Source organism: Gavia stellata, chromosome 2, assembly GCF_030936135.1.
Source record: "Gavia stellata isolate bGavSte3 chromosome 2, bGavSte3.hap2, whole genome shotgun sequence".
NCBI classification, from domain to species: Eukaryota; Metazoa; Chordata; class Aves; order Gaviiformes; family Gaviidae; genus Gavia; species Gavia stellata.
In genome coordinates this window covers 39,589,355-40,742,787 of record NC_082595.1, presented here as the reverse complement: position 1 = coordinate 40,742,787, position 1,153,433 = coordinate 39,589,355, and the positions used below count along the sequence as shown (strand labels likewise).

The 1,153,433-nt window shown below is 40.3% G+C and overlaps 3 protein-coding genes across 6 annotated transcripts; all 3 read right to left on the bottom strand.

Moving 5' to 3' along the window:
- Positions 1-66,272: 66,272 nt before the first annotated feature.
- UST (uronyl 2-sulfotransferase) lies at positions 66,273-240,620 on the bottom strand. The gene is made up of 9 exons (XM_059831314.1): positions 240,347-240,620; positions 174,262-174,305; positions 157,922-158,077; positions 146,245-146,324; positions 129,238-129,391; positions 103,381-103,478; positions 101,085-101,242; positions 72,588-72,867; positions 66,273-66,333 (listed from the first exon to the last, which is right to left on the bottom strand). Exons 1-9 carry the CDS (start codon positions 240,618-240,620, stop codon positions 66,273-66,275), a joined length of 1,305 nt encoding a protein of 434 aa, XP_059687297.1.
- Positions 240,621-282,521: 41,901 nt separating this feature from the next.
- On the bottom strand, positions 282,522-858,039 carry SASH1 (SAM and SH3 domain containing 1). Of its 2 annotated transcripts, XM_059828717.1 has the most exons (22): positions 858,012-858,039; positions 857,316-857,516; positions 856,398-856,875; positions 382,481-382,609; positions 346,716-346,766; positions 346,545-346,594; positions 335,073-335,113; positions 333,462-333,548; positions 331,496-331,608; positions 329,814-329,915; positions 314,969-315,101; positions 310,055-310,890; positions 305,979-306,050; positions 302,963-303,106; positions 300,684-300,819; positions 299,481-299,650; positions 298,183-298,392; positions 297,326-297,476; positions 294,499-294,612; positions 287,875-289,013; positions 287,174-287,305; positions 282,522-286,353 (listed from the first exon to the last, which is right to left on the bottom strand). In XM_059828717.1, exons 3-22 carry the CDS (start codon positions 856,872-856,874, stop codon positions 286,093-286,095), a joined length of 4,548 nt encoding a protein of 1,515 aa, XP_059684700.1. In that variant the 5' UTR covers position 856,875; positions 857,316-857,516; positions 858,012-858,039; the 3' UTR covers positions 282,522-286,092. The 2 variants fall into 2 exon arrangements, with proteins under 2 accessions (XP_059684700.1, XP_059684709.1); XM_059828726.1 differs by lacking the exons at positions 331,496-331,608; positions 333,462-333,548; positions 335,073-335,113; ... (4 more) ...; positions 857,316-857,516; positions 858,012-858,039 and having other exon boundaries at positions 310,544-310,890; positions 329,814-329,858.
- A 40,375-nt stretch (positions 858,040-898,414) lies between these two features.
- Positions 898,415-1,007,814, bottom strand: STXBP5 (syntaxin binding protein 5). Of its 3 annotated transcripts, XM_059830195.1 has the most exons (28): positions 1,007,662-1,007,814; positions 1,005,731-1,005,828; positions 979,874-979,955; positions 978,903-979,003; positions 964,820-964,954; positions 963,661-963,724; positions 960,065-960,148; positions 949,154-949,277; positions 946,765-946,843; positions 940,518-940,672; positions 939,379-939,451; positions 937,090-937,237; positions 936,613-936,680; positions 935,516-935,556; positions 933,211-933,431; positions 931,553-931,731; positions 929,607-929,732; positions 928,991-929,142; positions 923,159-923,224; positions 918,815-918,871; positions 918,674-918,721; positions 911,519-911,569; positions 907,124-907,363; positions 905,390-905,759; positions 902,614-902,779; positions 901,704-901,815; positions 899,138-899,358; positions 898,415-898,456 (listed from the first exon to the last, which is right to left on the bottom strand). In XM_059830195.1, the coding sequence occupies exons 1-28, from the start codon at positions 1,007,812-1,007,814 to the stop codon at positions 898,415-898,417; spliced, it is 3,456 nt and encodes a 1,151-aa protein (XP_059686178.1). The 3 variants fall into 3 exon arrangements, with proteins under 3 accessions (XP_059686178.1, XP_059686186.1, XP_059686189.1); XM_059830203.1 differs by lacking the exon at positions 918,674-918,721; XM_059830206.1 differs by lacking the exons at positions 918,674-918,721; positions 918,815-918,871.
- Between the last annotated feature and the right edge of the window lie 145,619 nt (positions 1,007,815-1,153,433).

The window sequence follows — 1,153,433 nt, the reverse complement described above, 5'->3', positions numbered from 1 at the left end:
ACCTGTTCAAGGTCCCAATGCCCTACAGTACAAACAAACATTAAACAGTAAATCTTTTAACTGCATAAAATTTACAAGATCACAGATGTGAAGAAAAATGGCTCCAAGAGAATGTTTTGTCTGGTAATCCTCATGGACAGTTATGGGACTCTAATTAGCAGGGTTTGTAAAAAAAAAGAAATCCATTCTTCCTACCTCTTATGTCAGAGGTTGCCTTTTCTTCAAAATTCACCCCTTTACCAACACTTCTGAGGTGCCGTTTTGATTTCTGCAGTGATGGCAGTGATGTATACAGATATCATTAATCAGGTTAACGTTGCATCGTTTGTAAAATTGCACACTTCTAGTAAACCACTGTGCTACCTGTTGAGCTGAAAATAAGCACCGTGGAGCCCATAGTACATGCCGGTCACATCTCACTTCCATTGTATGCCTGTCTTCTTCTACCAATAGGCAGGAGACCTGAGCACAAATTGAAATTGTGTTGTGCTGCATGTGTGCAGGTTTTGTGTCTAGGCAATGCTGCAAAGAAGCCTCAGCACTCACCTGCACATAGACCAGAAGTGTGGGAGAAAGGAAAGTTTGATTTATTGGCAATAGCAGCAAGGTTGGGGCTAAGTCAAGCTGGCCAGCTAAGCCAAGATGTGCTAACCTGTATACAGAAACCAGCCCCATGTACTGGGCTAAGATACGAGATGGCCAGCATGACAGTTCGATTCACCAACAGTTAACTCAGTGCTGTGTTTTTAAATAGCTGTAGTAATGGAACCATAAAAACTCCCACCAGGTTGAAGTCTCCAGTTTGGGAGCTTTTTCCTAATGTAGTACATATTTTAAAGCTTAATCATCAGTCCTTCTCCAAGCAAAACTCCTACCCGTTTCAGTTAATCTTTGTCGGAATCAGTCCCGGTACTGGGTAACAGGCTGCAGTTAAAGTAAAAATTAAAAACAAGTTTCTAATCACAGAAATGAAGTTCTGAAATAGTCTTCCAACAGTAATGGGGAGTGAAAACCAGTTTCAAAATGCAATAAAAATGTATTATTGCAGCTTCATGGAACTATGTTCAATGAACCAGAGAGGTCTCATCCGGTTCAATTTCCTAGCTAGCAAAATCCAATACCTGGTAGTCATTTGAAATTTGTACATACATTGAACTGTTACTGATGAAAATAATTGTTACTGAGTATTTATTTTAGTGAGACCATCACCCTCAGAAAAACAGAAGATTTAAATCACTGTTAGTAACGTTTTTCATAGTAAGTTGCTTGTCAGCTTCTTGTAAATACCTGATGCCCAACAGCATAAACAGACTTTGTTTTTAATTTAGAGAGTTTCAGTTTTATTTTAGGAGTAATATTTCTATCCATAAATCTTGCTACAGTACTGTGCACAAATTTTTGTTCCAAATAATGAAGGTCTACAAAGGCAATGCATATATTAAATTACAAAAGCACCTGTGCATTCCCAAGGCAATCAATATTCAAGTAGTAAGTGTATTTCAAGTATGATTAGTGCTCTTAGGAGCTTTGGGCTTACAAATCAGTACTTTTCAATCCAATCTAGCTTCTACCCATCAGCTTATATAGGAGAGAAAAAAACCCAAAATAACATACAACAAAGAACCCAGAAAAGAAAGTTACGTTTTGGTTATTATTTCGATTATAGTTATCCTAATCCTGAAAAAACAAAGGAAGATGACAATGAAAGAAGATCAGATGTGGAAAACAATTAAGACACAGCATTCAGCTGCTGCAGCTGAGACTCATAAGGTACCTGTATAAAGAATAAGTAGCACAGCATGCTGCACAAGAGGAGGCCGGAGGTGATTTTTTAAAGTGTCTAAGTCAAGATGGCCTAAATAACAGGTTTCCTTTTGTTTGTTCATCTGTGATAAATCATTAATTTAATCTATCCAACTTTTAGTTTAAGAATGTATAAGCCATTCATTTTGAGTCACGATTCCATCTACTTTAACTTACAGCCTTTATTTCTCATAACTGTAGCATAAGTAAATTTGTAGTTTGCAGCTTAGATAATGCAGCTTCAAAAAAAGGAATTACATAGACTGCATGGCCATGTAACTGGGCAATATAACTACAAGTGCTTTCTGTTTCTTTAAGAGGTATGATAAGTTGTACAGGAAAATTATATGTATGTAGTCACCCTGAAGCAATGTAGTGATGAGAAAACAGTACCTGGTATCATTTCAGAATGGAATCAAATCAAAATGTTGTAAAAGGGAGGGGAAAAAACTTGCAGTACAGTGTGTAATCTTCTGCTGAAATGAAAGGACATGCTGTCATAGATGATGCAATAAAATAATAAAGTACAACATTAAAACACAATGCATTGCAATAACGAGTTGGCTTGCAGATAGTACACCTACGTTTCTTTTAAGGTGTTTCATATTGCAGTTGTCTCACTAAAATGAAGAACTCTTTCATGGATATCTTGGGGCAAACATTGCCTTTTATTCATATTGATTTGTAACAATTCCTGGAAATTGCTCTAACCGCCTTATAATAGAGAAACAATAAAAAGTGAATAATTTTGAAATGGCAATAATTTGATACAACTTTTAAGAAAAAATGTGTATATTGCTTTGGGAAGTCCTTTTAATGGTATTGTGGTGGCACCACTTCTAGGTACTGAAATTAGGCTGAAAATAGCAATTAAAATATAGAAGAGTTTCAATATCCATATCAGTTTACATCTTCTTGAGCTAATACAGTGCCCTGCCTTTAAATAAGCAGATCGGATAATCAGAGTGTTCAAACGTACACTTAAAATGTTTTGCTGAGCACAGCTCCAGTGTTGCTGTAATGTAGCTAGCAGAGATACCTTCTGTTCTGGTTACCTGGCCAAGCATTAAGTTAATACAGCTTTTAATCTTTGTACTTAAGGAGAAGATCAGTAGTTAAAAAGAACTTGTTTGACAAATCAGTTATGTATTTGAAGAGGCCTCATTACTGTGTTTTTGGTACAAATAAGAAACATTTTAAACTCCACAAAGTCTTTGGTGCTGTGAGCATTAATTTGTGGTTTAGTATTAGCCAGGAGAGTATTTCAAATGTAAATCTGAAGGCTTTTGGTCATTGACCTTGTGGAGCTGACTAGTGTAGATTGTAGTGAGGTCCTGTGTTTGTGGCATAACTCCAGGTAGCATTAGGCAAAACTGTTCGGAGCGTCATACCGGCAGCAATGCGTGCTATGTCAAATCACTCTGTGCAAGCAGAAACTCTCCCATCTGGCTTATAACAACCTATGCAGAAGTAGAGGGAGGAACACAAGGTTGCAGGAAGTACCAGACAGCAGTTTGTGGCACACAGCTAGAGCCCCAGCTGGCTCTGCAGCCCATCTCAAAATAGATCCGTTATTAATCAAGATAATTTTATGAGCAGAGATGTTTCGTGTCACTACTCAACACACAGTATCTGGACTGTGGTGGCAACATGTGCCTTAAGACACTCTTCTTAAGAGTGTGTAATCAACAGACACTGAAAGCAATATGATATGTCTTTTAATCACATTGCATGATGCAGAGCAGTTGTTTGCGTGTGCTCTAAAGCAAGTACTGTTTAAATTGCTACTCTGGTAAAGTAAAGGGTGGGGGGGGGAGAGGTAATGCTGTCGTCTTATTTTTATGGGAAAAACAGAGAATAAGAAGTGAGCAAGAGGTTCCTGTCAGGAGTAATGTCCGAAACACTGTTAATAAAGACATTTGTTGAGCGCTGTAATTCCTAACATTTTCATTCTGTAAGAAGATGCTCACCTGTAAAATATTTATTTCCTTTTGTGGTAAGAAAAAAAATAAATAATGTGTCATCCACCTAACTCAGTTATTTTTTTCAGAAGTGCCTGGCTGACATATGTTCTCACCTTCATGAAATGATCCTTTTTTAAAACAGGAAGAACTTCCGAGTAAACAATGTCATATTAGGCTTTATAAACAAGAGTAATGTCAACAAGATACAGAAAGTAATCTTGCCTTACTCAGCACTGGCTTTCAGAGTTCAGTTTAGCTTTAGATCAATTTTATTGAAACTGGAGAAGAGCAACAAGGAAGGATTAGAAGTCAGAAAAATGCAACGTATGAGGAAAAGATTGAAAGAACTGGTGCTCTTTGATCAAGAGAATAAAAGGCTGAAGACAGATAAAATAACAATCTTCAAATATGGAACAATTGCTTAAAAAAAAAGGGTTTCCGTTGCTGCAAGGTTTGTGGCGAGATGATAGACCTTAAGTGAACCTCTCTAAACAGTGAGTGCAACAAAAGCATTGCAATAGCTAGGGGAGTTTACACAGTTCCATCTCTGGAGATTTCTACAAACAGGTTAACGTATAAACGTCTGTCAGGAATGCTGTAGGATATAGTTCATCCCACAGGGGATGGATTAAATTACTTCTTTTAAGTTCCTCCCCAGGCCCATTTCTATTATAGAATAAAAATTTGTAATTAAGATGCAAACATTTTTGTTAACTTACCACAATTTTTTACTGTTGTGATCAACACCTTTATCAATGTAAAACACTACTGTGTTAGATACATACAAAAAAATGTTATTCAATGTAAACTGAAAAAAGATCTGCATTTTTACAAAGTCTTATGGCTCACAAAAGGCTATGCCTCTCTTCTTTACCTCTTCCCTCAGACTAACAGGTGATAAAGGAACAAGTCACTTTATTCTTTACTGCTATTTGGTATTAGAAATTATGACCTCATGCATTATCAGTAAGAAGACTGGTCCACAAGTATTCCAGCTCCTGTATTCCAATTTATATACAAAGGATTGGAAAGGACCTCCTGGGTCATCAAGTCCAGGTCCCTATTATCTGAGTCAGCCCTGCAGTCTATAATTTATCAAGCTTAAATTTGTTTGCAAAGTTCTGTCTTAAAATGCTGCTTCCATTACACTGACTGGGTGGCTGTTCCAGACCTGTCTCCTCTGATGTTTCAAAACTTCTTAAGTTTTATAATGTAAATTTACTTAGGGCAGTTTATACTACTTCACTCTTGTGCCAGCACGGATGTTTACCCTAAATATCTCCTTTCTGTCCCCCAGTGACAGCAATCCAATCCTCTCTGTTTTTTTAGGTTAAATTTTTGTTGCCTCTTGCTTAGCTGGTCCCTTAGCCACCTTTCATTTTCTCCTACTAATTTTCATCTTTGCTACATTAAGTCTTGTTTTCCTTGATGGGTTTCTTTGACATCCAGATGGATTGGATCCAATGCTTTCCCTGTCAGCAAGATCAGTTGGTAAAGACGTGTACCTCGTCAATATGGCATAATCTTCTCCTAAAGTATATGTTGTGTTTTATCTTATTTTTAATTTTTCTTAATATATTCAGTTATATCTCCTTCAATATTTACAAGCCTTGCATAGTGTTGAGATACGATCAATGGATCCAACTGCTTATGTTGTAGTCTTGCTTCATCCTAATCATGGGCACAGTATTTGCTATTTATATCCTTTCCTCACTATCTGATCAAGTCTAGCTATTTATTCAAAATCTTTACTTCTGGATTCCATTTCACATGCTAGTTCTTCCAATATACTGGTTATTTTAATGTATTACCTCTGTCCCACCCTTCAAATGAGCATATTCAGGTCTTTCAACTTTGCTGCCATTGCAGATGTGCTCATTTCCATTTCTCAGTGTTAAACACCCTTCTCCTGAAACTGTGTATTTCTCAGTAACTTAGAGGCAATTCCATTTTTTACCTATAGTTGCACTCCCTTTACTTTTTTCCAAACGGTTGGTTATTGGCACTTATTTAAACCAGAGGACACCAGTCAATATTCTCAATGGGTACATTTTGCATGGTAGCCTTCAGCACTCATGAGAAAGGAGGCAACTAGGATTTGGAGTCCTCCTTGACCAGAGAGGGTCCAAGTCATTCCTACGTGCATCATGCATGCTCTGCTCACCCACCCCACTACAGGCAATTCTCATGTAGTGCCTCCCACATCCCATCTATTAGCCTGAGTTACTGCATAGTTCAAATAAAAAAAAAAAACTTCTTGGGGCCAAAAGTGGAAGGAGGAAGAAAGAGCTTGTGTCTACAGCCCAGTATCAGGGTTTTGGGCAGAGGTGACTCCTGAGGTGTAGTCCCCAGGCTGTTAGTGCATTTCACTCAGAGGTGGTGTAGCGCACAGCACTGGCTGTCCATACCAGCACTCCATGGATCAGATGCAGAGAGGTGGGTGCTCCAAGGTGAGATTCACAACAAAATCACCCTGAGTGAATGGGAAATCTGTGTCTCATTCACATTTCAGTGCCTACTGATAGTACAGGAGAGAGAAACCCGCTGCTGTGCTGCAAATTAGCGTGCCTTCAGATGGAGAGGCAGGTGAGGAAGCAGGCTGGGTGTTTTGCAGGCTGCATGGCTGCAGTTGGGCACCTAAATTCTACTTTAAACCAAACGTAAGCACTTTGGTGCTTACAAAGTTATTTCTTTATCAACAATTTGCTGATAAAACCTGAGTCCAACAGAAATTAAAGAGAAGCTTTATGGCTGTGGACTGTCTGACTTTTCTAACCACTTCAAACTCCCTAACCTCTGCAGCTTGCCTGTCTGTAAAGGAGCGGTAACACCCTAGCAGAGTTTATGTAACTGCTACTCAATATTGCATTAAGCTTCCTCCATCTGACATGTAAAACTTCCACCTGCTCAGTCACCCAAGTCCTGACTTGAACTAACAACTCTTGATACTACAGTGCTAAATTTGCTGCCAGCAGGCTGATAAGAAAGTGTATAGAGGAGCGCCTGATCCAATTCATGCTATAGCCTGAGACAATAATTGTTTTATACTGGCTGTTATCACCTAGCAGCAGGATCAGTTTAAGTTTGTTGCTCTCTAGAGAAGAAGGAAACCACAAATACAGTGAGAAATCCATGTGCTGTGGTGTTTTAAGATGTCAGAGAGCCACTACTGTATCATTAACTATAATTTTAAGCTTTGACAATGCTGTCAATGAGCCTTGGTATTTTGTCATCGCTGTACTATTTGTAAAAATCTGTTTCTCTCCATTGGGTTCTTCTTTCATCTCTGTGGTTGGCAGCCTTGTTATTTGTTTTTCTGTCTAATGGAAATTCTAGAACTACTGGTAGAAAGTGAAGTGTTGCTATGAAAAACACATGATTCCCCCCCTGCTTTAAGTACCTCTTTCCTTCTCTCTGTTTAAAAATGAGTACTTCACAATGTAAATGAATATGGTTTCCTCCCCCTCCCAGTTTGTTCCAAAGGCAGCAGGAACTTTTAAAAAGCTGTTTCTTTCTAAACTTACCACTGAGATAATTCTGAGTTACTGTGAAAAGTTTGTTTCTGTCCACACCCTTCTCTTCTGCACAGAGATATTTTCACAATCTCCTGTTATCAGGCAGTGCTGAGAGTAGAGCAACTGTGGAGTCTCTAAAATGCCAGCAAAGATGATAGAGTTTGCCATGATAAAGTGCAGGAATAAACAAAACATTGTAGCATGCTTTAAAGATTCAATCCTGCTCTTCATTTGAGCATTTTCTTTGCCTGATCCACAAAAAATAAATACAAGAAAGGCCAGCAAGTACAAAATAAGCCTCTGTATTCCACCAGAATAAAGCAGCTCGTAGAATTTCTGTTTAAGCAACTTTGTAAAGCTCTGGTTATCAGTGAGGCTTCCAAACTTCTAAATCTGGCAATTTTTGTTACTACCTTTATGCTTATTTACAGGTCTCCAATCTCCAATTCCCCGGTCCGCCCCCCCACCTGCCCTGGCCCCTTAACGCATGCCCTGCTCCTGCTGCTGTATGCAGAATCAGCTTTCTGGATGTTTCCTCACAACATACAACACAGCTCAACTTACCACCTGTGAATAGCTCCATCTGTTCCAAAACAATTTGTATTTAAAGAGAAACAATGAGAGAAAGAGCTCCATTCACCTTGCTAGAAGGTGGTCACTGGCAGTACTTGCTCCCTCTCCATAACGCTCTGGGAAGATAATTGAATGAACTAGCTGGGCATTCCCCTCTCTACATTCCTTGAGATACTGTAGGCTTTATGGTCCCCTTCTTTTCCCAATTGTCTGGTCACATTAGAACAGGGGATGAGAGTCCAACGGACAGAGATCAGTGACAAGTGGTTTGCCTCAGGGGTCCATATTGGGATCAGTACTGTTTAATATCTTCATCAGTGACATAGATGGTGGGATCAAGTGCACCCTCAGCAAGTTTGCAGATGACACCAAGCTGAGTGGTGCAGTTGACATGCCTGAGGGACAGGGTGCCGTCCAGAGGGACCTGGACAAGCTCAAGAAGTGGGCCCATGTGAACCTCATGAGGTTCAACAAGGCCAAGTGCAAGGTCCTGCACCTGGGTTGGGGCAACCTCTGGTATCAATACAGGCTGGGGGAGGAAGGGATTGAGAGCAGCCCTGCCGAGAAAGACTTGGGGGTACTGGTGGATGAAAAGCTGGACATGAGCCGGCAATGTGCACTTACAGCCCAGAAAGCCAACCGTATCCTGGGCTGCATCCAAAGAAGCGTGGCCAGCAGGTTGAGAGAGGCGATTCTGCCCCTCTACTCCGCTCTGGTGAGACCCCACCTGGAGTACTGCGTCCAGCTCTGGGGCCCTCAGCACAGGAAAGACAGGGACCTTGTGGAGCGAGTCCAGAGGAGGGCCACAAAAATGGTCAGAGGGATGGAACACCTCTATGAAGAAAGGCTGAGAGACTTGGGGTTGTTCAGCCCGGAGAAGAGAAGGCTCCGGGGAGACCTTATTGCAGCCTTTCAGTACTTCAAGGGAGCTTATGAGAAAGATGGGAACAAACTTTTTAGCAGGGCCTGTTGCCATAGGACAAGAGGTAATGGTTTTAAACTAAAAGAGGGTAGATTCAGGCTAGATATAAGGAAGAAATTTTTTACAATGAGAGTGGTGAAGCACTGGAACAGGTTGCCCAGAGAGGTGGTAGATGTCCCATCCCTGGAAACATTCGAGGCCAGGTTGAACGGGGCTCTGAGCAACCTGATCTACTTGAAGATGTCCCCGCTCATTGCAGGGAGGGTTGGACTAGATGAACTTTAAAGGTCCCTTCCAACCCAAACTGTTCCATGATTCTATGATTTAAATGCAGTGTCAGCAGGGCAGAGATGCTCTAATATACAGGAGAAAGATTTCCAGGGCTGTTGTGTTGATGAAGGAGACTTTTCACATTCTTTCATTCCTGGTAGCAGACAGTTTTATCTGACCTCTGTACTAGACACATTCCTGGCCACAGATCAGAACATTCACAAGGGAAGTTGACCGTGGCACTGGTGTGCTGAATTCAGCATACCCTTATGAAAACCAGGCCCTCAGATGACCAGGGATACCTACTTGGTGAATTCAGGTTGGGGTTAGGTGGAAGCAGCAGTGGAGATGCTCAGCTGCACCAAGGGGCAGCCGTCCTGAGCAGATGGCAGCAAAACTTGAGGGTGTACAGAAAACCAGAAATGCCTAGGGCTCCTCAGGTGCTGAAAAGCAAGGCGTGTTTTGTGGATGGCTCATTAAATTCCCCTTCAGTAATATTTTAGATTTTTCTTTTTGCACTGTTCCAAAGGAGCAGCAGTTTTTACCTAGTCTGGGACCTGCAGAAGAGAGGTGAGGTAGAAGGTCGTAGCATCACTCTGGCTTTTCGTGCCTTGCAGGTCATGTACTGCTGTGTACTTAGGGGGAATTTTAGACACAGCTGGTGCCACAAGTGCAGCAGTCCAGTCCCCAGTGGATACCCTAAACTCAGCTCTTCGAAAGAGCAACTGGACACTTCAGTTCTGACCCAGAGCTAAATTAATAACCAGCAACAAGTGCAGAAACCTTGCAGGTGGTTTTAAGCCTGTCCTTGGGACTTTGCTGTAACCATTGCTACAGAGGCATCAACATGAGCAGAACACATCGAGATGCATCGGGGAAGTCACATGTCTCAGACACAGTGCCTCTGCTTATCGCTGAGTGCTTATAAGCGTCTAGGTGTCAGTGAAAAAAATTGTCATAATCTGTAATGCCAATAAACCTCTCTGTCTCAGAGGTTTCTTCTGCCTTTAAAATCCATCACAGTTAGCTGTATTCTGATGCTGACATTTGGTGGAAAACCTTCCCCTTTGCAAGAGAAACCTTCCTCAGATTGTGAGAGAGACTAGCTCTAAAGGCTTTATTCAGCCCCTATGCTTATATAATGTAATAAACATCTGTTTGTTACATTTTCACTCTTAATTTGAGTGATGAAACATGAGTTTTTAAAATATGGGGGGGGGGGGGAATGAAAGCAAAGGGTTGAACTTCTTGATTCATCCAGTGCCTCACAAAAGGTGTTCATCACAGCGTAGCCAAATATCACCATTATAAGCAGACAGCTCTACCTCTTCCAGGGTGCAAGTGATGAGGGACGCATATGCAAGGTGGGGTGTGAAAATATCCAAGAAAATTCAGAATACAGGAGTTCAGGAAAAATGAGAAGGCACCGTGCAGACAATGACACAAACTCATGTGCCTGAGTACTGGATTTCATCTTCAGAGCTCTGAATTAGGTTACAAGGTTGGTGATACCCTAGGTAACCACACAATCTTCTATTCCCAAATTTCTTCTGCCCCAGTTTTCAGAAATTGTATGAACAACTGGCAGATAGGATTAAAAGAAGTAATATGTAACGAAATGTCAACTTACTCTGTCAGTATTTGCAAGGACTTAATAAAGAAAGATTTTATCTTGTTAAAAGAGTTTTGTGCCCAAGTTGCTTCTAAATTGTGACATGTATCTATATCCCATACTGAATGTGTGTGTCTGTAACCAAAGGCCAGAATGAGTATTTAAGAGAGAAAAACATAAATGCAGCAGTGTGAAAAAAGGGATTGAGGAATTAGAAAGAGAGTTTGCTTTCCATTTCTAGAGGCACAATGAATCTAAGTGCTTTGTGTAAGCTACCCTGTCAATAGCTTAAAAAGATTAGGAGAGGGGCAGTCTTTTAGTGTGCATGACCTTTGCAGCAGCATGGTAAATAAAATAAATAAAGAGAATAGGCCAAATCCAGAGGTGGGTTTATATTTAAACACAAAGTTTACATTCAGGTTTCTAGGAGAAGACTTTGAACAATGTAGAGTAAGCTTGGATCTTCTCATTCTCTTAAGATTGAATTGCATAGTATTTTTAGACTTTAATACTCTACATGTTTTGACCCAAAATGTAGTTAAAGTCGTCTTTTGTCTTGAATCTATTGTGAATTATTAGCACTTGATATTCTATAAACTGGGGCTGGCATAGACTTTCATAGACATAAACCCAGAATTAGAGTGGGGCTGTTGGGTTGGGTTTTTCTTTCTTTTCAGTAAACACAGATTTATAATGTGCCAAAAACTCTACAGATCCCTTCAATCAGAAGTCAAGGGGGAGGCTTTCAAAACATTCTAGGCTTTTTTATTATTTGAGCCACCTCGTAGCTTTTTGTGCAGGCATTCCTTCCCAGCAAATAGCACAAGAGCTAGCATGCTGAACAAATAAATAGACAAAGGTTACTGAATGTATAACCCTTTCCCTCCAAGCAACCTCCTTCTACCTTGCATGCACACACGGCAGGTTTAAATTGCAAGCATAATTTAATTCCCTCAAAACAAAACAAGCAAATCCTGTAAGGATTCAGAAAAAAAGATTATTGAGTCATGGTGACTTGTTTCATGTGTGAGCTTACTGGAGATGAAAAACCTCAAAAAATAATTTCTGTTTTCTGAAACATTCATTTAGACCTCACCTTAAGATTCATGAGGGGCTCCTGTGCATCCCAACCCCTCCACAAGGAAAGACGTGAAGACTGTTGATGAGAAACACCACATTCATCTTCTTGTGAGATTTTCTGACTTGTAGCAAGTCTCTAATAACCATACCTAGCCCTAATGGCATCTTGTTCAGTGCTCTGGTTATATACATGGGGTGAACATGACTTAACAAGGCAAATAGTCCTGTGCAATAAGGAAAGTTTTTTTCCTAACCTTAAATATGTAAGACAGACTTCATGTCTTTAAAAGTGAAAAAACCAAACAGCTCTCATGAAAGCGTTGCTTTGGAAATGTTTTTTGCTAGTGTACCCCAGGCTTCACTTACAGTGTTACAAAGCCGCACCTCTCAGTCTCAAAAACCGAGCTACCTTTTTCATAACTAGCCATCTCTGAGGCAGGTATACACACCCAAGGAATTAAAACCACTTGCCAGTTACCATAAGAGGACTGGTCCACTGTAGCTGGAGGAAGAATTTTTGTGCCATAAAAGTGATATAATTTTGGGCTCCCAAGGACCACAGCAGCAGTCTTCAGCTTAAAAAAAAAAAAAAAAAAAAAAGAGAAAGAAAGAAATAGAAGCACCCTTACCACAGTATTTCACAACACTGTATCCGTACACAAGGTTCATAGCCAGTCCAAGTAGAATGGTAAGTGGTGACCCGTAGCATGCTCTGCATTGTGGTGCAGCAAAGGCCACTTCCCTGTGTGCGTGCCCGCAGCTGCTTCTCCTGTGGCGAGCCATGTCCCAGCTTGCACAGGAAGGGAGGTGAATGGGTTAAGCCTCTATTTCCACTGCTACTCTTCAGGTCATATGAAGGCTGTACGTCTTAATGAAGTTTTTCTAAGGTTTTATGTCAGATCTTGGCTTCTTTTTTCAATAGTCATTTGCATCTAGGTCCTTTTGAAACACGTTGTTTATAAACAGAATTAAATCTTTGGAAAATATATTTTTATAGAGCTTAAAACACACACGGTTGGAAGAATCTGACCCAGAATTTAATGTTTCATGTGGAACTGGTAAAAGCAGACTCTTTTTGCCTTTTCTTTCCTCTATGAAAGTGGCATTAGGGATGCATTAGATGCGAAGAGGTGTTGAAGATCCTTTATCTACTACCTAAAGCATATTCACCATCTCCTCTTTCTCTAAGGAGGGCAGTACCATTCACTCCTCATGTCCACTTGTTTGGATGGTGGGCATCACTGACAGGGCAGGCATGACTGGCAGAGGAAATTCTCTATTATAGGAGTCACACAATGCAATACATCCAGTGATTGCCTTGGGGAAGATCGCTGTATACACAGGAAATCTTTAGTGTTTAGGGTTTGTCATTAAATTTTCCCATGAAACCAGAACTGAAAGAAGCCCCCGTTATCAGGAATCTTTTTAAGTTGACCTTATGATCTAGTAATTCAGAGTGTTTCTCTGGAACTTGAAAAGCATTAGTAATACGTCAGGCAATACAGGTGTATAAATAAAACCTACACTTTTACTTATCTCTATATTCACTCTATACTGCAAACTTTTCAGAGTAAGAACTGGTAGGGTCCTGCCATAGTGCAGCACAATCATTTAGAAAAAGAGATAGCATTGGCTAAGGGCAACAAGGATATAAAATCTAACCCATTTTTTCACCTGCCAGCTAAGAGAAAATACTGCCACTAGCATCTTGGGACAGATTTCTCATCTCCTTTGCCACGTTAGTGGTGTTCAGTGATTTCTCTCACTACTTCCCTTACCTAAGTTTTCTGTTTCATGTATTCTCTCACCTTGTATATTTCCCAAGGCTCAAGCTGTTTATTCTTCCTTTAACCAACAGAAATAATAATTTTATTTTCATTTTCTCTTCTCTCTCCATTTGTCTTCTGTTCACAACTTCATTTCTTGCCTCTGCATTTTCTACTTCCCGTTTCTATGTCTCAGTTCCTGGCCTTTGTTTCTGTCTCATCTCGCTCTCTAATCTTGACTTCTCCTTCTCTTACCCCTTGTTTTCACAGCCTCTGTTCTTGACGTTAGCGCAGTCCTGTGTCACTACAAATAGTCTGCTAAACTCTCGGTAGCTGTGTGGTTTTGCATGAGGATACACATACACATGCACACACACACACTTTGTCACTTAACTGATTGCCTTGGGCTATCTTGGGGGTCTCCCCCATACTCCATGACTAATTCAACTGCACAGTCACTTTGGGACTCTTAAATGTGCTAAGGAGGCTGGTTCTGAAAGTGCCCATAATAAAAAACTCTTTCAGCTTTTCCCCTTCCACGGAACACAGTTTTTGCTTGTCAGAGACATCTTTAAATCTGTGAGTGCCCAGACAGCCTGCTCTCCCATCTCCTGTACTTTGCTGGTAGAAGTCTCACCTCAAACTCTACCTGCACGTGCTGGCCACATTCAAAGGAACATATGAGAAACACACACTTGCTCCCCAGCTGAGATTATCCGGGGTTTCCGATCCATGCAGAGTAAGCAGTAGCTGCAAAATAATCTAGTCCATAGTTCACATCAGTTCTCCCTCTCTCTGAAATCCTCCAAGTCACCTATTTGGGTTTGTCCACCTGCTGTCTCGCTGTGTCTTCAAGCCCTGGACTCCCTGGGAAAGGCTGTGCTGGTGCCTGGCCACAGCCAGCTCCCAACCCCCAGGGGCTCCCCAGATACCCCCACAGCGGGAGCATCCCTACTGCTATGGTTAGAAATGCCTGTCACTATTTTGTCACCACGCTTTTCTCAGCTATTCAGAAATGAAGGCCACCCCAAGAAGAATCGCTAGGCCCCGATTCGATCCTTTGAACTGTAAATACAGCCTGGTTTGAGTGAGAGCTGGATCTAGTCCTTAATCAGGCAGTGAGCGCAGTAGTATGGCTAAGTATAGTAACCACTTAGTTTACAGTACAGTGACCCAATAATTATGCAAGATAATACTGTATGCACTTAGCTCGCCTGTACCATTCAGAGCACTTGCCAATAATACACGAGCACATTTCATTATCTCCTTCCCCAGCTTAGGGCTCTTTATAAATGGTCTGTTTTCTCCTGAGATCACTGGAGCTATGGCATGGAGGACTGTCTGGGCATATTTAACCCCACAGATCATTCCAACGTGCTTCTTTAAAAGAAGATCATATTGGTTTTCCTGCTTTCCATTTTTGAAAGGCTAGGCTTTGGCCAGAGGGTACTCTACATATCTGGCTGCAAATAGACTGCTTGGAGCCAAGCAATGCGGTGCCTTGACTAATTTCAGCATTCACTTAAGCTAAATTATTTATGATACTCTCTGCACAGGCTTTTCTCTGTTGTTGTTGTTTTAATGTTGTAATCTCAGCCAGAATAAAAGGATAATTTGCATGCGCTTTCAGCTACTGCAGTAGCTCACACATGGCTCTGAAGACTGAAGCCAACTACAATATATTCAAAGTTTGAACTGAGTGGCCAGAAAAGGGAAATTTTGACGCGCCAGTAAATCATGTCCCTAATGGTGAGAAAGCTTAACATTTTTACATAAGCAGCTGAAACAACATCAGAAACATTTTCCAATGATACAGTTATTCACTTGTATCAAAAGCTCATCACCTTTGCTGCAGTAACATAAATTAGGAGGATGTTAAGCTGAGAACGGTCTATTTTCACCTCTGAGCTGGTATTATGAGTCCAAGCTCATCGCCAGCAGTGCATGACTCTGTCATCGTGAGAATGTAAAACGCCTCACAGACAGAGGGAAAAAATACAATGGTGTTTTTAAGGACCCTTCTAGTTTCCAGCAGGCACAAGGCACGGGAGATAAGAAACAAAATAAAAGTTAGAAAGCAGAGAGGTACCCCCTGCTTCACCGGCTGGTGGCTTGCCAAAGAAAACAACAGAAGTGGGGATTAGAGCTTGCACATTAGAGCAGGACTACCTATTCCCTGCCTTTTCTCCTCTGAAAAGCTGCCGTGTGAGGAGAAACATTCCTTTTATTATTTATGGGGACAGCCACTCTTGTTTATTATGCTCATGTTACTATGCTACATGCCAAGTACAAGCCCTCTTTTTCACAGAGAGGTTTTTCTTTGTACAGAGGGGTAAAAAAGATGAGAAACCCCACCCCCTGTTTGCAGGATTAGTGAGGAAATTAAAGCCAGGGTAGAGAAAGGAGGTCTTTCTACAGAGCTGTGATTCTGCTTAGAAAGGCAGTAGGACCAGCGTACTGCAGTGTCCCAACACCATCATGTTCCAAGGGATTAGCAGGAGGAGATCCCCCTCGGGAGCGTTCCTGCTTGCCCCAGCACCGCTCAGGCACCCACATCCCTTAACAGCCCAAGGAGCGGAGAACTCGGAGCGGAAGAAAGATTGAACAACCGATAATCTGAACATCAGTAGTTGTACAGCTTGTAAGAGATGGATATTTTTTCCCCCTCTGGGTTTGGAAGAACGTTGACAGGAAGGAAAGAAAAATAAGTTTATTCCTCCCCCCCTTTTTTTTTCAAGGCAGCTGAAGGACAGCTGACCTATTTTCTGAGTTCTGCAGCACAGGAGGCTTCCCAGCACCTGATCATTTCTTTGTGCCTGTCCCCTGAAGCATGGTTAATACTCAAAAGCCTGGCCCTGGTCAGTGATTGCAAAAGAGAAACCCTCGGCTGCTCTTGGACTGCAGCCTTTGTACTGAATGCAGGCAAGGATTTGAAGCAATCTACCAAATGCAAAGCAAATCCCAAGGCAGAGGGAAGGGAAACCAGGCAACAGTTCTTTCTTTGGTAGATGGCAGTGGATTTACCACCTGGCAGTTTACAAACTGCCTACAGCTGGGGGAAATTGCTAGTTCAATTCTCCCATGTTTAATGTGATTACTGGTACTAGTTCATAGGCTTAATTTCGTTCCCTTGAATTCCTCTCCACTAACAAAACCAAAACAATCAAACAGAAAAAAGCACGATAGAAATCTCTTCCAAAAATACAGAAGACAAAATGCATTTTTCAAACCAGGAACCTTCACTCATTCTGTCTTCAGAAGAGATTTTCTGCTTTTTAACCAAATTATACACAGAAAGAGCTTATTCTGGAAAATGAATATGCCGTGTTGTATGGAAGGAAAACTCTTTCTCCTTTCCCACTGAAGTTTTTAAAAAAGACGCTGACCGATGCCCCTTGAGTGTATAATCTAGGAGTTAAATATCTGGATGTAGGAGAAAGCAGAAAGACAATAGATTTGCAGAGGCCATGTGAAAACCTGACTCAGTTGGATGGTGAAAGGGTACAGCTCTCCCCAGCTAGGAGAGAGGGCTAAGTATGAAGCTCCAGACTTCAGTGTCGTGGCTCCCACACAGAGGCTTGGTTCTGCCAGGAGGGGATAAAAGAGCAAACACATTAAAAGAACAAAAAGACTCCTATCTCACACATAATTTTTCAGATTTTATCCTTAGAATACAGGCTACAGCAACTTCCGTTTCAGAAACCACTTGTTGCTTCAGGATGGCCTTACAACAAGATGCTGAGCAAACATTTTCCTGTTTATCAGCAACACAAGTACTGTGTGACAACAGCAATAGTTCAGGTAGAGTCTTTTTTTCTTTATTGGCATGATCTGAGTTACAGGACAACTCCCAACAGCCAGAAGAAACATACCATTACAAAATGTATTCCAACAAATTGCATTTTTCACAGTATGAGGCTGCTAATATAAACACTGTAAGCAAACTATAGGTTTAACATACCAATTTATCCTTGCTTGCACTAAGTTGCTGAGCTTACTTGGATTTCATCCTTAATACAGTATTAATAGTTGTTGCAAAGAATTTATTTAATACCTTCCTAAGGCAGGTATCTCCAGATTATTGAATGAAAAAGAATAGTAACTTTCCATGCTCTTTCAGACTTGCCTTGGTGAATTTTGCAGATACAGTTTCTTTCAGGGACTGAATATGGTTGTTTTATTTTTCATTTTTCTCACAAAGAGGCAGAAACCATGGCTATGGTATAAACAAAACATTTGATATATGGCAATGCGATACTACTCTCACAGTCCCTGTTTTATCCTCTGAGTCCACTGCAGAATATGGTTTTGCTTGCTGATTTTATTACCTGTTAAATATATCTTCTCTGTCACCAAGACTGTCCATTTAACTTAATTTACATCTGCTCTGCAACTGCTACAGTGTTTAAGCATTTATAATCATGCTTGCCAATGATTGTCTCAGTGTCTCTAATTTGTTAATTAACATTTATTGCATATCTGATTTTATTTTACTCATTGTTGGCTTAATTTACATTGAATAAGCCATAAACAGTTCTTAAGAGTTATTATCAGTTTAGCTTGTTACAGGATTAACATTATGCCATTGTTGACATAAAACTACAGTTAATAATTCACTTCATTCCCTTCAGCCTCACTGCCATAGCAAGCACAGAGTTATTCTCCTGCTGTTGGTATCCCTGACTGCATGGCCCTTCCCAAGCCAGACATTATCTGGCAGGTTTAGAGATGAATTATGTTCCAGAGCTCTCTTTTGCATCATCATCATCATCATCTTCTTTCACCCCCTTGCTGTCCTCACCTAATGAATGTCAAACCAAGTCCATTAGCTTCAAGGGAATTACTTTTATTTATAGCAGGAGACGGCTGGGCTTAGTGAGCTCTGCTCTCCTGCCGCATCCCGACAGGCACATCTCACTCCAGTGCCCTAGCAGCCTTAGTTTCTTTACTCCTTCATTTTCTCCTACTTCAGGCTTACTTCTGGCTTCCTCCCCTTGTTGTTGGTTTGGGTGCTACCAGCTGAGATGTCCCAGTTCTGCCCAGTGCATCTTTTACTGCAAAGCCACCGATCCCCTCTGTGCTACTCAGTCCTGAACATTTCCACCTGCATTCCTTCCCCTCGACAACTTTATGAAGTTTTTAGCCACTGTCTTCTAATAGAGAGTGTCTGCAGCCTCTTAATACCTTCCTCCCAACCTCTGTGTCTATTTATAAAACCCACAAATTTCATTTCTGCTGTACTATCTGAGATTATTTTCCTTCTGAGCGACTAGACCTTCTCACACAGAAGGAGGGAGTAGGCAAGGAAATCCCTTCTCCTAACTTCATTGGACCTGATGTCTTCCCTCCTTTCACTAAATTTCATCAGCCCTCTCTCATGGCCTCCACACTCTCAAAACAATACACCACACACTTCTCTCCTTCTCAGAACCCTCTCAAACCCTCCCAAACTTCATCCACTGCAATAACCGGTTATCTATCTAACTCCTCTCTTTTTTGTGTGTTGGGCTTCAAATCCAGATGAGTTCTCATCTTCACAAACCCTTTCCCTCATCAAGGGCCCTGTGCTCCCCCTTTAGTGACACCCGCAGAGGCCCTCAGTAGGGAAGAAACGCACCCAGGCTCCCAGCATGGTGGCTGTACCTTGTCCTGCCAGCCTAGGGCCCTGTCCCTGGAGAGGGGGTGACATGCTGCAGGGTGGCCGTTAAACTCAGCGCCGGCAGCTGGCGGGCCCCAAAATGCGTGCCCAGCTGGGCCGCTGGGGAACTGCTCACACCCCCCAGACCCGCGGTCTGAAGGTACGGGATAAGCCTTCTCGACAATCCAGTTACTGGCCATTTCTGGAGGATGAACAAAAGCCTTTATTTTGTCTGAGGAATGCCCCTTCCTCTTCCAAGAAGGATGGATATACCGGTGTCCACAGCATGCAGATCTGAGTCCCCCAAACTGTCTTTGCCTGCAGTTGTTCAAAATCCTCCCTGGTTGTGTTTGCTTATAACACATACCCCAAAGCCTGGACATGATTTTTTTGTATTGCTCTTCCTGGCTCCAGGTCGGTTGACTGTGTGCTGGGAGTGTAAGGTCTTGGTGGGAGAAATGGTATCAACTCGTCTGTCTGTAAATCATGCTGCGAAGTATAGTTATGATGGTCGTGGGGAGGCTCTGGGCACCACTACAGTACTAATAAATGGTCAGTAATAATAAAAATGAAGGAATAAACTAAAAACAAATAGCAACAGCAGGAGCTGGCAAGAGCCAAGAGACTTGAATGTTTTCTTTTCTTTGACTTTTTATTAAAGTTAATAAAAAATTTGTATACAAGAAGTCTTTTCCAGCAGAAAATGCCTCTTCCTTTTCCCCAGAGTGAAAACTCACCAACAGAAACACAAAAGTTTCTACAACACCATAGTCAAATTTACTCAATCCACAGATATTTTCATTTACTGAAACAAACCATTTTAGGCAAACGCAAACATTTGATAGGAATTCAAAGAGGACTCTTTAAAAATGTTTAATAAAAAATGATGGAAATGCTGAAGAAACCTCAAAACCTAATAATTTTGAATACTGTCACACAGATCGAGTTGCACAATTTCTGCTAAAAATTTGCAACCTATTTGAATATATTGAATACATAAGTGTGTGTGCATGTATTCTCCTATGTGTATAAATACATCCAAATACCTGTATGTGCTTAACTGTTTCATGGCTTTAGAAAAATGTCACGACCCTCTCAGGTGCCGACATTCACTGCCATCGCTCTGATGCAAAGTATCTGGAAAGACGGTACCTGCTAGGCACTCGCACTATGACCATCAAGGGGTATACAGAGCCCAGATAAGTTGTTATTTGTCAGAAGTTCATCTGTCCTGAAATGGAAATAGGAAATGCTTTGTGACATTGAAACAAAAGCTACTGTTTTTTCACTGTTTCTGAAAGTGCCTCAGTCTCCTTTGCTGAGCAGCTTTTCTTGGAGCAAACCCCTGTGAGGGCCACCCGGCAGCCAGCCTCTGCTCTATTAGAGTGGTGCTTTTGCTCCTGAAGTGCAATAGGTCACCGGCTTTAAAAAGTTTCACATTCCCACCTTGAGTGGAGCACTAACTTTTCCTTGTTATAAATAATGTCATTGTAATTTGGCTGTAAATTAAGGACCCTGATGATTAGTTTCTAATATTTGTTCTGCATCCCCAAAGAAAAAAAGAACCTGGTAAGGAAAACAAGTATCCAGTGAATCACTCTTCTGTTGATTGAATGAGGTTGCTATTATTTCTAAAGACTTTAAAAAACATGACTTGTTCTTCTGTGTTTAATTTTGTTATTCCTGACATTTCTGGTCAACTTAATGCAATGTTAAGGCCTTTGGAAAACTTAGTTCTGATAAATAACATTCACTTTCTGATTGCATTGTGGAGTGTTACTTAGCTTACACAACTGGTGCAAGCTTGGACAGTATGAGTATCTGTACCAGTCGGTCTGATCCAGTATCGTATTTCTTATCACGGACCATAGCAGACGCCTAGAGACAGAGCAGAAGTAGTATGGACAAGCTGATCCTTTCTCTGATACACCTTTCCAGCAATCAGCAAACAGCAGATAGGGGATTTCCGGAGCAGGAGATGGCATCTGGATTGTTGCATTAATAGATCTTGATTGAGCTATTCCCTATAAAATGCCTAATATTTTCTTATGAATTGATTTATTCTTTTGGCTACTGTGGCATCCTGTGGGAATGAATTCCACAGCATAATTGTGCTCTGTGTGTATTGATTTCAACCTAATGCCTGATCATACTTTCAGGTGACGCCTAGCTTTTCTGATACATAATGAATAAGTGTTTCCTATGTATCTTGTCCCCTGCCGCCTTTGTTTTATAGCTATCACATCTCCTCACAATTATCTCTTTTTTCAGGCTAAAAAATTGCACTCTCTTTAGTTTCCCCTCACATTCCATACCTCTGAGCATCCCGTCTCTTCTCTCATTTGACCAGCTCTTTCTGAGACAGGAGAACAGAACTGCCTGCAATAACCCCTGTGTAGGTGGATGATAAATTTACACCGTGAAACAATGATGTTTTCTGTTTCACTCTCCTTTCCTTTCTTAGAGACTTTTTGACTCTTTCTGAGTGTAATGCAACCATTTTCAGAGAATTAGCCACAGTGACTCCAAGGTTCCCTTCCTAAGAAGCAGTAATTAATTTAGCACCCAGCATTCTGCATAGGTAGCTTGATTTCTCTTGTTCCCTGCGTCCCCTGGTTTGTATTTTTCATCACTGAATTTCACCTGCCACTTTATCCTCATCTTTCAGTGCACTCTGTACAGGAAAGAGTTAATCCTGAATATGGGGAATGGGAAAAAACAAGTATTTCATGCATTTCTGATGTACACATGCATACATCTTGTCTTTCAATTATTTCTTGCTCTTTATTACACATTACCCCCCCTTGCTGACGAAACTGCGCTGATCTCTCACTGACATCCCCAAATCAGAAGGAATCGCTTTGTTTTGTAGCAGCATAGACTGCACAGCATATTACAAGCTCTACTATGAACACCTTGCTGTTTATTCTGTCCGGGAAGTAACCTATTGTTTGCACATCTGTACTGATATGTTATTGATAGGATAGAAAACGTCTAGTACATTCTGATTAACATTGCTCAGTTAGTTTTCCATCTGAAACAGGTAAGACTTGGACATGTTATCACTGCCAAATAATATGTAATTTTTAGCATCATCTTAGAGTTATGAGGTCTATATAATGATGATCTGCTTTTTAGTCTGTATTTTAAAGGTTTTAGTGTTGGATACCTGTTCCATGCAATGTCAAACAAGAACTGTGATAATTTACTCACTGGGAATTGACCAGTTGAACTAGTGGGTGTGGACTTCACCCCATTTGAATGCTTTCCCCACAGGCTATCATCAGCACATAAATCTCAAAGCACCCTTAGGTGACTACTTCAACTTGTGTCTGAGCCTTGTTTGGAAGGTCTTCTCCAGAAAAGTCCCACATGACCAATTTTCTGTTGCCAGTTGTACATTGTTAGATATACCATATTTTCTACCAAAGCACTCTTCCTAGTTTTATTCTGTCCTTGTCCTTCCTTTGTGTGTCCCTATGGGATGACGTAACTCTTACTCAGAATTCTTCACACCAAGAAAAAAGTTACTGAAGTGAAAAAGTAAACATTACATTTGTAACAAGAGGACATAGACCAAGGCAGTAAAACCAAACCCCCAACCAAAATTAAGAGTAAAATTCTGGTAAAGGATGAAATCCAGTTAAGCAAACTGCTTCCTAATTAGTTTTCTTCTTTTATTAGAGCACAAACACAACAGATCTTCAAATCTGATGGATCTTTGGGAGTTCTTGTGGCTGAAGGACTTTCCTGGCATAAGCTTGTATCTCTGCGTGAGGTGTGTTACCTCCCTGGCTCCTTCATGACATACCCCTTTAGCATTGTGCTGCTTCTAATACCCGTTTGCAGCACCTGACTATTTTGTGCACAGCTACAGTGAAATGACACATTTTGCCCCTCAGTTACGCCTCTTGCCTCACATCTAGCTTTTGGCCCTTGTAGAGGATAAGGCCCCTGTGAGGGAAGAAGTGTGATCTCAGTAGCTAGTACTTAAGAATTTGGGGAACAAATGAACATGATCTGGAAAACTGGTTTCAAAAAATACCCCCCTCTTTATTTCACGTTATTAAAATACAAATGAAGTGTATAAAAAAAAAATCATTCCCAGAACTAGTGACTATGGATACCTGCAAGCTGAGATGACGTGGGGTAACCCCCAGAGCTGGAGGTGTATGCAAAGTGTCAGTGTCTGAGGGCTGGGATCCCCAGGTGCTGAGTTTTGGGGAAATCCCTCCTGCAGGCACAGACCAGCTCCTCCTCAGCTGTTAGAAAGCAGCAGAGATGATCTTTGCTTAGGTTGCCACATATTCTAAACATATATTTTAAAAAGGGCTTTTTAAGGCTATACCCTCATTTTTGAATAGTTAAAGCAGAAGACTAAGGGATAGGACCTAATTATCACAATTATTATGTGATGATGCATGGCTTAGTTTCTTGTAACCATTTCTTTGAACAGGAGCCTCTGAGGCTGTTTTTGAAGGGCTTTTTCATTGGGCAATTTGTCAGGAGGTCAGGTTATTTGAGAGGCTTTGAACTCAAAAAAAGTTACACATAAAAGCAAAGCTAAGTTTCACAGCCACAATTATGCTACATGGAACCTAGAGGAAACCCAGGCCAAAAGCAGTAGCACAGCATGGATGCAGCCACCTCGCTCCAGAGCACACAAACCCTGAGCAGTGTGAATTTGAGCTGGTCTTTACCACTTGGCTGTGGAATTATAACCTGGAGTTGTGGTTATTACACTGTTTGTACATAACAAGAAGATACGTTTTGTGTCTTTACAGCCTTTGAGGAAAGGATCTCAAAGCAATTTATGAACATTGAGTTTCCAGGGAGACTAGTAAAATTACTGTCAAAGAGTTTTGGAGATGAACGAAGCAATGCGCTGTAAGTTTAAAGTACTCATTCATCATCCCACAAGTTATTTAGCAGCAGAAGCCCAAAATCCAGAAGCCTTTCTGATGCTTGGTAAGCCCATAATAAGTGTTATGAGATGACAAAGGGTTCCTGAGGCAGGGGCCAGGAGCTGATAAGGCAAGAGTTGCATTCCAGCCTCCTATCTCGTGTTTACTTCAACCTGATCACTGGGCAGCATTCTTTCCAGTGAAAGGAATAAAGTGGGAATCTCCTTTCCTTCCTTCTGGAGGGCTAGGCTCCATTTCTGGGCAGAGCATGAGGGTTTACCTTATCAGGAGAAATTCCCGTGCAGCACAGACCGACAAACAGCTCAGCCTCAGCCGCACGCAGCGGGCATTCGCGCGCTGTGGCGAGAGGAAGAGCTGGCGTAAGGTGCACTACTCTGCAATATCTTGGGGACAGATAATACTGTAATGACAACGTGATCAAGTCTGAATGGTCTGGGAGCTTTAATGGGTTGTAATGGAGCTCTCCCGTTGGGACGACGTGGTGACAGAGGTTGCATGGTCTGCATAGTTCAGAGCATTCCCCAGTACCTCAGCCCGTGCCAGGCAAACAACGCGGGTTTTAAACACTCGGGAAAGTGCTTCCCATGTCAAAGTCACCAGCCAGGGTTTCCCCCTCTGTTGTTTGAATGCAGGAAGGTATGGCAGCTCCCGCTGCTGGTGGGAATACGTCTTGGCCTTATGAGGAATTGTTTTTCTCAGAGCTGTCAGGAAATCCTAGCAAAGGCAACAGCAGTGTGGCACCCGTGAAAGGCCTGAGGCAAAGGACATGCTGCTGCTAATCTGTTCAGACAGACGTTGCCAGCCCCTCACAGTGCAGGAGGTGCACGGTGTGTCTCAGGACATCAGTCAGAGGACAGGAAGGCTCTCACCAGCTGAAGCACAGCCTGTGGCCTCGGGGACCTGTGGCCAGTACTGCTGCACCTTACACGCTGCCTTGTCACCTGGGTGAGTTTGGTTAGCAGCTATGGCACTAGTGTTACAGGCGCCTGTCTGGTTCATCTGGCACCCTTGCTGACAGTGTCCTCAGGGGGAATAAGGAAATAAAGGCACCTGGAAGCTTTACTTCTCCTTTTCCTTCTGAGGTGAAGCCCTGCAAGATCCAAATATCCGCTAGCAGGGGAGCCTGGGGAAGCTTCTCTCACAGCTACGCTTGCTGTATATGCCCTGGGTATGCCCAAAGGATTTCAATCTCCCTCTGGCTCCTTTAATAAACATTGTTTCCAATGCAAACAATTTAAAGGAAAAATTTTTGGAGCGCAGGCTCAGCTTACTGGGGAGGAACAACATGCTCAAACGGAAGGGGAGTCCTGGGATGCACTCTGCATGCAGTGAATCCAGCTGGTTTGGTTGATCTCACTCTAGCCATAAGCTACAAGAGCTTTTGCCCATCTGGGAGGAAACTCTCCTGCTTGAAGTTCTGTTCCAGCTCCTTTTCAGGACCAGCACTGGAAGAGCCCCTGCCTGCATCACGCCTCACTGCAGAGTCACTTACATCTGCCCATCCTGTATCTAAGTAAGTCCCTGTATCAACTACTGTGTTCTAGTCAGAAAGGAATGATGTTTTGGTTTAATGAATGCTTAAGTTTTTACCCCTCTTCGTGGATTTTTGTCAGTTCATCTCTGCGGGAGGGGGACACTAACTTTTCATCTGTATTTGAGACCGTGCGAAGATTGGACTTGATTTCAGCAGGAGCCTCTGGGGCTCATGTAACACTGATAATAAATAATTAGGCACACTGGGAAGAGCAAGTAACAGCAGTTTTTCCTTCAGGTTGTAGAGCTGTATCTGCCAGGAACATAGCATCTTTTCCAAATGTAGAGCATTTTGTCTACAGGTGGGGTGCTCTACAAACGGTGACAACTGCATATTCCTAATACCTTTTGCAAAAGTCCCCAGTATCAGCTGTTAAAAAGCATCTGGAAAATCCACCTTAAAAAAACCACACCAATGAAACGGCCTGCCAAGCTGCAGCTTCCCAATCCTTCCATTATAAAGAAATTTGCTTATGGTGCAACTTATGTAGGCTCCATATTCCAGCAAAAATACATCAAGCGGTATCAAGTTACCAGAATCAGTCCTAAAGCAACTGTTTCCTAGAGGGGGAGGGAAAAAAAGAAGCGGCAGCTTGCTTCACATTCAGTAAGTCGTTGTGACACAGAGCTCTCAGGGAAGTAACAGGAACATGAGAAATGAGGGTTGGTTTATTTTTTTTCTTATGAAAACCTAATACGGTAACTAAAGGCAGAGGAAACACTCACTTTTCAAAACTGAGCTGTAATCAATTTTCCAGCAAGGACAGTGTCTCCAGACAGCAGTCTATCTGCTACCACAAAACAACAATAATAATACCCCTCCCTCTTCTTTGAGAAATTTCCTGGAAAAAACATTGTTATCTCTAAATCTTCAAATGCTGTAAACCCCCTTGTCTGGGGGGTTTGATGGTCAAAATACTTTAACCCCCTGTTTGGGGTCAAAGAAGCTTCCTGAAAGAAGATGTAATACTACAGCCTCCCACTCATTACAGATAAGCTTGTGTTCCATCTTCCAGCAGAAACGCACATTTCAAAGACATGATTTGAAATAAAAATAAAGAAAGGGTTTTCATCTTTTGCTGAAGTGCTTAGGTTTTTCTATAAAGGAAGCAAATATTAGCAGAAGCCAATGCAGCTGCTACAGAGGTGGCTTTTTTTAAGAAGCTACATAGATGCATGAAACAAAACTAAACCACATGTTCAATCAGTGGGAGTTAGAATAATTTCCCTAGAATCCACAATCATACATTCATCAGCTGAAAACACTGACTTTTATACAGGCATTTTTTCCTTACTTTTCCCCACTTATCTGGAGCAGAAACAGCAAGCACAGAAGGAAACTTGAGGCCAGACAGTTCCTTATTTCAGAGGCTAACCTGACTACTAGAAGAGCTCTTTTACACAAAGTGGAAGTGACCTATTTAACGACTGTGACTCATTTTCCTCTTTCTTTAGGCTGGTTTAGTGGGCATGGTGGTGTTGGGTTGATGGTTGGACTTGATCTTACAGGTCTTTTCCAACCTTAGTGATTCTGTGATTCTGTGGTAGTTAGCTGCCATGCCCCCATTCCCCTCACCCCCAGTGGAAGGGCTCTTGTTTTGCTGAGCGTATGAGTGCAACTTTAACTGTGAAGCCTTGGAAAATGTGCTCTGAAGACAAGGGTGAGCTTGAAGTACCTGGATCTACGTAAAACTTCAACTTTACAGGAGTCTTATTTTGGCAAGCAGTAACCCTGTAGTTACATGGCTGGGTATTATATTGTCTTACAGGATAAATCCTGGCAGGCACATGCTTGTTTAGAACATTTTAAAAAAATCAGATCTGCAGAAGATACTACCTTGTCTACTTTCTCAGCTGATGTGATCACCTGCTCCCACTGCTTGACTTCTCGAGCTGTAAGAACAAGGTCATCCTGAAGAGGTGACACCCATGTGAGGTATTTCACTTACACACTGGCAACAGCAATTGAACTTTTAGTGCTGATGCTGCATTATGGGTTTGGATAAATGTGAGTAAGAGTGTGACACTGAGTATTTGATCTTTTAATTTTCTTTTTGGGAAATGTGAACAAGGCTGCATCTTGCTTATGCTATCCTAGCTTGCCTGTGACTTTTATTCATATAGCCATGAGCTCCTAAACATGCCATTTAGTTTCAGGGCACTTCATAGTAATCCTCTCATGAATAGTCACTGTGCACGCAGAGGAAGAGATTAAAAACCAAATGGTTGACTCATGCCCATCGAAAGACTGGCATGCTGCAGACTCATTAAGGAATAGCTCTCTGAGCTTCCTATGTGCATACCTGCCATGTGACGCTGCCCCTTCTGGGACTCCAGCCTGCTGCTGTGACTAGCAGCTGGGTACCGTGCTCTCCCCTCACACCCCGACCTTCCTCCTGGTATGAACTGCCAGGAACCCACCATGTCGCTGGCCTGACCAGGTCTTTGTCTTGCCACCACAACCACTAGTGGAGTAGCATTTATTCTGGTGAGCTGTACAGCCGCAGATCTGTTATTGTTAGCGGACTCAGAGATGGGCCTGGGTTCTCCTTTGCACAGCTGTCTGTCACTCAGAGTGGAATGACCAAAATTTCTGCACCATTTTCTATGCATACAGTCCTTATAAAAGCAAAAGAAAAGAAAGGTATTTGTATAGTTTTCTCTCTGTGTTCATCTGAGAACCATTGCTTTAAATAGGTACTGTTAGACCCCGATAGTTTAGTTTCACAATTCCGGATTAAAAATAGGTAAGAGCCAAAACTGGGGGCTAGAACAGCCTTATGACAACCAGTGGCATTACATGGCATTAAACTGAATTAACTAAGTCTTTGAAAAACATCTGTATGCCTCTTGCAGTTTTGCATTAAAAAGAAAAAGTGCCTGTGAGCAAAGCTACTTTCTTATGTTAACATATATTACCAGATAATTTCTTTCCTACATGCAACTTACCTTGCTACAAGAGTCTATGTACAATATAGATTGAAATTTCTCATGGTATTTACAATATTACTACAAAACAACATCATATGGTAAAATCATCTCTCTATTTCAGTTTCTCTTTCTGCTGGTGCTTGTTGCTTCTCGACCTCTTGTAGCTTTTCTTACCTTGTCTCTTATAACCCTTTCTGAAGATCTTCATTATTCTGTTCTTCTCTGACAACCACAGCAATCTCCTCTATGGGCCAGTTCTTCCAATCGTGCCATGTGCAATTTATATGGTATTAAGCATTAAAGCTGAAGAAAAAAACAACAAAGAAACCAACCCTAAAAACTTGGCCAGAGACTTCTCTTTACATGGTATTCTTTCACCATATACATTCAGTGCTAAGCTGGTCTTAAAATAAACTTCCTTTGACAGTTTATATCCCCCAACCTCCCCCCTCCCCTTGCCAGATAGTTCCCCTCTTATCAGCCTCTTTCATTTTTCAGGTGAGTTTTTTAGACACTGTATAGTCTAAGAATCCAATTAAATAGCAATCAAATTAAAATACTTCATCACTGAGTAAAATGTGTAAGAACTCATGCTAAGGGTGTGAGGAGAACTCAGCAAGCACAGAGCAGAGCAGAGACTGGCAAACTGCTCAGAAGAGCAGATGCACAACCAGGCCTCGGTAATGGGGGTGAAAGATATTTCCTAGAGTTTCAAAGAAGATCTTCTCAAAGGAGATTTGGTTGCAATACAGAAAGTTCCTGAGCTGCTGAACTGAGAGGAAGCCTGAAAAAAAGGACCCTTCCTGCCAGGACGTAGTGGGCAAGAAGGAATTCAGTTTCCAAATGCTTTCATTTCTGTTTTGTCTCACTCCAAGTTTTATCTGTTTTAAAAGCGATGGGATCTAGTTTCTGTTAAAATAAGACTTGGGTTTGAGTTTAAAAGCTCTTTTGCAGTCTTGGGAGTGCCCAGCTTAAGAAAAAAAGTTTGGCAGATCTGCCTAAATGTTCTAGTCAACTTGGAGTCCCATCACACCACCGTAGGTTGTGAAGAACACACCCATTTCAGTAGGGAGTAACAAGAAATAAGCGTTTTGAAATTCCACGCTTTGCCAAAATGCCTTGTAATGTTGTGACAGATACCTATGTCCTGCCTTCAAAGATCTGCATCTTATTTTTACTTGGGGAAGACACATTTGCTTCCTCTAGTGAAACAGAACACAGAATCCGTCTCCAAACTTTCAGAATAACTGAGATACAACACTGTACAAAGCACACATCAGCCTTTTTGTCTGCATTTACTTGCATGACTCTTGCTGATCTTTGCTGTCATATGAGATTTATATCTTGATTGTATTACAGTGGGGAATCAGAATAAGCTGCATAGGAAAAAAGGTCATTGGAAGAATGAACAGATGAATCAAATGGCTTATTCGGACAGTTAAAGAAAATGGAAGGGACTGGGTCTTACAATACCATTTTTGCACAGAAAGGCAAAAGGGTGATTCCTCTTACCTGATACACTACACAATTCCTTGGTTTTCAAACATGGAGTAATTTGTACAGGGCTCATCACCATATTTGTGTATCAGACAGACTTTTTTAATTGGCAGCAGCATATCCAGTTCAAACAATGGCCGGGAGTCTTCCATTTGTTAACTGAAAAGAATATACCTTTTTAATACATACCCATTATGGCACAGCATAAACATAAAAACCAGAATTTAGGTTGGAAGGGACCTCTGACCACCCCACCTCTGCTGTGCAAAGCAGGGATAACTTTCAGGTGCTCCAAGCTTCATCCAGTTAAGTTTGGAAAACTTCAAAGGATGCATTTTATTTCAGTCGGGAGTTGCCTGATCCCAGGCCAGTCCCCTGCCAGGACTGCTCATTTCCTTGCCCACTGGAATGGACCACTCTGGTGCTCCAAGGAGACTCTTCTTGAAGATCAAACAAATGTGAACCTCCTTCACACTGTTCTATGGCAGCCTCCTGTGGTATCCGAAGAAGATGGAGTCCGCTTTCCTAAAGTCCAGAATTATCACCCTGCTTTCCTTTCTTTCCTTGGGAGCTTAAATTTTATTATCTCATGGTCACAGTAGTGTCAAATTGTGATGTAAAGGCAGGTTGTCAGGTAAACAGCGGAACAGTCAGAATATCAGCTTATTTAATAGCAAATAGTCTCAAGACAATCCTTTATAATGCAAACATGAATCTCAGATAAAAACGTTACTGTGATGTGAGGCCAAAATGAGATGCCAGTGAGAGTGACTAGTGTATATCTTCCTATTACTCGTCTTTCTAGTTTTTCCTTGCAAGTTTTACCCAGCAATGAAATAGTTAACAATACTAAACCGTATATTGCTGCACGACTTAAGCAATAACATGCCATTAAGATGAATGGCAAAAGTTCAGATCTTTAAAGATCTTGCTCCGCTTGCCTGTGGACACCTTTGTATTGCTTATCTTTAGCTTACATTTTCAAAACGATCCTTACAGCCATTTGAGGGCCAGCAGGATGTTTGTAAAATATTAAAGCCAGGGGATAAAGCACAAAGTGGCATCCTCTGCAAGACAGACTCATCTTGTGCTGCCTGTGAGCCAGCTCAAACTGCCCACACAGTATGTGTCCGCATCATTTGTATGCTTCTCTCGGGTCATATACTCCCTTTCTCCTTCCTTTGTCTTCTGTATCTTTTTATAATCGCTTTAAGAAGCCTTTGTACAGATGGAACAGCAGAACAGTGACACTTACAATGGATGTGGCATTATCTCACTTGTAAAAATAAACACGTGTGTATATGTATGCTTGTATGTGTACGCACAGTAAAGTTTAGTTTAGTGATTCTTGTTTTTCTGCCTTCCCATTCCTGCCTTGTTGACATCCAGAAAGAGGTTGCCATTAACAATAGTTTGGAAACTAGTGAGCATGAATTTATGAATAGAATTTAATTGCTGTGCTATTTTGTCAGTCATTAGTACTTCATTTTACATGCCATCCATAACATCCCCAAACCAGAATCTGATTGACTGAATATGTTTTGGCTTTAGCTAATAATAACTATTCTATTTTGGAGACATAAACCATTACTGCTAAACTGTGGTCCTAACGAACAGTTTGTGTTTGAGGAAATCGAGGTCTTGATTTGACCATGGCAGGGAGTTACAGCCAAAACAGTTTTAATCTTTTCTTCAGTCTGCCACTGTCTTTAGGCAGTCAGGCAAAGAAACCTCTAGAATTTCAAGTTACTTCCGATGCATATACCACATGTAAACCAGAACAAGAATATTATAAAACAGTAAATAAAAGCATGAGAAATTTCCAATAGCATGAGCATCCTGAAAAACATCGACAGCTCAGCCTTTCATGGTTCCTCTCAAAATGGATGAAAAGCAGTCTGTCAAGAAGCAGCTAAGCAGACCATCAGCTCCTTTTCTATCTCTCCAGACTGTGGCCAAGATCTTGAAAGGTATTCAGCCACCTGACCCTCATTCAAACAGCTTTGGGGATCTGGGCCTCAGTGTCTTCTGTCAGGGTCATGAAGATCTCTTTAGAGTTCCCTTTACTTGGGGCTCCCCTTTTCATTTTCTTTTTTTTTTTTCCCTCTTCTTAATTTCCTATGAGAGTTAATTGCTCTTATGTTTATCACAGCAGCATTTAAGTTAGTCAGTGCAGAGTGCTATTGAATATACAGACACAGGTTCTCCTTCTTCCCTCATCCAGCTTGTGACTAATCGTGCTGGTCCTGCACCCTGCCCAAGTCTCACGGTAGTCATGGATGGATTGAAAGCCCAGACTTTAATGAGGTGTCAGCTGCCCCCACAACCCACCTCTGTCAATCAATAATCTGGACCTGCTTTGCTCCCAGCAGCTCACAAAGTACTTCATCTATATCATCGGCTCTCATCTGCTGCATTGCTCACAGTGCAAGCTTTCAAATCTATTATTGTAATACGATCCTGTTAGCAATTGCTATTGCTTTTAAAACCAATTTGTTCCGCACTCAAAGGCCTCTAAGCTCCCATAATATTAGGATTGGTGCCTGCACTCTAAACTCCGCTTGCTAACAGAGGTCTCGGAAAACTATCTGGTTACACATCAGGCTGGTGCGGAAACAGTGAAAAGAGAAAAGGAGAGAGGCACATTTAAACTACACTTACTAGTCTTTCTTCCAGAATTGCAAAATTCCCTCTGTTCTGAACTGATGATGAGCAGTTCCCCGCATACTTGTGCAGTGTAGCGGCTGTTCGAAAGCTCTTTCTTATCACAACCCAGTATAAAATGCTGATCTTGCACAGCAGTTCTGAAAACAGAAGCTAGAAAGCTGTTGTTTTAAAATATTTTTCAATACACTTAATACACTATTACAGTTGTTGTTGTATGAATTTGAACTAAACAATGAGGGAGGTAAAATAACTCCACTCCCTGAGCACTTTAATCTCACTTAATAGTGGAAGATTTCAGAGGAACAAGGGCTTATGCAAAGGCCATCTGTCTATCAGCCCTTTCCCCAGGTACTCTTGAAGCCGGTGGCCCGTTTCAATCATGTTTGAGAGCAGCAGCCTCTTAAAACTAATTTCACAGAAATCCATGAGGAAGAGGAAGGGGGGGGGAAAGAGAGGCACCCAAACTAGGGCCCTTCCCAAGGGAAAGGCAGCCATTACCTGTGGCTTTGGTGGGCATGCAACTCTAGCCTTGTCCTTGCACACACAGCCTCTTGCTCACCTACCAGGAAAAATGGTTGATGGTGAAAATATGAGGAAATATTTGCGTTGAGGAGCAGGATGAAGTGGAGTTATCACTGTAAGGGAAAATGCCGAGGACATGGAATGAAGCAGAGGCTTAAGAGAACCAGAGAAGGAATCATTCTGCGGACATGGGAAGAGCCTGGGGATATTGTTATGAGGAAGCCGTAAGAGACCAAGAAGATGATGGGATTATTTCGGTGGAGACCATGGGAGACAGGGGGTGCAGATACGTGGGAAACCAGAGCTCCTATTTATGCCTTATGGGTCATAAGAGTGGAGTGTACTAACATGCTACACGAGTCTGGAGATTACTTTTATGAGGTCCAAAGCTTTCACTAGAACGGATTCAAAGCTATCACTCATATGGCATTTCAATGTCTTAGAAATAGGACTGATTTCCAAAGCTAGACCTAAATGTATAACTACACTGATATAGAGGCTTGGCCTTCATATTACTTTTAACCAAATGGCCTGAGCTGCAGTTCTCCACACCGTCATACTGCATTGTCCAACCCAAACTATCCACATGGTGGGCCTCATTTGCAAACCAGAAACTCTCTAGAAATCTATCTAAGGGTTATTTGCCCTTCCTGATGAGTTTGTGTTTAGCAGTGGGCCTTAGAAAGAAGTAGGACAGTGGAAAGGAACGAGAAGGCAATACAAAGGGTCTGCTGCTGACAACTTCTGTTCAAGACCAGCAGTTATCAGTGGACACACACTGGGAAGAAAGTTTGAGTGACAGTGTGAGGAAACTGGGGAGCTTCCAAGGTGACCCAGGTTATCGCTAGTGGCAAGCCAAGGACTCCTGGCAGAGCTGGTTGGCAGCCCGCAGACCCACCATCACAGTCAACACTGGCATGGACTGGTGTGCCTGGACTTTGAGCTTTAGCATAAAGGTATCACCTCTGGCTCAGGAGGTTCCTCAGGCAGAAAATTAACTCTATCCCAGCCAAAACCAGCACACCAGCTGATGAAATTTGGCAGCATAGGCCACTTATACTCTTCTGTAAGCATTGCCTACCAGCTACTGTGTGACAAGGATACTGCACTGGGGAAGTCTTGTTCAGAGCCTCTTGGCCATTTTTATGCTCCTATAAATCTAAATGCAGGTCCCGTTGTCATGACACCACACAGGCCAGCTGCTCCCTAAAGCAAGGTGAGCCAGGAGGTGATGGCAACCCAGGGACAGCAGGGCCCAACCTCCGCAACCAGGGCCCATCCACAGCATCTGAACGAGGTGGGCAGGACAAACCTGGAGATGATGGCCAGAACCAGCTGAGGGTCCAGATCATAAGGCAATACCATGGCAATGAGACAGGGCTAAGGTCAAGCTGGAAATTTAATCTGTAGGTCAGGGTTAAGATCAGGTCTGGCAATGGCTGGGAAGGTCCACAACAACAAGGCTGGGCTGGCTGGGCCAGGATGTCCATCTGCAGGTTGAGGTCTGAATCAAAAAGGCCCATGGTGAAACAAAAGCGTGGCCATAGACATGGACAAGCTGGAGAGCAGCACTCCTCCAACACAGCTCAGCCAGGGACTGACAGCCCTGGGCTGGGCTGAAATGGGGCTTCTGGGCCAATGGGTGTGGGTGGAAGCCCCAGCTGAGGCTGATCAAGGCCATTAAGGCTTGTTAGCACACGCAGGGACCTGACATATACAAAGTTGATAAAGAAGATAGGGGGTGGCTCAAAATGGTGGTATGGGATATTTGAATCTATTCAGCAGCTACAAGGAGCCTGTGACAATATCCCAGAAACAACAAATACATACTTTATTCTGGCCCAGAGGCTGGTGTGGCTAGGCTAAAAACATGCACTGAGGATGGCTCGCCACAGGGGTGGGATTTGCATTCACTTTCTCAGGCGGTTGTTGTTGTCTTTGCATTTCCCCTGTAAAAACATACTGGGAAAAACAGGGCTAGCATCTTGTTAGCTTTAAGACTTCTTCATACCCACCTGAATCTTAATTGAGGGGAAAAAAAACCCCAAACCAGAAGTCTGCTTCAAAGGGACAATGTGCTGAAAACACATACATACAACATACACATGCACTCACTCTTTAGTGAACTTAGATCTACAAATGTAGATCTTATGTTAGGCAAAGTAGACAAGTGTCTCTTCTTGGGACTGCTTTTCTACTGCAATTAATTTTGGTGTCTACTGAAAGGGTAAGAATTATATTAGTGCTATGAGAATGATTATGCCAGTTGATGATACGAAAGTGACTATGTTAAAGCTTTTGCTAGGCTACTGAGCATTCCCAGTGTGAGCTCCAGAAACATGAGCAAATTCAGGCTGAGCTGAATTAAAACTGCAGTGCTTCCTTGGCAGCCAAACTCAGTGCTTAGCAGAGTGTTCACCATCTGCCCCCCGTGCAAGACTCACAAATGTTGCAATCAATATACAATTTGGGATGTGTGGGCAATGCTGGAAGGTAAAAATACTCTTTCTTTGCCAGATCTATGTTAATTGGTTGTTTCGTTTTGCACATATGGGGCAGTAAAATGTATTTGTTTTCTTGCCAATAAAGGAACATTTTCCTAATGCTCCTTAGTCACATCGTATCTACAAAAGGAGAAGGCTCTGATGTTTCCTGTTGGGTTTATGGTTTACATTACAATTCATACACAAATGCTTTTTGGCATCTAAATCCTGAGCTAGAAGTATTTTTAAAATTATGCCCTGAAATAGGAACTTCAGAACACTGTGTCGGCATCTGGCAGATATCTCAAGAGTGTCATGAACTGTTACTACTCGAGGAACTTGGCAGGCGTTCCATGAGCCCTGCGTACCTTACAAGTATGTAGGAGTCCACTAACGGCTTAATTGTTGAGCATCTGTATAGCTAGTCTCTGTAATGGGCATATGTCCACCCACCAACCTCCAAAACACGTGGTGGCCTGTGCAGATTTCACAGGATGTAGCTGAGCTCCTGAGCAATGAAGGCAGCTCGAACATGAGTGACAGCAACCCACTATTTTATAAAAGCAAGCATTTCCTCAGGACAAATCTTGAACCACTAATCAGTCTCGCTGCTCGAAGAATTTGGCATGTGCGTTTCCATCCCCATGTGTTTTACAAAGTGCTGATACGCATGCTAAGGCTGAAAGCACTTTATAAAGTGTTTGGGATCTCATGTACAATAGTGTTTCCTGGTAGGAGAGCACAGGGAGCATTGCTGGGGCCCTAAGTGAGAGGCAGTGGTGAAGCCAATGGGCCCTAGAGTATGCGTGCGTGGCTGGCGATGACCACCATTCTTGCCCCAGGCCGGAAAAGATAACCACTCCTGGTAAAAAGTGGTGCCATGTTGGGACCTAGAGGATGCTGGGTCTTTTTGTAGGACTTTGACCCCAGCCTAATTGATATTGTAGTGATGCTTTGTGACTGCTCAAGAGCAGTAGCAGCTGTGCTTGTAGACCAAAGTTTGCTTGGAAAGCAGATTTCATATCCATCTGCTTAGCTCAGCCTTTGTAGAGGCCTTTTGGTCGGAGCTGTATACGTGATGTCCTGTAGAACATCTCCGGTCTGCAAACATGCTCTTTCTGGAGAAACTATTGCTCCTTTAAGAAGACACACATGCACCATACACTTCCCTATGGTTAATGACAAGGCAAGACTTTTGCCATTTTTGAGGGTCTTCATGGAAAAAAGTTGCATAAGTCTACACAAAAATGTTAATATTTTTTTCATGGTTTACTTATAATTCTGGCACAGAAACCACATAGCTCCAGCACAAAAAACAATGGCTTTGGCACTGTCTGAGCCATGGAACTAAGGGCTGGAAACCCAGGAGCCTTACTGGGGTGAGCAGCAACACCAGGGACCTAGGAAAGGGAGTCGAGGCAGATCGCCATTTTCAACCTGGGCATGCACGCCACCATGAAGTGTAAGACAGCTTTTCCCAGATGCCTCAGTGACACTTAATTCCTTCACCTCCTGTTTTTTAACAGAGCAGAGAAATCCCCCAAATTGGGAAGACTGTGGAGAGAGGTGCAGAGGTCAAAGTAAAGACCATGGAGTAAGTCAGTCCCACAGCCCACCTCCTGCACAGAGCAGGAGAAAAGTAAGAACACTGGAGTGTCAGGAGAGTAGGGTCCTAGGTGAGAGGCAAGTGCTCCTTGGAGGTCTATGCCATGTCTGCTTATTTAAGACACCAGCTTTCCCAGAGCTGAGTGCCTTGCCAGCCCCGTCCTCTCCAACAGGAGCTGGTATCTGCCCTGGGGCTGTTAAATTTTTACAATAGTTGAAATGAACCAGAATGCTCCTTCTGTCTGTCTCTGGGCCTGAGCTGCTGAGACCAGGCAGGAGGACTCGTCCCCCCAAGCCCTTGGCTCCAGTATTTATTGCTTCTTGCCACGCAGTTTGGACAGTTGTAGAACGTGTCGCAAGACAGAACTTTTAACTCTGGCCTTTATTTAATTTGACACTGGGTGAGGCCTTTATTCTACATCTTTCTTTAGTGGATAGAAATGTGTTTGGCCTATATTAATTTTTTGTTCTGTACCAATGGTTGGCATCGATCAGTTTCAGTTTTTTTGCACTATAAATGTTAAAATAAACAAACCAAGGTCCCAAGTGGTGCTCAGGGATTTTGCCAGACCATGGGAAGTAGTGGGCCCCGAGAGGCTCTGAAAACCACCCAGAGAAGTACAGTACAGAAGATCTGCACCGAGCTGGGATAATAATCTGTTCCAGAAGCTAGAAAATATTTTCCAGGAGACTTTGCAATTGTGGCTTGAGATGGAGAAAGAGAGAAAGAGAGATGGATAGAGAGAAACTGCCCTTTTTCTAGGAAAAATGGAAAAGTCTGAGAAAAGAAAAGCCCCTGCTATTGCAGGGTACTTCGCTACAAGGAGAGATTCACTCAACAGAGGGTCTGCATCTCCAGAGACGCAGAGACAGTTCTTTGCCCAGCTGTAGACTCCAGACAGGCGAAAGCTGCAGGAAGTCTTTGTTTACAAGAAGGCTGGTAGATAAGAATTAAAAAATTTAAACTAACCTGTACCAGTCTCTTAGACCCACAGAATAGGGGCTAGAGTAGTCAATAACTCATCTGGTCTGAGCCTCCCGAAGCCAGTTAAGTTTCAGTCCTTGGGATGGGCCATTAGGTTTTGGACAGTCATTCTCCTAAGGAGCCCAAGGGCTTGTCTAACAGAAGCTCGACATTTAGAAGGGCCTGGAGCTTTGATGTGACGATAGCTTGACATGAAGAACTGATCACTTTATTTGGCAATTTGTTTTAATGCTTACTCTCACTGTTAGACATTTCTGATTATTTTCTCATTTGAATTTGCCAGGCTTCCGCTTTCAGCTATTGGCTTTTGTTGTGCATTTCTCTGCTAGATTAAGAGCTCTTTAGTCCATGACATTTTCTGCCAGGAGGGAGACATCCTCTGTAATCGAGTCATTTCTCATTTTTTACAAGTCTTTATTAAACTCAGCAGACTGAGTTCTCCAAGTCTTTGCTATGGCCTTTTTCTCTAGACCTTGCATAATTTTTTTGGCTGTTTTCTGCACCCACTCCAATATTTCAACAACCTTCTAAAACTGTGGGCATTGAAACAATCTCCCTAATACTGTACACAGGGATAAAACACATCCCTGCTTAAACTGGATTTGTGTAGTAAAATTTTCTGTTTCTTATTCTGAGGTGATTTTTTTCAGTTGCTGTCAGAAGCTGACCTGGATTCCAGTCACTAATGAGGTCCCACTCCCTTAGGTGCTTTGCTGGTGTCTCTTGCTCACATACTCAAAGTCATACCGATCGCCTGACTTGGCTTCCAAAGGTCAAATCATCAAAGACCTTTGTGACGTTTTCACCTCTTTTTACAGCAGAGATCAGTCATGCATCTCTCACCTGAACAGTTCCTTGCAACGTGGCAAGATCGATTCTGCCGCAGTCTTACCTGTGACCTACAGCTGATGACTGAGACGCTGTAGTCAAACTACAATCTAACTGCTTGTTGGTTTGGTCTGGTCATATCTAAGCAGCATTGAATAACCTGCTGCATACAGATGGCTATCTGAAGGGAACCAGCTAATGAGCTCTTTGGAGTGGCTTCAAGCCCTATGTTAATCCCTTTGGAAGAAACCACACAGACATTGTATATCATTAGTTTCTTAGAAGAATGCTATGTTGTAAACCAATGTAGATTTCTAGTGGCTGTGTTCCCATCTAATTTCATTAACAATTCATTTTTCTGCTGCCTAGGATCCCTTGTCAGGCAAACTAAGCTGCACTGCTGTCAAGTGTGCTGGTGACCTACTGTGACGTTGGCTGAACACTCTACATTGTTCTGGTGTCCTTCTGGTGTTTCAAGATTCACTAAAAATGAGTATTTCTAGGCCAAGATCTTCTCCATCATCTCTGTAGGTCTCTTGACTGCAAGTTTTCCAGGTTTGCTGATTTTCAAAATATTCATTCTGAGTCAGTATGGTTTAATATAGTCCTCTTTTGTAAGCAGAAAGAAGGCATTTATGCTCATTAGCTTTCTGGCTTCCAAATACAGATAAGAACGGAATAAGTCTATCTTTTCTACATGACCATTGATAATTTTATAATTTTTATCTATCAAGGGGCCATTTCCCTCTTGTAGTATTCCTTGTATCAAAGTAGTCATATTGTTGCTTATGACACAAATACAGCTGCCCCATTCTTACCTGTCTTCAGCTGCTTTTTACCTCTTCCATGTTAGTAAAGCTCCAAACTTTTCTCTCTCTCTTATTAATGCATAGTTAATTTCAGTTGAATATTGCTCCTGATGACTGGAGACAATTTTCTGAGAGACACTAAAATATTCATACAGTCTGAAGTTTTGTCAACTGGGTCATTCTCTAGAAGAGAATTTAGGTACTTAATGCTTTCTTTGCCTCAGTCTTTAATAGTAAGTCCAGCTGTTCTCCAGGCACCCAGCCCCCTGCGCTGGAAGACAGGGACAGGGAGCAGAATGAAGCCCCCACAATCCAAGAGGAAATGGTTAGCGACCTACTACGCCACTTAGACATACACAAGTCTATGGAGCCAGATGGGATCCATCCAAGGGTACTGAGGGAGCTGGTGGAAGTGCTCACCATAGAATCACAGAATCACAGAATCACTAAGGTTGGAAAAGACCTGTAAGATCATCAAGTCCAACCATCAACTAACACCACCATGCCCATTAAACCATGTCCCACAATGCCTCGTCCACACGTTCCTTGAACACCTCCAGTGAGGGTGACTCCACCACTTCCCTGGGCAGCTTATTCCAGTGTTTCACCACTCTCTCAGTAAAGAAATTTTTCCTGATATCCAGCCTGAACCTCCCCTGGGGCAACTTGAGAACATTTCCTCTTGTCCTGCCACTTTCAATCATTTGTCAGCAGTCCTGGCCAATCGGGGAGGTCTGGCTGGAGGTTAGCAAATGTGATGCCCATCTACAAGAAAGGCTGGAAGGAGGATCCAGGGAACTGTCAGCGTGACCTCAGTGCTGAGGAAGGTTATGGAGCAGATCACCTTGAGTGCCACCACACGGGATGTACAGGACAACCAGGTGATCAGGTCCAGTCAGCATGGGTTTGTGAGGCAGGTCCTGCTTGACTAACCTGACATCCTTTATGACAAGGTGACCTGCTTAGTGGATAAGGGAAAAGGTGTGGATATTCTCTACCTAGACTTTAGTGAAGCCTTTGACACCATTTCCCACAGCATTCTCCTGGAGAAACTGACTGCTCATGGCCTGGATGGGTGTACTCTTTGCTGGGTAAAAAACTGGGTGGATGGCCGGGCCCAAAGGGTTGTGGTGAATGGAGGTAAATCCAGTTGGTGGCCGGTCACAAGTGGTGTTCCCCAGGGCTCGGTACTGGGGCCAGTTCTGTTTAATATCTTTATCAATGATCTGGATGAGGGGATCGAGTGCACCCTCAGTAAGTTTGCAGACAACACCAAGTTGGGAGGGAGTGTTCATCTGCTTGAGGGTAGGAAGGCTCTGCAGAGGGATCTGGACAGGCTGGATCGATGGGCCCAGGCCAATTGTATGAGGTTCAACAAGGCCAAGTGCCGGGTCCTGCACTTTGGCCACAACAACCCCATGCAACGCTACAGGCTTGGGGACGAGTGGCTGGAAAGCTGCCCAGCAGAAAAGGACCTGGGGGTGTTCGTTGACAGCCGGCTGAATGTGAGCCAGCAATGTGCCCAGGTGGCCAAGAAGGCCAACAGCATCCTGGCCTGTGTCAGAAATAGTGTGGCCATCAGGACTAGGGAAGTGATCATGCCTCTGTACTTGGTGCTGGTGAGGCCGCACCTTGAATACTGTGTTCAGTTTTGGGCCTCTTGTTACAAGAAAGACACTGAGGTGCTGGACCATGTCCAAAGAAGGGCAGCGAAGCTGGTGAGGGGTCTGGAGCACAAGTCTTATGAGGAGTAGCTGAGGGAACTGGGGTTGTTCAGTCTGGAGAAGAGGAGGCTGAGGGGAGACCTTATCACTCTCTACAACTACCTGAAAGGACATTGTAGCGAGGTGGGTGTTGATCTCTTCTCCCAAGTGACTAGTGACAGGACAAGAAGAAATGGCCTTAAGTTGTGCCAGGGGTTTTTTAGACTGGATATTAGGAAAAATCTCTTCACTGAAAGGGTTGTCAAGCATTGGAACGGGCTGCCAGGGAGGTGGTGGAGTCACCATCACTGGAGGTATTTAAAAGACGTGTGGATGAGGCACTTAGGGACATGGTTTAATGGTGGACTTGGCAGTGCTAGGTTAACAGTTGGACTTGATGAGCTTAAAGGTCTTTTCCAACCTAAATGTTTCTATGAAGAATCTATCTCCTCCAGTAGGGAATTCAGGCTGTTTTGTGATGTGCTCTGAAGTTCACTACAATTTGAAATCTTGCATGAGGGTGAGTTTTTCAACTGTGTGGATCACTTCAGGTCAGCTTTTGGTCCTAGTTTACTTCCTTTTAACTCAAGCTTTCTTTCCCTCTTCACTTTTACCAAATTACTAAATCAGTTTTGTGTGACTGGCAAATACATTTGTCTCTAAGTTAATAATCATTAGTCTTCTACCTACTTTTTTTCTCCCAAGTCCTCTCAGTTCCAGGAAACTGGTTTTATGAAAATATGTCTACAACTCATCAGTAGTGTCTTCCAATTGCCCCTACTGACTGTCATGCTGGTACAGGCAAGCTATTATCAAGTTTCAGTCCAGTGACTAATTTATCTTTATCTAGTATAAAGAAAATCAAAAGATTTACTTCTATGGGCACAATACCTTTTTGTTAGAAATTCTTTTCAGACAAGGATTATTTTGTAAGGGAATCTTACCTCTTCAAAATTTTTTAAAAATAAAGCAGTTAGTCATATTTGCTCCTTCCCAGCCCCCCCAAAGTCTCCATCTGTGGCCTTGTGCTGGAAACAAGAGCAAAATGGGAGGAGGGGTAGAGGCAGACAGACAGAGTAAGGCAGAGAGGTAGACAAATCAGTGAACTTACTTCATGGGCACTCTTCTCAACCCTAATCTATTTCCACTGTATTAAGCAGTATACTTTATTTCAATCTCTGGAATGCCTCTGCCTCTTTCCTACTTAGTGACACATAAGTAACCAATACTTGTATTTACTCCAAAGCCAGTTTATTTGACACTCCATGTTATTAAAAACTCGAAGCAGTATTGCGTAGACAATTTTCAGTGTTGACAGTGTTTCTTCTAGTGTACAAATCTCTGATATTGGTGCAATTAGACATCATGGGGGATGCAGTATTCTGATTATAAACCCCCAATTTCCCTATGTGTAGGGTTTTGGTTTTGTTGTTCCTGTAACAAAATATTCTTATCAGAATGGGGCGAGCTTAAAAAAAAATTGCTGTTTACTTGTGTCTGAGTTTTAAGTCCCCATTCTGGAAAGCGGAAGGAATAGAAAATGGCAAGAAATGACAAATGTAGTTCACCCATTTTTTTGTGTGAATAGACAGAGCTGTTCAGTGATGCCTCTGGCTGAAGAGTTTTCTTAGTTTCTGTTTAAATTGAACATAAAATTGTCTCCTGTTCTTTGCGTATCAATATTTTTTCTACCATGGTGATGATAGTTAGGCAGTCATTAAATCTGAAAACTGGAACATAACTGGATAAATAAACCTAAGGGATCCCAACCCATAGAGAATTGGTATCCAGGTATTCAGCCAACCCAAACTGAAAATGTTTATGTAAGAAAAGGACTTGTATTTCCTGTTCTGCACCAGGCCCCTCAGTAATTAATGTTCCAATACAAAACTCTTCATTCGCCAATGCCATGCACATGTCATGTGGAGCTCTTGTAAAAGTCCTGAGCAGTCCCGAGCTCAGTAACAAGCATAAGCTTGAGTCGTCCGATGCAGGTTTAGCTGAAGCCAGAAGAAGCAGGAGAGGGTAGGTAGTAGAAAAGGGAAGGGAGACATACAAAACGTATGTTTCAGGTATGAGGTAGCTGAGAAGCAAACCTGAAGCAACAAATAACCTTAAACCCCAGCACGAGGTCATCTCCAAAGGAGCAGACTGTATCCCACACACTGCTGATTAACACACACTGAAATGGCCAGGGAAGACCACTCAAATGCTCACACCCAGGCAACTGGCTGGTTGACAGGACTCCACAAAGGAAGAATCAAAGCCAGGAATCCCAATGCCAACTTCAAATGTACATTAGCATTCTTCCCCCAGCCTCCTTCCTAAATCCTGAAGGCAGCAGGTCGGATGGTCAGGTGACACCAGAGAGCGCCATCTGAGATGGTTGTTTTATTGCTGAAAAACTGAACGGTATTTTGAAGCAAAGATTTTGTTTTGGGCTAGCCAAAACTGAAGGCACCGAGGAGACTTGTCAGAGCCAAGGAAACTGTGTCAAAATCCCTTACGCCAAGTATTTTGCACTTCCAAAGTAATCACAGAGCTGTATCCGTAAACACCCATGGAGTGTGTGCAGGGCCTTGGAGCAGGAATAAGGAAGGAAGGGAAAGTCACTTACTGTGTGACCAACAGTGCTTGCTGTCTGGCAGATATGGTCTAAAACAAGCCTGGAATTGACAAATGTATCTATTGTGCCTTTTTTGTTTGTTTTAAGAAGCTTTTGCCAAAGAAGATGCCACATTACCAGGAAATGACTTTTTGACGTGATACCATATTTTATGCTGAGTTGTTCTGGACAAGTGACTGGACTGGTCCATGAAAACAATTGAGATCAGGCCTCCTGACACAAGGGAGCTGTTTTGCATTGACACAGGCTACTTTTAAAAAATATTTATGAAGGCACAGTAAGCGTAAGTGACACTGGCAAGACTGGTGCCATGAATGTTTCTAATCAACCTGTGTTGATACGCTTTTCTCAACATAAACCTCTTCATGGCATCCTGAAGCAAAGCTGATGTGGGAACAACCACCCTCTTTCCTCGTTTCACATGAAGCTGCTCTCTGAGCTAGACCCCAGGCACAGGGTGGTCCTAGCAAGACCCTGGTGAGAAGACCTCTCCACACTGCACTTTGGGCAGAATTTGGCTCATTCAGTAGGGAAGGAGAAAGATGGGCAGGCACACAGGCACACCTTTGCTTGGTGTTTTAATGTGGCCAGCCCCTCAGATGAGTGTAAACAATCGCTGGCCAAGATAAGCATGGAAAGAAGAAACATGCTGACGGACACAGGGCTATATCTAGGCTGCCTGTGAAGAGAGGCAACGTGACCGTTTTCAGTATCAGACTTGTTTACTTCAACCTTGTGTGGGTGAGTTGGCAAGCCCCAGCTCTGCTTGTAGAAACGGTCCCACAGTGAGCACGTGGATGGGACCCACACTGTGCTGTTTGTGGAGATACTGCCCCATGGGCACCACATCAGCCTCCTCCCATGTCTGCTGTGGCTGAATCCCAAAGTGCCTACCAATCCCCTGGCTCATGGGCCAAATCCAGCCATTCCTATGGGAACATGGTCCACCTGCAAGATACCATCCACAAGGAGGGAAAGACACTTGCACTGTAAAAAGAGTGAAAAATGTGTTTGTCCCCCCTTTAAGGATAAAATACTGACACTTATTAGCAAAGTATGTGTAAAAAGATTATGTTTTGATCACAGCAAGGGTGACTGCTTTGCAAAACATGAACTGAGTTTCTCTTGGTAACAAATTTCATGGGATCCATTTGGGGCCTATCTATCATATTTTCAGTAATTTGTTAAACATGTATCTATCCAGTGTAGAGGTTGGTTCTGACACAATTTGCTTCCCACAGCTCAGTCATCACTTGGAAAAAAAACCCTAAAAATCTTTCAAGATTAGTGCAGTCATGATGTCCATCAGGGGAGCAACAAGGGGAAAGCTTTAAGGAGATTGGACATTTAACTGGCATATACTAACAGTAAGACTGACTGTTGTTGTGTATCTTGTGTATCTTTTGTATCTTGATTGAAGTGAAAGAAGAGTTAGTTGAGTGCTTTTCTGTGTTTCACCATAACTTCAAGTTGAAAGAGATAGTTAGATTTGACCTGCTTCATCAGGAGTCAGCTATTTCTGAAAACCTTCTTTGGCTAGCTTGCTCCAGTGGTTTATTTGGCTTGCTACAAAACCCAATCATTTACACATGAACTTGGCAAATGTCAATTGCTTCCATTCCAGTCTGGGAGGTTTTATTGCACTCTCTTGAGAAGAGTGGCAGTTGTGTGGATAAGGCCTTTTAAGTCCCATTGGCAGCACAGAAGGTGCTAAATTTGCCCTGTTACAAAGAGCAGCAATTTTCATGATTCTTAGAAGCAGATCTGTTGCTCAGTCTTGCAGGCATGTCCAAGAAGCCCTACTGGGTTATTACTTCCAGATTCTGAGATAATAGCTTTGAGGAGACAGCAAGTGCCTGTTGGTCTGGAGCATCAATCAGTGGCACGCGGTGGGAGCAGTGTAGGTGGGGAGGGTAGAGCAGACCACGTGCAGTCATGGGCTCCAGAGGTGAGGGGGTGCAGGCACTGGGGCATGAGTGAGAAAAGGGTGCACCACCCATGGTAGGAGGGATTAACAACTCCATCTGCTCAGCAGAAAGATCAGCTGCAGATGACCATGGGCTGGTATCAGTCTGTCTCCTCTGCTAATTGGGTTTTTCTGAGCTAAACATGGTGCTGGCAGGCAAATAGTTCCCCACGGCTCAGTTTTGGGGCTGGTCTTGTTTAATATCTTTATCAATGATCTGGATGAGGGGATCGAGTGCACCCTCAGTAAGTTTGCAGATGACACCAAGTTGGGCAGGAGTGTTGATCTGCTTGAGGGTCGGAAGGCTCTGCAGAGGGATCTGGACAGGCTGGATCAATGGGCCGAGGCCAGTTGGATGAGGTTCAACAAGGCCAAGTGCCGGGTCCCACACTTTGGTTACAACAACCCCAGGCAACGCTACAGGCTTGGGGAAGAGTGGCTGGAAAGCTCCCCCGCAGAAAAGGACCTGGGGGTGTTGGTTGACAGCCGGCTGAATATGAGCCAGCAGTGTGCCCAGGTGGCCAAGAAGGCCAACAGCATCCTGGCCTGTATCAGAAATAGTGTGGCCAGCAGGAGTAGGGAGGTGATCGTGCCCCTGTACTCGGCATTGGTGAGGCCGCACATCAAATCCTGTGTTCAGTTTCAGGGCCCTCACTACGAGAAGGACACTGAGGTGCTGGAGCGTGTCCAGAGAAGGGCGATGAAGCTGGTGAGGGGTCTGGAGCACAAGTCTTATGAGGAGTGTCTGAGGGAACTGGGGTTGTTTAGCCTGGAGAAGAGGAGGCTGAGGGGAGACCTTATCACTCTCTACAACTACCTGAAGGAACATTGTAGCGAGGTGGGTGCTGGTCTCTTCTGCCAAGTGACTAGCGACAGGACAAGAGGAAATGGCCTCAAGTTGTGCCAGGGGTTTTTTAGACTGGATATTAGGAAAAATTTCTTTACTGAGAGAGTGGTCAAGCATTGGAACAGGCTGCCCAGGGAGGTGGTGGAATCACCATCATTGGAGGTGTTCAAAAAACGTGTGGACATGGCACTGTGGGACATGGTTTAGTGGGCATGGTGGTGTTGGGTTGATGGTTGGGCTTGATGATCTTACAGGTCTTTTCCAACCTTAGTGATTCTGTGATTCTGTGTGATAGAGTCCCCGGAGCAATGGAGGGACCAGATATTAGAAGCTGGCTTTCAACCATTGCACACAGTTACATTTTCTTCCTGATACTAATTTAACAACTTAGGAAACATAAAGCCAATGAGTAGATGAAATATGACAAATTTCCTAGATTAGCTAGAAATGAAAAGCTAGCAGTGGTGTCTTGTGGGGTAGGAAGCAGCCCTCTGTTGTAGCAGCTCCTGAAATTTGGTTAGCGTTTGGGGGGGGCTCCAGTCCAAACCCTGCTCTGTCACACCTGGGTTTATTGGCACGTCCAAGATGCCCTAACCGTCACAGCAGTGAAGAGCTCACAGGCCAAATCCCAGCCCTAGGACTGCTTCTAACTTCCATCAATTTCTTACTATTGATGGAAGTAAAGGGAATAGGAGCCAGAGCAGCAATACAAACCATTGTGGCTCTAATAATGGGAAAAATGTTCACACAACAATGCTAGAAAAATATTTTGGATTCCAGCAACAACTATGGGAATACGAGTTTTCTAGGGGCATAAATTTGTTAGTCCTCTAGGATAAGTATGCCACGATAAAATATAGCGATAAAAAATTACTGACTGAATTGCTTGAGATGGTGCATGGAGAAGGGGGAAGGCAGGAGAGGTAATGTTAATAAATCATTGTCCTGTCCAGCGGGCTTCCATTACTCAGAGAGAAGGGCAATTATGAAGGCATACTGCTGCCCAGCTTTCAAAGTTTAACATTCCTGTTTGATATCTGATCTAGCAAACAGTGTTAGGAGGTATCCAAGCAGCATGCACAGCACTTTAAACGATTAAGGGAGCAGGGTGCTTGAGCACGTTGGCATTCTAGGCCATAGCTCTCCAGCAATTAAAGACATACCTACATACGCATCTCCTTAGATACTTACAGATACAGCCCAAATTTGGTTTCACTGAGAAGGGGAAACCACATTCCATGCTCAGTCTCACTGGTGTGAGGTCTGAGGCTGCTGCATCCCTGAAGCAGGTGGGCTTACGCTGCCAAAATCAGAAGCTGCCTCCACTTCTTTCCTTTCTAAAGCAATGGTAGTGCTCCCACTGGGCTCCAGCTCTCCACTTCTAGAGAAAGGTCACTGAAATGTTGGCAAGATCGGGTGGGCAGTTCAGACACAGCCACCTCCTCACCCTCCCCAAATAACAGGCTGGTTGGCTCCAAATCCAGGGACTCTAATCCCACAGGACAGATTCAAACCTAGAGATACTTTGTGCTCAACTCAGTGAGTGTAATGCCTACCCTTGAAAATAAGCCACAAAGCTACAATCTTGCTTCAGCACAAAATTGCAAATACTTTGGTTTCTGCACCTGTGTTTATCCCCTCCTGTTTCCAGTGATCATTGGAGGGCTGACCATGAATTAAGGAAACAAAAATCTTTCATCTGATTGCATGTTTGCCTGTCGTAACCTTGCTGCTATCTTCCACAATGGTCCCAGTAACCTCTGATAAATTGGAGAACGCTGCGCCATGGGTCAGGGTGTTAACTCTTATCTGGGGTGGTTCTCACTGACCTTGGGTATGAGCCTGGCACCCCACCTTGACTCTGAAGCCCAGCTACAAAATAGGGCTAACAAGACTGATCTGGCTCACTGGGGTGTGCATTTATGTGTGTGTGTGAACACAAGGCTAAGGACTGCAAATGAGGTGCTGGTAATACAGAAGGAACACTGGAGTTAATGTCTACTAGTGTTGTACACTGGGAAGTGAGAAAGGCATTACATGCACTAATTGAGGTAAATCTTATAAACATCTACTGGACACAGAGTCCAACTGAGTGTACAGTATGAACTGGGAGTCGAAACATCATTTTAGCTTGCCTGACCTTTAGACTCTCATCTTTATTTATGGTTTGAACCACCTTCTTCTCCCCTGAGCATGGTCAGGGTTTAATTATTTGAAAGAAGAGGGAGGAGGCACTCGGAGTAGCTCTAGCAGGGACGGAGTAAGGATAAAAGACAGGTGAACTTTGCAGGGAGAGGTACTAACTGTGCATTATTTCCTTTTGCTTTTGAATGCACTAACTATCCATGCCACTTCTGAGTCACTTATCAAGCCTCTTGTGGATTCAAAACTAATTTACAGAGCAGGGAGAGAGCTTACTGGAACGAGCATCTCTATACTGCGGGTCAAATGCTCTTTGTTTTCACTCTGTTTCATCAGTAACATGGCCCTCCCCTTGCTGCTGTGCTGTGCAAGGCAACTTGGAGTGGAAAAATGCAGATGGATAGGCAGGGTTTCAGCCTGCTAACCCTGAAGTAGTTAAAGCTGACATATGCCTTTCATAGTACCTCGCATCAGCTTGGGTTGTCAAGTTCATAGGCTAAAAGTTGTCATTTGTTCTCTGACCAAGATACCCATCTCATCCAGCTGCTACACCTTTCTCGTGGCTTTTGGGGAGGACCCACAGAAAAGCGTCTTTCTTGTGGAAAGACCCACTGATCTACCTGACCTATGTTGATTCCCCTTAGCCTGTCTGTTGTGGATCTCCTCTCCTCAAGATTTTAGTACAAGAAAGCATGGGACTGACTCTGCTCCTGCTGACACAAATGTCGATGGTTTGTAACTCCAGGGACTGCATGGAGCTGCATGGATGACTGTCGGGCCCTGGTATGAATGAGTCTCCACCTTCCTTCAGCTGCCAGGCCAGAGGCTGCTTACTGAAAGTGATGGTCACAAACAGGCAGATGTCCTGGCAGCATTAGCTCCTTCCTCTGGGTAGTATTTGCTCTGGAAGTTTATAATGGTGTTCCTCATCTCAGTAGTTACTGTCTCATTGGCTGTAATGTCCTGGCATTCAGAAGAGAGACGCTTTCATTTTCAGCAGAAAAAAATACACTGGATCAAGGCAAGAGGAGGTCAGCAATCTGCCATCTTTGTCCTCTCAACCTTCCTCCCATCTTCCTTGAAGAAGTTCTAGCAGCAAACACATCTATCTGGATGGTTTGTGATGTGTAGGAAGGCTCTGCAGAGGGATCTGGACAGGCTGGATCGATGGGCCCAGGCCAACTGTATGACGTTCAATAAGGCCAAGTGCCGGGTCCTGCACTTTGGCCACAACAACCCCATGCAACGCTACAGGCTTGGGGACGAGTGGCTGGAAAGCTGCCCTGCAGAAAAGGACCTGGGGGTGTTGATTGACAGCCAGCTGAATATGAGCCAGCATTGTGCCCAGGTGGCCAAGAAGGCCAACGGCATCCTGGCCTGTATCAGACACACTGTGGCCAGCAGGAGCAGGGAGGTGATCGTGCCTCTGTACTCGGCTCTGGTGAGGCCGCACCTCGAATACTGTGTTCATTTTGGGCCCCTCACTACAAGAAGGACATTTTGGTGCTGGAGCGTGTCCAGAGAAGGGCGACGAAGCTGGTGAGGGGTCTGGAACACAAGTCTTATGAGGAGCGGCTGAGGGAACTGGGGTTGTTGAGTCTGGAGAAGAGGAGGCTGAGGGGAGACCTCATCGCTCTCTACAACTACCTGAAAGGAGGTTGCAGAGAGGTGGGTGTTGGTCTCTTCTCCCAAGTGATGAGTGACAGGATAAGAGGAGATGGCCTCAAGTTGTGCCAGGGGAGGTTCAGGCTGGATATTGGAAAAAGTTCTTTACTGAGAGAGTAGTGAAACATTGGAATAGGCTGCCCAGGGAGGTGGTAGAGTCACCCTCCCTGGAGGTATTCAAGGAGCGTGTGGATGTGGCATTGTCGGATGTGGCTTGATGGGCATGGTGCTGTGTGGTGTGGGTGGTTGGTTTTGGTGTGGGTTGTGGTGTGTTTTGTGGTTTGTGGGTGGTTTTGGTTTTTTGTGGGTGGGGGGGTTTTTTTGTTTTGTTTTGTTTTGGTTTGGTTTGGTTTTTTTTTTTTTTATGGTTGGACTTGATGATCTTACAGGTCTTTTCCAACCTTAGTGATTCTGTGATTCTGTGATTCTGGATCCAAATGTCCCATCAAAGAGACTCCCAGAAATCAAATCGTTACAAAGAGAAGCTCACAAGTCATGTCAGTACCACTGTCACCTCTGACCTAAACCAGCAGGCTTTGCAAATGTGATTCTTTGCTTCTCTCAATTTTTTTTGCCACCTGTCTCAAGTAGCTTTTTGTTACAAGCAGATGTGAAAGGTTTTTGAACAATGCATGGCGCAGTCCAACAATCCAAGTGGATTTGCCTGCAGTCCACTCAGGAGGCTGGGGAGCATTCTGGTCCAAGGGACAAGGTCTTGTCCTTATCAGCAAAATCCAAGGGCAGAGATCAGTGGAACAGGATGCCAATAGAGCCTCTCCTTTGCATTTGCACTTACTGATGACTGTGTCAGTACCAGGTGGAACTTTCGGCTGAGCTATCAAGGGGAAGTACTGGCATGCACCACCCGAATAGTAAATATTTTGTGTTCCTAGAGACAAAACCATGGGTACAGCATCTCATATCCAGACAGGGTATGCAGTCTAACCCAAAGCAAACTCAAAATATGGAGTGTCCAGGTCAAACCTTTATGTTCAGTGGACACATTCATGCACTCACATGTGTGTGCATCCACACACTGCTAATAAAACAGCATTAGTTGTCATCTAAAGCACTAAACTGAAGAAACATCCTTTCATTATGCTTGGGCTCAGAGTGTTAAAAACTCCCCAAAAGACGTAACTGTGACTAATCTACTGTTTCAGATCAGTTATCCTGTCATCGGCTGTTTCTGTGTCATAGTGGTGCTACCACTGTTGCCACTGTGAGGTTCACAGTGCAACAGATGAAGACCTCTTCTATGCTGCTGTAAATTGTAGATGTTCTGTGCTTGGGAGCTCACTTGCTAGGGCATGTTGCTGAGCCCTGGCCACTGAACCACCTAACAGAACTGCATATATTTTAACAGAAGGCAAACTGTTCAAGCTCTTGAGTTATCCTCTCTCTTTTGTGCCCCAGGAAAAAGTGCTGGTTTATATCTAATTTTCTCCAGTCAATGAGCTTGTTCTGCAAACTAGCCTCCGAGCACTTCTGTTTTAACCACTGCTGACCTCCAAACCCCAAGGTATTCACTCAAAGGATATCTGAAATGCCTAAGTGAACTGCACCTAGGAGGAATGCAGGTATGGGAACTTTATTCCAGGCTGCAGAATATTAATTGGTTTTACCCAGCTGACACTGGCAATTTGGTTTTCATCACTCAACATCTTTGCCTCAGAAGAACAAATGCACAAATTGAATTTTGGCAATGTGCACCAGAGCCCCATTCCAGAAGACGTTTATTAGCTATCTCACCAGCAAAAGAGCAGAAAGAGGCTTTTCAGAGAGGTTGCATCCTGTCCTCTTGAGCAATCCTTGAGTCATTATCTCAGGATCTCACATTTCAAATACTGTAATAAATGAAACTATTCATTAGGAAACTGGCAGTCCACGGTCACCTTCTGAGATCTCTAACAGTATTCTTAGAGTGGGCAGGCTTAGTGAGTCTGATTGGGATGGGGGAACCTTTTCGCACAGCTGTAATAGACCCATTGTGACAGTGAAGATCTGTCTGGACTGCTAGTGTTTTCTTGGAGATATAGGCTCAATAATTTCCTTACAGTAGTGAAGAAATCCCTGTTAAACATTTGGAAAGTCTTCTCTCTCTAACATCCTGGAGGCTGAACTCCTGTAATCCACCTTTACCTTGGATGGCATCTCCACAGTCTGGTGAAGTGCCACCACCAGATCAGAGTTTCCCAGGCATCGGTGGAAGCTCGTCTTGTCTCAATGCTAGCAGACCATTTGTCCTGGAGAGACCCGGGGAGGAAGGAGAGGCCTGCAGTGCCCCAAACCTACTGCTCTTGTCAGAGAGATGTGCTTGTGAACCTGAAGTCTGAAAGAGACATCTGGGTCTGTCAACCTGCCATGAGTACTGATGTTCTGAGCTGCAGAGGTAGCTTCGATTTGTCTACATAGCAACATAAACTACTAGGAAAAACTGGCCATTCACCACAGCACCTTATGGGCTTTAAGAAATGATCTGCCACATGCATTAAACAGCTTTGTCACTCCACTGCCAGCCACCACCACCCCAGCTGGGCACATGTCAAATTGGTTTTGGTGTGAAAATTTTTCTTTTTAATTCCTCTTTATCACCCCATCCAAGCCTGTGGTCACACCATGTCTTTTGTCATCAGCTTTGTGAGAAAACGTGGCAAGGTAAGGAAGATCAGTGGGAGCTGATGTCCTGGCTCCTGGATTACCTGGAGTGTGCAGGTTGGTACAAGGAAGGACTTTGTGTCTTCCTTCTAACTAGGCAAAAATCTAGGCTTTTCTGAAGGGGGGATTATGGCATCACTTCAGCGAGGCCCGAATTTTACCCTTCTGCTTTTGGAAGCACACTGTAAAAGTAGCTGCAAGTGGATAAGTGCTCGGGTGAGAGGCAATGCTACTCTACTACTGCTCCTGTGCCAGGGATAGCAGCAGGCTGAGGGCACAGGGGAAGCAATGGGAGCTGCCAGCATGCTGCATCATTTTCAGCTGAGGAGTTCTCTTCCTCAGGTCCTGCACAGTGATCTCTCTGTTTCCAGAGTAGATGCAGGAGTCATCGTATTTTCTTAGCACTGATTTTCAGAGTGGAAGGACTTTATGGAAACCACATGCAATTGACTTAAAGACTGATGCTACCAACACCTGCCATTCCTATTCATGTCTATTTTTAATATCTCTTCGCACAATGCTGATGCAGCACAATCTGTATTCTACGATATCTTTCCTAGAAGTTGAACTTTGCCAAGAAATTTCACACAACCACATGTAGAAATAACCAGATAAATCTCCAGCAGAAATGGATGAAGCCTTCTGTGTATTTTTTGGTGGCTTGAAAGGTTCTCTCTGACTTTAACACCCACAGGTATGCCAGCATCTTATGAAAAGAGAGGAAAGCTCAGAACATGTTGGCTGCCCATGGGCACACTCTGATGCATAGAGTATGCCCAAGCCCCCGACCACTGCAGTTCCTCACAGCGAATGACAGCTTTAACTGCTTGGAAATATGTTAAATTTCTCTGTACTGATCAATTATGTCCCACTTGCTGTGAATGACCAGCCTCTTGAGCCTTTACGTGCAGACTGCACTGTTTTCCTGCAAGGGTCGACACTACTTCTTTCCAACCCAAATCCCCAATCTTGACTCCTAGCCTACACTAATTTATAGCACCCTAAATAGCAGGACTCACAAGAGTGTTAGTTTTAAATTTAAAAGTTGAAATGTAAGTGAAATAAGCTGTACTTGAGTTACAGTTATACTAGCAGCTTATTAATGGTATGTGAATGAGTGTATGCACACCATGTATACAAGTCATCTGCCTCCTTCTTCCTGAAAAAGCAGCTTTAGTAGGTTCTTCTGTTAGGTATTTGTTGAAGACGAGACTAAAAAACAAACCTGAACTATTTGGATCATCTGTCTCAGTACATCTGAGCTATGTGATTCCCCTTTCCTGCTCCTGACAACAGAATCTCTTTTGCTTCTTACCATCACTTTGTTGCTGCAGATAATTCTATGTAGCTTTTGGATATCAGCTATGGAAAGCATGCCAGCTTCTCCAAATTAGGTTTTGTTGGTAGCTTGTCACAATTTAGTGGTGACACGAAACTCAGTTTCATCCCTGCATTTTGGAGCAAGTTAAAACACTATTTGATATTTAAGGGGCCTTTGTTCTTTAACATGTATCTGTTTGCCATTGTACTTTGGCAGCTTCTTTGGACACCAGCTCAAGAGGGTGGTTTCTGTCTGAAGTCCTGAGTTCCTGCTGCTTGTTTCTGCCGTGCTGTGGTGGAAGATACTGTCGGGTCTTGCCATGCCGCGGTGAATCCAGCACTCGCTAGGAGCTCTGGCTTTCTAGCCAGGAGCTGCTGCAAGCATCCATTCCCTTCTGTCTAAACTCCTTTCCATCCCTTTTCCCCCTGTGCTTCTGGGCCACATTCAGACTCTCTCATATATTGCCTATGACCAACAGCACTTCTTAAGCAGCATCCAGGTGACACAAACCCCCAGCTGCTTCTAAGGTCTGTAGAGAGGCTGGTGTGACAGCCCTACACCTCTTGTTTTAGTTGTTTCTCTATCCCAGCTTCAAAAATCTAAGCAATCCTGCTCACCCCTCTCTTTCTTGCAGTCACTTATCCCCACCTCAGGGACATCATGCTGCTTCCATGCTGCTCCCTAGCTCATGGCCTCTGAAAGGACTGGTAGGAGAAACGCTTTGCAGGGTGTGTTGCCCAGTGAAAGAGAGAGCTGATCCCACAGAGCATCCCTTCCACCAAGCAGACCACATGACAAAAAAGAAAAAAAAAATCAGTCTCTCTAAGACTTGTACCCTGCAGAGGCAGAACCACCGACTGCCCAGGTCCTCCCTCCTGTCATTCCTGCAGGGGTAGAGGCAGGTTGCCACATGCCAAAGACACAGCAGAGAAGCGGGAGGTGAAGGTTCATGGAAAAGGAGAAGCAAAGCCCTCTCCCCCTGCTCAGGAAATGAATTCTGTGTATCTTAGAGGCCATGAACTATGTGGCTTTCAAAGGCAGACATTGCCAATACATTCATGCCTAAATTAGGCCCCACTACTATACAGCGGATCTTTCTGATATTCAATATATTGTACCAGCTTCTGCTTCAGTAGGGCTTTCTGAGGTCTAGCAAACTCCTCTAGTGTCTCAGATGCTGGCAAGCTGCTTTTTAGTACTCAGTGCCATTGCTACTTATCATGGTGGGAGAAATGACTGGCTGCTCTACCCAGATCCCACCTCACTTGCATTTCCATAGCCACATCAGGAAAATTACAAGCAAAACAAAACACCTTTCAGCACAAATTCCTTTCGTTAACTGGCGACCGTAGCCTTCCTGTAATGTCTGAGCAAGAGACAATCACTGCCACAACCACTTGGGTGTTGCCTCTGGAATTTGGAAGGATGAAATCATCATACATCCCACCACCCCACTCACTTTGAGGCATTTCTGACTAGGCTCATATGATGTGGTTGCCTCCAATCAGAAGGCACTGGGATCAGTGATTCAGGAGGTCAATTCCAGTCCTGCAGCCCTTAAACATCATGGAAAGAGTTAGTCTGAGGTTGCCAGTAGAAGGCACCGGTAATTGTTAAAAACAGCTCAGGGCCTGGTACTGTGTGACTAGGGCAGGAGAGGGGAGATTCTGGTCCCAGGTGTTGCTTAACTCAATTCATGACTTTTGGCAAATCTTTAATCGCGATATCCTTTCTATTCTGAGTAAGTTTGTCCCCTGGAAGCAATGGCTCTTCCCAGCCTCTGTAAGGCCCTGGGATCTGTGTGTATCGTTGACTCATGTTGGCTACTGGCAGTCAGTCTGGGTCAGCAGCAATATACTGACTGACAGAATGATTCAGCATCATTAGAAGTGGCCAGTATACAGTGTTGTACTATATACAGTTTTGTATCAGTTGCACCTAGATCAAGATGGATGTACTCATCACATATGTAACTATCCCTTTCCTGGACTCCGATTCTGTCCTGGGAACGCCTCCTTGTAGGATGCAATGGGCACGGTTGCGTCTTCTGGTCCAACCCTCCTCAGGGCAGTTATAGATTCAGGAGTATGCTTTTATAATGCAGCTATTTGGTTGGGGATGCTGCTTTAAGAGCCTTTACTCCTTTAAAAAAACAAAAGTCAAACAGTCTAATTGACTACCACAAAATAAAACCTTTCCCTTCTTTCCCACATGCATGTCCAATATTAAATAACATCCTCTTGTCCAAACTGGGACAGATCCCTGCTCACCTTGGGCACATAGAACCTCGAAGGAACTTTCTTACACAGGGTATGAGACACAAAGTATTTATGCAGAAATATGTTTATATGGATGTGTTTATATTCACACATAATTATGCAGTAGTGAGGCATTTTACAGGCTTGTCCTCTCTCTGTCCCCAACAAAGATTGTCTTTAATGACTCAATGATGTACCAATTCAATGTTTACATCCCTTTTTATTATGAAAGCAATTGTATGATGTTTGACAGCAATATTTCCTGTCTGTTACAAGCAGCACCAACAATTGATTTTAATTTCCTTAAAGAAGAAACCCACATTTGTACTCTCTGAAATAAAAAAAATGTATAAAACATGTTTCCTGAGGAGTAATTTCTGGGCACGATGTGATGCCATTCTCGAGCCCTGATGCTGAAAATTGTTGTTCTGTAACTTATTACTGCTAGTTCCTCCTTTAGGCTGCAGATGAGAGCGCACGTACTAATAACTCAGCAGAATAATACATGTGGTAAGATATTCAGTAATATTCAGCTTTACCCATGCATTCTTTCTTGTCTGTTTTGGTACAGAGTTCCCCTTCTTCTTACAGTTAAGCCTGGACATATTTTTCTATTTTAAATTTTCCAATGATTTGTACAAGAGAGTATTGAATTGCTAAAGGGCATATTAAGTATTACAGCTCTGTTAAACTTGAATGAAGCAATGCAAGTCTGGAACGCATTTAATATATCTGCAGCTTGATAAGCAAACTTTCTTCGCCGAATCTGACATTCCTTTGCACTAATCACCTACGTGAAAGAGCTGCCTCTAATTCTTTTATTCTTTTAACTTCCTCACCCCAGGACTCAAACCAGCTGCAGGCCTCCCCTTCTCCTGGCACCATATAATTTAAAACCCTTTCCTCTGAAGGCGTGCAAGAACTGGGTGCTGCAGAGGCTGCAGAGCTGTCCACACGGCCTCACTAGAGTACCCGTCACTTACATTTTTCCAGCCTTTCTTTTTTTTTAAAGTTGGAGAATGAGCACATAGCACGTTCAGCTCTGAGGAGGACTCACAGTGAGCGTGTGGAAGTTGTATCAAGGAAACACCTATGTCAGTGAATGCAGGGAGAAGAGATCAAACCAGGCCACCCAGAATTGCCTGGGAAAGTTTGGAGACTTAAGACAGAATTTTTTTTAACCATTTTCAGATTTTTTTTTTAATTGTTCTTTCTTTCACTTGAAAAGCCTGCGGGTCATCTCCAGGGTGATTCACCTCCTTAATTTCACCCACAGGGGCAGTGGCCGTTGGATTAGGCTCCATGAGGAAAAGCTTGTGAAATGTGAAACCCTTACAGTGGCGATGTAAGGTGGCAAATCCGTTTTGATGGATGACAACTCTTCTAGAAGGCTTTTCTTTGCGTTCCGGTTTCTGCTGGTGGTGTATCCCACTACCACATCTGTCTCACTCGCTGTACTTTCTTGTCTCACAGATTGTTCTGGCCTATTTGCTGCGCGCTACGCTTACGTTTACCATATTAAATTAATTCATCTGGGAAGATTATGAAACCCACTTCAACAGAGATTTCACACCTTAGGAGGAGCCTGTGTAAACTCTCAGACCTGTTGATAAAACAGCAAAGAGAAAAACCTCCAGGCCTCTATGATGAAAGCTTCTGCTTTCTCATATCGTATGATAAATAGCCTTATTAGAGTCAACACTTCTTGCCTGAGATAGCCTCTTGCACAGCCCTAGACGTGCTCTTGATCCTAAACTGGAGGGGAAGGCTGACAACGGCAGAGCATGGACACAGCTACATCGCTGCCGTGCTCCTAGAAGAGCTCCTGACAACTGCTTTATTCTTAGAGCTGCACCTGTGGCAAGTCAGTGAGCCGAACAATTCTTTGATGAGATTTAATGCCTCTGTTTAACATCCCCCTTCGCAATGTCTCGTAGTAACTTCATTTTAAGTGCTGTGAAGAGCAACAAGTAAAACACATGAGCACTATTTTCGTGGCCCTCCAGCCAAGAGTGCTTCACAACACAGAAGCACTTTTCTTGGTGGAAGTCCGGCTGCTAGAGGATGCTCAAACAGCTGATGTGGCAGGGCTGGCAAACTCAAGGGGCGTTTCTCAAGTCCCTTGACAGCTGTCATCAGGAGACCAAAAATCATGGCTGCTGCCTGGGACCCCGGGCTTCCCCTGGAGTGCAGCGTGGTGCAGTCATGTCTGCAGGGGCTCCAAATTCCTCCTCATCAGGCTGTTAGCAGAACAACGTCTGTGAAACAGCCCATTTCTCACTGCTCATGTGTTTGAGAGTCTGCCCAGCTGTGTGTCACTGTACCCAGGTACTGCCTGGGCACTCAGCTTCGTGCCCAGGAGGAGCTGGAGAAGAAGAGAGGAGGGTGAACAGGCAGAGGAGATGACCGGGTGCCTGCCAGGTAGCAGGCAGGATAGGACACAGCCTTTTCTTCAGGAGGAGAGAAGGGCAAATGGTGATGGCAAAATGGTAGCTGCAGGATTGATGCTTGAGCCCTTGAGCTAGTGAGAGGAAACTGGGTGTCATTCTCCTTTAAAGTGAATGTACAGTAAAGGGTCCCCATGCCGTGTGCCAGACTGGCAGGACAGAAAAGGAAAGCCGGTCTGTGTGAAGAGGGCAAGTACTGTATTGACAGCGGGAGCACAAGGCTCCTCATGCTTTTCTGATGACACGTTTCAACCCAGATCAAGCTCTTTAGGAGTGAGCTGCCTCATGTATCATAGCCCTCAAATCCTTGGCCTCTGCACTGAGACTACCAACGAGAATGCCAGCTATGATGGTGGGTTTATTTTCACCAGACTGAATGGACTTCCCTCTCATTCCACAGAGAGCACGAGACAGCTGTAAGTTAGCAACAGCTTTTCCTTGGAGAGGGGCCCGAGGCATAAGATTTAAACCACCTAATCTCTCTCTGTGCCCGTGCCCCAGGATCTATGTTCTGTCCGGACCAAAATAGCGAACAAGGAACCATGGGCGAGGTCACCTAATGATAATTGCCCGTACCCTGTGTGGTGCCGCTGGAGGAGAGGTAATGGGAAGGGGGGGAAGTATGGGGGGGAAGGCTCCTGTTCAAAGCAAGGTGCTAGGAAGAGACCTAGGCTCCTGTTCCCAAAATGCAAGACTGGGTAAGTCACGTGCTTCTAAATGTGCCCAGCAAAGCTGGGATTATAATAGTGAATGATCTCTCAAGAGAGCGATAAGGTTTAGGCTATTTGTCTTTTCTGGGCTTTGATGTCACCAGAAGAAAGGTACCATCTGTGCAGAGGTTTAATTTGTTCTTCCCACTGCCAGAAGTCAGTGGGAATATGGTTTTGCAGGTTTTACATTTGGTCATCAAAGACTGTTATAGCCCCAGCCTGGGAAGGACTTTTCACATACTTGGTTTCTTTGGTTGGCTCTTGAAAGTAGGCTGTATACGATCATTTCAGTACGCAGCAAGATGCTTCCTCCCTCTTCCGCTCTCCTCGAGCAAGCCCGTCCCTGCTGTTATTTCCAGAGACGTGGCCGCTCCCTGGTTCTCCTCGTCTGATATCCCGCCACATTTCACATCACCTCCTGCCTGTAACCTCCTGCCTTTCTCAGCGCCTGGATGCTCGCGGCCGTCCAGAACCGTTTGCTTGGCAGCCCTGGCTCCGCCCGGGCTCTCTCAGGCAGCTGCCTTCTTCTGCCAACAAGCCGGTCCTCCTCCTCCTCCCCGCCGGCTGCCCCGGCCGTGCCGAGGGCCTGCAGGTACCCGGGGGCCGGCAGCTGCAGGCGGGAGGGAGCGAAGCAAGGCGGGGGTGCTGCCGGCGCCCGGCCACAGCCGAGTAAAAGCGCTAATCCGAAGCGAAACCATGGAGCCAGCTCCGACAGCAAGCCTCCGGGGCAGCTCTGCGGCCGGGAGCCACCCCGGCGCGGCTCCCCCTGCCCGGGGCCCGGGGCCGGGCGGCGGCGGGGGCGCGGCGGGAGCGCGGCGCGGGCGGGGATGGCTGCGGCCCCGCGGGCGGGGATGGCTGCGGCCCCGCGGGCGGGGATGGCTGCGGCCGCGGCTCCCTCTAGCGCCCGCCCGGCGCCGGGCGGGGGGACCGCCCCGTCCGGGCCGGTACCGCGCTCCAGGCAGCTCCCCGGAGCCGGCTGTGATGCTGCCGGGCTGCCGCTCCGGAGGCAGAGGGCACCGCGCTTGCCTGCGCGGAGGGGGTGACGGGGTTCACCCGCTGTTTTCTCCAGGGAGTAATTCTGGGAAAAAAAAGAGTCCACCCCCAAAACAGAAAAGACGCTGAGGGGGAAAGGAAGACCTTCACCTCTTGCACGAAGAATCATTTGTTGGCGTTCCCCCGCTTCTCATTGTAGAAGCTATGTTTCCCAAAACAGGATGTTGGGCCAGGGAGAGGTAATATAAACAGATGCATTCTTTGCAAGCTTGCGGTGCCTTTTTGCGGCGGACAGGCTCTTCACTGACATGCAGAGACCCATGAGGTGTGGGAACAAGGGACTGCAGCAGCAGGAGGAAAAACCCTTCCTCGGAGAAAAGTGAGTCAGCCCAGAGCCTCCCTTGACTTTGGTGCTCTTTTTTGGAGAAGCAGAGGGCACAAAGTCGAGATTGAGAGGTGAAGAAAACCTTTAAACAAAGCTGATACTAGCCAGTTGCTAGAAGGAAGCTTGAACAGTACTATAGGCAGCCTTGCGTCCTTTTGCAAACGTGCAGTATGAGTTAATTTGCACTAGCAGTGGCCTTCGCTGACGGGAACCAGAAGGAAGAAAGGATCCCCTCTCTACTCGCCTCCCCTCAGATTGGCTCAAGCCAGTGGCTTCCAGGGTTATTAAGCAATTTCACCTGGACCCATCACTACTTCTGGACCCGGGCTGAATCCTTTCCCTGTTGCTGCGTGCTCTCGTCTTTTATCAGACGTGGGCTTTTCACAAGCGTGCCCTCAGCAGCAGGGCAGGGAGAGTGGAGCCAGAGAGGCTGTGACTGGCCTTTCGGCCAGCTCCCTTGCAGATATCTAGCCGCTTAATACCTGCACTGGGAGTGTCTATCCTCGCCTCCCCTTCTACAGGGTTCTGCTCCTTACACCTCACCTAGCATCTCACCTCTTTTCTGTTTTCTCCACTCCGGTCTCCAAACTTCTTTCAAACTTTATAGAAGCAAAACCCTTCTGTCTTTCATGTCTAAAAACCCTGTGGCGCTCCAGAGGGCCGTAGTTAAGTGTTTTGAAGCTACGCACATATACCTGCTTATGTTCCTATACAGTGCAGAAACCTAACATGTGCTAACTGCCTAACTGCAGTGCTACAGTGGGAGCTTGCCATTGCTCTCTGTGTCAGCCCGGTTTCGCTCCACTGCATTATTTCAGGCTGCGGTTCCCTTTAGGGTGGCACCTTCATGCAGGCTGCATTGGCCCTGAGCAAATAACAACCACCATTTAGACAGTCTCCAAGCCTTAAGTCCCAACAGCTAATGCGGCGCTTCCCCGAGAATGAGCTACCAGGTCCCAGTGCAAGCTTCAGGGCTTGTCCACACCGTTTCTTTGCCAGGTCTCCTCTTGAGAAATGCAAACGGGAACGATGAGTAAAGGAGCAATACCTTTTGACTCACCAGAGTAAAGCCAACTGCTTTTGGAGGGACAGGCTGGAGAAAACAATAGATGCTTGGATTTGGCTTGGCTTGCTAGTTTTTTCTAAAAGGCCGTTTCATCTAAACTGAAATGACTGGCATGCACTGGAGGGGAGCGAAGAAGGAAAAGCTAGCTATGCCCTAGGCATCAAGCACTGCAGTCAAGGTCTCCTCAGCAAGAGGCTCCTGCAGTTTAACCCCCATTCATCCACCTCTTGCAAAAGGTTTCCTCTGCATATGAAGCATTTGTTTGGTTGTTTTCAATTGCAGCATCTACTGTTCAGTTGAACATTAACACCGTGAGGTTACACAATATTATTATCATTGCTATTAGCCACTGCTATTACTATTTGATCTTAAATGTTGCCTGTAAGAGGAGTCTTCAAGGATATGATGTGACACTGCTGGCTTCACAGTACATCAGGGCTAGCCACAACCTGAAGGGATATTTTGGGGAAGGTGGGGATTACCTGTCCTGTTTCTAATTACTTTTCCCAGCTCACTATCTGGCAGGAAAACGAGGTGGTTTTCCCCATGGAAAATTTCCCCAGGGAAATTCTCAGTGCCTCCTGTTTATTTCCAGAGGAATATAAACTAGTGCAAAGTCCCCAAGTGGTTTAGAGAGCTACAATCAGCTGCCTTCCCGTGGCACCCGGGGTTCCCTTCTGAGCCTGGGACTGACACGGAAGGAGGGAGGTGGAGGCCGAGGTGCCTGCGGCACGCTGGGCAGTTGCACCTCAGCTGGATTTTGAATGGTGTCGGGCACTTGCCACTGGGATCAGAGGGAGGCAAAGGAGCATGATTCCTGTCTGCAGAGGCTGCGCATAAATAAGGCGAACAGCGCAGGCGTTGGGGTTTGCGAAGTCTGGCTCCCCCACAGCTATTGTGATCCCTGTTATTCAGGAATTCTACAAAACCGTACCAATTCTCATAAAAGTTTTGCAGAGTAGATAAATACTACACTCCAGCCTTCGCGGCGAGGGGAAAAGGAAAGCTTTAAGCAATTAGGCCGGGCCACACAGCAATTCGGCAGCAAGCTGGGCTGCCAGCTGTGTGGGGCTCCCAAGGCAGCCGTGCCGCTGCGTCCTCTTCTGCACCCGCGACAGCACCGGCATGGCTGTGGCAGCCTGGGCAGCGGCCGTGAGGGGGGCTGGGGAGGGGGCACCGTGGGACCACCTAAATTTTTGAAGGAAGGAAAGAAAGGGCCTGACCTTCCTCATGTTAGCAAGGAGCAGCAGCTTTCTTAAAAGATGCTGACCTGCAGCTAAATGTGTTTTCCCTGGATTGCTCCAGTAAGCTTTGCTATCTATTTTGCACTTTTCTATCTATTTCGCAGAGAAGTTAGAAGCTCTTAACTTTGGTCAGAGCTGTTCTTGGCCAAGGTTTTGCTGACATCTCCATTCCCTTTCCCGTGGTGAGAACAGAGAAATGTGTTGGGTCTCATCTCACCTTCCTCGCAGGAGCTGGCTGCTACGGTGCTCTACCTACAAAAGATGAAAATGCTTTAGGCTCCTTTGGGGTGACCGGTACATGCTCATGAGGGATCAGAGTAAGTTTGGGAAGAGCCCCCTTCCCCCAGGCAGAAAGACAACATTCTCTTTTTATTCTGAGAAGCGAAAAGCTTTTTCCTTTGACTCAAAAGATACTGTTTTGGAAAATCAGAGCTGACCACAAAATAATTCCATCTCCTTCTCCCAGTTTTGGAGTGATAAGACATGCGTGATGCTGCTTGACACTGTGATATTTGTAAGACAAAGTAGAGGTCAAACTTGCTGAACGGTTTCCAAATTCCAGTGAGGTTTATCACAAAGAGCCCCATGCACGGACCCAAGTGGCGTGACTGACAAGGGCTGGATTGTGGAGTCACTAGAAAGCTCAGTTTCCAGCCAATGCTGATGGGCCAAATCACGTTCTTTGGGGCAAAACCTGCTGGAAAGCTGCAATTATATGGAGACTCCAGGGAGTTTTCACAGCGGAGTTTCTGACAAGAAGCCCCATTGTTGCTTCAAGGAGCAACAATGTCCTCTATCAGCACTGTCCTGCCCGGGTCTGGTGAGAAACAGCCCGGAGCTCAGCCCCCCGTGGGGCAAGCAGGCAGGCAGGCAGGCAGGAGACTGCCGCCCTCCCTCCCCTGCACCCTCACATCTCCCCTGGATCCCTCCAGCCTCCTTGGAAGAGAGGTGCTGCCAGGTTCTCCTTGCCAGCTTTCTGTCCCAAGAAGTGCAGGAAGAAAGGTTTTTCCCACAGCAAGTGCTGACAGGACTAGCACGAACTTGTCCAAGGGAGATTTGGCAGAAATGCCCACCAGCTAGCTACGACTGAGAAACTGGCTCCGTTTCCCTCTCCCTGCTCAAACACCAGCCTCCAGGGCTGCTGCTGACACCGAGCGTCCCTGCTCACGTCGGAGGACTGACACTGTGGAGTCTTCTTTGCACCCTGATGTGCTCACCTGCCAGCGCATTTCAGCCTCCCGGCCTGAAGCCAAAGGGGACGGATTTGGCATTGCTAAGCCTCAGTTATTTCAACAGAGACAGGCCAGGACTCGCCCTAATACTCAGAGCAGAAACTAGATCTGGAGCAGGAATGAAGCTGACACCTACAAGGTGGGCTCAACATCAAGAGCCTTCTCCTAGTATCAAAGTTTAGAGCAAGGCTCAACAGCTCATGCTCCTCCACGAAGCACGGGCACTTGGATGCAGGAGTTTGGATTACATCCCTGTTTGCTCACTCTTCCTTAAGATGCTCCCCAGAAGACGTAGGCAAAAGCTTTAACGACACGGACTGTCCAGGTAAGGGAGGGACGGGGAGGAGATGAGGGGAAAGCACCAGATCTCTCAGATGAGAGGCATATACGCCTGTCTTGAAGCTGGAGCAGCTTTCTGGTTTATGGATACACCAGACAAAGCCAATTACTTGGTGAGCTGAGTGAGAACTGTCTTTTTACTCTGTGTTGGTGTTGGTTGCTGACCAGTAGGGCATCGCTTCACGTTCTGGGTTTCTAAGCACTGTGGAGAAACAAAGGAAAACACAACTTACACTACATACATGAACACAGGTTTGGTGACTTTTCAGGTACGCTACGAGAGCCACGTATTTCAGGAGAAAATGTGACCATATTCTTGCGAACGGATAAATTTGCAAGATGTGACTTCAGCCACCCATCTATCTGCTTATCTGCTCTTACTACTACTACAGGATCACCTTTCCCAAACATTGAGCTACCTTACAGCCATGCCATTTCTGCAGGTGTTCATTATGCAACTAAATAGATAAGACCAGGAATTAATCTTTGTCCCAAAAGGACATAAATGGTCTGCTGAAGACTAAAAAGTCATTCATGTTTAGGCAGTTACCTGAAAAGTTTGCAGTTACCTGGAAAGATAAGGGGAGACAAGCCCATGTAACTTTTTGCATGGTACTTGTTTTGCCTTCTAAAATCTAGGACTGATCTTAGAGCAGGAAAGAAAGTTCAAAGATTAAGATGCTTGGCTAAATTACAATCACTGCTTTTTCACAACCTTCCTGTGTGACACCGGGAATATCACTTACCCACTTGCTGTATCCATTCCCAATGTATGAAATGGGGATAACAGCACTTTACCTCCACTATGGATCAAAAGGATAAAGATATTAATCATTTTCCAAGATGCACAGACAATATGGTTAGTGCAGAAATACCCTACACAGATTGACCTTGGGAAATACACCAAATATGGCCTATGGTTTGGTCAAATACAAACAAATGGAGAAAGCGAAAATGGAAAAGGCTCACAGCTCTTCAGTGAAGCACAGGTGCCTCATTGCTGCTGCTTCTAGCCCACCTCTCCAGCACGATCTTGGGAATTTTGTCTTCTTTGGGGCATCAGAGGCTAATGACTAGAGTTGATTTCCCCTCCCTGAGCTTACCACCACAAAAACTAGATCAGAGGCTCCTACAAGAGAAATTCCTGTGTGCCGTGGGAAGCCATACCCTGGACTGTTGCTCTTGCATCTGCCGCAGACTGTAACAGTCTCTGTTTTTTCCTGCACCCAAACTGGAGATGATCACGAGTTCAAAACTGGGAGATGCAACTGGCCTTTGCTGCCTGACAACGCTCCAGTGAGCCCTGAGGTTATCTAAAGTCTCCTGCATCATCCTGGCCTGGTAAATTGGAAAACTGCAGGAATACTTTCCCTTGTGGCACAGTAACTAAATATTACTCCTCTCATTAGCAGCACCACTGCACTGAGGATTCATTTCACTCAGCTCATTACTTGCACTGAACCTGGAGAGAGGTTTGCTGAAGGATCAAATCGGTGTCTCGGATCAGCTCCTGCACATCAGATACAGGTATAGGCTGCGTGCTTACACTCTGCCAGGTTTCTGAGGTAGAGCAGCAATTTGGAAGTGCATGGAAAAAGCCAAAAAAAAGGCTAACTTAATACAAATCACAAATCTGAAGCAGAATTTGATTTTGAAGCATGGTCTCAAGCTTTCCAGATGATCCAAAGCCAGAGCAGTTTGTGTAACACTTCTGCTGGGAGCTCTATATCATCCTAGTGTTTAGACCATTATTCTTAATCCTGAATAGCATCGCCTCCATCTATTCCTGCTAATCTTTACTTTCACAGCACCACTTCCCCCACGGTGTGGCAGAATGCTTTGCCATCGTCCTTTTTGCCTATCGGATCCAAAGAAGGGAACAGAAGGATGGCAAAAGTTTGCATAAAGCACCCTCCTCCCATGCCTGCCTGACAGCGGTGTTACTAACTTACTCTTTCAGCCACAATCAGTTAAACACAAAACCAGACTTGCATTCTTCCTTTACATACTCAGAAAAGGAAATCCACATGTTTATATTTAAAATCCACATTCAGATATACCACTGGTCAAATCTTACCATCTTACGGCATCTGAAAGGCCAAATAATGTATTTGCAGAAAACCTCCCCCTTCCCCATCCCCTGTTGCCCCCAGAACAACTTTCCACCCCACCTCCAGGGCCTTCCAATATGACAGCACCAGACATCGGTGCTGGGACACAACTGTTATGGTCTGCCGGTGCTTCCATTACACACACCTATTTTCAAAAGCTTAGAACTGAGCTTTGAAGTTCACTTAGTGCTGCAGCTTGGCAAGCAATGCCATTTCTGGGCAAACCGAAGAAAATGTATGACGGTTTTTCAGTTGTAAATGAGACATCAGCAACTCATTTATGGTGGTTGAGATTTAACTTTCGACCTTCAAAATAAGATCCCTTCCATCTACTTCCAATGTTTTGCAAGGGATTTTTTCACCCTCCAGTGGCTGTTTCTAACAGGGCTGCCTTCCAGCACCCTTCCCACCATACCCGCGCACCTAAGCAGAGCCCGACTTTGCAAATGCTCCCTTGGGACAGACCCTGCAAACGCGGTCCCCATGATTTCAACACCACTAGACAGGCGCTTCCAAGGCTTGGAGTGTGGAGGTCTATTTGTAACAATGCTCAGTTCTTTTCTCTGGTCTTGGCTCATGCAAGCAGATTGATCAACAGTGTTTTATATGTTTGCTGAACTCTTTGCAATAAAGGCTGATTCCTTAAAAATAAACCAAAAGGAATGCTGTGGTATTGTATTACAGTATTCTAGCTCTCATAAATGTTGCTGTGTTGTTTTAGGCTATGGTCTAATGTCACAGATGTTCCCTTTCTTAAAATGGAGGGAAAGATCAGAGCACCATTACCCTTAACTGGGAATTACAGACCTTTATTTTTTAAGAGGATGTAGAGTTTTACTCTTTGGTGGATGATGTTTTTTCAAGTTGGCATGCAGTGTGGTTTCCTTTGTTAGTCAAACAATCTACCTTTACATTAAATATTTTTATTACCTCAAGAATTATTACATCAAGAATTGAAAGGAGGAAGAATTCAATGGCTAGAATCCACAGATCTCTTCTCCAATGTTTAAAATTCGTAATTTTGTCTGTGTCTTTATGATACTACGTATCATTCTGTATTATAACATTCAAACAATTCATCAAATGCCCAATGATAAAGAATCGCAAAGAAATTGAAATGCTTCAAATACACCATCAGTTTCACGTACCTTCAGTTCTGCCACACTGCATCTCTATATATAAGTAGAGAACATTTCAGATACTTGGACTTAGCCTTGCATCATCAGCACAATTTATGTGGAAGAGAAGTAAATCAAACAGGAACAAAAAACCGCACCATTTGTCACTGTCACTTGAAACTTAAGACTAAAATTTATTTTTTCCAGAATGCTGCATTTTAACAACGGTTGATTCTCTCTTTAGTGTGAAAGCACTGATGTTTTATTTACATTACAACATCACTCTGGACTATTGGAGCTTTTGTGCCTGGCCATCAAACACCACATCCAGTAAAATGCAGTGTATGGGGACCAAGCTGTTTCTCTCCTGGATAAAACTTTGTTCTACTTAGCAGCCACAAAGCACATGAGACAATGTACTTCAGGGTACCTACTGCACATCTCAGGTGAGTAAAATAATTCCGCCTTCAGTCTCACACCTCCAGACAGTTCGGGACGTAGAATAACCCAGGAACAACCTACCCCAATCTCACTGCTAAACCATGACTTTTAGATGATGAACTGCGCTATATCCAATCCTGCTCTGCTGGGTGCAACTCCAACATCCCACCCACAGCTGCTGTACCCAGGCAAGAAAACCAGCGTAAGCAAGTGGACTATGGCGCTAGGAAGAAATGTACAAGTTTTATTTTTAGACATCACTGGACCGAAAGATAGAGTCATATGGCTTATTTATATTTCAGGAGACGGTAGTGAATAAGTTAAAGAATATTTCATCCCAAAACATATGTTGCTTTCATTTATAGCTAAGCTAATGTACACATATGTTTTCTTATGTTCATAAATGTCAAGCACCCACCTTTTTCCCCCTCACAAAGATTTACAAGTACATGCATGGCACTTCCTACAAAGCTGTTGCGGGCTAAAGGCTTACAAACAACGATTTTTTTTTTGAATAAGAAATATTCATCAGACCGAAATATAATCATTTAAATCAACTTCTTCCTGAGCAACTTCGAATTTGGAATGTGCTGAAAAGTTTCAATAAATAAGTCAAATATTAACCAGCTTAAAACGTACCTTTTAACAATTAAGTAAAATATATTTCATGACATGACAGGCCGTAGAACCAGGAATCTTAGATGCTATGTGCCAGATAAATTTATGAAGTACCATTCAAAGAGAAGAGGCCAGGTTGATTGTTACGAAAAATACAACAACAGTAAAACCTAGCGAGTAAATCATTAAACAGGTTTGGTATTTAGGTTATAAGTAGTGATGGCTGAAGATACCATTAAATAAATGGATAAAAATAGACTTTATGGTAAGCAGCAGTGAACTTGCAGGAAGGGTGAATGTGTTAAGTGACTTATTGTTCTGTTACAACATCGGCAAAAAGGATTCCAACAGAATTTCAGAAAGGTGAGAATATTAGTTTTCTTTCCAAAATATAACAACTCCACAGTGTGTAAACTAATCATTACTCTTTCAATGTAATTTCATAGAAACCACTTAAAATATACAATGCAGCAGATTCATATTTTAGCTAATATGTTAGTTGCTATCTGTGCCATTATTTTCAGCTTTCTTTAATGTGCTCCCCCACGGTAGTGCATTGCTACCACCAACCTGGGATGTTAATAATGAGAACAGAATCTTCTACATAACGTTTTCTGTAAGTTAACATCTTGTCTTAACACGATTACACTTCTTTATTTTCGTTCTCTGCGTGTAGGTACAGTAAAGACTGACTGGTGACGAAGATGGGCCATAATGTTTATTGGCTCTCAGCAGGGTCATGGAAGAGGAAACCCTTGGAAAGCACATTCGAGCTTAGCCTGAGTTTATATGCCTTGTCCATCACAAAATAACTTTTGCTTGTTATTGCAAACTGAAGTACGACCGTGCAGATGGCAGGCACGCTGCTGAGGCAGCCACAGTATAGGAAGCAAAAATTGCCTGGTGGATGTTTGAGAAAGGACATGAGTTAGACAGAGGTGCATTGCCCCTGAAGTGTTACTGGGACTCATCCTGGCAAGGAGCTGCAACTCCTCAGCCCTGCTTCTTTCCTGTGCTCTAGGACAGGAATTTATTGCTACTATCCTCTACTACTCCAGCTTCCTCTGGCAAGGAAGGCCAAGGCCTTATCAAGACCCCCAAATCCCCCCTATTCTGCTGTGGAGTTGATGGCCAAATAGCTCTGCCCATCGCTGCATGCAGGGCTGTCACTTCTGCACCGCCAGTCCTTGCAGGCTGTTGATAGGACAAGAGGAAATGGCCTCAGGTTGTGCCAGGGGAGGCTTACATTGGATATTAGGAAAAATTTCTTCACTGAAGGGGTTGTCAGACGCTGGAACAGGCTGCCCAGGGAGGTGGTTGAGTCACCATCCCTGGAGATTTTTAGAAAACATGTGGATGAGGTGCTTAGGGACATGGTTTAGTGGTGGACTTAGCAGGGTTAGCTTTACGGTTGGACTTGATGATCTTAAAGGTCTTTTCCAACCTTAACAATTCTATGAATAGCTGGCAAGCCCGCATGTCACAGGGAACTCCAGGGACACCCACCTTAAAGATAACAGCATGTAACATATTGGAGCTATTCCCTTTCCCTCCCAGCCTCCATTGATCCTCTTTCTAGTGTTCGCTGATAATACCTGTAGTCATTAACAAGGGCAACTTTCACAGTGACTCTCTTACCAACCTATCACTGAATCGGCTTTGGTTTCACAGAGTTTGCTGCATTTTCTTTGTTTCATCATTCTGAAATATTTCAACTAGAGAAGTTGTGTTTCCATATCGTTACTTTTACTTCTAGCCATGCTAAAAGCAGATGCCTGGCATTTGTGCTGGTGGGGCAGCTGCGTTCAGCTTCAGAAGTGAACAACTAAACTCTGTGATTGCAGAAATACCAGTCATGCTTAATAGACGTTCCAGATCATCTACATTTTTTCATGAGTGACTTTTTTTGTATCTCTTTGGATTTGTGACCCATAAGAATAAAAATCTACAAATACCCTTCCTGAACATAAAAACCATACACGGCACCTTTTCCTTCAGAGTCTAATACAAACATACTCAACTGCAGAAACAAAACTCTATGATTTAGGTAACCCTGCCTTGCACTTTTCATCCGTTGTTGCCATTCACTGACCAGGTAACATTTTCCACTCTATGAAGTGGAAACATCTAGTTCCTGTAACTTGCCTTATGCCCACTAATATTAATTTGCCAGAATAGCAGCCTTGCTCCTTCCACACAGAGTAATTCAGAAGCCATTACCTAGCCCCTTTCTGAGCCTGTTACCCTCAATGTGCACAGGCACAGCAATGGCTCTGACTGTACCACTGGGATACCAGTGTGCTCTGGGCAGCAAGAGGTACGCTTCCCAAATGGCTCACCGCCAGTAGTCCGCGTTGCCAGTAGTTAATGATGCAGTGTTACGCAATGAAGACTTGTTTCTGGAGAAAGACGAGAGTCTGTAAAATTTACTTTTCAAGACTGCCTAATCTATTCTTTTACGTTTTGCAGGTTCCCAGAGGACTATTGTGTACTCCAGAAGTTATTTTGTGATGGATAGTAGATACTTCTCTCTTGAACTACGCTATAGCAAGGATGCTATAGAGCCAACACCATATAATGAATCAAACCTGCAAAACCAGGTATGTCCCGATGGCCCCAGCGTGTGGGAATGCTCTCTTCCGTTCCGTTTCAAATGCTGCTGCGCATTAACTCAGTTCCTTAAGGAATTACTTTTAATAATAATTAAAAAAATCTTAAGAAAGCTGGAGGAGTCACCAGAAGAGAAAGGATAGCTCTTCCATCCATCACCTTTTATAGATATCCTCTAGCCACTTTTCATCATCTTCTTCCTCATCGTCTATCGGTTCCTCTGTTTCCAGAGGAGAAGGAATGAAGAACTCGGGTCTGGGATGCGGTTTCCTGATATGAGACTTCAGTCCAAACTTGCGCTTTAGCAGGTGGAACTGTTCTTTGACATAGTAATAAAACTCATATTCATATCTCATGCGTTGGTAGAGGATCTGTATTGCTTCTGGAGAGGGGACGGTCTTTTTCACTGTCACAGTCAGATTGCCAAGTTTCCTATGTTCTGTAAAAAAAACCAACAAGCAACATGGTGGGTGCTGATTAATGAGACCAGACCTAAACGTTTTTTTTTTTTTTAAAGATTAAGGCATGGCCCTACTGCATTACTGATACAAATGAGCTCAATCAGTCTCCTTAATAATGGATTTACTTTTAACAAGAGATGAAAAAATACACGTGTTTGAAGTTAGACTTGCATGTTTAAATATGGCTAGTTCATACATGGCATTTGGCATTGCGTGTAGTCACCGAGGATCTTAATTGGCAATGGTTATCTGAAAATGCAAATTAGGTCATACCAATTATGAGCATAAACTACATGTAGAGAAACCCATAATCTTGCCTAGCTTTGGAAATTTTGCCTGATGCATGTGAAGAATACATCCAGCACATAGCTAGCTGAGCTAATCAATTATTTCCTATGCGGCATACTACGTTGTGTCTCAGTTGTGCTTTATTATTGTTCAAATCTAAACAGATATATATCATCCGGAGTCCATCTCAGGCTAGCACCAAAGCATTGTTGGCATCACCACATGACACCTCAAGACCGAATGTGCCTGTTAACTTTCTCGTCCTGTTACACCTGTTAATTAAACTAGACTCATCTTTCCTGTCGTGCCCTGGGACTGGAATATTTCAGTATGTTTTTTGTCACCTGACAACTCCTGCTTTGGTAAACTGAAATAAAACACCTTTATTGTTGATAAAGAAATAGAGTTACTAACAAAAATATTGAATTGCCTCTTTGCCTCCTCTCTCAATAGATTATTCTACCATTGGAGATTATTGTATTTGAACAAGGTGTAAAGCAAACTCTCAAGGCAATCATTTTGCTGTTTTCTACCAGATGGCAACAGGCTGCCACAGCATCCTAAGTATTTTCTTCTTCTCCAGACAGAAATGTAACTGAAAGTCAACTGTGACGAAGAGAACAGAAAAAGCTGGAAGTACTGACCTGTAGCACCACTGTATCCCCCCTAACGACTGCAACTTTCTTTAGAAGTGGAGATGAATGTTACACTGATGAAGTACTAGCTTCTATAATTAGGTTTTCTGGAAGCTCAGTGCTCCAATCCATTAAGCGTCATGTGCTACTCTGAGAGAACATGATACCTGTGGAAATGACTGTAATAGCCTCAGAATACACCTGGGTCCAGACAAGGCAAGATGAATGGGCTTGCACGGAAGCAAGGAGATGCCAGTTAGGCATTAGTAAAAAACCTTTCTCGTGGCAAGAATAGTTAGGCAATGCAGAATAGCATACAAGTTACAAAGGGTGTATCTCTGGAGGCTTTTAAGAGCAGATTAATCGATTCTCTCCTGAGGGAGGCCACTTGACTAGGGGACATCTTAAGGCCATTTTCCATGACTCTAAACCCAATAGATTAAAATTATTCTTGTCAGTCCCCTTACTTCATGTCCTGCTCTTTGCTATAACAGCAAGGTCTGCATGAGAACTGGTTTTTTTTGTTCCAGGATAATGTCTTGGCTTCTGCTGCTCATTCTTTCCTTAATATTTGTATCTTCTATTTGTGCTGGCTCAGATGCCGACCAGAAATCCCCATATTCTACATGACTACATAGATAAACTGTTGCAGTGAAGAAGAGCTGGATTTTGATATGGAAACCCAATTCTTATTATAACAGCAGTTCTGCAAGTCGGAGTGATTCAAAAGGGTCGGGCCAGGAAGCATGGCAAAGAAAAAACTTCCAAGGAGGAAGCAGACAACAAAGCACACTTCATGTTTCCAAACAGGTCCCAGCAGCAGCAACCACCCTCATGCTGCCAGAGGGATTCCCTGAATCAAAGTGGGATTTTATCACGGGCAGAGTTTTGCTCACGTAAGCAGTACAAACTGAGGTTTTCTGAAGCACCTGCCAGCAAAGCTAAACACATGTTTAGCAGCTCTACAGAGAAACATGTTTTCACAATCACTTATATGTCAGGCTAAGGGATGGATCGATGGTTCCTAGTAGGAAAAGTGAGTTGTTCTTGGGATTCCACAAGCAATAAGTTCGTCCAAGAGAAATAATCAAGAATAACTTTTTAGGGCAGAGAGACATTTTAACCAAAGGCAAACCCATTTATTTCAAGAGGTTATAAAAGCTGAGCAAGTCCAGCTAGCAAACACAACAGCAATGATCTTCAGACAAAGAGTTGGTATTATGCAAGATTTTACATCTTGAAAAAGTACAACAGAAGGGTAAAGCACAGCTACATGTACATGAACTGCTTTCTTTACATTTTAAATGATTGATGTTTGTATAGCTTAGGGTATCCACACCTATAAACATATTCTAATTTTCAGACAATGGACACACGTTTTCCTACTTCAGAGTAAAGGAATCAAAGAAAAACAACTGAAAGCTGTTCATTTTAATAATACTACATGAGACAGCAAGTGCTGCTGGGTTGGACATTCTCATATTCATTTGACTTCATTGCATGACACACATCTGGTGCAGACGAAAAAAGTTGTATCTGAAAGAGGTATTCTCCCTCTCAGTTTTGCTTACCAATTACAGCAGAGTAATTTGAAATGAAGGAAGGATATGATACAAAGAGAGACTAGGATAACTGGTTACCAAACATAATGCTGTTCTAAATCACAAAAGAAATTACTTAAAGCATGAATTTTATTTTGCATTTCTACTTTCAATTCCTTCTCTAAAGAAAGAATGGTTTTCATTAGTTGGTAAAAATTAAAACATGCTGCTCTGTAATTAAATGGAGATTTTACACCAAACTTTGTAGTTCTTTACACTGAAATCTCTGTCTCTACTCATATATCTAAGTAATTAAACAACTTAGTACACAGAGTTCTTTGTTCTTTAATTGCAGTGATATATGGTGATATAACCTCTATACTTACTGACTATTCACAGCTTATTAATTTGTATAGTTTTATTTATATAGGACTAAACTGATTAAAATGTACAAAGCTGAATTAAAAAATAAATAAGCGATCTTTAATATGCTGTCTAGCTAAGAAAAAGTGTAAAGGAAAGATTATTAAATGCTTGCATTTTAAACAGACATTAGCCTAGAAAGCACTATCTGTAGCTAGTGAATGGGGTGAAATACTTTGGGTGAAAATAGTTGGGTTCCCCAAAAGCTTATTCTCTTCTACACCACCTTTACCCAGAGACCAGAATAGACTAACAAATGTCTCATCTTTTTAAATTCCCAGTCAGTTGTTCACATTGCCATTGATGGGGATTAGATGAATACACTCCAGGGAGGACACTGTACTCAGTCTGTCCTTGGGTGAGAAGGCAACTGCCTTACGATGATTGAGCACTTCAAGACATTCCCTTTTCTGGTGCTTAGTTGGTAGCTTCCACCAGCTTTGCAGTCTGGTCTTCTTTACAAACTCAGCAGCAAACATACACCATGAAATATCGCATTTATTAAGCTTAAGCCTTTATACTGCTTGCCACTTCATTTTTGCTTTACCTAGGTTATTTCTGTTACAGAAAAATCCATTTACCTTGCTGGAAAAAGCTCTTTACTTATACGGTCCCTCCAGGACTCTAACCGGGAAAAGCCACTTCTTGCAGCACTAGCTCCCTTTGGTGGCTGCTCCTCCCAGCAGAGAGGCACGTGTGTTCGGCAATGATGACAAGGTGACAAGAGCTGGACTGTTTTCTTGGGGGGGCGGTCAGTATGGGGCAGGACCAGCCAAAGGGGAACGTACTTGTGGCGTGCCAGGCAGGGAGCAGCCTGCCGGCACCCCCTCTGCCAAAGCAGCCAGGTGCGGCATGCCACCCTCGTGGCGGGCAGCGAGAAAGCAGCAAAATATACTCATTGTCTGAATTGGCAGTAGCCATGACATAGAGGATTCCTGGATGTGTGCAATAATTCTTTCCTCTATGTGCACACCTATCTGTATAGATGTATACATATGTACAGACAGAAACACCCACACTCTGGAAGGCTATGTAGATTTCCCTGGCTTCTGTCAGTTCGCCTCGCAGTATAATCATCAGTAACTGCAGTGCATAAATAGCTGTGAGGTGCTGGTTGTCAGATGGTGCGAGTTGAGGCTGTGCCTGGCTGCAGGCTCAGCCTTTTGATGAAACAAGTGAACTTCGCTTTTTTTGCACTTGAATTTTATTTAGACTGGTTTCTAATCTTAAGTACTCTAAAAAGGCTCTTTAATACAAGTATGAATGAAATCACAGAACTGCCCCTTGAAGTCACCTTAAGCACCTCTCCTCATCATAGAAGCAAAATGGAAAAATTAGGTAGATCTGGCTTAAAGCCAAAATAACAATCTACATATGCTACATAAACCCAGCTGCCCCACCAAAGGACCCCCACTTTATGACCTTTGAGACAGCTAACCATATGGAGGGCAACAAACTACACCATTTACTTTTTAGGGTTCTTTTTTTAAACCGTGTTTGCTTTGGCATTCTTTTAAATTACTAAAAAGAATGTACTATACCGTAACCCAACCTCCCAGTGCAGCCTGCTCACGCCTTGAATGAAGACTAAATGGGTATGCAGATATGGATGAAGAAAATTAAATTCTTTTGGGTTACCAGGTGATGAATATTTACCATTACTTTCTCCACTGTCACTTTTTTCTTTCTTTTTTTTTTTTTTTTAAAAAGACTAAGAAACCAGTGTTACTCACTGCAGCAATCCAAGCTACAGGGAAAAGTGGTTGTTATACTTTGTGGCTCAAAAAACCTTGGATTGCCATATTTAGACAACATGATCTTAAAGGCATTCTCCACCTCAAAAAAGAATTTCAGAGTGATGCTCTCTCCAGCACCCTGCCGTTTCGGCGGGTGCGATGCAGAGGCTTGCTCCCCAGCACTGCTCCGCTGCTCCTGGATGAAGCTGCAGGGAGCCCAGCACCCTCGGGGACCCGGCGGGGAGAGGTGAGCCAGACTGGAGCCAGCCCGGCTAACGTTTGCGGTGGAAAAACCCCACACTGAGCTCTGCTGCTCTAAGGCTGTGTGAACACGATGGCTGTCACAGATATAGTAAACTCATTTCCTGGAACTACACGAAGAGGCCCCGTGTTTCAACCGTACGCAGCTGAGCTGCAGCACATACCTACTTCTCCACAGTTTTAAATGGAAATAAATGTATGTCACTGTGGTTAGATGTGACGTTCGAATCGGTGAGGGCCTCTGCTTGATATACCACTCAAACGATTGCTGTGGTGCTAAAACAGGGCTCTGATTTCTAGCTCTATGCTAGAAATGAGCTCCCGCCAGAACATCTAACTGCAGCTCAGCAGAAAATTTTCTGGCACAAATGATCCGCTTTTCAAACTTGAAATTGTTAGCTGGGTTCTTGAAGGATATCTGGGAAAGGATGGTTTTGGGAGAACAGATCAGACGCCGATGTGTTTGGCTCACGTGCTGTCTTCCCGACAGCCACGGGGCTGCTACCAGTCAGGAGTGCACGGGGCCCGGGGCAGGTCCCAGGCGGCAGGAGGGGTGGTGCACCGTGGCCGTACTGCGCGACTCAGCACCTCGCGTAGACTCATGTTTGCTAAAGGAAAGCAGGGATGGTGGAGAAAACCTAGCAGAGTCACCGACCAAGAAGAAGGATATTAAAGACCAAAGTTGATGAAAATGTCAGTAGTAATTTGTCCCACAGCATCTACTAGCTTTGTCTGAAATACTATGAATCCCAGTTATTACCCTTGGGCCAATAAGGCTGAAAATAACAAAAGAAACATCTTTCTACAGTATGCAAGTAACATATATTGGGAATATATTGCAGAGGTCAACACTGCACTGGTCTGACTGTCAAATGGACAATGTAACAGTGATATGCATTCAACAGTGCTCTGAAATACTACTTAGGCTATTAAAGGCATTATATCACTATTATAAAACACTTGCCTTACAACACACTCAGCAATGCAAATATATAACTTTCTTCATACTTTGTAAACAGCTACCACTCTCTGAGGCCTCTTCTCCAGCCAGGAAGTATTTATCATGAAATCTCCAACTCTCGTCTTGGAAATGTCATGGTGTTATGTCTTTGTTCCTACCAGTTCCAAGCTGTGGATCCAACAACGTGGATTTCCAGCTGCATGGGACACCTCAGCCGACCCTCCTGTACCACACACTGCCTCTGCTGCTGCCCCAGCCTGGAAACATGCTGTATCTCACACATGATCAGGTAACAAATCTCAACAGGCTCTTCTAAGAGACTCTTTTAGTTGGTGCACTTCAATGTTGCATTCCCAGTTAAGGTAAGTTAACACAGAAGGAAAAAAAAAGCTGAAAATTAACCCACTTTGGTAGAGTGAAAAGGCGGATTCTTACGAGAATGTGGTCAGGTACTTTTATTGCTGTTAAGCAACTTCTAAGTTGAACTAGCCAGAGTTGGAGGTGCCAAAACCAAAGTCATCTGCAGAGGAAATGCCAGGATTCTCTAGTTCGAGTTGCCGAGAGAATTGCTATGGTTGCAGTTCATATGCAATTTCTAATGTATCTTTTATAGCTCTACAAGTATTACTGAATGGATCCAGTTAAATCTGGATCTGACAAAACCACAATTTAAAAATAGGTTCTCAAAGATTGCTTGTGAACAGTGTTGCACAGTAGGTTACTCAGATACTAACATTATTACTTTTTTGCAGAGAGAAGAGAAAGTTGCAGTGATCCAGAAAAATTTCAGCAGCACTCACAAGCACTAAAAGCTTCACCACAGGTATGCTATGCAGAAAATCTGCAGAGATACAGCCTGAGACTTAAGAACCTAGAGCAGGCATCTTGCCTTTGGGTTTTGAGTCACCGTAGGCTGCTATTGGTGATTTTTGTCCACAAAAAGGAAGCAATGGAAGAGGCATGCTGTGCAAGCTTAAGATGTCTAAGAAGGATGGAGCGAGGTGGAGGTGTCTTTATTTCCATATATAGCATTGATGAGTGCACCACTGGCATATAGCATCCAGTTTTGTAACCACATCCTAAATCAGACAGGGTATGAAAAAAGCCTCAGAATGAATACTGGGGTTGGAAGGGACACTTTAGAGAAAGATGATAAATTCATTCTGGTCAGCTTACCAAAAAAAGAAGATTGAGAGGTGACTTGTTTACAGCATCTACATATTTTCATGGTGAGAAGACTACGGATACTGAAGGGTTGGAAGCTGAAGCTAGAGAAATACGGACTGGAAGTAAGGCACAGCTTTTTAAAGTGGTGAAGGTGATTAATCACTAGAACAAAACAAAAAGAGTTGATTTGCTATCATGTCATATTTTTACATCAACGCTGGGTAACTTAACCAACTCTAGTTACTGATCTCTGTGCAGAAGTAAGAGAAACTGCGTGGCCTGTAGCACACAAGAAGCCAAGCTCAACGACCCAATGGTCCATTTAAGTCTTTCATAGACTCAAGTTCCAAACATCTTGCATGTGTCAGCTTCCAAGTCGGGAGCACCACTTGTGAAAGCCTTTTTGTCAGTGCCTTTGAGATGCCTCAGTGTGAATGTCATTTTCCGAAGATGTCTGAACACCTAATTTGCTACCTTTTCCAGTCGTTGGCTGTTCAAACCTAGTGGTCACCATCCTGCAGTATCAGGCCTTGAAGGAATGTGAAGTAACACTACATTTTTTAAAAAACGCTTGAGAAAGTGGCCTTAAAAAATTATTAATTCTAAGTGCTCCCTCTTACTGTTTTCCTAGAGCATACATATGACTGCTTATTGCTTTATGTAAGAATAACTACTGAAATGAGAAACAAAAGCAAAAATACTAACTAGGACTGAAGTAATGGCCAATAATAAAATTTATGCACTGCCAAGGTAAAACCACTACTGATAGGGTATACAGGACTGGAAGATGTACATTACTGTATGAAAGCTGCACATTACTGTATGAAAGCTGCTATTACAATGGAGAAGAAAAAAGCTATCTGTTCTCTTCTCCCTTGTGAGAAAGTTGCCAGTTGTAAGAAGATTTTCTCCCCACTATGTCTGCACACAGACAACTGAAAGCCCTGAAATTGCTTTATTTCTTATTATTGCAAGTTACAGGCGGTCAAGAGAAAATTCTCTCTTTTGCCCTTAGGTTCTTTTGTGCATAATGAGCAACTGAAGGCGGCCAGAGGCTGAGGCACTGGTGAAGAAGGAAAAATGCTACCAGAGCAGAAACAACACACTGTTCCTTTCAAGTTCACCCCCTCCTGGCCCACAGCCTGACTGCCTTGGCCAGCTGCCAGGGTATCGGGACAAAGGCTTCCTCCTCTGGCCAAAACCGAGGAAAAGGGTCCGTTGTTTAACACAGGCAGACTTGTTTCAGCAAGACAAAAAACTAAAAAGAAGGGGAATTATATTAGCTGGAAGTCCTGGGGGAGGAGAGTAATCTCTTAGTGTGGCTAATGCAATTCTTACCCCATGCTTTTCCTGGAGAGGGAACGTCTTGATCCTCTACCGTTAAGGCTAGAAGGCAAAGTATAATGCCTTAACAGAGCTAAAGTCCTGAGGCTGCCAGGGTCTTCGTGTCCCCCAAGATTACTATGAACCAGAAACAAGACTGCATCTTTCCTCCTCCCAGGAAGCCCCAGGTGCCCCACTGCTCCCCTCTATGCCTGCACGAATAAGCTCAAGTGAAGGGTGAGCGTCTTCACTCCTAAAGACAGAAATTTCTATGCACCTAGCAGACCTTGAAGAGTCTGATAGATAAATAAGCCAAATATTTAGCTATCTCAGGACTTCACAGTGACTGAGGCTTCTGCTGGATTTCCACAAAGTCATTAAATCCAAGTCAAGGTGAATTCACACCTGGGCTTTCTGCCGTCTCTGTAACAGAGCCTGGAGCCCTGGTCTGTGATGAGGAACTTGGGACACTTGGGGTTTACTGCAAGTTAAGAGGTCGTGCCCCTCCCTGAAACCTCCAAGGCAGATGCTGTTGCAGAGGTTACACAGAGACACAGTGGCTCTTCGTGCCAATCTCAGCACTTCTTTAGCGGCACAGTCACAGGCGAGGGATGAGAACTTGAAAAAGGTAGAATAAAATCCCTAGGTCTGCCATGATCCGTTTGAGTCTGAGCACCGAAGCGCTTGGGTGAGGTGAGCTACCTCAGAGGCTGTATTGCAGGATGTAGTGTCTCAGTGAGTTGTGGCAGGAGACCACCTCTAGGAATTATTTATATGTCTAAAATTTTTCTGAAACAGGCCCCAATTCAAGAAGTGTGATTTTAATCTTAAATGAATACAGGGCATTTTTAGGTGCTTAGATGCTGTTCAAACACCATCGAGATTTACACATGCATATACTTGCTCTGTATTCCAGGCAATAGATTTTCTTCCTGAAGGAGGGGGGAAATGGCATTTCTGACACATACTTATGAGACCAAGATCTTTGCAGACGAAGGCCTCCCTATGCACCCTGTGCATCTGCACCAGCCAGAAGCAAAGACAGCCTCCCCCATAGTACCTCTCATCTGTCTTCAGTAACTCACGTGATCAGCTCCAGCACACTTTGACCGTTCTCGCTCGTGCGTCACCACCAAGAGCAATCCATTGAGGAAACAGTGTTTGCTCAACAATCCGTCTTAATTCAACTTGCATTTAGCATTACTGTGCTGACAGGGAAGAGATACATGGGCACACCGTTCTGCCATCTATCACCCTGTTTACAGGAAGTATATTCTCAGCAGCCTTAACTCTATTGCAGGTTCAAGGAATTAGCTGAGTACTGTGAAAACACCCATGAAGCAGAATGGGAGATTTACAGGGTATGAAAAGCCACTGCTCCTGCACTTAGTCCTGCAACTTGTCTTATGTCTGCAGTGTTTCAATCGGTAGTTTCATTCCAGAGTTAGAGAGACTGGCTAGTATCAAAGTTTCCAGGATGACTGCACTGTTTTGATTTAATGACAATACTAGCCCTCACATAATGACTACCGTGCTTCAAGGTCATACCGCACAAAACCTTACCTTGTGCTTAAGAAAACAGGAGATAAAACGACCTGCTGTCTTTTTCCATTTCAGTATTTATGGGCACACGTAAACATTAATACCTCTGAATGAGGACAAAACGGGACAGAAACCAGGAAGGATGTGACAGCAATTAGGAAGAGCTTTTCAAGAAGAATCAATTTTGGAGGGGAGTGAGGTTACTAAAAAGAACACTAAACGTGCAACAAACCAGGCTTCTGTTGAAGAACATTGCAATTTTCTCCATTGCGATCTTCAGGAGTGGTGAAATAAAGGTCCCCAACATTATTCACAAGACATGCAACATTAAGAGTTCCATCAAGATAAAGAGAGAAACCCTGTTGTGGTGGGTTGACCCCAGCCAGCTGCCAAGCACCCATGTGGCTGCTTGCTCACTCCCCCTGCCACCACAATGGGACGAGGGAGAGAACAGGAAGAACAAAAGCGAGAAAACTTGTGGGTAGAGATAAGGACAGTTTAACAGGTGGAGGAAAAAAAAGTGATGCAAAGGAATCCCTTACCACCTCCCACAGACAGACTCTGAGTGACGGCCACCTTGGAAGCCAAAAACCCCGTTCTTCCTCCTCCACCCCTGCTTTTATTGCTGAGCATGCTGTTATATGGTTATATGGTGTGGACTATCCCTTTGACCAGCTTGGGTCAGCTGTCCTGGCTGTCTCCCCTCCCAACTGCCCCTACTGACCAAGGGGGCAGAGTGAGAAACAGAAGGCCTTGACAGTGTGTGAGCTCTGCTCAGCAACAGCCAAAATACTGGTGTGTTGTCACCCTCGTTTTAGCCACAAATCCAAAACACAGCACTCTATAGGCTGCTATAAAGAAAGTTAGCTCAAACCCATCCAGAGCCAGCAGAGTAAAAATGGCTGCTGTCAGGTATGGGCAAACCTGTCACACTTGTCTCTAGGAAATTTAAAATACACACAAAGTACATACGCAATGCATATAACAGGCGCAATGGATCAGATGAAGTATCCACTTAGTCGCTCTACTGAGTATTTGAATGGTGGCCAGTACTGGATGCTTGGAGGAGGAGTGGCAGAGGCACAGACTGTGTCCTCCCCCAGTGCCGTCTCGTAGCTTCTGGTGCTCAGCAGCTATGTACCCCTCGAGCCAGACGCTGCATGGATGGCACTAAATGTAGTGACACAATGAACTTCTCCATGAATGCAGCAGTTTTGCAACCCCACCAAGGTTTTGGTCATCGGCATGGTGTGTTGCAGGGAGTTCCACACTATAAGTTACTTGCTGGTTTAAAAAAACACACACACACCCAACACCACCCAACCCTTTATGTCTATTTTAAAATTTTAAAAACTGATTCTCCCTGAGAAATCAAGACTAATCATTCTGCATTCAATCTCTTTGCATGGTTCATTTTTTGTTTCTAGCATATCCCACTTCAGTTGTCTCTTTTCCAAACTCAGAGGCCTGTTGATTAAATTCCTTTTCCTATGAAAGCCATTCCATGTCCCTGACCATCTCCCTTGCTCCTGCTTTGTACCTTTTCGAACTGTTAGATACTTTTTGAGATGGTGTGATTAAAGCTACAAATAATTAATGGAAAACGCTGCAATTTGTGGTTAAAAAGCCATACAACATAACTGATTTTAACTTTTTCATATTTAAATCAGAAGTAAATGATAACCTACGTACTTTTACCACAGATTTGAACTGTTGCTTGTCCCAAAGCACAGACTGAGAATACTTCTTTAACAAAAAAGAAAATTCAGGGTGAGAGATGTCTTCAACTTCATAGGCTAATTCTAAAAGCAAAGAGGGGAACCTGTATGTAAGTCTAAATTATCTGGTAAAGTAACATAGAAAATATCATTAAGAACCAAGAGTTAACGCTTCAGTGCCCAATTTCAACAGATATTCCTCAAAACAATGAATCTGATTCTGAATCTACGAAATCCTATTCAATTTGCTAACCTTACCAGAAGAATAAATGCCTAAATTTCACTCCTACCCAACAATTCAAAGAAATCCTGAAACCATAAATGATCAGCTTTTTAAAATCTGTAGACAGAATGCACCATTCAATACATTATTATTTTTAAAAAAAAAAAAACCCAGAATATTTTAATGAAGTTCTGTGGAAAACATGATGAAAAAGTTAGCTGAGAGAATGGTACAATCAGGGTTTCTATAGTAACAAAAAAACCAAAAAAAAAGAAAGTCAAGGGAGCTTTTTAAAGGCCTGTCCAAAAAATAAAAAATTCATCTCTGGGAGGTTTGGCGTACATTTACGTAGAAGGGACACCTACCTCATTGGGTATGTATATGCACTCACACATGGCAACAGGGCCCTAAGGTGCATGTTTTGACCTAGGCTCAGCACTCATTGGGAGACCAATGCACGCAATCAGGTTTTGCCTTAGTCCTGAGTATATGGGTCCCAGAACCCAGTTCAGTGTCTAGACGGAGGCCAAGTTCTCCTGTAAGCCCACGGGTGCTGGGAATACGATATGGTGACTCCAAGCTCTTTAAAAATACATTCCTCACCGGCTGCCCTGGTGTGGCCAGCGACTATGGTCATCAGTTTCTAAACAAACATGGTAAACCTAGCACATCACGTTCAGCTGAAACTTCATCCATCTGCTTGCCACAGTGGTTGACAGTGTTTCTGGCACATTTCCATAGCATTTAATTTTGTTAAGTACATTTACTGAAGAAACGAAAACCCCTAAACTAAGCAAATATAGAGTCCTCATAAATATAACTACTCTTTTTTTTTTTTTCATTTCATCTGAATAACAGCGGGAAATGAAAAACCACAAGGCTGAAGGAAGTGAAGGGACTATTTATGTAGCATGGGAAACATTAAACTGCGATTCAACACTTTAAAGTGGGTGACATCTGTTTATCAAAATACTTCTGTTGTATCTCTTTTGCCTTTGATTATCCAGTTTGTCTGCTAAGACTTAGAAACAAGGATGCGGTGCTAGATTCATCGTTTGATTTTAGTGGCAATCTGTGTAAGTACTGCCACTACTTTGAAATCAAAATGTTGGTCTGGCATTGCCAATTGCTAATAAAATATACCAATGTATCGTGTTGTACCAAAAATTACTCACACATGTGTATACAATATGAAAAGATGTGCGGGACTTGGAGTTTTTCCCTTTCTGCACATGAGATACAAAGTGTCTATGCGCTAACTTTTTATTTCTGTTAAAACAAAACCTGTTGAACAAGTGGGATGTACACCAAGATGTGGTCTGGAAGGATAACAGAAGCAGCCTGTGAATTGAATAGCTGAATTAAGCAGGAACTCAAACCATTGATTTCTACAAGTAGCTTGCAAAAACGTGCACTGAGGAAAATAATTTTCAGCGATTCAAAGCAGAACCTTTGGTTAAGTGGCGAGTCTGCCCTTAAAATAGGCTAAATAATGTGTTCTGCAACTGCACAAAGTACTGGAGCCTGCCAGGGACCCCATGCTATATTCCACCAGCAGCAGAAGGCAGTGAAGTAAAGGCTGAAATTCAATATACAGACAACTACGCTTTGAAATTTCATCGCTCTTCTGTTAGTAAAAGTTCTAGATGAACTGGGCTGACATTTTTGGTAAGCTGTTTGCTAAAGTATAAGACGACAGACTGAGGTTTCTTGCTGTTGGCCACCTGCATTGGCATAGCTGCACCAAACAGGCAAAGTTGTACAAGCTGCAATTTGTTCCTGTTATTTTGAGCTAGTAAGAGCTGAAAATGGTTGACTACAAAAAGGGTTTGGAGTCCCATGGGAGCTGTTCTTGATATATCAGGATGTGTGTGTGTGTGTGTGTGTATATATATATATGTATCACGATGTGTGTATATATGTGTGTAAAATATGCCTATCAGGATAATGTCTTTCTTTCAAGGGCTTGGACACCAACAGCACTCTTCTCACCCTTTTTCACCATGCTGACTGGAAAGAACAATTTGCCATTTGCAAACAAACCAAAATAGTCTTAACAAGAGAAATCTGTTTCATTGTGCTTAAAAAGAGTATACATCCTCCATGTTAAGCATATCACCTGCTCATTAAAGAAAATCAACTGGTTTAACACATAAAATCATGGGCTAAACTAAGTACCCAAAACGAGGAAAGATCATGACCTTTTCAAAGTGCTATTTGGCATCCAGAATTCCCAGATTATACCCTAATGGCTTTTAATTGCCATCGCAGGCACTCAAAATTTACCACTGAATTTACCACTTACTGAACTAAATTAAGAATGGGAATGGATAGGATAAGAATCTAGAGGGGAAAAGACCCCACACCTGAAAGATATAAAAATCCTGAAATAATAATCCTAAGGAAGACATGGAAAGCACTATTACCTGGTATCTTTATGGTGAAACTGGACAAACACTAGTCCGTATGAACCAGGATGCAGTGCAGAAAAACAAACTGAGGACTTCTCAAACACTGAAATATAAGCTGTGGACAGTGCGAGACCAGAGATGCATCTCGCATGTGCTGCGTCCAAAAAACCTTGGAGAGAAAGGGGAGGAAGCAATTGGTGAAACTACCTCACTGCCAAATACCTGAGCAGGTTTGTTTGATCATCGTCCCTACCCCAACTGGTCCTTTCATGCTTCATCCTCTTCAAGATCCCTTCATAGTTTTACTATCCAAACTCCTTCCCCAGGTTTCCTGCCTTCTTCAGTTCATTCACTCCAAGCACTCTTAGAGCAGCTGCTTTGGTCACCATGCAGGAGTTTCTCAAGAGTTTACTAGAATAGATCTTCCTCTTCATTCACCTTCTTTGCTCTTGGCAAGGAAGTCCTGGGCTTCTGCTGTGCTTCTTTGCCCCACGGGGAACTAGGTCATAGACTTTGCTCCTGGAAATGCTGCAGGCAAAAATACTACCAAGAGTGCTAAAAAAACCCCAAACAAACCCCACAAAACCCCCCCAAACAATTCCACCAAAAGCTTAGCTCAAATAGCACTCAATTATGGACAGATCTATCTATTGGACTGACAAGGAGAGCACTAAGAAGGCATGATATAAACTTTGTTTTTATATGCATACTTCATCCTTGCTCCTACAAACACTATTGCATGCCAACTCCTTGACAACACCCATCTCTACCCAACTGTATACCAGTATACAGCACAAGTGAGAAATATTCCTGCTGCTGAACTCCAGGCAGCCACTCAGGGCATCAAACAAACCCCCAGAGAGATAAACAGCCATTTACCTCTCTTCACTGATGATGCAGAGAGTTCAGTTTCCCTGGTACATAATTTAAGCACCCAAAATTAAATAATGTCAATACCCAGTGAAGTAAACCAGGTTTGTCAGGTGCCTGAAGACCCTTCAAAGATCAGTCATGGCTACTGTGAAATTGGCAGAGCGCTTACAGGGACAGGGGAGAGTGGAAGAAAACTTAAAAAATAAAAATAAGACTTCAATGCCCAGCAAAATATTTAGTGGTATTTAGGTTAAAACAGAGTTTTCTGTGAATATTTTCATTCAACATTTTAAATAAATTTGCTTTGGCTACGCTCTCATTCCTGTCATGTCCAATTTCCACTAGCTTTTAGGAGATGTATATTATATATCAGCCACACATTAATCCCACACTTTCATTTTATGTAACAGAAAAAGCACATGTTCTTGCCCAAGCAGTAAACCTCCAAACTTGCTAACATCTCGGAAGCCCCCAGAGCGCAGCTCTGCAGAGCACTGGGGGTTCTGGCTAGACTGTGCACAAACATCCTCCTTGCAAGGCAGGCATGCACCAAATACTCTGCTGCAGCAATGTCAGTGTGCTCCATGTCTTCCCTCAACGCAGGCCCAACACAACCAGCCCCTGGGCTCTCCCAGTAACTTGCATTGCACTTACTTCTGGCTAGAAACAAGCAAACAACGAAACAACCCACTCCCTTTCTCCTCTTTTTTTTGCTAGGTCCAACAGTGCTCTTTATCCATCTCCTTTTCCCCCTTCCACTCCACAAAAAGCAAGAAATCAAATAATGTAGCTGATTGTTTGGAAATTAATCAGTCAAGCAGCAGGAAAAGCAAAGACGGAGACAAGCATATAGATTTTGTTCTCAGCCCTGCATTTGCATGCTCTGTAATACTAAAGAACTAATACTCATAATGACTTACAGGTACACGTGTACCCCAAGTACAGCAATATATCACACAGTAACACAACTTCATAGACCCTCCAAAACTCAATTGAAAGAAACACTATGGAAGAAGACGGACCACTACAATTACCTCGATTAAGATTTTCACTCCACAAAAAGTATTAGATGGAATCATACTGCAAAAGGCACAGGAATAGGGTATATTGTTTTACCATTGAACTGGCAGAACACAAGAAATAATAGGGTTTCTTCCTATGGTGGATGCACAGAGCTGATTAATCCCATAGTTACAGGGAAGCCAGACCAGAGGAGACAAAGAAAGTCGTGGGGAAAGCAAATTGATTGTGAAGAGAGAATATTTCAGGGCCTGAGAACAGAGCAGGAGGGCTTGCGTGGGCAGACAACAGATGCTGCTCCAGATTTTCAGCACGCAGCAAAGCAGGGACGGATGGGTAAATGTTGGGGTTTACTTGTTGTTTTAACGTCAGCAATTGGAGAAAGATGACAGTTTAAGTCACTGCCCCCTGGATAGCTCTTCTGTCTCTCCTGAGTCTCCAATTATTATTTTTTTCTTTCTCTTCAATACCCTCATTTCCCCTGAGTATGCACTCATCAGCAACTTGCATTCCCCAGAAATCCTTCCACTAGCTATCTGGCAAGACATTCACGCTAGAGGGCATAACACTCTTCTAACATTTAGATGCCTTTAAAACCACAAGTCATCTTCAGAAACCAAACTGCACAGAGGTGCATGAAGAATTCCTCCAAGTCCTATTTTGGACGCAAGTGAATTCAGCCAACTCACAAACATCAGCAGTAATTTCATTCCAGTAAGCGTGTTTGGTATTCTCAAAACCTTCCCCCAAACCACACACCTCTTTGCACGTGCACTTCTTTGAAAAATATTTTTTTCTTCGTCTGTTTTTATGCTCACTTTTTGCCCTCAGCCTGTATGATACAAATGTTTTCTGGGTGAGCCCTGGAGAACCGAGCAGACCAAACACTAATGCTCATATGGAATTTATTTGGGGTGGGGGGGGAAAATCCCTTAAGTTGAATAGTTATGTTATTTTGAACTGGTTTTATATTTTATGCGTACATAGCGGAGCTGGAATTTCAGGGCTGGCTTTTGTTTGCATTCATCATGAAACATTTGTTATATGAGCTGCTGCTACTGCTACCAAAACAGCTGCTGCTCACTGCTAGAAAACCAGAGACCAACTCAAGTTTCCTTCTTCCTCTGGTAAGTCTAGCTGGCAAATGAGGCCTGGTGTTTCTACAGAAAATTACCTTCTTTTGGCCTCACTGCCATCCTTGACACCTTTTGCCTACCCAGAACACAGCCTTGAAAGAGAATGGATAAATCGGAGCAAGAGCAGGTACGTACTGATGCTCCTGAACCACCTACAACGAAACGTAGATCAGAACTACAGCTGTATGAAGTCCCTGCTTTGCAGCTAGGGCACACCTCAAATGTGAACATCTTTCCTTCAGATGCTCTTGAGATTTAGCCAGGATTTAGCATTTCTGTCCTGCGTCATCATTCTCTGCCATCTGGAAAAACTGAGCCATGGCTTGATCTAGCTTCACATAAAAATTTCTTTGCCATAGAAATGCTGCTGCCCAGTGGCTAGGGCAATCTGTAGGGGACTGCTTCCCTGTGCAGAAAAAAATATATACCCATCTGACAATCTGCGCACTTTCCTACCAACCTGGACACAGACCACGACCCACAGCATCAGCGGACTGCAGTCCTGAGTGTGAGGACAGGCCTCCTCAACTGCACATAAGCTGAATTTTAATGCATTGCTTTGTTACAATTACTAAAACATTTCAGTGTTGTTCTTGTTGCTTCCTGGTAATTTCATATTGGCGGTGACCTCTCATCTTTTTAAGAGAACATTTATCCCAGGCTGGAGCACAGTCCCTGCGGTACCCCCTGCTTGTTTAAAGTAAGTGGAGACTACTGAACAATTAATGCCTACCTCTTTAACCAATTTTATCCTCCAGGAAAACATTCTTTCTCATGTCTTGACAACTTATTTTCTTTAAGAGCTTTTGGACAGAGATCCTGCTGAAAATCACATCTATACCATCTCATATCCCTGTGCTTGCTGACTCCTTCAGGGAACTAGTTGATTTGTGAGGCTCTACAAATGCCATACCGACTTTTCCCAACTGTCTATTAATCCCATTCTTTATTATAGTTCCTACCAGTACATAAATTGGATTCTTTCATCTGTTGCTGTCCAGGTGACCATTTCAGCCCTTTAAAAGCTTGGAGTCATGTTAACTACCCTCCATTCTTCCAAAATAGCTTCTGATTGAACGACAGGACACACCGCAGAGTTGGCAATTTCAGTTTCAAAGAGATCCTTGGTGAATACTAGCTCTGACAGCAGCACTCCTGACACTGCCAAGGAGGAAAGACAGCTGAGGAGAAAAAAACACCACACCCTAACTAACACCAAATCTGTTCTCTGCATTATAGATGGCATCTGCAAGTAACTGAAAAGTTATTCAAATTGAGTCCAAACAGTACAAGTACAACTCAAAAGATGAGATTTATAAAGTGCAGTAACAATTGTGCAAATGTTGGAGATAGAAAAAGCAGCCCAACTGGAAAGAAGATACTAATTAAAGAACACAATGGGAATGCAATTTAGAATAAAGGCAGCAGACAGGGAAGATGATCCCAGAGAGCAGTGGAGGGGAGGATGCTCTTTCTTACTACATTTGTAAATTTGTGATTCCACTCCAAGAACAGAGAAAAAGAAGAAAAAAAGGAATCTTCCTAGCCATATTTAGTAAAAACCTCTTCTGTTGTTATAGCTTCTTGGAGAGCAAGTTTTCAAAAGGGACAGATCAAAAAGGCTTGGAAATTCCAACCGGGAAAGGAAGTAGGCAGCATAAACTCCAAGAAAGTCTCACTCTTGGAAGAGCTGGGGGTCAGCTCTCCAGCATCCCAAACTGCCTCCAGGGCAGGTAAAGCAAAGGGGCTAGGAGGAAGGAGCACAGGCATGGTGTGAAGCTATGCTCAAGTAAGCAAATTATCCCCTCAGGGCTGCGAGACATACCAAAAGGACTCCTGTGTAGTAGCTGCGAGTTACACTGCCAATGTATTTCCTTCATTTTAATTCTTATAACTTTGTAATCAAGGGCCAACCCTTGCACTCTGCTGAAATTTATTCTCCTAATTCTTTCCCTTCTTTTCTAATAGTAGTAACAGTGGTCTTAAGATGACTTAGAGTGCAAACCACTGTGTCCTCTGGGAGTAACTGGTTTATTTACAGATGTACTCTGGGGATGTGTCTTCTCTGAGAGTGCCTCCCTGCCACCACTCCCAGCTACCCACTGTTCCCCTCTCCCCAACTCTCTGGTGGGCCACCTAGTTCTGATGGGGTGAAAAAACCTTTTGGTATTAGCTTTAATGCCTTTAGCAAGCTGCAAGCCAGAAAGTTCCTTGCTATAATTTCACACCTAACTTGTCAAAATTTATGCTCTTTCATGCTTTCCTCATTTTAATTATTATAGCAGCTCATTTGTATCACTGAAAAAACTTGATTTTAAATTGCAGTGTTTATATGAAAACCCAAGTAATTCCTTAGGAATGGCTGCTTGTCTCTACTGTACAAATATTACAGGTAAAAGCTATTTTATAATTAAATTTCTTTTCTGTAGTTATTTTACCTTTAATATTTTTCAAAACATCTCTGAGCCATCAGAGATACTGTCTCACGGTACTCACATTGCTTTTGCACAATGCCTCCAGGGTAAGAATAATCAGTTTAACCTGTAGCCTATTCTATCACTGATACAATGGGCAGGACTTACGATTAGTCTGAGGGAAAAAATACAATAGCCTTCTTTGAAGACTGAAAATATGATTATGCTCCTAAAAGCAAAGTGAATAGTCAGCTCTGTGATCTGTTCCATACTGTTCCTCTGTCTTCAATGCCAAATATGCTCAGTTTTCAGATAAAAGATATTTCTCCCCAAACACTAACCCTGAAAACATACTGTGGGACACAATGATAACCGAGCTAAATTCTCAGCTGTTTTGGTCCTATTAGTAAGAAAAGTTTTTCAGATTCCAGCCTCAGCCACTTTGTGCAACTTGCTTGTTGCCATGCAGGTGAAATGAAGACCTGGATAAATGTACTGGAACTGCACCTGGGAACAGAAGTAGGCCTATTAACTGGGATTTAATGGCCGTCCGCCTCCTCGTCTATGCCTTCTGTTGCGTGAATAGAGGTCAAAGTTGTCAAAGAAGCAATTTGCATAATCTGTTACTGCTATAATTTTTATTCAAATGCTATTTTTAAAGCAGAAGCAGTAACAGAGGTTTAGCTGGAATGTTACTGATTAAAATAGCATTATGATTTTATTTAGTAAGTTAGTCAAGAAGCAATGAACTGTTGTTGCATGATTTAATTGTCTGTCATTAAAAAGTTTGTGGTGTTTTGTCATCAGTGACCCTGGATTATTTATGAGATATAGCTAATGCTGTATCCAAACGCAGCTTTACCTCTCTGCCAGAGCTTTAACAAAGCTGCTTGTCCATGGGTTTTTCATTTTGTTCTACTAGAAACAGGAAACATTCAAAAGATGCATCAGGGAATCAACCTCAGATGAACAGCAGGAGCACTGTTATAAACCATAACATCTTTAGTGACTAATATGCTCATTAGATAAACATGACAGTTGCTTGAAAGATACCAGCACCAACCCTTCAAAATTATCTCCCACCACAAAAAAAAAATACACATTCATTCTTGATACGTGGGATGCAAGGGTTTGGCTGACTGGCCCCCTGGGATTTAGACCACAAATAAGTTTTGTTTTTACTGCAACAAAGTATGAAATTACATCTGTGTGGGTTTAGTCCAAAACCAGACAGCCTGTCAATAGATCTGATGAAAAGAAATTGAAACAATGCAAGCATCATGAAAATGTGGGACGAAATGCAAAATCTGGAGGCCGAAGTCTTTTGGAATTGCACTAAAAGATGAAGACGATGCCGTAGGTGGTCTCAGCCTTCATAATCCTACAGGTATAAATGCATTATACAGAAAGTTTAGAGAAAGGCAACTCTGCTCATGATGGAGAGGCTCAGATAAGACCATGCAAAAAAATAAAGTGTGTTTGGCTTCAGGTAAAGACCTTGCCAGTTGACAGGAAAGAGCAATACGAAAAAGGTGGTGGAGGGGAATAGCAAAAAGGCAGCAGACTGAAGAGCACAAGCTCTGGGATATAGGACATGTATTATAGCACAAAGAAAGGAAAGATTCAGTAATTCTACGAAAAAATACTTAGCCTATCTCTACAATACATTGTAGGTTGTCAGAGCCAGTCTATGAGCTCACACGTCCAGAAACTTTAGTAGAAGAGAAACATTTGATCTAGGTTTTTCAAAGGATGATTTAAGGGAACATGGACTTCACCATCCACTACAACTCATTCTGAGCAGAGCCTTTAAAAATTCAGGTCCCACAAAAATCCAAGCCTAAAATAAGGATCTAAAAATCTGCATTGTAACTAGCAAGCAGAGAAGCCATATGCTTCTTTGCCATATTCAGTGATGTGACCTGGAAGGCAGCCAACCTCCTCAAATGCCAGAAGCGCTGGGCAGGGGCACTGTGGATCAACACTGGCCCTCCTCATTCTTCCAGTTCATGAACCATGCCCACCATATCAACCTGCCAATATGAAATACGTCCAGTTCTCACCTGATCTAAGTGATTATAGTTGGTGCTGCTGTACTTACAAAGTCAACCACTCATCTTGACTCTAGGAGAAAGCAGAACCATAGTAATATGTTTAGCAGATTGACCTGTAAATCGCGCTTCCCTGCACCGTAAGCTCAGGGAGCAGATTTACCTGGAATGAGTGTCATTGTCATGTCACGCTGTCAACTACCTCACTTTCCATCTCAAAATATGCCATTCATTTTGGGTCACAAGATGTATTTATAGGCAAACGCTCTGCTGTGTAACCATGCACATACAAGCTAACTCCAATCTAACAAGTACACGCTAGCCGGGAACAGTAAATACAGCAGACTTGAGTCTGAATGAATACAAGCTCCATGTGGGCTTGGAAAGCCATGCCAAACTCTCTTGCCACACCTTTACTGTTGCTCGTATTTTAGCAATGAGACTGATACTATCTTGGATAAATCTTTTGGTACCACAGTCACGTGTCTCATGCAGCACAAACATTGTCGGGAGTGGCTTCACCTTCCTCAGCAGAACAAGAACTGCAGCTGTAATGAGCTGCCAATCTTTGCTGCAGAACTTGCCACAGAGAAGTTTAGCTTCTGAGACAAATTTTCCAAAGACCTAGAGGATCTTTTGAAAAACACAGCCATGAGAAAGCCCAGAAGTGCTCAAATCCTTCCAAGAGCTCCTATCCTTAAAACTGCTTAGTTTATTCACAATGGGATTTGAAATCTCTGAAAGACAGAAAACAACATATTTTCCTTTTATGGAACTGGAAAAGGAAAGGATATTTCCACTAATTGTGCTTATCACTGATTGGTGCATCTACTAACTTCAAGGCATCCCAGATCAGGCAGTTAGGTTTTGTCCCTGCTCTCCAAATCTTGTATTTTCATTGCTGAAGAGCTAAATAACGTATCTACAGCTTTTGATACTACCTTCAGCTTTATAAAAGAAACCAAGGAGCAGATCAGATGTGCAGACTGTCCTAGATGCTATCGACCTAACTGGGAACAAACGTCCTCAGGGATATGTGCTGTGACTCTTCCTCTTTCTTGCTTTTCTTGCACACAGAAAACTGGGAATTTCTTTTACACTACAAGAAGCAAAAATACAATTAAACACTCTTCCTAGAGCTTAAATTGCCCATTTTAGCATACACATTGTCTTAGAGCATTCTTCGAAGTAATTTTGGACGTTCAGAGGGAGAAGAAAGGAATGGTTTGTTCACATTTCCTATTTTTATTTTCTATTTTCAGAACAGGATGTTGGGTGATAAAGAAGAAAACGCCACCCAGGCAGAATGTAAATTCACGTGTGCTGTTACCACTGGCAGTGTTCAAGTCCCCTGAAAGTCCTGAAAAAGCAGGGAGATTACACCACCTTCTGGACAAAACTTTTTAAGTCGCACAGTTACTTTGCTTCACATAATGGATGGGAACATCCCATGGAAGCGTTAGCAGTTAGTTACTTCCCAAGTTCAACGTCATGTTTTATCTCCACGTGAAATTTAGAATTTTCCTCTTCTGTAGAAAACTTTTATACACAGTGATTCCTCTTGAGAGTATTATTTAGGGAAAGCACAAAGCTATTTTATGAGTATGAGGCAAAAGAAAAGACAGTATATGCTTGAAGTCTCCAAAGTTCTTGAAGATGTGAATGCGTTCAAAGTTTTCCCAAATTCTGTTTTAAGAAAGTAGCAGATGCAAAAAAGTGATGCAAAAAGAAATCTCAGCATTTAAATTGAATCTAATCCAAGCTGCTTTTATTCTCACATCAAGAGTGCAGATGCTTGTAGGAGAGAGAAAGGTTGTGCATTTGTGCACAGGAGATGAGCCAATATATTCCCTTTCCACACACCAGTCACAACCCTCTCCAGAAAGAAAGTACGGCTCATGAGAAGCAGGCAGACTCTTAGAAGCTACAGATCACTTGTCCCAATTTTACCTTTCCTTTCATTTTGTGCTGAACAAAGGTGGAATGAAAGATGATCACTATTTAAGGACACTGTACAAAAAGCACTGTCTCCTTCCATCGGACTTCTTTCAACATTTCTTACCCAGAATTTTTGCTCTTGGAGGTTGTACCTGCAAAGACATCTATTCCAGTTCCTCAGAGGGAAAAAAAGCCAGTGGGATCTTCCCTCCCTCCTTTTGCTTTCTTCATATCACAGCAACTCGTCCAGCAATGACTCTCAGTTCCTGAACATTTCCAAAGGCATAGCATCCACATCTTGCCAGAGCAGCCCAGTAACAGGGTGGGAGAAACACTGCCACAAGAATTTAGTGCTTAAGGTATCAGTCAGCCTACAGGGAGCACTGCTAAAAAAGTGATGGCCTGGAAGGGTGGATAAGGAAAGAAGAAAAGCCTTTCTCAGCCTTCTCCACTTGCAAATGAGTTTCATTTTGACAAGGAGTGGGAAAACGCTCTTTTCCACTTCCAGCACAGGAATCATCTGAAGGCATGCCCCACCTTCAGTGCTGCCCCAGCACAGGAGCAATCTTCAGCACAGTGCAAAGGCATCTGGGGTTGATCCCACCCTTTTCCTAACTCCATCAAAGAAGGGTTCACCATCTGACTCACAAGACCTCAGCATTGCAATAACGACAAATGGCAGCATCTCCATCCTTACTGGGTTTCAAGAGAAGGAGAAGTTCGTAAATAGAAAGCGTCAAGACTGTGTCACCAGTATGCATGAACAGAATGGATTTTAGAAAATCAGCAAGTTTATATTGCTCTGGATAATACTACTACTACAGTTAAAAACACTCCCTGTAAATGTGATTCTTAAGAAGAGTCTTATTTGTATTGCATTTTCAAAAAAAGCACATTTTACAGTTTACCTGAACAATATATTTTCTTCCAGCTGACAGCATGAGTAATTTCATTGCACTCAATAAAATTCACTGTTTGAAAAGCTTAAGTCAGTCTTCTTGCTTTAGAGTAAGATCTACACATTCTCCACGCAAAATGTAACTTTTAAGGAACAAAGATTTTTTTTTCTGGTATTGGGAAGAAGTGTTTTTATAGGGCTTCTGGTGCCAAAGAAAATTGATATACTCCTGCAGAAACGTGAGAGGATATGGGCTATTTCTGAGGTGATAAAAAACATTTTCTTGCCTATTCTTTTACATTAGATGTTGTTAACTTTTACCCCATGCCACAGAAGTTGACAAGGCAGACGAAAACTCAATGTTTTGCTGTCTTTAGTGTGTATTTTCTGCCTCTTAAAAACACCAAAGATACGAAACCCACATGTGCCCATTTCAAAAGAAACTGTAAGTATTCTCTGCTTTCTGGCTACCAGCCAGGCTACAGAATTGAGCTACAGCCAGCAAAAATGAACAGGACTGACCAATTATTTTTCCTTCAGTTGTGCTGCTGAGAGTGAGGAGAGATTTTACATGTAAAGTTATGCTATAACTATTTCAGGCCTTTCAAAGAGTTAAGGAGTACTTCCAAATTTTGAAGTAAATATAATCCAAGGCTCTGCAATTGGACCCTACCTCCTCCAATGCTGGGAAAAAAGAAAGACAAAATTCTGAGTAAATTTTACTGTGTTAGCAAAGAAATCTAGTAAACACAATAGTATTTTAAAATTTTTTAAAATTTATTCTATCCATCTATTAATCCATCTATCTATTCAACAATCTGTCTGCTGCCTCGCCGGTCCCCCCACCCTCCCTTTTGATTTCTTGTCAGAGACAGTTCTAGCTGTCAAGGCAGGAAGAGTTTGTCACTTTGGACAAGACAAGCATCAAAAAAGAGAGTCCTTTTGCAATTCTTGACTTGGTATCAACATTAAGAAAATACTTAATTTCAAGGATAGAGTGGAAATGGAGAAAAACAGGAAGCCTGTAGCTCTAAAATATTCTACAAGATAAAACCAGATTGGTTCCAGTGAAAACTTTAGCACCACAAAGAGCTTTCACATTTTGTTGCACATTGTTATAAAACACACAAGTCAAAATATTTGGCATACGGATTAGCTGAAGACAACATTTTTATTAAGGCAATGAAGAAAATTATCTTTCTAGTGTCCTCTGACACTAAAATTTCCTGTCATGCAGAACTGCCAACTTCTTTAAAGTCCCATAATTTGAGAAAAATCGGTGTGCTTTTCAAAATGTGACACTGTCAAAAAGAAAAGAAAAAGCCAGCACAGAACAAATATATACAGCAGCTAGTAAGCAAAATATATTAAAAATCTCAATAAACAACTGTTAGTGATAATGTCTGAACAAGTCAACTGCATTTCACTCTTAATTTTTTATATTTTACCTTTTTCGCAGTTTCCTTCTGCCAGCTTATGTAAAACAAATCATTAGCATCACCGACAAAAGCACTTAAGTCATACTGCATCAAGCAGTTATCTGTGTCATTACATACATAGACAGGCACCTGTACTCACATTTCTGTGCTCTCTGATGCAAATGTCCCACTATCTATCTGATCAACAGAGCCACAGTTTTACTGATCTACTTCAGAACAATAGCAGCAAAGTATTTTTGAAGGTAAAAAGGCTACAGGCTTTGTTTACTAGCTAGGAGGAGGACACTGAACAAGAGTTCCTTAATAAATGTTGTTACATGCTGTCTCAGCTGAGAAATTTTACTACAGACACAGAAGAAACAAAGAAGCTTGAATATGACTTGCATGGTTAAAAGAAACAGAGATAAGAAAAAGTTTCCAGATCTCCTGATTTCTATTAGCATCCACCTATAGTAAAAGTCCCAATAATAAGAAGTTTGCCTGGATGGAAGCTGTAGTGATCTGGTGCCCGCCCAAAGCACCTGTAACAAGGGAGGAGGGTCCCAACTTTGGGGTTTAACCCAGAACTCCCATGGACATATCTTAAACATGTGATTTTATGGGTTTAATATAACATCCAGCAGTTTGCTTCCTACAGCAAGAGAGAGGTGCTTTTAATTTCGTTTATATCATGATATTGGTGGAACAGGAATCAGCAATTTCCTACTCTGCTTTCTAATCTATGTAATCCACTAAAGCAACACTGGATGGAAATTGCCTTTCTTCAGTTACTTTCTGGTTCAAAACAGCTCTACAAATCCAGTTTTTTAATTGTGTCTAATCCAGAACCGCTTATTACAGTGGACTCTGGTGCACAGATTCACTGACCTGGAAGAGAATCACCTTTCTGTGCACAGTCCTTCACTGTGTTTTTCTCATCTCAATATATTCAACTGATAAAAGATAAGTTCTGGAAAAGCTTTACTTTCTTTATATGAAAAGAGGAAAGACTGCCATAAGAGTATCTCAGGTGGAGCAGCAGGTCAGCAAACAAAACTGTAAATTGTATAGATTTAATCTGCAAGTGTTAGTGGCAACAGAAGGTCAGTTTTGGCCCAAAGTATCTGCTGCTTTGTGGGATCACCACACAGCTGGGCAGAATAACATCTCTTCTTCCCAGCACTTCATGATGCAACAGCAGAGGGTGTTGCAGATCAGGTCTAAGGTGCCCTGAGGAGAACGATGTAGGATTTCTTACAGAGCACTCAGATTTTTTTTTCTTCTTCTTTCTGGCTGACTCTGTTAAGTTTTTTGTAAGCATTAGCACCAACTCAAAAATAACCTGAAAATAATTATGATTGGAAAAAACCCCCAACATATGCATGTATGAAAAGAGGAGGAGAGAGTTAACAGAAGGAAACTGTTTCGTTTCTATTATACCTTGTCAATAAGTGAATGGGAGAAATAAAACAGAAGTTTAATCCACATGGAGAATACTGAAGGAAAGAGATGAATCTTCAGACATCACACAAAACCAGTCGTACACATGAAATCCCAGAGGAAATCACTGTCCTGAAATAGGGGATCAAATCTCCCCTAGATACCAGAATATCCACAGAGCAGAGAAAGATTATCCAGCACTTAACGATTCTGGGAGATTGCTTATTTCACACCTGACAATTTCTAGGACACCCTGATGAAAATCGAGACCCTACATGCTGTTTATTAGCTTCTCCCACTGTAAGAGAAGTGAAAATGTATGGTGCACAAAACAGCTGAGGAAGTCCTATAGATTCCCCCAAAAAAGTCTGCTCTATTGCAAAGAGAGCTTAACTGGAGGTTCCTTTCATTTCAGCTCTTAGTCAAGGTTGAGGGAAAATAAATACCCTGTTACTGGAGAATCTCCAAAGCGTCCATTATTTCAGAGCTGAGCATGACAGAATTAAAAGAAGAAAAAGCCATTCCAGTGGTAAACGTGAAGCTTTCTGGCATGTGGCAAGATCACTGGAGCACCAAGGGCTTGCCCAGGAATGAAAACCACACAGTAACATTAAGAATAAAAGCAGAATACATACCCTTCCCCATCAATCAAATCTGCTCCCTGAAAGGGAGAGAAATCTCTTCATTGATGAAACAAGACATAAACATGTACCTTTCAGCAGCCATGCAGATTTTGCCAAAGTTTCTATAAGAATAGCTTTTTAATGGAAAAAGTTACCTGGGTTTTTGTAGATGCTAAGCACATCCTTGAAATAATGAGGTAAGAATCTTTCTAATAAAAGCAGCACATCCTCCAGCTCCTCCAGAATGCCCACAAGCAGAAAATTTTCATTAACGTTCAGCTTTGCTCTTTCAAGAGCCCATTCACCAGGCTCCCTGTATGAAATTAACGGAACAAGAGAGAGGGAGGAGAGGAATAAAAAAAAAAAGAGTTTAAATATGTATTTACTTCAGAAATTCAAGCCAAGAACACAACTGAATCAAAAAATATTCAGTGCTGTACTTCTAACAGAACATGAAAAAGCTCTACCAAACCTGAGTGGCTTACTGAGCTTTTCCGCACATCTAGAATTTGTTTGGCATGTAAAAACACGGTCACATTAAAAGGAGGTTAATCACTGCGTGGAAGCACTCTGTTCTGAAGACATCTTTCGCTGAGTTGTTTATAAGCTCAAACTTGTGAACTCCTGTACTTCGACTTGGAAGCACGACCCAACTCACGGGAGGAACAACTTCCCTGGGTGATGAAGGGTGCTAAGGGGTGGCGGTGTCCCTGAACGACATCAAGAGAACTTCTGCGAGCAACCACTGCCTGCTGTTACCCAGTGAATACCACACAGGAGGCTACCGGCCTGTTTCTCACCTTGTCCTTCATTTTAACTTCTGCCAAAGTCTCCATGAGCTTCCCTTTCCCTGCCATTACCTCGACTGCCCTGCATCTCTGCTACAGGATTCGCATTTGTTTGCTCTGACTGATACTGGTTTTGAAGATCAGAGTTATTCTATCTTCTAGGGAGAAGCTGGCAGGACACCAGCACATCTTTATGGTTCTCTCATAGTTTCATGGAAGTACAATTAGGTTTGACAAGAAAATGAATCCTAAGTCCCTGAGATGAACTCATATTAATTTATGTCCTGGGAGCAGCAGTCAGTATTCATATTTATAAGGGATATAATGCCAGTGTCCCAAACTAAAGGAAATTAGCTTTTTCTCAGAGTGCAGCTGGTATGATGAACATCTGAGTCACACAAGCTACCCGAGAGGGGCTGGAGATCACACCTCTTCCCTGACTTCCATTAGGCTATTGCAAATTCTATGCGATAGTGAACTTCCAACAATTGTCAGCAGCTCTTCTGATGACATGTGGAAAAGCTTATTGCTTTACACTCCCACTAGAGCAGACGTGGAGCAGGTTTTTCATTGCCTACCACCTTCTTTGGATTGGTCCATTTTCTGGAAGAGCAGAGTGTCCTAACAAATACATGAGCCTCCTCCTTGCAGCTCCTTGTGAGACTAGGAAGTAGCTGAAGGAAGTGCAATAGCGTGATAGGACACACATATACAACAAACTACGAAACAGTACTTCAACATACTGCTCAGAAACCCCACAGAGATATGTTGTGGAAGTATTCAGACATGTCACTATTGTTAATGGGATTACTCATACATACAAGTTAAGTGTGCAAACATAAGCATTTGCAAATGAGGCCAAAATTCATTAAGAAAAAAAAGGATTTTACAGCAAAGATACTTCGAAACTGAGACATAAGAATTAACACATTTTCACTTGTTATTACTGCTACAAAGAAGTATGGCTTTTGAAAGAAATTTTTGAGAACATATGCAGTTGTTCCACTACGGAGAAGTGGTTACAGTAAATAAATAGAACACCTTGAAGTTGAACAAACCTAATAAAGAACATGTTGTGACCAACAATACAAAAGTATTTGAAAACAAGGAGGTATTTAAAATTATTCACATATTATTGCATAAAAATTTACTATGCAGTATCAGTAATACAGCAATATGAGAATGGCATCAACAGACACATTAAAATTAACTAGCTCAATTGCAGCAGTAGAAGGCTGCACTTTACATGGTTTTAAACATGATTACTCTTTCTTACACGGACATAGAAACCTGGAATTCTTCAGATACAGACCTGATAAGAGCATCTGAGCAGAGCTAAAACATGTATTACAAGATTACAGTGCAGGTAAAATGAGTAACGAGCACATATGGTCACTGCCAACCCAGAAAAGAAAAGTCCACATGAATACATCCAGACTTGATGAATTATTCAAGTATCAAATAAAGAAAAAAGAATAGTACTACATTTGCATTACCCTCCTTACTCCAAAATATATGCATGCAGTTACCACAAACACCACTACATTGTACTTACACTTTTCTCTTGTACTTCAAATAACTGTTGCATCTTTATTACCAGTTTCTGACAAAAAGTTGGCAACAGCTATTGCTGAACAAATTGGGATACCTTGTATATATTTACCTGCATCTTGGATGCTGTCCACAGAAATATGGTATGATGTAAAATAACCTGGGATTGGAACATTCGGGGTAGTTTTCAAGGATACATACATTAATGTCCTGTGGGGAAAGGAAGAAAAAAAAAAAACAAAAGAAATTGGCTGAATACTGCATCTTCCTTTCTCTATTAACAAGTGTTTTCTTTATCTCATACTTTGTAAAGTCATCTCAGAGTCAAAGAATTGTGATGATGCTATACTAAATACCTTAAAAGTCATCTACTGGTCAATTTATCTACTTCTAAGTATCACTGGGAAGTTTCAGGAGAAAAAAAAAAAAACCCAACAAACCAAAAACGTGATTTTGTCCTAGAATGGAAAAAACACTCTTTTTTTTTTTTTTTTTCCTTGCTGCAAATAACACAGTTATTATATTGAGATTACTGCATGATTCAAAGCAGGACACATGGATCAACTTTCATATTGAGTTATATTTAAAATATTCAGCAGATTATTTTCAGACTCTTCTTTCTTCTAAATATGCCCTGGGGGAAACCTGAAGTAGCCAGAATAAATCAAATTGAGACAACAATTATTTTCTTTGTTTGTTTGTTTTTTAATTCTGCTTCATTCAGTGACTGGAATGAACAAACGTAAGCTGTAATTTGCACAGCTTACTCTTGATATAAAAACATACATCACTTTTGATTACAATTCTGTACATTCCTCAGATGTTCAGAACTGAGCCTATTGTGTAAACCCTCACTGAGAAAAGGGCTTATTAGAAAGTATTTATCATTTTCCTGATTTATCGTTCATCTAATTAGGAGCTATTAGGAGCTATTTATCATTTTTCAAAGACTAGGCATAGCTACTGAACCCTGAGGAACTGTATTCCATTTCTAGCTTTACTCATGCATTAATAACAGTACCTGCAAGTGGGACGGAATCCCACTATCCTTATCTAGCCTTATCTAGACCCTTACTCTGCAAGCAGACCCACTGACTCCAAAGAGACATACAGGGCAAAAAAAAAGTGCAAGACAACATAAGCAAAGCTGAAAGGATCTCATTTTTGCAAAACCAATCTTCATTCTTATGTAAAGATGTGTGCTTTTATAATGCAATAGGCTTGATACAATCAATATCAAACCAATGACTAATCAAATCCATACTTCGTCAAGTAAATAAAATGTGATAGAGAACACTTCAGTGGGCAACACGTCCTCCGCAAGACAGAAGTGCTCAGCAGCCTGGGAGACATGAAGAGCATCCCCTGCTCTCCCAGGGCAGTGTTGGGTCCAGGCCTCCGGCCGCAGCATCCGCTTCCGAGACCTCAGCACAGAAAAGCTCTTCGCAGAAGTTCAGCTCTCATGCCTAACTTCACTTGAACTATGCAGCTCCATGAGATGTGAAATCACGGTTTTCAACCAAGAGGTGGAGCAAAAGAAAGGTCAGCCTGAGGTGTGCTAGTCATTACGAAACTTAAACACAGCTGAAGGAAGCTGCTCTTCGGTTGCTAGTGGGACTTACAGCAATGTCTGTTTTTTCTGAGCACGAAAAGCTAAGGTGAAATTTCATTATTCTAGGCAGTATTATTCTGTTAGCCCAAGCAACGTTAATGCTACATTTCCCAGTAAGAGCACGTTTTCCCAGCAGGATACAGAACTTTCAGGGCAAAAAGGTTTTTATGTGAGACGAAAAATTGCAAGGTAAGATGACAGCCTTGCTCGTTTAAATCACTGGCGGAGCCTTGTAAAAAACCAGTTCAAACACAGCTGAGAAAGATACGGAAAGAAAGAAACAGAGCTACTTCAATCATACCCCTCCACAATAAAGAAAGAGGAATTTTACTTTATTCCTCAGGTCCTGGCTACAATCCACACTGTTCACGTCCCGCTGGGCTTCTGTCTCCAGCAGGGCAGAGGGACGCCCGGCAACCAGCCCTGGGGCTGCAAGTAACAACAGAAACGATCTTTCTTTTTAATAGTACTATATTTCTCTATTGTTACAATTTTGGCTGAAATGGTAAACTGGTTATGTCTACTTCCTTCTCCTGTAAAATTGTCTTTCACATAAACAACACAATGTGCCCTAATCTATTAATCTGTCAAAGAGACAGACTGCAGATCTATCAGAAATACATCGAAGGTGTGTTATTAATATATTTTTTTAAAGTTAGTAACAAATGAACCGTTTTATTTGCCATAGCAAGTTCATACATGTCATAAGGGAAAGTCGGCACATGATTAAAAATATTTCAAGGATACAAAGGTCCTTTGGGAATTTTAATGTTATCACAAAAAGAGCAAACTTTAAAGCATTTTTTGTAGAACAATAAACAATTTACTTAAGTTAATGTCCTTAACTCATTGCAAATACTGAACCATATACAAAAAGATGCGACCATAGATTTGAAAGTTTGATTTTTTTTCCTCCCAATATAAAATCCTATGAGTACTGGGGGAAATAATAACTTTTTTTTGTCCAGGAGAAGGAACACCTAAGTTTTTTAATGAAAGAAATAATTCTTGGGCTTCAAAGCATTCCCTATTTCTTGATCCTCAGTGTCTCAACCAAAAATTAGAGAAACACCAGATCCTGCCATGGATGTATGGCAATTCTTAGTATTTCTAACAATTTAAAATGAGGAATCATAACTCAAATACATACGTGCCTTGCAAATATTTTTCCATTAATCATCCATTAATCTATGGGAAGCCATAAAACCAGCCTTTCTCTCACAATCAAAATGAAAAATACGACATGTTGTCTTTTCATGCCCTGCCCTCGTGGGATACTGCAACTTCTGTGAAACCAGGAGACCCTGCTTACAGCCCAGCCACGGTGCATGCTCCTCACTTAAGTCTGAAGGTTGCAGATGTGAAGTTGAGGTGTGTCACGAAGGCTACAGAGGAAGTAGTGCTCTAAATAAGTACCTTTCAAGTTTCCATAAAAAGGAATGAAATAAAATTATGTGGAAAACCTGTGAGTGAGCCCACTCTACGGTGACCGCTCCTGCCTACAATGCTATTCTTCATATGCCGCTACAGCCAGCGGTGCAGTCTAGCCCTCACCGTTGCCAGCCAAGGAAAATTCTTCTGCTCTGCTGAGAGCCCCGCAAGAATCCTCTTGCGGCTTGTAACATGTTTTCTCTGTGTTTGTAAAGAGGTCAAACTGACCGTTACATCCTGAGGACAAGGTTGCATCATATGAACTGAATACAACCATGCTGGAAAAAAAAAAATCTGCTGCTTTCTCTGACCCCAGCTAGGGAGCTCTGGGTGGCCGTAGAGTGATGGGGAAGAAAATGTAAGCATGATAGCTCAGAAAAGGGCTCGCGAGTGTAAATATGAAATGAAGGAAGGAAAAGCACAACTTCCTACTCTGTAAGGCTGCAGAAAGACATTGAAAAGTCAAGGTATAGTGGGCATGAAGGTTTTCAAATATAAATGTGACATGACTTACTAAATCTTATTTAGAAGCACAATTTATTTACGTATTTTTATGGAAAATAAACTATAATGCAACACATTTTTAACGCTAATTAGAGAGGTTTTTACTTCATCAGGTGATATTTAGTGTTTCTATTCAATCTCAATCAAGTACTTGGATAACTAGAGCCGCACAGCAGCAAAATGACCTGTTTCTTTCAAATTGTGGAAGCATTTGGTACTTGTTTGTGCATCTATGCTAATGGCACTAGCAGCAGATTGCTGTGGGGTGGGCAGGTGCTGGGCATCACTTCCCAAACCAGCACCGCCAACACAGCTGAAGCCAAGTGTTTCCCAGCCTGTGCTATTGTGGTACCCAGCCCCTCCAAGGACAGCTGCCAGGTGTTGTGGATTGCGCCAAACTGGAGACACCAGCAAGCTGGACAAGTCTACTAGGACACCAGTGGCAGGCTGCAGAGCAAGCAGTGCGCACTTCGGGGAGAAGCTCAAGAAGATGGCAGAGCTGATCTAGCTGACCGAAACCCGGGTTTCCATTCCCAACACCCCGCTGCACCAGCTGCAATGGCACCTTCACTCCTGTGCAGGCTTTGCCAGCTCAAAAAGCAACAGAAACCCTTTTCTTTCCCTCCGTTGCCTTCTGGTCTTCTACCAGAAGAGTGAACAATGCAGGGCTTGCTCCAAGAAATGCAGCGATGCCACCGCAGCACCGCCACACTCCAGCTGCGCTGGGCACGTCCCCCTTGGAGCAATGCAGGCCACATTTAATGACTTCAGTCACCCTGTTCATTTCTTTTAGTCATTTTGCCACTGTCGTCATTGCAACGACTGGGAAACAGTCACTAGAGCATGTGGCTGTTTCACCCTGGCACTGCCTGTCCCCTACGCCCAACTACTGCCACTGCCACAAGAGCCATCCACGCTCCCAGCATCTTCACCTCTGGCACTGTGAAACCCACAGATGCCAGGGACTTCTGTCTTTTTAGCTACCTAGGAGATCTCGGGTAGTTACTGACGAGACAGCAGAGGTGGGCCTCGCATTTCATCCTGAAGAGGAGTGACAAGGATCTCAGCTGCTGCGAAAGAGAAGACTACATCTACCAGAGACATTCAGTAAGGGCAACCCTCTGGTGGGTCCATCCAACAGATTCAGGTCTGCCCTGTGAAGACAGATGCTACAACAGCTAGAGGCCAGTGACAGGATTTTGGGGACTGGAGCATGAAACAGGGAAGTGCCTGGGGCACCCGTACAGCTCGCGCTGTGCTCCCCAAAGATGATCTCTTCTAGCTGGCTTCACCATGGCTTTCCTGCCTAAGGGCCAAGAGCTATGCTGCTTTACCTTTGATGAACACTACATTTGTAAGCTGAGCTTTGCATTTTAAAACTAGTTTTCAGTCACAGATAATATTCGTTTCAACTCTGTCTCGCTTGGCATGTCTGTTTTTGAAGAGATACACTTCTGAACGCTTTTGTACAGCTCCTGAAAGGCCGCACAGATTTTTCACACTTTTGCAGGTATTCAAGTTCCTTTCCTCCACATATTTGTCAGAAGTTGAAACACGCTTTTTAAAAAAAAATAAATCCTTGATCTCTTAAATTCCCAGAAAACCTTCATTATAATTTCTTCAACAAACTGCTCTTTGCCTTCAGCTAAATCATGTATTTGATAAAAAGCAGCAGCAAAAGCAACTAGAGAATGAAGAGAAGAAAAGATGCTTCTCATCACCCATACTTGTAAGGCCCAGTGCACCTGTAGAGAAGGAGACAGTGTAACAGCCTACATAGGAGATCAGAAGAATATCCTTTAGAAAGTCTCAAGGACTCCTAGCAGCAGTGTGTTGGATGAGCAAAAGCACCCCGTAGAGCCAGCTCATTTGATTCAAGCTGCTGTCTTCCAGCCATCTTATTTAAAGGTTAGTTCAAAACAGCAGCTGTCCTGTAAAACAAGGCAATGTGCTCTTATAGACGTGTTGAGTTTTTTTCCTCCCAGATAATCTTTCACTTCTTATTATCTGGAAACAGACTCTCTTCCCTTCCCCTCTTTCCCATTCTTCAGATAATTCTACAACCAACACTTCTGTCAGCACATCAGTAGTCAACCACCTACTTTGACACATAGAGGTGTTTACCTACGAACTACAATGTCTCTCTCTCGTGGATGACTGGCTTTCACACAGGCGAACAGAAGTCCTGGGAACCAAGAGGTGGTGGCAGCACGCTGTCAGTAGCCAGGGGCTACCAAGGCCAACCTGGCGTCTTGCAGAAAACCCCCGGGGAGTCCCCGGGAAACAATGAGGACAACTGGGAGGATTGGACCCTGCTATGTTTTCCTGATTATTCACTGGGCTATTTTTGAAAGGACTCTTACAAAAAGTTACCACATACACAGTTGTTCTGGGGAAACAACAGACAGCTACGGACAGAGGCAACGTTTAAGTGCCCACACTTCAGCTCTTTTCCGTATCAGCCTTTCCATCTAGCTAGGCTACTGCAAGCCAAAAGGCTCCAAAGACATTTGTTCCCTCTCTGAGAGCGAGCTCCCTCTCTGGCATTACTGGTCTGGGCAGCAAGTCACACCAATATGTTGGCTTGAAGGCAGTCACCCATGTATACAAGAAAAAAAATATTAAAGAAGTGGGGAACATAAAAGGTGTCTGCTTTGAAAAACCTTTCTTTAAGGAAAAATGCACTATAGAAACTTGAAAAAAACTCTAGTTCTCCAATGTTTAATCTAAATAAAATAAATGGAAAAGAAGCATTTTTGTTCATTCTCTAGCATGGCACTCTCTCTCATGAGCAGGACTGCTACGCTTTCCTCTTCTGAGTCTCCAGCTCAGAGACCCGATGGCTGGAGAAGACAGGCCAGAGAGCTCTCCTTGCCTCCAGGCAGGGAGAAGTCCACCAGCCATCTTGAGAAAGGGTAGAGGGAGCTGCCTGCAAGTGCTTTTAGTTGACTTGAGAAAATAAAATTTAAAAGTATTTCTGGTACTTGTGACAAAACCTTGGAAAGCCTGGCAATAGGTTTTTTTTCTGCCAGTGTCATCTCCAGGGAATGAGTTTTCACCAATTGACATGTTTAGATTGAAACTGAACTTACCTCTGTACCCAAAACAGCATCCAAACTTAAAGGTTTGAGTAGATATGTCTGCTGTTATCTATGTGTAGTATGACTGCTGTCCTCACAGACAAAAATGGCTTTAATCTAGACAACATGTACAGTCACCTCATTGCTGCCCCATTTCTTTGGGGTGTGTAAACCATACCACCGCACTGCACCACTGAGCAGCAGCAGCAAAGACATAACTCCCCATAGCTTTCTGCTAAGCCTTCTTCACCTATGGTTACAAGGACAGCTTACAGACTGATACTAAATATTTCTATTTCACATGCTTCAGGGTAGCACATTAATGCTGCATTTGAGAGAGGGGATGGGAAGCCTGCAGAACCCTTGGCAACTACTGACGACTTCAGATCAAACCTAAGTATCAGCAGAGATAGTATAATAAGGAATATATACATCTTCTATTCCTCTTCTCAAAGCTTGATACTTTTCCTGAGTAACTGCATTGGTAGGCTAGACATTTATACTTGCAAGTTAATGAAACTTCATTTTGTTTCATAGTATGAGATATTTTTTCTTTAATTAAAAAAGCCTGTACTGTAAGAGTACAATTATTCAAGAGAAAATTCTATTATGAAAATCTGGAGAAAAAGATAAAAGTATTTTCAAATGGTAGGATATGAAGGCTGGTTCAGTTAAGCCTTCTTTTAACTGTGCTCTAATGAGGAAACTTGATTTTTTAAAGGTAGCCTAGGGTAGCCTATGGCTTGCTTAGGTTCAGTTGGTGCTGTCTTTATATCAGCATAGATTTCCTTGTTGTTGTTTTGTTTTGTTGTTGTGGTGTTTTTTGTGGTGGTTTTTTTTTTTTTTTTTTTTTTTTTTTTTTTTTTTTTGTAGAGGGTAATTCTGGGTTTTCTTTGAATTGACTTTCCACTTTTTTCTGGCAAAATACATGTTTTTCGTTTTTTCCCCCCAGACCACATAAGCAAATAGGCTGCCAAGTTTAATTCCCACTTTTTTCTTTTTGACAGACTCTTTTGGCTGGGCTAATTTGCCTGGCTTTTCTGCCAACATGTATTCAGCTCTTCTTCCCGGCATCTTAGCAAGTGAAGCAGCAGCTAACAAAACAGCGTCTTCTGCTAACCGTCTACATTTTCATTAAATGCAAGCATAAATTATTCATTCATATACAAACTTTTGCTGGCATTAACATAGCAGAGATGATGAACTATGCCCACAACACTACTATTTAGATCTGACAAACATTAAACACATTTGCAGGTCCCAATTCTCTGACTTGTAATGATGTACAACATGGAGAAAATATGTAGGTGGATATATTTATCTCTCTCTGTTATCAGAAATCATATTAGTAATTTGTCAAAGACCAGTTTTACCAATTAGAACAGAATCCCTTCATAGTTGTAAGTAGGCGCCTTCTCATTCTTTCTTTTCCGCTTCTGTATTTTTCACCTTGAACTGTCTTAGTATGGGAAATATATGAAAAAAATAGAAAGAAATTATGCCAAAAAAAGTGAGAGGGCCTGCCAGCTGGAAGAAGTGTATAAGGATTAAATAACCATCCTGTTACAGAGGGCACAGATCCAGGGAAGACCAAAAATACAGACCATCATACTGCAATCAAGAATGAATCTCAGTGGCAACTAACAGCAGGGAGACAGCACATCTGTTAATTCTGTTTACTACCACCTCTTCATAAAAGAACCTGGAAAATTAGTCTGCTCGGATGATGACCCTTAATAAAGTCAGTTAGGGATGGCATATATTAAATTCTGCAAACGCTGAGCAGGAAATACCCCCCACCTCAAGCATTTCTCAGTCCCTCCTAATGCAGCACTGCTGGACCCTAGCCAACAGATGCCTGTGAGAAAAGCAGCGAGTCAACAGATCCATCCAACAATTTATGCTTACAAAAGGTACTTCTGGAGCACAGATAAAGTTATTCTTCGACAGATGACAGCCTCAACCTGGAGCTGACTACGAGGCTGAAGTCAGCAGGCTGGAAGTGGACAGAGATGCAGCTGGTGGGTGAGGGTCCTCCTGGCAGGGTGCTCTCAACATACCTGGCAATGCAGTGCAGCCCTGGCTGCTGCCCGTCCCGGCAAGAAAGGCTGCTATAGAAGACCCAGGGTGTCGAGAAGCATTTTAGTCCATCTTTGCTAAAGGAGAAGCAAGTTTATCTAAACTAGGGTTGCCATTTGTCCAATCTGTTCATAAAAATGTTCATATCCGCTCTAATTGGTATCAGTGCTTTACTGCTCCCACTGTCAGAAAACCTTTACTAGTATCTGATACGAAAACACCTTGATGTAATTTAAGGAAACTCCTTTTTGTCTTAATCTTGATGAACACAAGGGATAACTGCAGGACATCTGCTTCATAGTACAATTTTATTAATCTGAAGATTTACATTTCCCTACAGTATTTCCTTTTTAAGACTGTCTTCTGGACTTTCTTCAATTTCTTAAGTCTTAAAACAGAACACATTTTAACTCAGGCTTTTTCAGCTCCAAGTAAAGCAGAAAAGACCCTGCTAGTGCCTTATGTAAGTTCTCATCTGAACAAGATAGCGCCACGGAGGGAATTAAGGAATAATTTCATGTCTCTGGCTCCTGGAACCCTGCATCATCTGTTTGACTTGAAATGCTGGATCCCAGAAACCATTTGTGCTACACATTTTTTAAAAAACAAACTGAAGAAGATACAGAGGAAATCATCACTTAACACCGCAGTTCATCACCTCTCTAATACACCACCCTGTTAATGTTAAAAGCCTTGCTGTCCAGCCAAGCACATTATAATACTAAGACACAGTGTGTCCTGGATTGAGAGCAAGCCCTGCTCACAACTGAGCAGAGATACGCATTACAGATTGCTCAGAATGAAAAATTGTGTCACGAAAAATACCATAGGAGATCTGGGATGCTTTCACATACAGAAAAGGGCCCTCTCGAGAGGGTGTAAGTCAGGAAAAAGCCAGTCTCAAACTGAAGTAACAGTCAAAGATGCTTTAGAAAAAGAATTGATAAAATGAACAGAAGATTGCCAGAACTAGCTAGTATTAGATGACACGATAATGAAGAACACAACCAGCAAGAGGAAGAATCAACGTCAGCAGAGAAAGGTATGCCTCTCCAACTTCCAACAGGTCTTTGATTCAGTCACTAAAGATGTGATAAACACAGTCCTGCATTCCTAAATTCTCAGGGGAAAAAAATAGAGGAGAGTCTGATAAAGGACAGGAAACTAAGGACAGGAATAAAATGGCTAGTTTTCTTAGTGAAACCAGACACAGAGTAGGGTCGCACAGCATCTGTGCTGAGACATCTCTTGTGCATAACAAAGAAGGGTTAACAGTGAAGTAGCAAATTTTTCAGGGAATATTAATAGAGGCAGGTAAGAAATCTGACCTCAAGGAGTTATAGAAGGACCCTATAATGCTGATTAGGCAATAAAATGCTGGAAGAAATTCAGTGCTGGTAAATGCATAGGTCCTTGCAACAGGATACTCTGGATGACAAAGGTGTAACTGGGTTTAAAAAAACCCCCAAGAGAGTAATAAAAAAAAAAAAAGAAAAAAGATATAATCATAGAAGAAAGGTCTATCAAGGGCTATTAAACACAGATACAGAAGCAACGTCTGGCTCAGGAAATGGGTAGGCTGAAGAATGTCAGAAGCTGGGAGGACACTGGAGGGGAAGCAACTCTTTAGTCTCTCCCCAGCTCGTACTGTCTTCCCCAGCTGGGCTGGATAGTGCTCATGTCTCAAGAAGGGCTTAATGCAGAAAGTTCACACCTTTACATATGACACAATGTCATTTGCACAGATATCACGGGATTTAAATGTTTCAAAATATTGCTTCATTGCTACAATACAGGAAGGCCTATTTTAATAAAGAGACATTTCTGTAGATCACATTTTTCTCACATCTTCTTTCCCAGGTCAAATGTTCTCATTCCTTTAAAGCTTGACTGCATGCACAGAAATTATGCTCAGCAGATTTTAGCCCAAACCTCAAAAACACATATACTAACAGAAACACATTTAAGTTCTATGAATGCCACAACATTTTGAAGCTAGCGTTACACTCTTTTCAGTAGAGGTCCACAAAAAATAGTTTTAAGAATACGGAAGTTTAAAAGAGGCTTATTAAAACAAACATCAGAGTTCTGAATGTTAAAGATGTTATCAGAGAGAAGCAATCCATGAGCCAAAAGGAAATCAATTTCGTTGACAGTGAGCATTAAATATTACTGCTCTCATACATCCCATCAAGACAGAGGCAAAGCAAACAAGAGAGATCATTCCATTTGCATATATTTTTACAGAACTTCATGTGACAAGAATTAGGGAAGAAAATGCTTACTTTCTTCAATGTAAATCTTCAAAATAAAAGAGTATTTACATGGAGAAGGGAAGTTACGCCACAATAAATCCATAAAAATTATTGCAGGCTTCAGGAAAGCAGTATTTCTTTTACTTACTAAGCTTCTCTTATCTGCAGATGTAGCAAAATTTTCACTAAAGAAAATGAACACTGGCTAGCTGATGCATCTTAAAAGTTTTATTTCAACATACTGCTCAGTTACAGCTTAGACTATCTGCTGTCGTGAATTCCAGTGATACAATTCCCTTTCACTGATGCTAAAAGGAGCTGTATCCAACAGCTTGTGATGTGCACCTGAAATAATCCAGTCACATCAAGTACACTGCCTAGCAAAAAAGAAAAAGAAATCTGCTGCTGACCTCTCCATTAAAAAAGAGAAAATATATGATGATCATCATACAGTACAGGTTATAAATTTCTTTGGTTTTGCCCATTTTTTTTAAGTTACATGATAAATCTTAGAAGCACAGTACTGTCTTTTAAGAAGACATAACCAGCTTCCTTATAGCAGCAAGGTCTAAATGTCTTTTATGTCCCCTCGACATACCACATTCGTGGTAGCACTTTACCACAAGCCTCTTGAATGGTGAGAAAAGAGCTAGACGTGCAAGTTGTGTGCTAATTCTGCTTCCGTATCAGCCTTCTGCCCAGCGTCGACTGACTTTGAATCTCTCCCTTCATCTCTCAGGGCTGAAATGCCAAAGGAGCTGCAGAGCAGAGAAGAAAACCACACTGCTTCTGCATGTGGCTTCCCTGCTACTGCAACTGGGGATGGTTTCTGCTCTGCTGCCCCTATCTAATTTCCCTAGTTATAATCCTCCTGAACAGCTCTAATCCTTTTCTGGGAAATTAGTAAGACTTTGCATCATTTGTAGCACTGCCATTCTGAATAGCAGCCACAAAATGGAACAAACATAATGATTTCACTTTTCAGTTTGACAAGACTATCACTGTACTGACAACTCCAAGTATTTAAAAACTCCTAAAATGACAAGGTTCAGAGGCATAATTAATGTTCCTATTTGCCTCTTTTTTTATTTTTTGAACCTTGAGTCATCTGCTCAAGTTCTTTTCTACAACTATGAAAAACAAAACCATGCCTCACTCCCCACATGGAAATGCAGAATCTCTCAATTCCCTCATCTCAGGTGCTATAGCTTCAAAAAGCACAGCAAGTAACAAGATCAATTATAAAATACTGGAGGTTAATAACTCTGCATAAGGAGGGGAAAAAGTGTAAAATCTGCTTTTTTTCCTTCCTGTTTATCAAAGACATCATTTCTTTGGACTACATTCTGAAGAAATTTTGTTTTATTTTTTTCCTTCAACCATTGATGAGCACTTAAGTTTTGTTTTTTCCTGTTAAAGAGAACAGAAAATTAATTTATAAAAAAACCCAACCAATCTCATTTAGCAATTCATATTTACCATAGAAAGTTTCCTATTTGCCACCGGTTAGTAGATTTTTCCCCAAGAAAAAGGAAATTACTCTTGACAACCTCAGTTATGAATAGTGGCTGGCTTTGCTTGGATCAGAGTTCACAGGAAAAAAGTTGTGTTCAAGGTAACCTGACTAGACTGTGTTTCAATAATTCACTGAGCAGTAGGCAGCTTTGCTGAAACAATGGTAGTCCATTTTCCAGAGTCTGTAACAACAAATAATCAGCTGAACACCCTTTGCTCAGTTTTTTGGTGGGGTTTTTTGTTTGTTTTTATGTACAGCTGCTATAGATATAGGAGCTTTGAAAATACTAGTCAACAACAACAAAAAGAAAAGAATGCTTAGAAGAAAAAAAAAAAATCAGGAAAAGTGAACGCTGCTTTTACTTCAAAGGAGAAGTTCCCTACCCTGAAACAACTCATGGATAACATATTTTCTCAACTGACATGGAAGGTCTACTGCTTATTCTGAAAGATGGAATTACCTTTTTATTCAAGACAGGCCCTCCCTGCCCTCATGACAGCTCACTACCATGCAACATCATCAGCCAACTGGTGAGGGATGAGTGTATTTTTGAATAAGGTTATTTGACTTTAAATAGTCATCTTAAAAAAAAATAAAGCAGCTGAAACAGTTGACACCTTGTCTCTTGTTTTCTCTCATTTCTTTCTTCAAAAAAGGTAGAATTATAAGAAAGACCCAAAAATGAGTTCCTGGCAGGAATACCTTTCCTTACTTGACTTGACAGGAAACAATGGCCAAATGCCCCAAACCCCACTTAATGTCAACAAACACAGGTTTGCAGCTTGTCACAGTCTGTTACCTCAGGTTTTCTTCTGGCAACACCATCTCACCAAGTCACGAACAACTGTTTTTATTTTTTCTTTTGAATTCAGGTAAAATCCACCACAAAAAGGCTGAAGGAATCAGGGTGTGCACAGCTTTTTGAAGGACTCTCAGTGACCACTAGTATCCTTCAGATGACTGGGTTTATTTCCATCGGGTTTCCATTTCATTAAGGTGCCAAGAGGCCTTAGAGCATGTGGTTTGAATCAGTCCTCATATGAGGGCACAGAAGCCATTGGTCTTCCCAAAGCTACTGCACTAAGCAACAAAAGTTGCCAACTGCTCTTCTGATTGCAATTGCTTATTGGTCTGGCAAAGAAGCCAATCCATCTCCTCATTGCCTGAAGTCCCTGATCCTTTCATATCCCTTTGGGAAAAAATGAGAAGGGAGGACATCTAAGACAAGTCTGGAGCCTCCATACTAAAAAGTTCATTTAACTGAAGCTATTAGTGTGCTGATAACCTCATAACACAACTTACACGCTTGGGAAAAAAAATCTCTAAGAAATAAACAAAACCAAAAAAACATCTGCAGCAATATCCTTCATGCCAACATGGAAAATCTGATTTATGGAATATCTGACACCTGAAGAGCACTCCTGTGGGAAAGCACACCAGCCACTTGCCAGGCAGGGCCAAGCAACCGGAGAGAACAGCCCAATCCAGTTGCCAACAAAAACCTATTTTTGTTTTGTAGAAACAAAAATTTGTGTGTTGTGTTTTTGTGTAGAAACAAAATTTGTGTTTTGCAGAAACACAAATGAATGTTCCTACTTCACAGGAGCATACTGAAGCAAACAGAGCAAGACTAGACAGTCAACACCTGTTTTTTGGGAAAACTATTCCCCAATTCAGATCTGTTCATTCTGTGATGAGACAGAAACAAAAACTAAATTCGCACCTCTGTGCTTCATTTTCACTACTGTGAAATAAAGGAAAGGCTCTTTCCTTTATTTGCATGTGTTTAGTGGGTCAAGAATTATAGTCACATTTATTTTTAAATAAAAAGAAAAAAGAGACACTACTCAGCATGCAATGCGTTGTGTTCACAATTTTGTGAATGCAAGACCCTTATAATCTAAATATCTTTTGTTACATATACTTCCTACTAATGCTACATAGTCTTCATTCAACAAAGGAGGATGCCGATACTTGTCACTGCAGAGAAACCAATGCATGTCCTTCTCCACTCATGAGAGAGACAAGAGGGCTGATCACAGCAGTGCACAGGGAGGTGTGTCTTGCACAGGGCAACACTCCCTGGCCTGACAGTTTCCAGTGTGATACTCAGGGTAGAGCCTGTCGGCTCTAAAATAGGAAGCGTTGCTCTGAGAGGACAAGTGAGTCTGAACAGTGGCCACAGATGCCCTCAAATCTCACATGGTAAGATTTTTATTGTTGAATCGGACATTCCTGCTGTGATTGTTGACATTAGTCCTTTTAATTCAAGTAGTCTTTCGTTTTTTTGTCCCTTCCTCCATTTAACTAGAAAGACCTGAACAAACAGCAAGACCATCCCGGAAAACATGTGATCCCTGCACTGAGGATGTGGATTTGAGACTTCTCCCATTCTGGCCAGCAGCTCCCCCTCTTCTCTCCTCCATACAGTCCTCCAGCTCCTTTTTGTTCTTCTTGGCCCTAAGTTCACATGAAATCCTGATCTGAAAGATTACATTGTCAAACTAAGCGGGGCTGGCATCTTTTCCATGGTGCTCCAAGCCGTTCTTTATTGAGAAGTCAAACCTTAAAGCCATGGTCTGACATTGTCCAGAGAGGCGGTACTGGATAGGGGCTTCCCCAGCAGAAGATCTATTGGTCACAGGCACTAGTATTTGCATTTAGCCTGGGCAGACAACCATATATTGGCTTTAGCATCTGAAAAACCTTGGCAGTGACTCTTCAGCACCAGTACCTGCTGGTAGGGTGCATGCGCAAGCAGCTGAGACACTGGCCAGTCGCTGGGAAAGGCAGCGAGGCAAGCAGCTGTGAAGGCTCGGCAGGCTCTGCCTGGTGGCTTGGCTAGGAAGCGCCTCCCACCCCCCCAGCATGGATATGCACCTCAGCTGTGTCCCAAGAGACATTCAGGCATCCCGTGGGCGCTCCGGCTCCAGGGACGTGAGCCTGAGTGCTGACCAGAAAGGAGCACCCTGTGCTCCAATAGGCCTCAGGGTCCATGTGAGCTGGCACCAGGACCAGGCACAGGATTTCACAGAATCATAGAATTGTTTAGGTTGGAACAGACCTTTAAGATCATCAAGTCCAACCGTAAACCTAACATTGCTGAGTCCACCACTAAACCATGTCCCTAAGCGCCTCATCCACATGTCCTTTAAATACCTCCAGGGATGGTGACTCCACCGCCTCCCTGGGCAGCCTGTTCCAATGTCTGACAACCCTTTCAGTGAAGAATTTTTTCCTAATATCCAGTCTAAACCTCCCCTGGTGCAGCTTGTGGCCATTTCCTCTTGTCCTATCACTTGTCACTTGGGAGAAGAGACCAACACCCACCTCGGTACAACCTCCTTTCAGGTATTTGTAGAGAGCGATGAGGTCTCCCCTCAGCCTCCTCTTCTCCAGGCTAAACAACCCCAGCTTTCTCAACTGCTCCTCATAAGGCTTGTGCTCCAGACCCCTCACCAACTTTGTCGCCCTTTCACTCTGCAGCCTCGAATAAACCCTAGAGACTTCAGAAGATCTACAAGAAATAGGAAAAACCAAGTCTTGAGTATGCCTGGGCACTGAATGTCCCTTTTTTCTGCAACATGCTGCATCTTTGCTTGCATATGGTTTCAACATAAACTACTTGTGAATTCTGTATTTTTAAGACTCCTAAGTATGACCCAGTTATTCTGCAGTCAACAGAAGAGTCCACATCACCACCAAAAATTACATGATAGAATAAGACCTAAAACCCAGGACAAACTTGGATTTTTTTATGAAAACATGGGTATCCCTCACTGCATGACCCATGCACCATGGCCAGGCAGTTCTCTGAACCCTACCACACTGAATTCTCCCTGCCATCCACCACCTGAGAGCTTCAGCTCTGCTTTAGCAAGTACATTTTAGACATCAGGATTTCAGTTTATTTCACTTCACTGGTAGTGCTGACAGCCAGAAAACTTATGTATAAACCACAAAAAGGAAAGAGGAAGGAGAATGACAGACAAGGAATAAAATGGGCTAATAAATTCAGTTTTATTCTCATGGGCTGTCAGTTCCTGCAGGTTTTGACACCTACAGAGTGAAGCGAGTACCTGACTGCTTGAAATTACATTATCACACCACAGCTGGAACATGTTCAATATATCGGCAGTAAGGGGACGGCTGCCTCTCTCTGCCCTTCCTCTACCACGAGGACTAAAAGGTTCTGCAGTTTCCTTCCCCACCACACTGGCAATAAAACAGTGTTCATTTAAGGTGGCTAGAGCTTAAAGCAACCAGGAAAAGGAAACAGGTCTACTCCTAACAAGGAGTATTTAGTAGGGTTTTCTAGGGAAGGCTACCATGATTCCATTAGACAAGGCTTCAAAACATTTTTTAATTAAACATGAATACAATACCAAACATTTCAAAAAGTCAGACTTTTACTTCTAAATGCACACACACACGTATGATTGCATCATATTTTTAAAACGGACTATTTGCTGGTCAATACCCCATCTATGTTATTTAGGCCACGTATAAAATGTAACTTTAAAAAGATTAATTTTAAAATTTATACTAACAGAAATGGAAATTGGACGCATTCTTTTCTTCTGGATGATAAAACATTGAAGTGCTAAAAATCATTCTATTCCAACTTTAGACAAACAAAATATCACTCAATAATTAGCTTTACTTGATGACTACTAAAGACTACTCTCCAGCTTTACAATGCACAAAATATTGCACTATGCACTGAAGATAAAACTCGCATCACACACAGATTCTCTTGTTTCCATTTACCTGCAATGGTTACTTGCCAGCTAATTATCATTAAGTCATCACTTACTGGGAACCATTTAAGTGTCTCCTTAGATGTGTCTTCCTGTTGCTTTCACATTAACAAAATACACGAGAACTGAAAACACAAACACTCAAATCCAGACTTACAAAAGTTATCAAAACACCTGAAACTCATCCATACTGAAATTATTGTACACCAAAACCAAAAGACTTCTACTTTCTGGAAAGCATGTGCTGAAAAAAAAAGTTTAAACCCACTATCCTCAGGATTTTCACATCTCCTGGTTTGGTACCTTTACTATTAGCAGTGCATAATGTAAACTTATAGATGCATTTCATACTTTAGATGTATTCGTATCTTAGCTTTTTAAGGTAAACTTGAGAATAGTCATGACAGCATTAACAACTAAGAGCTTCAGTGTCGGTTTGGAAATTACAAAAATTCAGTTGATCAGCAGAGCTGTAAGACAACAAAACTTTAGCTGCTACAGCATAAACCCAAGAACACTCAATTGCTTGAAGTCAAGATACAATACATTCAACTGGAGATGTCTATAATGGTAACTATCTTATATAAATCACCTAGTAGCAGAATTCATTTGCAAGCACGTAATTAGCAAGTTTGATTTTGAGTTACCCAGAGCCGTCACTAATTTCAGAAAATCAGTATGGGCTATGAGGAACATCTACCGTACGCACAGGACCCTATTCTGGGTACCTCTGAAGCGCCGGCTATGTACTTACAAGAGATTTTCTGATGAAGAGATCTTGCCTTGGTAATTAATAGCCCTTGAGGGCTACATCTTTACTCTTTTTAAGTAGAATAAAGTAGAATAGAGTAGAATATTTCAGTTGGAAGGGACCTACAACGATCATCTAGTCCAACTGCTTGACAAACTCAGGGCTGATGAAAAGTTAAAGCATGTTGTTAAGGGCACCATCCAAATGCCTCTTAAACACTGACAGACTTGGGGCATCGACCACCTCTCTAGGAAGCCTGTTACAGTGTTTGACCACCCTCTCGGTAAAGAAATGTTTCCCAAAATGTTTCCTTTTTGAATACATATAAACTTCTCTTATCCACAACAATGTTCAGCAAGGACTTCCACAGCCTAATTACACGTTGTTCAAACCACCACATCTTTCTGTTCTTTCCTGGATCTGGCAACTGCCTGTTCCAGTTGGGATCTTCCACGTCTCGCACTGAAACAGCCCACAAGCAATCATCCTTGATGCAACTTTTCCATGCCTCCTGAAAATTTGTCTTCTCATATCCTTTCCCTTGGTTCATCCCCCCCTTTCTCATCTAAACAGTCCTAATCTTCATCATTCCTCGTATGGAAATTATTCCATCCTTTCATTGTTGCTCCTACCCACTCCTGAGTATTTTCCAGTTCTTACAAACCCATTTTGGGAATGGGAGGTCAGAAATGTCAAATGAAGGAAGCCAAATGCAGCCATGCTACAGATTTATACACAATGAGGTTTTCTGTTTTGTTCTCTATGGCTTTTGATTTGCTGTTTTTTGACTCCTACTGAGAACCAAGCTGATGCTATGGTAGAACCATCCACCACACACACAAGATCTCATTCCTGACTGGTAACAGGCCGCTGAGAACCCATTGTTTTCTATGTGAAGTAAGGATTATCATCTCCCCCCAAACCGCTTTCTTGCCTTTGCTGAAGGCAAGGCTGGCTTTTATCCCTGGGCTACACAAGACTGCTCCTTTCTGTTCTTGTTTCAATCTCCAAAAATATAACTCCTGAAAATATAACATGGACATGCTCTCTTCTTTTTTACAGTTTATATGGCCTTAGAGGGCCAGCATCAATATATTAGACTCTTTGTGTTTGGGATTTTCCACTCTACAAACAATAGCTTCCTATAGAGAAGCTGGGGAAAACTAGTTCCTCAGGCTACCACAACACATGAAAACCAAAAAAAGAACACAAAGAGAACATCAAGAGCTATCCCATATTCATGCTCAGAAAGGCACAAAAAACAAACTTGGCAAAATAGCCATAAAAATGAAGACTCATTATTCTCAACTTAATACAGCTAGGTCCTTAAATAAAAGAACATAAATTACTATATATACAAATGTCTTAAATACCATATACTGCTTATTGGTGGTGCTAAGACCCTGTGATAACGTTAAGTTTAAATTAGATTGTAGGTACTTAGTGCTTGGGACTCTTCTGCTACTTGGCTTCTGGTTTCTCATGTAGTTTCTTAACATTTGCAACAGCTAGAAATTTTCAGACCAGTACAACATTGCATGAGAAAATACCTCACGTTTTTACATTCTGAAGCAAAACATTGTGGTTATCCTGCATCCTGCCTCCACAAAAAGGAATGCAATACAGAATGGTATCATTAAAATAAAAGCATGGTATTAATAAAATCCAGATCTTTTTATCTTTGCTATCAATATAAGAATGTATTATGAATTACATGAAAGATTTTAGTGCTGCAATCTTAACCAACGGTATATTGCTTATTTACTATGTGCAATTGACTCAGACTAGTAAATGAAAACAGATTAGGAAGGCACGTTTTCTTGCTCTCATATAATTGCATAATGCTGCAATGCCTGGAATGCAAACTCCGCAGGGGAACATTAAAAAAATATTGGTTTGTAAATTAAAGCCACTGAAAAGTAAATGTCAGCCATGAAAACATTTCCTTTAATATTACATTTTATAAGTTGTTTAATCAGTCCCTCCTCCAGCTGAGGTCTGAATTATCATTAACTTCATGGTTCAATAAATTATTAATACAAAATGGGAGAATCTAAGGGAAAGATGGTGCTTTAGAGCACACACAGCAGATTAAGAGTTACAAAACCAGGCCCGAAATTTTGCTGTGAGGAGTTAATGCCGTAAAAGGGAACAGCTGGAGACTATTAAAAGCACTCATTAGAGGGAAGAAGCAGCAAACTGTTCTAATTGGGTCAGCTGACAGGTGGCTGTGCTTCAGCAGTGCCCTCCCGGCAGCCCAGTCCAGACCGAGAGATTGATGCTACTGTGTGATCCCCAAACCAGATCCACACCCTCAAAGCTGCACTGCAGCTCAGGACACGCTGTAGGACGTCCAATGACCATTTCAAACCATCTCGGCGTCAATATGTAACACAGGGAGCAAACGACTACTGGAAGTGAGTTAGGGAAAACACTGAGGGTGCATAAAATATTTAGTCTCTTAACTACAGCTCAGAACCCAGTAACTGAAAAAGGTACTTTATTTATATATTTAAGTCCCTAATATCTGGTATGCACCGCACAGATACAGGCAAATCATTTTAACCTCTGCATGCCTCAGATTTCCAACCTAAACAATGTTAACCAAGTTCACCAGACCCTCCCCAAAAGTTCCAAGGTTCAATCAACGAACACGTGTAGCCCCTTGTGAGGTCCTCAGCAGAAAAATCTCATATGGAAATGAACTCTCCACTCCCCCTCCACGAAACCTGTAGGCAGGCAACTCTCCTACTCCCTTTTTTTAATACAGAAGCACATGCCTGAGAGTGACAGCCAGGACGGGGAGGCATGGGCTCTGTACCGTGGTCTCTCCTTTTGGAGGCCACGTCCCTGGCAGACTGCAAAGCTTCAAGAAATGTAACTGAAGTCATGAAGAAGAAAGTTCAGTGTGTTACTACTGCTGAAAATTCACAATACATTCAGCATGGTTAAATATTTTTATGATCCAGATAAAGGCAGGAATTAAGACAGCTAGCTGCCAGCAGAAACCCAATGCAATTGGTAAAAAAATACTTCTCACTGTAGACAGAAATTTGGGGATATAAGTAATAAAATTGGTTAGGTGTATTTAGTGGAAATTCTTATGTTAATAAAAACCAATGTAGTCATAAAAGGAAATCAATTTTCCTCAAAATTCAGGAAAAAAAAATTGTTCTATGGAGTTTAACCTTTCAGCTTTTTCTATAACCTTGTTTAAACTTTCTGAAATAACCTAAACAACACTGGCTTAAATATTTAGCAAGAAAAGCCAATCTTTGCCACAGGAGAGGTCCCTATTATTGTAAGAGACTTGACTTGAAAGTTCCCTGGCGTCCTTTGAACTTTACTTCCCTCCTTTGCAGTAATCCTAACAAACTTTTTACAAATATTTTAACATTTCATTTAGAAGACAAAAAGACAGATGCTCCTTTATGGGATGACTTGCATGAATAATCTTTAGCATAACTGAGGCTGAATATTGTTAGAATATTTTTACTTTTAGCTGAGAAAAGCACATTTATTTTCAGAGATGAAGTTGAAAGACTATGCTGAGCCTGACAGAGCTGCATTGCAAACTTAACCACTGATCATAATGAAAAGCTGAAATGTCTTACAGGTAGGTGACAAGTTCTTAATTTACTGAACAATCTTTCCTACACAAAACCTCTCTCTTCTGGCAAATTAGCTCGAAGATGTTAAGATCTTGTACCTGAGCAAGTTAGGAGCCATGCTACTCACGAGCCTCGAGGTCAAAATCACATCTAACCAGATTTCCTGCAATTCTGCCAACAATACGCAGCCCACGCCGCTTCACGCACTCATTCAGCCTTAGCGGTCTTAGATCAAAATTTTAGCAAGGAAAGATAAAAAACCCACACATACCTTTCATATTTGATGTCTCACACTGCAGTTGTAATAAATACTAGGTAATTACTAACAAACCTTCTGGAAAGGACAATTTTTAATACAAAGCTTTCAAATATTTATGGTAGTCCCACTCTTTACCAGGAGTGCCTCCTACCTTCTGTACTCTCAGGCCTTACACTAAATCATCTGGTGCGTATTTTTCTTTCGCTTGGTACCAGCTGCACTCACAGCTGCACTGATAAGGGGTTACTTGCTTTACTGAAGCGTATGTACTTTAAGAACTCTAGTTCAACCTGAAACACATTCACTATGATGGATTTAAATTAGCTTTTGTGAATTTCTCTCATCTTACAGGACCATAAGGTAGGGCGACTCCCGCATGAGTGTGCTTGAGACTTGACCAGAGGCGCTCGCCACCGTTTCAGACCATTATCTCTCTGCCATATTCCACACTAACATATTGCCACTATCTATTTTGGGAAAGCCTGGCAGTGATCTCTGTAAGTCACTGACAGTAGCTCAGGCCAGCAGAGGAAGGGCCAGGTAGGGGCAAGGAGCTGGTTGATCTGGGTGGAAAGTCTCACATTGCAACGGCTGCCTCTGCTGTATCTGACTCGTGAATAAAGGGCTTGTTTTCTATCCTGGCTTTCAGTTAAATTTTGGTAAACACAGACATTTACCGAAACATTTAAAACAATTTATCTGACTCCTGAATGAATGGTTGTTTTCTCTGGAACAGAGTCAAAGCCTGAAGCTCTATTCAGAGAAAATTTCAAATGATCAGCAAACGGTGGAAATTTCTGTCTCCCTTTCTGATCTTTGCAATGTCAGCAGTTCAGATATTCGAAGTTAAAAAAACAGTGCCCAAGGTACTACAAGACTTCAAGGGTTTTTTTTTCACCTCCCTTTTTTTCTTAAGGATCAGTACTGAGGGGATGGAATGCCTCCATTAAGGATACCACAACCTGATGGCTAAGCAGGAGTTCACTGGATACAAAACCTGATCTTAAAATGCTTTTCCTGCCTTCAAAGCTGGCTTTCTAGAGGTGCTGAGCTCCCACACTTTCACACTGCAGTTTCTAAGAAAATGCACACTGCCCTCAGCTTTTCAAGGGAGGAGGCCAGTGTTGGCAGCTATTGACCAAGATGCCAAGATGGCCTGGAAAGGTTCCCAGTTGCCCACAACACCTTCCAAAAGATCAGAAGCCAGGAACATCATGGTTGAGAAAAGCACAATTAGCCCCTAATACCCCAGTTTCAGACGAGGTACATCTTTCCTCAGGCGAACCCGTCTCGCCTGGTAAGACAGAGGAGTTACATTTACAGATTCTCCAGTCCATTTTGTAAGTCTGTAAACTGCTGTCAACACAAGGCTTCTCAGGCTCTTCAGCAATGAGCTCAACGTTGTGGAGCCATCAGCAGTTTTGTATTTTCCTAGCTGTTGATCTGAGGCATGATGGAAGAAGAAAAGTAAAAGCTTCTTGTATCCTCCCCCCGCCCCGCTTTCATGTATCTGCTCACAGTCAGGCACACCTCATCCCAAATGACTCGGGTTTAAATACCGTGATCAATACAGAAACTATTTAATACACTAAATCTAAGCTTACCCTTCAAATAGTCCCCTGTAAAAAAACAATGCTTTATGGTGAGTTTTCAATTAGAAAAAAAGAAAAAAATATTAGAGAAGAATTGCAAAAGGCATAAGGCCAGCCATCAGCTGTGTGCTAAAAAGCCGCACTGGCTCATGCTCGGAGGTAAAACCGGCTGCTTACTTTCTTCACAGCTAGATCAGGCAATTGATTTAGCAGACTTCTGAAGCTACCATTCCACAAAATCCACTACCTGAGTTTTAAAATATATGCCAGCAGATTTCCTTGCACCACTGAGGAAAAGATTAAAATGCAGTCATGCAATATATTATGTGATTGGATAGCACAAGTCTTAAAAATGCTTAACGTTCAGAATGAGTGGCTTTTGTTAAAATGAATTTCACTGGCGGGTGGCCTATATGTTACTATGACAGGACCAACTGCCCTCTTTGAGCCGTGCAAGTGACAGCCAAAGTCTGCCAAGGAGGGATGGAGGACAGATTCCAAAAACGTTTCCAGGCTTCTAACACTGAATTACCAACAGAGAAGATCAAAATGAAAAAGCAAAAATAGTTTTTATAAAGGCTGCTGATCATGCCTCAGACCAACAAACTGCCTTTTGAACAAAATGACTACTGACCTCAGACTGCCACTTTTTATTTCCTTTTCATTACAGCTTTTGTACTGATCTGTGTATGTGTACATATGTGCATGTGCATATAAATAATTAATTTCTTAAAGAACATCTCAACGCAAATGAAAATGCAAGGTGATTTCTTTCTGTCAGCTTTTAAACTAACACAAACAACAGGAATTAGATCTATTCATTTCAGTTCTGCTTGAAGTAAAATTTCACTGGCTGTACACATCACATCTTAAACCGCACAGGCAGTACTGAATTAATAACAGCTTTTACAAAGTCACTCAGTCGTGAGAGGTGCCAATCACTGCACGTTCCACTTCAAATGAGAAGCAGAGGCACTCAGAGTGAAGTACAGACTGTACCGCTCATTTTTAACATTTTCAAAAAAGAAAACATGATGGTGCTAACAAAATAGTAATGTAGTAAAAAACCCAACCTGTGTTCATTTCTGCAGAGCCCCTGTCCCATTCACAGATGAGGAAACAGAAGTCCATGCACACAGCACACAGCATGCCAAGCTGTTGGGACTGCCTTCCAACTCTGCACACCAGGAGGTCAAAACCTGCTCAGCTGACGCAGGGACCTCTTTGGTATTTCTAGCCATATAGCAAATAAGAAACTCTTTGCAACATTACTGAAGTGAGTTTATATCTGTATAGCAGACGTCATTAAAGTTTAATGCTATACAGAGTTACACTGATACCCTCCTCTCCTTCAATTATTCATCATTTATAAGCTTATCTGTTCACAGGGCTTTACATGACAAACTACAGTAGTAAAGTACAAAAGAAATAAACACAGCCCTGTCATATGGAAAAAAACCCAGCCTCCTTAGATCCACCTGACCTCAGCTAGGACTGAACCATGTTGTGGCAGTCGTTCAGAGCTGTGCTCTCTACAGCTCATCCACACCATGTCTTGTACTCTACTGCCCACCCAAAACATAGTCAAAACATCCTCTCTCTTTGTTCTCCAGAAGCCACAGCCCTCTCTTGTTTTGACATTATGTCTGGCCTGCAACATCTCATAGCAGACCATCAAGCTGTCCTGTCACCGCATTGAACCTTCTGCAGGTCCAAGCGTGGCTGAAGGCTGAGTCCAATCAAACTGGATCTCCATTATAGAGAGGGTAAGAATGAATTCCACCTTCTTGTCTGTTTAGGGAGGCGTTGGTGTGCATGCAAAGAGATCAGTATCAAACAAACCGACCACCTCCCTAGCTTCTGTGTTTCTCATTCAGCACTTGTAGAACACCTATTGCCATGGGACCTTGGTCTGTGACAAAGGCTGACAGGCATTATGACAGTTCAGCAGTTGCGCAAAATTAAAATTTATTATGAACAGCTTATCCAGCGTTATTGCCACCTTCTTAACACAAAAAAGGCAACAAAACCAACCCAAGAACTCAGATCAGAGCCCTGGTATAAAGAACACTGTACACAACTTACCAGCAAGAACATTAGAGGCTTGGGCTCACTGATTTGCTCCGTTTCCCAATTTTCCTCTGAGGCTGCACAGTTACAGACACAGTTTTAACCTAAAAACCTGTCTGAGTATTCACAGTGATAAATATGGGCAGAATTATTATGCCTAACCACTATACAGTGCAAATCCAACTCAGTGAAAGGTCCGTAATTCAACGGTGGCAATCTGGGACTTGCTGTCAGCTTATACGAGATCAAACTAGAACACTGAATTCATCAGCAACACTCTACATACTAAAGCTGACCAAACTAAGGTCCAGGCAAGACAAAGACAGAGGAAAAAACGCAAGATCGAAGATGCCTCAGTCTCCCACTTTTCAAGCATCCAGTTTGAACATCAGCATTATGTAATGATGCTGGGAAATCAGTAATTATTTTAGCCTTTTATTTAAACATACCAGGTATCTTTCCTCCTGCCTCATGCTGGGGGTACGGATCATGTGATTCTGTTCTCCTCTCCAGTCTCCGAAACGTCGAAAAAAATAATTGGATAAAAATCGATTGACAGGATCTCTAATAATATTGATGTACACTGGCTGGTCTCCTCCAAACCTGGTGGGAAGAAAAATGGGTGAATCTCATCAGAAGGTTTCACACAGGCACATGTATCCATCTTCCACCTCAATGTTTTTAAATTACTCTCTACAGAAGTTCAGAGCTTTTACAAGGCCAGGAGTGAAACTGAGAAGCTTACAAGTAGTTACCAAAACTTTGTAAAAGCATGTAAAATCTTTTTAGGATTACCAGTAAATATGGTATCACATTAAGCTACATGTGTACTACAAACATTTTAGTTTAAGAACATTTTTTCCACTGGGTCAATAGTTTTGCTTCTTGAATCTTCTCCTTGCTGTTTTCAGATGAAGAACCTTCTGCAGCTGAACCTGAGGATGAGCATTTCTTCTTCTACACACTTGTTTCCCATCTGGGAAATCATGTTAGAGCAGGCACCGCCTAACACTAACTGCCATAAGGCAGCCTTGGATCACCTTCACCTGTACAGTAAGTGTAGTAACGTGCAAAGGATTTTGCAACATTCAAGCTTATTTCAAAAGGCTTCCTTCGGATGAACTGACAGATATGCATGGTATTTCCATCTTTATATTTGCTGGAACTTGTGCAGATCTTCTTCCCCTCACCCCTAGCCTGCACCACCGGCTGGATTTGAGGTTATTTCGTGGTTATGCAACGCCTTATCCTTGTACTGCACTTCTTGAAGATTATTTTTAAAAAAGTCAGTATGAAAATTCCTGCTTCAAAAAAGAAATCAAGTATCAATTTCAAGTACACACAAGTCAAGGAAAAGGAAAGGGTGAAACCAGCTGTGACCAGGCTCTGCACAAAAGCACAATGCAGCATAGGTACCTGCAATTTAGAGATGAGAAGATAAACCAGAGTAACCTCATCAGCTTGCCTTTACCCACTTGTACACCTCCTCCTGGTAGTTAACGACAAACGTCCTCAGGTTAATAGGTGGGATACAAAAAGAGGAAAGGAGGAAAAGGGAGCTTGAGAAGGTCTGTGACTATAGTGTATTTTCACAGTGTTAAAATATTGACTACATATTTTATGTCAATACACAGCATCGGGACTACAGGTCTAACTGGAAGAGAAAAAGGAAAGTTGTTTACACTCTTCCGTGGTCAAAATTGAAGAACGGACATTTATGCTACGGAACAGACTTATGGACTACAAATGCTGTGAGATAAAGAACAAAGTAAAACCTTTTTGGATTGAGAAGTTCACAGGATAAATTCAACTTGGAATTTGCCTGATCTAAGAACATGAATTATGTTTCGCCCTTCTCTTTCCCCAAATTAGGGGAACAATTCTGACTTAAGCATTAGCTTATGCTTTATTTTTGGGAGTTTTAGGACATAGCCATATTTAAGTATTTAAATGCTGTTCTGATGATTTTCTGAGTCACAATTTATATATTTTCTTTTAAAATGTAAAATATTAGATTAGAAGAGAGAGAAAACTGAAGACACCCTTTAGATTAAAAAAATCCTTTCTGCTTCTCTTCATCTTTTGAGTCAGATGAATAATTGAATATGTATAATAAAAGATCAGGGCTCCTCATAAATATTAAAGAGCCAGCAAAATTGTTTAAAAATATGGATTCTATTAAAAGACAACAGAAAAATCCCATACGGTTTCAGCTTGATTTTTATTCTGCATGATTCCCCAGACCACTAAATACAGTCTGCAAAGGCTTGTCTCATGAATACGCATATCAGTAATCTCACTGACCTCAATGTTGCAGAATCACTGCCATAATACGAAATTGCACAGACAGCAGAAAAATTTGAAACAATCCAATTAAGAAGGTAGATGCCTCTTGCTTCCTTATTACTGTATAGCGCAGTTTGGACATGGGTGTGCAAGGGAAGTATCCTGAATTCAGTGTCTTGAATTCTTCTCTGAGCCTGTCTTTGCTGCTTTTTGTCTTTATACAGAAATAAAACCTACATTAAAAAACAGGCATTCCTGCAAATACCACAGGTCAATGAGGGCATTAAGTTTTGACAATACTTATTCAAATAGAAAGCTTTTGGTGAATGCTATGGCTGGTAGCCATGAAACCTAATTTTTTCAAGTGAAACTGCTGGCAAGAATAGGTTGCACTGAACACATTACATTCCTGCTGCTTGATGCAGATTGGCAATAATCTAAAGACAGAAGGGAGTGGAGAAGAACAAAGAAAAGGGGAAGCAATGAAGACAGCAAGAAGCGATGACAGCAGCAGCAAGTTGTCTTAAGATAGAGACAGAAAGATTACAAGGTTCAGAGAAGCAAGAGAGCAGGGATATCCTGCCTGGGTTTTGTAAAGGACCCTAAGCCTAAATGCTCCTTAGAAGAGAGAAAAATCAAAAGCAGGCAGCTGTTAGCTGTCTAGATGGAAATATTCAACACATACTGTCTTTTCTGAAGTAAAAGGAGGGGTTGGATTGCATAACCAACCCACCAAAGTTGTCAGAGCCAGTCTTTTTGCTGGTAAGGTCATGTCCCTGAACACGTGAACTGTAAATTCAGTACCAACAGCTCTGAGAGAAGAGGCAAATGCAAGCTCATCTGTCCCAAGAGGACAGCGGAGATAGGAGGTCACGCTTTCACAAAGAGCTACAGAGAACTTCTCATTTCTGAAATGGAAACTGTGCCCCCCCCAAACAGAGGACAGCTCGAATTTCTGATTTCCTACACACTGTAACCAGCCTGGCCTAAACCCAGCTGCAGTTGCTCCACCAGGCAACAAGCAGCGAATTTTTAGAAAAATTAAGTCTGTTCTGGCTCTTAGTCAAATCTGCACGTTTTTTTAAACATCATAGTTTATAATACTCCAAATTCCAACCATTTGTTTCTATGGACTGTACTGAGACTCTTTTACAGAAGCTAAGCAGCCCTCACATGGCATAAAAAACCCTATTGGTTAAAAATCAATAACCTTAAGCTATTTAGAGGAAAAAAAAAAAAGGGAAATCAATGCTCCATTTGTTCAAGTATGTTCTGCATATTTTTAGGTACCTATCAGTCACAACATATTAAATATTACTTAGCTCTCCAGAGTGAAAATTTTCAAATTAACACCACCCACACGAAAATGCTCCTGCAAACAATAATATATTGTGCTCTCATTATACATCATGTCACTTTAGTTATACTCAAATACCTATTGTGAAGGATTCAAAAAGGCACACAATCATATTTTTCTAGGCCTGAGCAGAAGGCCTACCTTCTCTGAGTGCGATCAAGATTGGATCCTGCATGATAAAGGTACCTGATCATTCTCATGCCCATCAGCACATCGCTGCAACTGGGCAGAGTGGGCCAGGACACCACCACTCCAGCAGAGCACTGGAAATGTATACACCGATCCTCTGCAGTGCTCTTCCTGTACTTAACTTCTCCTGATTTATTTAGTATATATTATTAAATCCCATTAGTTTTTACTGTTCTGTTGTGACAGGTATATTTTTGGAGGCCCCATCAAAATAACTAGCATATTTGCAGGCTTCAATCAATGATACTTAGGTTCATTAATAATGTATTCACCCATTCCTTTTTTAATAGAAGGGAAAAAAAGGCCTGAGAAGTATGCCAGGTGTTGCAAGCTTGCCCCGTGGAAAAATGTCTCTGATGAATTCCAATTTTATTATTTTCATGAGCAAAATCTTTGTTCAAAACCATTTATAAACCCCTTATTAGATGAGTTAAAAAAAACAACAATAAAAGAAACAAAAATATTCAACCAAAGTGATTTGCTTGGCTGTAAAATGGAGGATCTCTCAGCTCCTATTATTTTTCATTTCAATCATTTTTAAGAAAGGTTAAATATAAAGGTAGTCCTGTCACGTCACTTCAGAAGGCTGCTGCATTTCAGTTCAGCACAAAACTCTTTGCACAAGCAGAAGCAGGCTTCTTCATCCCTGCAGGCAAACCACATTCCTCGAGGAAAAGATGACTCCCAACCTATTCTCTGTAAGAACTTGGGCTGCCTCTTACTCTTTTAATGTAAAATGTCTCCCCTTAAACAAATGAGTTGGTTGCTAGAAGTTCAATATAACCGAAGCAAACAAGAACTGACAGCCACCTAATATTAATAGGGACAGGCACATTGTGTCCCTAGAAAGGAAGCACAATTTCCTTTTACAGCTTCATACAACTGAGAATCACATGCTGAGAGCACAATTGCTCAGCAAGCTTTACACATCAGTTACGTTACAGGTCTATTACCTGCTCAGCAGCACAGCTTTACAGGGAGATCACGTAAAAGCACTAATGTACAACTTTCACCTTTTTAGGACTTAAAAAAGATGCAGTTACATCCAAATCTATCTTCTGAAAAAGGTATCTTGAAATGAAAAGCTATTATAACATCTTGTATTCACATGCACTTGTGGCAAAACAACCCTAGTCTGCACACAAGTCAGCACGCACCTCTGGGATGCTCCAAGGACCCTCCTGAAGGACGAGCCGCTATGTTTTCTGCAAAGATTCCCAGAGGAGCAGGCTGAGGTTCTGCCTGGCTGGGACTACATGGTATTGCCAGCCTCCAAAGGTAAGTTTATCTTCTTGCTTCTGTCTATAGTGCCTTGCTTCCAGCTTTTGTGCCTTCACCCTACGCTGTGGCCATGTTTTCAAGCTTTTAGTGGAATTAGGAGGGGAAAAAAGGGAAGTGAGTTGAGATAAATCTTTTTGTTTCAAAACTGCCTCCTTGGCTGGGCTGGCCTTGAATGGGAGGTGTGTGTTGGGATCCAAAATGCCCAGTGGTTCAAGATAACAGTAAAATAGTGCAAACTGGCAACACTCCACTCATTAATCACACTTTCTGGAGCTGTGATTTCAATAGTAGAAATTTCAGCTTCTGAAGTGATGCATCTGGTCAATGTCATTGTAAAAATCACAACTAAGTCCTCTGGAAATTGATAGTAAACTGCCTCAGGCCAGAGAATGGCTAAAAGATTACACTATAAAGCCTTATATTTCTCTATTTCACTATCCTGTAAATCTCCCAGAATATTTTATGTTGTATTGCTGTCAGTCTTTCACATTCATGCATGCTAAACAATGAGGGCTTTTTTTTCCCTATGCCTTTCATTATGCTGAGGATATCAAAGTAGTTTAATATATAAATTCACCAACACTGATACAAATCCTGCCTGGGTCCGTATAGCATCCCCAACTCAAGCAAAGGCCAACACTTGAGAAGGAAATACTAATTGGGCTTTCATTTATGTAATGCAAAGTTATAGCTCGAAACAAGTAAGAGATAAAACACTAGTTCTCCACAAAACACTAACAGCAGCTATAGTAAAACTCTGCATTATTTAAAATCACTTAATTTCAGATACCTTGTATTCAAGACTTTCCAAAGGTCTGGCTCAGGATCTCTCTGGACCTCTGATTAACCTTTCATTATAATTCAGAGATGCAAATGTTGCACATTATATGGAGGTACAGAAAAACTAATTAAAAATTATTACAATAAATTCCCAGCAAATAGTAGACAGCTGATACAACTCTTTGGAAAGTATTAAATCGACAAACACGGTGCGTAGAAAAGATGCATCTTCAAAATTGGATGAGACCACAGATTTGGCTGAGATAGTTATGTTCACATAAAATCTTGGGGCTTGACTTCATAATGCAAAGGATGTTGCAATGCACTCGGCATTGCATATTCAACTTCTCGTATGAACACGTTTATCAAGAGTGTTAAGGGTGATTCCAGCTGTCCTGTGGAAATGGCTGTCACAGAGAGCTACTCAAGATAATGCTAGGAATGTCCATAGGGAAATGGAAATACAGTAAATTGGGTATAATTAAAAAAAAAAAAAAAAACCACCACTGTAACTTTGCGGTATATATCATGTATACAATGTATAGAATATAAAAGTCAATGTAACTGAAATTGAAAACGTCTGCCCTGTCCCAGATGTGAAATGCTACGTAATCACCATCAAATAGGGAGCTGTGGATATCATCGTGCTTGAGGCTTTGAATCTACACAGTTTAGCACGATAATCTGTGATTCAGAAGATAAGCGCAAAATTACTGATAACATTTTCAGGTAACAAAGTTGCAACAGAAGAGAATAATGAAGGGAGCGGTTTGCTGATAAAGAGCCCCTTGAGCCACAGGGCAAGCAAGACATAAGCCAACATCATGTGCTGTAGTGGCAAATAAACCCCAGAGCATCTAGAACCAGAAGCAGACGACACTCACAGGGAAGGATCAGTTCTGGCAAGGACTTGCATGCCTCCACAGATTATCATCAGCGTGTGAGCCTTACAGGCCAGAATAATTCTAGTTTCCCTTTTTCTGAGAAGCAGGAGCAGAGAGGAGCAAAGACCTGGCACAGCACTGATATGATCACTAACAGACTCCATTTTAAGCAAAGCATGCACAAAGCTCACTGCAGAGCCACAAGAAAGATGAGTAAAAATGCCTTGAAATGGAAAAATGTCAAGAAACTGAAAACATTCAGCTTGAAAAGAAAATAAGAAGGGAAAAAAAACACAGAGAAGGCTGAGAGGTGACTACACCATGGCATGTAAGAAATTACACATGAAAGCTTACATAGGGGAAAAATTTGCTAAAAGGATTCTTTACATAGTGGGCAAATGTACTCTGAGATCCCAGGAAAAGGAGTCAGTTGGATTTCTCAGAAAAATTAAGAGGAAAAATAACTCACAATTTAAAATCTGAGAGAAAAATTCAGTATTGGAAGAATTTACCAAGAGCAGCAGATTCTCCATTACTGGTGATTTTGAATCAAGACTTAAATTTCCTTCCTGAAAGGTGAAGGTTTTAGGTTCAAACCTAAATAGTCTGTATCGTGCATTACACAGGGGTGAGAAAGACTAGAAATCACTTGCGACTGCCACAATCCATCTTTTTGCCTGGATCCTTTTAGGCAGGATCAGCTATGTAATTGCTACTACCAGCTCCAAAATTCTCAGGTAAAATCTATTCTGTTGCTTCACTGTCCTTGTTTTTCAAGCCTTTTCCTAAATGGCTGATCTAGAACTCTGACGATGCTATTTAAGACCACCACTTCTGCCATCATTACTCATAAAGAACTGTATAGTCCCTTTATCACTGCAGAACTTTTTTATTATAAAATTCAAAAGTGTTATCACAGTCCCCTCTTTCTCTGCCCTTTCAATCTTTCCTTACAGGTAAATTTCTTATATGCTCATGATCATGCTCTTTATTGTCTTTTGGATTCTTTTGGAGTAATCAACATATTTCTTAATTTAAAGTTACTCCTGAACTGGTAATATAATCTACAGTCTGAATGTGAGCATGGAAACCAAACAACAGTAAAGAAAGGATAATTTAGGTGTTATGCCTGATCCCACCTTCAGTAACTAAATTTCAAGCAACCATCTCCGTTTTTAGAATATCGTATTACCAGAACGAAAGCTAAAAAGTCTGTTATGCAAAGAACATGGGAAATCTAGGGAAATAAATTCTAAATCGGATAATCTTAAAATCTGTGGAAAAACTCACTGTAGAGCAATGCTTTTTAAAAAAATAAACCCCCAAAAAACCCTTAGACCATATGAAGGTCAAAGTACATGTTAGATTTGTGCTTAGCCTTCCATCAAGTCACGGTTAAAAAACATCATTACACACTCACATCGTTAAGAAAATGTGGTATAAAAAAGGAAAAAAGATGTAGGAGGGATTACAGCACCATGTGGCCATTCATGAAATGTGTACTTTACAAGGCAGACCTCACATGATGGTAGAAAGTGTTTCATGATGTGTTAGCAAAAAGTATAGATTATAATGAACACACATAAAGACACAGTGTTAAGGCCGTGCACATAAGTTTAGCTGACATTTCCCTACTTTTAAGAGCTTACTCAGAGGGTAATAATTTTTTTGTTACCATATTTTTAATGACATTTCCTAGGTGTGTATGGTTTTTTTTAAAGGACAAAAAAGCCACAACTTGAAACTACTTTAGTAGATGATCTTAGGCTACAATTATTGTTTCAAGATGTTGATTCAAGGAGGCATTCAAAGAGCCCAATCCCTTCCACAGCTGAGCTGTACAGAATCAGTGCGAGCTGACTGAACTACTGCCATTCATACGAAGTTTGCATTCAAAGGGTCAGGGACATTCAGCATCTTGTTATGCCAGCTCCATGCATTTGCCCAGCACACTATTTTCAAAAGCTAGTGGAGCACAGTTAAAACATGTAATAGGCATGTACTGCAAAACATCTACGCTCTGTGTGGTATTACTTGTTCCAGAGAAAGGGAGAAACAAGAATCCTCCAGTTATTAATAAATCTGAGCATTGCGACAAATATCCCATGACTGTTTTAAAGTCAATGAAAACAGCATCACAGAGTCACCCTAGTTTTACTGACCTCTCACCAATCTATAAAAAAAATTTAAAAGTGAAATTCTATTTCCAATTCAATGGACCAAAGACACGTATACAGGTAACGTCACGGCAAAGCAAGATATTTATTTGCCATAAAAAAATGTAAATGTATCATCCAACCCTTACAAAAGATCAACAAGCTAATATGCAAGGCTTTCAAACACCATGCTGTCAGCACAGAGTGTGCTCCTGCTTTCAAACATGCAGCCTATTCGCATGACATGTAGTCAAGTTAATTCTTCAAGATTTACCTCCTTTTTGTTTGTTGGCTACGGACATATTTTACAGAGCCCAAGAACAGGGAATGCTGTAGTGTCAAAGTGCTGTGTAAACAGCAGTTTTTAGAGCTGCTTCTGTCTGAGAAAAACCACAAAACTGATGAACAACAAAAACACTCCAGCAATATTCAGAAACTAAGTTTAGTTTTGGGCTTATCCAGACTGAATCTGTCTTTGTCTATCTCTGCCTTCATACAGTATGTGATTTACTGCTACCCGTAATTCAGAATTCAGGTCAGAGTTGAAGGGAAGAGTCCAAACTGATCAGCAGTGCTGCATGTTATGCTGTCTGCCACTATAGCAGCCTGATTTACTCATTTTTATTAGTTAGTGTTGGCCATTGTGTCTGTTTAAAAAAGTAATATAAAAAAATAAATCAGTAATGCTGATACAGACTGTCCACCAAAACCAACTTTTTCAAGAAAAACAAGAACTTTACACATTAACTGTGCTAATGAATCACAGAAAGCCAGAAATAGTTCTTATGTTGATGCCATGGACTAAAGGCAAGTACCTTCCCAAGCAGAAGACTCAGCAGGTCTTTCTCTCCTCCCCAAAATCAGCCCCCCCACATCCCTCATGCACCAAGCAAGAGGGACACAGCAGAGCTGCGGCTGGAATCCAAGCAGGGGACAGGGAGGTGGTTGCTGGCCGTGGCCCAGCAGAAGGTCCAGCAGCTTTGTTTTGCTTGGCTCTCCCTTCAGCAGATGTACCTGCAGCAGCGTGGTTGTCTCTGGGCCTTCTACTGGCCTTCCAAATTTGGTTTGAAACTGGCCAACGGATTCAGAAATTACTTAGGAATTAGGCGTGGGGGGAAACTGGAAAGACCCACGGAACAGCTGGAACTGCTGTATGAGTCTTACTTCCTTAGAAAACTATGCTAAAAGGAAAGCGTTTCCCCCTCCCTTCGAGCACATGCACACAGTTGCTAAATACACGCTGCAGATATTGAACTGCAGCTGAAAGGAAGAAGAGGGCAGCAGCCCGACAGCACAGAAAGGGTGACTCCTCACATACTAATGCTGGGCAATAATTCATCCTGGCTTTGAACAAATTAAGATATACCGAATTGAATTATAAGGGCTAATTAAAATGTAAGATTAAATTGAGTCCATGCTTTATCTCTGCATCTCCTTACCACATCATAGGAAATTTTAAAGGAGATCATTCCCCAGTGGCCTATAACTACAGCAGAAAGTAAAGAATTCATGGCTTCAGTGAGACATGAAAAAGCCTGTTTCTCTCTCTGGGTGGTCTTTTTAATGCTTCTCCCGCCTATGCCTTTACCGTGACCTAATCGGCCAGCCTTTAAACAAGCAAAAGTCACTTACCAGTCACTGACAGAGGCACGTCTTTAGGTTTTTACACATTCCCCTGTAATGTTCATTTACCCCAAGACATGAAGGAGCAGCCAAGCTTCCTGCTCTGCCCAAACCAGGGTCCGTAAAGTGCATGCTCCGAAGGCAACAGTTCAGTGTTGGAGGGAGAAAAGCTGCCTTCCCATGTACAAAATGGGAGTTGTGCAATTCTCCCCATCCCTGACTCATCCTGACCCAAAACCGTGGCCTCACCACCCCCTGTGCATTCCTGCAAATGTTCTTTCTGCTTCTCTGAAATCTGTGACACTTGGAGCACATGCCGAGCATCTTGAGTAGCTGCCCAAAGACTGTTATAGTTACTTAATTCAGCAGAAGATTACTAAGAGGTCAAGTGGGGCTTTTCCACAAACTTGAAGCTTCTTCCTGCTTCATTTTTTCTCAAGCTAAATAAATAGATGACAAGCGGCATTTATGATAAAGCACAGTGAACAACCTGCAGCTATCCTGAAATAGCTTTTTGTCTCTGCAGGTTATTCACTGTGCTACTTGGGTCTACCCCTAACACCTGCAATCTCAGCAAATGTATCAGCATATAAATCTTTACCTGCTTAGAGTACAGACATTCTTTAATATTTGATTCTGATTAACATTTTGGATGCTTTTCCCCACAACATTAGTATATAAACTTCACTTCCGAAACAAACAAACAAAAAAATATTTTTATTAATTTAATGGCTCCCACAATTCTTTTTAAATACATGCAGCATTGACTTTGAAAAGGAATTGGAATATGACAAAGATAAATGATAGCTGTCATTCTGGTCCTGCAATGTGCCCTTTTTGGGCACACATCCCCGCGTGGTGGCAAACCTCCTGAATTCCTGAGTTCTGCACAAACGGAAGTGGATGCTTCTGCCCCGTGCACTGCAGACTACAGCACAGGTTATGAGTGACAGCTTCTAGAGCTCCTTGAGCACATGAGAAAAAAAGTTCTTTCTTTTTTCTTGTTTTTTTTTTTTAACACAGGCCAATGGATTTCAGCATTCTGACAGTACACTTAAATATCAAGGGAGATTTTCTGGTTTTCTTTTTTTTTTATTCAAAGAAATTTCTACTTCACAACATCCACTGCAGTAGGTCAGCAGCTAGTAATTTTGCATGCTTCGTGTCACTCATTTTTTTCCCCTTGATTAATACATTTAAGAATAAGGAATGAAGGCCATTTCTACAGAATGGGAAATGGCAGCCTGGTAAACAGTGACTAGGAAAGGATCTAGGAAACACACTGGAAAAAGAACTTGCCCTGAAAGCCCAGATTGCTCTGGTGCAACTGTAGCTTTAGAAGGTATAAGCATGGTGACTGCAAAGCGGGTTTTTTTTCTACCATATACAGCATTAGTGAAGCTGATACAGGTGCAGAGTACAGTTGGAACTACTGGAGATATTTCAGAGAAGAGTCACAGAGTTATTAAATGGATGAGGAAAACACTGGTTGGCAAGAGGTTTGAGAGTAGCTCAGTGATCAAAAGGAAGTGTGAAAGGTGTTTGGAGATGGCAGTGGAAGACAGATGCACGGGGAGAAACACCAGGGAACAAAAAAACCATTTCAGTCAATACAGAGCAAAAGCCGGAGAAACTCATATTAGAAGCTAGCCGCAATAATTTGACAGTAAAGCTGACAGACAACTGGAACCAATTGGCCAAGGAAGCGGCAGGGGCGGTGTAACTTAGAGTAACTTAGAACAGAATCACAGAATCATTTAGGTTTGAAAAGACCTTTAAGATCATCAGGTCCAACCATAAACTTATCACTGCTAAGTCCACCACTAAACCATGTCCCTAAGAGCCACGTGTCTTTTAAATACCTCCAGAGATGGTGACTCAACCACCTCCCCGGGCAGCCTGTTCCAATGTCTGGCAACCCTTTCAGTAAAGAAATTTTTCCTAATATCCAGCCTAAACCTCCCCTGGCACAATTTGAGGCCATTTCCTCTTGTCCTGTCACTAGTCACTTGGGAGAAGAGACCAGCACCCACCTCTCTGCAACTTCAGGTAGTTGTAGAGAGCAATAAGGTCTCCCCTCAGCCTCTTCTTCTCTACACTGAACAACCTCAGCTCTCTCAGACACTCCTCATAAAACTTGTGCTCCAGACCCCTCACCAGCTTCGTCGCCCTTCTCTGGACACGCTCCAGCACCTCAATGTCCTTCTTGTAGTGAGGGGCCCAAAGCTGAACACAGCATTCGAGGTGTGGCCTCACCAGGGCCAAGTACAGGGGCACGATCACCTCCCTACTCCTGCTGGCCACAGTGTGTGTGACACAGGCCAGGATGCCGTTGGCCTTCTTGGCCACCTGGGCACACTGCTGGCTCATCTTCAGCCGGCTGTCGACCAACACCCCCAGGTCCTTTTCTGCTGAGCAGCTTTCCAGCCACTCGTCCCCAAGCCTGTAGCGTTGCCTGGGGTTGTTGTGGCCAAAGTGCAGGACCCGGCACTTGGCCTTGTTGAACCTCGTACAATTGGCCTCGGCCCATCGATCCAGCCTGTCCAGATCCCTCTGCAGAGCCTTCCTACCCTCAAGCAGATCAACACTCCCGCCCAATTTGGTGTCATCTGCAAACTTGCTGAGGGTTCACCTGATCCCCTCGACCAGATCGTTGATAATGGTGTTTAACAAGACCATCCCCAGTACTGATCCCTGGGGAACACCACTTGTGACTGGCTGCCAACTGGATTTAACTCCATTCATCACAATCCTTTGGGCCTGGCCATCCAGCCAGTTTTTTACCCAGTGAAAAGTGCACCCATCCAAGCTGTGAGCGTGGATGCCTTCAAACGCAGACTGGATGCTTTCACTGGAAGACTTCTGAGAAATATACCCTTTTTCCAATCAAGAGCAAGAAAATCCCATGCTGGGCTAGCCCCAGTAGCAACAGCCAGTATGAAAATAAAAAGCACCTAAACATTTACCTCTGTGTATAAGAACATTTCCAAGTACGGTTATTAGAAGTAAGCCAGGTATGGAGAGGTCAGTCCAGCATTTAGGATGAAACAAGCAGGACAATAACCATAGAGCCATAATGAAAAGCCCCACCCAGGAATCACAAGTAAAGGAGAATTCAATAAACAGCACCACCTTCCCCAAAAGAAATGTTCCTGAAATGGACTGGATGGAGTAGGCAACCTACCGAGGCACTGTGTTGTCTCCTAAAGCTAGCCCTAGCTGCACTGGAGAGACTGGAAACAGAAGCTGCAAACCACTGAGAACAAAAGTTTTTCCTGTGACAAGCGCTATGTAGAGATTCACTCACATCAAAGAAGAGCAAGAAACTTAGTTTTTTATCTTCTGTTTGAAGCTGCAATTAATTAGATTTACATCTGTAAAAATTCATATAAGATTTGCTGTAATGCATCCTTTTAAGATTTGTCTTTTTGTCTGCCTCTTTCCATTACTTTGGATTGAGAAAAGATAGTACTGAACTAAAAGATGAAGACATTGGAGAGTAAATGAAGATTCGTTTACTCAGATGAACTAGAAGGCACTCTTAAAACACTGTTCAAAAACGAGAGGAAAACATTCCTGGGAAGCATTCAGGTCAGGATGAGATTTTCAGGTTTTTAGAACTTTGTTCAGCAAAACTAATGATGCATCAGAAACATGCATGTGCTCAAATTTACCATTGAAGGCTTAGCTCACTTCCACTAGAGATTTTTTCTGGAAAGAAGATACAGTCCCTTTTTTTTCAGTTGAAAACAATCATAAGTAAACGCCGTGATGCTTTTCTGAATAATCAGAGAGATTTAATTGCTGACAACTTTATAAGCAGGTGCAGGGTGCAAAGGGGGGAAATCCAAGTGATTTGTCATTGCTGCTATTCACATCAGTGATGTTAAACAAAAGCCAAGTTTATTTTTCTTACTACTGCTTGGGAAGCTGAGAAGCATCAATAAGCGAAAGCAAAGCAGACTCCTGTTTGGCACGACTCTGCTTACATTCTCTCTGCTTCTCTAGTACCTTGGTGATATGTTCTAAATGGCTTAATGCAATCCCTACAGATCTTGAAACCACTCAACCAGAGTAGTGCAAGGCAAGTGGGAGGGACTCCTTTTGTCCCAACAGTGACCTTTGAGCTTACCAGAAGAGTAGCAAAGATAACATGCCTTTATCTCCTACCTGTCTGCCAGCTTGATACATGCAGGCGGGAGGAGAATAAAGCATTCCTCATCCCTTCCTGCAAAGAAAAGCTTAGTTTCAAAGGTATAAGATGCCCAACAAGAGAAGTGAGTTTGGTCCGCGGACTAATGCCGAGGATGACTGCCCCTGCAAAAATTCTTGATTTCCAGTAATGACTCTGCTACAATGGCATGTAAAAAGCCTCATCCCTTTCCTTGGGAAGGAGCAAGGGGTTTCACCACAGTAGGGTTCTTCAATCTTCAAGCTGATCTTGGAGCCCTTCACGGATCTGAAGCCACCCTAAGCCTGCAGTCAGAAGTTGGTTGTCTCCTACCCATCCCTGTGCATCCATCCCACGCCCCACTGCGCTGGCTGCTCACGGCAAGCTGCTGTCTAAGGTCTTCAGCTGTCAGCCAGAAAACACCACACTGATACTTTGACTCTCACTCTTTTAGTTTCTGGGGTATTGCATGGCTTTTATGTTGAGCTGGCAGAAAAACTGGGGCAAATGGGAAGAACTGTATTCCATAGACAATTTGAAGCATAGGATCATAGAATCGTTTAGGTTGGAAAAGACCTTTAAGATCATCAAGTCCAACTGTAAACCTAACACTGCTAAGTCCACCACTAAACCATGTCCCTAAGAGCCTCATCCACATGTCTTTTAAAAACCTCCAGGGATGGTGACTCAACTGCTTCCCTGGGCAGCCTGTTCCAGTGTCTAACAACCCCTTCAGTAAAGAAGTTTTTCCTAATAAGTTCAGCTAATGTTGAAATTTCCTAATGAGTTCAGCTATCCAGTAGAAAGGGTGTATAAAGGAGTGGTTTCAAAAAAAATCAAGCAAAACAAAAACACTTTCACAATACTTTAGTATTTATAATGTGTATTTAAATCACGTTCGTGAAATTTCTGCAAAATCAATACTTGACATTCCACTTGCTAATAAAATTCAGTTTAAAAAAACCCATCACCCTAGAATTAAGGAACAGAGAAAATACTCAACATGCTACTTCACTGTTAGGTGTAACACCTCCAATACATTTTGAAACTAAAACCTAAAACTCTCAAAAATGTTTAATTTATCAGAAAACACTAGGAAGTCCTAAACCAATAGTAAGCAATGCTGATGCACTTCAATGATGTCTCATTAAAAAGAGTAATCAGCCTTTTCAGTACTCTACAGCTACTAGTTAAACCAAGTGTCCTCTCAATAAAACAAAAAATATGTTTTTCAGGTTTGCAAGGAACAGCCAGAAAGGAAGCTGCAAATACTTTTATACAACTTATATGATTTTTATATATTTTCACAAATTTGTATCGGAAGAAAAATGTAGAGAGATTTCATCTCATGGATACATTACAGAAGAAACATGTTACCTATGTGGCAAGGATGTACCACATGGGATCTTGGGAGGAGCAAGAGGTAACAATGTTCATCTTTTTCTCATGTACCTAATGTTGCATACCATCTCTGAAAAGTCAGTTTAATCAAGAAACATCCCTTTGACCCTCAGGTGTGGCTACTTGTTCGATCTTGCATTTCGGCAGACAGAAGAGATCATTTACCAAAGATGTGAAGTCCTATTCTAATGGGTTTTATTCTTTAAAGATAATACATTAAAAATGGAACTCTCATGGAATCAGAATAGAGAACACAGAAGATCAAAATTTTGTTTAACTCTTCTTGTTTTCACATAACGAAATCATGCCGGTAGTTAAGTTATATATCAAGTGAATTTCCAATTGCTCAAATTATTTTATTTTCTAAAAAATCCAAACCTAAACAACAGTCCCCCCCAAATTTTTTAATTTCTTACTACACTGTCTACCCACGCCTGAAGCCATACATTCAAAGGACATGCACTGACATTACCACATAAACAAAATGCTGGGAAGTTAGGCAAGCTCTTGCAAAGATCTGCAGAAAATTCACACTCCTACAGAATTTTATCTAAATGTGAGGAGTCCAACCTAGTGGCACAGATGGCATGGTTCCTGAATATAATTTCCAAATTAAATTTACAGCCTGGGCAATAACCATCTGCAGTCAGCGTCAACCTCTGTGTCCTGGCTCAATGCTAACTGGCATCACTCATTCGCGTCCTTCCAAAAATTCCTCAGAAGTTTCATCCAAATTCAATTTTCTTCACATTCCATGCTATACTTTTAAATAGCTGCCAGAAGGGACTGCACTCCCATGATACAGAGCATAATGCATTTTCATGGTTTATAAATACTTCTGTATCCTGTGGAATGGAGACTATTTTGTCAGAAAAAAATTAAATTGGTTCAATTGGTGAAGAGTCATTCCAGGTGCAAAATTAATGAACTCAGTGGAGTTTTCAGTCTCGTATTAGTATCTGGCTATACAGAGATGAAATACGCACAACAGTGTGCTGCCAGTTTTCAAACACAAGTGGACAGATTAAAGACCCACGTTACCATCTCATGCATGTTGTCTGGAAACGTTGTAAACCAAGACCATCTCAGAGGCAAAGGCATGCAATAGCATCCTGGCTTTTCACAAACATACTGTACATAACTATTCTGTAGCAAAAGAGAGTGCAGGACAAAAAAACTGAACTTCTGAATGTGACTTCCAGTGCGAGAGGAGGAAAAGAAAAAAGTACATTGTATTGTTTATATGTAAAAAAGGAGGGAAAATGTTCCATGTATTAAAAATTAATAGAAATCAATGAAAAATACTTTTAACTGAAAAAATGACTTACCTTGAGAAGTTGAGGAAATGAACATGTCTAGTGAATAAATAGGGCTGCTCAGCAGTGCTTATGTTTTTAATCAATTCCATCTAAAAAGAATTAACAAATCAAATTTTCCATGTTACATCAACACACATTTTGAGACAAATGTAACTCTCAAACAACATATGATGATGTCATTTTCAAGTCTGAATTACTCAGGAACTCCTTCCCCACTATCCCTCCCAAACACTGTCATCAAGATAGCACGACTATTTCTGTCTAAGCAAGAAAGGTTAAGCTGCAGACACCGTCTTGCTATCATGGAGCTTATGCACTTTCAAAAGTGGGTATCAGTTTAAGGAAAGGTATAAACTAAAGGAAAAATCTAAACCCTGCTGAAATCTGCACCAGGGCTTTGCAAGTGGCAGCTGCCCTCTGAAGACACTGGCTCTATTCACCAGAATGCCAAAATGTAAAATGCCTGAAACTGTAACAGAAAGTGGGAGCTGAGCCAATGACCATTTTAATATAACAATAAAAATTGCTAACATTTCCAAAACAGCTTGATTTGCCTGTTTAAATATAGAAATCAGCACTGGCCATCCCTTTTACTATCACAGCAAATTAAGAGTACAAATTAAATGGGCAGTTTTAGAAAGATAATGCTAAGTTCTAGTTCAGGCACATTCACACAATTTTAATTTTTTTTAAAAAATAAATTATTTATTTTTTCAGATCATTAAAATGGAATAATGTAAACAGCATATATTGAAGACTGAGCACCATGGATATGAATATCTATGTTGTGTAAGCTGAGCTCTAGCTATGAACTAAAGGAAACTGAAAGTGTCTAGCGGAGCATCATGCTAGAGAGTTGAGATGTCCTAGTTAGTTTTGCTTCCTTACTACTAATTTCCTAAGATTTATTTTCATATTTTCTGTTCTGTGCTCAAATGCAGGCTATATTATGGACACTGAACACAAATGCATTTGAAATTATATTGATTTTACAAACTGGGTAGTAGAAAGTAATACAGAAAGTAACAAAAAATCATAAACTGGGAAAAAAAGAGGTAAGAGAAGGTGAACCAAACATTCTGGTTTGAGTCATATCAATTCATGTACTAAATTTAAACACCATTAAGGAGACATTCATTAAAAAAACATAACCTATTTCTTAAAACTTGAATGCTATACCTGACATAGACAAAATAAGGAAAAACATAGGGTCCAGCCTGTTATGAGGTCAAGATAAACTGACTGGCATGTGATGAGTTACTGCCCTAAAAGCCTGAAGAGCATGGTAGAAAATTATGTCCATGGCGTAACAAATATTAAATTATATTTAACGGACAGCAATTATCATTTTTTTCCCTTCTATTTCCCAGTTTCAATATAATGATATTTTGCCATGGCTTTTACACTGTGTGTCAGTCACATTTTACTGCTTCTGATCCATCTTGCATTCTCCACTTTTTCCTAGAACACATAACCTGCCTTCTTTCAGACAACACAAGCTATAGCCATTCAATTTCTAAGACCAAATAAAAAAGTGCACATACTAATATGCTTTTCTCTACTTTTGCTCTGCCTGCAACAATTTTCTACACATACATGTACGATGAGCACTGAAGCAAACAGCTCAGTTTGTCCGTCTTCTCAGGATGGGCCTTTTCCTGTCAAACTAGTCTGAGTACATCAGGCATATTAGGTATAGACCTTGTATATAAAGGCATATTAGGTCTGAGAAAGTATATAAAGGTATATTAGTATATCAAGGTATATTAGGTCTGAGAAAGGCTGTAAACCCAAGGGAATGGAATGTACAGAAGAGCAGACCACTAAAAGAAAGACAATATGAAAGGAAAAGAGAAGCAAGAGAAAACAGAGAGAAGATGTGTGATTTTTAAGAAACAAACAAAAAAAAAAAGGCAGGAAGGGAATAGCCCCCCTGCTTTCGCTAGTCATATCTGGACTCTGGACTGTTTGATTCAAGTACAAACAGGTCTTTATACAGCTCCTTCAGTATAATATAAATGCTATGAACAAGAAATTCATAAACCTGAAGAGCAGAGCTTGCCCAAACCAGAATTAGAAAGCCCAGGAAACTTTGCAATAATTGGCACAAAGTAATTGAGTGTTGTTTGTTAATGCTCTGAAGAGACAAAGGCCTTCCTAGCAAACCAAGTAAGTCGACCTTTCTTTAGGACTGGTAAGTCTCCCTACCAAAAAATTATATTCATTCACCTTTCAGAATGAAACGGGGAGACTCTAGAGGCTGAGCATCCGATGTCTCAATTGGCTTTTTTTGTTTTTACCCAGACAGGTTACAGAAGAAGTGAAATTTTCAGAACTGTATGAAGCTTTTTGTTATATTGGCATTTTACCTGTGTTACTCCATCTGCATGAATGAAGGAAGATGGCAGAAGTTATTGATACGGGATAAAAACTCTATTCCTGCCTCTACAGTCACCACTGTAATTCCATCTTGGAACAAATGAAAAACCATCATTAGAGTATAAATATGGAGATGTAAAGATAGTATACTGATACAAAGTAATCCCACTGTTGAGTTTAAAATCAGGCAGCCTTAATATAATACTGCTAGATAAATATATGTGTGTGGGTATATGTGAACGTTACAAAGTACCATGCAGGCCTCCCTTGCCCCTCAGCTCACCCTGGGGCTGGTACCAATTTGCTGGTGCCCGGCGGCTTCACATTACACCACCACCACGTTTCCCATTGCACTTCACCTGATGTCAGTGTCAGGCTCTGCTGCTGGACTAGCAGAGGCACTTCTGCCTCAGGAGCAAAGGGAGTCTGGAAAGATGCACAGAGAGCAGGACAGCATCTGGATCTGGGCTTTTTTTTAATCTCTTGCTACCAAACTCAATCTCTTGAGCTATGATAATAGCTTACTCCAAAGCAGACACAGAAATTTGTTTTGACTTAAGGTACCTTCATATTTAGACACTTAATGATCAACTGGACTTGTAAGCAGATGTGGATAGAGCTACAATGTGCATATGAACAAACCAGCGAAAACATTCTTTTAAAAACCCTGCCAAAAGGGTAAGTAAGGCTCAACAGAAACAACACACAGATGTCAGGAGGGAAAAATAAATAACTGTAATGGCTCATGGCCACATGCAAATTGTGGCCATATTTCCCATGGGCCTCTCTCTCTCTGATCCCACTGTGCTGAACTGATTTCAGTCTACCAAGCCAAAAGTATTGCTTAGGAATACCTAGTGATCCGCCCCTCCCTTTAAGATGATGTTAAAGGGGGGGGAAAAAGAAAAGAAAAAAAAGAAAAGAAAAATCTTCCCATGTCTTCCAGAAAAGTAAGGTCTCTAGTGGTTTTTTTTGGTTTGGTTGTGGGGTTTGTTTGGTTTTTTTTGTTGGTTGGTTGTTTTATTTTTTTGGGGGTTGTGGGGTGTTTTTACTGTAGAGGACCCACAGAGAGGAAGAGTGAGCAGAGGATGAGAGCTGAGGAAAGCAAGTACCTTTGGATGGAATGAGTGATGAAGGAGAGATACATACATACAAGCACAGATGATCCAGGAGATGGTCTTAAACCAACCTAAGTCTGAAAACAGATGAAAAGGCACAAGCAGCAGAAGATATACTACCCTGGCAAACACCATTAGGGGAGAGATGAACCAGAACACATCCATGTTTGGAGGGAGAAGCTGTAAAAATATCCGGAGGAAGCCTGAAAGAAGCACATGCCCGCTAGGATAAGGGCACATAAGAGCCATTCCTCTTTCTCACTGCTGCCCCAAGCTCTCCTGCACGAGTTAGGCTGTTTCACAGAATCACTAAGGTTGGAAAAGACCTGTAAGATCATCAAGTCCAACCATCAACCAAAAAACACCACCATGCCCACTAAAGCATGTCCCACAATGCTTCGTCTACACGTTCCTTGAACACCTCCAGTGATGGTGACTCCACCACTTCCCTGGGCAGCTTATTCCAATGCTTGACCACTCTCTCAGTAAAGAAATTTTTCCTAATATCCAGCCTGAACCTCCCCTGGCACAACTTGAGGCCTTTTCCTCTTGTCCTGTCACTCATCACTTGGGAGAAGAGACCAGCACCCACCTCTCTGCAACCCCCTTTCAGGTAGTTGTAGAGAGCGATGAGGTCTCCCCTCAGCCTCCTCTTCTCCAGACTGAACAACCTCAGCTCTCTCAGACAGTCCTCATAAAACTTGTTCTCCAGACCCCTCACCAGCTTCGTCGCCCTTCTCTGGACACGCTCCAGCACCTCAATGTCCTTCTTGGAGTGGGGGGCCCAAAACTGAACACAGGATTCGAGGTGTGGCCTCACCAGATCCGAGTACAGAGGCACGATCACCTCCCTGCTCCTGCTGGCCACAGTGTGTCTGATACAGGCCAGGATGCCGTTGGCCTTCTTGGCCACCTGGGCACACTGCTGGCTCATCTTCAGCCGGCTGTCGATCAACACCCCCAGGTCCTTTTTTGCAGGGCAGCTTTCCAGCCACTCGTCCCCAAGCCTGTAGCGTTGCATGGGGTTGTTGTGACCCGAGTGCAGGACCCGGCACTTGGCCTTGTTGAACCTCATCCAATTGGCCTCTGCCCATCGATCCAGCCTGTCCAGATCCCTCTGCAGAGCCTTCCTACCCTCAAGCAGATCAACACTCACACCCAACTTGGTGTCATCTGCAAACTTACTGAGGGAGCACTCGATCCCCTCATCCAGATCATCGATAAAGATATTAAAGAAGACCGGTCCCAAAACTGAGCCCTGGGGGACTCCACTTGTGACCGGCTGCCAACTGAATTTCACTCCATTCACCACAAGTCTCTGGGCTCAGCTGTCCAGCCAGTTTTTTACCCAGCGAAGAGAGTAAACTGTTTCAGTGAGACAGTGCTGAAAAAGACAGTAATTAGCTTTTGAAATGAACTAAATTGCACCAGAGAGTTAATGCTGCTAAACAAGGATCCAGGGAGAGGGAAACGCCAGGACATGAAGAGAGTGTGGGGAGAGGCAAGTGGTGGCACCCCACGCTCATGTGCTTGCATCCACTAGCAGAGCCCACAGCATGGCCCAGCCACATCAGCTCGACTGCTGGGCGAAAGTGAACCAAAAGCACTGGGTGCTCTGTGCTCCCCGAGGAAAGGGGAGCATGCACACTGCATGGCAGGAGTCTGCAAAGATGCTAAACCACAGCAAGCAGTTGCAAAGACGTCTGTGGTGTGGTCACACATTTGCTGCATTCCACCCCCCCCGCCCCCCAAACACCAATTAATTGTAAGGAACAGAACCTTCAGCCTAAATGCCGATTTTCTCCCTAGCATAACACCTTTCTACCACTATGATTTGTTGCTTAAGTTTTTATTCTACATTTTTCTCCAAAATGCATTTTCTGCAGTGACTTTTAAGCAGGACCTTTAAAGACCAGATCGGCAAACAGAGGCAATCCTGTAAATCGCAGGCTATTTTTGAATCTTAAAGCCCACCTGAGCAAGAACACCAAGAGGCAATACTCCAAGGGAAAAGGTTTTTCCTGGTCTACTGTCCTACACTACCACTGTAGGATCTCAGTTGGCCATACTGAAGAAATCAAACCGTAATGGCTCAGCATCATCTGTGTATTTGTACTTGGCTGTTGCTGCATTGTAAATAACAATCCAGCAGATGGCACAGTGAAATGACTGCGAGAGAGAGACTGGATGGGGCCCTCCCCGAAAGGGGAGAAACGTGGAGGATGGCTTTGCTCCAGCCACAGCATTGTTCCTGCACAAAAACTCAACCCAGGCTTGCGAGAGAGGATGCCTCCTTTCCCTCTTCTGAAATCGGCCAGTACCCCCGCGCTGACTGCTCAGAGCAGTCCTGTTTGCTTCGAGATTTGCAATAGGTAAATTCTACTGGGAACAAAAAGAAATAATCAGATAATAATTCCATCCAGACAACAGCCAAAATATTACTACTTTTTTAAAACTCCTGTATGTCACTGGGAGAATTCGAGGTCAAAACGCATAAAATTGGTGAGGCAACTGGGATTTTCCAAGTGAGGTCTGCTGGATGACACTATGGTCTCCACGAACATGGATACAAATAGGACAAACAAAATCCCTGTGTCTGTCTGTCTTGTGAGTTCTTTACCTTCTTCTACTGTTTTCAGTCTCTACTGAAGGCATGCAGGGTCCAGGAGACACAAGTATCTACAGGTATTTGGTATATCACTTTCATCTCGGTATTCATTTCCATAAACAACTCACAGGAATGAGACTAGATCTTCATTTTCAGCTCGCAAAAATTTGGTATGGTTTCAAGAATTTCTTCAGCTCCTCAAGCTGCTATGACCGATCTTCTGTCTTTAAAAGCAGTTAAGAAAAATTAGTGATGGATTTTTAATGTGTTAAACTGGAATTATATATAAAGCTGGCTGCACGGCCATAAGGATGAGTGGCAGAAGGAAACAATATGAGGATAAACTATCTGTTACTCCCGTATGTGATGTCATTCTTACTTCTCCGAATGCAAAAAAATGGGGGGTGGGCGAGGAAGTCAGGGAAGGGGAAGAACTCATTTTGCAACAGTTCATATGTCATTTAAAGCCACATCAATTAGATTGACTTTGTATACATGAATAGTACATATTATTTTCTGTACTTAATTTACTTGGAAATATTACAGCAAATGGTAAGGCACAGATTAACTCATCTGTTTCCAGAACTCACTCCCTTATGCCCATAGATGTTCAAAGGCTGCACTTCTAATTGCTGGCAGGCACACATAATTTGGGAAAATTTCTTAGTAGGAAGGAGACTGGAAAAGGCAATGAGAATATGGATTCCAGTTATGTGCAATCTCCGCATTCATTAAGAACACCTACATGCTTAACTTTATTTAACAACAGCAGACTGTATAAGCTAAATATTTACAGAAAAGTCTTGGCTGGATCAGAGCTTTAACTAAACAAACACAGGATAGACAAATGACAGAAGGAAGAGAGATGTATCATCTCGCGCGAGAAGCCCATGCTCACGCTGGGAGCCTACAGCCCAGCTGAGCTCCCTTTTCTCCCGTTCCAATGCCTGGAGCCTGAGACCATCCATTCTCTTAAATTCCTCTTGTGTACACCACATTAATGGTGGGAGAAATAATTTATTTTTTCATATTCTGCTCATAAAAAATGAGAAGACAACTAAAAATACCCTGAACAACATAACAGTTACTGTCTCCAGGCATGTTTCCTGGTGATCAAAGGCACTTTTTAGCAAAAGTACTCATTAAATTATGAACCTATTGTAACTATGTAAATAAGTCATAAATGAAAATAATGAGACTCAAGTTATAGTAGGGCAATCTATAGAGTAAATCATCAGCTCTGTAGCAATACGTCCAGCACCATCTGTGTTCCAGCACATTTGCTGTCTAGTAACCTAACAGCTTCTGAAGTGCAAAAAGTAATGCAGATATTTATCCTCTGTCAGTGTATTGGTTGCATCAAAACTAAGTCTGGACCTCTCTGGAATCTCCACATGCTGGACTAAAGCACAGAAGATTGTTGAGATCTGATCTTGTATCACGTTTAATAAAGGACAATCCACCTACCAGAGAAAGGTGGAACAGAACTGAAACGAAGTAGCTGAGGGTGAAAGTTGGTGATTACTAATGCCTGAAAGGTTTTTAGGTTTTATGATGTGTCTCCCAATCAGCAATGAAACTCCATGAAGGACACAGTCAAAACAAAACCCAAACAACCTGAAACACAAAAGCTGTCATATCCACGGAAATCCCCTATCCCATATCCAACAGTTAAGAAGAAAAACTAACCAGGCAGGCTCTATAGCACAGGACAGTTTGACCCCGACCTGATGGGACCTTTTGCGAACTCCCCAGGCTCCGTGGTGCTGCCAATGGGATACACAGAGGGATGATGCAGCTAGCAGCCCAGGGCTCTGCCCCTTCCCTCGGCCACAGGCAAGGGCAATGGGGGGGACACTGTGCTCCTCCACAGCCTTTCACTGGAGTGTTGCACCCAGCTGTGCACAGAAGCCTTTGGGCTGGCGTGGCAGCCCTGGCCAGCCGGTCCCCGCCTCAGGCTGAACTTGAGCACTGTGTGGGGTTAGGTGAGCAGGCTGCCGGTGGGACCCCGACGACTACCTTGGAAGGGAGGAGGGTGGGACCTGCAGGATCAGTATCTGCTCCCAAATTTCCATTTGGAATGAACTGCTGTATCTAAAATAATAAACTTAAGCTCATAAGCTGCCCAGAGAGGTTGTGGAGTCTCCTTCTCTGGAGTTACTCAAAACTCGCCTGGATGCGTTCCTGTGCAACCTGCTCTAGGTGAACCTGCTCTGGTGGGGGGCTTGGACTAGACGATCTCCAGAGGTCCCTTCCAACCCCTATCATTCTGTGATTCTGTGATAAACAGGCTTGTATTGGGTTTGCGTGGCAGCGCTTTGGTAGCAGGGGGGGGCTACAGGGGTGGCTTCTGCGAGAAGCTGCTAGAAGCTTCTCCTATGTCTGATAGAGCCAATGCCAGCCGACTCCAAGACGGATCTGCCACTGGCTAAGGCTGAGCTAATCAGCAACAGTGGTAGCGCCTCTGTGATAACATATTTAAGAAGGGCTGAAAAACCAGGAAGAGGCAGCCAGAGAAGAGAGGAGTGAGAATATGTGAGAGAAACAACTCTGCAGACACCAAGGTCAGTGCAGAAGGAGGGGGAGGAGAGGCTCCAGGCGCCGGAGCAGAGATTCCCCTGCAGCCCGTGGGAAGAACCCACGTTGGAGAAGTTCGTGGAGAACTGTCTCCTGTGGGAGGGACCCCACGCTGGAGCAGGGGAAGAGTGTGAGGAGGAAGGAGCGGCAGAAACAACATGTGATGAACTGACCGCAACCCCCATTCCCCATCCCCCTGTGCCGCTCGGGGGGGGAAGAGGTTCGGGAGTGAAGTTGAGCCCGGGAAGAAGGGAGGGGTGGGGGGGAAGGTGTTGCTTTTTAAGATTTGGTTTTACTTCTCATTATCCTACTCTGATTTTGATTGGTAATAAATTAAACTAATTTCCCCAAGTCAAGTCTATTTTGCCCATGAGGGTAATTGGTGAGTGATCTCCCTATGTCCTTATCTCGACCTACAAGCCTTTTCCTCATATTTTCTCTCCCCTGTCCAGCTGAGGAAGGGGAGTGAGTGAGAAGCTGTGTGGTGATTAGTCCGGCTGGGCTTAAACCACGACAGTCTTTTTGGCGCCCAACGTGGGGCTCGAGGAATTCAAGATAAGGACAGTAATTGGGAGAGGTAATGGGCAAAATACGGACTGAACAATGTTAGAGTGCAGAATGATCATGGGGAATTTTTGTTGTTGTAATTGTGGTGAAAGGACGAGGGGTGGATTGTGTGTAAATTGTCCACTTTTGTTTGGTGTTGTGATGATTTTATTTTGATTGCTGTGGGTAATTCTTTTTTGTTGATGTGAGTGAAGTTTGTGAACATTGTATTATGAATGTAGATTTTAATGATCATTTGTAAATATGTGATTCACAGAGGCGAGGGGTGGAATGTATTGGGTTTGCGTGGCAGCGCTTTGGTAGCAGGGGGGGGCTACAGGGGTGGCTTCTGCGAGAAGCTGCTAGAAGCTTCTCCTATGTCTGATAGAGCCAATGCCAGCCGACTCCAAGACGGATCTGCCACTGGCTAAGGCTGAGCTAATCAGCAACAGTGGTAGCGCCTCTGTGATAACATATTTAAGAAGGGCTGAAAAACCAGGAAGAGGCAGCCAGAGAAGAGAGGAGTGAGAATATGTGAGAGAAACAACTCTGCAGACACCAAGGTCAGTGCAGAAGGAGGGGGAGGAGAGGCTCCAGGCGCCGGAGCAGAGATTCCCCTGCAGCCCGTGGTGAAGACCATGGTGAAGCAGGTTGTCCCCCTGCAGCCCATGGAGGTCCACGGTGGAGCAGATATCCACCTGCAGCCCGTGGAGGACCCCACGCTGGAGCAGGTGGATGCCTGAAGGAGGCTGTGATCCTGTGGGAAGCCCATGCTGGAGCAGGCTCCTGGCAGAACCTGTGGAGCCGTGGAGAGAGGAGCCCACGCTGGAGCAGGTTTGCTGGCAGGACTTGCGATCCCGAGGGGGACCCACGCTGGAGCAGTCTGTTCCTGAAGGACTGCACCCCGTGGAACGGACCCATGCTGGAGCAGTTCGTGAAGAACTGCAGCCCGTGGGAAGAACCCACGTTGGAGAAGTTCGTGGAGAACTGTCTCCTGTGGGAGGGACCCCACGCTGGAGCAGGGGAAGAGTGTGAGGAGGAAGGAGCGGCAGAAACAACATGTGATGAACTGACCGCAACCCCCATTCCCCATCCCCCTGTGCCGCTCGGGGGGGGAAGAGGTTCGGGAGTGAAGTTGAGCCCGGGAAGAAGGGAGGGGTGGGGGGGAAGGTGTTGCTTTTTAAGATTTGGTTTTACTTCTCATTATCCTACTCTGATTTTGATTGGTAATAAATTAAACTAATTTCCCCAAGTCAAGTCTATTTTGCCCATGAGGGTAATTGGTGAGTGATCTCCCTATGTCCTTATCTCGACCTACAAGCCTTTTCCTCATATTTTCTCTCCCCTGTCCAGCTGAGGAAGGGGAGTGAGTGAGAAGCTGTGTGGTGATTAGTCCGGCTGGGCTTAAACCACGACAAGGCTACAAATAAATCACCCCCAATCACAGCACAATGCCACTGGTAGGCCCACATTCGTATTTTGATCATCGCATACATCCTTTTGTGGTTTGCAGGCTGCTATTCCTAGGAGTGACGCAGGCAGTTATTGTGGCATTTACCTGATCAGCAGATCAAAATAGCAGCTGTGGGCAATGTGCGCAACAGTCATGTGTACAGCATCTGACTATATCTGTACACTCTGGAGCCTGAGGTTTTTTGTGTTACTTGCATCAATACCTACTGATGGCAGTGATACTCACAGAGGTCACATGGTTACCCTAAATACAAGGGAATTTAAATAACTGGATCTTTTGTGGAATCAAAGCTGCACAAATAATGCCCACTACAACTTTAAGGCAACATGAAAAGGGGTGTCCAGGTAAAGAGGTTTCATGTGGTATTTTTACTTGCTTTAGTGAGGGTTGTGTGATAACATGAAAAAGGCAGATGAGCAAGAGGCTGAGATAGGATCAAGGATGTGTCAAGATTATAGCAGCATGGGTTATCATGGCCTTGGGAAACAACTTTTTGAAGCAAGTGATTACTAGAAGTCAGTTAAGAAGGTGAGCAAAAAAACCCACCCCTGATGGCTTTTATTTATTACTGCTCTGCTTAAAAAGACCCAAGCTAGGTCTGAATAAGCTCACCCGCTTATATGATAAATGGCTGTGCCCTGCAGATACATTAATATAGGTCCCAGAAGCTGTTAGCACCTAACTTCACTTCTATTAACCCTTCTTGCCTCTCTGCTGGACTAACTGCTATGCTGACTAAATTCAAGAGCTGGCTCACTGGAAGTTAGTTTTTCTGGTTAGCTTCCACATTGTGTTGCTCTTGGGTCTACCATCCATTTCTCCTATTAACTGAAGCCACTTAGAGGATGATGAATTCTGGCTGATTACTCAGGTCAAAGTAGCAGTACACCTTTTCAATATGATTTCTGCTAGCATATGGCTTTGTTTCTCAGTTTCACAAACATAGTAAGAAAACAGGATCTAAGATGAGTGGGAGTAACTCACCTGTTCATTTTTGGTCAGTCTTGTCTTGTTATGGATGTCAGATGTAACCAGGTTGAAACCATGTTTCTCTGATAAAATTCTCAAAAGCAAAACCACAGTTCGACTCCCACACTTTCCAACTCTGTTGTAGACCACCTGGCTGGGGAAAGGAAGTACCTAAATAAAGATTGGAAAAAAATGGAGTCAGTATATTGGTTTTTTGTTTCTGTGTAGCTCTGAACCACAGCATGTTTTGACTGTAAACCAACAGATACATACAGGAGAATTTCTAGGACCCACCCCCCATGATCCAGTTTAAAGTAACAGTGCAGATTCATAGCTACTCCAGAAACACTAAGTCACTGCTGATGTCTTCTAGTGAAAATGATGATGGGCTTAAGCTTGCTGCTTGTAACCTCATTGCAAATAGTCAGCTTTAGTTGACTGCCTCCCACACAAAGAACGAAGACAAGAGAATTTGCACTATAGTTCGGCAACTCACATTGAAGTTGACAGAACACAAGAGGAATGCTTGAATTGCAAAACTTCAGCTTAAAAAGAAAAAAAAACCCAAACAACCACCAGTTGTATAGAGCTAAAATTAATCAACTGTTTCCATTTCAAATATAAACATGAATCTGCTCCAAAGAGACTCAGAGAACAAATCATGCCACTGGCTAGGTACGTACTTGTGGAATAAACAATGCCAAGGGCCACAGGTGGCCTGGAGGCCAACTGGCACAGTCTGACCACATCCATTCAGATAATGCTCACTAAACCTCAAAACAGAATAGCCACATCCAACCTGCCCACCGGGAACAGCCTCCAGCCCACGCTAACTCTTGCACCATGCTCTCCTCCCCGGGAAACAAGAACAAGCGAGTAGTTACTCACTGTCCTGAAGTACATTGGATGCAGCCTTGTTTTGTTCCTGGATGATGTCCATGGGCTATTATTTCAGTAGAAGGCATTCTTAAGTCACACTATCACACTAGACAAGTATTTGGTGTATAGCATATAGCAGCATCATCTGATAATATAGGCTGAGGCATCTGTTTTCAAGCCTTTTAAATTGGCTAATATAGTCAGGAGTGCACAGTTTCATCCACAGCAGTGCATATACGGCACTCGCTTATGGAAAGCTCATTTTTCTATTAAGACGACAGCACAAAATGTTTCCCAACATGGGGCCTGCACCCTGGTTCCAGGCAACGTGTTCAGCGCAAGGAATGGCTCATGTGCCAAAGTGATGGTGAGTCTCAACCTATAGTTACTTAAGCTGTTGATGCAATCACAGTCTCCCAGCAGAAGGATTTCTTACATAAAAGCAGTCAGATGAGGCATATGGGCTTCTGGCACTTCTCACGGTATTTGAACAGCTAATAAATCTTCATCAGGGAAGCAAAATGATTCCTCAGGCAACCCTTCAGATTAGTTTCAAAGAGGACTGCAAACTAGAATAAAAAAAAAAATAGAGGGAAAAATCTGGATTCCCTTATATATTATGGGAACATACTGGCACTTTGCTATCAACGTTACACTTCATGGCCAAAAGAAGATTACTACTGTTAATGGTTGCAATGTTTAGGAGATCTTTCACTGCAACATAAGCGTGGAAGCTGTCATTCTCCTAATTACCCGGGGAAGCGGTAGGTGTTTGGTAATCACGGCCTCGGTTAATCTTTCCAAGTTCCAGGACATCACATCTGCAGATTCAGCAAGTAAACACAGGCCTCCCAAGGCTCATATAAAACCCACATAACACACCAAACCTTACTATTCTGTAAAGTTTATACTAAGTTTTCTACAAAAAACCTAGCCCCCTTATTCCTTACCAATTTTTCCTTCAGAAGCCTTGCTTCCTATGAAATGCAAAATCCCAGCTTCAATGGTTATAGAACTCCAAAGGTGATGAATTTAACATCTCTGTGTTACAGCTGTAGCTAACCTTGTCCAAAACAACTGCTAATGATGTCTGAAAGGTTAACATCTGAACACATTTTATTGTGTTGATTATAACACCAGGGACACCATCATGAAAGTTTTTCTCATGCAAGAACACATACAAGCCATATTCTGGATTGTCCACTTTTTGATTCATTTCTTCGCATAACAAAACCCAACATTAGCATTTGCCATGGCCCTGCAGCACTATCCACACAACACCACCGTAATTTGTGGAATGGGAGTTTCTCCTCTGCTCAGACATACGCTTTCGGCATACTCTGCTGTGCACGTATGTGAAAGTCTTCAAGACAAATGCTAAGTAGATGCTGACAAGTGCCAGTGAAGGTGCAAAAGCACATACAGCACGTGTTTGCCTAGCATCCTGGAAACGTGATAAATGATGAGAGTTTGTAGGGCTATGGAAACATTTTAAAATGCTTCATAATTATTAACTGCTTTGATTTTCATAGCAGAGTCGCACTGTGCAATATAGTGAGCAACATTTTTTCTTCATTGGTACTTCACTCATTTCAAGTGGAATTTTGCTGCATCCAGATTACATTCAAGTTGAAATTAAATCTCCGAATTGATTAGCCAGTAACTTTGGGTGAATCTTATTAATATCATTCTTTAAAAATGAAATAAAATTAAAGTAGTCCTTTGTAAAGTCTTTATTCTAAGTGCAAATAACTTTATCAGCTACAAAAACTACAGTTGCTACTAAGTTCTCACCTTTGTTTCTGAAACTCACCTTCCTATGTAGCACAATTCTGTTCCACACACAGACAATAACCATGGCAACCCCCAACAAGAAACCATAAGCAAATACTCACTGCAGATAGAGAAAACTGAAATAAAGGGCTATTATCTTCAGACAACTGTTTAGCTTAAAGGAGGCCGATATATCAATGCCTCGATTCAGTAAACATCTGAATGCACTTAGGTAAAATCGGACAAGATTCAATATAAACGCTACAGCTCAAAGCTTGCTTCAGAAGAACACAGTCATTAATGGTAATCAAAACTTCACTTGCAGCACTACTGAATGTGGCTAGCTTAAGGGATTCACTGCTGAAGATTTGCTCATGTTTTGTCTGTTTACATCACCATTCCACTTACACACCTAAATGCACCTGAGGGTGTCCCCAGTACACAAAGCCATGCAGTACACAGGCTTTTGGTACGTAAGCAAGCACTCGTTTAATGTGGCCGGTTCCCTTAGGACACTGCAAATCCGCTTTCTGCATTTTAGAAAATGTCTAAGTAATTTCTTAGAAGAAGAAATACTTCCAGAAACCTGCGTTTGTATCAGGCAGATCTAGAAATGCAAGAAATTGAAAACTTTTTCAGAGAGAAACTTCTTTCTTTTCCCCCTCACGATACTCACAACAGACTCAGACAATAAGACATGGCGGCAGAGAAGGCACTTGAAAAGAAGGCTCCTATTATATTAGCAGAAACAAGATGGAAAACAGCAGTTGGAGGTTTACACAACATTAATTGGATTACATTTTATTTTACAATGAGAGTATGTATCATGTAGACTGACTAACTGCTAAGGTGATGCTCTGGCGACATGACATTCATGTCAACTTCAAAATAATTACAGAGTGACTTTATTGAGCACTGCATCAAAGCCCAGAGGTAATATAAACAATTCAAACACGTAATTCACTTGGGAGTTATATGAATTAGTACTTACAGCTATAAAAAAAGTAAAACCCACAGCATAATTACACCAGCTCTCTCCAAGGGTTTGAAAGTTATATAGCAATTTACTTGTCAGTTCAAACTGAGATTTTTTTCTTTTCTGCCACAGTTAAAGAAAATGTCAAGAGCCAGTGCAAATGAAATCGAGGAGAAGAAAAAGCAAATTTATCCCAAAATGAATTTGCACTACGGACAATGACTGTCAAGTAGCTCTGCAGGGTGGGTCTGCCAGTCTCAGGAGGGGAGCCATTTCTCAGATAGTCTGACAAAAGCCCAGGCTTCCATCTTCAGTGGTGGCTTTGTCTCCAGGTAAACCTTTGCACCACTTAAAAAAAAAATTAGGCTGGATAATTACTTGCAGTGTCAACAATTTAGGGACCCACCCAAAGGCCTAAATCATTTCACTTTTACTGAGCCAAATCCAGTATCAATTTGCCCATTTGCCAAAAATTTCCCAGTCCAGGTACAATTTGCCCAGACAAGAAACTCACGTCAGAGATACATGTTCCCATAAAGCAACCCATTATCTTCAAAATTTCTGCAAGTAAGTGACCCCTGTCCTTACCTATGAGAGGGGCCAGAAGTGGGTGCCAGAACTGGCTTCTCCTTTCTGAGCAGACATTAACCTGTGGTCAAGTAGTACTCTGTGTTTATCAGGTGAATGAGGCCAACCAACATAGACAAAACTGGTAAGACCATGAAAGCAATGAAACATTTGCTGATGTCACACATCTCTATATAGCATCACATCTTCCCAGTGCAACCTCTCCATTTTTTCCTGTCCAACTGAGACAGAATTATAAGAATTTAAAAAATGGCTTACTGGGTCAAAGCAATGGCCCATTTGGCTCATGAGTGGTGGAAGATGCTCATTAGGAACCTGCAAACCTGAGCACTGTCAGCAGTCCATTTCTCTCCAGTATCTCTCCCCCTCCTCCAGTGCTCCCAAAGATTGTATATGGGATGTTAGAAGGCACACCCTTGCCTGTTGCCTGAAGATTTTCTTACACAACCTGCTATACCAACAAATTCCAGAATTTCGTTACCCACCATGCATTTCATTTTTAGCTCATCTTCTACTGTTTCCAGACAATACCAGTCCAAACATTGTGGGTTTCATGAAGTCACCAGCTTTGAGATCATCTTAGATATATCGGTTGCCTCTTTTTTAATTGAGGTTTGTCACAAGCCTGCTATGGCGTATTTAAAGACAAACTCTAAGGCCACTAAGAGAACATATACCAAACCGAACTTCAGGAATTGCTGCACAAAATCTCATTCCAAACAAGTATCAACTTATTCTTACCCCCGTTTAAAGCAATTACAACAAAGAATTGCTACGCAAAGACGTGTCAGCAGCAGCCATGACTGAAAGATGGAAAAGAAAGAAAACAAAATAGATGACTAGTTAGCCTCCTTCTCCCCCAACTGAACCACACAGATTCAGTTATGTCAAGATCCACCTGCAGAGCGTAGTGACACTGGACAGAGACAAGCTTTTGGAAGTAACCAAATCTAAAGCAGACCAGACAGCATGATCTTCTCTATGGGTCACTGAAAATACACTGGAAACCACAAGAAAGGTAAGGGTGAAGTTTGTTTGTTTTCAAAGTTTGAAAGCCATATAGCTGCAGTGGAGCACTGAAAATATGGCAGAAGAAGAAACAGAAGATTATTCTGTTGCATTTTTATTAAGTAACTAATTTAATTAAAAAAGGATGACACACCACACCCCTCCCGCCCCAAAACAATCCATTTCATCTGTTTGGCAGCTGACATATTTGGAAGAGTAAGTTAAAATGTGTTTTCTAATGATTCAACATCCCTAAGTACCAAAATAAATTGAAAACATAAGCACGGAGCACAAGCAGCACAAGGAGACTGGTTGTAGACATAGTCCTCACACTTGTTAAGACTAAAGAAAAGCATTACTATGAAGCGTCCACCAAAGCTAATGGTTCCTGATATGTTCCACAAAACAGATCTGTATAGCCAATATCAAAACTTCCAATAAATTTTTCTGTGAAGAAGTACTGCACCCTTACAAATCTAAAAAGAGCTCAGTCCAAAGCATTGTAAAGTCTGCCTGTTAAGTCTCAGATCAGGTCCTATTACAAGATACTACAGCTACACATACAGCAAACTGAAACTATAATATCAATAGCAACCTGGGAAAATTCCAAAGAAAAGGTCAAAGATCAAGTTTTCAAAGTTTTGGCTGCATCCTGTCAACACATCTTGTTTTGCTCCTTTTATACCTTACACCTGATTTACCTTCCTACAACAGCAGCTTGCAGGTGAGCAAAGCCTCTACTTCTGCAATCTGCTGCACAAGATTCCCCACCAAAGACAGCGCAGAACCAGGTTTATTTCAGGTACGTGAAGTTACAGCAACATTAAAATTCAGCATATGGATATAAAGAGTCAAACAGGTTGGTAAAGAGCAGATGCATTGTTCACTCAGCAGTTTCAGACGGTCACCAATGTTAGGCAGCCTGTGGAGGTGTGAGCAGGACTCCTGGCTCTAATAATTCAGCAACACTTGCTGTACGCAAGCAATGGCAGCTCCAGCTCTCAGGGATGAAGCAGGTGAGAGGGAATCACCCTACCAAACAGATAATTGCTCGGGGAGAGGGTACAACTGAAGACTGATAGATTAACCAAATCTTTTCCTTTTGCCCTTTCTTAACACAGCATGCTTTTCAACCTCCTCGTCATTCTTCTTCCTTTCCTCTGCAGTTTGCAACTTGTTCACCTCTTCTGGGAGCCAAATTACATATACTGCTGTATCTTGTCACCCTAGTGCCAAAGACAACTGAACAGTTATCCTTCATATCTTGCAGACATCCCTTTTTAATACAACTCAGGATGGCATTTAGAAAAATGAAAGCATATGGGACTGTCGCTGGTATAGAGAGGGGTGCAGAACATAAAGCCATCACTCCTTCTTCTTTACCCAACATGAGTATATGCAGATTACAACAGAAAAAGAACAGGAAGACCCTCATTAGTTTTCTTCTGAAAAGCAGTATTTTCATCTCTTACTTCTAAAGTTCATCACATTGTGGAAGTCGTCTTACTGGTATGCACCTATCTCATAACAAGATAAAGGAGATAAATGATGTAAGGACATGGCTCACTGACGCTGGTATTCATTGAGGGAACTAGCATCAATTCAGGTAGGTTAAGAATTCCAGTGTCACTAATTACCCAGTTTTCCACTGGAAGGTTTCCCATGTAATACCAAAAAACCCTTAAGCTGCAGAATTTGTGCAAGCCAGATTTTAAATCCAGAGCAGCTTCAAATTATATGTATATGTATCTTGGAACTGTAAAGTTTAAAACTGCTGTTTCTCCTCCTGAGCCCAGGGTTTTGTACACTCTGTGATGTACTCAGAAAACACCAGCACAGTTATTCTCTGTTTAAGTGGTAAATCTTATCACATCCAACCCACATGTTTATATTGGATACTTACAAATGAGAGATATTAAGTAGCTAAGCCTGGTTTTAAAACTTTTTATAACACATCACGGCACTGGTGTTCCCTTAAGTAACCTAACTACCTTACAGTAGTTTCTATCCTTCCAACGCAATATTCACAAATTCACCCTGGGAGCCAATAATATTGGATTTGAATGTGGTGAGCGGTAGACTAAATAATTTATTCCTCTGCATGCACTTGTCTTTCTTCACATTAAGGTTTAACCCTTTTGTACCTACTGTGGTTGACTATTAAGCTGCAGCTAGCGCAACAACTCATGGTTTCATCACTGCCAAGGATCTGTCATACTGTGTTTCAGCTTGCCCTCCTGCCCTTTACTTTAGGCCCCCTTCAGTAGTTTCACATTTTATTTTAATTTCTCCAGCATGCTTGTCTTTTCCACCGCACTTTGCGCAGGCACTTTACAAGTCAACTGCAGTGTGAAATAAAGGTTGTTTATAGCCGTAACTGGATTTTAAATTGTAGAAGAGGCCAGTTCTGCTGGACTGTAACCCACACACTCATTACTGATGAGCTGACTCTGAGGTGCTCTTGCTCTGCGTGCTCAGAGGACCTCAAAGGGACTGAATTTCCATCGCAGCTTCTACAGGTAACAGATTCAAACCCAGTTCATGACAATGTGTCACCACCTGGATGGAGCAACACCGAGAAGCACCTACAGGAAGGACAACGTGCTGCTGGCCAACTCTTCCAGCAGAGCCAGGACACAGCAGAAATCCCAGTGTCATCTGTAATTACTTAAAGACCCAGAAAACCTTCCAGGACTGACCACGGTTCACATCCAAGTCACAAGTGGATCCTGTGGTGTTGGAGATGCCACATGTTGGAGACAATAAGGGACAAGGCCCAGCATCAAGTGCTCCCATTTCACCTTTCTGCAATCGGAAATGATTAATCTGGCTTGCTCAGGCAAACCAAACCTCATTCCTGCTGACCAAGGCAGGACTCCTTTCCATTTCAATGGAGGGAGCTTCTCCCTGCATCTACTCAAAATCCCCAGTGGCACCAGCAGCAAAGGCCTCCACACTCCCCCAGGATGCCGGGGCATCATGGGTGCTGTCCTCAGAATTACCTATTTATACCCGCACTACCCTGTCCTTACATTACTCGCCCAAACTCCTCCTTCACCTGAATTGGTGTGATACCATCACTCTCACACAGACCCCTTCAGCCCAGTCAAGACACACTGTCCTCTTTGCCTGATGGTTTGACTCTACTTGTGAACTCAGCTGTGAGTGGTCAACATCTCATTTCTGATTAAAGCTCACGGCCCTTATTACAGTACTTCACCACTATTTACTGTTTCCCGAACTGCACTTTATAGTTTTGTAAAGCCTAAGTAGAAAACTGCCACAACCTACCAGATCATCTTCAAAATCATAAGGATTCGAGTATTGTTTTGAAAGCCTCATTTGTTTGGGTTTTTGGTTTTTTTTTTCAGTTTTGCAAGCCTCCACAGCATCCCAAGTTCCAGGTTTTCTAGTTCTTTTTCTTCAAACATCGTAGCTAGGAAAAAATCTTTTTTTTTCAGGTCAACTGAGATTCTTTCAGAACTGTTTAATGGTAACAGTTCAGGATTTAAGAACAGCATCAACAAATATAAGACTCATGGTAAAATCATGAGTGTTACTCAACTGAGTCACAAGGCTTAGCAACATAAACCAAATCAGTTTGTCACTTTCAAAATATACCCTGTCATGCTACCCCTATCCAGAATGGGAGATTTTTCTTTTTGCACTGAAGATTTAGGCCATCCAGACCCAGCTGTAATTGGACTTCAGTATTCTAATCCAGCACTTCCTAATAAAAAGATAATGAAGTTGACTATGATTGTGTGGATATGATTGAGTTTTCATGACCTCCTCCGATGCTATGTTAGTTGATGAAAACCTTCCTATCACGGAAAGAAGGGGAAGAAGAGGGAAATGTATTAGACAGCTGGAAATTTAAAACTGTAATCTGTAAGACATATTCATAGGCTGTGAAACAATCTGCATGGATGCTATGCAGGTGAACAAAAATCAACTCAGAATGGATTATGTCCTAAATTTCAGTGAAAACACAGAGCTCTCCTAGCTTCAGAAGTGGGGACATTAATGCCCTGGGTACTTATTTTAGATAAGGTATGTGATGTAGAACAAAACCTACAGGTTGCAAAATTGGTGATATCAGAATTTTCCTATTTTGTGTAACAGTGGGTAGGCTGCTGTGTTAATGCCAGAGGCAAGCAAAATTCACCTTTAACTATGCACACAGCCTGATAATTAAAGTACAGACCAAAAGATGAAATACTTTCCAAGCATTTTTGAAATTAGATGGATGAAAACTACAGACTAATGTCATTCACAAAACCTGCATCCCTGTTGCCTCTCAAAGTCTTTCAAAATTGAGAGGCTGAAGATGTCAGGCTTAGTAAAAAGCAAATTCACTACTGTTGAAACTTTTGCAGGATGTCAGCATGGACAGTATCCCTCACATATTTATCTTCTTGTGACAAGCAGTCTGGCTATAATTTCACAAGTCTCTTCATCTGTCTGTTTACAATCAGTCAGCCTCCTCACATCAACACCTTTTTGATATACTATAAACTGAAGAAGTATTAAAAAAATAAGTAATCATCATATCTCTTTTGGTAAATAACAGCATAAAATAATTTCTTGTCCTGGAGATTCTTGATCAATAAATTAATATGAACAAGTCAAACAGAAATTAGTACTCCAGTACTATTAAAATGTTTTTATGAACCAATTCACACTTAATAGTACAGATTCAATTCTAGCTTTTGGCAATATGTCCGTAATACTAGTATGCTATATCATGCACCACCTGCAGCTTCAGCAGGATGCCAATTGATTATAAATAACAGACAATAGGGAAATCTTCTGGAAAAGCAGATTTTTCCTCCCTTGAGATACTGTCATTTATAAGGAAGGAAAACACAATTTAAAAAGAACACAAAATAATTATTCCCAATATTTCTAAAATTCTTTTTCACCACCTTTACTAAAATGAGGGAAGTGGAGAAATATTTTGTTTTGTATAATCACAGTATTTTATTGATTGTACTAGGCTCAAAAGCTCAGTTATGCAGTAAAACAGTACTTGAAACTATAAAGGGGATCTTTGTGGTTAAGGCACTTACTGAACTCTCTTTTAATATTTTGTTTTTATCAGCCAGGTATTGAGTCTGGTAACCACAGGAAGTTTCTTACTCTATTTTAGCATTTCTAAATTCTGACAATTTTTGCTAGCTGAAAACTTTGACACTGCACAATCATCTCATAAACAACTCCTCATTTTACAAGCAGGATAGGCCTTTTTTTAATCACTGAAATCTCCTCCCAGCCTGCCCAGGATGGATAGCTTCAAAGATTATCCACCGTTTGTTTCAAAACAGCTAAACAGAGAATTTCAACTTTATCAAAAACACACACATTACTATTCATGATCTTAAAATCCCTAATAAGCATGTACCTAAAAGGAAACAAATCTTGCTTGTTTTTTGGGTTTGTTTTTTTTAAAACCAAGCACTTCATCCCTAAAAATCAATCACTTAAAACTGTAGAGTTCTGAAGGGGTAAAACCATGCTTTCAATAAAGATGGCTAGAACTAAAACACAAGTTCAAATAAAACAGGAAGTATCCACTAAAAAAAAAAAATAATCAAACTAAACAAAGAAAAATGCACAGTTCTTGGCTGTTATTTTTGTACTGTTATCAAAAGAATTAGAAAAAATTAAGCTGACACAAAGCTGATGAACATAAAAACTCAATGTAATTGGGGCAATGCTGACATCAACTTTTAGTAAGACTTAAAGTCAAATAAAATAAAAAAATAAAATCTACTTGACAATGGGGGGCGACAAGGACTGGGTACAGTACATATATACCAAAGGCCACTCAAGGATTCTTCTATCTTTTCCCATAGTCTTGATCCATAAGGAAAACATGAACAATTATCACATAAGTACTAGGTAAGAACTGAAAGAATGGTGAAAAGGGTATTTATCCACTTTCCAGCTTCAAACCAATAAAATCAGATCAAACTTACTTTGTGTATGCATTTTATTGCTTTTCATTTTGACCTCATCCTGACCCACATCCATTTTTGTATTCACTTAAAGCTTTGAAGCACTGTCACACACATCCTAAGACAGGGCTTTGCTAACACCTAAACAGCTGCCAAAAGACATTAGGTCCATGACAGGAATCCCATGAGAAAACTGTCAAGAAAAGGACAAGAGACAACTTGTATGTAATTTATCTGTTATCTATGTGCACAGCTCCTTTACACATACATAATCAGCTGCACCAAAAGAGGGATGTATCCTGATGCTCTTGCCAAGTTCTCAGGGGAAAAGCTTTCTATCAATAACAACAGTAGATTTGATAAGATTGCATCATTTGTCCTCCAAGGTCAGCTTCACCATCTTGGATGGTGGAAAAAACCTCAGGAAGCTTTGCTAAGGAAATAGCTAGCCCAAATACTGGAACAAAATACACCCATTTTATTTGTTGAAATGCTCAGACATGAAATATATCATGTATATATATGTCATGAAATATATCAGTCACTACTGAATATCAGTTTCACAGGTGTTTTTTAAAAACAGGCTAGCATCATCTATAGGCATCACTTAGACTCCAATCTACAGAGAAAGGATAAACAAACGATCACTTTGCAAAAACCTTAAAACTGATATTTTCAGACGTGTATTAAAAAACCCAGGAAGTAGTGAGATAGAGATTTGAACTAGGAAATTCAAGTGCTTTAACTTGAAGAGTTACTTTTTACTGACAGAGTAGAAGGTTACGTTTGGCTCAACTATATTCCCTTTTTATCTGTCACATACTAACACCAGCAAGACTAGAGGTGTGGTAGGGTTACTGGAAGTTGCATCTACCTACAGAGAAGCACACACAGATCTGTCTTAGAACTCATGAAAATCTAGGATTAGTCAATCTCTGGTCAAGCCTTTGGTGCCTAAGGACCAAAGAAGAGCAGCCTATGCCAGACACATTACCTTCACACCACTGGCATGGTAACCATACCACTGGCAAAGGTAACCACTGCTACTCTTTAACAGTCAAGTAAACCTTTACTGGGGGAAGATGTGAAAAGCTGGCTCAGCTGGTCTTAAAGGGAGAACCAGAACCATGCCAGCAATGCTCACGTACAGCAGTGAGCAAAGCTTTCCTTCTCTGCTCACACTGAGAAAATTGTTGCTGCCACCTTTATTTGAAAAAAGAGCCCAGTACCCTGATCTCCTGAAATGCGATGATGCTATTCCTTATTCAGAGAACAAGTGCTATTTTCAGTTCTTCCACTGGGAAAAAAAACCCACAAAGTATTTAAAAAAAAACAGTTTTGGCACCTAGCCATGACACAAAGCCAAAACTAATACGATTTCCAACAAAACACTGGAATGTACTCTGTAAAACAGCTACAGTCTGGTGCATATCAACTGTTGGTGGCCTTCCACTACAGCTAACTACATACCGTCAATATTAGCTATCAGTCATTTCAATCCTGGCCAACTGATCATTGTTCATTATCCCAATTTCTATTTTTTTTAACAGTTTTTATGCAGACACATAGAATTAGAATCCTTTTGACTCTACAACTTACTTCCTAAACCTACCAAATCCCCCTCTCATGTTTTCATTTCATTCCGGACATGCTGTAATTCCCTCTGATTAATGCAGCGGGCATTAGGAAAATGCTAGAGAGCTTCACATAATAGTGCCATGTAGGACTGACTACAGCTGACTGCAGCAGGGCAAAGGTATGCTTTCCAGGGTAAGTGACTGCCAGGGTTGAAAGAAACACATCGAGGGCTTTTTCACCTGTGCATTGCATCTGCTACTAAAGAAAGGTGCATCATGTCATCTGTGCATTGTGATGTTCACAACTGAAAATATTATTTGTAATGAAATATTTTAAATGTTGGATTCAGGATTAATTTCTTCTGACACCTTTTTATATATCAAATTAAACCATTCATTGACCTTAACCATCTATTAGTTTAAATGTAGACAGTTACCTGGTCATATGAATAGAGGCTACCTATGGCAATTACAGCAAATTTAGTTTTGCTCACACAGGCAGAGTTCACAGTTCAGAGCTGAAGCTGTAGGAGGGTAAATAATTGCGCTTAGCCAATAATGCAATGCGTGAGATTTAAAAAGCAAGAGCATCTCTGTGCAAAACATGACCCTAACCAAATACCAGGAATTATCTGCCCTTTTTACCGATCCCCACCCATGTTTTGATTAAAAGAATGAAAAACAAAATGAAAAACCCCACCTAAGGACAGGCAGGCTTGTCCCCATGTTGTCCAAGATCAAAATGTGTGCATCCATCTTTTATCAATGTTTCTGAACACAGGCAGGTACTTCAAAAAGCAAAATACCTGTAACTTATACAAAGCTATAGCCTGTTACTCCACTGAGCTATTCACCAAGCTTTCAGGAGTGAGGATGATTACAGAGGAAGCCCAAGAGCTTTAGTGACTGTAAGTAACTAATCAAAGAGCACCTACACAACCAATCAATCAATGATGTAGGTACCTAATCAGCTGGCCTTTCTACAGACAGCTGAGCTGCAGCTGGATGAAGCTGTGTGAACACAGCCCAAAATTACATGTTTAGATAGGCAAAAGAAATTTTCATAATGTAAACAGGAAAGTGTCTGGGTTGGATAAATCTGTCCAACTGCTGCTGTCCACTGGAGCATAGTTCCCATCCACGGCACCATTAATCTGTAATGCAAAATTCCTGAAGGACCAAAATCTGAACAAAGTTTTCACAGTTAAAAACCTCTTATCTAGATTACAGCCTTTTCCACACTGGCACAGCTAGGCATTTCTGAATGCTAACGCAAGCATGAAAAATACAGGTCTGGAATAAGCATTGCTTTACTCTTTCGAGCTGAGGGTTCACTGTGGAGACCTGACAAACATAGTGCTTTACTCAATGCAAGCTGCTGTACTTCCAGGCAAGGGAAGCAGAGGATACCCAAATAATAAAGAAAATATCTTTCAAGAGCACTAAAGGGTACTAAATAAATTTTAAGTGAGAAACATTTGTTTAGCCTTAGATTCCCCCCATATCAGTGAATAATGATAAACATAACAGGTTGATTTTGTCACTTCTTTCTACATCCACTTGTTTTTGTTAACTGTGCATGCAGAAGTGTGTAAGTTGTGTTGAGAGGAAGAAAATCAGATGTACATCATCCCTCTTTAATTGAGCTGTCTGAACTTCAAGAATGTAACAAATTTCCACATTATCAGCCAGAAGTTACAGATCTCATGTACACACAGAGTTTGCAGCAAAAATGTGAAGAAACCCAGATTATTGTAGCTTGCTTTCACTGATAACTAAGCTAAGACGAATCGCTTTCCACATTACCCTCCTTCTGGTGACCAATGGCCAACTGTTTCACAACACTGATGCGCACATGTGGTTTAGCATTTTAACTCAAGGCCTGGTGGCTCAGGATGTGATTTCATGGTCAGTTTGAACACAGATGAGTGAGGACTACCATCAGAGATAGTGGGTCTTCACCTCCACCCCGTCTCTAAGTACTCACTCTCACCGGCTGCACTAGCATTCACAGGGGGCCACATCAGCGAAATCATCTGTCTGAAAATTAAACTAGAAGACAGATGCGTTTTCAGGTAACTGCTCTAGCTCCCCCACGCAAACACCCTTGTCAGCCCAGCAGGAATCCTCCACTGCTGGGGAAAACTGATTCTTTCATCAGCAGACTCCACTTTTTGGCTTGAATTGACCACGGAATCCCACCCTTTCATGGGGAGGTCTTAACAGTAGGTAAAATTTCTTTAAAGACCAACAGGGCTTACAAAAGCACTCAGGCATTTAAGTTCAATTAAAACAGCATTACCCGAAAAGTTTTATACTAAAGAAAGCCATAGGCTAGATGATATAAATTAGCCTATGGCAAATAATTATTACGTACATAATCACAGAATCTCCCACCACCCCTTCTGCTTTGGTGTTTTACAAGTAACAGTGAGAATTCTGCATAATTTGGAAAGGAAACTTTCAGAAAAGCTGCACCTTCAAATGTTGCAACTGCACAGCATAAAGACTTAAAAACCACAGTTAGTTCTATCCAAATACCTCAATAAGATAGTACACTGTACCTACAGAAATAAAGTGAGTCTGGAGAAATTAGAACATGGCAAGATAACTGCTGGGATTTTTTGGGTTTTGTTTTTTTTTCTAAATAGCTACTATACAAAAGAATTTATAACAGCCTGCTTGTCTGGAAAGACAGACACAAGATAGTACCAAATCATGTTTTAGAGAATAAACCAACACAGGGTAAAACAAACAAAAAACCACAAAACAACAAAACAAGAGACCCTAAATGCCTGCTTCCACTTTTTCCTCTTGAAGAAACCATCATGATGCTGGTCCTCACCTGAAGTGTCATGAGGTGCCATGACGATGGTGAAGGAAAAGTCAACGCTGCACAGCCATACTTGATGGGAACAGCAAACCCTACCCCTATAAAAAGGTTCATTGTGAGCATTCATTAAATATATCATACTGCTCTGCTTGAAAGCATGGCACGTGCAGCAGAGCCCATGTTCTAGGAACTGCTGCCGGCAAAAAGGCCATCTTCACTTGCCTTATCAGCTCAAACTGTGGTGTTGGGCTGCCATCTTAATACTTGCAATGCCATGACCATATTGATTTAGGAAATAAACCAGTTAGTGAGGTTCAACCCCCCCTAGCATGGACAGTTTTCCCTGTGAGAGCTGAAAGAAAGTAGTTCACCAGGACTTGACTGTTTCCATTTGCAAGCAAATACTGCACAAGAAAAACAATGATTGCAACAATTGGTGAAATTTCCAAACCCATTAAAGAATGCTTGTCTAAGAGAGACAAGTTTTGTTTTTGCATGAATGTGCAGACAGACACAACATCACTAAAATCCTACCTCCCCTTGACTCAGTGACAAAAATTCCATTAGTTTAATCACACAGAGATTTAACCCAAGTTACTCACAAATGCCTGAAAACACTGGGGGGAAAAAAGCCGGAAAGGCCAAGTGCTGTTGATGTAAACTCAGCAGAGTTGCTTTGCACACAAGTAAACATACAATTAGTTAAAAACCAAAACCAAAAAAAGCAAGAAGAAATTAAATGCAAATTAACAGCAGCTCACCTTTTGAGGGGGTGGTCCATGGTCATCCAAATAAGTGGAATTTCCTACAAAAAGAAGAAGGATGGAGATAAACAAAAGTCATCCAATACAACTTCAAAACTTGCCAATTCGTGGAACCAGTGTATCTCTATCCCACTGGTTCTGTGGTGTCAAATAATTCAAGGAAAATAAATACCCTCTGCTTTAATTTTTGATTAACAAGAGAAAAACAAAACTAATTTGTTTTGGCTATATTTGTGATAAAAGATTAGATGCACATTGTCATTTTAGCATAAATCTAAATGAGCCAAGGCAGCTTTAATTAAATAATCACGTCATTCAATTATTTGCATGACAAAAATTGTCAGCTGCATCCTTGTACATTTTAAGCAAGTGAGCACAGTTAACCTCAAAAAGATTTCCTAAATAATAAAGAATCAAAGGCCTTCATCAGACTTTGATCTGGAGTTGACAAGCATTCACTTATCTCTCTTCTAACGTGGATTTTCCCCAACCTCCAAGCTACTATTTCATTGCCGAACAGTATCGATTGAACGGGAGTTTTATTCTGATGTAATTACACCTGCCTTTTCAAGATGCTCTTCTAATGCAGATGAAAAGCTTCAGAAAAAAAAAAAAGCTTCTAGAATTTAAGTGCTCCCTTCTTAGTTAGCTACAATAAAAAAGGCAACAATTTCAGACCTTTTACCCATTACTTACAAACACACACTGATATATAAAATACATCCTCCCACACACCCCCATAGGCTGTCTTCCCTGCAACTATCCTTCCTGAACCCTTCTCCCAAAGGATTAAATCAGGAGCTTTCCCAACATGTCCCAGCAGAAGATGAAAACTCGCAGCAAGTCTAAAAGTTCCCCTTGGGCCACACATGCCTCTCCTCTCAGTCATCCTCGTACCAAAGACAGCAAAAATACCTCTCCTCTAACCTTACGTCAGTGTGGGTATGAGAATAATTTTTACAAATGCCTACTAGATATCCAAATGTCACATGGAGGAGGACTGTAAAAAGCATGTCCCACTTGTGAGCATCTCCGTTCCGGGTGTGTTGAATGGGCAGCAGATACTGCCTCTGGGGCACCGAAGGCGAGTGGCAGTAAAAAGTAATTTGACAAGAGAAGACCTCCTCTCTTGTCAATCTGGCCAAAAGGACATCGTGTCACATTGTTTTTTTCTGGCACTCTGAAAAACGAAGAGATTTCTGGATCCAGGAGACAGCAAGGAGAAGTTTGCGTGTGAGTGAGTGTGATGAATTTCCATGTACAACAAAAAGTCAGGATTACTTTGCGGAAGTATTTTGCTTTCTGTTTTTTCTACGCTTTTGCAGCATAGATTATGAAGTTACGAAAACTTGAGTCAAAAGGCTTCCAACTCATCTAAAGGTAAGTCCCAATACCCCAAACTCATTCTTTTACAGATGTATGTACCTTGATCTTGCAAGAGTTCGCACAACTACAAAAGCCTGAACAGTAACTTTTTGATGGTCATCTGAAATCACCAATCATCTTCTGAAGCATAGCAGAAACTCATCTTTCTTTACATCTGACACAAATACTCATCCTTCAGACAACCAGTTGATTATTTTAATGCCATAGATAATATGGCTGATTCCCTATATTCAGGATAATTTCTATTATCCGTTCCTCTAATGCGATTCTAATTGCCAGGGAAGTAATTCCATTCCCAGACTGCTAACAGATTGTGTATGGCTTTCCAGTAAAGTAGCTACTCCATACACGGTGAGATGGACTTGAAAAGAAGCGTTTCTGGAAAACCCAGAGTTACACCTGGGAGGGGAGCAAGCAAAGCTCTGTTAGTGCCTCTCCTTTCACACTCATTTGGGATTTAACTTTCCTGTAGGATCAGCCTGTTACTACATGGTTCATAGCACCTTTCTTCTCCTCTTTGTAATTAATTAAGCTGAAAGACTGCTACTGTTGTTGATAAAAATAACTCTTATGGTTTCTTCATTGTGTTAGGAAAATTGTTTCATTTTGATCCATGCTAAAACAAGTGATGTTTGCTAAAAAGCATTTTTCTTGTCTAAACAAGTTAACACATTAGAAATGCCATAAACATTATGTGAAAACTGCTAATTTGTTAAAAAGAGTAACAACACTTCGAGTTTTGTAATTGGTATTAAGAAGGATATGTTAATAGTCATGTATATTTCTCACCTCCCCAAAACATAGGCAGTTTATGCTTACCCATAGAAAAAGGAACATCAACTACATATATATTAACTGTATCTTTAGCAATCACCTATCAAGGCCCATTTTGCTGTAGAGAAAGATTTGAACTACCACCTTCTTTTGAGAAAACAGATCATTACAGTCATAGTTTATACAGTATCTTATAGAGCAGCGTCAAGAGTGTCTGAGCTACATTATGGAAACCTTTTTGATATATTCTTTAAAATTAAGGAGCCAATAACAACCAATTTCACCCTTCTGTATCAGTAACCTATGTTCTTAGTATGCATGTTGCATTTTCCTTCCTTTGTATTTACATCAAAATATCCCTGGCTTTGAACATGCATCCTGTAGGTTTGATTTTTGCTCTCAGATTTTTATTTTTTTTTTTTACAGCAGTCTAGTTACTACTGTATCCACTTAAAAAGACAACAGTACAATTTTGGCCCATTTTATAAAGGTCTTTTTCAAAGCAGTTTCTTGCTCAAATCCACAGGCAACTAATGGTGATGGGAACTAATTGCCAGACAGACATAAGTGACCAAGAAATTAAGAGTACTGACTTGAAACCTCGTCAGAATAGCTTACAAATGAAGAGCAGAGGAAGGAAAGCTGCAGACATCCCCCACTCCCTCACACTGCCCCAAATGCCATGTGCTGAGCTAGTTCCCTTCCCCTGCCCGATCTCCTACTTCTGCTCCTCAGGCATATGAAGCAGAACTGATCTCAGCATCCACAGCATGCCACATCAATTCAGAAGTCTGAATTCTTTTGTGTTCAAGATTTAAAATGACTATTTGTTTTCAGTAATACAAGCTAAACCTTTTGCTGTGTGATTCATACCACACCCTAAGTCAAAACCACTAAAATAACTCAACAAATCCAGTTGCGATGGCGTGGAGTGGGCAGGCTCGGGGGTATACTGGCCAGTTCCTTAACCTGGCGAAGCCCTGCACGTGCTCCCAATGGTCACCATATCATAGAACTGGGCTTGCTTCCATTCTGCTTGCAAAAGAGGGGCCACACTACAGGAGCCTTAATGCACGCAGAAGTATTCTGAAAAACGGGCACCTAGGTCAGAATATTTCTGCAGAAAACCTGCAGGAAAGATGATGACTTTCTAACACAAGAAGAGGCCATGAAAAGCATAGTAAGCATGACTCCCAAGTCGGATATTTACAAATTTCATTAACTTAAGACAGAATGCTGCTTTCACATATAGGGCCACTTTTCAGAGAATACATATCAGACTAGGTTAGTTTAAAAACAAAAGAAAAATTCAGCATGATAAACATTGCAGCAATGGAGAAATACAAAGGTAATGCCAATCTATGAACTATTGTCTACTAAGAGATGATAAAGTAGTACAGAAGGAGAGCTGCACAGTAAAAATCAGGGACTTAGGAATGAATACTAAAACCACAGAAACCATTGTTCATAAGCTCAAGTGTTTACTGTAACTACATCAGCATGACAAGCTTATCTAAGATGGAGACTATTATTATGCAGCTTTTATAAGCTTTGGCACAGACAGCATGTGTTTGACATCACTAAGTGCCACAAGAAGAGAAGAGGCTTTCTGTGGTGGAAATGATAAAGCAATAGAAGAGGAGGTCATCTTTCCCTCACTAAGAATCTAGTCCATTGCCCTGAAGCAACCTATGTCATTACATTATTAGGACAACTTCTCTGAAGTCCTTTAACAAAGCTTTACTAAAGACATCATTGTTCTTGTCTGTTGTCCAACAAGATGCTTCCAGATTTTTTTTTCCCCTTGTGCTGGTTTTGGCTGGGGTAGAGGTAACTTTCTTCATAGCAGCTAGTATGGGGCTGTGTTTTGGATTTGTGCTGGAAACAGTGTTGATAAAGCAGGGATGTTTTAGTTACTGCTGAGCAGTGCTTACACAGAGTCAAGGCCTTTTCTGCTCCTCACCCCCCCCCACCAGTGAGAAGGCTGGGGGTGCACAAGAAGTTGGGAGGGGACACAGCCGGGACAGCTGACCCCAACTGACCAAACGGATATTCCAGACCATATGACGTCATGCTCAGCATATAAAGCTGGGGGAAGAAGAAGGAAGGGGGGGACATTTGGAGTAATGGCGTTTGTCTTCCCAAGTAACCGTTACGCGTGATGGAGCCCTGCTTTCCTGGAGATGGCTGAACACCTGCCTGCCGATGGGAAGTGGTGAATGAATTCCTTGTTTTGCTTTGCTTGCCTGCGCAGCTTTTGCTCTACCTATTAAACTGTCTTTATCTCAACCCATGAGTTTTCTCACTTTTACTCTTCTGATTCTCTCCCCCACCCCACCTGGGGGGAGTGAGCGAGCGGCTGTGTGGTGCTTGGTTGCCAGCTGGGCTTAAACCACGACAGTCCTTTTTGGCGCCCAACGTGGGGCTCGAAGGGTTCAAGATAACGACAGGTTTGATTGGAATGTGCTAGATCGAATTTATAGCTGTTATTGCTGTTTAGCTATTAATCGGCAGGCTCCTGTGCTTGCCATGGGGTTTGCTTGCCTTACTGTCTATTAGAGTCTAGTGCTTGTTAGTGGGTGCTTTTTGCTTTAGCTGCTTGCTGTACTGCTGTACTGCTTATCATCTTACTCTGCTGTGCCTGGGAACATTTTGATAACAGCAATGGCCATGCGCCTGGGCTGGCAGATGGCCAGGGCATCGCTGCTGTTTCTGTGCTGCTGTACTGGACAGGCCGGAACTCCAGTGTGAACTCGAGTCAAAGGGACTGTGACCTGTGGATGAGTCCACGTGGGAGCAGGACACCCCGAAGCGTCTGTGGCCATGGATAAACCCACATCAGAGCAGGTACATCTCGAAGCGTCTGTGGCCGTGGTTATGTCTGTGCCACAGCAGGTGTAACTCTGAAGGGATTGTGGCCCAAGGGTAAGCCCACGCAGGAGAAGGTACACCTCGAAGCATCTGTGGCTGTGGATACATCCATGCTGCAGCAGGTACACCTGGAAGCATCAGCGGCTGTGCATGAGGTCATGCTGGAGCACCTCAAAGTGTGAGGCCATGGATAAGCCCACGAGAGAGCAGGTACACCCCTGGAGAGACTGCAGCCGTGGAAAAGGCCATGTTGGAGCAGGTTTACTTTTGAAGGGACTGTGGCTGTGGGTAAGGCCACGCTGGAGCAGGTATATCTCTGAAGGCATTGTGACCCATGGATAAGGCCACGCTGGAACAGGTGCACCTCGAAGTGACTGTGGCTGTGGATAACTCTCTGCCGCAGCAGTTATACCCCTGAAGAGACTGTGGCACACAGATAAGGCTCCACTTGGAGCAGATACAATCCTAAGGAACTGCAGTCTGTGGATAAGTCCAAGCCAGAGCAGGGGCAAGGGGAGGAGTTCATTGCGATATTAAACCCTATGGTCTGGTCCAAAGGGACCAGGGGTGGAGGTTGTAATGGAAACACCTTTAAGTTGTTGTAACCCGGGATTTGAGTTGCATGTTATGGGAATTATTATAGCAAGAACCCCTTGTTGCTAGCCAGGCTAGGAGCAAGGGGAGGAGTTCATTGCAGTGCTAAACCCTGTGGTCTGGTCCAAAGGGACTGGGGTAGAGATTGTAATAGAAATACCTTTAAATTGTTGTAACCCATAGTTTGAGTTGCATGTTACAGGAATTACTGTAGCAGGAACCACCTGAACCACTGGAGGACAAGCCTTACAAGAAGCAGTGCAAGTGCAGCAGTGACCCCACCTGAGCTGGCTGTGGTGCCCAAAAACTCCATGCAATACAACACCTGTCCTGAGTGACCACCATAACAGATGGAGCCCAAAGTGATGGACCAAATGAACTCAATGGACATTTTGTGGACATTTGCGGATATTTATGGACATTTTATAGGGGTGGTCCACAGACAAAGGGAATGGTATATGTGTATTCTATCAAAGGATGGGAAGCGGGGTGATGGTTAATGAGAATGTATTGAATAGTGTGAGACCTGAGCATGACGTAAATGGTATGGAATAAGGGGTGGAAAATGTGCTGGTTTTGGCTGGGGTAGAGGTAACTTTCTTCATAGCAGCTAGTATGGGGCTGTGTTTTGGATTTGTGCTGGAAACAGTGTTGATAAAGCAGGGATGTTTTAGTTACTGCTGAGCAGTGCTTACACAGAGTCAAGGCCTTTTCTGCTTCTCACCACCAGCGAGTAGGCTGGGGGTGCACAAGAAGTTGGGAGGGGACACAGCCGGGACAGCTGACCCCAACTGACCAAAGGAATATTCCAGACCATATGACGTCATGCTCAGCATATAAAGCTGGGGGAAGAAGAAGGAAGGGGGGGACATTTGGAGTAATGGCGTTTGTCTTCCCAAGTAACCGTTACGCGTGATGGAGCCCTGCTTTCCTGGAGATGGCTGAACACCTGCCTGCCGATGGGAAGTGGTGAATGAATTCCTTGTTTTGCTTTGCTTGCCTGCGCAGCTTTTGCTCTACCTATTAAACTGTCTTTATCTCAACCCATGAGTTTTCTCACTTTTACTCTTCTGATTCTCTCCCCGATCCCACCTGGGGGGAGTGAGCGAGCGGCTGTGTGGTGCTTAGTTGCGGGCTGGGCTTAAACCATGACACCCCTGAAGAGGAGTATTTACTCTTTAAAAATGAAATTTTCTGCCTTATAATACATTCTGCCATCCTGTAATAGCATGAAAATCTAAGGCATTAGAAACAAGTCAGACAGAACAATCAAGTCTTAAAACAGTGGTATTATGCATTCCACAAACATGCTCAACAGCACACTTGAACTGACCGAACACAGTCTCCTCCAGTCTCTGCCAGGAAACAGAAAAAAAAAAAAAAAAAAGAATTCAGCTTTATTACAGAACATGGTGAATACTTGGAAGCAGTCCAAATTTTTCCATAATTTATTATCTTTGAGGTTAAGTGAATCAGCTGTATGCAAAATCTTTGGAGAAACCTTGTGGTTATGTTCCTTTTTTCTTGGAATCACTGAAGTGTGAGGGTTTTGCTTGAAGCAAGCCAAGTTTATAAAGAGAAAGATAGTCAGTCACCAGGATTAAGGACAAATACTACTGTGTCCAGTTCAGAACCACAGAAAACAGGAATAACTGCAATCCTGGAAAAAAACTTTCCAAAAAATGACCAGGGAGTACTGGAAGAGGTGGTAAATGGGCTTATGTATGAACTGAAGACCCTTTGAGAGCAACCGAAACAGTATCACTCCATTTGAACAATTCAGATATCATGTGGAAAGAATTGAGTAGAGATGAAGGGAGAAAGCCAACATGGAAAATGTGGAGTTTTGACTATTTTCCTGGAGCAGGGTTTTCCCTTGGTGGGAATCACAAGCAGCAGTCTAAGGGAGCTGGGATCCAGCTACTGCCAAATTTAATGTGTCTTGGGAAAATCCCGCTTTGTTCTTCTCACTTGGTCACCATCTTAAAATTCCAGGCATCAATACAACCTTTACCAGCATACCATCCCTTAGATCATCTGACGTCTAAAGGAAAGGAACAGTTTAATAATTGTCTGATGAGTCTTCTGGTCTGGAAATCAAGGCTTTGAAGAACAACTCCCCCACCAAGCACCCCTAATCATTAAGAACTGCACCTTAAAAATAAACAAAAGTGCCAGTGAGTAATCAGAAGAGGACCAGTTCTGCTCTGCTTCCAGACAAAAAATTATTTAAGTAAGAAACTGGAAAGCCACCCACAATAAAAAAAATCAGTTCATGGCTCCCCAGTGCCAGTTATCATTTTATTCTACGCAATTTCCTCGCTCTTTTCTTTCCACCATGAAAAATTTCCCACTACAGAAAACACTGGGGAGGCTCCACCGGTAGGAGCGTTAACTCAAACAGGACACCTGCGGCTGGCAGCACGTACCCAGGCCAGACAGGACGGCCGGAAACAATAGACTGCGGGTGGTTTCTGCAGCTTATTCTCGGCCTCTTGCATTTTATAGGTGTCTGCCTCTTTTTTTTTTTTTTCCTTCTTTATTTTTTTCCTCCCAGTGGAGCAGTGGACATCCTTAGAGATTTCATAGATTTTTACGCATCTGAAATAATAAGATGTTCTTAGTCATCATGCCATGGAGCCCTTCGTGGTCCAACGGCAGGAAGGAGGCTAGGGACCACAACCTGAAAACCAGCAGCTTAGCAGAATGACGCTGCCCAGCTCAAATCCAACCTAAAAGGAAAATCCTGCTATTGCTGACCTCAGCAAAGCCATACCAGCTTTAACAGAGGGAACTTTTTCAGAGGTGTGCAGAGAAGATCTAGCAAAACATAGCAAAACCCCAGTGACCAGTCTGCACTGGAATACAAAATGACTTACTGCAATATCTTCGATCATATGTAAAAGGCTCTGTACCTACAATTGGTTTCCTCTGTGCAAGACTAACAGACTGTCAAAATTTTCATTTTGACCATGAAAAAAATGCCGACAAAGCATTGGTTTTTTAAAAACATTCTGAAATGGATTTTTCTGCTTCCTTTCTTGCCTTTCAAAACAATTTGGTTATTCCTCATTTTTTAAATCATAAATACCAAAAAAAACAAACCCTAAACCCATACATTTAATTCACTCTATGTTACTGCACGCAATGAAGCAAGAAGCTGGAACATGATAAAAATACCTGTTTGGCTTTATTACCCAGCCAACTGAATCCTGGAAACTTCGTTAAGATATAATTCAGATTTGTTTACCTACCAGTTTTATACTTCTAACACAATTAGGAGAGAAACTGGCACACATAAGTACAGTTTTTGAAAACTTACTGGCGATTCTGCATATGTTTTATATATAAAAAGTACCACTGGAATACAGATACAAAGGTTTTGGATAACACTAGGTTCTAAACCACTGCAGAATATACATCAGAGAAAGATTCTAAATAAAGAAAAATACATTTATTAAAAGAAATATTAAAGAATACTGACTTTCTGTATACTTATCAGTTTGTCCAAATCTATTAGTGTTTATATTTATACACTTGCCTTTTAACATACTCAAGACTAGAATGTTAACTTGTTCCATAGATCAGTTTCTTAGGAAAAATGTCCACATTAACTGTGTTTGTTACATTCAAACATACTGAAATGTATAATTATAATTCATAAATAAGAAATTCAAAACTTTTTCAGTGGTTTAGTTCAGATTAAAAAAAGTTCTGATATGACCCCATCTATCCAAATTATGTGATCTACAGCAAGCACTACGACGGAAATATCACAGACATTGGGTTTATCGGTGATATTCCTGGTGCTTTATGCTTTTGCTCCAACCCTCTAATGACAGACTTTCCAGCCTATAATTCTACCAGATGAAAGACCCATTTTAATGAATGTTTAGAAACATTGGCTAGATGAAATTGAATCTGAACACTCGATAATGAAAAGTCTTGGTTAAAACTGATCTCGAATAAGGAGAAAAATCCTTCCATCTTACAGACTCAAAGACAGACCTAGGTGGTCTGACATCAGAAAGTTCATAATCTTCCTACTACAAGCACCCACATTATATACTTGTCCTATATGCATATCAAGCAGTTGAATATTTTGTTCTGAGGCTCTTGCTGGCAGAATTTTCCTAACCTCCAATTGTTAGATGCTTGCATCTAATCTTCACTCTGGAAGTCTTCCATGACCAGTTCACACCAACTTTTTTCTTATACTGACCTTTAGCACCCAGAAGTCTTCATAGCCCAGTATATATTGGCCCCAGCCCAACATACCTACAAACAGCAGTCATCCTCAGCATTGCTAGTTCTCAGCCCCTTTCTACTCCTCTGAGATCCTCCTCACCCTTCTCCGAGATGTTTGCAGGTTCAGTCATCCTTTCTGCACCTGACGGCAGCATACCACCTGCCCGGTGACCCTTGGTGAGAGGCTGACTGCTGTCCTCTTGGTTTCAGCACATGCAGCAGAGAGGTGCAGGCAGGACAGGGGAAGGTGCATGCTAGGCATGGCCCTCCTCCTGCAAAGAGAGGAGACTCCAGAACGCAAAGCTACTCCGAAATCACAGATCCTCTCCAAATTGTGTGGTTAAGCCTTGCTTCAACACACTTTATACAGAAAGGTAACAAACATTTCAAAATGTACAGACAGGTATTTCATTTTATTGCCCGTTTTGTCAATAAGCTGCTTGATGCTTGATTACTACCGGGGGCCGGGGGGGGGGGGGGGGGGGAATCAAATCAAGTAATAAACTCAGCCCCAACAGGTATTTTCCTGCACTCAAAGGAAAGGCAGGTATGCAGCTCTCTATCAAGACAGTGCAGAGAAACCTAACGTCCAAAGCAATAAGGTGCCATTAAGCCAAACTATTTCGATTTTATTTGAATGCATTTCACTGTGAGAACAAAGACTGTGCGCTATCTCTGCAGCCAGGTAGCTCTTTACTAAATGCACTTCAAAGCCCCATTAATCTGTTCGTCATCTTCACTCTACTTTTCAGCTGGTTCTCAAATTCTGCTTTCCCGTATCACATAGCAAGTGGACAAAGATTAAATATGGGGTCTTTTTTTTTTCTTCTGAAGAAGATTTTTATCCTACCTTCTGTCACAAAGCGTGCCAGATATTTTTTAATTACTTGTATTCTTTTCTTAATTTCCTAAGCAAGATTTACCTTTACAAAATGCAGAGTCAGTTCTATAAATACACACAGTACTACGTTTCTTGGTGCTTTTTGTGGTGTCCCTGGGAAAAATTCTCCTCCCAAAATGTGTGGTCAAGCAACACTTAAAGCTAGGCAACTACAAATGAAGCTGTTCAAAATTTAAGGGGCAAGTCAGGAAAAGCTCACAGTTCAACAGCTAAACTGCCACTGAAATCACACAGGCAAAGACTGGTCTCCTTTCGTTTCCTAACTGGCTAACATGAGAGTAATAGTGGAAACTGTTGTCAAATTACTATGGCTGAATACAAAAAGGGTAAGTGTAGCATAGAAACTAGCAAGTTAAAGAGTAGTTAGAAACATCTGACATTTGCAAATAAGCTAGACTTAATGACATGCAGGTAGCATACTTAGGAAGTTGCCTGTGGCAGGCTGCATTGACAACTACCTTTGAGAATTAACAGAGAATGAATGAGTGAAAATCTGGCTGAAAGACAATACTCTGAATGTAGTTATCAAAAAAAACCAACATGCAAACTGGAAACAGCAAAATGTAGTAAGTCAGGGGGATGCAGACTGGCCACCACTGGAGATCACCAAGAGCAGATTAGGCAGGCATCTGCCAGGAACGACCCAGGTGTTGCCACGCTGCTTTAGAACCGACAGGCAAATTAAATCAGCTCCTATTCCAGCCCTATTTCTTTTTAATGATTTTGTTTTTTAGATCCCCTGGGTGTTGGTCTGGGTCCTATCACTCAATATTCTCATTCATGACTTGAAAAAATGTATTAAATCTGATAACAATACCAAATGAAAGGATTTGATATCTGCTGAAACTCTGGGACGAACACAGAAAGATACCGATCAGTTAAAGAAATAGTCTGAAAACACAAGATGCAATTCAGTAAAAACAAGTGTAAAAATTTCAGTTCTGGTAAGAGCAACATCTTCATAAAACCAGAATGGAAACAAAGGGGAAATTCCAGAAAACAGCATGGGGAGACATGATGGGAGGTGAATACCCATTCCCTTCCTTTGGATCTCTTTGACCGCTCCGTGAAAACTTTTCAGGAAGATCTTTCCACTCCAGCTGAATGTATAGGGATAGTTTCACTAGCTTGGCAAGAAGTCTGTTTTAATTGATTGTCATACGAAGAAACTTTTTAAGGCTTAGAGTTACTCCGTTTCCCCCTTTTCCTCCAGAGTGGTAAATAGGTGCAAGAATATTTGCAGCCTATTTGCCTTCATCAGAGAAAACTTTTTTACCTCTACCCTGCAGAATGCACGACACATAGGAAGTAATTTTGTGGGACAAAAGATGGTGTCAGGGCCACGACACTTCCCCTCCCAGTGTGCACGCTCTCCCCTGCACGGAAAGCAGCACACCAAATGCAGGAGACTTCCCTCTGCACATCTGAAGCACAGGACTGCAACTCCACAGACAAACCTTCTCTCTACAAGGCTCTCCTTACCAAAGTATCACTATTTAAAGGTGGAGTTGAGGGCTGAACAAAGGACACAATGTTGAAGCTTCAATGACGACCCTGTCACGTGCGAGGCCCCTTAGTCTCACTTCACTCTGCCATTCAGGCTACAAACTCCAGGGAATCTGTATCTGACCAGACACCTTCTCAGATGATACCAGTCTCAAGAGTTTCCTATTACATCAATACCAGACATCGGCTCTTGCTCTTTTGCATGATGTTTTTCAAGAGACAAGGATTTTATTATTTAAACTTAACAGAACTTGCAACCTTCATTCCTGTCCATTGCATGTATGCAGATATTTTCAGATACGCCTCTCTCTTTTCCCCCTGCACAGGCAATCTTGGAAAACAGCAAGTCAATGAATTTTGGAAAAACCCCAGCTGGCAAGTCACCAGTTATTCAAGGAAGACTTTTATTACTATTATTAGCATTATTAAGTACTACACTGCAAATGCAGTCCAGAATGGGTTGTTTGCTGGGCACTTGGTTTGAAGTTCTTGTCCCTGGAGGCACATTTCCAAGAAGCTGCCTAGGTCTGTGGTCTGACCCCAGCGGCACCTTCCTAGCGGAGAAGAAACAAACACGCTTCACGGACAATTGGTCACATAAAGCTCCAAAGAATTATTCGTATTTTTATCGTGCTAAAGCCAAATGAGTTTTCCTTGCTGTGCTTTTCGCAACATCTCTCCAGTTACACGGTTGCTATGATTTTGTCACACTTCTTTACAGAGGCAGGTGCCTTTAGGATAATGGACCCCCCATATGAGGTAGCCTGCAGGATTGAGCTGTGTGTCTGTACGGTTTTCCACTTTCTTCACAGTTTAGGTTCTCTTTCTATCTGATCTGAAAAAGTACGACTGAAAATAAAAAAGAGCCTTTTTACAAGTCTGTCTCCTTTTCCTCCTCTCTACCATTTTTTTTGTGCCTTGAGAGAATCACTGTAAAACTCTTCCTTATACTTAAATACCTCTTGAAAAGCAAGAGCACTCTATGTAAGAAGTGGCTAACTTTGTATTGCTTTCTTCTCTGAAGAGAAAATTTTTTAAAAATTGCAAATTGTTTAACAATTACTAGCTTCCCATCCTCAAAAGGCTTAACAGGCACAAAACTGGAAGTAGCATTTCTTGCCGAGGTCTGTTAGAAGCCTGTAACTGCAAAACAGAATATATAAGTAGGTCAGATAAGGAACATACTGTACCTAAATGAGCTATTTCTTCTTTATGACACATTAGCGTAAAGTTTTATTAATCTCTATTACAAAAAATACTAAAGCTTCAGATGGTTTTCTAGACTTCAATATGATTTAATACAAATATTTTCCATTACTATAAATGCTTTAGCCAAATTGCTCAATTTTCACAGTATCCAGCTATTGGCTTCTGTTCATGAAGACATTTTAACTCCTTTCTCTCTGTGTCTCAAACAGACGCATCTGAGTGATGAAAAGACTTCTCAGGGCAAGTGTTTTGTATTTTAGGAACTTCTGTATAGAAATTGCATGTTTAAAAAATGAGGCAAGATTTAGCAACCATAGAGCACTGGACTTGGCTTAAAGCTGCCTTTCCATTTCAGCACCCTTTCATCTCCTGCAACTGTAAAAGATCAGGATTAACCCCATTCCTGTCATTCCAACCCCTTGCAATGCATACCTTCTACTTCAGATTTCAGCCTTTACTGAGAAAAGAGTCATTTCAGTACATGGAATAGATAACTTAAAAATTCTTTCAGAAACATTGAGTTTCTTCTTCTACAAAGCATTGCAAGTGCCCAGCACAAACATCATGATTTCTAGAAAGATAACTTTTCCTGCTTTCTGCCTCATTTCTCATGATCTTAAACAAGATTCATACCCATTTTTATACCAGTGCATGATTTGTTAGATTGATTTGTAAACATTCTGTAGGATGCCCCATGAAAAAATAATTCAATGTATTGTTATAAAAACTTCTGCACTTCAAAATCTGATGCTGTCCTTATTACTGAAGCCTAAGACCCACAACGCATACACAAGGCTTACCTGCATGAAAGAGACAACACAACCCTCATGAATTTCATGAGCTCATAAACATATCCAGCAGGAAATATAAATAAGTATTGTTATTTTTTCCCAGATTGTAAACAGCAAAGATTTGGCTATCAATTATCAAGCATTTAGTATGCTTCCAATTTTCCAAAGTTTGAGTGAAAACATTTGGAAGACAATGGACGCAGGAAGAGTTTTCAGATGTACTGATTAATTCTTGCAGCCTTAAGCCCTCCAACGACTAAAACAGTGTCTCAAAAATGTCAGCAATGACAGGTTCTACATTAACACCTTTATGTTAAAAAGGTAACTACACTGGATGCAGTGTCTTACAACCACACAAGCAGTCCAAGTTTCATCAACCTCAGCAGAAGTCTTCAAACTGGTATTACTTCTCTCATGCTCTTTACCTGTCCCACAAAGATTTGCACTTTCTATATATACTACTAACCTAACTGGTGAGGAGTTCAACTTGATGAAGGTACTAAGAAGGTCTAAAAAGCATTTTGACTCACTTGGGTAACTGTTTGTTTATTTAGGACTGCTCTTGGTTGCTTTGACCGCACTTATGAACTCTGAGATGCAAACATTCACTACTGGTAACAATTACCTAGGCGTGCTCTTTCTTTTTATATCATTTTCCTGTGTTTTATTTAGCTTGGAGAACCACATCAGGATGTTACCACTAAGATGTGGTAGTTTAATAGATCTCTAACTGCCACTCACCAGCCTTCCTGCGGACCATGCTTCTTACAAGAGACATCTTAAAATATATGAAAAACATCTATGCCATGTGGACTATCACCATATAGTAGTCATTATCTAAATTCAGCTTCTCAATGTACACATGCATTAAGAGAATTTTTTTACTGTATCTACATATAACTGTATAAATACATATCAGCAACAACCTCTGCTTTGCTTGAATGGTTGGGAGACTCCTAACCAATATGAAATCAATTGTTTAAAAAAGTTAAAATGAAAGTATTCATATTGTCACATACTATAGGACAGTATAACTTAGATGTAGTGTTGCATTATATTATTAAGTGGTGTATTATTTTTAGGACATGCCTTTCAGCCTTCTTTATAAGAGTAATAATGCTCTTTTTAATGCCAGAGCTTTATGGCAATACTTTTAAACTTTTTCTGAAAGGTGAGAATAGGCTTTTTGTTCTAATCATATAGCGGGCATAGTGGTGTAATTCTACAACATTTCACAGGGTCATTGCAGTGACAGTATTTCATTTCCACAAATTTCCATTGAGCTTGGCTGACTTACAGAGTAAAGAAATTGCAACATACTGAAATTAACGTTCAGATGCATGAAAAATGCAATTCTTCATCCTTTATTCTGTATTAGATTCTACATTTCTCAGAAAGATGACATTTGGTCACCAATAATGATAGAGAAATCTATCTAGAGAAATCTATCTAGAGAAATCTAATCTAAAGAATTATTTATTGTTTTACATAAAAGAAAGCCTGAAGACCCTCTAGAGCTAAGCCAGCCTACTGTTTAATTTTATCTAACTGCCAACAACAGCAGTTGTTAACATGCGTTTATGGAAAGTTCATGATTAACGACTAAACATGGGTTCTTCTCATTTTCTTACAGCTGATAAGGCAAGAAGAATTAAAAAAAAATTCATCTTATACTAATTTAATACATAAGAAGTATCTTCTCCTCTATTACAAAGTTTATAGAGTTGTGGTTTTCCATGTATTAGAAGCTTAAATACTAACTTACATGTAATTATGGTTCAGTTTACTCTTATTACTCTTACTCTATGTTTCCTTAAGTAAAAACATTCTTACAAGGCAACTTCATCCAGATCTCACTGATTAATTTTCTTATGACTTTATCTTTCTTCATGTTGGACTTCTGCCCCTTTACAGCAGAGGTTCTCTAAGTACAGTAATTCTGAAGTTAAATTATTGAGTTCCCCAGTCAGCAACATACTGCAAAACTCACTTCTCCTAAGTGAGCCCCATTTAGCATGACTGGCAGTCTTTACTCAGGAGATGTATAATGGAGAATTGTTCCCACAAGCACCACAGAAACAAAATCAAATCTCATTTCACGTATTGATGTGTTCACTGCTCAAAGGTTTTGCCTTTTTTGTTCTTTTTTTTAGGGGGATTGTGTTTGTTTTCTTTTTAATGCTTATGTTTTAAAGCCATCTAACAGATTGGATACCTTGCATCTTGAAAGAGGCCATTTTCAGAGGGTAAATGCTCAGATTTTTCTGAAGTCAGGTGCTTAAAAATTGAGGAACCTAGCATCTCCAGACATAGAAACAATAGTCTGCAGTGTAAAAATCATCAGGACAGACAGACAAGTACGTGGATGGCGCCTGCAGTACTGATATTAGTTATTCACGTAGAGTTTAACACTTCTGTGGGTTATCCTGACCTCTGATCCAAAGACAGAGGGTACTTTCTGATGAATACTAAGCTCTCCTTCAAATGGACTCTTGTGAGAAAGGGATTCCATTTCAAACAACACCCAAAAATGAGTATAATGGCAACACCAAATTTGTTTCAGTCTGAATGCAGCCTTCATACTTTAAAGGAGTGCATTCAACTGAACTGCACTGCCGCAGCAGCAGGCATGCTCAGTTTGCTACCCTGCTATGAAGGTCAAAAAACCTTTTGCCAACGGTTGTAGCAGATTGCTCAGGGCTTCAGGGTCTTTGGCCTAACAATGCTCTAGGCTTTGGGACACGTGTCAGGACTTTTGTGGCATTATTTTCCTCTCTAGCCCCCAAAAATTCATCTCAGACTTCCTACCACAAGTCATTTTGTTCCAAGTCTTGACGTCTTGTGGATCCGCTATCAGCAGCTCTCATGCTACGGTCAGCCAGAGTGTCAGCTCCTCAGCTCCCCTAACTCCAAACAAAATACAGCTGTGAAAATACCTCCTCTCTGCTGCAACTTCACACAAGCCGTTTTAGAGGTCTCCACTGTTTTATTCTCGTTTCCCACAGCAGTTTCCACTGTATTACATTATTTACCAATCAAGAGCCTTCAAGAAATTATTTTTGTCAAACACTAAGAAACAATGTAATTACCCTAGCTGCCTTCTCAAAAATAGTACGTTATTTTTTACTCAAATTAAAACAAATAGTTAAGAAAAAAAAAACCAGCCTGAGACAGACTTCTGGCACTGAAAATATACCAGCCCAAACTGTTGAAAGTTAGGGAGCTGAAAATGGGACCTTAAGGAGGTAAAACTGGGACAGAAACCTTGACAAAATGCTGTGGCACTGAGATTACCAATATTCGTATTTCAGAAGACACCAGTGTATTTACTCAGCCTGAAATGCAGGTTTGCAGCCAAGGCACAAGCAATAAAGTGCTTCAAATAACTCAACTGGGCCCAGAGCTCCTACTCCTATCCCAGGCAGTTTTCCTCCCTTACTTGCAATCCTTCCTTCAAGTAAGACAAAACAGTATCACCTCAAACATCTCTAACAGCATTTTGTTCTTCAGAGTGATCTTAAAATCCAAATCATTGTTTGACATATTTTGTAAGACCTATTATAGAAATAAACTGATCTAAGAGCCCTGCGAAGGCCTACTTTAGTACAGTAGTTATTGCAAAGCCATGAGAGCAACTGATGAAATAAGCTTTACACCAGCAACACTTGCAGGATTGAGCCTTCAGATTAGCACCTCTTTGGAAAGATGATACAGCCTTCTGACATGCTCATGTAGGGCCCAGCACTCACTACCTTCACAATTAAAACACATCAAGTTTCCAACATCACTAAGAGTTTATTATTCATTTATTTAAGTCCAGGACTTTACATACTCTTACACTTTTTACTCTGTTTTTTGGGATGTAAACAAGCATTGCATTTGGCTCCTGAGAAACCCTGAAACATGCTGCCATTTTAGTTCATGGAAGCTTAAAGGAAGAGGCATAAATACGGTGCTGTCAGCTGGAACATGTGGCGAGCAAGCACAAACAGGATTTTGCACAGGCAGCTATACCAGGCTCATATAAAACTACACAATTTTACAGCAAGACACAGACTCCCACATACCACCCTGAGTGGAAACCAGGCTGGCTGAGTTGCTTTTGTTTTCTTTTGAAAACAAATGGCCTGGCGCATGAATAACAGCAGGAAACCAGTGCACCCGCCCTCCCCCAAAATGAAACCAAACCAGCCTAAAGCTCTACAGCAGGACCAGAATGCCAGCTTTGCCCTCATACATCCTTTTTGGTTTTGACTTGTTTGTTGCTTCTTTCCTTCCCCCTCACCCGCTATTTTAGCGGTATGTCTTTATTGTAATGGAATCATAGCTTATTCTGCATATAATCTCCATGAGAAGAAAAGCAACTTTGTATTTGATTTATCATGTCATATTAAGCTACTCTATTTCTGCTTGGGCTGGGAAGGATGCCAGCAGGTTCAGCACACCCTCTCCCGCCACCTTCAGTCAAGGGAAATATTTCAGGGCCTCCTGCTTCTTTCTAACGCTTAACAAACCATAGCTCTGATGATATTCTCCCTTTTTATAATGCAGCGGAATGACAGGATACGTTTTCACCATGTGTTCTCATGGCACTTGCTGAACGTTTAGTCAAATTTTAAGTACCACGACTGAAAGCTATTAACTAACAGAAGTCATCCCTTACGAATTCCCCAGGAGAAGAAAAAACAAACAAACAGAAACATGGATATCAGCACCTCATCGCTGACGTTGCAAAGTCTTCGCCCTACGCTGCAGCCTCCTGGGCTACTCTGGAAGCTGGGCTGCTGCAGGTACATGGGCCCACAGGAAAGCCCAGACCACATGCGAAACGCCAGCCTTGCTTCAAGGGGTTGGGCCATGTCCTCAACCTCTTCCACCATCACTGCTGAATCTGGGCGTGCTTCCAGCAACAGCAGGACCACTTCTTTTAAGATCAACGTCTACAGAGCCTAAGAGACTGTGTTCACAACTGCCAACGTCCACAGCTCCCAGGAACTGCAAGCCTTGGTTTAGACTGTAAACACATTCAAAGTTACTGCAGGAGCTAACACAGAAAGAGGGCCGTGAGGATGAGTCCAAACAAATGTGGAGCAAAACATTACAGCATCAGGTGGATCCCTCTCCTCCTCTTGTACCAAAAATGAACTGGAAAACAAATATTAGTAAGCTGAACAGTTGCTAAGGAGTTTTTGGACTTCTGTAGTTGTTTCTCCAACTTGCAGATTCAACACTGACAACCCAATACGTTGACCGACATTGGTATCATTGCTGGGACTAAGGCAGACGATGCACGAGAAGCAGATAGGTTTTATCATCACATTAGATAACTGTGCTCTAGCCACAAAGTACAAGAAAAAAAAACCAAAAAGGCAAAACAAACCAAACTTGCCATTTATCTAGGGACTCCTGATGTTCATTTCTCAATCGTTCTGCAGAACAGATAATCGGTTCATCAGAACCCAAATGAACTTTTAAAATAATTTCTGCTGGAAGCCAGTGCTGAAATCAGTGGAAACTTTTCCAGCTACTTTGGTTTTGGTTACGCAGAATAGTCTCTCCTCCGAAGGAAAGAGGGATTTCCTGCACGGACCTGAGCTGTTATTAGGTGGACATTATTGACACTTCACTTTCCGTGCAATATTCCGACAACATTAACACAAAAATACCAGACAGTCAGGGCACTCCTTCCAACGCATGCATGCATCCGTAACTGCACAAGCAGTTTCCACATGCAAATAAAAAGTGACTCTAAAACTTCAAGAAATTTATTGTGTTTAAATTACTGTATATGAAATGGCTAGTCAGCAACAGCTTCACCCAGACAGAATAGGACAGCAATGTCAGAAGCAGTTAGAGTAGGTTGGGAAATGTGATTTCATAGTATAGCTAAGATCTAGGAATAATTTAGTCACTCAAAGATCACAAAGGGGAAAGTAGTTTTACTCCTCCCAGCCGCTGACCAATATCCTGGAAGAGCTACGATTTCTGTTAAAACGATCACAGAGAAACAGGCGTTTTACAGTTTCAAAATTTGTTTTCAGTACAGAAATAAGTGAAGGAAGTTCACACTTTTCAGGAAACTCATAAAGGCAGCACAGAAATGTCAGAAACCCAGTTACGAAGTCTTCAGTGATTAAAAAATTTCTGCCATTACAAATGGAAGAATGTCTTCACATGTAACATAATGCAGTTTTCACACAGCTGAAATTATAATCTTTTTTATTTCTTTGCAATCTGGCACGCAACCTGTTTCTGACTTGACTTCCGTTGTTAGTATGCTATTTAGTACTTAGAACATTATGCAATTTTGGCATTTTAACTATTTTTCTGCAATTACGCCAGTTCCATATTTTTCAACAACTGACCTGTTATTTACTGTCAACCTAATTTTTCTAGATTGTTCCGAAATATATCTCTGCCCTTACTGGCTTTCACAATATTTTTACTTCAGAATCATCTGCAAATATAATCAAAATGTTAACTCTCCACTTTCTAAGCATTAAAGCAGATGCACAAAACCAGAGTACTGATCCTTAATAGACACCTCCCTTAACATGTACATATGCCATTATAACTTAGCACCGTAGTATATGAAAAATATTATACTCACTACTATTATTCTCATCAATAACAAATATGTGCTAATGGAGAGTGCAGGTTAAATGAAGTAAAGAGAATTTGCTTCTATAAAACATGATTATAATTGCGGTGTTGCACTCTAGCACACCCTAAATGACACACCATCACATCCAGCAACCAGACCCTACTCCAAACCAGCAGCATCCCCAGCACCGCAAGAGACCATCACGACCAGCACTTGGTCATCCCTCTGCCTTCTGCAAACCCGCCCTGAAGTATACCCGGGCACAAACATGGCACCTGCATCACTGAGGCCCCGGTGCCACCCCACAGTACTTGGGCTGACACCCAGCAGCAGCCTCCCTCCACTTCACCCAGCCGCAGTGCCCGGACCTGTGCTGCACCTCAGCAGTGCTGCTTTCCCTTCGGAGCGGGACCACGAAGTGTCGCACCACCCGCTCCACAAGCGGCTTTCAACACGACCTCTGAGCACTGAACCACTGTAGCAAGACCATTGTTTCCAGCACGCAGCAGTCACCCTCCTCTGGCTTCTCGGTGCATTGTGTAAAGCACCTGAACAGTAACGTTTTTATGGCTGATGGCAAACTGTGTGACACTACACACAATGGTATTTTTAAACTCAAATTAGTTTATGACTGAATCAGCAAATGAAGTTTTGAATGCTCCAAAACTACAATGTGGGACGTATTAAATTATTCCTTAAGATATAATTCTGTACTGTATTTTCATTTCTAGCAGCCCGGAATTGAAACCATGCATTTTGGAGGCAGGACCTCTGATAAGCTGGTTACTTCAGAGACTTCTGGTTAAGTGTTAAAGCGCGAAAGGAGGCACAGCAATAGCAAGCTGTTTTGAGATATTCTTTTTTCTCTTTGTTTCTATGGAAACTGAAACCTGTTTGCTTTCTCTTCCTATTGCTGCTTTTAGAAAAACTCAAGTACATTCACATTTTCATTTAATCTCTTGCTTTTACTTTAGAAGAAATCCCCATTCTGCAAAATACTTAAAAAAAACCCAAACAACTTCTGGTGTGACGAGAGCATCCCATACCGAACAGTGAGAGAGCTGTGCTACTGCTGCTGATCCGCTTCTTCCTAAACTCCTCCCAATTTGGTCATTCACCTGATCAGCAACTGAAGTAGAAAACAGTACAGAGGGAGAGAAAACATTCAAAGCGACAGCTGAATAACCCACTACCACTCTATGATACTTGAGATTTTGCCAAATTAAACAGAAGACCAGATAAATTGCTCTTCCAGTATACTCATCGTATGTTTACATTTCCCGTAAACACTTTAACCATGACAATTCTGCATCTTCTTCAGCTGTTAGGAATGCTGTTTTAATGCAACAACAACGACAAATAAAAGCTCTGAACCCCAACCATACAATATTTAAGAATGACAGCTTTTGCTGAAGTGCTACAGGTACCCTTCACTTGTGACACAAACCAAACTTCCTGACAGCCTCCTGCTACAAGTCATGGCAAGTGTACAACACAAGCCAGGTGGTCATCGATTCAGCCTTACAGTCCCATCAGCACTTTAACTGCCACCCTACTCAACACAGAGACTGAAGTCCCTGCCTGAGCTGAGCCATCATGCTCTCCTCCAAAGGGCCTGTCACAGCTTCCCCACCGGCCCCTGCGCGAGCCAAGCCCTGCAGGGCCCCGGCTGGCAGCCCCACAGCAGTGTTTTGCAAGCCTGGCCGTGAGAGATCCTTGTGCAAGGCCACCATGGAAAACCTAATGTTCCCCGCGCCCACAGGCGCCTGGCAGGAATTCCTGCCTCACACGGAGGGACCGCGGTCCTACAGTAACTCTCAGACCTGCGGCCACGGTGAGTTTGCCACGGCCACACAGGCAGCCACAGTAGTAATTAATCTGAGGAAGGCTCTTCAGGGCAACAAGCCCTCTTGCTAGTAGGACAGGCCAAGGTACACATGCCACTGGAGAGCATTAGCAAGCATGTAACACATGTACGCATGTACCCAGCAGCTGTTGGAACTGTGGAGCAGTCCATAAAACAATCTCCCCACGCACAGGGCAGACAAGCAACCTGCCTGAACCGCAGCTGGTGTCATGTGCGCACCTAAAGCTTCCAGAAATCTGACCAAAGCATTTTCCTTTTGGTGTCCAGAAGACAAGGAATACTTAAGTTTGCAACCACCTGCAAACCTGTTGACCTAACCGAGCTGCCCACTGGAGCACCCGCTGCAGAGGCAAGAACGAATGCCAGCTTCCAGCGGGGCACCAGTGCCGTCGGCACGAGGCTTTCCTCTCCCACCCTGCCTCGTTTGGGACCCCTCTTTCACCAGCATCTGATGAAGCCGAGGGCAGCCTGCATCACTGATGCAACACAGAGTCCTGCACCTATTCTCCAGCTTCTCTACTTACGCTCCTTGGCATCTATCACTGACATTTTCAATATATGCTGTCTCCTGATTTTCCTTCCTTGGTCCTTGGCAGTGGTCCTGACGGCACACCATGCTGCCCAGTGACTGCCTGGGTGGGCAAAGGAGATCTGCTCTCGTTGACCTTCCCAGGTTGACAACAGAACAACTAATTAAGAAGGGTGACTACTTTTCATGAAAATGGTAAGGGAAACATCACCAATATTTTAACTATCAAACGTCTGCAGCTTCACATGGCATTATTACAACTAAACACACTCACTTTTACTCACCTCCTTCCCTCAGCCAAACCATTATTTTCACAATGTGGTATCATTTCTGACATCAAGTCATGTTACAAAGAAGGTTTAAGTGAATTTTTAAAACTGACATTATTTTCTGCAATCTAAAGACTGCAGAACATGTGAACAACTTTGAGCATTTTCCTTCTACAGTTTTCCAATCTACAAAGACTTGTAAAAACAGTGAACGTTTATTTTGAAACAGACTCTCAAGCTAGACATGGAAATTACAGCTGGAAGCACAACCTGTTTTGTTACTGAGCAGAAAAGAGGAAAGCAAGACAATACACACAGACAAAAGCTTGATATTGTGCTATCCAGACGGTTTTCAGTACACGTAAGAAACATAATTATACAACAAGGAACAAAGAAATTAAAACTAAAAAAAAACCTTTTTGCTGAACCAAAAAGTATCCTATTTTTGTGTTTAATTGAATGTCCTCCAGACAAGACATCTGAATTCAATTAACAGAAGTTTTGTTTTGGGGGTTGCATCTTTTTTTTTTAGTGCTTTAGTTTTGTTATTTTAAGTACTGAAAATTTAACTATGTGAACTCATTATTGCTGAATGTCAGGATCACGGGATGGTAAAAGTGTAATCCAAGTTTTAAATAACTCCTTAGGAAAAGTTGTGTGCAAAATAAACATGGAATGTGATCACATTGAAATACTGCAGGGAGATGTGCAACAGTCATGCCATTACTAATTCATATAGTCCGAATTTCGGTAGTTGTTTATCCTCAAAGTCTTGAGCATACAGACGATGTGCTAATTTGTTCCCAACTGTGTCATTTTAATGACTTTTCTTCAGAAGATAGATTAATGTTCTTTTGGTTCCTGGTAATATAAAGGCCACTCAAATAAATCAGTAAACTTGAAAAATGCATGTAAATAAAAGTTCTTTTTTGCCTAGTATTTCCAGATATTGTTTCGCACCTGATATGCGGAGACAGATACACAGAAGGTAGTCAGCAGCTTCTTTTGGTTGTCACTCACGACAGTTTGGGTTTCTCTGGAAGCACAGCCCTGGTGTCAACTTTCCAATTTTTGAAGTATGTCTCGTAGGCAACCTATAGGCTGGACTTGACCTACAGGAGGCTTCCTTTGCCTTCATTTAAGAGGTGTGCATGATCACCCAAACTTACACAAACCCTGCCATGATCCTGATGGATCATGATCCCGATTACGCCTGGGACAGAGCGTTGCTGTTACAAGACACTGAGGAGCAGAGTGGTCTGTTAGGTCTGCGAGAACATGCACTGAAAGCCATGAAATCCTGAACACCCACAAAAACCCACAGCAGTATTAGACACAGCACATTGGAGGAAGATGGAATAGTCTTGCTAAAATATATTAAAGTGGAGGTAGGCTGCTACTGCCAATGAGAGAGAGAAGCAGTTTGGGGCAGGGTGGGGTGGTGGATTTTAGCTGCTGATACAGTCAAGCCATTCAATACAGGTAAAATATCCATTTCAGACATTTTCAGACACTGATTAGTTTGTTAACAGACCACAACAGACTCTTCTCCCAGCCTCTTTAGGGGTGCTACCCTGGCTGACATGTGCTATATAATATTCTGCATCATGAGATCCTTCCTCTTCCAGAGGCTGTACATAGAAACATCTCAGGCTGTTGTGCCTTGCACAGGAGCCATGACTATTCTTTTCTTATAAAAAGAAAAAAAAATTCACCATTCTCCTTTCTAATGTCTGACAAAAATATACCAAAAGATTTGTTTGCACCGGATCCACCTTCTTTTCCAGAAGTATTTGTTCAAAAACAAGAGCTCAGACAGAAGTACAGATCTCGGCAAGCAGAGGGTGAGAGCAAGAAACCTTCCAGCACTGTCCACGTGAATACTGTCCTTTGCACAGCTTGAGCCCATTAGCTTCTTTTGCTGTCTCTACACTGCCCAATAAAAGTAACTAAATCCAGCCTCATTTGTAGTATCCCATTACTTAAATGCAGGCATTTATGCCTCTCTTTCTTTCAGCTTTAACATGGCAAGTTCCCTTGGATTAATGAACTGGTCATCCTATTAGATCTCCAGCTTTATGGGAATAAAAGGCTGGGTTATTACAAGGGTGGGCTTGTGCATCTTGTGACCTGTGAGTCCTCTGTGAAACTGTAAATACAGCACAAAGTCCACAACAAAATACTCAAACCACACAACAATATCCCAGTATCTATCAACCATGGTAAACACAACCGTAATTTTAAGCCATTAGTTTTTCTCCAAAGTAGCAAACGTCGGTTTCAAAATAAACAGATTCAAAATCTGAGAAACTAGTTCATGTTCTCTGCAACCAAAGCACGCACATTCGAATGAGACGATCAAGCCCGACAGAACATCAATAACTTCCATGTAAGGCTGAGAAGAAACACTATACCACTGCTTCTGGGGTGTTGGTGGGAGAAGAAATTGTCATCTTTAAGTTCAGAAAAATCATTTCAGTGCCTCAGATCACAGAGTTTCAAATGACAAAAACATTTCTTTCCAAATTGTTACCCATCACATCTGCCTAAACAGCACGCACACAAGAACAAGTATGTATGTTTTTCTAAAGCCATTCTATATATAAAATTAGTTTGTTTAGTGACATTCTGGTGGTGATCCCAAGCAAAAGGACTCTTCTAGTTTATCTTTGAGCAGACTACCGGCTTGCAGCTAACACCAGTAATGCTGGGCATGTTACTCCTGATGTGTGAAAGCCTAGGTCTAACTGTAATGCTGAGGGAAGAGCAGCTGGGATTATTTGGTCATTGCAGAGGGCAAGGCTCCTACTTTTCCTGCTATGTTACACTAAGGAATAAAGGAGGGAAGAATCATCACTCAGCATATTTAGTCCTGTTGTTCAAAATGTTAAGGCTCAGTTACCATTAAGAGAAAAGACTGACTGCCGTCCATTTGCAGGGAGCCTAAGCATTGCAAGGCCAATGCAGAAGCAGGGCACTAATATTGATATTGATACTTGGCACTGTTTTAGAATTGTTTGGAAATAGGAAGTGTTTTGAGGAGGTATATAATATTAACTAGACATCTGCCTTTAAGCCACAAGAATTCACGTGCTTTGCTTTTTGATTTCCAACTTCACTTTTTCAGGAGGTCAAACTCCAAATTCAATCCGATGCTAACCCTCTTGCTGTTTTCTACGAAAAGCTCGAGACAGAGATCCAAGAAAAGCACAAGCAAAGCTCTCTCCTGGCACATACAAAAATTTCCCAGGAGCAGCTATGACTGTTTCGCTGGTCACTTGGCTCCGCTTCTGGGACAGTCCCGCTCCGCTCCCACTGTCAGCTGCGAGACCTGGCTGGCTGGTGCGGCCGAAGGCAGCCCTCGCTTGCTGGCCGCGCCCTGCAGCACCTCTGCCAGCCTCCCTGGCTCCCGCTGCCTCCTCCCCAGCCCTCTTCCTCTCTCTGCCTGTATCTGCAAAATGCATTCGGCTCCATCGGGTTCGGGCTCAGTGAAGCATCCCTACCTTGCCCCTGTGTCTCCCAAGACATGTTGTGCCCACAAACCTTTCTCCCTCCCTTGCAGTCAAAAGGGATGATGATCTTGAAGGGGGATCACGTGGAAGAAAAAACAGAGAGCAAACCATTCTTGTTGAAAAAGTTGCTCAGTGAGAACTTACACAGCTTGTTCAGAGAGCTCATGGGGAACTCCTTTCCATGACAGCTTTGTAGGTCTGCTGGCGACAAAGTTTGCTAGAGCCCAGGAGCTCTCCTCTTTCCGGCTCCCACACAAGCTACTTGTTCAAGGCCGTGTCATAAGTAAGCTATTAGCTGCAGTTATTTATAATCCCAAGACTTGCAGTGCCCATATTTTGTAAAGGGACAAGTATCCAGCTCAAGCACATGGAGTTTAACCCTTGGGCAAAGTATGTAGAGTGAACAAACATGGCCAAAAATGCTGCATGAAGTTCAGATTCTTTCCTGAAATCAGAAAGCATCTCCGTTCTCTCCCCTCCCAAAGGCCAGAAGAGGTTATTCTCATATCACGGTCCTGTACAACAGGTTAGGAAATTTTACCCCTCAATTACTGCCCAGCTCTCCCACCCATAGAGCATTTACAGAGACCGCCTACTTTCTGAGAGAGCTCCCATTTTTAAAGGCAGAAGCAAAGCAGTTGATACTGCTGAAAACACTTCAAGTCCATTTTGACAAAGACTGTTACAGCCAGTTTTGTTTCAAAACTAAAGGGCCATGATGAGGTTGTAAAAAAATGACTTATTTGTGGAGTGCTGAGTATTACAACTCTAGCATTCGCCAAAGAAATCAGCAGAACGTTGGGTGTTTTTTTTTTTTTTTTTCAGAAAAGAGCTATCTTTGAGTCCTTGCCACAAGAAATGTTTTTGTCCTACATTTTTGATAACCTCCCAGAACATTCTTCTCTTCCCTTAATTAAAAAATGTGGGGTTTTTCCATAGCTTCTACACAAACAGCATAGGAAAGCCAAAATGTTTCTCATAATATAACTTCCAATGAAGAACTTGCTACTGATGCTGACCTTGATACAGCCAGATTCTCCACAACAGATTTTTCTCTTCACATATCTTATGGTTGACCCCCGTTCTCCACATAATCGCATTATTGTTGCTATTTCCAATTCAAATTTATCTGACTGCAGCTTCCAGCTATTGCTTCCTGTTACGACTTTCTCACGTACTATGATTTCCTTGGTATTTTCTCTCTGCAAAGGTACTTGACTGCTGTGATCAAGTTATGTCCCAGTCTTCCTTATGCTAAACCAATACCAAGTTTCACATTTTTCCAGCCCTCAAATAATTTTTGCGCGGTTTTTTCCAGTAGTCTCCAATTCGTTTTTTCCTCCTAAAAAATGTGGCTCTTCAAAACTATACGATCCATAGAGACAAATGTCATCTCACTGTTGTTCTTTCACATATATCAGGAGCAAATAATTCCTTTTTTACCACAGCATCAGTCTGAAGGGCATGTTGATACATAGGAAAAAGGAAATTATATATAACACAACCTTAAACTTGAATATTGACCTACACAATTGAGTAATTTTATGTATTTAAGTATTTCCAAGGATTCTAAATCTGGATGACATGAACATTATACTAGTGATGTAGTGACTGCTGCTTAGGCCAAAATTAACAGATATTTAAATATATAAAATACCGGTCTATATCTGCAAGACTGGGAGGGTTTTTCAGATTTTAACAACCAAAACAAGTTTTACTCCTTAAATGACTATACTTGATACCAGCAACGCTAATAGCCAAGAAAAGCTGAATAGGACAACACTGTTTATTAAATAGAATTTACAAGTATTACTTGTCCAACTCATTTTCAGGATTAGTCTTTAAAAATTCTGCCTTTCACCTATGGATTGGGACTAATTTCCATTTAGTCACAAATGCAATACTTAACATCAAATCTTTCAGTCAAAAATACAGAAGGTACTGACTGATTCTAAATAGGCACCAGCAACATATCTCTGCAGCAAGTTAATAATAGCTATAATTTGAAACTGCTATTTTGTCAATAGCCATTGAACTATACCTCACATCGGTCAGTATCATTAAATATTTCTGAAGTGAAATAGCACATCTACATTTAAAAAATCAAGTCTACAGCAGCAGAATTCGAAGTGCAACTTATAATGAAATCTGTTATCATCTTTGGTCATCATAGAGGCATCATGTTTTGTATGAAACCACTGTTTTACAGAAGGACTGGAGATGTCTTACCCCCATATATATATATATATTTATATTTCTGCAGAATTTATCTTCACAATTTTTGAAGAGTCGTCCTTTCTTATGGAGGAAATATTTGCCTGGACATAGCCAAAAAGGCTACAATGTCTTAAATCTCAAAGAACTTTATTTGTTGTATTTAATTTTTCTGAGCATTCCGTAGATTTTTCCCCTCTTTTTTCCCCTAAGTAGAGGCAATTTCCTGTGCTATCACAGTGATTTAGACAGATGTACACAGAAGTGCACAGGCACTTCCCGCCTTTGCCTGGGCTTAGCTTTTAAAACGAGGCAAGAAATACAAACTCTTAGCATCTGCCCCTTCAACACTTAAACAACAAAGATGATGCGCGGAGAATTTTTAGAAGGTTCTTAGGTCTTTCAGTTCCCCCTCTGTATTTTAAGTATCACAGATTTTATATTTTGGATTATTCTTAAATAGAGATCAAGTGAATCTGAACTACCAAATTCACATCTAAATCTCTCCAAATGTTAGCATATGCCTCTGCAAGCACCAATTCCTCACTGATCTGCTGGCAGACCTTTAAATCTTGAAGCTCTGCTAGTACCAGAAACAAGAAAAACATTTTTTCCAGAGGTCTCCAGTAGTTCTTTTTCACATTCCATTTCCATTAGAAGTCCTTTTTTCAAAACAGCATTTCTTTCCTGCATCTGTTGAACCACCCTCATGTTGACAAGTTCCTCTCGTAATAAATGATGAACATTGTTAGAGCTGGCCATAAAGCTGGTAGAAAGCAAGAAAACACTTAAGCATACTCATTTCTAGATTTTGCCAAAATACGCACTGATGACAACAGGAAAGCATGCAACTGTGGACACCTCTGTACCCCACAGTGGGTGGCGCAGATAGCAAAGCCACACCGGGAAACTGAAGGAGCATGCCACCTCGACAGCGGGCCAGCACTCAGCCGAAAACGCCGTAAAGCCAGAGCGCACTGGGGCGTGCCGCGCTGCCGATGCGATGGCCTTGCCCGGTGATGCACTCCTGCTGCCCTGGGCCCGTACGTGGGGAACGCCTGCCCTAGCCAGCACAGGTCACACTGGCAGGGACATCTCCGCGCGCTCAGTCGTGTCCCGCGTGGCCTTGTACCACCACTTGGGTCTGACCAGCGGAGGCTGCCACATGGCCCTCGGCGCGTCTCCCCCAGCCTCGCAGCAATGGCAGCTGGGGCAGACTGTTAGCTGTGCCTACCACCAAGGGCAGCGCTCACCTCCTCTCGTAAGGGCCTGTTTCCACTTGCTTAAAAACTAAAAGAGGCCATTTCGACCAGTATTTTCCACATCAAACCTTTGTCTTGCACCGTAGGCTTTAAGGAAGTAATACCTGACATATGCAAAAAGGAAGTCTCCTCCTATCAAATACACAAGCAATAGCAACTGAAGTAATTTCTCTCTCAGGCAGCCGTATTTACCACTGGCAACTCTTCATTGTGAGGAAGATGGCATAAATCTTACTAGGGCGTGCACACACTTCACGAGAGCAAGCCAGGAAATACTGTTCGGTGTAGTACCGTAGTGACCCTGTGGATTAAATATAAGGCGGTTACGTACAAGCTGCAGCACAAAGAAAACAGGATCTCTGCGATACTGGAGAAGAGAAATATGGAGTACATCTGCAGAGCTAATAAGAAATCCTGCTCTCACAAACTAGTCATCTCAACTAGCAAACATTTTTTATAGACAAGTTATTTTTTTTTTTCCTCAGTCATAACCATTATCTAACAAAAACAAACCTTAGCCCTCTTTCCATAATGCTCAGCTTCATCAATCCTGTGGCAGAAATGGAACATTTTTTCATTTCTTGAAAGCAGAACAGTTCCAGTACTTCTGCCTGAACATGGCAGAAGTGTCACTGATGCACAAAGACATGGCTTCTACCTGACATCAATGCTCAGCAGAGTGCTATGGATTTCACCCCTTTCATTTTCAGGGTAATTCTCTCTGATACAGTATCCATAGTTAAGACAGTACAAGATATGAGACACAGTAACTTTCAGATTTGCAAACAAAAATAATTTCAATACTTATGCATTTGCATTTTTGATTTTTTTAATATAAGCATTCTTCTCTCTAAAGCCTAACAAGAATGTGTGTACACGTGAAGCATTCAGCAGAGAAAGCAAAACTTCAAACGGTATCTAAATCTGTGGTATGACCCCAAGCACCCAGTTTGTAAGTTATAAATGCACGTATCTTTTTAAAGAAACTGCAAAGATATACCTATAACAAAACAAGTGACTCAAAGCATTAACCAGCAGCCAATGCAACAAACATACCCAGCTCCTTCCCGCCACAGCATTTTCCAGCCCGTGGCAAGGGGCTCTCACTGCCTCCAGAGCTGACTGGAGCATATGCAGAAAACTCTTAGAACCACCCGGACAAGGGACTTGAGATCTGTGGTGAAAATATCAAAAGGCTCAACTTGTCTTCACTTGCAAACCTATCAATCATTTTTCTAAGACTCCTTTTTTTTTTTTGTGAAGGCGGCAAAATAAGAAAGTTCAAAAAGTCATTTCTTTCTCAACTTCAATTGATCATTTCTCCTCTCTCGTCTTTTGGCTTACACAAAATAGGATGGGACAACTGTAAAGGCTTCTATTTCCTCTTTCCGCTCCTCAGGTTATCTACATCTCCTTTTCCATCCCTGCAAACAGAAAGTGTCTGTTTTATAACTATTCCTAACCATTTCCAGTGGCTAAAACCACTCACATGCTTCCCAAGAGCCTACACCTCTAGAAGAGTAGTGGCCATGAGATCACCACCACCACAGCCCTCAAAGTAACTCTGTCACTGAGAGTAAAATTACTTGCATAAACAAAGAGTGTAGGCAGGAGGTATGGGAAGGGAGGGAAGGTATTATACCTCCTGAGAGGACCTGCCACAACTGCAAGTATCCCATTCTCCGCTGCTCAATCTTCTGGCATCTCCTTCTGCATCTGTGAGAGCTCTCTCCTGCAACAGCCAATTCAACTCCCTCTTCCTCTTCCCCCCACCTCCCGAATACAAGAGTTTGACAACATTGTGATTGAAATAGTATTCCCTAAATAAAGCATTCAAATTTTTCTTCATCCTAGGAAACATTAACTGAAGTTGTATCTTTCATTATTATACAATCCCTATGTTTTAGGCAAATTATTTGAATCTATAGTAAGGCCTTCAAGCACATGCGTGAAATCCCACAGCCTGGGGATTCCAGCATGCGGCACAGTTTATTTCCTCTTTGTTGCTATTGTAACTCTCTTATTTAATCGCCTAACTATGAAAAGCCCAACATATGCCTCTCATCTTTTTGTATCTCTTCAAACCCCTTTGACCTATTTCGCAAACAACTGCAACCAGCAGACTAATAGCAGAAATGCCTTCTGACAGCTTCATACAGAACAACCAACAGTAATCATTTCCAGAGAAAAAGCAGTGAAGGTAATTGCAGTTAAAGTCCCCCCATTCTCTGGAATAAATAAACATGCCACTCGAAACAAGTAAAACTAATTACAAAGAAATAGCAACTTTTAAAAACAAATCCTGTTCCAGAAGAGGCAGCCTTCACCTGCTTGACAGAAGCATCACTTCTGATGCAGATTCACTGCTGTTTAAATCCTTGTCCCTGCACGTACGGAAGCAAGCATGAAAAAGCAGAAGTTGTATATGTTCAAACACTTTAAAGACTGTTATGAGGGCTAAATCTTCACTGTGCTCTCTACCTACTGGAGTACCAATTTCTGCATAGATGAGTTACTCCACATATAATAATTTTTAAGTGTTAATTTATCTGTGTCATGAATACAGATATGGAAACCTTTCAAGTTTTTTGCATGAGAAGTGCTATCTGATGTGAGGGAGGACTATTTGATGGGAGGGAGAAGGATTGAGGATCACAGGCTCTTTCCAAGGACAAGCAGTGGATAAATACTAAAATTCAACTACTTTCCATCATTCCCTTTAACTGAATGAATTAACACAGAGAGACCTGAACCATCGTAAAGGCTGGAATTGCTGACTATGGCCGTGATAAAGATATTCCTTATTCCAGCAAAATCAAACATACAGCCAAAGAAAGGCAGGCTGTACCTAGAACAAACTGAACACAATGCTGTTTTTCCCATGCTGCATTCACCACAGCTGAGATGTAGCCTGGCCAGACAACCAGAAAGCTCTCAGGGCACGTTTGCACTGCCCAGTAAGGTCCCACGGGAGACATCCAGCTAGTCCTCAAAACAAGCCACTCTGATATTGCATCAGTCTCATTGCGCTAGCACAGTACTCTGCTTGAGCTCATTATCCTGATTGGTACATGAATTACTACATTAACTAAAGAAAGCTTAAGGTGGCTACAGATTATTCTCTTATTCTTCTCCTATTCAGTAGAATTGTAGCATTCTGCCACTCCAGTAAGCTTTTTACATGACAAACATACTTATTCAGACCAGTATAGCCATACTTCTTCCCTTTCTTGAATGACAGTGGATCTCCTTGGAGATCCTTAAAGTCCAGGTTCTTGCTACTACTTTCTCTCACTTGCACTGCATGCCTAAGTCTTCCTTCAACATGGTATGAACCACACAGCTTTACAATATTTCTGTCTGAACCTGCAAGTTCAGACACCCACAGTGCCTGCAAGTACTGGAACAAAGCTTTCCATCCAGCTTCATCAATCAAAACAAAATTCTCCATTTCCCATAAGCTAAAACTGCAGAGTCAGTCACCACTGCATAAGGAAGGCTGTCTTGGCAATTCCTCAAAATCCATCCATACACGTTGGGAGTTTGAGATGTATGTAATAACTTTAGTCATATGGTCTACACATGATAGCATGAGATCTAAAAGACAGCAGATCCCGTCCTGAGTTTCCTACTGCTTCTTTCATTTTTGTTAACCTTAAGCATTAAAGATAGCAGCAGCTTTTGATTCAGGTGTATCCTGAAAGATGCATACAGACGGGGTGGTTTGCTCTCCAACCTTCTTCAGTTTAGCCTTCTTAATCTGCATTGGGATACGAAATTAAATGCGATATAAAACACTGTTCTTCCTCTGTCTGTCCTATCAGTTAATTAGTAAAGCAGTGACTCTCCCTGGTTTAAGCGGTAGAGCCATCTCCTCTGTTTTCTACTCCTGAAGTTCTGGTGTGTAACACAATCAGTTCATATTGTTCCCCATTAAACTCTCTAAGCAAATTTAAATACAAGGGAAAATACAAGGCTCTTCATTGTTTTTACTAACTTAGCTGAGGGAAAAGTCTTCAGACTAAATCTGTTTCCAGTTACTGTTCTCCAACACTTCCTCATCATCTCTTCTGGAAAAAGGACCACCTCTCTAACTTCTTGATCTCCTACTGCATATCTTAATCCCTAACAAGCCAATTACTCAGCTATATCAAAGAGGATGAACTGTTAATGTCTCTAGTGTTGACCCAATTTCCTATTGTAATATAAAGCAAACACACAGTAATTGGGAATAAGCTATACTTTGTCAGAAGGTCAGAGGAACAGGCAAGAAGAGGCAAGAAGCTGAGTTGTCCTCCAGTGCTGTACTGAGCTGCAAAAATGTCAGTCGGGTTTTTTAGGGAGGAACTATAATGCTTTTACTTCCCTCAGCTCTGAACCTTGAGAGGTATCGTGAAAGTTATTGGAACTCTACTTCAATGCAACTTCAGATAAAATAGTCTGAAGTATGACACAGTGCCATTTTTCACGGTTTCCTTAGCTCTATCAGTTTCAGGCTAGAATAAAATGAAGAATTTCAGATACAAGATGGGTGGCCTCTCTGCATTGCTTAACAAAGACAGCTATGTATTAAGCCATTTTAGATGGAAATACATTTACCCAGAAGTGTCCGCAAAATCCACCAATGCTAAGGAAACTCACTGTAAGGCAGCATCACTCCTCCGATTTCTATTCCACCTTGAGTCTCGATCCGCTACCCATTCTATTGAAGGCAGGCACTTGAAGGCCATCGATGCACCGCAACAGTTGAGAAGATCAGAGAGAATAAAAAGGCCATGGTATTAATACACGCTACCCTCCCTCTACTTTGTGGACCTGCTTTACTCCGCTCAGTCTCTTAGAGGGAGGGAGTCCTGGCACAGGGCTCTACTGCACTGCAGCAGCAGAGCACAAAGGCAACAATAATAAAAAAACAGGGCATCAGACTAAAACCAAACACAAATCCCCTCCAGCCCTAATCAGTGAGGGGAATCAGTACAGAACTGAAGCAGGAACTCCTGGCAAACAAGGACTGGTTTTCCAGAGGCTAAACCAAGCGCTGTCCGTCACACCAAGCGCCGTCCGTCACACCAAGCGCCATCCATCACACTGAACACATGCACAGGTCCTATTGCAATTAGATTCTGACAAAGAAGTTGTTTCTTGACTCCTGCATCTCCCAGAAAACATTGGTCTGGCATTCACTTTCCTATGCATCCATGGTCATGTTAGGATTACTGGCTGTTCATGTAAGCTACTACTTCTTTCAAAATGGCCTAAACTTACTTCCTAACAAAATTCCCTGCGTCAGGTAAAGACAGTACCAGCTGGCCTAACCACCTGTTCAGGACTGATAGCAGGAGCACTTGATCAGACAAACCTGCAGCCCAGTTTCAGCAGTACTGCGTGGATTGCTTGACAACTTCAAAGCATTTCTCAGCATCTAGACAAACTTTTTGTTTCATAGAAACAATTGCTGTAAGGAAGCAAAACTAATATACTTAAGGCATTTTAGAAAGCTTTTAAGCAGCAGATGGTACTTTTCAAGCAGCCCATCAGCCATGTTATCAATTGCCTAATTCAATAGTAGGAACAAGAGATAATACAGCCACTCCTGGGCTATACATCTCAATCAGGGCGATTTAGCCCAGTCCTGCAAAAAACTTATTTGCAAGTCTTTTTAGCAGGGCTTTCTTGCCCCAGCATGAAACTCACCCTATTTCTTCCTCAGCCTCCAAACACAGGAGCAAACGCTGCCTATTTCCAGCACAAGAAAACATCAGAAAGCTTTCCTTTGCAATAAAACACTCAGGTAGTTTGGCAACCTTGGAAAACTCCAAGAGTGAAAACAGACCCCTTACACATTAAAGCTCTCACACAAAGTTTCTCTTGCAGATGTCTTTCTTCTGCTTAATAGATCAGCTCTTACACGTTTTACGAGGTAGAAACATCTATCCCCATCGTGACAGTTCATTTGCTTTAGTAGACATACAAAAATATAGGACGAGACAGAGGTCAATAGTTAGAAGTATATCACATTTTTAAATGATGGAAAGATACTTTAATATCTCACATAAATGACTCCATATGTTTTTTTCTGAAAATAAAAGACACATGAAAAGGGAAAGGTATGCAGCTTAAGCCTAATGCACTAAGATTTTACTTGTGGTATTCATTCATAAAATAAACCAATAAATTCAGAGATCTTACAGCAACTGTTGAAATGCTTCCATAACTCCAAGATGACTTTTCAGCATACTATGGCACAGAACTTTTCAAACCTATCTCTAAACCCAAACCACCTACACAGAAACAGCATGACAGAAAAGAATTTCTTACATTAAGTTAATTCATCAATCTTCTTCTTTATCATGTTCGTGGACTACAAAACTAAGCTCCCTTCAACAGAGATTTGTCAAAAATATCGCTTTAATATTTTTTAAATTGAATTAGAAAAAATATTGAATACCTGTAGTTCAGTGATTTATTAGATTTTTCCAATCAAAAAATAACAAAGTTAGGAATCTCCAAATATTTGATGTTACTACCCAAGAAATAAGTAACTAATGACTTGACAAGTCATTTAAGATCCAGCCAGAGCAATCACCCATGCATGAATCTCATCCTTTTATCTGGAGTTTGGTCTCCTGCGAGCTCTGCCAGGGTTGTGGAAGGAACGCAGTGGACCTTACACATAAGGTGCCACAAGAGCATCTTCAGGTATGAGGCAGAACACATACACGAAATAGAGGGGAAAAGTAACAGTAACAGTTATCCAGTTCTAATTAGTAATCTTAGAGTGTTCCCTGCTACCATCCATCTCAGACTTACATAATTTCCAATTGTGTGTTCATGTTTTACAAATACATTTGAAGTTATAAGGAACTGAAATGGCAAATCTAGCGGGAAGGACTTGTTTGACCTTAGTCTGATATTTATGCAGAATTGTTACAGTTTCAAATAATGACTGTAGACCAACATCAAACCAAAACACAACAGAATTTGGGCATCTGCTCTGAACTTAGTAATTTCTGCCCAAGAAAGACAGAAAATAAGTTTTGTATAATAAGAACCAAAAGTTGCACAAACCTTACTTTGGACATGCTGCAGTCTATAATCAGAATGGCATAATTTTGGTAATTACTTTGGGACAAAGGTTAGGATGGCTATAATGAAGTTTCCTGGTGACACGAAACTGGAAGGAACTGTCAGCAGTGGAGGATTACAACACAGCCTATGGAGCACTGTGGTGATGCTGAAGATTGGAGTAACAGAAATGAGGTGAAATTAAATAGTACAAAACCACATACTGAGGGACCCTCCTTAATAGGACAGGAGCTTTTCACCTGGAAACAATGGATATTAACATGTCCATATCTATAAAAAGATGATAATGAATGTTAAGAAACACAAACAGGAGCGTAGTGTGCATCAGGGAAGTTATGCACAGTGGAGGAAAGGAAGTAGTAACACCACTGAAAAATGTCTTGCATGATACTTTATATAAAATATCGTGTACCATTCTTGTTCATTTTGTTCCAGAAAGAGTAATTCACCCTGTAACAGGTGCAAGAAGTGTTTCTAGCACCATCAAAGGAAAGGAGGGAATCCTGCGAGAAACTAAAGGTGCTGTTTTTCTTTATGTGAAAGGGTTACGTTAGCTTTTACAGGCTTAGAGGAACAAGAGCTATTTAAACTAAAAAAAGACTGTGGCACAAGACCAAAGATTAATAAAGATTCCAGAGTGAAAAGTTTCAGCTGGAAATGAGAGAAATTTTCTAAACATCAGAGCAGTGTTGTTTGGTAACATGCTTTCAGAAGGAATGCAAAAGTAAACAAACCTAACTAGTTTTAAAATGTTTTTTAAATGGATTATAGGAGGTAGTTGCTTACAGTAGCAGGGGATTGGATTGTAGGGTCCTTCCCTCCTGCATTCCTAGTTTGATTTCTGTATTGCATAGCTCACAACTCTCTAGCTCTGCTCAAGAGAAGGAAAAGAGCACTGGTGATTTCTTCAGGTAGCATTCTGCAATTTTCTCCTTGTAGTCTGGCATCCTGACAGCCTAGCTGGTATTATCAGTTATTTTTCCTCAGTATAGCTGGTCACCATAAAAGCGTCTTCAAACACAGCATTTATGAACAAACCTGTAATCTTTATTTGTTTATGGATTCATGCATATTCTTAGAAGAAAACACAAGGGCAGGGATTTCAGTTGCTGGGCCACACCCACCCCCTCCAACTCCCTCCATAATCTCAAGTTTGCCAGAGTATGCAAATTGGGATCAGGAATTCTCCAAAAGGAGGTAAGCTTTCAAAGCGATCCTGGAGGCAGACAGAACATGAAGAAGAAAGTGCATTGAAGTGGGATGCCCAAGAACGGTGCTAAGTCCTTAGCTCACATTCCTAGAGCTGAATCTTTAAGTACATTACCTTAAAAACACCCCTTTGCAGTTTCAAACATATTTGCAAGCTCAGCCATCTAAAAAATTAGTGATCCATGATTAGAAAAAAATATTTGCTAAGAAGGAGGGGAGAGTTCTCACCTCAGCTAACTGTAGGAGTTCGAAGCCCTGCACCCAAAAGTTTCAATACTATTACTGTTGCCACTTGTGTTCACAGCTTACTGCTCCAGTGACAGAGCTAAAGAGACAGGGCAGGGATTCAGCACAAGATCTTCCTCCCACAAATCCAGTCCTTCACCTTACAGCTCAATCAACACACAGAGGCATCAATTGGTATGAAATGCACCATGGAGCCACAGCTACCTGAGAGCTAGAGACACTAGTCAATTTCAATAAAATTTCAATTTCAATAAAACCTACTTCAGATACTTCCAAAATATTTACCACTGATATTTTCTTTAATTTGCACTTCCTCTTTATTCTTTTCTATCTGTAGCAAATGGCGTATGGTGATCTGCGTTAAAAAAATAATCGCTTGTAACAAGAAAACATTACAAGCTAGACCATTTCTAATAATTGGGATTAATTCACAAACACTGAATAGGGGAACTGAATTTCTTCACTGAGGACTTCTGGCAAACAGTGGCTTCTGCACTCTGTTGCTGATGGCCAGTAACCCCATGAGAGGGGTGGAATGTCTCTTCAAACACGGTGCCTCATTTATACCGCTGAATGTACGAATCAAATTTGGAAGTGGTTCAGCATCAGATTTTATTTTTTTGGTTTATTTACAACTTTTCACTCTTGACAACGCAACAAGAGCTAGCAAACAGAAAAAAAACCCACCCTCATGTTTTCAGCAAATGATGCCACATCATCTTGAAGTTTCAGCTGAATTTTAAAATTCAAGTGTAAGAGATGAAGTCAACAACTTCGGAACAGGCAGGGTTTGCTGATACGTGCTATTAAAAGCTGTTTATTTCGGTCCATCTCAGACAACGCCAAAAGAGTAGGTTTGATTATGTTCAGAGTTCTTTCCAGTAATTACACACCCAGAACCACTACAGTGTGGCTTACTATTCAAAAACAAACAGCTTAGCCCATATGCTTATCGAAAGGGAAAATAAAGGTAAACTATTTTAAACAACGTACCAAATATATCCAGTAGTAGAGGCATATATAGAATGTAGGTTGCCTCCCTCATCCGAAGCCTCTAATCATATTTTCCTCTGCTGAATTGTTGCTACAAAAATTCCTAAAATGTCAACAGCTCTAACATACAGGAAAAAAATTAAAACAAAACATCTTAACCACAGTATTGCAAAGGCTCTCGACACCTGGGGAAGACACACATGGCAGAACAGTGTTTTCACTCTTAGCTTTATGCTACAAATACTTCCATAAAGCTACTGCTCAATGCACGTATTTTCAACGCTTCCATATAATGCACTGAAGAAACGTCCGACATCTGCAAAGTTCGAAAGACAAAGACAGCACTGCTGGGGAACTTGGCAGTGCTCAAATCAAGAAGTTTGCTGCAATCAGTTTTCAACAGACCTAAAAAGCATCTCCAAAATCTAATCCAGTTTATCAGCTCCAGCTTGTGTAAATGCCATTCTCCAAGATCTGCGGAAAGGGCTCAGTCATTTAATGTAACTAATCTCTTGAATTTCAAATTCCCAGTTTTATTATCAACACACAAAACAAACTAGCAAACATTTACTTTCCCATTCAAGTGTTAACACAATCTGAAGCAGCATAATGAAACCAGCTAGGACAGATGGGATCTGGTATCATAATCAAGTGCAGAGTGTCCCTTTTGAAAGGCAGGAGATTAATTGTTTAGAAAATTCACAAGTGCAGCCTCCCAACATTTACATTTAAAGACAAAGTTAAGGATAAACACAAGTAAACATAGTTTACATATTCTTAATTTAGCCAATACACAGTCTATTTCCATATCTCACAAAGTAAACCAGCAAATTTGTTCAGTTTATCAGTTTGCCACTGGTAACTCCATGACTTGGGATGGGAAGAGAGGACACAAGCTTATAGGTGTGTTTCAGGACCAGTGCAGGCATCCAGGTGTGGCACAAAACAGCACCCTCTTAGATCTCCACACCCCCACAGCCTTGTCCATGGCTTCTAGATTCACTGCAATACATGACAACTTATTCTAACACACCCAGAAAAAAAATGCTAACGTAGAGCTACAGGGTGCTGCTCCAAACGCAGTCAGTGCCATTGCGAGAGGTATTGGCTGGGCATCTAGCCCCTCAGTCATAGCCCAGAGCAGACTGGGAACCTTGCAGAGGGCGGTTCATGCTTTTTGGAGGAAGGCAAGGATTTTGTACGTAGCTTAGGTCCCCTGTTGGTAGGACTGAATAAACACCTTCTGGTCAATAAGCCACAAAGCCCTTGGGTGTTTACTCCCACAACCTTCAAGCTGTTTTCAATGTTGATGGTAGCATTCAACAGCGTAAAAGCTACACACAGCCTACAATGGCATGTCCTGTCATTCTGCAATAGTCAGCACAGATGAGTCAACATTCATTCAACTAGTATTACTCAGCTAATAGAATTCAGTATTTTAACAGGTAATACTGACTACACTATTCCTAAGTAAGTTATCAGCACTAACAGAAAATCACAGCTCCAGCAGGGCGACTTCCCCAGCCCAACACACAGCACTGGCGTACCCTGAGCGGAGCTCGTTTTCCTTTACACCCTTCACTCCACTTCCAGCTCTACAGGAGACGTTCACCAGCCAACATGACCAGGACATGGCCTGCAATTACCAGAAGACATGGCTACGGCATATCCAAAAAAATATTCTCCTGCATCTGCTCTGTTTATTTTGGTTTTTAAACATTTGTAATTTTTTCCAGCTGTTCAGTATTACTAGAAGCTTTAATACAAAAATCTGTATTACATTCTTGATATTATTTCACAAAACTGAAGAGTTTTCTAATTTCTCAAAGATGTGCCTATCCCAGGAGCTAGTTTTCCAGAATGTCAGAAGAAAACAACTCAGTGCATGCTAAAACCCAAGTACAGACAAAATGCATGAATTGCCATGGTTCCAGAGCTCTGGAGCAACAGAAAAAAAAAAAGTGAACTAAAATATGAATAAAGCTAAAATGCTACTATTTCTGAAAAACCTTCAAAGCTTTATCTTGCTACTGTCAATGTTCTCCTTCTCTTTTCTTCAACCTTGCTTGCCTGCTGCCGCCACCACCACACTTGCCATTATAACATTTTTAATGTTTTTCACAGAAAACTAGAAGTGGCCAGAAAGTGTCAGGCTCTTTTTTTTTCCCCTGCAACTAGAATAAAAAGAAAAGAAGTGACTCACCTTCATTCTTCAGAGAAGCATCTTCTGTATTTATGCAATAGAACTCATATGAGCTATAAAACTAAAAACAAATTGTTTTGTTCCTTCCATTATTGTTTTTTTCCTCTCCTCCTAAACTGTGAGACCTTGCAAAAACAATGTTATTGCAAACAGCAAAGATAGCGTTAATTAAAAATAAGTTTACTTTGCGTATTCATTTTGTCCCACACTACTTAATGGGACACCACAAGAATCACTTAGGACACTATCAATTGAAATATACTTTCAATTATGTATATTAATGTATCATAATGTTCACAGAAGATGTTACTAAACTCAGATGCCTATTTTACCAAGTCCTTTAGAAGATCTCTTACTAAGGGACATGTTAGCACTATTTCTCCGTCTATTTGGGAAAATTTATGTTGATCCGTCAGACACATCGTGCTCAAAACTAGTGATGAGGACCGCTATTCTGACCACAGGGTGCCCCATGGCCACGTGAGATGACTGATCCCAGGGCAGCAAGGCTGGAGATAGATTCTGCCTGACACCTTCCCAGTGAGGAAAGACTTCCCAGGAGCCAGGCATGAGTAAAGCAGCAGACAGACAGATGCTGGCTGCATGTTAGTGGCCCTGTCAAAAAACAATGTAAAACATTACTTCGTATGCTTGGCAACAGCAGCACCCAAGTTTCTAAAACCAGCAAACAAATTGCAATTGTCTTGCCCTTGAAAATTACCAGGTTTTATGCAGAGAACAAAACACCATATGATCCTGGGAGAAGTAATTCCTACTCCCTCAGTAAACCAGAACTTTGTAACATGAACCCAGAAACAAGTTACCTTTTCGGAAATTAAGACAATCTACACTTTTTTTTCCTGCATGACAAATTATATCTATGCTACCTAGAAAATGCCAGTGTTACACCCTTTCTAAAATACAGCACATTGGCTAAAACATAACCAAAAGAGCATTTATTTCCTGTTTGCTTGGAGCAAATAAAGTCTTCAGCTTATTTTTGTGGAGTTCAGAAATAAGGTACTGTATCCTGTGGCATCTGGAACAAAACACACAATAGTGACGGAAAAAAAATGCTATTGGTTCTCAGTATTAACTGATGGACATAATACTATATAAAAACTTGGAGTCACTTAAAGCAGTCATTGGAATTCAGATTTTACAGCAGTATTGAATTTATATTCACTAGAAGATCGTTAGTCAAGAGTTTCTAGTTTGTAAAAAACTTCCTTCCATATGACAACTTCTAAGTGTCTTTCAATGAGATATAGAGTGATATTTGGCACAGCATGATGCACACAAAAAGCCGCATGAATGCACACCTTCATGCTTATCACTCTTTATACTCACCGCTTTCATTTTCTCTGACTGTCTAGTTTCCTTAATTTTAGTCACAACTTACTCGCTTGTTTTAAATCTGCCACGTGCAGATTCAGCTGCAGTCTTAACTGAAACGTGACACACACTATTCGTTCCTTAATGGAGGGGTCACACTTTCTGCAACACAGCAGCCCACCAAGTAGAAATATTTCATTAGGCCATTGCCACCGATGTCTAGATTATATTACTCATAGTCCAGGTGGACCAGGCATAAGGCTTTTTTGGCCAACACATGCTCACCAAGTAGCATCAGGAATGCTGACTGCAGAATACTGGAGCTACAATCCCTATCCGACAAACGCTGACTGTCACAGAAATGCATAGGAAATGCTAGAAGCACAAAGGTAAGAAAAAAATGGGATGAAGTTACTCTTAAAACCAACATATTGTTACTTTTTTTTTCAGTTGAGACACCTTTAACCCTACAGATCACCTAGAAAAGCTTACTTACATATGTAAAATTACCCCAAAATATATAATTCTAGCCTGAAACCAAACACCAGAGGAGCTGAGGCGGGTGCTGCTGCCTTTGAGCTACGCCGTTTTTCAGAGTGCAGCTGTTCCCTCTCTCGGTTCTGTTTGTACATTAGCTGGCAGCTACAGCCGGCTGCATTTTTCTGAGGGAGAGAGAGAAGGATTTTGATGCGAGTCCAACAGTAAGCAGTGGTTATTTGTTCTCTTTAGATTATAGGGTTTTCTTAACCGTTAGCAGAAAATGTCAGCTATGTGATGACAATTGCAATATATTTCAAAATTCATAGACCATATTGATATTCACTTTCAGAAAGTCAGATTCAAAAGCACATCCAAATTATTTCTTTAAGAGAACCACAAAAGAGATATTCAGAAATTTCTGCAATTTCAAACATTTCTCCTTGAAGCTTAAAACACTGCTAACTTTTTGGAATACCACCTGATTCCTGGTTGCTTCTAGATACTTGTTCATGTGGTGCAGAGAACGGCACACCAACAGAAGTAAGCTTAAAACTCAAGTAATTTCTTATTCCTCCCTATTGCTATAAAAGGTTCCTTCTTTGTAAATTCTTGCCTATCTAAAACAAAGTTTGTATTTCATGAAGTTTACTTTGTATTTAGTGATAATGAACACTGTCTCCTAGGCTGTTGCCGTCTCACAAAGGGCTGAGAAACCACTCTTACCCAAAGGTTACTTACGGGAAATTTCCTATTCCTTGCAACAGCACGTACAGTTCCACAGAGCAACAAAGTGTAGCTTGGTAAAAATAGCATACGAGTCTATAAAGCAGGATTGAATATTTACATCACAGTATCAATGCTTACCTGTATCTCCAACTCGCTTTATTGCCACTGTTTATTTCTCAGAGCAGAGATTCATCAGCTTTAAATGACCACTGGACAGTGGTGCAGTACCACAGTCCCCCTTCCCTATCAAGACCACCCTCTCGCTTGGCTTGTGCTTGCAGTCTGGTAACTAGCATTCAACAACATCACTGAATACGGTTCATGTCAGAGTCAGCTGAAGGGACAATGAAAGAGCAGAAAAGCTTTTAATTTCTTTCCTAAACAAGCCAACCCACCACACCAAAGGAAACAGATCTTTTTCATGGCCTGCAACTAGCAGGGCATGTCCCTGCTCCCAGAGCAGCAAAGCATTTGCCAATTCTAAGAGATAATTACACAGGCCTGTTACCTGAGAATTGCTGCCCTCTTGTTTTATCTACTTGAGTAATTAAAATTTTAACAGACAGGTACCCTTCCACAAAGGTCAGAAGTTGTCTTTGAAGTTTTTAATCCTTTTTATTTTTCTTTGTTTCCTAGTTTTGGGGTGTTAGTTCTTTTCAGAAGCATCCTTCACGTCTCTCCCAATGGTGATTCAGTAGCAGACTCCATGTTAAAGGCTGAGAAGTCACTGTTAGCTGTTTTGCCTTTTTCCTGCTACTCTAACTCAGATGTTCAGTGTTTTAGGCAATCAGTAGGCAACCCAGTGGGGAAAGATACAGAGAATAAAGAGAGAAAGCAAAGCCTTTTAAAAAAAGAGGAAAGTACTTGGTATCTCTTTAAATGGAAAACATCACAAGAAAGACTTCTACAATCTATTAAGATATTTGAGGAAAAAGAAGTGGGCAAAAAAAGAAGAAAAATCAATGAAATGCAATTCTACCCCTCAATTTTATCATTTGATTTATTCAAATGAATTCTTTGTCAACTTGCAACATCACTGCATTTGTTGAACCTCTGCGAAGATATGAGAGCCTGCCCTGATGAAACAGCACCAATCCTTTCAGTCTTGACCCTTTAAAGGTTTTCCTTTAAAACTTCCTCAGAATCTCTTATCCAGTTGACTAGATCTAGTTAACACATGCATTTACAGGAGGACTGCAGAAAAAGGGATGCAAAAGTGCTCAAGGTGCTCTTCCTTCACTTCAGGAAACAGAAAGTGTTGCAAAAAACTGAGAAAAATTCCTTCAGATAGGAATGCTTACTAGTGCCAAGTATGAATGTCATGTGTGTGAAGGAAAATATCAGAATATTGCTGCTCATCTCAGTAAGTAAATTAACACAACAGCAATTCCACTCTCAATCCACATGTAATTTTAAGCTAAGCTTACTATATTTTTTTAAAAATTAAACTATAATTGAAAAAATTCTTTGTTTTCTTTTGTCTCCTTAAACTTCAAGACTCCCATCCTTGGCACAGCCATCTGAATTAGATCCAACTTGCCAGAGGTATCAATTTCATTGAAAGAAATCTGCTTCAGTATTTTTCACTTGAAAGAAATTAGACCATGCCTTTGCAAGATAGAATCACACTGGAGTCAGAGAAACAAAAACAAGCAGGCTAGATTCTGTCTAACTTCAGCTAGGAGACTAAAGCATCATATCTTTTGAAGTTAATATGTCCTAGAGGCACAATGGATTTACTGTACTACCTCCCTGTTCTAAGAAATTGCTCTCCTACTGACCAAAGAGGAAAAACACTCTAAGTAAGAAGAAAAGGGGGAAAAAAGTGATTGCACTAAAAGTGGTAAAAGATAACTGGAATCGCTAAGGAGCATTCCCTTCCCAACGTGATCATACACATCCTTGGTTGGATTTCCCTCAAACTCAGACACACACATTATCCAAGACTCTTTTTTGGAAAAAAATTTGTAGAATACATACAGAAGCTAATCAAACAGTACTTCTAATATGTCTTAAGCTACAGTAAATTGTAGGTCTAAATTATTTTGATTCTTACACTCAAGTCCAACTGGATATTTTACTGTGTGTAAAACATAAACTGAAGTTTATTACCAAAGTCACTACTTATTTTTCTCTAATTTAATCACTTGCTATATCCTTTGAGAATGACATGATGCAAGACAACAGGTAGGTTTCACACAGCTGCTAAAAGAAACCTGTGCAAGGAACACCATGATCAAGAAAAGTTTGCAGCAGCATATTCCACCTTTGGGCTTAAAAGAATGAATAAGATTCAAAGTGTCTAAAGTTAAGAAGTTAGCAGTCTGTCCTTCCCTTTGCAATACAAAAATTACATTCTTCCATGTTCAATTAATCTATTCCTAGAAAATAATTTTCCAGAGTCCTGCAAAAAAATTCAAGTCTTAGAAGCAATTCATGAACGTGACATGCAGTTTTGACATACCAATCTCCTTTAGGCCGAGACTGATACTAGGACCCAAGCTCTGTTCCTAGACCTGCCACTAATCAGCAACATGTCTATCATGTCCACCTTCCTTAATGCATGGATACATTGGAGTCTAAACAGCTCCACATAAAGTACAGTACCACAAATAGTGAAAACTGGCTACATGGACTGGACTGCTTTCTTACAGTGTTCAAAGTCTTAATTTTACAAAATCTCATCTACAGTGAGAAATACAGAGTAGTATGATGAATGCTTTTTCTATGCCCTTTCATTTCCTAGCACCAGAGAGGAAGCATTTTCTCCATGCTTCACGCCAGAGCTGACTTTTCACTCCTACTCCTAATGAAGTTTCTAAAGGGTCGGCACACACCGTTAGATTCCAGGAGGACAGCCCCATGGCATGGCGGGGAGGGAAGGCACCTTGGCAGAGCCTCTCACCCACTCTGACCCTCTGCTCAGAGCGGGGCCAGCTGGAGCAGGGTGCTCAGGGATGGGTTTTGAGTATCTCAGGGCAACCTGTGCCAGTGTTCAATCACCCTCACATAAAAAAAGTGTTTTCTTATGTTTAAATGGAGTTTCCTGCATTTCAGTCTGTGCCTCTTGTCCTGTCACTGGGTATTACTGGGAAGAGTCTGGCTTCATCTTTTTTACTCCCCCCACAAGGTGTTTCTACACATTGGTAAGATCTTCTCCTTCAGGCTGAACAGCCCCAGCTCCCTCAGCCCCTCCTCACATGACACATGCTCCAGCCCCATGATCATCTCAGTGGCTCTACACTGGACTCGTTCCGCAAAGCCCATACCTTTCTTGCACCTGCTGAAGGTGCACTCCTTCCCATCATCCAGGTCATTAATGAAGACGTTGAACAGCGCTGGCCCTGGTGGTGATCCCAGGATACACCACTAGTGACTGCCTCTGTCTGGACTTCATGCTGCTGTTCACAACCTTTTGACCCTGGCAGTTCATCCAGTTACCAGTCAACCTCACTGGCCACACTTCATCACTTTGTCTATCAGGATGCCAGGGGAGACAAGAGTCAAAAGCCTTGCCAGTGTTGAGACAAACAACATCCGCTGCTCTCCACTCATCCACTGATACAGTCATCTCACTGGAGAAAGCCATCAGGTTGGTCAGGCATGATTTTCCCTTCATAAATTGATGCCGACTCTTCCAAATCACCTTCTTTCCTTCATACATTTGGAAATGGTTTGCAGGATTATTTGCTCCATCACAGGGATCAAGGTGAGGCTGGCTGGCTGTTCTTGCCTTTCTTAAAGATAGGATTGACTTTTGCTTCTTCCATCCCTCAGGAACCTCCCCCAATCACCACAACCTTTCAAATGGCAACCGAGAGCGGCCTTGTAGTGACACCAGCCAGCTCCCTCAGCACTCATGGGTACCTCCCATCAGGACCCAGAGACTCATGTATGTCCAGTTTGTTTTAATGTCGCCTAACCTGATCTTCCGCATCCGAGGGCAAGTATTCCTTGGCCAGGACCCCTGAAGGCAAATCTCACCAGTAAAGGCTGAGGTGAAGATGGTGTTAAGTACCTCAGCCTTCTCTGTCCCCATTCAGCAGCAGGCCCTCATTTTCCCTGCTCTTCCTTTTGCTGCCGATATGCCTGTAGGAGCCCTTCTTATTCCCCTTCACATCCTTCGCTAGATTCAACTGCAGGTGGGCTTTGGCTTTCCTAACCCTATCCCTGTATGCTTGAACAGTTTCTCTGTACTCCTCCTAGGAAGAATTCAATACAGATCTTATCAGAAAGTCATCAGTGAGTTCACACACAGTAACTTATGAAAATATTTAAGAAGATTGAAGTATAAAGCAACTTTTTACAGGAGCAAGACACACTCATTGCTGTATAAGCACCTGAATTCCAAGAGGAGAGCACCCAGACAAATCAGTTACTTTCAACAGCACCTCAGACCAGTTGCTTCATAGGCACACTGGTATCTACATTCACAGGTAATCTGGCCATTTTCATCTCGAGAAGAAGTATATCAAACAGATAAATATAGACAGTATTTGGGATCAATCTACTGCGTTATTTAACCCTTCTTATACACAAAACTTGTTAATGACTTCAATCCTTGCTTAATACCAGCCATCTATTACCACAGATGGAGGAGATGCATCACCAAACATTTCTCACCTGAACCTCATGAATAAAGGACATCCAATGGTAAGTGGTTTAATTCTTTATATCCATTCCTTGTTCATTTTTACCTCAGAGGGAGGACACAAATACTGACAAGTAGCAAGGCAAAGAAGAAAGCACAGGTTTAAACAATGTATTACACATGCTTTAGCTTTATGTTGTACATGAATAGCAGCATCCTTTTCATGTTGATTAAACCGTGTGTAACCTAGAATATGATTTCTATTTTCATACATATATTCACACACATGTATTATTGATCTTGTTTTTTCCAGAAGCAGATAATGTCTTATTTCTATTACAGAAAAAGTCCTGTAACCCAGCACCCAAGCTTTGCACCACCTCTACACTCAAAAACACACAGGAAGAAAATTATCATTGAAGAAACAAATCTATCAGACCTTCCTCCTAAAAAAGAAAATATGGCATTACAGACTGAACTCCAAATAAAACAAACTGAAGATATAGTTGCATAAATAAAATAATATTAAATAATGGAATGTAAATGCTAAGAAATTTCAATACATGCCAATATAATAAACCTACTTTGGTCACACACTCTGTTATTTCTAGTTAAAGAAAATAAACATCAGGCCCTACTGAACTGTAACTCTCAGCAGGAACCTAACTTTTGTGTCACAGGCAGACTGGAGCTCGTAAGACTCACATAAGAACCATTAATGCAAACTCTGACTTTTTAGTTGCCTAATACAAACTTTCCCAATTCTAAACTCCTTTCCTTTCCAGGATTTTTAAGCTGGTAAAGCCTTTTTTTTGTTTTGTCAAAGAAACTGCAATGCATTCAAAAGCACACAAAAGAACATTTCACAAGTTTATACTTTATATAAACTGTTCTTTGTGGTTCACAAAGAAGTACAGCTGCAGGAGTCAGAACACATTAAGTCTCACACTAGTGCTAACATCACTTCGTTCTAAGTGTCCAAAAACACAGTGAAGGAAGGAAAGAGAAAGAATGCTTACAAATTTCCTCTTCCTTGTTCTTCCCTCCAACCTTCTTTCCCACTTGAGCAGGAGCATTTGCCAAACTATAGGTGTCACTGGCACAGTATTACAAGCCTCTGTGCGATATGACCAAATGCAATACACAGGTTTGTACTAAGAAATCTACCCAGTCATGTGGCATCAGGAACTGTAAGTCCTCGGTTCTGCAATCCACAAACCATTCCCTGCACCAGCATGCCACTAAAGCAAGTAAAAGAGATTTATTGAAAATAAAGAGATGCCTGGCCAGTGAGCAGGACCCAGTGCAGTCAGAGTTCAGGAGTGCCAACAGTCTAGAACAGAAGTGAAGCATGGGTGTTTGGAGAAAAAGAGTGTAAACCATACTTATGATGTTATTTATAAAGTATGAGTAAGGAAATCTTTTTAACCAGGGCCATATTACAACTGAATAGCTAAGCCTGTCATTTTTAACTTGGACTTAACTATATATTGAATCACTGTGGGTTTCTTATTTTCTTTGATGTTGACCATATTCACAAAGGAATAGTCTGAGACCACCAAATTTATTTCTTACAGAAATGAAATTTCAAGCTTGAATGAGGATCCAGAGTACTCTGCCTGAAAACTGAACATTTTCATACTTTGTGAGCCAAAACATAATCATACTGCAAGAACAAAGAGCTAGAGCATAAGCCATTCAACTGATCTGCCTTGAAGTTTCATAATTATTTCGTGCTCGTGACACGGTAATGATTCTGTTAGAAAGAGAAAACAAGTTCTCTGGTCATTTTTCTCATACAATGCAACTGTTAGCTCAGAATTCAGGAAATCTGTGGCTGTAAAATTTAGCCAAAAATAGCCAGAGAGCCTAACAGATGGATAAAATTTGCATGAGCCTCTCATCGACTCCCTAACATCACAAGCTCCTTTGTATTAAAAATATTTCTGTCTTCAGAATAAGTAAGTTAAGGAAACATTTCTGAAGCTGACTACACAGCTTTTAAGCTGTGTTGGCTACATAAAGCAGCTGTTTTAACATCTACCCGTGCCACAATACAACTTTTTCCACCCACAGTAGAGGCTTTGGTGAACAAATTCCACAGAGGTGTTGAAGACAGCTGCAGAAAGCAGCAAGAAATACTTTTCAGTGGAAACAGGCTCCTTAACATGCCGTTTATCACTTATCTGCTCCCCCAGTACTATTCCTGTCTCTCATGGGCTCATTTTAAGCAGAATACATTAAAAGGTATGCTATTCTAGCTTAAATCGGGAAAGTTTTACCCAGCAACCTGTCCTTCTCTCACCCCACTTTTTCCTCTCCCAGCTATCACTCCCTCCCACACGTTTCCCTGTCATTTTGAGAGCCCCGAGCCCAATGTACGGCTCTGCAGTAGCCGGCTTCCCTGCCGATGGGAACAGGGTGAGGAAAGACTCTAAAAAGTTGCCACCCACAGACAGGAAAATGCGAATTTCCATACCTATGCTTGATGGAAGCTCTGCTAGGTAAAAGCTGATGCACAGTTTGGTAGACCTGGTTTCACACTTCCCTGAACCATCTTGTGCTTCAGAAGCCCCATCAGAAAAACAACTTCACTACTTTTCAGGAATGTTGTGCAGATATAAGCCCCACAGATTGTACAAACTCAAATCACCCCAGCCAGGAGAGGCAGGTGAGTGCTGACATAAGGGCAAGCAGCAGAGGTTCCTTATTGCTGAGCATCATTGTTTTGTCGGACATGCTGCACACATTTCCAGGCAAACACCTGCCCTTCTAAGAATGCAGGGAATCATGACCCTACTCTTGATACTGCTATTGATCAGCCAAATGACACCAAGAAAGGCGCATGGCCTCTCTGTGCCCTTTAAATAAAAAAAGTGTTAAATATTTACCTCCTTCTTTGACCTGCTAGATGGAAACTGCTGTATGAGGCTAAAAAACAGAAAGTTGCACTCTCCAGTCAGTAGTGACAGAGAGAGAAGAGGAAGTGAGGAGGACACTTAGCCACTTCTTTTGCAGAAGATGGAAAGATTTCTTGGTCTATGACACCTAGCAGGAAATTCCAAGCTTGCTTTTTATTTTTTTGAAGAAATAAATTTATCATTTGATACAATAGCTCCAAACAAACACCTCTAGCTATGGAGCAGGGTAGTACAAAGAAATCCACTATACAGGCACAGCTCTTACCTTGGTGACAGCTGGATCCGCACCCCCCACAAGCTTTATAACGCTCAGTAACATCTTTCTGAGACTCATTTGCCTCTTGCACTAAGCGTGGACAGCACATACGCGAGCACCAAGCCCAGCAACACAGCACACAGAAATGGGGAGGAAAGTGCATGAGCCCATTGGGATCCCCACCAGATAAAACCCATTGGATCCTCCATTGCTGCTATACGCTCCCATGCTGGCCTGACATGCCGTATCCTTGAGCCAGCAGAGTAAGAAGGACAGCGACAGTGCCAGCAATGGTATCACAACTGACACGAGTCACTGAACACTTCAGCACAGTAATAAGATCCAGTTACTGTCAACCTCAGCTGTATTTAAGCTAGGATCAGGAGGTGAAAGACACTACATGCTATTTAAAAATCTTTCAGCTTCTAACATTCATAACCAAAACGTTCCAGGGAAAAAAACCTGAACCTGTAAGCTGTTTCCATGTAGCACAGTGAAAAAAACAGACAACTGCTGAGCTATAAAGAATCCCAGATCTTTGCCAAAATTTGCCTCATTGATTAGATGAGACAAATATCAAATTCAAAACTAGAGAGGGGAAAATGCAACAGGCTTAACTAGAGTAAGGCTGTTCATCAGAAGATTAAATAAGTCACGCTGAATTTGACTGACCTGCCAGAAAAATATTCTTGAATGGATGAAATTAAGTGGCTGGTTTTGCTCATTATTAGTGAGGCAATATAGAGAGCTCGCAGTTACAGAAAGAAGCAGTTACTACTTCAGCTTTCATTTAATCACACTTCTGAGAATGGCTACTTCATGAGCAAGAGAGTGGTAATATTATCCAGTTCTTAACATGAACTTCCATCAGCTCGAAAGTGATTTAAGAAACAAATCTGCAACAGCAAGACAATATGCAAGTGCATTGTATTTATTCGGACTTCTCTCTCCCTCTTATATGAGCTGAAAAAGACCTCCTAAGAAGCCCCTACTTTCCAAAGGACTTTCCTCGCACATTCTCAAATCACGTTCCCTTGTCCAGAAGGTGAGGCCACACCTGGAGTACTCTGTGTCCAGTTCTGGGCTCCTCAGTACAAGAGACATGGACATACTGAACAGAGTCCAGCAAAGGGCCAGGAAGATGTTGAAGGGACTGAAGCACCTTACATATGAGGAAAGGCTGAGACAGCTGGGTCTGTTCAGCCTGGAGATGAGAAGGCTCAGAGGGATCTTATCAATGTATATAAATACCTGAAAGGAGACGAAAGCAGAGCCTGGCTCTTTTCAGTGCTGCCCAGTGACAGGGCCAGAGGCAATGGCACAAACTGAAACACAGGGGGTTCCCTCTGAACATCAGGAAACACTTTTTTACTGTGAAGGTGACCAAGCGCTGGCACAGGTTGCCCAAGGAGGTTGTGCAGTCTCCATCCTTGGAAATATTCAAAAGCTACCTGGACATGGTCCTGGGCAACCAGCCCTAGATGGCCCTGCTTGAGCACAGGGGGTTGGACCTGATGACCTCCAGATGCCCCTTCCAAGCACAACCACTCTGTGATTCTGTGAAAGTGGCTGAAAATCATTTAGTTCTGTCAGAAAATTAATTGGTTGGGAAATACTCAAAATCAGGGGATGTGTATCTACAGCAGCTACTCCTTGATTTTCATAAAACATCAAACTTCTCTTTCCTCCCAAATTGCGTCTGGTTTCAACATTTCCTCAGCCAGTAAGTGGTAATGTATCCTCGAATTGCGGCTAACTCTCAGTCTCTCCTGCCTCCATGCCTATTCCTAATGGTAGCTAATACACTCGCTACTATTCACTTATATATACAGATACCTCTATTTGCCTATTCCACAGATGCAGTGATGATCAAAATGACACAACTGGGAAAAAAACCCTAACCAGAACAAAACACAAAAAAAACCCCAGAAACTCAAACAAGCACAGGTGGTAGGGTTTAGGCCCTGCTATGTTGTTATTCATCCTAATTTACTTATTGTGATATCTCCAAACAGGCAACACAAAAGAAATCTGTACATTTGTAGCGAGAGTTCTGCTAGGAAAGAACAATCAGCTGCACATATGAAAGGAACTGAGAAGTCAGCAATTTCACAGCCTTTGCCTTACAATATCTGCTGCAACATTTCAGATTATATCAAAGCTGTTGTCGCACACCCTTTTCATGGAACTGCAAGACTTAGGGAGAAACAAACATGGCATCAAATCCACCTATCAAGCAGGGACAGATATCCCCTGCAGTGCTATTCTTCCAGTGCTTTATGTAGTCTTTATTTTTAGGCATCCTAAGCACTGAGGTTTCAATGACCCACTGACATGAAGTGACCTATCCGTCTAAAAATCTTGCTAAGGTAACTTCCAGGGTCCTCTCCCCCCTCCTCCTCCTCCTCTTTGGAAGCCTTCCACTGGTCATCAACCAATGTTTCTAAGAATAAATACCACGACGACCCAGATTCTTCCCACCAAACTTCAAGCATTTCTCTGTGCACAATTCAGGGGCTCAACTGTCATAAAGACACAGCTAAAGATACCTCTGCCTCTCCCTGCTGACTTCAGAGGGAACCTCTGAAAGGAGGAGTCAGGACCTTATAGACAAGCCATACACCGTCTAAATCTCATGTAACTTCTTCTGATCATCAAGACACCTGTCTGTCCCCTCTTCCCCCCACTAGTTCTCTCCCACTTAAAAATATCTTCTTGGCACTGTACCGCCCAATCTGAACGCAATTTCTACCTGTAATCTCATCAAACTTGTACAGAAGAGGTCTACCAACATCCCAGCTCCAAGGCATTTCTGTGTATTTCAAAGCACCTCATTAGTATTTTTTCTTACCTTTTAAGAATGCAAAGGCACGGGCTACTCGTGGGACACTTCTTCTAAGATCCCACTTACTTCTGATTTTCAACGCACAGATTCAGATGGCTCTTCTCTAGATGTAGGTCAGACAAAACAGACAAGAGTATTTGCTTTATAATGCAAGCCACTGAGGAAAGAGAAGCTGGTTGAAGTAGGACCACCAGCAAGACATGATTTGGAAACCACCAGCTGCTAAACATCGTCTAGTGTTTTACAGCAACAGATTAACAGGAGGACTGGGCAACTCTCTGTACATACAATAGGACTCGAAGGAAAAGGATGTGCTCACATCTTGGAAGGCAATAAGAAAACAGATGAGAGAAAATGAGACTGAAGAAAAAGACTACATCAGTACTGTATTAAACTCCTTTCTGATTAAAAAAAAAAAAGGAAAAAAGTAGCCATACTTAATGCCAGCTCCTACTAATTGCTATGAGATAAACAGAGTCATAATAACACTAATCAATTACTGTAGGCATTCACAAAATTACTGTGTCATCCGAAATTGATGCTGAAACTGGTATATTGTGACACAATTCTCAAATGCTTTCTGAAACAACATCATAAGGCTTGGTTTCTTTTCACATCTCCCCATCTGCCTCAATCCCTTCAGATCTCGTGTCCGTTTCAACGCAAGCCCCTGTCATGGAGCAAAGGTGTACAATTTCATATTCTGAATAGACAAAAAAAAAAATCTATTTGGAAAAACAACGCAAGTTCTAATCTGCACAAGAATTCCCAAGCAAAGTTTAGGAGATCTTACAAGGTAAAAAGACACATAACTAGAATTTAGATTTCAAGAGCAAGCTTTGAATTCTGGGCTGAAACATTGTGTAAAAATCTTTGAGACAATCGTAGTTTCCTCCAAAGTAACCTGCCATTCTGATCAAAATCCAAGCAACAACAGAGACTTCACAATAGTCCCTAGTAGTAATTAGGCAAAAGCTATGAAACATTCACTCATTTGTTACAAATTTGTGGTACGTATTTTAGAAATACCTATTGTTAAACTATAAGGACAGTTGTAAGGAGCACCTCCTCCTCCCCAGATGTCCAGGACTTTCCAAATTGAAAAAAAAAAAAGTAGAAATAATAAGTCATATCCCCTTGACTAGCAGCTTTTAATCCAGCCACTGGTAGCTCATCTTACATATTTGTCACTTGCTAGCAGTTTGGTGACCTTGTACGAGTACAAGGCTACATTGGCATTCTCTCTCTGGCGCAGATACATTAAACTGAGCCAACCATTCACTTGACCAGTAGAGGTTTTTAAAATAAACATTCTCAGGGGTGCTAAAACATACTATTTACATATGGCAGAGATGCACTGCTTCTTTACTCAAACCGGCATGGGCTCCATGATCTCCAACCCAGCCTCCTGATGACTTCTACCCTGAATCATTAAGTGTAATAAAAAGCAAGCTTTGGCAAACATCCAAATGTCTGCTCCTAAAGCATTAGTACTCAGAAACCGTGATAAACCTAATCATTGTGCTTCCACACTTACAAACAAAGCTAAACAACTATTTTCCACACAAGAGGGTCTGTTTCCCTCAGTGCAGCTCTAAAGAGCAAGAGAGTAAAACAAATTTCAGTCAAATAATTGCTCTCCACTTCCTATCCACCCCTCCAGTCTCCAAACATCCTCTAACCCAGATTCTAAAACAAAGAAAAACAAATGCCTCATTATATAAACATAAGTTATGTTTGAAAATCTACTTGCCTGCTCACCAATAATGACGGGGAAACTTTCCTTGGTGAAAAGTCATGTGTCATCATTTTCCACAGCTTTCACTTGAAAGTTAAAAAAACTAACAATAAGAAAAAAAGCAGCCACAAGCTTTTAGCTTATGCTTTTGAGCCACTGCTGCACCAGTCAGATTAGATCTTACCGGCAAGCACCTCTGCTGCCCAGGGAAAGTCGGCAGTGGCTAAGGCAGCGGCAGCATACTCAAACCTGGTGTTCCCTTCCAAGTTAATGGCAACAGGCTGCAGACAACTGACATCTCTGAAACGGGCTGATTCTACGTGCATCATGTCTACCATAAACTGTAATGACCTGGAAGTGGCTCTCCCCTCACTGATAAGACAGGAAATCCAGATAAATAGCTGAGGGTGATAAGAATCTTACAGCAAGATCCAAAGAAGCACTTAATTTTCACTAATTGCAAAATTATTCTCATCCCTTTCTTGCCTCCATGGTAAGAATGAGCAGCCCCTGGACCCTTGCAAGTCCTGGCTTCGAAACTTACTGCTCCAAAAGCGCAACAGCACACAAATGGGATTAGGGGACATCCCCCATCCACCCAATTCTTCAGGAAAGACAATCCAATTAGAACTGGCTGCAAACGCATCCTTAAAAATTATCTGCCCTGAATAACAATGCTGTAGTTTATTTTGGTAAGTGTGTTCATACAAACTCGCATGAGCACACAGACTGGCTATTCACCCCCTTGGCTGCACTCGTAACAGCGGAAGCACACAGGGCTTCCTTTCACAGTGCTGCAATTTAAGACAGCACTCGCAGGGGGTCAGCAGCAGGTGCAAAGTCATAACTTCCAAAAAACCCTATAAACAGATTTTTTTGTCCAGTCCAAGATAAAAAGATGAACTCTTGCATCTCACCTGCAAACTTGTCTTCGCACAGAGGGATGGCTACAAGACCAAAATAACCAGCAGTGCTCTTCTTGAACGGGTTACAGGAGCCAGAAGCTATCAGCGTGCAAGTACTTTCACACGAGGCTAAGACAACAACCCAGAAAGAAGGGCTCTCTTAAGTGCCCAAAATTTATGTCCAAAAATTGGGGTGATTATCATACAAAACAGGGTCAAGCAATTTCAGTAATTCCAGTTTCTTGCCAGACACAAAAGATATTAGAAACTCTCTCTTGTTATTAATATATGAATTTAAATTATAGGATCAGAAGAAGAGGATGGGGGAGAAAGAATCAATTACCAGCTGGAAACAGGAACAGGGGGTAGAAGAGGATACTGTAAAAATACGAGATATGAAAAATAAATGCATTGCTCTTTTTCTTTTTATCCCATTGTATTTAGTGTTCCAAGCTTTTGTGTCAGAACAGCCCTAGGATCTTACTTGACCTGTTCAATCATTTTACAGTGTTCCCACCAAAAATCAAGTCCCTCCATTATACCTTCACCACATGTTCTACAAATTTTGACAATATACACCTATACCTAAGTAACAAAAAAATCTCCACTTACTGTCATTGCTGATTTTGACATGTGCTATTGATTTCAAAATAGTTTTAGCAGGAATCAGTGCAGTAGAGCTAGCACAGACATTAATCTCAGATCCTTGACTAGAGTTAAGAGGAAAAAAAAACAATTAGACAGCCTTTATTTTCTCCACAGAGCATTTAGTGTTGAAGCTTTTGTATGAGTTACTTTTGCTACAGAGTCTCCCTTTCTGGCAGCCTTTAACGCTTATCATTCTTTGTCAAACCCTAAGCAAAAGCAATCTTCCTTCTCCCTAATTTCGCATGAAAATACAAGAAGCACTGCATCAACCACCTTTTTCCTCCCATGACAGCCACGATTCATTTTGCGTGAGTATTCTCTGATAGAGCACAAAGTGCTTGCCATTCACTTCACATGAACAAAGCTTCAAGGAACTGTATTTTTACTTTCAGTTTTGCAAATTAAGCCTAACAGCACCGCTGCAAACAAGAAATAAGTGACCCAGCTACATTCTCCTGGATATGAAGTCTTCTATATGAGGACATATATAAAAATTGATGCCCTTTGATGAGACTCTAGAAACCAATTATAGCAATAACTCCTGAAGTAAAACTTCAGGACTGTGTAACAAAGACTGTGTTAATGAACAGTGGCAATACCCTTGAAAGAAAAGTAGCTGGACCACTGACTTTGCCTCAGCCTACACAGGAGCTCCCTTCTAACACTCTCCATCTGCCTCATCTCTTTGATGTGGCCAAAGTCCCTCCATGACAATAGGATTTATCACAAGTATCTTTTTCCTTTAAGTATTTCTATGGCTACGATCATTGTACTATCTGCGAATATCATATTCTGTTACACATTTAACTTCAAAATGTCTTTTGGACAAAAGGGGATTAAATGCAGGCAGAATTAACACCCAGCTTGTTCAATGTCACATGAAGTCTGTCAGGGCAGGGAACTGAAGCCTCCCTCATCTCCCCAAGCCCAAGTGGAGCATCCCATTTAAGCAGCAGACTTGTCCTCTCACAGGTGTGTATACCCCACTGTCATATAATCTGAAAGCAAACCAAAACCAAATAAATTTTTCAAAGAGCTGTAGTAATATCCCCTCTCATCAGGAACTGCGCTAATCCTTCAAATCCTTTGTCAACAAAGTTGACAATATGAAACAGAAAAATGTACACAGCTGCATATATGCAGTACCTGATTCCCAGACTGGAGTTTGATTTTGAAAGCAGAAAATACATCTCTGAATAAATGCTGAACAATTTTCCAAATGTATTTAGAATATCATCACAACACATTCACACAGTCTTAAACATTTTTTGCTATGACTTCACTGTACACAGTGTTTTATGGCCAGCTAGGATAATGCAGTCCAGTGACCACTTCATCTTTTTGAAAGGAAAAGGCTCGAGTCGGTCATAAAATGAGGCGCATTCTGGTTCTCCATAGTGTTCCTTGACAGCATCATGCATTAGGTAGACCTTTGTTAATCTTACAATCGGACAAGCTGTGACTGATGAGCATCACGCAGTCTTTAAACAAAAGCTTCTTGGAGATGAGGCACATCTTTTGTCTTCCAAAAAAGCTCACTTATAACTTGAGAGCTTAGCAACATAAGTGGAAGTACAAACATATTTTATCTAAAAGATAATACGTATCACATTACGACAGCAAAATGAGGAAGTCCAAAGAAGACAGAAATGTTAATTAAGAAAGATATAGCTACAGACTTGTCATTTTGCTTCAGGCAATCTCTTTTCAAAGATTTAGGAAGCAGCTTCTAAACTGACCTTTCAGTTCCTTACAATGTTAATGAATTTTAAAATGTAATGGAATTAAACAATCCACTGAAAAGCCACAGAAAAATCAAAATGCTTTAAAGTATGGAAGAGCTCATTTAAGAACACTATACATTCTTGAAAACAATAAGAAAAACAATTGTCAATAAGAACATAACCAGGGCCTTGTTAAAAGTATATTCACTTCAGAAATAGGTATTGCGTCACCATACAATAAACCTCATCCATAGACCTGACTGTCTTTCCTTGAGTGTGTTTCTCACACATCTGAGGGGCCTTCAAAACTGTAAAGTATTCATGATCCATGTGCAAAATAAAACTGGATGAGACAACTCTTTTTGGCCATAAAAAAGCAGCATGCTGCTCACCTATAATGGAGCATGCTACATGCTTCTATTGTTTAGGAAGGCTTGCCCTGAAAAATTCTGTGCTTTCCATAATTTTAGATATAAATACAGTATTACCAGAATAATAAAAAAAAAACCAAACAAAACCAAACCAAACCAATTGTTTTCTCCCCCCCATTCTACAGCTTAGGAATAAAATTTGTATACAAAACACTGTCAGTCGCTTTTACTGTTTCCCTTGGATAGTCAGTTTTTCTTTTTTGCCCCTCTCAACATGTTAACAGGAAAAAGCCAGACACTTCAGAAAAAAAAACCAGCCCCAAAACACCCTACTAAAATAAAGCCAATTCATACTACCTCAATTAAAAAAAAAAATTCACTTTGGGTTTAGTTTAAAATATTTTGAAGATTTTTGTTAAAATCTCCCCAAATACTCAGAAAGAGACTTCTTTCTGCTTCTTCCATTTGACACAACTATGGTTATATTCCCCCATGTGTCCAAAATAAACATAACTGTTGTTGCGACAACTTTAAGCCTACCAAGCACATCCGGTCAAAATACCGGAGAGCTTCCAGTGGCATGAAGAGTGAGAGTAGGGACAATTTAGAGATTGTTTGAAAAACACAACTAGCCACGTAAGTCTTTTGTCTTGCATAGGAAGCACACAGCACGGGCAACTTCCACACGCAATCAAATCCATGTACTTTGTGGCCGGCTCCTGGGGAATTCAACAGGGGAAATACTTTAATTGACATGAACAACAAGAAGTTTGCACTGCAAATAGTGAAGATCAAAATATTTTTTTTTTATTGGCCATTAGAGGGTTGCTACCAGCCCTTGGAAATACTCATTTCTGTATTTTGAAGCATGTATATATCACAAGCCAAAGCAGGGAAGAATAAAGCAATGCAAAACCACCGCAGTTGCAAGGGAGCGGAGTCCCCAGTGCATTCCCCAAAAGCCACAGGGCTGTCCAAGATTTACGATTTCTGTCTTACTCATCTAAGGGAAGACTCTTCTCACTTCCTCCCACTGCTGGAGTTGGTTTTTGATCAGTGAGCCAGGATTACCTTGGCAGAATCAACAAGCAAGACCTCATAGATGTTGTGCAAGTCCCAATACTCCAGTTTATTACTGGAAAGCCTGGCAGTTTTTAAACTTTCTGGTTTTCTGGAGCTCATAGATGGTCCAGGACTGGTATGCGCCCCCATACAGCAAATTTAAGCCTACTGGCAGCAGCCGGGATTTTAAGCATCTTCCACAGATTCTTTAGAAATAGCCCACTAGCGTCCACGCCCCCACCAATTACACGCTGAAAACCAGGGCTCCAGATCTATCCTGATGGGATGACTACAGCGTGAAACTTGAGCCATGTTCCTATGAACCACAGCCAGAACAGACAGCAGAAACCATTAGCTTTCCACAGACCTTTCTGTCCTCAACTATTATGAGCTTGAAGTCAGAATGGGATAAATAATGAAGCACAGCCTCGTATCTACTAATCTACTCTCATTTGCTCCGTATGACTCTGCTAGAGTTTTACAAGAGAAGAAAAGGCAATGCAAAGTGGAAATACTGAATATAGCTGCCTTCTTCCCTACGAGCTGCCATAATCTTTTTCCAACAGATTCTCCCCAATCAGTATGGCAATCAAACAAAAAGGGAGATGCATATGGACAGGACACCAGAGAAGCTGGTCCAAGACACCAGAGAAGTAGGTCGAGGAGAAAACAAATTTACTAATAGTCCGAATATTCTGAAAATACACTCATCCCCACCACCATCAAAGGAAAGTTCATAGAACTAGCAAATCTTCACACTTAAGTCCATTGAAAATAAACTTATTCCTCCTCCTCCACAGTGTATGATGCAAGCACAAGAACAAAATGAAAGTTTCTCAACTCCAGTGTTTTCACACTGCCTAGATTTTCTTTTATGCACACACCTGCCTGATGCAGGTGTGATTTTTATCCTGATGGCGATTGAAGTTTTGTTGTGTTACTTAGGGACATCCTTTCAAGTTGAGGTAAAAAACATCCAAGCATTCCGTCCAGAGTAACATCACTAACCACAAGCAACGCACTGAAACTCACAATGCAAATAAAAAACCCAAAGCCGGACAAGATGACCCTTCCCCACGTTGTGGAGGCCACAAAGTAGTTAAAACAGAGAAATCAAATTTCCACTTGGTCTAGTCCTTCTCAGTTCTTGTATATTTAAATGCAATAAGGGCGGTTGCAAAATCCACACATTGCAAATGTGGTTTGCAAACTAACTGCTCCTTTCTGTTTGGGGATTTAAATTTTAACACCATACATTGTGGGTTGGAAGGACTAGAAGGAAAGAGTTGCTTGTACGCTGGATCAGTGGCTTCAGGGGGAAAAAAAAAGTTTAATTTTTTAATGTCATGAGACTTGAGTAGTCCAACTGTTGTATAAAACACATAGGTACATATGTAGGGCTTTGGTAGATAGCAGGACTGGATGTCCAATACCTATTCCTCCAAACAGTTCTGTTAGTTCCCTGGAAGACAATGAGACTACTGGTTACAAAAAAGTTGTTCATAACTTGCAAACCTTCCCAGTTGGATACCTCAAGGAGCATGCACCATTCTTGCAAAACCTACACTCAGTACAAAAAAAAACCAAACCACCTTTAGCAACATCATCCACATGGATCAACTTTGACAACCCAAGTGAAACTGTGCACCGAGGAAGCATAAAATAACTTGAGAAAGCAGAATGCAAACAGGCATCTTGGCATCCAGACAAAGTATGTTCCACTTCTCTGCAGAGGCAGTGGCACTGCTTGCTTAGTGGGCACTAGGACTCCAGCCACACGGACTCTGCTTCCCTCTCAGCCACTGGCCTGCTGCAGGATGTTAGACAAGTCCTTGTCTCCTCAACATCCCAGGTGACCCAGGTCCAGAGAGGAAATGCCTATACTAATTGATATAACAAGTGGAGAAGTTCATTAACAGATAGATATTAACAGATCTGTCTGCCTTCTCCTGAGAGAATCCAACACTTCAAAAAAACCCCAAACCATTTTCAAAGAAGACTGCACTCCTTCCCCAGAGGCTCATCACGTTCAGGCACACACAATAAAGGCTTTTCTGCACTTGCTGAGCACCTCACAAAAATTATCATGACCCATCCACCAAGATGCAGTGGTTTCCAACCCTTTCATCTGCAGGCTTCAGAAGATTTTCCAGCAGAGACACAACTACTGGCTAGAGCGGTTAGGGTAGCAGATCCCAGTTTAATTCTCCGAATCCCTCAAAAGGCCATAAAGTGAGAAGCTGTGTAACTCTGTGTTTCTCACAGTCTATTCCCACACAACCCAAGTAATGTTCATTCTTGATGAAGATTAAATTTTAAGGATTGACATCAACTTCCCTCTGAAAAAGATGTGTACTTGATCCCATTAAAGAGTCAATCAATTGTAAGCAAAACCTGCTTCTACCTTGGTGGAAAATGTGTCCGTTTCCTCTTCAGTGGAGGAATTTCTTCCTAATTATAACATTAAAGGAAGAAAAAAGGTCATTAAAACCCAGGCCAAAAGGCAATACTCTGTTGTGTTTGGGAAGTAATATTCAAAGCATTTCTTCTCCTGTTTTCACTTGAATTTTCACTGATTTTTTTTTTCTCCAGTTACAGTAGAATCACAGAATAACATGAACCGGAAGCGACTTCTGTTCACCTGGTCCTATCCCCCCCAAAAAAACAGGGACAAATTGACTTGGGCTGCTCAGGGCCTTGTCCAGCCGAGTTCTGAATAACTGCAGGGACACCCAACCTCCCTGGGTAGCCTGTTCCTATGTCCGACCACCTTCACGTTGAAAATTTTTTTTCTAGTATCTCATTGGAATTTCCCTTGTTGCAACTTGTGTCTGTTGTCTCTTGTCCTACTGCCCTGCACCTCCCACAAGAGCCTGGCTGTGTCCTCTCCACACCCTCTCATCAGTTAACTGAAGACATGGGATAGTTTTCTCTTAAAGAAAAGCAACACAGAGTTGTATTCCCTAAATGTTCATAAAATATGTACACACAGGCATAGATTTTTCAGTTTCTTTTTTCCAAAATGCAAGTACTATATTTTTGTTCATTAACACCGTCTCTCATGGATTGCCCTTCCGCAGTGTGTACAACCAAAGGCTTACCTTCACAGGCGAATAACACAGAGTAGCTAAAGTGATAAAAACTCACACCGCAAATTATTCTGTAGTAATCCTCCCATACAGAGAAACCTTTAACTTTTGTTCCCTATTTGACCTAGTCCTGCCAGTCTGACGTACTTACATGACCTCACGATACACCCTCTCATATACTCACAACTTCTCTGTTAAGCAGGGAAGCGACATTTAGCGATGTGGAAACTGGGCACAAAGAAAAACCACGTGCAAACTTGTGGTCAATGTGTGGACGAGGACGACAGGCCACAGCACGGGGCTTGTACCGACTCCACCGGGGCACCTCCTTTGGGGTCACGCAGGCTGTGGCAAAGCACTGGAGTGAGCTGAAGTGTTTCAGCGCTGCTGCTCCGACCCTGCCAGCACACCTTTCTCTCCAGAAGCAGATCAGCTGCACATGGGTGGATGCCTGGTTCACAAAGTATACGTGTTTGGGTTTTTTGTTTGCTTGGGGTTTTTTGTTTGTGGGGTTTGGGGTTTTTTGTTTGTTTGTTGTTTTTTTAACAACAGCATTTTCTGCCACGAGCCATCTGCAATCCCGTTCCTCCCCGCCGGGCACAGCACACCCCCTGCGCGCACCTGAGCGGGGCGGGCAGGCGCTGACAGGACTGCTACGCCCGAGCTGCCCCGCTGTGCGACCCACCGGCAGCCCGCGCTGCCCTCCGCTCCGCGGCCGCCTCAGACCCGACCTGACGGCAAGAGGTAGCCGGCGGACCGCGCTCTGCGACGGTCACCGGGCAAAGAGCCGCCCCCGGCCACCGATCTGCCTCGGCTCTGAGGACGGGTCTCCAGGGGCCTCCACTTCTCGCCAAAATTAACTTCTGAGCGGGCGCACCCCCACCGCCCTGCTCCCGGGGGGCCGTCGGCCCTTCCCACCTCGGTGTCAGACCTCACTGCCCCGCGTCCCGCCTTGCCCACCCCTCCGGGGCATCCCCGGCCTCCCGCCGCCCCCGGTCCCGCTCCCGGTCAGCCGGGGAGACCCGCGGCCCCCCCGCCGGAGGGAGGCCCCAGCCCGGCCGCCACGGGGGGCGAGGAGGAGCCGTAACAAGTCCCCGCCGCCGCCAGCCGCCCTTACCCAGATAGTGCCGCAGGTCCAGCAGAAAGTGCGGGGGGCCCCCGTTGAGCTGGTAGAAGAGGGAGCCCAGGCAGAAGAGCAGCAGGGCGGCCATGCAGAAGCCGTAGTCGCGCAGCGAGAGGAAGGGCAGCAGCGAGAGGGGCCGCCGCCTCTTCCAGCCCCCGCCCTGGCCCGGGCCCGGGTCCCCTCCCGCTGCCGCTGCCGCTGCCGCCGCGGGGGGCCGGGGCGCCGGGCAGTCCCCGCCGCCGCCGCCGTGCTGCTGCTTCTTCTTCATCCTCCCCTTCGCCGCCGCCGGGTCACGCAGCCCGCCGGGGCAAGCGCATCCTCCATCCGCCTGCTCGGCTCCGGCTGCCCGCGGCGGGGAAAGTTCCCGGGAGCTCAGGGGACCCGTCCCGTCCCCATCGCCGGCTGCCCCCGGCCCCGCGAGCAGGCGAGAGTCCCCGGCGCTGCGGCGACGGCTGCTGCGGAGCGCCGCTAAGGGGAGGGGAGGGAGGTGGGCACCATCCCGCTCCCTGGGGCTCCTCTCCTCCTCCGCCGCTCTCGCTCCCTCTCTCCGCTCGGCCTCCCGCTCCGGTGTCAAATTTCAGCCAGTGCTCCGCCGCCGCCCGCCTGCAACTCGCGGCCGACTTGTGCGCGCCGCCCCCCTCCCGCCGCGGTCCGCCCCGGCCTCCGGTCCCCCCCCGGCCTCCGGTCCCCGCGACGCGCCCGTTGCCTCCGCGCGAGCGACCCCTGCGGGCGCCGCCGTCCCACCGGCCTGGCTGCGGCGGGGCCCGGCCCGCCCCGGCCGACCTAACCCACCTGCCCCGGCCCGCCCCTGCCGCCGCGGGCGGCCCCCCGGGGCCGTGGGGCTGCGCGGGGAGCGGGGCCGGTACCCGTGGGGCAGAGGCCGTGTCAGGGCTTCGCGCTGTCCCCCGCCGCAGGGGTCTGCCCTCGCAGCCGGCCGCGCGGGGAGCAGCGGTCGGGCCTGACTTGCCCGAAGCACCGCCACGGCCCCCTGCCCGCGGCCCTCCTCTGGGGCAGGCCTCGGGACGCTTCTCGGGGGGCCTGGACGAGGGGTCTCATCTCACCAGGGCCCCTATGGCCCACACAGGCTGTGTTGGGACTGCCATAGCTGTCCTTACGGTGATGATAGCAGCAAAAAGGTTTAATATTATGGTGATTTAGACAAGTGGAACGCAGCATTAAGATCTGGCACCTTTATAGTCCTGTAACATCATTTGTGGGGTAACAGAGGGATCACTCTTCTTGTTGTGGCTTTGCTGGGACGATTAAAGCGGGGCTGCTGTCTACTGGGGAGAAGGTTTTAGAGGAGTACAGAAATTACAAAATTAAGATTGCTCATCTTAATTTGACCCCCTTGTACATATGGCTTATGATATAGCCTCTAATTAGTCGATCATGCTATTTTTCCTAGAGAACCGCTTCCCACCATGCGCAGGGTGAATGGTGTTCACTCAGCGCTGAGCTGTTTCATAGCTTCATCCTCTTTATACAACATATGTCCCCAATATGTCCTGATGGCTTATTTGGAGCTATTCTTGTCCTTGGGCATTGTCTGAAGCAGAAATACATTTCATTCCCTCATGCGGCTGCATTGCCAGCACAGCAGTGGAGGGAGGAGGGCTTGGGGTGGTACTGCCAGTTCACTGTTTTGTTTTATGGACCTGGCTGGAAGGGGGTGCTTCCCCAAGATCCTGCTCATGGGATCACATGAGACTCTTCATTTCTAAGCAATACCAAGTTCTCTCCACTGTGGTTTGGGAGAAAAGTGGGAAATCATGACCCAAATGCAACTCGCCAGGTCAGAAATTAAAAAGCAATCACTTTTTTCCTTTTTAGGCTTAAAAAATGCATCCTGGTTTAGGGGGCCTGACTCATAATCTTTGCGCACTTGCAGCTGGAAATTTTGCTCAGGAGACTGCATTCAGATGTGTTTGCCACTTACGGAAAGGCTTGGGTGAATGCCTGAATGTTACCTACACTTACTGGCTTCGTTTTGTCGCTGGCATCCAGCAGCAAAGGGCATCTGCTGAAATATGGAAATTAATCTTTCTGGTGTGGACAAGAGCACAAAGCCAGAATCTGACAATCAATAACCAATCCCACTGCATTCCTTGATAAAAAAATATCCACATACTGGCTGAAAGAGCAGACCTTCTTTGATAGTTTGGAGAGGACTCTCGGTTTTAGTTACAGAGTTCTACAGCATCACTGCACAGATCCTTCACAAACTTACACAAAACCTGGAGCAAAGACAAAGTTAGGAATGACACCTCATTTTTGAAAGAGAGAACAGTAATATGATACAAAAAATAATTCCACTTTGGGCTAGTGTTTAAGCACCAAAAAAAGAGACGGCAAAAGGTAAACCTTTAGGACTGCACTTTAACAGTGCAGTCACTTTAAACAGAAATATCCAACAACTTTCACCAGATAAAGTCATAACTGTAATTGCACAGTTAAACTACCACTTCTTAATTCTTGTGAATGTTGCTTTGAAACACTTAGGAAGTAAGTATCAGGGGCTTATTTAACGTGCGCTGCTGCCATGGATGTTTTGTCTTGCACTGCTGCCATGGATGTTTTACATTGTTCTGTATTCCTTTGAATACTTCCATATCTACTGGCTTGTTTGTAACGACCACGCTGCAGATTTGTTTAGTAGTGCTAGTTGCTGTTGGACATGAGAAACAGGTAAGCACTTACACTGAACATTTGAGAAAAATGGATGCTTTGATGAGAAGACAGACAACACCTGTAAGGTGAATCAATAAATCTTTACTTTTCTGGTTGCAAAGAATGTCTTTGATCTCTAGGAAGAGACATTACAAAAAAAGAAAAGATGGAAAAACAGACCAATCAATGGAGTAAAATTTAAGTGGGAAGACTGTACTGTTGAGAGAGTTCTTGCTGTATTTCTAAGCATCGGCAGGTAAAAAAATTCTCTTGGGAGGAAGAAGAAAACTTTGTTGCTGGAACATATACTTAAATGTATACATTAGCTGTAAAATTAGTTACTTTCACATATATGAACTATCACACCTACATTATGCTATCAATTAAAAAGCCAAAAATCAAACTAGGACAACAAGCAGGAAAATAAATGCTATTTACTTGGTGCTATAGCTTGATATAGTGCAACTGTTTCCCTATTTTTAATTCCCCTGTTACTCATCTACTTTAAGGAAAAGAGTATGATTTTGCATGCACAGCATAAAGCATTCAAAACACACATACATCCTTAACTTAGTACATTCCTAGTCACACAAAAAACCCCCAAAGAATCCGAAACACAAACCCCACATTAAAGGAATATTACAGTTGAAAAGCCAAGTGTCGACACTTTTAGGGTAATCCAAAGGTAAGATTTTTCAGACAAATTTGTTTTGACTTGTAGAGGGCATGACTTACAATTTAGCCTTTAATTGTGTGATGATATTGTTTTGCTCAGAGAACTGCTGCCTTGTACAGTGCATGGGACAGACACTGTTCACTGTATGTGCAGCTTTTCAGTTTATTTTTAATCTCTTTGTTCAACATATGTCCTTGGGCTTTGTTTAAAGCTATTTAAATCCTGCTTGTAATGTGGGATTATTAACGTCATAGCAGGCTTTTCTACAGCATTCATTGTTACGGTGCCTTGAGCACATGATGAAGAGTTATGAATTACTTTCATAAGATGTAGCTAATATCACCATTTTACTGATTGGGAAATGAGACACAGAGAGATTAAGGTTAAATGTGTCTACTAACTTTGGTTGCCAGCCTTGAGATGGCTGGGGTTTGCCTTGGTGAAATAGTTAGCATTATGCAGCACTTTGTATGTTCGAAGCATAGCTCCCTTTGACTTCAGACGCAGCTGTGAATGCTAACTACATCTACAAATCAGATCCCAGGCTCTCAAACCGAACACCAAGCATAAAAAGAGCACTCGGTGGCCACCTGTAGTTCAAGTAATCTGCTTGACATCATATAGGAATGCCGTGGTACTAGCAGACACAGAATCAATCATTTTCAGAGCGGTATTCACTGCAGCAGTCCTCATCCTCTGCCTGCCTTCACCTTGTCCCACTCTTTTTTTTTTCCTCCTCTCCTAGATCTAGTCTCAGCTCCAGGATCTTTGTCCAAATCTATTTCGTTCCATGACCTCATCCAGTCTAGGTCCAGCTTTTCTCAGACTGAATCCCCCTCCCGGCTGCAATGGTTCCAACAAGAAGGACACTGTGAGCACAGAGGTGCTTCCCCAGGGCTGGAAGAGGATGCTCCCTACAATCAAAGGAGCAGAGAACAGAGCTGCCGAAAATTTCAAAGTGGGTCCATGTTGATGCTGTGCTAGAGATTCCCGAGCTGATTCGTAACTCCAAATGCATGGATTCAGAAACAAGTTCAATGAATGAGATGAAGAGCACATGGAGGTTGAGTGTCTGGCAGTACTCAGCAGAGGGTACTTGGCCACATCAGCATGGGTTACCCACCGGCTAGTCAGTTCTGCTGCTCGGCCAGCCTGGACGACCGTCTTGCCAACCGGGCTGCGCGCTCGCGATTCTGAGCCTGCGTCGCTAGTATCTTGTTTGGGAATGTCTGCGTCAGGCTGCTGGGGTGCTGCAGCTCTCTGTTACTGAGCACACATAATCTGAGGCTACTGAGAGATGTCTAGCCTCCCATGGGAATAGCAAAAACCACACGACTGAAAACCAAAGACCAATGCTCCAAGGAACAGATGCACTACGATTTCCCGTTTTTGCAGTGGTAGGATTTTGTTTCTAACATAGGCAAAACATCTTTCCCTTACTCTTAGAAACATCTGAACATTTTTTGTTGAAGATTTCTAAATAAATTCTCATTAAGCAAAATTTCCCAGCTGGAATATTTCAGAATAGGCAGTTTGCAAAGGTATAAATAACTAGAAAGGACTAGGATATAGCCTGGGCCCTAATTTTCATAAGACAGTAAGGCTAGAGGAGATTTAGATGCAAGGCTTCACTGGGTAAAGATTCACTGGTATAACAGAGTAACATAATGTCATCTGAGAAGCACCGGTGAAAGATCACAGCTTTAGATTCCTCCAGCACTCTCTGCAATTCAGAAAGGGTTCAGAGCATAACAGAGTAATTGATGGCAACTGTGCAGGCTTTATTTTGCTTTGTTCAGCAACAGTTCATAATTTGATGGAGATCAAATAAGGGTGCACTGTACCCTTTCATTTCATGCATCTAGAATGCTTGCAAGTTTCATCTGCCTTGACTGAACTGGAATTGCAGCCCTGGGCTGGCTGGTTGTATTCATTTCTCTCCTTTGTGGAAGGTTCAGGAATACATCCCTGGGAAAAATATGACAGTAAATAGCTGAAGACAGGGAAATGAGCTTGTGTGCCAGAAGGGTACAACTTAGTGACACTCTGATGGAGCAGGTTCACTTCAGAAGAGGTGTTTATAATTTGTGATTGAAATGGTACTTGGAATTACATGAGCATGTTCTATCGACATCACTTGGCGTGTGATGGATTTATCAAAATGAATTTATATTAACCCCTTGGCATTGCTGGCTATCTCCAGCAAAGTGGTACTCAGAGGGCTGTCCTAACTCCTGATACCACTGTTTTTATTTGTTTGCTTAATTTTCTTAGAAAATGGGTAACAAGAGAATTCAACCAGGACACTTTCCTTTTTAATCAGTATGCATATCATTCAGAAGAGGCAATTGAAGCTAGAGGTACAAGAGGATGTTGTATAATGTATAGTCTTGATGATCAATCCTTTCCTCTCATAAATACCCACTCAGAACCCCCCAACTGAGTTCCTTTTGACTTTGTGTCCTCTTTGTATTGATTTTCCAATAGCAGTCTAATTCCCGCATTTGTCTGCAGAAACTCCTAGTAGAAAGGCAGAAGATGCAATGTGTAAACATGAGTTTTCACACAGCAGACCCATTAAAAGCTACATTTGTTTAGACAGTTAACAGAGTAACACCGTATGATGTACTGGACAGATTTAGACATGTGAAGATGGAGACAGTCACATGGGGAAAATACAGTACTGGTGCTAATTAGGCACTAAGTAAAGTAGATAGGCACTTATGTCCAAATCCAGGAAATGCAAAAATATGTTAGAAACATGCAGCTACCTCCGGAATAGCTGGTGCCTGCATGCAACCCCATGCAGAGCTATGCCAGTGTAATACCAGGGAGCAGCAGAGCCAGATTAGCGCAGGGCTCTCAGCAGGATTAGCCAGGGTGGGCAGAGAGCCATCCTGGCACTGAGTTGCCTCAGCCAGTCCCAGAGACGTTTTACAGCTCCCCGTAGTGCACTGCATTCTGTAGCACAGGGTAAAAACAGGGAGAAGTAAGCCAACGCACCAAGAGGTGTGTTGGTGTTGCAGCTGGGTACACTATGGGAGGATGAAACAGCCATCTAGTCTACTCTATAAGAAACCTCAATCCACATCTCTGAAACTACTCCTAAAATTAATATTCTAACTCATATTGTGCTAATAGTAATGCCACCACTGCTGTCTTATAAAATACGGCAGACCTACAAACAAGGTCTCTCTCTCCCCCAGGTGAGAGAGCTCCAACCACTGGGAGGAGACTCTCCAACTTGTTTGGTTTTAGGTTTTAAGTTTGGGGTTTTTTTTGGGGTGGGGGGGGGGAGGGAGAAGGAAGGCGAAAAGCCAAAGTGAAAGGCAGTTAAAAAAAGAAGGGGGAAGCAGATTCATATGAGGGACTGGAAAAGAGTGGTGCACTGAAGCTGAGGACAGAGAAGATCCTACACCTAGTGTGGTGTGCAAGGTGGGGAGGTGATTTGTACTTACAGGGGAGAAGAAGGAAATTCCTTCCTAGTGGGGTGGGGAAAACAGCACCTGACGTGGTGCATTTAGTGCTTAGCAGTCTCAGACTTCAGGTGGGATTTTCAAAAGCAGCTGTCTGAACAAGTGGGGGTCTAAATCCCTCAGTAAATTTGGCCCTGTGTTTTTTCAGCTCATCTCAGACATTATATATCACAGAATCACAGAATCACTAAGGTTGGAAAAGACCTTTAAGATCATGAAGTCCAACCATCAACTAACACCACCATGCCCGTTAAACCATGTCCCACAATGCCACGTCCACACGTTCCTTGAACACCTCCAGGGATGGTGACTCCACCACTTCCCTGGGCAGCCTGTTCCAGTGTCTCACCACTCTCTCAGAAAAGAAATTTTTCCTAATATCCAGCCTGAACCTCCCCTGGCGCAACTTGAGGCCATTTCCTCTTGTCCTGTCACTCGTCACTTGGGAGAAGAGGCCAACACCCACCTCTCTGCAACCTCCTTTCAGGTAATTGTGGAGAGAGCGAAACAATATGAAACAATTCATAAGCTGAAAGTTACTTTACTGAATTATTCATAGACAGATTGCATGTAATCAAAGTATTTCAGAAAACCTGTTTGTTCACATATCAAAAAGCCAGCAAATGTCAAGCTCTTTAGCATGGATCCCTCACTTGGTAAAGTGGTATTCGCCAAAAATAGAGTTATGCGTTGGCTGCTTTTGTATAATCCGCCACAGGGATGTAATTACATATGTTAGGTCAAATTTTGGAAAAAGCAGTGTACAAAAAAGGGACTGACCCACAAGATAAAGTTTACTGAAAAGTCTGTAAATCAGGTCACTTCATGTTCAAACCTCCCACGTGAGCGGTGGCCCCACAATGCATGTGCTGAAACACAGTGCAAGTGCATGAAACTGCCTTTGCTCTTCCTTCAGCTACCAACGCCCTGCTGCTTCCAACCCCAAAACAGAAGTACACCATATTTCAGATGATACAAATCTTACTTGTGAGCTACAGCGGAGGGAATGTCCTTCAGAACTCTTTGCCTTTCTTGTATAGGTACCTTGCTCTTTTAGGCACACAGTTTTATCAGCAAACTGTTAACTGTAGAGTGGTGATACATTGCTGAGAACTGAAATGGAAGGTCAAAATTTAAAAACCTCAAGCCAACAGACTAATATGCAAATTGCTAGAACAATATCTGCTAATTCTTCTCTCATATGAGGGACTGGAAAAGAGTGATGCACCAAAGGTGAAGACACTGTCCTATATGCAAGTATGCACACCCATATATGAGGTACATGTAGGTGGAGAATGTTGACTGACTTACGCTACTTTAGGCAGCTTATTGCAGCAGCCCAGAGAGTTCTTTTTCTAACTTAGTTTTGATTCGTTTCCCAGACAGTTACATATATAACCTTGGCTTGCTCTCATTTCCTTGACACATGTACATATAAACCTGAAAGTTTTTAAGTTGTATGTAAAGTTTCATTTTGATTCTATACAATCAGATTAGGAGTTTTATTTAGTGTCAGCTTGCAGAAGAATAACTGTGGGAAATCTGGAACCTTTTAATTTTTTAATTCAGTAAGAATATGTCTCATTTAAATAATTTGTTCTTGTTACTCTTGCAGTTTCTTGTTGCTGTTCAAATGTGAAATACGCAAAGCAGCAAGTAGATCTGCATATCATAAACTATTTCCCCCCATTTTTAAATTAGATTCTTTGGCAACAGTATTTCTGGAATGCAGTAAGTGTTTCTTTTAAACCTATACAAAATACTTCTGGAAGATAATGCCTACGAAAATGTCTGTTGAAAAAGCAGGCTGTATAAATCAATTATTTAGGACCTCTGAAGTAGAGCAATAAAATCTAGAAAATTAATATAAAAAGATGCAGTGCAATTAACATAATCATGAGTGTTTACACAAAAATAGAGCAGCCAAGCATTTGCAAGATGAGAAAGAATGTAATTTATGTATAATGAATTAAGGCAAATAAATCAAAGGCTCCTTGCTCAATTTATTGAGTTATACTCAACATCAAGGCTTTCTCTGGACCAATTTGATTTTTCTGCAGTCTTTGTCCAGAGCCACGTGACTGGAGCAAAACTATGAATTGCTTTAAGCACTCCCAGATGCTGGGGTTGTCAGTCTTAGCTCATACTATTTCCAATTCTTGTGGAAAAAGAAAGCATATATTCTCATTATACCGGGCCTTCAACCGAGTAATCTCCTGACTAAGAGACTTGAGTTTAAAAAACTCAACAGAGCAACAATTATGATCAACTGGTCTGATTTCTGTTGCTTGATGAAATAAAAATTGACTGTGTTGTTGCTGCTGATATTATTTTGTCTCCGTTATATTTTACTTCCCTGCCTCTTGCTGCAGCGACCTTAGCTGTTTCAGTGGGACTCTGTGTGTGCTGCTGATTGAGCTAAGCCAGACTTTAACATCACACCTTGTAAAGGCAGCTCCTATTGCCCTTATGGGAGCCTCTTTCAAAAGATATCACCTTTTTTTCCCTTTCTTTTTATCTCAAATTAACACAAGCAGGCTCAACCGTATGTAATTTGCATTTAAGAGAACAGTACACCCTGTCTTTTGAAGATCTGCTCAAAGTGTTGTTGCCTTTTCATATTCAAACAGCATAAAGCAAAAAGGCTGTATGTTTGTAACTTTAAGAAAAATGTTTGTTAATTTACTGTAAAAGAAAGGTCATATTGCCTTCTCCCCAGCCTTACCTTTTTATTTCACAACGACATTTATCCATGGACAGGAGACTGTTGCAAGGACTGTGTATGACAGTCCCTGCTTACACCCTCAGATGAGTTACAGACCTCTTACATTTGTAGAGTCTTATGTTGGCTGAAGGATGGGAGATGACAGATGTGCATCTGGGTAGGAAATCTCACCCTGAATTGCATAACGGAAACCCCCAAATACATATGGAGGTCAGGTGGTATGTAAATCCCTCTTTCCTTTGGGACAGATAGCAAGAGAAGGGTGGCAGGACAAGGCTATTGCTCCAAAGCCTGCACCAGCTGCATCTCCACTCTTTTGGATCTCAGCCTAGGTTCCTTGTGCCAAGCACAGCGTGATGAAGAATTATTCCTCCTGCAATCATCTGTGTCTGATCCCAGGTCAGGAAAAAACTACAGCACTGTGCTGCAAATGTATGAAATGCAAGTGCTGTGGAAGAAATTATGATGCAGGGTCAAAAGTGTGATTCTCCCACTGAATTCAGAGATTTGATTGGCTTGTTGGTCTCTGCAAGAGTTGAATTTCAACCCAAGAGGATATTTTAACCATTTAACTTTAATTGTTACTCACTTGAGTGTTACACCATCAGTATCCATATATTTATGGATCATAGCAGTTAGAGGATAAACTGCACCTTTTATCCTTGTTCAAGCTCCCCTTCCAAATGACAGCCTTGTACCTTGAACTCTTCTCAAGACAGAAAACTAAAATTTTCTCACTCTTCATTACTGCATGTATTGCTCACACAAGTGGCCAAAATGTCTCTGTCTTCACAAATGTAGTATGTTTGTTCAAGCCGGGGAGGTAGGTGCAAATCTGAACGCTAATGTTTTGAAAATTCTTCTCCTTTTAACCAGAAACATAAATATTACATGGAAATAACTCATGATTAGACCAAGCCCTCAGCCAAAACCTAAGCAAAAAGTTTGTTGTAGTGATGAGATATTATTTTAGATAAATAGGGACATCAAAATTTTGGGTGTTTGTTTTTTTTTTTTAAATTCCTGATGCTTTAAATCTAAGCTTCAGAAATGTGGAAATGGCTTCATTTTTAGCCTTGAGACTTACCCCAGATGTGATCCCCCACAAGGACAAGTGACTGTGTATTGTATATGTATACAATGGACTAACTGTTAGACTAATGGGGGGCTGCAGGAGGTTTCTGGGGCCCCTTCATTAAACTAATGACAAACATTCATCTCTTATTACAGAGGATACATTCTCTCCTAAATCCCTTTTGCAACTCACTGTATTTTCTCTTTTTGAAAAGACTTTTCACTTGTGTTCTCTGAATTCTTAAGGGAAGATAAGATGAGTAAAAGACTTTTATTACCTATTAATTATCAGTCAAGATTTCTAATATTAATAGGCAGCCGAGGTCCTTGTAAGTGCAAGTCTTATATTACAGCTGACACATTTCAAATTCTCTGAGCTTGTGGACATGGAAGTCTAAATCCTTTTTCTGTGTGGTTTGGATGCACAAGAACTACAAGCCCAGTTATTTGCCATAGTGTTGAAACAGCAAGCTGTAAGTTTTATTATTCATATATCACCTTTTAGATATCTAAAACCAGGAATACTGAGGATTCAGTGAATGAGTTCAGTGTACCACCTACAGCATGAGTCCATTAAATATGAGACTTGGTCTGGTGGTCTCCATGCGCCTTAAAGGTCCTTTCTGGAATATTTCCAGCTTACAGTCTCCCACCCTGCTCCTGTAGCTGCATACTGAAAGTCAGGACTCCTGATGCCCTCCGGTTGTAAGAAAGCAACATGCCTTCCTCTCCTAATAGCCACACCTGTCTCCTGATGATATACAGAAAGCCAAATTCTTGGTGGCACAAGTAATTAATTAATCTTCTCATGTAAATTCCTTTCCAGCCTCTGCAAAAATGAGCGACCAGATGCCCACATAGTATGAGCCTCCAGGTCTTTGCTTTATTTGCAAATATTTGAAAGGTTATCCCCTTCCTACAAGTCTATAGAAAGGTGAATCCTGGCTTACGAACCTTATAGGCTGCTTTCCCATGTCTTTCCCTTTCCTCAGGGAACGCATTTGCTGTTGGGGCAGAGCCACAACTCACCTGAAGACAGTCCCACATATTTCCTGTATCTCAAGCAGACAGATGTTCCTTCCACTGGGTGTCATTTGATAAATGAAAGGTGGCAAAATGATCATTCCCCCAGACTACCTCCAACCCCCAGGATGCCTCCACTGCTCATCCCCTGGCTCTGCTTTAAAGGTTTTTTCCACCCGATAGATGGAATAGGTTTGCTAGAGCAAACATATAGCTAAGCACCCAAAACTAGGATGGGGTGATGGTAGTCGTTTTACTGGAGTTTTATGGCTGGGAAAACTCTGAGAAGCAAACAAATTAGTATAATTTCAGAAGAGTTTGGATAACATTGCTTAATGGTGGGTCTTATTAAATGGGGAATGGTGAAGGCACATGAGTACCCCACGTGCTGTTTTTCTGCATAGCTCAAGACTTTTGTAAACTAAAGCAGAGCTGGAAGATCCCAAAGAAGTTTGGCAGAGAGACTGTGAAACATTTTATAACATTTACATCATTGTCTTATGTTTTTCAAGGGAAATTACTCATAGTGTGATTTCTACTGTGAGCAGAAATCTACTCCCTCCTGTGGCCCTGCACGCCAACTTGCAGAGGGGCAGGGATTAGCTGATGATGGCAAGGTGAGAATTCCTGAAGTTTGTCCAGTGTCTCCTAATTTAAACTCTGTCCTTTACTAAGTGAATATGAAAACATGTTAATGCTTTGGGGATGTCTGCGGTGAGAAGCTGAGATGGGACGCTGAACATACTGTGTACAACTCAGTTCTTTGCTTCAGAGAGGCTGCCAGACCTTTGCACTTTGAGCATGCTTTGTAACATCATTGTCTCTGACAGGAGTAAGCACATACCTGCTTTGGCAGTGCGTCCAACTAGAATAAATTGTTAAAGAAGTTGCTTCAGGGACAGCAATGCTTCACAGAAAAGTTTTTGAGAAAGTTAAGACACAAAAAATATCAGAAGTCTTGAAGCGTGCAGAACACATCTGTAACAATAACAAAATGTGACAAGCTATATTCTTGCAAGCAGATACAGTTCTAGTTGAATGAAAGCAAACTAAAGGAAGGAGATGGTAAACAAGAAAAGAATGCAAAAAAAAAAAATATGACAGTAGGGAAATTTCCAAATTCAGAGCCCTAAAATGTTTTTCATTGCCACTATTTTCCAACAGTCTACATTTTGGTAAATGTGAAATACACATTATGTCACTTTATCTTTTAAAGAAGACATTGCCTATCAAATAAACCTAAACTGCCACGGCAGAGTTCAGTTTTGAGCTGTGACTACTGTGTGATGCAACACGTTCCTTTTGCACTTAAAAATAGTAGTACTAGACTTGTCAGGAATGAAGGACTGGATCTTATATTGAAAGCAAGTGCTACACCAAGAGCTAAGGTAAAGCCTATAGGAATTCTGCTGTGTTTTCTTTATGTTATGTTCTAGAAAGTGAGACAAAACTGCTGTCATTGAAACTGTCAAGTCCTGTTGGGGTTTGGCTGACTGGGAAATGAAGAATGCAAATAACTGAGAATAGGAGAGTGTTTTAAGAAATTCCAAATGCATCATGTTCAGAATATGTGCAATTTTTGCAAAAGCCAGGCACAGACACTCTGACACTGTCCCCAAATATAGGTCCTGTGGCTGGCAGGGTGGTAAATGTGCTGCAAAGTAGAGTATGTTCTGATTTAAAAAAGGGCCACATGTGGAGACCACCTTGCTGCACCTTAGTCCTGCTTTTTAATTTTGAGTTGAAACCACTCTTTAAAATAATTTGAACTTTGTATTTGTTATTATGTGGACGTTCCAAGCATGTAATTATTACGTTCTGTTATTACAGTGGTAGAATCTGCAGCAGTCTTTCATGCTGACATTTTAATCACTAGTACTTACTATTGCAAAACTTCTCACAGGCAGCACTGATTTGTAAAATCAAATCTTACATCATTTACAGGGTTTGACATCTTACATAATTAACTAATTTACTATACACCATAGGTCATTGATTTTCCATGGAAAGACGACCTTAGACTGAAACTTGCATCTATTATTTTCTTCCAATGGATCATTTTGCCTGCTATAAATGTTCCTTTTTTTATCCATTGCCATTTCTATTAGAGAAATTTTATTACTTAGATAAATGTGTCATGGTCTTGCAGTCTGGTTTTCAGGATTATTTCTCTTTTTAGCAGTGCAGTTTTTGTTTATGAATGTGGTTGAAGTAGTTAGTCCCAGAAACTTATCTGACAAAAGGATGCTTCATATCTTTTAATCTCTTTTCAGCCTTTCCATAAAAATATTGATAAAAATCGATATTCTATATGAATTATAACTAGCTTACTGAATAACTTCCCTTGCATAACAAGTTTTTCTTACTTTTATTAATAATAGAAGCAAAAAGGGAAGAGCAAAAGACACTAGTGTTCTATGTCATCTCTTCTTTATATAATATTAATGTAGCTGAATGACTGGATAGATTTTTCTAAAGCAAGTTGCAGAGTTAGTGTTTTGGAAGCAGAGCAGTTTTATACATGATGGACATACAAACATTATGCATTGCATTTTAGTTCCCTTTACACTACAAAAAGGTAGCTTGTTTATCCCCTTTTAGTTTATCAATTCTCCCTTTCAGATAATGCATAGTTAGCTGAATATAATGTAGCTGATTAAAGGTATATCAGCTTACAGGAGTACAATTCCTTTGGTGTTTTGATGTTACAGACATACCTATCATGTAAAAGGTTTTGAACATAGGGAAAATGAATAAATTAACAGGTGACAAGCAAAACTTGTCTTGTACGTTCATCAGGGATGCAGATTACACTATAATACTTAGTTTTGACATGGGGCCATTCCTGTGGGGGTTAGAAGTGATACAGGAACATTAACTGTTCCTTTAAACATTTAGAAAACCTAGGTTCTTGCTTACAGAACAGCAGGCTGCTCTCGTCAAGGTTTCAGATGCCCATTTCCTTAGTCCAGAGCTAGGTGCAGAGCTTCTTCCTCAGGGACCAGTTAGGTGCTGTGGGCACTGCTGACTCTGCCTGGAGCCAGGTCCTCCCTGGCTTCCACAAGCGGCTGTGGTTCCTTCCTCTCCCTCCCACCTGCTCCTTCGGAGGAGCCTTGCTGTCCTCCCCCGCTTTCTGTGGGCACTGTCGTTCTCTTCTCGCTCCACACCTTATTTCTGGGCAATATGAGCTATGAACACAAACGCAGTTACCATCAGTTTGTTGTCTTGCAGATTCACTTCAGATCCGTCTCCTGTCCAAGCTAATGTTGCAGCCCACCTCCCTTGCACTTCGTGGATCTTTAGCTGTTAATATAGTAGAAAAAGAACTCAACCTTCCTCTACGTGTTCTTTTTCTGTTTTCTTCTTCATTCATTTGGCCATCCTACCCTGACATCTGGGTGCTACCTCTGAGTTCAGCAAACTAAGCTATATCTAAACATTACCAATTCACTGTAACCTACTCTGCCTACCCATTCATACAGCTTAGAATGCTCTAGGCACTTATTTTGCATCTCAGTTTTGGTAATATTTATTTCTCTGTCCTTCTCTGATCACAGCTTAAAAACAGAACATGGGATGAGGAAGTAACTATGGAGTTAAGTCCATTTTTGCCTCTTTGGAAATATAAGCTAATGGGAGACAAGGAAAGAAAGAACTTTTGGAAAGAAGACCAGAAATGAAATCTGTTAAAACAAAATACTAATTTTTAAACTTTTAGTCATAGGGCAAGCAGGACTCTGCCCCAAGAGACTTCCCCTTGCGTGGGCCAGAGCTCCATGTGAAGACCCAGGGTCCCATCAGTATTCAGCAGGTCTAATGAAACACTCAGGTGGAGTACAGTTGGCTCATCTCACAACCTTCATAGCCAAATTACTAGTTTTAACCCTGGTCAGAGCTCTTGTGCATAATGCTGTTGATCTTTCCTGGTCACACCTTCCAAGCATAGCATTTGGGAAATATCTGCCTTTTTGTAGCCAAGATAGGAGTTGGTACATTTTTAAATGTCCTTTTGCCCTTAGTGTGGGGTTTTCTGATCTTACTGAAGCCTCAGATTTAAAAACCTGGAGAATATAACAGTGTGAGAAGGTGACTGAATCTGATATATATTAATGAACAACTTGAACAGCAAAGGCATAAGTGAAAACCAGCAACAATAAAAGAAGTGAAACGGGTGCTTATCTGCGCACGTCCTAAGGAACAGACTATTTCAAGGGACAGGAGCAAGCTGTGGATATGATATGGACTAAGATAGATAGAGAGGACATTTAAAAGCTTTGGTCTTAATCTAAGATGATCTGAAATGAGAAGGAATTATAGAATCAAAGAGGACAATCAAGGACACTGAAATTACGCAGGGGACAGTATGGCAGAGGGGATGATGTGCTGAATGATGAATTGAAAGTCACCAGTGGTTAACAGAAGATCTTCAAAAGTAAATGACTGAGTCAGCTGGACCAGGCAGCCTGCAATAAGCATAGGGGGACTAGAAAGAGAAAAGAGTGTAGATTAGAGGTATATAAGCAGATTGGAAGAAAATAAAGCTGCTATTCTCTGTACTGTGCGTTTTCACATTTTTTTCTACATTTAGGGGGTAGTCAGGTTTCATCAGGGAGCACCACACTTCTCGGCTCCATAGTTATGAACCAGCAAAGTCTAACAGCATTGCAATTGTGATTCAGCAAGGCCCATGCTTGAGTGTGTTCAGGTATCAAGAACTAAATGGATTCCAAAAAACATGTGTACACATTTTTCTGAATAGATACCCATCTCATTACTTTAAAAACTTCTCTCACATATACTTTAACATGAAAGGCCAAGAGGATTTAATTACAGAGGTAGGAAAAATTTTCATGCCTTTGAGTAAGCTTAAAGGTGGTGTGGAGTGACTCCAGGAACAATTCCAGCCAATTATGGAATCCAGAGGACAAAACAGAAAAAGGCTGTGCTGTAGTTGTGGTTTCTGCCATTACCTTCAGTGAAAAAAAGCTGTATGCAATGGGGACAGCTATGTATCATTCATTTTTTGCTTCTGCAGCCAAGATCATGAACATGAAAAACACTTTCCAAAAAGGAAGGCATGTCTTTGCTCATATAAAACACCTCTTTCCAAGTTACTGTGGTGAAAATTGAGCGTCAAGAGATTTTTTTTTTCTGCGCAAATGTAAAGCAATTTTCTAGGACTGTGTAGAAAGTGGGAAGGGGTAGAAATGATGCATTCAGACAACATTTGGCTAAACCATTGCTCAGAAGCCTTACAGCATGAGGATCCCTGTCTCATTTGTGTCCTTGGGAGAGAACAGCATTAGAAAACAAAAAAAGGATTTTTTTTTTTTTTTTTTTTTAACATATACAGCAGCTAAAGAGTGCTGTGTTTTGTTTTAAGAGTAGTAGAATGCTGGAAGTAGGTCCACAAGGGACCTTGGTAGATCATTTAGCACATCCACCTCTCCCAAGGTAGAACTGGCTGTGCCTAGACTACCCTGACAGATGTTTGTACTTAAACGCCTGAAGATATGTTCTTAAAACTTCCGACAGCAAAGAGCCTACCACCTCACCGGACTCCAGTCCTTCGCTATTCTGACTGGTGATGTCTCAGCTGCATCTCTTTTGATGCAGTCCGAGATCATTATTTTTTGTCCTATTCACAGAGGTCATGGAGAACAGTTTTATTCCCTTTTTTCCTGGTGGCCTCTAGCATTTCTGAGGATTGTTATTACCATTTTTCTAAGTCACCTTTTTTCCAAGCTAAACAAACCAAATTCCTGTGACTTTTGTCACCGGTCACATGTTTCCTCAAGCTCTGCTCACTGCTCTTGCTGTCCATGACTCTTCAGTGGTTCAATACCCTTTTTATATGTACCCTATTTATACGTAGTGATGAAAAGTAGGGGCAGTGCTATGGTTTGATGACCTCTCACCAGGGCAGGTATTCCTACCTTTTGCCATTTAAGTCTGCTCATTTTCACAGACAATGGGAATGGCAAAGTGATGAAGTGAGAGTCCTAATTAAGAGAATTACCTTTGAAAGTTGGACACCAACCAATAATCTTCCAACTAGCATTTTCTCTGAACTGTAACAAAAGAAGTCTAAGTTCTTTTCTGTTACAGATACAGGGATATTAATTACAGTTCTGACTTCTTAGGAAACCTTTCTTATTCCCTACAACAAATGACAGACTATGCAAACCTTTAGCATAAGCTGTTATTTAAATTAGCTGTTCTTTTCTAAGAAAGTTAATTAGTTAATTAGAAAATGGGAGGAGGGGATTACTTTCTGCAACATCTGAGTGATTTAGGAGCTTAATTATCTATGAAGATATTAGATTCATTTTTTGAAATCTGCTTTTGAAAATGTGGCCCAGACCTAAATGACAATGTAAAAGCAGAAATATAACGTTTATTTTTAATGTATGTTTAAATTATATTTAATGTATGTTTACATATTTTAATGTAATGCTTCTCTGTGTGTCCTGCTCCAGGGTCAATTTGTTTTGTTTTTATTCACTGATGTATTTTTTTTTTTAGAGACAGGTATTCCCCACACGTATTTTATTCCTCTTCACCATTAAAGCCATATTAAATGTACGTATTTTTAAAAAGTCATCTCAAGCCAATAGCATCCTATGGCTGAAATAAACAGCCCTTATGTAATCTGGGAAGCAAAATTCCTCCTGCCATCTGTTTTCCCTCATTACAGTCTGCAAGGACAGAAATTGTAGCTCCTGGCCTCTGCTGAGATTCGCTGAGTACACCCTACTGCTAAATTAAAAAAAAAAGCCTTAGTACCATGGCTCGGATGAGGTATATTGCTCAGTTGCTAGCAAGCTCCCTGTTGTGGGCTACACCTGATAACCTTCTCCAGGAGAAAGACCAGGTGCATTTCTGGAGCTATTTCACTCCATGGGTTGTTCCCAAAAGGCAATATGGACATGGCTGCCCCAAGTTTGGCTCCCTCCACCTTACACAGTTTTCTGACATTATTCTAGCAGGCTTTGTACTACAAAATGTTTCCCACTTGAGCCCATGGCATGTGACATGTGGGTCCCTCACAAGCAGCTTTAATTAATACCGGAAAAGACCAAGCAGGAGCATGACTGAAAGGCTTGTGAAAACACATCCTGCTACTTAATTCCGTTAAGATGTAAACGAAAGCCATACCCCTCAGGATATAAAAATGTAAGAGACAGCAATAAATATTTCATGGCCATGGAAATAAACAGGCAGGAGGAGTTGAGAGATGATAGCTGGTGTTAGCTTACTGCATGCTCTGTAAACACATACCAGTCTGAAGTTAAGTATGACAGGGAGAAAGCGAGAAGGTGGAAGGACGAAGGGCATGTTCAATTGAATTCTCATGCTTCTGAAATTTTTTTGTGCTGCATTAACACAAGACTTTATGTCATTACTAAATTTGTTGTCAAGCTGGTGCTCTGAAATCTTACATCCCATTTAAAATAAAATTATGTTCCTGAGAGTCATGGCTGTGAAGAAATCCTTGAAGACATAAATCAAACGGAACTGACGCAGTCTTATCTTCAAGAGACCAAAGACAATCAAAAGAATAATTTTCAATTGGTCTGAACTGTTCATCCCTATACAATACTGACTCTGAAATCTGAAGGTGACAGACTAAATGTTAACACTGTTAACTCTTTTACTGCTGATCATTTTAGTAGAAAGTTAGCTAATATAGAAAATATACTTAAAGACAAGAATATTTTTATGTTCCACTCAGAGCACTGAATCAGTCTGATGATACAACCAAACGGATTGTACTTGGTATTTCTGAACAGAAGTAAATCTCACAAAAATATGCTCATAAATTATTTTTTCTGAATATTTGTGATGAGCTCAACAATTTTTCAAGGCCATCTAGCAAAAAAATTCTAGAGTCAGGAGCTGAAAATTGCTTCATCTATCCCAAAATGTAAGGTGATGATTTTTTTTTTAAAGGTTTTTTATTATTTATTCAGTACTCTTGTGTCAATTAGCTGGTCCATGGATTTCAATACAGTCAATATCAGTCAAAATAGCCCCTAACCTGTTGCTCCCCCACGGCTGGGCTGGGCCTCTCCTTCCCAAATTATGGTGGTATGCACAGAAGACATGAAGCAGACTTTGCCCATGAAAACAGCACTAAAGAAAAAGCCACACCCAGGGCACTTCAGTCTTCTCATCAAGAGTCTCAGCAGATGAGTGCAGCAAGCATAACATCTTGTTGTTACTGACCCAATACTAATGTAGAATGCTAGTTAAATGCTTAGGTTTTATCTGAAAAAAACATTGATAGAAGAGAGGACCAGATGGGAGATGATTAAAGAGAGAATGCAGAGTGAAAAGTTTCCACCTGGATTTTTAAACCAGCAGCAACATTGCAAGTGGTCAAAACCAGTACCAGAAGACACAGTAATGCAGCCATAAGAGCTGTACTTAGACCTTTACTTTTTAAGGTAGGAAGGCTTTAGATGGCTGGAACTTTTGCAGCCAGCAACCCCTCTTCCTTGGCTGCCAGGCTCCTAACACTTCATCCCACAGTAGAGTGGCAGCACCACGTGCAGTTTTCTCCAGAGGGCATCCAGAACCTGAAGGGGTTGGAGCCAGGACTTCTGAGCTAGCTCTGTTGTCCTCAGAGGTTTCAGTGCCACCATTTACATCTATATTATTGTTTTCAAAACTTCTAAGACATTCTGTCCTCCTGGAAACGTAAAAAAAACGCAACAAAACAAATAGCTGGGGTGGAAATCACCACACTTAGTTACGCAAAAATGGCAGTAAACTCTCTTGAGTTGCTGTGGAGGTCAGCAGCTCAGTTTTACTGTTTCACTCTGAAAATGGCACCTTTCAGCACCGAGACAGAGCATGTGCTCTGTCTGGAGTAGGAAATGACATCTAGTGAGTCACTGGGAGAAACATGGTGCTCATAGGTTTTTCTGATGTCTCCTGCCCTGCTACTGCTTGCATCTGCAGTATGAGCTGATGAGACTTGACATCACCACTTAAAAAGGCTGGCAATCTCCACCTGCTAAAGACAGTTTTTCACTGTGTGATTTTGACCATCTGGATGCATCATCCTTACTTTATTTCTTTTTTTGAAATACCTCTTTTCATGAATTCCAAGGAAATTGGGTTTCATTCTTCTGCTTGAGTCAAGCTGACAAAAACATCTGTCGTTTTCTTCCAACTGGTTAAGCTTTTTGCTTCAAATTCTTTTGGTTTTGGGACAGATCAATCATCCCAGATTATACTGGGTCTCTCCTCAAGAATCTATAACCTGCCTTCGAAAAAAGTTTCCAACGCTTTCTCTGCAGGCTATCCCCTTCCTATATAGAAGGTTTAATAAAAAAGAATGCAAAGCGGTTTTTGTTTACTTAACCTAAGTTGTCACATACTTTCTGAACAGAATGTACAGCCCTATTACTTACAATGCCAAAAGTATCTGTAAATGAGTTTGGCGTTAGCACTTGAGCCTTAAAAAAACATTTTCATCACTGAAAACACCACAAGAAACATTTTTTCTTTTGGCAACATATGTTTTAGTATGTACTGTGAGCTTCATTGATGAAGAAAATGTGAAGTCATACCAAGAAGCAGTAAGGCATGCATGGGAGGTAGAGCTTAGATAAGTTGCCTAGATCACTAATGGAAAATTATCCAAACAAAGTGCCAAACTACATGTAGGAATGTATATGTATAGTATGCATATAGTATGTATGTATTCTATATTGGACTGTGCCATCTCCTTTCTAATGAAAAAAATTGCTAGTTACAAAAGTGTGCTAGACCCCTCTGTCAGCTTTTTATTTGCATGTGTCATTGATTTTTATATTTTTTTAAGGTCTGTCTCAAGTTTTAAATGGAGATGGGAGAAACATTCAGCCACAATAAAACAGAAAGATTCTTTTCAAAAAAGGATCTAAATGTAAACCAGGCCAACAGGTAGTACTCACAGCAACTCTATTTGTCATCCTACTCCATAGAATTTCCTGCATTATTTTCCTTAAAGCTAGCATGCTGCTAGCTATCCTGAACCCTTATCTGCTTTTCCACTGGGAGAAAAACAAACCCAACAATCAAAATTTGTGTTGATTTTACTGAAGGTTTCCTGAACCTGGCTTTGAATCTGGCTTTACCCCTACGCAGCGTACAAATCTCTGCAACCTCAGTGGTATTCACCTCAACTGATCCAAATGAGATCTACTCTGCAGATGTTTTGCCTTTTTATCAGGGCATGTTTAAACAACAATATTTCTGAGTAGGTTCATTTTCAAATATTGGACATGGTGATCTGGATTTGTGTTGCAATATTGCTCCATGATATCTCTTTACCTAGGTACAGCGGTACTGGGGATGGAGGACCTCTTCTCAGGGGATCCGAATATGTGGTATTCCCTGAGCTGGGATTCTGTTTCTGCACCTCTTCTTTCACAGAGTGTATAAAGCATTTACTCACGTAAGGGGAAGAGAGGACTAGCCTGCAGCAAATGTTGGATCATGTGGGAACCCCAAGGGAATTCTTGCAGCATTTACAATGTAGAACTGGTGGTCAAGAAAGATAAAGGTGCATACTTGCAAATATCAGTCTGAAAATACCTTTATTAGCATTTCAGTCTCTAAATTTAGATTCGGATGCTCAGGTACACCACATGATAAAGATCATGGATTAAATATCTTCCTTGTTCAATTTGCTACACTGTATGTTATCTTCCATATGCTGTTAAATTGTTAATAAGGTTCATCAAACTCTATTATATCCAGCATATGACTATAACCATTACAGAAACTATGCATTAGATGTGCAAATGGAGTAACATGCAGACGTTTCATAACTTGAGTTCTACCCTGTGAAATCTGAGCAACAGGTCATGACAACACCATTCAGTGAATATATATGTTGATCTATATATTCAAAAATTCATAAATTCCCAGCAGGCTTGAGTCTGGTATTGAGATGAACTGTCTGATATGATCACACTGACTTTTCAGTACTTTTTTAAAAGAGTAGCAGTCGACACCCTAAAGACTGAATTCCTGTGGTTTTCCATATCTAAGTTATGGATGGCGTCATTCCGTCCAACTGGCCCACTAACACAGCTCTGCTCTGCTTTGGAGAAGCCCTGGGTAAGAGTCCTGGGCAAAAATGTTGCCAGCACAACACAGAGACTCGGGAGTGTGACAGAGACACCCCAGTAGCTCAGGTCAGGACTCGGCCAGGAGCTGTTACGTCCAGTGCAGAGCCAGATCAGAGCCAAAAAGCTTGCCCGGTGCTCTGGGACTGGACAGCTTTGCTGGGCGTTGCTCAGCTCTCCAGCCCTGGGGAGGCTCCCGCTGTGGTGCGGAGCATGGCACGACTCTCTGGAGCCTCGCAGGATGCTGAGGGCCCCACCGGGAGAGCCCTCTGGGGATGTCACAGCAGCACAGCATGGAGCAACCTGAGCAGACCTGCACCCCAACCGTGGGGCCAGGCTACGCACCAGGGTGCCCGCTTGTCGGGCTCATCACCCACAGTTCAGTGCCAGCCACCGTCCTAACAAGGCCTCCTGGATGCCTGCCTGCGCAAAATGCTCTCGCCAATATCCGTGCTTTTTCATCATGCCGGTCTCTCTTACTCTGGGTGGGGTAGAGGTAGCTGTGTTCAGAGATCACTTAGACATAGTACATATGATGTAACAGTGCACAAACACAGCGTCTTGCATTCTTCTGTCAGGCCCTGGTGGAAGGGGAGGACCATGAAGCCCACTAGAAAACACCTAATTATTCAGATGGATACTGACTAGCTCCTAGATATTACAGGATTCTGTCCTCCTTGGTGTTATGACCTTTGTGACTAAGATGTGCATTTAAAAAACAAACAAACAAACAAACAGAAAAACCCACCCCAAACCCCAACCAAGCATGAGTCCTACAGTAAGATTCAATAAACTCCAAGCCAAGACTTGTAGATTTTGTATCTCAGTACTAGAAGAATGTTGTATGTCTTCTGTATTCTTACAGAAGCATTTTTTCACAATACAGAAAATTAATAAAATATTATTTCATAGAAGACACTAAATGAAAGCTGTTGTGTGTTGGCTTAGTGTGTGTGTCTAAAATCTTCAGTGAGCAATATAGAAAATTCACTAGGTCTGTGCCACATTCCATAAAAAGAGGTGCTTGAAATGTCATAAAGTTCATGAAACATGATGATAAGTGACAGATGAATGATCTTGTTGGTTGCCAGTAGAAGATTGCACTTTCCTGAAGTGGGAAAGAAACCTTTGATACTTTTGGCTTTTTTTAACCAGATTAAATTCTGAACAAGTCTGTTAGAGTTGAAAGCGAGGGGAGAAGAGAGCATCATTTTTACACAGTTCTTTACTCAACATGCCCATATGGGAGAAGGGACTTTTTTTTTTTTTAAAAAAAGAAACAAGGAAACCTGCTTTCCTTTCTATTTTTAAAGAACTATCTTCTTCAAACATGTTAAACAGGTTCCCAGCATTGCGGCTGTTGAGCATGTCCTGAGGAGTGCTGACAGGCAGGATGGGGTGCGCGGTACTGTATGAGAGGGGGGTGTCACTGGGGCAGCTGACGTGCTGTCTCTCCAGGTAGTTGGCAGCACATGTGAGGTTTGACTGCTGGTGGGGTTAGCATCTATGAGTGCTGGCAGAAGTTGAAGCTGGATGCAGCTCCATCCCCAGAGGACTGTACCCATCTCCAGAGATCATTCTGGCTCCACCAGACCGATCGTTTGATATACTAGACCAGGTCTTGTCAATAAGCATACCCTGGTTTTAATCAGGCCTTGATAGATGCTCTTGTGAAAAGGTAAACGTAGAGAGCATTGGAGGAGTATATTTGCTAGAGAGCTTTGGAAATACAGTCAGTGTTGCAGAGGGGAACAGAGTGAGTGTGCGGCACTGATGCTTCTGCGTAAGAGAGTGCTACAGTCCGTCCCCCCCCCCCTTTTCACTTCCTTCTTAGGTCCTATCCTCTTGTGTGGTGTTTAATCATATCACTGAACAGGCAATGCAAAAGGCATGTTTACTATACTATCCCCAAAGATGTCCCACCAAAAGTCAAGCTGTTGCAGGGCAGGAAGAGCGGGATGAAGATTAATCTCTCTAGTCCCTGTGCTCTCACTGGATTCCTGCAGCTATCTGCTACCAGGCAGCTATTACCCTCCCTCAGCACTACATGTAGGAGGAATAATTCCCACAGGTAGTTCATCATCATCTGTTTACAAGTGCTGTCACTTTTGTGCAGTGACTTAGAGAAACGATGCTCTGGTAAATCTTCCTAAAATAAGGAATGGTAAAAGTTATAGCCACCGATAGCTCAGGTTAGGCTGAAGTCAATGGTCTTGTGCTCCCTGGAGCCACGACAGTCATAAACCAAAACCAACGAGTAGCTTAGTCTTCATCCGTTTCATGACATTAATTTCCCCCCTCTCCTTTGAAAAAAAAAAAAAAACACCTCCCTCTGATTTCCACAGCACAGAGAGAATTAGCTACTGGCAGTTGGTGGGAACTAAACCCCTTCTGCCATTGGGGAGGGTAAATGAGAGGCTGGTCCCCCATGCCTCACAGCCACGTGCTTTATCCTAACTAGAAGGCATTATCTTTTCCTTAGTGGTGTGAACTATCCTAGTCTCTCTTGCCTTCTGCCAAAGCTGCCGAAATTATTTTTATTGTTGTAAGCATAACCCTGTTTACTGAGATTTATCTGAACTGGAAACTATATATATGTATGTGTGTGTGTATTCCTTAGACCCATGATAAAGGTTCAGTTGCCTCTTAGCATCAAAATAAAAATGAAATAACTCCCTACAGGTTCAGCATTGTGCTAAAAGTGTGCTTACATCACCACAGACCATCTTGAACTCTCACACCCTGAAGCTGTAATGGTTGATAAATGATACATTCCTTCCTAAGGGAGGAGGGAATGGTTTAGTTTTTATAGCTTAAAGATGATAATGTGTTTATTAGTCACACAGCGGTTCTTTACATCAGCTTTACCACTTAAAAACAATTTGTAACAACACTCTGATGGCCTATACTAAGCAGCTTTTGCCCCCCTCCAATAAAAGTCCTCATCCATTTAAAAGCCTAGCTGCAATGACATTGATTTAATACATGAAACATCTGCCAACTTTTTTCCCCTCTTTAAAGTGGACTGCTTGAAAATAGATGGGAAGTTACTCAGCAAAACAGTTCCTTATCATTCTGCTAAGTGAGAGCACAGATCAAACAGGTTCAGAATAGGAACATTTATGCATGTTCATAATGCAAGGAAAATTACCTTGTGTTGCAAAGCACTGAACCCTATTATTAGTATATGCAGAGTCAAACATATATAGATGAGAGAGAAAAACTGCCACTGAAGGGGAAAAGCAGACCTGGAAGATAGAAACTTAGTAGGAGAGAGCATAGACAAGAGGAAGACATCATTCAAAGAATTACACAAGAGAAATAAAACAAGTTGCAAAGGGAGACGAAAACATGCTAAGACCTCTCCACTACTGCTTGGACAACCAGAAGGAGTTAAATTGCAATGAAAGCTTTTAGCTAAAGCTAAAAGACTCTAAAGCTGAATGAGAATCCATTAGCTTAAGGAGTCAAAGGACAGGATGGGAGGGAAACCTATAGAAATAAAAAAGGGACAAAAAGGGAAGGAATGATCCTTCTGGAGACATAGGCTGAGGACTCACCCACAGAGAGGGAGCCCAGCAATCAGTTACTCCTTGCGGCACACCTTATATCAAATGCATAAGACACCCATAGCCCACACGCTCCCTCGGCTCGCCCTTTGCTTCCTGGCAAAACACGATTTCATTTTTTCAAGGGTAAAATACAGAAGTTCCCCTGAAAAATACAACTGGGTACGGAGAGCCATTGCTCCTGCAGCCACAGCAGTTGGTGAACACCTGGGGAATGTTTGGTTTGGGAAAGAAGATTTAGCATGACCCAGACCCGGCTGCTTTTGAGTCACATCACATGCCTGCCCCCCTTACACTGCTCACCCTGCCCCAAAGCAGAGACCCCCACGACACAGCCTCTGCACTAGGGCGGACTGCAGGTTTGAATACTGGTGCAGACCTTACCTTGGCAAAACCAGCTCAGGGCTCCCTCCCGACTTCTGACAGAGCCTCCAAGTTCCCTGCAAGCAGGAGCTAATTAGCAATTATCAGATGAGCCATTCCCCTTTTTATTTCTGTTTGCTTGTTTGTTTCTCTCTAAACCGAGCCCAGGCTAGCTACAGGTGTAGCCACCCTTGTGCCCCTCTGCTTGGCTCCTGGGGCTTCAGTCTTCACCCTCGCTGCTCTGTGCTCCTGCCTGTTCCCAGCAGAGGCTTGGCATTCCCCAGCGATGCTTTAGTGTCTCCCCAGACCCAACCTCTCCTGCTACAGGGCCCGAGCATTTCCTGCAGATAGGCCCGGCGGCTGGTGGCGTTTGGGGCTGAGTTGGCGGCTCCCTCGATAGCACATCCTCCCCATGGCCGCAGGCTCAGCAGTTCCCCCACGAGCCGCACTGCCCTCTCTTTTCCTGGTGCTCTAGAAAGTTATGAGGAATTTGTCTGCTGAGATGACTTCCAGTTATAAGTTTATGAAACCACATGAAAAAAAAAATAGAGTCACTTAAATTACCCATGCAGACCATTTCTTCCCTCCTGTAGGATTTTGCGGTTCACGTAACGTAACTGCAGTGTCCCTCCTGAGAAGTGCGTTGGAGAGAAAGCCAGAACGTTGTGAGGAAGCTGGCCCACCTCAGTAAAGGAAGAATAGCGAACTTTTCCATTAACTACATGATGAACATGCACCACCTCTCACCTCTGCTTTTGGGGTGTTCAGCACAACCTCAGGTGATTTCTGGAACGCTTCAGCTGAGTGCAGATTGAATGCATTCAGCTTATAAGAAAAAAAAAAAGGTGTTTTTTTAAGGCTGCCAGTGCCACACACCCGCTCAGGGCTGTGAAAGACAAGCTGTGTTCTACCTGGCACCAACCACCTCGTCCATAATCCCAGCCCAGCGAGATGCCTCGCAGGCGCTGTTAAGGTGCAGCTGAAGTCTATGAGAGATGATTTGTGAGCCAGGTGCAGTTTAAGCACTGGCAGCTAGAAAAAACATCTTTTTTATTTTTAAATGCTCAGATCTGAGGTTTGAGTGACTGAGAACCAATAAATATGGATGTGGTTTTTTTACAGAGTGTCTTTTCAGAGTAGAGCTGGAGTTGGAGCTCTTAACCTCAGAAGCTGGGATGCAGCCATACCGATATGTTTATGTGGTAGTACAGGAAGAAAGGTTATCATGTTTTAGGTAGCTAAAAGAAGTTTAGTCTGAAATGTTAACTTTCTGCTAAACCTCATCTCCCTCCCCTCCCCTTAGACCGTAAAGCAATTTCACACCATAAAAGTGAATTTTGAAAACACAGCTGCTTGCCCTGACTCCCTGGTCAGATTAAAACTGATCAGGAATTTAAATGTTATCTTTCTTCCTATTGAAAATTTCACTGGATAATCTACTGGAGTCTTAAGTGACCTCCAGAGCCAGCGTCTGCGTGTGGCTGTCATTTGTCCATCTCACTCTCTGTGTTACCAAAGGCATCGTTTTCACAATCTCCTTTGGCTCACAGGGATCGCTGGTAATGCCGCTCTGGGAACTGCACGTCTCCGACAGCAAATCCATGGACATTTTTTATCTGGACACAGAAGTCTTCCCTCCCAGCTATTTACAGACTCCCGAGAAGTGTTAATCAGGAAGTTTCAAACAGTAAAGTATTTCCAGCTAAAAGCAGCCTTGCCCTGAGGGGTAACTGTTCTGGATTTGGGAGCATCAGCCTGTGGGCTCAGTGTTGGAGTGAGCATAAATAACCCCTTAGCACATTTGGAGCATCTTTGTCATCCTCAAAACTCAGTGGTGGTAGATCTTTTAAAAAGAATATATTGTCAAATCTTACCAAGCTCTTGTGAGATAAGGATTATGAAAACAGAGATCTGATTCTTGTGGTAGCTTGTTATGATTCAATTGGTTTGGACTATCAAGTTTATGTTTTTTCTGGAGGTCTTTTGAACTCCATAGGGTATGGAGTCCATGATATCAGGTATGATATAATACATTTTATATATTTTATCATTGTTTCTATATCACTTGTCTACTAGTATCACAGTTGTATAGAATATGTGGTGCGAAATTCCTTCTAGCTTTTCTCTTCTTTCTGAACCTGCCATGCAGAGGTAATCCAGCTGATGCTTAGGAGTCGAAGGCAATTGTGACTATGGTTCCTCATGTACAAATTCCTGTGTCAGCTTAGCTTTGACAAGTGCTTTCCTGAAAGCTGAAGAGTGCAGGACTTCGAGACACAAGTGTGTAGTTCAGACAGCAGTGAGCAAGATATCACTGCTACGGAAGAAAGTTTGTCTGGCATCTGTCCTGACACTGGCAATTTGAGCACTAATTTCCTCCCCAGATGCTGTGCAGTTTGCAAGAGTTTGGCTCAAGAGGTTAAAAAAATAACGGTCTGGCAGTAAACAGCTTTTTAGAAATATTATTTGGAGACCTACTTAAACTTGTGCAATGCTTTGTCTACAGTAATAGGAATTGCAGCAAGTAATGCTATTAGATACACAATTTGTACCTTCAAATGATCTACTTCGAAGAGAGAGCCCTGCTGGACTTTGAAAACTTTCTATTAGGACATAATTTTTCCAGCTTCTTTCTTTTTATCCTGCTTGAATCAGTGCATAACACGAGTTGAACACCCACAAACTTTGGGAAAACTTGTATCTGGGTCTGAATGTCAGATTTTGGGTTTGTTCTACAGATTTACTGATTTATTTGTCTGTAAAGAAATCTCAGAGCTGGTAAATGAAGAATTAAATGTCTGATGATCCTCAAAGCAATAAACAGCAGCCATCTTAGTTTTCTTCTTTCTCACTGAATTTGGTCACTATTTAAAAATTGGTTTCTCTTAAGTCAGTCAGTAAGAGGCAGACTCTTCCCCCGTGAAGATGAACCATTACTCAGCCTGTGCATGCTGATACTTAGCCCAACACTTGGCCCTAGCCACAATGTGTTTCAGAGGCGGCAGTGGGGGGGATGAAGCTCCTCGAGGGGCCTGGACCACTGAAAAGGCCAAAAAAACAAAGTTAAAATAACCATGAGACTTGCTGGCCAGCCAGCACTCTGGGTCCAAGATCAGCAGTACTGCTGCTTGGTGACTAATGCAATTAAATCAGCTCTCGGTCCCATCCCGCAGAAACAAATCTTATAGCGTTGCGTATTGCTGCCAGAAGGATTGCTCAAGCTTGGAAAGCTCCCTCATGTGCACATATTTAATCACGACAGGCCCTATTCGTGGAAAAACGTGGCACCGCGGAGGGATTTTTAGCCACTTCCCTGTAGAAAAACAATGGCAGGGAGCAGACTTCAACGCGCAGGCTGCGGACGGTGAATGTAGGCTTTATGGGTCACAAAGAGCTGTTTATTTGTTGGGAAGACCAGTAAAGCGGAGCCCGGAGGAGCGTGTGCCGAGAGAACTTGCAGGAGCGCGGGCCAGCGAGCATTGTGGGGTGGCTGCTGGCACGGGGGATGCTCTGCCGGGCTCCCCCCCATCAGCTGCAGCAGCCCCCAGCCTCTCCCAGAGACAGGCGCTGGAGGTCTGGGGGAGGCTGCCATGGTTGTTTCTCTGGTTTGTGCGGTCGCTTTGACCCTGAAAAATTAGTAATTGGAATAACAGTGAGAAAGTAGATGTCTGGAGTTTGTCTGGACTAAATGGGATGGATAGTTTGTCTGCTTCCCACTTTGCGAGGCATTAGTGGAAAGTTGGAAGGGAAGGATGGGAGGGCAACGATAGCATCCAAAACATGCTTATGTCACCCACTGCACAGCTGCTTAATTCACCCAAGTCTCCCTGTGGTGACCCTTGCAATGAAAACACTTCTGCTGCCTTTCCTTCTCATCAGGTACTCCTCGCTTTGTCACAAGCTTCGTTATCACATGGCAGGAGGAAAGCAGCATCTGTTTAAGGCCATATATTAACACTAAGTTCGATAAATTGTATACAAAAATACAGTGTCGGCCAGGAGAGCTCATTCCTTTGCAGCTGCTGTTGGCATCAGTTGAAGTTTGAGAAGTCCTATGGAGTAACACAGTAGTGAGCTACTCCATTTTTAATGGGAAGGCCCTTTCCTATTTCATTTGAATTCTCACGGACTTCTGGGCAATTAAACCGGGGTTTGAGGTACTGCAGATTGCTCTTAGCCAAAAGAAAAGCGAGCTCATATTCGACCACTGTGGCTAAATCCGTGTTGTTACTGCTAGTCCGGACTATGGAAAAAATGAGATACAAGGAGGAAAGCACAAACTGCACCTTCCAGTCTACCAGTAAGTCTCCCAAATGCGTTAACATTGGAATAGTTGTGTTAGGTCAGGCTAAGGGTTTATTCATCTTGGTATCTTTCCTTCAGATGCATCCTAAGCTATGTTTGTGGAAGGAGTATGAATGAGACCTTTCCCTCTGTACACTCTCCCAGCTGTCTGTGGTTTAAGCGTGTCCTGATGTAAAGCCTGCATTCACCCCATACTCTTCTTAGCAGTCATAAATGAAGCCGTATTCCACAACCTCTCCAATTCCTTAATTCTTGTGGCCTCTGAAGCAGCTTGCTGTAAGGAATGCCACAAATTAACTACACAGTCATGAGCAATTATTTCCTCTTGCTGATTTAATATCAGTGGTTGACTGCATTGTGAAGGCCCTGAGCAAACTGTTCTTCATTCACATTTTCCCTGGCCATCATCATTTCCCTGGCCTTCATCCTATCCTGCCTCAGTCCCTCCCTTCAGACCTCAGAGCTATTTAGTCTCTCTTCATATGAAAGCTGTGCCGCACTGAACATCCCCGTCCTCATCCTGTACCGCGTATAATTCTAACACATCATTTTCTGAGGTAGCAGTGACCTTAGTGACATCCGGTTGGTAAGAAGATATAAACGCTTAAACTCCACAGCTATTAAGTTAGGAAGGAAGTTATCCAGTTAAGTATTACTAACTCAGGTAACTGCACCGAAAGAACAGAGTCCCCCCCTGCTTCACTGGAACCCACATTTGCCTTACAGCAAGTCCAGAAGTGTCCTCTTGGACTCTTCTGATTGTGCCAGGGCACTCCTAGACTTGCCCTAGTACAGGGTGAGGTTTACCCAAAAGACGTGGCACCCCAAAGAGGTGCCCCTCCAACGGCACGAGGCAGGCAGAGGCAGCCTGCTTGGTAGGACCAGAGCTACAGAGGGGGAAGAAGAGGGGCAGTTCTCAGGGGTAGGCACTTCAAGCGGTTAATTTTTAAGACAGCGGAGGCTAAAACAGGGTTAATATTGTGAAGGGGAAGTACTGAAGGAGGGGGTAATGATAGTAGCAGAAAAGAAAGTGGCTAGGGTCCTTGGAGCCCCTGGAAGACTTAGGCAAGGACAGCGTACAGGGAAGTACCGTGTTTGTGGAGAAGGAAGGCTGAATATGCATGATTTGGGTAGGAAAAGTCTGTCTTTCTGTCCTCAAGACACACCACTGAAGGCAAAGGATGCGCAGAATGAAAAATAAATACACAGAACCATGCTTGGGTGATTGTATCAAGCTATATGCTAGACTTCATTATGGCACAGCAATAGGCTGGTTTATCATTTTGATGAATCAAGACAGGCAGAAGTAAGTGCCTTAGTTCAGGGCAGCCCATGGAAGTATATTGCAGAATATCACTATATTTTGTTGTAAAGAGAGTAACAAAGCTTAAAGAAATAACATGTAAGTTTGGCTGTAGTCTCTGAATAAGATTATTAAGATGTTTTGAAAAGAATAGTTCACAGACTTCTCATTCTCCCACTCCCTCTGCAAAAGGCTTCAGCTTCTACGCTACCCAGGCCAACTGCTTTGCTCTTCATGCCAGAGATGGAGGCATGAGCTGACTCAGGGTGAGACAAGGGGAACATGAACACTCATTTTCAGACAAATATAAAGTAGCCGCTGGCAGCAAGACACTAAGTCAAGACAGTGGTAATTTGCTGTTTAGCCCAGATTTCTAGATCCGAGGACAGGGAAGTGTTCAAGCAGACATGCGACTTTCCCCAGTTTGGCACCTGCAGGTCAAACCCGGCGGCTGACTGGGCTCTGCCTGAGCCGCCAACACCGGTGGGCAGCGGGAGAGCTGCCGGCCATGGCACACCCCTCACCTGGACACCTGGGGGGGGGGGGGCACATTGGCACCCAGATGGCAGAGGCAGTGGGACTGGGGGGGGTGCGTGGCTGGCTAACACGTGGTATTGGTTCTTGTAGGAGCTACAAGAAGCGAATAAAAGGGCATGGCACAGAGCTACCTGAAACGTTACTGAACGACAGCGAATTGCAGAGCTTTTTTCTCTTGATGCCACTCAGAAAATTTATTGGACAAAAGAAATACACTATTATTTCTGAAGTTTCTGTCTCTTGCACAACGTCTCTCAGAGCTCTGCTTGGAAAATTCCCCAGCTCCCCACCCTGTTTGGCTTTTTCTCTTTGTTTTCAAGAAATACAGTCTCATCAAAATGGAAAAATATCCAAACTGCTGCACAGAAAATTGAACCAATAGACTGATCTCCTGACTTGGAGCCTGGAGGATAACTGTACCAATAGCAAAGTGATTTTTTTTCCCCCTCCCAGTCATACATTGCTTAGCACTGAGATTTGCCCCTGTCTTAAGGGCTGCTACAAAGTGGAATGCGATCAAAGTCAGGTGATGTGGTAGATTTTCTTCAGAGAGATACAGCATGCCCTGTATGAGAGGCAGAGAATAAACCCAATGATGTGCTTTGTTTTGACGGAAAGGAGATTAGCAGAAATGTACTTTCTCCTGAAAAGGAAACCCCCAAATTAATGTGAAAAACACTGTTCTAATATGTATTAGTGTCCAGCCCTGTGAGGCTGGACTCCCCTGGTTATGCTGCAGACTGATCTGTTTTCTCCCCTAAGAAAAATCATTCAACCATTTAAGAAAAAAAATTAAGGAAAATGGTATAATAACAACAACAACAACCCCTCAACTGTACTTACTCCTCTTTTGTCATTGAGCACTTGCAGCATCATTGCTTTAGGTTCACGGCTATTGGCAAAGTCTGGGTCTCAATGCTCTCTCTGAGTCTTAATGCTGGATGCAGCCACTGTGCACCATGTGAATCTGTTCAGCAGATTTGCTGTAACGCTGCAGGATCTGTATGGGACGTTCCCCGAAATGCCTTTCTCCTGCTGCACCAGCTGAGCCTCAGCAGCAGTGAGTGAATAAGTTGTCTTGAGTGAAATACTCATGGCTGTGGTATTCCGCAGAGAAGAATGGGCTGGAGCAAGCATCCCAATAGATGACCTAGTGACAAGGTAAGCGAGGAAAGGTGATGAGGGGTAAAGGGGAGTGCAAATATGGGACTGGCACAGGACAGACGTAAAGAAAGATGGGGAGGAGGCAGAGGTGCAGGTGGGCAGAAGGACTCAGAAGAGCTGTGGTGCCTGGAGCATGTTCTTGAAACACAGCCAACCCTTCAATACCCTTCATCTGTCTTTCTAAGCAAAGTATCTGGTTTTTTCATATTTCCTGTATTACAGGCATGACTCAAACCAGCCTCAGCTGACACAGCCGTGAAACTGTTCTTTCTCATTATCTGCCTCGTTTGATATCTGCCCCAAACCTTCTCAGTAATGCAGTCCACAGTCCTATAGATTTTTTTTTTTTCCTTCCTTCCTTTAAATCTGCCACCTGGACAGTCTCTTAATGCAGGGTCAGGTTCTGCAGTGATTGAGAGCAGCATCCTGTAGGAAACACATTCAGCTTATCAAAGGCAGTTGTAGACCACTTGGTAGGGTGACCTGAGGTTGTACTACCCATTTCAATTTTTCTACTTCCCATCTTCTAAGAACATTTGACTTTATAGTCTTTAAAAAAAAAATTGGAAGGCAGCAAGAGATTACTGTATATTAATAGGCTTAAATACACAGATTCATTACACAGGCAAAAGGAGATGGACAGAGGGAGAAAGCTTTAGATATTTCAATTTGCTTTTGGCATAAATCTGCTAGTAGTAATTTTATCTCTCAGTAGTAACACTATTTAGCTATCCAGTAGCCATTCTTACAACTCTTAGACCACAAAGGTCGCACAAATACAGAAATTCAGGACTAAGAAAGTTTAATCCTTAGCAACATTTTTTTCTGGCTGCTTATCTAGTAATTCCAGCTCTAAATGGACCACATATGCTCATTTTGAAGAAACATTTTTTAAAAAATTTTGAAGTGCCTCACTCTAAAAGTAATATTCATGTGGTCTAACTCTGAAGGTAGTGAAGACCAGAAGTTGTTTACCATAACAGGGAAACAATTTTATAGGCCATCACAGACTTGGATTAATTGTATAGAAGAAGGGAACGTTAAAGCCAAAAATGCACAGGCAACATAGTTCCCCTACTATGCAGTATCTGTTTATTAGATTTTATTTCTTTACTCTCCAGTAGATGGCAATCCAGTACTTGGCCAATAAAACAATCATGTGAAGACACTTGTCTGTATACAAGTCCGTGGGGGCTTTAGTTATATATTCTAAGTGCAACTTCAGACCGCGAACGTTATCCAAGTGAATCATTTGACTGATGTTTTATTCTATTGCCGGCCAGCATGAGACAACGCCAGAACAAATAAGACTTGAGAAGTGTGCGTGGAAACAGCAGTGCCTTTCAGCAAAGGGGAAGATTTTAATGTCTTTAAAGGCTGCTGGTTGTTTTAGTGTTGACAGTCTCTTACACTGATGTTTTTAGAAGACTTGGGAGGTAAAAATGTAAATTTTGCTGTTTACTCATTTGGAATTTCACTTGCTCTTGGAGTAGTGTAAATCCTTTTCTTGTGTTTAAGAAAAAATTGCACAGAACTCCCTGAATCCTCTCCGTTCTGTTTGACCTTCTCCCCAGACTGTGGCTGTGTGTCATACGAGTGTCTGTGCCTCTTCTGCATGCTTACATTGCTCCAGAGCCATTTCTGGGGCTGTCGCTGTAAGATCAAACCCACAGAATATGTCAGGTTTGGTATGGCCCCTGCCTCAGCTGATAGCCTAGCTATTCACCTATCCCACCTGCCCAGGTCACCAGAGCCTTCAGCAGAGTTTGGGGTGGGTGAGAGTGGTGGTATTGCCCTCCAGAGCAGGGAGCTGAGGGAGGTATGGATTTAGGGGCACCAGAAGGGAGATCAGGGGTTTTGGTACCAGCTGTGCATTGCATGACACAGTGATGGCTGGAGTGCTCCTTATCATCCCACAGCTGTGTCATGGCTCAGGGCTGCACAGGCAGGGAGAGCCATAGTCCAGCTAGGTTACCTGAAGAGAAGTAGGACACGTCCTTCTGTGAAAAAGGGCGACAAGGCAGTAAGCAACATAGTGAAGGGAAGGCAGCAAATCAATAGAGATTCAAGCATATTTCGCTAATATTAAATAACCTTTCCCATCTCTAAGTCCTCACAGCTTTTCTTCATCATTTAATTTATACATTTGTTTTGAAGTTTTGTGATTTCTAAAAAGTATGGATTGATAGAGGCAAAAATGGCCTTTTGTCAAATATTTGACCCTTCCATTAACAGGGATGAAAGCAACAGCACTTGCAGGACAGTTTACATTTTCAGAGCCTTGTACCAACATCAATTACTGTTTGCATTCCGCTTTGGATCGAAGAGGAGCTGGAAGCAAACTGTAGGTTTGCATGGGATGCAGATAACGGCAGCAAGTGGCAGAGTTTCTATGTGAATGTGGTTCAGAGATGCTCACACTGGTTTTTGGCTAATCGGCTCATTAGCAACAAGTGTGGAGTTGCTGATTTGGTGTGCTCTCCTTGTTTGGATTTTGTTTGGTTGGTTTCAAACAAGCCCTTGGGTTTTAGAGGTAGTTAACGCAACGGTGATGACAAACCTTGTAGCTGCTACTTTCTTTAGAAGTCAAGCCAGTGAGCAGAAACTATAAGTCTGGGAAAACTAACAACCATCTATTTTATATGCCCACTGCCTTGTGTGAGAAAGGATGAATCAGATGCTGTTGTGATTCGGAGTTAGCGACAGCCTGATCAGAACAACACAGAAACAGAGAACAGTGGTCCACGCTGAGAGCCTGATGTCTCGCCTTGTCCAGTGGTAATTGTCCTGAGCCACGAGATGCCTGTTCTGGGGGATAACAGCATGCAGTTCCCACAAGTGTTTAGAAATAAATAAGAACTTTGTTCTTTTCCTTCATTTCTTTATATATTTTTAGGTAGTTCTTCTTTGAAAAATACCTTCTTAAACTAACTCCTTAAATGCATGGCAGAGCCTTGTCTAATACAGGCCAAATATACATCTAAGAATGTGAGACCTCTGTGTTCCCAGAAGGTAGAAATGCTGCTCTTATTTTTATGACATGCATCAGCTTTCCCCTAGTTTCTTCGTCCAGCCCCTCCTTCTTTCCCTCCTCTCTCTCCCAGTAATCCTCACTACCACCTCAGCTGTTCCATGAGCTGGTTGATCCGTTTTCCTTCCTCCAGTGTCCCTAATGCAGCCAGAGCAAACACATGCCAGGAAAACTCCGGAGCCGGTTTTTCGCCTGGGCTGCTCAGAGGGACCGCCGTGCTTGGGCGGCTCAGGTGCACCTTGAGAGGGCACGAAGGAAGAAGAGAGGCACGGCCCCTAGATGTTATTCCCACAGCACACGCAGGACTGAACAGAGGTAAGGAACACTATTGGGGATGATATTGGAAATAACAGAAAACAAGTAACAGAAATCAGAAGTTTCCTACTCTGGCACTGAGCAAACCTCGCACAAGCCTCAGGGTGCAACCTGACAGATCTTTGCAGTTTGCTCTAAATAGGATTTATCTTGATTTACTTCACTTATATCAAGAAGACGGCATCTGTGGGACCTTGCTGTTATCCACCGTACCTTCCTGCTCTTATGGGCCTCTCATTGCTTGTGCCTCAGGACCTGACGCTCCTGGTAAAAGCAACATTACTCAGAATTGAAGAGTGTGTCTGGCCTGGATGCTTCTCTCACTTACCTGATTGAACTGAATTTCTCTTCTCCAAATAGCATCTTGACTTCACAGAACTTTACACAAGTGCTCAGCAAAGTAGGTACACCTGGAAAAATGAGCAGAAATAGTTACCAGCTTGGAGTGCCTCCGGCTGTTTGGTTTGTTTTCTCACCTCTATCTCCCATTTGAACGTGGGATTTTTGTGAGGCCCTGATGGGGTATTCACCAAATCAGTGTTGTGTTAGCTGCATTTTCCCTGTGGCACTTTACACCTCTGGTGCTGCTTGCACGAGGGATGACAGAGCCATTTTTGTTCTTGCACGCACCTAAGTGAGCACCAACCGATGAGCCGGAGACCAGAACTTGACAATACCTTGGCTTTGATCTTCTTACACACCAAACAACTAACATGACAGTAGGATGCAGCAGGATGCATCTTGCAAAGGTGCGAGGACTGGGGCTGAATCTACAGAGACAAGCATGGACAAATGTGTTTCTTTTATGTGTTCCTGGGCGTGAAACATCTATGGTTGGGAAGCTTTGGCTACAAGGTTAAACCCTGTGTGTTGCAGACACTTGTCTGCTCCAGGAGAGGCATATCTACACACTGACAGGTATTGCATGGCAGCTTGTGCCGTTGCTTTTAATGTTAACTTGCACAAATCCTCATAGACTCAAGTAGAAGCCTCCCGTGCTCTCGAAGCAAGACACAACTGACTGAATTGCTAAAATACACAAAAAAAGAAAGAAAAAAGTAAGTTTTTCAGCACCTTGGACTCATTCCAGAGGTTTTTCCTATGTGCCAAAAGGCAAATTTTGACTCACACTCTCACGTATATTGGAAAGTAGCCTGAAACCCTCTCCTGCTTTGTCATTATGTTGCAGAGGAGAAAACTCAAAAGGAAGCAATTGGTCCCAAGGAATGTGCCCTTGGGGGCTAAAAAAGTCTCTCTCAAAGGGAAGAGGCTTAATGCACTGAGAGAGCCTCTCATCTCTCATCTCATTTCATTAGATGACTTTATTAAGCACATAAGTGCCTATTTGTGTAATCGAATTCATCTAAGCCATTCTTCTGCTCTTCAGAAACTGCACTGCTCCAAATCCAAAGCACCTTCTATGATGCTCATATTTTGATGCTCATAAGCAAGAGCAGCCTGTGCCACTCGGTGACAGCAGCAGACCTGAAGTGGTGAGCAGGCGTCGTGGTGGGAGGTGGGAGGGGAGCAGTCCTGTTTGTCACCAGCAGCGCATACGGTCTTCCTCATGCAGCAGCTCCTGTGGATGGCAGGCAATTCGGTGCTGCTGACAGGCAATTCGGTGCTGCTGACAAAAAGGTGTATAGTGTTTGCCTATAGTTTTAGTGTGCTCAGCAGCATCACTAATCTTGTTTTTGGATAGCCACTGTAACTTACAAAATTACTCGCAGCTCAGGGTATATCAGATGGTCCACAATACTGCCATTCTTTTTTCTTTTTTTGGCTTTATAGAATTGCTAAGGCCTGAAGAGCAGATCCAGGTTGCTAAGACCTGGAAGCTGAACTAGCCTCAGCTCCTGGTACCAAGCTAGTCCCCGTGGGGACTCTGGCATATGGACATCAGAGTGAAAGACAGATTATTCTAACGCTGCTAGTACTGTCCAGGAAAGGCTCACCGTATGGTTGAGGTGGCATTGCATTTTGGTTTTAATCAACATTGAACTTGCAAGAGAAGCAATTCAGTTTCACTCTTTGAGGCAGAGAACTAGTCATAGGTGGTGGGGTTTTTGTTTGGCTAACTGCAAATGAGCCACTTAAATCAGAACTTTGAAAGTGAATGCTAGTATTTATTACATAACAGTTTACCCATGCTTCAGTAAAACATAAAAAAATTGTAACTTCCATTTTTAGTACCTGGTGAGTATATATGCAGTATCATAGGAGTCAGTGGAACCAAAAAGCAAAAGAATTAGTAGCAGATTGATAGTCTAAATCTCAAGTGTGTTCCCTTAAGGCAGGATTTGTGGACATACATAAGAGTTTTGTTTTCATAAACTTGCACAGCTGTATATGCTTTTTGTGGCTAAATGGAGAAATAAGACTCGTGGGCCTTTCAGAATAGCATACGCCAATATAATGAGTGTAGAACTTATCAGGGACACAAAGTGCCCTGCCTACCTGGGATGGGATCCGCCTTGGAAGAGCCAAGTCTAGAACTTCCAAGCCTATGCAGGACTCCTCTCAAGAGACCGTGAAGTTAAAAGGCAAGTGAAAAGGCTCGATTCAATAAAGAAGCAAGATGTTTGAAGTGCAGAATTGTAATCCCAACTCACCTTTCTCTCCTACTCAAACCTGACTAGTCTTGGAAGCAACTAATCCCACCAGGCGTCTTTTTGTTTGACCTCAGGCACCTGGAGTTTTTATGAACTCCAGCCACAGCAGCCTAAGCAACAAGGTTCCCTTGAAATAAGACCTATGGCTTTGTTCTAATCTGACTCTTTTTGGAAGCATAGTAATTCCATCATAAATGTCCTGAAAAAATTTTAAAGAGGTTTTTTTTTTTGGTGTAGACTATTATAAGTTCATTTATGTCTGCAAAAATTTTTCTTCTGCATGGAGACAAGCCCAAACCCACTGGAAATGATAGAATCTCAGTAATACCAGAGCTCTGGGGGCAGGGCTTGAACATCACCAGCACGCTTACATCTGTAAGCACAGTCATGCAGGCGTAAGTTCAGCATAAACTAACAGTGTTGCGGAATTGAAGGAAAAAAATAATTACGTCCATTCACGCAATGAAAGACTGCAGTACCTGCAAAAGGGCAAGCTTAAGAGCTAGCAAGACTTCTGCTTTATATTACTTCCTGAATGTTAAATGATTAACCTTTAGTAGTCTCATGAGGTAGCTCTGGTGGTATATGTAACATTACATTCATAGCTTGTAAGTCTCCACGGGCTCACATGTGAACCTTCTGCTCAGGCATAAAGTTTCTTTATAGAAGTATTAGTAGCAAGAATTTTAACAGGTTTCTCCCACGTCTCTTATTCCGGTGCAAACACTTCCTTGTGGAGAGAGAACTTTTAGAATAAGGATGGGTATGTATGTATCAGGGGGTGGTGTTTGGTTTTGGCAGCGGCTACGGTGGTTAGCACACATGTGGCTCGAACACGCTAGCAAAACGCTGAGAGCAATAGATAGGGGCTTTGTGTTTCAGCTGCTCGCAGAGCAATCCTGGCCCACAGCAGTCTTGGAAGGGAAGCAATACTCATTCCAGCTGCAGAAATGGCAAGCGCTCTGGCTTTTCATGTCGTGCAGTGTTTGTTTTGTTTTCATTTCTGTTTTGTTACTTGAGAGACTCTTGGAGACGGCCTGCGTTGGAGCCAGCGGCAGCCCCCGGGGCCGGCTGAAGGCCCTCCGCTGGCCCGCGGAGCAGTGCCCTCGGGTGCACAGGCACAGCAGTGGCCCAGTCCTCAGCTGACCCGACAGAGAGTAAGAGAGGAGGAAAATTCAAGGTTCGCAACTGGCAAGCTACCTCATTCCCACGAACTGTATGCCACGTTGTACAGTTCTGATGGGAGCGTTGCCTGAGGGGAGCCGAAGATTCAGCTGTCTGGATCCAACCCAAACGACAGATTTTTTGTTTGTTTTCTCTTGATGTCATTTCCAGAGTCAAGCTTCTGGTTAACGACAACTAATGCGGGCACAGTCCACCCCTGTTACTTCAGGCTAAACCCACAAAGGATTAACTTCCAGCTATGGTGCCCTGTTGCCATGTGGACCTGCCAGCACTCTGTTAGGTAGCTGGGCGTACCTGTTAATTACACAGCAAATTCAACTAGACCAACAAACGCAACACACTAAGCAGTAAGTCACCCGAGTGAGCTAGAATGAAGTGCCAAGAGTCATGTCCTACTGCTCCTTTGCTCTAAAACCTGGAGGACCTTGGCATCTTACTACAGACTGCAGAGATTACCTGACTGCCCAGGAGTCACAGCCCCCCCCCTCCAGAATGAGGCACCAGCCCAGCGAAGCGGAGCTGCATTTGAAAACCAGGTTTGAAATCCCTTCTTTCAGGCAAGAGCTGTAACTACAACTCCAGAGCATTATACTCGTACGCTCTTTCTCTGGTTCCGCCAATTTTTAATTATTCAGTTGCAAAGCAGAAAAGCTCCCAAGGGGAGACCTGGCAGACCTCTTGTGCACATCTCCCCGAGCGCAGCAGCTGGACATTCATGGGATATAAGAGACAAAGTTTGGACAGTGATGATCCGCATCCCACGCAACCACATTTTGAGGGCTGCTTCTGGTCCTCGATTATCAGGGCTTTTAATATATTTTTTTTAACCTTTCTCTCCTGCTGTAGATATGTGTTGAGAGTGCTTCCAAGGTGAGGAACTACAGGCTTGGTAAGCTGGAGGGAGAGGGCCCAGGATACAAGCAAAGAAATTAAATAGCTGGACACTACTACCAGACCAGTAAACAGAAGATCTGTTAGCTAAATTAAAACCAACCAAATAAAGAGAGAGACCAAGGAAATTTATTTACTTTTTATCTATGAACAGTATGACATATAATTATAGACAAGTTTTGATACACAGGAAAACCCTTTTGTCAACCATTTTGTTTGCTAAATGAAACAGCACAATAATCTTTACACATTCATATTTTGTTTTTTCTTTTTTTTTCTTTACAATACACAGCTTTCTTGGGTTGAAGCAAACTGCAGGACATATTGAGTACTGGTATATTACAGCTACTTACATCATTTAAGAACAGCAAATGGAGAAAAATAAGTTATTTAAATATTGATTTCATATACAGAAAGTGCAACTTTGTTAGTTGTTACATAACTTGCTTGACAGTTTTGATTCCCCAGAGGGTGTCAATTAAAGATAAAAGTATCTTGGACCAAAAGTATTATTTATTCTAAAAATAATACAGTACAACTGCACAGCTGTGACTTGGTGAATCGACCACTATTGCTGCTCTTAGAGATGATGACCTGTTTGAATAATGCAATGTCGAATGCTTCTGATCATGCTCCCAGTTTGCATTCAAAGCCAGGCTCATAAGAGAGCACGGGGAACTATGGGGCGTCATTGCTACCTGGGTAGTAACAGAGGGTTATCGGTTGAAGCCTATGGTTATGATGGCATACAGTAAGATTTTAGGCGTGCTGCTTGTATTGTTAAATAGCTGTTTGAGTTACAATGGTACAACGGATAGACACTTAACATCATTAGCCTGAGCAGAACAGATGAGGATTCCAGCAGCAGGTTTCTTTCGTGCTTCCCGAGAGTCAAAGAGTGAACTTTTGCTTAGAGCACTGAACGTTTGCAAGAAAATGTAAGAGATTATGGCTTTCATACCACACCGCCTCACCTGCTCGGGGAATGCCACAGGTCACTGAAACCACGGCAGGGAAGCTCAAACACTGAGAAGCTTAAGGCTTTTTCAGATTAAAATATAAACTAAAATTGTCAATCAAGTAAGACCACAGAGCACAGTCTTAAAAAGAAAAACAAAGCAACTGTTAAAACTCACAAATCTCAAGCTGCTCACTCTAGTCCTGTTGGGTGTGATTCGGTTTTCCTGGGCTACATAATCATTTAAAAAACATGGATTTACAGAGTGTTTGGCACAGAGGTTCAGCTTATTCCCATAATTCTCCTTCCATTATTAAGAGAGGGGAAAGTAATTAATAGGGGAGAGCTTTATTATGTGACTTGCCTTCCCTGCAACACGAGGAAATTTTTTTCCTTTTTTATTGCATATAGCCAGCTTGGACTTTTCCCTTGCTCCAATATAGCTGCTGTCTACTTACTTCTACTCAGTTCTGGCCCCTGCCAGCAATCCCAGGAAGTCTCAATACTCCTTCCATCTCCTGCTTACTGATAGTCGCCATGTAAGCCTCAGAGAGGAACAACACGCAAATCATCATTGTTAAAAAGACACTATTTAAAAATTTTTTTTTCTTTTTTAGTTTTTCACCAGCTGTGCAAAACACCTATGCTGTATGTTTCCTGATGCTGTCATATTAGAACATGCTGATTATCCCCACATCAAGGAGAACATTACAGAAACAGATCCAGAGGAGCTTTGCTTGAGAACACTTTCACATTACATCAGTGAATTAGTTGCCTTCACATGATGGTCTGCAGTGGACAGTGGTGAAATACAAAACAAGGAAAGTAAACCCAACACCCGTCAATTCTACCAGGAGCCAAATTAATTATCATCTGTATTAAAATGCATAGTTCATCTGACTTAAAACACGACCATGAAAGGACTGTATATAGTAAGGAATCATGGAGTAATCACAATTTTTCATTCATCAATCTGAGAGCATTTTATCAGGAAAAGTGTCATCAGCTCAGTATGAGGCTGGGATAACTGAGGCACAACAGTGAAGTGCCTTATCCATTTTTTTACAGTAAGTTGATGTCAGAACTGATACTGGAAACAGCCACATGTCCTGGCCTGCGCCTGGCTTCTGTACTATCTCCCTTTACCTGCCAGAGTAAGCTTGCTCCGTCTTCCATGGCGCGTTTGTGCTACAAGAAGCTGAAGGACACACCATATATAGACCCCAAAGAAAAAGCTAGTTATGTGCTATTCATGATAATCTGTATTTGGTATATAAAATGTGTACCCATATAGAAAAATAAAATCTGTCATTAGCCACATATGCGAATGGAACGTTTTACATGGACTTAGGCAGAAGAATATCACTACATAATGGAAAAATGGTTCACTACATATGCCAGAACAATGCTCTCTTCCAGTGAGAGGTAACATTAACACACAGTCATGAGGGATATCAACTGCTGTAAAATCACAGTGCAATTCATAAGACTATCTAAGATTTTTTTTCATCCGTGCAATGGAGTTACTGGATCTGAGGATTTCTACGGGACACAATTTGCTTTTTTGATGCATTTTATCTCCCACAAATGAATTTTCATTTGCAGAAACCCACTGTTTGGAATTGATATGGTCAGGATACCAAGTCAAAGCTGCAGCATAATGATTGACAATATAACACAGTACACAGAATATGATTAAAATGAAAAGCAGTTACATATATACAAGGCAGTATATCTTGGAACAGTTTAGTAACAACAGTAAATGCAGAATGTAGTGAACAACAAGTTAGCCTGACAACCGAAACCTAGCATAACCCTGCATTTGCAAAAGCATCTCTACAACACAGAAGGTGTTATGATGAGGCATTTTATAGAAGCTACTTCAGCTGGAAATCAGCCTCAGTGCAGCTTCAGGGTGACAGGTTGAAACAAGGCTTGGGAAACATGAATACAGACAAGTGAACACTAGGTAACTGCTTAAAAGCTTATTTTAAGGCAAATAAAAAGCTGATTGCTAGAAAGCAGTTATAAAAATGACCTCAGCTCTGTACAAATAAAAAGAAGCTTTCTGACTCTCCGCAGGTTAGTTGCATTGGAGTGACAGAGATGGACCATACTGAAAACTAATTCCAGTCCATTAACTTTGGCCTAGCTAAAGGCTTTGTGGCGTATGGGGACCTATACCAAGCAACAGCAAAGATGACCGGGGCGGGGGGGTGTCTGTTTAGCTCTAGACTGCTAAAATAAACAAAAGGCATTTGCCAAACAGCTTCTACTGGAATTTGCACCTTGGCTTGTACCTGGGTCTTTAGGACTGACTGCAGGCACCTGGAAGCTAGATGTACAGAAGATCCCCAACCTGAGGAGCTCTCCACAGAAACAGGGCCTATTACTAGTATTACTTTCACAAAATTGAGGAAAATCTGCAAGGGTCCCTTAATTCTGTGAAGCTGTCTGATTCTCAGGCCAACCCTGTGCACTTTATGAAATAAGAATACTTTACAGGGGAGTGAGGGGGGAGGGAAGTACCACATCTATGTTACCCGGTGGTTGCTTCTCTTCTCCTTCAGTTGCCAAAGACAGCAATAGAAACATTTCATATCCTTTGAAGAAGTTATCTGCCTGTCCTTGGGAGCCACTTCCTTGATCCCTTTAGCTATGTGAAGTAATTAGAACAATACTGGTGCAGGAAGAAGCAGTGGATTCTTGACCAGGCAATGCCACACTATGGAGCATGTTAAATTGCCTCTGGATCAAGAGGTTTGAAGAGTCTTGCCGCTGCCAGGAGCTTGCTTATGTGCCTTTCCTCTGTGATGCCAGCTTCTTGAAGGCAAGTTTGTGACAGAGAAGGCACTTTGCTCAGTGTGTTGAATCCCGCTTCTGTGAGCAAGCGGGAATACATAGGTAGACCAATGGAAATCAGCCAGTCAGATACAGAGGTGATAAGTCCTGGGGATACAGGTTTTCGGCAAATTTCAGTGAGCCCTCCACTTGGAATCTGGATGGTAAAGAATAAAAAGAAAAGAACCCTTAATGTTAAACACAACTGCTTTTTTACTGCAAGTCGTCTTTTGTTTGTTCTTCCAAACTGGTAGAATTTCACAGCAGATGTTTCAACTTCTCTCATGTCACATTTGTCAGTATGAGAGCAGTGTGGGTTGAAAGGCTAAGATCACTTGGCACAGAAGCAACAGCAACAGTTTTGGCAATGCAGATGCAGTGGGCAGTATCCAGTTGCTTGGGCGACCATCATGTGCTATTCTGAATTAGTTTGAGATCAGTAAAAAATACCTAGTGACAAGACTTTCCAGGGTGATCCGTTCACTTTCTCTGTAAGGCAAGTGAATACTAATTTTGCCTATTACCTCCTCAGAGAGATCAAGTTCTCTTATAAAAAGCCATGAAAGCTTTTGACGTTTTCCCCCTTCTGCTTTTGCTAAGGAAGAGTGGACAATCGTATAGTTTAAGAAATGAAAAAGGAGTGTAAAACCTTTCAGATTTCAATACAGAAGCATTGAATACATGCCACCCTTAGTAAGCAAGTCTGTTACCACTGCTTGCAGTCTGCTTAGACTTTCAAGACTATTACTCAGTCAAGAGAGAGGGCTATCCGCTCTCCTTTCAACTACTAACTGTCCTCCTTTGGGATAGGGGCAGGTACCCCCTGCCCCTGTAGTACCCTATGTACGTTGTACCTGCTGGGTGAACACACGAAGCACTTTTGTACCAGGACTTATCAGGTATCTCCCTTTACCAGTAGCCAGTCCTTTTAAAAGTCTGCTCATAAATAAGAAAATTGGGTTTATGGAAATACTCACTGCCATGCGATGCTGCTTCCTCAGCTGCTTTACTCGGATTTGGTCCATGTTTGTGACAACATCCTTTTCCGGCTGGTCCAAGTCTTCAGAGTACCTCTGCACCAAAGCCTCAGGAATGCCACAGCGACCATGCTGAATGTTCCCAGCCAGAGACAAAGGAGGGAGGGTAGATGAAAGAAGTGTATCAATACAGACCAATCAATGCAAACAAAGAGAAGTGCAGGATGGGAGCAAGAAGGAGCTTTCCCCAGGACTCCACAAAAACTGAAAGAGCAAACCCTAAAGGAAGGACTGGACCTTAGGAGTCCTTCCCAAAAAGATGGCCTGATCACTATGCTATCAATTCAGATTTTCTTGGAAGCATAAAATCTAATCATGACTTCCTTTTTCAGCTCCACTTCTGCACACCAGCAGAGAAAGAGAAATTTCCAATGCCCAGTGCCACCAAAGTACTAGTGCCCTGAAAAGATGAACGTTCAGACTAAGTCTGGGATTTCTCAGTACCCCCACAACACAAGAGTTACTGTAGGTGTAAGACCTGACAGTAAAGACAAACATAGTTATAGAATGTCTAACGTCCCAAATGATTTATGGTTTATCTAGGCTGGTTACTCACAAAAATATAACAGATACAATAAATGAAAGACTATCCCTTGGAATGCTAGTAGAATATAAATGTTGAAGCAATGTCCTCCACGTACCTTGTCAGAATATGGTTCTTCAGTAAGATCAATGTCTTCAGACTGCAACTTGTTTTCTATTACCATTTCCAGGTCCATTCCCCTGCTACAAGAGACTTTCCTTGTTGAAGCAGGACCTAGCTTTATCACATGCTGCTGAACGCTAGCAGTCTCTGGGAGCTCTGACAGCCAGGGTGGCAGTGGGCTAGGAGGGGTACTGGGCTCCTGTTCAGAAGATGTCCTGTGGACAGGTACTCCGTGACAATCAATGGGAGTGGATGAGCTGGTCTTTTTTACTGGCAAACATGGTGCTTCTAGACTTGAATGGTTCCCACCTGCGGTCATGGGAGGATGATACAATCCATTAGAAAGGCGCTCTCGGCATTTTTTGGCAGGGACAGGTGGTGGCTGAGAAGGGTTTTTTGGTTGCATTCTTGCCTCATTTGTGCCTTTTTGCTCAGCTTCTAGACCTCCCTTGAGGATTGGAGCATAATCAGCCCGTGCAAGGTCATGAAAGCCTTTACTTTGTATTTCCAGAGGTGTCCTTGTTGCAAGATGCGTCACTAAGGCAGGCTGAGCTTCACAGTTTTTCAGGGGGAACGGAGCAGGTTTTCCACCTGCAGTCTCCATTACAGACAAGTCCAATTCCTTAGCTCTTCCCTTCTGAGAACTAGCACCTCCTTTACCCTGCTTAGCCATCAAGTCATCTACCATACATCTGCTTCCATGCGACTGAGGCAGCAGGGCAGAGCCAGTTGCCTTTTTTGCTATATCCAGTGAATCCTGAGGAAAAGAACCTACTTTCTTGCAAGCATCCTGTAGGTTAGTATTGGATTCTCCCTGGAGATCATCCAGCGAGTGAGATCTTGGCCACGTATCTACACCCTGGGGGCCATCCAGAGTTTCATAGCTCCGACAGACGGCAACCGGTAAACTTCTACGGTTCTTCTTCAGACCTGTAACAGCTGGAGGTTTGACAGAGCTCTTCAGAGCACGATGTGCACAACTCAGGCAGCTTTCTTTTTCCCCTTGCTGTAGAGTTTCTATTGACTTGGTCAGTGGAAGTGTAGGATAATTTGATAGCTGGTTTCTGCTGAAGTCCTTAAAGCTATGCTCACTTGCTGATTTCGAGGGCAGAAGACAGGTCCTTCGAGTTTTACCTAGAAGCAAATAAATCATAATCCACCATTAAAAAAAAAAGAAAATAAATCTGCAGTGTAAATAACGGAACACTTCTAAATGCCTTTGAAACAAAATTATTTACTCTCTTTTTGTTAACTCTAAATGTATAAGAACTCAGTGCATTTTAAGCATATGAATTTGTGAGCTTCAGCTTTATTAATGAAGAACTGGTAAATGTGACCATGTTAAGGAAAATACATTTAAAATACTTATTATTCTTCCTACTTCCCAATTTGCAGAGATTTGAGATTTAGCTCATGTAAACCTTTTTCAGTGTAGAAAAATCCCACAGTTAGAACTGATACCCTATACCCATTATATGAACTGGTTTGACCCCACACTGAAATAACTCAAAAGACCTACAATTTTTTTCTGCTTTTCTAATTTGTTTAGGATATCGATAATTATGTTCACCTTTTAATGAAGTTTACTAGATTGCTCAGGAAAGCTTTTTTTTTTAAAAAAAAAGATCCTGTTTATTAATTTTAATTACAAAATGTGTGCCAATAGTGTAATTTCATCTTTTAAATGAGCAGCAAACTATTTGCAATGGCAAACCAGAGTGCAAAAAAGCACTGGAAGACTGGTTTTGCACCAGTCCCTTTGTAAAGTTACTTTTAGGGACAGCAGCGTTTTATGGAAAACGGTGTTATACTGTGAGATAGAGAAGTGTTTCAAAAAGGAGTTTCAAGTGCAACTAATCTTAGGGTTATTCTCATGTGATAGTATTTTATTGAAGTGAAAGGTCCTAGAGATGTGGTGTTTTACTACAGTCACTTAAGACGATATGAATCGATATGAACCACATGTTCTTTGTAAGCTTTATATTTTTATGAGATATGCGCCACTGATTTTAAACACTGAAGTCCATCAAATCTGCTTGACAGAAAAAGTCTGATCAAGGGGACTGAGCTCATTAGTGTATTCATTAGTATGAAATACAAGGTCATTTCTCAAATACTGCATAGCTGTGCCTACAAGGATGAATGCAAGCATACAGGAACTCCTTTCTCAGAAGCTGTACGGTTCACAAGTCAACTCAAGCTAAATATTTAGCATTTCCCCAAAATGCTAATAAAGACACATCACACATTAAGTTGGCTCCCTTGCTACTACCTTGAGTTCAGGTAGCTCAGAGAAGTAGCAGAAAGACTTCTCTGCCTCTACCTTTCCACAGAGCTAGGCCACCGCCTTCTGAAAATAACGGAGAACTGCATTAAAAAGACATGCGTAAGAAATGTTACATTCATTTTTTTTAGTGCCTTCAGGCACTAATGTCAATATGTAATGAGTATGGAAAGGAGTGTTCTCCTTTCATTATTGATATTTGCTAGTACATGTCTGACTTGTGTAATTCACCATATTGTTTGGGGTTTGCTGTCACAGCTCACATAACAAAATCCATGTATCTTCTTTTCAATCTGAAATATTGATCAGGGGTTATATTGCTTTTAGGAAAGCACACTCAGGAACCTCAACACTGAAAGAAAAGTTGTGAAAAATGCTACTACTGTGCAATATAAGCTCTTGCTAAGGCCATATGGGTATCTTATCTAGTAAACAACATTTCATTTCTTTAGAAATGGGATATGTCTGTGTAAAGCCAGTAGCCTGGGAATGGAAAAAAGAAGAAATGGAGAATAGGAAAAGGAAGAAGAAAAAAAACGAGAAAAAGGAGAAAAGAAAAATTTTGGGAAAGTAAAATCAACTCTTTACTTCATTCCAGCCCTGTTTTGCATAAAAATACAAATGTGGAGAGAATAGAAGTTCAAAACATTTTGTCTATAAAATATACAACCGAACATGCAATCTTTAAGCTCTCTGCTTCAAAATGGTTTAAAAAAAGTGCTGGGTTCAATGCTACTGTTTTGTACAAAGGACAGGGGTTCAGAATGTAATTTCTCTTAGAGAGTTTTAAGTCAAGAGCAATTATCAGGAGGGCAGCTGTTATTTCTCTTTTTCTAGCTATTCCTTCCCTGCCCCTGACTGCCAGGTGTAACTTCATTATGCTTCTGAGACATTAAGAAAGGAAGGTAATATTTCCTGAAAACAGACTTTTAAATATGTTTTTAAGTTATTTTCATAAAGTGGAAAGCTATATAAACAATGTCCACAAATGTAACATTCCCTCCCTATCTCAGAAAAAAACCCTAAATACCTACAAGGGTTAAAGTGTATAGCTAGTAAGGTTTAAAACACATTTTTAATGTTAGCATTTTTGATAATAATTCATTCTTATGATTCTCTGGTACAGTTAAGCAGTCTAATGCCTTTTATAGTGCTGTCAACCACAGCAGAATCTCTGATTTACATGTGTGCAGAAAGACACAGGTGTCTGGGTGAAAACCAAGATAACAAAGGTGGTTCATACACAAAATGAATGGGAAGTTTATATTATTTACAAATTTTCAGTGCTTCTCTCAGTACTTTTTTCTGTATGGAAGATTGTCCGCAGAAATTTAAGTACTCAAAAACAGAATGCATTCAGCGGTCTGTCCAGATTCCAGATTTTATTAACTTCATTTTGGCACTGCTTTCTGTGGCTACATTTTGCACGCATTTCAAACAGCTCTGTTGACACAACAAAGACGATGGCACAGTAGACAATCCTAGCCTCATCGCTTTTTTTTTTTTTACGGATTACAAACTATTGTATGCACATTACATTAGGCAATGTGGCCACCTGTCCTGTTGTTTCCTTTTCTGACTAATTAGCATTGAACGCTTAAGTGCTCAGGATGCCTACTTAGCACTGTGGAAATTTGGGCTTCAGTTTCTGAACAAATCAGAAAACACCCTTATCCCACCTGATAAAGCCATGGTTTGTCTGCTTCTTCAGCTCTGCGCATTGCATGTGCAATTCTGATCTCTTCACATCCCCTCTCTCCTTAAAAAAGCTATACAGCACAACAAGAAAAGGTTCAAAGAAGCCAGGCATAATCAGGGACATGAAAGACCTATAAGAAATAATTATCAGGCCTTCTCAGACTAGAAAAGAAATTACTTGAGAAGGAGGTCTATACACAGACACAGTTAGGTATGGAGGTTCTAAGGAAGACCAGGGATGTTCATAAAGAGAAACAGTTTCAGGAAAATGGATGAATGCCAGGAAACAGCACCCAATTTCTGAAGTCCTTAAGTCCTTAAATGATTCATTCCCCAAGAGTACCCTGGGAAGCATAAAATATGCTTGCTCTGTTCCTATACTGTTCTCTAGCTATCTGCTTTTGGCCAGTCCTGTGAGAACTAGATTTCCGATACCGTTTCCAGATGCGTCTCAGACAGTCGACGCTTGCACGCAAAACAAGCTCAATAACTGCACTGTTGTCAGAAGTCTAAAGGAGAGCTTGCTCTCTCTGCCTTGTTTCAAACTGAAGACTGGACCATATGGACTAACGGTCTGATCATGGATGGTTGCTTTCAGCTCTTACGTTCTTCCTGTCTAACACTGAATAGGTCACAAACTGTACATCCCTTGCTCTCTGTAAATTGGAATAAAATTACAATGCTGCTGTAAGTACATTGCAGATACCTATGAGAATACCCAAATGTTTCAGCAGTGAGACCCTGAGAAGTACCTGTAAAAGATACATCTGTACCACTGCCGTAGTACACAGCAAACCATTTTCTAGCCAAAATGTAAGAGCAGCTCTGAGATCTTGAACTGAAGCCAAAAGGTCCAATATCAGCCCAAAACAGGACACTATACTAGTCATCAAAATATTATGTATAACCATTCCCCAGAAAAATCTAAAGACCAATTTCTTCTCAGAATGCATTTCCCCTTTATGAAGTGCAGTTTATTATTGCTGATCTGCACATTATTATGTTTATACTAGACAAATTATGATCCTTATTTTAACAGATGAGAATCCAATGTATTTTGAAAACAATGTGCATATAAACAACTATGGTCCATGAACCGTGCAAAGAAGGTGGAGCACATTTCAGATTAACCAGCCTTGACAAAACCTCTGAATGAATCCCATACCAAATATTCTTTTCGTAATGGTTTTCAAAACAAGCGCTAAATGCATTTGTGAGCAAAAATGATGCAGAAATGCAGCAAGCCATATATGAAAAGCAATATAAAAATAATCAGTGGTATTTCACATTCTGCAAAACTCAGATAGAAATATTAGTTTAAATGTAATAGTAAGTATCTAAGCAGACAGGCAGTGACAATTGCTTTCTAAAGATTTTACTATATTGTTAAAATAAGGAAAGTGTACAGGCAGCAATTTAACTTCAGTGCTACAGCTATCATTATGATGGCACTTAGTGATAAAAAGGAAAGAAAATTGTCACATATGCCATATATTTAGCTATGATTATATTCCAGCATGCCTACTGTATGGGGATTCATATTCAAGAAAAAAATTCTCTCTGCTTTCAGGAATTTAGTATATTGCCAATTTCAGGCATTCAGCTTCAAAGCAAATTGCAATTTTCTTCAATAAATGGTTATTTCTGAGTGGCAGACTAACAGAAAATGCACGTACTGGGAGAAAGAGCTTTAGCTCATATTTTGAATTGGAAAAAAGGCCACTACAGTATCTCTATTTATTCTGTTCTTCATTTCCTGTTTATGCTGGATTTTAGCGACGAAACCAGGCAGTCTGAGGCCAAGCCATGGCTCAAATGCTTGGAGTGTTAATGCCAAACTCAAACCAATTTCATCTATTTTAATATTTCATCCCTAAAGACAAGTTTACACCATCCCTCAAGTAAAGCGTGCTCAGACAGCACAACAACCTGATTTCTTCAGAGTAATCTGTTAATCACCTGTCTAATTTTTCAGTGCATCACCTTTCGTTGATGCAAGATAAGGTAATAGGAATTGATATCATAAGCATCTTTTTTTCATAGTTTATTTTCTTGCCAATTTCTCAATTAATTTAACTTCCTAGTGTTCATACACTGAAAAGTCCTAAATCTCTGCAGTTGGCTTCTGATCAGAGGAGAATGCAACATGCAACCTAAGCAAACACAAAAATATGGCCTAAAACAGAGAACAATTTTTCTAAACAGCTTTTGTACGGGTTTAGAAGAAAACCTCCTAATCTCAGTGGAGTTCAGTGACTTCTCCATTGCCAGTGGTCCCTTAGACATGGACTGTCAGAGTGTAAGCAGTGCAAGCCTTATGAGGCACGGCTGCATGAGAATATGATAGGGAGTGGAGAAGGCAGGGAACGGCAGTGAGAGTGCCTGTTACCTTAGGATCACAAAAGAAAGATGATTTGTGAAATACGATCTGTTTCCTACCAACGCAAATAAATAAACCAGAAACAGTAGCAACGAAAACCCATGGCTCAAGCCAAGAGGGAAAAAGGCAGCCAGAGCAAAGGACAAAGTCAAGTATGAAGTAGCTCATGTTAGCTAGGAACAGGAGCAGAAAATATGTGAAGTTATCTACTGAAAAAAGGCTGCAGGGATTATAAGGCTCATTGCTGTCACTATTACCATTCTCCAGGTTTTCACTGCTTTCGTAGCAGCCAGAATCCCGAGGAGAGCATCCGGTTAGGCCTTGGCCTTCAATGAGAAGTTTCTCCTGAGATCCTGACTGGTCGCTGTTACCTAGAGGATGCAAGAATACAGTGAAAAACAGGCAAACAGAAAATCCAGCTGAACTTCTCAACCTTCCATTTACAACACTATTATCTTGCGTGTCCAAAGAAGGGCAACAAAGCTGGTGAAGGACCTAGAGCACAAGTCTCATGGGGAGCAGCTCAGGGAACTGGGGTTGTTTAGCCTGGAGAAAAGGAAACTGAGGGGAGACCTTATCACTCTCAACAACTACCTGAAAGGAGGTCGTAGACAGGTGGGTATCAGTCTCTTCTCCCAAGTAACAAGTAATAGGACAAGAGGAGATGGCCGCAAGTTGTGCCAGGGGAGTTTTAGACTGGATATTAGGAAAAATTTCTTCACTGAAAGAGTTGTCAAGCATTGGAACAGGCTGCCAGGGAGGTGGTGGAGTCACCATCACTGGAGGTATTTAAAAGATGTGTGGATGTGGTGCTTAGGGATGTGGTTTAGTGGTGGACTTGGCAGTGCTAGGTTAATGGTTGGAAATTATAATCTTAAAGGTCTTTTCCAACCTAAATGATTCTGTGATCTTCTCTGTTTTATCAATTGTATCAGATCACTGTTTTTAGAAAAGAGTGAGCATTAGGAACAGCCATCACAAATGTTGGAAATATTCATCCTGTTTGGTAAAGTATTAAGCAACAGCCTCAGCACGAGTGTGAGGGAGCAGTGTGGTACATAATGAAAGCAGAATGGGACGCCTGTGCACCTCAGCTGCCTTGGGGCCAAGTCCTGCAACTTACAACCATGGAAATTTATTTAAAATGATGGTATCAAAGTTCTTTCTAAGACTTAAAAATACCCCAACACCCAAAACAAAAGCAAAAAGCACTGAAAAGAACCAAATCAAGTAAAAAAGAATAAAATCCTAACCCTAACCTACTTTCCAGAAGGGACCAAGAGAAAGGATCAGGAGTGGGTCTGGCAAAGTTAGATACTGTCCCCTAATGAAGGGAGAAGGGACAAGGGAGAGACTAGTGGTAAAAATCCCATCCTTCCTTGGTCTGTGCAAAGAGCCGACACTCAAGTGTGGTCCATGCAGGCTGCATAGGCTGCATTCCAGGAATTTACCCAGAATGTTTGGTCAGAAATCATACTTTGTAAAGAAACAAAATCTGGAGCTGAAGATATAGAAAACCAACTTCATGATGCAAGGATACAGTTTATGCTGTGGTTTTTTTTCCCCTGCAATGAAATGTCAGGAATGGCTATTCCAATTCCTATCCTCAGCACACGAAAGGTAATTATGGGGTGGAACTAAGTGCTGTTGCCCCTCCCAGGTTCCAGCTGTCAGATCCCCACTTCTCTTTCTCCTCATCGCCCTGACTTGGAGCTGGAATTTATATTTTCCCACCACCACATCACATAGTTCTTCAAGTTTTCAAACCAAAATTGAAAGGCCCTAAAAAAATTACTACTTCAGGGAATCAAGCATTCTAAATAGGTCTGCAAATAATGAAGACAAGCTCATATTAGGTGATGAAAAGCTATCTGATGTAAGTGAAAAGAATCTAATTCTGCAACTGCAGTTTCATTGGCAGGCAGAGGAGGGCAGAGAAAGTGTGGATGCCTCTTTGGGAAATGAAATGAAATGAACAAGCAAGCTACATGTCAGTGAAAGCTCAGGCCACACAGCACTGCCTAGAGATACTAACCACACATCTCTCTATAACAGAATTAAGCATTGCCCACTTAATAAGCAGCTGTTTAAATTGCTGCTATGGCAGTTTAAGCTAAAACATTGGATTTTGCACAGAAGCAGCTGAGAAAGCCCTTACACAATCCATTCCACTGATTCTGCTCGGTGGGATACTGAACTTCTGCTGACACTTAGGGACAAAGGGGAAATTCAGTACTGTCTTAGGTTGCTGCAACTAAGTATTGAGTGCATCTAAATTCCTGTCTCAAGTTACACTTGTTTTTCAAGTGATTCTACCCTACCATGACTCTACCATGACTACTGCGTGGATGGTACAGCCCTGCTTCCTCCCGTGCAGCAAACACACCATCAAATTTGACTGCCATGGCTTACTCTGCTTTCCCTCATCTTTGCAACCACTTGCCTGAGACCGTCTGTACAATGGGCAGAACTGCACTGCTGCACCTTAGATAGCTGGGTCACTGTCTTCCACTCTTTGCACTTGACTGACATATTTTCTCCCTTTGAAAAATCACTGTGTTGTCATGTGTTCAACCTGAAGCTAGCTGTACAATCCTGCAATTCACAGTCCAAGAATCATATGCATGTGCAGGTAAAATAAGAGAAAGTTTAATTTACATTACCTTTCTCCACAGCCCTCTGGGCTTTGATCTTTTTCTTACCCTTGATAACCTCAATCTCTTCCCTCTAGTCTAGAAGTTTCTTCTTTCCTATTCTCCATGCCTCAGCTTCTTATTTTGAGTAGGTTATCTCAGGATTTATTCCTGAACATCAGTATTCTAAAGGGTATGTGTTCTACACTTGACATCACTTGAATAAGTGGGTAGCAGGGCTTGCATGAACAAAACAATTCTGGCAGAACAAATGGAAGTCTTAAGTCACTCCTCAAAAATCTACATGTTATTACACAGGATTACCCTGGAAATAACTAGATTAGGAAAAAAAAAAAGATCAAAATCCTGGAACCAGTTTTCTGCTTTAAGTGGTTCATAAGGTTCTTGGCAGAGCACTGGTAAAACTGAAAACCTCAAACATCCCACGTACTATCATACTCCTGTAGAAGTTCCACTGCTGTGAGGAGAACAGCTCTGTGCTCAGGATCTCGGATGTTCAGTTCATCCAAATCTTCTTCTTCTAAAAGCTTAAAGGTATCCAAATCTTCATAACCATTGAACAGAAAAGTGGGCATGTGCTCCTGCATAAAAAGAAAAAAAAAAAAGAGCTGTGAGACAACATATTTATTCAACTTAATTTTGTCAATAAAGATACTAGAAGGTATTTTCACAACCAGCAAAAAAAGCAGTAGTTTAGCAAATGCAAACCACTATGTAACAGCAAAATTATAGGATTATAGCTTGTATAAATATTGTTCAGAATTCAGGGAGGTAGCTGTGCCAGAACTAGAATGCTGTGCATATTTTTGTAGTTGGAATGCACTGTATTAAATGGCCTGGTAGCATGCTACCCGCATGCACAATATGGCACAGATCTGTACGAAGGGAGAAGTACAAAGGGTGAATGACAGCCACACCAGTTTATCCCTACCTCTTCTGAACAGAAATGTGGAAAAAAACCTTCCTCTTTAAAGACAGAGTAACTATTGTTATTTTACTTTTTTTGCTTGCTTTTGAGGTGTGTTAGCTATTAGCCATACTATGCAATGATTTGTGGTCTCTGGGTGCATACAACTTGCAGCCTGCAGCACTTCATCAAGCCTGACAAGCAGTTCTGCCTGGCCTCAGCTACTTTCACTCTGCAGCTAAGACCCGATTCTGCTAAGTGGTGTCACAATCCTTAGGATTATGAATCTGGTGTGTAGCTTTCAAAACTAACAACTCTAAAGGTGTGGCCCCCTTCCCACAAGCAAAACCGAAGGATAAACAGAAAGAGAGAATTTGGACCTTTAAGTTGATGCGATCCAAGAGATCCTCAACTGACTTGGGCTGGGGCGGTCTGCTTTTCCGGCGTCTCCTGGTGGGCCGCTTTGGCTTCTCTTCCTCTTCATTTAACACGTCCACATAGATAAATTTGAAAGTGCCAACTTTGTTGTTCAACAGGCCCATCCAAGTGCCCATGGGGGGTTTGCTAATTATATCAATGATATCACCTTTCTGCAGACCAAAGAAGCAAGAAAGCCATTTAGGCATGCTTTCTGATGGATATTCAAGCAAACACATCCACTTTCTCTTAGATTTTCACGTACACAGAATGGACAACACTCTTTAGTTTTCAAAAGGTTAACCACAGCTCTTGCAAAAACGTCTGATTATACTTGTTTTACAAATGGAAGAAAAGGAAATTAAGTGACATGCTTAAGACCACAGAGCAAATCAACAAAAGAAGCTGGAATGGACCCCAACTGTCCAGATTCACAAACCTGCTTACACCCCAGTAGTGCACCACTGCTGTTTTGTACAAATGTCTCTAAGCTGTGCAACTATCTGAAATTAGTGCAAATAAGAACGTGCTCAGTGTACATGGGCACAGTCTCGCATCAGATCTCCTGAGGAAAGGAGGTGTATGCAAAAGGAACCGTGCAACACTGTTGCTTTTCCTAATGTGCTCCTGACCATAACAAAGAAATGGATGCACAACTGTTTTTGTATCCTTAAAGATATATCTGCTTTAATAGGAATTAGCTGCCCTTGGAATTTTAAGTAATGAATGTAAGGAGTCAGATAGTTTGAATTGAATACAGCACAACTAAAAATAATAAAAGCTGATGTCCAGAAAAATTAAAGGGGGGTGACAACTCACAATCAGCAAAGTAATTAAATATTAGCTCAAAACAAGTTATATTAACTGAAATGCCTTTGAGACACTGTGTGTAGCTGCATCCACATTTATTCCAAAATTTTTCCATTGATGGATTAATTAATTGTGGCAGACAAAGTATTTTTCCAATCACTCAAACAAAATCCTTGCAAAATGGAAATGAATTTGTAGCACATTTTTATTTTTCCAGAAACTAAAGACAAAAATGTCTTTCCACGAATGTGGAGAAATACTAATACTTACTTACATTCTATAACATTTTGCTATAATTCAAGCAAATCTTAAATGTATCAGAATAAACCAGAATAAAGGCCTTAAAAAAACACAGGTAAACTCATTAAAAGACTAAGAAATGTACAATTCTTTAACTAAGAATTTTGCCAAAATAAATGTTTGACCCCTTAAAAACAGATATTGCGGGTACCTTGAGCTTCAGAGAGTCTGTATCATAAGGACTTGGAGTAAAATCAGTGTGAACCCTGGCTCTTCCACAAAAAGGTCCTCTGTAAGGAGGCTCTTCATCATCACCATCTTCTGATTTCACACTTTCCCTGTTGCTGGTTGAGGAATCTGTTGTGCTCACTGTCTGACCACCTATGTGAAATACATAGTATCAGTCCACAAAAAAGAATCTCTTTGTGAAGAAGGTTCAGAAACAAACATAGGCAAGACAGAAAATAGGTCTTCTTTTCTACAAAACATGGTAATCAAAGTTAAAAGTCTTTAATATTGCTATTTCTTATATACACATGTTGATGAGAAAGTTAGTTAATCTGCTTTGCACTCCTGTTTTCCCAAATTCAGCTCCTCAATATTTAACTGAGAAGCTGTTTAACTACTGTCTCATCTATGGTACATCACAGGAGATGTCATCTTTCTGGGAAGTTTTGCCCACAAAAAAGCATAGTGGTACAAGGAAAATAAGCTCTGAATCCTGCATGAGTGTTCCAGAATCCCCCTCATGTCCAGAAATTTGGTTTTATGGCAACAGTTTGTATTGCTATTACAAAAGAAAAAAAAAATAAAAAAGCCGATGATTTTCAGAACACACATTTAGTTATTTAAAAATGGAGCTTTCTCTTCAGTTTTTTGTCCTCAATATGTTCTTGGTTTCTATTGGTCAGTAACCCATAGTGAAGCAAGTTCACACCATCTCTGTCCCACTTAAGCTCTGTTTTGTGTAGAGACAACCTTAACCAGAGAGGTTTTAAATAATACTCCTCTAACTAGTTAATGAGAGGACCTCAAGTTCCCTCTGGAGGTGGGGTGGGGTGGGAAACCCATCAGGAGTGCCTAGGAGAAATCGAGTGTAAAGATGAGCCTGTTTACTACTGGCCAAGCATTGTAATTCTCACTCCAATCATTTATATTATAATAGCAGCACTCAGCAGACCCAGCCAGAAAGCAAGATTTCACTTTTTCAAGGCTCTGTATAAACACAAAGCAAAAAAGATCATCTCTGCACCAAAGAGCTTACAGTTCTTTGTAAACCCTAATGACTAACCCATCAGCCTTTCTACTTTTTAACCACTGCTTCTGCTTTGACTTTCTCTGATTCTGCTTACTGTGGAGATCTCTGCTCCCTCAAGCCACAGAAATGGAGCAACTCAATTACAACCAAACTTACTCATTGAGCTCTGACCGCTTAAAGAACTCCTCAGGCTCTCTACTGAGCCACCAGCTTTCAGCTTGGGTTTGTCCAGGGAGTCAGTGTCTGGTGGCGGTGACTGCGGAGAGCCCGGCATGACCCCAGGGCTGGACTCCTGAAAGGGATTGAACCATTTCAGTTTGGTGAATGAACATAGGCACTGACAGGAGCTGCTTGTTCATCTCCAAGGAAAGAGATTCTGTTTTTCTGCTCTTTACCAGATAGGATGAAACCTTCTATGTTTTTCTACTTATTTTGTGGCACTCAGCTGTGGCAGAAAGCATGATAGCAGGGACAGGAGCAAACAGTCCAGTCTGAAAAAGCTAGCATTGTAAGGGGAAAGAAACATTACACAAAACTCCCAATTCAAAGGTTTTAATGACACATGATATTTTTGCCAGCAGTACTTGCAAAACAGCAAATGCCAAATTCATCTTTGTGAATCAGGATTTTGTACAAAGATGAATACAAACAAATCAGACAATGTAAGTGAGACACACAGCAGCGTACTTTTTTTTTTTGCAGTGAATTGTTGATATCTTTGCTCATTTGCCTTGGAGAAAAGAAAAATTAACCAGAAAATGCAGCCTGTGCATAGTATAAATACTCATAAACATAAATGCATAAATATAAAAAGATTTTGCTACATGTGCAATAGGTGAGGCAATTTCTCTTTTCATTCAGTCAAGCATTAAAGGAAATCAAAAAGGGTCTTTACTAAATTGAAATGCTGTCAGCCTCTGTGAAGCACAGTTAATGCAAAGCAGCAGGTTCTTGTGGCCAGAATAGTTTTTGCTTGGTTTTTTGAATGCAGAAAGCGATACTGGCACATGGTCTGAGTCATGATGCCAGAAAGGTACAAATATTCTAAAATGACTGTGCCAAAAAGTTTGAAAACAAGTAGCTTGCCTACAAGAAGAGTTTTTGTGGAGATGTGTGGTCATAAACCTTTTAGATGAAAGCTGTTATTTGCATGCTGCAGAATCATCAGGAAAAAAGTTATCCCAGCATATGGCTTCAGAGGTCAAGTCGATCTTGGAGAGAGCTACAGAGCAGAAGTATTGCTAACTCACTGTAAACTGGTTTCTCAAAGTATCCCTTTCTTAGGCAGACTTTGCAGAGGGGCCAGTCAGACACCAAAGCATCTTCCTATCAATATCAAATCATGTTAGACCTGAAAATATTTTAATTTCAAATTTAATTTAAATAACCATAACTGTAGCACTGCCCCTGGTTATGAATAAGTATGGCTAACAGTCCTATAGGAAAGGGATTCTAAAGTTGCAAAGCACTGCATAAAACTGGTCACTTTTCTGCCTCTCTATGCTGTCTCCAGATTTTGCAATTTGGGGTTGTTATTTTGAATCTTATGAGTTGCTCCTTTTACAGGCACCAACGCTTTGTATTAATGCCAAAAGGCAGATTTGGTGGAGCATGACTCCCTTTCCATTTCCATTTCTCTACGGCTGCAAGCATCCCCCTTGATTCAGTGGCCAGTACGAGCCCACTTGGTGGCGATGTTAGCCAGAGAGAGCACTGCTTTCCCGGCGGCTTTCTAAGCTATTACACATTTCAAGTGGCAAGACGGGCTTTAAACAAATGCTGAAGAATTTTTGACATTCCACCAAGGCAAGGAACCCAAAGTATACCAAAAGGGGAAAAGACAGCAATTGTTCCTAGGCCACTGATATTCAAAGCCTAATTTACAACTGATGTATTTCAGGTTCATCTTTAAGAATAAGCTATAAAAACCTGTCATGAAAGAATAATAGGAAAATCTTCTGTGGGATGCCCCTTTCTGACTACGTTGTTTTAATGGGCTACTGCAGAGGGCAAGCTATGATGGAGAAAAGATCTGTAATAGCAGAGAGGAACCGTGTATATGAAGTTATGCTGGGAATTTAAACTAAGGTGTAAATTGCAGATTAAATATATCACTGTGACCCTATGTCACAGACCAGTTCCCTTAATAAATAATGATGATACATAATGAAATGGAAATATAGAGTGAGATGTGTTATGCTATCAACCACAGGCTTCTGCTGATGAGCTACTTGAATGAAAATCTGAAAATGCATTTTCATGGTTTGGCATCTATAGGAAGCCATTTCATAGTGAGGGATTTTATAAGAACATAGGAATAAGCCACACCACATAGTCTGGTTAGAAATTTCTTCAGAGATGCCTTGAAGCATGGGAATCAATATTGATTATCACTTCTACACTATTAAGTGGATTTCATTGCAGACCTTACATACCTGCTCAGACAGAGAGCTGCTATATTTTTTAGACATCCTTTTCTTCATGGTTTCTTTTACAGACTTCACCTTTTTGCCCAGAGATATACGGGAGGCAGAGGGTGATTTGATCACTTCTTTATAAACAAAGTCTCCTTCTTTGCCCTGCAAAATAAAACCAGACTTAAGCCTATAAAATACAAAAGCCATTTTTTTCCTCAGTCAGCAGTAACTGCGGAGGTATCCAGGCAGACACAGGACGGCAGCATAGTGTCCTGTTTACTGCTCTAAATTCACTGTTGAGACCTTGTGCAAACCACTGTAGCAGTCCACTACACCTTACTCCTGAGGCCCTATGTGTAACCTTTTCTGCAGGTACCGTGTGTAGATGTGTTAGGGTCTGTTAGGATACCTGAAACTCAAAGGGATAAAGGCAAGTAGTTGACCTGATAAAAAAGTCCATGGTTTCAGGCTAAGCCCTCCTGACAGGACATACAACAGTAGTTGTGGCTTATGTTGGTCAACACTACATACAGTTTAACAGGAGTAAAGGTACCTCTGAGATCCTAGCTAAATATATATCTCTCTGAGTGTGTATATATATATATGGATACCTACATTTGGCTACCCAAATTTACTTTTTCTTTTCAGACAGGCATTCAGTTAACCTCTCTTGATGACCATCTCTGTGGTTTTACTGTGGATTGTTTATAAAAAAAATGCAAAAAAAAAAGCTACTAAATCCATCAACCATGGTAGAAGGTTACACTTGCACAGCTATTCTTAAGACACACAACAGGGTGCTGCTGAACTAAATTAGCTGGTCCATATATAGTGGATGACAAAAGGCCAGCTGCTCTGAATGCATGTAACCTTTTCTAAACCAGTTTACAGAATCACACAGAGTCACAGAATCATTAAGGTTGGAAAAGACCTATAAGATCATCAAGTCCAACCATTAACCCAACACCACCATGCCCACTAAACCATGTCCCACAGTGCCATGTCCACACGTTTTTTGAACGCCTCCGGTGATGGTGACTCCACCACCTCCCTGGGCAGCCTTTTCCAATGCTTGATCACTCTCTCAGTAAAGAAATTTTTCCTAATATCCAGCCTGAACCTCCCCTGGCGCAACTTGAGGCCATTTCCTCTTGTTCTATCGCTAGTTATATGGGACAAGAGACCAACACCCACCTCACCACAATCCCCTTTCAGGTAACTGTAGAGAGCACTAAGGTCTCCCCTCAGCCTCCTCTTCTCCAGACTGAACAACCCCAGTTCCCTCAGCTGCTCCTCATAAGACTTGTGCTCCAGACCTCTCCCTCACCAGCTTCGTTGCCCTAAGCTTAAGAGACCTAGCATTTACTTATGCCACAAGCACACACAAAGGATTAACATGGATCAGTTGACATTTTGCCAAATCTACTTATATGACTCAGCCCTTATTCAGATTGTTCAGGCAGCATGTTAGACATGGTCTTTCATTCTACAGTGCATCAGGAACCACAGCAAGGCAGCTCTATTAGATCTACCACCAGCAACCTCCATTGGCAAGGGTGCACCAAAAATCAGAATGCAAAAAGGACCAAAATCTGTTTGGCCAAATAGACTACTGAATTTGATCTCTGACTTGGTTCAATAATCCTTCTGAGGACAATTTAGATACATAAGATAACAAACCCTAAAATATATTCTACATAAAAGATTTATCTTTTTTTCTAAATTTATGTATGTTTGCTACTTTACTAATGCTCTCCCAAAAAGTTTCTCTGAAATTCAGCTGATATTTCATTTCTAACAATTCTACATTTTTTCCCTTTCCAAGTTGTTTGTGATTACAACTTCTTTGGTAACTTATGGTCTTTTAGCAGAAATTAAGGACAGCTCTTTGCCTTATCTTTTTGGGAAAAAACCTTCCACTTAATGGACTTAAATGGTTTCAAGAAAAAAACCTTGATCTGCATACATTATTCTGGTGCACTGCATCTCTCCCACTACTGATGCTAATAGGGAAAAATGTAACATCTAGATTTCACACTTTCCTATACCAAAACCAATCTGAACAAAATATGCCAAAGTATCTATGTTTAAAGATAAACACTGTAAGTTTGGAAGCTAACTTTTTTACTGAGTTGAAAATTGATGAATAAAATAACCACCCACAGTTTTGGCAAATTTAGATGTAATTTATAATGTTTAAAAAAAAATCAGAAAAACAAAAACAACCCCAAAAAACCCAGCTGACATAAAAATTAATATAATGCTGGCATATAAAATATTTCACAATTTAGACTTGATTTAAGTGAACAGAGAAGTTATCAAAGCCAATGTTGAAACAGAAAAGAAAAACATATATGGGCAAAAGGAAAAAAAATGTTGGCAATTTCATGTGATAAAATGATCTGGCCCATTTCTGTTCTGTTATTTTTGGCCGCAGGCTGACCAACGGTAACACTGGGATCAACATGAGTAATGCAAAATGGAATTAATTCTCAGGGGAAGTGTTTTTTTTTTTAAAACACAAAGAGGTCTGAGATCAGTGGTGCAGCACCCAGCACAATGGGATCCTGGTCTACTCCAGAGCTCTTAGATACAATGAGAAAACAAATAATAAGTCTCTTACATAATGACTTCCACCCATATAACTTTGCAGATCTTCAGCAAATGAAAGTTTGCCTCATCATTCCAAATAGTAAATATTTTTACCAAGAAAGTATAGTAATCATATGTTTTACCTGGGGTGATGCCCTGAGGAAGTCAGACATAAGAATTGCTCACAGATGTGCCCAGATCTGTGCTTTGATCACTTGTTCCTGACTCTTTACACATATGGTATATAAATACTTATACACATGGATATGGGTGGGTATGTTATTCTCAAAGCTAAGGAAGTTTGAGGTTAACAAAGATACTCTGCTGTCTTGGATCCCCAAACTGTTATTACAGACCTAAATTACACTTCAGTCTATTATAACTCTATTGCGCATTTCATTTTATGCTATTTCAAGTCTGTGCCTTCTTGTCTTAAACTCACCATTTGGTCAGAACTGTTTCCAATATGAAGGGAACGATTCGTCAAGTCAAATCCTCCAAAGCTACAGGTTCTCTGCAAAAAAAAAAGGATGGATACAGTTCTATAACAATTATTAGCTCACTCAAAAAATCTGTGATTTGGAGAACACCAGTGAAAACACAAACATCTGCAAAAATGGAAACAAACAAACAAACAAAAGGATGGGAGTTTATAAATCAAGAAATCTGTTATAAAGCAATTTGAGTAATTTGTCTTTTCCTGAGACAACTCCTTGGCCTAAGGTCTGCTGTTGTTGAGTCATCTATTGCCTACCCTTCTTTTTAAAAAGAAAAAAGACTTTCTGGTCTGAGGAAACTGTTGATGTTATGCATCAAGTTTTCCAGGGTGCTGGCAACTCCACCTCAGCACGCCCATCTGCCTTCATAAATAAGTCCACAGTAGCACTGAAACAGAGAACCACCATTTTTTCAAAGCATTGAATAACCTACCTTCTGGGAATAGCTGCATAGACTCCATTTCCACTGAAATACAGGGAAACGCTAGAGGCCTTGTAGGGCAAACCCTTGGGAAGAGGAGGGAAAAACCCGCCCAGCTATCCATAAGCACTATGTTCCCAGAGACTCAGCAAGCCCTGATTCCAGATTAGGTATTCACCATCACACCTATGGTGACACGTGGCAGCTCTGCTACTCCTGGGAGAAAGTACGCTATATTTACAGTGCCACAATCACCTAGTGGAGTGACTCAGTTTTGGCTGAATGCACAAATGCAGTTCATCATAATCATCCTGAATAAAAAAAGAAAGTGAGCACTATGACACTGCTTCCCTCCCAAGAACAGAGGGCAACCACACTCAGCATAGTTGCATTTCCACAGCCAACCATTGCTTAACTGTGGCAGATGAGTCTCTGCTAAAGCTTTGGTACCACTTGAAAAAATACCAGACACTTAGGGGGCTCAGAGAGAATCCAGCTTTCACTTTGCAATTCAAAAGGTAAAACCTTTCACTTTTTATTTGGTCACTGAACAATCAGCTGCACAGTAGTCAAGTTCCTGGCCCTGCCAGAAGTCTCACAGGGCAATCCAGGGCAACGAAGGCATGGCAGTTACAATTTATTTGCACAGCTTCAACTCTGGGCACTGAGTGTGGGTTGCAAGACAGGCAGATGTCTATTATAAGTATTCTCTTCAGAGTTAGAGTTGAGACAAACAGGAGGCAGAAGATTAACCACTTGTGAACTCTAAGTTCTTAGGGCCTGAACTACCCAACAGAGTAACTTCAAAGACACCTTAATACTCAGCTAAGCATCAGATCAGACCTACAAAGGATTGACCAATGAGTACCGTGAGTGTGTACTTGGGAGTCAGTGAAGACTCACCATCTGAGAACTTCCAGGCTGCTTCGACACTCTATTAGGAAGAAGCAAGCTCTATAAACTGTGCCATTTAATAAACAATTCTATCAATTAGTTCTATGAAAGGAAACATTCTTCCTGCCCTGTTCGCTGCTAATCAGCATACATATTAACAGCTTTTAAAAAGTTTTCTTTTCTAGCTTTTATGTTGGGTGCTGTGTACCTACAGTGTTTGGGTGACAGTTTTTGTACCTACCACAACTCTACTAGAACTCAAAGCCAGCTTTGTGTAGGCCCCACACACATTAAAAAGAGTGCTGTAATGTAGAGTTTTTTTAAGTGTTTTTTTCCAGAAGGCAATGTGACTATGGCATAGCTTTTAAAAATTGTTTTTGGAAAGCATTTGAGACCAACCACAAGTAATAAGATCAGTTTTTAAAGCACAGCAGGTTTAGCTATGAGTAATGTCATCCTTTTGTGGAGAGTCCATTCTAACTAATCCTACAGCGTATGGTAGTCCCAGCAACGAAGAGAGGACATCTGGAACTGCTCTGAGCAAACTTGTCTGTCAAACCAGCCAGAGCTCCTCCTAAAGCAGTCTTCTCAGAGAGCAAAATGTCTGTTGGTTAAAAGCTTCTGAATAAACGTACCATATTAACAATGCTTATTGTTTCATTATGGACCTCCCCATACATTTAACATTTGACTTCCGCCTTCAGATTCCAGTAGCGACATGGCAATACTGTACCAAACAAAAGGTCTGTGGATGAGGAGAGGGATATTCAATGGAATGGCCATGCAATCAAAAGTATTATCGTTTTGGGAGAAAAGAAAAACTGATGTGATTTGAAAATTCCATGCATGTCCAGGTCACTGAAATAAATATAAATGACAAAAATGAACGGCAAGGCAAGACAGAGTGACCAGTTCCACTGAATACATAGGCATTGCAATTTCCCTGAGGTTGCAGCAAACAAACATTAAGTTTTTCTAGGAAGAAGGAGTGGCATTAGCTGAAGTTTGACAGCTTTTTGTGGTTTCAGGAAGAAGTGTGTTGAAAAAGCTAGTAAGAGCAGCGTGTCTCCATCATTTATCCCATTCAAACAAGGCTGGAGGAGCAGTTGACTGAGGAGTTCCTCAACAACAACAACAAAACGCTATCCATTTCTTCTCCGTTTGTACCTCTGTGAATAAGCAAGTCAGTCCAGATAGTTTTCATAATGAAATTACTATAGCAAGACTACTTATTAGAAGAACAGAAAAACTTGTTTCTGTCATCTGTATTTACAAAGACAGATTTAGAGTGTATTTTTAATTATGAGGCATCTCTAGCACATAGGAGTATGCTCTTTTGCCTGAGATACCCCTATTATTCAACCCACAGAAGGACGAGCAAGGTTTCTCTTATCACTGTAATCTCCTTATGGGAAAACAATGTCTTTTGAGTACAGTGTCTATGAAAATAAACAGTACCCTGTGAGTAGCAGGGCAAGCAATCAATGCAGAAGAAATAGCGAAGCTGCCAAGAGAGAATGTTCATGGTATTGGGTAGAAAAAAACCTATCTTTTTTGTGGCCGAAGAGCAAAAAGTGAACCATGAAGGCTTGGTCACCTCCCACAGGTTATTCAAGGAGACCAAGGCTGTGACTCTTATATTGAGAATCCCTCACACCTGAAGAAATGATGCAGAGACCTCTCAAAACAAAATCTGCTAAACTTTAAACTACAAAATCTATAGTTAAAGAGGAAAAGCTGTTTCTACTGTATTGTTCACTGGAATATCTTGCTTAATGTTACGGGTGCACTGCTGTTTCCAGCCACTGAAGTAGGGAACATATCTGCATTATCAGCTAGACAACAAACTAGCTGGCTCAGCTTTGGAAATCTGTCTGGCCCCAAAGGCAAGTTCCTAGGAAACTTAGTGGTTAAAGGAACTGTCAAAACTGGGTCATATAATCAGGAAGCAGCTTTGGATCTCTCTGGAGTGCTCAAATCACTTAATTTCCCATTGTACAGCACAATTTCCTTTTTTGGTCACCCCTTGTTCCCTTTCCACAACGCTCTGAGGGAAGATGCCACCTTCACCCCATGCTAGAAAGGAGGAGCAGTGGCCAGGGACAGAGCAGAAGGGGCACTTCTGGTGGTGGTGAGCAGCAAGCAGGAGGGCAGTGTCTACTTAAAGTAAAACTCCCTGTCTTTCTGCAGCTGTGTGTGTAACAGAATACAGAGCTGGGTGGGTGAATTGATGAGATGCAAACTGAGAAGGGGAGGGCCAATATGAGGCAATGACAGCAGGAGAGAAACAGAGCACAGTTGACTAAGGATGCTCTAATTCTCTGAAAATTTTGTTCATCTCTCAGTACCCCTTTAAGAGAATACCGACTCCTAAAGCATCACAAAGAACATGTTTATAGCATCTCAAAGCTACTCTGTTCACCAGTGATCTCAATTTCTGCACTAGGTGAATTTAAAAAGCAGCATTTTGTCATATTTGCTCTCTCATTGAGTTATTCTGTACATAGAAACTGCAGACTCAACAAAACTCTTCTCTGATGGGATTATATCAAACTATCCCCTTACAGCTGAATTACAGTGCTTATGAGTTTCTAACGGCAAGGAAAGCAGAAGCACTGAATTTTAGTTGAAAGTATAAAGCAGAAAGTGTTGACTGCAACCTCACAGAAACTGGAATACCACCTTCATGGCAACTCTTTGACTCACAGACTTTTGGTGGATTCTCAAGAGAACCCTTTTAGTACAGCGATCCACTGTGGCAGCCCACTTCCTCTTGGCCTCCTCATCCTCCTCCAGCAGGCATCTCCTCAGGTCCTGCTTGTCAGCCTTGCTCAGGGTCCTGTCAGTAACGGGACGCACCAGCTGTGAGAGGTTGAGGTGACTGTACAGGCTTCTCTCCACCACATAGGTAATATTGAACTCGCTGACAGAAGTGCGCCCTCGTAGCCTTCTGTTTGGGAAGCCACAACCTCCACCCCCTTTCGTTTTGTGCCGCAGTAATTGTAGGTCGCAAGCTGCGGGGGATGCTCCTTTCCTAGCAGGGCGCTGGCAAAGAAAAGCTCTGGAACAGGAATAGTTAGTATCCATTTTCTTCAATCGGATCTGCTTCCTTACACTCTGAATCTCCTCCAGGGACACCAGAAGATGGTGCTTGTGCCTGTTGCTGTCATAAAAGCAAATGCTTTCTGTACTTACCCCATGGCTCAGTGAGCCGAGGCTCTTCTTCATTTCCCCATCTGTCAAGGAGCGGCAAACTTTCTGGGTCTTCTCCTCTTCTGGGTAAGAGAAAAATGTCCCAAGTTTCTTGGGAGGCTTGATAAGGCCACGGCTATCAGTTTTGCTGAAGGTCTTCACCAGCTTCCGGTTAGCTCCCCATGTATCAAGACTGCTGGATGAGGGAGAAGTAGTAAGCGAGTCCGAGTCGTCTTCTGGCTGCTTTTCGCAGGAGCCGTCAAAGTAGAATTGCTTCTTGTGAACACCAGAGTAAAGTGCTGATCTGTCATCCAGTACAGGAGAGTTGTCAAGTGAGTGCTCTTCCACACCTACAGGGGACAAAAGCAGCACAACACATGTCATCGTTCATAATTCTGTAAGATGTTTCCCTGTAGAGCCTTATTGTATTTATTTAAGATATCACCAACTTAAAATGGAAGAAAACTCTTCCTGATATAAGAAGCCCAGAAGGTATTTGCGAGTGGATAAATCTGAAGCAGTTCCTTTCATTTGTGAAGTGAGAGTTCTGGGATGAGTTAACAGTAGACAAACGACAGCATCCTGTAAGTAAACTCATCGTTATTTTAAGTTTCTCTCTTTCATCTGCAGCTAAGACCACAGATGCTCTCACTAAGAACGCCTTAAAATCTGGAACTGCATCTGTTTCTCATGTTTTTCTTCCGATACTTGCATATGATGCTCAGCTCTAGTGAGATTACAATAGGTCAGAAGTATACTCAGGTATTAAAAACCAAACAATTATCTCTCAGGTCCAGTTTTCCAATACCCAGTGCTGCTGCAGAAAGCACTATTTTTCCCAGAAAGTTATGGAGCTGAGCTCCTGGATGAAATTAAAAGTTTAGGGGTTCCGATGGGGGAAGAGGCACCAATTTTAATTGCACAGAATTTAGTTAAAGAGATGCAAAGAAAAAAGAGTAGATGAAATTGCAGGTGTGCCAATTTCAACAGTGTCCTGGTAATGACAGAAACACTTGGATTTCCCCAAACACATATTTCACAGAAAGGGAAGAAAACTTTTTGCAATGCAAGTACTGGAGATGGGCAAACAACCAGGTCTCCTTTTTGGAGTGAAGGAAATAAAGGACCTGAAATTGCAATTCCTTTTCACATTTATCATTTAAGAAACTTCTGTCCGGTGTTTTCTTCTGAGCAAAGTATAGGCTCAGCTATTAGATGCAGTAACAAGAAAAGAGTCAAACAAGAGTACAGATACTCCTCAGTCCTGCCTGACAAATTTCACAGCATTCATAGGTATGTATCAGAAACACATACAGAAATGTGACTGCGTTTATTTCTTGCCAAAGTAAATTTCTTGCCTGACCCAACTTTGCCTTCATCTTTGACTGCTTCCACAGTCTTACAGTGGAGCTAAATTTGAACGATTACCAAAATACCTATGATTTACTCAACTCAGTAACAGGGAACACATTTCAAGATGAAAGACCAGTTGCTGTGTACAGGCTTCCTGTCTCACCTTCAGTTCACTCTGTTGGCAAAACATATTTGACATATATTTGCTGAAACCTAAGTAGCTATTTTACCAAGATAAAACTCGCTGTGACAGTGAAGGGACAGTAGATCACATCTGACACACAACTTTCACTCTGAGAAATTTTCTGGTGTAGGTCTGTAGACTGGAGTCTGATTTTGACACTACTTTCACTGGACTGTCCAACTTGCTCTTTTTCCCCCTTCTCCTTCTCAATTTGAACAGAAAATAGACATTCTCCTGGGACTGAATATATGCTGATAAACAATTTTAGTCCACTGAGTAAATATATTTTTAAACAGCTTGTAAAATACGCATTGTGTGTCAACACTGTAACAGATGTTATTTGGAGTGAGTCCATGACACAAAGCCATAATGACACAGATGTAGATGTGATTTCTTTGTAAATGCTATACAAGAATGGTGCCCAGGAATTAGGAAGCTTCAGTTATTTCGCTCACTAGGAGCAGACTAACACAAAACACACGTGGATTCAGATATTGGCACATTCTAGTGAGTATCAGATCATCCAGGTGTATATTTAGTGTGATAACAGAATCAATAGTAGAAACGTGGGAGAAGGATCTGGGACTAGTGCACTTTTCTTTAAAAACTACAGGAACGTATAAGGGAAATTTGGCAAAGTTGTTCTTTGTGAAGACATTTTTGAGGAGGATTATGAGGAATCTTTCTTCTGGGGAACTGCATGTCAGTTTTCAAACCAAGCCTACTCTTACACTTTGTTAAAGGCTGTTGAACACTGATGAATTTATTGCAATTTTACTGATGTTACTCAATGAAATTTTATGGCCAACTCCCCAAAACCTAGCCACCTAGGATTTCACTTTACTTCACATTCATAACAGACTCAAGTAACAGCAGTAAACAGCTCAAGAACCGATCCAGTCAACCACAAGTAACTTGGAAGGCCAGACAGCAATCCCCAAATCTGACCACAGTATTTTTTGAGATCTTGCCCTCTGACATATTCAAATGGGAATACAGACCTACATTATGAGATATGGAGATGGACAGCATTTATCAAGCACTTTTAATTTGCCACATGAAAACTTGGGTGTGGGGAGAATTTACTGAAAGAAAAGTCATAGATATCTACTCCTAATGCAGACTTGGCTACTTAAGAGGCCTTCTACTTATGTAGAAGTTATGCAGAAGTAATTAATGTTGGTTTTTAGCAATAATTGTTTTTGCTACAGTTTTCCCAAAAGCCAATCTACACAGGAACTCCAGAGTGATAGATAAAGTGCAAACTCAGAGTTATAGATAATTTATTCAGGAAAGCCTAGAGTTAAAACAGAGAAGACAGGCAGGAGATGGAGAAAGAAGGAAGCACAGAAAATTTTTCTTTTGAGACAATTGTTAATTCAGTGATTTTTCTGTGGGGGGCAGGGGTGGAAAACTGTGGGAAAAAACCTGGAAGGAACTGGGACACTTAAGTGAAGGACTGAAGGAGAAAAGGAAATAAGGAGGTGAAGTGCTGTAAGAGGGGGAACAGAGACCAAAACACACAGTTAACATGCTGAAGAGAAAGTCTGCTCAAACTGCAGGAAGGCGCCTGCACGCCCAGCGGCCCCTGGGCTGCCTGCTCCTGCAGCTGCTCCCACCCCTGGAGCCTCCTCCGGCTGATCGCTCCCTGCAGCTCTTCCCAGGCCCACAAGGAGGGAGGGGGTAGGAAAGGTGTCTTTGGGGTCCCTTCCCCACAGCAAGGGAAAACTAGCCCTGGTTTTTTTGCCCTTTCTCATAAACCATGTTTTTGCTTCCAAGGTAACCCAGCTTTATGCTCACCCTATGAGGTGACAAAACCTTTTCAGACCAAGATAGCTGGCCAGCCGGTCCAGAGCTCTAGGCTGGCCCTGCCTTTCACAGCAGCCGGTAACACCATCACGCCAGCCAGTAACACCGTCATCACACAGGAGAGAGGCAGGCTAGGTCATAAATCTGCCAACAGCTTCCTGCCACATACCCAAGAAGATGCACACGTTCTCCTTAAATGCACTAAAAGGGAATCATAATTCAGCTCAGCAAACTGCAAAGCTGAGGGGAATCAGCATGTGATCCCAGGAAGGCCACTAACATATAGGGGTGCCTACAATTCCAGTGAGAACTCAAGCAGGGCTGTGCAGAGAGGCTACTGAAGCTCAGGCTCTGTTAATCTGAGTGCTCACACACGGATACAGGTCATCCGGAGTTAATTCTATGGCATGTTCATGGCGCTCCCAGGGGCTGAATTCTGCTTCCCATTTCCCCACCCTCCTCCTCCTCCCTTCTCTCCCCCTCTCTCTTGGCAGCAGGGCTCATTCAGGAGCCAAACTGCAAGCAGGCTCCCCCAGAAGTAGGAGTTAATATTATATGAGGCAGTCGCTATCCCACAAGTATGTCTGATAGAGTTTCGGTACTTTTGCCATAGGATGATGCCATGTGGCACAAGTGCACCACCAACCAGCTGCTACCCTCCCAAAACTAGCGAGAGCTTCCCCTGTGTGCCGTTCCAAGCCTCGGAGAAGGGAGAAACGTGGTAGTGGCTCTGCTTACCTCCTTCCTGAGCCTGTGGGACAGCCAGCTGGGACTGGTCCTAGTCTCACTCCCTCCCCAGCATGGGGCATAAAACATAAACCAAGTTCTAATCTCTTCCCAGCGCTGCCCTGGGAATTCCAGGAGATCAGCAGTATGCACATCCTAGGCTGTCAGCTTCCTCCTTCCGCAGTTTCAAAATGCAAGTTCTTGGGTAAGGCATGCACCATAGACAAGGCAGTCTTTCGCATCGTCCCTTAAGAACACTCCACCCCTCCCTCCTGCAGCCCTCCACTTTCTGTCCCCTCTCAACAGAAACATGTATTCACACACACAGTTTTAACCATATGAATGTTGCTTTTTACCTTCTGTGCTGGGTTTTTTCATTTCTTCCACTCTTATGAGTTTCTTCCTGACTCTGCGAGTAGAATTCACCAGCTTGTGCAACCTCTTAAACTTCACCGACTCCTCTGTTTCATCATCGGATTGTTCTCTTGACTGGCAAAGAAACAAAGGGAATATTAATAAAGTAATAGTTCCACGGCTTGCTCCTTCAAGTCAAGTTAACCCAGCTCATCTGCTGCGCTGTGTCAATGCAGTTCTGTAACTGGTGTTATATTGTCAGCCCAGGTCAGACAGAAACATTTAAATTACTGAGGGTTTTCTTTTTTCTTTTTTTTTTTCTTTCTTTTTCTGAAAGCGTGACATACCATTTTGATTTCTAAATCTGTGCAACGTAAGATCCTAGGCATTGAAATGCATTCCTGCCCTTGTCTTTCTTCCCATGCATTGTGTAATAACTACTTCCATGTCCTCTCTCAGTACGTTTCAGGCAGGGCTCTTTCCCAGGGCTCTTCTTACCATACCAGTTATGCTCCTGTGGTTTGGGTCAGTCACTGGTCTGTCTGGCATCTCAGAACTTGCTGTTTAAACCTGGTTATATACAGCTTCTTCAAACTGCAGCTCTGTCATTGACGACTTCTCTTTTTTCCCCCCCAGTCTTCCCAGAAAATCAAAAACAGCAGCACAAGAAAGGGACGGGAAGGAAAAGGAAGGAGGAGACCTCATCTGCCTCGCTCACGAACTGCCACAGCTACAAAATATTCCTTTCCTCCTCCCTGCTCCCTACACTCCTCCTGAAGGCTCTCAAGGCTGGAATTAAGACGGACACAGCATTCTTCCAGCACTGACCAAGGGAAAACTCTGACCTTTTCAGATATACAGTGCAGTCCATATTCCCCAGCATCCCGTTTCGTTTTGCATCTGATCCAGTATGCTCAGTTCCAGCTGTTTTCCCTCAAGTATCAAACATTACAGAGACAAAAAAAAATTCCCCTCTCTCCAGCAGCAGTGACACAACAAGCTGAAACAATCCATTCCTTGTGAACGAGAAGACGACTTCGATTTTCGAGCCAGATTCAACGTTCAATGTGCTACTTCCTCTGTTTTAATCAGTTCAGAATGTGGAAGGCGGCAGGGGGAAGGGAAGGGGAGAGGAGGAGAGGAGGCTGGCAGGGCTTTCCAGCTCAGCCAGGACAGCCCTGGCACTGTGCACTGCTGCACATTCCTGTGTGCAGCGCGGACTCCAGCTGGAGTGTGGTATGGATCGTATACCTTACTTTGTTTTCACCCGTGGTCCCAGCCAATTCGCTGCATTCCTAATGGTCAGCTCTAAAAACCCTCATGCAACTTCCTGTCAGTGCAGCTATCTGGATTTCCACAGTGCGCTCATCCTTTTTTCTCCTTAATTAAACTTTTAAAAAAAGAAAAATCCCCAACAAATGCAAGCCAAAAAAAAAAAAAAGCCACCCTCTCCTCTTCCCCAGCAAAAATGCTGTCTACTTATCCGAAAGCTGAATGAAAGACAAGCCAAATATAAAAAGACTTTCTGCTTTTCTAATACACTTAAATATAAGGATGTGGTAGTAACGGTAGATGCTGTGGGGCAGGACACCAATTAGGAGTTGCACGGGTACACTTTCAAAGGCACAAACAGTGCCTGAAGGAGCCGGGGCAGCTCTGAAAGCCTACCTCACAAGCACACACCTCACAAGGCCAGCAGAACCACACCAGAGCAAACTTCAGCCACTTTCTGCAAGGGCACTGGCAATGACTGATTTCCCACAAACTTCGTGTTACTCCAAAACAAGAAGAAATACCAAATGGACCACATATGGCAGTAGGAATTGCCATTCTGTCATCTGAGAGCCACAGGAATGCATTTTTTATGGGTACAGGCTGGCTAGGTAATTAATAATCTTCCTTTGGGAAAAACAGGGCTGTAAAGAAGAGTACCAGACTTGTTTATATCAAGATAAATTAAGCAGCAAGATGAGCATTAATTCAGAGATTATGGCTGGGACAACTTAGTGACATGTCAAACAAGACAGACATATTTAGATAAGATGATGAATGGATTATTGACCGTAATCAAGAAGTTTAGTCAAGACTTCTTCGGCCATTAAGCGCATCCTGGCAAGCAACCATCATGCATACTCTGCACTTGAGATATGTTTATTTTAAATGCAATTACTGTAAGTCATTGCTTTCCTTCATTACTTTTTGTACACCCTGGGTTTGCAAGACTACTGTTTGTAAAACTGTGAGCTCTGTAAGACTTAGCACGGCTCATACTCGGTCCTCCCGCCCAGGATTTCATCAAAGATTAAACAACTAGTCTTACTTTTCCACCACTGGTATCCAATAAAGAACTGCCCCCCTCAGGGTTATGAAGACTCAACAACGACAACAAAAGTTTTTACAATGTCTGACATTTGCATTCACGACTACCACCGTGAAAGCGAGCACCAAAATAGCCGCAGTGCAAGGTACTGACATCAAACCCGAGTGGGTGGTACAGGGGTTCCCCACTACACTTCAAAACAAATGAAGTCCCATGGTAATCAAGTGCCAGCTGGTTTTCCCTGCTGCTTCAGGACTGCTGGCACCCTTTGGGCTGGGATCGTCCACAAGCAGCAACAGACTCTTCCTAGCGCTGATGCTCAGCCGAGAGAGGTGGGACCAGCTCGTGCTTAACAACAGGAGCTGCCAGATAACGGGTTGACTAAAACCAAAGTCAGTCTCTCTCCAGCAGCCTATTTCCTATCACATCGGGTAGCATGTGGCACGGAAAATCTTCTGTAAAGGAAAAGGATGGCTAATAAGTTTACGCAAAAAGGCCTAAGAACATTGGTGACTATGCCAGTGGTGCCGCTCAGGAAACTTTCTTGTAAAATAATGCTGATTCCTTGAAAATTAAACCGTTTTGAAAAAGGGTTATTTTTTATTCACTTCCTGTTTTTGAAACAATTTTTTTTTAAAAAGAGTCCTTGAAATTATAAGAAGTTTCCATTTTGGCACATGGGAAACAGAGCTTAATTTTCCAGCTCAACCAATGCTTTCTTTTACAGCTAACATTAAACAGAAAACAGAAATGTAAAGCATTCAGGCCATAAGCGACATATTTGGAAATCACTGAACTTCAACGCTTTGACTTCCCCGACCCACTCTACCCTCCCTGCTTCCACAGTCCGAATTGTTTTTTTTGGTGGCTGTCCCTGACCGCAGATGGGAAAATCACCCCCATCTCCCCAGCGCGTGGCAGGCCAGGCAAATGGCTTCCTGGACTGCACTAGCAGCCAGGCCTTGGCACAGGGCTTCGGTGCAGCCGGCTGCCAGCCCCTCTCTCGCCCTCTCCCCCCTTAATGAGCGTTTCAGCGTGCTGCAGCACTGCGAGAGGGTAGACATAGTCTGTTAAAGAGGGAACGAAGCGCCTGCAAGAGGCTAGGCCGGAGGCTCCCCGGCACGGGAGGAGGCCATGCTGCATCGCCCTCCGCCAACACCTCCCAGCCCCCGGCTCCTGGCCATCCCGTCAGGTGAAGCCTTGGCATTGTTAACGTGCCGGTAAAACGGTCGGGGCCCCTCCATCTCCCCGTCCCGCCGTGTGCCGCCGGAGCAGGCCTCTCCCCGTGCTCCAAGGGGAAAACAAACGGATTTGCAGTACTGTAAATAGGAACAACTTAACTTCCATCTCCTCCGCTCCAAATTTTTCCATCCGAAAGCCCATATGGCTCAACTTTTAATTATTTTGGCTAATGCTGTATGTAGTAATTCTGTGGTGAATGCTTAAGTGTTTCATTTCTGGTTTCCAGGGCAACATTACATCAGATTGCAGACAGCTGGCTCCACAGCCTTAAACCATAACAAATTGGCCAAGCCGATGCACAAAAATCGCGCTTGCTTTAAAGAGAGAGTGCAGGGCTCGGCCGGGCTGCCGGGGAGCCGGCGAAGCCTGTGGGGCCCCCTTGGCGGGGCTGGCCGGGCGGAGCCGCCTTTCCCCACAACGCTTGGAGCAAGTGCATCCCCAACACATCTGCAATGCTCTCACAGTGCGGAAACCCGCCAGCTTGGAGAGCTCGGCTGCACAAACGTGTGAAGGGCTACAGGGAAACAGGGACTAAATTAACAGCATCTGGAAATTCCAAGGACTGCATGCAGAGGACTGCAGCCACCACGTACCACAGGGCTGGAAAACTATGGAGACGCCAAGGCCCATCCCCACCACCCAGCTCTTCGCCACTAACAAACACGGCCACAAACCTATGAAGATGCTATCAAATCCAGGAGAGATCAATTCCCTCTGCCACCTCTAGCATCTCTTCTGCTTGGAATACTTTTCCTACTCATGCACCTCTAAAGGCACGCTTTGCATCCTCTCGTACCTAAGATCGAAGTCAAAAGCTTTACATTCAGGAACAAAAAGGAAATTAGCAGATGTACTTTGATATTCAAGGAGCTCTCTATAGTTCTGCTCCCTGCGCCCTCTTTGCTTTCTCTCCAACTTTTCTCACGCAGGCTCTATGCTGCTGCCTGCTCTAGAGGCAAGGCACACGCCTTGCTCTGCCGCTCTCTAACATCCAGCCCATTTCACACGCCATAGAAATAACAATCCTAACCTCCCCCTTTGAATTAGTGCTTCACACACACGCGCGCACACACACACACACAGAGAAAACTAACATTTATTAGGGTACTTGGAATTAATTGGCAAAATGTAAACCAGAAGTAAGTAGCTAGCTTTCGGCAAAACTATGTTTGGAAACACTTCAGGATTATAGCAGCAGCCCTTAAAAAACACAAGATAGGCAAAGCCTGCTAGCCAGGTCCTAATAAACATGTTTAAGAAACACTAGGACAATATCCAGTTAAAGTATCATAACTGATTAATCTGTTTCAGCTCCATAAACAAAAACATATGTAACTTTTACATGAGCTATGTGAAGCCATTTAGAGAGATGTTAAAATTTTACAATTTGCTTTATGCTCAGCAGTAGTTCGGCCCCAAACTGAAATCTCTAGGAAATCTCCCATCTAAGAAACCAGGAAATCTCTTAGTATCTGATTAAGCCCGAGCTGCAATTATTTTTGGCTATCAGACAATTCTTGTTCAGCAAAATGGGGCAAAAATACACATTCAGACTTGTGGGCATATCACATCACATCCCCCAGCCCTGGCTAGCTTACTTCAGAAGTACGAGCTCTATAGTAAATGCAAAGAGATTTTGCTGTTGCTTTAGGAGACGTGGCTACACGTGTCCTTTCTTCTTTCTCTCTAACAGGCTTTGCATCCGCCAAAAAAAACAACCATTCTAACTTTTTTTAAAAGTTTTATTAAAGATGCCTGGATAAAATCAGAGACAGGAAAATAGAACAGAAAAGAACTTAAAAGCCCAAGGAAACGAAGAGGAGAACTGAGAAAAGCTATGCATGCTGTGCTGTGCCTAAGAATAATCACAAAAGCCTTTTCTCTTTCTCCCTCTCTGAAACAGGAGGCACATCCTCTCCACATCACGCTACATGCTCAGTGACTTACCAGCTTCGGCATTTATAGGCCTAAAGCTCAGTTTCGAGTAATTCCCCCTGAGTCCTCAACTGTTGTCAGCTTCGTAACCCTAAAATTTAGGATCAGACCCTTCTTCTTAAGTATTGTATTTGCTCCGAATCCTGTGCACAAAATGCCTCTTCTCTGGAGTTACATTATCAGACACCAAACCGACTCCGATTCCAGCGCTGAATATGTAAAGAAGAAAAAAGCGTGATGCTGGACTCAATTAGCTGTTTTCTGCTCACTGATTGATTCCCCCAGTTACTCGCTAGCTGCATAACTTGCAAGAAAGGCATAAGTCATCAGCTCTAAGCAAATCTTCTATTCACCACAAGGAAAAAAGGGAGTGTTGTACATGGCAAACAATCCCTGTTTTCACTGACGAAGGCTTGCTGACCTCTTGCTGGCCTCCAGTTCCTTAATTACTGTCTATGGAATTTCAGTGAAAGAAAAAAATACAGAGAATCTCCGCAAAGCCAGGACGAAGACTGACCCTCAAACACGACCGCTAGAGTGGAGGCTGTGTCTGTAGGAAATATAACTTAAGCCCTTTACCAAGCTTTTTTTTATTTTCATTTTTTTAATTCTTTTGACAAAAAGCCCCCCTGAGAATTTCCCTTTATAAAAAGACTAATTTGACAGAAAAATAAACCATGCTTAGATTTTTTTTAAATTAGTGAACTTAGATACTTTTTTTTTTCCTTTCCCCTTGGTTTCAGCGCTATAAAAAAGAACATCACTAAGAATTGGAAAAGCAAGTTATGTTTAATTTAGAAATCTCAGACTGATCCAGAATTAGCCATGTTGCAGCTTTATGAAGCATTGTAGCATGTCTTCCAACTTCTCCTCCTAGGCTAGGCTCGGACCTCGCATCCTAAGAAAGAGACTCTGAGATGCTCAAGTAAATTGTCACTCCTCATATAGTCAACCATACCTAATTCCAAACCTTGGGACAAATCCAGAATTTGGACAATTCTTCTCAGAGCACAAGAAAACATGGACCAAAACCTCTACTAATTAGGAGCGCTGCTATCCAGTGGTGGAAAGCAGTAGCAAAGGCATACCACAACAGCACCTTCTTTAAGCCAAGAAAAGATTGCCCTTACCCAGGACCACACCATCAATGTTCAGTTAATCTGGATTCTCTGCAGATCAATCACACAGTGAAATCACAGCGGGACTAAACATCTACTTCCTTTGATGACTGGCTGATTTTAATGAGCCACCTAGCCAAATATCCTTTTTCAAGTCCTCCATCTTTGTACTAGTGACCATACACAGCTTTTCTACTCCCTAGCGGTCATGTTAGCTAGATTTACTGGTGTTTTGTAGCTGGGTTCTTACCCTTGAATTACTTCAGTCCCAAAACTCTGATGTAAAACCCTATGGAAAATTCTAAGCTTCAGATAAAACCAGCTAGTGTTCTCCAATTTCAATAACATACCAGCCCACATCAAGTGAAACATGACAGCAACTTCCTTGAAATGTATCCCAGATTCCCTTAAAAGTTCATGGCCATGAGTGAAACTGATCTAAGTTTGGGGCTTTGCAACTTGAGTTTTGAAGGTTTTGAGTTTCATTAAGAAAGTTTCGCAAACCTCTAGTCCTTGCAGAGGCTGTTTACAGAAAACTGTGTAAAGCTCAGAAGCATCATATCCTGAGGTTGCAAACAAAGGCCTCCAAAATTTTTAAGAAAATTAACAGAGGTCATAAATGTTTTTGCCACTTCCCATAATTAACTGCAGGAGTATGAATTACAAAGGCTGTGTAAGTCTAAAATGTGCGGTGGTAGTGTCAGCCCCCCCAGGTAAGCTGAAGGAAAGAGCAATCCCATGTCTGGGATTTGGTCTGTGATTACGTACAAGGAAATCAAAGGAGCATCCAATGACTCATTTGGTGAAAGATATATTACACATTAGCTGGTGACGACACTGCTTGCTGAAATTAATGGCAAATATTTGTCGTAAGTAACAAGAGCACAAAAATTTAATTCTCCCAGGAGGTCTGTCTTGATGCTAGAATAGCTGCTTAGGCAAATTCCTAGATGTTAACTGTTTCCAGGTTTTAGTTAAATAACTTCGAGAAGCACACTGCCGATGTTTGCGTCTGCAAGGCAGACACATTTCCTCATGGCAAAGTGTTTCTCTCACTGATCAGCATAATTAATTTTAATGACATTACTACTGTACTCATGTATCACTCGTCATAGGTCTATGTGGCAGAATGAAGCTCTGCATTACATTATTCCATATCTGTTACAATACAGCATTCCTTTCCAATTTTCCTGCAGACTCCTCTATGCATGGGAAAGAGATTCTCTAACAAGGCTCTCTCAGCTGCATCTTGTGTTTTGGCAAGGCTAAGAAGGCCTGGTGAGAATCCCTATTCTTTGGAGTAGGCTGTACTATTAATGAATGGAGTACACCGCTGGCAATGGAAACCAACCTCCCTGCATTTCGGAAAACCAAGGGTGGAACAGCAATACATGAGGTACAGTGAAATTCATATCAGAGAAAAAAAAGAAAAAAGAGAGAATGAGAGCCCTGTAGTGAAGGGTGTAGTAATTTAAATTACATTCTTATAGTATTCTCAAACAATCAAACTATTAATGTTACCGTCCTAACTGCGAGGAAGGAAACACCAACGGCAGGCACGGGGGGCAAGTGGTAACCGACAGGAGGGCAATTAAAATTTTCTATTGTACCACAAGCAAAGATTATTCAGCCTGGGTCTGCCAAATAGGGCAATGAAACACATGGCTTTTGAGATTCCTAACTCTTGAACTGAGGAAGGCGTTGTTCCAATTTAATAGGCTTGGTCTCAGAAAAGATGGGGGCAGGGAAACCACATTATGGATTACAGCATCTCCTGCTGGCTGATGCATGCAAAGAGAATAGGAAAAAGCTGTTACCACTGTCCCCCACCCTCTAGGTAATAAGCAGAGAAATTAGGCAGCTGCCCAAGGGCAAAAAGGTATAAAAAAGCCATGTGTTAGAATGAATGTTAAATTAATTTGCCTTCCTACCTCCCACCCTCCCCAAATACATGGCCAAATATTTTGCAGTAAAGTAAGTCAGTAGGGCATGTCTGAATGCAGTCAAAATAGAAGTGGTTATGAACATGCTTAATTACAGTCACTGCCTGCACATTGCTGCAAGCTCTGTTCTCTGAGTCATGATAGCAGGAAGATTTTTCTCAGAGACCTTACAACAGACTAATTACATCCAGGCTTCACATCTGCAGGAGCAACTCCTACTGGTGGTGAGCAGGAGGTTTACTTGGGCTACATTACTGCCAACTGCTCAGTACAACCCTGTGGTGACAATGTTTAGTCCCCCTAGGGACACATACCTAGCCGCGTTGTAGCCGACGACAACATGGGCATGTCTTGCATGGTACGTAATACTTAAAGAAGTGATATAGTTTTATTCCTAAATAAATGCTTTTCTCCTGACAATTCTAAAGCATTCTGGAAAATTTCAGACCACATAGGTAAAGAACTCCTTACAGCGATCTATAAAACCAAATATAAGCACATCGATGGTCTCTCGCTCTGCTATCATCACTCTGACCTTACTTAAAACTTTGTGTTGCGTCCTGGGAACTGTAATGACGATTTGTGTTTCTCTCATGAAGGTTTTTGTATTACTACACCCATGGGAAACCCTGCTCCTAGGCATGGATAGAGAGGGGGGGAAAGACCGTAACAAAATATGCTGTAATTCTTTTGCTACTAGCTTTCACCGAGAGGTGCTGGACACCGTCCCCGAGATCAGTGGAAAAGGAGGGCAGCCAGCACCTCCTAGGACAGGTCCCTGTGGTATGCATATAGCATGGGAATTCAGCACTGTAATTTTGAAGCCAGGTCTTATTATTGGCTCTTTCTTCATCATAACTGTTACTAAGCACTGACAGTATTATAGGAACTTGGACAGTAATAATAAATATACCATCCAATACAATGAGGCACATCAGTGCCTTTCAGGAAATCTTAACAGAAATTGGGTCACTAGACTCTTTGGAGCAAAGATGAAAGCTCTGCATTAATTCGTAGCCAAGCTCAGCATCAGCTCACCTCCATTACTTCAAAAAGCATGCAAGGCCTGGAGGTGGCAACAAGCTCTCCAAGAAGAACTGAATCATAGAAATGTCCTCTTCCACCCTTTAGCATTTCACGGAAAAAAAAAAACTTACAAAAACTGTTATGTCCTGTGATAACAGCAAAAAAAAGGCTAACACAGCGCATAGCTTTCAAAATGCTCGAAGTATCCATGTTGCTTTAGTTTAAACACTACTGTTTAAATAAAAAACCCCTCATCATACCCTAGTCTCCACTGATATCCAACGCTGGTTCCCAATACGCATCGACTCTGAGCTTAGTTCTAACAAGTTAAACAGATTATACCAAAAGAAGGGCTTTTTCCTGTTTACTGTAACAGTCCTGTAGTATGAGCAATAATAATGTTAACAAATGGTTAAAGATTTTAAGAATCTATCAGTAATATTAATAAAAATAAATTTAGAAATTGCTGTATTTAGAAAGCATCCACAATCTGAATCACTGAAATACAGAATAACCCTGAATCATGTGGATTTACTGTAGTTACACTTACATTTACTGTTGAGGTAATTGGGGCTACAGAAGTTATACTGCAATTACTTCTTTTATTCCTACTCTTCGCACTTACCAAACAACACAGTAACGACTGTCGTGAGATAACTCTACCAGACGTCATCTTTTGTGAGAGTCAGCTTTGCACCATAGGTAGTACAATCCTGATTCAACAGCTTCAGCATCTCTCGGATTGAGACGAATATGACCCAAAGTCCATTCTCATCTGTTATTCTGCCTTTGACAATGGTAGTAGACACAAACCCAATACTGCACACCCTTTCAACTTTTAGCCCCATTTAATGGCTTCATAAATGAAAAAGTCCTCAGGAAATAATATGAACAACAGGAGCAACAAAAATGATCTGACTCCAGCTAGAGCTGTTGTTGCGTGGACTCGATTTGCTGCCACCTGTTACAAAGCGGAATGATAGAAGACAGAAAAGAGCAGCAATACAAGGGGGCGTTTTCCCCAGCATCGGCCTCACGGCAGATGCAAACGTGCACGGCACGCCTCCAGGTCTGCACAAGTGCTGCCACTCTGCCCAGCGAAAACAAACACGGTGCCAGTTTCCTACTGGTAACAGTGCCATGCTGACAGTCCTGGGTAAAGAAATGTTGGGAGAGCAGGGAGGTAAAACAGCACTGCAGGCTTCCCACCACCTACCCGCAGGCCATACTGTTGGAGGGAGATGCTGCTTTTGTTCTCCCTGCTCATAAATTTTATGGCCTCTCTCCTGAGGCTGCTAAGGCCACATGTGGCAGGTGGGGAGGTCTCAGGGGAGCGCGGCACAGCTCCCTGCGGCCCTTCAAACGAAGGCCAGCTAGGCTACCTGGAAGTTCGTGTTAATGAGCTCTGGGTGGCTGACCATTATCTGCTGATCAAAACAAAACACAGAAGCCCAACCAGATCAACAGAACAGTTCAGCCCAGAGACAATTACAGCTTCATTTAACTTGCATCTACAGAAACTGGCAGCAAAGTTACTTAGCGGTTTGTTTCAGTGGCAGCGCACATACGATACACACTTCTGTCACAACCTCCCTTCTGCTTCTCTCCTTTCCCCCACTCCCGCATCAAACACAGCAACTGGTACCAATTAGGAGTCTTTCAGCAGAAGACACACAGAGGAAAGGATTTATACTGGTTTCTTCTAATGCTGGTTCTCCAAGCTGGGCTGGAGCCGTACCAGCAGGGCTCTGGGGATGAAGCAGCCCTGTTTAAGATGAACAGAGAATTTCAGCCCCCAAAAGTTATCAAATGAGCTTCTATCTTTAAGAAGCATAAAAGGCACCTCAATGTAAAGAAAGAATGCGATACGATTTTGAAGTCCTCTCTTTCCCTGGACCTTCTGACTCCTGAGGACAAACAGGCCCTTATCTAAAATCCAGAAAGGGATCCATTTGTAATCTGCACCTGCTTTACATCCCAACACTTGGCACAAGGCAGTGAAAGCTTCTCTAGTGTTACTGTGAGCAGCCTTCATCTCAACAGAGATGAAACATAAATTTTCAGAAATAAATTTGTAAAAAAATGATGAGGCGTTTTAGACTTTTGATACATCTGACTAAAAAGAAAAACAGTTTCAACTGCATTCCCACACTAGCAAATAAATAACATGCTTACTTTGTTGTGACACAAAGGGACCACAGTAGTGAGACTGAAAGCTACAACCTGCTCTCAAGTGGCAGAGAACCAAGTCACCTACTGGCTTGGCAAGGCCTTTGCTTGTTTGTTTCTTAAGAGCAAACAAACAGGACATACGATTAACAGTACAGCAATGACATTGGGCTGCCTCCCGTTGGATGCCGAGACGACAACTCTTCAACCCTTCAATCCTTTGTGGTTCATCTTCAGGGTTTAGTTTTGTAAGGGTACGAAATGCAAGTTTCCATTTCCTGGTACAGTAATTTAAAAGAGGAGAAGCTGGGAAAAAGAATCCTTAAATCAATCTTTAAAATGAGTTAAGGATCAACACCAGTGATGTTAGTCATAAACACATGAGTTATACAAGTTTAAAAAAAAAAGTGGTCTTTTTTTTTCCTAAAAAGGAAAACAACAACAACTAATGATATTTGCCCCTTAGACGTTACTTTGTAGGTGGCTGTTCTTATGCTGTGGGCAGAGCTGACTTGAAAGCAATGGAGTACTCAAACCCTTAGAACACTCCAGACATTCTGCCTTCATTTTCAGACTCTCTGATTGCTTAGATTCTACCTTTTTTGTTTTTTCTTCCTGAAATGTAGTCATTGGGCAAAGCTAGACCAAGATTCTCCACAAAAACCTAGTGACCCATCCTCCCAAGTCTTCCTAACTACCAGGTGTCTCTGCCTGCTAAGATAAAATGAGAAGGGGGGGGGGGGGGGGGGGGGGGAAGACATTATACTAGTGTCTTGATATCTCTTAAATCCCCAAGGTTACCAAATAAATATATAGCAAGTAAACTAAAAATTATTCTTTTCCTAAATTCTCTCAATCTGCAATTATCCTGCAATTTGTTTTTATCATTTGTGTGTACAAAATGTTTACAAAACGATCAACTATGATCACAATGTTCCATTAAAAACTGCCTAGTAACAATTTGGCCATGAGACTGAAAAAACAAGAAATCAGAAAAAATGCCAACAGAGCCAGAAGAGCCATTGCCCAAGGAGTTTTAATTCAAACCAGAAACTTCAGTTTCAGTGACTCATATTTTCAATTACTTTCTGAGGTTAGAAGGCAGTGGGCTATCTAACAGAATGTTTTTAATATATGGAAAAACATATTTGCTTCATGGCCTCTATAAAATGAGTGGGGTAGTTAAGTTGAGATTTCAAATTCGCAGAGTACAAATCACACATACGGCACTGAAAGTCTAACCATTTGGCAAAGAAAAGGCTTGAAGACAGAATCATCTTTGCACCTTTCAAAAGCTGGCGATTTTAGATTAATACAGATGTCCTTTGGCAAAACAGTCTGGGTGAACACACACCCTATCTCTAGACATGTCTGATACTTTGCATGGTTTGTTTTCCTTTCTTGCGTGTCAATTATAGCCCAAAGTCTTTCACTCCAGTTAATCCTAGTTTCTTTCTTGTCCACAAAAAAAGAAGTCAAGTTGACTTTTGTTCTAACATGAAGTTTCATTTCTGCAGATGATCTGCTTTTCCCTTGAAGGCAAGCAGATTCACAGCTTGTTAAATGTAACCAGGATGAAAATTAGGAGCAAGGGCAAAAATCTTGAGAGGATTCCACAACGAAGGAATAGAGATCCCCCACTGAAGTTAGCAGGAAGGTGGTTTAAATCCTACCAGAACAGCAGAGAAAGGCAACAGAGCTCTTGGCTCAAAGTGCAAAGATGGCTTAGGAAAATAATTTTAGAGAAAAGGTGCCAAGTCAGTCCATTAGGGAGCAAATACTGAGTCATGTTCAGTCCTCAGAGGTATACACAGATTTCAGTAACTTCAACACAAGCGTAAACTGCCATCAGAAGATTTAAGAGAGAAATTCAGTATCCTTCTGAGATTTGACCACAGTAAATGAGAGTTTTCAGGCTTTTATGCTATAGGTACCTTAGCCAAAGGCCTTAAGAGGGGAAAGTTCAGGCTATAAATACTAATGAGGAAAAAGATCAAGACAACTTTCAGCAGGCAAATCAATCAGTGCAGAAGAGTCAGGATCCTTCCTTCTCTATTATTTGCACATTTCTGATATATCAGAACAGAGAATAAGGCGACGCAGTCCCCCTCCGCTCCCATCTAACTGAAGATAGGCTTTTTCTTTTTAATACAAACGAGAAAATCCATCTCCACCACAAAAATATTTTAAACATCTTCATAAAATGACATAGCATTCCTCTTTTCATTTAGGGAGGAGAAGCTAACTGTCTGCTGCAGTTAGCAGGAAATTCCACTGGCAATAAAATAAATAAATCAATCAATGGTCTCAAAAGCCTGTGATTCAATTATATGGGTTACAAAGAGCTTGGATTTGACAGCCAAATGTGTTCTTCTCTAAGATTTATCTGTGAACTTTCAATTAGAGAAATGAAGTGGAATAAACTACTCAGTGAAAATGAAGATATTTGGAAGGAAAAATTAATTAATTCAGTATGGCATGACACAAAGACTGTCTGGTGCCCATAAAAACAACAGAAGCTACACAGCTCAGAAGTAAAAATGAGGGAAGAAAGCTGCCTTACTGCTTATGGGTCTGGCAAAAGCTGCAAACTCTCTGGGCTGAGAGTTAGCAAATGCAGAGATAGAACTGTTTGAAAGCAGCAGGCAGCTAGGACTTAGCCAGACCCTCATCTAGAATGTATCAACAAGGGCTAGGAAGGCCCGAGAAACCACTTCTCAGTTACCGTGCATCAGCAAAGTGAAACAGTTCCCTATAAACAACCTAAAAAACCTTTTCTGTGCATTGTGGAACACAGGCATTTCTATCTGGGATCACTTGTGCTTCAAAGGCTCAGTGACAAAGGGCCAGATTAAAAAAAAAAAAGGAAAAAAGAGATTATACAATAAGATCGTTAAAGTCTACACCAACAGACCTTGAAGACTTAAAATCCATGTTAAAGATATTCTGCAGACACAACATAGCATCACAAAGTCAAATGACACATTTGCTATTAAGGAAATCACCAGGTAAATCAGGATATTTCTGTACTGCAATAAAAGAATTTAAATATTAAATGATACTGGGGAGCTATATCAGAGTGACAGGTACTTACGTTACAATTGGAAGACCCATCAAATGTTGAGTAAGAACCATCAGGCCATTCTGTAGCATCTACAGTGCTCGATTGCCTGTGCTGGGCTTCATACTCCTTCAGCTGAAATTTGAAAAGACAGAGAACATTTTCCAGTGAGAAGCAGCTATCAATGTTCATTAAAATAGCAAGAGTTAATGTCCTTTCAGGTTTTCCCCCCTCGTATCATTGTGGAATGGGGAAGATCAGAACTTTTGCATTGCATGTCTCACTTGTTCAAAATAAATTAATTTGCTTTAGAATCAGAAGTTTTAATGATGAGGTGTTTTTTTCTTAAAAGGGAGTGATCTGTAAATACTGAATTTTGATGAACCATCATTGGTAAAATATAAATTACACATCCCCATCTCAGAGGCACAGTTTACAGCAGACAGACTAAATCACAATAGCCTGCCAATTTCGTAGAATCATAGACTCATTTAGGTTGGAAAAGACCTTTAAGATCACCAATTTCCTTCATAAAGAAAAATGATCTGCAGTAAAGACTACGAACCATCTTTCCCATTTTCCAATAAAAGGCTTACGACGGAAAACCAATCCTACTGGAGTCAAACTGTTGAGAGGATCATCAAGAAATGATGATATTAAACAAACAAAAAACTCCCCAAAAAGTTGCTACTAGTAGCTCAGACCACTAGAGGGAAACAGCCCCAGTACACATACGAACCATACAGATTAGGTACAACCCTCACCCCACAAAATTTTTTAACAGCAGAGAAGTAAAAGAATTCCCAATATTACGACGTGGTTTTCTGCACCTCTAATGGAGCCCATACAGAATACCCTGTGTTCCATCACAGTGTTTTGCACAAGGGTACAAAATCAAAAGGGGTGTGGAAACTTTAACATTGACCTTTTTGCTCCTGAGCAAGTAAAATCTCAGCCCTATGGCTGCAAAAATACAGTTCCTTACAGTTATTTTTCTTGTGGTTTATTAACATTTAGATTTAGTAAAGAAATAGTTCTGACAGCCACTGTACTTATCAAAAAATACATCTGTGTTGATTTTAATGTCAAATGCCCAAACAAGCTGAATATGTTTTCTTGAAGGCTCTTAAAACAGAACACCATCTTTTTGGCTAAGAAACAAGCAGAAGAAATTTCAGCTTAAACGTTAGTATTTTTAGAAGTTTTAATTGCTGAAAACGGAAGTCTTCAATCAAACTGCCCTTCAGCCATCAGCAGCAGGAAAATAATAATATGTGTGTTCTGAAACAAATAAGGCAAGCTCAGCAAAACTTGAAGTATTCCTTTTAGTACTTAAACAAACCTGCGAATGTGCATGATAAATAAAAACTAGTACAGGTGGGATTCATCTTACCTTTAGACAGCTGCAATGAAAATGTATATGCTTGAGCTTTTCTCTGATAGGCAGCCTTTATTGCCAATGGAGAGAAGGAAATGTTTTTAGGACTTGATTAATTTGCCATACGTTAGACTTCTATTTTTGTTTGAGCTAAATCTCACTTCTTCTCATAAACAAAGGAATTGCTATCTAATTTATGCTACCTAGTGCGATGGGACAAACAGGCAAGCTTTCTCCCCTTCTCCTATGTTTTCTGAGCAAATGAAAACTCCAGATTGGTATATTCTACATCCTAACACATGCTTCTCCAGGAAACTGAAGTGTGTACATATCATACCCTAGCAAGTGCTTCCTCAATGGTGATCATCTTCTCTTTGACCATCATCATCAGCTGGATCCGTTCCTCATCACTCATTGTGATCTCACTGGCCACGTACCCTACATCCTCTCCTGGAGAAAAAAGCACAGAGATAACAAGCATGTGTAAGAGGTCATGCACAGAGTGGGGTATACTGAAATTGGATTTTACCCAGTGCTCTGAAATCTGGTCGCCACGTGGAGTGGATGTGGCTGGCCAGAAACAGACCCTCCCCAGAGCGGGCTCATAGTATAATTTCAAAGGACTGAATGATTTGGAAGTAACTGAGCAAGAAAAGGAAGTAAATCAGGCCTAGAAAACTAAGTTTACTCTGACACTGAAAGCAGGAGAGCATGCCAAGGAGAAATAAAACGTGACTGTCATCACACAGTTATTGACCCTGAAAGACAAGAATCAAAAGAGAAAGTGCTAATGCTGGAAAAGTCCTGCACCCAGCACTGAGGAATACCATAGTCAGCTGCCAGAGTGGATGGGAAGCCCTTCCACGAATGGCGTGCTGGGCCCTCACAGCTCTCTGCTGTGGACTGGCCACATCCCCCAGTTTGAGGCTGCACCTCGAATACTGTGTTCAGTTTTGGGCCCCTCACTACAAGAAAGACATTGAGGTGCTGGAGTGTGTCCAGAGAAGGGCGACGAAGCTGGCGAGGGGTCTGGAGCACAAGTCTTATGAGAAGCTGCTGAGGGAACTGGGGTTGTTTAGCCTGGAGAAGAGGAGGCTGAGGGGAGACCTCATCGCTCTCTACAACTACCTGAAAGGGGGTTGTGGTGAGGTGGGTGTTGGTCTCTTCTTCCATATAACTAGCGATAGAACGAGAGGAAATGGCCTCAAGTTGCACCAGGGGAGGTTCAGGCTGAAGATTAGGAAAAATTTCTTTACAGAGAGTGGTGAAGCATTGCAACAGGCTGCCCAGGGAAGTGGTGGAGTCACCCTCACTGGAGGTGTTCAGGGAACGTGTGGACGAGGCATTGTGGGACATGGTTTAGTGGGCATGGTGGTGTTGGGTTAATGGTTGGACTTGATGATTTTACAGCTCTTTTCCAACCATAGTGATTCTGTGATTCTATGATTCTATCCAGGCTATCTAATCAGCCACTGAGCTGGCACATGGTGCTGGATATATTGAGGCTCTCAACTCCAGGACCTTTCTTCCTTGTATGAGGTTGGTGTGTCAGCATGGACAGTTAAAACTTGCCCTGAGAGCCAGCAAGGACCCACGCTTAACTGAGAGTGTAAACGTGTCCCTTTTCAGCCTCCTCAGTGGGCTTCTGTCATCTTTCACAATCCATCTGAACACAGACATAGTGACGTGGGGAAGCATCTGTTTGCAACAGATACACATGGGGAAACAAATTTTCTGTGTGAACAGAAATACTTAAAGTAATGCACAGCTGCATCTTTTGGAGAAGAACTAGAAAAAGATAGAGAAAGACACCTGACAGTTTAAGTGGAATCAATCCTACATTTGCACTAGTCACCAGATGCACTTTTACTACTCCTTCTTGTAGTGTCTTCTCCTACAATGAGAGGCTGGATTCAAGCTTAAAGCAAAAAGGTCAAAGTAACCAAATGGCAAAGAAAGGAGAAACAACTTTCTAATTAAAACAGATCAACATTTCTGTCATCAAGCCAGGATCAGGAAAAAAAAGCATCTTGTTCATTTACAGATATTACTTATATATTAACTGCATCAGTTTGTGCACATGCATTCACTGACAGTCAGGACCGAAGGCATCCCAGCCTCACGCAGATGCAGTCTCACAGAATATGATTCTTTCTGAGCTCTGTCATGATGAACCAAACCTGAAATACTTCCAGATCCACAGACCCCAACTGCCATGTGGTTGCAAATGCATTTTACTCCTTTGTGATGCTGGCTCCTTCTATTTTATATGGATAGGTTGTGTGTCCTCAAAAAAGATTTACCTTTTGAAGTCTGCCTCATCAGTCCTTTCTGGTTCTTTCGGAAATTTTGCCAAAAAAACTTATTTTTCTTTTTCCAGTCTGCTTTCCCTAAAAGGAAAGTGGGGAGGGAGGATGAGGGAAAAGGGAAAAAGAATTTCAGAAAGAAACATTAGTTAGTAAATGCTAGAGAAGCTTTCAAGCATTAAGTTATATTTTCTAAGTCAAAACAAGAATAAAGAAATCTCAAATTTTCTGTTTTTCTTGATTTTTTCTGTACTAGAACTATGCTGATTTAGCTATTTCAGGGAAATGCACATTCTTTTATGATTGCCAATGCTATAGAGGACTGAGATAAGCCAGTAACTTATGTATTTTGAATTATAAACAGAAAATATTTTACATTCATTTTGATATCTGTTGAATTGTTAATGTCAAGTCCGAATGTGTTTTTGAAGTATTTTGTTGGTTTATTCTCTTTAACTGAACCACAATTATGCAGCCTAAGCCACAACTCAGATAAGTAATTTTCTAATATGTGTGTGCAGATCTATAGAGAAAAGGAATACTTTAGATATATATAAATGCACACATACGCACATTCTGCTACTTGGCATGAGAAATTTTGTAAGACCATCAGCTACATCTGACTCTTGCTGTCTGTATGCCTGGACTGTACAAGGCTGGGTCTCCATGTCCATTAATATCAGTTCTGCGTATGGCTTGATGATCCAGAAGTAAATAATTTGTTCTAAAAAAGAACGGAATCTGGCTCAAGGTAGGGCATATAACTGTGTTCCGTTGAATTAACCAGGACACATGCTATAAAGTTTATGCCATCTGCAAAAGAACATCCTGTGCCTGATCTGGCAGAAATGCTACTGATACAGAGCTACTTCATCCCTCTGCTTTTGAAAAATTCAAATGAGCACAGCTTATACCATGCCACTGAATTTCAGCATGTGACTATAGTGTTTTGGATCTCGCCCTAGAAGCCCTAGAGCTGGGTTTATAGATTCTCTGAAACACAGCTTAAGTTTAGACTGTGTGGAAATGTCCCTAGAAAAAATTAAAAAGAAACAAACAGAAAAAACCTCCCAGTTTTTCTTCTCCTCTCCAAAAAGCAAAATAAAATTTGTCCAAAATTGTATCAGCTCAGCTAGTAAGTTAGGATAGCAATATGAACTAATTATAGTAAGTTAAAGAGAACGTGAAAGACAACGGAAAACAAACACGTATTTAAGAATGCAAAATATTTCAGAAAAAAAGGAAGAGACTCTGGCATAACATGAACAAGAATAACAGAAACCCCAGTTATTCACTGGCAATGGTAGTTTTCAGAGTACAAACGGATAGGCTAACAGTGATCTAACATGCAGACATTTGAAATTCAATAGAAGTCAAAAGATGCATATTTATCACATGACAATGCTGGTTGGGCAGTCTCAGTGATCACTGAGACACCCAGCATCTAACTTTTAAAGCTGCTAAGTCTCGCCTCCCCACCCGCCACACAAATGCTGCTAACTTCTGCCAGCATTGTGTTTACTCAGCTCTTCACATCCCAGCCCAAGCAAAACTCAAAACCTGTTTAAGAATTCCATAGAAGTATCAAATAAAATGAAGTATACTGACCTACAGAGCCTTCTTCCGAACTTGATTTATGAATGGAGAGCCTAGGACAAAAAAGAGAAATGGTCTTATTGATGTAGGCTTCTCACATTTCATAGGAGCTGCCTGATTACAGTAAATCATAGTTTCCAAACAATATATCATGAGCTGTTTTCTCTTCCCTTTTCTTCCCAGCACAGCAAGTTGGAAACAAATACTGAACCCACTGGTCCAACCACAGTAACTGAGTTCCCCTCTTAAACATGTCTTTGGTGACCAGCACAGAAAAATACATCCCGACAGAGACCTATGGTTAAGGCAAAGGAGTCTAGGGATCCCTCAGAAAAACACTTTTTCACATACTTCCCCCTTTCCATTTGTAAAACAGTATTTTGGCTGCCTTAGAAAGCGTAGCACTGGAATGCTGTATTTGTTTAGCTCTGTAACAGTTTTCAGCCTGTTTGGTTTTTATCTGAAAACGCTTTAAAAATATTCATTCATTAAACTTTCAGAAGCTACTGTGTGGAAGAGAGGAGTAGAGATTTTTTAAAGACAAGGTGAAAAAAGCTTGTCCAGACCCTTTGAAGCACAACCATAGATGACTGGAGACTACAGCTTCTTTCTCCTGAGCCCCTTCTATGTGCTTTCCGAGCAGTGTATACTCCCTTCCTCAAAAGCTAGCTGGAGAGACTTATTTTAACAGAACGTGGACTTTACAAACAACCCATTAAAAGAGTAAGTAAATCTTTTTTTCTCGGTCTTTATGTTCATTGAACTAGTTTTCCAGAATGGATTACAACTCAGTGCCAACGATTCATTGTGGGATCTCTGATGAGACATCACCCCCCTTCCTTGCCTTTTTTTCTAAGTGGTGCTAATAGAAATTACCACATCTTGAGCAATTCTTTGAAGCCTTCCTGTGGGAATCACTATTTAACCAAGCTGCGCCAAGCCAGTGAAACGACTTCTACCAGCTTCAGTGGCTTTGCTGGAGGCTCCAAGTGCAAAGCATTACTGCAGTGTCTTTGCTGAGAGCTTGGCCCCACGACATGACAATGCCCTATTGTGTGGTGGCTGTACTGCAGCCACGCAGAACAGAAACATGCGTACCCCAGCACACCAAGAAGACCTCAAGCCAAATCGTTCTTTGAATGAGGCCATATAAAAATACATGCATGCCATACTCTAGTTGCTGTCCAGTGTTTGCACAGGTTCCTTGCGTTTTCTTAGACCCCCAGAAGAGGGCAACGAAGAGTTTTTGATCGATTCAGTAAACCACTTGAAGGAAAATTTTAGTTCAAGCCAGATCAGCGTTTAAAAGATGTAAGCAACTACTGGACAACGTTTTGCAAGCATGAAAAACATGCTCATCAACTTGCAAAGACATCATTAAAGGGGAAATGAGACAGTATCAAGTTTCAGTTTGATTTAGTAATTCATCTAGACAAGGAGGGTTTGGCACAGTGAAGCTCTGAAATATAACCTCCTTCAACCTCAGACATTAGAAATTTAACCCAGCACAAACTGCAAACCAATTGAACCAACCAAATTTCAGATTTGTAGTGCACCAGGCAGAGGGAGACATTTAGTGTTTTCCTTGCTGATAAAGTTTACCCCGAAGGGGAAAAGTTAATGATAGAGGTGATATACCACCAAATGCTTAGTTTTTAAGAAGCCTGAATAACAAATGCAGGAGAAAAATACAACCCCCATACTTTCTGAGTAAAAACTCCAGAAAAGCCAGTGTCTAAATTTGAAGACTTTCAACAGGGCCTGGATTTCATCCAGACACTTAAAAATAAATTTGTCAGCAAGTATTTTTCTAAATAAAGGTAAATTAGATAAAAAGTATGTGGATTTGCATATGGAGACAACTAAGTAAAAAGAAAGCCAAGTTCTGTTGGACTGACAGAATTAATCCACTACATGTTTTGCACCCAAGCATAGACCTCACCCATCAAAGCACTTACTCTATTTATCTTAAATGAATGAACTTAGTATCCATGAAATGCACCAAATCACCATCCTTAGAAAATGAAATCTGTTAAATATCAGAACTTTGCCTCGCTAGTGAAATCAGCCTCGAAGTGGAGAGGCAGTCTCTTGTGCTCTTCAGCCTCCAAATCCATTTTAATCCTTTTCTTCTCTTATGCAGTTGCCAACAATGATGCAAGTACGTAGCAGGTGTATCAGCAATGTTTGTGATGTGGACATCTGTTCACTGGGAATCAGTCTGAGGCCACCAACTCATCGCACACTGGCCTCCAAAGAAGGGGAAGAGTAGTAGGAGCAAACTTCTGACGTGCCTGAGCTATAGGGGGTGAGGAGAAGAGTAGGATCCACAGCAAGCAGACCACCTTCTCATTTATAACTGATTTAAGAACTATGCTGAGTTTCATCAGAGGATGCAAATTCCAATTATCATTTCACGCATTCCCTAAAGAGGAAATCTTCCATGCCTGGGCTGACCTTGAAAACGCTAACAGCTGGTCCGAAGAGATGGAAATGCTGACAAAACCTACCACATAGAGCCTGATAAGGCACTTGCTTTTTAGTTCCACCAGACAACTCTGACGCTTAAAAATCCTCAGTGAAATCAATCAAGCGTTTTACTTCCTAGATGTCTGGTGAAAAATTTCAGAGTACCTTGGAGTCCTGTATGTTTGATTTGCCAATTACACTCCCTTACTCTGTTAAGTCTGCAGCTCCTCTGTGAACGTGCACTGAAAGTGATTTGTGTTCTTCCATTCATAGACTGATAACTTGTACTGAAAGTTAATGATGCAGTGACACTTGGCAGAAGTTTCAGCACTGCGTGTCTGAAAGGGAGCCAAATGCCATTACTCCACTGTGGAGGCCTTCATTTTTGTTGTGGTCTGATGTACAACTTCATTAGCAAGCTTTCACATGAAATGTACTCTGTCACAGCATTATAGCAGAAGAAATGTATGGGTATTTGTTCAGACAAGAAGGAAGAAAAAAAGATTTATGGCCAGAGGGAAGGAGTACTTCCTTATCAACCCATAATCTCTGGAAGCGAGCTACAGAAGGGGTCAAAACTTTAATCCATTAATCTCACAAATTCAAAACCATCTCTAGGCCGATACTTTGGGCCTCTTGGACCCAAGCTGCTGAAATAAACAAATGGGGGGGGGGGGGAAGCAGCACAATAGATAATCTAAAAATGTAGCTACTTTTGGGAGTAACCAAATATTACTGCCTTAGAGAGATGATGGGTTTCAGCAGAGTTTAGTAAATTACATCAGACCACTCAGTGATCAGTGACACAAAATTTAGTAGCAACAGCCAGGGTGGAGAACCTGGACCAAGAACTACCTGATTAGAAAGACTGGCTTAGCAGAATTTACATTCAATGCTAAAATGTGCAAGTACACAAACAGGACTGACACAAAAGTCAGTCTTTCACATGCTGGAAGTTTGCAAATGACAAGAGTACCTGGGGATACCAGCTGAGGAAAAACCAACATGTTAATCCTAAAGGGCATAAGGATGGGAAATTCCAATGGCAGTACAAAGAATGAATATATGTGGGAATAGCTGTACAACCATCATTACTCATGCTCAAGAAAGACAAATTCAAACCAGCAGCAGTAAAGAGAAAAGCTGTTAGAATAGTCAGGGAACGAGACAGCTTATCTTACCAGGGAAAGCTAGAAAAGTTTTGTCTGTTCAGTCTGTCAAAATTGCAAGCTGCAAGAAGATTAATTTACTGCCTATTAATAAATCAGGCACAGGAACAAGTAGACGTAAGCTGGAAAGAAATTAGAAAAGAGGAGTTAACGTTTCCTAACTGTTTGGACAAACTTCCAACAGTAGGTAGAGAAAGGAAGGGCAGCTTTAAAAATGAACTAACTGCTTTTAAGAGGGTGTTTGAAAGATAGAGACCAGACCAGGCGTCTGTGATGGCAAAGATCTGGACATGAGGACTGCCTCTGGAGGGCACTTCTGGTTCTTCTTTTGCAGCCTGTGGGTTTTGTACGAACAATGGCAAAGCCAGGCATCCAAAACGGTCTTTGAATCTATCTTTCCATAAAAATGCTGCAGTGGGGGTGACCTTGCTATACCTAAGTAATCCCTCCCTTTTATAAATTAACCCTTGAATCCTGGAGGCGGGCTCCAAAACCTGGAGCGCAAGAAAGAACCCATGCACACATTTGTGTCGCAAGCCAACTGAGACTGTATCTGATTATTAAGACCGGTTTTAACTAGGCTGTATCGAGCTACTATGCTACAGCTTTTGCTGTTAACTCTGGACTGATTCTGATCTCAGACAGAATAACACCAGGGCTTATCTCGCATACAGAGTGGTTGATTTTACAAGACACACAGTTGCACGTGCTCCGAGATGTGAATATGCTGGTACACCGCAAAACTGGGAAAGGAAACAAATGACACCATGTGCTGCTTTCATGAACGCCCCTGTTGATTTTTGAAAGCTCATCATTCTCGAAACAGAACAAACATGGGAACTGAGAATGACAGGATTTCTGATGAGTTTTTGTTTCAACACTAAGTATTTTAAATGCAGATGTGCTTTAACACATGGCTGCATCTCATTTATGGACCATAAAATCCACAGGTGCATAACACCATCTGATAATGAAACCACTGCTGTTACGATCTTCAATAAACTGATAGCAGCTCTCTTATTCCCTCCCAACGACCATTTATAGCCCATCGAGGAAAATGCTTTGGATGGGATTTTCAATCTACAAATATTATGCACGTTCACAGTAGTGAATAAACCAATGCAAAAGCACACGCTGCTCTGCTGCAAAGCCGTTCATTTGGTTATCCATGTACATTAGAAATGGCCCAGTCACATAATTAGTATGAAAAACTGACTGACTTGTAACTGCTCCTGACTGAATAGAAGATAATTTGTCTAACCGGAGCTGGCACAGGGAAGAAAATGGGCCTTTGGTATTTTTATCAAATTTGCATGAACCTGAAGAGAGAGCAGGCCTGCAAGGTTCTGACCTTGCTGGCACCAGTGTGAGAAAGGGATGGAAAGAAAAGATGTTTCATTCAATTATCTTCTCATTAGGTTTCCATAGCAATGGCTCTTTAAGCAGGTCAAAACTTTCTCAGTGGAAACAAACACTGAGCTGCTTGTGGGCCATGCGTGTGTATGTGTATTTTCTGCCACCTCCAGCACAGAAGTCACCATGTTGGTCCCATGGGCTCGGTCCAGTAACTGGCAGCGGGCAGATGAGGCTATGTCACGTATTTAATAACCAACTGGTGGGTCCCAGCCAGGAGACAGATAATTGTCAGCTAAAAACTCTTCAATAGCAAAGAGCAGGGACCAACGTACTGCCTGCAATGCACCCCATTCTGCATGCATTGCTCACTCCGTGCTGTGTCGACTAGCTGCAACAAGTTGGGCTTTCTCGTGAAAGGCACCCTTCATGCTTCCTCGTACAAAATTACCAGGCTTGAAATCTTCTTCCAGCTGCTCAAAGGCGCACTGGTTTCCCTCCTCACGTGTCCCGGGCGGCGTTTGGCTTGCCTCTCACTCCCATTGTGCGGGTTATTGTGGGAGTTTCCTGCCCTACTTCTCTTGAGGAGGCTGTTTAAAGGCAGCATGAATAATTTGGCTTTGACTAAATCAGTCCTCAAACAAGTGAAAACAGGGCCGTACACATTCACTGATTCTTTTCAATTCCTGCAATCACGGGGTATTAAAAAAACGTATCCTTAAATGCAGACATCTCAAGCACAGCAAGCTCTTACTTCTTTTTCTTCCAATATTCCTTTCCATTTTTAAACTACGCAAAAGGAACAATTTATTCTGTTAGTAATTAAGTGCAGCCTTTAGCATCCTCAGTTTGGGGGATTTGTTTGTTTTCTGCTTTGTTCTTCTCAGTTTCTGCTCTCTCTCTGCCTCACATCCTCTGTCAGAGACGTGCTCCTGTTTCTTTGCAGACGAGCTTACAAATACCTGCCAAAGTTAATTTGGACACTTTGAGAAGTTGCCAGAATCAAACGTGATGGAATTTAAGCCCCCCCACCCATGACCTGGAGGGATGATGTAATAATCTTCTGCATTCAAAGCTTGACCTGAAGTTTGGATACTGCAGGGGAAGAGGATTAGGAAATCGAGTGTTAAAAACTACTGGCAAAGGCCAGTAAATTAGTGTACCAAAGGGGGCAGAACTGAGGCTTGCATGAACCCTTTTGCAAAATGAAAGCCATTTTTAAAGAGACTGCTGCTTTCACAGAAAATCACTGTGGAAGATGGGAACACTGAACTGCAGGCACTTTCCCAGCCTTAGGCTAATTTGGAGTTCAGGTTTATACCACAGGATGGTGACTAGCTTTACTATGGCACATCTATTGCAGAAAATGCTTAAAAATAGATTCAGCCAATAGTTTCTCCTGCAGAGACAACAAGCATGCAGATAGCATGCATAGCCACTTGTGCTGTGGCCTCACCGGCTGCCTGCTAACAACCTCAGAGAAAGCCATAAGGCCCGAGCAGCCTACAACTCCTCTTCTGACATTCCCAACAAGCCATCAGGGATCTGTATGAACTCAACGTGTGAGGGGCTCAGTTTAAGATGTATGTCCTGCACACGCAGAAAGGATGACAAAGACATTCACTCTTGGGAGCAGCTGAAGCAGGGAGTTGAGAACACAGCTGCTGGAGACACTGCAGCTCCCCCATGCCGGGGGAATGCAAAGCCCCTGAGCAATGCTGCCCTGTGCCATCGGCACCCCACACATGTGTGCTTTTCTCCAGCATCTTCTGCTTGACAAGTCTGTTTTTGCTTGGCTTCCTGCTTTGGCAGAGTCTGGAATTTAGGTCCTGAGGATCATGGGGTTGAGAAAGCGTAAACTGTACTGTGCCACAGGCTGAGGATTACAGCAGGATGAACTGTGGCGCTTAATATGAAGTATGACCATTTATTTGGTCAGGAGTGTGCTTGAGTGGTACAGTTCAAGAAACAGCAGGTGATTCACGTAAGAGGTGACAATTCATAACACCCACTGCCACGGCAAGGCGGTGGGAATGCCTGCAAAACGCCAGATACAGCCACAACTGCTATCCCATGCGTTGTTTTTCGTCCTTCCTTTCTCTAGCAGCTGCAAAGAAAAAAAATGCGTACATAGGAGTGACAGTACCTCATCCGATCTGTGTGCAGTACTCTTGGGTCTCTCACCCACTTCCTTCTCCTTCCCGTCAGCTCTCTGATACACCACATTTGAAACTCACCCAGAGGCTGCTAGAGCGAACAGTGACAGCAAACAGATGTATTTCCCAAGAGGGAAAACACACAACTTCCCCTCTGCAACATCCCCAGTTCTTCTAAAAACAGGATGAGAGTCAGGATGCAGAAGCCTGAGTTCAGGGGACTGGGTTTAACCTGGATTTCCTGGCAAACGTGTAGAGCTCATCCATCTGTCATGTAGACTTAAATGCTCAAAAACGGGAACAGGCTAAAAGTTGGATTACATTGTTTTAAATGCTCTGTTTACAATTACGAGAAAACCTTGCTCAGTCCCCTGCCCGAGTAAACATCCTTGGGGTGTTGCTATCACTTGGAAATAATAGGCATTGTATATACAATACATCCCCAGATGAACATGGTACAGGGACAAAGCAGCAATAGTAACTGCTAAGAACAGGTTTACTGCATATTTGTTACACTGATGATTCTTCTGGCAAAAGCAGAAGTCGGTGTGTCTATATAGGAGCACCTGCAGTTCTGGGGAGATTTTTGTTTAAAATGAGTAATATCACTGTTAAAGATGCTGTTGCCACTTTGCTGAAGGCACACTGAGAACTTGCAAAGTTACACTAGCACCACAACTGACAGCAAGACTGCAGTTTAGAAGACAGGAATCTTGGAAAGGGCAGAGGGAAATTAAATTTATTATTAAGAGAAGAAAGCTACAAACATTTAATTCCATGCTTTGTGTTACTTGCTGACTATTAAATGACTCGGAAGCCTGCCCAACTGTTTCAATTTACAGAAGGAACTCCAGTATGGCCAAAAAATCAGAGCAATTGTGAGGCAAAGCTTGAACAAACATGACTTTGTTTTCTGTTGTTTACGGATAGCTTTTCAGACCACATCAGTGCCCTTGCTGTTATTCACATAAATCTCAGAGGCCTTTGCTACAGCGAAAATTCTTCTCTCTGTCAGAATCAACCAAATGAAAACCATCTTTGGTAGGGCATTTATAATGCACAGAGCAGGTTCATATGTGCAGTCTTTTTTGTAGCTTCATTTAATTAACAGGAACTGTGTTACCAGCAACAGAGGACGGTAGTATTGCCCCAAACGCCTTTTGAAGGCACAATGACTTGAAGTGACAAGCAAATCTGCCTCCTGCCTTGTTTAACCCCTTTTGCCTCCCTCTAGGCACTACGGCTGCCCTCCTGCATTACAGTGTATCACCCACTAGACAGATACTTGTTGCGCAACTTGCTGGACTGAGGGCACTGACTAATTTCACGCTGGCTTTGAACAGACAGTAATAATAATGACCTGGGCAGCAGGGTTAGTAAGACTCAAGGCAGGACCGAACATACACTGCTTGTCCACATGGACGGGCTTTTTCCTACCACGGAGCACCAAGGCTAATCTGTTTTCAGTGTGGTGTACAGTGGAGCCTGTCAGGCTCTCTCTTCAGTTGGGCACCAGAGAAAAAGAAAACCAAACCAGGTTAAAACAAACATAGCTTCTTCCAGACTCCCTCAAAGACTCTTTCTGTCTGGAATCTCTCAACTCTGGCAAATTAAACAACCATCCAGGTGTGTTATTTTAAAACTTTAGACTTTGGTAGCGTTAAGCTGCGGGGTGTGCAGGCAGCAGCACTGGGCTGAGCTACCGAGAGCGACTATGTTCAAGCCAGCTGCTTGCTCTCTCCTCCCCATCCCAGCACGGTTTTTTCCTTGGGGCTGCTTTTATTTTCTGAAGCAACCCGCTCAGAACACCAGACCAGAAACAACTCGCCCCACCTCATCCTGGGAAAATGTTTGTATTTTCAATACGTAGAAATATAACTTTTTCCTGGGCAAGCTTTTACTTGGGCTTTGAAAGAGTACTCACAACAACAGATTTTTAATCTCCTGAAAATCTGGATGGCTATTTTGGGACAAATCTTTCCTTTTGCCCCCCAGATCTCTTTGTGAATATGAGAAACCAATGCACATCTGCATTGAGTTTCAGGTTTGGCAGACTGGAGTCTTCTCACAACAAAAGAAGTCTTGTAAAAGGTTTACCCCAGATCTTGCACACAGCATGAGGGGGCCACAAAAGCAGTGCCCCCAAAGGGACAAGCTTTCCTGTCTCTTCGCATGCCCACGCAGCAAATTCTGATGAAAGCCATAAACTAAACACTGAACCCTAAAAAACCCTCCAGGGGCAACATGTCATCCTCCCCAGAAAAATATCAAATTCAACAAGCTAGTAGCAAGTACAGACATATTGGATGGTCTTGAAGTGGTCATTTTCCTGCAGATCAATTTTCTCTGCTTCCTTGGAAGAGGCATTCCCATGACAATTCAGCCCTCCAAGCTAGAGGAATGAAACCAGCATTGATGTGGCAGGCTGTCACTAATGGGCCTGTATAATTCTGGTTTTGAATAATTTGTATGGTATTGAGTAGATACCATTTATTATTTTCAACACTTTGCCCAATTAGTATGCATCATGTTGCCTTGTTTCTTATTGCACAAATATTTGACACAACCTGCTCCGCGCCAGTTTCATATATCTGATCAGATTAATCACATATGCCCTTCAACTGACATACATCCTCAAACAGGACACTTCCATTCTTGAAAGTTCCACAAAAATCACAGGTCCCTTCCATCCGAACTAAGATAACTAGGTTAATTCCCCTTCAGTGAGGTAAATGGGCTCTCTCGGAATAGAGTCACTCAGAAGATGTTTTTGTAGATACTGTCTTCTCACTCAGTTATTTGTGGTACAACACCTACACAGAGACACACTTTAGAAACCTGGCTAGAACTTGTAAGAGGACTTTATTCCCAGTTGCGTGCTGCCCTCCTGCGAGATCTTTATCTCATTATTACCTGAAGTGGGATGATTATATTTACCCATGGGGAAAGTGCTTTGAGACTGAGAGAAAAGTATTATGATTACAGGATAATCTTGGAGGCTTACTTCCCAGATTACAGTTCTCGTAATACTCCCATCCACTTGGCACTTCTTCATTATAATGTTAGACAGGGAGATATCCTTGAAAAAAACTTTTCCATGTTTCAGTATCTGAAGCACCACTTTTAAACTCTAAGCCTTCTAGGCTTTCTCTGTTAACAGCGTGTAATGTGGGGGCAGTGACGGTACCCAAGGTAAAACTCACCGTATCTGTCTTAAGCTGTTGTGAAAATGAGCATCTACCTCAAGCAAACCATTATTGATTTCTCTCTGAGTGATGAAGAGAGACAAGGCACCTCTAAAAGGTAATTTATAGCTTTCCAAGATCTTTAGCATGAACCAGCTTTCAGATGATCCCACAGGAAGGCCCTAAGCAGCTGTTCCCTACCGTACAACTGACTTCTACGTGGCCGGTGCTCAGCTGAGTCCCATACCATGCATCAACCACAGCTCCCTTGGGGACTGACACTCCTTCTACTGAACTAGCAAAAGCAAGGGCAGCAATTTCTTACAACCCTCCTACTACTATCCAGTGTTGAATCCACAGAAGATACTTAAATGTGGGACTGTAAAACCTTACGAAAGCATGTCACATCACAACTGCATTCCCGTACTCCCTCAGAACCAGTCCAGCTGGCACTACCCCACAAAGTGCAGGCAGTTGGAAATACAGTGTCAGTTGTCTTCATGCAGTGCTGCACGTTACCCTTAGCAGTAAGGATCCAAGATCTTGAAATCAAAGGAAGGAGGCTCAAAAAACAAGCATGCACATTGCAGCAGGAGGTGACAGTAAACAGAAACCCTCTCAGTGCTCACAGAGAGGTTTTTATTAAGGACTGCTAAAATTAAAGCTCCTTTTAACTTGGTTTTAAATACTTCATTCCCTTGGCACCTTCTTCAAAAAGCACAGCTACAAACCCAGGAGTGCACAGGAAAATTAAAGCGATTTAAGTTTGTAACTCTCCCTTCCCCTTGCCTATCTCTTTTTGGCTGCATTTAGGTCTAGTCACAGAAAGTTATTTTTTAAGCAAGTTTAATTTGCAGAGAATGTGAAATCACTGATGTTCCTCAAAAATAACTACCTGTGGTGTTGGTGTATGCACACCCCAAGTGCTCACAGAGCCAAGCAAAGATAAACACCCCTCGATCTAAAAAACAAAATAATAAAAGGCCAAAAGAGAACAAGAGAAGGAGCAGGTTCCAAAACGGGTTTCATTAATAGCGGCTGGATGTGAAATCTTGAAACACCAATACAATCCAAGATGAATGTACTCCAAGGAAAAAGAAAACACACCAAATTCCCTCTCCCTCCTTTCTCATGTCCTATACCTTCACTTACTTTCTTTCAGTGTCGGGTGTTGACGCGGTGCTGCTGAGACCAAGTGACTCCTGCAAGAGAAGACATATAGCAGTGAGAGCAGACATGAGAGCAGCCTTTGCTCAATTTATACAGAACTTCAAATTAAAGAACAAACAAACAAAAATGGATGATCAAAATGAAAGTACTAACCTCAATCTGGGATCGCAGCTGTAGAGATGTGGGGCTGGCATCAGGTTTCTCCTAAAACGGAACAGATGTCAGGTTAATGAAATATCCAAACACTAGAAAGAAGAAATCTGAAGGGGAGAAAAAGGGAAGAAGAAACAGGGTAACAGAACCTAGGACTACCTCAAAACCACTCAAATGGGAAACATTAACCTCTCCCGAAGGAACCGCTTCAGGATAAATTCTGAAATACTCCAGTAAAACAACTAATCCCATCCTTATCACCGGCAAATATAGAGGAAGGTGAAATTGCCAGACAGAAGTGATTCAAAACAAAACAGAAAGAGGAGTGTGTTATTTTCACTAGATCATCACACAATTTGTTAGATAAGTTCAAGTGCAATTTCCCAAAATTTACCTTCAGGAAGAATACACAGGGAAAATCTGGCATTAAAAGAGCAATAACCATCTACTCCAGGACCCAGTCATCCAGGCTCCATTTGCTGTCGATTGAGAGAGACAGGAACTCTTACAGAACAACTAGCCCAACGGGTTTCAGCTGCCTCGTTAGATGAGGCAAGTTCCACTGGTGGTATCTAGTTTAAGATTGCAAGCCAGCTACTAAAAGGCACATACTATTAACAACGAGTCTAGCTGAAGTCAGTGGGAAAACTCCAATTAGAATGGAGGAAGAAATTATAGCTGTCAGTACTGAGAACTAGTACTTTGCTGGTTGATCTGCGTGCGAAACCATGGGGGAACCCCCTTATGGCTATTTTATTCTCAGCCAGTCCTACCCCTAGTGAAGTTATTGCAAAGTGAGTACTGTAACTGAAAGGCTATTATAGCTGAGTAAGCAACCACGGTAACGTACATGCTCAAAAAAAATTTTAAAAAGGACATGGATTTATTTCGCAATACTGGAGGTCTTTTTGTTCACGCATTCCTCAGCCTACATGTAAATCTCTTATCTCTTTGAAATTGTACTTCCTGTGCCTTTTATTTACAGAAAGGGTGACAAAACATTCTTAAGATGTAATACAAAAAAAGAAAACCAGACACAATCTTCTGGAAACGCAGCCTTTTAATACTAAACAGGAAATTACCACTGACTGCCATGAAGCAGTGTTGGATTAGTCCGTCCAGAAAGTCTGCAATATCTAGAGTAGAGAGTAGCCTACTCTGCTGTCACACAACTGAGTCTGCTTGCACTGCTAGCCATGGCAGCCAGGAGGGCCCAAGATGGCTCACAGCCATTTGCTTGCTAGGAAACAGGGCTGACACAGGGTCATTTTGCCCAACTGGGGGATTTTGCCTGACCATGCATGGCCTGCGTATCTGCTTTTGCTGATTTTATAGCATGAAAAGGGAAGTGAAGTCCTTAAGTGGATGGCAGTATGAAAAGGCGACTATGTTCACTTACTGACAGATCCAACAGGACTCTAGTCAAGCAGAAGCTGGACCAAGCCCAGGGAAATTCCACAGATGTTCACAGATCAGGAAAGTGAAATTAGCTATTTGGCACCAGGCATCCCTCTCTTTCTCCATTAGCTCTGTCAAAATGGAATCCGAGAAAGTTTTGCATTTGGAAAAGTCAGGAGGCACATCGCTGCGAATCCTCCTCGGGCACTCTCCCACCCCCGCCTAGCAGTCTGCAAGGAGGGAGGGAAAGACAAGCCCCATGCTCCAAATGCTTCCCATTCATAAGCGCCTCATTTGTCCACACACTGCTGCACAGATGAAAAAAGGAGCATTTTATCAGCTATTCCACCTTAAAGTTTCGTATAGCCAGTCAGGAGAATCCACTGTGTCTCCAACATGCCTTTATATCCCAACTTTCTGATGCTTTATATGTTGCCTTAAAAAGCTGCTTGCTGCAAGTGTTGTTTTTTTTTTTTTTAAATGCTAGTTTTTGTAAACTATCAATTACAAGATGCTAACTGAGTTCCCAAGGCTTTATAGAAGTCTTTTGCTTGAGCAGTTGCTTGTGAAGTTGTAGCCTGAGATCACAGTTAGATGGAAAGTTACTACTTTCAGCCTATAACTACTCAGCTGAATCCTGTGTAACAAAATCTTAAAAAAGCTGACTGTATTTGCTTTCTTTTTACCCATTTACTATCAAGCCCACCCTGTTAGAACAGGAGCAGTTTTATAGGATCAAGATGACTGTGGAAGACAGGAGCAAGGGCAACTCTCCTCTCCCTCCTCTAAATCTCTACTTTGCAATGCTGGAATGCAAAACACCAGATAGTCCAGTACTGTTGTGATTAATATACCTACCTGCCTTTCCAGCAGAATGATATTTTTCCTATTGCTATTAGACAAGAAACCAAAGGAAAATACTTAGGAAAATACTACTCTTGACTGAACTTCTGGCATAGATCTATAACACAGATCACAGAACTTTTATCAGCCTCGAACAATTCTATTTATTTAGGTTAAAACCCATTAAACCTCACATTAATCCTCACACTAAAATCCACAGGTTGTTTTGACTTTAATCCAGCAGGATCAGGGCCTTTTTTATACCAAGGGCTAATTCTAGAAGGTTGAGCAAATGTTGTACCATTGGCTTGCTCTCAAGCATGCTATAACATCTTTTCAAAAAATATTTTCAAAGATTAGTTTCATGAAAGTACATCTTTCACCCTTCTGAACCAAATCTTAAAAATTAAACAGAGGAGAGCTTCGGTTTATAGAAACAGCCACTGCAGTAACAGACAGCCCTAGCCTGCATTTCCAGGACTCTGGTCTAGACAAAGTAGGCATCAGAGCAATAGGCACTTTCTGTCCTAGCAGTCTGCTGCCACAGATAACTGCCCTCCACGGGTGCCCATAAAGCTTGTCTGAGGTGTACCAGACATTCATGCCACCTACACACTATGCAGTGTTGGTGCAAGAAACCCAATGATCTGAGGAAGTACCCAATCAAGTGCAAACGTGATTAAATCCAGCATTTCCCAGAAGTGTCTGATTTACTTGCATGGTTTCCAGATTTAAGGAGCCCTGCCTGAGTCACCCGTCCTGTACCCAGACACTGTCGGTGCATACTGCACACATCCAATACGCTGTTAAATCACAGCAACTAAGATCTGAAGATTCCAGAGAAATGGAGATATTAATAAATTGTATCCAACCCCCAGGGAACACATAAGAGTGAGTGCAAACAGTGGCTTAGCACCAGCTCGTCCAGCTCCCCTTGAGGTCCAAGGTTAGTGCAGCACAGAATCTCAAACACTGATAATAAAGCCAGAGGGAGCTGTTAAAAATTAGTAATGCTAATATCCTGTAGAGTGACGCCCACTGAATCTAAACTAGGGATTCCTCCATCAAGTCACCTACAGCCGATTTAAAACAATTTCAACTTGGAGAAACATTTTGTTCTCCCAGCTTTAAAGCCATATTCTCAGCAGTCCTATTTCCTTCCTGTCTCCTCCTTCACCCATGCCGATGCCATCAAGCAGATGGCTGCAGGACAAGGCCCTGAGGTCCTGGCTGAAGCTGTGATCCAGCAGCTAGAGGAAGGGAAGGCCCGCAGGCATCGCGCTGCCCAGGTACTGCCTGGTATCACCAACCCTTCTGCACTGCGGGCGCTGCAGAAAGCGACTGCGGAGCCAAACTGATAAGGCTTGGGAGCTCTGGTGCAGAAGTGCGAATCGCTGAAGTGCCTTTTACAAATCTCTCATTTTGAAAGAAAACGCGAGCTGTAAGCCTAACAAGCAGGATTTGTGGCTTATGCTTCAAGCCTTAAGTTGTTCGCCTCAGGGCTCAAGAAAGAAGCTTCCTTCACAGGTAGCTTTTCTGCTCACTTTGTACACTGTGTGATTTGAGTGATCATTTGGATACATTTTCTTTTCAAATTATTGCAGGCTTTAAATATTGGGATTTTGGTTTTTATATACTACCTTGCTCATAAAAATCTTGAAAACAGTTTTACGATCCTTTATGAGCTAAGCCTGAAAAATGCATATGGGAAGAAAGTACAAAGCACAAAATACATGGTGAAGAAGCTGGAAACCCACTTCCTGACTAGAATGGCAGGTTTTAAATTCACGAGGGGCTTTTCCTCCTGTGACAACTTCAGTTCAGTTGTTCTGTATGTATCATAACAGATAAGGGACATCACCTATCTGAAGGCATTGCTGTTCTGCTCCTGAAATATACAAGCATGGTAGAGGAAAGCATCCAAAAGGAAACCTGGGCACCCAGGGCAGGGCTCACACATTCTAGGGGGAATGCGCGTATTTTAATTACCTAAACATTAAGCTTCATCTATGCTCCACACCACAACTTAGTTTAGGAAATGCTATTCAGTGAATGAATCCCTTCTAATTAGAAATTAATGAACCTCTTCACAGTTTCTGCCAGAGGAGCTGTATCCATTTGAATTATAAATTTAAACACTCCCCTGCAGATCCCAAGACAGGATTAATCTCACTGTGCAGACAGCAACTGTGCAAAGTGAGAGCCAGGTGAGTGGTGGGAAAATTCAGTGACATAACCAGTGGAAAAGGAGATGGCTAAAATGCTCATAAATTTAGAAATAATTTTATGAAACCATTTCAGCAGGTGTAAATAAGGCACCTACAGCAGAAAACTTCTGTGAGAAAATTCTGCCAGTCTCTTCCCCCAAACATTTTCCCTTTTTTGCTCTGAACATGCACTGCATATTCTAGTCTAGCTTCTGAAATGATTAAACAAAGCTACAGCTGAAAGATAGCCAGAGCAATGAAGGTCTCTAAGAGTTTGTTTTACTTTGAAAGCAATCGCTCTGGCAGGACTCCTCCACCACACACCATATTTCAGCCTCTGCAGAGGTTCTGGAGAAGGTGAAGGGAAGCCCAGTTGCAGAGACTGTGCAGGTACGCAGGTGTGCAATGGAAATTGCCTACAAGTCACTAGCTATCGGTCACATGTCAGAATAAAGAAATAAGAAAGACCTATCCCTGTGGCAACCACCTCAGCAAGTGTTTGAGGGAATTAACCAGCTCAGTGAGTTTCCAGTGGTACAGATTAGTAAAAGCCCCATTTTGAGTCTCAAACTGCAACCTCTGGACCATCCCCTTAGCTGTTTCAGTGAAGAGTGAAGGCTTACTGCTCCATTGCTCTTGCACATTAGAGCCAGAGCTGACAAATGCTAAATGATAACATCCTGCAGCAGCAGCAAAACTCTGGATCAAGGAAATGAGCTACGTGGGAGGAATGGTTAAAAAAACCTGGGATTTCAAACAATAAATGCTTCTATACATGAAATAACAGTCCAAACGTCTCAGTGACTCGTACAGCAGCTCAGACATAGGTAAACACTTAGCTGCTGAAATGCAGCTTCAGAGAGAACATGCTGCTACAGCACTCACGTGCCTGCTTTTAGTATTAGTTAGAGAAGAAAAATCACGCCTCTCAGCTTGCTGCAAACGCTGGAATCTATCGAACATAACACGTCACGGGGGGGAAGCGTTTGACACTCTCCCCTCTGCCAACAATAAAAACAGAAGGTTTTTTTTGTCCATCTCAAATACATTGCATTCAACACTAAGGCTGGAACCCACAGGGGCTGAAAAACATTCCACGATGATTTTGAAAAACATAATTCATTAGCAACTACAAAGAAACTGCAGCTTTTGTAAAGCTCTGTAACAATGAAAAGCGAGGCAGTGCTATCTCATAAATCCAATTGGAACAAATGGGGGCTGAATCCAGCGAAATTACGGCACAAAGACAAAAAACCACTACCAACGGGCTCCAGAGAAAGGAAAGTCGATAGAAGACCACAGCATTCTGCAGCAGGGAAATCAAATTCCTTCTGATCAATTTTCCAAACAAGATGAAGCAAGCCCAGAACTATGGTAGCTGTCTCTGTACTAAAAACATATTAATATAAAGGTTTATATACACAATTGGGACACAGCAGGTCTTTGATGTATTTTACACTTGTTACCCAAATGGTAAAATAGTAAAGGGCTCTTGTGCTGGCACAACTGCATCTATACTAGAGCTCTTGCTGGTATAAACAGGATGAGTAAGACCTGCCATCTTTGCGTAAAACTCCTCAGGTCTGTCAGCATCGCCTTTTATTATACAGGTAAGGACAAAAAGAACTTTTGTGAGGAGAAATAATGATGGAAAACACAGTGAAAGATGTGGGTTTCCAGGGGGGACTTTAAGATAGCAAGGGTGTTCGTGGCATTGGGAAGAGCTGTAAAGTTTCAGAGGGATGAAAAAAAAACCCCAAACGACATGAAGAATGGTTAAATGTGAAAACAGACGGGGATCAAGATGTGATGCAGGTGAGGGAGGCATGAAGCAAAGCCCAACTGGACACTGCCGAAAGCAAGGGGCCCTTCTTGTGCAGGAGCTGACAAGGGGCCTGGGGAAGAGTTGCCACTTCCCCCAGGGAGAGGGTTTAGGCATGTGGGAAAATGACACAAGGAAGTGAGAAAATAAATTAATAAACAAACAAACAAACAACAGTTTGTTACAGTGTACTTCAGGGTAGGAACAGTCTGGTCAGCCAAGTACAGACTCTCCTTGCCCGGCTGCTGGCCCTCCAGCCAGGACAGCTATGGCAGCGAGCGGGTACCTCTGCCTCAGTAGTCACCACCTGAACCAATACCCCTAAACAATTAGGAAGTCAGCATCTTTGTGAACAACATATCCCCCTGCCCTACACTCTGCTTTCCTGTAACTCCAGGGCCACAAATTTAGAGTGGTTTTGAAGTGAAGCACTCACAGCATCAATGATAAGACAAAAATAATCACAAGGAGCTCCTCGCCTTGAAAGCCATGGCAGAATAAGCCAAACTTCTTTCTGAATATTGACGGTCCTGATCAGTTTTTATGTGCTCTTTAAATTCAGGATACCCATTCCTCGGGGTCAGTGATGTTCTCCATTCCTCTCTGTGAAACACTTTTCAGATCTTACCAATTTTCATGTACACAAAGCTGTACTACATTTACATTAAGCTCATTTCCCATTTTCTCAATTTCTCTTCAATACTCTCAAGATCAACAAAGGATATGCTTTCTTTTTGAAAACTGGCAAGGAAAGCAAAGGGGAAGCCCAGGTTAAGACCAATGTCTCCAGGAAACTTCTACAGTCATGCTATAAATCCTTTCAAACAGACATACCATGAAAACACAGACTAACAACACAGGTTCATGGTATGTTGATTTGTACTGATACTGTATTTGTGCACCTACAGGCCAATATCATGCCTCCAACACATGCAATTTCAGATGATCTATGCTGCAAATTATTGATTCACCACGAAAGCTTCTATTCAATATACTCAAGAGCCAGGGATTCTTGTGAAATGGGTTGTTACTGTAATACTGATGAATTTTTACAAGTACACTCTCTTTCACATCATCATTTATCGTGCTAGCTAACATTTAAAAACTCTACATTGTTTTCACTTTATGTTGTGACAAGCAATAAGCTACCAATGAATTATTCAGAAGATCTATAGCAGAAAAGACAAACTACAGTTGACTTTGAGTTACTAAGGCCTTAAAAACCCTGGTGAAATTCAGGAGTAGGTAAATCAGAGGAAAGCACTACTCATTAAGAAACCCACAAAGAAGGGTGTTTTTGTATTACCACAGATGCATGGGGTACCAGCAATGAAGCCCCTCATTTCAGGGCACGAAAAAAAATATATATTTTGCATTGATTTCATTCTAGGAAAACAGTGATTTGTTTTAGTTTGTTAAAAAGGAGACAGATAAAAAAAGTTACAAAAGTTATCTCACAGAAAACAAAGGACATTTTAGCTTAAAACTTCCCCCCCTTTTTAATTTTTTTTTTCTGATTTATGTCAAGCTGATAACCTGCAATGCATTTCGCATCAGAAACTTCCACCATTACAGTCAATGTAATGCACAGATTGGCTATGGCAGCAAAATTAAACCATTCTCCCAATCTCATTTACCTGAGACACCTCACATTACAAAGACTCAAAACAAAAAACAAATACATATAAAAGAGATCTGTCTCCTGTTGGATTCTTTAGCTGTGGTGGGCAAAACCAAAATTCAGAACTCGACAGCATCGTGGGCAGTGGAAGAAAAGCACCAATTAATGAGAAACCTGGCACCAACCTTGTTTCTACAACTGCTACCCTTTGGGCTGCCTGTTGGGGCTATCAGGCCATGGTCTTCAGAGCTCATGACCTCCTCTTGGGTTCATAAGCCTCCAGAAAAATCTGCACCTTTATCCAAGTTTCCAATTTTAAAAAGTCTGTATGTATAGAGGCGCATAAACCTTCTCTGTGTTTTCTTTTAAACGTGAAATCAAACCTTTCAGAACAGGACTAAAACCTTTATTTAGTTAAAGAAAATCTACTAGATTTAAGGCTTTCTCACACCCAGCACAGAATTTCTGAAAGTTTTAGTGCTGCTGCTCAGGAAATGGATTTTTCTTTTCAATGTTTAGAGAAGGGAAAGAATCCAGTAGAAAACAGGAAAAAGAGGCAACAGAACCATGTAACAGAGATTTAAGCTGAGCCAGGACCTGAGCCATATTATCCCACATCCTCAACAAGTAGTCTTATCATGAGGCTATGCCTACATGCGCATTTACTGGTTTTCTCATCTTCCCATGAAGAAATTCAAACAGCCTCCTGTTATGTCCTTTTGTGCAAAAAGAATGATGTCAAAACTTTAAACGGCAAAATGGATTTGTGCTTTCCAACTCACAGGAAAACTGTACCTTTTTTTTCCTCTTTCAGAGGTAAAACTCTGCAAGCTCAACTGCTGCAAGCTCAAAAATGCAGACATCCTGAACTCAGGTCTCCATTGACAGAAAGCCTTGCAGCCCTAGTTTTCAATCCATCCATTTGGAGTGTTTTACACTCAGTAAGCCTTTTCTGCCAATTTGCACTTCCAGTTTAATGGTTTTAATCCAGTTTAGTCCCCTCTTAGTGACTCCTATGTTCATTATTTCATGAGAAGACCCCAGTTGGAAAGCTGTAACGACATGAGATACACTGTGTATTTCATCACTTACAAACATGAAGGGCTGGTAGGGTTTAACCCCCATTTCAGCCGCTCTGACACTGGAAACAGCAGGAATACAGATGAGAAAAGGTTTTGAAAAAAACTTTACAGATGAACTTGTGTCAGCATGTGGGGAACTGACTCTTTGCTAACATTTTTGATTACAATAAACTCATTTTGAAGAAGCAGTTTCTTTCAGGATCCTTTTTAAGAAAACACACTTGAAGCAGGAAAGAAAGTGGTCATACTGGGAAAAGTTTTTTGTGGTTTTTTTTTTTTTAAATCTGACTTTTATAACCATTTAAAAAATCAGAATCAATGTTTAACTTGAAATCAGACTGGTTTTGTTTGCTATGTAGGTATCTGAAACTGAACTGAAAATTAAGATGGATAATATGAATTCATTCCCTAGAGCTAGGCACTGAACTGCTCGCTCTCAACCTGCATAAATGCAGTCCAGGAATGTGAGGGGGTGAGGGAAGAGAGACCAAAGGTGGATAGTTGGATGATAACTTCAAAGTCTCCTAGAAAGTGAGGGAGAAATTAATTTCTTGAACAAGAGAACTGAAAACAAATTAACCATAGCCCACAAATTGCTAGTCTGTATTTATACATCCTCTCTGCTATAAAACCTGCCTTTAATAAAGAGACATTTAAATTAAACGTTTTCTCTTTACCTTTGAAATTGAAGCCTATATTTGATGGATGCTTTGGGCCAGATCCTTACTTATTTAAATCTTCATCACCGGCCATCACATGATGATCATTATCAAATTGAATTTCAAATCAACTTTGATGCATTGTACTGTATTTTTTAGGCCCAAAGATGACATGCAAGATTGTTCCCATCAGAGGGAAAAATTATTATTGAAGGCCATTATACCATTTGGCACAATTCTGTGTATATACAAAGAAGATACACAGCATCTTTGTTTGATAATATTAAGATGTAATTACTGCCTTCTACACATTTATGATAGAAACCTGTATCTACACAACTATTTGTAGAAGTATTCTTCATTTTCTATTTGCATGTAAGACAAGACTGGACTAGAAACTCTTATGCCATAGATGGAGTAGTTAACAGTAATAGTGCAGCCAATGGAAGCCGGGATTACTGCCGCAGCAAGTTCTGCTTTGAAGGGTAACGGTGTGACAGTGACACCTGACAGCTCCAATACTAATCAGCAAAACTGCTGGTAAGGGGTTAAATTAAAGGCTTCAATCACACCATTAACAGCTCCCACTGTTGGGCCAGGCTCCAGCCCAGCTGCAGAGCTCCAGCCAGTTCTTGCAAAGCTCAGCTCTTCTGCTGAAAAGGCACAAGTGGGCTCCTGCCACATAACCAGCACTTGGGATAGAAGGTGAGTTTTGACCTGGCACACCAGCCAGACAGCAGAAAAGTGGTTAATACAGGTTCCAGTGATTCTTAAATTTAAAGGGCAACACATCCAAATCCTGAGGATCCGTCAAATAGCTGTAAACCGCTCATCCTTTCCTTTGTTCAAGCAGGAGGCTGAGAGATTTTCCCCAGGAGAGGACAGTGGGGACCAGAACCCTCTCCCCAGGGCCACAGCAGCCTCCTAGCAAGATCAGGTCTGTGTGATCCCCAGGGCTGACTCCCGCTCCCTCCAGCCCAGCGGCATGGCACTGCTTTCAGGCTAGCGCAGGACAGTGATGCACAATTTTACTTTGCCTTGTGGTGTTTTTATGCAGCATGGCGATTATCCCATCACAGACCAAGTCAGGGTCTTTTCCGAACTAAAGGCCAACTCCTGAACGATGAACAAACCTAGTACCAAGAATGTCTGTGGAGAAAAAAATAATTCTGACACTATTATGTGCTGCTTACAGAGAAAGCGTTTGAACCTCAAAGAGTTGTCCTTCAGTAATCACAGAAAACTCAGACCTGTGGAATGCAAAGAAAGCTGCCACCGCTGCTCCAAGCAAATCATCTGCAATCATCACCCACAACAATTCACCAGAGAATTAAGAGTGCTCCAGTAAAGCCTTACAAATTATTCTCTCGCTAACATTTTCTCCCTGCGCAGTTAGGCTACATATTCATTATTCACCTGCTTAGACCATTTTATTCCTGAAGTGGCAACTACAATGAGCTTCTTCCCAAGTTCCACTTGCAACTTTGGCCTTTCCCTCCACCAGACTGTGGGTCGTGCTTGACTTTAAGAAGGACGCGCAGAACTGGCAATGCAGAAACAGATGAAGCACAAGCACACAGCAGACTTGTGCTCCAAGAGCCACCCGCAGTTTTCCAGTGACGCAGTGTAGGACATACACTTCATTCCAGCAAAGCCTTTGCACTCCCTCATGCACCTTCTTATTCACCGTATTCACTCAGCGCCGTATTTTACTATTAAAGGAGTATTGCAGTCACAGTTAATCAAATTACGGCATTAAAAATGCTGGGATGCATAGCTTTGAATTTTTATAACTTGTCTTCCAAACATACACGTAGCGAAACAGAGCCCTCAGCAACCAGTAACTATTTCTGTTCGGAGGTCCGTTTAAAAGCCAGCCCCTTTGCTAATAGCGCTAAACAGCGTGCTTACGCGGGCTATGCAGCACCCCAAGACTTGGCCATAAGTCACAGGGATGCCATGACGAACTAGGTAAAACTGGCAAATTAAGCGAGTATGCCTCATCTGTACTGCTGCAGAAGAGGTTCAGCCCTCCACATGCCTTAGCAGAATTGTAAAACTAAATAATTGGAAGGAGGTCGCTTACAACCGTAAATGCAAGAAATGCCTGTGTAACCATGGAGGCCAGCTAGAGCAAGCATGCTCCACATTAAGCCCAGTTGATTTAAGGACGGTATAAAGGCCATCTTTTACCATCTTGCTGCAGAAACTTGGGGCTTCATCATGACTCTTCCTTCATATAACTAAGCCTTCCCAATCATCATCTAAACAGGTGTGTACATTGAACAGAAATAGATCAAACCCAACCAAACAAAAACCCACGGGATAAATGAAATATTACGGGCAATGAAATAACAAGACTGGAAGCGACAAAGAAAATGTTGACAGCTGGGACGCATGTGTCGTAAGAGAAACAGCAAAGTAGACCGTACACTGCAATCCTCAGGGTAAGAAATGTTGAGCCAGACCTCATCCTGGAGACAGATAAAGTATCTGGAATAAAGAATCATCAGCAAAACCATTAAAAAACCTAAACAATTGCACAAACCCCTCAAAGAGAAAGGCAGTAGCAAAGGTACAAAAGAAACATAAAACTCACAAACATCTAGTAAATCAGACCCACAAGTCCAGAGACCCTGGTGCCTCTTAATGACGTTGCAGTACTGCTATGAGTGATAACAACTCTCAATTTCAATCTAAACCAAATGGCAGTCAAAAGCTTTAGACTGGGAAAAATCTATTGAGGTCAAATAATTTCAGTTAATAATTTGCTGCCAAACACTTTCAGTGCTGCTTTGTCATTGCTGGCAAGCCCACAGAGCAAGCGCACTGCAAGCTGCCTGCCTGCAAAAAGCAAAGGGTTTGCTGCAGGAAGGGAGCGTGCTGTGTCTTGTCTCCTCTTCCCTCCAGCAAATATAAGTTACGCATGCAAAACCCAGAGAACAAATGACCAAACACCCCATCCTTGCAAATGTCTTTGTGTAAACGTTATGACTCAGTTTGCTGGTAGGCCCTCCAACTAAATTAATTTACTGTGGTAAGGAAAATCTGAGCAAAGTAAAATTTAAGCTGTACAAACACCTGCAAGAGTTTCTAAATGCCTGGGTTTTTGCAGCCAAGACCTGCTTGTTTGGGCAGGTGCTGCCACTGTTACGGGAGTGTCCATGGTACAAATTCCTCTGCTCAACTGTCTTCAGAAGGGAAAGCTGCCCTTGCTTCTTGGAAACAAGTCTGCTCTGATCACAACAGCAACAAAATGTCTTGACTGAAAGCTTCTTTTTTTTTTTTCTTGCTCAGATTCCCCTTAGTATCTTCGGTTTTTTTCCAGGTTATGGCCTTAACAGGGTTTAGTTACAACACCTTGAGGCTCTCATCAGTGCATACACCATTTCTTTAAAAGTTTTTGTTGTTTCAGATCCAGTTCTAACACAAACCACTCCTCAATAAATTTTTTTGTCTCTTATTCAAGGTTATGGGCACCCTGTGAATAAGTGCATGCCAATGGATTCAGAATGGGCTTTCAATTACACAAGATTTTGTTAAAAACAAGCGAAATAAAAATAGTACATTAGTAGCTGAAACTACATAACAAATCTCCCATATGCTACACAAGGCTTTCACAGATACCAACAGGTCCTGCTATATGAATGACATCAAGTGTATTGCTCAGGGTGCTACTTACTTCTATAAAGAAACTATGGTTTTATGTACTTCCGCTGGCTTTCAAACCAGAAAGAGACACACAGTGCAGTTCATCAGCACTGAGTTATCTTCCCTGTCTTTCTAGTCTGCTCTTCATTTAGCTTAATCTACGATCATTCTTATATATACATGTATTTTTAATAACATCTTTCAGAGAAATTGAGGAGTTGGGACAACAAAGTATTGAAGCACATGCCTGGCAGCACAACTCCTATGTTCAAACTTCGACATGTTTTCGCCTGCTTTACTGAATGGAGTACTGATCCCACAGGACAGGGTACAAGTAGTAATGTAAGTTAGTAAATAGTACAGGGTACCTTCATTTTTCATTGCACAGGATTGCAGTTCCTGTAGAAACTGCAGCTTTCACGGTTCACAATGCATAAGCTGCAGTTTCTACACAATTAACCAAGCCTTTAGAGGATAGACAGATCTTTCTTAATCTGCAAAAAGACTAAATCACACACTGTCCAAGCAGCGCTAGGAAAGGGTGGGGGCTGCAGCAATGACGGGGAGATGACCTGAAGCCAGTTTCATTATTCACCATTCCTCATAAATGCATGCAAATCCTCACACCCAGGTATGCTCCTCACGCATTGAAATTCTGTGAGGGCTCTTATGACTGCTAAATTGCAAAGGCAGGTGTAACAGAATTCCGTCAGAGACCTACTGGGACTCTGCACTTCTGAAAACAAGCTCCAAATCCTGATGAAATGGCAATGGCAAAACCAGATTCATTTCTGATTTGAAGGAATGCTTCAAATAGAGAAGAAAAAAAGCCCTGAAAAGCAATCCACCAACTGTTTGCTGTTAACTTTTTCCAAAGTACATGACACTAGACCAAATAAGTTATACTTGTATTCATAACAGATTTCATTTCTTTCTCATGTTTCCCTGTCCTTGACAAGTACAGAATTCTAGTGCCTTGTAAAAAATGCATGACAAATGTATATACTGAGACAGAGGCCTGATTTCAAATCACATGTAGCGCACCGGAACTTTAAAATGCCAAAATTCAAGCTTAAATAAGGTGAGAGCATTGATTTGACATGATCTTTATCTTTACACTTTTAAAAAAGTAACTAAATTGCCTCCTAGCTGTCAGCTTGAATTACAGACTATTAATTACATAATCTCAATTATTAGCCTTTTATATTAACAGGGTTTTTTGCCCACTCCTTCAGCACTCTTCAGATCTAATTAAGAAACAACTTTTAACACCACAACACTGCATGTTTCAGAAGGCGTGGATTGAATGGATTCTCACAACTCTTCTGCAGCTGCCCCCCTCGACGAGGCCTTGAAGCGCCTGCAAAGGTTCAAAATGCTGCTACTGTTGTTTAGGTACTAAAATGTGAGGTTATCTCAATAGATCACTCCCATTCCAGTCCCTTTGCTGGCTACGAAAGATATCTGCTGTAAAAACTGTTCTTCGTGGCCTTTGCCTATTTGCTACTAAATTAATCTGTTTTCTTTGCACGTCCTTGACTTCTCCAGCACTGGCAAATGCTCATCTTTTATACCATCCCTTTCTATCACTTAAGTCTTAGTGTTAGAGGACAAAAAGACATTTTGCAGTTTACTGAAAAAAGAAAAATGTTAGCTGGTCAGAATGGAAAATGAATGTTTGCTTTAGTATCTTGAAAATCAGTTTCTTGGTAGCTATAAATGTGCTTGCTCTTAATCGTTATTTTCAACAAGCTTGAAAATAATGAAACTGTTTTGGTTAGCAGTCCATGTAAAATAGGAGGAGTTACAGAAAGACGACCACTGCAGTTTTAAAGGCTGGCATGCAAGGCTAATTTGAGCCCATTTCTCTCTTTCCAACTGTATCTCCCTTCTCTCTAATTCCAGGCCTACAGCAAGCCATACATTTTGATGTCACCCACACCAGGGAAAGGGGAAGTAAAAATCTTCAAAGAGGAAAAAAAGTCTCCTCCAGAGTTTTCTTCTGCATATTTTGTACTTTGTACTGCCTCAAGCTAAATATTTGCTTTTTAGAGCTGTTCTTACTATACACTGTCCTCGTCTCTGTGGGACTTGCTCCCAAGGGATTCTTCCACAGCTACACACTTCGAGAAGTGATCTATGTGGTGACCATGAAACACGCAATACACTGCTATTCCCAGAAGAGAAAAACTAAACCAAAACCCACTCAGCCTTGAGACTATACCTCCCACCAGGACAGCCGCTGGGTTAATGTCTGGCATACTGCTTTGAACTCTCTCATTCGTACTGCTGAAGAGCAGATTAGCGTCTCCATAGGCAAAACTGGGAAGAGCATAGCATGACGGTCAGAAGAGAACACAGCACGAAGTCCAAACACAGAAGAGACTACTTCAGAAGATGGTGCTCCTTGGGGTGAAACAGCTTGAGACAAAATCAGCAGCACAGTGCTGATGTATCCATAGATTACACTTGACATTACTCAGACTGCTGTGGTCTTCCAATGGACAGCAAGGCTCCTCACACCTACTGCTTCTCCTGCAATAAACTAGCTCAATGCAGTGGTGAGTGACTCTATGGTAGGTTCATCCACTGAACCTGCAAAGAAAAAATATTCCTCTTCATTATTTTCATGTGCTCTGGCTGCAAATACTCTGAAGCCTCTCTAGGATTTAGGAGCCTGAACTGGAATGACCCAGGCTATCACATCAAAAAAAGTGGAAGGTAGCTATTACTGGTGCCTGTTCTGCCTCAAATTGCCAAAACCAATCATAACATGCCTCCTACAATGCCCAAAGACAACATGGAGGATTGTTTGTTACAAAGATAAAAGCACATCCTCTGGGGGATGGGAACCCAAACAAAAAAACCTCCAACCACCCCCAAAAATGCAGCACAGAAACTAAGGTGTTTCCCTTCTTACCTTCTGTAAATGGCATTCCCAAAAGAGTAAGAGGGAATTCTAGACATTAAAAATACTCACTCCCTCTTCCAGTTCTGCTCCTGGCTTTCTGTATTATCTCAAGGGAGTTACTTAAACCCTTTGTGTCTCAATATAATTGCCTGGAAACAGGAATTCTTACCTATTGTACTTCATGGCTTTGTCAAAGTTTTTGTGAAGCTGCCTGAACACCTCAGAAAAGACATACATAGGTATAAATAACCGGAATTACAGCATAAATTTCCTTTCCTTGCTGCTCTGCGTTTGCAGCTGATGGCCATCAACAAACACAGTCTCAACTCGGACCACGGCATACAGCTAACTGCCCAAAGAGGACTCTGCTACTGCAACCACTCCATTGCCAAAACCAGCCTTGAAAACCATCAGCAAGATAATTGTCTGAGAAAATAACCACAAAACACGCTGTGACCATTTCTCACTTAGTCCCAGAGAAACCTCTCTCTCCATATTCTTACAGGGATGTGTATACGGTGTTTCTGCCTGTGTAGTTTTATTAGACAGACTAGATTTTATTTAGACTTGATCACTAAAGGCAGGGGTAGCTATCTCTAGGGGTCCAAGAAAGCAGAAAGAGACAACACAGAGAGGAGGTATTTTACAAATAGCTTTTGTAAAAGCAAACTTGGCAAAGGCCCCAGCAAACAGATAAAGTCTTGTTGAGTAGGTTAAATAGTTCACCCTACCTTATGTAACTGCACGGCGGTTGTCACGTCCTTAATTTTTAAAGCAAATAACCATTTTGAAAAAATAAATGGTGGGGGAACAAGAGTATAACTGCTTTTTTACAACAATCCAATTCCCTGAAAACTCATTCTTCTCAGTGTGCCCTGCTTTATTAAAAGCGTGCATGCCAAGTTGAGAGAACATCTCTTACTGTTATAATTTTGATCTATGCAGCAATTCATGATTTGCTCTTTGTCAACTCTGGCTCTGATTCTGGATACACACACACACACAAGCAGCCCTGCAGACTTCACGGACTGTGACTCTACTTCCACCGCTCGCATAAAACACACAACTGAATTACCCAACTTAATTTTCCTCCTCAAACTTCCCCTGTTTTGAAAAAAACATTGCATAATCTTGCTCTGAAAGCAGACCTTGAGGAGAATGTGTCAGCAGTTAGCACTGTGCCCCTAATTAAACCAAAATATTTATGGTCTCCATGAATTCCCGCTGTAGCCATAATGTAATTGTTTCTATATGCCAATTTCACAGTATATGCAAATGGTTTCATATTATCAGCACTGCATTGCTGACTGCTTAAGATAAGGTCCTCATCTAGCAATGCAAAGGAGGCTTAAGCTCTGTCTGCCACGTATTAATGAGAAATGGGAACCATCCACAGAGAGCCTTTTGCTCCTCCAGAAAAATCTCTCCTGACTGCACAAGAACACTACCTTTTCTAGATTATTTAAAGGGACAGGGTTATGAATAGACTTTTCTTTCCCCCTTCTTCTTCTTCTAACCTAGCACCCCTTAAACAGAATGTCCTTAATTTTTGTTGCAACTCCTTCAAATGCTAATTTATGTTCCTTTGGTGATTGTTGCTTTCTGTACTTGGAGAGTCTTTCACATATATCTGAATGAATGTCCTGAAATTTTCATCAAGTTCAGAGAACGAACAGTGCTACATTCAACACTTACAAGCTTAATTTATTTTCTTGCAATTTTGAGAAAATTTATCTTGGAAAATCCAGAAATGGCTCACACCCAACTGTCAAGAAAAGCTGGAAACCAAAAGCAGCTGAACATTCTGTATGCTGAACACCAGGAACACCACTTGGCTGTGTTATTTCTCAGTGTCACTGAAAAGGCATCATTTGTCATCAGTCAAATTTAGTCACTGTCCCATCACAGGCTTGATCCACACCCAGTCAAGAGAACAGACTTTGTCAATAGGTGCTGGATCAAACCCCAAAGTCTTCTAACATCAATTATTTAACTTCTGAATGCCTCTGTTTAAGCATCTGTAAAATGGGTATTTTAGCATCCAGCTTTGTGCAATGCACAGATGCAAATCATAGGTAACAATAATCTGTCTGCATACACAGTAATATCATGGCACAACAAAAGTAATTCCTCACAGCGCTGCAGATACAAAGTCTGTCCTCTTCATTGCAGTTGTAATCCACTACCTGAAAATGTGTTTTCAGAAAGAGATGTCATGATGTTGGTGAAGGACAGAAGCTTTTTTACATTATATGCCCTTACACTTCTAAAATTTTTTTTTTAGAGACAAATCAAGTGAGTATCACAGAAGTATCCTTTCCTGCATGGTTTTAAACTTCTTTTTATGAAGAATGGTATTTTACACAGAAAAGGGGGGGGGGGGGCAGGGAAAACCATGAAAGTAATTTCAGTAGGAGTGTTTGTGAATAGGGTACTATTTCATATTAGTGAAAACCAGATCATAAAATAGCCTGTGAACTAAAGAAGTGGCAGACAAACACCTATATTAAAAACAATAGAGTTTTCCTCATCATAAGACATGTTCAGGATATTGTTTTTGAAACAGTAAAAACTAAATCAGGATTTTAAAATACAATTCCATAGAACAACACAATGTCCAACAATGGCAAACAAGTTACACAAATTTTTTTTTTCACAAAGCAATTATATAATCGATGCAATATAGTTTGAAATTTGATTTCAAAGTCATCAGGCACAGTAGGAATGCAACTGCATTTGGTTTTTGAATGTATCAAGGAAAATTCAAAAACATTACAAAATAGCAGGTATTAATATTACATAAAATTAAGAAAAAGCAATAAACATTTATTTTTACAGCTCAGTTCCATTGAAAGGAAGGTTAGATGGCAGCTGTGTTACTATTCGAGTTGACCTCTTGTTTTTTTCTTTACTGTAGCAAGCAATAAATAAGGCCTTCAGGGTTCAAGATCAAGTAATCCATTACTAAATTTATGGAAGGCTCCACTATAGAAATCAATAAATAGTGACTAAACAAGGCATTATAAATAAAACAACTCTGTAATACTGGTAACTCCATCTGAGAGGACGGCAAAAATTTTCAACATAGTAAGTATATACCAATCAATCAATGGAATATAATTTGCATTTAATAAATTATTTAACATTTTGCACATGACCTCAATGTTGAGACAGGTTAAGTTCTTTCCCATCTTTTTGCAAAGTCACATATAAATACAGGGGGTTCTCTGGACCCTTCACTGTCACTCTTACAGACTGACCCTTTCCCACGAATATCCACAGTGGCGTGTGCTTTTCAGGAGAAAGTATCTACACCAATTACGACGACTAAGAGAGCACATAATGGGACGGCTCAATTAAAAACTGCCACCCCAGAACCTTGCCTAATTTTTGCCAAAGCTAGCATGAGCTATATAAATATACACGTAGGTTTTGGGGTTTTTTTAATATATATACACACATATACATATCAGATTGATAAATATATACTTGACCTCTGCTGATAGATCAAACGAGGGAGGTGCAAAGAGAGACTGTTGTCTGCTTCTATTACCAAGGAGCAAAGGACTGGAAGGTACTGTCATGATCCATTACACAGACAAATGTTGTTTTCATATAAGGCTCCATTCTAGAAAAACAAACACGTCAATCCACCACCACTGCTAGGGAAATAACTGGTGAAAAAGCAGGTTATTCTGGCCTAATGTTTGGCAATCAGATGCTATTCGATATGGAGAACTGAAAGATACTGCATTTAAACAGAATTACCCAGACAAAGAGATCCAGGGTGGGGAACATCTGGAGAGTTAACAGGCTGGCAGAAAAGGATGTAGGGATTACCACGAATCATAAACTAAGCACGAGTCTTAGTGTCACGCTGTGGCATAAAGAACCACCATTGTATTACAAATATAAAAAAGATAATGGTGTGCTACCAACCCTTCTGCTCTAGTCAGCCCTGCTAAGACCTCAGGTGCAATCACGTGCTCAGTTTTTGGTAGTTGTTCAAAAAAGAGGCAGCAAATTGATCAGAGTCCAGAAAATGAAACAGCAGTATTTGTGAATGGTCTAAAAAAAGTGGTGTTAGAAATTAGTATTGTTTAACCTGTGGGGAGAAAAAAAAGGAGGAAAAAAAGAGGGGGAAGAACATAATGCCCTTCATAAATATAAAAAAAGTTGCTGTAAAGAAGAACATTTTTGGCATCCATGGAAGACAGCAAAACTTAAAGAGAGATGCCTGTAAGATCCTAATAAAAACACTCAGTGGTAAGGACTATGCACACTAGAATAGTTTGCCTAGGCAGATGGTGGAGTTAACATGTTGGGACAGTTTTAAGGACAGGTCAGATTAACATCTGTCAGGAACGATAAGCAGAGCTGAACATGTCTTGGGGCAAAGGATGCACCAGGTGATTTCTCAAAATTATAAAATGAAGCCAAGGTAAATTCCACAAAGTACAACAGTATTAAAAAACAGAGACTGAGGCAGCAGAAAACTTCAAAGAATATGTTTGGTAACCCACATTCAACCACAACAACAACAAAAAATCAGATCTTGCTATAATTGTGTTTCACTTCTGGTTTATACATTTCACACATAACTACAGAGGGCATTTCCACTCCTCCATTTGCAATAACAGGCAACTTTATCCCAGAGCAGGTGTTGCAACCTTCATCTGGTGTGGTCGAGATGCAGACCGCTTACTGTGATGCCTAATCCAAAACTGGGAGAAGCTAAATGTACCAGCTTAACTTTTAATTTATTTTGTGTTTCAAGAGACATTTTAAATTTGCACCATCCTCAACCCAGTAGTCTTCGAGGGTATGTTTTTGCACAGATTTCTGCTCTTTTACATTCTTTCTATTGCTGTTCTGCAGAAGTACCATAGCTGCTTTCACAAAGCTCCTGCTCTCCATGACATCCAACTCAGGGAGGTAAGTATGATAAAGAATAAGGAATATGGAAATGTGCAAGAAAAGTATGGTGCAGGAGGCACTCGAGGAAAAGAGAAAATTAAGCATGTGGGACAAAGTGAATGGAGAAAGGGTGCTGCAAGGACTCTCCTACTCAGAGTACTGCGAAGAGGAAAGGTTGTGAACCTTTGAAAAGATGCATAGGTGGGGTAAAATGACGAAGGAGGAGGGCATAGGCTGAGCTGCTAAGGGAAGGGATGGAAGAGGAAGATGATAGGGACTAGTAAGAAGAACAGCCTTGAGAATAAAGATGGCGTCACGGAAGGAGAGTTATTACAGACAAAAGATGGAGGTTCCTCCCATAGCTTTGAGCCTCCTGTGACAAGGCAATACAGAGGCACTATCTGAACTATCACTAAGGGAAAGGCACGTGTTAATTCTGGAACAACACAGCTTCCTCAGGTATTTTATCCTACATCCGCTCTGGGAAAGAGGCTGCCAAATCCAGTGCTGGTAATCAAAACCTTTCATCTGCCACTTAGCAGCTCTGTAACAGCAATGGAAATAAGAGTCTTATGCTCAAACCCAGAGATTAAAACCATCAGAACAGTATAAATGCCTAACACATGGTAGTAGTCCCTGACATCCTCCATTTTGAACATATCTTGCCACTCAACATAAGTGCATCCAAGTTACTCTGAAGCTGCTGGTAACAGAAGGGGTACAAAGATTGACGTGCTTATGTTTCAAGAAATGGTTTTGGTTGCTTTTTTTTTTTGTGAAACCCCTTTCTGCAGCCTTATAAATTCTTACTCAAAAGGGTTTACCATGTTCTGAAGGTAATGAACTAGGTCAAGAAACAGGTGCAACTTCTGTAAGCCTTGCTCACCCATCCAGTCGTCCGATGAGCAACAGCAGCTACTAACACCAGAATAAGCAGTGTGATTCATGCAACGTAAAGTTAATTTTCTTAGTATGATACATAAGATGAATTTTTTCACACCCTTCTTAATGATTCCAAACTCGACCAAAGCTGGAGACATGGACAGTCAATATGTTCCTTAAAAACTTCTAGTAGGCCACTTTTTATTAAAAGAGCTATTAAAATTACATTAAATACTCATGAGTCACACTTGTTCTCAAGAAGACTCAATTTCATTTTCATACTACTTTTCAGACAGCTGAAAGACCAATCTATGTAAGACACACTTTTAGCTTTCTAAACCTCCTTTGGTGTTTCTAGTAGCTGTTAACTGAAATGTGCCGTTTCCCTCCGGTTAAAGAGGTGAGACAAGAGGCAGCTCATCTTGTATCATTCCATTTTGGGTATTTTGGGGATATGAATAATGCAAGATTCTATGTGCTACAGGGTCAGCATTTCTGTGTTACAAGTGTTACATAACCTAAAGCATTGCCACGATAGAATATGTGTTCATATAGAAAAGGAATGACATGAACGTTGCCAATAAATGTTTAGGTTTTACTTGCTGGCAATGTGTCTCTCTCTTCCTGCAAGGTAGATAACTTTCAAGGTGTCCCTCAGGTAAGAGAGATCAACCAGAGAGAATTGCATTAGCAGTAAGAAACAGAATGGCCCTGTCTTATGTATAAGATTAAATTCAGATTATTTTTTTTTTTAAGAAGGAAATTGTTAGGCTTCAGGTACTAGCAAACTGCTGTGATCTCATACAGAAAATACTATACTACTGTTTTCAAGTCTGCTAGAGGGTAAAAAATGACTGTGGTCATAAAATGACAAAGGGAAATGGGTGTAAAAAAAATTTCCTGTTTTGGAAATCTGAATAATTTCAGTCAAAAGACTCTCAATGCATCACTACTAAGAAGAGAAGATCAATTGTGTTAGCACTATTTAGAGAAAATGGTATTTCCTGTTCCATGCAGCATGGACATAGAAGAAAATACAAAGAGCATTTCCTACTATACTTTGCTATGCTTCCCATGAAAGTGACTTTTGGTAAAATGCCCATCTCTTTAAACTTCATTATGGACCTTAGATTTTCAACATCACCCAGTTAGCTAAAATGACTTCCTGCTTTCTTCTGCATTCGCCACCTGAACTATGGTCAGGAAGAGATTTCTATTTTTGTCATTTTTAAGAGTAGAAGAAATGCATTAAAGATGCAAACCCTAGGGATATTAATGCCCTGCCACTGCTCCAAATGAGTCCATAATGCAATAAATACCTTTTGTAGTCCAGGATCTTCTTAGGTTTTCAACTGAACTCGTGTGGTTTATTCTTAAAAGTTAACAGTTTTAAGTCCTCCTGTCATTTTGTGAAGCTGGACTAAGATATGGCTAACTTCAATTTTTTTTCCCCCCCTAGGTGCTTTCAAGTGTATAGAACACTCTATGAAGAAACTGGTCAATCTTTCCATGACTCTCTTTTTCAACCCTTTCATTTCTCTTCCTGTTCATTTAATCTTGGAGTTCGCAAAGTTTCAGAGGAACCTATCGTAGTGGGAATCAGAGCCTTCACTCTGGCTCACCGCTTCTCCTGCAGTACCTATAATGAAAAGGTCAAAAGTGCTATTCGAAAATCTCCTCTTTTGACCTCATGCCTCATCAAATTGAGCCTTCATTATGGCCAGTGACCATGACAGATTCACAGAAAAAGAGTGCACCACTGAGTGATCCTGTTTCTGGCAAGCCATGGCATCCATTCTAGCTCCAACTCTTAACAGAATTGAAACATTTTTTGAAAGTGCCTTAAAATAACCGAAGTTGTGCTACATTACTGTGGTTTTTTGGTTATTACTTATTATCATATTTTAAAGTATGTTATACTGTTACAGTATCCTGATCAATGCAGCCATTTCAGGGCTCACATAAGCAAAAATAGCTTGCTGCTTTGTGGCAGTTTTTTCCCTTGTAAGCCATCAGAGTGCATCACCTCTTTTTCTTTATCCCAGCTTAGTTTTTTAGTGACCTACTCACTGAACCTTCTAGCATTTCACTCCTCACCCTTGTTAGCTACCAATGACCAAATGCCCTTCTTTCCTCTTCTTCTGCCTGACAAAGGTAGGCAGGTAGGCAGGCAAAGAGGTCCCGGCTCCTGGGGCACCTCCTCCACAGTCTCTTAGATTCCTTATTCTGCTCTCACTTGCCCAAAGGTGAGGCTCCTTTCTTCAGCACTCACCACCTCCTGCACCTGAAAAGTCTAAGTATCCCAACCAAACCCACAAGAGTGGAAAAATTGAGCCGGAAGCTCCGAAGAGCATGTCCAATTGCTAAAATTTACGTTGACCTTTCTCTCCTCCTAACCTCCCTTACTCCTTTTGGACCAAAAATTCGGTAAGAAAAATTCATGGCTACTTAGCTTCTGTAATAACTGTTTACCTTAGCCAAACTGTAACACACTGAAAAGAATATATTTGATTTGTTTGTCTAAATGTTTTTAACAACGTGTTCCATGTCTAACTATCCCTTGTCATTCACTCACAGAAAGCTTCCTGAGATACTTCATATTTCCATGTTACCAAAGACAAGTCTAAGAGTTGATGCAAATCATGGTGGTTTTCCATTCCCATCGTTTAAAGAAATTTTGAAGAACATTAACATTTCTTAGCAAATCAGGATGACTGCTACAAGACATCTGTATTTTTCAAGAGCAAAAGGTGTAAGTTTTCAGGTACCACCTGCAATTCAATAGCCACAACAAAACTAATCCACTAATGCTAAAGATTACGCAGTTCAAAGGAGGAAAAACAAATAAAGTTACCAAGTCCCCTGAAACGCTCATCCAGCCCAGCATTAAGCTAAATTCTAGTCTTGCTGTTAACTTGGGAGGCTAACTCATAAACAAAGAGATCAAGGGAGATAATTTGCCTGCTATTGTCTATCCTACAAACAAAAAATTATCCAAACTAGTTATGGAGTCAAAAACAGCAATCAAGAAAAATAATCTTTACTTTTGCTAGAGAGTCAGCAGCTTGGCTCCTTGTTAGAGTATCATTCCAATGCGAAGTAACCAAAACACATAAAATAATAAAAAGGGAGCCAAAAATTCATAGTCCTACTCTGTTCCTAATAAAGCTGTTGAACCCTGTTTAAAATATTTAAATTATTTAACATGCAAGTGAAGAAGAAAAGATTCACTAGCTTTGTAGAGAAGATGCCTACCTGGAAGATGAGACACTGGTATTCCCACTGCCTCACCAGGAACTGTTTATATATGCAGATAGGGTTGATCAACAGATAAGGTTAAGAAGTCTACAGAATATTAAATTGCAGGAGATAAGAGTTCAAGTTTCCTCAGGCAGAGGAGAGAACCAAACTTTGGTTTTCTACACCACCGGATCAAACCACCACCTCCTACTACTTTGCATGCCATGACCTTCGTTTCTCATACTTTCCCACAGGTGTTCAAAACGAAGTATTTAGTTTGGGGCTTAATAAAATAGCATTTTTTTCAGCCATCACCAGCCAATGTTATCCCAGTGAAACTAATGCATTGTTGAAGAAATGTAAGCCCGTTCCCCAGGGAAGTAGCACAGCTCTCTGCCTCTGTGTTTCTATTAGCATTATCCCCGCCATAGATCAGTCATTTAAAGTAGAGGCAGGATGGTAGAAGAGATGGCTAGCAGTGAGCTATTGACCAGTAGAGCTAGACTCTTCACCAGACCTCCATACTCCAGAGGAAAATAGGACCATGCTCTGAAAGATGCTAGATCAGGAATGCTGTAATAGCTTGGCACACTTTCAAGATACTTTTGGTTTTTTAAAGTGTGGGCTAGTGGACTGGACTTCAGGCTTGAGCCGATTGTCTGCATTCACTGGCCATGCACTGCTTAATTAGCTCTTGTGGCCAGTATTCGTTTACAGCTGTACTGGGGTAGGCCCAGACTAATGCCATTTTCTGTTATTAAGTCATTCTGAACTTACCATAAATTTTGTGCTACTCTGTTGCAAACTTAGTTACAGAGAAGGAATTAAGAGAATTACAGAGGTTAATCTTCATCAGCAGCTGAATCTCAGGGAGGTGAGGCCTAAATAGGGATAATGGTACCCAAATTACCAACCTCAAAGGATGCAACAAAGGCTAATTAATGTTTTTAAAGGGTTTCAAGGGTGGAAAGTGCTACATAAAGGAGAAATAAAACTATTTTGTGAGCTTCTGTGTAGGCTAGCTACTGAAGGCTCCAATTATGTAGCTTTCAATAGTTAACCACTTGAACATAATAAAGCGACTCCGATGACTGACTGCTTATTTGCATGACTTTCAGCACCTCCCACATGCTGCAAAACTTTAAAAGCTATCTCTTCTGTCAAAACAGACTTGAACTACGGCTTAAACTTTGCTGGGATATCAGAATGAGGAAAAACCTGAACAGGTCTGTGGATGCACCAAGACAGAAAGCTGACTGAAGCCTGAAACATGTGCCCCTTGGAGGTGAAAGGGAGATGGACTTCTTTCAAATACTGTTTATCAGCCTAGTCTGTCTTAAAACAAAATTTCCAAATTCTGATTTTTCTTTTGCTAGCTTTTTTATCTTCCTAATTTATCCGGATGGCTTGTGAATAAAGCCTTATATGATGAAAAGCTTGTCTATTTTTCTACAGCTATACCCGTTGATTTAATAAGACGTTATTCCTGCAAACACTGCCTTCTTTACATCCTTAAATGAGCCTGGGTACACAACCATACTGCCACTATTTTCACATGGAGCCTAAACCAAATGATTATAACTGATTATCAGGAACTCCAACAGCAACAGGCAAAAGGCACAGACATAAACAAAAAATTACCAGTATATGTTTTGAACTTATGAATTCCAAATTTTGCTAATCATTTCAAGTCTTTCTTCTTTAATTAGCTTCTGATCCATGACTGATTTTGTTCATCATGCCCAGCAACACAAGAAATTCATCCCTCTGGTAAGGTACTGAAATTGAATCCTTTTCCAAAATATTACCCATTCATTTTCATACATATGTTTTTCAGGATTATTGCCTTCCCCAACTCAATTTGCTTGAACAGCCAAAAAAGAATCAGGGAAAATCTGGATGTAGTAATCCCAAATTACTTTGTTCCCTTATATAAGACAGAGCTGCAATCTAAACTGTCAGGGAAAACTTAGAAATGTAAATCAAGAGGGATATGACATATGGGAGTCAAGAAGAGGAGTTTCCAGCTGATAGCCATTCCTTTTTATTATTTTGTGGAAAACAGATTGATCAATCAACAAAGAAATCACATCTCTTCAAACTGCTTGAGTTCTCCTTCAAACACAAAATTCACAGACCATCTTGTTCAAAACAGCATTTCTCTGTGTGCTTCAGGCGACGCTGCTGAAACAGGAAACCTACACAACACTGAGAGAAGATAAAGCATGAAGAGATCAAAGGAGAGTAGCTGTGCAGCATCAGAACCTACATCATGAAGAGCAGGGCCAGGCTGGCAAAAAAAAAAAAAAAAAGAAGACACCAACCCCCAAGCCCTTTGAATTCACAGATGGAGGCTTGCCTTCCTCTGGGCATCTTTGTTGGAGGAGTATCCTTCTGCTGCGGAAAAACAGATGTTCCAAAGCACATCCAGATGTGCACAAATACTCGTGATGTGTTTCTCATTCTCATCACATGCTCTTGATTTATTCTTGATTAAGACCTGTTTGTTTTCCCTGATGACCTGCAAGGCTGTTATGGTTCTTACAAGTGTGGGTTTTGAATACCTCACTAATTTTAAGACTTCTATCTTGAGCAATATCCCTACTATTCCTTGAGGACCCGGGGTGGTATTCCTCTACCCAAGAACTTAGAAGAAGTGCAAGCTAGCACAAGAATTACTTGACATCTGAAGTTGCCATCAGCTGTCTTCAGCACACATAGATGGACTGGAGAGCAGTGGTTGGGGGACAGAAGGAGGGTACATGGAGGCTGCGTGGGGAGTCAGGCTGAAGGACAAAGAATAAGCTAAATACAAGACATTACACCTTCTAGGTTCATTCTTCTGTTGGTTTAGCTGCTACCATGTTACAAGAGTCTGACATTCTTCTGACCCAGCCAATACACATTGCTGTCCTTCCCAGAGTAATGCCACTCCGCTGGGTATTTTGGAATTCTTCTAGTAATATGTCAGTGGCAAGATGGGTTGCACACCACAGAAACTGTTCACCACAGAGTTTGGGTGTTTTGGGTTTTTTTGTTTGTTTCTTTGTTGGTTTTGTTTTTTCTGTTGTTTTTTTTTTCCTCAGAGATGCACCTTCTTAAATGACAATTTAATTTGCTTTCTTTTTTAACAATCGTATCCTTTGCAATGAAATTTACCTAATGGTCCAGATAGCACGACGCTGTACATTTCCATTTTTGCTGTCATTTTTAAATTCAGAGGGGAGAAAGGATTAAAAAAAAAAAAATACACAAAGGGAGCTGTGGTTAGTCAACCAATTCCCCTCCTCCCCCCAAAGTCCTCAGGCTCTGATGAGATTAAATCACAGAGTTAATACAAATCTAGTCTGTCAGTTCCAGCTGATACGCACTGCTTCTAGGGTAAAAGAACAGCACAGTAAGAATATATTCAACTGATCTTATGTTCAAAGCAAAAGTCCCACTGAACATAAAGGGATAAGAAAAATCATTACAGGTGCTGCTAAAAGATTAAGTATAGCTAGAAAAACATTTATAACACTAAGGAGAATTTCTCCCCTCCGCAATTATCAGTCAAACTACCAGCAGTGAGTTATCTTTTCTATTTATAACATAAATATTATTTTATTCGTACCAGTATTGCCAGTTCAGAAAAAATAACAATTACCTTTGAACACCTGTTCTTCCCATAACACTGACATTGCCAAAAATACAAACATTTTCAGAAGACCAGAAGTGTTAAACTGAAGATCCTACTCCAAAAAGCAAGGACCCTCGAAACATATAAAAGGAAGATAAGGTCACCCAACCCACCATAGCTGCACAGTCTGCTGAGTCTCCAGCCTATAAAGTCTGCCTATAAACAGTCAGATTTTGCTGAAGGGATTATTCATAAATGGGCTTCCAACAAAAACAGTGGTGAGACTGCAGGAGATCATTAGCTTACAGAAAGTTGAGAGATTTTTACTTAGTCTGCTAGTACTAAGTGGACTAAGAACTGTTTAAGAATGGTATTCACTTTGCTGTGTGTGGAACAAGCCTTGCTTTATTTTCATACTTAATGCTAGCTCTGTATTTAAATGCCCTTGCTGTCCTGGTGCGTGATACATGAGACACTAAAAATAGCCCGTCTGTTCCAGAATTTCCATTGTGTCTACCTTTGAAAAGCTCCATTAATGATGAAAAAATTACTATGGATTTAACTTACAAAGATAAAGCCTAAAATGTTGAGAGACTGAGACTGCACACATAGTCAATCTCTATTACATATTTTCTGTGTAAATCTACTTTATGCACCTCATATTCAGGCAAAACCCCTTCTATTTCAAGCTATACTGGAGAAAAAAAATGCTTGAACGTCTATGTATTTACTGCTACTTTTTCTTTTGTATGTCTGCCTGATAAGGCCTGGAAACTCTCAAAAATTTAGAAAGTCTTATCTGTGTGTTCTCGAGCTCTTCTTTTGTGTTGTAGATACCTTTTTAATCTAGCTCAGATGTTGTTTATACTTTGGAAGGCCTCTTACAGCCAGCAAGACAAAACAAAACAGTGGAATACTGTTCCAGCAAGATATAGAGGTGTCCTCTCAGGACAAAGGTAAAAAGCAGCCAGTATTGCATTTGCAAAGCAGAGCTGATCGTTTCATGTCAGGGAATAAGCAGTCTCTTTTAGGATCCTGAGATTTTAATGTGTGTAAGATGCAAAGAATAGCAGACGTGGCTAGAGATAGTTACAGAGCAGGCACATGCAGACTCCACAAAGATGTTCAGCTTTGTAACTCCAGCTTCAGTAGCTAGCTCCCACGGAGATTTCTTAAATATGCATCAATCACTGACTGCAGCAGTTCTGGGTATTTTAGTCTCCTTCAGTGAAGGTTGGCTAGTTTCTCAAGTAGTCTTATGATATCGCCAACCAGCAGTACCGTATCAGCCAAATACACCTCTAAAAAGGTTAAAGCCTAATTATCCTATCACTCAAATTACTAATTGCTCTACTTTTGCCACTTTTCCTCCACTCTGCCTTGCTGGACACATACCATTTATACGTGATGACATTACTTAGACGGTCAACTCCATTTGTAATCAAACAACCGGTTGCTGAGCATCTTTCAAAACCATGCACAGCCAAGACTTATGAGGACTGCATACATGTTGGGCAGCAAGGCAAGAAACTTATGTTGGTTTTCTGTTCATTTTTCTTTTCTGACTTTGTATGTGTACATGTACTGTAAAAACACATGGGATTAGGTAAGTCAATTTGTCAAACACGTGCACTGTACTTTACCACAATGCATACAGGGAGTTTCTGCACACTTCTGCTTTTACACATTGAAATGAATTAAATGGATGGAGAAAAAAAAAAGGTATACTTGTGTACCTTATAGCTTTCCAGTGGCATTAATTTTAACTTTATGTAACTTGCAAGTCAGGAGATTAGTGCAACTTCTCAGTGCCACAACTGTAGCTGACAGAGTCCATCAGAAAACCTCAAGCTGTTCTTTGACTTCAAGATCATCAGCTACAATACAGACCTTGGCAGCAGCAGTTAGCTGGCCGCTGTCAGTGATGGATGAGACAACAGAATGCAGTTTGCTCTTTCACAGCTATATCAATGCTGTCCTGCCCTGCTGACAGGCAAGGCGAACATGGTTTTGTCAGTGAGCCAGCCAGGTATGATCCCGAAGTCACCAAGGAAGCAGATATGAGCAGTAACAAGGTGCCACCCTCACAGAGTCACTTTTCTGGCCATAACTGCATTTTAGCAGATGTCCAGCTCAATATTACCTGTGATACAGTGGATTTTCAGGCCCATAATGGATGTATCTACTCTGACTGCAGTTGCTTCTCAGCCAGAAAACCACATGGTGCACAGGAATAGGCCAAATGCTAGGAAATGCAGGCAACTCCCATGCTGTTCACAAACATTAATGTCCAAACCCAAGCACATTCTCCATTACAAAAACAGAGGCAAAATTCCAAACACAAAAAGCAGTTATCATGGTTAGGGACAACTAACAATCCTTGACAACACTACCATTTGGAAAAATACTCTGTGTTCAGCTCCATCTGCAGATACTCTTTTCTTACAAGATATGCTGCTGTCCCAAACAATTTTACAAAGTGGTTTTTTTTAAAAATTCAACTCCAGAGCAGGATATCTAGACTGAAATGGCCATGGTCAGATAGGAAAGGTTGGAGAGCTGATTAGAAAGTACAATATACACTCAAGACATCAACACTTGCTCTCAAACAGCTTAAAATTATTTCAAAGTGTACAGAAGCAGCAATAAACAGCTCATATTTCTGTCCTTCCAGTGGCAACACTACAAAGGGCAATCTAGGTGAGCCAGAGCTAAAGACATGTTCCTGGCAAAGCTCTAGCTCTGCCAGCTCAGGCACTTCTTTGTCAGTACACTGCTCCTCCTGACGCAGCCTCTCTGGGCAACGTTTAGAGGATGCTTCAAGCCCTGGGGTGACCCACTATTTCTTTGTTCAGAGCATTCAGTAGAAGCAGCTCCAAACCTAACTTTGGCCTTTTGTGTTTCTGCTACGTATTATTTATCACTGATACTGCATTTCAGAGGAAGACAGCAGAACTGATGTCCAAAAATCAAGCTGCAGTCTCCCAGCTATATCACAGCTATTGATTGCCTGATCTTTCATGATTATAAAAAAATCTAAAGACGTATCCCAATACCTTTTGTTTTATGAAATTTTTTGCACATGGGATCTGTAGCTTTGAGATCGCTGTCAACAGAGACTCATCCCCCCCCACCCCGCCCCCCACCTTATTCCACATTTAAACCTGATCTCAGTGGAGAGGTTGGGTTTATCCTATGGTACTCCCTTCTCATGATTCAGTAACCTTCACTCCAGCAAAACCTTGGAAATTTGCACTAGCACTACATGCATATCAGCTCTGCTCTAGCACTTTGGTAAAGAGAGGGAGTAGACCATCAGCGGCAGGGGGTAGGAAGAGCAGAAGTACTGCCCACCTCCAGTTCTGGCACGACCCCACCGCTGGGAAGAGAGGGTATATGGACAGCACTGTCCCTCCTCACCCCTGATAGAAGAGCAATGTATGGCACAGCAAAGCCAGGCTAGACTAACAGCCCAATAATACTGATGCATAATAATTTTAGGGCTGCATATATTTGCTATCTGGTGCATGTATTTTGCCATTACAGCACATCTGGGATATGCTATGTAGCCGGCATTTCCCCCAGCATTACTCCCCATTCACTATTCCAAAACCTCTGCAAATATGCTACCTTTCCTCAAGCTGTAAAGAGATGAAAAACATCACAACAAATAAGTCTCTCTTCCGTTCTGTCTTTCACATTAGTACTTTTGCAGTCATTTTGGCAGCTCTGCTGTTTAAACCAACTCCTGTTTCTACAGCAGATTATAAACAGGCATACTACTCTATCCCGTGAATACATTCTAGTCAACATGGACATTTCCCACTCCCTGTGTACCTAAGTCAAGCCTGCCTACTTATTGATGAGAGCAAGTTTCAGCTGCAGTCAGCACTGTTTGGATGCTGTTGTTGTGGAAGTGAGGTAATATCTATAGTCTCATGTGTTACCACCAGAATGGCTATCTGATGTCCAGAAACTGTATTATAGTGGTGACAAACGTAGCAAAAATTGAGCACTAATTTAATTTTCAATTGCAGCATCTTCTCTCTGACCTGACAGTTCAAGAAGTCATCACTGGACTACTAGAGTGAGCAAACTCAACATAAGAGCCACTGAAGAGGAATCTCCAGGATGTCTTTTCACACAGCCACCTTCTCTGACTATAATTTCTTTTGAGCAGAACGAGCTAATGAATCACTCGCTGGTCTATCTTAGGTTAGCTTGCATCTATTTAAACCAGCATGAACCTCTGTACCTTTGATGTGAGTTAATTAAGCTCACATGACTTACCCCAGCCTGGCTTCTGCAGCTTCGGAAGTGAAAGGAGCCAAATTAGGCCCATCTGTCTAAATGGAAGACCCACCATAAGGCACACTTCATTACCCAGCACAGGAGCCGCCTTCCAAGAGTGCCAGGAAAAGGGGTTTTGTTGCTGCCAACAGCTACCCAGAATACCAGGTATGCCAAGCAGGGGGGGTTTCACAAGAATCATGATTCTGTGCCGTCAGCTTCTTTGCACAGAAGCCTCAAGGGTCTGTCTACAAAGGGATTTCCTGCGATAACCTTTTGGTTAACACTTGGAACTTCTTGGCAGCAATAGATCTGCCAAATACATTTGATTTTTTTTTAATTTAAAAATAAAGAAGGAACTAGAAAACTTTAGTGGGGCAGAGGAGATGGCTCTCTCTGTCTTGCTCCTGCAGGCATTCATTGTGTAACTGAAGTTCACAGTCCATACAAGCTCTAGAAGCCTCACAGTTGCTAAATTGGAATCCCAAAAAGAAAGAAAGTAGCCTTAAGTAATCCACATCATCAAACACAGCTGCTAGAGAAAGGACGCAAGCCACTCCCTGCTACTAGTCAGTGCAAGGGTCTGGGGAAGCAAAGGAAGAAGACACAATTACACAACTTCAGCTCCCGAATTTCTCTTAAAGGATTTGATCTTGTAGAGGAACTGCAGAACTGTGATCAGATCCCATGCTGGCTCTGCCACAGCCTCAGTAGAGGTATTAACCATACTTCGGTTATGAGTTTCTCTATGTGTTATACGAAAGTTACCACCACAGCAAAACTGTAAGTGACAAAAAAAAAATTCCTTCAGCAACCTGTTTTCTGCAAGACAAGAGTTCAAGGAAACTTCTGTAAGTCTATCGTATGTTTTTACATACACTGTTGAGAAACACAAACTTAACACTGAAGACCTAACAAAGCAGACCTAAAAGCTATTTTCTGTCACAGATGATCTTTACAAATGTTACAAAAACTGACAAAGAAGTTTACAATGAAAAAAGCACAGCAACCAGTAATATATACACATCCTAAGTAGTGACAAACATTTACTAATGTTACAGGACAGTAAGGAAACTGTCCAACAAGTGAAAACACATGATATTTTTGTGATAGGCCTCCTAAAAAGTTCCTTCTTAAACCTAAGAAAAATGAGGTATGGAGATTACCTGCATATAGATTAGTTTCTGCTAAAGTGGGACTCCCTAGGGAGTCTATGCAACTGAATTAGTGAAAAACTGGCTAGTTGGGCTTTAAGAGTAGCATTTAATGTGCCGTACTCGGAGGCCAGTTACAAGCAGAGTAGCGCAGGGCCCTATCCTGTTAAGGCTGTGGATAATGTCCACCTCGGGCTGCAGTCAATACACTTGAGGGCAGAGCTGCCATTCAGAGTGGCCTGGCAGGAACCTCATGAAATTCAGCTTGGACAAATGCAAAGTCCTGCTTGTGAGGAGAAGCAAGCCCATGCACCAGCACAGGCTGGGGACTGACAGCTCTGCAGCCTGCTCTGAAGAAAAGGCCTGGGGGACAGTAGGCTTAGCACGAGCCAGCAGCGTGCCCAAGGCAGCAATGACAGCCAGCACCATCCCACACCATGTAGCCAGTAGATCGAGGGAAGCAATTCTTCCCCTTTCCCTGGCACTTGTCAGGCCACACTTGTACCACCACCTCCAGCTCTGCAGTCCCACATGCTGGGCAGGTGTTGATAAGCTTGAATGAGTCCAGGGGAGGGCCAGCAAAGTGCTCAAGGACTTGAGCCCTTGCCCTGCAAGAAGAGGACAAGGGAGCTGGGAGATTCAGCTTGGAGAAAAGACTGCTTCGAGGAGACCTACTGGCAGCTTGCTGGTACCTATGGGGTACTGTATTGTACCTATGATATTCTGTTCTGAACAGAATATCAGGAAAAAAAGAAAAGTTCACTATGAAGACGGTTAATCAGTGCAACAGGTTGCTCAGAGAGGCTGCAAAGCCCCCATCCTTGGAGGTCTTCAAACCCAATCAGATAAAGCCCAAGCCCTGGTTTGAATTTAGTCTTGACACTGATTTGAGCACAATTTTGGATTAGGTTGGACCTCCTGAGATTCCTTCCAGCCTGAATGACTCTGCTATGTTCCCCTGCTACAGGTTCTGTAATGCATAATAATGGAACAAGGTTCACAAAATTGAAGATTGCTTACATTTGGGAGCCTGAAACCAGTATTTGCACCTTGGAGTTTTGAGAAGCAGGAATTTAACAGTTTGTACAGTGCAACTGAAAAACAGCACACAGTTTCATTATGCTCACACCAGGAGCATCTTGGAGCAAGGACACGATGCTTTAATCAGACACTAATCTTGCCTCCAAGACTTGAGGTTTGCAAGCGAATGTATGTAACCAAAAAGTACTCTAAAGAACAACTAAGAAATGCAGACTCCAAGGCTTAATGAATCGTAACAAATACCTAGAAAAAAACCTAATCCTGCTGATTTCAAGTGTTTAATGGAGTTGGCCAAAATGTTTGTGTACATGAACACAATCACATATAGTTATTTCCCTGGGTACAACTCTTCAAGATGAAATATTGATTCTTCATCTGGGGCATAAATGACAATCATTTCTTAATAAAGTCATAACTTCTCTACATACCACATCAAGGTCTTGGGAAACCCTCCGTTTGCGCAGCTCTTCCATCCTCTCACACACATCCGTGAAGCAGGTGTTATAGTAGTCTGCATACTGCTGTGCCAGGTCATCAATATTTCCCAGTGACCCATCCTATGGTGGAGATAAAGAAAGAGAGGTTAATGAATTTTTAAATTCTAATTTAATGGTAACACCACAACTCTGAGAGAGAACGGCTCCCTGCAGCACATCCAGCACACAGCTCTTGGGTCATGCTCTTAATCCCTAGCCCCAAGCATGCTAACACACAAGGAGAGCTGGGAAGCGCAGTACCACAGTAGGTCCTCAGAAACAAGTGGGTTCTTGCTAATTCCTACACAGAGAGAGAAGGCAGGGACAACAACGCACAGCAATGGAACAACATATCCCCAGGCACCATCTGCCTCAATTCCCTCCCACCCACACATTCATACTCCATCTGGCTCTCCCAAGCAGCTGTCTACTCATCCAGTAACCAGTCATTACGTACATTTCACTGACTTTATTTACTTGCAGTAGTCCTGCTTTCCTTGACAATGACTAACAGCAATTTAAAACATTAAATGTCTTGCTTATAAGCACAATCAGCCAGACTGTGAACAATTCCAGCCAAATTACTTTAACAGGCAAGTTTATGTCACCCACAAAGACACTCTGCCAGTTGGTCTTTTAATGTGTACTGGAGGCAGAAACATAGTTTGCTCAGTCCCAAATGTCTGCTTTGCTAGGCAGGATTGCTACCCTGTTAATAAAATGGCTATAGCCAGGAATCTAATTGTAATCACCTGTTAATTACAGTCAAAATTCATACTTTTTAAATAATGGATAAATAAGGGGGAAAAAAAAACAAAACAAAAAAACAGGCTGGATTTTAAGTGGCATGAGAATCCTTCTAAATTTCAGATAGGTATGCCATAGAGGGTGGAGTGAGGGGGTAGGCAGGGTGAATTAACAGTTTTTTTGGTACAATATGCACACACTTAAAATAGATCCAAAAGATGGGATGAAGTAATTTTGTTTCTCTATTTGTCTAATTTACAGAAGAGCATATATGTTATTGTATACATTCTTTAAAAGGTAACAATCTACACTTTGTTCATATTCTGAGAAAACAAGAATACACTGGAGAGTGTTATTTCACTGTTGCTGTTAATAGATGCAACACATAAATATAAAATTATGTCTTGAATATTAAGAAAAAACTAAGCAATCAAGAAATCATTTGAAAATAATTATGTTAATAATATACATAAGTTGTAATGCAGTTTTAGCATACGAGCTAGGAGGAAATCTTTTAATTAGAAACCACACCTTACTGAAGCTCTTGCCATTTGGAAATATGTATGTGGTCCTGCTCTCAGGGTTCTTGACTATGCTGAAGAGGCAGATCCGTTTTAATGAAGTATCACTTCCAGACAATTGGAAAAAACATTCCAGTTTAAATGAAAGTGAAAGCCTATTAAACCTCAGACTCCGTGAAACACACTCTCTGCTTTTTTTAAAGTGCAATTCCACATGCGCAACAGGTATCTCAAATTCCCCAGGAAGTTTTGTAGAGCTCACATTCCAAAATTCTTAACAACTTGCAGTTTCTTAAAACTACTGTGTACAGTACAGGTGGAAAACAACTTGCATGTCACTTGTTGGAGCAGCAGAAGCAAAGTAACTACACTAAACACATTATTATACATACACCCTTCTCTATACATACCTATGTATTTTTTGCTGTATTTCCTAGCTCTCAACCTACCAAAGATCTCAAATGGGAGATGTTTCAACTGTTAAAAGATTGGGTTCTGTAGTACAAATAAATTTCTGGGAACTTCAGATTTTCCAGAGCTTCAGACAAACAACTTTCCACAGCATTAAGCAAGTGTGTAGTTTATGAGGACAAAACAATGTCATCTTTGAGAGCGCAGCAGTGCTACCCTGCCTTTCTACCGAGGCAGCGGCGCTACCCCCTCAGCGAGCATATGTCTTCCTCCAGCCACCTCCTTGCCATCCATCACTTCCCAACAAGCTGGGGAAGAAACTTTGCCTCTCTGCCTGTACCACAAGCTCCACACATCTGCCTGCGCAACCGGACACTCTGCCAGTGGCTGAGGGCACGCTTGCTGATCCCATGCACACAACGAGCTGCTTTCACAAGGTTTGCACGCTCAGGAGGGATAACTAGTGTTGCAGTGCTGGGGAGGAAAATGAACATCAAACAGAAAAAGCAACCCCAAAACTTAATCTTCATTTGTTCACTGTTGCAGGCAGTAAGAAAACCTGTATGACTTCCAAAGAGACGACATGACATCTGAATCCCAATCACTCCATCATAACAAACGTCCCTCTCTAAAGGTTACCAAAAATTCCCACTTAGAAGTATCTTCCCCAGGAAGTCTGTTTATCCCTTGATAAGCTTCACCAGTTAAGAGTATAGGAGCTGGAAACAGTAATGGTAGAAGGGCAAGATGGAAACTATCATTTTATTAGAACAATATGAAATCTGCCTATTTACTTTATCAGTCTGTCTCCTCTCTCAATTCTGGGAACCTTTAAATTTCACATAGTAAACCTGCTCGGAAATAGGTGTAACTTGTGAAGGTAAAGTCATGACCCTGAAACTGAGTGATATACTCCAAATTCAAACAGATCATGTGAACTTCAGCTTAGCTGAGAGCCACGTGGAACCAAGGTGAGGATCGCAGCATGCTCCAGCAGTCCTCCACGCACCTTCCCACACCCATGCTCCTCACGACCATAGTCACAGGCTGCTTGCGGGATAGCGGTAGTGCTGCACAACGGATCAAACATAGCTGAACAAGTGCTCGTTTTTCACTTAGGTCGGTGTGCAGTTCACCATGTAGTCTCTACAAGGCTGAAGGCTTGTGACTGTCCCTAGAGCAAAATTAGCTCGATTGCAGCACCCTCATTAAAGCCCACAGACCGTGGGTGGCCCTACCGGCAGCGAGCACGTGGCTGCAAAGAAAGGCCTATTCACGAGCAACCCAGCCTGCCAGTGCGACAACGTCCAGAGAAGCTGAGCTGCAGGCACCAGCCCGCCTGACTGACAGAAGGGATTGCTGTCAATGCTTGGGACTTAAATCAGGGGCCATGCTCCAAACACAGCTCAAGCCAGCTCTCCAGCAAAGACCAGTCCTGTGTGAAAGAGAGCTTAACATCTGAAAAAAGATGAAGGAACAGAAATACCACAAGATCTTAGAGATGAGAATTGATAACTGAAACACGTACTCATTGCAACCCCGCTTTCGCTGGGTTACCAGCCTGAGGGCAGTCAGCTCTACAAGCCAGCCGCTCCACATAAGCGGCAAGCAACCTCCTAACCAGATGCGGACAGCTTTGGGGTTTGAAGTCTCTAGCTTCAAAAAATCAGAACAAAAATACAAACATTTGCATTTACATCTCAGCTTGCCAGAAGCTGTAGCAACGCTAAAGGCCTGGGGACGAGTGGCTGGAAAGCTCCCCCGCAGAAAAGGACCTGGGGGTGTTGGTTGACAGCCGGCTGAAGATGAGCCAGCAGTGTGCCCAGGTGGCCAAGAAGGCCAACACCATCCTGGCCTGTATCAGAAATGGTGTGGCCAGCAGGACCAGGGAGGTGATGGTGCCCCTGTACTCGGCGCTGGTGAGGCTGCACCTCGAATCCTGTGTTCAGCTTTGGGCCCCTCACTACAAGAAGGACATTGAGGTGCTGGAGCGTGTCCAGAGAAGGGCGACGAAGCTGGTGAGGGGTCTGGAGCACAAGTCTTACGAGGAGCGGCTGAGGGAGCTGGGGTTGTTCAGTCTGGAGAAGAGGAGGCTGAGGGGAGACCTTATTGCTCTCTACAACTACCTGAAAGGAGGTTGCAGAGAGGTGGGTGTTGGTCTCTTCTCCCAAGTGACAAGTGACAGAACAAGAGGAAATGGCCTCAAGTTGTGCCAGGGGAGGTTTAGACTCGATATTAGGAAAAATTTCTTTACTGAGAGGGTGGTGAGACACTGGAATAAGCTGCCCGGGGAAGTGGTGGAGTCACCATCCCTGGAGGTGTTCAAGGAACGTGTGGACGTGGCATTGTGGGACATGGTTTAATGGGCATGGTGGTGTTAGTTGATGGTTGGGCTTGATGAACTTACAGGTCTTTTCCAACCATAGCGGTTCTGTGATGACAACTGAATCACTTGTCTCTGTGGTAAAGAGCTTCTTTTATGAGTTTATGCATGCGGGTATCCAGAAAGCATTGCTTTTGTCGAAAAAGAAACACAGATACACAAACCAAGCCAAGCCAAAGACAGCATGTATTTCACACCCATATTACATATAGGGAAATGATGTCATAACTTAACAAAGGTTTGTATATCTGATTTATATTATGCCAAATTTTATCCCTACAAATAGTTATCTCCATCCTCCTCCTTTATTCTTCAAGTACTATTAAAAACATAGCAAAACTAAAAAAAGACAAGATGCTTCATTTTTCTACTGCACTGATAATGGCCGAGAGGACCTACTTTAGATATCATCAAACCGCAAGTACAACTAATCAGAAGATGAATTTTGAACTATGGCACTTTGCCTGCCTATTCATTAAACTGACCCCCAACTTCTCCAAACAGTTCTGAACTGTCTCACACAAAATCACCACCAGTGTGCTTTGCATTTCTATTTTGTTTTCAAGTTAATTGAGTATTTTAAAAATATTCATGTGCAAAACTTTAGCTCCAGCTTGAGAAGTCATTCATTCCCCTACAAAGCACTGAGATTCAAAGGAATTGTCCGAAATAGTTTAAAAAAATCCCTAGCATTATTAATAAAATAGAGCAATAAAAGCATTCATAATAACATTTTTAAAATATTTCACTCTGATGCATAAGAGCCCATGTTAATTTCCGTAAGTTCCTTTTGCTTTCTTGCTTTCATATGAAAGCCAAAACCTAGAGGATTTTTAAGACAATAGAAATAAAAGTCTAAACCCATCAGTGTGTTTATTCCTCCTCTTCCTTATTAATAGCCCTACCTTGTGGGCTTGATTCCAATACTAATACAACAGGGTCTAAACAAACATGGACTGCCATTTTAGTTTCACAGGTAGGAAAAAGAATACAGCTATTTGATACCAAAAATAGTAAGACAATGCAATTTATAATAAGCCTTCAGTTATGTGCCGCTATGTCCCATTTTGATGTAGACAGGTCCCATATTTGAAACACCTTATGTGAGTAAGGAAAAAAAGACACAGCTTTCAAATATATTCTTAATGATGTATCTGTAATTCAGTAGCCACTGATGTACTCTTAACTGCTTTAGGTCAGTAATATTTTTAAAACCAAGACCTCATAATGAACTCTCTCTCATTCTGTTACAAATTTAACAGTTAACCAAAGTCCTACCACGAAGACTGCTTTGCACACTTTTGTTTATTGCCATACAAACTGCAATGTTCCAGCTATATAATCCCACAGATCTCTGGTGGAAAAAATTCATAAGCAACACAAATATTGAGCAGAAATACCATTCCTGAAATGCTTTAATTTATTCATAAAAAGTTTCTCCTAAGACTTTACTACTGCCTGAGACCTTTCCATAAAATAGTCTGATAGCCAGGAAAGTAAACAACCCACTAGTTTTAAAGGGTTAATCCCGAAATGAAGATTTAATAAAATAGTCTAATGAAAACAGAAGTTATCTCAGATTTCTATTTTCAGTTGTCAAATATGTTCCTAAATTTCCATCTTATAATGTATGCATGCAACAATTTTTGGCATCATAAAACACAAAGAAAATGATGAATTGCCCTGGAATTCCCAGAGAATTAGTTCTGATATGCATGTGAATACCAAAGGAATCCGTCAGGATTCCTGTTAATGGAGTGACTACAAAGAAAAGTTGGAACAATTTGACACTTATTATAAAGTTAGGATTTATCGGTCACTGCACATCAGTTAGTTTAACACACTGGCAGAATCCGTTCTATTTGACATCTGAAAGTGTAAAGTAGAAACCTGTTTTGTCAGAGAGCTCTGCTGTCAATAAAATTAAGTAAAAATACGTTCATATTTTAATAATAGTAATAAAATAAAAACACTATTAGCTAAGGAGGAATAATGGACTTTGCTAAGTAATGTATAGATTTCATGAACCTGCATATGGACCTAAACACTAGGCACTGGCACAGCATACACACTTTCTACATAAATTTCCATGCAGAATAAGAGTTTTAGAAAAAGCTACTAAGAATACAACTATTTGAGTGCGTACTTTTCTATCTCAGACTCTGAAAAAAGTATTACAAAACTGCATTTCCCAGCATATCCCCTTCCTATTCCAGCAGATGTTAGGAATGTCAGGAAAGAGGACTTGATTATCAGATATATGTGCTCGCTCTCCAAGCCACTGGGTGAAATTCATTTAACTGCATGAATCTCAAAAATGTAAAAAAAAGATATGTATGCTACAAGCCCATTTGGTCAGGAAGACAGATGGGTCTCCATCTGCACATGGCAATGCAGATTACAGCACATAATGGAGCTATACAATTTCCTAACTTAAAAACCACTCCAGCTATGGCCACAGCACGTGCATAAACTGGGAGGTTAGGAACAGGTCAGAAACTGGGAGGGGAAAACAAAATCTGACTTTTTCCTATTAAAGTGTAAATGTGTGGAAAGGACATAGATGAAGGGAAGATGCTCTTTCACAACACTTTGCAATCATGCCCTGGCAAAGGAATGTTTTTGACCTTCACAGCCCAAGACAAGGAAAAAAAAAAAAAAAAAAAATCCATTTCCGTGCCTGAAACACAGGACTACTGTGTGGAGAGTCGCTGTAAACATTAGCAGCTTATTTCTGGCAGTTGGATCTTAACAGGGACACCTACCAAAAATTTGTGGAACATGACCCTGCATTTCAATAATACCTTTGGTTTGGATAGCTGTAGGAAGTACATAAATGAAAGCCAGAATATGGCCAGAGCAAACAGGCTTGTTTGGGAAGGGGAGAGGGGTAAAGAGGGAGGAGGGACCAAAAAAATGGTGAAATGAGAACATCTGCTGAAGGAAAACATGTTTGTGCCTAATAAACACACTGTCTTCAACAGAACTTCATCTACATAGCACACATCCTACGAGATGTTTAAAGTTAAGCAGAACTAGCTTACCTAGAAAGCAAGGAATGCTCAGATTTTCACAGGACAACTTTGAATAAGATATCAGTCCTTTTTAGGTATTTTTCTTAATGCGGGCTCATAGAAGCTCAAGAAACTTGTGCATCCTTCCCCAGGCAACCTCGGACTGGCGGCCTACCTCCCTGAACTGCAAAACATACTAACACATGAATTCAGGCTTCAGGTGATTAATTTGAGAGATACACTGTATTTCACATTCCGTCATAGTTCTTTCTAAGGAGGCAGATTTAAATCAGATCCAAACCTTTTCAAAACAGAAAAGTTAAATCTGCATGTACCTCTCTGGCTAGGGCTTGCGTCTCAATTTGCTACAGTAATACAGACTCGCACGATGAGGACAGCCATCTGTAGGAAAACCTGTGGAGCTTCACGATAATTGTATCTGTTACACATTTCTGACCCTCTTACATGTCCCTTGCTAGCAGTGTATTTCTGCCAGGGCTAAGGCTGATGCTTTGCCTTCTGGCTCAGCTTCAAAATGGTTGCCATTAAAAATAAATCCAACAAGCTTCTAGAGGAACGTTCCCTTCTTTTCCTAGGGCTCAGAAAGGACAATCGTCCATTCAGCGGAAGTAACAATTCCACTATCCATGAAGTGACAGGTTCAAAGTCTGTCTTGACAGTCAGCGGGGTCAGAAATGTGAATGAGACAGAAGCGCGAGGCCAGGCAGCCCAGCACTTGCCTTAATATTCAGGCAAAGGCATAAAATACTCAGTGTAGAAGTCATGACATTTTTATATTGAGAACAGCTATTTTAGAGATGCTGAGGGTTGTCATGGTTCCCTTGACCTCTCTATAGCTGGACACTGCAAGAACAAAGAGAACATACAGATCAGACTGATTTCATGGAAGACTTGCCATTAATTTTTATGGCATCTGAGGGTTGAGTCATTAAGCTATGGGACTTTACAGACAGTTAGAAAAATAGATCTAGTAAAACTGTGTCAAGCTCTCTGCAGCATGGTTAAAACAGTTCTAGATTCTGTACAATAAGCACAATGGTACAGTCTGATATAAAAGCTTTTGCAGTGGTTATCTGAAGTAACTGATAGAGCTCACCGAGTCAGAGCAGTCACTCTAGACCGGGAAACTTTATATTAAACCACACAGCTATGTAACCTTTTTCTAATATATATGAAACCTTGCCTTATCTTTCCATGAAAACAAACTCTTCCCCTTTTCAAAATTCTGCAAATCAAGTGTTTCCTTCACCATCAGCACCATAATTTTTTCCCCTCGCTTTTCACTGTAAAGCCCTGAAATCTTGTCAAGAAGGTATAACAAAGCACCTCTGGAAAAGCATTCTAAATGTGATTTACATTCTTCTCTTTGTAAATTAAAATCGATTTGAAAGCACACTACTGGGATACCTCTCTCTGGCATGCAACCAAGGAAGTCCTCTATGTAAAAAATAAAAATGTGTGTGTGTATATATAAATGCATGCTAATGAAAAAGTTGTATCTAGGGAAATGTACATTCCAACATACTTAAAAGTGGGTATTTATCACAAGTAAAACAAGCTCTTTCGCATGCTCATTATGCAATGGCCTCAAGTTGCACCAGGGGAGGTTTAGGCTGGATATTAGGAAAATCTTCTTTACTGAGAGAGCGGTGAGACACTGGAATAAGCTGCCCAGGGAAGTGGTGGAGTCACCATCCCTGGAGGTGTTCAAGGAACGTGTGGACGAGGCATTGTGGGACATGGTTTAATGGGCATGGTGGTGTTGGGTTGATGGTTGGGCTTGATGAACTTACAGCTCTTTTCCAACCATAGTGATTCTGTGATTCTTGACAGACAAGATTATATGCAAATTTTATTCATGAAAAGTTAGTTAAAAGCACCCTTAATGTCCAGCATCCCTAATAACAGTGTATTATCTTCTATCCGCCTTTCCCTGAGGTCATCTGCACTAAGCTCATCAAAACGTAACTCAAAACTCCTGTCTGCTCCTATACCTGCCAGGCCACCACTACCCACCAGGCTGGTCACCAGTCAGTCACAGGTTATCATTGCCAGCTTGTAAAGCAGAATTAGTTAACAAGTCCTTAAGGCATGCAACAGCTGCACCTCACATGACCTCCTATCAGTTTTATTTCCCTTGGTCTCGCTGCCTCCTCCTTTCGCACACTGTGTTTTCTGAGACTTTTTCTCAAATCGAGTGGAAATGTGTCTCTTCGTGAACACCAGCTGCAGTGGGCTTCTAACCTGACATTTGGAGCAGAAACAAATGGTAAACAGAAGAACGGCAAGAATTAAGAAATGAACATATATGTGGCTAAAGCACCATTAAGGAGAGAGAGATGAACTTCTTATTTCAGAATTGGCAAGTTTAGCATACGTTATAGGGTAGCTTCCTGTTTGAGTTAAGTTAGAGTCTAATGAAATAGATATGCAAAAGCCAAACATCTTAAGTAGATGATGAAATAAATCTTCAGTGAGCTGGCCATATCAACTGCAATAGTGAGGGAGCTCTCATTAAAATTCATGTCATTTCTTTATATATAGTAGTAAAACAGTATGACAAAAGCAAATCCTCTGTGACTGTTTGGGTCTACATAACTGAGGTGTAAGCAACTCATTAAAATAGTAGCCTGAAAAAAACAAACAGAAAACATGTAAAGAAAAAAAATTTTGGATATTTAAAGATAAAGCAAACTGAGAAGACAACAGTATCTCAGCAAGTGTGGTTTACAGTATTTCCCAAGGTGCTAAAGTTGCATGGTAGATTCAGGGAATGCAAACTTTGGTCATGTTTATGTACAAGTTTTATTACAAAAAGCATAATCAAAACTGATTTCTGCCTTATACCAGTAATCACTAAGGGGCATTCCCTCATAGATGGACATATTGGTGAAACACAATAAAACAATAAAATGCCCTTATCTAAGTCAATGAACCAAAAGGCACTGAAATCCTCTTTAACAATGATTCTGCTGTATGAAATTCTGGTTTCATTTTCAACTGAGGGAAAAAAAAAGTCAGAAACTACTGTAAAAATAAGGGTTTCACTATAAACATACTCTTAGGAGTATGCTGAGAAGTATTCAAAGGGTGATTTTATTTTAGGAACAGGCAATTATTTTTCTACTGGTTTTGCAACTCTGTCTGTAAGTCAACCTCCATACATGAATGATATCCAAAATATTAATACCATCTACTGGTACACTAATATTCTGCTCCTATATGGGACTTTATTCTAATCTAATCCTTTTATCCTTTAAATGGAGTACCTTATAAACATCATAAAACAGTAAGGAAAGCACTTACTAAACTCTGGATTTGTGAATCTCTATGGCATCAACACATGTCAGTAAAACCTTTATAGAACCCTATACCCTACTTATTTACTGTGCAAGTTAATTCTTGCCTGAGATACAATATATACAGGTTCCTAACGGGTATATGCATAAGGGGCATATAAGTAATTGTCACCACACCACCCAAGGCAAAACAATTGCTTGTTTAGTAAAATAATTCTTTATCCAATTTGGTGGTCCCTAAATAGTTTCTCAAAAACAATGCACCAAATTTGTTTTGGCCTATGAAGTGTTTATTTTTCTTTTTTCCTCATCACTAAGAAGCTCTTACATTCTGTAATTTCTTTGTTGAAGAAATGGTATTTCATTCTCCCTTGTGCTAGGTGCTGTATAAAAACTGACAGTGACAAGTACCTACTCTGACCTTTGTTCCTCTCTACTCATATTTTCGCAAGCGTCACAGCAGCAAGAATAACTATCTTTACCCTGAACTTTGCTATGCTTTTCACCAGGACAGTTCAGCACAAGCAGGACATACCTTGCCCAGAAAAAGGAAAGTTCACCCAAAGGAACTTCTTCTCCTTCTTTCTCTCTTCCCCCCGCCCCTTTCCCTTGCTTCTTCAGTGTACCACTGTGCTCCCCTCGCCCCTTTATTTCTGCTTCTCTGGGTTTGGGGTTTTTTCCCCCCACCCTTTTTAAGAGCCAGGCCTGAGATCCTGAACAGGTCTCCTGCCTGGCCCTCCCTAAGGACCGTAGCTTCCCCCCAGCCCGGTGAAACCCAGCAGTACTGGATTCGGGGATGCCCCGATAAAGGAGGAAAGCCCCCCATGCCTTCCCTAATTTCTCACCACCTCAGTAGCTGAATCGTGCACCGGTAACTCCCCCCCCAGCTACAGTTACCAGAGAGTGGAGGAGAGAGCATAGCCCTCTCCCACTCTGCAGGGAAGCCAGCACCCAGGAAAGCCCGGCAGGGATGCAGTTGCCCCAGGTTTCTTCTGGCTGGACAAGCCTACCGCCTCATCTGCACTTACATGGCAGGAACTAAGGGGCAGCACTGCACCTTTATTCATGCAGCACCCAGCTCGGCAACGAACATCCCGACGTTTAGAAATGCTACTATGCTATTACGAAGTTGGGTATGACAGTAAGCACAATTACTTATTCCTCCATGTGCCATTTAAGTGGCTTACTTCCAAGAGACAGGCACTCTCCTGCTATCCACGTGAAGGTTTTGGAAAAGGGGGAAGGGAATCTTGGAGTATCTGCCTTCACTCCAAAATCCAGTTTTATAAAGTGTGAAAAAATACTGTTCTGCACACCAAGGCATGATAGGGTCTCTCCTCTGTTTTGGGACTAGATATGGAAATTAGTTATCCTGGTTGCTGTGCCCAGCGGTACAGGGTACTGTGCGCCCCAGAGACGCAGCCCGTGACTTACGGCTGTGAGCAGAGGGCAGCCTAGCTGTCAGCTGTGGAAAACCAGAACACTGACATTTAAACTGCTTTCTCAAACTCTGCTGTTCTTCTATTTTTTTCCTGCTGGAAATTCAGCAGCTTGCAGCCTGGAGGATACACCCAACACTTCTGCGTACCCAGGGCCTTAACCTCGCCTTCACTCCTACCGCTTCCTGACAGGCGTCTTTTACCAGGAAAGGAAACAACCGTAATTGAGCATGGCAGCAATCCACTTTTCCCCATGTAATCTTAGCAGCAGAAGAAATTATTTCCTGCAGGTCCTGTAAGCAAGCTGCGCCCAGGTCCCCCTGCCCCCCGAGGCTGCCCATCCCGACTGCCCGTGCTCCCCCCCACAAACCCTCGCTTCTGCAGGGACTGGGTGCCCGCTGCTGGCACAGGCACAGAGGGGTTCCCACTCTTTGGTGGCATTAATAAGCTAGCTTAAATAGACACCTCGCATTCATACGAATAATGTAAAACCAGAAAGACTGACTCTGCCCTGAAGCCCTTCAGTGAAGCCTCACCGTTTGACTCTAGCAGAGGTACGGCGCTGTTAACACACGCTCAACCACTGCAGGTAGCATACAGATGAACTAAAAATAAAGCTGCTCATGCAAAATTTCTTGGCGCTGGGCTCAGGTTTTTTTATCGCCTTAACTAAGCATCTTGAAGTCTCTTTGGAGAGTGTTTTATTTAGGAGCAGTAACGCACAGTTATCAGGGGGTTTCAGTTCATTTAATTAAGTTGAATACAATTAGACTCCAGTGGGTCTTAAAAATGCAAGAATCTATTTAAATATTATTTAGATGCGTATCTTTTAACTACCACAGACTGCACAGGGCTTCATGTTTATATCAATTAGGGATATCAACCTAGCAATAAGAACTCTATCTCTTGCCAACTTATAATCCTTTCTACTCTGGGATCTCATATTTTATTTGCTCATTTCCCTTTATCTGTGTACAGTGAAGATGGGCTTTTCGTGTTCCTCTGTGCTTATATTGCTTCATCGTTGCCAAAGCGCTTCCCAATTAGGCTAAATAGGCCTCCTACCCAAATAAGAGAGAAATATTTCTGCTTACCTACAGAGGAAATCCTACAGAGTCTGGGCTTGAATAACTGTGTGGTTGCCATATCTCCCAGGTGTTTAAAGCATGTACTTCTTGGAAGGGGTAATATACAATTTATTACTTACAGGAGCTCCCCAATAAGCAGGATGCTACGTGCTTGTTTCAAGGAAGCGCTTAAGCCCATGGGTGCTGTCAGTCCAGTGGCTCTGCCCACTGGTAATAGATGTTGCTTTTACTGTAGACTGAATGCATTACTCAAGTGTTGCACATCACAGAGATGCACCTCGAACTGAAGCATGAAACAATTTGAAGAGCCCCACGGGGCTAAAGAGATCATAAAAAGCAGAAGCTGGCAGAACCCCAGGGTCAATAAAGCTCGCAAAAAGTTGTGTTTCTCTACAAAAGTCAGTAGCTGGTTCTGACTGACCCAAGGCCCTGAACCACAGGTTGGAAGACAACATCACAACCATAGATAAACAGACTTGGACTTGGAGGGTAAGCTAAGTTCTCACTTGAGCAACTTCTCTAGGCATAGCAACTTGAACATCAAAAGGAGAGCATCCTGATAACTAACCATTTGTCAGGAGATTTGTCATGCCAAAGAAAAACATCTCACCCAGTTGTAAAAGCAACTGTAACATGAGAAGAAAGTCTCAGATGGGAGGAGTTTCCTCACAGATTCTGCTTCTGAGATGAAAGAAGAGACTGCAGTCCCAGGTAACACCAAAGCATGAACCCAGAAAGAGGGGCAGGACAATCTATGTACCAGGACGCATCTGAAGTGCCACAAAACCAGCAGGGAGCTCCCTGAGCAAAAGGAAGATGTTACACCACTTCTCACAGCATGCACCATCATCAGTTTCAAATCAAAGAATGTATAGTAAATAAGCTGCCTCATGCACAAAGAATCAGGTCTGGAAGGAAAACAAAGATTTTCCTGTATGACTCTCTCAAGGAGAAAGGAGAATCACACGTTTTCAGATGTGGAGATCTCTTCAAAGCTTGAGAGGTACAACCCGAAATACAAAGGCCGGTTCAGAATGAGTTACGTGTGAACAGGGAGTCAGGGCACCAGACTGTCTCTAGCAAAACAGTAAACCGCATTCGCATCCTCAGCCTGTTTTAGCTAACCCACCCTCTGCTACAAACTACCCATTCGAAGCATCTGCTGGCAATACCTGAATGGCATAATTTTACATGACTCATATGCACATCAACGGTTACCCACCTATAGTCTGTATTTGTCTCTAAGCAAAACCAAAACAAGGTGCAACCAACAAGACACGGAGGCTTACTTTGCCCTCTGATATCCCTACTCAGTGCCTGAAGTGAGCCATCTCATTTCTGAACCAGGCTTAAATCTCCATGACTTACTTCCCACATGCTCCCTGCCCGTCCACACTGTTCAGCCACCTCCTCTGGACCTCCCCGAAGCCAGCCTGCGCGCTGACCTTCCCCTGCCACGGTCCCGGTGCCTGCTCCACTCATTTCCTGCCGTGAAGGCGGCAATTCTTCCTTTCACATGATCCTCCCAAATCCCTCTTCCTAACCGTTGCCAACTTACTCTTCTCGTCTGGGACTCTCTTTTCACTTTTCTAGCCACAGAAAAACAATTCTGGATACTGAGTCACTGCACCTTCATCCCTTGTCATCCTCCGTTTCCTCTTTATATGAGAGGTATTTTCCTAAGAGAGGCATGAGTCTGGAGAAAAAAAATAATTGCTTTTTTTTTAATTTTTTTTTTTTTTTTAAATTGCTCAAACCCACACAACAACAGATCTACCAAAGAAAGGCAGAAGGGCCAGAGAGGAGCTAACATATTTTGTTACCTCCCTCCCCTCTCTTTTTCATGGCAGTTTACAAAATAAATAACTATTTGTAACCACTTTGCAGTAGTTGTAATTAGGTTTGGCAGATGAAAAATTAAAATTTGTAGTCTTTTGTATTTTAAGTACATTTAAGATGAGGACTAAAAACCACAAGTAACTTGGCAAAGATTACTTGAAGAAAGTACTGTTTGTCAGAGAGAAAAAGCAATGTTTTGAACATCCACCTCTTCCTTTTCTCTCAACTTTGGTAATTAGGAACTCAGTCTCCACACTGATGAAAACCAATGAAATTCATCATGAATAGGTCTGTAGCAAGGATATGTAGAAGGATCCCTCTCCATTCTCATTTATGCATGAACACACACCATATGTGGTATGAAGCAACTCTTCATCATCATGCCAATATTTTTACTCAGTCCTTGACCTTATGTTCTCTGTTAACCTTCCTGAGTTTAGACAGCTATCATGCAAAGCTTAGGTTTTACAAATTTTATCCATCTGCACATATATACTCACTCCTGGGTGCAAAATCTAAACAATACATTGCTGGATCTAGGCTGAGCAAGAAACAGTATACCTCACTGAGCCAACACATCCCAGTATCCCTTCAATTTCGTACACAACAGAACACACCACCACAGTGGAGAGGGATGACACAGGATTAGACTCCATTTCATGCCTCACTGCAAAACACTCAGACTAAAGGTAGCAGTAACTAACAAGGAAAACAGAATTTTTAAGGACTGACAACCGTTTCGCACTACCTACAGCTGAGCAGTCTCCACTGATAAAACAAGAAATAAAATAGACCTTTCCCCCAAACCTCTTCAAACAATGAACAGGACAGATCATAAAATAAAATGGAAAATATGCATCTTTCAATTTTTATTTGTACAGTGCACAGCAAGCAAGGTGGGAACTTCCACATACAAGCTGAAACACTGACAGAGAGATTTGGATAATTAAGTGCAGACACCAGGAATTTGCCATTTTCCTCTATAAGGAAAACACAACCTCAGAGAAACTTTAGAGAAGTACGGTATGTAAAAACACAGAGAAAAACGTCCAAAGAATTTGCCGTGTACATAGATTCACAACATGCACTGCCAGCAGGAAATCTGCCTTGACTCAGCCCTTTTTCTCCAGTGAAATGAAAACAGACAGACCTAAGGAAACACATCCTGTGAGGGAAAAGAGGTTTCTACCTGCTATTGCAACCACACCAGTGCTCCAGCTGCACAGGGACGTCAGTGCCTGCGCACCTTCACTGTGGTACCTGGAGCCACCTCTGCTGTCAACATTTTTCAAGGGATATGAGCAGCCTGCTCTTACTTCCACGAAAACCAGTGGCAAATTGCAAGTGACCTCAGGGAAAGCAGGAACACAAACAGCTTCTGTGGTGGAGATCCCCCACTACGTTTGCTGTGCTGAAAAACCCACACATTTATATCCCAGAGATACAGCGAAAAGCAAATACCTGTTCTGAGCCTCATTAGTCCGAAGCATCATGTAAATCCAACGAAGAATAGGTCAGAAACCAGCCAACATGGCTTAGTGCCACAGGCACTAGTATCTCTGTTCCACTGCCCATCAACTGCTGTATTTCTTGGTATCCCCAACATGACAGTTGACCATAAGCTTTTGATTGCTTGCTCGACTAGAATTTCCTCACCTTACCAGGTTTTTTTGGTTTTGAAATATAGTACCTTTATTAGTCCTCTGATAAAACGTTGCAGGTAGAAATCTGTTCTCCCCAACTTTTGTATAAAACATGACATATTCCCACAACATACTCTGAAACATTGAGTTTTTGAAGCGTAAACATATAGTCATCTTGAAGATGGAAACTTGAAGACAGAAACCACAATTGACATACAACATGCAGTCTGCCCCTGCCTTTTCCCATTTTACAATGGTTATTTATGAATTCTAAGGTGGGAAAGAAGCCTAATAATAGAGTGGAAATGACAACCTGCAAGTTGTGGTGCATATTATGTACGAATACATATACATTTATGTATAAACCAGGATTCTTCTTATTTTCATCCTCACAGAGTATACGTTTCAGTTTAAATACAAAGCATTTATCGTCAGCTTTCAGAGCTACTGCACTAAGCTGGCCAACCACTGAAAGCTGCAAAACTCACAGGTATTAAAAATTATTCTGTATAACTGAAGGCTATGTTTAAGTCTATGCAGCAATATTGATAACAATATGAAATATTTCTAATATTTCATATTGGTTTATTATTTCACTATTGGGATAGTGAAAAGAGATGAGCCTCAATTTAGCAGTAGAAAATAAGTATCTTCAATTTGCACTCCATCCCTAGGATTGCACTAGAAATTTCTGGTGTAAAAAACCCTTTCATCTGAGCTGGAATACATGGGAAGCTCCTGCTGGAAGGCTGCAAGCACAAAATCAGAAGAGGATGAATGTGTTTCAGAACTATAACAGATACAGGTAAACAGAGATAATAAACATAGATAGAACACAAACATCTGAACACCTCTCCAGTTCCAAGTGCATAAAAAACACAGGTTCTACAGCAATGACGTATCACTTCTAGAGATATATATTATGACTGGTAAGATATTATTCTGGCAAGAAAAATACCTTAAAAGCCTCAAATGCCTTTTTCCTGAAGTGCAATGTAATGCTATGCAACCAGCTCCAGCTGTGGATGTACACTCACTGAAAGGACTTTTAACAGTGCATTGTGGTGCAATAAGCTCTCATGACAAGGGCTCTCAAATCCATTTTTTCCTCCATCAAGTTAGACTGGGGTTACAGCCGAGCAGAGAGCGAGCTCTGCACAGCAGGGTCAACTCGGTGCTGGCATTGAAAGGACCAGGAGGCTCAACTCATCTAAACTTGTGAAGGAATGGCAAAAGTTGCTTTTTCCTTTCTTGTTTAAAACCCACAGGCCACACACTGGTCCCGTATAAATAAACTTCGTGCCTTAAGCTCATTAAGTTTTTATGTAAACAGGGCAGAAATTAGATCCTTTATCTTTTGTTCTTTTCTTCATCTTTTGTTTCCATCATACCCATCAGCACTGCACAAAGGATCTTCAGTTGCAGGCAAGAGGGTTAGGAATGTCCAGCAATAAAGCGATTGCTCATGTACTCTTGATTTAATATTGTAACAAGCATGGTACCATTTTCACTATCATCTATTGACTCTCATCATGCCTACTGCAAAGCTTTCAAAGCATTGCTTTTATTATTGTATTAAATAGTTACCTAATCTCTTTTACACACACACAGAGAATATACTGAAGGTGAAGAACACTGCAATACAAAATTTTAGTACGCTGTTACTAAAGAGCAAAAAGCAGTGTATATCATTGTAAATACAGTGACAATAATGAAACAGAAAGGATGTATTTATGTTCCTAATAATTATATTACCATGCTTGTAAGCTTCAATGTGTGTGTTTACCCATGCAATAAGAACAACCATACTTCTTCCATGTGGAGGCCCGATCATATAAACTGATCTCAATCGCATACCCCTGTGTTCACACAGGGCCACAGGGAAGTCAAATCAGCAAAATCTAATGGGCTTGTAGCAGAGCAGACCTGCAACAGCACTCCAACCAGATCACACTCGGATCACGACACAGATATTAGGAACCAGTTCTCCAATTTATCGTGCGACTTTCCACAAAAAAAGCCTGAAAGCGTGATTTATAAATCATTGTTGTATTATACTCTTAAGCTTGTCCATCTAATTTTCTGGTTATAACCTGCTTAAAACTCTTTTCCAGACAGGTTGTACAATCCCCGCTCTCAATTTCAAACTCTTCATAGGAAACGTGCCTCAAACTAGTATGTAGCTCAGAAACGCTTATCCAGGTGTCATAAAAACTTAAGCCATCAAATATTTTATTACACTAATCTTAGTTCAAATAAAATCGTACATCGTAACTTTCTGCTTCAAAACATGGCAGCAGACAAGAAAGGTCTGCGGTTACTGTAAGCCAGGAAAAATGTTCCCCTCACCTCAAGAAGATCAAAGCAGAACCAGCGTGCCCACACCTGACCCACACCACAGCTACTGCAGCAGGTAAAGGCAGCTCCTTTTATTTTTAGAGTAGTTATTTTCCATAATGGAAATCTGTGTTGTGGACTCCTGGGTTTGAATGTGTTTCAGTGAACTGTGTTGTAATTTTTTCCAGCCAATGGGACAGTTAAGTCTCTTGATGACAGGGAGAAATAAAAGCCCTTCATATCTCTTTATCTAATCACGCAACATGTGTCTACATACTTCTTTAATGCAGAATATGCTTTTATAGCAGAAACTTAATTTTTACAGCCTTGCATATATTAAACCCAGTTCCTTTTTTTTGTTCATTTCCTCATGAAACACCTGGGAATCCAAATTCTTGCAAATCCACCTCAGCATTCCTGCAGTCACAACCACCACCTTCCTCCTCCTCCCACCGCCAATAATGGCAACAGAGAAAGCAGCAGGTTCGTTAGTCATCGTTTGCGTCAGGCAATCACAAAGAGGAAAATTATTAGCAGCACTTTATGTTAAAACACCTATTGTGACAAATCACTTAGCTGGGTCATTACAAAGTAATTCTTATTCGTCCTATGTGACTGAACCTCAGTTTTTGCCCAAGAACAACGCGCGCTCTGCAACCATTAATACAGTGGTAATGTGGTAAGTGGAAAAGGAGAAAGCCTATGCCGCTACATGAAGGAAAAACTATAACCAGAGACTCCAGATGATGGAGGGAGACCCGGGAAGGCACAGGCAGCAGGACTGGGAGCATGGGCATCCTCTCCTCCACCACACCACCTCTGGAAGAAGAAAAGTCCTGAAAGAGCCGAGCCCAGGGCTAAAGCTGGAGCAGTTCAACTGGGGTCCAGAAGAAGAGGGAAGTCCTTTCTCCCTTCTGACTCAAACTCCCCTGCCCCAGGCACTGCCCGTTTCGTCCGTCCACGTCCAGTCCCTCCATGCGGCTTTACTCCTCTGCTCATCCGTTTGCACAGCATCTCGTGCAATCAGGACTGATTTACATTGATTTCTAGACAGCATCAGACTAAGTTAGATCAATCATTATCTAGTTCCATAAAAAGCCATTTGCTCCGAGATATACTAAAGTTTTTCACCTGACTACAGAAAATTGTAGCATGTGTAGCATAATACATTGCATTCCACATAATAAAATTCCTTTAAGTGCTCATTGTCCTGCATATGCAACACTTTGTTTTCCACACCAATTTTCACATTTTCCTTCTGTTTAGGCAATGCCATTTTTTTCATATCCACAAAAGGAAGGAGGCATCATTACAGGAAAATTCTGTCAGTCTGGTATTCCACTGCTTTTAACAGACAGCAAGGGCTTGGTTGACTGACTTTCAAAACATTAAAAAAAAAAAAGGGGGAAAAAGTATTTCCAAATATTGATAATGGAGCCGGTATTCACAGCAACACTCTGGAAAATAGAATTTATCACCAAGATTCCAGTTTACCTTAAGTTTATAGTTATCTTCTAGTAAACAACAGTTCACAGCAGACAAAGAACAGGTATATAAAAATCTTCCCTGCTTTTTCCTCTGTAACTCAAAGGCCAGGGAAACCTAGAGTTTGCTTTCAAAAAAGAACAAAGATGGCACCAGAACCAAAACCCCTTATCGTTCCTGACTGCACGGGGTCTTGTGGAGACTGTACTGTCTGATGGAGACATCTGTGTTATGTGACCTGCAAGAAAAAACCTAGACCAAAGGTTATCTCTATGAGCTGTCTTCATAAAGGGATTAGCATTGCTAGGTGTAACAGTGCATGGAGATGAGAAGGGAAGGAAACGCAACAGGTTAAGTATAAAATATTAAATTGAATCCAACACCTAAACCAACAGTCAGTCACTTTCTGTTTTGATTTCTTTATCTGAAAGCAAAATATACTCCATGGTTTTATAAAATAGAAAAAACAATACCTGCTAGTTTGAAAAGCAGAGGTCAGGCCTTCTGGGTTTATCCTTACTGTTGCAACTAGGATATGCTTTAAAAATGCACTCCAAAGTAAAAGTTGGAACAAAAATGTTTTGAATCAGAATGTCCCAAAGTGCTTTTTGAGCTAGTTACACAGTGCCACAGCCATTTTGCCAACACATCAATAAAATTCAGAAAAAAATGAGTATATTGCATTTTCAAAAGCACGTTCTATCTGGAGCAGCTACTTGGTTGCCTGCACTTTTCCACAGAGCCGTGCTGACTGCCAATGGCTTCAGCTGGAGTGGTCTCTCGGTGACAAGCAGAGATCAGAGAACCGGAGTCACCCAAATGAGATGTTGTGAGGGCAATGGAGTAGAGAGATTTCCACAGGAGGTCACAGTGAACTAACGATGGTTTAAGGAAGAGCAGACCTGGGAGAAATCTACAGCTGGTGTGAACTGCCACAACTCCTGGCAGTCCTCCAACTGCTTTTATCGGTCAGGGATCTACTTCCCTGATCTCTCCAGATATCCAGGCTCCCTGGCTTAATATCAAATTCCTCTCCCCAAAGTATGTTAGCCAGTATGTAATTACATGTTATCACGGTAGTATTATCAGCTGGCGTCTTTCTCTCTTTCGGGTTGTTTCTTTACTACTTTGATAAGAAATTCAAATAGTCACTGAAACACGGAGAGCAAGACAGATTATGTATGTAAATATTAGGGCTCCCAGTACAAACCCAAGCGAGCTTTATTGTCCTCAAAATACCCTGTTCTCTTTAGTTAACAGCAGATGGTGGGAAAGCACTGGTTTTCTCTTAACATAACTGCAAAATATTATCAAAAAATAATTGATTCAATAGTTTGAAACAAGAAACTAGCTATCACTTCGAAATAAAAAGCTGGAAAAACTTCTAATTTCATTGCGTCTCTTAAAAATTCCTCTATCTTTTGCATCTTGGCCCTTGAAGACAAAAGCTCCTCACACAAACAGATGTTTTCTTTGGTGAAATCTCTGCTCTACCAAAACTGATCAGAGTTTTGCCAGTGATTTCATTAGTGTCAGGATTTGACCCAGATACCTGTTCCAGCTATGGTATGCAAGAAGGAAGAACATCCCATTAACAAGACAGACACTGGGGTGTCTTCCCTGTACTAAGGTCAATAGCCCATGTTTTGAAAGCACATCTTTAAAAGAATAAAGTTCATGACTTTCAATTCATATTACAATCTGTTCTCAGATATGACCACATACAAACCTTCAAATTCTTAGCAAGAAAGAGTTTGCTACGACTGTATCAATACATGATTCTATGCCAAAAATATCCCTTTTTATGGTGTTGAGTTTTGGGGATGCAGAGAATTTCTATATTACTACTCATGATCCACCTACTGCAATCTCCCCCTAAAGACTTAATACACTTCTAACATCCATTGTTGCTTTGAGACATTGGAAATTATAATTAACCAGTACATTCCAACATGAGCTTGCTACAGACTAAGCAAAAGCTTTTAAGTATAATTATGTTATCTAGTGAACTCCATTAACAGCACAAATAGCTTTGAGGTGCTTATACCACAGCTGCAACTATGGAATATTTCATTAGAATAAGTACAAAAGGGAAAAGTCGCATTTACTTCAGCAAAATCCCAGTACAGCTGCAAGTACACTCAATATTTGTCAAGTATAGAGAGAGTTATTATGTGACTTCAAAGTCTATAAAATAAGCTGCTTACAAGCAGCACTTGAAAAGTATTTGCTTCCCCTCCGGACCTGGGATCTGCCATCACAGTTTCCTGCTAATGATGTCCTATTTTAAGGAACCAAACTAAATGTACACAAACAATGAAATACATTTATCCACCTGAGTGAGGGGAGCTCAATTTGTATTTTAAGTAACTGCAATACCGAATCTACCAGTTGGGCTGACTTCCACAGCCTCTCCTCCTAAACCTGCACCTGGAGGAGACACCACCACAGCTGCGACCATGCCCCAGAGGAGACACCCCCATGGCTACTACCATGCCCCACAGGACTTTCAGCAGGGCCAGTGGGAGGAAGGCAACACCTTCCCCTCCTCCTCCCCACTGCTGTAACTCTTCAGTATGAGGAGGACAGAATCAGGCATTTCATCATTTTTATGAAGAACATCTTCTTCACCGTAAGGACAGCAAAGTGGTAGAACAGGCTGCACAGAGAGGTTGTGCAGTTTCTGTCCCTGGAGGTTTTCAAGACCCGACTGGATAAAGCCCCAAGCAACCTCATCTGGCCTCAGAGTTCTCCCTGCTTCAGCTCGAGGTTGGGCTAGATGTTGCCTGAGGTCCTTTCTAACCTGCATCATCCCAGGATCGTTGCTTAAGAATGCAATTTTCTCTTTCTCATTCGATCAACAAACTTTTGATGATCACCTTTCTTTGTTTCATTCTAGTTTTCCCCTCCCAAAGTCCCAGCTCTTCTCTCCTGCCTCTTCCCCCTTGCTAGTGCATTCCTTTGGTAGCTTTCAGGCTGCTGCAGGGCCAACCTGGCTAGCCTATCACTGCACCAACTTCTCGATTCACAGAGCCGTTCCCAGTGAATCACTCCAGTGTCTACCTCTGTGCTCCCTAAACATTTTAGATCATGAATTACTGTAAATCCCAGGAATTTAAGACCCATACTCTCACTTAATTGACAACGCGGAAGAAGTAAGCCGGCTATGCAGGCCACTGTTGTGGCCTCGTGGACCATGACCAACCATCTACAGGCTTCCCTTTGGAAGCCACAAATCTGGTTTACCATTTCCCTTTCACAGCGCAGGTTTTAAAGGGACAAAACTCTATGTACCAAAAAGACGAGCAGTGAAAACGGCACTGGACCTACCTCTTCCTTGCCTTCAGACAAGGACAGAGCATTAAGTAAGTTTACGCTCAGTTCATATTAAGACATATTTTGCAGCCGCAAAGACTAGGAACTCTTTTAAAAACCTTAAAACTGAAGAAAGCTGACAGCTTGCAGTGAGAAGAGCTTCTGTCTTCCCTCAGGTAAGTTACTGAGACCCAACACAAGGGTATCTTTTCATACTTGCAATTGTGTTGCAACACAAAACATTGCAGTAAGAAAAGTTAATGGTGCTGGGTGATGTTTGCAACAGCAACTTCATAGTTACAAGATAATCCCTTCCTGTAAAGCAGAGTTTAAGACAAATTACTTCAGCTTAGTTTTTTTAGAAGACAAATAATAATCAAATAGCTCTGTTTTCTCAGGAAGGAAACTAGCTTGTAGGGCCAGAAGAAACCTATTCAAATCATCAGTTGTGCGAGAATCAGATCTTTTTCTGCACTGAGCTCCAGCATGCTAGGCTGTTGGTTTGGCCTCCTCCAACACTCCTTCCCAGGCATCCAATAGCACTTTGCTCTTACTAAATACAGTACTGAAACCTGCCAGAAAAAGAGAGAAAGAGGCTGTTTATAAAGTACCAACTGTGTGCGCCCTACAAACTGGCAGAACTGACTCTGCTTGCATTCTTAGATTAAACTCATTAACAGTGAAAGAGTGTATGCAGTTGGGTGCTATTAAACTGAATGCCATATCAATGGATAATTTCTATGAGGAAAAGGAATGAGGCAGGTTTTTTAATCTTACTTTGAATATTAACAATAAAGTCCATGTGGAAAAAAAATTGCAGCATAAAATGCTAATTAAATTCTCTGTTCAGTTCTATAACACTTCTGAATTAGATCCTACCGGTTTACCATTCATTACATTTCACAGCAGTTTTCCATACGGTATTTCTCATAATATTCTTTGATGTCTGTTGGTTAACTGTTAACAACAAAAATTAATACGCATCAAGCCTATTCATTTGCTTTTCAAATGAATAAACAGGCACTCCATTGTTGATTACCACATTCCTGTATCGCTGGAAAACTGCCAGCTGCAGTACATATATAACATTAGTATTTGTTTTTTTGCTGAGTGGCAGTCCTCGGTGGTAATTATCATCTTGCACCTAAAGTAAATATTATTCTCTCACTGCAAGTAGGAATAAAGAGTTGACTTCTCCTGTATTTTTACTGTTTGCCATCCAGCCCATCCTGTCGGTATGCTACGTACTCACTAAATACAATTCCTTGAGCCCTTGTTACCGGGGCCATCTCTTTTGTTTGTAACCAGTGAATTAGGAGGATTAGTCCTCCTCAGGAGATCACCAGCGCAGGAACTCCACGGGCCGTAACCGAGCAACTTGCTTCCACAAACCTACCGGGAATAAGAGCTCCAAAACCGGCACCCGGGAGCGCAACAGGGCACCGGGCGGCGCTGGTACGGGGCTACACGGAGCCCAGGGGCTGGCAGCGGCGCGGCAGGGCCCCCCACGCGCGAGGCTTCACCCGAGCCCGGCACGGGGACGCCGAAACACGTGCGTGGAATGTAAAGGCAGCAACAAACCGGCCCTTCGCCCGAATTTTACTAAATCCGCCAGCACGCCGGGGCAACAGCAAACAATGCGCCCATTGATCGGCCTAAACAAGCGCTTCTGGGTGTGTAAACAGATGCAGGCTCCGGTCTGGCTCGGTAAACAACCCCGAACCCGAACCGAGCTCTCCGGCGGCGCTCAGCGCTGCACCTCCCTCTCTCCTGCAATGACAGCCGAGAAAACTTTAAGCAGAGCTTACTCGGAAGCTGTGATTACAGCAGTCACGGACACAATACTTGGAAGAAGTTTTCCCGGGCTGTACGAGCCCGCACGGGGAGGACCCCTTCCTCCAGCTCGTGCAAACTCCGCAGCAGGTTCCGGGGAGACCCGACGTCCCCGCGAGGCCTTCGCCGCCCGCGACCCCTGCGGCAGGGGAAGCAGCGCTGGGGAGCGGCGCTCGACAGCCCACCCCCGTCCCACGGCAGGCTCCCCCCGAGCCCGATGCCGCCCCGGCCCCCCTCCCGGCCGCACTCACCAAGATGCCCATCACGTCGGCCCACAGCTGGGCAAACGCCTCCGACGTGCCGCTCTCCGCCGGGGCGGCGGGGCCGCCCGCCCGCTCCCCCTCCATGCCCCGGCCCGGCCCGGCCGCCGGATCAGCGCCGGCTCCCCACCGCCGCCGCCGCCGGGCCGCCCCGCCCCACCATGCCTCCCCCGCCCCGCTCCCGGCCCGGCCCGGCCCGCCCCGGGACACCGCGGGCCGTCCCTCCGCCGCCGCCCCTCAAACCTTCGGCCCAGCGACAGGGCGGCCGTGCCACTGCGGCGCGGCGGGGGCGCCCACCCGGCGGCGGCAAAGCCCCTCCTCACCCCGCCGCCGGCCGGCCCGCACCTCCCCCCCCGCCGGTGGGCTCGCCCGGCGCACGTGGCTGCCCCGGGGCGGCAACAAAGGACCCCAGCACCGCCCCGGCGGGGTCCCGACCCCCGGCGGCTTTCCTCACCCCAGAAACCGAGAGCTGGGGCCAGGCCGGGGGGATGCGTGGTCGCCGGCGGAGGGTTTGTTGCTGACCGCGCTCCCACCGTGCCGACGCCACACCTGACTGCCGGGAGCTCCGGCGGCAAGGTCAACAGCGTCTTCTTAACGCCGCGGAAAGATCAGCTGGGAAGTGGTGTCGGCCGCGCTCGTTACGTGGCCGGCAAGGGAAGAGGCGCCCAGTTAATTCAGATTTTTAGTTTAAGTACCGGGACCGCGTCATTCTCCTGAGGAGAGGAGAGGAGAGGAGAGGAGAGGAGAGGAGAGGAGAGGAGAGGAGACATCCGTCACCATCCGTCACCATCCGCATCACACAAGGCAAAGCTCTTCTTGGGGAAGCACTGTGGAAGCGCTGCCTCCACCCATACCTCCTGCTCCCTATTACTTGCCCTCCCCTGCCATATTATAATGACATTAAATAATCACTAGTTTCAGACAGCAGTAGGGATGCTCCTGCATCCTTCCTAGGAACCAGCTGAGTGCACACACACCGAGCACGCTTGTCGGGGACGGTATAGTAAGTAACGGTGGCCAAACCCCACTGCCTGCGGGATGGAAGGAGCGGGAGAGGTCAGCGGGAGCCAGGGCAGGAGAAGGAGCCCAAGGGATGCCGTGCTTCTGGCCTGCCCACTACCTCACACCTCGCTGCCGGCCTCTGCTGGGACTAGCAGCAAGGAAATCCTTTATTCCTCGTGCTCATCGTTTTGAAGTGGTTAGACGCCTCTTGAAAAGCTACTGTTTCAAGCTGTTGTTTATTGGAAGCACCTGTCTGTGCAGGGGTGGGGGGGCATGGAGGGGGAAGTGATATGTTTAATGGCTGTCATGCACTGGCCAAACAACCTAAGAGCTCACATCTTTGAGCAGTTCATGGTTTTTCCAGCATCCCACCAGCCCCGCTTGCTTCCAGGCTGGATATCGTGTGCCCTGCACCACCCAAACACAACCCAGGGCCTGGCCTGGCACCTGGGCTTTCCCTCCTCGCTCCCTGTTCAGCCCCAGGCTCCCCCAGCACCGGGCTCCCCCCAGCCCCGCAGCCGGCCCTGCAGCTGACAAGGCTCGCACAGATTGCGTGGCACTGGTGGCCTGGGAGGACTGGAGCAACAAATGACACCATTTGCTAACAGGGCTAAAAATAGTTTCTGGAGAAGGCATAAAGCAGAAGTGGGGTGCCTGTGTGCTCCTCATCTTCTCTCCACATTCCCAGTGATGCTGTTTTTCTGCCCTCAAAGCTAAGATCGCTTATTTAGCTTTGTAGGCTAGCACCAGAGAGAAAAGCTGATCAGAACGCTTCCTTTCTCAGCGACTGGTATGCAAAGAACAGAATGAAAATTTTCAAAGCACTATGTTGTTACAGCTATTGCTGTACTGGTGAATGGCACACGCAGAACAGACAAAAGGAGGTGGGGGCACAGGTAGAAAGACTAAGAAAATGGTGCTGAAAGTGGTAAAGAAACCCCTGATGATGTAGAAATATGCGCATTTGACCCTTCTTTAGGATGCACATGCAGGATACACGCTATGTAATTCATCATATTATTGGCTAGTAATTGGAAATAATGAAAGGCCCAAACCAGGTATAAAATCTCTACTAATTGACCTTTAAATTGTATGCAACTATAAGCCTATGAAGTATGATGATAAAGGTGTACTAGTGAAGTCTCTCTGTACTCTGAGATGGCTTGCATAACTCAAAACTGGTTTAATTAGTCAGGGGTAATTTACTTAGTGACCCTCTGAAATCCATAATGAACCACTTACAATAGTAAGGTTTCAAAATATCTGGAGAAGGCAAGTGTCAGTCTCAGGATTTAAATATGCTGGGCTCCTCTTATAGGTACTGTTTTATGTACACTGCCTTTTTTATATTTTGGAGGCATATTTAAAAAAAGCCAACCAACAACTCTGCAGCACAAAGTCTAAAAAACCCTCATCGTTCTGACTCAGGCAGGAACAGATTAAGATCAAATAGGTGCACGGGGCAGCACTCCCACTTGCCTTGCCCCTCCCTGCCAATGGACATCATTGCTCCTGCGCAGCGATGACTACACTACTTCCAGAAGAAAGCCCTGAATATCTGCACTTTTCGGCCTTGCAGTACAGGTAACAGAAACGAGATTATAAATTGTGGTGGTTCAAGAGCTGCTTCCTGAGCCATGATGTCATCCCTTTTGTGGAGGCAGCAACTTTCATCAGAGGAGCACGATGCATGGCTGCGGCAGTCTTCTCCTCAGCCAGTTCACTTAATTTATCACAGAGCCTTTGATTTTAAGAAAGGGAGACAAGGAAAAAAAGATCTTGCAAAATCACTTGACTCCAGGAGCAGTTGCTTTAAGAAACAAATTAACATGACAGAATCATAGCAAATCCATGGCAGTTTACAATAGCTACCATCTTCTATGGTCTTGCAATTATAGTATCTATTAATCTTCAGACATTCACAAGATGCCATTTTTCCAAGACATTAAATGACTATGACATGCTAAAATATTCCCTGCTCTCCTTCCCTCAGACAGACACCCCCCCTTTTAGATATCACAGGGTTTCTCTACTTCAGTGATGACAACGTCCTGCAATAATAGATTCTCAGGGCCATTTCACAAAAAAACGGCTGCAACAAGAGTATTAGTTTTAGAACAAGCAGAAACTCAGATCTTACAAGGGTTTTGAAGCCCAGCTATGACTGCAGTATTTGGTTTGTGTTACAACTGCTACTACAGAATTACAAATTACTTGCAATTTAGCATGTTACAATACAGTTTTTGTTTGCATTTTTATCTGTAGCTGTCGAGATGATAACTCAAGCATCCACAAAAGACTGCGTTCTAGAAGCATGTCGTACTGGACCTCTGTATGCTACTGGGAAGAAATAATCTGGTCAATTCTCTGAGATTCTTGGGAGCTCACAGGAGCTCTGACCAGGCACTTAATATTTGGAAATACTGGAAAATCGTCACTGCGCACCTACAAGGCAGCACTAGGCAGCAGGGCAGCGATCCTGATACGATTCCCCAGTGCATCAGACTCGCAGTGCGCGGGCTCGTGGTTGCTCTTACATACGCTCCAGTGCACTCTGGATGGAAAGTCCCTCCACAGAGCAGCTACGAAGCTCCCCACAGTTGTTCTCCTGCAAATCTCTACACAGATGAAAACACTCAACACGTATGCGGTGAATCTAGTTTCACCCAGTTACTACGGCAGATGGACCGTGCATGTGAGTGTATCCTATCACACCATCAGCTACATGTGGGCGTGCAGTTAATAAGAGTTTCCCACATCTACACGTCAGGCAGGATTAACCAACTTGGAGAGCACTCTTCTGTATTACAGAGAGACAGACTTTCTTTTAGAGGGCTATGCGGAGCAGGATCCTAGCTCCAGGTTAAGGTGGCCATAGAGAGGCTCATCTTTCTCCTTTCTTTACTGAGGGTTTAGGGAGATTGCCTTCACCAGGCCAAACTCTTCCTCTGTGAGTACTTCTTCACAAGCACAAACCTCAAATGCAAACCTCTGAATCACTAAGACAAAAGATGACAATCTTTCTGTCCCAAAGTAGTGCGTATCATGTCACCGCAGTGTCACACAAAAGTGACACAATGGTTTCAACAAAGCATTTAATAGTGAAAAACTGAAATATGCATCAAAATAAACTGGAAAAGCTGACGTGCACCATCAGAACCAGACCATCACAACTGCTGGCAACCACGTAAAAGGCATTTAATCTAAGAAATCTGTATTACAAACAACCCTGAGCACTTTGATATCAATTTTAAACTACATGCAAGAGGCTGGGACAGATCAGGTTGCCTTGGAAAGTGGATCGTGCCCCACAGTGTAATGGACACTCAACTTCATGGGTTCCTGATAGATGACCTGAGGGAAACGATTTCCTGCTCAGAGGCCTGGAAATTAACTATGCATGCATGAACAAAACACATGAGGTTTCTCAACATCACTAACAACACCCTTCCCAGTATATCAAGTCTAAATCGCAACATCAAAGCTTCAGAGAAATAAACAAGCAAGCCATTGTATGCACAGAGTATAGGTGCAAGGGAAAACAGAAAAAAAAATTCCAGCTAGTCCCTACAGGTGACGCACAAAAGCCCTAAAACTCTTAGCACAAGCAAATTACAATGCAACACACTATTAGCAGTGATTTTATCTCCTTTCAGCTCTCTCCCTCTTTTCCCTTGGTGGAGGTCATTAAATTGAAACATGCAGAGTTTCACATCACAGCCTTTGATTGGAACTGCAACCCTTACCGGTTGCAGGCTCCATCCCATCAACTTATCACGATCTGCCTTGGAACAATTTTGTCTCATTGTCCTCACTACTTTTTTTTGAAAGTCCTTCTGAAACATAATTTCTTTTAATTCTCACCTGTTACTTCATTTTTAAAGTCTTTTCCTTAAGAATTGTTTAAGTATTATTATTATCATCTCTGGTAGCTGGGTGCCTCGGAGTGGGGTACTCTGCATCATCTGTATCAGCCAAAGGAGCCGGCAGCCACTCTCCAGTAGAAAGCAGACACGCCAGCAGCTGCTCCAGAAAGTCTCTAGTGTGAGGCAGGATGGGGACCCTCACACCCAACCCGTCAGCCATTCTGCCAAACAGGCTGTCACTCTGTCTCAGACATCCTTGGTACGTACAGACATAAATTATAAGAGAGCACTAGATCCATCATGTGCGTTTGCACATCAGACTGCTATATATTCCTGAAATGATCAAGTTTCAGCATCCTCTGGCAGTTAGATAACTACAGAAAATATTCCGGATTTTAAAAGCGGCGCAGACAACAGTTATCCAGTGGCTTTAAAATAGACAGTATTTAGACCATATACTCTTTGCTGTATTTATTCTTTTAGATGCTTAGCTGTCAGTTCCCAGTCTTATTGCCAGCCTCATGACTACAGAGTATCACATCACAGCAAGAGCAGTACACTAATATGCCCAACACAAAACCAGATGGAGTTAAGTCTGTTTAATTCTATCAGTTGAAAGCAGTTACAAACAATGAATTGCTTTATTCTGATAAAAGTCTGAACTCTCCATATGACACCCCATCCATCATTCCCCTAGATATCAGTACACTACTAGATTAAAAAATAAGGAGGGAGAGACACATGCCCAGGAAAATCATTCCAGTAGTCTTAACGCTTTGGGCTAGCACCACGCTCGGCAGACATACAAATACTGCGAAGCTTGGCAGGCTTCAGTTAAAATACGGTGGCTGTGACTTTACATAACAAATCATATAAGGAAAAGAGATCTAAACACAGCACACAGTGAGTATCACAGCCCTTCTAGAAGGATACCCTTTTGACTCATAAGGAAAAAGGAAAGGTACGTACCCTCCCTTCCTGCCCGCAGATGTGCTCCACAAAGGCCTCTCATATCCTGCCCAGCTCCCCTCCCCGCCGTGGATCACAGCACTGCGTTTCTTAACTGGGAGGCAACAGCACTAGCTGAGCCAGCGAAGGGGGTCTGCGTGCTGGAGTGTGACCGGTGAGGAGCGCACATCCCTCGGGACAGCACAGCCGCGATCCTGCTTAGGTGCACAGTGCGCCACTTCAAAACCGCCTGCAGATCAGGACTCTATTCGCCTCCCGTGATGTCAGACACTGTCCGAACAACTTCGAAAATATACTAAGACTCTTGCTTCTTCATGTTATTTACTTCTGCCTTCTCCACCCAAACTCAGCATCCCCCCTTCTCTAGCTGCATGGCAAAGCCAGCTTTGAAGCTTTGTTATTTCCTGTCAACACTTAAACAGTTAGCATTCATTTTCTATTAGTTTTCTGCAGCACTTTCTACAAAATGTTTTATAAGCCTTAATTAATTTTTCAGACAGGACTTCAGCATCCTTTGGGATGTCTGGGGGTAGTCTTTACACTGTTGGTCACAGGAGCTTGCTCAACTTCTTATATTCTTTTTGTAAGTGTCTGCTAGAAAGGATGCATACAAATCTTTTTTGTGAGAGACTTACAAAATTCACAGAGACAGAACTATTTAGCTCAGTGTCCTTTGGCTGCTCTTATCCCAAATAATTTTAGAACTGGGGAAGTGAAAAAAGAGAAAAGCATGCCTCAGAACTGGGAATAGGACTTCAGCCTCTCCTTTTTCCAGACGTGGTATCCTTTGATTCCTTTGTCGAAGCTCTTAGTAAATTACTAATGAAAAGGAGTCTGATGATCTCATCCCAAAGTGCATCATAAAACCAGCCAAGAATAAGGTACAATTTAGTAACATGTGATAGCCATATATTTCAGAGATGCTCAGTGCTGACGTAAATATCACGCCAAGTTGGCTGTGGTAAGGTGGGAGGAGCACCAGAGAGATGGCCAACCTCACACAGTGACTGTTTATTATTAGTCACTCCATGACCAGCTCAAATTTTTAAAATAAGAATGGATACACCTCAAATATGTTTATTGCATCTCCCTTTGAAAGGGTAAAATATCTTTCTAAAAAGTAATACTTTCTGGAAAAAGAAACCCAAGAACTTTCGTTAATTGTACCTTTGCAAAAGCAGCCAATTATGAAATGCAAATGTAGATCTTAAAAAAAAAAAAAAAAAGTTATGTGCTTTCAAGTGAGAGATAAAAGTTTACAGCCCTTAAAATTTTTGCCCTTGGCAAAATATTACAGCAATATACACATGACACAAACATGCCAATGGTAGAGACTTGCAAGAAAACAGAAGAGGAAGAGTTGCTTAGCTTCTCTTCCAGAACAGATTGCTTCCACGCAAAAGACACTTCTTCCATGCTCCACCTAGCACCCACTCCCCAATTTACCAATTAAATATTGCCCCAAAACATAACAGAGCACAATGGATTTCCTTAACTGTCTCTTTGAAAATTAATACACCACCATTCTGAACAAGCAGCAAATGGACCCTCCTAAAGCTTAACTTCCAGTCCCACAAGGATGCAGTACTGAGCTCAGACGGTGCTTTTTAAACCTATATCCCAAGTCACATAGATGTATTATTAGTGAAGGAGTAGGTGGGTCTACTTAATGCAGACACCAACCAAACAAAAAAACCCTGCCTGATGGTCTCAGCTAGCCACAGGTGAAGAAGAAGCCACCAGTGACCAGATGCGATTATTTTATGTTTGCTTGCAGATCATGTCAGCCTAGGGTCAATTCTCACTACTGCTGCCACTGAGAACAACACACTGGCTTCAGCCTCTTCTTTCAGATCAGTTTCTCTAGGATAACTCCTGCTCCATCGCCAGAGCTTCTCCTCTCACCTCCGTCCTTAGAAAGCTCTCACGAGCAGGCTCTGATGGATGCAGAGCACCCAATTTTCTCTCACTTTCCAAACAGCTGCCCTACCTTTCCTTTTAAAACACTCCCTGCCTGTTCCCTGGAGTACCAGATCAGACCAAACCACGTGTGTCCTCCCCATCTCAGAGTTGTGCCCCTGGGTTAGCTGACCTGTGCACCACCCAGCAAGCCCAGATATGTACATTAAGAGATAATTTATGGAAAAACAAACAGCAGTTGACTAGCAAGCAGTAGGCAAGCAGTTGTGTTACATGTGGTATTACAATTTTTGTTGCATGATGCACAACGATAAGTGTTCAACACTCACAGATGTTAGGCACCTGAAAATTACACTTTCATTTAAATACAATGTAATTTTTAAAATAAGACTTTTGGAGTGCTTCAGCTTCAATTGTCTGAGTCATCAGGGTGCACCTAGGTCATATTTTCATACTTTTATTGGAAAATAAAAGCCAGAATTTACATTTCTATTATTAAAAAAACAGCAGCAAATTGAGGTTTTTACATCACTTGGCTCCAGGTGGTAGGATGTTAAATAATCAAGCTAGTGATGAAATCAGGAGCATTCACAAGACTGAGACAATGTAGTCAAGATGATAAGTATTCATTTCAGCTGTGGCTGTAAACACAGGCATGAGCTTGATTCACAGAGCCTGTGCTCTTCTGGAGAAGCCTTACTCTTCACTACCTTGCAAGCTGTACAATCGTTCACGCCTCTCTCTCTCTCAAATCGGAGTTTCAAATTGCCATGGAAAAATATATTAAAATCTGTTCTATGCTCACTAACAAGAGTTAGTCACAAGGAAGTGGAGAATTGTATCCGATCTGTACATTTAATTTTCCCTATATTGTTAATGACGTTTCACTTCATAAAACTTCATTAAGTAATACAGAAAGGAGAGGAAACATCTCTCTGCAGCCAGGCACACCTGAAGCCCTGGAACTGTGCATTTTACATCCATAAATTCATTGAAGGGGCATGAGACACTTACTGCTGTAACACAGCAAGGAAGGGGAATAATTCCAAAGAGTGGCTGCTTCCAGCTAGGGTAACTCAGCTGGAAAGCAGAGGTGCCTGTCAAACTAATTAAAGCAAGGAGAAGCCGTCTATCTGAAACTCCAGCTTTTAAGCACTGGCCAACCCACTCCCAAAATGTAATTAAAAAAAAAAAAAGGCAAGCGAGAGACACAAGTGAAAACAGGCTTAAGTATTGCTGAAAACGTACCTCCAAGCTACTCTCTCAATAAATATTTTGGGAAGTTTGTGAACAGAAGGATTATTGTGATTGTGGTGGTGTGAGTGGGAGGAATTTACCCTCCACAACTCAACCAACTGCATCAATGATGATACAACAGCCCTCAAGGGCAATGAGCTAACTGCATTGGCTCCATGTTGATGAAGTTTTAAAAGGAAGTAATTTTGTTTAAGTATATGTAGAGTAGGCTGGTATCTCTGGTTCTCAGAAAAATGAATCTTCATTTGCAAGGATTTAATAATTAGGCAATTCTGTTTGAAGATGGCCAAATACGCTTCTTCGGTACAATGTGTATCCTGTAGCAACATATGCCTAAAAAAAAGTAATTGAGATTTGGGGTTTTGAAAGTTACTAATACACTTGATCCCAGAAGTGCATGACACGTTCCTTTTGACTTCTGTGGGAAGATGTGATTTATGAGAATGAATTTAAACAAACAACTGTTGCTTGGCTAGATGAAGGTTAAAGGGACTGGAAAGGATGCAGTGATTATGTGAAAGCATGAAGGGTGTGTAAACACCACGGGGAAAGTCAGATCGCTGAAGAAGGCTCAAGAGGGTGTAACTCAGGGCAGTGAGATAAATGTATGTGTTATTAAGCTCTGAAATATTGGCTCCTAAACCGATGACATTATTTGTGTACACAAAAGAAGTTCTTGTCATTCCAGAAGTCATTGCTATTTTCATTGAGGAAAAAATACGTGAAAGTGGACTAAAAGGAATGAAAGACATTTGCTATATTGGTGAGGGGAATATGAGAAACAGCAGCAGTAACTCTGTATCTTGGGGGCAAGCCAGGTGACCTGCTGGAGTCACTTTATATTATCTGCCATCTCCACCACTGAGGAGGCAGCAGCAGGGGCGGGCGGTGAGCCCACACGGCTCTGGGCTAGATACAATCCATGACCTAATTTCACATGGCTTGCAGCTACATGAATTATTTTGGGTGGTTTTAATAGATAATTCTAAGGGCTATGCTACCTGGGCAATTGCCTAGGAAGTCTAAAAAGCCTATGTGGCCCTCAGGTTCCCCATGATTACACACGTGGCATTTATGGAATACATAAGCATGTGGTAAGATGCCAGCAAGGTATTGGGCCTCATTTAGAGGATTTTTGTTACTCACCAGCTTTCAGTTTTTTATATAGTAATTTAAAACTCCTGGTGATAAAAATAATTATTACATTTACTGTTGATTATTATTTATTATATCTGTATATGTAAACTGCATGAGCAGACAGAGCTAAAAAAGACTGCATTTTGACTTGTCAAAAAAGACAAATTCCTTACCTCCTAAAAGCATTCTCCAAATGTCGTGATACCTTTTTATCTCCTAGTATTTTCCAGGTAACATACTAACAGACATGGACTTCTTATGTTCGAAAGGAAATACAACTGTTCTCTTGGGTAGTTACTTAAAGCAGCTTTCAATGTATTGAACATGATTTAAACTTATGCCTATTGCCTGTACTTGCCTGGCTATTGTTCATGTTTGTCTGCAACTAGAAAGGAATTCAAAGGACCTAGCTATTCACAGCACCCCCAAACATGCACAATATTATCCTGATCTCTAACGTTAAAGTTCAAATGCATCCAAAGATTTTGGCAAGGGACAAACAGTTTTAAAATATTTTAGCACCTACTATTTCCTAGAGAAGTGTGTATATAAATATATGTAACAAAGGTTAAATAGCTGAACTGTTTTTATATGGATGTATGAAAAATTACTGTAACAGGCACCACACGACAGACGATTCATGTCAGCGTCAAAGAGCTAAACAGTATTAGAGGCTATTAGCATGTGTAGTGGTTTCAAATAAGCTTAACCTGTTCATGTTCATCCAAGAATGCCCAGGCTTGGCTTTAAGATACAAAGATTTTGGCAGTATTAATGACTGCTGCCTCCATCTCTTGTTCTCAGTCCTGCACCATGGTAATTACAAATGAGGACTCATGAAGAGGAGAGTTCAAGAAGGCTAAGGGAGGGCAAGCACGGGGCTGGAAAGATACACAGACAAGTTATATAACATTTTTTTTTCCACCCTATTATCCTGTAGGAGTTTAAAACAGCCAAGTGGATTTGTCAAGAATTAATTGTGTCAGATCAATCTAATTTCCTTCCTTGGAGGATAATTGGAACTGGATAAGAAGTAGCAGCAGATGGAATACATATTGAATTTAATAAGGTTTCTACCTTATTCAACACAGTCAGCTGACACTATTATAAAGTGGTACACAACTGTTTGAAAAAAACCACTTTCAGAGATTAGTTTTCAGTGATTGGTGGCCAAAGAGAAAGAATATATTGAGTGGGGTTTTACAGGGATCTGTTCTTCAATACTTTAATTAACAGCTTGGCTGGTAGAATAGAGAATATGCTCACTAAATTTACAGATGACAGAAAGCTCAGAGAGCTTGAAAATAACTACTGAACACGAACCAAACAAGTCACCTTGTTGCAGAGCAGCAAGTTTCATAGTTGGACATACCCAGTGCAGCCAATAGGATACACAACCGCATGCAAGACGTGTAGCAATCTATACGCTGCTCACCGAGCCCAAGCCCTCAGCTGAAGTACTGGGGTGTATTTTGACCTAGCATGCCCTAGACCTCAAGACAGTCATGGACCAAGGGGAGAAAATGTAGAAGACAACTATGTGAATGAGATGTTTGCGAGCAGAGATTGAAAGGACGAGGATGCTTTAGCCAAGACAAAAGAAGATTGCCAGAGAACAGAATAATAATTTTCAAATATGTAAAAGCTTTGCTTCACTAAGAAGAATAAACTTCTCTGTTTACTGGGGATAGGGCAAGTATGAACAGGTTTAATTGCAGCCCAGGTGATGTTAGGTTAAACACTAGAAAAAGCTTTCTAACTGCAAGGTTCATAAAAGTGGTAGAATTGATTGCCTGGGGTCAGTGTGGAGCCTTCATCACTGTCTAACCTGTTCTGGAGAGCCTCCCAATATCCCATTATTTTGGTACAACTGATTCTGCTCTGGGGCTTGGGGTTGGCTAAATAACCTCTTAAGATTCTTTCCAGTCTTTTTTAATACTTTTTTGTGTTTTAATTCTTTAAAACCAGACTGTAAAAACCCTATGTACTGCAGCCAGCATTTATTCAAAAAGATATCCGAATGGCATTCATGCCAAAAGGCCAACATACAATGCTGCAAGTTAGAATTAGAACCTACAGGTATAAAGGGTACCATAAAGTGCTTGAAATGCTTTGTATGCCAGTGCCACAGAAACAACTACTGACACCTGGAGAACTGGAGAAATTTTATACAGGTTATTTGTAAATCCTGTGGTTTTGATAGTGACCTGAAGATCTATCCCAGGGTTTGCTACCACCTGGCCTGCTTTTAATACTAACATTTGCACAAGATACTTGAGTGTCTGTGGCAGCATGTAACTGATATGACTGAGGATGACAGTTGCCAGAGGGACAGGCTGCTGCACAAGGAAGCCAAGAATCTTAAACTCAATACGCTTCATAAGAATAATCCTAAAAATTACAGCTGCTCAAGGGCAAGGGGTTTGTTAGTTCATTTATACTCCAGCTGAAATGCATTAAATATTTGTTTGGGTATTCCTACCCCTCTTGGTCATATCCAATGACAATCACCATAAAATACAGTCTAGCTACCGTTCCAAAAGTGAAATCATCGCCTGCTTTCTTCAAAGAAGCAATTTCTGGGGAAGCATATGTGTCTATTGGGATTTAAATCCTGGAAGCACATTGTAAATGTGGTTTTCTTCTGTAAACCAGACCTGCAAAGGAGTGTACAACCTTTAGCAGAAGTTGTACTCACACCAGTTATTCTGTGTTTTTCATGTAAGACATAAGTATGTGCAGGAACTGAGCATGATGGTGGCATGCCAAGATTTGCAGAAATGATTGGGACAGCTATGTTCTTCTCTGAGACCTTCACAGGCACCAGCCTTTTGGAAACCAGACCCTCACTGTGTCTGGTATCCCAAAACGGGACGTTCACAAAACCCCTCTTTTGAGAGCCTGGGAGGGGGAGGAGGCATGGAGGGATGTGCGCATTCACACATGTCCAGAGACAACATTTCACAGACATCTTCATGTATTCTACACATATTCAATTATGTATGTCATTATGTGATTGCATAGACAGACAACACTGCTATTTATATTAAAATATATGCACACAATAGCATCTGTGGCTGCACATATGCATAATACAATGTATGGTAGCCAAGTCAACTTGCTGTTGCAAGTGACCAACCAGCCAAACTGGCAAATTCTGCAGGAAGAAATCGTTTCCCTGGATTATGAATTCCCAAGAGGCTTCACAGGCCAGTTAGCAAGTTATCGCTCTCACTCTTCACCTGGCAGTGAGTTAAGCAGGTTGCTGATGAGGAAAAAGTGCTCTCCAAGACTCCACGGCCCACACTTTCTGAGGCAGGATGCATGGAGAGAGTTAGTAAGGTTCTGTCAATTAGATACAACAGTAAAATGGCATCCCATCTGCTCTACAAATGTCAAAGAGCTTTGTGGCACCTGTCTGGGGGGAAAAAATGAGCAAGAGTTTACCACAGGTTTAGATATTCCTGTGAAACAAAGGACACTTTGTACTAATGCTTTCCACAGCAAAAGTCCTTTGGAAAAGCTTGGAATATTTTTTGCAGTAGTATTTTATATCAGAGGGTGAAAAAAGAGAAAACATGCACATACCCTTTCCACACTAAATCCCTTACCACAAAAGTCAGAGTGAGTTTTGCTGTAACTTTGAAGGTGCAATAACTATAGCTAAAGACTTCCACTAGTAGGAAAACACACCCTCCCCTCAAATACAATTGTCAAAAGAGGAATGAAGTCGGCAACATACACACTAGGTATCTCATTTCCCTGCCAGAAGGCTGTAAGCCAGTTCCTAGTAAATTCTAGGTCTGCAAGTTGCAAAAGGTACAATGCCAATCGTAAATCTCCCACTCACTTTCCCTGGAAAAAGAGCAGTTCTGGAAAGGGCAACAGAGCAGCAAGAAGTTTCCTTTCTACCTCATAATCCAGGCGGGACCAGGGAAAGCCAGTCCGTTCTCCCTGTTGCATTGAACACAGGCCAGGTCTGCCCTGAAATCCCAGCACTCCCTTCCTGCAGCCTCTCTGGATTAGCCACTTATGCTTGATTTAAAATGTCTGAGAACTAATCCAATTTGCACAAAACCCAGAAAATGAATGTTAAGATGGATAAAGCAATAACCACAGCTTCTGAAAAGAGGTTTTTTTTCTCCTGGGTATGACTATCTTCTGTGTTAAAAACCAAACTCGATCTAAAATCATCAGTGCTTTGACTTTATCATAGCTGACAATTACCTTGGCAACTGCGAAAGGGAGCTCCCCCTTTTCTAAGCAAGTTGCTCTTGCTGCCTGAACTGCCACGGTGCCAGCCATACACAGTTTGAGGTATTATAATTCTTGCAGTAATAATGAGTGACAATGTTACCAAAGTTAGAGTTATCAAAGTCAGAGGAACATATGAAGTAAAATGGGAGCTTTTGTCTATGCATAAGGTTCTGGAAATATTATTTAACATTCAGCATGTGTTTAGTGTTTATTATAGAAGCATCTGGACACCTCACCTAAAGAACAAGATTTTCTTATTGTACTGAACACTGCATATAGATTAAGGGAATTTTCACCCTACATCTGAGTCAGTAATAGTGGGTGAAGATGCACAAAGATGAAGTTTTTTGCACTGGGAAACACAGTAAATAAGTAGCAGAGCCAAAAAGGAAATCATGGTCTTCCTGAGTTGCAGTCCAGGGCTCTGCCGACTGGACCACGCCGTATTCCTCATGCTGTAAATAACCATGCACCAGTCCAGGCTGCACATCACATGCCCCATGACACTAAGAAAGCAAAGATATCTTAGGAAATGATCTGTTTTGCTGGACACCTTTTATACAATGAAGCATAACAGAAATAAACCTGTTAAAAACATTACAGCAACAGCCACAGAAAATACGCAACTGTAAGCAGACCCTTACTCTTGTAACTGAGAAGGGGAAATGCTCTGTAATAAAGTCCCAAACCACGCAAAGACATGGGAGTGTTTGCTGGAAAGTAACACTTCTGTACTACAAAGTGCATGCAAAATGCAGAGTTTCACAAGAAACTGAACCGAAATATCAAATATTTTTAAAGCAAAGCCTTTTTGCAAGGGAACTTGATATTGTAGAACTAAAAGCATTATAGTCATCAGCACTGTGATCTTTCTGGAAGGGAGCACAGTGACAGGCAGTCATATTTCAATTGCATTTTCCATGTAAAATTATATTAATGAAAATTATAGAAGTAGCGGACACTATATCATAGTGACCCATGGTCATCATTTGCTGACACAGTGCTAAAGATGAAGAATCACAGAGTGTTCAACTACAACCGCACTAATATAAGTTTATAAGAATCATAGTGATAGAGTTTTCTCTCTCTTCATTTCAGACTCTCGCATCTTTCTGGATTTCGTGTTACCTCCCCATGTTGAAAACTATATGCCAATATGGTGAAAGAGGAGAAAGAGAAATGAGACATTTGGAATAATCTAGCTCCTGAAGTCCCTTCCATACTGATATCAGTGGAGTAAATGAATTGCTTTTGAAACCTCTACTGCTAATCTTCACTGCTGAAATAGATAGCAGATGCCTTCCTCTTAATTACTAGCAGCAATGCAGGTAACAAACACTGTGAATTCACCACGAAATCCTAATACATTGTTTCTGAAGCTGTGGTTTTCAGCTTGTGGTTCACAGACTTCTGAGGCTTTAATAAGTATCTTAATAAGATACTTAAGTAAATACTAAGTATCTTAATAAAGTAATTAAGAAAATTTCTTAGTTTTTAACAGCCTTAAATTCACCACACTGATTTGCATCTACTCCTAGACATCTTTAGGAATACAGAAAGGTTGCAAATCAATTTTGCTGAGTTTCAACCAGAGTCTGAAACTACTAGATAAGTTACGATACCAGACCAGTGGTTAAACATGCAGAATATACCATTAAATTATGGTATGTACTAATGGAAGCCACAGCTAATGTGTAGGAACTGTTGGAAGCAAAAAGTATGTGGGATAATTAGGTTTTTTGGGGCAGTTTAGTAGTCAGTTCAACATAGCAAAGTCCTAGCAGTTAGGTGACTAAGTGGCATAGTGGCCCTCAAATACACGTACACTGCACTAGACTGCATGGTCTTTACAGGACGGAGGAAGAGGCAATCAAAAGGAGGAGGTGGCCATTTCAAGGAAATGACAAACTCTCTTTTAAGACATACAAGCCCTTAGGTATGCAGGTTTTTTCTCCCTTTTTTTTAAAAAAAAAAAAAAATTTAGAAGTTTGTTTCCCTTTATTAGAGTCTTGAGCCTCTTCCCTTGCCTGTTATTGACTTTCAATTTATCAGAAGCCCAGGCACCCCCAGCCCGAGTGGGAAGCACTCCTGCTCCTCTCCAGGTGTTTAGGCACCTTAGTGACCTTCCTTCACCCATAGTTCTGGCCTCTTTCAGGAGGGGCAAGAAGCTTCTCTTCAAAAAACGGAACAGGAAATGCACAGAAACAAAACCATGTATTCCTAGGGAAAGCGGGACAAATTTAGACAGTAATTGGGCACAAGGGAGAAGGCGCAGGGGCTCCCTAAGCATCACCTTAGACCCTACCAAACTACTGTAAAAGACCAGGCAGAGGAGAGGGGCACACATGGATGTGCGTGCATACACACACACATTGGGGCTGGATGCAGAGGCTGTGCAGAGGATACTGCCAAGAGTGCTTTGACTTCTTTGATCACGGGATAATGGCTCCACGACAGGTTCCCTGCTATTCTGCTGTTATCCATCTAGTGAAGAAAGACAGAAAACAACAACATGAACTAAATTCTCCCCTCTCAACCAAAACAATGCAGACAACGGTCAAAACCCAGGGAAGTGATGGAAAGGAGGGAAAAAAAAGAGCACAAACTCTGAAGAGGGGAAGAGGGGAAAAGAGATACTGGGGTTCACTGTAAGGTCGCAAGAGGGACAGGAACAAATAGCAGCTCGGTCTGGCAAACGCATTAAAAGCCTGTGTGCTAAGAAAAGAGCTATGAGGAATAAAACAGGAGGAACCGGAAGTTTTAATGCATAATAAAGTATTAGATTTAAGTGTCGTAACAGAGACTTGGTGAGAATTCACACAACTGAAATATCAATATAGAAAAGGTAAGCTTGTTCAGGAATGATAGGCAAGGGAGAGGCCTGCATTTGTATTTCAAAGGTAACCTATGCTTGTCCCAAACTCTGGAAAGCCAGAGTAGAAAGCCCAGTTGAGAGTTTTGGGGCATTAATAAGAGGGAAAAATAAAAAAAGGTCTGGTACTGTTGAACACCTACTATAGATGACTAAATCAGGTACAAAGCAGGGTGAATAAGGATTAGTTCTGAATAGTATCACGCAAAGCAGAACCTGCTGGTAAGCAGAAAGACCTAACTACCCAAATGCTGCTGAGGCACAAACCTCACAGGCCACTGAGCGTATCGTTGGCATGTGAAAGAAAGTGGCCAGAGGTGGTCATGGGAGATGCAGCCTGGACGTGAAACAGGGACAGAAACTGAGCCCTACCCACTGCCAGAGAGGTCACTTGAGTGGTCTGGGTCCCCGCAGGCCTGCCGGCCCCTCGCAGGGCTGTCCCACGCCGCCACCCTGCCCCACGCCGCCACCCTGCCCCACACTGCCTCTGCTCTCCAGCTGCCTCAGCCAGGGACACCTAATTCTTCCTGGCACAGGTCTGGCAAGGCCAATAGCACAGGTCAAGGCACAGTGATACAGATGGCTAATGTTGCAGGAGAGAGAAAACGGGCAAGCAAATGCTTATCTTTGTGGGCCGAAAATAGGTTTCACAGGGGCCCCACTGACATTTCAGAGTGACCTAAATTTACAGGAAAAAATGCTTGGCAACAAAGAATCACACGTGCTATTTGTAAGCACGTAAATATTTCAAGGTCTTGTGCCTTTGTGAGAAACAATGTAAATTATTGTCAAACAAAGCTAATTTTTGTTCAATAGTACAATGATATACAACTAACAAATAAGAAGGAAGCAGATGAGATATATCTCCATTTTCATAAGGTTCCTGTTGCCGTTTCACATGGCATATTCATGAAGAGAATAAGTCGACATGAAATTATCAGTGCATGTCAGTGCGTATCAGGGAAACCATATCAAAGAGTATTTATCAGTGGTTCCTCATCAAATTGGAAAGATGTGTCAAGACAGTTTGGCCCTATTTGATATTTTTACAACTGACTCGGTTTAGGGGCGGTTCATGTCTTGAGTTGTGACCAAGATGCCCATTTTGAGGCTCTTCCAGGGCCAGTAACAGTCCTCTCCAGATCACATTGCTCAGCAGCAACCTGCAAGTAGTGCCTGAGCCTGCAGAGGCCAACAGAAAGCACTGCAAATCATGAGTGAGTAAGAGAGGACCATGTCGTATGCTAGCCTCTGACGAGGATGATGCAACCTGATTACTGAATTTCCAGATTGCACAAAGCTAGAAGGAGCTGCGGGCATATCAGAGAGCGTAATTAGATACACAGATGGATATGGAAATTGAAGAAACAGGCTAAGACAAACAGGAGGCAGTATGCAAAAAGGACATATTGTTGCAAAATACTTAACTTGGGAAGAAATAAGTGAGGAGGATGAGCAGGAGACAGCTGGCCCTGCAGCAGTTCTCACAAAAGGATCTGCAGGCTACAGGCTGAACATGAGTCAATTTCTTTCTTGCTGTCATAGAAGAGTAACCATTATCTAAAGATTTACTAACAGACGGCACATAAAATAAACCTTTTGCTCTCCTCAGCCTTGCAAGATCTTCATCAGCTGGGCTATAAGACTCACTGCTGACACCGCACTTCAAAAAAGATCTGAATCCATTAAGAAGAGTCCAGAGAAGAACACCTTAAATAACCTAGAGGCCTAGTTATTAGGTCTACAAAACATGTCCTTCAAAAAAAAACCAACTGCCTGGGAGTTAGTGCTAGCTCAGTTGGAAGATCTTCAACCTAGAATTTATGACAGCTGGCATTTCCTTGCCCTTCTACAAACACATGAACTTATGTGGACACAAAGTATATATTTTTTTAAAATGGAAATGGAGATTAGGAGAAGAAAGGAGGGATTTTTAACCCTCTTGATTTTACAGTGCATGAAAATACAATTTCAGCATATTTCAAATACTGAAAAAAACCCCACCTAGCATAAAAAGATACCAAAAATGTATTGTGGAGAATTGCTTAAAGAAGAATTCTCATTATTCAGAAAGCCTAACCTAAGCTTTAGCAGCTGAGATCAGGAATACCGCCTATTTACAGCAGACTATAAGAGGAAGAAAATGGAAAGTATTAAAAAAGCTGTTCTTCATATTTTATGAAGAATAGAGAGTAAAGCCCGGTTTCATTATTTTTTTTATTATAGCTTCTCTTAAAATAGACAATCTGTACCTAGAGATATATAATCCTTCCTCCATAGTGATATCTTCATACCATGTTCAAGTGATATCTTTCAAATTCATTTAAACCAAATGTATAGCGCCACTACATTGTATTTCCTTTTCATTTACTTCATTTACTTTCTCTGTTCAGAGAAATACACATTTAGCTTCAGTCCCTTTATGGCATAGCGCTTCCCACTGATACAGCAAGGGATGCAAATAGCCAAGTCTTCACCAATCAGAATGACTCAAGTCCTATTTTTGTCAACATCATTTTCCCTAATGAGTCTTCTGAAAGTGTAGGGACTTTGAAAATATATTTTCAGTACTTCTTGAAGGGGATGCATTCTGTATTTATCACCACTGAAGGACCAGTGAAATTGAATGGTCCACAGTTTTTTTCCTTTCATTTTAAATTCTTATGTACTAGTATAACACAACAATATGTAAGATGATTATACTTGTGGAAAACTGCTTATTTAGTTGGAACAAGAGTCTCTACTGGAACTTTTAAAATAACTTGGTTTAGTTCTACACATAATTCTAGGAATTAAGAATCTTAAGCTTGATTTCATACCATCTATTATAAAGTGTATATACTGTAAAGTACTATATACTAGAAAGCATACTTTATACTTTTACAATTTTTAGAATTCATTTTGCTAAAGCGTACTCTGTAATTTTTTTTGGAAACCAGGCAAATAATTGAACAGCTTCTGAGTTAAAGTTACAACTCACTTACATAAAAGGCACTGACACTAAAAAAGTGACAACTCCTCATTTCAGTGCCAACAAAGAACCATATTTTTGCAAGCTTTCACACACAGGAAATTTTAAGCTATGTAAAAGTTCCAACTGAAAACCAAACATTTTCTGATTTTATTTTCCTAAAGCCCTTTGGTTTGACACCTAATTTAATTCCCAGAGAGTGAGAAGGGAATATTCTGCCGTACTGTGCTCTGGGATCTTAAAGCTCAGCATGTTGCTAACATCCATGCATCATTGGGAACAGGCCTTGCATGCCCCCAAGCACTTTTTTTTTTCCCATCTTGACTGCATTTTCTCAACCGAATTACCCCCACCCATTTGGCAGACAAAAGGCTCAGAGGTATGCTCTGATTCAAAGCCTTTGCTTTGTAAGGAAAAGTCACTCTTAATTGAGATTTCATTTCTTGTGCCATCCCTGGGAAGTACTAACAGCTCCAGTCACCCCGTGAATCACTGAAGTTTTATGTTCTCCAATACGGGTGCCCTGAACAGAACATTGTATCTAGACCAAGTGAATACATAAGAGCAACATTCAGTTTCTGTTAGTTCTAAAACAATGTTAATAGGTGAGTAATTAGGAGATGTAGTGAGGGAGAAACAATCTGAATTCAAACTAAATTGAAGAAGCAAGTTTTCACCAGTATTTAAAGCAGAGAGAGAGAAAAAAATCCTATGATTAACCTTTATCCACATCCTGCTGCTTCACATTTGTATTTATTGGTCTCTTTCTTTTCAATTGAAACATTCCTCACCTTCGTATTTATACACAAATTTTATTTAAAGGGAGAAATTAAAAATATAAACCAACACTAAAATCTTATCTGTGCTTATAAATAACAGCCTGATTTCATTTCTTACCTTTCTGTGATAGGAAGAGAGCAAGCAGCAGAACTGCTCACAAACAGTAGTATCAGAAGTAATGCTTCTGTTTCTCAGGGTGAAACCAGTTTGAAAGTAACTACTTATTTTCAGTCAAATATGTAACGCTAGTAACTATTAAATTCAGCCATAATTAACTGTATGATAGCTTTGTAAAAAAGCATCAATGTAATCTGAACATAGTTTGGAAATACAGGTAAATAGCTATAGAAATTTATGAGGATGGAGTGATCTAAATAACTTACCATCTGACAGCAATGAATAGCAACTGTCTCAATAGAGATTATTAAGTTAATTCTTCTTTACAGCCTAGACTATTCTCCAAAGCATCTGTGCCACTCACTTCTCCACAAACTTCCAGACCCAGCAAGGGGAAAAACCCCAGCAGCCTTCAAAACAGCACTTCATATTCCAGATGAAAAGCATCAGCAAGCCAAACAGTCCCATTCCTGAAGAGCCATACCTCCTAAAAACGGTGGGTAACCACTCCCTAAAACATGAAAAAGGATATTGCCAGGTAGATACAAAGGCCCAGAGGAGCTGAACCAAAGGCCTTGCTGACTCCCCGGCACTACATTTCACACAAAGGCAGAGCCACCCAGCTGCAGTTGCCCAGCTGCTGGCCTTCCTTTGACAAACACCTTCTTCCCTTTCTGCTAGACGTGTGTCATTTCCACCGCTGCACGCTGGCTACCCGCTGACGCCGCCTGCCAAAACACCGGTGCGGGGGGGCTGCGCCCAGAACTCAAGGGCTCTCTGGCTTGTGAGGGGAGCGGCCAGCCCTGCTCCCCGGCGTCACCCCAGCATCACCCTGAGGGTGCCCCTCACCCGGAGATGGAGGTCTTGGCCCCTGTGTCCAGCCCAGGCTGGTCCCTTGGCAGCTTCCCCTCCAGCCTGGACCAACCCGAGTCCTGCCGGTTATGAAAACCACAGATAAGGATTGTACTGCCAATTTGTCGTGGCCCTCTGAATCTTATCTAGGACTAAATACAGCAAAAGCTTTGTAACTGCGCAAAGGAAAGTGAACTTGGTGTGCAGAAAGCAAGCAAATGTGTTGAAAATTGTGACTCGTTCCTATATATGTACACACACAAATTTCTCTTAGACCTACGTACGCACACACTCATGGAAGATTTTAAATGTTAGGTCTTTAGAAAGGTCCCTGCATATAATTTTCTAAAATACCTTTCTAGTTCTATTTGGAAGCAAATTAAAAAATAAAGTACTCTATCGAAGCTATATATCACTAGGAGTTCAAAAGGGGTAAAGTGATTCTGAGATGGAGTGCCATACACCAAGTCCTTCCACACTGTTGTAAGTGACCGATGTTTTTAGACTTTCCCTTTTCAGGTTAAAAATGTCCAAAAAATGTCTTGATTTCTTTCTCATATAAGCATTGCTGTTTTGGAGAGCTGGAAGAGCAGAAAACAATTTTCTACAGACGATGGTGGTTGTGGTGATTTTGCATAATTTCCCCACACTCCGTTACTTTCATTAGCTCACCTTTGCAGCTCAGCAATTCCTGCGTTTGCAAAGCGAAGTGGCGCTCTGGCAGCAGCAGCAGCAGGTCTTTGCAGTCACTACAGGTGGCTTTTCCACCTGCAGCTATTAGATCGGGCAGTTCCTGGAGGGTTTGGTTCTCCTACACTCCCAGGAGAAGAAACAGGGCCTGACCTCAATATTACCAGGACAAACGGTGCAGGCTAGAGCTCCACACCAACCCAACCCCACCAACCATCCCTGCTGCTGTGCGCAGAGGAACGAGGGCTGAGATTAAGCGAGATCCATATAACAAACAGCTGCCATCCTCAGGCTCCGGGACGGGGATTTACACCCACATTTACACCCAGTGACAGTGGCCTTGGGGCCAAAGTGAGCGGGAGCAGCCTCAGCCCATCTGAGCACACCCCTGAATGTCCAACAGGAGGGCAAGAGGCAGGAGCACCAAGGAAAAGGACAGCGGGTGGGCTGAAGGGGGGTGCGGGAGGGTCAGGGGCTCTGCCCAACAGCTGAGGATCCCTGGCAGGAACAACACGGGAAGGAAGCAGGAAACATGCTGTCGCCTATTCTCGGGATTTCATTTCAAGTCTTGAGAATCTCCTGTTTTCATTAAAAGAAAAGGAAAGAAACCCCCCTGTTTACTCCTTCTGGTAGCAAAGATTAAAGTGAGAAAACTCTAAATGCTTCCTTATGCCTCCACAGGGTTTAAAATTTAGAAAGTAAATACGAAGACTTTACCGACCTATTTTTAACCTCATGATTCAGTCTGATTCAAGTATTTCAAATGTTTGTATATGGCCATGGAAGGAATAAATCCATCTTAACAAGATTTCCATATGCTTAATGTGTGTGTGTGGGGGGGTGTGTGTGTGAATTTTAGATATGTTCAATGACAAATGTCCCATTAGATATATGCATGCATTCAAAAACATGGCACAACTACCCCACACTAAGAAATCAAAAGCAGAAAAAGGACAAAAGGACACTATAAACTACAGAATTTGTAAGACAGTGTCAGACAGAGAGAATTTTGGTTTTCAAGTTGATCAATTTCCCCAGTGAAAGTAGAGCTTTACAACCTCTGCTGAACAGCCGCAGTGCCAAGAAAAAGGCTTAAGCTTTGAAATTTAAAGTATGAGCGGCAAGTAAGCCAGTGAATTACCTTTGGCTGTTTGTTCCACCTTACACCCATTGAAAATAACAGATGTACAATATATTTATTTCCTGAGCAAATTTTATTGCTGTCAATCCTTTGAAGTGCACTGCTGAGGACAGCCTCACTGCATATGCTGCCTCTGCTATGTGTTGAACAATAAAGGTATGGGGAGAAAGGGCCTGAACTTCTCCCAGGGCCACACAGGACATTTCTGCAGCTGACCATAGTGTCCCCATGCCAGCAATTCTGCATGTATCCCATGTCCTCCCAGTGTGGGCTTCTCTAATCGCTCCATACCATCCATGTCCCTGTCTCCCAGGTAGCTGGGTCCTTCAAGCAAGCATGGAGATTAACCCACGTATGACCCCTTTCTCTCTGTTGTGCCTTCGTCCCTTGATCCTCACTGGATGCCACAGCCTGTTCCAGATATAACATTTGTGTCCCCTCACCTCCCCCCTCCATGTCTCCTGACTAGGATGCTTTAATGCCATTTACCTCTCTTGCTAGATGCCTATCAGCTCTCTCTCCCACAGTTTTCCATGTTTCTTGTCCAAAGATTTTTTAATGCATCTGACGTGTGTACCAGAGTTCCTCGTGCCTCCTCCTTCCCTCATGCACCCTGTCCTCCTCGCTGTTTGTCCTCTCCATTTTCCCATCTCCTGCTGCAAAAGAACAGCACTCCCGGGTGTCTGGGCATTGGCTTCTCAAACTGTATCAGGAGGGTAAGTGGGGAAGCTGGTTTGCTGGTCGCCATTAATGGATATGACTCTCAGCCACTTATTTATTTATCTGTCAATAAACTTATTCTGTTATCTATTATCTGTCAATAATGGAGAGATGTTCTGTGGTTTCCTTTAATTCCTCCACTGTCAGTTTGCTTGCTTCAGGCCAAGACCCCCAATTATTTACGTTTAAGATCATGAACTGAGGTGGTCACGCAATGTTTATGCATTTAAACATAAATTTACGCACTGTTTATGCATTTAAACATAAACATAAATGCATTAACTGTTAAATGCATTTAAACGTTGCGTTTAAACAGTCCTGCAATGTTTAAATGCTGCAGATGTGTAAACAGAAACGGCATGTAGTTGAATGAAAGATCTTCCAGACCCTGCAGTTAAAATGAGGTTTACACACAGTCTTTAAAGTGGAATAAGGATTTACTCCACGTCCCTCCCTGAAAAATCACAAGTGTAGAAATTTAAACAAAAATGGCATGCAACAAGCCGATAAATTATGTCTCTAACACATGCAATCAGTAACTTTAACAATTTTTAAACATACTGCAATTTCCTACCTAACGTTCCCGATGTGCTTTTTCCAGGAGTGGGCTCAGGATAGCTAATCTGATTATGATAACGGTGTACCTCATGTACACCAATGACGGCTTTATTGCTTGTCCCTTACTATGGCTGCCCAGATTGGAAAATGGCAGCGCGAGGAGAGCATGAGGGCTTCAACAGACCCTCCCTCAGCTCCCCCACAGGCACGGCTACCCTGCAGCCATACCTCCCCCCGCCAGAGGAGCGCCCCAGACGTCGTCCTCGGCCAGGCGAGGAGGTTACCGCACAGACCAGGCAGAATCATTACCCCTTGGTGGGGAGTTCATGTGCTTTTGGCAGTGTGGGAATCCAGATTCTCTTGATGTAGGTGGGAAATGTCACCACCCCTGATGCTTCAGCAAGCTCAAGGGCTGTTTCTCAGGCACAGCCAGCCTCTGCTGCGGTAAGGAAAAAAAAGCTGTTGCCCAGAATCCATGCTGGCTTTTCCGTGTCCAGCAGACAGTATGAAGTTCCAATTCAAAGGACCAGAAAGGCCTCAAAATTTATATAATGCAAAATTTTTAAAGCTTTACTGAGTGGGAGCCTTGCAACAAACTGCTGTCCGAAAGCCCTGACAGCTTCATGCACCTTTCCAGCAGCCCTCTGCCCATGGGCTCCCTCCAGGCCCCCCTGCCCGGGGGGGTGGCTGGGGCAGAAACCAGCCTGGCAGCCTGCCGCAGACGGGGCTCACCGCTCAGCATGACCAGGCGCAGCCACGTGCATCCCTGCTGCAGCCCACCGAGCATCCTGCGGCCTAAATCCCACCTAGGGCTGAGACGGAGAGGGCAGTAAATACACGCACACACGTATGTGTGCCACTCTCTATGTGTGAGCCCCGCTGCCAGCTAAGAAAAACTCTGTTGTCTGCGCACTGAATGATCAATGAACCGGTCTCGGTAAGTGATTGCTTATTGCCTCTTGGTTATTAGTCTGCGTAAAAGTCCTAGGCAAATCGATCACGCAAGCACGTAAGGCTTTAGGGCCCGACTGCTTTAAAAATACAGCTGGGTTAAGGAACCCGGTTACAAAATGGTTCCAATTTGTAGCACCGACAGGACCTTAATAGTATCCTATAGGCAAGCACAAGCCCTAGGCTGTCTCATTTGTATTATTCCTTGTTCTGCTTTCTCTTTCTTTTTAAATAAGGAACAACACAAAGAATGAGAAGTCAAAATCCAAGTCATGATGTCAGGAAGAATAATGGATCTATTCTGTACAAAAATGTCTGTATTGTTGGTTTGTTTACTTCAGCTGTTTCATGGCCATGCTGCTGTCAGAGCTCTGGAGACAAAGCCCCAGCTCTGAGCCTGCTTCGGGGTGCTGGGCAGGGAGATCTTCCCCCTCTGCTGCTTCTACCCAGGTGGCAACAGAAGTCTGTGTCAGAGCAGCACACTCCACCCGACCAGCGCAGAGGACGGGAGCTGTGAGATCAATTGGAGACATCCAGGCTTCCCATTAAATCCAGCCCTTCTATGAAGATCCAATCTCTCAATGGCACATGGGGATTTATAGGCAAAAAGCCTATTGAGCATGCAACGGAGTAAGGCATGGCTCGTACAGCTCTGCACATCTGTGAGGAGGCTTAAACCTCGGTGTCTTTCACTGGAAGGGCGTCTCCAAACACTATACTCTGCTTCATGTCACCCCAGTAGTGACTAATACATTGTCAGAACGTCTCTGTTAGATTGATGACAAGGAGGGGGTTTTAGAGAGTCCCAATTCAAATAAATAACTGAACAAACATAGTCTGTTCCCATATAGCTATAGCAACCACAATCTGCTAGGAACTTTCTAAACAAAATAGAGAATTACAGTCATACAAGAAATGTAAACAAGGATCTAAATAAGAAAACAAAGAAGGAAGGGGTAGCTTGCACAACCTACAAAGAAAGAATCAGCACAGTGGACTGACATGCATATTAATGGATGTGTATTTTTGTTTTTGTGATCTCTTCTAAAACCTGTTTTTAAGCAGTTTTCTCAGTTTCTGGAATGATGATTAAAAAAAAAAATAGTTCCAGTCATGGGCTACAAAACTACAAGAATAATAATTACATCTGACTGCCAAGTTAAACCCCGGAATGGCAAAGGTGATTTCCGAATCTCAGAAAAGCCTGTGGAAGAAACAATCCTGCTACTTTATTCTAATAATTTTTAAAGAAGACATCCTCATTCTAGTTAAGCAATCTGAGCTTCTTAAAGAAATAGCATCATAGCAGACCTTTTTGACTAAAACAGGAGTAAGTGCATTTTCATAATCAGTTTCTTTAATTGCCAAGAAAAAGTCTAAATCTGTGTCCCCCCCCCAGCGCTGATGAATTAGCTGTGCTGCTGCCACGTTTGTGAAACAACGCATCAATAGAGTGGATGGAGACGCTCTGCAACACAGAGTGTAACACAGCAGAGCTGTAAACAAGGCAGGGACCCAAAACAAAACCACCAAACGTTTTGATGGTAAATTTGATTTAATTGAGCCAGCTTCATGCAATGTTATTTTAATTCAGTGTTACAAAAATACGCCTTCATGCGAAGTATTTTCAAATGCTTGTGACAATGTTAGTGTGAAAATTTCTTTAACTCATCCAGTTCATTCCTAGACGATGTTTCCTGCCAGCTACAATCACCACAAATGCTGTCTGGTAAATAGCAGCTGCAAAGGAAGGATAAGGATGCCAGGGTACACTTCAGTAAACACTCCTTCTCAGTAGCTCACTATATCCTGGGCCAAGCGAGCTATTATACATTCACAGCCGTGTTTAGATATCCTCAAACACAGTAGGACTTTACTTGTGTAACTCCCCCGAAGGTGAGGATTGGAAATAAAGATTAAGGGCATGCCTGTACTTAGCACTGCCTTTGTGTAAAGGGACTCAGCGAGATGCCGCAATTTGGGCCAGCAGCCCGCCCGTACCCTGCTGTTGCTCAGAAGGCGTTTGCCTCGCACGACTGCAGCTGTGCTCGCAGCACATTCTTGCAGCAGCATGTTGCACGCTGTCCACACACCCGGGGTGGGCACGCTCCCCTGCCACCCATCCTGGGCTGTTCAGGCTCCACCCTGCCTTTTGACTGGCAGCACTGAAATGTGAAGGCCTGGAGTTAAACCGAGCCATTCTCATGCCTCTTCTTGTTTCCTCACCTAGCCTGTCTCGTTTTCGCAAGCAGACACCTCTCCCCGCGCGCCGCCAGGCAGCAGAGAGGAAAGAGGGGTGAAGGCTGTGATCGGCCCCAGCCAGACTGGCTCAGCACATACCCCCTCGGCAGGGCTCTAACGGCACCTGCAAAGGACGAGGCTGCTGTTGAGCAACTCTTCCCCAAGAGCTTGTCCAGAAGCAGCTCCCTGGGGAGGACTGCTGGAGCCGGACAAGCCGCAGAGACTGGCCTGGGATACTATTGCAGGCGCCAAAAGCCAGAAGCAGAGACAGGGCTTCCAGGAGCCGCACCTGTGGGGATAAACACACACGCAGGGCAGGCAGCTCTCCTGGGGGAAAAGATTACTGCCCGCTGGCGTCACTGCCTCTCTGCCAGAAGTTATCAGTCTCGCAAAGGCACTAAGGAAACTGCCGGTGTGAATGGCCCTAATCTACGTCTACTGCAGCCCCTGATAACCCAGGGAGCGGCCGGGCAAACAGCACACTCGCCCAGCGCCACGAGGAGCTCAGGCAAAACTGCCTTTCGCCAGCGCAGAGGATGCAAAAGAGCAGGATCTATCCATAGCCGGATGCAATGTTACCCTAGAGCTATGGTGACCAAGCACCCTGCGGGGCGCTCGCTTGAAGTACAAGTACAAAACCCCCCAGTGGTTTTAGCTGACCCCGACTTACGCAGGAGCCAGCTGAGGGGATGACAGCAGGCGTGCAGTGCTAACCAGAAGCTCATTTCTCCCACATCGCTACTGACTTTACACGGCTGAAACCTTCCCTGCCTTCTCCCTGCTATCTTCAGTTATACAATTGTTTCCCAAGATGGCTGCATGCCAATTTGTTTGCTTAACCAGGCCACGAGTGGGGTAGGAAAATTGTGGACTGCAAGGAGAAGAGACAGAAAAAGTAAAGAGAAATGTCATCATCAGGAAGTTGCATGACAGCTTTTGTCATACAAAGGGAGACAAAGGTTCTAGTGGGCAGAGGGCCTGGTCCATAACAGTGTCAAAAGAATGAAAAGAAATTAAAAAAATTTAAAAAACAAAATTAAAAAAAAAATTGTTGCCCCCTCTCTTCTCCCATCCCTCTCTTCTCCTCCTCAAAAAAATGAGGGGGATAAAAGCAGACCCATCAGCAACACTTCCAGAAGCTCACAGGGAGGAGAGCACCTAACCTCCTTGTCACAGCATGACTGTAACCAAGTGAACTGCACAGGGGGGGAGAATAAATGGCAAAAATTGACCATTCCAACTTGATGAACCTTTGCTCCAGAGAAGCCTGGTACATTGAACCCAACGTTGAGTGAACATCACCAGCTCCACCTTCCCAGCAACAGTCTTGGACAACTGGACAATATACAGGAGGCGTCAAAGGAGACCCTGTGGTACAGCACCAGTGCCTGTATGGCCCCAGGTACCCTGGGCATCAATACGGCACTCTATTAGTCAAACAACCTAAACTCATATACAAAAGAAACCCACACTCCATGGCTTAGAAGCTTTTAAGCAGTGATAGCCATAGTCATCACTGGCACTGCTTGAATAGTCCCTTGTGACAGATTTTAAAAGCAATTAACAAAAAATAACTAAATAACACAGAAGTCCTGTAAATAAGAGTAAGCTTTCCCACATACAGCAAAGCAAGACTCTCACTGATAGGTACTGGGGGAAAGGGGAGGGGAAAAATGTGGTGATATCATCACATAAAATAAAATTACTTCTATGGTGCAAAACTTTCAAGAATTTTTTTTCTCTTTCTAGCTACCTCTCATATTTTAGGTTGCATTACTTAGATGGCTGAGCTCACTAAGGACTCCATTTCTAGCCATTTCACCTTCACCAATAATTTACTGGCATTTATTACCTAAAATATAAAAGTCCAAACAGTTCAAAACAAAGAAAACACAGGTCAGGAGAGCAAAACAAAAGTGAGAGTGTGGGAGGAAAACAGTCCTGTGAGAAGCTGCTTCAGCACCAGACAAATAAAATCCCTTCTCCCTGGATACAAAGACATAACTCTTATTTATGGGAATGGGAAACATGCTCATGCACTGAGGGGGAGTAACTCCCATAGATCAGCCAAATGACTGCACTGGAGATAGCTAAAACCAGACTACATGTGCAATGAATGTGAGAACCATTTCAGCCATCTGGGCTATGTAATTTTTCACAGATGCTTTTGGAACGGGATGGACCTTGTTGCCTTTCTTTTTCCTGACATTTCTCCAATGTTTGCAAATTGTGTTCTGTGACCTGTAGGGTGGTACTCCATAAAAATTTAGTCTGTTCCTTTCTGCCATCATCCCAAGTGTCTAAACACACCTCTGTAGCCAGTTTTCCTTCCAAAAGGATTCTGCAAAACTCCCTGTTCAGGGTGGATGCAGCCACCTGGCAGGTATTCAGTCCAGTAATACGTCCACACAGACTGCAGTACAACCACCTCCACAGATGGCTTCAAAAAGCTCAAAATGCAAACAGCTTAACCCATTGTGTAAAAAGCTTTTTCTCTGGTATCTAAAAAACACAGACCCCCACCGACTCATTAAGATATAGGGATGCTGCTCTCAGTTGCTGTAGCTACCAAAATTAACCATCTCCCCCTCCGTAGAAGAGGACCACCACGAAAACAAAACAAGAAACTCTTATTACTTTTCATTCAGCTGCCTCAGAACAGTTTCACAAGTCTGAGGCATTAAAAAAAGTAGAGAAAACTGCATGCTAGCCTTCATGAGCTACTGGTGATTTAGAGTTTGTTAGCTGGATTTTAACCAACTAGATTTAGCTGGGGAGAGTCTATTTTTTTTTTTTTTTCATTCCTTTTGTAGCTCTTGTGCAGAATATCAGGTTGTTGTCACATGATGTGGTAACTCTGGTTCTAGGGCACATAGTATGAAATAAAATAAAATTTAGCTATTTGTCATAAAACACTGAACCTGCCGAAACCTACATTTCTGTTTCTAATTTATTTTGAAGTATTTCTGAAGGATAACTTTTGTTCTGGCAGGCGTGACTCCTGACGAGGAACTGTCTGTCCTCTGAATCCAGCATAAACAGAAGTCTGAAATACATGCTATTTTGCAGGCTTGGGCTAATTGAGTAACCATCTGATTCGGGACACATCTGTGTTGCCAGTTGATCTGGATCTAGTGTTCCACAGGCCTGATCTTAATGGCAAGGTAAGCAGGATGGATGTCTGTGGGACCACAGTCCTAGCACCACCCATTCCGATGGTCCCTTTTATTTACATCTGGAGGTTGCTTTTTTAGAGGCACGAAGCTACTTCTGGATGGTATCCAACAACATAATGTTGAACAACCATAACCAGTGTGGCTCATAGCAATGGCACACTGAGAACAGCGCGCGCAAAAGAAACAGATTAGGGTGAGTCTCATCTTTGTATGCAATGGCTTCCTAACTTTGTAGAGGTTCTACATGCACACCGAAAGCAGCTGGCAATCTAGACCTGTGCTTTTGCACTTCATGCAGCTGGGACTGTGGATCTTGGAACATTTCTCTGATGGCAAGGGTAGTTTAAACAGCCCTGGCTCTCCTTCTTCTTTGGATATTGGTGCCCGCCCCACTCCACTCCCTGTGCTCTGCCAAAACCAACTATTTATGCAGCTGTGTGGTGAAATGTATCAAGGAGCTGATCTGGGCGGGGAGAAAAAAAACCTGAAATAAAATTCTAGGCTATTTTTCCAGCCAGGTCAGTTCTGTGATCAGGTACATCAGGAAGCCACGTGCATGCTTTTGTTGGCATAGCCTGGGGTGGGAGAGAGGGAGGAGGGAAGGCTGCTTTGTGGGAGGCGTTACTCAAACAGCACTGCTCCTGGATGTGAAGCCACAGCCAAAGCACCCTCCTACGTCCCCGAGAAGTGGGATTTGTGTGCATAGTTCAGGCATTCATTAGTAATGGCTAGGCCCCCTTTTTAAACCTTCCCTCCTTCTCACAGGGTGTGGGGGGAAACAGGCTCATGCGGTTCTGCTAGAATAAAGTTAAAGCCTTGTAAAGCTAAATAAAGCTAGGCACCATTTTTATAAGCTTGGTAATAGTGCCCTGTGGAAACAGGCCATGATTACAAATATGGCAGTTTCTAACTGCGTCTTAAAGCGGCGTCCCAAGTCTGTCACACTGATATTTTTAAAGGGCTTTGAAGGAAGAATCATCGCTGTTGTTAAGACTAGGCAGTTTTATATCTTTTAAACTCCAGCCATCAATGAGACAAAACTAGATAAACATTTTATATAAATCTGCAGGAAACTGAAGAAGTTGAGGCTTGCTCCGTGACTTATCACAGTTACTATTAATCTTAATACACAAAACCAACTATATGTAACAGATAGGCTTGACTCACTGCATTCCCTCCCTTTACTCCAGAAAACTGCCTTATGTCTACTGTTACATACACAAAAAACAGAGATTGCCAAAGAAAGAAAAAATCTTTACCCCCAACTCTAAAACCTAAACTTCCAAATCACTGTTTTTTGAAATAACTGAAGCTTATCAAGCATAAGGCTGCCTGTGCCTCCCAAGGTTAGCCAAGCTCCAAGAAGCTTCATTTCAAGCCTCTTCTCCCACCATGGGGAATGCTGCAAGCTAAAACTTCCCGGTGTTGCCCCGAAGAAGGGCTGTATCAATGACAGGAACTGTTAAAAGGATGGGGTGCTTTTCTTGTACAATGTCAGAGGCCACAAGACAAAGTACAGCTGAAACCTAAGCAACAAAAAGAAAAGGTGGAAGTCTGGATTTCCGTTCATTTGTGATATGGAAACACACTTTATTTAAAGGAAGCAAGAGGTGTTGGACAGTCCAAACGTTTTACAACTAATTGAATCAGCTGCTCTCAGTCTTTGCAACGTCTATCAGTTTTGTAGATGGGACCTGGAAGACTATGTGAAGAGCAGAGCAGCAGAGGTACGCACCATACAGTGACAGTGATCAGGAGTCCTCCAAGAGATGTACTACAACTGTTTTGAAACCTGTTAAGCAACAAGACCGTATAAAACCGAAGAACTAAATATTCGCTTTCCTCCTCCTCCCACAGTTCATAAACAGAAAACAATTCACAAGCACTGAAACAGAAAACAGTTCACAAGCACTGCAAGCTCCTGCCGGATCATTTTGAACTTTTTTTTTTCTTTAGTCCGGGAACAATCACAAGCATGCACACACAACACACAAATTCATCACTCTTCATGTGTTGGTTCTCTTCTTATTTGGAAATAAAATACTTCTCTCTAAATAAACCATCCCTCCTACAATAATCTTAGATGTTTTGTAGCATTTAAGGACTTCTGAAGGAGTTTAAAGATGACATATAAACTGGTATTTATATATGACAAAGCGAGACTACTGCATTCAGCACTGAAACCTAATCCTCTCTGGGGTGGAACACAACTGTTTCCCAGCCGGAGCAGCATGGAGGTAGGAGGCGTGCAGGACTCGGGCAGGAGGTAGCTACTCCTGCGATGCTTTATTTAACGCAGGGCAGCAGAGCGTGGTTTCACAGTGCTTGCAGCAGCACAGCCCCCCAGCTTGCAGATGGTGAGGGGGAGGGAGCATTGCTTTTGGCCACCCAGGGGCCCGTGAAGCACGGGTTCAGAATTGGGACAGAGGAATATCGCTACCCAGGGGGATTCCTGCTCCTTGCTGCAAGCCGGTAATTCCTGCCCCAGTTCAGATCAAGGCCGGTTCTTGAAAAATTCAGCTGGATTTTTGAAATTGCCTGGCTCACAAACTGGCCCTGCTCACCCACACCACTCGCTGCATGGAGCCTGCATTTTAAGATTTATTTTTTGGTCTTGTTTTGGTCCTAGCAATGCAAACAGATTTGACCTCAACTACATTATCTTCCCATCCAAATCTTACCAGCTTAACATTTAGAGGTCTGAATTCTTCCATTTGTGAAAACAACACCTTCTGATTTTCAAAGCTATTTTAAAATAACAGGAGGATACTACATATCACTTTTAACATGTATCTGGTGTTATCTGCAAGTGCCTGGTCCTTCAGTGACTTCATCCATTCCCACCTCACTGGGCAAAAGAGGTTTTGCATAGACGTGGCGAGTTGGCTACTACTGTTTTAGGTGCTACTCTCAGCAGCTAGCAAAGAACAACTGGTACCCTAGATTGTGGACAACCCACTCTCAAATTCTGTAGCTTGCACTCCCTAATGTCCTACTGTGGCTTAAACTTACGTGTAAGAGGCAGATTTCAGGGCTCTTTTTCCATTTGGAGTTTTGCACCTCCAGAGTATGTTTTCAAAGTCTTTGCAACAGCAAGGGCTGAATTTTACCACTGATGTAACTTCTCATTTATTTATTTTAATGAAAGCTGTCTTTCTCATGTAATCACTATATTCAGTAACTAGGGATTAGCAAAAATACCAAATATCATGAGAAATCTAATAAAACGAAAAGAGACAACAATATTCACCACTTGTTCTACACTCCCACTATTGCTCTTGCCAGTGGATCTGGGCCAACAGTTTAGATAATGGAAAACATTTGCAAAGAGGTCTTCATGCATGAAGAACACTTAACTTTTCATATAATGGAATTCAGCAATATTTTCCTGACAGCGTGGGGCAGTGCTTCTCCAGTGAGGTTTGCTCTGAGTGCTTGCACAACCTTACGTGACTGATAGAAGATCTGCTGGCTTAGAAAAGTACTGCAGTAGCCAAGTTAGTCCACTGCATTTTTGCACAACAGGTAGGAACAACAGTTCAAAAGGGGATTTTTTTTTCTTAGGGATGTAATTTCCAGTTCCCTAAGAATAAAGGGGAATATCAACCATTTCAAAAAGAAACCGTGCTTCTTCCTGGATTCCTTACAGAATACCTTTATAAAATTATCTTGCCAGATGAACTTTGACACGTGAAGAACGACAGTAAATAATCGTGTATACCAGGTGAAAGTGAAAAGCTGTATTTTTTTTTTTTTTAAAGTGAAATTCAGAGACGCATCAGTCGAAATTTAAATTACACTATGGAGTAATTACTGGCTTGAGACTGGGGAAATACCTTCCCTGTATTTACATATCTTATACTTGAATCAAGGTGCAACCTGAGCTGTAAACTTCCTGTGTTTGGAGGCCTAACAAGAAAGTAGAGTAGGTTAACTGTAGGGACCAGGAAATGCTTTGATCCACAGTTCAAGAGGAACTTAAAGCAAATAGGCACTACAGAGACCGCTAACGCATTTAAAGATTTTGTTGTTTCTGTTTCACTAACAATATTAACTGTTATCAGGTGTCTAACACAGTTAAGACGAATGACAAAAGGGGTGAGAATTCAGGTCAGATTAGGAAAAAAGAAGAGCTTACAGACTACTTAGATAAATTGCATGTTTTCAAACAGGCTAGTTCAGGTTGAAATTTACCCTAAGGAAGCCGGAGAATTGTCTGAAGCGATCTCGACATTGTTAGTGCTGCTACTGGACCCTCCTGAGCAGAGGCTGCCATTCCAGAGACTGTGAAAAGGCAAACGCAGCACCTCATTTTGGTGCCTTCCCTTTAGACAGCACTTTATTATCTGTCTTTCTGTCATAAACTTTAACATGTCACCAGTAATTCCTTTGAAAGCACTCAAATTTAAATTCCCCTTGGGTTTGATAGTCTGAAAAAGATTACATATCTTGCAGACCAGAGAATTTCTGGTTTTGACAAAGCAGTAATTGCAATGATGCTCACAACAATGGTGAGAGAGAGGATAAATGTAACTTACTGTCTTCTATGTGCATGCCCAAATGTACATACATTCTGAACTTTAAAAAATTGATGTATTGCCAAGCAAGCAGATTTTTAAAAGACAAGACTCTTAAAGCATTACAGAATACAATAGAGTATAATTTACACCTGAGTTCTTGACACTTATTTGTCCTTTATGTCCTATGGTCTATAACTGAATAAATGAAGAAAATGTTTTTGATAGCTGCCTCTAAGGTACTAACCTGCTTGCAAATCATTTGACATAGCTGCTAATAAAAACATAGAGAGTATTAATCAATACACATCAACCATTTCCCTTTAGAAATGCTGAGATGATAGAAATCTTTCAAAAATTATGATGTTTATTCCTGAAGTTAATACATGAAAAAATAATAAGCACACAGACCATATGTCTTAATGTAAAATAAATATTTCCCATTGAAAATGAGTATCTTAGTTTTTCAGAAAAAACTTCTATGATAAAACCAATATTCCAGATATAGATATACATTGATATACAGGATATAGAAAACTTTGGTGATATGGTCAATAAAAAGTCATGATCTAGTTTGTTATCCTTATTCTATTATGTTACATCCCCCAGTCAAAACTAGAAAAGTACTCTTTGTTGTATCAACTTTTTGAAAGTTGAGAGAACGTACAATGTTAGTACGGGCAATGTTTCCTTTGGCTGTGGAAAGCACCATCGCTGAGGATAGTTACAAACAGAATTAAACATCAGGCATATTCCTCAGCCACTGTAATGGTGGTTCAACACGCATGAAACAAAAATTCCTTCAACCAGCCAACCAACCAAATAAGAAATAAAAGCCCTATAGTGGTGGACAAAACCTGTAGTCTTATAGCTGGATCTCTCAATATGGTTACAAGTGTAGTGTAGACACACCCATATGTGGTTTATGTTAATTTATTTTGCCAAATATCATAGAATCATAGAACGGTTTGGGTTGGAAGGGACCTTAAAAATCATCGAGTTCCAACCCCCCTGCCATGGGCAGGGACACCTTCCATTAGACCAGCTTGCTCAGAGCCCTGTCCAATGTGGCCTTGAACACTTTCAGGGATGGGGCATCCACAGCTTCTCTTGGCAACCTCTTCCAGTGCCTCACCACCCTCATAGTGGAGAATAAAACAATGTCTTGTTCTGACAAGGTGCTGGAAAGTGCTGTGGTGTCAGTCCAATTGTGGTGTCAGGACAATTACACATATATTTAAGAATAAAAATGTGGGTCATCTCAATTCAACTATTTATGTGATTACAATTAAACTCATTCTTAAATGCTGTATCTTGCAAGATTGTGCTCTAGTTATGTTAGAAGTGAAGTAAGAGTCACTTGAGTACATGGTGTAACACTGTTTCTGAGCAAATCAGCTGGTAGCATCCATGGGCAATATATCGGGCTTGCAATAGGCCATTCACCACTGCGCCCTCGGCACGGCCAGTGCAGCCAGCTGACTACCACTAACCAAAAATTCTGTAAAAGTTTATGTATTTTTCCACAGAAAAGCACAATTATCTAATCTAATAGGTGACAAATGTAGATTTCTCAGGGGGAAGCTAAGGAAGCAGCCCTTCCCTGATCTTTCAGAAATCCAGTAACACTGGTTCACGTGACAGCACAGCACCCATATCATTGCATTGTTCTTTCTTTCTCCACTAATTTATGTGGCACCTTCATTTTGTCTGTTAATAAGAACCTATTTCATGTTAATAATTTGTACCTGAATAATTTAGTAAAATAATACTTACACTTCTGGCTATTTGTCTGCTGACTATCCTGCTCTCTGATGACAGAATAGAGATAACTAACGGCTGAAGATAATCTGCAAAGGCCAGGAGTAACTTGTGAAATTTTGGGGATTTTGCAAATATTTTAAGTCAAATTCTGTGAATACCAGGTAATGTTACACACACATGCAAGTTAACTGTAGAGAAAACCCAAACAAAATAACTGTACAGAGATCAGCTAATTTTTTTCTCACAAATGTTGTCATGTTTCTTCAGTAATAGCGTACACATAAGCCTTTATTAATAATAACGGTGCAGTAGATTTTCTCAAAAACTCCAGCTTGTGCAGTGGTAAAACATTCAAGTAGCAGTTTTCTTCCTTTTACATAAGTAACGCAGAAAGACTTACGTGAGATCAAACAGCACGTCCCTATCTCACCCCCGAGACAGTGCTATCTCTCTGTTCTTTGTGCTCCTCTTCCACAAAGAGATTGTCAGCAGCAGTGCCAGTGAGTCAAAAACAAGGGATGGGTTCTTAGCTTTGATCAAAAATGAATTCAAGAACAAGATGAATACAACCACCAAAAGATAACTTTCCGTTCCTAGTGATCTGGAGTGATCTAGAAGAGCTATCCACTAATCTACTTCCTTAACTGACTCTCAACGATCCATTGCTCAAATGGTTTGAGCTATTGGCAATCTGCTAATTCTACTAATCAACTTTTTTGGTCCTTCAGTGTTAAGTGAACGCAAATAAGCCACAGTAACAAAAAAAAAAAAAAAAATCTGGCTGATCATAAGGCGAAGATGGTCCCATGGCAGTCTGCAGTCATTATTGGCATACATGAAAATCTGTCGTCATTTAAGGGGTGCTGGCAAGTTCTCAAAATACAACAAAACTTTGGATCCTCTAAAGAAAAGATCACCTCCTGGCCAACATATCATTACTTCAGTTATGGGAATCTCGTGTAACATAAATTCTCTTAACAGCGTAACAATATTTATGATCAATGGACTTAGAAAAGAGAAAGCAGTAGCTGACTAGATCAGATTTTGCTCCCACTTTTCTGACAGCTCTGAAAGAAAGGAAGAAGGAAAGGAAGAAAGTTTCCCAGTGACTCTTATCCAAGCTTTCCCAAATCTTCTTAGCTTTCATTATTTCTTTTATAATGAATCAACAAAAATCCTTCTTTCCACTTTTGTCAGCTATTTGGCTCCCTATTCTTCACGTGGTTTTAGTCACTGGATGTAACTCATACCTCCTGCAGGGAGTCAATCTTTGATTCACAGCCTCATTTCCTTAAAAATTGGGTCTATAACCTCCCACAGACTTGTCCTGTCCCAAGCAGACAGTCCAAAAGCAATCAACAAAGCAGTTGTCCCATCTCTCTTCGTGCTAACCACTACTTGAACTCAATATAGATCTAGATGATTCAATTTTAATTTTTGTCACTGTTGTCGCAGATGCCAAGAAGAGACTTCATTTTACATGCAAACGCCAAAACAATGAACTAAAATAGCAAAGCGGTGTAACTTTATTCATTAACTTTTTTAATGCAGGTGAAACAGTCAAGGGCAGCTTCAAAGTAAATGACTAGCTACAGCAAAATGCTCCATGCTTTGCTCAGTCACCTCTGGCATAAGCTGGTCCTTAAATACATCAAACTGCTGAGAAGCAAAATAAATTATGTAGAAAAGCCAAAGGACTTTGATAATAATTATCGTTTTTAAATTTTCAGATACTGACATATTGCATTTTACTTTGCTAAAATGAGGTTTCCTTTCATGAAAAAAATTTAGGTCAATCACACATATGCTTAAAATGAGAAAGGGCTACAAAAAACCTACCTTGCTACTGGATTTTTTAAATACATTTTGATGGTTACCAAGAAGCAGTACTGACTACTGTGTTCTCCTCCTTACCTGAGAGAGGTAAAAATGCCCATGATGTAAGTAATTTTTCAGTTTATACCAAAGACAGATCAATCTGAGTAAGAACTGTACTATATGAATTACAAATATGTGTTGGTTCCGCAGAGCTGTAGTGTCTTGCACAGTAGGAGCAAATCTAAAACACATAGTAGAGCCTGATAACGAGGCTAATGAGGCACTGGCATTATTAGAGATGTTAGAGCATATTTTCAGCTGAAGGAGAAAGCAGTGATGACCATGTAACTGACTGAACATCTACTGCTTACGTGGGTGAGGCTGAAGTGAACGGTCCCTCATGCTGTGCAGCACGTATTTCCTTGCTACCTGTGTAGTCCACTCTTTAAGCACATTACTCCTATCTTATTCTCTAACTTAGTGGGAGTTATTTTTAAAGAACAGAACACATGCCTTGTATATCTCTGTTACTCCAAGGAAGAAGTTAATTGCTTGTAATTCCATCATATTTTATTTGGAAATGTACTTCCCAACTGACTCATTTCTAGCGTATCAGCAATACTGATGTAATGCTCTTTAACGCGGATCTGTTTTCAATTCAGGACAGATGCAGGCTATTTTTTTGCAGCCACAGGGATAATCAAATCACTCTTAGCATGATGTATAAAACAGAGGAACTGATTCCCGAGGCTTACTTAGGATTCCATCAAACTGTCAGTAAGTATGCGGAAAAATTAAGGTTTACGTAACTAACCAAATTTAAAGAAAAAAGATGGGTTTTGCAATGCATCCTCTTCAGAGATAGATACACAAAATATGAAGCTCTGCCATTAGGTGCCAGCCATGCTGTACATTTTAAACGTGTTCTAACCAGATGCTGTGATTCAGTTGTAGTGTAGTTGAAAGGCAACATGTTTCAGACGCAGTTATATGGTCTTGCAACCCAAATCCCATTTTCAAAATCGATTTAAACATAAACTGCTTGAGTTTTGAAAATCAGAAGCAAAGCTCCAAAGGTGCTGAAATCCTGTTCAGCACTATAACTGCTCTTAGGTTTCTCTCTAGCTTGAATAAAAGCCAGTGACTCCAAAATTCCCATTTATTAAAACTGAAAAGCATTATGTATTTAAAAATGCCCTTGCAGTAATAAATATAGAAATACTGACATCATACTTCTACAAGAGCATCCATGTGTATTTTCTGCCTTCCTCCTGTATAGGACTAGTCAGCATGCCTCATGGTAAAATATGTGCCAAAAAAAAAAGTTTTGTGAAAAATTATCAGAATTTTTGAAATGTTGCATAATATTTTCTGATTTTCTAAAAGCAAAATAGACAAATTACTAATAACTGGTATACACTGATAAAAGCCACACAAAAAGGAATATAAAATTGAAGATGGGTTGATTTATCTTTCTTTCTCTAATATGTAAAATATCAGCATTATAAAACTAGCCATTTAATTGACTTTCCATACTTAAAAATTAAAAAATGAATTTGTTTATTAGAGCAAGATTACATGAGTAATTGAAAAAGTGACCTATTTCTTCTAAAACTATGAGCAATGTGCCACCCAGTTCTTTTTCTTAAAAACACAAACACCTCAAAGTCGCCCAAACCCGCAAGTTAAAAAGGAGTTCTGATCTCTTTACTTAAGACTGTGATTTTGAAGCCCTCTTCCCTCTGGAGCGCAGGCTTCAGCCCCGCAGCCTGAGTCACATCTCTCTGGGTGGAGTCCTGCTGCAGCCAGCGCAGCCTCGCTCCCCGTCGAAGGCAGGAGCAGGCTACGTGTGTGCTCACCAAATGGCTTCAATACATGCTTGTTTTTCAGAGGGGATGCAAGGCTTCCAGAAGGAAAGAGTTTGCACTTGGAGCTTACACCTCACTGATGCACGTGAGATAGTCTCCTCTGCGCCAGAGCTGGCCTTAGTCTTCAGTGTGCTATTTGTGAAGCTCTTCATTAGCGAAACCAGCATTTCTCTGGATAAAAGAAGTATAAATAAAAAATCTTCTTATATTATTATTTGCTTGTGCAAATCCATGCTAACATTTGTTCCACAGGGCTGGATCATGGCCTTGAGGAACCTTGTCCCCAAATATTCATGGCCTACATCAAAGGAAATGTGGACTTTGCGAAATGCAAATTTGAATGTCGTCCAGCCACAAAAACCTCAGTGTTTATGCACTGAAACAAAAGAGAACGGCGCCGGGCCAAAGACTGGAAAAGAAAGCAATTCCTGTATCCGCATTGTTACATTGCAGTTTACTGCTATTCTGTCATTCACCTTTCTGAAAACACTGACTAGTGCCAGGTTTTGATGCCCTAGCATCCAGTTTTTCTACTTTGAAAGGCTTTTGCCTGCGCTGGAATTTGCAGCTGTGCAGAATGGCCCATGAACCAAGTCTATACGGCAAACTTTGGCATAAGGCAAAGGCAGGAACATCTGCTGCCATCATGAACAGCTCGTTGGCCAAGTTCAGCCACAGAGGAGTGCCAAACAACTGATGTGCTTTCCCACCTCTCCGGTTTGGCTGGTAGCCCCCATGTGAATTAACCTAAAACACTCAATACACTGAGCATAGCCTACTTGCTCTGGGAAGGACTGGTCACAAAGGCATTACTTAGATAGATTCCTCCAGAAAGTGAAGATCTAAGGATCTGTCTTTGCATTCTGAGGTCCACATTCCTCAAATCACAGCCACTTTCTCTGTCTTTTAACTTCAGCTTTACTGCTCATTTTACTGCTGTTTGTTTTTTTTTTTTTTAAATATACTTTTGAGTTTTTTTGTTCCTGTAAGTTGTAATCATTCTAACCCTGAGAGCCAAATCCTACTTTCATTTGTGGAAGTGGAAAAAATTTTCTGATTTTCTGGCAATTTATAGGTATATCCTCTCCTGAACGTTTTTTTAGGCAGAAATAGGAACCATTTAGTTAACTCGTAACTTAAATACGCAAAACATTCATGCATTTCTCAAACTGTCTTCAAATTATTTTTACTAAAAGTGTAAAGATATTAGATTTAAAATACACAAATAGCATATCTTAGGTAACTGAGATGGCTACATCGCTAAGGAGAAGGATTGGAAAGTTTTTCTTTTGGCTCACTTAATGACTTACTGCATGGACCTCTGGAAAAAGCTGAACCATTGTGTCTCAGTTTTCCTATCCTCTATATGGTGGTCATAATGTTTATCCCCCTATCTTGCTGAAGTATTTGGAGGAATGTTTAATTAGCATACCCCTGTGCTGTGCTTTAGATAACATACATAGAAAGGATGCTTAGCATGTTTTACTCATCTGTATAAAATTCAAGTTTTATGGATGATGAAACGTATGTGTTAAATAATTAATTATACAGACAATGAATACAACTTACAGGTAAGGTCACCTTCTTCCATTGATTGTATTAATTCCATACACTACAGGAACTAATGTTCCTGTCTATCCTCACCTCTCCACTGCTTCTTAAATAAAAGTATGTGGAAATCTCAGAATGTTTCCTCTTTTTTTTAAAAAAACCCCAAACTAAAAAATCACCCATCAATATACTGAGAGGTGAAAGAAGGCACTGATACAGCCTGACCTGCCCAGCTAGCTAGCAGCCTTGCAGAAAAGCACTGGGGGCTCCCGTTGGACATCAAGTTGAATGTGGGCCAGCAACGCACCCTTGCAGTGATGGACACTAGCTGTATACCAGGTTGCACAAGCAAGATAGGGAAAAGTTTTTTCTCTTTTCTCCAGCACCTTAAACCACATCCAATGCACTATGGCCAATTTGGGCCCCCAGCACAAGAGAAATGCTGATAAATTGGAGAGAAATGCAGCAGAGGCCAAAGAATTGTGAGGCTGGATCCAACCCAAGCGCTGCCACGTTTGCTTACCCTGGCAAAGAGAAGGCAGAAGGGCAACCTAACCTTAGTCTTCACCTACCAAAAGCAGGTTTGTAGAGATGATAGAGCCAAACTCTTCTCATGAGATGCATGGGAACAGGAAAAGAACCAACAGTCACAAATTGCAACAAGAGAAATTCTGATTAGACACAAGGACAAAGTTCTTCACAGTAAGAGAGGTTCAACTCTGGAAGGGGTGCCCGGGAACTTAGCAGAATCAGCATCCCTGAAGACAGTCAAAGTTGACAGGACCTGATCTACCTTTGAAGTTAGGCCTGCTTCAAGCAGGCAGTTGGGACTAGACGGTCTCCATAAATGTCTTTAAACTTAGAATATTATGTGATTCTATAATTTATGACTAATAAGTGGCATCATTAATGTTCCCATTATTTGCTCTCTCTCCTCTCTCTCTCTCCCACCCCCTCCTTTCCCTAAGGGGGACATTGGCTCACCAAGATCCACATAATTGTCTAAGAACATTCTCAAAAGTACACACTGTCCATGTAAGGTGTCAAGTATGAAACACTGGTGTTGGCAAAGAGCCAGATGCCAAAATATAAACTTCTAGAGCTCAGCTGGATTTTTTACTTGTCAGATCTGTGTCATAATTGCTGTTTATCCACATTCTTCTTTGCTGACATGTATTTGCAGTCTTGTGGTCCCACTGATTTAGCAGGTCATTTTGTGTCTGTAAGGAATTGTATAATTAAATATTGTGATTTAAACCCTTCAAACACATTAATGTTACTTGCCAGTAAAGTTAAGCATGGGAAAGATGACATTTTCAGGGTCTGTATTTATGCATTAACATTTATGTTTAAATGAATCTAAGCATCTTTTAGGGCCTGTCCCCTCTGGCAAGTATTTTGAAGTTGAACATGATTCAGGAATAACCCAGTATATTCCAAAATCAGAATGCCTAAGTTTTGGAAATTACTTAAACACACTCTCCAAAGTATGAAAAATTCTTACTTTGAAATAAGCATGTCTACCTGTAGAAAGTTGACCAGGAATATTTTATCTGAAATAATTATTCTTTAAATATTACTGAGATATTATTATTATCCAGACAGACCGTGCAGCCTATACATGAAATTCAAGCAAAAAAGCCAAAGTATGATTATGGATAAGACAATTTTATTACTGTATTTTAGAACGATGCCAAGTTTTAAAGGTTAATAGCCTGCTTCAGTTCCTCTCAGGGCAGATGGAGGACGCCTCCTCCAATGGACTCCCGACTTTTCAGGCATTTCCAGCTCTCCCATTCCGGCCTAGGAAGACACATGACTTCTTTGGCATCTTACGATTGCCAGATAAATGCCATTACTCTGTTAACAAAGCACAAGATAGCCTCAGAAAAAAGTGAAAGTTAGACCTGTAATAGTTATGTTGCTTTGAAGACATTCCAGTCTGATATTCTGTACTGAAGTTTCAGCTCAGAGGTAGGCAAACTTTTATGGCTGAGTTATTAACTCCTGAAAATAGAGCTCTGTAATAGAAATGCTGACAGACGCTTTAGTACAGCAGTGCTATTGGGCACTACTATAGTCATCAGTTTTAATGAGAGCTGTTAATATCACCTCAATCAAAATGGTTGCCCTGGGCTGACGTCTCGGGCTGTGCACAGGTGCTCTCAGCCAAAAATGTAATGAAGGTTATTACATTATCAATGAGGCACAGATGTACATCCCGTCTGAACTCAAGGTGGTGTTACTGCCAAGCAGGCATCTCTTTCAGCAGGTCCCAGGTCTGTTTATATCAATATGCTGTTCCAGCTCAGTGAACCCAAGCACAGCCTTCTGTGTCTCCATGGCACCACCAGTGAGAGAAAGAGCAACTTTTAAGAATGCAAGAAGGATTTATCCCTGATGTGCAGGTGGATCACAAAAAATAAAACCAAACAACACCAACCCTGGATTGGTTTGTGATAGTTTTTGAACTTTGAATTAATGCATTTGGGTCTGGACAGCTTCAGCTTTTCACAGCAGTTCCTCCTTTTCACCAAGCACAGTAACAATATGGGCTTGATGGAAGACTCTCTCTCACATCTGTGTTCCCTCTTCTTTGTCTTGTCTGAAATCCGACATACATTTCATTGGATTTGCATGCTTTCCAAGCCATGCTTCACATTTTGCTCATTAGTGCTCATGTTCACTTACTTTACTATACAAATCACACAAGCAAGTCACATTTCTTTTCTATTTTTTTAAAGCATCTCATGCTTTTGTATTAAATATACACAGAATTTTCAGGCACATCCTGAGTAATAGGATCTATACTGCCAGATGCAGATACTAGCACAAGTTACATTTCTACTGAGATAACACCTGGGCATTCAGAAGCCAATTTGAAATGAGCCATAACCTCCGCTGAAGCCATCCTTCTTCCTTTGCCCTCCCAGGACCCCAGCCTGATGGATGCAGTACTGCAAGAGGGCTGATGTAAATGAGAAATGGCATCTCATCAGAAAAAAGAGCATGTTTGCTTTAGCAGAGGAGGACAACTGCTCACAGATGTCAGCTGGCACAGGGATGTTACTGTGCTCCCCAGAAGCATATGTTATACCTGGAAGGACTGACATGTAGGTAAAGGAGCCAAGCAAGCATCACAAATTCTATTGTATCAAAGACTGAGGATGTGTATGCATTTGTGTGTGTGCACACATATACATACGTGTGCATGCACACAGGAAAGAGACAGAGCTGGCCAAGGCAGCCACTATTGCTCAGGCATCCTAAACGTAATCCTTGATGGATTCTGCCTGGAAGATGATGAATGTGCTGCCTTCCCCTTAGCCTTCCTCTTCATCTTTGTCCGCTTCAGACTTTACTAACCAATGCAATCAAAGTGCTGAAGTCAAGCTATTTATGGTTTCACCGCTGTCCCTCCATAACTTAAGGGACAGACAAAGATTAATCCTCTCCACCAGACTGCATCTAGGATCCCTAGCATTGATCCAACATAAATGATAGGTTGAATGGGCTCTGTGCTGAAATCCCTAGCACTGTATTGTGTAGGTGATACCAGTGATTCTCTGGCACTAAAATCTTGAGTCACTGCAATAAGAGGACAACATGGAGCTGAACAGTGGAGGCAATCAAAGCAGAGCATAGGCTGCAGTGTGACAGGAAAAGGTAGAGATAGGTACCCTAGAAATAGAGGTAGTGGTTAAGACATGACTGGATCATTCAGCTCTGGTCCTGGACACTGCAGGTGCAAAGTAAGCTCTGGTTCCCAAATATCCCCCAATACAATGTTTGGAAGTGATCTGACAAGTCAACCTGGAAATGCAGCAAGAGAAAAAATCAATGCGTTTGATGGTTTGAGCTTTGAAATAGGACAGCTTTAGACAATTATTTTCCTTAAAAAATACTAGCCTTGTTCTTGTAAAGGATTAGATGAGTGTGATAAGCAAAGCTATATTTAGGTAAGCAATACTAAAACTGGAAGGAAACAAGATGGGAGCTATTGTTCCAGCCAAGCAGAAGCAATACTGCCACAGAGCACTGTTTTTAAATCGGGAGATCAGGGCTAGGGCTGTTTTATTTCTACCAAGAGTAAAGCTGCACTCCCACATGCCTCCTTAGTCGAATGCCTAAGTGGAGAAATGTTATATGAATGGAGATGCTCTTGTTCTGCATTTCCCAGCAGCAAGTATGGGGTAATCTAGTTTCAGTTTATTCTGGCTACCCTAGCATGCTCCTGTATTCTTGTTAGCATCCAAGTGGAAAGAAGTCCATCTGTCTTACTATGCACAGACCTCTCCTCTGCCAGCAGGCAGTCTATGTACGCAGGGCTACATGCCTTAAGCCCTGCCTCTGCGAGTATGTACACACAAATCCTGACCTAACCCTGAAAACAGCTCCCTGCAAGACTTTAATGTTCTTGACCCATTTATACATTTCAAGCAAGACTTCATAGCAGGCAGATAGCAAAACCCACTGCAAGTGACCCTATTATGTCCCAGAGGAAACTTATGTTAAGAGTAATAGCTATCAAGGAAATGTTCAGGTCTCATGGTCTGAGTAACTTCCAACCTGGGGCTGAAGTGATAAAACCAGACCTTCACTGCTGGCGCTTCTCCACAGCTGCCACTTTTCTTTGCTCTCCAGTCTTTTGATGGCCACAAATCCTGCGCAGTGTCCCAGGAGGTGGCCAGTGAGGGGTGCGACAGCACAGTCTGGTTCAGGAGGAAAGTCGTCAAAACTTGCTGAAGCTCCTTTTCCATAATTATTACATACATATGAAACAGGCAACCTCAAACTTTATGTATAGAAAAGGCAGACAAGCATTTTAAAACAATGGTAGCAGCAGTTACAGCTCCCTCCCCACCAATATAATAGATTGCTTAGCAGGAAATTAGACTGATTTCCTTAAATGAAATATAATAGCCTGATCAGCAAACAATGCTTGGTTTAAAAATGGGGGGCTTCCGGTTCAATTTTCTTCAGTAATAATGAGGAATGCTGTAAGATGATGATAGCACATAGTAATATCAAGGAAAGCAAAACTCCTGATATTGCACAGGGAAACATTTGCTGAGGGGAGGAGGGAGGGTCAGGAGGTGGGCTGACTTTGCTAAAACTTTCACATTTTTATTTCCTTCCATCTCATGTGCATGTCTTCCTCTAATAGTCTAAAAATAAAGGATGCAATCTGTATTCCAGACAGGTCGCATGAATAATTTTCTCTTATCACAGACCAGCCACAACTGTCCTTGGGTAGCTAACAAGAAACTACAGGAATTGCTCCAGCTCCCAGCTGGAGGAAGCATTAGGTTTATGAATACATTTTAGCTACACTCCAACCTCTCTTCTGCACCACGACATTGAAAAGAAACAGTACGTTCATCTGTATGTTAAAATAAGACAAAAGACACCACATTGCTCAAGAATTTAGATCCGTACCGTCACATAGTAGACTGGTTTCTATGAGTATCCCACTGGCATCAGGAATCTCTTTCCTCTGCTAATCCCTCCACTTCTTAAACAACGTGCTTTTGCTGGGAGCCCAAGTGTGTCCCTGGAGGACTTCACTCTGTGGGGGGGCCTGAAATGCAGAATGATGCCGGACCCTCCTCTTTCACCCCCTGTGCCGCTAATCTCACTGATGCAGGTGTGCGCTGGCATTTTACTAGGAACATAAAGGGGTGCTCCTGGACAGAGGGCATGGAAGGAAAGTGTGGCTGCCCTCAAGTCTCTCCTGGGAGCAGGTGCTGCCCTCATCTCCCCAGAAGGAACAGCCAGGTTGGCATCAGTAGTGCCATCCCACTTTGGGAGCAGAGGAAGGCAAAAGAAGAGGCACAGGGAGAGTGAGGAATGTGTAATTCACTGATTTTTTAGTTTTGTTAATGCCATGATAGTCGTTGCAACTCCTAGTTTCTATGCTGTCTACCAACTGAGTCACGATACTGCCACGATACTGATGCATGTCTGTCGAACAACTGTAAGGCTCTCCCACTTGGGTAGTCCGTAATGGTTCATTAGGAGACTTCTTCTCATGGGTGTCCTGGACCTGACAGCTGCCAGAGAAACAAACTTTGCTGTCAATCCTGAAAGAAACAGCAATGACTTTCAGCTGTGTAGGTATGTTACTGTAAAGATTCTTGGAATAAACAAACAGCTCTATGTAGATATATCAATAGCGGCTAAAACCCAGCTTTTTCCTGAACTGTGGTCCAGGAAGGAATCGAGAGTAATACCAGCCATCATATTTGATTAGTTACAAGTTGATACTACATTTGTTTGTGCTAGTAAAGAAAAAAACCAAAACAGCAAGACAGAGAGAAAGACTGACATCCGTGGAAATTCGAGAGATAAGGCTATCATAAAATCTAGCCACCCAAAGAGGGAGCACGTGCATAGCCACACACAAACTACCTACTTAAGGTACTAACATTTTGCCTTACAGTTCCTTGTCAACTTCTGGGATCTTCCAATTACATTTTCCTTTAAAAACATATATATTTCTCCTACCCCACTGTTATCTGAAAGACCTATATAATCCAAGAACTAACAACCATTTCAACAGAGCTGTATCATGAAATGTGAGGCCTTTTACAGATCTGTGGAAGAGTGGTTTAAATTAGCTGGCAACTGTTTCAGTTGCTGGGAGTTAACACCGTATTAATTCCATGAAAAAAAATCATTGTTTAAGTATGGATTAGCTATCCAAGAAACTCTCTAATTCTTCGTCATTTTTGATGGATTATGGCCAAAACAAAGTTACCTTTCCACACAAAACTTCTCTAGTGCTGTTGACGGTACCACTCCTCTTTCTATCACTCCGGCCCACATTTGGGGTTGTGTTTGATTCCTTCCCCCTTAGCCACATCCAAACCATCTCCAAGTCATGACACTTATCTCTTCAGCATCTTCAAAATCCACCCTTTCATCTCCATCCTTAGAGTGCAATCCTTTGCTCCGTTTCTCACATGTATCCCATTTTGATTACTGCAGCTTCCATTCCTCCTTTCTGGCTTCCCGTGTGCACAAAGGCATACAAATCAAAGTGCTGCCAAATAAACATGTGTGTCTTGCCTGGAAGTTTGATCACCTCTTTTCCTTTCTCTCCCCCATCCCTTTCTTAGCTTCACCATTGGCTTCCCTCCAAAATCACAACAGATGTCAGCACCTTCCAAGCTCAATGTAATTCTGGGTCCTTTTAATTTATTTTCCCCTTGTTAAGCTTTATCTTAACTTCTTACCTCCCACCCCTTTCCTCCCAGCCCTCCTTCCTGCCAGGTTTTCAGAGTTTCCTTGTCTTTTGCCCCATATCACTTCTTCTGTTCAAATTTCCCCAAAAGCCCCGCTTTACCTGAACCTGGCAGATCCACTTGCAACATGTTGCTTATGAAAATACATTCATTTTTAAGCTGCGCAGACTATTATTTCTTTTTGCCTTACCAGTTGTCCAAGCTGTCATCCTCAACTGCTTAGACAGTGCCAAGCATACAGCTGGCTCTCCTGCAAACACTTAACAGCAGCAACCCGGGCACAACACTCAAAACTGATTAAATGATATGCTAGGGGATACAGCAAACACAGCTATCCTCAAAATGCTGTCAAATGTGTGAAGCAAGCAATTTGGAAGAAATTAATAGAAGAAAAAGTACTTCATATGCATTTAGTTACAGGAACTTTGGCTTCTATTTTTATGAAGAATTGCTGTTTCTTGTTCTAAAGAGTATGAATGTCATCTCTACCTCCTCTGTTTATCTAGCAAAATTACTGTGTATATCACAGCCATTAATTTCTCTTCCACATCTTAACCACCCTTCTTCAGGTACCTGTTCCCCTTTACGGTCTGGTAAAATCTATGCTAAAGCCACTGTCTCAAGGGAGTTACTCTGGATTTACAGCACTGCAAAAGTGTTAATGCAAGCTGAACCATGCTTTTACAGGAATGGGAGAATATGTCTATGACTCAAAATACCTACCCAACACTTTATTTAACAATTAACATTAATCTGCTGCAAGTCCAACTCAGAAGTTGCCTGTTTACATCAATACATGCATGAACATATCCGTGCATGTGGACATTCAGACTTCAGCCTCTCTGCCAGACTCCTGTAAGGCTGCTGCTTCTGTCTATGAGTAATCACTAGGAGTCAGCCCTATATCAGACTAATTTTTGACTCTGCCCTCCAAAGGCGTTATAGTAAGAACTTCAGCCATTGTAGTGGAGAAAATCCCACGCTTCTTATTTTTACAGCTATTTATGGTCTCAAAGGGTCAAACAAATAAGATTTGGTAAATGATCTATCTGTTCTCCTAACTATTAGTGGACACTTCCAAAAAACCCACTAAATAGCCATCTTTAGGTGAACAAGCTTAAGGTACCTTAGATTTGAAAATCTGAGCACATGTGCCAATATCACATCACTTCCATCCTTTTCTCAATATAGCTTTTCAAATCCTGTTAAGCTATATGATTTAACACCAAAGAGCTGTCCACTCTTAAGACCACTGAGAGCCCACACAAGGTACCATCCTTTACTCAAGCAAACAAAGAATTCTAGGGTAGTTCTTCAGCCCCTGGCTGTGGCAAGAGATGAGTTAAACGCTGTTTGTGTTGCCAAAGGGGAGAAATTGCATCAATCCCCCAGATTTAAAACCTCAGGAGCTTTCAGTATTTCCTCTCTTAAGCATGAGGCAGCTGTTTCTCCTGGGAAGGTTTCTGGAAGACATCTGAGATGAATGCAGGAGGCTGGAATGTGGGATGGACGAAGGAACACCAGGACAAGACTTCCACTCTCAGGCAATACCCTCAGCTCTCCATTTAAAAGCTTTCACAGTCCTGTCAGCTGCTCAGCCTCGGCCCTTCTGCGCCACGCTCCCCGCCCCCCCCCCCCAGCAAATTAGGAATACAGTTAATACTCCTGTCAAGGGGCAGAGCTTTTCAGTGCGCATCTTCCTCCAGAGGCTGATGGGCAAACACAGAGGGTGGAAGGAGGCCAGCCTTGGCAAAAACACCGCTCTGACACATCCTCACATGGTCACCCACTGCAAAGCAACTACCCAAGGCTTCCATTAGGAAATGCAGAGGTGATTTTTTTCGATGAACTCAAGATACCCAATTCAGAAGGTTCAGGTGTATAGTTTATATGCAGGGACATGTATCCTGGTGTGTACATGAAACACAGCTACACTGTTCAAAGGCCACAGCACACATTCTCAGGTGCATTTAGATTTAGGATTCTTTTGAAACATATCTAGAATGACTTAGAAGGATAAAAGAAACAGCTAGTGAATTGGGATTAAAATACAGTGTTTTATTACAACAGCATGCTTTGCGCTCAGAGCAGATACTGCTGGCAAAGAGGGCCATGAAAGGTAAGTATGTGCTTTATGGCAGTGGTATGTAGCTGTAGGTCATTTAGTTTCAGGGGGGAAAAAGAAAACCTATGAAAGGATATGACTACATGACTGGAAAATACAGTATTTAAAACAACAGGAACAACCGCTTATAAACTTGCATCCTAAAATGTGACTGGACCATTTGCTGCCCAGTTCCACAAGCAAGGAGCTCACCCTGCTCTGCAGCAGCTTCTGCGGGGAGGCAGCAGCCCTCCTCCTCTGATCCGCCGCTAGAGGGAATGGTATAAAGAGAGAGCGCCCGACTGTTAAAACAGATCGTACTGTGACAAATAATAAAAAGCCCCAAGCCAATTTTTCTTTTCTTTTCTTTTTTTTTTTTTAAATAAAGGTGGGGCAAAAAGGAATCTCTCCTACCCTTTTGTTCTTGTTTTTGTTTTTAAGCGTCACCTGGTTTTGTTTTTAAGCATCTAGACTATCCCATCACTGATAGTCTAGAGTGGTCAACAGAACAGGCCTCCACCCTTATCCCCCTTTCACACCAAGGAGAAAAAGCCTTCATCAGAGGAATCTGATGTCAACTGCTGCCAGACACATACCTTAGAACTGAACGTTTAGGACTGATTTGGGTTGGTAAAACTTTGTAATTAAAGCTAGGTTTCACATTTTTTCCCTCTGCAAAGCAAAGCCCTCTTCCATATCCAAACTGATGGATTGTGTTGGCAGAGGGATGGGGGGAAGATCCAAAGAGCCCACTGGAGGCACGAAGATGGGAACATGAGTACAAAAATTACTTCATAAGAAATTGCCTCATTGTCTCATATAACACATGTAAGAAATTCCTCCTGCAGCTTTAATGATGGAGTGGGAAGCTAAACCCCATAGGAGTTCCTCCCTCTGTTTACCAGAAAGGCAAGATATGGGCTCTAGTGATGAAGTGTTCCATTAATATTAGTGCTAGAGGAAATAAAGTCACTTAATTGTAAACTAACGACCTCATCCTAATAACCAAATTATAAACAGAAAAGGCAAGGAAAAAACCCCCTACTTTCAGCCATGCTGCCAACTCATAAATTAGGCAAATGACATTGGGATATAATTATACTAATTAGTACGGATGCCATGCAAACACTATTTATGGATATACATTCACCCCATTTCTAACCCTAGAGCCTAAATCTGAAATAGTAGCTCAATCAGAGCACACTTTAGAAATTCAGTGTTATTGTTTATGCCATTGTGGATCTAATTTAATCAATACCATATTCTCATTAAATGCAAGGTCTGTTAAAGATGTTCCTTGCACAGGCCCTGCAAATGAACTCTATTGGATTTGTCTCATTACATTATTGCTCTGGGCTTAACTATGCATCATTAACAGAAACAATAAGCAAGTTAAGTACGAGGCTCTATAGATCACCTTAAAACGACAGTCAGACATGATTATGGTCATAAGTGATTGGACTGATAAAAGCTGGCATCCACAGTGATTGTCAGATGCTCATTGGTTTTTTCACATCAAAAAGGCTATCTGAATTCCTGGTGACCTTTGTAGTGCCAAAAGGGAAGATAACAGAGATGGGCTCCCTGTTTCCCAGATGCTATACTGCATGGGTTGATTATTTTTTTTTGTTTCCTGCTACCACTAGAGAACTCTGAAAATGCCATTTCTTACCCTGAATTTACCCTACAGCTTTTCATGTTCCAGGCACAAAGAAAGGACTGTAGCACTACAGTGCAGTGGGTTTTAAGTGGTCAACACAAGGTATCTCTATCACAATATCCCGAAGAGATTAGCAAGCTCTATATCTTGAACTACTAGAAGAAAGAGTAGACCCATTTCTTCTCTTACTCCTTCCTAATTAATACCAAGATGCATATTATACATATGAAGAGTGTACCAACATTATTTAGCTTTGTGGGCTGCCTCCCTATTTTTTCTTGCTTTTAGATATGACCGTACTTTTGTATTCTCCATAACTACTACTGCTCTCTGTTAGTCTGTGTGCTGCACAATGACAGAGTAGCACATACATGACACACACGGGCCTGTCTGGTTTACATTTGAAATAACCACACATAGAAGAGCTGCCAATAAAATTTTTCATTTTTGTTACGGCATTAAGAGACATTATTAAAGCTTGCACTGCCTTGCCAGCATCCATTCATTTAACTATGCACTTGGTTGCAAACCTCTAGCAACTTCATTGACTTCACCAGGTTTTGGGTTTTTTGTTTGGTTTTGGTTTGTTTCCCCCCCCCGTGATTGTCATTTAATTGTTTACTGGAAACATATATATGTATAGAGAAAGAGAGAGCGAGCGCAGAAAACATCAGAAAATGCTTCCTGGTCAAAGTTCTTTTCATGATATTTCTGCCGACCATTTCCACGTAGAGTTCTTCACTGATTGTAATTGCTAGAAAATTGCATGTTTTTGCTTGTCCCTTTGGACAAATGGGCTGAAATTAGTGGTTGCACAGATCTGCAGCTGACTCATTACAACATAAGGCAGCCGACTGCAGGGCTTGGGGTTTTTTTGGATCTGTTATTTTAGGATGGAAATTGCTGAGTTGGCAGGCAGTCTGACCATATAAATCAAACAGCAACTGCATACTTTTAAAATGACATGGTGCATAATCAATTTAATATGTGATTTTTGAGGGAAAATGGCTTTATTGGGGAAGTACTGCTAATAAAAATTCAACCTATGGTACCTCTTAGGTCCCAAAGGGCAAAAGCCATGGGCCAGTATTTATAACACCAGACAACTGTCTCTTTCTTAACCAGCCTGCCTTTCTTTGGATTGCTTCTGGATTAACAATAGCACCTAATAGGATTGATGTAAATAACAGAAAGAGACCACTGGTATCTAACGGAGTTATTGCTTTCATCAGCACTTGAGGAGAAACATGACTATTATCAGAGTGCAAAACCAGCACGGATAGTTCTGCTGTGACTCTTTCTTGAAGATGTTTCCTCCACTTTGCAACAAGAAGTCAAGAACACCTCTCCAGTGTCATCCCCCGAGTCTTCTGGTTTCAAGGCAACTTTTTGATTAATGCCTTAAGGAGAAGCAGAAAGCCTGGAGGGAATGTGCATCATTCCCTCCTCTCTGTGGTGGAGTGACATGAACTGGAACTTCTCTTTCTGGAGGGACCCTGAGGAGGACTTGAGTAGGGCCCTGTTCATGGAGTCAAGGTGCCACATCACACTAAGGAACAACAATGGTTAAGTCAAGTCTTGGACATGTTCACAACATTTTATGCGTGGGAAAAAGTTCAAGCATCATTTTCACACAGGATACTCTAGGGCAGAATTTACACAAATCATCTTAGGGTGGTCCCTTCAGGAGGCTGGAGTAGGGGATGGTTGGAACCAATGCACTGCAAGATAGTGCACAATTTTGTCAGTTATGGATGCCAAGACACTTTCTGAGGATGGGAATTTTCAGATGGAAAGGTATAACGATAAGGGGACCAGGCTGAGGGACTACATAATGGGACCCACAGCTCTTTCACCGCCATTACCTAGAATGGCTTACATCCAGTAGAGTTCATGGAGCTCCCATTATCTGTCTCGCTATGTAGCCCTGTATTCAATAGCTGATTAATGGAATTGCTTATCCTCATGTTGTAAATAGGAAAGCAAAAATCTGCTCACATATAAATGGAATATATGTTTTCTATTCAGTTATTTCATAGGTCTTGAAAATACCTCTCTGGAGGTATTTAAAAGACATGTAAACGTGGCGGTGGAATTGGTAGTGTTAGGAAAATGGTTGGACTCAATGATCTTAAGGGTCTTTTCCAACCTAAATAAGTCTATGATTCTATTACTGAAAAAACAAAACCAAAACATTATTTTTCAAGTATGACTGAAATTGGCAAGGTGGTCTAAAATTTGCCAAAGAAAAAGAGCAGGAAGTTAACACATGGTAAGAATTTTTGTTCAGCAAATGTTTTTTGAAAACAGAACTATCAATTTAAAATTACAGGGGACTAGCCCTTTTGTCTTCTATTGATCATGCATTATGGAAAACATAGGTGCAGATATAAGACAACATAAAATTGGCTTCTCATCATGGAGAGACCAGGGTGGTGTTCAATGCATCCCACTTGGATTTTGACATCAGAAGCATCAAAATTGAACAGATTAGATACAACCTACTTCTTGAATTCAAATATCAGAGCATAGAAAAAAGACAAAAATCCTGCAGTCATCAATGTATTTGACTAAAATGCTGCAAAGGTTTAGGGGAGGGGGAGAGGGAAGAAAAACTGAAGGGGCCCAGATTCCTGATAGGAACAGGATAAGTGTGCCTGGATTAAAAGGGACAAAAATAAAATTGATAGATTTTGAATTTTAAAATATCTTCTGGAGTAATTTATTTATTTCTAACCTTGATTTAACAGTAACAGATAAACATTCAAGTATATGGAGGTTGTTATTGGGAGTCTTCTGGAAAAGCAAAAGATACTGGGAAAAACAAAGAAACAGGAAACCAATTACCCATTTAGCTTGAATAACTTATTTTAAACTAACACCTGCTGTAAAAAAATAAAAATGAAAAATCCTCATTTTTAAGCAAATGAAAGTCCTCCTGAGTATCAATATTTGCTTTCATTCTCCAGAGAGCCTCATAAAAAGGCACAAGATATGTTTTAAAGAGGAAAAAAGGTTTCTTCCTAAAATATAATTCCTACTTTGGCATTCATTTTTAGTGCAGGTAATGGATATAAAACAAATTAAATGTTTAGAAAATGGTTTCTAAAAATAAAGTGCTTGTGCACCATTTTCTACTTTTTTCTTTTTTTGCATTAACAACGCTGTTCTCTGTCAACCAGAGGCAAAATAATTTTAATATAAGGGGCTTCATTTATACTCTAAAACTAAAAGGAAGATTTAAGGGAAGATTTTCCCAATGCTGTGGGAATACAGCTCTGACAGATTTAATGAAAAATGTATAGTTAGTAGCCTTTAGAAGGGTTTGATGACATATCCCCTGAATAGGATGTGATTATTGATATACCACTGATATCCAGGAAAACAACTGTCACTGCACACAAATTCTAAATCTGTATAAGAGCTACTCATTTCTCTACTTCTTTTTCCTGCACTCAACAGTACTGGCTTTTAAAACCATATTATCTTGTCATAGCAGTTGTTTTGCAATGTCTGTTGCTACTGAGAATATGTACCATGAAAAAAACCTGAACTGGTAAAATGAATAAACTTTAAGTATCCAATGCATGCATATCTTGTTCTTAGAACTGGTTTGATCTGGGTTATTTTAAATCAAAACTTCAGAAAGACAGAGTAAGCAGTACTTGTTGATCAACATTTGCTGACTCTATGAAGTGCAGTGGAAATTACTATGCATTTGTCACAAACTTGACACTCCAGTTCTAGGACTGTAATTAAACCTGTTATTTAAATTACACCTGCTCAGTGCATCAGCTCAGTTTCTGCCCACTCTACAGGACCAGACATGTATATGTGTAAGCAAGACAGCAGCTGGCTCTTGCTCACCTAGGCGGAGAACATTTTTCTTTAAGTTCAAAGAAGAAACTCAGGCAAATCATACTCGTTGTACCTGCTTTTAGATGAGATTTCCCCCCCCCGCCAAACTATTGCACTGATGATAGATGCAGAATTCTTATTTGCTACAGCTGTAACTTAACATTCATGGATTTTTTTAAAACCTCTCAACTGAGTTCTCAGGATTTCTGGATTCAGTAGGACCAGTTTTACAGTGACTGTGTATATACAAACTCGTGTATTCAGTCATAGGCATTTATTACAGAGGGAAGAATAGCAACCATCATGTTGCATGAATACCTCTAGTGGATCCTCTTGATTTTCATACCTTTACAGCTACAACTACTATTACTTTCTAGACTCAGGTCATCTGTATTTCTTGTTCTTGGAGGATGAATTTTGCAAAGTTCAAACATTTTGGAGAACTATGAAAACCTGAATGTTACTTTCATAATTTCTACCATTTCTTGAAAAGAGTTTTTATCCCCAAATACCTAGCAAGAGAAGAAAAATATTTCGTACCAAAATATTATTTAAGGAGCAATAAGATGCAACTTTCAGTTTTCTGGTGAAAAAAAGATTTTGTCTTGTCTAAGTCTCAGATTTCAAACATACATAATGGTGCAGCATGCAGGCCAACCACACGGCAAAATGTTTAGCAAAGCAGCACTGGTGAAAATGCCCAGTGCGATGTTTTCTCACCGAGCAGACTCAAGTAATGCAGCTCAGAAGGTGCTCAGGTGAAGGAGCCTCTGTCATAAGCTCAGCATGGTGTGTTTGGATATGTCTTTCTCAAGGCTTTTCCCACACACGCTAAGGACTGCAGATTTTCCACTCCTTTTCCTTGAAAAATGAGTTTTAAAAGATCTCAAAGGAATGTATCCATGCAGTTTAAAAGATGGTCTGGACCAGTGATTTCAAGGGGGAAGAGGTGAGGGGAGAGGGAAAGGGAAGAAAAAGTTCTTAAGGTCCCTCCTCTTTCTTTTCTGAGAGCCTCAGATTGTGGCTGGCTGTAAGAGGAAGGCATTTCTATACATTGAGAGAATAAAAAAATCCACATAAAGTGAAAACTGTAACCCAGCTGGATATGTACCCCAATTTATTAGGCCTTGAAAGAAATGGTAGGAGGTAGCTCTCTCCCTCCTGTTTTTTCATCATTGTTGGTATAAATATGGATGAGGAAAAAAAGCTGGTGGGGGGGGAGAGGGGAGTAAGGGATGGGAAAGAAAAACTTCAGCTATTCTCGCATGCACCGAGGAGCACATACAATCTCTGTAAGTCAGGAAATACACTGTCATGGCAAGCATCACAGCATCAGACAGGGGACTTAGAGTATTAGGAGAAAAAAAACTTGACCAAAACTGCTGTTTGAAAATCCACCAAGGTTAACTTCTCAAAGAGCTGACTTCTTCCTTGACCTTTTTTGTTTGGTGGAACAAAACAGGTCCAAATCATTACACTGATTTAAACAGAATGAGGATTTTGCAGGTTTTTTTGGGGTTTATTGTGGTTTTTGTTTGTTTGTTTGTTTGTTTTTAAAGTATTATTAACTAATAAATTTCTGATACATGTTGTGATACAGGATTCTGAGGCAATATTTTTCTCTCAGAAAAACCCCAATGGACCACATCTAAAAGTTTACAAATTAAACAACAACAAAGTGATTAAGAAATTTAAAAGCACTGGCATGGGGAAAAAGAAAAACAAACAACAAAACTTATTTTTAGCTGTGCTTTGAAATTAGATGGTGAACAGATGCTTCAGAAAGATAAAGAAGGGCTCCTTGCAGGCAGCACAAGTTTTAGGCAGCCTTTGGTAGGACCAAAAGGCCTCTGATGCTAGATGAGAGAGGTGAGATCAGACAAAAGCTGTGCGAAAGCAAAGCGACTTTGAAAACGAGGGCCTTGCAGGAGAAGGAGAAATCTTTAGAGAGAGTTGCCACACACCTGTCCTGGTTATGTACAACCACCTGCTTCCTACTACCACCTCCTCCTACTGATAGCAAAGGAGTAGACGGAGGGTCTTTGTCTTCCTCTGGCTGAACTATCCTGTGTTTCCATCACCTCCACCCTGACAGCTCCCTGTGCTCCATAGCTTCACAGGAATCACATCAGAAAGGCCCTTTTTTTGTCAGTTGCACGTGACAAAACCTTTCCAATAAGCTGAAGCCATCCAGCACGCATCTCACGGAGCACAGGCAGGGAACACCACACGTCAGCTCCCAGAGCATATGTGCAGGGCTCCACTCTGCTTGACTGGTGCTCAGGCTAAAAACATCTGTTTGAAATTTTTGTATGCTGCATCCAAGGTCTAAAATTTAAATACAGCTTTCTGGATGTTTGAAAGCTAAAGGAAACTGCCAGAAATCCTGTAAAGATGAAAAAAAACCCAAACCCTCTTGAACTGATGACAATTCCTTCTCTTACTTTTCATTATACCTTTACATTGCAAATAATGAACTTTATTACTAAAAGATAACCAACAGCGAAGAAATGCTAGGAAGAAGCAACTTGAGCCTATTCAGCTGTTTGCAGGAGGTGGATTTTATAATCAGTTCAGAGCAAAAAATCCCCTTTATTAGCATATTAATCTTGTTGAATGGTATTCATCTTTTTCACACCATTTTATAGCATGCTATTCCTTTATCAATCATTCAATTATAACACAGTGAGATTATTGAATTTAATCTAGGCACTTAACACAAGGTTCCTTTCCTCTTCCTTTCCCTTCAGACAGGGAATTTACAAGACTTTGGGCCACATGCTATACAAATCAATGCAATTGCTCAACCCAGCTTATACTGTAGTCTAGTCAATGTAACAGGTTTTAACTTCGCGTCCTGAGCCCACAAGACCCAGACTCCTTGATCATAGTCCAGGGGAAGGGACTACTAAGGGGGATTTTATCTGCATTTTGTATGGATTTGAAGGGACTAATTTCAAGAGTAGGGTCAAGTCAACTGCAAATTTTTTCAACAAACACATCCTATCTTTATAAAAGGTTTTATTTTGCCAATAACAAAACTGATTGTCAAAATTTGTATTTTCTGTGTCAGTATTTTTTTTGCTGTTTTTTAGGATTAGTAATTTTAGACCAAAAAACCTGGCAAAACAAGGTGCAAAATGAGAGAGAAAGGGACAGAAAACAAAAAGAGATGCTGTGATTAATTTTTTGATTATTTTTAGTTTGTGAATTTATGATACTTCCCAGGATTTAAGCTGTCCACATCCTACTTTGAGAATGAAAAATGTGTTGAAATACTATAAATTCTCACTGCGTTAAAGGATTACTTCTCTACCATGACCAGACAGAAAAAAACCTTTCTAAGTTCAGAAAGCTCTAAGGGTTTGCCTGTGTTGCAGCAACACATTAATGCAAACTTTGCCTTATTTTGGGGTACTGGTAAGAGGAACGTCCCTCTTCTGATTCCCCCTCTTTACTGAGTACTTCTCTCCCAGCGGTTTTTGGAAGGACCTGTCGGGGACCACACTGCCAGCTCCTCTTTCTATTTCCCAAAGGAACCCTAAGCCTTGGCTTTGCTTCGGTCCTTTGCTTTGGCAAACGTTTTAGGTAAGCAAGCCATCACATCTTTCAAATAAAGATGCCAACCACGCCTAAGGGTGGCCAGATGTGACATGTTAAATGCGGCTGAGGAGTTATAAAGGGCTGGGCAAGATTTAAGACAAGCTGTGACTTCACTCATTAAGCTGACAGCAAGGAGTGACCAGTACATGTGGTGACAGAGTGGTTCTGTCACCCTTGCCTTTGAGTGCATAACAGAACAATTTGGAGAGAAACACTAAATGAAGTCCAAAGGCAGGGTATGTCTAAGGCGGCAGAGATACTCTTTTGATTTACTGATAAGGACAGCATGACATCTTGTTCTTTGCTTGAGTTTCAAACGTAGCACATCACTGTAGGGGGATGGGTGCTTAGATGAAGTTTCACCCCTGCATCTCTGAAAATAAGACATTTAGAGCTGGAAATGGATAAGAAGACAGTTCTTCCTTTTTTGTTTTGTGCTGCAACGGTAAAAGGTATCGCCAAGTTCCTAATGAGGTAAAAATTTACATGAGGAATGGGTACCTTCACTGAAGAGAGCACAGAAATTCAGCATCTGTGTGGGATCACAGGTCTGCTTTGTACAGGGATTGCTGTTAAACAGTTAAAAAAAGCACACGCAAGTGGTAGTATGCCTTCTTACAGAGAAATGTCTGCTGCAGCTAGGAGAAATTAACTGACTTATCCCAGTACTTTCTTGCATGTCAATGTCTAACGTTTTAATCACAACCGCCCTGCATAATATGGAAATTAAGAACAGCATCATTTTCCAGTAATTACCAGAAACATACACATTTTCGAACAGGTTGACATTATGTCATGAATTCCCTTGTCAAGAGGAAAAAAAGACAAAACATATCATACTTGTTTGAGAAGGCAAAGTGATAGATTTGTCATGAGGGTAATCATCTATAAAGAAAAATACACTATTATCAACTTCCTGAATTTCTGAAAAGGGATTCATTTTCTGCCTGAGCTAATAATGAACATTTTTCTTCTATTCATCATCTTCAGTTATTTTCCCTCTTGAGATTCATTTATCACTAACTACTGAACCCAAGAAATAAAAAATAGGCAACTTCCCCTTTTGAAATATTGACTTAGAAGACTATTAAATCAGGAGGCAAAAAATGGATTTCAAAGATACACATTAGAAATTCTTGTAACAGCTGCAGGTTTTTCACAGGGGATCTGCACTGCTGGTTTAGTAAAGGTATTGGGGAAAGTAAGTTCATCCTGTGACAGCAGAAAGTGGTGAACGGTAAATTGTTTGGGGTTTTGTTTTTGTTTTTTTTCAGATAAAGCTCACAATAAAAGGAATGAAATTGCAGAAATAATGAGGTCAGTGGCACTCTGAAGTGCAATTCGTGTTGCAGGAATTAGTCTAGGATGATAGTTCAAGCACATTTTAAATCTAAAATAGCCCGTGTTAAAGCAGATCAAGCACATGCTTGAAGCCTTGCAAACCCTTCTGCTTGTGCCCAGCTCCCTGCCTGTCAGAGCCTCGCTTGGGGCACTGATTGACTGTTCCGCGCTCCTGAGATATGGAGTGACAGCCATGCTGGGGGGAATGGGCCAAAATGCTTTTCCTATGGTACAATGGGGCCTGAGGCTCCCCCGAGGATCTTGAAGTCCCAGTGTTGCTGAGCTTTCTCTGCTGCTCGCATCACCGCTCTTTGGCAGAGCTAAGAAATGGGGCATTTCTGGAGAGGAAAGGAGGAAGACATGGGATTTGCATTTGAATTCTTCTCTTGCAAGATTCTGCTGTTGCATTGTCTTGTTATCCCTACCTTGTACTTTCCAACAAAAGGAGTCCTCATATCATCAGCCTGTGGAAACATGGGAAAGAAGATCCCTTACAGACAGGAGATAGAAGGAGCAGGACTTTCTTCTTTACTTTTGAGTAGGATGGAGAGAAGACCTCCCCAGATTCCCCCTTACCTCATCCCTTGCTCAACCTTTTCTGCCACGCCAGGTAAAAACCATACGAACAATCGCCGTTGAAGGCGCTTGCCTGATGCTAATGGATGCACTTTCGCAAGGTTATTGCTTAAGTACATTCAGATCACTCATGTCCTGGCAAAGGTCTCTGGGCGAATCAACGAGTCTAACTTCCAGGAGGAGACTTCTGAGAGGTGTGCTTCAGCAACTTCAAGACACTAGGATTCACATCAAGGTACAGGTCTCTGACATTAATTGGTTCCATACTTTCCATGCTGTCTCACTGGGATGCTGTCCAAACACAGCTTCTTGCTCTAACTTGCTATGCTAAAGCAAGTGCATGGGATTTGAGAAGATTACTCTCTTAGATTCTAGCTTGTTGGTCTGAATCCAAAAAGCAGACAACACCTATGAAGACCCAAAGCTAAGCAATTTTAGTATGCAAGTCTGCCTCTATGCAGGAGAGACTGGCTTGCAAAGCTGACAGCAGTTTCACTGGCTTGCAAAGCTGACAGCAAAGTACAGACCCTCTATGATTAATTTCTACAGTGCTTCCAAAGCCATGGGATGGGTGTAAATTCAGTCTCCGCATTTGGACAGTATGACAATATGCGTTTGTTTTTCTAAGTCAACACCAAGAAACAGTCTGTATGGATATTCCCCTAGTTAAGCCAATACAGCAGCTTTCCTCTACAGACGAAGCTCCTGGATTCCCTGCTTAGGAAGCAGAGACAGCTTTCAATAGCAAGTTCTCGTCTCAATGTTCTGTGAACTAAGAGCAGGACTGGAGAAAGAACAGAGGCTTCAACATCTGGTATTAATGGCATCAAATCATGTCACAGGTCAACAAAACAATTTTATTCACTAGGTGATTTCTTGACACTGATTGCTCTACACAGAGTTGCCAACAAGGCCAGCTATCCCTAAGCAGCACCCTAGAAGTAAATACTCACAGCTGTTTCTAGCATTTTGCTTACTGGGTATTGAAATGGATTCTCTGCTTAACACAGCAGACAGCAAGAAAGAACAAAGCATGAAATCAAATCCCATCAACCCTTTAGATTTGTTTATGCAACCCATTGTTACTGCTCACAGAACAGCTTTGGCAGGCAAAGGCCACAAGAAAACATAGCCTTAGTTTATACAGAGCAATTTTTCCCATCTGCCATTTTTGTTGTCAGTTGGTTTATATTGATTTCTCTTCAAGCAGTTCTGAGTTTAATCCGGGCATAGCTGCATTGATCCAAGAAAGATGAAGTAATTTGTCTCTTCTAGTGAAGCAGAAATGGGGCAGGAGATGGTACATATCGCCATTTTTCTGGTATGCATGTGTTAGAAGCTCTTTCCCATAGCGCTGATGTAGATTAAGCCTGCACTTATGGCTTTTCATACAAATATTTCTGGTAATTCCATTTTATCTCTGGCAAGCAAGATGAAATTCACACCGAGGAGCATGTTCTCAAGTAACTCCTTCCTTCACATGGGAATGAGCTGACTCAGCACATGAATTATGGAATCACAGCTACGCCGTGCCATATCACAGCCCTTAGATTTATAAAGAAGATTTTTCATTAACTGTAAGCAGCATTGCTTGGGCTCTACAATAAAGGGACTTGACCTGTATCTACCTGGCCCCACTTTATTTATTTGCTGAACTGGCACACGGGATGTGCCCTAATGGTCATTCTCAGTGGTCACAAGTGCCTACTCATTTCTGTGGGGTCTCTTCTTCAAAACCTTTCTGGTCACCGCACAGTCATGAAAGAGAAATTGGAAGCTGCCAGCGCAATCATGGCAACAGAGCACCTATCGTATGTGATGAGAGGAGCAGAGGCTGTTGACCTTAGTAAAGCAGAGTCTGAGATGGAGACCTGCTCACACCAAGCAAAGGGAAGAAAACTATTTAAGGTAAAAACATCTGTCTATAAGATGACCACAAAGGCATCCAAATTAAAGGGTTGTTGAAGCAGTGAGGTTTGGGGATGCCAGCCTAACTACCAGTAAGGCTCAGAATGTTCCTCTCAGTCCTTTTTTTTCTGTGGTAGTTGTAGCCCTGACATGAAAAACTCCCAGTGGCACAGGAGTACTACAAATATATTTAAAAAAATTAAAATGTAAATGATAGAAATCATTCTATGCTGTCAAGGAATTAATCTGGCTTAATTTTAAGGCTTTTCAATGAGAAGGTTCCACCATAACAGCATTCTCCGGGAGAAACTGGCTGCTCATGGCTTGGATGGGCATACTCTTCACTGGGTAAAAACCTGGCTGGCTGGCCGGGCCCAAAGAGTTCTGGTGAATGGAGTTAAATCCAGTTGGTGGCTGGTCACAAGCGGTGTTTCCCAGGACTCAGTGTTGGGGCCAGTTCTGTTTAATATCTTTATCAACGATCTGGACGACGGGATCGAGTGCACCCTCAGCAAGTTTGCAGAAGACATCAAGTTGGGCAGGAGTGTTCATCTGGTTGAGGGTAGGAAGGCTCTGCAGAGGGATCTGGACAGGCTGGATCGATGGGCCCAGGCCAACTGTATGAGGTTCAACAAGGCCAAGTGTCGGGTCCTGCACCTGGGTCACAACAACCCCATGCAACGCTACAGGCTTGGGGACGAGTGGCTGGAAAGCTGCCTGACAGAAAAGTACCTGGGAGTGTTGATCGACAGCCAGCTGAATATGAGCCAGCAGTGTGCCCAGGTGGCCAAGAAGGCCAACGGCATCCTGGCTTGTATCAGAAATAGTGTGGCCAGCAGGACAAGTGATTGTCCCCCTGTACTCGGCTCTGGTGAGGCCGCACCTTGAATATTGTGTTCAGGTTTTTGGGCCCCTCACTACAAGAAGGACATTGAGGTGCTGGAGCATGTACAGGGAAGGGTGATGAAGCTGGTGAGGTGTCTGGAGCGCAAGTCTTACGGGAGCGATTGAGAGAGCTGGGGTCATTTAGCCTGGAGGAGAAGAGGTTCAGGGGAGACCTTATTGCTCTCTACAACTACCTGAAAGGAGGTTGCAGGGAGGTGGTGTCAGTCTCTTCTCCCAAGTAACAAGTAATAGGACAAGAGGAGATGGCCTCAAATTGTGCCAGGGGAGTTTTAGATTGGATATTAGGAAAAAATTTCTTCACCGAAAGGGTTGGCAAGCATTGGAACAGGCTGCCAGGGAGGTGGTGGAGTCACCATCCCTGGAGGTATTTAAAAGATGTGTAGACGTGGTGCTTAGGGACATAGTTTAGTGGTGGACTTGGCAGTGCTAGGTTAATGGCTGGACTTGATGACCTTAAAGGTCTTTTACAACCTAAATGATTCTATGAATCTATGTAACAGTAAATGCTGTTAGAAAGTGTGATCACCTCTATTCATAGCCACCTTTCAATGCACTCTGAAATCGGATGGCATCCAGTGGATTTTGTTTACCAGCAAAGCTTCATGGCAGATAAAGCGTCAACTGCAAGAAACCTGCAATTCTTTTTTGCTAATGAGCATTGTTAGATTATTGTGTGACAGGAAGAATATGCCGGGGGAATACTCCCCCTGAACGTTTCATCCTCCCTGGAATATGCTTTTGCGAGATAAGTCGTAATAAATATAATGTGCCAATTGTCTAACCTATTGGGAAAGAGCAGGTACACAAAGAACTCGGTGCAAATATGAGAGAATCTGCTGACAGGCACGGACATGGTTTAAATGCCATTTCCAATCACAGCACTATAGGTAAAGGCCAGGCATGTAGCCCCGTTGTATAATATCTGGAAATTGTCCTCTTGCTGTTGACAGGAATGACTGACAATGCTAAGCCACCTCTTACAACGCCTGATACAAAAATTCAGGAATTACCAAAATGGCCAGCAGAAAACCGCAGAAAAAAAGAGGCTCAAACAGGCAACTGATAGGAGCCCAAAATGACTGATACTAGCTGAAAAATGCAAAATGAATCTTTGTAATATGGAATTCCAAACTTTAAGCATGCCATCAATGAAGTGCATGAAGTGACCCACATTTTAAAGGTCTAAAGATTACCTGGTTAATTCTTCCACCTAGAAACTTCTAATTTATTGAGTAAGAGAATGAACTGATTTTTCTTTGAAAGGGGTTAAGAGCATGATTCACATTTTCATTTTGCTGAGCACCCAACCAGAATGTCCTTCCCTTCTCCCATTTGGATAGCCATCATCGGACACAGCTTCTCTATCTGCTCCCAAACTCCCAAACCAAGCATATAAGAAAAAAGCTCCAACAGTTTCCAAGAGGAGAATGATAGACAGGATGTTGAGTGGTAAATTAGGATATTTGGAATACATCTGTGGACATATACTTTGTCATTTGCTGCTCAGCGCATCTCCAGCTCACAGGAATGAATACTCTTACGCAGCAGCAGCTGTTATTGTTTGGATTGTAAATAGTCATAAGCCATATGGCATGGCAGAAGAAAAAAACTTCACACTTTCTCACATGGACAAATATTATTATTGCAAAGCATAAACACATCAATATATGTGTCTTTTCTCTGGGGAAGCATATAGCCTTCAATCTGATTCTAAAAAAATTACCAGATGAGCAGATTACCTGTAAATATTGGGTTTAGATTTTCAGAATTTGGATGACTTGACAGAAGACAAATGCAGGTATGCAGTAGATACAGTGCTTTCAGTTCCACAGATGGGATGAAAAAGAAACGCAAAAATAGAGAGAGTAAAATGGGAGTGAAAATTAGGAGGAAGGGGGAAAAAAATTCCATGATAGTTGCATATAGAATGTATTTCAGTATCTTTTGCTATCTGCTACCTTACTACATAAAAAGCAGCAGGACTGTGGCATATTGTGCAAATGGATCAGCAGCTTCTTCACGCATGTGAATTTGAACTTTCCATCTGGTCAGCGATGGGTAAAGCATTTGCGATGCTGGTGGACTGCATGTAGGCAAGATCAGGCCTCTCAAAAATGGTGGCACCTCTGCTTGGCAAGGGAAGCTGGCTACAATCAGAATTTTAGAACTTGGAACGAGGAGAAGATGCAGCCCACTCGCCCTTGTTGTGCCCAAGCTTACAAATCAAGCTTTCCCCCCTCTACTCTTGAGACTGCAGAAGACGTGTTGAGTTCAGAAGGGTTGCTTTCTTTTTAAACTATGATTTCTTCAGTGTTCTTTAACTTCATGTCTAAAACCTACTAGTGCTTTTATTTATGTTATCGCTAAAGCAATTTTTCGCTTGTCTTTTTACTTTAAGCACTTGAATTAAAGGAAAGTGTGATCACTCTTTCCATTGTATGGTGAAGCTGGCAACACATGCAGTTAACTTACAGTTTTGCAGAGCCAAGTTTCTGAACTACATCCCAAAAATCTTAGCAGAGTGACACCGCAGTTGCCAATAGCAAACACTTCACATCCTATTCCTATGGTTAGGCAAACTGCACAAATGCGTGGCCTGGCAGTTAACAGTTTTGTTACGCTCTCCTCTGTCAGCCCGTTTCAAACACTGCATTGACACCAACTGGCACACCACGGCAGTTCTGAATTTATATGAAGAAAACTCCCTTCACTAGGAGATTTTGCTGGTGACTAGCTGCACCCCAAATGAGATGCTCCAGCAGACGATAAGGACGGCAAGGCACTCTTGAGCCCATGAGAGGGATGCCCGGGCTCAGGACACCGACAGCCATGAAGGGAAGCCCACAGACCTTCCACATTCATCAGCCCTTGTTGAGAGTCACAGTTCAAACACGATGCATAGATACAAAAAGCAGCAGCAAATCAGCGTCTAACAGGAACTGAGGAAAAAAACCCCCACTCTTTCCACAGGATTTGGTTGCCCTGCTTCAAACAGCCATTTTGCTCTAATGACCTCCCCCACCCCCCAGTTTTCAATGCAAGATGACTATAGGATTAAACACTTTTCTACCACTCTTACACTTTTGACCCTGACATCATTAGCCACATTCTGGTTATCGTGTATTTCTTTAGCGAAACTCAAAACTGGAACTGAGGTAAGCAAAGTGCCTGTGATCAGGAGAATGGGTCCACTACTGTCTCTGGAGCATTAGCACGCCTCAAAAGGGTTTTCTTCTTTTTATCTTTGACCCCGAATGTGGCTCAGTCCAATGATTCGGTACAGACCAGCTACCCTGACTCACTCTCATCAAGCTGGCTAGATAATCCCACCCTCAAGACACATGGGGAACCAGCTCGCCAGCTTCCAGTGTTGAGATACTCTGCAGAGCAACTTGAGAATCCCTTCCAGACCTCAGGTCAGCACAGCAGCGTTACTGCAAACCTCACTAACAAATGCGGACACCAATGTATCTTCTTTGTGACAATCAGCTGGCTTCTTCCATAGGAATGCAGTGCATTTGCTGTTGTATTTTGAAATGACAACCAGTATTTCCAGGCACCTTTCTTTTAAAATCCTTCCTGAAAATTACAGTATTCATACAACCATAGCCATGTTTTTCAAAAATCATTTTTGCTCCTTTGAACATTTTAAATTATTAAGCGGTGTTCAAGTGCAAAAAACAATGAGGAAAATTGCATTATTCTACAAACAACTCTCTGTGACAGGAAAACATTAGGAAACATGGGCACTTATTTGAAAATTTGATTTAAAGAGGTGGGAAATCCCACAGACATGTTTTCATTGCATCTTCTTCACGTTGTGTTTATAAAGCTCGGCTCTGAGCGCAGGGCTCTGCTCTTGGCAGAGAGAGCTCACCTGAGAGGAGACTACAGTCAGGTGAAGATGGAAGTGCTACTATTCTGGAAGAAAGGCAGTAAGAAAAGTCCAGTCACTGCAAAAAAAGAATGAACTGAGTTGCTCTCTCAGTTTTATTTTTTAAGAAATATTTAAACCAGTTAGCAAATCATGAAGGAGAAACATTTCCAAAGTTGTCACTGGACACAAGCTCATCTGAAATAACTAAATCACAAAGGTAACTTCTAGGCATGGGAACCTGCTCAATATATATTTTCAGACAACCACAGAGGTTGTCTTTGCCCACAACACTTTTGGTTTGCAACCAGACTGCAGGATCTTGGCCTAAAGGTTCAACAGAACAATCATTTCCACTTTCCTGCTGTCAAGAGCTAATGCTGTTTGTACAACTTGTATATACAAGATAGCAAAATGAAGAACTTCATAGCTAAAGTTGAAGTTGAACTAAGTTATATGGAAAAAGATTAGCATAACTCCTACACATCTAAAATGCAGGTTGTTCATGTACTCCTGTGTTTTCAGCAGCTGGACAGCCAAACAGTTACTTTAGTTGCCTTTTTTTAAACGAGGAAATACAAATAAGTCCTTGCAAATTTGAACATGTTTTATATTAATTTCTCTGTCCCAACCGCAGTGCTGCCTATGGAAGAAAGACCTACAGATGGCTGAAACGGTCATCAAACACTGAACACACCAAATGAGTAAGAATCATAGCAGCCCTGTGAAGGAGACAAAAATTACTGATGTTTTAAAAATATTGAAACCAAAAGGCTGGGGGGGCGGGGTGGTACCTTACTACAGGAATAAAGTACCATTCACTTTGTAAGCAACTGTAGTAAAATTGGTTGTACAGTGGCTTCCTCAAACTCATCTAAATCTGCCTGTGGTAGTGCCTGAGACAATAAACCAGACACACTGATTATACACTTTACCAACTAGATCATGCTGCCTCTCTCCCTCAGAAAAAAAAAGTGTTCCTGAAGTTACTTTAGAAAACCTCCAGTTGATTTTTTCTTTTCATCAGGCTAATATGAATGTCCTGATTACCATCAGCAACAAGAGAAGACACAATAAAGTTTACTTGTCCTAACCTGCAGCTATGCATATGGTTATGTCCCTATACTTAGGCAGCATTATTTTGTCTGGCCTTTTTACTCTTATGGGCAAAACTCGGACTTAAAAAATATACCCTCTCTCTTTGGATAAAATTGATAATTCAATGACTGAAGTATGGTTTGTATTCTGATGGCAGAAAAAGAGGAAAAAGAAACAAAAGAAAATGGCTACTTATAGAACATGCAGAATACAGTTAATACAGAGAATGCAGTTTCCAGAAAGAGAACAATGATAGTCATTTAAAGAGTTTTCACCCATCTGAAATAAAATTAAGCTTTGATTTTATTTTTCCTTTTTTTTAAAGTAAAAAAACCCCACACTTTAAATATCGAGATAGCAATACCACAAATTATTTTTAAAATCTAGGTTACTATTATGTTACAAGCAGCTGCTTAGACAAAATGCATATATTTAATGAGCTGACATATTTCCCTTTCAGAAGAAGTCAGATGAACTAACTGTGAATCAGATTTGTATCTCGATATTAAAAGAGAATTCACATTCCACTTTCCCATGGAACACGACAGCAAGCGTGCCTGTTACTGTCTCACCCCTTCTTTAATCGATGTGTTATGTTTTCCACTTAATAAAAACCATATAGCCCTGCAGTCAGAATACCAAAATCACTTCCATCTTAGTTTTCAGAAACTGCTGAATAAAACTCGGAACAAAAATAATCCCCTCCTTCCCCACTCACATGGTTTACTCACCATCACTTTATTCCAAAACTCAGTTTCACTTGAAAAATGATCCATAACAATGAAGTTACTTATTCCTTGTCGGAAGTACTGCTCCAATCATTCAAATTACTGAACGAAGAAGAGGAAACATTGTGCTCCACAGAGCACTCTAAACACGCACTGTTGTATTCGCTGATGCAATGAGGCTTCTAAGCAAACGAGTTTGCAAGCAAGCTGGGTAGTAGCATTTGCCTTATGATTCAAAAGTGAAGTATGCCTCAGCTAACTGAAGGCTTGCACAACGTATAATAAGGGAACTCAAGGATTCATACATGTCTCTAACATAATCATTTGTAAAACTTCAACTCATATTACCATCTATAACTCTGACACACCTCAAAAATGACGTGCCAGATACAAACTTTTACTGGGTGCTATGTGCAGCCAAGAGAAAGATAGCTTCAAGCCAGAGGCTTGTATTTAAGAGTCTCTGAAGTGTAAGTCCCTAAGGTGTATGAAGTTACATTCTGTGTATGGAACGTAACTGTGGATTCCTGCTTGCTACATATATAAATATCATAAAGTTCATCATAAGCCACATGTTAAAAACGTCTAGTCTGCCACAATGCATTACTGGATTAATGCAGAAAACTACTGTGATAGGGAGAAGTTACAAGAACATATTTAAATGTGCTTATATTTGCCACTTTTAACAATTGACCCCTCCCGCCCCCCCAAACTCCAAGAAAAGCACAGAAGAATTTGGAGTGTGTTTTTTGAGAAATGGGGATAACGAGATCCAGGAACAACCTAAATACTATGTCTTCTTTTCCACAGACAAGCAGACCTGTTTGTACCCCGAGAAGAGAGGCTGAGGAGTTTAGTAACAACTCTCCGCAGTAAATTGAAAAGGGGGGAAATATGTAACAACCTAATGACCTCCTGTTAGTTGGGAGACTCCAGTGCAAGATTTGTCATTTATTTCATCTGCCTATCTTTAAAGCTTTCGGTCAGTTGCCTTCACAGGTAAACCTTGTGAAGGTTCGAAATCTTTCAAGTCCCAAACTAAAAATATCACTCCAAGGAAATAAATGCTGTTGCAGACCTTTACATGACCATCAAGCCCTCACCAGATTCATCGGACAACCTTTTCTTCTTTGCAAGCTTTTGCTTTTGCTGACACATTGAGGTCTGAGGTAGCATTCACTCTACGCCTCTTGACGCTTCCTAATGAGTTGGGACCACTGCAGGTGCTGTGACTTGGAAATCGTGGAGGCAACCTAGATGAATGTCACCCGCAGCCCCAAGCTTTAGTATGTAGAAGCTTACACTTTCCGGCAAGCTCCTGTCTTTACCACCCTCCGATCTTCAACGTCTTCCTCTGCCGCCCTGGCTGTGCTCGCGGGCTCCTGTCACTGCGAGAAGCGGGCAGGCAAGACCGAGTGAGGAGGCGGAGGAAGCGGGAGCGGTTCCCGGGGGAGCCCGAGCACCCTCTGCTGGGGCCGGGCCGCCGGAGCGGCGGGACGGGCCGGGGCCGGGGCCGGGGCCGGGGCCGGGGCCGGGCCGAGCCGGGCCGGGCCGGGCCGGGCCGTCCGGGGGGCGGTCCGTGCTCACGGCCGGAATGACCCCTCGCAGCTGGGGTGTGAGACGCCTGCCCGGTGGTTTTCCGCTGGGTAAGACAGTAGTATGCCATCGCCCCCCTACATCACTAAAAACGTAGGGAAAACCTTCCACCTTCTTACAGCTTAGGAAACTCCACCTATACATATATATATATATAAACCCTAATAACGGAATATACATATGGTAGCGTAATAGCTACACTATTATACCTGAACCACTTATGCACTTTCAGACAGCATTTAGTCAGAGTAGTGGGACAAAATGAAAAGGAGAATAAAAATGCCCTGTTTTCACCCCATAGAGTCGCCCAGGCTAGTGAAACATCCCTACCGGACTCTGTCGGCACACTTTGGCCTGGGATATACTTGCGCTATTTAACACACCGATCAACACTTACAATCCAGTGATCTGACTTCAGATTTCCCGAGTCTGTGCCATCCCCAAACAATGTGGGATAAATTTAGACGCACCTTTAATCAGCACTTATTCCCAGTTAATCACTTCAGTGTTCTACTTATACAAACAAAATGAAATAAAACAGGATGCCCATCTGTCCAGAAATAAATAATTACAAAGGATGTTGTTCGGCAATAAATCTATTATTAGTGCTTTTCAAGCTCTTTGATTTGCAAAAACTAGCAAACTGTTCCTTATCGGCATGTATGTTTTTCCTGCTTTATTCTGTGAATCCTGCAACTTGGCAAATGAATATAATTCTTCTGGCATTTTGTGGAACACAGACATCTTTGTCCTACTGCAAAGGATCCTTAACCCTCTGGGCTTTCCAGTGACAACCAGGATGTCTCCAATACTTTATCTGTTGTTTTCAACCATGAACATTAAACCCAGTGGGCTGGATATATGTCCTGTTGCTGAACTCCACTGTAAGCTCTAAGGAATTTTTGTCAATCCATTACTTTACCATGATAATGTTACTTTATTTTACTTAGGCATTTTATTTTGAGGAGCATTTGAATTTCTGTTATGAAGTTTAACTCACATGGAAAATTACTTCATCTTAGATTAGTTATTTCAAAAACTAGAAAACAATTTCGACAGTTAGAAATACTGTGGTGAAAACTCTAAGTGACTAACTTCTTGGTTTCAAACTAACATTTGGAGAGCAAGGGTAAAAAAGAAGAGCAAAGGGTGAGTGATGGCAACTTGTGCATTACTGGATCCTATAAGCAGGAACTTGGGATAGAGATGGCAAGGAAAACCACAGAGGTGAAATGGCACACAGTAGAAACCAACTTTAAAAGCTTATTTTTTTCTGTTTTCTCCCTTGATTCTTGTGCTACGCAGCATAAAATCCTCCATCAGGATCATAACAAACATCTATCAGAGTTCTTTCTCTTCTACCTTAACAGAAGGCCAAATAATTCAGAGACCAGTTGAAGTTCAATTACGTTTTTCTGCAGTAAGCCAGAAAAAGGTGGAAAGTAAATCACCTTTATGTACCTTTCCTGAAGTTCCTGTGTATTGATCCCCCCAGAAAACATGTTCTGAACATGTCCATCATCTAGCTCCATCTGCCTGTACCAGGCAGACCCCTGCCCAGCTTTATATTTTAATTTCAATACCTATGTATATAGCTCCATGTTAAAATCATGCACTTGTACTAATGTCTTATAAATATTATTCCTTAGCACTTTGGCACACTTCACCTGCTTTGATTTGTGAGAAAGATTTCCAAAGTTTGGTTTCTGTAGCAATCACAAGTGGATTCTGCTTTTAATGACCTATTTCTGAAGCAGACCTCGGTACCACAGTCACATACTAACGGGCCATCTCTTCTGTCTCAGCTGTGGAAGTGCAGCAATTCACCCCAGTGAGGGGTTGTCTTCACCTACTGGTATAACGCTGCAGGTTTCCCTTATCCTGTGAGTGATTAAGACAGCCAAATATGACACACCTATGTGTCTTTGTCCCCGAATTTAAAGCATGCTATTCTCCAGCATCTTCACTCCAATCTAACAAGGCAGGGGAATATTTCACTTCTGGTTTACTGGGTGAGGTCTGGCTTTTGCGGCATGAAATAAGGTTGCAGATCAACTTTTATTGACTGATGAAGTCTTACACTGGCACAGAAGTCCATCAGCCTGAATGTTAGGATCTAAAGCGAAATTATTCTAACTGCTGACACAAGAATTGCATTGGCTAATATGACAGTTAATCATTTTGGACTTGACTAAAAGCAAATTATGTGCTCTTGTTAGGCAAGCAGCTAACTTGCGGCAGAGGTCTATGTCCCCTGCAGCTCTTTGGAAAAAAACCCTGATCACCAATAAAACTATTCTTAACTGCCCCACAAGTATTAACAAAACTGAGATTATTACTGTAGAAAATACCCTGTGTCCTATTCCTACACCACAGTGGCCTCTGAACTTGCTCACTCAAGTTGTGATCAAGTGTGGCTTTTAAACTGGTGGCAACTGGCACCACGAATATATCTAGATTCCGTCAAGCTGAATACCAATTTTAAAAAACTTCAAAGCACACGTTATTGCATGTACCAACCCAACTATGTTAATGTCCTGGGCACAGGCAAAGCCTCTAGCGGACAGGGCAACACCTAACACTGTCACTAAAACCAGCTGGACAAGAGCTTTGCCATATGCGCGTGACCTGCAACTACCTATTTTATGACTGCTGATCACACCCCTCGAACAGGGCTTGATGAAGTTATATTCCAGGTTGTGGCATTAGTAGTTTGATATTCTTTATCTTAATGGCCTTCAGCAACTTTCAAGCTAAGGAGCGCTGTGTACCAGGGGTCTGACTCAGATTAGCAGCACCAGAAACGTGGCACACTCCTTCTCCCACTTCATGCACGAATGAATGCTTTCAGGCCAAAGCCTTATCTGCAGCAATGCAGGATGTGCCTCACTACATGATGCAGTGAGGAATGTGAGGCACATCGTGGCCCTCACTTCACTCAGGTTTGTAAGAAATACCACTTCATAGAAGAAGAGATTACAGATTTGGAAATGACATAAAGTGGCTGAACCCTTCCAACGTATGCTTTTAGGGGACCTACAACACAAATACAGAATATTACACAGTAAGAAGTGAAAGCACAACCAAAATATTCATAACCTGCAATAGTAATTTAATAATCAAGCCCTTATAAAATAACATCTAACACCAGCTGACAGTGGGAGCTGATGATACTTCCCCTATCAGTGCTAAATAATGCCTCCATAACAATTGCCTCTCACTTGATTATGCTAATGTGGTTGATACTAGATGCAATTCCAAGATTATTGAAGTCAATGAGTGTTCTTTATTAATGTCAATGGAATTTGGATCAGATTCGTCAAGTTAAAATATAAGAGAGGAGCTAGAAATGTAGTAGGGGCATAAACAGCAATGGTGGTTCTAGACCTTGGATATTAAAAACTATTGTGTGCTCACTACATACCATGGTAGAAGATCCTTGAAAATAGTTGTTTTAGGATTGTTTGTGACACAGGTAAGTGGCCAAACACAACCCTGCTATAAATCCCCACTGTTATCTGTGCACATGATCTCGTTTTGACACTCCAAAATACCCTTTGGGTTGTGAGATACCGAGTGAGTTTTGATCATAAAATCCTACAGTTCTGAACTCTAAGTAAACTCTCTAATACTGGTTTCAATTTTACAGTTAGGATTCTCATTATATGAAATGGTAAAATTTCTAACTACAAAGTCTGAGGTGGGGGGGGAAATTCTTTTTCCTGTTTATTACAGAGCAGTACATGAGGATACAACAGAAAGGACTCCGGTAATTCATAAAATAAAGAGGAAATGAGGCAGAAAGGTCTCTAACACAGTGACTCCAAATGCAAACTACATAGTAAATTAGTAAATCTGGACATAGCTGTGCTAAGGGAACCTTAAATTTTACCATTTGTCCTTGCTTGTTATGCTACAGAGATTTGTAAGGATCACAACAGAATTTGGCTACGAAAAAATTTATCAGCCCTTTACTGCATTTTCTTCAGTCATTGTTTTCATTGATTTAAAACACTGAAAGAGCATAAAGACTTCAGAGAGGTTGGGACACTAAATGAGAACAGTAAAGTTCATGGCAGGTTTGGGAATTCAAAGCAGAGGTCAGCATGTTCACCCTCTGGGAACCCCTACACAGGTCTTCAGCATCAACAAGTACCAAAAGTTTGTCATGTTCCCAAATACTTCTGCCAAAATGGAGGAGCAAGGAAATGCCACTGTCATTTTCTAACTATTTATGCTTTTTTTTCCTCTCCCTCCTCCTCCTCGCAGGAACAATGCTGCCTTTTGAAATCAGGGTGCTGACAGGAAGAGTTCCCATTGCTCTTTTCCTTCTTATAGATCCTGTAGCAGAAAAGCCTAGTACGAATAAAAATTTGCAGTAGCAGGTATCCTTTCACTGGCGGAACGAAGCTGGGACATCAAGATCAACTCCTATGGGAGGTCTGAGAAACATTCAAGAAATATTGCAAGCAGAGGAGCACAAAGCCATACCCCTGGATCAGTTCTACGGTCTTTGGGGTTGCGAGTTAGAGGTAGCAGATGGCATTGCTCTCCATCTGGAGCCAGTCTAACTCAAGACTGTGCACACACATCCCATGCACACACATCCCATGCACAGATCATGACACTTGAACACTAACATAAGGAAAGGAAGGGTTTACATGGAATGAAGGAGCACACAATAAAACATTGACTGTTTTAAAAATGCATTTTTAGCTCCTTCCCAAGAAGTCACTCAGTATTTCTTCCTTAGCAGAGTTCACCAGCTTGGACAGACTGACAACATCAATTTTAAGCTTCATTAAAGACCAAACCAAACCAAACCAAACCAAACAAGCCCCATCTCCTTATGAAAATATTTGATGTCTGCTAGCTGCCTTATTTTCACCTGACCTAGGTTTTGTGTACTTAGGTTGTTGACCATCTACCCTGTACTGTATGTTGCAGGCAATGTACACAGAGCACTGCCGCTCCAGAGGAAGAAGAGAAAACCATTAGGCAGCTCTGCTACCTCTGCAGGAGCGATGCCAGCAATCTCTGTGGAAAGTGGGTTTGCGCTTACATGAATTTCTTATCCAGCGCATTATCCTACAATTTGCCGATTCTGGAAGGTAGAACACAAAGCCACTGATGCTCTTTGTTCAGTCAGGCCTACCCAGACATGAACATTTTGTGTTTTTTGGAAACAGTGCAGTGAAGGTTGACACTGATTTTTAAAGAAGTTACCATCTCATTTGCCTAAAAAGTCCGAGAAAGGAAAAAGTCATCTTACTCTGAACTTTCCAGCAGCTCTGTAAACGACGTTGTTCACGTTGCTGGCTTCCTACACAACTTTCTTACCCATTAATAGGAGACTGCTACCGATTATTAGAGTTACTAGCCTAAATCCTAGAAGCTAAAGTAATTTTCAGTCAACATATCTTGACTGGAAACAAAAAGAAGGCGATTTGTTCTTGTATAAAGTCCCCCAATGAACAACAGTAATAACGCGCTTCCTCTCTCCTGTTTAGACTTGCAAACAGAGTTTTTTAAACATAATTTTCTTGTGCAGCACCATTTTCTCTCCATCTATGGCAGACAGTGTCTGTGTTTGACTTAACATATCAACCTGGCAGCATGGGAAAAACTTTTATAGCCCAAGCTACATTGCAGCATAGACCGATATGATTACCTGTCAAAAATAATCCAGAATTATATAAATACATAAACAGTCAGCAAGATATTTATCAAACTCGTTGACCGTACTGCGTGAAGGAGAAGTCAGGGTTTGATAGTTGATGGGAAAAAAAAGTCCAAGGCTAGAAGTCAGTATAGTCCCTCTTAGCAAAAGTGGTGGTTGAATCTCCATCCCTCCTCAGCATCTGGCTTTAATAGAACAATATTCATCAGCATTGTTGGTCAGTCTCATTCCTGGATTATTGCTATATAATATCCATAGATGCTTTGATAACTATAAATGACACACAAAACCCCCAAACAACAATACTATCACTTAATTAACATAGCCTTCATAACTTTGAGCTTTCTTAATGCTGTATAACCATAGCTTCCTTTTTAAAGCCTCAGCTCCTGGAATCATGTTATTTATGAGAAGCTCAGTTTTCATGAAGAGTACCATGATGTTTTAAGTACTCTAGGTCACAGAGAAGGGACATAAAGTCTGATGCCTAAAAGATATAAATGTAATAAGGTAAATAAAACTTTTTAAAAAAATTTGGCATTAGCAATGAGGAAAACAAAATCTCTTAGCTCCAATGGAATCCTTTAGCATTTTGTTTATATATACAGTTCTCGATCATAAAACACAATGGACCTAGTTGCCTCATCTATTTCTGCCTAGAATATCATAAACCCCAGACTTCCTCTCTTCCAGTGTGCTCAGTTCTGCTGATTTCAGAAAGGTAGTGTGGCATGGGAGGAAAGCACACAATGAAACAGCTTTTCTGTGCTATAAACAGACTACTGATCTTGCAATGGTTAATACCAAAATACAATGCAAATGCTAGCAATCTTACAGTAGTGATTTTGGATATGAAGTGGCAGTAAATGGCAAGTAAATCTATAGTTTCAAATCTAGGCCTTGAAAAAAGCCAAAGGCATACCTTCATTTCAGGCTGGACATTAGGAAAAATTTCTTGACTGAGAGTGGTGAGACACTGGAATAAGCTGCCCAGGGAAGTGGTGGAGTCACCATCCCTGGAGGTGTTCAAGGAACATGTGGACGTGGCATTGTGGGACATGGTTTAGTGGGCATGGTGGTGTTTGTTGGTTGATGGTTGGACTTGATGATCTTACAGGTCTTTTCCAACCTTAGTGATTCTGTGATATACAAAAGCAAATGACAACGCCCATTCCTCCCGTTACTGACGTTGCGGGAGCCCCCAAAAGCCCCTGATCCCACCCCACAGCGGGCAGCTCGGGGCGGCCCAGAGAGCACACCCCACACCTGCCCCCACTGCCCCCACAGCCCCGGGAGCTGCAAGGCGGTGCCGAACTGGGGCCGAACCCAGGCAAGCACGCGCACCTGCCCGGGGAAATGCTGTGCAGGTGGAGCCTTCAGCACTTCGCGGGCTTTCCCCTCCCCGGGCACTGAATAACGAAAATAACGAAGGCCGCCAGCCCAGTCGCAGCCCACAAGCCCTGCCGTTTAAGCGCAAGGGACATGTTGTAGGGGTTTTTTCCCTTTCCTTTCTTTTTTTTTTTTTCTTTTTTTTTTTTTTTATGGAGGGGGGCAGTGGTTGGTTTGGTGTGGTTTTTTGTTTTGGGGCTTTTTTTTTTTTTTTTTTAATTTGTGACGCGGTGTGCTACAACCGCCAGAGGTACGAACGCCCCGGCACCGGCAGAGCGAAACCCGGCAGGCGCCCGACCCCCGGCGGGCACCTCGGCCAGCGCCGGGTCCTCCCCGCCGCCGCCCCGGCCCCGGCCCCGGCGCAGCGGCCGCCGGCGGCCGCTAGGTGGCAGGCCGCACTCGTTAAGCCGCCCGGCGGCAGGGCGCTGAGGGGACGGGCGGCCGCCCCGCTGCCGGGGAAGGGCGGACGGCTGAGCGCTGCCGGGAAGGGCCTGTTCGGGCGGTCGTTACGGGATAAACTCCTCCGCAGATTTACAGGCACGGTAGGTTGAGTATATCTGGTCTTTTCCGCAGAGATGTTTGGATAAAACTTGCTACAAAACTTACCAGCGGTCTCAGAGATCATTATTTATACCCGATACTGCTGTAGAAATACCGCGTTTGTGTTTTTTTTTTTAAATTTAGCGAAGCAAGTTTTGAACAAAATGCCCCCACCATCGCTGTTCAGCCCCGCGCAGAGACCAAGCAAGTGAGCTCCAGCACTGATGAAAGCGCAGAGAAACAAATCCTATGAAGCACTGAATATATTGTGCGCTTTCCCCTAAATAGTTGCGACTGCAAAAGCCCCCCACATTTTACACACATTTGAATAGCGCCCTACTGGATTGGAGGCCCAGCCTGACTTTGCCGCGCCGGGTTGCCTCCTCACAAAAACGCAACAAAGATCTGCCAGCGATCTGTAAGGACACAGCGCTGTGTTGTTTCGCCTGTTGAAAGAAACAAGAATGAACTGATTCTGCTGGAAATAATTCTCTGCAGAGAATAAAAAAAATGAAAGGGGTACGCAACCAGAGACAGCTTTTAAGAGGGAACACTAGTGGGTGAACTTCCGCCGAGTGCTGCCCCCTCAGAGCTGCTCACTAACCTGGGGAGGGAGGGAAAGCCAGCCAAAGCCTGCATAAGGAAAAGGACTGGCGCCGGCAGTTCCTACCCGCTAAGCACATCTCCATCACCCCGTCCAGCATTCTGATTAAGGACCAGACCAGACAGGCAGTGCAATCCATTTACTGTTAAAAAGCTACGGCTTGTCTCTCCCATTGCCAGACGTTTAATGCTGAAAAGTGGTACGGCTGGAAGAGGGAAAACAGATGACTATAGATACAATATTAGCCTTCATTTTTATGTCAGGGATATTGTATACACAAGTAAACACAAATTCTGAAACACAAAAGGTACATTTAACACCAGCGTGTATTTACATTCGTGAGGGTCTCTTTCTTTCTACAGCGCACAAACCACAGCAGAGCACTTCCAAGCCTGTTGTAGGCCAGGGAAATGACTGCCAGATTACGCTGTAGAATAAATTGCCATCTAACTTTCAATGTCGCGTTTGGATGCCTTTTTTTGCAGTTCTTTATGACACAAATTTGAGGCTATATAAAGATGTTTGATTACCCTCATTGTATATCCTTGAGCTAAACTCACAATCTGAATTGTCCCATTTCAGATGAAGTAAAGAAACTATTAAATAGTAGGATTCAAACAGCTGCTTTTAACAACTGTATAATACAGTTCCCACATAAGATAAGCGCTTTCCCCCCCCTCAGACAGAGATTGGTGTAAGACAAGAAAGAACAAATTATGCAAGCTGATGAACACACACAAAATATTCAGCAGTTCAGGAACACCCTGGAAAAAAAACTAACCAAATAAATAACGCCAGTCCAGACAAGGCCAAGCATGGGAGGCTACATGGGGATGATGAAGAGGTGAAAAGGAACCTAGCTTTAGCTCAGATTTAATGGTTTCCCCCCCACCTTTTTTTCTTTTTTGGTATTTAACATTAGCATCCACCGCTGCCAATTTTTCTGAACCTGTTGTTAGCAAACATTGACAGTAACAGCAGAGCCTGTCCCGTAACGAACTGTGATATCTTGTACATTGAAAAGTCAACTTCTTTAGAACATCTCTCTCTGAATGAGGTTTGTCTTTCTCCAGCCAAATCTTTGTAAGACAAATGACCTGAGAAGTGTCGTAAACCTTCCAGCTTTAAAAGCAATTATTTCTTCAGGTTGTAATAATCAGAGGTCACAAGGGTTTTCAAGGGGTTTTATCCCTTTTCAGAAAGATACTTTTTCGTGCATTAAGACAAACAGAAACCTGCTTTGGGCAGTTAAAGCTCTGGAAGACTGCTCAGAAAGGGAAGAGGAGGGAGGGCAAAGTGGATTTGCTCCAGAAAAGCAGCCTGGCTGGGGAACGAACAACTTTTCAGCCCCTATCTCCCAGGAAATGCAATGCAGCTGAGATACTGACCCGGTCTCTCAGCCAGCCCAACCTGTGCAACTCATCTTCTCTTATGTAGTTATCACAACTCGCAGTTCTTCCTGGAGTTGCGGAGGTGCTGCTCCTCACCTTCATAGGGCACAAACCAAACTGCAGAGCGGTTGTCTTACCCAAGACCATAAAGAAAGTCTGCAGCAAAGCAAGGACTTGGAGCCAGGTCACCCACGCTTTCAGCTAGTCACCTCATCCCTTTCCCAGCCTTTCCCTCAGTCAGGAATCATTCTGCAGCCACAGGCACGGTGGAGAAAAAGAGGGGCGGTAGCAAAGTGGGGTGGTGAGAAACTGAGTTAAGGATCAAACGTCAGAAACCTGCTAAATATTAACAGTTAAACTCATCTTTTTGTCAAATTGAACTGTGAAAGAAAGCTGTGATAGGAGGTTTTCAAAGGCAGCTGGAGCTTATATACATAGGGAAATGATTTGACTTATGACTTAAAATGTTTATTTTCAGGGCGTTGATGGGAATGTGTGTCCTGCCTAAAGCCCTGGCACAGCTCAGCAATTTTTTTTCACCATGAGCAATGCTGTCCTGAGTATCTCAGATGGCAACCACATGGCACGCACCAGCTGGCGAATGGCCTTGCTGTACTCGTACGGCAGCACATTGCTGTGGTTACTCTGGTGTAAACTCCCTGCCTGGGTGCCCCTCCTGAAACAAGAGTGACTGAAGGAGGAGTTATACCTGTGTAACTAGAGCAGTTTAATTACACTGGCAAATTTTCCCTGCAGACAAGCACTAAGAGAGCTAATTCTGACTCTTTTCCAGGAGAAAATCACCTCGGATGTCTCTGCACCTTTGCGAAGTCTGTGAGTGCTTACAGTGCCTTCACCCATGGCGGGAATAACCTGCAACCCTGGACTTTCCAGTTCCTATGATTTTGGTTCAGAACACCCAAGTTGCCTGTGCTCCCACTTCTGCAATAAGTATTCTGTATCTCTCAGAATACTGATACTGCTTAAGAAATAATAATAAAAAAATATTAAAAGCAATAAAAAGACACACCCACCCCCAGATACTACATAAAACCTCCAGCACCACATAGTTTGAGAAATTAATGTAATTTTTTCACTATTGTTGTTGTAAAAGGCTTAATTTTATTACCTATTAAAGCTTTCCAGTTCTCCTTGGAGAATTTCAGGAAGCCAATAAAGAAACCAAGCAAACTGACAAAAAAAAAAACCAACCCCAAAACCCGCACAGTACCAACAAGGCGCATGCACGCAGCTTATTAACAGCACACTTGATGACACGCACCCCTGACTTCTCTTCTAGCTTGGCACTGGTCCAAAGCAGACTCAACTGCAACAGCATGTGCCAAGCTGTGCCAGCTCATTACAAGGTCTCAGCCAGGTGACCTCCTGACACATCCACTTGTTCCTGCTGCTTTGGAGGCAAGAGACTGAACACATAACCCCAGACCTTGTGCCTGAGACTGCTCAGCATCTTCCTTCATGATTTTAGAAGCAGCCCAAACTAGAACTGAAGAAACCTAACCCTGGATGTTGTACTGACACTAGCATTTAGGTTATGACCTAGGTTTTGACACCTCCCCAGTCAGCAGCACTGGGTCTACTCAAAAACTTGAACTTCCCAAATTAGGCACACTGAATGTATCAAAGAGCAAATTTGATCCAATCCCATCAGATTAGAACCCATCTAATCCTATAGAAACGTGAAAAATTCACTTGCTCATATAGTTGCAACTTGTTTTTAACCAACTCTAAATAGCTAGTAAAGGCTGAGTGAAGGGAAAGTATCAGGTTTTACATGCAATAACCCTCCCAACTGAAATTCAAAGTATGAACCCTTGTTCATGAATACATGCAACACTTGGACTACTCATCTCAAGTAACAGAGGTATTTGTGGGGGAGGAAAGTGTTGATTCCCATACAGCCTAAGAGTTTGAGCAAGTAAACTGCTTATTCAGGAATCAGTTTGCTGCACTACTCCTGGTTTGAGATGATGGTTTCTGTGCTATGAAAACATAAGTGAATATTTGCCTTCTCTGGAAACTAGCTAGGGTTTGTTGGCAGTCCAGTTTAAGGAAGCGTCATGGGATCCTTTTCCCTGTTTCTGTGTTTCTCACAGGTGAAGAAAAAACCTGCCACCATTCAGCCCTAAAAGCACATTTAGAAAATAATGGAAACAAGTGTGAGTAGGGCTAACCTGAAGGAAATGGCAACACTGACTGCACAAGCTGTATGCTGACAAAATTACAAGGGCCTTACATGGAATTACCAAAAACTGCAGAAATACTCAGACTTTGGGCTAAACCATGATTTATACTACAGTAATTCTGCTAATTTAATTGGATCATTCCAGTTCCAAAAAAAGTTTATTTTAAGGTTTTTACATTTGTCGCCATCATTATAACTTTCATGCATCTTCCATATAACAGCAACAACTTCAGACAAAAGTCTTAAAGTTCTCAGTTCTCTGACATTTTCTTTTCAGAATAAAAACTATTTTGGCAAGAGTAAAAGGAGCTGAGATTTATGGATATAAAGCAATGCCAAGTAAATATTATCTTCTTATGACAGAAAGTAATTTTTCATGGTCAAACTAGACGTTCACCTTGTATTTGCCTTTCCAGGACCAGATGTTCTTGACTTTCTCACAGAGGTTCACTGATGAATACAATTTTCAAGATTATGACATTATAGAGAAATACAAAGTAATTCTTGCTTTTGAACACCCTTCCACTGTTTTTGGCTTTGAACTGGAAGATTAGAAGATTCACCTTGTTCAAGCAAGGTGAACAGAGAATGCACGTGCCTGCAGCGGGGAAGGGAAGCAGAAGGGCTGCAACTACGACCTCTCAGATGCCCCTTTGAATTGGGGAAGTAGTTGCCAAAAAGGAGTAAACAAGCTTAAAATTAACAAGCTGTTGCTGCTGCCACTACACCCTCCACACAAAGATGGGCAACAGATCCTCTTTAGCAGGTTTAGCAAGGGGTGACTAAAGCTGCTGGAAGGAGCCCAGCATGAGTGCAGTCCAAGGGGCTGTCCCAGAGGGCAGCTGGACAGCCTGCCAGCTGGGAGCTCTACCGCATTTTTACATGCAGCTACAAAGCCTATAAATTAGGATTGCTGAGCCTGGAATTAATATGTGCACAACTCACAAATCTTTATTACGGAGGAAGGAGTGACATCTCCAAGAGAGCTTGAAGCTTTAAGGGGAGAAAAAAACCCAAGCCAACAACCCCCCCCCCCCAAACCCAAAGTACTGTAGTTTTGTGGAGTATCAAAAAGAAGCTCATGCTTCTCGCTGCTCATAGGGACTGTAAGACCAAAGTGACATCTTGGTTTAGTTCTTCAGTGTTTCGCCTTTTCATCCAGTGTCACTTTTACGTTTGCTCCTTTTCACCCATAGTCCGATTTTGTGCATAGATTTTAAAATGTTTGAAGCAGGGACTGTTTGTGCGGTTTGTGATACTTTTATGAGTGTATCATTGGCAGTTGAGAACAAGTTTTTTCACTAATTGTCCCAATATATGTGCAGAGAAATTAAAGAGGGAATGATTTGACTCTACATACACTGCCTTCATTTCAGACTTACCGTTCACCCTCTGCAATCAGATCACTCAGTTGTCTGAGCAGGCACTTGTTAGTCTGCTGAGTTTTAGATCAGAAGAGCTTACAAATGTATAATCCTAGCTATTGGACGTGTTTCAGTGAAAAATTGAAGTAGAATTTCTTTCCCTTTTCAACAATGTTAAAAGTCTCTCCGTTAGCTAAATATGGAGAGCGAGATCCCAGCTCCTCTCTTTCCCCATCAAAGTCAGCTGGAGTTTTACTATCAATCAGCTTCAATAATGCTTCGTAACGCTTGCATTTCTCAAATACACCTAACCACCCATCCAGCAGTTTAACAACCCCTGCCCATTCAAGACACTTTTTTGGGGTTTGGTTTTTTCTTTGGTTTGTTTGGTTTTTAATTGGGCCTGCAGCTACTCCACAAATACAGTAAGAATTACAGTAACAGCTTCATTCCTAGATTAGGGAATCTAGAAAAAGTTGCATCATCGGAAGATAACTTTTTTTTCTGTGACCTCTTTAACCTTTGCTGCAGTGGAGCAGGGGGACAACAGAGAACATGAGAAATCAACACCTCCAGCCCATACCCACCCTGAACCACGCTGTAGGGCTCTGCTTTTTCTTGCGCAGTTGCACCAATTCATTTTTACACCTCTGATATTCCCAGTATAGCTTTATGAGTGCATCAGCACTTCTCCCCCTCACACAATTTCTTTGCATTACAAGTACTAACTGGTTAGTAGATTTACTGTCTGGAAGAAAGACAGTAAACAGAAAATGGTTTATAACTACACTCTCTTTGCTAAAACCACCTCAGCTCTTCCAACAGATATTCTCTAGACAGTCTATGTCTCTGCTCTCTCCACTAATGCTTTTAACCTTGTCTGCCCTACCAAAAACTGCCATTAAGTTAGAGCCATTCAGTTTGTTAAAAGAGCATATATATCAACTTTGGAAAGTCTGACTTAATTCACTGTAAAAAAGGAATGACTTTTCTATTAAGTGAAGAAATCCATTTTACTGAGATAAAACTAAAGGCTCAGTACTTAGAATAGTTTTAGAAATCATTTTAGTTCTCAGTGTTTGCAGGAGGAGAGTTGCCATATTTCTTTGCCAAAATCACTGTAACAGCACTGTCTTTGACAATGTTGGAGGCTAACTTCTCTTTCAAGAAATTTCTTCTGTCACATCATATTGTCATAGCATCATAGAATGGTTTGGGTTGGAAGCGACCATTAAAGATCATCTAGTCCAACCCCCCCATCTTATGAGCTATTTTGTATCCTCTACCAGAAGTACTTCAAGGCACTTCCAGTAACATTGTGCACAATACAAAATGCATCTGCAGTATGTAAAATAAAGTTGCCATGGTAAAGCAAGGACTTGAGGTGCCCGCGCTTGCAGTAACCTCTGTGAGCACATAAAATGTCCGCAGCTCCCAGTACAGTAAATGCAGCCTTCTAACACCACCAGTGCCAATGCTCTGGCTTAGCCTGGCATTAGCTCTCCAGCACCACTGAGAGCACGGCACATCCTTTTCTGCAAGCTATCTTGTTGCTCAAGGCAAACCATCCTCAAATACAGAGTAATGTAAGCAATTAAATGGTCTGGCTAGACATAGGTAGATCTGTGAAAGATGAAAATGTTTATCTTTTCTTCATCCCAGATTAAATATTTTGCAGTCTGGGAATTAAAGAGAACTGATATACTATATCTAAAATCTGAATTAGCGTTGATAACAGTATTAAAAAAAAAAAGAAAAAAAAGAAAAGCCCAACGAGAACCTTTAATCCAAACCTTCTCAACTTCATTGCTCTGAAAGTTCAAATAAAAACAAAATAAGGAACTTTCCTTGGAGTTTTTGCAAAACCAAACCCTGACTGACAGGTTTTACGAACATAAAAGCTCCCTTGGGCCATCTTTAAGTGCTCTGATTTATTACAGCTTTGTAGGTAATAATTACTTTCAGAGGGAAAAAGAAAAGGTAGTTCCAGTTTGTAAATTGTTGCTTCATGATGTGGAAGGGTAGCAATAGCCAATCTGGCTCACTGAGGTGTGCTGCTTTAATAAATTGCAAAGTTAGGACCTATAAAGGAACAGCTTTAACTCTGAGCAAAGCCCTCAGACCCCAGACAGCCACTGGAGCAATGGCAATACTGCATGCCTCACCAGGGATGAATGCTTGTGGGTAGGGGTGACAGCAAGCCACAAAATGGAGAATAAAAATTACAGGTGCTAAAGGGATCCATCCGGCTGATCTACTTCTAATAATCCCTGAAAACGCAGTGCATGTCACAGACATAAAACCCACATCCGGATAATTTTCTCAAATAAGGCCTTGAGAAACATGATTTGATTGTCAACACCGAGACACTAAACATAGTAAAAACACAGGTAGGGGAAATGCAGTGTTGTTAAATGAATTTGACCTTCTTTCCTCACATCAAAATAAATCATGTTCCTGAATAATAGCTATGGAGTTAGCAAGGTTTTGTACTTGGTGAACGAACATATCATGAAAGAAAATGGCACACCATGAGCTCTTTGCAAACACTGTTTTGCTTTGGGCAATCATTCATTCTCCTGTATTATGAGAATGACGATTATGCAATCAAAACTATTAACAATATCATACGTATGGGAGTTTGATTGCAGCCCTACCACCGGTACAGAGCCACTGACAAATGCAGTATTTGTGATTTTTTTCTGGTATATATAACTTGCTGATTTTAGAATAACTGATTGTAATGCTTTGTAAAACCCAGTACAGAGGCTGTTGAAGAGTGGTGCCTGACTCATGGATTTATGGAAAAGCAAATGCAAGAATACAGACAGTACTGGAAGCAGCAGCCTGTTGTTTGGTGCTCATACACCTAAATAGTTTTAAATTGCATGAACTAAAATAAGCCCATTTAACATCCCCCACTCCACCCCCCCCCTCCCCCAAGTTGTAAGGACACTTATATTCTTGATATATTGTTTTTGAAAACACAAGATTTTATTTCTGTATGAAAATCCTTCAAAAGGTTTATAGCTTTATATTTTCTGTAATGGCTCTTCATATAACCTGTCTGCTACCCATTAGAACCTGATTACAGAGAATATTCCTGGGCAATCTGTGTATATGTTAAGACAATACTAACTGCCTAATTAGATTCACTGCAGCAGTTTCCAATAACTAGAATAATTGAAATAAAACTTACTACCACTAAAGTAAGTATTTCCTTCCACAAAATGTAAAGCAATCATTTAATCACTCTAGGAAGGACAATAACTGTTCTGAAATAACACTTGTTCCCTTATTCCTTGCTAGTAAGTTGTTTATATTGTATCAGAAAGATGTTCTAATTCTTTTCAGATAGACAATTCTTACAGATCCTCTCTCAAAATCCTTGTGATCATTATTAATTTGCTTATAAATGAAATTATAAACATTAGACAAAAAAGCAAATCAACATTCCCTTCCACAGAAAAATAACAAGAAAAAGTCCAACCAGACTAAGCAGATGAAAACATGGTGAGAAAAGAATATATATCCCATGGGAAACATACCATCATTTTATCTTTTGCCCTTCCTTCAGAGACTGCAACTATACACGTTTTAAAATTTTCCCTTTTATACAGAAAACAACTAATTCTAGGACATACCATAATACACCACAAATAAAGTTCTAACACTTTGCTATGGGCCAACCGTTCGCAGATGGTATTCCTAAAGGAATTACACCAATCCAACCAGTAGATAGAAATGTTTATGTGATCAATGACTCCTAGCTAATAAAGCCTGCAGGCTGTATATCAAATATTTTATAATCACAAACTGAATACAGTTTGCAGAGTAAAAAATAAAACAAAAAAAAATGCCAAACAGGGCAGCAATTCTAAAGAATAACCAAATTCTCAGAAATCACAGTATGTTTGAGGACATTTGGTGAGCAGACACAAAGGCTAAATTCATCAAGAAAATTATTCACTCAGCATTAGCATTACAGCTGTGTTTTGCCTCCCAAGACTTTTGCCTTTATTTGCAATTGTGTTGATTATGCATATGCAAAATATTTTATCTGTTCTATCTATCCCTTCTCCCTCTAAACGATGCACTAATCTGTAATGACAGGCATGGTGCTGCACATGGAAAACTCATCTTCAGGGCAAGCAAGTGCACTTCGTTCATATGTAGCAACTTTCAAAAACCTGAATGCAGAATGAAATCGATATAAATCTCCTCTAACAATATGAATGTGCCATGCTATTCAAGAATGATACTCTTGTTTTAGGAAACAGTTGTGGTATGTCACTTGAATTCATCACTGATTATTCTGAAAGCATGACTGCGGCAGCAAACTGGCACTTCAATTTTAATTTGTGAGCCTTGTGCAGGGTGACAGACATTTGCATAAGGGTGACAGTAACTTTAATCCCCCTATACCCTTGACTCGCCCCTTCGTTTCTTTGAATGCATTTCTAAATCAGCAAAGCTTCAGTCAATTAGGAATTATAATACTTCTTGGGAAAGAAAAAACGTTTTCAATCCCAATACAATTTCCCTGAAATAAATTATTTGCATACAGCACAGCCAGTGCCATTAACTGTATTAAAATGCCATTGCTAATTAAATTGTATCCTTTAAAGCCTGACAGTTTTAAGCAGTAAAGGGGGGGAAAGCGTTAAATATATGTATAATTTCAAGCAATATTCTAAACACACGTTAATTGACAAATATTTGCTGAATATTTCCTGACTAAAATGCATAGTGATAGCTATTTTCCTATTCCCTCACACAAAAGGGCAAGACGACAAAAGCAGCTGTCTGATTAGGGGCACTGTTGTCCTGAATCAATTACATCCCCGCAGCAGACAGCTCCACTTATGCACCTGTTTTTAAATAGAAAGCTTCTGTTGCTCCCAAGCCTTGTACAAGGGAGATGGGGGGAGAAACCATGAGTGAAAGAAACAATAATTCTTCTGAAGGTCAGCCAGGGCATCCTGCATCCCTCACTCTCCACACTCACTGATTGCCTCTGAATAGGAAATCCGCCCAAATCTTCTGTTATGATCAAGAAGGGGGGGGAGGAGATCCGTGTTGAACATGTGCCGCTTTCACTGGCTTTTGCAGGAATATAATTCTTGTGTTTAACTGACTGACTTATCTCTTTCCCAGAGCTTTTTGAGCTGAAGGGTGGCAGAGCCAAGCAGCCTGAGAAGTGCCTGCTCATCCCGATTGCAGCGTGCCTCCAGGCACCCATTAGTGCCTCATCTCGCGCCCCTTCTCTCTTATCCTCCTGGCCAGGGCTGCTGCTTCAAACTCTGCTCAGAGCAGAGGTACCCAGGTACTTGCCTGCCTCTCTGCACTGCATGCTGACACAGGCGGTTCCTGTTCATCCTCTAGCCTGAGGTGCTGTGCCCTGAAAAATGGCTGCAGACTGGGCACCCACAATCTGGTTATTTTGATGTGCTCAGATTCCAGACAAGAGACTTTAATTAATTCCATCCCATAGCTTCTGGTAGACAGCTTTCTACAAGAAATTCACTACCACTTACCACCTGCAATAAAAAAGGAGACTTTATGCAGTCTTTTACTATATGCATAAAGATTTCCATATAACATGAAATATTTCTCCAGAGTATTTCCATTTACTACCTCTGACCTTTCTAAGCACACTTTTTTTTCTTTAGTATTAATAAAGTCTTAGTCTGTGCTTCCTACATATTTATTTTTTAACAGGATGAAGAAATTAGAATACATTGTTTTCTTATTATCTGAATACATGAAGAAAAACGTAATCAATCTGATGAAAGAGAGGGAGGCTTTGGCCAGGGCAACTGTTCTGCAGTTTGTGCATATATTCTGTTTTCATTTCCACCACTGAAGTGAAAGGTCCCCAAGCCCGTTTCCTTGTGTACACAGCAGAGCACAACTACACAGCTACCTTCATGAAAACTGCCGTGTAAGTACTACAGAAGGAAGAACCCCCCCAAAATATACGTAGAAGTATGTTTTAACATAATTTCTGAATGCTTTTCATTTTTCCATTTTGCTTTTACATGCAAAAAGGAGTCTGAGAAGTCTGTTAGACTTAAAGACCAGCATTATGGGCTTTGAACTAAATACAGACAATAAAAATCAGGGATGAAAAATTCTTAAACACCATTTTATAAATCCTTTCAAGAGTTTTATTTTTCAGGCCTTAGATATTAAATTATTAAGTAGATACAAATCATGCTATTTAGGCCCAAATATAAACATATATTTAATCATGGCAGCACTATACAATCTAAAATTGTACAGGGCACAAGCAGTCCAGGAGGTTTCTGGATTGCATTGAAGAATTCACTGTGCGGTGGATCTGTCTCTCTCTACTGATTGTTGGGGGAATCTGCGATGCTCTCTTTGACTACATGCTTAAGATGACTAAAGTTGAGATAGGTGAAGTACGATGAAGACAGATACCCAGATGCTTTTAACAGTCCCACTGCTTGCATAAATCCTGTGGTACCTAGGCAGCTTTAGAAACAGCACCTGCCATATCAAGAAAATGGAATTCAAGTTCTTCAGTATTTTGGTGTCAAAGATGTAAGTTTTCGTGCACACACGTACAGACACAGTGGAGTTTCTTAACTGCAAAAATTACATTTAGATCCCTAAACTGTGATAGTTTAGGAACTGTAACTTAGAAATGAACTTTTGCATTCTAATAGGACTTAACTGGACAGGATATCTGTAAGAACGCATTTAAAAATCAGCATAAACAGAGTCTGCCTGAAGCAATTTCTGAGGCTGAAGGATGACCTTTTTGAAAGAAACTGCTATGAAAACAAAGCTTTTCACTAGACTATATTATAAGTTGTCTTTATAATTAGTAATTTCCACTACAGGTATACATTTTTAAAAAGCCTAAAAGAGTCTGGCACAGCAAATTATTACTTATTGAACAAACTATGAAATTTTAGTATTCCTTTCCTTAATGGTCTCTGCTACCTTTTTTATTAAATGGCAAATATCACTCATTCTGATTTTTACTCAGTAAAACAAAATTGAAAAGCCATGTGCTAAAAGAATAGATTCTGGTCCAGCCAGTCAAAAAAGCTGCTTCAAAAATTTCCGAAGAACAGGGATAAACAGTGTCAGCAAAAAGCACTTAAAATAAGGGAAACAATATGGATACTTTAGAAGTCAAAGGTCAAACAAGGAAAAAGTGGACACATTTGACTTCAGCGAGGCTTTCAACACATCTCCCACAATATTCTTGAACATCTGTAACATTTGTTAGCATGTTAGGGTCTGTGGGTACAAAATTGACCGGCTGGTTGGGCGCAGAGGGTGATGGTTAATGGGTTGTGCTCTTCCCGGAGGCTGGTTATACGCAGAGCACTGCAGGGGGCTGTCCTGGGACCTGTCCTGATTAACATCTTTGTCAGTGACCCAGAGGAGGTGGTGGAGCTCACTGTCATCAGGTTTGCATCTCACTCCAAAATGGTGGAAGCCATCAATACGCTTGGGAGCAGAGCTGCCGTTCAGGGGGACCTAGACAGGCTGAAGGAGAGAGCTGACAGGAAACTTATGAAACTCAACAAGGACAAATGGAAAATCCTGCACCTGGGGAGGAATAACCCCTACAACAATACTGGCTGGGGAGCAGCTCTGAGGATGTTGCCTGGTGGGTGTGAGCGTGCGTGAGCTGAGCAGAAGCCAGCAGTGGTCCTGGCAGCAAAGACAGCCAGCGGCACCCAGGGCTGCATGAACAGGAGCCCCATGGCCTCAGCCCCCCTCTACTCAGCACTTCCTAGACCACAGTTTAGGCCCTCCAGTATACAAAAGACACAGATAAACTGAAGCAATTTGAGAAGACAGCCCCTGGTCAGGGCCTGGAGCACTTGCCTCATGAGGAGAGACTGAAGGAGCTGGGCTGGTTCAGCCTGGAGAAGAAACAGCTTTGGTGAGACCTGACAGCAGCTCCTGGTACCTACAAGGAAGTTACTGAGAAGGTGGAGCCAGGCTTTTCACAGTGGTGCATGGCAGGACAATGGGAAACAATGGGCATAAGTTGAAATGAGAAGTCCAGACTGGATATCAAAGGGTTTTTTCACTGTTTGGACAGGGAAGCAGTGGAACAGATTGCCCAGAGAGGCTGCACAGTCTCCATCCTCAGAGGTTTTCAAGACCATCTGGACAACATCCTGAGCAACCTCATCTGAACTCATAGCCCACTCTACTTTGAGCAGGAGGTTGGAGTAGATGCTTCCTGATCTTTCTTCAAACCTGAATTATGCTGTGATATGTTCAAACTGCAATAAAGGAACATGAGACCAATCTATCCTTCAATATTAAAAAAAAAACCAACAAATTTTCTAAACTATTGATAATAACTGTATATTTTTATATTCAAGTCTCTTGTTGATAATACTTGTCAAGAAATTAGACACCTTGCTAACTTCACACCAACTGCCATGCGAAATCTCACATTTTATTGAGAACATGGATAACTTAGGCCAACAGGCAAGACAAACGCACTACCTGGAAGGAAGAATGCATACTGACTTTTCCAAAGACTTATGATGAGATTATTTTATTAATCTTTCTTTGCCTAGCAAAACTCAGTAAGATTGAGAACTTTGGTATGTTAAGTGCCACATATTATAAATTTGTGCAGCATAGACAAACTAAATGTCAAATTAAATTACAGTAGGTTTCTCAAAGCACCCATTATAGTAAATGCAAATTGAAAGAGGGGAAAATCTGCTTGACTAGACAATGATAAACAAAGTATAAAACCCCATGCTTTATGTAGCCTACCACTTTAAAAAAAAATAATCTGTAAGCATTTTGCCCTGCAAAAGATTTAAAATATTCGTTGCTTTATGGTTCTACACAAGTGGGGTTTCTTTTTGTGTGGTGGGTGTTGAGTTTATTTTGCCATTTAGTAAGTCAACCTCAAATGTTGAAAGTTACGGGTTTGAGACTACCAGGCAGCATATAGCCAAGAGCAATATGCACACATCAGAGACAGTTCAAGTATCATATCGCTCACTCTCCCACAGACATGCCTAAGAGGTAACTTGTACTGCCCCTATTTTAACATGGGTGATATCATAACACTGCTGTATTTAGACAATGTCCTATTGCAAGTTAAGTCCCTAAATCACTTAAAATCTAGAACTGTACTTCAAGAATAATACATATTTGTGGCATTCAGTCACTGGAAAATGAGCAGCTTTGTAGCTCCCTTTGTAAAGGGAGATTTCCAGTTGCCTATTTAGACAATCTGAGCATCAATCTTCCTGGCAGATCATAACTAACACTCGGTACTAACCTTGGCAGTCCAAATTAGAAAACTGAGAGTTTCATTTCCAAGAAGACTATTTTATATTCTATTAATCTCTATATAATCCATACATACTTTCAAGAACAGATCAAGTGACTGACATATCTGTAAAAAAAGTTCTAGGGATTTAGAGGTCTAAAATATTTTGCAAAATCTATTCACACCAATCCTTAGATGAAAAGGATCCCCGTGACACAATAACCCAGGTATTATTACAGTTTTCTAACTGGGACACACAGCTTGTATTTCTTTATACTATCTGCCAAGTGAGCAGCTAACACCATCAGGAAGTACATCTTAAATGGTAAGTGGCATTTGAGACATTCAATAACTCTTCATTAAGGTGGTGAAAGGAAACGAGTAGAATAATATTTTCTATTTTAATTATCTGTATACAGTAACTATTATAGCAAGTATGCTACTATTTACTTTTGGGGTAACAATGATCACAGAATCACAGAATCACTAAGGTTGGAAAAGACCTGTAAGATCATCAAGTCCAACCTAAAAAAAAAAAAACACACCACAACACACCACAAAACAAAAAACACAACACACCAAAAACCAACCCACCCAACACCACACAGCACCATGCCCATCAAGCCACATCCCACAATGCCACATCCACACGAGGAAATAACCCTTGAAATTACAGCTTGAAAGAAATACCTAAAAGGTCAATACCTAAAAAGTCATTCTCCCAGTCAGGGGCTCTGAAGCTGAGTGCACTCCAACGGTAGTACATGTGTCAAACTTGCCAGTCTCTGCACTTTTAACGTTTGCTTGACCTGGTGAAGTTGCAGCAATATCTGTATTTGACCTGCAAGAAAACTATGCAGGTGCATCCTGCATTTCTTTGCTCTGGCACAGACAGTGTGATAGCCTTTCTTTTTAATTTCAAGTGTCCCTTTATGCGAAATTATGCCTGAGTCACAAAATAAACTGGGCAGACTGGTAGCAGGTCTTTGCCAAGGAGAAAATTAACGTGACTAGAGAGTTAATAATAATATTGCCCTGTTATTAAGCCTGTACCACAAGGCTCTGGAATTTCACTTGAATACGAGGTACATCCACCCAGGTTGCAGTACAAGTAGTTGCAGTCAAGCGAGCATTAACTAAATCGGGAAGCCAGTAGGATTCGCTAGCCAGCACTGCATGGCTACAGCAGCAAATGGCTGAGCACGGTCTAACCGGCATGTGTCCCAGAGGAGGTTCTCCAGGCGGTGCCTGGCCCCCCCGTGGGTACCTGCCCCCAGGGCTCACAGCCCAGCAGGTCTGCGACCCACCCCATCAGAGGGGTGAGGCTGCAGGGCAGACACCAGAGAGGTTGGGCCAGGCCCACCGTCAGAGCAGGACTTGTGGCTTGCCAGAGGTGTGCCCAGCAAGGGCTTATATTCCGAATCTGAAATTCAGCTACAGAAACAAAACCCAGAAATTGACAGGTTGGGATTCATCGCTGAAGATGAGACCCTCTGCAGCCTGAAGACCTGTTCCCTGGCTGAACGCTTTTTTTTCCTCGCAGACCACTCTGCTGGATAAATACTACCATGCTCGGGGACCATCTACACCTATTTTTCACAACTTTTACTTTTCCCAGACAGCACATCTCTTCTTTCAGTGATATATGGGGATGGAAAACATCAGCAATAAAAGATGATAACCACAATGTCTCAGCCCTGACAAGGTTACGTATTTTCAGCAATTCACACTGTTCCCGTGGGAGCCCAAAGCAGCTCATGCTGTTGTATCTCCTTTCTGTCTAGAAGCAGCGAACAAGTCAGGTGGCTGCCTCCAAAATCTGAGTTCAGTTTCAAAGTCCCTCTTCTCCTAGTCTCCATGTAAATGTGTTATGCCCTGTAACCCTCTGTACTCTTTTCAACTCTGCCAGTTGCAGCTCCATTATCTCTGGAAGTTGCTTTAACACCTGCCTCCTGTGCCAGCCAAAACAACACCATCTGTTGCATAGCCTATAAGGTCTATGAGCCGCAGAATTTTCTGATTTGCCTAAAGTATAATGAATCCTTTCTCCCCAAGAACACCAGGCCCAGCAGCCTTCCTGGGGCTCTGCTGGGCACTTCTGTCACCCCCCTCGCTCCCTTTGTTCCCGCCGGGGCACGGGGGCCAGCCCCACGCCAGCTTATGGCGCTCGCTGCCTGAGAGGTCAAAACAAAACCTCCCTGAAAACGGCTTGCAAACACGTGCCAAATCCACAGACAAGGCTGCGTGCAATTTCTAACTGTGGTCTGTGGGACAGAGCCTGATGTTTCAGAATCCTCATTACTCTCCAATTTGTTTTTTCAGTAGATGTCAGGGGGTAGGGTTAGGACAGGCCAGATCTCGCTGTTAACAGAAAGCACATGCAGGACTCGGGGCCAAGGCTCACCTGCACTGCTCTGTGTTCCCATTCACCCCGAGCTCTGCCCCGCTCCTGGTCCCTTCTATTTCCTTTCCAGTCCCTCCCTTCTCACCTGCAGTATCTCAGGCCTCTTTCCTCTTCACTTTAAGACTAATTGGCACTGGAGAAATTAATTAATTTATCAAGGTGATAAAAAAGGATGGAGGTGGGATGAGGGAGTTGATAACTTTCAAATACTATGCTACAGACCATCAGGAAGATTGTCCTGAGCCCTTGTCTCAGGATTGCCTTTATATTACCTGAAGATTTATCCTTTATTTTACCTTAAAATTTGTACTTGTCTTAGCTTCAGATTTGGGAAGTTTAAGTTCAGATTTCCTAGCAGTCTGAGAAATGGTAGTATTCTGTGGAATATAAAGGTTCATACAAACCACCTGGATATTAAGGAGGAGTGAGAAGTCCGATGCATTTTCATTAGCATGTCTCTGTGGATATTTTTACTTGCTGTCTTTTCTGCCTGTTCATCTCAAACTAAGGAGAAGAGGAGAACTGGAAGCCAGCCAGCCAAACAGCCAGCCCAACTGCCTACACTTTGTTTCCTTGGAGGAAGCAGCGGGGGAAGAGAGCAGTCTAAGCAAGACTGGAGAAAGCTCAAACAGTTCTGAAAGGAAATAATAATTTTGCATGTTCTAATCCTTGTTTCAATTTAGTGACTTATCTAAATGTCAAATATTACATTTAATAGGAACAAAAATTAGCTTTCTGGGATTCAGCTTGGCTGAACAGGCAACATTCAGTTTGGCATAAAACAACATAAAAACGAGGTTTGTCAGAAATCAGCAGTACTTTCAAAGGAACTAGGAGTCAGAGCAATTCTTCCAATAAACAGCCTTTTCTGCTTCATCCCTGGCTAACAGACATTTCTTGTCTGAAAGTGCAGGACTGTGAAATTTTCCATCTTTCCCACAATGAAGGAAGCTCCCAGCTGCATGTAAGAGACGGTAATCCTTAAATACCCGCAATTATCAAGTAAGTAATGCTGCTGTCAGGTACTGTTACTTCTTTTCTACCTGTAACCTTCAGACTTTACATTAAACACAAAAGGAGACCACTGAAAGCTGGAGGACTCCTCACAAAGATCATGCAATTTGTGTGCGTCAGTACTTAGGGATGAGGAAGTCTATCTGGAGACATCTGTCATTTGTGGAGGCTGCTGACCTGTCCAGCTAGCATGGTTCAAAGGTAATGGGGAAGGCTCCAGCCTTAGACAAATTACTCTTTTATAAGACGAAGGTTTCAGTTTACATTACATCTGGCCCTGATTCTCTACTTCTACCCACATAGGTAAAATTTAAACATCTTTCTCACCGCAGCTTTGTGTCTACATCATCTGTGATTAGTAAACAGCAATCATTTTTGATGTTCTTTGGAAAATGTTTTGGCTGCATTTCAAGCGTTTTTACGTATTCTCATCATGATCTTTTTCTGTAATTAAATTTAAGATAATTAACATTTTCCTTACAGTCTGTATCTGCACATCTTTTTACCCATGTTCCAGAACATTAAATTACATTTAGTAAAACCTTCATTGTATCCTAGAAAACAACTGAATCACTGAAGGTCAAAATCTTATTTTTATTCCCTGTAAATAATAAATGATAGTGCATACAATAATGCAATATTTACTCCAAATTCTCAAATGGCATTTGACTGGAAATTGGTTTTATATAGCTATTTACTTCCCTTGATATCCAAGATGTACCAAATGTACTTTATAAATACTGAAGGTGAGGTGAGTCACTAGTTCAACAGAGCAATCCACTGTGGGTTTGATGATAACACAACTAACCCTGGTATGGCTATATATTTTTTTTTTCTAAGTGTTAAAATACCAGAAGAGGAAAATTTTGTGTCATCAAAAAATCAATAGACACATCAGGAAAAACAAAAAATGCAATTACAAGCTCCAACATTTGCATTTTTCAGGCTTCGGATTTATCTAATACATATTTAATATGTGTATTTTAATGTCATTTCAGCTTTAGCAGATTGCAGCATTTGTAGAAGAACTATCATGAATTGTCTTTTTTGAAGGAAAGCTTAATTCCTATATCAGTATTTAAATTCACAGACCTCACCCCTATATTTACAAGTCTTGTAAACTAATTCGCAATATAATGGTCCATCTGCATTCAACAAAACACTAAAGCAAACACAGAAAAATTTCTACTAGTAATTTTAAGAATAAGAAGTTTATAAATGTGATATTTTAAAAAGAAATGAACATTTTCATAGTGCTGCTGCTGCTAAGATTACACAAATTATTTCCTTGCATAAATGTCACTGATAATTGTCAAGGTACACTTTGATAAATGTATATTAAAAAAAAATAACCTGAAACGATTTCAAGTAGCTAATGTTGCAGAAGAAGCTTTAGTAAAAAGACATTAGTCAAAGTAATTAAAGCCAGGATCAAAATTAAATGCACAAAAATTCAACTTGTCTGTGATAACAGGATAACTCAAGTATTTTTCCAAAATTTTCCACAATATTTAAACAATACACAATCCTCACCAATATTTTAAACATTGAAAAATAGCCAATAGAAAGAAACTTCTTTTTTGCTCCTAGGAAGGTAGGTTGATGCTTCTTTTCATATCAAGAGTTCAAGAACTTCTGGATTCTTCTCAAAATTCTGCGTTTCAATTTATAACCAGAACTTTAGTCATCTGATTTTATATGAATTCAGTGAATGACTATTCAAACAAGCTGTCTAAACCCAGAACATCTTCTAGGCATTTTACACACCAACAGCAGCACAGCAATCCCACCCTTTATCAAGGTGTAGGCTGAGCAGCGGTACAGTCAGAAATTCCAATTGTATTTTCATTGAGAAAAGGCTTGTCTTTCAATCCTTTAGTTTCCAAACACACAAAGGCAATTTACTTGCAGGCACCACATTCTGCTACCTCTTTACACTCACAAACATTACTTGATATGTAATTATTTAAATAACTAATCTACAGTAGATAAATATGTAATTGAGAAAAGTTCCAAGTCACTAAGCATACTTAGCTATAGCTCCAGTGGATCCTCTAAAATGGAGGGTTTTATTATTAAAACCACATAATTTTTTCTTTAAATGTTTACATCTATGTAAAGTGCAAATCATTCCTTGATCTCTCTGACACTATCATAGCTGTTCATAATGCTGACGTATTCATCCTCCTGTCTTTTTATGTCCCTCCCCTTTTATTTTGAAGATGATTATTTTTTTCCCCAAAGTTGTAGGCATTTGTAACATCAGCAGGAACTCAGTGGAAGATGGATACCTCTCTCTTCCCCAAGTGAACATTAAGCCTACCCTGCCTTTGTGAGAGACGGGAGTCCAATACGCCCTGCAGATCACACCTAAGAAACACAGCAAAAATCACATTAGAGCCTGCTGATGAGCTGATTGAAGGTGCCTTAGCCCTGGGTGAGATACAGGCAGGGCTTCTGCAGAGCCCGAAACCCCTCCCATGCATGTAATCCTATCTGGAGCACTGGTTCATACTGCTCGTCCAAGTCCTATGCAAACTGCAGGTGAGATAGAAATCTAAATGCAACACAACAGAAGTTTGTACAAAATACTCAACTTCCATCCTCCTCTTTGTAAAACTTCTGTATTCCTCATGATTAATAAATAAAATGTAGTTGTGTTATCGAGACAGACATGATATAACACCTGTCACAACAATCTGCAATCTGATTTCTGTTTCCCAGTATTTGCTGATTTAATGTTTATGCCAACGCTCTCTTCCAGTACTTAGTTGGTTGCAACATTTAATACTGCTGTAATTCATCATGGGTTAACATCAGCCTGTTTCAATGCATCCTTAATGTGCAAACATTTTTGATGTTTTCTGCCATATGGTCTCTTTCTGACCCCAGAATTTTTACTCCTCCACATCTGTGGGACACAACTATGTCCTTGCAGGTTTGTTTGTTCTACCCCATCCAAAACACCCTCCCGCCCCCCAAGCTGCCAGTGTTATGTCCTCATCTAGCAAATGTGTCCAAAATTTTGAAGAAAACTATCAATTCATATGAGACAATGTTTTTACGCTAATAAAAATAAAGGGCTTACTTTCAAACATGTGGAAAGTTCAGCAGCTTTTACTAAATGCATGGCATGCTCCTACACTGATAAAAGATCCTGCTGCTTATTTAGGAACCTATCTAAGATTAGCCTTTAAAAGCTTTTTTTAAGCGTAAGACAACACCTTTCTGAAGGACAGACTACTTATGTGAATAAACTAAGAGCATACACAAATGTCTGCAAAATCAAGGGTTTTAAATGATGTAAGATGCAGTGGGTCAGAAACAAACAGGAGTACTGAGGCAAGGTGCAAATATGGCTCATAAGCAGGTGTGCTCGGGTTGCACCTCTGTCAGTCAAACTCTGTATGAAAATACACCATGAATCCAGCTGTTGAAAAACCCCAAAGACTAAAAACAATCCCAACAAGATTAGGGACTAATTTTATTTTTTTAAGTCAAAATTCCATATGAAGTGGTTTTTAATTTCCGTATTTACAGAGCAATTTAACTGGGCTCCTGCTAAGCAGCAGGCTGGCATTGCCCTTGACAACTGGTGTCCATGGATAGAGGTCACTCAGAACAGAACTCTGAGTGGGAATTGCTCTGCGGTGCTGAGCATGACACTTCATGACAGCAGGATAATAAACGGATCAGAGATGTTCTACATTTGGATCATCTTTTACTTACTTGAAATGAAGTTACTAGCTGAGCTTGAAGCAAAAGCAGAGACAAGCTAGACTCCCAACGAAAAGTAAAATATGAAGAAAAGCATTATGTTCATGAACTTTGATCTTTGGTTTCTAAATCACCTATGCTTACCTGAGTCTTCCTTCTTAACAAAAAGGTGGGGATGAACAGAAACCCTCTACTGATATTGCATGACAAGTTCAGCCATTACGACACTTCTAAAGAGGTAAGAAGTTGCCCCAAAGAATCCACACGGCGTTCTGGAGGAAGACTCATTTTATCGGTCTGAGGGGTCACTACTGATCCTCAGACAGCTGGGCCACAGGAATTGGTTCTCAGGAGGAGAAGGTCACAAACAGATGTCTCCTCTAACACCATTCCTGCAACACCGAGCTAAGGACTTGGTCCGACCTAGCAGCTTCTTCCATGAAGAACAGTTTGATCAAACCTGTGATATCAGAAATTGCATAATAGAAATTAACTTTCTTGCAAATCAGTTATAAAGACTTCCCCTTCCCTCACTGCCAGCTTCCTGTGTGCTCAGTTAGTTGCCTGAGGATATTTTTTCCTACACACTTTTTGCTATGGAAACAAATAAATCAGTAGTACTAGTAGTAGCAGCAGCAACTTGCCATCTGCTGGCGCATTTTCATCTGACATTGTCCTTTGCGCTACATTTCATCTTTGTATTTGTATAGAAACATCTAACTATCCGCCTACTAGACATAGTATGACAGTTTCATGAATCTGCCTGTATGCAATGTATGAAGTATAGCAATAAGTACCCCTTTAGCAATGCCTTGGTGCATGTGCAGTCAATCACATACTCTTGGGGTTCTACCACATATTTTCGTAGCTGGAGAAAGCAAAAGATCACTGAAGCTGGAGAGCCACCACTTGAGCTGAAGTGCCCTACTGTAAGATCAGAATGATCTTGAGCTACAGTCAAAGTGAAGTGTTTAGAAGACAAGGGGGGAGGAGGGAGACTCCAATGTTTGGAGCAGTGGAATATATTGAGAATAATACAAAGCAGTAGTTCTTAGTAGTAGATTTAAAAAACAACATCCAAGAGTTGCTGGGAGGACCCACAGACACATGCCATCCAGTGAAGGAAAACCAAGGAGTGATGTTTTAATAGCAGAAAAAAGAAACAAATTTGCTGTACTTAGGCAAGAGCAAGAAATTAAAGACATACTCTATGGCCTGGATGAAAAGGCAAGTGCAGAAGTCTGATCTAAATGGTCTGTACCTGGTGTACATTGGGCTGATGAGCTCGGCGCAGCTCTGCTGATGTCTCACAAGGAAGGAGTTCAGTCTCCCCTTGGCACAAAAGTTGGAGAACTACTGACTTGTTTCTGCTATAGCGTGGATACAAGCTCTGAGACGGAAAAAACCCTTAGGAACATGTTATAGTGGGATCTTAACACGATAACTGAGTAACTGTTCAGCTGGGGGAATTTTAACAAGACTGTAATAAAGCTTTTACTATTGTTCATTCTGGTCTATTAGAGAATCTTTTCTCCATCCAGCTTCATTTAAGCTTTTTCCTCCCTGCCCCTCCACCCCTCTTGTCCCCAAGTAAATCCAATCAACTAAGTAGCCATTTAGTTAAAATCCTCTCAGGGTCAGAGCCCTCAATTCCTTCAGGACTCTTACAGCCCTATCATCACTTCTTCAACTCTGTTTTTCTAGATCATTGATTTTTTTTCTTTTTTTTCCAGGGCCATTTGAAACTGCTCCTCTGGTAGCATTTGTGTAATAGCCCATTGTGTGGTGAGCATCTCCCAGGTCTGACACACACAGTTCCACACCAGAGTGTGCCTTCAACAGTCCATTAGAGCCACCTCCACTGTGGAGAGAACTGCATCAATTTTGATTGTTTTATTTAATTTTTTTTCCACCTTTGACACAGAGATTAATGCTGCAATTCTCTGAAGTCTGTTGAATAGCCTAGCGAATGTGCATGGGTCTAGCTGCTATCTTATAGCTGACAGTTGACTCTCACAGTAATGCAGCGCGAAACTGGAGGGCTCACTTAGCAGAAATTCACACAGATGTTTCTGGCACTTCAGTATATCTTGGATCTGCACAAATATCTGACCTAAAACATGGGCTGAGGAGAAATTATCTCAATAGCTATTGAATTTTGCTCAACCAAACACTGCAAGGAGAAGGCATGCACTGCTGGAAACCAACATCAGACCCAGCCAGGACTTGCAGTAGCTAAGGAGAGAGAGAAGGCAAAAGCCAATAACAGGTGGGTCCTGAAGGCTGCCATGAAAACAAACGTCTACAACAGGAAACTATGCCTGCAGATAGCAGGACATCACAAGAAGTAGACGGTATCACAAGAAGTTGTCAACCAAGATAGGCACTTTTTAATACAGAAGTAGGTGCTGGTATCTTCCCTACATCCCAGAAGAGCAGGATGCTGTTTTGCTCAAGAAAGTCTCAGGTAAGAACCACAACAGGTTAAACCATTGAGTTTGAGGCACAAGCAGAATTACCACAGCTAACCGGACTGCTCGCACTCCGGTTTTACTTCAGGGTAGCCCCATCAGTCAACACAAACAGTGCAGGACCCCTCAGTAACTGATTATATATTGCCATTTAGTTAGAATTGATGGGTTGATTGTAATTGTTTTCTTGTGTTTTCCAGTGGTATTACTGTTGTGTTTGGCTGGGAAATAAAAATGGGACAAAGTACTGTTAACAGGTCCTGGCATGAGCTAATTGGAACAACATGTTACACGATACTGCTTATTACACTGCACTGCTCAGCCTGATTTTCTGGTGTGGCACAAAGTACATCTGCCAAGCACCTTGGTTCCAAGTAATTATCCCCTAGCATGAGAACAAGAGTAGCCACAGCAGAATTTGATAGGCTTTAGCACATTCGTAACTCCAAATAACCCTCTCCACTTCAGCTACGCTTCTGGGGCAGCATTAAACAATGAGCTACACGTTGTACTTTTGTCCTCTCTCAGAAGGAGTGCAAGAGATTGAAAACCATCTATGTTAACAGAAATGGTGTTTTACCATCATGATTTAATTTTCCAGTATTGCTGGGGTTGTGATGGTAGGCAAGTGGAACTGTCTGAAGGCCAGCCTTTAAAAACAAAATTGCCTTAATGAGGTCCTTAATTTAGGATGTTAATAAAGTTGATAAATTTTCATAAACTCACATGAGGAAAAGAGTAGCTGAAAATGCTGTTTTAAAAGCACGAATACTATCATTCTGGCTCTGTAGCCATATACAGATACACTCAGAAGTATTAGGTTGCTGAAATTTACTGCCCATTACTTCTTTCCTGTGTTGAGTACACTGCACTTAAATGCAACAATGAGCTAACATCTGTATATTCCACAAAGGAGAAGGCTGATAAATATTAATGAAATTTGCTCCTCATGTATCTTATGAATTTTTATGTATTCTTTCATCTAGGGGCATCATTGTACAACTTTCACTTAAATGATTGCAGAGATCCCATTTCAACCTTGAATTTCCACTTTGCACACAGGCCCCTGCAGAGGGAAAGCCAACAGAGCACTCACTCGGCTGACAACTCTCACTATTGAAAAGCCTCTAACCCTCACAGAAGAGGCCTTTTCTCATCTGTTTAAAGAACAATGGTAAGATGAATTCTCTCCCTAAACAGATTAATTTTAAATCAGCAGCAGCGGAATGAGTCCTTATTAGATTGCCTTCAGATAGGCACACTGACCCCTACACCTAACCATGCAGCTAGCCACCATAAAACTGATGCAATAGATCAACAGTATTAAGCTACATTTCATGGTGCGTAAGAGGAAAAGAAGTAGAAAATCTCTTCTGGTAAATAAGACCATCCTTGAACACACCCATATCTCTCAAATGCAAAATGCTTACTCTTCTCCTCCTTTTTGGTATTTTTCCCCATTCCAAATTCATGCTGTAGACGCAGCGCTCATAAGCCTTTTTTACAAGAAAGTAGCAAACGCCCCTTTTCATAAATGCAACCCACTCCAGAATACTGTGGCTGTCTGAACCCTGCAGAGAGAAGCTTAATCAAAAAACTGAAGTTAACTCTTTGACCAAACGCAACATGCAGCTTGGGGTTTTTGCTCTAGGCATCCAAGGTTCACTCCCCACAGAACAACAATTTCATTAGCCAAGAAAGCATGGGGCTTTTTAAAGTTCTAAGTTCATATGATTAATAAAGAGGAAAGAAGAAAAGATGTACTCTATAAAATACAGAAACTGTCTTGTGACAGTTTCTGCAGTGTCTTCTGAAGTTACAAACCAATCTTAGCATTTCGTGCATTAAAATATGCAATTTTAAAATGACTCTATACAAATATATATGCAGCCTTCAAGATTTATTCCACTGAGTATTGCTTGCTGTTTCCAATCTTTCCTTACCATAAGTTAATCATGATAGTTGAATTCTTTAACCCTAGGGATCAAAACTTGTTTTGGGGTGATGCTAAGCACAAAATGCCACCAACATGCACCACCTCATCTTTTATCTTCAGTGATTCAGCCCTTTAATAGCCAGGTGAACCACACAGTGCACATGAAGGAATCACATTTCTCTATTCTTTGTTCACTTACTTACAGCTCCATTGTATTTGGTTACATTATTGCTTTGCTATTAACAAAATCATTGTTTATCCAAAATCAAGCTAAGATCCTGAACAAAATCTCAGTCATGCTGACGTGCGCCAAAAGTAGCTCAAACACACAATTTAGAAAACAGTGCACACAACAGAAAAATTGAGTAATGCCTACAGTAAAAGGCCACTCATGAAGGTAATCACTCGACTTTGGACATCAGTAGCAGACTTGCTGAGCATAGAGGAGTCACAGCAGACAACAGGGAACCTCTATAAAGGCATCTGCAGACACATGAAGAAGATCACAAGGTTGATCTTCCTCACACGTCTCCAAAATATATGCGCTTGTGCAGAAATTGTCGGCTGAAAATGATATTGTACCATGGTGTTTTCAAAGGCACAACGAGCCTGAAGAAAGAGTAGTGGAAGCCAAACATTTTTTTTTAAAAACATACCAATACCTGTAGAACAGAAAGGTTTCTTACACAGTCATGACCATACAGCTGATTAAATAATTTATAGCCAGATTAAATACTCAGGCTGTTGGACCATTTCTCTTTCGATACACAGTTCTGTCTTTTCTAAAAATGTGGTTTAATGTGACTGTTTAAAATTGCACTGATCTCCACCCGTGAAACCTAGTCCTCCCTTCAATGGAGATATATGAGAAAAAGAACTAGAAAGATCCCTTTATTTCAGTAATTAACAGTTGACTTACTGCAGTGTTCACCCCTCCACTATAAACAAACACAACAGTAATACCACTGGAAAACACAAGAAAACAATTACAGTCAGTCCATCAGTTCTAGCTAACATAGACAAAACCCATCACAAGCCTTTCAGCAAATTCTACCTAAGATATTTTGACCTTTAATTCTTCCAAACTGAACAAAAGATACTATCACAGTCCTTGTGCAGATATTGTAGCAATAAAAAAGAAGTTGCACGAATTTTCAGCAATGGCATCATCATAAGGGCTGAAGTCTGTCATACTGAGATGATGACCTGTTTTTTCCTTTTTTAATAAAGTATTACGTTGTCAAAGTATGACATTGTCAAGTCTCTCAGGAAAAAAGCAAAAAAGTAATACATTGATATGTGTTTGCATGACTTCAGTAATGGCTGGGTGGCATGCTGGAAAAGCAAAAGGCCTAAGAAGTCACCTGTACTTCCATGCACAAGATGCAGGCAAACCCAGGATTGCTCTCACCTGTAACAGAGATGGGGTATTTCTTTTTCTTCTTCTATTGGCTTGCTCTCCAGGGTAACTGAGAGCGGAGAAGTTACTGTCAGACAGCTGTTGTCTTTTTCCTACTTATCACTGATAAGTGCTGCTGAACTGAACCTCTAAATATTCCTCAGTTGCCATGAAAGCTGTGGGAAGAGCAATATTATCCCAATACACTAAAGGGACATGATGAGCAAAGGCCCTAATAACGGACTTTCTATCTGCTTTGAATGATTAGGCAAGTTCGATTGAGAGAAAATACCAAACTGCTCAAACATTCTTATCTGCCTGCATTTCCCAATACAGATTCTCTAGTTAAAACTGCATCCAGATTTTCACTGAAAACATGATTTTGCCTGAAGGCCACCAAAATGTTTCCATTTGGGTTTTATTTATTTATTTAAAACATTTTTAGATTCCCTATTACTTTGATACTGTGTTACCATAGGAGATTTTTGGTAAGCTGATTGTTCAGCTGGAAAAGGCACTTTAGAGATTAATTTGACTTTGAAAAGGAAACTCATTTCCAAGTTGAAAGGACAGAAACTTTCTACAGCCTTCAGGAGGTCTGAGAAATTGTCACCACAGACCCAATCCTGCTAGCAATGAATCCATCAGATAGCACACAGCCTGCACAATATACAGCATGTTCAGAAGCTGAATATAACAAGAACTCCATTTTTGCATAAGACCAATGTGTAACAGCTGATTTAAACATACTTACAGTATGGACAGTTCTGTTAGGAACATATTTGTGTTTTATAATGAGAAGAAAATAGATTTCTTAATATAGAACACATACTGTCCAGTTCTTTCCTTATGCTGTTACATATTCATGAGAAAACAATATCTGTGCTACCATATCAGAGTAAAATTTGTGTTAGAAAAATCAGATCTACAGCATCTAAACTATTCAGTGTAACCTTAGAATATTAAATCTTAGATAAAAATGGATGATGGTATTTTTCACCACCTTATGGTACAACATAGGTCTCGCTGGTAAGATCATTAAAAGTTTAAACGTCCCCTTCCCCCAGTCCTGGAAAAGTAAAGCCAATGTAATTTTATTTTAAAAGATTGCTTGTGTTTGACACCATTATACAAGTTAAACAGTATTTCAGGCATGCATTCATACTGAAATTCTACATAGGATTTAGCCTTGGAAACTGTTCCCAGTTTCTGCCCGTTCAGAATCTGTGGGAAGTCAGACAGGAATTCCCACAGTATGCCTCTGCATTGTCTAATCCAAGATGACTACTAAACTAAAATCCTAGTAAATTAAATAATGTCAGCATTATAAACCATATAATTTATATCCATTTGAACTTACGATACCCTTTTGATTAATCATTCCTGATGTATTGTACATCAATAATTAAATGTCTTCCAGAAATGTCAATGCTTATCAGAAAATTACTTAGTTGGGAACACATTAGCCTTATAATTTACCTAATATTTATCTTTAATGCCTGAATTTATGATCCTATTTCTTACGAAGATTAGTAGTGAATTGCATGTTTAAAACTTAGATCGTGATCCTGCAGGGGAAAAAAACACGTGTAGGATGCTCTGAAGACCATCTGAGGTATGTTTCAAAGGGTTATGGAATGAGTGTTATACAAAGAATTATAGGAATAACTGAAACAGGTAAATAAAAAATAACAACATTAAAAAGAAATCTAGAGAATATTTTAGCAGCATCATCTTTTATTCAGTTGCCTACAACCAGGGTGAATAATCATTCTTGTCTTTCAACTGGAATGTATCAGGCTAGTCTTGAAGAGAAATATGTTTATAAATTATCAGTTAGATCTTGTCCTGCTTTGAAAACAGAAAAAATCCTTTTTTTTTTTTTTAAGATGAATTTCTACTTCTTTTGAACAGCCACTGCACAGAATTGACTTTTAAAAGAACTAATCTTGCAGAAGGATTAGTAAAGGGATTTGGCATTTATAGGACTAATAAGAGATCTACAATTACATTAGACAGAACAGAAATACTTCAAGGCATCCTGCAGGTAGGAAGGAACTTTCCCTTAGAGCCGCTTATTCCATAATTGTCCACTGTGGGAGCTTTAGCACTTTTCTCCAAGATCTAGTACTCTCCATTGCTGGAGACAGAAACACTGGGACAGATATATAATCGTGCAGATCAAATTTGGAAATACTTTTTTTTAAAATGGTAAAGGCTTGTCTACCCACTAAATTTTTTGCAAGAATTGCTCATACTCATTTTGAGGACTCAGACCAAATAGCAACTCAGTATTGCTGAGAAAGTTGTAGGCGTAGTTGCCCTCCTGGCCACTGCCATTAGTTGAAGCCACGTGCCAGCAAACTCTCCATAAAATGGTTCCATTCAACAGGGTGTTTAAAAAAAAATGACACCAGTTGTAGCTGGTCTATACTGTTTACACACAGAGCAGATGAAGCTTTAAAAATACAGTGGCGCTTGTTCTCAGAAGTTTCATGGGCAGAACACACAAACTAGCTACATAGAAAAGTGTTTTTAAAAACTGAGAGAGAGGATATACAAATAGTATGCTGAAAGGAAAGTATCTCTGAGAACATAAATAATTTCCTTCTCATTTATTTCTCAAGTGTATTTTTGGTTATATTAATCACTTGGAAGCAGACCCAAATTGCATTTGGAATATTCTTTTTTCTCCTTTCCTGTTTCTCAACCTGCTAAGAAACCTCAAGTGCCGTCAGTATTTTTGCTGTTGCTGCTGCTGCTGCAATTCTAGGGGGTATTCATCAGAAAATGTCAGGACAGGCAGAGATGTAGCTAATGAAAATGGAAGTTATTATTGTCTTCTCTGTATTCTCCTCATCATAAAAAAAATCTAGTGCAAGCATCCCTGTTTTGTAAAAGGAACCCAAGACATTAAAACCATCTGAGAATTAAATACAGATATAAACACCGCACCTCCTAGCCCTGGGGATTAAATATTCTCATGCTTGCTGGGAGCACATTGCCATTTTCTCAATTCTGAGCATGAAATACTGCAGGCACTGAACCACCTTTATTAAAAAAAAAAAAAAAAAAAAATCACACAGCATAGCTGCCATCCACTGACCTGCTGAAGGCTCAGGAGGCTGCAGAACTAAGTAAGGCTCATTTTCAAGAGTTCCATGCAAGGGATGTAAGTGAAATGTAAAGTGAAGGAACGGGCTTCAAGAATTATTGCTAAAAAAGCTACATTTGATTAAGGTAGTAAGCTTAAAATAAGGCTTCATCTACCTTTACGTTACTACTAGGGCAGTCTAATGCTAACACTTCAAACCTAATGCTAGCATAGACCTGTTTATCAAGTAGGAACTGTGACAGATTTGAGGAAGGGATGAGAATGGCCAGAGATTAGAAATGCTCTCATGTTCCTCTATTCTTCTTTGTCCTTTAAGAGAGCAGTTTCAAAGCCCAGAAAAATCAAATAATTGCTCTCACATTTTATATAGCTATTTCTACACTCAGACCAAACCCAGTCAGGATCTTCACATCACTGTCCCCCATATACAGTGCAGACTCTGCGCCTAGCAGAAGGAAAAGCTGCTGGAGTCTGGAAGTACAGCAAAAGGTGTTATTCCATAGTATAAAGAATGCACATAACAGAATCAAAGAGAAAGGTAGAGGGTATTTTCCATATGATTTTTAAAAGACTTTCATGTGAGGTTAGAAGGAACCTCTGATATTCCTGGAACTAATGCCTGTTTGAATTAGAACAGCTCTTGAAAATATTGAGTCATGGTCCACCACTGATGTAATTTAGAAAATCCATCCTTGATTGCGGTACATTTCACCAGTGTTTATCACTATTAAAAGCAGGCGCTATATTTCTCTCAATTTTGTCTAGCTTCCAGTTGTTAGATACGTTTGCCAACTGGATTGAAAAGCCCTCTGACATCACACTTCTGTTCTTTATGTAAGTACTACTAAACTAATGATTTAGTTCTTTCTCAATCATTTTCTTGACCAGCTGAACCAGTTAAGATCCTTTAGTCAGCCACTGCAAGGGTCTCACCCGAGACCCTCCCAACTTGCCGGTTTCCTTCTTGTACCAGGGACACCAGAACTAGACACAGTACTCCAGCAGCAGTCATACCAAGTTCAAAATCTAAAGTTGGTAAATATCTACAGATCTTAGATCATACTAGCCTCACTGTCACCTTGGGAAATAATGTTCAACCAGTATCTGCTGAGATTAACAGATGTAGAACTGTTGCTTCCCCTGATAACATCCCCCAACCAGAGGAGGACTGCTTACATACCTCTGCAAGGGGAGGGAAGATTTTGTCCTACTTACCGCAGTCACATATTCCTCAGTTTCCTCACCTATCAAAAAATTTGTTTTGGTAAAGAAAAACCTGATCGTCCCCAGACACAAAATGTATGAGGATAGGTGAAATTACTTGTCTAACCCCATCATACAGGGAAGTCTCAGGGCTTTATATTAAAAGAGTGAGGCACTTGCTCTGCCCTGATAAGGACAAAATACTCACATGAAAGAGGGCTCTTCATGAAAAGGGCTGACAAGACAGAGGAATGGAGGGATAAGTGGGATTAAAAGAAGTTTTTGAGCCATGCAGCGCTTTTCAACAAATGCCTGAACTGATGTTTAAAGGATAAAGAAAAAGTTTTTCTAGAGGCAAGGAAAAACTCAGCAAATTTCACAATTAAATGCCATGTAACTTTGAAGTTGCAGACAATTGCCCAAATACTTTACAAATGGAGCAAAGATGAAGGTATCTGGTACAGAGAAAAAGCACAATGTTACGAGACTAAGAGAAACCTGTAAAATACACTGCTCCATAATATAAGTGGCAGACTCACAACCTAAAGAATTACTTACTGCTGGGCTGCTGACAAATTTATGACCATTGGTTTGGCACAGCCAGGAGTGAGACCAGGTGCAACCCAAAGACTTGCACAAGGGTGATAACAAAGTGTGTATCCGTAAGCTGAATCCACACCCCTCACCACAGCACTGAACATCCGCTTCCAGAACATGCCCATGCAAACGCTTGCAGCCTTTTGAAAAGCTGAATACTTCTTGAAGTTCTCTGTGCCTGTGACTACTCTTACTTTGCACCAGGACTCTAAAGAAATAGATGCCAGTCTGAGGCTTGTCTGGCTCTCAATCAACCCATCAAGATCACATGGGCCAGCCTGAGCAGTGCTGGAAGTAGCAAACCTCATCCCTGATTTGGAGTGCTCTGAACTGATGAGAAGCACTCTAAACCTAAGAAAGAAAATACTAAGCAAGTACTTCACACTGAACTGCAATGTGTTAACAGTTCAGAAAGACTACGAATGTACATGCTATGGGATTCTGCACACCTGCTCAGGAAGGGATGTTTCAAATTCCTCTCCTAACTTTATGTACGTAGCAAAATACAGTCCCAAGGCAGCCCAATTCCTTTCTGCTTTTCTAAAAAAGGAAGTCAGTAGCAGTTTGGATATGATCTGACATTCGGAAGCTTGGCATTTCTCCTTGAAGCTTCAAAGGTAATGAAAAGGCTAGGTTTTTGTTTTGCTATTTAGCTGTCTCTTTTACATTATAAGGGAACTAAGCTGCAAGGGCTATACTGTAACTTGTTTGTGCAATTTCTTATTTGACTGAAGCATAATTTTTTCCAACATATATTATTTTATGTTTATCAGCAAAAGGATTTTATTATTCCCTACCCCTGCAGAGCAAAAACCCTATATTCAAATACTGCCCCTTCACTCTTCTAGTCCTTTTAAACCAACTGCCTTTCCTTGTCCTCAGGATGCTCATTAATTCTGAAGTTTAAAAGATATCCATCACCAGTATCATAAATTCATAGATAGCTACAACAGTAACACCTCTCTCTCTAAGCATGACTTTTTCTTTTATAGTTTAGCTTCTGTGATTAACTCACACTTTTGTGTCTTGTAGCATCTTTTATGCAAATGCAGAATTTCTTACAAAAAGACCTTTTCTTAATGTTTTATTAACGCATCCTTCCTCGTCTCTCAGCTCCAGAGCACAGAGAAATCACACTGTCTAACTGGCAGCACAGTAACTGTGCATGTGAATAGCTAGTAAAACACGTAAAAGTGCTTATATGTTGATAAAGTTTCAGTGCCGTGTCTGGATTAAATAGGGTACGAGAAGGTTAAAGCCCTTCAAAGATTAAAACAGTCTGCAAAGTTTTAATTAACCTGTGTTTTCAAGCCATCAGATTTTGACTTACAGATGCAATTACTGTTTGGACTACTAATGAAATTTTTTCCCCAACTTGAAGAAAAAATGGTTTATAAGAGGCTATACAAGGTCTAGAATAATTCAAACAGCAATCTAATGAAAAAAAAGATAAAATGTTCTGTAGTTTTGTAGACGTCTGAAGTTTCATGAATTGAACAATTTTCTGCTCCTCTACCCCCAACTAAAACCCTGGCCCCAAGTCATGGCCCAAGCCTGTTGCAGACAGAAGGAGCTTTCCAAGTACTTGTCTCTTAACATCACTCACTGCAGGTAAACCCAGACTGCAACCCCAAACAGTTTCTCTCCAGCTACTAACATCTGCCAAATTCAAATAGGATGTGTCAAACAGTGGCATTCAATATAAGCAATCTACAAATGGCATAATCACCAATCCATTTACAGACTGATACTGTAAAATAAGCTTGCATTTCCTGTCAGTGGAGTCACAATTTCAAATTCTTATTAGCAGAGATTACAGATGGTGGAACAATAATGGTATAGCGTTACTGTAAACTAAAGGTGTAGCAACGTAATTACAAAAGCTACAACCAGCATCTATGTTTTAGCAGCACTAATTGTGTCTAAATAAAAGTGCAATTTCCAGTAGGGTAACTATTAAAGTCCCATTGAACAGAAGCTAAGCATATGAAGGGGGAGGAGAAAAAATTCCACAAGGCTCAACCATGTTTCAAAATTACCAGTATGCTATTTTCCACCTCGCAGTACTGTAGTGCTTTGCTACATACCATTGATGAAAATGGTTAAGGGACATGAAGGGCTAGCTCTCAGGTACAGTGAGGAACTACTGAAGGCAGTGGTGTAGCTGCACAGATTTCCCCTACACTTGTGTTTACTTGCAACTTAATTTTGGAATGTTAAATTCTTTTGAAATACCCACACGTGACATGCACAGCTTTCCCAGCTTGAGGCCTTGGGCTGAACAGCTTGCTTCATTTCAATTATTATTCAAGCACTGATAGCCAGCATTATCCTAGATGAAAAGCAAACCAAGTGAGAAACAGATTCCACATAAAGAAGCTTGCGAGCTAAAAGAAAATGAAATCAATCCTCAGCCTTTCAACTCATTAAAGTGATAGGCAATAACAGGGCTGCCAAACTAGAGTAAACCTGAAAAGAAACATTTTGTGGCCCATGACTGAAAGGGAACATAAAAGGATGTCAGGTAGATGGATGCTTTATTGCTATTTTATATTTGAAACCAGCAAACAAGGCCAGGTTGTAGCTGAAGACATGAAATTGCAACTCTTCCATCTATTTTAGGAGACTTGGCTGATATTGCTAACCTTGTTGTCTGATCATGATCACACCCCTTCATCTTTCCTATACATTGATCAGCTGTTTCCTTTGAGAGCAGCTTGTCACTAACACCTCTAGAGATTTATATTTATACGCATGTCCTTTTCTCCCCATTGTATTTTTATTGCAAACAACCTATGAATGCAACAAGTATGTTAGTTGTAAATATAGCTGCATAGCAGGGAGGAGCTGATACCAAGTTTTATCTCCAGAAGTAGAGACTTTGTTTCCAAAGTTAGGTGGTCAACAACTGTGGTGGGTTGATGCTGTCTGGCAGCTAAGCGCCCACCCAGTCCACTTGATCACTCCCCCGCAGGGGGATGGAGGAGAGAAACGGAAGGGCAAAAGCAAGAAAAAATTGCTCTCACTCTGGCAGGTCAAGATAAAGACAGTCTAATAAGCGAAGAAAAAAACCCCAAAACTCAAGTGATACAAAAGGCAATTGCTCACCACCTCCCAGCAGCAGACCGATACCCAGGTAGCCTCCAAGTAATGTCTACTTTGGAAAAACTACCCACTCCCATATTACTGCTGCGCATGATGTTATATAGGCTGGAATATCTCTTTGCTCAGTTCAGGTCAGCTGTCCCAGCTGCATCCCCTCCCAGCCTCTTGCCCACCCCCAGCCTACTCACTGGGGCAGCAGAGGGAGAAATGGAGAAGGCCCTGAAGCTGTGCGAGCAGTGCTCAGCAACAGCTAACAAATTGGTGTGTTACCCATGCTGTTTTGACCACAGATCTAAAGTACAGCACCATACAGGCTGCTCTGAAGAAAGTTAACTCCATCCCAACCAAACCCAGTACAAAGATCCATCCTGCAGTGTTCTCCAGTGTTTTCACTAACCCTCTCGCAAGCTTATTTCTTCACTGTTTCCTCATCTTCTGGTTGCTCTCTCCCCCAGCTCTTTCAAGAGAACAGATATCCAGCCAATACTCTGCTGTATCTTCCCAATTCTAACTTGGATTTATCCAACCAGTTAAATGTTCCCCCCCCCCCCCCCCAAAAATAGTGTGCTTTAGTATTTCAAAACACATCTCATTCTTCTTTTTCTTATATGAAAAAAAATTATAAAATTAACAGAAAAGGAGAAAAATAAGCGTGTTCCTGACTGTATCCAAAAGCAGCCTGCTGAGTGAGTCCACAAAAACATCTAGTAAATTGCCCTGTGATCTCTCCCATTTAACTGAAGAGCCAAATGCATTAATACTTTTCCAGTTCAGTTCCATACAGAATTAATCAGGGAATTAATCACCTATGTGCACAAGAACTTCAAATTCAGTGAAAGAAAAACAGTATAACACAAGCTTTTTCGTTTTTGATCTGCCCTAGTGGAAATGGGACCGATACATTGACATGAAAGAAATGGGTCATGTGTGATTTGGCAACAGCTAAGAAACTGCAAATTCTGAATTCGGCCACAAATGCCACTACTCTTTGGCCAAGGGATGGATTCTTATATATTACAGACTGATTGTTGTATCAAATGCCTCAGAGCTATGGCTGAGCAAGGACCAAAAAAAAAAAAAAAAAGAAATCCTCTGCCCCTTGAGACCACCATGTAAGGAAGCTTTTCCCCCCTGAGAGAAACAAGTGCTCTTTCTTGAACAAAAGCATGCATGCCTCTGGCTGCACATATCTGGTCTTCCTCTTTGCTCATTCATAAAGAGGTATGACCAGAAAATTGGTTGACCCGAATAATAAAGGTATGAACTTACATCTGTATCCACATGGGTAACTTGTGACCGTGCTGACCTGGCTGCAGAAGAGCCTCTGCTAGGATTGTACTCATAGTAAAAATGGGCTGAGCTCTACTAATGATATATGACTACATTAACAACCGGCATCACAGGTTGCACGAGCTGTATTGCCCTATCATACTGTATTTTGTCATATCCTGACTATTCTGCCTTTTAACCCAGGGAGTCATGAAAACCATTTTTTCTTTTATGCAATCTATAATTATAATCATTTCTAAAGATAAGGTGTAGATGCCTGCTTTGATACGTGTGGGATGCAGGTTTCTGATCAGCATAAACCCTGAGAGCAGTCCACCACATGTTCAGGATGGCCCTCTCATGCTGGGGAGCGTAACACTAAGAACCATTAGTTTCTTTTATTTTGCTTAAACTTTTTTTTAAGGAAAAGAAAATATTATCAGATGTGAAACTTTCCATTTTGCCATTTTGTTTAACGTTTCCTTTTTCTTCTCTCTAGATGACTCTCAGCTCAGCATACTGGAGAACTGCTTCACATTCAAAGCTTAGGATTTCTGACTACCAAGTAAATATCTCTACCACTTGGCGATACATTCAAAAAAAGTGTTATCCATTGTTTTTACGGGGGGGGGGGTGGGGGGTGGGGGGGGTGGGAATAGCTAATACTCTTCACTTTCTCTCTTTTGAGTATTGCCCAACTAGTAATATGAGAAACAAAAACAACTTCACAGATAAAAGAAGAGACATGGAAAAGGGTAAAAATATTAAAAAATCAAGGAAAAGTTTAGGAAAAACAGAAATTAAAATTTTAATTTGGAAATTTTGCAAGACTTTTTAATGAAAATATTTCATTTCAGGAAGAGGTAAACCTTTTTCAGAGAAGAGCTCTGAACAAGTACAAACTAACTTTTATAAGAAATCACCAAAAAGGGCCTTTCTTGACAGTTTAGGAAGCTCTGGATCAAGCTTTCACATAATAGACTAGGAAGGAAAAAAAGCAAAGCATGGCTGGATATCGCATCTTTTATTCTACTCATCTAAGGCAAGTAGGGAACAGCCAGCGAGCCTCCACAATTGGATTGAGACTTGGACTGGATTTCTAATGCTAAATTGATAGGTGTTCAGATACTAGTGTGATAAGCAGGCTATAAATACATAGAGGCTGACAGCTTAAATAGTTTGCTAAAATAGACAGCTCTAAGAGCTATTCTGGATAACCGTTTATCTATCCATCCATCCAAACTCACTCTCTAAGCTGTCGGTCTGAGTTTTCAGACAGGGTATTTTGGCAGGATAGCTTGTGGAAACAGAGCTATAGTAGCTATAACAGAGAGATAGATAGCTGAAACAGATATGAAAGCTGAATTAGATACTTGGTAGTACAGAGAGCACTCCAGGAATGGGGAGGAAACATGTCCTTCAGCCCTTTTTTCCCCTATATTTTTCTGCAGTTTGCCATATCTTACCCTTCTTCAATGTTTGACATGTGGCTTCCCACTCACTAATGACAGTGCAAATGCATCTAGTGAAACATTCCTGCCACAGTTAGGAAACTGGATTTCCAGAACACAGTCCCCCTCTTTTCACTCTTCACAGACTCATAACCCCACAGAAACCTTAAAACAATTAAGGCCATAAGTGGATTTTACCAGCTAGTTAGAGTTGTGGGTCTTGAATGATTTTTGTGCATTCAATAGCTACATTTTTAAGTAAATCACATTACATCACAGCTAGATAGCAGAAGACATTTAAAAGTCTTTTATATAACAAGTTGCTAGTTGCCAGCTGTTTTTCTGATTCTTATGGTAAAACCTGCATTGAAATATTGCTGCCTAGAAGGCAGGAGCTGACAATGATTTGAATCTACTAGCCATTTCTGTAGACCAAATGCCGTTATTGTCAGCGGAATCGGTATTCCTTCCACATGGTCTTATTTTTCCCTCTTGGAAAATGCTTTACAAGAAATAATATGGAAATATATATATTGATATACTATGGTTATATATGCTGTGTTCATTCATTTACATGTTTCAGCAGGTTCTACTGGACTATACATTGTATGCATACACACTCTGTATCCTACCATCACACGTGCTATTTAATGTACCTATCTTTCACATAAATGATACAATAAAGGTGTTCATTTAGTGGATAAATACTGGTATAGTCACTGGAATTTTGCTCCTGCTTTAGCATTTCTTTATTATTTTAAATATAGAAGAGCATTATAAGTATAAAATATATATATAAAGTAACAGTTATTCTGGTACAACTTTGATACTTAAGTTTTATTCTTATCCTATACAAATCAAAACAGACAGTTTATGGATTTGCTCTCCAAAAAACAGAATAGCAAGAAACAGAAGATCTATCTGCTTAGTATAGACAACAGAAAAAAACATAAAATTGTCTTAGGCTGCTATTGTTATTTGGAGATGACACATCAAGCAAAATAGAGGTTTTGAACTAAAAAAAGACCAATAAACAATTTTGTCATTTCTTTTGACACACCAAGTTGCACCATGCATACATTGTCTTCAATATCTTGACCACCCATATCAGTGAAGTAGAAATATGGAGGTGCTGACCAAATGAACATCTTAGCAAGAGGTCAAAATTTTGGAATTAGCCATCGTAGCTAGTTAAAAAAAAAAAAAAAAAAAAAATAATCATCTGATCACCATCCAGGCACAAGGCAAAGATCCATGCATTTACACAGCCCAACACAAAAAGACTTAATGTGATATGTACATAGTTCAGAGTGGGTTAACGTGTTTGTTTCAATTCTCAGCTAAGACTTTTACCCAGACAATCTTGAGATAAGCAAAGCATGTGTGCTTAGACATAAAAGGCAAACATGATACACATAAATGTTAAAAAAAAAAAACAGGGCAAGGAGGTAGAAAATATGGAACAAATATTACAATGTTCAGATTAGATTTGTTAAAAATGAATCTTGCAACATTAAAAGAAATGCAAGTCACAGAAAAAAAGAAACCAGCCTCTTGAAGACAGCAAATCATTACAGGGTGCTAAAGATTTCTTAGTATATTAGGCCACCCTTAGGGGTTCTTGAACATAATCCATTTCAATAACTATTCTCTTCACCATTTTCTAGCACAAACAACATTACAGATTAGATCAAGCCAATTCTTATGCTAGTTGTATTGTTCTGCCAATACCCACTAAGGGGTATAGCTTGAGAGGAGGAGTGAGTCACAGATATGTTGGACAACCTGCTCATGAATTCTGCAATCTGTGGTTTAATCTAAGGTTGCGTTATGCATGCAACAGTGAAAGAAGGAGAAAGCTACAGGTTAGATGCAGCTTTTAACTCAATGCATCATAAGATCAATATTGTCTCCTGGAGGCAGTGGAATTTCCAAAACCAGAAGTATTTAACATGTTTCTCTGCCCTCCCCAGTGACTCCTGTTCAACACCTTTAATTTTGCCTTCAAGTTATCAAAAACTTGGCATCTCAGGTCTATTGCCCTGGGGCACTGCATTGCTCATATCAGTATCTGTCTGCATCATGCTCATGCTCAAGTAAACTTAAGAACTCTGCTGCTCCTACCTTGACTGCTCTCTGCTTGCACCACATCATTCCCCATCTCTTCTTTTAGCAGTTCTAGACTTTGCTCTTCTTCTCATACGTACTTTCTTTGTGCTTCACATTCTTCCTGTCCCTCATGTATGAAGTGCCATTCCCGAGTTTAACTGTAGGCCCACTCCATCATGCCAAAATATAGCTGTAAGGTGAAGGAGATGGCTAGCACTGAGAGGAAACCTTATTTCTATGTTTTAGGTTACTTATATAAATGGTTAAACAAGGTACAAGGCATCCAAGAGCCTTAAACTAGTATAATAATGCTATGCATATTTGTGTACAGGGTGTTATGAACAACAAGGGTGGAGGGAAAATGGTGTTTCTGAAAGGAAGCTGTCCCCTGAGCTGGGCTTCACTCAACTGCAAAAGCCTGAAACTTGTCACCTGCATAGAGGATGTCTACAGAACAGGTGGAACAGCATTAGAAAAGAAGCAGTAGTTCCTTTAAGAGACATCTGCAGCTACTACTCTTCCTCTAGAAACTGGACTTCCTAAAAAAAATTTAGCAGGAAACTACAAGCTGGAAAGCTTCAATCAGTCTGTATGTATCCCAGAAATTAGAGATGGAAGGACATATTATGTCACTCATTCTGTGGCCACTGGCAGATTATTCCCTATTACATACTCCTGAGCATTTTGTCCACTGTAGTTTTAAATGACTCAAGTGCTTGGACTTCTACCACTTCCCTTGGGAGGCTTACCTATGCCACGGTCTAATGGATCTCGCTGTCAGGAAATGGCCTCCATTTGCCTTTGTTCAATCTTATCCCATTACTCCTAGTTATGGTAGTTTTTTCCTGTTGTGCTCTGAAATACCCTTATAATGGCTGTTACCCCAGAATCAGAGTGGAATAACAGCCATAAATGGAAACCTCTCGTCTTCCATTAAGTGCTCCCTCGTCCCCTTACTCCTGCAGCCTGGCACAACACACTGGGAGAGACAGAAGCAGTTGCAGTGAGCAGGACCTGGACCAATGCCACCTGAGACAGGCCATTGCACAAGGCTCAGCTGTAATTACAGCACACTAGGACAGAGGGAACAGAGCAGGATAAAAGCAGTGTCAGCAGGCAGGGACACTTCCTTTTAACCTAGGCAGTCTTTAAGTTACATGCTCAATTTTGTAAATAGCCCAATTTTGTAAATGGGCATTAATCATCTTAGTGAAACGTCTCATCAGCATCAGCGCTCCCGCATGGTGTGCCTGTCTTGCTGCCTTGCTCCTCCCTTCTCTTCTTTTTGCTGAACTGTAGCCAAACATTATGCTGCGAACTCTCTGACTAAACTTTCACTTTTTTAGGAGCTCCTGTGAGACTGAATACAAATTCCAGCACCACTCACTTTTCAGCACAGCAATGGTGAAGGTGTTCATTAACGTAGCTTCCCAGTTTTACACAGCAGAGATATGGTTTGTGTTAGTTAATGATCACACTTTGATTTAAAGACATAAGCAGTTTGCTTTGATCTCTTCTTGGTCTTGAACAGTAGTGACAGCAATAGTAATGCAGAGACAATGGTGGATGGCTACTAGCACACAGAAAACCCCCAAACCAGCAGAGAAAAAGCTCAAAAACATTTCTGGATGAAGAAAAGAATGGTGTACTCTAACAGATATAAGCCTTTCATCATCTTGTGAGATGGAGATACAATGTCACCCAACAAAGACCTAAAAAGTTGGTATCAGCTTATCCATAATTTAACTACCAGTTCATGTTTTCTCCTAGGCAGATTTTAGGCAGAAAACCAAATGCAAGTGATTTTATTTATGCCACAAAAAGAAATTATCAGAGAAAATGGAACTTTAGACAGATTTCTCAAGAAATCCAGACACAGACAACTCCATTTCTTTTGTGTTTTTCTAATTTAAGACAGCTTCAGTCACTTCTGCTGCTCATCTTTTTCATTCATTATGCTCCTCTAAGTTTTTTGCTGAGATTATCTTATTCTGAAGCTTGGTTAGTTTCAGGGGTATTTTTGAGATGCTTTTCATTTGTTATGATTACAGCCTATCATAGCTGCCCATTTTGATTTTTTCCACAGGTTTCCCTGTGGTGTTCTTGGAAATACTTGATCTGTATATTATAATCTGGGGACTGACAAAGCAAGAGAAACCATAAATATTGGTGCTGAGTTGTCTGTAATGTATTATGCCCTTTTTATAGACCTATCTTTTATCAACTTCTGCACTACTTCACTGTATCATGTAAGAAAAATGAAGTAGCCAAGGGAGAGCTACTGGGAAATATTTCTTCAAGTTACATTTTAGTCCTGAATAAATACTATCAAAGCAAACAGTATATGCGAGGGTGCTCTCTCTCTGATACACAAAGAAATGAAGGTTCTTTCCAACTAACTTATTTCCCAAACAATGGAAGGTGCACAAAGTCTTTGAGTAGCAGGACAGATGCCAAGTTATTAATTTAAAAAAAGCCTTGAAATCTTTAAAGAAAAAGATGATAAAAAAGGCACCTAAAATGCATTAAGAAATAAAAATGGGAATGGTCTAGGCCAAGATGTCTTGCACTTGAAATGCTGTGTAGGCAAAGGAATCCAATGCTCCCACACTCCTGAACATTTTCTTAGGTATGTTAAGAGAGCAAACAAAAGTAAGAGCCACAACACACCCCCACCATAATAAACTCTCCTAATAAGCGGCATAATGACTGGAAATACGAGTAATTCAGTTCTTTATGGAGATGAGCCTTTTTACAGCTATGCATTTCACATTGTGCTGATGTTCATTCACCATCTGAAGGCCTAAACCATCACATGTTCTTTTCTGCTCCGTAGATCAGAAAACCCTTAGCATTTCTGCAGAGAAAGGTGACTCTTGTTCCTACCTGAATCTACCTGCTAAATTCCCATTATTTTCATCTGGCATAAGGTTAGGCCCATAAGAATAGACAAGAAATCCTGATGTTGTATTAGAAAAGAGTGCAACTGCCTTCAGTTTGGGCTCCTTCTCTTAGTGTGACAACTGTCAAGTGTCTGGAGTGCAGCTTCACAACTGTTCTCCCCTCATTTTCATTAACAGGCTTACAGGCCAGAAAAGCGACAATGTTGTTGTTTGGGCACCCTGTTCTACTTCTCTGAAGCACGTAATAAGGCATAAACAGGATCCTGGTCATCCAGGTATTTCTAACTGCTGTAAACACATTCAATACACAATGTACTTCAGCTACCATTGCCTGGCTTTTCTCCTTGCTCATCGCTCCACAGAAATACACGTTTAGGGTTACCCAAGCTCCATGCCAGGCCCCCCAAGGCAGGATTACAGTGTAGGGTGGGATCTGCACTTACAGTGAGGCTGTGCCACTACAGAAAATGAAGCCATTAAATTAGTGGCTAACTACCCTTTTGAGGATTTGATGACTTGATGTGTGAATTGTCTGTCATACCGTTCACCTAGGATTTGCAAACTGTCTGTCTGTTTTTGACAGGAAAAACTGGGAGTGTAGTCCAAATTGACAGACGCGTATTTTTCTTTTTTTTTTTTAGCATAGTTTTTTGCATTTAGTTGGTATGTATAAATAAACATGAGGAAAACATTGTGGTAGACTTCATTATTCGTCTAGTGGAAAGTACTGTATTGCAAATACAAACTTCTTTGGGGAGATTGCTCCTGACTGGCCAGCAAACCCAATCAAAATAGGACTTTTGCTTCAGCCTACCCATATTATACACTTTATCACCCAGTGTCTCGTGTAATAAATATTACTGAAAAGACTAATTTAGGATCTGAATTTGTTTTAATCAGTCTTTGTAATACTGCAGCAGATGTTAGCCTGTATAAAAGCAAACCTGCACTTGAGAGGAATCTCAATGAGAAGGCCCCCAACATTTCATATTCTCAGACATGCTGCCTCAGATTGCAACAGCAGACAGGAGGGGAGAAAGGAAACTAAAGAACTAACAAGAATCAGGAGGGAGAGGAGAAAAGAAGGCAGACATTCATTTTGTTATAAACATGTCCTGTTATCAGTCACAGCACTGTAAAGGTGAGGCTGTGGAGCACCATTAATAACTGACAGTTGTTGTTAACTACCAGGGAACACCAGATAACCTTCCTGAGAATATCTATACCCTGATCTTGGGCAGCAAAGTAATGAGTCCCAGTGGAAAGAAAGCACTGGCCGTCTTTGTTGTAGCTATTGATCTCCTGATGTGATTAAGATAAGGGAGGAAGAGATAATGGCATTGATTATTCTATTTAGGAGGCAGACCGAGACTAAACTCAAGTATAATACATAAAGACGAAAAATACACACTCAATCACTCCTTGTCTGTTCTTTGCAGTTCAAGGCAATGCTAGGTGGTCACGGCAACAGGGACAGACATCTTAATAAACATGTGGGGTTTGGTTTCTGGGACAATTTGATGTAAACAAATAAATGATGGTAGGTTTTGTTTTGTTGTTTTTTTTCTTCTTCTTCCTCTTTTTAATGAGCATGCATTGTTCTCATAAAGCAAAGCACAGGCAGGATAGGTTGTTTTCCTGCCAAGGAAGTTGACAGAAGTCAATGATGGAGATCTCGGGCTGACAGCAGGACATGCATAGCTAATTTTACTGTACACTCCTCTCCCCCATTGTGAAGGGTAGTCAGCTCAGGTCAGGTAGTTTACAGGGAAGAATCTTAAAGACAAAGAATGCTTATGTCCATCCACAGCAAGATGTAATTATTCCGACAAGCCCTAACTGCAGGTCACTTGGAGACATGGATTAGAGCCTCAGGCCTCACCTTGGGGTTAAAAAGAATCCCTGTTGCATGCAAGAGCAGACACCAATGAGATTTAGAAGTACCTTAAAAAATTAAAAAAAAAAAAAAAGGAAACCCATTTCCAATCTTTTTAAACCTGCTGAGCTTAAACTGCCTCTGAATATGTTAACAGGTTACAGAAGCCACTGTTCTAAGGGAATCCAGTGAGAGATAGAATGGATTGACAGCCATACTCCATTTTCTATTCTCTTTCATACTCTCCCATATTCTTTGGAATACTGTCTTAGACCTGGAAACCAACATAAACTTGTACTTTTACTTCTGTTCTCAGTGGAGGTTTTCAAATACCAGACTGATGTTCTCTTAAAACCATGTGCATTTAGACTAAGTACAAATTATTCATCTTTTACTAGTGTGATTGATAGATAGGCTTTGTAAAATATAGAAGAAAAAACAGATAAATAAAGTATAATATGTAGGAGCTAAAAATAAAATAAAAGCCTGTGTTCAGTTCTTAGATGTCACCATAAAATTTCTGTATGAGATGAAAAGAGTACTTTCACCTCTTTGTGGCCCTGCCCTTGCCACCATCAGGAAGCTGCAATTCATGTCAAGCAGAACTGGCCTAAAGATTTTTCAGGGAAGCACATCTTATCTTTGAAAAATGAAATTTTAAAAAGTCAATCTTTATGGCCTATTTACTGGATTTTTTATGGGGTTTTGGTTTTGTTTGTTTGTTTTTTTATGTTTTGCATTTCTTGAACAGAAGGCTTTTTAAGGAAAGTGTGCCTAGCTCCCTCATAGGTTTCCCTGGGCTTGGGGGGGAGGGGGGGAAGATGCTGGAGCTTCCTGCACCTGCTATAGTAAATTGATGTTTTACAGAGAAGCTACAGAGTAGAAGTTATTGAAGCATCCAAACCCAATTTGACCTAATGCAAATTTTAGGTCCAAACCAAAGTTTCCCCACTAACTAGAAACTTTGTTTTTCTGACAGTTTTAGAAAGAACCTCTAAGATCTTATGTCTAAATAAGATGCAAAAGCCTATTGTACAAAATCACAAAGCTCTCCAACATCTTTGTGTATTGCACTACTGCTTTTTCACTGGACCTCAGCAAGCTAAATGTGAATGACATGCAGCTCAGACACAGAGACTACTGGCATCACTATGGAGAGCACTCAAAACCTGCTCTTTACTGTGTCAACACAGTCACTGGAAGACAGAACACACCAAGTATCACCAGCTGCATAGAGCACTGCTCAACTGGTGTGAATCTGTATGGCAGATCCTTGAATCACTATGAAATAAGAGAGCAGAAGTAGTAAGAACAACCAACTTCACATAGGCAGAAGCAAATGCAATGCTAAAACCAGCCCTTGAAGGATTAATTAATTATAGCATGCATACCTCAAGCATGAACTTCAGAGGAAACAGTCTGTGTGGGTCTAGTTGGTTTACGGGAAAAAAAATTCCTCTAAATCCATTGCCTATATATCACAGTAAAAATACTGACATATTCTTTGAAGGTAGAAGCAGCACAGGTTTTCCCTTTCAAAAGGAAATTGATTGAGCCATGCAGGAAGGATGGATTTACTAATTTCCTTAACAAAGAAAATAGGATCAGTAGTGTTAGTGTTTGAAATAAAAAACACTTCTGTACATTTCCTTGGGCTCCAGGGGTTGTGCCAAAGAACAATGGAAGATTTAACGGCAGGGGGAGGAAATGCCTGGCATGAAAAAAATACAACTTTGAATTTCATTACTGTCAACGAAAAGAAGAAAATACACAAAACCATTGGCACAAATCCTTGTTTTTCCCATGTATAGCCATAAAATACTATGACTGAAACGTGATTTATGAATAGTGAATCCAGGATTTAGATACTGGCTGAGGTGGCCTCACAATCAGAAGTCATACTCTATAGTTCTTGTGAAAGACTATTAGGATAAGCTGAAATCCCAGACATAAAACATACCAAAATTGAATATCCAAAACTAAATAGTTTTAGTTCTGAGTAAGATGGAACCCTAATTTCAGAGCATCTTTAGATTAACACTGCACATCTGTATTGGTCCAAGCAACTCAAACCTGATCTGCTGAAGCATTTAATTTTCGCTTTGCTTTTCTTCTGATACAGAAATTTATTTTCAGGTGAAAGTTGCTTTTAAATGTTCTTCATGTTTCCAGCAATTCGGAAGATGATTTTGTAAAGCGTTAAAATGAAGCTGTGGCAGTTGACCTGTCTTCAGCAGACATAAACCAAGCCAAGTCATTAGATTAAACCAAAATCCTCCCCAGTGGCATCTTTAATTCCTTTCAATTTTTTTTCTTGCTCTAAGGCTATTTGTGAGTATTTTGACTGTATCACCACTTCTTTTCCTTTTGCTGTTTGACAGATTTCCAGAGTTAGGTAAATTATTAAAGAGATAATAATAAAAGTATTTTCAGAACCATTAAAGAAAAAAGGTGAATTTCTTTAGTACCATTTTAGAAATAGTTGTATACGTTGCACCTATAGGCACTAGAAATTCTAATACAGATTACCCATTTATACCATGATTCTCAGTCACTCCTAAGTCAAGTTGCTGTTTTCAATACAAACTGTCAAAGACAGAAAAATCCTAGTGGAAGTGATTATGTTCCTAGCAACGTCTTTTGGGAATTATCTTCTAACATTTCTTTCATTTCACAAGGAATAATTTTTTCCCCTGTCTTCTAAGTTTTGCAATTCTTTAGCAAGAACTCTCACGTATATGGTTAAACACAAATTGGATATCAGCTAAGCTTCAGTTTACAAAATTAAATGCTGCTCTATCTTCTGCTTAATTGCCAGTTAGGCGCAGTGCCAGTTCCTCCAACTTCTACTTCATGCTACTGATGTGATACTGAATGGTCCTGTCTGATGATAATTAACCAGTCTGGGTAAGCCTTTCAATTAGTTATGAACATTGTTAATATCTCAAAAATACTTTTGTTGCCAGGCAAATGATGAAGAGCTACAGGGGACCTTCCCAGTCCAGTTTGTTGTATTTTTTGAGCAAACAGTGGAAATGCTATGTCACCAGGCACTTTTACTAGCTGTTGGGTTTAATTGGCAAAAGCCCTTTAGATCAATTCCTTTTGTTTAATGTTCCAGCCCTTTCTGGTTTCTGGGCAAGCTGAACAAACACTGACTCCAGCACTAGAAATGTGCTTTCATGCAATTCCCTTGGGCCTGCCCTCAAGCCAGCTAAAGTCAATGGAAACAACTGTTCAGTGCTCACCTGAGAAAAGGTTCTGATCAAAATACTACTAGATGATGGCATTCATTTTTAAACGCCTGGTTTGTTTTCAGGAAACATACATCAGTTGTCCTAGAACCATTTCAATGGGACATGAGGGAAGTCATAATGCTATGTAAAATAAACCAAAAGCTTGAGAGACTAGTGTTTATGCTGAGGAGAAACAAAAGTACATCTTTCTCACTTCAAGAATTTTTGAAAGGGAGGGAAATTGTGCTAGAAATAAGTATATTCTTTCCACGTCTTTATCATTCTTTGTGCTAGATGCCTGCCTGCATACAAAGAGGATGAAAATAACCACAGAATAGACATTTAGTTTCCAAAGGAACCATATTTTTAGTTTATCATAAAATGACAACTGAATAATTGCAATGCTAACATTTCTTGAAACTTAAAAGGCCATACAAATGACTAGCCCTATAGAGAATATTCCACACATTATATATGCATGTGGTAAGGGCAATTTCAAGAGATCACCATGTCTTAAGTTTAATAACCCATTTAATATTGCCTTTCAATTCCATTTCATGCTCAGTAAAGCAAGAATAACTGAACCTTTCACTAATGTTGGCCTTAGATGAAAAGCTTTTGTTTTGAGGGCTTTGGTTGCAATGCCTTATCATAGTTGACAATTAAGGCCTTGTAGCAAGTGCCAGTGATAGTGTTAGAAGAACTGCTTCTGCACCTGAACAAGGATACTTCTTTAATGGGCTATTTTTCTTAACTAGGGTCACGCTAGTTGCTCATGTGCCTAGAGAAAAAGTATGGCATGCACTGCCTTTGCCCTTTCCCCACCACATTCCCCCATCCCTCTTGTAATGAAATACAGTGCCTGCAAATGGGCAAGGGGTGGAAGTGTGCATGATATGCTGAAGTAAGCAAAACACAGCACACTGTCCCATCAGAAAGGTTAATGGTGAAAATGAGCAAGACATAGAAACTCATGACATGCTAAAAAGCCACTTTGAAAAGGTTAATGGTTATTGCTCCCAGTGCTTGCTTAAAGAACAAACTGTGTTGGGACTCAGCCAGCCAAGAGAGAAGAATATAAGAAGAATGAGCAATGGCTTGAATCAAAGATTACAAATTGAACCCCTACCAGAGCAGACAGCAAAGGTTTATAGCGCGGTTACACATACAGTATGATATACTATTGTCTTACATTGCTCATAAACAAAATTACTTGATCAGTAGACTAGGGAAATTGTACAGAATTTTCTATTTCAGGTCTTTCCATACAGCATAAGCAAGACGACAACTCACTAATTCATCAGGAAATTCATAGCATATGGTTTGATATTCACAGTATAAACTGTCTCCAGCCATGCTGCTCTAAAGCCTTTAAAGAACAGCAGGTGTCATATTTGCTTTTGCCTTTGCATAACCTAACTGAGAAATCTTGTATTTCACCTGGGAAAAGGCAATACATGTCAGCAAAATTAAGATGATGTAATATTATAACAGTGTCTCAGCCATCCCACGCTATCCTTATTATAACCAACTCAAAATGGAAAATTAAAAAGACTTAGTGAAGTTTGCTATAAACAACTACGAGAAATATGAAAAAGTATTTCCTTGTAGACATGCTGCCTAGCTACCGATTTCAGTACTTTAGAGACTTTGCGTTAAAATTGTACTACAACAGAGTGTTGACCTACCTGTTTTGTAAAAGGGTGAAATTCTTACTTGTCATGTGTACCTTAGTAAGTCACAGTTCCGCCTTGGTTACATCAGAGATACACACAGATGCCAGAGTAGTGCAGAGAAGCCAAAGCAGTCTCAGAGAAAACAATTCCTCGTTACCACCCTAGACGGATAAACATTTGTCTTTAATTTTCATGGAACCCTCTCAGTTTTCAGTCAAGTTTTCTCAGTCTCAGTTTTCTCAATCCCCACTACCTTCACAAAAAAAGGAATGACTTTTTGACTGTATCTGTACATATTATAGTGCTTTTTCCCTTTTTCTGGCACAGCTCTCCTCAATACCTTTCCCATACATGTTGCTCCTCCCTCTTCTCCTAACACAGTTTCACATTCCTTTGCACTCCTAGGACCTTGTGAGAAGACAACAGTTAATTTAACCACGTGTTCACATTTCCCCAAAACATGATGGTCCACTCAACCACAACATGATTGTGCAATACTACCACAAATTGCCCCAAAATAAGTGTGCAGACTTGTAGATGTGCTCTCTACCACAGGACTGTAGAGGCCATAGAGAATCACCACCTAAAAAAAGATGAGTGTGCATAAAGTCAGAAGGGAAAGGGAGGAAGATTATCAAAACAGAAAGTGATCGTTAGACTTTACTGTACGCTCATTTACTATAGGTTCTATTACCTCTTATTTTTGATACAATCACGTGTGCTATGCTCTGTGCTGTGACAAATGTACCACATTAAGGAGGAAGCTACATTTGTCAAACTGTCTTTAAAATATGAAGTACAGTATTCTGAATACTTAAAAAAGGGTATATCCAGCGAAATTTGGTTTGAAGAACACATGCTAATTCACATGAAAAAACATGCTGTTTGAGTCTACAGATGAAGCGGCAACAGTTTCCTTCCTGCAGTGCTAGTACTGTCTCTATTAGCAGAAAACCTCAGTTCTGGGGGGGGTGTGTGCCACCTTGAATTGAACCTCAGAGTAGCACAGGACAGACAGGGTTTAAAAAGCTGTTGTAATTCTATAAGCATTTGTATGCAGCTTTTTTTACTTTTAGCTTCTTTTTATTCTTTTATGCTGCAACCCTAATCTCTATAAATTGCTTCAAATCATGTAAGACCAACTCTCTCAACTTTTGAACAACATATAAGCCACATCATGTGTGGGGAAAAAAAACAACCCAACTGATATGGTCCTGTAACATGATAAATCTCCCTGACCTAATCTGTGCTTTTGAGAAGTGCTTCACAATTCTTATTTGCTCTGAAGTAAAGCAATCTTCCAACTAATTTCTGGAAGCAAAAGGAAGACTATGGGGAGGGATTTTGCTGCCTGATTTTATGGAGCCATTAATACTTCACATCTCCTCACATTATATGGAAACTGTTTTGCAACTCCAACTATATAGGATGTGACAAAGCACCTATTCTTAACGCTGTCCTCCTCCTTTGATAAATGGCTTAGACTTCTCAGAAAAAAGGTGACCTTCTGATATTTTATTAAAGCCCTCTCACCTCAAATTAGTCATAAATTTGAAATTAAAGCAGTTGAGAAGAAAGGATAAACTTAAAGCTTATCTTCTTCCTCAACCCCATCAATATCTTCGTTTTGTTAAAATGCGTTTTCAGTAACTGGTTTGTTACAAAATTGAATTCAACTCCCATGCAGAGGTATTACCTCCACTGCTGTGTGATTGTAGGTCTTCACGTGTGTGGTTTTTTTTTTTCATTTCATCATTTCTCTTTGAAAACACAAATACATTATTTAATGTATGGCTACATCTTGTGATCCTTCCTACTTTTCTTCAGAAATTTACTGGCTTATAAATTTGATGTTATATATTTTTCCAAGTCAACAGATTAAACCAAAACGTCCACAATAAGATGATTGCTGCTTACTTTGTAGATTGGAAAGAAAAGCTATTAATGCTGATAATGTCAACAGGTAAAGAAAATGCAATGGTCAACAGAGGACAACAAGGAAGAGCTCAGCAAGAGGATCATTTAAAAGAACTATCTTAAATCATTCAATAGTTTGGGAAATAAAAGAAATGTGTTTATGTATTTTCAGACAGAAGCTTCTTCAGATTTTTAAAATCAGTTATAAGTCCACGAAGAAGTCAAAACTAATGCAGTGCAAAGGGACTTTCATGACTGTTTGCTGCTTCTGCACTATTAGTTACACACTGTACACTTCAGGGAACCAGAAATTACTGTACAACCACAAATGCAGTTTTAAAGCGATGCTGTTTCTATGTTGAACAATTCACTGCGGAAATTGTGGACCTTGAGTAGTTCTGCTGTCCACCCCCTGCACAGGGAGCATCCATGTACCAGATCTCAGCTGGGTTCTGTGCAGTGTCCAGGAGGGATGGAGTGGGGGGCTCCCTCCCACTGCAGGTAGAGGGACACAGCGAGCGAGCAAGCCTGCACTTGGCTGCAGGAGCCTCCCTGGGCCTCCCCTGCCTTCCTTCTGCTTTGAAGAACACAATCCAAGACAAAAACCCAATGAAAAGAAACCCCAGGTGTTAACCAATGACAGAGGGTGTTTTTAAAACAAAAATTACTTTTTCCACAAAACAATAAATGGGCTCAAAATAAATCAGGTTATTAAGGAACATGTTTTTGATTTTTTACCTAAATTGTACACTGGAGCACTGTCTTCCTTTGGGCATTATAAAACACTGCCTCTTCAACAGACTACAATCCTACGCAGCCCATTAGGCCTACACATTTTACAATATAATTTGGAAACAAGACTATCTGAATTCAGAAGTTCCTGTGTGTCATCCGGTTATTTTTCAATAATAAAAGTTGAATCCTATTGCTGAAAAGGAGTTCAGCTTTTCAAGAGAAAACAACCCATTTCAAAAAGCATACGAAATAGCACAGAAACAGGCAAGTGCCTTTCATAAAGGCCCAGAGATTACGAGACCTATGATAATGTGAATGTGGCTATTTATAGTGACTTCTCCCTTAGCAGTTTTTTTCCTCGATATTTTGGTATTTCTTGGAAGTATAATATGAAGCAGAGATCTTTAGGGAAAACATGCATCATCAAGCATAATTATATTGACTTATGGTTTTGGCTGGTAACAAGATTTATTAATCTTTGAGATACAATAATTTCATGGATTTGCTGAAGTCAATATCTCTCGTGCCAATAAATCTTGATATTGGCAGGAGAAGTCAATGCCTATTTAGGATTTTTCCAACCACTGACAGAGCATCCTGTTAATATCAGATCTGTGATTATGCAATAAGCAGTTCCTCTGATACTTCATTCTGGCAATGCAATCCGTTTTACTCAAAAAGCAAATGTCTTTCCAAGTCCCATCACTTGCTTAGCTGATGATCAGCTTTCAAGCATACAGTCAAGCAGAGAGGGACACAAAAAAAGCATTGCTTCCGTACCTGGATAGGGGATGAATGGTACATTCTTGCACTTAAGCAAGGTGGACAGTACATGATGGTGTGTAATTCTTGGCAGTCCCTTGCAAGCCTAGCTTAGTGAGGCGTTTTTTGAGACAGCTGCTTAGCTTCTTGGTATATACAAATATAAATTTTTCAGCATGATGTTTTGAATATGGAATAGTCCTGTAAAGACTTGAAAAATAACATTTATCTGGGTACAATGGCCAAAAACTGGAAAAGCAAAGAAAAGCTCTTTTTATAATAGCCAAATCTGAAACTCCCAGAGACGCTTTTGTTGAAGCCATACTTGCTTGTTACGATTACATTTGCTTCAGCAATGCTGTACTGTCCTTTCCCAATGTCAACAGTGATATCTTTGATGTGAAATAAAACAACAACAATAATAATTCGGAATCTTTAATTTTAAAGCAACTTCTCTAACTTATTTGTTCACACTCTATTTCACTCCTGCTAGGTTATTCCTTCATATAACTGGTCATATCTTAAAACTAAAATTTTCCCTTATCATACAATCTGACATGCCTTTTCCTGACAAAACAAGCTCTTCATAAGAAGCGAATGCATTTTAAAAATAAAATCCTAACTTTGTTAAAAACTAAAAAATATCAAACTTGTCAAAACACTTCAGATATTCCAACACTGCTTTCTAATTTAATTCTACACTTACTGATCTGTGCAACAATATACAGTGAAAGTCAATGTCTTGATGGATCACTCATGGAAAACTGAAGTAATTACCCTCATTCTAATATTCCTATTTAAATGCATGGAAAAATGATTAGCTGAAAGTTCTTTATGTAGCAAAACCAGCATCTGCTTAATATTTATGCTAATGTGAAATACCTTTTACCCTAAAGGTTAGGGGTGATGCATGAATGAAAAATGAAACCAAATAAAAAACAAAAAATACAAATTCCTGCTACATTATGCCACTTAATTATTTTTTCCCCCTATAGTACAAATTTGACATTCTTTCTCGGGCATAATTCAGTTTCTTGGAGGTTTCTTTCGCTGATATAAGCAGAGTCCTACAGAGTTTGGGTTTTTGGTGGTTTTTTTTTTTCTTTTCCTTCTCCTCCCCCTCGTTTTGCTGGCAATACCTGTGAGATCTAAGTTGGGTTTCATCTAAAGCACTAAAGATGTCTGACAGGGCATATTCAAATCCATTCTGCATATGAGCATGAGGTAAGAAATGTCTAACATTACCCGAGTATTGGATATCTTTCTACCTGCTCCCCATCATACAAGCTCAACGAAGGGACCAAGAACTATGCCAGCATTTTGTCTGTCCCATGTCTATCCCAGCTCATCTAAGGACTTGCACTTCAATGAATAGTCCTGAATCAATTCACTCTCTTTTTACAGATTGTAATGGCAAAGTATAAAAATGCTCACTTAAAAATGTTAAGGACCTTTCTGCCAGTCATTACAATTGTTAGGGTGTTCTCTTCCTCTCTCTTTTTCCCCTCTTTTCTCTTTTTATAATAAGTTAAATACATGGAAAAAAAGTATCAAAACTGACAACTTGATTCTAGTTTTCAAATAAATGTTTGACAGCTTAAAATGAGAACCTTACTTGTTGAATTTTAAACCAAAAAAATATTTAAGAGGTGCAGGGAAAGAGAGAGGATATAGTCAGGAGTTAGAAGACTCCCTCCCTCCTCTTCTCCCTAAGCAAAATATTGGAGGCAGGCCCACTTCAGTGGCACCCTTTCCTTGATCTCTGGTGTTTCCTCCCTTTGCTCACCCAGGACTTTGTCTTTTCTTTTTTTCCTTTTAAGATAAGCCCACTATTCCTACTGTTCTGTTTGATAATGAAGTTACAAATGGATTAAAACAACGTTTCTAAACATAGGTTCCCTTTAAGGGCAATATAATTATTGCACATAACAACAAAGTAAATTACAACTAACAGAACTGAATTAAAGGCCATGAATACTTTGCCATGACACCAATGTGTTTATTCTCATCTACAGTAGGAAAGGAACATGATCCAGCCCCGAAGCTCACTTCCAGTCCCAGTCTTCCCTAGTCCAAGGCTCAGGAGGGACGTGGGGAGTGGGAAAAGAGACAGGTTACAACTTTGGATGCAAGACTGGGCCAACACCTCATGGACAATTTAAACAACAATAAGGATATCATGTGACAAATGCACATAAATTAAAACAGTAGAATATAAATTACAGCAGCCACATTCCGTCTGAAGCGAAACAGTCACAGTTGCTAGCTGGCAAATATAACAGAATTGAAATACATAGCTCTGTAGAATATAAGCAAAATGGTTTAATATTTTATTTCCTCATGGTGGAAAGAATTCACACAGTAATGAGCATCCCTAGAACAGATTCCACTCACTGGGAAATACCGTCACAGTTCACACGGGATATTCAGTGTTCTTGAGTTATGAGATCTTATCTCACTTCCAAATCCTGGGAGTGCCCTTTAAGTCACCTCTTTCTAATCCTTTCAGTTTGATGTTAGCAGGCAATAATCTTGTAGATTTAATACCGACACTATAGTAGTAGGTCATGCCAATCATTACAGCTGTTGCAGCGAAGAAGTCTAAAAATCTGCATTTTTAAATTCAGGTCTGCAATCTGCTAAAACGATTATATTTATCAGAGAGTGTTTCTGTCAGCCACTGAATTATGAGGGCCCCTTATCACATACATTCTACCACAAGCAGGTTTTTGAAGGGTTAAAAAGGCTTTCATATAGGTAAGGATGGTGCTCTATGAACTGTAAAATCACTATTGAAAGCAACTTGGCAAAGGATCTTAGGCCCTGGCTTAATTAAAGTTGAGCTTGTTGTGCAAGTAAACGGCACACAGTTGGGATTTGCTCTGCGTAATTTACACGTCCCTTGTTGGCTTGCTCTCAAAGCAATAAAGACTAATTTTAAGGCAAGCCTTGCCTGATTTGATTCAGGGGTCGTGTCATTGGAATAAAAAGAAAGAAAAATAATGCACTATGTTTAGGAAAGCTTAGCTCAAAGTTTCAAAGTCCTGCACATTGTTAATCATAGTATGCAGAAGTAATGACATTTGGTTTAATAGTCTGCAGTAGAAGAGTTCAAGATTCTGCATGCAAAACAATACAAGTGAAAAATTTTTAACACTCTTATTCAATTCAATAATAGAGTACTCTATATCAGAGATTCTTAGAGTGAAGTATTATAAGTAGTTATTTTTAAATTATCATGGTTATAGATATTCAAGTGATCATCTGAACGTAAATAAGCTAATGTAAAAAATGCATTAAAAACTGTATACGTCCAACTGTACCTTTCACATTTTGTGGGTCAAATGAGATCTTAGATTCCAAGTTCTCTAGTGAAAAAAACTGTATCATTGTATGTGCTCTTGGGCCCATGTATCAGCCAGTTTGATGCTTTTTGGCTTTCTACCGAGGAGTAAAGTTATTATGCTCTCCATCTGTTGTTCCTTACACCGTTGAAGGTTGGTAAACGGCAACCCTCTTAAATACATGGGGCATTTAAATACAGAGGGTCTGTAAGCTATCTGCACTTGCTGGCAGAGAAAAATATTTTCAAGTACTTCAAGCAAAGAAGAATGAAAAAACTTAGGGTGTAAATTGAGCTCATGTCACGTAAAGGAAAGTTACAAGTCTGTAGCATCATCATGTTTTAGACCAGTTCTGGACTTTTAAATCATTTGAGAGTCAGTGAAAATGAAGTTTTCACAAAGACTGCAAACACCTATATCCTTTGCTTATAAAGGACTAAATTCTACCTTGGATTCAAAACCCAAGGGAGAAACACATAGTTGCAGTTGTATCAGGCAGTAACTCAAAGGCAAGGAACATAATCAGTGACAGCTTGATGGTGGTCCATATCATTCCCACCTCTGTGTCAGTTCAGGCACACCGGCTAGCAGAAGAGGAGCAGGGAGGAAGGGTGTCTATCTCATTTCTCATCCATGCTTAGCAGCACTGGTTTGCTCCCCACTGGGCTATAACTTATAGCCCAGGCCAGTGGTACAGGGACTTAGGGATGCTTTATATGATTCTTCCTCTGGCAGTAGGCATTGGCCACAATTCAGGTCAAAAATGAACAAGGTGATACTTCACTATTATGTGCCTAGTCTTGTGTTTGAAACATTAATGTGTGAATGCAAATGTAATATTCTATAAAGAACAAAAGAAGGAAAAAAGGTTTCCTTTTTCTTTTAAAGCTTTCAGTGCCGTAAAATAGATACTGTGAAAATATACAAGCAAAGATGTAAAAACTATTTAAACTCAGATAAAGAACAAAGCAGTAAAGCAATTTAACTGTATAAAAAGAAGGCCATAAAAAGAATACGCCACTGAAAAAGGTGAATTTTTTCTACTACATGCTGATCACAATGCTGATCATAATCACACAATGAATCATGATTTATAACACAATCTTTGCAAATAGACTTTGTGCATTGGATTGTTCTAACAGGTCATGGTTTTTTATATTACTTCAGAATCCTCCTTTCATAACGACAAAACTTAATGTACAGACCTCAAGATTACTACTTGGTCATAAAACAAGGTGATTCCTCTTGCTTAAAATGAATTAATCTTAGAAAGTAATTCTCCGCAAGATATAAGACATACTATTGGCGTAGATCCTACTGCTCATTCTTTTGCCCTCTTCTCTGCAGATCATTGCTCAGGTGGAATTTCTGTTTTCACACACAGTGACTGATGTGAACATATTCACAGGCAACTTTTATAATGTATTTTTCACATGGCAGCAAGGGACTGACTGGGAACTGTGTGTAGACCAAGTGGCATCTTAAAGGAAAACATCACAGAAAATGCTGCACAATAGTAGCTCTCACCTTGGAAAATCTGCCTCAATATACAGCAATAACATCACATATATTGTCATCAAATTATGGATTATTTTCCATAACCAGCATGCTAGACCTCAATGACCAGTACATTTTGTATTTTAGTTTTACAAGTACCTATTCATATTAAAAAAATCAATGGTCATGTATAATCATATGCATGAAATATTTTTCAAGTAGCAATTTTGACCAAAGATCTTAACAGACTTTTTTGTCTACCCTTATTCAATCCTAAATCCATAGAAAATACAAATAATTTATTGTTTATCCCATAATAGCTTCTAATTTCAGCAACAGTCTGCTCTTAAAAGAAAAATGGGAAATACGGTGGAGTTTAAAAAAAAAAAAGACAAAAATGAAAATAAAAACCCAAAAAACAACCCAAAAAAGCTTTCCTGGTTTTGTAAAAACATTTGTAAGTTTTACTTTGCTAAAATTTGACAACATGCACTGATACTCCCCCTTGGGAATATCTATCTAGATTGAGATCTCTAGTTTAGATTCTAAAACAAACCCTAGATGTTTGAAATTCATAGAACTAGATGTGAAATCTCATTAGTACCTTGATTCTGTCAATTCTAGTATTTCTAATGCAAACCTTTTTATTAATACCCAGTGTTATACATTAATGTTTCCTGCCATTTAAAGTTACGATTTCATTGTTACAGATGGCACACATCATTGATTCCATACCTAATAATTCTCAGGTTAACAGTCATCAACTGCATTAGCTTGGGAAGAACAATAATAATCAGTGATGGAATTTTTTACCAATACAGTCACTTGGATTTTTAAAGGCACATAGCATACACTATTACTCTCAATGGTGTGGAAGACATTAGATATATTAAAAAAAAGTCCAATGACCCATCAGGTTATAAGTTTTTTGGAACTGGTCCAGCACAAGCTATCATGATTTTCTATTTTAATTTAGCATATTTATTAATCTTTCTTTGCAGGCCATTACTTATATATCGTTACAGAGAACAGACTCAAAGTCATTCCGGCCAACACAAACAATTGTGAGAATACATGTATGCCATCAAATAACACAGATTTCTAGTTCAATCATGGGTCATGTCCCGCTGACTGACTGTGTCTCTTTCTTTGAAGAAGGAGAAAACGTTCCCTCAGACACAATGGAGGTGAGGTTGTGGGGACTTGCTTCGTCTTCTCCTTCCAAGGGGCAGTATGAACGAAGCAGCACAACTTAATGTCACCTTCTGCCAGGACCAGCTCTCCTGTTGGAGAAGTTGACTACTGCTGTCTGTCATTCCCTTGATGTTATGCCATAAGCCACCACTCTGGTGTGCTGTGACTTAGCCTTCTCTCTATTTAAGCTTACAAACTGAACTTCTCCCCTTCTGTTCCATACCCAATGCTCATGTAAGTATGTCTGGGAGTGATACGAGTGCCCCATGTAGACCAGAAGAGACCAACGTGTACATGGTGGGAACACCATCAAGTCAGTCTAGAGGGGATTAATGTGAATGTTGCAGACTTGAGACACTCTTGACCTCTTTATTCTGCAAGCCAGAGATCAATCTCTAGCCAATGATTTACTATTGTAGGTTCAGCTTGTGATTTCCTCTTTCAGCACACATCTTTCTAATACCAAGCTGTCCAGCTTTGATACTGTTGCACCAGAGCCTGGTAGTGCTAAACTATATTCTTACTACAAAAAGAAATATCCCCACCATGACAAGATTTCTTTTTAAACTAAAACTGCATCTGTTTTGGCTTTTCCCTTTTTTTTACCTATGCCATATAACACATCTAAATTTGTTATTGCCTGTCTGTATTGATAGTAGCTTTGTTTTCTTCTTTTCTCTTCCAGTTTAGTATAATCAACATATTTTATAAATATGTGGCTTTTTCCCAAGAAATTACTACTGAAACTCTTCACTCAGCATAAGCAGGGCTACCAACGACTAGTGACACCCTCAATAGATTCTCCTTCCTATAGTCAGTGTACTGTCATTGATAATCCAGTAGTTTTGGGTTACTCCCTGTCAGTTTTTCATCCACCAAAGGGTATTTAAACTTAAGTCAATTGGAAATATATTTCCAAGTGACATTTCATATGATCTCATAGCAAATGAAAATTTATCAAATCTAGATAACTTTGCCTCCTAACTACAATGATGTGATCAAATGAAAGAATGTCATGAACTAGAGGCCATTTCTTTTCCTCTGGGTGGTTCCCCTAGCTTGTTGGTGACTGAACAGATTAATTCCTTTCAAGCTTATGACTTCATCATATTAAGAACTAACTTTAAATTTCTGGAAAGAACATTATACATAATGTAATATTTGGTAACTTGTGACTTCTCAGTTACTTTTTACATTATCCAAACACAAGACTACCACATTAATTTTATTGAAATGCTTCACCTTGTTAAAAGCATGCAAGAGTTCAAAAAATTTTAACAGTAAGGTCACCAATTCAAACCAGATTTATTTCCAATGACCTGGTCTTATAATTATAGGTGTATGTAATACTTGTAAACCTTGTTCTGTGCAAAGAGTTTATACCTGCAATCTCAAGTTTCATATTTAATGTGGTGAAAAAAAATGTCCTAAGACTGAGATCAAGCATGGAAAACTCCAAACCAGAAACTTGTCTGGTAAAACTATAAGCTACAGGAAGCAGGCTTTAATAATGGAAAGCATTAGGCAACCTTATTTCCTTGCTAGTTTGCCTAAAATTATTCTGTCAGAAGCAATTTGCCTATTTCCCCTTCAATACATATGCTTTAGGGAAGAAGGAACAATTATTTTATAAAATGCAATAACACCAGACCATATTTCGGGAGAGGATGCGATTACAGTGTTTTACAAGAACTGCAACATAGTCAGAGGACAATTCTGTAAAGTCAAATTTGGTCTAGACATCACCAGTTGTCACTTCTGAAAGCAATTTAAAGGTGAAATAGAATGTCAAAACTTTAAGTGATCAAACCTCAGATTTACAACTTTTCCAAGAGAATAAACTTTATGTAGTACTCTCTTAACGCAATCATTTATCCCCCTTTGCCTTTACCAACCAGTCTTATGAATTGTCTCAAGCTCCTGATGGATTTACCAACCAAGCACTGACCAGCCTTCACTGTGTCTTGTCCTTTATTACAGTGAGAGAAGACGACAAAACACTATGGCTGTAATATACTATATTTTTCTGTAACATTAACACTGACGAGTAATATTCAAAGAGCAGTCCTCTGACCAGTAGTTGAAGAAAAGAACAACACATCTGCCTCATGTACTAGACAGGCACTCAAATATCTCACAAAAGGAAGAGGCTTGTAATACCGTGTTCCTTTATCCTCACTTAAGAGAGAAAAAGTGCCATAGCAAGATGCGTGGCAATGCCCTTCTAACCTCTTGAGCTGCACAGCTCCTCCCTCATTCTGGATTCCTGTAAGCCATAGCTCTGGATACGGAGCAAAGTATTTGCTCTGATTTTGCAACCCCTCTTGCCCTGCCCTGGTGCAGTCCCATTTAAGCACACTTCTTTGAAACTGTTCCCATTGTCCTAGTCTGTTTTTTTCTGAAAGCGCTCCTCCAGTAAAATGTTTTGGCTTGGAGACGGGTATGTATCTGGTCTTCCTCTGCAGTTGCCTCTATTTATAACCCAGGTGTTAGCAGCTGTGTTCTTGGAGTCAGCCACCACAGCTACCTTAAATAATTTGCAGGTCTGAAAAAAAATATTGCTTCAATGAATTTGCTGGCAAGGGTAGACTGATGGTAGGGTAGACAGTCAGCACAAGTGCTTTATTTCAGACTTGCTCCATTTTACCTACTAATTCTTTCTTATAACCTGTCTCCAGGGAGGAATAAAAATGCAAATCCTTTCTTCTATAGACTGCAGGTGACACTGCAACAGGAGAGAAAGTTTTCTGTCGTGACCAAATACAATAATCAGAATGATCTCTGGAAGTTTATTATTTTATGTAAGAGACATACTAATAATTTCATTTAACTTGTAAACGCCCACCTAACTGGGAAAAATTAATAAAAAGATCCAAGAGCTGGCTTCAGGTCAGCTAAACTTACAACTTCCTTTTACAAAAACAAGTTCTATATGTACACTAGAATTTTAATTAAACCCAAAAGTGTTTTGTAATATCAGTTAATGACACAGGACTATACAACACTTAGAAAATCTGATGGCTTTATAACTTGCTGTTTAATGATCACTTGGTGATCCCCCTCCAGATATGTAAGTTCTCTGAAAATGCTGGCTGTTAGATATAAGGTCTATAAAGGAACTGCTTAAATACTGGTATAAAAACACCTGTGATAAAACCAGAAGCTCTGAATTTCATGGTACTTTAATGCTCCCTCAGAAGTAATGGAAAAGCCATTTTCCAGCACTTGCTCAAGGACTCCACTAATAACATTTTTCACAAAAGACCTATCTTTTCTTAAAGAAGTTACTGTGAAGTTATTCTAAAGTATTTAAAATCACGCAACTAAATTTGATCAGAACTTCTCAGCCTTTTAATTCTGTTTAATGAAAGATTTCTTAAACAATTTTTAATCATAGTTTCTATTGCAACTTGATATGCAGTCCAATAACAAGAAGAGTATTACCAAGTTTTTGCTTTAATACCACCTATGACTCTTCTGTACAACTTACTCTGCCAGTCTATCACCACAAACTAGCTTAAAAATCCATTTCTGGCCAAAGCTGAAAACTGATTTCGTGGCTTCAGACAAATCAGTGTCGTCTAACCTTCATGGCAAAAAAAGAAATTGTGCCGCTTGATGTTTAGCGGCTATTGCAAAGAAATAAGGGGGACCTGCACAGTGACAAAATATGTTGACAGAGCTGTGCCTGAAAACACATACAAATGTTGAGTGCTTGTCTGGAATATAGACAGAAGGAAAACAAGTATTATAATGGAAAGTGCAGCAACTCTTGTCAGCAACAATATGCATGTCCTAATAGCTCTGCATAGAGGATACGCCCTGCTCTCCATCTTAACACTGAAAGAGTCATGCTGAAACTACATAACAGCTTGCTCACTTTCAGCAGCCAATTAACTAAACCAAGTTTTATTTTGGAGATAGCAGTGAAGATGATGCTAAATTAATTTAAATTAAAAAAAGTAGACTAGAAATATAATTAAAGGGATTCTTCAACAAATGCTGACTTTCATTTTTCAAGAGACAGCAATTTCTTTTAATTTCTAGCACTGAATACATAAATTTGTTTCGACCCCAACCCGTGAGGCCTGAATCTAATCAAGATTTAAAGCCTTTGGGCCTGAGGACTGTGCTTTCTCAAAAATCATTTGATGCAAAATTATTCACGAGCTACCCTAACTGCTTTCAGAGACACGAGATCCAGACTCTCTTCTGTCTTCCAGGAATTTTAGATGAAGCTTAAGGGCCTTTGGACCTCCCTCATTCAATCTACCTGAAGAATATAAATCTGTACTGCTCCTTCTGATTTGTAACCCATAACTGCATGGGTAAAGGCACCTTCAGACGTACTCTTCCAAATTAAAGCCTTGTATCAGTGGATGTAAGGGAGAAAACTGCAGAAGCCTACATTCTCTTGCCTCCTGCCAAGTGCGCTCTCTACACTTGAGCTTCCTTCCCTCCAGCCCACAGAGGAGCATTTTCTTGACAAAAGAAAGAGGTGCAGCTTTTCTCCCTCCCTGGGGTGCCAGGAATCATTCCCTGCATAGTTTTAGCTCCTTTAGTCTGAGAGGGTTAAAAAGGGAAATTATCTTTAAGTCTCCCGAGATACCAGAAGGCAAGTTACCTTTAAACTCCTCTGCTTGTTTATCCAGCAGATTGAACTCCAAATAGTTGTCTGTCATAAAAAACTGACTGAAAAGACCCAAAACCATTAAAAAACCATCTCCAGAAGAAAATAACAATCTATTTTTTTAATAAAGTTTCAGAAAGTCTGAAATTTAAACCCTGCACGAGACCTCCTTCTACCAACTGAATACTCAGATACAACATTTTCATGAGTTTATTCAGTTTTCAAGTTGAAAAGCAATTGAAATAATTTCTGATTTGCTAGGTAACAGATTTACTAACTACAAACGTAATCAGCATTGGCCATGAAGTGGGAGAAAGACAAAACGACCATTTTCAAAGGGGGAAAAAAAAAAAAAAAAGAGTATTTTACTGAGATTAATATCTGTATACAGTATCGGTTGCCCAGAAGCCCACCACCAACCTTCCATGACTCCACACCTTACCATTCTGTCCAAAGGAGACAAGGTCAGTATGAAACACAGTACAGCAAAGGTACCATATTCCAATTCAGAAAAATACCTCTCCAGTTATTAAAAATGTAATTCAAGATTTAAAGTATTAAGGCTACCAGTAAAATGTTGGGGACTGAAGTGAGTTGGCCAATCCTCCAGTTCATTATTGAATAGCTTGACAGGTATAAAATTCTTTGCTATCTTGGGCTGGCGTGGTACAAATTGATGACTGTTAAATGGTCAACAACCCACAAAACGATAAAGCGTAACAGCATTATCTTGTGATTATTTTTTAATTCTGTATACTTGTTTCAGATGCATTTAGTTTTATTTTTTCCTTCATATCATTCAGCAGCAAAAGTATTAAATGATATGAGCAAGTGTTCTGAGTTTCAGAATGCAAAACATTTCTCCAAGTAAGCTAAAGCTCAGAAATACTGAAGCATGATATAATTTCGTCAGTCATATTCATAGCATTTTTAAAAATTACCTCTAAATTTAAATGTATTGAATATGCAATAATGTATATTTGTGATATCTAGATCTACCTATATAAGTATCTAGATATATTTTGTTAGCCTCATTTTCAATGAGGAGGTGAACCAGACGTCACATTGTCAGTACTAGAATCATACGGACAACATGAGAAAAGAACCGCCTAAGGTTTTTTTTGTGGAATCTAAATCCACAATGAACTGGTTAAAAACTCATAGAATTTACCAGTTTTGCTCACAAGTAGAAAAATTGTAGCTATTTCATTTCTTCACCACACAGCATACTGATGTAATACAAAGGCTAAATTATTTCTTACCTGCACAGTCACTAACAATATTAGCTTCAAGTGTACGTGAGTTTTTAGCTTAAAAGGTAATACGCATATTCCACACAGGATACTGGTCTGAATTATCTAGGCACAGCATGGGTATCTTCGAAGTTAGGGCCTTGGAGGGCTGTGTGTAGAATACAGGTTTATCCTCCACATGCAATCAACTAAATTCACATGGCATTCCTGCAAAAAAATTCTTACACTCCTGATTAATCATAGATTAAAAGCTCTGAACCCACAGTTTCAACATTATCAAAGAGAAAAGTAACATGTTCCTAAAGTTTTTATACTTGTAGGCAAATGAAATACTAAAGAATTATCTATGGACACAAAATAGATTTACATACAGATATCAGACAGGTATAGCAAGCCAAAACACACAGACCTTCAGCATAACTATACGTTGCAAAAGATAAACCTGAGAACAAGCATTTCTCTGCTGCTGCCCCAGCACCATTAGAATCTCTTTACTGCCTGACTACACTTCCTAAATCTTTAAAACTGCTCTGGCAGATCCATCATTTTCTCACTAATTCTGAAATGGGCAGCACTTGGTGGCAATACGACAGACACAGGGAAAGGTCTGAGATGAATACTTAACCATACGTTTGGTGCTACTAAGATAAACTGATCTTTCAGTAACCACAAAGTTTGCTTATCAAAATGCTACCAAGTACCACCTGACCTTTAAGGGGCAGGTTTTTTGCTACGTAATAGAAAAAAAGCCCAAACCACAGAATACCTTTCATTTTAAGGTTGACATTACTAACATTTTCTATTTAACATATTACCCTATGACAAGAGGAAATTTCCTTGCATCTAAACGGTCACACTAACAGTGACGCGTTCAATCTGACAAAATGACCTTTTTGAATCCGACAGAGCAAGAGCTGAAGAAATGTGCGTTTCCTGCAGACAGCGGGTGTTTGTTCATATGGCAGCCAGGGCTGGTGGTAATTGCAATTACAATCAGTGATCTTCTGTGCTTACTTACTTTTAGAGTTTCCCCGAAGTGTTATATTAAAGAATCTGTGAACATTGACTCTATGAATGTTTTGACATACCATATTAACAATACAATTAGTTCCTTTAGGTCCCAACACACAGCTTCTAACTCCAGTTACAGAAAGGAACAGCCTTGTCAAAGCTTGCCCTTGACCTTTACACTGGATATTAGGAAAAATTTCTTTACTGAGAGAGTGGTCAAGCATTGGAACAGGTTGCCCAGGGAGGTGGTGGAGTCACCATCACTGGAGGTATTCAAAATATGTGTAGACATGGCACTTTGTGACATGGTTTAATGGGCATGGTGGTGTTGGGTTAATGGTTGGACTTGATGATCTTACAGGTCTTTTCCAACCTTAATGATTCTATGATTCTGTAAGTGGAAGTCATAGACTGAAAGACACAAATACACAACATCAGAGAAAAAACAGCCAACAACAGAAGAGCGCACTCCTGCAAAGCGCACTGCTGGCAGAGGTGTGCCCTGGAGATCAGAAAAATAATTTCTTCCTATGGAAGTGAGACTTATGGCCTTTCCAGGCTACTCACATACTGAAATAACAGTGTAACACCTACACAAAATGAAAGGTACAATTTATATCTCTAAATATTACAGTTATTGCTAGAACATGGGAAATGACTCATTTGATTACTAACGCTCCACTGCAGAGCAGCTAACCAACAGTATTAGGAGTACTTAGAGATTGTTAAAATAGCCTGAACGCTGTAATATTTTTACAACACGCAGCAAGCAAAGAAGGAAGAAACACCCAAATGGAATACAACCTAATCCAAGGAGAGAAAATATCTGGGAGTAGCAATATATATATGAATTTATTTTTAATGAATATCATTGATTTTCAGACAGCTCCATGAGATGGTTTCTCTATACTCACTGCTCTCCAGCACTATCATACTACATTTAGTAGGGCTGCCTTAGAATGTGAGGGAGGACTGAAAATTTCCAAATTGTCAAGTTAACAAATAATACTGCTGATAAAGGAAAATATTTAATATCATAAGGAAACCAATAATTATCAGGTTTCTTAATAAAAGATACTCCACACAAAGTTCACATTATCATAATTGCTATTTCGAGAAGAAATTTCTGAGCAGAAAATCAGATGTCATACAATACAATTTAATCCATGGAAAATACGAACAGATTTGATTGCTGTTTTCAAATATTTGCTGGAAGCAGTTTATTGACCAAAGATGCATCATTAATATAAACAAACATTGCAACTGCAATTCATCATTAATGATATAGACAGAATAAATCAATTCATCTAGAAATTTAAAGTTTCATGCACTTGATTATTATTTAAAAACACTGGAAATGAAACATCCTTTAATGAAAACACATAATTTCAAGTAGTCTTCAGATGTATCCCACACTCTAGCTAATTCTGTGTTATGTATAGGGAAGAATCTTTTTTAATGTTGATGTCCATTTTTCAGATCTGGTGACCAGGCTTAGTTTACCCCAACTTATGATTTCTTGTACCTACTCAAGAGTCATCAGGGTGATTTTTTAATATAATAATTTTTTTTCAAAAGATAATTTTAATTGTTTTTATTCAATATGATTTCAGAGAAAAAGTTTTAAAACTTATTATGCATTACCAAAATTTGATTTATTCTTAAAAAATGGAAGACTATATGCTCATATAGATAAATTAAATTAGGATACAGGCTCTTCAAAAAAGACATCTGGTTCTAAGACTGAGCAACTGTCTTCTGTACTGTGCTTCAAGTAGAAAAGAAACCCAAACCAAAACACCATAAAAAAACAAACCCAAAAAACCTCAACCCAAAACCAAGACCCACCCCCACCAATCCTTCAGTATCTTCCCTTCAACCTAAAGAAAAATAACTTTCCATTACTATTGGGTGTTCTGTTAACTCAGTCATCATTTGTGGGTAGTCCTACCGTTTCCATTCCTGACAATGACATAAGGCAGATAATAAACAAGATGGGTCACATTGGCTGCTAACTGCATTATCTATAAAATTGACCAGATACTGTTTTTCTTCACTCTATGTGAAATGGGGTTGGATATCATGTACCTCCCCTTGGGGATGCATAAAGATTACTAAGACCCACAAAATTCTGTGTCATTTGTTTCAGGCTTGGGGTTCCTCCTGCCCACCCCAAAAGCTGGATAGATACTGCAGAGAAAAAAAAAAATCATATCTGAAGGATGTTGCCATGCATTTACACACTCACTGTGTAAGAAGTCAGAATACTGGACAAATCAGAACCTTAACTTACATAGTTGGTTAAGTGTTTGCATTTCACATTGTCTGGGTTCTCAGCTGAAGAGTCTGGTTCTTATTTATAGAAGTGATGTAGGTCCAAACTTCTTAGCAGTGGGTCTAAGCAGAAGCTGTATTTTGAACCAAACAGTACCCTGGGAAGCATGATTCCAGACATCTCGGATCAGGCAAATACATTTAATTGCTATTTTTGACTATAATCTATTTGCCTTAGTTCTAAACTTCCTACTACTAATAAACCAGCATTTTTTGTGCTTTCTGTGATAAAACTCTGGAAAAACTAATCTTTAAGTGAGGATAATGATACCAATACCATTTCACAATGGTATTGTTGATAGGTCTATTAACATTTAATTGTTTGGACCATGTAATGATAAAACACCCTAGAAAACTCACAAGGATATAAATTGTTCTATTTGAACAGGATTTGAATAACATGCAGTAAAGCAGATATATGGACTGTACACAAAGAATAAACAGGAGAGGGGAAGAAAAAGGGAACCATCCTTCCTGAATTAAGAATTTGGAGGTGTATAAACACAGTGTATGCAATATAATTACAATGTATATGCAAAAAAGATTAAACAGAGACCGTGAAAAAACCTTCACAAGCTCGTGAAAGCTAAAATTTATGACCTTAATAAAGATACTTTAACACTGCTTTTGTGTATGATATTATATAATCTTGGTTTATTTATGACTTATATGATGTCTACACACACACATTCTGCAACAAATGTACCCTCACATTATTATTTCATAGCACATATTTTATTATTTCTGTTTCACTTACACCTGGAATATTGTGGTTCATGCATCTGCCAGGTGCAAGATGAATAGCAGATTACAACACACTACTATCGCAGCATTTAAAGCAAGCTCAGGTGTTTTTATAGTACACTGCATTAAAGAGTACATAGTGCAGAAGTAGTGCAATTCTGTGTAGTATCAATGCTCTTGTAGGAAGCCTTTACTGTCACCATTTTCTCCTCCTTCAGCTCACCTCAAGCTGCTGCTGCTGTTGCCCCATTCATTTCCACAAAGCTATCCAGACAGGGCAGAGTTAGATCAGAGGAGTCCAGCAGTGTTTGAGATCTGGCACCCCGAAACCCCCCAAATGCTGCTGTGCTGGCACTAGCACACCAGTGGGGATGAGGGTGCTGCACTGGGTCCTACCCTCTGTAATCTTGCATTTTTTCCTAGCTCTGCATCGGATCTATGAATGACCTTGAGTACATCCTTTCAGCTTACCACAACACTGGTTTTTCCTTATACTCTTTTGCCTGGTCTGTTTGTGAATTTGTGGAAGACAGATGCTCATTAACATGTATAATGTCAAATATGATAAAGACTATTTTGAAAGGAGCCTCTAGGTGCTACTGTAATACAAAAATAAATCATTTTTTCTCTATTCTTGATAAAGATAGGTCAGAGCTGTCCATGCTTTATATGCAAAGCCCCTGAGAATTTAATACGAATATCAAATCAATTCCCCTCCTTTACTACTATTGCTAAAGAGAAGGAGTTTTTTTATGTCTTTCCCTTTAACGACAACATCAAAGAACTAAGGAAAACAAATTTTGCATTGGGAAGGCTGTGTCAAAAAACATTTCACTTCAAACAAAGCACCACACATAGATCTGACAAGATGAGAGATTTAAACACTAATTAGCATCAATTTCTTTATTGAATTATGATTTCAAGAAAATGTTGTGTGACCCTCTGATTTAAACATTGTTTTCCCTTCAAACATGTTTTCCACTGCCAAAATGGGTTCTTAGATTTATAGGCATAGATCATATATTTTGAAAGTTTGATTCTTACAGATTAGCCCATGTTTTCCTATTTATAACCAAAGGCTGTGAGGACTGTATCATCACAGCATGCATATTTAAGACCAGAACTGTTACAAAGTATGCAAGGCACTATCTCTATATAACATTTTTATGTGAGCAACAACTAACTTCTTCATATATACTGAACAGGCAATAGAAAAGATATAGGCTTTACCTTCTTTTAACTAGAAGTCTCACCTGACAGGCAGACAAACATGCTCTGGGCTCCAAACTTGCCCAGAAAGGCTCTACACCAATGGCAAAACTACACCTAAGTGGCTTCTCTTTCCTACAAACTTATCACAATCACCCATTTGTCTCAATGATCACATAGATACAGAGGTTCGTAAAAGTGTTACAGGTTAATCCACATCTACCTCATGTAAATTCTTTTCTTTAATATTCATGTGTGAAAAACAGATTTCACGGATGAATGAACTTAAGGAGGATTGGGAGCTATGAATGCTTCTTTCTGTACAGCTTTCCCACATGTAATGAGAAAAGAGATTTACACAGGGTAGATGAAAACTGACCTAAAACAATTTCATGATAGGGGGCCATACACAGAGTGAATGCTGGAAGTCTCAATTAATAAGGATTATAAGCAGGTGTGTTACGACTGAGATGCCAGAACATCAGAAAGGCACTCAGGGGACTAGCTCACCTCTACCCTAATAAGGTTTCCTTGACAAAGGAGAAATATGATGATACAGGCAGTCTATATATAATTTATGAATTCTTGGCACCATTATAATGTTGACATGTAATTGCTTTAAGGAGGAGTGTGTGTCTGTGGGAAAGGGGACTGTAATATGCCTCTGTGGGAAGCAGGATCAGGTGAAGTGGTTATCTCTAACATTGCTGCCCTGACCAAAGAATGGGCAGGCTAAGCAAGCTGCCTAGATGGCCAATCAGTTTGTCAAAGGTTCTGTGCAAAGGGGTGCTGAAGTGGTCAATGAAGAAGGTGCTGGTGTACAATAAAGGAACTGAGCCCCTAAAGAGCATTGGCACCATACAGAAAGTGAAAAGCCTGCTTTCTTTGGAGGTGGAGTCCTGTGCAAGTACAGGGTTGGACAAAGGGTGAACGTAAGTGGGTTTAAAACAGGAGAAGGGTTCTGAAGAACCTTGAAGCAACTGAGAAAGTATACTAAAGGGATTCCTATTTTTTGCATTTCTTGTGCAAGTTAAGAAAAAGTTACATTCTAATCCTATGTAACATGAGCAGATCTGTACATTATAGCCTACCACACACCCCGAAAAGATAAATTGTAAATACAGATTATTCACTGGGGAGAGTGCTAGAGCATCTAAGCGATTTCCAGGTCAGCCTGAAAGCACAGTTCTCATGAAGGGAAGGCAAGAACTTTTACTCAAACATAAAATTAAAAAAAAGAGAAAAAAAGAAAAGCAAATTAAGAAAGAATCCTGTTGCTTCATATGCCAAGAGAAGATTCAGAGCACAACAGTCCAGCAGGTAAACTCCAGGTTTACAGGACGTAAAACTCCAGTTACTACAGGATTGTGATAACTCCTAAACTTTGATGGCACAACATAGTGCCTCTGCCAGGAAACAGTGGCAACTGGGAGAAAAATTCAAAGTCACAGTCATAACTAGGTTTCAAAACACATACAAGCCATTTTCCTGCAAGAATACCGGGCCAGCTTTTAGATTTCAGTATTTTCAGAAAAGGAAAAGTAACAAATAGAGCATTGTGCTGGTTTTGGCTAGGATAGAGTTAATTTTCTTCATAGCAGCTAGCATGGGGCTGTGTTTTGGATTTGGGCTGGAAACAGTGTTGATAAAGCAGGGATGTTTTAGTTACTGCTGAGCAGTGCTTACACAGAGTCAAGGCCTTTTCTGCTCCTTACACCACCCCACCGATGAGTAGGCTGGGGGTGCACGGGTAGTTGGGAGGGGACACAGCCGGGACAGCTGACCCCAACTGACCAAAGGGATATTCCATACCATATGACATCATGCTCAGTATATAAAGCTGAGGGACGAAGAAGGAAAGGGAGGACATTTGGAGTAATGGCGTTTGTCTTCCCAAGCAACCATTACGCACGATGGAGCCCTGCTTTCCTGGAGATGGCTGAACGCCTGCCTGCCCATGGGAAGTGGTGAATGAATTCCTTGTTTTGCTTTGCTTCTTTGCGCGGCTTTTGCTTTACCTATTAAACTGTCTTTATCTCAACCCACGAGTTTTCTTACTTCTACTCTTCCAATTCTGTCCCCCATCCCACCTGGGGGGAGTGAGTGAGCAGCTGTGTGGTGCTTAGCTGCCGGCTGGGACTAAACCATGACAAGCATAAACCAAAAACCAGGATGTAAGGCCCTAATTGATCTTCCTGTGTGCTGAAGTGAACATTAAAGTTTATATAAAGAAGTAAAGGAGGCCTTATTATCTACACTTACATTGCAGAAAATTAACTTTTGAAATAAAACACTTTATATATTTCATATATACTAAGCAGGAAATTCTCAGCTGAATTATGCCAGCACACCCTAGTATTTTTATCCAGAGGCACTAGAATATCTCTCTATATTAATACGCAGAGCAAGATACACAGAGAGACACTGAGAATTGCTGTAGTCCCTTTCCTACTCCACTTGCCTTATCAATTGGTATGGTTATGTGCTTGCTGCTCAATGTCTTTTAATCACAGTTTTCTACCCTGTGTAGGAGGTGTGCCTGGCTTTTTCAACTAGTGATCTACAAAACCAATTAGAACAGTGTTTACCAGATCACACAAAATGCTCAAACGATACAGCACATCTATGCAAAGCACAGGCCTCAGAGATAAAAGGATTATTTCAAATTAAACAATCATGATTCTTTCTCTCCAATTTATACCACTGCGTTGTGTGTTAGAATATTGAAAGCCTACCTCAGTACTTTGGTCATAATGAGCTTTAGGACATCTCTAGGGTCACATCTGTGACATGTTTCAAAATATACAAGTTCTGTTTTGCTGAGTGATACCATGGTTTTGTCTTCTGGTCCATTAGGAGGCAATGAAAAAAAGCCAAAGAAAAACATTTTGAATGATTTCAAGCACAAAGGAACAGAAAAAACCGATTAGATGGTGTGCCACAGCTGTTTCAGATGACCTGTTCTTCTGAAATGATCACAAATGCAAGATGACTTTCTATTATAAAAATAAAATATATCAGGAACGTGAATGGCCTCAATCCAGTTGAGGTTTACACTGAAAAGTCAAAACTGTTGCAGCAAAATCAACCTGATTTTCAAAACACATTCAAAGCCCCACCCCACTCTTCTTTTTCAGGGAAAGAAAAAAAGTAATAAAAAAAAATCACAAACATCTCTGTGTCTTATGGAGGGCGATTTTAGCATTGTGGATTGCTGAGACAAATAAGCAGCTAAATGCAGGCATTTATCCCATATGAAGTTAAACCCACACTATTTATGTTCAGCTTTCACTGTAGCTCTAACAGATTCAAAGACTAAAGTTGCCCGATTTATCCCAGAAATCCCAAGTGACAGTACTATCATTTAGTGAGCAAGAACTCAGCAACCTACAGAAATGCTCCTACCATGCCCTCATAGAGCAGTACCACGGTTTGAGGAAATTCATGTTGAAAGCTTAGGACTACATTCACTTTTACTTTCCAGAGCTAGTTTATATCCCTCAGAGAGTATAAAGCTCGGTGTTCTAGCCCTAAATGAAAATCAAAACATCCAAGGAAGGTGGCTTTTTCTGCTGCTACAAAGTGGTATAGTTGACCAACATATTACTTTCCCAGTGCAATGGAAGTGGATGGTGAGAAACTGTACATCATCATAGATGGAGAAGAGGAGAAGACAGGTCAGGTTGTCAACAGGGCAAAATGCCACTATATGTTGCCAATTCTCAGTACACAGGATTGTAGATGAATAATAAGGCTCAGCTATGCACACATAATCCCCGATGCTCCCACCCCCCTGACAGAAAAATCAGGAGGAAATTTCTTCGAATTACTGCAGTTTTGCTGATTCTTAAGATAGGCTTTATAGTGCTACAAAGGCAATGTGGCCTGCTGAGTAGAAACACTTGGAGGTATTTTTTTGGTTTTGATGGGTGTGCTTTTTTGGTAGGTTTTTTTTTTGTTGCTGTTTTAAAGTTAAGAAAATACAGTCAGCCATACAACAAAACTCATTTGGTTTAACCCAAAAGACGGTAAGTATGAGGAATGTATCAAGATCATCTGCTTTCAGAACTGCCAATACAAGCAAATGAACACTTTATGTGGTATTTTGCTTTCATATGCTAATTTTAGATTCACAGTTGATACCATATATTTGAAACTTAAATAAAGCATAAAAAGGTTAAAAAACACAGACTCCACTGAATAAAAGCCAATGTATCTATCTAGTTAAGCTACATGAGATAATAAAAAAAAATTGACATCAAAGAAACTACCTCATTCAGGCCTTTCAAAATACTTGTCATTAAAAGATGGTTTGTTGAAACTTCAGACAAGCTAAATGTACGCCACATTTTGAGTGAAAGAATTACCTTTCCAGGGTTGCAATTACAACTGTACTTAGTTGTCATGGCAACCTGGCAACATATAGATGTTGTCAGATGAAGACATCAAGGGGCAGACAGCTATTTTCAAATCATGGCATGCCAAGTGTCATTTTTCACGGGTATATCTGTGCTCAGTTAGGAAAAAAAGATTAAAAAATGGAAAATTAGCATTTTAAACAATATTTGAATAGCATTCAGATTGCAATACTCCATTTTGCTAAGCTATTTTAATATTCTTAGATTAGCGTCTGCTTTTTCTTTTTTCAGTTAACATGTTCCCAAAATATAAGCACGACATGAGGAGTTGAAAGGCAAAGAGGTCAGGCTCAGCTACAACGGTTACCATGCTTTGGTGATTGCTTAAATCCTGCTATTATCCTCCCCTTTTTATTCCTGTTTTAATTGTCCTGCTATCTTGACTTAGATATTTTTCACTCAGATACTCTTTTTGACCTGTATTTCAATTCCTTTTGAGACAGCAAAAGGAAAAATGGATCTATGCTAAAAGCCAGTGTTGAGCATGCCCCAATGATGTGAAGTTCTGCAAATACTCCAGCTGTGATCTATCTGTAAAGGTTGAGGCAGAATCCAGACAACATCCAGTACAAACACAGCTTTCAGTTCTCTCCAATACGCAGCTCATACTGTGGTGCTGTCTTCTATACTGCTATTTTTACTTCTACTGACCAAGGTGGCTTTGCTCTGTTTAATATTAAGAGTTCCAACAAAAGTTTTCTAAGTTGGTATTCAGTTTATTTAAATGGCCTTCTCATATCGTGATGCCATACTCATTAATGGCACACCATACAGCACCAGTTTGAAATGGATCAAGCCTAAAGATATGCTTGTGCATCCTTCCATCTAACCAGAGTGTATGCAGGTGTTTATGCTGTAGCAAGACAGAGACACTACTCCAGCATAAAGTTTGCCTGAACACCAAATAGTGTAAGCAAGCAGAAAGCACCCAAAGCAACCTGAATCTTCTTTGGACAAAGCTATTCTTTCAGAGCTTTTAAACAAATTGGAACTGGAATAGATTGTTCACCATTCACATGATTGAGATGTTTTTGATCCAGTATTAAGAAGTCTCAAAACCCAAATTCACAACTTTATCAATCCCCACCTTACTATAAATCTGCCTGGCTCATTGAAATACCCACACAGTACAAAACTAGACACTGAAAATGCAGAGTGGAAGCAAAAATTTGTTTAACTCATTAGTTAATTCAAAGTTAACAAATCTGTACACACGAAGTGTAGTAAGACAAATGTCAACATGAGTTAGTTTTTATTTGTTTGATTGTTTTTGTTTTGCTTTTTTGTTGTTTTTTTATTAGAATAGAATGCTTTTGAGTTTATTATTCCTAAACACCTTCAGTAACCTGAATGATCACAGAATAAGTAAGGTTGGAAAAGACCTGCAAGATCATCAAGTCCAACCATAAAAAAAACCAACACACACACAAAAAAAACCCAAAACCACCCACAAACCACACCAAAACAACCCACCCACACCACACAGCACCATGCCCATCAAGCCACATCCCACAATGCCACATCCACACGCTCCTTGAATACCTCCAGGAAGGGTGACTCTACCACCTCCCTGGGCAGCCTATTCCAATGTTTCACTACTCTCTCAGTAAAGAACTTTTTCCTAATATCCAGCCTGAACCTCCCCTGGCGCAACTTGAGGCCATTTCCTCTAGTCCTGTCACTTGGCAGAAGAGACCAGCACCCACCTCTCTACAACCCCCTTTCAGGTAGTTGTAGAGAGCGATAAAGTCTCCCCTCAGCCTCCTCTTCTCCAGGCTGAACAACCCCAGTTCCCTCAGCCACTCCTCATAAGACTTGTGCTCCAGACCCCTCACCAGCTTCGTTGCCCTTCTCTGGACACGCTCCAGCACCTCAATGTCCTTCTTGTAGTGAGGGGCCCAAAACTGAACACAGGATTTGAGGTGCGGCCTCACCAGAGCCGAGTACAGGGGCACGATCACCTCCCTACTCCTGCTGGCCACACTATTTCTGACACAGGCCAGGATGCCATTGGCCTTCTTGGCCACCTGGGCACACTGCTGGCTCATCTTCAGCCGGCTGTCAATCAACACCCCCAGGTCCTTTTCTGCTGAGCAGCCTTCCAGCCACTCGTCCCCAAGCCTGTAGCGTTGCATGGGGTTGTTGTGGCCAAAGTGCAGGACCCGGCACTTGGCCTTGTTGAACCTCATACAATTGGCCTGGGCCCATCGATCCAGCCTGTCCAGATCCCCCTGCAGAGCCTTCCTACCCTCAAGCAGATCAACACTCCCGCCCAACTTGGTGCCATCTGCAAACTTGCTGAGGGTGCACTCAGTCCCCTCATCCAGGTCATCGATAAAGATATTAAACAAGACCAGCCCCAAAACTGAGCCCTGGGGGACTCTGCTTTTGACCGGCCACCAACTGCATTTCACTCCATTCGCCACTACTCTCTGGGGTTGGCCATCCAGCCAGTTTTTTACCCAGCGAAGAGTGCACAAGTCTAATCCACGAGTCGCCAGCTTCTTTAGGAGAATACTGTGGGAGACAGTGTCAAAGGCTTTGCTGAAGTCCAGGCAGACAACACCCACAGCCTTTCCCTCATCCACTAGGCAGTCACCTGGTCATAGAAGGAGATCAGGTTGGTCAAGCAGGACCTGCCTCTCATGAACCTGTAATGACTGGGCCTGATCCCTTGGGTATCCTGCACATGCCTTGTGAGCGCCCTCAAGATGAGCCTCTCCATAACCTTCCCCGGCACCGAGGTCAGGCTGAGAGGCCTGCAGTTCCCCGGATGCTCCTTCCGGCCCTTCTTGTAGATGGGCGTCACATCAGCAAGCCTCCAGTCGTCCGGGACCTCCCCCGTTAACCAGGACTGTTGATAAATGATGGAGAGCAGCTTGGCAAGCTCCTCCGCCAGCTCCCTCAGTACTCTTGGGTGGATGCCATCAGGCCCCATAGACTTGTGAGTGTCCAGGTGGCATAGCAGGTCGTTAACTGCTTCCTCCTGGATTGTGGGGAGGCTATTTTGCTCTCAATCCCTGTCTTCCAGCTCAGGGAGATGGATACCCTGAGGATACCTGGTCTGCCTATTAAAGACTGAGGCAAAGAAGGCATTAAGTACCTCAGCCTTTTCCTCATCCTTCGTGACAATGTTCCCCGCCGCATCCAGTAAAGGATGGAGATTCTCCTTGGCTCTCTTTTTGTTGTTAATGTATTTATAGAAGCATTTTTTGTTGTCCCTCACGACCATGGCCAGATTGAGCTCTAGCTGGGCTTTTGCCTTTCTAATTCCCTCTCTGCATGACCTAACAAGGTCCTTGTATTCTTCTTCACTTGCCTGCCCCTTCTTCCAAAGCTGATAAAGTCTCTTTTTTTCCCCAAGTCTCAGCAAAAGCTCCTTGTTCAGCCAGGCCGGTCATCTTCCCCGCCGGCTCTTCTTACGGCACATGGGGACTGCCTGCTCCTGCGCCTTCAAGATTTCCTTCTTGAAGAACATCCAGCCTTCCTGGGCCCCTTTGCCCTTCAGGACCGTCTCCCAGGGGACCCTCTCAACCAGTGTCCTGAACAAGCCAAAGTCTGCCCTCTGGAAGTCCATGGTAGCGGTATTGCTCACCCACCTCCTTACTTGGCTAAAAATTGAGAATTCTATCATTTCATGGTTGCTAAGCCCAAGACGGCCTCCGACCTTCACTTCTCCCACCAGACCCTCACTGTTCGTAAACAGCAGGTCAAGCAGGGCACCTCCCCTGGTAGGCTCGCTTACCAGCTGCATCAGGAAGTTATCTTCCACACACTCCAGGAACCTCCGGGACTGTTTCCTCTCGGCTGTGTTATACTTCCAGCAGACATCCGGTAAGTTGAAGGCCCCCACAAGAACAAGGGCTTGCGACTGTGAGACTTCTGCCAGTCGCTTGTAGAACGCTTCATCGGCTTCTACGCCCTGGTTGGGTGGTCTATAACAGACCCCCAGGAGGATATCCGCCTTGTTGGCCTTCCCCCTCATCCTTACCCATAAGCATTCAACCCTGTCATCACAATCATCGAGCTCTATACAATCAAAGCACTCCTTGACATACAGAGCCACCCCACCGCCTCTCCTTCCTTGCCTATCCCTCCTGAAGAGCTTATAGCCATCCATCGCAGCACTCCAGTCATGCGAGTCGTCCCACCATGTTTCTGTGATGGCGACCACGTCATAGCTGTCCTGCTGCATGATGGCTTCCAGCTCCTCCTGTTTGCTGCCCATGCTGCGTGCATTGGAATAGATGCACTTGAGCTGGGCTATCGATCTTGCCCCTGACAGTGGCACGCCACCCCTAGGCTCATCTCTAGGTACCCTGGCTTCATCCCCTTCCCCCTTCAAATCTAGTTTAAAGCCCTCTTGATGAGGTTTGCCAACTTAGGAGCAAGGGTCCTTTTCCCCCTTGAGGATAGCTGAACACCATCTGCGCTCAGCAGGCCCGGTGCCGTGTAGACCACCCCATGGTCAAAGAATCCAAAATTCTTCCAATGGCACTAGTCTCTGAGCCACGCGTTGACCATGTTCTCTTTCCTATTCCTATCAGCATTCCTCCCCGCCACTGAAGGGATTGCAGAAAACACCACCTGTGCTCCCGATCCCTCAATCGGTCTCCCCAGTGCCTTAAAGTCCTTCTTGATCCCTTTCAGGCTTCTTCGCCCAATCTCATCACTGCCAACCTGTAAAACCAATAGTGGGTAGTAATCGGTAGGCTGTACCAGACTGGGGATTTTCCTCATGACCTCTCTCACCCGGGCCCCAGGGAGGCAGCAGACTTCCCTGTGGGTTGGGTCAGGCCGGCATATTGGGCCCTCTGTTCCCCTCAGGAGGGAATTGCCTACAACAATTACCCTCCTTTTTGTCTTGGTAGAGGTGGTTGTGATACGTGGGGCAGACTGTCTCGCCCTAGGCAGCCCCGCAGATGGACTGGCCCTTGGTAATTTCTGTTACAATTTTGGATCTGTATCTTTTTATCACCTATTAATTTCAGAAAAACTAGGAGTTTTCAGCAATTTTTTACCTACAGTTCCTCTTCCCTATTGATACAGGAGGATAATTAGATGGATGATCTAACAGAACACTTTTTCTTCCGCATAGGAAGAGACAGTGCATACAGCGAAGAGTTAAATAAAAAGATAATAAAAGTTTAAGTTAAATGGATGTAAGTACACACTAGAAAACAATTTCTTTTAATGGGAAACAGTTTTAGTTAGTATTTGTAAAAAAGCTTAGATTGTTCAAAATATCTAGAAATTTCTCCATAAAATTATATACTGATTTACATAGTGAAATGACTGGGTTTGTGCTTTCAGATTTTCACTGTTAGAGTGCTGAAGAAGGATCATCAAGAAAGGTAAGCAGCACTCCACCATATGTCTTTTCAGAATTATGACTCTATTTTTCTTGTCTTTATTCCCTTAACAAATGCTGCAGAAAAAGACACTATTCTTATTAGTAAATTCTGTCACCTCCCAAGCTTGTAGAAAAGAAAACACTGATAAATTGAAATAGTGAACATTTTTTCGTCTCTTGCACAAAGACAATCTTATTAGCTCAGTTTCACACAAGAGGGAAAAAAAGGTAATCTAAGGAAGCCCCCAGAGCCCAGGTATCCCACTGCGTGGTAATCATCAGAAAACAGAACATAGTCCATTCTTTAGCAAACACTGCATAAGAGAAAAAAAAGAAAGAACACTGGAAGTATGTATGCATATGTGTACAAAGAAAGAACTCTTATTAGTGCTAGTTCTATATTTGGCCTGCAGTGACATTTGAAATTTCCCTTTAAAATTAAAATATATTAGAGATTTTCCTGACACTCAGCAAATTAAATACAAAATCTAGTCAATAATTTGAAATTCCAGACTGAAAGGCCCTTCTGTCTTTCATTAATGAATGCTGATCAAGTCAGATGTCTATACCTACTGTTTGAAATATTTTTCTGGAACTCATACTTGTATCGGTTCTCCTCTTATATTCCTAATTTGAAACAAAGTAAAACAAAAAAAATAATGAAATATTTGGTTTGGCCAAAGAATGAAGTATGCCCTTATTTATGATCTTAACATGAAGACAATTTACATCAATCCTGGCTGAGTTGTGCCTTTGACAATAAAAGCATCTATAGAGATAAAGGTACCTGTCTACTCAAGTTTAGCTTGAAAGAGCCGCCTTATTTTATACAAGCCTCCAAATACCCAGCAGACTGTAATGGTCCTCAGTTACTACCAGCTACAGTGAGCTACAAGTTGTCTCTGTATGGAGTCAGTTATTAAGACTTCCTGGGCTTCCATGGTCAATCAAAGGTCATTGTTAACCTGCAGGTTGCCTGGGACTGCATTCATTGCTTACATTGTCTGAACCACTGTAACCCTCCCAGCAGGTAAAATAGCATTTCTAAAAACTTACCAATCTTTCCTAATTTCTCTCCATCATGAATTTTAAGAAGTGACACCAACATTTTTGAAAACAAGGAACCTTAGCGCACTAGCACATTTTAGCCACAGCTTAAGACTTAAGGTACAAAACAAATAGGAGAAATGTCAGACCTACCGGAAAACTCTTTTTCCCTAGCTGGAAGACACAGAGGAAAATACAGCTGCTTAAGAGGGACCTATACTTTCCAAGTGGGATCAAAAATTATCCTCCTGTACCAATAGGGAAGAGTAACTGCAGGTAAAAAATTGCTGAAAACTCCTAGTTTTTCTGAAATTAATAGGTGATAAAAAGATACAGATCCAAAATTGTAACAGAAATTACCAAGGGCCAGCCAGGGTACAGGCTAACCCTCTAGGAAGGAAACAAACAGAAAGCCCCTTCCCCTGCCACACCATCTATTTGCATAAATAAGAAAAAGGACACCAAAACCTACTCAATTACAAAACAATCTGAGATTTTAGTGAACTTTCTTATGTTCTCTTTCTCTCAGAAATAATCTCTCTCTTCAGTTTGACTTCAGAATCAAGCATTACTATAGAAAAACCCCACAGAATGTTAGATGAAATCCAGACACAAAGTACCAAAAGAATTTGCAAGAGATGTTTACAACTTGAAAATCATACTTTTAGAATCTTTAACGTTTAAATGCTATTCATTTTGGATATAATTTAATTGGTCAATCTTAAAATGTTGAGACCAGCTTTGATAGTAAACACTTCAGAAGAAATAAGATAAGGATAGCTACAAAGAAGTTCACATAGTGAGTTATGGCAGTACTATTTCCAGCCTTAATACATACATACAAATATATAGGCATGGGAATACTTTACATAGAGAAGGAAACATTTTCAGAATTGATTAAAACTAAACACCTGTTCTATAAAACAGTTCTTCCTCCACCCAAACAAATGCGACCCATCAGATTCCTAACAAGTTGTTCCCACAAAGAAAAAGAATCAGTCAGGTGTTACTAGATCACAGCAAATTAAATTCTACCCAGTTATTCCAGTATGGAGCCAGGTATCTTGCATTTGACTTAAGCATGCTCTGGAAGTATGAAAAAAAATTACAAGTCATTTTAGTTTATGTACAACCAAGATGTCCTTCACCTATGGGTGCTGCCCTGAATATCAACCTGCAGGATCTTACAGAAAACTAAAAAGCTCTTTATAAACAGGGAGGGGATTGAAACAGGGGACTCTGGAATTTCCAGCTCCTAAGACTAAGCCTTAGAAATGACACTTAACTTCACAGAGGAAAGAAGGGGGGACGTAACGTACAAATATCACACGTACAAATATCACACTTGCCTATCTCAGAGCTGCATATAAGATTAATTAAATGCTTTTAAAGCATATTCAGGGTGAAATGAAATTGATTATTACATGTCTAATTGTTTGCATTGGGTTTTTTTAAACATGATCTCCCCACTTTCTTCATGCATCAGAAACACCCACAGCTTTCATCTTTTCTCTAAATATTGGGAGAGATCAAATATGTTACCATGTCAACAGGAGTTGTGAGTAATTCAAGTTCCTGTGTCAAGTCTAAACTTCTCTTTCGAGGCAGATGGTGTTGGGACGAGCCAAACTCAGGAGTCTGAAGTATCACTTCAGGAACAAAAGTAGCACAGGGAGAAGCCACAACAGAAATGAGACTTATGAGGAGGATATGCAAATTAGGCCCCTGGTACATGGAAGAAGAGAGAACTAGCCTTATAACTCCAGGTGCAAGCAGCACATATTGCCATGAGTGGGAATAACTAGCAAGGGAAAGAGACATCTCTTTCCTCGGTATAGATTTAGAAAACTACGATGTTGAAATCCTATTAATACTTTTTCTGTCAGCATCTTTCTTCAGCTTTCATTCCTTTTCCCTTCCAAGCCACACTGTGGCTTTGGAAGGCATACCGGTCTCTGGTGTGATTTACAACATCATCTTGGCGTAGGAAGTTACAAATCATCTACATAGGACACAGAAGTACTTACAAGAAGCAGAGGAACTTACTAGGCAATCTCTCAATCCATTTGTCAAAGCACCTGCAGGACTCGTTTGAAGGCAGGTGAACTAATAAACCCCAGCAAAGCAGCCACCAAGAGAGCATTCTGTTTTACTAAAAGGATTTGTAGCCTTTCCTCTCATCCCATCCCCCATCAAAACATACACACTTTAACTTACTGGCTCTTATCTCACTCTCTACTATAATAAATCGGAGGTTGGAAAAGCTAGGGGAGAGCAAAAGAAATAGGGTTGGAAATCATGACCTTTCTGTGTAGTAATTGAAAAACCACATAGAGTTCAGGGTACAGAATGGACTTCTGGACACATCTACGCTGGGAGCTTTGAAGCCTGAAATTATCCACTGTTATAACTCTAGGCTTATGCAGCAGTGTTGTCAAATTGTAAAATGGGGACGGGTTAAATAATTATAGTTCACAGCATTAGTAGGTAATTACGGAATCAAAAATACTATACAGATATACTATTATCTTTTTTACAAGAGCATGGGGTTTTTTTTCCTTCTCCTGAGACAGCCAGTGTTTGTACCACCTGTTCGGATGTGTCAGTTGTAGAAGTGTATAGAGCCACTACTGAGACTGCGGTGTCTGTAAATAGCTTCAGAGGGCAGCTGTGTCTTTCCATACCAATGCTCCCACCATTACACTGTGTGGACAGAAATAACATTGGAAAGACATAAAAAAATAAAATAAAAGGTCCAAGGGTAACAATTGGACATTTTAAAACATAATTCTTTGTTACCACATCACCCTCTCTAACTTTGTTCACCAGTAACTAATGTACTATTGCCCAGGCACACGTTATACCACTCAGCTATTAAAAAAACCTCTCGACACTGCAACTTCTACATTTTCCACCACAAGTGAAACAACAGCATCAGCGGCTTCTGACTCTGGCTTAACTCACTAATGTACTCCATAAGATCCTTATTCCTCACCTTCAGATCACTCAAGTTAAAAAAACCATAATTGTCTTGGCAACCTCACAATTAGAAGCTCAAAATTCCTTTGCAAGCTACATCTTTCAGTTTAAATATTTTACCAATGCCTTTGTCTTTGGAAGAAGTGTTGTCTGACTGCAACGAGACAATTTATCACCAAAAGGCTGCTGAATGCCTTTTGATTTTTTAATTTTAATTTCCTTCAATTGAAAAGACACTGTCTTCATAGGCAAATGAAATGCTCCTGGGGAAGACTTCTGCCTTCTGTGCTGCTCACCAGGAGGGTGCTGAATTTGGTACCTGGACATTTCTATATGAAGCCATGCTAACCTCCAGTTTCTAAAAGACTTAAAAAAAAATTAAAATCCATTAAATTGCTAACTTACTGCAAAGGGAATGAAAAGGCCAATAAATAAATATAACTAAAAAATATATTAACAGAAAAAAATTCAGAATTAGATTACTAAATCAAAATGTTAAGCACAGTAAAAGAATAAATCTGAAGCTGTATCTTTTCAGGGCAAAAGAAAATATGTTTGATTTTAAAAACTATTATTACCATTTTAGTGGAAATGAACATCCCACCTGCAACACCCCCCACCCTTTTCTTTAAACACATAACTCTTCAAGAACAGTTTGGGGGTGCTGCCACATCACACAATATTGTCATAGTATACCAACACTTAATTAAGCTCTTAATTAACACATCAATAGAACAACAAGTTAGCTTGTGTTAGAAACCCATTTAAGCTGTATTTGTCTGAAATTGCTGCAAATCAATGCTAGCACCACTGAAGTCAGTGCTAAATTTCAAATTTTGTAAATTAAATACAGAGATGGTGTTAGAGAAAGCTAATGAATAAGGCTTACAACCACCTGCAGAAGTAAAAATCATATCTAACCTCTTCAACCACAGCCTGCAAGTATATTTCTCTTCATCATTCTGCACCAGGAAACACAGTCATACTTACCCCCATTAGCTTTCTTTTCCTTGGCATCTTCAACAGGAATTATTTCCCTCTTCTGGGGGAAACACTTTCTCCCCAATCTTAGCTTTTCAAAGTAATAGCCATCAAGCCCATCTATCCCAAGTACTTCACCTTCTCCACTTATCCCAGTTGTTTATTTGTCTATAAACCCACTCAAACACCCTAGCATATGTACCACATGCTCTTACCAGTTGAGTTGAAAACTATGAACAAGGCTTTCTTTGGACAGTAGACCAAGAAACTGAAATACCGGTTACGTACGAGTAGAAACCAGGAGTGAGATTTTCTTAGCTTCAGAGTTCCAATTCAGGTTTCCTTCCTCAAGGTGAAGGCTCCTTTCCTTTTCCTGCTCCTTTCAGTATTTCCATTCACTTTTCCCAAATACTTCAGAAATTAACCATTTGCTAGAATAAGCCATCTCAAACAGTTTTCCCCAAGGATAACATCCTTTTATTACACCATCAATATCCTAGCTTTTCATAGACACGTCAAAACATGATTTCCTAATTATTTTTTTAACATATAGTAACACTAAGATTTATAGAAATCAAGTAATTTATATCTTAAAAAGAAAAGTTTGTTTTAAAACTGGAATCAGAACTTTTCTCTTTATATCCTAATATCTGTATACAGGTTCTTCAGACTGAGGTTCAAAAATATATTTCCATTAAAATTTAAAACACAATCTTTTTCAAGATGATACACAAGTAAATTACACCTGCATCCTCTGAACAGCATATTATTCACAGCAGCATTTTATTATGCATTTAAAGACTTATCTAGTATTTGTATTTTATTGCTATGGAAAAGAATAGAATAAAAATAAGAAAATTTCAGTCCCCTGACTCAATTTTAATTTGAAGCAAAACAACCCTTTCCATCTTAAAATCCTTAGCAATACTGTACTATTTTAGAACAAGGAAACCATCAGGAACAGAACTGTACAAATACACTGTCCATCTTCAGATGCATCTGTGAATTCACTTTTGACAGAGCCGATTTTATTTCTCTCTGTGCTCTGCTTATGCCAAGCAGTGTTTGTTACATGTGAAGGCTACAGTACAGTGATAGTGTAATTTAGGCTTCCACCATGCCAGCCTCAGATAACATATAGTTGTCTCCACATTACCATCTTAGCACTGTTAGTTTTATGCTTCAAGACCTAAGAACAGGCTCTAAATCAGGATCTACTTCCATACTTCCTATACTTAGCAGTTGCATTCAATGTTGCTTGCTAAATCATCTGAAGCAATTTTGATTACAATTGATTATACAATGAAATGCCAGACTAGAGTGTAATGTCTGTAAAGTGCAGCATGTCTATGCAAACCTTGTGAACAACAGGAAAGATGGAAAACTACAGAACCAAAAAAGCCGTAAGTACTGAACCTGGATGGACTAATTTCTATTAGTACAAAAACCAGAATATAAGAAAAACAGTATGAAAACACAAAATCCTTTGAGGGTAAAAAAATAAAGAGAAAAAAAATGTCAAAGGAAAAATAACATATCTTTAAAGATAGAATATGGCATAGAAGCTGGGCCCCCAACTGCAGCAGGTAGGCACGCAAGTAAAGGGCAGTTGTCAAAACCCTGACATCAAAGTAAGGAGAGGAAACCAGAAATCCCATATATAGAAATGCCATTGATACAATCTCCATATCGTATTTTATATACAGTTTTAAGACATGCCACACAAGTTTAAAAAGAAAAGAGCAGCTACATGTAGTGGCCCAAACTGATATGGGACACGCAGCAAGGAATCAAGTTCCCTGTAGCATGTAATTTAAGAAAACATAATTATTATAGAACAGGTACTAGACTATGTTACTTCCTCACACTTATGAATCCAGTTCTGCCATGCTTTTCCCCAGACCTTTGTCAGCCTCTTCCACAATTTAAAAAGCTTTGGAAGAACCATCCATGGTTCCTGTTCTCAGGGAAGTACACAGACTGCATCCATAGTGGAGCCAGCCATGATTTTGGGGGGATCTGATCAGGTGTTTGAAACACAGGGTAACAGTAATTTTGAAGGAGCAGGCCTGTGCAATGCAAAACAGAAAGAAAGTAAAAATGTTTTGAAGTGCATATGTTGAGTGTTCAGCTTGCTAGAATTTTTAGTCTTGCACTTGGTTTAGTTGGAAGCCATTTGAAAAAAAGAGTTGCTTTCTGCCATTTTATTCCCATTGATAAGGAAACAGGTTGACACATGTAATGATAACAATATGAATAGTAGTGAAATTAGAAGAAGCCAGACTGCAAACAGAAGAGTATAAACAATACAGTGGTGATGTGGCTGAACAGGCAACTCATTTTAACTACACTGACTGATAGCTGAAGAACACAGTTGAAGAAAAACAAACAAGCAGGTAGCAGCAAACTCTACATCCCTATTTTCCAGCTGCAAAAGCAGCTTTATCAGCAATTCAGAGGAAGGCTGGGCAGCATGAACTGAAGAAGCCACATGCTACATTCACATCAAGTACTTGACACAAGGTTTCTCTCTGGATTCAGATACGTGTAAAAATGTTTGCAGAGTTTAAGACAGACCAGGGAACTGGAGGAGCTGAGGATCTGTCATGATGCCCATGCTTTGAGGGAGGCATATACAAAGGCCAGGATGAGTGGCAGGGTCACTGAAGGGCAGCTCTGCTTGTGCTTTTGCAGCATGCGGGGGAGTATTTCCTCCGCCCGTCCAAAAGGAATGCCCCCTTACTTGAGCCAACTGCCACAGAACAGGAGTCTGCTACTTAAAATGCCACCTGGAACAGAAATACATGCTTGATTTTACTATTATTTGTTTTTAGTTAACACAAACATTTTTTTCCCCAGGAGAAGATATACTGGAATGCTGAAAGATTATCATGTTACTCACTGATGTTTAAGCGAGGCAAATTCTATTCTATTTGGCATGTACAGCAACTGACACAAACCATGGTGAGTTTTGTTCTTTTTTGGGTTTTGTTAAATTTCACCTGGTACATGTTAAGCTGCCAAACATTTATATACATGCACATACACTTACAGAAATTCTTCTTGAGTGTGTGCAAGTACTGTGCCATTGATCTGCTGTATGCAGACTAGACAGTTATCTGGCCATGGGTGGTATTGACTGTAACACTGTTCAAATTTAATATTCCAAATGGTATTGAAGCGAAATAACCTTTAAAGATCAGGTTCTAATGTATTTGATAAACTTGATTATTACTAATAGATAGATATAGATAGATATATAGATATATTAGATATATTCTATATCGAGAGAGATATATATCAATATATAGATTTGACTATCATTTAAAGTATTCCTGTTCTGCCATCACAGACAATGGATTCCCTATTGATGAAATCATAATAACTGACTATGTACAGTCAATTCACTGAATGTTATATAGAACAAAATTCTGTTCTACTGAAAATCACCAACCCCCCACAGATGAAGCTACAGGTGTCAGATGAATTTTAGAAGAAAAGGCTCAGACTTTGTGAACTGTAAAATCTACCCTGTACTTGATCTTGTTTGATCTTCCACAAATATTCTTTTCTTTTCCCATGATCAAACATTACAATTCGGAGCACTGAAAACATGTTGCTGCTCTCAAAGAACAAATTATTTTTAAACACTTACAACAGTTTTCTATATTTCCATATCAGGTTAGAATTTGATATTTTATCAGCTCCAAAACAGATTATTCTGTTATAGAATATTACATCATTCCTTATAGCTTCACTTTATTTAAAATTACATGATGTGATTATTCTAAATATGAAGGCAAGTAGGTTAATCAGGGAGAGGCCTTCAAAAGTAGAGGCTTGCACTTCAGAGACGTTCAGTGCATTATTGTCTTTAACAAGCAAAGTAAAACATTAAGCTTAATTTAATATACCATACTTTTATAAATAAATACACAAGAAAATATGGTATTTTAAGAGGCCAGCCCAAGATATTACAAAACAAAATAAGATCTGAGAATAAACTTGCCTACTTTTTTTTTCCTTTTTGAGCAAGATAATTGAGAGATATCTAATAGAACAAACTTCAACCAGACTTTAAAGTGGAAAACAAATCTGGTATTTCCACTTCATTTCTGTTTGGTATCACAAATTTTGCTGTTTCAAGCTCTACTCCTCTTAACTTTCCTTACCCCAAAGGAAGCAAGGCTGGCTACGTGCTACATAACCTACTACTTTCCTTTAGAGGAGATGGTGAATAGCTGATGGGAAAGCTCATGTTGCACAGTTAAACAAACACCTCCATAAGACATGTATGTTAGCAGACATTTAATACCAGAGCAGCCACCATGGCCACATAGGAGGCAAAGTAATACCAAAGGCATCCCACTTCATCAACATACAGAGTCCAACAAAGTGCCGGGGGCACACCAACATGGCAAAATATATGGTAATTGGGATCCTGCTACCGTGGCCACTAGTCGACCCTAAGAAATCGTCCATGTGTTTTTTAGGATCTACTGCTGTTTCCAGGGACAGTTCTGCACCATGTAACAGATTCTCAGGTTGTCATGGGGATTGCTAGAGCATCAAGTACCTGTGGCATTCTAAAGCACACTTTGGCAAAAGTAAGATATTTATCTGCAACAGACCTGCTTTTTAGAAGAGAGCACAACAGTATGTGCAAGCATGTATGTGCAATAGCATCAGGATGTCCCATTCCTTATACAAGTATACATTCATCACAACAAAATGTCATCCATGTCAATGACAGATGAATTTTTTCTAAACAATATTTTTTTTATCTTTTGCAACACATTCCAGTGGCTTTGTAAATGTGCAATGCATTTCTCTGTGACAAACGTAAATAGATGTCTGTCAGAGAAGATTAAGTCAGCTATCAGTTCAATTTGCAGGACTAAAGCATACAAAGATCATTTTGCTAGATTTCTGAGTGAAGTATGAATATAACCTCATTTTCAGTGATACGCACCTGATGAGTAAATACATTCAATGGAGGTGAGTTTTGTTACCAGTTTTCTGGTAGTGCCTATTAGCAGCAATGATGTAGCTGACTAAAGGCCAACATCTTTGACTCAGAAAAGAAAGTATAGTTTTGAGCATATTACATAATATATACCTTACTGTGAAAATGCTATGCTCTTTTTATGTTTGACCTTCTTTTGAAAAACGTTTACTACAAAGGAATACTAAAAGTTCGAGGGGTTTATGATACTTAAAACACAGAATAGGAAGAATCTCAGCAAATGGGCATTTTCTTTCCTTGACTAGCTAGGTAGAAGACAGGCTGAAAGGATACACAGCTTTTACACAACTTCCACACAACTCAAAATGTAAACAGATACATATTCATTCTAGCTGTTGCGTTTCTGTTGGTCAGAGCATTTTGCTTAGGTGTATAAACCTGCCGAGCAGTTTCCAGAACTCCTGTGAAGCAATATTCAAAGCATTAGCATCACATGTTTTCTAGCCTCTTCAGTCTATTGTATTACTGTTTGCCAGTATCATTCATTTGTTCACATTCAGGTTGGAGAGGGCTCTGCTATCTTCCATGGTCAGAAATCTCATGCAGGCTGCTAAGGCTAGAATTAGGACTTTGATCCCTTCTCCAATCAAATTCTCTATATAATTAGAGAGGACATACATTTTACTTATACCACGTATTCTTAATGGTCTTCAGATTACTTGCATTGCTCATTAACATTCAAAGACATATTTAATTTCAAATCAATTCCCTAACTCTACATAGGTTCACTCTATTAAAAATACAGATCTATTACTTTATTAATAATTAAAACTTGGAAAACAAACAAATTTAATTTGTTAGAAAAAAGAGCCGACAATCCTGTACATTTGCATCCTACAAATATACAAGTTCTCCCCCCCCTTTTTTTTTTTTAAGCACACTCCTGTGGCAGGCAAAACCTAGTCCAATAGTCAGGCTTCAGCCTCATCCAGCAAATGCATTCACAAGAAGCTTTTTTAGGACTGAATCTTTCCTTCACAGAAATCAGAAGGTGTAGCATAGTTTCAAGAAAGATTTATTCTAAGTCATATGACCAAGACAAACAGATACCTAGCAGATGAAATTTCTGCCTGAAAGAGAGTATAAGCTGTACCAGCACTGTCACTAACTCACTCAGAATAAGGATGGTTAGCTATCTTAGTTCTTTTTAGTCAGCGTTCTTTTCACACTGATTGTCTCATCAAGTTACACAAGATTTCAGCCTGCTCTTAAAAAAAAATCTTATAAATTTGCAATTTTAGTTCTATCAGGAGAAGGAACTATAGAGTATATTTCATTTACATAGATTTCTTTGAATAGCAGCAATATAATTATGTACTTGATGAAATGTAAAAGTAGTGAACCACTTTGAAATCTCAGGTGGATAGCTCCAAAGACTATTAACAAAAGTTGGCACTTGAAACTGGTGTCATTAAAGGGCACTAAACACCGCTAATGTTGATCCTTTGTACTGTTTGAACAACAATCTTTGCAGATAAGCAGGGACATTTAAGTAATTTACTACTTGTCCCATGCAAATTAATCATATCTTGGTAAAAATAAATCCAGGAGAAGTACATACACAAAACATCTCTAATGAAGATCAATAAAAGTAGGATACAAACCAGTAAAAGTTGCCAGTAAAAATGCACAGTAAAAAAAGTAAGTATTAGTTTTCATTTGCACACCTACAGGTGCTTTGTACCACATGCTTAAAAAAATAAAAAGGAATCTCTTAGCCACCATCTTCTTGATGGAAATAACTTAAAAGCAACCAATCTGCAAATACACTTTAAGCTCCCTTATCCACTTTCTTCATGTAAGACTCTGCAGCAGCACAGCAGATGGCTATCAAGGAAATGAAGATGAGTGCAAACTGGTTGTAGATGTTCGTGAAGTCACTTACAATCTTCCACAAAATTTATTCAAGTTTTCCATACTGAAAACCACAGAAGTTGGTCATATAAATAACTTCAAGAATCTGGGCTTTCATGAGTAACCAACACATTATTTGTAGACAATGCTAATTTGTAACAGGTGCAGCAGATGATCAGGGAAGTAATTTCTGAACTCCTGAAAAAATCTTCACTACCAGCTGTCTTCACTGAGTGCTGGTAGAGGAGCCCACCTTGCTACCCCAGGCACCCTCAGAAAGCCCAGCACTTGCCAGGCAATGAGCAGGTCCCCAAGCTATGAGCAGAGAGAGGCTCTTCTAGAGGAAAATCTGGGGGAGAGGAAGCCTAGGGACAGCTACAAAAGACGACCAAAGTGGTAGGTAGTTTACGCAAACATTTCTCTGTTTAAACACTAAGTCAGTGTCCTATTACCTTAAAAAAAATACTCATCTGTACAACCAAATCCTGCAAGGAGAAGGAGGGAAAGAAAAGTCAAGTCTGTTTTATAAGACACACTATGATACATGACAAGAATAAACATTGTAATAAAAGGAGATGCGCTTTCTGAGCTTTGGACAGTCTTCAGCTAAGGAACTTTTATTAGATATAAAAAACCACTTCTATGTACCAGTTCAGTCCCCTCCATGTTATGATTAAAAAACCCCCGATACCTACACATTTTCCATGACCAGCAAAACCAATAGAAAATTATGTATGCTCACACGAAGTGCTAGAGGTAGGTAGATTACGCAGATTCAGTTTAGCTGAGTCTAGTCACTGGCGACCAATAAAAACATGGTGAGGGGGAAGGGGGACCTAGATGAAAGCCATTATTCCTGAAAGTGAGGCTTAGGCTGACAGGCAAGTCACCAAAAGCTTTGACAGAGGCTTCCCTTGTTCCTCAAGCCCACAGCCACATTTCCCTCACAAGTGGCTTCTCTCACACTGGTGACTTCGTAAAAGTATTTCTGAATCACCCTCAAGAAATTCAACCAGAAAACCGGAAAAAGCCTAGGACTGATGAGCTGGCATTTTACCTACTGCATTTTATCTCTACATAGAAGCGACAGGAGTTGAAGTGTTAGCAGCTGGTTGCCTCTATTTGATCCGATTAATATCTGACACTGCAGTGAGGCAAACAGCATTTCAAAATAGCTAAAAGTGGCTACAAAATTCCAAGCACAAGACCCTGAGCTCCCAAAAAAGAAAAAAAATATCCCTTTAATCTTCCAAACTATTATTCTGCAACAGAAATTACACACCACAGAAGTAGAGAGGCAGACTCCCAAGTTTTGCTTCTTGCTTTTCAGTAAACTGCAGGTTGAATGAAAGATGCAGAACTGTTTGTAAGTAAACAAGTTGGCAGAGGAAAGGTCAGATCACTAAAGAACAAACCTGCTGAGACTTTTCCTTGTCATTGAGATTCAGCAGAGAGCTTTATATCTTGGGAATGTAGGAATATATAATTACAGATGGGAAATCTGCCAAGAACAAAGTCAAGAGGAAGGAAAAAAGAGGAGATAGTCACCAGTTTTGCTTGCTGCTTTTGTTTATTTTAGTTTATAATAAATAGAGTATTTAATTCTCTCACAATACAATGTCTATATATGGGGAGATCAGTCAAAGGCAGTTTACATTGTTTTAGCTAATGTTAGTATCTTTTTTCTATGTGCTGTTCTTGTTTTGACTTTGTTATTGATTCAGAAAATAATTATTAAAAAACCTGTCCTGAGCATGAAAATAAGTGTTTAATCAGCATTAAGAACTTCCTAGTTTTCGAATCAAAGGAATATAAGCAGAATTCTCCAAAAGACCTACTTAATCTTCTAATGTCTTTTAAGTCCCGATATTTTACTTATAAAGAGTCAAAGTGACCTGAGGTAAGCACCATTAACTAGGCTAAAAGACACATACAGCCCATCACGTTATGTTGGGGGTGCATGAAAACAGATATAAAATAAGTATATAAAGTATATAAACACTTATAGATTGCTTTTAAGATTAAAGGCAGGAATATTCTTCCTCATTGCCAGATCTTCCTGGAGCCTACCCAGAGAAGAGGGGCTGGGGAGGGGGAGAGAGGAAGCATGATGAGACCAGGGCAGCCTTGTTTTGCCCTTTGCCCCATATGAACAATGGTCAGGTTCTCCACTCCTTTAGGTCCTCTGCCCTTTGCCCCATATGAACAATGGTCAGGTTCTCCACTCCTTTAGGTCCTCTGCTTCCTACAGCAACATTTCTAGCAGCGAAGCTGAGAAGGAAAAGTGAACATGGAAGGAATTAACCTGCTTAGGGCTGGATTAAATTGCATAGCAGGAAGATGGGAAAATATGAGGTGATGGCCACCTACCTACTTTTTCACATCGCTTCATGGGCTTAAGGACCTGTAACTTGTCACTAAGATGGACACTGACAGGTTTGAGGCAATACACTGTCATCAGAACTGTTGCTCCATCTAATTTCAAAAGGCAAATAGACAGCTGGGTAACAATCTTACCAGTTACTCACAAAGCTGAATAATAAGAATCATGTAGTCTTCTGGTGAATGTGCTACAGGCTAAAGACGATAATTTCTTTCAAGAACAATAGCAGAAGAGTGGTGGTGTTTCTTTTATTAGAGGTGTTTGGATAATTGGTCATTTCCAGCAATTAACCCAGAAATGTCCTATTTTTCAATTAGGCAAGAATCTCATTTGCGCATTCTCAAAGACAACAGGATATTCTGCTCCCTGTGGCTTTCAAATGGCACTAAGTTAACCTTATTTGTCTCTGCAAAAATATTTCACTTGCATTTTCAAACAGGTTGCCAGAACTTCCTTACAGTGGTACATGGTAAAAATGTGTCAGCTACAGGAGAGACAATTGCAGTCTCCAGCCCTGCACTGAACTTAATTTCCTGCCACAGCTGCACATGAGTATTGGGATGGGGCAAGGGGTGTGAAGGTTTAGAGGAAAGAAAATATATCCAGTATCCAGGTTTTGCTTATAAATATGTGCATATGAAGCTTTATATTTTATACTTAAAATTCAGGATTTCAAATGCAATCGCTTCCTCTGACAAAAAGAAATTCTGTGTATATTACTCGAGTAGTATTTTCAGATCACAGAACCTTTAAATTATAGTTAGCCCTCCTAAAGCCTAGGGCAGCTCTAACTCCATAATTTTGTGCTCATGGTAAACCAAATCATTTACCTCAAAACTTCCCTCCTCTAAACAGCAGATCTGAAATACACATGGCAGAAGGATGAAGCAAAAGGGAATTCCCCTGCCTCCCCTTTGCTGATTTAAAAAAAAAAATTATCACTTTCCTGGGGAGATCCAGAAACCGCTTGAATTTACCTCATTGCAGCATCCAATATGTCCTTGTATTCTATTCTAAAGACCACGTGAATCAGAGACCCGGAGCTGTGCAAAAATTTCTCCTCTTTTTCTTTTATAATCTCATTAGCATTGCCTTCACCATCTCTCAGAGGTGCTACCCTAGTTCTCTCAGGTGTGCTTCAACTCTTCTCCTTACAGTTCTCTACTTTGAGTGGAAGCATAATAGTAGTTACTCATTGCATTATAAAATACATGGTTATGTCACATTTAAATATGTTGTTTGATTCTCCCATTATGCAAAATTACTGGGTAAAAGCTAGGGAAAGAGGGGGGGCATCACTGCTGAATTGTCATGTATGTGTTGAAAAAAACCGATGACTGTAAGGCCCAACAGGTTTTCGTTCTGCTGAACTGGGACCTAATTTTAAATGTATCATTTTGTTTTAAATATTTCCTAGTGGATTCGATTAGAGAAATAAATTAATGACTGCTATTAAATAAAACATTTTGGCACTGAATATTATGGTAACTTGATTTGCATAATTTAACAGTTGCAGGGACTTCGGGAAATAACAATGTAAATGAGTGCTGAAAGTGTGCAGTAATGAAAGGCAGATTTTAGCATGCATAAGACTCTCCCCCATGATTTTATTCTAAGGTTATCTTTTCAGTTCTTAATTACATTTGTAAATAAAGGTTAAAAGAATTTGTTGTCAACACCTCTGCTGTCACTCCATTCTGGTATTGCTATAAATATTTACAAGTTTCTCTTCCCATTTGTTTTCCATAAAGGAAAAATTAGGTTCTGAATATAGAAGAATAAGGGAGAAATCCTCACAGCTGACAAAATAAAAAAAAGAAGCCATTACTAACAAGCTATAAAATAACATTTTTTTGTTTCCTATCAGGCAAACCCTGAGGAAATAAAGGTATTTCCTATTATTTGAATGAGTGCTTTCCTAATTATAAGAGCAAAATATCAAATTTTTCACTTAAATATTTCAAAAATAATTTAAAAAATGGATTTCAGATACAGTTCATAAACTCTACTTTGTTTCAACAAAAATTTAATGGTACCAAAATGCATTGATCAATACTTATGTGGCAATCCACGATATGATTGTTAATTTTTGCATGTTCATAGCAATTAAATACTCTGGAGTTATTCTACTCCATAAACAATACTATGATTCTTTAACATCCAATTTTGATACACAACACCAGATAATTTGACTTTCAGTTTGTCCTCACTAGCTGATGGAAAAAGCACAAAAATATCAAGATATATTTAAGGCTTCATAAAGTGTTTAAGGCTAGCCGACTGACCCATTAACATGTAAACTAGCAGATGCTTAGTTTCAACGTCCTGCCTTGACTGGCATAAAGAAGGGCAGGTAAACATTGAGCTAAGTGCTCTCAACAGGATCTCAGTCAAATCTGAAAATTCCAATTTAACAAGACAATGCGTCACCTCTAACTTACTGCACGCTGGGTTTGTACAAGGGACATGGAGCAAGCCAAGTAAAACAAGCAATTTGAAGCCATATTGCACACAAGTTCACCATTATTGCTGCCTATAGTGGTTCTACTCACTCTAGCATAAAGAAACAAATCCTGCTATGGACTATCATGTGCATCTTCTGGGACTATACTGATTATTTCCATATAAATTCACCCCTCACTTTCAAAATTAAGAAACCAAAGACAAAGAAAAGCTGCAGCTACAAGCATATTATTAAGCCTTTCAAATTAAAATTAATAGACTAAGAAGTACAATGATAAGCTTCCAACCACAATCTGTCCAGACTGGACTTCTGAATTAATGCAACTAATGCGCTTTTTGCTTTATGGAACACGATTCAGACTAATCCCACCAAAAACACGGTAAGGTAAAGGTGAGGTCATGGACTACAAGAGATCAATGCAATACAAAATGTCTGTGTACAAAAAAATCAGAAAAGTACTGTAGTTCTGCTTGTCAAAACCAATTGGAAAGTATAATCTAGCTAGACTGGTATTACAAACCTGCTTTGTTACATACGTGTTTACACATACATGCATACATATATTCACATGTACACAGTTTCAAAACTTTTAGATTATTATTTTAGTGGTTTAGTTCAGTGAAAGACACAGGGTCTTTCTCAGTGGAGGTTGATGTTTCTTTGACAGATAACCTTAACCAGCCTGCTGTAGAAATAAGGCTGCTTAGGAAAATCTCGAAGTATAAACATGAAAAGCAAAGCTAGATGTTACTTATCAGATTAATGCAGTGGAAGTAAATTTATTAGAAGCAATCTGTCAGTGCAAATTTCACATCTGTTCCAAAGCCAATATGGGGTGTTTTGTTTTGGAGGGTTTGTTTTTTTTTTCCCACCTTGTACTGCAGAAGACTAAGATTTTATTTGCTTTATTCTTGTTTGTGAAACATCTTGAAATGCAATGATTTATCCTTTAAGATAAAAGCTTAAAAAAAGCACTCTCTGGAATTGAATATTTTAAAAAATCAATTTTGTTAATAAATATACAAACAGTCTAGCAAAAACATTAAAAAAATAGTTTGAGAAATGTAGCAAGTGAAAAAACCCAACAAAACAACACACCACCACAGAAAAGCCCCAACACTCCCCACCCCTAGAAGGTCATGAATCCAGGATTCTTTCTGAAAGGAAAGTCAGTCCATTTGCCAGATGGAGAAACTTTATGATAGCCTTCATCCAGCTAGGAATGCGTGCACTCCAGGCATGCCTCAAAAATCACATTCAGCTGAAATAACCTGCTGAGCTGTTCAGAAACGCTTTCCCCTCCCATACATATGTAACAAACTTCACAGGTCTAAAGTAATTGTTATAAATACAAAATCCAACATTTATTACCCAAACTTATTTTGAATAGCTTTTATGAAACTTAAGATTTTTAGCGTTTACAAGTTTTTCATAGCGTAATTTTACATTTGGTGTCTCCTTAGAGCAGCAGCAAAAAGCACAGCTGTTTCTTTTGATGTTTTAATATCTTTACTGTAGCCTTTGACTTCGCTATTAATGCAAGAGAACAAGCAACATAGCAATAGAAGCTGTAAGCTAAAGGTTTTAAAAAAATAGTTTTATTTTCAGAAATCAAATAAAACTTGATCAGTAAGAATGTAACAAGTGATTGAATATGGAAAAGTGACACTAGAAACATTTACAACCTAAACTATTGACGACCAAGAAAGCCTGCAATATAAGCCCGTTTGCTGTGTATAAAGGATTCAAGACCTACTTTTCTCTGTTTCTACAATGCTCTTTTGTTTTATTAAGGTTTCTCTACAGAAATTTGAAAGCAACCAGAGCTGCAAAATGAATTGGAAAATTTTCAATATCTCCATTAATCACAAATTCAGTTCTTCAGCAATCTTCAAAATGTTAAGTACAATGCAATCTAAGAATATCTATCATCACTTAAAAAAAGCTTCATATATAATGCCGTTGAGTACAAATGAGGGTGTAAGCAGTAGTAAAAAAAGGAAACTATGACAAATTGTTAACTGCAGCTTTTACAGCTATCAACTTCAGGTGTCAAGAACCAGCACCCTCAAACCAAATGCAAAGACAGGCATATCGGTCTACCATTAACACTTGAAATGGGGTGCAGCTGTCAAGCCATTGAGCAGTATATGGTCATGAGAAGTCACAGCACAGGTTTGCCCTGACACTGGTGTGTGATTTGTTCTGACCAACCTCCTTTGAGGTAGCTCTTCAAACAACATCTAGATTTACCTGTATCTGTCATTCTTAAAAGGGTTCAAAGCGCAAGTATGAAAAAGCCTACACAAGCACAAAACCTGACCTTCTTCACCTTCCCATTTTTCCATTTTCTGATCTTTCTAATCCTGCTTCTTTAATAGAAAACTGTAACAGGGTTGGAAACAGCATGGGGCATGGACCTCGATGTAGTATCTAAAGTAAAATCTGCTGGTTTTAGTACATTTCAAGAAAAAAAATATTTGCCTGCCAGGAATTCATTTTTAAGTGGTTCTACCCAACAAGGAAATAAAATTTAAAAGCTGAAAATTAATATGTCACTAGACTTGACACTGATATAACATTATCAAGCACACAGTTTTCTTCACACATAGACCACTGGCAACTCATCAGCAGACAGTTTGTACATAATGTTACACACGGACATGGCTCCCTTCCCCCATTATGATGGATATCACTGGGCAGGGTAGTTTCCAGTCTTTAACCACACAGCCAAGGCTCAACTAAAGCAACAGGGATGACAATTCCCATGAGGTTTTTTATTCAACTTTGGCATGAAGTGTTCTTCCATTTGGACACTTTCTACTTAGAGTTGTCAGTTTTCTACTCTACGTCACCAGGCAATAAAATATTATTTGTGTTGGTAAGGGGTCACTGGATTATTTTTAGTTATTTTGAATTTTTCTACCTGTCTCTTTGGACAACAAATTTAACCTTGTTCTGGCAAGACCTCAAAAAAAAAAAAAGTTTTAGCATGCATTCAGTGAAAAAGTAAGTGAAAGGAAAAGGACATTTGAAGCAAATAAGTACTTTGTCATTCTAACTTCAAAATTTTTGAAACAAGAAGCAAACGTTCTTTATTAGGTCACTGAATCCTATAAAAAAATCATTTGAATACAACCTACTTAAGACTTATATGTTACTGAACAGGTTTTTTGTTTGTGTTTTTTTTTTTTTAAAGTTACTTTAAGCACTGGAATACTTTTGAATCGTTGGACAATATCTTTAAAGAAGTCCATATATTTATATATTTACATAATCACACATGTTGTGATTTTGTCTGCTGTACTAGCTTCTTCACCCCAATATTAGCTCTGCAGTTGCAATAATCTATAGCCTTTAAAAAAATATATATATCCAGTTTTGATCTAGGTATAGTATTGAGTAAATGTTTCCCTTAAGCAAGCAAAAAACTGGGTAACCTCCAGCTAATTCACCAGTGCCTTGAGTAAAACCTGAATTTTACAAGTACAGACTTAACTATACAAAGATCTTCTTCCACAGAAAATAGCCATGCCAGTGTACATGGACTGTGCTAAGCCTTTGTATGATCATTCTGAAGCAGGACATATTACAGCTCCATCACTTCCATATTTAATAAGAGATTATTTAAAAATTAAGATAAGTATTACCATTGTTATCTTTTTGATAAAGCAACAAAAGATAATCACAATACAAATAATCAACCTCATTTGGTTAAAAAGGTGAGCCGTACTGTTCTGTTATAGTATACAAACTGCATATGTCTCAAACCTACTGAAAAAAAGCCATTTTAATGAAGTAAAGAGCTATTCTACACTAGTGTAACCTTCTTTACCTGCATCTAAAAATACCATCAGTATAAATAATGCTGTTGGCAAACGCTAAGCGTGCTGGATATGCTCAAAATACTACCACCAGAAGTAATGCATTCTTTAATCCAACATATAAACAAAACCCACATAGGATAGAGATTTATGATCTTAAAACCCCCCAAACCCCTCCAAAAGAAACAAACAAACAAAAAAAAAAAATCAAGCAGGGTCATAAAAATTAACTTCAAAGCAATGACTGAAGAGATGATTGCAGAATGTGAGATCACAGTCCTTTCAACAGAAGGACTACACATGTATTGCTGTTCATTCCCAGGACAATGCCAGAAACACAAAAGGAGGTTTCTCTCTCCTTCAGTCCACTGCCTCATTCATCATACACCTGCTTAGGCAAAAAACCTGTGGAATTTGCATGCCCTAAATAGAAAATTCCCCCCTTAACATCTAAAAACCAACTTGCTAAGAAATAGTCCGTCCTTCCCTTTCAGCCAGTTATGGCATATCAGAAACAGTTAGTGCGTAAAAACAAATTCAGGTATTCATTTTTACTCTGAAAGAACTCATGGCTAGGTTTTCAATTTTTTTTTCTTTTCATACAGACATACAATTTATAAAGTAATTTGCAATTTAAAAAAGTGCATATTACAGTAAGTCTGAGCCACTTAACGATCAGAACTGCGTTACTGCAAAGCAGTGTGAAATAACACTAAAGGAGATGAGAAAAACAACTTTCATTACTATAACTGAATGCATGAAATTTGGAGGACAAGTAGCCAAAACAGAAACACAAGTAAACCACTTCAGCTAACAAGCTTCTGTATTGTAAGACCAAACACAACATTACAAGCCAACGCTAAACCACAGTTGCATGAATAAAAATGAGTGAGGATACCTGCAAGCTGTAGAACTGAGCAGATCTGCAACGGACAGATCATCTTCTGTATTCAAAAATACCAACAACTTCTGTAGGAAAAGCAGCCTCTGTGTGTGTATATGTATATATATATATATATATATATATGCAGCCTTCTAGAAACCATCCACTGCTGCTTGTAAAGCCAGCTTGTGGTGTTAATTTACACACAGCTGATCCCTATACTCATGTGATGGAGAACACTTACCACATCAATTAAACGTGTCCCCAAGTCATGAAGAGAAAGCTTCCACTTACCTAAAATTAAAAAAAAAAGAAGATGAAAATAATGTATCAGGAAACCTGTGTTACAGATCTGACATTTATGGGAAGGAAAGAAGTTTTACTTCATTCAGTTTTGACTCTCCCTTCTTCCCCCTCCTCCCACAAAAAAAAAAAAAAGGTAAGAGATGTTTTGCAGAGGATAGGAACCTATAGTAGTCTGCATGTGTACTACAACCAGCACATACATTTAATCAATACACATCATCATCAATATGCCCCTTATCCAAAATGGTGCAGAAATTCAGAATACTGGGAAAGGTATATATAATTTAGGGTGATGGGGAGACAAACCCCATCCAGCAGGGATGGACAGAACAGCTGCTCTGGGCAATTCCCTGAACAGGGGGCCAGCCCCCCACCTCACTGGCCCACTCCCTCCCGGGGCTGCATTGGGATTAATCCTTCTGCCTGGAGCAGCAGCCAAAGGGTCACTCAGTCAAGGCACACGTGAAGCAGCTCCACCCCTTCTGAATGGGTTGATTGATTTCAGTGGCCTTACTCAAGAGCAAGTGAGAACTAAATTCATACATTATTATAAAACCAACAACTATACGATTGGCATAGTATTTAATCCAGTACACATAAAATAGTTCTTAATAAATGTAGTGGTGTTAGATCAGAAGTCCTCATAATTCACTAGCTTTGTAAGCAAAAATTGTGATAATAAATATGAATTTAGTGAAATCTGAAATGAGGTAGTGTCTGAAAGTTGCTGGAATGTGGGATTTTAAAAAATAGAACAAATTGTCCCCACTGTAAATGTGTATACAGACATTCAAAACCTTTCTAATTACTAGCATGTATTATCAAAGAAGGGGTAGTTTGAGAATACACCACTGTTCAACCACAAGAAATGCTTAATGTGTAAGGACACTTAAAAGAGCAGTTAGGAGGAGAGAAAAAGGAAAAGAACAAAGCCCCTCATTTACAATTGATAGCACCTTTGAACTGCACTGTTCCTTTTCTAAATTTGCCATCATAGGAAGCATTTGAATCATTTAAAACATGATGTTGTGCATTTAAATAGGGAACTCTGAAAGCCTGTTAAGGAGAAACAAAGGATTTCCTACAGAGTATAGCTAACTATATAATAAACCTCTAATCCTCAGATCCTTTAAATAGTTTGCACGCCGTTGTGCCCTTCCAACATATATTTAAAGTGCATCCTTTTTTTTTTATTTTAACACAGCAAGAATGTCCCTATTATTTTGGAGGCAGAGATGCCATCTAGTTAGCACAAGGCTGTGTAACGCAGCATAGTTACAGAGTTCCTTTCATCATAAAGCTACAGAGAAAAATGGATGATGTGCCACCCCCTGATCCAGAGGGACTGAGTTCCCCCTTGCTGGACCCTTGGCAGACTGGGGTACTCGTTCAGCAGCTCCATAGCGGACTGCTCCACCACTGGGACCTCCTGGCTGGGCATGAGAGTACAGATCAATGCTGGCACATCGTAAATGTTTTCTATTCATACTCAGCATTCAGCAGATTTCACCTGTTACCCCCGTCCTTTATCCAACGGCAGGGGATATGACATGACAGGGAAGACACAATGCCAAAAAACCCCTCTGTCAATCTATGTAAAGCTCTTCGTTAACTCTCATTTTTTCTAAAACTCATATCATCTCTGACTAAACTAAGACCTTTTGAGAAATACACTTCCCTTCAGCCTTTCACTTAATGTTTGCAGATTACTCATAGCTAAGACATTGCTTTTATGTATCCTTTCACCCAAACAGACACTCTGTAGGGAAGGACTCAAAATGGGCCCTAAACAAATGTTTATATTCGGACAAGAAAATTCATATTCACGATACATTTGACAAACCAGGATTGGAGACATTGAGCACAGGTCAGACACTGTTTCTAAGGTACCTCTTATTCCCACCACTGTCTTACAGCTACAGGGTAGTTAGAAACACAGAACAACAGTTGACTTTTAACAAACGTATATAAGCATTAAGAGTTACTAAACTGTAAGCAGCAATCCTGGAAAGAGTTACCAAAATGTTTAACTTGGGTGTCTGTCAGAATGATTGGGCGGCCTCTGATACAGTTAGGAATTAACTCACAATTCTGCTGCTGCTGCTCCTCCTGGGCAGTGCCACACAGCAAGCTGTGCTGCCCCCCTCCACATCACCCCGCTGTTAGGTCACCTAACGTGCTGTTAGAAAAATCCCATATTTTACTTTTAATTAAAATAAGAAAACTAACAAAAGCAAAAAAGCAAAAGCATCTACTTTCTACACATTTTAAATCTAGTAGTTCATTACGAAGCTTATTAAGACTCTGCCCTGCCTCCAAACTATGACACAGTGCGTATATTACTCCTACGTAAAATGTCCTATTACTGTATATATTTAACATATATACTACTCTTTATGAGACCTTGTATCATCACCGTATTCATGACTGTATTATTTTAAATAAAACACAAACCAAACCCACAGCACATAGGTATGAAGGTGCCACCATCAAATTCATTAATACTAACAGGTATAGCTGTATCACAGAATCACTACGGTTGGAAAAGACCTGTAAGATCATCAAGTCCAACCTGGGGAAAAAAAAAAAAAACACACACACACACACAAAAAAAAAAACCAAAAACCCACCATACAACAACAACAAGCCACAACACACCCAACACCACACAGCACCATGTCCATCAACCTACATCCCACAATGCCACATCTACACGCTCCTTGAATATCTCCAGGGAGGGTGACTCTACCACCTCCCTGGACAGCCTATTCCAATGTTTCACTACTCTCTCAGTAAAGAACTTTTTCCTAATATCTAGCCTGAACCTCCCCTGGCGCAACTTGAGGCCATTTCCTCTAGTCCTGTCACTAGTCACTTGGGAGAAGAGACCAGCACCCACCTCCCTGCTCCTGCTGGCCACACCATTTCTGATACAAGCCAGGATGCCGTTGGCCTTCTTGGCCACCTGGGCACACTGCTGGCTCATTTTCAGCCGGCTGTCAATCAACACCCCCAGGTCCTTTTCTGCGGGGGAGCTTTCCAGCCACTCGTCCCCAAGCCTGTAGCGTTGCCTGGGGTTGTTGTGACCCAAGTGCAGGACCTGGCACTTGGCCTTATTGAACTTCATCTGGTTGGTCTCAGCCCATCGATCCAGCCCGTCCAGATCCCTCTGCAGAGCCTTCCTACCCTCAAGCAGATCAACGCTCCCGCCCAACTTGGTGTCGTCTGCAAACTTGCTGAGGGAGCACTCTATCCCCTCATCCAGATCATCAATAAAGACATTAAACAAGACCGGCCCCAAAACTGAGCCCTGGGGGACTCCGCTTGTGACCGGCTGCCAACTGGATTTCACCCCATTCACTACAACTCTCTGGCCTCGGCCATCCAGCCAGTTTTTTACCCAGCGAAGAGTGTACCTGTCTAAACCACGGGCCGCCAGCTTCTCCAGGAGAATACTGTGGGGAACAGTGTCAAAGGCTTTGCTGAAGTCCAGGTAGACAACATCAACAGCCTTTCCCTCCCCCACTAGGCGGGTCACCTGGTCATAGAAGGAGATCAGGTTGGTCAAGCAGGAGAAGAGGGAAGCTGTGCTGCAAGATAAGCCTTTGGCATGAATGGCTTTCTGCCAAGTTTCCAGACTTCAGTCTCAGAGGAAGATGAGGACACCTTGAAATCCCAGATCAGAAAAACTTGTGTGTGAAAGTTAACCCTGCTTCAGAGTCACTTCAGCTTCAAGTCTACATGCTTTACCAAACTGAGATTTTAGAAAAACAAAAGCTTAGTACGCTATATGCAATGAAAGCTATCTTTCATGTAATTCTAGTTAAAAAGAAAGCTAAATCATGAAAAATTATGGCTATTGCACATATGCAAACAGTTTGGTTTAGTCCAGAACCAAAACAGTGCAAGCAATAAACAGGAAAGTTTTTCTTGCTTGAAAATTGTTTCTGCTCTGTTGCCTGTAACACAGCTAAAACCTGTCAGCATCTTTATATATTTTATTTTAAATAAAATCTGAAGTATCCTGAAGTCAAACTATTCCTCTTCTGCCATTTCAATCCTGAGCAGTCTAGGCATTAACACATAGGACACTGCCTTGTTGCTAAGTACTGCACATAAGGAAAACAACAAAAACAACATTTTTCTTTCTAGCAAGCGTAGTCAAGAATATCTACAAACCCTTAGTCTGTATTGTAACCACCCATTTTTATTCTCCTTCATTAGATTCAGTTTAGAGGGATTTGTTTCTGCACCAACTGTGGTGAACTCACAAAAAATGTCTATAAGATGGAGATAAGCTATGACCACACTTGCTGCTCTATTAGTTTGCTTGCATGGTGGATGTTTTTGTGATTATAGTTTCTCCACGATTTAACGGTAGGAGGCTAATGGAAATGTTACTTGCTACGGTAGCAGGCTAAATCAGTTGGGGAAAGGAAAAGAAATGTGTTTACACTTGAAGATGTCACATAAAACAGTGGGAAGCTCCCACCCTTGACACCAGAACTGGCATGCTCATTCAAGGACTCATCTACATTATTACATGTTCCTTCACACTTAGAAATCTATTAATTTACAATTAGTTGTATTGATTTTATAGCAGATTTGTAAGGTCTGTAATACTTTACAGACTCCTGAAGAAATTAACTACGCCCCTTCCAAAGATAAGCATTATTGATAAAGAGGCCTTGGCACAAGTTACTGAACACATCACTGACAGCCTGGATTTTCTGCTGTAAATTCTACATTAATTACAGCAGAACTGATTGGTAGATTCTATCTGTCCCACCAAGAGTTTCTTCCCTCACTCCTGACAGTAATCTGCCAGCAGGAAGTGCAATCAGCCACTGGAGATAATGTCAGCTCAGCCTCTGATGCCTTGTTAAGTTAGAGACATTTAAAATAATGTAGTTATTGCGTATACTATCTCACTGGCAAGGGCACTTTATTCTCAAAAAAACCCCAAACCAACCAAAAGCCAAAAAAGAAAATCTGAAAAGAAACGTTCCATAAAATACAATTTCATCACATTTTGAGAGCTATATCTACTGTGGCACTGAAAAAATTGACAGAGGCCCAGTGATTGAGAATGAACTACTTCTAGAATATATACTGTATAAAACATGAGAATGTGTTTCCCAGAACAATGCCTGTTGCTTATTATTTTATAAAATATTTTGTAAAGTTGGGGTGTGTGTGTGTGTGTCTGCATTATTTTAATAAAATAGTAAGCCATTTTATAAAATAGGCTTGTGCATATTAGTTCTGACATATTTCTGCAATTCCTCCATACAAATATGAAAAAATTTACTTCCAGTAAAAATCAAATATCTCATTTTTCTGCTTTGCTCAGTACTTCACTCAGTGGCAGTGTGAACAGAATTCATTTCAATGTTGGATGAATCCCTTTCAATATAAAGTTTGTCACTACATAAAACACTTAATGCCTGTTTCATAAAACCATGCTACAGAAACACCGTATCAGTGCTAAACATAAAATCTCTGCCAAACATTGCCTGTCTGTGAGAAATCTTTTGGTTCTGTGTATATTTTCTTTAAAATAAAAATTCTCCTTTTCACTGACAGGCCTTCAGTAAGTTATTGAACATAACTTGGTAAACTCTCTGCATCTGGTATCTTGGCACCTAAATGACATATTAATACATATAAATATAAACCCAAAAATAAATACCAAGCAGATAAAACTTGCACACATAAACATATTTCACAACGGTAAAAGTATTGGTTGTGCAATGTTGGTGCCAAAACTTTTATTTCCGTGCAGCACCTGCTCAGTGGACAGTCAGACTTTATCTTTGTGAAATTTTGTGTTAGCCTGAGTTCAGAATCACAGAATCACAGAATCACTAAGGTTGGAAAAGACCTGTAAGATCATCAAGTTCAACCATCAACCCAACACCACCATGCCCATTAAACGATGTCCCACAATTCTTCATCCACACGTTCCTTGAACACCTCGAGTGAGGGTGACTCCACCACTTCCCCAGGCAGCTTATTCCAGTGTCTCACCACTCTCTCAGTAAAGAAATTTTTCCTAATATCCAGCCTGAACCTCCCCTGGCACAACTTGAGGCCATTTCCTCTTGTCCTGTCACTAGTCACTTGGCAGAAGAGACCAGCACCCACTTCTCTGCAACCCCCTTTCAGGTAGTTGCAGAGAGCGATAAAGTCTCCCCTCAGCCTCCTCTTCTCCAGACTGAACAACCCCAGCTCCCTCAGCTGCTCCTCATAAGACTTGTGCTCCAGACCCCTCACCAGCTTCGTCGCCCTTCTCTGGACACGCTCCAGCACCAAAATGTCCTTCTTGTAGTGAGGGGCCCAAAACTGAACACAGGATTTGAGGTGCGGCCTCACCAGAGCCGAGTACAGAGGCACGATCACCTCCCTGCTCCTGCTGGCCACACTATTTCTGATACAGGCCAGGATGCCGTTGGCCTTCTTGGCCACCTGGGCACACTGCTGGCTCATCTTCAGCCGGCTGTCAATCAACACCCCCAGGTCCTTTTCTGCTGAGCAGCCTTCCAGCCACTCATCCCCAAGCCTGTAGCGTTGCATGGGGTTGTAGTGACCCAAGTGCAGGACCCGGCACTTGGCCTTGTTGAACCTCATCCAATTGGCCTCGGCCCATTGATCCAGCCTGTCCAGATCCCTCTGCAGAGCCTTCCTACCCTCAAGCAGATCAACACTCCCGCCCAACTTGGTGTCGTCTGCAAACTTACTGAGGGAGCACTCAGTCCCCTCATCCAGATCATCAATAAAGACATTAAACAAGACCAGTCCCAAAACTGAGCCCTGGGGGACACCGCTTGTGACCGGCTGCCAACTGGATTTGACTCCATTCACCACAACTCTCTGGGCTCGGCCATCCAGACAGTTTTTTACCCAGCGAAGAGTGCACCTGTCTAAGCCACGATTCGCTAGCTTCTCCAGGAGAATACTGTGGGAGACAGTGTCAAAGGCTTTGCTGAAGTCCAGGTAGACAACACCCACAGCCTTTCCCTCATCCACTAGGCGGGTCACCTGGTCATAGAAGGAGATCAGGTTGGTCAAGCAGGACCTGCCTCTCATGAACCCGTACTGACTGGGCCTGATCCCTTGGGTGTCCTGCACATGCCTTGTGAGCGCCCTCAAGATGAACCTCTCCATAATCTTCCCCAGCACCAAGGTCAGGCTGAGAGGCCTGTAGTTCCCCGGATGCTCCTTCCGGCCCTTCTTGTAGATGGGTGTCACGTTGGCAAGCCTCCAGTCGTCCGGGACCTCCCCCGTTAACCAGTACTGTTGATAAATGATGGAGAGCGGCTTGGCAAGCTCCTCCGCCAGCTCCCTCAGCACCCTTGGGTGGATGCCTCAGGCCCCATAGACTTGTGAGTGTCCAGGTGGCATAGCAGGTCGTTAACTGCTTCCTCCTGGATCACGGGAAGGAACGAGAAAATGAAGGTCTCAGTTACAAAACACTTTTTCCTGCAATATTTAGGATCTTACCAGTTAGCAATGTACACCAGATCTTGAATGTCACTTGTGTTTCAAATGCAGTCCCACGTCTCCCTGTGTGCCTTCTTTTAGCATATCTTTACCATAGGCAGGTGAGCAAACTAATAAAATAAACATGATAGAAGGGTGGAGAGAAGAGATCACTTGTTTTTGATAGACCCTGTCAATGTGCTAGACAGAACATCGGAATCTGTATAATCCCAAGATGATGTCACCAAGAGTGGGAAGAGAAATCAAAGGAAATGTTACAGACAAGCAAAAATAACAACATCTAATTGGACATCAGATACCATTTCCATTTGATGAGGCAGCCAATTTTAATACAGATGTTCTTTTGACATACGCTGACAGCTGTAGACTGAGTGCACCTATAGGCAGTCTGTAAATGCCTTTTATTGAAAGCATTTTCAATTTTCTTTAATTTTTATTAGAGGCATTGCCTAAAAGAGTTATTTGAATAGTGTAGGCACAGACACTCAGTTACCCAGTACTAACACATTCCAAGTGTGCTACCAGATAATGCCAGGCACTTACTATGTACCAGCCTTGTAAACCTTCATACTATATTTCGTGTCTGAAAATTTGTGAAGTGTAACATTATTTGACTGTTTTATTTCTTAGCAGCACACAGCCTTGCTTTCCTCCATCATCACATGTTGCCATACTCTCACCTATCTCAATAACAAATGAGCCCTCGGTGTTTCCTCTGATCAAAATTCATAGCTACAGCTAACTGCTGCAGTTCTGCACTCATCTACAGGAGTAAAAAAAACAGGCTGTGGGTCTGATTAGCGATCAGCTGGGCTATACAGTGCTACTAAAAAAATTCCATGTTGCTACTGACAGTCACAGTTCATTTATGCCTCATTGCGATAGATGCACAGACAGTCATGAAGAGAAGGTCAGGAGCCACTTACACATACTTAGACCATTAAAATGTGCAGTGTGAATCTATAGGTAAATCACGAAGAAACACAGTGGACAAGCAATATCAGAAAACACTGGGTTTACTATGTGGTAAAACATTACCATATGTCAAGGCCATCACACTTAAGACAGTCTCCTAAAGACTCACTAGATCAGGACAGAGACAGACAAGCACATAGTCAAGGTGTTTGGTCTGTACAGGGGAGCTAGAACTGACCTAAGAGCTGTAATCTACCCAAGAGCCAAGGCAGGAGATGTTTGCTTGGCAGGGGAGCTCAGAGACATGCTTTCTGCTTTTGCAGTTCCTCCTGACCTCTCTACCAGAAGCTACTTAAAATTTTGGCCATCCTAAGTAATTTCATCCATTACTGTTAAAGGACATGTCCCCTTATGGTTCTTGTGATATAGGTCATAGAGTTTATTTAACTATCTGCACTTCGTAATAGCTTGTATGGTGCTATGTTTTGGATTTGTGACCAAAACAGTGTTGATAACACAGCTAGTGCTGAGCAGTGCTTACACAGTGCCAAGGCCTTTTCTGTTTCTCATTCTGCCCCCTCAGCAAGGAGGCTGGGTGCGCACAAGATGTTGGGAGGGGACAACAGCCGGCACAGCTGGCTGCAACTGACCAAAGGGATATTCCATACCATATGACATCATGCTCAGCATATAAATCTGGGGGGAAGAAGAAGGAAGGGGGAGACGTTCAGAGTGATGGTGTTTGTCTTCCCATGTGACCGTTACGCATGATGGCGCCCTGCTTTCCTGGGGACAGCTGAACACCTGTCTGCTGATGGGTAGTGGTGAATGAATTCCTTGTTTTGCTTTGCTTGTGCACACAGCTTTTGCTTTACCTATTAAAGTGTCTTTATCTCAACCCATGAATTTTCTTCTGATTCCCTCCCCCATCTCACTGTGGGGGGAGTGAGCAAGCAGCTGTGTGGGGTTGAGCTGCTGGCCCGTGTTAAACCACAACACTATCCTAATTTAAAACTCAATCATGGGGGTCTTCTAATGGAAAACAGAGCTACAGGTGATACAGGGTGTTGCACAACCAGACAAGGAGGTGGATGAGAAGTCTGGATCTCTCAGAAATATGATATATTTCCACATATGTTGGGTTTGGAGGGAGGAACAAAACACAGAGCTTTAGGAAGGAAGGAATGCAAGTGCTCCTTGCATATAGTAAGTGTTCCTTGCATATAAATAAGGACAGAAAACTCAAGAACGTAAGTAGTTACATAATGGAAAGTTCAACCTCTAGGAGAAAAACCACACAGCACAGTAGTTAGGATTAGAAAAGAGCTGGATCAGTAGAATATTGTTTTCAGTGCAGGGATCTATTCACACACATCACATCAGACTGTGATGTTATCTGTGAAACGGCAGATAGCCACAGCAGCAGTGACCACACAGCGCTCTATTAATACAAATGCCTGTTCCGCTCTGCGTGGGCCCAGATATAACAGCTATGCCCAGAGGGAACAGACCAATTTATGGAACCAATGCTTAATGTGTATCTAAGGAGGGCAATATTGAGCTTCACTGTAAATATCACAAAGATTACTTAAATGGTTTCTTGCAATGTGACTGGAATGAAGACCACGAAAAAGGAGGAAGAGCTGACTTTGACACCAAGAAAACTTAAAAACATCAACTTGCTGAGCATTGTGGAAAAACAAACAAACAAACAAAAGACTCCAAACCCACCTCTAAGAAGCTGTCACAAATATCCCACACATCAAGCCTGTCACCTCTGTCACCTGCCCAATTTAAAACTATGGACCAGCTCATTAATTGCCTCAGCTTTACTCTCAGAACAGTAAATCTGCATGTAAATGGAAAGCACCTATAAGAAATTATAAATTACAGAAACCCTTAGAGGTATTGCAGCTCCCTTCTTTTGTCTGACTTCTGTGTATTATTACTATGCTCCAAACACTGTTACTTGAACCCAAAATGCAGCTTGTGGAATGGCAAAGGGCAGATGTCTGCAGAAGAAAACCTGTACAATTCTTAAAGTTTTATTGTCAGGAACCTCCACTGAAGTTATACTCTGTAAATGTAAGAGCATTATATATGTATATTGAAGCTTGATAGTTAATAAACTAGTGTGTGCACGCATATATGTATATACACACACATACAAACCCACAAAAAGTTACTTAATTTCCTCACTTTGATTTTTTTAAAAGAATTACACTAAATTTCTACAAATTCTATGTAAATGCTTACTTTATTCATGAAAGAGTAAAAATATTGAAAGATCAAGAGACCATACAGTAAAGAAAATGTCCCACTTTTTATAATCACGCTATGTTTCTGAATATTCACAGTTGCAATTGGTGTTTCTTTCAAAAGCATTCTAGATTAAATAAATGAAGCCACGAGTCCTGTATGTCAAAATGCACAGAGCTGAGATAAACAGCTTCTCACTGAAGACTGTTAAAGCCATAAATTTGGAATAAAGGAAAGTGATATATAGGGATTAATTATATTCTTTCCCCATAAACTTCAGTTTAGAAAAAACTAAACACATAAAACAAGAATACAATTTTACAACTGTAGCATATACTATAAAATAAATCCTTGGAGCTCCTTCTTTTTTCCCTAAATCTGTCAGCATATGCATGCAGACTGTAATACCCAACAATTGAGGCATATGAATTGTCTATCAGTCAGTACAGTAGCAACATGTTTTGGAAATAGTGTGTTCCAACAGCAGATGTTTTGAGCCCACCTTTGCTCATTAATACTTCACAGTAAACCTCCCTAAACTAGCCTTTTACAGCTGATAAAGATTTTAACCCACTGGTTATCATCTATGCACATGGAGTTATCACTTTGAAAATGGTACGAGTACCTTGGTGGCAGGAAGGATAAGAAAAAAGTGTACTGACTAACTTGCAGATGTACAAATAGTGAGGTCTACAGACAAGAAAATAGGGAAACAAAAAAATGGGGCTGATAAAATGCTGGGTAAGAGAACAACAACAAAAAACCCCTAAACCCTTACGACACCCCCACCACTCCCCATAATCAAGGCTCAAACATGTTGAAAGCTACTACTGTTCAGCAGTATACTCGATTATCAGCATGCTTTTGGGATTTAGTGTTTATTCAGCATGATTTTGGTTTGCATTGACCCACCTGTGAGACAAAAACCTCTATAAAGGAAATAGTTGGGTTTGCTCTGCAATTTCTTTGTTAATGACAGTAAGGTTTGCCTAAAGTAACACAAGAGAAACTGTGAGGTGTTGCAACCATACTGAAGATGTTGCAACCAATGGAAGAACCTCCAAACATCAAAACAAAAGTCCCAGTGCCAACCAAAAAATAGTATTTAGGTACCGGCAATGCACAGGCAACACTATTCCTACTATTCCTACTAAACACTATTCCTACTAAAGTACTCCCAGCTTTATATCATAATACACAGCAAATATTTAAAAATAACTAGGTTTTACTAATAGTTGATGAATGTAAAGAATTTGTCTTGACATGATATCTCACAAGTGTGTCTTAAGACTTTTTAAAAAATGTTTGTACAACTTTTATATGGAAGATGATAGAAAAATAGCTATATTGTTTATTTTAATCAAATATATTGTTCTTTTATAAAAATAATTAAAAACTGTTTTGCCACTAAAGTTCTAAGTAGTCTTTAAGATAGAGATAACACAATCTAGCTGTATTTTTGAGCAGCCAAGGCAATGAAATACACATTCTTTCCTGCACAGGAAGGTGTTGTTACCATATAACGTCACACCGCTTACAGAGCGATTTACACCAGGAACTCAGTTCAGGCTTCTCACATGCCAGTCACTTGATGACTAATTTAAGGTATCTACATGGACTGGAGTGAGCAGGAAGAAGGTTTATTGTCGTCATTCAAGGCACTTCAAAGCAAAGAGGAGGCAAGTAATTTGCTAAAGGCCATACAAAGCCGAGAATAGTGCTGCAAATCCACCGAATTCTGATGGTGCATTGCCTGCAAAATTCTACACCAAAGCCCGTATCAAGGAGTCATGATTTTGGGGCTGTGAACATACTGGGAAACCGAGCTCTTCTAATGGATATTAGGAGGTGATGGCACAATGAATTAAGGTATCAGTTTATATCAGAACATTATTATTTCCCACATGAGTGGGCTTAGAAAAGGTGTGATTTTAAAGCATGATTTTACAAAGAATTTTATAGGGCATATCAGCAACAAGAATTAAATCTTTACAGAATGGACTCTACAGAAGCATTTTCCAATTAAGATGCCCATTGTGATTCAAATAACAACTTCTAAACTTGCATTAAGAATTTTCTCGATGCTACACCTTTAAATATAGTAAATAAAACCTGCCAAATAAAACAGCTCATTGCAAAAACAAAAAGCCACATCTTCCTAAACTGTTTATCTAAGAACCAACAGGCAAAGTTTTATGAATTATCACGGAGCGCTATAAATTATAACATTATGAGAGTTTAAAATTGCAAAAAAACAAGACTCAAATTGACAAGCTAAGTCATATTGAAGTGTAAGTGGCAATATTCCTGAGGAACGATATTAAAATTGATAAACACTGCTGACTCATATAGTAGAAGCCAGTATCTTCAACAAAACCCACTGGAGCAGCAAGTATAAGAATTTGTACTAGATGGTTAGACCCTATCTATTCAAGGGCATATTGGCTGCTAAGGCAAAATAAAGCAACCGTAAAGCTGGCTTCATGCTTTTCATCTAAATATTGTTAGTCAGTCTTGCCCTGGTCGCTCAGATTTGTTGCTTTTGAACAATCTGTTTTAATCAGCTTCTAGAAACCACCTCAGAAAAACTAATGTACAAGGAATTATCAGGAAAAAAATAATAGCATGCTTTACATATCTGCTCATTAAAACACAACGTTTCGAATACTGGGGAAGTATCAGCAGAGCACTCTAGAATGATGCAGCGCTTTGGAACAGAGGGCAGCAGTAATAAACAATTACTCTTCTATAGTAATGAAAAAAACCACTGAAGTAATTTATAAGGAGGTCACAAGCACTTCAAACAATGGCATTCCAGTTCACATCTGTTCTCCAATCAAGAACACTCATAGTTAGTTATTCCTACAGTCATTTCCACATTTTCCTGTTTAAAATCTTGTCCTCAGTGGGTCCTAAGTTTTCCAGTAACTTAGTCAAATGAATATACAAGGACAGAAAATATGCAAAGGTGATGAGTACGTAACTTCCTGCAGCCTTACCCAGTTTTCTGATAGCATGGCTTGATCTGAGTAGGGCCAAGTCTTTAGCTCTTTGTATTCCTTCAGAGAAAGGAAACTGGATAAACTCTTCCTAATTTGCTACTGATTTGTTAAATATTTCATTATATATATTCACAATGTATATAGAATACACAAAAATATGTGCTATATTGTTTCACTTTGATATTGATGTAATGGGGACAGAATTTGGATGTATTTCAGAAATCTCACGTCAGATCTTCCATGAGGGGAAAACAAAGTAAAAATACCATCCTTAAAATAACCTAGCTGAAAGAGATACTAGGAAGGAGAGGGAAAAATAGGGAGCTACTTGTCACCCCTACCAGCTTTAAAAATCAATATTTCTTATGAAAAAATCTCATTGCCAAATCTGTAATGTGGCATTTATGTACACTGAAATGCACTCTTTAGGTCCACTCTAATTAGACCTCTTCTGCAAACTGTAAATTAGAGCTTAAAATGTTTGGGTTCACTGACATTGAAATGCTATCCCCAAGTATATGCTACTCAAGGCCTTCTTTGAGGTTTTTTTTTGCATTTTCCTATTTACATTTTTTCCCCTCCTTTCTGAAACACTATAACCTCTAAAGGGTATTTTACAGAACTTGACTAGGTTAAAAAATTAGAGGTTAACTTTCATATCAATTGTAGAAAATGTTGTTTGTATGCAATTTCTAGCATGCCTATTGCACATTGAGGCCTTTCAGCAATATTTCCCGTTCCTCATATGATTTGCAGTTACTTAAGGAGCAATTCATTGTGTTCTCTGGTTTGATTCAATAGTTTGTTATATGTCCCAGCAGTACTCCCTCCTGAGCTTTAGTAGCCAACACATTGATATATTTGCATTCAAAACGCTATGCTTCCATGTTATCAACACTTGCAGTTACAACATCTGATGTAGAGCATGTAAAAGATGCCTAAAACATTGTTTTTAAGCTCATAATGCTCTTGTGTCAGGAGTGATTTCTTTTTGTTTACAAAAAAAAAAAAGAAAACGTAAAGAGGGAAGGGGCAAAGATTAAGATGCATTTTCATTAACTTTTCAAGAATAGAAATAATTTTGTTGATTTATTTACATTTGTCAAACTTTTGTCCTTCAAGTAGAAGCATAGCAACTAAACTAGTGCTAAATTGATTTAACATTTTCAGAGTACTTTGACCCATTAAGTACAAACCACCTCATTTTTACTTTCAAATATGCCTTCAACTGGTTGGTTCATATCTACAAGGATAATCAGCATACAGCATTATGTTGTAATGGTCTTGCATTCAGCTTGATTTCCTAATGTATCCAGGGTCAAATCAATCATAACCTTTTCTACAGTTCCTCAGTCCTCAGTGCACAGGTTATCAGATTTTTTCACTCTTACTTTTTATCAGTTAGTGGAGCCAAGCCTAGGGGTAAAATAATTCCCTTTACTATTTCCATTTATATAGCTTTATAGCATCAGTGCATGTTTGGAGGACATGCACAAAATCCTGTCGTGGTCTACTCTCTTATTTTCTTGTTTATTGCTAAGGACATCTCTTCTAGTGCTTTTAGCAAACATGTGCTAGCCTCAAATTCTATTTATATTTCTGTATTTCATTCTGTGGCACTGATACATGTTACCAGCACTGACGGGAATATACTTATGAGGAACTAAAAAAGAACCCAACAATCTACAGCCCTGAATAGGATGAATACATCATAATTCCAAAGGAACGACAAAACAAATACTGACTTACTTGAGTGCTTAAATAGGGACTTTTTCTTTCAGGTGAAAAAAACCCCTGCACAAAGTTATCTGTAACAGTTGCATTTTAATGTCTTTTGCTGCTGGATCCAAACTACAAAAGCACATATAATAAAAAATGACTTTTTTTCTGACAGCACCATAAATAGGTGGGATTGATGTGAATGAAAAAAATCAGTTAGAATTTTGACCTTGTTCCTGCTTTGCTGCTAATTATGATTAATTATTCTGAATGTTGATTCTCTTTGAACACATTTTGTACACATGCACAATGCAGCATGACACAGCCCTTTCACAGGATCAGTGACTGTGATATAATAAAGGAGGCTGCTGCAGCTTAGACTGTCCTTCCCATGGCTCCTATTGTACAGGAGGAAACTACAAACTCAAGTATAAACATACAGTTTTCAAAAGGAAATTTAGAACTATCCATAGCTGCATCCATGTGTAGTCCTTAATACAGCTGTATAAACCACAGGCATTTATGAATGAATGACGAAGGAAGTGCATGAAAGAAAGAAGATTCTCAAATATTTTCAAATTAAGTGTGTGCAAAGTAGTACAGTTATTCTCAATAAAAGCATTGTATGGTGTAACAGTTCATTGTTGAAAATGTAGTCAACCTTTACTCATTATCTCATATACTGAAAAACATCTGATGGTGTTTTGCTAATTAGGAATAATGTAATTGTACTAAAACTTTACATATAAATCATAAGCCAAAGATCTAAACAATTGCACGGTGCAAGGAAAGAATAAGTTTATTACCAACTCAAATGTATTTGGATATTTTCCTCTACAAATGGATTTGTGACATAACTGTCTAGCTTCCCTCATATTTTCTTCTTTTCTGTTGATTCTGTGGACATAAAGGGGTTTCACAGAAGTTATGAACATTTCAACATCAAAACAAGGATTTAACTGAAAAGGTGTTTTTAACCAGGGCTTTTATAAGTGCTTTACTGTAATACTTGCAACAAATTACCGGTATCTTCTTATTGAAGGTAACTTAATCAACATTACTTCAGAACATTTCCGCTAGCATATGTGTACAATTTCTCTGAACACAGTGAACTGAATTAAATCCTGTAGGATGCATCCCCTGATAGCCCTGAGCAAAGATTGCCAGGCCATCAGAGTCTCCTACTAGTAGATGTGGTTGTTTCCACTCGTAAGTCTTTTCCAGTTCAAATTTGCTTATAGCTCTTACTTAGTACTCAGCAGCCAAAAGAGAGGCTTTCAAAGTGTGAAGAGCTGTTTTCACACAATAGCATGGAAGAACTAAAAGAGCATATACAACTTACACCGATATTGCTGGCTTTAATCCCCCAAATTAGCTGCCTGGATACTCAAGAGTATGCACAAGAGTAACAAGAAACTCTCATGGCAACTTAAGGAAAAATCAATAATTACTTCAGTGGTCATAAAAGTGAACTACTAATGCAGAAGACTACTAAATCCTATGAGATCAGTGAGGCTGATGTGTTGAATAAATTAGTAACAACAAACCCCTTTCCCCCCTCCCCAGGCATGTTTAGAGAGGATTCTTGTCTTCAGAAGCATTGCTGTGGAATTCTGCATGGGGAAGGAGCAAAAGATTCAAGAGGAGGAAAATTCTTCTTGACCTTTTCACACAAATGTACTTAGAAAAAAAGCGATGAGAAAACATTCTGCAGTGAGGATGTATCCAGCTATTGTACTGAATGCAGCATTCAACAGCAAGAAATTACCTTATGGGGTAAATCCTAACAGCTGCTTTTGTGGCTACCTATTTTGCAGCTGAATTCTGCACTCGCCTTTCAGATTTAAAAGCTTATTAAACTACACTAAATTTGCAGTAATACCATCTACTGTAGCATTCCTTCTCTTTTCCCTGGCAGGGAGAGTTCAGTTCATAGGGTATTTGTACCTCTCTTTTTATCCAGATTTTCCTCTCTGCCATCATATCTTACATAAAGGTACGAAACAATTTCCAGTGTATGAGACAATAAGAATTTTTTTCTAAGTTACAGAAACGGCTTAAAAGCTGCAAGTTTCCATCACTTTCAGAGTGCCTAAGGTCACAGTATAGTCAAACTGTTAGGTAGCTGCATCTTTACGTAGACTCTTCCCTCCACATTGAGTTTCAGGAGCTACCCCACAAATCAGTAACATTCAGATGCATGTGACTCCAAAATACTGCCAGGCGTTCAGTGCGTCTTTAAGGAGCCCACACATTTAGAAATCTTGTCCTAATTGTTTCAGCTAGTTTTTAAGAAGGGACATGGAAATGCTAAGTATCAAAGGATGACTCTTAAAATACACAACCCTTCTGGATATAAATTTCAATCAAGTAACATTGACTTAAATTTCATCCAATGTAGTCAACATTCTGTTTTTAGAAGTTGTTTATGATTCAGCAGTAAAACAGTTTCTCCTACAATGCACTTAAAAACATTGTCAGTTTTATTAACAGTTGTATTAACTTCAGTTATAGTATAGCAGCACTCCTAAAGTTACTGAATATGAAACCCACTGAAAGTCAAAGGTTTTGGAGACCAAGGACACATTTCTAGCTCTCTAAATCAGCAAGCCTTAATTCTGACGGTTTGTATTTTCGTTTTTTCTCTAAACTCCAGCCTATTCTCATTAACAAGTAAGAAGACATAAGTAACTTAAGGATACCTTGCTTCTCTGGCTAAATCTCTTTTCTGTAAGTGATACACATTTTTTTACATTACATTGATGAAGATTCCCACCTTCTCTGAAGGTACACACAGACTGTCTACTTCGAGAACAAACAGATATTTGCACTTCAAAATTGATATACATTTTCCTAAGCGCATATTTATGCACTTTATACAGAATATGCAGATTAAAGCAGGAATGTTATGAAGACATCGGACCACCTCGAAAGAAATGTGATTCCCTACTGAATCACAGAATCAGACAGAATCACTAAGGTTGGAAAAGACTTGTAAGATCATCAAGTCCAACCATTAGAAAAAAACCAAAACAAAAAAACAAACAAACAAACAAAAAAAAAACCCCAAAAAACCCACCACCAAAACAACCCACCCACACCACACAGCACCATGCCCATCAAGCCACGTCCCACAATGCCACATCCACATGCTCCTTGAATACCTCCAGGGAGGGTGACTCCACCACGTCCCTGGGCAGTCTATTCCACTGTGTTACCACTCTCTCAGTAAAGAACTTTTTCCTAATATCCAGACTGAACCTCCCCTGGCACAACTTGAGGCCATTTCCTCTAGTCCTGTCAGTAGTCACTTGGCAGAAGAGACCAGCACCCACCTCTCTGCAACCTCCTTTCAGGTAGTTGCAGAGAGCGATAAGGTCTCCCCTCAGCCTCCTCTTCTCCAGGCTAAACAACCCCAGCTCCCTCAGCCGCTCCTCATAAGACTTGTGCTCCAGACCCCCCACCAGCTTCGTCGCCCTTCTCTGGACATGCTCCAGCACCTCAATGTCCTTCTTGTCGTGAGGGGCCCAAAACTGAACACAGGATTTGAGGTGCGGCCTCACCAGAGCCGAGTACAGGGGCACGATCACCTCCCTACTCCTGCTGGCCACGCTATTTCGCCAGGATGCCGTTGACCTTCTTGGCCACCTGGGCACACTGCTGGCTCATTTTCAGACGGCTGTCAATCAACACCCCCAGGTCCTTTTTTGCAGGGCAGCTTTCCAGCCACTCATCCCCAAGCCTGTAGCGTTGCATGGGGTTGTTGTGACCCAAGTGCAGGACCCGGCACTTGGCCTTGTGGAACTTCATCCAATTGGCCTCGGCCCATCGATCCAGCCTGTCCAGATCCCTCTGCAGAGCCTTCCTACCCTCAAGCAGATCAACACTCCCGCCCAACTTGGTGCCATCTGCAAACTTGCTGAGGGTGCACTCAGTCCCCTCATCCAGGTCATCAGTAAAGATATTAAACAAGACCAGCCCCAAAACTGAGCCCTGGGGGACTCTGCTTGTGACCGTCTGCCAACTGGATTTCACCCCATTCACCACAAGTCTCTGGGCTAGGCCATGCAGACAGTTTTTGACCCAGCGAAGAACGTACCCGTCTAAGCCACGAGTCGCCAGCTTCTCCAGGAGAATACTGTGGAGGACAGTGTCAAAGGCTTTGCTGAAGTCCAGGTAGACAACATCCACAGCCTTTCCCTCCCCCACTAGGCAGGTCACCTGGTCATAGAAGGAGATCAGGTTGGTCAAGCAGGACCTGCCTTTCATGAACCCGTGCTGGCTGGGCCTGATCCCTTGGTTATCCTGTACGTGTCGCGTGAGCGCCCTCAAAATGAACCTCTCCATAATCTTTCCCGGCACCGAGGTCAGGCTGAGAGGCCTGTAGTTCCCCGGATCCTCCTTCTGGCCCTTCTTGTAGATGGGCGTCACATCAGCAAGCCTCCAGTCATCCGGGACCTCCCCTGTTAACCAGGACTGTTGATAAATGATGGAGAGCGGCTTGGCAAGCTCCTCCGCCAGCTCCCTCAGTACTCTTGGGTGGTACAGGGTGGTCAGTACATCAGGCCCCATAGACTTGTGAGTGTCCAGGTGGCATAGCAGGTCGTTAACTGCTTCCTCCTGGATTGTGGGGAGCCTATTTTGCTCTCAATCCCTGTCTTCCAGCTCAGGGAGATGGATACCCTGAGGATACCCGGTCTGCCTATTAAAGACTGAGGCAAAGAAGGCATTAAGTACCTCAGCCTTTTCCTCATCCTTCGTGACAATGTTCCCCGCCGCATCCAGTAAAGGATGGAGATTCTCCTTGGCTCTCTTTTTGTTGTTAATGTATTTATAGAAGCATTTTTTGTTGTCCCTCACGACCATGGCCAGGTTGAGCTCTAGCTGGGCTTTTGCCTTCCTAATTCCCTCTCTGCATGACCTAACGAGGTCCTTGTATTCTTCTTCACTTGCCTGCCCCTTCTTCCAAAGCTGATAAATTCTCTTTTTTTCCCCGAGTCTCAGCAAAAGCTCCTTGTTCAGCCAGGCCGGTCGTCTTCCCCGCCGGCTCTTCTTACGGCACATGGGGACTGCCTGCTCCTGCGCCTTCAAGATTTCCTTCTTGAAAAAGGTCCAGCCTTCCTGGGCCCCTTTGCCCTTCAGGACTGTCTCCCAAGGGACCCTCTCAACCAGTGTCCTGAACAAGCCAAAGTCTGCCCTCTGGAAGTCCACCATAGCAGTTTCGCTTACTTCCCTCCTTACTTGGCTAAAAATTGAGAATTCTATCATTTCATGGTTGCTAAGCCCAAGACGGCCTCCGACCTTCACTTCTCCCACCGGACCCTCACTGTTCGTAAACAGCAGGTCACGCAGGGCACCTCCCCTGGTAGGCTCGCTTACCAGCTGCATCAGGAAGTTATCTTCCACACACTCCAGGAATCTCTGGGACTGTTTCCTCTCTGCTGTGTTATACTTCCAGCAGATATCCGGTAAGTTGAAGGCCCCCACAAGAACAAGGGCTTGCGACTGTGAGACTTCTGCCAGTCGCTTGTAGAACGCTTCATCGGCTTCTACGCCCTGGTCGGGTGGTCTATAACAGACCCCCAGGAGGATATCTGCCTTGTTGGCCTTCCCCCTCATCCTTACCCATAAGCATTCAACCCTGTCATCACTATCATCGAGTTCTATACAATCAAAGCACTCCTTGACATACAGAGCCACGCCACCGCCTCTCCTTCCTTGCCTATCCCTCCTGAAGAGCTTATAGCCATCCATCGCAGCACTCCAGTCATGCGAGTCGTCCCACCATGTTTCTGTGATGGCGACTACATCATAGCTGTCCCGCTGCACAATGGCTTCCAGCTCCTCCTGTTTGCTGCCCATGCTCTGTGCATTGGAATAGATGCACTTGAGCTGGGCTATTGATCTTGCCCCCGACAGTGGCACGCCACCCCCAGGCTCATCTCTAGGTACCCTGGCTTCATCCCCTTCCCCCTTCAAATCTAGTTTAAAGCCCTCTTGATGAGGCTTGCCAACTTACGAGCAAGGATCCTTTTCCCCCTTGAGGATAGTTGAACACCATCTGCGCTCAGCAGGCCCAGTGCCATGTAGACCGCCCCATGGTCAAAAAACCCAAAATTCTTCCAATGGCACTAGTCTCTGAGCCACGCGTTGACCATGTTCTCTTTCCTATTCCTATCAGCATTCCTCCCCGCCACTGAAGGGATTGCAGAAAACACCACCTGTGCTCCCGATCCCTCAACCAGTCTCCCCAGTGCTTTAAAGTCCTTCTTGATCCCTTTCAGGCTTCTTCGCCCAATCTCATCACTGCCAACCTGCAAAACCAATAGTGGGTAGTAATCGGTGGGCCGTACCAGACTAGGGAGTTTCCTAGTTTCGTATGTGTAAGAGAACACAGTTTTTCTTCGCACATATTTCTTCGAAGTTCTAAACATCAGCATGAAAAACTGGCTACAATGAGCACAATTAAGAAAGCTGCTCTGGATCTGCTGGACTACCACCCAAAGCCACTCAGTCAGTGTGGGGGCAAGCCTAAAAATTTGATTCCGTCAGACAATACAGAAGCCTTACATCCATCTCTCTCTATCCCTCTTCCAAATGAAGTATCCTTTCACTCACATTTTCTTCCCAAGCGCAAATGACATTTAACGAAAAAAATTACATTAAACAGAAAAACAAACAAACAAACAAAACTGGAGGAATTCCTTTTGAAAATAAAGGAGCACAAAAATCAAGAGACAAAAATATTTCTTCTAGCAGCAGCTCTGTTATGCTGTAAATGTATGCTGGCAAACCTCAGTAACAAAACAGTACATATCTATACAGAATAGGAAAAGTGACAGAGATCACAAGGACCCTGCTTTTTATTTTCCTGACCTCTGTGGTTCTACATTTTTATCCATATCCTAATGTTTGTTTTGCATCATATTTAATGTAGCTTTCATAAAATGAATCAGAAAGAGAGGGGGAAAAATATTGAGTAATTCAATCAGCATCGAAAAAAAATCCTGCTTTGACTCATGTTAGCACATCTTTGTGCACCAGTTAATAATTGAATAGGTTTTGTAATACTAAAAAAAAATATTTATATTGTACAATTAGAGAGAAGGAGCTGTATTCCGCACATTTTTAAGGCATGAATATTCAGATAACCAGTTTAGATCACTTAAGATTTGTCAATTCCCCAATTGTTCGCATTCATTCTCCATAAAAGATCTCCTTACATAACCTCAACTCAAGTATTAGAAAATGCAATTCCCCAAAGCAGTCACTTCAGAAAATTTAGGTCAGAGAAGTTTTCTACACTTCAACATCAAAATGATATTTCCCTGAAAACTCACAGGGGTTTGATTCTATTTCCTTGAAAAGTGCTACTGAATACAACAGAAAGCAAAGTGCAATCATCAAACCGTTACCAGGGCCTCATGCTTGCACGTCAGAGAAAAAGCTCAAAGAGAGAATGCTGGAAGGGTGAGACCTCTCAGGTGACGTGTGTGAAGTGAGAAAAAGTATCATACTGATTTTCATCAACTAGACTCCACGAGTATTGTCTTTAATCACAAAGCATCTCCTCTCCACTTACCACCTCAGAAAAGCTATAGCAGATTTGATAGTTGGCTGAAGCATGGTTTCCAAGAGAGAAATTTTAGAAATGCGTATGAATAAAAACAAAATACCCCTCCCAGCCCTCTGGCTCATGGAAATTATTATCTTATGGATTACATACATTATAGGCAAGTGACCCTTGTCTGTAAAACCTCCCTTCTAAATTAAATGAAAGTTAGATACAGAAGCACAGAGGGGCAAAAGCTAAATTTTTGTTACTTTTTTTAAAATACATAAGTAACAGGTAAAGGTTGATAGAACTCAATGATAACTGATATCACTGCCATGTTTCTCCTAGTAATGGACAGCATTACATCATTAAGTAAAACCACATCATTGGGAAAAAAACCCCAACAAAGGACCACCAGTAGGCTGATACTAATCTCACAACCTATTATTGTGGCTTTATGCAACTCTGCTTTTACATCCTTTCTCCTTCAACCAAGTAAAGCAATACTACCTACATGTGCTCGCTGCTCTAGCATACATGGAAAGGGCCTAGTCAGGCATTTTTCTTGCAGGCAGTTGTACTCTTCCCAACATGGGCTGGAGCAGAGCAGGAAAAGCAAGATGACCACAGGCCCTGTGATGACAGGAGCTGAAGGGAGGAACTGTTATGGAAGAGCACTACCTGATACTGTAACTTTCACCATTGGTGTAAGTTCCCCATGAACATGTCTGGCTTCAAAAGCAAAACCAGACCGACCAAGAAGCAGGGGAATGATGAGGGCATGTAAGTGGCCCTTGAACCCTCTCAAAACGGTCCTACAGAAAGGAGAAATAGTATAGCACACCATAGATTGCAGTGTGCTAATTAGCATTATCAACATCCTGAAAGATAAATTAAGTTTCCCCCTAACTGCAGAATGTGAGGACTGTGGCCATCATGGAGCCACGTGGAGAACATGGAGCTCTCCTGGCCACTTGCAGATGCAAAGGTAGGAAGGAAGTATGTTCTTTCTAAAGCTGTGGGTCTAAAATGTGTCCATTATGTTCCCTGGGGAGATCTTGTTTTTATATGTGATACTAGAGACCATTACCATTGTGTTTTGAAATCAGCAACACTCATTTTAAGCACAGAAAAGAGCTGGCTTTTCATCACGTCTTTTGGCAAAAATACTCAAAATAAAAATACATATATTGTAGAAACTCTTAAGCAGAACTCTTAAGTAGAAGACAGTTTTTATTTATGCCAGTTGCACTGTATACCTGAAGTTATAACAAAAGTCTGTCTAAAATTTTTTCAAATGAATGCTCTCTCTTTCTTTTTAAATATGGATGCATTATTTCAGCACAAACTACAAACCCAACTTGAAACAAATCAACAAAAAAAACCCCCACTTTGAATCCTGTAGTCTTAAACTTTATTTCTGACTCTACAGTCTAAAAAGTGCTGATTTAAAGAGGCAAGGGGAAGTGTAGACCTGTCATGATTGTCACCTTTAAAAATCTATTCTCTCACTAGCAGTTTGCTAGCTTCACTACTAAGAAATAAGACCCAGAAAAAAATTTTCAAAGTCTAGGTTTTAGTGCAGATTTTAGAATCCTTTGTTAGGACTTCAACTGAGACTTTTGTTTCCCGACAGAAATTTCACTATCCATCTATCACTGTTTTTAGCTTGAGAAAGATCAGCAAAGACTAAATGAAAGCTAGTCTGCTCAGTTATATAATTACCTAAGGGAAATTATATTATAAAGACAACTGAGGAAAAAGAAGTCTATCAAAAAGTGAGCGAAAAGCCCAAATAATTGTTCATTCTAAAGCCCCTCTCTGGAGATACACTTACATAATCATAAAATGTATAAATTAAAAATTAGTGTCAGTAGATCAGAACAGAGTTTTAAAAAGGATTTGCACACTAGAGATACTGGAAGTATTTAACTATGACCTCAGTGCTTCTGCTTCAACAACTGTGTAAGAAAGATGTGCTTCCTCACATGGCTTGTAATGCCCACAGAATGCAACTGTGGAGATTACACCTTGTCCTCATAAACTGTAAGAGAGCCAGGAACACAGTATTAATAACCTTTTTTTTAAGAATTACTGAGCGATCAAAAGAAGGATTGCAATTAATATGTCATTTGAAAACGAATGTGTTTAAAAAAAAAGTTACATGTAAAATATACATTATAATATTTATATTGTATATGTATTTTTATACATATACAATGTAGTTGCAAGTCTCAGAGAAACTCCTAATGACGTTCACACAGTTAGCAAATCGACCGTTCTTCGTCTGATAACAGCACCCTTGCATATTATTTGCTGAACCCAATGAATTTTTCTCCCACCCTTGTGTTACTTGAACTGAGGCATCTTATCAGTGGGTCACTAAATTCCAGGCTTGCTTTTAATTTCCACTTGTTCCAATCAGTTAACTGTGAGTAAAGAGAACAGCCTCTATTTAGCATTGAGCTTCCATTTTCTGCCTCATTGAATTTTCATCTGCATAAAGTCAGAAATTCACCTAAATAAGCAAATTATCCCATCCATTCACAGGAACACATAACAAAATATGTTAAGAGCAAATTTAAGTATTTTTCTATTCTTAGACTCCTTTGGTCTTTGCATTTGAAGGAGGAAAACAACTCCCTTCTGAGTGTTGTATTTGTTTCCTCAGAGTTAAATTGCACTATCAGACTGCTCTTTCTTCACACAATTCACTGATACCATAATCCAGACTACATAACTTCTATATCCATGTAGTGATGTTCAAGTTGAAAGCCACCCCAGAATCTTCAAATGATGCCCTAGGAGGTTACAAACGCCTCTAAAAAGTACTGGTCCCAGTAGCTCTCACGTAGTTTATAACACACTGCACACAAATATTAATAGCTCCCTCTTGTACACTGGAATTGCTTTGATGAAACCTTTTCCTTGTTATTTTTCTTTTTTAGGGCATAACTAAAAAGTGCAATAGTTTTTACTCTAAAGCTTGCACAACATTAATTACTTGAAGTAAAGAAATGCTTGAACTTCGTCATGTCTCTGTCAAAACTTTCCTAAATGAAGACTTTGGGACTTCAGCAGTATCTGTAATGGGAACATGGGTTAAAGTCAATGTTTTATGTGAGAGGTAATCTGGTAAAAGCCATATCACAAACACCATAAAACACATCAGCCTCTCAGGCAAAAAGTTCTTTTTTAATTTTAGGATAATGTGGCTAATTACACAGCATGGAAAATGATTTCCTCATGTAAAAACATTGAGACGTACAGCCTGTATTGCAGTCTTCTTTCATATTTATATATTATATGGATAACTTTATATGGGAGAAAAGTATAGATAGTTCATAGTTTATGCTCCATTTAGCACTCAAATGATTTAAAACATTCACCTGTGGATGTGTTATGCCTGTTTGTCCGATACATACATATCAGAATTCTTTCTTTATTAAGAAGATTTTCTCTGTCTTTTAGCAATTTTTATCTGCACACACCCCAATTTAGACTTTTTTTTAAAAAAAACCAGTTTATTTCATTTGGTACTTTGTCATGTGAAACAAACACAGAAGGCTGTCTTTTAGAATTCCAAGAAGCTTGTATACCATTGACATTAGCAAAAAGGTTGCATTCTTCTGTCAGGTCATCAAGCAATTAGGACATAAAAGACAAGTTCTCTCCAATTCTATTGTAATTCTTTGCAACTTCAGACAGAGCTATTCCACAAAATCTTATGTAAAGTGTGACACAAATCAGAGCCTCCAGAAAGCCTCATGAGAAGCAGTGTGGAAAATTATGAGCCTCTGCTAGTCTCCTGCACAGGAACAGAACGAAAGTCACTGTCTACTTTGTGCCCCCTGCAGTGGCATGATAGAGGCATGGCTTATGATGAATCACAGCAAAAAGTGTTATGTGGTAACTACCTACGGAATAAATTGCATTTTTTGTGCAGTAAAACCACTTGATAAATTGCTTTTACCGTGCACCTCTGGCCATCTTCACCTGCCCTCTGCCCACAAATTCATCTCTCTCTCTCTCTCTCTAGTATTTCTGACATCCCTAGGTATTAAGCCATAAGGCACAGCTATTATTTAAAAATTATCACCCATCTAAAAGCAAATCCTTGTTTTCTCAAAACCCTCAATTCTTCGTCTGAAAGAACTTAAAAAACACACAGCAATTAACTTGAACTTTACTGACCCCCAGTAAGCAATGCTCTCAAACTCTGTCTCTCTGTGCACTTTCCCCAGCTGAAGAAAATGTTGACAGAAATGTCCCTGTACTTGTCTAGAGAATGATAACTTCTAGATTACTTTTATTGTCAGTGGAACAAAACAGACATTCATGTTGTATTTTTGGCCCTAACCTTAGGATGATCTTGACCACATCCTAGAAAGGCCTTTTTCTCTTCACTGATTATATAAGGGGGTCTACACCACCAGTTCACTTGTGGATGCCTATGATAGGAATGTTTTAAATTAAGCAAGATCTGCCGTACCCTTAGTGTAAAACAATGAGGCAGCTCTCTCCTCCTTGGCATTGCTATAGGTTACGTAATACAGAAGAGTATATGGAAAAAATATAGTGAACGGTGCTTGGCAACAGGTAGAGGAACATAATTCACATACCATGGCTGTGACATACAAAACACTCTGTGTGTCTTGCAATGACTGATTATCAAAAAAATACAGCTCTATAAAAACAAAGGTAACATCTTCAACAAGACTGTTATTTCCACTTTCACACATAAAGGAGAAACTGCTCTACAGAAAAAAAAGATGCTTAAGTACTTTCGAATGCTACAAGAAAATACAAAATATTAAATAGTTTGTAGCAAAAGCCAATATCATGAGATAATAACTCCTTACCATGATCATTAACCAAAAAACCCACAAAAAGCAATGTTGGGCAAGCATAAAAATTCTGCTCTGAAAAACGTATCACTAAGCAGACAAAAGAAACATAAAAGACATCAGGTGAAAGCATTGCTCTGTCAAATAGCACCTAACTCCTGTAATTTCTTTCTTCCTCTTTCAAAAGCCAACATAAATTAGATCCCTGTTTGTAGTCCCCATGTTGTTCTGCAGGATGAGAAAGGCTCAGAAAGGAGCCAGGAGTTTATTTAATATAAAAATGCCATTACTAGAAAACAACAACTAGTAATAGAACTAGAATGGAGATAAGAATCAAAGTGGAAAATAGCAAGTTTATGTTCTCTAAAATAACTTAATTCAAACAAAATCATCTATTCAACATCTAAAGATAATATTGATGTAGTACCCTGTGTAATAAGGCTGCTGCGTAATCTTCAGGGGACAATTTTTTACCTAAAAACCCCTCTTATCCATCCTTCTTTATGCCCAGAATTTAAGCAGAGTGAAGGCTTTGTAAAGCCGACTTAATAACACACAGCACAGACTGGACTGAAAGACCAGGAAGACTGAGCCAAAATATAAGAACACGCCCTCCCCCCCCCCCCCCCGCCAATTCTTATCAAGCAGCCAGCTGTCTGTAATAAGGGTTGTAGAGAGCAAGCAAACTGAAGATCATCTCTGTGAAACAGCAACCTTTTCAGTGCCCGCACAAAAGCTTCAGTTTAATGTATTGTAAATCTAGTTTCCCAATAAACATAAGAAAAGGTCATTTTTGATTGAAAAGAGCATTTTGATAATAAGAGCTATCTAATCAACTTGTAAACATGCTTTTCTTTTATTACCAAGATGCAATAAGCAAAGGACCATTTATGGAATGGAGGTTTCCATTTAAGAGATTTTTCATAAGTTATATTAAAGGAAGCGGTCCAGCATGGTTTTTCCTGCCTCCTGTTATGGAGGATATGGCAGAGCTTTGACTGACAAGTAGTCAAACCTAAGGAAACATTTTAATTTTACATGTGTTTACTATCTTCCCTTTTCCCCAAATTTTTCACCATTTACACACATTTAAAATAGCACAGCGTAGTACATAATACAGGTATTGACATTCACCCAGAAAAGTCTACAATACATAAAAAGAATCATTAAGAGATAAAAGCTACCATACCAAATCCAGCATATTCTTAAGTTTTTGAAAGCTGGTTCCAGTAGACACCACAGCCGGTTTTCCAAGTCACCTGCTAAAGACTGTCTTTTACAAACTCAGCTCCTTGCCCATGCTCCTTTCTTTCTCCCACACAGATTTCAAGGCTGTTTCTCTTTGAGATTTCTGTGCAAAAGTCTCTGCCCTACTCACGTGTGAGGGATCCCAGGCCATATTTGACCTCTGTCTTTTGGCTCTGACCACACAAACATCTGCTATTTCTCCAATACCACTGGGTTAATATCATAGAGGCATAAAAATAAATACATCAGTATAAGAAAGATCTACATAGGTAGTCTTGTAGCCTAAACGATAACATTTTAAACAGAAGAATTGATTACTTCAATATTACAATAGAATATCCTGTGAAAGTATTAGCAGTTACAGAATTAGCAATTTCCCTCAATAGTAATGTCATCATGGGACAAATTCAACCTCCATTTTGCATACTTATACCTGGGACAGGTAGAGCTTTCTGCACCAAAACTAGGCCCAGGCACAGAGCATTCACCTGGAGGAAGCCCAAACAATGCAGGCCTGAATAGAGTTGCAGAACGTATTTCAAACCAGAGGCAGCTGAATGTTTTATATATTCTTGTTCATCGACATTTCAAAGTAAATTTTTTAATTGCATTTTGATTAAAAGTTAGTTTTACAAGCCAGTCAAAGGAAGTTGTTCTGCAGACCAAGGCAAACTTCATCTCCCTCTCCCCTCATCTCCAACTAATAATTTCAAAGAGCTTCCTCCCCCAGCACCTCCCACTGTATTTAAGGACAGGGGCCAATGAGGGAGAAAAGATCCCCATGCAAAGTTATATACAAATACTGTGGAGAGAAACATTACTGGCTGAAGAATTATAGTGTCAGAATATCTGGGGTAAGATCATATCAAACAAAGGGGAGGCAAATGGCTTTCCTGGTGGCCAGAGGACATGGACCACACTGAAGACCTCCCATTAAGTCTTTACTGTACATTTTTCCAATACTCCTCCTGGGAATTCTCATGAAGATCTGTATGGATGACACCATCTCAGAGAGATGCAGTTTGAGCCCTCTGAAAGGCACTGAAGAAAAACTCTCAGTACATAGAAGGCGGTCTAAGATACTGGCACTTGGGTAAAGGGGAGAGAGGGCATTAGTTGTTTAGTTTTTACATGTGACTTTTTTAATCAAAGATCCGGAAGCTTCGTAAAAGTTAAAGTCGCTACTGGATGACTGCCATCATGTAGCAGAGACCAGGCATGTAACTGTGTCTAATTACAGACCAAGTTTAATCCACCCGATGATCTGGCTGTGCAGAAGTCTGGCTGGAGCTGTCAAGAAACATCCAGCTTGAGGGGCTCAGTATAGGCAGGCTTCAAAAGCCTTATTTCACTTTTGAAACATTTCTGCAAGTACAGCAGAAGGCAGTTTAAAAATGAGCTCTGTTTTCCATTCTAATGAAGCTTTTAAAGGACTGAATATTGGTGAGCAAATTCAGCACATACCCAGAGCCAAGGAGCTACAATATGCAACCTAATGATGTGAACATAGAGTATCCTGAATGTGTCTTCTGAATATGACCATTAGCTTTCTAGATTACTTTATTATGCAGGTATTTTACACAGTATCTCTTGTCTTTGACAACCAGCAGTAAATGAAGGCAGAGTGAATTATTCTGGAACAGAGTGAATTATTTCCTTAACTAGCAGTAATCACGGATACTGTATTTCCACAAAAGCAGCATTAGCACTTGATTTATTTCTATCCAAAAGTTAATACAGTGCTATAACAAGGAAGTATAAGAGACAACCTTTCAAACTGCTCCGCACACTACAATCAGGATGAAGTGAAAACACCACAGATAATAGCAACGGCTGTCTATCTGCTAATTCAGTGTTTTTCAGCCTTTCCCAAATCGCGGCTACAGAAGACTTTTCCATGGAATATACAGCTCCTTTTAAAAGATGAATATACATGTATCTCTGAATGCCATATGTTCATTTGACTTTTGTATTTCCCGATGCATACCCCTCAAAAGCAGCACAGCTCAACTTTTTCAGGCCACCCTTCCTGGTTGTCACGAGAAGCGTGGCCTCCCTGCTCAGCAAGGTCAGGCTGCCCACCCGAGGCAGGGCCGCATGCCCGCCCCAGGCCAGGCCAGGCCAGGCCACCCTCCTCCCAGCCACAGGCCAGGCCCGTTACCATAACCCCCACCCACTCAGCCCAAAAGTGTATTTTCAATCCTTTCTACTTCACCAGCTCTCCCAAGTACACAGCTGCGGTCTCTCCCCACCCCAAAAGCACGGGGGCTTCGCCCCAGGCCCTCTCCTCGGCATGTGGGCCCCAGAGACAGAGGTGGGCTACAGCACCAGCTGCTCCTGGAGATGGGCAACATGTAGCAGGAGAAGGGCATGTGCCTCTGCTTGAGCCTGCCCCTGGGGCGGCTGAGGGAAAGCTGGGTGCGCAGGGGCATTCACAGAGCCTGTCTGCACCGCATCTTCACCGGGGAGAAGGTGCAGCCAGAAATACGGCCAGTTTGGGTGTGACCAGAGCCCTCCTTCCTGCTGGCCCGCAACAGCTCTCAGGCTCCCAAGGGATCAGCTCTTCAGGAGAAAAGTCCTGCATTTCATCCGCCTTGCCATGGGGAAGAAAGGTTTTACCATTGCCAAACACCAACAAAGACATAAACTGCACAAACACCCCCCCATACCTGACATGCCACACCTGTGAGGTGACAGAGCGTGCACACTTCAGCACAGCATGACTGCTCCTGCATGTCACAGCCTTGCTCTTTTTTTTCCCCCTTCTCATGCCCAGATTTTACATTTCTTGCAACTCCCAGCATTTAATAGCTGTTTTTGTGAACAGTCAAATGTGTAAGCACTGCTTGACTTAAACTGTGTCTCCTTGTTTTAAGATCCGTCTCATGACTGCAATGTACACTTAGGATGGTTGTATGCATCTGAGTAATGATTTGAAAAAGAAGAAAAATGCAAAATATTATTTAAGTAGCTTGAGAAATGGTCAGTATTTTTCATTTTTGTAACATTCTTAGTGAGAATGGCTAAGAAATATATGACAACACAGAGTAATGTTTTGAAGATGGCTCTTGTGTTTTTGGTTTGGGTGTTGGTTTTTTTTCCCAAACACAAAGTAAAATAACTGAATGGTATCTATTTTATCCAGTTGTAAGAATTGCTCTGAAAAACCATAAATCGTACAAGTCAGCTTAACTTACTTTCAAACAATTTCACAGGCTGAATTCACCTGTGATATAAGCAGAGATTAACCTCCTTGAGTGGCATCAGCACAGGACGCTACCATTAGCTGTCTTGGTAGCTTCTCTACCCAGGCAAACCAACCACCTGCTCTGCCCCCGAAAAATCTGTGCAGCAAACTGAGATGCATTAACACTAGACTAAGACAGAATGAGCTTTATAATGAAAAGCTCTTCAGAAAATGGCACTGGCAATCTAGCCCTGGAAGGACACCTCTCTCAGGTTTTAGGGACTTTATTGTAGGGAAGGATGCTTGGACTGCGCCTCTCACTGCCTGACATTGGCTCTCAGGAGGCAGGCTCCAGTGAGATAGATCATCCTGACTTCTACTGGCACCGCTGCCTCTGCCCTGCTTCCTTCACATGTAATGGGTCGTCTTGGCAGAGGATGCTGTTCTGCTAGACTCCATATTCAAAATCCTCCACTGACTTTTCAGTTTGTCTTGAGGGACTCACTTTACCTTTTTTTTATAATCTTGTTTATTTTGATTTTAAGAGTTTAGGCCGAGACTTATTTTGGTGCCATCTTAGCTTGTGTGCTTCAATGCCACAGCCACTGGTGCTGCTCCTACTGCCAGAGGCACAGGAGCAACCATCACTTCTATCAATCAGTTTCTTCAGAACAAACTCGAAACAGCAGAGTGGACTGCAGCAGGGTCGCAAAGCTTCACGCAGAAAGCAGAGCAGCCCCTGCAAGGCCACCAGCACACATTTCGTTCGGGTGGACTGGGAGTAACCATGCTGGCAGCATCAGCTAATTCGAAACCCAGGCTCAGCTTCAGGCAGGCACTGGAGCCATGGATGCTGGACAGAGAGAGTGTGCTCCTGTGAGTCCTTCCAGCAGTGCTGCTGGAGCTGCTCAGGGCACTGACCTTTCATGCTGAGGAGGGCAGCCGCCAACTAAAGCCTGTCTGCAGGGCTTTGCCTCAGCGGCATATGACAGCTACCGACAGCTGAGCTGTTTTCTGACATCTTTCTTGCTCAGCCGCACTTTTCTTAACTTCTCTTTATGTAGGCTGCTTTGTTTTTTCTACAATGTTGAATATTTTAGCTGGGCTTCTTAAATAAACTTTCATCACATGGATGCAAAGAGGGGAAATTGAATGAAACTTAAAAGAAACACAAGATTTAGCAAGTAGCTTTGATGTTCTCTAGCTTTTTATTTATAGAATAGAGATTAACTTCCTTTTGTTAACATCTATTGTTGTTTTATAATGGGCGCTGCGAATGCTTTGATAAATGAATTGAAAGAGTTTGCTGCAGGTCCTGCAAAGTGCCCTGACTTGCTAAAAAGTGGTTTCTGTAAAAATGTGTTTCTGACTGAAAAACGGAACAAGGAAATTTCATCTGATTTTTCATGGTATTGAAATAAAGCAATTGCTTTGAAGCTGTGAAATGCAATTTCTTTACTCACATGTAACCCATAAAATTCAGCCTCAACTAACCCATATACCTGCATTGGACAAACACAATCAGTGAGCTTATTCTTTAGCTATTTACCGTTCTTTATATAACTATATTGTTTTGCTGAGACCCTACACATCCCTTTTCTTCTGCCTCTTGCATCTCTGTTATCAGTGCCTCTTTATAATACATTGGGATATTTTGCTTCTGAGGTGGATGTCAGACTCTTTCTTCGTTAAATATGGACCTGTTTGAAATTTTTTACAGATGTCTAGAATCATCCCAAAGGTGGCAAATATTCTGAGACTTCATAGGATCACTAGAAAGAATTAGTAGTGAAACCTATTATGAATGAGGCTAGGTATGTGCACTCTAGCAGTAGGTGGCTACTGGGTGGCTACTGCTATTTCCCTTATTTCCATTCAGCCACCTCATGATGTTTTCATACCTGTTGCTGCCCTCGGTGCCGCTGTTCCTAATACCAGTGCTTTGGTCAGAGGAGGTTTTCAAAGCAGTACTTTCAATCAGACAGATAACCTGAAACTCAAGTGACAAAGGTCTAAAACAGCACAAGTGCTGAGGCACCTAATGTGCAGTTTAAGTGGAAGATAGTGGCCCGGATCCATGGATCACAAACTTCCAGCTGTCCCCACAAGCCATATCCTTACCAACAAATTAAACAGGCATAACCTCAAGGTCTGCTGGTAGGTACGTAGCAGTTATTTATAGCAAAAAGTCAGAAAGCTGTCATAAATAAAACACCCTTTTCAGTCTGTATGGTGTTCAAACTGCCATTTCTCATCAGGTAGTCTGCAAATGACTCATCTTTTCCATCACTCTCCCCTTTGATTTCTCATTTTCTGATCTCAGTGCAATGGTGCAGCTCCTTTTACTGAACCCAGATGTCCTCTTGCGAGGTAGCAATGTGCATTTGAGTCTTCTTAGGCCATAGAGGAAACTGAAGTCAGAACGTGAGAGCACTGGATAAGCACTCCAACTACGAGGCTACATGTAAAGGTCAGCAACTTGACTGTGTAGAAGAAAAAAAAAGGTATTTGTCCATACTCAAAAGGACCATTTTCAGGGATTAATTCCAGATTTGGGGTTATGAATTTCAGTCTTTCAGAGTTCCCAACTCAAGTGTTCAAGGAGGTATCTAATTGGTAAAAAATATCCTCCTCCTCAGCATAAATTGGTAAAAATTCTTATCAAAATGAATTTTTTTTGCAGATTTATATGATCATATGACTATAAGCCTTTGCTATTTGCTCTTCCCACTAGCTGTAAGTGCAATAGCAGTGTGATTCACTGCTTCATCATTTGAAGATACCACTTAATGACATATACTAAACCTTGGGTTAGTACAACACCCATCTTATTTCTCTTGTTTTTTTTTTTAAAAATAATCTCTCCTTCCAGTCTAGTAAATTATTCTCATTTAGTTGATTTCATCTACAAGGTGATTTCAGAATAGAAAAACATCACACTTTTTTTCATTTGTTTGTGGGCTCTTTAAACTACTCAGGGCTCCTTTCTCAGCCACCTCTTCCATCTAATTGGCCAGATGAGTAAAAGGTGCTCAAGTAATTAGCACATTCCTTTTATTCAAATTTAAACCCATGTAATTTTCAGTATTTAATGATTTCCAGCTCAGTTTTGCAAAAATAATATTTGGGGAATTGGACACGCTAGTTAGCTGCTATTCCTCTCCTCGTTCAGCTGCTTCCTGCTCTTTTCTGCAAGCAGAACGCTCTCTTTTCATCTCAGCTTTTTAACCCCAAGGACTTGAACTCTATTTTTAGCCTTTGTATGAATTTCCAATCTAATGCATTTAAAGAACCTATCACAGATGTCTAAAACCTTGGAAGTAATTAATTAAGTCCCGCTATTTCCAGACTACACCAAAACAATTTGTCATTGCATGTAAAATGGTATAATCGAGTGGTATAAATGTTTTCAGGCCAAGTCTTGCTATGAATTATTTAGTTCGTCTCTCCTAATTAAAGACCTATTGGAGGATTAATGTCTCATAACCTGACAATCTACTTTCCTAAGTAACAAATTATCCATATAAGGACCTCAAACTAAATTTATATAACTCGAGCAGTAATTTGCATAAGTATACAAAATCCATTGAATTAGAGAGTATTCTTCCTTGATATTCAAAACACAGATTTTCAATCTGCATTCAAGAAAGGAGTTTGGACCAAATGTAAATCTATACTGGAAAAAGCAGTTCACTGGATGTGTGGGTTTTGTCAGCATTTAGATAAGTATCAGTTTATAAGGACTGCTTCTATGAATACAGCAAGGTAACATAGTTATGCTGTAAAGTGAAAGCACAGATGCCCTCATGGAAATACGACTTATTTTCCTCTGTAATGCATGCAGCACATACATTTCCTGGTTACAGAACCTGTATTATAAACCTACAGCATATGCTATGTACCTGAAAGTGGTTGTGAAAAGAAAACAATGTCAGTGGTTCAAAAAGGTAGTGAAAGATGAAATAGATCAATATAGAAATATAGGTCAATGTAGAAAGGAGGAAAGCAGGATGCAATGCTATGCTTCCACAAACAAAATGTTCAGAATTGTTTAGTTGCCAAAAATTGATAAAGATAAGTATTAACAGTAAAAAAAGTAGTCTATAGTAAAACCAGACAGTGATGCTTTATAAGCTCCCCCTCTGTCTCCCAGGGCCCTGGCTGTCTGTGTTTCCAGGACTGGAGGCCCAGCTCTGATCCAGCCCAACTGTGTAACTGTGCCTCCAGTTTCTGAGAAAATTACTAAGTTGGAAGAAAGAGCTGTGAGAAAGAGTAGAAAGGTAAGAAAAGAAAAATTACAAATGGGGTACAGTTGTTGAGATGGGCTTGTTAGTAGCTCAAGGATTCAAGAGGGAAAGGTGCACCGACACGGAAAGCTATAAAATCTTAAAGCCATGGATGCTGCTCAAGCGAGTTGGGAATCATTGGGTCATGGGTCTGAGCTGCCAGTGACAGCAGTGATGACAGAGCTGGTGGCAGACGGCAGCTCAGCAGCACTGCGTAGCCAGTGCTGGGGGCTGCAGAGGCTGACCCTTCCCTGCTGGGCTCATGCTGTCTGGAGGTGCCGCATGCTTAGCCTAATAGCTAATGCTAATGCTTATGGACTGATGCTTAGCCTAATAGCTCATTAGAACCTACCTATCTTCTGTGTGCTAGTTAGGCAATAATTGCTTTTTACTTCATGTTATATATACCCTGTACGCTACATCTTTTTGTACCGGCTAACAACACCTGAACAAACTGATCCAAACTGGCAAAAATGCCTGCCATGTTCCTATTTCTTCCCCCGAATACATGACCTATTTCTGTTAAGCACAGCAGATCAGGCTATGACTGGACAACTTCCGAGTCCCAGATTTTCAGAGTCTAAGCCCAATTACAACTTACTTCTAGTTTCTTTTTGTCCTGCTTTTACCAGGCCACAGTTAGTTCTTTCTCAAGATTTTTAGTAAAATGAAAAACAAATGTCAACCCTTCCTGTCTCCCTTTAGCATCTGCAGAAGAAATTACAATCAACATACATATTCCAGTCTGACTGGAGACAAATAAGTACTTAGAGTACATAGAGAAGAGAATTTATTAGGTCTCTCTGTCTTTGATCCTGCAAACTCTACAATAATACACATAATTCTAACAGACAATGCTGAGCAAAAAGCCCTGCACTCATATACACCAAATGCCCACAAGAAAGACAAAAAATAGCCAGTCAGAGCATCTTACTTGGTTCATAAATAGAAAGGGACAAATGAATTTGGAACTGACTTCTGTAGTTTTGGGGAGAGCATATGAAGAAACATGTTTTACTGAAGAACTCATAGCAGGGAAGGCTAGCATATTCCCCAAATCCATAACAAACATGATTTTCATATTCATCTAAATCCAAAAGTAAAACTGAGAAAAAATCCAAAACAGAGCGAAATTTAAAACAAACAGTCGTCTCTGACCAGGGGTTTAAAAAGCCTCTGAATTACCTAACCTTACAAAATTGCTTCTTCAGAGGAAAAAGCCTTTCAGGTAATAGAACAGATGTCTCTGAAAATCAGGCAATAGTTAAAATCCATAAATGTTAGCAAACCTAACAGAACAGTCTTTAGGATTTGGTTTGTTGTACTCTTGGAATAGAGCATGGCATAACTTCCGATACATAATAAAGGATTTTCAAAATACCTGTATGAAAAATGGAAGAGAAGAAAAATAAAACACCTGTACCATATTCTAGGCATATGAAAAAATATTACAGGCTGTTAAAACTACTGGAGAAGTCTATTTTTAAAAGTCAGAATAATCACAGTGCAAAATATGCTGCAATTTCTCTTTGAGTTAAAGCTCAATAAAATGCGGAGAATAACATGGAAAACGTAGTGCCTTCAAATCAATAACTGTCTTTGTATTATCCATTCCTTATTTAGGAATGTCTATGCTTCTAAAAAAATTTCCCTCCATCTTTAGAATTCAGGAAGCATTAGATTTGTTGTAGGTCTATACTCTGTGTTTTGTTTAAGCTACATACATGCACAAGCCCTTCTGCGGAGTTGAAGGGAAAAAAATCACTTTCGCAGGGTTCACTTTTCTCAGGTCCCAGTCTTTATATATCTCCTATACAGCTTGTCCTCTATACCAACTAGTTGTTATAAGACCCAGTGGCTGAGCTGTGTACCGTTCAGTTTGGCTGAGGCCAGTGATAAAATGCACACCTGCTTCCTCAACTGGCGGTTAAAATGTACTTATAATATACCCTGCTTTATCTTTACTGCTTCTGCCCTGTCCCAATAATCCCCACTACCAAGTTCAGCATGGCATGTGGCACAGCACCCTCCTAGACAGAAATTTAGGGAGTCTTGAGATTAGCAAATGGTGCAAATGTGGACTGAAGAATTAATTTTGATGGACTTCTGTATTATTTTAACTATTTCTAGGACCACATTGAGTTGTACTATTGGTTACCTTTAATACAGAAATTGCATTTGAAATACCTCCATGGTGTGTTTTGGATATATTTTTGAAGGTGTGCTCCTACAATTCTGGAGGGCACAACAACTTCTTGAAAACAGCAGGGGAAAAAAAGTGCCAAGATGAACTCTTGTGTTTTCTACTGGGAGTTGCAAGGTCAATGCTGATTTAATTGAGAACTGGGGAGCACAGCTTTACCCAGAGGTATAAAAGAGAAAGCTGTTACAAGGAGATTTCTTCTCATGAAAATTTCAATTCAATCAATATGAAAGCTACACATTTGGATCAAAAATGGCAGGGAATCCTCCAGGACTCTTCTTATAAAGAGCTCCCATAATCTTAAAGCAGCCTTTGATAGCCTGAGAGACATAATTCTGTGGCTTTGAAAATGTTGAAACATCTGGAAAAAATCAATGTTGCTGGGATCTTTACGTTAAAATTAATGTCAGACAGTGATATTTCTGACTACTTTGAGTGCTTCCATGCTAATTTCTTTCTTCACCAATAAGTCTCTTCCTAGGAATGCTGCAAGTTCTCTAAGTCCTAATGAGGGTACTAGAAGAAACACAAGGCAAAGGTGGAGGGCCACCCTACGAGAAGTGAATATATTAACTTGATTAAGAGTTTGTGCTAGAAAAATGTTTAATGTCCCAGTATGTTCAGTGTCTCTGTTTCTCTGCATGTCTGTGTGTGTGTCTCTCTCTCTTTTTTATTCTGCAATATGTATTTTAAAAAAGTCCTGACTGATTTTTGTGCTTCAAAGGCTAACCTAACAAAAAAACCCCACAAGCATTACTTAGGTACCCTATTATAGTTGCTGTATTGAAATATTTCCATCTACAGCATCACCTTAGTTGGATGTGTTTTCATATAAACTTATACTAACAACAAAGCTCTTTACTCCTAACCCCATTTTAGACCAAATTATACAGGTCTGGAACAAAGCAGGCCTCATATTAGTAGGTGAGCTGGTCTAAATATTGGGAATTTTATTCGAATTTGACTTGCAGTTTTCTGAATCAGCTTACAGTAAGTGAAAATATGTATATAGTGTATGCAATATTTTATTACATTTTTATTAAATGCACTGTATATATTTACATTTATAGTTTATATTCTAATTACTTATTACATTTTTAAATATGAAAAAGTAAAGAAAATACCTAGAAAATAAAGAAACAGTGTTTAAAATTATTTAAGATTTGTGAACTACAACATTAAGTACGTTTAAATTTTGTTACTGAAACATTTTTACTTTGCTTTATTTATTTCACAGTTTATTTTGGAATGCAGCAGGACTAATAATCTTTTTGAAGAGATATGTGCTCGAGATCTATGACTCAAAACCCAAACCATTTAAAATTAAATAACTATCAGGGGGCATATGTAATAAAGTGAACAGCAAAAAAATTCTAAGCTGATTCTAAGCTTATTTATGCATTTTCTTCCCTTCTGTGGAATAAATGGATATACAGCTTGCTTTGGATTTATATTTAGATTTAATCTACATCTGAAAAAAGATTGCCTAATGGATTTCTGGGTTAACTAGAAAATCAGACCAAATTAAACCACTCATTGGTCTTACCAGATTTGTCTTCCCTTTATACATATATATGCACACGCAGACACGGTTATATATAAACACTCTGACTCATCATTCACTCTGCTTTCTTCCCTCATGATGATACTATCATCTCTGGGCCCCACAAAACGGGGCTATTGCATCTTACCTACTGGACTGCAATGAAGTCATATGAAAAAGCTGTATCACCATTGCCCAAGTCACCATCACCAGTTACAAAATTTAAATGTTCTTTTAAAAGGACTGTATTTTGCCAGAAAAAGCATCTCATAAGTGGTAAATAACTCATACAGCATAGTAGTATTTCCAGATACTGCATGTGTTTGAGTCTGGATGCAAAACACCAAGAAATAATGGAGCTTCATTGTCTGGCAGTAGTGCCACCAATTACCACTTTTTTAAACCATGGCATTTACTACCAGGAAAACTGCGTGTACTTATAGCTAAGTCAAAATAATGTAGCTCACATGCCAGGGGAGAATAAAACAGGAGGTACATGGAAGATCTTGGAAGCTGTTACTTTAAATACAAATATTTGTGACTTCAGGATTTTTCCAGGCTCTAACATTTCTGACTGCTGGTGACTAGTAGGGCTGGAACTTGCATGGCAGGCTTGAATCTGAGAGCGTACACAGCACCAAAACTTGTGAATCTGACTGAAGTAAAGCAGATAGATAGTGTGATGGGGCACAGACCTAATATACTTAATTAAGTAATAAAGAAGAAAACCTCCAAATAACCCTTTGGACTTAAACTTTGGCCAATGTTTAAGAGTCATTGACCATTAGAGATCAAAAGGATTATTGAAAAGATAGTAGGACAAAACAGATAAACAATATAGATATTGTGAGATTTTAATTTGACTGACTGACTGACTGCTTGAACAAAATCGTTAACACTCTGTCACTGTGACAGGAGACGTAAAAGCTCAAGACTTGACTATGAGAGAAAATATAGCTACCACCTGAAATGCCAACTAAAAAGGGGAAAATGTGCCTTTGCTTGTAATGGTGTGGAAAGTAGCTCCCCAAAAGTATCACCAGATTTAAAATATGACTAGCAGTAAGTGACCTACCTTTTATTTTAACTATCAGCTAAACCTTTTCACAGCCCCAGAGGCTAAGCATGAACTTTCACGCAACCAGAACCGAGTGCATCTCACACACTTCCTAAAAGGCAGCTGTATAAAAAGGTAAGTAATGACCACAGTAAAAGTCACCATAGAAAACCTCCCCCTCCTCAAGCAAAAAACGTGAACCGTGTTCTGCACTGTAATCTTTACATGAGAACAATTTTTGCTACCAATCAGTCAGATCCAGGCCTTTTTCATCATTTCTCCTGTCCTTCCAGATTTATCAATTTAGTAATTTGAAAGGTTTATGGATCAAGTGGTTTGTTCAGTCAATCCTAGTCTCAAATAACCTTCTTGTAGAGGCTGAGACCAGTAAGAGTCATGTGAAGAAACTGTATCTGTTCCGCAGAAGCAACAGAAATAACTGAGGTTCAGAAAATTTAATCTCCTCCCTTTACTTCTCTGTAGGCATGAAGTCACACACAATTGGTATCAGCCAGAAAGCCAGGCCACTTGGGTCAATCTGATGTCTCAACATCTCATTTTGGGAAATACTCATTTTAACATTAACATGGGACAATGGGGTGGAAGGATTAAGAAGCAGGGAAGACTGAGGCAGATACCCCTTGTAATGACTTCTGAGAGTCAACGAGGAGTCATGAAATCATATATATAATTTCAACAGCCATATTAAGAGTAAAGTATTCATTGTCCACTACAGAACTGGTTAAGATTTAAACTTTTGTAACTGAAATCTAGTGCAGGAGCTGAAACAGCTCCAGATCTCATATTTTTGATGCTGGATAAGACAAATAGCGAAAGTTTAGAGGAATATTCTCCTTCCTACTAACATAATTTTAAGTTTCTTGTATTGGACAAAGACCCTCTGGACACCTCTGATGTTTCATTGCCTCTGGTGGCTCTGGTAGCCTGCACCTCCTCATTTGCTCTCAGAATTGTGCCCGTCCATGTTAGTGGTGCAAGGGGGAGAAGGGTAAATGCCTCCAGTCATTCAAGTGTGCCTTCTTTCCTGGTCCTGCACCAGTAAAATAAGCTTAAGCACAAAAGAACTGAGAATTGGTGGTTGGTGCGCTCTCTCTCTCACACATACATCTTTTTTGTGCCCAAGCTCTGCTAAATGAAGTGGAGAAATGTCCCTTCCTGACCTGTCACATATCTTTTCAGTCTGCAGAGATTCAAGATTTTCTTTTTGCATTTAATAGTATGTGAAATTACACAAGAGATATAGTAGGAGAACATTAAGCACAGAGAAAAATTGGAAGTGAAACACAGAAATAGGGAGCAGGTCATCGTCTTGATCCTTACTCTCTAATGGAACCTTACTACTATCCCTAAAAAGAACGTTAAGCCATGTAGAATATTATAGAAATGTCATCTAATAAAAAATAAAATCCCTTTAAGAATTTAAATGGCAAGAGACTTGAGCAGTTGACAATAGGTTTCTCCCAGAGAAACAACTCATCTAGGCAGAGGAGTCAGGATTACTGGAGCTAGCTGTCATGCAGCTCTGTGAACTTTCTACGTTTCTGTTAGCTGAGGGTATTGGCCCGTGCTGACCTTCTGTATTCTGCTTGAGGCAATCACATCAAACTCCCTTTCTGATGAGCCAATGTGAATGGCACTTTGCTAATGACTCTTCCTGCCACGTTTCAAGATTCATGACAGTTACAGCCAAAGGAATTATGGACTCCATATCTTTTGCCTGCAATTAATGAAATCCTTTCAGTTCAAAGACCCTTAACTTTAATGCTAATTCAAAGGATATCAAAGTAATTGATAGTCTGCATGAATAAATCTGTGTGCTTTAAAATACTTAACCTTCAAAAAACCCATCAATTTATAATCATGGTGCCTTAAAATGGTGAAATCACTAATCAGAAGAAATTCCCGAGCATTACACATACAGTTGGCTAACCTATATTAGGAAAAGGAGTTAATTTCCTTATCAACTGATTTCATAGAGGAAACTCAAACAGCAAGTAACTGTATCCTAATTCTTCTACACGGGAGCTCTTACTTCATCTCTGCTTGGAAAATTTCTGCTCAATGCCAGTTCCATAGCTTGCATTTCCAGTGCTATTCCTGGTTAAAAAAATCCAAATTAATTAGCATGTAACAACCAACATTAACAACATATGCTGGGACTTAAATGAACTCCTAATTTGTAAAATGTTCTCAAGGAGGCTGTGTTATTGATTAAAAATTAACATTTTCTCTTGCTCTAGAGCAATTAGTAAAAATGTAAGATAATGAATATTTATAAAGCTAAGGTACAAACTTGATCATACCCTAAGACACTGATTTTGTGCTTAATAGCAGCCAGCAAACTGCTGACAAGCAGATCTTACGTATTAGGTTTTCAGGGCAGAAGTTTGTTCATTACAGTCTGCTTTACAGCTAGAGCTGAGAATGCAAGAAGAGGGCAATTTCCCCCATAAAAGCCAAAAGGCAGCAGCAATAGCACCAAATAAAGCACAAAAAATCAAGTCAAGCTGACTTCTAGTGCATATTCCCAAGTGTTTGTCATCAGAAGAGAAAGGTCAAACTGTCAAGTTAGCTAACACCTTCAATAAAGTTAACAGCAATGCTAGCTACAGCTTTGCAGTTTCAGTTCAGCAAAACAGTACGTGCATGCTGCATTGCACTCATTTGCTAGGACATAGAGTACAAGGCCATAGCTAGACATCTTTACTGCGCTGGCAAAGGTAAGATTTGGCCTGTCCTTCAGTCTTAGTAACAGCACCTTATTTTTATGAGCTGTTCAGCTAGCTATGTACTTTGCTCTACACTTGTCACAACGATTATAGCTATTAGCACTTTGTCTTAATATCAATTTTCCTTCCCTACAAGATTTAAACCTTTCATAGCGCAGTCTGGGTTGTCAACAAAACTTTATTTTGTATTTTCTGGATTTGGTTGTCTTAACTCAGCAGATTTCACATGTACTAAAAACTCTTCTATACTTAGTAAGGAGATTGCCCCTGGACTTGCTGTACCTGAGGTGATAAAACAAAGATGTAAAACCTTGAAGGTATATATATTTCATATATATTCGAGACTCAGAAATGAGTTATGTTGGAAGAAACACTTCAAAGTAGTTATTAATGCTAGAGGTGCTAATTTCTGGGAATTACAACAGAAGAAAACACAAAGGAACAGCTGTCAATGGGGCTCTTCCTCAATGTCAAGAAAAACATTATTGTTGTGTAGCCCATGGTCTTTAGAAACACAGAGATATATTAGACGGTCACCAGACAGGGAAAAATCTGCCTGTAAAGGATGCCATATCCCTTCAAAATATAAACATATCCCTAGCAACCCCTCATCTCCAGCCTGAATGGAAACCTTGGTGTACAGGCAGACAGGTAAGTATTAAATTTCTTGCTTCTTTTTCTGGACTAGATGGGAATTCAAACTCTTCTGGAGAGTTGCCATCTCAGTCTTTCCATAGGCAACTGGGATTTCATGTGTCATGCTGAGAGCTCAAGGTATTAAGTTCTTCATCAAAAAAGATGCTTTTCTCTTTAAAGAGTCCTACTGACATAATAGCCATGGCAGCAGAATCTGCTGATCACAGCTGTGGTTGCAATACTCATCTAGCTGCAGCCTTCACAGACATGCTTCTGCCAGTGAGGGAAAGGTTGTTAAAAGCTGTGTCTGTCACAAACTGAAGCACAATAGAAAGGGGGGTTTTTTTATAGCTTGAACCTTTCTGGAGCTATTAGAGTTGTTTTGGTTTTTTTGGGGTTGTTGTTTTTTTTTTTTTTATAATGAAGAGGTTATATCTATAAAAATTGAATGAAAAAGAATCCTAAAACTAGGCTGCAATGTTGTCTCTCCTCCTTATTTACTAACTCCATAGCCCTGCTTCTCTCAGGTGAAGCCACAGGTCCATAGTAATTAAAATATTAACACCCATTTCTGACAAAAAGAAAAGATTCAATGCTTTTATAATGTAACTCAGAATCAAACTTTTATCAGCACTTTTTTTTTTTGCTAGTTAACTTTTTGAAGTATTAAAAATTTAAATTAATATGAAGGTTTTAAATTAAGTCCTTGACTGCAGAAGGGTTGACTATAACATTACCAATTCCAGATTAAATGCTGAATGACAGAAGCTAACTTCATTATATGCATTTCCTCTTGTTAACTTCAGTAGATGGGACCTATCAAAAGATATTGTTTCATATTTCCTCATTCTCAAGGAAACATCCAAATCTGTTCTTCACAGACTATAGTTTTAGCAGGGAAGATTTCTTGGTTTCTTTACTTATTTATTTTTTTTGTCACAGACCTAGTGATCTCAAAATTAGGAAGCAATGTCTCATCCTTTACTTGATTTGGACAGAGGAAATCTGAAAAGTTGTAAAGCAAGGCTGAGCATTCATGTGCTCCAGGATGAGAAAGAGTGAAACCTCCTGTTAAAGTGACTAGAGACCTCACCTGTGAGTTATGTGTCTGATGAAATCCCAGGCAGGTCCGAGATGATACTCAGCCACCAATTGTTATGTGTGGGGAAGAAGTGAAGCTGTTCAAGATGAAACACAAAAGCTGCTTGAGGAGACCCATACACCATATCCCGATACAGGCATAAACACTGTAGGCTCCTGTGCTCTCTGGAGAGGGGACTGGAGTTGGGTGAAGAAGGGAACTCCCCAACATTGCCCTGCCTCTCCAGCTTGGAGGAATCGTGCCCCTACTCCTCCAAGTGGGTATGCAGTGTTGTGCTGCAGTGAGCTGAAGACCCTCTTTTTTTTTTTTTGTCTGCTTCTCCCACAAAGTCAAAACTCCTCCCAAGTATTATTTTGCATTACTCTTCGCTGGTGCTAGAGGTCATATTATAGTTAATTACTTTCTACCCTGCACTTATGCTAATTTTGTAGTAAACAGGAAAAAAAAAACCACCTTTCACTTGCAATCAGGCAAGCCTCAAGGGACTGACTGTCTGATTGACATTCAAGCCACAAAAGTTTTGTTAGGATAACTGAACAGTTTTGGAGAAGGAGGAGTTACCCGGAGCTCTTCTGTCTAATCCAATTAATTTTATTGAACGGTTATCCTCTGAATACACTGCTTGCTTCTTTTATCCACCTGCTCTTGTCAGGCACTTGTATGATTTTTCTAGGACATTCTCTAATTTCTGATCATACTAACTATTGCAAATGAACATCAACCAAAACCCAAGGTTCTAACATATCATAGAGATGAGTAAGGTAAATATATTCTTGAATTACAAATCAGAAGCTAAGAAACTTAAAGGAAAAGTATATCCTGTGATTTTCTTTTCTCATGTCAGAATGCAAAATTATGTGATCAAAATCATGTAACCAAAGAAAAAGAATTATACCTTAACTTCATAAGAATTACAGATAAAATTAATTACGATGATAACTTGTATAGGACAATTTAATTGATGGTTGGACTTGATGATCTTACAGGTCTTTTCCAACCGTAGTGATTCTGTGATTCTGTGAATTCCTGATATATCTGCCTATTACAGATTAAGTCAACATAAGAATTTTTATTTATAGTATCTTTATAAACTTCTTACAGTGTAAGTATTATTTACTTAAGCATAAAACCAGCAAACCCAAGAGATATGTAGCCCTGCTGCCAGCAGCTGTTATTCTTTTGTGTTCCTGTTGTAGTTACATGAGGTGAATCCCTCACTGTGGTTTCCAATAGCCTATAAACCGCTGATCTACTAGGATTAATTTTTAGTTACCTTTCCTTAAGGTCAACATGGTAGCTGGGCATCAGCAGAGGATGGCTTCAGCTATGTCCCATAGGGAACAAATAGAGTAACTCCAGAGTGGAAGAGTGGAGGACTGATTTCTGCCACCTCTTGCCCAAGCAGGTGTGTTCCCACAATCTGAGGCTCATTTGGCACCTAGACCTTGGCACCACAAAGGAGGACTGCTTTCTGCTGCAGCCAAGTCAAGGTGGCAAGTTTAGGATTTCACACGGGAACAGCATAAATTTGCTTTGTTGTGCCTCCATTCCCAAATTTTCTCTTCTTCATGATCTCATTATGGGTTCCAAAGTTTGTTAATCCTATTGTTCTATACAACATATACTACTGCTGTTTAATTTGTAAAACTATTTCCTAAAAAACTTCAGATCCTCTTAGGTAATAGATTTACAAAAAAGAGTATAATTTCTCTTAAATTTGCGGATCCAACATGCGTATAAAACATTCAGCACATACTTTTAACCCGTCTCTTTAATTCTTTCAAATTTGCTCTTACATTTTCTTTGTCTTCAGTTGTCCTACTCATTATGATAATTTTTAATCTCTGTACTATTTCTTTTGATTTCCAGTAATGTAGACTATACATAATCTATCTACAGTTTCTTTTTAGATATTTTAGATTCTCAGTTCAGATGTTTTATTCTTAAATGAAATTTATTAAAGAGAAGATGTAATAGAAACCAGAGGAATGCCTGCAAGTCGTCTGCTGTTTTAATCCACCATAGCTTTACACTTGAACTTTTAATTTAATAGATTTCGTGTGTGTCATGGTATTATTGTTACTTAACCAAGTTATGTGATGACCATTAAGATATAATGGAATATTAAACATAGATAATAGACACCCAAACATTTTTCAGCATTCGTTAACTCAGAAAAATAGGGGAAACACGTAAGGGACAAGCATTTTTCATCCAGGGGATTTCTGCTATAAAAATGTTTTCTATATCTTTGGTGACTTTTGTGGTAAAAGACTTCTCATACACTTACGCTTAGTTTCAACTGTGCAAACTACACTGCTAATTTGAACAATTAATCTTAAAGTAGTATGGATCAGCAAAAGTCTTTTGCCAATATTAAATAATGAAAGAAAAATAAAGTTTAACAACTTCCATTAAGCATTTTAAGCTCTATTGTAATGCAGTAGTGATAGCACTAACATATAGCCTTTGCCATCATGTCTAAATTAATCAGAGATCATGTTCTTAGTCTTCTTTTCAGTTTAAAAAAAAAGAGGTTTTATGATTTCTTTTCCTTTAAAATCTTGGTGATTTTAACACAAAAACAAGGAGTCAGGAAAGGAGAGTGTTTATCACAAACAAAACAAGAACACAGTTAGGCAACAGGTCAACACTCAAATAGTCAAGTGGTTCAAGACACGAATTACCGCTGTGATAATTAACACCGTTACAACCAAGTCAGGTATAAAACTGAGGCCACTCTGTAAATATTCTAAGACGGATTGAACTGAATTGTGATTGCACCAACTAATGTTCCTCAATATTGGTCCTCAATTACCAGGATACACAGCCACAGTTTCTGTGGGTTTGTTTTTGAAAGGAGCTGAGTATACATATAAGCTACTGAAAATCCATGACTCCAGTCCTCTGCAGCTCCCTGTGAGTTTTGATGAAATTGGGAACACCTTACATCTTGAAAAAGCATTATGTAACTGGCAAGTTAAAGCTCCAGTTTTATAAGTGCTCAATACAAAGCATCAGGGACAGAGTTGCAATTAACTGGTAAATTTGCAGGCCTCTTTTCTTCAGAATGAGTTATGAACTACTAACCTAAAGAAAGGCAGTGCTGTATTTCGGTTTTCATAAGCTGTAATTTATTGTGCAACGAGAGTTTCCCAGCAGTACAACTTAAGACTGTTACTCCTTAGTTTTAAAAAAAAATCAAATACAAGTGTCAAACCAGAACATAATCTGTGCAAGTTTTCAGGAAAGCTGACTTGTTACATTTCAACTATATTCTACATCAGCATTGCCCAGGCTGACTCAACCCAAGGGTTTTGCTGTCTGACTCTGACCGGCATTACTATTTTCTTTACTAATTCATGCCTAGAAAACTTCGGAATGAATTACTCTCTGGGCAGTGTCAAAGGTGCCATATAATATAAACACTTGCTTAGAGTTATCACTATTATACTTAATTTATTAAGATAAATAAGGAATCCCTTGGCATAACTAGTATTTTACACCATAAGGAGCAGGCTATTTTGACAACAGTCAGCATTATGGGTTCACGAGTAATTACTGCAATAGATGCTGGAAATATTGATTCTACATTCACTGTTAATTTTCTGGCACCATATCTCTAGGATACGACCATCACATCTTTCACTTAAGTCTTCCAAAAAAGCCTAGAAATAAATATAGAATTTCAGGCTCTGGCAAAGATTAAATAATCAGTTAATGACTCTTCAGAGAAAACCTTTGTATGCCACTGCATCACCAGACTTTGAATGATCCATTAAGTAATTTATTACCTCCTTCTCAATTAGTGTAAGATGTTAATATGGGTTAAAGGGAACTTTCCAACAAAATGAGAGAAATATGATAACTGTCATAGGGTTTCCTGGTTGCACTTTTCCCAGTTCTGGTGAATGGAAGTTAAATGTCATCTCCACCTTTAATGTGTTCTGCTGAGATTGAATTGGGCAGGAGGAATATGTTCAAAGATCAGCATTTTATATTGTTTCGTGAGAGGAGAGGTTTTTAGCCTGAGTTCCTGGCATTGGGCAGTATAATTTCAGAAAGCTTAAATGGGGTTAAATGGGAAGGAGGAGGATTTAATTCTAAGGGATAAGAGCACAGTAATTAATTATAATGGGTTTTTTTGTGAATTAAGGTATGTGCACATATGTTTATGTGAAGGAAAACTCTGCCAGATGAGGAAGGTAGAAGCTAGACTGGACATACAAATAATGTAAAGAATCAGAGAGACACTTGGGCGCACAGAGACTAGGGAAGAGCAAAAGACATCAAAGCAAACTGGTCATATTGGCAAGAGAAAAACTGAGTATAAGCCAACTACAAATAAATTCAGTCTGGGAATTAAAAGGAAATTACTAGTCTGTGTAAGCTAGGGAGGCAACTGTTCTAATTAGTTTTCAAATGGAACTTGATGAATTTATTACCAATAATCCATCAAACTGTAGCTGTAATCACTGGAAACTGAAATCTGTTTTTCCCTGCTAAAGCACATCCCCTGAGCTTGCTTCCCCCAAGCACACTGGTCTCCTGGATTTTCATCCTGAAAATATGTAGTTACTTTTTGTGTCTGCAGGCACCACCACCCCTCTTTTTCTAATGCGAATTCTCCTGTCTTAGAGAATTTCTTAACCTTTTCTAAGAAACACTAGCAGTATTCGCACTGCCACTGTTCCAGCCTCTGCCCTAGGTCAGGCACACACGTTTCTGCAGAACAGCCCTCCATACCTTTTCAGAGTAGCGTTTCTTAGCAAGGCTTCAGGAAGACCGCCTCAACAGGATGTACTTTTGTTTGGACTTAATAGAGAATCGAACTGCTGATAACTGAAATTTTAGTATTGTAGATGCTTGCTTAGTAGGACCAGACCCAGGGGCCTTCCAGAGCCACTTCTCACTTAAAGAGACCCTGATGCAGCCCTGGGCTGGAGCATTTTCTTAGTACAACATGTTTAATTACAAAAGTTATTTACAAACTCCCCCTTCCTCAAAAACAGAGGTCTTATACTTAGGATGTGTGTGAATGTGCTAGTGCAGGAATACCCCCTTGTGCTTCCTCTCTGATTTTCACAAGGCTGTTAAACAGTGTTTACCCCCCAAAGAGAGAGGTCACTTTTCTTCATCATTGTACGAAAGCTGTGATGATCACTGCCCAGGTAAGGTAAAGAGTATCTTTATGAAGAGTCATGCAATCCTAGTCATCATAGAAGTCACTCAGATCTGTGTGTAGCACAACACAAATTAAACTTCCCATTTAATTAATGCAATAACCAGGTAGGCAAGAGCCTTTAGACTGAAAATGGGACCTATAAAATTTGTCTGAATCTGAATCATGAATGTGCCACATAATGCATACACAGTCACATGCCTCGGTTTAAAATATATTGTCCGATTGCATATTAAATTAATTTTACCAGATTTATTTCATTCATTTTAAAGAACTGTATACTTATATCTTCTACAAAGCGTCCATCTTCTTTGGCTGTATTGTACATGCTTTAAAAGCAATAAAATTAAATGCAGATTATCCCTTTTTGATTCTATTGATTCGTTCTTAAATCTGGGAAAAACTTGTTGTATAATGTTTTATGTCTGCACTTTGAAATGATGACTTTCAATACCTTTTTGTCTGTGCATTAAAATAAATGAAATATAACAGTAGACCAAAACCTATTGATGCAATCCGGTTCATTGTAAAATGCAAGTAAATCAAGTTCATTCTGATGGCAGCCTGATTTGCTGTCTCTCCCTTGTATCACAGTTTTGCTGTACTTCACACTGCATATGGTAGGCTATCCTTTTTAACTGGGGAAGTAGATGAAATTTGTACTTTGTAGAATTTACCTCTGGCCAAATACCATTACACCTGCTTTTGGCAATGTCATCAACTACAGTGACAGCCAAAGGTCTGTCCAGAAAGGGACGGCAGCAACCCCACAACCACAGCTGTGATCTTCCAAAGGCAACTTCCTGGATGGAAGAAGGACAACTTGAGACATGAATTATTTTGCACACTTGCACACACACCAACCCTCCAAACACCAGCTTTCCCATTTGATGCTGGAACCAGACTAGAACTGAAAAGCAGTTAGCTGGCTATTTATAATAGGCTATTGTACGAGGCAGCCTGTTTTTACACATGCCGAGTACATGAACCGGCTTTTATGGCCTATCAGGTAGTATCTCTCAAATGCTAACCAAGGCTTCAGGCACAGTCTTTGCAACTATGTTTTTTACCAAAGATGAAGCAATCCTCTAAATCCAGGTAAAAGATGCCCCATGTGCATATACACTCATGTTTTACTTCATGACAGAACCTCTGTAAAAGAGGTAGCATCTGCATAATCAGCAGCTGTTCACAAAGAAGTCCTTGCTCTTGCAGCAGATGGGACTGCTAATGACAGTGAGCATGACCCATGCTGAGGAATGCCTCCGCCAAAAATACTTATTTTAAAAAGGTACCTTTTAGACTTTTCAAATCAAAAGGTACAACACAGAAGTTACTTTGCAATTCTTACTTTGTAGTTAAATTTTGGTCTTCCTGCATACAGCCTGCCCAAGAAAATGTTCTTTTTCCTTTTTTAATAAAATATGTAATGTGTTTGTTATTCATACCCTGTTATTAAATTACAGTTGGCCTTTAAATTACACGTTTGGAGAAAGCAGAAATATCAACATGGGCTGTTGCAAAAAAAGCTATTACTTTTTTTTTTTTTTAATTTTGGATGTAAAATAAGAATGTCTGTCAAACTGTTAGTTAGTTATAAAGTGCCTACACAACCGCAGGAGTGTTATGATCAGTTCCACACAACCTCTGCTAAATTCACACTGTCACACTCTGCTCATTTCTGAAATACTTGCACATAAAATGGTTTCAGAGAAAGAATAGGGTCCTAGGCAGCAGATTCAATCCAGCTCCAGAATGTTTTGAATTCTTCTTTTGGGACCATAAATAAAGTTGATGCTGGGAATTGAAAAATCGTTGACATATAATTTATCTCCGAGATGCATTGTGAACTGACTCAGCTGTTGTGGACACAAAACAATAAAACATTCTGATGTAACCTACCCTGCTTTTGGCATCATGTTTCATACTTCCCTCTAGAAAATCTCACTTAAATCTAAGATGTCTGTGGATTTTCTTCCTTCCCGAAATGGGAGAAACATCCTTTTCCCACTAGTCCCAACCTCAGATCAGTTTAAAATCTGGAACAGAAACCACAGACCTCACTTTAATGAGAAAATCTAATCCAGTTCCTATTTAGACATAGTGCACTGGTTATATTCCCATCTTGTTAACCATGCTATTCATCTATATCCATCAATCTCAATGGATGAAACAAGTACTGACACTAATAACTTTGCTTCCAGTGTCTGAATGCTGCTGAATGGAAGTAAAGTAAATGCAGCTGAACTCTTCCACAGAATGTGGGCTTTATCCTGTTCTCCTCCCCTGAAGATATTTTACATTGTTTTTGACAGAAAGATTCTGAAGGTGCTGCACTGATGTTATTTAACATTAGGCATTATTATCACCTGTGTTCTCAGAAATTTTCTGATACCCATTTCTATACAACTTGACATTGCACAGGCCTCTTGGGATCAGCAGAAGAGGCTGTTCCGACCTGCAAGGTAACGCCTTCTGAAACATTGTCTACAAGTCCTGCCTAGAAAGCTTCAGGTCAGTTCTTATGCACTTTGCAGAAAGACTAACTGCTACATACTGCTGGAGCACAAGTCTTATGAGGAGCAACTGAGGGAGCTGAGGTTGTTCAGCCTGGAGAAGAGGAGGCTGAGGGGAGACCTTATCTCTCTCTACAACTACCTGAAAGGGGGTTGCAGAGAGGTGGGTGTTGGTCTCTTCTCCCAAGTGATGAGTGACAGGACAAGAGGAAATGGCCTCAAGTTGCGCCAGGGGAGGTTTAGACTGGGTATTAGGAAAAAGTTCTTTACTGAGGGAGTGGTGAGACACTGGAATAAGCTGCCCGGGGAAGTGGTGGAGTCACCATCACTGGAGGTGTTCAAGGAACGTGTGGACATCGCATTGTGGGACATGGTTTAGTGGGCATGGTGGTGTTAGTTGATGGTTGGACTTGATGATCTTACAGGTCTTTTCCAACCATAGTGATTCTGTGATTCTGTAACATACTATGAAGAGGTGGAAGACTGATTCAGAGTTCCCACCTTGTTGTATCCTCAGTCACATCATTAACAGTTCTTTCTGTCTTTTAACATTGGCAATATCAAATCTAACTACTTCCAGCTTCCCATTATATTGTACATACAATATAATATGTATATTATACATGTAATATTGTATCCTATGTACACTTACATATGTCCTATAAATACTGGTTAATCCCTATCCTTGACTGTCTTCCGTATATCATGTCTACTTTTACAACCTTACAAGGCTCAAATGCTGCTTATAACAGTAATTACCATTTTTTTCAGTCACAGATCAACCACTAACAAAGTCTAACTGCTTTCCTAAACCAGCTGAGTGAGACCTTATTAAACAAGGAACATAACTTTGGGCAAAAAATTTGCATTTGTTAATAAAAAATGGGCATTAGACTGTCTCATTTAGCAGCATTTGGGCATTATCTGCCTCCCTTTGCAAATTATAATATTTGATCTTTGCCAAAATCAGAAGTACACAGTTTAATATGATAATATAGGACCTGTTGTGAGGTAACACAGTAAAAAGAAAATCATAACCAGGTCATAAATGTTAAAATGCAAAAGGAAGGAAATGCCTGTTATTCATCTTCCAGGCAGTATTCAGACATTCATGAAATTGAAAGTTAATGTACCAGGGACTTTCATTATCTGACCCATTCTATACTATCCATTAGAATCCCATAGTACTGGAGACAGAGGACCAATATGTCACTAATACAAGACGGAAAAGGTCACAAAAACTAAGCATCAATAAGACATTACTTCTCTATTAAATTTCACAACACTCAGCAGAAAACATACTTGCTGAAACCAGAATATTTTATTATGTAATACAGCTAAACTGAGAGAAATGTGTGTTTACCAAGGCAAGGGCATAATGATTAATTGTTGAGTGAAAATAATGACTTTTTTCCTCCATTTCCTCATTAACCACATTTTGTTTGTTTAAAGAAAAAGAAAAGTATTGCATGGTTTGTTTTGCTTTTTAAGGCTATTTCTTACAATAGAAATATGTTGTTCCTTTGGCTAAAGCGGTTTCCTTTTATGCCACTGAAAATACAATATTTATTGGTATGTTGTGAAGTCAAAACAAATTTGTTTTCCATTTCCTCTAGTGGAATATTTCATTTATTTAGAATAGCTTTCAGTAAGAACAATATCACTACTACTGCAACATCATTTTCATGTAGAAGGATGATGTACTGATTCTCTTGAGGTTTCTCTATCCCATTTCACCCCTAACATTGTTGTCCAAGCCCCTCCATACACATTGCTCTTACTACACAGCTGAGAAAAATGCACAGCAGAAACTGTGATGTGTGATTAAATTATTATGAAGCAACTTATAAAAACACTCTAACTTTACCATTTGCTATTACAGAAAATATGTGAACATTCAGAATATTTATTTTAAGTGCTGAAACTAGAGAGGCAAAGCTCACTGCCAAAGATCTTGGGACTCACTCAGACGATAACCTCTTTCCTCATGCTACTCTATCTAGTAATGGGTGAAGAAGAGGAATTCTCAGAGCAGACTACTCATCCATGTAAATGAAAAGCAGGCAGGCAGGTGGTTATGTGCTGGTGGATGCTGGGCCGCAGGATTTCATTCACCACTTCATGACTTCTGGGAAATGCCACAGGAACAAATGGTTACAGCAGGCCAAGTTCTACCTGGATACATTGGTTTAATGGTGCTATGATTTTACAGTATCACCAACAAACACCTGGAGACTGGGATAAAACTTTTATTCTTTAAATGTAAACAAACACACCCAACTGAATGATAGAATTCTCAATTCTTGGTGAACTAAGGAGGGGGATCAGCAAAACCACTACCATGGACTTCCGGAGGGCAGATTTTGGCCTGTTCAGGACTCTGGTTGAGAGAGTCCCTTGGGAGATGGTCCTGAAGGGCAAAGGGGTCCAGGAAGGCTGGACCTTTTTCAAGAAGGAAATCTTAAAGGCACAGGAGCAGGCAGTCCCCATGTGCCATAAGACGAGCTGGTGGGGAAAACGACTGGCCTGGCTGAACAGGGAGCGTTTGCTGGGACTCAGGAAAAAAAGGAGAGTTTATCACCTTTGGAAGAAGGGGCAGGCAAGTGAAGAAGAGTACAAGGATCTTGTTAGGTCATGCAGAAGGGAATTAGAAAGCCGAAAGCCCAGCTAGAGCTCAATCTGGCCACGGTAATAAGGAATAACAAAAAATGTTTTTATAAATGTATTAACAACAAAAAAAGAGCAAAGGAGAATCTCCATCCTTTACTGGATGCAGCGGGGAACATCGTCACCAAGGATGAGGAAAAGGCTGAGGTACTTAATGCCTTCTTTGCCTCAGTCTTTAATAGGCAGACCAGGTATCCTCAGGGTATCCATCTCCCTGAGCTGGAAGACAGGGATTGAGAGAAAAATAAACTCCCCATAATCCAGGAGGAAGCAGTTAATGATCTGCTATGCCACCTGGACACTCACAAGTCTATGGGGCCTGATGGCATCCACCCAAGAGTACTGAGGGAGCTGGCGGAGGAGCTTGCCAAGCCACTCTCCATCATTTATCAACAGTCCTGGTTAACAGGGGAGGTCCTGGATGACTGGAGGCTTGCCAGCGTGATGCCCATCTACAAGAAGGGCCGGAAGGAGCATCCGGGGAACTACAGGCCTCTCAGCCTGACCTCGGTGCCGGGAAAGATTATGGAGAGGTTCATTTTGAGGGCGCTCACGCGACACGTACAGGATAACCAAGGGATCAGGCCCAGCCAGCACGGGTTCATGAAGGGCAGGTCCTGCTTGACCAACCTGATCTCCTTCTATGACCAGGTGACTGCCTAGTGGATGAGGGAAAGGCTGTGGGTGTTGTCTGCCTGGACTTTAGTAAAGCCTTCGACACTGTCTCCCACAGAATTCTCCTGAAGAAGCTGGCGAATTGTGGGTTAGACAGGTGCACTCTTCGCTGGGTAAAAAACTGTCTGGATGGCCGAGCCCAGAGAGTTGTGGTGAATGGAGTTAAATCCAGTTGGCAGCCGGTCACAAGCGGAGTCCCCCAGGGCTCAGTTTTAGGGCTGGTCTTGTTTAACAGATGGCACCAAGTTGGGAGGGAGTGTTGATCTGCTTGAGGGTAGGAAGGCTCTGCAGAGGGATCTGGACAGGCTGGATCGATGGGCCCAGGCCAATGGTATGAGGTTCAACAAGGCCAAGTGCCGAGTCCTGCACTTGGGTCGCAACAACCACATGCAACACTACAGGCTTGGGGATGAGTGTCTGGAAAGCTGCTCAGCAGAAAAGGACCTGGGGGTGTTGGTTGACAGCTGGCTGAATATGAGCCAGCAGTGTGCCCAGGTGGCCAAGAAAGCCAACAGCATCCTGGCCTGTATCAGAAATAGTGTGGCCAGCAGGAGTAGGGAGGTGATCATGCCCCTGTACTCGGCACTGGTGAGGCCGCACCTCAAATCCTGTGTTCAGTTTTGGGCCCCTCACTACGAGAAGGACATTGAGGTGCTGGAGCGTGTCCAGAGAAGGGCAGCGAAGGTGGTGAGGGGTCTGGAGCACAAGTCTTATGAGGAGCAGCTGAGGGAGCTGGGGTTGTTCAGCCTGGAGAAGAGGAGGCTGAGGGGAGACCTTATCACTCTCTACAGTTACCTGAAAGAGGGTTGTGGTGAGGTGGGTGCTGGTCTCTTCTCCCAAGTGACTAGCGACAGGACTAGAGGAAATGGCCTCAAGTTGTGCCAGGGGAGGTTCAGGCTGGATATTAGGAAAAATTTCTTTACTGAGAGAGTGGTGAAACACTGGAATAAGCTGCCCAGGGAAGTGGTGGAGTCACCCTCACTGGAGGTGTTCAAGGAACGTGTGGATGTGTGGTACGTCGTGACATGGTTTAATGGGCATGGTGGTGTTGGGTTAATGGTTGGACTTGATGATCTTACAGGTCTTTTCCAACCTTAATGATTCTGTGATTCTGTGAACTCTTTCAGCACAACTATCTATATTAAAATTATTTGAAAAGGTATAAAAGCAGCCTGTAGACTGACTAGAGTACTTAAGGTGCTATAAAGAAGATACAAAAATGAATATACAATTACATTAAGGAAAGGAGATCATAGGAAGGAAGTTTTCATTTGGGATTCCTAACAGTAGACTGGACAAAGTTACACAACATACTACAATGTCATCTAAAGAGCAACTCTAAACTGGCTGGATAAGAGACACAATAGATCACTACCGTCTCCCTTCCTGACCCACCCTCCCTACCCTTTTCTGTCAGGATGGTTTGAATTTCAGGTTAATGGTGTAAGCCAGAGTGTGGCTGAAGAAAAGCCTGACATAATTTCAAGTCAGCTGGAGCCCTGGGGTACAACTGCTTCCCTCTTTCTTTCAAGCATCCTTAAAGACACCAAATATTTGCAGTCTTTAATTGGAGATTTGCTGTCTCTAAGACTTTTTTTTTTTAAACTAGAATACTTACTAGAAAAAGATAATTGCAGCTAAAGAAATTTAGAACTGCTGAGTGACAAAAAGTAAAACAGAAATGCTCAAATACAAACTATTGCCTTGCCTTCAGCTCAGCCACCCTCAGTGTCTAGGTTTTAACTCCTTGCCATCGTATCAGAGGGCACAGGAAAGCCCCTCTTCTTTTCATCAGCTCAGGGACTGGGCTTCCCAGCGCCCATCAGCTTCCAGCTTTCCCCGGATCTCCCCGGCTGTGCTGCAGCTGAAGGCACCTGCTGGCTGACCTTCTCTTCTCTGCTGTGAGTGACGAAAGTGGAAGCTCGATGGCTCTTGGAAAGAGAAACCTTCTCCAGCATCCTCTCCAGAAGGCTAAACCCAAGGAATGATGACCAAGTCAAAGGGAGATCCATCATCCCTCTCTACTATCTCTCCTTAATGATTTAAAACCCAATATTTAACCCACAAATATGAACAAACATCTAAAAAGTTCTACTGCTTATCAAAGCACACTATATTTAATTACGGTATTAATCATAGGGCACATTTAAAGCATATGCATTTATTTAAAATTAATCCCACTGTTTAAGGGGGAGACAGAAGGGCACATTTTAGATGTTTTTTACTCTTGCTTTGGTAAACATTTTGCAATGGGCTGTGACACAATTTTTATTTAGAAAGTTGTCTTTTTAACTGTGCCTGAAAGACAGAATCAATAGTAACGCAGACAAGGTTAGCAGTTACTGGCTAACCTTTGTCCGAGCTAGCAGGCCCCTGAGGCATGTGAAATTTATGCAAAATCAAAGTTAAGAGTGCTGAAAAAACAAATAAAACCCTGAATCCCTGTTACTTGATGTTGCCTCCTATCCAATGTGCTCAATGTGTTTGAGATAACAGAGAAGATAACCCAACAGTCCTTTCCCATCCTAATCTCCTAATCACCTTTTTTTTTATTTTTTGGCAACACAATATTATATAACTGAAAGCCAAAATCACAGAAAAACATTATGACTGAATTTTGTTAAAACTAGCTTGTAAAAGACAAGAAAGAGTTATTTATTTTTTACATTATTGGAATTCCTTGAATTAAAATATCTGGATAGAATGGTAGTTGCATCTCTGTACCCACTAACCTTTAATAAGGGCTAGATTGAACTGGAGCATTGGATGACGTGACTGCTCCTCCCCTAAGAACCAGTCTGAAGCTTTCAACTCTCCTTTCAAATAAGGTTGTTTTTCACATGACATCTTCTGCCTGCAGGTGTGCTATTCTGGAGTGACTCCAACACATAAAGAGAGAAGGCACTGAATTGCAATGTGAAGATTTTAAGTTTGGTAATATGATTCCTCACTAATTTATTCAGCCTTTGCTCATGATTAACTTAGAAAACCAAGAGAGCATCTCCAAGCACTGCAATTCTAAAAGAATTGCTTCTCTCTTAGTGGATTACAATGAACCCACCCCATGTGTCTTTACGTGAAGAGATCAGTATTACAGTACTAAGTGTTAAAACCTGGAATCTGTATTTTCCAAAAGAAAATGACAGCTAAGATAACTCAGCCAGCTACACTTCAATAATGGGGCAGGGCATATTGTTGTTTTACTGTGAAGAAAGTACATGACAAGTAAAGCTTTTGTTTAGACTTCATGCGACTCTACACCCAAAAATAGTTAACCACCACCACCAAAAAAAAAAGAGAAAAATCTCTTAAAATAATAAGTCACTACACAACATGCAAAATACAGCACTGCATGATATTACAGCTTGAACAGGCTGTGAAAAACACTCAATAGAACCTCTCAAGATACCTATTTATTTATTTGACATGCTTCCATGTATTACTGTCACCGTTTACTATTATTTACTTTAATTAAATCCTCCTGCCAAAATTCATTGTAGAAGTTCTAGTACAATGAAAAAGAATAAATTCTGTTCATTCATATGTTTTTCAATTATTTTGTTCCTATAGAAAAAAAAAGGTATTTCCTACCTTGGCAGATAGTTAAGAGACTGCAAAACAGTCACAACAACTCTTTCAAGATCTTGTGTTAGTCATAACTGAGTTCACACGATCTACTGCTAGAGTTTCACATAACATAGCTGCACAAGATCTCCAAACTGTAATCAGGTGCTGTGTTAATGAACCCTATATATCTGATTATGAGTGACACTGAAATTGCTGGCTAGGTGGGGTGAGACAGACGCACCCCCCCCAGCCAAGCCCTGCCCCCAAACACATCACTGCAAGGAATGTGAAAAGCTCAAAACTTTCAGCTGTGCTTAATTACCTGGTTAAAGGACTTGGAAGGAGAAAGGTGGTATCGATTCTCAGCCTAGAGGCTAGAGAATTTGCCCAGGAGGTAGGAGTCCTGGATTTAGACTGGCTTCAAGGTAATTGCATTAATAGGAGGTTTAGGGACTACTTTCTACCTAACTTGTCGAAGGAATGCTACCATGAAAATATTGGAAGACTTATGATTAGTTTTGCCAAGCTACTAGCTACATATTCATCCCAACTAGCAATTAATTGTTGAACACACATAGACAATACATGTGTCATCACTCTCTCATTCACATAAATGAGAACTAGAAACAAAAGAAAGGATGGTCACAATGAAAGTGCATTGATGGAAAAATATACCATCAGATTACAGCACTCGCTCTTATCAATTGCTGCATTACAAATCTTCATTACAACACATTTTTATAAATTACCACTATAAAAATTAAATAGCTAACAAGTATTTAACAACAACAAGAAAAATGCTCATTCTCCCATGTCAGCCTATCTGAAATCCCAATTTTTATTTTATTCTTTCTTGTTTAGATACAAATGAATACACATCCTCCTCCTCTTAAGGAATATCATCTTCAGCCAAATATTATCTAATTATGTCCTTTTTTTGGGACAAAGGAAGGAAGAGAGAAATTCTTGGTCTTGTAAGAAATCTAACCCGTTTTGAAGCTGATGGAAATTCTTAGACAGATTTCACTGAAGGATCCAAAAATCAAACATATAATGCAAACTTCTACTTTAATTATGGAGCAAATACTGATGCCACAAGAGAAGGTTCATTATTGGAATGTTACTTGGGTTACCCTGGCTCTTGGTGATATCCAGGGTGATATTGTTTGAACTTTCTCACCAAAATTCCACAAGGATTAAATGGAAATATTATAAAAATTTTCAAGGAGGTTAGAGGAGATGATGAGCAAAGACAGGAATCTCCTTTTCTGCCTTAAACTAGACCCTTACTCCAAATTAAATCCTGCTGTATTGGGTTTGCGTGGAAATGTTTTGGTAGTGGGGGGGGGCTACAGGGGTGGCTTCTGTGAGAAGCTGCTAGAAACTTCCCCTATGTCTGATAGAGCCAATGCCAACCAACTCCAAGACGGACCTGCCACTGGCTAAGGCCGAGCTAATCAGCAACAGTGGTAGCGCCTCTGTGATAACATATTTAAGAAGGGGGGGAAAAAAACTGGGAAACAACAGCTGGGGAAGGGAGGAGTGAGAATATGTGAGAGATAACAACTCTGCAGACACCAAGGTCAGTTAAGAAGGAGGGAGGAGGTTCTCCAGGTGCCGGAGCAGAGATTCCCCTGCAGCCCGTGGTGAAGACCATGGTGAGGCAGGCTGTCCCCCTGCAGCCCATGGAGGTCCACAGTGGAGCAGATATCCACCTGCAGCCCATGGAGGACCCCACGCTGGAGCAGGTGGATGGCTGAAGGAGGCTGTGACCCTTTAGGGACCCCATGCTGGAGCAGGCTCCTGGAAGGACCTGTGGACCCGTGGAGAGGAGCCCACGCTGGAGCAGGTTTGCTGGCAGGACTTGTGACCCTGTGGGGGACTCACACTGGAGCAGTCTATTCCTGAAGGACTGCACCCCGTGGAAAGGGCCCATGCTGGAGCAGTTTGTGAAGAACTGTAGCCCGTGGGAAGGACTCACGCTGGAGAAGTTCAGGGAGGACTGTCTCCCATGGGAGGGACCCCACACTGGAGCAGGGGAAGAGTGTGAGGAGTCCTCCCCTAAGGAGGAAGGAGCATCAGAAACAACGTGTGATGAACTGACCGCAACCCCCATTCCCCGTCCCCCTGCGCTGCTGCAGAATTTGGTAGTGAAGTTGAGCCTGAGAAGAAGGGAGGGGTGGGGGGAAGGTGTTTTAAGATTTAGTTTTTATTTCTCATTACCCTACTCTGATTTTGATTGGTGATAAATTAAACTAATTTCCCCAAGTCAAGTCTGTTTTGCCCATGATGGAAATTGGTTAATGATCTCCCTATGTCCTTGTCTCGACCTACGAGCCTCTCATTGTATTTTCTCTCTCCTGTCCAGCTGAGGAAGGGGAATGAGCGAGCGGCTGTGTGGTGATTAGTTGCCGGTTGGGACTAAACCACGACACCTGCAGGAAAGGTCAGGTTCCCATGGTGCAGGCTGCAGCACAGAGCTCTTAGGGGACCCTCTCTACATTCTCCCATTTCCTCGGGTACAGGATTGCCTCCCTGTGCCTGTTGCTCCCCTATGACAGGATGAAAATGACAGCTCTCTTCTGGTACTTCAAGGGATAAGGAAAACCTGCTACTGGCTAAGGAAAAAAGGAGAAGAATATGGCTCATGACCAGGCCCTCTCTCCCTCCATTTCTGTAAACCCGCTCAGCCTCTAGGACACAGGTGGAGCTGTGCAATCTCAGGGGAGAATTCCCTGCATGCCAAATTGCAGATTTCATACCATACCCCTTATTTAACTTTGTCTTCTAACACCATGGAAAAAAACCACAAAACAAAACATCAAGACTTCTTTCTCCTGCAAGTCATGAAAAAACTAAAATGTCTTGCTATCCTTTCACATGATCTCTGTCTTCCATCAGTGGGCTGCGCTCCAAGAGCAACAAGCATGGATAGGAAGAGGGAATCAAGGTACAAAAAAAGAGCAATACAGATACTGCTAGAGATAGAAGTTAAAGGAAGAGAAAGAGGAAGAAGTGAGGAAGCAGCTATATTCTTACAGTCTACAAGATGAGAACAAGGTTTATACTAATCTTTGTGCCTCATTCTTCTTCCTGGGTATGGAAAGGCAGTATCAAATAGTTTCCGAACTGCTGAGAAGAGGGGGCAGCAGGCTTAAGTAAAGAGAAATAAATGGTGCCCTGAAGGCCTGCTACTTATCCAGGGTATAGATTCGTGAAATAGCAGAGAAGACCTGAGGAAGGAGTAGAGGCCAGCATTAATTTGATTTGGCCAAGATATTAGAATTAACTGACTTCATTTGGCTGGGCACAATTCAAATACAAAAGGGGTAAACTGATTATTTTGAACACAGAAATTATTTCTTTCGGAGAAGTAAAGATATATGGATGGAAATTAACCAAAGAAATGCAGGAGGGGGAATGGGTAACATCACAGAGAATTTGTCATCCCCTTTCAGGTAAACTGGCTTAATACTTTAACTCTTGGGGTCCAGGAGATTTGCCCCTAGGAAGAATCCTTGGCAAACAGCATCTATAAATATTTGGCTTGCTTAAAGTCTTGGCAAAACACGTTTCTAAACAATCCAGCTAAGTAAACAAATGTTTCAATTTTGAGTCAGTCTGAAACTGAGCACCAAATGGTACACATAAGGATCAAATGATTGTGTGCACAGTCACCTAACTTATGCATGGCAATGAATGCTTGTTAAAAAGTACTTGAATAATTTCAGATGCCTCACTGAGACCCTCCTGAAAATATGGCTTCCATATTTTATTGAATAGCTTATTTTTCCAAGTAGAAGATTTAATGCCAGATAAAGTCATGTGTGCACGAATTTTTCACATGTAAAGCTTTTAACTGCATGGCACCTATGTTATAAAGCAGAATAAAATAATGCTGTCTTGAATGAAATACTCCAAATGCCAACAGGTTGGATGGAAATAATTTCCTTTCTCCCCTTTGTGCTTTTACATGGCAAAGATAAAAATTAGCATCAATCACACGCTGGCAAACAGCTCAGAGTATTTAGTTTGAGCAGACTGATGGGACTCATCTCAAGTGGATGTGAATCTAAGTGCACCAGCAATGAATTAGACTCTGCAGTCTTCTCAGCAAGTGAGCACAAGGGGTGCTGGCACCCTCCTCCGTGGTAGCAGTATGTGTAAGGTGGCAGGCGGTATTAATTCTGCGGGGTGTGACTCAGTTTGTTTCCCACTTTCAGAATTTGCATTTTATCCAACTTCTGCGTGAGAACAGCTGCTCCTTACCCAAGAAAGCTGTATATATAAGAAGCTTCCACAGTGTTAACTTCAGACTCATTTTTTAGTTTAGGGTTAATGCCAGAAGAAAAGCTAACGTTGGTTCTAGATACACCTTCCCTCACCTTAAACTTGAAGAATCTGATCCTTATGTTCCTGAGAACCAATTCATTTCACCCAAACAAATCAATCTCTATTTGCAGTCTGAGCTAATTTGTCACAAATGCATTCACAAAATGCCTTTATTTGTCCCAATTCTTTTAGCTCATCTCATTTTCTCTTTTACACCTTCCCTGGCCAAGGAAGACTATCTGATTAAGACTCCTTTTAAAAGTAACACGGTGTTGGCTGAAGCCTTCTTTTGTACCCTTGCCAGCAGAGAATAATTGACATAAATAATAACCCATATTGTAGCTAGTCCCAACAGCGAAAGCAAAGCAATGGGTGATGCAAAGCCAGGACCAGCATTTCGAAAACAGGCAGGGAAACAAAATGGGCCCACATACCTGGCAGCAATAAGACTCCCTTCAGTGATGGATAGGAATAAATATAAAGGCTGATCGCACAGTAATAAAACAATGATGATAACCCAAAATTACTTATTACAGGGCAAGAACGCTGCTGCCTGCTCAGGCTCTGCTGTAAATGGAAGCCAACATCAATGGATGACTCTCAGCAAGAAAACATGGCCCGTTTTAATTTGGGAAGTGTCATCTCATTTTTTAAGGTGAAAGCCATTATCAGAGGTGACAATGATCTATAGTGAATCAAAAGAAACAATAAAACCCCATACTTAACCCTTCAGGCCAGTACATTTGCTACAGATAGTGACTTCCTTACAAACACCAAAACGACATCTTAGGAAGTTGAAAAACACCAACAACATCTCGGAATTCAAAAGTCCTATTGGGTTTATTAAAGAAGGACCAGAAGTGATACTGATATAATATTTTCTTTGAAGAAAATACAATCAGCCAATATTATTCAGAGAATGACTGCCACTGAAAAATAGGGCACCCCATAAGAAATAGTGGAAAAGCACAGAATAAAAACCTGGACTAAAGTAAAATTCTGATGAATTCTGTTCAATAACTCCTAGAGAGTCTAGTCACCAAGGGAAACATTTCTGCTCACTGTTACCTGCCTTAATATAGCTAAACTGATATTGACATATTTAAGACACATAATGTGCAAAAGAAGCCTTATGGCACATCCTGTATAAGTTCTATGGCCTCCAGTAAAATGTTACCATAGAAACACCTTTGCCACAAGGAAGGTGTACTTTTGCAAAGGACCTGGGGGTAAACATTGAGATTGCCATGGTAACTGTTGTGTCCAAAGGCTGGAGTACCTTGTGTCAGTATCTTTTGGAGCAGCATGCAGGAGAAAGAAGAAAAAGAAAAAAAAGCCACCCAATATTTTCTCCGCTGGAACTGGTAATCATAGCTGATAATCGTTCAAGGCACCTACCTGAAGGTGGAATAGCTACAGACGGTATTTTGACTTAAAAACTGTGTGTGAGCAGGGTAATAAAGCAGTGGAAAAATAAAGGAGAAAAGTAGTATTGATTAAAATGGCAGTGAGTAATCTGAAACACTCTCAGAGAGTAACATCTATTGGGGCTTTATGTTTTTTAAAGTTAGAAGAGGGTCTCAAAATTTCCTAGACGTGCTTAATAGAAAAAGAACTACAGTACAAGAAACATGAGTCCTTTTTGCCCAGCAGACTTTATGCTTCCTAAGACAAGAAATTACTTTATTTTCCTGTGATGCATTCAACTACCACCACTTGCTGGGAACAGATCTCACCTGGAAAAGACACTCCTTTACAAAGGTGAAGATTAAGACTATGCTGAAGGAGGGCTACACATTTCTCGTACTTCAGCAACTTTCCCATTGGCTAATCTAGAGCAGCCCTGTTGAAATACTAACAAACAGCAAACATTTATTAAAAGCAGACTGCCAGATAGTACCTGTATTTTTAAATGACTTAAGTCCTTCTCCCTTCTACTGACAAAACAGAAGACATTTTTGAGAACACTCTCTCTGGATATCTTGCCATTATTTTCTTTTTCCCTAAACTACTTCCCCAAAGATTGCTTCTGCAGTCTTTCACATCTTATAGTTTCGTGTTGTAGATCTCAGGTTCAGGTCAACCAAAATTATCAACCCTCCTCCCGTGAAATCTAAGTAGTCAAAATGATCTACATTTCATGTTCTGCTAAATAGGTCTTCCCATGGGACCCAGTTCATTCTCTCCGATTTTTCCCCCCCAGTTAGCTATACATCTGGAGTATTTTTAGTAATTATTTAACAAATTGTTCTAGATATTCGCTTGTTAAAAAGCACGCTGAACAAGGAAGGGTATTTCCTTCACTGATGTGCATATAGTCCTCCATGATCCTTTACAGTGGGTCAAGCCTTATGTCTTGCAGTAAAAAAATAGAAACGAGGGAGAAGGATGGATTTTTTTCTTTTGTCAGAGCTTTATGTGATCTCTGGTTTGTTTTTTTATTTATTTCCTCTGTTTTGAACATCTTTAAATATGTTTGAATGTTTTAGTATTCTATGTTTAAAGTTTTAACCATGCTTTAAAAGGGACTGAAGTTCTTATATATCACCTGGGTAGAGGAGTAAGACTCATAGAAGTGTCTCCTTTTTTCTGAAAGCGGAGTTAGAAAGAACATTTTGTCCATTTTAAGCAGCAGAAATCAGATAGGCAACCAGTATGTCCAGAACTCAATGCCAGTCCCAGCAACAGATGACTCCTGCCCAGCAGGGAAGATAGCAAATGCTGGAGGAGAGGAAGAACTGGTGGAGAAGTTTAGGAGAGTAGAGGCAGGAAGAAAGGGATTGTGAGGCTGTAATAGTGCCATTTATTGAACAACTTTTATTTTTCTTCTTCTCTTCCCTTTTTTAAAGTGCCAAGTGCAGAAATGCACTGAAAATATGGAAGCCAAGCAGCAAATTGAGAAAATTGAAACATCACTCTTCTTTGCCCAAGAAGCAGCTCTGTTCTTTAAGTGAGCAAGGGTAACATTTTAGGAAGCATTACATGCACTCATAAATGTTTTAGGTGTACAGATTGAAAGTAGTGGACAGTGGTTAGTAGTACCTACTAGCCGTAATTTTTCTCTTCAGTGATAACTGTTGCATTAATTCAGTTGTGTCAACCAAAGTTGTAGTCAAATAGTTCAGTTGTGAAAATCCTAGAACAGAGACAGACAGGTAGATGCATTTTTAATTCCAACCAAACTTTTTAGAGGTTAGAAAATCCTGCTTTTGGCCTGAGCGCCACAGTATGCAAAGGAAAAATGCGCACATAAGGATTCCAGATGCATAAGCTGTCAATACGTACTAACTCTATGGGCCCACTATAACTGCTAATAGGAAATGTTTGAATAGAAATTTCTTTTTAAAAAAAGTCTCCCATCTGTAAAATTATCAAGGGTTCAGGGAATAATGACAGTGAAATGATTAAGTACAATGTTTTCCTGCTGGAATTCTCTATACTTATTCTTGCAGACTTAGTTTAAGAATTCGGGAAATTAGAACATGCTGGGATCCAGAACTGGAAGGAAAATTAAAGAATGCTTCTTCCACTGAAACCCGAAACTTCAGAAAACTAGGATATGTGTATAATTAACAGTGCAGGAACACTAATATATTCCTCAGCTAAATTTTGAAATCTTGTCCTTTCTGGAGCACAATAAATGTCAAGTTCTTTAATGAATGCCTAAGTCAATAAATGTGTATATTTTCTAAGGCTGACTGAGAAATACAATGGTGCTTATTGTCTGGAAGCTAAATTCTTCAGTTTCTTGTCCTGAAGTCTAAGATATGAATGTCTAGAAGTCTGAGAGAAAACTGCTTGTGGATGCTGAATTGGTATCTGTTAAAACTCTGATAGTAACTGAATTATTACCTTTCTGTGAACTGTCTAGGGACTCTGTTATTCTCATTCTCATGAATCCTATTGCATCTGGTTAAACCACTGACCTTTTTTGTTCAGATGTAGGCACTTGTAATAATTAGATGCCTGTTTTCTGAGGTCTTTGAAATAATCTTTAATGAGAACTTGGAAAGTAACCAGCATTATATCTGGTCACTGTCAAAGTAATTGGAGTTCCTTGAGAGCAAATGCTTAGAAATTCTTAGAAAAAAAGCAATGGAAATTTTTTCTTTGGTATCTGAACTAAAACTAGGAATATTTTTTTAGAATAGCCAAACCTGGGCTGAGAATAAAGGAACCCTTCTGGAAAATGATGAAAAAGCTGAAAAATGTCTTCAGCTGAAAGATTCTGTCACTATACACAGATGTTATCATTATCAACAAGTTGCTTACGCATTTCCTGTCGCAATCCAGACACAGGTTGCAGATAAAAAAACCCCAAAGAGGATGAAAAGGCATTGCCTGGAATCAGTCTATGCTATGGCAAAGTTCAAGAAGGATTGGTGACTCAGAGAAACTCACACAGAATGGTAGGCTTCCTTTTAGGATGATGAAAAATCATGAAACTCCGGGACATAAATATTTTTATTTCCAAACCAGGGAGGCCCAGATTCTGTGAAGAAAAGGTTCTTCCGGTCAGCTGGGAAGAGTCAATACTGTGCAAAACGCTCCTTACAAAGAAACTTCAATACAGCCCTCCAGAATCCCTTATGAAAAAAAAAAAAAAATATTTCTGGCAAAAGTGATTCACAGCACTATCCTTCACTGCCTCTTTTGTAGAGCTTAAATAGTTGTGAGAACGCATCTCTCTGACATGAATTATTAAATTTTATTTTCAATGCTTAAAAACTTAAGAGCAGTCTTCAGAGGGAAAATGTATGCTTGAAGCAATTGCACACCATCAAATCTAGTCCCTTGCTATACCAGACAAACAGTTGTGTCACATAATCCTGTTTATAACCTTATCATGTGTCATCTTAAATCTGGTTAGATTTCCTATTTCCACGGAAAAGCTAGTGCAGTGGTTGTCTCAGTACTTGCAGAAATTTTCTAGGCAAGTGGTACACACAACTAGCTGACATCTATATGTTCTTGAACAAACATGTCCTTTCCTTGATAACCTGCAATCCTAGGAGTCCTTATTTGCAGTGATTTCAATATCATTTTCATTCTTCTTGAAGACAGACATGTCCGTGGCATTTCAGAAGGAACTCCATCAACATTTTAAATAGTTGATACTACTCAGTACAAGGGATAGAAATACCTTATCATATGCCTCTTGCCATCATGTGTTTTGCACAGTCAAATCTCATCAGTATTGCATGAACATCCTATGACTGCGTAATGCACTTAAGTCTTTTTTATTCTAACTGATGAGAGCTCAGAATATAGCAGAAATTATTACTTGCTTCTGATGCATGGCTTTGTCTTTTCTACTATTAAAATCCATGTCTTTTTATTCATTTCAGCTCTTGATATTACCCAGTTCATCTTATTTGTTATTCAACTCCTCAACTCCTCCTCTGCGTTGAGATTGACCCCATCTCTGCTTTATCAGCAAATTTCATTCGTGAGTCAAGGTCATTAAGGAGAATATTAAATAAGATTGTTCGCTTGATGAACTCCTCTAATATCCTTTTTCCCTGAAATACTTCCACTTTCAAGATAACCCATCATCCTGGGTAGATAAGGAGCATACATGTAATAGACAAAGGGTCAGGAATGAACTTGATTTCGTGGTGGACCCTCTTCCTGGAACAGCAATAAACTGAAACCTGATAGTATTAGCAAAGGTATTACACATTAATGTTACTGTGGTATTGGTGGTACCAAACCTGTGTTTCATTCTGTAGTCCCACACACAACCTGGCCCTTCACTAAGTCACTACATTTTGTTACGCCAAACTCATCCCAGCCTGGGCCAAGCATGGGGACAGCACTGCAAGCATGGCTTGTGCACCCCGGCAAAAGGGACTTCTACTAGCAAAATGGACTGTGTGGCGTCAGGGGCTGCTGGAGGGACATGGAGGGAAGCTGGAGGGAGGCACTGATGAGGGAGAGAGAGTCCTCACAAGCTGCAGAAGGCAAAGTCTTCCAGAGAAATGTCCTCATGTCCACAATAAAACCAAGACCATCTGGAGGACAGAGTGTTAGTGAGGAAACAGAGAGACCACCAGACTCTTAAAACATAACCTAAATAGTTTCATAGCATCACATATTTTGCAGTATCCTAATTCTTACTTTTTAGTACCAATATTGTGAAAGGTTCAGATGATATTATGCATCCTAGTACAATAATGTTCTGCAATCTTTCTGGCTTTGCTGAAGTGGTTTTATAGCTGTGCAACAAAATATTGCCCTCTTGTCCTTTAGTGCTGACAGGTTCACAACCATTTAGCCAGTCTACTGGAGCTGGCAGGCCAATGGGGCGAGAAATTAGACACGCTTAGCAGTGTTGCTTAGATAAAAGCCGTTGCTAGGCTTAGTAAGATTGCAGGCTAAGCCAATCTGGCACAAATAAAGAGAAACTGGAAAGAAAGAAAACAAAAAAAAGCTTAATTGAACCTCTTCAAGCATATTCCAGTTACTTTTGCACCTGTTGGCCTATGCAGACTAGCAGTACAGGTAATGGCAGTAAAAGCAGGTGTGGAGACGAGATGGTCCCTAAGCAGAAGGGAGGCAGCCGTGCAGGCTTGCAGACCGTGCTAGAGCTTTCTGGACTGCAGTAGAACCGTGAGATAGAAAATGAAGGAGGGAAAAGAGGAGAAAGCAAAGGGAAAATGGAGAACTGAAATAGACTGATTGCATCTGAGTAACCTTGATTCAAGCACACTGCCTCATGATATACAGAAGTACAAATTGACTTTTGAAGCATGTTGGTCTATTCTATAAGGATTTATTGTCAAAAGTTGTGTTTTGGTTGCAACAAGGTTGCAGGAGTTCACACAAAAATTTGACACAGGCAAGTAAATTCTTGCATTTCTATTACTCCTCTGCTGAAGCACTGAAGTCCTCAGCTGGCATATAGCGGCCATACAGATACATCCCAAACACAGCCAGGTTGGTAGCTTACAGAAATCTAACTTACAGAACAGCCTGATGGTAAGCTTTTCCTCTGTAGTTATGACTCAGGTTTTTGGGTCAGTCTGAGGAATTTAGAACTTCGAGTTAGAGTTAAGCTTTATAGAACAGTTATAAATCGAGTTTTAAAAGCCCTTACAAGTACCTCTGAGAAAGATACCCATAAAATCCAGTTAAAGACAATTTAATTTATTTGAAGGTAGAGGCTAATAGTACAATGGGAAAAGAGCTGTGCAGTCAATAGCCAAATGAATCAAGAAATAATCTGGGATTTTCATAGAACCTTGAAGAATAAAGCAAGCCTCTGAAAATCCCTTTCTTAGAAAAATAGCTAAGACCTATGGCTTCAAAGAAAAGTCAGTTGTCAATCAGTCTCCAAGAGTAGACTTTGCATGCAAAGACAGGATGTCAGAATTCAAGGTCAGGGTTTTAACTAGGTAGAGTCTCTTTCATTAGCTATTTTCCTTGGATATTAATCGATGTGAAAAAGCAATAATAAATCTAGAAATTATCAAAGTGTAATCTGAAAGAAGTTTCTAATGAGCGCATCAAGAACTGTATCAGCACTGATATGGTACTTGATTATAAAATCTTCATGCAAGGGAACTTCAGATTTAAGGACACTCAGTGATTAAGGATTATACCAAAAGCCTGCAAGAACAGGTTATAAAGATATGCAACATCTCTCAGTAATTTCACTGTTTTGAAAACAGTTATACTGATGCCCCTTTCTTTGGGCTTTCATTGGTTACATATTAGTACTATGAAATAGATAAAACTGAGAAAGTTTTCTGCTTCATTTGCACTGTTGTCTTGCACAAGTTTCTTAGAACACTGCAGCTGGAAAATAGTATGTGTATAAAAAAGAACAACCCTCACCCATCATAAAACCAGCAGACTTAATTCACAGGAGGCGGGAGGTATTAGGTGCTTTTTAGAAATGGATATGGATTATTGGCTGTTTTAAAGAGGTCACGTCATTTTACAAATCCGGACAAAGTTGCAAGAATCCTTTCTTTTCACTTGCCTCATCCTGCAGTTGCAGTACGAAGGTGAGGATATACACCCATAGCTGTTCAAGTAAGTAAAGATAAGTTGTAACAGGGAAATCATGTTTGGATCCCATAAAGTAGAGACAGGGAAAGAAAGGTTGGAAACTCTGCCTCTCTAACAGAGGTCATCAGCTTCTAACAGAAGGAAACTAAAATGTTCTGTTGTAAGGATAATTACCGGTACTGCAACATAGCATTCAAGACATAATATTCTCTCTGTGCACTATTCTTATTTAAGTTCTTCCTGCAACAAAATTAAAGAAATCAAAGCATGATTTTATTAGTCAACGTTTTAGTTTCATATGCTGAGACCTATTTTAGAGGAAGCTGCTTTTCCACAGTAGGCATCATTCTTCAAGTTTTACAAATTTCCTTTTCTATGTCTGCTATTTTTACCATCTACATAAATGCAGTTACAAACACACAATCTATTGACCTCTTTATGAGAAGAATCTAATGTGTAAATTAGTAAGACATCCTAAGGTTTAGTAAGTAAAAGTGACATGAAATTCCCTCTTGCTTTTTAAGCTAATTACCTAATTGATGCATTTGCTTCATTAAGCTTTACTTTTTTTTCTTCTTTCAAGCAGCAAAATGCTAGCTGCCATGCATTTTAAAAAGATATCACTTTCAACCGAATGGTTTAAGGAACGTTTTAAAATGATTCTTAGAACCTTTCAGCAAATAAGGGTTCAATTATGATTTATAACAACGTCATACAGATCAACATTTTAAAAGTTGCACAAGTACTATTCAGAAGACACAAACTGCTTTATCCACCTTGAATATCTTGACGCTAGTTATGCACAATAGAGGTTCTTTTCTTGTTGCAAGTTGTATGGACTTTTAAAGTGCAGATTTACAGAGTTAAGAAATTAGGCAATTCAACTTAATATACATACACACGAAAATTACTATGCATGTTTTTGCAAAGGAAAGAAATTAGTACCAGATAAATGTAATTATTAAAGCCAGTAAAAGAAACTGAACTATGTGTGAAAAGCCTATTCTCTTGTAACAGGTGAAAAGTCTTTTCGACATGAATTAAAGTTAATCATATCAGGATATGGTACATATTCAATAGAATAATGATTACTTCCTTATTTGAGCTGTCATAAAGGATATTATTGCTTTTCCACAACACTGTTCTTTTCGTTGAACTTTATTAATAATAGCATTGAATGCAATCATTAAATATCATTAAATTGTGTAGTAGCACCACACAGACTGTTGAATCTGCTAGCTAAAAAATGGACTTAAACTTAGCAAAGATCAAAGCGGCTACACTATTTTACATAGGTTTGGAGAGGTATGTTGTCTGTTCTATCAGCAATTCATAATCCACTCTGCCTGTATTACTAAAGAGGATTAGGGCTACTTTTCACTGAAGTTTCTGTTTCAGAAGCAAGTTAGAACACAGAATAGACTGTAAAATATCTTAGGTTTTTGGAGAGAAAAATACTCACATTAATTAATTAATACTTCCATTAATTAATGGAATTTTCAGTCAGCCTTGAGTAACTACTAATAAGGTCTATCTATATTGAGGTAGACAGGCTTCCAGCTACAACTGCTTTTTCCAGTTTCCATAAACAACAACATAGTCACACAGGATAGAACCAGGTGTCACTGCTATATTGAAGTAGCTGGAGAGGTAAGGAGGTAAGAGAGGTGCTAAAAGAGAGGTGCTAAAAGACGTCAGAATGCAAAGGAATACTATTTTGGAGATGTGACAAAGAAAAAGACTCTCTGAAATCTGCATTAACTGTTGAGAAAAACCTACAAGCAAGGGGACAAAAATCTGTTTTAAATTTGACTCTTGTCAAACATCCCGTTTTCATCTACATGCACATGTGTTTGAAGTGTCAGGATGAAAGGCAAAGCCTGTATCTCTTTGGTGTGCAGAGCAGAGCCCATTCAGGAAGGTGGGTGTTCAATCCACAACATTCTTCCAGCCGCAGTGTGGAAGGACCCATTGCCTGGTTAGAGATCTGTGTGCAGCCTTCTTTGAGGGATATATCTTATTAGTAGAAATTAAACCTTTATTGTGAAGTGTTCTTACACTGATTCAAGTTTCTTTAATAGGTTGTGTGCTATGGCAACAAATCTGAAATCCATGTAGGACAACTTTTGCTGATTTATTCATAGCTGATTCGTGGATTTCTCTTTGAGGCTCCAGAGGAATTCCATTAAATCCATCATCTGTTTTACCAGATTTGATTGTGTCAGTGACTGTTGCCCATCCTTCTTCTCCTTTGATTTCACAGCCAGAATGAGCAGAGAGTATATGGAAAGGAGCATGTAGCTGAAATCTCCAAGCTTCTGCCTCTGCAGACTTCCAAATTCAACCTCAAAATATAAACTTGAAGGACATTTTTATGTTAAAAAATATGCATGCTAATAGGATGCTCCAGTGCATGGCTTTTGAAAAAGTTAGCATAGTGTTAAAACAGGTGGTGTTGAAAGACATGAACTTCACCAGATATGTCATTATCTTGACTGTTCTCTTTCTGTAGTGAAAGCAGATGGACATAACTGTCCACCTTTCTGAGGCGCTTCTCAGGTATATATTATAGACTAGGAACACTATTAGTCTGGATGAGAAGGGGGAATGATATCATTGGGAGTTCAGTGAGCTACTGTGCAGGATGTTTCTGCTATTTCTGAATCAATTATCAAAAGTGCAGGAGTACTTCTGCCCTGCATTGCAGCCCCCTTTCCTGTCTCATTGAAAACCTGTAGCATCTACACAGTTATACAAGACAGAACTGGTTTTTGCTACTGTATTGAGTAACTAGAGAAGTAGGGGGGGTCCTAAAAGATGTCAGAACATAACAAAAATTTGTTTTGTTTGGAAGTTTGGATGCCTGATAAAAGCTTGCACTTCAATTGAGTGGGTAGCTAAATCTGTGTTATCCTTAGGAGAGCAGAACATTCAGAAAACCCTAAAAATGACACACAGAAAAGACACAATAATAAAACAAAGAAACAAACAAACAAATCTGGATTTCCTTCTATGCTTTGTGGCTGCTATTAGGGTAATAAGTTCCAGGATACATGGATCCACTTCCGAAAAGAAATTCTCAGCCTGTGAGACCCAAGAGCTAAACCTTGAGTCTGTATCAGTGTATATTTTGTACATGGCGTTTTGCTCATGGCTTTGGCTTTCCTAAATCAATCCCTGTGCACTCAAATAGTGTCTCCATATTCCTCCTGAGTCACCTACCCCTGCTTCCACCTCTTGTCTGCTACCTTTTTTATGTTTGGGTTCTGTTAGGGCCTCCTTGATCATCCACGCTGGCCTCCTGCTAATGTTGCCTGACTTCCTGGACCATTATGGAGCTTGGAAGAGGAGATCCTTAAAAATCAACCAGCTCTCCTGGACTCCTCTTCTCTCCAGGGGCATATCCCATGGGATTCTTCCAAGCAGGTCCATCAAGAGGTGAAAGCCTGTTCTCCTGAAACCCAGTGTTGTGATCCTGCTTTTTGCCTAGTTACCTCCTTGCAGGATCCTGAACTTCTCAATTTCATGATCACAGCAGCCAAGACTGCCCGTGGCCTTCAAATCCCAAGCAATTCTTCCTTGTTTGTAAGTATGTGGTCCAGAAGAATGTTTTCTTTTGCTGGCTCCTTGATCATTTGTATCATAAATGAACGTCTTTTTAGCTTCAATTCACCCCTTTTTCCTTCACAATGTTGTCTCTGGTCAGGAAAGCTGGCAAGGCAAAACTAGCAGAATCATAAAGAATGAGAACCAGAGGAAGACATGAGTTATAAAGCAACAGTCAGTGGTACAGTTTCCTATTTGAGCATTCATGCAGCTCTTACAGCAACAGCATACATTAAAATGCAGTCAGGTATTTTCTTGGAGAAACTAAGGCAATGGACAAGTTCATCTCCAGCTATCCAGCAGGCTTAAGGTAATTTTTTCTAGAATCTCCTGCGGCAGGTACTCTGGTGGTATGCCTAAATTAAGAAATAATGCAATGGGGGATCCAATGTTCTGCTTATGTCTGGTTACATAATATGACATTGCATGGTGAAGGTGTTTGTCTCCTTATTCCATGTGACAGGAGTATCCTTTCTTTGCCCTGTCTCTTGCACAGGTTTAGGAAGTCAGCTGTGAAACCCACTGGCACTCAGCCAAATTCTGCAGCAGACCAGACAGCAAAAAATAGTTAAGAATTCAGTAAGGTTTGCAGTCTTCAGGTTTAACTACACAGTGGCACCTGACATACTGTGACACTGTGCTCAGCAAACCACTTATAATGGTCCATTCAGACTGCCATTACATTTCTCGTTTTGATTCTGCACTTACAATACCTTCACTTACAGTCCAAATTATGCAATGCATTAAAACATCTTGAAAGTGAGAAGCAAACAGGCACCAAAAATTAGTTTCAGTAACCCTTGCTGTGTGGAAATTGAATAGTAACACTCCCCGCAGGGGTGCAGAGATTTACAAGTAATCATATCTGTTTGTACCAACCATTCAGATCCTGGACAATATGTAAATACCGGGCGCCCTATAGTGTATCTAATAATTTGCCTATGCTCACTTTCAGCTAATAATTTTTTCCTCCCCAAAACAATTTTATAAGCTTTAAAAGTTTTGTTCAAATCAGATTTGAAGCTTTGAGGATAAAAAGACAAAGGATTTGGGGTTTAGCCCTGCACACAACATAACTAAGTACTTCAAATGATCTCTTAAAAACAAAACAGAGAGAAAACCTGTACTACACAGCACAAAAGGCTTTAAAAATTCATTAATCTATCATTTAACATTGCTGTACGTGATTCTTTTTGACAAACATGAATTTAATAAGAGAAAACTTGAGCAGAATTTGGGGCTTTGAAGGATTTTAGCTACATTGTGCAATGCCTCCCATACATGGCATGATGGTAAGTTGTGGGAGCTAAGATCAGATAGAGGTTTGCAGTTCAAGAGTCGTGTGTGTATATATTTTATCAGTGTGGTAGGAAGAAAAAAGACAGTTACCATTAACCATTCACCTATCCCTTTGTCTGTAACTTTAATTCTTTCAGACTAATAACAATAGAAACTCCAACAGATTTTTCTTTTCCTCTTTTTTCTGCCATCTCAACTATTGATAACTTCCGTGGCTTTTTGTTCACTTTAGATAAAATACAGTTTTAGCAATTTTGCCTTAGAAAGAAGCTGATCTCAGTATATTACTCAAAACAAAGACACACACAAAACTCTGGCCAAGATGCAGCCACTGAATCTCATCTATACATGAACAACCCTGTCATGACCAGCTTGCTCACTTGCAACTTCTCCTGGTTTCTAGCTTCTCTGCTTCCAGAGAAGATGTTTCATGTTGTGCTTTCATACAGGCAAGAGAACTTTTATACATCTTTCAGGTTTTCTTTGAAAGATTCCTCATCTTCCATTGACCGAGTCAACATAAAGCTTTTCCTGGAAACGTTACAGCCTTTATCCCTACTCATTGCTAAACACAGCCACTTCCAGGTAAGTTTGAGAAAGTGAAAATAAAGTAAACCCACATGTTGGTGTGCTGTATATCACTTTTACTATGCAAATGATTGTTTAGAGAAGAATAAAAGGCTGTAAATATTTTGAGAAGTGGGCCCCCAGTGCCTCTTCAGTATGCCAAACGGCACCGTGTGCTTCGTAATTATGTAATATAGAGAATACCAGCTGGTTTGAATCGTTCTCAGGGGCTTTGGATGATATCAAAATGCTCAGCTCTCCCAGCAAGAGCCATAATCAAGCAAGTAATACTGTAAAGTCAAACCAAATTGACATTGAGTTGTTGGCTCTTAACACACTTTAAACCAGATGTTAATGCTGTACACTGTGATTTTAAAGTTTTTTTTTTTTCTTAGATAAAGCATTATTTCTCTGACAAAGTAATGTCTACAAAGTATGTAGACACACTTTCAGAAGTTGCATTTTGTACTTTCTGAACAGACAGATAGCCAGATGTTTATTTTCCACTGCTATGGCAAAGAATGGAAGGGTTACTTGTTTTGCCATCACAAAGTAGTGTAGGGAGGCAGGCAACACACACATTGTAATGCATGTGCCATGGCAATTGCTTAAAGCAAAGTCTTAGGAGCAAACTTGTCAATTCTTACAGTGGCGCTAACTGGGAAGAAGTGGTAGCTGCTTTTTGTTTACATGTAAAGATAGACAAGCATCTCCATTTACAAAATTTTTGCAACTGGTTCTCTAGTGCTTTACAAAGCAATAACCACCTAGAATTTTTCCAGAGCTCGTGGCCTTTAGCTTTTTACAAAAATGTAGTGTGAAACTAATCACAGAACTAGAGTCTATAATATTATATCCATTTTGTGCAATCTAATATAGAAGCTGAGAAACTCTCAAGCTGTTGATACAACTACTCCCCTACTGAAGCATCACAATTAAACCACTCTCTTTCCACAGAGACTATGTCTTCCTTCATCATATTCTTAATAATTTTTTACAGCCATGCTGAGGCAACTTTCAATTTTTATGACAGGGCGAAGAGCTCCTTCCCTTTACATACCACACCCTCCCAGGTCAAAGACCCTGTAAGCCAAAGAATGAAACATGAACCATTTATTATGTTTTCTATGCCTATGACTTTTAGTGGAGCTGAACATAACTGGAGAGGATGCTCTTCTTTCTGTTTACAGTAGGAAGTGAAAAAAACACGTCTCACCTCCTGCAGGTGTCTAATGCAATAGTAGGATTGTCCTAACAGAAAAGTCCACTTTGCAATATGGACTGGAGGCCCAGCAATCAGGGTGCAGCTCACTGCCCAGGTGCTCAACAGCCAATCCTCCTGCACAACCAACGAATATCTTACACAATGCCTGCACAAATCCTATTCACCATTTATAATTTTCTCACAGTATTATCCAAAAATCTGCCAAGTCTGAAGGACCCAAAGACCTAAGCATGGCTGAGATCAGTCCATGTTCCTCTTCATCCTTCCTCCCTTCCTCATAGCCTTACCAGTTTGCCACTCTGATCCCTTGACAGCCATTCTGCTGATTTTAAGCTGCTTTGCATGCTGCCGTCTGATCCGAGATGTGGGAAACAAAGAGCGCTAGGAGATTATGGGTGCTGTTAAACAGAACTACTGCGTAAGGGATAGAGTTCAGCAACTGCTTGGCTGAAAGAAAATGAGAGGAATGCAAAAATGTACTGTCTGCCTACTGTATATTATAATATCCCAGGTCAACCATAGTGACATTTCCTCCCTGAGACACTAATATAGCACAGATTTTGTGTAAATATGTAGCAATTCTTCACCAAAAATCAGTATAATACCCTTTTATCCTCTTGAATAAGCACTAAAAATGTTTTACATATTATCAGTAGCCTCCTTCCCGATAGCTAAGTTAAACCAGCAAATAGACAAGCCTTTAGGTAATAGGAATAAGCACAAGCAATTACGTTATCAATTATTCAGATGGGTAACTACTTTAAAGAAGACAACATGGCTGCTTTAATAATTAATAATATTTAGGACACTAACAAACTACAATGTCACTTAAAAATGTTTTAATGGCCTACTGGGCAAATATTTTTTGGAGGAACACATAAAAATAAAGGAACATTTGAGAGACATCTATTTGGGTTGCATAAAGTTTGTATCAGCATTTCATGTTCGATTGCACTTTTAAAGTTACTTTCCACAACCATCTTCTATCCCAAATAAACTGTTATAAAAAATATGGTAGTTTTGTACTTCAATAGTTAACATTTTGTTTTAAATTGAGTCTGTCTTTTTGAGATTCTTTTTTCTTATCAGTTACATTATATTTAATATAACAAAAACTGACTTTCAATCCTTCTTTTCCCAGTGGGAGTCCATAAAGAATCCAGATCAAAATAGAAATTTGTTGGGAATGGGTGCTGAGATAAACCTATTACTTGGAGTTCGCTGGCATTTTAAGAAAATAGGAACAAAAAAATATCCAATCAGCTCTTTTATTCATTAAAAAAGTTCATTTTGAGGAGCTTAACAAAATAGTATGCAATTGCATTTTTGTACCTAGGATATTAACTCTACTTTCCTTACCCATTTTGTTAGTTTTTGTTAGTTCCATTTATCCAAGACAGAGGAAGGACCAGAGATTTTTGCCCTGAAGAACACTCAGAAATTTCTTTACAGGAGTGCCTAAAGATGGACTCCTAAATCTATACTTAGGTATCTAAGAGATTAGGCTTTTTGGCATGAATAACAAACAGCTCTCTTTGAAGGCATTCACCACCTTTTGAAATAACTGAAGGCATGTTTTTATTCAATGTCTATTAAAGAATGGAAGAATCTCTAATTCAGTAGGACAATTCTTGTATCGTTTAAGATTAAAATCATTACTACAGACCTGTGCCTTTTCAAGACCAAGATCCTGTGGCAGGTTCAATAAAGGTAATTTCAAGAATTAACCTGGAGCTGATTGTGGGATCAGAGCTATAGTTTTATTGCTTACATTTGTCCCTCTAAAAGGTAGTTATTCCCCAGGTTTCTTTCCCAGAATCGTCTCCTTCAACCATGCTTCACTGATTGCTTATGATTCAAGGACATGACTGTGCAGGAAATTTGTCACAGCGGGCTGGAGGGGTGTTCCATTTATGTTTGAAAAAATGCAGGCTCCCTGGTAATATGTCTTCAGACTTGCCCCAGCACAGTAACTACAGAGAAAACAGCTTCTCAGAAAATATCAACACCTGACTTCCAGAGGGAGCAAAAAGCAACATGATTTTTGATTCACAATGTGACACCTGGCCTACTGATACAGGCATATTTAGAAAAGGGTTTGCACATGGAAGCAATTTAACTACACCAAAGTTTAAGGTAATAAAAGCTTGTTTCAAAAGATACACGCAATTTCTATGTCAGACCTGAACTATCTGCAAAAGCAATGTGTGATTTCTTCAGCTAAACTGATAAACATGGTTGCTTTGCTAAATTTCATTTTACATCTATTTTTAATATAAAAAAAATTCCTTGCCTTTGGGTTTATTTATTGGAGCTGCTTCTCTCATGATTTTTAGGAGCTCATTTAATATTAATTAGAAAATTCTATGCAAACAACAAAATATTAAATATGTCACTGCTTTGGCAAACCTAAAAATAAGCAAAGATGATCTTTATTCAAGCACAACTATACAGGGACTGAACTGAAATGAATCATAGGATTCAACATTCTACCTTTCTACCCTCATCTCCCCAAGGGCTGTAGCTAATGTCAAATCCACATCAGAGATTTTGGTTTGGAGAATGATAAAATAAGGGGGAAATTATTTAGCTATCATTACCAGTGGGATGGATGTTATTAGAAACATGGGGATGAGATCTAAGATTAACCAGAATCAAATCACAGATGGCAGGTATACAGCCATTATGAAAAAGGCTTTAAAATATAGCAACAAGGGAAGACTTAGCAATAGTAAAAACTTCATTTATAGCAGGAAATGACAAAACTTCATAATGTGCCAATGAGGCTCAAGTCTTCAAATAATACTTGTATTCGCAAAAAGCAGAAGGTAGTGCTCATCAAATGAGAATGATGAAAGATTTTTTCATCGTGTGAGTAACATAAGTAGATAAATACCTAACATGGGAGCAGGATTACTAAATCAGCTTCTTTTTTATAATGACCTCCCAAAGCTCTATGGAGATGGTTGGAGAGATATTTCAACCACTATTACCAGTTTTTAGATAAACCTCGTAACACTCAGGAAATGTAAGAAATTTGGAACCATGCTAACATTTCATTATGCAACGAAGGCAAACAAAGAAGTATGAATGCTGTGCCTGACAAAAGAAAAGACTGCCAAAGATTTGGTTTCTAGAGGATGGGAACACAATTAAACACTACATTTGGGGTTACATAATGAAAGTCTTGGCAGTATTTTAGGAGGTTTTAAATTGGTAACTATGAAGTTGGGGTATTCTTAGAATTTGGTATTGGTTCAGTTAGAACCGTGTTAACTACTAATTAGAAAATAGTGCAACACCGGACAATACCAGTAAAGCATACATTCAGAATACTAAGTAATCTAAAATTATCTAATACTGAATAATTTTCAAAATGCTGAAAGTGCGATTTTGTAATGTTGAATACTAGAGACTATCTCATTAAACATTTTAAAAAATAATCTAGGAGTAAATACAAAAAAAAGTTGCTGATTTTTCAAATTACACAAAGACTGCTTGTAAACTCTCATATAGAGAAGGAAGCAGCACACAGAAACCAGTTACTGGGAAGGTAAACACACGTAGGAACCAAGAAGACAGGCCACACTAACAGAACAGGAGGTTTGAACCCTGGAAAATGGTGAAGCTGAAAAAGATTCAGAGAGAACACGAACTCCCAGGATGATGTTATGACAAGAAGTATTAATGAAATCCTTGGGCATGAGCAAGGGGTATTAAGCAGAAATGACCACTTCACCACAATGATAAATTGACGTGAGAGCATTTCACGTGTATTTGGCATCCATAATCCAAAAATTCTCATCAGAAACTGAAGAAATTTCAGGGACAACTCTTAAAAATAATTCAGTTAAGATGTCTCTGTGTAAAATATTCAGAACAGATCCATATATATCATACATCCAGAAAATAGTGGCAAGACAATCAGATAAGCAGCTTTTTGTTTTTTCCTTATCCTTCCCCAGTGCCTGAAAGACGCCACTGCCTCACGCAGCAGTGCTGCAGGTAGGAGTCACCCCACAAATGGTGGCGTGCACCCCCCCAGATGTATTCTCTGCTCGCCTGTATGAAAAGGGAGAACACAGACTGGACTACTCTGCTGGAAACCCCCTGGGTCAGGTTGCAATGGCCAGTGCTAGCCCCTGAAAGAAGAAAGGGATTGCTGGAGCTGGAGCCAGCTAGTTCTCATGAGAAACGGGCATCACATTTTAACTGTGGGTACAGGCAGGTACCACACACACAGTGAGCCCAGGTGTTTGGCGCTTCGGTCTTCCTGTCTGTGCCCAGTGAATGGCATCTCAATCTGGAAGCAGCAGCAAGGGGAGCTTGGGAGAATGCCACTGTGTGTTTGCAGGACCCATCCGCACTTGCTTTTCATGAGTAGGCAATTCAATATTAGCTGCTCTGGAGAAACAGATATTGCCTGACTCTGTTCAGCTATCGACCAAGTTCAGGTAAAAAAATCTTACACGGGAAAAACTCGTTGAAAATTAGCAATGTTTTACAGGCCATCTTTTCAAATTATTTTTCTGAGGTGGGAGGAAATAGATTGGGAATATGGTAGATTATAAAAGATGAAGGGAAAAACATGTTTGTTTAGGTATTTCTATAATTAATGTATGACATTCAGCATTTGCCTTACAGATTCCCTGGAAATATAACAGTAACCTTCCAGCACCATCATGTACATGACAAGTCAAGCCACCAACACCTCCCATGTGACTGCAGATTGTGCAAACTATTATGACCACGGAAGCCAAGGAAATTCCCCCTCAGAAACAAAATACTTACACATCTATTCCTAAATTGTATACAGACAATGTAATATAGAAGATACTTGCTAGATTAGTAGTGTGATAGCAATTTTTTCCTCTCTATATTTGTCCCTCCGTTAGTAAGTGCTTTTAGATTCACCCAACCACAAATGCCACAGAAGTTTAAAGACTTATAAAGATTCACCCATTAGAACAATTGTTTTCAGTCAGAACCATTATTGCCGGAAGAAACAATCCTTTCTGATTAGCCATTTAGATATACTTTCAGAAAAAAAAGATGCAAGTATCTAAGATCTATTAGGTGAACAGACTGTGAATAAGGCTTCTGTTGTTTGCAGTCTTATTAAAATTTACAAACCACCACATTTTTATGAAAAAACCTAAATGTACGCAGAAAGCTTGGTGAAAGTTGGAAGAATTGAAAGAAACCAGCACAATACACATTCAGCTCAGACTCCTGTATGCGATAACCTTTCCTCCCACCCCAGCTCAGGGATCACACTGCTCAAGAAGCAGGATTTTAAGGGTTTTCACAGCTGATATTTTAGATGTTAGGTACCTAATATCTTTTAAGCATCTGGCAGAGAAGTTTAATCTTTTGGCCAATCATTTTTATGTCTACCTGTTCTACAGATTCAGCATTGTAGTTGTGCACTGTTAGAACCAATATCAGAACATTTCTGTGGCAATTTTTTGTTGTAAAGGCTTTATTTATTAATGCTCACAAAGATTATTTTCCTCCAAGTTATAAATGAGGTTAGCCAGCATCTGAAGAACTCATATCACAGTAAGAAATGGTCAAAATTAACCTTCCGTGCCACGAGCTGATCCTGTAGCTGGGCACTTACTGCAGCAGATATAGCCCCACTTTTCAGAAGCGCAGTTCTCCTCATAGCGAGGCCTTAAACAGGCACCTACACTTTCTAGAGAGTTCAGGAATGTCCTTTTATGCCAGCAATACAGAATATCAAAGCCACAAAGGAGAATGAGGAAATACTGGTCTCAGTTTCCTAGCACTGCTGTGAAAAACGTAATTTTCCATAGCTTACGTTCTGGGTGACTGAGAGGGGAAGCAAAAAAGAGAGTGAGATGTAAAAGAAGAGCTAGCAGAGGGATTCTTAACAGCCAGTTAGAGGGTCTCTCAAAGGAGGAGAACATGTAAGTGCGCCCTCAACTGTGGAGAAGAATACAAGGGTTAGAAAAGAAGGAAACCTGGTGAGATGAGGCAGAGGGTTACAGATGCAATATATGGAAGCAAAGCAAGCAGGTCATTTTTACAAGAGAAGAGATCTTGAGCAGTTAAAATATAGCAATATACATACGAGAGGCAAAAGGAGGGGTATATATATTGGGTAGCCATGAGATGTAGAAAGAAGAAAGATGTAGGAGCTTGCAAGAAGGAGAGGATAAAGAGGGTATACACCTCTTAGAAGGCAGATGGGCAGGGATATTTTAAAGGGGAAAGTATCTAGGGATGGTGTGAAGGATGATTTGGAAGAAAAACATCAGGAGGCTTCAGGCAATAGGAAAATAGAATTTTTGCTTCAGGAGGAATGAAGTAGATGCTTGGTAGAAGTTTTGTTTAAAAAAAAAGCTTCAGAGTTAAATGGTTAATAAAGAGAAAGGGCCATTAATAGAAAGATGGTCTGGAAAATATGGGTAGTTTAAGGAAGAAAATTCAAGGAATCAGTATTGGATGGCATTTTTCTGCTTCAAAAGGCTGACTATCTACTCAAGAGAGATGCCCAAGGTACATAAGATACAGATGAAGAATTTGAGTGGGCCTCAAGAAAGATCAGAAGCTAAACCAAAGATGCAGTAAGCGCAGAGAAGGAAATGAGTGTTGGTAACCAGAGATACAAAGACTACCTGTGTCCAAGACAAATGGTAGAACCAATATTAACGAGTCTAAGCACCCTAAATAAACAAATAATTAATCAAGGAAACATATAAAGAGATCATATTTAACAGTAATTGAAACCACATGTTGTCTCAGGATGAACAGCCACGAATTTCATCAACTTCCAGAGGTCTTCAGTATTCCCACCTGCTGCATTCTATTTTTTTCACATGCTGTACACCTGCAGGCTAAAGGGATATATTAACAGCACTTAAGTATGTATGGCTTTCTCCAAATACTCATCTCAAATTGATTACTGGAGTATGTATTTACTGCCTGTCTAAGCTTAAATTATTGAAGGACTCAAACCAATCTTAGATGATGATGATGATAAGCAACATTACACAACAAGCACTTATTATTGTTCTAAGCCCTACCAGAGAGTAGATAAGCGCTGTGATATTGATATGAAAGGATCAGTTACTTATTTCCATTACATTAACAGGAAATGACAAAGAAAAAGGAAGAAAAGGTACTATGTTTTTTCCCTCTTCTGGGTGTGCACTTGTAAAGCTGTCACATCTTGTCATGGTGAGAAGGAAAAAACCTCACAAACTTCCTGGAAGAAATTTTTTTCCAATCTACTTAATCAAATACACCTAAAACATGTTTGGAAGTACTCATTTTGGCAGAGGTTTGAAAAGTTACTCAAGTCTCACTCAAGCCTATGAATCAGAAACTGAGACAGTGTTACTCCTGGTAAGTCAGGCAGCTTCTGGGATTGTTTAGCAGGAAGCTATCATTGCACTTTGCTCACAGGTATTCATCAACCTCAGTCACCTTTGCTGGTGTATTTCTCATATTTCGGATGCCTCCATTTCACTTTATCCTGTCTCAGCTTTTGGGTCCAGTAGTTCAGAAATGCAATTTCTCTCTTTCACTGCTTCAAAAGAACCCTGTTTGTTCAGCTGTCCCCATCATCTATAAGTGCTTCAGCCTCAGTGTTTTAGGTTTTTTTCTCACCCAGGACAGCACAGTACCTGTAGGATTTGTTCTTTGTATCTTCACAAGACTGAAAACAGTACCAGTGAAGCAACACATCACAGATTTGTCGGTATTACTGTATGGCTGCTTGTGAAAGGTGCTGGCAGCAGCACAGTTCAGAAGCTCTGTCTGCCAGCCAAAGAAGGTTAATATTTGTTATCATCTGCTAGTACCAATATAAGCCATGTTTTGAGACTATCCTTGAATAACTTTTAGGGCCATTTTAGCTCCTTGGCTTTAACATGTAAGACCTTGGGCCAGAGCAAAGTTTTGTTCTGTGTCAAGGAGTTCCACCACTGGTGAAAAACTGCCCTCTTTTACTGTTCCAAACCTGCCTTCTGCCAGCTTCAGTTCAGCTCCTTCTTACTTATAGAGGAAGACGTGATCAGCCTGTCCAGGCCATTCTTGGTTCTCCTGAGTACTAATGGTGAGCTCAATGCCTTCATTTTCTGTGTGAAGTATGGACTTTTTTCCATGTGCATCACTTTATATCTTATTTACAGTGCATTTCATCTGCCATTTCGCATTGCTCAGTCACTGATTCTTACAAATTCATCTTGTAGTTTGTTACTGATGAACCTGGTCTTTACTATGCTGACTTAACTTTAGTATCATCAACAGACTTGGTCACATCTATATTCATTCTAGTTATTTCTATTCCTTGGTTTCTGTCTTTGGATCTACTACCTGTCTATGCAAGGAAATGTATAGGCAGCAACCCTTTAGTCACTTAATTTCCTTAAAACTTTTGGGAAAGAAGTCTTGTTGAAGGTCACCTGGAAATCCTGACAATCTATCTCCTTTACCCATGTACTTGCTGACAACTTTGAAGAATTCCAGTGGCTTTATGAGTCAAGCACTCCACTTAAAAAGCCACCATGAATGTTCATCATATTTATCCACGTGTCCATTAATTCTATTTTTACCACAGTTTTTATTCATTTCCCTGAAAATTGTATTTGTCTGTTACAGACTAACACCTGCATAGATTACAGGTCTATATTAACCCTGACTTCCCAGAAGGCCTTTTTAAAAACTGGTGTCAGTTTTGCCACCTTCCAGTCCTCAGGTACCAGAGTGGTTTATGTGATGAATTATAGGCCGCTGTTAGTTACACAACGATGATGAATAAGCACCTTTTAAGAACAAAACAGAGCAAATCATTTTCAGCTAATGATGTGTCTAAAGGACTTAGAGCTGTTGCTCTACTTTCTCTCAACTGCACCTGACTGCTTATGTACTTTATCCACTTAAAATTGAAAATACTTTCCCTCTCAATTATCCAAAGATAGACATTTTCTGATTTACTGATTATGCCCAGAAACAGGTTTGTATGCATTACCTGCTAGTGTGTCTCTTTCACTACTGGCAAAAGCAACCACAAGAACACAAACCTTGAACAGCATCCTTGCACAGAATTCCTGCTTAAATTTAATTGGATATGATGACTTCCTGTTGTTTCCAGACTTCGGCGTAATTAGGTCCATATTTCATTATAATTGAAAATAGCTAAATTTCCATTAGCGGGCTGTTTAGTTGTGAACCTTTGTGATCTTAAAGGCCTCAAACGAAGGACTGCAATGGATTTAACAGAACTGTATATCTCTGATGTAGATACCTGTCACCTATGTCCGTCCTTCTCAATACACCCATCTAAACAAATTTGTTCTCCTGTCTCAGCAGCAACTGAAGTGGTCAGGCAGTTGGACTAGATGAGCATTGTAGGCCCTTTCCAACGGAAATATTCTATTCTATTCAACCACCACTACTCTGGGTTAATTCTAAGAAATACAAATTTAAATTAGGTACAGAAAACATGCATTAGCCATAACGCAATGCTATCTACAAATGTTCATACAAGGTTAGGTTACTCTTTGTGCAAAGAACATTTGTTCTACTATGCAATAAATGAGGAAAACATTACTGTAGATAATATATCCACATAAATGACCAAATGATATTTAATATATCGAAAATAGTCTGTACACACACAATCTCATTTTATTCCAGTTACAAAAGTTGCCTCTAATTAAGACACAATAAATGGCACGTGACTGAAACACCAATACATTTTCTTCCAGCCTTGATTTGGGTAGGGTTCTCTGTGCTTCACCAAGCAGAGAAAGATGGTTTTCTTCCTTGCATCAGACACAAGCAAGTAGAAGCTTTTGTATATTTGTCTCATGACAACATTTCATCTTAATACAATCTGGTCACAGCAGCTACTGCAGAAAATTGCTCGCAGTTTGCTGGCACCATGGGAGACCATCATTACTGACAAGATTGAGAAACCCATCAATGACAATTCAGGACTCAATCTAACTGTGGCATCCAAGTGCTGTGCTTTTTTATTAGGGCTATTTTCTTGCATCTATTTAATTCTTATTCACGTCCATTGGTCCTTGACTCACATTGTGATTCAATGCAATAAAGGCTTCAGCTCAACTGAATTCAATCTCAGAAATCATCAAAAAGTAAGATTTATGTAGTACTTTTAAGAAAACCTTATGACAGCCACCAATTCAGGTGAGGAGATGTAAGCTCTTCTTCAAGAGTATTACAAAGATGTTCACCTACCTCCTTCACAAAGGAATCATGCAGGGCAGCCTACTCAGTATCATGTTGTGATAACGTAAGTCACTTTCTCTGTGGATGTTTGGCAGAAACCAATTACCACCTGTGCCAGCAACTTTGTTTAATAGGTTTGTTTGTTTGATTGACTCTCATCTATCATATAGCAGTATTTTACAGAAAAAAAATAAATTCATCTTTCAGTCTCATGATCACTCACTCCAAATCAGACTAAAGCCACCACTGCTCTTAAAAATTATTGAAATAGGGTACAGAGCTATTCTTTTGAAAATATACGACTTGCTGAGCTTGCAAATGTCACACAACAACCAGTAGAAAACAAGTACAAAAAAAAATAGGTTTATTTTTGGCTTCCTTGTTATTGCAAATGGTATACCTATACCCGCAAGGGAGAGAGACACTAAAATTCTAGAAACAGAACAAAAATACATCCTTTTCATGAACGTGACATAAGACACAAAGATTCATACTGCCTTCAGCTGAAGTTGATGAGCCTGTCATTCCTATGCTGCACCAGTTATCTGGTCTTCATCTGCAGTACAAATCTCTTGTTTCATACAATTTTACTGTTCCATACAGTGGCAAAAATTTACAGCTAGCTTTTCCCAAAGTAGAGTTAATCAAATCTGTAATCAGAGTGTCATTTGCAGGGGAAAAAAAAAAAAAGAAAAAAAAAAGTGGGATTCTTCCTATTTCTTGTTTTCTTATACTAACCTTCAGTCCCTATTTGGAAGACCTCTCAGAAAACTACATCCCCGGTCTCTCCCTGGTAAGTGGTAGGGTATTCTAGCTTTTGATTTTCATCAATTATTGAAAAACAACCTCTTGAATTACACTCAAAACACCTTGTTTCCAAATTCAGTGCAGATTCCCAATTTCTGAATATCCAATCTGGAGAATTAACTCTGGGGTTTTTGTGGGTTTGGGGGTTTTTTTTAATGTTATATAGTTAGGCACAGAAAAGAGGTTAGGCAGAAAGTACATCACTGCACGAGGGTGCTGAAGATAGCTCACAAGATTTTTGAAGGTATTTGAAAAAAAAATTATCTGGCTGGCCTTCTTTTGTAGCCTACGGCTGGCTCCATCCCAAGTGAAGTCATCACAGACTAGCTTCGTTATGGACATCACATTAAGCTATCATGTCATTAAACAAGCAGAGTGAATTAGGTCAATGCTAAGAAACAATTCCTCTCTCTCTTTCATCATTACATTACACAGATCCAAAAAGAGATACCAGAGACATCATGGTCCAAAGCCAGTATTGGCAAAAACACTAGCAACCCAGCAAGACACAGCCAATCTTTCATCTGGGAAAGCGATACTGTGCAAATGGAAAAACACATCTGTGTGCTAGGGTATGCTGACCTGTTCTAAACCATATGTTCAAATGACTCTCAAACAAAGCAGGTGGCAAGACCTATTAATTCTTTACGTAAGTAAAATAAATGTAAAGAACACAACAAATAAAAACATATCGGGCACTTAATTACAGTCAGGAAAGAGAGTAAGTAAACATACAGTTAAAAAAGTCAGAATGTTTTTCTGCCCAAATTAATTTCCTTATATGATTTTTTCCTTTTTCTAGCCCCCATCTGTTTTTAATCTTTAGACTGCAAACTTTTCTTTTGCCTCTTTACATTTCTTACTATGATCTTCATTGAAATCTTTGAGTGATACAGTGGGATAATTATTGCTAAAAATATACCTAAGATTTTTTTTTACTTCTGGTACATCAAACTATTCAATTCTTATTAATTTTTAGGATGTGATTTCAATATTCATGTGTTTGTGTACTTCTTGCAAAAAAAAAAATTACACTGGGCAAAGATAATTTCACTTTAGCTTACAGGTTCCTTCTTACTAGGTACATTTAAACTTGCACTGAACAGTACTTACACTGAAATGGTGGAAAACACAGGATATAAATATTACTATTTATATTGGGTTTTGAAGCCTCAGATTTGAGTATAAACTAATAGAAAATTGTCAGCCCCACATATATATGCATATGTGCACACACTCATTTTTCATTGTTTTACTTGAAACATCTTCAAGATATAAAAGTCTATACAGAAGACTTTAGGTTATTGTGGAATGAAACCACATTGTTTTAATTCAACCCTGTAATTGCTTTCTCTGAATTTAGTCCATAATGGTTGCTGCTTTCTTCTTTACCTGCAATCTGATTTTGAATAATGTTTAGTTTCAATAAGGCTTACACTGTGGAGGACCAGTACTCTATGGAGAAGATAAAAAACATCTTAATGCTAATCCTGGAGAAAACAGTGTGGGTGAGATCCAGCCTCTTTACCTGCTTCTTCTCTCAAGGTCCCCACAGAACAATAGTTCCATTTTTCTGTCATCTAACTTGATCACCTGTGCCAATCACTCTGTCCTAGGAGTACACTATTTACACTCCGGGGAACATATCCATTTTTATAATACGGAGAATATTTAGTCAGCACAGAAGAGTAAAGTGTTGAGTCTTTTATACCTTACATAATAGAAGTAGCACGATGAAGTAAGTATCACTCTATGGTGCAAGGAACATGATCTGACAGTTACAGAATATACACAGCCTTAAAGTAAAGTAATTCTAAGAGTTACTAGGAAGATCAGACTTTTGAAAGGGTTATTTTTCCCATGGTTAAAGACTACAAACTGTGATTAGAATCAGGGGCATGCCCCATTAGAGTTGAATCTATAGATTCTACAGGTCTTTATTAGGTGAACACCTAGCAGTCAAATCAGAAAGGAAAAGAAAATAATTTTTCCTTTAAAAAACAGCTTGAAAAATAGGTTATTAATGTTTGTATCCTCTGTTCACACAATGAATTGCAAAGTAGAATGAGTTCACTCTTGTCCTAACCAATATTACATCCAGTTTTCAAATAAGAAGCAGTGGACTCCACAAGCTAAATGTGATGACACTTTTGTAACTATGAAAAAAACCACCAATAGACTGGACAAAAATCTATTCAACTCCGAAGTTACAAAATTAACTGTTCCTTAACCTGAGGTACAATGGCACTGTATGAATTTTCCCACTGGAAAGACCTAGTAATTTTTTTTAGTGTGAGATGCGTCTTTGTATGGCACTCTGTTGAGAGAGAAGCACTGACACAAGCCGATCACAGAGAAGGATGAAGCTAGCTGTGGTAACAGTAGCTTTAGATAGCAAATGTACTACCTATGATGCAAAACCACATTGACACTGCATTTCTGTTCATTGCAGTAAATACTGTGTTTATAAAATGATCAGATTGCACGTGACAAATCTGTACAGAAATACTATGAGTCTCTTCCACAACACAGTTCAATGTACTCTGATTCTTTTCCCCAAACCCACTCTATAGCGCTAGGATATGCACATGTGCTTAATCACAGATACACAGAAGTTCACATGTGCTCAGCCTAATCAACTATTCCTGGACACAGGAAAATAGTGATATAACCTATCCTGTTTGTGCTGGACAAATAACTTATGCAGAAGGTTAACAAAATGCTGGAATATATTAGGTACTTGTGGAACCAAAGTGAAAGTTGGCTTGTTTGAGAACTTTTTCCATACATAGAGAATATGAATAGAAAAGAATTTGCTGTCCTTAGATGTCTTTAACTGCTCACTCGTCTTCATGGCAACAAAAACTACTCATGCGCAGGACTTTTTTTCCACATTGTGTTAATCCTTTCTAGTCAAAACAAAAGCTCTGGAAAAATTCTGTCTAATCAAATGTCTACTAAAAAGTACCCTGCCTGCATATGGAGGAATTAACTGAGAGGAAAGTTATTTGATTGGTGAAGCTATCCTAAGTTTTAGGTAAATGGGCATCTTAAGTTCATTCACTCTTCATGTGTTTCTGGGGTTAGTAGTTTATTCCCATCTACTTCCTGTGCGATCAGACTCACATCAGTGTCATGCCTCTATTGCTTGAAGCTAATTTTTGTCGTCTTTTTATAACTTGGATAAAGACAGTAAATAATCACACACACAATTAGAGCAGTGAGAGACTGCCATTAAAAGTATTCAACATATGTCTAGTTGCTCAACTAGGATAAAAGCAATCTCTCTTTAACACAAATCTAATTAAAAACAGCTTACATAGAGCATCTCCAGAGTATGCTGAGACAATATGGAAAATATGCATATTTAAAATCCCTGGATTTAAATCTAGCAGAGCAAAGAATGCAAAAGAATGTAGAAGGAGTACTTTCAATGAAATTTAGAATCCTAAGTATTTTTTTCTCTTTTGCAAGTAGGATTTTAAGCTATTTGGGCACATTTGACAATTTTATCTTTGGTCTATAAGACAGGTTTTCCAGCTGGGTCTCAGATTCTGTAGACAGGACCCCAGATGAGTAACCTGTCTGATATCTTCACAAATATTATGTGATAGAAGAACTGGAGCTTTATTTTTTTTTATTTCATAAGAATTCTGCTTATTCTTTGGAAGACCCAGGAAGATCTCATGAAGAAGCACATTCTCCATTAAGCAGAAGTGACTGAAAATGCACCCTTAAATAAGGGTGTGTCTCTCAAGCACTGTGGTCCAAAGTGATTTCTGAATAGCATCTAGCACCAGGAAGAAAATGAAATTACAGAAAATAATCTAAGCAAGAAAGATGGAAACATCTAGATATATGGAAGGCAACTGCAAGAGATCTAAACCATATGCTGTATTTTAAGGAATGGGTGCTGGTGAAAAGAAAAACATGCAGTGAATAGTCTGATAGCGGCAGATTCTTGTGTTCTTGATATGTTTTTGTTGGCAATCGTGCAGAGGGACCTAACTGTGCAAGTGCATTGCATATAGCTGCGGAGAGTCATACCTCATGTAAGACTGACACATTTGTTTTAAAACATGTATGTTTTAAGCTTGAGGACAGAAGATAAATTAAAAGTTAAGAAAGGTTTGTGGCTGATCTAAGGCTGAAAAGCTGTTTGTAACTCTGAGAGGATTAGCTGAGATAAAAGACCAACTCTTGATCAGACTACAGGGCAGAAATCTCAGAGGGAGATTTTGAGGAGACTTAGAATTAGTCCTTTACAAGGTGATTGTCATTTTCCCAGCAACAGCCACCATGTTGACCAGGCTAAAGTTTCTGATCTTGTAGACAAGATTAAAAATGCAAAGGTATCACAAGGAAGGGCTGGAAGCAAAAAGCAAGTGGAGCTGGTTCAAGGTATATTTGATAATACCTGAAGCTTGCACAAAGTGCCAAAATCAGGATAATATAATGAAGCAAAAAAATACACGGGATGCCATTTATTTTTAAGAAAGGATACCAATATGCAGAATCAGCTGACACACAGAAGGAGTGGTGGCAGCACTGTGACTTTATGACATCATACGCCAATTGCCTATAGTCCGTTAGGGTCCCAAAATAAGCATGCTTGGACTGTTTACTCTTACGCCCATTCTTCATTTTCAGAAACGCACAGTCAAGAAACACATCCATTTCAATTTTCTAGCCACAAAATAGATAACTTTGCCTATGGAGAAGCACCTTAGTCTGTGGAGAGATGTCTGTCATCTAACCTCTAGTGTACCTACCCCCACCTAAACTCCCCAAAGACATAAAGTCAGTAGATGGATTTAGAAAAAATCACTCACAAATGACTAAGGCAGCCTGCACCGACTGAAATGGGAAGTTCACACTGGGCAGACAAAGCCATGCCTACCTCTGGGGGGCATCCAGTAGTTAGCACAGTTGCTGGCAGAGGCAGGACCCAGGCATTCCCAGCCTGAGAGTTATTTGAACCCCACCGCTCAGGAATGCCCTGCTCATCCGACAAGAGGGAGGTGCCTCCTCTCGGAGCTGGGAAACCGAGAATGGAAGAGGCGAAGGGCAGAAGAGCGAATGAGCGTGAGAAAGGCTGATGAGGTAGCTGTGTTCCCATTCAAGAATCATTGCATACACCTTAAAAATGGTTTTGAGAACAAGGACCAGCATCCTGAACTCCCAGAGGAGTTTGCTCTTCACTAGGCTCTGTGTTGTGTACTTGACACTCAACTTGAAATTTAATAGCCTACTATTACAGCAGACTATAGTTTGCAGTTTGCAACTACAATTTCCTAGGAAACCATCACAATAACTTATAGAAGTCCAAGCAGCAGGTTAAAGTGCCCGTAGTCTGGTCTGCCTGAGCATTTGATTATACCAATGAAAAACCAGCAATTTATGAATGCTTAAATTACAGAGGTAAGAGAGGATGGGTCAAGGTCATATTTCTGTACTTTGCATTTCTGATTTTATACAGAAGCAAATTATGCAGGGCAGCTCTCCAAAGTTTTACATGTCATTCAGTTCTGCTGCTGACCTGCTTAAAAACTTGAACTTTATTCTCATGGAATGACTGAGAAAACAGTGTGAAGCTGCATTTTCCTTGATAGTTCAGATCTCATCAGGAAACGACCAGTTGCTGAGTCAGTAAGTTTTTTAAAAAGCTTCTCCATAAAGGAGCTCTAATACTGGATTACTTCCAGTCTACTTTTTTGTCCCCTTGTTGAATTTTGGGGCATGGATTTTTTCAAACACAGCCCTCGCTGCCTGCCATTAATCCTTTTGGGTAAGCAAATCAGCAAGCCTTTTAATCACTGGGATTGGTACAACCACTCCTAGCAAAGCATCACAAACCATCTGCCAATTTCACAACTATGAGATCCATGAGTGAATGAAAGTACAAGATAAACAGCATGGTACGAAATGCCACAGCTGAATAAAAAATTAGAACCATCACAGGGGAGATGGATTACTGCTTTATTGTACTACAATCCACAGAGCAGTTAAATCTCGACATATCATTCCTATTATGGTAGTCTTTGCTCCAAACTGCAAGTCTAAGCATAAACACATTTCTGTGTATTATGAGAACAGAAGAATGCAGTCACGTACCTAACAAATATGAACATAATGTACATTTTCACAGGCTACCTGGTACCCATTTCCTACAATCGTGCTATATCTGAAACAGCACTTCAAAATAAAGAAAAGTCTTTGTACCCTTCTCACTCACAACTTTTGCAATTTGTGTCCTATATAGTTATATAAAACCAAAACTGCTCAATGGGATATGAAATACTCCTTCAAAACAAAACCCAGGGCAGGTGTCTTTTGAAGCAGTCAAATATGGAGGGTTGCAGGGGAGGGGAGGAAGGATCACAGTCCTCCCTCTACACATCTGGGTTGGAATAATTTATCCATTGATTTTTTTAACGTACCTAATCCTTCTAGAGAAAATAATAAAGGAGGAAAACTCCTAAACTATATTGAAACCTAAAATCACTGAAAAAAAATTAATATGTCTAACTACCATCACAACTCATAAGAATCAATGCTGGCTCCAAGCAGAACAAAGGAAACAGCAAACAGCAGTTGACTGGGCATTAACCACAGATTACAACTGACAGGCGGAAACTTTCAGTGGGAAGAGAAGACAGTGAGAAGGGAGAGACTCCCCTGCACTAGTCTGGCTGCTTCTCCCCAAGCCTCTGGCACCACAAAAAGCAGCCACTCACCCCCTCGGCTGGGTTGGCTCACCCACAGTGCTGTTCCTCAGGGCTGAGGAAAAGCCACTGCTGGCAGGGCAGAAGCAGGCAAGAATCTCTTAAACTGATGCTCAACCAATTACAGCTTATGAAAATGAGAATAAATGAGGAAGCTGCTGCTGAACAGCTCTGCCTGAATGTTGAGAAGGGAGTCAGCCTGGACCCGCAGCTCCTGGTTGGGTTCCTAAGGCTAAGGTGATCAGCAGAAAGGCAGAAGATGACACAGACCTGTAGACCAGTCTCCGCCTGCAGCACATGGTAGCTGCAGCCACATTCCGTGAGGAGGTCTGCTGGCCGTCACCTCTTTGGGATCTTCTGAGGCACTCAGTGGATCAGGCCCCTCTGAATGTTAAGGTAGAGGATGGTCTTCTTTCTGGATCCTGCCTTAGAACAAGCACCAGATGAGTTGGAAACACAGGTTCTCTCCATGATGCTGAACACAGGATGGCCAGAAACTCCTCTATTCATATTCACATTGCTCAGGACCCTCCACTGCAGCTGTGTCTGGGGCAGAACTACCTGGAGAGGCCAACACAATGCCTGGGGCTGTTCCTAGGAGCAATGTGGAGGCCTTTAGCTGAGATCATGTCCTGGGCCTCTTTATTATCTCTATCGATGTAGCCACAGAGAGCCCAAGGGACATTCTGACTGAAAAAAAAAACCCAAAAGCATTAAACCCTAATTTTTTTGTTTGTATTTTTTCCTAAAAAGCACCAAACCATTGTTGGCATGATGTAAAAGTTTGGCCAGTGCTTTCAAATTTGCATGGCCAAGTTGTATAAAACTGGAAGCGGCCTGATTTACAGAAATGTAATAATTAAATTTCTACAATTTGGAACCTTTGGCAATCAACTTAAGTGGTTTTTTTTCTGATGTGTAAACAGGGATTTAGATACCTTACTTAAGCATCCCAGTAAGAAAATGCCAGCATGACTATTAGATGTCCAAACAGAAGGTCTCATTAAAATTAGTTTATCTAATTCCAGTTCTTAAAGGACATTTATCTGCAGAACACATGCAAAACCTATTCCCATTAAAAATTGGTGATATTCACTTAAAAAATCTCTATGACTTCAATGGCAGAAGTGATTCAGCAGGCTAAGTGGCAACATTAGTACAGGAGAAAGTTATCCAGAAATGCATTTATTTATTGGCAGCTGTGTCTGAGAAATCAGAGCAAATCAATCAAGGAGAGAGAGAGTTACTAGATGCTGACTGTCTAATACTGTTGAATCTATTTATTGCACAGGACTACAATTTTTAATAAGTTTGTTATATTTTAAGTTTAAGGTTTACTTGGTTTGCATTGTTTATTTATTTATGTGTATCTGAGGAGTCATTATTGGATACACCAGGCTCTTCCTGGCAATTAATGACCAATGAGATAAACAGAGACTACAGTGAGGTATTAACCTTTCCAGATGACAGAAGTACCCCTTTGAGGTAATGTATAGAAATTTTACTGCCATAAGAAGTTCAGAAATAATAACTTTCTGCTTTTTAACACAATGATTTCTGAGAAGAGCTACAGTTTTTTTTGTTGCAACCCTTTCCTAAAACCTTTGAAAGACCTTCCCAAGATGCTGGGTCTTTCCGAAGGCTTTAGGCTCTGAAATTTGGCACATTCAGCCTCGATTACAATTTCTAATGTTCTGCCAACAGTGCCTGCAGTTTTAAGCATCAGGGGGGATATACACTTTGTTAAATTGGGTCAGATGGCTTGCTGCTACCGGAGCAAAGGCTTCGGTATATTCATGGAAGGACCAAGCTATGATCTGGCTTCAGGTTTGCTATTATCTCTTGATCTTAAAAGTCATCATTATTGTTAAATTCTGTGAAATATTTATATAAGTAAACCCAGAAAGTTACAGTCTCCTACAGGCAGAGCCTCCCAAACTTCCAGAATGGTCCTTCTTCTTTCTATATATTCTACCTTTCTGACGTTTTCTCAGTGCCTTTTATCTTCCACATCCCCCATTCAACCACTGTCTCTTATCCTTTCTGCAAAACAATAATGGGGCCATTTTCACACTTCATTATTTGAATTTCCATAGTTTTAAACATATTTCTTATTTAAGACTCTTGTGAAGTGTGAGGAAAATATGACTATGTGTTGCAGAATTCAAGATCTGAAGCACAGAAAGGTTGAAGGTCATATCAGCTAATACCCAAGTCAAAAGAAGACTGATTACCTTTGTAGACATGGACCAAAAATGTATTGCTTTCACATTAATATTCAGGCATTGCTCTAACAGTGGAATCCAGGCTGAAGAATAAGGTGGTTTGCTCTATAGTGATTGTAATAGTTATATAAATTGTAGAGGCATTACCCTTGCTTTACTCTTAACCCATACATCAACCAAGCCTTGTCCTCAACTCTGACAAGAGGAAGGGAAGACACGTACTCAGTGTAGCTTCATGACCTATGCCAGGTTAAATCTGTTCTGCCACCCTAAGAAGCACTCCTGCCCACCCCACACATTTACATTCCTGTTTCCTCTCTTTCCCTTCAATCAGCATATAATTATTGCAAAGGTACTAAAAATCTTGAAAAAAAAAATTAAGACAAAACAGTAATTTTGATTCAACTTAAGAGACTAGAAAAACTGCAGGAAGAGCATCAATTAAAGTGAGCATATTTGCTGTCTGTTTTGTGTAAAGTCTCTGCATAGTCCAGGAAGCAAGGAGCAGAACCAGAGTAAGGATGTTGCAGGCAGCTGCCCAGGACAGACCATGCTTGCAACCAGCATTCTGGTCTATGTCACTTGTGGTCTCAGCACTTTCTTAAACCATTCTAAGTCCATGCCAATCCTGAAAAGGGCAGCCCCTCTCTTCTCTGCACTCTCTGCTTAGGGTTTCTACCGTCCACCCCCCCAGTCAGCCTCAGAGCTTGGGCAATCACCTACAGATTTTGAAGGGGGGGAGAGATTTTTCACTAGATCAAGTTGTGAAGCATTCACCTAAACAAAAGTCATTGCTGCTACATCAGGTTATTTGTGATTTACTTGAAAGATGCTGGATACTTCCAGGCACTTAAATAAAAATAATACATACTTTTTGATATTCCTAGTTCCTGTAGTGAACCACTACAAAACTATGATTTACAATCAATGTCTTCACATCTCGAGAGAGTGCTATGCCTTTTACTGGTGATTACTACTGAATAAAGTTGCTTAGATGCTGAAAGGATGCATAAAAAACAATACAGTTTCTTTGTGAAGTCTGAAGGCCTATTGTAAAACCATGAAATGCATTTCCCTACAGTTATTGTGAATATACTTGAAAAGAACACAGTCCATTTTTTATGATAGGGTATTCCATGCCAGAAATAAGGAAGTGAAGATGAAAATTGCTATCAGATTAGAATCCCCACAATCAAGCACTCATTTGAAACTCAAAGGTATCCTATATGCAGACATGCACATATATTTCTTACATTTCACATCTTAAAGACTACTCAAAGGGTGAATTTTGTATATCAACTTCTCATCCTTTGAAAACTTTCAAACATACCCTTACAGTAATTGTACGACCTTGTAGGTTTGTTCCATTTTACATTACAGTCACTTGCAATTGAACATTAGGCTGAGTGAAAGAACTGTCAGTCAGTGCAATTTTAGAGCATTTTAGAGCATTACATAAGCAAGCGTAAACCTGCTCCTTTCATTAGGTGAACAGGAATAAGAAGTGACACTGTGGCAGCTGCAGTATACCTCCTTTATCTTCTTCATCAAGGCTTTCTTCTCAGCTTTTCTCCATCTCTTATGTACTTGCATAGGCTTTTAAGCAAGCTATTGTTGCTTAAGCAAGCTGTTGCCTCCCACATGATCTAAAGCCCACTGAGTCTGTCTAGTGTCTAATGATGTCTTGTGGTCCTAGAGCTTTCAAATGCACTATCATGTCTGGTATCCCAGAATCAAGGGAGGTCAGTCATCTTTGTAAGTCCAGTCAGAGTATCCCCTACTTTGTGACTTCAGATATTTAGATACATTCCCCAAAATGTATGGATAGTAGGACTGGGAATAGGCCCCAGCACCACTCTGTGATCACTTATTGTCAAGTTGTAATTAATACCTTGTCTGGTGTTTTTGGCTCACACCACATAGCACTGTCATGACTGGCTAACAGCCTGGTTGTAGCAGAGCCCAGGGACTGTTCTGAAAAGGCTGTGTGGATGAGGCCAAGATATTTTTTGGAGGAAAAAAGTTAGCTATATGGGTGTAAACTCCATTGTGCCACTTGAGCTTAGGGCCAAGGAATGGGTCCTTGCCCACAGACACTGCCCCTACATAATCTACTTCTCTGCAGATGTGCTAAACCTCCTGGAAAAACATGGCAAGAAGGCAAAGAACTGGGTCTCAGCAATCAAATTTCTTAACTTTATAACACCTCTGTCTGAACAAAATATATTGGAGAGTTATCAGACTGAAAAAGAACCATGAAAAGAGTATACTCCTTATGTGGCACTGTTCCCTTTGCTAACGAGTTTCATTGGGCTATGCAGTTAAGCCTGCCTATGAGGATCTGGCTAATTATGATTACTTCTCACTGGACAATTTCAGGGCTTTGCCTTCTCCATATTCCCTTCCCGCAAACACCCACACATATATATATATTCCCTATATTTTCTGTAAAGAGTGATTAATAAATGAGAAACTATCATTGTAATAGGGAAATGTCTTTCAGTCAAAGGCATTTTATGCACAATGACCACTTGGAGCCTGTCACTCCACTAGCTGTCAAGCATCTATGGCAAAATTGTTGCTGCAACCCACCCCAACAGACAGTGAAGATGACACTGCGAAGGGAAGGCTGCAATGCAGAGCTAAGCCCTTGAAATAAAATGGCAGTTTACCAACCTGACACATTCTGATTACAACAGGATATTACTTTTTCATATTACTGAAGTTTTTTGTTCAGAATGTTATTTTCTTGACCTAAGATTCAAAACTTTTAAAGGAAGTTTTTTGTTTTCTTCCTTACCCTTTCTTTATACATCTCCCTACTCAAACACATGGTTGTGGACGGTTTATTGAGAACCTTGCAGATGGGCAGCATATACTATCCTCTTCCTTTTTGCTATGCTTTTTAAAATAGAAAATCTTAGATACTCTTTAGAAGAACCAGTAACAAAGAAGAATCCTTTATCAGTCTTATGAATACAACAGAATCCAGTAACTCAGTATATTGGTGTGGTCAAAAAGAGCTCTCAAGATGGGGGTTCTGTTTAAAAAGTCCTCCCAATTTCTGCTTTACCTTCTTCATCTTCTATTATACTTCTAAATAAACCCTTATAATCAACACATCACTTCACTCTTGTGTATGAAAAATCGCACATCAGCTGTCAAGGAAAGCACTTGTCAGAGTCCTTAAAATCGTCATTCTAGAGCAGCTAGATTCCTGAAAGTATGCATATACATTAACCTAATAGCATGAGCAAAGAAAAAGACAATGTAACTTCAAAAACTAACCCTTCTTTAAAAAAAGGGAATGAAAATCAAGCTCATACTCAAAGAGCCAATTATTAAACTATGTACTGTAACTCAGGCAAAGGCTGTCATGAATCCTTTTCTTCATTAAATGAATATAGATTTTAAGGATCAGATGTATATTTTGCCTAGCAAGCACCTGCAGTAATTGAAGATGCTGCTGTTCCACAGCAATTTGTTACTGCCTTGGTGCTGGAGGTTACTGCATTGACTTGCATTCTTCAGCCACTTAGTGTGAAATCCAGCAGCTTAGACCAAGCCACATTTCCTTGACAGTGTAAAATAAAACCACTCAACTTTGCACCGGTTGAGGAACTCTCACATGGCCTGTTGACACAGCTCTCCAGCAGGAGCCGGCAGTTGGTGGGTTGTTCTTAAGCTTTTGCAGCTGATTGCCATGTGACATGCACTTAAGACTTTAATTGTAAAAAGCTAAGAAGATACGAGATTAAAATTCGCACCCCTAATTTGCTCCTTCAGAAGCCAGGCTCCTCTCTGATGTACTTCTTAGTGTAGTTTGCAAGTAGGACTGCTCACAAGTCTAGAACTGCTGCTTCAGATCTTTCTACAACTAGCCCAAAGTTAATACACGGGTTCAGATCATCCAAAGAGAAAAATTTTTTTTTAAATACAGTCAGGGTATGGATTTCATTACTCAGTCTCTTCCTTCTACACACTCTAAATAAGCTAATTTAAACAAGGAAACTTGACAGTTATGGTTTGCCCTGAGGCAAAAGCCCTAAGGAGATATAGGTTGCAGAACTAAAGCTGTGAAAATCTGTACAACATACGTAACTGTAAAAAAAAGTGATGGTGTGAAATCATCGACCATCTGAAAAGCAAAAAATAAAACTCCATCCTCTACATCAGAAGTTATCAGTACAGTACTACCAGTATACAAAGCTTACATGATTGAATTAAGCACATATCACATTCAGACTCTTGGAAATGAAGATGCTTGTAACCATGTTCTATATTGTCTGAACAGTAGCTCGGGACACATTTTTCTATTAGTCAGAGTGGAGAAATGTGCTAGTGGCAGGGGACCTGAGGAAAAACTCTCATTTTCAATTATTTATTTGGTCAGCTCCTACACTACACAGCATAATCACTTCTATAAATTATGAAAACTTTACTCTTGATGTAATGACTTGGTAATAAGTCCAAATGCATTGGAGCATGATATAATATCCAAACCATTACATGAAGTGTAAAAGATCATTACCTGGTTCAGAAATTATTGCGGTAAATAACATCTTTTGCAAACAATTAACAATCTCCACTGCATTTGTAAAATGACAAGTCACTTTCAGGCAGCCTACACATTGCTTCTTCTAACAGTTGTGTATTATTGTGAATCAAAGACATCTTTATAGTTAGAGCCAAAACTCTTGAAAATTTGGAATGTATGTGTTCGAAGAAGAAAGAATGTAAATGTCTTTGCTGGATGTCGTCTGTTTGCAGTATGTGTTGAACTCCAGGATGCGGTAACCTCAGACATTCTGAACTAGATATACATTTGATAATTTTCTGCTTAGCAGAAAAAAGTCTAGATGTAGGTCCTAGCTATCATATGCTATCCATACACTTCTTATCTATAGTCAAAACATAATAAACTTGTTTCATCACAGAATAAACTTGGGGACTTTGGGGAAAAAGGCTTTTAGATCAGTGCGTAATGAAAGCTGCTTTCTCTGCCCTCAGGAACACAAGAAAACTTCAGTTTTGAATACCACATGGTTGGAAAGTTTCTTATAAGTTTTCTGAGAGAACAAAATCCATTTTTATTTTGATACTTTATGGGTTTGGATCCTAAACCATCAATGTTACTGTTTTTAGTGAAAAGGTAATAAGATTACAATGACAGCATTCAACTGATGACAGTGTGGTCCTCTATTTCCAAAAGAGACTGCCCTCTTTTTAAAGATCACTTATGAAGTGAGACATTTAAAAAACCTAGCATTTTGCAACCCTTTTATGTTGAGCCCTTTACCATCATAAAGTAACCAAAGTGACAGTTCCAAGCTCCCGTGCTTCACCAGAGCACCTCATTAATAAAAAACAAGAAAAGATTTTTTCCAACTGCAGAGAAATCTACAGCGAGTTCTCCTGTCCTTGTCCTAAGTCCAGGGATGCACTACCCAGGGGATACTGCATAGGTGCTCATTACACTGTTACTTCATTTTAACAGGTTTCAGTAGCTTCTTGGTTTACATTACTTACTTTTCTACCCCTTCCTTTCTCATATGTCTCCATCTTTACTCCCAGTGTACAGAAAACACACTAAATGCAATTATACTGACTCTTGAGTTTTTGTTCTCTTTGGGCACATGTCTGTTACTGAAAAAGAATCTTGGTACTCTAATTATAGTCACAGTCAGGGAATATTACCTTATGTCTTTAAAAAAATTCATTCATGTTGCATATTTTATAAGTCAGAAACAAAATGCAGATCTGGGTTCCTAAAGAAAAATGGGGGGTTTATATATCTATATGTGTATATGAGAAGTATAACCCATTGCTTTTTAGATCTTCATAATACATAACAACCAGAAGTAACATAAAATCAGATGAGCAGCAAAACCAGTCTTGACAACAGCAACTTCTCTTTCCACTGCCTCTTTGTCCAAAATCCAAATCACAGTCACAGTGAATGTTTTTTGAGCTTTGAAAAACTTAGCTAGTTTTTTCCCATAAGCATTTGCTTTTTCAATGATCTTCAGATCACAGGAATATCAGACAAAATGCAGCTCTTGTGATCAGACTGAAGAGAAGCAGAGAAGGTTTCTTTTCAGTTGTGCTGGACTGGTTTGTGGAGTCAATATGTTTAGTGACTGAATGATCCTCTAGATTTCTGCAAACATATTCAAATTGTTTGAGATTCTTCCAGAAATAATACCAGGAAAGGCAACACTTGCATTCTAGCAAGTGCCACTTTTATTAGCTAACAGCTCCATACAAAAACTAGGAAGAACAACAAGACCTATTTTATACAAAGCCACAGCCCAAACCACTACCCACTTTGCTTGTAGTAAAACAGCTATTCCAGAGACTTAACCAGCCTTTTTAATATGTAACATAACTGTTACCAAGACTGGGTCAAAGCCCCCTTAATGTCTTTAAGGTATTTCTGACCTGCTAGTTTCTACCCCTATTGAGTAAATACTGCAGTACAGCTGAACAGTTCCCAGAGGTGCAATCTGAGAAGCCATTCATTTATGACAACAGACTTAAAATCCCTCTGACAGGGCCACATGAGATGCATGTGGGATACCAGACACATTCAGTATGCTTTAGGCAGTGAGATTTCACGAGAAAGTATGTGACTGAACTACATCCGAAAACAGAGATTCGCTAAAGCAGAGTTGTGAAGCTTTGATGCATAGCTGATATATATAATCAAGCCAGTAACTTTTCCAGATTCTTCTTTCAGAGTGGGTGCTGAAATCTTGTGAGTGCCTTCTTCAGTGAGAGCAAACAGAAAAATACTCCAAGACCACAGCATGATCCTGTGTACAGATAAGCTGGATAATGCACATCTCATACACAATCATTACTCTTCTACTCTATGCATCTACAATTGTAGGTGTCTTCTGAATCACATATCACACTGTAATTGAAATGACTAACTGTCCACACCATATAGCTCATTAGTAAAAGAGCAAAACTGAACTCTCTCCAACTTACTCTGTTTCCTTAATTAGCACAAAATCTGCTGTCTCGCACTGCTATAATGTATATTAATGAGATATATTTCATTAACCGACTAATTTATTGTAAGATTTTTATTCCAAAAACTGGATTCTGAAAGGAAGATTCATGGTTACTGTTGTTTTCACGGTTCAGTTTTTTGGTCATCTGATAGTTAGGAAACACAGTAGGAGATGCCTTGTATCAGGGAGATAACAAGGGACTTACCAAATCAGAGGATTTATCTGTAGTTAGTTGTGCTATCAATAAAACAACAGAGCTCCTGCTAAGGAAGCAGTTTGTTGAGGGCATGTAGCACAGTAGGAAAACCGTGTCTGTCTTTAAAGGTGACCTGAAAAAAATTATGTGATAATGCTGAGCTGTTTATTATGGGGCCTGTTCATTTTACAGCAGAAAACCTGTCACACTCAAAAATTACTCCAAAATGTTACTCCAAAAATCCTTGTTTGAGAAAACCTACAGGAAGTGCATCCCATTACGCAAAGAGAGAGGGTCAGTAGACATGCACAGTAATGATGTAAGCCAGACACAGTACAAGTTCACACACTGATAGACGACAAACATTTACCAGGGAACAGTATCAGTGATCTTTTGCTATGCCCTTCATTGCTTCAGTTGTGACACATTTTAGTAGGGCCTGTTGCGGTAGGACGAGGGGTAATGGCTTTAAATTAAAGGAGGGTGGATTCAGACAAGATATAAGGAAGAAAGTTTTTAGGATGAGGCTGGTGAAACACTGGAACATGTTGCCCAAAGAGGTGGTAGATGCTCTATCCCTGGAAACGTTCAAGGACAGGTTGGATGGGGCTCTGAGCAACCTGATCTGATTGAAGATTTGAAGATGTCCCTGCTCATTGCAGGGGGCTTGGACTAGATGACCTTGAAAGGTGCCTTCCAACCCAAACTATTCTATGATTCTGTGATTCCATGATTCTATTTTTATTTCCTTTTCATAAGGTATAGATCAAATCTTACCTTCCCCCACCCCCCCACCCCACCCCCCCCAGTCACCACCATATCTCAAAATACAACAGCCCAGGCTGCTGAATGACTCTAGATGTGGTTCAGGTATCAGAACTGGGCTCAGTGGGTATAGGTTCAATTCCACAGTCCACATCACTTTAACTTTACTCTCTCTTGTCTTTATACCATATGCCCTTTATACCATATGCCCTTCATACCCTTTACCCTGCTCTTTAGCAGGGAGATCATCTTTTTCTAAACATACGTACACTATATGGGCATTGGAGTGCCATTCTCGGTGCATCTCAGGGATATCGCTGAGGGAGATAAACAGGCCTTATAGGCCAATGGCAGTTACCTCGCTTAGATAAATTGTACCGACTATATATGTTATCTCAACTATATTAATTCACAAAACATCTCCCTCACCTTTTTTAACTTCTCTAGTTGCTTCCCACTGACATATTAAGCAAGATGACCGTAGCTTTTGTAAATAAAGAATACAGTAAACTACGCAAGTAACTACAATTCATTTATCTTAATTTGCTATCCAGTTCTTCATTAGTTTAAATTCATACTAATATCTTCTTAGGCTGAAGATAAATATCTTCATCATTTCAGCCTTTGATTTGCTCGGTATTCTACTATCTTCTCCCCTTCAATGGGAATGAAAATGTGATTACTATCTTTAATATACATATGTATGTAAAAAAAAAATCCTCTCTTGATGGCATGGGCAGATTGCCTAAATGGCAGCTAAACTACGTTACATCCCCAAATGATGTTTGTGCAGCCTAAGTTCCATATTTTACATTTTTTCTTTTGGAGTTTTTCTTTTGTTTTTACTTCATTCTGTTCAGCCTGAGTACTCATGACACTAACAATCAAAGAATTACCAGCACATTGGTCTTTATATCTATGTTAAACATATATTGACCTTTAATTTGTGGTGGCTTCAGTGACATTGCAAAGGACCATAAGGTGTCTATTAACAGTGAGAGAGATAATCTTACAGACTGGTGAAATACATATTTAATTGCCACAAAATATAAGGATAAATTCAACATGATTTTACCAGGAGCTACAATGCATGTCTTTAAATTTGTATTTTGGCAAAAATGTCATCTGTCTTTGAAATGGAAAAATAAAAATGCCTGATGACACCATACCCCTCCCAGAATGTGGTCCCCTGCACCAAGGTCATATAGTTATGAAAATGTTTTTCCTCCAGTAGAAAACATGCCATTATGATTTATGACTACAAAAACGTTTTCAAATTAAGATTTGTTTGATTGTCTGTTTCTATTAAGGGTTTCATAATAATATTTTTCCCTTTTCCAAACAAATGTTCTACACAGCCTAGCATCCACAAGCCATGCAGAAGGATATGACACTGATTAATTTCTGTTGCTAAATTCTTTGTTTCCAATAACTAGTTTAAGATGGTCACCACTTTTTAATATCTAAAAGATATAAATTCTGCAGGGTATTTTTGCTTAGGTAATTGATAAAACATCTTCATATTAATGACTGTAAATTATGACTGTATTATATAAATCTGTCTCCTTGGAAGTCTCCTGTAGAACACAGCACTATAGGCAGTATAGTGCACTGAGGTATAAAATTTATGCTGTGAAAAAGAACACATCACCACGATGCCAGAAGTTGTCTGAACAAATAAAAATATTTTTTGTGCTTGAATTTTATCTCAATAATAAAGTTCTGATGACATCATATATAATTGAAATAAATTATATATATGGTTGTTGAGACTCATTGAATATCATCTTCCCATAAGAGATGTCAAAAGCACAATTTGTTTTGGGATTTTAAAAGCAAATTAGATTAACCACTGGAAAATTGCCTGGGGAGAGTAATGGTGCAGTGGCAGACATAAGGACAGGTAACTTAACAGAACTTTCCTAATATCTAAGAATTTCTCAACCTCGGGTCCTTCTTTAGGTAAAACTATAATCAAACATAGACAAATTTGGATGCAATTGCAAAAACAAATGGTAAACTAACTCTCCATTCTTAAAGCAAGCTCATAAAAAATTTATCCTTGCTTCCACAGGATCCTTTCTTAAAGCTGAGGCCCACTTTAGAAGATTAGGAAATTTTCTTGTGTAGTACCATATGTTATACATTCTTAAAAACACCTCGATGTTTATAAAAGAAATTGGTCCTATGATTTCTGTAGGTATGCCCAACTATTATTGAAGAAGCTATGTGAAGTTTTTCCGGACAGTGATGAACCCCAGTCATAGTACAGTTGGATAATCAGACTTCTCATGAGAGAAGCTAACAGTTTGGTTCCCCCATTTCATTCATCTGTAAACCACTAAATCCTCCAGAAATTATTTGGCAGTGGTCAAAATACACTGATATTTCATCCAATATTATTATCCATAGGTTCATATTCAATTTTATTGTGCCTTACAGAAATTATAGTCCAAATCTTTGAGTTCATAAAGGTCAAGTTGATTTCCCATAGCGGACATAAGCCTGAGAGAAAGACACGTTGAACAGAAACCCACTCTTCTGAAATATTTTGTCAAATATTCTCTGCTAAGATTAACATCTCTTTAGGCATTTGACCAGACCACAGAGGGGAGTAAAGAAAAGTTCTTCAGATACTCAACAGCTGTTCCTTGTTGTGTAATTTACTGGGATTCAAAGAAGACAATATTTCAGTAATGCATATAGTCACAAGTACCGTATCTATACAGAGTGAAGGCAGGGTCATCATTTATTCATACTGCACTATCTTTGGTTATATTGCAGCTATCCTTTACAGTTGCACAGAAACAACAGGAGCTATGGAAGATACAAAGACACTGACACAGTCACTTCATCATACCATACTTGGACACCTATATTATATTGGTGATTAAAATCTTTCTAGACTTTCTACCCAAGAAAGCTTATATCACTTCTATTCATGATACTACCTGCAATTTTTTGTGTGTATAGGGTTTTATGGTTTGTTAAAAAAAACCACTAAGAAGTTCCCACCAAACAGCTCCTCTCAGACAATACACAGGACAGCAGAGACCTTGTGTGTGAATATGCAGCCGAATTTTAACAGCCCTGGAAGAGACGACAGGGAAGGGGTTGCAAAAGGAAGAGAACTCTGAGTCTATAGGTCAGTATACAAAAATATTATCCTCCAAACATGTAAGTGCTTCTCAGACATGCTCTTAAGAGCATTATTGTGTTAGTCAAATCTAACAACAAGAAAGAGAATTCAGCTGATGCTGTGAGGAGAGACAAGTTACTATTTTTTAACATTCTGTCCTTTTAACAATATCGTGGGATTTATTCCAGTCAGTCATGTCTTTCAGGGACTGAAAGTCTTCCTGGAAGTGACAAAGGCATTGTGTTATGTTATTTTTGTATTTAAAGTAATTGACCAGGCATGGAGCAGCGTAGTAAAAGAAAATTACAGTAATTCTCAAATTGACTGGGATGAATGTGCTCTTACCTTAAATAGACACTGAGCATCACTGAAAGCAGAGCTCTGAATTCCAAACAAACCTTGACATGCCTTAGCCTGCAGCTGAACACACCCTCCTTCCTCTTCACTTTTACTCAAAGGCACTATGTTGGAGTTACCCCAGGCTAGACGCTTTGCTGGGATCAATTTAGTCTTAGTCCAACAAGGCTATTATGTAAGAAAATTCTAGTTTTCAAATTGCTGCATGTATAAACACCGCCCTTTTTTTGCAGACAATAATGTAATTAGAGGCTATTATAAAATAATCAACCCTGAACCATAATTTTGCATGTTTTCACTAAAAATGCACAGACTGTCATTTTTAAATACTGTAAGCATTGTTTTTATCAGTCAAGTAACGTTTCATGGAAAAACTTCACCAGAAGCAGATTCTGAAAGACCCAACACCTTGAACAGTTGTAAAGTCATAAACAAACTAACAGTTCCTGCCTGTACTTTAAGATTTTACAAAAGAAATGTGCTAAAAGCCTTGAAAAAGACACAGATGGTGTTTCTTATCAGTATGTCTCAGAAGTAAAAATTAAAAAAAAAAGAAAAAAACAGAAAAAAAAAAGAAGAAAAAAATCCCATAGGCTAAGGGGTAATTTTAGGGGAGTAGCAAGGCTACTTACACTGGTAATAAACAGTTTCTCTCAAGCAAAACCTTTGGGTTGACAGTTGACAAAATTTTGAGTATGTCATATCATACAGAAGATCCAAATTAGTTAAAACTTTCTGACAGACCAACCTTTAAGATATGTAAATGTATGTTAATGTACACCATATTTTACTTTTGCTTGTAAGAATTTATTTGAAAGTGGACTTCCATCTCAACAACTTCTTTTTTTGCTTAATCCAACACTGAAAATACAATGGAAGATATGTACCTATTCCAAATCCAAGGACTTGACTGGAATGAAACTTTAGGCCTGATAGGTACCTACAGCTGAGGAATGAAGCAGCTACACAAAATATCAGATGGAAGGAAATACTATCAAAATATGAAGTTTCATAAAATCACTAGAAATTAACAAATTCTGAATCCTTCACTGTCTAGGAAAGCCTAACAAAGATGCTCAAGTATGCTATAATTTGCACCTCTAACTTAATCTAAATTTGAATATAATCTACATTTACCTTAAAGATGATATCTTTAATTTTAATGTACAAATAGAAAAGCAGTCCAGAAAAGTACTACTCCACAGTTAAACCTTAAGCCTTCTGGTTTTAAGTGAGAATTGGATAGACAAGAACCACAGCCTCAGAAGCCTACGGCCCAAGGCAGATCTCCCCAGGAAATAGTTGCCACAGGTTTTCCTCATGCTGACAAGCAGCCAAGAGAATAGAGAAAAGAGTCACTGTGAATAACTGGAAATGGATTTGAGATTTAAAGGAGAGATACATGAAATATTTGTACATTTTATACTTACAAAGGTACTGCATGCATTGAAAATAATTTAAAAACTCGCAAGTAAAACTACAGATGGTAGAATTGAGAAATACGACAGTGAAAACTGTGAAGATTTGAAGGGAGTTTTGCCATCAGATTCAATGTTATTGAATTAAATTTATAAATATTCCCTTTAAGTATTAAGATCAAAAGTACCTCACAGGATAACAGTTTTCCATTTCTTTTTAGTAGCAATGTCTGGCAGCAGCATGAACAGGACGTTTTGCCACAACACTAGGCTTAATGTATTTATTAATAAAGTCACTTGTCCATAAGTATCTCGTGTTGTAACCAAAAAAGCCTGCCTACTTCTGACAATGAATTTCCTTCAAAATCTAGAAAAAACAAAAGACATGAAATTTCCCATGTCTGAGCACTCAGCTATTAAAGCAGTGAGCTTGCTGTTCGCCATCCATGCAATGGCTACCTACATATAGCACAGGGCAATCTTGAAGCTGACAACACAGCTGAGTCTGCCTAATTCTGGTATAGCAAGATAAGCTCTTACAATATTTTGATTTGTATGTCTGATGGTGGCAGACACAGAGGAGCTATCAGAGCAGCAAAAGAAAATGTTGTGTTAGGCTACTACAGTGCACTGACCTTCTGTGTGGCAGTAAAAAGTGGTTTTAATGCCTTACTGTACTTTGTTTTAATAATCATTGGGAATATTTTATGACCAGCAATTTGATTTTAAAATCCTAGCACTTCATGCATTTATGATGTACAGATCTTAATTAATATCCTTGGTTTAATTAAAAGCCTGGCCAAAAGATAAGTTCTCAGTACAACTAGACACTTGGCTGCCGACACAATCTGATCTGTGGCCACATGGAAAGAACTAAGCGTGGAGTCAACAACACACCCTCACTCACTTCCTCCTGAGAAGGACATTACAGCATGACATGTGGTGCACACACACAGTGACATACTGTGTCTGCTCTTATCCTGTTCCTCTTACATGTTATGCCCTTTCTCTGCCTTGACTTTTTCTGGTCAGTAGTGCAAGCCTGTGGAACAGGCTGCCCAGGGAGGTGGTGGAGTCACCATCACTGGAGGTGTTCAAGGAACCTGTGGACGTGGCATTGCGGGACATGGTTTAGTGGGCATGGTGGTGTTGGGTTGATGGTTAGAATTGATCTTACAGGTCTTTTCCAACCTTAATGATTCTGTGACTCTGTGACCTTCTACCAAAGCATTTGCAATGAAGCTTTGGATAAGAAGAGTGCACTGATTCCACGTTTGGTTTGACCTTAAATACAACTTCATCAAGGAGAAACTTGATCATCAGGCAGGTAGAAGAATTTGTTTAGAAAAGAAATTAAAACCGGACAATGCAGAACAGCTGCTCCACATCTCCTACAAATACTGCCACTGCTCTTACTGTCTTTATGTGTATCCATGCATTCCAATTCAACTGGACACAATCTTTTTTCTTTTTTTCTTAAGAACCATTATAGTTGAGCTGTTCATTAAACTATTTTTACATAAAATGTGAAAAAAGTTGTGTTTAATTTCCTGCATATTCCATTTTTTTATTTCTATCTTATTAGAAATCTTTCTCCATTCTAACCATATTATTTCCCTTTCTTCTTATTTTCCTTTGTTATGCAACCCTTTGTTGCCCCCAACTACCATTATTTCCCTATGTCATAATTGCTGTGCCTATCACTAAAGCTATTTCAATCTCCTTCTGTGTCTTTTCTGAACATCCTTTTTCTCTTATCCAGCATCTGCATGGTCCAAGTCCTTCCTTTCTTCCATTAGTATTTCTTCCTAACACTCTGAAAATACGATCCAACTTTCACATTATCATATATTTTTCCTACTTTTCGGTTCTCCCAAATCTAAACCAAAGACCTCTAGCAAACTTCAAAATAATCCCTGAATTTCTTGCTTGTACTTATACCTGCCCTTATCATGTGCTAGAATTTAACTCTCTTCCTTATGACTCGTATGGTGGCTACATCACCAAAGAAGAAAGGCACCACAGGAATCCCTTGGGAAAAGTACAGATCTCCTAGCAGAGTCAAGAAGAGCAAGGCTGAATGAGCCCTTCTCTCACCATGCTACACTGGAGCACCTTTTGTGATATCCCATGGGGGCACAGATATTTAAAGCAATAGACAATTCAGTAGGGCAAAATAGGGAGCAAATAAAGTAGCACGTGTATTACTCAGCAGGCATTACTGAGTGAGCCACAGAGAAAGTATTTTGGGATACAGAAAGAAAACAAAAAGGGGACACCCTCTGATGTACACAGAGAAAGAATTTATTTGAACATGAGGATGTCTTCTTCCAGTTGTGGAACATGACATGACACTAATGGGCAAGAGCACATCCTATCCTATTTCCAAACTAAAGGAAGAAAAAGGGCTTTCAGTTTTGCTATTGCTTTTACTGCACTGACCATCACTGACATCATTTGGAAAAGGACAGCTTGTGAGGGCAGTGTCCTGCTATATTTTAACTGCTAGAGCAGTGGCTGATGAGAATAATTTCCTAGAGACACAACTGAAGATATTTTCAGAATGATTTGAGAAAGATGCTGCTGCCCACACAATTCTCACTCCCAATTCAGAGCATGAGCAAAGTTCCTTGAGATCAGCTCAGAGAAAGCACAACATTCCCAGAGTTCACCTTGCGGTCTGGCAGAAAGTAAAAAAATTGCTATGCTTACTGTAAGGAGTTTACAACTGTCATTTAATTGTTTCCATATTTCAGTTTCTACTATACAAAGGGAAAACATCAAAATGAAGGATAAATTTGGATTTTTTACAGGCTTTTCAGATCATGACTTGTTTCCAATATTTCTAGAAATGCATATTTATCAATGGCAAATACATATCTTTCCTCTCACCTCTCTTCTTATATACAGTAGAGGAGGAATACATGTTTCTGCTGCTAAATCTTTAAAGTACATGTGAAAAAACCCCTTTGAAATGCTATAATACAGTACATAGCTCCAAGGCATTGTAGCCTTAAAACACATGACAAGCCAAGCAGGAGGAAATTTGGGGCTGGGTTTTGCTTTGTTTTGTTTTGTTCAAAGGGCAAGCATAGGAATATTTACAGGTGGGGCCATCTGACTTCATTTCATTTCTTGTTGACTGGAAAGAGCAAATTGCTTTACTTCATTTCATTTTCAGCAATCTAGCATTTGATTCAGAAGATCACAGAACAGCTGCAGCACATTCAAAGACAAGCCTTCAGCTTCTAAAGTGAAGTCTAAAAATGCAATGAGTCTTTCCTTGTAATGAATTTATACTGTCATTTTTGAGTAACTAGCAGCACCAAAAGAGCCTATATAATACACAGTTGCATCAGAAAAGCATCAGGATTATTTCCTTTCATAACTTAGTTCAGGTAAATATTAATGGACATGTGTAAAAAAATCAAGTTTAAGATTCTGGCTCAAGACAGACCTGATCTGTGATACATTCTGTGTGTGCATGACTAGGAGAAAACAAGCATGCAAAAAAAAAAGATGCCAATAAGAAGAGAGATGCATCCTGGTGAGCACTGGCAACAACATTCATACGTACAAAGTCTAAAATGTTCATTACATAACAATGTGTTGCATAGTCAACTTAATAGACATCTTTTTTTTCCCCACTTATAAATCACATTATTTACATACAATATTAATAACATTTATTTCACAAATTCAACATTTTTAAAGGGCCCCCAGGAGAAAGTCAGATTTAAAATCTGAGACCTTGAGCACTGGCTAACGCACTTTGGATATTAACCTTTGAATAGATTTTACAGCCAAAACAATTCAGTTTCTCTGCATTCTTGTGTCAAGGATTCTCGTCTCTCTGCCTTGTGTCAGATTTAGTGAATTATGGATCTACATGGCAAGTTAGTTCAATTGGCTTATCCTCTGCAAAACTAACTTTGCCAACACAGAAAAACAGAAGGAAAGTTTTCTGATGGATCAACAAGGTATATCAACTCACCTTCTAGTGACAGAATCACTCGACCCAACACAAAGTAGAGGAGTGAGAACATGGTATTGGGGTAGGAGAGCAGACTGTTCCTTTAGTAGCCGCCTGCCACAGGGTCAGCTGAACCATAACACCCTTCATGTGTCCCCACTGTATGGGTCATTCCTTAAATTTTACCACCCAAGATTTGTTCCTTGGCTGTGCCCTAGCAGTACTTTCTACTCCTTTTTCTGGGGAAGGTGAGATTGTGCCCAATGACTTCAGTGTGCTTACAGCACTCTTTGTAAACAGACCAGTTTTTCTAGTGCTGTTGTGTGTGTGTATTAAAAATGTTTATACCTCTCCCAAGTTATCCATGATTACTTATCTTTGCAAATTATCCTTTGATAAGTTCTTAAATAATATCTTAGGAGGTGGACTAAGTGTGGAAACCACCTGATGAGGAATGCCTCATAAATTTGGAGAGGCACCATTATTAAAAGAGGTCTTCCTGAAGTACTCCTTGCCTTCTGTGACTGAAAAAATAGAGGTACGAAAGGTAACCACGTACTTCAATTCCTCTCGGAGAGACCTTGGAACAATAGGATGATTTGAAAGAACTTTCTCTGAAAGAAATTCACAGTCCTGTGAGACATCCAAGGCCTATAGGGCTCCTGAAGAACACAGGACACTGAGAATAGATGATCTGTTGCTGAAAGGAAAACGTCCCCTTTCTCATCTTCTGGAAACGGCTCAATGTATTGCCTTCTTCTGTGAGATCTGTGATGGAGAAGTGACTGGAGAGAACACCCTGGTTTCTTTTCAGAGTCAGATGAAACAGAGACAAAATCATCTGCTGAGGGCCTGGATCTGCTGAGTGCCAATTTCACCTCATGCTGTTTTAAGTGGAATTGGAGCTGTCAACTACCTGAATATCGTATCTTTCATGAAGTTCAGTACTGCAGATTTCAACACTGAACTAACTCATAAGCCTGGCCAACATCCTGAGCAGCTTCAGTGATGAGATGTTCAGTGCTGAGCTATGTGGCCTAACGAGAATTGACTGGTGCTAACACCAAATCTGTGGAAATCACAGGTGTCTGTGTCTGAGATGCTGCAGAGGAGAAAACACCAGAGGCATCATAATCCTTTGAGACAAAGAAAACATCCATGCTTACAGGCACAGGTCTTGGAATAATGAGCCTAGGATCAAGAACAACAGCCCTTGACAATAGCAACCTCGAAGTTTTTCCTGGCTTCTCAGAAACAGTTGGTTTAGAGCCTCTAACAGCAATAGTTTAATTGTTCGTCTCCAGAACTGCTGAAGCCACAAGGGTGTTTGCATGCTGAAGAGCACGGCAGGCAGGCCTAAAAGCCAGGAGCCTAGAAATCTGCCACAATGACTAAAGTAGCCTCTTGAAAAGTCAGTAGGGAGAAACTAGGTGTACAGATAAATGTAAAGTTGCTTTTTTTCCTTCTAAAGACCACATTTATAGTAGCTCAAAAAATAGGAGAAATAAAATCCAGTCACAAAATGAGAATGCAATTGTCCCTCACATAAGTAAATTGTATTATAGAAGAGACAGAGTACTCAGCCAGCATTTGGTCTCACACTAAGCTTGACTTCTTAGTCCTTTGTTGTGGTCAACAACCATTTCTTCACTGTGATATACTCTCACAGTCTATGTGAACATTCATGTGAGAACAGACAGATATTTCAGGAACAAACACAGTTACAAGTCAGCTAAGCAAATTAACACAACTCAAAGGTGGTGACTAATTCTCTTTGAAGTTCTTTCTCCTGAATGTATACTTCACCACAAACTACAGTAGTCTCGTAATTTATTTGTTTTCTCAGCTCAAAGCCTCTGGTTACTATATATGGAGACTGATTTAACAGGGTTAATTCAAGGGAGCATTTTAGGATCTTAAAATATTTTGTAGTCTCCCCTGCAGGACTACTTTTAATTATGCTGTCCTTGCATAACTTGTCCTGAGATGATCGAATACCTCCAGCTCCTCTTTTGTTGCTTAGGTCACTGGCAGCAAAAGTCCCATTTGATTTGAGAATCCTAGACTTCCTTCTTCTGTGTGTACTCAGCCCAATGCAAATGAAACCCTAGATCATATCCAATACTGAAGAACATCTCAGTATGCCTTCAGCATTTGACATGTTGGTCATGACAGTGAAACTCCAGAATCCAGCACAGGTTGTGCTACTCCAACAGCTCATCAAGGTGTTGAATATGGTGACTGTACAGAATCCAAGAGTCAGGGAGAAATGCAAAAAGTATAGTATCATTGTACTTCAAGTTACTTCACAACTAAAAGATGAATTCTCTTTGAAAGTGAGAAGACATTTCATTGTCATTTGCTACTGATCTGAGACAAGAACAACCAACATAGATAAAGCTGGTGACCATTTTGATCCTTTTTCTGTTAACTAGTGTTGGGACAGCTGACCTGGGGGAGGATGAAATATGCCCTCAGCTTCTCTGACCATGAGACTGAAGCCATTGGACAATGCTGGTAAGTGGTTGAAGATACTCTGCACGTTTTCTGTGGGGTGTGCAGCAATTCCACAATCCCTAGCAACTAAGACCATCTCTGGATTTAGGTTTGTCTCCTCATGTTGGATGTTCACTTCCACAATGACCAGCGTACATTCCTTTTTCACAGCCTGAGAAGGCTGCGGGCAGCATCACCAAGAGGGAAAGAGGGAAAGGAACAGAGGACTGCTGATGAGAAAGTCCTTTGGATTTGACTATGTGATTATACCAGCACCTACAATCACTGAGGTAGCAGATGAGATTAGAGGATAGTGCAGTGAGGACAGACCAGTTTTTTGAGGATATTTCTGAGACACTGTGCCTTCTGTCAAAATGCCTGGCTAGGACTACCTTATCAATGACTCTGCAGCCAGCACATAACTGCATTTGCTCTGAGGAAGTACTTTGTCAACAGAAAGCAAGTTTTTAGATAAGCAAGGGTAGTCTTAGGCCTTTCAACAACAGTGGCACCAGGGCCACGATATTTACAGTAATACTCAAAATAAATCTAGTCTCATGTACATGAATCACACATGAACCAAATATAGAATCTTTGTAGACATTCATTCAAAGAAGAAACAATACAAGAATTGGGTTGCCCATATAAATATAGGACCAGCAACACCAGTCATTGGTTCTGAATGCTAAGAAAAGAATTAATTCATACTTTCTCCAAAAAAAGGAATATTAAAAATAGCCCCCAAACACAGAAGTGGAACAACAAAATCTACAAGTTTAAAATAAAAAGCTATAAAAAATTTGGATTGAATATTCAAGAATAATATTTTGTTCAAAAATACCACAGGACTGCCACAATGCTGCCATAGACATTAGCATTAATGCATGGATATACTGCATACTCTGACCTTTAAATTTAAAATTACCTAAATCATTGCAGATTCTATAATGTTTACAAGATGCTCCTTTGCCCATCCTACTACTTTCTTGAAATTTAAAGTAAAGAAAAACTAAAAAAGGGAGTTGGAGTCAATACATCTCATTACAGCGACACTGCAATAGCATGGCTTTGATATTATTAAATTCACAGCTTTGATAAACAGCCCACAAATTACCTTTTGAAGGGAGCTGCATAATAATACCTGAAGCGTAAAGAGAGGAAATGGAGTTTAATTAAGTGTTGCCCAGCTAAATCACACCGAGAAAAGTGTAGGGAGGTGGGAAGAATACTGAGGACTTCAGCTCTGCACAGACGTGGTAAGACAGAATGGTCAGGCAAAAGGTGGTATCTGAAAACAAGATGAAGCTAGAGTGGGTTACACATGGGCGGTTTCTAATGAGCAAAAACACCCGTTCTCACTCCTCTCCAAGCAGTCTCTTTCAACATGCAACATTCATTTTCTCCCCCTTGTATACAAAGGGTGAAAAGCAGTATCATAAAACAAAGAAAAATCAGTAAGGCTGAACTATGTGTTTTAATTCATATTTAATACTTAAAAAAATACAAAGGTGTAGTGCGATGTGCATTAGTAGCCCAGCAGGAAAGTCCTGGGGAAAAAAAAAAAAACATAAAGGCAGATGGAACCATTGTAGAGAAAAGCTGCCAGTGTTATAGAGCAGTTGGAAAGTGATGGTACTCAAACATTTTTTTGCAGAATTACTGGGTGTTTTAAGTCAGGATTGGCATGATCCTGAAAGCTAGCATGTACATTGTTTTCCTTTGGTATCACAATACTCCAAGAGGAGTTCTAATAACCTGGAACTACCTACCTGCCCACTAAAAACAAAAGCAATGTACCCTAATACATTTGGAAATTCTATATTATTACCTCTCATTTTTTAGGAGTCCAACTTCTGTAGGAACAGGTAGATTAACCAAAAGCATGTTGCCACAGTGCTCCAGTACTTACTGACATCTCACAGATTAAAATAAACTTGCCTTCAACTTTTGTCTCTCTACTAATAATCCTTGACTGAGACCATTTCATTTTGCATTAGTGTTCTCTTGCCCTAAATAAATGAACTTTCAGAAGCAGACAACAGATTAACAGTGTCCTAAATTTAGTGGCATTTTTAAAGATTACTTTTGTAAGCAACAATTCAGCCATTTGATAGGATACACATTTCTAGGCTTTTATGACTGTGAGAAATAATTCCAGCTCTTGTTTTTCCCCCTTCTGATCCCTAAATTATAATGTACCTTCAATATATGCAAGCGTACGTACGATGCCTAATAGTTCGAAAGTGGAGTCCAGACATGAATTTAATATGCAGCTAGCTTCATAGAAAGACCATCCTAATTGCAATGCACACTAATAATCCAAGCTAGCTTGCACTGAAGTCAAGGAATGTTTTGCAGCCGACTCAAAATCTTGCCCTTTACAAACACTTGCCCTTTACAAACAAGCACAGGCAGATACTGTAACATCTCTTGCAGTTTTGCCTTTGCTTAATTAATGAATAAAAAGCTCTTTAAAGTCTTTTATGCAACATTATCCCACAGAAATATTTCTTCACAGATATGTCATGCTTCTTAAGCCTGTTGATTGGCCAAATGCTAACCTAAAACTCCAAGATGGAAACTGTTACGCTGCTCATGCTTCCCTAGTGATACTGACTCTTAACTGGAGACTGAGCAGTCAAAACAGAAAAGAAGTTCAGCAGCAAATTGCCTGTGCTAATAATAGAGACAAGGCATGATCTACTAATTAACACACCAATAATTGAATATTGATTAGAGTTTGTCAGTTTTAAAATAATTAAAACCCTCTAGCTTCTAACAACCAAGAGACTGTTAAAGATTTGTAATAAACAAAGGATCTTCAATTCAGGAATGCTTTGTCAGCTTTCCCATTTTGTTCTGTACACTGAAAGACGCATTCAAGATAATTCCCGCTATTTGATAATTTTCCCTATTTTTCAGTTCCCAAAGAGAAAACACTTGGGTTATCCTGAGTACATAAAATTCATACATACCATCTTGTTCCCATGCACAAACGTAGATCCAAGTACAAAGGATTTAAGAGACGTAAGACCTGGTGATACTGCTAAATATTACATTATTTACTGGAAATTTGGGATAAAATTATAAGGGTTGCACAGCAGCTATGGAAGGTCAGTGACACAAAAGAGAAGGGTTTTTTTTCTGTTGGGTTTTTTTTTTTTTTTCAGTTTTTTTTTGGAGGCTGAATTTTCAAAGAGATGGCTAAAGCATAAACTGTGCATCTACCAAAAGCTTTTACGTTATTCCATGGAGACATCAAATCCTGAAAAAGGGCAACACTTGAGATAAACTGCAAGAATAATGTCTGGGAAGGTATCTGCATGGTTAACAACAGTAACAAGTTTAAGTGTATAATCTGGTTCCCTGTCTGGGAACAGAAATGCCATTAATCTTCAAATGTTTTCTTCTTGGAAGTGAGACGAATATAAGGATATGAAACCAAAAACCAAGCCCAAACAGGAGAAATGACAGTAAATGGAATACTGTTCAGAAATATCTCCTTTGAGTGTTTTTAACTCTTCATGAGTCCCCTCAATTTCAAATGTCTATAGTCCTTAACAGTAAGGCCTCACAAAACATAAGATTAGAAGATTGGTTATAAAACAGTTGCTTTTAAAATAATAACAATGACCTTATCATCTTCCATCTGGTTTTCAGCATAAGATTTCATGTTTTCAAGAGAGGCTACTTTCTTTGTAAGTTAAAAATTCAGATGTGAGAACATATATGTGTCTCATATATATATACACACACGTGATTTACCAAGATAATTTTAAAAGGGATGGATATTTATTTAATTTAATACTAATTGAATTTTAATTTATCAAAAAAAAGAGCTTTTTCTACAACAGTGAATCAAGAAATGCATTTATTAAAAACAAGTCATCCTGATTCCACCATTTTGTACTAAACCAAACAATTTTGTGATATTTGCTTCCCAGATGTTGAAGTACAGGGACCCTGATAACTGAAACTGCTGGTTTATGCAAGTGACTTCTCAAATCTGTATTCTTCAACCTGAAAGAAATGCAAGGGCTTAACCAAACCATAAAGCCTGAAAAGCAATTTCTATGGTTAAACAGTACTTTAATTGTAACAAAATGAGGTGTTACTGGTCAAATAAATAAATACATGTATTCTACCATGTTTAACTAATGGGTCAGCCCATAGGTATTCTTTTGCTATTCCATGTTTCTTACAATAGTGAACTGAGGGGCCCTCTGCAACTTATGCAGCAGCTGGGGAGAAATGGTGACACATATCCCACCAAATACCCCTTTTTCCTCACAGAATGTTTCTTCTGTGAATGGATTTTGGGGGAGAATATTCTGTATGAAAAAGTCAATTTTTCATTAAAAGTCACTGAAGCTCATCTTTAAATTGGTGGCAAAACTGGCTCTTGCATTGCGACCTTTTGTGTCCGGATTTATCACATAGGGAATTTTTACAGCAAATTCTACACCTCCTGCAAAGCATGGTTTATAATGGAAGCTCCAACAGAAAATTAGCAATGGCCATGCTATGATAAGAGAGAAGAGAATACAATAATTGTTATAGTTCGCTAAGCTCCACCTGGAGGACCTGGTGGCTAAATGGATTACTCACTGACTTTTCACCTCTGGGATTCCAGCCCTGACTGCAGTGACTGAAAATCATTTTGATCAGTCAAGTGAAAAAAGACCAAAGTGAAATTAGACTGGTGGTTTCAGCTCGGTTTCCTCAGTGCTGTACTTCCAAATCACAAAACCACAGCACGTTGAACACTGCTAGCAGGGGAGAAAGTGAGAGGCTTTGAGGCTTAATGAGCATGAATCCAGCTGCCTATCCAGCTCACAAACACCTTAACATAAGACTATAACCACCCCACAAAAACAAGCACAAAGAAGAATAAATGACTGTGGATTACCATACAAATTAATCAGAAGCAATCCCTTGAGAATATGTATTGAAATGCCTGCATTGCATATCACAATAATATAATTGTTAATCATATTAGATTAACTCTGCCAGCCAGATGATACTTTGGTAAATGTTTAAAGAAAGTCTCTAATAGTATTTGAGTATTTCTATTAAAAAATATATGCCTTTCTATTTTCATTGCGCTCACAAACACTAAATAAGCCTAGCATATCCCATGACCTATATGTGCAGGAATTATTTCAATTTAAAAATGGAGTGACTGGGGAACAGAGCGATTGAAGTACTTCATCCATAGATTTTTAAGGCCGGAAGAGGATATTATGATCATCTAATCTGACATTACACTTCCCACCGTCTCTGTACAAGGCTGGACAGAGAGAATCAATAAAGAGAATCGCTGTTAGGATGCAGGAATTCAAGATTTCAAACCCCAAGCTCAATTCCCTGTTAACTTATAGAACTAGGTGTAGAAAATTTGGCTTGAAGCCAGTGTTTTACTGCAAATAAAAAAGTCTTGCCATGTGCTGCTGTCTTTAGCTGTAGCTCAGCCAGCAGAGACAGAAAAAATCCATCTTCCTCCAGTGAGACAATTTAAATGGGAAAGAGAGCTAGCATACATTAAAGGTGTATGGACAATACCTCATTAAATTACTGCTTGGAACCAATCAGGAGAAAGATGTCTGTCCTAGTCTGAATAATTCAGGGTCAGGTTTTTTGTTTGGTTGTTTTTTTCCCTTGTCTTAAATAATTTTATAAGACTGCTTCCTTATGGCAGAACCTGCAGAAAATACTCATTTGCTACATGAGCATGAATGACAGTGTAGGTATGGAAGAAACTGTGGTTTTGTAAGCTGGAGCTAAGATGTCTCAAAAAGAAGTCTCATAAATAATGCTGCCTATAAAAATGAACATTTTTATTTATGAGATTATTATTTGGGGGCATCTAGCACATTGTCATGTTTTTCATTAAATGAAAAATCAATTGAGGAAAAAACAGAGCCTGTGAATTTCTCTAGGGGATCAGCCGTTGTTCCTCACTCAAAAGCGATGTTGGTTTTGCACCTCAGAGCTTTCTCAATTCTCACATCAGAGTAACAAACAGAACAGGAGTTCTTATGAAGCAGCTACAGCAGCTGAAGTTCTGCTCACAGAAGTCTCTGACATTATTCTCCTCCCCTACCAACTCTCCATCTTCCATGCTCTACTTAATGAGATTAGGGAATATTAGCAAATATGCAACATTGGTCTGTCGTGAAGATGTGCAAGAAAAATTTAGAAGTCGATTGAAACATCCTGTGTACGTGGAGGATTTTCAAATATGGCTCACTGCAAAAGCCTTGATTAGCTAGATATGATTGCAATCACTAATTCTGTTCTTTAGGGTCATATGACTGTGCAGATGCCCAGGAAATTTCAATTACAAAGCAAATAGGCTGTGTGTGCTCCATGCCTGTTTCACTAACCTAATACTGAAAAACCTTATTAATAATAATTGCTTTATAGGATTTTTCTTGGTTTAAAATGGTATACAGTATAAAAGTGCTTGTAGAACTTTTGTACAACTTACATTTAATGAAACAGTATGCCAAAAGACCTTCTAGAAACCTGAAAACAATTAAAACACCTGATAGCTACTTGGTTATTGGCAAAATATGCATTCCTCCAAATAATTTACTTCATGTATTGCACATACCTTATACTTTAAGGCCTCTACATGTCTACCCTTCAGCTCACTGCCTTTTATGCTGTTGAAAAGAGACTGTACCCATAAACTGGATTTTCTTTTTTTGGATCAGTCTTTGAAAACTGGGACACGGATTACTTACTATAGTCTATCGAGTTAGGCTGCTACTGAAAACCATGTGACATTTTTCTCTGGCAAGTCATATGCGTGATAATAAAAATTGGTTCAGTGAGAACCTCAGTAAAAACTAGTCTGAAATTAATTGGTCTCCATACAGACACAAATATGAGACAAAGGACTTGATACACTCTATCATAAAGGAAAGATCAGATTTGCTAATGGCATTTACTGCTTTGCAAAATTAAGGAGTTAGATGCAAGTTAATTGCATCTGATGTTTCATCTATTTCATCATAGAAACTCTTCATGTGCTCTGCCTTGGAAGAGCACCACTATAGAAAATGATGTTATCTTTCTTTCGATACATCACCAGAAATTGAAAATGGCTTTTTAAAGAGTCTATTGGGGAACCAACGTATTTTCCACAATTTTTTCATCCTTTGTTTCCCCAAAATGGATTTTCTTATTGATTTTGGAGCTATCATACATTTTAGTTCACAGTAGCCTGGCATACTGAAACGTTGCTGGGCACGTCTATTCCGTTTGCTCTCTGCTATTCAGATTTTGCATTATATAGTCATTCATCTCCCAGTGTGCAAGTCTGCATCGTTTCCATCTGTGAAATCTATTAATAATTTTTAACTTTACTTTCACATCAACGCTTTTTCTTGCCAAGGTCAGTAAATCTTAATTAAAAATAAAAATCTAAAAATCAACTCAAGATTTTTTTAAGTAAGCCTATAACATTTTGTTTCATGTCAAGAGGAACATATTCATTTAATTCCTAATTTCCTATTTTACACTTGCAGCAGCATACAACAAAATACCGCTGCTCCAACAAAATACAGCTAATAGAAAAAAAACCTTCTTCCAAAGTATTTCTTCAAAACACGGTCTCTCTTCAGAACGGCTATCTTAAGTCTAGTTTCATTCAAGAGCTAGTAATGAGTCAGATACATTTTTTCTCATTTAAATGCAGGCTTGCTTAAAGAATCATTATCTGTCTACATTTGTACAGAAAATGTAGCACTCAGAGCATGAACAACCTGAGCTGTGAGCCACTGCCTGTGAATCAGATAGAAGGGTTTACCTTATAAGAGGCTAACACTGATGCAAGACATTGCTGAAACGTTGAGAGCTGGTTACACATTCTTCTCCCTGCCTGGATGCAAGATTACAACCTGACACCACATCCAGGTTTGCATTTCTACAGGTTAGACCCTGCATTCAATAGTCCTTCAGGGATATTGTTAAGGCATTCTGAATTACTTTCTTCCTCTTCCACAGAAGAGCAATGGAAGGAAGAGAATGCAACAGCATCCTCAGCATCCTAGGCAGGTTTGGGCACATAACGAAACCTGTATCTTCAAATCAGGGCTCTACTCAGCCAAAAAAGCCTAGAAGAAAGAGTCAGTATAAGACTGGATCCCAGCTGTGACGTCATGCAAGCATCCCCACAACTTGCAACAAGATGTAAGAGAGGAAAATATTTTGGAGTTAATCACAAGAATAGGAAGAGATGAGCTTGATTTTTCCTCTGCTATCTCAAATTCTAATACAGATGTTAATAATATATTTACCACGGTCTAAGTATTAACATCTTCATTTTATTTCAACACTCATCCATCTTTCAGGATGTTTTTTATTCATCCTTCCATACCTGTAGCTATGGTTAGTGGGGGAGTCAACAGCTCTCATAGTATGCAACACCAAAGTACAGTAGTCAAAAGCAGGAGGCAGGGTGGGAGGGCTCCTGTGCAGAGCTGCAGTGGCTGATGTGGCAAGAAATGACTCAAGGCATCATTCAGAACAAAATGCCTTTCAACAACCAGCCTCAGCTGGAGGGTGGGTCCTTAGTGAGAAAGGACAGTGGGAGAATGCCTAAACCCCTGTGACTGGAATACGGTAACATTTTTCCTAAGGGAGCCTTTTAGGTTATTTACATTTCTTTGCAGTATATTAGTTTTTCTCCAGCTTCTTCACACAGTGGGGACTGTACGCAAGCAATGGTTAGAAGCTCCTGTTCCCTGAATCTCTCACTACTGTGATGAGGTACTTAAAGTGGAGGCATAAAAGTTAGCCCCATTATGCTGCAGTGCCACTCCCACTGGGTTTCTGAGAGGCGTAATTCTCCTCTCTCACAAAAAAAAACCCCAATAAAACACATTTAATATGCTAAGAGGAGACCATCTCTCTACCAGCTATCTTTGCTAGAAGGGCCCTTGAGCACCCTTGAGTTCATTTATGCTGCTGATACTGGCAGGGCTTTGTTTTCCTCTCGCTGGTGATTGTTGCTATTTTAGGGGAAACGCTGTTCGAAACAAAAGCACCTGTAATCACCGACAGTTCATAAAGTGCCCTCGGGCACAAAAGCAGCTGAACAATGGATGCCTCCTCATACATTTGCATATATTGGGTCTCTTTATTCAGAGGAAGAGTTATTAGACATAGGTAATGTTTGAGACTGCCCATATATAAAGATAATTGCATGATATATTTAAATTAGCATTTCCCCCCCAGTAATACTGCTTGGAATGGGTATTTTTAATACAGCACAAACAGAAATTTCAACAAGACCAGGCTGTCATGTTAAAAAATAGGGGTATATGAGCAACTGAGATTATAGCAGCAGCATATCCTACAAATAACAGCTCAGTTGGTAGATGTCCAGATGTGATATCTAATGAATCAACTTTTCCACCACTCGTAACATTGGATGTACAGCCCAAGAATGCAGGCGCTACCCTGCAAACTCTTAAGTCTCTCACTAAAACAACAAACTTTTTTTCAAATAATAGCAACATTTTCTTTTTTCCTGAGGAACAATAATTTTTTACTCTGTTACTGACCTTCTCCCTCTACAATTTGCCCAGTTATCATCAGATCATTGTACAGAAAAAGGAAACCATAAATGGTCACAAGTTCTCTAAAAGCAAATGTTCCTAAATTCTCCTCTTCCCCAAATAATATCTCCAAGAGCTGCAAAAGGTAGCAGCACCCAAAATAAGACTGCCAAATTAATTGCAGTGTTGAGTATTACTTCACTACTAAAAGTCAGGAAATACTTTTATTTGGTAAACTTTGGCTAACCTAATATTATTCTTTTTATACCTGGATGAACTTCAGAAATCACAATCCCCAGAACTACCGTAAGATTAAATAAAAAGGTGAGGGGGAAAAATACAGCATTAAATATTCTTATGTGTCAAATAGGCTCTCTTAAAAGAACACTCTAATTACAAATACATAAAATATTAATCAACTTTTACAAAAAATAAACTGGAAAATTGTAGCCAATATATATCATAGATCTCATACAGCCTATAAAAGCATTGCCATTCTGTAGTTGTAATTAAGAGCATACAGGATTTATGCAATTAATTTCACTGTGAACACGCAAAGAATTTGTATTTTTCTTTAGGAGTATAAGCCTATGCTATATCCAAGTTAAAATGAAAGAAACATGAGTCCTTGGAGATATTACTGGTTTCCTGTGGTATGAAAACAAATAAGCCTAGGTTTATTTCAAAACTACATTTCATCTTTGAAAAAGGTCGACAATAAAAATGGGAAACCACTGGCATTTTATAGAAGGTACTTTGTGTCACTCAAACTTGACTTTTAAATCACAGAGATTTAATTAATAAATAAAATGTAAAAAAGGTTCTTTGCATTGTTTTCACATAATTTGTCCAACCTGATGTACACAGAGTTTTTATTCTTTAGCACGTAGAGGATTACTGAGTGTTTGCAGCTTCTTCCCAGTACGGCTTAACCTGAGAAAACTGAAGACTACTGTCGGTATTGTCCTGAATGTGTTTGATGTTCAAGCTTATTTTTCTTTGAATGGCCAAATAGTTTTGCTCATTCTGCTAGACAAAAATAAGAAGATAAACCAGGAAGGGACAGTCCAGGGAGTGCAAGCAATTCCATCTTTTAAACTTTTATTCTGATCACCAGTCCTTTCACAAGTTGCCATTGACCCATTGTAAAACTAATCAGTTTTTTTGCTCCCTCTGCTGCTCTTGGCAGGTTGCTCCAGAACCCTATCTGTCTCATGGTGAGAAATCTTCTCCCAAGCCAAATATATTCCGGGACAGTTACATTCATTCTGCTCTTGTGCTACCACCGCCCTTTAGCTGAAACAGCTATTTCACATCCTTCTCCGGTGCCTGCCCCTGAAGGATTAATCACACTTCTCAGCCTTAATTGTACTATATTTAACAAGCCAAGCTCTTTTTGTCCCCTCTGCATGGCAAGCTTTCCATTTCCTTAATTACCCTAGCTCCAGCTGTCCCAGTTCAAATTCATTTTCCATGAATGTGGCTAAACAAAACTGTCAGGTGAGGTCTCTCCACTGTCCTGTACAATGTCATGAATGCTCTCCTATCTCTACCAAAATGCACTGTTTCTTGCTGCTTAATACCACAGCCTGATTTATGGACTCAGCATGCAAGTACCTCTGGTACATGGGGTCCTAGCAGGTCTTTTCTTCTTACTTGTTAATCTGTGATTGAAGGGGGCACCTCAGTGCAGAAACTGGCAGCCTGTAAGGCTAAAGAAAACAGGTCCTGGGAATTCTCTATCCCTAAAGCCACATACACACTGCACAGCATTAGGGTCTAAGACTGGGCATATTTGGCACCTATTTGGCCCAAGGACATGATGACGATGATGACGACGACAATGACTATCATTGTTACTACTAGTATTAGTTGTTGTTAGTTACTATAGTATTGTTGTTGTGGGGCATTTTTTCAGTTTGAAGTATCTGAAATAAAGAGAACCCCATGTTGTAGCTCACCACTGTACTATTTTTACACTACAAAATGGAGAGTAAGTATAATGTGCAGCACAAGGGTGCAGCATGAAAGGATATGGGAATGTTTGAAAGTGCAAAGCCTGTGAGTGTTAGGTGGTGCTGACACTGATACTGTCTTGTCCAGACTGGCTGTCAGGAATGGTGTTTGGAGCACACTATTCTCTGAGCAATACCTGACTATTGTCTTGAAGAGGGCTAGTTGGCATGGCCTAAAACCACATCAGGGAGCATGCTAAAAATTAGGGACCATGCTAAAAATTAAGCAGTACAATCTGTAGTCACTGCCAGATCTCATGACCTATCTCCATTGTATTTAGCAGCCTACATGTAATCTACAGGAATGATCCTGCATTTTCTAAAACTGAATTTCATTACACTTCTGTTATTATAATCTTCAAGTTCATCTGGTTCTTCCATCTCACTATCTCAATCCTCTTCCTCTGTTGACAGACCCTCCTAAATTTGTGTCAAGGGCAACAGCAGAACACTACAACTTGCAACAATATTATTAATGAAAATACGGCTAACTTCATTAACTTCTTAATCTTTGGGAAATTCCACTGCTTTTTCCCCCTCAAGCCAGTATTTTCTTTTTCAATACAATCCACTGTCATGTCCCGTTAGACAGCTCTTCCTAATATTTCACATGACAAGTACCATCTTCCCCAGTTTTGTAAACAGTTTTTGTCATTCCTCTTTAAAATAATTTGCTATGCTTCAATATTATCCCTGTCATTGTAGATTCCTTCAAAATTATTAATTCCAAACCGACAATCTTATTTGCACATTTCCTCAGAAAGCTGGGGTTTAAACTATGCAGTTCTCCAGAACTAAGCACATTAAGCTCTGGATATTCAGATGCAGTAATTCCCATTCTCACACAGTCAGTCCACAGCTCCTTGTGCTTAAGCTCAGTGCAGCCTTACAGTGTAGAAAATCCAATTCTTCATTATTCCTTTATGTACAGAGTTGAAAAACTTATTTCTAAAGTTTTATAAGGATTTAAAAGTAATGTAAAAGTACCAAAATATGAGTCTTTTACAGTACTATGACTTCACTTTTATTATACCTTCATGGCACAGTCTCTTCAGTGCTGTCTTAACACTTTTCAATTAAATAGTTATTTAAATGTATGCTTTGGTTCAGAACCTCACAATAATGATAATGTAGGTTCACTGCAATTAACAGATCAAACTTTTTGAGCTTTTCAAATCCTGACCCTACTGATGGGCTGCTAATGAGTCCAAATAGTACTAGTAAAATAACAAAAAAATTGAACTTGATTTTAGCTTTACATTTATATTGATATTATTTTAAACATGCGTTAATGAAAGAGCTGTAATACCTACTGGCAAGAAAGTATTTAGGTTTAAGAATTCTTGATTTGATTAAAAGTGTGTTCTCCCTTAGAAGTAAATGGTATCAAACATCATGGAATAAATTCTTTATAGCCTATTGCTGAAAGGCATAATATTTTCTTTCTATAACAGAGGTTTTGAACAATTAGATGATTACACCATTTTTTATTCAGTAAACATTCTACTTCGGAACAAACTGCTCACCTATTCTCCCCAGCTACTTCCAAGAGCTCCTAAATTTGATGTACTTCTAATACAAGTAATTAAATAAACAGAAGGTGAAATACAGCCTCTATCAGAGGGAGAGAGCGGATAAAATCATATACTGATATAAATGTTTTACTATTTTACATCTGTGAGCTTGCCAGATATCACTGGCTACAATGAGGCAGTAAGCTCCTGATTCATTCCAGTATGTACTCCACTTTCTGGCAGTTCAGACAGATTATTTTTTACAGTTGTTTGCTCTGTGGAAAAAAAACATATTTGTTTCATTTTTCCCATGAGACGAAGGGGCTTAACAGTGGCCTGTCTCCAAGAAGTGCTCCTCTCCTCCAGCAACTCTCAAACTGGGACACCAGATTCAGTGAAACTTTCTATCCTTTCTATCCAGTGAAACTCACTATCCTAAACGCATTTGTGCCCGACACATTCCGAAAGAGACTATACAAAGGTGAATTTAAAGAGTTTTGTACCTCGATGTGGTGGGGGCTTTGGGTTTTTTTTTTTCCTAACAGGAGGAGAGGATTTGCTTTTTCTTCATTCAATGACATGTTTAAAAATCTCTCTAAGAATATTTATTTTCTTTTCTTGGCCTCTTGTTCTCTCAATTAAAAGACACTGTATACCAAAAAGCATATTCTGATTAGTATTCCACAAAATAATCAACCACCTGAGCTTATTCTTCTCCCAACAGCTGAAAGAAAACGATAGGAGCTAGAGCCTTTTTATCATAAAAAGCTGTCTTCCTGTGCTGTTTAGGGTACAGTTTATTTATTATTTGTACGCTTTTCCATTCATTCCAGCAGCCCCTTTGACCATAATAAGGGTTACTTACACCTGGAAGACTAACATAAAAGCTGACTTTTAAAAGTTGTTCTTGGTTCCTCCTTGGCCAGTACCTCCTGACCCAGCTTCCTCTGTCTCTCTGTAATTAAATAAAAGCCATATGCTGAAAACACGTAACTTTAACGCTCTCCCAACATTAGCAACCTTATGACGTTCACTGACAGAACAATGCTTAGAGGAAGAAACAGCTACTGTGGTATAATCTTTTCAGAAGCACTGCACACATCCTGACCTACCGCTAGTATGCATAAGCACTGAAAAATTGTTTTTGGAGACAAACCTACGAAGTAATCTGATGGATATTCCTCCCCCTCCCCTCTCCCACAGACAGCTAATTGTAGGATTCTTTTGAAGAAGGAAAAAATATTCCCATGTTTATATAGAGAGGGGTAAAAACATAGTCTATTTATGGTCTGACTGAGAATATCCATGTAGACAGAAACACATGCTGCACCTTGCCAGATATATTTTCTGACATCAGATGCAAAACAATGTGTGAGCATGCAGCTTGCACAGGAGGAATGCTTTAATAGAAAAGAAGAACCAACAAATGCTTCAACGTGCTCCATCTCAGCAATACAGTCCAACAGCACAATGATTTCCGAGAAGTATAAATGCATTCTCACACAAAAGGACCCAAGAAACTGATCCTTTTATACCAGAAAGCTCCAGCCAAACTGAAATCCCTCATTTTCAGGATGAATTAAATCATAAACTTCTAAAGAGAAGTCATATAAGAGTGAGTTGTGGCTTCTAGATTTCTTTCCTACTTTAGCAGACAGCCATTTTAGGTCTGCTCTGTATGTCATAAAATTAAATTCCATAAAAAAAAAGCTGTGTTATTCTGTAGAAAACTGAACATAAACTCCTATCAGGTGCCTAAACACTATTCTTCTGGAGTGCCATTCATAAACAGTGAAGAATTGCATGTAACCTCCAGCTCTACTAGTAGCAGTGGTAATGTTGGTGATACTCTCAGAAGTTTCATCATCTGCATCGATTTTTAAAGAACGTTAATAACTTCCATGTTATGGTAACTCCAACAAGTAAACAATTTTTTTTCTCAAAGATATGACTAGAGAAAATGAGACCTCCCTTATATAGGTTGGTGTTAATGAATTTGTGTAAGTATCTGTCATTATCACCTACAATTCTTCCTCTGTGGTTCACTGTATTTTAGCTACAGTTCCCAACCTGTTGAGAATAGATGCAGGTTCACTTCCCCAGAAGGCGATCAAAACATCTAATTTTCCTTCAGTGGGAACTTTTCTCACAAATGACTTTTTGCCTGAATGCCCTTCTCTAAAATCTCAATAAAGCTTTTCACAGGCAAAATTATCTTTTACCATTTATAGTTTCTTTTCTTTTAATTAATAACTCAGGATATAATTGCAATATGACATTTCAGAGAGTGCAATTATAGTTTAATAAACCATGCAGGGCATTTAAAGGCACAGTGCCCTAGGTGCCTTCAAGTACTCTGCATTATTTGCATACTCTTTGACATGCTTTGTGGCTTAGTCTAATGTGGCTTTTCTAATTAGAAGCAAACAGAAGTTAATCATTCAGGAGGCAATGAGAAAGGGAGAGTCAGAAAAATATACCTGTTTTGCAGTTACATCTTAATTCCATGCAGTAATTTAGACTAAATTAGAGTGAGACTGACAAGGGAAAAAAGATAAATGAGATAATCTACAAACGTTAAGGCAGAAAAAAAGTTATGTTAATATTTAGTATTTCTTAATAATTAATATTATTAATGAATATTTATAATAAATATAGTAATATTTTTCTGTCTATCACCTCTGCCCTCACTGGCTTTTCTGAGCAGTACCTTGTAGCGTTCTTCCATAGGGAACAATAAACACAATTAGTTAACCAGATGATTCAGAAAAGAAGAATTTGATAAGGATATCACCCAAGTTGTAAATGGAATCTGCATGACTCATTTGTCACTTAAGAAAGTCTATCATTCCATTACTCATTTCCTAATATTCTGGGACTGTCTAACTTCAGTGCAGATAATTACTTGGGAAAAAAGTGCAATCAAATTATCTAGCAACAAGGTCAGATGTCCACACAACCCAAAGACTTTATTAAATAAAACAACTGTTCAGCTGCTGTCTTGTGGAAGCTCAGAAAAGATAAGGAAGCTGTGTGCACGCAAAGATTTTGACACACTTCATAGTATTGAGTGGGAAATGCTTAAAATAGTCATCCTAGTGAACAAATGCTGGTTTAGGGTAGGTAATTTAGCCTCTACTTTCAAACTGTACTATTTTCCAATGTAAGTCACAACCAGAACCGTCAAGGTCTTTGGGTGCTCACTGCTACAGGCAGGCATCTCAGGACCTTCTCAAATGCCTAACTTTGATACCAAGTCCTCCTGAATATATGATCTCTTTCTAATTCAGACTACTACTGAGATCAACTATTTTTACAACAAATATTTTTTGTGATGAATCATGCTCTGAACAAGGAGAAAATGAAGAAAGAGAATCAGTTCACTAAGGAAAATCATTAGGAATCTGATCAAAAAGAGAAAAAATGTTCTTTTTATTATTATAGTAATGACAGGATAGGAAATTATATAATATCTATTTTTTGTAGTTCTCTACTTACCTTTCTTGTAAAATCTTACCTTCAAATATTGATTTGCAACTATTATCCAAATAAAGTTCTAATTGTTCTTACTAAATATGTGTAAATTAGCAAGCTAAGGGTTCTGTGAAACAGGCAGTGTGTCTTCATTCTTGCTGTACATATATTCCAGGTGCATTAACTTTTATTTATTTGACTACTACTTTCTTTTTCTTTTTGCCTGTTTAGTATTGTGTGTTCTTAAGTGTTTTGCTAGAACAGGCCTTCAAGGAATAACCGTTATTCACTTGGCCCTCAACATTCTCACCACTAATTTAGAAATCTCAAAACAGAGAATTGCAAAGTACTGTTAGTTATGTTCAGTACTACACATATTATTCAATCTAAAGAAACCTCACAGTAATATACGAGAGCCTTGAAAGAGCTTTGGTTCACTTTTTTATTTTTTTTTTTTTGCTTTGTTTTGTTACTCTCATTTAATAAAGAACCTTTCAAATGCAGAAACTTTAAATCCACAGCTGCTAGGAGGACTATAGAAAAGCCCCCAACCACCAGGTGCCTACCTTATGCTTGAACTGGGAGACTTTCTTTTGCTGAATTCCCATGGAGCTTTTAATGAAGTATTTGGTTCAGAAGGTGGTCAAAAGTGGTTGGCATTTTTATAATGAGAGAACAACCCCCAGTTCCAGTAAATGGAAACTATTTGCTATATATGCTCATCTTCCCAGCACCTGTGGGAGCTGCTAACAAAGCAGATGGCCAAGAGGAGGATAAAAAGATGACGTATGAAGGAAAGAAGGAACCAGACGGACAAGCCAAGGTGGTATTCATCTAATTCTTTCTGGTTCTTTTTTCCTGTTTCCTCCATTCTGTCTCTCTGTTTCAGTCTGAAAACTAGTTGCCCTTCTTCAGTACATTTTACAAGCAAACTAAATGAGCATATTAATTCTGCTTTTACAGGGCTCCAAATAGTGAGCAAAAGAAATGTTCATTTATAATAGCAAAAATGCTAAACAAAACATGTGTTTATGCCTGCAATAAAATGGCTTTCTGATTATGTGATTCTCCCATCTCATGAGCACAAAATTATTTCACAATTCAAAGACATTTCTGAATTTATCTTCCTCAACTCCTGATTATCCATGCATTTTACCTCTGTTTCTCAACCACCTTACTCCATTCCTGAAACCTGTTCCAATACACATTACTAAAAAGCATATAATTAGACTTAAATCAATAGCTGGATATCTGGACTGTGCAATGGCAAAAGTCAGGCAATTCCACAGAAATAGCCCCTGAGGAATATCCTCTTGCTGCTCTATGAGGTTTTAGATTTTACTTTCTGCATTTTGACTGATTAATACAAAATGTACCTTGGCATTTTTGCTGTTTATAATGCAAAAGGTTTGCAACATTCAGCAAGATACACCTTTGCCCAATATTTCTAATATAAACACTGCCTTAAATTTTCTGAATTACAGCAGCAGATTTTTACTAGGCTTTTTTTCCCCTTTGTTGGTAAAAGCAGTAGCTATTTGAAGTTTTTTAATGAGAATTTAAAAAAAAGTTTATATGATTTAACCAGCTCATTGAACATTCTCTTTGTACCTCTAATCCCTTGAATGAGGATGTCAAGGCATGTGATAGCACAAAGCCATGACAATACTCTCAGGAGGTTTTCCATCGCTGCCATTTATAATAAGTAATGCATTTCAGTGCTAAAGAGACAGCTGTACTTATTACAGGGGAAATCTACTCCTCCCCATGCATAAGAGCAGCAGCAGCAGCTGGCTTTGGGCAAGGAATTATAGAGGCCTTGAAGGTACAGAATCCATTTCCAAAGTGGGAGCTGGTTTTGTAGCCCTCCACAAAGTCCCTGCTGCTCCATCACCTCTTTTTCTTCAGCCTCTAGACTAAGGAGCAAATGACAGTTAACTCTTACTCAGTTTACCTCCAGAACTTCCTTCTGTCATACCTCATTCAGAGGCTGCTATGGGCTGACCACTCTACTCTGCCACTGAGTATGAGCACTATAGGATGCACCAGGAAAAAGAGCCTTCCGTATGGATATGGTTATGGATAGCTTTCAGCATATACAGGCACATGGTATATAAAGCATTAGACTCTGAATGAATGTCTGTGTGCATAAAAAATGTGCCCATTTTTACCTCGGAATTGAGCACCTTCAATTAGCCACTCCTGCAAAAGAAATTCTTTTCAGAGGTGTTGAGAAATGGCTTTAGCAAAGGCTGCTGGAACCTCAATCAGGACAAACCTATTTTAGCTGTTTCAATATACAGTTTCTCGCACTCAGAATTGAATATTATTGGCCACAATCTGTAGATACACATATCTATTAGCTAGGTTAGAGAAAAATATACTGCAACAACAAAGACAATTTTTCATCTGGAGATGAAAATGTACACTAACCCATTTATCTTATTATGTATAAAACCTGGTTTTTTAACACAGAGTCAGTTTCCTCCCACTCCACTCTCCCATTCACTACAATCATTTTTTCTGATACTCACCTTGCCTCTCTTTACAAACTCATCAGTGCCTGAAATTGCACTTCATGATGGAAAAAAAAAAAAATCAGCAACGTGCTTCAAAGGATTGTGCAATGCTGACTAGCATCCATTTGAATGACGTGTCCACTCAACAAGGCAGGTAAAATAAGTCAATAAGGTTATTATGATTGCTTAATCATTCTGTCTCTGGAGAACTATACAATCATTTCAAGTAAGGCAATTTTTGCCTCTTTTCTTAACTTACTGAAAAAGGAAAAGTTGAGCCATTACATCTTCTACCTCAAAGAGAGAATTCCCCACTAAATCGCAGCTCCAAACTTTCAAAGAACAATGAAAAACCAGACTGCTAGTGCTAGCGTAGAAGGACCATAAAGTCTTTCAGGGTTTATCACTGTCAGGTTTGAACTTCAGTTTGTTATTTTTTTCAAATGCAACAGTTACTTTCATTTGTAACACTTTTATACTCTTTGACACTTTGTCTTCTGTGGGACAGGTGGTTGCCTTTAACTGCACAACTGAAAACACTTCTGGGATTCCTACTGAAGCTGAAGTCTGCTGCTGTTATTTGAACATGAGTATTTATGTTTAAGTTTTAGTCTGCAGAAACACAGTGAATATCAATCACAAAATTCCCATCTCAAAGAAACTGTGAAGTTACTAGATTCTTACTAATTGTCAGCTTGAGGACAAGTTCTGTTCAGCTATCTGTAGAAGAATAATAAATCTCTTCAGTGTAGCAGAGTTACCTAAGAGTCTTAGTGGCACTGAGAGCAGAACACAACCATAAATAGCAGCAGGTGAGACAGCACAGTATATGCAGTGATGGTTACCTGTTTGTGCTAGAGTTTACTCTGATCTAACAGATGTATTAGTATAGAAGTAAAGAACTAAGTCTGAAGAAGTATGATATCCAAATTCCCATTTACTTCTCCTAGAGATAAATCTCAAAGGCTGCAGAATCAGACTCACTTTTTTATGCAATGAATGGGTGTTTCTGAAGCATTCATTTGCTCACCACATGATCATATAGCCCAAAGCAGCAACCAAGAATACTGCAAAGTATTTTACAAAGAATGGATAATTTCCATACCACATTTTTTGAGTGACATTTGATGGTTGCTCAGTCATCAGACTGAAACTTGACTTTGATCTCATGTCCACTCCAAGGAAAGCATCTTGGAAGAGTTCATCCCCTTTCCTCTGTACAGGCAATTGCACTGACTAGAAACAACTGTAGCTCCCCATCAGAGCTGGTTCAGAAATTCATTCATTATATTGAGAGAGGTAGGTTTGAAATCAGCTTGGGACCCTGACTCACTCCACTAACTAAAGACATCTCCTGATAAAATATTCAGGGCTTCTTGAGCAAAAGAAAAAAAAATAGAAAAGCAATTAAAGACAGCTCAAGTGTCAATTTAACCATGATGTAGTCTAGTAAGAATGGAATATCTCACAGATACCTGTTGTACCTCCTCAAAAGAACCCACATGCATGAGAAACTTTAGGATAACAAATTCAGGTGGGTAAAAGTGACAGACACCAGGGTTGTCTTGTGCAGTGAAGCATGCAGAGAGGAAGGAGGAGCTTTTTCCACCAGCTGTAATGAATTCTATGTAAGCACATTAACAAGCCACTTGCTTCTATTCTGATTTATCTTTGCCATCAATTAGATAACTTTTATTTATGCCTTAGGGCTGTGCTGTGTTGGCACTTGCTCTGCACTGTTCCCCCAGTGAATTTATTAGCCCAAGGTGTAATTTAATCAGTGATTTCAATTTACCACCAGCAAATCACATTTACCATCATTGTTTCCAATAATATTATTTTTAAACGGTGTAGTGCTTTGTTGTGTCTCACTTTGAAATAGTGTCTTCAGTATTGTCAATCTGGTCACATTAAGCCTCAACCTGCATAAAAGAATGTGCTAGTTCCCCTGAGGAGCAACTCTCTATTCTTCCACAGCATACCACGCATGTCAAAAATATCATCAAAATTTAAACTAATGCCTCAGGACAGTTTCTTGTCTGCCTTTTCCTACCCTGTTCCCATATCTCATAAAAAACACTCAGATACAAAAGATTGAATCAGAGCATCATATATGCACTGATTATTAAATTACTTTCATACCTCAGTTACAGTTCTGTTACTTTCTGGATACTGATCCCAATGGTCTCATCAAAATAACTCAAGAGAAAGCAAGCCACCAGATCAACTAAACCTGTGTGAGTAGGGTAAGAGTGACAACAGGTAGAGGAGCCGCTGCTCTGTTCGAGCTCTTCCTCAGACAGCTCTTATCATTTCTTTGTGATATTACGATTCCTTGTGAATCATGGGTATGTCTAGGACAAGAGATGAAGGAGCCAAGGAACAGTTACCATAATAAATATACCATCTGATTTCCATGGATATCCCAGTTGATTATGCCAAAGAGCCTCCCAAGTAGCTTATACCTTGTAGTAGCTGCAGCAGGGAAGACTTCATGAGGCTTCCACCTACCAATGCTGCTAATAGCCTACCATGGGGAACAGGCTGCAAAAGGTGAGAAGGGTCCTAAAGTCACAACAAAAGAAGTCCTTATTAGGGATCCTACAGGCTCTGCAAAAATGGAAACAGACTTCCTCAGAGATTTTCTTGGCCTATAGTGCTAAAGACCTGTGTTTGTGGCTTAAGGGTAACTCTGCCATCCTTAAGGCATTAATTCCTTTGTTACCTACTTTTCTGTGGAGCAGGGAAACAAGGATAATTTTGTTGGGGTTTTTTTTCTACATAAATAAATAAAAATAAAAAACAAGGGAAGACTGAAGAGCTTCCTCCAAATAAATGTGACATTTATAATTTTTAAAATGCAGGCCAATCTGAATATCTGACAGTTTTGCATATAAGCTCAAGGCACCGAGCAAAAACGTGCTGCAACAATGGTCTTCAAAAGAAAAGAAAGAAAAAAAGAGAAGATGAATGGTGAAAGATGAACAAGTAGTGAATTAATTAGCACTTAAAAGATGTATTCACTTATTAAAAGTAGGTTCTCTCATTCCAACCATTCATGATTCTCTTTAGTTGATATTAAAATGAAACCATTAATTACAGATTATTATGTCTAGAGAATTTGGTATGTGTATAAACTCTATAATTCAGATGTCGAACATCAGGCTGTTACTGAACAGTATTTTGTGATTTATTGGTCATGTTGCGTAACCATAATTTTTACTGTGGTTTTATATACTCTGCTTAGGGTTAAAAGTTAACATTTTTTCATTCAAGACTAGGGAATGTGGACTTCCTTAAAATTACTAGCTGATATGGTTAATGGGTCTCAAAAATCTCATATGAGAAATAAACCTCTGTGAATAACAGTAATTTATACCCGTATTTTTTTATGATTAAAGATTGTTAATAGCAGCAATGAACCTGATGAGTGAAAGTATTTATAAGTATTAGTCTTTATTTGTTCTACAATTTAGTTCTTCACATGCACATTTGTAATTAGCAAAAATTATGGAAAGCAAAGAAAGGTTGGACTTGATGATCTTACAGGTCTTTTCCAACCTTAGTGATTCTGTAGTGATTCTGTGAAAGCCTAACCCCTTAGGTATCATTAAACTGGAATATGCTTGTCCTGAGGTTCAAAAGTCTTCTTAATATGATACAAATAGGTAAGGATGAAGAATCCCGATTCTTCAAACTAAAGAGGCAGAAGTTTAAATTCATTTGGGGAACGTGCATGTTTCCTGTAAATGAAATTTGAAATGTGAAAAGTTCCCCCACCTACTGCAGGTCTCCACCTGGTCAAGTACATGCACTCACACCCCAATAGTTTCACAAGGCTCAGTCTTATTACTTTAAATACCACAGGTCAAATCCTCAAATGCAACAACCTGCCTTTTTGGCAGGTCAACAGCGACAGATTGTAGGCCGATCATCCCACCTGGCATATCTAACCTTTACCTCTCTATCACCCAACGTAACAAACATGTTAAAGGAAATAAGATAATATGGTTAGGGCTCTGTTTTACTAAGTATTGTAGTCAATTTATATACACAATGGACTCAAAAAAAAAGACTGTACTAGGCCCACATCAGCACAGACTTTCATCAGAATCAGGAGCTGCAACCAAGCATTTTTGGGCAGCTAGAAATCCAGGCCACAGTCTTCACTTGGTTTTCTAAGTGTCTTTGGTTATCTGCCTGCTGCCATCACCAACACGCAGCACATTCACAAAATGAATTAAGGTCCCAGGTTATCATTCTGTGCAATAACAGAGTAAAATAAGCTTTCAGTTGTATGGATTCCCGTGGAAGATTCTTTAAAGTGAACTAAAGCCAATGGGGTAGGAATGAAAAACCCTAAAAGCCCGCAGAGGACAAACCATGATACCTTCTGAAGCTTACTCCTTAGTTCACGGCATACAAAGTAGTGTAACAGACTTACGCCTGATTTGCTACAAATTTAATTCCTTACTTGACCTTTTCTTTCATCTGTAACACAACAAGAATAAAGTTCTTTACAATATATTGAATTTGTACTAGCACTTATCTTCCTATTGAAAAACTAAGTAATTTGTTTCTAAGTGAACCTAAGGTTGAGTCTTGCTGTATTTAAAGAAGGAACACTGAATTAAAAACAAACAAACAAACAAAACAAACAGCAACAAAAACCACAGCCTCAGAGCTTTCCAGATATCCAGATGGGACTATCAGTTGGGCAGTGAAATTTTCCTGCATTATGTGCCTTCAGAATTCAGAAGACAGAGACATACTTCCATGCAGTATAGCATGAATCACCTCGGTGCTAACAAATAATAAAGATTGGGCATTAGAGATTTCAGAGGTATTATCACAAAAAATAACCCTTTGTGCTTCATCACTGCACTGAAAAATAAGATCCAAAGAGATAATTTAGGTCTGCAGCTCTCAGAGGAGCGAAAACAAATTATAGTCCATTCTCAGGAAAATTTGGCCAAGAGAGTACACTGTTGATCAAAGGTCCTGTGTATTTAGGGCTTGCATATACATTATGAGTTATCTGAGGGAGCTGTGTACAATGCTAGTTAGGCAAATAAAGTGTGGACTAGTATACGGTTATCCACTTCAATACTTAAAAAATGAAAATGTTTTAATCAGAAGTCATCAAAATGCAAAGCTAACACAGCGACTCAGTAACTAAATAGTTCATGACTTCCACTTGTATGCTGCCTTTTAACTTATCCATTTCTAATATAACTATTAGAATAATATAACCTCTTGAGGGCATGAAGAGCTGTTATCTCCCACTGAGGACACTGTGAGGTGGCAGCGCTCTGCACCTTGCAGGATCACGCCTAGAAGTTCCATGTAAAGCCAGTGCAAAGTGGGCTGTCCTAAGACAGTCCTCCTTGGGTGGCTAAAAGACAAAGGCATCTTTGGATAGGGATGCAGTGAAAAAGCTCAGATAATTTTTTGATGAGAGGAATGAGGGGGAATGAAGGGAAGCTTCTGTTCAGATGAAGACCAAACACACTCAAAATACATAGTCTCAGTCTGCCAGAAACAGCAGATATATGAAGAGAGCATGCTGGCTTCTAGATCACTTGTTGAATATGTTACTGCAAAATTAAAAACTCAGCAAATTAATTTCCTTGAAGGGTATTCAAAAACTTGGGCTCCCAAAGGGTGGTAGATCTACAAAACAATAAATGTTCTTTGTAAAAAGTTCTGTGTCAAGATGTATGTAAAGGAAGCTCAGCCTAATTCACCATTTAGGTGGTTAGAGGAGTGCTTCTTCCAGCACTCCTCTGTGGCCTGTGTCAACCTCATTATTCTTAATAAGATAAGGATGTCTTGACACATGTTTCATTTTCTGTAATAGTCAAAATTGGTGATGCTGGAAAAGCTTTTCCAGCACATGACTTTCCTCTACATAACTGCAAGTCAGCTCTTGTTTACAAGTGCTGGTATTGTGTTACGCTGGTATCATTATCTATATTATCTGCAGCATAAATTGCATTATAGATCTCATTTTTTAATGACTTTTTTTTTTTTAATGGAAATTCTGTTTGTATGATACCACAAAAAACTCTCCAGGCAAAACAATATTGGCAGGTTTTAATTTTTCCAACCTATTATTACTAATAGTACTTCATATTTCTGCCACAAGTCATTCACTGGTACCCAAGTGCTATATAAACAGTAATTAATTAGATTTCTCAACGTACTGGTGAGGTACCAGGGCTATTATTTCCATCATCCCAAGAGATTAAATGACTTGTTCAAGGACGCAGAAATGAATCAGAGATTCAGATGCAAGGTCTGAATCCTAGGTTGCTGCTTTTAATGGTGACCAACACTTCCTCTCCTTTTGCTGGAGCGAAGCCATCATAAAAATTTTAATGAATAATCTGTTAAACATCTAATAGTGCATTACACAGACTATCAGTATCAGTGCACATAAATACATGGTCTCCAAGCATTTCATCTTCACTCCAAGACAAATAACTTCAACAATAATGAAAAAGGAGATGTATCAGAAAAAGAGATCAGAAGTTAATGGTTATCACATTAAACTCTAAAAATATGCTCCCCTTTAACACCTCATGACAGATGCCAGAAAAGGAGACAGAATCTGTCACAAGGGAACAAAAGATGCTAATTTGCAGATAAGCCAACTATAGTCTACAGTAATAAAGTCAGTTCTTGTTGTTTCTTAATAATGAGCTGTCAGACAGCAGGATTATAGTGTGGTTTGACACCGAACTACTTCTCACTGAGAGCCACAGCATTCTGACGACACTCACCTCCTTCACTCCACTGGGATATTTCAGCTCCATTACTTATAAAACGGAACCCAATTTCCTACGTAGTACAAACCAACTTTGAAACCCTTAACGTAATTCTGTGGGGCGGGTGACCATAAAGGAAACCACTTCATAGGCAAACAAAATCCCATTACTAGATTATCATTTCTCACAAATAGACTCCCTACTCCGCCTGGTACCCTCTCTCTCTTTCCTCTTGCCCCAGGGCACAACACAGTGCTGTGCAGCATATTGCCTTATGAATCTTCTTCAAGTACCCAATTATCCTGGTGCACCAGACTTGTCATTACCATGACAGCTGTGTGCAGTATGCAGTGCATGCTGTCAGAGGTGAAAGATTGTGCACAGGCATCCCGCATTTCCATTACAATGTGGAAAGTGAAGGGGAAGGAAGAGACAGACACAAACACACACACACCCTCAACAAACAAATTTCCTAAAGATGCTGATTAAAAGCAGAGGTTAAGATCATTTTTTTAAGTGGCAATATACTTGCCAGACATTCTGGTGCTGTCTCTGCCTCCGGCAAAATTCCTCCTGTGTATTTTTTGTCATGATAATCAATGAGGTGGTGTAAGTACATTTTGAGCACTTTTAACAGAATTGAATAAAACAGCCCATCAGCCTGCAGTTCCTCCAGAAGGAGAAATAAGCTTTGCATTTTCTTTCTCTGACCAGTTTTCCTCTTTTTAAAAAGTAAATACCCCATCACCACTCACACACGGAGACGCACCTATCCACAAAACCCTGAGGGTTTTCGCCACAGTAATTGAGCTGTGCTAGCTCAAATAGGCACCCAGGTATTGGAAGGGGTACAGAAGTGAGATAGGAGACTCACCCTCTAGGTGAACAGTACTGGCTGAGCACAGAGATCTGACCCAGGACACATCTGGGAGACTGCATTGTGATGGATCAAAGCTGGCACTCACATGGCGGGAGGTAACTGATGTTAGCCCTCCAAGCATATGTTCATGCAAGGTGACATATGCCCTTAGTTCCCACTAATATCAATGAGAACTGTACCCTGCAAGCATCATGGTCAATATCTCACAGGATCAGGCCTTTAAGGACAAATATGCAGCGCAGATGAGTGGTCACAGTTCGTAAGAATGTGCTGCAGATTTCCTAATTACACACAGTGCTCAGCACTTCTGTTCTGTGTCTCACTTCCTCCTTCATGAATTATCCCCAGCAGGCCCCTACCAATTCTTCATGTGATCAGGCAGTTCATTACAGCTGTAAATATAAACATCCTTTTTTCACAACCTATCATTATTAGGAAACCAGATGGGAAAAAATATCCAGATTAACAGTAGACACACTGAGATTTCTTCTTCCCTAGTAATGGATTTTCTATTTTAAACCAATGAATAATAAGCTTGTAGAAAACAGTAATTACAGTATGTATAGCTAAGACAGTTAAGGATTCTTTCTAAAGACAGGCAGGGAGAAAAGGCTATGTAATTGAAATAACTCATCATTCAAAATTAATTTCACCTACATCAATAAATACAAAAGGAAGCAACCTGAAACCTCTGGTCAAGTATTCTAATATCAGCTCTCGAGCAGATATATCACAGTCTGAAATGGAGAAGGGGAGCAGCTGCAGAGAAAGAAGGGAAGGAAACAGAGAACTCCCACCTCTGCTTTGCAAAGTGGGAATGAGGTGTTTATTACTCAGCATCAGCTGCTTGCTTTGCATAGGATGAAATAAGACAAGAAGCTCCTGAACAAGGTCTAGAGTTAATACCCTGCGCAGACAGCACATTTGTCTAGCTAGAGGACCTGGGAGGTTGAGGTTATGAGGAGTCAGTATCGCCTAGTGAGATGCCTTTCGCTCAGCTTTGTGCATAACTAAAGGACAAACTGTGGTTCCTTGAAAGAGCTATACTAAAGATTGCTCTCTGAAATGAGTGTTCTATCATGAATCATGATAGTATTATTTGGAAAACACCACTGCTTACAGGACAATAAGCAATCAGATAAGCAATCTCACTCTTAGTTCAGCGTTAATAACACGGAAGACATAAAAAATGGGTAGACAGGGCATAAGCACTGAAAGGTAAGGATTCAGAGAAATGTTAAAAAAACAGGAATTAAAACACTTACTTTTCAATATCAAACATTTACTCGTTCATAACTTTGCTCCACTGCAAAAGCCCAGGAGCATCACTCTATCACCTTCTTAATAGTGTACTCACACCATTTTCGACAACAGACTTAAGCCTGTTTGAAAAAAGATCTTTGGAGATGGAGTGGGAATGATTACAGTGAGATAAGGGAGTGGAAAAGGGAGAAAAAAGGAAAGAATAATAACAGTAGCAATAACAGAATGAGCTCTAAAAAGATGAACTTAATACTTGTGTCTTATCTCGTAACAGCAGCTCTGGCAAAAACCAAACCCAGCAGTTAATCTGACACATATAAAATATGCATAATTTTTACTAGTTATGAAAAGTGCAGCTGTTTTATAGCAGAAGGTTATGAATTTCCATACAGTTTAGATTACCATAATTTCTTTAAAAATCTACAGCAAACTAACACCAAGTATAATTCTCATCTCTTTGCTAATGGCATTTTTCTATGTAAAGTGAATTGCTTTAATTTTAAATGATGCACTATAATTTTTTTTGCACAAACTAATACTTATAGGAGTTTACAAATACATGGTTTATCACACGTTCCTAAAGTAAACAACCTTTTATGAAGCTGCAAGGTCAGAGGCATAAAACGCACACATGAACATGTTAGCGGTAAGAAGGAGCTATAAATATCTTAATTAATTTTATTACTAATCTTCCTCCCAAGCTCCCTTCAATTTGTTAAAGCTAGTGAATCTTCTTCACGTTGCTGAAGCTTTGTAAATGGAAGCACTACATGGCTGGAGGCCGTGCTAGGAGCTCTAGTCTTCAGCTTTTTAAGGGCATTTAGCGTGACTAAGTTCTAGTTCATCTTAGCTCTACAAAGTGACTCTCATGCTTAAGATTCCTGGTGGGTTTTTTGGGGGGGTGGGGGAGGGGGGTGGGGTGTTGTGGTTTCTTTGGGGTTTCTTTTTTTTTAAACATCTATTTTCCCTCGGCATTCTGGTACTTCTGAATGTTAAATCATCTGCAATTCTGTCTGTCAAAAATAATTTTGATAGCCTGGGATTAATAGTCTTGAGTGAAATTGTGCATTTTGCTAAACACATCCAAATCTCTTCCTAATGTGCTACGTAGGAAGCCAGAGGTGCTAAATGCAAGTTCCATTCTGAAAAGCAACACTGTAAAATTAAAGTATACATGTCTGAGTCTTTCTGAAAGGCAAAAATAATGTGCTATCTTGATTAACAGAATGAGAAATTCAGAAATCACTTGGTGATAAAAAGATCAATTTCCTTGAAAAGAGGAGGAAATTGCTCACTCAATATTTAGTCCTTCACCTCTCTGCACACACTTATATCCCCAACAACAGAAATTAAAGATACCACTCTAGGAGATGAAGACCTCAAGTTACCAGAACTTGTGGGACCATTCGCAGTCCATGTGAACCACTGATATCAGCAGGCTCTCCACATGTACACCAATAAAGATGTATCACAGCTCCCTTTCAGGAAGTCTTCTTATTTTAATTCTGATTAAAATTGAACCTTTCGTTTTGAAGGCAAGCATATTATCCCAAACCTGCACTTCCATTACTATTACCGTCATTCAAATTACTAATGAAATTTTCAAGATCTAAAGTTACTCTTAGAGTATACTGTAAAATTATTTAATACAACAAAAGCAATTCAGCAATGGAAATTATCACCTTTTTGATTTGAAGAAGGAGGAAAAAAAAAAGCATGTATGATTAAATTTTAAAATATCTAAAATAATATTTTCCCATTATCTCAGTAGACCTGTAGGACTATGTTGTATTCATACCTTAAGTTAGCTTAATTATTATTGCTCTCAATACTAAAAATTACAAAAAAACCTAATAGAGGTTAGTGAAAGAAGACAAAAAATTATAACCAAGATGTTCTACTTCACTAAAACTGGTAGTGAATACCCTGCTTGCGTAGAGAATTAGTTTAAGCCTTTCAAAATCCTTCTCTAAAACATGCAATGCTGGCAGACTGGGGTGCTAGTCAGTGCAAGAAGTCAGCTGCTCCAGCTGATCTTGTATTTCAACAACAGTAATTACTACCTTTTGCTGACTTCCAATTTATATTCCTTTAATCTGCTTTATGTTTTATTTCAATATTAGGTTTCCTCTACCTAAACCCACCCAGCTGATAGCTGTAGGTCACACTCAGGAGACTAGGAAATAGTCTGAGGAGTGTTTGTAGAACCAAATATTCTAATAAACTGTGTATGGACAACTGATAAATTCTGGCTGATTTATCAAACTGTCAGAAAATGCCTCACCATATCTGGAATCCATCACCTATCATCTAAATAGTAAAATTCATCTCCCATAGCAAGCACAACAGAGAATCATTAGCTTCTGAAGATGATGCTTGCACACCTAGAATGTCTTTGAGGAACCAGCAATAGTTTGGTGGCCTAGCATGGCCAAATCACAAAAGTACCTAGTGCCACGGAGGACTAACAGGTGGAAAGCCTTCACCACCATCATATGCCACTATGCCCAAAAAAAGCAATAACAATGCAAACTACTTGTATTAAAGGACCATGAGGGAAGGTTCAAAACATGGAGCTCAATGGGTTAGGACCCAGCCAGAGCTGCTATCTGACCATTCAATAGAAGGAGCTCTATACTGTGACTTCAAATTGATGTAGCCATCTTGCACTACAGAAACAGGAAAGTTTTGTTCACTAAACCTATAGAAAAAACCTACCTGAGGGTAGAAACCTTAAAAGAAATTATTTATATACCTGTAGGGGAAACACTGCTGCTAAGTAGTGCTTGGGATAACATCAAGCACTGAAACAGTCTTCATTTTTTCATCACATTATTGTAATAATTTGAATTGGCAGAAATTTTAAAAAAATACCAAATACAGCATCATATTAGAAAGATTTGAATGTATTAGCAATCTAAGTCTTCTGGAAAATTGCCTTCACGCACAGACAGTCTTGTAATTTCCAGCTTTTCTGTTCTTCTCTTATGTGCCTTTTAATAATGTGGCATATTTAAACTGCCATGGGACAAAAACATTTATTAGCAGAAATACTTGATAGTAATAAAGCTAGGATGAAAGTTATCTTCCTTCCTTAACTGTGTTGCAGAGCAGCAGCCCCTTGGTCTCTCCCACGCCCAGACTCTGTAGAATGGCTGCTAAATCTGTGTAGGAGCAGACCTACCAGTTTTCCTGATCTTCTCCTGCTCATCATGACCTCCATCTCAAATCCTGCTCTATAGAATTGCACAGACATGTCTGAAAAGATGGACTGTTCCTTGCAGGGACACTCTGCATAAGCTCCCCAAAATATTTTAATCTTCTAATGCAGTAACATAACATAGACCGTTATCAACAGGATCAAATCAGGGGTGTGGAAGAAAAAGAAGAAATTGCTCTATCTGCAGTAGAATTTCACTCTCCAGACTATGTCTATGTTCTCAACGTTTCTTTTCAAAGCTTTTTCCTACATCCTTCTGAGCAAAGATATTCTGCATTTGTTTCTATCAGTCTGACATTTAAGAACACTTATAGAGGCAAAACATGCAACCCCATTTGGTGCAACTGATAGGCAATAAAAGTAAAGATCATTTATAAATTTTGAATCTAATCACAGCAAATAGCTAATATGACTGATGTAAACTAGGGTGTAGCTTGCCTGGCTTTTTAAGATTGTTTTCTACCCATTTACAGTAAACAGAAGAAATGTCTTTAGCATTTAAGGAATGCTAAGGTTGTCTGGGAAACTCTTCTTGATTTAAATTCTAATGTCATTTAAAAAAGGAGAGGTGGGGGTAGAAGATGAATTCTCCATATCAGAGGAATTACATCCAACAAATGGCAAAACAAATTGTGACATGTAGCACACATTGCCCAATTGCTTTCAGTCACGGCTTGCGGTGAAGCATCACTTCTATTTGTTTCGCCTAACAACTGGACACACTTATCCATAGTAAACTGCCTTCCTAATGAATTATGTTTAACAAAATAATTTACAGATCTTCTCCAAAACCAAAATGGAGACACTACAGAAACTTGAGATGCATTACAGGCAGAGACCAACTTTCTCTTCTTACAAGGGCTCACACAATGGATGTGTGCACAATGAGTACTTCTGGCTACATAATAGAAGATGGGCTGTGCCAGTCCTCTCCAAATATTGGGAGGGAAGACAAGAAGCCTTCTAGCAGGACTTTCTTCAGAATGGGGCTACACTAGGAAGCACACACAGCTGCAGCACAGTGCAGCAGTCTCCAAGCTAAGAGGCAGATGTACAAGCATCTCTTCCTGCTACATGGGGTCACAGACTGAAAGGAAGGCCAGTGCCATCCTTCAAACTTGCAGTATATCATCCTAGCTTTGGAGAAGCTAGATACAGCATCACATCTCACATGTACTAGGTTGGCAGGACTGAGATGAAGCTGTGCATTTAAAACAGTTTGTAGCTGATGTAGAAATGGTGCTGCAGAGGTCTTGTCACAGTGCTCATGCAGACACCGTATGTGTCTTAGCCACACCTCTGAGTGATGTTGCTTCTGGTACGCAGTTCCCCTTGGGAGTCTAATACCCCCTCTCCCCGCCTCATGTCCATGCATGCTCCTACTTCACTGCGGTCTGCAATTTAAAGATATACTTTAGGACGTAATAGCTGAGTGTGGAAGAATATGGCAACTATTCAGCTTTCCCAAATACATTCTTCACATTTCAGAACTTAACCTCAGTTATACATTGGGAGCTGGGGTGTAGCTTCTACTGTTTTGCAAGAAAGAAACTTTATTAATTTGCAACAGTAATTGTTATGGGGGTTTTAGTTAATAATTTTACAGATGTCATAAAAAAGGAGACCATTAGTGCCAAAAGAACCTGAAGTTGTCAAGGCATCTTTATTGGTTGCTGCTAAGTACTCAGCTCTGAGTCCTTTAAAAAAATTCAACACAATTCATTAAGCATCTACTAGGATGTCATAAAAAGGAGACCATTAGTGCCAAAAGAACCTGAAGTTGTCAAGGCATCTTTATTGGTTGCTGCCAAGTACTCAGCTCTGAGTCCTTTAAAAAAATTCAACACAATTCATTAAGCATCTACTAGATAGCAATGTTAGAAAGTTCTCATAACTCAAAATCTCCAAAAAGGATAACTTATTTTTTTTAAAAAGAACGTGTATAGTGGTACATAAGTTCTAGTCTTTGTGTGTGCTCTGAAAAGGGGTAACGCTCAGTGAGGAGGTCTCTTTTTCCAAGCAATATTCTCTAAAAATACCTCAAAATAGAGATACAGCAGTAGCCTAGAAGACTTATTAGAAGTACTCCTTGGTTACACCTACAGTAGTAAATTTTACTGTGCCAAGGAATGTTCCTGGGTACCAAACCTTAGTTGTCTCTACTATTATTTCACTAGCTTTTGGGCTGTGGTGACCAGTGTGCTCCCTAACAATTTCCTGCCACTGTTCAGGGGTTAGTATACACTAGAGACGGTTCCTAATAGGCAGCCTGCCTACAGCCATGCTGCCTCTGCTTTGGACAAGAAAAGAGTGTGAAAATGTATTATGAGTGTATGGATATGCCATAACAGTCCTTGGCATGTTTAATTTAGTAATGACAGTGTATGTCAGTTATAGCTGATCCCAGAAGTTGATTCAAATATGTTCAGAGCAAGCTATTAAAAGATACTATGTTCAGCCAAAGAGAAATGTTTTAATTTTTTAAAGTACATGTTTACCTTTGCACAGCTGGTGTGTCTAAATGGCTGCCATAAATGAAAACAGGAGACATGAACCATTACCGAAGAAGTAAAAATTTGGATAAAATTTAGAGAAACAGTAAGTGCATTAAACTATGTTTCTGGGCTCAGCCAGTGAAGTTTTATTTGCAAATGTAGTTAAGTTACTACAGTGGGAAAACATAATTTCAGGGTAAAGATCTTTGTTAACAGAAAGGAGGTTCCTACAGTAGCAATCTTTGTATAATGGGGATACACAACCCTAGAAAAAAGTGCATTGCGCTCATGTTGAATAAACCAACTAGTGTAATACAATAATTGCCATGAATTTTTTAAGATCACTACTTTCTGAGCACTGAGTGAAAATAACCAGTATAAAAAACAGAGATTCAAGTAGTGTGCAACTCTCTGCTGCTACCAGATGTATACTGTCTGTGTTACTTGTTTTTAGTTGTTTAGGAATAAAAGAACTTCTGTTCTTCAGAAGAAAAGAGAATTGGCAACATTCCACCAAACGCTCTTATGTGCTGCACCTCAGGGGTCCGGCCAGTAACTTTATTTTGCTTTTGTTTTGTCTTTACATAAGGGTGTCCATATGCTTTACCAACATATCCATATGCCTTTTCTTTGTGCCTCCGAACAAAGAATTTGGGGTTTTCTTTTTTTAACTAACAAAGATTTTGTTAACATTTATCTCATGTGAAATGAAAGCATGGAATGGAAATTAAAAAATAAAAATCTAACCAGCTTTCTTTTCACCTCTGGAAGCCCACAAATGGCTAATCTTTTGCCATTTAATGCCACCCCATCTAATACTTGGAGTCTAGCACATGATCATGTATCTTAGGAATTTGGGACAGAGCCTTCTAAACAGCACCTCCTCAAAACATACGGCTAAATTCCTCTTCCAAGAACATATAAACAATTTGAAAAAAGCATATACATCAGAAAAAATATGGTATACAATTTTGTTTGAACATCTGTCTTTATACACAATGTTTTTGCTAAAATTTTAAAAGCAATGGTCTTAAAAAGTTACCAATAACTACTATATTGCGGTTTAGTTTTTACTGCAAGTGTACTTTTTTTCCAGGTCATGCATCTGCTATTCGTCTTCTTTTTGTAGATTTGCGGACTGCTACTACATAAAAAGATGTAACAGAATAATAGCAAGTAAAAATCCTTTCTCTTTCAAGGTCCCTTTTTAGTACAGCCTCTTAAGTCCATCCAAATAATACTAATTTGGACACAGAGGAGGAACTGTCAAGTGTTTACCAAAATAGATGAACAACCAGAGATTTTAGTATTTAATATGGAGAATAAAGATGCAAGTCTGAGGAGACAGACCTTCTTGTATGGAATAACTTCTCATTGTATAATTTGGGTTTCTGTTTTCCACATCTCTGAAGTCCTTTCTAATATGTCACCTCCTGTTTTCTATCCTTTTTGTTTCCTTTTTTTTTTTTACATTACAATTCCTACACACACAGCATTTAGCCATCTTATTATCCAGTGACATTTTATATATTTATGTATATATGTGTATAGTCACTGAAAGAGATAGATAATATGTAAAAAAAAGGTTGCCTTACTCATGTGTGGTGAACATCTGCAGCTGGTCATCCACACACTTAACAGCAATAACCCTTGTAGACAGAGAAGTTAAAATACCAAGGGTTTTTCTCTTAATTCATAATAATATCTGATCTTTGCTATTGTAGAAGAGCCCTTACATTACATATCACTGTTTCGGTCTGTCCGTGTTTTAAACATCTTCTTTTCAAAGGTTAAAACCCCTGCGTATTGCACTTGCTTTGTAAAAAAATGCAAGTAATACATAAGTACTCAGAATATGACTTAGTATGACAGATAGATACTTCTTTTGTTCTTAACATACAGCCATTTCCTTGCGAATTTTCCCTTCCCATGTTGTCCTCTCCAGGACAGAATCATTGAATCATTGAGATTGGAAAAGACCTTTAAGATCATCAAGTCCAACCATTGACCTAACACTGCCAAGTCCACCACTAAACCATGTCTGCAAGCGCCTCATCCACCTGTCCTTTAAATACCTCCAGTGATGGTGACTCCACCACCTCCCTGGGCAGCCTGTTCCAATGTCTGACAACCCTTTCAGTGAAGAAATTTTTCCTAATACCCAGTCTAAATATCCCCTTGTGCAACTTGAGGCCATTTCCTCTTGTCCTATCGCTTGTCACCTGGGAGAAGAGACCAGCACCCACCTCTCTGCAACCCCCTTTCAGGTAATTGTAGAGAGCAATAAGGTCTCCCCTCAGCCTCCTCTTCTCCAGGCTAAAAAACCCCAGCTCCCTCAGCCGCTCCTCATAAGACTTGTGCTCCAGACCCCTCACCAGCTTCGTCGCCCTTCTCTGGACACGCTCCAGCACCTCAATGTCCTTCTTGTAGTGAGGGGCCCAAAACTGAACACAGGATTCGAGATGTGCTGAGTACAGGGGCACAATCACTTCTCTAGTCCTGCTGGCCACACTATTTCTGATACAGGCCAGGATGCTGTTGGCCTTCTTGGCCACCTGGGCACACTGCTGGCTCATATTCAGCTGGCTGTCAATCAACACCCCCAGGTCCTTTTCCTCCAGGCAGCTTTCCAGCCACTCATCCCCAAGCCTGTAGCTTTGCATGGGGTTGCTGTGGCCCAAGTGTAATCTTGGGTACTTGTACTTCCATGGAAAGGGAATATAAACCCCACAAAGACATCATCACTGAGTAACATGACTTTGTAAACTGAAAGCTGGATTTTGTAATCAAGTAGGTACACTGAAAGATAAGAAAAATACAAGTGAGTTAATAATACTTAGAAATCTTGAGTGTACAAGTTTGAAAGCAAAGAAATCATCATCACAAGGAAGCACCTGTAAAACTACATTGTACTTGCCATCAAAACACACAGTGTATCTGTACAAATGCTTTAAGTTCCATTTCCCCTTAAAATGTAGTTGATGGATGCTGGCAAAATCTCTGCAACCTTCCTGAAATAAAAACACAACCGAACATGTTCATGTTCAGACCGGCCATAAGTCAATACAGGTCCTGCCCACTAATTTTATTTGCAGTCACTGCCAATGATGCCCAGGAAGCCTGCGATTTCTATCACGACAATGATGATACGTTATCTCTCTTTCCTTCCTCTGCCTTTATGCATCAGATACTCTGTCTTAAAGGAAGTTTTCTGTTAGTCTTGTTCCACCAGCCACTAATTCCTGTAAAAAACTAGCACTTTCTGGTCACCACGAGCAACTGCAACATGAAATGTAACAGTGCCTGTGCCATTACAGTAGCAAAGCAGCTGTCTTGCCTCTTCCATTACCCTACCTTAAGGGTTATGTTTGCGAAGTAATGTGAACTTTTATACTTCTTAAAGCAGCAATCCATAAACACCAAAGACAGCCAGAGAGAACTGCAGCACATTTCACTATGAGAGCTCAGACAAGAGATATTCTGCAATAACAGGGAGAATTAAAAGCATGCGTGAAAGCCCATAGTAGAGGACAGCATATTTCACTCTGGTCTGACATTCAGCCATCATGTTATTCGCATGGTAATATAAAATAAAATTAAAATAAATGTGTTTCATAAAGCTCAAGGCTAAGAAAAGAATCACAAAAAAGGCAGGCTGGCAGATCATAATTTTTTGTTATGCAGTGAGACTGGTTAAAATCATGTGTGCCTGGCTTTCCATAAATTCTTATGTTGGCAACAATTTTGCAGTATCTTTAAGTGTTAATTTGATTTTTGTAGGATTCTTTTTTTTTCAAAAAACATGCACAATTATAACCTGCAACAGAATAATTTTTGTCACAGACTTCATATCCTGTAAGTTAAGCAAGCAGGAAAAAAGTATATAGAGAAATCTAGAGAAAACAAACACTTCATAATTTTCAAATATTCCTCTGACATCAGCCAAGAATAAATAGTCCCTCAAACTTCAGAGAAGATAAGAGGTGAGATACCGACTGATGAAATGGGCATCTTCTCCATATGTACTGCCTCATAATTAGATGCCCACTCAAAGACAACCCTTCTGAAGTAATTTGGTTAGAAAACACTCCTGGTAAGAGAGAATTGTGGCTTTGAATCCCAGTAGTCTATTAGGATGCTTCCAAAGAATATCTCCTTAAGCCTTGATTCCCCACACCCAAACAAAAATAACCCCTAAAAAAAAATTAACTACAAGCAACAAGACAAAATAACTTTGAAAATTACTACACTGCTGTGATTTGTGCCAGTTCTTTGTGTTTGGCTAGGCCTTTGCTCCTTGGACAAGGGTGCTTCTGGCTGCACATGGAAGACAGCAGAGATATTTTAGAACTTGACATGAGGTACTAAAATGGATTTGCTTGACTTTGAGTTTTCTATAGTCCTTTCTTCAGCAAGAGAGCCTAGATTTCGCTTGAACACAGCTTCTCTGTATCTCGCTGACTTTTGAGACTTGAAATGAACTTTTTCCCCTCAGTAAAATTCATGTGGCTTTGCTCTGAGAAGTTTTTAACCCAGTTCATGGTGAATTAAATTTTCTTTCTCTAAACTCCTCCTGTGTTTTCCACAGTGTACACAGTTCTTCTCTGCACTGTTGATGACTTCCACACAGTGGAAGATTTGCCTTATGTCTTTGTCCTATAGCCTGGAAAACTGAAGTGAAAGACGTTGCACTTCCAATTTCTTTTTTTTTCAATGTTCGGTAACAAAGTGCATGGACATTATATAACACTGCCACAACAGTATGCACATCTTTCCTTATAAACATTTTGTTTCCACTTTTCCTGTTCTTTATGAAAGATGACAACTCAACTGATTCCACCATCGCTTATACTTACAATCTCAGAGTTAATTTTCTCTTTGCTCTTTCCTCTACCACGCAGCTGAGTCACACTCCAATTCTACTGCTACTTCATTCTTAACATCTCCAAGATCCTGCTGCTGTTTCCTATAGACAAGTCTCTTACTCAGACCCTCATTATATCCCACCTTGAGCACTGGTAATTCCTGTTCCTTCACTTGCCAAAAGATCCCCCTTATCCCATGCAAAACACAGCTGCAATAGCCATCTTCCTCACCTGTCGATTTGATCATGTCAAGTCACTCCCTCTTTGAAGCCTTCCACTTCTATCACATCAAATTTAAGCTTCTTGTCATCACCTTCAAAGCTTTAAATTGCCTGTCACTTTCCCCCCGTTCCCTTGACCGGTTTTCCTTATGCTGCAATTTCCCTAGAGCAAAGAACGTCCTCCTTGAACACTTGTAAAGTGATTAGTGATATGACAGAAACTATTACCACAAATAAATCACAAACAATAAAGATTGCACCAGACCTCATTTTTTATTTCACCATTAACCTCACAAGCTAATTTCTACAGCTCAGACGATAGTGAGGCAAATCTCACTTTCTGGATGACATCTGCAAAATTTCTAAATTATTGGCCTAAAAACTCTCTTCCCCAGAGTAGCAGAGAAAATTGCAGTGTAGAGGGAGAAACGTGCAGAATGCACAGAAATTTTTTCACTGACAGAATTGAGGACAAAAGAACCAAAATAAATTCTCCTCAAAGGAGACTTACACAACAACAAACAAACTCTCTTTTACTTCTAAATAAAACCCTACAGAAGGGTTTTACGACTCTCTATGCACATTACAACACACCATGAACTAATTGCTTTCTACATGCCACTCTGCAGAGTAGTCCTCTCTTTCTCAGATGTGTCAAACATGGAAGAAAATTTCACACTTGCTTTCACTGCTTTATAATATTATTCTGGATAGTAATATAGCTACTCTATGTCATTTCTCATCTACGTTAATATAAAATTCATATCTGAGTAATCTATATTTGGTAATAGTACACTTGCATGGTGCTTGGCTGACTGGAAGGAAAGACTTCAAAACTGGAAATGTTGTGAATCCCCTTGTTGTTTCTTCGCTGATTTTGATTTCTACAGTTTCCCAGCAGTTTGCTACAGATACTAGGCACAACAACTTTCTTACAAATGGGCTTTCTGTCGATAACCAGATTCCTTAACCTTAAATGAGAGACAACTGTGCTTCATCATCCAACTCTTCTGTCCAAAGGCGTATTGTTCTGAATTTGAGATGAGAGCAAACTGGCTAACTAGGTGAAAGATCCCGTATCTGCTCTGAAGGACTTTCCTGTTTATATATATTCCAGCTTTCTGTGTGTTAAAACAAGCTAGATTTCCACTTGAGCTAACTGCAATATGTCAACATCTGTAACAAATTTAATCCTTTTTTCTGTAGCCACCATTACGTCAAATGTATGCTATATTTTGATCAATTCCCTGCTAGCTCTTGACAGATTTAAACACCCATAACACCTCAGCACAAAGGGAGGATTCAAGCTTTTGAGAATTCCAGCAAGTACCACTGGGAAACCTCCTTAGGCCACCACACTGCCCTACAGCCTTCACATTTCCTCTGTGTCGGTGAAAGTACCTGTTGCTCTTGCCACTACACACTCCTCTCCTTTTATTACTTAAATATTTCATTCACACACTGAAATTAGCCTGTAATGTTTCTAGTGCATTAAAGAAAAAAAAACTTATCAGTATCTGTTATGTTCCTGTAAATATTTCAGGGAAGGCAGAGGGAAAAAATCCAATAAAATCTATTGCACTTTTTTTCTGCAGCAGCTGTAATTTTCAAAACCCTGCCACAAGTTCACAAAGATCATAAAAAAGCACGATGACAGCGCAGTATGTTGGGTACAGGGTTCCTGAGCTAATTCCCAGCTCTCTGCTGCTACTGGCTCCTCTGCACCTCTGTTCCCTGGCCTCAGCTTTACCTGCTCCTCTGGTTATGGTGCTGGGGAGAAGTGGCACATTATGATCCGAGCTGATCTGAAGTATGCTGCTACTGAAGAAGGAGCTCCCAGTATTGCCAACTCTTCTGCCATTTCCCCCCTTGATCCCAGTCACTTCCTCTACCCCTCATCCTCCTTCGCACCACACCAAGTGCTTGTCCAGTTTTGCATCAGGTAGAGTCATTCATCAGAAAAGACGACTGAGAAAAGGAACCGAAGATCTTTCTGCTGAATTAGCAAGCTGAATGAATTAAATGAAAAGTTGGTGAGAGCCAAAGCTGTGGCAAAGGAGATAGGTAGAACTGTGGTTAGCAGCAGACAGGAGGAGCAAGGGAAGACTCATCTTTACAGTTCTTGATGAGCTCAGCTGTAATATGTAACTGCACTTCCAGGCTGAGACTTTACAGCAGGCTAAACAAACCAGCTACTGGCTACTTGGACCAGTGTTTTACTGGCTTGGTGTGGTGAAATGCAGGTTTGATGAATACCAAAACTGTCACAAGAGAACGGGATGAGACCACACGGCAAAGAAAGGAGAGTGGGACTATGCAGCCAGCAGTGAGATCAACTTAAATTCCTGTTAGGTGCTTATAAGAACTTCAGTTACTTTTCTGAGACAGGAACTTGTCTCATCTGCATTCATACAATACAATTTCAAACTAAATGAGGCTATTAAGTGCAATCACACTGGAAAAATATAATAAAATAGATAAAATTACATCAAAGTGAACATGCTGCTTGTAACGTCTGCTGAACTGGCCATATTCTTAGTAAGTGGTAGGTAGCATCAGATGCATCAGAGATTTTACTTGGAAAATACCTCAGTATATTTGACAGACCTCCTACAGACATTCAAAATGACAGAGTCCAATATGAAGTGCTTTCATTTTGGAAGATTTATGGGCATCAGAAAGAGAGCCATAAATCCCTTATTTTTTGTTTCCAGACTATTTTTTGTAAGACAAGTAGGAAAGATGTATCAACCTAAATATACTGCACTAATGTAGCAATGTGTAGGACCTTATTTAGCAAACTGATGCTCTTTCTGCGACGATTTCTAACCCTTTTTAAAGGCTCCTCAAAGCTTAAATAAAATCTGACAGTTTTCTTCCTACCATATGTAGAGGTAATGAATCTATCAAGTCTCTTGAGGCAGCCAGCAATTATCTCTGACATTAGACACAACACAACTTGCATTTACCCACACAAGCATAATTTTAACTATGGGCAAGAATAATTAAAACTTTGGAAACTACTACTAAGTGAGGACAGAACAGCTGGTGAAATGAGAGAGCACTGCAAATAGATTTAAAAACTGCAACATGCTGAATTTCTTCTGATTGCATGTGTCAGATAAGGATATCCATCCAAAAGATGTTCAATGCAACTGTTTGGCCCAGTCAGCCGCTGAACAGTTAAATCTGCAGACCCACCAGCTCTTAATAGATGCAACTCTCTCTAGGTCTGACATATATCTCCTTTGTTCCTAGTTTTACCAAATCTGGCTAAAAAATGGAATTATTTAATCACAGCCACTACAGTCTAAATGGTTTGGAAATTCTCATTCAAACCATAACAATAAAGGTACTGGGCTTGCCCACTCTTGTCTAATCTCACTGTTTCCTGAGTCTGAAAATTTCTAATGTCCTGGGGCAGGCAGAGTGTCTCTTGTTTTCCTATTCTCCAGTCATCTTTGCACAGGGACAGTCAACAAACCCTTGAATGCACTGTCTCTCTCTGCCACGTAGGAAGGCTGAAAAGTGTCAGATGTTATTAGTTATTCAGTGATGCTTCCACAGAAAATTCACTTCCCTGCTAGCTGGGTCAACTTTTTGAGATACAAACCAAACTGATGTCCAGGATCACCTTGCGATGGCTCTCAGGGACAAGCTATCAAGTGCCCTTCTCAACAGGTAAACTGTCTGTAGTACACTGTCTTGGGCAAGGATAGATGTGTTCTTGCTGTAATACAAGATGAGAGCCTAATAAAAGATGGAGTGACATTTTGGCACAGATGTATCTTACTGTCATTCTTGGAAATTGGTAGTTTCAGGCCTATGCGAGTTACAGCTAGACAGTGATTTCCACTACGCAACCCCATGAGAAGCTTCCCATCTCTTCCTTTTCATCTTTACCTGGGCTATCAAGTCTTCAAGCCTACATCACAGGAGAAACTTGGACTGCTTTCTCCTCATTCCTCTCAGAGCAGATGGTTACTGCAGATAAGTAGAATTTTGTTTCCAGACGGCTGCATGTACTAGCCAGACTTGCTTAGTGAGTAGCATATATATTGTTTGTATAGGTCAGCAACTACCTGTGAGCAAACAGAAAGCTAAGAATAAAATGCAGCTATGTGCCTGTGCCTGCTCTCACATCATCTCTGGTGTCCTTCAGCAGTGGTATAAGTCAAGCACTAGACCTCTTCCTCAGCAGTGCTCAATCCTGCAATGAAGTACTGTGTATGCATATAGGACAGTAAAGTCCATTTTCACTGTAGTGCTCTCATCTCTGTATGGAAACATTATTCCTTTGGATATACAGGATCTGTTGTATAGGACAGATACAGATCAGGAGCCCGGCATTGCAACTGGCGAGGGAGAAAAAAAGGGGAAAACAAAACAAAACAAAAAAAGTGTAACACAGTGACTATTTGCATGAGACAGCATGTCTACAGTGCAGCTGAGAAACAGCTCTTTTTTTAAATTACTTTTAATTTCCTTCACCCACTCCCTGGAACTCATGAATGCTAGAGACCCCTGAAGTCAGAGTTTCCTGGCACTGAGTATCAAGCCTGCTTGCGTTATGCTCACTTTGGAAAATCCCTGTTGTCAGCACCATGGGAGTTTTTCAGGCTTGCTTGAAAAATGTTGCTTTTAGTCTCAGCTCTACAAGACAGAACCCCCCCCAAACCATTCCACAGTTATAATTCTAAACCCACCATATGTTTGAAATTGACATGTGTAAATTAACATTTGCCTCTTAAGCTTATGAAGCCTTCAGAATGGCTATAGTTAAAATTTATTTTGATCACCTCTACAGCTTTCTATTGTGAGAGTATGATGAAAACTAACGGATTTGATGTATACTATAGAGGTGCATGTTAACTTTTGTGCCTACCTGACACAGCAACTGGAGGAAGAAGCAGAACGGTAATTAACAAACTATCTGGATGCTGTGGCAGTGTTAATTAAATACTGCAAAAGCTGATCTAGCTCCACAACAATTTTCACGGAGGTAGTCACTTCAAGTACTTCTTAGGGGGTCTTTCTGTCAATCATAATAAAGATTCCTGTTTTGCTGCTTTTTTTTTCTAAACTATCATAATGTACTTAAAAAGTTGGCACACAAAAAGAATGAAGATCAAACTATGCCTCATCTCATTTTCTCTGCAATCAAAACAAACTCAACACTTGATAGGTCAGGCTTATTTAACTTGTGCAGAATATGTCCCAGCGTAGCCATATTTAACTGTGGAATGATTTAACATACTAGGCCACAGGGCAAAACAAGACTTCAGTCACTGCTTCCACTCTATTCCTCAGAGGTGATCTATGTAAAAACCAAAAGTTTTTTAAGAAATCTACATATTTTCACTGGAAGAGAAAAGGAGGCAGATCTAAGAAAGCAAGACAGATTTCTGTGGGAGAGTAAAATTGTCAGGCTTGTAGTCCTAATGTACCAAGCATGCAAGATATGTCATGTCCACAAATTGTTGCACTTGCAGCTGGCATTCTAGAATGAATTAGGTGGGTGGACGGTTAAATGACAACAAGTACTGTATACCTTTAGCCCTCAAGGAAGAGAGTACTTCAGATCCCCTTACATGTCTTTTTTTTCCTTCTTTTAGGTAATAAATTTTTCGAGGAAAAGGTCAGGCCAGCATGACAGAAAATCATTCTGATTTGAAGACTGTTAGGAGTCATGAAAGTAACACATCCTGCTATGTTCAGCCTGGCTGGATGTGTGCAGAAAGCTACACAACCCAAACACAGGAGGAGGAGAAAAAGGAAAAAAAAAAAAAGGAGAGAAACAAAATCCCTGCAAAGAAAGTTTTATCAAAAATACAACCATACAACCAACAAGGGGAGGAAAGAGAGACAACAGTACTTGCTTTTGAATACAAAGCCTCCTGTATTTTCTACCATTTTTTCCACATGAAAATAGCTATTTCTTTAAAGTATTCTGGAACAAGTTGGGCTAAATGTATTTTTGAACAGCAGTAAAGATTTCAAAAAGCATGGAGGGCCCAGCTATGAGGTGACTTGAATCTCTTCCTTTAAAACGTGTTGACCAGAAGAGGTGAGCTAATGCAGAGGGGAGATAAGCAGTGGCAGGTTTAAAGCTTGTGATAACGCAGTGATCTAGCTCCAAGACACGTACAACAAAGCTTCTTCGAAGACTTATTTCACTGCATTCTTTACCAAACAAGGAAATCTCCTCTAATGTGCAGTAAAGGAAATGACAAATGTGAACAAAAAAATGAGCTGGTTACAGACTATTCAACCTTAGATTGTATTAGTCTGAACTGTTAATTAAACTCTTTTTATAACTCTCTCCTGAGCCTGCCTGGGGCTATACCTTTAAATTACCTTTTAATGGGAAATTGATGTGAACAGCATGCAGCCACAAGACCAGGGAAATGTGTCCCCATTCTTAGGATGTCTGCTGTACACATCAATGGACATGAGGGGTCCATGTAGAACTGCTACCTCTATTCTTGGCTGCCTGAAGAGCTAGCCAATTAATTGGCTGTCAGGAAACGCATACAGCACTATAACACTTGGATGGAAAATGAGAAAGAGCATACAAATCAGAGAAAAGAATACAGGATAAGCAGGTCAACTATCACAAAAGTGTGAAAAGGAAAAATAGCTACTGGAAATACATGAACACAGTGGCTCATACTTCCAATTCACTAGACCTGTACTGAGGTAAGCTTGGCCAACATGTTTATACAATGACATATATCACACTGTGATACATTCTGGAACATTTCCAAAAGCTTGATTTACACTTAAAAGATAACCACTGGTAGCGCATGTCAGATGAATGGTGTAAATGAGATTATTGATATGCTAAACTGCCACAAAAGAAAACTGAGAGAAATAGCAATGGTTTTATTTTATAGTTTTAAGTTAGGAATGTAGGGTAATACTAAAGATTTGAAAGGGTTTTATTTCATTATTATGGCTGCCTCATTTTGCAGGAAATATAGGTCTGATAGAGGCAGTAGCTTTAGCATCTTAAAGCTCTTTTGTCAAAGACAGCATTTTCCACTAGCTCTATCCTGAGAAAATCCAGATGAAATACAAAGATATAAGATGCCAAGGTACGAATTTATATCTATAAAAAGGCTAACTGCAAACTGTGTCAAATAGGTCACTATTAGAAATTAAATGAAATCAAGCTAAGTTCTGCCCTCATGTTTCATCATAGAAAAATCAGCTTTCACACAGTGTACAAACACATTCAGGGGAAGACTAACTCAGAACAACAGGACTAGCAGAAAACATTAAGACTTATATAATTTAAAGAGAGTCAACAGTCACCTTTTTTGAACTAAAGAAAAACTACATGAAAAAAATCATTACATGACATATAAATGGTTGAGGTCTTGGCTGAACTTCAGCAGTGATATAAATCAGAATAGCTACGCTGGGACCTGAATTAATGACAGAATTATAGGTCGGTTCAGTGTCCCACTGCTCAGACATTCCCAGGACTGGGGAAGCAAAAAATAAAATAGCTCCAAGGAGTAATTACTGAAACAGTAATTTTTAAAATATATATGAAATAAATATATATGAAATTCTCCTATCCTTACCTAATAAACTACTATATAGTGTAAAATCCAAAAGACGATGCATTTTTTCAGAGTTGCAGGGCAGACTTTACCCTTTACTAATAAAACCAAAACTATAAATCTAAAAATCTTGTTAAAGTTTGAATCCCATAGCAGTTGATGTTTAGACAGAATTTATAATAACTGCATCAGTGCAGCATCACACTGTGCACTTCTGTTCTCAGTCATTTCTAAATGATCATCACAATTCTAACTAAGAAGCACGAAGCTAATCACATGCAGTAGATCAGAAACAGGCCTAAGATCACAAGCCTGAGCATCTTGGTTCTGCAACAGGAATGGTTATAAGACAACGGTAAGGATGGATTACAATAAAAAGTCTACTTCATTAAATATTTCTGAAATAGTGCCCATATCTTCAGTTTGAATACGAAGGGCTGATCATCAGATCAAAAAAGGAGATAATTCAGCATTTCATATCCAAAATCTTATCCTCCTTTTCTTTCTCCTTAAGCAGAGCCAGCAGGAGGGGTATTAATAATTCGCTATTCTAACAGGTTATCAGCTAATTGCTATAGTCCTAGAGGGAAGAAGCAGCAAGGAGAGAACTATAGGATGGGCCACACCCTGCTGACTCAGTGCAGCTTGAAGAAAAAACCCTGTATCTGAAGCAGGAATGCAAATGCTCATGATGGATAAATTCCTTCCCGTTTCCTCAAAGAAAAGAAATGTGATGTTTGCGTGCAAACAGCATCCTCATGAATGATCATTTCCATCATTTCAGGATGTTGACATGTTACCTGATCTTTCAAATTCCTGAATATGACTCTATTGAACCATATTTGTCTCTACTGATATTATACTGCAATTGCCAAGAAGCAACATTCCTCTTGAAGGAACCTCAGCAAAGGTAATCATGCAGCACACAATACAAAGTTAGGGGCCAAGTTGCCCCCCTAGGAAAGATGTGCCCTTCTTGAGAAGGTCATTGACCACCCAAAAAACCACAATAAAATGTAGACTCAGTTGGCTAAGGGTTCAGCCTACCTAGTAATTTTGAAGCAGATAAGTGGAACATTTTACTGCACAAAATCTACAATCCACAGCTGGAAACAAAAGAATAAGTGCAGAGCATTTAAACTGCCAAGTGGTTAAAGGCATATGGAGACATCAAATAGGATGTAAACATATCTTGTCAGAATTTAAGAGAAGTAATCTAAGAAGCATCCTTTTCATGGAGGGGTTATCTGTAGTGGAGTCTAGCTCTTAAACGACATGATTTTGTTGTTTACTGTCATGCCCACTAATGCTGATAAAATGCCACCACAAGGAGAAAAGAAATCTTTACAGCAGGCAAATGGCTTTGCCAATGCCAATGCTGAGAAAGTAACTTTTAATAGACAATCAGTTATAATTGTAACAAGTTACTGGATTTTTTTTTTTATTCAGCTCTAGTTTCAGACTACTTTAAAATGTAATCAAGCACACTTAATTACTTTCAGTTACTTTTTCTTACACTGCGTATTGGTACATGTTGAAAAGAAAAACTGCTAAAACACATGGACACTTCCTCACTCCCTCCCCCTGGGAAAGAGGAAGATTCAAGGATCCAGGAAAGAAGAGAAGCTGCTGCTGACCGCTATTTCAAATTGCACTGTATCACTCTTCCATTCAGCTGTATAAATGCAAGATACAGAATGAAAAATATTACTGATATTCCCAGTGCACCTAAGTAGAACATGCATTTTACTTGTATACATTTTTCTTGTGTTTGAATGCTGATGTCCACAGAGCCTTTACAATAGATTTTCCATTTGTTTTCCTTGTGGGGAGAAAGATTGGGGGAAGGAAAAGGAGGGAGAAGGGACACACAGACTACCTACAAAAATAACAGAAAACCCCTCAAACTAAAAACTCACCATTTCAGACAGCTTTTATTCAGGATAAATACAAACCACAAGAATATTCACTCACCATCATACTTGGGAGAAATTTCTTCTGAAACCTCTACCTATTCTCTTCCCTCAAATCCCCTTAAAACCCTCTGCTGTCACATCTACCAGATCTTGATAATGGCACAGGCAATGCATTACTGCAGTACTATTCATAACCTCGGATTTTACAATCTATTATGGAACGTTGCTAGGAATATACATTGATTCATACATATTTTTTCCCTACACATACTATTTCTAACAGCATTTATTTTTAAGCATGATCTACAGATACACACAAAACTGTAGAAGGCATATTTTTAAAAATAACATTTAAAAACTTTAGAACACACACAGCATCGAAAGGCTGCCTTCAGAAAGGCCTGTGTGTCTGGATGAATACAGCCACAGTCTAACAAGCAAGGAGGATATGCATCCTCAGGCATCTCACATAGCACACACATATACTCCGTTCTCCCCTCTCCTCCTCCCAGATGCTAGCATAGATGCTCATAGCTTACACCCTCTTACTAAACAGCATATATGGCTGTCTAGATAGTTCAGGTATTTCTTCTTTCTACACAGTCATGTTATATAGTGGTTTAGAACACGTCATATAACTTTAGTCTGCTACCTTCAATAGCTATATTAAAAATGCCAGCTAACAAAAATATCAAAAAGGGAACAATGACCTGAATTTGAGATTAGTGTCCAGGTACTTTTTGAGTCCTTCATGTTCCATGTACACAATGAACCCTCCTTAGATTCAGAAATGCTCACAAGTACCACGGTTTTGCCAGATGACGCTTAATTTGAAGGAACCTGGTAGGCTATAAAAAACTTTACATTAATTAAAAGAATATATTTAGATTAACTTTCCCTTATGTTTTATCCTAATGCATTATCTGACTCCCTCTGCTACACCCAAGGGGAAAGATGCAGGAGGCATGCAATATTAAAGGTTTTATCTCCGTTTCATATTACCCATTTTAAGATTGATACCCGAAGGACTCAAGCAACTGGATAGTAAAACATGGCAGAAAGTCCAACAAAGCTATTACCATTACAAGAAAATAGTCTTAGGCACTAGAGGGAGCATCTGCCTTTACAGTCACTGAACGAAGGTTTCTATGTGCCTACAACATATTCCATATAATATGCAAAATAATTTTTGCATATTATATAGAATAAGGTGCAAGTCCTACTTTTCTCACAGAAATCGAACAAATAAAGCAAATACTTAACTATCATTTTAAATAAATGTACTCTCTCATCCACTTAATCATAATTTTTAATTATTTTCTTAAAGTTCAGACTCTGAAAGTAAACTTTTTTGCGCAATTATCTAAACAGCCTAATAGTGTTAGAATGTCATAGCTTGCATTGTTCAGGAAATGAAAGCAATGACTTTTTATTTTAAGGACACAGCTTCAGACTTCTGCAACGCAGACATCCACATCTTGGCTAGTTGCCTAGACTCACCATGAGAGAAGGGCATTTCTGGGCTGTGATTCACCTGACCAGCTCTAGACATCTGTCAGAGGATGAATGTGTGAATCATTTTCTCCAAGTGCCACTTCTATGAACTGCAAAGGTAGCTGAATTCACATGTGGATGTGTACACCACAGATGATTAGGTCACAGGATCCCCACCCAAAAACATAAACAGAACACATTAAGCAAAAATATGCATGACAACATTAGTGAATATAAATTGAGGAGGGGGATGGGAGCAGGGGCAGGGAGGGTGAAAGAGCATATAATATTATGCCCATTAAGACTAACTAACCTTGCTGAATCACCAACACTAAGGTGAATTGTTTAAAATGGAAATGAGTTCCATGTAGCACAGCTGCTATGACAGAGTCACAAAGCCTTAAGAAAACACAGCGGCAACCAAAGAATATCATTCTCAGCAGAGGATTGTATCAGCTGGTTACCTGGAGCGCACTGGCACCATAAACCCATTGTACATTGTCTAGTACTATAAAACTCTTCACTCTTGCTACATGCAACAGATTCAGTTAAGAAAGTGAAAGGAAAGAAACAAAGAGCAGAAATCCCTTATTACAGCCTGTAAGAAATAAAAGAACCTAAACACCTACCAAGATTGTGTACAGATCCATTTAAACATTAACAGTATTTTTTCCCCTGCAAGTGATAGGAAACAAAAAGTATCTGCCACCTATATTTCTCTTTAAAGCCTCAGCCTTGCTATGAATTCCCTTGCTGACTAGGAGGTATACATGCTTACTTCAAGATAGCCCTCAGCCATCTGCCTGTCTGGATGCTGATACCTGAAACACTGCTGAGAGTCATAGCTCAGTTTACCTTATACAGTTTAGTAGCCATGGTTTTAATATCAGGCATTATGCTCCCAGACTGCGTGCCAAGCCCTGAGACAGGAAAATCTATTTTCAGATCCATCGAATTGGTACTGTTGCAGTTGAGGATATTAAATTATGTAGTTTCAGTTTGTTGTGTGGTTTCTTACTTTTGTCTACAATCATCAGCCACATGCCACGTAAGACAGGCTGTAAATTTTGGGAAGAAATATTATCTCCACTTATGTCCTCTGAACAAAGTACAGTGACTGTGGTTCTCTGGAATTTTCATTAGAAAGCTCCTTTCTTCTTCCCCTCAGCATGAAGGTCCTTGCTCATTTCTAGACAACAAGGACCATGCAGTGCAAAGGCAAAACTGCAATGGTATCTTCAGTTATCCTCCCAAACTAGCAAAGCAAAGTGACTTCCACATATGACTTTTACTGAAACAGTGTAAGACACCAGCAGCCTCCAAAAGGATTCTGAGCATCTGTAAATTTCAGATCTCTTTTAAAGCATTTCTCTTTGCACTTCGAACATTTTTGCAGTAGTGTAGCAAAGCCTCCACAAAACTAATATAAGCAGACATCATTAAAGTAATAACAAAAAGAATATAGAAAAAAAATCTCAAAAATAGAGCTTAAAAGGTAAAATTTTCAAGATGTAGCAGATATACAGGGTTTCAGAATATAAAAATATATATATAACAAAATTTGTGTTGCAGTCCTATGGCTAGCTCCTTTGGTGCTCCAGTAACAAGGCAGCCTGGGATTCCCTTCAGCACTGGGGCTTGTTAGTCACAAAACCTGTGTCTGAACTGCTAGGCACCCAACCTGAATGTGTGTGGGTGCAGGGAAAACATGAAAAAAAAGGGCAAGAGGAGTAGGAGGAATTACTGTGTGGTCTAGACTTGTCCCAACATGAAGCTGGGACATTACAAGACTCATAATTTAGAGATGAGCAGAAGTGAAGAAATAGGCTTTCATCTTTCTCACTTTCTCCATTCACTCAGTGTGAGCTTCAGCACAAACAGTAGTGCCCAGTTCCCTTGAGTTACATATGCAGTATATTCCCTATCCTGCAAGAGGAAAAGCTGTTTTTAAAGTGCTATGTGAACTTAGATTCACTTGATAGAAGATGTGTATTCTGAGCAACTAAGACCCACAGTAATCCAAATCTTTGATGAACTTCTATGTACATGAAAGACATGCTGTTGGCCGTAGAACCGACCCCTGAGGCTACAAGCATGAATCAACTGAGGAATCAGTTTTTTCCTTGTGGAAGTGAAACACAAAAGTTACAGTGATCAGTAATATTATGCTATGAAGGCAGAACATTTTAAGTCTAGGAAATGACTCCTTCCCATTGCTATCTGCTTTTAAAAAGCAGGCACAACTCCTTCCTGTAACAACTTCCTAGGGACTTGCTTATTTTGTTCTCCAGTCATTTTTTGCCTGACTCTTTCTAAAATATGTTAATTTTAAGAAAGCAGTCACAATGACATGTATCAGAAGTGATTGGTTCTGATTCACAAGCTTAGTTCTGTTTAACGGGGACCACAAAAATCAACAGCTATATCCTGTGCTGGGTAAATTAAGTAGTACAGCAGAGTAGACTCAGGCCAGGAGAATGAAGAAGCAACAGCCAACTTTATGTCTCCTAAATGTATTAAACTGCTTAAAGGATGGTCCGTAACTCACTTCAGCTCCTTCCCCCAGCTATCGGAGAACAGCGTCATACCCCAAAATAATCAGAGCAATGTTTCTGTTTGGTCCACAGGCTTCCTCCCAAACACAACGGATTGTACTACATGTCGTGAGCGGGAAGGCTACAGATTACGTACATCACTTCACTCCTCCTCCATTCCTTGTGCTTTGGGGAGGCAGGAGGGAAAGAAAAAAAAAGAAAAAAAAAATCTATTTCCGGGCAATTGAATTCCTGCCATGTTTCAAAAACAAAGCCTTAGTCGCTATACAGGCATGCTCTACATTTATTTAATTTAATAGTGAAATCTCCTAAGGCTGTATCTCTTCAAAAGAAGGTTACAGATACTGTTATTTTTCCACAAACTCTGAAAATTACATAGTAGAGCCCTATGAACCATTTTCTATACAAACCGTAGAATACTTGCTGTCTTAGATGCAATCCATAAATATGTATTACTAGTTTATAAATATGTATTGTATTACAAATGAAGAAAACAACTGAACAGACGACCTCATAATTGGTACAATCCTTTACTTAATAATAAAAAAAAAATAATTACATAATTCCACAGAGAATTACTTTTCATGTAAGCACAGAAAGACAGTATAGCAAAATATTTTCTAGTTCTTTGTACTTGAATGTAGCATTTGTGGGTTTGGGGTTTGTTTGGTTTGGTTTTGGGTTTTTTTCTCATTCTGTGATTTACAAACTGAGGCACTAGTGCAAGTAAAAGGAAGCAGAATGAGCTGCCTGGGTTGTTGGGAGAAGGCAGGAAGATAGGGCTGCTTTGTATCCATCCACATATCCAATAATTGCATCTTGATTATTGTATTATTTTTCTTTCTGAGGTTGGTAAATGCAACAGTGCTCAGTTGTGACCATTTCCTCAAGCTATTGCTTTGAGTATGCCATTCACATATTGCATCTCTCATTTTCTATTGCATTGAAAGAAGCAAGTGTAGAAACACGACTGTAATTTTATGCAAGTTTTTCCTATCAAGCAAGCTGATCAGCTATTTGAAGTCTGGCCATATACTTTGAAATTCATAAATACAAGAGAGAAAAATCAGTTTGTTGAACTTCCCTTAGAAAAGTATGTATTTTGTCAAATCTATTCTGTCCATCTAAAATTTTCCAAATTTAAAAAGATATCCAGAGATCAGTCAGGTACTGCACACCCCTCAAAAAATGCTGGGCAGAGTCACTGCTGAAAGAATCCCCAGCTGCTCAGAACTCAGCTGACTGGGTACTGATGTGAGCTGTTGGAAGAGACACACACAGGTGCATTAGTTTATGCTGTTGAAACCTGGATGTCAAGTGAACACACCAGGAACCTGAATCAACCAGAGAGGAAGAAAAAGTCTGAAGCCAAAGACTAGCAATCTAGAAAACTAAACTTACTAACATTCTGCTTTAGTGCAGAATTAAATGGCATAAAAATGGATTGTGTATAATTTTTTAAATAAAATTAAACAGTGATAATATCAGTAAATATGGCAATTCTTTCTTAGTTTTAAAAATACAGAGAATAAACAAATAAGGACTATAATGAATGAGGGAGGCTCATGATTCACTGGGAATATCACCTGTACCTCAGTTTATCTAATAGACATTATCCAACTGTATGGAGCTGTATCAAAAGCGTGCTTTATAGATATTGAAGATCTCTAACCAGTTGTTACCAGATGTTTTGCAGACTGGTTTTCCAAAGGTCAGAGTGTAAGTCTAAGATCCATAATATAAGCATGGTACATAGAGGGGGATTTAATTAGAATCACCTCTGTGCCCAAGAACATGATCTTCAGACACTACCTTGTGTCTTTGTTGTCATTTGCAAAGGTAATTCTACCTTCATTCCCAGGGTTAAGCCTGAAGAATTTAAACCCACAAGGCAAATTTTGAGGAAATGTGATGCTGCAGCCTGATGATCCAGCTCAAAGTGAGCTGTTCTGCTCTGGAAAGAGAACCAGAAAACAGCCAATCATTTGAATAGCTTTACATATGAAAGGTGAAATTTCAGAGATAGAAAGAAGTCTCTAACACTTCCATAGCATCCATCACTTTTTCATTATTTTTCCACATATAAAATGAATCCAGACTGGGGAGCTCTTCAGAAAGCATGCCAAAGATCAGGTAGGCTATCGAGAAGGGCCATCACCTAGAATATTACAAGTGACACAGTCACAGACTCTGACCATATCTTCCATGCAAGACAACACAAGAGTGTAAAGGAAGCAGGCGGCCAGGGCTGAGCGGGACCCTGTCTTTCTACGGGACCATCTATTCCTTTGTGGCAGAGGAAGATTTGGGTCTTGGGCTGTATGTCTTCTATTTTCAGGAGAAAAATGGCACTGCCATCTAAGTATAACATATCACTGTTGCTTAATGTTCTGCAATTTAAGTGAAAACAAAAGCAGACTTCGCAATTCAGTAACTTGAGGTTCTGAATTAATAAAAGGGAGATGATGAGAGGGGAATATAAATGAAAGGGCTCAGTACTAGAATTCCCACAAACAAAGATCCAAAGATTTGTGAGAAACAATTTCCAAAAACATCTGATTATTTCACTGTTATCTTTCAGTAAGGACTAGAAATATAGTGCCATTTTCTGGCAATCTACTAATGTATATCTTTATTGAAAGCAAGTGTTTTGTTACAAAATGAAAAGATAATTTACTGGGAGTTTATGAGTAAGAAATTATTTTACACTTTCTAATCCCCCTCCCACCCAAATACCATAAATGTCTCATTGTTCTCCCGAGAGCACATCTCTGGTGGAATATAAAGATGGTGCTTACAGCAGCATTTTGTGACAGTTAGTGGTTAATCATATGTAAAACTGTTAAAAACTAGGAGACCAAATAATTTTTAAACCTCCCTTACGCATTCAGTAATCGTACCGTGGGAGTCTGACAGCCTGAGGAATACTGGGTCAAAGTTTTGCAGAATACTCAGTGTTTAGGTGACTGAGTAGGTAACAGAGTAATAACAGCATAGAAATTACAAGGGAAAAAAGGCTTAAAAAAAAAATTACTATAGGAAATGTAGACACTTTTAAGCATTCAGGAAATCTAGGTCTTGGGCTGGCAAGCAGAACCAAGGGTTCTAAAAATCAAATGTCTGGTCAAACTTGCAGAACACAAGAAGGGCAAGCACAGTATGTTGTATTTAATATACATCCTTACTGTCATATTGAAATGGGATGCAAGAGTTGTCTCCAACATCTCAGGAGATTTAAGCCTTTCCTCCATTTCCCTTTTTCCTGTTCATCTATTGGGACTGACGGCCACTTCATTTTTGGATTCTTTGGATTCCCATTTGATTCCTGGTTTGGGCTGATATTCGTACCATTCAAATACATGCAGCGCAGCCTGCAGTTCTTATGTATTCAAGTTCTACTAGAAAACCCAAATAAGTGAGTAGAAGGGAAGACATTCTCTCATAGGAGCACATGTACTGTGGTGACCAGAAGACCCATGTTAGTCACCATTAAATGAAGACCTCTATGTTCTGAACAAAGTCTCTGTATTTTGTCCCACATGGAGTCCATTATGAAGGGTTTTTACCATTTCCGTCATTTAAGGAATGGCTTTAGGGACTTGCCCATTGTCAGACTCAACAAGAAGGCAGGAGACAGGTAACCTAGCATTAGCCCTATTGTCATATGATGAATGCCGTTGCTCATCATATAATCTGTTGTAGGGGAGAGAAATCCCTCAATTAATGATCCTGCATTTCATTTAAAAAAAAAAAAACAAACTCATCTTTCTACAAGAGGGTAACTATCCTCAAAAGGTGGGGGGAAAAAAAAACAGGGCCAAAATGCAAATATGTGAGCTTCATGGGTTGTGAAAATGATGGAGGTGCCACAGAACAGAAACTACATTGACCTTTCTTTGCAAAAAAAAAAATGCTGCAAAGCCCCACAGTTTAGACTCCATGCCTATTTCCACTGGGAGAAGCCAGCAGAGGATGAGTTTTGTTGGTTTGCTTTTAGTACACCACAGTTAGCAGTGCAGCTCCATCAGTTCACCGTGAGCAACCTTTGACTTCTTGGCTGCCTACTCCTTTCAGACATGCAAAGATTTGTATGATTTCAGCAATCAAAAAAGCCTTTGAAAGCCACACTGATTCCCCTACCACATCAGGCAATAAAAGATGATACTTCAGCCTCCTCCTGAAATCACTTATATTTCAGCACAATTTGTTTCTAACTTGTTTTCTATGATTAATTTGTTGAAATCAAAATTCCAACATTATAGTATGAGTTACCTATAGAGACTGTCAGCCACATTCACTGACTTGCCCAAGAAGGAACAAGGGACAAAAAGAAGCCTAAAATCAAAACTAATTCACTTGGAGTGTTGGAAGTCCTATCAACATTACAATGTGAGGGTTTGCAATTAAATAGCATGGCTATACACATAAAGCCATACAAACGTCTTTTTCTTTTTTCCATATTATATAATAATATTATAAAATGTGTCACAAATAAACATCAAATTATTCTTCCTGGACATTTAGTATATCTGATCATCTTTGCACAGTACCTGGCTGTTAAGTGTGGAAACTCCCTTTTCATCATGTACAGCACTGAAAAAACTGTTAACACCATTTACTTTTCACATTTTGGGACTAAAAGAAAGGAAAAATATTAATAATAATATTCAGAACAACATATTCAGTACTTTGGAAATGCCAAAGAGAACAGGTCTAAAATCTGATCTTGTCACAAAGAAGTGAAAAACATGTCTATACTTACTACTCAGCTGGCAAAGAAGCTGCTTGTGTGAATGCCAAAGTAAATTAAATAATATTCATTTGGAAGCCATTCATAGTTTAGTTTCACATGATTATAATGAATTAAATGCAGCCAGGATTCACAGCATCAAAGTACTCAATCAAAATAAAACAATGAGAAAACAGGCAAGCGAGCTTGATGATTTAAATATGAACAATTATATCACAGAACAAATAACTTTCAGTGACACAGCTAGGGGAAAATAGGTAAACCCCCTACATTACACATTTTGCCTTTTGGTATTTTTGCACCTACCGTAGAATGAACACCATTTGTTTGAAAATACATAACACTACATTAAAAAAGGAAACAGACTTAATTGACAGAGAGGGACAGGGATTAAAATCCCCAAGGTATACTAGCCTAGAGGCAGCCATGACAAACTGCTGCCAGTTGCCCAAAGCCTGCACAGCTACTCGAGCACACAATCCTCAAAATAGTCATATGTGACTGAGGACAATCCCCGCTGTGCAGAGCTGAATTTCAAACTGGGCTCAAGAGAAGGGAAAACATCAACACAATCACACACCAGTCACTCACATCTTACATTCATTATCAGGTTTTTCAAAGGAATCCCCAAGGCGACTATATTTCACAGAGTTGAAGATTTAAAATAAAAGAAAAGAAAAAGAAAAACAAAGCAACTCCCTCTACTCAAAACTGTATTTATGCTAGTTTATAAACCCACAATAAAACATATGAAATAAAATTGCTCAAGTAGATTTTAAGACAAAAATGGTTTTTAGAAAGTGAAAAAACAAATACTAAGAGTGTAGATAACGGGAATAATACTGCTATCAGGCAATTGAATGCCATCCAATATATAGATTCTTAGTCGAATGCTATATACTTGTAAGAACCTTACTTTCCAGGAAAACCTGCAAAGAGACTTTGATTTGCTGTACAGAAAGCATAGTTACCCACCTTGCCCTTTCCTCTGTGAAAATTCTATGTATCACTGCAAGTAAATATAATGTATCAGCAGTAGGATGTGATATGTTAATGTGCTCTAATTTCCATTACTTCAGCAGAACTGATGTGTGAAGAAATATAAAGTCTGTGCATTAGACGGATTAATAAAGTCTAGGAATGACTAAAATACGCAATTAGAAAATTCTGTTTAAATTATGAACAGAATTTGCAGAGAGGAAGGCACATTACATTCATGTGAATGGTAATCTACTGAATTTTTTTATGCTTTCTGGAGTCAGACTGAAATTTTTTTTACTAGGGTACCCTGAAAAGAAAAGGGTGGGAAAAGATTAATAAAGACTTCAGAAGGATTTATGTATATTGTACTGATGTGGGTATAGCACACTTCTTAGAGAAAGCCAGTAGTAGTCAAAAAATAAGGCAACATTTAGCAGTAGCTCCTGCAGATAGTAAGCAATCCAAACAAACATACATCTCTTATTGATACATTACATGTATAGATGAGAACGTTAAGTAAAGCCTGGGAGTTGCTCATTGTTTTTCTCTTTGTTTTACTGTGAGACATCTGTAGCCCACGAACAGCACTCCACTGTCCTAGTGAGAACCCTTCTTCCGCATCGCCCTTCTTCACTGGTGGGAAGTATTTCATAAAACAACCCTGAGATTAAACAGATCAGAGCAGCTAGTGAGACTGACTGCAGCCAGCAAAGTCATCATGACTAGCCCATTCTGTGAATCCCCCATCACTCTCACAAAGGAAATGTGGCAACCGGCAAACCCTGGTTGTGTCAGGCACAGATGGGAAAGCTCCGTCCTTCTGCTAATTGACTGGGAAGAAAACTCATTAAATAGCATTTTTCACCTGTCACAGTCCAAAAGCAAACTCAGCAGCCCTCTCGGCTGCCCACCTGTTGGGGAAGGCAGAGCTGATGCTACACTGGATGCTCTCCTGCTACTAAACAAATGCCCCATTGCTTGACAAGAAAGAGTAACAGATCTTCCCCCTGACAATTAAGCTTCTGCAAACCACAATGTCATATGCACCATTAAGTTCTATCTCCACCACAAAAAAATATTCTAATCCCTGATTTTCATAGGCAGTAAGTAACAAATGAGCTAGAGGATGAGTTTCGTTAGGGCTTTTCCCCCTCCCTTTTAAAGCACTGTCAGCACAGTAAAGCTTTATGAAAAGACATTTTAATTAAAAAAAAAAAGAAAATGTGTTAATTGTTTTCATGTGATTTTTCCTTTTTTCGTAAACAGGCCCATCACTATTATTTGCACTTATTAGAAAATAAAGTAAAAAATAATACTGAAAGATTTTATTTCTGTTTTGTGTCCTATTTTATTAGTATGCTTCATTTAATAGCAGCATAATTTTGCAAAGTCCAAAGAACCAAAGACACTATGACATTAGTGTAAATCCATGCTAGACCAGCAAATCCTTAAACTTTTGTGTTACACTGGTATAAAACAAAACAGGATTTGGCTTGTGGCATTTGCTGGAATAGTTAAAATAGTTCCTAGACTTGTGCTGCTTCACTGGGTTGTGAAATTTGACAGTAGACTTAAAGAGTAACATGCTTAAATACCACACCTAAAAATTGCTATATGATTGTAATAAGTTACGTTCAGATACAGCGGATATTAACACCCTATAAAGGAAGAACCTACCACCGTAATGATGTATACTCATATACAGACAATGCCAGGGAAAAAACCCCAAAAAACGGAGCTATAAATCACACAAGAAATAATGCATACGGTTATTTCAGAGTACAACAGCAATCAGCAAGAATGTGCAGTTCTCAACGAGGGACCAGTGGAGGAAGGATAGAGAAGGGTTTTTGTGAATGGCTTTGTGCAACCTCAGAAGCCACAAGGTGCTCTATCCCCAAAATACAGTTTTAAAGGGTGTTGCACCAGTTTCCTGTCAACGAGAGCAGCGAATTGGGAGAACAGGCATAAATCAAATCTATAATCAAAACTTCTCCCACTGCTGCTCTTCTTCCCCCCCAAAGAAAACTGCACTAGTGCTTATCTGTACCGCTGTATATCATGTCTGGTCTCTCCTGCACACAAACCTGTTCTTGTATGTTAAATGAGCAGGGTTGCAGGAAGAAGAGAATTTTACTTCAAAGCAGTGCTGCTTTCAAGAGATGCTTAACTACCAGTCTGTTTTAATTTTAAGATTTGCTTGCCAACTCTAAACCACAAAAGAATTTTCTCTCACAAGCACTGGAGACAGATATTTCAGGGCGCTGACACTGAAATTTAAAGAACAATTAAGAAAAACAGTCCTGAAACAAATCCTGTTCCAAGGAGTGGTGCCATATGGCATTCGTTCTAAAAGGACTGTCCTTGATACCTCAGCCACTTTTCTAATTTAGCACTTTCTCTGAGTGTTGCTCTCCTTATCCTTCCATTGTGTCCTTCCTTAATGCAACATACTAACAAATATGAGTAAGATGACTTACTGTCTGCCTTAGCCATGGATCAAGATCTCACTGTTGTAGAAAACAGAATGAAAACCAAAAGGATAGTCCTTTTAATAAAATACTATCCATAGGGAAGGAGAGGAAATGGATTTAGAGAGATGAAAGTCCAATTAAAAAAAAAAGTGGGAGCAGTGCGGGCCATCCCAACAGCCACCTACAAAGTCTGTTTTCCATAGGCCTCATGATGAAGGATAGTTTAAAGGAGGGACATGAAGGAGAGCAATGAAGGGATGTCAAGGTCAACAGGAAGGTTTTCTTCAAGTACATTGGAGGCAAAAGGAAAACTAGAGAAAATGTGGGCCCACTGTTGAATGAGACAGGTGCCGTGGTAACAGATGATGCAGAGAGGGTGTAGTTACTGAATGCCTTCTTTGCTTCAGTCTTTACTGCTCCGGCCAGCCCTCAGGAGTCCCAGACTTTGGAGGTAACAAAGTCTGGAGGAGGGAAGACCTTCCCTTGGTCGAGGACGATCAAGCTAGAGACCAATAAAGTAAACTGGACATCCACAAGTCCATGGGTCCTGATGGGATACACCAGCGAGTGCTGAGGGAGCTGGCAAAAGTCATTGCTGGGCCACTCTCCATCATCTTTGAAAGGTCCTGGAGAACAGGCGAGGTGCCTAAGGACTGGAGGAAAGCCAGTGTCACTCCAGTCTTCAAAAAGGGCAAGAAGGAAGACCCAGGAAACTACAGGCCCGTCAGCCTCACCTCCATCCCTGGAAAGATGTCAAAACAGCTCGTTCTGGGCATTGTCTCAAAGCATCTGGAGGAAAACAAGGTTACCAGAAATAGTCAACATGGATTCACCAAGGGGAAGTCATGTCTAACCAATCTGATAGCCTTCTACAATGGCATGACTGGATGGATAGATGAGGGGAAGGCAGTGGATGTTGTCTACCTTGACTTCAGCAAGGCTTTCGACACCGTCTCCCACATCATCCTCATAGGCAAGCTTAGGAAGTGTGGGTTAGATGGACAGTGGGGTGGATTGAAAAGTGGCTGATAGATAGAGCTCAGAGGGCTGTGATTAGTGGCACAGAGCCTAGTTGGAGGTCTGTAACAAGTGGTGTTCGCCAGGGGTCAGTACTGGGTCCAGTCCTATTCCATATATTCATCAATGACCTGGATGAAGCTATAGAGTGTGCCCTCAGCAAGTTTCCTGATGACACAAAACTGGGAGGAGTGGCTGACACACCAGAAGGCTGTGCTGCCATTCAGCGTGACCTGGACAGGCTGGAGAGTTGGGCAGAGAGGAACCTTATGAAATTCCACAAAGGCAAGTGTAGGGCACTGCACCTGGGGCGGAATAACCCCATGCATGAGTACAGGTTAGGGGCTGACCTGCTGGAGAGCAGCTCTGTGGAAAGGGACCTGGGAGTCCTGGTGGACAACAGCCGATGACCACGATCCAGCAATGTGCCCTTGTGGCCAAGAAGGCCAATGGCATCCTGGGGTGCATCAAGAAGAGTGTGGCAAGCAGGTCAAGGGAGGTTATCCTCCCCCTCTACTCTGCCCTGGTGAGGCCACATCTGGAGTGCTGTGGCCAGTTCTGGGTCCCCGGTTCCAGAAGGACAGGGAACTGCTGGAGGGGGTACAGCAAAGGGCTGCAAAGATGATTAGGGGACTGGAACATCTTTCTTATGAGGAAAGGCTGCGGGACTTGGGTCTTTTTAGTCTGGAGAAGAGAAGACTGAGGGGGGATCTTATCAATGCTTATAAATATTTAAGGGGTGGGTGCCAGGAGGATGGGGCCAGTGATTTTTCAGTGGTGCCCAGTGACAGGACAAGAGGTAACGGGCACAAATTTGGTCATAGGAAGTTCCATCTAAACATGAGGAGGAACTACTTTCCTTTGAGGGTGGCAGAGCCCTGGAACAGGCTGCCCAAAGAGGTTGTGGAGTCCCCTTCTCTGGAGATATTCAAAACTTGCCTGGCCACATTCCTGTACAACCTGCTCTAGGTGAACCTGCTCTGGAAGGGGGGTTGCACTAGATGATCTCCAGAGGTCCCTTCCAACCCCTGTCGTTCTGTGAAATTCTATGAAATGAAGTAGTTCTGCAGATCTTCACAATGAGCTCCAGACAAGTATGGAAAACTGCATGCGATAAACTACAATGGGTGCTCATTTGAGAATCTCTTTAGTAGGCAGTGGAAACAAAGATCATAGACTGATGCAAGGGAGAAGATTATGACCCCAAGAGCAGTTTCATGTTAGACCTATCCCGTGCAAGAGCAGGCTGCTGCCAAAAGGGAACGGATCACAATTAACAAGCAAAGACAAGTATCTATGGTAGCTATGCAGTCAGAAAGGAGCAAGTGCAAAGACTCAAAGAGCAGCACAGTCAATGCAACAGGCCAGGAAAAGGACATACCATGCAGCAACCTGAAATAAGGTAAGACAAGCAAGCTTCGTTTAAAGAAACAAAGAGAAGGATGAGTGCCTACAGAAGAGATAGGATGAATACTAAGTTTGTCCTCCTTTTTCTGCCAGCTCCAAGAGCTGTTGAAGAAATTATGAATGGAAAACAAATAAGTAAAATATGAAGAGATATTCCCCAAAATGTCATTTTCAGACTCACAATTCACACTTTACTGTTTGCCCACAGAGTAGAATCCAGGACTAAGCTGTTTTCCCTCTTAAATTTCTTTCCGTGAGACATGATTGTAATAGTCATCAGGTTAGACCAAGTTTGCTGCATAGACTAAATTTGCCTATTTTTCTACTTTATGTCCTACTTTAACTGACAATACTGCAAACAAAACTATTGTGTAAGCTCTTTGGTTTGGTTGGGCTCTGTAAAGATTACCACAATGTTATAAAACATCTAAAAGAACGCAAACAAAAACCCATGTTGTGAAAAGTTATTTGGTCACTGCCATCCTATTTGAAATGCTTTTTTTGCTCCTTCCTTGCTTCAGGTGGAACTGCCCCATTATGTTTTCATATGTCAGACATGGTTAGTGAACACAATGCTGTCAAACTGTAATGGACAAAGATTTTTTTTTCCGTAATGTGTTTTGTTTGTGTGAAGAACTGTGCCAGGGATCTGCTAAGTTATGTCATTTCCTTCAATGAAACTAATTTAAAAAGAAAATGAATCATGGGAAAGGCAAAGAAGATATCAACTATTCTATATCCACCCTGTTCCTTCCTGTATCTGTGCCTGGAAAAAACAAGCAACAGAAGCACAATAGACTAAACTCAGATCTCGTGTAATGCTATTAAGGTCGATGATGTTACAGCATGAATGAATTTGGCATAGTATCAATTTAATTTTTAGCAATACCGAAGCCAATCCTAGCATATAAAGGTTTGCCAATGACTTGACAATATGAAGATAACTTTTGTGTTAAAGCACAGTATGCAGCATCCATTCTAACTGGGAATTTGGAGGTAAGCAGGAGGCATACCGTATACTTAGAGCTAAGTTAATGCTGCAGCAGAACAACAAAATAACTGCTCTAACAAGCTGCATGAAGGATTAGCAGTAACAGCAGCAATGTATTGCCACAACCAAACAAAATCCAATCGTGCTTGCTATATCCAGTATACAAACTTTAGGATTGGAGGGATAATGTCATAAGTATGATTGAGAAGTCATTTTTATCATAAATTCCTATGTCAGGCATTTTCATACGTTTCCTTAGGGAGGTCATCCTTTGGGACAAAATTTCTTATGCTTGATTTGTTCCAATGATTTCTGAGGGTATTTGTCATTCTTGTAAAAATGCATATTAAAAAACCCAAAAAACAAAAAAAAAACACAAAAAACACCCAAGCATAACAATCCTCTATCAGCAATTTACGGATTGTACAGATGCTTTTTTCTCCCCACTTCAGTATCTCAAAGGCAAAATTATTTTTAAACTGAAATTTACTACCTATTTGATCTTCATTACAAAGATGAACCACATACCAGAAACCTACTTAATGCCTCGTCAATTTATTTTTTCTCCACGGTGTCTCACTAGTAAAACGCACGGTGCCACTGAAGTCAATGGTTCTCCATAGCTCATGAGAAGGTGTGGATAGAGAGGGTACAAACACTGTTGCAAAAAGAGAAGATGAGAGGTGTGTAGGACTGGACCAAAAGTCATGCTGACAGACAAATGATGAAAGATGAAAGTCTTTTTACTTCTTTTGGAATTACTTAAAGATTTTTGAAGTGCATTCTCATGATGAGCCACAATAAGACTGTTTTTTGTTTGTTTTTGGTTTGGGTTGGGTTTTTTTTACATCAGTGAAGAATACATGGTTTCCCAGTCTCCCATCCACTGCTCACACATTCCCTTTTGCAACATACTGAAATAAACTCCATCCCCACATAGGTCATACCCACTGCTTCAATGCCGTTTCAGAACAATAGCATGTCAACTGCCTTCAAAGCCATATAAATCTAAATGTCCATTCGAAGTATCCCTGAAAATCTTGTGCCAAGTACTGCCATATTTAACATGTGTTCATAGGGCTGTAGCGGGGTGTAATGTTACACCCCTGGATTGCCCTCCCTGAGCAGTGTCACATGGCAAACACCTTCTCTCTTGTCTGAGTTGCAGCAACTGTCCACTGCTACCCACACCTTAAAAAAAAAAAAAAAAAATCACACAATACATAGAAACTTCTACTCCACCTTTTAAAATTAATCTTTTATATCCTTGTTGTTGAAAACTAATTTTAGATTAAGAATGTGTAAGCATAAAGACTATTATAGAAATCCATCAACTTTTGTCAAACTCTAAAGTTTAATTTAAAAACTAACAGATAAGGAAGAAACAGGGAGATGGATCAGGTACAACACGAAAACGAAAGACTAAAAGCACAAGACAGCGGCTGATTCCAGGACACGGACATACATTTAACAGCATTAAAGAAAAAAAAATATTTCATAACGTAATAGGAACAAACAGACCATTCACACAGTGCTCTTAGTATCCAAAGAGCACTTGAATCAATCATACTTTCATTTACAACAGATGGGCCAAATTAATGGCCTATTGTACTGTGTGTTGGGCTGATGCTCGGGGGACTAAGACCTGCCAATGCCTCTCTGACCTAGACATATCACTTTGCCACTTTGTGCCTCAATTTCCCAATCTTCAAAACGAAGGCCAGTGGCAGTAACCTTACTGAAATGCTTTCAGATTTCCTCAGGACAAGCACTCAAAATGCTAGGAGCTGGGTGTTGCTGCAATTAGCAGCATGTCACATGTTCTCAATCACACAAGCTTCACTACTTAGGACTAAAATACAGCCTCATGCAGGAGAGTTCTACAGATAAAACCACTCCGGTGCCTGTTAAGTGCCTAAAATGTCATTTTTCCTAAATTTGCAGTCAATGCAGGTCACAAGCAAATAGGATACTGTTGTGCAGCCTCAGAAACAGTCTAAGAGGGAGACTGACTCAGTTTGTATTCCTCCCCTCCTCGCACTCTGGAAGAGAGTATAAGTGTACCAAGTCTGTATTGTTGCAGACAACTGTTGCTCCTCTACTGCATTGCATTGGGGGGAGCACAACACAAACTCATCTGAAAATACGTGCCATATTACACAATTCCTTAGGTGGAGGGCTGCTTTCTTTTGTAGGTCCAGTTTCTACTCTTGTTTTCCCACCAGCAACTCAAGTAAGTGGCAGTCAGCTGTAAAAGGACATCTCTACCCCTTCCCCATGAAGCTGTTCTCCATTTCTGTGGCTTGTTCGCACTGTCTCAAAAAACAAATCTGAACCATGCAATGACTGTATAAGAAGGGCTGTAGTCCATCACTTTTTTTACTATGATACCATAAAATTTAGTGATTGTATTTCAAGCAAAAGCACTAAATCCAAAGACTGTACATAAAAAAGAGCAAGCAAACATTGAGGAAGGGAAATAGAAGAAATGGAAGAAATAAATGTAAAAGCAAGGAATAAACAGGAATAGTTATGGTTCCAGATATTTTTCAGGGATCGCCAAATAAAAAAATAAGTAGAAAAAAAAATATTTCTTTAATTGATTTCATAAATGTAATGTGGCAAAATATACTATATTGCCAATTAAAAAAGGCTACAACTTAGTTAAAATAATAGTAAATATACTCCTTTCAAGTCTCTGCTAAAACAATGTTTGAGCTACAACAGCATGATTCCAAAGTATAGCACTATTTGTCCAGAAATGTATCACAGGCACAGACATAAAGAAATGAAGTCAGACAGCCAGCATTTACTGAGGGGAAATAAATAACAGTATCTAAAACGACTCCAAATATATGCAATGATATAGCCATACATTTAGGAAGAAAAAAGTAGCTAATCAATGCTTACAAACAGCTTCAGCTAGAAATCTTGGTGTTTACTTTTTACCCATAAAACATTTGCATACGTGCATATGCAAAATAGTGATTAGGACTGAAAATACATTCTGTTTTCTTCAACTTGTACAGTAACATGCAATACCATCTTATCTAGGTATCTTGGCAGCAGGGCAGCACAAGTGGGAGTTGCAAGTGAATTTTCTTCTGTAAAGGCCAAAATCAGCTTTTAAAGGCTTAGAAAGGAAAAGTCCTGAAGCAGCTTATTATGTATGAAACCGTTTGTTCTTCACTTTGTTCTTCAACAGAAAACAAAACAAGCCCCTTTTTATTTAGAGGCTATTAAGGAAAAAAGCCTATTAATTAAATTAATTGTTTAGAGGCTTAAATTTAATTAAAATACTCTCTTAAATATTGTTTAATGGTGATTTTTGCTGCATTATCAGCATTAAGTTCACTTTACTGAAATGAAGCATATACATATGCTGAGGTGATAACAAGAGTACATATATTTAATCCCACTCCCACATTGAAGTAGTTATGTATTCCTCACTAGATTTTTTCCCAGAAGAACACACACAGAGCGAATGTTTACCTCTCTGAACACCCTTCTATATCCTTCTAACACCATTCTAGGTTACCAGAATGATGCATTTTTCATATTTATTTTATTTGTTAAGTTTAGGAAATTAGCATTATTTAACATTATACAGAACATTATCACGTAGTATATTAGCCATAAAGCCAGCATCTACCTACTTGCGGGTGACTGAAAACCACTAGCAAAATTATATAACCTTTAGTCTAAGATAATCATCCAGAGAAATAATTTTGACCCACATAACTCATTAATACTGATCAGCTTTACTGTTAAATTCTTTCACATTGGACTAAACTGCAATGTTTAAGAAGTATTTCCTACAGTATAATGTCCTACTGTGTAGACTTATCGCAATTAGCTCTAAAAACACAAAAGGTCTCATTGACTTCAGTTGAGGGGTAAGCACCTGCATTGCTCCATATTGTTAATTACTCCACACCAACAGATCCAGACACTTGCTGTAAGTTGCCATCGATCCAGGAGAGACTCACACCATTGTATCTGAGCCGCACTGTTATGCTGAAAACATGCAAAAGAACCGCAAACCCAACAGGATTCTCTTCATTTTGTTTTCAAACTAAAAAAAAATGTAATAGATTTGAAAAGGAGTCCTTCCAGACTTGCTTGGCTTTTGATGGTAGATCAAATTATTTCACTTTTACTTCCCCCTCTACTAAAAAGCAAGGAGATGCTCTGCTTAAAATATAGCTACTTAAAACAGGCTATTGTTTCCTTCCCCTCCAAGACCACCCAGATTTTCAATACTGAATCGTCTTTGCACTAGACGGATTAGACTAGCACCAGAGCTCTCTGTGAAAAGACCTGCTACTCTGCAATATATTTATCACTATTTACCACCATCACTACATAAACAGAGCATACTGTGCTGGCTAAATGCATACACATAAGAAGAGACAGTAATAGTTAGGGGGAAAAAAAAGTGAAATCTTAGGCATTTGTGGAGGCGAGAGCCATGACTAAGACCCTCTTCAAAGCTCAGAAGTTTATGTTTAAAAAAAGGCTTTCTTTTAGAGACTGTACATAAAGCTCTATTTTCTTTACACATTTAGAGTTTTGAGTCTTATATCTTCAAGCTGAGAGTTTAATTAAAATCTAAAAAGGAAATGGAAGTTATCACATAATAACCTAATTTCAAGCTCTAGCATTTCTAAAAAAAAAAAAAAAAAATATCCCTAAAGGACTCATCTCACAGTTTGTCCCAGAGTTTAGGGCAGTACATTGGGAATTTGAAAATACAGATTCTAATTATGGCTTTCTTGTTATCTGCTTCCACTCTCAGCTATGATGCTTCAGTTTCCACACAGAAACTGGTATATTGCTACTGGTCTCCACTGCATTTTGAAATCCACAAATGAGAAGTAGAAGGTATGAAAAGAGCTATGCTATTATGAAAATGAAGTTGGGAATTACACAAGGGATAGATACTGCTTAGGGCCAGGATTTATCTATCATCTAGTTTGGGCCAGCTTTTAAAAAAAAGTCCAAACACATACTCTTCTGTTATCACAGGAAAGGGTAGAGAGCATCTTTGAAGGTACGCAAGAAAAATCAGTGTGGAGATGGCTCAAGACTGGTGCCTGTCCAGACAGCTAGATTTAGCTGACTTGAAACTCATCCTAGGCAACAAAATAAAGCAAACTTATATACATGAAAAACATGTCAGGCATTTGTCCTTGGCTCATCAAAGCACCACACTGGCACCAGGGTTGTACTGTATTTTTTCACATTTAGCATAATCAATTTTTACTGTGATCAGAGGTATATATTCTTTACTAATCGTGAACTTACCACCTCACACTTTATGTAACTGGCACAGGAGCTATTCTATAAATCACAGCAACTGCTCAGCAGTGAAGTGGGGTAACCAAAGGACTGCCTAAAAGGATGATCAAGAGAGGACACTTCTTTCTGTTATGACATGTATCAAGGAGCACGTGAAGACAAAGTTATGTTTGAACTGAAGACATGTCACTATTATATCTAATTAACCAGTATCAACACAGAGTTAGTCTGGAAATCGTAAAAAGGAGGAAAGGTGTACACTAGACTCCTGTCAGTAATAACATTTAGACTCTATCTGGATGTGGGTTATATTTTAAATACGGTATTAAGATACACATTTTTTAAACCAGGAAAAAAAACAGGTAAAAAATTATTGCTCTGTTGCTACTGATATTTAACATGACACAGAAGCAAAATGCTGCACTTTAGATGTTGGTTTTGTATTCTTAATTTCTCATTCTGGGTCCCTGCAAAACTATATGAGTCGGAATGTGCAGCTCCTCTTGGAAACAAGGCTGCTTGTGCTTTCTTTCCATTACAGTCAGCATGGACATGATAACAAGGCAACGTAAGCTAGCTAAATGGGGGGGTGAGGGAGGGTTTTCTGAGAAGCATGCAGGGACAGGATGAGTGACACTGACACAGGCTGTAATACAGGAAATTCCAGTGAGATATTAGGAAATCAGTTTTCACAATGAAACAGTCAAGCGCTGCAACAGAGGCCCAGTCAAGCAGTTGAATGCTCATCTTAGGAGATACTCAAAACTGGGTTGGATGAGGCCCTGGGCAACCTGCTGTAGTTGGTCCTGCTTGGAGTGGAGGGCTGGACTTTGCTCTCCAGAGGTCCCTTCCAACCTAAATTACTCTGATTCTAAACCACCTTGAAATATCTTTGCTTTTTAAATGGCTACTATTTCTAAGCCATTTAAAATTACTACAGTTAACAACAAGGTACTATTGTCAGTGTTTCCATCACGTGTATTTCCCTGGCAGGTGTATTCCTGCTTCTCAGGTGGGCAAATAACCCATGCAGCAGTGACCTGGGAGCCTGCCTTGAACATCTTGAGCTTGCTCAACAAGAAGTGATCCATCCATATCCTCAACTGTGGCCTATAACTAGTTTTCTGCCTGTAAAATAATCAGTGGCATTAGTTCTTTGTGATAACTACATCACACTTTTGCCAAGTTGCAATTTTTAACAAGGTTTGCTATTGCCCACTTCCAGTCTAGGCTTTTAATCTCTCCACAGGCAGACAAGGAAAAAAAATTGTTTGTGCTTCTGTAACGCAAGTTTAAATGCCTAGAAAATAAGTTATTCGTTGGGATGGGCTGTTCCCAAAAATAGATACCTCAAAATGTATTAGCATATAGCTAAAAAGGAGGTGGTTGATAGGCTTTCTACCACTCTGATAACTATACTGTCTCATACTAACTCTCCAATAAAATCATACACACATCCAGAATCTATGCAAAATTTCAAAACAAGAGTATAGTTTCTGGGGTAGACAGCTGTTCCTCTTCTCTGCTTTAGTACCAACATAACTTCACAAAAATCAGCCCAACAGTAAAAGGTCAAATGGCAACAGGTATTTCACAAAGGTTGAAAATAATTTATGAGTGAAAACGTTCCTGCCATTTTTTTCCAACTGTCAATTTGCTCCTAACTTGGTAAAGTGGAAAGAAGAACAACCTCACAGGCATCTGTCATTGACAACTGCATCAGATTAGGCTTTGGACAGAGTAATAAATTAGTCTTCATTATCATCATGATTGTTACTATGCTATATATTCATCAGCTACTGAGCTTTTGCACACTTCAGGGCAGCAAGAATATCTCTAATGTTACAAATACCAAATCCATCTGCATGAGTGAGGAGACACAAAAGGAGCAAAAGGGAAAACAGAGAGATACTTAAACTATGAGAAAATGCTCAAGTGGAATGGTGGCTGTTGCTTTCAACATATTTTAAGGCTAGAGCACATACAAACGTATTCACATGTTTATGACATTTCCTTTGTCAGTTGAAGGTTAGCAGTTTTTTCATGTCATTCATAATGATTTCTTCTTACGTCTAAGAAATATAGCCTTACCATGGTTTTTCCTCCATTCATAATTTCCAATATAAAAAGCTAGCTTAATACAATATTAATGCTAGTCCAAGATGGAAGCGGTTTTGCTGTCACACAAAATTTCTTTTTTTTTTCTAACTATGAATAAAACATCAAAAATCCAAACATGGCCTCAAGCCAAAAGTAATCCTAAATCAATCAAAATGTTTTATTTTGATGGCTGCAATTTTTTTGTTTTATTATAAATTATTGTAGCTTTTGAAATAAACACCAAAGAGTAAAGCAGAACTATTTCATTTAAATAGTGTGAAATTAGAATGTCACAACAATTTGAAAACTCCATCAAAAATATGTCAAAGCAGGAAATTTCTGACCACTTCCTATTAAGGCTGAAGCTGGGAAAATTCTGGTGTAGCTTGCTACTTAGCCTGGCCTTCGTGTGCATGACATGAAGCATTTCTATTACAGAACTGCAGTAAAGAGATAGCATTCCAAACTCAACCATTTTAGAAATTGGAATGAACTGTGAGGTACATTTTATAAACTATATTTACATAAACGAATTGTCACTGAACCAGAAGAGCTTAAGTAACAAACTGCCTGCATGTAGCTATCAGAAGCAGTATTACAGTATCTTACGCTTTGATTTTTAATTCATTGCTTTGATAGGTGCAAGAAGTATTTTAAAAATGAATGAAAAGCTAACGAGCTTCTGTTGTATACTCTGGGTAGTGAGTCAGTCTCACACACTCATCCACAGGCATCATGACATACAACAGAAAGGGATGCTGTAGATCTGTGGCTCAGCATTGAATGAATTATTCTGTCCCTGGATCACCACATTTAATCTTCAGATGTGTTACAGCTGGTCTCAAGATTTATTGTTAATTCTTCAGATGTACAGGATTTAAAAGTGTTGCTATGTTTAGGGAAGACTATCTGGAAAAAGTAAAATCGTTGGCTCATCAACCACCATGTTAAACATGGACATACTTAGCACATGCTGCCCTTTGTCCTGGTACAAACCTTTTGCAGTTTTCAGATGAGGAAATGGCCTGGGCTAATGCTAATCATGAAGTGCAAGTGTTTAGGTAGGCTGCAAATCCTGACTTACAAAGGAAGTTTACAGGTTGTTTTCTCTTGGGCAGAGAATACAACTTGATAAATGCCTTCTCTGGGGAGAGACACAGCCCCTGCACGGCTGAGCTACCTGCTGCCTAGATTTCATTGCCAAATTTCCAGGCACTGTCCTTACAGTCCTGAGCTGAGTACACAGCGCTCTGCATTCACAGGGAAAGGAGTTGCCTCACAAGGCACCCTCAGAAACCAGCAACCTGGCTAGGGAGATGCTGAAGTTAGCCAATGGGAACCTAATGGTGCATCTTCAACCCAACTTCCCCTGTAGCACAAGCAGCAATGTACCCATTTAAACAGCTTTGAATGCAGTCCAGGAGTTAGACGCATGAACATTAAAAATCTAAACTCTCGCATCTTTTTATGTGCAAAAAGTAGTTTCAACTGAGGACTCTCCCTCAGCCCAGATGAGTGTCATCTGCAAGGCAGGACACTTTCCTGGGGAGTCTGGGCTAGCACATTCCCAGGTGGAAGAGAGAAATGGTCTTCAATCTCTCATATCCTTCCTGAGCTCTCTAAAACAGACATGGGAAGGCTGCCCCCGCTCTCACATTTTGGGGTGGGGGTTTTTTCACTCTTTTGCAGCCCCATTGTGATTTTTCAGTGTAGCAAAATGACAGCAATAATTATGTGGATATGGTAGACAATTTAATGCCTAGGCAGAAACAGAGCTTCCATCTCTCAGAAAATTTTAATAACGAAAATCTGAGCACTAATTGACTTGAGACATGTGTGTGGTTAGACATATCTTGAGAAAATATTTAAGCTTCTAAATTTCTTTTTCTATCTAGTCTTGGGCCCACTGGGGCTTGGGTCTCAGTACATCACTGGAATGCATGAAAATGGAAACAGAAGGAGCGAGGCGGCAGAAAATAGTTTCTCAGTGAACACTTTGCAAGTACGTATAGAGTGCAAGATGCTCCGCAATGTCCAAGAGTAACGAAGGACATTTTCTATCGCAACTTGTCCCAGAGCAGAATCTTTTACATATCTAAAGTGTTGAGCACTATGCATGCTTCAGTTGTTCCCAAACACAAATGCTTTCACTTGCAGCCTGACACAGTCATGAAAGACTGGGAAATGGAGGCCCAGGACTGCACAACTTTCAAGAGTCCTGTAGCAGAACTGGGAGGCCGTTCACAGCTTAAACCTTCCTTAACAATCCTCAGGTGATGTCTAAGGTATTAGGTGGTTTTACAGAATTCATAATGTCTTAGTTAGTAAATACTTAACAGATTTATTACAATCAGAACAAAAGGGGACAACAGCTTTTTAAGAAACTTCACATTCTGGAGGAAACAGCATTCTTCATAGTTGAGAGATCTCTGACATTGGTTTTCATTTTCTTCATTTTGTCAATGAAGTTGCTACTTTGTAGGCATCTTTTAGCGCTAGTTGGAGCAGTTGAGAAATTAACTTCAGTTGTCTCGAGTTACTAGTAATGAACCTTCAGTCCTACCTAGTTTTATAGCAAAACAAGAGCAGCATCGATGGCTACAGGAATCTGTTGCGATAGAAACACATCGATGTGGTGTTCACAAAGACTAACACACCATGCTCCTACTATTTTCCCAGAAAGTTACTCCATTATTAGAAACAAATAAATAAACAAACAAACCACCTATTCCATATTTCTGGAACTGGTGGGGTTTTTTTGGTTTTGGTTTTTTTCCTAGGTTGTGTTTTGCGGAGCTCTTTCCCCGCGTTTAACTACAGCAAGGATGAAATAGGTAGTTTAAACTGCTGAATAGCAATTTCAACAGAATTGCCAGATCATGTAAATTACCTACCCCCTGTGGCATGTTTACTAACCAATCAAAATATTTTCTTCAGACAAAGCACTGCAATAAATTGAAATGAAAATAAGGACAACCACAACACAAGACACATAATAAGAGACTTGTGCACAGCATGGAAAGTATCTTATAAGTAAGAAAATTATGTTCATGCTTTACAGTGCAGAATTTTCAGAATAATATAGCATATTTATCATTTGCTGCAGTACAGTTATTTCCAACAACTTAATGAAAAAACTCCAGTTATAAGTTGCTATTGGACTCGCTGGGAATAAAAAATTAATCTGAGCCAAGCATTTGAAAAACCATGCATATTCTATCAGAGTAGATCTTTTATCACAGTCTTTGCTATAAAGAATGCTTACTGAAACATACATTGGAACCCTGCAAGAAAATTCGGTCTGGTGATTTCTGGGGTCCATCACAAGTGTAGATTGAGTATAACACAGCTCTCGTCAAAAATTATGGGACAAGGTGCAAATACCAGCTGAACAGAAAGGATTTATAAGTACCCTGCAAAATAACTTCACATCCCTTCAACAGACCAATGTTAAAGACCCTTACTGCTAGCAAGCTCAAAAAGTCTTCCTCTTGGTTTTCTTCTGCTTACTAAAGAAATGTCACACCCAGAGCGGCATAGGAAATTACACCTTCAGAAAACGGCATCTGTCCCAACACAGGATAGAAAGTATTGCATAAAATACCTCTGCATCTTTTTCTAAGGGCTGCAGTCCTTTGGTCTGCTTTGGTCTGCGAATTGACAGTGCCAGCATCTTTCTGTGCAGCTTTTCCCTTTGGCTTAATTACTATGTCATATATATAAATATATACACATATATATATTCACACATACACACATATATAAAAATTAAAGGCAATGCGCTGACATCTTGAATGAAGATACGATAAGATTTCATCCCTCTTCAAATCCAGTTTTCCAATGTGTTGGCATTTGGCAGAACTCACCTGCTGCCACAGTGCACGGCTGCCTCTCTCAGACTTCTCGGCACGGGATCCTCTAACGTGTGCGGCTGAAGTAGACGATTGCCTACAGCAGTGGATTGCTGGGGGCAGCAAAATAGTCCTGTCCCGGCTGCCTGGCTTCCCGCGCCAGATCTCTGAGGAGCCGGAGGTGCTGACGGTGATGCCGAGGAAGGGTGCCAGGCATGGCAGTGACTCCTGCCTGGGGTAGGAAGAGCCAGCCCTGCCCTCCCTTGTCTCTCTGTCTCTCCAGCACTGCCCCTCACCTTTAGAGGAGAAAAGTTCGGTTTTGCTTGGAGGGACGATCCAGTTAGATCTGAAGACCAGCGGCCTTTGCAGGCCCCACGGCAGAGCCCGGCAAGCCTCCCTCGTCAGTCCCCGCCGCTTCCCAACCCACCCGCTGCGCAGGTCCCACAGGCCCCAGCACAGCTGGGTCTGTCAGGCTGGGCCTCCAGCCGTCTCTGACAAGCGACCAACTGCAAAGCTGTCTTAAAACGCTAATAGCATTCACATTGCCTCTAGAAAAAAGGCATTTCTGTGTGAAACTGGTGATAATGCAAAGACTTGTTGCCTGCAAGTAATCTAGCAAAGGCCTCAGACAAGTCCAGCCAGCATCCTGGCTTGATTCTCTGCTTTCCCTCACCAAACAAAGGCATACTCTCTCTTAAGCAGGCCCCTTCCCTCAGCTCTCCACTGCATTGCCACCTGTCCCTGTCCTGTCGCTCTCCACCAACAGTTCTCAGACATTTGTACAGAAGCAGTTTACTTTCTGATACTCATTTTCATTACTACTTATTTTTCCTCCAACAGCTCCTTACTAAGCTGAAGCTGCATATTCAAACAGTAAACATATCCACAATACACCAGTATACCTAGTTCTGCAATCCGGGCTCACCAAAGAGCAGTTTAAATTCAAGGCCAAACGTTCAAGATATCTGAAAATAGAGAGGACATCACAGAACCAGTGGGGAAAACGCAGAGGCAAATAAGAGGTATGTGCAGCTGGGAGTAATGTGAAGGGGAAAAGGGAGATGCCGTACACACAGGGAAATGTGCAATGACCTGTTGTGGTCCTTCCGCTAACCTGATCTGCACCATTCTGATTTAGGGAAGTGGGAAAACCTGGTAGCATGAACCTGAAGAGGCTGCAATTTTAAGTGGTTTTGCTTTGTTCAAGTGAAAGAAGAATGGATGCTAGGATGTAAAAGTAAAATAGCAATTGCCTAGAGAAGTTAGAATCAGAGTGCACTGTCTCACAATAGAAGAACAAGAAGTAGTGCAGTGAAACTGAAGGCAGAGAAATTCAGAAATAAAAAAAAGTGAGCAGTATTGTTTTACAGCAAAAAAAAAATCAAAATAAGAGCAAAGATGTATCTAAAGTCTTGACAGCCATACCTAACTTGCATAGCTGTCAAGGATACTCAGATTTTGTGAAACCAACATAACATTTTGAAAGGCTATTAGTGTCTTATGTTTTATGGTTTTAAACCTGTCTTTAAATATCTGTAATTAGGGTGAAAACAGTTGTGAAGAAGAAATATCTGCCTACTGTGCCATTTTTTACAACTTCAGTTATCTGATGCTGTCAAATGCACTGTCAGAGCCAGGACACCAGCCAAGGCAGCACTGGGAACTGGTATTCCCACAAACAAAGGGCTCATTCCTCATCACTGAGGTTTCCCATAGTCATGGTTCTGCAAACTCAGTGATTCTCAAATAAATCAGGGTTCACAGACCAAAAGCTCAACTGGAAAAAAGGCTGTGATGCTGGAACTGCGTTCAGAAACACCAGAAAATTGGAAACCACTGATCTACATGCTGTACTTCATTAAGTATGCTGGATTTTGGTTAAAAGTTTAAATGTGAAATTACGGTATACAGAACACAGAAAGGATAACTTCTGAACAAAAAACCCTTATGTTTTTAATTTACTCTCCTTTTTTTTTTCCTCTGAACTGAGGAAGATTTTAAAAAATTGTACATAACATCTTTGGCTTAAATAACTATTAGAACATCATGACAGCTTTAGCTATTCAGTTAAAACAAGAGCTGTATCATCCAAAGTAAAAATCAAGCCCAGATCTGAACTGAAGAATTCTGCCTTGGAATGGTAAGAAGAAAAACAAAAACACTGATTCCTGTCAGGTCCTGAGGTTTTTATTTTTTTAATTATTATTTTGTATGGAAACTTACAATTACCCCAAGCTTCTTTTAAAGATTGCGATTTGTTTGTGTATTATCTCCAACGACAGCTGCGTGAACAAACCATTTCAGTTCAGAAAGTTAGTGAAAAATAAGACAAGCCCTTTCCTTTTTTTGTATTATCAATAATTTAATGTTTTTACTGAATCTTGGCTGAAACCTCCTTACCTCCACAGAGAAAAAAGGTTAACTTGAGTCTGGATATCTTGAATCCTGACGAGCTAGCACAGATGGCAGTGTGGCTTAGAGCCCAGGATCTAGTTTAAACTGAGTTAGTACTTGCCCATTTTGTAGAGAGAATACAAATAAAATAACACTGAGAATCCTCCAGTGCCCCTCCTGCAGTCCCTGTTTCCCCATAAGAAAGGCTGTTTTTCCACATCTGTCTGGGATAACCTTAGGGCACCTCAGGTCTGTGGGACATACTTGCAGACATGTGCTCTGTCCGCACTGTTCATCAACCAGTACAATAGCTACATTTAAAGAAAAAGATAAATGAAAGCTTAAGGTTACAAGCATGGACTTACAGTACCTGAAATCTGTGTTGCCTCGTCTCCATCACCTTGGATGAACCAGTTTGGCTATCTGTATATGAAAGTGTTTCTGATTAACTCCATGCGTAGGCACCCCTATTGCTAGGGTCTGTATGTGGAGCTGATCAGACACAGCTATTACACTCTAAATTCACACTCTGCTATAATGAGAAACATTTGGAAGGGAAGCTAAGGCTGAATTTTCAGAAGTATTGAGGCCTCAGGTGGCTGACAACTGAGATCAACTAGCAGGAGCTCCACAGCTCTAAAAATTGCAGTAGGTGGCCAGCTGTATCTGCAGACATCGGCTGGCTGGTCAGTAAGTGGAGATCCTACACAGTCTTTCCCATCTCACATGGGCAAGATGCCCTGCAGCTGGCAGTGCTTGGGAAGCAGCAATGCTTGTCCACTTCTAGAAATCCATGCCTGCCTAGAGGCTTTCCAAAACGGGCACCTGAATTTCCAGGTAGGTCCGTTCCTCACCTGTGGAGCTCTGTGTAGTGCTTGCAGCATTTAACTTTATCAAAGAAATAGAAGTAAGGTGGATTCAGTCAGTATCTTTTCACTCTTTACTCTCCTTTTACTGATGCTGTTTGGAATTGTACGTGTTCCTATTTCAAGCCCTCCCGTGGCTTTCGAGGGGTAAACGCAGAAAAACCTGACAACTTACAGCACTACATTGACTTTAAGAGGGGAATGAAATCATACAAACTATAAATGTAATAGAAAATGTAAAACCTAAGAAAATATATAAAACATATAAAATACCAACCATTTGTATTGTTTAATATGCTTATTAAAATAAATTGTATACAGTAGCTTCTAGTTTTCATACCAGTATTTACAAATGACTTTTCACCTTCCATGTTTTAATCTCCAGTTAAAGTGCAGCATCTCATAACCTTCAATAAACTTTTCCTTCCAGATATCTGGCAGACAGGGAAGTGCTATTCTCCCATGCTTCATAAATATGGTGCCTGGAAACTCATTATTAAAACCATTTTTGTGAATGCTCAAGTTCTAATTCATTACTTCTCTGAAACAATTTAATGAAACCAAGATGTCTGATAGTCAAGAAAGTTCTTCCAATGGGCATGAGCAACAGATCTTTCACAACCTGTTAGAAGATGTGCCAAGACTAGTTCCTTTCCTGTGTAATAGAAGCCACAGGAATCAAAGTTTCTGATCAAAGTCCAACACCTCCGCACTGCCAAAAGCTGACAAGCGCTTTTTCCCCCTTTCCTGAAAACAGCTCTGTAATCATGCTAGATTTTAATAGGATAACTATCTCTTGGACTTAGGCTGAACTTGGTTGTATTAAACTATTATTAAACCGTACGATGGTTGCTACATATAACATTACTTCATATATTTATTTTTAAAATGTGCTGAGGTTCTTATGCAACCTACTACCACAATCCAGGGTGTTTGGGTTTTTTATACAAAGACATTTTTCCTCTGTCAGGGACATCGTATTAAGCATGAAACAAAATATTCAAGCAGTAAAGTGAAAATTCTGCTGTATTCACTGAACGCCAGTCTAGAATATATATGCTGGATTTAATGAAGCTATTCTGTTTTGACCAGCATATCTATGAAGATATTTTAACACTTGGAAACAAGTTCTCCTGTACATTCTTTCACACTGTGGAGCAGTGCAAAATAACTGTTCCTAACCTTTTCATAGCCACGGTTCTTGGGAAATTGTCATGGCTACAAAATTCCCGCATCAAGACTTAGGGACTGAAATAACAAACCGACCATGCAGAAAACCAGTACAGGTCTGGCAAAGTTCATTTGCTCACATTTTGCATTGCAGCTCACAGACAGTTTATTTCCAGCTCATCAGTGAAGCACACCCCACTGGTGGGGGCTGTAACCTGAGGCCGTGTAAAGTTGTCTTTAAAATGTGAAAGTAGTGTAAAACTGTTTCCGAGTAAGAACCAGCGTTAAGATGGTCTCATGTAGACAAAAGAAAGGAGGTTTAAATATGATATTCCAAACAGCCATTTCACACTCAAACCACTCAAGGGGTGGGGAGGAGGAAGGACATCGAGATCTATGCGCATGGCTTTCCACAGCTATGCTGATGCAGTCCTTCCCCCAGAGCAGAGGCACAACCACACGCACAGACTGAGCAACTTAAGCCTTCACTGAGGAAGTCATGTGGACAAGTGCCACTCCAGCCAGCCAATGTCCTGCATCAGCAACACACCCAATTTTCTTAACTAATTTCATGCCACTGAGATGCTTTAAAAACTATGACTTCTGTCAGTTGTTCTCATACAAACTGGTAAAACTGCTTACCAGTTGTGGATGTATAGCTAAACTTTAGATGTTATTTAATTAGAGGTACTGGAGGAAATAGTAGTTCAATAGTAACATACGACAGTCTGGACTTTTGAATTTCTTATCTCTTTGTATTACTGATTTAGTGTACTGCCGTAGCAATGCCCCAGACCTTACTGGTGCTTCAGTTACTGGGAGAAAAAGTAAACCACTGTCCAAAGTCTAATGTTTAATTAACATTTGCAGAATACCTTGACAGGCTTGTTGAAAGATTCTCTGGAACTGCAAATTCCAGGACAGTTAAGTTTGTGAGTTTCTGGTCACTGCAAAGGAAGCGTACTTCTGTGTCTTGAGTTTCATTCTGGAAGTTTTAACTGTAAAAATGTTCCAAAGTGAACAATTACAAGCTTCAACTTAAGAGCTTGAGCTCAGCTCCTTGAGTGTGCCCAGCCATAGCAGTTATCCTGGCCAACCAGTGTGCCTGGTGGGAAGGGGAGAAGTATGGTCAGGTACAAAAAGGTCTAATTGTTTTCTAAAGGATGGACAGTAATCATAACATGTAGCCTACAATGAAAAGTCAGAAGGACTTCAGTACACAGAGAACTGCTCTTTTCCTCAGGGGGCAAAGAAACAGTTCCAGTTCCTCTGTTTGAGTCAAATCACTGTTAAATGTGTGTGCCAATGACCTAATTCTGTTTTCTAAAGATGTATTACTTACGCAAGAGAGACCATAACAACCTTTTCACAACTATTCCCAGTCAACTGTGGAGTTACATATTTGTAATATGTACCGTGCATAGCAAAACTTAACAGTAAGAAAATGTGAAGAACCCAGTTTAGCAGAGGGATTATAACAAGTTAATACTCAGTTACATCTCAATTCAGTAAAAACAAATCTATCAAATTTCACCCCACATATTTATGGAAATTTCAGCACCTACAGAGAAATGAGTTAGCTTCCTGAGGCACTGATATTTTCAGATTTAAGATGTTATGGAAGCATAAAAATACCATCAATAAATGATAACATAAACCTCTAAGTCAGCATCATTTTTCTTTTAAACCTACCAGATGGGGAGAGAACCTATTTTCTCTCACAGCTCTCTCCACTCAGTAGTTACTCACATGCCCACAATATTCTTCAACTAAATAGGATCTAACAACAATAATGCAATCACAGTTAATATTTTGAGAGAGTTTCTATAAGAAACTTAATTTTCACTGTATGCTTGGACTTATATTAAGAACACTTCTTGTGAGTCTAATGTTTTGTGTTGATTCAGCTGCAAAATGCTGATATAAAGCCTTACAACTTGCTACATTGGCTAAATTCTCAGCAAGGACTAAATGACACCGAGGTATAACAGGTTTGGCTATGACATACCATCCTCTCGAATTGTAATTTTGTGGCAGACCTGGTAAAACTGTCATTGCAACCTAACCTAAAGATAACCAGACTGTTTATGAGTTGCTTCTTATGGGCAGGAACAATGGGAACATGCAACAGACTCCTCTGTATCTGGTGATATTTAAGTCTGTTTGGAGCAGTTCCAGTTAGCCCAGGGCTTCTAGCGTGGGGCTGACACATGCAACCTCCCAGCAGTTGTCGTGTGAGAAAACGCCATGGGCTTGGATACAAGTGGAACCAGCTTGGTGTCAGACCACAGTTCATTTTTTCCTAGCCATTATTGGCCTGATGCTCTTCCCAGTCAAGTTCATGAGTTCTTCCTACTGATTTCAGTGAGAGGAGAATTTTAATCCCAAAATACTCTCATTATTTTAAAAAACCTTCACATAAAGGTAAAACACCCAAGCATCATAAAACCGGAAAAAGGGGTATGTCTCTCTCTCTAAATGCAGAAACCTAACATCCACAGAAACAATTTGAAAAAAGCCCAATGCTCTGAAAGTTACCATTTACGATAAAAAAGCTAATGTGCATTGCAAACCTGAATAAGTTTTGCTCTGTATGTTATATCTATTGTAGCTGTTCACATCCTGGCGCAGCCCAACCAGCCAGGAAAACACTGTGCTTTGCTGTTCTGCCAACAGTTACTTTATAGCTTGAGCAGGTATTTAAGTTGCTTCCCATTAGCTTGAGTGCTAATTTAGCTGAAAAAGCCAGCAGACCAAACTCTTCTCTTGGTGAAATGGTCTTCACTCTCCCCACCCCACCACCACATACAGATACACGCACCCACCCCTTTCCCCTTCCCTGTGATGGCTGACTTTGCTTGGAAATTCTTCCCACTGTAATCCTAGTGCAGGAGAAGCAAAGCGGATCCCTCTGACTGCATTGCTGCTTGGCCGGGGTGCAGGAAACAGTTAGTTCCCTTTGCACTGCTTAAGAGGAGGCAGATTATCTCATGTTATTGCCAAATGGGGGAAGTTAAAGTCACAACAAGTGATCACGTGCCTGATAACGTTTGTACACATGATGATCACACTTCCTAGTAAACTAATCAGGGTATTTTGGCATGCTTATGTCCATAAATGTGTTACAAGACATCTATGCTTAGATATTTATAAGAGAAATTACCTGCCATCATGAAAAAACCACATACCTCTAGAAAGAACTGAGGAGACAGGGAGCGGTTTTCCAAGCTGTTTCCATTAAGAAACAAAAAGGTTAAAAAGAAGAGCTAAAATTTAGGTATGCCTTGCTACATACTTGCCTTGCAGCCAGGCAGGAATCATTTACTAACCTAGTGGACAGTGTAATCCTATAATGCCTGTGCTGCAACCCAAACCCAAAGTGCCAACGAAAGTATGTGGCTAACTCATAACGGAGGACAACTTGGTTTTCCACAAGACTGGGCGCACTAATACCACTGCTGGATCTTCCTAACAACTACTTTGTTGCAGTTTATTACTAAAATAATATTTGAAAATGAGATGTGGAAAGAAAGGCTTTTTAGAATTCTCATATCAAGTGTTAAAAGCCCAGACACACTCATTCATCATGTCTTGGAATTAAAGCTACCGTTATTTATGAGGTTTCAAATAGGAAAGTACACTGGTACAGTAACGAACAAGAAAGTGGATAAAGACTGCCTATTTGATATAGATAAGAGAAATAGTAAAATTTGTGTTGTGGAATTAAAAGTGATTAAAACCGTTTTCCTGCATTTTTCTTCAATTGCATGACAAGAAGAACAGAAAAAAAAAGGGTTGAAAAGAAATATTCTTTTTGCCAATTCTGGAGACCCATATACCCTAAAAATATCTCCACATGTTTAGGCAAAATTCTGCAAATGCCAAATGCTAGTACGTTGTTTTTCTTATCTCTTGCTGGAAGACACACAAATTTATGGTGAGCAGAAAATGTTCATGGTATCTCACATCGCATACTTCTGAGATTAGATGGGGGGAATGAAGGAATATTCATTCACAGTTACTGTTTTCTTGAAACCTCACTGCCCCATAAAGCAGCAGCAGCACTGCAGTATGTCTTTCCTCACACACACATATTAAAAACTTCCAGATATAGAGAGATGAGCTCGTTCACAAACTGAAGCCCAGTGAGATGAAGCATCCTGAAATGCTTATTTTCCTATTAATTGTTTTGACACTACAAGATAAAAATCTGTGAAGACACTTTCACAGCAAAGCGTGTCTGTAAAGCGTTTTGTAAAGATAGTAAGTCTTCACACATCAGATTTTAGTCTGGTTCCCCAAGATGCCACCTATTTCAGTTTGTCAAATAAAATTAGATAACTAAATAGCTAAGAAATTAAATCAGCATTAGTGTATGCTTAAATGTTTAAGCTCTGAGAATTGCTATAGATGTAATGTCAACCATATGCTTAGTATCTAGCTGAATTATTATCAGTTTATCTAATGGTAATTAAGAATTCCCACGTACATGTTGAAGAAATCTAACTTTGCATATTGCATAAACCATAGCGCATTATGGCTTAATCAAAAAGGAAAACCCCACGCATTCATTTTTTTTCCGGTCTAAACTGAATTAGGCTTCTTTAAAGAGAAATTACTTCCTATCATGTGCAGCTTTTTATCTTACATCATCTACTTCATAATATGCCTGATTAAAATATCAAGGGGTGTTTATATTTTGTTGTCCAGTCATTCTAATTTCTTATTTCCTCTGTCAAGAACAATCAATAATTCATTGCAAAGATGTGTGCTTCACTTTTGTTTCCAGCAGTCATTCCATGGCCATTTAACTAACATGGAGATGGCCATAATCCAGTCTTGACAAGTACCCATCTCATTAATGCCTTTTTAATCATCAAGGATGACATCCCTGTCAAATTCTAGATAAATTATGTCAAAACACATTCAACACACAAAAGCATCATTCTCTCATACATTTGAGTATAAATGGGTTTATTATGGAAACCTGAAATTAAAAAGCAGTGGGCAACAATAAAGGAAAAAAGTAAAAGAAAACATATAAAATCGAGTGTTTTAGTGACATGTAGAAGAACCAAGGGTTTTTTGTTTGGTTGACTAGTTTGTTTGGTTTGTTTTGGTTATTTGTTTAGGTTTGCTGGGTTTTTGTTTTAGTTTTCTCCAGTCTTTGTCTTCCCCTGTGTCACAAAAAGATGTCAACTATCAGGATTACTATTTCTTTTTCCTCCCACTGCTGTTGTTCCACTGCCACTGAAATGCTTCAGCCCTGCTCCTTCCCTCTTGCTTTGCACACTCCTGTCTGACAGCTCCTTGCTCAGCCTTCCCTCAGGGCCAGCACAGGGTTCACCAAGAGCACAGCAAGATAGGGGATATGATTTCAGTTTCAGAGCCAGTTCTTCAGCCAGGAGCAGCAATTGCAGTAAAATGAATCCAACTTTAATGATGTAGCTCCAGGCTAAAGCGTGTTAAGTATCTCAGGGGGGTTGATATGTGCACAAACTGGTCAGCACTAGCAGAAGTAAAAGGTGCAGCAAAATGCTCACACACAACTTCAGAGAATTCAGGAAACCTTAAAAGGAGTATTCACCAGGGCTAACTTCAGTCAACTGAGTTTTCTCTCCCTTGACTTCCTCCAGAAGGAATGAAAGAAGAGAGCAACACAGCAGGAACCGAACTTTGATCCTTTGAATCAGCCCTGGAAGAACTTGTCTGCCATTAACTACAGAGAAGATTAGCCTTTTTCAATACCTTCCTTTTGTCTCTATTCAGCCCATGCAAGCAGACTTTAAAAGTTTGTAATTTGGCAAATGAATAACGAAAGACATACCCCCGACAAAAAGGCCACCTGCTCCTAAATTTCAAGGCTGTGCTCCCAATTATGGAACTCGGTAGATAAAGCCAATACTAAAAGTCGCTGGAATTATTTTAAATGTAAAACATTTTTTCTCCTCATCTCATTTCCAGAAACTGTGCAACCATTTTGTTCCAAACTTTTAAAAAAATACTAAAAATAAAAAATCAGCTCTAACGGAAAATTTAAAGCACACATGTGTAGAAGTGAAGTGCTTGGTCCCATCAAGAATATTATGTCTTGGCTCCCATAGGTTGTTCCAGCGAGGTACAAAATTGTCTCAAGTCAAACAATGGCAAATTACCGTACCTCCAAATACAGGCCATATTGAGAAAAAAAACCTACAGTGATTTACTGAGGATTATTACACATTAAATTATAATGTCTTGCAACAGGGAGGAGTCGTGCAGAACGATCCATTCACAGGGGTCAGTTTGCAGCAGTAGTAAATGTTATCATCACTAAGCACATACAATGCTTTTTGACCCAGACCCTTGTCTTCAGAAAGGAAATGAAAAAATGTGAAGGCTGAAAGCTCTGCTAAATGTCCATCCTCAAGGTTTGTTCCACTAAAAACATGTCCCTCCTCATCAAAAAAGCACCCCCACTAAAGCCCTCAAACCCACCCCTCCTCACTTCCCCCCTGTCCCAAGAAAATGGAATAGCACTGCAGGAACAAACACTAATTTAGCTGCATTTCACCCAGATGCTTTTTAGGTAAAAGTTTATAGCTTGATTACTGCTGTTATCACAAAATGAGACCATAAATACATTCAGACCATACCAAATGGTTGCTCAAGCCTTAATTTTAGCAGTTTCTGTGTTCAAAAGTTTAACCAAGCAAATGCATTTCATGAACACACGCTTTTTACTGTTTTTCTAAATGGATTAACTGACCACATTGTAAAATTTTCATTATAAAAGTCTCTTAACATTTTAAGACCTTAAAAATGTATTTTCAAAAAGCTGTCTAGACTAGTCAAGGTAAAGCAAGACAACAAGCACAACTGAAGGAAATTTTGAATAGAGTTTTCAATCTCTTTCTATATAACACTTGTTTCAATAAAGTGCAACTAATATGTAATTTGACTTTTCTGACAGTATCTCAGAAACAAACTTTCTTGCTATTATCTATGGCTGGCATTTGGAAAAGTTCACGGGGAGCTGATAGCCATTTTATTTTTTTAAACATTAAAAAGAGTAACATTGTTAATACATTCATATTCACTGAAGGCTTCTAGGCATGCCTTTGAAATAAGGTTTTGGACATCTGTCAGATGAGTAAAATTGCATATCTTTGCATTGTCTCATCTGACTCATATTGGCTAAGTATCCACTCTTCTCCTCACTAACACTATAAGCGGAATTCTACTACTCAGGCTTTCTGATTATCATCCACAGCTCCCCCTTCCCTCTGTAAGAGATTATAACCCTTTCTTACACACAAGATTTTCAAGATAGAAAATATTATTTTCTTATATTTCACAAAATTCCAGAGAAAAAGAAAATCCAGTGAAATATGTTGATACTAAAAAATAAATAAAATCAACTCTAAAGAATTCCTGCTTGTCCAGATATCACCCCTTTTGATCTTTATTATGTTCCATCCACTGAACTTAATGGCATTGCATGAATGTATCTGAGAAGAGAATTTGGCTAAGAGTGGTTAGAAAGTATGGCAGTGGGTCAATATTTAGACTTCTCCGCCAAGGGCAACAGCGTGTTGAATGTTATAAACATTCTGCTGAGCTTCAGTGTCACCGCATGCCAAGTTGTTCCCTTCCTATATACGGGCCATAAACCTCTGGAAGCAGAGGCGGCAATCTGGGGCTTTAAAGCAGCTTATGACAGTTAGCCACTGAATGCCCCATTGCCTGGGCATTTAATTCCTTTTACTCCCTCTAAAAAGCTCGGCTTTCTTGCACAGCCTTGTAACATAATGGATGCCATACATATAAAATAATGTTCCCATACATCAGATTTCTAAAGTTATTCGGCTGTCTCAATGCCTAATGGGATTGTCAAAAGCACTGAGTGATTTAACATTTATTGATTTCAGTGGAGGTAAGCATTCACGTGATTACCTGCATCTGTAAGTATACTAACATCTATAATTTAACTGGACTTATAATGAGATCACCTAATTGGATACTCCAATTTTGTCATTGCTAGTGGTGTGACTTCCAAAGACGCTGAGTCTTTGCAAATCCAAGTGACTCAGAGCTTTGTAGATGCTCAGCGCTTCTGAAAAGACAGGCTTTAAGCACACCTGCCCTAATCAGAAGTGGAAGGCTACCTTTGATCAAGTATGCCTGACACAGCACGTTTATTTAAAGTGCTGAAGTATCATGCACCGTATGCTGAGAGAGTCTGCCTAAACAGGAGACTAAGGGGCCCTTCCGCTTTCATTCAAAACTGACTTGACACTCCAGGAGCTGTGTTTAGGTAGGCTGGAAGAACAAAAAGATATTCATATTTCAAGGATCCTTACTACATACATCAAAAACCAGAAGGTTCAAACTAAGTTGCCTTTAAAAACCTGTCTTTACCAAACAGTGTTTCCTCTATGCCATCCTACTCTCTGAAGAAATGGGACCAAAGGTACAAATCCTTTTCTGTGAAATCTACTTTGGAATTTATTTATACCTGTTTGGAAACTTGGCTGGCATGCCACTGTCTCCCAGCCTACAAAAGGATCTTGTTATTCACATAGCAAGAACCTACTGTACTCGAGACCATCCTGACAAAGTAAAAGTTTCTCTAAACACTACAAATAGCTAGTGACAAAGGAATGAAACAGAGCAGGGTGGTGAGAAACTCAAGCACGGGGGCAGGGAGGTAAAGACTACAATTTCTTGAAATAATCTCACTTTTGAGGTATGCTTTTAACCTATGCTCTTCAGGGAGTCCTCAACCCTAGCCAGAAGTGGAGCTCATTGCAACAAATTACCTACTTTGTCCATCCTAGAAGGAAGTTTCTTATTAGTTGTGGAGATCATAAAACAATATTTCTTCAGCACTTTATATGGAAATCTATAATAAAGAATAGATATAAACAAGATAGGGGAAAGGTTCTGTCTTACTAAAGCAGTCTTTATTGTAAGATGTGGAATAATATAGCAGTGATAGTTTTTTTGTAAGTAGGCTAAAGAGGTCGGAGTAAATATTGTAAATATAGCTTTGGTTAGGACACAGAAAGGGAAAATCAAGACATTAACAGAGCCAAGACTAAAAAAACCAGACCTTTTGATTTCACTGCCAGGAAACAATTTCAAAGGCACAAAAATACAATTACATGCTCCAAACTGTCTTCTAGGTGGGCAGAACTCGGGTACGTCTTAATTCTGCCTCTGAAAACTTCTGGACCCAGGTTTTGGACTGCACTGGTTATCCTTGAATTTGAATCCATGAAAACATTGAGGCTGAGGTTGGATAGCAGGATTTCTCAAAAGCTTTTATATTGCAGACTATGTCTTAACATAGTCTTACGTTTCTTAAACACGTATCCTTCCTTTCGCAGGCACAGACAGCTTTCCTTTTCTACTCACAAGTCATATAATATCTTTTCTATGATTATATAAATTGCTTACATAAGAGAGCAATATTGGAAATGTGGTTCTGTCTTCTTTTTAATGCAATTATAAAATTGAAAATGAAGAGGACAGTTAAAACCATGCGATTAGTCATCTCTCTAAGGATCAAATACTTGCCATATACTTCCCAGGCCACCAATAACTAGTGAACCACAGAGTGAAAAACTCTATGACACAGTGGAAACTCAAGGTAAAAGTAGTCAAATAGTGAGTTTTGCTTGTGTCACTTTACTACTCAAACGATTGCCTTAAATCCAGAGAATATAAAAGGACTAATACAGTAGCAAGTGACTGTAAAATTCTAAAACTAGGTAATGAATTGAGCTTAGAGGGGGCAGGGAAGAGGAGAGTGGAGGCTGGGGTGGTGTGTGTGTGAGAGAGACAGAAACTGTTTTCCAGTTTCTGATTAGCCAGATTCCAAAGATTCTTTAGTCAGAGAAAATATTTAAGGTGCAACTATGCAAAGCTCTCCAACAGCACTATCATTTGGTTTAGGGCTGGTTACTCTTTTCCATTAAATGCTTACATAGTTAAGGTTTTGTTGTCAGGGTTTTTTTGGGGGAGGGGTTGTTTGTTTTTTTTTTTAAAACATTTATTTAAAAATAATCAAGGAATTATTTTCACAGTTATAGGAATACAAACATATATAAATTTCAGAAAAAAACACACAAAACACTACCTTTTCAGCTGACACTGAAAGGTTTTCAATTAATGATAGGTCAGATTTGTTTTTTAAATCCCAGCGAAAGAATTTAGAGGAAGAAGAATACTGAATTTTTTTTAATATGAGCTAAATAAAGCTTTTGCCCTTGAAGCACACTGAGGGTTTTCCTAATTCAGAAGAGTTTTGTAGAGCTAGGGTTTCTATTTTCTTCCTTTAATAGATTCAACATTTATTTCCTCGGTTGTTCAGCATTCTTTCTATTTTCTAGTTAGTCCTCTGTGCTTGGTTAGCCACATGCAGACAGCTATTTTTGCAGTGCAACTGTAGGTTTCGGCACAACATAGTCTAGACAATAAACACTTAACAGTTATCTCTAGCTCAGACTATAGCTAGAAAGAGAATTATACCCCTGCTCAGTCTTCAGTTCCCAGAACTCAGCTGGAAACTGAGCCAATGTAATCTCAAAGCTCCCTAAAATATCCATGTTAACACTAAATTAGATGGGCAGAAGCTAAAGGAACCTGAACAAGATGTTTCCTGAATAAAGCCAGTTTCACTCAGGTTGAGCTTCTACAATGTTTTATTCAAAGCAATGGTTTCTTGTTGCCAATAATTTGCGTAAGTTCAATGCCAGCTGGCAAAACCCAGCCTGTCACCTCAGTGAAACTACCCTCCCAAACAGCACAAGCCTCCAGCAAAATGTCACTACAGACAAACTCCAATTGAGAACATATGCCCTCGGCTCCTCTGACACCGTCCTTTCCCAGTATAGCACCTTTCTCAGCAAGGACGCATGGCACTGGGAAAAGCAGCCAGCTCTGCATGTGTTCCCATAATACAGCAACACTGGCAGCTGTGGGGTGGCAAGTTTTGGAGTCTTATATTCCCGTGTTGGAGTGCATGAGAGGTGTGGATTGCATTCTAGGATTTTAATTATAATGAACACAATTTTCTTGAGGCTTAAATTCCTCCTCCTTAGCTCCTTGCCTGATAAACAAAGAGGGAGGGAATTTTAAGAGAAAGGAGCAAGATGAGGAATAAAATAGGTCCTTGTCTCTGAGGGAGACAATGTGCTAGCAAAAATGCAGCCATGGCAGCTTAGCAGTTACATTGTAGCCTGTCGTACAATAATTAGAACTGATGAGGTAATTTATACCTTGGCTTCTACAGAACAGAGAGGGAAGCATGATCACCAGTTTCATTACTTTCAGATGACTAAGATTTCATTACTGAATAAACTGAGAACTGTTTCAGTCCTGAAACAAAAGAATCTAAATATCAAGATGTAATATTTAATTTTGGAAACCCCACTTTTTCAAAAAAAATTACAAACCAAGCAGACCAGCACAAATATGTGCAGCATACCCTATCTATTTCAGTAGGCAAAGAACCTTTTTTTTGTCAAACCCATGCACATAAAGATATGCATAGTGTGTGGTCAAAGCACTTTCCGTTCCTGTGGGATAAACAGTATCAGTCACATTAAAACAGACAGGATGAGTTTGCCAGACTTGACCCAAATGAGAGCCCGTTTTCAAGCTGCACTGCGAGGCAGCCTGCCGCAGATAAGAGCACACCTTTGGGAATGATACAGCACACACCGCTTTCACACAGGTTGGTCTCCCTGTACCAGAGACCAAGAAGGACAACACGTAATCTCTAGGTGAAAGCAGGCGTAATAACTGTCCCTGTCCTTGCACACGTATAATAAGAAATGGGGAAGAGATGAGCATGTGAGAGGGAAGCGGGCGGGTTCAGCAGATCTTTAGTAATGGCGCATTACTCAAAAGTTTTGAACAAAATAGCGACCTTGGGCTCAGCAAGCGTGTTCCCATTCAGTAGTAAGGAAAAATACCAAACGCACCCAAGTAAATGCAAGAGTTCAGCAGCAGCAGTATTGTGGTAAGATCATGACTTACTGGCACAAGGTAAGTAGGCTTTTGAAATTGAAAGCAGTTGAGCTATTTGCATGTTTATATGGCAACATTCATTTTTGCAAGAGCTTTTTCTCAGTCATTGGAAAGGAGGCATTTGAATAACAACCCCTTAGATTTTAATCGCACATTATCTATTCACAAGTGTGTCAGGTGGCTGAATGGAAAAAACAAGCAATGACAATTAAAAATAGATTTTTACTCCGAGGAAAAGAGGAAAAGATACAACTTGTGTACTTTAATAAATCCAGCTCCTGTTTAATACACACCCAAACAAAGGAAAGATTCTAGTTCTTGGTTTACAAAAATTCAACAACTAATATTGCTTCTCAAGGGACAGTATCTCACTAGACATCTAGAGAACCTACTGATTAATTAATAGATTCATTAATTAGACAGCTGTAGTGTTAGAAGAGAATTTAATTGTTTGGATTAATAACCCTACTAATTAGTCCTAAAGAAAATCATCATCAACCCATAGAGTTGAGAAAACGCTGACTTCCTAAATGCCCATCTGCATGATTAACTTCATGTTTCTAGAACATGTTAGCTAACTACTGACTGACTTACAAGACCCCATGTGCCATGGGAACACCCAGAGCAACTCTAAAAGCTGTGATATTTCTGGTTCCTAGCATATATACCACCGGAGACAAATGTTATTAAAAATAATTTACCTATTTCTTGATTCTGAAGTAAGGCACCAACATGGGAATCCGAGAAAAACAATTATAAATACCAAGCCTGTGAGGGGATACATAAATAATGAGGCAGTCTATGAATATTACTTAATTTAAAATCATCAAGCTATGCAAGTGATACACAACAGGAAAGAGACGCCTATGCAAAACCATGTCAGGGCTGCAGTGTTTGTGAATAACCTTATTTAATTGTCTTGTCTCACCAAGAAGATGGGCATATCCCCTTTCCACAAAAGAAATATTGTAATTACATGAGGTATTTCACATGAACCATGATCATCTGCAATGTGTGACAGCCAGCTTAGGGTGCTGTCTAATAATGAGCTAAAGACCTCATTGCAGAATGTTCCTGTCATCATAGTTGAATCTGACAGTATGTCTATACAATGTTAAATATGCTAAAAATTCTGATACTGGTTTTCCTCCTTTGTGTCTAAGTTACCCAAATGTATAATGGAGATAGTACATCAAGGGATACCATGAAAATAAATTATTGAACTATGTGAAGCACAAAGATGCTTCACTGACATCCACCTTAAAAGCCCAGAGAAATTAATAATTTTGTATTAAATATAGTTTAATTAGCATACAAAAATGTACTAGGGATATAGTGAGGAAAAAGTAACACATTGCATATCACACATCCCATGTGATGAGAAGTTTATGCCTGGTTGGGAAAAAAAAATTATTTATAAAATAGCATACACATGAAAGGAGAGGAGAATGGGTAAAGAAGTTAAAACTGTACAGGTAGCCACAACTTGGTATTTCCTCCATTCTGAGTGCTTGTTTCTGCAGCCATAATATTCTCTTCCTTCATTCCTGAATTCCTTAGCTTATTAAGTCTTTGCATGCTGCTTATTTTTGGAAAATTAGGTGTATTGCCAAAGCCCAAGACTGAAAGAAAGCACTCCACATCAGATTCTAAAAGCTACTTAGTAAAATAAAGATTTACTGAGGTGCCTGGCAGAATCTGAATGGGTAAGAACTACCAAGGATTTTTTATTAAATCCTACTGCATCACTTTATGCCCAACTCCCTCTGGCCCAGGAACTCAAAGAAAACTCTTCATGTATGTGTGTCACATTATTATACTAGACTACATGACAACAGGAAAGAAATCTAATTTATAACTCAAGTGAAACTATTACTTAAACAAATATATAGGATACTTGTCATTGTTAGTTTTGTTCAGGGTGCTTATATTCCCTGCAATGTAATGCCTGGATATTACTATCAAAATCAAAATTCCTGCTCCCAGGTGCCCAAAAATTCTGCAGTTGTGTGATAAATCAGAAGATTCTTAACAGAATATTGATCAAGTAAGTTTGGCTGATACTTGCCATTAACTTAAGTCCTACCAAGTAGCTGCACACTTGTGTGTACTGTAAGCCCATGGCTTCCAAAACATGTTACATCTCACGAAGAATGCAATCTGCAGAAGGAGAATGAAGTAGATGGTGGGAAGAGCGCTTAGAGAAGCCTTCAGAGACCGCTTGGGTAAAGATGGAGTAGAAGGAAGTGTTTCAGTTTTTGTACAACTTGAAAACAAATAATGGTAGTGATAATGGTTTGGTAGGAAAGTATTTTTGGTGGAAAACACCAGTCAATATACAGTTATAGTTGCGAGATTATAGAGCAGAATGGGCAGTAGATGACCTGTGCCGTCTAAGATCACACACACACACACAAACTGAAGCAACACAGAAATGATACCCTTCCCCACCACTCATATGTAATACGTGGTCCATCTTCTAGTTTCTTCCCAGCCTGCGTCTGTTGAAAAGGTAATTGAAGAGCCTTAACTAGTGATGAAGAACTTGGTGCTATCTCTGCACTCTCCACCCTCCCATGTCTCTCACCTCCCAAAAGCACGTGCTAATAATCATATTGTAGGCCAGACCAAGTTACAGCACTTTCTATATTCCCTATTGAACTCTGCAATGCTTCTCTCAGGGTTACAAAGAAAGCCGGGGCGGGTGGCAAGGAGGGAAAAAAAAAAGTAACTCCACAGTCTGTGACAAAGGCATCCATCCACTGTTCTACCAACTAATACCTTTTCCTAACAGAATTTTCTGTTTCATCCAATTACTGTTTCATACAAAATAAAGATATAGGTAGCAGAATAGAGATCACAATACCGAGGACTTCCCCATTAAAACTAATTGTCTACTTGTTTTAGCAACTTACTTTGATTTTATTGCACAGTTCTCAGAACAACTGGAACTAGTTGAAGAAGTCCTCCGAATAAACTGGAAAGAAGAAGAATGAATCAAAAAAAATGAGATGGGTCATGCACTGGAATGAAGGAAAAAAATCGCATTATTTCAGGCTTCTTTTATACATTTCTAGAAAACAGTAAATTATTGTTTTTACTGACAGAAAAAGAACATAATTCTATACATGAATTTTAAGAAACAAGTCAAAAATATAGCAAAATATGCTGAAAGGAACATTCTGTTACAAGAAACCACCTTCTTGCCTTCTCTAACCATTGCAGAAGTTAACAAAGACACTCTAGACAAAACCAAACATTAAAACCTATGAAAGGAAAAATTCTCTAAGCAGATTTACTTCAGGGATAAAACCCACAAATTCCTATTACACGGTGTTAGGGAAAAACAGATATCTATTTAGATTGCTGTGACTGCAGTCAATAAATGTATTTCATCACTGCTGCTGCCAAATCAGTCTTTACAGAAATGTGTCTGACAAGCGTAAAGAGAACTAAGAGAAATTGAATGACTTACTGTTTGCATTACATTAATAACTGAAGTGTCTGGAGAAAGATGGACCAAGTGGGATCAACTGGTTAAAAATAAATCATCAGTATTGCATTTTTAAAAATATCCTTTATCCATAACTTATATTGTGACTTTTCCTATTACTTTTTCCTCTGCATTTGACACCCTTTCCTCCTGATGCCTATTTAAGAAAGTATCACATACAGTCAATGATTCTGTTTACCTACCACACACACAAAAATAATCCCTAAAGTAGCAGTTACCAAACCATACATTTAAACTGCAAACATCAGCTAAAAGTATATTATTTTCTGAGCATGGAAGAGCCTAACTGAACAGAAGAGTAATTTAAAGCAGGATGTATTGAACCAAACTGCTGGAATTAAACAAACAGTATGGGAACGCTATTGGTGACTTAAGTAGCACCTCTATGGTCCTTTAGCTTTCCCTTTTTCCTTCTATTTTTTAGCATTTAAAAAAAATATATAATTCAAACTGTGTCATTATTTAGGGTGTACAGATTAAGTCAATTAAAAGACTTCTTTTTTTCCCCTTCGACTGAATTATCAGGAGAAAAAACTTGAACTTCTAGTTATGTTGAAACATAACTGCATTCAGTCTTTAGTAACCGGTCAGCATCAGCAGATGACAGGTAATCTGTCAACCACTAAATTAAGGTAAAGCTAAATGTCCTTGCTACTATTGCAAATGCTTTCTGTAATGACCTTTTTTTTTTAAACATATATAGAAAATATTGTTACCACTACAGTTGTAGTTATTGGCATACCTCTTGTAGCTGAACTAATTATTATTAAAACAGTCTCTTCTTAAATGGCTTGCATTATTATGCTGTACTGAGAATAGGAAAGTGCAATAAAACCCAATTCACCTATCCAACAAATATGTATTTGTTTTAAGAGAGGCTAATTTTTATGATGATAGAATATACAAGAAGGGAAAGCAAGTTCATACAGAGGAAAACAACGGTCATATAAAATAAAAATTTTAAAACACCAAACAATTTGGAAACACAAAACTGAGGATTGGAGTTCTACTGTGTGGGAAGTGGGAAGTCTGGAACAATGAGATTTTATACCAGTGCTTGACCATAACAAAAGTCTTGTGACACCAGTATATTTAAATGTTATTCTTGCTTCTTTGTTTAGATACTAGTAGTGATTGGGGGGTTTTTTTCTTGTTTTTTGTTTTTAATATGCATGTCAGCTAAATAATTTAGAGTCATAAGTGTCAAAGTCAGCCTGCCTTCTCTGTCAAAAACTCAGAGAGGATACAAGCATGTTGCCAACTTCTACAACACTGTCAGAAGTGCTATCAGTGCTTTTTTTTTTTCCTGAGGCATATGGTTAAGTGACAATCCAATGAGCATCCACTCTTTAACAATGTGTTCTTTGTAGCTGGGTGAAAAGCTTAAAAAGTACAAAAGCAAAAACAACAGACAAAAATTAATTTCAGAATAACTGAAAGAACCTGAATTGATCTCACGATTTTCAGTCAATGTCCTTATTTCTTTTTTGAGTGATAATACAACTGTGGTGGCCTGGAAGAGCAAATAAAGGGCTGCTGCACTCTCAGTAAGATCCATGAATGGCAGTGCCCTAAACCTGGTCAGAAGGACCTGAAGTAGGAGTCACCATCAAAAGGACATACACCACTAAGGTGAACATGGCATCAAAGTCTCCAGTGCAGATGGAAAAACATGACAGCTCCTCACCAGATGCAGCACGAGAGAGATTTACTGCAGAATCCACTATGTCCCTCGTAGGTAAGAGTGAGGGTGACAAACCAAGTCAGGTTTTTGTGCAGATACCTAAATAGGCCTCTGCAGTAAGTACCTTCCAATGTCTAAAGCTTGGTAAAATTATGCCCACTGCAGGACCAGCACTCCTATTGCTGAGAAAACAACAGAGATATTCTGGCATGAGCATATGATGATTTAGCAATATTGTTGTTCACAACCATTTAGAGGCAGATCTATTACACATACCTACATAGTTGTATTCATTGGCATTACACAGTCCCTGGTTTGCAAAGAGACCACAGAGAACGGAATAAAAACACAGTCCATAAGTCATGAGGACAGCATCCTTTCTCCCCCATTCACATCATCATCCTCATGGCATGAATTCTCTGACTGTGTTCTGGGCAACAAATCTGGCCCTACTAAAAAGTAATACACATTTCCACTTCTTTATACATACTGTATCCCAGGCATTTAACAACTACCTCATGGTTTTCGATAAATAAAGCTTTAGAAAGAATGTCACTGCTCTGCAATGGATTCTTATCTCAAAAGTCCCAGGTCTTTCCATGGGACTTTCTATCAAGGTATGTCAATGAAAAATAAATAAAACTGGACCATAAACAATCACATCCACATCTCCACAGTGCAGGGGATTCATTTAATGTGCACATCAAGTATAACTACACTTTCACTATCTGCTCCACCTTCAGATCACAAATGCATGAAAATATTGAAAACTATCATAAAAAGTAGCAATTATAGTTCTTCAGTGTTTGTATTTCTCATTTTCAAGGGGGAGGGCAGCCTGCATTGGCATTTTCCTGAAACAGCACAACATTTTTCATGGCTCTGCAGTACACTGTATTATGGAATATCTTATACTGGATCTTATAAATCAAATCAAGAAAACGTATACATCAGTGTAATATAGATACACGGTAGAGATTAATCCAAAAGGAATTGTAAGAGAGTGTCTTTACATATTTTCACTGTGCATTACTTAAAAAAAAAAAACAAAAAAACCCAAACAAAAAAACCCCAGAAAACCTGCCACCACAACAGGTTGGATTTTTAGGAATAAAGTGGATGTTCAAATAAGGGTCACAAATATCCAATGTTTAAATCTTGATGCCCTTTTTAATCATCTCAAGTTATGTGATTATTTTTATTACTACTTATTTATCAAGAAATGAAAAAAAACACCACATTGAAGAGAAAAGGTATTGCAATAAAAAAAGTTCTGAAGCACCTATTACACTTAAATGTAGTTACTCTGGATTTATTTCAATTCAACTGTGGACAGTATTAAACCCAGTGGACTCCTCTACTTCTTGCCATAAATGTCAGTCTCTACATCTGCAAATCAGCTTGCTGCTGGAAGTACAAATAATGAGATTTATGGTACATGAGAAAATAGCAACAAACATCTCCAAGGCCCTTGAATCAGCAAAACTGTTCTCTTTTTTTCAAGAGCTACTAAATGATATAATGAAAAGGAATGGAAGACATCTTTCTGAGTATAATTCCAGCCATTTACGTTTTCACAGCTAAGAACTTGGCAGAACATTTCTTTCCATTGGGGTAGTGGATAATAGATGTAGATCTTCCACATATAATATTATACTCCAAATGCTGTCACACTTAAGCCATGATAGCTTGCTGTATCACAAGGGATTGGTGAGTGTTGCCACTTCAGGGTATTTTTCTCCCTCTCAGCAAACCCTTGTTTTCCATTTGATCCCATCCCTGCAAGGCATCACACCATTCTGGGAACAGTAGCCAAAGATGGTCCCAGGGTCTGCTCCACTCCTCTCATTAGAGCTCTTTAGTGTTTTCTACACCCATGTGCACAGAGTTGTTCATGCAGCTCTGTACTGCCCAGAGTCAAAAGATACTCCTCAAGTCCCACACGCAAAAAACCCCGGACAAAAAACCCCAACCCAAAAAACCACCTCATACATTCTTACAGCTCCATGTTGCTAGGTTTTGGTTTGCTCTGTTTACTCTCTTTTTTTATCTCCCCTTCATTTTGTGCTTCTCACATTTTTGAAAAACACAATGCAAAAACTATTTTGTCAGGCATTCCTCAATCCTCTTAAAATTTTAATATCTCTCTTCCTCCCAGCCTGGCAACCCTTTTCCCCCAAAGAAGGATGATGGCAGCAGGGAAAAGGATGGATTTACAGAGAAATCTTTCTATTTCTGCACTACAGATTCCCATTGTATAAATTATTGCAATAATTTATTCTTAGAAGCAGTAACTCTGATTAAATGAGTAGATACACACAGTCATTCCCAGGTAAAATATAACATGTAAATTTTAGTTCTGAAACACTTAAAAAATCTAGGGTGCTCTGTATCTCTCTGAACTGATTTGTGATACATGGGAAAACAGGTCCAAACCTGGAAGCATGTCTGAAATCAAAGCAACGTGCCACTATGTTAAGTGCTGCCAACAGTGGCTGCAAAAGCATTCGAGAGGCAGTTGTAGGATTTCTGTGTAAAGAGCCAAGGCATGTCCCCTCTCTAACTGAGCTGGCTCATAAGCACCTGACTGACATCTTGCTGCCTTTAATGAAGTGGAAAACTGTACATTTCCTGCCCCTGCAGATTTGGGCAAGCTCAGCTCTATGAGAAATCATGAGCTGCTTTCCTTACCTTTGCCCTCTGCATCATCCCACTCCTTTTAACAGCCCACTCTGGGTAATTAAAAAGACAAAGGCTGGTTTTGCATTTTGAAAGGTTTTCTTGACTCCTAAGACCTATTGCTTTATCTTCCCTGTAGCTTTGTGTCATTCAGACAGAAGATTCAGATATGTTTGGAAGCTACAAGGCCTCACTGACAAAAGCTTTTATTGCCAAATGAAATGGGGTCTTCCTTTCTCTTCTTAGTATACGCTTGTATTCATTAGCAAGATGACATTTTTCCACAAAACTGCATCTACAGAATGAAGCATATCACATTCATGGCATGAACACCCTACAAATAATCATGCTGACCCAGGACTGCTGGAGCAAATATTCACATAGTGTGTAAAAATTTGTGCACATTATGGAATAAAGATGACTGAGTTGCCTATCATCTAATTTTAACTCCAACTTTTTTTCTTGTTATGGTCATTAGAATTTGAAAGGCATTTTGATTTAAAAAAAGGCAGGAGGGTGATACAAAAGCTGTTTCCTGAGCAAGGCACTACTAGAGAGGATGTGGAGGTTGCTGCAATTCTTCCTTGCTGTGAGATTAGTCTCCATTTAGAGCTGACTAGATGCTGCAACTGGTACCGCTTAACTGTGTGGCAAGAATCTAAAGCTCATATCCCATTCTACCTTTTTGTAAAGTTGCTTTAATTTCTGTTCTTCATCCTTCTCTCACTTTTGTAGTTTTCGCCAGCCCAGAAAATACATTTCCAGATAGGTGTGCCTGATTTCCTTCTGCAGCGGCCCAAGTAAGGTTTTTCCTCACAAGGCAGGGGAATCTGCTTCTCATGCTCCCCTTACAAATGGAGCACTTTGCACAAGAACTTGCAGAAGGCCACTGCAATCCTTGCCAACGTTTCCTAGCTGCCAAAGGAGAAGGGATACTATTTGTGATGAAGGTTTCCGAATTTGTGCCCTGACTCCAGAATAAAAGTAGAACCTGCCAACCTTAATAGCTGTAATCCCAAAGCCTTTGAGTTCTAGTTTACTGGACCTCAGACTACACAACTCCCGCTCCCCCCGTGGTTTTTCTAATGCTGTCAGTGCATGGAACAGCCATTCCCTCCGGATGCCCCCTGTGACATCTGTTGAAACATCTGCTTCGTTTTCTATTCTGTAAAATATCCATAAAAAAAGCACTCAAAAAAACAACCACAAAAAAGCATTTGCATTTTTTACACTTAAAACATAACAAAAGCACACAGCATTTTTAGAACTTTTAACTTGTTCTCATTTTTAGTAACATAGTACCATGTTTTACAGGAAGAGGAGGGTGCACTTAAGCACCAATATGTCCAGTTTACCCCATGACATTTACTTTTCTCTATCAGTTCCGAAGAAAACATACATATACACTAGGCAATAGAAAGTGGAAAAACATATATCTCATCATGAGCCTACATTTGCAACACTGCCAGATTAAACATAATCAGGGGTAACCGAACACTACTTCTTTCATCATAGCCCGACTTTCTTCCCTCACTTGTCCTTATTCCTTTAGCACACAAGGACAAGAACTGAAGGATTTTTCAGCAAAGGTCTGTAGCTCTCTGTGCTCTGCTTCATCCCTAGAAATAAACCAAAATCAATCAGTATGCTTATTACACACTTATAAATCACTTTATAAGTGATTCCTGTTTGTGAAATTTTAGAAGTAATGCACTGTTGGGAAATCATATTTACTCATGTATTTTAATGTAAGAGTCATAAGAAAATCTCCCAACTGAGGAAGTAAGGGTTTTGTCCTTGTTCTCATAAAAATCTTTTATAATAATGAATTTAGTACCTAGAAAAGATTTGCAGTTTTAAAAACAGTCTATTTATCTGGGGAAAAGAGAGATTATAGACAAATGATGCACATTTTCAAACTCAGTCCACTTTAGTGCAGAGGGGTCATGCCTAAACTGTGAAGAGAAGTAGTGAGATCAGGTTTTTTGTTGCATGGATAAAGGCTACTAAAAATGTCACCGAGATCCGACATTCATGTCATACAGTTCCTCCAGTGTGACCCTATCCACCAAGAAACTGCTTCTCATTAAAACAAAGAAGTGTTTTAAGCACAGAAATATTAAAAATTACTCTTAGAAAACCTTATTCAAATGAAGTTTAGCACAGTGGAGCTTAGAAAAACAATGTCTCCCACAGCGAAACAGGTTTTTTTACACTGTTCTCCAAATTACGCTCTTGCTTTCCTAGACCTGCCAAACAATCAAGTTTGACCTGCACCATCTAGGTTTCAGGGAGCTTTCCAGGTACCCAAAGTAAGCACAACCTATTAAAAACCCATGTGTGCTGCACTTGCATCACCTGAAGACCGTCTCTTCTGGTGACATGCTCCAAATACTCTAGCCACCTGAGCAGCTGCAGTTCAAAACAGTGCGAGGATTTCTGGGCACTGAGCAGAACAACTCTGGTACAGACCACGTGCCAGGCTCCCCACAGCACGGCTTACAGCATGACACATAGCCTGGTGCTACTTGGATGTGGGTCCACACAGATCCAGAAAGTCTATTCCTTTGCACCACTTCGTTTAGTTCATGCTACTTTACTAGTCAGTATTTCAAACCATTCATCCTCCCATAATGCTATTTTGAGGATCATATGGTTCAATGCAAGGGGTGTAAGGTAGACTCTTCTCCATGCTGATCAGCATTGTGCTATACAGGAAATTTAAATAACAAGAAAAGCAAGCAACAAGGTCTGGTGGGAAATCTTGGCCTTTTTAAAAACAGCCTTATTAAACTGATGCGGGCATTAAGTAGCTGTTTCATTCCCAAGCAACTGTTGATATCAAGCAAATCATGGGATTACCATACTAAACCATTTAACACAGCTTTTCATTTTCTCAATTAACATTCTTTATTAACTTCACTGAAACAAACTGTTTTTTTCTCCTTAAAGAAAAATTCAGTTTTAACTATTAAGCAACACAATGTGTAAAGCATCATAATACAACATGAAATAAAAATATTAATTATATTGCAAGCTTCCCTGATAATTGTCAACAAATCCTTAAACTAACTTGGCAGGATTCTGAAATCTTTACCAAAGGCAAATACCAACTAATACATTTTGACAGGTGGTAGACTGGAAGAAGAACATTTTGAAATACTGTGAGAGATAAGAGACCACATAAACTGTTGTGTAAATAGCTGTATTTCAGAATGCTTTACATAGTAAAGGGCTGTCAAACGCACAGATTATATCTTGAAATGCTATCTATTTAATAGAGCTATTAGTTTGATGCATTTGATTTTTGCAATAGCTTACTTAATGTCGCTGTACAGATCTCCAGGGTCTCTCTGTTCCAGGCTATTTGTACACAGAACATGAGCATTTTAAATTAACTTCTGTTTTAAGATATCCTTTTAAATATATATCTGTGCATGTTATATTTGTTTCATGCTGCAGCTTGACATGGCATTCCATCTGCTTTCCTTTTTATTGTATAAAAAGGCTCTTTCTATCAAAGTTGTTGCCTTCATTTTTAATGAAGTATACAGTTCAAAAAGCAGTAAAATACAGGGTTTACAAAAAGTCCAAGTCGTTGTTCAACAAGATTCTCTTCACTTGACATATTTTGTCTGTAGAGACAAGGGGGAGGATTGAAGTAGAAAAGACTTTTTCTTATTTTTATCAGTTTAAGTAGAGAATATTCAGCCACTGCTTTTAATATCATTCAGAAGGACACTGTAGGCAACTGCAGTTGTCATGTTCAACTGCATCCTGCTTTTTGGGATGGATTTAAATTTAACCACATAATTTTGTTTCAATTTTCTATTAAATTTGCTCTTATTTTTAAGCTAACACAAAAGAAAGAACTATGATGAGCTTATTCTGGGCAACACAGCGTTAGAGCCACCTACTAGAGTGTTTCTGAATATATTTGCAATATTACAGCTCAGTGGCAACACTGAGCAAAATGGTTGTATGTTATACCCATTGAAGCAGACACGACTTGGTATTAAAACTTATGATCCTGAATAAAATCTTCAGAGACAGCAAATACAGACATTACTGAAGGAACCGAGGGAAAACTACAGTAATAAGTAGAGGAGCTAAAAGGGCAAGGTAAAATGATGGAAGAGGAAAGCGTACAGTATCCATGCCACGTAAATTGATCAGTGAGACACAGGGATGATCTACAATAACACAAGATAATCCAATTTAACTGTTCTTAACATACACCTGAAGCCCGAGAAAAAGTCATACCAATTGTGCTACACAATTGGTTTGGAAGAGCTGGTGTCTTTCATGATAAACACTGGATGCTAGGATGGCTGAACCTTCAACACCCAAAAGTTTCCTTCTGAAGTGAGAGGACAAAGATATTCAGGAAGGTAAAACCCCACAGAATATTCCATTTTGTACTTACTCTTTCTTTCTTTTCTTTTTTTTTTTTTTTGGACAAACTCTAGTTTCAAGTTCAGAGTCATGCACTTTTTTCTTTTCTTTTTATTTTTCCCCACATTTGTAGGTTACTGAATTTTTCACATCATGAATAACTTTATGTAAGAGAGATTACACAACACAGGAAAGCATAAACAGAAAAGCAAAGAGGCACCTGCAACGCCTGTAGAGAGCGGTCCCCAACAGCAGCCTGGCATGGTAGAGCCCACCCTGCCTACTGCCAGCAAGTCTATCTGCCCCTGTGGTTGAGTTAATCTCAAAACTGGATAATCTGCCCTGGGTTTATCAAAAACAGCAAACCAAGACATACAAATATCATTTTATTTTGTTCAAAACCTGGGTAGAGAGATGCAATGATTGAGTGGGGGAGGGAAAGACTTTCAAGAACAGTCTGCATACAATATTTAAACTTTTCTTTTAATAATCTAACATCTGAACAAAAGTAATATTTTCTTCTCCAGAAACCCAACACTCAGTTCCTGAACACAACCTGAAACTGTTCTTTAATGACTATCATCTTTTACCTAATATTTATAGACAACATTACATGGAAACTTTTTTGGTAAAAATAAAATGTTTCCATTACCTTAGAAGTTTTCTTTCTTTTCATTAAAGCCACTGAAAATAATGTAAGCAAAGATTATTTGCTTTTGACACAATAATTCATATATATAGTCCAGTTCAGGAAAGAAATGAATGCAACTTCACAACCACAGTATTAAGACATTGATACTTTTTTTTTTTTCCTATGTTTGTGCTGGTTAAATGAGCACCCTTAATTACAGAAATGCACATTGCCCCTAGGCAACCTGAAAAATTATTGATAAATCACATTTACAATTTGTTCAAGGCTTCTCCTTTATAATTAACCTTCTTACAGCAAGTAGAATACGTATTAGACACATAGTAGCATGACATTTGACTGCTTTTTTGACTTGTATGAGGACAGACTTTGAATTATCTCACTGACATAAGATTATGTAAACCAGTGCATTCTGCAAAACATTATTTTTCTCCGAAATATTAAAAAATAAATCTATCAAGTAACATGAAACTCTTAACAACCATCAAGATAATAACTACTCCTTCCACAAAGAGACCTAAACATTTTTAAAGTTGTTTTTATTTTATGCTTACAATTCATAAAACAGTCAAGTTCTGACCAACTAATATGACCAAGTGATTAGAATTTGGTATTTATAGAAGTTATAGAAACTGAATTCATAAATTTAATTGAAAAACTTGAATTTCATCTAGCTAGTAAAGGACTTACTTAGTAAGGCTAATATGGAACAAGTAAGATTAATCTAGGTTATTTTAAATAAGAGCATCCAATCTAGCGGAAGGATTTTCAGGATGGGAGTAGAAGGGTGTAAAGATGCAAACTCAAGGCCTATCACTTAAAATCAATCACATCCCAATACATGCATTTCAAGAACATTAACAAGTGAAACTCTTGCAAAACCCCCTGTGCTAAGTTTCACATTTTTTTGATTAAATTCTCATCTCAGGAACACCCACTCTTTACAATTTGTCATGGAGTGCTTCAACTTGTTTCTACAGCTGGATTTTCTCTTCTCATGTTTCGTACACTGGAAGAGGATGGGAAAGGAGGTGGCATGTGAAACAAATATTTGAATGAGACTGAATTTATTTCTAAGTTACTTTAATTTTCTACTCCAATTAACAGTAATTTAACTGGATAGCAAAATAAATTAATATATTCTTCAGCACATGATCAAATTTATTGCATGCATAGCTATTCTCTCCCCTTACTTAACACACTCCCTATGGAGAATACTTCCAGATTTGTTATTTTGCTTATTACCTTCCATACTTACGATTTCCAGGGCTTTTAGATACAACTCTCCAAGCTCTTCTCCCCTCAATCTCTACGCCTTCCATTCGGAAGGCTGTCAGAATACATTTGCTTGCCATTTTTCCAGGGGCATACACTCTTCAGCTTATTAAAAATACTTAGATTTTATTTTTTAAATTTGGGTATTTTTTTGTTTTTAGATTTTGGTATTTTCTAGTTTTCAACCTAGTGAGGCTTCTGGCAACAGACTGGGAGGGAAGGATTCACAGACCCTTTTATACTTTGCTAAAATGCAGTATGGAGCTATGGAAATGAAACCCTGGTAACGTATCATCTCACAATGGCTTTTGAAACAAAATTGTAACTATATAGGGACATGCCAAAGTAGGTAAAACTGCACCATGTTAAATAAATTCAATTGAGGAAGCCACTATTAAGACAGGTGCTCGCAAAGCAAAATATTTTGTCTTTATTTCTCCTTCTTTCCAATTATAAGATTTAAGGATGTCTGTCACATTTAAATGTTATTATAAGACTGACTGTAGCAATAGCTCAAGTTTTAGTAACTTACCATTTTGGTTGAAAACACTTTCGTTTACCTTTAGTTAAAAACAAATTTATGATAGGCTCAGTAGACTTTGTGGAAGATTGTTTCACTTGTAAGACTGGGAATTGTGGTTTTACCCTCTTCATATGCCCCAGATGATCCCCTCCCTGCACATGCAATCAGCTAGTTTAAAACACAGACATTTTAATTTTTTTTTAGTTTCGCAATGGACTTCGACGCCTCAATCATCTATATTTGACTCTAGAAGGACACGCTTTAATCATCTATATGCCTGTGCTTCACCTTGTCTAGTCAAGATTTTAAATGTTAATTTTACCATTTGAGAAATTATACCTTTTTGTTAATAAACACAAGGCCTCCCACATCACTGTTGGATGGAGCAGGCACATAGCTTCAGACCATTCCCACCACCCTACAGCTGCTTTGCTTACACTTAGTCACAAGCATGATTTGCTTTCAATGGCAATCCAATGAATATTCAAGAGAAAACAGCAATAATAATCACCAAAAATACTTTTTCTTTCAGAATATATGCCCATTGTCCAAAATTTGGAAACCAAATTTCTGTATACAATTATCTTGCTGTTCATTGACTATACAGAAGGTCTGAGAGCTGCCCAAAGCATAGAGGTTCTTTCCAAGGAATAGCAAGGGAGAATTACTGCCACCATTGGACTGATTTGTTGATCATGCAAAAACAAAAATAATAAGCTATGGGATTCTGCAAGTCACGATAAGTCTAAACAGTTATTCAAAAGATATGAAAAAATGTGGCTTCTTACTTGTGTTGGTTTCTCTAGAAGGACCAAGTTTCGAGATCCTTATTACCAGTAGCAGTCTATACATAGAATCTGGAAATACTTCAAGGTGTTATTCAATGGAAATAATGGCGTCAAGTATAGTTCTACTGCAACAATAGCTTTAAGTAAAAAGACAGAAAGGAAAAAAGAACATATTTATACTGTCTGAAAAGAATAAACAAACTGCTTCAGAGTTACAGGTCCCTCAAAAAATAGAAGCCAACAGGGAAATACTTTCAGGACAATACTTAAATAAAACTGAAGACCCCACACATACTTATGTAAGCACTTGCATTGTTGAACAAGCCCCAGGATGATTTTTCAGGGACTGGGAAGATTTCCGTATTCTTAGAGGATTTTAATGAATTAAGCCATTAGTATATGAACGAGTTGGTAAGAATGTTAAATACTTAGAAACATTAAAGCAAGTACAGAAAACAGTGACATGCCGGACATTTGGTCCCAGAGATGTACTATTTTATCCTGTACATATTTGAAAGACTGTTTCATTTTTGAAATAATAAATGTTGTAATTTTTTATAAAAAGTCATGATACAAAATACAACCATAAAAAGATTTTTCCGGTCTTAAATTATGTTTAAAAGTTTATTTCCTTCCTAATGTTCCAGTGGAATGACTTTTTGGCAGAACCAGCTGGAAAGTAGAAACCAGATCTAAATGCAAGGTTTAACCCATTTATTTCTGATCTGAAATTAATACTAACATCTATAACATTTTGAAGTCTTCCCAAAGCTGTAAGTTACAGAAATAATCCCTTTTTTATCCACTTTATCTAATATGCCTTTTGATATTTATTCTCCTGAGAAATTCAGGGGAGATTACTTGAGAAATTAACTGAAAAGTCCACCTTTCCTTTTTTTCTTCAGCTGGTTGACTTAGTTTTTTTAAATGACTCTCAATAGCACTTTCTGGTGGGAAAAATTACTACTGGCCTGATTCTGTAGTGCACATGAATGTGCACTATCCACTGCAGCCCTGTACTGTTTTGTCTTAAGAACTGAGAAAGATGAGTTAGATTTAAATATATACATTTACCAAACACTCATGTAAAATACACTCTATTCCATAACTTGAGCTGATCACTGACTATGGCCTGCAGCTATTGGGCCAAGCCCAAAGGGGAAAAAATTGAGATTAACTATTATTGTTCAGTTTGGTATCACACTCCACAACAAAAGGGAAGATGCCTGAGGCTTGAATGAAAAAAATGTCAGTAAAGTATGTGCAACACATTAAACCTAGAGATGATCACAAGTATAAAAATACACAAAAAGCCAAAAAAACCCAAACAACAAACCCAATCCGCACCCCCCCAAAAAACCACACCACAAAACCAATCTCTTGGTCAAAACTTACTTTCCCTTCAGAAAAGCACTGTCTTTCTTGTGGGATATGCAAAAAATGTAATAATCAGTTTCATACTAACTCCCATTTCAGAAAACAACCTCCATGGGATTAACACTTTAAACAATTGAACATTTCCTTAACTTTAGACATGAGTGAGAAGTACTTTTTCTTTGAGTGTAACAAGGTCACTTGTATAAAACTAAGCTAGCGTCATTAGTGTTTATAGACCCTTATTCTACAAAGCCTGTTAATTGCTCAGTGTATCAGTTTTATTAGTGCACAGCAACTTTATCTATATCCTTCATTAGCTATATTAATTTCCACAGTGGTGTATTTCACTGTAAGTCACTTACCAACTTCCAAAAGCCAATGCATCCCTCCTCCTAACCAACTGTTCTTTCTACATTACTAAAGGAGAAATAATATAAATTGTAAAAAAAATCCATTTTATATACAAGTAATAGCTGAAATGCACCCAGGATTTTGCGGAGTTTTACATGGAGGTTCTGCAGCATTTCTTGGGACAGTTTAACACAGGGATCTCCAATTCTATGCATTACTTTGGTATTAATTAAAAGGTAAGCCAGAGCTCTACGGTACAGCTTCATCATACAAAGTTGTCACTTGTTTATTTTGAATTAAATGCTTGTAGTTTGTACAAAACCAGCTGTCTTTTCCTTCTGTAGAAATAGTATTAAAGAGAAAAATAGAAGCAGCAATAATGAACTTCCGCAGAGAGACTATGAGAAAATACCAGTCAGGTTGTTGTATTGTGTGTGACTATTCAGGACACAGTAACTATTGCCTTTTCTGCCCTCAGAGTAATCCAGGGAAAGGAGAGTTGAGTTCTTTTCCTCCCGTGTAGATTTAATTTGGACACTCTTGCTATGTCACAAAATTGAAAGTGAAATTCTTTTCTGAATTGCACCTTCAAGGAAGTACATAAGATGGGTTATTGCCTTCATAGCTGGTGTAAAAATCTCCCCAGCTTCATTTGTTCTTTTTTACATGTTACCACAACAACAAAACTTATCAAAAGCATCACAAGCTTAGCAAGTGTGTTCACACATGTTACTGATGAATTTTAATTTGCATCCCATTGTCAAACTTGGCTCTACTGTTTTATATGTAATACAGTAATATGTAATAATATACTAAATACTCTACCGCTTAAGGATGGACAACAAAGTGCACGCCTCTCTGAAAGAGATGAACATATTTAAGGATAACACAAATAAGTCATTTATTACAGTAAAACTGATTCTTGGCAAAAAAAAAAAACCCTATCATCTTACAGTTCTGTAAATATCATGTGCACGTGTGGATATGTGTATGGACCAGTGTTTGTAATAATAATTACTGAACACTTCTAGACCATGCAATTTCTACAACAAAAGTCATACGTTATCACTGTAAATCCCTCCTATCGTATAGGGTCATGTAATTAGAAAGCTCAAACCACTTAAATTGCAATAGTCAAATAAAAGGGGAATCATACAGAAGACACCATGGCTCGTGGCAGCTGTGTCTTCAAACAATACTCTATTTTAGTTAAAGCCACACACAGAAAACAAATTATTTCTGTATGCATGATTCCCAGCAGTTGCTTCACACATTTCACGATCATTTCTCCATTTAATTACTTTCCTTGGGGATTACTTTATACTACAATACTTTGTATTCTATTTAATTTCAAAGGATTTTGAAAGCCAGGCCTCTTCTATCATTAAGTTTCCTTCTTTTAGTTCTGAAAGTCTTACCAAGGGCTCATTCCTCCTACGTTCTTTCCAAAAAAAGGAAAGTGACTTAAATAGAAAGACATCATCTTCTAGAAAAATAAGCAAGTATCACAAACATTACTAACTGGTAATGAAATTCACTTCTACATTGCACTCAACTAAAAGTAGCTAAGCTAATGAAGAACACAAAAAATCCACCATATCATATTTTATTACTGAAATCCACCAAGAAAACACTGAGCAAGTGTTGGAAAACGTGTTGGAAAATGCGTATATAAGTTACCTAAAATTATGTGCTGTATTATTGTGGCATATTTATCCATGGCACTGTAATTAATAACCAGCTGTCAACATCCTGGAGTGGTTTTGGAACACATTAAACATAGGATGCCTAAATACTTTTAACTTCTTTTTGTTAACATGCTTCTTTGAACAAGCAGAGTTTTTTACATGAGCACCGTATTATTATGAATGCCTGAGTAGGATTAAGAGGCTTTCTTGAAATGCAGAGACCCAGTGGATTTCATCTGCTATGTGGGAAGCCAACACTGTTCATGGGCTTCTCAGGTTTATATTACATTCATTATCTTCAAGCACTGTTAGGTGTTGACAGTTTTAACTGCCTTCATTGGAATGACAGCCTCTGCAAAAGCAAATGCGAGCAGAATTTACAATTTACCACCCATCTGTCAAGGCAGAAAGTCAGCCCTTCAGAAACATGTGTCACAGCACATCTCCCCCAACTCTTCTGGGGGAGATGCAAGTGGAGAGTCAGGGCAAGGAGCAGGAGGGGAAGGGGGCTGGGGAAGGGACCCCCAGTGCTCCCTGCAAGCTTTAGCTGAACAGTCACACTCACATCGCTGCAGGAGATCACACAACCTCCCAGGCACCAACAAAAATCTTGCTAAGAGGCTTACACATAGTTTAAATGGAACATAAGTCTGTGCCTCAACTTGCTCTTCCAGAGAAGACATGAGCGTATACTTTGATAAAGATTTCCAAGAGTAGAGGCACAGGTGAAACTGGGACAGATTCCTTGGTCAGTGATATGAAGATGTTTAGATGATCTTGTGCTCTGTTACTGTCCTAAAACCCACGAACTTCCCCTTATTTTACCATTAAAAGCAATCCGACATATTCTGAAGTATTCTTAGGCTTTTTTAATTTTCCACCCCATCAAGAACATAAGCTTTGTCTATAAGCCACATCAGTTTTTTTTCAAAGCATACCCAAATATAAAAGCATATTTTTCTGATAATTTTTTTTCATTATACTATTATTTAAATTGCATTAAGCAAACCAACAATTTTTAGGGATTAAAAAAAAAAGCCACACTTGAAATAACTGCCTGTTGGTGCTGGTATGTTAATTATTAGGCTATTATTAATTGATTTGATAGCCTACCAAATTATCTAATGCAACCACAAAATGCTAGATACATTACACAAGAATTTCACTCATGCATCTTTTCAAACTACTGCTTATGGTATTTTTTTAAAAATACTGAATTAATGAAAATAAGAAATACAAAGGAAAAAATAAGTCAATGTTTTAATACAAAACAAAAATGGCTTTGTGTTGTTCTATACCAAAACACCCACTATCCATCCTTTACTAGTGAAATTCTTTGACAAAGAATAAACTTTCAAACACAGACAAAAAAAGAATGTTTTCTCTTATATCAAGTTGATAGTGAGAGATAAAACTCCAATGATGACATGTAAAACCTTTAAAGAAATTATAGTGGATGTCTACAGCATGCACTGTTGTCTAATTTTTTTAAAACATGTAAGTGAAATGTAAAAAAAAAATTAAAGCCCTGATGTTTGCTCTTGAAAACAACCCTTTGAAAGGACCTCCAGTCCCTTAGAACCTTTCTCCAACCCTGTTCTATTCTGTTACAATCTTAGAAAGAAAAGTCCCACCTAATGTACACAAGGTAAGCAGCTTTGAAGTCAAAAGAACAAATCATAGCCTATTTTAAGCATTTAAGTAACTGATGAAGAGGAACCTAGAAATATGATCCTGTGAAGGCTTATATGTATGCTTAACTTTCCATAATAAACATACTCCTACTGCTGGGCTGCTCACAGCACAAGTCAAGCATTCACACAGAAGATCACCAAAATTTTGCTTTATCAAATTCATCTTAAACACAAATCTGAAGCTACGAGTGAAGAACAGTGTTTTATCAAAGAAGCCACAAATACACAGTTTTCTCAGTAACTGAATCTACCACATAGAAATTAATGGAAAAAAGGAAACTAATAACAGCAAGGCTCAGTGGCTGCTAGAAGAGGTAGAAAATGGATTATTTTCAGTCACTAAAAAAGTTTTGTGACAACTGTGTTTAAATTTAAGATATGGACCACAAACTACTTTGGCTCAGTTTTCAACAGCAGAGGATACAGAACATGAGGGCGGGGGACATGAACAAGAGAGGACGAACTCTTAGACTATTCAAGGCAGAGGTTTATGCTTGAATTTCAAGAACTAGATGATCTGCTTTCTATAATTGTGAGCATGAATGAAAGTCATCAGGTCAGTGGGAAGATTTTTGCACAAACCTAACAGATCACTTGTGGCAGAACGAGAAAAATGTCCCAATGGTTCAGACCACCGTTCCATTTAGCCCCATATTCCGTCCCCAGCAGCAGCAATGGGAAGGGGTATTGAGGGAGCAGGCACGGGAACGACCACTTCCTGCAGTTCATCTCCCTCCCTGTTGTAAGCACAGGCAGTTTTAGAAGTTCCCTACTTGCTGTGTCAGGAACACTTTCTTTATTCATTCTACACCCATATCTATAAGTTTCAAGTTCACTGTAGTTTTCATATCACAAGATTTGTTGACTAGCAAATGCAGCCCATGATGTCATGATCTTCCTGAGTTCTGACTAGCATTTCCAGGTTCAGAAACACATAGGCCTGGTTTGTATTATTCCTCCCCTCAATGTACTACTTACATATTTTTCTACACTAAAACCATCTGCTGCCTTTTCGCCCCTTCACTCAGTTTTGTGAGGCTCCACCTGTAGTTCTCTGACATCACCACAGCAAACCTCAACATCATCCATAAAATTAGGAATTTTACTGTTTCAGCTCTACTTCATGTCAGCAAAGAAGATACTGATCAAAACCTGTCCCAGCATAAATCCCAGGGGGAATCCCTGTGCTGACTCTTCTCCAACCTAAAAATTTACTATTAACCCCCCAACTCTTTCCTTCCTGCCCCTTAACCCATGGAAGCACTTTTCTTCCAATTCCACGGCAATTTGGCTTCTTTAACAGCGCTTGGTATGTTTCTCCGAAAATCCAACATTATGTCCACAGGATGCCCTCCTCTTATTCATGCACCATGGACGCATTCAAAATCCTTGCTGGATTTCCCTTTACTGAAGCTGAGCTCACCCTCTCCTAAAAGCATTTAACTATCTTCTCACTGATCAGCCTTTATCATAGGCTTTACCATGGTAGCATGGATACAAGTCAGACTTACTGGGCTCAAGTTTCCAGGGTGGCCATTTAAGCCCTTTTTGTAGCTGGGAGTCATACTGGCAATCTGCAGAGTGGCCATTTGAAATGGGATGTTACTGCACTTGGCCAGCAGCTCAGCAATTTTGCATGTCGCAATTGAGTCCCTTCAGTACCCTTCAGTGAATGGCATCTGGTCCTGGTGAACTGTTAATACCTCATCTGTTCAGTCCCACATTTTCTCCATATCTGCATCAAATTCATCTAGTTGCCTACAGGGGCAGCAGGGTGATTAGTACATGGATTTGAAAGCAGTCAGAGATGTAGCTAGGTTATAATGAAAAGGGAACTACGCAATGTAAACAAGGTTGTTGCTGGTGTTCTTCAATGATCTGTCCCGAGACTGATCTTACTTAGTATTTTTCTCTTCTGACAAGAAGGAACAAGTGGAATTTGTAAACATTGTTAACATCACAAAGCAGGGGAGGTTCACCAACACACAGGAGGGTCAGTCTTACACAGGACTGAATGATATCAAGGATTACTGTATGGAAGAGGGACAGCTATAACACTTCAGAGTGCAAGGTCGGTTTATATCAAAACATTAGAGAAGGAAAGACCTGAGTACATATATCAAACTAATTAACTGAGTGTCAGCAGGACAACACTGCCCACAGGAAAAGCAAATATAATCCGGTGATTGATCAACAAGGTATATACAATGGAAATATTCCACTTCAGCTGAAATAAACCAAATTTATGCATACAAGGAATTTACATTAAGGATAGAAATAGAAGTTTAATCCTACTTCAGAATGACTTCCTTTGATCTGTGCTGGAGGCCAAGAATAACCAGTCTTACAGCTTTTTCAAAGAGCCAATACTGAGACCTCTATTCCATCTTTAAAAAAACAAACCAAACTTTATAGAACAAAAGATAAATCTCACTTTATATAATAAACCAATTCCCCCTTTTTTTTTTTAACATTCTTTTAAATCATAGAGATTGATGTTCTCATTGGAAAAGAGACAGCTTTGTCTGATTGAAGTTAAAAATTATATTAACGTTGTAGATAATTAGGAATATTAATGATACTTATAACATATAATAAAATATAACCTTGCAGATAAGTATATTAACCTTGCAGATAATTAGAATAATTAGTGTTCGCAAAGAGTCATGAGCAGGCAAAACCTATATATAGCACTATATCCACACACATATGCTACCTGTTACTGTGTTTAGTAACTGCCAGCTATTCTTTTCAGGAAAAAGCCTGAAGATTCAGGAAAAAAATGGCTGAACAAGGAAGTTTTATTTATTGGAAAGAAAACAAGAGTGTGGCACAGGAAAATTGTGGTTTATTAGCAGATCTTCAAACTGATCTAATGAGCATATTCAGGTGATTTATTTTGCTACCATTCATAAGTTTCATCACTTGTCAAATGGTACTTATTTCCATTGTAAAACACTTGAGATCTACTGATTAAGACCTCTACATAATCAAGTACTTCTATTTTTCAGTTCACTCGGTAGGCATCTAGGTCAAGAGATCACAGAATCTATAAATTAAAGGAACAAAAACTGATCATATGCAATATTAAAAAGTACTCCCAAGGCCTTGAGAGTATCATTGCTGAGATAATACAGATTAAAAAAATCCAAAGCCCTACTAAAATAATTTTTCCCACTTTGTAAGAAAAGCATTTTGTTGGAAAGTGATCAATTTTATTCCAAAAATCACCTACTGTTTTCTTGAAAAAGAAAATAAATCTCTTAATTCAGCTAAACTAAATATTAATTTAGATTTGTATATGTTTTTCTACTGCAGAAATATGGCTGCACTGGCAGGAAAACCAAGAAACTTAGTAACTATGAACCGGCCCTTTCTCAACTCCCATGAAACCCAAACTGCTAGAACATTAAACACTAACTTGAAACCATTGATACTGAGCAATAGTGTTTAAAAAAACCTCAACAACACTGTTTGTTCAGAAACAAAAGCCAACAGTAGCACACAGCAAAGCAGATTGCAGTTATGTTTACAGAACTATCATCTTCCCATCTCTGGGGAGACATTACTAAGTCTTTGCTTACTTGAAAACATAAACATAACAAAGGCATTTTTGTCACTTATACTATTTTATTTATGCTCAGGTTACTCTAGCACTGAAAATATTGTGTATAATACTCAAAAACTTTACATATGCTAAGTGAGAAAAATAGCTTTGTCATTGAGAGGGTTGGAAACATGAGCAAAATGACAGTGTTTCCAAAGGAGAAGCAGATAGGAACTGGGAGGCTGCCAGTCAGCTCATCCAGCCATCATTGCTACCTGTCTGAAGGGGGAAACAGGAAAATTCTCGTGTCATTTCTGTATGCTCCAAGCAAGATGAAAAAAAATTATGTCACTTGGCACAATGGCAGCACCAGATCACCAGATGCAGACTGTATCCCATGACAAACCATCAGGCTTCATACATTAAGAATTAGCCAAGAAGAAAATTCCCAGAGGAAAAGTGCAGGGCTGCTGAACCAAGGACAGGAGGTAGCTGGGAGAAAGGTCCCCATTTCCCTTTATCAATAGTCAGCATAGCTTTGAAGACAGGTTATCAACCTGGAAAACATAGTTCCAGTTCTGATATTCATCAGCTCTACCCTTCACCTTTTTTTCTGTTTCATAGTTCATCTCGCCTATTCAGATGGTAAGTCCAAGAGGCAGTCTCCTTAACATGTTCATAAAGCAGCATGGCAGCAAGTGATACTCAGGTACCGAATAATAAATTCAGCAAATCTCCACTAGCTTTCAGGTCAGTTCTTTACCAGTAGTCTCCTAAACCACTCACTGTTGGTCAAACTTGGTACATTTACATTATAAAGGATATGAGAACTATCAAGATTTACTGTAATAAAACACTTGCCTGCAATAATTCTACCTTAACTAATGCTGTAGGGGTTTTTGTTTGGAGGTTTTTTTGGGTTTGTTTTTTAAAATGGCACTAGACTTCCTCTCACGTTGATCACTCAGCTCAAGATCCCAACATAACCCATTTCTCTCCAGAAAGTTTCCCATGAAAGGCTGATTGATACTTTACCCTCCTGTTCCTCCTTCTACCATCCTCAAAAAATTATTATCTTCTGAGAGCTGCTGCTTCTAGTTAGAAAACAATCTTGTGCAAAGGATAGCATAAATTCTGTGCACTGATTAACTCTGTGAAGTCCGGGGACTAAAGTAGTGCAAAAGAAATTAAAAAATGCATATAAACCCACATTACACAAATCCATATTAAACATCCCATTCAATTGCACTTATGTATCCATTTTCCTGACTCCAGCTCCAGGACTTCAGTCACTGTCCTTCAGTTGTTTAAAGATGGAACACCACAGTGCCTTTTAATTCTCTAATAAAACCTGGAACACTTAAAAGTAAAAAATAATAATTAAAAAAGCAATATCCACTTCAATAAACATTCCTAGTGTTGAGTGTTGAAATTGAGCGTTTTAAGACTCAAGAAACAATCTTCATTCCCAAATGCCTTGCTTTTTCACATACATGGCAATGAGGAGTTCAACCAACTCTGTACCGAGATATTTTTTTTTTTTAGTATAGAATTTAACTGCATCCATTTATCTCTGTTACAGCCCTTCTGCCATCTGTGACATATTTCTGGAATTAATCATCAGGAGACAACTTGTTTCATATGTTACCTCTTTATGCTGCCATACATGCATTCCAATCACTGATATTTTACCACTAGGAAAAGTATCTTCTGATTTCAAGACGCAGAGGGAGACTAATGACATAGCCCTCAGCAGGACACTGCATCTCCTCGACACCAATCAGAGATTACATTTCCTGCCTTCCACTGCAGCAGAAAAGCACCGGCTGAGCAGTTCAGAGGAGATCCAAGTAGCTTAAAAAAAAACCAGAGCCAATTACAACTACCTACTGGACACAGCATTTCCAAAGAACTGGATTAGTATGCAGAGCAGGAGGAAGATGCAAGTTATTTATTAACTCAGTCATCTGGGCGCCTTATTAAACAACTGAAGAGGAGGCAAAAGAGACAGAATATGATAAAAATAGAGTGTTAGAAAGAAAAAAATCCCCCTCTCCTATCAGAAAGACTAAACAGATTGGCACAGCTATTCAAATATCGGTCCTCTTAGACTAATGATACAACTACTCTGCTATCTTACCTCCACATGGATTTCTTGGAGGGCCAGGACGATCCAACAGTCAGCTCCCTTCCCAAGTATGTCACCCTACATAGTTGGAAAGACAAGGGCCTGAGACCCTCAAACAAACAGCCTCCTGAACAAGAAAAGGTCATCTTCTTGTCCAGACAAATGGAAACCTAACTTGAGAAAGAGAGGCACCATTCTTAGGTTGAGCTGCATCTTTCATAGGGTGTCAACAGCAAAACATCTGCAACAAGTTATCAAAATTAGCATATATAAAATGGGAGAATCTCATTCCTGAAACAATCTAGATGAGAAGCTGCAACACATAGCGATTCTCTGCACATCACCTACAGAAGTCAGCTTGATGATATAAAGAAAACCAAAGTTAGCAGTATAACTTGAAATGTTGCTATAACTAGACTCATTTCATTAGGACGGAAATTGCATCATTTGAGATCCCATGCAGCAATCAAGGTCTGATTAAATTTCAGAGTTGTACGAACATAATGAGACCAATCTGTACAAACTTTCGTGTCATGCATTGTATGTACTACCTGGAGTAGAAACCTGGTTTGGGGTGTATGAAGGAAGAAAGACAATGGGGAAAAAGTTGCTATCTTTCATCATAGATTGGAAGAGAATCTGAAAGCAATCTGTTGCAACAAATCATGACCAAAAGGACTTTAGGGTGTCAGCAGAGAGACAGTCAGTCATGTAATGCCAAGACCCAAGATTATTTTGGAATAATGATATGCAAACCTCAAGGGTAGAAGCAAACACACAGAGCGTGTAGATGTGCTTTAGATTACTCCAGTTATCTAAAGCAAGTCAACAGGGGAGGTCCCAGACGACTGGAAGCTTGCCACTGTGACGCCCATCTACAGGAAGGGCCGGAAGGAGGATCTGGAGAACTACAGGCCTGTCAGCCTGACCTCGGTGCCGAGGAAGATTGTGGAGAGGTTCATCTTGAGGGCGCTCACAGGGCACGTGCAGGACACCCAAGGGATCAGGCCCAGCCAGCACGGGTTCATGAAGGGCAGGTCCTGCTTGACCAACCTGATCTCCTTCTATGACCAGGTGACCCACCTAGTGGATGAGGGGAAGGCTGTCAATGTTGTCTGCCTGGACTTTAGTAAAGCCTTCGACACTGTCTCCCACAGTATTCTCCTGGAGAAGCTGGCGAGCCGTGGCTCCGACAGGTGCACTCTTCACTGGGTAAAAAACTGGCTGGACGGCCGAGCCCAGAGAGTTGTGGTGAATGGAGTGAAATCCAGTTGGCGGCCGGTCACAAGCAGAGTCCCCCAGGGCTCAGTTTTGGGACCAGTCTTGTTTAACATATTTATCGATGATCTGGATGAGGGGACTGAGTGCACCCTCAGCAAGTTTGCAGATGACACCAAGTTGGGTAGGAGTGTTGATCTGCTTGAGGGTAGGAAGGCTCTGCAGAGGGATCTGGACAGGCTGGATCGATGGGCCGAGGCCAATTGTATGAGGTTCAACAAAGCCAAGTGCCGGATCCTGCACTTGGGTCACAACAACCCCAGGCAATGCTACAGGCTTGGGGACGAGTGGCTGGAAAGCTCCCCCACAGAAAAGGACCTGGGGGTGTTGGTTGACAGCCGGCTGAAGATGAGCCAGCAGTGTGCCCAGGTGGCCAAGAAGGCCAACGGCATCCTGGCTTGTATCAGAAATGGTGTGGCCAGCAGGAGCAGGGGGGTGATTGTGCCCCTGTACTCGGCTCTGGTGAGGCCGCACCTCGAATGCTGTGTTCAGTTTTGGGCCCCTCACTACAAGAAAGACATTGAGGTGCTGGAGCATGTCCAGAGAAGGGCGACGAAGCTGGTGAGGGGTCCGGAGCACAAGTCTTATGAGGAGCGGCTGAGGGAGCTGGGGTTGTTCAGCCTGGAGAAGAGGAGGCTGAGGGGAGACCTTATTGCTCTCTACAACTACCTGAAAGGGGGTTGCAGAGAGGTGGGTGTTGGTCTCTTCTCCCAAGTGACAAGGAACAGGACAAGAGGAAATGGCCTCAAGTTGTACCAGGGGAGGTTTAGGCTGGATATTAGGAAAAATTTCTTTACTGAGAGTGGTGAGACACTGGAATAAACTGCCCAGGGAAGTGGTGCAGTCACCCTCACTGGAGGTGTTCAAGGAACGTGTGGATGTGGCATTGTGGGAATTGGTTTAGTGGGCATGGGGGTGTTGGGTTGATGTTGGACTTGATGATCTTACAAGTCTTTTCAAACCGTAGTGATTCTGTGACATCCTTACCCAACAGGATTTAGCTATCACTGTTCAAACATGCAGCAAGGATGCATCAGTTTATATGGCAGGCCACAGCTTTATTTAATTCCCAAAATAGGAAACAAACTCCTCCAAAACACAACCATAATCAGGCACTTGCAAGGTTTGGTACTTTGGCATAGGATGGCTATACTAACCTATACTTCCACCTCAGCCTTCTTTGTATTCCTCCTTTACTCTATGACATTTCTATCTCAGTTTCCAAAGAAAAAGAATAAACTTGCAGTGACTGTTCTGGGTGACCGCCACCCTGTCATATTTCTTACTTCCGTCTCCCACATTCCTTAGCTGCCAAGTCTTGCATCAGCGCCAGCTAGGTTTTTTTATTTCAAAGGAAAAAACTATCACTTCTGTTTTCCAGAAAAGAATCTCATCATTTCCATAGGGGGTAAAAACAAAACAAAAAAGACCCCCAAAACATAACACATTCATTTGATGTACAGACTTATTTAAATAAAGTCATAGAATCATAGAAGCTTTTAGTTTGGAAAAGACCTTTAAGAACATGAAGTCTAACTGTAAACCTAACACTGCCAAGTCCACCACTAAACCATGTCCCTAAGTGCCACATATACATGTCTTTTAAATACCTCCAGATGAAGTGCTCTATTCTAAATTGTCCACTTAAAGCCTTTTTTAAACTGTAATGAATGTTGCTGTTTCTTGTTGAAAAACTGAAACATTCCAAAAATGCTGTAGTATCAAATCCCGTATACTTAATCAGAAAAACCTGCTTCACTAGAATACGGTCAGAAAAAAAATTCAACCAGCTCTACTGTCCAATAAAGTATAACAGCAGCTGGTTTTAAAATTTGCACAAGGAAAGCCACAGGTTTCTGAAGTTTTATGAGTATAATCAGGTGCAGAAAACTGTCTAAAGAACAAACAGGGGATCATTACCACAAAACGCAGACTCCAAAGAGCTCATTTTGTATCAGTGACAACTAGCAGGACAAATAAAACTTAGCTGCTCACAGCAATATACATATGCCACAGCAAGAAAAAAAACAATGCTATGTCTTCCCTAGTCCTCGTGAGGCAGAGTATTCTGTTTGTACCACGCTCTTCTTCCTCACTTATTTATATCTGGGACGAGAATATTAAAGGCATGGTCTGCTTTTTCCTCGGTTAATGTATTGCCTCTCTGCGCACTCATGAGATGTTCCTGGAACAGGTGAGGTAAATCATTAGTTGCCAAGGACAAGCTGATTGTAATAAATTACTCTGACTTTCAACACCACTTCTCCACCCATATGGCCCCTAGTATACACTCATCATTTATCTACAAGGTTTTCTAAAACAAGTGGTGCTGGTGAAGGAAACGCTTGCACAGTAAAATAAGATTTCCACTTATTTACAAGAGGCAAGATTTTGAATGAAAAATGTGTTCATGCTAAGCTTCAATACTGAATGTGTCTTAGGACTGATCAGTCACAAGTGCCTGTGGTTCCAACTGAGCCTCTAAAATTGCAGCTTTTAAAATTATTTTTAGGCCGATCACTGAAATAGAGTGTCTACTACATACTACTTCACAGACAAATTACAGCACTACTGCTGTAGGAACCAATACACCAGGCATTAATAATGTAGACATTTACTATGACCACAAGACAATTTCAGTTTCACACTTGAAATTATGTAAGTCCATGCCAGCTGCTGCCACTTCACACATGTACTCCTTATTGCTCAATTCCCCTATTTTAATAATTTTTAAAAACTTGTTTGTAAGTAAACAAAAGTATAACTTTGCCACAATTTCTTACCTTCCTTTCATACCTTTGCCATATAAACCTCAATATATCCATCTCTGGTACACTGTGTCTGCATGATTTCATACTGCAGGCTTACGAAAAAACATACAACAGAAGTTCATACATTTGCAATGTATTAAGAGGGAAACCAGAAAGAGGGAAAGAGACTCGTGTGAGCCATCTTCTCACACTTCTGCAGATCATTACAGAAATGAATATATAAGGACTAATATCTTTTACAGAAGCCATTCTAGGACAAAGAAATGAAAATTCTGATTCAATAAGAGACAGAAGAAGGGATGGCTGTGATGCAGTTCTGTGACTATATCCACAATAATTAAATAATTAGCCCAAAAGCAAATAATATAGTGCTTCAATTTTCCTGAAGTCCCCATAAATCTACCTTATGACAGCATTATTTACCAAACATCATGCCTTAAAATTTATAGTATCTAAAAATATAAATCTACATTTGTTTTACTGAATATTGTTCATCCTGCTACAACCGTTTTAGTTTGAAAAGACACACAAGACAAAACTTATCAGATTCAACTTTGCAGTGACTCTACAAAAGTTTTGTAGGTTACATCAGGGATGAATCCTGCCCCTCAGGTTTTGTGAGTAGTCAAGCAAGAAACCCAACTCTATATACTGTCAGCCATACAGGCGCACAGACAGAATACATCTACAGCTCTCTAGAAGCCAGCCGACCTAGATGAAAAGCACCAATCCCTTGGACAGTCTGAGCATTAGTGTGCACTCATACATGGTCACAGCAGCCCATTGCCTACCTGTTTTGCACACGTACTTGCTGTGAAAGGGCACAGAGCCCAGCATGGTCTCAGGCTGTGGGTGTGGAGAGCAGAGTACCAAAGCACTCCGACTGCCGCAGGTGTGCTGCTCTCAGACTTCAGAGAATAGAGGCTCCTCTGCCATCCGCAACCTGAGCCAGCCCAGACATCTGAAACTGTGGTGAACACAGCAGCTTCCACTGCCAGTGCTCCTCAGTGCCCTGACTGCCGTTTGCATGTACCTAACAGGGCTTCCAAGCAACCTGTATGGAATTTATAATGTAAAAAGTTGATACAAGTGACTGGAATTTTTGTTGATAAGTTATATTAAACTATTCCAACAAGTTACACTCCAGTCTCATATGCAGTCACTGTAACATAATTCAAACTTGTGTTTTATATTCACCACAAGAAAATATGTTCAAATAAAGTTCATGTAAGTCTTCAAATGAGAAGACTATGTCCTAGCAGACTTAAAGATCTCCTTCATACACAAAGACTAACCCCACCAGTACCTTCAATAAATTCCATGTTGTCATCTTTTATTACTTCTAAGATTAATAAATAAATAGGCAGTTTATACCTGTCTACACTAGTTTAGCCCAGGTATTTCAAGTACCCTTTTCTGAGCCCAAAGGCTTACCCAGCAGTCTAAATGGGCAGAACAATGAAGCTTTAGCTGATTATGCTAATTAATTAAACTAATTAGGCAGCTTCAGCTAATGCATATAAATGCAGCTGGTTTCACAATATTTCATCCTAAAAGGCTAACATAGTTCAGCATGATTGAAGGCAAACCGTCACTTTTATAGTAAGTATTAACAAACAGCTGTAGCAGGTTGTTTTGCACAGGAAACTGTTGCTGTCTTTTACTCCCACAGAGAGAATTGCTCAGGGGACTAAACAGTACTTAACAAATTGAAAAGACTAAACTCAGCTCTAGGACAGTAAAAGTGTAACTTGCACATCTACCTAGCGTACGTGTCCTGTTGCCCAGAAAATTCCCAGCAGAATTTCAGTTGACACTGAAGTCTAAACTGTGATATTACTGCTATCATCTAGCTAGCTTTAACCTGAAAAAGTCTGATTTTGCCTTTGTGCAGGCAGAGGTCATGACTGTAACAGAGTCATGGGTCTATTTTGCCTTACAGGCCACAAATACCTTATTCAAGCTTCACAAGCTAAACGATCAATATGGAATTAGCATGATATAATACACTTTTGGCTTACATATTCAGTCCCTTTTGGTGTAGAATATTCTAAGTACTTTAGGGTTACAAATATATTAACATGTCTTTGCTTTTGCTAACATAAGGATTAGCTATGGATTACTACTGTCCCTTGAAGGTCCAAAGGCCTCAAATGTAATTTCTATTGCTAGGCTGAGCTTCAAGTAATGGATTCATTTGAAGTCTGTCCATTTTACATTTTGGTAAGCCATTCACATTTGCAAAGTATACCTCTTCCTCATCTTGCTGCATAAAAGCACTCATTAAGATGACATTAAAAAAATATCAATATTAGGGTGGATGAGCATAATGCTACAGAAGATGAAAGTGGAAGAAGGAACATCCAAACTGAAACTCTGACCTATATTCACTTTGGGTAATTACCAGAAGGATGAAAGGCCAACAGCCTTTAAAACTAGAACCTGAGACTATATATTTTGGTAGAAAAAAGGTACTGAGATCTTAGCAAGAAAGATTTCAATGTGATAAATGACAGTTAGGATTAAATAAAACTAAGAACAACAGCATACTAGCAGTCTATCCCATTTTTGCTTGCTGTTTATTTTATTTCCTTGTCATTAAGGAAATACCTCTTTTCCCTACATGGAACTGTAGTGACATTTGACAAAGTAATTAAGAGAAGGATGATCATGATCAGCTGCCTTTGCCCTGTTACCAAACACAGTCAATACACAGTTCATAACTCCAGCAGATGTTCATACTTTTACAGACTTACTGGGAACTTAAGGTCTTACTTTTTCTGTCCTTCCTGTATTACATGGAAAACAGAGTCTAAACGGAGAAACCACTGAATTATTAGCAGCAAGTATTAACCCATCCAGCCCAATCCCCTATATAAATCAGCAAAGAATGAACTCTGCTCATCAGTTTTGTTTCTGCAAATCCATAGCTATTTTCAAACAGGCAGGCTTGAACCCTCTTTACAAACAGAAGAAAAGCTGGTTTGAGCAAAGGACTCTGTCAGATCTGTTTGCCACTCATCCATCACTCACTACCTCTTCCAGTTAATACTTGGCTGAAATAATCCTGCTCACAAAACATGAATCTACAGTGCACAGGACAGAGGGTCACATATTTAAGGAGGCAGAGGCAAACCCCGACTCCGAAGAAGCATTCATGAATCCCCCCCCAGCCCTCACGTCCTCCTCTCTGCCTCTACTCCATCCCCTAATGCTCCTTACGCCACCTGTCTTTGCATGACCATGGACTTGCCTGTACCACAGGATTAATCCAAGTCAAAATTAATCCTTCTCATACAAAGAGGAGTTTGTGTGTGTGTGCTTGTACAAGAGAGGAAGGTAGCACAGATTTAAAATTCACTGCCTAAAAAAGGCTTTTTTTTTGAAACATAACCAGTTTAAACTACTTTTAAAATGAGGGCCTTATTCCAGTTCAGACTCTTTACTTTCACTGCATTAGCTGAAATACAGTAGTTAAAACTTGATTTGGCAAAAGGCATCTTTAGTCACACAAGAACACGATCTCACTGAGCAGCTGTGAGGGCTTGCAGGATATATAGCTCCTGGGCAAACTCTTCCTCACCCTGACAATCAATTCCTGGACTTCAAATGCTGGAGTGTTGGCTACACAACAGAAACTCACCTGGGCTTCACAGATATATTAGAGACTGGCTGCAGAAACTGGGGCGAGATACCAGCTAGGGATTCTCAGGTCCTCCAGTGAGGAAGAGGATGAGGAGAAAAGAACAGGTGAGGCTTTACAGACCAGAGAGATTCTGCTGGAAGCCCTGGGCCAAATTTCATCAGAAACTTGAAACCTGAGTTCACTCAACCGGGAATCATCCAAACAAAACATTTCAGACTCTTAATTTTAATCAAAAAATATCTAACAATCTCTAGATCTGAATACCTCATGGTAAAAAACCCCTTCTTTTCTTTTGAGGATTTGGGTTTCATATCTCCTGCTTGCATTTACAAATGCTTAAGTCCTTAACCATGATAAAATAAAGATAAAATCTTGGTATTCTAATTTTATGGTGCACCCCATCTCACACTATCATAACCAACTAAACAAGGTGCTAAGCTGGAAAGAATCCGCCAGAGTGTGCAAACCCTAAAGCAGCTAGTACAGAGGTGGTCCCTGCTGCATTTCAAAACCTTTTTTCAGATGAAGGATTTTGACAAGGAGAATTTCCAAAGGTCAGCACTTTAGGATATTTTGCAAACAGGAAGATGAATACAACTGTTAACGCAAGGTAGTGATTAAAACTTTAGTTAACTATGAATTCCACATAAATAAAATACAAGCTAAAATAAAGTACTGTAAGTTTATTCTAGTAACACTATTGGTCAAAAATAATTGGGATACTCTTTCCATGAGAACTTGTAGAAACAAACCACTGTTATCCAACAGCTGGGAAACTTCTCTAGTTTTGAGTTTTCCAGTCAGTATTTCCAACAAGCAGCTATATAATCAGTAACTATGCCAGTAGGTTTTACATCGTGACTTGACTGCTAATGTACCCGATATCTATCTTATCTTAGTTAAAATCCAGGTTTAATATGAAGGGAAAAGTGCTGTTTATGCTAATGCTTGAGAATGTTCTAAAGAAACATGTTATTGTTAAAACAGCTTTAACTCTTAGCTCCCAACTACAAAGCCCAATTCAGAAATGATACTTCTTACAGGTAGTAATCTGTTCTCCTTGACTTCTAACGCATGAAAGTACCAGAAAAGAGGAAATATTCAAGAAAGAAAGAAAATGGACAAAAAGGAGAAATGTGAGCAAAACCCCTCCATATTATTACTTTATTCCAAAGGTATTTTAAAATAATTTGCAGGTAAAATGTCTTCCTTCTTTCTATATGATTTTAAATGCCCATAATTTCAGTATATTAGCTACGTTTTTAATAACTCACATATACCTAGATATACATTTGGGGTATGGGGAGGGATGAAGAAAAAGACTTACTTACATTACTTGCTAGACAGAAATTAGTCTGGCAGCTAGCCTTAAAATTCTTGGACTGTAATAGAAACGAAGCGAAAAAAAAAAAAAATATATATATATACGTGACTCTGGCTGTTGTAGTCCAACTACTTCATTTTAGTTGTAATTAATTTCAAGCAGCAAAAAGAAGATACAAAGGGCTACATATGTATTCTTTAATGTACAAGATTATAATTAATATAATGTCTGTTTTAAATTTACTGTTATCATCCATTAAAGAATAAATAATTTTACAGCTTTCTAACGTGTAGCTCTTAAGCTCTAAATCACTGACCATAACTAATAAGCAGTGTAATAGCATGAGTATCTGAAGTAAAACCACAGACTGCAATTTTGTTGATTGTAAATCATCATCATTTTTAATGCAAAAGCAACAGCAAATCTCTGTAATTACTGGGTGCATTTTGAATCACTTTTATGATTACTGCTCTATACCCATTAAAAATCCAAAACACTGAACTGCACAGGATATAAAACTAGAATTATGATACACTACAAGCTATAATTGAAATCCATAAATTTCCTTACTAGTGTTCAAAATTATTTTGTTGCCAGGAATTGCAGCCCTGCAGAACTGACTTTAAAAACATTTACTTAATCTAACAGAGTGGTAGTGGTAGGGACAGTAGCAGTTGCTTTGGCATATTAAAAAAAATTTTAAATGTTGAGGAACAGATTTGGCACTCCCACTTGTTTATGTAATACATGTGGCTATCAAAATAGTAAGTTAAAAAGATCTGCTTTAAGTGCTATAAGTAAAAACTGAACCGGCCAGCAGTGGTATACATGTTGTTTGGACCTGTAATTAAAAACTTTGAGACACAGCTTATAACACCTGGTATGACTTACCACCTACAGCACTGCCCAAGAACATTCCACAGAGTAGTAAAACTCTGTATATGAATTTATTTTTTAAAAAAGTGCCCACACACTACTTGGGCAATCTACTACATTTCTTTAGTAACAAAAAGAAAATTGGCTTCTAGAAGTATGTTTTCTAGGAAGGGTGGAAATCAGAAAAATTAAATACCTCATAACAGGAAAAGGCTTTAAGGTTTCTAGATACATGAAAGCATATGCTAACTAGAGAACTCATAGAATACTAGAATAAAAAAATAATCTAGAATAAACCCACATTCCAAAAAGGGATAATACAAACTTAGACGGGTGCAGGAAAGGGATATCAGGATGTTCATGGATTTGGACAGCCCAATTTACAAGGAGAGACTGGAAGAGCGTTTGTTGTTTCAGCTATCAGAACAAAGACAGAGAAGAGATATGATGCTCTCATCATGCTGGTGAATCCAGGGTATTCTTTGAATGGGAACTACTATATGGGTGCAATTAATCTCTACAGGCAAGGAGGTACACCCATATTGGAGACTACACACAGATGGAGAGGAACTGTGTTGTTCTTTTTCTTCTCACATGGTAACCTACTTAAACTAAAAGTCATCACTAGTTAAAAAAAAAAGGAATAACATCACTAATAAATGTGCATTGGAAATTAGAAGACAGTTCCTATCGAAAAAAGAAAGGAAAAAAAATTTTTTTAGGATCTTTAAGTGCTTCTATTGGGGTGAAAGATAAGAATAAACCAGTTTCCTAAATCAGAAAGATTTTTCCATGCCTACATAATGATGTCATTGTCTGCTTTCATTAGTCAAAGTTTATTTTAGTGTAGGTAACAATTGTTTTTCATTCTGGTGGGATTTTCCTAACTTAAAGGCACTAGGAAAAAAAAAATCAGTACGAGACAATTTGCAGATCCATCCTGCAGAACATCCAGGGACAGAATTTGAACAGAACAAGATATAAAGTACACTTGGTTCTTTATTTTTTTCCCTTCCAACTTTAACAACAGAATTTTCTACGTGACCAGATTATGACATCCTATTATGAGCCACAGTAATGGTTGAAGAAGCATTCTTTAACCTAAAAGTCCCTTTTCACTGGTTTATAACTTCCCCTCAATTATTTCCTACTTTTCCCAGAGGTCCAGACTAGGAGCAACCATGCAAAATATTTCCCCTAAAAGCAATATATTGAACTGTTTTCAGGAACAGTGTGTGGAAAGTGAGTATCATCAGCGTTATTTCAGAATGTTTTCAGCTATTTAAAAATAAACTGTTGAAAATGCCAAACTTCACATAAGTATATGTAGATGAATGTGCGGTTCAGTAATTAAGTATAATCTCCAGTATGCCACAGCTTGCCCCCTTCACATTAAGATCAGCATTTGTGAATCAAAACATATTCAGTCCATTAGAATGATAATGCAGACAACACTTAAAGACACTAAATATGTTCCCACTGCATTAACCGGAAGATCTGCTGATTATACAAGTAGGGAGTAACATATACAGCACTAGAGAGGGAGCAGACACAGGGACATAGATGCTGCTTTTCCTCTTTTTCCACCGCCATTGCTAAGGTTTGAGGAAACATGAGAGTCACTTGGCTCTGGTTTTCTCTTGCCTGTGCTCTTAAACTCTTCAGGGCTTTTCCATGAACTTGATTCCTTTCAGCAGCACATCCCTCCCCACAGTTACATTACCAAAAGCTATGTTTCAGATGCTGTGCATATGACTGAGCACTTGGTTTAGGCTCAGGAAAGGATTTCTTCTCATTAGGCCAAATGCTTAAGGTGTGATAGTCAACTGCACTTGCTTCTGCCTTTTGCAACATCACAGCAAGTAGAGCCTTACAACATATGGCCATCATGCAGTGCAATTAATAAAGAGCCCTTCAGAGATAATGGTATCAGAGATTTCATTACTGGACCACTGTTGACAGAAGAAGAGATTGACAATAATCCTGCTGTGACTCACCCACATAAGGGACAGGTTTAAAAAGGGATGAAGATCCTAGGGATTAGAAGCATGGATGATGAATTGCTGGCAAAACAGCAGCAAGATACACAATGGGGAGAAAAAAGAGAAGGCACCTTTTTCTTTGCACAGAGTTAAGGAAAGTTGTGGTATGCCCTGTAACTCTGTTCCTGTGTCAGCCATTCAATTGCTCGTACTTGTACAGCAGGCTACTCTGGGGCCTTTGTCCCTGGCATGTTGTGTGAACTAGAGCAAACTAATCAACTGGTTTCTGGTTTTGTTTGATTAGTTTTTAAGTCTTCCCTCTCTAAAAAAAAAAAAAACCAAACCCCAACAAACTACAGGATACCCATCTGCCTGTTGCCAGACCTACAAAGTCTATGAAACATTTTGAGATCTTAATGCAAGAGGATAAGTGTCGAATATTAGGGAATCCTTGGGAAGAGCCAATCCACCGGGTAATCCAGAGAGAGTGAGATCCGTGCAAGTATATAGGCAAATCCCAAAGGCCTGCAATTAAAAGCCATGTTAGTGCTACCCTAGGACCCTGAATGAGGTCAGTATGTCTGCAGGGAGACACAGAGCAGACACATTTATTTTTACATGACATGGCTAGTAGGAAAAGTGTTTCCTACAGGAAACTAACATAGAATAAAGATATGTCTGAGGGTTCAGAATTTTAATCATGATTCATGTGTGACCCAGGCATGTTATTGTTTTCTTCAGCTACATTCTGAACAATAGAATGGATGCCACACAGTATTCAATACGCATCAGGCCAGATCCTTGGCAGTGGCCAAAACGCACACAGCACTCCCCAGAAGATGATTTACAAAAGTGTCTCAAGGCCTTCCTTTGCAGACCCCGCTTTTGCATGCGTGTATTCCTGTAGTGCCTACGAACAAACTCTCTTCAGGCACAAAGTGCTAAAATGCAGCACAGTTACCCTCCGTTCCCTCTACCCACTAGAAATCTAGCAGGAGCTGAAATGCAGAGGACACATAGGTGTCTGTGCCCGACAGACACCATATATGTAGGGGCAAACAGCTCTACAAACGAATTCACCTACTAGGTTAGGTTTATGATCACAACTAGTCTGGTAGCACGGGGTGAAAAACTGGACTGTGCACAAGGAGATGGTCTGCTGTGTACCAAGAAAGCATGCTACCATCTCCCAAAACTGGTGGTGTAGCAGTGACCAAGAACTGTTACTTTTTGGGTATGGGAAGACAACACAAGGATGAAACAAACCTGTATTTTTTGGAACAAGTTTATTACACTGTATAGGGAAAACCTTATTGATGCTCCCACATAAAAATGCTTTTGTTTCATGAATCAAAAAGTTACAAGATATTTAACAGTCAACAAAGACCTTGTCAAGAACTGGTTATGTCAAATCAGCCTAATCTCTTTGTATACCAGACAACAAGTCTCCTGGCATAAAGGAAACAACTAGATACCAAAAATCTTGACTTTATTACATCTTTTGATACTGTTTCACAAGACATTTGTATTAGCAAACTAGGGAAGCACTGCCTAAATGAAAATAAATGAGTACAAAATATGAGGAAAACCATATTTACAAACTACGTATGCCAAGATTTGAAGAGGTATCAAGAGAAGTTTGGGGGGGGGGGGGGTGGTGTGTCCTCAGTACAGCAATAATCATTATTTTTAGTACTAATTTGGATAGTGAAATAGAGAATGCTTTTTTATATCAGCAGGTCACATTCAACTGGTTGGAGCATAAGTACACAGGAGGCCAGACTCAGACTTCAAAATGGCCTTAAACTGGAGGGAGAATCTGTTAAATACAGGAATGTTACTCATCAGGGGCAACGGCAGGAAAGCACACCTGACTATGAATCATTACATACACCAATAATGGAAAACAAATGGCTCGCTCTGCTACCTCAAGATCTCAGGGCCTCCTGTGGATCCAAGGCATGAGTCAGCAATATAACATTACAAAAAGGGTAGCATAGTGGGGTAAACAAACCAAATTATAAACTGCAAAGGGAGTAACTTACGTTCTGCCCAGCACCAGCGAGGCCCCCACTGCGACATCATGTCCAGACCCCTTCAGACCAACGAGGGAGAGAGTACAGAAGGTATCAACTTCAAAGAATGAGAATTGGTCTAGAAAGCTTAACCTAGAAGAAGGATTAATGAACCATCTTCTTTATTTTAGCAGAGACATTTAGATAGGACTTAGTAGTACCCTCAGGTAGCTAAAGCTTGCCACCAGAGGAAAAGAAAAAACCTCTATTCTCCATGCCCCTGGCAGACATGGCAAGAAGTAACAAGCTGAAATTGCTGTATAGAAGATTTAGGCAAGATATTAGGAAAAAAAATTCTAATGGCTAAGACAGCTTAGCATTGTTAAAAGATTAATAGCCAAGATTAAGATCGTCTGTAACACAACCTCTGTGAAGTTAGACAACTGCTTGTCAATCAGTAGTTTCAAAATCCAGCTCACACTTGAGGAAAACACTTGCCACTATGTCCAATACCTCTGAATAGATGTGACAAGTATTTCAATCACAAAAATTACTAAGGGTTGGTACTACCAATTAGCCAAACAGCAGAAGCACCTTTAACTTCCAATTTTGATCTGATGCCATGCAAACAGAATTATTTTTACAACTTTGGCAATATCCATTTAGTCAAACCTTAAATACATTGAAGAGGAACATATGGAAAACTGCTGCACCAATTTCACTGCTTTTTCTGCTCTCTTTAGAGATATACAGTTGGTTCAGGTCCATGCAGCACTACCACTTATTTGTGCAGTGGAAAAGAAGCTTGCATAAAACTGTGGAACTCTTTTTCTAAACATATTCTTCAGCTGCAAGCTGTCTAAACAACATCCAGAGCTGTGATTTAAACACGAACCTATGAAAAAAAAATAATGTTTTTCTCTTCCAACTTTTTCTTGTATTTAAAAGACACTGACAGTATTTGGAAATACAAGGTTTAAGTATTCTTTATACACAGTTTTGGGAATATAGAAAGAAAACACCCTTAGAGTGTTATTTGCATACCCTTTTATGCCTTTTTTTCAACTCCAGGATGACATAAAGTGGTCTACATGGCACAAGCCATGGGCTTACAGCATCAAAAAATGTGTGCATTTATTAGGAAAGGAAGCAGAAACTAGAGATTCTGAAGAAAAAGTGAGGTAGCGTAAGGGCAGACAGGCAGCAACTCCTCCAAACACATCACTTTGTAACTAATTTCCTGTTCTTTAAATTTAACATCTGCCAAATTTCCACCTTTAGGATTGACTGAACACGTAAGTAAACCAATCTACCGATCTCCAAACAAATCCCACCATTTCACCAAAGTCAAAGCAATCTCCTCCTTGGAGCACATAGTTCCAGAACAATGCAATATAAACTGTCAGTCTAAAAATTTTTTTCTCATCATGGCTGCTCTTGAGATTTCTTTACTACAGCTCATACCTCCTTTCCAAGTTTAGCTCCGCCCAGGTAGTTTAAGCCTAGTAAGGCACCAATAGTTAACATATCAGATTACTCCTAAAAATACTAATTGAAAAAATTATCCTTTTGAAAGGGCAATCCAGCATCGGGAAATAATTGTAGCACAATTATCAACTTTTTCCATTTCTTGCCTTCTAAGTATTTTTCATGTACCAAAAAGCATCTCATTCTTACTGATTACGTTTTCTATTCCCTTACTTCCAGTCGAAAAATGGAAAACCATTCAGAATTTCACCACACTGTTTGACAGGCTAGGGCTTAATTCTCAAGCCTTCAAACTGGAAAAAGAAAAGGGGGAGGGATGAGAGGAAAGCAAGCAACAAAAAAAACTAAGAGAGAAAAGAGGTACAGATCAATTTAATGGTATGCGGATAGCAAAAGTAACAGGAGGGAGGGGGGGCAGCATCCACAATCTCAGCAGCTTGTTCCAAAGAGAAAGGACTTTTACCAGTTCATTAAAATAGCAGCTAATAAAAATATGTTTAAAAGTCATTTAGATCAAGGCAAGGTTTCAACCAGAAACCATAATGGTTACATTTTTTAATTTAGTACTTTGAAAGCAGAATTGTAGGTCCTCTGCGAAAACCTCAGTCTGTTCCCAACAAAATCAATAGCAACATTTCCACTGACTTTCATGACAGGGGGTCACAGGGCCAGAGCGTACGTATCTGCCAGAATCTATTGTAAATATGCATTTACTTTTGAAAATCCAACTATATCAAAGAGCTATTTACCTACCAACGTACATGTTTCAGTTATATATTCTGCACGTCTCACTTTCAAGCAGATAGTAAACATATTGCAGGAAAGTACACAAAGACAAAAGTTCAGTGCTGCAGTCTGTTTAGAAAGCATTACAAAATCCCTAAAACTAAAACCTAAATATTCATGCATGCCCCTAGAGCCATGTAATATAAAAAACTGTAACTATTGCTCTGTTACCATATTATTTCTTGTCTGTATGATATACATAATCACTAATAAACAATTACTATTCAGGTAACTATCTGAAAGAGTCTACAAAAAAACTTCGGTGGGTTTTTTTTGTAAATGCAACGTTTTGCAAGACAAACCCACGCTAAAATAAAGGACTGGTCAGAAGCAGCACCATTTTGAACGGATTTTTTTATCTTTTGTCAGCAGGAGACAGAGAAGTAAAACAATATATATATATATATCAGCAAATAGTAAGGAAGGAAAAAAAACACGAACAAAAAAAACACATAGCAGAAAATTAGAAAAGCAAGCTTATACTACTACTACTAATAAAGAGCCAAGATAAGTTCTGGGAGGGACTGTCTAAAGAAGCAAGGTGTTAGTGAAAACACCTGAATCATTCTGAAAGTCATTCTTAAGACACAACCTCTAAAAGTTCACGACAGAATTTAAATACCATGTTTAATCTGAAGGAAAAACAATGCTACCACTTCAGTTAAAAATAGCACATCTTGAAAATTTAAAATGGGATACTTATGAACTGCAAACTATCAAGTACATGAAGTGTATATTCATACTGCACAAACTATCAGGGAAAACAAAAAAAAAGGAAGATTATGAAGTTAGAGTGTGCTAAATAAAAGGATGAAATTGTTTTTGTCCAGTTGTATAGCAAATTCAAATTAGAGAAAGACATTTTTCCACAGTAAATATGACGAGAGGCAAGGTGAAGAAAAGGAAAATAAGCTCTTGAAATTCCTTCACTATCTTTGCCTTGAATTTAATTCATATTCATTTTAAGTATGAAACTATTTATTATTAAGAAGATGATACCCATTTCCTTATCCCTGTAGGAAGAAGTGTGCTCAGCACAAAAGAATTTCTGCCTTATTTTGCAGATCTAGACCAGTACTATTAGCTATTACATCAATTTCAGCCACTGAAAGATCTATAAAACAAGTTCTACGAAAAATTCGTTCTCCTGGACAAACTCCCGCTCCTTCCAAAACCAAAACCATCACACACACACAGAGGAAGGTTATACTGCAACAGCTTATTTCCTGTTAGGCACCATAGGAATTGATTTAATCAATCCAGTTATTGCATAATCAGTTCTTTTTAATATATGTAAGTTTATAATATAAATTCTCTTTTAAGTAAGTTTCCAGCTCTAAGATGAAATAATTCATTAGGGAAACACCTTAATACTTTACAACTTCCTATATAGGTGAATTAATGCCTGCTACTGAAGGTTCATATGAAAACCACCCAATTTTGTAAGTGATGTGATAGTTTATAAAATGCACAGCACCCACACTACCACAAACTTAATACAGTATCAGTACAAGCCAACTTCAACAAGAGATTCAGACTATATCTAATTAGGATAATCTCTGCTTTCATCAATATGGATAAAACTCACCTATGAAAAGTGGTATTGCAGATTATCTAAACTCCTTTGGAAAAATGTCCCAAACTGACTGTTTGTTCCTCTACAGTGCTACTCATAGAACTAAATGAGCACTGAGGCCACTAGCCTGGGAGTATCCAGGAGCAAGCCTGGCTCAGCTGATTTCCATTGCTACCTGACAGCAATTAAGGTAGTTCCCTTTCTTTCACTATGCAGCAGGTGCATGCCTTTCTGTTAAAAAGAAAAAAATCCTTTTCCCTGGGGGCTAATTGCATCAGGACCCAGAGAACTACTGAAAGGAGAATTTTTCAACACCGCTTCAAACACTTGAGTTTCTAGATCACAAAGCTCTGAAATAAAGTCAAATTTTTGGAATTTTGCCATAACCTTTGCTGGGGATACTAATCTTGCTTCTTAAAGAGATACAAAATAAGTGACTTCGGGGGTTTTTTTGTTTGGTTTTGACATTATTGGCAAAGGCATGCACACATTTTATTACTTCTAGTCACTGGCTGCATGAAGCATATCCTTACTGTATGTAATTTTTAGACCTGGACAGAAACCAGCCAGTGGTATTCCTGTCAAACTTCCTCTTGCTCCATCTTACTCCACAGGCTAGAGAGCATTATTTTTACCACTGTGTAAATACCAGTATGTGAAAATCCTCCTTCTGAAATATTCTCTTGGCAAAATCTTCTTTAGAAGTTATCATAGCAAAAGTCCAATAAATTTTCTTCACATGAAAATAAGAAAGCAGGTGAAATCAAAATGACTTTTTTTCCCAGATCTCTTGCTACAGTTTCAGTCAAATTTCCTTATTTTCTGTTTTTCCCCTTTTTTGACCGTTGACACCTTAACCTTTCCACAGTTCTCTTTATTAACCCTTGAGTTTCTTCAGGATAGTGTTTTAAAATGAGATTTCCTTGTGACATTTGGTCTGATATGAGAGCGAATGTAGACTCAGAGGCTGAAATAGTCACTCATTCTTATCTATAGGTTGAAAGTTTTAGCCTAGGAACTAGCACATGAAGATCTGTAACAGACCTTCTCAAGGGCAAATTTGATTCTTGATGATTCTTTATTCTGGTACTTCTCATTGCCTAGCTATGGAAAAACCTCTGCTAAACTAATAGCTAGATATTTAGGGGAAAACCTTAACTACAAGGCATACAAAAGATCATACAAAAGATCAGAGATGCATTTGTATAAAAATTCTCAATTAAGTACAACAGAAGCAGTTATTAGCAGAACAGTTTTAAAGAAAATTTGAAGGAAAACATTTTGGCAACCACTAAACAATAGGACAAGAATTCAGAAATGCTGCAATTGGAAGCAATTATCATGGTCACATGATTAGCACTAAAAAATTATGCCAAAAAATCTTTCAATGTTTTTGCATTGAACTCATAACTTTTGATGAGGTTAGAAGTTATTTTTTTAACAATACATTCAGCCTTACTTCAAAAAGACCAAGTCAGTCCCATGCATATGTTCAAAAGCTGTAATACCTCCTCCTTTTCCTAGATTGCTCCCTTCTTTCTGCCACAGAACTGAGGCTGGAGGGACTTTGGATAGCTGCAGCTTGTGGCAGTTTTAAGATCGAAGTCTAGAGCTTTGGCTCTATGAGACAACGACTTGGGCTCAGCCACCTGTGCTGGTCAATGAGAAGGCAGCTGGGGACACTGAGTGCAAAGGAGAAAGAAGTGATGGCCTCAACCTCCCCAGCGGGGGAGAAAGCCTCTCTCCGCATCGGAATGTGGGCGAGGAGAGAGAAGGATCCAAATTACAGCCTGGGACTCTGGGGCAACAGGACAGAGAGATGGAATGAAATTCATACAGGGATTGGGATGGGATAGGATGGAATCAAGTGAGAAAGACGCAGCATTGTGGCAAGCTATACAAAAAGGTATCGCTGCGTCAATTCTGTCTTTCCACCCAAAGAGATCATGGTTAACACATCTCGGCTTTGTTGGGTGAATATAGATTGGGGAGAAAAAGGTTAGGGAGACCTAAGGCAAAAGATGTACATTCTTGGGTGGGAAAGACATTGGTCTTAGGGAAGAAGATAGTGTGCCTTGAGGCAGACTTAGGGGAGATGATTTAGGAGAAGTCAGGGAATGAGTAGCTCTGAGGTACACAGAGGGCTCTGGAACAGCAGAGCTGGGAGATGTGGAGCTCAAGGGACAGGAGCTTGCTAGTACAGAAGAGTCACTCCCAGCAAACATCTCTATCCACAAACCAAGGGCACTGATGCAGAACTGGTGCCCACTCCTAGTTTTGGTTTTTGAGGGTTATTTTTTGTCTATGGAATATTGACTTATTACATTTTTGGTTTATACTGGCTTTTGGCCTTCTTCACAGCATGAATAGCCTAGCTCCAGCTCTCAGCTACTGAAGTTCTCAATGCCTTTTTCTGCTAATAAAAGTATTTCCTTCCGTGTGGGTGAGAGCATGGCCAAGTGGCCACTTAACTAACTCTGGGAAAAAAACAGTACAAGCTTTTCTTAGTCTCTGACTGAAAGGTAAGGTTTTTTTCCAGTTTTTTAACTCTTTTCATAACCACACCAAATTCACCATGTGGTTTCTGAGGCACAGACGTCAGAACCGGACTTAATTTTCCCATAAAGTTCCCACTGACATCATACGCAGTGATAACACCACATCCCTGCTTCAGGGTGTGGATCCTCAAAACCAACGCAATTCTTCTTGGGAAAAAAGAACTTGTGGAAGACACACATTTGTACCTGGTTGTAAGTTGTATTTGCTGTCTATTATTGCAATTTCTCCCTGATTGTAAGTTACTGAGAGGACAGCTGTAAACAACTATGTGTACTTGATTCCAGCCAACACACATTAGTGTAGATCTCAGAGAATATTTACCAAATATTTATTCTAGCACAAACCTGTAAGATCTAGGTTCAGAAGTCTGCCTTGCTGCTGTTCAAGTTGCTAATGGTGATATTTAAAGCTCTGAATAGTTCTGATTTCTTTTTTTTTTTTTTGCATGCTACTGCTGTATTTATCGTTCTCATCTCATGTCATCCCATTCTCACCCACCACAACAATTACAGACAGTAAGGGTGTGCTTGTTAGCTGATTTAAATTCTAACACTTCATGCCAAACCCAGCATCAAATGAAATCACTGGCAAAACCCCCACTGACTTCACTGGGAATGAGACCAACTGGAGGAGCAAGGCTCCCGTGAGAGGCATGCATCACTGTCATTCACATCCTGCTGAGTTTGTGAGAACCAGGACAAGATACTATTTGAAGGCCCTTCTACTTGTGTTTCATGTGACACACCACTTCTCTTTTGTTTTGCAGTAAGAAAAGTTTTTTACTATCTGCAAGAAACAAACTGAAGGGGCTGGATGAGGCACTGGAGATGGTTTTGGGCCAGCCCGGCTCGCAGACTGCCAGTGCCAGGGAAGGTTCACCCGATTCTCCCCTTCCTGCTGCACAGCCGATCCCAAAATAACGCGACAGTGCTAAACATAGCACTGCCGTGCTCTTTTAATAAACGGCGGTTCCTGCAGCATGTACAAGCCACCACATTTGTCAAGATAAGCACATCAATATGAGATGTCATATTAGCCTAAACAAAGAGATCGAACCAGATAGCTTTGTCAAACGCCAAGCAAAGGGGCTCATTCAAACTGACAAAGCAAGAAATGTAAAAGTAGAACCTACCAATCTAGTTTTAACTCATTCTGTCCTCTCCTGCTTTGGAAGAGTCTCAAACCAGTAAGTGAGCTCCTGTAAGTGATATAATAAATTAATTCCTAATCTGCAATAACAATATTCCTGTCACTTCAAACACCTCTGCTGCACTTTTAAAAAATTCTGTAATAGCTGTTAGTATGTTTCAGATTATACATATGGATTTATATACCTTGGTGGATAGGGACTCTTCATAATGACATATGCACACAGGGTATAACAGGCAAAATTAACAGGCATAACTAATTGCCATATAGGCAAGTTATTGGTTATTCCTTGATAGCTTTTCTGTTACTTACACGTAAGGAAGTTTAGTCTTAGTCTTAAGGCAATGGACAAAAACACGCAGTAGTGGGTCCCAATGCTTCACCTGTCTAAAATTTTTCATGACTTCGGGCAAATTCTTCAATTTCGCCTCTGAAATCAGGACACAACTGCCCCATATATTATGGTATATGTGAGATAGTGATATTGGTCATAAACAAAACTTGAAATATGGTTCACAAGATTACTTTGTTGGTGAGAAATAATCTTGGCTTCTTTGGTATTCCTCACATATGGTTGTGTAAGAGTATGGTCTTCAGCACCTACATATGGCAGAGACAGAAGCTCTGGGGGTGGGGGTATCAACAGAAATATTTTCCTTAAAATGTGTTTTCTTCTCAGAAAGACTTGTGATCACCAAACTTATTTAAAACACGACAGGCATATCACTGTGTGGGAGTGAAACTGGTAGTTAGATTTTTGCCACACCACCGGTGGTGTCCCTATTGATGTGCAGCAAACACACAAACCCCTGCATTATGCGAGAAAATTCAGTTCAGCTTTGTGCCACAGAGGTCTGACTGAATCGTATCCTTTGGGAGAAGAAAAAGCCTTCAGGGAACTACAAGAGGGCAGGCATTTCGTTTTTGCCGGGGACCTGTAAGTTCAGCTTTTCCTTCAAACTTAGAGCCATTTGGAGGATGAAGGAAAGACTCCCCTTACAGGGCAGCTGTTGCTGCTCGCCGTGGCAGGCTGCTCAGCCCCGCACAGTTCTTGGATCTGGGAGCCACACGCTCCTCTTCTCCTCTGCCAGTCCCCACCACGACCAGAGCTGAGAAAATACACTGGGGAACTGAGCATGACCGTAGAAAGGGAGGGAGAAGGCTGTGGAGTTGATACTATCCTCTTTCAGGACTCCACCTTTAAATTACCCTAATGGGATCTTCCTCCCCTCAAAACTGAGCGATAATGAAACTCAAGAAGATTTACATTCAACATTTCCAGAGGAGATTGAATACACTTTAAAATATTCAGGAAAAAATCAAACACAAATATGGCACAGTACTGTATCATTCATATTCTGCAACATTTTGCCTTAATGGTCTCATTGGAAGAAGATCTTTTCCAGTTTGTTTTCTGAGAGTTTAATAAACTGGGGCTTTGAAACAACTGCCCAATATATGAGGTGCTATATTTTCTTTAAAAGAAAACAGAGGTATGAAGTCAAAGGCAAATTCAGTGGTTTTTTATATAAAATACCTTTTCACTTCCTGAACACTGCCTGTAGCTTTGCTAATTTATTGCCATGAAAATATTGTTACTACTTAATGCACTAGTACTTTTGTCAATAGGCAGCTTTCCCCAAGGCATATTTGAGAACGCTCTGCTAATCAGAGTTGATGCAGTTATTCCAAAGCAGCTAGGTCTTTAGAAAAAGGTTGATGTTTAATTCTAGTATGGGTGAGTGTTGCCATTTCTTCAAAACACAATATTTTTAATTCACTGAATTCAGTTCTGTAGGTATCTAAAGTGCTGACTACATTATACAGCCCCCGACTCAGCTTGAACCAGTGTAATTCAAAGCAGTATTGCTGGCATTTTTACCTCTTAATATTCAACTTACGTGAAATAGTCCGCATTTTGTAGTCGCAAGAATTAAACAAAGATTCAATCAGAACCATAAATCTGTGCTATATCAGCACAGAACTTAAAAAAATGTGGTTGGGTGTTTAAGCAGATACTCACTTGGATCTGGCTTCTTACTTTTCTACATCTGCTTGAACTCTTAAGATTATGACCTCAAATGCAGCTGAATTTTTAGTGTTTGTTTTCCAAGCATGCTGATAATCGTGAACAGCACAGAGAGTGACAATGAGGTCACGTACACATACATATGTCACACTACAGTTTTATTCTCTCTAATAAATACTGAAAGCTACATGAGTATAACTTTACTGAGGCTAAGCAAATCATCTTAATTGGTATGGGAGCTTTTAATGCATGTACGCTTTCAGTGATTTTTTAATGTATTTGCAATTCTCTGCAGATGAAAAATTGAATAAAGTTCCTCAAGAAACAGGTCAGGCCATTTATTTCAATTAGAAATAGTAATGAAATTCCAGTAAACTATTAAATGTCACTTAATCTATATGCAAGATAAATAGAATACTTAATTTCTCTTGGCATGCTCTACAATGAGGTACCCTACTTGTCTTTATATTGACAAAATTGGTGCTCCTCTGCTTTCCCTACCACAGTGACATTTAGTGGCATTACTCCTGCTCAAAGCCAGCATGGACATAATCCATTTTGCAACAAGCCCACCAAGGCAAGAAGTGTCTCCCTGCGGAGGTAAAGGCTCTACTTAGTCTGATCAGGCTGGTTCAGGTCAGTGCTGCGCTTCCCTTCATTCACCTTCACTGAAACCCAGGGGGGCTGCTCATTTTGGTTTCGTTTTGCCATCAGACCCATCCCCCAGAATTTCTACGTGGCAAAAGAATATTAATGCTATTCCTACACTGGGCATAATTAGTTTCCCAATTAGGGACGGATTTACAACCACCAAGGAGAATTTTTTAAAAGCAGCTATATGTTTTGAGATGACACAGATGTTTCACTTGACTCAGACAGGTACCACGAGTTCTTGTTTGAAGGGCATTCAAGCCCATCACCTCCACAAGTTTCTTAGATATATGAGACTTTTAAGGCTATCAGTCAGCAACAGCACGCGTGAAGCTAAAACAGAAGGCTTTGAGTATTAAGGAGCGTTATCAACATGGAACAAAACCTGACTTTGGTAGCATTCTCCTCAGTTACAGTTATATTCCTTGGTTTATATCTGAAAAATATATAAGAAGCAATTTGAGGAGGTGAGGCTTTGTTCTAATTCTCCATGGAAATAATCAAGATGGCTTGTGAAAATTCTCCATGTCTGAAGTCGTTCACACACATGGCTTCAATTCAAAATTTGCACATCTTTAAGAGATTTATATTAAGCTCTGCTAAGTAGTTGTTAGTCATTTCTGCTGACTGTAATCAAATCAAGTTAAACTAAAATTTACCATGCCAATGGGTATCCTTCCCACTCTGTTGTTTCTCCCTTCATCTGAAAATACAGCAACGACACTGGAAGGACAGCAAAAGGATGCTTTCAACACATCCACATCCAATACTAATTTGTGATCTTTTGACCTGTCTACAGTTCAGGCAGCCAGCAAAAGGTACAAAAAAGGCAGAAGAGCAACACTTCCAGTTCTCAGGGACATTTTCAAGTATAACTCCAAAATTGTCTGAGAACTACATAACTGAACACATGAAGCATTCTTCAGGAAACATGTAGCTTGCATATACATATTCATATGTGTATATATGTATACATACATACATATACACACAAGCATGCTCCTCCATTCATAGACACTTCTCTTCATTCATAGATATTAAGAGGGAAAGATGATGGCATTCTCCACGTAAGCCATGGAGGGAAGTAGAAGGCTAGTTAGCATCTCGGCAGCACCAGAAATGCAAATAGATGTCAAATAGGTCAGTGTCTAGTGCCCTACTCCAGAATAACCACGTGACCGTCTGTAGATGGATGTGTGATAAATGGAGACAAAAAACTTGACACAAACCTCAAGCCGATTCTTTAATCCTGTGCACAGCAGAGAATACATCCAGTTTCTTTTGACGTGCAGAAGTCTGTACACTGCATATTCTATCTTAGAAGTATAATACAGGTTGCTTAAATTATATCCACAATTTTCTAAAGTTTTGTTGGTTGTGGTTTTTTTTTTTAAAGAGACACTGTTATAATAGGGCTCCTTCCCAAATGAAAGAATACGGTATTTCATTTTTCTTGCTCTAAACGACATCCAATGAATAATGTACAGTGACGTGATCTTTTGCTATTCCCTTTAAGCCGTTTCGGAGATGGATTGCTACAGTGGGTGGCATTCAGAAGAACATATTAAGCAATGCACACTCAAATCCTGCCAGCTTTGTGGTTTCTTACAACACGCTACAATGTGAAGTGATTCACACTGAGGAGATGGAGAAAGTTTTTCTATTACTGTAAAAAAAATGATGTTATATGCATTTATCATCCAAAATAAATACATTGACACTACAGGCTGAAATAAAACTAGGAAAGTAAGCTTGGTTCCTCTTCCTATTTCAAAATATTGCATTTAGATTTAAACCAATTAAAGCTGAGGGACGCTTTCTGTGTAACATGAGCTTGCCCTGACAGTTAATCCACGCTATTATCAGACCCATCAAATTAAAATAAGGTGAGCTAAAGAAGAAATCAATGCCAAAGATTTGAATTTCCTTGATGTCATATGCTGGCATCTTAGAAATTTTACCGTTCCTAAGGAGGAAATATAAAAGAGAGAAGGTAGAGCATCCATCCACTTGGTAAGATGGAATTGGTGACTATGAACATACACACACAAAGTCAAAAGGAAGAAGTGAAATGTAGCTATGGAGGTGGGTACTGTGCTGCAGCTACACTGATAAGCAAGAACTTTCATGGAAGTTCTTTTATATAAGGCATGTAATAGTAATTTCAGAAGGGTGTCAGTCCAATGATGTCTCACTTCAAAGGGAGAGGGAAAAAAGTATCTCTGAAATGATACAGTAACTTTTGGAAGGTGCTGTACTTAGACTAGATGTTCACTAGATGTTTTGTTAGTTTTGGCTACTGCCCTATCAGATTTGACACACTGTCTCTGACAACATCATCAGCCAGATATTTCAGGAAAACAGAACAAATAAATATCTCAAAGCAGTCAACTGTGCTGTACTTGAGAAGTGACTAGTGGCCCTCTATCATCAAGCCATTAAAAAACTGGAGTTCTGAAACTTACTGTCCTAATCAGTCTTATTATCTGCACCTCCACATTGTTATCCAAGCTGAATTTTACTCATTATCATCCCATTCTGGTCCCCTACAGCAGATAATTCATTCTCAATTTTAATTCCTCACATTTCTGTAAACCCAGACCAGCAGACTTCCCTATCACCTTGCTTCCATACCTTCATAAGCTTTTCAGAGGTAAAAAGTACCCACAGGTTGAAGGTCAACCGCAATTGCTCAGTCTTTCTGAAAAATCAGACTTCACATCATTAAAGAAAATACAGGCAACTTGGGTCATCAAAGAACTTTGAAGCACTTTATTCTGAACTCTGAAGCAACCATGCATTATAATACCTTATTTTCTTTCACAAATCCTTTTCTACTCCATGATATCATCCATTTAATTCTGTAGTTCATCCCCTTGCCTCTGATGTTTTCAGCAGGAAACCTACAGAAAACTTTAGACAAAACAATTTCTATCTTCCAAACCACATTAATCTTAGGGTTTAACCTTTTCAAAAGACAGGAATTAGGTAAATATTGGGTTTTCATCAAACTGGAATGTACTCTTCCGAGACTTGCACTTTTCTGGCCTTTCAGCAGACCACGTGTCCTGGATATAGACCAACCTGCGCTGGAACGGCTGTTTTGACATTCACCAGTCACTACCATCCTCCAGTAAATAAATCCAGGCAACAGAAGGAGTTGTTCCTCCAGCCACATTACCACTTGCTTCACGAGCCATTTCGCCAACAGAAACTGACACTAAAATATGACCTTTAACAAAAGATGAGACAAGCCATCACTCTCCAACACAATGGAAAAGTTTCACAGAAAAGAAAAACAGACAAACAAAACCCCAAACCATTAAGACCATCCTGTCAATTTCTGCCTTCACGCCCCAAACTAGGCTGGAGTAAAAGAAAAGGCTAATGAAAAAAAAAAAAAAAGAGGCGAAACCGAAATGCAGAGCAATGCTGCACCACCCTGTAAGGTCACATCAGGCCAACAAGCATTGGTGGATCTGACCGGCGTTGGCCCCACTCCCCTTCACACCTGGCTGGTGTTAAGTCCTGACCATGTTTTCCCTCCAAAAATGCCACAGGCACAGCTGAGACACAGCACCAGCGCATGGCAGAGGTGGGGCCAGGCCCTGCTGGAACCCCTCATCTCCAGCTGGAGGTCCCCCAACGCTGCCTGTGGGAGGACTTGTCCAGCTGCCACCGCTGCCCCACCACACCTGGGACCGCGGCCCCTCCTGGGGCCAGTGGCCGGCGGGGACCCTCTTACCTTGTTGGAGTAGGGGGGTTTACTCAGGTTGATGCCGTCGCGGATGAGCTTGTCCCGGATCATGATCTTCAGCTTCAGCCTGGGGTAGGCGGCCAGCCCCCCGCCGCCGGCCGCCCCCCGCCGCCCCCCCGGGCGGTGCCGGAGGGCCGCCCCACGCCGGGCCTCCTCCTGCCCCGCCAGCCGGCGGGGGCAGCGCCCGGGGGCTGCGGGCGCCGGGCGCAGGGGCGGCGGCGGCGGCGGCTGCGGCTCCAGGGTGAAGTACAGCCCCGCCGCCGTCTCGTCCGCCTCCTTCAGCCGCCGCACGGCTTCGTGGATCCGGCGGCGGTGGTGGGGCACGGCAACGCCGATGGCATCCAGGTCCGGATCCCCGATCTGCTTGCAGACCTCCAGGTCGTCGTAGCCATTATCAACGAAGGACTCCGCGTACTGGGGGAGCTGCAGGGTCTTCAGCCACTCGTAGACTATGTTGGTGCACATGCTGGCTCCAAAATAATAATGATTGCAACTTTCAGCACCGAAGCCAGCCTCCCCCTTTCCACTCCTCGCCAAAAGAAATAAAAGCACAAAAGAAAAACTGCGATGCAACTAAAAGGTCTCAAAATCAAGGTCAAGAATTCAACATCCAGCAGGAAGAAAATACAAATCCTTAAAGCAGATCAGCAGGGCATCACAAGCACTGCTGAACGAACCCCTCCTGTTTATTCCTCCTCCTGTTTTCCTACCGCCAAGTACGGCCGCTTTCTGCCACCGGAGAAGGGAGGCTCTGACTAGAGAGAAGCAAAATGTAAGGGTGCATCCCCTAAAATCCCAAGTCGCTGCCGCACAACATCCACCCACTTTCTCTGGAAGTAATTCGCAGTCGCTGTCTTTTTTTTTCCCCCCTCTTCCTTTCAGTGTTAGTTTCTGTTTCTGTCTCACCTTCCTGTGCTCTGTCGCGCGGTGAATCTGTTTCCTATGTGTAGCTGCTTTGGTACACTATCATGCGGGGGGAGAAGCGAGCGCAGGATCCCGCACCCTCGCCCAGCACAGGCGGGGGTGCAGTGTGCAGTGCCCTCCTTCCCCGTATCTCTCCCGGCAGCGGGTGCACACGGCGGCTTCTCCTTTCCTTTTAAACGGGTCCTTTCGGATTAGGAGGCAAAAAGAAGGAAGAAAAAAGAAAAGATAAGAATCCCACTCACTTTTCCGAGTTACTTTCCCAGTTGCCCTTCATCCCTGGGATGATGGTGAAATGCGCTTCGCCGGCAGCGAGCCCAGAACCTGCGTCCCAACCCCACTTTCCCCGCGTTGCTGCCAGCGGAGCCCTCCTGCCCCCCGGGGCACGCAGCCCTGCGCCCGGCGCGCACAACTTTCCCCGCGTCCCCCTATCCCTGCTGGCCCTCCCGCCGCTGCCCGCAGCCGCCCTGGGGAGGAGGCGGCGGCGGCGCGGCCGTGCGGGCAGCGGGCGCTCCCTGCATCCTCCGGCGGCGGCTCGGCTCGGCTCGGCGACGGATGAGCTGATCGGCGGCAGGTCACCGGCGCTCCCCTCCCTCCCCCGGCCGGTGGCGGTGCTTTCCCCTCCCCGCCAGCGGTACCCCGGAGCGGTGCTCCCCTCCCGGGTCCTCTTTCCTCCCCTACCCCTGTGGCGCCTGCCGCGCCGCCAGCAGATTTCCTCCGGCTCCTGCCGGTGCGGCTTCCCCCCGCTCCTCCTCCGCGCCCGTCACCCCGCTGCCAGCCCCCTGCCAGCCCCCTGCCCCGCGCTCTCCCCAGGGCCTTCCCAACTTTCCCCGCCGGCAGCCCGCGGCCTCTGCCGCCGGCCGCCCCGCTGCCCGACCCGCCGGGGGCATGGGAGGCGGCGTGCGGCCGGCCGGGGGCGAGGCAGCCCGGCCGGGCAGCGGTGGGGGGGCTGCCTCCGCTCCACAAGCTGTCCGGCGGGCTTGCCCGGCCCCGTTCCCCCCAGCAAGGGAGAGGCACGGCGCCGAGGGGGCACGGCCCGGGGAGCTGCCCCCCAGCGCCCTTGGGACGGCGGGACCGACGGCGGCGGCCCCCGCGCCAGGGCACCGGGCACCTTGGCGGCCGAAGGGCGACCCTTCGGGGTGGAAACGGGGAGCGGGGCTTTCGGTGGGGGCGAGCGTCCCCCCGCGTCTCCGGGAAGCGCTGGGGAGAGGCGGCAGTCGCTGGACCCGCTCTCCCACCCGGGGCCGGCGGAGGCGCCGCGCGCTGCCCGCCGCGCTCGCCCCGCAACGCCGGGCTCGCAGCGCCCCCGCCAGGCCGCCGCGGAAAGCGCCGCCCGGCCCGGCCCGGCCCGGCCCGGCCCGGCCCCGCCGCCCCACCCGGCCCGGCGGGCGGCGGGGCCCGGGCTCCCCGCTCCCCTTGCCGACCCCCAGCGGGGTGAGGCGTGGAGCCCGCCGCCGCTTCAGTTTAAAACCGTTTGAAACTTGTTTTCTTACGAAAACCCCTCTTCCTCAGCAGACCCTTCAGCCCCGATGCACGGGGTGCTGAGGGAGTCGGAGCATTTCGGGCTGGCCCTGCCTGTCGGGTCCCATCAGAAGGGGCAGGGGACGGGGCACGGGCAGGGGCAGGGGCAGGGGCAGCCCGACTCGGGCTGGGGGCAGCTGTGGACTGACGGTGGGGGCACCCACCCTGCCTCCCCGCAGCACACTGCTGCTAGGAGCAGGTGTGCCGGAGGAAGGATGTACTCCCTTTTGTAATTTGCTGGGGTTTATTTGGAACAGGTTTCCTGAAGGACCTTTTTTAGCAGACAGGCCCACCTCTGCCCTCAGTACTTCATGGTAGTTCAGCACAGGGTTATGTAGCATAGCAGCATCCTCACGAAAAACATTATATTGCAAGGTGTTTCCAAAAGGTTAGATACTTGTAAGTGGTTAAAATGCAGCCTCTGAATATAAAGCCTAGAGATCACAGATTCATGTGCTAGAAGGGGAGAAAGGGAGGAACAGCATTTTATTCCATTTAAAATCTCCTTCCACCCCTCTTCTTTTTCTGTATCTTATTTTCCTTTCAGGCCACATAATATTTCAAACCCTTTTCTCAGGCCAGAGGCAGAGATTGAAGCAGCAATTATCTTCTCTTCACAGACCGGGTGAAAGACTGACAATGCCAGAGAAATTATCAAGGAGGTTCTGTGAACTGGAGCTGGAACTGATGGTGTGAGAGATAGGAAAAACTGACTGGTACAGCCCATATTCATCAGGCTTAGTGACAGTACGTACAGAATTACATCATTTAATGTGTGCATTTTAGAAAGGTCTTGGAAGGCTTGTAAGGTATTGCAAATGTTATGATTCACACATGCTCGGTAAACCACAGGTCTCCCACCTGTAAAAAAGGGAAGGATCTTAGCTTCTGAGGTGACAGCAGGAGAAGTGTTGCACCCCCATAGGAGCGTGGAGTTTGGCAGCAGGTTACAACATTGTGAAACTCTCTGGTTGTGTTTGGCATTGATTTCAGTTTCACAAAATGAGTTCACCTGGTAGCAAATACACCAAAGTTTTACGTGACTTTGAAATACAAGAATAAACAACAATTAAAAAGAAAATGTTATGTCCACCTTTATAAAAGGAAATCAGAAGTCCAGGCAACCAAAGACCAGCCCACCTCACCTCAGTGCCTGGGAAAACTTTGGGGCAAGTCTTCGTGAAGACTTACATGAAGTTTTGGTGGGTAGTTAGAAGGGGTGTTCCTCAGGGGTTGATACTGGGGCCAGCACTGTACAATATCTTCACTGGTGCCCTCAGTGATGAGGTGGTGTGCATCCTCAGCAAGTTCCCAGATGACACCAAGTTGGGAGGGGTAGTCAATATGTTGGAAAGCTAATTTGAGAGTGAAAAAGAAGGAGAAAGGTCACAGAATGGCGGAGCAGGAAATGGAGGCATGTTGTGAGTGGTAACAGCGAACTGTTTGAAAACCTCCTTCATGGGTTCTTTTATTAAATGCAACATTATTGTTAAAAATTATTAAATGCAAAAAATGTTAATTTCTGAGACATTGAACTGTGGTTTCAATCCAGCTGAAACCTAAGAGTGTGCTTGCTGGCTGTAAAGCTCCACCTATCATACGTATTGTGTCTATAGAACTATTAAATCAATAGGGTAGCATCACTCTAAACAGTATTTCTTACAGTATTTGCAGATTAATTTCAGTGGTGGAATATAGACACTGTATTTCACCTTAAATTTAACTTATCTCTGCAGTACACTATTTATACTTGTGTTATATACAAATACTAATTAAGGTGTTTGTATGTTACAAGACAGGAGAAGCGTTCCTTGAATGCATAGGGTTTCCTGAAATACCCTGGAAATAGGTTGTGCCTAAACAAAGAGCTGGAGCACAAAAAATTTGTAAATGAAAGGAGCACAAGCAGACAACTAATAAGGGTGAAATAAAGCATGTACAGGTAAGTCTGACTTCAAGTTCCAGGATAAACATCAGAAAGAAGCTACGATGAGTTAAAAAGTAACTGTATCAGTGCCACACATCCTGGCTTCCTTCATTTAGTATCATACCCTACTCTCATCATGCAAATAATCATCCTCTTTTCTAGGATTACCTAAACGTGTGCACAGGCTATGGAACAGTCTGTTGTCTCTGACCTTGCCAATGGACTACGTAAGAAAGGATGAGACTCCCAGAGGAAGCCTGAACTGCATTGTCCTAGGAGAGACCCGCAGCAAGTAGTAACTATTTTCTTACCTTTTACAAACAGGTGAGAAAAGCACACTTCTCCCCGCGTTCCACACTTTTTAATTCAAATAAAGACCACTTCTTTCCAAGCTGATCTGAGCTTTAAGTTAATCAATCCACAGTTGGATTGGAATTTATTTGAATTCTGTGGGCTGTTGAATATTTGACACATGGGCTTAATTTCTGAAGTGCTCCGTATGACTGGATAGTCTCCAACATTTCCAAACTCAGTCTTGGCTTTCTTTTCCAAATTCAGCAGATAATAAAGGTGAGAAGATGTATTAGAAGTCACGCTGACGATACAGGATTGCTACGTTGCAGCCACAGTATACATACACACATATGGAGAACAAGCACAGAAATGTTTGCTATGAAGTTGCTGGTAGAGTTTTTACATGTAAGCAGTTTGGTAGTGGAGGGTAAGGACCAGATTTTTGCATTTAAGGGTAGCTTCCAGCAAAATGGGTAAAAGTTATTTCTAACTTGTATTCAGAAGAATCAAGTCCAGATGAGGTGCATGGCAGAAAAAATACTATTTTTCCTGAGAATTTTTTTCTGCTCTGTAAGCTTTTCAGGCCCATTATGAGGCAAAACTGAGATTCCTGGCAGGTTTTACCATGTCAGACTATATTATTCATGTAATACAACATAAATGTGATTGATATTGCCAAAAAGGATACAGCACAACAATGTCAGTTTTGCTTAGCAAATGTAAAGGATATTTTAACTGAATCATTGATTTAGGTATCCTTTAAACAGAAGGCACCCTACATCTACGGTTGGACTCGATGGTCTTAAAGGTCTTTTCCAACCTAAATGATTCTATGATTTACGCAGTGTACCAAGGGATTAAAAAGTTTCATCCTTGAACTTCTGTTCTGAAGGGTATGCTGTTAAAATATATGATTATCTATTGGATTACATTATCTGACAATAACGTACGACGGATTTTGCAAAGCTATGGTCACGCATTTTCTATACCATGAGACATTATATACAAGCATTTTGCTTGGGATGACATAAATAAAAATGTAGCTGAATGCTAACTTACACCTAGGTACAAAATATATTTAGGAATCCTCAGAGCTGTTTATTTTTTCTACCTTTATCAAGACCTACTCGATTTCTGACACATTAAGGAAGCAATATGGCCTTTGCTCTGGATAGCTAAATACTTTTTAGTGTTTTAAACCATACACTGCATAAACTGATGTATTTGATGGTTGAAACAAAGCTAGACAAGAACACAAATACTTAGAAGAGTAGTCACATAGTGGATGAATGAGAGGAAGACTCTGAAATGAATACAACTCTGTTAAGATATTTGTGAAGTTGTTCAGCTAGAAAAGGAAATTCAGATTCACAGAGTGAGGGAGTACCACATGTTTATGTTGCAATGAATAACGTGCAATGAATGAGTGCAAGGTAATAATTCTGTACCTTTCTAAAGCAATAGAAGCAGATTCTCAAATACTTTTCTAGGGTTTCCACTAGGGCACAAGTTGAATAATTCACTAGAATGAATGGAACTGCTCTTACACAATGGCAAATATTTGCAGAACCAGGCTATTAGTTCAGGTAAATAGAGCTATTCATACTTCTGTAAAATGCTGCAATTATTTGACTGTACTTGGAGGGAGTACCTTGGCAAAGAATCCAGAGGGAAGTAATGATGATGGTGAGAGAAGGTTTAAAAATATCCTTTGTCTTATCTAAAGTGTTAATCTTAATGAATATACAGCAAAACTCAGTATCTAAAGGAAGATTTGCTCATGTAAACTCTGCAGAGGAATAAGCTTGTGTATAAAGCTTAGAACTTAAAAATTTAGTACACGTCATGTCAACTCCCATGAGCTGTACTAACTCTAACGACTAGTACTGACTGTTAAGTATTCTGGAGACTGACTTTTCCTCATTAAAAAATCATATTACTATTATTTTAAGTACTCTTTCATAGAAGAATAGGAAAATTTAGATTGGAAAGAACCCCTGGGGGTCACCCAGTCTTATACCCCAATCAGAGCAGGGCTAATTGCAAACTCAGATCAGGTTGCAGATGGGTTTGTCCAGCTGACTTCTGAAAATCTGCAGGAATGGAGAATCCTCAGCCTCTTTGGGTGGTCTCTTCTAGCACAGACCCACTCTCACCATGAAGAATTTCTTCCTCCTCTCTAGTCAAAGCAATTGTGACCTTTGTCTCATGTCCTTTTGCTGAGAACTTCTAAGAAGGGTTTGGCTCTGTCTTTCTCTATAGCTTTTCCCATAGATAGTGAAAGACTTCTTTCTGGTTCCCTTTGCGTTCTCATCTCTAGGCTGAACAAACCAAGTTCTCCTAGCCTCTCCTCATATTTTGTCAGCAGACAAAAATTTGAAAAGATGCTCTTTGAGAGGTATGCAGGTTTATTTAAGCAAAAGCTCTATCACAGAAAAGAAAAACAGAAAAGGAGACTAATGAAAACATTGCAGTAAGGAATTTGTATGAAATTTAAGTGCAAAAATAGAATTGTTTACAAAAACAAATTTATCACTTAGTACTTTATATAAACAAAGCAATGTTTTAATTTTAAAGGAAACTTTAAAATGTACAAAAACATGACCCCCTACCTTAAATTTACTCACTGTATTTATGTTTGTAATAATTCAATGCTCACTGAGACTATCTAACTGGGAATGTAAAAGATCTAGCTGATGAAACATCCCTTTTTTCTCTGTCATGAAGATAAAATTATTTTGGATTTAAGAGTGCATTTGAAACAGAGTAGCTACTTTGTTTACTGTGGTGCTGCCTTCCCATTAAAAATTTGCAGGCATTAATTTAAGATCAAGTCTGTGATAACTAGAAGGTCACTTTCTGAATGCAATAGAGAAGCAAATTGAATAGAGATGGGAATAAATATCATAATCAAGGCTGCTCTTTTCCTTAGACCAGAATTCAGTCTAAAAATGTAGCCTCTTTTTCCTCAGAAACAGGAGAATGTATAAGAGCTAAACGTCTTCTGTGGAGCAGCCAATTCTCTATTCACCAGTCAACCTCTAACATTTTTTTCTGTATGTCACTGTCAATGAGAAGCTAAAACTAACTTGCACAAGTACTAGCTTCTTGACCTTTTGTGGCAAAGACTCTATCCTGAAAGAAAACAAAATTATCCTAAAACAAAACAAAAAAATACACTTTATCCCTAGAAATATATTGTGACTGCTATTTTACCAGGTGCTGACAGACACTTTTTTCATAAAGAAATGGTTCCCTACAATAATTCAGGGTGGGTTTGTCTTTACAAACTTAAAACACTGACCAGCTCTCATTACTATTGGCTTTGAGCCAGAAGATAATGCCGATATGGTGTGCACGCGGTTGAATTTTACCTGTACTCAAAACATTTTGCTTCACACTGAATGCTGTTTAAATGAACTATTTATTGCAGGTAAATATAAGAAAAAATTCTAAATTGTTACTAATAGTAGTGTTCTTGCCACTACTTAAATTGTGGAAGTCCTTAGAAATGCCAACTGAGTATCAAGCACAGTGGGTAGAAAACTAATTAATATTTACATCCTCACAATTTACAATCTAGCATGTCCATGCGATACCATCTTGGAATCATAATGAACAAAAAGCTGAAAGCTTTGCTTACTTGGACATTCACTGCGAGCTTCTGTCTCCTTTTTTCTATGAAATGCCACATACTTCTCTTCGTCAAGAAGAGCTTCTTCATCAGACACATGCACAAACCATGAAACAACAATCTTTATGCAGCTTTCAAGTTGTTTTTTTTCCCAGTGAGAAATTGAATTTGGCACATACAGCTACTGCCTAATAAAATTGAACTCACTCACAGTCAGCAGAGTCATATGTCTTAAACAAATACATTGTGAAAATCCGCAAACATCAGGCACCAGGTTTTCAGGACACCAAAGCATTTTGTGGAGAGAAGAAAAAAAAGGATTTAATAAACCAGGAAAAAATGGATCCATCATTTCTAACTAGCCTGTGCAGCTTGCCCCCAACATTGTGGCACTAGTCGTAATTACCAGCTGTAATTACTGTGGGACAGAAAGTGTATGTCAGGGGAGGGGGAAACCCTTCAACACTTCAGAAATTTTCCTCTCCATTCCAAAAGGGTCCTCCAGTGTCCTAGGATGGCAAGGGAGTATCCTGACCCCAGGGGAAATTAGGGAAAAATCCCTGCCAGTCCGTTCAGAACAGCTGAGGCTTCTGTGCACTCCTGGAGCAGTGTCACCTATTAGTTTTACAGAGCTATCAGAAAAGCTGCCATATGACAACCAGGTCCTAGTTTCTCCCATGTTTGTTTTTACTCTGCCTCTCTTCAGAGGCATGTAGGCAGAGGCCCAGATTTATAAGGTATTTAGGGGAAGATAGATAGAAAATCATGACATTTTCAAAATTACTCAAAATCCAGACTCTCTTAAGTACATAAGCACTAAAACTGTGTTCTTAAACTGCTTTGTATTACACATCTAATAGTAGCACCTGGCTGTTCTTAGTACCCACTGGCATCTTCTCGGTTCCCTTATTCCATGGGCTCTTTCTCTAACTGCTCCATTCATCCATCCTTCCTCCATGTCTATTATCCCAGCCAATTTCCTGCAGCTCTGCCTGCCTCATGGACTGTGTTTTTCATCATCTCCTGTTTCCACAATTCCCTTTTCCTTCACGACTTCTCTGCTGAATGGCTTTTTTGTTAACACTCTTCACTTTCAGTTATTTTCTCCTTCTCTTACTATGTCCAGATCTGATTCTTTCCCCCAACCCCTCCAACAAAAACAGTTAAACTGGAAAATTCCCTTGTAATGTTTTCCCTGTTCATATACTTATTCCTTTCTTAGGCACCTGCTACCTAGACAGGATATTGGGCTAGAGCGGCTTCTCGTCTGATGCATCATGGCCATTGCTATGTACGGTTTTACTGAAAGGCCAAAGCACTAGCATAGCTTTCCCTTTCTCTCTTGAGCTCAGCTGCTGTAGATGGTATAAACACACAGAGCTTCCTGAACAGCGCTTGAGACACAAGGCATAAAAGCAGGAGCCGTGCAAGGTAGAAGTCAGCAAGGGTAAAACAGTGAATACTTATTCTGTTTTTGAGGGTCATCAAACATAAAGCACTTCCTTGCAGGAAGAAGTCAAGATTATTATCCAGCTGGCTATCAGGTAAGTATTCCTGGAGCCAAGCAGCACTGCAGATTAGCAGTCATGATTTTTCCTCTTATGGGCCTGAGTCCAACACATCAGCAGGACCTATAGTCCTAGAGGAAGAGGAGGAGAAGGAACCAGATGGCATGAAAAAGTACAGCATGGTCCAAGTAAGTTAGACCCTGTGAAGCAGCTAAGGATTTGGCTCCTGGCTTTGAAATAAAGAGTCCTGATAGTGCTGAGACTCTGAAGAACCTCCACCAAGAAATAAGAAAGCTCCCGCTGTGCCATTTCAAAACAAAGACAGGATAAAGTGTTTGGATTTATGCAAAAGCTTTTCTCCAAATAATCAATGTTTGAAAGAATAAAATAGTTCCCTGAATTCCCCCCAGACAGCCCCATACTGGATGAGTAATGAGAAATTAATCATCCTGTCAGAATAAACGCTGTGAGACCTTTTAGTCATGCTTGCCCCTTTCTCCATAATAGATTTTTGTCAGTCATTCAACTAGGTCTCCCAAAAGACAGCGCTGCATCCCAGCTCCTGCCTTTTATGTGGTTTGGTTTTTTTTTTTTTCCGGCTGGGACTCGTTCTGCCATCCCTTGGCATGTCAGGAGTCAATCACGCGTTACAGGAGCCCGACCCATCCCGCCCGCCTTGCCTCCACCGACTGCCACGCCACCGCACAGCACCGACTCTTCATTAAGTCGGTGTTGATTCCAGTCTCCCTGCAGCTGATACCCAGTATCTTCCTGACACAGGCAGTCACGGCTGGTGCATCTGTGGCGTTTTAACTGTTTAGATGGATAGATATAAGACTAGCAGAATATTATAAGATCAGGGAATTAACAAACAAAAGTTCTCACAATCATATGGATTTATTTACACTACACATATTTCTGCTAATGTTGCTATAGCAATATAATGAGAAATGCAAGGAAGAAAAAGGAAGAATATGTGTTTTCTGTCCTTCTGAGACAATTTCTCCTTGTTATTAAGAGTCATGCCAGCTAAAAGAACCCCAAGTTTTTCTGTAGATACGAAATAGAGATGACAGGTTTTATCTCCAGGGAACACATCCAATTTTCTATTTTTGGTGTATTATATTTTAATTCCTTTTTCAGCAACCAGCAGCTCAAAGGAAGTTTTTTATCTTTGTATTATTTATTGAGTCTTCATTTCTCTATAGCATGCATGCAGTTTCCGTTTATTTACAAACACTTTCATTTGAGTGAGCCCTCATCCATCTTTAATTATCAGTTTATATTTGACGTGAATCTGGGAAGACTGCTGAGGGGTACAGACCTTGGCTGCAGAAAGATAGACAGATCTGTGGGTTAACCTCTGCACCTCTGGTGGGAGAAGACAGGAGAAAGACGAGTTATAAAGCTCTGATGCTTGTTAACCCTAGAAGTGTTGGTACGGGGAGGAAGAAATGTTTTCTTCCCTTCCAGGCTTCTGTAGGCTTTCATGTCTCACCCACTTCAGCTGAGTATGCAACGTAGCAGCGGACTGTTGTGTAAGCGAAAAGGGGCTGCACATGTGAGATGATCCAAGCTGTGACACCAAATCTGATCTAGGCATGGGTCAAACCTAGTCCAGAAAGTCTCTTTGACAACACGTTGGCATTTGTCAACATCTGGATTCTTGTCGCCATTTCAGGTCGCCAAATTCAGAAGATGTCATTTTAAGTCTATAGCTCTGCCTTTTGAGCATCAGAGAAAGGCTGTATCTCAGCTTGGTGGGCCAAGGACATTTCTGAGCTCCCAGGTGTCCAGGTGAATTCTTCAGCTGTGTCACAACCTCTTACCAGAGTAGAATTTGGGGGTCCAGGCAGTTATCTTTGCATTAACTCATATAGTAAGAACAGCAGAATTATTCTGCAGAGATGTGCTGTAATGAATTATTTTTCCTCTCTCCAGATAATATAAAAAAGCAACTCTTTCTAGGGATGCCAGTCAGTTAATTGATGAGGCAATCTGTAGTTTCCCTTTCCATTAGCAGGTGTATAAGCTACTGTCGCAGATATCCCTTGTCTTTTTGTAGTAAAATCTCACCTTTCTTACGGCAGCAAAAATCAAACCAAACAAACCTTCATCAGCTCCAGCTTGTGCAAAATTCACTAACTCCAGTGCAGGGCTCATCGGTTTTGTGTTACAAGCTTTTAACAAAATTCCATCTCACCCAAATGAGATCTTTTACTTTCAGAAAAAGATAGTCCTCTATGGATGCTTTCAGTCAGAGCTTTTAAACTCCTAAAGTCCCTATTTCATAGATGTTTTCTCCCTTACCTGCTGCTATGCTGAGCTATGCACCACATGTCTACTGTAATTGTAGGCGGGATCATTGGAAGGGGCACGTTGTTGAAGTTAAGTAAGAGCAACAGAGATGCTAAAGATTTTTGTGAATTAGGTAAGGAATACAAAATGGAGGATCCTACCAATGAGATGAAAGAAAACTGTAGAAGTGAAACATATATGTGTCTGTGGCCTGCCTAAGAATTCAATCTTAACACACATAAATGTAATTTTTAATGAATAATTAATTTAACGAATAATTTTAAATGAAATTTTGAAGGCGCTTTGTACAAAGCATGTGCATAAACCTTTGCTATGCTAGAAGACTTCACTGAACTTCTAGAATAAACTAAATTCGAACACTATCTTACTCCTAATTGTGGTGTATAGCAATTAACAGTATTTATAGATGCCAGGCCAAGGGTATTAGGCGTTTCAGAGCTCTGAAGAGTAATGATGGAATGTCATATTATCTTCATTTTGCCTCTGCTTGAAGTACAAATAGAAAACTGTGTCTTTTTCCCCTGCAAACCAAAGACATTACTGCTGCTCTTTTAATATTGGCTGATCTGACCTATGCTCCAACATTCTCTGCAATTCCCCTGAGATGTAACACCCCTGAAACATTGTAGCAGTTATCAGTCAAATACGTGGTTTCTAAGGCGCTAATTCTGATTGTTGTTTAAAGACAGATTTCTCCATTAAAATATCACAACTGCTTCTCAGACATGGCTGTTTTTCTTGTTTTATATGCTAAAATAAAGGTAAAGAAGGACATGTTGCTTTATTTACTTACCTTCCCCTCAAGGAGTGGCAGACACCTCAAACTCTTGGAATTGCACAATTATTGGAAATCATCCCACAGAGATGGCAGCAGTATATGTGGTACCTGTTTACTTGCATTTAATGTAATTGTATTAAAAGATGGCTGTAGCAAGGTCTTATTACAAAAAAAAAAAAAAAAAAAGCAACACACTGAACAGGAATATTTACTGTAATTTTGGCAGTGCACAGTTCAACTTAATTTTGGAGATTTTAGTTTCGTGAGAGAGAATGGAAAAGCTTCCTTATTTCCTCAGATATTTACTCCTAGAATAAAGAGGGAAGAGAGAGGACTTGCAGCAATCATTCTTGACAACAGTGCACTGTAAAAATGATAATAATACTTAGAAACTGGTAATGGCAATATTGCCTCTATTAGTAGTCAGCTATGCTAGCAAACCAAAGCAAGTGACTGAAAAGTGTAGCATTCTGAAGATCACTGAAATAAGTTGAGTTAAGCTTTATAAATTGGATTCTGCTTTGCTTCAAATAATTTTCTTTTCTGCATCAAAAATATTTTTCTAGTTTTTAAAAGGGGAATCTAGCAGTTTCGTTAATTTTGTTTTCCTTGTTAAGTTGCAGGACTTGCTCTTGCAGACTGAGCTGCCTAACCCAATGTCATCCACAGATTATCTCAAGAACATCTTGAGCGTTTCTGCATATTTCAGCACAAGTTTTCTTTGAAAAGATGACTTACGTAGATCCATCTGCAAGAAGAGGCTCCTCTGGGGAGTTTTAGTTTAACAGACACTTAAATGTCTTGCAAAATAGAGGCAGACTCTGAACCTGAAAGAATTTTCTTTTAAAATGTTGCTAGAGGATTTTTACTGAGGAGAGAAGGAAGAAGGAGTAAAGCATGCCTGGAAAACATTACTGCTGGTCACCGGTCTGAACTACCTTGAGAAGAATTTGTTCACTCACTTGAGCAGACCTTTTTCTCCAAGCATTCCAGAGACCATACAGATTTAAAGCACTTTCAGATCAAGTTTTTGGCTGTTTAGCCATTTCCTTGTTTTTAATGTAACATTCACACTGTTACATACAGTTTTACTAGAGACCACAAATAATTATTATTCATGGTTTTGACAAGTTGAAGAGTAATTACTTAAGAGATTTAACGCCTTCGTAAGTGAACTGCCTAATATCCTTTTCTTCTTTAGCAATCAATGAGTTTTCAATCCAGAATATTCAGAAATCATGAACTAGGTCTGATGTTTGATGACATTAATTTCATTTTCATGACAGCTGCTTTTTTATTTGGGGGGGGGGGGCGGGGCGGGGACAGCTGAGAGTGTGGGGGGGTAACTTTTCTTTCTTTATTTTTTGTTTTTAGAAAGAAAGGTGAGATTTTCACATAATCACTTACTTTGGGGATTTGGAGTTTTAGTAAACTTTGCACTGGATGCTTTGTCTAGCATCCAGTGGGCATCCAGTTCACCCTTACATCTACTGTGGCCTTGAAAGAAATACTATCTGTTGGATAGCACATGGTAGCTGAATTTCTCCTACCTCACCTGCATGTGGCTAATTGTATCAAAGTCATAATCACCCTGTCCAAGTTGGTAAAGAAGGACAAGATCTAAGACATTTAATTAGCTTAGTTTGTTCTGATGTGTCTGTTTGGGCTTAATATCTCCTCTTCTGCCTGTGAATGGTTAGAAGATACGGACAAGTACATTAACAGTGAGCTGCCACTGTACTCAATGTATTCCAAACCTGGCGTGCACCCTCTCCCTCCCCAAACTTCGGTAAAAGATCAGGTAATCAGAAGAGCTTGGTAGCATGGTGGTAGCACATCCAGATATATCAAAACACTTAACAAACACAGATAAACTGAACTTTAGCATCCTATTACTGTATTCATTAGAAACAGTTAGATATTACTAGATCGTCAATTGTTTCTGGGCTTCCTTGCTTCCCATTTGAATGCCAGAATAAACACCCAGAGATCCAAAAAAGCTGTAGGGGTGAAACTCTCTGGAAATTTGATCCTGCCCGTGGTGGTGGCAAGTTGCGCTAAGCCCAGGCTACTGTGCGGCTTCACCCCTCTTTCGGCTCTGACCCCATGGGTGCTCAGCACAGGCATGTTCCTGGGAAAGGATAGAAATAAGCATTACTGCTCCCCTGCCTTCCCTCTGCCACAAACAGCCCAGCACTCATCTGCGCAGCAAGGACTTGTCATGTCTTCCTTCATCAATAGCGAAATGGAAATCTTGATTGCCATTAAAGAAGCTTTTTTTACATTTTTGCTAGGCTGTAACAAGCATTTCAACTGTTCATTTGCGTTAATGTTGCAAGATAGGGTGTAACCTGTAGACTAACTAATTAAATGCTCTTTGATTTTGAGTGAAGTGTTTGGTACAGTTTAGACAACAGAGTCTAATTAGCGCTGGATGTTTAATGGAACTAAAGACCCATGAAAAGCAAAAGGTGCTGAAATAAAAAGTCAGTGAGAGAGATGTGAAGATAAATGAGAGTAAAATAAGGAAAATAAAATAACCCTTTGCTGCACTAGAAATACCAATCCCTCAGAAAAACCTATATTAATTATGAAAAATTGATAAAATCTCATCAACTCAAAAGTCCAGCTGTTTAGGGTAATATAATGGAAAGCTATCCAACACATTATGTCAGCAAGCAACAGATTAAGGTATTTCACACTATCACACTGCCTTACATTTCTTCCAGGCAACAAATTCACCCCAGTATTTTTACAATGGAATAAAAACTCTGTACGTTTTGCTATGTGCATTATGATTCACAGCCTCTCAGGAGGAAATAGAATGTTTGCCTTAGCAGCACCTTCTTCTGTCAGTAAATGCAGCCAATTTACAGTTTTCCTTGGCTGAGAAAAATGTGTATGCAACTTTCTACCAGTATGTACTTAAGTCCATAAAATTAAAAAAAATAAAAAATTCTCAATAGATGGGTCTACAGCATAGCCTTAAAAAAAATAAACTTTTATTCAATTCATGTGTCCTCTCTAAAAAGGGATTACGCTGAATGGTTTAGGAATAACAAAGTCTAGATTGCATCCCCAGCTCTGCACTAATTCCTTGGTACTATCATCTGCTTAAGACCTGGGAGCAATGTGTATCAAATCAGTGCTAGGACCCATGGCAAATTTATTTTTTCAGCACCTCTGGTTCCCAAGCACCACCTTTTTTTTTGCAACGGGGAGTTAGTTTTACTTTTAGGTTTTGGTTTGGCGGGGCTCAGGTTTTTTATCTTTTCTTTTAGGGCTTTTCAATGTATTTTCAATTTATTTATTCTGAAGGAAAGAAGGCTAACAATTAAGTCAGCTGCTAGTACATTGCATGTTTACACTACCACCACTAGTTCCTGAATAAGGATGATTTAAAAAAAAAGCCCCAAGAGTAATTGCAGTACAAACACAGATGCCTAAATCCTGCAGCAGCAACATGTCAGTGAACGTAGAACCCAGCCCTTGCTTTCTAAGAAGCAACATTTGCCTAATGATGTGCAGCATCCCTATCCGGTGGTGTGTAGTAGGACAAGGATGCCTACGAGGGCAAAGCTTCCTGAGGAGGAACGTGTGCCCTGAGCTCTGGAGCAGGCTGCCGGGGAGCGTAGCTGTGGGATGGGTCGGTGAAACACAGAAGTGCTGCCTGGCCCCTGGCAGACATGGGAACCAGTAGCTTGAGCAGCTCAGACCTTACATGTAGCTGTCGTGGGGCAGGAATAAAAATGGTCCAACAGTTCTGGAAGACTCTCCCTGCCTCCTCACGCCTCACTGCCCACATACAGCGTCAGACAGTGTTTGGCTTCTACACACAGCCGCTGTACCCTCTTCTCTCTCCTCAGAACGTGGAAACCAGGACAAGATATTCCCCAGGGCTGGACTCCTGTGTGGTGGAGAGGCACGCTCTTCGGGAGAGGCCCCAGTAAGTTATGGCCAAGGTTGCTGGGCAGCACTTGCTCACGGTGCCCTGGAGCTGCTCCAGTCACTGAGAAACTCACAGGGGAGTTTGGAATCGCAGCCTCACGCAAGCTTACATGGAGCCCAGGCCCCAACCCCAACGAGTCATGTACGATCAGACCCTCTGACGCGGGCTCGATGCCAAAGGTCTCCATGCCAAAACAAGGGCAATACGTTCTGCTGTGCTATGGCTGTGTTTTTCTTCATGGGCTTCAGGTAAGCTGCCTTTTTGTGTTTGGATTGTCATCCTGCACTGTTAGAGTGAAAGCCAGCATCGAGCAGCTGCTGAGCTGCCTTCTTATATTGCTGCTTGAAGCAAAGTCCAAGTCACAACTGCAAACTAGAGTGTTGAAGTTACTGAACCCCTGAGTGCTTTGGCCATCGGTACAGAAATGACTGGCTGCTTCACAGCCCACCACAGGCAACGTCTTTCAGCGCGATGTCCATGTGCGTCATATGGAGACTTGTATGTGGCGTATGAGTGAAAGAGGCCATAAAGGTTGCTGCGATATTTTTGGAAGATTACGTCAGTCTTAGAAAGCCAAACAGTTTTGTTTACATCTGCACTGCTTCTACAGGCATGGAGCTTGGCATTAACGGCCCTCTTATCACACCCATGTTTTCTTGCCAAAGGAAATGGTTAGTTGAAACCCATTTCAAAGCCAGGGCATGAATCAACAATTCACAGTTTGGACATCTGTAGGGAAATGAACCCGGTATTAAATCACACACAAGGCATTGCTGCTACAGATGAGAAGTTTGGCATGTATAGATGGTGCTTACATTTATTATCTCCCAACTTTTCCTGCTTACTGCTTTGATAAACTTGGTAGAGTTTAGCAAATGCTTGGTGGGCATCACAGAGCAGCCTTGGAGCACAGGAGCTGGTTTCCTTTTGGTTGAATACATGATTCAGCAACACATGTAATGTGCTTCATCTGCGTATTGGGGTTCAGCCCAGAACCAACCTAGGCCAAAGCAACCTTCCTGACTTGGGTATAGACTGAAAGTCTGACTGTTTCTCTCTACAAACATCTTTCTATTGGGCAACACAGTTTTAATGCCCCTGTAGCCAGAGTGCCCTGACACTGGGATAAATGCTTTCACTTTCTCTCCTTGTCAGTCTTGGAGCTACTGCCATCGTGGAGGAAAGGGAAGAACTGACTCAGCAGTTACAGCAGCAGGGTTTTATACAGATCAGCACAGCACACAAGGTGGTACCATATGTTCCTGTGCTTCAGCATCTGACAAATATCAATTAATTCCAGCAGGCACCAACACAGAAGCAAATACTAATTAGAGATTTGGAGAAAGGGGTGGTATTAGCAGTCTAAATATTGGAGAAAATTCATGCTATGCTTAGAGGCACTTGAAGGAGGACAAACTGAAGGTCATTTGCATATTTGCATTAAAAAAGCTGTAATGGCAGTCAGCTGCCCTCCCCCAACATGCTAAGCCAGAGCTAGCTTGGTCAGAGCTAAATCACAGGAGATTTGGAAAACAGGCTTAGAAGCTCATATTTGGCACAATGAAGAACAGCAAATCAGTGAAGGCTCTCATGTGAGTGGCTAAAATGAATGAAACACTGAGCTACAAGAAAGATACCTTCCCTCTGGAGTTTTGTGAATGTCACAGAGCACCTTGGTGTTACCGATACTTAACTAAATAACAAAATAACAAACAATATAATCTTGAAAAGTACAAATTTATGTAATTTTAATTATTTTGGGGAATCCATCACTAGTTATAAGTACACTAAATTTTAACTTGGATTTACTGCAGTCTTTATAAGGCATTTATTCTTAGCAGCTGGGAAGCTTACATGGTCATGAGGAAGAACAATTTGTTTTTAGGTTTAAGAGCTCTCATATTCTCTCGATAAAGACAAAGAAGAGTCATATCTTATTTTCTTTTTTTAGGGGCCATTTGTTATTTATACAAGCAAAATCTGCTCATTTCTTTAAAGTCTTTTAAGTACAATGACTTGATGACAGGACTCTACTGCCAACAGGAGAGTGAAAGCTGCAGCTAGGGGCTCTGTTTAGGTGAGTCCTAGCAGTGGATGGAAACACTGTAAGGTGAAACTTCAGCCTTAAGAGGTTGGGTACCCAAGCTCTTTCAAAGAGCCCAGTCCAGAGAATTAAAATACCATCAAGAGTGACATCCTTTTCAATCTGTGCAGTTGCATAAGAAAAAAAAACCTCAACAACAAACCAACACGTTTAAATGCAAGTCTTATTTTGAAAGGCAGCAAGAGGAAAAATGGTCGGAATGCCCAAAGCCATGGAAAAGTGGCTTTCGTAACAGTGTCCGCAACTTAACGAAGTTATTGACTCTTGTGAGCTTCTATCCCATAATCTGCAATCTGTCAGACCATTTCCATTGTAATATATGCTGGCAACCATAATTATTTGCACAAGAAAAAATAGAGTAAAATATAATTACTGAATTTCCAGGTGTATTTTCATAGAACTTAGCTGTTTTCATTTCCTCCATTTTCAGTGCCAATAAAGTCTCTGGAGACCAACAACACAAGTATTTCTCTTGGAGCAGAGGAAAGTCATGCCACCGGTGGCATGCTCTTCTCCACCAACTATCCTTTTTTTCCTGAGGTAGGTTAATGCAGTCCTTTGTTTTTCTGGTTTTTTTCTATAGAACTTTTGTTGATGCTAGAGGGGAAATGATGAAGAGCTACTTCAAGCTGAGATGATGAGAAATGTTGAAAACTTTACTCCAAGGCTAGTTTTCATGAGAGATTAAATAGAACCAACTGGAGAAACAAGACTACTGCTAGGTCTGCATGTCATCTGCTATTCACACAGATTAGTGCTGAAAATGAAGAATGGCTGAAGCTCAGAAATGTAGACAGTACCCTGGCACACTGCTCATGCAATTAGTTGAAATGAAACTCCTCAAACTTAAACTAGTATCTGGTGCTGGGTGTTGGTTCTGAAGTCACGGCTGTTGCTTTATGAGGCGGGAGGCGAGGGGAGGGAGACTTCAGTGTTGCTGTTTGTGCTTAACTTGCTGTAATAATACTAGATCTCTGAAATTAAATCACAGCACCAAAGTATGGCCTTTTCACTGTCCATCAATTCATATTGCTTTGAAGACTGGGAATGGCACAAGGTCACCAAACTTCAGAAAGCATACAAAAAGCCTTTTAAATGCTTACAAAAGAGAAAGCACTGAAGTTTAGGAGAGAAACTTTTGCACCAAGAAAGGCATTCACAAGAACACACCACCTCCTAATCCTAAAAGATTGAAGATTGAGGGCCATGTGAAACAGTTCTTCAGGCCAGCTTAGTGCTTAGACAAAAACGGAGGCAAAATATCAAAACAAATAGTCATTATACCCAACATGGCCTACAGTTTCCAGTGCTTTTTTATTTTCTCTTTCTCTCCCCATGCCTTTCTCAGCCCAGTGTCTCCTTGAAGACTTCATGCATCAAATTGTCTACCTTAAGGGCAGGTAGGGCCTGACTTTTTGCCATTGTCACCACCAGCAGTTTTCCTGTTCACTCTAACAGCCCAGCACTGACTGTCTTCTAGATCAGGTCTTTAGAGTCCTTTAGGTCAAGGACTCTAAAATTCCCTGCACTAAGCTTTGTCGGTCTTTTGAAAGAGCAGGTGGTTTACTGACCCCAACCCTACTGCCTAGAAGAAAAGAGAATACTCACAGGATGGCCAGAGCCCATTTTCCCTTCAGCATACCATTTTATTCATTATCTAGACCAAGGAAAAATCTGAAACCATCAGGGAATATTAAGTACGTAAGGCTTACAGGTAGCTGAGAAGATCTGTGCATCGTATGAAAAAAAAAATCTAGAAGACAGTGATGGATGCTAATCATGCAGTACAAACCAATAAGTACACTTGCAGTCACACATTTTGGTGTTTTAAACACCTAAAAAACTGGGCTTTTAATTCACACTGCAAACCTCACTGGGGTTTTTAAAAATCCTAATCTCCAAACCTGGCCTCCAGGCATGTTTCGTCTGTGGTGGCACCTGGAGGTGCTTGAACTGCCAAAAGGCTCTTAAGCAAGGAATGCAAAAATTTCATTTGTGTGGATATCCTGCTCTCAGGAGGGTGAAATTCAATAGCAGAAAGTAAATGTTTTATATTTTTTTCTTTCTGAAAAGACTCATCATTTGTGATAGAAATTCTAAAATGCTTAATCTAATTAAGATATGTCTCTATCATAGTTGGTAAATGTGTGAAATAGAAAGAAATGGATTACTGCATTACTTCTCCAGCAAAATCCTCGAGATACTCTTTGGCTTTGAAAGAGTCTCATGGGAGAGTTTGCTAGAAAGGAAAGTGATGTTCTTCTGATCCAACTGACAGCTGGAAAGGCAGCAGCAATTTTCCTGTTGAATTCAGACTGCTATATGATAAACCCTGTTTTAAACTGAAAGCTTGAAATATGAATGTAAATCGTTTGCATCAAGAATAGCATTGCTGACCACAGGACATGAGCTAGGCAGTGCAGGTTATCAAAACCGTATCACCCCAGCCCTGCTGTCTTTAGCCATTCTATAGCTAACAACAAATCAAAGGAAAGGTTTGATTCATCTTGTTTCATGAGCAAATTGTAATTTGTATATTTGTAGTCCAAAGGACTATGGAATTGGGATTTGTAATTGGGACAGAACAACGAGCAGTCACGTCTGCGGCAGTGGTACTGCGGGAGCACCCCTGTTTTGTTTTGCTTCCTTGTCAGTCAGTTCAGGAGTCTGAGGTTTGTAGCTCACTACAAAATGGTGCTGAGATGACCAAAACATTTGCCATTTTCAGGGATAAATACACAAGCCACTTCTTTGACCTCCTGTCTGGAGAAAGAGGTAAATGCAACTTTTCCACACTCAGTAGTCCTGGGAGGTGCTGGGATGTTGATCATCGGTATAAGGACCTCAATCAATAAATTGCGAGACAAATGTAAAAAGGAAAAAAACCCAACCACCTAGCACAGAAAGCTCTGCTGAGGCTGCACTCAGGGTGCTTTTATAACATAAATAACAAAAGCAATTTTACGGCTTAGTGACTGAAAGAACATGGCTGTATGGAGCAATTATTGAAGTGGACAAAAAGCAGATTTTCCCACGGGGGCCAGTTCAGGCCCATCGCGAGGGGCGTGCAAAGCTGTGGGGTGGAGGAGGGGACAGAGCGTTTTACACCTGGCAGCAGGCTCTCTGGTGAAAGGAGGGCTCCTGGGCTTCAGAATGAGCCTTAGTCACTCTTCCTGATGTCCAAAGGTGGGGAACGCTGAGGGAATCAGGGAAAATAAAATAATTTGCTAAACCTTCTCTATTCAATTCTGCAAATGCTTATCAAAGTTTGTTTATTTTCAGGTGGAAAATGATTGGTTCAACCCTTTCGGGGCTGAAGGAGGGGTAGCTGGGGCTGGGAAGCCAACGCCAAACTATGGAACTGGAGATGAAACCTGCATACAGCAGGATCTGAAGAAAGTCAGGTCAGCAGGAACTATGAAAGAGGGATAGGGTAGGAGACCAGAGAGGGAGCAGACTGCCCTAGGGGAAATGGCAGAGCCTGGAAAGGATACAGACACTGGAGATTTGGGGATAATCAGCAAAGCAGAGTTAGTAGGATCCTATCTGGACCTTCTAGGGTCCTCCTGGCACGAAGGCAGGAGAGATGAGGGCGTGGCTGAAAGGTGTGAGGTGCTGCAGGGGTAGCTGGTGAGATGAGCTGCAGGGCAGAAGAGGCAGCGGGATGGGTATGGTGGGGACAAACCGCTGCTCCAGTGGGGGCCCGCGGTCCCCAGCAGTACCCGGATGGCCAACCTGGGGCACTCGGGCAGGTTGGGGCAGCAGTGGTGGGGACAGGCACTGGCAGAAAACCTAGTGTGCGGAAACAGGGGCAAGGAGACAAGGTCTGCCTTGTAACCAGAATTCCTCCTACAACATAAGACAAAATAACTTTGCTTTGTACGTAAGTGGCTCAAATTTTCACTGTCCAAAATAGGAACACAATCGGTTCTGACCTTTTTTCTATGTTTCGGGTTAGCGTAAAAAAGTATAAGTCTTATACGCATAAACCATAAAGGATCAGCATAATTTAACATCTAAAATTTTCTAATTTAACATCTAAAGTTCAACTTTCCATCATAGCTGTCTGTATTTCTGTTCTAGATTTGAAAGGGGGGAAAAAAAATCACTCTGTTTTAAGCCAGTTTGTTTTCCCTCAAAGGATTTCCTTCAGAATAAGCCATGCTGACCCATCTGCCCACAGATCTCTGAGGCCTGAAGTGGATTAACTTTCCACTTGCAATTATGCCAGCATTTACTAAATTTTCTAGAAATTTTTAAAAACAGAGAAAAAGGAAATGGCAACTAGGAAACCTCCAAGCTCTTATCCTGGATTAGCAAATTTTGGGGGGAGTTTGATGGAAAATGGGCAGCAGGCACAGCTTCTCTTATCAACGTGGGTTTTTCCTTCCTTGGCTTTTAATTTGGTACAAACTTTGTTAAATGTTAGTTACCATTAGTTCTAGTTGTGAAGGTCCAAACTACAGGTTTACGCTCCTAATAGCTGAATGACTAATTGTAAATAAAATAAATAGTACACAAGCTTGGGCATGGCAACACAAATTGATAAGAAGGACTGCAAACCCTTCAGCCTGACACAAAAGAGACTGCTGATGAGTGTGACAAGAAGGGTTGTGAGTGAAGTGAATTGAATCCAGACTGCCTGTCTCTGTTTTGCAGAAATTTGAAGTAGCTTGTCAGATGGAAACCATTAGGAGACAGTATGATCATAACACTTCTTTGAAGACAACTCTAAGGAAAAAAACTCTCCTCATACAACCAACACACTCAACTCCTGGGTTGCTGCTCATACATGCTAAGTGCAAAGCAGCTGTATGAGAGCCCACACACCACCACGGGTTGACGAACTTTATTTACCCTGGGGAAAACTGTATTTTTCAGAGTTCGTCCTACCAGGAACGTACGCTCCAGCACAGAGTACAGCATTTATGCTACCATGCCACAGAGGTCTTGCTCTGAAACGCAGGGGAAGTGCAAATGAAAACATAAAATGTCTGTACAATCATTTTCCCAGGGTCACAAACAATTGCTTTGCTTGACATGAAGACTTAATGTAGCACCTCAAATCCAGAGAAAGAAAAGAAATGGAGTCTACACAGCGGTATTGCTGGAACCTGTCTCTGAAAAAAGTTCCTGATTCTGTTTTTTTCAGTACTAGCCTTTGATTAATTTACTGCAGTTTTTAAAATTATTTTTTCTTTGCTTATAACAGCAGTGATTATACCACAACAGGGAAGATGACCAGCCATGTGCATCATGGGCTGTGTTGTCTTTGGCTGGCGGTTGTCCTTGGCTGGTGGAGAAAGAGCAGGGTCAAACTGGCAGTGGTCCTGTCATCCCCCCCTGTGTGGGATCCAGCCCTCCTGCCATGCTGTTTCCTCCCTGCCCACCCTTCTTCTCCAGGGAGGGAAATGGAGCACCTCAACCTCACCAAACTATCCTGTGCCACCCCACGAAGCTAGCTCCATCACTGCCTGGCTCCCAGTGAGACCACATCTACCATTTCAAATAGCAGTCATGTTGGCACTGCAGCTTGCAATTAAATTGCGGGTTGAGGTCTTTTATGAGAAATGCCATGGGATTATGAATGACCACAAGCAATCAAATAAAACAGGACATCTCTATCACGAGGGGGCTGCTGCTGCTTGTTGGTGCATGACAGAAATTGTTCAAGTACTTAGACATGATACCGTTTACCTGTTGTGATTTAATGAGATCATAGCTCCATAGGCAGGAGTCTTAGTGATATGTAGATACCCAAGCATGTGGATAGGCACCCAAAAGCAATGCTCAAACCCCTAGGTTCACAGCTCCCAGAGAAAGCTGTGAAAATTTGGTCAGCTTAAGCGCTTCTGAAAATTTCCCAAGAAGCAAAGCTTTACAGGTAAGCAGGACCTGATTTCTACTAATCTCAAAGAGCATCAAGCAGCCAAATATCTTTGAGGATCTGGTCCTAGCTGCTTTATGACACAGGGCCACAGCATAAGGTGGAGCCAGACCCTAAGCTTGTGCTGCTTTGTGTTTTCGTTATCAGTGACTAGTTGTTTTACTGGTGTACATAGGGGTGGCTAACAGGCAAACTCCATAATGATTTACATATGGCCAAATGTTACGTAGACCACACTTGGATTGACTAGCATGGTGATCTCGTCGTATTCGTAATTTTTTTCATAGAATTTGAAGAATTTGAAATATTCCCTCTCTATCACATCTGCACTTGAAGAGAAATATCTAAACCTAAATTTTTTTAATGTACTAAAAGAATTGAAACTAACAAGTTGCTACTTTGCGGCTGGCATTAATGAATCTACACCCTGTATGTCTTCTATCAGCCAAGAAGCTCTGCCATAACGCACAGAACTATGGAAATGAGGTTGCAGCTGCATAGGGACATTCTGAAATAAAAACACAAGCAGGTCTGTGAGAACATGGTCTGTTCTAGGGATATCAGTTAGCAAATGGGATCTGCAACCCAAGTAAATTGCCTGAGTAGATCGAAGTAAGGATGAGACATGATACCGACTCCACCGGGCTCTGGCTGTCCCAGGGGACAAAACGTGATTTGTTAACGCTCGCAGTAGCTGCTTGTGGCAGAAATATGTCAATGAGTATTGCTCATATGGAAACTCAGCAGAACTCCTGTCTCAGCAAAATCATTTGAGAATAGGGTTTATCATAAGCTGCTGATGTTACACACTATCCTATCAAGGCGTTGAAAGACATTAATTTTTTTTCTTTTAGAACAACTGCAGGAGACATACCTGATGGGTCGACAGCCTTGCTACGTGGGGGGAAAAATTCATGTGCCTCTTTTGTCAGGAATGCATAAGTAATTATCTGCACTTGTTCATTCTGGAAGAGAGAAATTGTTTGCATGCGAGCAATAATAAATCGCGCATTTTAAATATTTGATCCTCTGCTGTCAGAAAAATGTCAATACAAAAGCAGTTTCCAGTAGCTAAGATTTGTAATAGAAATTCAAGCCCTTTGTGGAAAAGGCCTTGGATTTAAGGATCTCGTCTTTTTCTGTAGTGAAAAAATAAGTAAGAACATTGTCTATTTAGGTGAATCTATATGCTTGATAAAAACTTTATAGGTTTTTCAACTGGCTATTAGATTTAGAATGAACCCATTTAAACATTGTTATTCTTCCCCTTATTCTTAGCTGAAATACTGGATTTTGCTAATGCACATGGCTGGTAATGGGGTCACCGCAATATTGAAAGAATAATTGCCAGAAACAGGGTAAATTGTTTTCTCTGTGGTTTATTGTTACCATTACTGTTTTGAGATGTATATCAAACAAAGTTACTTAAATTGCCTCTGAGAACCTCATTGTAACATGATGGATTCCTACAATTTACCTGGAAGAACAGATTGCCTTGTGGTCTTAACACGCTGCTCTGCTCAGACGCCTCACCCCGCTGTTCAATAGACATTTTGATTTAGTTTCTGAATAAAAAGTTACAGTTGTGCTACTTCACCTTCATCACAGCGCTGTGACTGTAAGTACTTCAAGCAGACTTTCTATATTTTTTAATAATTTCCCAGGCAAGAACAATTATGCAGATTATAATCATAGTTGCTACAAAATATGTTATAGTAACCCTTATGAAGAGGGTATCCATGTAAAACCGAAAAGACAAGTATGCAAGACTCAACTGAGTCCTGCAGTAAAAACTTAAAGAATGTTTCTTCTGGAACGCAGTTACGTAAAAATGACTTCTGATATCTGAGTGAATAGCTCCTTAAAATATCCAGTCACATCTGCTTAGTTGTTTGACAGAAGTGACTTTTATTGCCTCTTCCCCTTGAGATACAGTACATACCAATGCCATTTTAAAAGTCTCCTTTCAGTACAGAACCGTGTCTCACAGCCAGAAAGAGACAAAGACCCCAGCAAGCCCTTTCAGACCAGCCTGGCTCTCATCTCCTCCTGCCCGGGCACACACGCTATGAAGATGGTCTTTCTCTAGATTTCTTTTTTTATTGTACAACTTATAATTTATTGCAAGTATCCAGAGAGATAAATTGACAGGCAGCTGCATGTTAGGGTGATATTTCTCTCCTGACAACACTAGATGGACCCAGACATACAAAACTGTGGTATCATGAGATATTTTTGCTGAATATGATGCTTTCAGTTGTGCATCTTCAAGACTGCTTCAGCTTTAAATCTGAATTTGCCAGACATAACAAGGATTTGACATTGACCCTTCATGTGACAGTAATACATTTTTTATCTTTTAATAACATACAGTAGTGCTGTGTTGTGATTTCAGGAAGCTCTTTGAGTAAACAAATCATATTCTTTGCCTAGAGACTAACATGCCTTCCCAGAGTCTATAAAGATGAGAGATAAGCTGAAAGATAGGCTTGGAAAAGTTTTCAGTTACCTAACAGCAGAATTTCTTTAAGAGTACATTGCTGCACCAGCTAGAAATTAATGTTTAAAATGATATTTTTTAAGGTAGAGTTGTTTATATGATTTCTAGAATTGATTTCTTGAATTGATTACTCAGTACTGTTTGATCCAAAAGTGCTGAGGGTTTCAAACTGGGTCTTTAGCCCAGTTTCTCAGGAAAACAAGTTTTATGTGCTCAAATAGTCTAGCTGCCTATGCTGAGCACATTTTTTTGAACTTAAACTTCAATTTACAATTTCACTTAAATTTCACATCACGCTAAAAGCAATACCCTCCAATTTCTGATTAATTCTCTAGTCATCAACAGAACAAGAAGTGCAGATGTATCAGTACTATCACACCCCCACCCCATGGCAGAAACACTGAGCTGTGGACAGTTTTTGGTCTGGTCTGGCCTGTCCTATGGGCAGAAATCAGTGAGGGTGGGGAAGGTCAGTATTACAGTGAAATAAAGCTTTTAGACAGTGATGCTTTTAAAGCAAACATGAAGACTGAAACAATAAAATTGAGAAATTTTGTTCAAAGGGTATTCTTGCAATGGCTTTCCAGGGGATATCAGCATTGCAGTGGGAAACCAACACAGGCATCAGATGCTGCACATACCTCTGGGTCCTCCCAGCAGAGAGCGGCACGGACTTTCCTCCAGATTCAATTTTGGATGACAGCTGCCACTTAACAGGGAACTTCAGTTGGCATCTGGTGGTAGGAATGAAATGTGTCCAGCACAGTAGGACAACAAAAAATTAATTAACTGTGGGCTAGCTTGGGAAATTGGCTGAGGGGAAGCAGCAAGATTTGTCTGAAGTTAGAGGAATAACTATGTTTTAGAATATAGAGGGGGGACATGAGCATACTGGCAAACTCAGAAGGGTTTCCAAGTAGGTGTTTGGAAAGTGAAGGCAGAAACACACACACAACATTGAAGAACTGAGAACCGAGCATCACCCACATTGTCTACATATATGTCTTGAAATTTCTCATGAGAGTTTTGAAACCGTGTTCAAACTGGAAAGGAATATTTTTGTGTACCACAGCAGAGAGTAATTACTGACAGATCGAAACGAACAGCATGCGCATTGTACCATTTATTTTATCAATTGAATTCTATGATTTGTTCCTCGTCTTACAGTCTCCTAATGTCATTATGTGATGATTGTGTGCTAGCATGAGTAATCAGAATGAAAATTAGCCTTTTTCAGTTGAATTAATTGTCTCTATTTATTCCGCTTCCAATTCGGTTTTTAGCTATTATTTATAGTCTATTTAAGAAAGATTGCATCTCCTCTGCAAAACCACTGTCTTCAGCAAAACCACTGTCAGAAATAAGAGCAGTTTTACAAAAACTGAAATAATGCAGCATTTCTCATTTCAGTTCGATGTGCCTTCCATATGTAGTTTTTGGCTTGAAAAGAAAGCCATTATATTCAGATAATAGTTTTCCCAGCCAAAAGCATGTGCTCATATGGAAAAGATTGACTGTTAAACTCTAGCAATATCTGTAATCTACACACAATGACATTGTGGGACATGGCTTAATGGGCATGGTGGTGGTTTTTTTTTGGTTGGTGGTTGGACTTGATGATCTTACAGGTCTTTTACAACCTTAGTGGTTCTGTGATTTTACAATAGCAGCCTATATTAAGTAAAGGCATTTTGTTTTTATCTTTAAAAACTCCTGAGAAACCACACGGTTGACATATCTGAACCCAGACCAGTATCCTAACGTCTCATTGTGCTTTTGACAAAAGCTAGTTTGTTCAGCACCAGAAAAGACTGAGACAGTTGTATCAGAGTTGTTGCAATACGGCAAAGGTCACTATCTGTAAAACCTTCATCTTGTGTAGGAGCTGGGTACATTAATTTGTGAAGTGCTTATTATTGATGAACCATAATTGCTAAATGACCCAAGGTCCACTTCATTACAGTCAGACCTAGGTAAAAATCCATACTGTTGCCTTGATTATGTATTTTGAGGCAAATCTTTCCCTTTGCTCCAACTCTCAGTCCCCCAGACCCAGCAGATGGGCAGTAATCACAGACCTGCGTAGAGCATCCTCTGAGAAACAAAAATTTCCCAGCAGACACAAGTTACAGGTGAGTAGGATTATATAGGGTGCAGCATCTCCAAGGGCTTGATTCAGTCAGATTTTGCGTGACCCACATGCTGGTGCCACTGTTCCTGTCCTTGGGGGATTTTCTCAAAGCTTAAGAGAGATAAAAGGCAGCATGCATAGCTGGTCCCTTTATTACACTCTGTTGATTAGAGGATGAGTTTAAATTGAAAACTAATAGCATGAGTTGGAAGAGTCAGAGAAGCCAAACTACTTCTCACAGGTCTCCAATGATGCCTAACATTTGGAAAATAGGATGTTAGGTCCTGTAGGTCCTGGCAAGCAAAGCCTGGTTGTGCTGTGCAGTCAGAGCAGCGATGCTGCCCACACAGACCTCTTCCCATCGTCCTTGGCCAGCACCACCTCCTCCATCTCCAAACTCGCCAGTTGCCCACCACTGCCTTGGCAATCCACAAGCTTTTTTTCTTCTCCCAGTCCCCCACCTGTCCAAAACACAGCTGCACCCTGCCTGGGCTCCAGCAGAGCCAGCCAGGGCCCTGCTTACCCCCCTCCCGTGCTCAAAACACCACCACCGCCGAGCCTGGGTCCCTCTGGCTATTCCTTTCCTGGGCAGCCCAGCACCTCGTGGCCACGTCTGCATCCTGACCCACCTGAGGTGTCCCCTCCTGTGCCTGGGAGTGGGCACGGAGCAGGGGCTGGCCAGTACCAGCTGCACAAAACCTTCCCCATCCCACCCTGCAGCCTCTCATCTCTCCTCCTCCCAGTGTAAACACCATGCTCTTCACCCACCTGATGGGAAAGGGGAGACCATTCATAAAGAGAGAAAGTCTTGAAGGAGCTTTCCTGTTCCGCAAGGTATGTCTGCCATGCCTCCGCTCCCGTGGCCCAGCAGCGTTTATTTGCCTGGCATAGTGAGCAAGCAAAACCCTCCACAACGAGCTGCTGGGCTGATGCAAAAAACCTGGAGCACAGGTTTTGGAAAAGCTTTTCCTATAGGTCACATGCAGGTAGGAAGAGTTTTAAAAAAAAAAAAAAAGAAAGAGCTGAGCATGTGAATCTTTTAAGTGACCCTATCAAAGCAGAAGTTTCTAGATACCCATATTTTAGTTATACAGGAAGTTTTAATGGGAAGTTTCACTATGGCATGTACTAGTTACTATATTACTCAGGTCTGCAAAGGATAATGCTATCGGGAAGACATACAACTCCCAATTGCCTGCACAGTAAATCTTCCAGTGGAGGGGAAGAGGAGTCTGCAATTTCAGTCATCCTTGATGCCCTATGATGTACCAGCACAGCTTTTAAATAAATCTACAGAGCAGGAGGGGTTTTTCTTTAACTCCAGAGCAGGACGGGTGCCAACGATGAAAAGAGGATGGCTCTCTATTTATTAGTTTGCAATATTACTAGAACTCCTCCCATGAACATCCATCTGGTGCCCAAGAGCCATGGGGCTTATTTACAGGGCATGTTCGCTGCTGAGCCTGTGCGTTTGCTGCAGATCCCGCTCACAGCGACCTGGCAGTGAAGCTCAGGAATTTGCCATGCCCACGAAGCCCTGTCTTGTACGTCCTCAGCCAGAATGTGACACTTCATTGTAAGCTCTCGGCATACATGAAAAAATCTGCTCTCGTGTCTCGTGCATTGCCTTCAGGGAGCAAAAGTCCCAAGGTAAGGCAGACCTGCAGAACAGCAACTGTGAAACCAAAAGGTACTTAAAGGGTACTCTGCAGCTAACCATTTCTTCACTCAGAAGGGTGCTTGTGCCTGCAATGCCCTATGGACAGATGCGGCCACATGTCAACGCACTGAAGGAAGCTGCACACATTGTGCCTTAGTTACATTAAGCAACATTGCCAGTTAATTTGGCTGAGAGCAGTGGGGGCTTTTTTGTTTTTTTTTCTCTTAAAGAAAAAGATATATAAAACCAAAGGCTGATTAATTTTCACCTTCCCTGCTAAAGAAACCCTAAAAGAAACCCTGCATTTTTATGTTTGGTTCAGAGCCACCTTGGAAGACCTCAGGGGTCAAAGCCCTGGTGTCAGCTCCAGAGCAGCCAGCAGGACTGCACAAGGGGTCCCTGAGCCACCTCCTACCAATTGTTAAGGGCAAGAAGCCCACTTGTATCACTTTGAGGAGGACAGAGATCCTGAACTGGATGCTGGGGAGGAGGCAGCAATGTCAGACTCTTGATCTCAGTTTCCTTACTGCTGGCAGAGGAGCCCTGGGGTCCTCTGGGACCCGTCACTCCTGGGCTGTCACAAGCCACAGTGCTGCTCCAGGTGTGACTGTGTTTGGAAATGCATGGCCCATCTCTCATGTTGTCTGTATGCGAAGTGATGCCTGGGATAATGTGGGTCCTCTGTTTGATTAAGCAGGTGCCTCCTCAGGCATTGTTTCCAGCTCCTCTCCCCAGGCACTGACAATGGGGCTGCCTGTTGCCTCACAGGCCCTTTTTTGTGCGTCACCTCTAAAGCAAAGCCTGTCTTATACGTCCACATGACAAAGCTTCACATCAGCTCTCATTTAGATCCTTTGCTCTGGTTCTGAAAAATGTCATCCTGCTCAACACAGCCACAAAGATCATTTTGAAGCCTGCTGTGTCATGCTTGTTGCCTCCCCCTGTTCTGCCTTCCCTTTGCTCCCGGCTTCTTGACAGCAGCAAACGCAAGCAGTTTGTCTCCATGTTTACTGCCTTCTCAGCACCCTGTCCCCTCCAGAGGTATCACTGCTCCTTTAGTGGGATGCCAAATCTCTCATGATTGGTGAACTATGCCAAACACTATCTATCCTAGTTAGATTTTCAAACGGTCCCACTTCACTTTTTCCATGCCGTTTATGCCAGGGAGCAGCTCCCTGTAACTACCAAACCATCCACTTTTTCTCATTTTAAATGCATTCTTAAAAGCTTTTCTTTGCCACAACAGCTGCAAAAATGTGGCAAGAAGCAAAGCAGTGTTGTGCCAACCGGCTCAGCCAAACCTCGTCTCCCTGTTTCTGCCCCCTTGCCTCTCTAACCTACATCAGTTTTTCTTTTACCAGGCTGAAGCCTGTGGGGCCAGGCTCAGATCAACATTTTTCCCACGTTTTTCTAAGGTAGTAGACCATGAATAGGGCTTTCAAAGACACAGAAATACACGCATCTCACACTCGGACCAAGATCAAATTACAACCTTATAGTTTATAATGCAAATATAAAGAAATTTTCAACAGCTACAGGGGAAATTTTAGGTTATTTCTTGCGATCAGTCCCATGTAGGACTATGGCAAACAGCCATTATTCGCATCAGCTTTGTCTTTCCCCCAGGTTAAATCACAAGGAGTGGGGTTTTCAGGCTTGAAATTGGCTCTCCGGGATGTGGTACATGGCCAATCCCTGTGACTGTTTAGATTTTGGAAGGCCACAGCTATTCTTTGCTTGAAGCTCTATATTAAAGCCCTCAGTAAACTATGCATCCACTTCAGACTGACAGCTGTTCACATTCCCAGGATTGAAATCAATGAGCTAGTGAAAGGCCTCAGATGCAATGCTCCCCATTTCTGACGTGGTATGAGTCCCAGGGCATTGCACCATGCCCTGCAGAGTGCACAGCGAGAGTTTTTTTGTTTGTCCCTTAGGGCATAATCTGCTAACTACATGCAAGTAGTTGTGATACTGGTATCGGAGCCTCCTAGCCAGCAATGCTCAGGTATTTTTTCAGTTCTCCTTTACCTACAGGAAAAGTTTGCATTGGTGACTATAGCCCACAAGCTACTTGCCAAAATTGGTGCATGCAGCATGACTGGACTACAGGAGAGAAAGCAGCTGCTTCCAGAAGAATACCAACAAGAACAAGCAGTTGTGTGTTAGACATTTAGGACCAAACCAGCTACTGGCCTTTTACAACTAGAGGAAAGCTCTAGAGGTCAATGCAGCCTCCATGGCAACACATTACATTTTTAAATGTGTAAAAAAAGAAGTTTTCTAAAGAGGGTTAATGGGAACAGTAGATTAGAAGAATTGATTTCTATCTTCCCAGGGACTTCACAGATTTCTTTCAAGAGATGCTGGAAACTTAAAATTAATCAGAAACTGCTATGCTTAAAGACAAAATGGAAAGTAGGTGAATATTGGGGCCTCCTAAGTTCACAGTTAGAATTGACTCTGAATTTGAGCATATTAAAGAGAAAACCTGATACAGTGACATTGATTAGTCCTTTTTTTTAATTACTAAATTTTTTCTACCCCCTTCATAGGGATAGATTTTTTAAAAAAACAATCTTTCTTTATATGAATTAGTACTATGTTGTGATACACATCTTGAACAACAGGCATGTGCATGCTCGGACTAAAGACAATAACTGTAATGAAGAGAAGCCTCAAGAGGGGCCTGGCCCACTGTGCTATGTGCTTCGAGATCCCAGAAGAAAAAGCAGCATAGTCGGTAGGTGACATTCTGATGTTCAGATTAAAGGGACTTACTGAGGTGGTGTTACGAGACTTGCAGGTGCCCAAAAGAATTAGGAGATACCAGCTTGAAATTGTTTTCTGTTCACTCCCAACACAGGAGACTGCATTCCACATTATTCTTCCCAGGAGTCTGTAGTGCCCTGGAAATCAGAGTTATGTAAAATTTCTCATTATGGCTGCTTAATTAGGCAGAGGAGTTGGTAAACTTATCAAAACATAAGCACAGTCTGGCATTTTGATTGCAAACCCCTTCAAACGATCAACTCTCTCTGAAGCCCTGCTCACACTGCGACTGCAGCAAGATAGAGAAACGCTGTTATCTGCTCCAAAACAGAACATCAATCTTCTCATTTTTCTCTTGACTGCGGCTTTGCTACTGTTCTCCATCACCCCTTCTAAGTAGTTTTGGAGTCAACCAGCTCTAAATGAGTGTTTGAGGCTAAAGGAGTGGTCCCAAAGTCTCAGCCAGCCAGGGGGTACAGCTCCCTCCCTTTTAAGCAGCTTGCGCAGAAGCCTCAGCCCAGGCTGTTTCCTGTGGCTGAAAAATACGGAAAACTGTTTGCTACAGCAACTGAGCAGAACTCTGCTACTATAATGAGTTACATACGCAAGCCCCCAAGCCCTTACTAAGGGAGCATTAATTATGCATTGTGAAAAATCAGCCAGCAATCTAGAAGGTGAGAAACTGGTGTTTGCTGCCATTTTGCTCTCATGGGTTTATCTCAGTGCAGGACTGTGGGGGAAAACATCCTATTTCCTTAGGCCAGACTGGGATGCCTCCAGCAAGGCTGCTACTTTTTCTCCTAGGAGAGAGGAAACAGCCAGTGCCTCTTGCTTGGCCTACCCCTGGTCAAGGGAGCAGCCCAGGTGCACCACGTCAGGAGGAGGGAGCAGGAGAGATCAGGGATAGGATGCCACAGAGCACGTACAGGCCAGCGGGCAACAAGGAGCTGGTTCAGTGACCCAGCCTGGATGAAAAGACTGCCTCCAACAACTGGGACACAAGTCCTTAGCACTGCCCAATCTACAGTCCTTCTGTACTGGACCTCGGTTGCCCACTGCCATGTCCTTACAGGGCTTCCCAGCCTCCTCCCAGGCAGAGGGAGTTGAAGCACTAGCAGCCAGGCTGACAGTGAGTAGCCCCTAAGGAGCACAAAAGGCAAAATGGTTCGCCTGTGGTGATGTTCCCCAGATGCACTTCAGAGTTGGCCAGGGACCATTCCCAATAAAGAATTTGGATAAGGAAAACTTTTGGAGAGTGGCACAGTTTAATACTAACGGGACCATTGTGTGTCTGTAGGTCTTAGATGCACTTAATTTACAGTACATTGGCACTGGAACTGTTGTAACACATGATGTGCAAAGGCACCAAGTTTTATGTAGGTCTCATCAAATCCTGTCTTTCACTAAAGCAAAGTGCTTCACTTTGCAACCTCAGTCTAACAATCCCCTCCTCTTGTCGGTCCGCTGATGCTGTGGGGGCTGCTCATCAGGAGAGGGTTATTCTTGCTGTGTTACTGGTGATGGCAGAGATTACCAGAGCTAGTGAGCAGTGAGAGGCAGTGTGACAGCACCATATACCTTCAATTTAATTGGACTGAAGTTAAAACAATTTTTATTCCAATGCATTGTCCTATTTATAGCTCCATGTGCTGCAGAGCTTAAAGTTCTGAACACATAACTATCTAATCAGATACTAGAGAAAAAAACAGGAAGGCAGGAGAGGTGTAGAACCAGCAGACTTTTCCCACAGATGAAACTGCATCCTTACTACATCAATCACATACTAAAACCAGCACTGAAATATTTTACTATTTGACATCATGAGATTCCAGAAATTTCACTAAGGTGCAGCATTTTCACTTCTCAGAATTACTGCCCCAGCCTCTCTTCAGATTCAGTATTTCAGCATCATTCAGAGCATGTTTACAAAGGTGGTTTTCCCTGCCCCCCAACAGCAGGAGACAGAAAATTTAATAGACTGCAAGATAGAAATTGGTATGTGGCAAAGCTGAGCCTCAACCAAAGAAAATTATACATCTGCTGTGCCGTAAATATGGCAAAGAAAAAGATCAGCTTCATCTCTTCTCCCCATGCACCCTGGATTCTTAAATTAATGAACACTGTCAAAATGCAGCTAAAGAAAATACTTTGCTTTACTGAGTCTAAAATGAATGACCTTAATTTTTCTGATAGGTTAAAAGGGTAACAGGACTTCACATCATCACCACCAAGATGCATGTTTCAGAATGTTTTTAGACCTGCTGGGGAACATCACCACAGGCGAACCATTTTGCCTTTTGTGCTCCTTAGGGGCTACTCACTGTCAGCCTGGCTGCTAGTGCTTCAAGCACACCCCGTTCCCCTTGTTAGAAAGTGCATCTCACAAAAACTTAAGCAAGATGAAACAGCCTCTTTTGGCAAGGAGTCACTGCACACTCCAGCCAGCAGGAAACGAACTGGTCAGGAAGAAAAGGAGTAAGCTCCACTCACTTCAGGAGGAGAGGTTTGAATAGTTTATTTTGCCCAATCAAGAGCCCTTCAGCATAATGACACATTCATATACACATATATGAACATTTTTTCTGAAACATTAATGTATAATACATTTTAAATTTAAAATACCAGCTGCACAGGTATTTTTATTTACAAAAATATTCCATACTTAATTTTTTAACTTTGTTATGATGACATAGTTCAGTTCAAGTACATATAAGTAAAATAACTCTAGGCAATCTAACATAGTTGTGTTTGTAACAGTACAGTTTGCAGTTCATATGAAACTATATTTGTAGACAGATGGATTTGCGACCCTACCTAAAATGCATATTCCAGTAATCACCCTCAGAAGAGCTAGTGGGGCTCAGCAAGACTTAACTGAAGAATAAGTTGCAATGAACAAAAAGAAAAAAACCCACACATGTACACACTAAGATATACATAAACGAGAACTGCTACACATCAAGCATGCGTACCCACAAAGTGGGCAATGTTAGAGAAATTTACTGATTTTTTTTTTTTTTATTTTTCCCCCATGGTGCTGGTACAATGAAGCAGTAGCATAACTAGAAAGCAGCATGTTTTCCTAGTTCTAACCACTACAGAAAGCAGAGCTCAGGTCTAAAATAACACAGTACTGCTTATTTACAATTCTGTTTTAAAAGGGACTATTTAAAACATGTTCCCACCCCTCTCCCTTTGCATCACCTATTACTGAATGGTAGTGGTAATCCACATACAACTCCTTACATGTTTTCAACTGAAACAGTTTAACTTCTCATTATTATTTGCCTGGTAATATGTAACTTAGGTACTAACAAAAACAAATACAAGTGTTAAAGAAACCTACAGCTGTATGACTTAAACATTTCTAGGCACTTTACATGAAAAACTAAAAGCAATACTGATTGACACCTTTCATTTGATTGTTCTATGTTTCTGTCTTGTTTCTTTTTTTTTTTTTTTAAATGAATGCCCGCATCTTTAAGCCTAAACATTATACAGTGTAAAAGGACCTAGAAACACAATACAGTTATCTGGCTTGAAACAGTAATAAAGTAAATGATATCCAGCACATCTTTATAACATGCATAAGGAGAAATTGGCCCAGCCTAACTTAGCTTTTCATTGAAAACTGAAATAAAATTCGTTTAGCTGATTCACCTACACTACACATCCTTTTTCTGTTTTACTTACTTCTTCCCCTCAAACATCATTAATCTCTGTCAACGAAGTATTTGAAGATTCTGTGGTAGTAGCAAAGCTATCACTATCCACCCAAAAAGATTTACATAAATTATACAGGAAATTGGCTAGAATGAAGAAAAGGTTTAACCAACAAGTTACCCTGCAACTCGGAGAGGGAGGCAAGGCGCTGCACACCAACCCCCCCCCCCCCCCCCCCCGGAACTTCAGCTGCTATCAGTGCCCACCCGGCTATGTTAAACCATGATGAGAAAGAAGAGGGCATTTGAGCCACAGGCTGCAAGTTTTCCAACTTGTTCAGTACACAAAAAACCCCCTGATTTACATGTAAAGAGCTGATGTGTAATCAATATTCATACACTACTCAAAGAAAATACTTATTGGACAAACCTCACTTCAATTTTGGGGAATTTCAAAAGTCCAAGGAATAAAGCTGAAAAAAGTCTTTCATGTGTATACCTAAAAAAATAAAATCATAGAAAATCAGTCAGCTACAGACTGCAGCTATTGAGAAAACGTTTACATTAGTTTAGTTTTCTGAATGCACTATCTTCCCTCTGCATTCTTAGGGAATTATTTAATAATGTTTAAAATGGGAAGTAAAAATAAGTATGATTATTTTCTGCAAAGCAAAATGGGCTATTTCTTTTCATTGCTTAGTAAATGTATCATCTCGATATGAGATATGAATGTATTCATAAGCTTAAAACAACTTCTTCTATGGATAGATAATATACATACTTTAAGTACTTTGACTTAAAAATTTAACATAAATCTTTAAAATTAAAGGTAGAAGTGTACATATAAAAATTATTTGAAACTAAAAGTATATTTTAAGCAGTATGTATAAATATAACAGATTTTATTGTATTATCTAGTAACAAATCTGAAAGTGTTGCAGTAATTTATAAACTGAATGCCGACACAGGATAAGTGCCTTTAATTAGATTCTATATTGTATATATTTGTATATACATATTTTGCTAAGAAAACACACATTCTAAATGATAGTCACATAATTAGCAATTGTGCCCTAAAGAAATCTGTTCTAAAGTCTTCATGGAATGTGTGTGTTTATATACAAATAATGAACCTGAACTGCACAAATGTAGAAACAAAATTAAGGAATAAAATACCATGATTGAATTAAAGTGCAGGAAAAATTCAAGTTTAAAAGTTCGGGTAAGATCAGTGCCATTAATTAAGCAAAAAAAAAAAAGGGAAAAGAAAGGAAAACAAAAAGGAAAAAAGGAAATGAACTTGCTTCCAAAAATCCTCCTTTGGATGTAGCTTTCCAACATCACCTGCCATGCAAGTACCACCTCCTCAGGCAAAAATCTTTGCATAAAGATGGACAAGGAACACTGTTATATATTACTATATTTTATAACTGACTGTTTGCTGAAGAACTGGAGATGCCTGTGGTATAACACTTTCAGACTTATTTGGAATACACACATATTTACACATATCAACATTCAAAAGTTACAGTTTGGCAGGACTAAGGTGAAGAAAAGCTTCTTCAGTTTACAGTTCCTAATGAGACACACTACATAAAGAGATAGGTAGCAGCAGTTTCTTACACTTCCATCCGAAAAAATAAAAAAGTAATAGCTCAATTGTATTTTATAGTTTTCCAGACACTCTAAAAAAAGTTTCACAACTAAAATGCTAGCAAAAAACCTGGGGTGCTTCCCCCCAAAGATTTCAGTCTACTTTGCTGTACAAAAGGTGCACCACCAATAGCAGAATAAGATGCAATGATGTATGATCAACTTCCTTCCACACAGAATGAAAAAGGAACGTTTTAGACTAAAATTGTACATAGCCCCTTCTATTGACCAAGAACCACTTCTGTATTCATCTCATGAACATGTCATTAGTTTTCAAATCTAGAAGCATGCCCTGAATATTGCAACAGAAAAAAGGATTCAACTATGATAAATTCTTTAATACCAAGTAAGCCGCTACTCTTCTTGTACTGGCAGATGGTCTTTCATTGCCTCTTATATTTTTGCTTGCTGGTGTTGTCAAATGCTTCTTGATAGGAAAGTTAAATATGCTTTCCTTTCAAGCTGAGGTCATCCATTGAACTGATACCATGATTTGCTGAAGAGTACTTTTGCCATCCTCTCCCCCAGAGCCTGACCTGACTAATTTACCAGGATTCTGTTGCTCTGAAATATAGTTCATCTTCACAGGTCAAATAATAATCAGTCACCTCAATTTATAAATGTGGGTTAAGGAAGGGGAGAAGTGTCAGCTAGGGTGTTTTATTTTTGGAAATGGTATGGATAGCAGTTTATCTAGTTTTCTTCCACCTGGATTTTTAATAAAATGGTGTTAATTTAAATATGCATTAATCAGACACTAAAAAAGAAATTAATTACCATGCAGAGGCAAAAATTGCGTGGCAAGCTGAGTTAAGTAGCTGGAGTTAACATTGCCTCAGTAGGTATGTGACAGAGCCATCAAGAAATCATAATGCTGCTTGTTCAAATTGTCACATTCTCATTTGTTAAGTTCTTTGAACAGTGGACATGGAATGGCATGCTTTCATACTGGCAATAGAATTCACTTGTCTTTTTTAATAAGATGTTACTATACATAAAATCAGAAAATGTATCAATTTGTGCTACAAAGCCCAAACATATTTGCCTTTCATTTGAAAAATGAATTAAGAACCATCAGTAACTTCAATATTTTTCATCTTTTAAGTGTTTTGTAAGGTTGTCTTACCTATGTACCTGCAACATCACTTTACAATACAAATATAATCAAGGTTTTGCTTTGGGAACATTCAGAAAGTGTGTGGAAAAAACCCCACACAGAATGTGATGCTTGGAGAAGCAAACCCATATCATTAATTTCAGACAATGTAGACCTATCAGCTTCTAAGCACTCCCTTTTATAAAACAAAACCAGTCAGTAACTAATCTTGCTTTGAGGAAAAATGTCTAAACAAATTTTTTAAATGCAAACATTTATTTTAAGGAATCCTCTTTTAAAAAGAGCTCTGGTCATTCCCACTGTTACAGCTTTAGTGCAGCATCCATTAACAAGTTAGCTTAGCTATATTATTTACCTCACCCAAACTGAACATTATTTCACCAGTTCCTAAGTTTTAGTGGACGCTTACCACTGCTCACATTGAAAACACTGCTTTACAGGCTAAATTCAAACTTTAGGCCAACTGCCTTTACTGCTGGGTGGGGCTGAGATAGGTACTTGTAAAATTGCTATACTAGCAGGATTTGGAAATTTGCTAAACAATATACTGACAATTATTAAGTATTAGATACTTGCCATTATTCATGCATCAGCACCTCCATGGAGTGTAAAACTGTTTGAAAACCTGAGTCCAAGATTATCTGATTTCATAGTAAAAGACTAAAGGGACATCTAGAACTTAACTTTTGAGCAAAACTATCTCAACTCTTTCAATTAATGGCTGTAAAGATACATTCTGTTAAACATTTATAAAAATTCACAGCATGAATGGAACTTACAGCCAATTCTAAATGTTACACAAATGGAACCAATAACTATTTTTGGCAAAAAATAATATTTAACTAAACATAAGTTGAAGTATTCTTACCACAATGAAGATGTTACCACATTTCACATTGCACGGCCATGACACAAACGAGAACTCCCAGCATGACACATTCCAGTCATATTATTCACTTGACTTTTTTAATGCAAAAATTGTGTATTCTCTTGTTTTGCACTTCACACAATATGATGTGAATACAAGAATATTAGATCAGGGGTCCAAGAAAAGACTATGCACAGATCAACTATGTATACAATTTTCAACATGAAATCTTCCAAGCTTCCAGCTTTTCCGATAAAAAAATGACAGCAAACTTCAACTCTTCTTCAACAATAATGGTAAATATAGTGAGTCCTACAGAGGGTAAGTGTAAGTCAGCTACCGTCCAGCAAGACAAACAACTTTATTCCAGCTCTTGGACCCCTGATTTATTGCCTCTCCTCACAGGAGGGTATAACACTGGCAGCAATTACAATAGCACAAAAACTTTTGGCATATGAAATATTAACACAGGATTGACCCTGCATTGCCCCTGCCCATCTCACACTAAGCTTTCCCTTTACTCTCTTTTCCACATGTTCTAGTTACCTTCTCTATTCCAACTCTCAGCTAACTAACAGCTAAGAAACACTCAAGTTTGGTTTTTGTGTGTGTTTCTTTTAAATATAAAGCTCCTCAGTTAAAGCCACGACTGAGGTAAAACAGTGTGTGATTTGTGCTAGGAAACAACAGTATCCAATGGTGAATACTCCTTTAAATTTCAATGGTCCTGCCAAAATTAATGAAAACCAAGATTTTTTTCCATCAGGACAAAATTAAACAGATGTAATTGACGAGCGTCATCAGAATTGGTACCACTTCTTGTCTTTGTACTTCAACATCATCTAAAAAACAAAAAACAGTTTCTAATTACTGTTTCTATAACATACCAAAAAGTACAATAATACATACAAATTATATGCTTACAAAGCAGCATGAGAAAGCGGGACTTTAGTAAGGCTTCTCAAAACTGCAACAACATTGCTGAACAGTGAGGGTTTAACACAATTAATTTTCTAATGGTAGCATCACTGCTGATGATGTAGCCTCAGATAGAAAAAGACATTTTCAGGAGAATGGGAAGGCTGCACAAGTGTTTAGGGGATGGAAGAGATCTGCACAAACATGGAAGAGAACAGCCATCCTATGTAGTTACTAAGGGAAAAACTTAGCTTGGATTCATGGGGAACCACAGGATTCTCACACGAAGCATTACTCTTCTTACCCAATTCAGTGACAAATTCTTTAAGTAATGCGAACTGAGACGCAATTTTGGAAGTCTGCATGTCACTCAGGTAGAGGGTATACTCTAGACCAACATGCCGTAAGACAAAGCTGCTTACGTTAATACTTAATTATTAGGAGTAATGTTTGATAGATAAAAGTGAAGTGTCCTTTATCAATGATATTGCATTCCCTTTAGATACCTCTAACATGCCTTTGCAGAAGTCAGTTACTTGCAAATCTTGCATTTATTTGATAGAGAATCAGTTTAATGCTCTGAGTTTAACATGCAACAGACTCACCTCATGAGCATGTTTAGAGAAAGAATCAGCACTGTAAAGCATAGCTGCAGTTTTTTCTTCCAGTTCTCCTAGTTTCTGTCCTCTTTCATCTAGTGCCAACCGGGCCCGTGCTAGTTCACCAACTACACCAGATGCTGCTCCTTTGACACCTTCAATACCCCCAGGCCCTGGAATATGCTGGGCAAGACTTCTTGATGCCTTCCCAGATGCTGATTCTCCAACTGGAGGCAATTGCAAAACAGCAAAAACATAATAGTAAGGTTTTCTATCATTATTATGTAAATACCAGTGTAACTTAGTTTATAAACTGAGATGTCATTTCTTTGCATGGACACTGAACTCCTAATCATAGGTATGACTATGAGCAATACTCACTACTCAATGTTATTAGATGTTACTATTTAATAAAATTGAGACTTTTCAAATGTATTTTGGAGTTTCCAGGCAGGTTATAAAGTTATAACCTTTTCACAGCTCGAGTGTGAAATAAAAACTCTCTTAACAGTGCGGGCACAGTCATCAACAGAATTGTGCTGGTGAAGTGTTTTTTAACAATATAGCTTGCTTCACAGGGAAGGTGTTGGGAGTTCAGCAAGACAAAGCAGGAGAACTTTGAAAACACAAGCTGTGGTCAGTTCTGGAAGTGCTTTGCTGGTGCAGCCAGCCAGTGTGACTCCACCAGCAGAAGGTCCCTTTAATGGAAGTTCAATTTTAGATTCAGACACCTGAGAAGATTAGGTGTCTATGCCCTCATTATTGTAAAAATCTTGTAAAAAGAGAGGCACGTAAATCATGAAAAGACAGTACAGCTGTAAGAACAAATCAGCTCACCCTAAAGTAGACACCCATGAATAGTCAGCTGAACAGTTCTCTATACTCCAGTGACCACACTGACTACAACTCCTTTGCTCATAATGGGACATCAGCCACCTAGTTCAGTCTAGACATATAATGGACATGTCAATCTCATGCTGAATTGTATACTCCACAAAAATTTGAATGAAGGCCAAAACATTTTTGGATGCTGAAGTCAAACAAAATAATCTTTAACTTTTTTTAAACAATTAAATTATGGTTAAAATATTTTCTTTTTTCTCATCACTAGGAAAAATAATATTAACTTAAACAGGTTTTGTTGCAGTATTTAAAGATTTTTCTGATTTGATTTTATGCTCCTAGGAAGAATGATTTAGATTTCAACACACACTATAAACATTTTTAGTCCTGGGAATTTACAGAAAGAAGGGAAATCATTTCACTTACTACAGATTCTGCTGTGATCCTCATGTTAAATATGACAATTCAAAAGACATCTGAAAATGTCTTTAAAATAGTCATTGAACTCACTTTCAGGCTACAATTCATTAGGCTTTTCCCCCCATTCAATATTGTTTTACTGTTGAGATCTGAGCCAAAACAGGTCTTTCTATCAAAAGCCACAAACAAAGCCTGAGACTGAGTTATAAAAAAATTTGTAGTCTCCTTAAAAATAGGTCAGAAAAGTCAGGGCAAAATGGTGGAAACTTGAAATGATGTAAACAGGTAGCTTCTAAAGTTACATGAGTGCTTTTCTGTTGGCATGAAGAGGCAGTTTTTCTCTGTCCCAGTCATACTAATTAAACCTATAATTTGTGCATGCAGATTTCTCTAATAGAATACTTGACCAACCTTTCAAAGTATTACACTCATATAAATACAAATGGAATTTTTAACACAGAAAGTGACCTCTAAATATTTGATATTTGTTCAAAATGTACAGGCACAAGTACTAAAGAGTAATTTAATTTTTACTGGATAGGTCAAAAGAAACAATTAAAAAAGAAAGGATAGCCAGGGAGCCTTGTCTGTTTTAACAGCTACGTTTCATGTTAAAAAGGAAACAGTTCTCCTCACAAATAAACTTGCATAATATGGTGTTTCAGCTAGCAAATATCTGAATAAGTGGAAGTTGTTTTCCTTAAATATATTAAAATGCCGCATGCAATCACAGTAAAAAAATAAAGCTGTGATCAAAAACAATGAGAAAATGATAAAGCAATAAAAACTGCCAAATCTGAATTTTACTGTCCTATGAACAGAGGACTGAATTGAACTACCATACAGTTCTGTCCTTGCTCTCATTCTTAAGGCATCTCTGCAAAAGTGAAATGGGAAAAAAGAATCTAGCAATTGAACTGAAGTAAAATGGAGTTTTAATTTTCTCACTGTCCAAAATAGTGTTCTTCAGAACCAGCCCCTTTCAGTTTAACAGCATTAAGAAAATCATGGTCAGTACTATACACTTCCTAAAGATGAATAAAAATAAGATCAGTTGTCCCATTTCTTGTTTTATAATCCACTCCTGAATAAATGAAGTAAAGCAGCCTGTGAGAAAACAGTACCAAGCTTTTCTGATCTTGTTGGTAAAGTGTACAACACAAAAGCTATGAAAAAGCAGTTGTCATTCCCTTTTTTACTTTCCTCTTTGCAAATGTAATGCTCTATTAATACAGGTAATACATTTCTCAAGGATCACTGGCTTCCTTGGGTAGAAATACCAGAAAAATAACAAATACTAAAAACTTACAGAGTTCTTCTCTGTCAAGTGACTGTGCCCCACCTCCGAACAGGCCTTTAAAGAACCCCCTGTTTGGTGCTTCTGGTGTTTCTACAGGAGTGAAGAGCTCACCCAACATTTCCTTTGCAATGAAGAAGAGACACAACAAGACATACATTATTTCACACACAAATTAATGGAATATTCTTTCACTTTAAGGATTTATTTTGTGGATTTGAATTTCAAAATGACCATGCTTTAATAGGCATCAAGTTGATAGGCTTTTGCAAGGTGATTTAGGAAATAAAAAAATCAAAATGTATTAGGAAATCTGTTCTGATAGGTTGAAATTCAGTAGCAAAAAAATGTGTTTGAGTAAAGCTGTGTTTGCCCCTCAACAACTTGGGCAACGCCCCTGATTTTGTTCTGTTAAAACTATATCTACAAATACTCATATCTGTGTGTGGTATGAAAGTACAGCTTACAGCCTACATCTCTGCTATTTCAGTATTCTATACAGCTTCCAAGCTGAAGCATGGCTGAGAATCTTTTCAAGCTGTTAGTAGCCCTGAAACATAACGGCTTCCTTCAAGTATCCCGAGTTAGCATTCCCCGCTTGTGCCAGCATGTGCCTCCACCAGCATTAATTGAACAAGGGAGTTTTGTTAACTGCACACATTAAACAAGGAAATTTCCTACCGATCAAAAAGGAAATTAAGTAAGAAACTGTTTCAAATACAACAGTATGGACGAAACAGTAAAATTTAAGAGTAGAAGAACTGATTCATCCTGAATCAGACTCTCCAGTGAGAAGAATCAAAGCACAAAAGCTGAAGTGCTTGGCTTTATGACAAATTGAATTACTGTAAGCATTGTGAATCTAGAACCATGAACCTCAGAGTATATCTGTCAGAAAACAGTCATTTTTTTAACTCATTACCTGAAGGTTTTCACATGTTTCTTGACTGTAGGTCAGCCTCTGTATTTCAGTTGGTGAGACAAGATAGAGTGCTTGTCCATTATTGGTGAAGCAGAATGTTCTGGCTATCCGCATATTGGTGAGTGGCAGGTAATATACATCCAACAATGGCCTTAAACTTGGCAAACTTAAGAAAAATAATTTAAAAACACATTAAATATAGCAGAATTATCTATTCTTGATCAAATGGCTCATTTTTAAACTGCAATACAGTATTTTTTCTTCACCATCTGCATAAGTACCACTAAACAGGGTATCATTTTATGCAATTACAAAACCTCAAAACAAATATGAGATTTTTCAAGGTAGCACCTCAAAAGTGAAATTTAAACATCTGCATCACAGATGCATGTAAAAGCATCATTTAAATGATTCTGAGCATGTAAATCACAGATTCACTTAAAGCATTATTCAGTAATTACTAATGAAGTATTTTGATAAGTATCTGCTAAAAGTTTACAATTAAACAACCTGCCTCTTCTCTCAGGTGAAGAATTTCTCCTTGACTAAAAATAAAAGTCAAGAACACTTGGAAATACACAGGGGTGTGCTTTCAAAGGAAAACAAAATTCAGTAGCCTCAAACAACAATCTTAGGAATTATGTCCACCTTTTTTGTCTGACAGCATATTTAAGAGGAAGTCCTCTTAAAATAAAGTTTGCTTACCTTCTATTTTTCTGATTCTGAACATTAACTGCAGTACTTACTGCATCAAGCTACTGAAGAACAGATGCAACACACTCAGGCTGTAACAATGCTCTTGTTACCAAACATTCCTCTCTCTCAAAGTAATAATAAATGCAAGTAAAGTGCTTGAACACCTGATGTCTTGATAAAGAGAATCCAAAATAAACCACTGCCTCAAAAACATCCCCTGTGAAATTTTTAAAGATATAATTTACACAAGACTAGCTGCAAATGTACCAATAATACATTAAGCAGCTTCTGCTGCAGATACCACCTGCATAAGATTATTATTGCTAGAAACTAAAAAAGCAGTAAAGGGACAAAGTGAAGCCAAAAGCAAAGAAAAAGAAAGATGTAGTATCTGCAACAGTAAGTGCTGGGTGGCGTTTTTTTTTGTATGATACTGAGATTTCTACATGTTAAGCTTGCATTTTACAGATTGTGGATTGTCTCTTAGCAGGAGACTTCATCTATGACAAACAAAAGGAAGGAGAACAGGTAACATGACTTTGTAGGCAAATTTTACAGGAAGAAATAAAAAAGCAATATTCTTTTGTAAGCACATAACCCAGAAATGATACTTCTGCCATGCACGTATCTAAAATATGAATATTCCTAACAGTGAGTTACTAACAGGGAAGTGCTTTGCTTCAGACCGATGGAAGCATAAAACATCCTTACAGCTTCAAGACAAAACACAAAAACATTAGATCAGGTAGGACAAGCATGACATCCATGACAGCATTTTCAACCAAATCTGTAACAGAATAGTAAGTCCTATCTAAATTTATATCAGTAGATAAGTATTGAGCATCTAGGGTATGATACGATGCTCTGACAACTTTATACAAGCAGCACGTGAAGTCCACTTCCCAGCAGCAATTCAGGCTTATGAAATGGAGTTAATACTTGGAGTTCAACTTCCCTACACAATGTAACAATTCAATATTTATAATTTAGCACCTACCCCTACGCAAACTTCTTTAGAAAACAAAACGAATCCTGAGGAAAACAGTTGTTAGAATATATGGCACCTGAACATTATTAAGTTCAGTTTTAATTAGTGAAAAAAGAGTGCTTGCCCTGCAAGGTGAGCAGCATTTTCTAGAGGCATTTAGAATATAAGTTGGGACATAGATCAATAGAGTTAACTTAACAATCAAAACTTATTTTTTAATTGTTGTATACATCAGATCAGCTTTAGTTTTATTCCAAACAGCTTCCTGAAGAGGTATATTTTTTAGAGAATTTCCCAAGCTGAGAGCTTGTTTTTGCAACCTTAAAAATAACCTTTTAGGAATTTTACTGGCACAATTTTATAATGATGTGTTCCACACTGATCTTAGCATTAGCCAGGACTAAAATGTAGGTGCAAGGGTATAGATATACACACACTACTATTCAGAATAAAATAGCATTTGGAAATATTCGAGAAAAAGGACATGTTAAAATTACATAGGCAACATGTAAGTACATTCAAACATTACTTTTACATGTTTAAACTCATAACTTAAACCCCTTACTTCAGATGACTTATTTCTATACTACAACTGCTAGCAATTAAGCTTACCTTTATATAGCCTGAGTTTAAGGCCTTTAAGACATGAGCAAGCTACACAACAAAAAAGGTAAGCTTGAGGCAGAAGTGTGATGCAAACCTGCACAAAAATATGCAGAGTTGTGGTCAGGTACCAGCTGACGGTCTGACTCAAGGTAGTTTTGTCCATCAGGGAGTAAATTCACATTTGCGAGTCTTCATCAACTCAAGGACCTGTATCACACATTTGGAACTATTTGTTGAAGTAGTTCCAAATAGTATCCTATTTGTTGAAATAGGGTACCTTGAGCTAAACTGATAACTTTTTCATGTGTTAAGGCATAACTAATACGAATGCGTCATCAAAACTATCCAGGCCCAAGTGTTAGAAGTTCATCAACACTGAGTGAATATAGATTTTTTATTTCATATTCTTATGTAAAAGGAAACTTCTTATCTAGCGGAAGACTATTTGCTCTTTTTATATTTAAGTTACTTTCAAACTGGTCTTACCTAAAAGTCATAATATGTCCATTGGCACAGAAACACGCAAGGCAGATACTGTTACTCAATGACACTATATCTCCACGAAGAACAAAAGAAGTCTCTGTTATGTTTTGCTTATAAATACAGTTCTGGGATGGCAGTGAGATAACTTTTGCTTGCTTTTCCGAACATATCACTGCATATTGGTTTTCACTGATTTCCTGAGAGGAAGAGGGGGACACTGAGACAGGTCGTCGCTTTTTCGATTTATCTTTTTCATCTTTCTCTTCAGGAACATTGTGTTCTCTCCAGGGTTCATGTGCTGGTGGGACCAAAGATCCTGTGGTATCCAAAAAAGCCATTCTCAAGATTGCCCCTTTTAGCCTCAGGATGGTTCCTAGGAAAAACAAGTTGAGCATATTTCTAAAACAGTTCTCAAATTGTCTTTCAAGCTACAAAATATTCCTTTAAGAAGCTAGCAAAATGAAAAGAAAACAAGAACTTCGGCTTGCCTCTGTAGCAAAACAGATGTACCCACCAAACCTTTGGATGTTTATCTAAAAACCAATGAAGCACATGCAAGAGGACATACATATTCAAGAAAATGTTAAACCAGTTTTCAAGGGTTAAGTGTATGCATACTCTTCCATTAACTTCAACGGAAATGTACACATTTATTAAGAGAGCCAAGCTGGGATGCACATTTGTATTCAAGTTCAGTGTCACAAATGCAACTAATTTCATTCTCTCCTGAGGAGTACAGAGTATGCTAATATCAACAATTAATGTTATTAGAGAAAGGTGAGCACCCTCTTTTTCTTCAACACAGGTTCAGAAACACGCAACATGTGCAGTTCACACTTGAATCCACTTCTTTAGCATAAACTGAAAGAGGAAAAGTTTTCCCTCCCCACTGTTTAAATCACTATCTCTATAGGCCAGATCCTAAGCTAATACATATCTTATTTTACTTATTCACATGCAAGTAAAAACATGAACATTTGCAAAGCACAAAAAAAGTCATACACATGGCGGTATCTTTTAAGGTTCATGCTGCGGATCCACTGATTAAACATACTGTCCAGTCTGCAGCCTTGCCTTTACGATCAAATGCTGCCAAATGCGAGTACTGCTGCCAATACCATACTCGGTAAGCACAAATCAAATACGGTCTAGAGGTCACACTACTCCTAATCACTATTTCAGTCAAATAGCATTGCAATTTGCATGTCCTGATACCATCTGTGTGAGCAAAGTGGAGCAGAGCAGCATGAGACAGTGGCAGCAGGAAAGCTAAATCTATGCCTAACAGTACTTTCAAGCAAACCATTAACACACAATTACAACAAAATCAGTTGCTGTGTACCAGAAAAACAAGATACAAGATCTCTCACAGAAATGCACAGGAATATTTTATCACTAATAATTAAAGCTAGTTGTTCAATATACAACCCCTAATTTGTATTCCGCTATTTCTGTTTAATAATTGCCATGTACTACACTAAGGTTAGAAAAAATGCATTTCTCAGCAAGTATACATTAAAGTGCTATTTTTATATTATATGAGATCACATTTTCAAATTTGCAACTTAAAAACTGGTAATGAAGTAACCAATCTAGATTGTCAACCTTAGTAGCTAAATCAATGAAGTATATTTTAAGTTTCAATTAATCCATTATTGATAAAACCATTTTCTTTAAAAAAATAAGAACAACAATACTTTCATAAAGTATACTTTAGTCCATCTGCTTTGTACATACCACTAGGAGAAACAATTACTGGTTGAAGAAGTCTTTGCTCTCCTCCTGGGGGTAAGTTCAGTACAATGACAAGCACCGTACCCAGTGTGGTCCCAACCCACAAGCATGGGGAGGGCGATGTATCGGCCTTTCTTGTGAAAGTCTCACAAAAATGAAGAGCTGAAATTGCCTCGCGTGACTCTTTATCAATGCTAGTTACACTAGAACTCCGGGATCGACTGAAAGAGTTGTCTTTGACATCTGAAAATAAATCAGTGTTAATTAAAAAGAATGGCAAAATGCAGGCATTAAGAGAATTCAGATTTTGTTTCTTGTTCTTTAGCATGAGGTATATACTAAATACCATTCTATTGATTATTACTCCTGTATTCTTCCTTAGTCATATTTCCTTTTGGCCCAGTTTTCAACACCATATCCTGAACAAAGCACCCAATCTTTTTTTGCAGAGGTTGCCGTTAGGTAATTGTCATGAACAATTGTTATGCATATTTCTGTCTTCTTGGGACAGAGACTAACAGTCAAACAGGACTCCTTTAAAAAAAATTGAATCACAAACCTCTCTGCCAATTAGTTCATTGGTCAGATTAAAAAATATTGGCTTCTATGGAACACAGTTTAATAATCTGATGAAGATGCAAGTGTTTTAGTTTAAGAACTGCAGTGACATCCAGACAGCATGATAACATGTAACGACTCACAATAATATTGTCCCACTTTAGGAAACTGTATGGAGGAGGTCTAACAGGCTATTTACACACATCCAAACTTTCAGTAAGAGAAACATCAAATGCTACCAAATGCCACCTGGCACTGGTATGCAAAGCTGAAGATTCCTGTTTTGAGTACTGTACAAAATGGCACTAATAAACTTTTCAGGACATCTTGCTCATTGCTTAGCAAATAAGGGTCTCGTAACAGAGTGAATTCTAATATTAACAAAAGCCTCAAACCAGTAAATGTGCTGCTTTGTTTTAGCTGTGTGCCGTCTGTACATGTGGTGATACTTAACACATCAGCATGTCTGAATTTATCTGTGCATTCACAAATTAATGCTTTACTTTAACTCATCATTCCAAAATTTTAGCACAAGACAACCCTTACTAGTAAAAGCTTGATGCAATTTATATAATGACTTTTAAAAAATTAAGTTACTGTTTTTGATCTTTAGGTAGGGTATAGATGCAACAGGCATCTTTAAAGCAGGATTAAGAGCTAAAGAGCAACATTTAACCACATACTTTCTGGAATTTCACTATGCTAATTGCATTACATTATTGCAAAACTTTCTACAAAGAACATCTAACATGCACTTGAAAAGCATACAAACTAGATTTCAACTGACTAAATACAGACATCTACTCAACAGTGAATCTTCTCAGGATTGTCTTATTCCAACAAGGATAGAAAAATTACTGTCCTGCTGAATTTTAGCTAAGTCAAATGTAAACCATGGATTATAACAAGAAACTAGGTCAACCACTCAGATGTTGACATCCTAAATTTTCACATTTAAAAAAACCAAATGCAGAGTGAAACAATGAAAACAATTATTTATTTTTATAATTCTTCTAATGACCACAACCTCTTAAGATGCTTGTTTCTTCAGGCTTGAATATTTATTAGCTTAATGTTTTTTCAACTCTAACATGGATTAAACAGTCTGAATATCATTGTATGTTAACTGCAATAGGCATAAAATTAAATATGCATTTGCTGAGTTGCATCTGGTTGAGTATTTGAAGAGCACGTGTACAAATTCCAGACGTGTTGGAATGGACAGGAAAAACCCCATAAAAATTAACTTGCCAGACAATACAGGCACTGCGGAGAGTGGACATTCATTCAGGAAAGAGAACTGGGGGTAAAGAGTTTAACTACGTTACTGCATATTATTTATCCTGAAGTCAAGGAAGAATCTATGGTTTGTTAACAGATTTGTTTCAGCTGAAGAGGAAGGTACAGTTTGATGACCCACTACACACCACTTCATCAGAAGGATGGAAAGATGAGGCTCTTTTGAGCCACTAAAGGATAGGACCTAGTGGCAATGGTAAATTAATAATCTGGATTACAACACTGAAAAGCAATGGTATAATGCAGATTAGAATATGTTCAAGATAACTTCTGTTTTAGAAGGTGGAGGATAAATACAGAAGCACATACTTCAGATTTTGTTTTGGCTATTTAGGAAGGAAAAGGGGTAGGTTAAATATCTAAAGACAGAAAAGTAATGTGAAAGAACGAGATCATGGAAGAGTAGGTTTCAAGAAGCCATGGAAAGAACAGAGAGAAAATGATAAGGATAATGAACTTGGGAGAAAGGCATTTCAGCTGTCTCCTAGAGCCAGTGCATACGGTCACATAAGTGACAAAAAACACAAGCAAGCTGACAATCTCTGAAGAACATTAAACAAAAGCTATCCCACTAGGAGAAAAGATAGAAGTAAAAAAAAAGATTATAATTGCCTAAGCAGGTTATTTACAGACCTGAAAACCTAGAATTTTACACAGAACAAAATGAGGCATCTAAGATATCCACACACATGCAAAGTCAAGCAAAACCAGTCAAAGGCTATTACAATTTGGAAGGTACAAACTATTTTATGACTATACCAGAAATGAGATGACAAAAAAATTCATTTCAGTAGAAAGAACAGCAAATTTTAAATTATGTAGAGAATGCTGAAACTTTCAGGATTAGAAAATACTGAAATAATTTCAGCATTCTCTTTTCTCCAGTCTTTATAAAAAAAAGACAACTTCTAAGTACTTATTGCTATCAAAGAACTGGGAGTAAAACAACAGTAGAATTAGAATGAATTGGACACTATTAAAAAGTACAAATGTGGGCCAGTTTGCAAAGTATTATAAAATTCACCCTAAACTGAAATTATCCTTAAACCATTAGTAAACATAGTAAGGAAGAACAGACACAGATTGAAAAGAGAAATCAAATTTTTCTGCTCTTTCATGCCAACAAGGTCACAGTTAAATCCCTCCAGTTGTGGGCACAAGAGTTGTAGAAAGATGAGAAAAAATTCCAAGTCCAGAGGAGATTAACAGAAGCCATCCTAGATTTAGACAACATAACCTAAAAAAGGAGAAGGAACTGAACTTTGTAAATTTATCTGCAAAAATGAAGATTAGAGATATAATGACAACTTTCAACAGCATAAAAGATGGCTAACAGATAAGGAGCACTTGTTATCCCTGTTCATTGTGGAAAGGACAAGAAAAGTTGATCAATCTTCCTTGCTTCCATATTAAAAACAGGAAATTTGTCTATGACTACAAAATATTGGAACTTTCTGACTGGGATTTTTCTAAAAACTTATTTATTGGAACCTCATGAATAGATGAGAGGTTAAATTATCGGACATCTGGATCCTTGCCATAGCAATGGATTAAAGGATCTCTGAGGTTTCTTTCCAACTTCACATTTCCCTGAGTGGAGCAAGCTGTAATTGTAAATTGTAAGTCAGGGTAGTCCAGCTGAGTTTCAGGACATCCCAGTGCCATGGACTGCCTCCTTGCTGACAGCAGCAGTTGTGAAATACACAGTTCTGCAGCTGCCAGTCTGATCCTGGTCTGTCTTCTGCTGCGGTTGTGGTAGCGATTCTGCTGCAGGAGGTGGAGCAAGCTGTGGCAGGCAGAAGACAGCTTGCACATTCAGGCTGCATCTACTGCTGTAAGTCTACAGCTGTCCCCCATCATCTTTAGAGAACAAGGCAGGGGAGCTGGATCTGATCTACAAGCTGGCAAAGTACTAAAAAAAAATCTACTCATTTGTATGCTGTTTTAGTTATGCAATATAATGACCTTTAGTACTACAGACTTCACAACTGAACTGCTTCTTATATAAAAAGTTACTGTGCTTTTTCAAGAAAAATGAAATTCTCAGACTGGTCATCCATCCAAACAGCTGTATATTATTTTCATTTAGAGAGAGTGGTCACAAGACAATTAACATTTGTAAAACTACATCCAACTATTTGTTGAGTGGACCTCAACATATCCTGTTATTCCTAAGATACTTCTTTTTTCAATTTAAAGAGTATCAGATGGTTCTAAACAGGCAGCAATTTTCCTGACATTACCTGCTTATTCATGCTTTTGCTATCACAACACTACTGATAAAGTGAGTGACAGATGCCTAAAAATTATGATAAAAGTGTGATAAGCCAGATACAAGATTTGCAGGCTTACCTTATGATGACAGCAATGACATTTTGTGCCTGAGAGCCCCCAAAAACAGTGGAATTAAAATTTTAGTTCCACGCTTCAGATAAATGCAACAAAGTCATGATAGTTTACATAATTTAGGACTCTTACTTTAACATACTTTCATTCTGTTAAACAGTTCTAATAAAAATAAAATCAACTATGTAAACTTACCTAAATCAGGCTTTAACTCGGTTGGCAAACTTAGTTTCCTGGACATCTTTGCTGAAAAGTGAAGTATATCTTTTTTTAAAAAGAATAAACATGATTCTGCTGGCCTTTATTTGCTTCTTTCCCAATACTTAATATATCATTGTTTATTACATTAATTGCAGTACTTCACAGAATTCCTACTAAAGCAGAGGCTCACTTCCACAAGGGAGGGCTGCAAAGTAAAACATGGAAGATACCAAAATCCCCAAATACAGCATTTTACGACTTTTGCCGAGCTTAATTTCTCCTCAGGCTTCAGGCAGAACTTGATAGACTGGATGAATTTTGCTTTGGCTCAACCTCCAGCTTTATCTCCTCAGGTGAGAGGACAGAATACAGACTCTTGGCTATTGCTAGAAAGTGCACTGAAGTTTACATAAGTAAACATCCCATCCCTTCTTATTCTGCCCTACTTCCTGATCAAACCTGAGGTATTTAAAATAGAGAAAAGATGAACTTTAATTATGCTGAAACATTAATGCACATGTGTAAAAAGCTAGTAATCTGGGATGCAATCCGCAACCTTAGAAAAATGAAGATGTTACAGAGAATAATTATAAAATCAGCAGCATACAAATACTTGCAACACTGTGAAACAAAAGATAGTATAATTTTGATAATATTGCTGAAGTAAAAAATAGCACTTGAACTCATCCCTGCCTTGGAAAATTCTCATTATAGGAACAGAAATCTTGCAGTCCATTTAAAAAGCAGTACATTACTAACAAATGCTGCTATAACAAAAGTCACTAGTAAGCTAGTAGCCATACATCCCTCTTCCATCTTTCTTTCAATAATTACTGCAGAAGGAATAATTTTGATGTAGCTTAACTACTAGACCAGGGCTAGACTCTGAATTTATTTCCCTGCCATATGCTTGAATTTTGATATATCATTTAATTCTTCAGTCTCTTGTAAGGGTAATACTTCTCTACCTAAAGTACATGTTGAGAATAGCCTCATAACTCTGGGGGTACCTTGTAATGGATACCAGTCATAAAGCAGCCTGAATCTTGCCCCTTCTCTCAGCTAAAAATGGAGTTAACTCATTCTAATTATAATTTTAACAGAAATCATTCCATTTTCTACATATCCTGAAGAACAGCATTTAAAGATTTAACAGATTTAAAGTTACTTCCACTCCTTCAAGAAGTGAAATACTTCACTGTATCATCAATTATGCTCATCAATATTGCAAAAGCTAGTTATCTGAATAGTTGAACAGTTTTATTCCTGTCATACATTATAAAAATTTGAGAATAAGACTCCAGAAATAATCTTCTAATTTCCTTCATGTGTCAATGTTACAAAGTAGGTCCTATTCAAATTAAGTTGAAATTACTTACTCTCAGACTGAAATGCTAGTCACTTCAACTTACCTTAGTGCAGGCCCAACTACATGTTTTCTACCCTCATCATTGCATTGGTACTGGCATCTGCCTAGCTTAATGGTGAGGCCAAAAGTCATCTAAATGAAGTTTCTGCCAAGTGTTGTTTTCAACAATATCAACTCCTGTTTCAGATCAGAGCTCGGCTGTACAAACAGAAAACCATGGTACAAAACAGCACTAGTGACCAGGACTCCATCTTTTGCCATCAGCTTGACCTTATATCAGCTTGAAAAGAGATCATGAAACTGCGTGTGGAATTGTGAATTACAAGATGGGCATTCCTCATCGTAAGACTTGTTTTCTGTGTTAGCCATGTAAATTGTAAGAGCTGAGATACTGAACAAAAGCTCAAGTATGCACACAGAAAATTGGAGTTATTTTTGGCTTTTCACAGTTTTTGCCATGTGTGAATACCAGCAATGATTAACTTAGTCACTTTGAAGACCAGAGCAGTCACTTCTGGCTTTTTAAATAGAACGTTTAACACACATTTTTAACTACTTAGAGAAAACTGACAAAAGAAAAGATACTAGGTAACAAGTAATATAGCAGGTAATAAAAAGTACAGGCAAGTGTGTTGGATTCTAAGAGTCAATCCACAGTTTTAGCTTTTTGCTCCTTAGTGAAAGGCCAGCTGTGTGAACTAGGTTGATAAGGTAAAACAAATTTGCCAGACATCATTTTCTACAAACACGGAACTACGCCTCATTAATAGGACAAGAGGATACATGAATTGTTAAAAAGGATGTCGTTGCTAGAAATCGTGAATTAATGTGCTATGCAAAAAAATACATTTCATGAATGTATCAAAAGTCTCAATAATTCAAATGGAAATAGGAAACAAGAACCTATTTAAATAGCAGTAGTGCCATCTTGTGTTTAAAGAAATTAGTGCCTAAAAATGCAACAAGAAAATAGGAGTACTTCTCCAGCTAAGCAGTTTTTAACTAACATTACTTAATATAAAAAACATGCTTGTATTCATATCTGGCTTATAGTTTACAATAGTTTTGGAAAATTCAGTTTTGCTATGCCTCAGATGAAAACCAGCAACTTCTATGACACAAGATATAAATCAGAGAAATGGAAAAGATAGGATGGAGGTCTACAGAGAGAGTGCTCAGTATCAGGCTTTTTACTCCAGTTGTTCAGCAGGACAAAGGTAATGGTGACTGCTCCTGCTGGATGTGGCTGACCTCAAGTAGTAGCTGTCATATCAGAGTTTAATACCTCCCAGTGGTGGTTGCTGCAGTATTTACAGCCAAGACTACACTTCTGCAGCTGGTGTGAGACAAGGAGACAGAGACTGAGGAGCTGTTTTGTTCCTCCTGGCACCATGCTGCTCAAGGCAGCAATGACTATTTTGCTTGTATTTAGACCTACATTTAATACTCCTCTAAATTAGAAAACCTAGAGTCATACACAGGCACACACACACTCCTTCTGTTGTTAATATATATAATTAAATAAGCATCATGAAAGTATGATATTGGAGAACTGTCCAAAAACAACTTTCAGGATTCTTGGAGATTTCTCACAGGTCAGGCTTGAGGGGGAAGGTGTTAAAACATGAAAGGCTACCTTGGCATAACATGTTATATTTCAGCATAGCAGGCTCAACCAACTCAGTGAAGAAAACGTGAAGGCTGAGACATGACTTAACTATCAATAGGAAGCTGTGGCTTAAAAGTAATAGTTAAATTTTATTTGCAGTGGGTTATCCTGAGCTGATACTTACAACGTATAGCATACCAGTTTGAAAGCTATAAAGTGATTTCTCATCATTCCCTACTTAAGGTAACAGTCTAAACCCTTTAGAAAAATTTCTAAATATTAAAGGAGACAAGGATCTTGGTGTTTTGACAGACAAGAGAACAGTTTACATAAAGCCTATCTCATTTAACTTTTTATGAGAAATAACTAAGCAGCTTAGAATTTGTTAGACATACCAAAGATCCCAAATTATTCTATATTGGACAACTACACAGAAGTGAAAGATTTACATTACCAATTTCAAGATGCTTAAAGAATTGAATATTGTACTGGTGACAGTACAATAGAGAAACAGATTATCAATGCTGAAATCTCTAAATTTGATAGAATAATAAAGCCATTTTACAAGAGAGTGTAAGAAAACATGTACTTGATACACGCAAAATTAGATCGAAGTATTGAAAACACATTGGAAGAAACAGTCTTACTCTGGCATTGGGGCAAATGAGCACTTACTATGAGCATGTTAAATTTGATTCCATGAAAACAGGATTAACAGTCAATGACTTTAGCACTGTTTGAAAAATTTAGGTGTACCCTTAGAATGTAACAAATGTGAGAAACCTCATGTCAATAGTAACAGCAGGGATTATAAAAGTTTGGAAATAAAGCTACTCTGCTTAGATCTGCCTACTAATATTGTTTGCAATTGTGTTTAAATTTATAAACTGCAGGAAATAAATAAAACCAATTTTCCTGAGAAGTATTTGACATGTAGTCTACTGGAACAGTTATGAAGTCTACAATATTTTGCATGCATCTCTAGTAAGGCTTCTTTCCAGAAATGGACATTACAATACCTCTTAACTTCTGACCTGATTCGTAGCTGTGTATTTAATGGCATATATCTCTTCATGCTGAATAATTAAGTGACCAAAGTATGAGTAAAACTGCTTAAGATTTCGGTTCCCCTGAAGTTGGATCACAATGCCTTTCTATAAAAATGACATGGCCTTAGAAATTAAGTATTTCCTACCAATTCTTCTTCCTGTAAGTTCATCTACATTTGGTACACTTCTCAGTACTATTCCACAGCACATTTATACTTTCAAATATTTGCCTTTCCTAAGAGAAATGGCTGCTTTTAATAATGACCGCAGTATTTTCTATAATTTCTAGAAACAGTTAAATCAAGTTTCCCCATATATCCAAGGTAATTGCAGCTTTTCCTAAGTTCACCCCTGATGCAAATAAAAGGGAAACATGACACAAAAGCAACATATTCACAATAGGTCTTTAACTTCAGTTACTACCCATTCCTTAGCACAGAACACTCACAACTGAACGTTCAGAAACAAAGAGAAGACCAGCTGATCCAAACAGCATATATGGCAAAGCTGATGTGTTGGTACATGAAGCATTTACATTTTGTTTTATGTTATTGTTGCAGTCTTAAATCGGTTTTGATCCTTTAACAAAGCAAGAATCCTTGTCTGATACTGTCACTAATGATAGAAATCTGTAGAAATGAAGATGTCTCTATATAAGTTTCAATAAAGTGATTGAATTGACAATGGCTTCATATTTCTAAATGCATGTGTATTATGTTACCACCTTACACCCTATCACCGAAATGAAATTACTTCTCACTCTGCAAGCAGTATTCCCTTACTGTTCCCACATGACAAAAAACACAGGAGTGATACTAACAGCAACTGAACTTATCAATGTAAATAATTCTTGTTCTGTTTCGCAATCCATTTCACAGGTTATATTTCACACATTGACAAATAACGGAAAGAACTTGAACTGATTGCACTATATGCCAGTGCAAAGAGCTACAACCATGCTACATACATCAAATTCATCCATGTGAACACAGTTGATGGTAAACAATTTGTTTCATACAACATGGTGAAGTTAATGACAGTAAGTGACACTCACATTTTAGAAAACTCATTGTCCATTCACATTTAGTTGGCAATTCAGTTTAAAACAATGAAATGCAAAAACATGCAACTATTAACACCGAAGAAGAGGTGTTTTACTTGTGTGGAAGAGCTTAGAATGGAAGTTCAAAAAGAGCCATGCAGAATAAACATGCCAGATAAAGTATAGAAAACATGGCAGTGGAACAAAACATTCAGTACCTGGCATCAAACCACTCAAAACTCTAACAGAATGCAGATTAAATGATTAAGTTTCTTTAAACTTCCAATAAACTGGGCAAGTTACGCAAATCACAGTATGGGCTGACTGGGAGATGCTTATGAATTACACTCCAAATGCATTATTGTCTCAATTAACTCTGCCTTTAACTTACAGCCTGAAGAATGCATTACTTGTAAATAAATGTTTTGCTTTTTTAGCTGTGAAGAACATTCACAATACTTTCAGCTGAAAGGCTTCAAGCTGAAACAGATGTTATTAGTTCTATAGAATTTTCATTAGCACATTTTATTAAAACTGTAATATTACTCTTTGAAAAAAGTGGAAAAAAATGAAGTCATACTCAAACATAGTATGTTTTTTTGCACAAGACAGGCTGTCTTAAGTTCAGAAGAGACTGCTTTGGGACAAAAGAAAAACATTATCTCATCAACAGGCATTGATATAACATGCACAAGATTAAGTGTTGTTTTTCTCATTAGAAGAACTGAACATAAGTTTCTAGTTAGCCTGACTTTCCTTTAGGAGAACATATTCATACTCATGTAAATTATACTCAGTGGTTTTTAATTACAGATGAATTGATGTAATATATTATTGACAGCCATTTGCTTTCTTGACTTATATTCAGGCTTCCACTGTCTCAGAACTCATCTTCCCTAACATTTCTGTTATCACTGCAAGGGGGGCTCAACGCAGTACTGAGCAGAGGGCATATTCTTGCTCTCTCTCATTCTGTACGTCAGGTTCCAAAGACAACTTCATCATTCTTGTATTTATCACACTGAATTTTGAATGACTCTTCTTCTCAATTACTGAATTGCAATGAAAGGGATTAATGGTTTAGGATAAAAGTTAAATTGCCAAACAGCAAATCAAAGAGAGACTACAGGAAAAGAAATCTCTTCCGCCCTAGTCTTAACCTATGGTTCCACACAACCTATGAAATACTAGCTTAGCAAACAGTTTTACTATATAGTTTCAACCTTTAGATCTGACTAAAGAGATAAAATTAAATCTTCCTACAATGATATACTAATGTACTAAACAAAACCAAAATGAACCATTAACACAGTGATTCTGAAATGAAAATAACCGTATCCCAGTTAAGGAAAAAGAGTCCCTTTCCCAAAATTAAATCATACAGCCTTTTACCGTCATTTAATGACCCAGTTGTCAGAAGCAGAGTTAATTTCCATTCCAATCATAAAAGGGTTCAATCTACCTGCATACAACATATTCCAAGGCAATTTTGTCGCCAAATTGTTAAGACACAAGTCTGGAGCTGGTAGGGTGTTGTGCCACCGTTGGATGCAGAAAAGTAAATACAGTTCTGGAACAGTAATGGAGTGTACTTATATGTATATGACCAAGTCCTCTTCCAGATGAATAAATGAAAACATGATACCACCTCTATCTTGACCACAGTCATATGGAAATCTGACCATACAGCTATGAATTCAACATGTTAAAAGAAATTAAATCAGCCACGTGTTCTCAAAGAGAGTGTACCTTTACAAAAGTAGTGGAATAATGTTGTGACTTGCATAGACTGAACTCTTAGTAAGGATTAGAATTTCACCCATCCAGAAAATAGAGAAGTGCAATTGTAAAAATCAGAGAATTGAAACCACCAATATCCTTAATTTTTTTTTTGAGTTATTGTGCCCAGTGTATTTAGTACAGAAGCAGCCCATAGAATTACCAATTAGCACAAAGAATGAAAAATTAATAACTTAATGCATTGAAATTTGAGTTTTATTATATTTTTTTGCTGCTGGGTTAGTGTTGCATAGAGTAAGGCACTGGATTAGGAACAGAGCAGAATTTTTCTAGTTCCTACCTATGTCACTGGCTACCATCTTGGAAAACTTTCTGCTTTTGGTCTTCACTGTAAATAATATTTTAATAAAAAGATCAATCTAAGTGTCTCAAAGGATGAACTGAAGAAAAAATAAGACTATAGAAAAGAAAAATACTGTACCCTTTTCTATCAAATTATTCATTTTTTGATCATCAGAATTGTTTTGTGAACCAGAACCTATGAGTGAAGACAGAATGAAATGGATATACAAACATATATCTTTCACACAAAATCAATGTATTAATACAAGCTTTGAGTTTTAAGGAAGATACAAAGATGTATTAAGATATCAAATACTGATACTGGTATTCTCTGTAGCTGTACTAGAAATTACAAAGTCCAAATTATTTTGGTATGACAGGGATTCTACCATACTGAGGTTAACCACAAATATTATAATGCAAGGTACAATGTTGCACAGCGCAGAAAGTTTATTGCTAGAAATATTTCCCTCATTGAATATAATGTTTAAATTGAATAACCAGATTGCTGTCCTAACCATTGTTCCAGACAAAGATTAACCTAAGTTATGATTCACAGAACACTGCCATAACTATAAACTCAAGTTTTGAAAATTTGTTTTTCTCCAATGCAGTAAGTCACTGTTGGGCTGCAGTTCTTCAACTGTTCTGCTGACAAGTCAGAGCCAATGCTGCCACCTGGGATTTTTCTGAATCCTTAATACTGAAAAACCAGTGGTGGCTATAGGCCACAACTCGAGGCTTACCATTGTCATGAAATTAAAACATAGTTCAACTAAAAATTGCCAAATTTAATTGGATTTTATATTGTGGAAGTATAAAATAAGAATAGAATGCAAACATTGTGACACAGGTGAACACAAAAACTTGACAGTTTACAATGCTATACAGTATTTTATGGGTCAGATAAATGCCCCCCGGAACCTAAGCTTATTACCTTTTAACTTCTGTAGAAAAAGCAGGAGATAAGTTATTCTTTCTCTTGCATTTTCGCAGTATTTCTATAGTTCCGTGTTATTAAAACTGTAGGATACTCTCCTAACTTGTATTGGCAGGTAGTCCCCCTCACAGTCCTCTCAACTGTATAACCACCCACTGGAGGAAGTCTAATGGAAGTTAGCTTTCACTTCTCTTCACTGGGACACAGAAAGGTGGAAGAGGTGAAACATGTAGATCACTTGAGCAAATGCAAACTTCAGCCCAAACGGTGGCTCGTCTGTTTTACAGTTCATATTCTAACAGTCAAAGCCAGTAACACACTCAATTGCCAATCCCATCCTCCAGTCTTAAAGCTAGTAACAAGCAAACTTTTTGTGCTAGTGTATTTTCCTCTTAACTAGAAAGTCTCTAGACTGGAAGAAGTTCATTTAAATCTGGCCTCTGTCCTGCATCTCAAGCTCACCAATACTGTGCAGTGATTTCTCCAAAATGTCCTCTTATCTCTCTGAAAACAGAATGCCATTTTCAAGATTCTTTCCAGTCTTGTGCTCTTACCCAGAAAAGATGTAAAACTTAAAACCTAAGGAACTGCAGCTCTTCTCCCTTCACAAACAACACCAAATGATTTCCATATTAGGGAGGTGCCTCCCTCCGAGTACCTTTTTCAAAGGAAAACTGGAGAAGACTGTCATGAACCTTATCTCATTCACCGAGAGCTGAGGGGAGAGGACAGAAGCAAGGGAAGCAAGGCACAGTCTAACCTTGCTACTTCAAGATTCTATTTTACAGGGGAATGCAACAGTGGCTTTCCCCCTCCATCTTTTGTCCATTCACTATTTTTGGTACTTTAGACTTATTTCTTTTTAGTATTGTGTGTGTACTTAAGACATTATATACACTTCACCCAATACTCAGTTCTCAAAACTTCTAGATTTTATTCTAATATGAACTAACTTCAAAGCAGTCTTCACAGATAGTCAACTCATAAATTGGAGATTGATTTCTACCTCTACAGTATTAGGAATTTCCCCCTAATTTGTCCAGCAGAAAAGGACCTGGGAGTGTTGACTGACAGCCAGCTGAATATGAGCCAGCAGTGTGCCCAGGTGGCCAAGAAGGCCAACAGCATCCTGGCCTGTATCAGAAACACTGTGGCCAGCAGGACTAGGGAAGTGATTGTCATCCTGTACTCGGCACTGGTGAGGCCGCACCTCGAATCCTGTGTTCAGCTTTGGGCCCCTCACTACAAGAAGGACATTGAGGTGCTGGAGCGTGTCCAGAGAAGGGTGACGAAGCTGGTGAGGGGTCTGGAGCACAAGTCTTATGAGGAGCAGTTGAGAGAGCTGAGGTTGTTCAGCCTGGAGAAGAGGAGGCTGAGGGGAGACCTTATTGCTCTCTACAACTACCAGAAAGGAGGTTGCAGAGAGGAGGGTGTTGGTCTCTTCTCCCAGGTGACAAGCGATAGGACAAGAGGAAATGGCCTCAAGTTGCACAAGGGGAGGTTTAGACTGGATATTAGGAAAAACTTCTTCACTGAAAGGGTTGTCAGACACTGGAACAGGCTGCCCATGGAGATGGTGGAGTCACCATCCCTGGAGGTATTTAGAAGACGTGTGGATGAGGCGCCTGGGGACATGGTTTAGTGGTGGACTCAGCAGGGTTAGGTTTACAGTCTGACTTGATCTTAAAGGTCTTTTCCAACCTAAACAATTCTATGATTCTAATTCTGTTTCCTTTCGGGACATTTGAATCCATCTATTCTAAGTTGCCTCCTTTTTTGATCCTCTTAAAGAAATATCCAAACTGCATTAATTTTTAACCTACTTCAGCTAACACAACTCAAACAGGAGGAAGGTAAACAGAGAGGGAGGGGAGGTAAACTGTTAAATTTAGAATTTTTCCATATAGACCTTGATTTTCATCTTTGGGCTTGCTTTCATTGGACTGTTAGTGGAAATGGTGAATTGAGTTTTACTCTACTTCAACTCCAAATTATGAAAGAAACCCTCTAATTCAAATTAAATAGTGCTTTAAGATTTAGCAGTACCAGTTGGAAGTGGTTTGGGCTGACATTTGAGTGATGCTGGAGCAAGGGGGAAAAAGGATACAGATTAAGGCTTACAACTCATTAGCTGTTCATTATACATATTTTATGTCAGTCTATCAGAAACTACACTTATTCTGGACTTTAAGTGAGTAAAATTCAAATACCTTAGTAAGAACGATAATTCTCTTCAATCTTGACAGAGAAAGTGATTTACTGCAACTGCAGCACTGCACAGCAAGTTGTTTACAGACATTGGTCTTGATATTTAAAAATGAAATAGGAAACATGTACTTTATTCTAAACACCACAAAAAATGCTTGCATTAAAAATAATGCTGAAGTTGTCAACTTCAGCATGCCAATACTTAGCATTGCACAGGTTTGTCATGAAATCACATCTTCAGTTAAGACTTAAAAATCAAAATTTCCAGCCAAATTTTGCTTTAATTATAAATAAATCCAATTTACTCTAAGAAAGGGTTAGCAAAACAGAAAATCACATTAACTGACCTAGGTAAGTTTTGCACAGTTTAAAATTAACATCAAAAGACAGCACTTGTCAAATCAGGAATTAAAATTTATTTTAAAATTGCTACTAGAGCTACAAAGAGGATATTATTTTGTTACGCTTTCAACTTAGCTTTGGAAGGAACAAGCTACAATAGAAAAGGAATCTTTAGATTCCTGTATCAATTACCATTTTGCACTACATTGCAAAGAAGGCACATACTGCTTTAGGTACTGAGTAAACCTGCAATGTGGTCCTTTAACTTTGAGTACAGCTTTGAATGAAACAGATAAAGTGACATATTACTTTAAAAGTTTTCTCAGAGTAATAGTGAAATAAGCGACAATTTTAGCTACTACATGAAATACTCATCTCAAATACTATATATTGACATGCACTATGAAGTATTTACATGGTTAGAGCCTCAACTAGCCAATATTAAACAAAATACTAAATAGTATTACATATTGCTGAAGCTTTCATTTAAGATATTCATGTACAGTAGTGGCAACTAAAAAAAAAGGAGGGGGAAGTGTTAAGTAGGGAACTCCTATTTTGTAAGGATGCCAGTTTCTGAAGACCTCTGATTCCAAAGAAAAATATCAATTTACCATTTATGAGGAAGCAGAAGTAAACTAGCTCTTTTTACAGAAATAATCTTTACCACTTTTGAGGACTCTGAAACACTATCCCATGAACTGTTACAGGAATTTGTTCATCTCTTATCAATGTTTCAAAATTCCATTGTGTAGTATGTTCCCTGAAGCACAAATATTTCAGATTTTATCTCTTCTCTCATCTTTATGAGATATTCCTATTGTATCTCTTAAAATCAGGCTTAAAAGCAGCAACACAGCAAAATTTATGACAGCTCAAACAGCTTGTGAGAAGACAACAGGTTTTATATAGTTACTTAACTAGTAAATGTTGACTTAAAACATGCCATCTTCTGGGCAACAAGAAGCTGAAGATCAGAGAAAGTTTGATTACCTGAAGTGGGTGATTTGCAGCGGTCTTCTGGCACCATTGTACCTTCATTAATATCACAAAGACCTGCTGGAACACAAAACCAGTGTATAATAAATACAGCTGCCATTTTATCCTTTCTTCCATTGCAGTTAGGAACTTCATTTCTTATTAGCTACAAACCAGCCAGCTGTGATGGAATTTTTCTTACATATTATTTTTTTTTTTTTAATTTGGACATTACCCACAGTGACTGCAGAGTCACTTACTTCCTCCTACTAAAGTTTTTTTTTTTTTAGAAAATACACTTCCTCATTAAATTTCAGTGAAAACCACCATATTTTGAACAAGACAGACTTATCAGAACAGTTAATTATTTACATACTATAGATAGATATTAAGTACAAATTTAATTTGTTTTGAAAAAATCCTAGAGTTATATTAAAAAAGTAATTGCAAAAGAAAGTCAGATGAAAGAGGATCTTGAAGATTACAACCACGTGTGCAGTATGATGTGCCTTTTTTCACATTCTTTTCCCACTGTTACAGTAATATGCTTTGTATTTGCTGTTGCATTGCCAAATTCATTTTCCAGAACAACTCCTTCTTGATGTCACTTACTGAATTTATGTTCTAGGGTGTTTACGAAAGTGTTCTTTCTTGTATGGAGTAATTCCACTAAATTCTTACATTGTCAAATCTGATCATTTGACTAACTGCAAGACGTTAATATCTAAAAGCTCATTCCTTCCATTCCAGTGAAGAAAATAAAGCCTAGGAGTCCACCATCAGATGCTAAAGATGGAAGTTGCCTCATAAGGGTTCTGAATATTATTCCATAGCACTAGCTAAATGTATACAAGGAATTTTTTCTATTTTCCTTTTTGACAAGAAATTGCTGTCAAGACTGCCCACGACTAAGAAAAGTGAATTTTGTTGGTATTTTAATGCTAGTAATGCATCTTTAGGTTTATTATATAAAGTTTTCCTTCAGAAAAATTTCATGATGTGATACTAATGCAACCAAGCATGTAATACTTAACAGTAACAGTTAAGAAATATTTGTTAAAATGAAAGGTTTTTGCATCCACACAAGTATTTCAAATAGTGAAAAAGCTTGAGAGGTGTAATGGTAATGGCTAAGGCAACAAGGGCTTACACATGCAACGCATGTCTATACAGCTGTATACTACCTATGCACTAGTGTATCTGTACATATCTGTTAACAGACAACAAAAAAATATGGAAACAGCACTACTCTAGCAAAGCTTTAAAAATTTCCAAATACGAAACCAGAAGTTAATAATTTAAAGGAAAAAAGGTTCTTCTGAAATATGTATGTTGTATTCACACAGTTTCATTTATGCAAAACAGTCTTTTTTAAGATTACTAAGAGCATGTACAGCTTGAACCTCAAAACTCTGACTAGTATTGATGCGAAATTGTCAAATGACCTTCAGGCTTGGTTAAGCCTACACTTCACAACAGTGCAGGAACTGATTTCAATTCTAAAATGTATGGTGAAATTGCAGGTGGAAGCTATACCTTTCCACTACACAGAAGAAAAAAACCAATTTATCTGTCAGTAAATCAAAATGAGCACTATGGGATAATCATGGTACATATTCTCTAACAAAGTGTGATTTGACATCTGAAAGCACCAGAGTTTTAAACATGCATGGGGGTCTAAACATTTTGTACTAGATGGGGTTGTATAAAAAGATTTTCCAAAAATCCAGGTGCTGCTCTCCCAACAAGCAATACAAGTTTTAGATAGTAGCAGTGCTGGGAGGACAAACCTGTACTGTGCTTTTAGAATTAGTTGTGTTTCTAGATCATCCTCTTTCAGTAGCCAGACTGAACAAATCCAAACACGCAGTTCAGGAACTTAATTTCCCCTTTCCTGTAAATATTTTAATTCTTTTTCTTCCTAGGAAGATTTTAACTTCTCACACTAGTTTTCCTATGAAAACTCCTGCATTGACAGGAATAGTCTTTTGCCAAGAACGAAGTCCCACACCTGCACACTTGATTTCTAAGAAGTCTTGAGGCTACAATTTGATTAATATACATCTTAATGAATAACTCTGATCAACTGAACCAACAGAAAACCTCAAAAACATTCTCTCATCGTAAACCTATGCACTAATTTTATGCATTAGGTAAGATTTATCCCACTAAGGAGTAAGTGTGCATTATGACAATCATTATGGCACAGAAACCTTGGAAATCTAAGCATAGCCATCACTGCTATTATTTAAGCAAGAGAAGAAGGGACAGGAATACATAAAAAGTAATTTTACCTATGACTTTATTGGTAATTAAACTAAGCAGAGAAAAACAAGAATGATCTTAGTTAAGTTTGTGAACTATGAGGGTCTGTCCATGACCAATGAGAAGAAACTGGTGTAGCAATCATTATTGTTGTTCATTTAAGAACCCCAGGTACCCTGATAGAAGTACTGTGTGCACTGGCAGCAAGTCAGCTCTCCTGGAAAAGTTCTCTGGTTTCAGGCTTACAGCATATATGCAAATTGCTATGGATTACAAAAGCAAATTGGTCCATTAGCTTCCATTTCAGAACTACAAAAACTACAACCTGCTAGAACACAAACATATGGAAAAGTGACCTTCTAATAAGCTTTTAGCTTATCTCTCTGAACTCTAGTAGCAAGAAATTTGAAAACCCCCAAAATTAATAAAAATAATCAAAGACATAAAAATTACAATACTGCATTAAAAACTCCCTAGAATTACAGCCCAAATTAACTAATGTATACAGTAAGTTTTGTGAAACATTTGACAGTTTTCCACAAAAGCTTTAGGCAGATATATCTCTGAGGAAACTACAACGTGACTGGAAACCAGCCTAATTAAAAATTATAACTAGAACTATATGAAGATCTAAAAAATATAAAAACAATTAACCTGAAAAAGAGTAAAAAAATCTCCAAACCCAACAATCAAACTTTCTGACTCAGTTCTGGACTTGGCTTAGTCACAGCTGATGTTGGTCTGGTTTAGTTGACATTTAAGTTAAAAATTCAAATACAGTTCATGCCTAGATCCAGTTCAAGGAGAAAGGGGACAGGGAAAACAACTAGAACAAGGAACCCCAAAAGAGTTCTAGGCACCTGTTTTAACCTATTTCTAAATTAAATAGTCCAGGTAAATTCAGCTTTACAATCGGCTTCAGAAACCAGTTTTGGGACTTCTGATCATCTTTTGTTCCCCTTCACAATAATAAATCAGTGGCAGATCGTGGTTTTCAGTTCTGTATCATAAGGTGGAAGCATTTCTTTCATGCCTAACTCCCTTTTTCCATTAGCAGCAGAGGATGGAAGACTATACAGAAAGCAGTATTTGGCTATTGAGCCTACCCTCTCTGAAATGTATTTTTTTTCTCGTTGGGGGAAAAAAAATAGCAGAACTAACAGAATTGAACCACAATCTCAAGTATTTTTTTTTTAACTCCATGTCATTCTTCTCTTAGCTTAATTTTATTCTACTCGCCTCCATTAAAAAAATGGGGTGAGATTACCTACCTCTGCCCAAGGAGTGAAGAAAACTGGCATCCTAGGGAAAGGAACAGTGTTATGCTTTTAAAAATGAGCTTTATGTTCTCCAAATTCTTGGATGCTGTGAATGATGGAATAAGTCAGAGAAGGCCTCAAGTAAATTATGGTTCTGATGGGCTACCTCCCTTGCATAAGTACCTGAACTTCAAAACTGCTTGGAAACCTCACAGGGCTGTGCAATACACAAACACCTCCACTCAATTTCTATGAACAACATCTTTGTAGAAGTAAATCTTCATTTGTAAGAGACAAATCACTGCCTTCTACAATGTTAATTATTATTATTAATAATAATCTAACACTGGAGTTCTGAAGCTTTTTCTGCCAGAAAAGGGACCAAGCAAGAGAAGCCTCTAGCTTCAGATCTCAAAACAACACTAAGTTTGGTGAGTAAGATCTCAGGTCTGTAGAAAACAGTAACATCTGAGACAGGAAATCCTTTCAATTTTGATATTTAAAACCACAAAATGCGGAGACTTTTATGATTACTTTTTTTCCTGCAAGTTTCTTTTAAAGATGCCACAAACAAGAAATACAATAGATGCACGATGGATTAAAATCAGTTTCTAAAAGTAAAACAATTACTTAAAAGGGACTAAAAAAACCTATTTATGGTGAGTGAACAAGTCAAAAAATCAAATTCAGATGTTCAAAAATATCTTACTGCCATGAGATGACTTACTTATATAAGAGGTGCGAAGCTTTTTCACAGACTCTGAATATAAGTTAGAAAGGCCGCACATGCAAGAAGCCACACTCAGCATACCTTTATGAAGCAATGAGAAAAGGAAAGACGGAGACACTAACAGTACATTTGAGAAAGAAAAGCCAGCAGAATAATTTGTATAACCAGGTTTATAAAATGCTTTTGCCATGCAGATCATTAGTATTAAAATGTAAGATGAAAAAATATATGATTTCATGTAAGTTATATTCATGAGCAAAAAGAACTTAATTCATGAACATCTTAGACACAGTTGTAACTCAGTTATGCAGATCCAATACATTAAAACAACAAAAGCCAAGAAAACAAAGCAAGTAATGTTCAAAAGGCAGTTTATAATCTAAATGCATTAAGAAGAATTTAAGCACTTTACTCCCAAGAGGAATTAACACAGTCAACCAGTAAAGTTTTCTTTCTCTCTTAAAATGTAGGGTTTTTTTAATAAAGTTTTTATTTATTAGAAGAAAATATTTTATCTGACAGGATACCAAGTGTGTATGTTCTGCTCTATGTTAATGATTTTTAGACCAGTTTCCTCAGTTGAAATAAGCTGACTGGTGCTAACTGGATCTTTCTCAAACCAATGATTTATTAAAGTACATCTTAGAGCATCCATTTCCATTTGAATAAAATGTTACCTAAAGAATTTACCTGGACTTTATTCTGGATCTCTTAAAAATAAAGCAACCAACACTAGAGCATGAAGAAGATTTTTGAACAATTTATTTCCTATCGAAAAATAATCATTTGGGGCAGCAGTGACATTGTTTATCATTCCGTCTTCAGCCATTTTCCAAATTAACTTAAAGTATCCACTACATAACAAAGAGGAAAGAATAATTTAAAAATACTAAATTTTCCTTTTGGCATTTTGACTGAAAAGTCACTTTCCTCCTCAGCTGCAAAGGAACACCCTTTTCAGTATATTTTTAAATCAAAGTCCTTTTTTCAAAATAGATTTATTTAACCAATTTGTGTTTGGAAGTTTATGTGTTCATTTAAATCAAAGGCTTCCTCTCAAGTATAACATAACAGCATACACAACATAACACCCTTTACCTTTCAGGGACATTTCTAGTCAAAGTTTAAAATAGGAAGCCTAAAGATCCCACCCAGCAGGTACACTGGCTATCTGCAAATATTAATGGGTTTATACAAGCATGTGATATGGGCACTGGGTTTATCAGAAATACCAGAATACTATTACTACTTTATGTTGTGTTATTAAGTTAAAATCTTATAAACTGCGTAAATCCATTGTACATTTATACTTATATCTATTCACACAGATATGTTTTCCCATCTGATTTTTCTTAAAACATACATTATGCTGAAAAATAAGCAATGATATCAAGCATCAGTAGATTCCACAAAGCAATAGTTTTGACCGAAACATCAAGTAACAAACCTGCAATAGTGACATTAGGGACAGATCAAGAAGAAAGGATGAAACCACAATGGAGAAAAGTATGCTTGTATTCAAAGAATATAGACTAATAGCTCAGATAAGCTAAGAAAGGCACAGTTGGTTAAAACAAGTTTTGGGTTACTCACCTCCAGACGGTTGCCGAGTTTTTCGGGGAGATCGTGGCTCCCTGCGATAAGGATCATTGGAGCCATACAGTTCAATAGTGCCTAGATTCAAGAGCACTGTCTTCTGGAGGTAATCAACCATAGCAATACCATTACAGTTTCCAAAAACTACTCTGGAAAAAGAAGTGGAAGGAATGACAGTGCTAATCAAATACTGGTAAACTTTTATATATAAACTGTTCAGCATTTTAAGACTTCCTAATTTTTATTAATTACCCTAAATTACACATATTTATAAATTACTATTTTAGAATGCAGTATTGTTTAACTCTTCTGTAAAAACATGTGATACTAAGTAGAACAGATCACAGTCATTGTACTTGCCAACCTATCTAACAGAGCCTTAAATGACACTCTTGACTGCACAGTACCAGGTGAGGAAGAGTGATGCTGATTTGTTTCTGGTGTTAGCGTCATCAAGATCTGCCATGACCCAAAAGCAATTATCTTTTAAGCACAGAAGACTGCCTCTCGTGTTACTGTGCAGCTCATGTGAACACACATAGACTTAATTTTTAATAGACAATTTTAAACCACTTTAACAGAATAATGAAAAACCCGTGTATAATATACTTACAGGCCGTATGCCGAGTTGACTGCTAAGCTGGTTATCTGTTGAGGAGGTTCTCCACTCACCCACACTAGCTGGATAACTAGCTCAATTTGGTAGCCTGGAGACTGCTTGAGAGGAGAATTTTTAACCCTGCAAAGTAAACAAAACAGGGTATCTTTTTATGACTCTCCACAGTCTCAATTTTTTCCTTATGGGCTCAGAATTCGTTAAATTCTACACCACACTGTACTTCAGAAAGCTGGAAAATTGCAAAAAAATCAACACAAACACATAAAAGCAACCAGAAAAAACCCACACTGGAACTGGCCATTCAGTTCTTTAAGGGCCCTTTTGATTCATTACCTAATTGAAAATTAATTGATCAATGATCACAAATACTTCATTTCTCCCCTCTTCAGAGCAAGGCATAACAGCATTAGCATGCTGTATTGACTTGAATAAAGGCGTTCAGTGTCTAAAAAAGAAGGTGTTACCCATTCTTTTCAGAGTTCCCAAAGAACTCTGGTTTAGAGAATGGAAGGGGGTGAGGGGTACCTGTGGAAGAAGTATACTGAAAAGGGAAACGGAAGCACAATGTATTGAGACAAATGCAAAACAAAAAGCTGATGATACGGTAGGAAAAAACCTGAAAGCAAGGTAAATTATTATAATGGCAGACCAGTTGTATGGAATGAACCTGCGAATGGAGCAACTGAAGCTCCTGGGAAGATTTTGTTTGCATGCTGGTGAACTAACTTATGAGTGCCCTGCGGAAAGAATTAGGTCTTTCATCTTTTAAGGCGAAAAAAGTTACATAGAACATAAGCTCCTCCAGTTCCTGAATTCCTCTTGTTTTACTCATTCATTCTCATTATTGCATATTTTGGTTTGCCAGTATTTTACAAAAATTAAGAATTTTCCAATTTTTCTACTCTGTCCAGTTCTCTTTAGAAAGACACTTCTGCAACTCAGTACAACCGATACGATATGAAAACTACCACCCAGAGAAAATAACCCCATCAGAATTAGTTATTTTATGGATGGATGCACTCAAAAAATTAAAATCCAAGGTGGGACCTTAAAACTTCAGAAAACAAAAAGTACATACCTATCTTAATTTTGTATCTGAAAACTAAGTTCAATGTACATTATGCAAGGAAAAGGTGATAGTCCAGAGGCCTCATATTGCACTCTTGTAGAAGAGTAAAAAAGATTTTCTTCTCTTAACTTTCATTTCTCAAATGAGTAAAAGTTCACACACCAAGAACCTTAAGGACAAAACTACCAATTTAAAAAAAATCTGAAAATTGATCAAAGATCTACACTGCGAGCACTACGAGGAATCATGCAAAATGAAGATCCGTGAGAATGGGACATTAATTTAATTGTTTCCTGCTCTCAAAATACAAAGTAGTTCCCTTGGAGAGTTATTAAAAAAATATATGTATTTTTAAGCCTTAAAAGAGTTAACTCTCAGGTATTTGTATGCATTTTCATTGCTTTTGATTTGGTTCTAAAAACTTAAGGCTCTGGAAAACTGTCTATTCAGACATACTTGGCCTAAAGTTAAGGAGAGCCACAAAACATTAAGTTGCCTATTCATGTCAATGGACGATAAGATTTCAAAGTAACTATATTGCTGCTATTGAAAATCTTTGCTCTAAAGCATGAGCATCTATAACTATACTAACATCTATGCCAAAGTTTCCTAAAGCAGGCAGAAGTCACAAGGTAAGAATTTTCAGATTTTTTTTTTTTAAATCAGCTAATGAAGTTTAAAGAAACTAAGATTGCAATATTGATTTTTTAAAACAGAACTCAACTTTCAGATCTTTGGAAAACGTTGCTCTAAGAAATAAAACATTTTCACTAACAATGACATCTCTATAATAATACTAAAGTACATATATTCTCATCACATATTCTTGTGAAGTTTCACACTCAGCAGAAGTATAACAGAATATACTTACTTTAAACATGGGACATTATCACGAAGTCCATCAGATGAACTGCTACTAGTAGACGGATGAGACTGGGGTACAATGGATTGAGGATTGGAACCTGTGCCTGGAGTTGGTAAAGGTGGCACCTGCTCACCATCTGGAGATTCAACATCATTTACTTCATATAACAGACGTACTTCCAGCATCTGTAAATTGAAGTAAAAAGAATTATCAGTAAACTCTGCCTTTCAAAAAACTAGATATGAAATAAATGAAGTGCAACTGAAGATACTAGTTATAAGAGTGACACGCAGGACTTTTCCATCTTTTAAAAGATAACAGTAGTGTGGTGCAACCTAAAACACACACATGCAGTCTTCAGAAATACAGAGTCATGCTAACTACTACTGAATATCTGAAGATTGCTGAAACTTGAAAATCTAACCTATTTCCAATATTCAAAAGTTTACGGCTTAATATTGGAGATAAATTAAACACAGGATACAAGACCCATTTAATTATCATTCTGTGCACATAATAAATTCTCAGTTATGAAGATGACTTGTTTTATGTAGTTCAGGAATGCTAAAACTAAGAAGAGCTGAAGGCATATAGACAGCTACACTTTATACTGTTGTAGCAGTGTACACAGGACTTAGTTCAATGTTTGATGTTGCACTGAACCAGATCATACATTTTAAAGAACTGTAAGTTCATCATGATTTCAGATTTCCTTCTGCTGGATCTCTAACAATATTAGTATTAACTGTAGTGCAGTGTAAAGAAAGTTTTCTGCTCTTTTGTTCTCATCATCTGCAAAGTCGAACTTAACTCACTGACTGAAACAAAGAACTATATAGTATTTTTTAAAGCATTCCTAGTACTGAAGAATAGTTTGCTAGGGGCTGATTTATAAAAGTCATTTAGAAAAACTATTCCCTCAGAAGGAAACGTACTTGTACATAAGTAAACACCAGAAGGGGAAAAAATACGCCTTATCTCCTTAAACGGAGCCATATCTGAAGGGGGCAGAATAAGAGAGGAAAAAGAAAACAACTACATTACAATTAATGCTTTACTTAGAACATACAACATTTTATAATTAAATGGCTTCAAGTTAGCTTTCAGCTCATACATTCAGATAAGTAAAGTTGCATGTGTGTGTCTGATTTAACAAAGGACTTCTCAAACTCTTGTAATAGAACTCGTCATTGTATCCTATGCAGAATAAAACAGTGACACAGCAAAGTCCTTAACAGACCTTAGGGCATGCCTGGCACGCTTCTGCAGTATGCAGAGCCAAGAGTAGAAGATTTAACAAGACAGATGGTGACTATTAGGAATCAAGGAAAAAAGGAATCAACTCCCTAAAACCTTTTGAAAATTCTTCAACTCCACATCTCATTCACTTCAGCCAAGTTTTGATCCACTATTTGCTTTGATAGATAGAGCAAAGAACTATTATTGGCTGCAAAACCTGAAAAAGGCAATGAAAACCAAAATCTTTGTGTGCAATTTTCACTTTTGCTGAATTGCATAATTTATGTATTTTTGTGGAGGAAAAATAGTCTCCTCATTATGAGGCAATTGTTTTTGTCCATTTCACTAAGACAATGAAGTAGTAAATTGCTACAATTAGCTTATAGCTAAATCCTACAAAGTTAGAAAACAGTTATACTAATTACCGGAATGACTTCTGTTGTCACTTCCTGCTTGCTGAACCTGTAAATAATGACATGTGCAGAAACTCCAGCTATGCACAGCATTCTACTTTCTGGACACCATGAGATGATCTGAATAGCATATGGATCTTCATCTACTATATCTGTGTTTGGCCTGTCATCTTTATTCCGTGATTTTTCAAATACTTTGGCTGTTTTTAGCTTATAGAGTACTTGCAGCGTTACTACGAACAAACCAAAAGAGAAACAAATTAGTTTTTATCTAAACAGATATTTTTCTATTGTCATTTCTTTTACTTTAGAAACTTCTCTTCATAGATAAAGCCACTACATTCAACAAAAGAGGGTAGAGTAGAAGCACTGAATACCTGTGTTGACTGCCCGTGCATTGTACCACTTACCCAATGCAAGATCAGTTAGCATTAAAAAAACAAACCCAAAACCAACAACACTTTTCTGAAGATATATATATACACACACACTAAGCTTCAGTTATAAACTAAGCCCTCACAGCTTCATGGCTTAACTATACTTAGGGATCTCTTTATAACAGTAACATCTAGTTACATATACCATACCCACAACTTAAGCCTATCTATGGCAGAGAAAGTGAAGCTCCTTTCCTTTCTCCTTAGAGTATTTCAAATCCATGGACTCTCACCTGTGTTCTCAGACTTAACAGCCCCAGTTCCTCCAATTTTTATTTTGTCCTGTCTGATCATTCAAAAGTGCTGCCCTCTGATCAGTCCACATTTTTCTTGATAGTGTTTCCCAGAACTGTTCTAGTGAGGCCTTGCCACAGTTTAAAATTGTGAAATAATTACTCCATGTTGGTTTTACATATATTCCCACTTATTTATCCCAATGATTTTTTCTGTGCAACACTGACACTGCAATCCATTAGACCTCTTTTTTTTCCAGAACATAAGTTCTGAGTGTAAATCATTGATCCTGTATTCAAATAAATTGTCTTGGATGTTATTCAAGAATTAGCAATATCATTCTCAATTGTAATTCTAATTCTTTCTTATACTTTCAACAGTCTTGGTGTTGCTTTCAAACTTCATAGGCATATTCTCTAGTCAATCGTCCCAATTACTGCTACAAATAGTAGTCATATAATTAGGAAAATTTAATTTATAGCATCCTTTCTCCACTTCCATATTTCAGTGGTTTTACCTGAATCATACTTCCCCAGTTCATCTGTAAGATTATGTTATTAGAGAGATTTAAAAGTTTTAAGATCAAGATACAGGGTACTTGCAGTTTCTCCCTCAAAAGGTTTATATACCTGTTTTAGAAAGAAACTAAATGCCTTTAACAGGATCTCCTTTCAACAGATAAATGCTGAAAAGAATTTTTAAGCACACAGAATCAACCACGTTTGGTTTTTTTTCCTCATCTCTCTCCCAAGTTCCACCCCCACCCCAAACTGAAATTAAAGATCTATAACACTCCAAATACTCCTCCTCCCATTTTTTTAAACATATATGTTGCATCTGTTCCCTCCCACACCCATACACGCCTTAGCATTTTGGAATCTCACCAGTTTTCCAGAAGTTTTCAAAGACAACTAATAATGATTCCAAGATTGCTTCAGACAGCTTTTAAGTACCAAGGTAAAGTTAGTCAGAACTAGATTCACTAAAACCTCTAACTCTGTAGTCCATTCTAATTTGAATTCTTACTGCATTTCTCACTGTTAGCTGTGTAGACCATCAGATGCGATTGACCCTTTAACTGAAGAGAAATGTAAAATAGTATCAGACTCTTCAGGCCTGTTCAGTGTTCCAAAGAAAAGTGTCTTTATTTTACTGTTCTTCTGCCTTATCCCTAGTTCATTTTATTAGCACAAACTACTACTGGTTCCAATTCTCATTTTTAGATACTGTAATTTATAGGGAACTGATGTCTTATAAACACATGCCTATCTCCAGTCTAAAAAGACAGAAATAACTTACTAAAATTCAATTGTACTAAAAAGGAATGCATTTGCCTGTCATGTATCTCTATGCTCAATAATGTGCTTCTGAAGGTGCTTCTAAAAAATTTCAGAACTCTTCCATTCTAGCTGGCCCTTGGCCTACCAGTGCATTTTCACTGAGGAGGTAAAAAACAGTGAAACAATTAACTAAGAAATAATGTTAATTTTATTTAAATTTAAATCAAAGTTTCCTATGGAGTTACTGACTCTACATGAGGCAGGAAATGATGAGAATGACTAGTCTGCAGTTACATTCCATTAGAGAAATCAGTAAGTTTAGAAAACTGCTACTGCACAGAAAAAAACACTACTGAAAACACTTACTTGCTGAGGCATCCCAAAACTTGATTGACCCATCAGCATGCCTATGAAATATTAAAAAATTAATAAAATGGTAAAATGGTTAGTTGGAGTGTTAGACCTCTTTGCTACTGATTAGAAAATATGGCTAACATTCTATTTTTATTAGTATTCTTAGTGACACTTTATTTTCACAATTTGTTGGAAGATGATATTTTATGAACATTATCCCTCAATTACTTTGGACAGAAGGGATTAAAAAATCATTTGGAGGTTAACTCCCTGAAATTCCACTGTACTAATACTAATTTACGATTTTAAATACTGATTTCAGTTACCTGCATTTCCCATAAGCAGTCTGGTATACCTTATCATGTGTTGTTTCTTAAAAGATGCCCTTTATTTGGAGTAACACTTGTAAAGGAGATGCCTAAATATACTGTATTTCAGTGTAAATGAGTCACCTAACTTTTTTATTTATCCTTGAAATTGAGAATCAGTTGACTAGATTTTTTTCAGGACTGTCTCTAAGTCTCTGCAATGTGTAGTATAAAGTGACAGTAATCCTCATTAGGGCTAATGGGCTGTTCTGAAAAAGCTTTAGTAGTGCTCACTTTCATTTCATTGAACTATATTTTGTTTATGCTCCTCAGAGTACTATTAGAAGGATTCATCTCAAAAGAGATCAAAACAGATTTAAGTATTGGGTTGTCCTTTTTGAAATAAAAACCTTGGCTTCCCTTTGAGAAGTGAACTGAATAACTAATGGACTTCCTGTGCTTTAAAACACTACTCAAATATTTTCCAAGAGTTAAAGAATAAGAGATAAATTTCATCCAGGATATACTGGTAGCAAGCAGACATAATCACAATAACACATGATAATAATAATAATTTCTGTGAAACACCTGCTATCAGTTTGTTCCTACCTTCTCTTCCACGTTTTGCTTTACTTTCTTATTAATGCCTCAAGAAAATTATGCAAACGCCTTTCTGGTGAACATGATTTCTTAAATCATTCAAACCACTCTTATAACATTGTCTTCTACAAGAGGAAGAAAATATTCTCACTTCTACTTAATCAGTTAAGAAAGTTATTACTACACTATGGTGTCACTTACCCTGTAATAATTATCTCTGGGTAGCTCTGAGTGATCAAACCCCAGTTGCCTCCACTGATAGGCCATTCCTGGAAGATTAACAAATACACTGAGGAAGAAAATATCATACAGTGTTGCAAAGTTAAGCCATTGAAATTACTGCAGATACTGCAGATTCCAGTATTTCACAGGACTTCAAAAATTAATTAGACATATCCACTGCAAAGAAAAAAAAAAAAAATCAACAAGGGTTATCAACATCATCCCTGCTCCAGCCAAGTCCCTTAGATTCCAGTGACAGTGCAATTGATGGGAGCACATCAGGAAAGCATGACTATAGGCTTGACATATCCTCCCTAGACATTTACTGTTAGCCACTGTCAAAGACGGGATAATGAGTCAGATGGAGCTTTGGTCTTAGTATGGCCACTCTTACGTTGTTTAAAGATGTTGATTTTCAGTATTTTCAAATACATATGTATGTACTAGATGTTGTACCTTCTTACTGTAACCTTGACGTTTCTGTCGAGCGCCAACTGAATAGAGTGCAGGTATGAGGTCCACAGGACAATCAGCAAAATATTCACAACACGTAACCGGAGACTCGTGTATAGTCAAAGGATAGGGATTCTCAAATATAGGATACCTTTAATGGATGAAAGGGGAAGACTGTTAACCTAGGAAAAACTTCTTTTTTAAATGCAGAACACAAGTAAAATACTAAAGACTAAATCTGCATTCTTTTCATATAGAGAAAATAAATGCATATCAAATTAGATTATGAACAAATACACTATGCAACTTTATTGCCCATTCAGTACGCTACCAAGATACTGTAGTACTCTAGAGGAAACCTGAAGTTTATACTGTTTCTAGAATATTTCTAGAACATTGCTATCCTCTATAATTTTATATTTTTAAAAGCTTACTATTTTAATGGCCTGTGGAAAAACTGAAGTTACCAAGTCCTAATTGTAGTCGTGTGGATCTATGAATTTATTTCTAACACTTCAGTCTATTCTTCCAGGGAGAAAGACGGGAAGACTCCACTTCTCACTTTGTATTATTATACTGTTCTTAGACAGAAAGTTGTCCAGCACTTTTCATAACCTACTTACAACTCCAAGATCACTTTCTGAAAGTTAGATAGCAACACTCAGTTACCAATTAGAAGCAAACACACATATTCCCCACCACCTCCATCAGAAAAGTGACAGAGCATTAATAAGAAAAAAGCCAATAAGAGGTAAATATATCTGTGTTCAAAGAACATCTATCTCCAAAGAAATGCGTACGCTTTTTTCGTGAGGCAAAACCCATCTAAAGGAAAATTTAGCAACAACAGATGAAAACATTCTGCATACTAATAACTTTACACAGAGCTATCTGTAAAGCTAAAACAAACTTCTAAAAATTCAATGAAAAGAGGCTTAATTTTAACAAAATATGATAAACCCATACGACAACACAGGGGAAAAGTAAACTTCCTGCAGCAAAAAAATTTTTTAACTTTGTTGCTTTTTTCAGGTGTGAAACAATACTTTGCAAGTCAATCATAACTAAGACCATTATAAGTCTTCTAAAAACATGAACTGCTGAAGATTTTTTAACATGAAGTGGAACAAGCCTTAACATAACTTCAAATTTGAGGCACTGCAAACTATTTCACTTAAGAAAAAGCCTTGTACAAGCCTTTTTATTTCAAGCTCATTAGAACTTGTTTTATTAATCTTTCAACATATGAATGTTGGAAGCTTAATGCCATTGGTATATCAGAAACAAGTTTTGGATACAGCATATGGCCGTGCAACATTGGGAAAATCTAAAAAATTGCTCAGTAGCTGCAGAGATATTAAGACTAAACTTCACCTTCTTCCAAATTTGACAGTCGTCGTCATTATCTAAGGTATCACCATTGACTTTGAGGATATAAATTTACAGGTTTTTGTTTTGCCCTAGAAGGATGTTCTTCACAAGGATTTTTTTTTTTATTGACCATTGATGACTTTTAATCAGGAACACTACAAGGGTGCTATCTGTCTGGTTCCTCTGCTACTAATCACTTAATAGTTAGTTGTTACTGCCTGTACTAATTTCAAAACCCTTGATAAAAAAATTTGTAGGATCCAGAATTTTTAATCACCACCTAATAGAGTACATAGACTGTTCCATGGACAAAGTAACAAGAGACTCAAAATATGTTAGGCAAGTATTGTGAAAACCGTAATAGGATACTACTTTTAAGCAACCTCTAACCGCAGTAGTAAAACAGGGAGTAAATGTTACCATTCTAATTTTATGTATATTATATTTATTGCATCAGTATTGAGTTACTTTAAGCAATACAGATAGCAATTCATTCGGCAATAAAATCAGCAAATATTTATGTGATGACAGCAACACTCAGTGTCAGCCAAAATCACCTGGCTTATCTGAACAGTTGTTCCCCCTGCTCCCTTCCCCAAAATTCCGAGCTCCCCTTCATAGCACTAAGGGATCAACTTCAAAATAAACTGTGATAATTAAAAAGCAGCAGTGATCTACAAGTAATTTGTTGGTCAATCAAGCCTGGAAAAAGTTGCATAATATCCTATGCATCTACTACATATTAACTTGAGAAGAGTTTATATATCAAGATTCTCAGTTCTGCTGAAGAAACCTTATATTTAATATTCCAAATTTTATGTTCTGGACAGGGAGCTATTATGGTAGATTAAAAAGCTACAGAGCAGAACAACAGGCTGATCACTGCAGCCAACCATTAAAAAGACTACACAAGATTCTTACCCATTTTGTGCAAGGTCAATCAGCACTAAGTCCTTTTCTAGGAGAACAACTACAGCATATGGTTCCTGAAAGTCTGAAAACAAGAAAGAAAAGTTACCCATTGTTACACGTAGTTCTTGCATGCACAGCCTCAAGAATGTGATCAGCCCTTGCACTCTACCAGTCGAGAGTAGAAAAGCCACTTGGACGACTATAGTTTTTGAAGATATTTTATACACTCACTCTCTTGAATACTCCAAGTTAAGCTTGGAAAAGCCATGCTCTCCCTTTAATTCAATATTCCCAACTCTCTTCCGATTTGCTAGAACCATTTAAACAGCTCAAGTAACAGGAAAAGGAACATGCAGAGGAACTTGTATAAGCAGTATTTTTGAGAAAGAGCCAATTACCGAACAATAACATCCTCCCACCCCAAACTGCTTTTCCTCATATTCAGTGAGGTTTACGTTCTAATTGATTACAAAATGATTGAAAGACAGCTGACTTGACACTAAAATAAGAAAATTGAAAGTTTCCAAAGTTTATCTTGCCTTCTTTCAGGCAGACCTCAAATTGAGCTAAACAGTTTTATATACTCTGATGGAAGTTAACAGCCAAAAACATTGGAGTCGTCAGCAATATGGTACTATTAATATGGGACAATACCTAAACTGTGATAAAAAAATCCCCTTCTGTAGAAGACAGATTACAGGTTAGTGATGAACTTCATGTGAGTACTGGAATGAATAAAATCACTAAAATTTAAGAGTACTACACAAATGCTAATCAAGATTTAGCATTGACTGGAAAGGTCTTAAGTGCTCAAATAAATACTGATGGAACACCTTTGCTGCCGTAACTACAGCTTAAAATTGTAATGCTACTTTTTGTCTGCACATGCTTTTGGGATTAAAAAAAGGGAAAACCATGCAACCAGTAATCTGCTTTCTTCTAGAAGCAAAATAGGTTTTATAATAAACTATTCTGTTGTGATGCTTTGGGAAGTAAAACATTCTTCAGACAATAGGAGTAACAGATGTTGCTGCTGCAGTCTGATCCCCAGAGACAAAACAGAAAGGCAATAGCACAGAATATTCTGATGAGATAAAACTCCAGAGAGAAGAGATTGAAGTACTGAGAAAAATCTTTACAGAACCTACCATTAGGATATGGTGTTTCACAGAGGGTTAGAAAATCAACAATAGAATAATCCATTTCTAGCACAGCAGTACTTTTCCCATGCATAACAGTTAAACAGGGTCTTCTTCCTACAGTGTCGTATGACAAGCCTCCTGAGAGAATGATAAAAGGCTCCCTGGAATAAAGCAGAGGCATTTAGGATCAAGACAAGATAATGTTAAAAGAGAACGGGCAGTTTCTGAAACCATATAATAAAGTTCAATGAGATCATTAATCAGAGAGACATTAAAAATAATGCAAACCAGTTCTCCATGCAATGTGTACCTTGGGTATGCATTTCAAAACTTAAAAACCAAGAGTTAGAAGACTATAACTCAAGTCAGACATCTGCTTCCAAACTTTTTGTTTTATATTGCTCATTTAACCAATCTTTGCAACTGTTTGCAGAGTTTTTTTTTATTTTGTTAAACTTTAGAATTGGTTCTTTTCTACTGAACTGCAGATTCAGATTTGCCAACAGTCCCATTTACCCATAATATAAAATATTCCAGCAGGATCAGGAGGAAATATTCCCATTTACTCCCTGTACAGAATCTCCCTAAATTTTGGAGGATGAACAATTTTGCAAATAGTGTAAAGTAATTTTGCAGTCACAATAATATGACTGTTTTGGAGAAGCAACCAGCTGCTTGATAAGCTTCAGAAACCTAACATCTTTTAAGCAGCAAGGACATAAATGCCCATAGTTTTCATCACAAACTTACTTTAGAAATTTTATCCATTTTCCCCCCTACCACCACACACAAAATTGAAGGAATACTATGTCACAGACTACTCCTACTGTGTAATTAAATGGCTGAGTACAGCAAAGCAAAAATATTTCTATTAGTCTCGAGAAGAGATTAGAGACTTACCTTCAAAAATTTTTAAAAAGTATTTACAGAAACATTTTAAAATACATCCACATTTTCTCCAACATGCACATAATATACAGTTTAGTACTTCATTTATTGAAAAACAAGATGAAGTAAATATTTGTTTTACTAGGTATTTTCTTTCCTGATTATCAAAAGTCACCACTCATTTTAATTGTGTTTAAAATAGGGCATAATACCTTTCAAAGAGCAGACTGACTGTTTTTAAGTATACAGCTCAAGAAATTTCACCCATTATTGACTATTGCCTCAAATCCCAGGTTATATTTCTGGAGGAAAAATAGGCACTTAGAGTGTGAAATTCATCTGATCTACTTTTATGCTCACTTTAGATAGGCATCCTACCCTTTGTTTGCGTCTACTTTGGAAGCAGCTAGCATGTCAGCATATGGAGAAAATCTATAGGGAAAAACGCTATCCTGACATATTGTGAAAAAGAGGATGAAGATATCCTATTTTTTGTCTTTTCCTATAACACCGTCTTTCCCGTACTGTCTAAATGGCTTTCACTAGTTAGCATTTTAAACACAAATGTGAGATTAGGCACATCTTTCTTCTTGCAAACTGTGTATGAAGGGCTTAGTTTATGCACATGCCGCCCTCCACAAGTTTAAGGCTTGGCTGAAATGTGCTCTGTGTTTGTAGCATTGAAGGCAAGGCAGACTGAGATAAGCTTTCAGTTTCCACAATTATTTCCATGATCTGCTTGACCCTTCAGAAAGCCCTATGACTGAAGAGTTGATAGGAGCAGAGTTCTGCTGGCTGAGGACGAGACCCCAAAGGAATGGCCATAAATTAGACCATGGGTCCACCGAGTTCAATATCCTGTCTCCAGCAGTAGCCGGACGTGTATTTCTAGAAAAGGACTAAGTTTTCTCCAAGTTTTCATTTAATCTCAATTCTTCATATTGGAACTTCATACAGTCTTCTATGGTCAGGTCCATGAAGTCATTTCAGGAAAAGGACAAACTTTAATTCAACCTGATATTTTTTAGGATGTCAATGAAGAGAAAAATACTGGTGTGATGCTCTTGCAGTACCTCATTGTGCTGGAACAATTTATTGCAGTAATTTTTATCATCACAAAATTGTTAGGTTTTTTTAAACAATAATGCTGCCAGGACAATTTGCAGTAATTATTAGACTTGTGGGTTCACCAAGATCAACTGACAATAAAAAAGCAACAAATTTCAGTTTCTAAGTTTTATACCTCACAGTGAAAACTGCATGCTGGTTTCTCCTGGTTGTATTTCTCAAGGTAATCAGATTGCTTTGGGCAGGCTTGCCAGAGTCTGTATCCTTATGAAGCAGAGAATGGAAGAGCTAAGAATAGATCACACAGGTCTGTCACATGAATTTTTCACAGATGAATCAAAGATTAAAGCTGATTTTAGTCTGCCAGAAAGACTAATGCAGGTTTGTGTTTGAACTTTTCATATTTTCATGAAACCATGGATTTACCATGAGCACAAGCTGTGCACTTTCTAAATAAATAGTGTTGTCCTTCAGTTGTGATACATATTAAAAGGTTAGTGCATGTAAATGTTAAATAGAAATGCATAATTTAAAAGGAAAAATTAAAAAAATTGCACTTTACATAATAGACGAGATTGATTCAACTTTGATAGTTACATTTTACCTACCTGAAACAACAGAAAACATTTAACAAAAAGCAGCATTCAGCTCTTAGAGGACTGCTATATAGCATTTTTAGCAGCTGCTAATACAGATATTCTTCTTCGAAACAGTCTGCTTCAGCAAGTTTGGAAGCAATCCCTTTACATTAATTTCCTCATCAACTAAATCTGTAAAATCACTTGGGGAACACTATAAAAATTCACTACAAAGGGGGGTAATGTTTCATTGAAAAAAATTTCAGAAAACACAGGATTAGGTCTTGCAGTGTATGAAAACATAATACAACTGAGAGCTGAGCAGCTCACAACCCTGGAGGATGTTTCTGCTCAATTTTAGAAGTAAACGGTCAAACGTCAGCCAGTTTCTGGCAATCTGGATGTGAGAGAGAACAGTACATACAGAAGTCAGGCCACTGGTACCAGCTGGCTTACTTTTCAAACCATGGGTGAATTTGTCAAGAAGTTAATCCCTAGTAATAAAGGTGGAAAAGACTTCAAGAGTTAGTTTAGCTTAAGACCAGAAATCTTGAAGTAGTAGCAAAGATAAATTACAAATTCACTTTGGGAAGCGTTCTTTTGAACCAACAAGCTCACACAACGATAATACTATTCAAACTAAACTAACAGATCAAGGACTTTTACTTATCTGGAGACCTCATTGTTATTATTGTAACCTCTGGGTCCTGATTATATACATCCATCTTACTAAGAGTACTGCTCTACAGTTAGTAAATGACAGCTGCATTAGCTACCAAGAAAATACCCATTTTGATTAAGTTTTACAGGGAGACTTTTGAGCTCTAATTTCTATTATACAGAGTTCCAGTAGCCAAGAATAAGCTTGGGCAATTTTACCATAATGCGAATATTAACCAGAGTAAATACTATAAGGGACTGAATCTGGAGGGGTGGGAAATAGCATTAGGAAGCTCAAGAGCTTCTCTAGATTCACTTTAGACAGAAAAGTATGCACAAAAGGCAACATGGAAACAATTTCAGCAAGCTTAAAAGGTAACCTACATTTGGAACTCATCGCTTCAAAGAGATGCGGTATTTTAGATGCACTTTAGTGGCTGGAGAACAATGACATTATGGTCTGGGATTGGAAAATTATACCCGTTTGCTCAAGGAATATACCAAGAATTTGCCTTTTCAACCCCCTAGCCCAGGTACAGGATGACTGTCAACAGTAACCTTTCTACATGTATTCTCCCAGAAATAAAGCTATAAACATACTATTGTTGTAGGGTAAACAACTTTGGCTTTGGAGACTTCACAAGCACTATCTGCAGTGGACTTAAAAAAACAAAAAACCACCAGAAAAAACACAAACTTAAAAGATAAATAGGTAGTCTTTAAGAACTGGAAAAAGCCTCATGTCCTCCTATTTCCCCAACTCCAGCTTCACAATATGGAGAACATAATGGAGGAAAAAAAGTGAGAAGGGATTAATAAGAACTGCCACAGTAGAAAGAATAGTGTCTGTAGCCCCTACTACAGGTTGCAATCAGTTATGTTCCTTCCGTGTGCTTCTGGAAACCTTTTCTCAAAAAAAGTTTATTAGAATTAGAAGCAATAAAGAAAACAAATAAGATCACATCAATGAAGCGCTTTCCACATGAGGAGATACCAAAACAAACCTAGATCCTAGACCACTCTGGGTAAGAGAGGAGCAAGAAAGAAGGTATGACAAAGATAGTAGAGTTGCATATAGAGCATGGAAAAAGTGAACATGGAACAGTTACTCGCTGTTTTTCACAATAAAGAAGTTAAGTGAAGTAACTTAAATATACATTAAACAGTACCTCTTAAATATGTTGTAAGCTTTTTGTTTTCTTTTGTGGGCGATTTTGGGGTTTTTTTTGAAGAACCGTTAGAACAGACTGCTACAGAAACACGTTTATTTGATTTGTTTCTTATATTGTTTCAGTAACTAGAAAAAAATTGGTCCTGCCCAGGAATGATTCTCCTCTGCTATAGAAATTAAACCATGAACAACAAATGACAGTGCTTTAGTAAAAGTCAAAGTTGTATCATGTTCATACCTAATCAATTTCAATTGGTAAAGAGAAAAACTATTAAAATGTTAAGCATTGAAAAGTAGTTCTGCCTTGCCTTAAAATTCTTGTATGAAGATTACAATTAAAACTGAAAATTGAAGTGTGAACTGAAGTACTTGTAGCAGTAAATGAATGGAGATGTTCAGTGCACTGCTTTGAAGTGCAAACTGGGTTTTTTGTGGGTTTGTGGGATTTTTTCTTTTTAATTAAAAAGTTCTAGATTATCACAACAGTTATAGATTTAGAAGTACACTGAAGATGGAGAAGATGTTAGAGCAAATATTAAATTGAAATGCATTAAAACATTCAGTTTGAATGAGCACAGGAAAATGAGATGTGCAACAAAAAAAAGCCCACACTAGGAAGTAGTAGTCTCCCCCAAAAGCTATGTATTCTTAGAAGTCATACCCGAATAAGCTCCTCTAAAAAGTGTGAAAAGTCAACTAGTTCTCACATTGTAATATTATAATTACATAGAACAAGCTTCAAACTTATTTTTTTCTTCAGAATGACTATTCATAACAGGAGGCTGTTGATTGCAGAAATTTTAACTTGCTGAATCTGAGAATAATCTTGGTTATCTGTAGCTTTCTTTAGAACAGCTTTTGACATTTCAGTTGAGAAAGGAATATGCAGACAAATGTAGACTGCTGCAAGTAAAATATGGCTTTCCAACTAATCACAGATGTTCATGCAACTGGGAATTAGCCATAGTCTTAAATGTCTATTTACCTCACTTTTATCAAACAATAAAACTACACGAAGCCACTGATATTATATTGGTATACCCATACATATATAGTAGAAAACTATATTACATCAATTAAGTAACAATCTCCTATAGGTTTCATTTGCTTTCCAGGCATTCAAATAATACATAAACCCCCCAAAAGTAAAGGAAAATAAAAAATATGAAAAAAAATAATCAATGTTTACAAATAGCTGAACAGGTTTCCATGAATATTTTATCTTTATATTGGACTTTTTGCTCAAACACTTTAAAGCACTTTAGAACCATAAATAAAAGAAATTCCACACAATTAATGAAATCCTTCAATCCCAATTGCAGCCTTAGTAACAAAACATGCTACTCAAGATACTGTAATTCCATCTGAGCCTCTTGTTGCAATTACTACTTTGTTACAGTCTAAATGTGCATAATTAGGCACAATTCACTGCATAAATTACTGAACTCTACCAGAAAAGCTTCTGTCAGCAACATTTTTGGGGGAGGAACACGTATTCAGGATTTAGAATATTTGCATCAGGCTACTATTTGTCAAAGTTCAGATTTTCTGGTCTATGCTTTAGTGTCTTCTGTGCTTTATCAGCCTTTTTTTCTTTAATGTTCTCAAAAGATTGAGCAAAAATACATGAGCTTAGTAGCATGGAAGAAGTATGTAGATAATGCATGAGCAGTTATCTTTACCTAAGTTAAGGTTTGTATATAGTAATTTGTTCACATTGTTTTTGTAGTTTCTTCAGCAATATCTGATTTACCAAAAATATTTCAGCTGTTTTACCATAGCTCAGTGCCATCAGGGTATGTATCCCACCAACTGGGAAACAAAGTACAATCCCAGAGAGCTACATTTATTTTACATATGTTAATTTTGCGTACAAAACAAGACTTACCCAGCTCTAGTTGTTTTATATTCCACCTTAAGGATAGGCTTGCAGGGTTCTGGCTTCTTTCCATCCTTCAGCTGCTTTCCTAAAGTGAATTATTTTCTTATATTAATCTTAGAGTTCCATAACATGATGACAAATTATGAAATTCACTATGCAACTTGCAAAGTAGAACATTCATACAAACATATATTCAACACCTCTGACAGTTATAGAGTATGCCTTGTGTGGGAAACTGGGCTTCTTCACTAAAAGTAATGGAATCCAACATGACACAAGTCAAGCAGCATGCTTATCTTGCACCAATAAGCACCGGTCTTGGGCAGGGGCAGGAGTTGAACAACTTATCCTGCTTAATATGTGAAGGCTTGCAGTCTAACTCTCAAACAAAGACCCTGTATCAACTGAGCGACACCTGGGGTGAGGCAGAGACCTCACAGCCCGACGCTGCTTCAGTGAAGCCTGAATACCTTTCTCTCCCCCCCCACCCTGATCACAGTGCAACAAGCCTTGTTAAGAGCCAATCAGCACATGATAATTTACTCAGTCCCACCTTGCCAAGAGCATACATCTGGCATTTAGAATCCTCCATTTTGAGGACGAGAACTCCAACTACAAGATGGGTCAATGGTCCTGGACCTCTCTCCTCCCCAAACAGGGATGCCTCTTTGGTAAGAATCATGCTTCCGACTACATCAGATATTAACCAGGAAAATAGTACTAACAAAAGCTCTGAATTACTAACTCGAGCTCAACTTTTGCAGTAAGTCTATTTATCAATGGCAATTCCAAACTTCTTGTATCTGTATCTTGTATCTTAATGAATCATCTAACTTTTCAACTTTGCGAAACTGTTTCAGTAAAAGTCCTTTAGAGGGCTCTGATAGGCAAACGTTGACTCTGATAAGTGGCTGCATACATAATCCTTTAGACATAAACCATTGACCAAGTCCGGGACTAAGGCCGGATCCAGCCGCATCTATGGTCCCCTCTGAGGAGGAGTTTAGAAAGCAATGACTCAATGGGAGGGTTTCCCTCGGCCACAACTGTACTCTTAACGCGACGCCTTGGAATAATATCATTAAAGATTTGTTAAAACTCTCAATACACCAACTTAGAATAATTAGGTTTAGGGGTTTGTTTTGGGGGTTTTTTTGGGTTGGTTTTTGTTTTTTGAAGTGTTGTAGAATATCTGTTTTCAAAAATAGAATCCTCCCCTAAAAACTTGTTTTAAGTAGCATTGGGAGATTTAAAACTTCTCATGTCTACCATTTTGCAATTAAAATTGGTCAGCTTACAAGTAAAATGAGGTTTATTCTGAGTGTTATCCTTAAGGGCTAAGACTCTAATATGAACATGAAGGCCCGCTCGTTCTTTACTGTGCACTATTAGCAACTAAAGCTTCTACAGATACAATTTCCCATGGAGTCAGTAGAAATTAAGAGTATGGTGGAGATATGCATCTTTTCTGTCTGAACATTGATAAAGTCTGATACAACTATGAAGTTCCGCAGAAAATTTAATTTGCAGCCCAAGATCAAAATTTAAAAAGTTTACTAAAAGAGGCCAAAACATAAAGTTAGTCTTGTTTAACTAGTTTAACTACTACAGTAGCAGTCAGTTTTTTAGTTTTTGACTGCTACAGGATCATATAGAAATCTACAGCTTCCTTTTTCCACTCTAGTCCACAGCTAGCACAGTAAACATGGACTTGCTAGAGGCTCAGATAGGTAAACCAGGTTGCTTGACTATAGCATCTTGTATTATGACTGTAACCTCACAGATTATCCTCACTGTTACATTCACACTTCAGAATCTGAGGTAAGTAAGTTGCTAAGACATGACACATGCACACCATGTAAACCTGGTATTTGTATAGAACTTTTTCGAAAAGCAGCAGCATATTTCACAGAACAACATGTAATGCTAATTTCCTAGATTAACATCAATGCAAGACTTCTCAGAAGTGGGAACATCTTACCAGATGCTAGTCTTACTCTGTTACAAACCTTTCCAAGAATTTATATGGTAATCTACACATTTATACATGAAACAGATGCTTGCTTATATGTATTTTAAACAACGTATGGGATTTTAATGTCAAGCAAAAAGCAATCCCTGCAGAATATGCATTAGTTAATTTTGAGATCAATGCCATTGTGTGAAAGGTGAGCTTAAAGTTCAGAGATTTAGGTAAAACTGCACTGATTTGGATTCTTATTTCATAAATACTTTTTTCTTAGTGAAATCTGCAGGAATTTGATATGACAAAGCTTTTTACTTGCACTGCAAGTGCATTTTTAATACTTGGTTTTGCAAAACACATTTCTATTAAAAATAAGTTCTCTGTGTTTTAAGAGCTGTCAAACACAAGGGGTATCCATTTTCATCTTACCATGTGGAGTGATTGTCTGGAATGGTTTGGTAGGAGATTTTACATTCCATATGGTCAAGGTACCATCTGAGTGACTACAAATAAATTGTTTTCCTTCATGATGCCAAGCCACAGAGTGGATAGCCTATGCAAGAAAAGAGAAAAACAAGAACAGTGTAAGTTGAGTATCTTAATATCATCTTATCCTTACTCCTTCCTCAATGACTTTAGACAGCAAAAGAAAATGAAAGAAAGTACTAATTAAATCATAACACTGTTAGTATGTCCTAATTTACCCATGGTAAGTTTTCCATTTGTAAGTACTACTTTCAGACATACTTTATCCATAAAAAATACTGTCTTCATGGCAGTGACATGTTTAAAGGAAAAAAAATCCTCCTCGGAGTGTAGTATTAAAGTATTTTTCAACAATGGGTAGCATGCAGAGAATAATTGCAAGCACTGATTTGAGCTTTGCCAACCGAAATTATTTATTATTGGAAAAACACACTTTCCATATAAAAAATATCAACTTGATGGGATTATGAACTCAAAATTTTAAATGGCATTTTGAGATGTCTATGTGGATATGCGCAAGAGGCAAGCATGGGCTGAGAAGTAAAACTAGAACTTAAGTAATGATAAGATTTTTTGGAAACGATGATGATGAAAACAAAATACTAGCTTGAATAAGCATTCTAGTGTTTGAATGGCAGTTTTGAGGTACAGGAAAGTGTAGGAATCTACTAGTAAATCTTTCCATGAATACAGAAGCATCCTTATAGTCATAAAATCAGGAATGGAATGAATAAGCCATGCCACATGAAATCTTACTGCAGAAAAAACTGACTAAATGAAATCTACTTGCTGCCTTAAGGTGACAGAAAAGTAAACAATGAAGCAAAGAGTACAAATAAGGCAAAAAGATTAAGTAAGAAAGATTGGTGCCATTTCTGTTTCCAGCATCTCTATTAGTACATGGAGTCATTGTGAAACCATTAGGTGATTTTCAAGGGAATTTTAGTTATAGCATGAAAATATCAATAAACAATGAAAACTCCAAGTATTTCTCTACTACCCAAAAGGTGCAAAAGTATTACCTGCTAAAAGTATGGAACTTTGAAATTACTGAGAAGGTAGATTTGCTTAATACTTATGGTAAAGATATTACTTTAGGTAAACTGAAAGCAGGACCTAAGTATGTGAACAAGCTGATAGGCTGCACAATACCATCTTTTGAGTGGATACCCTCAGTAGAGATACTGTCTGTAAGCAGGGCTTAGACTCACTCCAGCTCCTCAGGTACCTAGGGATTGCCTCTGTTTGGAAATCTGGGTGTGTGAGTAGTAGGGAACCCTAACTAGTAGTGAAAGCTTAGTGAAAAGCTAAAGCAAAAGCTTTCACTGCTAGTGAAAGAGCAAACCACACAAGAAAGATCTAAGCTAGCTTTGCCTAAACTGATTATACACAGATCAGATCTTCACATTTCACAAAATTATACAGAAAAACAAGACAGTTCCCAGCAATATGACTGGGAGAATCTAGAGATTAAACAGAGGAAAGTGACTACACTACATGACTGTAGAGTCTGCAGTAATAACAACTTTTCCAACTTAAAGTAGTAGAAGATCTGGATATCTGTAAACTACAGGTTAATTAAGTTTAGTATTTCTTAGTAAAATTTAATCTTGTTCCCTATGTAGTGTGGAATCACTATAGATTTTGTTAGAAGACAGATTCAGTGTACCAATATCACATCTACACATATGGAGCTCAAACCTAGACATCTCACATGAAGTCTCCTAGAGTCAAAACAAAATATTCTTTCTCATTCTGTCTGTAAGATAAATTAGCAAATAAAGGCAGGTATTATAAAAGAAATTTTGCATAAATATTGAAAATTTGTTTTTATTTACCAGTGTAGTACCAAACAAAACCAGGGATCAGCAAGTTTGAAACTGCAGACTTGATAAAGCGAAGGCTGCATTTCAAAAAGCTCTTTTCACTAAGAAAAGAGGTTATCTATACTATGGTTAGCAATACAATGTAATAAGTATGTTTTAAATACTCTCCCCTGTGGACTCTAACCCTGACAACAGTAGGCAGCCCATAATCTAAAAGGAACAGTTTTTGATACACATTTATGTAGAAATAGGGCTTAAGAACCAATTAGTAAGAAAGCAAGGTTTACAGAAGGAAGGATAAATCTGGGAAATGAACACTTCTTCATTTTCTTGAAAAAGAAGGTCAAGAGGAAGGAATTGCAAAAAACGATTATTGTTGAAACAGCATTAATGCTTAACAACATAAAAAGATCTAATAAACTGAGCACAAAGGAGAAGGATGAGTGCTATCACTTAATTTCTGCAAGGAACCTGATGGGATGGAAAGAACACTGAAAGAGAATAATGAGGCCTTTGGCTCTATGGCTATTTATTGTCTAGTTTTATAGAGCATCTGGTTACATTTAGCAATGCAGCAAATATTTAAAGCATAACAAAAATAAATGTTTTATGTATTTTGAAAATAATCCAACTAACAATTCTGTGGGCTGAGTACGATAAACTTCGGTACAGAGCACTATCCTTTGCTATTACACAATTCACAACTTTTTGTAAGCCTGAAAAATAAAACCAGACCTGTAAGTAGCTGTAGCATAATCTCTAGGTATACAACAGGCTAGTATATTTACAATGACAATTCAGTTACAATGAAAAAAGTACAACAACTTTAGGCAGCACTAGTTGGTTGATGTCAATAGCCTCAATCACCAAAACAAAACTGATAACTGAAAAATCATCCCAATACTCAAGAGCAAAAGTTTTGACATTTTTTCCCATGGTTAATACAAATGCTAGAATTTGAAGGAAAGCATAACATCCAAGATAGAAAAATGAGGCAGAATCCACTGAGGCTGCAAATCTATACACAGCTTCTTAGACACCTAAAAGCCCCTAAGAGCAATATTTTTTCCAATATTTTACACAAAACTTACTGATCAAGAATAAGGCTCTCAGTTTTAACAATAATTCTCATCTTGATTTAAAACTTGACCTTGTACCCTTTTGGTACCATAATGCAGCAGTAAGCTTAAATCAGCTATTGCTGATTCAGCTTGTCTCAAATATTTTTGTGGAATGTATCACTGGTCATATGGATCCCAAACAGACAGTGATCCCTTATGATAAGATCACACACCAGTACCACAGAGGACTGTTGCTGTATTTAAGGCACAAGGCATTTGTATCCTTTAAGGGGAGTTGTCTGCACAGGTAACTCAAGTCCTGACTTCACTAACATTCTGAATCCTTCCATTTAAAAACATGCACTGAATACAGGGAATCTTTAAAGGAACTTACACAGAGAATGCCATATAAAAACACTTTACCTAAATAAATCTTTTAAGTTACTTAATTATAATTAAAGGTTTCTTATTAAAAGTATTCCTACTACCCCCTTCACTTTGATTCGAAGTTAAGGTAGATGTTCTGGACTATATGGAAGTTTGTTTCAAAACTTCTGAGACAGTTATGCTTTTCTAAGGGGGGAAAAAAATATCAAGTCTTACTTTTTTCAATAACAAACCCAGCATGACTGACTGTGCTGTCCTACATATGCCAAAGCTTAACCAGAAATGTAGAAACTAACCATCCTAGAGTATTATGTGGAGACAGCCTGTGCACAAAAGGAAGCCTCACTTTCACCAGCTGTTCTAGAAGGATTACCCCATGTGGAAAAGTGGCTGCTATACTGCCTGCAAAGGAGGTAAACATATCTGATTTTCAGAGGGAAACATTCTTGCAGTGACTGCAACAGCTACCTGAGGGAGACTGTAGGACTGTGAAGTGCAGTCACAAATAAGAAACTGAAAAAGTCTGAGGAACAAAATTAAAAGCATTTATATGCAAGTCTCCTACAGAAATATCTCATGTAGATCACTAGCTTTTAGAGATATTAATGCATGTTTAAAAACTACATGAAAGTCAGTTTTACTGCTGCAAAGCTTCTCAATATGCCTAGAAATCACTATTAATTCTTGGTTCTTTAAAAAGGTACAAAAATTAATAATTCTAAATACAACCTTATAATTTAAGAGACAAGTTCATCAATAAAGACTCAAGCTGTGATTGTATTTTTCTACTAAGGGGATTTAACTGTTTCAATTAATAAAATACACATACAAAAAATCCCTTTCTTTTCAATTCTTAGACTTATTTTAACCCTACAGCTGATTATACGCATACCATTTCAGAACAGTTTGAGACCGCTCTTCATATCCTATCTTCCTGCAAGACAAGATACATGTAGAAATTTGATATTTTTATGTGAATATAAAACCTATTAATTTAAGCAGTTTCCCCTGTTTCTAAGAGATTTTAACCCATTTTTCTAATACCAAGTTTAGACTACTGCAAATACAGTTTCTACAACTCAGAAAAGAAAAATATCTAAGTAAACTGGCTTTTTTTTTAAATAATATGCACCTCCTTGCTTGCTTTTCAAGTATAGCACAATCTTTGGCAAAATGTTTCTGCATACTTTCCCACAGGAATGCACCAGAATCATGGAGAATTCCTTTCATCATTCTTTGGATTTGACCACGACCCTTTACTCTTCTGTGCCATTAACTGAACTTGAAATATACTGTGCATGACTGCTAAGGTCCATGATATGAGATTAGTTATTCTGCAAACCGGACTGTTTACCATAGCCCATTCAGATTTCACTGTCTTATGATAGTCCTCCATTTCCATGGACAGTATTTTCTGGTAAACGTGAACGGATGATGACACTGACTGCGTTTCTATTATTCAAAGCAATTTTCAAATTCATATTTGAATTGATATTCAATATTCAAAGCAAACATAGTAACTTGGGAGTACCTATGCCCACTCTCCTGTCAACAGCCTAAGAAAGGGAAAAAATGCTGCAAAAAAGAAAGAATGTAGCTACTGAGACTTAAATGGCAATATATCATTAAAATTGTTTTGATGCAATGAAATGTGCAAATGCCTAATGACTGCACTGACATGCTTTGGTTTCTGGCAAGTCACATATTAGGGTTGCTTTGGTTTTCTTCCTCCTCTTAATCCCACAGGCTACTTTGACATGTTTTTAATGCTGTAAAATAATCTCTTACACTCAGCCATGTACTAGAACATTGAGCCTAAAAATAACAATCTATAATATATTTACTGAGTTAATGCTATCAAAGGTTGCTTTAAATCAGAACAAAATACTACTTGAAGAATGGACTTGATCAAAAAACTAGTTTTATTTTTCAGAAGTTGCACTTACATTTTTTAGAAACAAAATTAATAGTTGAGAAATTTGTTTAATTTCTTTCATGGCTAAAATATAGTATGCAAAATGTTTGCAGTATAAACTGTATTCCACATAAGAAATGCATAACTTACTTCTTTTTAAAAACCTCGAATGTTTGAACATAAAAGGCTTAAGAATGATGCAAAAAGAATTTACATAATTTCCTCTAAATTATCTGAAAAAGAATGTTACATTTGTGCATTCTTCTAACTAATTCTAAACATGCAACATACTACTGTTATAATGAAAAGGATACAGTACCAGAGGTTCAGGATCTCATTTGTAATATAGAAAAATCAAGAACAAATTCTAACTAAATTCCCTGTTATGAACTAGAATGTTGTGGAGGGAAGAATACACCAGCAACCAGCACTAATACTAATCACTACCTACAGCTGCCTCCCCCAGCCATGGTTAAAAAGAAATATGATTACAAAGGTTTTAGGGGTGGTGGTGTTGCCCACCCTATAGGCATTCCTATCCTTAGGGTGAGTGCTCCTAGTGTTCTTGTATTGCAATTATTAGAGTAGGGTGTTGGGCAGGCACACATGTTCAGACAGGAAGAAAGCATGGATAGTGTTCCAGTGACGTAGCTTTCAGGCAACAAATGAGACCGCCCCACCACAATATGGGAATTTGCTTCAAGAAAGCCTCCTAAAGGTCAGGTAATTTGGAATGAAGCCAAGCAGGATGCTACAAAAAAAATATAATAGGATTCAGCTTCTTCCCTGAGGAAATCACACAGGTATCTTTCCATAAGCCTCTGATCATGCAGGAAGTTTGACTGTCATTGTACCTTAGCAGAGGAAGGTCATAAAGGATCACATCTGGATCCCTTCACACATCTGAAGTTTTGAGTCAAAAAGAGTTGCATCAGATGATGGTGGTAGACTGCACAGCCCCTCAAGTTACATGGTTTAAGACCAACTTGACACCATTTTTGGCTAAGTATTTGAACTGTTAAGTTATACTAGAACAAACAGGTCACCTTATTATCAGAATTCCAACAATGCCTGTCAGCATTTCTCACAGTATCAGTTATGGTATTACCTGTCTAAGACTCAAAAGAGTTACCCACCTTTCCATAGCAACCTCTTTCAGCATTAAGCAAGTGAGAATACTTTTCTTTTTTCTGTTAAGGAAGCTGCTCATTAAAACTAGCAAAGTTTTTATGATTTATCAGTATCATTTTATTCTTGCAAAAGGCAATAAAAAACCTGTTTCTTCTGCATTTCTTAACAGTTACATTCACTTACTTGAAATACTAGCTGAAAAACAGCAAGAACAGTATATTTATTAGGCCACTAGTTAGCACTGATCATAATATGATTAGAAAGATAACATTATGGAGTTGAATATTCTTTTCACTGACAAATTGAGGGAGATTCTCCATTTTTTCCAGCTAAATACAAAACTGAGAGGCACTGAATAAAATGAAATAAAGATACAGAAGTCCCACCTCACCTGACTCGCACAAAAAAAGGACAGATATATAGAGAGCATACATATAATCAATCACTTTCTGCAGCTTTCTATTCATTATCTTTTCTGTATCTCATAGGATCTTCTCTCAAGGCCATTGGTCCAGAAACAATTACAGCACTTGCTGCAATGGTACCTTTCAAGAAGCACGTATTTTTCAGTTCTGTTAGACAAAATTTATAATTTTATTCCTGTGCCATTCAGGCCAGAATCCAGAAGAACTTGAAACTGCGTAACTGTACCAAATCCAAATAAAAAAAGGGTCATTATTGAATTCTGCCTTCTCCCTTAGAAGATTAATCTAAATAACTTGCCCATTGAAGAAGAAATTCCTTGTCATACAATGTTAAATGGATGAGAACCAACAAATTATTACTGCATACAGTAATTCTCTGTCCAAAGAGATGTTTTTCTTAAAGGGCAATCTGTACTCACAGAAAAAACATGCTTCAACTTTAAAGACCTGAATGCCAATTTTTTTTTAAGCAACTCTATGTATGTTGATTCTCACTAAATGAGAACAGTGAAACTCATCAAGTTCACTCTATAGATCTTCATTTTTTTTTCTCTCCCCTTCCTATCCATTCCCAACTTCTGATAATGCACATTTCTTTACCAAAGGATCTGACCTGAGGTATTTCATTACCTCTTCTGCAATCAAAAAACCAAACTGAACTTACAAATCCTAAAGGAAATCAAAGATGAAACTATTCACTGCTGTTTGCAACCTCTCAAATCAGGGTTGGTTCAGGAAGATGACAAGTATGGAGTTAATTTCTAAATAAATGGACCACAAAAATCAAGAAAAACAGAATAAGCAGCATAGTGTCTACCATAGGTAAGTTTCTAGAAACTGCAAAAAAACTTTATTACTAAAGAACAGAGTTAATCGACATACAGATGAGTATAAAATACCAGGTAAGAGACCTCAATGTGTTTTTTGTAAAAGAAAATCACATCCAAGAAACCTCCGAAAATGTTAACAAGCATGTGGCTAATGAAACATCAATTAGGCTGGCTACACAATTTTCAAAGTCTTTCAACAACGTGAGACCCATCTACAAGGAGAGCCGGAAGGAGCATCCGGGGAACTACAGGCCTGTCAGCCTGACCTCAGTGCCGGGGAAGATTATGGAGAGGTTCATTTTGAGGGCACTCACAGGGCACGTGCAGGACACCCAAGGGATCAGGCCCAGCCAGCACGGGTTCATGAGAGGCAGGTCCTGCTTGACCAACCTGATCTCCTCCTATGACCAGGTGACCCGCCTAGTGGGTGAGGGAAAGGCTGTGGGTGTTGTCTACCTGGACATTAGTAAAGCCTTCGACACTGTCTCCCACAGTATTCTCCTGGATGAGCTGGCGAATCATGGCTCCGACAGGTGCACTCTTCACTGGGTAAAAAACTGGCTGGACGGCCGAGCCCAGAGAGTTGTGGTGAATGGAGTCAAATCCAGTTGGCGGCCAGTCACAAGCGGTGTCCCCCAGGGCTCAGTTTTGGGACCGGTCTTGTTTAATACATTTATCAACGATCTGGATGAGGGGATCGAGTGCTCCCTCAGCAAGTTTGCAGATGACACCAAGTTGGGAGGGAGTGTTGATCTGCTCGAGGGTAGGAAGGCTCTGCAGAGGGATCTGGACAGGCTGGATGGATGGGCCCAGGCCAATTGTATGGGGTTCAACAAGGCCAAGTGCCAGGTCCTGCACTTGGGTCACAACAACCCCATGCAACACTACAGGCTTGGGGACGAGTGGCTGGAAAGCTCCCCCGCAGAAAAGGACCTGGGGGTGTTGATTGACAGCCAGCTGAATATGAGCCAGCAGTGTGCCCAGGTGGCCAAGACGGCCAACAGCATCCTGGCTTGTATCAGAAATGGTGTGGCCAGCAGGAGCAGGGAGGTGATCGTGCCCCTGTACTCAGCGCTGGTGAGGCCGCACCTCGAATACTGTGTTCAGCTTTGGGCCCCTCACGACAAGAAGGACATTGAGGTGCTGGAGTGTGTCCAGAGAAGGGAGATGAAGCTGGTGAGGGGTCTGGAGCACAAGTCTTATGAGGAGCAGCTGAGGGAGCTGGGGTTGTTCAGCCTGGAGAAGAGGAGGCTGAGGGGAGACCTCATCGCTCTCTACAGTTACCTGAAAGGAGGTTGCAGAGAGGTGGGTGTTGGCCTCTTCTCCCAAGTGACTAGCGACAGGACAAGAGGAAATGGCCACAAGTTGTACCAGGGGAGGTTCAGTCTGGATATTAGGAAAAACTTCTTAACTGAGAGAGTGGTGAAGCATTGGAACAGGCTGCCCAGGGAGGTGGTGGAGTCACCCTCCCTGGAGGTATTCAAGGAATGTGCGGACAAAGCATTATGGGACATGGTTTAATCAGCATGGTGGTGTTTTTTGGTTGATGGTTGGACTTGATGATCTTACAGGTCTTTTCCAGCCTTAGTGATTCTGTGATCTCTTAAAGGCAAGTAAGAACAGACTAGAGATCCGTGAACAATAATTGGTTAAGGTATCAGGGAAGCAAAGCAAGCTAGAATAAAGGCAGGATGGCAGTAATTGATTAGTTCATGGATTAAGGTAATTGGTAGAGACCCTGAGGGATTTGTGCTGCTCAGTTTATTCATAAATAACTCTGAAAATTAGAACAAGCATCTTAAGGTGATAAGTCTGCTGACAGTACCAAAGCATATTCAAGGTAGATATCAGGATTCCAGTGAAGAACTGAAGAAAGACTTAATTTTATTGTCCAACTATGTAAATGTGAAGCGATGCATAAACGCAATGGTCTGAGTTGACAATTAACACTGAAGAATGAGACTTTAGTTTTACAGAAGGTTGTTCCAAGGAATTATCTGCTTAATGCTTGCAGCATCAAAAGGCTAATCCAGTATCAAGATCAAGAAAGAAAGAAAACAAAACCAAACGTAGTTATTCCACATCATAAATCCACTGCGCTCACATCTTGAATATACTATGTAGTTGTGTTTCTCTTTTATAAAGCAAAGACAAAATAAAATGGTTAAAGAAAGTTAGCTAAGAGCAAGAAGAATAAGAGGTATAGGAAGAATTGATTAAGACTAGAAAAAGATGATGGAGATATGAGTAAGCTTATGAAACAAAGCAACAGAGGGAATTAATTAGGTGCATGCAATGAAACTGGCAGGTAGAAAATTGCTCTTCACATAACATACTTTGAGGCTTATACAGACATTTCTGAACACACAAAGAAACTTCATTCAGCTCTGATGTTCTAATACAGCTCTGATGATCTAAGGCTTAGATTACTTCAGAGACTCCCCCTTCAAAGAAACTCTTCATTGGTAGAACTAACACACACAGGCATGAGTACTGAGCCAGAACAACCACAAAAAACTCCAAATCTTGTCTTGTGAAAAGTTTAGCACACAGCTAAGGAAAACTCACTCACTGTGATACAAGAAACAGGCCTAGCTGGTACTGAATAATGATACAGACATTTTACAAATCAATGAAGTGTAATCAAGACTGATTTTATGTTGTTTTAAATAAAATACATCAACTTGCATATTATGTTGAATTATTTTTCTTTATCTCAGTCTTTAAAAAAGCCTACATTCTCTCGAGAATCAAGTTTTAAAGAAATAAATGCCATTCAATGCCATTGGTTTTTTTAAACCTCTCCCAGTTATTTCAAATCTTGATCTTATCCTACAATGAAAAGGTGTGTTTATAGAAATGTCTTAGAGAGACTACTTAGTGGTTTCTCCCCCCCGCCCCTTTTCAGAATACATGAGAGATTCTAAGTCACAGAAATTGCTAAACCATCTCGTCTCAATTTAAGACTTAAGCTCTTAACACAGGTGACCAATAACAAAAAAAAAAGATCTGAAAGCTTCCCCCCCCAGCCCCCAAAATTAGCAAAGAAATCCAATCCATGCCACCAGTCATTGCTTCACGGACTTAAACTTAGTAAACAGTTTTCAGTCTGGAGTTTATTATTCAAACTTTGTGGGGTTTTTTAGAGAAAACTTCAAGTATTCGCAATTTCAAAGAGACCTATTTATTGATCCACTGGTGACAGATGAAAAAAATAAAAATTGCTATAGAATAGTAAATGATATCCTCATAGTAAGTAACACAGATGAAAAACGTTACCTCATCATGTGAGTATCTGTAATCTGCCTTCTTTGACTTCAGATCCCATAATACCACTGTTCCAGACTCAAAGCCAATCAGAAGCTGCAATAATAAGCAGATATATTAAGTCTTTATAAGGATAAGAAAAATAATACCATTTGCAATGCCTGTAGTTCTTGCCCAAAGAGATGCAGCATAATACTATACGTAGTAACTGCAAGTAGTTATGAAGACAAAAATTAGTGAGAAGCGGTGAAGACGTCAATGTTAGAGAGGTTTACTTTGTACTTGTCATTCTCCTAAACTTTCAGCTAATACAGCTGACATTCATGCAAAATTAGAAAAAAGAAGTAATGCATTCTTCTGAAGAGCCCTTGGAAATCCCTTTGAGCTCCAGAAAGGTCAACATTAAACTTTCCTAAGTGCATTCCTTCCTGAGTGAAAATGGGGGGGTTGGAAAAGAGAACTTTTTATTGTGCGTTTTCCTCACTGGAATTTGTTCTGCTTAAATTTGCTGGAAGAACACACTATCCTTCCTGAAGTTCTAGGTAACGGTTCATTGTCTATAAAGAAACTACGTAATATAAGCTTTCTCCAGATGTCAGTCACAATTGAGATAACTGGCTAAAGGAACACCAAGAACATTAGTTGTTAAGAAGGGGAAAGCTAGAGAGAAATTAAACAAGAACACTTTCCAAGTAATCTTTTTTGCTAGAAGCAAGATTAAATCATTTCTGCAGGGAGTGAAGATTCAGATGGCTCATAATAATTGGTCTAACACATATCTAAGCATTTTGCTCTCCTATCTTAAGTGACACTTCTCTTAATGAAAAGAAAACAAGTCCAACATAAGGCAGTAGTAAGTCTTGGCACTTGTTATATAGAGGTAGTCAATGCAGCTTCATCTTTCATAGTTGCTGGAGCTACTGTGATATCTTTCCTTTGAGCAATGTTGCTACAGTAGAAGCAGTTCCTAGCATTAAGTAGCATGCCTTCACTCCCACTTCTTTTTCCCAGCATGGACATACAAAAAAAGGAGTAGTTAGCTGCTGGGATTTACTCACTGTTGAAACAGCCTATTTCCTTTGAGAAACAAAAGTTCCCTGAGTAGTGTCCTTCGTATTACAAGCTAGAAAACACTGCCTTCACACACGTCATTGCAGCCTAGGATAGAAATCTAAATCAATATGGTCTATTGCCACACCTAGAGTTTTTGCCCAGACAGTCTTTTCAGCATGTTAAGATTTTAAGGTGTACAGTTATTTCAAGTATGAAAAATAAGAGGATCTCCTGCCAGCTTACAGATAAAGTATTTGATCTCTTCCAGTGCTATACAGCACTAAAATACCTCAAAAGAGACACATTTGATCTAGTAAAAGTGAATATCAGATTTTTTCTCACTACAGTGTCATGTATACTATTATTCTAAGTTATCTTGCTTATCATAAGCCATATTTTATAATTTTTTTATTTTAACTTTAAACATTAGCCTTCTAATCACTGTGATTTTTCTAATAGCATGAACAAATTTTAAAAGTGAATACACAGGAAGGTCTTGCAACTGCACAGGGTTTTCAGCAATATTTTTCTTAGAAGGAAGATGAGTCTAAGGTCAGATTCTAAAACACTGACTGATGGCCTGATGATAAAAACAGTAATTCTTAAACTTTAATAGACAAGAATTAAATGTGGGGTGGGGTGTAATACACCAGAATAAATAGATCATTTGTCTTTTCTGAAGTTACCATAGCTTCATTACATTCATGCTCTAGGGCCCACAATTCTGGAATGTGATTCAAACCTAATTCTCCAGAGAAACCCATTTGTTATGCACTTACTGCAGTGAGTTTCACCCCAATGAAAAACCTCTGCTCCTGAAATTCTCCTTGTTGGACTGAAACCTCAGGTGTCTAGGACACAAGCTTAGAACTAGTATGCTATAAAAACATTCAAACCACTGCTGAGACAACAGCATCATTCCCTCTCTTCAGTTTTCTCTACTACTAACATGTCAAACTAAAAGCAAGTAAACCAAAAAATAATATTTCTCCTGCATATGTGGAACAGTAGCAAGCAAGATTATTTTCTCTCTCCTTGAAGATTCTGCACAAACAGGAATTCAAAACTCTAGGATATTTCTGAGACATTACACTAACAAAAATAATTCAGAATTTAATTCATCAATCTATTCAATCACTTATGCCTGATTAATCTATACCAGCGTCATTAATGAAAATCTGTGTAAAGTGGCATCAAGGTCTCTCTGGCTAAGTTATAACCATACTTTTGTCAGGGGTCTACACACTTTTGGAAAAGATACATATAAGACTGCTGTTTTCAAATCCTTCTTTCATATTTTGCTTTATTCCTCTTGTCAAAATTAAGGAAAACCCCTCCTGCTTACTCTTCAGTGCAAACCAAGAGATCTGAACAAAAGTTGCAGTAGACCACTAAGATTTGCTAAATAACTATATGAAGCACACAAGCTAAAGAGGCTGAAGATCCTTCATAGAGTGGGTGAATCGTATGATCCCATCCCAAGACTTGCAGAAGAGGTCTGTTACCTGAAGCACAGACTTAGTCTTGCAACCATGACTTAAGTGGGGAATGTATGATTTGGTACTACAGTAATTGCTGTCACCTAGAGAAGGCATATTAACATTTTAACTCCTTGCATTCTCTTAATTCATGAAGTCTTCATTGTGAAGTAAAGTTATGCATTCTCCATTGTTTTTGCATGAGCCTCATAACAGATGTCCCAAAGCAAAGGGTAACACCTGTAGATTTACTTTAATAATATAGAAGGAACTCATGACCATTAAGTTCATAGCTCAAGTTGTTCTTTGCAGCTGCTATATCACAGGACAAAAATTATTGTCTTGTGAGGGCTTCAAGAACACGTACTATAAAACCTTTTGTCAAGATAAAAAGATGATTATATTATTACTATCCCAAAAGAAGGAAAAGACAAGTCTAATAGATAGCTCTTTCTTACATGTTTCTGTTGAGTTGACTTTTCTGAAGTATCTAGTTGTACTACAGGCCAGTTAGGTTTTAAGCAATTTATTATAATCCCTAGATGCTGTCTGCTAAATGGGTGTATGTCAGTTAGACCTCAAATCCCATGAAAACTGCTGTCTTGGATTAGCTATACTAAAGATGGAATACACAGTACTCTATATAAATATGCTATATAAACAAGAATTTTAAGGTTGTGAAACAGCAACACCCAAAAGCATGATAAAGTTTATTTCCATCCTACTGTTTCTGCACTTAGGTTATGATTGGGGTTTTTGGTAACATCTTAATTTTTACCACCATGAGTAAAGTTCTTAGCTTTTGTTTTCAAGAATTTTTTGCAATTCAGCACTTTCAGCTGTGTTTTCAAATGTTTCTCCTTACAAGGTCCATTCAATTATTCCAGTAGTGTGTCCTACAGTCATGTCTGTACCTTGCTTCATATTATTTTCAGAGCTTAAAATCTTCATTTAGACTTCCTTTATGCCTTCAACATTGTCCTCATCTACTTAATCCTTCCTTAAAAAGCAGTGGTATCTATACTTTTCTGAAGTCTTGAAAAACAATGCATTGAATAGTCTTTAAACATATCCTACCTTTCCTTCATCCATTGGATTGTCACTAATGTGGACAATAGGTCCTGGGTGAGATTTGGATGACCTAAACAAGAAATATTTCCATTTAATTAAAAAAATTCCCCCTACCCAAAACTGCATCTCAAAATGATTGCAAGTAATACAGATTCCGCAGATATATACTCCATGTAAGCAAGCTACTGACACTTCAGCACGGAGTCACTTTTACCTTCAAGCTCATAAATATTTTCTATTTTTAGGCACTTAGTTTCTGTCTTTTTATAAGAAGGAAAGGCTTCTTTACTGCTTATTCGCAACACAAAAAAGTTGCCATTAGCTTTACAATATCTATCTTAATGTTTGTTGTTATTGAATTAACACAGTTAAATAAAATGTTTATTTTTACGCTAGAAAATAGGTCTTGCCATTATTCATAAACTGTCCAAGCCAAGCATTGTTAAAACAACACAGACTTAGGACTTTATGTTGACTTCTTGCTATTGAAGAAGACAGACTAATGAAGAGCTGTGTTTGTTTCAACAGCCTTTGGCAAGTTATGGACTTCATGTATGCTTTGAAGATAGACAATAACATTCTGGGAACAAAATAACAGCACAGGAACAGCAGCACCCAGTTATATGTTTTCACCCACAAAACACTACATTTGCATACACAAATTTATTATTAAAAAGGAGGAGCAATGACAATAGCTGTAAGATGTACTTCACTTTTGGAATAGGCTTATTTAAATTTACGTTTTCAGTCAGTTATTTTATACTCAGCATACATCAGCCCTCTTACAATGCATATCTTTATACTTTGGGCTTCAAACCCAAAACTGTGGAAGTGACATGCCTGCCTAAATACCCGCCACATCGTATTTTAATACTAGTATTTTTCTAGTTCTTTATCACCACAGATAATTATTTTTATGTCTATTTTTATACTGTCTATTTTGTCTATTTTTATGTCTATTCCAGGCACTATGATAAAATATGTTATAGGCAGAAACATATATTAACATTAACACTTCACATTTGTGAGAATAAAAAGTGTATCTGGTGTAGTGAGACTAACATGGAGGCCACTCTAGGTAACTGACATTTCTGCAACTGGTATTAATAACATCTGAGACACTTCTGTTCCCTCCCTTCAACAGACAAGACTTGATTAAACTCACAGTTCAATGGCTTTATTCCACATGATGACATAGCCTGAGAGAGTAAATGATTCCACATTGACAATGTGAATGTTTCCTCTTTCGGTGCCCACATATAGCCATTTACTTTGGAAAGGCAGATGACAAAATGTTATCCTGAAAGAGAAAGCCACCAAAACAGGAATTAAAGTCTTTTAGATATCCTACACTTCAAGGTCTATGGCGCCAAAAGGTAGAAGAAAGGCAATAGGCAAACAGGAAGAAAGAAGACAAGTTACAGGTAGAGAAAAGTAACAAAGCCAGTATATGACAAAAGTAAGAGATATACAGACAATGTAAAAACTTAAGAGTAAACAAAAAATAGAAACCAAGGTATTCTAAAACTATTAAGTCATTCAGATAAAAATCACACAGCCAGCATTGAAAATTATAATTTTGAATGTATTTGCTCAAGATCACTGTCATTTTAAACATAAAATACAACACTCCTATGTTATAATCTATAAAATCCATCTAATTTCAAGTTTTAAAGAACAAAGGATTTTTAGAAGTAGCCTTATGCAGATTAAGCTGGTTTCAAGTGAGGAGTCAAAGGCAGAAAATAAAGCATAAGAAATATAAAGTTTACATGTAACCTAAAGTATGCTCCAAAAAGGCAAACCTAAAACCTATCCTAAACAATTATAAAAGTAATTTTAAAAGTAGTTTAAATTTGAGGCTACTGTTTTACTTAAATCACTTTTTAATTTTCTGCCTTACAGTTTTCTCATCTGCTAGAAGGAAGTACCAAACAAAACGCAAAAGCTAACAACTGTTTGTACCAGCAGAGAACTCTTCTTTGACCACAGCTCCAGCGCAAATATTAGTATTTGAAAACTTGGTTATTTCTGTCCTCTTGGGTCCTGCTTATTGTTTAATATTTCTTAAAAATTGGTAAGAAAATAATGTCTGTATGAACTGAAGCTTCTAAAGAATTGCTTTTTCTATACAACAGAAATACTAACTTGAAATTAGAGTCCAGAAACTTTCTGGAAACTGTAAACTCTAAACCATTTTTATCTAACAGGGTCCAATATTGAAAGAAATTGCCAAACTACTTGGACTATCAACCCTGGGCTTTCAAAAATGTTTCAGTGATAAGGTAAAATAATTATTCAATGCAAATTTCTTCTGTCAGCTCTAATCCTTAGCTTTACAGATTTCTTGTTCTTGTTTTCTCTCAGTTGGGCTCCCTTCTCGCCAAATCCATACAGCACTTCACAGGCCTGTTAATTATTTATACAAAGAACAGCTTTAGATCCTTTGCATTAGATGTTGTATATACACACTTAGCCTTTTTTATTGTGCTGAAGTTAACAGTAGCAATTAAAAAAAATCGCTAATGGCTGAAAAGATGTTAATTTGTATTACAGGTTTCAGAAAGTTAAGGCTTCTGTAGTAATACTACCTGGATCAAAAGTGTACCACTTCAATTTTTATATCACTAATTTCTTTCTAGTTAGGGAATGCAGTTTGCTCAAGTAAATCTTCAATTTCCCCATTTTCTAACTTGCTTGATTTCTTGTGCTTGAATATTTAAGCCAAAAGGCTGCACTAACTTTTTTCATTGATGTTACACAGAAAAAGGACTATAAGATTTAAAATGCTCTTCCAACTCATTGAACTTGTAGGGGTTGTAACATTTTTACTAAGCACAATAATCTGCAAACACCACAGGTTTAAGACTTGAGTTTCCCAACATCCTTGAAAAAAAATACTTTATTGGAAGCTAAATCACATACATCTGTACACACACTTCCTAGGTAGGCCCCAAAACCTTACTGCCCAGTAACAGAGCTCCACCACTACAAGCAGGTCATGGGGAAGGGGAAAGACGCAGCATGAAAACATAAACTCTCAGCACTCTGCAACACCACAGCTTCTTTTGTGCCAGGACTCCACATGCCAGAAAGCAGCTGGCAGCCAGATCAGTTGGATCTAAAAACATGGCCTAGCAGCCAGAAATAATATTCAGGCACAGAGTCATGGGCCTATCTGACTTGATCTGCAAGTTAATATTGTCAATTACAGTCATCCAACACTTTCACTATAAAAAAACCAGTCTATTTCATGTCATTTAAAGGTGGGCAAAAATCTAAGTTGCAGCTGCAACTTTGATTGCTATATGAAAAGTGCAACACTTGAAGTGTCCAACTCCTCAATCGTCTTGATGCTTTTCTTGAATATGCAGCTATATTCAATTTACTGTCTCGTCTGTGCAAGTGCAATTAATTTTGTCACGAGTCAGCAAGCAATGAAGTGATTCCACACCAAGAGTAAATTAGAGTTGAACGAGTAACTTCACAAAATGTTTACAAACTCTCAAAGGCAGGAGGTTGAAGAGATTTCAAAATTGTTAAGTATAGACATGTATAAACCAGGGTTCTTTACCTTAACCTTCAAAGTGTGCTTTTACCAGTCTTCTACAATCAGGAAAAAAAAAGTCTTGTATGATTTTTATGTAACCTAAAAAATATTCTTAAGAGCTTTTATGTTTCACAGAACTGACTAATCAAATCCAAAAGGAATGTCATGCTGATCCTGCCATAATTAAAGAATCACCATTTCACCTTGAATGTGGTAAATGTTACTCCATTTGCAAATATAATTTTATTTGCTATTTCTTTATTTTCTTAACAGAAAAAGTATGTCTTCCAACTTCAGACAAAAATATAATTGAATTTGTGAAAGTGATTCATTCCAGATAACTGCATTTGCTTTAGCAATTTACAGAATAGTATTTCCAACATTGAAGTCCACGTACTGAGCTTCTCTCTCTTCAGTGATTAAGGCTTCACGTTAAATTATGTAGATTTTAAACAGCACTGCAAATGTTACAGCCCTCTTAAAAACTAAAATTCAGTAAAGCTATGACCATGTGAAGGACCAGTGACGACATACTAGCATATCAACATAGAGGCTACATTTGGTGGCTCATTTGCTCCATTGAAAATTGGACAGAGGAATGAAGGGATTAAAACTTGTTCTGGAGGATGGAAGCAAAAGGTCAGGGCCTTCTTGGTGGTGAGGCAATACTTGCTTATTTAACACTTGGTCAAGGACAGCATATATTTTTTTCTGAAAAGATGCAGATTTTTCTTTCAGAAACCTCTTTCTGCCACCACAAGATTAGAATAATATACTCCATCCATAACATACTTTAAGATCAACAGAAGCGGAAGTTGCCATATAATGCTCTGGCCATTTCTACAACTCAAGGATTCTTCCCCCTCCCTCCCTACCCACAAATGGATACGTACGTAAGTGTGGGAACAGATTGAAAGACTACAGATACACTCAACCCAAGTAAAAAATTTTTGAAAGTCTTTCTTGCACACAAACCCCAACTGCCTGAAAACAATGTATTAGTCAAAAGCAGAGTACCATACGCTTCCTCTCCTGTATCAAGCCATTCTGGCCAAAAATACTAGAACAGAAGCATCTATTAAAAAATAATAATAGACCATTTTTGTGCATCTGAAGAGACAGCCTAGGACTGTCTAAGCCAGGGATCACAGAAAGCAGGCTTCTGCAGGCAGCTCTTTCATGGCACAACAGATTCCTCACATTATCTCCAACAAAATTTCAGTTACCTCAGGAAGTATAGCACATTTTGTGAGGCAGATTGAACTTTTAGCATAATGCAAGTATTGTGCACAGCACTTTATTCCAAATATTGCACTTCCCCATATCTGTACAAAGAAAAAATCCCTTTATAGAAAAAAAGCAATGCTTTAAGAGATTATTTTTTTAAATCTGAAATCAACAGTATGATTTTAATATATAGTAACATCACTGCTAAAATGAGGTGCTGTTATGCAACCCCAGAACAGGGTCATTCTAAACTCTACTATAGCTGTACATTTCCCTAAACACAAAATCTTCCTCCTCACTGCATACATTTTTGAAAAGCCACTCCTTCCCCTGTCACTCCCGTCCAAGAAAAGCACACAAGAAATTCCACTTTCCTGTGGAATTAATTTGTAAGAGTTGAACCAACAGTTCAAGAAAACAAAATATATACAGAAAACCTAAGAAAAAATCTTAATTGTGTTTGTTTCACAATGTGTATCAAAATAGTTATTATAGCAAATTATAGTATTCCCTAGAGGAATTTAATCAGAGAAATATCAAAGAATACAATTTATTAAATTAATATGTAAGTCAAAGAATTAGGCTTTTAAGGGAAATATTAAGTAAAAATGACAGGCTGTTATCTTGAGTGTATGATCACAACAGAAATCCTTCTAAATTAATCTTTACGTTTCCTTAGTCTACTGCATTATGAATTATAATATGTTCTTCAGAATTTTCCACTGCTTTAACAAAGCACAGTGACAAATACTTGATGAATGACAAACACTGATAACAGGTTTTATTTTTAAGTCATTAAAACTATTTTAGAACCTCAGGCTATCATTATAGGTCTGCAGTTACTGTAATTACACTAGCTGCTCAGATCGTTATTGTATACGCAAAATAATTTTCTAAAAAGAAAAGTGTTAAGCTACCAAAGTCGTATTCTGCATACCTCTAGCTTCAGCCTTTCATGCATGAGATAGCCACCATGTAAAATTCAGAAGCTGAAAAGTTTAGTTCTTTTGTTAGCCTAGACTCCATGTCCACAGTCTCTTGTCAAGTCTTCGATGGGCATAAAAAGTTAAGAGCCAGTGTCAAAATGACATACTGATGGAAGCAAGCAGTGGCTGTGATTTTGCCATACTGCTGCAAGGGGTCTATTTCCAGATGTGGTAACTGCAATAAGCTTAAAATACCTACCTGTACGAAAAAGGCCTGAAGGGACAGAAGGCACATGCAGAACGCATACCAAAATTGTTCCCCCAAAAGACTATGTGGATAAATGCAGTATATCATAGAAACTGGACCAGGTGCTTCAATTCCATTTATATCCCATAACAACACTCCAAATGATGCCTCTTCAGATACGTTCACTTGAAGGGCTGCCTTTAAAGGCAGCTGAGAAGTACCTATGGTCAGTATTTGAGTTGTGGTGTACACTAGTGGTGTCAAGATGGAGTAATGGGGAAGCAAGAGCCAAGAACAGAAAGAAAATTGTCACCACTGATGTGACCAATACTGGGGCCATTTAGATAGTTTTCCAGAAAAAGGCTCAATTTTATAGGTTTTTTTTAGGTTGCTGCAGGTATTTGTATTTTTATGATATAATGTTCCTAATATATTTCATGGCTCACATGTTTTTTCCTTTATGGAGTCACATTTTACCTCTCCGTTTTAAGATGGCTTTTCAACCTTCAGTTGTATTTCATTCAGAAAGGTGCTCTATGTTTTTATTTACACACAAACAGAAAAGGGCTGCTTCACAGCTTGTAACACTGACAAAGGACCAATGCACACATGCTTTCTGAGGCAACCGATTAAGAACACTAAGAAAATTTTTCAATATTGAAGGAATTCACACCAAATACCCTAAAGATTTGAGGATCTCTTACCACTGATAATATCCCCTGCACTACATATTTATGAGCTCCTGTTGGTATATCTGACATGACTTAAAGTAATCAGAACTTTGGCATCAGAAGACACTTGGGTAGCAGCTCAGGCTGAACATTCTATCTGGGAAGTCACACACTACAACTTAAAAAATGACCATGTCAGATGTAGCTTTCCCACAGGAGACATAATTATGCCCATCACTGATGAAGAAAATCTGTCAGACAAGCAGGGCTTAAAGACTAGAGGTTGAATTTTGCCCAGGAACATGGCAGTTGGCCATTATTTGCCTCATACCACTGTGAAAGTCAGTGTGCAAGAAAAACAGCTAAGAGGACAATGGAGACAGTTTTTTAAAAACCATTTCTTAGAAATGTGAAATCTCAGAGTAACAGGACTCAGCACTTCGGTTCTGCCTCAGTGCCAAAGGCAGCAGAAGATAACTGATGCAACTGCAGTTCCATCAACCACACTGACATGTGGGACTCCACGTGCATGCACGGCCTCAAGAAAACATTTTTCAAAAGAATCTGATCTTGCATGAAGGAGACATTCACATCTGCAGCAAATCCAGAAAGTCAAAAAGTTAATTTTCTCCTGCTGACTTACTGAAAAAAGGTATAACTCCTAACCACATCATCTAGTGAATCACCATTAACATTTTTAAGCCCACCAGGTAAAAGAAGGATTTATATGATACCATAAAGGCAAGCGGACCCAGAGATCATTTCCTTTCACACTCAAGAAAGCCAGTTTAAAAAGTGTAAAAAACCCTTAGTTATGTGTGAAAGACTTTGGAGTCAATGATATACCCAGTACAAGTTTAATATATGACACATAAGAGTCCAAATATTTAACTTCAGAAGTATTGTCTGGATATGTACCTGTAATCCTTCTATTACTTATACTATAATCCTACCCCAAAACACATAGGACAAAGGGGAAAAAGTCAGTCCTGAAAGGCTGGAAGTGAAACAGTGATATTGATACACAGAAAAGAGAAGAAAAAAACACAACCAGAACTCCATGATATCTATCATCACCTGCTCTCACAGGCAAGAAAACCTGTATGTCCTTCTGCTATCCACAAAGTGGCAGAATTGGTCAGTTTATAAATTCAGTGATGTGGAAGGAAAAATTCTCTCACAACTAACATCTGCACAGGCTGGGTACAAATTTGCAGTATCTAACAAGGTAAAGTATGTGTCATAATAAAAGTTAAAAGCCTTATTAATAAACAAGTAGTAAACACAAGTGGGATTTTTCACTCACTCACTGTAGACAGAGTTTGAGTTTTAAACACAATGCTAAAGTTGCTGTTTACAGCAGGATACAAACCCAGCGATACTTAAAGCATAATTTTTAACTCTGAATTGTGCAGTTTCATGCTGAGGAAAACTATTTAATCCCACAGCACAAAAGCTGACATATTAAAAATTAAACTACTATCAATGCATTCAGTGATCGATATGCAAAGCACCCACACACTAAACACTCTGTTCTATTTTTATGCTAGGATTCTAGTTCTTGTCTCTATGCTAAGTCATAAAGCAAGTAAACTATTTCTTTTGGCATTAGAACAGGGAATCTCAGCTCAGGACGGATGCAATTCTTAGATAACTAGATAACTTAGATAACAAGTTTTTCACACTTCTACGTAAAGCTGGTTGGTTTGGGGGTTGGTTTGCAGAAAAGGAGACTCAAATTTGTCATTCCAAACCACTTCTTTTTTAAAATCAATTTAGTCTGTTACTTCACCCTCTCAAAATTGGTTTGTGAAAGTCCCTGGCTCATTAGTGATGTGTGTTTGATCTTTCACACCTTAGACAAAGTTTAATAGTTCCTGCATGGCAAGAAAACTAAAGCCAGACTGAATATTTATCTCACAACAAGCTTTCAATATTTACTCTAATAAGAAGTGTTAACTATGCTTCTTTCAGACTTAATCTAGCCTAACATTTACATTTGCTACTAAGGCAAAACAAATTTGACATGAGGCTTGCATTAAATGTGAACACACAAAAATTTTATCATGTTTAGGATATTTATACAGGTATGTAGATGACAAAGAATTGTGATTCACTGAAGAAATCTTGAAAAGTACAAAACCTAGAATACTAAATAAGTTCACATACTGAATTGTGCGTTCTGCAAAGAGGTACTACTAATACACTTTTAACTTGCACAACAAGTCATGCAAGCAACCCCCACACACAGAGGCATCCTTATGCAATTTTTTCCTGGCCCCTACACACTGCTTCCCACAGTCAAGGAACAGTGGCCAAGCTTAGTATGACATTGGTTTAATATCTTCTAACTTTTGTTTGGTAACTAGAACATGAAGCAGCTGCGAAACCCACACAAATGCAACAGGAACAAAAGGCTAGAAAACTTGCAAAACTAGCTTGTTTTGCACTGTGCTTCTGACATTTGCCAGTAATTTCAACTAACAGATTTGTTATACATCAAAAACTTCATCAATCACCAGTTCAGAAGACTTGCTTCAAATTACTAACCATCATTGGTACAAAAGGAAGTCAGAGCTATGAATCTATTAAATGGACAGTTTCTTATCTACAGATACTCAACTCATTTAAAGATTCAACGGAAAGCAGCATCTTTAAAGACTCTTGGCCACTACTTTTAAAGATATGTTTTGCTCAAATATAAGAAGCTGCAAGTTACCCAATGAAGACATTTTCCACAGCTCAGAACGAAGTCTGTAATGGGCACAGAATTATTTTAAAAGAAAAAGCAACTCTTTCTCACCACTCCCTGCTCTTAAAATTCATCAGTAGAAGAGCAAGAATTTACAGCGCTTTCCAGTCATATACTAGAGACTGCATTCTGAATTAATTTACAGGCAATTTAACAGTCTAATTCAATTGTCAGGTAAGTATACAAAATACTTAACACATGACACAAGCATTTATAAACAAGCTATGTCTGGTTTTTATTCCCTATTTGAAAGGTATTCAAAACAGGCCTGAAAGCAAGCTAGCCAAACTTAGATTACCAACAGGAAAAACAAATATGAAATCAAGAAATTGCGTTGTTAAACACTGGGCAGTAATTTTTGCATATGGCTAAAACCAGGAAATTAGCCAGAGCTGGTAAAAGGCTGTGCCAGGATAATCTAGAATTCATTAATAAGTCATAGCCTTATCACTTATTTTTAATTTATTTTTTTAAACATAGTTCAAAAACAGTTTTGAAGACCAGAATATCCTCTAATCTCGGTAGCTAACTGCTACAGTTAGCTTTCTATGCTACAAACAACCTTCTAGTTCACATCTATATCCTTACATATTAAACTCTGATTTGGAAACAAAATCTGAATTACAATTGGCCTGTGTAAACACGACACAAATACTGCTTTTCCGCAATGTCAACACACTTCCAGGTACTCCCAATCAGATACATAATTTTAAACCTTAGCATCTACAGAGTCCTAGAACAAATATTGATATGACTGGAATAGTTGCTTCAGTCATGTAGTAAGATTTGGCTTTGTTTCCCCTCCAAGGACACTTTTTCCAGTTTGTTAACTTATTTATTCTTTTACCCAAACTCATTTCCAAGATATTGAAATTCCCTACACAAGCTGGCAAATTAAATTAGAGAAGATACTGCTACAAAGCTCTGTTGTAGTTATTTAATATTTTAAATAATTCCTGTTTGAAAAGTTAGTTATCCTTATGAGCAAATCTTAACCCCACAACATAAGTTATTTAAAAGGTTTTATTAATTAGGTATCTAACAAACTGGTGCTTGTGAATTGAGAAGACCCAGTTTTATTCATGAACACTCTTCAATAAACTCAGTAGTTAATGCACATCATAAAACTGACCTAAGCAAAGCCCATTTACTTCAAATTCACATAATGTATCAAACCTATTAGGTATAATTATAACACTAAGAGTTCTTAGTAATTAAAGATACCTATTTAGAATTAGTCAATGGTTAATTTGTGCAATTCTCTAAAGTTCAAAATCAAAATAAAGTGTAATCCCATTACTAGGGAATTATTTTATGCTTTATTTTATAAACTAGTCAAAAGAAAACAGAATATTTGAAAACAGTTAACAGTCATCCAGCATGACTTAATAAGTGACAATAATGACAATGTATGGTTCTGGGATCTTAAGTGTTCTGGCTACTTCTATATGTTATTATAATGGATACTTTAAGATTAAAATTACTAGAAGAATAAACCCTTCACAGAATCACTAAGGTTGGAAAACACCTGTAAGATCATCAAGTCCAACCATTAACAAAAAAACCAAAACAAAACACAAACAAAAAAACACACCACCCTGCCCATTAAGCCACATCCCACAATGCCACATCCACATGCTCCTTGAACACCTCCAGGGAGGGTGACTCCACCGCCTCCCTGGGGAGTCTATTCCAGTGTGTTACCACTCTCTCAGTTGTGCTGGTTTTGGCTGGGATAGGGTTAACTTTCTTCATAGCAGCTAGTATGGGGCTGTGTTTTGGATTTGGGCTGGAAACAATGTTGATAAAGCAGGGATGTTTTAGTTACTGCTGAGCAGGGCTCACACAGCACCAAGGCCTTTTCTGCTCCTCGCACCACCCCACCAGCGAGTAGGCTGGGGGTGCACGGGAAGTTGGGAGGGGACACAGCAGGGACAGCTGACCCCAACTGACCAAAGGGATATTCCATACCATATGATGTCATGCTCAGTATATAAAGCTGGGGGAAGAAGGAGGAAAGGGGGGACATTGGGAGTAATGGCGTTTGTCTTCCCAATTAACGATTACGCATGATGGAGCCCTGCTTTCCTGGAGATGGCTGAACACCTGCCTGCCCATGGGAAGTGGTGAATGAATTCCTTCTTTTGCTTTGCTTGCCTGCATGGCTTTTGCTTTACCTATTAAACTGTCTTTATCTCAACCCACAAGTTTTCTCACTTTTACTCTTCTGATTCTCTCCCCCATCCCACCTGGGGAGGGAGTGAGTGAGCAGCTCTGTGGTGCTTAGTTGCCAGCTGGGCTTAAACCACAACATCAGTAAAGAAATTTTTCCTAATATCCAGCCTGAATCTCCCCTGGCACAACTTGAGGCCATTTCCTCTTGTCCTGTCGCTAGTCACTTGGGAGAAGAGACCAACACCCACCTCTCTGCAACCCCCTTTCAGGTAGTTGTAGAGAGCGATAAGGTCTCCCCTCAGCCTCCTCTTCTCCAGACTCAACAACCCCAGCTCCCTCAGCCGCTCCTCATAAGACTTGTGCTCCAGACCCCTCACCAGCTTCGTCGCCCTTCTCTGGACACGCTCCAGCACCTCAATGTCCTTCTTGTCGTGAGGGGCCCAAAACTGAACACAGGATTCGAGGTGCGGCCTCACCAGCGCTGAGTACAGGGGCACGATCACCTCCCTGCTCCTGCTGGCCACACCATTTCTGATACAGGCCAGGATGCTGTTGGCCTTCTTGGCCACCTGGGCACACTGCTGGCTCATATTCAGCTGGCTGTCAACCAACACCCCCAGGTCCTTTTCTGCGGGGGAGCTTTCCAGCCACTCGTCCCCAAGCCTGTAGCGTTGCCTGGGGTTGTTGTGACCAAAGTGCAGGACCCGGCACTTGGCTTTGTTGAACCTCATCCAATTGGCCTGGGCCCATCCATCCAGCCTGTCCAGATCCCTCTGCAGAGCCTTCCTACCCTCGAGCAGATCAACACTCCCTCCCAACTTGGTGTCATCTGCAAACTTGCTGAGGGTGCACTCAGTCCCCTCATCCAGATCATCAATAAAGACATTAAACAAGACCGGTCCCAAAACTGAGCCCTGGGGGACTCCGCTTGTGACCGGCCACCAACTGGATTTCACTCCATTCTCCACAACTCTCTGGGCTTGGCTGTCTAGCCAGGTTTTAACCCTGCGAAGAGTGCACCTGTCGGAGCCATGATTCGCCAGCTCATCCAGGAGAATACTGTGGGAGACAGTGTCGAAGGCTTTACTAAAGTCCAGGTAGACAACACCCACAGCCTTTCCCTCACCCACTAGGCGGGTCACCTGGTCATAGGAGGAGATCAGGTTGGTCAAGCAGGACCTGCCTCTCATGAACCCGTGCTGGCTGGGCCTGATCCCTTGGGTGTCCTGCACGTGCCCTGTGAGTGCCCTCAAGATGAACCTCTCCATAATCTTCCCCAGCACCGAGGTCAAGCTGACAGGCCTGTAGTTCCCCGGATCCTCCTTCCGGCTCTTCTTGTAGATGGGCATCACATCAGCAAGCCTCCAGTCATCCAGGACCTCCCCTGTTAACCAGGACTGTTGATAAATGATGGAGAGCGGCTTGGCAAGCTCCTCCGCCAGCTCCCTCAGCACCCTTGGGTGGATGCCATCAGGCCCCATAGACTTGTGGGTATCCAGGTGGAATAGCAGGTTGTTAACTGCTTCCTCCTGGATCACAGGGAGTTTGTTCTTCTCTCCATCCTTGTCTTCCAGCTCAGGGAGATGGATACCCTGAGGATACCTGGTCTGCCTATTAAAGACTGAGGCAAAGAAGGCATTAAGTACCTCAGCCTTTTCCTCATCCTTCGTGACAATGTTCCCCGCCACATCCAGTAAAGGATGTCTCAAACTACACATTGTCTCAAACTACACATTGTCTCAAACTACACATTGTCTCAAACTACACATTGTCTCAAACTACACATTGTCTCAAACTACACATTGTCTCAAACTATTCACCACTTGGTAACTATGGTGCTCATTACCTATTTTAGCAAGGCACAGGTTTTCCTGGAAAAATAAGTCCTCTGTCCAAAATTAATAACAAATACAACCACTGAAGTGACATGACTGACCTAGACTCCCTTCTACCCCTGCCCTTCTTTCTGGCAAGAGTACACAGTTCAACGCCCTGTGACAGGTTTTGCTAGCAAGAACACCACGTTTACAGTAGAAGGATGGTTTAACACTTCCACTCTGTTTAGCCAAAGATATCCATACGTCTAAGACTCTAAGCCAGCTTCCAACAGATTTGCACACAATCAGAATCACCTCCTCAGATATATATTTTAAAGCACTAGATAGAAGCCAATGTCCAAGCATAGTTTCAAGCTGCAAATCTGAATTTTATGTTGACACTTAAGTAGGTACTACAGGTAAGAGAAAAGTCGTTTAAGAAAGAAGGGGGAAGGGAGAGGGAGAAAGTTTCATTTGGATACACCACTGCATCTCCTATAGTTGGACAGTTCTCATTAAACTAGAGGTTGTGAATTGCATTTCTGTCCATTTGACTTTTATGCTGCATAAAGGAACACCGTCACTCCCTTGGGGCAGAGAATTTTGCTCTGTCAGAGCTTTCTGTTTTGTGCAACACAGTTTAGAATCACAGAATAGTTTGGGTCTGAAGGGGCCTTTAAAGACCATCTAGTCTAACCCACCCCTTGTGGGCAGGGACATCTTTCACTAGATCAGGTTACTCAAAGCCCCATCCAATCTGACCTTGAACACTTCCAGTGATGGGGCATCCGCAACTTCTCTGGGCAATCAGTTCCAGTGTCTCATGACCCTCACAGTAAAAGAATTTCTTCCTTACATCTAGTCTAAATCTACCCTCTTTCAGTTTAAAACCATTACCCCTTGTCCTATCCCCACAGGCCTTGGTAAAAAGTTTATACACAGTGATCATAGAAACAACCTCAAAAGGGACTTAGAATCACAGTCCTCTACCCCAAAAAACACCACTAATCTGCATTTATGTTACTCCTGACAAATTTGTTTATAACCTGCTCTTTAAAACAACAAGGTTACTCTATAACTCACCCAACAGTCTGTTTAGCACTTTGCATGACATGAGAAGGTTTTACATAAATATTTACCTTTCCTCTTTCTATTGGTACCAATTACTTAAATCTTATTACTTCCTGCCCTATTCCACAGAGGTATAAGTCACAGATTATTCTGTGTTCTTGCTAGTATCCTTTGAGGTCCCCAAGCAGTCCATCTCTGAAGCACACTGGAAAAGAAGGGCTACTTCCCAAAAGGGAAGGACTACTTGTTATTAGATAAAAAAAGGACACACATTAAGTTAATCAACTTTTAGAAATTTAATCTAAAATGTCTCCCTAGATTGCTTACAACACTGTTACTTGAATCTCAAAACTGTTAGTCAAAATGCACGTTGTTTTCAGCTTCTCTGATACACACAGAGCTCTAACACTGCAGAATTCCGATTTGTCATCAAGGGAAGAAAAACTTCCAGTTAAAAAATTGAAGTAGTTTTCCAGTTGTCTTGTTGGTGCACACATACACACTTTCTTTTGTTCCAAAATCTCTTTGGAGACATACGTTGAAAGTCTTCTACCCCTCCACGTTTTAAAAAGACAGGAAAATTGATGTTCAGCAATGCAATATACAAAGTGATAGAAAAGTCATCTCAGTTTAGGTCACTAGTGTGTCTACTCACAAGTACTTTGGGTAATAACAGCCTGCAACTCAAACCAAATGCAAACCCAGTTTCAATTATTTAACAAGTTGTGAATTGAAGTGCATTAATAAATCTGTTCTTACAATAACACATAGTGTGATGGTAAGGGGCAAAGCAATAATAATCCAATCCCTACCGTTCTCGGTTAAATTTGAGTGAATGAAGTATAGCAGGTCTCTTCTGACGTAAGTTCCACAGGTGTAAGGTATCATCAGCCAAGGCACTCACAAGAGCTCCCTATGAGACAGAAAAAGTTTTAGTCAACTTATTTTTACAACCCTAGTAACAATATATCATCATCAGAGCAGAAATATATTACATATGTGCTAGCAGGATGAAAAAAACATTTATAAGCATGTGCATCAACACCATAGCACAGGTAAGTTCTAAGTAGTGGTAATGAGATAACTGATGTGAGTGAGCTGAATGGCATGTGATCCCATTTGGTTCCACGCTATACTGAGGGGTGAGGCAAAGGAGAAGATTTTTCCAGTATGTGCACATCAGTTCCCTTATGCCCACCTTTGTAGAGAAATTAAGCAATAAACTCAACGGCTAATATCTATGTGCTGACAAAGCTAGTGAGGTTTGACTTCACGATTCCTCTGAGCCAGAAGTCCCTCTACAAATCTTGCCCCAGCTAGCTCAGGAGGAAGCACTGCAGTCAGATTTGGGCTGCTACACCCACAGAAAAAACACACCTGAAGTTACTGAGGGATCAGATTAGGGATTATTGCTCAGCTCATGTCTAAAACAGTAACTCTATCAAAATAAAATTAACTACCTACTGAAACTGTTAGTACTATTGAAAATGTACTTTACCACTTCAAGAAATTACTTGCAATGTTCAATGACATGAATAAATTTTCATTGGAAAAAGTTCTTGCTTACAGCAAAAGAGTACTCTAGAGACGAACATATTTTCAGCAGTTAGTCAAGCATTTTCTAAAATTAAAGAAGTTAATTTATTTATAATTGTTATTACTGTTTGCCGTTCATGCTAAGTAACTCGTGTTAGCTAATTTTGATGCTTGCTTAATGAGAAATTCAGAGAAGATAGAGAGTATATTTTTTTCAGTTATTGAATATGTTCATCATTTTACTAACCTCATTAATTAGGAACTGAAGCTGGATTACTGCAGCTCCGCTGTCATGTTGGCAGTAGCATTCTACTCCTGGCCTGCCAAAGCTGGAATTGGTACCATTAAGGAATAATTGTATGTAACATAGAAAAAACCCAAACACCATAACCAACATTGTCACTATCAGTAATACCCCATTCAAACAGGTTAACATCCTGCTTCTAGCTAGTGCATTCAACATATTTAACCTGAGTGACCACCAAAAAAATCATGTATAAATAACACAAAGTAACACAAAGAAGTTAAAAGTCCCATCTTATTTATCCCCATGGAATACAAAAATTATGTATAACTGCTTAACTTATAGTTATTTAAGGGATTATTCATCAATGACACCATAAGAGAGAATGATGAAGCAGTTATTTTAGTCATGTTAAATATCAGGACTAGTATAAAAGGAAGTGAATCTAAACAAGCATCATAATCAAATGATCCCATTTTTCAAGTGCTAAAGGAGCTTTCTCTCCTTTTCAAACACTACTTACAGATGAAAGAAAAGCTGAATAATGCAAGGCATATTAAAAAAATCTGCTGTGACAGAGATAAAAAGATCAGTTGCCAAAATAAGGAGGAGTCAACAGGAAATTATGTGTAACAAATTTCCAGGATCTCTGTATCAAGACTTCCTGGATTCACACCAACTGTAAGAAAACAAAAAGGTTGTTCATTTTCCCTCCCTCACATATATCAGTCCTATACTTTCATAATTAATATCAAATACAAGCAGCAGCAACACAGATTATTTCAATCTCCATACTTGATTCATTTATTAGTTGCAAAGATTCTGTATTTCAGATGTGGTTATCCCCTTCCTTCTGATATGAAATTAAGGAAATTCTCCAACCTCTAGGAGACAGACCAGAAATAATACAAGTCCAGATGAATTATGCAAAGCAGTCAGTATTTAATCATTATAGTATGCCCATGGTTTCTGAAGTATAATTTGTCAAAGAGCTGAACAACTCTTGTTTTAAAAAGGGACCTTAGTTTTTGGAAGAAAGGAAATCATTCCAAAGATGTGTGCAAAACAAGGAATATGATGTACAATTTGTTCTCTCAGTATACACTAGACTCACCTATTCTGCAAGCTTTCCATTTACTGAGAAATTGTTGATCAAAACCGAAGTGAATACAAATACTCAAATATATTCAATCACAGTAGAGACAGTTGAAAGGCTGAAGAGACTATTAGGTTGCATGCAAATCAAAACTCAAACACATTTCCTGCTCAACCTTTAAGCTGGTGAGATAAAATGTAAGTAGAACTACAATGGGAACAAATCTGCTTCAACACACTGCAGTATTTTAATTTTTAAACTTCAATCATGTTCTTCTCCTAGACTAATGAATCTGCAGAACATCCAGCTAAGTGATGAGACATACACTAAACAGATGTTGAATAATCCAGCAAACTTAATACCATCTTTCTTCCCCAAACAGAATTAGTAATTTAATTTTGTTCTGGCATGGAAGGGCTTAAAGAGCCAGCTTGCCTCACCTGTTTTCCCCCTTGTATTTTAAATTCTTATCAATGTTTCCTGTACAAAGTAGTCATCTGTATTCCACTGACAGTTTATAGCTCAAAAGACAGAGCATAAAATTTGGCGAGTGGGGTGTCCCCAGAAATGATACCTTCCTACACAAACTCAGAATACTTTTAATGTAAAATCATTGCTTCTGCATTAACTATGGATTGACTACACAAATTGCCATATTGGAAAAAACCATCCCCACAAGAAATACCAGAAGTTTCAGGGCACATTTGCTTCAGCCTTACTCATGCTCCTGCATTCACTTGAACAAATAATTATTTGCAGAAATAGACAAAAAGCAATTTCTGAAAGTGAAATTCAGATGTTTACAGGAACTGAATTTTAAAACTTATTAGTTATTTATCATCTGCACTGACACAGGTAGTTTTCTAAGAAAAGATCTCCCCAGCCCTTCTCCTGAACATCAGCTTCCAACATAATTAAATGTAACCCTTGTTCATTCACTCACCCAGAATTTATTTGGAATTGAGGCTTTACAGCTACCTTGCCCCAAAACAAGAGGAATATGACCCAGAAAAACACAGAAACCCATGGACTCCTCAAGTTACTCCAAACTTCAAATTTTATTCCTCAGATGTTTTCTGTAAGCACTCTGATGCAAATATTTCTGGAAGCACTGTTATAACTAGTCAGTAAAAATTTCAATATTAAGAATACTTGAATGTTTCTTTAAACAAAAAATCCTTTTGCATTTTCTAGGACACCTGAACCAGCTCTCTCTCCAGAAATCAGTAAATATGCAGCACTGGAAGTAAGTTTACACAAGCTTTAAATATTCAGAGCAAGTTTCTTCTTTTTGATAAATTAGTGAAAGCCTCATGTGGAGATCTGAAAATAGAGTTTGGGCTCTTTTATAATGCTTACAGTTATCAAACAATAGTCTTTGCAGGTAGTCCCATTTAGTTTCTTTACCCAAGGATTATGACATCTTCACTTTTTCACCTAGTAGCTAAAATTATTCTTCTCATCTCAAATTAATATCCTACTCCTAACCAGCATTAATCTTCTTTTCTAAAGAATGCAAAGCCTCCCAGTTTTGCAGGATATGCTGAGCTGAAAAAGCACGTCACTTAAATACTGACTGTAGAAGCATAATATGTGCCCATTTCAGTGTATGTTAAGCATTTCGCAACCACAGAAAACAGGCAGCATCCCAGGAAATGCAGTTCATCTAAATCCTCTATCCTTGTGTATGTATGCTTAAGGCAAGTGAGCTCACTGTACTAGGCAGTGATCATCTACCACATAGTAGTCCCCAAAACAAGCAAAAACTGTAATGAATAATGACAAGATGGGCAAAGCATTTTAATTTCGTAGACAGGAAAAACTCTCTGCCAAAGACCTGGGGTAGCTCTAGAGGAAACAGACTGCTCTGAGCAGTTTTCTAATCAAAAAACCATCCTTCCTCCTTCACTTCCAAGCATTTCTTTCTGCTATTCGTGCTTCATCCCCTATTCCAAATATTAACAAATTGGATGAATTAATAGCTTCTCAGCTGCATCTTTTAATATCGCCTCTGTGTTCCCCACTGCCATTAGGAAATTAACCCTGGAAAACAACAGTATTTCGTTGTCTTCACTGCATGTTTTTTGGAAAAGCAAGAGACAAAAGCTGTGGCTGAGAGAAGGAAGAGATAATGTACTCATGTCCTAACATTAGTGTTCATTTTCATAACTGCTCAAAGTGCAGGTTATACATAAGTCACAGTATCACACTAATTTAATATCACATAATGACACTGATTTTACTTTGATTTGTGAGAATATCCAAAAGATTTTTTTTTCCCCCAAAGAAGCTTCAGACCTAAGCTTAGACTTATTTTTTTTCCCCAAGCAAAATTAAAGCAGTTCAATTAGTGATATTTGAGTTCTTTCTCAAAATATTCTTTCTAAAAATTACTACTATTGTTTATAGCTTATCTCCATAGGAGCTACTCAGTGCACATCTGCCCTTAGAAGTCACACTTTGGAAGAGAAAACTAATTCCAGAATATTTATGAAAGCCTCAGAAGAGCAGTCCTTTTTTATTTTTAATTTTTTAATTTAAGTTACTTGAAGTAGACCTAGGTAATATTGGGTTCTTCTTCACCTGTAGTTGACCCATCTGACATAGAAAACAGTTGCAAAAACCATAGCTATCAATTCAATCCCTAGCATAAGCCAGTTATGTGTACAGAGACACATTTATAATATAAATTACCTTCCAAACTATCACCACACAGATATTTGCATTTTCATGTCATTACAATGCTATAAAAAGTTTTGATAGTACAGCACAAGATACGGACCATGTTCCTGTATCAGATTTGCCACTGTTATGACAGCTTGAGATTAAGACAAATCTGAAACTGTAGCAGCTTTTAAATTTCATTCCCAGATACTTCTCAAAACTGTAGCTGTAACAACTTACAGTATTAAAACATTTGACAGCTTTGATGCAAAAAAAAATAGATCTCTGACTAGAGGAAAACACATACCACTGATCTGAATAACATGCAAAACACTAGGGGCAGTAAATTATTCACAGTATTCTTATGTATACCGTCTGTAGCATATAGTTCTCAGGACTCCATATTATGCCTGCATGTTTTACTGTAGTCATTGCTATGTAGCAGTTTTCCACTTTACTTAATCAGACCTTGAATTATTTTTATAGGTAAAGCCACCACTTATTTCGCACATACTTTTGTATGTGCTTTGGTTGTAGTCCCCAAGAATTATCATAACACAGAAAAAACCACACAATGATGGTGAAATTTCCCAATAGTATTTTAAGTATATAGAGATTAAAAGTCTGATATTATTCTCCATTGTCAAGTCTGGCTACAATCCAACAACAGAAAAAGCAAAGACTTAATTTACATCAAGTTACAAACTACCATAAAGTCCTGGTGGTACATCTAAGCAGGACTAAAGCAGTACAAGAGCAGCTTCACGCAACTTTCCTACCTGTTTGTCCATCTTACCTGCACCTAGACCTCATCAGTACTATTACTTGCACATACAAAAGCATGATCTCTCACAAAAACAATCTCATAAAGAACAATCTATCAAGAAACACAGCTATTTAGCAAGAGAGAGTTATTCAAAAAGTACTACAGTCAACACTGTCTACAAAACGAACTTTGACCTTTCACATACATGTATTACCAAACAAGTTAAAATAAAAATCCACAAAATACTTTTGGGAGAGTTTTAGACTTTGTATCAATCCTGATATGGTATCATATCACTATTTTTCAACAACTTTCGATTATAGAGTTTCCTTCTAAAGCTTTAGGCCTGCATAGCATCTTTCTGTGTTTACATCACTCAGCTAAGCAGGTTTTTACCCCTCCCCATGTCTCAGTATTCATGTCTGCAAAAGTATACAATAATATTTAAGATTTCAATTTCACTTTCCTATATGCAAATAACAGCATCAAGCAAAAATAAGCTAGGGCTTTAAAACTGAGATTACAGTTCGTCAGGTGGAAATACTATCAAATTACTGGTAACGATTTACTATGGGAATTCCAGCTAGACCATTGTGATGCATTCTCCTTCTGCCAGCTAAGGAGAGTGAGAAGGCAAGAAAACTGACAGTAAGGAAACAGGATAAGGAAGATGTCAGACAGACAGTCAGAGGACACTGGCTGCAACTTTGAGCAAATATAACACTTGCTAATTAGCAGATATCTAGTTACAGACTGACCTAGTTACTTGGACAGAAAGAATTCAACATTACATATTATACTTGGAAACCAAATCAAGTGTCCCTAGAGAGTAAAGAACTATAACTTCCAGGCAGTAAAAAAAAACCTACATTCAGCTTCATTCTGTTAGTCATAAGGATGAAAATAATGCAAGGCACCTTAGAGACAAAGAAGCTAGGATCTCAGTCCTGGAAGGTTACCAAAAGGTTTTTCCCAAAGGTCTTCCCTCCTCTTGGCAAAGGAGAGGGGGAGATAGGAAGATAAATTGGAAGAGATCATTTACACACCAAAATATTGGCAAATGCATTATTTTTCTTATTTTCTAGGAATCATAACATTATACAAAAGTTCCCAAATATTTTTGAGAGCTCAACGGTATTGACTGTTCAGTGCTTTATTTTCTTAAATAACAATGAAGGCTGAGAAGCTGCATTCAGATAGTTTATGTTTGTCCAAAAAAGATGCATTATCATGAAATTACTTAATACCATTTGAGTTCAGCAGTTTTTACACCTCCTGACACTCATAAGAGTTCATGCTTTCCTAGGAAGAAGGGGTAGCATATCATTTGTCCTTTTTTTGTTGGGGGGAAGGGGGTAACAACAGGTATGGTGTTTAAACAGTTGATGTTAGGCTAATACGATATTTGTAATAAGATCTAACGGGTTACAGCAAACTACTACTGCTGTTTGCTACTGCAGCTTTAGAAATTTCAGTGAAGTGGTGACTACACAACTGTCTGGAAGCTGAATTTCTCAACTTCCAGACCAGCTACCAATAACAGTAGTTCCTGCATAAATGCAGATAAACTTCCCTAAGTATTCACTTGTTTATAAAACAATGCCCAGCTCCTTTAAACATCAGAAGCCAACTGATTCAATGTTAACTTAAGAAAAAGAATCTGAGATTGATTGATAGGGTGAAAAAGGAGCTCTGTTTTGAAAAATACTGAAGTACATAGATCTCAGTTAAAGTTCATTAACTGGTTTCTGTATACAGGAAATTACAGCAATTTTAAAGCACAAAATCACTTTTTCTCTTAAATTAGTATGAGTTATACATTTTTAAATTAAACAATTACTGAAGTAGTTTGCATAGAAACAGATAGGGAATGGATACTGAGCAGTATTTATATCCATTTTCTAACAACGATAATAGCTAGGAGTCAAAGTACATCTTAAACTTCAAAGTTGCTTACATAAATATGCACAAATACAGTATTTCCTAAACAGCTATGAAAAGTGCCAGCAAATTTTCCGTAAAGGCTGTATTTTGGTAGAATTTTCTCATAGCTGCCAGTGAGAGGCAATCGTTTGTACAAGATGTAATTAAGTAGTACAAATGCAAACAGGATTAAAAATCTGCTATTTAAAAATCAAACAAGAAACAAAATTGTTTTTAATGATAAGTTTCTGTATGCACAATTCACATATAGCAAAGCATGTTGTTAAATGAAGAGGTAAAAACATCAATATAGACTAAACATAGTATTTTCAAAAAAACTAAACTAACACAGCTGCAGGCTTTCCTTGATTTTACTCACTTTGTTTTCTGATCCAGGTTCTACTACTAGTCTAAAAGCTGCATTTCAGCACTAACGATGAAAAAAAGGGGACTAATCTTGTACTTTTTTGGGTGGGCTGGAAAGGAAGGAGAATGGTAGAACACAAGGGGAAAGAGTAGGAAATTGCTACAAATACATTCCTCTGACTACACAAGATGCAGTGAAATGGGTGGTAACTTCTAATTCACTGAAGTTTTTCCAAAGATTACATACAGAAGAGTAAACCCAGGAAATTATATAATTTGAAAGATCTCCATAAAATTAAGAACCAAAATCTTTGTATTCTGTTGCATGCTTCCAAGTCCTGTTCATCTGTCATCCATTTAAAGCAGTCTAAATTTAATGTCAAATTTTAACATGTTATTACAGATATCCTACCTCATCCATCCTTTTGGTAGCACATACTATATCACAATATTCATAATTAACCAGGCTTTTCCTCTTATGTCCATAGCTTCTTGGCCAAGACTACAGGCAGGGCCATTCTATGCTCCTAGAACTGAGGCATACTTGGAGTAAGAATGATGTCTCTTCCCAGTGTTCAAATATTTTGTACAGACATTGCCAACAGCAGCATTAACAAATGTAATGTTTGAACTACATGTTAAATGAATTTATATACCTATTTAGTTTAACTTATGAAAGCATAAAGAACCATAGATATTATCTAATAAGCAGGACAATTTAACATTTTCAAAGAACATAACTATTCCTTGCCCAATCAATTATTGTCCATCAACATTGATTTCTGACTGCAAAGCAATTCTTTGCTAGGTCCAGAAGACTCTCTTCTTTAACACAGCGTGTTCTAAAATACTTCCCTTAATTCCTGCCTTCCAAACAAATCCTCTTCAGTTATTTTCAAGTCACTGATCACTGGATATTCATCACAGAAGACACTAACTGTAATCGCTAATCATTCCATCTCAACTTTGTTCAAATACAGGCCCATTCTTCAATCACCTCCCGACAAACTGAGTAGTAGCTAGTCTAGTCTGCTGAGTCCCAGTTTCACTTCTATCTCATTAACCCTTTACATCATTTTGGGGTTATATAGAATAAGACCACAGGTGCTGTTACAACTTACATAAGCTACACTGTTTGGGGTTTTTTCCCCTCCTGATCCTCTACTGTGACTCAGTTAATATATCTCTCCTTTTACAGAAATTGTTATTCTTACATCATCTTTCCCTTTGGCACCAATGCCTTATTTCTCAAACTATTAATCCCTTTTAACTCTTCTGTTACTCCAAACCAGGTTTTGCCCCATCCTTGACCTTTGCTATTCAATTTATCACTCTTCATATATCCACTTTTACTCACTTGCCTTGAGAAAGAAGGCAGAAAGAGCAGGTGACTAAAGCAGACAGAATTAAAGACATTATCAACAGGGTGCTGGTAGATCTGGATGAGAAAGTTCTTAAAGACCACTTCAAGTTAAAATTTAAGTTGATCACATGTATGAATTCCTCCCTCAGATTTTGCTGTGGTCTATCTCTCAGTAATGATATTACGTCCTCCCTTTGGACACAATCCTTCAACACTTAACTTGTGGATGAGGCTTAAATCCACCCATCTGCTTCCCACACCATTTTGCTCTGTACCAATGATGGAAAGAACTCACACTTCCAAACACCCTTTTGGAGAAAGTTTAGTTCATCACTAGGAGTTTTATCAATACAGTGACACAGGTATAGCACACTTTTTGCTTATGCAGTATACTTATGAAGTATTCACCAAAGTAATTTGCTGAAGTGCTAAAAGGGTCAGTGATTAGACATACCAACACTTCCATTACATAGACAAAAACTAGAAACTTAGACCCCAAATCAAGGTGGTAGATACGAGTTTACCTCTCTGTCTATACCAACTTGACATGACAATCTGTCCCCAGACTCATAGTGGTAGTGGTCACAAGCTGGAAGATCTCCCAAATACCCAAAGCGGTGTTCACAAGCAGTACTGCTGCTATTGCTTTTTAAATATTTCAGCTGGCAGTGTCTAAATCCTAATTCAAATGTAATGCAATAAGTGGGTGTCAGGAGAGAGTTTCCCTGAAGTCTGCTCAAAAGCATAAGTAGAGAGACATCTTAAAAAAAATCTTCTCCATTCAAAATGACACTTAAGACTTAAGATCAGCCTCAAACATATACGAGCCACCAACAACTATCCTCTCATTGCTACTCTAAGTATTTTGCAACATAGTCTTTCTAAGAACAGTGTTTTCAATTTTATATTAAGCCTCCTCAGGTTCCACTATGGCATCATTTTTAGTTTTGCAAAGCACCAAAGGAACTGAGAAACTTACTATTTCACTATTTCAAAGTAGTAGCAACAATTTTATGGAAGGTTTGCTCAAATTTACCACCACAAATTAAAAATTAAGGTACAATTCAAGCAATTCAGTAGATGGCACTCTTCCACCAAAATCAAAAGAAGAAACTATGTCCTCACATAAACAAGAGGTACCTTGGAGCTGAAATTCTTATTTTTAATATGCAAAACCAGTTTCTACTCACACACTAGAGTGTTTCTCAAGTTTTTTGTTTCCTAGAACTTGGAAAATAGTTTATTACATGCCAAAATATTAAAAGGGATTACTATGTTTTTTTAAAATACCTGTAATTTTACTTAGCTATTTTGTCCAGACGTTTGTGCTATTACACATAGTTCCATTTCACACCAAAAAAATAGCCGCGTATCAGTGTTGCATGAAGTGGTATTTTTGTGGCTTGTGTTTACCAGAAATCCAACTTGAGATGGACTATTAAAAGACTGACATCATCCCTAGAAGTTGCATATGCAACCTTAATTCTTATCTCCTCAAATGTATTATGGTCATCTCTTTTTAGAAGCTTATGCACTATCTCAACATCACTAGTAAACGTCTTGCATTATTTAGCTTAAAATTTATTTTAAAATAGTGTCAGAAAGACACTATTTTTTCATTAGAAAAACCTAAATTAAGTTGCCAGATTAAAAAAAGCAGGCATTAAAACATACAGTTCTTCAATTTTATTAAAATGTGAAGTCTAACATTAAAAATAGCACTACCCATTTCATCTTAACTCTTCTTTTTAAAGTCGTTGAAGATGCCACCTTAGATCCTGTAGTTTGCTCTTTCTCAGTGTACTTGAGGACTTCATATGGGTCCTTTCTTTGGCCCAAGAAAAGCCACACTCGACAGTGCTAAAGAGTTCCATGAGAGTACAAACACAAAGCTACTGTTTTATACAGGTTGTGGATGTCAGAAACAAATAGCTTTTATTAGCACAGGGAAGAGGATAATTCTGACAGTGTTATGAGATTTCCAAGTACCCACAGCCTAGTTTAAGACTGCAAAAAGATGGAAAACAAATCATTAACAGAAAAGCACAGTCCAAGGTAGTACTCCTATGCATCTTTCCTGCAGTTTTTCTAGTAGGCACTTTAACTACTAGATGGAGGGAAGGTATTACCTTGCAAATCTAGCTTCAGTGAGATTTTTGATACTTTAGAGAATCTGTTCATCTTTTAGCCCTGTGTACATCCAGTTCCTGTCAGATTCCAAGTAATGTCTGATACTTCAGGCAGTGCTCATCTGCCCTGCTATTACAAGAATGTTTGTTTTACTTGTTTGTCACCTGCAGCAATTTCTGAGGCTGAAGAACTATTTTGATCAACTTTGACAGAAGGGAAGAAGTCTTGCAGACAATACTTTGCTTTAAGCTTTATGAAAATAGGAAGCTGAGAAGAGGGGAGAAACCCAGATTAGGCCCATATCCCATCAAAAGGAGAAAGGTGGCAGCATTACCTCAACATCCTAAAATAGAGGCTCTGTATAAAACGTTGCAATCACAGGAAACATTTCAAACATTACAACACGCAGGTAATTATACTACAAGATAGAGCCATATGATAGCAGGTTTCACAGATAAAATATCTGTTTCTTTCTTCTAGATAAAAGCATCCAAAATAATGATTATACATATATTACAACTCACTTCCTATAACTGAAACTGTTCAAGTTCCAAGGGAAAGGGAAAACCCATTCTCTTCATACGATGGCTTGAAGGAAGTGTTATATATGGCAACTCACTGTTTCGAACCCTTCAAAAATGCAGAGCTATACCTGTTTATGCTGCTCATCACTTCTAAGGTTCCTCCACACTCCTGTAGCTTAACTGAAATATCTAGCAATAATTCTGCAACAATGAGATTGTCTTAAAAGATACATGCACTGAAATGTAATAGTTTGACCTCTGATTTATTAGGAGCAAGGAAAGGGTCGGGGGGGTAAAGAAAGCTGAGCCTGTGTCTACACTTCCTGCATAGTCAAGGAAAGTCAAGGCTGCAGAAACAGAGTAGAGGTTTTCCTTTCTTCACAGTGATGTCTCCTTCACTACTACCCTGCTCCTCAAATGCTAAGAGAAGACATTCACATTTCCACTGTTCCTCCTCCTTTTTGTAAATTGTAAAAAGAAGGCAATGTAAAAAGCAAGTCTGCACAAAGATGTGCTTGAAGAGAAACACAGACGGATTCCTCAGAACATTACCACCTTCAAAATGACAGTTGTTAAAGTACAAAATTAAGGAAGTTTGGACTTTTAAGCAATTTGGTTCCCACTGGAATCCTCAGCAACTTATTTACACAAGAACTACTCCAAGTGAAACAGCTGCTGCTTAGTTAAAAGTATTTAAAAACCTAGCAACCCCACATCTTCCAAGAAAAAGTAACCTCTGTCATCATCACTAGTCACAGTACCACCCCGCAAATAAAATTGAGACATTAAAAAAATCAAACATGCGCTGTTTGAGGTAGACTACCACCACAGTCCAGAGCTTCACTGCGGTTTTAATGTCAAAGCCTGAAGTTACAGATGTGAAACAGACAGCATTTCCCACCATCTCTAAGAAAACTTCCAGCTGTGGAAAACAGCACTTCAAGAAACGCTGTAACATGAAAATAGCCAGGGGCTCAGACAAAAGAAAAGTATTGTCTGGAACAGGACTCTTCATCCAACCTCAAGATAGTTTCTAAGCAGCAAATCCAGATCATTAAAATTGACATGGCATTGTAGCCTAGTCAGTTCAGACCTACTTTGAGTCAGGAGAACCTGCATAGATACAGTGTAATTCACTGCTTGAAATGTTTTGATTAAAACATTTGTTTTTATGTTTTGAGTGTCAGACAGCTTTTTCTACTCAGCAATAGAGAAAATGAAATTAATTAGTTTTGAAAGTTCACTTCCGTAACACCTTCCATCAAAAAATACAAGAGGAAACCAGCGATGTAACTCCCAGCCAGCTACTGCAACTCACTAGAAGGTGCAACATGTAGAAGTTTTACATATGCACTGCATGGTGAGGAGTAAAAACACAGTATGCTCAGATATAAACTGGAATAGTAAGCATTTCAGTTGCTATCTGTCAGACTAAATCACCTGTGATGTTCCTCTTAAACATTTACAGAAAGAAAAAAAATAAGACCACAGGGAAAAAACTACTGTTTCCAAGATATGGCTAGAAAAGTTTGAAGAGAATAAATACCATCTTTACAAGGTACCATTCAAAGTTTATTTCTTCTTTCAAATGTTAACATAGCAGAATGGCAATCTTAAACAGGAAAAAATAATCCTGTTGTATATTTACAGTGGTCAGTAGCTCTGTATGAATTAAAAAAAAACCACATTTCAAGAAAAGCATTAGACTTCCTGATGGTAAAGAATTCCACCGGAGCTAAAGTTAAGTCACACAAGTATTAAGAGAAAAAGCTAAGTGTATTTTCCCTTACAAAGAGAACCTTTACTGGCCAACTGCATGTAGATTCACTTTAATTCTTTGAAGCTTTACAAGTCTGGAAGTGTTTTGCTTGCAAAGTATCCCAACCTCTTTTGCAACAAAAGACTAAAAAACCGCAATTGATATGCTAGCACTGTAACCTTAAGTCTGATTACTACTCATTTTTCCCCATGAATGCCCGGGTTTCCAACTTCGGCCTACAGGAAAGGCTGAAAGAAGTAGGCTGCTTAAGTAAAAATCACCTGAAAATCCACACACACATTCTGAGTCTGCTCAACTCCCTAAGCTTGGCAAGTCTGCAGAGAACAGGTAGTCTTCAAATTCACTGTGCGGTAACAAGGCTGTACGATCAGGACAAAGAAACATTTCAACAGAATCAAGTCTTATCCCTCCTCACAAGCCACATACATACACACACAAACTCGATCGTCTGGAAGAAGAGAAAAAAGAGGAAAGAGTTAAATCACTTGCCCCAGACCACCTGAGATGGCCTCTTCCAGGATGAATACATTCTTAGAAACTATTAATGGACAAAAGCTACAATTAACTCTACCAGAAGCAGCACTGTACTAAAACAGCCAAATACTGTAAAATAGTATTTTTGATGAATCATTTAGTGAGAAAAAGAAATCAGTCATGCAGAGACACTGAAAATTGCATACGTTTAAGACAGACTAACTAGGTTTTGAAAGACAAGCAGAGATTATTGCTATTAACCAGTAATTCCCAATAAATCAAAATAGCAACTATAAAAGGAAAAATGTCTTCATATAGTCTCCTCAAACACGAGTGAAAAAAGGAACATTAACTAGTAGCCTGTTGTACAAATGCAGGATGAAGTCTGTTTTACTAAAAACCACTACAGAGTGATACATGCATTCCAGTCAAACATCAACAAAAATAGTATGCCAAATGGCATTTATTAGTACTCCCTTAAAAAAAACATACCAAAGTAACATACCAAATAGCTGTGACCAGCACTGAGCTACTAAGATACTTTAGACTACTAAGTATTTTTAAGTTATTAGGACCTGAAAAGAATATATTTATAATGACTCAGTATCACTCATACAGAATGCACTTACACATCTTTAAAGACTCTCCATTAATCCACTAACAAGTGTCCCCAACTGAGTTTAACTTCATCAAAAGTGAACTCCCTCCAAATTAAGTACATTTGTATAATTTACAATTATATGCTTTTAATGTACTATAGCTTTGTACTTTGACTGCTGTGATCTTTATGTCTCAGCAAAGACCTAGTTTAAGCCAATCCTATTTTTCTTTACTATATTGTACATATTACGTATAATATAGTACATTAAATACGTTTCTAAATATATAATATGCTGTTATAGATATCTCAATATCAGTTTGAATTCAAACAGGTGAAGGTATACACAAAGCTTACAAAATAAACTTTTAAATAGTATTCTTGGAATTGAAGTAGTGTCTCTCAAGTTTCTGCAGCCTGACTAGGAATTGATTTTTTTTTTTCCCCCAGGACAATCTTGACAATAGAGGAAGACTACATTTGTAAAGGACAAGACAGCTTTAACTGAGTTATGAAAACCTATAGGTAGGCAGCAACTAAATACTTCCTCCTCCTAGTTTTAGAAACTATCATTCTTTTAAAGGGTTTCACTAAGGTAACAGCTAAAGTCTATAAGTATTCTGCCCAGGCCAGGCTGCACTAGACACAGATAAATTAAGGTCACTTTTGAGCACTTAAGGGAGATGAGCCTGTCCATAACTTTAACAAAATAGCAAGGATCTCCAAAACGTCTGTCTACTGAAATGAAATGCAGGCAGCTCCTATTTGCCAGAGGAACTGGTGACAGTGATCACCTCTAGTGCTTAATATGCCAAGGCAGATGACCTTCCCCTCAGGTGCAAGAATAATAACAGCCTCATTTTTAGCAATTTTATAGTGGAGAAAACCTATCAAGACAATTTTTTTAGTGACTACCATATACTCATATTTAAACCACACACCATCACATCTCTAGCCCCTTTGGAACTGTAATTTCTGGTACTAAATTGAGCTAGCTTTGAAGTAAGCCTGCTGCAAATACAAGTCAGTTCTGCCGCAAAGTAGGGGGCCAAACAGATACTGACACATTCAAATACTCATCACTTAGCTGGTGCATAGCTATAACTGGAGAGCTATGTTGTCTATGTACTTGCAGATCTGCAGAAGTTAAGTTTTTATTTCCGCAGAGCTGTATTTGCAAACTGCTGTAACAGGGGCCTTCACAGCTATTAGCACTAATATGACACTGAATGCATTACAGGTAACTTTCCTGCATTAAAAGAGATGTGTTTACTAAGTTTCAGTCAGTTTATCTATAGAAAACTACAGAAGGTAAAAGAGGCTGCATAAATGTCAAAAAAACTGGTCTGAAAATGACAGAATGCACTTTTAGTTATGCATAACATGGTTATCACAGAGTACTGGAACTGCTTCTGATTATGATATGCTAAAATGCCAAACTGCAGTTCCTAAATATTTTGTAACCAAACTTCACTGTTAGCACCTTCTGATGTGCTGCTTCTCCCCACCGGGAATTGCCAGCAGAAAGAACAGAACATCAAAAGTCAGTAAAGTTTGCTCAGGAAATGCCACCTACTCCCAAATTTTCTTTTTCCCCAGATCAAATAAATGCTGTTCTGGAAGTTATTGGCAGAGGATTCACATGGGGGAAAAAAAAAAAAAGAACAACAAAACTAAAACCAACAAATCCACAGTTCTTTTAAACTGCCATAGTTCAAAAGTTAAGTAGTTTTTGTCCTTTGCTACTCAAGTAAGAAAAGAAACAATACTATAAAAGTTAGCTCCTGCTGCCTCTTCCTCACAGCATCCTCTAAAGCATGTATAAATCCCATTCTACTTTACTTTTTTTTGCTATCCCTTTGACTATTAACATAATTGGGACTATATTCACAGTACTTCCATGAGCAATGTCTGAAAGAAAACAAGTACAACAGTCAAGTTTAGGCAGGTGGGTAACTGAAAAAAGTTTTTGGACCTATCTTTTTGTTCAGTTTTTTAACTGAAAGATAGAGGTAAGTACAAAACAAGTTTAAGAAAATGGTAGTATTCTTTGTGAGTGGCTGCTGTTTGAATACTATTTTCTTTGTCTAGCAGCCCTTATGAAAACATGGGGACATTACTAATAAGACCGTGTACTTTAGAGGTAGGCTACCAGATCTCTTTTTTCCAGGTTACGAAAGAAATCCTGGTGAGCTACTAAGTGTTACGTTTACCACCTAATCATTTTAAAGAATGAGGAGATATTCACCATGCCAGCAAGAAATCTCATTCTATGTATTCGCTTAAATAAATAGGAGTTCATCGGGGGCTCTTTTGGTGTCTTTCCTTTTTATCTGATATTTAAGGGCAGCTGTGAAGCTAATCTCACTGCACAAGTTTGGAACACATAAAAGGGAATGCCAGGCAAGTTACTGCTGTGCAGCCCATTCTGCATATTAATAAGCATCACTAAAGCTTAGTAACTGTACTTCTAATATCAACACTACAAAGTTCAGTCAAGAATGTTTTTCAACTGTGAAGATGAACATCTGCTCTGTTTAACAAGGTAGTAAGACTGGTTAGAGCATATGCTAAAAAAACAGGCATGCTTATCCTATCAATATAACATTAAGTGATCACAAAAAATTGGCATTCTATTCTTTTTCCCTAATGAGCAAGCAGAAAAATGCAACTTGCTTTTGTCTATCTGCTGCGGCTGACTACAAGTTGGTGTTACTAGGTGGGAAAGAGGCAGGACCTTTAGCAGAAAAGGTTACTAAAAACATTTGATACCAGCTGGATTACCTCTTTAGTAGGCTACTCTTGAAGTGTTAAAAATATAATCTTAACATGAACCAAACATCTAATAGTGTTAATCGAACACAGAGAGTACAGGCCTGGCAGCAGCTTCAAGAGGCTATGCAATGCCATCTCCTGCTTGAAATGGCATGAATCATACAAAATAAAATAGTAGCTTGCTAAGCAGAAGTACAAAGGCCTCGCTTACTTTGGACTGGCATCCTTTCTTTAGTTCCCTGGATTCCAAAGCTAAAACAGCTCTGAGAAGACTTTTCACAAGAATATAGGAGCAAGAGGAGACAAATAATTCTTGGAGAATCCATGGGAGATACCTCATAAAAGGGTGAGTTTGTCTACAGACTTCTTGGTGGAGAACCTAACCTCCTCTCTCCACCGGTATTGCTCTTACTTACGAACACTGTCTGGTTTGAGTGGGACAGGCTAGACTTATTCTGGACATGGAAGCAGGGGTCACTGCAATTGTATCAATTTTAGAAGGAAATTAAGTTTCAAGTTGTCCAAACAGACACTAAGTTTTGTTACCGCCTTTAAGGCACTTATGAAACAAATTCGCATGACATTTAGTAAAATGAATAAAGTAGCCTATTTCTATCAAGCTATAAACTGCTCTCTGTATAATAGTGATTCTGCAAACAGTAACACTTCAGACTGCACTTTTTCAAGTATTACAAGATCAGCATCATTGCTATTACAAAGAAAATTGTTCCACATGTTTTAATTAGCTCAATCAGCATAGTCTAGCATTCCTCAAAGCATTTAATCTTGCACTTTGTTTTCTATACTAGCAGACACACTTTTCAAGTTTCACCTACTTTCACTATTCTTCACACTTCAGATAAAATGCAAAGCAAATGAGAAATCCGTAAATACAGAACCACTGATGCAGAGTAGAACTACTGTGGACAAATGACTAGGGAAGATCTATTCCTGTACTTCAGTGAAAAGTTTTTACTAATACAATATTAAAATCAATCTTAATTCAGCAACTGATATAGCTGCCTCAATACTAGCACTATCCATAACTAGGATTCTTTTGTTTGGTTAAGAGAAGCCTAGGGATTGAAAACAGACTAAGTCTTTGCAGGAAGTGATTAAGTTAGAACAACTAGTACGCAGAGCAAGCCTGTCATCGAGTCGTACAGATCTCAGACATAAAAGCAGTTTTGGAATCTCTTACCAAGGAGAGATTTTAACTGTAAGACAAAATGGTTGTTACTTGTGGCTGAGAGTCTTAAACTGAACATCAACACGTCAGATCAGGCTAAATGATAATAGAAAAACTAATTTCATGAAAGCATTGTAAAAATCAAGATGAATCAGGATTCAGTATGATTCTTGAGAGGCTGAAAGAATTGCTACATATTTCAGAAATCTACTAAATAAGGAATTATACCACTCTACCATAGTCTTCACTAGGGAAATATTCCAGTTGTAGTTATTTCCAAGACCTTAATTATTTTAAACTGTGCCTAAACTCAGTGATACAAATATCACTGCCAGAGATTTAAATTGTCATTAGTCCTTCATCTGTATTTGCACTGAAGTCAACAGAAGTAGTAACTTAGTGCTCCCTTTGATAAACACGTAAGCTGTATAATTATCATCAAGTGCCTATGATAGAAGCGTTGACATGAAAAAGGTGACCCAAGTTATCAACAATTGAATACTAAGAAGCTATGCTTGATTAGCATTCAAGTACCAATTATGATACCACAATTTAAACTTATGGTTCAGCAAGATAAGGTAACTTCAAAAGCTGCTGAAACACAGCATACTGGCAGTGGGAAAGCAATGCACTCTCATACACAGTTTTTGTTCACAAGTACCACGAACTTCTTCCTCAGGCTGGCAAACAAACAAATACACTTTATGTCAAAGAATTAGATCTCTCAAAAAGTAGAGTCTTGTCTACTTAACCAGATGTACTTTGCAGGATTAAGACCCTGCATTTTTCAAAAAAAAATTATAATGACCAGTTTGATGGTACACTCCAGGATGGGTCACATCAAGAGTAGCGAGAGGAAAAGAGAAGACACAAGAGATTAAAGATAAAGAACTACCGCAGTATTAACTCTCTCACAACTGCTAAGGACTATTTTTTAAAAATGTGAAGCCATTACCAGTTAGCTAAGATTAAGGACAAAGTGAACTGTTCCCAAAATCTATGTCCTCCAGTTTTGTTTAACTTCATAAAGAATGTAATAATTTACAAGTTTTACTCTTTTTTTCACTGAGCTTCTACATAGATAACCCTACAAAAACAGATGTGCTGTGGGAACTCTGATAAATAATGTGGGTTTTTACTGTTCCATTAAACTGAGAAACAAAAAACAGTTCTAGAAGAGCAATAGGAAACAAAAATAATAACTAAGTGCACTTCTAGTCACCTTAAAGGTAATATGTACAAATGCTTGCGAAACCTTTGTAAAAATAGAGACCTGGATACTTAGAAGAAGTCTAATGCAGTTACAAAATTTCTGCCAAACAGGAAGTTTGTCAAGAAGGGTTTGCAATCTTGATTTGTGCTTTCAAGCTTTTTTTAATCCTATATCAAATCGTGAGCCACTTCTACTTTTCCTGACATGACTTTACTGAAACTGCTCATTTCCTCTCCTGCAGCAATAATGCTACTTCAGTTCTAAAAGCCCTTCCACAGTGACTGAGAAAGAACAAATCCAGTAAAACATCAAATTAAGAGCCTAGTGAATTGAGCACTGTACCAGAAGTCAGAAAGCCTTAGCTACATCCCAGCTGTCCAGTTCCCTGTTACATTTTACCCTAACATCATCAGATCATATAATCCATACCACCTCAGCGTTTCACAAATAGCTAGGAGGTACAAGGAAACAAGCTATGCTAGTGCTACGGTAACACCTGCAGCCTTGCAAACTTCACATGCTTTCTGAAGGCATTTCCTTCCCCAAGCTCCCTATGACCCGGCCTTGCAGCTTCAAACTTGCTATACCCATTAGGCTTCTACTGTCAGTAAAACAGCTACAGGGGAGAAAAGCTTTCTTTCTAAAGTTCATTTTTGTGAATTACGGTATGAGATTTAATACAGTTATACTTCAGGTATTTTTGAACGAAAGCAAGTACTGCTAAAAGCTGTTTAGTAGAACTACAGTATATGTGATAACACTTCAAATCAAATACCCATTCAGTTTTCTTGCTTTGATGGAAGTATCATCAAGTCTCCCAACAAGTGTAACCTACTTACATGTCTCATCATGGCATTTTGGCCTTAGTTCGTTTCAGAATATCCAAAGATAGTTGATTTTCTTCATTTAGGGGATGGATATTATTCATTGAAAGAAAGATGTAAGAGACCTAATGATACCTGTGTGAAGTAAGTGCTGGAAGATATGATAGAAATGTGGTAGTGTTAAAACAAACAAGAATGTGGTAAGATTAATGTATGTTTAAGCAAAGTAGTTTTCTTGTTTAAACGACTATTTGAATTGGGTGGCAAGGTAGCCAATAAACGTTTTTTTATTAACAGATAATCACAGAGTCTGTCTGGCATGACGGTATTGCAATATTTTTAGTAGCTTTACCGATGTACTCTTCTCAAAACAGGAGAATTTGTTTGAAGTCCAGAAAAACGTTGGCAAAGGTGGAGACTATTCTCTTCAGCATACAAATGCCAAGAAAACCCTGACAATCCACAAAACAGTAGTTTAGTTTAACTTTGGTATATTCACAGATAGATAGAATCACAGAATAATTTAGTTTGGAAAGGACCTCCTGAGTTCATCTGGTCCAGTCTCCTACTTGAAGCTGTGCCAACTTCAAAGTCAGATGCTCAGTTTGAAAAACTGAAATCTTTTTGCCCTGCATACTTGAAACACAACTCCAGCTGTTGCCCTACTGCCCTTTCTCCAGGAGGGAGAAAGAGCAGGTGTAGAGCTATTCAAAAAAACCAAAAACATCAAGCTGATGTTTCAGTGAGAAGAAAAAAAAACCCAGTCAGACTGCCTTGTATAGTCTGAATGATCCAAAGGAAAAGCGTTTTTAATGGATATAACAACATCACAAGTTTCAAATGGAATTTTGTTAGAGCTTCAGAGAATTCAGTGAATTGCTTGAATGTTTTGGTATACATTCACAGTAAAACTATCCAGATGCAGCAACATAAACATTTCATCAGAAACTGACTGCATGGAACCACACATCCAGCCTTTGAGCTATTTTGATCAAAGAGTAACAGTTGTGAATTCTTCTCACAAAGGCCAGAGAATGGAAGGCACAGAAAGCAAGTTTTATATGCCTCAAATATATGAAAACTTCAGCCATTTGCTTACATAAAAGTCAACTTTTACTGCTGAAAAGAATGGGGGGAAATGAACAAATGCTGACAATCAGCATTACTGGGATCTTCAGATATTTAATGACAGGACAAACAAACAATCTAATTTTCCTCCTTCCTGTGAACTGGGTTTGCAACAGAAAAAAACCAAACTTTAATTAAAGAACATATTCTGCTTGGGAATAAAGAGTCCTAGGCACAATTTGGTCTGTGTGGAAAGCCCAACACTTATTCTACAGGTATCCCCTTTATTCTCAAGAATTTCTAGTGGAAATGGTCTTCCTTTTTAGAATTCTATCAAGAAAGAAACTGAGCTTCAAACTGCAAATGTGTATTTTTAAGGCATGAAGTATCAATAAAGATATTGCATTCATGCTGGCAGACAATCAAAATACATCTTATTTGATATACTGTCCTAGTTTTGCTATAGAGAAATTAAAGCACAGAAAACTAATGAAACTTGTTTAAGATGGAGCAGTAAACAGCAGAGAGCAGTAGAATTCCTTCAACATTTCTGCTTTAGCTTCAAAGCTTATTCTACCTCCTATAAAAGTAAACAAAAAAGCTCAGCTGACTATTAAGTCCAGAGCCCTGTACAATTAGTAGTTTAAAGTTCTGAGGAAACAACATCCTAAAGACAGACAAATCCTGAAAGAGTTCCTTTCACCTTTCTCAAACCTCTTTACAGTTTAAATGCTACCCAGTTCACATCACATTCAACTTCTAGAGGGACATTTAAGCAGAAAAGTGAAAACAACAGACAGCACAGAAGCAGGGCTATTACCTGTGACACTGAATGCTGTCAGGATGTCATGGGGTGAAGTCTACCCAGTTACACCATTCAGGTAAGTTAAACCTTGAGTACATATCAAAATCTTCTAATGAGTTAGAGCTGAGTATATCTGCTGGGAAAACAAAGCACAGCCAATTATGCACAGAACTTCCTAAAGACTATGGACTACGTGTCCTGCTGTAATGGCTTGGGTATGCACAGAAAAGAAAAGTTCATTATGCTTTGCTTAACTACTTGATATCAAACACATTTGGGACAGGAGATCAAATGGTGAAAGCCACCCTGGTAACAACAGCTAAATCCCTTTAAGTATGGAGAAAGTCAAAGATATTGGCCTGCAGTGACAAATGAGGCCACCAGCAACTTACACTGACCATTGCAGTTTGAAATCAATAGCAAGCACAATTGCTCTTTGTGAGGAACACATCCACAAGCATCCAGCACTGTGCAGAAGGGTGAGCATGAGGCAGAATTGCCACACATAAGAGCCAGGCCACCAGCCAAGGCTCAAACACCTCAAACAGCTGGAACAAGCATCGTCTGATCAGCACCACAAACTCAGAGGAACAACTGGATTAGCGTAAGCAGATGAGTGTGGGTGTATGTGAAAAATAAATTTTAGATTTTATGTCACTCAGAGCTGTGCTTCTGCTCTTGTGCCTACTACCTCATCACTCAGTTTCCCCTGCAATACAGAAAACCGAATCAAATAGCTTAACTATTTTCAACAGATCCTAATGTCAGAGAGAAGGTCACATCAGCTGGCTGTTCTACAGTCAAGAGTAATGGGTCCAGCATCTGACCTCTCTCCAAGGTTTGTATTCTACTAAACTATACACTTTGTAACTTTTCCTCATACACAGTAAAGGAAAAAAGTTGCTGTCCATAGCTGAAAACAGAGCCTTTGTTATTAATTGCTCAAAATATTCCCTTCTATGGAAGGCACAAAATACTTCACTTATTAAAGATAATACCTGAGCAACATCAGTCTGCCTCAGAAACACTTGCTTTTAAGTGTCCTAGCTAAATCAGAGTTAGAAATATTTCTTAATAACTCTGGAAATAGAGGTTTTTTTAAAAGGAATACAAGGGATACACCGCTCAAGTTAAGCTGGTGAATAATCTCGAACTGTAACTTTAGGGACTCATAAGGTTTAAGTTTTACACCAAAAGCAGTCCCCTCCTAATATTTTTATGGACTTCTCTCCCTCTTAAAACTGCAAGATCTAAAACCAACTGCTGCTTATGGGCACGGAATAGCAAAGTCCTGCCTCTGGCACACTAAGTCACCAACTCTACAACGCTCTCCTCCGATTTTAACCCTAGGATCAGGTTTAAGCCTAGGATCAGGGACAAAGAATGTTAACACAGTAGTAATTCTACTTCTAATCCAATTAGTGAAACATGCCACCTATAGTTTAGGTATTTCCTTTTTCACAATTACTTTGTGGATTCGGAGAATTCAATACAGTGTTGATGTTATTTTGTCTATATTTATCTCTAATTGATAAATATATTAAGTCAGTGAACTCCCAGTATATTTGTATCCACAGATTTTGGTTCTTCAGAAAAAGCTTTAGTTCTGTTTTCACATGTCACTATACCAATATGAGAGACAACATTTAATATTCGTGTATTAAAATTCTCTGTGTTCCTCCACTAGTGGTTACAGAGTCCTCGTAAGAAATGAGATGGGAGTGTGGTTAAGAAAATTCCTGCTCACATTAATATGTTCTAATCAATACTGGTTTTGAAGTTAAAATACCTGAATTGCAGACTGCTCAAATACAGAGAGCATGTTCTGTAAAGGCATCTGCTGATAAATTGCCCAAAGTCAATCACAACTGTAATATTAATTTCTTAATATAGTAATGAAATCTAAAACAGGTTCGCTCATTCCCTGACTTAAGAATATTTTCTCTTTAATACCTCCTCTAAAAAAAATTTGCTTCACAATTCCTCAGATCACTTACATGCAATAGGAAGGAAGTGAAAGCTTGACAAGATGCACCTATACTTGAAGATGCAAGGAAAACACTAATACCCAGCTCCCATCTGCTGGTAGGCAATGAAAGAAGCATTATCATTCCTTTACTTCTATACTCTCATAACATGAATGCAGAAGAAAATTAGGATTGACTTTCCTCCCACTTTTAAGTTTTACTTCTGAATGAATACCTCTTTACTGACTCTCAACCTTTCTAATCTACACCTCATTTCAATTAAAAACACTTTTGCAGCTCTAAAGAGTAAGTGGCTCCCACTTTAACGAATCCTTGCACATAATTTATTGTTTGTAAAAATCTTACCCGGTAAAACATCCTGTAGGTCAACAAGCACTTTTTGGTTGTGTTTTTGTCTTTGAGCAATAGAATGAAATAAGCACTTCTTGCAAGTTTCACTCCCTCCCAAAGAGTCCTTTTCAAACCTGTTCCACTAGGCAGAAAGCAAGAGGCTGGTTTTACATTGGGAATATGTCCGAGTCTACCCCTTCTGCCTGTGCTCCTCCATCCCAAAGAGCAAGTAATAACAGAAGACACAATTTCTGCAGTGTTGTTGGGTTAACAGGGCTAACCCATCAGCCAAGGTTGAAGGCTTTTAACCAGTTCTTCCAAGAATCAGGATCCGTATCAAGGTATGAGAAGCATATTCATCTTCACCAAGTTAGGGGAGCACGAACATTTCAGCCTCTACATGAAACTTCTTGCCTTCCCTTAGGAAATACATTTTCTGTCAACATTACTGCTTCCTCTCACAGTAACTGTTTCTTCCCTCACAATTTTGCAATACTTCTCTCGATTATTAAGGAGGCAATTCACACTCTGAGAATTCACAGGTGTAGTCATGGATGAGTGCCAGTAAACAGGTTTTAACAAATCATCATTACCCAAACTGCAACATCATGTTGCCCAAAATTACAGGTAAGCAAGCTCTAAACAGGTGCATTTTTATCTCTCCTTTTCCTCCAACCCAAATTCTTACTTTTAGGTCTCTCTGTTTTCTCATCTATTCTACCAATAGGAGTGTAATTAACAGCACCACCCACCCATACTTCATTCTTTATCTAAATCAACTTTATGACTTTTCTAAAACCATAATTTATGGAGTTAAGGGCAGTTTCAAATACAGCATTAAGAGCACCACATGGTCATTACTGTTAGTCATACTTTGAATTAAGAGATCTTGGGAGTTAGTAATAGGTATCATTATAGATACCATACAAGCTACTTCACTTCAGCCTCTTCTTTAAGCCTCGGATTTGATACTGAAGTTCTAATTTTTCAACTTGTAAAAGACAATCCTCTCAAGGCAATTAACCTTACAGAGTACTGATGTTACAAAAGGAAACAAAAAAGGTCTACTTGCAGACTAATACAAGCAGAAAAGGAAAATATGAGATTTACCTACAGTTTAAAGAAGATTAAGTCAATTTTTCTAGCAAGATGGCCTAAGCCTTCCCTAAAAAGGTCACAGTTCTGTCAATTTCAGGACAACAGAGAATTCAATTCATTCTCTTCTGCTGAAAAGTAAGGTTTGGGCAATAGCAGTGTGGATTAAAGAATCTACAGCGCATCTTCTTTTAAAAATAGAAGTTTAAACACATATGTTATAACATGGCTTAGATAGCACCATATGGCTATGGTACCATATGATTATGAACATACGGGCAGTTCACTTTTTAGTGAACAATAAGAAGCAGGGTTACTGGTGCTTTATTCTACAAATTCATTCTGCTCATCTCAGTCACTTGGAAACTATTAGAGAGATATAATTCCTGTACTCTTTAGTGTCCCCACTTGAAACCATCTTTTGGCAACACAGAAGCAGTAGCAGGTGACTACAGTATTACAAAGCTTATCTCAAGGACAAGACAAAAAAAACACCCAAACAAAAACACCACACCAACCAGCATGGAATTTTTCAGTCCCAGAGGATGTAGCAAAACAACAAAACAGAGCTCAGCCCAGGTCTTTCTTTAGATTTGCAGTCAGCTGCTGTAAACTATCAGCACACTCTACAAAATGTATAATATTAACTTGAGATATTGGGGACTGAGCAGCCATACCTCACATGAGCAGCCATACCTCACATCATTAATACAACATGAACTGACACAAAGAACAACCAGAACAGCCAGGCCACCCACCAACAGAAAACAGAGCTTTTCTCCCCTCCTGCATACCTGGTTCCCACCAGACTTCTGAATGGTTCCAGCAGCTGAAACAATCATCACTTGCATGAGCTGCACTAAATCTGCTTCCGAATATAAAAGGATACAGCCTTAGTGCTCCAGTCTGAGTCCCGATGGCCAGTATTTTCTGAACAGGATCAAATGCCAAGGCTGAAGGTTGATAGGGGAAACCATGGCGTACAGTCTAACAAGTCAGAGCATCACAGTAATGATGGGTTGAGCAGCAGACCAAAACCAAGCAGAATCAGTATCGTATGTTAGGGAACAGGATTCAGTGTTAATCACAACTAAGAAAGGAACTACAAAGCATTTTAACAACAGACTGAGAAAATCAGCTGTCTTACATGAACCAATTATAAAAGATTTTTTTAGTCATAATTACTCATTCATCCTTGATCATCAAGTGACAGTCATACTTACTGAAACTTAATTTGAATCTTACATTTCTTCTGTACAAAGACTGTATCAGCTCAGCATTTTATTTCTTCATCTACCTTATTCCAAGTAATCTTATTTTCAGCTCTAACAAAGGCACTAAACTATTAAAATCTGAGACATTCCTAGGAAGTTTGGCAACAAAGCCAGACTTATCATTAAAACTATTACAAATTACTAGACCTGCTTTTCTGAGAATCACTTCAATTTCAATCCAACAGGCCCCACATGACAGTGCAAGCTCTGTCAGCACATTAAGAAAAAAACAACCCAAGCTCCACAGAACCAATCTCTCACCCTCTGCTTCCCTCAAAGAGAAAAAACAGACCACAAAATAGACAAAACCAAAAAACACCCCACCAAATAGAGCAAAAAACCCTCCACCATAGGATTCTTTCTTAACATCAAGCTATTGGCACACTTAGTCTTGGCTAACCAAGAAGCTAATTTGGTAATTGACCAAGCAATAACCCCATTATGCTTCTCAGGCTGCAATGAATCAGAATCAAGAACATAATAGAAGTGTCACCTACTCTTATTTCCGTTATAAACATACACAACATAAGCCACACAAATGCTAGCTTTTCCATTTCAAAACCTTTAGTTAAAAGCAGAGTTATTTTAGGACCTCATAAATGCATAGCAAACTTCTGATATACTCCTTTTACTTCACTGAAGTTGCAGGCTTACCCCGCAACACTCAATGTTTCACAGTGAATAAAATCTAACTGGTAACAGCTCTGCTCTTTCCCATGTCCTTCATGAACAACTTGCAAAAGTGGCAGAAAAGCCTGCAATACTAGGTAAAGCAAGGAGGAGAAGCCACAAACAAGCTCATCCATATCAAGCTAGGCCATGGGTACATTCATTGTAAAGATAAAAATGGGTACTGATATCCAAATCAGTTTTTATTCCTCTTGGTACAGCCAGTGGATTAATTCGCTGCATCATTTTCTGAAGTGTGCAGACAAGAACTGCAGTTATTGTATCACGCACAAGCACATTAAAAAAACAGGAACTTTTCCTCTGTCTCTGAAGCACATTTGCAATAGCAGCATCGGCAACTTGGCAACACACTGCAGTGAAACCACCACAAACGTCTACAGCCTTTTTCAGGTGCAAAGGAACAGGATAAATGCATTTCCAAACAATGCAGAGCGACAGATCCCCTGTCCTTCGGGCCCGTTAGCAGAGGCTTCTACTCAAATGCCGCGATAATCAGATCTGCACTACAGCTAGGTATCACTCCTTCCCCCATCCATCCCACTCTTTCTACGAAGCCTTCATGAACACGGTCAATATTACACGCATGAAAGAGCCTAGAAGACGAGAAACCCCGAAACTCTCCAGGAAAGATGACTACGGAAATCCAACAAGACCTGTACAGCTACACCCACCGTTTCCTTCCCTTCTCTCCCCCTGAATCCACCCCCCCCCCCAATAATAAACCCAAACAAGTAAAGAGGAGCGGCGGGCAGGATCGGCGAGGTCAGTACCGAGCAGCAAAGCCCGCAGAGCCCACCGCGGCGGTGCGCCCCCTTCCCCGGCCGCCAGCCGGCTCGGGGCTGCAGCATTCATTCACCTTGCAAAGCTGGAAGTGCTCGGACTGGAGCGTCTCCTGGATTTCGGTCTCCCGGTTCCCCGCCTGCTGCTGCTGCGTGGCGGACGACGCCGAAGCGGCGGAGGAGACCGCCGTCAGGCCGTCCAGCACTTTCCTGATGTTAAATTTCCTCATGGTCTTCGGCGGCGGCGCTCCCCGCTCCCCGGCCTCGCCGCCGCCGCGCTGTCGCCGCCGCCGCGCCGCCCGCCCCGCAGGCGGCAGACGAGCCCCCGCCGGGGAGGGCGGTGCAGGGGCCGCCCGCGATCGGGGGGGCAGCGCTCCTCTTCGTGCGCGGGGAGGGCAGCGCTCCTCTTCGTGCGCGGGGAGGGCAGCGAGGCGTCAGTCCGGCAGCGCCGGGGCGCTCCTCATCGGCACCCGCGGCCTCGGAGAAGGAGACTGGAGCCAAGCAAACACGAGCCGGTCAGCCCACCAGCGCCGCCGGTCCCAGACGCGCCGCCCGCGGCCGTTCCGCGCCCCGCCTGCCGGGGCGCACGGCTCGCCCCGGGCCCGGCCGGCCCCACCCCGGCCCGGCCGCCCCTCCCGCCGCCGGGGGTGTGCGGGCTGCCTCTCCTCTCCGCAGAGCCTCCGCGTCCCCCCGCGCAGCCCGCCTCACATCGCGGCAGCCGCGGCCGCCGCTGTCATCCGTCTGTGCCTGCGTGTGTCTGCGTGCGTGTGCGGCTCCCCTCCCGCCGCCGCAGTCTCTCCCCCCTTCGCAGGCGCCCGCCCCGCGGCTCGGCTCAGCTCGGCTCGGCTCAGGCACCCTTCGCTTCCTCAGAGCTGCGTGTGCCGCCAGCCAGTCGCCAGCGGGGCTTCTCCCTGCTGCTGCCAGCGGCTGCTGCTGCTGCCGCCGCCCGCCCCCACAACCATCCTCCTCCTGCCGCCGCGGAGGGCGCCTCCCCCGCCTCACGGTCGCTCCCCCTTGCCTGACAACGCGGAAGCGCAGCGCCCCAGGGAGGAGCGGTAGTGCCGGCGCCGACTACCGCGGCGCCCTGCCTCGTAGCGGCGGGGCGCCCGCGCATGCGCGCTAAGAGCGCCGGCACCCGGATGTGGCGGTGCTCGCTCCCCCCAGCCGCGCCGCGCGGGGGCCGGGGCGGCGTGCGGGGTGCGGGTGGGGCGCGGCGCGGCGCGGCGCGGCGGCGGGCGAGCACGGTGTGGCGACGAGTGCACCGCGCCGGCCGTGAACTGGGTGTTGGCCTCCGGCCAGGTGGAGGCGGGAGCAGGTAACAGGTGGTGGCGGCGGCCGGAGGCTGCCCTGGGCAGCGCTGTCCCTGCCGCTGGCACGGCACTGGCGGCGCAAGGCGGCTCCCGGGGAGCCGGGCTGCCGTGGAGGGAGCCGCGCTTCGCGCGTGGTTGCAGGCGGAAAATCCCCCAGCGGCTGCGGGGCGGCGGGACTGCGCCTTATCCCGCGCCGGCGGCGGCCCGGACGTCGTGGCGGGTGTCGGGCAGGGCCGGGGCAGCGCCGGCCGTTTCCCTGTGGCGCTGCCTCACGGTGCGGCGGTGGGGCTGGCGGCACCCGCCGGGGCCGGGGGAGCGGGGAGCGGCGGCGGGCCTGGGGGCGAGGAAGAGGAGCGTTTCCAACGGCAGTAACGATTAGCGGAGGGGTGTGATCCTCCCGTACCCCTCACCCTAACCACCGTGCTGGTGAGAGCTGCGCAGGTGGTGCGGCCCCGGCCTGGGAGCCTCAGCTGTTCGTAGCCAAAACCGGCTGGACCGAGGGCTACTGCGGAGCTAGCCAGCCCCATCCGAAGAAGTCACCGCCTGCCCTGGCGTTGCAAGGCGAGCCGTTGGGGTTAGGAAGGTGCTTCCATTTATTCTTACGGCAGCAAAACTAACCTAAGCAGGTGGCGCAGAGTTAAATGTTTCTGTCCGATAACTGCTGTCATATGGTGTTCCGTATTGTGCTTTTATTTTTCTTCTAGTACTAAATCGCATTTTTGGATTATCTAGTCAGTGGTCAGGTAATAGATATTACTCTTGTCTCAGTCGTTGTTACATTGCTGAAGGTAATTATTATTTGTGATTCTTCCCTGAACTTCCCTTTCAAGTAAAATGAACTGGAAGATCAATCATCACTTTTGGAGGGAAAACTTGTAGAGATGTGATTCAAGACATTGGGTCGCTTCTCCTAGCTACAGCCTGAATGCCTTAGCAGTAAAAGGCTCTGCACACAGTAAAATGGTCCTTTTAAGTGGTGTTTTCAGCCTGATAGCCAGGCATGCTTTGTTAGCATAGTCAATGTAATAGTGCACAGAGGGATAAGCATAATCAGAATGCAGCAAAGTAGTTGTGATGCAGCTATTGCCATAACCTCAAAAGTAAAAATGCCACAAACTTTTCTTAGACCTGTAACCCCATGTCAATTTACAGCCATATTGCCAGTAGGTATATGATGTATAAGTATTTGAAAGAAACCAAGACAGTTTTCATATTCTTACAAAGTGGCTGAGCCATGAACTTATACAGCTGTTCCCCTGGGTTACCCTCAAATCATCTTGGTAACATGTGAAAGAATGCTTCCGAAGATGGCAAAAGTCCTAGAAATAAAAGAAGTAGACTTAAATAAGGATCAGTAAATATCTGATATAAAAATTAACTTAATTTTAAGAGAGAAATGTGTGCATTTTCAGTATGTCTTTAATTATCTATTACATATTTTAGCTAACAGTTTATAAGTTACAGAAATAACGTCTACTTTTTCCATCTATTCACACAAGCTTATTGTAACACACTGAACTGGGAAGAAAACTTACAGAACTTGGCCATGTTTGACTATATGGTAAGCATGGACTGTTACAGGTAAAGGCATGTGTACAGGTATAACTTTTAAGAATGTAAGTTGTAGTCCATTTGAGTTCTGTTGTCAGTATATGTTAGGCCAGGCCATGCAAACACTCCTAGTTATAACTTTCATAGCACAACTAGCCTCATTATTTGTAGTAATATTAATGACAGCACACACACACCCCCCCACACCCCCCCCCCCCCAAACTGGATGAAGAATTAAAGGACTTCAAAAGCACTCTTTTTCCATACTACACTCACTTTCATTTTCTTACCTTCTGTGTGCTTGACCCTTGAATCCATTCTTTAACTGGACTATGCATTTTTAGAGGGGAGATTGGATTTCATTTTCTGTTTACATTAGCACCTAACACAAGGAGAGCCTCATTCGTTATTGCAACATTTTACCAATACTTGCAAACATTTAAGCAAATGATATAATATACACAAGGTTGAGACAGCAGCAGTTCTCTTCCCTCACACTTTCTAGTTCAACAAATCAATGCTTTCTGGGACTTCAACTCTTCCTGTAAAAAAATTAGTGGCAACCTTCCCTCTCGCTGGGGCATCAGTGGGAACAGTAGTAGGCCTTTTAATTTTATAGTTCAGTGAACATCCCCATTATCTCTCAGCATTTAGCTGCTGTATTTCAGAGCTTCTTTGAGGCCTCCAGTTCTTACCCAATAACCACATCCTGTTTACAAACGAGACCAATTCTGCTTAACCTCCTTACTTCGTATTGCCTACTCAGAACTTCCGGCCTCTGATGTCTGAAATCTCTTGCCAGTGTTTTATACCCCAGTCCAAAGCCCACGTGTCTTGCACATCTGGGGAAGAACCAATCGGACCCGACTAGTTTGCAACATCTTTGTACTCAACTATGACAGACTCCAGCTTTGACAGAGCCGCTGTTAAATCTTCAAGAGTCACTTAGCCCCCAGCAGTGCATCTTCATTGGCCACACAAATCCCTGCCACTTGGCTTTGGTCATCTTTGCCCATTTCTTACTGATCCTGTTATTTACTGCTCCTGTAAAAGGAGAGAGAAGATCACCTGCTCATTTCTTGATCAGTATTCTACAGATATCACAAAAGCAACCACTATTCCTAATAGGTATTTGAGGCAATGGGGCATGTAGTGTTGGCCTACATACCAGTGTGATCCCACAGACCATTAATTGGTGCAGGTCAGACTTATTGGGTCTTTTGCCTCAAGATAATCACAATAATTTCACGCATAACAGCAGAGTGCAGCCATCACTCTGCTTACGGTCTTTTTAAATTCTTCTTCCCTTTTTATGGGGTAGTATAACCACCAGTGTTAGCATGAAGAAGAAAGAGAATGATGGTAGACCCCCACGAGCCAGAATGAGTAAAAGCCCACCCAGTTATAATGCATGCTAAGATTTGGTGGAATAATCCCAGAGCAGTGGGTGTGTAGGGAAGTGACAGGTCGACTTGTGGTGTTTGTCATTAGTTCGTACGTAAGCCCCAAAGTGTTACCGATTGTATCCAGAGAAGGCAGTGTACTCCAGGTGATTTGCACACCATAATAATTATTGCACTACTCAGCATGGACAAGAAAAGGACCATCAAAAGTGACCTCAAGATCTCTGCTTGGCCTCTCACTGCCCTAAAGCTTTTGACAGTCAAGTCAATCCAGGCTTTGAAGACTAACTAAGATGCTTAGCTCTCCTGAGAACTTCTTCATGGTGCTTAGTAACTTACACTGCAGAGTCAGGATTGACTGAGCCCTAGTCAAACATTTCCTTGCCATAAATAGAAGGAAGCTGGGAAACATTTCTGAACTAATCCTGTTCAGGTTGTTCTACTCCAACGTAGTGGGCAGGGTCGTGTAACCACAGCTCCAAGTGAGTTTTGGAAGCTTTCCTGGCTGCTGGGAAACTGCTCAAGCTCTCTAGACTGAGAGCTGTTGCCAGACAAAGTTTTTTTTTATCCCAATAGTCTGCATTGGTGACAAATCCTAAGGAGGACTTCCAGCCACAGGTGAACTTTTTGATATTTCTGCAGCTTAATTTGAATAAGCCGTAAACAAGAAGGAAGTGAAGAGCATGTGTCAATTAGCTGGTCAGCTCCTGGAAAAAAGCTATGCTAGTACTTGCCATAACCTCAATTGGAGATGAACTGCCTAGTGTTTGTAAATTCACCCATTTCAGAAACATCCTGATTGACCATGCCTGTACTGATATGATGAGTTCCTGCATCTGGAAGCCTGTGTGGTCTTTGGCAGGCTCACAGATCATGGGCATCTTTTAATTAAGACCTATGGAACAGCGTGACTAGCACCCTATGTATGGATGCCATTAGGCTATATGGATGTGCATGGCAGAGAGGTGGCACATCCTACTGCTGCAGAGACTGCGCCAAGATTTCTGTGCGTTCAGCTCAAGTCAGCAACATAATGACCCCCACTGTGAGTCTTTGACTGCTGGCCACTACCAGTGGTATGTGACAGGAGGTGAATAGCTACAATGCACTAGCAAGGGGGAGTACGTAAAGCAAAAGGAACGAATGACAGCAGCACTATGCGATGGAAACGTGAGGCTTGTCAAAGAGGTTGTGCACCGTCCTCCTTAGTAATTCACATGCCTATTTACACTTTTGTCCCACCACTGTCATCTTGGACCAGACAAAGGTAGTGCCAGCTATTAAACTATACACAAAAATTTACTGTATCTATTAAAAATACGTTTATTGCTTGTTATCTATTGACCTATTCACATATTTTTCTCTTTTTCACTGATGATACACAGTGCCTTCAAAAAATGTTGTACTTAAGTACTTAAGTATCCCTCTGTCTTTTTCATGACATAGAGGCTCTTTAAATAAAAAATAAATAACATCAAAGAATTATTTAAGGAGGATGTTAACACCACATTTTTTGTTTTCAAATTTACTTTCATTATTTTCGGCCATGTCTTCAGCACCTAAGGTTAGGTCATCCTAGCAGCATAGTCTGACTGATTTGGCTCCAGCAAATCCTTTCCTTTTATCACTGTCTGAACGAGTGAAGGAATAATTTATTTTTCTGCTTATCCAAATCTTTGGACAGTGCAGGCATTTAATTAATTTTGTTCTTATGTTGCACTAAAAATGCACAGTTCTCTTTTGTTCATGCAGTCTGTTGATTTCTTCTGCTTTCTGTATCACATTTTACTTGGGCCTGGGACAGCTCTGTGTTAAGAATAGAGGGATTTCAACCCTAGTAGCTACTCTACACTCCTGCTTCACGCTTTTAGTTACAATAGCTTCCTCAGTTGTCCTGTACCTTTTAAATTAATGTCTTGTGCAATCAGAACAGGCAGTTTTGGCAGCAGAGTATTTCTTCTTTTTTGTTCATGATTTTCTAGGGTATAGTGCATAAACAGTCCTAGCAGCAGGGTTCACAATTAAGGATGCCTCCCTTCCAAGTGGATACTCCGCAATCTGCAGAGATTGGCTCCTTCTGTCACCTACTTTCCTTTTGGAAAAAAAGCAGTAAGTAAAGTTGAGGATAGATTCTCTTTCCATGACATTTTCATCTGGATTGTGTCTACTAATAGAGTGGGAAGTGGGGTGTCTGAATTAAAATTCTCATTTTCTTGTCATGAATAAGCACCATCAGGGCTAGGCAGCCACAGAATGAGCAGTTTTGAAGTGCAGTGTTGTGCTTAGGCTCCTAAAATCCATGTCTGTTATGCTTTGGATCTGATCCTTTGTCAATTTCTTCCCTTCCTAACTAAATATATTTTTATAAATATACTTTCTTGTGTATGAATTCATCTCATAATGTTTATCTCTCACTTGAACTGAAATGTTTTGGGGTTTTCAGTCTCCGTATGTTTATAAGAAAATCATTACTCAGATACTGCTAGTACTCAGATACTTGTAATGATTTACAGGAGGAGCATGTAATATGTACATTCAACATTTAAGTTTGCTTAATATGTTGTAGTTGTTCTTTAGATGCCAAAGCAAAATTACAAATAATGATACTAAGGAAGTTCTAATTTTAACCTGATCTATGCCATCACTTCAACATGTAATTAACCTTATGTTCCCTTCAATGCAATCCGTGCACCTTCTTAATAGTATGTATAAGCTTAAGTTACATTGGCAGAAGACATGATTTACTCAACTGATAGTGTGACATACTTTTCATCAGTACAAAACTTGCATCATTACGTGCCATATGTAGATAGATTTCTTCTATTGCTTCTGCAATTTGATTTATTCTGATGGATACTTGAAACATACTAATGCAGAATCATATAAACACAGAATAACTGAGGTGTGAAGGGATCTCTGGTGGTCATCTGGTCCAGCAGTCCACTCAGTCATAAATTGGATCCAACTTCAAAGTCAGATCATGTTGCTCAGGGTCATGTATAATTTTTGCATACCTCCAAAGATGGAGATTCTGTAACCTCTGCTTTTTGCATTATTACAAAATAAAATTACAATTTCACATCCCATCTGCTGCATTTCTGTTTTCTCAGTTTTACATTAGTAGTAGGCTTAAACCAGGATTAAAACCTCAGACAAACAATGCTAGTACAGTCAGAACAGGTTTTAAATAAGGTAAGACTTTTATCCATCTAGATAAATACGGGCTGATACTTTATTAAATAATGAATATTGTTTCATATGTATTTATCATACACATGTTATGGTATTCGGTCAAGTATAATACAAGTGCTTCTTATTACAGTGCCACTTTAAGACCTGTGTAACAGAGTGAAGTAAATATGAAATACAATCTGTCTCCATTAAAAGGCAGCAAAATATTACAAGTGAAATCAACACAAGCTTTATAAAAGAGCCAAATTAAGATGAAGTATGAATGTCTGCCAAGTGAAGAAGGATTTTCTTGGACTAAATGAATTAAAGCTAAAATATGATGGACAAAACTAATTTATCCATTCTTAAAACAGATTTATAGTGCTGCAATTTAAAAAATGTCTTTCAAATATAGTGATCTGTTTATATACAGTATTTTGTACAAAGTGTAGCCTTTCAGACAGGTTCTTTCATCAATGAGTCATTTTAAGTGACTGCCCACTACAAGAAAAGAAAAGCTCACATATTTTATTACTGTCATTGTAATTACAATGCATTAGTTGGAAGGGGATTCCTGTTGTACAGTATTTTAACAATCTAGACAAGTACTCATTTAGACTACAGAATTACTAGGCCTTTGTTAAAAATGGCTACTATTTCACTGGTATTTTTTCTTCTTACTTGAAATTAAAGGCAGTGAATTACATAAACTGCAAGCCTAAGCAAGCAAGCGGACAATCCTTTTAATGATGTTGAAGCCAGAAGATCCAAAATGCATCTATGCTTCATTTAATCTTAGGCTTTTGTTTTTTTAGTACATTTATTGTCATTCATGTTACCATTTTTCTGTGAATGTAAACCCTTCTTGTAACACCAGTTCAGAAATAATACCAGATACATATTTAAATTTTTTCATTAGCTCAGTTGTGTGAGAAAATTTCGGATTTCAAGACAATTAAAAGATTTCCCATAAAAGCAAGAGTATTCTATATGGTTTTAACTTCATTCCAAGCATGAAAAACAGTACCTCTTTCCTCGTCTTCCTCCCTCCTTCCCAACGAGTGAAACAGGAGGTAAAATACAAGGAGAGCTGAGACTTTCCAAAGAAAATGCTAGTGCCCTCAAATTTAAGAAGAACATAATCTGAAATTAACAAGGGCAAATAATTGTTTCAGAGAAAATAAATGGGTAATAAGGCAAATGGGTAGGAGAAGCCTAGAGTATGCAGGACAGATTCCAATTTATTAAAGTCAATAAGCCTGACAATTCTCATTTCTCCCATTCTTTAAATTTTTTTAGATTCTGTCCCAAGACACTGGTCAGTGAGCTTCTTGAGTAGGCTTTAGGTCCAATTGGTGACTTAATCTAAGACTTTTTGAAACCCTAATTAAAGCAATTGAACTTTGGCATGTAGTAACTGATTGAATTAAAACCTAGAGAAAATTGTAAGCTTTAATTATATCAGCTCAGCAAGCACTATAGTGCATGGCATTGTCCTGATGAGAATTTTGACCTACTGCTTGATGTATTATCACAGTTTTGGGCTTTACTTCAGGCAAAATGTGTAAGGAGTAATTAATACCCGCTCCTTCAAATCTCCCTGTGAGTCACCATCCCTTCTGCTCTAGCACCCCAGTTAGGGCTGGTTACAGCACCAGTTAGGAATAGCCAATATTTATTAATTATACCTGTATTTTATAGTACATTACCATGTAGATGCTCAGGCCAGAAAGACAGTTTCTGAAAAATGGTGGGAGAAAGACCATTGGCGCAGAGGCCCTCCTCTTAGGGCCAGACAGACTGATTAATGGGAAAAAAGAGATTATCTTCATCTTAGCAACTGGAAATTGAGACACACACACAAGTAAAGCTGTGCTGGTTTCACAAGTATCTGGTACGATTTGTACTGCTTCATACAGCTACGCCTAAATTATGATCTGCAGTGGAAGCTGTTCAATTTGCATTAGATTTGCATTTTCCACTTACCCACAAAGCAAACAGCTTTCCTGTAACAATGTTGAGGCATGTTGGAGGTACCGCGGAGGCTGTAGGCACAGCCTGAGGGTACCCACAGCTCTGCCTCCTTGCCAGGTTGAGGAGATGTGTTTTCTTCCCTTTCCAGGGCCAGCCCCGCTCCCCCTGTCCTTCTCCTCAGTGTGCTGCGCCTCATGGAGCCCGAGTGGCCCTCAGTTCCACTGTGAAGTTTTTAAGGCAAAAATGGCAGCTAAGCTATTGAAAACACTCCAGCCTAATTAATGTATACTAAACCGCACTGACTCTGGGCCGTGAAGGCTTCATTGTAAAGACAGTTTCACACACATTCTGTCAGGGCGCTGTGGGGGCCGGTGGCTCCCTGGGTCGTCAGGGGCTGCCCATGGGGGTCCACCGGGACAGGGCCTGGCGGACAGGGCCCGACCCATCCCCATCCAGGAGCAGGCAGCCAGCAGGTCCCAGGGCAGCCCCAGCCCCGGGCACCAGGAAGCTCCCTGGGGACTGGCCAAGGCTGGGCTGGGGCGTGGGCCTGCGGCAAAGCAGGGCTGTGGGGAGCTGGAGAGCGGCCCTGCTGCAGCATCGCTGGGGCAGGGGCTGGTGGCCCCAGGGGCTGACATGGGGTCCTGGGCTGTGGGGGAGCCCCGGCGGGCCAGGGAGGGACAGTCAGGGCTGGTGGTGCCCTCAGGGCCCTGACATTTTCATTGCTGACATCTGAAGTAGCAATTCGTATCTGAAGGGCAGTCTTAATTTATGTCCCATGGAAATTTTCTCTATGTCAAGACTATTTTTGTCTACAAGTTCAGCAAAAGCAAAAATTTTTAAAGAGAAAAATGTATCTCATAAGTAATCCTTATATCAAACATGAGTTATTCCCTTGCTGTATATTTAGTGTGGACGTGCATTCATATTCCTAGAATGATTTTTTGGGAAAAATTGTATAAAGTTGCTCCATTTTAAAATTTAAAATTGGAAAATCTGGTAATAGTTACGTAATATGAGTGATATTATTAAAGCTGTTTATTTTGTTTCACTTAATGTGAAAATGAGTTTAAGATTTATATCGTGCAATGTCACTTACTTCCTGTTACAGAAGTAAGTGGAAAGATCTCACTTTCAGTCTTCTAACTCCCAAGCAAGAGAGTTCATAATTTTTGTGAGAGCTGATTTAAGAATAAATAAAACCTGGGCTTCTCCGATCTGTGTCACTCACTCTGTCTGTCTCACTTGTCGCATAGTTTAATTTGACTGCATAGTTTTAACCACTAAAATAGAGTTCTCCTGTTTATTTCCAACACTATGTAGTGACTTCACAAGTGGCAATGAAAAGAAACAGGACTTGTAGTGAGTCATCACAAATAAGTGCAAACAAGCAATTTTCTTTTATTTTCTATTCATTATGCACTGTAAGCCTAACATGGATTTGGACAACTATCTGTGTGTATCTCAAAATTAAAGAAATGGTACATCTAGGCAGTGATTGTGAAAGATTTCCAAGATCCATTTTGCTATTCTTGTTCTGTTGTCCCTAGTCTTATCAGAAATAGTGTGTAGTCCCCAGCACTAGCTTTTAATATAGTTCGTTCCCTTGAACTTGAGCAAATCCATCAGGGATTACCAATGGCTAGGCTAGGCTAGACATTGGGTTACTTACATTTCCACCACTTACATGTTCATCAATTCCTAACCAGGTATTTAGGAGTTCTCCATACATTAGATGCTATATCCATGTCTACAGACTTCCTCCTGGCTACTCCATTTAGGTTTGGAGGCACTCATAGACACACTGTGTTTCAGGAGTCCCTTAGAGCCAGCACATACCAGAAGACACCACATACTTAGAAGAGTCATGAGGCTGCTCTATCTTTCATTAGGTGCTTTGACATACCTTTGTCTACCTCACTGATCCTGCACTAAACACAGATTTAGAACCAAGAATTTAGGCCATTGAATAGTATTTTCAAGGAATTATTCTCATTTAAGCATAAATTTGGTAAAGTATAACAGTTGGATTCATAATGCCTGTGACTTTGGATCTTTCAGGTGAGGACAGATGTATTGAAAAGTTGTCTTCCCAGAAAAAAAGCATATTAGGGTTATACTATGATAAAACTTCAGCTCTTCTGAAATGCAACATATAAGCATTAACAAACATGGCCCCAAAAAACCCTGTACACAAAAGTGTTCACGTAACACTGAAGAATGATGCTTTCTTCCTCACATGTTTTGAAAGCATGGTATCTTTAAGCTAAGTAAACAGTTAAGTGAAACAAGTTTGTCTTGTCTTCCTATTCTATTCTGCATAGGTTCTTATTACCACTACCACCACTGTAGCTGTTGAGCGAATACCAGTTCTGCACTCACCATGATAACTCTCATCTGTCATATGCAGCTTGTTTTCTCTCAGTCTCTAAGGAGAATTATGTGAGCAGTATAATGTTTCCCTTTGGTAGTTTTCTTTGAGGTGGAGAGTTGGTTGCACATACATGCTGCTGTATTTTTATGTGAGAGAAACTATGATCAAAGAAATGTACCTTAGACTTCAAGCAGAAAATGATAATGTTTGTGACAATCCATATTTCATCAAAACTGTAAATTAAATTTAGTGAAAAAATAGAACTTTGTTTAAACACTAAAGAAAAAGCTTTCATAAAGGTGAAAGCAGAGAGAAATAGAATAAGTAAATACTTAAAAATGGGAACGTTTTTAAACAAACTTTCCCCACAGAGCTCTACCCAAAAACTGTAGGATAATTCAACCAGTGAAACTCATGCCCAGTAGAAGTAAAACATTCTAAAATTCGATAGCAGCAAAATGTGCTCATGTATTTTCATGCTGGAAAATACCAAAATTAAACAAATTAAAGGAAGAGCATAAGTAGGGTAAAGTAAGATTCTGCTTTGCTTTTCATAAATTTTGAAAAAGGTCATAATCTACAACTGTCTAGTATTTAATTTCTGAAGTAATTATGTGCATTGTGTAGTGTTTGTGAAACAAACATACAACTTGAAACAGTGTTAAGATAGTCAGAACAAGCTGGACATCTCCTTTGTATAATACAAAGTATGCAAGTGGGTAAAAAATAGTGTGACCTGGAGGTCAGTGACTTCCAGTTTCAGTGGATTAACAGGGAAACACATCACAAAATTGAAAATCCTTTGGTGGAGGTCTCTTCCTTCAGCTCCTGCCTGGTTGAATGTGGAATTGTGAGTATGAGAGCTTCAGCTGACCTCAACTGCCACAGTATTACAGGAGTGAGAACTATGCAAAGGACACTATAACCACCCCTGCCCCCATATTTTTATGCATTTTTCTCTTAGACTTGTTTTACTCAACACTCATGCCCCTCAACTGTTCCTTTTATTGCGCTAATGTTAAGGTATATGTGATACTTGGAAATCCAAGGGAAAAGTATTTAAAAATTACTTTCAGTTTTATGAAAATGTTTGAATGAGAAAAGATTTACTGAGATAATTTTTGTTTAGATTTGCATAAAATTTGAGAACTTTCCAGTAAGGGGGTAACAAAAGATACAAAAATATTTGCTTGCTATACCACCAGATGTCAGATAATCATCAGGAGCAGTATCAGATGTTATGTACTCTTGGCTTTTCTCCATTCTGGCTACCTCCCCACGTGGTTCATTGTCCTTCATACTTTATTCTTTCTGGCTGGTTCCTGAAGGAACTTTGAACTTAATGTTTCCTGTGAGCTATCTCATCACAGTTATAGCTGCTGTCTATTGATGCTGATCTGTAAGCCTGACACCCTTCACCAAAGCCTAGAACCATCTCTTAACTATGTCTTGGGTATCCCCTTGTTTGCTTTCACTTAACACACAGAGAATCAGACGCCTTGGTCTTCCTCCCAGAACATTATGTTATTCATACATCGGACACAGCTCACAGTGTGAGCTCACACTACCACCACTAAAAGTAGTGTATTTGAATTCTCCCCCTGCTCCCTTTCCACAGCAGTAAGAGCTCCAATTTTACTTCATCTTCTTTCTCAGTGTCACAAAGATTTCTCTCCTCAAGGGTATGTTCCTTTGTCGGGTCCTCATCCCATAACAACTCATGCAAAATCTCTCTGGCTTCTTTAAAAACATCTTTTGACACATTTTTTTCCCATGAAACACAGCAACACAAGTTATCATCCTTGCCCATCATTTACCATTATATCATGCTTTCTTTTTACCCCTACTTAATCTTCGTCTGATATTATCTCAATGTCAAGCATTTTGACAGCATTTTCAAGTTCTGTAAGACCCTCTTCCTCCTTACATACCTAAATTAATTTCTGATACTCATATTCCTAACTTTTATTATTTGCTTGGGAGGGTCTCCTCTTTTCTTCCATGCTGCCCTACATGCATATACATAAAGTTTCTGAAATCAATTTACAAGGCTGAGTAAGCCTCTCAGAAAGTCCTCTTCCTTTCATGAAACCTAAGTCAGGCTTAAAAAAGAGGAAAAATGTTTTAATATCTCTTATCATATATAATTTACCACTTTTTTCATAGGGTATGAACTCCTTTTCCTTCCCACCACATAGCAATACACAATGTAGCAAAAAAAAAATCATAAATCATAACAGAAATTAAAATAATGGATCTGAATTGATATACCTTATACACAGAAGTCTTAAACATCAGAGGAGATTGTTTTGAAAGAGACGAGGAGCACACTTTCTTTTCTGAAGTATATTTGTACACATAAGAATTATTTTAAGTGTCTGAGGTTGCTCTAAGACTTTTTTGCTTTGTTGACATTATCAGGGATGCTGAGAAGAGCCTTAACGTGGAGATGCATTTACTTTACCTTTAACAGAGAAAAAAACCCAAATAAAGCAAATAAAAGCACAATAAACCCCCCAGCTTTACTATTTTGAATATTTTAGTGAAATGCAGATTGTCAAAGGAACTATAGATAAAGGAAGACATCTGAATAGCTATTATGTAAAAAAAAAAGTCATTCACTAGACTTGCATAAAAGTCAAAAAATGAAAGTAAAAAGAAACAGAAATAAGTAGTAAGTTAAAAACAATAATAATGCTAACAGAATATTCCAAGATATGTTCCATATATGTATTGATGTATTATATCTTTATTAATTATCTGGAAAAGACAGTTAATGACATCTAGGTGAAAGAACTAGTCAGAAGGCTTCACAAGGCTAAGAAGAGCCATATGACCAGCAAAATAAAATGCTGGTGAATTAATATATAGAGTGGGAAAATTTTAAATATAAATATGAATGTTTATTTTCACTCTTAAATTGCCAGCATCATGCCTGTAGAAAGCTCAGGGAGAACCTGTGCTTGGTAATAGCAAACAAATAAATAGTTACTGTGCATAATCAATGGAATATATTTCTAAAAAGATATTAATGGCATACTGAATTGAGACTGAATTTTGTCATTCTAAACATTATTGTAAAATGAAAATAGGTAAGAAGAGTCTAACCTGTTTAGGAAAACTCTAAGAAGAAATTAGAGAGTAGGTCTACATCATTCAGGAAAGATGAATTAAAGAGGCATCAGTTATATACAAGTAATAGTGAAAAAGAGAAGGTTATGAGAGGTTATGAGACGGGGATGAGTCTACTTTACACTTAGTCATCCAAGAAAAAAATGACAAATATTTAACTAAGAGTTAACAAATTAAAAATTGACAACAAGGAATATCTCTTACACTACACAAAATGAAGTGTTGGAATTTAATGCAAAAAATTAGTCAGCTAAGAGCTTTGAGAGATTTTAAAACACGATATTTGGATGATTAATAAGAACATCCACTGATAATTAGCTGACAAGTTTGAAAAATATTGCATATAGACATTCATGACTAAATTAATCAGAATTTAGCTGGAGTAAGGAAGGAATTTCCTCTACAGAGACATCAGTTGTATTTCTTCATTTTGGAGTTTTTTCTAACTTCCTGTAACTATCAAGTATTGTCCACTGTCAGAAACAGGATTATATGGACAACTGATTTAATTCCATGGGTAAACTGCTGTTCTTCTCCCAACTAAGGCAGCATTTATTTCTTTTGTGATAGCTTTTTACCTATGACTGAGTTTCTTTCTACTTAGAATATTTATAAGTATCTCACTTTCTTTGCTGTTAGCAGAGACTGAACCTCTGTGCAGTAGCCTTTCTGTTCCTGAAATTATTCTCTGAATTCTGAAATTTCCCTTTATATCTTGGAACAAGCATTTCTCACCCTCTAAACAGTGTTAATGGGAAGATTCATCACTTTGTAAGTAATATAAATAAGAAAAATTCCCTGTATTGTTTGTATGTGTTCGAGAAACCATGTTAAACTTTATATATAATTTGGCAAACACAGTATCTGACATTTAAAAACTTATTAATATTTGGACAAGAATCCTGGAAGACACTTGAAATTCAAGCAGCAAATATGCCTGGATATCTGTAGGAAATTTTCACTCTGTACAAAGAAACTGCTTCTTCTGTGAAATGTTTGCAGTGTTTCAGGATTGAAGGGAGTTACAGAGGATGTGCATTTCTAACTTGAAGAGCCTTTTAAAAGAACACTGCATGTATGTGTAGTTCTTTAAAGATTCTTTACTGTATTATAGACCTAACATGACCATTTATATGCATAATTTGAATACTGTGTGTCTGTTTTTCAGCTGTGTTGAGCTTTGAGAGTGAACACTGGACTGGTTATTTAACTTACAAGTTTTCGTATTATCACAATGCTTTTTTACCCCAAAACATTGCAATGAAATTCACCCTTGAATTATTTGTCTCAAAGTATGCAAATACTATCATATTTTTATATATATATATATGTTTGTTTTTAAAAAGTAATTTATGAGAATTGGATTTGGTAAATGTTTTTATTGTGGAGATTAAAAATAAAAACAAGAAGGAAAAGAGTGAATCAAATGCCAATATGAAAAATCAGGGCATCATGCCCTGGAAAGTATGAGATTCAGGCCTTCAAGGACAGCACATCCCAATGGTAGGATCACTCAAGTGAGAAATTCCTGCCACTGGATATGACTGAATTCAACACTGATATGAAGCAGGAGTAACTCCCTAATTGCTCAGATACTAGAGTGGCAGATACTCTATAAAATCCCTAATTAGAAAGCTTGGTGTTTGATACACATGTTGACTTAAGTCTGCAGCTGGCTCTGAACAATTCACTGGGAGTTGTGCTGGGGAGCCCTCTGGCTGCTCTGCAGTTGTTCCAGGCTGCCCAGGGCTTCAGCCATACTCAATATCAACATCTTAAAAGCAATTCCTCTCTTACCCTGCAAGTAAAACTCAGTGCAGAGTTAAAACCTAACAGGGCAGAAAAAACTTCTATCTGCTCCCCAAAATGTCTTTCTACCACCAAACTAACTTCTATCTGCTCCCCAAAATGTCTTTCTACCACCAAACTTCACTCTCCTGGACTGAGCTGTCCTTTGCTGACAGATCTGGCAAAGGAATGAGGAATTCGGAATTTCTGTTTAATGAAAAAGCACTGGAGATGTTAAACTCACTATGAAAGTAGGAATCCCCTTGAGTTTTTTGTATAACTCACCAAACAAGAGAAGGTCAAAAGAGAGTACAGTCTATTCTTCTGGAAAGGGTTCAAGGAACAAATGAATTCTATAGCAGTCTGGAATTCCCTATCAAAGTGAAATCCCTGAAATACATCTGTATAGGCCAGAAATACATTATGGTCAATGGTGAGAAGACCTAAAAAATTAGGACAATTACTTCTGATTCTTGCTGTGAGGAGGCCTTCCATCAAGCTTAATATTCTGTTAGTCTGTATTGTCTGACTAAGATATAATAAAATGAAGTCTCTATATATGTCTATACTTAGCCACCTAACACCATTTGAGATAGCCCTCTAAAGGGAATAGGTGCCAGGCAGGACAATAATTTGTGAATCCAAAGATAGCTGGAAAGAAGATATAACCATTGTACACTTGAGCTTGGTCAGCAGCTTGTCCTTATGAAAGGACGCATTAACAATTCTCGGCAGTAATATCTCTCTGATTATTAGTGTGTCTCTGGTAACTTTAGTCAGCCATGAAGAACATACTTAATGATGGTGAGATGGTGCATAATGATGTAGGTCTGAAATTTTTAATAGAAATTCTCTGTGTTACAAATGATGTATTAACTTTAAGTTGGGCTGGGTCTTTAATATCCTGTCCAGTGAAAGAATCTCAGGAGTCTTAAGAGTAGGACCAATTTTACAGCCAACTTTCTCATATTATGAAAAGATGACTTAGTCTTTAGAGTTTCCTTAGCTTGGTCTTGCATCTGGTAAGGAAATCAGTTAATTTTGAGGGGTGAACAGCCTCCCAAATTTGTGTGTGTATGTTTTACTTTCCTAAATGTACCAAGAGACCAGTGTAGTAGTTGTTGCAGTCTCTGCACTGTAAACTGTACTTCACAGTATGTGCAGTTGAGAATAATATCAGAAAGAAACTTCTTTGAGTAAGGAAACTTCCTTTCCTTACACAAAATATTAAGAGGATGCACTTCTTAAACAGACAGCATGAACTTCATAAAACTGGTGCCTCTTGATATTCATGTGATAAATGATATTTTTTAAATACTGCATTTGCCAGGCTTGTGTTCAAGTTTGTTGATTCTGTTTTGAAAATTAGAATTCCATGTTTATTGACTGTCTGTGCTTTTTTGCTAAAATTTGCCAGGTTTATATATAAAAAAGATTTTTCTAATTGGCAGCAAAGCATATTACTTCTGAGATGTGAAAACCAAAATTAGTGTTCTACTGACTCATATATCATGATAATGGACCACCCCTTTGGCATCCTAAGCATATTAGAAATAGTTGTTTTGCCTCTAATTACACTGTTGTAATCACACAGTACCTAAAGAAGATGGAGTAAGTGGTTTGATTATTGGCAATATAGAATCTGGTTCACTTTCCCATTGTCTTGTTGGATCTGTGACAAAACTAAGAAATAAAATGTATATTGTATGAAAATTGATGTGATGTAGCTGACTAAAAGCAGAGAACACAGTTGAAGTGATGCCCCACTTTATGTAGCAGAGTAGAGAAGGACTACACGTTAAATGCAAAACCAAAATCTGAACCTAGCAAATAAGTGTTAGTATTAGGCTGTTGCAAAAACTGAAAGTTTGAGTGTCTGTTCCACTTACGGGAAAGAATGCAAACATGCTTAAATTTATCTCTAAAATAGCAAAACCCAATCCTTCCCAATAATTATTTTTAATGCTACTGCATAGAAAATATTAAGTTTGTTTTAACTTCTGCAATGTAACGGCTGAGATGATCTGAGTAAATGTAGGCACAATCTTACCACAGGCCATTGCCATGCCTAATAAGAACCCTAAAGACATCAAACAGGATTTTATGCCTATGATACACAAATTATAGGCACCAAAACCATTCTCACTATAAAACTAATAAGTTGTTTGTCTTGAGGGGATTTTAAGATGTCATAAATTTTTTTTCATGCATGTATCTGTAAGGAAAATAGTCTAAATCTCAATAGTGTTGCATTCATCAGTGCTTTAGCCTAAAAAAATAGCTGTAAGATGTGTTATTAGCTCCATTTCTCCAAACTATGTCTTATTTGTAAATACCATTATTTCAGAATGCTAACGTTGACGATTTTGTTAGTAGACTCCAATTCTTACATTATGTGGTTGGTTACCGTAGGAGTTAGACAGTGGAAGCCAACAGATTAAAGGTATTCAGCTGCCCAATTTGGTGTTTTCCTTCTCTTAATTTTATTTAGCAGGTACTGCACTGTTCTTGTGGGAGATGTCAAGGCAGGAAAAGTGGGGACAGTAGGCACAGGGGACATCTTACGTGTACTGGACAGGCTAAGCCACTTCTTGACTTTTGCCTGCTGTGAAAATACATTTCAAGCTCTCAAATATTACACTTCTGAGGGAACAGTGACTTTTGTTTGCAGCTGCCAGAAAAAGGTGCCCTTTGTTTGCAGCCTGTCAATAGAATGACCTTTCCCTCTTGCCAATTTATGCTCAAGAAATACACGTGATTGTTTTCCCCTTGCTGCACGTTTCAAGAATCTTCCAAATTTGTTTCATCAATGGTTCAGAAGCTTTCAAACTGACATGAGAAAATACACATTTTTGCAGACTCATTTTCAGTTGGACCTGAAGCAGCTGAAGCTAGAGATCAGCTAGAATTAATCTGTACTTAATGAAGGAAACTTGCTGAATTTCTATAAATGCTTGCCTATGACACATATCCGGAGTTACATAAGAAGTCTGCCATTTATGCAATCTGCTTTGGCAATATTTATATTTGTATTCAAATCTTCTCCCTTCTGAAAATGAATAAATCAAAACCTTGTAATTGCCTATCAGACAATAACCTGCATTTTGGAATGCATATGGCTACCTCAAAAGGCAAGAACAGGCTTCAAAAGGCAAGAACAGGCTTCAAAAGCCACTTTCAGGTATTCAGAGTTGGTCTAGCCAGCAGTGCTTTCCTCCTGCTATGTTCAAAGCAGATGCTGTCTTTGTCTTTAATGAAACAATGCAGATGCACCATAATTTTATATAACTGTAATGAAAATTTTTAAAGAAAATTTAGATGCATTCTTGTCTGTGTGGCTATGTGGCAGGTATAAATGTACTCAGATGACCTTTGCCTGTACTCCAAGCTCTCTGGAAATCCCATAGCCGTGTTAGCATGACATTGTACCCAAGCTGCAAATCTCTGCTAAAAAGAAGCATATGTTATCCTGAGCACATGTTGCATGTTAACATTATGATACTGCTTCTGATCTGCATCTGATCCACATTCAGCCTTCTGGGAGCAGTGTAGACCTCCTACTGATCTCTTTTCCTTCTCTGAAGGTAAATGAGATGCAAAATTGGCATCAGGTCCTCTTCTTAACTGCTCCATATTGACAGTACATTTCACGTCAGTAGTATCAGTTAGCTACTGTTGCACTGGGTAATGCCCGAGACTGTCTACAGTGGAAGCTCATGCGTGTTATGCTCTCGCGTACAAGAACTGGTTACGGCAGTTCTTTATGTCTTCAGTGCCTTTAAAAAACAAGTCTCAGAAATGACTGCCTGCACTACTACACGTGTTCTTTAGGAGGCAAGAAACACGGGGTCAGATTTTTAGGACATTTTTTAAAAGACTGCTTGTCTGAGTGGGGCAACACCTCTCCACTAAGGTGCCTGATTCCTGACGGATTTTAGCAAGTACCATGCTGGTTAGACTCCCATGCAGTGCCCAGGATGGGTTGCTTGCCTGATTTGCCAAGTCAGGAGCCATCGTTGCATTACATGCGTTACATGTTAATCTATCTGTACTTCCCTACTGATCTCAAATCTAAAAATCTACATTATGCAAATCTCATGGAAGTTAGGGCACACGCAGAACTCATAAATCTCATTGACTCAGAGGCGATGGGTTATACATCAAAGTCAGAGCAGTGACAAACAAAGTCTCTCAGCCTAAGACTCAAAGAATAAAGCTGAAGTGAATTTTAACCGAACAGTAACATGCACAAGAAGCAAAGGCAGGAACAGCTATAGCAGAGTAATTTGTTATGCTGTGGTAAATTTGGATGGCGTCTCTGAGCCCTTAGTAGCCTGTGACCAGTAGTTGAATCCCTCTTGCCTTACATGTATGTGGTATCTCACAGAGGTGTACTGTGCTAACTCTGCCTCTCAGCCGTGTTTTGATGAGAGCCATACTGCCCGTCCACCCTCTGGCAGCTGCATCCAGACCTCTTCCAAAAGCATCTTAAAATATTATCAGCTTACCCAGTAATATAGAGGTCATGCCAATGTTATTTACAGCCAAATATGTATTTAGCATATGCTAAGCTAACCTGTGCTTTCAGGCAATAACAGGTTTGATGCAGTAGTATCCTAAATTTGATGCAGTAACTCTCAGCTGGTCTTGACTGTGTCAATGGTCTTTTGCTGCTGCTTCTGCCCAGCGTCTTCTCAAACAAATGGTAGCCTTAGCTGCATAAACTCTTAGCTGAACTTGCTTCCTTACTGCAAGCACTTAATCATATTGCTCCTCCCTGTTTACCCTGGAACAGAAGGCAGCAAGCACCCCCACAGGCAGGGAAAGACCTTTCCTGGAAGGTGCAGGGAGCATCCTTCAGCTTTTTGTTGTGGCCTCCCAGGTGAGACTGCTGCCTGAATTGTGAATGTTTCTCCTTCACCGCATTTTCAGTGCAAAGTGCCAGTGATTTAAGGCCAACATTTGAGGGCACAGACCTCACACAAACATGGGCTGTTGCATTAGAAGGCAATTCAAGAAGTTGCTCAACTGTTAGTTACTGGTTCCTGGGTGAGAACTGATAAAAGACAATGCACATATTTCTAATCCCTGAAGCTGACTTTGCCTTGAACAGACTGGATTACTTGGCCTGCAACATGGAGAGGAACAGTAAGCAAAGAGGCAGTAAACATCATAATCCTAAACACCACCCGGTTGCACTTCTCAAGATTACAGTCTTATCTCTCCCTTTCAGCATCCACATGTCAAGACATGCATTCTTGGGGCAAGTGTTGGTGCATCTGCTTATTAATGGCATTTGCCCATATTCCTACCTAGAGCTACATGGCAGTAGACAGCTGTCATGTTTGTACCAAGTGTCAGGCCTCAGAATGAGGCTTTGTGACAAAATACAAGGGTATGGGACATGCCACAGGTGTCAGGTATGCCCTGAAAAATGCTCCGAGCCGCTCTCTCTACTAACTTAAAAATCCTTTAGCATCTTCAGGGCTGTGACTTGAGTTAAGGCTCTGAGCAGCTTGCAAACTGGGAGGTGGAAGCAGCATTTAGGCTGCTAGCAGATGCCAGCAGATGGAGAAAAAGGATATGTCCGTAGTGCAAAAAGGAGCATGGTCCACGCTAGAGTCATATCAGCACAGTGTCATCCCAAGCTCATTAGGCTTGCTGAGATGTTCATGCACATTGGCTTCCTTTCACAGCCAGACTGCTTCCTGAGGCTAAACTAGCATGCTGGCACATGTGCTACACCATATTGTCATACCAGCTTATTTGATAGAAGTTCAGGCAGCTATGCACTCTTCTCTTGTGCACTGTAGCTCTACTCTAGGTAGCTGGGAGGGTAAGTAGTGACTGAGCTGTGGCTTTTGACACTAGTACTTGCATGATGGTGATAAGCGTCTATGATCCTGCCCTTACTGTCTTTAAAAATCTAATCCTAGATGTATGTAGGTTTCCAGAGTTGATAGATAGCTGATAATAGCCTGATGACTGCAGGAAGTCAAGGCACATTTTTGTGGGCCACTGGTATAGCTTCCTTTACAAGATGTGAATCATTCTTTCCCAAGTCACACTGATGCTCTCAATAGAAAGGTATGAGTGCATACATATAGACAATGTGATCTTCCATCAACACCTCTTAATGAAAGACCCATATTACAGTTAGTCTTAGGACAATGGAGGTTTTTAGAATAATTTCTGGACCTTTATTTTCCTTTTCTTCATGTTTCTTTTTAACCTTGTTTGTGTTCAGTCTTAATTATGCTCAGGCTTCTTGTTAGACACTGCCATTTAGAAATCTATATCCAAGCAGCTATGACTTTAGCAGCCAACTGCTTGATGACTTTCCTTTTAGGAACTAACTAGAATACTTGCCTGTTTAACAATAGCAGATTGTCTTTCTACCATAGTAAGTAGGCTAGGACTGTGCTATCCTTCAAAGACCACTAGCCAAGTAAATAAAATACAGAGTCAAAACTCCACATATTGACCTACTAGATGCTTTCCCACATTTCCCAAATGCTCTCCTTCCAGTTACTCTCTGCCCCCTTGAAGTCCTTCTACCCCAGCCAGATAAGTTGTACTCCTACTGCCTGTTTCCCTCATTCTCCTCCAACCAGCTCCAGTAGTTCCACGCCAAGATGCCATTTTGCCACCCCCAAACTGAGCATTATTATTCCAAAATTTTACTTCTTACTGCTACTGATAATCTAGAGTTTTGGATCATGAATAGGGTCAGGTACATGTAATCTTTGTATTTGGATCATAACCACAATACTGGACCATGTAAATGCTTTTCATTTATTTTGTTACTTTTTGTTTTCCTCCTTTTTTCTTATTATTTGGTCTCTTTTATCTTTCCTCCTCTCCTTTTTTCTTATTATTTGGTCTCTTTTATCTTTCCTCCTCTCATGTAAAATTAAAAAAGAGATTTCTTCAGAACTTTTAGAAAACTTTGCAAAAAAAACCCCACTCTAAAAATCCTTCCGTACTGTTAATTTCACATCTGCAAAAGCAGACATGAAAAACCTCTACCACCCACCTTTGGTCAATAAATATCGTTACTGCAAACAAGCATGAATTGTAGGAGCTGAACAAATCAAGATGCGCTTTTGACAGGTTCATTTGGCAGTGTAGGAGGATATTCTACAATTCTAAAAATATGTTCTATTTTCACAGACATTTTGAGATGTCTCTGTAAGTTCTCTTACAGAAGATGGCCCAGAGCCCATATGGTACAAGTCAATCTGACAGATGTTATATAATAATCTTCCTTGATTAAACTAGTACAAGACATTCTCTTCTCACCAACAAAATAACAAGCATGAAAAACCCCATCCATTCTGAAATAAAACACCACCAACTAGATAGACATGATAGAGCTAGAGACCTTGTTATAAAGAACGTTGTGGTCACCTTTGGGAAACACTTGTCCCTCTGTGGGAGGAGTCCATTATCAGATGAGGTAAAGTAACAAACAAGATTCATTAGTTCTAGAGCTTATATCTGTGTTATTAATTTGAAAGCCAGATTAGGGAATAGCAATATACACCAAAATAATTCTTTAAAAGGAAAGTAATAGGAAGAGGGGGACATATTACAGCACTGATAATAATTTAATTACTTTACAGAGAGAAACTGAAAGCAACTAATTTACAGAGAAAGTTTGCATGATATTTTCTGGGAATAGAAAGGGTCTTCAAAGATTTTGTATCAGACACTGCAGGAATAGGAATCAGATATCTTTTGAAGTAGGAATATGCTATTACTTTTTTGACGATATCCATGCATATAAAGGGCACATTGGGATATTTTCCCAAAGGAGTTTACTGAAGTGGCCTTAGGCATGCAACATCTTCTAGGAGCTCATTACAAATACCACAAAATAAAAAAAGTCTTTAAGCTTTTTTTCAAGTTGCTCAAAACTGCATCCGAGTCTCCAAAGTTGTTGATGAGAGGGAAAAAGTTGTAATTAGACCATGCCTATACTGTGAAAAAATGGCAATTTAGCTTTGCAACATCTGTGCTGATCACCTAAATTAAACATGCAAGAAAAAAACCCCAAAAATATAACTGTCTTTAATGACTATGGCAGAAAAAACTTCAAGCTTTTGCACATAGACATTTGATTTTCTTATACCAAATATGCTCATGGAGGCCACAGTTTCTGTTTTTCCCTGGTTTTTTGAGTTGTTAAAATTGCTTTAAACATTTAAATGTATTTTATATTTTACATGTACTTTACGTGTGCAGAGCCTCACCATATTGTGTTATGATTTGGACCAAATTTTGCAAGCCTGCGTTTTTGGTATTTTATTTTTATTAGTAGTCACATGGGGATGAGTATAATTCATTACTCTCATGAATAAATCTTTACAGAATTGGATCTTTAGTCTAGATCCAGTGAAACTGAAATTAAAGTGCATTTTATTCCATAATGCTTTTGTGGATCTAGAACTTCGTTACTTTTTAGGATTTCTTTTTCTCCTTCCTCCACTCAGAGCAGTTAATCATCCCATCTTGTTTAATTTCTCAAATCTGTATGTTTATGTTTACAAAGCAACCTCAGAGACTGAAGATAGGAAAAGAAAATCCTCTGGTCTAGTGATATAGTACTGTATCTTGCTCAGGGTTGTCAGTCAGCACTCTCAATTTCATGCTATTTATTCTGATGTAAAGGCATTTAAACATGAAGACTCCCATTCATTTTATTGGTCTTGGCATGCTTGTCTGAGTCTCAGCAAAAGCAACGATCTTCTGTTCATCTTGTATGAAATTAGACTTTATCTTATTGCACCAAAACTCCTGGGAACTAATTACAACTAGTTTTATGGTAAAACAAGCATATTAAAAGTTTACAAATTGGGTGGAGTATTATTCCCATATGTAAATAACACTGCAAATATAAATTGCCTAAGTGGCTTCCCTGTTGTCAGAAACAGCTGTTCAGTGTGGTAGTTACTTCATCTTTTTTTCAAAAACAGATACTAAGCCCCCTGAAAAGCCCTCTGGCAGAAAAGGACCTGGGGGTGTTGGTTGACAGCCGGCTGAATATGAGCCAGCAGTGTGCCCAGGTGGCCAAGAAGGCCAACAGCATCCTGGCCTGTATCAGAAATAGCGTGGCCAGCAGGAGTAGGGAGGTGATCGTGCCCATGTACTTGGTGCTGGTGAGGCCGCACCTCGAATACTGTGTTCAGTTTTGGGCCCCTCACTGCAAGAAAGACATTGAGGTGCTGGAGCGTGTCCAGAGAAGGGCGACGAAGCTGGTGAGGGGTCTGGAGCACAAGTCTTATGAGGAGCGGCTGAGGGAGCTGGGGTTGTTTAGCCTGGAGAAGAGGAGGCTGAGGGGAGACCTTATTGCTCTCTACAATTACCTGAAAGGGGGTTGCAGAGAGGTGGGTGTTGGTCTCTTCTCCCAAGTGACTAGTGACAGGACTAGAGGAAATGGCCTCAAGTTGCGCCAGGGGAGGTTTAGACTGGATATTAGGAAAAATTTCTTAACTGAGAGAGTGGTGAAGCATTGGAACAGGCTGCCCAGGGAGGTGGTGGAGTCACCCTCACTGGAGGTGTTCAAGGAACGTGTGGATGTGGCATTGTGGGACATGGTTTAGTGGGCATGGTGGTGTTGGGTTGATGGTTGGACTTCATGGTCTTACAGGTCTTTTCCAACCTTAATGATTCTGTGATTCTGTGATTCTGAACTAGTTCTCCTTCAAGTGAGTAGCAAAGTGGAATACTGTAGTAATTATTTTCTTCATTGATTTTTTTATTTGAAAGTAAGTGTCCATTCATAAAATGAATATAATAATGTTGGCTGAGCAAAATATAAAATCATGGGCCTAAATCTGAGCACCCAAGGGTATGTGGCACTCATGTCCTTAATGCTAAGCATGTGTTTTAGTATTTTGATAAACAGAGTTCTAACACATCAGCTTTCCCTACCTCCCTGTGAATGGATGAGGATAAATTTGATTCTTTGTACTCACAGTCTATCTTTTGAACCTTGAGGTATGCTTTCGTCATTCTTTGTGAGGTGGGTTATTTTTTTTCAAATGCAAGGGCTAGGTATATTTTCATTTGTTAAAATAAATATTTGGTAATACCAGGTGACTGGATTTAAAAGAAACACCAGACACTATGAGACTCATGATAAAACTATGAATTTCTGGAAGGGGGGAAGGAAGTCATTGCTATATTGCAGATAAGGGGACAGAGCAGTTGTGTGGATACTCATATCTGTGTGTACGACCAGGGTAAGCACAACACACCAGATGCACAAATGCTAAAAGGCACAGCTTCCCTGATATCTTTGTACTTCTCTGGGAACACTCTAAGCCAGTAACTACTTTCACCTCCTCTAGCATTTGAGTCTATAAAGATTATCAACAGTATGCAAGAACCATCAGCAACACCACCAGTAGAACATTAAGATTTGAGCAGTCTAATACTGTACTATTAATCTCAAAAATCAACCTTGGCATTCCCCAGACTAATTCTGTGGTAAGAATGACTGTCAGCCTGGTTTTGGTACACTTATTGTAGCAGAAGTCTCAGCAGCTAGAGGAGTAGTTTTTATCTAGGTGGCCATTTCAGAACTGAGACCACTGAAAATGAAACATCTCATAAAGAGATGATTGAATTGATGTTAATGGGTGCATGTGTGGTGATGGAATAGTCCAGTGTATATTACAGGTACTATGACACCTATACATTGTTCTGAGCACACTAGAAAACTTTAAGTACTTTGGAACAAGTAGCGTTATCACTAAAACATTAGAAGGATTAATCGACACAGTTGAGCAGGGCCTTTCCCTTAATATAGAGGGTGTGGTATACATATTTAAACAGGCACTCCTTAAAAACAATCCCAGTTGTAGTCGTAGTGAACAAACAGGCTTGACTCACCATATTTGTCAAACCTTAAAAAACTGTGACAGTAGTAGCATAGATGTTGCAAATCACTTTCTCAGGAGAAGAATTAATACCAGACATCAATGTTAATTCCCTTAGCTGTTGTTTCCAGGGACTTATAAAGATCACATCAAGTCTGGTAAGAAAAAATACATAATCAAAGTACCTGTATTTTCAAAAAGTTATTGTTAGAGGATGACTGAAGCAGTGACCAATGGCTGAATCCAATCTAGCCTACGCAAGGTTTTCTACTACAGGCTTAAGGCAGACGTGGAAAAGCCCATCATCTGAATGCCTATGGCAGCTGTGTAGGCACTGGGTGTGGTTCAGGAAGGGCCTCTGGTTTCTAACCTGGAAAAGCAATCTGCTCCACCGTGTTCCGTGGATAGTGTTAAGACTTGCCATTATTGTGCTTCCTCTATGTCGGAACTACACACAGAAGGAGTCTGCCTCTACAAGAAAGCAAATCTCAGAATAAAATACACACAACGTATTCTCTGTCCTTTTTCACTACTGTTGTTTCCAGTTCTTTATGTGGCAACACATATTTCAGGTTTTAATGCCTTTGGTTTAGAGCTCTCTTTTTTTCTGAGGAAGGGATGTGCTATCCCATATGGTTGAAAAGGCCCTAGAGTATTGAGCCCTCCTTTATTTGGCCTCTTTGGACCCTAATATATGTCTGTGTAAATAACTGAACTGAACAATAATAAAGATACACAAACAAAATAATACAGACATACATGGATTAGTATTATACGTTATTCATAACATTAATAACACTACAAATAAGATAATCCAGTAAAATCTAACTGTTAATATAATATTTAAAAGTTATTATTATAAATAGCATGTAGTATGTGCATGTTAGCGAAAAAATTTATGTTAATGCACAGAAAACTATAGAAAGACAACTAGTGGAGCTGTACAGTGGTCAGAACATAACTTCTGAGAGCTATGATTAGGAGACAAACCTTGATGAACGTGTCGCTCTATCCAGAAATCCACAGGACTCTTTAAAAAATGCATTTTAATGCCATCTTGGGGGGCAGTGGGCAGATATAATAACAGACAATAAAATAAATGCATATTCTTTTTGTTTATTAGTATGAACAACAAATTCCTAAAGTTCAAGAGTATCTTCAAGAAAAATTAACTTCCCCATAGCAGAGGTGACTCCACCGGAAGTACAGAAGTAACTTCAACCCTCCCCTTGCATATTTAGCAAAAATTGTGATTAGGCACTTCTGGAAGCTGCCAAGAATAGTCCAAGCATACATCACTTCACTGCTTTGCTCCTGAGTAACTTTATTTCATGCCATTTCCAAGCTCATTGTCTACCTTCCTCTACAGTTTCAGTTGCAGAGATTGTTTTCAGTTCTGCTCATAAAAAAGTTACTGCTTACTGCTGTTGACACCAGGTACAGTGCTGCCAATGTAGGAGATCAGTTGTGCTCTGGCTGCTGCTGAGTGGCAATTGTGAGTGAAGGACTATCTATAGACTCTGTACAGGTGCCTAAACAGATTCACATTTTCAGAATAGAAAACCTCACTATATTCAAACCATTTTCAGTTGCTGATTACGTGGCCAATCCGGGGAAAAGAAGCAGTATACTCACCATGATTTATCAAGAAGAATAATTTCCTTTCTAAATTAGCTACTTATGACCTCTTATTTTAAAGTTGGATATCTTCAAATATTAATATGTTATAAGATTTCAGACTGAAAGCATGTGCAAAGATTTCAGGAGGTGAGAAGCAAATAAATACTTGGGTCACAGTGGAAGCAGTTATTTACACTGCTACGTTCTCTAAACATACTGCAAACAACAGGGAATGGCTTACAGCATCTCCTGCTGAAGGGGGACATGCTGCTATCCCCAGAGGAAGGAATGCACAGATTAGTTGCAGTGATGTGCCTAGAATATTTGGAGCAGAGTGAAGTGTGAAACTAGGACCTACCAATGCTGCCCCTATCTATAGCACAGCTGTATACTTGCCACCAGAGAGTCAGTGGCTAGCATGCAATGAGATGTGCACTAAGGACTGAACTGATCATTTGGAGTGTTAAGTCATGAAAGTACCAAGATGTACAATTTTAAGACCAAGACATCCAAAAGGCAAGAGGCACTTTAAATACAAAGGTGGGACTAGGCAGTTGAAAATCAAGGAAAATTTGGAAACAATGGAAAATCACCCATGTATCACCTATCCCATGTATCACAACAGATACTTTTTAATGATGAAAATGGAAATGAATGGAAATCTTCTGGCACTTTTAGAGGTTTGCAAATTTTTAACATGCATTTTTTTAACATTTGACATTTTTAAAAAAGAGAGATCTTCTGATAGTATATAAAACACAGTTAGAAGGCCAAATTGTTTATTTACCCTGTTGTGATGAGGGCCTGTTTCACCTAGATATCCGTAGCTGCAGAAGTGGGAAAAGGTTATTGTTTTATGAGCTACTACAGGTGCTTTATGGGGAGGGAAAAAATAAAAAAGCTGCTTTTGCTTCTTTTTTCTTACAGATAGCAAGCTTATGCATTCTTAGTCTGGGGCTAACAGAGGTAAAGTGAGGAGGAACCAGTTTTGGGTTGGCAAAGGGATAAATCTTACGATTACATTTCTTATGCAGAGATTGATGTGGAAAAATTGCTGAGTAAAATGATAAATGCTAAACAGGTTTCATTCTTCTTTCACTCAGGTGTTCCTTAAAGAAAATTTCTTCCAGGGCTCTGCAAGCAATATTTGGTTTGCTATGTTGATTAATTTTTTAAAGTAAAATCTGCAGAGGTTTACTGTGATTAAAGCGTGAAAGTTTTTGAAACAGATATATTGTTCATTTTAAAATAGAAGCTCTGCCTTAATTATTCTCATTCATAATTACCTCAGATTTTCATAAACCATGCCTGAGATTGTCTCTAACATGTTTTTTTCTTCCTCATGTCTGGGAGTATTTCCTCAGAGTACCTCACTGTGGCACTGACTAGGATAGCAGTGACGTGTTATTTCCCTCATGAGTTTCTGAGACAGAGCTCAGTCCTAATTTAGTGTCAGACTGCACATTTTCTCTTCTGAGGCCTAAATCTAATTGGATTGCATGCAGTTCCATCCATGAAACTGATTAAAATTTGATTTCTTGAAACAAAACCAGAAATGGAAACAGTCTGAGCAGAGGAAAGATTAGTTCATCACCACTGAGGATGTGGATTCCTCTGTGGCTGAGACTGTAGGAGAAGTAACCTTTAGAGGAGAGATGCCTGAGCAAGTCCCAGACAAGAACATTTCTCCAGTAACACTCAACTATTAGGATGTCCCAGTCTCAGACTGCTTTATCTATGTGGTTCCATGCCCAAGCTAACAAGCCTGCCCAAGCTAAGGAGTACTTCAACATATTGGAGCAATCTCACGGAGGCCTGCCAGAATGATAAGGGGGTTAGAGCACATGGTGTACAAAGGATAGGCTGAGAGAACTGGACTTCTTCAGCCTTAAGAAGAGAAGGCCCAGGGGAGACATTTCTGCTGTCCAAAACCAGAAGTTGACTCTTCTTGGAGGTACATGGTGGAAGGACAAGAAGCAATGGACCCAAGTCAGAACAAGGGAAAATCTGACTCAATTAAAGGAAAAAAATGAACTATAAACTTCTGCAAGGAAAGAATTGCTGACAGGATGGTCATAACATATGTATAGAGATACATTCAAATAAAATACAAAAAGCATTTAAATAATTTCAGGAATTTTTTAAAGGTCTGGGGGATGGCAGAACATGATACCTTTGCATAACATTTTAGCTTGCCTAGCATTTTAGAGAGTTTCTGGTGGCAAATATCTCTCTCATTCTGTAAGCCATATTCTCTTAAAGCCAACCAAGCCCTGGAACTACCAAAACTCTCCTTTAAAGATTAACTTCTGCTACCTAATTACTTATGCCTTTATGAGGCAGGAGCACACTCCTTATTTTCAGAAACCAACAATATCTGAAAATCCATTTGCAGAAGACTTATTATTTCTGCTTAACAACCTCTGTATGCAATTTCTCTTCAAAACACCATTTCAACTCTACTTTGCCTACCCTATATGCTCCAAGTTCAGGTACTATTTTTTGAAAAGAGTGATTCAAATGTGGCATTAACATTAAAAGATTCAGTTACAGGATTAGAAATTTGTTTTTCCCAAACTAGTTCTAGCATTCTCTGAAATATGATGGTTTTCTGAGAATGAAATACCACTACCTTGTGATCAAGGGTATTCAGGAGGATCACAGGAATGTATTTCACTGGAAGGAAAAATGAATGATGAAAAGACCCTTTTCCCCATCTTCTCCCACGGGAAAATATTGCAGCTGTTGCCAGTAATGGGAAAAGTTCATTGATGCTTTTTATTGTCCCCTCATTACGCTATCTTAGTTTCTATTCCTTTTCCTCATATCTAATGCTTATTGTGCCATCGCCCTATATTTCTGCTATCAGGCTCTCTCATTCACCTACAGTCAAATGTTCTTTGAATCAATCAATAGGATTTAAAAACTGTCGTGAATTCAGGCTCAACTCCATTTTGAGTCCCTTTTGCATAGCTCCAAACACAAAAAGAAAAATGAAAACTCTCATTTTATCAGGAGTTCAAACCTTTCCTACTACTAAGGATTATTCAAATGGTGTGGAGCTGCTATAGATGTTTTCCAGATCACGCTTTCACAATTCTCCCATCTTTTCAGACACATCTGGTTCAGTAGGGATTGGACCAGAATACCTGCACTCTAACAAATGGCAGCTGATGTCGAAATTAGGTACACTTCAGAGTAATGCAGAAATTACCCTCCAAACTGTTAGCGGTAAAGCAAGCAAGCAAAAAAATTCCTTTAAAAGAGAGTCCTAACTAGGATTTCTCCTTTGCCCCTTCAGCCTTTATCAACCAAAGATGCTGTTCCAATGCAGAAAAAGGATGAAACCAGAATTTCAAAGCTATTTAGGCATGCAGATGACGGGGGTTTACAAAAGTGTCCGAGTGATTATGTAAACTTGCAGATTTCCCAGGTACTTCTCTGTATCCAGAAAATCCTAAGCAGTTTTGCTAATCTGAGTCTAAGGAACCGGTTTGCCTATTAAGCGATAGCAATATTCAGGTGACTGTGTGATAAAAATTTCATTACTGCGTACTTTATTTCTCATTAAGTTTACATTTTCATTCAACATTAACGTGAGTTACCTACTCTAGGCAGAATATATGTTAGCAAGTGCTGTTATAAAGCATGTATTCTGAATTGCTTTGTATATAGACATCAGGTGACAGCAATAAGAAGAGGTAGTAGTACTACAGGGTAATGTATGAAAGACACAGGAATTGACTGCCTTAGCGAATGATGCTATTTTTTTTTTCTCCTTAGGCAGCAGATATTCTCAAAAGGAACTCAGCAGAAACCAAGTAGTATCTTTATCCCATTTAAAAATTGCCCATGTGTTTATCCAGCATGTTTCAATTCATATTTTTAACCTAATAACTCTTCTCAGTTACTACTATCCTCATTTAATCTTTGGACCAACTGGTCTGCTACCTCACCTGTTATATGAATGCAGAACATCTTCTCTAAGCTGGTAGTCTGAAATACAGAATTAGAAGTAGATCCTGCATGTTATTCTATTTGAAAAAATAAAAAAAATAAAAAATTGCTGTCAGTTGGACAACTCTGAGCTACAAATCTGAAGCATAAATAAAATTCAAACACCCCATCTCTTTATTTTAAAATCTCACACATACACATCATCTTGACCTTACTAACTTTATGAAATAATCAGTGTTGAGCTAGGCTTATAGTGTGGGGGTTCTATAGTGTGAAATTAATGAGCTGGATGGGATCCCTTATATTTGGGAGGCAGAAGGAAGTTCTGGGGGGAGGTGTGAAGTCTACTCATGTCAGTGGAAATGTGTTGTGTGGGCACTGAGGTGCCTTTAAGAGGAGTTCCGTAATCTGACATTTTCTTGCTTTAAAGAGTTTTCTTTGCATAGATGTCATACTTACTCAGCCTTAACTGACTCAAAGAAAGTTCTTTACGGGAATAAGCACAGTGAGTAGGAAAGTACTCAAAGTAAGGCTTCTGAAACCAGTCATAGGTTCTGACGCCACAAGAAGCTAAATTCAGCACTGGTGTGAGCAAGCTCACAGTGTACCAACCTTAACCTAGTCTGAATCTGGAGCAGAAATATTGGACACAATATAGTCCCTGCTACCTGGCAGTGTAGTATGAATGGGACTAAAAGTATTCAAAATCCTTTATCATCATCTGAAAGCATGCAAACCTTATCTACTAAGGCTGGAGTTTTTGTTGTTTTTTGGTGGTTTTGGTTTTTTTTTTTTAACTTTGGAGTCTGTTTCCTCACAATCTTGAACATCAACCTTACTTTGGCATAAAGTTTATAACACTTCAGAATAAGTGTGGGTCCACTAAGGGTATGTGTGTATGTCAGCAACATGATTGTGTAGGTCTGTTGAGAAGTATGTATTTGTGCTTTCTGGGTGGAAGTTCATGTAGAATTTTTTAATTTGACTTCTTTTTTAAATTGCTGGACTTTGATGCAGACTTTATTTCAGGTGATTTATGAATGCGACATGAAGAAAAGACCAGCACAAAAGCTCCTAATTAGCACCACTATAGTCAGTACGTTCCTCAGCTATCATCACTTTCTCTTTAACCCCAAAAAGGAATATAATAAACAAATATGTGTTTCAAAATAAAATACTACTGGCTACATATTATATTAATTTTGCCTTGTTAAACTTTTCACGAGAACTAAAGAGATATTTTGTGGTTTTTTGCGGTTTTTTGCATTTTAGCTCAGTGTCCGCAATCATACTTTGATAAAGCCTTACATTTAATTCTACCTCTTTTTCCAGTGAGCACATACCTCAGATAATCTCTCTGTTATACCAGCCTGTTATTTGATTATACTGTCAACTAAAGCTTTCGTTGAGGCAGCATAATTTTCTTTTTATTCAGTTATTCTCAAACTCAGAAAAAATCAACTTTTGGCTGGAGTATTCCTTGCTTGGTTTCTACCCAAAAAGAATTTTTAAAATGTTTGATCCGAAATGCATTTCAGAGTGTGAGCGTGGGAAAATAGACAGACATTTCTCATTATAAAAAAGGCACTAGTGTTATTTTGAACATCTGTACAACTGTAATGGAAAGATGTTAAAAGCTGAAATTGAGTGAAAAATTGTTTTGATTTGCTTCAGTTATAGGCTTTTGAAAACAGGACTCTGCACTTGGTCAAAGCAATTTTTTTTTCACTAGCATAGCATGCTGTGATGCTTTTACGACCAATATGCTAAAAAGCCAGGGGCTGAGGGAGCATTTCTGTGCATTTTCAGCTGGAGCTGACAAAAAAACCTCTGCAAAATGGAAAATGGCTTTCAACAAAAATGATTTGCCCTTCACTGAAAATGTTCTTTGAGATAAAACAAATCCAAGTGTAATCATTTTGAATCTTGAAAAAAAAGGAGGTTTTTTTGTTTTGGTTTGGTTTTATTTTTTTGGCAAACATCTAAACTACTACTAAGAGAAAAAAATCACCCTCAAAATGGAATAGGACTTCTGTGCTACTTGTAATATTGCAGGAGTCCAAGAAGCAGTACTGTTACCTACAATCAATTCTTTCTGTTTACCAAAGGCGTACACAGCTCGATCTTCCAGTAACGTTGGTTACTATTTAGGAACATGGGATTGGTGATACTGGAGTCGACCTGAGGGGTACTGCACACAAACTTCTGTCTGTCAGATGAGGTACAAAACCCACCAGACTAGGCAATTATGAAGCATCCCAGTAAAATTAGTCCAGACTCAGGTTATGCCCAAGGGCATGCTTTTAAAATTAGATGTAGATTGTATCACCCTTACTTCTACTGAATTTATTGAGGTGTTTGCCTTGCAACAAAGCACACAGTGAAGATTTCGGTATAACGTGTAGCTTGGCATAAGTAAATTAATTTTATTCAAAAGAAGGTAGAGTTGATTAGGAGCATAGAGCAGAAGATATGAAAATTTTGATCAGGATGTATGAGCTGGGTAACAGAATTGGTTTGATACCTGGAATTTTAATGAGTCATCTGCAAAGTATAGTTGTGCTAATAATGTGAAAACATGATGTTGCGATCAGTGCTGACTTCAGTTGCTGTAACTTGAAGTCAGTAATTTTTATAGCCAAGAAGGTTTAGGCATTGCTAGCAGTATGCAAAATGGTTAAGATAGATGTATATAGGACATAAATATGAGAAGCAGATAGAAGAACATAGTAAAAGCATATTTAGGAGAAATAGTCATTGTTGGAGGAGTTAACATTCTGTAGCATGTTGTGTATTGATGATAGGCTGCACTCTTAAATAAAATTCATGAACAGGTTTTGCATGTGGAAGGATATAACAAAACGCTGACAGATAGCTGTGGAGGGTTTGATGAGAGATGACTGTTGATATTTGCAGTAAAAGAACATTAAACTTACCAACAGCTCTCTGAAGCAAACCTGAGAACTTGTAATAATTTGAAAAATATTCAGAGAGTAATGAACAGAAAATAAAAAATACTGACTCCCATCAATTTCAGTCTAACATGGTGCTCAACCATAGAATCATAGGATCATAGAATAGTTTGGGTTGGAAGGGACCTTTAAAGGTCATCTAGTCCAACCCCCCTTGCAATAAGCAGGGACATCTTCAACTAGATCAGGTTGCTCAGAGCCCCATCCAGCCTGACCTTGAAAAGCTTTAAAATTTTGGTTTTGTTTTGTTTGGTTTGTTTTGTGGTTTTTTTTGCTTTGCTTAGCTTCTGGCCTCTGTAAAACTATGGAAAATAACTCCTTTTGCTGCATTTTGCGCAAAAAATTCTACAGCTGGGATGGACCTGATTACAGGATGATGTTAGTATATCCTCTATATAGTTTTCTATTTCATTCTGAATACATTTTAACATTTGTTTAATTTTAAATGTATGAAGATTTCCATTGATTAACAATGTATTGTTGAAAATATACTGAAGCAAAAGGAGTCTTATGATGGAACTTTGATAAGTTTCTGGTTTTTTACAGATATGTGACCATTTACTGTGATAAAAAAGACCAGTTAAGTTTTTCTTACTCTCATAACATTTCTTTCCATAATAATGTATTCACTTCTTGCAACATAATTATTTCTCTTCTTTGCAGACCCAAGCACGTTACATAGTGTCACTGCTATTTATTTCTTATTTACTTTTAAATATAATTGACTGTCCAATAACAATGGAGTTATTTTGCCTCTCTGAGTCATGGCATCTCTTACTTCAGTAAAGGAATTTTTGTGTTACAGATGGTGGGATTACTTCCTTCGTTTAGATCAAAATAAACTATTAATAATTTGTCTGAAAGACCTTTGCTTCTTCCACCTATATTTTTAGATACAGCTACTTAATGTTCAGCACTGTAGCTCTCACACAAGAACACCTTCCAACTCTCATCTACAGCTGCAGGAAGAAAACTAAGCTATTGGCTTCTATCCACAGGGCCTTTAATTGCTAAACTGCTCAGTGCATGAGGGTTTTATTCCTTTATTTAAAACACATTGCTTCTGGAAGTAGAAGAATAACTGGGAAGGGGGTCAGAAACTTTCAAAATTATACCAGAGCAGTTTGTTAGGGAAAGTTAGGGCTGGCCAAAAAAAACACAAAAGAGAAGGAAATCAAGGTAATGAATTGTTTGTTTATACATGTTTCCATGAACTAAATATTCTGTGTGAGGATAAAACATAATGGCTTCACTTATTTATTAGGTCATCTCAGGACAATCTGTAAAGTATTGCATCCTTATTTCAATATCTTAGGCTGCTTATTCCAATTTCTTAGTGTTCATAATTACACCAAATGAAAGCATCAACTTTATATGGGCATCGTTGACAATGACTGTTTCGTGTCTATTGTAATCATACGATTCCTCACCATACATCCTTAAGAAAATCAAAAGGCTGTAGATTAACCAGTTTCATTGCATGCTGATACAATAAATGGCTATGATTTTTCAGGCTTCACATTTCAGGTGGCAGTCCTATATGACCATAAAAAGTCTCTATATGAGAGTATTGTTCTTTTAATTACTGCATATAGTATATAAACTCCTAGAAGATTAATCTTCCCAATCACGTACAAAACATGCCCATCATTTAAAGAACTATGTCTGGAGGGTCACTAACACCATTGGATTTACAGGTATGAAATGAAATGAGGTCCCAAATCACAACTGGATGTGAGCATTCATTGGTATTCCAAAATTTCCCTCATCTACTTTAGAAATACACAGCTGCTTTATGAATTTTTAATTTGCACCTTTTTATTTCGGGCTTTATTACTGTTCTGACATTAGCCAAAATACTATACAAACAGGAACAGATTACTGCAATATATTCAGCTTATCTTTATTTGGTTCATTCTGGAAATGGGAGATTCTCCAGATAAACCTGCTTCATTACAAACGTGATGAAGTTCATGTTTACTGCACTGACATAAAAGAAAGAAAACTACAAACTTTCCCAAACCATAAAAAAACAAAAAGCAACACCCAAACCATTATAGGTGTTGATAAACTACTAGGTCTCAACCTTTCATTTACAATATGCTTTTCTGTCTGTGCAGTATGACACTGATTTTCATGGGAACCTTTACCCTTTATGCCTGCATCTCTGTGGGATTCTGACTGTGAATAAAGGCTAGATGCATTATTGCTGGGTAGCTGCAAGTATGAAGGTAACCTAGGGACCTGTACGCCATGGTGACCTGCAAGTTACTGTGCAAGATCAGGAGTGAGGAGGAGTTTATCAGTTACCTCATTCCCTGCAAATGCAGTGCCCCAAAGCCAACAGAGATCAGAGAATTGCCCTGGCAGCCAGTCCCACAACACTTTCTAGACTTTACTAGGTTTGTCAGTTTTTAAGGACAAACCATAGAAATTGATCTTTCCCTTGAAAAGGCATATAAAAGGTCTTTGATCTTAGAAGAATTTTACTCTCACTGGGAGGGATGTATGTTATCATATTGTTGTTAAGAAAACTATTCCTATATTATTTCCCTACCTGAATCCAGAGCAGGAGCTCGTTCACATTTGTGAGTTTAGTTACATGTTCTGGATTATAACAACTGCATTAGCTCCTGGCCAATTTATTAGATACTCTAAGTGTAAAATAAAGATGTGAACAATAAATAGAAGGTAAGTTTGTAATACAGTCAAGAGGGAGTCATGGAGAGTAACAGGAAATTACAGAAGTTTCCAAATTTATTGTTATTCTGGATTCATATACCGGCTGGCACAAATGGAATTCCCTCTTGTGAATATACAGCCCCTAGAGTCGAGAGCAGGCACAGTGGTGAGCCAGCCACTTCTCCATCCTTCTCATTCATCCAGCTCAGTTGGTTGAAACCATAATTAAAACAGAGTTTAACATAAACCTGCTAGTCCTATCAAAATTTGGGATTAGCTAATCTGCATTAACTAACTGGTGACATGATTACTCCTGCTTGTGCGATCTGGTGATGTCTAACCATAAGGTCTGGAACATGATTTGGAAGTTGTATGTAGTGTAACACTACTTACATTCTTCAAAGATTTTTCCATGCCATCAGCAGCTTTGTATAAAAGCCTTTCTGATTTCTGATGAGAGGACACCTAAATCCCATTTGTTTCTTTTACTATCTTTCTACAGCTGGCTTGAACCACCACTTATTCTTATAAGAAGGATCTGACATTGCTGAACAGAGGCTTTGCAAAAAGTTTACAAATTATGATTAATTGATTGTGCTTTCCAGTCAAATGTGCAAAGGATTTGTGTTTGGATATATATAATACACAACACATGCAAATGAATAATTATTTCATTGTGTAGAGTGCTAGATCTCTTGGCATGGATCCTCATTGTTGGTATGCGTTGTTTTCATTACTGTATTACTCACGTTTTTACTGTTTGCCAACTCTATTTTTTTTGCATAGAAGAGATGATACTCTCATTTACGGTTTAGCATTTTTTAAACAAGTTAAAACAGTCATCTGTGAGGTTTTTTGATTTTGTTTGGGTTTTTTATAGGTAAGACCATTTTGGAGTTGATTGACTGCAAAAGAGGCACACCAAGAATTTAATGAATGAAAATAATTTTTCGTACTCTGAGCTCACTCAGGAAAGGCCAAGTGGAACTTTTCCAAATTTTAGAAAGCATTCCCTTTTAAGCAGAGAAAAGTGAGAGCAAAAATGTATTTTTCTCCCCTAAAATTATAAGGACTTAATGACAGAGTTTTTAATCAAGACATCTCATCAACCATAACATCTTTTCATTGACGAACTGCTTAATGAACTCTGAAGCTATAGAACGAACAAGGAGAATTAAATCGAGGAAGGGTCCCTAATGATTTTACAATCTTGCAATCCCCCGCAGAAGTTATGACTTTAGAAGAGATGACCTTTGATCCTTGGAAAAAGGGTTCTCAAAAGGCAGTTTGGGTAATTTTCCTCTGAGAAGAGTAATAAAGATGCTGATTAAATAAAGATCTGATCTCTTGAAGCAGACTACAGAGAACGTCACAGGGTTCCTTTCTGCTAAGAGCATACTTGTTCTGTTCACATGTTCCAGGCGGTCACAACAGAAATTTGGCTAATTAGAAATAAATTACTTTTTCTCATAAAAATTTAGGTTAGACAGGCAAACTAAAAATGAAAGGAATGAAACTGGGACTCGCAAGAAATGAGCTTATATTTGATTAAATATGATCATAGATAGATTTATTAGTTGTGTCTAGGAATGGTAATTATTCTTTGGCAGAATAAAAATCTCACCTCCATTTGTATATATGAGGTGTACTAACACTGCAAGATTAATTTCTACAGATGAGATGTACTAACACCAAGGAAAGGAGGAAAGAAGTATAGATCTCTAGGAAGATATATCTATAGATATAGATCAATGTAGGGTGAAAGAAACCCCGGGGAAGTCCATTTAGAAAAAGAAGAGCTGGGGATAGTAAATAGAAAAAAAAAAGTCATGAGAGAAATGAGGCTGAGGAGAACATTCATATGATATATAAAGTTTATGACCTTTGAAAATGAGGCATTGGCAGCAGATGAATGGTGCAGGCATTTGTATTTCCTGAACAGCATTATTTCCATAACAGATTTCCCTTGCTCCTATATAGAACAAAAGACCTACTTGATTGTTTTTATGAATGCTCTACTCAATGTGCCATGAAACATCACACTAATTTAATATTGACTAACCTAGCCCAGCAATTGGCAGCTCCTTTCTACAGGTTTTCCAGCAATCCTCTAGGCTGGGGCTTGGAACATGCTAATTAACTACTTATTAAAAATATGATAAAATTAGATGTATGGCTCAGGACATTCAAATTTTGCAAACAGTTGGCTAGCTGGGATAAATTGGTACATTCTGAAGACTTGGAAGTTGTATGAATTTGCACAAGCAAATTGGATTTGGTCTATAGAAAGGAATAAACTTGTTCCATTTAATGTGCATTGTTTTATGTTGTTTTAGAGGTGGTGGTGGGGTTTAATATAATTGTGTGTTCTACAAGAACAGCATGGATTCTCCAGAGTAGGGCTTTTGAAATTCATTTCCAAAGATTTACATAAATTCTCTGAGGGCAAATCATTTTAATTTGAAGGAAGAGCCCTACCCAGCAGTGCTGCAGATTTTAAGCAGATAAAATTTTTCCAGGGGTAGAAAACAAACAGCTCCCAAACAAAATTGCAAAATCAACACACACAAATACTATTTCTGAACACTCTGATAAAGCCCCTGTCCCTATTACTTCAGACTGAAATCTTAGAAGTCATTATAGCTATAGATATGTTTGATCAAAAACAGAAGAGACTTGCCTACCAAGTGGGAAAATTGTTGAATCTGGAGAGCCTGATAAACGAATCCCACTATAGGTAATTATGCAGATTTAATACACATCACAGTATTAAACAGGTACAGCAAGCAGCACTGTAGAAAAATAAGGTCAGGAAGAGCTAAACTCTATCAAGACCTAGCCTCCAAATAAACCACTCTGGTGGTTTCATAGTTCATTATTAACAAAGGCCTTGCTTGATCCAGAAAACTCTGAAGTACATTCTGAAGTATGCAAGCAGTCCTTTTAAAGTAGATGGTCCTAGAGTTAAAGTCAAGAATATACTTAAATAGTTTGTTGGATCACTGTTTTTAGTAACTCCTTGTGTTGCTTGTAAGCTGATGGGACAATGGAAAAAAAAGAAACTCTCTGATTTACTGGTTAGCAAGTTTTCTTCCTTCAGAAGAAGAAGAAAACTCTATTCTTCTCCCATCTTTTCTTGTCATTTGCATTCTTCTTCATAACCGCAATGTTAGAAACCACTTACCTGAACAGTCAGACTGTCTTTCTCGGCTTCCTGTATAGTTAATGGAGAGAGAAGCTCCTTCATGCGGCAGTTTGCATCAGGAGTTGTGTCTGGGTGGGTTGCCTTCTGGAACAGGGCTTTCTGCCCTCTTGCTTACAGAGGTTTAGGAGATTACCAGCTAACAAAGATGACTACACTTGAGTAGCTTAAGTATGCCCTCAACACAGCTTGAAACCTCAATGGAAATTGCAAACTATTACAAAAAAAAGGTCAGAACTCAGCAATAAGAGAATTTATCTCTTACCTCTTTCTAGAGTTACAGAATTTTATGGAGTTTTATGTAGTGTAAACATTGTGTGAACATAACAGGACCTTTCCTTTCAGTGAGTTTGTGTAGCCACATGGCTTTTATTTTTAAATCTGGTGAGTTTTGCAACATTAAGTTTGCTTTTAAAATGTATTTTTTTATTTTGTATGTGTGTGCCTGTACCTCCAGGCTGAATAATATGGATTTTTGTACGTTTGTGTAGTATCTGGAGAGATCCACACTGTGTTCTTGTAGTTTGTAGTGCCTGACACTGAGGATACGTCACATTCCCAAAAGGGGACAGAATGTGTTTCCTGGATAAGTTACACTTTGGCTATTTGCAGTAATTTTCTGCCTTTGTGATGAGAAGGAAGGGTTTGAAGGCTGCCTTTCCCCCTGCTGAGAAGTTCAGCCAGAATGTATTGCTGCTTTTAGCAGTCCTCTCCACCCTTCTGCTTGCCCTCACACTGACACCAGCTTTTTCTTTCTCCCTTCATTTATTTCATCACTATGAAGATATAGTGCAAGATCCCAGTCTTCCTTGACCCTCCATGACACACACAGTTATGAGTCCTTTCCCTCAATTTCTGGACATGAAGAAGAAGGGTGGCCATGACCTCCCTAGGCCCCTATGATGCTAAACTAGATGGAGAACTCCCACCTTACTCTAACAGGGTAGAAATGCATGGGGGTTTGGCTCTTGTTACCTCAGTTAACAGAAGGACTGCCTCAAAGATTTAGCAAATATTTAAACATAGAAAAGTGTCCCTTTGCTGGCTTGTGCTGCTACCATAGGCAATTTAAAAATTGGTTCTTACTCATCAACCAGTTGGATGTTTAATTTGTTTTAGTTTATGCCCTTGTATTGCCATCAGGACCCCAGCACTCCCAGCTGTTATATTCTTCAAGGCCAATGCCATGGTATCTTCGCCTTGGGCTCTAGTTTATCCCCTCAGTACTTTTTCTGTCCTGAGTACAGCTGGCTTTGTATCAGAATTGCATTTTCATGGGCCTCCATCAAGTAAAAATCTTGGGTAGAGATTTACTCAGCCCATTCTAGGCCTCCTTGTGTTCACTCATAGATTAGTCCTAGTGTGAGTAAGGGGATTATAATGGAGGCTCATGTTAGGGTAGTGGTTGGGGATTGGAGTTGGATGGCCCATGGAAGTGGGAGTAGGAGGGCAATTTCTAGGTCAAATAAGAGAAATAGGATTGCTACTGAGGAAGAATCGAATTGAGAATGGGAGTCAGGCAGATCTGAGGGGGTCAAAGCCGCATTCATATTGTGATAGTTTTTCTGAGTCTGGGCTTATTTGGGCGAGTCAGAAGTTTAGTGTGGTTAGGGTGGTGCTTAGGGCGAGGGAAAGGGTAAGTATAAATGCGATTATGTTGATTGCTCTTCTCTGGGGTTGATACCAGATTTTAGAGATTCGAAGTCAATTGTAATTACTATACTAGAAGAGCAGGATCCTCATCAGTAAATGGTTATGTAGACGAATAATCAGATGACGTCTACGAAATGTCAGTATCAGGCTGCTGCTTCGAATCCGAAGCGGTGATTTGATGTGAAGTGGAATTCGATTAGTCGTAGGAGGCAGACTAGTAGGAAGGAAGACCCAATAATTACATGGAGTCTGTGAAGTCCTGTAGCGACAAAGTTGAGCCATATACGCTGTCGGCAATTGAGAAAGGTGCTTCGTAGTATTCTATTGCTTGAAGTGCTGTGAAGTAGAATCCTAGTAGGATTGTTAAGGTTAATGCATGGGTTGCTTGTTTTCGGTTGCTTTCTGTGATGCTGTGGTGGGCTCATGTTACAGTGACACCTGACGCTAAGAGAATGGCTGTGTTTAGTAGGGGTACTTTTAGGGGGTTGAGGGGCTTGATTCCTGTTGGAGGTCATTGTCCTTCTAGTTCTGGTGTGGGGACTAAGCTGGAGTGGAAGAATGCTCAGAAGAAACCTAGGAAGAAGAATGCTTCGGATGTAATGAAGAGGAATATTCCGTAGCGTAAGCCTTTTTGGACTGTGGGGGTGTGATGTCCTTGGAATGTGCCTTCTCGTACAATGTCTCACCATCATTGCAGTATGACTAGGATTATAGAGAGTAGGCCTAGGCTTAGGAGTTGTGAGGACTTGTAGTGGAATCATACGATTAAACCTGAGGTAGTGAGTAAGGCGGCGGAGGCCCCGAAGATGGGCCAGGGGCTTGGGTCTACTATATGGTAGGAGTGTGCCTGGTGAGCCATTAGATGTTTTCTTGTAAGTATAGGCTTAATAGGAGGATGAAGACACGAGGGAGGTGTACACTTTTAGGTTAATATAATTACCCACAGATAGACACAGTCCACCTCTTTCCCTTCGTACTCTAATTTATTGAAGTGACTTCAAGACTTAAAGCTTAAGAAAATGGACTGAGAAAAGCTAAATGTTAGTAGGGCAATGTCACTGATACATGCTCTCTCACAAGCTCACTCTTCATTTCTTTCCCTTTATCAACTAGACCTTTCTTTTAATTGGTTCCAGGGTCCCAGAGATCCCAGCCTGCTTGCTCACTCTAACAACATGTACAGGGCTAACTGAGCAAATCCCTAAAATCAATAAAATCATGCTTTAGAGAAATGCAAAGAAAAAATTGTTCTGGGAAAGCAAGCAACATCAGAACTGGTCAGAAAAATACAGGGAATATTTTTGAAATCTTGCTAGATTCAACTCTTCTTCAGCTGAGCTGAACGTGAACTAGTTACTGAACTGAATCATTTTCAAAGTATGCCAGAATGTGTCTTCCACATCAAACACATGTATCTCCAAATACTTTAGTCTGCAGATTGATGTAGAGCCTCCAGTAGACAAAGACATAGAATTTTCAAGTAGCAAATGGCTTGGCTCTCCAAACCCAAACTTAACTACTGAATGCAAACACCAAATATTTAACTGTTAACCCAGTTTGCCATTTGTCTGCTGGTAATATGTAAAGGGTGTTTTAAGCCACCAATAAATATGAAATTATTGGACTGGTTTGCAAATATCATTGATGTCAAAAAAAAGCCTAACATAATGCATTCATGAGTCAGCAAATACCATTTGACCGGATCTAGTTACTATCTCTTTGCTAACCATCTGCAAAATTATGTGAATGACACAATGGCTCACAGCATACTATGAAGTTTCCTTGTAACATGATTTTGCTTTCTCTTGAAAGAAAAAAAGACTGAAAAACAAACCTTGCTGAGTTGGCTAGTATGGCCGCTCATGATTACCTCCAGTTCACTATGCAAAGATTGTTGGAGAGACCATTTTTTCCAAAATTAAATATGATGTATTGCTGAAAAAAGTGAGATTCCCATGGTCTGAACTTCTATGAAATGCTACAAAACCCATTACCATATAGATGGTTTTCAAATAGTGCAATGAAATCATATGGATGGATGTGACCTTTTCTATCAAAAGCTCACATTTCTTGCATGGGAACAGGACATCTGTAATTTGGAACTGTTTTCATGAAGTCTGTTGCCAGACCATGGTGCTACTGAGCATCATAGCAGAATGCCAGAAAGTCAGTGTTTCTGCCATTCTGTAAGGTTACTTATGATGAAGTTAGGAAAGCTAAAGCCCAAATGGAATTGAATCTGGCCAGGGATGTCAAAGGCAACAAGAAGGGCTTCTATAAGCACATAGGTGACAAAAGAAAGACTAGAGAAAATGTGGGCCCATTAGTCAATGAGATGGGGGACCTGGTTATGCAGGATGTGGAAAAGCCTGAAGCACTGAAGCCTTTTTTGCCTCAGTCTTTACTAGCAAGATCGGCCTTCAGGAATCCCAGGTCCCAGAGACCAGGGGGAAAGGCTGGTGCAAGGAAGATGTACCCTTGATGGAAAAGGATCAGGTCAGGGAATACTTAAGCAAACTGGATACACATAAATCCATGGGCCCTGATGGGATGCACCCATGAATGCTGAGGGAGCTGGCATATATCATTGCAAGGCAACTCTTGATAATCTATAATCAATCATGGTGACTGGGAGAAGTTTCCAAAGACTGGAGGAAAGCAAATGTCACCCCCATCTTCAAGAAGGGAGAGAAGGAGGACCCAGAGAACTACAGGCCAGTCAGCCTCAGCTCAATCCTTTGGAAGATGATGGAGCAGCTAATCCTGGAAACCATTTCCAGGCACATTAAGGACAAGAAAATCATCAGGAGTAGTCAGCATGGCTTCACTGAGGGGAAGTCATGCTTGACCAACTTGATAAACTTCTATGATGAAGTGGCTGGCCTGGTAGATGAGGGGAGAGCAGTGGATATAGTATACCTAGACTTCAGTAAGGTCTTTGGCACTGACTCCCATAAGATCCTCGTAGACAAGCTGTTGATATATGGGCTGGATGAGCGACAATGAAGTGGGTTGAATGGCCAGGCCCAGAGGGTGGTGATCAGCAGCACAAATTCTAATTGGAGGCCAGTAACTAGTGGTGTACCCAAGGGATCAATATCAGGTCCAATCATGTTTAATATCTTCGTCAATGAACTGGATGATGGGACAGAGTGTACCCTCAGCAAGTTTGTTGAGGACACAAAACTGGGTAGAGTGGCTGATATGCCAGAGGGTTGTCCTGCCATCCAGAGGGACCTTGACAGGCTGGAGAAATGGGCCAGCAGGAACCTCACAAAGGTCAACAAGGAAAAGGAAAAAGCACTGCACCTGGGGAGGAACAAGCCCATGCACCAACGCATGCTGGAGGCCGACCAGCTCGAAAGCAACTTGGCACAAAATGACCTGGGGGTTCTGGTGGACACCAGGTTGAACATAAGCCAGCAAAGGGCCCTTGCAGCAAAGAAATCTAATGGTATCCTCCATTAGACAAAGTATTGCCAGCAGGTCGAGGGGAGTGATCCTTCACATCTACTCAGCACTGGTGAGGCCCCACCTGGAGCACTGTGTTCAGTTTCGGGCTCCTCGGTACAAGAGAGACATGGACTTACTGGAGAGAGTCCAATGAAGGGCCACAAAGATGAAGAGACTAAAACATCTCACATATGAGGAAACATTGAGAGAGCTGGGACTGTTTAGCCTCAAGAAGAGAAGGCTCAGAAGGATCTTATCAATGTAGATAAGTACCTGAAGGGAGGGTGCAAAGAGGAGCCAGGTGCTTTTCAGCAGTGACAGGACAAGGGGCAATGGGCACAAACTGCAACACAGGACGTTCCCTCTGAACATCAGGAAACACTTTTTCACTGTGAGGGTGACCAAGCACTGGCATGGGTTGCCCAGTGAGGTTGTGAAGTCTCCATTGTTGAAGATATTCAAAAGCCATCTGGACACAGTCCTGGGCAACTGGCTCTAGGTGACCCTGCTTGAGCAGGATGAGGGTTGGACCAGGTGACCTCTAGAGGTCCCTTCCAACCTCAACTATTCTGTGATTCTGTGAAGAGAGTAACAAACTGTATTTGAAGCAAAGTATCAGTGCATTGCACTCAGACAGACTAACAGAAGCAGCACTGGGCAGTTTTAAACTGGGAACTTCCTGCAGGTTCCTGTGTGCTTTGGACTCCTGCCAGCTTAGAAGGGTGGAAAGGTCTTAGCAGCTTCTGAAAACACGGCTAATTCCAGAGGGCACAGATCTGAGTACCACATTTGATCTTTGGTTCTGGAAAAGCTTGCTGTATTTGTATTTGTAAAGGAGAAGGAAGAGGCATTTTTATGTGAAGCTGTTTTAAAAAGAAAACATGGCTTGCCTTGAAAGACATTCATGGGTTGGGATTATCAAAATAATAGTGGAGTTTGCTTCTCCCTTTGGTTTGTGCAGGCAAAAAATTAAAAATCTAAATAAAAAAAATAAAGATAAGATTTTTTCAAGAGTGCTTGACTCTTCTGTTATGAATGAACTTTTCAAATTCAAATTCAGTGTTTTCTCTTCCTCCAGAGAATGGCAAATTTGCAAACTCAGCATTATCTCTAATGTCACTTGTGAAACATTAACTTAGTCTTCACAGTTAATGTCATCCTCAACCCCAGACGGCTTTGATCCAGTCACCTAGAAACTTACACTTATCCTTCATTTACTCTCCTTTCCTATGCACTTGGGTCAGGTCACATTGTTTTTCTCCATACTGCCTGGACGCAAAAGCAGAGACAGCTGCCTTCAGTTCCTTGTATTCCCATGGCTCCCATATTCCCATGGCTCAGGCCAGAGCCACGCATGACAGACAAAGACCAAATGCAGGCATTTCCCTTCGCCTGAGAGTTCCAAACCGGATTATTCTCAGTGTGACAGAATGGTGGGGGTTTTTAGCTGGAATCCTCAAAGAACTTTCCATTGAACATGCACATTTTGAAAGGCTTTTAATTTCTACTTGAGCAGAGTTTTCCCAAGGGACAGCTCCTTTGCTCCTGAGTTCGCTCCCTTGTCAAAAAAACACAGCGGTGTCCGAGTTGCTTAGCTAAATAGTCGAAAGTGTACTTTGAAAATGGTACAGCACGATATTTTCCTTTAGTCTCAAGGTCAGAAATAGCTGGTCTTTTTTTTTCCTCCCACTAAACATTCATTCAAAAGCAAACATGTACATTATAATATTATAGTTTAAAGGAAAAAATTTGGCACGTCTGTAAATACTTCGAGGCACAGCCCTTTTCTGGAAAGTATTAGGCAACCTTCACTTTGAGATTACTGGTAGCTTTATTTGTTATATATATTTTTCATGCCAGTAGTTTATTATGTAAACACATGCTTATCTCTAAAGCCTGGAAACATTTTTAAAAAGAAATCATAACCACAGCAGTACGTATTTTAAGCTTAGTGCTCTTAATTCAGTCAAAAACCAGGCAAAATACTGATGTTAAATCACTTACATGTTTTTATCTAGTTTCTGCTAGCTACCATAGTTGTAATTTAATTTTGAATTATTTTTTCATATTGACCAAAACATTATTGCAAAACAGTATTTCAGGGCCCTCCAGCATTCCTATTGCATGAACAGACCCAGTGATTCACCTGGGCTGCTCATGGGTGTGAGGCTGCAGAAGGGCTGTATGCGAAACTAGCTGTGCAGCTTATCTACCTTTACTCTATAGCTTCATACTCCGTTCCCAGGAGGTGGAAAGACTGCTGGACTGATCCTCTCATATGCAATGCCAGCATCCTTTAATACTTCTATAGAACACCAAATTAAGTGCCAGTAAATAAATAATAAAAAACAAATAGCAATTGTATTTCGATCATAGCAAGGGTTTTGTGTGCCAAAGAGAGGGAAGAAGTCTCCAGGAAGAGAAGAATGCATCCTTGCTTCAGAATTGATGGGTTTGCTAGATATCAGCAGAGTTTTATTACTTTGCATTTGGCATGGTGGGGGGCCGGGGGGGGGGGCAGGGGGGGCACAGGCCCTGCATGGAAAGGCGGCTGTGTCTGAGGAGGTGGTGGTGTTGTGTAACCACACTGACAGAGTGCGTCACAGCGTGTGACATGTGGCAGCAGAACAGCCTTAAATAGCTCTCACCGTCTTTTCTCCTCCGGAGGTTTTGAGGAAAATTTGGTTTTCTGAGTAATGTTTTATCCTTCCTAAAATCACCTGATAATACAGCTCAAACTCCTCTGTAGGACATCTCCCTGAGTTGTTGGAGAGTTTTAGGGTAGAATGGGTGGGGATCTTGGTCTTTTAAGTCCAGACGTTAAAAGCATATTCCTGGGACCATGGGATGAATGCATGTTCATTAATCCTGGTGTTAAAATTGATCAACATTCCTTCATGACCTCTGCTGTAACAGAAGCTAGGGGCTGAATTAATTCCTGCTTGCGCTGAAGCCATTATTAGAAAAGTGTATGACAATGACTAAAATTTTTCCAATTATAGAGGATCCATTACAAAATACAAAATTTTGTTTTAATAGTTAATTATATTTTCTACTAAAATTTAAACTTTGTTCTTGAAGATCAGGAACTTATCTGGATTCATCACTTGCTCAGGATTTTGTTATTCATTTGTCTGCTAGACTTCAGAGACCTTATTACCACATTTCTGTTCTTTACTTTCGTACTTACAGACTGCAACCAAGTCACTGTTTATTTCTGTGTCCTAAATATATTGAGTTCCTTCACTCTTTCTCTCCAGGAGTTGTTTCTGCATGATCCTCATTGCTCTGATCTCTCTCCAATTTATCTGTGTAGTTTTTGATCTGTAACACCAAATTTGGACTAAGTATTCTTGTAGTGGCTGTGCAAATGAGGAATACAGTGGAAACACAATGTCAGTAGTGCTACTCAATATTCCCCTTTTATTCTCCCCAGAACTATAGTGGCCATATAGGTATGCTGAGCTCTCATGTCCAGTTCCTCGGTGCCCTGAGTCCTTTTCAGAGTCACTGCATCCTGGCACCTCCTTCATGTAATCATGGCTTTCATTTTTCGTCTCTGGTTGAATAACTTTGCATGTGACAATACTAAAATGCAGGCTGTTGCCCATACCCAGGAGATCTGTGTTCCACTGACCTTTGCCCTTCGTGCTTTACTACACCTCAGATTTTGGCATGAACTCACATTTTCTGCAAACTGGCTTCCCTCTTTATTCGCAGAAACAGCCAATAACCTCCCTAAAGTCTGGTGGGAAGCCCAGAGCTCCTGGGGCTCAGCCTAGAGCCCCTTTTCTGCCCCCAGAGCTGTGCTCCTCCTTTGCCAGAGGGAAAATCCCATTGCCCAATGCACTGCTTCTCCACATCTCAGCCTGAGCCAAATTCACATCATAGATCAGCATTTATTACTGATCCTCAGAAGGAAATCAACTTTTTATCTCAAAGTGAGCTTTTGCAGCTGGCCTGCCAGGCCTTCTGAGACACAGCTCTTGTGAAAGATATTTCACTGCTGGTTAGACCCATTAAGAGTTCATGTTTCACAAGCATGGGTTTTCTTATAAAGCAACTTAGTGAGCTGAGACTTAGTCTTTCTCAGCTATTTCAACATCTGGTGTCAGAACACGTAACACGTGTTGGATTTCTCATCCATTTCAGCACTCGGCATCACCAGGCCAAGGACAGGGCATCGGCTGTGGCTGTCAGTAGTCTCTGGGGTGGGGGCTAGGGTGCACCGATGGTGTTTGGGATTTAGGGTGAAGGCTGGAAGGTAGAAACCACCCCAGAGGTGTTTGCTGGTTTGCAATCTACACAGGCAACAGGGTCATGTGGGATACTGCTACTGAGGCCATGGATGGCAGCTAGGAAGAGAAAGGCAACTGCTGGATGGGTGACAACCATTATGAAGAAAAATGTTTTAAGGGTCAGCAAATCAGGAACCAGTGACTGCAAACTGAGAGCAGAGACTGAGGCAGCTACAGAGTGGAGATGAGCTTGGGCTCCCTCCCCTCCCTCCTCTTCTCTTATTTCCCTTCTCTTCTAACCCGACAGAAGCAACATTTTCTCCAGGCGCTCCTTGCAGACAGCATCAAAGCTGTGCATCCAGAAGGAAAAGGACTGCTGCAAACAGCCTGTAGCTAAGCTATCCTGGACAAATAAGTGTATTTTCTACGTATGCTCTGGCCATTCAGCTACTTAGGGACGGTATTTGTCTATTTCTGACTCTTTCTTTCCTTTTCCCTAAGATTGGCTACAACACAACATCAGTGTCTTTTATACCCAACATAAGATACACGAAATGTAACAAACGAAAAAGAAGGCAGTATCCTCCTGTTTGCTTCCAACTCTTCCCACCAGTGCCCCCCAGCTTCATGTGCCATGCAGCAGCAGTCTTTTGCAAAACTTCTCTCAATACACTGCTCAGTGAATAAGCATTAATTAAAAGAATAAGAAGATGGAGATCAATGCTAATTTATACATAGAAGACAGGGGGCTAAGCCTGAATGGATACACAGTTCTGAAATTCAATCTAGATCTAGAAAGTGGTTGGAAAGAAAAAACCAAAATATCTGTCAGGTTCTTGTAGTGGAAAAGCAAGAGCCAAATTCTGCTTGGACCCAGGATTTGCATAAGTCTGATGAAAAGGGCAGGACTAGACAGCTTGCAGGATACCAGTGGCAATGATGAGCAGGATGGGGGTACATCAGGAACAGCTGGTTTCTCTTCTGGGCTACATTTTTTACTTCAAGATGAGAAAACTTTTTCCTCCACAGTGTGCTGTCATGCAGTCTGCAAAATGCTCCCAGTGATTTCTGAAATGTGTTCCTTGCAAGAGCTTTGTCCCCACCTTTGCCCCTACAGGTTCTTCCTTTCAAACACTGAAAGAATTCTTATTTCCAGGATTCTCTTCTCATCACAAAAGTATAATCTGATTCCTTCCAACACCTCCACCCATTTCTTTCTCTCTCTAATCCCTAACAGAAAATTAGTTTCAGAATATGATACATTCCACAGTGGTATATTAATGTCATACAGAGGGCAGTGCTGCTTCTTCACAGGCTCTCCTGCTTCCAAATGTTACACTGCTGCTTATGATATTTTTTTTAGCAGGATTTGCTACTTTTTAAGCCAAAGAGGGATCCACTGCAGGAATGAATTTACACTGGCCTCGTGCCACCAAATCTTGAGAACTGAGACATTGAGTTTAACGTTTCTGAGACAAACTGTAATGTGTTATAGGCAGTATGTAGCTTAACTTCTAAGGAGGGAGAGAAGGTGTTTGAATGGGGATGGTTTAACAGAAGCAGTATTTTTAAAAAAGACCTGGGCTAGCTGGAACAAACCCACCCTCTCTTAGAAAGCAGTGGCAAAGATTTGCTTTTTGCCTTTCAGAAAATGATTTTTCAAATGACAAACTGTGCCAAATTCTGCTTCTCAGTCGCAAAGCCCATGATTTGCACCCTGATTTGATGCTAGATGCATGAACATCTGTGAAGTAATGACTGAGCAGGCATAGCAGTAAGTTCCAGTAACTCTCTTAATGTTATATAGTGCCGTTTCTCCAAGGGAAATATGAATTTACTCTGTAAGAGATCCCCCAACCACTTAAAGTACAGGTCCCTGGAGGTCCCATTAAGTTGCCATTATGACGAACCTTGGGCTGTGCTGTTCTCTGCCCTGGCTCTTGCATGTTTTGTGGCTCCTCAGCAGGCTCCCTCATTATTTTGGAGGGAAATGCAGTCAACAGATTGAAGATCAAAAAGAGTTGAAAGTAAGATGTGAAATATCAGCCCAGTCAGAGTTGAACAAATGCCATTTGATTTTCTCTGCAGAGGAAGCAGTCTAGCGACAAACAAACAGCTGTGCCTACTGTTTGGCACATATTGGGAGGTGTTTGATCACTTTGGTCACCTACTTGCCCGTCAGCTGTTAGATTTGTTTTCAGGCAGTGATAGGGGAGGATGAGGGGGAGGTCACTGTCACCCTGAGCTGTTCCAGAGAAAGAGCAAAAGATGGACAGAGAGGTTTCCCTGTCTGCTGACAATAATTGCTTTCCTCTACTCAAAGCTAGAGTCACTACCCTCCTTCTCCTTCCTTATATTTCCAATTGCTATCACATTATGTTCCTGTGTGCCATTCTTTTGGTGGGGTGTAAAATAGATGTTCTGGCCTGAAATTAGACAAACAAGAGAGGTGCAGCCTGCCCCACAGTTTCAGACGTAGCAGAACTGGCTCTGAACAAGTTTTCAAGGGCTGTGCAGTGATTCTAAGTAAGCCCTGTCCCCAGGCTTTCGGTCCAAGTGACACCACTGTTATGGCTGTACAGGAACCCCTTAGCTGCACTGACAGGAGTTTCTGATAGCTAGACATGACCCCACTACAGAGCTGCAGCAACAGGAAGAGATGATCTCCAGAGGTGCCTTCCAGCCTCTGCCATTCTGTGAGTCTGTATCCCAAAAGAGAAGCCAGACTTGGTGGGATTTACTGTTCTCAACACCCTTGAAGAGATATCCAGCTTTGGCAAGAGATGTTAGCAACATTTTTATAGGAACAAGTAAACAGAAGTAACTGTAGAAATCAACAGCTCAGGATTTTGAACAGGCTTTCCCATTTAGTAATATAAGCATTTAATTTTTCTGCTTGGCAGCTTTGTACAAACAGGTGGAGAGGAAAGCTCTGGGGTGGCTTAACTTGTGTTTTTTGACACAGCTAAATGTCAATATTCAGAAGTGTGTCATGCAAATCAAAGCCTCAGATCTGAATGGCTCTGATCTTGAGGAAGTTTCCGCAGATATCCAGATTTTACAGATGGCTTCTATCTTTACAGTGATCTGGCAAAGGCCTTGGGGCTGAACTTCAGCATAGTCTAGAGCTGCATGCTGCAGACTGAACTCATCTGAAAATTTATGGACAAGGAAAGAAAATGGTTGTTGCTCTCAAATACAAAAATAGCCTTTCCTTGCACTGAAAGCTGATGTTGTCCTAGTAGCCAATTGTTCTTACAATAAAGTACATATTAAAATGGCTGGCAGAGCAGAAGAAAGTCATTCAGGTGTGCCCAGGACAACATACAATGAACAAAAGGGAAGATGCCATTCCAACTTCTAGTAAAGGTTCATTGAACACTACTGATGGATTTTGAGGCATTTGGATAAGGTCGTGAGTAGTCCAAGTGAAAAACAGTCATCACAATAACAAAATAATTGTCCCTGAACAGTCTCATGAGCACCACTGAAAGCAAAAGGAAGAATATGAGCTACATCAGAGGCAACTCAGAAGCTGAAACAAAAATCTAGTAGCCAGAATCTACTAGTTTCCTGTGAAACATTCCCATTCATCTGCATAAACCTTTTACACAGCAGTCAAACGTGAATAAACCTTTGTGGAGCTCCTGGTGTCCTAAGGCCAAGCACATTAAGAGCAGGCTTTGCATATACCAAAAAAAAAAAAAGCTTCTCTGCGTTACTGAGCTACGCTTCTGCACTAAAGACTCATCCAAACACAAGTTAGTTTCATGCTAGTTCATAGGTTTTGAAATGGGTAAAGTAACACAAGCACATGCCAGGACACGCATGCCCAGAAACAAATGATAAGGATGCAGTTACGTGCCTAGGTTAATAATAGCTTTTGGTAAATCCTCTCAGGCTAGGTGGTGTACTGACTTTACAGTCAGTAAATAAACTCATCTCTACTCCTGACACTGAATACATATTCCCCTATAAGGAGATCAATACTGAGATACTGGAAATAACCAACTAGGGAGAAAGGCTGGATCTGTAGTTAGAGCACACAACTGGGTCCAGGTCCCCTGACCCCATTAGCCCCTGTGGTACCCCTAGACAAACTGTTTTAACAAAATCTTTGGGGGTATAAAGGTGCCTGTATCCTATTGATTTAATTTTTTCAGATGGTGTTAGTTGGAATTAAGTATCTAAATGTGTAGATCTTAGTCTTCCAATAGATTATTTTCTCCACTAATAAATAAGAGTAGCAGCATTACATGTCCTCACGGCACAGCTAGAGAGTAATCGAGTAATCGCGTTAAAGCTTATGAGGTTCTGAGGTGGAGGTAATGGATGCTGCATGCATATCACACAGTGAAAATATAATGGTGTACATTGCAACCAGTTCCCACCCGCACTCTGAGGGAACTTTTCACAGAGGCAGCATGGAAATTATGTCAAATCAATCAACAGCAAAGGTCTGCCCAGACAAATTAATATATTTCCTGCTGGTGTCCAAGGAGATAGGCACAGGAATTGTTATTCTTTAATTTTGTGTGTTGAAAATCACAGCAGTGAAGAGAATGTATCTTCGCAAAATCTGGGCCCTGATGCTCATCGTCATTATTCTAGGTGTTTGGGGGGGGCAGGGGGGGAAAAGAAACAATCCTCCCCCGTGTTTCTAGCTGTGAAAGTCTGTGTGGCTACAGTCACACCAGGAATTCTCTTTCTGCTAGCCAGAAGTGGGTCATCACTGGCTTACAGTTTGCCAGTCTTTTTATTTGCAGTTATTTCAGCATCTTAGAAAAACCTCTGAATAAGGATATCCTGTGGCCAGCTTGGCTGTGTCCATTCCTCTCTGCAATGCCCATTTAATTATTTCATTGCCCTGCCTCCAGGCCATCCTGCTTCTATCATGAGAAAGCCAGAAAGTGAACACTCCCTTGGCCTTTTGGCAGAGTTTCCAGTGTTTCATCATTTAGGATCCTGTGTCATTGATTTATTCATGTATATAGATTTTAAACAAATCAGGCCTAAGATGTATTTGTAACCCCAATAAAGCATTTTAGAAGAGCATACATTAGCTTTTAGTCATTCTGGTTATACTGTGTACAATCAATGTCACAGGGAAAAAAAATCTAATGGTTATAAATTGTGAGGTTTGACAAGCCCTTGTGCGTGTCAACAACTAAACCAACTATCTCTGTGATAAGCACATACAGAAAGTTAAAGAAACAGGGAGATTATCCTTCTAAATGGTTTCTAATAGCAATTTCATTTTAGCCAGCATATCTGACCTCTCTTTTTTCCATCTATCATCTCATTTATTCATTTGATCATTTCTTATAGATTGAGTTTATGAAAAGAAAATCCTCAGTATAGTTAGTGGGGGCTGAGTGCATTTGAAAGTGAGGGCAATGGTATAGAAAGCATAAGAAACCTTTGTTCCTAGCTTGGATACTTTTTTGTATCTTCCCTCACTCCCTATTGCTCATTATATTTACAAATAAACCATCAGACTTACTCTTGCTATGAGGAATAGATCCGTTTTCTTTGTAAGTAACCTACTTCCTAACTGTAATGAAAATGGATCAGTATAGATACGTTAATGGCCTTACCTGAGGCAGGCATTTCAAGAAAACATGACTGAGTGTGATGTACAGTTTGAGTTCAGAGCTTCCTGTTTCAAAGCGTGCACAGATTTCTATTTTTGTAAAGCAAAGAAAAAACTAATGAGCTTTAGACATAAAACATTTGGTACCATGATGCAGCTGCTGTATGCCAGAAATGCTGACAAACCTGTTTGTAAGTCTGCAAGAGCCACATGACACAGTATGATTCACATTCATGTTGACCTTTGTCTTGTTTGTGATTGAAAACAATTAAAATTACCAGAGTCAACAGAGTGCAAACCATGTAGAGTAATTGGGTTTGGTTATCTATGCCTTTAACTGTATTTCTGTGTTTCATCATTCTGGCTTTCATGTACACAGAAGCTACTGAACCATTCATGCGTGCTCATGTGGAGATGTAGATTCAGTGTGTTTGACAGCTCAGGAAAGTCATAAAGCAATGTTGTCAAACAATTGCACAGAAGATGCAAGAGGCATTATCTAAACTGTCAATAAGCAACAACATTAATGTAAATTATCAAATCAAATTTGTCAAGCTAAACCCAGTGTAAACATGCATTTATCTTACTGGAACAGCATTTGGATATTTGATGATTATGTTCTCTTCCAAGACAGCAGGCTAGAAGTATAAATTGTATTAATGTTTCCCTTATTAACACAGTGACTTTAAGTATTTATTCAGGAATTATTTGTCCAGGACACTTTCATTTTGATCATACGACAATTTCTTCCTTGCTTACATGATTTCCTTCAGTCGGGTGTACAACACAAATACATGGTGAGGCCTCCTAGTGCTGGTGGAGGTGATGACAGCCCCTAAGTGGGTTCAAATGGTGACATTTTTGCCAATGGGTAATGAGAATGTCTAGATGTACAACAATGTGCATGAATTAGAACAAGTTCCTGGCATTCAGGTGACCCCAGTCATCCTTGGTGCATCCTTTCCTTCTGTATTTGCAAGATACTCAGAAGATCCAGGGACCTATCCCTACTGGGGATTCACAAACTACCCTGGTACGACATATTAATAAGAAAAATCGTATTCCTTCAAGTGGGAGCTTGGTTTCTCCTTGGCTTCTCTCTATCAACAATGGTTTCAGGATTCAGATAGTCTCTGTTCGGGTAGTGTTTCTTTAAATGAGCGCTCAGAGACCTTTTCTTAATTGTGGCTATTACGTAATATGAAAAAATGCAAGAAACAGCATGTCGAAGTCTTGTATTTCCCTGAGCAGGGACACTGCGTTTTCCTGAGGTGAGTTCAGTGCCAGAGTTTGCTGCAGTGAATAAACAGACAGGCAGCCTAGAGACTTTAGATATTGTACCTCTGAATGTCTTCTTACAGTGCTAGGAATCTCAAAAGCAAAATGTGCTGCTATTGCAGTTATCTAGAAAATAAATAACACTGGCCACATTAATTTATTTTGGTATGAAGGGATTTTATTACCACTTCTTCACAGCAGGTTATCAGATTGTATGGCACAGTCAAAGATAAGACCTCTAGCTCAGGAAGTCCCTAAGCTCTTCTTATCTTAACAGTGTAACCCTTCCAACGGCATCATACATGGCCAGGTTACACACATGTGTTAGTCAAACAAGGTTAGAAACTTTGTGTTAGGAAAACCTAAATCAAAATCAGTGTGAGGAAGATTATTGACATGAGAAAGTTCAAGAGCCCTCAGCACTTCTGAAAGTATTTTTAAGGAAAGTAGCCTTATAGATTTCTTTGTTTTTTGATTATTTTCTTCTGCTTTGTTTTCATTGTTCTATGTAAAGATATTTGTTCATGCTTGAGCGCTTTTTAAAAGGGAGCAAATTTGCTCTTAATGTTTTATATCTCTCTAGTTTCTATTAATTGATAGTACAGTGAGTGGATTAAGAGACATAACATGCTTATATTCTTCTAGTAATAGTGTCTTTAAATGTAGGTATTTAGCTTTGACTTAGAATATGTTTTCATAGCAAACCTGTCTTTTACTTGTCATTTTGTTATGTCCTTTTCTTTCAAGAATGTCTCCACATATGCTGACATTTTGCATTTGTCATCCCATAGACCTAGTATTCTCTTTATTTGCTTCCTAGTGCCACAGAGTTCATTCATATAGCCATTTCTTTTATTGTTATACACTCTCAGGCTTTTCCATCATGCTTCTCCCTGTAGCATTCCATTCACTTACAGAAAAAAAAGCAAAATCTTCATTTTTACAAGAGTGTCTAAGCCATCATTGCCTTGGGTACTTTTCTCCTTTTCTGCAGGAACTGGCAATGACTATTCACGTCATGAGTACAGTTTTATCTTTAACTTACTGAGGTTATCTAGGTTAATATCACTGTCTTTTTGCCATTAGTCCTACTACTTTGTTGGTAATTAATGTCCATCTTATTTCCCAATCTCTGTTCTGAAGTCAGTGACTATTTCTGTTCTTTGCTTTTTCATGATGAGAGGACATGGGGAAAAATGATGAAATGTATAACAAAGAGTATGTTTCTGTTCTTTTTTTTTTTCTTTTAGTTATCCCTCCCTCTAAAATCTCCAAAGACAGAATTATAGTAATACAGACAATAATTTACATGAAGGATTGTTTTTCCTTTGAGAAAATGAGTATGTTTCGACCTTCATGCTTCAGCATATAAGCCAGTGATGAACTGATAGGATTAAACAAACTTTCTATCATATTTTTTACATAATTTTCATCTACAGAGTTTTTCTAATTTTCCCCTGAAGCATCTAGCAGTTTTTACAGAACAAGACAAACTGAAGTCTGATGTGGAGGAGGGTTTCCTTGGGCATATAAAATAGAAATGTACAATGGGAAATCCCAGCACAAAAGTCAATCATGCCGCTTCCTTAAGGCTTTAGCATGAAAATGTCCTAGAACACATTACTTCCTAATTCAAGCTTCTAAAAGCCTGTTTATCTGTCTGTTTCACGGGTGGAGACATACTTGTAGGAATACAAGTTACTATTCAGAATATTATAGCATTTAGGTGCCTAATTCATGGACAAAGACCCATTGTCCTTGGCACTGTGGAAATAAGGACCAAAAGACATCCTCTGCCTCTGAGAGATCTTAGGCTAAGTGAGAAGACTAATAAAAGAGTAAAGAAATAGTATTTATTGATCAACGTATGCTCTGAGCACACTGTTGTCAAAAGTTTGTAAGCATCAGAGCAAAGGAAAATTATAAGGAAGATAGGGAAGAAAAATAATGAGGTAGCTCTGCGACTAGTCATGGACCTTTCTTTTAGAGTATGAGGGGTGCCGGAAAGAAACATGAAGACTCTGTGTTTGAAGGTTAACAAGAGAAGTGGAGGGTGGCATTATATCTGGCTAAAGATCAGGAATTCTTTTTAAGAAATGAGAATAAGTGCATATGGCCAGGATGGGTATCAGCAGCCTTTCTTACAGAAGGAAATCAAGCAGTGTGGTCAGTGAAACAGAGAATGGAAGCCCAGGAATGGGGTGCAAAGGGAAAATGGTCAATGTGGCACGTTAGGAAAAAGACCTTTGCAGCTGACAGGATGGGTGGCAGTAAGGTTGAGACCGCATTTCACGAAGAAAGAGAAAAGGATGTTGCAGTAACTGACATGTGAGATAAGGGCCCTGTTTTAAGGAGGACGAGAAAGGCATTTTCTTAGAAATGTGATGTAGGAATAATTTCTAAATTTTTTACGCAAAGAAGTGTGAAAATTTTGAGAGAGTGCCAAGTTGAAGATGACATACTCTTCACAGGCCTTGAAGACAGGAACAGGGTTTTAGCCACACTAAAAAATTTAAGTAAGAAGTGGCAATTTTATATCATGACCTGTTAGATTAACATGGACTTGTTGCCTGCTATGGCTTATTTTATTTTCTATAATGTAAATTTTGTCAGCATAGTGCAAGCTAAAGACAAAGAATTGATAATCTATTCTTTAAGGAGCATGCTTCCTAGGAAGAAGTTTTTCAGAGATTATCAGCTATACACAGATTTAATTGTTTTGGTGCCTTATAGCTGATGTTTGACAGATCTTCACATCAGTGCTGTCACACTAAATGTATTAACATCATACATTTTTTCATTGTTAGAGTTTTATATTAAATAGCTGCCTTCCTATGAATAGGTGTTAATCCATACCTCTGCTCAAACTGAGACTATATCACGCCAGCATGTATCTTAGCTGCATACTAGTAATGCTGCCAGAACATATATGAGAATATAAATATATATATAGTATATATATTTTTAGAATATATTTATGTTGTTAATAGCATTCAAACCAAAGTACATGAACAAATTCTTGTTAGGGATTCCCAATATCTAGAGTACATCCGTACTATCATATATACTGCAGTTCCCTCATCAGGTCTTCAGAGTTATCAGGTCATATTCGTTCTTGAATCCAGATTTATAACAAAAGGCTACCTTGAATTTTTCAGTTTGTGCAAATGCAAGAGTCAATGAATGACAGATTCTGGTGACCGTGCAGATACAGGAAAAAGGCCACGAAAGGTTTTGATAAAAAGCAGATGTCTCTTGGCAATGATCCCATTTTCATACTTGTGAAATTAGACAACTCTAATGATATAATAGATTTTCTGATTCTCCCTGCATACTTATTTTTTATATAAGACAAACAAAGGTGCATTCGGTATCCCACATAATCAGATTTAAAAAATGGGGTTTTGTTTTGTAACTCTCTGAAGATACATCAGTTCAAAGAACAAAAACCAAATCCAAATACTTCATACACGTGTTCTGCATAAAATGATATTATACATTAAATATGCAGTATTTCCTCTTAGGCGTTAATAGAAGTCATTAAAAACAATAAGGGCTCGGGCAGGGAAGACTCCTTGGGCAGCATTTACCAGCATGACATGATTTTTGTTTATAGAAACGTGTGAAACACCGTAAAATAGTACCAGTTTTCAGGAGCGGTGATTTACTAAGTATATCAACATCTCAATTTAGTTTTTCACTTCAGAAAACAGGTTTTGTTTTTCAAAATATTTTGTAAATGGAGCAACAGAAGAGACTTATTTTCATAGTCAAAGAAAAAAATCCTTTTCATGTTTTATTAACTAAAACTTGGCAAGGAATACTGAGGTCTAGAAGTCCATAGAGACAAATTTAGAGGAGGAAGATAATTTTCAGCTTTGATTATTCATTATTCTAAACTTAATAAGGGCTCTGAAATACAATACTTAAGAAAATATAGCCCCAAAACTGCAAACTGCTCTTTTGTTTCTAGACTTGCAAAATTGCAAGATGTTGCAAGGGACTAGAAGAACTCTACTAAAGGTAAAAGTGAGAAAATTTTTAGCTGTAGTTTAAGACAGGAAGGGTAAAGTGCATTCCAGATCCTGCAAGTTCTCATCTCCATTGTTAACTCTAAAATTAAGATCAATTTTAGAGAATTTGATGAGACTATTCAGGGGAGTAAAATTAAATATATGCACAAACACTGGCAGTGCAGGAGTGAAAGAGATCACAGCATTCCCTAGAACAAAATTTCATGAATGTAAGAAAATTGGAATTTACCATTTTCAGTGGTGTTTCCCATCAGCTTTATTTTTTGCCATGCTTTCAGAACATACCAGGGAAATGCAGGCTTAAGAAATTCTGGTATAGTCCCTTTGTTTTACAATGCTGATATGGTTGTTAAGACCTATGTTTAGACATATATTTTGACAAATTCAGAACTTTTTTTTTGAAGGATGATTTTTCAGCTCTCATTTAAAATAACAAATTTATTTAGCCCGAATCTCTGATTCTGATATGACATCCAGCTGCTTACCAAAAGACTATATGCTTTTTATTGCTGCCTCTATTCTACATTTGTTTATTGTAGAATAGTAAGCAGTTTAATCTTTCCTTTCAGAATCATAGCACACTCAAAGCTTTTATTATAAATTACTAATAAAACACAATGAATAATGGTAATGCAACAAACTACAAAGTACGTTTTTACTTGCTTGCATTAAGATGCAAGAACTTCAGCTAATCTTTAAATACACACATACACACAAAATAATTTTCTGAAATACTAAGCCATGTGACAAAGAATTAATGGTATCTTCCAAACAGGAGTTGTCAGGATGAAATATTTTTGTTCCCACATGGCTCATTTTCTACATCGTCTTCACAAAAAAAGTTATCAGCCATTTCCATTTCTCAGAGTAAACATGTATACAAATCCATATTTGCTACATCCATTCAATAATTTAGTTCTGAAATCTTTAAGAGGCAAAACACTAACAGCTTTTGTCTTTCCCATGCTGTTTCTCTGGTGGCACTCATATTGTTCTCAGAAAATATGAAGTCATCAAACGCTACCTGAAGTGTCCATAAAAGCTTGAGAAATTCTGCGAAAGGTCCTTACAGACACTATTTCTGCAGCACTGCATTTCCTGGAAACAAAAGTCTTCAGCCTCAGCATGTGTGAGGTATGTATAACAACGTGCCCTTCCTGACTTTAGTGGGGACAGCAAGCCTTGCACTAGGTAATGAACTGGCCAACTCTAACCCTGTTTAGCTGGCAAAAAAATAATGGAAAGAATGGAGAAGAAATATGTTTCTAATGTGCTTGTGGAGTATTGTCATGAGTAAGAGATACTAAGTCAAACCTTAATGGTATCTGTTCAATTTTCTTCTATGTAAGTCTGACAAATCACCGTTTCCTCAGCTCCACGTCTTTGTTACGGTAACACTTTCCCTCCAGTCATCCTTCTTGTCTATTTTAACTGAAGGTCCTTCAGTGCAGAGGCTCTCTTGGGCATTTGAGCAACTTCCAGCTCAATGGGGGCTCTTGCTCTCCCAGGGGCTCCAGGGACTGGTATAATAAGCTGTTTACGTATGACTTGCCATTCAAATTGAGCTTTGTCCACCCGTACTCTGAAATAGGCAGTGAATTGTAGATAGTTTTAAGAAAACTGTAACTGAAAATTACAGTTGACAAAACAAAGATGACTGGCCAGGTCTCTTCTCTGCCACTGGAGGATGTCAGGGGTAACTCAATTAATCGTAACAGAATTACGCCAAAGCTGAGGAATGGAAAATCTGGGCTGATGCACGCAAAAATGAATGTTTGGCAGAGGAGCAGGGACCCAGACTGTGTCTGAACTAAAGATTGCTGGTGAGGTGGCTGTAAAGTTGGTTGAGAGGGGACGTTAAGTGTGAGATGAAGGTCAAACTGAATCAGCGTATTTGTAGGAAGAACATTAAATACCAGTGAAGTGGTAAGATGAGGACAATGCAGATTAGCCTGTGGAGACAGAATTGGTTATGCTGTTTTATCTGACTTGAAAGGGTGGTGGTCGGAGATGATAACACTGGATTGGTAGGACATAAGTAAGGTGTTTTCCTCATACTACAAGAAAAACGCAACACATCTATGCCAAATAATGTAGAAATGCTGACAGTATATTGGGTTTATAGGCCCACATTATAGACCTCATTTTCATGATATCATCTCTTCAGTTTATGGCGGTTTTTTAATAGAGAACATTTCTTGTATAGCTATGCATATGCTTTCCCCTTTCAAAATGGCTTTTGAATGACAACCTTTCACCTGGCTCTGAGTTCACTCATTGTCATAAAAATATTTTTAACACATATTTCCAAAGCTATCACTGCTTCATGGGGATGTGGAAAGCAGCCAGTTCAGAAGCATTGTGTATCCTGAATCGGTCTGTCCAGCCTACCTCTGATCAGAGGGTAGTGCAGCAGCAGCCCTTGGCAGTGGTACCCGGGACGAGCTGTGCCTACATCACAAACTGCAGCATCTCAAATGCAGCTTCTCAGGCAGACCTGTTGCTTCTCGAACAAGAGCCCAGGAATAGGAGAAGGGGGTCCACTGAGGGACCTCAGCCATGGCTTGTAGGTGTACTCAGGGGCAAGCAATGCTGCTTAGAGGCGAAACCTCTCAGTGAAAGGTTTCACCTCTCAGGCGAAACTCCTGGGGCAGTTCCCCCACCCCAGGAGGTCCTGGGCCTGCTCAGGGTGCCCTGTTGGGGAGGGACCAATGCTTTTCCAACTGGTCTTACAGGCTTCACTAGGCTGTGGAAGATAGGCTGCTTTTTCATTTATGAAACAGGGTTTTTTGAAAGGCAACCATCTCCCATGTAAAGTTTGATCATTTGCTTTTCTCTTTCCCTTTCCAGCTAGAAACACTCCTTAATGCAGAGCTGCTGTCTCAAGGGTATCTATACAACCCCCAATCTCCCACCTCATTCCAAACACACACAGCGCTCACACCATGTAACATTACACATGCCAAACACCATGAAATATTGCTTCATCAATAGCTTTCCTCTGACTCTCTTCATTAGGCCTAGGCCTTCATGTCTGTGTTTGATAGATGTTTTAATATAGAACAGGAATTTGTTCCGTGTCAGCTATTTTAATGCAAATTATTGTGACTATAGAAGGTGCCAATTAGACTGACAAGCCTACAAATGCAGATCTCACTCTCCACAATTTAGGTAGTAACATATTATTTCTACTATTGTATTGAGGCAGCTGTCAGTAACTAATCCAGAATGTGGGCCTCATCCTACAAGGAAGAGTACATACTTTATATAGGAATTTAAAACCTAAGTGTAATGTAAGTAATGAAAAATGTCTGCTGAACCAGGAGGGGGAACAGAGAGATAACGATGACTCAATACTAGTTGGCCTGAAACGAAGTAACCCCAGCTTGCCTGCTGCCTGAATTTTAACAAGCATATGGTTTTTGTCAACATTAAGACAAGAGCAGTTTTGAAGGAGGGGAATTTTTGGAGGCCTCTTCTTACATGAGAGGAAAACACAAGAAGACTGGTATTAATGGCAAAGCTGAGGAAGAGGTCAACAGCAGAAACAAGGGGATAGTCTAGGCAGGTATTTCACAGCAGAGAAGGAGAGAGAAAGGTTTTGTAGCGGATCATAGCTGAAGTGGCAAGTAGTGCTGTGACAATTTTTTTTCAGATGAATAGTTCATTATATCAGTGAATACAAGCTCTCTGCTCTCCACAACACAGTACTGACAAGCCAGGAAATGGATTGTTGCAGCAGCCTTCTGGTCATAGCAGGGGAATAAGAAATTTGTCTATGATGGTGGAGAGGAGAGGTAGCCAATTTTCAAAAGGTTATGGAGGGAATAAGGAGAAAACTTCAGCTCTGATGCAGCTTTAGCATCAAGGAGAGAACTATTGTAAAGAGCAAACTGGCAAGGAAGGTGGAGCAGTTTCTGCAAAAGAAAAAAATAGGCTTGTCAGGGAAAGATTGGGAGCTCTGTTTTGTGCCTGTGCTGGCAGGACATCCATGAAGAGACTCAGAGACTCAGGCCAACATTAAGACATGATGAAATAAGGAGTAATTTAAGTTAACCAAGGTAAGCAGAAGAAATTACATGAACTAGCTATGTCCCAGTTTCCAGGCTGCAAGTGAGTTTAAGTGATATAAACAAGAATATTGCTGCAGTTAGCCTGTTCCGTGCCTAATTTGTCAACTTCAGTCATTACTCTCCATGGCACCATCACAACCTCCACAGCAAATGACTGCAGTGTTACAGAGTGAGGTGTATACGAGGAATAAGAAGCAGGAAAAGATTAATTCATCAGTAATAATTTTGTCTCTTGGAGTGTGTATGCCCTGAGAGGAAAAAATTCTACTCAGAAGTTATCTTTACATGCCATATATTTTATATTTTCAGGAAGGTTTTGTTAATTTTTTACAGGTGTTAGTGAAGGTTTTATCTTTACTGTCTCTCAGTGACTTCTGTTTGACTGTGTTCCGTCAGCGCAGCAAACCTAAGCTCAAGTTGAAAGGAAGTTGTATCCTCTGCAGTCATAAGGACATGAGTCGAAGTGTAACTCTTATCCATGAATCACAGTATAGCTCAGCTCACTTTCCCATCACTGCATTGGGTTTACAAATGAGAATGTTAGTAAGAGCTTTTTAGGCAGAAAAAATATGCCAATGGAGAAGACTCATTCAGCAAGAATTACTTACAAATAGTATCAATTGCTATTGGGACCATAAACAGACTCTTTGCTGTATACGTAATTGGTGCAAACACAAAAAAAAAAAGAGAAAGTGCAAACCTTACATGGAGATTTCTGCCATAAAGGACTTCAAATGCCACACTAATTCCACCATCTGAGCAGGCAGTGAAGGAAGTATGGTATTATTCAGGAGAAATCTCTTAAGTCTGAAAAGTAGCTTTTTGGTTTCTGTAGGAAGTTTATTCCTTTAGAAATATTTTATGTTTGTGAATTTTGTATGCACTTCAGTTTTGGTCCAACTATCATGTTATGAAAGAGGAAATGAATCAAAATATCTTATGATTAGCAAATCAATTCTTCTAAAAGACCTACAAAGTGGTTTTTCTTCTGCATATTCTCTAGTTAGTGAAGGAGACCACTTTCAAACTTACATATACATTTCTGCAGAGAAGCTGCCCATTAAGATGTATGCAGCTTTCTTACTGTAACTCAGTGATTTCTATGTCCTTGAAACAAATTGTCTGGCAGCTACTTGAAATCTAGCAAGTGTGTCAGCAAAAGTGACCCATATGTCAACCTTTCACTTTGCAACCCTCTGCTGATTGTGAAAGAAGTGTGAAAAAATTCCAAAAGGTTCCAGTTCTCTCACTTTAAGTACTACCACATGTGGGTGTTTCAGATCTACAAGTTCTTGAGTTATTTAAAAAAAAAAAAGGGGAGAAATTTTCATAAGGACAAATGTTTGCAAGATTTTGTATAATTCTTTCTTCTGAGGAGGCTAGGTGTTTCATGTCAGTAACCTTATCTAAGTAGCAATGGGCATGTTTTACAGTGTATCCCCTATCTTCATTACTTATAATGTTTTAGGATCCCTTGTAGCTAGCAAATGACACTGAAAACCATGATTTTCAAAGGGTCCCCTTGTACTTCAGTGCTCAACTCTAGTTGAAACAGGATCTGAGTGCCTAACATCTTTTTGATGGTTGTACTGGTATTTTTAATTCTAGTACCAAGTATAAGCAAGTGAAAAGATACACAGGAGCTAGGGGAGGAAAGACAAAAAAATAGATTTTATTTCTCAAAATTCAAGACCAGTTTACTTAGATTCTTCTACATACTTCTTCAAAAGTAGATGGTAAACTTTTTGAACTTTTCTGCCTTTTGACAGGAAACTGTTTTGTGTTTATAAGTAGGTAAGATGACTAGTGTCACACTAAAGTCAATCTCTCAGAATAAAACAATGCCAAAAGTTAACAGACATCACATAAGAGCTACTTTTATGTTGAGTAAGACAGTTTTGCAGTGTTAGTTTTCTTGAGTAATTACTGTGTTATCTTTCATTTTGAAGGCTGAAGTTCTGAAAATTGTTGAAATCTTGCTCAGCCAATTTGAATGAAATTATTCATGGTCTTGGTCTGAATCCTTAAAAACCCAGTGAAACCAGTAGGATCCTCTTCATTTCTATGTTTCTTTGTTGGTCTATGTAGGTTTTTCTGGCATTCTAGACACTACATAATCTCTTTACAGAAAGTACATTCAGGGCACCGCATCCTGTCAGCAATGTTTCCTTGGCTCATCAGTTAGATGATGACATGCCAGCTTTCAGACATGCACATATTGGACCAGCATTGCACGCAGGGCACCTCAAGATAGAAACCAGACCACTGACCCGAGTAAGAAGGGGTCCCTGAAATGATGCATCAAAGATGGTACGCCACTCCATCTGATATACAAAACCAATTCAACATAATAACATGCTCCTGTGACAAGACACCGCCAATGAAGTGTCACATAAAGGAGTCACAATAACAGGGTATAACTATCATTTTGGCAGTTTTGTCAAAGATATTACTAGGACAGTGTGTATGTTTTGTTGCCTCACCCTATGCACGGAACTTTCAGGGACTGCTTATTATTTCTCATGGCATGAGAAGATGTGATCCTTACAAGTAAATGGAAGATTATTTTTTGCCATCATGCTGACAAGTGTAACTTCTCCTCCATGAACTTTAGATTCTTTCTGTGAAGCTGTGTATTACTAAGGGTAATGCTAGACGTGGCAAGACTAACCACAAAGCTGCTGCCATAATGTATGCAAAGCTGAAAAGTTACTCTGTCCCTTTTGGGTCTTTTCTGCAGCAGATAGGAGAAGCTTGATTTTTTCCAGGAGATTTTATCCTCCTCTTTTCCTGGAGCTCTTTTTCCTGGAGCAGTTATTTCCTCTGGCTGTTTGATAGTAATCATTCTGCATGGATACATCTGTGACCCTATGAGAAAGGTGAGTGCAAAATGGACAACCATAAATTCTATTTAAGGATCAGTGGCAAGGAATAAAATGAAAGTAACGAAACTGGCCAGAAGGCACTGACATTAGAAGAGAGTCTTAATATTCCTCCCTCCCCTCCCCATCTCACTGAAGTTTTAAAGTCTTGGAAATTGTCCTTCAGGGTAAGTTTAATGTGCAGCAAATAAAGACTTACCCACATGACCCTTATTAGCATTTATGGAGAGTTGTTTTGGCTCTTGTTCTGGGAACCTTGCTGCTGGAGCCTGCAAAGCGTAGCAGTAGAGCACAATTTAAGAGTTACAAGCACAAGTTACAAGTGCAAGGATGGCAGAAGCTTCTCGTTGTCTTTCACAGGAGAGAGTGCTGACGGACAGGCGTGTAGGAGAAAGCTTTCCTGGAGTCACTGCCAAAGGAGCCACCATTTAGGAATTGTAGCTCTAGACTTTTTTGGTTTTTTGAAGAGCAGATTACAAAGCACCCACCATTCAGAAGGCAATGGAGATTTCCCAGCTACTCCTGTTGTAGATGCAACTGCAGCTCATGTAAACCGTATCTAAGGTAGCTACAAAAAATAAACTGCTAACAGAATAATAATGAACGTAATGCAGGACACAGAATCTTCTGGGTAAGTACTTGGGGGTGAGGCTCTACTCCATCCTGGTAGCGCTGCTACCTTCTAGGCAGTCCAGCTTGGCCTGAGGGACAAGAGAAGGGAGAGAACACTGCAAGGTCAGTTCAGGGCAAACCCTGGAGAGAGAAAGCAAAAAAAGCCAGCAGAAACAGCATCTTCTAATAGGAAGGTAGAGGTGTTTGGCCTCTGAGATATGGAAAGAAAAAGTTGTCTGAACGCCATGCCAATTCCCCCTCTCCCTGGCAGGTGCCGTGCAGACACCGGCCGCATCGCCATTGCCACCGCCACCAAGACCTCCTGAGAGAGCCTGCAGAAAGGCCCTGACGTCCCTCCAGGAGGGTGATACCTGTGTGCCTACATAACATGGCAGGGCTCTCACTCAGCATGACTACTCTTAACACCTTTTAACTAGCTTCCTTTATTCTTAAGGATTATTTTTTAGGAGCTAGGTACAGGATTAGGAGTACAAGTGGAGTTGAGATTTATAAGGTTTGGTACAGAGAAGCAGACTACCGACTTTATTTGCATTCTGCTGTAGCAACAGCCTCTCACTATGCAATGGATGAGAACAGAAGATCAAAAGTCTATTTTGAGACTCTCTGGAATTCACTCTACAGATGTTGCTCCTAACATACTGCTTTTAAATCAAATAATGTTTTTTTTATTATTTCACACTACTTTGCTTCTAGAGCTTGCAAGTCATGATTCCAGCTGGACAAAAGATGCAATGCTATATCCAGGAAAAGAAACCTTTTTTAACTTACATTTTAAAAAGTAGATCCTGTACAACAGGCTTCTTGTAGCCCAGTTTTTCTGACTAAACCCAGCTAACACACACACCTACCTGGTGAGAATTTAATAGGTGTAGAAGATTACAGATACTGTGCCTTGATTCACAAGCATCAACCAAGATAAAACTTTCCAGACTGGCTCCCTGAACTATATAGTTCCAGGTATTTTGGGAGTCCCCATGGACATCCAAAACTTACTTACATTTTTATGCATGAAAATAAGTGACACTTTGAGATTTTCATTTTTGATTATTTGCTATGCTTGCATATGTAGCTCTCAGCGGATGCAAATTAATTTAAAATTATTAATTAATCCCATTATTGGGATTTTTGTTTTTAAGTTTGTCCCTTAAAGCCCACAAATAGCCATCTGCTTTGCAAACTCTTCATTTTTAGTGTCCCATGTGCTTGTGACTCCTCAAAACATCCGCTTTTTCCCCCAGGTATTTAAATATTCATTTGTTTAATCTTGACTCATTCCACTTGATACACTGAATAAAGAAAATATTGCAAAGTCACCTTCACATAAAATGCAAATAAAAAACATTCCAAGGGACTGGAAGGTGTGTCCCTAGCTGCCCCTTAGGGCTTGAGCAATTGGGTGGGATGTGAACCCCTGGGATGTCATAGCTTGCTGTTCTGCCTGAAAAAGGAGTATTGGCAGTTTGGTATGTGATACTACAGGAGATGATACTTAGCTGCAAGGTGGCAGAGAAGGAGGAAAACAGGACTCTGCAAGCAGCCATGCAGTGGGAGCAGGTCCCACCACTGGGGCTGGCAGGGGGGACCTGCCTACACCCTCCCATGGAAGCAGCAACAGCAGCAGCTCCTCACAGGCAAAGGAGGTTGTTGGCTGGCTCACTGGCCAGACTGCCCTGGGCTAGCAGGACAGCCTTCAAAGCCAGTGCTGGCATTTTTACCAGTTGCTGCTGGGTATGTAACTGGTTGGAAAATTTCTGACAGAATAATGTTTCCATTAAAGAGGCAGTTCTATTAAAATTGACACATTTCATAGAAAGATGACAGCATTGATTCATTTGGACTCTTCCCATTTGAAAAGTGAGCCTTCTTGTTTCAATTCCATGCTATGAAATCAGCTCATCTCAACTTTTACCACTTTGATTTACTCTGCATTTAAATACTAAATGAGCTGTTATATACACGTAATATAGATAGATAGTATTCTGACATTAAATTGACCTAGTGATTTAACTTTATGAAAAAGGTTTCACAGTATCAAAAGCAAACATTTTGATAGCAAATTCACGCTGCAGTTTCCACAGTGTGTACTCACAGGAAGTGTGAAAGATGAGGCTTTACAAAACAAAATGAGAAAACAGATTTGCCTATGCAATGTGGCTAGTCAGGTTTCTGAACACCTCTGCATGGGAACCACTAACCGAAGCTGTCGTGTTCTGCGGGGCAGATGCTTGGAGGAGGCTCCTGATTTCCATGGGCTTGATTGTCGCCCACAGATAAGCGAAGGAGTCAGCATGTCTATTGCTTTCTTTCCTCTGCACTTGAATCTACTGTCAGTACACTCTGCTCTGCTGGAAAGCCAGGGAGATGCAGGACTGACCACAGCTGCTCATCAACAAGCCCTCATGTCCTTCTCCCTCCACTGACTTTCAAACGGGGATGCAGCCTGTTCGTTAGTGGCTGGCCAAACACAGCTGTTAGAAATGTGATGTCGCAGCAAGGCTGCAGGACCCAGCGATGTGGGTGTAATTGAACAGCAACGATTGAGGTGTAGGACATTTCCTGGGGGACGAATAACCAGCTGGGAGGAGTTAATGGCCCACATTGTGCTTTGGCTCATTAACCACTAGCAGATATTAATCCCCAGAGAACATTCCTGATGGGGGCTGGTGTTGCTGTTTGAAATGAGATAAGGCTGTATTTTGTTTTCTTTATGCCTAACTGTTTGTTCCCACCTGTGTCTCTTTGTCTTTGTCAGAGAGAGCCAAAGGGGTCCTAAATCTCCTCCATATGCCCTAGTAAAGGTCTTGAAGTCACCAGGTGGTAACAGCCTGTTCCTGCACAGCAGTGGCTAGTTATGCTAACTCCTGCCCCATGGGCCAACCCCAGATTCCCTTACTGTGGCTTATTTCCATACTGGCATGGGAGTTTTCTCCTTTTCCGTAGGCAATGCAATACAAGTATGAGAAAGAGAAATGGAGAAGGAATGACTTATGATGTCTTCTAACTTATTCAGGGAAACTTCAAGGAGTCCTGTAATTTATAAGTTAAAATTAATTATTTTTTAAAGGGAGCTGTCCTACCCACTGTTTCTGGAAAGAAAAAGATGTAAAGCAAATAAGCAGCTATTTTTAGAGGATGTGAAAATATAATAACAGAAGTTATTGATGGGTGTACCTTTGTCAGAGAAGCTCGATAATATTATCAACTAAATCACTTCCCCAGACTTTTACAGCTTCCCAACCGTAATGGAAGATAGCCTCTTATTTTTAGTTAGTCTAATAAAAGAGATTGCATACAGTTTTATGACACTTTTTGAACACTTTAAAGTTATTTTATTTTCCACTCAGAAGGGAAATACTCACTGGAAACACCATACTGAAAAATCAAAACTCCTCTTTCCAGCCTCTCTCCTAAAAATACCAGGGACAGCTCTGGGAATCAGCATCAATGTAAACAGCTCCAGCTGGGCCGTCCACTGGGAATTACCTGAAAGTCATTTCTTGTAGAACTCCATTGACCATGAGAAAATTATACCAAAGGTGAATTTGGTCCTGGCTGTGAGGAGGAAGGACAAAATCACTGTGGATACCGTGGTACTTGAATCTGAACATTTGCCTTACTAGTGGGTTTGGAATTGATCCCTTCGTATCTGTGGTGGGAACATGAGGAAAACCATTAGTGGCAGGAGGAATTAAAAAGACAGAGGCTAAGGGCAGCAATCTAGTGAGATGCTGCTGTTGTCTACATGCCCAGAGCACTTGCCGTGAACTCATTTTAAAAACTGCACTGTTTTATAGCTGGTGCTCAAGAGAAATGCTCATTTGAATTACTTTACAGCAGCAGTGCTTTTTATATTAAAGGTCAGATAAACCTAGGCTCCTACTGTAGAAAAATTCCACCAATAACAGGGCTGTCTCTGAAAGACAAGAGGTTTGAGAAGGTTTTTTTGTTCCATTTCCTTGTACTGGTAGCCTTGGCAAGAACAGAGAAATTAGGCAGGGTCGGCCTTATTCAACAAGAGCAAAGTGGTTGTGGCAAGGCTGAGTGGACTCGGGGGACCTGGGTTGCGTTGGACCAGAGCGGGTATAGGCACACAGGAAAACAACCAGCCAACCTGACTGAGCCTAACGGATTTCACGAGGGAAGCTGAATATGCACAAGGAATGTAGAGTTTTGACCCTCAATAAGCCAAGCAGTTATTACGACTGGGACTGTGGGCCACTTTGCTGATGCAATGGGTTTTGTTCACTTTTATGTATATGATTATACTGTATATTTTCCAAATAAAATTGTTTGCCATGTCATCTTCTAAGAGACTCTCCTGTGATCTTAAAAGGTTGAAGAATACCTGGAAAGCAACTAGGAAGGTCACAGCTTCAGTCCCTGAATGATGAAAATAGACATGTTTTTGGACAAGGAAGATTTAAAGCAAGACCATTGAGAAAACTGAGTCTCACTCTGGTAGTAACCACTGACATCTGGTACAAAGTCACAAAATAAAAAGGGAGACAGACTGAAACATATGACCCCAATGAAATAACTGTTCATGTGGCATGGTGGTTGGGTGGAATAGTATGAGATAAATATACTCACAGTAAGAAAAGAAAATAGATTGACCGCTGATCTCAGGATGTTATAAAATGTAATACAGTAGTATTCCTCTCTCTTAAACTTTGTAAGTGTATTACAAGTAGAATGAGGACTGAACTTGAACAGAATAATACTTTAAGGGACAAATAATAAGAAACTGTTTTCTTTATTCTTTTTGTTATATTGTCTCACACCACTTTTATTGTTCCTCTTCTAAAGTGCAAGAAAGCCTCAATGTATGTGTGTGATGCCACAATATACTTTGGAATTAGAATTAATTTTCTACCTTTACAGCAGAACAGTCATTCGAAAACTGTCATAAATGATATACCTAATACCATAAAGCAGTTCTGAGAGTGTATGAAGTGAGGGCTTGAGGCTTCTCTTTTTATATTTCTTGAGTGCTTATGGGGGTCCCACTGCCACAGGATCTTAAACTCATGACTTTAAGAATTTATTCTCCTAATACTTAGATGTTATTAAAGATTTGAAGGAGAAAGTCCATGAAAAGTGACAACTTGGAGTCCTAGAGTCTTGATGGTGCTTCTCAAGTTTTCTGCTTAGTCCTTTGAGAAAGTTAAAAAAAATAGATATTTTGCATTTTCACTGATAATTTCCCTGAAATTCTGCTTCTGCTTAACTCCAGAGCAACTTCTCCATCTCACAGGCTCAGCAAATTTATTTAATTCCCAAAATTGGACAGGCTCCTCAATTTAAATGTTTATTGGCCACAGTGAACCAGACCCAGCAGCCATCCTCAGCACACTCTTTAGAAAACATATACATAAGTAGGTTCGATCCCCAGTCAAAACAGTGCTGGAAGCTGTATTCATTTAAAGCTACAGAGAAAGAAAGAGGAGAATGACATTGAGTATCCCTTTCTCACCATATGAACACGTGCATACTTACTCCCTCCAGTAGCAGGGAGTATCCTGGTTATGATTTACTTCACATTGGATTTGCTGTCTCTAGCCTTGGGATACACAAAACTTCTCAACCACTAGGCCTCAGCTGATACAGTACTCCCATCTTAACTCTTGAACATGGCCCTCCATTATACAGATGTGAACTCACTGGGCAGCAAGAACACATCTAACCTTTCACAGCCTCAAAGCACTACCTTGAGTCCAGTCCCCTAAGACCTGTTAATACTTTCCATTCATTCATTATTTGTCATCAGATAGATGCCTGGCTGAGGTTAGTTCATACTAGTAGGACTCTCTCAGGAATTGATGTTTTAAATAAAAAAGGATTATACCTCCTGAGTCTTAAAAGACTCAGCAAAGGTTCCCAGCTCTGGGAAGTGATCTGGTACTCCAGACCACTAGGCTAAGTAGTCTAAGTAACATCTGGAGTCCTGTAACAAGTGAAGCTGTATGTGATTCAGAAAAAGGGTAAGATTTAAGATACAAACTTGTGTCTGAAGCATTTCCTATTTACCAGTTCAATGCTCAAGCTATTGGAAACATCCCACCAAAGTGCCAGCTTCCCCAGGGAGGAGAGGGGATCCAAGGTTGTTACAGTTTAAGCACCAGATTCAAGACTGGGTTCAAACTGTGAACTGGAGTCATGGAAACACAGAAGGTGAGTCCTTTTGCAGTGTTAGTCCTATGTGACTTTTCAGCTGTACTGGCTGGGTAGGGAACTTTATGAAAGGCTACATCCCAGCTACATAAATGGCTACTTTAAGACAGCTGGGTCATTCACACTAAGGAAGAACCACCTCATTTATGGTTAGCCATGTTAAAGTTAGATATCTGCTGTTGTCAGGTATGTATCTCCTTAGTTGGTGGGAAGAGATAAAGGCTGAACAAATTATTCGTAAGAAGTGGCTGCATGGTTTATCGTAAGAGCTTAGGTGAATGACCTGGAATAACTTTTTGATGGCTACAGCTGGAAAAGACAGATCCCATTTATTTGTGATTAACATTATCAAGACGAGATGCTAAGGCAATACTGTCAAACACCTGGTTTTCATCAAGAAGAAATCTACCGTTGACACATCAGTCATACGTATGCTTATTTAGGCCAATAGCCAAATGACACAGCCGTAAAGTCAGAGATACCTCCCTAGCAAGAAAACAGTCTTAGTTTAGAAGTGGTGATAGCTTAGGTAATAGCACCTGGTCTAGTTGAAACCTCACTGTTTTTTTGATTAGAGGACATACAAATGCTTCTTTGATAAAAGTCAGAAACCTGCTTTAGGGAGCTAAAAAGCATGTTAAAAAACCTCATCTTGAAACATGTGCCATACACGCCCATGAGCCTTCACCATACAAAAGGGTGGCAGGGGGGGCTTGTGTTGTTCTTTCACACATGGTTTGCATATAATGTGAGAATAACTGTCAATGACGGCATTTAGCTGGTTGAAAGAATGTGTTTTTCCAGTGTCTTCTTGCAAAATTCTGTTTTCCAGCAAAGGCCTTAGATACCGAGTCTCTCAGAATAGAGCAAACGGATTGCCAAAAACCATGAAAACAAAATGACTGTCACCATTGATTAATGAAAATAATATGCTTGCTGGTAGGCGCACACTCACTAATCACATTTTCCATATACAAGTCCTAATCTTATATTTACATTCAAAAATACTTATTTTGCATAAAAGGGAACAATAAAAGAAGCTAAAAGTAAATACTCTATGGGAGAACACAGTCTGCATCTCCTCTGCAAGAGCCTGTGTCTGAACTGAAGATGCGACGGTAGCATTCTCCAGCTGATACCAGATTCCTAGTGACTGAATGGGGTTATACAGAGAGAAGATCCTGATATTTCCTACACATCATCACAGTCTTGAATTCTCAGACTGAAAAAATATTGCTTTGATAAAAGTGACAGGTAACAAATTGATGAAAGTTAAGCATGAGGAAGTAACTCTTTCTTTGATTTTTTTGCAACGTTAAACCCTCCAACCCTCTAAAATAAACACAGTCAGAAAGACAGGACTGATGTAATTCACTGCATCGTGCACGTTTAGACACTACAAATTGTACCCCAGACAAATTCCAGCCACGTGCTTCCAGTACCAGGTTCTCCACATTTCTTCTTTCCTAGCAGTCTCAGCAACTTCCAAATGCTGTGCACGTCCCATCTGTAGCTAGGATAACAACAAAAGCCGTGCACACAGAACAGTGGTCATCCTCTCTCCTTCTCCATCCTTTAGCCTTGGGCCCAGTTGGCACCAACCACCTCCCTGTGCAGATGGTGGCCTTCCCACTCCGCCTGCAGTCCTTTCTCTTCCTTGGTACTGACTGCCAGCTTTCTGGTGAGAAGCTAAATTAGTTTATCTAGTGGAGTGATGTCACCCCTCTAGTTCTATCGTGAAGCCCTGCTGAATGGAAAACAAAAGGAAAGGAGTCAAGGCTGGAGGAACATGGTGGGTTTTTTTTCCTTCATTCTCCAATTTCTGCTATAAGGCTGCAGACATAACAGCCTTAGGTAAATGGATTAGGTTTAATGAGCACCCAACCTGCAACCAGACCTATATTTGTATGGCACATAGCAAATAACCTCTTTTGCCTTTTCAGTATTTGGCTGAAACTCAGCATATGGAAATGACAAGTACTAATAGCTGAGTACCCAGCACTTCCATAGCTGGCTGGACCACTCTTACATTCAAAATCTGACTTCCTTTCTCACAGTACAACTGAACCCAAATCACAGATCTCAACTTGCTTTTGAACTTTGCAAAGCTAAAGCCTGGTGCTGAACTGTGCAGCGGCAGACCAACGTGAGCAAACACATTGGAAAGCCTTGTCCTGTCCTGAATGGCTAAAAAAAGAGCCTTATGAAGTTTATGCAACTGCATTCAGGGAAGGCACTCGAAATATCTCTAGGTGAGGGTCCTGGTTTTCCTGGCCATTATAAAGTATCTTTATCTCTTAATTACATCTAGGTAACTAGCTCTGTGAGCTAGAAAGGAATGCAAACAGCCCTCCTGCAAAGGAGTCACAACACTTTCTCTCCTGTGTGCCATGGTTTCTGCCCCTGCCGCGCAAGCCAGCGAGACACGGCTAGTAGATCAGATGGCTGTGGCACCACTGAGGTACTCCACCATAACTTCGGATGCAAGATGGGAATCTTGCCCTTTCCTCTGCTTTTGCAACATGATAAAGTGAGCCATGAAATGGCTAGCTAGCAAGCAGGTTTTTCTCCACCCTTTTAATAAACCTATGTGCACATTTAGTGATTTTTTGCCATTTGAGGAAACTATTCTTTCTCTTTGGCCCCCGAACCAGTACAGTACAGATTGCAGTTTATATCCAATCATAAACTTGACCTAAAAGAAACTCTGAGAGTACATGATCCCTAGAAAGGTTGGTGTATTCATCCTCTGCTAGCGAGCACAGCAAACCCAAAGTTTTCATGAGGAAAGTGTCTGGTTTGGCATGGACACAATGTGGGTGTTGTGTGGTAAGTTCAGGTGTCTTTTGGCCACACAGCTGACGACTGTACTCTCACTTCACATAAATATACATATACAGTCACTAATTTCTCTTTTCCGGCATCCAGGTTGTCTGAAATAAAACTACTGAGGGCAGACCTGCATTTTGCTGTTGCTGAGCACCTGTCAATCACTTATAGCCACTTGCTGCAAGCAGAAAACAAGGGTCTGCTTTTTTGTAAAGAACTCCCCCAGGTGTGAAGCGTCAGAGGAACAGGCTCTGTTACATTGCCAGCTAGTCATTGCCAGCTATTCAGCCATACAAAATATCAGAAATTATATAATTAAGTCTACTTTTAAATTTGCATTTATAGAAGGACTTCAAATTCCTCTGGTTTTAGTTTTAAAAAATGATTTTTTATTTTGCACAGTGGCATTTTTTTTAGGATGAATTTTCTAATTTTTCTTCCTTTTTGAGAAGAGACACATTTTCTCCATTTCTTTGAGCTCTTCTGACTTACAAGATAAATGTTCATGGATTTACATTTCAAGTGGCAATTTTTCTTTGCAATGTTTTTGACCCAGACAGAAAGAGCAGAAATATTAAAGATCTAAAGTTATTGCCAGAATTTTTCATAGGTGAGTTTCTCAAGGAAAGCCAATACCACATAAAGATTCTTTATTTCTAACAAAGCTTGACTTTGGAGGTGGACTCCTGATGGAAATTGTACCAAAGAAATAGTAGGAATGTTGGAAAGTGCAGGCCATAAGCAAAGGAAATAATTCAATTTTGAATAGGAGGGAGCTGGAAGAACGAGGGTCATCCAGGGAGATGAGGGTAGAAAACCTGGGAAAGACAATGAAATGACCCAAAATCTGTCATTTTCTCTTTTCAAAAGACAGCAGTTGAGAAGACAACATTGATTTGGTTCAGAAAGAACACTGACTCTTCTTTTGCAAAGAATCAACCATTATCACTTCATTAAAGATCTCATCAACTCAAGTACCAGCCAGCACTCTGAGGGCTGTACGTGTTTAACTTCACAGCCATTTTTAAAACAAATACTGAAGTCCCCTTTTCCTCTACCTTTTGGTAAGAACTATCATTTTCCCAGAACTTACGGTTAATGCATTTAAGTGAGAATTAGGGACCCTATACGTGCACACACCATGAGATAGAGCACGTGGGAAAGGAGTGGGAATTGGATATGGAGGATAATTAATGGCCTGGGCTACACATGATCGTTATTCCTTCGAGGAAGAGTAACCAGGAGCAATGTTTACCCAGGCTGGGAAATTGGGAATGCTTTCTGGTTTGGGGGGGGGGCGGTATTTTTGGAAGTCAACAAGCATATCTGTATGGCAAAATAGAAACCATAATGTCAAAACTTGATTTAGTTACTATAAGAGTCTCCTCTTCCTGTATAAGAAGTAGGTTTTTTCCTTTCTCCCCCTTTTTTGTCAAGAATTATTCAATTTTTTAAGCTTTAGGTTACACAATGCTTTAATGCTTTGCTGCTCTTTTAATTAGTCTGTTATCACTATCTTTTAAGTAGCATTTCGGACCCATCCTGCATGCCTTTTAATTCTGTCAGTTCAGTGTTGCCTCTGTGACTTGTTTTCTACACAACTATTTTCCAAATGAAAACCTTTCACCACCCTTTGAGTCTTAAATCTTCCCCTCTGCAGCAGAAAGAAGGTATCAGCCAGTAAGTACGGCAATTCTAACCTTCTCAGGTATTTGTAGTCTGTGAAATACTGCAAAACATCAACAACACTTGAGCAGAAATTTTAAAAGCATGCAGAGAATGTAAGCTAGTTTAAAAAGTTTTCAGTGATTGGTACATCTAACAAGCAATGCCCTACCATGACCTTTTAAAAGCATCGAACACTTAGTGAAAAATACCAAGCAACAAGGATGCCAATTTTTGTCGCGTTTTGTGTGTGGCCTCTCTTTGTGAAGGAGGGAAAAAGAGAAGCTGTTACCTTAAAAACAGTCTATTAAGAGGAACTCTGCAGCTGCAGTTGTGCCATGATGTCTCTGTCTAAATTAAACCGCAAATTTCTACAATTACCTAAAGTGGTAAATGCTGAATTTTAAAACTTAGCTAGGTCTTTTGTAAACTACTTCTGTTTCTCTGCTTTCAGGGAGCTCTGGCTTCTCTGTAACCACCAGAGCACGGAAAGAAAAGCAGAGTATACAGGTGAATTCATTGGTTTCAGCTCCAACAACAAAGCAATACTAGAGCTGCAGCTTTTGGAGAAAGAAAACAGATACAAGATGAAGGGTAGGTTTAAGATAGGGCTTTTCCCAGGAACTGTTTCTAGCCTTTCCATTTGAGAATGAGCATGTTAGTTGGGTCACTTTGGGCTCAGTTATGACTGTCGTAAAGATCCAGACTTTCAAAAACCATTTGCACTGGGCACTGGAATTTCTGAAAAAGAAAATCCCTGCAGGAGGCACAAGTAGTGTAAATATTGTCTGTAACACAGCGATTGGAGCAGCCCAGGGTGATAACTCTCTGAAGCAGTTAGTGTACGTATATAACTTTATCCAAGTTTCCATCTAACTAACCCCGTGCTTTACTTGGGGAAAAGTCTTCTGCTCCATTGCACACACGCACTGAGCCCCACAGACCATGCTTGCAGCAGGGCATCCATAGGTACACAGGCTATAGGGGCTGCCTCATAGCTGTGGCTGCTTCCCTGAGGCTGAGCTTTACTTCTGAAAGAATGGGAGACCAGAGCCAGAAGTGGGCATGGCTGTAGGGCACAGACCTTGCTCCTACACGGGCTGGCACCTATCCTCACCAGTAAGGATGGTTTCTTCTTACCGGTTGCAGGCCCCTTCCCACATGCTACTCTAGTGCAGAAGCAGCAAACCTGTTCCTCTTGCAGCTACAGAGGACAAAGCTCGATTCTAACAACAGACATGGAGCTAGACTGTGCTTTTAGTGGGTGGCACTTTGTTTACACACTTCTGTTGCTTGTACATATATTTGAAACTTCAGTCCTCAATGATTTTTTTTTTAAACCGTTTTATTGAAGTAGCTTCCTGCTCTACTGCTTCCCTATCAGCCGTGCAGTCAACGCCTTTTACCATGCGAGCCACATACATGTCTGTCTGTGAGTTTGTGGCCTGGGAGCTAACCTGCTTCTGATACTCTGGAAGAAGACTCCATAAGACAGCTTTGACAGTTCAAATTTGTGTGAAGGGCTGTGGTCTGACTTGCTCCAGGTTAGTGCATTCTTCCCGTTTTGAAGTCCGTAGCCTGGTTGGCCCGTGTTAAACACGACATGAGCACCACTGGCCTCCCCTCCAGGCAGTGCATCAGCTCGGCAGGCTGCTGGCGTGGCTTAGGCCCCATGTCACATGTTTGATTTGCTGCTTCGGGTCTGATCTGACTTTAAAGTTCAAGTCCTCTGGGTTTAAGTTTAAGGCATTTTGTTGTTGTTTGTCAAGTCTGAAATATTTTCTTTCCTGATATTCATAAACTGACTTCTTGTCAGTATGTTATCTCTTTGTTTAAAAGCCCACAGTTCCTTGCTAAAACCAGTGAGAACTGTTTAAAGACATTGCTAACATTTTTTCAGAAATATGGTGTATTTTAATCTGCATCTTTGTACAGAAGTGAAACTTCATGAAAGAAACCAAGGATTTTGGATGCCACCAATTCCACATTCATGACTTGACGCATTAAGGAAGCTTGGTTTTCCCCAGGATAAATACTCAGCACTTCTCAAGGAGTTAGGCATCCAGAAAACCTCTAAATACATTTTGAAAATATAAAACTTGTTTGCATCAAGATCTCCGTCCTGCAGCTCCTTATCAGAGCTCCCTTTCGCTTTAGCCAACTTCCGATACCAAGCCTGTTTTTCCTCTCCTCCTTCCACTTTCTGCATTTGTGATGATTTTAAGCTCTTCGGCATATGACCTGTCTTTCCATACTCCCATGCTGTCCGTAGCACACACTGAATGCTGTGGTGGTAAAGAGGACACAGCAGTACCTACCCATCTTAGTTGCGCCTGTGTCCAACCTTCACTGTACCACTCCCACTACCAGCACCCTGCTGCAAGTTTCAGCGCCGAAGACACAGCTCTGACATTGCAGGTGAACTAAGATTTTGGCAGGAGAACTACTGGAGCAAATACAAAGTCCAAGAAGGGGCATTACTCTTCCTCCAAATTGTTTTCCTGGGCCTGCTCTACACAGGTATGGTTGCGCAGCATAGTTCCTTACGTTAACCCCGAGTAAAGCTTTTGTGTGATGCTGTAAGTGACTGACAACAGTGTCAGTGAGCAGCCAGCTGGCTTTTCCACAGTATCACTCCTTTCTCTCCTGATGTCTATGTGAACATGCTAAAGCTTCACTAGACACGCTGGCACTGAATATCTGCAATATTACAGCACTACAGCCCCCAAAACCCCACCCCAGCTACAGTGACAAAGCTTTCGCTATAAGAGGTGTCAAACGGAAGAAGGCACACTGTGTGCTTGTTTTACAGCATTACACAAATAGACTCTCTGACTGATTTTATTTGTGGGATGAGTAGCTCATTTAAACTGTATTCCTTTCATAGGCGCTTTATAAACACTGAGGCTTAGGCTTGTTAATTCGGCATCCTGTGCTGCCTGTACATTGAGACATTAGGCAAGTTTCCTCTTCAGCTGTGCTACCTGCACATGTGGAGGAGCAGCAGGACCTAGGTGTGATATCCACTGCCAACTGCCATAAACCAGCTCTCAGGTGCCACTGCTGCTGGGGCAGCGTGCTGTCAGTCACTGCCCGGACAAACACTTTTTTTCTGCAGAGTTGACTCAGCAGAGCAGGGGGCAGGGAGCCAGTAGTCCAGAAATAGTAGAAACAATTGCTGCAAGAGAATTTTAAAAGCCATTGGAAACTTGTGAAGCTGGATCATGCCAAAAATAAGACAGAATAGACTAGTACCTAGAGAAGATGACTTAGAGGAAGCCTGTACTTCTCCAGAGGTTCATCCCTGATTCAGATCTCATTATTTCGCTCCTTTTCCCTCAACACCTTCACAATTCCTCCTCCTGGCAGTTTCCTGGAGATAAGGGATGACCTATGAGCATGAGACAGCAGAAATCCTCTCCCCTCGTTAATATGGTGAGATGAATATTGGTAAGCTTTTGCTGAGTTTTTGCCACCCATGAGCCCTCCTGCAAGTATCAGGTAGGGGGGTGCAAGAGACCCACAGCGGCAGGGCATTAAAGAAGCCAGAGCTCACGAGGCCACTCCTGTCTGCGAGTGCCAGAATAGCTAAGAGTGGAGCAACTATTCCCTTCAGAGAAGCAACTTTAAGAAAGTGTCTCCTGAGGAGGTGCAGAGCTGGCTGACCCCTTGCCAGGGGATGCACTTGGCTGCGCTGTCCCGTAGGCACAGCCCAGGCAGAGCAACCCCGGTCACGCTGCAGGGAAGGGCTCTGCTCACCCTCTGGCTCAGCAGGACCACTCTCAGGGCTGCTCTGGCACACGTGGCAGTACCTGCACTGCCATCATCCTTCTCTGGATGGCCAAATGCTGTTGACATCACTTGCCAGAGGAGGATCACATCCTGCTGGCTCAACATGGTGGGCAGGGATCTGCATGTTACCACTGGCACCTGAGCATAGACATGCTATGAATGGCCTCATAAAAGTTCAGGGACCGGAGGAGAAATCTGCACTACCCTTAGCCCCGCAAAAATTTTTTCCTGCTGTACCTTACAATTCACAGTGTCAGAGAAACTAAAGTGTCATTTACTCCCATCATCAGCCTGCTTGCACAGCACAGCTTTGCAGTAGCCACTAAGCCCCCAGAAGGCTGAAGGGGTAGGAGGTCACCTGTACTTGTTGAGGCACACACAAATCCGCAGGTGCCAGTGAAGAAGGAAGATGTAGCTCCTGTTTGAAAAGAATCTCATATCTGAGTAAGTCATGCTTTTTTTGCAGAGAGCACTCAAAGACTTAAGCCAGCCCAAAACTGAGTGGAATTTCCCCACTGAAACTAGGGGAAGAAGTAAAAAAAACCCCTCATTTCCTGTGAGTTTATCTTATGAAAACCACAACTCATTATGGGATTGGAGAGGATTATTTCAGTTTAGGTACTCTTAAGAAACATTCTCTCTCTTGTTTATATTTGTGTCAGATGCAGACTGGAGAGGTAGAAACTCAGACACACAGCTGGTGGTCTTGCCTCAAAAAAAAGTCGCCTGTTATGAATGACCTGGTGAAACACTAGTTACCCAGAATGGTTTGAAGACAGCCTCTTGTCCAAGTTGTATTCTGATGTTCTTGTTATCTGGGAAGCGTGTCCTTCCAAAAGATCAAAGACGATTATTCTTTCAAGCATTAAAGCAGAACTGAAAGTGCATCAGAGCTGGGATATTACTGGACTGAGAGAGACAATTCAAAAACAATGCTAGAGCTTTTTCTGAGAAAAGGCTTAATTTTTTCTTATGGAATATACTTTTTTCAAAGGTGAGAAAATCCTTGACAAGAAATCCAGTCTTTTCACCAGATACCGTGTTTGTCGTTTGCTACTGGTTATGTGCTGCTTTCATTTACATTGATAACGCTTAGTACATGGTGCTCGAAGTGGAAGAATGGCCACTCTCCTCCAGCTCATCTGTGTGACGCTGCACCAAGGTGAGGCAGGAGAAGCCCTCACCATAGAGCAGCAGGCAGCGATGCTCCCAGCCCTGCAACAGGTGCCCAGGTCAGCTGTCATCCCTCAAGCCCTGAATGCAGAGCAGATTACATCTATGACTACGGGTCCTTTGGGCCAGAGTTTAATGACCTTTCAAGTAATCCTGGATCAGTCTCAATCATGCTTTCAGTACTGGATACTCATCCGAGGCCTTGATCATATTTAACTAACCATTTACCTGTTCCCACCAAAATATGAATGTTTTTTAAGTGTTCAAATATATATACATCCATCTGCAAATTGGATCTACTTTAAATTTCCATCTTCCTTTTTTTTTTTTAATATAATGTCAACACATTGAATGTCTGCAGATGTACTAAGAAAGTTTGCTAGAGAACAGTCAATTACAGTCAATTCTGAACATAAAACATTTCCCCTTTTGTTTGAAATGGAAAATAACCTGCAAGCCTTTCCCTGGTAAAAAACCAAGCTCCATAACATACATTTTTAAAAGAAAAAAGAAATTATGATTAGGAGTATTCACAAAGAAGAAGACCTCATCATGGTATCAAAAATAATACGTACTCTTAAGCACAGAATATAACAGCGTTCTCTTTGATGAATCGGAATTGCTCCATTTTAAGCAGGAAGTGCCTAATGAGGAGACACAGGCTGGCAAAGCAAACTCTCTGAGTATTTGCATCCCAGCCTCATGTTGCCAGCAGGTTTTACCCAGACACTGTATTTCAATACATGCTCATGAGTGATAATTAGGTCAAATTTCCCTCCTTGACCAGCATTTTATCCTTGTTCTTCCTTATTTGTTGCCTTAGTTAATTAAGGGATCTTTGTTTTATTCTTAGACTGCAGTACTTAGTAGGGGGAGGAAGAATTTTTTTCTTAATTTAACATATCAAAACAACGATATTGCAATAAAATGTGGTACATTAAGAACAGTTGTCTGCAGCCTTCTCCTGTTCTTTCATGCACCCTATTCTCTCTTTCAGCTTGGGAACATTTCATTTAAATTTAATCACAAAAAAACCCCCAACCTCAACCCAGAAAATGCATTTTGTTAGAAAACCACTAAAGAAAATAACATGGCCATTTAGAAGAGACTTCACTTGTGTGTCTAACAACCTGCAGACTGTTAATTTCAGCTTTACCTTTGCTTTCAAAAATTGGCCGTTCCCTTCATGTAGCATCATCAGGTTGGCTCTGCTTTCATTACTTGTTCTGTGAAATGCTAATGCCCCTTAAATGACTAGCAGTAATATATGATTACAGCAGTCCATGGGGGTTGGCGTGGGGTAGGGGAAAAGAGCTTTAGAAAACAAATCTAGACTAAGTAAAAAGGTGAAACAAAAAATTCTTTGCTAATTAAACATGTCTAATTTTTACTTAGCTACTAAAACTGGCTGGAAAATCTCAACACAACCAAAGAAAATCTGATGTTGTTGGATGGCAGGGTTTTAATGAAATTGGAAAAAAAAAAAATGTTTTCAAATCACAAGACTTTCAGTGTCCATAAAACCTTCGTCTGAAGGCAGAGGTATTAAAAATAAATGCAAATTTTTCTATAACAACAACAACAACAGCCCCCAAGGTATTTCTCTTTTCACAGCACCAGCTCAAAGTAATGGCATAGTGCCATTACACTAGATAGTCACATCCTACATTTTGGTTTTTTCTCAATCAAGTATATTGTATCTATTATTCCTTACATTTGATATTTCTCCAGTTCCCACCTACAACTGCTTTTAAGGCTGTTGAAGTCCTGAGTCAATTTATGTGTCTTTAGAGACTTCACTGCCATACCTAATTTACACATATAATCAGCTCATCCTCCATACACAGACTGTGCCACCTTGAGAGGAGGAACTCACCAGCTCACCAGTAATACACTAAAGGTCTGATTCATTCTTTAAAACAAGATTTTTTTCTCCTGACTAGCTATATCAGGAGCCTGTTTCCTAACCTAGATTGTTTAGTGGACATGATTCTGCAGGTTTTTTTTTCCTAGGCTGCAGGGAGCACCGACCTTGTGAGAGAGCCCATCCTCACCTATGCCTGGTTCAGTTCTGCAGCTAGACACACTATCTGGAGAGCATAGACTTGGTTCGTGACACAGATGATCTTCCTTACTCCACTATTCTTTAATCACGTATGCAGTTCACCCATTTCAAGATGACAAGAACACCTGAAACCAATGGCATTTTCAAGGAAATGTGATATTTGTAAGGGACAGAGACTATTAATCTTCTGAAAAAATCTAAGTTAGACTGAACCGGAGGTACAAAAGAGCAAGGTAAGAATGAAAAGCCTGAGCCCAAACTTGTTTATATTTGAGATAACCTTGCAAGTATTTGTATACATATCCAAGATCTTTTAAAGTTATTATGCTCATTTTTAACTCCTGCTACAAACAAAGAAAGATGTGATTGTCTGAGCTTCATTCATGAACTGGAATTACTAAAGCATTTGTGCAGCCTTAGGTCAGGTTAAAATATGAGCCCTGCAGGCCATGCAAGTAAATTAAATTAATTTCTGGACTACTGTTAAGCTTTGTTTTGTTTTTAACACGGAGTTCAACTTATTTTGATTCCCTGTGAATTTCTGATTTTCTCTCTCTCCTCTTGCTACCAAGAAAGACTTCAGAAACCTTATGGTTTCCCTGTCATTGTAGATCATGGATTGGCTAAGGAAAGACGAAGGCAGTAGTCTTTTTTTTGTTTGTTTACTTGTGAAAGTTAACTAGGACAGCATCCCATAACTTGTCAGTAATAAAGAACAGGATTTGTTCTTCCTCTCTAAAACTACAGCTCATCACACTAACTGTTTCAATGTACAGCAGCTTTTAATCACTGTTATTTGATCTTCAAAACCTATGCAAAGAGGACCACCACAAAAAGTTTAAACCCGGTTCCAGTACAAGCTCTTATCAGCTTCAAGAGCGCATTGCCTTTGTCAACTTCTAGAAATAAAGGTATGTGAAATATAGGTCAATTATTATCTGGCTTTAACAACAAAGCTGTACTTCTGTTTTGCACTGAATGAAAAAGAGGGTTTCTAAACTCCTTTGAAATCCTAATATTGTCAAGGAGAATGCTTTTTTTTATGAAACTTAATATTTATGAAGAAGTTTTATAATGCAGCCCCAGTATCAGGCTTTTGGAAACAGCACCACACCAGGGCCAATGCGCTTTTTGCAGATGCAAGTAGTTGGAGATAAAAGAAATGTCATTCTAATGCCAGGGCTATAGACATTCCAATGACACTGAGCAACTCACAGACAGCAGAGAAAAATGGCATGCCTCTTTTTAAATGCATAGCCTCATAAGTAACATTTGCAAACGTGATTAATAAATATTACCTTTCCCCTCAAGCACGTATCAACTGATTTGCATAGTCAGAAAACACGTCTCCTACATCTATACACACAAAGTGTTACATTGCCCCTGTACACACTCACCCACTTTGCACATGTGGTCTGGGTTATTGAAAGTCAAAGAAACAGATCCAGTCATAATTCCCCTGTGAATGTCAAGCCAGATGGTTTATGTCTCCACAGCTGTGAAAATCCGCCTTTATAAGGCAGATGTAAGAAGCACCTGCATGTACATCCTTTTCCAATTAATGCTCAAATAGGGGCTCAGTGAATAAAGCAGCAGTTCACCACGAATGGCACTGTGCTGCCACCTGCGCTTGTTGAGGGCTCGCAAACCCCACTCCACGTCTGCCCCCAAATGGGACTGCTTGGGACAAATCTTACCTGAAATCTCTCCTGATCTTATTCATAGTAGCTTCTGAGCCAGCTCCCTTTAGCCTATTCGGAAAGAACATTTTGCAATTAATTTTTAGAGTTAATTGCAGCACATGTTCAGTAACAATCAGATAAAACATCGCACCTCCAAAGCTCCCTTGACTCTGCTTGACAGCCCCAGCACAGCTCCACAACTCAGCTATGACTCACCAGGAGCCATAGCTTTATGATAAGATTGGGCTAAATTTCAGTGAACCTTGATCAAGTTTTCTGCAATATGCTTCCAGGAACGGCTATCATTTATGACTGAGAATTGGCGACCATAGCTGAATTTTGATGCAAGTTTTTGAGTTTTCATACTGGGCCCTGAAAATGAAGAACAGGCTAAAATGCACAGTGCTTCTTGAAAGCTGAGATAGCAATGTTTCTACTAGAGCTACTGTTTCTCGTAGCACACAGAAGAGACCTAACGTCAGCGGGGTGCCTTCTGTGGTGCTGTGGATTAGAATAAGCCAAGTGCCCATTTCATCACACAACAGAAAAAACATTTTCCATACATCTCCACAAAGCGTTTCTACCTTACCTGATCACCATTCAACAGAAGCACTGATGACAGCTTAGAATAAGGTTGCCTTTCTCTACCTAAGGCCTCATAAAGAATGAACCACATAGAACATTAAGAGAATAAATAGTAAGTAAATGTATCAGACAGAGGAAAGTCAAGATGTTTGAGATTTTGAATGCTACAATATTATGATCTAAAACAGTGAAGTAGCTCTGTTTTATTAGGGCAAACTTTCCTCTGGACAAGTCTGACTGTCAGTATGCATCCTGCTCACCTTTCCTGCTCTGTGCTTGTGTGTGTATAATTGTTGTGGCACAAATCTTGCCTTTACACCTAAAGTATTACCTCTTGTGGATTATTTTACTTTCACAGATATAAAAAGAAGATCTGATGGGTCACAGTGGGAGGTTTCTTAGCTTGTGAAGTACTGATGTATTAAACCCTTACAGAAGAATAGCAAAATAATTTTTCTCTATCACATCAGAATTCAATTTGCCCTAGAAATTTCAATTAATTTAAAGTCTGCTGAACATTTCTCCTCCAAATTCAGAAAGGTCCTAGAAATTTTGTAATCACTAATCGCTCCTTTGCAAATTTGTTCTTATGCACGTACTCCCTCCAGGAATGCAGCCTTTTGCCACTTCCATTAAATTTTTCCAATTTTCTACAGTGAAAGAATATCCTGACTGTCCAGTCTGCTCAGCCAAGCAGAGTAAGCTGTCATAACTGCTGACAAAAAGGTCACTCTGCTAATATTTTGTTATTCATTGTCTATTCTAAGTCTTGATTTTTAACTCAACACTAAAATAAGTAATTTTGTGTTCTGCAGGCATCAAAAGTTGCCCAACTGCTTTTAGAGCAATTAGAATAATTTTGTTTGAAGATGATGGCTGAGACTCTTTGCATGTACTGAAAATACTGAATTGTTGTTATTCTGATGTCTGCCCATGGAAGAATGTACATGCTATCCTCTTCCTCTCGTATTTTAGATACAGATTAAGATAAAAATAAAATGGAAGGGACTGTGGCCAAAAATTGTAACAAAAACTCTCCAAACCAAATGATAGTTTAGAAAGCTGACATTGGTTTATTGGAGCGGTGGGTGCATGGGGGATTTTTCCTCCTCGTATGCACACCCGGTTAAAATCATGACAGGTATTTAAAACAGTTAACAAAGTTAGTTACGCCTACTGATCCTACCCCTAAATTAACTATTGGTTAATACTTTTCTTACTTCATCTTAAAGATACAGTTCTCTTAATTCACTATGCATGCTCAGAGAGTAGGGGGCTTATTTGCGTTGGGGGCTTTTCTAACTAGGAGGTGTGGTTTTTAACATTGTAATGAGATTATAATGAGGCAGGTTAAACTTCAGGGTACTATTTTGGCACTCTATTCTATTTTTCTAAAATTCGTCCTTGTGTTAATTGTTATTGCTAGTTAATGGAGAGTTAGTGGAGACAGTTTTTATCTTTAATATGTCTAAATACCAGGTGCATTTGTTATGAAGTACCTTTTTTACATTCTTTTTCACTTGTTTGACCTTGTGTTTCGAGATGTTCTGTAACAGGACTACTTTTGTAAGTAAAATCAAAAGCTCCCCCTAGGGAACCAGAGTTTTTTTTAGAACTGTAGTCTTATAAATCAATATCACAGTATTTTTCACAGAAGTAGGTGCTACCCTCCACCACTTGGCCAACTTCCTGGTCTTGTTGCTAATGTTTTTTCCAATCTGTTTCTTAATTCACTTTCTATGACAAAGTCAGTCTTCACTGCCCATCCCAAACTACATTGAAGTATTGCAATTAGGCTGTTAAATAATTGCAACATGATCTCCTCAGGCAAGGTGCACAAAAGATCAACAGTGCAATCTGTGCTTATTGTCTTGTATATCATGCTACATCACTGAAGCTTTTTGCTTTTGCAGAATAGAGGTTTGCTGTAGGAGCCTGCAGGTCTTTTGGTTGTTCTTGCAGTACCATGAAAATAAACACACTGCTAGTGCTCATTTTCATGAGAAAGGAGATCAATCTTGCCCTCCCAGTAGGATGTCAGAGAGACTGTCCCCTCCCCACATGCTTCTCCCCCAAGACATTGGGCAAAAAAACCCCCAACAACTTCTATTCCTTATTTATCACTTTAATTAGATCTCAGGTAGGCTAAAAGCTCAATTTATTTCAGATTATTCAAGCTGAAGGAGGTTTTACAGCTTCTCAGGGTACTATGCCATACACACATATGGCTTTTCACTGTGAAGCACACACTGCAGACTTCTGCCCAGAACTCTGCCTGCCTGAGCGTGGACTTCAGAACACTAGAAAAGATACAGTCTCTACTGGTTATATGCTGGAACAGATTCCAGCTTCTGTTTATGCAATTGTGGAAAGAGAGTGAACTGCAGACTTATTTTTAGTGGCACAGATGCACCTACTGTCTCTCATTGAGACTGGCACGGAGGCACAATGGCACATTCCCAAACTGAGACAGCATCTGTCCTCAAGTGTTTTTCTTCTTTAAAACAAGAGGACTCTCTCCTTCTTTTTCACCCCCTGTCCTTCCTATTTTAGGGCTGGGAAAGGTCAGCACACAGGCTCTTGCCACCTACTAATCTAAGCAATGTTTGCCACAGATACTCCTCTAAAACTGGGTAAAAGCAGCTAATACAGGTTTCAGGTTCAATACCTTCATTCAGCTTGGAGTTGAGAAAGCAAACCTCCTCCACCTGTAAAGGCTTTTGCTGAATTCAGTTTCCCCTGGGAATCTCCCCGAGAGACATGCTATTTCAATCTACCAGCTGGGAGTCCTCCCTTCTGCTGACTCGGTGCCTACAGTGCGTAGCTGCTCTCCTGAGTCCTTACAGCGCCCATCCACAGAGGGACATTTAGGGTAAAGGCAGTTCAACTACAGCCCCAAAACACTAAGACTTTGGTTCAGATCTGCTTTGAGAAAAAGCAAGAATGGAACAATTAGTGCATGGAGATGAAGTACCCACAAGCCAGGTACAAGTAAAGTACTTGAAGAAAGTGATGCATTTGAAATGAAGGCACAGGGCAATTCACTCCCCAGAGTTTTGGGGAAAGCAACTGGCAATATGCCAGGTTTACATGGGAAGTGGGGGTCAGCAGTGTTATCTGACTGGAGAACAGCAAACACAATGCCTTTATTTAATAAAGGCACCATAAATTATGTTGACAGCAATGGAACCATTTGTTTGGTTTCGCTTTTTACCAAAACTTAAGTGAATTTTAAAGAAAAGAATCGTTACAGACATGGAAGGAAATAGGTAATAGCAAATGGGACAAGACACAATGTGAATTTGCCAATGTTAGATCAGAATAGACTGACTTCTTTCTCTGGTGAGATAATTAGTATTCACACAGGGAAATATATGGCTGATCTAACATCAGAAAATTATTTAAACTGCTACCACATAGGAAGTTATTAATTAAAACTGGAGAAGATAGGGAATACTATGAGACTTGTAAGCTGCAAGAAATGGGCTAAAGAGGGTGACTTGGAAGGGCATATCAAGCTGGAAGAAAACAAGGCAGACAGTCCCTCAGCAGTTAGTCTTTTGGTCTCATCTTACATAAAGTTCTTGTTAGTATTTGGAGCAAGCTGGTGAAGTTTGCTGACCCTGTGAAGTTGGGAGGCATTACGGAGATGTAATAGGGTTAGACAATTGTATTGGAAGAAATGGATGACCTTGCAGACTGGAGTAATAGAAATTGTACAAGTGAATGTCATTCCACATAGAAAGCTTATTCATTTCAGGATAGACAGCAAAAATTTCTGCTTTAAGGGATGGATATCAATTAGAAATGATGGGGGAGGAGAAAGACCTGGTTGTTTCCACATGTGGCATAGTCACTGTCCTCACTGATGATTAGGAGCAGTATTTCTGTAACACTGCCTAGTCAGCTGTCTTTGCAGTAGGACAGAGTTTTTCCTGCCAGGCCTTTTCCATACACTCAGAGAAGCACCACGTTAGGAGGCTGGCATTTAAAACACCATGACAGGGCACTGTGATGTATGGAGCACTCATACCTTTGCAAAGCCATTCTCTCACATTCCTGAAAATGCAAGCAGACACAGCATCCCAGTGCCACTACTCTACTGATGACACTCAGCTTTTAGAGCTTTCTCAGTGACCACATTAGAGACTATTTAAAAAGAAAGAAATCAGATTCTTGGGAACAAGATGTCAGTGAGAAGGAAGTGCCAATATGCCATTCTGTGTTAGATCAGCTGAATGTGAGCCTGCAATGAAATTATATCCAAACATTTTATACATCTGGCCAGTATGCTTAGCTTGGAACTAATTCTTCTTGGGCTTCTAGTTTTTTCATTTGTCCTGCTTAAACTCAGCTTAAGTAAAAACACAGAATGTCAAAGAAAGGCAAACTGCAAAACAAGACTTCATAGGGTATCCCTGGGGGTAGGCAGTACTGGGGAACTTTTGATCCTCTGCTGTGGTGGAAGTATTTCCAATGAAAGGTGTGTTTGTCTCTTTGTCAAAGTTTCTCTCTTGTCTTCTCCCAAACTTGGAGTGTAGCCACGCTGAGGGCCAGATGTCTGACTTCGCAGGCCTACTTTTATAGTCAATATCCCAGCACCTCCCACAGTCATCTTCCATCTCAGCCCTGCTCCTCTCTACCCCCCTGCCTCCCCATCCTCTTCTACAGCAGCAGTGGCCTGGTCCCACATCCTTGTGGTAGCAAAATTCAATTTTGCCTCCTTTATCTAGAAGTCCACATGAGTGCTGAACTCTTCAGGGCCTACAGGGTTTGGTATTAAGGACTAGTATTGGTATAGTTTAATGATCTTTTGCAGTTCAAAGGGAAGGGCATGACTTTCTGAACATACACAACAATAGGGTGAGATTGAGTCTTACTGAAAGACTGCAGGAGTCTCAGATATTCCTGGGATAAGGAGGACTTGAGTCAGAGAAGCAACAGTTGGTGGTCCCAAAGGAGGTGGCATCTCCTCTGTGAACTTTGTCATGGTCATTTGTGAGTATCCCAGGTATTTCTGGGAATGCACTTTGGGTCAGAAAAGCCAGAGGTTTCAGAGCCCAAGCCACTGCTGCCCTCTGTGGGGCTACAAGGCAGGAAGGGCAAGTTTCCTTAGGTGTCCCACAGGGGGAAACAACCCATGTATTTCCGGCTATTAAAAATGATAGGGAAAGAACCAGCCTTACAGCAAGATACCAAGAACCTAAAGCATTCCTTAAAGGACTGAAAAGGTTGAGGGTAATTGCTAAGACTTCAGTTTTCAGCGAGGGAGTTTCTCCTCTTTGGACTTGGTGGCACTGCTTAGTTCCAGAAGCAGAAAACCTCTGGAGCCCGAGTCACCGAAGCTGAGGCTTTCAGGGGTAGAGAAGCAAGCATGGGGATTTGTACCAAGCTGCACTCATACAGGACTTAAGCTATTTAGTGGTGGTCCCATGACAGATTATGTATATCTAGGGTCTGAACCACTTCTGATTTGAGTATGATTATTACTATTTTGAATGCCTATTGCAAATTTAAACAGAGAGAAAGGAAATATAGTTAACCTCTAAGGTCACCTCACTGCTAAGGTGTGTCATCCTCCCGACACCCCAGTTGTGGTACCTCCTTCCACTTCTTGGTTATTCACTTACACTGTGCATGCATAACTTGCAAGCTTAGGGAAAACTATCATCTAGAAAACTTAAGGTTTCTGCAAAGCCAAAAATTTTTGCAAGGCATTTTCACTATTGCTGCAATTATGAAAGAGCTACTGGTCATTACAGGTGGTCATTAGGAGAAAAACAGTCCGTGAAAAACTGCAGTAGGGGAAAAACACAAGAGTTGAACATCAACAATATGAACAAGGAATAGCGTACGATTTCTGTTTCTAATCCTCTGCAAGGTAAACATGTTGAATAGATACATTTGTCAGATACGCTTTACTAAGTTGTCATTAAACAGAGCAACTAAAGTCAAGGTTGGGTGTCAGAACCAACAGTTTCTGCTTCGTGGGCTGGCATACAGTTGTACAAGGTAGTACAAGTTGTACAACTACCAGTTGTACAAGGTAGCGCAGAATAAAACTGAACTGTGCCAGCTCACAGTTAAACTTCTGATCAGAATGAGATTAAAAACTAGAAATAAAGACAAATTAAATTTATGGTTAAATTTCATGGAGCATGTTGAAAACTAAAACATACTTAAACAGCTCCTTTTCACCTAGAACTGAGAAAGTTGTATTCTTTTCATATACAGACACATAAATGATCATCAACACACATGCAGAACAAAACACCACAGTCTACGTGAGCAAACTGATTTTAGGAAGCCACGCTTCCCAGATGCTTCTGAAAATCCCAATTAGCATCTACCTTCCTGTCTACACAGCATCACGACTTTGAAAAATCTGACCCCACGCCTCATTTGGGACTTAAGTACCTTGAAAGTTTTACCTTTCAGCAGCACATATCAAATTCAGACTTTCCTTCTAATCCTATTGTTGCAAGTTTCACAGAAATTCTGATATCACTGCCATTTATGATCACATTTGGCTTGAATGAGCTTTTGAGTTTCCCTGTATCTTGGCAGCAGAGCTCAAGCAGCAGAACAAGGACTGCAAAGTTGATACATGTGAACAGACATTTTTAGGAAAGGGATAAGAATACTGTACAATTCAATAGCACACTCACCTGGATCTGGGGTTTTGATTATACTGAGATGCCAAGTGATGCGAAACACAATTTGTTTCTGTTCTTTCCCCTCAGAGACCTGCACTGTGTGAGTGAGATTATAGCAAAAGTCTTAACATGCAAATCATTTATTTGAGGGATATCATTAGCAACTTGCTGTGTTTTCAGCCGACTGCCAGTTCCCACCCACCTCAGTAATTGTTAAGGATTGTATATTGGTTTCATTTTAGAATATCCCTTTATGCAGTTGTCTGTAGGAAACTAATTTGCCATGCATATTAGCCAGATTCTTCAGCAATAATATACATTAGTTCCAACTACTTTTCTAAGTGGAGCATGATAACAGTCTTTTCTCCTCCACACTCTTTCTGGGGGGCTAGACAATTCCTTAGTTTAATTGGATGTAATCTGTGCTTTATGATAGTTCTAATGCACAAGAAAGACCTTACACTACGCACAGCAGGTAAGAGGGATTTTCTTGCAAGAGTCCTCAGTATTGTTATTGTTGTTGTAACACAGTAGTGATATCCAAACTCTTTTTTGGGTGAGTTCAAACATAAAAATTACTTTTTAAAAAAATAGGTTTCCACCCCCCCACCCCCCGATTGCTGTTCTTGAGCAAATGCAGAGTCCTAACACATTTGCATTTTGGTTGCTCATACATAGAGAAATCCCTTGGTAGTACATGACTATATTATACAGAAAATGGGTAGCAACTCTTTAAACAGATTGCAATTCTTCTGCCCTTCTTATCTTTTTTTTATTTTAAACAGAAACCATAAAATCTAAGATAAAAGCAGTGTACAAGGGTTGCAAGACCTTGCATATTTGCACACAATTAATTTCTGGGTGTCTCACTACAGTGAGACCTGCAACAAAAAATATCACCATAAACCCTAAAAAAAGTGTATGCCTAGAGCATGTTAGCACCCAGCTCTCTCAAGGCACTGTACTTTTCAGGATCAGAAAACGATCATGAAGAGGGAATCTGTAAGTCCTGAAAATACAGCTACTCTGCAGCTACACCAGCCATTTAGGCCTGTATAACTGACACTTCTATCCAGCCCATACTTGGAGAGTTTACTACCAGCATACCTTAGTAGCAGTAAATGGCATGTGAGATGGCAACTGGGTTTAGCTAAGCAGGTTTGACATTCTGCTGTGAATCTCACCCCATCAGAAGGTGTAGTAGTACAACAAGCACATGCCCAGGAGTATTGCAAAAGTTTCTCTGCTGCTGGAGAAAGTCAAACTTGTATATAGACAGTTACGTAGCCGTTTGAATACTTGCAATATAACTACATAAAGCTCTAACTCTATTGCATGCTCAGAGTTATTTGAATGTATGACAGGTTGCTTAGCTGGCCTTGTACCTATACAGATGCATACAGTCTTTGAAAGAATATGGTTTCTGCACACAGATCAAAGAACTTCATAAATAGCAAAGGAGCTTAGCTAAGCTGTGATAAATGTGATGATATCATCATTGTGCTGTTCATCTAGTATTGTCTCTATCAGTTAGAATACACACATTTCCAAAACTGCACAGATATTGCATGATGATGTTTAACGTCATATTATTTGAGCATATTTTTCTTCTAGTTATAAAAAAGGTGGGAGGAGAATGGGGTACTTTAGAGGAAGAGAAATACAAACTTTCATAAACATGTCCAGAAAATTTGTATATCTCAATACCTTCTCTGTAAAGTGGTGAGATGAACAAGGGACACTCTTCACATACTTCCTTCATGACTGCAAAATATTTATTTAGCTTTAAACAAGTCTCTCCAAAAACAATAAATGGATTTCAATTTATCCAATTGAAACAACATTAGCTTTTAGGAACATGCCATTTTCCTGAATTATTATTGGATTGGACAAAGGGAAACCAAATAGATGTGTCACGCAGTACAGAAAGAAGGAAATAACACTCCAGGGGCTGCAATTCAAGAGGCCTGGCTTTGTTTTTGGACTTCTGAAGAAGGAAGCAAGACGTGCTTGCGCGGAAATGAGCTGTTGCAGACCCATTCTCCATCAGCCTGATGCCAGGAGGCGCATTACCTCTGGGAGAAGGGGGCATTCAGGATCAGCTCGATCCTACAAAAACATTTCTGCTACCAGTAGACACTATGGTGGGCACTTAAACATCTGTTTCAGTTGAAGAGTGGACTAGATAGAAGTTGAAGGTCTTCCAATTGCCTTTGCTTTTTGGACTGAAGGACCAAGCCTGAAAGTTTCTGGCAAATACAGGAAAACAGAAACATTGTATATTTAAATACAGCTCTGCAAACAAGCTGTGGACCATTCATTACTGCTTCAGTTTAATATGTTATATAGGACTACCAAAGCCATGCATGTATTAATTCCATCTGTGATCGACTTAAAAAAAAATAAAGTGGAGGTACTGCATAATGAAGACCAGTGAGTCTATATGTACCAACTGAAGTGAAATTAGGGAGGAATTAGATTTGTTCTATAAAACTGTTGGGGGGAACCCCTAAAACAGAAAACCCAACCCCTCTTGACCCCCTTCTCCCTAGATACGATTTGAGCCAGTTCAGTAGCACAATTGTTAGTATTGACTGTTGGGCTGTTTATATTGCTTATTACCAGTAGACAGTACATCTCAAAACACTCATCTGTACCCCGTCCCTTACACAGATAGCCCTTCCTTTGGGAAAATTTGGTGGAGGAAAACGTTGCCTCTCAATCTCAACTGCCAAACAACCATTATCTTCATCTGGGTCAGGATGTCACCAGCTGTCTACCTCTTGACCTTAACTAGCCAAGACAAGGACAACTCACAACTTCAGCTAGCCCTTGGACAAATAAATTTATCATACAGCATTCTGTATCAAATAAAAGTTAAAGACACAGCGCCTAAGAGAAGGGGAATGGAAATCTGACTCAGACAGGCACCTTACACGGAAAAGACACTCATCTTCTCTGCACTGGCAAATACAGAGTCTGAAGTTGTGCTGAACCTTAGTTCCAAATGTGAAAGTTTTTTGACTTTGTGTGGCAGTGTTTATGGTATTTCCAACTCTAACAGCATCTTTCTCATTGAGTGTAAGTGCCAAAAGCCTCACCAGGCTGAAGTGTGACCACTTGGAACAAATCCTGGCAGGAACCTCTGGGAATCCTAAGTGGTCTTCTGACTGTTGGTGCAAAAGAAATGAACAGCAAGTTCAGCAGAAAACTGTGCACAAGGTGCCTGCCCACACGCATGCACATGCACACAGATGTGTATATATATTCCTTCAGACTACAGTTCACCTTAATCATAACATACTGTTTAAAAGCGATTGCTACATTATTATCCTATTTCTTGATGATAGGGTTAATTTATCAGATATGTAAACAATGTGCAAAACAAGTCAACCTGGGGACTCACGGTCCTAGCCCTAATCCCAGCAAGCTCCCAGATTGCTTCCAGTTGGGAAAAATGTTGTTAGTATGGGAACACAGGATCTAGAAGGCTCAAACGTGAGAGGAGCTGAACACTGCCTCTCATTAATTGATTAGAAGCAAGTGCTTGCCAGCTGAAAGAAGTCTGACACTGTATGTACTGAGCCATCCAGGAATAAAACTTGAGCCATAAAAGCAGCTTTGTAGAGTTCCACATTAAAATGTTATAATTCCTCCCCATATTTATTTATTTTTTTAATTGAGAACACATGGGTATATATTTCAATTTTTAATGAATTTGAAATAAATAGCTTTTTTTTTAAATGACAACATTAAATGGTACATAACTTAATAAGCACAACAAATAATATAACAGGGTGCTTGCACTACCTATTGTCCAGAAGTGAAACTCAAGGAGATTCAGTTATTATTCTTACACAGTACCCTAGTTATAGACACCATATTTGTATTGCACGAATAAAGGAAGTTACGCCAAGAACATTTAGGAGCTTAATGTGCCACAAAAATGTTGCCCTCCTCCCTGAAAAGTGAGGAAGCTAATTTACACAATACAAGAATGTGTGCATATATGAAGAGAGTAGTGTAAATAAGACAACTTCAAAACATTACTAAAAAAACTAAATTGATTGTCAACTTAAATTTTTTCCCATTAATTTCTTAAGACCATTTATTTTTGCTTGGGTTCCCTGCTCCCCACAAACTGGGTACCAGAGCTCAGCTGTGGCAACTTCTGAAAGTCTTCAGTCAAAAAAAAAAAAAAAAAAAAAAAAAAATCAAAGAGAGAAAGCTTTTGCATTAGGCAATATAAAGCCTGTTGTTTGAAATCAGTGATATGCACTTCACCAGATCATGACTATAGCCAGTAACAGCTAGAACACCTATGCCTCTCTCTGTCCAGTGTTATTTTCAGTGGCTTTCAGGTCCTCTTGCCTTTGTCACAGAGCAGCTCTGCCAGGGTTTTCCAGGACCATGAACACTTGTAGTTTAATAGGGACTCTAAGCTGATCAAAGCATGAATGCAAGTCCTATGACTTACAACAAGGTGGAGTTTTCCACGAACAGTTTTCCTAATAAGCAAAGAGTCTGGGAGCAAACAATGCTCTGTACAACTTAATTATGTTGCCTTGGAGCAAACAGTTTTGGGGCTGTTTCTACAGGCCAGACTGAAGCTGCACGCTGGCCTGTCTCATAGGCTATGCAGTGATACCACGTCAGTTTGCCAGGCAGTACTGCTGCACTGCTATGGGGCACAACGGCAACGCATCGCTGGAGCGATCAGCCCCACTCTCAGTGCAGCAATGTTATATATTAACTCTGGGCCAAGCAAGCCCCTCATGGAGGCAAATGTGGGAAATAAACTTGTGTGCCAGGCAGCTTCAATAGGTAACTGCAGGCAGAAGAAGCAAAGATGCTATTTTAGTTACTAATTTAAAAGACATCTGGCAAAAAAAAAGTACCTGGCTGATGGGGATATGTTTCCCTTACACTTAAGCTGGAAGTGTTCCCATTAGACTCTAAATCCAGAAGACTGGCTGTTTCTTGTTTCGTTAGAGTGATGAAGGAGGAGTCTGAAACTCTAAAAGCGTATTTTTTCCCCTCCCCCTTCATTACTCTCAGATTGCATATCTCCAGTATGCATATTAAATACAATGTGCTTTTAGAGGCTGATGTAAAAATTCTGTGGGTGGGTGTTCTATGAACTTAATTAGCTGTATACTGTGTCTGGACTCAGACCAGCCAAATCTTGTGCACCTTTTTCAAGCAAGACCCCCTGAATTTGACAGGAATTAACTTGTGAAAAGTGACTAGATAAGCCAGATTTTATTCATATCAAATATATGAAGCAGTGCATGGAAAATAAAAGGTCTTTATTACAAATCTGTCTTCTCAACTGTCTTGCACTTGTGACACCAATTATTTAGTTAAAATTGAAATTTTCAAATATAATTTAGAATTTTATTGTCAGTTCATAAAGTCTACTCTCTTTTCAGGTCTGACTCATTCTTCCCACTTAGTAATAATCTTGCAAGAGTGACTTGAGTCGCAACCGAAATACAATTTAATTTACATGTAAATTAAATTAAGTATAATTATGTTTCATAATTACCACTTGTAACTGAAAATGTCTCTTTCAGAAACTCAATAGAAATAATTTCTCAGCAATTTCTTCTTTGTAATTAAGAGAGACTTGTTTAAAAAATTCTACTAGCTAGACATGCCTTGCAGACAGTACTTGCGTATGAAATGATATCATCTGCTGCACAGTAATTTAACTCGCACCATTTTACACTTGCCTTTCTGCTTTTGAGGTCTCTCTCTAGTTAACTTGCCTCAATTTTGAGATGGCTGTATACAGGAGGAGACTACAGACACTGTGTCCTGGGTTTCATTGTTTTTTTAAATTCATTGGCACTGCAGTCGGACATACCAGCCCCTACCCAACAGAACTAGTTGGAAATGATCATGTGTTCATTTGTTCCATAGCTGGGATTACTGAAATTAAAAGAAAAAAGCATTTTCTGCTAATGACTCCTCACTTCTGTTACTACTTCAGGCCCCAGTGAGTGATAATCCCCAGAGCTGGCAGGTGCTGAAGGCCATTAGATTTTCATTGCTGGAGAAGGCAGACTTCCTTCACCTTTCAGGTGTCCACAGTCCTTCCAAAAGGGTGTATTAGTGCCACATCAAGGGGGAAGCAGGAATCACTTTGAGCACTGCAGTTCTGTCACGTTAAAAGGAATGCAATTTCGAAATTTGTCTGTCAGAGTCCCAGGACTTTCACTGACCCATTTATCAGAGCCCCAACAAAAGGACTTGCACTGAGCAGATGCACAAAAATCGAAATTAGTTCAGTTTATTGAAAGCGACAGAAACAGATTTGAGATTGCCGTTGATAAATTCACTAACTACAATAGTGCTACTAATTAAGGTTAATATTGCTAGCAAACTTGATAGTAATAAAAGAACCCGGGGATAACTTTCACCCAGAGGGTGAGAGGCGCAGTGCTTACCCAGAGAGACGTCCCTGCCTGGGGTGGAGGAAGAGAACACAGCCCAGCCCGTCGACTGGTCCGTCAGGTATTGAGGTTCTTCTCTCCCACCTTAACAATCATTTTCTCTGTCTTTTATCCCCAAAACTACGAGGTTCCCCCCCCATATGTGATGTGTAGCATGATTTGGGTGGAGAGACGAGTGCTATAGTCATATATGTTTAGCATGACCTCTATAATCTTCATTAGCATATGCAGGGGTGTGAGTTGTAATATGCATTTCACAGGTAATGAGGCAAAGGTCAGTTATTGGACACGAAGCCTTTTCGAAGAACAAAGGACCTCTCACATTCCTGTTATCTTACTGTCTTTGCTGACCATAAGCAGGGCTGTCCTGCCTCCACAGGGCCCCCTCCTTATCTGCACCCTGTGTTAGCCAGGCGAGTCTCCACTCCCCCGGGTCGCACAAGAGATAGCAAGGGCAGTCTTAACAGCTCTTTGTGCACGGGAATCCCACCTCATTATCCAAATTCCACAAGTTCCCACTGGGAAGAGGTTGAAAATGTTTTCACCTTTCTGCATAACCAGGTGTAAGTGAAAGGACAGTCAGATATATTCCGTCTCCTCCCTTTCCAACCTCCAAGCTTATTTGCTGCATTTTAATGACACTCAAAGTGATGATTTCAAGAGGCAGCTTCTAGCCATGTATTTAACTCACCAGTCCACATTTTGAGAGATTGTCTCAGTTCATACAAGGTTTGGAATATCTCCCATGATTTTCCATGACAGCCTCTGAACACTTGCAGTCCCTTTGCTTGCAAGGGAGAGAAGTTTTTCCTAATAATCCTAGTAGATACATGCTCAAGCCTTAAGTTACCTCAGAAAGGCCATTCACTTGAAGAGCAAAACCTTCTTCTGGAAGCAGTTTAGCATTTTATGAAGAGAAAAATGGTGCAGTCATACATCAGGAAAGCTCAGACATGATGTGTTTAAAGAAGCCAGGCATATTAACATGAGTGGACATTTTATATTCAGCAAATAGTTTGCCTGTTGATAAGGCTGACACAACAAGATGCAGCTTGTAAGGAAGTCTGTTGTGGATTGTACATTAAGAACATTGGACAACACTGGTTTTGCACCGATCAAAAGTAAAGAGGGCATAGCATTACCCCACGCCTGAGCAAACAGCATGGCTTAGGTAGCAAATGAAAGAAGTAGAGGTCTCTTGAACTACCTGAGGATTGCTGTAGTCCTAATCCTTCAACTACACCCTTGATTTTATGCACCCAACTTAAAGCCATTTAGGAGCTAGACATGTAGCCAGCAAAATAAGAAAGCCTGCTCCACAGGACAATCTGTTACATCCAAATGGAGGCAAACTCAGTGCATGGGAGGAATCAAGCATTGGAAGTACTTTCCTCTGTGCATCAAGTACAGATGTCCAAAACGTCTTGCCTACACCAATTTCAAAGAACAAAGTTCAGGCAAAATAAGTCCTATGTAGTGCATCTTATAAATGAGCAGGCAAATTTAACTTCACTAAAAGTCATATTCAAGTGGCTGAAAATACCATCACAGCTTCTCATTGGTCTATCAACAGCTGCAAGCCATTAAGGCATATAACACAAAATTAAACAATCTCACTGAAAAATAAACTATTACTTGCAACAGCATTTATGCTGGTATTAGAATTAGAGCCCAGAAGAAATGTTAAGTTATGATTCTACCACCACTGAAAGAGATCAGAACGTCCTTGTAAATCAGTATCTGATCAAGAAGAAAATGAGACTAAGACAATGATTACAAAGTTTTCTATGAATGCCTAACTTGCTATATTATATAATATAGTGTACGTACATGGAAGTGCTGGTCATATTATGTCAAGACTTATTTACAGGGAACAACCATATTCTCTCTTCTCAGATGACAGCAGTAGCTGGAGGGACTCGGGCATATTTGCTTTGGTTTGGCACCGCTTTCAGAGGGGTGCCCGCAGCGGGTGTCCTCTGCATGACACCCTGCCTGCTATTCTGGTCACTGCAAAACACAGCATTAAAAGCTGGTTCAAATACTCAATGTAAGAAATTCTATTTTAGGGTAAGAGAAGAGCTTGCTGGATAAAATGGAACTAAAATGACTCAACCTTATCGCAAGTAAACTGTGTTTTGACCTTCCCAAGATTAAGCATTTCAACAGAATCCAAACAAAAAAGTTGGTTTTGGCAAACAAACCTTTTTGGACTTGTTTTGTGACGCATTCTGACCAATTTTAGTGTGCAGAAAGGGCATGAAGCTTGCTGCTAATGGGCCAGTAGGATCAAAGCATTAGATGTAAAACCTGTCATTGCTAGGAAGATAACAGCATGTCTTCCTTTACTCATCTCGTTACTAGGCATTTTTCTCATCTTTCACAGGAAGACAAGAATATGTGTAGTACACAAGAATGTGCCCACAAGTCAGCTGGACTCGTAGCGTTAGGAAAGCAGATATGCAATGAGGGGTTTTAAATTACTTTTAATAATTACATTTAAAACTCAGATGCAACTCTTCTGGTGTTTTAATCAGCCTTAAAGATGTAACTGCATTTCTGGTTCAAATAGATGGCAATATTTCAGGATGCCCACATGCAGAGAGCTGCTACCAGCAGATAATATTGCCTGTGTTTCTTAGTAACTGATAAAATTGTTAATTTATAAACAGGAAGCCTCACTGAGTAGCCTCAGCTTTATGTTAAGATCCCCCTAAAGATATGCTGAGACATGCCATATACACCCAGAGGAAGCAAAGCTCAGGTTAGACCACTACTCTCCCTAATTGCCTGTTTTAGAATGACAAAATCAAGTAACTTCAAAGCAAATGATGCAGTTAGGGATTAAAATAATTTCTTGTGTATTTTTAAATTTTCATACTTATCTTTTCCTTTTTACTGAAGGCCTGCTTGGTGCTTAGCAACTATGAGCTATCCGAACTGTTCATTGCAGTCACTGCCATCCAATGAGACAGACTTATAGAAAAACATGAAAAGGTTATGGAACAAGCTCATCAGAAACTCGTTTATTATATGAAGTCATAAAAAAGATCCAGAATTAGCCAATTCACCCCATGTGGTGCTACTGATTCAGAACACAACACAAATTCCCTTTTATTCATGTGTATGTATATTTTATACGTACATAATATATGTGTACATATATGGGGTTTTTTTTTTTCAGTGTTCAGTGGGTACACAAAGGACCTAAGTGAGTACATAACTATTGCTTATATTTAGAAGAAGTTTCAAGGTAAAAAAAGCAAGGAATCCCTGACCCTATCACTCAGAGCTGAAAAAATGAAAACTCTTCTTCCTCACAGCAGAAAAATTGCTTGCAAAAAGTTAGTATTCCACATAAAATTAAAGAAAAACTTGCTAGAGACAAGGTATAGATAAAAGAATTACATCCATACACTCAAAGCTGTGTAAAGCCACCATATCAAAAGCAGGGGCCAATAAATACCATGTACTGAGAAATCCTTGAGAAAGGGAGCAATAGGAGTTCAATATTGCTACATGGTACATTAAGAGAGGCAGCCCTCAGAAAGCTTAAGAGGTGTGTCCAAATGAGCTGAATAAAAAGGACCATGAACGCCTGCAGATTAAAACCTACATACACAGTGAAGTAGAAAAAAATACCTTTTATCAACTGTGCCTCAAAGTATCAGTAATAAATCTACTTCTAAGTACGTGAGGAGCAGAAAACCTGTCAAAGATTACCAAGAGTCAATTGATCATAATGTAAAAGCAGAAACTTATGAAGAGAAGACACATTATTTCTTGCACTGCTGTTCATTCTGGGAGAAGCTGGGAAGATTCCCGTGTCAAAACAAAAAAATGGTGGGGGTCTTTGGGGGATTTTTTTTTTTTTTTTTAAAATTAGCAACTCAGAGGAGCTGTCTGAAATTGAAGTGACTGTAGAATAAGTTATGGAACAAAGTGACAAAGTGAACTTAATAAATTGCCAAGACCAGATGGTATTCACCCAGGAGCTCTAAAGGAACTCAAGGATGAAATAACTGAATTACCAAGGATAATGTGCAGCCTCTCATTGCATTGGTACCTGAGGAACACGACAAATGTGACGTCAATTTTTAACAGACAGTTTCAAGGGAACCAGAGGCCTCTTGATCTGGTGTTTGTAGTGGGCAAGTAAGTGGCAACTTCAATTAAAAACCCCAGAATTAACAGGTATCTGAATGATCAGCTTCAGGAGTCAACATGGCTTTGAAGACAAGTTATGCCTTGTAAAACTATTTTGAAGGTGGCAAGAAACTCCATGGGTAAGAGTGATAAAGCTGATAATATCTGCTTAGATTTCCAAAAGGATATCTTATTAAAGTGGTAGAAACAAGCAACTACAGTATAAAAGAGGAAGGTGTTAGCATAGACAATAATCAGTTGAAAGGAGTGGAAACAGAGGTTGGAAATAAATGGTCATTTCTTGCAGACTACTGGTTCTACCTGGACTTGTGCTGGTGAAGGACCTGAGAGAGGCTGAACAATGCAGTGAGAAAATTTTCTTATTTTGTAAATATTAAGTTATTAAGGATGAGGGCCAACAGAGAAACAGCAGGAACAGAGAACTGAATGGACAATAAAGGAGCAGGGGAAATTCAGTGTAGGTGGTAATAAAAGACGCACAGAAGAAAATGCACAGTCCCAGCTTCACATATAAATGATGGCCCTTACCACTAGAGCTGACCATTACCACTCAAGAATTGGTATCTTGAGACTATAACAGAAATAGGAACACAATATATAAACTATATAAATGTAATAGGAAGCTTCATGAAAACACTGGCTCGATACTTTGCAATACTTAAAAACTTAAAGTTTAGGCACTATTAGGTGATAAACAGAGAACAAAATGAGACCACCATTATGCCATGCTACATTTGGATCATGAATATTATGTGCAGTCTCCTCATCTCTTGTGGAGGTCTGGAACAGGTTCAGAGATGGGAAGCAACAGAGTAAGGATACAGGATTGGACTGCTCAGTCACAAAGACAGATGACCAAAGGGGGATATGGTAGAGGTTCACAAAATCATGAAGCTCATGTATAGGTTAAGAAACGGATCGCTTGTTTGCCGTCTTTGCCAGTAAAATAAATGAGGCATTAAAGAAAGCCATTTGGAGTCAGGTTCAGAGCAAACAAAAGGATAAGGTTCATTATACAACATTCCTTAAGACAATAATAGCTGTAGCTCTGAGAATATTCAGGGTTACCTATGTTTGCACTGTTTTCACTTCTCCACATGCCTCCATTTCTGGCCACTGTAGCTAGGCTAGTAAGCTGGATGGATCCTTAGTCTGACCTGTAGTCTCTTTTCTATTGTCATATTAAGTCGAAGATGCATAGCACTTCACTTCTAGATTAATTCATATGCATCTGAACAACAGATCCAGAAGAACAGCTTATCTGGATTTCAGGATGAATATGGACACTGTTTACCACAACTGACAGCTTTTCAAGAAGGAGGTATCATGGATCTGAATACCATCTCTACAAAAGCATGAATGTAAGAGATGAAGATATTTTAAAAGGAGAGGGATCTCTTGAAATCAAAGAGATAATCGTTTCACTGAGCTTTCCTCTTGGCAATTAACTATCAGATTTTCAGTAGCTAAATATCAGTAGAGCTTCTGTCATTTCACTGCAGCTCCCCACGAACACCCAGCAAAGAGTCTCAGAAAGGGAATACTGGTGCTGTCTGTCCTCATTAATTAAATAATGCTTGAGATTGTTCCTGGGAGTGGGGATGTGATGGTCTGTGCCATTAAGTTGTTAGCATGGCTCAAATAGCACCATACCAAAAACCCATACGCACAGTTCTAAACCTAAGATGTTCCAGGGACCCTTGGCCAGGTAGGTCATTTCGCGTATGAACAGCCTACTTTGAGGTCAAGGGAGAAGACGTGACTTTTCTGCCAAAGAAAAGAGCAAGGGGAGGGGAGAGGAGGGGAAGGGAGGCAAGAAGGAGAAGGTAAAGAACTTCTTTATTCTTTCATTGCCATAAATCTGTACTCAAATTTCATGCTACTGCTGAATTTCCCATTCCTCATTTTTTTTCTTGCCTTGCTGCCTTAATGTCCTGGCAAGCCCTGCTGCTGAAACCCTTCAGTCTTTCCCCTCAACTGGTCTAAGGGCAGCAGCCCTTCACTCATGTATTGCTTTGCTTGAAACCCTGAAATCCTCCTCTTTCCCCCATTGCAACATCACCTGCAGCCTCCCCAGTGTAGGAAAAGCTGCGTGTATATGAAACAAGGCCAATTTTGTTTCACTGGTGATCCCTGTACAAAGGCTAGAAAAGCTGGCAAAGTTCAGGAATATTCCACTATTTGTAGACATGAAGTACTAAGAAGCCACGTTTCTAGGATCAATACCCATGTAATGAATTATAATTTCAATTTCCTACTGTCCCTTGAATTAGAGGTAGTATGTATAGCAGAACTCTACAGTGACCTATAGATGGTATGCAGCCTACTGACCTTTCCAGCAGCATATATTTCTGGCTTGCCTTTTTCTATCAACTTCCAAAGTGGTAAAAGGCTTAACTGAGACTGTGTGCTGCATAAGACATGTGCTATGTGCCCAAAGCTTGTGTGGCCGGGGACAGTTTGGGTGTACAGCTCTAACCCACCCCAGGAGACAGCTATGCGGCTGTGGATGGTATGTCACTGGTATGCAGCAAAGAGACAAGAGATCAGCAGTCTCAGTCTGAAGTGCATTTCCTTTTGTTACAGATAAGCATTACATGATCTCTTGATATAAAGGAGCTGTCTAGTATCCCTACCACCCTCCACAATCCTCTAGAAATCCCATTCATGACATGTGTGATTCATCCAAAGCCAGTGAGAAGCTGTAGATGAGGGAAAGTGTGCTTGTCCAATTTATACTCTCCAGTGGTTTTGGCAACAGATTTGATCCTACTGAAATCCTGACCGTGATGGAGACTGAAGTCTTTATGCTATTAATGTTTCTGTTGCTTGCTTTGCAATGAAACAATAAAATACAAACTTTCACAAATGGATCAAAGGGCAGCAAGATAGGTTCAGTCCAAGCTAATCAAGTAAACTTCAGGAATAACATCAGACACCACCAACACCACATTAAATAGCTGAAGTAAAGAAATACATTTTGTCTCCAGATATAAACTGTGACAAATATCACCCCAATAAAACTTAATTATTGCTTCTTAAAAAAAACCAAACCAGTCTAGATTCTCTGTGGGGACCCTACAATTTTCCCTCATCTCATTAGAGGATGCTAGAAATCTTTCCCTCATTCCAGCCATATTTATCTCAGTACTTATTCAAGCTTCTTGGTCATCTATTCAGTACTAGCCCAGATGAGCCTTCTTTCCAGCTCTCCTGTTCTCTGTTCTTGGGAAACTCCACCCAATTAATATAGCTCAGTTTATGAGCATATGAGGCCATTAAGGGTGTTGAGCTTTTTGTAGTTCTTATGTGACGTAGTCTGGCATTTACTTGTATATGATGAAAGGCCCTTTTATATACCACTTGAATACAAATATTCTAGCCAAGTCATGCAGAGAATCCATACTTTTTGAGGTAGCTCAGAAATAGTATCAGTTACTGGTTCACTCCTAAATTGTAATGCTATAGGCACTTGTAGAAGTTACACTAGCCAGAGTAAAAGCGATTCACCCTCTTCCCACAGATGTCAATATATAAAAATAATATAATCCCATATGTAGGCAAGACCTCACTCCAGCCACTCCTTCTACTACCAAGAGCAACCTGCTTTGAACAAATCTGTTCCCTCCCTTATTCCTGCAGCACAGAAGAGCACCTAGACTTGGAGAAGGCTGGGAGTCCATATCTAAAACAGAGTTCAGGGACTCATGGCAAGATAGCCACTCAAAGCCTCTTCCTAACCTTGTGGCCAGGGAATCCAAGGTAATTCTCTCGCTACCAGAGGTACTGCCTTGCAAATATACAAGTATACACCTTGGATTATGTTGGTTTTTTTTTTTTTCCCCTGCTTGAGAGCTGAAGAATCCACTTCAGCCCAACCTCTTCCCACCCCAGAGACAGCCTGGTTAATCTCAGGGCAGCTTTCACACTCTATCCTGCATCTACTGTTCTTGATTAGAAAGGGGACCTGTTTGTAGATGCAGCTCTTAATCTGTCAGTTTGGGGGAGGGGGGGGGGGGAGAAAACCAAAGGATTATGCTTTACCATCTCAACGATCAAACAGAATTGACCATGTAACATCAGACTTCAAAATCTGTTATCTCTTCTGTAAGCATAAGAACCTATATATTTACCTTCGGAAGTTTTATTTTTTGCAAAGTAAACAACAGTTGGCTGATTTAATTTCAAGGGAAGTGACATTTGTTGTTAAGGTTTTTTTTACATAGATTCCTGTAACAAACAGAAATTTAAAGTCAACATTTTCTTCTTGGCAAAACAGCCCTGAATAAGGATGAATAAAATCTGAGATAAGAATAAAATTGAGATCTACATGGAAAAGATAATACCATTCCCTCTCAAAGAGCTTAAAGACTTCCAAATCAGAAGTAGTCTGTATGTAAACAGAAATTTAGCTAGGAGGGCCAAATATCTACTCTGTTCTGGGAAACGGTTATAAATCTCTCTTAACCATAGACTTGATGTGAGGAAAAGACATTGTCAGTAGTGAAACCGAGGACTGAGGACGGATAGAAAAAATTGCTTTGAGTACAAGTGAAGACTAGGTCTTTTCTAAAAATACTCCTAAAGAAAAACAACTCACCTCCACATCAGCTGGATGAGTCCTGAAATGATTGAGCATCCCTTTTCTTTTGAGAGCAAAATATTTTGCTTTGTGTTTTTGATTTTGTTTTTTTTAAATAAAATATGTTGAGACATTCTGGCACAAAGTCATTCTACCATATTAACTTCATTGTAAAGTTAATGTGAAGGGACTACAAAACCACAGAACTATGCTGAACATTAAGACAGGTCAGGGAAACCATAATTTTGGAAAAAGCAGCCCCTTCAGTAAATAAAATAATTTAAACATAATCAGGGAAAAAAGCCATTGACTTGCCATCCTCTGTGATGAATGAGGTTCAGCTAGATCCAAACCCTTTTCTTCCACCTGTGGAGGAAGTGTCTTGGGGCAGCATGACTTTGACCTCTGAATAATCTTGTAAATATAAAGAGCTTCCTCATTGCACCATAATTTTTGCAGCAGTACACCACTTTGCTTCTTGTACATGTCAGAATTTCTGTCCTTATTACCTCTTCCCAGCACTTGTCAAGTGTTTAAAAACTAGAAACCTTTTCCCGGTCTATCCACTCCCCATGGCACACAGCAGTGTGGCACCAATGGGGTAATCACTGCACTACCCACCTGAATCACAAGGGTTTTCACCAGGAGCCTGAGGGTTTCCAGCTCATATTCATGGGCACAGAGAAAAGCTTGAGAAATGTTTAGGAGAAAGTTTAAGAATTAACCCCGTTGCAGTGCCTTCTTAGCAAGGGGATAAAATGGGGTGTGATAATTACTATTTCAGAGAAAACAACCTCCACCCCCTGTCCCAATACTGCAATCATATCCAAGTTGCTTAGCTGTATTGGAGAGCCTGGGCTTTATCTTCCAAAGGCTTTCTGGGCACAGCAGCGCACATGTAGGTGTCTTTTCATTAAAGCAGCAAAAGTCTATTAGCATATCTGTCCCACTGAGATTTTCTTTTTGCCAGAGAACAATTACATCCTGTATCTCTGAACTGTCATCCAGCCTTACAAAACCAGCCTCCTGCATGTATCCCACGGAATTTTCTAATGGAGTAACTCAGTGTGGGGAGGTCAAGCCATCACTTCAGTAGAGGATCAATTCACTAGAATAATTATTTTCAGACAAAGCACAGAGTTCACATTCATGTCAGCAGAGATCATTGTCAGTATTACAACAGCTCCTCCTAGGATTTGCAGTCCTACTGTGCGGGATGAGGTACAGCACAAGCAACCCAGGAACACTGCAGCATAAATGGGGTCACTGTAAGGTGCAAGAAGCAGGGGACTGAAAGTAAACAGTGTATTTTTATTTCTTTTGTCTGGAAACTAAATCTAAGTTGCATGTATTAATGAAGTATGTGATTTTGAAATGTCATACTATTGGGGTTATACTCACTAAAACAGAAAGCAAGAAGATATTAATGAGAGAGGTCACCTGCCTACACAAACAGGAATTCTGCCTGGTTTGGCCTAGTGCTATTAATGAAATCAAGACAGGAAAGACTGGAATGGCATATGGCTGACAGATGCAAGCGTGTAATTTGATGGTGCAGTGGAAAGAACTACTCAGTAGATCATTATCAATTTAGTATTTTCCAATTTCTTAGGAGAAAAAGACCTCACTTCTGGTTCAGCTATTTAGGAGTTAACCTTTCCATGAAGGCAATATATGTGTGTTGCTTTCCAAATGTAAGCTTTATGCATAAGTCACAGCACTGTACAACAAGATGGTTAGAAAGGACTTTATGAAGTCACATACGGTGTGCCCAGGTCCAGCTTCGGTCTTGTCATTTCTGATTGATGTTTATCCAACCTGTTCTTAAAGACCTCCACAGCTTCCCAAGTCTAAAACAATATCTCATCTTTACTTTTAGATTGTTGTTTTGTTTGGGGTTTTTTTGCCTAGCACCTGATCTTCACCTCTGTTGTTGCAATTAAAGCTCACTGAGCAAAATGCTCACTGAATTCAAAGGTTTTTGCTCTATTTTTGAAGGGCTGAGATCAGATTATTCCTTAATGCTTTGTAAAAACTAAAAAGCCCAAAATGCCCTTTCATACAAATAATCCAACTTGATATGTCCTTCTATTTTGAAGCTGAAATATTGATAACCACATCCAGAGCACAGTTTATCTGGAGATAATAAATTTTTCACCCAACCCAGTTTCCTAAAGACCATGTTTTCCTACTTAATTCACAAGAATTTCATGTGAAATAATGTCAAAAGATCTCTTTCCTTTTAGGACATCATCGTACTGTCCAGCCAGAACTCTAAGTTCACAGATGAATACTTAATGCTCTAGCTAAGTTAACTGCAGGCTATGGAAGATGGTCAATAGACCATTCAAACTATTTTTCATTATTAAAAATTGTAGGCAGTGAACCTGCATGTCTTCTTTTTCTTGCTCCATCTTTGTTTTACAGGATGCGTCTCTTGGAGGAAAGCCCAGAAAGATTATGGGATGGTGGTATACAACTAAACAGGTCCACCTCACTTTTTGGCCAATGTATTTCAGTCCAATCCAGTCTCCTCTTTCACATCACTGAAGTTGGTACTTGACTTTCACTTGGCATTGCAAAGTGAGCAGCAGCTTGAATTTTGAGTCATCTGGCAGGCAAACTCTCTCCAAAATTAGTTTCATCCTCTCCACCTTTCTTGTCTACTTTTTCATCCTGTTAACCATGGTGGTTGTGGAAGAGTGAAAAAGGAATTCTTCTGTTCAGAAATGAATATGCTGCAGACATTTTGTTTTCAGAAGAGCATGAACTGTACCCTACATTAACAGCTTAGACATCAATCTCAACAACAGGTATAGGTTTTCTTGCCTGGTAAATCACATACACCCTGGAATACTAAATTACAACAACCTGAAAGCATAGGGAAATGGGATTTGATACCTGGAGCCAAGGTCCAGTCTTAGCTTGCTTAAATTTAAATTACTTTAATCAATTATTTTCCAAAGACAGATTTATCACATGTAGCTGGTTTAGCTGCAAGTATTTTCTTCACTGATAGCTAATACACACATTTAACAGTTAGAAGAGCACTCTACTAGGTGTTAATTTCTTTTTTTTTCGCTGCTCCAAGATGCAGCTCAATCAGATACTTAGTTGTGTTTAGATCAAGTAGTTGGTGCATCCATCCAGAAGCTCACCTGTAAACAGCTAAGAGGTGATTCTGCAAGATCTGTACTTTCTGTAATTAGAAATACCTAAAGGCAGAGTTGCAGCTCAAATATCCTTCACATCCTGAGGGAACCAGCTGAGTCGCTACACTAGAGTGTTTCTAGAGTGAAGTGAAATTCAAACAAAAGCAAAAGGACACATCTCCTAAGGATTTTCTTTATTCTTAGCTGAACCTGTTCTCATGCAAGCAACCCCCACACATGTGCAAATGCACTAACTCAGACATCCATACCTCTGAGGTAACTTGCCCATCCCATGCCTTTACTGCATCCCATACCTGCTTTTTAGTCTGATTTCAGAAACACGGCTTCTGAACCATGATATCCTGTGCAGGTGCACAATACCATATTACTATATGCAAAGCCCAGTGATGAGAGATTGTTTCCCTAGCAATGCATCCAGCCCTTTTCAACTAGGGTATACAACTGCGTGACCTGTAGCGAGCTTTCCCTGTATGATTCACAGGCTTAATTTCCACCCACCCCCCTCCCCATCAGTAAGTGGCCACAGAGGGGAAAAAAGCAGAGAGAGAGAAGTGGTGATGTTTCCGCCTCACTGAATTCTGCATATGCCCCCACCCAAAAGCATTAATGGAGAGGGAGAGAGTCTGGAAAGTGCTCTTGCAAAGCTGCTTTTGTGCACTGGTTTAGATTGCAGAGGGCTGGGTCAGGTGTTGCTCTTGTTAGCTGTTACACTCCCCGTGCTGAAGCACAACATTTTCTGACCACTGCTTGCATTTTGGCAACTACAGAAAGAGGCTATGACTGGAGCTAATGTCTGAATCTGAGGAACAGATTTGCTTGTTTTGCCTTCCATACAGCAAATCAGATTAACTCTAGGTTAAGCCTGATGATTTACATTAACATGTCATTTGTCTACATACCATGAAAAAAAAAGTTCCTCAAGTTAGAAAAGGGCCATGTTTGGGGTCACTAGTTTCAAAATCTGGAAATGAATCAGCAGTTTTGGAATTACACAGACAGACCAACCAAGCACTGCAGCAAAACATGGCCCAGGACAGCTCTTCTGCTTGCCTCTCCGGTACAAAAAACACTATGAGCCAAGGCTCTTGTCTAAAAACAATCCCTGGGTATTTCATTAGAAGAGAAGTGATTCAGGATCACCTGCCCTTAGGCTGAGGTTTGGAAAAAATCTGATGCTACAAGGCTGTGCCAAACAAAATGGCTGTGAACAAACCGTCCCTGGGAAGGGAAGGGGCTGAACCAGAAAACAACAGGAACAGGAGTGAAGACCTGTGCCTTTATCCTAAATTTACAGAATACCTCTGAGAGATCTGGGGTATTACTCAGAAAGGCTCTTCCTGAGCCATCTCCTTGGATGAAATAGCCCTCTACTTTGCCCCGTTCCAAATAACGACATCTTTGAAATCCCAGGCAGAGATGTTGACAGACGGAGACAAATCCCATGCCAGGCCTGTAAAAGGTGCTACCAGTGCTTGAACAGATGTCTCTGCCAGCACAGCTTTGATGAAAATCGTCTCTGGAGGCCTACGAGTCTCGCTATGCCCCTGGCCTTTACGTTCTGTAGACCTGGGCCTCCACACTTCACACAGGGAGTGCATCCCTCAGTTTTAAGGTGTGCAGGGCCTCGCCAGAAAGGAATCCCTGGCTAGGAGACAACAGTCCTCCTGGCAGTGTGTGGCACTTTGACTCCAGCCAGCTATGGTGTGCTATCCAGGGACATTGGTGGAGAACAGCAAAATCAAGTTCAAAAGCAGCAGCCCTGTTCAACCTCCCAATCGAAACTGCTCAGGCAGGCAGGTGTCGCTCAGTACAGAGACAACACTTGCAGCTGAAGAACTGGATTCTCATTTGCGTCCTCTTACATCCAAAAGCTTTGTCTTGAGCTCTTACATGAGCGTTTTTACACCTACTGTGCCATACTCTCTTTAAATGTGGGGAGGGAGGAGAAGGCAGGATGATTTAAGGACTCACTTTTAAATTGCAAGTTGACTTGGGCCATGAACCATTCACATTAACCCAGAGATATCTGATGCACATCCAGACAAAGCCTTGCTGATAACTTGTCCCAACTCTTTATTGCCCAGCAGATTACAATCCAGAAATGAGCACTTTTTCATTGAAGTAATGCAGCCGTTCTTGTCCTGCATGCAGATATTCCCCCTGAGCTATTGCTCCATAAGTTGGCAGCTGTGGTGAAAGGCCAAATAACTAGTTGGGATGGGTGCTACCAACAAAACCGTTATAAGGCTGAAACAATCAAGTCCAAAAACCGAGCATAACAAGAAGAGTGGTATACACTCCACTGTCTCCAAATTCATAACACTCCAGGTGATATCAAATGGCTGCTAGACAACAAGGTCGTGCCTTTTTTTATCTGTTCCAAAACATAGACTGAAAGGGCTAAGCATTATTACCGTGCAACTCTCATCCAAATTAATACAGAGGAATCATTATCTATAATAGTACTTTACTATAAAAACATGTGTTTTCCCCCCACCCCTCCAGAATGTGGCCTCTTCTTTTACGCACGGGAAGACTGCATTTTCTTTCAACAAAAGTTATTGAACCTACCAAAATTAGGTAGGAATACAAACCCAGAACTGGACATTGACTGAATAGGATTTTAAAAGGATTTTTTTTGTAGCTCTTTATTCATTGAAAGAGAAGATAGAGATGCTGAGAGTTTAAATATGTAATTGCCTAAAGGCATATGAAGGAAGCCATGCAAGTGACTTGTTTCCAAATGATTTTAGCAGGTCTTCAACCTTGCAGCTCTTATTGAACATATGCTCAGCACGTTGTACAGCAGTGCTCCTCATATAATTTAGTAGTCGGTAAATAGGAATCTCTCTAGCATCCAGTTCCCACTCCTTAATGCCTTGAACATAGTTTTCTCTCATTAATTCAGCTAGTCATTAAACAAAACTTTACAGAAGAGGTAACTTAAGAAAATACTAGTTTGGGTGCAGAAACCCATAAACAGAAATAGAAGTCTATTATGCAGTTGTGTTTTTCTTCCCTTTTGTGTATTGCAGCTCAGTCCTCCTTACCAGTTTCCCTTATGGTCCACCCCTGCCCTAATCAAAGATGGGGCCAATATTGATTAGCACAGGCAAACCTAGGACAAATGACAAGCAATCAACAGATTTCTTTGCAAGCAGATTGAGAATATAGCCTATGCTCCTCCTGCAGTTTTAAAGGTCTTTTTTTGTCCTTTTGATTTAATAAATTTCATAGCTGATGAACGATTTGGCTGTAGAATCTAAGAAAACCAAGAGCCTAAAGCATAATATTAATCAACTCAGCCATTATATCAGTCCTTATTTACTTTTGTCTTTTTTTTTTAAAATCCAAAAAATCTGCAACATATCTTGCAAACTAGATAAAACTGTGACCACTATGGTAGCAACACAATAGATTTTAAACAGACTATAAATAGACTGTTATTTTTAGAGCTCTGTGTTTCTTAATTGCCTATAAACTTACCCACTTGTGAGCACTTTGTGAAGACCCTGATGAAAGAATGCACTCTCCAAATTTCCACAGGGCATACAGACTCTACATTATAGCTTGTAGATGGGATGCTGACATTAACTGACAGAAGCAGAAACAGAGCAAGACAGATATTTATAAATGAGAGAGAAGAGGAAGAAAGAGCCCTATTAGTACTCCTCCTGCCCCCAGCTCTGCTCCACCTGGCTCAACTGTGGCTCACAGCTGTGAGGAGCTGAGGGTGCCCATCAGACCTCAACCCTGGCTGAATTTCAAATCATCTTTTGTGGGACCTGGATCTCTATGGATTTGCATGTACCAAAGAGAATTGAAGCCAGATGGGAACATCCTAGTGAAAATTCCTAGAAACCAGCTTTTGTTCTCACCAGGCATAGACCCTGCTGATGATTTATGCAGCCTCAGTCAAATAGTAAAATCCTTTTCACCTTAGAAACAGTCGTTCTGAGACAAAAAGTGTCTATGTGTCTGCATCTGTGTGCCTACTCATCATTAACAGACAGATTGAAGTGACTGATGTCACAATTTTAATAACAGAAGCCAGAAACACCAGAAAAACACTGACAAGTGGAATTCATTCTCAGAGGTTTTACAAGACCCGTAGGAGAAAAAACAACCTTAATGAAGACAGATGCAATTGAGAAAATTACCATCTGTTACGCACTGTTTCTTTTGGTCCATGGCACCAGTGAGGTAAATACTTCAGACTGGACCAGCAGCCTTCTGAGAGGTGCTGCTTCTTCCTGGGGAATGAATAACCACCGCTGAGTGCCCTGTGGTCTCTTCTGGGCACACTTCTCTGCCCACCTGCTGTACCTGTCACAGCCCTTCTAAATTTTCTCCAGTCCTGCTGCCCCCACAATGCTCCACATCTGTTTCTACCTTGGCTTTTCAAGTGCTTCCACCATTTTCCTGCTGGTGAGTCTCCTCTTGTTTCTCAAGGCCTTCTCCCTATACTCTAATGTTCCTCAGCTTTACCTCAACTCCCCTCTTCATCCTGTTTTTGTGACCTGATGACCATGTATTTTTAAAAAGATGGTTTTTTCTACTAGAACTGAAGCACTCCCTTAGTTTGCATGGCTCAGGTTGCTTTGCACACATTTGGTCTTGTAGTTCCCATCTAGCCTCTCCATCAGTGCTCGTGGGCTCCAAGATGGACTCCATATGGCCCATGCACCAGCATCCTTGAAAGCATCAACTTCCCAGCAGAGGACAAAAAAGTATGGCTATTCGCTTTAAAGTATTCAATTACTTACTCCTCTTCTGCAGCAGAGGTACTCAGACAGTGTGCAAACAACCCCCTTTCTCGGGAATTTGAACAGTTCTCTAAGGCCAGATCTGTCTCAAGTATTTTCTTTGGTTTGATAGGTGAGGCGGGGAGCCAATGCCTAGTTTTTGGCCAAGGACATTTCACTAGAAAATGAGCAGCAATGCAGAATTTGTTCAAAGATGTAGCAAGCTTTGCACAGCTGTAAAAAGAAGTTTTATCACTATGAGTAACAGTGCCATCTGCTGACTCCCACTATAACCATATTGGGAGAGTTCCATAATAGATAATTAAGCAATAAATTTTTCAAAAATCCAATATCTTTTCACAGAAAACAGCTGCTGTTAGGGGATTTTTAAGTCATCTTATACGGTTCTGGGATAAAAATAATTTTCAGTATGACTTCTGAACTCAAGAAATCCTCAGCTGTTTTCCTATGGACCTGAGAGACAGCAGAATCTTTTATTAAATATTGCTCTGACATCTGTAGTATATTTGAATTATTTTACATTATTACACAAAGCATTGGAAAGCTTTGCGTAGCTCTCCCCAATTTGCCACCTCTCTAAGTGACTTTCTGGGCCTGATGAACTGAGCGCCTACCTTTCCAGATGGAAGCAAAACACTTGAGGTTTGCAGACAAACTCAAAGCAGCAGTGTCTGAGCTCAGCTAGAGAAGCTGTCACTTTTCAGAAAATTTAAAAAAAAACTCCTAGTTGTTATGTACACTGAGCCTGCCTGTCTCAGGAGGCTAAAACCCAATTATTGGTCCCCAGGGATCCAACACAATGGGGACTGATGCTGATGATCCATTTTAGGTGCCAGTCTCCAAAGTCCTGATCACAGCCTTCTTCACGTTCAGGCACATTAGCTTTTAGGTTTTATTATGATTTTTAAGCTAGTGATCAGTTATTTTTCAATCAAAATGTCCTTGGTGGAGCATTCCTTTCTAAATAAGGAAGATTACTTCCATACTTGTATCATACTTGTATCATCCTTGTTCTTGCCAGAGGAAAGCTTTTTGTCTACCATTCACTTTGCCACAATCAGTTTCATGCAAAAGATTTTAAAGATGAACCCTTAAGAAAAACAGAAGGTAAAAAAAAAAGATCCTGGCGTGGGGAAGCAGTATAGCTGCAAGACCTGCTGAGTCAACCCAAATCCTTATGCAAACGATGCTTTATCACAAATTTTTTAGCAGTCCGGAAGAATTTGCCTTTCAGCCCGCAATGGCTGATGTGGGCTGGCTGCAAACAGAAGATGCGATTTGCTGCTTCTTCAGATGTGCCTTTCCTGCCACCCCAGACGGCGGAGTAGTGTCTACAGCTTACACACTATAGAGACCTTTGCTGTGGGGCTGGCACCACTATAATACTATCACCAATTTTGAAACATTATCATATCATCATACCAAGTTTGGTAGACCCAAACTGGCAGAAAATGCAAGCAAGGTAGATTTGTTTGTCTAATCTTTGTTCTGTGTTAATATGACAAAGCTTGGATGGGCTAAGCATATGTAAATTAAACAGCTGAGACAAAAAGTGCAGAAAATAAAGAGCAGAAACTGCATACAAAGTCTGCCCTAAAGATTAAGGATAAGTTTTGGGCTTGTACAGTTTGGGCTTTGTGTGATATAGCCAAATTCTGAGATTATGAGGACCACAGTGGTGGCTAGGGGTGAGTGGGAAGGTAAACAGCAAGTAAATTTCTGAGAGCTGTGGCTGCCAAGGAGGGATTTCACTGAAGGATTTGGCAGAGGTTTTTGGAGCCCTGACTGAGATGCTGTTAGAGAATTTATATAAAATAATTAAATAAGAGGAGACTGAAATTAATAATCCCATTGAGGAGCGGCCTTTGACTATGTAGCCATGCACACTAGCTTGAAAATACACTGGAAAAGGTTTATGGAGTAACCTCTTCTTCTGGGTCTGCTCCACTTGAGTCAATGAGCATTCTGCAATTCCTTCCAGGGGATATAGGGCAAAACTGACACCGGGCCAACGTTCATATCTGTATATTGCTGCTTTCCATCTGCTAATGTGAAAGGAGGCTGTCTGCTTTTCCTTCCAGACTGGAAAAGGGAACTTGGGAGGTAGATTGAACTGTCATAATCAGTTTGGTGGTAAATGAGGCAATGACTCTATCTCTGGCTTCACATTCTCCCTTTTCAGTACTATTTGCTGTGCACAGAATTCATATCTATTTATCAGTTTTTCTTCTCATCTGGCTTGCTCTTTCAGACAGGACAGGGGGGAAGGTTTTGATGCTTAAAGAGGCCCAGTTGAATATATCCTACTTGAACATCCACTGCCAATCCACCCAAGGGTTACTTGATGTGTCTTTCAGGCTGTGCTCCAGTAACTACACCCCAGCATGAAATATGCTATTTTCTTTTCAGTGTGACATTTCTGACTCCTGGTCAGATTGTTACCCTCTGAAATCACTAGCAGAATTCGTCCCTGGACAGCTGCTACTCATCCAATTTATATGCATTCCTGTATTTCTGCCTCAGCCCACCTTACTCTTCCATATCTCATGTCATTGTGAAGGGGGTGTGGTGGGTTGACCCTGGCTGGACACCAGGTGCCCACCAAAGCCACTCTATCACTCCCCTTCCTCAGCTGGACAGGGGAGAGAAAATATAACGAAAGGCTCATGGGTTGAGATAAGGACAGGGAGATCACTCACCATTACTGTCACGGGCAAAACAGACTCGACTTGGGGAAGTTAGTTTAATTTATTACCAATCAAAATCAGAGTAGGATAATGAGAAATAAACCCAAATCTTAAAAACACCTTCCCCCCACTCCTCCCTTCTTCCCGGGCTCAACTTCACTCCTGATTTTTCTCTACCTCCTCCCCCTGAGCGGCACAGGGGGACGGGGAATGGGGGTTGCGGTCAGTTCATCACACATTTTTTCTGCCACTCCTTCCTCCTCACACTCTTCCCCTGCTCCAGTGTGGGGTCCCTCCCACAGGAGGCAGTCCTCCATGAAATTCTCCAACGTGGGTCCTTCCCCCAGGCTACAATTCTTCATGAACTGTTCCAGCATGGGTCCCTTTCACGGGGTGCAGTCCTTCAGGAACAAACTGCTCCAGCGTGGGTCCCCCACAGGGTCAGAAGTCCTGAGTGCAAACCTGCTCCAGCATGGGCTCCTCTCTCCACAGGTCCACAGGTCCTGCCAGGAGCCTGCTCCAGCGTGGGCTTCCCACAAGGTCACAGCCTCCTTCGGGCATTCAACTGCTCCAGCGTGGGGTCCTCCACGGGCTGCAGGTGGATATCTGCTCCACTGTGGACCTCCATGGACTGCAGGAAGACAGCCTGCCTCACCATGGTCTTCACCAGGGGCTGCGGGGAAATCTCTGCTCCCGTGCCTGGAGCACCTCCTCCCCCTCCTTCTTCACTGACCTTGGTGTCTGCATATTCTCATTCCTCTCTTCTCCAGCTGCCATTGTGCAGTTGTTTTTTCCCCCTTCTTAAGTATGTTATGCCAGAGGCGCTACCACCGTCGCTGATGGGCTAAGCCTTGGCCAGCAGCAGGTCCATCTTGGAGCTGGCTGGCATTGGCTCTATTGGACATAGGGGAAGCTTCTAGCAGCTTCTCACAAGAAGCCACCCCTGTAGCCTGCCCACTACCAAACCTTACCATGCAAACTCAATACAGGGGGTCTTCAATTCATCACATTTCTAAAATTAATTTTTATTTCTAATCCTGTTCTCTAGCACATCCGCAGTCCTTCCCAGCCTGGTGCAACCTGCAAATTTAATACATTTATGATGGTGTCACCTGTGACAAGCGTGCTGCTCAAGATGTCTTCTGTGATGGCACTTCAAAGATCCAGGCTGGACTGCCAGCCCATGAAATCACTTAGAGTGTTGGGAAAAAACAAAACTATAATTCTGGAGTTTGTACCCAGGCTTACTGGGTAATGAGGTCTGTTCAGCAGGAGGTAGTGGGTAGGATCCAGTTCTGCCCACACAACCATATGATAGATGCTGGTCATGCTGGGAACTGTGGCAGGGCACTTCAGCTGGTCCATGAGAGATCCAGGAGAATGGTTCTGGAATTCCTCCCAAGAATACAGGAAATGCCACATACCCGAACTTTGATAAAATCCAGCCCAGACTTATTCACGAGACATATATACATCATTCTGCTCTGCATTACTCAGCAGTGACCCTGGGACCATGTAGGAGTGTGTGTGGATGTGCTGGTTTTGGCTGGGATAGAGTTAATTTTCTTCGTAGTAGCTAGTATGGGGCTATGTTTTGGATTTGTGCTGAAAACAGTGTTGATACACAGGGATATTTCAGTTACTGCTGAGCAGTGCTTACACAGAGTCAAGGCCTTTTCTGCTGCTCACACCACCCCACCAGCAAGTAGGCTGGGGGTGCACAAGAAGCTGGGAGGGGACACAGCCGGGACAGCTGACCCCAACTGACCAAAGGGGTATTCCCATACCATATGACGTCATGCTCAGTATATAAACTAGGGGGAAAGCTGGCTGGGGGACCGCTGCTTGGGGACAGGCTGGGCATCGGTCGGAGGGTGGTGAGCAATTGTTTTCATTTGCATCACTTGTCTTTCTTGTTTGTTGTTGTTGTTGTTATTTTCCTTTTCATTACAATTTTTAGCATTATTATAATTATTATTATTATTATTTTATTTTATTTCATTTCATTTATTAAACTGTTCTTATCTCAACCCACGACCTTTCTCACTTTTACTTTTCCAATTCTCTCCCCCATCCTGCTGGGGCAGGGTGGGGAGTGAGTGAGAGGCTGTGTGGTGCTTACTTGCCAGCTGGCATTAAACTATGACAGTGGGCCAGGTGTGGGGTGGCTCTTCCAGCTATACTGGAACATGTAAGTTTTAGTGTGTGTCCCAAAGATTGGCTGGGTACCCACAGAGGCTTCCAAAGACTCTGTCAGTGGCATGGAGGCACCTGTCTCCTGCCCTACCTTAAGGAGAAGGGATGGGGCATCATCCCTGGCAGGGGACCCGTAGTGTCTGTTCCACAGGGGTGCAGTGCTCCAGAACCATGCCTCCAGATTCACAGAGTACAGGTGATTGTTTTGGATTCTCTCTAATGGATTTCCTGAGTCATTACAAAAATCAGGACCTCCTCTTTTCCTCTCTCTTTTTACCTTCCTTCCTTTCTTGTCTCCCTCTTTTCCTCTGCCTTACAACTTCTCTCTTTATTTTGACAATTTTGGCTTTGATTTAGGTCCAGGTTAAGATACTCGGGTGTAGGTAGCTCCATGAACAGTCTAGAAATATATTTCGGCTCATCTTAAAATAGACAACTGCATTTGGTCAGCTGCGTATTTCTTCAGGCTCCATTGCCTGAATTTACCAACTTTCCATTGATTGTACTTGGAATTTAAAGACCCAGTTTACATGTAGACATCTACACTGAGGTATTTTAATCTGAAAATGAATCCTACCCATTTTGTCATGACTCTGTGCTGCAGCTGCCTGCCAGGTCACTGTGCAAACTGACAGCTTTGAAGTTCGCCAGTATCATGTTCAGGTAAAATAAATCCATCTTATCCAGATTAGTCTGTTGGTGTCCAGCTGTCCAGACAATCTTGTCCAGGTGTGGTCTTTAATCACAGAATCGGAGAATCACAGAATGATAGGGGTTGGAAGGGACCTCTGGACATCACCTAGTCCAACCCCCCTGCCAGAGCAGGTTCACCTAGAGCAGATTGCACAGGAATGTGGCCAGGTGAGTTTTGGATATCTCCAGAGAAGGAGACTCCACAACCTCTCTGGGCAGCCTGTTCCAGTGCTCCACCACCCTCAAAGGAAAGAAGTTCCTCCTCATGTTTAGATGGAACTTCTGATGGCCAAGTTTGTGCCCATTACCTCTCATCCTGTCACTGGGCACCACTGAAAAAAGACTGGGCCCATCCTCCTGGCACCCACCCCTTAAGTATTTATAAGCATTGATAAGATCCCCCCTCAGTCTTCTCTTCTCCAGACTAAACAGACCCAAGTGCCTCAGCCTTTCCTCATAAGAAAGATGTTCCAGTCCCCTAATCATCTTTGTAGCCCTTTGCTGTACCCCCTCCAGTAGTTCCCTGTCCTTCTCGAACCAGGGAGCCCAGAACTGGACACAGTCCAGTTTTTTAACTATACCTTTGTTTTTCTTTTCCCACCATCGTCACAACTACCATCCAAACAATTCTTTCCAGGGGATACCCATACCAACAGGGACTCATGTTCCACAGTTTGTTTTTAATTGCCTTCCCATCTTTATTTCAGTTTTTATCAGAGGAGTTTATCCCAACATCTTCATTTCTATGATGGAGCATATGATGCCTCTCATTCATAATTATAATTTTTGTATATATTTTAATAGGATGAGAGACAGGGTTAAATGCTTCTTAATTGAACTGCCCTCTTTTAATTCCTCACAAAAAACTCCTTCCTGCTAGAGGACTTTTATATCAAACAGCTTCAATGCTATCTTAAACATGACAGAGCCATCCTCAGAAACTCCTGAACCAAAGCCTTTGAATCCTTTACTCTGCAAAACCTCCGTTCTGTGGTAACATTTATAGTGGTCCACCTATGTGCTTGTAGTGGTAAGAGGTGTTCATCCCTCCTTCCTTACCAAAATTCACTTCTGTCAATCCACCCTGTTTAAAGTTGGCTTGCAGTACGTCATTGCACACCAATTTACGTTAACAAGAAACTGGTGAGCAGTCACAATGTTTATAGGTACTGGTAATAATTTTTACTCATTGAAAGAGTTCCTTTTTCTTGAATGAATTATAGCTGGGATTTTATCATTATCATTATCACTTCAAAAACTAATAATCCTTTTTTAACCAGAAATAGAATTCCCTGTGGACCTCCTGCTAATCTGATGACAGGACTGCTACCAGCTGTTTTGCATGAGGAGTGAAATCAGTGTAGTTGTAGTACAATGAGTTCTACTATTGTAATACAAAACAGGCTCTTGTGCAGATACCTATCTGCAATGTGAGTGGCGATATTCAGTACTGTCTGTACACAGTGGGAATTTTTCTGTGGAACCCATATAGTAGAATAACTTCTCTAATTTCTATGATAATCCATTTCTCCATTTAGAGGCAAAAAAGTGCTCAGAGAACAGGTCAGTCCTAATATCTATTGCCTAACAAAATATCTATATGATGGCTTTTGATTTTCAAAGTAGACAAAGACTCTTAAACATACAACATATCCTCAAACTCGAAAGTCTCACCTGGACCCAGGACCAGATGTTGGAATCTCCTTTCACAGTTGTGGGCACCCTACGTGCAGTATATAGAAAAGCTAAGGCCTGGGGGTCTGAAGAGATTCAGATGTGGGTTCCAGTCCCCTCACACATTAATAGTTTGATGCTGGATCATAGTTTTGCCCATCATGGAAATAAAGGGATTTGAAGCTAGATCTACAGTCTTTGTTTATGATCTTTATTTTCATGACTGACTCCGCAATTTAGATTTATGACACCACAGATTCTGTTAAGCGCCTGTACTATTAACTAGAGTTGTCTTTTTTTTTAACAGAATATTGCAGGGGAGAGAATACAAAAGAAAAGGCACCACTCAGTATGCTGCAGAGGTGCTATTGTTCTGGTACAAGTTTTTGTTTTATTTTTGGCTGTTCATTGAATTCATCCTTTTGCACTTCAGATTATGCAACACAGAAAGAATCAGCAAACTGACCTTCTTCTCCTTTAATATCTGTGTGTGATTTTAATCCCCAAATTTCTGTTTATAAAACTGAACACAATTTAATCAAAAAGTAGAGACTGCATCTACAAAGATCAGTAAGTTGTGAAAAGCTATTTCAGCTACTTTGACTAAGAAACTACTCAAGCTAGGAACTACTCAACACTTAAGTCTGAATCCAATGTATTTACTGCATGCACAAAATCTGTTCAAGACTATAAAAACTGACTGCTTATTCTGGAGGTTTTTAAAAAAATACAGTGAGTCAGAAATGTCTGCAACCATCCGTTGGCTCATTACAACCCACGAGTTTAGGATTGTTTGTTTGTTGGTTCTTGTTTCTTCATGGCATCTTCTGTAGCAGAGCTCGGCTGCACTGCAGGCAGCACTCAGTGCTTTGCAACACCTCCCGCAGGTACAGGGGTACCACGTCCCCACATCCCTGGTGGCTCCATCCATTTGTCATGGTAGCAACCATCCATGGAGCTGGTACTGCTCATTTATAAGTCAAACCTCCTAACTGGGAACTGTGAGGCGAGGTAGGAGACCATGGTGGGAAGACATGGAGGCAATGCCCATAGCTACCAATTTGGCCCTGTTCTTTCAGTGCTCTTCCTACACTGAAAGTCAGCAGCATTGGCCATGTGGGGATGTTGTCCGGCAGCTTAGGTCCAGAGCTGCACGCAGAAGGGCTCACACTCAGAGTGGGGCCACATCTGAAGTCATCTGCAGCAAGGAGCCAGCGAGCACCATGGTCGCTGCAGACGACTTCAGATGCAGCCCCACTCTGAGGCAGCTTGGGCCTCTCTATTTTTGTCCCTTTTCATTTGCTAGCAAAGTCATGAACACAAGATTATTTCTTCAGATGTCAGCAATACCCAGTGATTATTCCCCTGCTCACTTACAACTGTTTAGTAGCTGAATCACTTCCCAGCCAGCAATTGTGAGCTCAGAGATGGAGGCATCTGTTCACACAAACTGAGGTGTGGGAACAAATTAACTCTAGGTTTGGAAAGGGGTGAGGGGGAAGGGGGAGACTCATTTTAAATACAAGTATCTTAAGGCCTAAGGCAGGCAAGACAGTCCAGGAAAATGCCCCACACTGCCCTGCAGTGCTATTTGAAACAGGCTTCTCAAAATCACACAGAAGCAGGTTTTGTGCTTACTAATAAAAAAATCACAAACGGCACTAAAGCTGCAGGGTTGCACCTTATTATTGTCTGTTGCCAGTCCAGTTCAGATCTTCATTTTGTAGCTTGGCCTAAATCGTTTACCAGATTCTGTCGCTATCCGTGGCAATAGGATTTGATATTTGTTCTGGTGCAGGAAAGCTTTCACCGGTGTGAGATGATTAAGGACTCAACAGTCTGGAATTGCTGGATTCTGCTGGCTGAGGTGGCCCTAAGCCTTTGCACCACTAAACAGAGAGCCCTGTTGTTTTTTTCCATTTCTTTTGCTCTCCTATATGGCTGTTCACTATATTTCCTAAATGCAACAGACTGCCTCTCAGCATCCGAGCTGGCTTCCCACCCCTCCTTCTCTGATGGAAGCCTATTCAAGAACAGTCCTCACAAGCTTTCCCCAAAGCTGTTATGTGGTCTGATAAAAGCTTCATGGACAAACACACAATCAGCCACTTAAAAGCGTCTTTTCCAGGGGAATACTCTGCATTCCTGATGGCAATTTTCCCGAGGTTAATTAGAATATATCCAATTTTCATTGTATTTCCATCATCACAGCTTCCCTGCAAGCTGCTATAAAGCAGCACAGACCTTTACAGCTCTTACCTCTTACATAGACAGCTTTAGACTTGGAAAAGGGTGAGCAGAGAGGAGAAAGGAGGAGGGAAGGGGAGAACGGAGAATGGTCAAGCCTGAGGCAGAAGCAACAGTGAGAGTTTGTCACCTTGCAGAATTCACCCTGGAGCCTAACCCCTGCAGCCTTTCACACCAAATCCTTCCCCTGTAGACTAATGCACACCCTGCAGCCAGTGTTATCTAACAAAAAAGACCAAATCCCCAAACAAACAAAAAACCCTTGAAGTCCGACATAAATTTAAAATAAAAGAATAGGGCCTCAAAATCAGATTTTGCGACCTATTTCTTGTCACATGCCTGATCTGGACAGCTTCAGGCTCTGTTTTAAAGAATTACCACATATATGTCTTCAGTGTGTAATTGCCCTCGCCGGTGGATATGTGTCAGCATTCCTGCAATCTTTTATATCTGTGTGCATTAGCGTCAGGAGCTCTGAGGGATGGTTAATGATTTCTTGCCTCCAGATCCACAAGAACAATAAACACAGACATTTTGCAGTGCGGTTTGGGCACGTGGTGCTTTGGGTCTGCATTTGGTTAGGTTTGCTGGCCCCTGGACACCAAGAGTCAGAGCAAACTGACGTGCTCTCCAGCACAGGCACGCTGTGATGCAATTAACAGTTACCACCTTTTTCCTTCGAGGTTAAGAACTAGAAGCAGCAAATTAAATGTTGCTCCACTGCTGCCATTTCTAAAACCACAGGAAGACTTGCACACGCAGCTGACTGAACAAATTTTCAGAGCAGCTCCTGAAAAAGGGGAAGAGGCAAGAACTCTGTTTGTTCTGATAAGGGCTCAGGAAACAGGAGAGTTAAGCAAAAGCACAGGCCATACTGCTGCACTTCATGGGGAAGAGAATAGGGCCTGAGGCCACTTGGATCCAAAGGAAATACCTAACAGCGGTGCTGAGATCCTTCTTACAGAGAAACCTCTGCAGGGGCCTCATTTTCAGCACATGCTTTGAAGCAAGACGGCACAGCTGTAGGATTTGACTTTGAAGCAACAACCCTGTGAAGGACAGGCATTTGGCATGCTTTAGGACTGGAGATGAAAAGTTACTGTGACTTACTATCTTCCTTCTTAATTAATTGGCTTATGAGTAAAATGAACTAATGCAAAAGAAAACTAAACCCGTCTTCCCTTGCCAGTGGACTGTGCCTTCAGTAGCGGTACAAACGCCTCTTTCCCTGGCTGACAACTTTTGAAAGTATAGGGAATCTGTTAGTTTTGTGAGCTCCATGTTTCCAGCAAATTTGGCTGAAATTGGCCAGACAACGAGAATGTGCAGAGTCACTGGCCAACCTGCAAGCTTCCAGGCCTCACCTCCACAGAAAACGAGGCTAAAGAGCTCTTCTGCCCAATGCAGGTATTTGGGCAAACTCCAAAGCTGAGTCAGAGCATCTGCAAGATCACACCTGACTATCAGCCCTTTCCTCCACTTCGGTTCAGTGCTGCAGACAGACAATTTCAGACACCCAGATGTAGGGTGACTTAGAAGTTTTGTGAACTAGATGGGCTTGAAACGATGTCCTACAGAGGAGGACTTTGCAAACAGGCAGCTCTGAATTCTCATCAGCTGTTGCATGTCTGCTCAAAGGTTGGGCACCAGGGCAAAGTCAAGTGAGAAACAGAACACTCTTTTTTTCTTTTCTTCAGGTTTTTCTTCACTGTCAAAAATGTAGGTAGGGATTTCATAGAGGATTGGTATTATTATAAGCAAAAATTATTATTTTACTGGCACCTAGATACTTAGGTGTTTATTCATCTTCCACTTTTGATAAAGTTAATTAACAGATCTCAAGATAAATGATTTAGTTATTTATGGAGAGCTGGCTATTTATGTGATAATCACCCTCACTATTCATACTCAGTTGATTAATCTCTAGAATAAGCTGAGGCCCTTTGTGAATTGATAACAGCAGGTCTTCATGCTGGGTGAGGTACTTGTCAGCCCAAAATGTCAGCTGCTCTCCGACATGCCAGCAATCACCAGGTGAAAAAAAGAAAAAGGGTTTCAAGAATGAGAAAGTCAATGCCTTGGTAGACCTCACAAATCTTTTTCATCAGGAAAAGAAAAACTATCTTGTCCCTTTGTTATCTCTGGAAAGGTTAGCAGTTAATGAAGGCGAGTGAATTTGCACTGATAAGCCGAGCTGGAACAGTACAGCACTACCACAGTGCAAAGAGCAACAAAACTTTTATCGGTTCTCGGGAAGCCTGTTGTCTGTGAGACTGTTTAAAAAAAAAAAAAAAAGATACCGGAAAAGTGAACGGGCGAGCTTGGGAATTAATGCCAAGACAGAATATAAGTCAACTTCCTGGCACTTGCCTGCTCTGCAAAAATGCTGTGGTTTCCGCTGTCCAGACATAGCACAACTGCTTCAGCTGCACCTAAACCAACACCAACAACAAAAAGAACACAGAAGAAAGCTATTCTGAAATGTTCTGATATTCTGAGTGTGCAGCTGGAGTTGCAGGAGATGGTCACTGGGCATTTTCAACTGTTTCTGGAGGAGCTGTTTAAAGAGCATTCCTCATCCAGCATCTTAGCTGTGCAGAGCTGGGCTGCAAAGTTTAATGCTGAAATATCCCATGATGAAGAAAAATCTCAGCTGATAATAAGTTGCCAATTAAATTTGTATTGATTAAATTTATATTGGATCACATGTACATTACATATTGGTCTTTGGAGAACAATAGATATGAAGGGATTGAAGTGAAAATGTGTCAAGGTAGTTTATGCCTGTATTTAACAACATTGTGTATTTCAATACACTGAGCAAAAATTTAAGCACATACCAGGAAGACTCCTCAGTTAAGAATTTATTTTAGTTGTTTCCCACTCTCTTCCCTGAGTCCTGTCAGGGAAACAAAGACCCTCTGGGCACTATAGAACTAAATAGAGCAGTCACCATGCCAGCAAATTTTGCAAGAATAAGTGTTTCCATCGGTATGGAACTGGGAAAGCCTAGGTTCCCATAGATTAGTGTCATGTAACTCCTGATTGCTCTGGCCATAATAATTCGTGCTTTCTATATCTTCCTCGTATTCCCATCATGGACCATAAATATTTCCCAGGGCCCTATATATTTTCCCACTCCTTTCATGCTCGGAGATAGTTGTTTGCATCCGCCTGTAAGACGTTCCTCTCTGCTAACTTGGCATCAGATATCACTAGCTCTCAAAACTGCCCAGGCAACTAAGATGAAACAATACTCTCCTATTCTCACTAAGTCCAAAACACAAGCCTGATAGTAGCTACTGCAAGTCCACCTTATCATGGAATCACCAGAGAGCGCAAGCATCTCTTTCCTGACTTTGAGATCACCTTTCATTGTTATAAACAAAGTAAACTATGCCAATTAGTCAAGTGTATTTTATCAAAGGAAATGGTTAAGCAGTTGAACAAAAAATTGGAAATAAAGATCATTTTAAATGTAGATACTTAACCTTCCTTGGTTTTGAGACTCAAATTTTTCCCCTCTTCTCCCTTGCTTCTCTTAAAATGTATTTCCATTGCATTCCTCAGAAACAGATTTCTATGGGAAACATCTCATTTGACTCATTGCTTTTAATTCACTCTGAGTTCTGCACAGAAAATAGACAAGATGAGTTAATATTATGGATAGACTTTTGTTCTCTGGAGTCCCTCTTCTCGTCACTAACTTTAGGGGCCCTGCACTCACACACACTGCAATATCCTCAGTCCTACCTGCAGTGCTTCCAGTTCCCCAGCTCCACTCTTACCCCTGCTGCAGATCTCCTGCACCCAGCGCCCCTGCAATCCCTCCGTGCCCTTCCTGTGTCCCTCTCCATCCCATTGCCATGCATAGCCTGATCCCATCCCACTGCCTCACCTGTGTTTGGCCTCTCCATGGGACAGAAATCAGAAAATAGTTGGACAAAAAGCAGCAAATAACTGAAGCAACTGGGAGTGGTGTACGTACTGACTGGCCAGCGAGCGGCTGCCTCAAGGCTGCAAGGCAATGGCTAAAGCCTGCCTCTCCCTCCACACAGGCTCCAGCAGGGTCTTCTGTGCGTCTGATTTTGGCCCAAACTGTAGGAACTTAGTATCTCTGAGATATTATCCCTTACTTCCTTTGACAAATTTGACTGAGTTGACACTAATGATGGAAAAGAAGGGGAAGGGCAAGGGGAAGGAAGGAGAAGATTGGACAAAAAGAGGGAGGCAGAGCTGTCACATCATCTTTGTTTTGTTAGGAAAACAGACTACCACTCCCAGCCAACTCTGAAAACACTATGTCTTCAGATGCTGGGCTGTGTTCAGTTTGTCTTCTCCTTCCCAACAGTCTTACTGAAAGTGAATAACCAGAGGAGGGGCAGTTGAATCAGCCACACTGAAGGATGGGAAGAGAAGCATCTCTGAAGCAGAATGCTTCTCCATTCATCCAACATCCATCCCTGCAGTATTTGAACGAGATGCAACAACGACTGGATCTTAAAATATAGTTCATACATACAAATTATCGCAGCCTGATTCCATTCACCACACAAGTGTTTTATAATTTGAAAACAAGCTCTTTGGTGACATGACAAATACAAGATGTCAGATTCTGGTTGCACAGATATTAATTGTTCTGTTACCATTAATACTCCTAATCTATGCTGGTGGAAATTATGCCCTTGCATTAACAACGTATGAAACAGGCAACTGAGAGGATTACTCCTAGCAAGGCCCTGCTCCCTGCCCCCCCCCCAAGACACTGCCTGCTCTCCTGGGAAAGAAGCGCTCACAGAAATGTCCTTCAAGTGTACATGGAGGAGCTCTAACTGCGGTGCAGTCTGAGGCAGAGTAGAGAGAGTGCTTGGAAACATGACCTATCTCAGTATTTAACTGCATTGCTCCGGTTTTATCATTACAGGGAGGAATAGGTAAAGATGAAGGGAGCCAGCTAAGTTCTTCATAGGCAGGAGGGAAGGGAAGGCCCTCATTCCCCTGGCAATTTACTGCTCTGAGGGCAATGGGCACCACCGCATGTGCAAAGCAGTTCTGTGCGGCTCTCCTCTTCTGTTACGGCTGGTTTTCTGTGCTTGTCCTCCGAACGTCTTCCTGTCACCCCTGGTCTGGTTCTCACTGAGATGAATCACACAGTCTTTGCATACTGCACATCCCCAGGCAAAATATCTCCTGGAAATGCAACCACAGTTTAGTCACAGTTTGAATTAGATCCACTCAGGCACACACTATGGGGGGGGGTTGTTGATTTGTTTGTTGCATATATACTGGCTGTTAATTTTTATTGCTTGTAAACTTTCTCTCTATAAAGTCTGTGTGAAAGCTGGACTACCATGTTAAAGGAAAGTTACCAGATGGGGAAAATATGGTTGATTAACGTGGCTGTTTCCATGTTTGCTCAGTGTTGTGACACATCTTCACATTGGGTAAGGTGATTGGCAGAGAAACAACAGCAGTGAGCACTGATGAGTGTATGCGTCATGTATAAATGCCTGGAGCAGAGTAGGGGTTGGGTTTTGCAAACTTCACAGAGCTCGAGTCTGATTTATTGTAGGTTTTCTGCAAAAATTACGAAATTAAAAAAAATCAAAAGTAAATGTCACACCTCCTGCTTTAGACGGCTGAATGCAAAATGAAGGAAAAGAAGGGAGACTGTCTCAGGCAGGGAATTAACATTATTTTAATACAAGTACTCTACAGTAGGTACAATCCTATTTATCCCTGTGTATTAACTTCCCTCCTTCCATTCCAGGAAGGAGGGATTGTTTTCCTGTTAACCCTGGAAGTTTAGGCTGAGTTTCCAGATCTATCACAGATGTTGAGTATGATCTGAAACTCATGTCATCTCCTGTTCCTTTCGCACCCCATCTATAAAATGCAGATAATACTTCTCCCACCTTAGTCTTGAACCTTGCATGTTTCGAGTGCAGTTTATTCTATGTGTGTGTGTGTAGATACATACCAAAATATAGACAGAAATATACAGACTGGTCCCAGTCATCTCAGGGCCTGATTTTCCTGGACTATGGCTAGTATTATAAAGTGAGAATAAATGGCTTTTAGTAAGGAGTGAGCATGGTGGACAATTCATTAACTCACCCCCTGGTCTACAAATGGACACCAATTAGACCTGTAAGCACTGGTTCCCATGATGTCCTGCAGGTAGCAAAGAAAGATGCGATGGACAGATTTCAAGAAAATTTGTGCCTAGGGATATTTGAACATTTAAAAAGGGCTTGTTTCATTAGAGAGGGGCAGCAGTGTCAGCCATCCCTAGCTGCTGGGGTAAAAAGCCCAAACACACCCCTGCCTAAACAGTTCCTTGGGTGCAGAAGCCACTGTGCAGGTTACCCAGACACTGTTGGACATCTTGGCCCTGCAACACAGAAGGATGCTGGCAGCTGGTCCCATCCTCACCGCATTGCTTATGGCAGGCATTGCTTCAGTCCTTGTGGGTGCTATACCAGCCGCTGCTTGTCTCATCTCACACCTGTCCTGAAAAAGCCTGGTTTTCAGACTGCCAGCCTGTACCCCGTCATCTTCTCCCTTCATCAATAGCCTCTCATCATTTAACTCTGCTCTCATTCCCTTTATTCACAGCAGCTAACCTAGAGCTGCCTTTTCTTTAGGCCAAAATATACCTTGATGCCAAGTCAGAAGCCTCTGAGGTCTACTTTGGATTTGCTGCCGGCCTGAGGCAAGGTTTTGTGTGGTCCTTTCACCAGGCACCGTTCGCTTTCTCCATTCAGCTTTCTTCCACTAAGGCCCAGCTTTCATGGAAGGCCCTAACTTGTCCAAGGATTGAGCTTTTTCTGAACTAATGTCAGGACAGAGGTCCAAGAGAGGTTTCCCCTTCCTGGGTGGAACACCGCTGCGTGGGACAGAGCAGGGATGCGGCACTTGGGAAGCAGAGCTGGCGGGGCAGAGCAGGGAATTAGGGACCCTAGGTTTGTGTGTAGAAGGGGTAAGGTCACCATGAAGCCTCATCTGATTCTCTCAGTCTTGGGATCAGCCTGCCGTGAAATCCAGTCCTGCAGCACCAAAGCCTGCTCCATCTGGGAGCTGCTGGTTACAGCTTCTCTAAGAGCACCCGCACATTGCTGAACTCATTGAAGGGAATTAGTTAGGTTGTTAATCATTTAGGTGGTTAATTTATAAGGGGAATTAGGTGCCTGGATAACCCCATGGGGTCTCACTGAAAACAAAGGGCCTTACTCCCAGGTCTCCGCATTTGCATCCAGTTATTGCAACTGCAGCTAGCAAAGCCCTGTGGGGAAAAAATCAGCTGAAATGAAAGGAGGAGAGAAGTGTTTGTAGCTCTTGCAGGGAGCACCTGCAGAGCAGGAAGTTGCTCTCCAATTGCTTCAAAAGCCGTGCCGGACACGTATACACTGTGCAAAAAAAGGTCTTCAGTTGGACAGAATGGGGGAACAAGGTAAATCTAGGTGGTGATGAGATGCGTTTCAGAAGACTTCCCAAAGGTGGTAATGAAGTGAAGTTTGGCTGAAAGACTGTGGAGGGCCTGGACCAACTTTTGAATTTCCCAAACAAAAATCAAAGTCAAATAAGGACAAGCAACCCAGAGTTTATCACGATGTTAAGCTGACTTGATTACTTGTAGACCTCACTGCATAATGAGAGACTTGCTGTTCAGGGAAGATGGTTATCCCGGTGGCTGGGTGAAAGTCCCCTGCCCCCAGACCCCAGAGGCAGCAGAAACACTAAACGGCTGGAGGCCAAAAGCAGGCGCTGAGGCTGGCGCTAGTGCAAGGGACGTTTCTGATGAACGCAACTTCCTTTCCATTTCTGTCACCAATATTTTTGTTCCCCAAACCCTGCTTGATACCCAAAGATATACACTGCCTGGTGAAAGGCTTTGCAGTGTGTGATAATTTATAGAGAACCAACCAACAAAGTGCAAACCTTGATGATTAATTTTATTTTAAATATTCTTATAAATGGAAGAATAATCAGACTTGCTTTGGCTTGGTAATTTATGAGCTAGCCGACAGGTGATAGCTTATGATCTTCTCTTAGAGGGCATGAAGTGCTTTCTGACAAAATTATCAGTCCTTCAGACATTTTTTAACTTGTGTAAGCTAGACTTTTCCTCTCCGGCTTATTAGCAAAGGATGCTGGCCTACTCCAGGCACGTTCTGAAAGGAAAAGCATGGTATGGGGTAATTTCTGTGCAAGAATATGGAATGCCATTTAACTTGGTGGCATGATGTCAGGCAAAATAATTCACTTTAAGAGAGGCTTTGCCATCACAGCAGTTCAATATTCAAATGTAGCCCCTGGCCAAGAATTCAATCACCAAGGTGTCCCCTTTTTAGGCTTACCTGTTGGGGCCTGATATGCAGAGGACGCCTTTCCCTTGACAATTCTCCATCAGTCACTGAAAATTTTAGCTAAAGCTTTTGTTTTCAGCATCACTCTAATGGTGCTTCTTCTGTTGGTGGCCAGTTAGCAAGAAGAAAAAGAAAAAAAAAGGGGTGATGAGGCACTTTTTTGGATTGTTAAATAATCATTTACTGCTGAAATTTGCAGAAAATTTGGAGATATGGAAAATGTATGTCCAAAATGAAACATATGTCCAAAAAAGCAAAACATAGGCATAAGTTATGACAGTATTTGCTTCTAGATGTGCAGACATGACACAACACTCATAAAAACAAACAAAAAAAATTCTCATTTTGCACTGTCGTACTTGTTCCTTCCCTGGTATCCATGAAAGGCAGTTTTCTAAGCTGACAATTCTGGTCTGTAGCTCTGTGGTCAGCCCAGCGCTGGCACTCTGGACACGCGACTTTCCTGCAGGGATCACTTTGTGGCATTTGGGACAGACAAGCTGGACTCCAGCCAGCTACTGCACAGTGAATAATGCTCCTCGCATCGCCAGGACCTCCCCTGCTTTCAGTCAGACTGTCTGTGGCATGGCCTCTCCTCATGAGCACTGTCCTCATGGGGAAAGAGTGCTTCAAGTCTCAGCCAAAAGGTGTGTGACTGAACACCTGTGACAAACAAAGCTTTCTGCTTTCGCTCAGAAGAGGCAAAGCCTGCACAGTGCCCATGCAGACCTGACAGCATCTGCAAACCCTTCCCTGCCTCTTGCCACTTCTCATCTGTGGACAACGGGACAACCCAGCCTCTCAGCCCACTCGTTTAGCTTTTCTGCAACACAGCTGAATGCCAATTGCCCTGTGGCAGCTCACTCACTACAGCCTTGAGCCAAACCCTGCTGAAATCCCCGGGAGACCTGCTGCTGATCCCATGGCTCCCCACGGCTGGGATTGAAACAGCCCCATCCTCCTAAAAATGCACTCCCTTCTAGCCTGAGAATACCCTGTTTGAGGGTTGTTTTTTTTCTGATCTCATTTATTTCCCATCACAGTGCCTGTGATTACTCTCCCTCAAACCCTCTCTCTCCCTCTTACCAGCATGCCTTCCCTAATTCCTCCTGAAACGTTATCAGCTGGGATGATGAGCAGCTGAGCTCCCCGTATTACTGCTGACGCAGGCAGGCTGACAAATGAAAGAGCGCGTGTGTGCCCCCCTGGGTCAGCTTTTACAGGGAATCGGAGAGGGAGGCTGACGGGCTGGCAAACTGCAAGAGCTGGCAGCTTTTGATCACCTTTCCCTTTGTGGCTCCAGGCACGGAACGACGCAGGGGAAAGACCCATGTGCTTCGCTGCCCTCAGCTTGCCAAGAGCCCCTGACTACCTGGCTGATCTGAGCCCTGCTCAGCGCACAGTTACACAGCCAGCTAGCAACTTTGATTCAGTGCTTTTTATTAGGTTGGTTGTTTTTTTTCCCCTTGCATGCATCCCTGGGATAAAGAAATGTGCGTGGCGTGACTGCCCAAGGACTGCTCTAGCAGAAAATGCTGCGAGGCAGTGGGAAGTGAAACACCATTTGAAGAATGATGAAGCACGCCCTTAGTTTCTCTCCCTAGAAGAGGGACTGGATCCTCAAATTTTCACAGTATTGTCCCTGTGACCTCAGGGGATTTGGGGTCAGGAGCTAATCAGTGAGCAGCCAGGGGCACAGTGTGATTCTGCTCATTCGAAAGGCTCACCACAAACTGCTGTGTCCTGTGTTGCTGGCACAATATAGGATGCACCAGTGAATAGATTAGTGGTGTTCATCTTTGCACAGCACACAGAGAGAGCGGCATAGTTCAGGAGGAGGAGGAGGATGATTGTGGGGGGCCCAGGCTTTCAGGTTCATGCACCTTTTTCACTGCCATACTGGCTCCTGGCAGCGGCATTAGCATTACCACAGCTCACAGGGCGAGCCACTGGGCAGGAGGAGGCTGGTCAGCCCCTGACAGATACAGAGCCACGCAGGGCTGTCTAGTTAACAGGAAAGGATCTGGCATCAAAGAAAGGAAACAGCACAGAGAGACAGGCTGGGGACAATTGTAAGAAGGGTTGAAAGGGTGCGAAAGGAGGACTTCTGCTCTGGGGAGGGAATTACAGCATCCTTTGCTCTGTGCCACTAGAGCATCCTTTGCCAATAAAGCAGGCTTTCCTCACAGCTTCAAGGGCAGAACTAGAAGCGTGCCTCTTCTTAAGCAGAGGAGTGCTCTCTGGCACTGAACTGGTGGCAAGACACACGTGGAACAACACGATCCCAGGGATTGTCGGGACCAGCCACACTTCTTCCCTTGCCAGTTCCAAAGGGCCATCGGGCACTTGTCATTTTGGGGTGTGATTCCTCCTCAGAGAAACAGTTGCGTTCAAAGGGGGAGCAGAGGTCTCTTCTCCATTGGCATAGCCCACAGACCTTGTTCCAGCAGGAGGGAAGGGTGATAAGATGCTGTGGTCTCTGTTCGCATTGCCCATGGGAGTGCGAGCAGGGCTGTGAGGCCATACAGCTCTGCTTCCTCCATTCATCAGCCCCTACGCAATTCTCCTGATTTTACCACTTGAGATTTTCCTTAAGCCTCAGTCCTTGGCATCAGCTGAAAATATGGGAAGTTCACCTTTGTCCTAAAAAAGGGTGGGTTTCCAGTTCTGCACTTGGAAATGTACACTGAGTACACTCAAGTGGATCCCAACTGTGGGAGTAATTTTACAACATGATGATTTCTAGGTGACTTGCGGACATTCAAAGTCTACTTTTCCTCAGAAAACAGGCACAACACCTTGAGCTGGGCTTGTTGCGTTGCAATTACTGTGATGAACTGCCAGAAAGTCAAATCAGGAAAATTATACATAACCAGCCAGTATTTCTCCACTTCACTTTGTTACCAGCTCAGCCACTTTTCCCTGTGTGTTCCTCTGCTAGTGATGCTTCTGGTGAGAAGGTGTTTCTTCTTTTGTACTTGATTTTTGATTAAAAGAGAATTACTGTGTTTATTCTCTGCTTCACTAATGAATCTGGATTTATATGTGAAAGAAGGCAAAAGAGTTTGGGAGAAAATCTACTCTAAAATGCAAAGATCTTGAATATCCATTCCTGCAATAGACACATTACACAATATAACAAGTAAATAAAGGTTTAAACGGCCCTGTAAGATTCTCACTTAACTCCTGGGGAGCAAGGGTGGTGCTGGTGGTCATTGTACCCAGGCAGACAGACCCTTTCTGTATCTCATTGTAGGGACACAAAAACCTAAGGCAGAGAGCCAGTAGTGTCTGCTGCTTGCTTAACTGTAGTTGGCTCATATTCTTTTCCATTAGCACGCATAAAATAAATCCCGCAAGGACAAAAGCTAGAATAAGCGTTACTACATGCATTCTGCATTAGGTTGTTAAAGTGCAGCAGAAACAAAATATGTCACCCAATGCTCTGTTTGGAAACCAGTGGGCAGATGGTGGTCCTTGGGGTGTGACCGAGTGGGTTTCTTTCACCACTAGATGACAGTCGTGTCTCTTGAAAAGGATCCTGCCCGCCCCCCCGCCCCCCGCCGCTGGCTGCAGGTCGCAGGGGTGTTGAAATCTGAGATTAACCTGGCGTCTCCTCTCCAGGTGGGACCTCCCTGAGCACCTCTCCGACACAGTCACTGCCTGGCTAATGCAAGCGGTCGCACATTAGAAAGCCTCACTTTTTATTTTGCAAAATAAGGTGTCAAAAAATGATGAGTTGACTTTTCAAATTTTGGTTTCCCTCCCAACAGAAGGAAGGTAATGTGCGCTCAGCAAGAGGCTTTCTTCTACTGAGTTGTGCAGCATGGCTATGGATTAATGAGAGAAGGCATTGATTTGGTTGTCAAAAGTATGGTGTGCCCAGGGCCCAGGTCCTGCAAGACCCCAGACTCGCTATGAAACCATGGCCATGCAGTGCCTCCCACCTAACAGTGCTTCCAAATGGCCCCAGTGCTTATGTGGTATTACTGCTAATACCCACATTACTCTGCAAAACTAGGACAACTCCTTGCCACCCAGCGCACTCAGAAGACAGAAACCATTCCTGTATGCAAGTGCTCAAATACTGTAGGGTAGCATGCTGTAGCCACCACTGCAATGGAAAACTTTCTGAGTGATACTGTCCATTCTGTTTCAGTGCTTGACTACAAGTATTTGATACTGCAAATTTTGGAAGGAGGAGTCAGTAAAAAAAAGCCTGAGATTAAAACGTTGGTATGGCTTTAGGTTAACACAGCCATCGTGTAGCAGAGCACTATAAAGGATCCAGGAAGCATAGAACATGGTGTTTAAGGACAGTTGTAATTATATTTCTGAAAACTCTCCGTGAAGAAATGTCCGTATACTTCTGATTATGGATATATGTACTCACTGATGCCTAGACCAGTACTGAAGGGGTGAAGACCCCAATTCTCCCAGAAATAAGAGAATACAACAACATTCAAACATAGCCTGAGATAGCAGCCCTAACCCCATCCTCTGATTGACTTGAACAGGCTGGTAGGGCCATGCAGAATCCCACAGGATTGTACTTCCACAGATGTGCTTGCAAACGAGAGATTTATGTTTTTTACAGCTTGCAAGTGATTATGGAGATAATGGGGGCAATTTGTCAGCAAGCTAACCTTTGCAGAAACTCCCTAATACGAAGATCCTCCTCTCACATTGTGCATCTTAACATGAATGATGCTAGTCTCACGAATTTTGCTATTTCAGGTTTTCCCCAGCTTATGGTCTTTGTTTCCTCTTTTTCTACAAAAATGGAAAGCTGCTTCCCAAACACGTTTCCTCTCTTGCAGTGCTGGCCAGGCAATTAACAGCTTCACCCACAATCAATACGCAGTTTTCCTGAGTATATAATGCAGTAGGTAAGGAGCTGAAGATAGATTTTTCCCGTGTAAGCTTTCCACAATAAACCTAAGTATTTACTTCTCTTGCAGTAGATCTACTTACCTCCTTTTAATCATGATGATGAAATCAATTAAAAATATTTAACTTGTCTGTCCAAAAACTAATGAGGAGAAGATTTACAGGCAAGCAGGGTGTTCTTGATAGTGAATTATTGGATGGCGACTCAAGAGACTCGAGCTAGCCCCTAAATCAGCCAGCCTGGAAAGTCTAGTTAAGACTTTTACAGTGCTGGACAAGTCTGAAAATACTCCAGACCACCGGTTCCTTAAACCTTACTTTGTTGCTGTGGCAGAACAAAGCAAAAGCTGTATGTCTGATTAGAGCTATTACCATACAAAAGGGAAACCAGTCCCTACTAGGGAGCCAATTTACAGGAACAGCTTGTTTACTTTCGGACAAACAGTATTGCCTATGAGAGCCCTGCCTCAAGCACAGCTCCTGCTGACTTCAGTGGGAATCTGGTATGAGTCAAAAGTGGAGGCTCAGTAGTGTTCTACAGAGAAGCATAATCATAATTACAGCAAGGATTGTAATTGGAGACTTTCAAAGTCAATCAGACTGCTTCTGTTAATATCAATAGCTGTCTGGTATCTAAATTGCCTAGACTAATTCTTTTTTAACACCTCAGCCATAAGACTCATCATTAGACAAATGCCATATCCTAATATACACTGCAGCTTAAACACAATGAGAGCTTCAATCTGTTTTTTAATCTCTGTGATATTCTGTCTTGTTGCCCACATACTGGGAAAAAAAAAGTTTATTGTAGGCAGAAGACTGCACGGACTGTTCCCCATCAGAAGGTTCTCGCAGTCTTCTTGTCCCTGAGACGTGATGGGCTCCTGCAGACCTTTGGTGCATGCTGACATTTGAAAAGTAAGTAATAAAACTTAAAACAAATGTAAGTGGTTTGCTGCAGCTCTCAGTGCTGCAACTCAAAAATTTGCTGTAAGGAAATAGCATGCTAATATGTATCAGATTCATAAATGGAAGGAAAAGGTCAATCCACGGTTCAAAAACCTAAGCAGCCCCTGGTATGATTCAACTTGCTTGCACAGTTAGATACTCAGTCCCTGCAAGAGTACTTGGAGGGGAGAAAACAGAGCCTCACTTATCCCAGTCCCCCGTTTTCCTCTTGTACAACGTGCCGAGTGTGGATTTGGTGTCCCAGCTGAAGAGCCTGTCCTGGGTCAAGCAGATGCACATCCAGTGGGGATGGCACTTGCACTGTGTCTTCATTCAAGGCGAGGGCCTTCAGGTCATGTTCCTCATTGGCACAGGCAGGGGCAGTGCCACTGAATAGTAGTACCCTGAAGTTCTCTGGAATATTTTTATGCTCGGTCATTCCCTGGAGCTGTTTTAAAAGGCAAGCCTTGTACTCAGAGATGGCAGCCCGTGTTTTCAGAGCTAGACTCCACCAGCAGTTAATTCAAACTGCCCTGATTTTCAGTGCCCCAATTGGAAGCAAGTTCCTCAGCTCCTCACAAAATCAAGTCATTTTTAGTTAGAGACCTACCTTTTGGTAACTGATTGGGAACATTATGACCTGCCTTTAAACTGTAATGTGTTACAAACTTAGAGGGACAATTTATGGGACAGCAGATACTCCCCTTTGCAAGTTACTGACTCCCCAGTGCATTCTATCCTTATAATGAGTCAATAAAACAAGTCACAGCTACAGCACAATGAATGTCAAGAGGCACAATGGACAGTAGGTATTTTTAATGATTTACTCTGTCAGCCTCCTGAATGAGCACTTGTACTTTTTGGAAGTTCACTGTACTACACCGTTCAAGGTAAGTGACTATCGGTATTTCAGCCGCACCTCTTGTACCGCAGTGAGATCAATACTGTGCACCGTTGCCAACCTTGCTGGAGGAGAAAGGTCAGCTGAGCAGTTATCTGGCCTGAGGACAAGCACTGAAAACAAAAAGTAGAAAAGTCTTCTAGGACTCAAAGGCTTGAGGCAACTAACGCTAGACACAGACAGCGTCTGCATTCATGGGGGTTTGCAGCAGTGAGGATTCATCGGCTGGTTAGCTGAGCTGTGTTTGAGATTTATCGTGGAGCCGTTACACATAGGGTCTTTCAATGGGCAGAGGGATTGAAAGCCACACAAAATCCTTCCAGGTCACACCGATTCATTCTCCTTCAAAAGTAGCATAGGGCAAGGCAGGGCACAGCTTTGAAGGGCCTAGCTGAAAGCAGTAAGCTTTTGTTGTTTTGCAGACCAGTGCCTTTCAGCTATGATATTTTGCTTATTTATAGCGCTACTCAAAACTGAGTACATATTTTGCTGTGGGGTAAATAAAAGACTAAAAAGAGAGCTATCCTTGCCTGCAGTCTCTCAGAAATTAGCCCAAGTCAGCGAGGAAGTCAGCATTTCTCTTCCGCAGCCGCGAACCGCCCGGAGACGGGCTTTGGTGGAGCCCGGCCAGGACCCAGCTCCGAGCAGGAGCTCCCCTGGGCTCCCCCTGCCCCCCAGTTTGCAGCGCGGCGGCGGGACAAGTGCGGAAGCGGTCTGCGGGTGAAGGAGGGGCCGCAGCACCGCAAGCGCCCCCCGGAGGGGCCGCGGGGCCGCTCCCGCCGGGCCGGGGGCCGGGGGCCGGGGGGCGGCTGCCCGCTGGGGCAGGCGGCAGGCACGGAAACACCCCCCTCTAGCGAGCAGACCCGGCAAGCGCTGCCGGGCGTTCACGGCGCGGTGAGCCCCTTCGCGCTCCGCCCCGGCAGGGGCCGGCGCTCTGCCCCGCTGCTGCCGGCGGCCGGGCGGGCGCTGCCTGCCGCTGCCAGCAGCCGGAGCCCCGGGCGCCCGGCCGGAGCCCCAGCGAGCTGAGCTCTGCGGGGAAGAGCGGCCCTTACGGGCGAGGGGTCTTCGTGAGTAACACACTCGGGAGCAGAGACTAGCGCATCTGGCCCAGGACCTTGGGGAGCCTCAGGCTTGTGCTGGGATCTAAGCCAGGGGTGGAAAGGCACTTATTTTTGCAACCACTGTGGAACAAAATAGATCTTCAGTTGGGCAAAGAAGCACCGAGAGTGCACGCAGGTGTTGGCCTGGTCTGTATTTTTATGAGACGAGGAAACACCTGATCGGGTAGAAGGTGTTAGACTCCTCAGAATGACTGTAAAGCTGTCGTACTTTGTTTTACTAAATAAAACATTCTGGATTTTTACGTGAGAAAACAGCAGCATGAGGACTACACAAAAAATTACAAGCCTTTTAGTAAGCTAAATACTCTCTTAATTACCTTATTCACAGTGTATATTACCTGTTGGCATTGACACAATTCACATCTTATTTTAGAAATTCCTCCAGGCAACAATCATCATTATGAATTTTTAAAAAGTGGCTGAATGACTCAGCCTCCAGATTTACTTGGCCAGATTTATGCATTGCCTCTACACTATCTGTACTATCTTTCATTAAAAAATGA

What these genes read in the sequence shown, in the direction of transcription:
- STXBP5 (XM_059830195.1), bottom strand. Translation starts at nt 1,007,814, where the DNA reads ATGAGGAAATTTAACATCAGGAAAGTGCTGGACGGCCTGACGGCGGTC. An exon ending in GAATAATTTGATAGAAAAGG is followed by an intron (nt 918,722 to 918,814) that starts GTACAGTATTTT and finishes TATTATTTACAG; the next exon opens with TGAAGACCAAAAGCAGAAAG. An exon ending in AGTAATTGTTTCTCCTAGTG is followed by an intron (nt 905,760 to 907,123) that starts GTATGTACAAAG and finishes TGTTTTTCCTAG; the next exon opens with GAACCATCCTGAGGCTAAAA.
- SASH1 (XM_059828717.1), bottom strand. Translation starts at nt 856,874, where the DNA reads ATGTGCACCAACATAGTCTACGAGTGGCTGAAGACCCTGCAGCTCCCC. An exon ending in ATGGGTCTTCCAATTGTAAC is followed by an intron (nt 315,102 to 329,813) that starts GTAAGTACCTGT and finishes TTTCTTTGCCAG; the next exon opens with TCAAGAGAACAATCCGATGA. An exon ending in GCAGCTCTCTGTCTGAGCAG is followed by an intron (nt 300,820 to 302,962) that starts GTATGTAAGGTC and finishes AATCCCTTTCAG; the next exon opens with GAGTCCAGCCCTGGGGTCAT.
- UST (XM_059831314.1), bottom strand. Translation starts at nt 240,620, where the DNA reads ATGAAGAAGAAGCAGCAGCACGGCGGCGGCGGCGGGGACTGCCCGGCG. An exon ending in GGACCTGCGGCACTATCTGG is followed by an intron (nt 174,306 to 240,346) that starts GTAAGGGCGGCT and finishes TTCTTTTTGTAG; the next exon opens with GAAATTCCACTTATTTGGAT. An exon ending in CATTTCCTCAACTTCTCAAG is followed by an intron (nt 129,392 to 146,244) that starts GTAAGTCATTTT and finishes TCTTCCCACCAG; the next exon opens with GTTTGGAGGAGACCAGCCAG.